General features: G+C 39.7%; 1 protein-coding gene and 1 pseudogene across 9 annotated transcripts; one reads left to right on the top strand and one right to left on the bottom strand.

Annotated features, from left to right (window-relative positions):
* Nucleotides 1-139,903: 139,903 nt before the first annotated feature.
* Nucleotides 139,904-713,783, top strand: LOC136864355 (F-BAR domain only protein 2). 9 transcript variants are annotated; one of them, XM_067141241.2, is made up of 21 exons: nucleotides 139,904-140,030; nucleotides 245,296-245,387; nucleotides 259,035-259,251; nucleotides 259,360-259,617; nucleotides 283,029-283,127; nucleotides 335,345-335,441; nucleotides 354,231-354,341; nucleotides 422,028-422,171; nucleotides 514,856-514,955; nucleotides 535,267-535,371; nucleotides 559,661-559,797; nucleotides 565,534-565,667; nucleotides 574,931-575,004; nucleotides 615,475-615,638; nucleotides 635,369-635,496; nucleotides 635,597-635,802; nucleotides 658,552-658,707; nucleotides 669,417-669,549; nucleotides 687,434-687,636; nucleotides 699,420-699,649; nucleotides 712,619-713,783. In XM_067141241.2, exons 1-21 carry the CDS (start codon nucleotides 140,001-140,003, stop codon nucleotides 712,687-712,689), a joined length of 2,889 nt encoding a protein of 962 aa, XP_066997342.1. In that variant the 5' UTR covers nucleotides 139,904-140,000; the 3' UTR covers nucleotides 712,690-713,783. The 9 variants fall into 9 exon arrangements, with proteins under 9 accessions (XP_066997342.1, XP_066997341.1, XP_066997346.1 ...); XM_067141240.2 differs by having other exon boundaries at nucleotides 354,231-354,434; XM_067141245.2 differs by lacking the exon at nucleotides 422,028-422,171.
* Nucleotides 605,333-607,318, bottom strand: LOC136864872 (T-complex protein 1 subunit beta-like; annotated as a pseudogene).
* Nucleotides 713,784-935,957: the final 222,174 nt, after the last annotated feature.

Below are 935,957 nucleotides of genomic sequence, written 5' to 3'. Positions count from 1 at the left end.
CTACAGCGGCGATGTCTTGAAAAGTAATTATAGATTCAAAGTCTCAATCAAAATATACAGACTGTTTCCTTTGAGCGCACAGTCCTCTGATTAGCGTTCCCTGAACTTTCGAATGAGGACAAAGAATTTGATCCATTTTAACATCTTAAACAACCTTGCTGTTTATGTGCATTTCATCAAAGCACAGAACACAAAGTTAATCTGCCGTGCATAGGGGAACTGTAACAGTTCTAAAACAATGGGTGCTGTGTCAGCATTTTCACACAAGCTCACTGACCCCCGGCCAAGGTCATTGATCCCATGACATCATGACCAAGTGACCGTGAAGCCACATTGTTTGTAAACAAAGCCACGTGCTTAGAGACGTGCCTTTTGACAGCTGTCATCTTGACGGACCCTAACCTCACTTTTTCAGACAAGTGAGCATCGCTAACCTCAGTGCTGCCATCCTAACAGGGCCTGACCTCATTGTTGGCACCTTATGCACGTGGTGGCGGGCGTTTTAAAATTCACGTGCTTTTAACAGCTGTCAAGATGACAGGTCCAAACCACATGGCCGCGGGACTTTTTACAAGTGAACGTGGCCAACCCCTGTGCTACCATCTTAAAAGGGCAAAACCACACGTAAGCGTGGCTAACCTCAGTGCTGCCATCTTAACAGATTCTAACCTCAGTGCTGCCATCCTAACCACGTGGAGGGCACGGAATTTAAAATCCAAGGGCCTTTTGACAGCGGCCAGGTCCTAACCACGTACACTTATTTTGAACGTGGCTAACATATTCTGCCATCTTGACAGCGCCAAACCTCACTGCTACCATCTTAACTATGTAAGGGAGCAAGGAATTTAAATGATCCTGACAGGACTTAGCCCCACCGCGGGATTTTTGAACGATCCACAGTGGATTAAGGCAAACTGCCTTTCTCGACATTACACTATCTTGGAGGGGGGCCTAAGGGCCATAGATTAAGGCAAGCTGCCCTTCACGACAAGACCCCCTCCCGTTATAGTTTTCATGCAAGCTACCCTTCTCGACATGACCCTTCCCGAGCTGCCCTTCACGACATACCACCATCTTAGAGGACATAGTTTTAAGACAAGCTACACTTTTCGACATACTTAGAGGGCATAGCTTTAAGGCAAGCTGCCCTTCTCGACATACCGCCATCTTAGAGGACATCGTTTTAAGAAAAGCTGCCCTTTTCGATCTTAGATGGCATTGTTTTATGGCAAGCTGCTCTTCTCGACACCATCTTAGAGGTCATAGTTTAAAGGCAAGGTGCCCTTCTCGACATGACCCCTTACCGTTACCTTCTTGGAGGGGTCTAAGGACCATAGTTTTGTAGCAAAATGCCATTCTCGAATTGGAACCGGTTTCTACCTTAAAGTACCTATAAGGAGGAGGGAAGGGGTATCTGAAAATTAAATTATATAATGAGGAGGCATATTCGCGTTCCTCCTCCTCTTCCTCCCCCGACAGGACATAGCGGCGTTCCTCCTCTGGCGGGGCTTAGTCGAGTTCCTCCTCCTCCTCCGCCTCATAGGTCAGCTACGCTCCTCCTCCTTACAGTTTTACGGACAGATTCCCTTCCTCCTTGCTAAAGCTTTACGTCACCATCCGACAAGACAGAACATGTTCAGTCCTGTTACAGGGGGCATAGAACATATTGTTGTTATCTTACAGTAAAGAAATGAATAGAGGAAATGATGCGGTCCACTACCAAGAGCATCAATTTTTCTGTGTGTTTAGAACATATGCATAGACTGTTGTTACCTTGCAGTAAAGATTTGAATAGTCATCTTACATTCCATCGTTAGACATGTCGGGAAAGTGTGTGGAGGAAAGGGTACCAGGTAGAGTGTTATCCAGGAATTCGGTTAAGGCAGATGTTGAGCAAATTAGAAGAGAAGGAGGAGGGAAAGAAGAAGGTGGTAGTGTTTCACGTTGGTACTGACAACGTAAGACAAGCAGATATAAGTACACAAATAGTTGGGGATGTGTGGGACCTGGTAAATGCAGCAGGGTGGAGTTTAAGGAAGCAGAGATTGTTATCAGTGGAATACTGTGTAGGAGGGATACTGACTGGAAAGTGATTGGGGATTTAAATGAGACTATGGGGTGGGTATGTGGGGAAACTGGGAGTGAGATTTCTAGATCCTAATGGGTGGGTAGGAGATAGGGATCTGCGCTCAGATGGCCTTCACTTAAACCGCAGTGGTACATATAAGTTAGTAAATTTGTTTAGAAGTGTTATAGGGAGGTACATTCAGGGAAATGGGGGGCCTAGGGAGCGGTGATAAGGAAACAGGGAACTGGAAATCAAGTAGGGATGACATAAAAATGTTAGTGCTTAACTGTAGAAGTATTGTAAAGAAAGGAATAGAATTAAGTAATTGAATAGATATCTACTTACCACATATTGCAATAGGAGTTGTATCATGGCTGAGGAATGATATAATGGATGCAGAAATTTTATCACGGGACTGGAGGGTGTATCGAACAGGTAGGATAGGTATGGTAGGAGGGGGAGTATTCATTCTGGTGAAAGAAGGATTTGTAACCTACGAAAAAGTTAAAGATGAGAAACATGAAATTTTAGGGGTAAGGCTCGTCTCTAAAGATAATAGGCAACTTGATGTCTTTGGAGTGTGCAGATCGAGAAAGGGTAGCGACGCTGATTCAGAATTATTTGATAAGATAATCAGCCATGTGAGAAACGATAAGTAAAGGAACGTGATTGTAGCGGGAGATCTCAATTTACCAAATATCAATTGGGAAGGTAATGCGAACGACAGGAAGCATGACCAACAAATGACAAATGAGTTAATATGGGAAAGGCACCTGATTCAGAACTTGATGGAACCAACTAGAGGGAAGAATATTCTGGATGTGGTGCTGGTAAAACCAGATGAGCTCTATAGAGAAACCGAAATAATAGATGTGAAAGAAACGAAGATATTAAAAGCAGGAGTATTAGGCAGTACCAAATGGCTGATAAAACAGACATGGGGGATTTTTTGATAAGTAACTATGATCGATTGAAAACTATAAATAAAAATGTAAACAGACTCTGGGTTGGGTTTAAAGCAATTGTGGACGAATGTGAAAATAGGTGTGTACCTTTGAAGGTGGTAATGAATGGTAAAGATACACTATATTATAACAGAGAAGTGTAGAGTCTAAGCAGGAGGTGCAGGTTGGATAGAAATAGAGTTAGAAATGCCTGTGGAAGTAAGGAGAAATTGAAGGAACTTACTAGGAAATTGAATCTAGCAAAGAAGTGGGCTAAGGATAACATGATGGCAAGCATAATTGGCGGCCGTACAAATTTTAGCCAAAAATGGAAGAGTATGTGTAGGTACTTCAAGGCAGAAACAGGTTCCAAGAACGACATTTAAGGAATCATTAATGGGCAAGGGGAATGTGTATGCGAGGATCTTCGAAAGGCAGAAGTATTCAGTCACCAGTATGTAAAGATAGTTGGTTACAAGGATAATGTCCAGATAGAGGAGGTGACCAATACTAAAAAAGTACTAAATTTACCTATGACAGCAATGACATTTACAGTAATATACAAAAGTTGGAAACTAGAAGAGCAGCTGGAATTGATAAGGTTTCGGGGGATGTACTAAAAGCTATGGGTTGATATATAGTACCATATCTGAAGTGCTTATCTGATTATTGTTTGGTTGAAGGAACTATACCAAATGAATTGAAAGTTGCTATAATAGCCCCTGTGTGTAAGGGAAATGGTGATAGACATAAACCCGAAAATTACAGGCCAGTCAGCTTGACACGCATTACATGTAAGTTTTGGGAAAACATTCTTTCTGATTATATAACATATGTTTGGGAAATTAATAACTAGTTTGATAGAGGGCAGTTTGGGTTTAGGAAAGGTTATTCCAATGAAGATCAACTTGTAGGATTCCAGCAAGGTATGGCAGATATTTTGAATTCAGGAGGTCAAATGGACTGTATCGCGATTGCCCTGTCTAAAGCATTTGATAGGGTGGATCATGGGAGACTACTGGCAAAAATGAGTGCAATTGGACTAGACAAAGGAGTGACTGAATGGGTAGCTCTCTTTCTAAAATGATAGAACTCAGAGAATTAGAGTAGGCGAAGCTTTATCTGTCCCTGTAACAATTAAGAGGGGAATTCCTCAATGCAGTTTTATTGGACCTTTGTGTTTTCTTGTATATATCAGTGATATGTGTAAAGAAGTGGAATCAGAGATAAGGCTTTCTATACAGAGTAATTCATATGTTACAAAATTGTGAACAACTGCAAATTGACCTCGATAATGTTGTGAGATGGACAGTAGGGAATGGTATGATGATAAACGAGGTTAAAAGTCAGGTTAGGAGTTTTACAAATAGGAAACGTCTTCTCATTTTTAATTACTGCGTCGATGAGGTGAAAGTTCCCTTTGGGGATCATTGTTGTTTTGAACGTAAATCACTCACTTGATTTAAATAACAACATTTATTACACTTACGACACTTATATAACACATTATAATACATAATACTGAGTATTGATGGGCAGAAGCCCCGATAACAGTCAGTCACATGTTCCCGTGTCCTCTCGCTCGAGGCACCCAAGAATAACAGTCTCTCATCCCCTTCCGTCCACACCACTTCCGGCTGAGGGCCTTGAGTAAATACACACTGAAGGGTGCTGCTATCTGTCCTAAAGTGGTAGTGAGTAACTAGGTGGTCTAGCCATAGCTAGGCCGGAACATGCTCCCCACCGTTGAATCACCATGATTCAACCGAATTAAATTGCCTGATATGCCCTCATGAGAGTTCAGTTCAAATATCACACAGGCACTGACATACAGAGTTCATGTACAGTAACCAAAATGAGTTGATCATTCAACAAAATATACATATAAACATAGGCAAAACAGAAACACAAGCAACAAAATATGTACACACTGTTTACAGAAGGTACTAAGTAGGTTGACTGTGTCCTCATCCATTATTATGCAGCATGAATTAAGCACACTATAAGTTCTCAGTTCAAATCACACACACAACACCATAATTACACTCTGAAATGAACAAGAAAAAATATTCACATGAAACACATTATGTTTTAGCCACAACGATCCTGTTTAGTTCTCAATAGGTAATGGAATTAACTTGTTAACAGGTCGTTAAAAAAAACCACTGGTTGTTCTGATGCTAGCCACTCGTGCAAGTCCATCCTTCCCAGGGTGAACAGTCTCCACCGCAGCCAACTTCCAACAGAGAGGAGGAAGATTGTCCTCCTTCAGAAGAACAACTGTTCCAGTAGCTAGGTTCTCCTTGGGACAGGTCCATTTCTTCCTCTGCTGCAGTGAGTTCAGGAAATCGGTAGACCACCTCTTCCACAACTGCTGCTGCATTGACTCTTACGCTGCCATCGAGACAATCTGTTGATGGGCAGGTCAGTAATGTCAGGCTCAGGAATGGTTGTAAGGGGGTCATCAATTAGGAAGTGAGCAGGTGATAAATAATTAAGGTCACTGGGGTCATTAGAAAAGGCAGATAGGGGGCGAGAATTAAGAAAGGCTTCTATCTGTGCAGTAAGGGTACATAGCTCCTCAAATGTCAGTAGCGCATTACCCGCAAGTCTTCTCAAGTGGTACTTCATGGACTTGGCAGCTGCTTCCCACAGTCCGCCAAAGTGTGGAGAGCTGGGAGGTATAAAGTGCCACGTGATGCCTTCCATCGCTAATGAATTCCTTATCTCTTCACAAAAGCTGGTTGAAAGGAATAGTTTTTGGAGGTCCTGCATTCTTCTATTGGCACCAATGAAGTTCCATTATCACTATAGATGATGGAGCATTTCCCACGTCGAGCTATGAATCTCCTCAGGGCTGCCATAAAGGCATCAGTAGAGAGGTCACTCACCACCTCCAGGTGAAGAGCCTTGGTAGCCAGACAGATGAACAATGCAATGTAGATCTTCGTTGTCTGTTTGCTTCTCACAGTTCCCTTCTTGACGAAGAAAGGACCAGCATAATCAGTTCCTACATTAAGAAATGGGCGACTCTGTTGCACTCTGGTAACAGGGAGCTGTCCCATCAACTGTTCAGCTGTTGACGCCTTAAATCTAAAACAGGTCAGGCACTTGTGGATGACTCTTCGAACAACTGCCCTAGCCGTGGGAATCCAGAATCTTTCTCTTAATGATGCAATTACTAATTGAGCACCTGCATGTAAAAGCCTAATGTGTTCTGCCATCACAACAAGGTTTGTGAGCGCATGCTGGGGAGGAAGGCATTCCCTTATCATCCAAGAAAGTATGTAAATCTGCAATTTTACTCTTCCTTGAAATGCAGCATTTAGAGTTGAGACTGGGTATCTCTTGAGCATAACACACTTGTTGTGCAATTTTGATACAGGAGTGCAAGGCCATCTGCACCTCTTGTGCACTTAATATCCCTAACCTCTTGTCTTGAGGATTGGCACTATTGTGAATAAATCGCCGACAATATGCAGTAACTCGAGTCAGTCGGGACAGTGACGAGTACTTCAGCATAAGTTCATCCCAGTTTGTACCTATCAACATGACTACAGGAAGTGTGCTTCGTGACTCAGGTAGTTCCTCTTCTGCATGGGCTGAGATTGTGTCTGGCCATGATTCAGTGGGCTCAGTTAACCAGGATGGTCCGTGCCACCACAGGTTCATACCTCGTAGTTGTCCTGGAGCAACACCTCTGGATATTAAATCTGCTGGATTGAAACTGGTAGGAACATGTCTCCATTCTGCCTTGTGAGAGTATTCTTGGATTGAAGAGACTCGGTTGGCCACAAATGTTTTCCAGCGAGTAGTAGGAGATGCGATCCAGGCTAAGACAATGGTGGAGTCCGTCCATAGGTACAGCTTGCTGACTGGCAGAGACAAAACTGGAAGGGTCTTGTGGAGTAGTCGGGCAAGTAGTAGCGCTCCACACAGTTCAAGTCTTGGTAGTGTCAGTTTCTTCACCGGTGCTACTCTGGATTTAGAACATAATAATCTGACACAGGTCTGTCCCCGTTTGTCGACAGACCGTACATAAAGACAAGCTCCATAAGCTTGTTCTGAAGCATCAGAAAAACCATGAATTTGTATATCAACAGAGGGTCCCTTACATGTGACTAACCGCTCAATATAAAATTCTCTTACTGCCTGTGGCTTAAAGTGAAGTTCTTCCCATTCTCTGACTAGTTGAGATGGTAGTCTGTCATCCCAGTTCAGATTGACTAGCCAAAGTTTCTGCATAAAAACCTTGTAATAAATTACCAAAGGGCTGACCAACCCAAGTGGATCAAATATTGATGCAATAACAGATAAGACCTTTCGTTTAGTTACATGAGAGTCAGCATGATAGGGACTGTCTGAATACAGATTGCCACAAATGAGAAAATGATCAGTAACTGGATGCCATAATAGGCCTAAAGATTTCACGCTAGTGCCTTCATCAAGACTTAAAGGCAGCTGGATTTCCCTGTCCTCTTCTGAAACTGCTTTTAGTAATGCTGGGTGGTTTGAACACCATTTCCTGAGGTGAAATCCTCCACTCTCTAGTAAATTAATAATTTCAGACTGCAACTGAAGAGCATCCTGGATATCGTCACAGCCGCTTAATAAATCGTCAACATAAAATTCTCTGCGAACAACTTGTGCTGCTCTGGGGAACCTCGATTCTTCATCTTCAGCAAGTTGCTGCAGGCATCTGGTAGCTAGGAAGGGTGCTGATGCTGTACCATATGTTACAGTTGTCAGTTCATAGTGAGAGTGCGGGTCCCTAGGTGATCCCCTTCAGATAATCCGCTGAAGTTTCCTATCATCTGCATGAACCATGACTTGCCGATACATTATAGCAATATCTGCAGTGAAGGCAAAGGTATGCATTCTGAATCTTAGAATGATAGAGTAAAGATCCTGTTGTATTGTCATTCCAACCATTAATATATCATTCAATGAAATATTGTTAGAAGTTTTAGAAGATGCATCAAATACAACCCTAGTTTTGGTGGTCGAGCTACTAAGCTTAAAAACTGGATGATGGGGTAGATAATAGCTTCCACCTTCATTCCCTGACTGAGTAGATGTATCCACCTTAACCATATGCCCCATCGCTCATACTCGTGAAGAAAGTTAGAGTACTCATGCTTAAGTGAGGGCTGCCTGCTGAAACGCCGTTCTAATTGAGTTAGTCTTGGCATGGCATGATTGAAGGAGTTTCCCAGAACCTCAGGTTTCTGCTTGAGAGGTAAGCGAACTATCAATCTACCTGTAGCATCACTAGTAGTATTCTCTGTAAAATGTTTTTCTGTGGCTCTCTCTTCTCCTGTCATGACTCGTGACGTAAGCTCTTCTATTTCCCAGAACCGTTGTAGTTGGGTGTCTAACCTGTCCTCTGACTTCAAGAAACATGTAGTTAGAGTAGGATTTTTCTCTTCCCTACGATGGTAGTGTCCAGCAATAATCCATCCTAGTTCAGTGTCTTGAAGGATAGGATAATCTGGTGATCGAGTTCTGCGCCCAGGTTTCAGTAATGAAAAGAAATGTTCTGCACCTATTAACAATTCAATGCCACCTGACTTGGGGTCAGCGAGCTTCAAATCAGTGGGCAAGTTCCAACGCTCATGCTGAATGTAACTACTGGGCATGTTACCTGTGATACGTGGAAAGACAGAGCAAGTCACACTCACAGTGAAGTTACTTACAGTGGATTGCAATTCTAACTGAACACTGTACCTTGATTGAGAAATGGAATCATTTATGCCGCTGATTGGTATGAGATTCTTCATTTTCTTAAGTCCTATTCGCTGTGCTAGACCTTCAGTGCAAAGATAAACCTGGCTGCCACTGTCAAGAAGTGCCCGGCAGACCTGCATTTTCCCCCTAGAATCTAGTACCTTGACTATGGAAGTGGACAGCAGAACCCCTACAGGGTCTCTTGTATTGCAGTATGTGTGAGAGGATTTTGATGCAGTTTGATGGGCTGTACCTCCCTCTCTACATGATGGATTATGTAATGAGGTGTGATGCTTCCAACTACATAATTTACAGCCACGTGATTTGCACTGTTTGGCAGAATGCTGTGTACGCAAACAGTTAAAACATAAGTCCATTTCTTTAACCCTTCTTTGTCTATCTTCCACACTCAGAGCTGCAAACCCTTCACATTTAAATATCGGGTGATTACCATGACAGCAGGGACACTTTATGAGACTAGTAGTAGTGTATGTGTAACGTGGTTGAGTATCCCCTTGAGGTTTAGGCTTATTTCTGTCAGCTTGTTGTCTGTGCGATGGTGCAGTGTGCTGTGAGCTAGGAAAGTACTCCAGAGCTTGCCGTTTGTGCTCAACAAATGACAGCAAGTCATCAAGTGATGAAACCCGAGTGTCTGCCTGTGATAATTCCCAGTCTCGTCTAGTACAAGCATCAAGTCCTTGAGCATACAGCTGAGTCAAAATAACTTCATGCAGTGGAATATTAAGTTCTAGGGCCTTGAGTGCATTCAAATGACTATTAAAAGTGTTAGAGTACCTTAACAGTTCTGTGGCTGTTTCACTGGAGACTGATTTTAAAGTTAAGAGTGCCTTAACATGAGTAGCTGCTATTAGTTTCTTGTTCTCAAATCTGTCCTTCAACATTTTCCAGGCTACCTCATAATTTGCCTCTGCGATGGGTAAATTTGGAATTAATTGGCTGGCTGGGCTCTTGAGAACAGACGCTAAGTAGTGAAATTTCTGGACACTTGGCAGATTATTGTTGTTATGAATCATAACTTGAAAACTGGCTGCCAATGAGAGCCAGTTTTCGTATTTTCCATCGAAATGTGGAATGTTAATAGCCGGTAACTTTAAACTCGCGACACTGCTGACCTGAGTTCTTCCTGAATCTACCGTGTCGCGTGATGACTCTTCAAGGTTCGCTATTATTTTACTCATTTCGCCCTTTACCTTGTAGTATTTGGTTTAGAATTCGGCACGCGCCTGATCATGAGCTTGCTCGTTTTCAACGTCTCCTAATTCTAATTTGACTGCACGTCATCAAACTTCGACATTAATGCACTCATGTCTTCGTATCGCAGTTTAATTTCATGCGAATTCGAATGTTGTTGAGCGATGAAATTCTCAACGAAAGTTTCCGAGCGGGTAAGTTGCGCTTTAAATCGCGACCTCTGCTTAAGAAGCTTTTGCCTTGTTGAGGATTCCATGATGGAGGGGGTAAGACAATAACAAGGAGAAAAGGAGAGCCTTAAATGAATAGTACTGACCTGCCTTCTCAGTTTAGTTTATCTCTGGTGCTGGAACTTCGAACCTGGGCCTGCCAGATGATGTCATTAAAGAGAACTTCCAAGTATTTCCATGTTACTGTAGAAACTAGTCGTCCATACTACACGCCACGCTGCTTTCACGAGGTCCTCGTGGTGTAGATAATCCGGCCCGGTAATTGGACCATGTTTTGAACGTAAATCACTCACTTGATTTAAATAACAACATTTATTACACTTACGACACTTATATAACACATTATAATACATAATACTGAGTATTGATGGGCAGATGCCCCCGATAACAATCAGTCACATGTTCCCGTGTCCTCTCGCTCGAGGCACCCAAGCATAACAGTCTCTCATCCCCTTCCGTCCACACCACTTCCGGCTGAGGGCCTTCAAATAAATACACACTGAAGGGTGCTGCTATCTGTCCTAAAGTGGTAGCGAGTAACTAGGTGGTCTAGCCATAGCTAGGCCGGAACAATTGTAAATACCTAGGTATTAATATAAGGAAAGATCTTCATTGGGTTAATCACATAAATATGATAATAAATAAAGGGTTAGATCTCTGCTCATGGTGATAAGGATATTTAGGGGTTGTAGTAAGGATGTAAAGGAGAGGGCATATAATTCTCTGGTAATACCCCAACTAGAGTATGGTTCCAGTTTGTTGGAGCCTCACCAGGATTACTTGATTCAAGAACTGAAAAAACAAAGAAAAAGAGCTCGATTCGTTCTGGGCGATTTCCGACAAAAGAGTAGCGTTACAAAAATGTTGGAAAGTTTGGGTTGGGAAGCCTTGGGAGGAAGGAGGCGTGCGGCTCAACTAAGTGGTATGTTGCGACCTGTCTGTGGGGAGATAGCGTGGGAAGATATCAGCAGACGAATAATTTTGAGTGGTGTCTTTAAAAGTAGGAAATATCACAATATGCAGATAAAGTTGGAATACAGAGGACAAATTGGGGCAAATATTCGTTTATAGGAAGGGGAGTTAGGGATTGGAAAAACCTACCAAGGGAGATGTTCATTAAAATTCCAAATTATTTGCAATCATTTAACAAAAGTGTAGGAAGAAAACAGATAGGGAATCTGCCACCTGGGCGACTGCCGTAAATGCAGATCAGTATTGATTGATTGATTGATTGATTGATTGATTGATTGATTGATTGATTGATTGATTGATTGATTGATTCCTATCGTGTTCTGAACTTACCTTGATAGGAGGAGGGCGCGTGAAGAGAATTAGTTACGCAGGCATATAATGATGATTGCATGGAATAAAACTACATCTCTTTCCTTATCTTCTTGAATATAACATCAACTTTTTGTGATGCAAACAGAATAAAAGATCATGTTTCGAAATCTGATCTATCTTTGTTCAGCATTAGAATAATGTATACATCACATGGATTTCGAACCTTGAAAAAATCGCAGATTCAAACCCTCTTCTCTCAGTTTACCCTCAGAATTTAAAAAATCTCTAATACATGAACTCTCGCCGGATTAATGCAAGAATAAAAATACCTCACCCCTTATTTTGCAGTTATCGTAAAAGGGATAGAACACTGAAACACTCTGATGTGTATAAACAGTCTATGACAAACACACTACTTCTTTAATGATATACGCATGCATCACTCTCTATCGTAAAACTGTTCACTCACATAAAATATGGAATTGATTGTAGAACAAGCAAATGCTGTGAGGTGGCCCCTTACAATTACATTTTGATTATATGACGACTAGCATTGTGAGGTTATCATAACGATTCATGTCCCCATCCGACAAACAAACAATTATAAACAGCGTTCTCTTGCTGCGGAGATGATAATTTTGAATATACTTACGCTGAATAGCACGATCGGCGCTGCCCTTCTTGATGATACTTACTATCTTTTGACGCGAGACAATACGATCTTCTGCTGGACACACATAGTATATACCAAGCAAATGCTGCGACTGTATCTTCTGTCGATATTCGTTTTTAGAATTTAAAAACATCTCAATATATTTTGACAACACAAACAGCCCATAATTACTTACGCACATAGAATAGAATATACTTACAATGAATTGCTTGAAGGCACTGTTCTTCTTGTAAGAAAACTGGTTCAATCGTGTTTTCAGCTTGATCACACATAAGGTGACAACAGACAATACATGTTAACAAACACACTACTTTGATGTTATACACTCTCTATTGTAAAACCAGAACACACAAAGAAATACGTAGGACAGGCAAATGCTGCATGTTGCCATTCGACAAGACAAAAAATGTTGACAAGTTCAATCTTGTTACAGATGACATGGAATATACTGTTGTTATCTTACAGTAAAGATTTCAATAGGTAGCATACATTCCCTACCGTGTTCTGTAATCGCCTAGGGATTATAACAATGAATAACGATGTTGCCATGCAAATGCTGGGCAGGAATGTCAGTAAAATATAAGGCCTATAGTAAATACCAAGCAAAATGCTAGTACTCTATGTTACAGCACCCGACAATATTGCTCCGTCATAATAATGTTATTGGCTGTTTTATCATACTTACCTTATTACGGATGGTAGGACTATATGACACATGACTCCAACAATATTGATCCTGTCTTCTCGGTAAAATGATTAGTGATGTTACGAACCCTTCTCTGCACACTATTACAAGGCCACTGTGAACAAAATCAGAAGCACAGAACGTTAAACTCTCTTTGAAGAAAACACAGCACACGTTTTTACAGCTTTTTTAATGTACGTTTACTTTTCGCATTTACCTTATTGAATGTATTTATGAATTGAAATTATAAATGTAATCTGTGCATTGAGGTAATCTTGTGTGTCTGCGTAGACTTATTATGTGAATGCGTGCGGCCGCGTAACGATCAAAGTTCAATATCTGTCAGCATTTTTAATTCACTGCAAGATATTTGCCTGCACGTCGATAGCAAAACCGGATGTGAATTAGCATTCGAAGCACTTTTACACTTCTGTGCAGAATTGTAATGAAATATTTATTACCTATGTAGGCGTTGAGATAATACTTCAATTTCGCGAAGAGATCATGGCACAGGGCATACACAAGTTGAGAATCACTTTTAGTCGCCTTTTACAGCAGGCAGAGAATGCTTTAGGTCTCGAAATATAAGATGCACAAAGGTAGGGAGGGGGTGTTCTCAAGATAAGAGCACCCCTTTTAGTCGTCACTTACGACGGGCAGACGGATACTCAAATTGAGGATAATTTTTAGTCGTCTTTGACTGGGTGCTCTTCCTAGATGTATACAATATTGCGTGTACGAAGTGAAGTGCAATGAGATAAAAAATCATCAAGTCTCTGAGCTTAACTTAGAACCCGCGGCCCTCTGAATTACAGACCAGTACGCTTACCAAAGCTGCTTCCATACTCATCCCCAGCATTTGCCTGATGTGATAATAGGAAACCATCTTCAGGGATGAGATAAAAATGCAGTCCCCGAGCTGAACTTTCGGTCTGATTTTTTGCTAGGGATTTTACTTCACACCGACACAGATAGGTCTTATGGCGAAGATGGGATAGGAAAGGCCTAGGATTTGGATGGAAGTGGGCGTGAACTTAATTAAGTTACAGGCCCAGTATTTGCCTGGTGTGAAAATGGGAAACCACGGAAAACCATCTTCAGGGCTGCCGACAGTGGGATTCGAACCCACTCTCTCCCGGATTTAAGCTCAGAGCCGCGCGCCTCTAACCGCACTGCCAACTCGCCCGGGTTTCGGTCTGATAGAACCCGCAGCCCTCACCAAAGCAGCCTCTTAGCTATGATTAAAACTAATCTCTTTAGGTTCAATCCTGTTACAGATGACATGAAAAATACTGTTGTTATCTAGTTATTTTTCAGTAAAGATTTTAGGTGTTTAGAACACTGAATGTTTGATTATAACAATTGATGTTTATAGATTTGATTACTAGAACATTTTGTTGCCTACTGTAGTGTTCACATCACTAGAATCGAATTGTATACGTTGTATGACCGGATGTTCTTCCTAGATGTATTCAATATTGCGTGTATGAAGAGAACTGCAATAAGATAAAAACACCTAATCTTCGAGATATAATTAGAAACCCCGGCCCTCTGAATCACAGACCAGTACGCTTACCAAAGCTGCTTCCATACTCATCCCCAGCATTTGCTTGATGTGATAATAGGATACTATCTTCAGGGATGAGATCACGGCCATATGTGGCGTGTCGTGATGAGATGCGATGTAAATAAATAACTTACAAGATTGTGAGCAACTGCAAAATGGCCTTGATAATGTTGTGAGAGCTCCTAACCGCGTGGCCAACTCGCCCCGCACGTGTGGCGTGTCATGATGAGGTGCGATGTATGCTGACTGCACATTACCTCGTAATCCGCAGGCCTTTGTAGGCTGAGCAACAGTAGCCAAATTCTTCCGTAATTTTACATTTTACATTTTACGAAAAACTCCATAATAGGTGACTGTCGTATTTCTACTTGCAATCACGTTTAGAAAACTTCGGCTTTACATTTCTACACAGTTTTCGAAGACGTTAAGGCGTTGGAAATTTTTCACGGGAGTTCTTTATCACAACAATCACGATTAATACTCTGCACAGTAAAACACACGCATACACATTACCTGAGATTACCAATACTTACATAGAAGACGTTACTATGGGTCACATAGCTGAAACCGTAAATAAAAATACCTCACTCCTTATGTTATATGCAGTCTACGCTCATACCGTAAAGGAATTACGTAGAATTGTACACTGATGATACTTTCCGATGTTAAGATAACAACAGTCTATACATAATGTTATACGCACACATATCACTCCCTATCGTAAAACCGAATACACGCAAAAATACTGACAAGCAAATGCTGTGAGGTAGTCCTTACATGTTATCACTATGCGACAACACACTTCATTTTACCATTTACATTTTGATTCCCTGAGAACAGCACACATGCAAAAATACGGAATTGATTGTACGACAATGCAATGCTATGAGTTAGCCACTTGCACACAAAATTTTTATTCAATCTACACACAGATATCATAATTACATTTTTTGATTGAAAGAGATACTTAAATGTAAAAGGGAGAAAATATTAAATCATTTTTAAAGATTTTTTTGCTTGCATGCGTGTAGTCTGCGTGAAGTCTAAGAGCAAATGAGCTAAACACATACTGCGAGATCCTGCCTGTACATTGTTCGCTAACGTGAGCAAAAGTAACAGCACAGCAAATACTCGGGTAGTCCTTGACCTTATCGGAACACACAGGTAGGCAGGCGCTTATCACATCCAGTTCCAACTGTAATAACATTCAATAATATGATTAATGTAAACAGCTCATTAAATTCCCAGAGATTAAGGTTAGAGATCACTGCCACTTTACTGGAATGTGATAGTTTTTTAAGGCCGACTTCGATTCCTTCGCAGGTTAACGGAAGTTGATCCTGGTTCAAGCCCCGCAGGGTCTTGGCCTACCAACCGGGACCCTCTGAATTACAGACTAGCACGATTACTATTTATCCGAAGAACCTTCTATACTCAAACTGATGTGACCTGTACTGTACCAGGAAAAGATGTTTATCTTAGAGGCGCTTGCCACTAAATTGATGAGCATGGACTATATCTTAGGGTGTGGCTTAAAACATTGGAGTTGGTACAGAGAGGGTATAGTTCATCGAACATAGAGATTTTTTGGATAATCTGACTTTATTGACCATTGAAAATAAGTTAATATCACCTTCATACAGTAGAATTGAAATGTCGTGGCTGGTTGGTAACTCCGGGTCCTGGGATGGCGCTGGATACGGCCTGGGCAGGAACCACGCCCGCCTGGATGTGAAGTTCTGGAATTTCTTGAAGTTCTGGAATTTCTCGAAGTTCTGGACGCACACGTTCCGGGGTTCGATTTTGAAGACGTGAGTCACGTGCAAGTCCCTGTACGGCACTCCGTTTATTTGTGGCACTGTTAAATAGATATGACCTTTCAATGATTGCATCTACTCGTACAATGAAATGTGACAAGTGTTACTAAATCCTTGATTCAGACACTTCATTGAATCGAAAATGTTCCTAAACAGTCACTTGAAAAACAGGATGATTGCATTAAATATTTGACCTTTTACTGGTGGAATTAATGTGTAAAATGTTAAGTTCGGGACGTGAGCTTACTAACACAGGCACGGTAAACTAGAATGTTCTATAGGATTGCCGTTTATAGTCACTACAGTTCTTAATGCACAGTTTATGAAGGTTCGGAACAAATTGGCACATTTGCAATAAGCTTAGTAAATGAAATAGCACTCGGAAAATGCCTTATTCGGTCGATAAGCAAAGTAAATAATCATTAAAGAAAAATGGTACTTGGAAAAAGTCTAACTCCATAAATTGTGAGTTCACTTATAACGCTGGAAAGTTCTATGTTCCCTCGGGACATGGCATGTGTATTCTAAGTTGTCACAGTCAATTATGTTGACACGAGCCTAAGCACAAGTCCTGATGCAGTACTTCGAAAGTATTTCATATGTTCACAATCGAACGTAATGTTTAAAAATACCTTAAGTTCCACAGTTTGTCGTAAGACATAAGTTCAATGTGGTACTTGGAAGGAAAATCATACTATTCACACGAAAGTTTACGTTGACACAGCTTGTCATAGAACACACGTCCAACTTGTACACTCGGAGAATTTCTATGTTCCTGAAATTGATCCACGAAAGCACAAGTTCGAAATATAAGTTCAAACGTGGTACTTGCAGAAGTCACGACACTCGCGAGAATTCTACGTTCCTTCAATAGTCACTAGATAACAAAGTCCCAACGCGACACTTGAAGAAAGTAACAAAGTCCCAACGCGGCACTTGAAGAAAATGAAAAAGTTCCAATGTGGCACTTGAAGAAAATAACAAAGTTCCAAAGCGATACTTGAAGAAAATAACAAAGTTCCAACGCGATACTTTAAGAAAATAACGAAGTCCCGACGCGCCACATTAAGAAAATAACAAAGTTCCAACACTCGGATTTCAAAGACTTTTCCAACTATAGGTTCGGTCTGCACTCACAGCGCTTCTCCCGTCACCCGTGCTGCAGAGACGGTGGAGTGACAGATACTGAATTTGTAGTCCGGGTCGTCCTTCTTTTATACCCGATTGTGGGGAAGTATCTAGAACATGGTTATTATCTACCCTTATAACTCTTAAAGTATACGGTGGATTTCCCTGAAATGTTGACAGGTTGCGTCCACTATACTGTTCTTTACGATGGCAGTGTCAAAATAGCAATATTTTTAACGCAAAATATACTTTTGCAGGTAGCCTGGAACACGACCATATATGGTCATGTAGAGGACACACGAGGCGGCTACGTCACTCGCTGCGTACATCATTGAGTTCGGCGGGCTGCATATCTTCCGCCTCGCGCGAAGTTCAATAAACATACTTCGAACCTCGCTTCCGTAGCGCCGATCCCGGTACATGTCCTCCCCTCTCAGGGCAAAGAAAATTTGATCAGGATTTTCTTTATGCTTCTCTTTCGAAGCATGTTTTTAAGCTGTAGGCGTTGTATATCTCTTCGGTGGTTCCATCTAGTTTATCCACTCTGTACGCGTCATTGGCGAGGTTTTCTCCAATTTTATAGGTCCTGTAAACAATGGGCAAAACTTTGCATAGACTCTTCTTTCAGGATGCGATACGGCTGGTTTGCGGAAGAGTAATAGGTCGCCGACCTGCAGTGGTTGTCTAAAAGCACGACGTTGTTGTCTTCTCTCCCTGAGCTGTGCTGCTTATCTCAGCCTGTCTAGGGCATTTCATATCCCTGTTTTTTGGTTAACGTCCACCTCAGGGGGAGCGTGTAACCATTGGTCCCATGGTTGGTCAGGTGTTATACCTCTGTGAAGTCTTAGTGGAATGTCCTGAGTTGATTCATGGGTCGTAGTGTTTATTATTTCCTGCATGATTGGAAGTACCTCTATCCATTTCCAATGTTGGGATCCACAGTAGATCCGGCAGAACTTAGCGATTTCTCGCATTACCCTCTCGGCAGGGTTGGCCTCGGGCTGTCGTATAGAATTCATGATATGTCGTATTTGCATGTCTTCCAATGCTACTCGAAACTCGTCGGATATGAAGTGAGTCCCGTGATCGGTCAAGAGGAACTCAGGCTTCCCGATCTCTGGTATAATGTTTCTCTTGGGCCGTCGCAGGATACTGGCGGCGGTGGATCTTTGTATAGGCAAAAGCATCGTATATTTAGAGAACACATCAAGCACTACGACGATGTGCCTATTGCCTCGAGTTGCCATAGGCAAGGGACCGTAGATATCTAAGGCCAACACCTTTTGTGGTTGCTCTGGGATGATGGGTCTAGGAATCTCTCGCAGTAGCCGGTTGTTAGGCTTAATCCTTTGACATAGGTCGCAAGTTATGATTTTCTTGCAGACATCCCTTCTCATATATTCCCAAGTGAATTTCTCCTGGATAACGCTGGTGACTTTATCTGTACCGGAATGTCCTGTAATAGAATGGCAGTGCCAAATTATTGCAGAGCGTAATTTAGGTGGAGCATAGATCCTACCTTTAGTTTTGCCCGATCTACATATTTGCATATGAGTCCACCGCAGTAGCAAAATGACTTAGCTAGTTGACGGATGCGAGGGTACCCGTCATCGTCAGCAGGAATAGATCCTTTAAAGTATCCGATGAGCTCATGGGTTTTCCTATCCCTCCCTTGCATCCGGGCAAGGTAGCGAAGTTTCCTTAGAAATTCCTCATCACCATCATTCAGTACTTCAATGGGCTGGACCGTTGTTTCTTCCATGGGATTGCGACTTAAGGAGTCCGCGAGTGTGTTCTTTCTTCTAGGCCGGTGTACAACAGTAATATTAAACTGCTGGATGATCAGCGCCCACCTGGTCACCCTCTCGCTGGTAAGGTCTGATGACATTATAAATGCGAGGGCCTTATGTTCGGTATGAATTGTGACCGATTACCCGAAAACAATCTTTCGCCAGTACTGCAATGAATAAACAATTGCTAATGCCTCCAATTCCGTCACGGTGTATGCCTGCTCATGAGGCTTGAGTTTTCTACTCACAAAAGAAATGAAGAATCTGGAGTTGGTATTGGCTGGGTCAAATTGATACAGCACCGCCCCAATTCCAATCGTACTAGCATCACATTCGATCGTACTAGCATCACATTCGATTTTAAAGGACCATTCAATGTTCGGGTACGCTAATTTAACACAATTGCTAAGCATTTCCTCGGTGGCTAGGAATGATTGTTCACAGTCCTCTGTCCACGTCCATCGATTATTCTTTCGCAACAACTGTTGCAACGCAGCTACCGTTTCTGTATACTTCGGGCAGTGCTGGGAAAAGAAATGACATAGACCCAAAAATTGTCGGGCCTGCTTAAGGCGAATCGGCTTTGGAAATTTCAAAATACTTTCAAATTTTGCTGGGTTGAGCTTGATGCCATCTCCACTAATTACGTGGCCAAGGAACAGAACTTCTGTTTTAAAAAACTGACTCTTATTCACGTTTATTTTGAAATTCTTGGCTTCTAATTCTTGCAATACTTTATGGACATCATCTCGATGTTGCTCTAGTGTTTCAGAGGGAATTAGGATATCATCAACATAAATGGTGGTAATAGACTTCACCTCATCACATAGTTGGTTTTCTAACGCCCTTATTAATATGGCTCCTGAATTTCGAATTCCAAATGGAAGCCGTTTAAGGGCGTACGTGATATTGTCAAAAATGATACCTGTAAACACTTTACTCTCGTCGTCCAGCACGATGTGAAAGTAAGAGGAAGTCATTTCCAATAGAGTGAAGTATTTCTTTCCATAAAATGTTCGGATAATGTCTCTAAGTAAAGGTGGGTGGTAGTACTCCATGACCGACCTCTTATTTAAGATCCTAGCGTCCAAACATACCCGCAAACTACCGCTGGGTTTTCGGACTATAACCAAAGGGTTGACGTAGGGTGTGACGCACTTTGATATCCCATCTTGCTCCATCTGTTGGATGAGCGCTCTTGCTTCGGCTCTATACTTCTCTGGTATGGGATAGGGACTTTTCTTGTATGTGGAAGTCCCCTTGACATCCAGATGATATCTAAAATCTCGAATCTCTCCAGGCTTGTCATTGAACACGTCTGGATAAGTTTTGAATATCTCCTAGACTGAATCTGTAACGTCTTTGTCGGCCGCTGGTTCTTCAATTACACTGACTATGGAGCTGACATAGTCTGGACCGTCGTCGTACATCTCATCTATCAGGGGTACTTCTTCGACGGATTCCACTTCATGGGGATCACCCTCTTCATTTTCGACTGGTGCAGCATCGCTATTCCCACCATCGAATTCTTCTTGTGGGGTGCCTATCCCTTGTATCCGACCATCGTCTCCTTCGATCAGCTGTAATTCTACAGGGTCAACATTATAAAACGTAATGACGATTGCAGTATAATCAATCACTCCTTCATGTTTGATAAGGAAATCAGAACCAAGGATAACATTGAATTTCATCTGAGAAATCACTAGAAAAAAGTGCTCAAATTGAACATGTCCCACGATGAATTCCACAAAAGTCTGTAATTTACATTTAATGCACTTATCTGGAACAATCCCTTTAATCCTAGCTGAAATGAGGGAGGCTTGAGCTCCTGAATCTACCAACGACATAACTTTGATGTTGCCAATCTTAATGGCGATTACTGGCAGGCTACGTTGGATTCTTGGCCTAGATGGTGTCATGTTCTCATGGAGTAGTTCCGAGTCCTCTACGTGCCAATAATCTACCTGAGTTACGCAGAGCGGCTCCTCCCTCCTTCCGTTTTCAGGCAATCTTCCTAAGAGAACATTGGAGTTTTTTTGCCCCCGTTGCGTTAGGGTTCGGGGCAGGTGTTTCGTTTATTTTACCAGCAGATTCCTGATACTCTAAAGAGGCGGCTCCTCCTTGATCCTCGCCTTTCCGTTGTTCTTTCAAGTACTCTTGAGTATCTCTCCATCGTCTATTCAATTCTTCCCGATAAGAAGCCCTGTCCTCTACTTGTTGGGCCTCTGTTGGCTTCTTCCATGTTGATTTATTTTGGTGTGGCACTTTCCCTCGGTCCGGCCGTTCTTTATACCCTCGATATCGGATAGGTGTGTGTCGTTGTTTAGGCCGTTCCTCTGGTATTTATAGATCTGGACGTCCTTGTGTCACAATAGCAACAGGACTGGTAGTCATTTATTTAGTCTTACTCCCTTTTGGTAAAGATTGAGCATGGGCTGTGTCGTCTACGAAGTATCCCATCCATTTGTTCTAAAGATTGTATATTAGCAGCCACCAAAATCTCCTGGACTTGGGCTGGGAATTGTAATGTGATCGCTTGGATCAGCTCTTGTTCAGGCAATGGTGGGTCCAAAAATTGCATCTTCTTAAGTTGCCCCATGAAATAATCTGAGTAACGGGACGTATTTATAGAAGTATTATACTTCTTAGCATATAACTGCAACTTAATTAAATGTTGCGTCTCTGAATTCCAGAAACGCTTCAGTAGAGCTTCTTTGAACTCGGAATAGGTGTTAAAGCAAGATTTAAAAGCGGGATACCATGATAGGGCGCATCCCTCTAGTAACTTGAAAACGACACGGAGCTGTCAATCAGGACCGATATTCTTCAGTGTTGAGTAGGAATTCCCTAGCGGTGTATTCCTATTTCCCTGAAAATTTAGCAGGCTTTTCATCCGCCATTCGGATGATAGTGGTAATATTTGTGTTCTCGTTAGTTTTCAGTAAACTTAATGAAAATAAAGGAATATCTTTTAGTTCCAAATTAGAGACCTTACTACCAAGGGTTTCTATTTGTCCTTGTAGTTCTGTTTTAACATCTTCCACTTGTTTAATAGTGCCTTCTACCACCTTAACGTCTTCTTGAAGGTCCCTTTTTAGCTCAGATACATCTCGGCATATACGCGTAACCTGAGTTTGCGTAGTATCTAATTGAGATGAAAACTTTTTATCAAACTCTCCCTGTTGACCCTTTATAAGACTGACTTCATTATTTACTCTTTGAATGTCAGTTTTAAGCGTGTCTCTAAGATTCTCCTGAATGGAGCCTATCTTAACCTGGGCTAAGGATAATTGTGAGTGTGATTCTTGAAACTGAGTTCTTAAGTCTTCTACCTCTTTAGTAATTTCCTGAGAACTTGGAAGAATAGCTTTGATGTCATCTTTGAGAAGGGCTACAACTTGGGTTTTAATTTCTTCTTTCATGACCTCCCTGTTATTTTTCAATTGGTCATTTATTTCGGAAATTTTTGCATCTACCCTAGCGTTGGACTCTTTAAATTTTTGTTCAATGCGAGCACCAGCCTGAGTAAGTCTTTGTTCTAAGGTGGTATTCGCTTCTACAAATTTCTTGTATACTTCGGCATTGATCTGAACTACGTATTCCGTAAGTTGACGTTCAAGATTGGAACTGAACTCATTGATGTTCAAGAATAGAACTAGACTCATTAAGTTGTTCTCTCAAAGACCGTTCAAGATTAGAACTAGACTCATTACGGCGATGTTCAAGATTAGAACTAAACTCATTAAGTCGATGTTCAAGATTAGAACTAGACTCATTAAGTCGATGTTCAAGATTAGAACTAGACTCATTAAGTTGAGCACTGGTCTCAACGATCCTACGTTCTAAGTTCTCATTTGCCACTTTCATACTGAGCCTAAGAGCTTAGATCGCTGAGGTAATCTCCTCCATTTTATTGAAATATATAACGCTAGTACCAAGTACAGAAATAATGATTGACACACTTAAAAAAAGAATTAAAGATTTTTCGGAACTTGCATTCAGTCAAAAGTTCAAAAGTTCTTAAGTCCTAGTGTCAATGTTTCAACTTAAATTATTTAAACCAGGTCTTCTGAAGTTAATGCAAATCATTCCTATCAAATCATTTAAATTATACACTTTCAGTTAGGATGGTGTCCACTAAAATTTGTAAGCACTCCTGATTGGGCTGTAGGTTAATGTCTTATGTTAACACTCCAATGGAATCGAGCCCTTGAAGCTTGGGCGCAACGTATTCTACCTCGTCTCTGTACCAGGAAAAGATTTTTATCTTAGAGGCGCTTGACACTAAATTGATGAGCACGGACTATATCTTAGGGTGTGGCTTAAAACATTGGAGTTGGTACAGAGAGGGTATAGTTCATCGAACTTAGAGATTTTTTGGATAATCTGATTTTATTGACCATTTAAAATAAGTTAATATCACCTTCATACAGTAGAATTGAAGTGTCGTGGCTGGTTGGTAACTCCGGATCCTGGGATGGCGCTGGATACGGCCTGGGCAGGAACCACGCCCGCCTGGATGTGAAGTTCTAGAATTTCTTGAAGTTCTGGAATTTCTCGAAGTTCTGGATGCACACGTTCCGGGGTTCGATTTTGAAGACGTGAGTCACGTGCAAGTCCCTGTACGGCACTCCGTTTATTTGTGGCACTGTTAAATAGATATGACCTTTCAATGATTGCATCTACTCGTACAATGAAATGTGACAAGTGTTACTAAATCCTAGATTCAGACACTTCATTGAATCGAAAATGTTCCTAAACAGTCACTTGAAAAACAGGATGATTGCATTAAATATTTGACCTTTTACTGGTGGAATTAATGTGTAAAATGTTAAGTTCGGGACGTGAGCTTACTAACACAGGCACGGTAAACTAGAATGTTCTATAGGATTGCCGTTTATAGTCACTACAGTTCTTAATGCACAGTTTATGAAGGTTCGGAACAAATTGGCACATTTGCAATAAGCTTAGTAAATGAAATAGCACTCGGAAAATGCCTTATTCGGTCGATAAGCAAAGTAAATAATCATTAAAGAAAAATGGTACTTGGAAAAAGTCTAACTCCATAAATTGTGAGTTCACTTATAACGCTGGAAAGTTCTATGTTCCCTCGGGACATGGCATGTGTATTCTAAGTTGTCACAGTCAATTATGTTGACACGAGCCTAAGCATAAGTCCTGATGCAGTACTCGGAAAGTATTTCATATGTTCACAATCGAACGTAATGTTTAAAAATACCTTAAGTTCCACAGTTTGTCGTAAGACATAAGTTCAATGTGGTACTTGGAAGGAAAATCATACTATTCACACGAAAGTTTACGTTGACACAGCTTGTCATAGAACACACGTCCAACTTGCACACTCGGAGAATTTCTATGTTCCTGAAATTGAACCACGAAAGCACAAGTTCGAAATATAAGTTCAAACGTGGTACTTGCAGAAGTCACGACACTCGCGAGAATTCTACGTTCCTTCAATAGTCACTAGATAACAAATTCCCAACGCGACACTTGAAGAAAATAACAAAGTCCCAACGCGGCACTTGAAGAAAATGACGAAGTTCCAATGTGGCACTTGAAGAAAATGACAAAATTCCAACGCGATACTTGAAGAAAATAGCAAGGTTCCAACACTCGGATTTCAAAGACTTTTGCAACTATAGGTTCGGTCTGCACTCACAGCGCTCCTCCCGTCACCCGTACTGCAGAGACGGTGGAGTGACAGATACTGAATTTGTTGTCCGGGTCGTCCTCCTTTTATACCCGATTGTGGGGAAGTATCTAGAACATGGGTATTATCGACCCTTATAACTCTTAAAGTATACGGTGGATTTCCCTGAAATGTTGACAGGTTGCGTACATTTTAATGGTCTTTACGATGGCAGTGTCAAAATAGCAATATTTTAACGCAAAATATACATTTTCAGGTAGGCTGGAACACGACCATATAATTATGGTCATGTAGAGGACACCCGAGGCGGCTACGTCACTCGCTGCGTACGTCATTGAGTTCGGCAGGCTGCATATCTTCCGCCTCGCCCGAAGTTCAATAAACATACTTCGAACTTCGCTTCCGTAGCGGCATTCCCGGTATAATACTCTCTCTGTTTCTGTGGATAAGAGTATGTTAGCCTCCGGATACAGTGCCCTAAGGGCACGCAGTTGGCGACTATGGGGCACATAAACCGGCCAAATACTGGGAATGGGTATGGAAGGTGCTTTAGTGAGCGTACTTGTCTGTGATTCTGAGGGCCGCGGGTTCTATGTTTAGCTCGGTGACTAGGTGTTTTCAAACTTATTACTCTTCTCTTCGTACACGCAATATTGAATACATCTAGGAAGAGCAGCCGGTCAAAAAACGTTTACAGTTCGATTCTAGTGTTGTGAACATTACAGTAGGCAATTAAATGTCTCTAGGGATCAAATCAATAAAGTTCAAATATTGCAATCAAGCATTCAATGTTCTAACCACCTGTTGTAAGAGATGACTAAGATCTGTACTGAAAGATAACAACAGTATGTTCCATGTGCTCTGTGACAGGACTAAACCTAAAGAGATTAGTTTTATTGATGGCTAAGAGCTGCTTGGTGAGGGCCGTGGGTTCTATCCGACCGAAAGTTTAGCTCCGGGACTGCATATTTTATCTCATCCCTGAAGATGGCTTCCTATTGTCACATCAGACAAATGCTGTGGGTGAGTATGGAAGCAGCTTTGGTAAGCGTACTGGTCTGTGGTTCAGAGGCCAGCGTTTTTTTGTTTAACTCAGAGACTAAGGGTTTTTATCTCATTGCACTTCTCTTCGCACACGCAATGTTGAATACATCTAGGAAGAGCATCCGGTCAAAGAGGACTAAATGAGATTCTCAACTTGAGTATAATTCTGCATAGAAGTGTAAAAGTGCTTCGTATGCCAAGTCGTAACCGGTTTTGCTATCGACGTGCAGGCAAAAATCTTGCAGTGCATTACAAATTATGACAAATGTTGAACTTTGATCGATACGCGGTCGCACGCATTCACATAATAAGACTACGCAGACACGCAAGATGATCTCAATGCACAGATTACATTTACTATTTCAATTCATAAATAAATGCAATAGGGTAAGTACGAAACGTAAACATGCATAAAAAAGGTGTAAACACGTGTGCTGTGTTTTCTTCAAAGAGAGTTTAACGTTCTGTGCTTCTGAATTTTTCACAGTGGCCTTGTAATTTTGTGTGGAGAAAGGTTCGTAACATCGCCAATCGTTTTACCGAGAAGACAGGATCAATATTGTTGGAGTGTTATGTCATATAGTCCTACCATGCCACCTCAGCATCCGTAATAATGTTAGTATGATAGAAAAGGCAATAACATTATTATGACGGAGCAATATTGTCGGGTGCTGTAACATACAGTACTAGCATTTTTCTTGGTATTTACTATAGGCCTTATGTTTTACAGACATACCTCCCCAGCATTTGCATGGCAACATCGTTAATCATTTATTAAATTTTCACTAGGCAATTACAGAACACGATAGGGAATGTATGTTACCTCTTCAAATCTTCATTGCAGGATAAAAAGGGTATGCTCCATGTCCTCTGTAAAAAGATAGAACCTGTCAACATGTCTTGTCTTCTCGGATAGGGACATACAGCATTTGCTGGTCCTACGTATTTTTTGTGTGTTCTGTTTTTACAATGGAGAGTGTGTAAAATCAAAGTAGTGCGTTTGTTAACATGCATTGTCTGTTGTTATCTTATGTGTGATCAAGCTGAAAACAGTGTTGAACCATTTTTCTCACAACAAGAAGAACAGTTCCGTCAAGCAATTCAGTGTAAGTATATTCTATTCTATGTGTGTAAGTAATTATAGGCTGTTTGTGTTTTTCAAAATATATTGAGATGTTTTTAAATTCTAAAAGCGAATATCGACAGAAGATACAGTCGCAGCATTTACTTGGTATTTACTGTGTGACCAACAGAAGATCGTATTGTCTCGCGTTAAAAGATAGTAAGTATCATCAAGAAGGGCAGGGCCGTTCGTGCTCTTCGGCGTAAGTATATTCAAAATTATCATTTCCGCAGCAAGAGAACGCTGTTTATAGTTGTTTGTTTGTCGGATGGGGACATGAATCGTTATGATAACCTCACAATGCTAGTCGTCATGTAATCAAAATGTAATTGTAAGGGGCTACCTCACAGCATTTGCTTGTGCTACAATCAATTCCATATTTTATGTGAGTGAACAATTTTACGATAGAGAGTGATGGATGCGTATATCATTAAAGAAGTAGTTGTGTTCGTTATAGACTGTTTATACACATCAGAGTGTTTCAGTGTGTTATCCCTTTTACGATAACTGCAAAATAAGGGGTGAGGTATTTTTATTCTTGCATTAATCCGGCGAGAGTTCATGTATTAGAGATTTTTTTAAAAAAATCTGGGGGTAAACTGAGAGAACAGGGATTGAATCTGCGATTTTTTCAAGGTTTGAAATCCATGTGATGTATACATTATCTTAATGCTGAACAAACAGAGATCAGAGTTCGAATTATGATTTTTTCTGTTTGCATCATAAAATGTTGATGTTATAGTCATGAAAATAAGGAGAGACTGGTAGTTTTATTCCTTGCAATCATCATTATATGCCTGGGTGACAAATTATCTTCACGCGCCCTCCTCATATCAAGGTAAGTTCAGAACACGATAGGAATATATGATGAATATTCAAATCTTTACTGTAAGATAACAACAGTCTATATATATGTTCTAAACACACACAAAAATTGATGCTCTTTGGATAGTGGTCCGCATCATTTCCTCTATTCATTTCTTTAGTGTAAGATAACAGCAATATATTCTATGCCCTCTGTAACAGGATTGGACATGTCCTGTCTTGTCGAAAGGTGACGTAAACTGTTAGCGAGGGGGATGGTCACCTGTCCGTAAAACTGTAAGGAGGAGGAGGACGAACGTAGCTGACCTGTGAGGAGGACGAAGAACGCGACTAAGCCCCGTCAGCGGAGGAACCCGGCTATGTCCTGTCGGGGGAGAAAGTGGAGGAGGAAAGCGACTATGCCTCCTCCTTATATAATTTATTTATCAAATACCCCTTCCCTCCTCCTTATAGGTACTTTAAGGCAGAAACAGGTTCCAAGTCGAGAAGGGCATCTTGCTATAAATCTATGGTCCTTAGAGCCATCCAAGAAGATAACGGCAAGGTGTCGTATCGAGAGGGGCATATTGCCTTTAAACTATGTCCTCTAAGACGGTATCGAGAAGGGCAGCTTGCAATAAAATTATGCCCTCTAAGATCGAAAAGGACAGCTTGTCTTAAAACGATGTCCTCTAAGATGATTGTTATGTCGAAAAGGGCAGCTTGTCTAAAAACTATTTCCTCTCAGATTGTGGTATGTCGAGAAGGACAGCTTGCCTTATAACTATACACTATAAGATGTTAGTATGTCGAGAAGGGCAGCTTGCCTTAATATGGTGGTAATTCGTGGAGAGCTTGCCTTAAAACTATGTCCTCTAAGATGGTGGTATGTCGAGAAACGCAGCTTGCCTTAAAGCTATATCCTCTAACATGGTGGTATGCCGAGAAGGGCAGATTGCATGGGAACTATAACGGGAAGGGTCTTGTTGCCAAGGGCAGCTTGCTCTTAACACATGTATTCTTCCGTATTACAGAACTGTAGCGTAACTAAATACATAACAAAATCTCTCGTGCCTACACCAGTCAAAACCGGTATCTCGTTGACTTTAACTCTCGGCATTGTGATAAACAAGTCTCAATGAGAATAATTATGCGTAGTGCTCTACTCAGATGCGAAGTGCACTAAGACGATGTAAGACGTACAGCCCTCCTCCGATGTAATGATAGTATCTCCTTCCAATAGCTCTTGTCGTCAATGTATATCGGCTCCAAAGTCTCCCTCCATCAACTGTATCACATGGTCCAGTAAGATCTGATGTACTATCCCTTCTCCTATCCATTGCTGCATATCCATCATGTTGCTTCGTAACGTCCATTCACATAGGTTGAACAATCCCGCGAAATCAAAACGTCAGGTAGCGAACTTCGAAAAGTAGGCGTTAACAAGGCTTTAACTGTCTCCTCAGAGTATGGAAAGGGTAAGATCCCTCGTAAACTTGATGACGTACATATCCTGGTAATGGGCTGAAGTTAGCCTGATGATTCCGGTCACCTAACCTCGGTTGTTGGAAATTTACTGCAAACTATTAATAAGAATGATGTTGTAATACTTTACTCAATAAGTCATTCGTTAAGAATACGTTATAGCCGCGATACAAAGAAATGAAGTGATAATGTTAAATGGATGACTAAAAATCCTATATATGCACATAATAATTATTTAAAATGACGTACCAGTGATTAAATATATACATCTTTTCAATTAATTACACAATTCAATAATTAGTACCTGCTGTGATGTTCCAAACATCACTGGGTCTCGTAGGTTTTCAGAAAGAACATGTTTTCTTCAGACTCTGTATATTGGGGCATCCAGTGTAAAGAGGCCCTTTTACCTTTTTCTTCTCTTCTATTTTTCTCATTTCGATAGTCATCTTCGCAATTTCCCTTTTGCTGATACAACGCGGTTGTTCACCTTAAGACAGTCGCAGTAAAAACAACCACCTTCGCCAGTTTACAAGACTGAACAATATTTCTATGTAAGCGATGTTCGGCGTTAATATGGACTAAGCAAGAAATCTAAATTCATGATTATTTTTTTATATTTTTACGTCGCACCGACACAGATAGGTCTTCTGGCGACGATGGAATAGAAAATGAGTAGGAATGAGAAGGAAGCGACCGTGGCCTCAATTAAGGTATAGTCCCCCAGCATTTTCCTGGTGTGAAAATGGGAAACCACGGAAAACCATCTTCAGGGGTGCCGATAGTGAGGTTCGAACTCACTATCTCCCGAATGCAAGCTCATAGCAAGGCGATCCTAACCTCACGACCAACTTGCATGGCGAATTCATTAACAGGATCAGAGAGGGGGAGAAGGAGAAAATATTTATTTACAAATGTGCTGCTAGATTTTCACCTAGTTGCCACATGACACAATATACTATTAAAATTAAACATTGAATTGTAGTCCAAGTGATTCGCATAGTACCTACAAAACATGGTGAGACCGAATGGCTGTGGTAATTTTTTCGTCCATTTTTTAAGTAACTACGTGACACGTGCGCAGGAAACTGTGTTTCGAAGACTGTGCGTGGTAGGCGGCCTGCTCTGGTCTGTTCTGCCCTGTCTGTCAACTTGCGATGGTGCAATGATTTGTGTGGATTACAAAAATCTGCTCTGTGCTGTACTGCTTTAGCTGCTTCGCCTGCGTCCCTATGTGCGCCCGGCCTCACTGTTGTATCTCTGATCGTCACGCGTCTGCAGTGAGTATAAATTAGTACACAAATATTCGTCAAGCGTGTAACGTCAAGCAAAACGGAATAATTTGTCCTGGACACACTGGTTGAGAAAACGACTAATGTTAATCGCTGGAAATGGCAGGCAAAGATGTGAAGGGGTTACGATGTGCTTGGGGCACAAAACGTCGATCCTCCCTTATGGTGGTCAGATGTTGTCGATAGAAACCTTGATGATGAGTAATCCTGCCCGTATGTTCCCATACTGCCCAACATTGTGCCACTGTCACACCCAAATGCCCCTCAAATCTGCATATTGCCTGATTTGCTCAGGCGGCCAAATGGAAGCCCACAATGAGGCCCCTCTCAAATTCTGTCAGGTGCTGATAATACTGTCTCAAATGAGTACGTGACATCTCCATGTCCTTCACAGTGATCATTCAATAACTGACACTGTTCACACCTGATATATACCCTACCAGGCCTGGTAACAGCACTAAACACCACCAACAACAACAATGCACTCTTGTGGCCGTTCTGTTTACACAGAGAATTGCAACTCTAATCATTTACATTCCCGCCGATGGTGTGTACATGTAAGAAGTTACATTGACTTCCGACCATTTCATCTGGGCGCTACAATTTTTTGTTAGGCAGTGTAATAGTATTAATTATGACACCTGAATGACGATTGAAAACGAGAATATAAATCAGTGATTGGAACTGGTGGCTGCAACTGCTTAGCTGATGATTGGTTTTAATCCTCTTGTCCTGCGTTTTCGTGACATAGCATTCAACTGTAATCAGATATTGATCCGTTCCAGAAGCCGTAGTAGCATTTCTCCATCGACTTACTCTCTTGGTGAAACCTTTCACCATCTCGTCACAAACACCACCAATGTCAGCTGGGAATAAATATAAATGCGACGTAAGATATGAAGTTTAAGTGATATACGGTAACCCATTATTTACAAACATCCAGTAATTCCTGAACTCCTCTTCTCTAGTCAGGAGACGTTCTCTGTTCACAGAAGTTCATATACAGCCACATTCAGTTTTCCAACCTTTTAATTCAGTCGCATAAAAATAATCTTCAAATATTTAATCCCGCAATAACTCCCTGATATGTGGGACCACTAAGATGACTTCTTGTGGTTAAGCAGCTGACATATAACAAAACGATTCACTTAAATACCGGAATACCTACGACAGCAATGGCATTTACAGTAAGATAAAAAATTTGAAAACTAGGAAAGCAGCTGGAATTGATAAGATTTCTGGGGAAATACTAAAGACAATGGGTTGGGATATAGTACCGTATCTGAAGAACTTGCTTGATTATTGTTTGCATGAAGGAACTTTACCGAATGAACGGAGAGTTGCTAAAGTAGCCCCTGTATATAAAGGAAAGGGTGATAGACATAAAGCTGAAAATTACAGGCCAGTAAGTTTGGCATGCATTGTATGTAAGCTTTGGGAAAGCATTCTTTCTGATTATATAAGACATGTTTGCAAAATTAATAATTGGTTTAATAGAAGGCAGTTTGGGTTTAAGAAAGGTTATTCCACTGAAGCCCAACATGTAAGATTCCAGCAAGATATAGCAGATATCATGGATTCAGGAGGTCAGTTGGACTGTACCGCGATTGACCTGTCTAAGGCATTTGATTGGGTAGATCATGGGAAACTACTGGCAAAAATGAGTGCAATTGGACTAGACAAAAGAGTGACTGAATGGGTGGCTCTGTTTCTAGAAAGTAGAACTCAGAGAATTAGAGTAGGTGAAGCTTTATCTGTCCCTGTAAAAATTAAGAGGGGAATTCCTCAAGGCAGTATTATTGGACCTTTATGTTTTCTTATATATATCAATGATATGTGTAAAGAAGTGGAATCAGAGATAAGGCTTTTCGCAGATGATGTTGTTCTATACGGAGTAATAAATAAGTTACAATATTGTGAGCAACTGCAAAGTGACCTCGATAATGTTGTGAGATGGACAGTAAGCAATGGTATGATGATAAACGGGGATAAATGTCAGGTTGTGAGTTTCACAAATAGGAAAAGTCCTCTCAGTTTTAATTACTGCGTTGATGGGGTGAAAGTTCCCTTTGGGGATCATTGTAAATACCTAGGTATTAATATAAGGAAAGATCTTCATTGGGGTAATCAGATAAATATGATTGTTAAAAAAGGGTACAGATCTCTGCACATGGTTATGAGAGTATTTAGGGGTTGTAGTAAGGATGAAAAGGAGAGAGCATATTTGTCTCTGGTGAGAACCCAACTAGAGTATGGTTCCAGTGTATGGGACCCATGCCAGGATTACTTGATTCAGGAGCTGGAAAAAATCCAAAGAAAAGCAGCTCGATTTGTTCTGGGTGATTTCCGACAAAAGAGTAGCGTTACAAAAATGTTGCAAAGTTTGGGCTGGGAAGACTTGGGAGAAAGGAGACGAGCTGCTTGACTAAGTGGTATGTTCCGAGCTGTCAGTGGAGAGATGGCGTGGGAGGACATCAGTAGCCGAATAAATTTGGATGGTGTCTTTAAAAGTAGGAAATATCACAATATGAAGATAAAGTTGGAATTCAAGAGGACAAATTGGGGCAAATATTCGTTTATAGGAAGGGGAGTTACGGATTGGAATAACTTACCAAGGGAGATGTTCAATAAATTTCCAATTTCTTTGCAATCATTTAAGAAAAGGCTACGAAAACAACAGGTAGGGAATCTGCCACCTGGGCGACTGCTCTAAATGCAGATCAGTAGTGATTGAATCGTTTTGATTGACCTGTTAAATTCATATAAGTTCCAGTCGGTAGTGGAGGCTGTCTAAGGTTTTGACTCCTCGGATAACGGGATCCGTTAATAAGATCGCAAGTAGTAAAATTTTACCTTTGCAAATCCATGAAAGGTGCGAATGTTCTTCTATCTTATATGTTGAATATAATAGCAGGAGCTTAAGGTCACGTCAAAGTTTACTGAAATTCATTATGCATACATTGTATACCTAAACACTCAACCCGTATTCAACGATGATAAATCGCAACTGCAGTAACTATGGCAACACAGCGCACCTCGTAGTTACTGCTTTCGCCGTTCAAATGTCAGATTCCAACTCTCAGTGTCCCAAGCATAGGGTGACGTTTATTTTGTAATAAATTCGTGATTTAATTTCAATTACACCACGTGTGTTCACTTGTCTCCCCAGCTTTTATGTAAGATACATTTTAATGACCTTGGCCGCGTAACACTGATTTTGGTATCTGCGATATCGATTAATAGCATATTGATGACTTCTGCTGTACATCCATCCTCAGATAAATCCAGCTTCCATTTTGAGTGGTGTTTCTAAAACTCTGAAAGATGACAATTTTGAGATAAATTTGGGATTGACGGAGACCAATTTAGGCAAATATTCCTTTATGGGAAGAAGAGTTAGGGATTGGCATAATTTACCAATGGTGATATTCAATATATTTCCAAATTATTTGCAATAATTTAAGAAAATACTAGGTAAAACGCAGATAGAGTTTCTGCAATCTGGTTTACTGCCCTAAATGCAAATCAGGGAAACTGACTGACGTTTCCTGCAGCAATTACATGTTGCCGTAACGGCAAAGAGGACTACCTAAATTTATGAAGGTATTACTATATAAAGTTACATACTAATCTTCTTTATTAAATATGGTTGAACTCAGTGAAATGTGTTAAGGCCAAAAAGACCTAAAACAGATCTCTCTTTAACTACTTCCAAATTTATGAACGGAAATTTGTGTAAAATCTTCCTTTTTAGGAGCATGACATTGCTCGCAAATTTTAGGTTCGAAAGTCATGTTAAGATTAGTTTAGTTCTTGCGGTTCATTTGGTAGCATTTATTAAGGAGACAAAATCTGCCTCAGATTTACTGATTCCTTTTTCACTTTAACATACAGTTTCTAGTTAATACAAAGGCTGGAACTTTAAAGTGTCAACACTGCTGTCGAGACATCAGAAGAAGTGCATGCTCTTGCCGCGTTACTGCACACCGAACGATGCCATACGATTCGTGAGCTGGCCCTAGACATCGGATTAGCGTATACGACTTTGCGGAATGCCTAGGCATGAGAAAATTTCCACGTGATTTGGCGGAAATGCAGAAATGATTACGATACGATGCTGTTCGTAACCACTTCCAGCACGATGACTGTGAAAGAGGGGTGTTCTTACGCCGTATCATTATGGTGGATGAGACATAGGCCGAATCGTGCGAGGCACAACTGAAACGCCAATCGACCGAATGCTATCATTAGGGTGACCATGAAGATAGAAAGTTTTAGAACCCCAGCAAATTGAAAGTTATGGTTATTCTCGTGTGCGACCTTGATGGTGATATGCGTTCCTCCAGAGCAGACAGTCAGTGCGCAGTATCACTGTTCATTCTGGAACACAACATGCGACCAGCCTTGAGAGAGAGACGGCGACACTTTATCTAGAATTCACCTAACATTTTGCTCGACCACTCTCGGCTGCAAACTGCGCAAATTGTGCTTGATTTCTTCGGTTGATGGGGCTGAGAAGTGCTATATCGTCCACGATACTTCCCAGACTTAAACCCTTGTGACTTTGGCTTGATTCATAAGATGAAGGAACCACTTCGTGGCAGTCGCATCAGAACTGTTCTAGAGATTCGTTAGGCAGTAGACCTCTCCATTCAGGTATAAACACAACAGGCACTTCTATGTGCATCCTATGACTTCCAAATCGCTGGCAACAGGTTGTACACAATGCTGACGACTACTTGAGGACAGTAAAACTTGGTAACATGTGTGTCTTTTTTATCAGTTGTAATGAAATAGTTGCCACTATCAAAGTTCCAACAATCGTATATGATTGTTCCTCTCATACTTGTAATTTTTGCAATAGCATTATATTCGTAGCTCTCACAAAGGTTCTATTTAGTTCTATATAAGTTATTTTCATGTCCTCATAATTGCCATGCTTTCTGTAGTAAAGGCTTTAGTGTTAAATGCTTTAGAATTAAGAAACCCATCTAGCCTAAGCAAGCAGTGAGAGCGGACGTGCTGAGTGGCGTGTGCCGAGAAATGATTGCAGTGGAGCAATATCGAGCCGCAATTGGAAGATGGCAGAGGAGTTTGAAGAGGAAAACAACAACAAAGGAATGGAGTGCAAGGGTGAACTGGAAAGTATGAGTGAGGAGGTTTCCGTGGCAGCTGTGGTAACACTGTTACTAGTTATTGGGGACGTGGAATTGAACCCGGCGCGAATACAATTTGAAGTATTTGTTGGGACGATATCGAAGCCATTAAGGAGGTGGTCAAGGAGGTGGTTAAAGAAGCGTGTCAAATGGACTAGGTCAAGGAAATGATTCAGATTCAATCAAAATAGTTTGGCGACATGCAGATGTGGATCCAGTAAAAATGAGTGAGACAATGTCCAAGGTGGGGTGTAATGAGGAAGATATGAGCTATTGAGAAAGAAGGTTAAAAATCTGGAAGAGGAAGTGGTTAAATTGAAATAGGAAGCAATCAGTAGTCTGGAACATACTCGGAAATGCATATTTATATATGGTGTCTAGGAGGGTGTGAAAGAAAATAAAGTGGACATAGTATGCAAAGTGGTGGAGGTGATGCAAAACAAAATGAAAACTAACTTCTGTGAAGTTGACATTGATGATTCGGGAGATAGTAGGTTCGAATACCACTGTCGGCAGCCCTGAAGATGGTTTTCCGTGGTTTCCCATTTTCACATCAGGCAAATGCTGGGGCTATGCCTTAATTAAGGCCACGGCCGCTTCCTTCCCACTCCTAGCCCTTTCCTGTCCCATCGACGCCATAAGACCTATCTATGTCGGTGCGACGAAAAGCAAAGAGCAAAATAGACATTGATGATGTGGAAAGGGTAGGCAAAGTGAGAGAGGACAGGCCAATCAAGGTCGGGTTGTTATATACCTTGATGGGCTATATTGTGATTAGAAACGCTGGGAAATAAAAGGAGAGAAAGTATGGGTGAAAAGAGACTTGGGAATTGAAGGTAGCAAGAGATTGGAAATTTTAAGGAGACATCTAGCGATAGACAGTCATCAAGGACTGAGGACGTACATCAGGGGTCAACAGCTGGTGGTGACAAACGATAAACGGGTGAGAACGCGGAGAGTGGCTAAACTTCAGGAAATTGACAAGGAAGTCAAACAGGAACAGTGCATGGGGATGAAGCTAGGCCAAGTGGCGGGCGCAGGGCAGAGGTCAGTGTCCAGTGAAGCTCAGGAAAGGAAACAAAGACTCAGCAGGTGTTGGTGGAGGGAAAATCTGAAGAATATGAAGAATCTGCAAGTCCAGTCAACAGTGAACACGTGCATGGCAAAGGTGAAGGTACGCGGGAAGAAATAAAAGGAAGAGAGGCCTTGAGCAAAGGGAGAAGTCTGAGTTTAAGTGACCTGTGTGGAAAGAAAACTATAGGTGTTGAGGATAAGGAGGGCAAAGAGCGTCTCAAAGTATCCAAAAAATATGGAGTGGGTGTTGAAAGTGAGAGGGCCATAATAACGTAATAACGAGAAGTAAATCAAGTAATGTGGCTGAGAAGAGTAAGAATAAGGGAGGAAATGGTGAAGCAGGGGATGTTAGGTTATAACTAGAGTGGAAGATAGGATTTGTAAATATTGAAGGATTGTTAAGTAAGATGGGCAATGGAGAAGTAATAAAATTAGTAGAATGCTTCGATATTGTGGCCCCCCTAGAGACGTGGTTAGAAATAGGGAAGGTGTTAGCGTGGAGGGGGTTTGTGGTCAAATACAAATCTAAATGAAAAGAGTGGACCAAGGGCAGGACACCGGGGGCATAGATGTTTTAATAAATGAAGAGATTATGAGTTAAACGAAGACATTGAGAATGAGATGGAAGAGGTGGTCTGAGTCAAGTCTAAGATGGGGAGTGAGAAAGGGAGAGAAAAGAAGGTATGCTTGGTTTTTCTATACCATCACCCCAAGAGCTGCACATACGCTAACGAAATTTTTTGAGGATTTATTAATAGAAACAGGTGTCATAGGGGGATATATGAAGAAGGTGGAATGTTGATATTAGGTGACTGGAATTCTAGGATAAGTAATCTGTGTCCAACATTCAGCAAAGGGGATGAGATGATGATGAGGGGTAGAAGATGTAGAGGAGATAAAGAAGGAAATAATTATGGGTTAAATCTCTTAGAATTATGTGCCGCAGGTACATTTTTTATTTTGAATGTCAGGTGGGAAGGGGATAGGAACGGGAAGTTGTATATTACATCGCAGGTTGGAAGAGATATGGATTTAGCAATTAGCTCAGAAGATATGTTATGGAGAATTAACTGGATTGAGACAGGGGACTGGATTGAATCCCACCATGCCCCGCTGAGGGTGATTATGGAAAGAAGTGAGAGAGAGGAAAAGGAATGAGGGAAAAAGAGGGGTGTTGAAAAGGGAAAAAGATATATTAAATATAAATGGTCAGAAAATATAAAACGAGATATAGATGTACTTATAGAAAATGAACTGCAATTATTAAGTGTGGATGGGAGGCAGTCCTGAGAGAAGACAATGTTGGAATTAATTGAAAACCCAATTAAGAGGGTAGACCAGATAGCTATATGTAAGAGAAGAAAGATGGGAGGGGATGAATGGTGGTACAAAAAGAGTGTAAGGAAATGAGGAAAATAGTCATGAAGTCTCTAAAATATTATAGAAAGCATGGAGGGAGTGCAGAAAGAGAAGTTTTTTTGTAAATTAAGAAAAGAATACAAGATTAAAAGTGCTGAGAGGAAGAAAGTATTGATGAAAGAACAAGTAGTCAATAAATAGAGAGCACAGGATGAAGCAACCTGAAGGGTTTTTGGGACAGAGTATATAAAATTAATAAGGGAGGAAGAGGATTGATAAACCGAGTATTGACGACGATCAATGGGTGGACTACTTTCGAGAATTATGAAGAGGAAAAGATAGATGAAAATATACAGCGCGACAAACGGGCTACGGAATGGCGTGGATATACAGATATATGAGCATGATAAATAAACATCAAACGAATAAGTATTAGGGGTAATAGGAGAGCTTAAGTGTAGGTCGGCTAGTGGATGCAATGGTATCAATGACTTGTTTTGGTAAGAAATAGGTAAATATTGTCAGATGATGGAGGGCATCGTGAAACTATTCAAGAGATTTTCGAGGGTGCTAGAATTCCAAAAGTGTGGCAAACGGGGATTATATGCCCAATCTATAAAAGAAAATTGAGGCGAATCTCCCGAGTAACTATAGTTCTATAACCTTTTTGGACTCCTTGAGTAAGATTTATAGAGGTGTACTAGCGAACAGACTGAGGGAATGGGCGTAAGAGCAGTCGATAATGTCGATTTTTCAAGGTGGTTTTAGAAAAGGTAGAAGAAAGACGAATTATATAATGACAGTCAAGACGATCCTAGAGAAATATCTGAATAGGAAAGTAGGGAAAGTGTGTTTGGCTGCCATAGACTTTGAAAAAGCTTTCGATACAGTGAGTAGATTCGCGCTAGTAGAAAATTTAGGGAGGGTGGGGGTTGCAGGAAAGATTATCCAAGCGATTGAGACTATATATATGATAAGGTCTAATGTTGCATTAAATTGGAAGAAAATTTAATAAGCAGTCTGATTGAATGTACGGTGGGATTAAAACAGGGTTGTAAGCTATCGCTGATTTTATTTCTATTACTCATAAATTACATTTTACAAGGTCACGGAGAGAATAACTGGGCATCGCCTGTTGTAAACGATGTAGAGATCCCAGGATTGATTTCTGCTGATGATGTGATATTAATGAGCTTAACAGGGTGGCGTTTATAGATAAGTTTAAATGCGGTTTCCGAATATGCTAGGAAGTGGTCCTGAAAATTAAATGTAATAAATCGAAGGTGATGGTAGTCCGAAAGAACAGCGCGAGGCTGGTTGAGAGGAAATGGGTGGTCCAGGGGAAGATGACTGAAGAGGTAGAAAAGCTAGAATATCTATGAATGCTTAAAAAACAAAAGAGGAGGATGAGATTATCAAATTAAGAGAGCGATATGGAGCGGGCGGCGGCTCTCTCAGTTGTTAAGATTTTGGAGACAAAGTACTCGAGTATAAAGAATTGTATTCAAAGTATAGTATTAAAGTTATTAGTGTTGAGAAGAGTACTGTATGGAGCTGAAATATGGGGTCTAGAGGAAAGAAGAGATATGCTATATCAGATTATTTGTAAATTTAGTAAGACGTCCCCCACAGTGTACAGCAAATGTCGGGGCGATAGTCATTTGTGGGGGGTAAATATAATTTGAATGTTTGATGATCGTACTTAAGTAATGGATGCGATGAAAGAGACGGGAGGGGATATAGTTTTACTCTCGGCTTACAGCTGAAAAGTACGTATGCTGGGAGCTGGCTGCCGAAGGTCAAAATATATGTGGAAATATTGGTTATGTGATATATATGGCATCAGGTTTGGAACAAAAGGGGTAGCAGAAGTCTGAAAATGATTTTACTGAATGTTAAGGATATACAACTGCAACGTCAGATGGATGAATGTAGGAAGGAAGTATCCCTAAATATATTTAATAAGGTAAGCCAAGTATCCAGTATAAATATTTGTAATGTGGACAGAACGGTGAGAGGAGGTTTACTGTGGTGGATTTCGGGTGTATATAAAAATAAGGGGTGGATCAAAAATAAATATAATTCATTATGTATTTTGTGTGGTGAAATGAATGAAACCTGCACTTGTTAGGATGACAGAAAACGTGAGAGTAAAACTTTTGAGGGTAAGTCAGCAAGAGCTATTGGAACAAAGTGATGAGCAAAAAATTGTTGGGTGGGTGATTAAAGAATAGAATAGGGCAGGGAACAAGAATTGGTATTTAAATGCTGTTAAAAATTATGTGTAAAAATTAAAAGAAGTGATCCTGTAAATTCATTTGGATGTGTTAAAAATTAAGATAAATGTTCGCGTAAGTGGGCCTATGAGACAAGTGGACATGAAATTAAACAAATAGAACGGTGTGTAGAAAGTAAGTTAAAAATAAAGAGGAATGAAGGCAAGACATTTAGCAGATTAAAGAAATGAAAATGTTGATTCAGCAAGTGTTAGTACGGTGAGGTAAGTCGTGACAAGTAGCAAACAGCCTTGTCGAGTAACAATGCATCATGTTTCAATGACTAGGGTTTCTGTGCTCTAGCGCATGGCGAGCGAGTGTGGAATGATTAACACTTGCTGGTTCAACCAGGATTGGAGAGTCAGGTTTTATTCTTTGTTTTGTGTTGCCGTTTTGCCATTATTCTGTAATTCTGTATTTTTGTTTTGCGTTGAATATTATTTGGTTCTACGTAAATAGGAAAAAAGGAGGAGTGTGGTTAAGGAGTTAGTTTATGTACATGTAGAGGTAACATCCTGCGTGTGGAGCTGGTTATCCACCCAGATGCGAGATGCTACGTAGTAGATTTAGTATGAAGTTAGTTATAATGGCGATTATTTGATATATTGTTAAGTTATGTGCGTAAATCGGAATTTTATGAATGTTAAGAGATAAGTTAGAAGAAGCGAGATGGCGGAGTGTATGACGGAGCTGGAAGAGGGAGGGAAAGATAGGCCTGATCTATCCCAATAAATGGTTGATTCAGAACGTGTGCACGTGTAGAGTAGGTGAGAGGAAGTAAACTGCCAATTAGAGAGTGTAAGACGAGCTGAATTATGGCATCCGTTTCGGCATCAGAATAGAGCTGTGGCAGGCCACGTGAAGAGCTGGCTATTCCCTCACATGTGGGCTGTTTCATAATGGAGCTGTGAGGAATTAACATTGACAGTTTAAGGGGTTCGTGAGATTCGGTTTCGGGCCTCACGAAAGATGGCTGGTCATAGCATCCCAGGGAAGGGTGTCATCATTTCCTCACCAGGGTGGAATTCCACGACCATTCAGATTTAGAATAGAATGGGTATAGATTTAATGTGGTTAAGTAGTGAGTTTATTTACATATTGAGGCGGCGCCTTGCATGTGGAACTGCCTATCCGCCTATGAGCGAGTTTCTACATAGTAGATTTAGTAGGGAATTAGTTATAGATTTAGTGGATTTAAGTAATTAGTCTTGTTAGTTCTCAAATCTAAATTGGGTAGTTCATTTTGTGATTTATTTGTTTGTGTTCTGTACGTGTTTATTTCTGCGTTTGTATTTGAATCTTGTATATTTTGAACATTGTAACTGGGTGAAAGCCTGTTATGTTCATTCAATAAATCACTAAATCACTTTAGAATTAGAAAGCCGTAAACTCGAAAATATTCAGTATCATAAAGCAGTAGTATTGAAACTTTTTGGTTGGTGTACCCGGAAATTAGCATCATCTTACCTTCATACCTCCCGAAGTACGAGTATATTGCGATTATAACACAAATAAAAAATATTGTTGCTTGTTAAAGATAATACTCATCATCATCATCATCATCATCCACAGCTTATCCCACTTGCTCAGGGTCCCTGCATTCACTGAGGTACGAAATCTTGTGGCCGGCTGATTTAAGGTCGCATGCCCGTCCTGACACCACGCGATTTTTAACTGAAAATCCCATCCGAGGAACCCCAGGAATGAAAGCATGGTCGCCGAGATGAAGGCAAGAAGCTAAGTTGCTATACCACATTGTTCTTTAATAATAACAATTGGTAGGTAAGGGTTATTATGCCCGAAGGCAGGTCCAAACCTCCGCAGAGGTATTCCTGAGCCGGAGTTTGCGTGCGGTAGGGTGGCCAGTTCCTTTCCGCTCCTCCATTCCCTTACCAACAGCGCGTGGCAACCCATCCAACTCCTGACCACGCCCAATGTTGCTTAACTTCGGAGATTTCACGGGATCCGGTGTTTCAACACGGATACGGCCGTTGGCAATAACAATTATGTGTAGTATATGTGTCGTCGTAGGACAAGAGAAACCTATTAATTCCTTCGGAGTAAAATTTACAGAAGAAGACCCAAACAGAGCCGTGAATAATGGGCGGAGAACTGTTTTTGGCACTTCCGTTGCTTAACGATAGTCCAATTATTCGACCATTGGTGTCCTCTGTTCCCTTCTCAGGCAACGCGGCAAGCGTTCACAAGACTGATGTAGTAACGTGGTTACCTCGTGAGTAGAATTACGAGGTTTTCATTGCATATGGACGATATATACTGTATGTATGAGTACAAATATGAATGCAACAATTTCTATTGTTCTACATTTACTGTCACTGAAAAATATTGAAATGAGTGCATTTCGAAACAAACAACTACAAAAGTGCAATGCAGCATGAGTAAACATTTTAACATACCTAGTCAATGGGAGGTACAAAGTGACACAAATTCTGGAATGACTAGTTAGGAAAGGGGTCTCTGTGTAGTGGTAGATAAAAAACTCTAAAACGAAACAACACTTTATTGAAAGTGAGCAGGCTCAATTCTTTTCTGAAATGCTCACTGAAAACAGTTAGATACTACGATAAATCTTCGAAGCCCTTGAGACGACCCCGCATACCCCCTGTGGTATGCGTACCAAGCTTTGAATACCACTTTCATAAAGTATAGACATATTTTCCTCACATACGATATTCTCGAACTCGAACGATCTTAACCAGATGAAAACATATTCAGAATGTAGATCGTTCATCAAAATGGCAGTGTCTGAACCTTGCACATATAATCATCTATTCACGCTCTATGATAGGAAGATGGGTAACGTTAGTAAACATAATGTCAATGTAATATGAGGAAAATACATACCATCCAATGCCTTGAGTATATCGTTGCATTTTTCATCAACATTGTCACAAGGCCGCTGCTTAAAGTAATAATGAATCGTAAAACACACATGCTCTATATTTTTTACAAGTTCCTTTACTTCGCACCGTTACAAATATGTCAATGGCGGCGATCGGATAGGAAAGGTCTATGAGGTGGAAGGAAGCAGCTGTGGCCTTAATTAAGGTGAGTCCCAGAAATTGGCCTTCCATAATAACTTATTCACCACTTGTTGGTCATTATTCCTGTCGTTTGCATATCCTTTCCGGTTATTATTTTGCAAGTTCAGATCCCCTGGTAAAATAGTGTTTCTTTCTGTGTCGTTCCCCTACATACCTGATTATCTTCTCAAATAAATCTGCATTAGCGACCATTCCAGGCTTTCCAGGTTTGTACACCCCAAAAACCTCCAGTTGCCTACTGCCTTTAGAGATGAATCTTACACCTAGAATTCCATGTTCCTCATCCTTAAACTTTACATGGCTTTCAAATTCTTCTTTCACCAGTATAAACACTCCCTCTCGTATCGTTCCTAACCCGTCTCTACGTTAAACACGCCAGATAAAATTTCCGCATCCATAACATCACTTTTCAGCCATGATTGAATTACAATTACAATATCTTGTAAATATGTATCTATCAAATTACTTTATTATATACCTTTCTTTGCAGTACTTCTACAGTTTAACAGTAACAATGTACCATTTCGGTTCACGTGATGGCCATCTGAGCGTAGATCCTTATCTCCTACCCACTCATTAGGGTCTACGGATCTCACTCCCAATTTCCCACATACCCATTCCATAGTCTCTTATAAATTCCCGCCTGGCTCTATGGCTAAATGGTTAGCGTGCTGGCCTTTGGTCATAGGACACCCGGCTTCGATTCCCGGCGGGCTCGGGAATTTTAACAACAATTGGTTAATTTCGCTGACACGGGAAAGTTTCAACTCTTCCCTCATTAGATCCCCTCCACTCCTGGTCTCCCTTACCATCCCTGACGCCTATAGAACTCGTTTCTTCCTCACGCTTCTCCCACTCACTACCCTATTCCACCTCTCTCTTCCTATCCTCTACGGTACCTTTCCCTTTCCTACCGGTCCTTCTCCCCTTGCCCAATCGAAACTCTGTAAAACTTCCCTAACCTGCATCCTCCCTCTGCTGATCTACCTGCAGTCACTCATACCGATTCCTCACCCACAAACCTCCTGGGCCCAATCCCTGAGGAAAAACCTCAGCCCTCGTTTCTTTCATATTTATTTATTTATTTATTTATTTATTTATTTATTTATTTATTTATTTATTTATTTATTTATTTATTTATTTATTTATTTACTTACTTATTTATTTATTGGCTTTTACAGGAGTTACCTCCAGTTACAGAAGTCAGTACATTGTACATACTAGAATATTTAAAAAGTTACATAAAATTGTTGAAAAAAGAGAACAGAACAAAATAAACAAACGTAGTCCGTTTCGCAGGCAAAAAAGCCATCTTCATGTACAACAATAATTTTTTAAAAAATTATAAGTGCATTAATTAATATTATCAGAGAAAAATGTCCAGAAAAAAGAGATACTCTACTCATAAGACAATATTTACAATTAAGTGATGTGCAGTATATAGAAATATATTGGAATATTTAGTAAAGACAGTTTAATACTAACCATAAAGAAACTTCATAATCAGATATATGTAAAAATTTGAAATATAAATTCGCAAGGTGGCATTGCAAAATCAATATTGTAAACACTTCGGGCCATTTGATTAAACTGCTCATATATCCTAACCAATAACGAATTGCTTTGATTAATGGACATGGAACATTCCCAGTAGAAAGGGTGCCGTGTCCTCACATTAGTTAAATCTTCACTGAAGTTCATCCTAGCAAGTAAATCGCTTTCATCTGTCATACGATTTAATACTTTATACGGAATTACCAGATGATTAACTTCTCTCCGATTAATAGGAGTAGAGAAATTCCTGGCATAAGTCTTTATAACAGACTCTTCCCTTTACAATCGAACTTTTATGACTTTTATGGTGGAGAATGCTAAGAAATTTCTTCTGAAACTGATCAATATCAGTTTTTTAAGGATTTTAACACGGATTCCACACAACGCATCCATACTCAATTTTGCTTCTTATTATGAAACCTAAGTACTGATTAATTCATTAACAACCTTTCTAATGAGCGTTTTGAAAGACATTTTTATGGGCATTATGATCTCTAGGTCACTTACTGAGATTGTCTCCTGAAGGGTTATATTATTAATTTTATTATGAAAGAAAATTTTGGTGTTATTCCTGGAAAACTTTATACTTAGGCATTTATCTATTAAACTGCATTTTATTTTTGATGCTCCAAACATAAATATTGTTAATTAGTCATCATCGATCTGCATTTAGGGCTGTCTCCCAGGTGGCAGATTTCTGTTCATTTCAATTTAGTTAATCTAAAAATTTAATGCTAAGGGAAAATGAATTTTCAGTCCATATTAGTTTGAGTCGATGAAACAGCTGCAGCCTTCCCAATACAAACAAAAAGTTCAGTCTAGTACTATATGTTGTATAAGATGCTAAATATATGGACTGTCGCCAGCCAAGTGATTATAATATTAATATTGGTCTGTATGCCTCCATCTTCATGAGTTTTTTTATCAGGGCTGATACATAGGCGAATGATTTTGGCTTCATGACCAAGGTCTGTGGTGGTAGTGTTTTGGAACTGAGCGTCATCCTGAGAGAGAAGTGCAGTCATTTGCGAAATCTTAAGTCTCTCAGCCAACCTTCATTGCTCCATCTGATGTCCTTTCTGCAATATGATAGGTTATCTCATTAATCTAAAGCAGGCCCTCTCAAACGCCCAAAATATCACGCGTGCAAATTGAGGCGCAGAGTTCTTGTGCACAGTGTATCGGTCCCACTCGGCTCGTCTCGGACCAACGCTTCGTCTCTGGGCTACTCTGCTAAGCTCGGCTCAACTCGGTTCGACTCGACTCGACTCGGATTTGGAGCGCTACGGAGCAAGTGAGGAAAAGGGAGTCAGGCGGAGCGAGCGAGACAGGCGTGGGAAAAGAGAGAGACAGCGCTAGTGATCCAAATCGAGGAGTGGGGGTCTGCACTCTGGTCAACCAAGCGAGGTCGTCTTTTACACCATGCACAGTGCATGTACCCTGAGAGGCCCTGATCTAAAGCTCTGATGAATATGATTGGTGACAGGATGCCCCACTGACAATCTTCGGTGATTATTTTAAAGAAGGTTTATGTTCGGCATTAGTTTTCGGGCAACAGGAGGAATTGATGATATATTCAGTGAAATTTCCACGACAGTTACTAATACGATAATCCCCCTATAACGATGAAATCTTCTGATCCCGGCATTAATTCTATGAAAAATTCATCTCGATTTAACGATATTCTCAATAACAATAAACCTCTCTAATGTGATTACTTTTTCAGACCCTGCAGATGTGCTTTCCTAGTGGTACTACAATAATACGAACTGTGAAAGAGTCGAGAAAACACGTTTCTGTCATCTGAAGGAACTATTGTTATTTCCAGCAGGAGCTATTGCGTATTGTAAAGCAGTTGCAAATTTTCTTTAGAGTTATGGTCAAATCAATCAATCAATACCGATCTGCATTTAGGGCAGTCGCCCAGGTGGCAGATTCCCTATCTGTTGTTTTCCTAGCCTTTTCCTAAATGATTTCAAAGAAATTGGAAATTTATTGAACGTCTCCCTTGGTAAGTTACTCCAATCCCTAACTCCCCTTCCTATAAATGAATATTTGCCCCAGTTTGTCTTCTTGAATTCCAACTTTATCTTCATATTGTGATCTTTCCTACTTTTATAAACGCCACTCAAACTTATTCGTCTACTAATGTAATTCCACGCCATCTCTCCGCTGACAGCTCGGAACATACCATTTAGTCGAGCAGCTCTTCTTCTTTCTCTCAATTCTTCCCAACCCAAACTTTCAACATGTTTGTAACGCTACTCTTTTTCCGGAAATCACTCAGAACAAATGGAGCTGCTTTTCTTTGGATTTCTTCCAGTTCTTGAATCAGATAATCCTGTGAGGGTCCCATACACTGGAACCATACTCTAGTTGGGGTCTTACCAGAGACTTATATGCCCTCTCCTTTACATCCTTACTACAACCCCTAAATACCCTCATAACCATGTGCAGAGATCTGTACCCTTTATTTACAATCCCATTTATGTGATTACCCCAATGAAGATCTTTCCTTATATTAACCCCTAGATACTTACAATGATTCCCAAAAGAAACTTTCACCTCATCAACGCAGTAATTAAATCTGACAGGACTTTTCCTATTTGTGAAACTCACAACCTGACTTTTAGCCCCGTTTATCAACATACCATTGCCTGCTGTCCATCTCACAACATTTACGAGTTCACGTTGCAGTTGCTCACAATCTTGTAACTTATTTATCACTCTATAGAGAATAACATCATCCGAAAAAAGCCTTACCTCCGATTCCACCTCAAGAAAACATAAAGGTCCGCTAATAGTGCCTTGAGGAATTCCCGTCTTAATTATTACAGGGTCAGATAAAGCTTTACCTACTCTAATTCTCTGCGATCTATTTTCTAGAAATATAGCAACCCATTCAGTCACTCTTTTATCTAGTCCAATTGCACTCATTTTTGCCTTTAGTCTCCCATGATCCACCCTATCAAAGGCTTTAGACAGGTCAATCGCGATACAGTCCATTTGACCTCCTGAGTCCAAGATATCTGCTATATTTTGCTGGAATCCTACAAGTTGAGCTTCAGTGGAATAACCCTTCCTAAAACCGAACTGCCTTCTATCGAACCAGTTATTAATTTCACAACCATGTCTAATATAATCAGAACGAATGCCTTCCCAAAGCTTACATACAATGCATGTCAAACTTACTGGCCTGTAGTTTTCAGCTTTATGTCTATCACCCTGTGGTGGTTCATTTGATGACTTCGTACAATAAGATTTTTGTGCGTTTTTCATGTCTGTAAAGAATAAGAAACAATCCGCCATTTCTGTTGTTTGGGATAGTGTTGAGCAGTGTTAACAAAAGTATAAAGCTGTGAATGTTGTAGTTCGTTGCTAATGTGAAAAATTAAGATAAGCCTTGGTAAGCAATTGATCTATGTTTGCAGTTCAAATTAGTCTTCGTAAGTAATAATAATTTTCCACACATTAAAATCGTCAGAATATAATAGACAATTTGAATGTTTAATAACCCGTGGGAAGTCGTTAATGAAGGTCTTCAAAGAAAGAGCTACAATATGAAGCAATGCCGTCCGCAATCTCTTTGCTATTATTCAAAACATCTCCACTGAACATCATTGGATATGGAAGTGTAATGGTATCCCTTCTATACTGACAAATTCCAGAAATCTTTAGGGTTACAATAAATACTGTGCTACACCGGAATAACAACATATACAGATGATTTGGTTTGAAAGTACCTCACATATTTTAGCGTACCACACAAGTAGGAATAAATTAGAGTCAAAAAGCAGTATGATAACCGCTACTTTGATAGTTTTCCAAACAATATATTATGATCCAGTGTGTCAAAGACTTTTGAAAAGTCCGTATAGATCACATCAGGTTTTGACTGTCCAATTCATGATAAATATCCTGATTATAGTTTGTAATGTTAATTACATTGGACGTTCCTGAATAAAAATAGTGTTGCTGAGGGGAAATGATAACTTGTCTGAAAAACCTACAGAATATTATTTACTCAAAAACCTTAGCTGGAGCATTGATTATAGGAAGTGATCTAAAATTCTCCACTTCTTCTTATGTCCAGACTTGATGGCCTGAAAAACACAGCTTAGTTTCCACATGCCGGTAAATTAGAGTATATATAATTACATTATAGAATATACATAATGGTTTCATGAGTACTTCAGCACAACCCTTCAATACATTGGTGGTATAGCGTCGGGGCTATTTGAATTAATTTTCATCAATATTTTAAATTGACAAGAAATGAGGTTTTCTAAAATATCCGATACTATAATATAGTAAGAAGGTGCCTGTTGAGAATTTATTCCTTTAAAATATGAAGCAATGATATCCGCAATCTCTTTACTATTATTCAAACCAGCTCCATTGAACGTCATTGGATATGGAAGTTTAATGGTTTCCCTTCTATCCTAAAAGTTCCAGAACGCTGTAGGGTTACAGTAAATACTTTATTCTGATTCTAATATATCGTATTTATATGCCTTAAAAATTAAAGCTTTAGTTTCCCTTCTCATATCTCTGCATATTAGACCGTAACCACCGCTACTAGAAAGCAAGTTCGAAGTATGAGGGTTAAACTTCGCTCGAGGTAAAAGATAGGCAAGCCCGCCGAACTCGGCTGACGTACACAGCAGTGACGTGGCCGCCACAGACCGGCTTCGCACAGCGAGCATGACCAAATATGGGAATGTTCAGATCCATGTGTAAAAGGTCTATTTGTAGTAAGATATAATTATTTTTGCGCCGCGAACTTTGATGCTGTAAAAACTGCTGCAAACTTTCAAATCCGTGGGCAAATCTACCAAGTACTTCAGGAGTTATAGAGAAGGATAAATCCGAGTTTTGAGACGCTTCAACGGCTCCAGGTATAAAAGCAAGGGGATCTAGGCTACAGAGACAGAAATACTCCACCTTCTCTACGATACGGGTGACGGGTGGAGTTCTACAAGTGCGGAAGACCGAAGTTATGTCCAGCCGAGACTCGGTATTTCGGTGAGACGACACTCTGACTCTCTCTAGTGCTCGGTTCTAGTGAAACATAGTATTTTCTTCAATTGCCATATAAGGACTTGGGTTTTCTGATGTTCTGGTGTTCTGGTGTTCTGATAGTTTAGTTGTTATTAAAGTGAGGTTGTTGCAACTAGGATTCTGTGAAGATCATGTGCTGCTCTTGCTACCTAAACGTGTTTTTCACTACTTGAAGTGTCAATTTTTCTTCCACACAAAGGAGATAAGAAGGCAGCTAAATCGTCTAGAAAATACTCCAAAGTGTCCAGCTGCTGAAACCATCTTTAAACTTGAGTTGCATGTATCAGTTGATTACGTAGATGGAAGCAATATCACTCTTTTAAATGCTTCAGTTTACAGAACGACGTGGCGGTAGTATTGCCTGTGCCAAGAGTACGGCGGTCCACAGCATTTCGTGGAGAGTCCACACTTTTCTTTGTGTACGCCATATGTTAAGTTTATTCCATGAGTAGCTTTTTTGTTTTGTAGGCGTGGGCTTTTGAAAATAAAGATGGCAGATTTGCCGTTTGAAATTGAAGTACTATAATGTAGTGTTTCTCTCACAGATGTTGTGAGCGTTTTAGTCACTAATTGTATTAATTCAAGCAATTTGAAGTTTACGTTGATTTAAAGAATACGTGTTCGTTTTTGTTTGTATTGGAAATGGAGGGGTTAATGACAGCCCGGAAGCCGGCAATAGCGACCATTACGAAGACATACAACTCTCTCATGAAAAATTGAAATCAATAAATCCAAAACGACGTGGATGAGGATACCTTGCAGTCCTTGCTAAACAAGCTGGGTAGATTAGGAACGGTGCTGGGGTCATTGGACGAGAATGTTTGAGATTTGTTGCTGGAGAAAGAAGGGGGTGAGTTCGAGTACGTAGACAGCTTTAGGGATAACAGTAGGAATAACGGGAGGTTCGGCCGCCGCTGCCGCCGCAGAGCTCCCAGGGGCCTCCTCCTCCGCCGCCGCACGGGTGGACTTCCCAGGGGCCCGCTTTGCTGCCGCCACCCGGGAGGCCTTCCCAGGGACCCGCACCTTCACCCGCGGGAAATTTGAATTGGTAAACAAAGCCACGTGCTTTTTGACAGCTATCATCGACAACAACGCATCGCTAACCTCAGTGCTGCCATCTTAACGGACCTAAACATCAGTGATGCCAACTTAACCCCACTAGCGCGAGATTTGCATCGGTAAACAATTCCACGTGCTTTTTTGACAGCCAAGTGCTTTTAGGCAGCTATCATCGACAACAACGCATCGCTAACCTCAGTGCTGTCATCTTGACGGGCCTAAACTTCAATGCTGCCAACTTAACCTTACTAGCGCCAGATTTGAATCGGTAAACAAACCCACGTTCTTTTTTGTCAGCTGTCATCCGCCATCTTTAATCAACAGAACACCGTGCTGCCCTCTTTATGGCTACTACCTTAAGTACGTAGTAGCGGGCAATTTGAAAAGTTCCGTTAGCTGTCATCCGCCATCTTTAATCAGAAAGCACCGTGCTGCACTCTTTAGCTACTTACGTTTGAAATGTGGTGGCGGCAAATTCGACGTGAGAGCTGTCATCCTCCATCTTTAATCAAGAGAGCACAGTGCTGCACCCTTTAGCTACTTACCTTTGAAATGTGGTGGCGGTAAATTCACTCGACGTTAGCCCCTGACGGGACGTACTACGGCTCCACTCTGAAGCTTTACCGAAGCCTTACGGAGCAAGCCGAAGCTCTCCGAATGGCGTACGCCGCCATCATGAATCGAGTAGTTCAAATCACTAACTGATCTCTGAACTGAACTATTCTGAAGATCATTGCTGTATGTTTATTTTCACCTACTGCAGCTTCACATGGTCAGCGCTATTTCTATTACTTTATGCTCAGAGTGTTAGCATATGTGTATATAAATGTGACTCGTGTGTTGAGAATGTCTTGTGAGAAGATATTGGATAGTGCTTTCCGTCTCTGGAGCTCAATTATTTTTATTGTTTGTTGTTATATCTCCGAGTGGTACATGTGATCGACTACCCGTTGCTTGTGAGAAGATACTGGATAGTGCTTTCAGTCTCTGGAGCTCAATGATTTTTACTGTTTGTTGTTATATCTCCGAGTGGTACATGTGATCTACAACCCGTTTAAAGCAAGCACAGTCTTTTAAAATGTACAGGCTTTATATAAATAAATGTATTTTAAAAAAATTTGTGTATATTTTAATATTATATTTGACGTCTATATTGTATATTTCAGTTCAATATTGCATCGAGTATTATAACCTCAAATTATATATTGGAATGAATGCCCTATTTTACCTTAGATACCGATATACAGTTTCATTAATCAATAAGAATTGCACTAATAATCAGTGATCTGCATTAGGTGCTGTTGCCCAGGTGGCAGATAATACTTTCACTTTTAAGTCTCAACTAATAGAGTATAGACCTACGGGATTGATAAAATTAGCCAAAAGATAATTAATTATAGTACAAGGTAGTGAAACTAAGGCTGTACTTTTATTCCAGTATTGCTGATCTTGATGGGTATATCCATTAGTGGTTGGTGAATTTGCTTGAATCTATATCAGAAAGTCAGAAGAAAGTGACAAAGAGAAGGTTGAATATAATCCCATCAAACTCAGTACCTCTAGGTTATAGAAGAGGTTATGTAATTCCATAGGCAGAACTGACAGTGAGCTGATATTGAAGGTATTCTTCTTTTTTTTTCTTCTGCCAAGCATGAGATAATAACATTCAAGCAAATTCGCTAACCACTACCGTAATGGATATAGGCTATCCTTCAAGATCAGCAATACCGAAATACAAGTATAGCCTCAGTTCCACTACCTTGTATTATAATTAATCTCTTGGCTACTGTTATCAATACCATATACTGTATTAATTGAGACTTATAACATTATTTCTAGTGAAAGTATAATCTGCCACCTGGGCGACAGCACTAAAGATAATCTCTCATCCTAAAGGGTCAGTGGTACACTCCTGTTTCTATTGTAAAAAAAGGTCAAATCACATGAAATTTTCGAGCATGATGTACTATGGTATGATTTTTTTTATCACACTCCATGAACTGTGTGACTGATATATGATAATTACCTTCCTGAAAGCTGCAGGTAACAGCTAAATCTGTTCTCAAGATTGTTGGTTTGTAGCTTCCCTGCTGGTACATGGTAGTACTGCTGAAAGTGTCAGTCATTAGTGTGCCAGGGCTCAACTTAAGAGTTCTGCAACTGTTAAGCCATGATCAGAAATTGAAAGAAAAGTGAGGTGTCATTTGCATAACTGAAATTTACTTCCAGAGGATTCCTGTGCAAAGTAAATTTTATAAATGTCTTACATCCATACATCATCATCTTCAAGCTCCAGTTTCCCAGGTGTGGAGTACAAGCGCTTGCTACTTCATCCTGTTAAAGTTTAGTTTCTGTTCCTCTATATCTTCCCACTTGGCATTCCTCTTGCTGACCTCAGATTTCACTGTCTCTATCCATCAATTCCTTGGCCTCCCCCTTTCACTTCTCTGTCAAAATAATTCCTTGCTGTTCTCGTTCTGTCCATCGTCATAACATGTCCAAACCATTGTAGCCTGCCTCTTCCTAAAAGCTTGGTAACAAGCATTTTGATGCCAGCCTCCTTTCTATTTGCTTCATTTTTAATCTTGTCCTTCCTGGTCTTTTGGTTCATTGTTCTGGTGAATTTCATTTCTGTTGACTGGATTTTATTATTTGCCTTGTTATGCAGGGTACATGTTTCAAGTCCATATGTGAGAAATGGAACGAAGTAGGTATGAAACATGGTATTTTATCATCCCAGAGTAGGTTTCTCACTTGAAAATGAAATTGAGAAGATTTCTGAGTCCTGTTAAGTATTTCTTAATTTAATGGGTTATCTTTTGAAGTGATTCTTCCAAGGTAGCCTATTTGAAGTTAGAACCAGACCGCAATAGACTTCCCTCCAGGAAATTGTTTGAATTAGTGCCTTTACTGTTGATAGTCATTTAAAGAGCTTTTGTTTTATTGATTTTTAGTCCATATTCTTTAAATTGCTATTCCAGGGATTTAGGTTCTCCTGTACGTCTGCTTCATTTTCTCCCCAGATCAGAACATCATCTGCAAATATTAGAGTGTTAGGCTCTTTGCAATGTTCTTTGTTGGATTTTATGATCCAATCCATGTCAATGATGAACAGGAGTGGTGACAAGGCACTTCCCTGCTGGACTTCTCTTTTGGTTTCAAACCAATCTGATCTTCCATCCAATATTTGGACACAGGTTAAGCACTTTTGATAGAGCATCTTTACTTTATGAATCAGGATGTCTGGCAGACCTATACCTTCTAGGTATTCCCAGATTATCTCTCTAGGAACACTGTCGTAGGCCTTCTCGATGTCCATAAAAACTATCACTAAGTTCTTAACATAGCCTATTCCCAGTGCTTCTCCGTTATCATTCTGATGGCAAATATCAGGTTTGTAGTGCTTCAGTTGTTCCTGAACCTGCGTTGCTCCTCCTCCAATAACGGTTCAACTATATTCCTAATTCATTTTCAAATGATCTCCAAAAGTTTGATTTATAAAGTTGAGTGATGCCCCTATAATTTCTGCATTTCTTCCAGTCTTCCTTTTTATACAGGGCAGTAGCGGCGATTGTGGGGGAAGGGGGTAGTTGCCCCCTCACTTTGTGGATAAAAGATTACATTTTTATTCCATTTTAGCCAGCTGAAACTAGGAATTATAGAAATTATTTTTAAACAAAGCAATTTGTACAAGCCCTGCTGTCTTATCGGCTAATTTTTCCCTCATCTTATTTAATTATTAACAAAATGTTTAGAGGAAATACGCACAGAATGTCGTTCGTCCCGGATAACCGATTTGTATACCGCCACAGCAAGTAGTGGACTCTGCATGTGCTATGAGGAAGGGTAAATTTTTTGCCGAGGTCATGGGCACTGAGGTATGGTTCACCCGCTTACCGCGTGCATTCTTCAGTCTGGCAGTCTCTTTAGTATCTGTTAGTTTCTCAGTGTGTAGTCAAATATTCGACCACCTCTGTGGTGTAGTGTTTAGTGTGATTAGCTGCCACGGTTCACGCAGACAGTTCTCATCCTAATTCCTCCAATGGTTAAATCTACCCAAGTCATCTCCTCATTTACGAGCCTAACCAAAATTATGTTGTGTGCAATAGAACTCCTGATTAACAGTCCTTCCCATTTTAACACCTGTTAAGAACATTTTCTAATCTATCTCTTCCTCATTATCTCCACTTACCTCTGCCAGTTCTACTTTCTTTCTTGCATAAGCCTCATTGATATTGATGGATCCGCATTGAATTCCATTTTATTTGCCAAGTAGTTTCCAAGGTAAATACCCAGAAAACAAAAGCAATGAATATCAACGTGAAGAGTTTACATATCTTGGCAGTATGGTTACTCAGGATGGAGGAGCAGCTGCTGATGTCAAAATGAGAATCCACAAAGCAAATGTGGCATTCATACAACTCTATCCGATATGGAGGGCCAGAGAAATCTCAACGAAAACCAAACTTCGCATTTTTCGAAAAAATGTAAAAACAGTATTGTTACATGGTTGTGAAACCGGGAAAGTTACCTCAGAGATCACGCATTAACTACATGTATTTATAAATAGATGCTAAAGGAGAATTAAGGCATTTTTGGCCAAAAGTATTTTCAAAGGAAGATCTCTGGAAACAAACAGAAGAGCCCATTGGCATACAAATAAAGCGGAGGAAATTGAAATGGATCGGTCACACACTGCAGAAGCAGCAAGATGCAGTGGAGAGAAAGGCTCTGTTTTGGAACCCCAAGGATAACGGAAGAGAGGTAGACCCAGAAAGTCATGGAGACACAGTGTGATGGAGGAGGCAAAACAAGAAGGTAAGACCTTTGGAGAACTGAAAACCCTAGCTAAAAATAGGATACTTTGGCGCTTCATTGTCAAAGCCCTATGCTCTCCAAAAGAGTAAAAGGATATAACTAAATACGTAAGTTTAAAAGGAGTCCCTCCCCTGTCAAATAGAAGTAGGACTGAGTTACTCCCATAGGTTCAAGGCTTGTTTAAAATATTCTGAGCTTGGTACATTCTGTGAAGCAGGATGCTGCCTTACTTACACATAATCACAGTGAGAATCTCTCCTATAGGGTAGAGACCACCGGTTGATTGTATAGTTCTAGCTGCCAGAACAACAGGAGGGTCCTGGCTTGGAACATGTCAAAAATGTCCACCCCAATTCCATAGCAATGAGTATCCCAACTCTGAAGATGATTAACTTTGCCACCCAGCCGTTGCCCATGGTTCACACACTAGGATAGTAGGACAGTAACTCTCACCATAAACCACACATTTGGACTTAACAGTTGAGGGTTATTCAAACATTTGTGTAATGTAATACTGTTATGTAACAAAATGTGTGACATTATGTTAGCTGGCGACATTACCTTGAGAGCTGCACAAACCATGGATCTTAATGTCATGGTCCATTCTCCATCAATACTTCAGATCACAGTCTGCATGGTTGCTAGGCAACATAGCATCACACATTTTATTGAAAAGTATTTATGCCCATTTGATTTTTCCCAGAGGGAAATGCAATAACTTTTTAAAATATTCATTATTTTCCATTACCGAGACATAGTTTGCAGAAAATGTGCAATTCTTTACTCCTTTCTACACCCTTGTTTGATCACAGGAAATGTAGTTTCATAGAAGTTATTAACTGCACAAGAGTTGTTGTTCAAGAGTACCTATGTGGAAAAACTATTCTGAAGTTTAGTTTGGGAGCCATTCTCAGCAAACAACCACTTTCTTTGGGTACACGCTTCTGATATCTGAGAACTTGGCAGCTGTTAATTTGTCATGGTAATAAAATGATGGAAACATTAAAGCTTTTTGCAGAGTCTGTTTGATTAGGCTCAGCTGATTATGATAATTTTTAAAATATACACACTGTCAAAAATGAAAGTTTTGCATTTGTTTGAGAGATGACACTCATAACTAGCAGATATTGACAAGTCCTTAAACATTACATGGTTCACTCTGTTATTGTCTGCTATTATCACACAAATTTTAAGCCCTCATGTTACAACAGGCTTCACTTGCGTAGGATGTTAGGTCCTTACCTGTGATATTTACAGGAGTAAGGGATAAAGTTTGCTTCTGTCTGTTAGGTCATCAGCCCAGAGGCTGGTTGGATCCTCAATTAGGACCACCAAAGGCTACGCAGTTATATGGAAATTGCAAAAAATAATGGCAGAGTCCAAATGAGGCATACTAGGCAAGATGAGGAGTGAGATAGTTTGCCATTGCTTTCCTCACTGGACCAGAAGGTGCTACTGTAGCACGACTGATCCTATGAGCAACACCTTTCATAATACTCAAACACTAGTTGTGCTCCAAATGTCATTACTCAGCACAACCCATACCCCAGCAGCTTCCATATTGTCACAGCCATGGATGAGATTGGGACTTCAGTAGAAGCTACACTTTGCTCTGGCCTGTGCCAAGAGACAGATACAAAAAAAGTGAAATAAATAAAGAGGCACTAAAGATGCCACAACAGTTTTTGCTGCTGCTGATAATTTAAGCAAACCCATTGAGCACGCCTCCAGTGTAGACTGTACTCTCCTGTACATACACAAACTTCCCATTAATTAAGCCACATATTTTTCATTGAATGTGGTACCATTAATGGTGGACTTTAAATAAGGTAAGTTTTCGCTGGGATTGCCAACAGCCATATCCAGTGGGAAGTATAAGTGCTGAAATTTTCTGAAAATTATTTTGCTTTTGAACTTTGATAACTACTGACTCAAAAATTATAAAAAAATGCATACAGCATCATGAGAACTGAATAATTTCTACCATGTTCTAACAGACAGATCTAAGTCTCGCTCTTCAAAAATATTTTGTAAGTGTTACCACAAACATACCAGTACAGTTTGTAGATCCGTAACATCAACTGGAAAACTACAAATTAATCGATACTTTCCTTTTTAAAAATGTAACATACAAGGGTGAATTGAGTTTTATGCCTAGTGCAGCTTTGTTTTTTGTTTTTTTTACAAGTTGCTTTTCGCTGCACCGACATATTTAGGTCTTACAGCGATGATGGGACGGGAGAGGATTAGGAATGGGAAGGAAGCGGCTGTGGCCTTAATTAAGGTACAGCCCCAGTGTTTGCCTGGTATGAAAATGGGAAACCACGGAAAACCATCTTCAGAGCTGCCGACAGTGGGGTTCGAACCCAATATCTCCTGAATACCGGCCGCACTTAAGCTACTGCAAGTATCAAGCTTGGTGTTTAGATTACTCTCTGAGACTTTCCAAAAAAGAGAGAATGTTTATTCAAGTTTCTGTATGATGAGCTGGAGAATCTTGGCTACTATGTCATTTGTAGGTTTGCAAGACTGATGTATTATGAAGGCTGAAAACAGCATGGATTAAGGAGAAGATATTTCAGTTATGCACTTTGTGAAAGACTTGCCAGAAAAGAAGCCCTTTTTTCTTCTGAAAAGTGTACAGGAACAGTATATCACCAGTTGCAAACATCTTGTGGGGGAGGGGGGGAGGAATCTACTTCTGCATATTTTCTAATACATACCTGTTTTTACAAACTAAGGAGAAAAATTCACATCACTGCTGTGTAGATATGGTGAAGGTTGCAAAGGTTCTACCCATTGATATATCGACTTATATTCTTCACAATAATAATATTTCCATTTCCATTTATTTAGGAACAACGTCCTGTATTTACAGGCTGCCACTATGGACAAGGTAAAACATATCAAATTTCTGTACAGAACTATTAATTGAAGAAAACTCTAAATTATAAAGGTACAGTATAATTAGTGTGGCATTCCAGAGCTGTAGCTGTAGAGGTGGTGTCTCAGGATTTTGATGGAGCCTCTGAGGACGAGGGTCGCAATTTCAGGGATGAGCTTCATTGGAAGTTCGAAGCGCTTCCATGTGGCAACGAAATGACGAGGTACGGTACCGCGAACGCGACCATTACTGTATTTCTATTTCCTGAAGGTGGTATTTAGATTTGTAGTAAGGGATAGTGGATTTGTATTTGTTCCTCTGGCTGACCGCTATGATGCTCGAATCTGACAGTTGGATCTAATATGAATCCTTGAGAGCTGCTGTCTTTAAAGGCTATGATGTCAGTTCTCCGCGAACTACTGTTTATGGCCAGTCCGTGTATCTCCTCATGTACATTGAATCCCTTCTTTCTTAGTTCTTCGGCAATGAGGGATCTGATCTGGTGGTGCCGCATGTTTATTAGGAGCTCCCTGCGTGTGCAGAATCCCAGGACATAACCAAGAGTTTCTTTCTCTCTGTGGCAATGCCAACAGAGGTTGTTGTCCAGGGATCTGCCTGGCACTGAACGCACCGCACAAACATTAGCAGTCATCTTTATAGCCTCTCTCCACTCGTTACAATACAGTCCGGTATGATCTCGCACCCAAGAGTTTGCTGGTGTGTACTCTTTGTACAGTTGTACTCAGAGTCCTTTTTGCGGCAGTGAACACCAGGAGGTGAATTCATGTTCTCGTAGCTCTTGCCGGATCTTCTTAGTATCGTACAAGCCGTTCTTGGCGCTTATTTTCTGGATATCAGCGTTTGTTAGTTTTAGGCGTTCTACGCATTCCTGACTCTCCGCATGAGAATCCCTTGAAGCGACGTGGAGTGGGTGTTTAGTCTTAAGCAAGATGTTACAGGCATTAATACATTAAAGGTAAACTTCCCACGAGGTTTTAAAAAGAGCGAGTCCTTTGTATTTCTTTTCGGTGTACAGCATGCCATCTGGAGTATCCGTCGGTAACTGCAATATCTCCTTTGTTGCACTTTTAATCATTTTATTGCTATCGGATAAGAATTTCTGTGCGATTTTCTTGAAACTGCATGTCAGGAAAGGGTACATCAGGGTGGGACAGATTGAGGAATTTAGTACTATGAGTTTTTGGTCTTCCTTAAGCAGTGGCGACGTTGTTAGAATTTGGAGCTTATTGTGAAGGTTTTTCATTACAGCAGTCTCGTCGAACACTGGAGTATCCCTGAAGGTAATTCCAAGATAACGGATTTGTTCGCCGTCTCCAATTAAGTCAATCTTACAGTCTTCCTCCATGGATAGTATTATCCTTCAAGATGAATGGAAGATATTTAGGTTTGAGAAAGTTAAGGCAAATTAAAAATCTGTAAGTTAAAAGAACCAGAAACCTCATATCAATCTAAAACTTCCATGTGGGAAAAGGAAATATCCTGAAGTAAGAAATACAATTAAGATATGTTTCACTCTATCCTGTAGGAGTGCAGATGTAGAGAGCTTTCTCTCAGAAGAGCAAAGATTTGATCAATGACAAAGCATCGCCCATGTCACCAGGAATATTAAATACAAGAACAAATATTCAGGATGCTTTTAAAAATTACTGCAGTAAAACAAACCACAATTGATCTGGTCACAACGAAGCAACTGACAGTGACAAGATCTGCTCACTCTTGCTACACTGCTCATCCAAAAAGTAAAGAATGAGCACCAAATGAACTTGATGGAGAGGAAGAAAAGTGCATCAAAATTGGAAAAGTAAATAAGAAATGCAACTTAAATATTGAAGAATTCGAAGATTTCAAGAAACTTAAGAAATAAAAGTGAAGAAATGGCAACTAGTGACAAGCTTTTTGAAGAAGTAAAATTGAAGTTAAAGAAAGCTATGTAATAAATGGTCTTGGCAATATAAAGGCTGCTCAGGGAATGAATTTCATGGAATGATAACTTTAAAACAAGAGAAAGCTTGTATATAAAGAAGTAGAATGCATGCAGAAGAACTTAGATGGATGTCTTATCTTATAAGAAACACTTTCCAGAAAAAAATAGCAATTTAATGGTTCATAGTAAACCTTTTTAGTTATTGATCTAATATTCATATTATAGTACCGTACTTTTTATTGTATTATGGTAGTATTCTGATAAAAATTAGAAATTAAGGGCAAATGACAGACTGCTGTAAGAGGTGATGTAAAGATTGTTTTGTGAAGAAGATATGCAATGTGTTTCTTTTTGTTTTATTTTAGAAAAAATTAGTATATCAATACTGAGGGGCAGCCTTGAGTTTTGTACAGATTATTCACTCACTTCCAGACACAGGTCCGACAGTGAGCTGCTGATAAGTTTTTCCTTCCTCTGCCAAGTATGACTGCTGTTGTTTATTAAGTGACTTAAAGTGTTCTGTCTCCTGAATTTCCTCCACCATGACTTTGATACTGTTCCTTGTATGATTCTTTCAACAAATGTAAACATCACTTACATTTTTCTTAACTAGAATACCTATTCTAAAATACTTAGGTATTCATAATAGGATATATTGCAGTTGATTTCGATGAGAAAGATTTTGGTAGGGGAAGGTGGTACAGTACTGTACTCCTGCACCCTGAAGATAATCTCTTGCTCTAAACAGACAGTGGTACAGCCCACGAGTCTATTGTAAAAGGTAAAATCACATTAAATTTTCAAATGTAATATTAAGTAGATCTCACAAAAAAGCTTTACCTCTTTTCCAACTTGCAATCTTCTGCCCTATGAAAGGTCAACTATAAAGCAAGTAAGTTAAAAATAATTATACCCACCAAGTTATGCACCACCTCCATCATAACGTCTAGTGATCCTTCAGAACAATACTTCTGAGGATTTCAATTCAGGAAGAAATAAATAGTAGTTTGTATATGCCTAAATGCGTTTATTCATGATTAAATAAAGGACCTCAAATCTGTATCACATGTTCCTTTTTGTCTTTCTTTTCTTTTTGTGTGTGTGTAGTCCATATAGGATTAATGATCAATGTTACAAACAAGAATTTTACAGTGATGCTCATAACTTCCTACATTTTGCATTAAAATCCTGAAAACAGTGATTGCTTAATTCTGTGTATTATTTACCTACATACTGACTATATATTTCAAAACATTCTAAACCCTTTTCTTTACAACAGGCCACAAACACATATCTCATCTAACACTGATATCACAACATTTGGGGCTGATGACCTAGATGTTAGGGCCCTTTAAACAAGCATCATCATCATATCACAACAATCCAAACTACTCATTCCTAACTGAAATAACAACTGCTTTTGATCTGAAACACTCAAAGCACAATGTTCATAGCCACTTTAAATCAAATGTTGCATGATACTATACACTCACTGACATAGCTACTAGGTGTGCAAGACCACCCCTATTTAATTCACAAAAATCTAAATATTGTTGCATTATTGTTCACAGAATTTTATAAACATTTCCTTGTTTTTCCTTCCCATTTACTTTGGTCTGAATATTCTTTCTTCATGCTCTGTCAACATGCCATGAGCAAAATAATCTCATGGTTGCAGGTCCCATGACTGCATTCCAAGCATTGTAGAAGGCTTCTGCCAAATCGGACATGAAGACCTTTGGGGATACACAACCAACCTCATTCTTAATGTAGGTGAAAAATAGAGACAATATTTTCTGGTCACTTCTATTGGAAATCAAAAATGCACAAGGAAAGTCTGTCTCAAGTCATCCAGAACTAAAAGCATTATTAACTCAAACCCGTAGCTATTAAGCCCATGTGTTCCATCAGTGCATATACAGTCACTACCATATTTATTTAATATTTCACTCTGAGCACTGTTCATAATAATTAAAATAAAGTCATCACTTCTGAGGTTTGGATGCTTTTCACTGGTGGTCCCCTGATGTTTATAGAATAATACACAAGGGCCTATCACCTGAATTAACTTCATTGACCCAGGCCTCAACACTTGTACCATCCTACTGATGTCTGACAGATTTAGAGCTCAAGTTAAAACTACGCTCAATATTATACAAATCCTGTTTTGTGATTAAATGAATTCTTTCAAGCTTTGAGTCTGTCACAGATTCGCGAATTTTGTCCAGAATAGCTTGAAAGGGAATCTGGTTGGCAATATCTGTTGCTAATGTTTTCTTCTCTACATCTGTGAGGGCAAGATGGCTTAGATCATTTTGATGACCTCTGTGAGTGGGAACGTATTTTACTTCACACATTCCATTTTCGTGTTCAATTAGTCGAATACTTGCTGGACAGATCTCATCAACTTTGTTGCTTCCCTGAAGCTTCAAGTGCCTGATGCCTTTACTTTCAGACACAAAACAGCCTGATCGATGACACACATAGTAATGTCTCTTCGTGTTATCTGTTGCAGTGTAAGAACCCCTTTTCTTTACATACTGTGAACATGTTTTGCTTTCAATGTGCTGTTTCCACTCTAGGAAGCTTGAGAAAGAAGGACATTTTTTATCCTCTGTCTCAGGTCCTCCAATTAAGTTTGTGTGGCGCTGACGCTCGTGCCGTTTTAAATTATAACTGTGCGTGAACTGTTTATCACAAAATTTACACTGGTGCGGAAGAGATGTCTCGCCCTTTAAACAAGGCGCAATTTCATCTAGTTTCTCTGGATGGGCCTTAGAAACATGTTTCCAATTTTTTTTATTATACTCATAGCTCATTCAGAACACGAGTATTTCTTAACGTTGCTCATTATAACGCTATGTAAGTAGGCCTACCTAAACTGAAGAAAAACTAAATAAACACGCGGCACGTAACTAAATACACACTATAGCTGGGCACACCAAACGAAATACACTAATCCCACAGGTACAGTAACGAACACTATGCACAAGTAGATATTCGAAAATATATACACACGTAATTTTCTTCTCAAACCACTCGTACAATAAATACACTTTCCTGCTGTCAACACGAAATCGTCACTGCCCGGTTCTCTTCGTATGTATTCGTAGTGTACCTCATAAACATTACTATAGTTCGTTCGTTCGTTCAGCAGATCTCCTACAGTTCGTTCTTTTGCATTGTCAACTCAAAGCCAGTGCGCCGTTCGGAAATCTTCGGCGTGTTCCGTAAGGGTTCGGCCGTGGTATCCAGGTGGAGCCCGAGTACGTCCCGTCAGGGGCTAACGTCGAGTGGTAAATTCCACGTGCTTTACAAACTCACGCGCTTTTTTGACAGCTGCCATCCGCCATCTTGCATCACAAACCTCAGTGCTGCACTCTTTAGCTACTAGCTGAATTAGTAAACATAGCCACGTGAATTTTTTCAGCCATCTTGCATCGCTAACCTCAGTGCTACACTCTTTAGTCGAAATGTGGTGGCGGACAATTTGACAAGCTGCCATCTTTAATCAAGAGAGCACCATGCTGCCCTCTTTAGCTACATACCTTTAACATGTAGTGGCGGACAATTTGACAAGCTGCCAACTTTAATCAACAGAGCACCGTGCTGCCCTTTTTACCTACATACCTTTGAAATGTGGTGGCGGCAATTTGAAAAATTCCGCATTCTCTTGTTTGGAAACAAATCCACGTGCTTTTTTAACAGCTGTCATCCACCATCTTTAATCAAGAGAGCACCGTGCTGCACTCTTTAGCTACATACCTTTAACATGTGGTGGCGGACAATTTGAAAAATTATATTTGACAAGCTGCCACCTTTAATCAAGAGAGCATCATGCTGCACTCTTTAGTTACATACCTTTGAAATGTGGTGGCGGATAATTTGAAAAATTCCGTCAGCTGTTATCCGCCATCTTGCATCGCTTACCTCAGTACTGCTATCTTTACGGTACTAAACCTTATCGTTGTGGTGGTGGGAAATTTAAAATCTACATGCTTTCTTGACAGCTGTCATTCAACATCTTTAATCATGAAAACACCGCGCTGCTATCTTGCGGGTAATTCCGTTAGCCATCATCTGCCATCTTTAATCAACAAAGCACCGTGCTGCTATCTTTAGCTACACACATTTAACATGTGGTGGCGGCTATTTTAAAAATTCTATCTAGATGCCATCTTTAAACTACTGAGCACCGTGCTGCTATCTTAAGCTACATACATTTAACATGCGGTGGCGGATAATTTAAAATTTCGTTAGCTATCATCATTAAAACTTAGTGCATTCGCGAACCTAACCTCTTATCTACTATCTTGAAGGAGACTATACGACACCTCCTCTACCTCCTCCGCCTCCTCCTCCTCTGTCAAGGCATAGCTTTATCGAACGCGCATCGCGAAGGCAAGAGTGTGCAGCGCTAACGTTATTGTGCATGTTTAGACTTGCGAAACATAACAAGACTAAAATCGATGTTATTAGAACATTGATTGATGTGTTCAGATCACTAACTAGAACCGAAGACGGTACAGTATGTGTTTAGAACATGTCAGGGTATACCTTTGTCTATGAAGATCAGATTGGAACATAACAAGACTAGAATCGATGCTGTTAACTTTAACATGTGATCAGAACATTGATTGATGTGTTCAGATCACTAAATAAATGATCAAGACTAGATTCGTACAATGTACTCGATACAACATGTGTTTATGACATTTTTGGGATACCTTTGTTCTAAGAAAATCAGATTAAAACATAACAAGACTAGCATCGATGCCATTAACTTCAACATGTGATTAGAACATTGATTGATATGTTCAAAACACTAAATAAGTGATCAAGACTAGAATCCAACACGGTACCCGATACAACATGTGTTTAGAACATGCCAGGGGATACCTTTGTTCTAAGAAAATCAGATTGAAACATAACAAGACTAGAATCGTTGTTGTTAACTTCAACATGTGATTAGAACATTAAATCAGATTGAAACATAACAGGACTAGAATCGAACACCGCACTCGATGTTGTTAACCCCAACATGTGATCAGAATATTAATTGATGTGTTCAAAACACTAAATAAGTGATCGAGACTAGAATCGAACACTGTACAACATGTGTTTAGAACATACCAGGGATATCTTTGTTCTAAGAAAAAAAAGATTGAAACATAACAAGACTAGAATCGATGTTGTTTACTTCAACGTGTGATTAGAACATTAAATCAGATTGAAACATAACAAGACTAGAATCGAACACTGCACTCGGTGTTGTTAACCTCAACATATGATCAGAACATTAATTGATGTGTTCAAAACACTAAATAAGTGATTAAGACTAGAATAGAACACGATACGACATGTTTGAGGATACCTTTATGCATATCGCGTAACTGCAGTGATGCATGTTTAGACTTGAACACATACTGCTGTTTAAAACATATTACAACTAGAATCGCATACTATAGTTCGATGTTGTAGAACACTGCATTGCAGACTAGAACCAAACACTTTTTAGAAAAAAATCTTCTCAACATACTTACTAAGCTGCTCTTTCTTTTTAGTCAAGGTACATCTCTATCGAACATGCATTGCAAAAGCAAGATTGTAAAACATAAGACTAGAATCGAACACTGCACTCGATGTTGTTAACTTCAACATGTGATTAGAGCATTAAATCAGATTGAAACATAACAAGACTAGAATCGAACACTGCACTCGTTGTTAACCTCAAAATGTGATCAGAACATTAATTGATGTGTTCAAAACACTAAATAAGTGATTAAGGCTAGAATAGAACACGATACGACATGTCTGAGGATACCTTTATGCATATCGCGTAACTGCAGTGATGCATGTTTAGACTTGAACACACACTGCTGTTAAAAATATATTATAACTAGAATCGCATACTATAGTTCGATAGTGTAGAATACTGCATTGCAAGACTAGAACCAAACACTTTTTAGAAAAAAATCTTCTCAACATACTTACTAAGCTGCTCTTTCTTTTTAGTCAAGGTACATCTCTATCGAATATGCATTGTAAAAGCAAGATTGTGTGAGTTTAGACTTGAACACATACTACCATTCAAAAACACATACATACTATAGTTCGGTGTTGTGGAACACTGCATTGCAAGACTAGAATCAAACATGGTTTAGAAAAAAATAATCTTCTCAACATACTTAGTGAGGTAGACGATAACATACTTACGAATTTGCTCAACACCTTCTTTCTTGCTCTGTACTTCTTCCTGAAGAAGGAGTAGGAGGAGAAGGTAATACCTAATCTAAAATAGAATAATATGCCAATTCTACATTATTTATTTATATTAAATACTACAACTTACGCTCTAAGTTTAGAGACCTTCTTAGGACTTAGCCTTTTACGAATGTGCAGCTAGCTGTTAGACATTGCAACAGTATAACCGATTACTTCTGTAATGCCGATAGTAATTCTCGATGTGCCTAAAAAAGAACAAAAATATATGAATGTAGCGTTAGCACATGCATCGCACATAGTGATGATGGGATATGAAAGGGCAAGTCAGCCAGCCTAGCTATCTTTACAAACATGCAACTCAAACATATATATTACCTAGCGTAGAAGCACTTGCATCGCGCATAGTGATGACGGGATATGAAAGGGTAAGTTGGTTTGATCGTCTAAGTGAAGGTAGCGTTAGCACATTCTCATGTATACATACACAGCACTTGTATTACACATAGTGATGATAGGATATGAAAGGGTTACAAAAGTTACTTGGTTTGTTAACAGTTAACCTAGCTATCTTTAACTCGAAAATCATTTTTGCCTAGCGTGAAAGCACTTGTGATGATGGGATATGAATGGGAAGTTGGTTTGATCGTCTAAGTGAAGGTAGCGTTAGCACATTCTCATGTTCACATACACAGCACTTGTATTACACATAGTGATGATAGGATATGAAAGGGTTACAAATGTTACTTGGTTTGTTAACAGTTAACCTAGCTATCCTTAACTCGAAGATCTTTTTGCCTAGCGTGAAAGCACTTGTGATGATGGGATATGAAAGGGTAAGTTGGTTTATTAGCTAGCGTAGAAGTTGCTTTCGAACAAAAAATGCAAACACTAACCAACAGTTTAGGCTTAGATTAAGTTGAATCAGCAAACTGAAGAATAATATTCACAGCAGTGATTTTCTAAAAACAAAGAAAAAAGAATTCGTAAATAATAATAATAATAATAATAATAATAATAATAATAATAATAATAATAATAATAATAATAATAATAATAATATTCAAGGAATTAATCTTACCTTTTGTTTTTACTGCTAGACGGTAAGTGAGAAAGTAGAGGATGCGCACACAATTAACGCACACGAAGAACTGCGAGCACAGACTACACCGAGTAAATATGCAGCTTGTTACTAAGCGGATGTGCAAGTTGCAAACGTCTGCATTACAGTTGTAACGAAATGTTTATGCAACAAGAGTCCTTCCGAGTGCCTTTAGAAGAGACGCTGAGTTTTGCAGGCTGACGTATTTAAGCACTATCAGACTAAGCCAGGATCGAACCTGTTGTTTTCGAAGATGCCGAGGTGCCGGAATTTAGGAGTTCTGCGGGCTGATGTATTATACTAGCGGATCAAACCTGGGAGGGCCAGCGCGCAATCCTCGAACTCTGAACTTAAACGGGGGCACTAAGCTAAGCAAAAACAGAAGGAGCCATCATCTACGGTATCCCTTGCCTGTAAGTAGACAAGGGCGCTGGGCTGAGAAGCGATCCTCAAGAGCACTGAGCTAAGATCACATCTACGGTATCCCCTACCTGTACTTAGTAGGGTGCTGAGCTAAGCAAAAAGCCAACATCTACGGTATCCCTTGCCTGTAGGTAGACAGAGTGCGCTAGGCTAAGAAGCGATCCTCAAGGGCATTAAGCTAAGACCACATCTACGGTATCCCCTGCCTGTACTTAGTAGGGTGCTGAGCTAAGCAAAAAGCCTACATCTACGGTATCCCTTGCCTGTAGGTAAACAGAGGCGCTGAGCTGAGTTGCGATCCTCAGGGACACTAAGCTAAGCTAACATCTACGGTATCCCCCGCCTGTAAGAAGATAGAGCGCTGAGCTGAGTAAGAAGTGAAGGACCGGGCGAGTTGGCAGTGCGCGTAGAGGCGCGCGGTTGTGAGCTTGCATCCGGGAGATAGTAGGTTCGAATCCCACTATCGGCAGCCCTGAAAATGGTTTTCCGTGGTTTTCCATTTTCACACCAGGCAAATGCTGGGGCTGTACCTTAATTAAAGCCACGGCCGCTTCCTTCCAACTCCTAGGCCTTCCCTGTCCCATCGTCGCTATAAGACCTATCTGTGTCGGTGCGACGTAAAGCCCCTAGCAAAGAAAGTGAAGGAGCCATCATCTACGGTATCCCTTGCCTGTAGGTAGACAGAGGGTGCTAGGCTGAGAAGCGATCCACAAGGGCATTGAGCTAAGACCGCATCTACGGTATCCCCTGCCTGTACTTAGCAGCGTGCTCAGCTAAGCAAAAGAGCCTTCATCTAAAGTATCCCTTGCCTGTAGGTAGACAGAGGGCGCTAGGCTGAGAAGCGATCCTCAAGGGCATTGAGCTAAGACCGCATCTACGGTATCCCCTGCCTCTACTTAGCAGGGTGCTGAGCTAAGCAAAATCCTACATCTACGGTATCCCTTGCCTGTAGGTAAACAGGGGCGCTGAGCTGAACACAAGCTTTTTGGGGGGTGCATATGTTCACGACCTGTATGAAATAATTGTTGACAACCTACATCATTCAGTTTCTAAAAAATAATGGTGTTGGCGCAAAAGGTAATTTGTGGTGTAATCCAATGTCTAAAACGGGCCGCTTTAATGAATGAAATCAGAGAAATTAAAATCTGTCCCTCTGACTTTTGTTCGGAGCCATCGGAGATTGAGCCACTCATCGTTGCATACACTGCGGATAGTTTATTGACTGGGGACACAATCAAGTTGAGGTCTGGATTAGTTGCGGGTAGGACCACATTTGGTTCGACAGTGATGGGACAGCTTTGGAAGACAACTGAAAACTGTAACACAGCGTCCTTGGTAACTCTCTCTCTGAGATAACTGCTTCTTTGGGAAAACTATGGAACCTGGAAAGCACTGGAATTTGTGATTCTGCTGAAACGCTGTCAAAGATGGAGATTGAAATTGAAACTTCGAAACATTTACAAGAAAATGTTAAGATCGATGAGGAAGGACGATATGAAGTCGCACTTCCATTGAAAGATGATCAGCAGCTATTGGCAGGCAACAAGGATGTTGCATTAAAGGGACTGATTTCTGCAACACGCCGCTTAACCAAGGAAAGGAAATTTTGAGAAGTACCAACAAGTGCTCCAGGACTGGGGAAAGGAAGGAATAATTAAGAATTAGGCCAAGGAAACTCTCAGGATGTTGGTTATTTTTTACCACACCGAGGAATTTTTAAGGAAAGATCGACTACAGCAGTGAGGCCTGTACTCGATGATTCGTGTAAATTGAAAGAAGGACTTTCTCTCAACGACTGTCTGGAAAAGGGATCTAATCTGTTAGAAGTAATTACATCTATTTTGAACCGGTTCCGATTAAAGAAGAAAGGCGAGATCTCAGACATAAAGAAGGTCTCTCTTCAAATATCAGTCTCTGAAAGTAATAGGAACTTTTTGAAATTCCTGTGGTGCGAGAACTATGCGGAGGGGACTTTTAAAAGATACCGCCACAAACGGGTTGTTTCTGGAGTTAACTGAAGTCCGTTTCTATATGGGGCCGTATGGAACCTTCCCTTGAAAACAATTTAAGCTTCTTGGAAACCGCAGATAAACAGAGAACTTCTCCCTGTGTGTGGACGACTGCGTCACTTTCTTAAACACAGAAGAAGAACTTATGCAATTTATACATGAATTGGGGAAGCTACTGTTGCAAGAAAAATTTGACCTAGGGGGGTGGGAGCACACCAGGTTGTGTCTGGAGGATGAATTACACAAACTGACACCTGTTTTGGTTTTGTTGTGGGACCCCGTGCGTGATATGTTGTCATGTGAGACGGTAAAGTTAAATACCTCTGATTTTCTCACAAGGAGAATATATTTGTCGGTGGCTCAAAGTATTTTTGATCTAATTGGTTTTATTTGTACGGTTTCCATTGTGTCTAAAGGTTTAATACAGGAAAGTTGGAGAGAGAAAATAATTTGGGATAGTCCGCTAAGTGAAGACGCTCAAATCGAATTATATAAATGGTTAAATAAATTGTCATCCATTGCTGAAATTAAAGTGCTTAGAAGGTTTTCTAATTATGGGGCAGATCATCTTGGAGTATGCATGCAATTAGTGATGCCAGTCGAGTGGCTTATGCAGCCGTTACTTTGTTGAGATCTTTCAGTGGAAAAGAGTTTGAAGTGCAAATGGTCGCAGCAAAATCCAGTGTAGCCCCAATCAAGAAAGGAACCATACCGAGATAGGAGTTATTACTTTACACTATAGGCTCACGCTTCGTTTTTCGGTGAAGGAAAACTTGAAACTGTCGGACATCCCGGAGTATTACTGGAGAGACTCGTCTTCTGTTCTATGTTGAATAAGAAGAGAGGAAGCTTGGGGAGCGTTCGTCAGAAACAGACTGAAAGGAATTAGAAAACTATCTAACCTTAGTTTCATCTACCAGGCACAGACAACTCAGCTGAGAGGTTGCTCTATGTCAGCTGGTCTCTTCTCATTGGTGGGAGGGACCCGCTTGTTTAAACTTGGAAGAAAAGAGTTGGCCATCGCTCTGTAGAAGTTACTGAAGATGAGGTCGAAGAAGAAAGAACATACCTTTTTACCACTACTATGCCTGTCTCCCAGGTAAAGCAGTGGTATTTAAGATTCTTTTCCCGGTATTCAAGAATCATCAGTGGTAGCATTTATGCTGCGGTTCATCAACAATGTCAGTAAAGACGTAGTGCAGAATGCCGCTTCTGAATAGGATTGTCTTGAAATTTCAACGGCGGAGAAATGACTATGAATATTGTTCAAGAAGAGAATTTTACCGAAAGGAACAACCAAAAGTCATTGTGCCTTTTCAATGACCAGATTAGCCTCGTCAGGATTAAGACAAAAATCACCAACAGAAAGGAAGAATATGATTTCCGTGCACTCGTTTTTTTGCCATCAAATCACCCTTTGACTGAGGAGGTAATCAGAGAACATCTTATGAGAGCTTTTCATGCAGGTATTCAGATTCTACTCGCCGTACTACGGGAGCACTACTGGATACGAAAGGGAAGAAGAACCATTCGTAAGGTCATCAGGAAATGTGCCCAGTGCAGAAGATTTGAAATTTAAAAAATCATTTCCTGAAATGCCAGCCCTTCAAGGAAATCTTGTTAGGGATGCAGGTTTATTTGATGTGGTAGGAGTGGATCTTGCTGGACCACTATTTCTAAAATCCTAAGACAAGGCATGGATTGTGATTTTTCTTGTGCAGTAGTTAATTTTTGCAAGTTGCTTTACATCGCACGGACACAGATAGGTCTTATGGCGACGATGGGATAGGAACGGGCTAGGAGTGGGAAGGAAGCGGCCGTAGCCTTAATTTAGGTACAGCCCAAACATTTGCCTGGTGTGCGCGCATGTGCAAGTGAATGAATGGGACTTCGCAACACAGCTGTAACGAGACAAGCTTGAATCCGTGACCAATAAAAGGTGAGCAAGTTTGGACGTTATTTTTAAATGTTACTTTTCACAGTTACTATATTGTAGCAGTGACAAACGTAGCAGTTACACAAAAATAACCGTTTGTCACACCTCTAATGTGTACCAGTATATATTTCGGTAATCTTTGTATTTAGCCCTCTAACATTCTGGTAGTAAATACGCAAAGTACAGTTTGCATCGCCCATTGTTAATCATTAAGAGAGATTCTTAACATCCTCCTCTGACTTGTCCTCCATATACGTGTCTGTCGCTCTCCTGTTTCTTTAATTTTATATTGTCAGCTCTACCTACCCAGCGATATGTGTAGATTATTTCTCGCTTTACTCTTCCCGCTTCTCGGTGCCTAGTGTTAGATAGGATACTCCGTGGTCCAGGACCGCGTTCGTGCCGGATAAGCCAGCGCCCACTATTTTTATTCTAGATGTCCCCACACAAACACACACAAGACCAGGCTCATTATTTCCGAAAGAAAGAGCAATTCGTCAATGAGCCTGGTACCTCATAGACACTCGTCGAGCATCGAGAACTGACGAAGAGTGAGGAGCTGCTGTTATTACTGCACTCTGACCTCTCAACGGCCGCCAATCCGTCAGCGGAGGGCACAGCGCAGTTCTCACTGCGCTCCCGCCCTCCCACCAACCACTCCCAAGAGGGCAGCCCCACACCATGAGTCCTGGATATCTTTAGGGATAAGTTTCTTAAATTGTCGCAAGTGAGCCCCACACAAGCAACAAGAACGCATAGACTGTCGCTAACGGCCATCGCTCGGGTCAATGACACGGCCGAGCGGGGACCGGTGGTAACTCACCGTCGCGCGTGTTTCGTGAGCAGCGAACGGAAGGTGTCAGAGGAGCAAGAGAACAGACTCAACCTCTGATTCAATGCAAGAAAACCTGACACAGGACGGTGGCGTAACGGGGCGCGCCATACGGATCATTGCGTTCACCACCACTACAAACACACAAACACAAACACCACCACAACAACAAGAACCACTCTTATAACCACCCCTTCAATAGCCACTGAGAAGCACATACCAGGCCCATTCCGCCAGCCAGCTCTCGGGCTGAGCCCCGAAACAGGAGTACGCCGCACTGGGAAAGCGAACAGGAGGGCATGACGTTACGTGCGAGCGAACGGGAACCGGGGCTAAGCACCGAAGCGCCGGAGTTCACACATGGGAATGAGCAGTGATATGACTACCCTGAGCCAGTGACTGAGAAGGAGAAACACAAACTGAAAACTATCTCTGCCCCAATACAAACCACACCTTATTACCCAAACTAATGGCCAGCCTGCCGGACGCCGGGAAAGCGTGACCTAGTTCCACCACCCCGAGCGAAGAGGCCGCGCGTCGGGGAGGGAAAGAGAGCAAAAAGAAATGGACTCGGCGGATGGCGCCACCTAAATTCCAACCCCATCCTGAGCGAAAGGGCAAATCGGACTCAGACTCCGACGAGGCTCAACTGGTGAAGGACCTGTCAAGTACCTCCCTGGAGGGAGACTCTGAAAGTTCCGAGGGAGAGGAGCTACGCGCGCTCGGGGTGACCGAACCCTTGTCCCAGCCACCCAGCCGGGAAACCAGGGTGACGGTTTCAGGGATTCCAAGGGGGGAAGATAGGGAAGGGGAAAGGGAAAGAATCCAAGCCTCTGAGCCTCAAGGTCCAGAAAGGCGGGGCTCAAAACTGAGTAACCGATCAGAAAGCTCCACAGACACAACAAGTGGCACAATAATACCACCACCAAAAAAACACAGAACACAAACCCCAGACAGACACACAAGAAACTGCCTCAACTACCACATCCAACAAAACCAACCACCCGTAAGGGGTCAACCACCACCCCTTACGGTATACACCAGCAACACTAAGCTAATTGAAATGGAGCTTCTCAAAAAGCTGGCACATGAACAAAGAAACTATTACTTCTCCAGGCCGAGAGTAGGTGCACACGAAGCACCCCCGCTACACATGTCCAGCTTTGACAGCTATGAAATCGCTATTATAGTGCTGAACGGGCTTATCAAACTTTTAAGGATATTGCCCAACAGCACAGTGAAGCGATTTGTAGTGAGAACGCCCATCAATACATATGAGCTGAAGGATATCTGGCTTGCGATGCAAGCCCAGGGTATACCAGATCCTGCCGTTAAATAGTCCAGCCAAAGGCTGCCTCTTCCTGGTTGCCGTGGCGGACGCCCCAGGAGCGGACAACTTCCGGAGAATGCAGATGCTCTCGAATATTCTGGTGACAGTTGAGCCGTACCGCCACCCCTCCAGCCACTGGCCCCCCATGTGGAGTGTGTCAGAGGCACGGACATTCGGGGCCGGCCTGCCGACTGGATCCAAGATGCCAAGGCATGTTTCGCGACTGCTCCCACGGCAGCGATCCCGCGTGCTCTAAAGCCTCATTCACAATGCAAAAGTAACATAACGTAAACTTAAAATTAACGTTAACTTAGAAGTTAGCGGCCATGTTGTCTAATGGGACCATTCACAATGCGCCAACGTAAACTTAACCGCAAGTCCGTAAAATTAAGCGATTGCAAACTGCAAGCTCTTGCGGTTAATTTTACGTAAGGTTTGAGAACCTGCCAATCAGAACATAAGAATCGGTAAACATTGTATTTTACGCGCGATGACTTCATTCGAAGAAAGACTGGTAATTTTATATCAAAATAATCCTTGTTTGTATGATAAGAGGAAAAAAACTTGCAAGGACTCTGTATTGAGAGATAATACGTGGAAGCAAATTGCTGTAGCAATGAAATCTGACGGTAAGTACAGTTTGAGGGTTCCTATAACCTTAATTTTTGTGCATACCTAGACTGACAGCTGACTAGTTTAATTAATTATTCGACACATTGATGAAACATATTAGTCAGCAGAGGCTGTGAGAGGTTGTGAAAATAAGTACACTTTGTAGACTTGTACTACAATGTATTTCGTTGTATTTTAATTGCTCATTGCCAGTCGCGAATGAAATGTATGAGAGAGCGATATTGTAAAGGAAAAAAAAACTACTCGACATGGAGACAAGAAGTGGAGCAGGCAAATCCATCAAAGAAACGTGGCCGCTAATGGAGGCGATGTCTTTTATGGACGACAACATAAAGCCCCGAAAAACGTACAGTAACTTTCCATACTTGGGAAATAACAATCCCAGTACTGAAAATTCGCAGTCAGATCCCAGCTGCTCTGCGATTGAACATTGCATCGTTGAGTACGATGGGTATGTATTCTGCCCGTTTAAACCACGACTAACACATTAGAGACACGAGACACCCTCAGGAGTGCTCAGTAAGGGATTGACATGTTCCATAAGAGAAATGGTGTGGATCAAGGAAATGGGCTGATATCAGTGAATAATGAACCAACGAAATACAAATTAATATTACAAAATAATTCCGTCCTTCTAAGAATTAAGATTTGTGAGATGATCACAAAAAAAATTAATTTTACGTTACCTCTTGCTGTACATCCAGAAATGAAAGCAAATGTGATGGTACATGTTAATGAATTCTTATTAATTCTGACAAAATTGTTTTCATAAAAGTCACATTTTATCGAATATTATTTTGAATGTTAAATTTGATTTTGCTTAGAGAATGATGCTCGTACGCATGTCAAATCATGCCGGAAAATGTGGAACAAGATTTTAGAAGCATGAGTTACATGACTGGTCAAAAGATGAAATACAAAAAAAAATTAATAAATTGCTTTTTTCACTTAATTCCACTTTTAATTATTTCTCCAATTTAACTCGACCTTTCAGTGATTATCTGTTCAGCGTAACCGCAGAATACACGTGACTTTACGTGATAAAAGTAAGCAGAAAAATTGTTAAATTAAATTAAATCTTTAACCATGTGTCATGACCTTAACACAACGCCGAATCTCAGAACAACGATGGTAACACACCCATCAATAATTCACAATAAAATAAAATCACTCAACCTGTGGAAATAACAAAATAAAAATGCACGTAATAAGTCTCCCGCTACCATCATCCACCAAGCAAAGAATTGTAACCAACTACAACTAAGGATACTATTTTACAAATATACACACACGTCCACACGTTATCCGTAAATTTCTATGGACAAGGAAGACTCCCATAAATAATGGTTTGCACCTGAAATTAATCCATCCGGTACAAACAGTCTGGGTAATGGTGACTAATAATATCGTCAATATCTGCATCGAACTCAGGACGTTACCAAAATTTATCAAATATCGAGGAGTTGAGTAATGTTATACAGCTACGATTTTGATATTATTGCGATGACGCTCATCCAGTATTCCGCCATTCCCTCATCCAAGTCGCTCTAGCCCGGCACCATGCCAGGCGTGCACGTCTATGCTGTGGAGTCAATGGTAGTCTTCTGAGCGGACGCCGGGAGTGCAGGCCTCCTTCAACCAATCGACGGGAAATTGTTCTGGTCGATATTGGAACAGCCAGGGTGTCTTGCACATGCTGAAGAATGGCGGTTGACGTGGCGTGCGGGGCTGCCACCGCTTGGCGGCGGATGCGCCGATCCTCGCGTGCTGACTTCACTCGGGCTTCGCCTGGACCCCTCGCACGTGCCACATGTCCCTGCGCCAACCATCTTCGGCACAGGCGCTGCACCGTGGACACATCCCTATGGGTATCGGCTGCGATTTGACGAAGCGACCAACCTGCCCTTCTCAGCCCGATCACCATACCCCTCGTAAAGTCGTCTGCCTGCTGGAAATGCCTCCGTTGACGGCGGCCTGGCATTCTTAGCTATACACGTGTCCTGTGGCACACGACAACACGTTCTACAATGACTGTCGGCTGAGAAATCACGGTACGAAGTGGGCCATTCGCCAACGCCGTGTCCCATTTATCGTTCGCTACGTGCGCAGCACAGCGGCGCATTTCACATCATGAGCATACCTCAGTGATGTCAGTCTACCCTGCAATTGGCATAAAGTTCTGACCACTCCTTCTTGGTGTTGCATTTGCTATGTCAGTCAGTGTGTATGATAACTAAAATATATATACCAGACAAAGACAATGTTGTAGGAATAACTATAACATTAAAGTATATAAATAACAAAAATTAATGTTATAATCTTCTTGTCACAATATGATGTCTTTAAGTTGACTTAGGACCTAAGACAAAGCAGTAAATCTCTAATGTCTGACGTAGAACAAGCACTGACTTGTTGGAGGAAGCAGGCAGGCCGTGTTAACAAAGGAGTGGATAGGGAACAAGCACTCTTTGGCTGAAGATGGCCACTAGATGGCTGAAACTAATCCCAAGACTTATGTAATATCATATACTTGATATATTGTATTGAAAAGGTGCTCTTATCAATTTATTCTTATAATTGCACTTTAATATGGAACAAAAATGAAATTTACACCTCATAACTCAGTAATTACGGTGTTAGGGTGTGTAGGATAAAAATATAGTACGGCTAAGTAGTTATGTTCATTAATTACCTTATTATCGTGTGATATTTTTGTACTATCCTAGAAAATATTTATTTCCTTTCATTTTTTGGGCACAGAATCCGTTAATTTTTCCTTTCTTTTCATTATTCTGTAAAGAATGGCTAAGGACTACAAGTGTAGAAACTGTGGATGTGGCGAGGCATTAAGGAGTATGAGGGAGGAGTTGGAGAGTTTGAGGGAGATGATGAGCATACTCTCAGAGGACACACAGGAAGGTAGAACTCTCTCAAACAATATACAGGATAAAGTAGGTGTAAAAGAGGGATGGGAGGGAAAAGGGGGAATTGTAGAATACAGGCGGTTTAATATTTTAAGGGGAAGGACAGTGCAGGCTAAGGGCTATATTCAGGAGTGGTGTATGTGAGAAATCGGTGTGAGCCACTGCAGGTAGAACAACAGAGGGTAGATGAGGATCAGCGAACTGTTGCTGGGAAGTATGAAAGTAGGACGAAAGGGAATGTAGAGTACAGGATAGAAAAAAGACATACTCTCCAACTCTCCCACAGTTCCTAAAATTTCACTCCTTTGATATTCTTTACGGAGTAATGAAAATAAAAGAAAAAATAAAATAACTTATTCTGTGCCCACCCCCCCCCCCAAAGAAAAGAAGGGAAAGAAATATTGTCTAGGATAGTACACAAAGATCACACGACAGTAAGGTAATTAATGTACTCCTACACTACAATACTGAGAAGTGTGAAAGCAGAAGAATATGGAAATGTAGAGTACAGGATATAAAAAAGACAGGTGTAACAGGGTCATAGGAGGGAGAAAAGGGCGGAGGAATTAGCTTCTGCAGCTGCCAGGAAAGATAGTGCTGACCAGGATGGGTGGGGATCAAGTGGAGTGGGTTTGGTTGAGTTTCTGGCAGTGATGACTCGTGCTTAATTATGTTGGTGGTTCTGCTTTGTGACGCCCAGTCATTGCAATAAATGTAATAGACACATCTAAGTTCTTATTGCATACGGGATGTGCGAACTGAGCTCACGTGCATGCGTCCTCCAACTCCGCGGAAACGCTTTGCTCCATGTCCTATCAATGTGAAGTTCCCTAAAAAGTACAGGTGGACGTACATCACAATTTGTAAGACCCCGATTTTGAGGGACATCGACGATATAAATAACTGACTTGTACAAAAACAACAATTAAAAAGTTACAAAAAATAGAACATTTCTTCCGCTTAGCAAAAAATTTGGTCTAGTATTGACACACTCATATTTACAGATATTACAGAGATTCCTAGACCTGCATACATCTTTGCGAGTCGGCTTTCTTAAGGGAGGAAGAACATCATCTGAGGGTACTAACGTTCCTGTTTACATTTTCATGACTACCTAACTCGGTAGAATTCTTACCATTACGAAGAAACATCCTCATGATTATTTGTAGGCCTAACGACTCGCTCATTCGCTTCGTACGAGAGAGAATGTTTTCGGTCGTTGGATAGAATTATGCTTAAGCCTTGACTATTTACATAAAAGATAGTGAAATATATATACCCCCAATCATAAAGTACTGTACTTCGTTTGAAGACTAAATATGAACAGTCATATTATTTTTTCGGGCATTTCTCCTATATTTATGCTATTTGGGTTTTCTTTCTACTGAACAGAAGCATCACAGCAATACTGTACTATCTGAGAATGTTGACATGTAAGAATTTTGAACCATTTCAATATCCACACAGTTTTAAAAGTTAGATATTTACACTGATGAGTACAGTGTAGCTTTTTGCGAAACAGCTGAGATATCAACATGCTCGCTCGCTGCGGCGATTCTCTCACAGACGGTGGCGCTGGTCCTACCTCAAGTGGGTTATTTACTATCTCTATGGTCTGAGCACTCTGAGTGATATACACACGCAAATAGGCCAGACGTTCTGCAAGGCTTGCAGTTCATACATAACCTTATGAGAGACTCTTAACCACCTATCGGTAGAAAGTTGTACTTAAGCGTGCTCTCCTGATGTTCTGTCGTTCACAGTTCTAAAAAGGGTTGCCAGATCACTAGTATCTGTATGGGTATAGATCTCTGGCTCGATATCAACACTCAATATGAAGATTGGGATCGCTAATAGCTGTATAATATATCTTTCATTCTGGTGGTGACGCAGGTCTGGAGATCGTATTATGGCGCCGTGCCTGGTTTCTGGGCATGGGGAATTTCATTATTAGACATGTGGGGAATGCGCATGGAGGAAATGGAACCGGGGTAGTGTGTTATCCAGGAATTAAGTTAAGGCAGATGTTGAGGAAAGTAGAAGGGAAAGAGGAGGGAAAGGAGATTGCGGTTGTGTTTCACAATGGTACCAACAATGTAACGCAAGCAAGTATAAGTACCAGCATAGCTGGGGACGTGTGGGATCTGGTAAATGCAGTAGGGGGAAAGTTTAAGGAAGCGGAGATTGTTATCAGTGGAATACTGTGTATGAGGGATTTAAACGAGACTGTGGAGTGGGTATGTAGGAAACAGGGAGTGAGATTTCTATATCCTAATGGGTGGGTAGAAGAAAGGGATCTGCACTCAGATGACCCTCACTTAAAAAGCAGTGGTAAATATAAGTTAGGAAATTTGTTTAAGAGGGTTATAGGGAGGTACATACTGGGAAACAGGGTGGTCCAGGGAGCAGTGATACGGGTACAGGGATCTGGAAGTCGAGTAGGGATGGCATAAAAATGTTGGTGTTGAACTAGAAGTACTATAAAGAAAGGAATAGAACTGAGTACTTTAATAGATATATCCCTGCCAGATATTGTAAAAAGAGTTGAATCATGGCTGAGAAATGCTGTAAAGGATGCTGAAATTTTCTCACGGAACTGGAATGTGTATCGTAGAGATAGCATAGGAATGGTAGGAGAGGGAGAATTAATTATGGTGAAAGATGAATCTGTAAGCTACAAAAAAGTTAAAGATGACAAACATGAAATTCTAGGTGATGTCTTTGGAGCGTACAGACCGGAAAAGGGTATCGCTGAAGCTGATTCAGAATTATTTGATAAGATAATATGCTATGTGGGATATAAAGAAAGGTCTTAAAAGTAGGACTATTAGTCAGTACCATATAGCTGATAAAACAGGCATGAGAAGTTAAAAAAGTAACTAATCTTGGTGGACAACAGTAAATGAAACATAAAGATACATTGGGTGGGTTTAAAGCAATTGTTGAGGAATTTGAATACAGGTTTGTACCTTTAAAGGTGCTAAGGAATGATAAAGGCCCACTACACTCCAACAGAGAAGTAAAGAGAAGGAGGTACAAGTTGGAAAGAAATTGAGTTAGAAATGGCTGTGGATGTAAGAAGAAATTGAAGGAACCTTACTAGGAAATGCAATCTAGCAAAGAAGTCAGGTAAGGATAACATGATGGCAAGTATAATTGGCAGTCATACAAATTTTAGTTAAAAATGAAGGGTACGGTTTGTGTAGGTCCTTTAAGGGAGAAACAGTTCTAAGGACATTCCAGGAATTGTTAATGAACAAGGGGAGAGTGTATGCGAGGATCTTAAAAAGGCAGAAGTATTCAGTCAGCAGTATATTAATATTGTTGGTTACAAGGATAATGTTCAAATAGAGGTGGTGAACAATACTAAAGAAATATTAAAATGTGCCTATAATAACAAGGATATTTACAATAAAGTACAGAATTTGAAAACCAGAAAAGCAACTGGAATTAATAAGATTCCTGGAGATATACTAAAGACAATATCTGAAGGACTTGTTTCTGATTAAATTACATAAGTTTGCAAAATTAATAACTGGCTCAACATAATGCATTTCGTTTTTAGGAAAGTTTATTCCACAGAAGCTCAATTTGTAGGAATCCAGTAAGATAAAATGGACTGTATCGCGATTGACCTGTCCAAGGCATTTCATAGGGTGGACGTGGGAGACTACTGGCAAAAATGAGTACATTTGAAGTAGACAAAAGAGTGACTGAATGGGTGGCTACATTTCTAGAAAATAGATCTCGGAGAATTATAGTATGTAAAACTTTATCTGACCCTGTAATAATTAAGAAGGGAATTCTTCAAGGCAGCATTATTGGACGTTTATGTTTCCTTTTATGTATATATATATATATATATATATATATATAAATGATATGAGTAAAGAACTGGAATCAGAGATACGGCTTTTTGCATATGATGTTATTCTGTACAAAGTAATAAATGAATTACCAGATTGTGAGCAACTGAAAAATGACCTCGATAATGTTGTGAGATAGACAGTAGGCAATGGTATGATGATAAATGGGGTTGAAAGTCGGGTTGTGAGTTTCACAAATAGGAAAAGTCCTCTCAGTTTAAAATACTGCATTGATGGGGAGAAAGTTCCTAAAGGGGATCACTGTCTGTACCTAGATGGTAATATAAGGAAATACCTTCTTTGGGGTAATCACATAAATATGATTGCAAATAAAGGGTATATATCTCTGCACATGGTTATGAGGGTATGAGGATGTTAAGGAGAGGGCATATAAGTCTCTGGTAAGATCCCAACTGGAGTATGGTTCCAGTGTAGGGGACCCTCACAAGGATTACTTGGTTGAAAAACTGGAAAAAAATCCAAAGGAAAGGAGCTCGATTTGTTTTGGGTGATTTCTGACGAAAGGGTACCGTTAGAAAAATGTTGCAATGTTTGGACTGGGAAGACTTGGAAGAAAGGAGACGAGCTGCTGAACTAAGTGGTATTATTCGTGCTGTCAGTGGAGATATGGCATGGAATGACATTAGTAGGCGAATAATTTGCAGTGGTGTCTTTAAAAGTAAGATAGATCACAATATAAAGCATGAATTCAAGAGGACATGTTGAGGCAAATATTCGTTTATAGGAATGCGAGTTAGGAACTGGAATAATTTACCAAGGGAAATGTTCAATTAATTTCCAATTTCTTTGTTATCATTTAAGAAAAGGTCAGGAATACAAGAGATAGGGAATCTGCCACCTGGACTACTGCCCTAAAATGCAGATCAGTAGTGATTGATTTATTAACTACTAGTTTACGAAAACTATATCATAAAAGAACATCTTACCTATGTGTGATAGCTAGGTGCATAAAGGTCGGCAAAGGAGATCTTACACTTCTTTTAATTAGAAATGCTGACAAAAAACTTAAGATCGTGTCAAACTGTTCAGGTTTCATCCGCATGTACAAAAATAACTCATGAGGATCATTTTCTCGCATTTCTTGCAGTAGATTACCAAAGTCGCCCGGTGATAACCTCCTTTGATTCAAAGGATGAACCCATCATCTTCTGCGCCGTTGTCTATTTCGCATTTTCAGATACACAGTTCCCAGGAGCAACGCAAGAGATGTGTGCAGTAACATCAGTTCTGCTAGCACGTTGTTGGATTCCATCGCGGTATTGAAATATAACAAAACTCCGAGATGAGAAATGTGTAACAACCCGACTTTCCTGCTGTTGTATACGGCAGTGTTTTGATTGGCTGCTGGGTCTTCTTTACGTGATGATGATGATGATGATGATGATGCTTGTTGTTTTAAGGGGCCTAACATCGAAGTTCATCGGCCCGGTCTTCTTTACGTTACGTACGTCCCTCCATTGTGAATACAGCAAATTTTACGTTAATTTTACGGTTACTTTGCGTCGTTAAATTTACGGTTACATTTGCATTGTGAATGGGGCCTAAGTGCGCTAATGACGGGGAAACACGCGGCCAATTTTAAGGAATGTCCCAGCCGCAGGAAATACGAAGCCGCTTTTCAAGGCAAAGGGCAAAATTGTGACAAGCGTGGTGACCCTAAAGCCCAAGCAGGCCCGTCAGGCACAGGCCCTTCAGGCAAAAAGAAACCAGGCTCCTCATCTAAAGGACCCTTCAGGTCCCGCAGGCCTCTCAGGCAAAAGGGACCAAAAACAAGGCCCTTTAGGCGAACCAAACCCTTCAGGCGGAGGCATTCTAAATTTGCAACCCACACGGAAGGAGAGTGAACCCAAACCGTCCAAGTAAGTCGTCCAAGAATAATAGAAATAAGAAGGCCCAGCCCCCTACAACCAAAAGGTAGGTCAAGCCCACGCAAACTGCCCCCGAGCTGCCCAAATTGCCGCCCGTGGCCAGCTCCACCCCCTCTGGGCAATAAAACCCGCAAAAACCGAACTCGAAACAGTAGATACATATTGAGGGCCCCAGCTCAATTTAGTCCAAATTAGCAAAACACGCAAAAACTATAAAAATTATTGAAAATTAAAGAAATATCAATGAAAAAACACATTTTTCTACAAATTTCCCAAGATCTAAAAATATTTTTTGCGCTCGTTGAGCCTGCACGAAAAATCGCAAAAGAGAGAAAACAAACAATCACCCAAATTAACGAAACATGACGCAAAAACGTCTAAAATAAATAATTTCACGAAAATCTGCAAAAAAGCACTCTGAACGAGCCTGAACCCAGTGTCTCAATGTATTTAAGTGCAATTATATGCGCATTATATTGAAGAAATGTTAAAAATTATTAATATATCTAAAAATGATTTAAGAAATGAAATTAAATAGTAAAGAAAGTCTTTCAAGATTTTCTTCATTTTATATTAAAATTTTTCAGTTACTATTCCATTTTAACATCATAGGTTAAATTCTTTTCACCCCACCTAATTATAAAATCAAGTGTGCTATCAGGAATATTTGCATTAAATGTCACACAGAGCTTCACAGTAGTTTCTGAGCCGTTATCACATTTCTTCGCTTAATCATATTGATAACATAAATGGGGTAATAATTAATGACCTCCCGAGGATTAACAGAAGGAACCGTCTTTAAAACAGTTAGGCGCTTAAATTCTAAAAATTCATTATAGGCTTTGAGATAAGTATTGGGAGGACTTATAATACAAATTTCTTCTGGAAATATGTCGTTTCTTCCATTTTTCACGTAAATATTTTTAAGTTAAACATGGTCAAACTTGTTTTCCTTTTCTGTTAGTTTGAAACACAACAAAAAATGCGGCATACCACACGGCATTTAATTGTAGTAATTTGTAATATGTATTTCAAAGTTCTTTTTCCACTAATGCCAGAAATTTCTTGAGTTTGTAGGTCATAGAATGATATAGGTTTTTTCGGTTCACTTAGGATTTTAGCATTTTTTCTTGGTCGCAAGACAACGGCCGTAGCCGTGTTGAAACACCTGATCCCGTAAGATCTCCGAAGTTAAGCAACATTGGGCGTAGTCAGGAGTTGGATGTGTTGCCACGCGCTGTTGGTGGGGGTAAGGGAATGGAGAAGCGGAAAGGAACTGGCCACCCTACCGCACGTAAACTCCGGCTCAGGAACAACTCTGCGGAGGTTCGGAACTGCCTTCGGGCAGAATAACCCTTACCTTACCTTTCTTGGTCACAAACTTGTTCGTATCTAACAATTGGTATTCTTATTTCCATAGAATTTACAGTAACATTTCCTTCGTCAGGCCGAGTTCGTGCGACATTCTCTCCTGCTGCATTTTAGTGAACCATCTATATAAAGCATCTTGTACATTTTTTTTCGCTCCAAGTGAAAATAACAGTTAAAACGCCTCCCCACGTTACTTCTTTATAATATTTAAAATGGATATAAAACCTCATTTTGGGCCGATGACCTTCGATGTTATGCCCCTTTAAACAAGAAGCATCATCATCATCAAAACCTCATTAGTTTTTTCTGCAGTTTACTATTATTAACAGAATTGCCTTCATACATTCTATTATCATTCTGAGTAGAAGTTAGGCGATAATGAACTGTTCAAAAATATTTGGATGATCAACTCAACAGATAGTATATCCTCGCTTTTTATAGTTACGGTACTGTTTACCATAATTGAGTGAGAAAATTATCAATTAGTTTCACATTTGATTTTCCTTCAGAATGTGTATAATCACTCCCATAGCATGAGTTGCATCGAAAGTAAGATACAGATAGGATTATTATAAATACATCCATCTCCAACTTTAATATATATACATCCTTATTAGGCAAATTTATATTATTTTTACTTTTTCCACAGATTGGAAATGACTGCCACTGGCAACTTCCTACTTTATCCATTTATTACAAAGAAAATAATGAGCAAAGTGAAGAATTAATTATTTGGGAAAATAATAGAAATTATGAATTTTTAAGACTGCTACAAAATAGCATCCTGACTTATAACGAGAAATTTCGTTGTTTCTTGCATATAATTCGGTAGCCCTGAAACGGGGTGACCAAAAAATCAAATGGTTTACAGTATTTGTGCATCCCTAAAATTACTGTTACGTTTGCACCATTGAAATCTATTAATTCATCACGTACTTTGGTTATAGTTATATTTAAGTTTTGAATTATATCGAAAACTGAACAAAATATTGGTTATTTTGGTACCAAATATTAAATCAGGCTTAAAAGAAGCAATAATATTTGTTTCACGGTGAAAATGCTCGGAATCCTTTATAAACATATCATCAGCATAATTAGAATTGATTTTAATCATTTTGGTTGTACAATTTGATTATTTAAACCTAAAACTGAACCGACACTTTCTTCTTTATCACAATATGTTTTATTATCCCTAATTATTTATAATCTGTTTAGAATTGTTCCTTGACTTTGAATAGCGTTTTGTAAATTTTCTATATCATATTGTCCTGGTGGAATAAACATTACAGTTATCGTACCTGATACACTGACTGACAGTGACAATGCAACACCAAGGAGGAGTGGTTCGAAAGGGATGAAAGTTGGGGAAAAAACAGAGACGGCACGGATGAATAATTGATGTTTATTTCAAACCGATATGCAGGTTACACAATGCGCACGGCATCGACTCTGTAGGATGTAGGACCACCGCGAGCGGCGATGCACGCAGAAACACGTCGAGGTACAGAGTCAATAAGAGTGCGGATGGTGTCCTGAGGGATGGTTCTCCATTCTCTGTCAACCATTTGCCACAGTTGGTCGTCCGTACGAGGCTGGGGCAGAGTTTGCAAACGGCGTCCAATGAGATCCCACACGTGTTCGATTGGTGAGAGATACGGAGAGTACGCTGGCCAAGGAAGCATCTGTACACCTCGTAGAGCCTGTTGGGAGATGCGAGCAGTGTGTGGGCGGGCATTATCCTGCTGAAACAGAGCATTGGGCAGCCCCTGAAGGTACGGGAGTGCCACCGGCCGCAGCACATGCTGCACGTAGCGGTGGGCATTTAACGTGCCTTGAATACGCACTAGAGGTGACGTGGAATCATACGCAATAGCGCCCCAAACCATGATGCCGCGTTGTCTAGCGGTAGGGCGCTCCACAGTTACTGCCGGATTTGACCTTTCTCCACGCCGACGCCACACTCGTCTGCGGTGACTATCACTGACAGAACAGAAGCGTGACTCATCGGAGAACACGACGTTCCGCCATTCCCTCATCCAAGTCGCTCTAGCCCGGCACCATGCCAGGCGTGCACGTCTATGCTGTGGAGTCAATGGTAGTCTTCTGAGCGGACGCCGGGAGTGCAGGCCTCCTTCAACCAATCGACGGGAAATTGTTCTGGTCGATATTGGAACAGCCGGGGTGTCTTGCACATGCTGAAGAATGGCGGTTGACGTGGCGTGCGGGGCTGCCACCGCTTGGCGGCGGATGCGCCGATCCTCGCGTGCTGACGTCACTCGGGCTTCGCCTGGACCCCTCGCACGTGCCACATGTCCCTGCGCCAACCATCTTCGCCACAGGCGCTGCACCGTGGACACATCCCTATGGGTATCGGCTGCGATTTGACGAAGCGACCAACCTGCCCTTCTCAGCCCGATCACCATACCCCTCGTAAAGTCGTCTGTCTGCTGGAAATGCCTCCGTTGACGGCGGCCTGGCATTCTTAACTATACACGCGTCCTGTGGCACACGACAACACGTTCTACAATGACTGTCGGCTGAGAAATCACGGTACGAAGTGGGCCATTCGCCAACGCCGTGTCCCATTTATCGTTCGCTACGTGCGCAGCACAGCGGCGCATTTCACATCATGAGCATACCTCAGTGACGTCAGTCTACCCTACAATTGGCATAAAGTTCTGACCACTCCTTCTTGGTGTTGCATTTGCTCTGTCAGTTAGTGTACTTTTCTTTGTGTATTATATTACTTTTTGTTGTTTTTAAAATTAATCTCGCAATGCAAGTTTTAATTTTTTCTAAAACTGATGATGTACCACTTAATTCAAAAATTCTATTCATTTATAAATAAATAAGTGGATAGAAAGAGTAAAAATAAAAAAGTAAGTTGGGATTTAACAGTAATACTTCCTGAGAAAAAGTAAAATATAGACATGGAGAACTTTTGCGAAATTATATTCGTTTCGGAGTCATTGGTCCTAGTTGTTTGCGGCAAAAGAAATTTAAAGATTGACAATTATATTTTTAAACCTGGGTGGTTCTTCTTCTTCTCTTCTTTTCTTCATGGGGCCTCTAAATATTAGTTCCTAATTAGCGTCGAACTCTAAGACCATTTGCTACCCTGTTTTTCCTTCATTCCCATCTAGATATACCTGCTCCCTTCACAAAGCTGCAGGTTGTTCTTATTGTGTCTTCTTGGATTTTTTCTCTCTCTTCACCTGTTAGTACTAAGTAATTCTATCCAACGCCTCACATCGAAAAGTATGTGTTCAGCTGATTCCTCTGCTTCATGGCATTTCCTACATATGTTGTCTCTAATTACTCCAATTCTATGTAGATGTTTTTTTAGATGGCAGTGTCCTGTCAACAGTCCTACCACCCATCTTATATTTTCTCTAATGAGATTCAACAATTCTTCAGTATGCTTCTTGTTTGGTACTTTTATCAGATCCTTTGCAACCCTGCATCCTGGAGTATTTTTCCAGGTTTCTATTTGTTTCTTTTGTACCCATTTTCCTATGTAGTATCGGGCTTGTCCATAGGAAATCCCGCATACAGTTTCTGGGCCTACAAAATTTGTTTCAGTCCCTTTCCTGGCCAGTTTATCTGCCTTTTCTTCTCCTCCTATACCTGCATGCCCTGGTACACATATTATTTTGACAATGTTGTACTTTGAGAGCTTCAGGAGAAGTGAGTGGCAATACCAGACAATTCTGGATATTATCCGGACTGCCTCTAGTGCCTTAATGGCCGCTTGGCTGTCCGTAAAAATGAAAATATTCTTATTGCTACAGCTCATTTTCAGATTTTCTTCAAGACAAGTTGTGATAGCTATCATTCCAGCTTGAAAAACTGTAGTGTGTCTGCCCAGGCTCATCTGGACTGATCTCTCAGATATTCCCCCATTGATCCCTCCTCCTGCGCTATCCACAGTCTTTGAGCCATCGGTACACCACACTATATCTTCTTTTCAGTATTCCATCTGCTGACATCCCAGTCTTCTTTTTTATTATCTTGGTCTCGAACGGTTTTTCAAAGTTGAACTTTGGTGTCATATGATCAGAAGGCATTCATAGAACTTCCTCTGTTACTCCTCTGTGAATTTTACAGTGTCCTAAATTGGGTCTTTGTGCATTCCAGCCCTCTGATTGTGCCACTCTATATGAACTCATTCTAGCCTGTCCTTTTATGAAACTGCATAGTGATGGGGGGTTTAGTATAGTATTCAAGGCTTCAGTCGGCGTAGTTTTTATAGCCCCTGTTATGGCTATGCATGCCATTCTCTGTAGGCTATCCAATCTACTGCCGACTTTTCCTTGACTTACTTTTTGCCACCAGATGATTGCAGCGCAGGCCATCAACGGTCTAATGATCATTGTGTATATCCACATTACCATTGATGGTCTTTGGCACCATGTCTTCCCAACGGCTCTTTTACATGCATACATCAAGTGCTTCGCCCGGGCTATGTTCATTTCTATATTATGTGGATTCCAGGTTAGATTTTTATCTAACACTACACCTAGGTGCGGTGCCTGTTCTTCCATATTTTGCCCAAAAGTTTCAGTGATCTCTTTCGTTCTAATTTTCTCCTTCTAGTTTAAGGGACCAGAATTATCTCGCTTGGGTTGACTGATAGTTGTTGTTCCCGACACCAGATGTCCACAAGTTTGAGTGATCTTTGCATGAAGTCCTGGCTAACACTCATCACCTTACATCATACCACAATCACTAGGTCATCTGCGTATCCTTGTGTAGAGAATCCCTGTTCGTTGAGCATAGCTATGATTTTGTTCACCACGAAGTTCCACAGCAGAGGCGAAATAACTCCTCCCTGATCACAGCCTCGGGTGGCCCTAACCGTCAACGTTTCTTCAAACAGGGTTGCTTTTATCTTCCTTCCGTCTAACATGGATTTCATCCATTTGACGACGGTTTTACTCACTTTCCTATTTTCAAATTCTTTGATCATAGAGTCATAGGTTGTATTGCTGAAGGCTCCTTGTATATCTAGAAATGCCGCCAGTGCAATTTCTTTATATTCTAGGCTTTCCTCTGGTTTACAAACTAACTGGTGGAGTGCTACTTCAGTGAACCTGCCAGGTCTATACGCAACCTGGTTTTCCTGTAACGTTCAGTTCAATTGCACCGTTCTTCTACTACTACTATTCTCTTTTTCATTCCCCACCCGGAAGGGGTGGGACGGGTCACCTAGAGGGTTACGCCCTCGCTCTGGCCAAGAGGTGGTGGCGGGTCAAGGAGATGCGTGTAAAAGGGAAGGTGGGTAAACGAAGTGAGAAATGATAGGATATGTGTTCGAAGAGGAAAAGTTAGATAGATGGGAAGTAGAATTGTGGAATAGGGAGGTGCATGTGGACGGTTTTAATATATGACTTATGAGAGACATGACGGAACTGAAGGAAGAAATGTTTAAGCAAGGGGGTGATGAGGGAGTTGAAGAGCAAGGAGATGAAACACCGACGAGAATGTTACAAGAGAAGAGAAGAGAATGCAGATGCAGGTAACAAAATTAAAGATTTGTTACCTAAAAAGTAATTTGATGAGGAATTATAAAATATATCAAAATTAATAAATAATATTTATGATAATGTCAATAAAAAGACAGATATAGATAAAAATTAAAGTTTGTTACCTAGAAAGAAATTTGATGATGAATCAAAAAAACCATCAGGTATAGATTATAATATTTATAAGAAGAAAGATGTACATGATAAAATTGCAGATTTCTTGCTTAAGGAAACTTATGATGAAGAATTCAAAAGTAAAATGTGCTATACTGATGACTATTTTGGATTCTGGAAAAAAATATTAACGAATATTGGTGAGAGAATTGAAGATGGTGATGCAGTTAATTTGAAACAATTTAATTAAGCATTAGGGAAAGTCACCCGTTCAAAAGGTATAACTATAGATGAGTTTAAAAAGGTTATTCTAAAAAAAGAAATACATTTTTATTTAAAGAACATCTAACGGCTATGGAAACAAAACTCACGAATTAAAAGGAAAGGTAGAGGAATTAGAAAGAAAAGTATTTAATAAAATTGAAATCAATAAGACCTTTTCAACACATGAAGATACTGAAATAGGCTATGTATTTTGCTATGAGCTGCATATTATAAAAATATTTGTTATAATTTCTGATTTCCAAATATTTCCTAAAATATATTCGGGAGGTGACATAAATATATTCAGTCCTGTATATATCCATAATTCTTCATAAGAAGTTATCAAACATATAGTTTTGAGTAAACCATTTAAAATTGGTCGTTTAACCAAAATAGGATTTGAAATTTGTGATAGTCCAGAAAACTTACCCTCAGATGTTAAAATTATTATTTTTGTTTAAATAATACATGTGCAACTGAACCTCATCCTGATGTAGGTATTGTTTAAATAATTATATTTTTCTCTTTGTAAATGCATAATCATATTTGGTGTTTGAGATGTAAAAACGTTACTGAAACAGTTCATCCTAATAGAGATACGACAAAAAATGGACGAACTGCAATTGAGGGTGTATGTTCAGAATGTAAAAGTAAGGAAGGCATATTTGTAAAAAATAGAAAATTTAAATATTAGGGAGGAAATCATAAATGAAATTCATAAACCCATGAGAAAAATATTCCAATGCTAAACGTTATAACTTATCTTATTGATATCTTTGGCAAGCCGATTTAGTACAAATGGATTCTGGACGTGTAAAAGGTATATCTAAAATTAATAAAGGATATAAGTAGTCAACAGTTATAGTTGTATTTTCAAAATATTCTTGGGCCGTTCTTGTTGAAGATGAAACTGAAAAATATGTTAAACATTTAATTTTTTAAAGATAGAATTCCAAAGAATCTGCAAACAGTGAAGAATGCCCGTGCCGCCGACGTAGAGGGGTGCATATTTTCGGCGCCCGAAGCGCTGGCTTAATTACTAGGAGATAACGGACGCGTTTTTTACCCCCAACATGAAGGCTTGATTGTTATAACCGATGCGTTCCCATCCCCAATACGCTAACTCGATTATTATGAGATATAGGATATATTGTGACACCCAACATAAAGGCTTGGTGATTGTGAGACGAAGAAGATGAGGTATATATGACAATGTGACGACCGAAATACAAGTTTGTTTGTAACGAGATGAGATGGTTAAGATGTATAGAATGGTGAACATGAAAGAATGACTAGGATGGGGCGAGAGAATTATTCGTGGAACTAAATAAGAAAACATAAATATCACAAAATTATTGTAAAATGTTAATGCACAATGACTATAAAAATACAAGCATAGATGTAGACTGCATGTCAATTTCATTGATTAAGGTTATGCCAATAATATATGTCAATGTACGCATCCGTAGATTAACCTGAGATTATTCTGGAAAGGCATAGCATAGGGAAACAATGTAAGGCAGTGATGTTATAAATGGTTAATGATAATTGATTTAATGATAATCTAAACGAACACGGTATGTAGGTTTACATTTGTTTTCGTCAGGTACAGTTTTCCTCGAAGTAGCCGTAGGATTTCTGCGGGAGGGGCTTACTTATTATTTAAGATATCAATTTTATTGTTGTGGTATAACATCTATAATATTTATAGAGATCAGTGGATATATATAAACATATATAAGCTGAAATTAGAGAATATGAGTACCCTTAAAGAAGTTAAAGCATTGTTTGAAGTACTGTGGGAAGAGCTAGGTAAAGACATAATGTCCATTACGGAGTAAATTAATGAAAGCAAAGAAGTGGTTCAATTGGATATAAAATCCATCCGGGAAGTGATTAACGAAGGCAAGAAGGAGATGATGGAAGCGCAAGAGAACACACATAAAGAAAACATGGAAGCTCAGGAGAATATGCGTCAGGAGATTATGGAAGCGCTGGAAATTATGCGTAAAGAAACTATGGTAGCACAAGAAATTGTGCGGAGGGAATTAGTAAGTGCAAGGGAGAACTCTGGAGAGGAGTTGGAGGAAGTTGCACAAACGATCAAAAAATATATAAGGCAATAAGAGAAGAAGTAAACGTGATCGGACTAAATTTATCTCAGCTTGAGAAAACATGTCGATCTTGAGATTGGATGTAAAAGATTCAATTGAGGCAAATCAGCAGATAGTTAAAACGGAAATACTACAAAACCTGGCAGAACCGCAGGGTAGAGTTAACGTCGGCGTAGACGAAATTAAGAATGAAGTTTCGAAGTTGAAAATGAAATTAAACCGCGATCAGGAAGAAAGTCAAAGCCAGTTAAAACTTCTAAGCGATGAATTAACGTCGATAGATTTTTTCACGAAATTGGAATTGATTAATACCAAGGAACAACTAGGCAACAATTTGATAATATAAAATCATAAACAACAGGAATATAAAGACCACGCTGCCAAAAAGTCGGAGATTTGACTGAAAATATCAGACATCTGGAGGATGAAATTTTAAATTTAAAATTGGCCGAAGATAACACGGAATCGAATGTTGTAAATGAAGCAAATAGAATTCAAGATATAGAATTGCCTATATCTAGGGATCACACGAACTTATTAGGTTCATTCCCTGAAAATAGGGAGTTCATATGAGATTACAACACCATTACACCTAATAACCAACCTATTGTACACAAATGAGGATATATGAGGATAGACCTAAAAAGTTTAATTTGGGGAATGGTCTGACGATTAAATATTTCTTACGAGAGGTAGAGGACTATTTCAAAGAGATGAAAATTACACCCGAGCGTCAACTCTGAATAGTAGAAAAATATCTTGAAGGTCACCCGCTTATCTGGTTCAAGGCGTTTAGGTCTACACTACCAATTATGAAGAATTCCGCTATGACATTCCTATCGAAATTGTGGACCTTGGACACACAACAAGCCTACGCTTAGAAATATATTAAAAAAGATACGCAGGTACAGGTCCGAGTTGGTACGCAGGTAATTTTACCCAGCTATTCCACAAATTACGAGAATTGGATACTCCACCTCCCGAGTCATAGTTGATACGCGCTATAGAGGAGCAATTTCCGCCTGAGGTACAACGCTTACTCACTGCAACGAATGTTCAGACTGCTGTACATGTGGAAGAGATATTGAGGCAACTGGATAACATGGCAGTCCACGTTATCACTTGCAATCCAAGAACATTGAAGATGACTGTAAACACATTTACTCCGATCCATTATTCAGGAGAAGAGATAAATGACTATCATAAACGAGAAAGATGGCAACAGAGATTCGAGCCTTAGAAGGATGGGAGAGTGCACCACTATCGTAAGGGAAGGAGAGTGCAATTCCAGGAACGCTGAGTTAACAATAATAACCAGAGGTATTTTTCAAGAGAAAGAGGTGAGCAATGTTACCGGCGAGAACCCAGACATTACCAACGTTCACGAGAACAATTCTCGTATCAAGATAAGAGAAACATACTTAGAAGAGAGACAAATCGGCGAAGGTACGTAGGAGAGTTAAAGCGGAGTACAGAAGAAAGAATTAAATGGGAACGTGCTTTTCATGACCAAGAAACAGATCCCAACTGCACAGGAGCTGAGGGTCTAGCACATCAAACATATCGTCGTGAGTAAAAAGAAAAAAAGGAGATTAGATCCGAAGGCCGCAATTTATGAACTCAATGAGAGGAACGAGAGGCAGAAAATACTCCAACTCATCAATAAGAGAAAAGGGTGACAAATGGTACGATGATATCAAGTCTGGTTGGGTAATCACTAACATCGAATCTTGGGATATATGTTCTGATCTCTGATGAATTGCTGGAAAAAGCTGTGAAGTCGAAAGTTAATGTCACGCACAAGCAACCGATAGTTTTAGTGAAAATCTCCAATACAAATGTGGATTCGTTGTTTGTTGGATACGGGAGCTACTGTATCACTTGTTTCAGGAGATACAGAGAAAAGTCGATGTAGCGGTCATTCCCGTGTCGAATGTAAAATTTAAAGGTATTACTCCACACCGGAGCGTAATATGTAAGATTCAAACATATTTGGACATAATGATATAAGACGTTATGTACTCACATGTATTCTTAGTCATGAATAATATACAACACAATATAAACTTGGGAGCAGATTTTGTGAGGACATAAGGAGGTATCATTGACTTGGATAAAGAAGAAGTCAAATTTCGCCGTGGTAATGAGAATATAGAGATGAAAGAAAGGTTGTTGGACGCGCCGTTGAATGATAAGAAATATATAGAGGTATGTAATTATAATAATGAATTAAATGAATCGTCGATATATTTATTATGTGAATTGAATAAGGAACCCACGGAAATCAGGGAGATTCTACGTTACATAAAATAAGAGATGGAAGTCAATAATATGAAGGAAAACACCTCGAATGATACAAAGAAAGAGAAAGTAGAGGATACAATATGTTCTCGAGAGGAAAAGAAGCAATTGTGGGAATTATTCCGTCGTTAACGAACATATTCGATTCAAAACGGGGACGGATACCAAATTATGAATATAAATTAAAAGTGACTGACTGGGCCCATTCAAGATAAAGACGTATCCAATACCGAAAAAATATTTCAGTGAAGTGGCTAGAATTATCGAGGAAATGGAAGATAACGAAATTTTGTCCAAAATACCTTCTCCATTCGTCAGTCCACTTCTAGTGGAAATTAATCCTAACGATTCGTTTTGAATATATCTGGACTCAAGGGCGTAAAATGAAAGGATAATACCTGAGAATGATCAAGTCCCAACCATTAAAGAGATTATTCGACTGTTTCATGTGAATAAATGTTTCACTAGTATGGATTTGATATCATCGTATCATCACATCGTTCTTGAATCAAAATGACACTGCTCACTGGTATCATATTCAACAATCATACGTATGTTTTCAATCGGTCACCATTTGGGTCGGTCACCATTTGGGGTCAAGACTTCTGGTTCTGCGTTGATTAGAGAACTTGATCAAAATTTGACGTCATAAGTGAAGAAATTCTGCGTTAGTTATGTGGACGATATCATATTGGCTACTGATACTTTTGAAGAGCACATACGAAGTTAAGAAAGTTGTTATATAATCTGTCCAGATCTGGTTTCAAAATTATCATTAACAAGTCGAAGTTCTGTCAGTTTGAAGTACTTTCCGTTGGCCATGTAATTGATGGAGAGGGAGTGAGACGAAACCCGATCAAAATTCTGGTAATTAGCAATTTTCCTAGGCCAACTAAAATAAAACATGTGCGTCAATTCATTGGAGTATGTTAGTTCTTTGTCGATAATTGTCCGGGATATGGTAAATTATGGCACCCCTATATGGCCTATTAAAGAAAAACAACAAATGGAAATGGGACGACGAGTGTGAAGCATACTTTATTGGACGTTAAGAAATTGTTAAATAATTCAATTAAATTGGGATATCCAAATTTTGATCTAAATTTTATAATTCAGGCGGATGCATCTTTAATGGGGATAGGTGCTGTACTGTATCAAAAGGAAAATGCTGGAGACGTTAGGAAAGACTACTTATCCTTTTACGGTATGAATCTACGACCAAATGAGTTGAATTACACTATCAATGAATTAGAAATGCTGTCTGTGGTACAAGTACTACAACAGTGGCGGAAAATTATATATGGATATGAGATTCATGCTGAAGTCTATTCTGTCTAGCGAAAGAATATCGATATGGGTTCTATTTTTACAACAATTTAATGTTAGTATTGAGCACTGTAGTGGAAAATCAAACATCCTTGCCGATATATTGAGTCGTAATCCATGTAAGGAAAAATTAATATCTACAATATCGGAAACGATCCCAAAGATGTGAAAAAGCATAAGAGTTCAGATCTAGTTGCTAGGTTTTATTCAATATTCGCGCCGTTATTCGTTGGCTCGTATGTCATCGTTAAATCGTACGATAATAAGTCATATAAGATACGAAGTATGGATGGTACCAACGAGGCCATATTCAAATCGAGTTATTTGAAACCTTACTGTACTTGGAGAGAAGAAGACAACTAGATCGACGAATTGATCGAAGTAATATCAGAGACAGAAGTTGATGAATATTCGTCGTGTGATAGCGAAAATGAGCATGGATTAAACGTCAATAATCAGACCGCCTTACTAATAAAAATTCCTTATACAGTTGTTTAACACTTGTATAGTTATACAGTGAATAAACCCTGTATAAGCGCTTTATATTTTTCTTATAATTAAACGTGGTATACGCATTGTATTACTATATAGCACGTATACACTCGTTCGAAGGCGTAGGAACCTCTTCCTGCATTTTACTGGCGTTTTTCACACGTTCACCGCCTTTATGATCGCTTCTGCTGGTTATCTACGAGCAAAACTTTCCGGAAAGTCGCGCAGTAGCACGGCATATCGAAAAGGCAGTGGCAACACGAAGTGAGACAGCTGGAAATTGGTTTATACTGATATCAACATTTCTTCAACTTGCTTGTGTAATGAACGCCAAAAAAGAAATGGAAATGCTTAAGAAAAGATCAATTGCTCCTAATTGGGATAGTACGAAAAACGTAGGCAATTTTAATTGAATTGGCGATTTGAAAAGTGTACATATTCCAAAATCCTTACTTTTCAGGAGAAAGGAAAAGCTGTTTTGTAGCCAAAAGAGAGGTTTGATCAAAACGTTTCTATTAGACATTTATACATCATATTCCTGCGTATTCAACTACAAATTATGGAAACCATATTACGTACGGTTTTCAAGTTATACCATTTTTTATGTCGAGGAATTGTCCCTTTCCTTATTCAAATTTGAGAAAGATCTTTGTAGAGGCAGATGATATATTATATTATAATACAGCAAACTCGCAATTTCAAAAGTCTATTAAGCACTAACACATTACTACACAAAAATACGCCCAACCATCATTTACTTTATCGTTATTCATTGTCATTCCGTGAGACAGCTGGAAATGGGCTTATATTGATATCAACTTTTAGTCAGCTTGCTTGTGTAATGAACGCTGCTATACAGCGCTTATACAAGCGTCCTGGTCTGTATAAGCAATTCAATGAATAACTATAACAGGTGTATACACAGGAGTCTTATACGCGCTTTATTAGTAACGAATTTCACATTAAATGTGTATAAATCTTGTATAAATGTTAAACACCGTTTATTAGTAAGGTGGAGAATTATAAGAGAAAAGTAGAAAGTACACATAGATAATTAATGCATGCTTAAGGTCGCAACATCCTAATGGAAAGGGTAAACAAAAAAATGATAAACGATACATCATAAGGATTTTAATCAGGAAAAAAATTCCTTACATAATTTTATTTGGTGGTCGCGGGGGTCAATGTGGCGTTTTCATATGACGTTGAGTAAATCAGCACGAGTACTGATGCATGGAACAAGGATCGGACGGACTCACAAACATGGCGCCGGAGTAGCCTTGATATGTACGTCACGATTTAAAAATGTGTATTGAGAAGAAATGGACTTCACTATCTTTTTAAATTAAATATTGTATAACCTCAGTTATGTAGTGGTAATTTTAAGTGTTATATGTTCTGTAATTTGTTATTTCACAAGACGAAACCAAAGGAAATACATGTAAAGAGATGTTACACATGGTAAAATATTCGATATTCTATAATCACTGTGTTGCGACATCTATGTAGTAAGTAGCGAAATTGTATTCCTTGAAATGGTAATTAATGTTATTGAGTTAAAATAATCCGTTGCATGTCACTGTTATGATGAAAACTGTGAGGTAGATGATTATTGAGGTTTTTCAGATATGAAGAAGGTTTTCGTGTTTATAGTACAAAAGATTTACAAAAAGCAGAAAAGGTGGAATTGTCTAGTAGAATATACTGTTATATTAGTCTAATAATCCCAATCAAGATTGTTACAGGCACATTCTACTCGAGAAGAACGCATGTTTGTCTGGCAAATAAGCAAGAGTAAAGAGACGGAGGGCTAATATGCAAAAGTGAGCCCCAACCGTAGTAATAATGCGGATGCCAGGAGGAAACACTGGACCATGAGCAACCTTAAACCTGGTCGATAAGTCAGTTAATCTTTATGTGTTAAAGCCAAATAATGTTCTTGCCTGTAGTTCTCTTTATTTCGTAGAAGAAGTATGTCATTTCAAGTAGGTTTAGATGTCCTGAAGTACTTCGATTTGGTATGGAGTATACACGTAATAAGTAATGGTGTATATTATAGTAATCCAATACATTGCGACATGTATAAATATTGGAGTATGGAGTTTCGAAATTTATATGTTAACAGGCGTATGCGGATCATTTATTGAGATGTTCCGACCTCGATTGTCTCAATATTGACTAATATTACTATTACATCTCTGTGAACTGTGTAACGCAAATACATGTGATGTGCAGTGATTTGTGGATCATTTATGTCGAGGTTATTTAAGAAGTGCTAGCAATATAGGAGGAAATGATGATGTGTTTTATGATGTGTGTTGTCATATATGAACGTTAAGAAGTGGATTACCGAATTAATGACCAAATATTGTTCGCGGCATGGCTTATAATGGAATTATTACGTCAGGTATTGCATATTATGGTGTCAAATAACGATATTACGCAGGTAAGTGTTAATTGAGTATTCATCGACGGTGATGTTAGTACAAGTGACAGTGAGTGTTAGGTTGATTTTGAATTATTTTATAATATCCATTAACGGCGTGTGATGTGTTTAAATCTATCTAATACATATTAATTATGTGATGTGCCGTGCGTGTGAAGTTATTCGAATTCATATTAGATTTGATGGGATTTAACGGAGTGGTCCGTTATAAAACGCATATATTTCGTTCATATTGTGCGTGTCTGGGACGACAAGTGTGTTCACTATATATTTAATGCGCGTATATGAGAACATCGACTTAGTAATTGTCGCGATTACTACTCATGAACTACAATTGGTTATATTGTAGAGATATATCCTAGCAAAGTTACGACTTTCCTATTAATGATCCGTATCACTTTATTTTACATATGATGACTGATTTTATGACGGGATACGTGCGGTGTCGTTATTAATTACTACACACATAAATATGAGGATAGACACCATGATATCTAATATAACTTAGTAGTAGTATTTCATGAATTGCGTAATAATTTAATTTGTAGATTTGATATCATGTGATCTGTTGGTTTTATTACGTAAATATGATTTTGTTATGTTGTTATTGTCTGATAAGGGCTGCCTGGCCGAGGTGGTAAAGGCCTGCTCGGTTCTCCCGGAAGGACGTGGGTTCGAATCCCCGTCAGGAAGTCGTAGAATTTAAGAAACGACATTTCCACTTCCGGAGGTGCATGTGGCCCTGAGGTTCACTCAGCCTACACCAAAAATGAGTACCAGGTTAATTCCTGGGGGCAAAGGCGGCCGGGCGTAGAACTAACCACTCAAACCCATCACTTGCCGAGGTTGACAATGGTGGAAGTCTTTACCTTCCACTCCTCCAAGGGCCTTCATGACCTGTACGGAGATGACTTTTCTTTGCTTTGTTATTGTTTCATGTTTACTCGTAAGGTAGGTCCTCGGAGGTATGTGAGGATGTCATTATGTGTTTAGTTTTATGTCTTTGCGAGCATCTTCAGGACAGCTTACTTTAGGACAGATTAATTATATTTTATTTCATATTGAATATTAATTGTGAAATGGAATTATTGGTAGGACCAGGCACAGAAAGAAAAATCGTCAACCACTAGAAATTTGTCACATATAAATTGATAATTTTAATGTACGTGTGCACTTCACTGTTAGCAGTGAACATTGTGGAACAAAATGGACGCTATGCCGCGGAAATATTAAAAACAAGAAGCAAATCTGACCGTAAATGTCGAGAAAATTATATTTTCATCAGGTATAAGCTGAGAAATAACGTCTGGAAAGCGGTGAAAAAGAATGAAAGGTAGAAGATTGTTGCAAGTTTATTATTAAAAAAACATTCCAGAAGAAACCAGCGCAAGCAGATTGCTGCGATATATTAAGATAAAGGAGGCGACGTTCATACAAGAAGGTTTGAATTGAAAAGAAACAGAAATAACGTCATGAAAATTGAGCGAGGCAACAGAAATACTGCATATTTGCATATTTATAAGCTGAAGAACAGCCTCCGTGGCTCAGACAGCAGCGCGTCGGCCTCTCACCGCTGGATACCGTGGTTCAAATCCCGGTCATTCCATGTGAGATTTGTGCTGGACAAAGCGGAGGCGGGGCAGGTTTTTCTCCGGGTACTCCGGTTTTCCCTGTCATCTTTCATTCCAGCAACACTCTCCATTATCATTTCATATCATTTATCAGTCATTAATAAATCTCCTTGGGAGTGGCGACCCCATTGTAATAACAGCCTATATATGTTTCATTCATTACATCCCTGACCCGGTCAAGGACTGGAAAACAGGTTGTAGGTTTTCATTTTCAATAAGCTGAAGAATTATAACGACTGGTCAAAATCGTTACGTAGGCTAACCAGCTACGTCACGAGATACCAATCGAGAACAACATACGTCATGAGCTACTCGCAAGAAAATAAGGAATATTACAGCGATTAAGAAGCAAACTATAAGAACATAAATCAGATAATAATTGAAATCTATAACCATATTAGTAGTCTGCGAGTCATAAGCACAATTCAATTGAAAGAGGCATTATTCTCAATATACCTATAGATCACAGAAGGCTTTGGACACTAAGATGTCGAAACTGACCATGTTAATCTATATTTCTGTTCTAAATGCGCAAGAAAAGGCCAGCACCATGCACTAAGAAGACCGAGACAAGGTTGTCTGGAAATGGGGACTTGAAGCCCGCAAACCTATTACCAGATGACGGAGAAGGAGGAGAGACCTACCCAGATGTTTCCCAAAGACTAGCACGATGTTACAGTCGTATTAACGAGATGTCCTAAGCATTTGGACACATACCAGCGAGGGAATACGGGAAAGAAAAAGATAAGTTTATTGAAATAGCATTACGGTAAGTAATTTAAATAACATGATTTGGAAAAGTGCCATTTTCTATTTGTATGTAATAAGTATGTGCAGTGCTGTCATGAATTTATATTCAAGAGAAGTGAAGTTACATGTGGAAAGGCAATTGAGGATAATTGGTAGTCATCTAACCAGAATGACGAATCCTTTGTGTTAGGATGAATTTAATCAGTGATTACCAGGTTTGCGTTCGCAAAGCTGTCTATATTGAGTGGAGAGGTTAACTTACTTCAGTTGCTAATATGATACGACATTGTGGTTAGTGTTATGTTTGTATTACGATGTTATACCACGGAAGGGAGATAATGTGATGCCATATACAGGTTTTGTCGCCATAATAGGAAGACATATTATGAATAAAATATGAGGAATCTGAAGAAAATCGAGAAGGAAATGATATATAAAAATGGATGAATAATAATTATGAAGTTATATGCGTCAAGTTAAGATAGATTATTGGAGTTATTGTAATGAAGGATGAGATATGATATGAGAAATGTGAATCAAATGATATATACACGAAGAATGGTCGAGTAATAAGAGGAATAATGATGATGATGATGATGATGATGATTACTCTTTCCTCGAGATGGAAGAGATGGATATATTTTATTGCTGATATCAAGTTGGTTGACGCGATTTAAGTTTAAGAGTAAATGTATTTGATTCCATAACGCATATTAATCCTCCAGTACTCCATATATAACTAAATACGATCCATGAAATTTGCATATGTCGATTACATACCTGTAGATAATAAAAAAAGAATCCTTATAAAGAAGTGAAAGTGAAATTAGACTATATTATCCCAAATTCTTAACCACAGATGTGTTTACTCAAATGAACTCAGTTAGGAGGATTGCTTGCTGATATCACTGAAGAGGTTTTCCGTAATTGGATGATAATGACGTTGGTTATTAGAGCCTTCTTAGATGACAGACCACAGAATTTTCAGAAATAATATTAAATAAGATATCAGGTGTTATTGATGACATGATGACAGATTACATATATTAAAAATAATTGGCGCTTAAATTAATTTCGGAAATTTATATTTTATTTTTGAGGAATGACTTAAATCAAGATCAGTAATGATAATATTTGATTATTTGAGAGTGAAGTAATATTTCAATAACTTATCCTTATATTTTCTTCCTTGTTTTCATGAATATAAAAAGGATATAATATGAAATAATCGATAAAAAGTGAATGAGAAAAAGAATGCTTTCCTTATACGAAGGGTTATTAAAAGATATATAATTGTAATTATGAAATGTCGACAGATTGATGCAGGCAAAACAAACTGAAAACTTATGGATAGATCTGCAATGTATTGTATAGTAATTTCAGGAGAAGAAGTAAGGAATTATGTTGTGTATAAGCAAAGAATGTGTAAGGAAAGTAATTTTAATTTAATAATTTATTTTAAATGACGACTATCTCTGAATCATTTTCTATATTCAATAGAAATAATGTATATAGCAAGAACTTATATTTTTCTTTGACATGATAATGATGATGCTTGTTGTTTAAAGGGGCCTAACATCTAGGTAATCGGCGCCTATTTCTTAAATATCAAAGGCCTTTAAATATTCTATATACACCTTAATTAGGTTAGCTAGGTGATGAGATAACTAGATTTTCTTTAAGATATTTAATTTTCACACTGTTTTCACGATTTTTAATGTAATAAAACGATATTAGATGAATTTATTTAATTCTCTTTAACAATATCTTAAGTTAGATAAGTAGTTATAAGTATCCACAGCTTATGAATGATAGAAATTTACGATGATATGAAATAATTCACGAGATGGAGACGTCCAACACACTGGCATGATTCAAATTTATCCGTTTGTCTCATCCGATGACTAATTTCTCAGAACTTATGACGCCAAATCGAGATTAAAATGATGGTTGATGATAACATTGAGCTAGATTGGATCCTTTTGCGACTCGACCAGGACCTGGGAACGGCGCATATGGAACGGAATGGTATTGACGTTGAGTAATGATCATTACGACATAGGTAATACTATTTAGGCCCATGTATATCTGACGAAGTTATATATCATTTCCATGGATATTGCAAAGAATAATATTAATGATTATTGTGAACTAGTGTTCGTATAATTGACTAGAATAATTGAAATTCGAGGGATTATATGTAACTTTATCACTGCATAACTTTCAGATAGGTTTAAATTTCCAACTGATTACAATTTCAACTTTCCATTTATCATATTTGGATTTCTCGTCGATCCTTGGTTTCGTATTGACTTATTTAGGGACTTTCCTTTGAATAAATTTATTCCTATCCAGAATATCTCAGTCCTTCTTAAGGTAACATCGATATTATCAACCATCTCTCACAATCTACTTTGACATTGAGTTCGTTATTATTTATAAGACAATGCCAATATTACTAATATAAACAATCTTAAAGCAAATATCAGATTGTCTGCAATTGTATGGTATATTAATGGTCCATCGATGAACTAGAAATCAGATAATATACAAAATCAATTTAAAAGGTATGATGCAGCATATTTTCGACATGACATTTTGATCGCACAATAGAATCCCCAACATTATCGACATATTTCGTCGTCAATCAATTTGGGAGTGTAAATCGACGTGTTTAATCACCATTCGGGCACCATATATAGCTGAGCCGTTCAATTACCCGATGCCATCTCGTAGTAAGAACAACCTGTCAAAGATGCTGAGTGCAGAGTGCTCGTGCCACCGACGTAGAAGTGTGCAACATCTTATGTACCTCACTCAAGTAAGCGAGGCTATTAAGATGTTCTATAAAAATAGAACATTATATATGATGCCAAAATATCTGATTCAGTGTTTACCACCAGGTTATTTATCTACGTACGCTGTCGTTCCGTAGATGCTTTTTTGGACATCCTACATCTCCACAGTAAGATGTTAATCGATGTAGCTTCATGCAGACGCTGTCGACGACCTTACAAGCATCGAAGTCCAAATTACACTGAATGCGATTGCGATGGAACTAATCCGATGTTGTAAACGATAGACAGTGTACGGAGGAGTTTTCCCTTCTTCACAGTACCTGATAATGATTCAGAGAGGAACTAAACACATGGCTGACATTAAGGTAAGAACTGCATCAATTCCTTTGTAAAGCATAACACGCATAATGTAATCTATTTTGAAAACTTAATTTCATAAGCAATAAATGTACTGTTTAATTTGAATGTTGCAGGGGGCATTACAATTTTGGAAGCATGCCACCTCTTCACAGTAGGATATTAAGGAGTACAGAAACCTTGTCGGCAGCATAACCAATACTTTAGTGTAACCGGCAGTAGTTTGCTTAATTTTGTAAAGAATTATACAATAAATATTTCATTAAATTTAAAATATTCAACTTATTGCATTCCCTTTCCCTCCTCGCACCTATCAAATATTTTCTTAGTCATCACCCTTTTATTTTTATTAAAAGAACTACTTCTAAGAATTTAGAGAAGGCTCAAGTGTTCAGTCAGCATTATGTAAATATTATCGAACCTGCAAAGTTTGCGATGGAAGGCCAGCGTCTCAACCGTCCGAGCCATTCAGCCTTGTACGGTAAGATAGGTGGTGGTGTACAATTTCTAATTACTACAATGTGTGCCCCAGAAAGCCTTGATTAAATTCCAATTCTCTCCGCAGTGCTCATATGGAGTGTAGGCATATAACGCTGTTGATGGTTATTTGTCCGTCGGATGGAGACCAAAACCCTTGAGCAGACCTCTCGATACTATTGGACAGGAGAAGGCTATATGACACTAATGGCTTTTACCTTCTCTCTTCCTACTATCATATATCATGTCATTCATTTCATCTTATTATCTTCCCTGATGAGATTCACGTCAGGAAGGACATCCGGTTATTAAAAAAATCCCTCTTAAGAGATTCACCTAACAAACCCGACACCGTAGAGAAACGGGACAACGAATGGACACACGTTCGGTTATGACCTCATGTATCCTTAGCCAGCAATGCGCATTTCAAATCACCCACGCTGTGACGTCAGTACTCTGTTCGGGGAAGGCCTGAGCTTTCGGTTATATAAAGATAAGCATCCATTTTTAAATCGCCCGCTCTTATTACGTCACAGTTCCGTCACTACACCAATGGGGAGACGCGCAAAGGGCCTGTGAGTGCGTGAGTAATCCGTTTTACAGTAACCTGCAAACACGCCGCCAGCGTGTACCTCAAACTGATGTACATGCGCACTATCTATTCCTCCCTGTTTACAGTATGTCTCTAGCGAGATCGGATAGTGTTTTGTTTACAGTAAATAACGAAGTCGCTGCGAGAGCGCACTGAAATGTGTGTAGCGGGATCTGACAGTAATTTGTCACGCTGTGAAGTCACAGCTCTGCCAAGAGAAGGCCTGCGCGTTCGGTTATGAAAAGATAAGCATGCATTTAAAATCACTCGCTCTTATTAGTCACAGCTCCGTTACTCCTCCAAGGGGAGACGGGCAAAGAGCCAGTGTGTGAAGTTAGGATACAATTCCTACCCAAAGTTAGGATAACAAACGTATTAACCACACCTGCAAGTCACCTCACCAGTTCGACTCCTCCAAGAGGAGCCCGTAAATGGCCTGTCTGAGTTTAGGTTGGCGTTCTTCGTAGCGAGGTCAGGGTAACACGTCATAACCTCATCAACCAGTCAGGTAACCGATTGGACTCATCCATGAGGAGCCTGTGTGTTAGTTTAGGTTTGCGTTCGTGCTCAGGTTTATGTTAACACGTCATAATGAAGTCTTAACCTCATCTTCAGGTCAGCTAACCGATTTTTGGCTCTTCCGTGGGCGATCGATCGATTCCGCTCCTCCGAAGAGTTCCGTGACCTATCAGAATCGGCTGCTCAGGGCTGTCCCTTCCGATTAGGCTCCTCCAAAGTGGCCCGTGAGGTTAGCATTGCCTCGTACGAAAGGGTATGACGTCATAACCTCACCTAGTGGTCAAAAGCACTCCATGTTGGCCAGTAAGGTTTTCATTGCCCTCGTACATATGCGTATGATATCATAACCTCACCTAGTGTTCAAAAGCGCCCCAGATCATTCCCCAACGAATTAGGCCTTTCCAATGGGGTCTGTGAGGTTTGGCTTGCTCTCATACGAAAGGTTATGACGTTATTCCGCGTTCAATGGTCCAGAACCTACATGGCCTTACTACTCACCTAGGGTTCAATGACCTAATTCCACAATCGACATAGCTGTACTACACAACTAGGGGTCAATGACTTCGTGTGAAAATGCTGATTCAGCACACATTGTTTTAGAACATACATTGCTCATTCTCGTCATGTCAACATATGATGACTCAAAACCAGAATCATTTTGACGTGTACACTTTGTACGGTTTCGCTATGCAACAGTTTCTTCCGAAAGGCGGGTTTCAATGGGTAGAGAACCCCGAGAATTTAGATATTATGAATGTAGGAGATGAAGCAAATATAGGCTATATGCTGGAAGATGATTTAATTTAACCCAGATCTTCATGACAAACATTCCGATTATTCTTTGTGCCATAAAAATTCACGGAACTAATGTGCACACTTTACAACAAAGAACGGTATGTTCTTCGTTGTAGACTATTACAACAATAATGTAGAATTAGGTATGCATGTAGCTCTCATTTACAGAGCAATGCAATTAAATCAGAGCGCAGCGTTAAAAATATACATTGATGTTAAAACTGAGAAAGGAAAGCTAGCAAACCACGAGTTCGATAAAAGTTTCTATGAATTAATGAATAACACCATTTTCGGACGTTCATTAACGAACGTGAGGAAGCCGCTTGACATAAAATGGGTCACACAGTGGGGGTGGGTCGTCATAGTGCTCGCTCCTGAATAGCAAAGGCAAATTCCAAACATCGTATCATAGTGGACAATCAGTGTATGAACATAGAAATACAGAAGCTTTCAAAATTCTTCACAATCAACCGATTTACTTCGGTGCTAGAGTTCTAGATTTATTAAAAATGAAAATGAACGATTGTCACTACAACGACATATTGATAAACACTGATTCAAATTCACAACTACTATAAACTGACACCGCTCAGAAGACTACCATTGACTCCACAGCATAGACGTGCACGCCTGGCATGGTGCCGGGCTAGAGAGATTTGGATGAGGGAATGGCGGAACGTCGTGTTCTCCGATGAGTCACGCTTCTGTTCTGTCAGTGTTGGTCACCGCAGACGAGTGTGGCATCGGCGTGGAGAAAGGTCAAATCCGGCAGTAACTGTGGAGCGCCCTACCGCTAGACAACGCGGCATCATGGTTTGGGGCGCTATTGCGTATAATTCCACGTCACCTCTAGTGCGTATTCAAGGCACGTTAAATGCCCACCGCTACGTGCAGCATGTGCTGCGGTCGGTGGCACTCCCGTACCTTCAGGGGCTGCCCAATGCTCTGTTTCAGCAGGATAATACCCGCCCACACACTGCTCGCATCTCCCAAGAGGCTCTACGAGGTGTACAGATGCTTCCGTGGCCAGCGTACTCTCCGGATCTCTCACCAATCGAACACGTGTGGGATCTCATTGGATGCCGTTTGCAAACTCTGCCCCAGCCTCGTACGGACGACCAACTGTGGCAAATGGTTGACAGAGAATGGAGAACCATCCCTCAGGACACCATCCGCACTCTTATTGACTCTGTACCTCGACGTGTTTCTGCGTGCATCGCCGCTCGCGGTGGTCCTACATCCTACTGAGTCGATGCCGTGCGCATTGTGTAACCTGCATATCGGTTTGAAATAAATATCAATTATTCATCCGTGCCGTCTCTGTTTTTTCCCCAACTTTCATCCCTTTCGAACCACTCCTCCTTGGTGTTGCATTGTCACTGTCAGTCAGTGTATATTAAACAAGCTATATCGTAACCTCCTATTGGTAATTTTTGCATGTCAACCATCACTCCTCTAGGTTTTGCACTCACGCTGAGTCCGATATTGTGGAACTGAAACAAAGAATCGTCTCTTGTTTTCACACGCAGTTCGGAAAGGAAAAGGGAAGTAAAACGCATGCATGATTATTGGAAGGAAAACTTAATTCGTTAGAGATTTATAATTTATTAAGCGGTCGTGAAAAATGATGCAATGCAGAGTAGTGTTGGCTGGAATAGGCTAGCTTGTTTCAATTTCAATTCGAACTTTTGTAGAAGATTTTATCTATTCCAGCTGTGCCATACAATTAATAATGACAATACGACAATGCGATTGAAATTCTTTTCATGATATAATCGGTTCAGAAGGATTATCATCAATCTGATAATATGCATTGTGAATCTTTATGAACACATACAATTCACTACAATGGCCAGCACTAAAATTAGCTACAGCTTTTCATAACGATAAAAGTTTGAATTTAAGTATACGGTAACTGGATTGTATATTACAGTGATCGAACTCAGAAGAAGCAGCTTTCAGTTTCTTTCTATCGGTTTGGAAACAAAGCAAGAAAATCTCGGCTTTTCTATTTGTGACGTAGATATAACCGTCCAATTGATTTTCATTAAATTTTGAATGGAGGGCAACTCATGATAACTACACGATCTAAATGGTACAGGAATAGCGGGATTTTTTGAATCAACTTTATGCGTTTAACTTCTTCCTCGTCGGACAGTATTAGAATGGTTGTCTTATATATATTTTGCGTATTTTAACCCTAGATGGTTCTCCCGCGTTGGCTGAATACAATACACATTGGTCATTTCTAGAACGAATAAAGATAAATTCTAGTTTGCGCTTAAAAAGTGTTTCCTATAGTCCTCCGCGGAACCGCAAATAACACGCAGTGGGATGATTGTGTGGAACAATTTTTTAGTTGCGTGAGCATTATTCGCATCGTTTGGGGCTCTAGTAGTTGTGGGAAAATAACCAGCAACTTGAAGTGGCAGCATTTCATTTTAGAGTAAAAAGTGAAAGCTTTTATAGCACTAGTCGTACCTACACGTCGAGTTCTTTCAATTTTCTTCCCATTTAATTCAATATGTATTTCATCGAAGAGATTTGCTCCAATGTTTTGATCTTGGACGGCTGAAGTTGGAGGTGCATCCTCTGTGGTCGATTTAACCATATCACCTACAAGAACATCGGCTTCAGAAGGTAAAGGGACATGCCACTGGTTGTGTACAGGAGGTCGAATTTCATCGTTGTTTTCAAATTTCGTACCAGCATATGGATGATAGCTCCTTACTTCCCGCCTGACTACTCTATCATCAAATACAATTATGTCTGTTACGTTGCACATTATTCTTTTTCATTTTAAGCTGATTATACACGAAAAGAGACTAATCTAATTTCTGAAGGAGGAATAGAATTTATATAATTTATCTTGAAGCAGTCGGTAGCCTAGCGACTGAAAAAATCTTCATTATTTGCAGTTAATGCTTTTTGTAGTGTACCGTACACGATGCGAACATTTTAACTTTGCGCTAAATTTTACTACTCTGTCGGCTTCCTCTTTTCATTCTCGCTTTATTAACTAGTTGTTATAAATTACTACCATGATGCTGTTGCTCAACTGTTCCTTAGTCGATTGATAGTACATAAATTTGCATTTTATGTTATATACGACTATTGTGTTGCACTGGAGTAAAACTCTACTTTTACATCCTCATTTTGTAAGTCGATTGGGTTTTCGAACTGATCTTCGGATAGGATAGATATACATTGAATAACAGTAAAGGTTACCGGTAAGAAGCTTAGGATAGCCTGCTGGAACAAGCTGTTAAAATTGTATAACGAATGTATTTGATTACCGTTGAGATAGGAACCTGAACCTAACACGAGATTACAGCACACGCGAATTGAGTTTACGTTATTAATTTTAATAATATCCCCTGAAATATTCAAAATAATAGCTTCTTATTTTTGACGTAAAAATCCTAACAAATCTGCAATTAAATCGGAATTACCAAAGTCTACATCTAGGTTTGTAGACATTTTGGAGCGATGCTAGGTCTTTTGGTAAGTAATAGAAATAAGTTTACTGTCTCCATCTAAAAGTCAATTCACCTCTTCTAGAATAGGGAAGTTGTTAATTATTGCCTCTTGAACTAGAGCTCTTATTTCTGAAAAAGTGTAAATACCTTCAGGTAATTTGATTACAGTTGCTTTGTCTCCTTTCATTTTAACACCAATCTGGTTATTTGTTTCAGTAACGTTCACGTTACCTGTTTCATCCAGCTGAGATTCATGGTTAAAATGTTTCTTATATACATTTAATAGATAAGAAATAAGACCTAATTGATTGAGTGACACCAGTATTACAATACATTTCTATATTCCCTTCTTATTTTATTTTAAGAAAAGGGATATGTTCTGTCTCTTCTGTTGTCAGACATCTTCCTCCAAAGCTATTAAGGTAAACACAAATGATAATCTTAATACTTGAAACAATGACATATATTAAAAAGTTGAAGAGTGAAGGTGATTCAATCTGTCACATTTAAACAAGGTTTTTAAAAAACATAGTTTGTGTAAGTCTTAAAAACAATTATTAAGATGATAAAAGTCCCAATTAGTTTTTATGTACAAAATGGATTGAAAAGATGGTCACACATGCTAAAATCAGAGTTCAAACTTAAAAAACGTCGATGTGATCTCATGTTGGAAGCCTTGAGTACGTAAATATCTGATCGCACAGGGCTTGTTTGTAGGTGGAATAACTCAGCTGCATTGCGTTACGTGGCCGGACAATTCTTGTAACCCATATATAATTTGGAAAATCTAAGAAAAAGATAAAAGGAAGAAAAGGGTAAGAGATTTGTACCAAATATTGAAAATATAATTTCTTCAAAATGATGTTGTGAGTTTCGGAAATTTCGTTTTGATTACTGTTGGAGTTAATTCTTTCATCAATGTTAATAAGTATGTTTTCTTATATATTGAGAAGAGCGCCTATATTAATTATTTTGAGGATGGAAAGTTCTTGTTCAATGCCGGAAAATGAATGGTTGTAGTCGGACATGTGACTACTCATCGCCGAGAATTTTCCATATTTCTTGGATTAATGTGTTCTGAATAACGAATAGAAAAGCTGTGCCCTTCTTGCCCAATGTAGCTGGTGGCACAGTGGTTGCAGTTAAATTTATAGACTTCTGAATTAGAGAATTTAGATCTGGCATTGATTTTATAATGATAGAAAAACAAAGAATTATTACTAAGGTATTAAAAGCTGCATTAAAAATTTGTATTTTAAGGAGGTCTGTAATTTGATATAACTTACCATTATTGTGGTAAAATGTTATATAATTCTCCCTTTTTCCCTTTTGATTCTCTCATAAGGGTGGTCACAGGCTTGTTTCTGATTTTATTGAGGTTTTTGTCAATAAATGATATATTGAAACCATACTTAATAGCTTCTTTAGATTGCTAGCTGATAATGGGTTACCGAAAGCTCTATGAATCCAACTAAAGGAAGTCGCTTTTTTGGGCTTGGGGTGAAAGAAATACGGTCTCACTGTAATCTTAATTGTCGTAGGTAAGTTTCTCGTTAGTTCTAGTGACAGTTAAATCTAGGAAATTTAATGATATGTCAACTTCTGATTCTATTGTAAATTTTATAGAAGAATCTATTTGATAAATGTGATTTCCTAGATTGTGTAAAGAATAATTAACTAGATTGAGAAAAGTTGTAAAAAGAAAATAAAGTCTCTCAAAGCAGATATGACATTACACAAGCTAAAGTTAGAAGTACCATTTAAACTAACAACTAGACCATTAAATAAACTGAAGCTGCTTACAGTTAACTCGAATGGATTAAAAGCAAAGAAATATCGAAAATGAAATAGTTATATAAGTGATGAAGAAAACAACGAAGAAAATCTGAAGAAGGTTTGGAAGAAGGGGAAGAATATCATCTATCCTGCAAAATTATCTTAACCCACGATAAAGACATAAAGTTAATAGAAAATTAAGATACGAATAGTTAATGGAGAACTCTATTTAGGGAGTAGAAAAGTATTGTTTATCGATAACAATCTCATAAGTGACAATTACAACTATCCTTTAAATGAAGGTCTTCTTGAATTAATATTTAAGAAAGATCCGAACACAAACTTGTATGATGATAATTATTTGGCAGCATACGATCACATATTAAATTACACTGATGTGCACAGAAAACAGTATGCCGCCAGAAAGCAACTGAGAGGAGCGAACTCACTCAAATTTCAATAAGTTATCAAGCCATAAATAGGAGATGCAAAAGTGATTAAAAAAACTAGCACACTAAAATTTCCAAGTGTTAACAAGCCTGTAATAAAATAAAAACGTGCTGGAAGAGAAACAAAAGTAACGTTATTAGGAGCTAAGTCGAAAAATGGACAAAATAATAAGATAGAATTATAGACATGACACTGTATAGGCTTTTGGGCTTAAGCCATGTCAAGAAAATAAGGTGAAATTCTTTACGTTTCGCAGAGAACTGTGCTCTGCGTCATCAAAAGAAAAGTTTCGACTGTCCACGAGAAAGACTTCTCAAACAATGACTCTTTAAATTTAGACGTTATAACAGAAGTAGAAATGGTACGTTCATTCGCCACAAGTTGGCTCCCAGGACGTGGCAAAGCGCTATCGTTCGAAGCGGAAGCTGACCGAACCATCAGAGTCAGTCTAAGAGATTCACATAACAGGTTTACGTGACATATGGCATTGACAGATGTATGATATTGACACAAGCCTGGAATGAAACATCTGGCGATGAGTAACATACGAATCTGGTAAACACCAAGACGAAATAACAATAGCGAGGGTACAGGGAAGGGAAATACCTCCGTAAATACTTAATGGCTGGCAACCAGGTATTACTTAATTGATAGCCAGTGTCCCTGTTGAAATTGTTAGGATTTCTTCGTATTTCCACAGTTTCCCGTATAATCCTGGACCTGTAGTGTCTAGTGTGGTAAGAGCTCGAGCATCTTGGAACATGACATTATGACCCGGCGATAGAGCGTGCTCAGCTATTGCCGATTTGTCTGGTTGGTTGAGACGACTATTACGTCCATGTTCCTTGATACGGATACTAATGGACCGGCATGTTTGGCCGATGTATACCTTACCGCAAGTACAGGGAATTTCGCATACCCCAGGATGTAAACGTGGGGATAATTTGTCCTTGGTTTTACTCAGACTGTGTGCAATTTTAGTGGCGGTGCCAATCAAGGTTTTTGTATTGTGTTTGCGGAGGACCTTGGCAATTCCATCTGTGGTGTTGTGAATGTAAGGCAAGTAGGCAGATCCCTTCACTTCTTCGTTCTGTGAGCTTTGCTTGGTCGTTTTCCCGGGGTGCAGGGCTCTATAAATCTGCGAATCGCTGTAACCATTACCCTTGAACGCGACTTTGAGTCGAAGGATGCCTTCCTTTCTTGGATGTTCTAGTAAGAAAGAAACCGGACGGCTCCTTAGGACATACCGTCTATCGTAAGCCTACTCACAAAAATCGCTATCTTCATGCATTCTCACCACCGTCCAGCACAAAAATCAGGCATTCTCACGACGCTCGCCAAGAGGGCGAGACGAATTTGTGAGCCATCAAATATCCAGCAAAGTGCCTAACGTTGAATATGTCGCGCTGATCTTCGGGAGCTGGCAATTTACTTCAAATTAGGTACTTGTCTTCGGCTTCCGCACGATTTTGGATCTTCATATTTGTTGGATTGTGTTGTGACTTCGCGTCTGATAGTGTATGCAAGCTGGCTCATTTAACTGTTTTCCGCTTCTCGTAAACATTATGAGACAATTCCGAACTTTTGCGTGTGCTATGCTGTTGTTCAGAAGATTGCTCTTTGCTTCTTTTAAGTGACTTACCTTCTACTTCTTCTGAATTTTACAGTGCCTATCCCCGTTGTTTCATATTGCCTCTTGTGGGGACTTGATCTTTAATTTCTTTCTTACCTATACATTGTTTTTTGCGTTTTATTCGGCTGATGATGACCGGGATTGGGGTCGAAACCGGTACCGCTTCCGCTTATAATTAAATAGGAATGTAACACTACATTTCGTATTTATTTGTATTGAATAGGTTGAACTACCTTATTTATTATTTCAATTTAATTGTTAAGCATCTAGTAGTGCAGGTCATTCGACACACGAAAACTATATTTTGTCAATGTAAGGAGAAATTCGAAAATAGGTTTTATTGAATAAATGAACACTGCGTGGAATGAACTTCCATTCGAAAACAGATTTACAGTAGTCAGTTTCTTTACTGATATATCAGTAAACTACGAAATTGAATATGAGGACAGAAAGAGCAATTGGCAACAACTAGCTATAGACAGACTTCGATTTAAGAAACTAATACACCACACAGAATGAATTATTTTTACCCATACTTTATGAACAAACTAAGGGAAGAAATAGCGAAAGAGCTCCACGCTCCACTTCGAAAGAATTTTGAAAGAAGGAGTGTAATTAGCAAGGGGAAATATGAACTTCACCAGGCTGACCTTTTTGATATGTCACTATTTTCAAAACATAGTAGTGGATATAAATGCATGTAATTGAAGTTTATTCAAAGTGTGCATGGCCAATTCCACTTAAAACAAGAGTATGAAAAGAAGTAGTAGAAAATCTGGAACGTATTTATTCGACATGAAAACGCCTTCCGAAACATCTTCAAACTGACGGAGGAAAATATTTTATAATGAGATTTTCAACAGTGGATTAAAAAAGGATAATTAAACATTGTTCGACAGGGAGCAGCTTGAAGGCAAGCGTAGTTGAACGCTTCAATCGAACAATGAAGCAGTGGATGTGGCAAAGATTCTCCGCGCGTGGTTCTCTCCTCTGCCTCCGTATGCTAGCAAAACTATTGGAAGAATATAATTATAATCTAAAACATCGTACTATTGGTATGGAACCTATAACAGTTAGAAATGTTCCTCAACAATTTGCGAATTAGTACAAATTACGAGAAATATAGAGACAGGAGTATTCTTATCCACCAAAATTTAAACGAAGTGACATAGTACGAATAAGTAAAATTAAGCGGTATTTCACAATGGCCTATAATCTCAATTGGAGTAATGAATTATTTACTGCAACAAAAGTAAAACAAACAATACCTAGAACTTACCTGCTTCACGACTACTAAAAAGAACCAATATATGGAGCTTTCTATGAACAAGAACTGAAGAAGGCAAAACATCTTAGAGTACACCTTATTGGAAAAAAATTACGCAAAAGAGGCAACCAAGTATTGGTATCCTGGCTGGGTTTGGACTCCACACATAATTCAGGGATCCCGCAAGAATATGTATTCTAAAAATATAGGCAGTAAAACACTTGTATAATATTAATCATGTGCACTTCTACTCTATTGTTTACTAGTTTACCTACTCTCTCTATTGTTGCAGATATCTCTATCAAGAAACAGTGGTGTTTGTTTTGCTGGTGTTGACTTCCCTCTTTACCTCAATCAAGAAAATATTTACGTCTCAACCATACATAATTAATTCAAAATAATATGTAACATACGCATATAAATTAATAAATTATATAAAGTTTTAATTCTCCCTGTTTTTATTTCCCCCGATAAACAATCACTACCATGCAAGTTGGCGTGAAGTTACGGGGGGCGCACAGCTATAAGTTTAAATCCGGGAGGTAATAGGTTCGAACTACGTTGTCAGCAGCCCTAAAGATCCTATTTTCTATTTCCACACCAGACAAATAGCGTAGGCATTACATTAATTGTGGCCATGACTGCTTCCTTCCTACTCCTAGATTTATCCCATCGTCACTATAAGACCTGTCTATGTTGGTGCGACGTAAAACCAATTGAAAAGTAACAAGATTACTAAAAGAAAGAAACATAGAAACAACCTTATATGTCCTTATCCTAGATTAGTTTGCCTTAAAGTAAAATTAAACGAAACTCTTTTACACTCATCTATTAGGGTAGAAATGAATGTATTCCTTCTTTTCCTTCTTCCCCTACGTCGAAAGGAAGATAATGTAGTATTAAATAATCTAATGATTTATTGAAATAAAAAGTATTAAAACATTATTCACACTGACATTGCAATTCTAAATTTATTTCTTCTTCCACTTCTTCTTCCATTCCTTCTAAAATTTGAACGGTCTCCCCTAGTTTAATCAAGATTAAACTGGAAGTAATTGTATTTCTGCAGAAGAAAGAGAGAGAAGTATGGGCCATCTCGTTCTGAAATTATATCAGAGCAATAACTAACAAAGAGCCAAAATTCTTCGTGAGTTAATTTTCTTATACTATATACTACAGCAAGTTCGAACGATTCTTCTACTACTCTTATGTCCAACGGATCTCATTCATCCTTCAAACACAGTATTTATCTCAGAGTTATTAACTTCTCAACAGAGATATATGTGTCGTCATAGTCTACTAAATGAGAAACAGTGACTTGTAATCTCAACAAGCAAACTTGCACTTGATATATATGTTTAACGGGGACATGTATTTTCAAACTACATCCAATCGTCACCATAAGACCTTTCTGTGTCGGTGTGACGTAAAGTCTATTGTAATCTACCATTGAAAAAAGTGTGTGTGTGTGTGTCAATAAGTTGGAATGTATCGACACCGTTAACATCAGTGTGTGTTTAGAAACTATTAAACATTATGGATCGTCAGCGAACGAGGAATGAGCTTGGAGAAAAAACAGAAACTGTGGCTAGCAGAACAAACAGTATTGGCACCAAACACAGCTGTAAATGCGAAGTTTGTGCGCCGAAAGTTAAGCCCGATGTGCTACTCATTATTTATTTCTCACTAGTAGGTGATGCTATTTCTGCCTATTACACACTAGGTAGCTTACTTCGTTTGCCGCAACATGTAATTAACTATTTACCATCAGACTTTATCTCAACGTATGCTGCTCACGACGTAAATTTTGCTTGGGAAAAACTACCTTCTTACACTAAGGCGTTACTGGAGGTAGCCGCATGCAGAAGTTGTTAACGACACTATAGACATCGCGGAGATAGTAGGGATGATTTTGACGGACCGAATCCAATTATTAAAGAATGTGAACCCTGTAAGAAGGTATTTAGAAATGTATTTGGAACAAAAAAGTAAATAAAACAATGTGAATTTCTATATTAGACTACCTGTAATAATACGAATCCTTCCTACCTTACATGCATACACATCATCCCACCATCCCCCTCCTTTTTACTGCCTTTTTTTCGTACAAGACCGGACTAGTTGGTCGTGCGGTTAGGACCGAGCAGCTGACAGCTTGCATCCGGGAGATAGTGGGTTCGAACCTCACTATCGCCAACCCTGAATATGGTTTTCCGTTGTTTCCCATTTTCACACCAGGAAAATGCTGGCTCTGTACCTTACTCTTAGCCCTTTCCTATCCCATCGTCGCCATAAGACCTCGCTTTGTCGGTGCGACTTAAAACAAATTGTAAAAAAATCCGTTGACGATGCAATTATCCAACTTGATGATTTACGGCTGGATGGCCTTACTGATACCAATATCAACAATTTGAGAGGTAATCAAGGTAAAATAAACTCTGGCAAATGATATTAGGTAAGTAGGTAGAAAAATCTGTAAATAAGAATTTAGGAAATTAGCCCTCATTTGCAGACAATAGAGTTCAACCCCACTTGTAGAGCTGGGTTGTAGCACAGTTACCCCGCTCGCTCTCACATTAACCTTCAGTAAAAATACAAAACAAAACATCATAGATGTAGCACATTCCTTCCGCCAGCGCATGGCCTTCAGTTCAATGCCATTGCGGGAGGCCCCCCTGGAGGTGCGCGCGTCCAGCACCTGGCTACAAAGCGAGAGCAGAGGCAGCGGTGGTGCAGACTTCTCTTTGACAACCTACTGACTTCCCTACGTATTAAATATATGAATTAAATTAAATGTTACAAATTTGTAGAGCTACATGAAAATGCAGGATTATATCCTTTAGTCTAAATTGCCTATCCATTCTATGGCTGCATGGGTTGCTAATAGGAATTCTGTCCTATTTCCCTGATATGCTTTACTGTCACATTGAAATAATGTGAACTGTCTGTGAGGGTGAATCACACTCACACTGAGAATATTTCGGAGGAAGTCTAAAACATGTGGAACTCTCTACTCTCCTCTTCCCATCAAATTACAGTGACGTTCTGGGTGATGTATGAATTTTGACCTCATCTTAATAATCACAATTTAACAATTCTCTCTAGAGTGATTCTATTCATATTCATATATACAGATATATATTCATATTTATAGAGTGATTCAGCACAGATTCCGTAGTGTGTCCGAATCTTATTTAGGGCAGTCAGCGTTCTTCTTGATAGGTAATAATCGATTACAGGGTTGTGTCCAGTTAAATCACGCCAAACTAAAAGTTTTATATTGGTACACCATTCATTTTTCTATTGGACATTCGGCTCTAAATGGTTTTCTGTGAGAGTCCTAACACATTTTGTTGGTATATGTCTAAATTTCAGTCGGTTCGTACACAGATCACGGATGTCACAAAGCATATGAAGAGCCGTGTTACTGAGATCTCCTTATAATCTCGAATCAGGGCAATTTTCCTGCGCAGGTCAGGTCCCATGATGTTGCTGGAAACATGGAGGCATTATGTGGGTATAATTCTAATAAGTCCACTTATTAGTCTCATGGTGTTATTGAGCTGGGTGTCAATTATCTTTATACGGTAGTTGTTCAGCCATACTGTTGCAAAATATTCAGACGCAGAGAAGAAAAGACGTAATGTAGAACAGCTCAGAGGTATTGCAGAAGCTGATACCTGCGCGTTGTACCCCTGCATATATTCAGTCAGCAGTATGTAAAGTTTGTTGCTTACAAGGATGATGTCAAGATAGAGGAGGAGACTAAGGCCAAAGAAGTAATAAAATTTACGTATGATAACAATGACATTTACAATAAGATACAAAAGTTGAAAACTAGAAAAGCGGCTGGAATTGATCAGATTTCTGGGGATATACTAAAGACAATGGGTTGGGATATAGTACCATATCTGAAGTACTTATTTGATTATTGTTTGGTCGGAGGAGCTATACCAGATGAATGGAGAGTTGCTATTGTAGCCCCGGTGTATAAAGGAAAGGGTGATAGACATAAAGCTGAAAATTACAGGCCAGTAAGTTTGACATGCATTGTATGTAAGCTTTGGGAAGGCATTCTTTCTGATTATATTAGACATGTTTGTGAAATTAATAACTGGTTCGATAGAAGACAATTCGGTTTTTAGGAAGGGTTATTCCACTGAAGCACAACTTGTAGGATTTCAGCAAGATATAGCAGATATCTTGGATTCTGGAGGTCAAATGGACTGTATCGCGATTGACCTGTCTAAAGCATATGATAGGGTGGATCATGGGAGACTACTGGCAAAAATGAGTGCAATTGGACTAGACAAAAGAGTGACTGAATTTGTTGCTATATTTCTAGAAAATAGATCTCAGAGAATTAGAGTAGGCAAAGCTTTATCTGACCCTGTAATAATTAAGAGGGGAATTCCTCAAGGCAGTATTATTGGACCTTTATGTTTTCTTATATATATAAATGATATGAGTAAAGGAGTGGAATCGGAGGTAAGGCTTTTTGCGGATGATGTTATTCTCTATAGAGTGATAAATAAGTTACAAGATTGTGAGCAACTGCAACGTGGCCTCGAAAATGTTGTGAGATGGACAGCAGGCAATGGTATGTTGATAAACGGGGTTAAAAGTCAGGTTGTGAGTTTCACAAATAGGAAAAGTCCTCTCAGTTTTAATTACTGCGTTGATGGGGTGAAAGTTCCTTTTGGGGATCATTGTAAGTATCTAGGTGTTAATATAAGGAATGAACTTCATTGGGGTAATCACATAAATGAGATTGTAAATAAAGGGTACAGATCTCTGCACATGGTTATGAGGGTGTTTAGGGGTTGTAGTAAGGATGTAAAGGAGAGTGCATATAAGTCTCTGGTAAGACCCCAACTAGAGTATGGTTCCAGTGTATGGGACCGTCACCAGGATTACCTGATTCAAGAACTGGAAAAAATCCAAAGAAAAGCAGCTCGATTTGTTCTGGGTGATTTCCGACAAAAGAGTAGAGTTATAAAAATGTTGCAATGTTTGGGTTGGGAAGAATTGAGAGAATGAAGAAGAGCTGCTCGACTAAATGGTATGTTCCGAGCTGTCAGCGGATAGATGGCGTGGAATTACATTAGTAGACGAATGAGTTTGAATGGCGTTTATAAAAGTAGGAAAGATCACAATATGAAGATAAAGTTGGAATTCAAGAGGACAAACTGGGGCAAATATTCATTTATAGGAAGGGGAGTTAGGGATTGGAATAACTTACCAAGGGAGATGTTCAATAAATTTCCAATTTCTTTGAAATCATTTAGGAAAAGGCTAGGAAAGCAACAGATAGGGAATCTGCCACCTGGGCGACTGCCCTAAATGCAGATCAGTATTGATTGATTGATTGATTGATTGATTGATTGATTGATTGATTGATTGATTGATTGATTGATACAACCTTCATACCTGGACTCGATTTTCCAGTACTGAACTGAGCATAAGAATTTGACAGCCAATCTATCTTCTATAGATATACTGGATAAACAGAATACAGTATGCGATATCATCTAAACTATAATGACACTTTTAAGAGGCCGTAGCAAGAGCTTGAGCAGCAATCGGGCTACAAAAGCCGCCAAGTATTTTCTATTTTCTATGTTACGTTCTGAGCATTGGAGTTGGTATTCAAACAACATGCTCATGAGAGATGGCAATAGTACTGGAGAGAGCGCGCAAAAATTGAAAACATAGTTTACATGATCGTAAAATTGTGCTTTCTTGAATGTTCTTTATTAAAAAATAAATACAAAACATGCTAACCAATTCGGGGGTGCACTTGCAAGTATGCAAATAGTCAGGAGACGCCATTAGGCACATATTACAGATTCCTTGTGATTTAAGGGGTGTTTCTATAGACCATATGTGTTACGAGATTCACAATATTTAAAATTAAATGGTTTAACTAGGGGCTATGTTTTCCTATATTTTGTTAAAACGTGCGGAAATGAACGGTGCGTTAGAAATTACCATTGGAGAATTTGCGTTACGACTCGTTGCACCTTAAGCGACGATATTGTTCCTTAATCTTGGAAAATATCTCCACTTGATGAAGTTGGCCGTATGTTCCTCTGCCTTTCCGACATAACTGCAGAACGGGCTATATTCCTTAAATTAGCCTACAAAGAGTTTGCTAAGTAATCTAGTGAATTCAAAATGTGGGCTCTGTTGGATATGGCTGGCTAATTATAGCGCAGAAATGGAAACAACAGCTATCGTGGACCATGGATGTTGTCATTAACCATGTTCACTCGGTTTGAAAATGTTTTAGGAGGAAGTCAAAAAGAAGTGGAACTCTCTACTTTCCTCTTTCCATCAAATTCAAGTGATGTTCTGGGTGATGTATGAAGTTCGACCTCATATTAATAATCAGAAATTAAACATTCTCTCTAGGTTCTTATATTCCATTTTATACCTGTCGATTTATAATTACAATTTCTACGTTGTATTCGATGTTTAATGGCAAATAAATGATTCAATAATTAAACATGAATACCGCACTGTATTTCACTCATTTCATACAGACTTGGCTCCCTTTATTTTAGCAGTTTACTTACTTCTTTCTACATGTACCCTACAATCTTCTTGCAGTACTGCTAAACTGAGATGAAAAAGCATTGAAGGAATGTACAGTAGTATACCGTACTTGATTTCTGTGTGATCAGTTTCAAGCATATGTAATGAATTCATTCGACACAGTAGGAGGATATGGGACATACGATATTTTTTCAATCACAAAGTAAGGATATATTATTGTAAAAACAGCCATTTTATTTTCCTGAATTTATATGATTATATTTAACAACTGTGCTGAGTTGTACTGTATAAGTGAATTACAATACAAAACTTAGTGATATTACTCCTATAACTACAATGAAAAGTGTATCGGTGCGCCCCTACCAGGGGAGGTTTGATACACAAAATGCGAGATGCGATACAGTCATACATAGGAATCAACATGAATAAAAGAATATATAATGATAAAACAGATTACTGGTGAAATATTAATGATGAATTATTTAAGCGTGAGAAATAAGCAGAAGTGCCGAATTAGGCTTGTGGGTGATATAAGTAAAGGCAAATAATGGGAACCATATAAAACATTTACCATAAATAACTAAAAAGCCCTGTATTACAAATTATTATTGATCTGTACATTCAACAACTATCCCCTGAAAGCACACATTAACATAAAAACAGAGTTCTTTCATTTCTCTCAGAAAGGTTGGCTTGGGTAATATCGTATCTACCTGATCGTGATTAATTTCAGATAAATATTTTTTTCAGGCTGTTTGAATACTCTCCCAGAAGTAAGCAAAGCAAATTTCACGGTTTATGTTTCAAGGGATGGTAGTCCAATAATATTTAAAAAATATCCGAATACATCACTTTCCCTTCAGCGGTACAAGAACCCAGCCCATAACTTTAAGTTTTAACCGAGTGAGTTGGTCGTGCTGTTTGGATAGTGTAGCTGTGAGCTTGCGTTCGGGAGATAGGGGGTTGGAATCCCAACGTCGGCGGGCCTGAGAATGGTTTTCTGTGATTTCCCATTTTCACACCAGGCAAATGCTGCGACTGAAACTGAATTAAGGCCACGGCTGCTACATTCTGTTTATCAAATTACACATTATTAGTTTCTTGACAGGTAAAATCTTTGCCACCTCTCTTTCTTGCTTAGTTGCTCATTAAACTCTACTTCAAGCTGCATTTTTACAGAATTGTCAGTCAATGTCAAACATTTCTGACTTCTTTGCCCTGCATTTCTCCTTATTCTAAGGTGTACTTTTGGAAATGGTAAAGTTTCTTCAGGTGAGAGAGATATGCTGTTCGAAGACGAAGTGCCGGGAATCTGAAGTGGTTTGGAACTCTGGGTGAGTGTCGCTGTTTGTAGGGTAGATGAGCAGTTTGAAGACAAAGTGTTGGGAATATGAAGTGATTTGGTGCTCTGGTTTGGTTTTACTGCTTGTGGCGTAGATGTGTAGTCTGAAGTCGAAGTCCTGGAGACACAGCTGCGTAGCAAAGGGGTTGTTACTGGGTGGTCAGAAAAAAACCAATGGAATTTTTACAAAGGAAAATAACAGAGACTGACAATAAACAAGTGAAAGTCGACTCAAAGGACCGTCTATTCACAGAGACAAAATTGTAACACCAATAGATCTCTTGAATCTATTTTCTACGAAGCCTGGAAAATTCGATTTTAGATTGTAATCTGAACGTACCATTCACTGTAAAAGTATTCACCTTCATCATATTGTGCTTGTTCTGCATTTTAATGTAAGATTTTGTAATGGGCGGGTACTGCAATCTGAATATCCACATAATTTATTTGTATCAGTGTCCTTATGGCACTTGTGCATGCGTGCGCCACACACTCATAAGGATCTTCATTATGTCCTTTCATTATTTTTGTAACTATAACCCCTCCCATCGGTCAATCCTGGCTACGCTACTGTGGGAACGTAAAGTATTTTGGATCTCTGGGGGTGAAGATATTATTCTTTCTTCTAAATTTAGAGAAACCGATGGATTTTTCTGCTGCTACTTTAGTCTGATCAGTCACTGTGCTGTATAATCGTTAGAAATGTAATTGTTGAAAGGACAAATGCCAGAGTATTCAAAACAAGCTATAATGTTAGGGGAGTGTACGATAAAGGGAAACATTTTCCACTTATATCATGAATATAATAAATTGTAATTGATTGTCCAGCATTAATTACCATCCACTGTTGTGCAGTCAGGCTGTAAGGCTTTTGGAAAGGTCCATAGACAACTCATTTTAATTTTTTTGTAAGTTGCTTTACGTCGCACCGACACAGATAGGTCTTATTGCGACGATGGGACGGGAAAGTGTTAGGAGTGGGAAGGAAGCGGCCGTGGCCTTAATTAAGGTACAGCCCCCGCATTTGCCTGATGTGAAAATGGAAAACCACGGAAAACCATCTTCAGGGCTGCCGACAGTGGGATTCGAACCCACTATCTCCCGAATACTGGATACTTGCCGCACTTAAGCGACTGCAGCTATCGAGCTCGGTCAACTAATTTTAAAGGTTGCAGTTTGTTACTGCATTATGTTGGGATTGTCTGCAGAACAATGCCATATTTCCTTTTGTTTTTTATTATTGGCAGCCACAGAAGTATGAGGCTCGTGTTTGTTTAGTAATATGTTCCAGAATCTTAATAAAATTGTCTTTCAATCACTACTGATCTGCACGGGTTGCAGATTCCATTTTTGTTGCTTTCCGAGCATTTCCTTAAATGATTGCAAATATATGGGACATTTATTGAACATCTCCCTTGGTAAGTTATTCGAATTCCTAACTCCCTTTCCTACTAACGAATATTTGCCCAATTTGTTCTCTTGAATTCCAGCTTTATCTTCATATTGTGTTCTTTTCTACTTTTAAAGACACCACTCAAACTTATTCGTATATTAATTTCCATATACTAATGTCATTCCACGCCATCTCTCCACTGACAACTCGGAACATACCACTTAGCCGAGCAGCTTGTCTCCATTCTCCCAAGTCTTCGCAGCCCAAACTTTGCAAATTTTTTGTAACGCTACTCGTTTATCGGAAATCACCCAGAACAAATTGAGCTGATTTTATTTGGATTCTTTCCAGTTCTTGAATCAAGTAATCCTGGTGAGGGTCCCACACACTGGAACTATACTCTAGTTGGGGTCTTACTAGAGACGTATATGCTCTCTCTTTACATCCGTACTACAACCCCTAAAAACCCTCATAAACATGTGCAGAGATATGCGCCCTTTATATACAGTCCCATTTATGTGATTAATCCAATGAAGACCTTTCCTAATATTAACACCAAATACACTGTTGTGTATTTGTTAATACCTACCATCGTGGAAAAAAGTATAGATACCCGAGTTCATACGTTAATAAAATGTGTATCCTTCGTCCCACATAGAAACAAGCTACACCAAAATTTAGCTTATTTCATTCTACGTTTAATTATGTGTAGTAAATGTTTTTATCGTACTCGGTTAAAATTTTAACGCAGGTTGAAGAAAGTGCCGGTATTTCTTTCCATTACCAACGGAGCGCTCACTTTGAAAATTCATAACTTGAAAAGTATTGTTCTGTTCGCTACTGAACTTTAATACGTCTTAAAGGAATTTATTTTTGTTCTGTATACCAAGTTTTTATTTCGTCTGATATTTGTGAAAAAAGTTGTAAATAATGTGAAACAACATTTTCTCATCACTGGGTGGTCATACCCGTAAACAATTCGGCTTCTTATGAAGCTCCTGAGAATGTCAGGCTAAAATTAAAACTGCTTTTTGCCTGCATGCAATTGTCCATTTTATCTTGATTTATATTTAACTGAGTGATTATGAGAGAAGAAAGCAGTGTATTGGCCGAGCGATGTTGCCCAGTTGGCCTACAGTTTTTGCCTCGCCAACTGACCTGTGTCACTGCTCTGTATCAGCTTTGAGTAATGTAGAACTACTCCGCAATGAACGTGTTGTGTTGTGGGGGTGAGAAAGTGGAATAAGGGGATAACATGCTAGATGATGAAAAGTGGCATTTTCCCCCCATCACCCCGAACTTTAAATAAAATACATTTCAAATTTGAATGCATCCCACCATTACTACTTATATCTTAAAGCGAGGATACACTTCGAATAAGACTTATAACCCAGCCCCGAGTGAAGATAAATTTCAATGAACCGGCCAGTAATCGAACCAGGGACCCTTGTATCCGAAAAAAAGAAAAATTATAAAAAACACAGTTTTCGACCTTTACCGTATTGAATTCACGGCGCGAAGAGATATCGCTGTGGTGCGAATGCTACTGTGCTCCGCGCGCTCATCTGAATGGAGTTGATAGCGACAGCGTAATCTGTACCCTCTTGCTAAAGTTCACGTAGAAATGATACATTTTGGAGAAACAATGACTACTTTCCTACTTCTAAGGAAACTAAGTTTCCAAATAATTCTGCGAAGTGCACTGATGCATTAATCACTAACGAAGCGAAGAGGTCCTTCTCTTAAGCTGGAACTTACGGCGAAAGACAAGCTATGCTAAGTAATTCTATCTTGGATATATCGAGCGCCAGTCATTTTAAAGGCTTTAAAAAGCTGACGAAACAACCATCCACTTACCGTACAGCAGGGAACACCGAGTATCAGTGGCGTATACTGAGGGCAACCAAAACTATCGGTGAAGACCTAACCTCAATTGAGAACGATGTAAATCTAGAGCACATTATAATGTAAACATGTGACAAATTGTTCCATTTACACATTTTGAATGCATTGAGATAAAACTTCGCTCGTATTTCTGAGTGCAAGACATCGGAGAAAGATATCGCAGCCCAGGCACTCTTCCCCTCTCCCCTCGCCGCCCCTCACGCGGCTTGCAGATAAACGCCCCATAGGAACGGAGACCGGCGGGGAATAGGTGTGCTAGGATTCGGTCTGTCAGTTCGCCACTGCTAACGAAGGAGAGATAGCTCAAAGACTCGAAGTTCTCCGGAAGTTTCCTAATGGACACTTTCGTTCCTCATCGTATATACTTCCTCACCTCATTCTCAGATAACAGAGTGCTGGTATGCACTCCTTTTTTCTCCTACATCATTGTAGAAAGACACTGCAGGCCTACTGTTATAGGAGTAATACAGTTCTGTTTTTAAAGGTAGATATGCTAAAATTAAATGCAATCATTCAGGTTAAGAGTTCTCTTGGTTGGTTGGAATCGAACCTTTGATCATGAACCGGAAACCATCACTGATCGCCCGAGAAGAAAGCTAAAAAAACCAGTGAACAATGGGTACCACTGCTGGCAATGCTGTAAAATACAAAATTTTAATTTAATAACAATAATAATCCATTTCGCCACAAAGCCGGTCTTTAATTTGCTAAACCCTAGGCTACTATCTCCACTGATCAGGTGTTGATTATTGACAGTAACAGAGGCCAGGACAGTAGCTTGTGAAACAGGATTGATAATACAGCAGACTACTCTGTTGGCTATTGGCTGCAGCTCAGAATGCTTAGGGCTTGACATTCACCAAACCGACTATCGAAAAGTCTAGTGGTAGCTCACGCTTTGATCCCAGCATACGCCACTGCCGAGTATGTTCAACCCGGCAACGTCGCTAGGGGATTCCAGGGCCAAGCTCATTGTGCTCGCCGGCCGGTAGGCTGCATTCTTCTCACAGCACCACCCAAATAAGTATAAATATAAAATGAACAACTGCATGCAGGCAAAAACAGTCTTAATTTTAGTCTGACATTCTCATGACCTTCATAACAAGCCGAATTCTTTGCGACTATGATCACCCAGTAATGGGAAAATGTTGTCTTAGAGATTTTTTCCAAGTGGCTTTACGTGGCACCGACACAGATAGGTTTCATGGCATCGATGGGACAGGAAAGGCCTAGGAGTTGGAAGGAATCGGCCGTGGCCTTATTTAGGGTACAGCCCCAGCATTTGCCTGGCGTGAAAATGGGAAACCACGGAAAACCATCTTCAGGGCTGCCGACAGTGGGATTCGAACCCACTATCTCCCGGATGCAAGATCACAGCCGCGCACCCCTAACTGCATGGCCAACTCGCCCGGTTTCACAGAATTTCACAAAACTTCTTTCACAAACATCAGATGAAACAAAAATTTGGTATCCAGATCAAAAATAAGTTGCTTTAAGACGTATTTAAATTTGGTACCGTTTAGATCAGTACTTTTCATGTTGTGAATATTCAAAGTGAGCGCTCCGTGGGAAATGAAAAAATACCGACAGTTCATTTGTTCAACCTGTGTTAAAATTTTAACTGGGTACGATAACAAATTTTGCTATACATAATTAAAAGTAGAATAAAATTAGCTAAATTTTGGTGTAGGTTATTTCTATGTGGGACAAAGGATAAACTTTTTATTAACGTTTAAACTCGGGTGTCCATACTTTTTCCCCACTACATTAGGTGCTTACAATGAACCCCGTAAGGAACATTCACCCCATCAAGGCAGTAATTAAAACTGAGAGGACTTTTCCTACTTGTGAAACTCACAACCGGACTGTTTACCCCGCTTATCATCATACCATTGCGTGCTGTCCATCTCACAACATTATCGAAGTCATTTTGCAGTTGCTCACAACGTTGTAACTTATTTATTACTCTATGCGGAATAACCTCATCCGCAAAAAAACTTATCTCTGATTTCACTTCTTTACTCATATCATTTAGATATACACCGGATGGTTCACCAACCCCTTATTTTTTGGAGCTAGGTAACCCAACTAACGCGTGTATCATAGTATCCGAAAAAAAAATCTGCTTCATTATGGCCTTAGTACAACTATACCGTTTATATAATGCTCGCGAATATTGTAGAAATCATTAGCGGCAGTGTTAGTTCTCTTACTCAAGCTATAATGAATGTGGAAAGCGTTCACAGCTGCGAATAACACTATCTTACGTGTGGGCAGGACGTGTCTGTAAGGGCTACAATGTGCGAGCAACGCGCCGAGGCTCGCGGTAGCTAAGGTGGGTAATGTACACGTCATTGCTGTTGCATCAGCCAAGCTGGGTGGTAGTACGTCCGAATCATAGGCTGGTATACTGTTTTTTCGATTAACGCCGTTTACAGCGACTATAATATGACCGCATATCATCCTCCTCCAAGGAGTGAATTTTTATTTAGTCCTGAAAAAGGACAGATTTTATCCAATGTTACGTAACCAGGTTGGACTACGTTGTGATGGTCTGTAGGCAGGAAGTAGGGTACGGTGCATATCCATTTTTTTACAATATGCTTTTCGTCGCATCGACGCAGATATGTCTTATGGCGACGATGAAGTAGGAAAGGCCTGGGAGTGAGAAGAAAGCGGCCGTTGCCGTAATTAAGGTACAACTCAGCATTTGCTTGGTGTGAACATGGGGAACCACGGAAAATCATCTTCGAGGCTTCCGACAGTGGGGTTAGAACCCACTATCTCTCGGATGCAAGCTCACAGCTGCGCGCCCCTAACCGCACGGTCTCCTCGCCCGGTGCCGTGCAAACTCAGAGTAACAAGTGTTCGAAATGTTGACCACTTTACAGTGTTCATTTAACTTTTTACCATTACGGAGCATGTGGCATACATTTTATTTCGACCGCGCTTCTCCATAAATTAGCAACAATTCAACGTACTCTTCGTAGGGATACAGTATATCGTGAGGAAATGAAGAAGTGCGGCGATATGACCTGGTAGGTGTGATTATAATTTGTGTGCATTGGGTTCGGTAGGTTGTGGATTCGAATACCATGCTGGCCGTCCTGAAAACGGTTGTCCTCCGTTTCCCATTTTCACCACAAGGCGAATGCCGGAGCGGTACCTTAACAAAAGACCAAGGCCGATGGCCTTCCCAATCCGTCCTCCACCCATCCTTAGGGGAAAGACGCCAAATTAGAGCGCACCCCTTAAAACGAATAGCAAAAAATATTGATTATTGTATCCCCGCTAAAATGTAGCCCCTCTGTCGTTCAAAAAATATGCCTTATCCCAGATTCGGAACACTGCGCTGCTGTTACTCACACACCACCTACTCCTGCCCTTCACCGATTCAGCCACGAAGTCAACATGCGTAATGCTTCCTAGAGGTTTAGTATTTAAGTACGGCCGTTCGACCTCGAAAGTTAACATATGTGTTAAAGTCTTCAGTGAAGCTTTACAATGTTACAATTCCCCGCGTTACAGAGCACGTGGCATAACCTATTAATTCGATCGTATTTCGGGTACCCGTGTTCTTTAATATAAATCAATCAATCAATCAATCAATCAATCAATCAATCAATCAATCAATCAATCAATCAATCAATCAATCAATCAATCAATCAATCAATCAATCAATCAATCAATCAATCAATCACTACTGATCTGCATTTAGGGCAGTCGCCCAGGTGGCAGATTCCTTATCTGTTGTTTTCCTAGGCTTTTCTTAAATTATTGCAAATAAATGGGACATTTATTGAACATCTCCCTTAGTAAATTATTCCAATCCCTAACTCCCCTTCCTATAAACGAATATTTGCCCCAATTTGTCCCCTTGAATTCCAACTTTATCTTCATATTGTGATCTTTCCTACTTTTAAAGACACCACTCAAACTTATTCGTCTACTGATGTCCACCCACGCCATCTCTCCTCTGACAGCTCGGAACATACCATTTAATCGAGCAGCTCGTCTCCTTTCTCTCAAATCTTCCCAGCCCAAACTTTGCAACGTTTTGTAACGCTACTCTTTTGTAGGAAATCACCCAGAACAAATCGAACTGATTTTCTTTGGATTTTTTCCAGTTCTTGAATCAAGTAATCCTGGCGAGGGTCCCATACACTGGAACCATACTCTAGTTGGGGTATTACCAGAGACTTATATGCCCTCTCCTTTACATCCTTACTACAACCCCTAAATACCCTCATAACCATGTGCAGAGATCTGTACTGTACCCTTTATTAACTGTACCGGGGGTACACCTCTGCGCCGCACATATAAACCTTGCGCCAATTAGAACTCATCTACAGGAGAAACACTGAACTTGGAACTAGACCTCCTTAAACTTTTACTCAGAAGATGTCACTACCTTAATTTTGTGATTGTGAAGTTTCCAGGACTGTGTGAATTTCAACTGGTTTTGTTTTCCATTGATCAAGAAGTGTGAACCATCTCTCATAGATGTCACTGCTATAAACTATCATCATGCACCCTGGTGCGAAGTGAAGGAACTTTTTTTGAAGAAATTTTGTTTTCATAAGTTTTTCTTTGCTAAATTTCGTTCATTCATTTGTGGGTTGGCAATATTTATCTTTTCTTTCCGCCAGTTTTGAATCCAGCCAATCGCTAATTTTTGTAATTAATTTCCGACCAATCCTGGATTTCTTCTTCGACTTTGAGTGTAAATTTTGTATGGTCCAATAACATTGAGAGGGTGTGGCTTGATTATTCATGAAAGGTCTCGAACCTTCCCCGAGGGTTTGTAAACTGCGGATTTTCACGTCTCTTGGCCATTTGATCAACATATAACTAAGTGTGTATGTGAATCAGGAGGCGGGAGGTGCCTCTTTCATCAGGCAGCAGTTCTTCAGCAAGATAATGGCCGTTTAACATCTTTATTTGTTGATAGCTCCGCAGTTTAACCCGAGGGATAGGTCCGAAACTTTAATATGTAACCTACTTCTCTAAAATGTAAGTTCTGTCGGCTAATGTGAAAATTTCATAAAATCTGTAACCGTAATTCGGGGATAGAGAGTGATTTACCCTCTCGAGCTCCCCGTCATATTGGTTTGAGGCGACTACGTTTTGGTAACTTGTTTTCTTCCTTTCCGTTAGGTCTTAAATTATTCTTATACGAGTCACCTCCATAGTTTGGGAATAGCTCCTGTTTCATCGGCCTAGTGCCTTTTAGGTTTTAAGAATGCATATTTAGGAGTGCAAGTACACGCCTCCATTCAATTTGGTGTTTAGGGCCATTTACTTAACCTGTTCTTTTTCTGCTAAGGCCCAGTAGGTTGGGTACAAGATACCCCTGTTTCATTTTTGTAAGTTGTGCCTTGATGGCAAGTAATTGTAAAGTCTGATATTGCCTTGAATAGGCTTGATAAACTGAGAGCGTACCAGTTATTTTCACGTGTGGTAACTATCCCTCTGGGAGGCTTGATATTTGAAGTTGGGAGCAAGTGCTCCAGGGACTAGGGGTTTTCTGCCCTTGTGTAAAATAGTAATCTTTTGTAAGGTCGAGCTGAGTGCTCAGGAAATGTAAAGCGAGGGGCTGGAAGCTCGGATTACTAAACTGTCACTAAATTTTGGATGTACTTGCCTTGTATAAACTTTGTCATGGTACCTGGTATGTTATTGTTATCTCACCTAGTGAAAAATTGTTAAAGTTTTGTTGTTGTTGATTGTTAAAATTCTAAAAATATAACCTTTGGTAAAGTTTTAAATTAACTTTGATTTTGAAGTTAGACCCATTCACCCCGGCACATTCTTTCACCTCTGCTGGTCTACCAAACCTCGGTAATAATAATAATAATAATAATAATAATAATAATAATAATAATAATAATAATAATAATAATAATAATAATAATAATAATAATAATAATAATAATAACATACATACATACATACATACATACATACTGAAACGGGAACGCCCTACGAGCATTCACGTTTCATTCATTTATTAAGAGGAACTCGCTAACACCCGGCCGTAAGCATTTAAAACTTGCGCCGAGCGCACAGGCATTGTGGGAACTGCAAGCAAGCTCGCGCTGTTCTAGAACACCGGCCAAGGACAAGCGACGTCGCGCAGAAGGTTCTTTCATGTTCCATAGCATTGCTGCATGAACGAAATGTAATATCAATATTTCAATAACGTCACCTTGCAGGCAGGAATGATGAACGCTGCTAGCCGAAATTTCGTGTCAATCGGTGTAAAGATGGCCAAGATATAAAATTTTCTTGGGGCCCACATGTGTAGCCACGCCCACCGACCTTCAGCAATATAAGCGAATCGCCAGCCTGGGGTAAAGCAGAGAGTGTGCGGAGTGTGCAGTATGCAGCTGAAGTGTGCCGTAGGCAGAGAGAGTGAGGGAAGTCGGCAGTAAGCCGTGAGCTCAGTGTGTGTGTGCAAGTAAGCACGTCGCGATATAATTCGTCACTCGGTCCGGCTGTATACTTGAGTTCAGAAACGTTAGTGTTAGAAGCTTTCTCCGTGGGCTTGAACTTTGTGCATGAACAAAAACGTAATTTCGTTTTTATCAGTCTGTACGACTGGGCGATTATATTTCGTTTGTGGACTATGAATGTTTCCAGCGTAAACTGTACCAGCCTGCATTTCATTTAAAGACTGTGTCTATCCATTGAACTGTGTTCGTAATAAAACTGTGCCAACCTTGATTTCATTTAAAGACTGTGTGAAAACAGCGATAGTGTTTCCAGCGTAAACTGTGCCAGCCTGCATTTCATTTAAAGACTGTGTCTATCCATTGAACTGTGTTCGTAATAAAACTGGGCCGACCTTCATTTCATTTAAAGACTATGTCTATCCATTGAACTGTGTTCGTAATAAACTGTGCCAACATTCCCTCTTAAAGACAGTATTAACTTGTGGAATACGGTATCGTGATTTCTTTCCGAGGGACCATGCCAATTCCCTCATAACCTGTTCAGAATCACGTATGATCTTAAGTACCAGTGATAATCTTCTGAAAATTACGGCGTAACAGAACTTGGACTGTCGTTTATTTCAACAAGTGTCTGAATATTGTGCTCATGGTGTACAGTGCAGAGACTGTACCCGGTGAATTTAATTTTCTTTGTGAAGTGCTTAATCACTGCACCTCGGAAGGTCCTAGATTGTTTTCGTTTGTTTATTATTCCAAATACGATAATTCCTTCCATCTTATTCTCGTGGACCTGTGACTCTGACTTTATTCTTGCTGCTAAAGTGCGTTCAACGTCATTGACTGTGGGAACTATTTCGGCGTGCTTCGCCTTAGAAAGGTGTCACACCAGAGTCCCATGACGTCCGATGTGGAAGCTCCACATTTCCCCGTTCCTGCCTCAGGTTCGAGTCGCCATCAACACTAATACAGAGAAAACACCAACGACGGAAAACAACGCCGACGCCGACCGAAAGACGACGCAGCCGCCGCAGGACGACGTCCCCTCCACGCCTTCAAGGACAACTCCACGATTCAGCTGTAAAAGGTGACATAATTCTTTGCATATCTATTGAATAAACTGAAGGATCCACTTAATCATAAATTTTTTTTCACTACCCTTCTCTCTCTCACTCTCTTAGCATGGGCCGTACACGCCTTGTCGTTTCTCATGCTCTCCGATAAACTGAAGTACGGACGTTCCTGTTTCAATACATACATACATACATACATACATACATACATACATACATACATACATACATACATACATACATTATCATTATAGACTGTTATGCCTTTCAGTGTTCAGTCTGCAAGCCTCTGTGAATTTACTAAACGTCGCCACAATCCTCGATTTGCAACTAGTGTTTTGGCCTCATTTAGTTCTATACCTCTTATCTTTAAATCGTTAGAAACTGAGTCTAACCATCGTCGTCTTGGTCTACCTCTACTTCTCTTACCCTCCATAACAGAGTCCATTATTCTCCCAGGAAACCTATCCTCCTCCGCCCGCCTCACATGACCCCACCACCGAAGCCGGTTAATGCGTACAGCTTCATCCATCGAGTTCATTCCTAAATGAGCCTTTATCTCCTCAATCCGACTACCCTCCTGCCATTGTTCCCACCTGTTAGTACCAGCAATCATTCTTGCTAGTTTCATGTCTGTTACTTCTAACTTATGAATACGATATCCCGAGTCCACCAGCATTCCCTCCCGTAAAGCAAAGTTGGTCTGAAAACAGACCGATGTAAAGATAATTTGGTCTGGCAGTTGACTTCCTTCTTACAGAATACTGTTGATCGCAACTGCGAGCTCACTGCATTAGCTTTACGACACCTTGATTCAATCTCACTTACTATATTACCAACCTGGGAGAACATACAACCTAAATACTTGAAATTATCGACCTGTTCTAGCTTTGTATCACCAATCTGACATTCATTTCTGTTGAATTTCTTACCTATTGACATCAATTTAGTCTTCGACAGGCTAATTTTCATACCATACTCATCGCACCTATTTTCAAGTTCCAAGATACAAGACTGCAGGCTTTCGGCACAATCTGCCATTAAGACCAAGTCGTCAGTATACGCCAAACTGCTTACTACATTTCCACCTAACTGAATCCTTCCCTGCCATTTTATATCTTTCAGCAGATGATCCATGTAATCTACGAACAGCAAAGGTGAAAGATTACAGCTTTGTCTAACCCCTGTAAGTACCCTGAACCAAGAACTCATTCTACCATCAATTCTTACTGAAGTCCAATAGTCAACATAAATGCCTTTGATTGATTGTAATAATCTACTTTTAATTCCATAGTCCCCCAGTGTAGCGAACATCTTTTCCCTCGGTACCCTGTCATATGCTTTCTCTAGACCTACGAAACATAAACACAACTGCATATTCCCCAAGTAGCATTTTTCAATTACTTGGCGCATACTGAAAATCTGATCCTGACAACCTCCCTGTGGTCCTAAACCACACTGATTTTCATCCAACTTCCTCTCAACGACTGATCACACCCTCCCTTCCAAGATGCCAGTGAATACTTTGCCTGGTATACTAATCAATGATATACCTCGACAGTTGTTGCAATCCTTTCTGTTCCCTTCCTTATAGATAGGTGCAATTACTGCTTTGTCGAATCTGAAGGTACCTTACCAACACTCCATCCTAATCTTACTACTCTATGAAGCCATTTCATCCCTGCCTTCCCACTATACTTCACCATTTCAGGTCTAATTTCATCTATTCCTGCTGCTTTATGACAATGGAGTTTATTTACCATCCTTTCCACTACCTCAAGCGTAATTCCACCAATATCATTTTCCTCCTCCCATGAGCTTGGCTGTTCGCAACACCACCAGAATGATTTCGTTTTACATTGAGAAGATGTTCAAAATATTTCCTCCATCTCTCCAGTGATTCCCTGGGATCTATTATGAGTTCACCTGAATTACTCAAAACACTGTTCATTTCCTTTTCCCCTTCCTTCCTAAGATTCTTTATTACTGTTCAGAAAGGTTTCCCTGCTGCTTGACCTAGCCTTTCTAGGTTATTACCAAAATCTTCCCATGACTTCTTTTTGGATTCAACAGCTATTTCTTTCGCTCGGTTTCTGTCTGCCTCCGCCCTTGTTTGGAGCCATTTCTGATAAGCCTTCTTTTTACGTTTACAAGCTGCTCTCACTTCATCATTCCACCAAGATGTTCGCCTTTTCCCATCTTTACACACAGTCGTTCCTAGGTATTCCCTTGATGTTTCTACTACAGCATCCCTGTATGCCACCCATTCTCTTTCTATATCCTGAGCCTGCTTACTGTCCTCTGTTCGAAACTTCTCACTAATCATATCCATGAACTTCTGTCTAATTTCCTCGCCCTGGAAATTTTCTACCCTTATTCGTTTGTAGACAGATTTCTCTTTCTCTACCCTAGGCCTAGTGATACTTAGTTCACTGCAGATCAGATAATGGTCTGTATCATCGAAAAATCCCCGGAAAACTCGTACATTCCTAACAGATTTCCTGAATTCGAAGTTGGTTAAGATATAGTCTATTATGGGCCTGGTACCCCTAGCCTCCCATGTGTAGCGGTGAATAGCCTTATGCTTGAAGAATGTATTCTTAACTGCTAAACCCATACTAGCACAGAAGTCCAGCAAACGCTTCCCATTCCCATTAACTTCCATATCTTCCCCACATTTACCAGTCACTCTTTCGTGTCCTTCAGTTCTATTCCCAAATCTCACATTGAAATCGCCCATTAGCACTATTCTATCCTTGCTGTTGACCCTGACCACGATGGCACTCAATGCTTCATAAAACTTGTCAACTTCATCCTCATCTGCACCCTCACATGGTAAATACACGGAGATAATTCTAGTCCTTATTCCTCCAACTGACAAATCTACCTACATCAGTCGCTCTTTTACGTGCCAAACAGAAACTATGTTGCGTGCAATGGTATTCCTGATAAAGAGCCCTACCCCAGACTCTGCCTTTCCCTTTCTAACACCCGTCAAGAACACTTTATAATCTCCTATCTCTTCCTCGTTATCTCCCCTTACCCGAATATCACTTACTCCTAACACATCCAAATGCATCCTCTTTGCTGACTCAGCCTTTTCTACTTTCTTCCTTTCATAAGCCCCATTAATATTGATAGTTCCCCCGTCGAATTCCAATTCGTTCGCCAAGTTGTTTCCAAGGAGTCCCTCGCCTGTCAAATGGGAACTTTCACAGTATAATATTTAGCCAGGGTGGAATGGTGGTCATATGTATGATGTAACTTGCTGAAACCTGTACTTTTTCTCAACTCTCCCAAACACTCGATCAGGAGACATAAAGCCGTGTGCCTCCTGATCTGGAAGTAGTGCTCTACTACATTGAAAACATGATTGGTGTTAACATAGTTCATAAGGTAACCCAACATGTTTGCATCTTGTCTGGCTGCTTGCAAAATCCCAAAATAGTTTCAAGGTAAGAGGAAATGCTATGGCATTCACTGTAATAATTTTCTCTTCAGGGATTCGTAGGAAGCTGTGCAGTGCAGACATCACTTCATTCGATCCACGTCTGGATTGATCTTCAGTCCAAGAGTAGATGAAAGCGTTATTGGTGCACTGTCCTTTCTCATGAATAACGATGGTAATATTATACAACCGTATCTGTCGTGCATAGAATGTTTCAGATATCCTGATCATTGGAAGGGGCTGGTTCTGCGGCATATCAAAGGCAACCCTCAAAATACTCTTTCCTCAGACTTCATTATTTCATAAAATTTCTTTGATCTACGCTTGTGTAAAATATATCTTGTCATTCATTCCATTTTTTCGCCTGGGCTTCTGGAATACTTGATTTTAACTTTGCAATTCTCACAAAATGTGCAGATATCTGCTTTTGGATTTCCAAGTCCAATGCAAAATTTGGTTTGAAAAGTTTTTAAGAACTTACTAAATGATGCACTTGGATTTCCTTCGTAATTTCTTTTGGTCTTCCAAAGTCGCCAACATTTCTAACGGAAAGAAAAGAGTCCATGTAATCACATACACTTTTTCCCCGACCGTAATGACCTTCCCCTACCACCTCAGTGTTTACAGCGAATAGAACCACGCAAAACTAAGCTTTATGAATTAAGTTTGAGTTATACAGGAGAACATTTATTTAATAAATTCCCAGACTTCATTAAGCATATAAAACCATGTTCAAAATTTAAGAAAGAATTATTCCAATTTTCTAACCATTGTTTTTATTCTATTGAAGAATACTTAGCTCTTGAAAATTAACTCATGTACCCGGTATCGCATTTTTTTTTATCTGCGCTTCTTTACCACTTTGTATATTTCTCTTTATTTCTCATTGCATGTACGGTATATTACCGTTTTATCCTTTATATGATCAGTTGAACGATATAAAATACAATACAACATGCGATGGATAAGGATGCCAGACGCTTTACATACGATGGAAGTATAAACCACATTATAATGTAAGCAACTAACACATTGGTCCATTTACAAAACTTCAAAAGCAAGGATATATAACGTCGTTCATGTTTCTGAGTGCAAGGCATTGGAGATTGAAATTGCAGTGAATGGCAAACTTGTCGTTGTACGTACATTCTAATTTAAAGATACCAACAATTAACACTCAATAAATTGGTGATTCACTACTATGTAATTTAACCACGTCATTTTGCTTTGATGTGCTTTCGTAAGTATTGAATTGCCTTGGTTCTCGGGTTTGTTATTGCCATTGGTTGGTATGGTCGCCATATTAAAGTGAAGGTTCATGGTGTGGTTTGTGGGGCGTGATCGTCGGTGTCGGAAAGTGACATTGTGTATGGTATGGGTAAAACGTCACTATGACTGTGGATTTTAGTGACTATTTTTGGGTAAGTATAGTTTTTGCCACTTATTTTTTATATCTCGATTTCTAAACATATTTGATTTGATTTAAAAGTCATATGACACTGTTGTTTATATTGTGCGCTGGTCAGGTATCGTATAAGCATTGCTTATTTGAAAACTGTTTATGATTGTACTTTGGTTTTGTCGTTTGATCAGTGATAATTGTCATGCTTTGTCGGCCTGTGAAGGTTATCGGATGATGTTTCTGATGATTTTTATTTTAGGAATTCTAGGGTAAACTGAAACGACTATGCTCCTGTGTGATGCGGCGACACGGTTTTCCTCGGACCTTTGAAAGACCTGTTTCGATTTTGTGATCGAATGTCATTTTAATTCATCCAGTGTGGATAGGCTTCTGATATTCTTTAATTTGGATTGTTGGGCATGTCGATTGTTCCTGACATTAGGCTGATATGAATTAGCCTATCTTTGATTGGAGGAAAGTATGTTGCAAGCAACCATCCCTATGGATGAATATTTGTTTTCAGTCTACAACCGTAGAACGGTATTAAGTTGAATGTAGTTATGTGGCTTATTTTTTCCTTTTCCTTAGTATTACCATCTTATTTAAGTTTCTAGGATGAATGATATATTGATATATTAATATATGCCCTTCAATAGAACTATTTTAAAAGGTGATGGCTATTTGCAAAGGCAAGTTAATATTGTGCAGTGATAGTAGGCCCTATACCATATGTTAATGGGAAGAGACATGCAAGTATGCAAGGAATGAGTGTGGTGCTTCGTTCATATAAATGAATCTCCTCTCTCTCAATTTATTCTGTGAGCAAATGCCAACAATTCCTAAAAGCCGAGATGCTGAGATGAGATGTTAAATGTAATGTTGCACTATTATGTCTCAAACAGGATAATAAGGTAACTGATACATGCTTGTGTCTTTTCCCTGTAGTTATACTTCTTTGTACACTTCACTATTTTGTTTATACGTAATATTCCTATATCTTTAGATGTATTTGAAAAAAAACTAGATAATCTGCCTTATGCTGATTTGTCAACTGTTTCTCTGTTATCAGTCTTCAGTACCTGAAGGAGGCTAGTATTTGCTTATTGCCGGGCTGAGTGGCTCAGACGGTTAAGGCGCTGGCCTTCTAACCCCAACTTGGCAGGTTCGATCCTGGCTCAGTCCGGTGGTATTTGAAGGTGCTCAAATACGACAGCCCCGTGTCGGTAGATTTACTGGCACGTAAAAGAACTCCCGCGGGACTAAATTCCGGCACCTCGGCGTCTCCGAAGACCTTAAAAAGTAGTTAGTGGGACGTAAAACAAATAACATTATTATTATTTGCTTATGATGAAACTAACCTAACCTGTATAGGGAAAAAAATAAAGTCTGGATCAATGTTAATGGTGTCCAACTGTGAGATACAAACTGAAGCAAAATTACTTTGGCTATCATGATGTTTAAGGAGAATACTTATGGTGATGTAAAGAGAGGTATAAAATAACAAGGAGGGATTCAGGTGGGTGAAAGTGAAGTGAAGTTAGGGCATTCAAGTCACTGGTAAGAACCAAAATAGAACATTGTTCCAGTATATGGGACCTTCGCCAGGATTACTTGATTAGAGATCTGGGTAAAATCCAGTGGAAAGAATCTCGATTTGTTCTGGGTGATTTCTAACAAAAGAGTAGTATTGTGAGAATGTTGCAAACTTTGGGCTGGGAAGACATGGGAATAAGGAGATCAGCTGCTTGATCAACCAATATGTTCCAAGTTGTCAGTGAAGAAATTTTATAGTATAATATTAGTAGATGAATGTGCTTGAATGGAGTGTTTAATAGTAGGAAAGTTTATAATATGAAGATAAAGTTAGAATTCATGAGGACAAACTAGGGCAAATATTTGTTTACAGGAAGAGGAATTAGAATATTTTACAAAGGGAGATGTTTGATAACCGAGCTCGATATCTGCAGTCTCTTAAGTGCGGCCAGTATCCAGTATTCGGGAGATAGTAGGTTCGAACCCCACTGTCGGCAGCCCTGAAAATGGTTTTCTGTGGTTTCCCATTTTCACACCAGGCAAATGCTGGGGCTGTACCTTAAGGCCACGGCCGCTTCCTTCCCACTCCTAGCCCTTTCCTGTCCCATAGTCGCCATAAGACCTATCTGTGTCGGTGCGACGTAAAAAAAAAATTTTAAAAGAAAGTAAGTTCGATAAATTTCCAAGTTCTTTGAAATCATTTAAGAAAAGACTAGATAAAAAAAGTAACCAGAAATCTGCTGCTTGGGCTACAGCTCCAAAGGCAGATCAGCAGTATTGTTGATGGTTTGATGGTGGTAATGAAAGCTGGGTGGATTCAGGTGTTCATAAGTTGGAAGTGTCTCAGATTAAAGCAGCAAGAATGATGGTTGGTATAAAAAGGTGGTGACAAAGGCAAGAGGGTACTCTGAATGAGGAGATAAAGGCTAAGTGAGGAATAAACTTGGTGGATGAAGCTGTACGAATAAAATGGCTTCAATGATGGGATCATGCGTGGTGAATGGAGGAAGATAGGTTACCTAGGATTATAATGGACTCTGCCACAGAGGGTGAGAGGAGTAGAGGGAGATCAAGGCGACGATGGTTAGATGCAGTTATTAATGACTAAATGAGATGCAATCTAAACGAGGCCATAGAACTGTAGTTGCAAATAAAAAATTGTGGAGGCGCTTAGTTAATTCGCAGAGGCTTGCACACTAAATACTGAAAGGCATAACTGTCTGTAATGAAGATGAGTATATACGTATCATATTGTAATAGGTTATTTAGATTTTAATAATGCTGGAGCAAACGCTAAGGAAGAATGGTAAATAAACAAAAGGAATTTTTGTCAGGCATGGTTATTTCTCAAATCACAGTTTTCTCATATTCTGTTAACAGCTACAATACATTGTTAATGTTCAATATATGGTACCTAAGTGACAGAATGATCCAGGAATAATGAACACTTACGAGGTTGCCATTTGCATTTGGGAGATAGTGGGTTCGAACCCCACTGTCAGCAGCCGTGAAGATGGTTTTCCGTGGTTTCCCATTTTCACACCAGGCAAATGTTGGGGCTGTACCTTAAGGCCATGGTCGCTTCCTTCTCATTCCTAGCCCTTTCCTGTCCCATCGTCGCCATATGACCTATCTGTGTCGGTGCGGCATGATGCAAAATTCTATTTTTAAAAAAGAAAAAAAGAAGAACCTCCTGAAAGGATGACAGTTGTTTGAGAAAGCCTGTCCTGTTTCAAATTGAAATTGGAGTTTGTTCATGTCACTGGTCTTGTTAGAATTTACTAATGAAATGTGACTGTAACCACATGCATAGCTCATAGGGTCGGTTGGTGTATGCATTTCAGTAGGCTTGGCAGACTGATATGTAACAGCACCTTCTGGCTTGGTGAGGAAAGCAACAGGAATCCACCCCACTCCTCATTTCTCTAGTATGTCTCCTCAGCGACACGTAGGCTTAGCAGTTGATGGTGGATCTATTGAGGATCCAACCAGCCTTCCAGCTGAAGACTTAACATACAGCAAAGTATGCATCATCAGTTTTAATGTTTAGTAAATTATGCAATACATAGAACCTTGGTTAATTACTGTACCTGTCCCTTGAAGGACTGAAGTGCAGAATCTACATTATCAAAATTAAGAGGCCAATTTTCAAGCAGGCATTCAGAAAAGTCTCTCATATTTTTTCTTTCAAGATTTAATATTTGCCCCCTTGGATTTTTAAAGAAATGTAATTTTGTATCTCTTTGCATGGATATTTTGTGTACAGTAAGATGATCGAGTCAAGAATTAGATGATCGTTGTTATTGATATGTTGAAGACTTCTAGTGGTGCACTTGATATCACTCGACAGAACTAATCACGCTTAGTTAACATACAGAAGATTTTTACTGTCTGCAGCACAATCAATATGTTGAAATTGGTAGCCAGTCTACTTTTATGGTACCATTTCAGAATGTTTGCAACCTGATAGCTGAGGCATAAATTATTATTATTATTATTATTATTATTATTATTATTATTATTATTATTATATATGATAAACAGCAAGCTTTGAGTCTCATGTGATTAAGAATTTTGTCATAAGGCACATCCCTACATCCTAGGTGTTCAGAGTCCACATAAAACTCTAGGGCTTGCATGTTGTGATATAAAAGGAAGCCAGATTAAGTTTTGCTTGCCTGTTAACTGTATCTCACATGCTGTGATACCTATTGGTTTACATGCAGTCTGAATCTCTATGTTGCTACTAGCCAATTTTTAAAATCTCGCTACCGAGCTCGATAGCTGCAGTCGCTTAAGTGCGGCCAGTATCCAGTATTCGGGAGATAGTAGGTTCGAACCCCACTATCAGCAGCCCTGAAAATGGTTTTCCGTGGTTTCCCATTTTCACACCAGGCAAATGCTGGGGTTGTACCTTAATTAAGGCCACAGTCGCTTCCTTCCGACTCCTAGCCCTTTCCTGTCCCATCGTTGCAATAAGACCTATCTGTGTCGGTGCTACGTAAAGCAACTAGCAAAAAAAAAACAATCGCGTTTTTATGGACCCTGATTAAACAGCTGTTTTGATGTGAAGCTGGCAGTAAATTTGCTGAGATGTCGTGCTTCCAAGCATCCTCTAGAGCTATAGGACCTAATGTTTCCAAAGTTATCTCCTTGTCCCACACATTAAAATGGATAACTGTTTTAGTCTTGTAGTAGACATCACCAAAAAACCTTTGGTGCAAGTATGAAGATGTGCACTTGGGAAAGGCTAGGTTGTCAAATTTGTGTGGATCAGTCTTGACATTTTTTGGTCAGCTGTTGTGTTTTTATCTTACAGGTCTAGTTTATACATTTTTTTTTTTTACTGTTTGTCACAATGGCACTTAAATTACCAAAATCACCTGATAAGATGCAACCCATAAAAAATATAAAAGTTATTTATGGGAACAACATGTTGGACGGGGCTAGGACTGGAAAGGAAGCGACCGTAGCATTTATTATAATTAAGGTAACAGCACCAGCATTTGTCTGGTATGGAAAATAAATGGCGTATGGCTTTTAGTGCCGGGAGTGCCCGAGGACATGTTCGGCTCGCCAGGTGAAGGTCCTTTGATTTGACGCCCGTAGGCGATCTGCGCATCGTGATGAGGATGAAATGATGATGAAGACGACACATACACCCAGCCCCCGTGGCAGCGAATTTAACCAATGATGGCCACATGGCCAACTCGTTCGGTATATATTTTAGTTCTACACACTCGCGCCATGTAAAAGAATGTATCGGTATGCTTTTTATTACCATCCATAGGACAACTGTGGCTGCTGTAGCAAGCTGGGATGACAGGTGGAAGAAATAACATCCATAGTTGCAGTCACGTGGCAACCATACTTGCACAATAACAATGGGAAGCTCTGAAAACCGAAAAAGTAGTTAGTGGGACGTAAAGCCAGTAACATTATTATTAACGATGGGAGGAGCCTTGGAGGACTTGTTTTAAGATATATGGATAAACGTTACAATTTTTGTGATAAGGAATACAATTACTAGGTTTCCTTTTTCTTTAAAAAAATAAGTATTTTTTGCACTTGCTGGAAGATCATTTTGTTAATTCTGATTGCTACTTCTTTTTCTTCATCATCCATTCCCTTTACCAGATTCTCTCTGGGTAGGGTAATCTGCCAATTTTCCCTCTATTCTGTCTCTTATTCGTTTATCCAAGATTCTTTCAAGGATGTTAGCTGTATGAGGTATCAGACCGAGCTTGATAGCTGCAGTCACTTAAGTGCGGCCAGAGTCCAGTATTCGGGAGATAGTGGGTTGAACCCCACTGTTGGCAGCCCTGAAGATGGTTTTCCGTGGTTTCCCATTTTCACACCAGGCAAATGCTGGGGCTGAACCTTAATTGAGGTCACGGCCGCTTCCTTCCCACTCCTAGCCCTTTCCTGTCCCATCGTCGCCATAAGACCTATCTGTGTCGGTGTGACATAAAACAAGTTGTAAAAAAAAAAAAAAAAAAAAAGAGGTATCAGTGTCACTTCTCTGTAATTTTCACATTGCTTCCTGTCTCCTTTCTTGAAAATTGGTAGGCTATAATGACCCCTTTCGTCCACTCTTCTGGAACATTCTTTTCTCTCCATATCACTCTGAAGAGTCTATACAACAACTGTAGACCATCTGCTCCTGCTGCTATTATAATTTCTGTAGTGACCTCGTCAATTCCAGTTGCCTTGCCTCGTTTCATTCTTTTAGTGGCCCTTTCAATCTCTGCCATGGACACTTCATTTTCCTTATCTTCCATCTGCACTAAATCTGGTTCTTTAATTTCTCCTTGTACCAAGGTATATTGCATGTTGTAAAGCTGTTCAAAGTATTTTCCCTACCTCTGCAATATATCCTGGTTCTGTGTAATCACTTCCTCCTGTTCCTTTCTAATGGAGTTAGCGCCTTTACCTGGGTTTTGCTTTTTAACCCACTGGAATAAGATCTTTTTGCTTCCGGTTGTATCTTCTTGCAGAGATTCAGTGAATTTTTGTCAGCATTTCTTTTTCTCTTCTTGAACCACCTTGGAGCTCTCCTTGCAGTGCCTGTATTCTGTTCTGCATTCTGTTCTGTTTCTCAGCCATCTTTTCCAAGCTTGTTTCTTCCTTTTAACGATATCTTTGTCCGGCTCTATGGCTAAATGGTTAGCGTGCTGGCCTTTGGTCAGAGGGGTCCTGGGTTCGATTCCTGGCAGGGTTGGGAATTTTAACCATCATTGGTTAATTTCGCTGACACGGGGGCTGGGTGTATGTATCGTCTTCATCATCATTTCATCCTCATCACGATGCGCAGGTCGCCTAAGGGAGTCAAGTCAAAAGACCTGCACCTGGTGAGCCGAACTTGTCCTCGGACACTCCCGGCACTAAAAGCCATACGCCATTTCATTTCAACTATATCTTTTACCCTGTCATTCCACCAGGGTGCTTCTTGATCTTTCTTCCTTCCTGCTCCTCTTCCACACGTCTTTTCTGCAGACTCCACCATGACTGTTTTAAAGTATGCCCCTTATTTTTTGACCCTTCTGATGTCTTCCTTAGGTATACTTGTTTTAATGTGTGTCTGGAACTCTTCATTTATTTCCTTCTCCTGCATTTTCCACACCCTTAGCTTTCTCTGTCTAATCTGTCACCTTTTGTATCTTTCCCAGCTTTAACTTAGCTATCACAACTCTGTGATCTCCTGCAAATGATTTCACTTGGGAGGGCTGTTACATCTACTAATATTTTCCTGTTACGTTTCTCGACCAAAATGTAATTATCAGAGTTTTGATTTTGTTATCCCATCTATATTTTATCTTCTGACAGTTTTTCTTTTGAAACCATGTGTTACCAATGATCGGCTCATTTCTTTTACAAAAGTCTACCAAAATATCTCCAGCCTTATTTTTTTCCCATATCCAAATGGACCTATAGTCTCTTCATCTCCTTTTCTTTCCTGACCTACTTGGGCATTCATGTCTCGTATGATCACAGCTTGTTTGTCCTGAATACGGCCTTCCAGATATTCATGGTATACCTCTAGATCCATATCTATATTTCCTGTTTGTGGAGCATACCCTTGAATTATATCTGTAACACCAGTTTGAAGTCTCAATCTGACCTTAATCAACCTGTCATTTATGTTTTCCACCAATTCTAGGTATTCCTTTAGATCTTTTCTAATTATGAGACCTACATCATTTTTGGCTACCGAGCTCGATAGCTGCAGTCGCTTAAGTGCGGCCAGTATCCAGTATTCAGGAGATAGTAGGTTCGAACCCCACTGTCGGCAGCCCTGAAGATGGTTTTTTCGTGGTTTCCCATTTTCACACCAGGCAAATGCTGGGGCTATACCTTAATCAAGGCCACGGCCGTTTCCTTCCCACTCCTAGCCCTTCCCTGTCCCATCGTTGCCGTAAGACATATCTGTGTCGGTGCGACGTAAAGCAACTAGCATGTTTGGCTTCTCTTTCTCCACTAAAGGTGTATCCTTTCTTTAGTTTCCTCACCTTTTCCTTTCCATTTGGTCTCGCTGATTCCCAGCAATGCTATACCTTTGTCAACCATAAAATCTGCAATTTCTTCCACTTTCCCTGTTAGTGTCACTACATTGATGGTCGCTATCTTGATGCATTTGGTTGCTGGTCACATTTCTCACATTTTTCTCAGCATCACAAGAATTGCATGTCGCTTGTGGGGGAACACCCTAGCATTTTGCACGTCGCTTATAGGGAACGCACTAGCATTTTCCAAGGCTTCAGTACACTTATCATATAGGCTTTTATTATGATGGGTTCGCCACTCCCAAAGGTATTTTAGAGCTACTGCCAGCCGAAACTTGTAGGCCGCTCCTAACATGGAGAGCAGACTCCTTTTGTAGCCGCTCCTCTGGAGTATGGACGCTACAGTTGATACAGGGTTTCAGTGGCATTTCCTCCAGCGAGGGCCCATTTCCCTTCTATAAGGACTCCTCTGTCCTTAGTTGATTGCTGCCACTATAAATTCTTATTCATTTTTATCCTTCATTTTGAATTGGCATGGTATCATTGCATGCATAATACAATAAGGTTGATCTCTAGCAGACTTCCTCTGGAGTGGAAATTTGCTCTTAGTTGAAAATGATCCCTGGTCTTGACTTCGGCATATAATGCAAACTACCTTGGATATGGAGGATCTCTTGAGTTATTAGATAAAACCAAAATACCAGTACATTTTTTAGCCATCTTGCACATTCTCTAGTGTTGGGTGTTGCGAACCTAAAAATGAATCTAAGCTAGCAGTATAGATGGTACTCCTATGCACTGAAAAGGAAATCACTATGCTTGTAAGCGTAGGTGCCAACTTGTTAAACGTTTAGTAGGGCAGAATTGTGCAATAAAGTTAAAATTAATGAAATATTTACTACAACTGTTAGAATAGAAGGTAATAATTAAATAAATAAATAAATAATCTATTAATTTTAAGTCTGAAGAAAAATAAACTCATCTGCCATTGAATGAAGGTCTAATTGAGATTTTGCAGATGTCTCTCCTCTTGAGGGTATTTTACCAAACCATCAAAAGAACCAATCATACCCTCTCCCATTAGAATTTCAAGTAATGTACGTCAATGGAGAAGCAAGTGCAAACACAAAATTTTACCACTATCGTTGTCATCACATAGAAGAAGCTGCTCTATTTTCTGCAAGGGTACATTTGTATCAAAACTTGTGCCAGGCAGCTGAATATTACATCAATTACCTTGCAATAAAGTTTTCGATATTCGCCACAAATAGTTGATGAATCAGCTAGATTCGTCATACCTTCAGGGCACTTATCTTTTCCGTAGTAATTTTGGAGACTCAACATCCATTTTGCTAGTCTGCTGCATGGTCTCATTCCAGATTTCTTCAAAATTTTCTCTGGTTCGAACCCCACTATCGGCAGCCCTGTAGATGGTTTTCCGTGGTTTCCCATTTTCACACAAGGCCTTAAGGCCATGGCCGTTTCCTGTTCCATCGTTGCCATAAGACCTATCTGTGTCGATGCGACGTACTGAGTGGTTGAGGTTGTTAAAGGTGTAGTAATTTTCATGGCCATCAAAAAATGAAGGGCCTTTTCTTGTAGGGCAATATTTACAGTGCCAGTATGTCCAAACTTCTTAACCAAAACTTTCAAAGTGAAAAAGAAATTGAACGATTGCATCTGCATTAAGAAACCATTTGCTTTAGAACCTGCATCAGATTTATCATCGTTACAAACTGTACGAACAAATTCTTGTAGTTTGGTATAGTTGACGAAAACAGAAGACGACGTAAGGTACCTTACAGTTCATCTATTATGCCAGATGTTATAAGGTTTGCATTATCAGGTTTTAAATGAGTGAAGAGGGGAACACTTTTGGGAGATTCCTTGACAAAATTGATTAAATCGTTCATTACTCCTATTACATTCTGACGTTCTGGTATTCCCCTTAGGGTATCCTGTAATACAGGATTCAGAGAATGTGCCAAGGAGTGCAGTGCACAAACACAGCTTTATTTTCAACGGCTATAAATTTAGCCTGCAATCCATTGTAGACACTGGCCATGTTAGTTGCCCCATTGTAACTCTGCTCTCAACAGTCAGACATTGGTAAGTTTAAGCGCCTTAAGATGTCAGTATTGATATTAAACTCTGCACTGAAATGTTTTCTGTAGAGTAAATTCCCCAGAAAGTATTTATTTCTAAAGAGACCAGAATAAATCTTAAATACTGAAATGTTCTCGTGTTGACGCCGGCCCCATGGTGTAGGGGTAGCGTGCCTGCCTCTTACCTGGAGGCCGCGGGTTCGATTCCTGGCCAGGTCAGGGATTTTTACCTGGACCTGAGGGCTGGTTCGAGGTTCACTCAGTTTACATGATCAGAATTGAGGAGCTGTCTGACGGTGAGATAGCGGCCCCGGTCTAGAAAGCCAAGAATAACGGCCGAGAGGATTCGTCGTGCTGACCACACGACACCTTTGGGTTGAGCAGCAGTCGCTTGGTAGGCCAAGGTCCTTCAAGGGCTGTAGCGCCATGGGGTTTGGTTTTCTCATATTGACACGTCTGTGGTTTCATCCCCTACTATAGATAAATATTTTGCATCTTTATTATGGTTCATGTTTGTGGGTTACTGTAGTCACGTCCTAGTTCGTGAACCATGGGCAACGGCTGAGTGGCCTAGTAAGTGGTCCTGAGAGTCGGGATACCAGTTGCTATGGAAAGGGAGTGGGCATCTCGGACATGTTCTGAGTCGTGGCCCTCCTTGTGTTCAGGCGGCTAGGACTATACAATTCACCGGTGGTCCATAACCCGTTAGAGGAGAGATCCTCACTTGGACTATGTGCAAGTAGGGCAGCATCCTGCTTCATGAATTTACCGAGCTCAGAACACTTTAAGCAAGCCTCGGACCTATGGGAGTAATGGAGTCCCACTCCCATTTGACAGGCGAGGGACTCCTTGGAAACAACTTGGCGAACGAAATGGAATTCGATGGGGAGCTATCAATATTTATGGGGCTTATGGAAGAAAGAAGGTAGAACTGGCTGAGTCAGCAAAGAGGATGCATTTGGATGTGCTAGGAGTAAGTGATATTCGGGTAAGGGGAGATAATGAGGAAGAGATAGGAGATTATAAAGTGTACTTGACGGGTGTTAGAAAGGGAAGGGCAGAGTCTGGGGTAGGGCTCTTTATCAGGACTACCATTGCATGCAACATAGTTGCTGTTAGGCACGTAAATGAGCGAATGATGTGGGTAGATTTGTCAGTTGGAGGAATTAGGACAAGAATTGTGTCCGTGTATTCACCATGTGAGGGTGCAGATGAGGATGAAGTTGACAAGTTTTACGAAGCATTGAGTGCCATCGTGGTCAGGGTCAACAGCAAGGATAGAATAGTGCTAATGGGCGATTTCAATGCGAAAGTTGGGAATAGAACTGAAGGATATGAAAGGGTGATTGGTAAATGTGGGGAAGATATGGAAGCTAATGGGAATGGGAAGCGTTTGCTGGACTTCTGTGCTAGTATGGGTTTAGCTGTTACGAATACATTCTTCAACCATAAGGCTATTCACCGCTACACATGGGAGGCTAGGGGTACCCGATCCATAATAGACAGACTTTGAATTCAGGAAATCTGTTAGGAATGTACGAGTTTTTTGCGGATTTTTCGATGATACAGACCACTATCTGATCTGTAGTGAACTAAGTATCTCTAGGCCTAGGGTAGAGAAAGTGAAATCTGTCTGCAAACGAATAAGGGTAGAAAATCTCCAGGACGAGGAAATTAGACAGAAGTACATGGATATGATTAGTGAGAAGTTTCGAACAGTGGACAGTAAGCAGGTTCAGGATATAGAAAGTGAATGGGTGGCATACAGGGATGCTGTAGTAGAAACAGCAAGGGAATACCTAGGAACAACTGTGTGTAAAGATGGGAAAAGGCGAACATCTTGGTGGAATGATGAAGTGAGAACAGCCTGTAAACGTAAAAAGAAGGCCTATCAGAAATGGCTCCAAACAAGGGCCGAGGCAGACAGGGATTTGTACGTAGATGAAAGAAACAGAGCGAAACAAATAGTTGTTGAATCCAAAAAGAAGTCATGGGAAGATTTTGGTAATAACCTGGAAAGGCTAGGTCAAGCAGCAGGGAAACCTTTCTGGACAGTAATAAAGAATCTTAGGAAGGGAGGAAAAAAGGAAATGAACAGTGTTTTGAGTAATTCAGGTGAACTCATAATAGATCCCAGGGAATCACTGGACAGGTGGAGGGAATATTTTGAACATCTTCTCAATGTAAAAGGAAATCATCATGGTGGTGTTGCAAACAGCCAAGCTCATGGGGAGGAGGAAAATGATGTTGGTGAAATTATGCTTGAGGAAGTGGAAAGGATAGTAAATAAAGTCCATTGTCATAAGGCAGCAGGAATAGATGAAATTAGACCTGAAATGGTGAAGTATAGTGGGAAGGCAGGGATGAAATAGCTTCATAGAGTAGTAAAATTAGCGTGGAGTGTTGGTAAGGTACCTTCAGATTGGACAAAAGCAGTAATTGCACCTATCTATAAGCAAGGGAACAGGAAGGATTGCAACAACTATCGAGGTAACTCATTGATTAGTATACCAGGCAAAGTATTCACTGGCATCTTGGAAGGGAGGGTGCGATCAGTCGTTGAGAGGAAGTTGGATGAAAACCAGTGTGGTTTCAGACCACAGAGAGGCTGTCAGGATCAGATTTTCAGTATGCGCCAGGTAATTGAAAAATGCTACGAGAGGAATAGGCAGTTGTGTTTATGTTTCGTAGATCTAGAGAAAGCATATGACCGGGTACCGAGGGAAAAGATGTTCGCCATACTGGGGGACTATGGAATTAAAGGCAGATTATTAAAAGCAATCAAAGGCATTTATGTTGACAATTGGGCTTCAGTGAGAATTGATGGTAGAATGAGTTCTTGGTTCAGGGTACTTACAGGCGTTAGACAAGGCTGTAATCTTTCACCTTTGTTGTTTGTAGTTTACATGGATCATCTGCTGAAAGGTATAAAATGGCAGGGAGGGATTCAATTAGGTGGAAATGTAGTAAGCAGTCTGGCCTATGCTGACGACTTGGTCTTAATGGCAGATTGTGCCGAAATCCTACAGTCTAATATCGTGGAACTTGAAAATAGGTGCAATGAGTATGGTATGAAAATTAGCCTCTCGAAGGCTAAATTGATGTCAGTAAGTAAGAAATTCAACAGAATTGAATGTCAGATTGGTGATACAAAGCTAGAACAGGTCGATAATTTCAAGTATTTAGGTTGTGTGTTCTCCCAGGATGGTAATATAGTAAGTGAGATTGAATCAAGGTGTCGTAAAGCTAATACAGTGAGCTCGCAGCTGCGATCAACAGTATTCTGTAAGAAGGAAGTAAGGTCCCAGACGAAACTATCTTTACATCGGTCTGTTTTCAGACCAACTTTGCTTTACGGGAGCGAAAGCTGGGTGGACTCAGGATATCTTATTCATAAGTTAGAAGTAACAGACATGATAGTAGCAAGAATGTTTGCTGGTACTAACAGGTGGGAACAATGGCAGGAGGGTACTCGGAATGAGCAGTTAAAGGCTAATTTAGGAATGAACTCGATGGATGAAGCTGTACGCATAAACCGGCTTCGGTGGTGGGGTCATGTGAGGCGAATGGAGGAGGATAGGTTACCTAGGAGAATAATGGACTCTGCTATGGAGGGTAAGAGAAGTAGAGGTAGACCAAGACGACGATGGTTAGACTCGGTTTCTAACGATTTAAAGATAAGAGGTATAAAACTAAATGAGGCCACAACACTAGTTGCAAATCGAGGATTGTGGCGAAGTTTAGTATATTCACAGAGGCTTGCAGACTGAATGCTGAAGGGCATAACTGTCTATAATGATAATGTATGTATGTATTACCTGCTGTCAGTTTTCCAAGTAAGGAGCGACTCAAAATGAATAGCAATTCATTCTGTATGTCATGAGATATCCATTTATAGGAATTACATTGCAACAGTTTTTTGAGTATGTGGCGATCCTCACACCTAGGTTGTAACAAACTTTTAAAATGACCCCTGTCATCTGTGTGTCCACGGATTGAAATTCCTGGTACGGTAAGGTAACGTAATGTAGAGATTAATTTGAGGAAACAAGCAAGATTTTCATGAGTTTTTAACTTGCAATCTGAGAACTAACGTTTATGTTCTGTTTTAAAGCACTAAAATTAATTACTACTTCCCTGTGGTTGGCCAAATTTTCCTGTATTTTCGTTTGTTCAACTCCTTTTTTTTCCAGTTGCAGAAACCTGACTATGAATGTCATTTTCATTTCACGAGAAAAATAAGATGCTGCTCCGTATATATTTGTTTACATATTTTACAGAAAATAAAATCTTTAGATTTTTCATACAACACCCATGGAAATTGTGAAGTCCAAGATAGCTGGAAACTATGTTCCTCACCATTGCCGCTCGTCGCTTCATTTTTCTGATCCTCCACACAAGTATCTTTATTTTCAACACTTTTCTTTATTAAGAATCTATCCATTTTGAGTAGAGCTACTGCACTGCAAAAAACAACCACCAAACCAGTGCTACAGTGTTCAGCAACCAACGCAGTAAATGATTACTAACGAGACAGTACATTGAGTAATGTATAAATATAGTAATGATGACACTCAAGTTCAAGCCTTGTAACAAGTTAAGAATAAAAATAATGAAATAGTATCAGTATTAATAATTATTCACTAATGTAGGCCTGTAGCGTATTTACTGGCACCTATTTTAAGAACAATTTATTAAATAAAATATTGATAGTAAGTTCCAGTTGGCTTGCCCATCCGTCACACTTCATAGATTTGAACGGAAGGGTGAGGTTATCTTAGTGTTTCATCACGAAGAATGAACGCTAATCTTAATTAAGGGCCATTAGGAATGTGAGGGAAGTGAGGAGAGACAGATGTCACATCACGTATGCTCGGATTCCAATTACATGATAATTGGGGCGTAAGATGCATCATCTTCACTTCATTTTGTGTAATAGTTGAACTCTTTGCATTTAAAACAGTGGTAACCATTTTCAAGCTCCATTTAATCTGTTTAAAGAGGAATATGAATTTTTATGCATCAGAAATCTCTCTTGGAGTTTATTGGGGAACCAGGCTCCTTAAGTAAAATTCTTTGTTTGGGGGAGGGTGGGGTGGTATGCTCCAGACTTTGTAAGTTGGAGGGGCATAATGTGCCTTGCTCCCCTTAAGTGAGAGGTTATGCTTGTAAGGAGAATATTGTTCTGGATAATAATGCTGTAAAGATAGAATGTGGTTTCATAATGCTGCGTTGTATGAATCTTCATCCACTAGTAGTAATGAAACTAAGCCCTGACTCTTCAAGAACTTGAAAATGCAGAACTTTTCCACTGTGTGAATGAAATCTGTCATCATGGAAGAATATTAACCCTAGAACACTAACCCTTAATAAATTTCACGACGGTTGGTAGCAGAACGGTATAGTTTGTCTTCCGCGCATGCGTGCCTGCCATCATTTTGTGTAGCTGACTTTTACGAGCAGTTATTGACTGTGGCATGTGCGATTGTTGATATCTTTGCTCATTCTTGTAATAATTAGGTGGGCGTCGTCATATTGACGAATGGTTAGTGATGGTGTGAACTTATAAGTATAATATGTCTTCATGCCTTTTTTACATTTATACTTATTTTATTTATTTTCTTGGTAGTTTTCGTTTCTTTGCGATGTAAATAACCCACATTCATAATTTTAAGGTTTTATTTGAATATGTTGTGTTATAAAATTCATTTCTTATAAAACATGTTCATTTAATGTTTTTGGTGTGTCAAGTTTTCTATATTTAATAAATAATTACATAAAATTATTTAATATCTACGTATTTTGATTCATGTTAAGTTTACGACACTATAGGAACCCTAAATAACCAAAATCTTGCCAAATATAAGCTGTTACGTAGAAAATATAACAATTACAAATTGGAGTAGTCAAATTTACGAAGGGTTAGTAATAATGTGTGGCGAAATAGGGTTAGTGTTCTAGGGTTAAGGATTATTAATAGCTTTTGTCATCATGGATGAATATTTATTTATTATTTTATTATTATTAGAAAGGGCACCCGAATGGGCATTAGGATTTACAGTATTCACTTATCGACATGATTCTCTTGTTGCAAGTCTTGATGCGATACCTGTCACACTGTTTGCCACATAAAACGCATATACAGTTAGCATCTGGATTATGAAAAGACTTCACTGTGCATATCTTGTGGTGAAAACCATGAATGGAAAGTTGTGTTATGATATGTCTTTGATCTTGATTTTCTTTGGTCCAGTTTCTCACCAACATGGCATCTGAGGTATAAAAGTCGGTGTTGATTTCCTTTTTCTTTTCTTCCCTTCTGCATAGAAGTTCATTGTAAGCTCCAGTAGATGGCAGATGGAGTCTCATTCTGAGGTCCTGAATGTAAAAAGTTTCTTTGGCCAATTCATATACTAGTCACGATGGAGCAGATTTTCCAACTCGTAAAGTACATTTAAGGAAGTGTGCTTTTACTTTCTCTATCCTTTCGAGATCTCTGAGTTGGTCCCAAATTAGTTCCAATCCGTAAGACAAGACGGTGATATTACTGTGTGGAATAACATTATTGCCGTGGATAAAGATAGTGCTGCGAGATCTTTTATCTTGTAGATGGCCCTTATCGCTGCCGCAGTTCTTTCTTTTATGTGGTAACTAAAGGACAGAGTTGTGGTTTGAAGAGTTATTCCTAAGTACTTAAATTTGCTGACTACTTTTAGATCGTTACAGAGGGTAAGAGTGTCTTTTGTAGAAAGTCTGCCTCCTTTTCTGAAGGTCATTTGCACAGTCTTCTGAAGATTGTACTTTAAGGTTAAGTATACGTACGACAATACGGACTTTACGATGAAATTTATTTTATGTAATTCTGAAGATTGATCGTGAGGTGATTTTCGTTAACCCACTTTTCTAACTCGAATAAGGAGGCTTGTAAGCTGTCTTTGTTTGATGACCCTAGTACCATGTCATCTGCGTAGAGGATGACTGTCATGTCGGGTGAAGATTTTACTGTATTCCTAATGTCGGCAGTGATGTTGAACAGTAAAGGGCTCATCGGGTCACCCTGCAGTACTCCATTCGTTTGTCTGATCGGGTCCGAAGTGTCAGACTCCATCTTTTTTTTTTTTTTTTTTTTTTTTTTTTTTTTTTGCAAGTTGCTTTACGTCGCACTGACACAGATAGGTCTTATGGCGACGATGGGACAGGAAGGGGCTAGGAGTGGGAAGGAAGCGGCCGTGGCCTTAATTAAGGTACAGCCCCAGCATTTGCCTGGTGTGAAAATGGGAAACCACGGAAAACCATCTTCAGGGCTGCCCATAGTGAGGTTCGAACCCACTATCTCCCGAATACTGGACACTGGCCGCACTTAAGCGACTGCAGCTATCGAGCTCGGTGACTCCATCTTCAATCTCTATGTAGTTCACTATCAAGATGTTATTTAGCAACTTAAAAATGGGATGAGCTTCGCTGATCATGTTTTTGATCTTGTTTAGGAGAATTTCTCGATGTACAGAGTCAAAAGCCTTCGTGAAATCCACTAAAACTGCATAGTATTTTCCTTTGGGTAATCTTAATGCTTCTTCTATTTCCTGTAGCAGGTATTTTACGGCGTGGATTGTGCTTCTACCGGGCATAAATCCAAATTGGCATTCCGTAATTGTTACAGAATCTTGCAATTTCTTTGTAAGGATCTTCATAAATATTTTGAGGATGTTGTTCTCCAATGCAATGCCTCTATAAGAATTGGGATCATTTGTCTGTCCTTTACGCTTGTATAGGATTTTCACTGATGATCTCCATTTCTCAGGTATAGTTCCAGATCTTAGACAGGCATTGAATAAGTTCGTCCAGAAAGGCAGTAACATTTCTTGAGTTTCTTTGAGATGTTCTGTATGAATACCATCTGGGCCGGGAGCTCTCTTGACTTCTGACTGATACACAGTTTCTCTGACTTCATCGGGTGTAACCTGGACTATTTTTCCGTCTTGAGTCGTGTTGATTGCAGGGAATGCTTGGGTTTTGTTTTCCAGATTCAGGACGCCTTTGAACTGTTCTTCCCATTTATCCATAGGGATTTCTTGAGGTCTTGATACAATATTTTTTCGAAGGACTATAAATGGGTCATGTTTTGCTGCTGTAGCTAGTTTCTTTGCTTCGGCTTCCAAATATTTATATCTCTTGGAATGTAGAAGTTGTTTGTACTCTCTTCTTCCTTGTGCATAGAGATGGTGATTGTATGAGCCAACAGTACGGGCATTCTGTACCGTAGCTTTTCTAGAGTTTTCTTTCTTTTGAGGTAACACTCTTCGTCGAACCAGGGTTGAGCTGTTCGTTTTCTGTTTGGTAGTGATGCCTTATGTAGTTGGTCAGTTACAATTTCTACTTCAGTTGCAAGCTGTCCTGCCTTAAGAATGTCTTCATGGTTGATAATTCTTGTATCTATTCTTCTGGAATACTTTATCTTGTTGTTGCTTGATGTTGAGGTTTGTTGTGGGCAATGGAGAATATCTGTTGCGATTGGTATATGTTTTCTTATCGGAGCCGCACCTGTGGTCCACAGTCCTTGATTTTTTTATGGCGATTCTATCCCCGTTTTAGAAAACGAGATCAATAGTGCTTGATCCATTGTAGGCAATGTAGGTCTTTTCTTCTCTCTTATTTATTAGATTATAACCTCCTTCTGTTAGCATTTCGAGCACCAGCTTGGATTTTCAAAGTGGTTTATCAACACGACAGTTTAGATCGCCTGCTATGATAATCTTGGTGTTGTTTGTTTTTGATATAGCTGTGGAAAGCTTCTCTAGGACTGATATAAACGCCAATTATGTTGATGTCAGTTGTTTTTACTATACCATATTGTCCTCTTTGTATATTACTTTTAACTTACCTATCGTAGGTTTCAGAAAGCATGAAACTCCCCCTTCTGGTCTGCCTTCAGTTGGTTTTGAGAGAGCATGGATTCCATAAAAGTCTGGGATGTCTATTGGTTGAAGTAGGAAGATCTCTGTAATTATCAGTGCGTCTGCTTGATTTATCAATTCTTGTGGTATTAGTGAGAGTGCATTTTTCAGGCCTTCTGCATTCCATAGTATTGAGAGCCTTGGTTTTACTCCAGGGATGCCCCGTCATTTCTTCTCCGTGAGAAACGAAAACGCCTCATTAGTATTCCTTTAGGCCAGAAATGTGGGTCCGATGTTTCTTCCACGTAAGTGAAAGGAACACCAATTTTGAAGGCTTTCTTTTCGCCAAGGGTCTTCAATTCTTCACATCCTATTTGTCCCTCAATTCCATTTTTGATGAGGTACGACTTTTTGTCTGTGGTGACATTGTTCTTTAGTTTTCCTACATATAACCACGCAGTTTCGTCAACTGCTTGTAGACTGTCCTCGGCTTCCTTCATTCCAACTACTGCCTGTGTGCAGTGTTTTTTCCCTCTTTTGGATTGGGCCACGGTCCAGAGTTGATTGACGTTTACCATTACCAGGTTCATGAGGTTCTTGGGGCTTTTCCGGATTTATCACGTCAGTGTCAGTATGAGAGGTGGTGATTGGTTCAAGTTGTCTGATTTCAGATGGACGATTATTTTTGTTGTGCGAGGGAGTTTTAGTGCTTCTCAAACATTCGGGTCATTTGAGACGATCATTTGACACCAAATTGGCGTTCGATTTTGAGTCTTCTATTCAAGTTGGGTTTGGTTTTAGCGAGGATTTTTCCAGTTCCTCTCGGATCGTGCGTCTTATTATTTCCTGAATATTAGAATCATTCTTCATCACAAGCTCTAATATAATGTCCATTTTCTGAGTTAGTTGTAGGATTGTATTTTCCATGGCACCTATTATTTTTATCTTGGGCTTGCATATGTCACATAACCAGGTGAGTTTACATTTGTCTCTAATTAGCTGATCGAACTCGCCTTTGGTCATACAGCATTTCCAATGAGACCAAGAATTGCAACTTTCGCATTCAACTAAACTGTCGTTATCGGAAAAGTGTTTACGATGTGTTTTGCACTCTTCCAAGTCCTTGGGCTGTTTCTTATCCGACATACTGTTTTTCACTTTTGTTATTTGCAGGCGAAAAGGCTTGTTATATGCTACAAGTTTCCCTTACGTGTGGGTCGATTGTGTAAACAGCTAGCACTAAACACCGTCGATTACAAATTACAAGAATTATGGTGCAATTACAAGTATTTATGAGCACTAATCAAACGCAAGACTCAATAATTCGCAATTAATGACACTGAATCAGTTGGTATCTGGTAGGCCGTGATTTCAAATAGTAAACCGTCACTGTCGATATACTTGTTTTAAATCAACGATGGCTCACGCAGTCTTAATGCAAGGATATTCGCACTAAGTCTTACACACTTATCACGAATAAATAAAATAATGCCTTAAATTAATTTATCCCCATATCAACAAAACTGAACACTTGAATAAGGTGTAATTCACTTCTAGATTTGAAATGATCGCTTTATCAGATGAGACACACACACTCAGATCGATGCATAATCACAAGTCACATTAAATTTATTGATATAGGCCCTATTTATTTCAGGGAATTGAGTACGTCAGTATCGCATACACCGACCACAAAATTTTACATTGCTCTTGCACAATTATATTCCCACATTATAATTAAGACTATATACAACACTGAACACTATGATAACACGACTGAGTCTATCCTATCACAATGCTGTATCACAAGGAGGAATATTAAGGATTATTAATAGCAATGAAAAAGCAAAAGCAGCACAGTTGATTATTATTGGTCTACTTGAATTAGGCCTACCACACTGATAGTAAATATTCTGATCTGTGACCAGCTTTGTTTTGCCTTGGAAGAAAAATAGTAGTAGTAATGTCCTTAATATGTATTGTAATTAACCAATGGACACTCTGTTGAATAGGTTCTGTATCCCATACTCCTGAACCTATGAAATGTGGTTCTACAAAAGTATTTTGAATTGAGGACTAAGAAATAATTTTCACAATATCATGAGAACATTTCTAATTTCCTAATTGAAACCTTTGTTACCTGCAAGGCGGAGAACAACAGTTTAGATGAGATGTGTACAAACTGAACCAGCCTGATTGACCATTAAAGCCTTAGTTGAATATCAGAGAAAACCAGGGCTGCCACAATGATGTTTGAATTGTCTGTCTCCTGAATGCATGCTCACAGTTACATGACCCAAATCACATAACCAGCTTGCTTGATAACTACTGAACAGATTTAATTTAATTTCTAATGCTCATCAATTTGTGGAATGGGCACAAAAATATATTCCACATGTCCGAAGCAGCAGGTAAACGCTAATGGATATACAGGGTGTCCAGTAAGTGGTAGAACAAGCTGAAGGCATGAAACTTCATTGAAAAGGAATTGTAACACACTTTGTTTCTAAATCTTGTGAGGTGTAGTTTCAGAGATAGCCTGTAGAAATTGTGGTGAAACTGAGGAGTTGGCAATGCTTCACGGTGTACACACGACTTGCAAGAGCATCGGACAAAGGGAGGCAGTAGCATGTTTATTTAAGTTTTATGTTGACCTAAAAAAGAACATTGCACAATGGCGATACAATATTAAGAGTGAGGGCATGTTCATTGCTTGAGACATAGCAGTGTAAGTAATCATGCCGTGGTTTCATTTGAACATGGGCCAGCACCTCTACTGTGAGTGGGAAGTGCAGAAGAATGTTTGATCTTGAACTGTAGCATGCAGGGTCTGGTATGCTGGTCCTACTGGGGGCATTCCAAGGACAATTTTTGAGCTGCAGAGCAACTGTATAGGAAAAGTTTTCAAAATAGAAGCAACAGGAAATAAAGCCAAATGAAATGCATATGGTTGTCTTACTGAGTTGAGGCACAATGGGTATTGGGAGGAAAGTTGAGCATCATGAAAAAATCACTGTAGCATTCAAATATGTTATCAGCTGCACAATATATCAGTTCGTGCAGCATACTTCGTTTGCAGTGAAGATTCCCTTTGTTAGAAAGGATGATAATAATAATAATAGCCACAGAACCATACTTCACAATGACTGGCCAAGGATGGGATTAATGTTGATGGTATGGGTTAGTATCGTGGAGCTGTGTATAACTGAAACAAGTGACTATGATAATAATGAATTAAATTAAGGTGAAGTTGTGGGTGGGATTAGGAATACAAAGGGGGTAAATGGGAGTATTTCAAGAAAAGACCTGTCTACAGATATTACCTACTCCTCCACTAGAGTATTCTCAGATGGAAGATAGCTTGTGATGAGCAGGTCATCCGGCTCCATGGCTAAATGATTAGCGTGCAGGCCTTTGGTCACAGGGGTCCCAGGTCAGATTCCCGATGGGGTTGGGAATTTTAACCATCATTGGTTAATTTCCCTGGCACAGGGACTGTATCGTCTTCTTCATTTCATCCTCCTGTCACTCACGTCTAAGCCCAGGTTATGGCATTAGCTTTCAACTCTTCCGGAGTTAACACGAGTTCAAACTGCAGACCAATAAGTAAGTCACGACAACACCCGGCCAGTTGGTGTTACAAGTGGTACTCAGCAGCACAGTGTAGTATTCAGTAACAGGTACGTCACTTCTTTCATGTTAACAAGTCCTATTGACCCGAGGGTTGGTAGGGTCCTCAAGCACTGCTTTAGGCCAAGTCAGGAGAGCACAATAAGGGACAGAGCCATATTATGGGCTAGGGTGGCTATGTAAGACCTCTGGGCGTTCACCCACTCAAATCCTGACTAGCAATTCACTTTCACTGCATAGATACTTTCACATTTACCAGACTTGTTTTCAGCAGAAGCATGCATGCCCACATTACTATTTTTCCAACATGTAGATAATGGTGGGTTTTTTTTAAGAGGAAGAACAGACTATAACATTTACTTAGCATGCTTTCAGCTCAGCATTCTTTTGGGCTTGGCTGGCGTGTTCTATTGTGTAGCAGTCGACAGTTCCAAGTGGCAGATACGGATATGGGCAGAGTCTGCCCAGTGTGGTGACAGTGCGACAGTATATGCCTTGCCTCTCTATTGTTGTGTAGCGAGGCTCTGCCAGCATGTGACTTGCACACTGCATGGGTGTCTTTTCTTTCCATGACTGTTTATAACATGACCACGTGTAGGTACTGTGAAATGTTGCCAAGTTTATTATTGGGTAAATTTACAGAATTGAACTTGGCATACAAAAAAGATACGTCTTTACCTGTCACACCTGTAATCATGCATGCTTAATTTTTTTACTGTTATTAAATCAGTGGTAAGAAGCAATTTAATCAGTTAGGTTGTTGAGGAAGTATAGTTGTATTGTTTCCAGGTTAGTGAAAATTAAAAGTAGTTGGCAGTTACAGGTGGAGGTGGAATGTTGGTGCCAGGTCAGTAGGGTGTCGCAACCCCCCATCCCCTCCAGCCGCAATATGTGCCCTTATGCAGTTCGGAATGGTGTCGAACAGCCTTTGGATCCTCTCCAGAGGCAAGTTCATTCACAGTTGTTGCAGCTGTCCCTCCATATACTGCAGGTTGGTACTGGGACGGAGTCCCCATACGATGTCATCCCACACGTGTTCAATGATGAGAGGTCCGGGGATAGTGCTGGCCATCGGAGGACCTCAACATGCTTTATGCAGTCCATAGGCACACATGCTGTGTGTGGATGTGCATTATCTTGTTGGAACACTGTCCCAGGGTGCTGTCTCATAGGAGGTAGGATATGCGGACGCAGAATGTCTGTGGCGTATTGCTGTGCAGTTAGTCTGCCAAAGCACTATTATAGGTGCCCTGAACGCATATTCTATGGCTTCCCACACCATGATGCCAGGGATTACACCTGTGTGCCTTTCCACAGTGTGGGCAGGATCTGTCCTCGATGCTGCCAAACCTGCACACGATGGTCATCAGAGGTTATGGAGAAGCAGGACTCGTCACTGAACATGATGCAATGCCAGTCGTCCTCTGTCCTTGCCTCCCAGGCAAGGCACCACTCCAAACACAGGCGTTGGTGTTCTGATGTCGGTGGCAACCGAAGCATGGGGCGGTAGGATCCCAAACCTGTGGATGAGAGTTGTCGAGACACTGTGTGGGAACTCGCAGGATGTTTGTAGAGTCTCCAGTACCTGTTTGCAGATGGCACCGAAGTTACGGGATCCCACAATGCTTGGCGTACCATACGATGATCCCTCAGCGTGGTGTTTCTTGGTCGACCTGCACCTGCACGACGTGGTTGGGTGCCCTCATGTATGATAAAGATGTTGATTCCCATAGGGAACCTGAAATATTTATTCCGAATGAGTAAATTCATAATACCAGTATAGTTGATCCGTTATTGGACATTACACATTTTCCAGCTAATTCATTCCTGGTTGCCAGGGTTTTTCCCCAGTGTGCTAAGTTGGGCTCATCAGTTGGTAAATAGCACACCTACCAAGACGCATGGCTAATGCATAACGTGGAGGCCACTGCGTAGGCTACTTGGAGCCACCGGCAGTGCCAATGCACTATGAGAGACTTTGTTTCATTTTCAAAACTTGATGCCTGCCTGGCCATCATATGATCACTTCTGTAGAACAAGACCTAGAAATTCTCAAGAACATAAACAAAGGCCCTTTACTCAATGTTACGGAAAACTGTTTTATTCATTTAGACCAATTTTTTAATCCCAATCTAAACCTCAACGAAGTTTCAGAAAAACCTAATATTCTTTTCGACTTCCTAATCAAAGTCTTTAGAGGCATCAAATCCACGAAGAAGAACGCTCTGCACAACACACTCCTGTGTCGCACACTACCACCACTCCATCCCCCTGACCCGCCTTAAACTCCGCCTTCCCATCCCTTCCACTCCCCTCCTCTCTCTTTCCCCCCTCTCCTTTTCCTGCCCCTCCCACCTCTCATCCACTCACACTGAAGTTACATCCATCTCACTCGTCCACAACCCTTTTCACAACACACAACCAGCACGCTGAACAAGGCGAGTCCCATATTCCATCACATTCAGCCGCGAGCCCATCTTTAGCTATCCATTTCATTAACATAGCTTTTCTTCCTTTTAAGCTTCATCACCTATGTTGAGCTGAGACGACCTCAAAATTCAACCTTATTCAACCACTCAACGTCAGGCGTACCGGCCTTAAACAAATATTTGATGGTCTTGCCAACCACACACAACACTGGACCTGGACTTATATATCTCCATTGATAACAACAGAAGAGTGGACAATTTTACCGCATCGTTTTATTATTATTATACTAAGACTTCTACTCTCATTCATCAGACCAATTTTATTGTACAATACCTACCTGCCTCATTGGACTATAATGCCGTTATTCGTTATATTATGCCATATTATGTTACTCATTATTCATCTAGCTCTTAATGTAAAAACTGTCAATCATTTGTACTTTGCAACGCATGTATCATGTATACAATTTTATGTTATGTACCCTGCCCACTTTGTGATTTCTAGCTGATGACGACGCCATTAAGCGTCGAAACCGGTACTAGTAATAATAACATGTTGTGAATACCTTGTACAACATACTTTGTATTGAATAGGTTGAACCTTCTTTAATTCTAACTGTGAATCTCAGTTCAATACGGGAAAATGAAGTTCTTAACTTATAATGACTCAGTGAAGAACTCGGAATCTCCCTAATACTCTAATACCTCTTATTCTTGTACATCTCTTAATACTTTGAATTTGTTGACCAGCTTGTTTAATGATTTTCTTTTACATTTCCGTATACTAATCTGAACTTGCATGGCAGAGTGCATTAATCTTCTTGGTTACATATCTTCCATTCACCTCATGTAATCCTGCCAGTGGAGCTTGTTCACAACACACAGCTCCATTCGATGTCTTAGTTTCTACATCTTCATTATGAGTACCCACCTGCCATTGTTGTATGCTTTTTTGTGATCTAAATAGCATAATCATAGTTGTAAATTTCTTTCAATGTCTTTCAAAGGCAGTCTATTTCTGGTAATCTGTTTGTGGTCTGAAACCACACTGGTTATTATCCATCTGTAACATTCTCCACCAATGATCACACTCCTTTTTTCCAAAACTGCCTGTAAGCTCTACCTGAAATTCTGATTTTAAAAAATACAGTAGAGTCTCTGCAGTCCGACACTTCGCCAGTCCGACACATCCAGTAGTCCGATACAGTAAGCCTCAGTCATGCGACACATTCTTTGTCAGTTTGTGTGTGAGTGACTGAGTAAACAGCAGTCAGCCTCCAAAAAGGGAAAACAAAAAGATTTACAATGTTATTTTCCAGGATAGTCCTATTGATGTAGAAGATGGACTTTAAAGAAATTATGTTTATAAATTGCTGTTCATTGATTTAAATCTTTTTTGTTTAATGTGTCGATACAGTATTGTTTTTCTTTTAATACACACTATTGTTTAAGTTTTTCAGTAAATTAAACACTTTCATTTAAATAACTTTGTTTTATCATTGAACATGCAGTAATCTGCCTGATCTCTATAATCGGACTGCGCTTGGTCCCATATGTGTCCGACTAGAGAGACATCAATAGTTACTGCAATTCTTCCTTTTCCTTCCTTGTAGTAGATCCTGTTATAATGAATGTAACCACCTTGAGCAGAAAAGAGTCATGCACTCACTCCACATCTTATTGTAGCTGGGCAGTGGACATCACAGGGGCCAGGCTGGATGTCAGGCATCTTACAATTGTGTCCCATGCAAACACAAGGGGGCTGGAATCCAGAGAAATAGCAGGCCAGGTTAGAATGCATAAATGTATGCTGCATGGGTATAGTAGAAAATTTGTTCCCAGGGTGTGTCCAGATAGTCAGAGTGCAGATTTGATGGTACTATGGAAGTACGAAGCACTCGTCATTGTCTATGGAATGAATATTGGGGGGGGGGGGGGCAATTGAGATGTGTAATCATATCATAATCCTGGTTGTGGGTTCTGAATGGTGGGTGTGCATCCAGAATGAATTTTTCTCCACATGCTGTCATGTCTGTGAGCGGTCATGATCATTACTTTGCCCTAGCCCCTCACCACCGGAAATGTTCTCACCGATGAGCGGATGTCTGGTAAACATGCCAGAGGAATACGGATACATGGGAGACCACAGTGGCTATTATTTGAACTTTATTGCTTTCCTGTCAGTCAGGCAGTAACAATCCTGTTTTCTAGGCACTCAGCAGTATTTCAAGGGGGCATGGTGGGGCATGTTTGTAAGAACTTTCTGCCTCCTATTTTCTCTACCGCTGATGGACCATCAATACATAACCCATGTGAGTTGCTACTCTGCAGAATGCTTAGCTAACCTCATGTAGCCTCACTGTATGTCCATGTTCAAAATTGCTTGATTGTTCAGTTACATGTTGGCTGCCATCTTTTAGACATTGCACACAAAAATGAAATAAAGCAAGTGTTGGTTTGATGTAAACTGAGCAAAGTTGTAAACATTGTTCAGTTATTAAATGCGACTGAAAAGTGATGCAGTACCAGTACTCGGTGGTTTTGTGTGCACAGAGACAAAATCTTAGAACTGTTTTTTATCTCAGGACTTCTTGGAAAACCTTTTCATAAAAAATTGCCTTTGAAAACCCTACATCTGTACTACTTGTACGAAGAGTGATGAAAAAATTGCAGTAAAACTGGTAAGTTGTGATTATTCCTTAGTGAAAGTAGGGATTGCTTCTGTAGGTTTCATTCATACGTGCATGTTCAGTCTGAAAGCATCTTTGAATTAACTGTGTACCTCTAAAATCATCTTATGATAAATATTTACTAATTAGTTTGCAAATGAGAGGTTAAGAATGCAACATGGCACGGCTCAGATGGCATCACAGCGTGCTACACGCGGCACTGTTCTCCTCTGAAATTTTCGTCAGCCGGGTGGCAGGAATGAGTTGCCGGGCGGGGAATTCTATGTAAAAAGTGAATCATAAAATAATTTATTCCCCTCAGGGCATTCATAGTAATATCAGACAGGTAAACATTAAATGTAAAATTGAACTATTTTAGTGTTATCATGAACAAGATGTAACAGATTATTTTGAACTTCTAGTGGTCTATTGCTTGTTCATAATCGTGTAACAATGGAGCTTACCACTTGGTGGCTGTGGAGTGCCATATGGGTTTGTGATGTCATGCGGAATAGAGTGCTCGCATGCGATTCAAGGCTAATCCAGACACCCCTCGAACACAATACGTGATAGTCAAGCTAAACATTTAAACTCCGATGTAAGCACCCAATGACTCAAACGTATAAATATTTGGTAACTACACTTGCCTAGGTTATGTTAGCCAGGTGGTCTGTAAAATGGCAGGGCCCATTAAAAAGGTCCTGGGGAAAACACTGCATGGGTACAAACTTAGGTCAGCCTAGTGACTGGGCCTTTGTGGAAAAAGAATAACAGATTAAATTAATGGCCCGAATACAAAATGAATGGAGGCGTATGCTTGCACAAAGAACTGAGAAGTGACAAGACAATTGGTCTGGATTGGTTACATCTGGCTATTGATAAGATCGCTGGACTACGGTAAGCAAAGGGGGTCTGGCAAGTGAATGTTAATTGAGTTCTGCTTACTTTCAGATGCAGGTCTCCCTTACGCACTGCACAGTGACGTAATCGATTAACTACCATACCGCCCGTCACACACCATGACACGTCACTGTTGAACTCCACGGTTTCATTATTTTCAGAGGATGTGTAGTGGGTGAGGCATTATACGAGCTCTATCCGAGGCAATAGGAATGGCCCTGCAGCAAAATAGCAACACGGGAAATGGTCACATATCACAGATTGTCAGTGTCGGATTTAATTTTTCTATATAAGAAAGAACACCTCTGGGGGCAGATTGGCGGGTGCCTAGCAAGCGTAAATGGAGGATCTCTCCTCGCATAATTTTCACCTTTCTAAAAATGCGAACTAGCTAAGAAAGTGTAACCCCTCTTATTTGCTGCCAGCTAATGGTCTGGATTAATTCTACACTTCTTATCCTTTAAACACAAAAAAGTGAGTCTAACCATTGTCTTCCTGATCTCTTTGCTTATCCTCCATAGTAGTCCATTATTCTCCTAAGTAACATCTTCTCCCCCATTTGCCTCACACAATCACACCACCTGGTTTATACACACAGCTCATTCCTATCAGCCTTTATCACCTTATTCTGAGCACCTTCTTGCAATTGTGCCCACCTGTTTGTGTCAGCAGTAATTCTCAGTGCGTTAATGTCTGTTACTTCCAACTTCTGAATGAGAAATTGAGTTCACCCAGCTTTCGTTTCAGTACAGCAAAGTTGGTCTAAAACTAGAGCAAAGTAAAGACAGCTTTCTCTAGCACTGACTTCTTTCTTATAGAATACTATTGCTCGCAACTGGAAGCTTACTGCATTAGCCCTGTACACCTTGAATCGTTTTTGCTTACTATAATCACTACAATTCTGGGAGAACACCCTCCTAAGTACTTGAAATGATCTACCTGTTCCAGTTTTGTTTCCCAAACTGACATTCAGTCCTCCTAGGTTTCTTCCCAACTTGGACATGGTCATTTTCACATCATATTGAATCTCTTTTTATATTTTACAAGTTGTTTTTACGTCGCACAGACACAGTGTGTTCTTATGGCGACGATGGGACAGGAAAGGGCGAGGAGTGGGAAGGAAGCGGCCGTGGTCTTAATTAAGGTACAGCCCCAGCATTTGCCTGGTGTGAAAATGGGAAATCACGGAAAGCAATCTTCAGGGCTGCCGACAGTGGGGTTCGAGCCCACTGTCTCCCGAATTCTGGATACTGGCCGCACTTAAGCGACTGCAGCTATCAAACTCGGCGAATCTCTTTTTAGGCATCAAGATTTTAGAATGGTGGCTTTTGGCACAGTCTTCCATTAGGCATAGGCCAAGCTGCTTGCTCCTACATTTCCACCCAGTTGAATCCCTCCCTGCCCTTTTACACATTTTACTGAATGATACATGTAAACAATGAACAATAAGGGTGAAAGATAATATAGCCTTGTCTAAACCTTGAAACTACTTTGAACCAAGAACTTATTCTACCACAAACGAGAAAGTGGCTGCGCAGTTTGTGTCGCGTAGCTATCGCTTGCATTCGGGAGAGAGTGGGTTCGAACCCCATGCTCGGCAGCCCTGAAGATGGCTTTCCGTGGTTTCCCATTTTCACATCAGGCAAATGCCGAGGCTGTACCTTAACTAAGACCATGGTTGCTTCCATCCCACTCCTAGCCATTTCCTATCCCATTGTTGCCATGAGACCTGTCTGTCAGTGCAACATAAAATAAATTATAAAAAAGAAAAAAGGTCCACCTATACAGTAGGCCTACAATTAATTCGATGTTTCTATGTTTTATTAATAATGGTACTAGTTTCGACCTCTTTTATACTTTTCATAAGCAGTGAGTTTCATATTGATCTGTATTGAAATACAGCGTCTTTATTTATGCTTGGAAGGTACTTCATCGCTCGAACTTGGCCGCCGATGACCGGCCGCTGGCGCGCGCGGTTTCCGGCACTTCTGCAGTTGTTGAGCCCTGAGCTCCGAGATAGTAGGGTGTCCGATGAAGCTACTGCGTACTGTATGTCGTACTGTATAGTGTTTTATTGTGATTGCGTATAATGCTGTAATGTATGTGAAATACTCGTTACGTGAACGTGTATATCTGCACAATACTTACATTAAGTGCAGAAAATCGTGCGCTAGGACAAAAGTTTCGAGCGAAATTTCCAGGGAGACCCATTCCAATCAGTCGGACAATAAAACAACAGGCCAAGAGATTCAAACCTACAGGTTCAGTAAACAATAAAAATAGACGTAAAGGTCGTTATCTCCTTACTGAAGCGTGTTTGGTACGAGGATCATAAGTAAAAATCTGTGGCCCCCTCGTAGCCCAGATTTAACGGCATGTGACTTTTATTTGTGGGGAATGTTAAAAAATGTACTTTATGGGAACAGCCCTCACACACTAGAGGAACTTAGACAATATAAGAGTTGCAATTGCATCCATCAGTGCTAAAGAACTTGGTAGAGTAACCGAGATCTGCATTAGATGACGATTATTTTGGCAGCGCATGGGGAACATTTTCAGTATAAACTGTAAAAATGGCGATTAAAATGCATGATAAATGCATGCTAATGATTATTAAGCATAAACTGTAAACATGGTGAGTAAAATGCATGATAATGATTTTGAGCACCGTATTCTGCCGTACATACGCACGCGCGGTAGCCGGCAACTGAATCGTCACTGGCGGCCAAGGTCGAGCGAGAAAGTCCCTTCCAAGCATAAATAAAGACCCTGTACAAATTAGAAAGCAAAAATCTTTGCTCTTCAATAAGCTGTCACACAAGCCCCATTAGATTTTGTATTCACTAGTTGATCAACATCAGCTTGGTTGCGACTTAACGTGCTTTTGAACATGTTTCTTCGACAATAAATTTAAGACATGCCAAGTTTTTTTTAATATTCGGTGACAGTTGTTGCCTTGATATTGTTTCCATTTTGGTATAATGGCTGAAGATGACTTAAGTTTAGTGATATAAGCATCTTACGACGAGAGCTTTTGTTATCAAGTGAGGACGGTGATGAAGAATCCAACAAGAGAACGTACAAAGACAGGATTAATTTTCATAACCTCACTTCGACGGAATTTCGCGAGTGTTTTCGTATTACCACAGCACAGGCTGACTATATTCTTGAAATGATCGGTCATTTGTTGAAACATGCAACAAAAAGACGTCGGTTCCTTTGCAAAAAAGAACACATTCTTATATGCTTATATTGCCCATGGAATAAACTTGATCGGTTCACTCATTCGCAAAGACTTTTCACTTTGCGAAGAAATTGAAAAGTAAAACCTAGATCATGGTGGAACAGAAAGACTTTGCACTTTGCAAAGTGAAAAGTTGCACAGTTCGTTCGTGGAACAGGCCCCTGTCCTCTGCCACTGCCTTCGCGATGCCTAGGCCGTACTGTCGTTCTGATGACGCCACTCTTTGGGTGGGACTTGGAGGCGATACGCATTCGCTCCACTTGAATATTATACTCCTTTAAATTACCGTTTAAACTGTCATCACCTTAATAAAACCAAAAGCTCTTCGTGGATATTTGTTAATACTGACCAACAATGACTATCCTTCCCCATATCGTTCTATTTCTCGCGTATATCAATTGTTTTCCCGTGAGTATAATTTTATACTTTGCCGACGTATTCTTGTGATTTCTATCCATTTTCTAGTCAAATGGAACATTCACATCATACACACAGATGAAAACATGCAACCAGTACAGTATATTACAAATGTAAATTATTTCTGTACCTCACAATTTCCACTCCATGAACTCACCATTCACCCGAATATCTACACATTGTCCAGCCAAGTCCTCCAATTTCTTCCCGCTGTCACAAATGACTGTGGAATCTGCCAACTGCGTTGATTCCAAAGCCAACGTTTTCACGATATACAGTCGGACATTAAAGTCTACGTACACCCTGAAATAACACTTCAAGACAAAAGCAATCAAGAAAATATTATGTATTCACTTTGTGTCATAAACATACCTGTTACAAACTGAGAAACAACATATATACTGCATAATTAATAATTGTTCCATATACTGACATCTTGAGCATACAAATGAAACACCGGTTTGGTACAAAAGTCAACATACACTGTAATGTTCACTTTGATGCACGATTTAATATTTTGTATTGCCGCCTTTTGCTTCGATCACAGCTTCCAAACGTCGAGGCATAGATGGCACCAACTTTTTTTGTGTCCGCAGATGTAAAGTTACACCATTCTTTCACTAAGGCCGCTTTCAGATCATCGTTGCTTTTGCTGTTGTATTTTTTTATCCTCTGCTTTAGTTCTCCCCAAAGATGTTCAGTTGGGTTGATGTCTGGTGACTAAGGAGGCGAATGCAACTGTTTTGGTACATTGTAAAGTAGCCATTCTTTTACGACAATGGCCGTATGCTTGGGGACTGGTCTTGCTGAAACACACAGTCTGTTCCTAGTCCCAGTTTCTCCGCAGATCATTTCAAATTCTCCTTTAAGATGGTGAGATACTTCCATTTATCCACGATGTCCTTAATAAATACTAAATTCCCAACCCCAGCTCCAGACATGCAACCCCATACAAGAATATTTCCATCACCATGCTTCACGCATGGGACAAGATGTTTCTTCTGTAAACTTTAATTCCTTTCTCGCCCCACCTTTTGCTTTCCAGCACACTCATCCGTGAAAAACACTGTATTACAAAATATGGAATCGTTACTTCGATGCAGAGTTGCAAATTCTAGGCGCTTCTGTAAATTTACGTTGCTTATGAGCGGTTTCTTCCTTGCTGTTCTACTGACAAACTCATGATAGTGCAAAAGTCTTCGTACTATGGTGGGATGAACAATATTGCCACTAGTATTTGCTACAATCACTGTAGTATTTGCGACATCTACCGCCAGCTCCGTAGCTTTAATTCTGGGATCGGCATTCACTTCTATTGTGTCGGCGCTCCCTGTCAGTTAATTGTGGTCGTCGTCCGCATCTAGCTTTGTATTCTACACGTTCTCGATCATTGTGGTTTATTACGGTTTGGACAATTGCATGGCTCCTCCTAACAATTTTCCCAATTTTTTTGCAATGAAAAGGCCTTTTTACTGATTTCAATTTTATTTTTCCTCACCTCCACTGGTATTTCATTTCTTTTTGGGTCCATGTTACGCGATCGAATTCTGTATTGCAATACACGTCTACTGTATCAACAAACCGCACAACTTTCACTGTGTTCACTGCAACATCACTCCTACAACTGACGACAGACTCGAAGTGTATGTTTATTTCTGTACTGCAGTAAACACACACTGATGCATCTATCACGCTTATCGTGCACGATACTGGTCTGACGACCTTTGTTTATGTTGTGGACGCAGACATAGAGTTGCACGTACACTTCTGTGCATCCAAGGTTGTACACAACATGCTAAAAATGGGGGTGTATGTAGACTTTAGTGTCCCATGTACTTAGGATTGTGTGAATTTAGAAATATGATCCTGAAGTTATCTGAAACTAACACACCAAATATGTTTTACACCTAAATTCCGAGTTCTATTGATATGTTGTTTAAAGGGGCCTGACAGCTAGGTCATCGGCCTATTGATATGTTTGATGGGTATTTTAAGCTCCCTCGATTTAGGAGGTTCAAATGTTACTTTTGGAGGTAATTCATAAATGAGATCTGAATCTGTTAGTAGATAAGATTTACGTAAGCCCCCATTGTTGCAGCCAGGCACACGCCATCTCTTTGGCATTGCGATTTCGCTTACTGATCACCTTAATTCAATTGTACAGTATATACATCGTGGTTGATAAAAACACACTGAATGCACTGCCTGTATAAGTTTTATACTATGAACATCACTCCACAAGTAAACTACAAAAATTTATACACTTAAGACCGATCGTCTTAACCTGTAAGCTCACATGAATAGACGCTCACACTCTTTCCTAACTAAGTACTTTTCCCTTAAAAGATGCCGTCGACGACCACTCAGTTCTTCATATTTCTGAGTAACTATGCGGCCAATGTTGAAAAGTGCAATAGAACGGAAAAAACACAACCAACTCAACACACGTGCCAACGTTCTATCGTAGCGATCAACTGATTGCTTACCCGCGCTCGCTACAGTACGACCTGGACATCACGAAGACAGTGCCTCTACTAACCTTGGGGTACAACATAGTCAACTGTTCATTCGGTTTATAACTAACATCAAAAATTTGTATTATACTCTGGCTAGGTTAGTGATTGTCAACATGGAAAGTTTAGAGGAGCCATTTTGGCACCTTTTACTATCGCAAGGGCATAACCGCTGTACAAACCTTATGCTCTTCGTATTGTTCATAGCGAAAATGCTGTAACTGTTCGAACATATCGGCAGTGGTTTCAGTATGAAAAGTTTCCTTAAAAAGCCTAATTTCATACTGGCAGATCTACAGTTTGAGTATTGACGTAGAAGGTCTGACGTTGTTTTAAAACAACCCAAGGATAACAATTGACGAATAAGCACGAGAACTGAATATATCCCGCAGTGGGAGGAACCATCTGGGCAGGCTTGGTTACGTTCTTCGCTGTGGTATTTGAGTAACACATGATCTGAGTGAACAGATTTTGGTTCCCGAAACGATAGTGACGAGCAGTGGATTACGTTTGATAACATCGTGGTAAACAAAGCAGGCCGCAAACAAGGTGAACCTCTACTTACATTCCAGATGTTTGTGCCATCTTGTGATATCACAGACATAAACCAAATGAACAACTGTGTCGTCGTATCTTTGGTTGTAGTGATCTCGGCAACTTCCTTGCCTCGGCTGTATCATTCGGCCTTTGCTGTATGGGGGGTATTCATCTTCATCAGGCGAATACTCGTGGTTGCGCGGAATCAACTTATTTCCCTGCGTAATTTTGATGGGTGAGGGTGAATAATTCACCTAATCAACACTAGTACCGGGGCACAGAGTAGGCCAATCGTCGCTTGATATGATATGCAGCAGGAATCAAGGTAATAACGCACAACATACACTACCTGTACATACGTATGTACCAGCAGGATAATGATACGCTAGAGTCCCTCTTAACCGACATTCGCTTATCCTACACACCTCGGTGAGTGGTTTGCTCTTGATGACCAGTGTGAAGTGTCTGGTCAAAACATTGTCGACATCGTTAATAACGGTGGAAACGAATCAAACGAGGAAGAATGCGTAATTGAAGAACGTGGTGGCAAAATAACCCACAGTGAACGATTCAGAGTCCTTCAAGCAACATTGAAATGCATGGAACAAGAAGAAACCTCAAGCACTGACGTGTTTCTTCTACAGAGAATACATGACACAGTGGCGTGAAGAAGATACTTGTCAGGCAAGCAAAAGTCTATTACAAACGTTTAACATGGATATGCTTTTAATCTCGGGGTCTCTCTGAATTTAGCGTTATCAGCTTCCCGACACCATCGTAACCGTTGCAACCAGGCCAGTAGCATCATCTTCTCGCTGCCTTTTCTTCGTGTAACTAACAGCTTTAGAAACTCCCGTATCAAGTGTACCCCGTTCTACTCCTCAGTCCAGAATTAAAATCGTTGAACTGGCGGGAAAATGAACCCAGGGCCTTGGAATAAGACAGGTACTCTACTTGTACACCACAGATTGACTACAACTGAACTATTACTACGACCGAGTTCTGCCCGTAAAATGTCTTCAATTTTCTCAGTTTATGAGCATTACCATTCTTTTGTGGATACTCATTTTCTTTCGATTTATCGGAACATTCCATCTCCCCTGTGGGTGGAATCAAAGGATGCATTATCTATACCACCTGCGTATCGTAAGAGGCTACTAAGAGGGGAACAACCAAAGAGTCTGGACTCGCTCTCGTCTTCTATGCCCAACAACAAACATATCGATGATTCTGAACTTTTCCGTGTAGCGGAGAAAATGTAAGAGTGCGAAGATAAAGAATCTGTATCAACTTCTTTTTATACTCAGTTGCTTAATTGTATTTTACGGTGAATGTAAATATCAACTGCTCAATAATAAACATCTGTAACCAATTATTATTTCGCCTTTTGCCATTTCTTGATGGATGTAGTACTTTTCCATTCATCTTTTGGCACAGGCCAGAGCAAAGTGTAGCTTCCACCGAAGTCCCAGTCTCATCCATGGCTATGAAAATATGGAAGCTGTTGGTGTATGGGTAGTGTTGAGTAATGACATTCGGAGCACAACTATTCTCCGGACCGCCTTTTAAGCAGACTGCCGGGCTGAGTGGCTCAGACGGTTAAGGCGCTGGCCTTCTAACACCAACTTGGCAGGTTCGATCCTGGCTTAGTCCGGTGGTATTTGAAGGTGCTCAAATACGACAGCCTCGTGTCGGTAGATTTACCGGCACGTAAAAGAACTCCTGCGGGACTAAATTCCGGCACCTCGGCGTCTCCGAAGACCGTAAAAGTAGTTGGTGGGACGTAAAGCAAATAACATTATTATTATTATTATTATTATTATTATTATTATTATTATTATTATTTTAAGCAGACTAAAGCGGAAGAGATTTGTCAAATGGTTGGAGATGGGCAAGGGGGCCAGTGTTTTCATGCCTTCTGCCAGCACGAGTTATGACAATGGTATACCCAAGGCGCAGCTGCCATACTTATTCAGTAGATGTCTTGACCATGTGGGTGCAGTTACTATCATATTACGTTTTAACACAGCAGTGGCGGTGTGACTCTATTAATACGAAAACGTTAATGCATTAATTCTTCCAAATACGCTCAAGTTACAACCGGTGAGCTATGCTGTGTTATAGTGTTGGAGTACAACTTTCATTCGTACGCCGGTTCACTTGGCAACCAAGGCGAGTGTGACAAGGCAATGACGTTACTTCCGCTTTAATCTGTTCAAAAGATGACCCGGAGTATAGTGTGTTTCACTGTTTTGAAAGGGGTTGCTCATAGGCTCTGTCGTGCTGCAATAGCACTTTCTGGCCGGTGAGGAAAGCAATGGCAAACTAGCTCACTCTTCATCTTGCATAGTACGCCTCATTTTGGTTCTGCCATTCTTTTTTAGGTTTCCCTTTAACCGCACAACCTTTGGTACTGCTATTTGAGGATCCGACCGGTCTCTGGGCTGATGATCAGACACAGACGTTATTATTATTATTAATATTATCATCAAATTGTACATGTACAGTCTAAGGGTCGTAGATGGAGAAAGGACAAGCCCCACATACACGGAAGTGCCTCCATAACCACGTGCATGTTCATATAAACTCTACTGAATATTTACAGATGTAGGTATAGACAATTTTAAATTTACATATATACGTTCCAAACACTGTACCCTTAAAATAATTATCTTTATTCATGTTACACATATTAAGAGTAAAAAGGCCCAGCCATTCATACCCTCACACTCTTCCGAGTTCATACTCATTCAAACCACTGCCACCTCGCACGCATACACATTCGTCCACATTCAAATGTACTTGCACCCATCATTCTTGAAATTCCAATTTATACAAGTGTTACACGTCGCATATGTGTTTCTATTTGCATATAGGGTAAAGGTAGGCAATACCGTGATAAATTTTAATAAATCATAATTTATTCTGGAAAGAAAGTCAACAATAATGCAAAATTAACAAAAAATATTCCGTGAATGTATACACGTATATAACCATAGTGAAAACAGAACAAGAATAACATCAATTGCCAAAAAAAAAAAAAATAATAAAAAAAAAAAAATTATAATACAGTCACTTACACCTATAGACCAATACCGTGATGTGTGTGGTAATACCGTGATAGATTTAAAATTCATATATACGTACATACAACTCAATAAGCAAAAGAAAAAAATAACACGGAAAATAGACAGTACGAAAAATAGTTTAATAACATGCAGGGCCTATTTATAGTTGTTTTAATTATCATCGGACGTCACAACATTGTCACATTTTCTGCATATGAATTGCGGAGATTCACCCACTTCAACACAATTTTCGTGAAACCAGTCTGAACAAAACACACACTGAATGCATTCTGCCCTATTTTTGAGAGCAACATCACGGGCATAGGAACAGGAACACACCCCACACAGTGTGTCATTCTCATAGTTGGAAGATTTTCTAATCTGGCTAACTGCGCTCGAGCTAGCTGCGGTAGTTTCCGTTGGCCTTCGCTGTGGTCCTAATTCAGGTAGCGGGATGAGCACCTTAGCCTTAGGGATATTTTTTTGTCGCTGTTGGATTGTCTGCCGGGATTCACACTGGAAGAGCCAAGGTTTTGTTGATATCCTCCTGTAAAGAATTGCTGGAGTGGCTAGTTGAGGGCTCTTCGGCTCGTAGGCTCATACGAGAAGGCGCAATGGAGTCAGGATGAACAGCTGATCTGTTGAAAAGGTAGATCCCAGATTTCCGAAAGACATTCATAATTTTCTCTGGCGTGAATGCGATGCAGTATGCAGGTGAAAAGAGGTGTACAGAAGTCCATTCTGGACGGAGCAGAAATGGGATGTTCGTTTTTGTACTGATTCAACTGATTGGCCGAAGCATTCTTTAATGACTTAAAAACGCTAAGGTCAAGTGGTTGAAGAATATGGCTTGGGAATGTCACAAAATAGATGCCATTTTCTCTAGCAACATTTAAAACATCAATTCCCACGTGACAGGCATGGGAATAAGAAAAAAGCAGAACGGGCCTAGCTTCCGAAATGTTCTTTACGAAGTGGTGAAGCCATTCTAGGAAGAGATCTGCATTAATCCAGCCGTTCTTTGAGACTCGCACTATGGGACCTCTGGGCGCATTCCTGTCGAACCCTTACACTATGCTAACACCTTTGAATATTATTATTAGAGGCACTGTTCCCCCAGCTGCATGCCAGTACAGTTTGTGTAACTCCCTTTTCGGCAAAAGTTCTAGAATAAACAATTTTCCGGTTTTCGTGACTATTCGCGAAGGCTTAACTACGAATGTGACGCCAGTCTCGTCATGATTGAAAATTTGCTCTGGTTTGCCAGCGAGATCTAATTTTGCCACAGTATTTTCTACCTTGTCATAAAAATCACTTAGGTTTTCTTCATTAGCTGTTGCAGCCCGACTAGCTGCTAATTTCTCTGGTGTCGTCAAAGATAAGCCATAACGCGTCTTGAAACATCGCCACCAAAACGCACCTGCCTCTCCTTTTTCCTCATTAAAGGGGGACACTTTCGTAGATATTTCTGCCAACTGAAATGCTAGTCGCTTTATGGTGGTGACATTCAATCCGAAACCCAACTCCTGCATTTCTATGACATGTTTGACCAGCTTTATTTCAACGTCTTCCGAGTTTAGGTACCTCATGAGGTTCTTCGTCGTTATGACGACTCACGTGGTCTTTTAGGGTGCTCTATAGTACGCCAAACTCTTTAGAAGCCTTATATAATGTCCATTCCTCACTAACAACCTTTCCAACAGCACTTAAAAGCTGATTACGAGTATAGCTGCCACGCCGCAATTTTTGAACTCCCGCTCTCTCAGGCCTACAAACTCGAGATCTGTAAGAAAGAAGGCCGAATTCGTAAGATTCCCAAGCTCCTTCCATTGCTCGCAACTAACATCAAAGCACACAGGCAAATCGAGCCTCCTTTCTAGTATATATCAATCAATCAATCAATCAATACTGATCTGCATTTAGGGCAGTCGCCCAGGTGGCAGATTCCCTATCTGTTGCTTTCCTAGCCTTTTCCGAAATGATTTCACAGAAATTGGAAATTTATTGAACATCTCCCTTGGTAAGTTATTCCAATCCCTAACTCCCCTTCCTATAAATGAATATTTGCCCCAGTTTGTCCTCTTGAATTCCAACTTTATCTTCATATTGTGATCTTTCCTACTTTTATAGACGCCATTCAAACCTATTCGTCTACTAATATCATTCCACGCCATCTCTCCGCTGACAGCTCGGAACATACCACTTAGTCGAGCAGCTCTTCTTCTTTCTCTCAATTCTTCCCAACCCAAATATTGCAACATTTTTGTAACGCTACCCTTTTGTCGGAAATCACCCAGAACAAATTGAGCTGCTTTTCTTTGGATTTTTTCCAGTTCTTGAATCAGGTAATCCTGGTGAGGGTCCCATACACTGGAACCATACTCTAGTTGGGGTCTTACCAGAGACTTATATGCACTCTCCTTTACATCCTTACTACAACCCCTAAACACCCTCATAACCATGTGCAGAGATCTGTACCCTTTATTTACAATCCCATTTATGTGATTACCCCAGTGAAGATCTTTCCTTATATTAACACCTAGATACTTACAATGATCCCCAAAAGGAACTTTCACCCCATCAACGCAGTAATTAAAACTGAGAGGACTTTTCCTATTTGTGAAACTCACAACCTGACTTTTAGCCCCGTTTATCAACATACCATTGCCTGCTGTCCATCTCACAATATTTTCGAGGTCACGTTGCAGTTGCTGGCAATCTTGTAACTTATTTATCACTCTATAGAGAATAACATCATCCGCAAAAAGCCTTACCTCCGATTCCACTCCTTTACTCATATCATTTATATATATAAGAAAACATAAAGGTCCGATAATACTGCCCTGAGGAACTCCCCTCTCAACTATAGGGACCGTGCGCGCACGAGATTTTTAGTAGCTAGCGCCCCTAACGGAAACAGCTGCAGTCGTTTGATGGGGCACTCACGAGACCTTTGATAGTGCAGTTCATTGCAACCAGGCAGTAAGCTTTGACTTGTGATTGTAAAATAAAGAGATAAAGCCAGACAATACTGATTTCGACAGTAGCAGCGACCGGTACAATTTATGTAGGGTTTCAGACAGTGCAACACTCCGATTACTTCCGGGAATCCACGCTAAAGAAAGATGAAGATTTAAATAGCAGTAACCATGTCTCTGACGTGAAGGAAAGTTTAGGGCAATAAATATACGGCAAGTGTCTAAGGGAAAAGAGTATTAATCAGCCACCATACAACGTTGAAATTAAGTTATTTACTATATTTTATTCCTACTTCGGGAAATTGTTAATTAATTATTTATTCACAATAACTTTAGTTATACACTAATGAATCATCGCGCGGGGCCATTGCATACACTGAGTCTTAAAAGAGTTATAATCATGAATTTAAAGTCGGATGCCTTTCCTGAAACACAATTCTTTCAACTGAAAATCGCACTTCAGTGACACTGGGATTCAAACCACGGTCACTAAAGTCAGAGGCTAGCAGCTAAGCTAAAATAGGGAAAGCAAGCCAGTTTTTCTCAGTTATTCTACTATTACAAAGGAGGTAGCGAGCGGCTTGCCTGAATTCCCGGTGACTGTGGTTGAAATTTCAGCAGATTTTCAGTTTATAAACAATGAGTGAGGAAGGGCAACCGACGAGCAATTCATGGCGACAATTTCTTCTTGAGTGTACTTCCTCTGCGCAGGCGGGATAAGCTGTGAATGATGATGAGATGGTTCAAATATTGTTGTTGTTTGAGTCATCAGTCCATAGACTGGTTTGATGCAGCTCTCCGTGCCACCCTATCCTGTGCTAACCTTTTCATTTCTTCGTAACTACTGCATCCTACATCTGCTCTAATCTGCTTGTCATATTCATACCTTGGTCTACCCCTACCGTTCTTACTACCTACACTTCCTTCAAAAAATCAACTGAACAAGTCCTGTGTGTCTTAAGATGTGTCCCATCATTCTATCTCTTCTTCTCGTCAAATTTAGCCAATTCGATCTCCTTTCGCCAATTCAATTCATTCTCTATTCATTTGTGATTCGATCTATCCATCTCACCTTCAGCATTCTTCTGTAACACCACATTTCAAAAGCTTCTATTCTCTTTCTTTCTGAGCTAGTTATCGTCCATGTTTCACTTCCATACAATGCCACGCTCCACACGAAAGTCTTCAAAAACATCTTTCTAATTCTTATATCAATGTTTGAAGTGAGCAAATTTCTTTTCTTAAGAAAGCTCTTTATTGCTTGTCACACTTACCTCTTTATTTTCCACACTGACGTACTTACAGTGACAAAGATACATTGTATTCGGTCCCAAACGCTTTCAGGGGTTGAAGAGGCATTGCTTTCTCTGTTTTGGCCAATGTTGAGAGGCTCACCATGCTGTAAAATCCACCTTATGTCTCATAATAAAGCAGGGTGAATAAAACGAGGCTAGTTCATTTTAATCTGAAGTAGAAGTCCCCTTCAATAAATGTTAATTTCAATTCCTTGCTGGGAGATGAGTGAAAGTTTGTTTGCTTTTACTCCTTCGACTCTCCATTCTTTCAGTTAACACCGACATAAACTAACTGGAGCGCTGGCCAGCAGCTTACCCCATCAAAGGTTTTCTGAGGTAGTCGCTAGAGCGCACCACTCGCCATTCGCACGGTCCCTATTACAGGGTCAGACAAAGCTTCACCTACTCTCACTCTCTGAGATCTATTTTCTAGAAATATAGCAACCCATTCAGTCACTCTTTTGTCTAGTCCAATTGCACTCATTCTTGCCAGTAGTCTCCCATGATCCACCCTATCAAATGCTTTAGACATGTCAATCGCAATACAGTCCATTTGACCTCCAGAATCCAAGATATCTGCTATATCTTGCTGGAATCCTACAAGCTGAGCTTCAGTGGAATAACCTTTCCTAAAACCGAATTGCCTTCTATCGAACCAGTTATTAATTTCACAAACATTTCTAATATAATCAGAAAGAATGCCTTCCCAAAGCTTACATACAATGCATGTCAAACTTACTGGCCTGTAATTTTCAGCTTTATGTCTATCACCCTTTCCTTTATACACAGGAGCTACTATAGCAACTCTCCATTCATCTGGTATAGCTCCTTCGGTCAAACAATAATCAAATAAGTACTTCAGATATGGTACTATATCCCAACCCATTGTCTTTAGTATATCCCCAGAAATCTGATCAATTCCAGCCGCTTTTCTAGTTTTCAACTTTTGTATCTTATTGTAAATGTCATTGTTATAATGCGATTATCGTTTGCCTACCATGTACACAGAATATACAACACAATTTACACTAACTTCAACACATTTAACATATTACTTACCTAGTTTCTTTCACCAATTCACAGTTTGACTTCCTCTGTCGTGTCTGTGGCTTCTTGATCGGCGCCATTACGCTCACTGCAGGGCCACAGAACAAGGAAACTATTCTCCTTAAAAGCAACCCTCTGCTCCGCTTAGTATTAACATGATAGAAGTTCACATACAGTAGCACGATAATACCACATGTCACGGCAATACTTAATTTTACCCTACATTTTCTTTACTGCGCCAAGGAAGTGAAGAAGAGGCAGTTTGACTTCAGATGGTAGAAGTCTCCTCATAGACGAGGAGACCGTGTGTAATATCCATTTAAATATGAAGGAGGGGTGGGGGTAGGATTAACTCCTTGGTCTCTCTTAACAGAGGGACACACCGGGCGAGTTGACCGTGCGGTTAGGGGCGCGGAGCTATGAGCTTGCATCCTGGAGACAATGGGTTCGAACCCCACTGTCGGTAGCCCTGAAGATGGTTTTCCGTGGTTTCCCATTTTCACACCAGACAAATGCTGGGGCTGTACCTTAAGGCCACGGCCGCTTCCTTCCCACTTCTAGGCCTTTCCTATCCCATCGTCGCCATAAAACCTATCTGTGTCGGTGCGACGTAAAACAAATAGCAAAAAAAACAGAGGGACAATTAAGCTGCAGGCGGTGGAAAAGAGGGAGATAAGTGTTTGTCAGGGATTTCTTAAGGAAGCCTACGTCTCTCTGTACTAGTGGCAACGACCTACTGTAGTTGTGTTTAAAGGGATGTGTTTTTTATACGTTCTGCTCGGCGCTGGACACCTAGTTTTCTCATGTTTTCCGTTGTTGTATGCTAGGAAGGAAGACCATAGAGTATTATGGGTCGCACTAGGGAAATTCACGATGTTTTTCCTCTTTCCGTTTTAAATAACATTCCCCCTTAATCCGACGTCGCGCCGGCTGTTTACGTCGGATAAGCGGAATTTTGCTGTATTTATTGGCCGATGGCTTCGATTTAAGTGTTTAGACCTCCTGTACGCCACTAGGATTGTTATAAGTACCGCAAAATGAGACCCACCAGAAATCTGAGACATTCCGATTTTAGAGTTAATTGTAAATACAGTAGTCAAGAGTGACAAAGTGTTCATTTTGCCAACTTACTGTTCTAAAAAAAGCAAGACATCGCATTAAAAATACGATCTGCTCTTTTTTAATTATGAAAATCGGAAGGAAATTCATTGTTACAGTAAACGAGCTGATGCAATGCAGAGGGACTGTGTGTGTGTGTGTGTGTGTGTGTGTGTGTGTGTGTGTGTGTGTGTGTGTGTGTCGCGATCAATTTACGGAACTACCGAAATAAGCTGAGTTTTATTTCAGTATTCCTAGCCATAATGCTAATATAGGGAGGATATTTTTCTTGATGGTTACTATGTGGTTTGACGAGCGTAATAGATTAGAAGTATCATCGATTAAAGCAATATTGTTAAAGAATAACATGAACAACTTAAGTTAGGGTGAATTTGATGATTGTGAAAAATAAGAACTTGCTGGGATGTATAATGAAGTCAGAAAAAATGACTAATATTCTAAATCATGTAAAAATTATATTAGTTTCTTTGTATTCGTACGTAGGCTGCTATTTATTTTTCCCAACCGTATCCAACACCAGTTAAGGCAAGTTGCCCCCTTTTCACTTGCATATATGACAACGCCGTACACCACTTCCTTTCAAAACAAGAAAGCCGGTCTGTTGAAAGCTACAAGATAGGAGTGGTCCAGGTAAATGATTGACCGAACCAGTGGCTGCGCGTTTTCGGTCACGTAGTTGTCACCTTGCATTCGGGACATAGTGAGTTCGAACCACGCTATCGGCAGCCCTAAACATGATTTTCAGTGGTTTCCCATTTTCACACCGGGCAAATGCTGGGGCTGTACCTTAATTAAGATCACAGTCGCTTCGTTCCCACTCCTAGCCTTTTCCTATCCCATCGCCGCCATAGGACCTATCTGTGTCGGTACGACGTAAAGCAAATTGTAAAAAAGGGAAAAAGGTAATTGATTTTTACGTACCATCTGGGTCTGTCCACTCCTAATCATAGCCTTCATCATTTGTAAATATGTCAATATTAGCTTACCGAAAAAAATTAGTCCGCTGGAGAAATCATTACAAGCATAATTTAATACCGTATAACTCCACCTGTGGACTTGATAATCACCTGGATTCGGTTAGGAAGCAAGTACTCAAGGTTGTGTAGGTACGACGCATCCAGGTTAAGCCACTCACTGAGGATTTGATCGCACAATTCCACCAAACTTCGGGGATGCTGATGGCGGCATTTTACCTGCTGTTCCAACATGTCCCACAGATTAAGAATGGGGTTTAAGTCAGATGATTTTGCTGGCCAATCGAGATGTAATAGGCTGGTAGTGTGTTCATAAAACCTGTCACGTATGCGCCCAGCCCGATGAACTTGGCTGTTGTGATCTTGAAAAATCGGGGTATCATTAGCATACTCATGATGCAGATGTTGACTGAAAGGCAACACGTGATCGTCCATTATGTTTAAATAAACATGATGGTTCGTGTTAGTGGTCACATCAGTGAGCGGGACGGATCCATGTCACTAAAAACCCCCCCAAAATATCACAGACCCACCTCAGACTTGAATTTTATTAAATGCTTCATTTGACCATTGGTCCACTCGACGATGTGTGTCATTGGAATACAGGCAAAAATATGATTTGTCAGGCCACATTACGTTCCGCTAGTCAGCTACTGCAGACATTCGATTTCTAGCCCATTGAAGACTCAGCCTTATATGTGCCTGTGTAAGCAGTGACCACTTGCGTGGTGACAGACTCCAAACGTTCATTACATGGAGTTCCTGTGGCAATGTTCTTTCGCTGACAGGTTGGGATGGACCTTCGTTCACTGACTGCAGGAATTCCTGTCGGGTATGGAAGTGATTTTGATTCACAAGCCGTGAAACGCGTCTTCGGTCCCTCTGTCAGGATCTTCTTCCGACCACAATTCTGACGTGTTTCTTGGCCACGTTTATTACACCTGCTTGTAGACACGTTGAACATTCCGCTGTGAAACACCAACAAATCCAGTAACTTCACGCACCGTGTGGGTATGAGCACGGCCAAATATGATTTCCCCGTTTTTGCCACTCTGTCATATCCTTACATTTACCCATGTTGACGTACACTGTCCGCTTGAAACATCAATGTCTCACTGATCGGTACAGCCTTATGCCCACGTAGAGGCAGTGCGCGTGCGGTTGACCACTGTCAAGGTCTGTCTAGGGAGGTCTGGTCACGCTACCACAATCCTTTGCGGTGGCGGCCATATTGGGTCTCAAATATCGTTATGTGGTCGTGCACGATGTAATGATGTGAGTTATTACTTGTATTTTGAAAGAAAATGGGATACTGTGCCGCTCCAAATTGTCAAAATAAGACAACTGACGGAATTAGTGTGTTTCGCTTCCCGAAAGTTAAGCAAAGGAGAGCTCAGTGGGTACAAAACTGTAGGCATGACAAATGGCAACCTACAGATAATTCCGTCTTGTGCGCGGTTTTGTGAACTTATACACTTGTATTACTCCTGAATAATACAGTAATATGTGTATGAACGATGTTTTATATTTGTAGGTCTTATTATGTATTTTCTTCTAGCATAATTTTGAAGAATCGCCATTTGAACTAAAGAGGGCAGATGGACGGAAACTACTCAAGTGGAATTCCATCCCAACAATTTTCAACGTCCCTAATACACCCAAGTCTTTGACATATTATGGGAAACCTCCCAAAGAAAGGGAACTGTCTTTCAAAACAATCAAGGAAAGTAACAGGAAATGTGTAATAGTAGTATTGTAGTTTATGAAAATTTCCTTTTCATGCGTCCGGCTCCATGGCTAAATGATTAGCGTGCTTGCCTTTAGGTCATAGCGGTCCCGGGTTCGATTCCCGGCAAGGTCAGGAATTTTAACCGTAATTGGTTAATTTCTCTGGCCTATCTCTTCAAACCAACAATTTGTGTCCAGCTTATCATTACAATAATAATTGTTAATAGCAGTCTTTTACGGTACTGTAGTTACTATTTACAGCTATATTTCTTTTTTGCTAGGGGCTTTACGTCGCACCGACACACATAGGTCTTAAGGCGACGATGGGATAGGAAAGACTCAGGAGTTGGAAGGAAGCGGCCGTGGCCTTAATTAAGGTACAGACCCAGCATTTGCCTGGTGTGAAAATGGGAAACCACGGAAAACCATTTTCAGGGCTGCCGATAGTGGGATTCGAACCTACTATCTCCCGGATGCAAGCTCACAGCCACGCGCCTCTACGCGCACAGCCAACTCGCCCGGTCAGCTATATTTCATTCTCCTTAAATGCTCTATGGAGTACATTATCTGGCTGGACAAATACTTGAAGATCACAACCCTCGCACTAACCAACTACTGTAATTTAACGTACCGTACCCTAACATAATATCCTAATGTAATCCCTAAAATAACCTAACCTAGGTTAACTCAACTTAATAGTGACTGAATTTCTATTTCTTAAGGAATCGTGTCTACCAATGGCTGTAATTTTCTAACCACTATTATTATTATTATTATTATTATTATTATTATTATTATTATTATTATTATTATTATTATTATTATTATTGTTATTATATGCATGAACGTTAGGACTCAGTTGAGAGCCCCGTGGTCGCCAACCCACGCTCCCTAGTTAGGAGCTCCTGACGCCCCCTTTCAGTCACCTCTTATGACGGGTAGGGGATACCGTGGGTGTTATTCTATTTCCCCCGCCCACAGGGGGAAATCAATTTGGGTTGTGACTACGAGGCCCTTAGCTGAGTCTTAACATTGCTTTCACTTGTGTTAGGCTCTCACCTATTCTATCCCATCCGACTTCCCCTGGTCAACACTTGTTCTTTTCCGACCGCGACGGTATTAGCGCATTCGAGGTCAAGGAAATTTTTCATTTCCATGCACTTTGTGGCCTTCATCTTTCTTTTGCCGATACCTTCATTTTTCGAAGTGTTGGACCCCTTCCATTTGTTTTCTTCTGATTAGTGTTTATAGACGACTAGCAAGATACCCGTGCTTCGCTACGGTATTATACTGAAATTTATAATTGAATGTTGTTTTAGATATATAATCAGCCGAAATTCGCGATCTGAATCGTTTTCTGCGAGAATCCGCCAAAATTCGCGATCTGACTCGTTTTCTAATAGATTATGGCAAGTTTCCTCCCATTTTTCAATCTTTATTTCCAGCAATCGATTTCGTACTTCCCAGGCTAGGTCCAGGCATTCCACCCTGTCAGTTGGGTCCCTAAATCTTTGCCATCTTTTCTTATAAGCATTTTTAATATGGAACAAATCCTTCAGGAGATCCAGCGTGGTGTCGTCTTGGGTGCCTTGGCGATACTGAACCCGCGGCCGGACTGCATTCTTAGTCATTACCCGTCCAGGACCCGTTTGCACCGCGGTCCGCACATTTGACGACGGTCCAGAACATTATTATTATTATTATTATTATTATTATTATTATTATTATTATTATTATTATTATTATTATTATTATATATGTTCTGGACCCCTCAGCAAGATGCAAGACCGCTACTTGCCGGTAAATTACATCTGCTGCCATTGTTATTGTTGAGAATGTGACCAGCACCATTGTCGCGCGTAGGCAAGTGTGCGGGATTTCAGGCGATACGAATGACATACTTCCGTGCATTATTGACCTTATTATAGAGGTGAACAATTGGACGGTCAATCTCATTCCTATTGTTTATTTCAAATGTGTTTAAATTTTTATTCATATGCCAGGAGAATCTACTGTAATATAAGAACGTTCTCCGAAGGAAAAGTTGGCTGTTGAAAACGAACCCAGGAAAGATTAAAAAAGATCGGCTTATGATCAGAATAAGTACATAGAAAATATACAGCCTGTTTCCAGTCATTCGACAGGGTCAGGAATGGAATGAATAAAGCCCCATCTAGCGGCGACAGTAGGAATTGTGCCGGCTGCCGAAGCACTCCTCTGGGGCAATGATCGATGAATGACAAATGAAATGAAATATTGGACAGTGTGGCTGGAATGAATGATGACAGGGAAAACCGAAGTATCCGGAGAAAAACCTGTCCAGCCTCCGTTTTGTCCAGCACGAATGTCACATGGAGTGACCGGGATTTGAACTACGAAACCCAGCTATGAGAGCCCGGCGCGCTGCCGCCTGAGCAACGGAGGCTCCTTATAAGTACATTATGAACAGCAAAATCAGTTGGTCTCACCTCCTTTTACACCCCACCACCGTTAAGTTTATTTACCCCACCCCCCCAAAAAAAGAAACTAAAAGGAGTGTTTCTTTATGTTTAAAGGAGATTCCAAACCCCAATGTTCACGTCTATTACCTTGAGTTTTGAGATATAAGTATCCCCATAAAAATAATTCGCTTTTTTCACTTCCTTTCACACTTCTCCCCCGCCCCCTTAAGTGAATTTTCCGGCAAAAAATACTTGTTTCTTTAATAGTAAAGGATCTTCTAAATAGCAATTATCACGACTCTAACTTCTTCAGTTTTTGATTTATGTGACCTCATGAAAGGAATTAAACTCCTTTCCGCTCCCGCCCCCCAAGATGGTTTCCCCCACAAAACGCGTATTTCTTTGTTTTTAAAGGAGATCAAAATACCAATTTTCACGTCCGTAACAACTTTAGTTTTTATTAGATGTATGTATTCTCATACAATTAAGTCAATTTTAGAATTCTTCCCCCCCCCCCTTTCATTGGATTTTCCGAGAATACGCGTTTCTTTATTTTTAAAGGAGATCCCATATACAAATTTTCATTTCTGTAATATATTCAGTTTCTGAGAGATATGTATCCTCATTAAAGGCATTCAACCCACTATTCACCCTTTTAGACCCCTCCTATTGGGATTTACAGAAAACGAAAAAATGCGTGTTCCTTTATTTTTAAAGGAGATTCTAAATACCAATTTTTACATCTGTAAACTTTTAAAATTTTAAGATATAGACACACTCATTTTAAAAATTCACCCCCTTTTCACCCGCCATTATTCGGATTTTCCAAAAACGAAAATATACGTGTTTCCTTATTTTTAAAGTAGATCCCCAATACCAATTTTCAGGTCTGTAATATCTTCAGGTTGTGAAATATAAGTAGCCTCATTAAAGGCATTCAACCTCTTTTTCACCCTTTTCCACCCTTCCTATCGGGATTTTCCGAAAACAAAAAAATACGTGTTTCTTTATTTTTAAAGGAGATTCTAAATACCATATTTTACATCTATAAACTTTTGAGATATAGATACACTCATTTTAAAAATTCACCCCCTGCCATTAATCGAATTTTCCAAAAACAAAAAAATACGTGTTTCCTTATTTTTGAAGGAGGTCCCAAACACCAATGTTCATGTCTGTAATATCTTCAGTTTCTGAGAGATAAGTATCCTCATTAAAGGCATTCAACCCATTTTTCACCCCTCCTATTGGGATTTTCCGAAAACAAAAAAATACGTGATTCTTTATTTTTAATGAAGATACTAAATACCAATTTTTACATCTGTAAACTTTAAAAGTTTTGAGATATATATGCACTCATTTTAAAAATTCACCCCCTTTTTAATCTCCCATTAATTAGATTTTCAAAAACAAAAACATACGTGTTTCTTTATTTTTAAAAGAGATCAAAAGTACCAATTTTCAGGTCTGTAATATATTCAGTTTCTGAGATATTAGTACCGGTATACTGATTAAAGGCATTCAACCACTTTTTCACCCTTTTTCACCCCTCCTATTGGGATTTTCCGAAAACAAAAAAATACGTGTTTCCTTATTTTTAAAGAAGATTCTAAATACCAATTTTTACATCAGTAAACTTTTAAAGTTTTGAGATATAGATACACTCATTTTAAAATTTCACCCCCCATTTTCACCCCCTTAGCGACGGAATATCCAAAAATCCTCTCTTAGCGAGCACCTACATCTTAATATAAATGTATCTCCAAAGTTTCATTTCTTTATGTCCAGTAGTTTTGGCTCGGCGATGATGACTCAGTCAGTCAGTCAGTCAGGACAAGTTATTTTATATATATAGATGGTTGCCCAGTTGTACTTCCTCTTAAAACAACAGTCACCACCACCACTTGGTACTATATAAGCTACATGGGTTATCAATAAACTAGTTAAGAATAGCTAAGAACATCACTCTTGTTGCACATGTGCAGAGTATTTTTGCCTTTGAACCCAAAGAAATACCACATGAATGGATAACAACAGTTACCATATATCATTTAATGCACTCAACTCAAGAGGCATTCAGTGTTCGTCAACACACTGGGGTAACCCCTTAGAAACGCAGTATCGGTAATTACTTTCTTAATAAAGAAAACGGTGAAGGTAATTTATTACAACTGTCTTTTAGTACTTTAAATATTGTACTTCAAGTTCAGTATTTCTTGTACCGGTAATCATAATATGACACAGGTACTGTACAGATTTCTATGTTTCTGTCAATAAGATTACGTATTTGTCAGCTGATATTAATAGGAAACACTGTAAGACCAAGTTGTAAGGAAGTAAAAGAGTAGGACATGAGCTTTTCTATTGATTCTTGTTTCAAAAAAAAAAAAAAAAAAAAAAAAAAAAAAAAAAATCAGGGTCTGCTAATTATCTTCCTATTCAAATAGCTGTGAATGTATTAATATCATTTAAGTGTTATACAGTTGTAACGTCGGGCGTCAATTCGAACGTTATCATTCTTTACCCGATACCTCCATTTTGAATTCGTAGTTGGGCTGCCTAATCAGATGAAATGGGGTCGCTCAGTGGATACCTCAGGGTGTTCAAATGCCAAGTAAGACATGAAATCTTACTTCAAGATACGCTTTACGCGAGTATGAAGAGATTAACAACTCACGGGTGACGCCTATAGAAACTCATGACATAAGAGTAATAACTGTCAACCACTTTTTTAAATCAGAGTATATAACTACGTGAGAACTGGTCATGACTAAATGGAGTACTTAATTACTCAATAATTCTCTTAGCTAAGCAACTAACTTACCAACTAGGCTATAATGAAAGAATTCATGACACATAAAATTGTAGAAAAATAAACAAGATATTTATTGACTAAATATTTGGCTATTAAATTGGAATTTCATCCAAGGCATTACTTATCATTGCGTATTAACAAGTGTGGATTGTGAGTCAGCGCTGGCTCGTAGAAAGAGAAATAATATCTAGTATTAAACTATGTAGATCAGTTCCATCATGAAATAAAAATTGAGTATGTACGTATTTACAATCGATCACTGGACATCTAAGGTCCATACTGCAGTTAAGTCATAGATACAACACCAACATAATTAAGTTGTTACGAGAGCTCATTTGCTTTAAGACAAATTAAACAAGTCTGAATAAAACACACGGTTAAGCTGAAGTGTATATAAAGTCCACTAATAAGCTCAAACTTGAAATTAAACCAAATTATAACTTTAAATTGCAGGAGTGAACTGTATATCACAGTTATATTTAATCGCCAATCATATTAGAATTGAGCGTTGAGAATATTAAATAGTAAATTGTAGCTGATGCTCAGTAAATGACGAGTCACTAATAAGTAAATCCATATAAGTAAACTGGAATAAGTAAATCTGGATGCGTAAATTTGAATGCATAAATCCATATGAATAAATCCATATGAATAAATCCGAACTCATGCTTTATTACTACTTTCACGTTGTGCATGGATAACCACTTACGGACTAAGGCATTTGTTCCTAGTGCCTATTAAATTCGGCTCCTACTCTAACATTTCCCTAGATGTCGTTCGTTGAGAAAATGCAAGTTCGGAGTATATGTTAATCTATTCAGCTGTCTAACTTCAACACAACCTTTGGCTGTCATACACATGTCTTTTAGGCTCAATGTCCCTTTCCTTCGTTATATTCCATACCATTCTACTTCAATGCAAGCTATTTTATTCATACGCAGTTACAATGCAAGCGCTATGTCGCTGTATTCAGAAACATATCATATTTATCGGTGTCGTGAATGCATTTGGTCAAAACACAGCTATAAAACGTATCGTAGTATTCCGATATTCATTACAGCACATCTAAAGTTGACATACGATCCCGTCACAAGCATAATTCTACAATAGTAAATTCTATTCATACCTTGGCTTAGGTCAATCCTGCGGTGTGGGCAATCTCACGTATACGAATCTAAAGAATGTAGCGTGGCATATCTTAAACTGCAGGCACTCAATGGCCCCTACGTAGTGCGTAGAAAACTCCTCATATCACTATATAACTCATACTTTTCCTCAAGTTAGCACAATTGTAACCTTATTTCAACATTAATGTAATATCTTAACATCGTAGCCTCAATATCAACTCGTCGCGTTTCCATATACATGACCATGTCAAAGCTACCACACTATGTTTCTTAAAACAACATTTTAAAGTTGCTATATCTCATAGCCTATGATTGAGTTCAATGCCCTTATTGTAAAACAAAATAATGCGTGATTCCATATGTTTATTTTACACCGCGTGCAACCAAACGTGACGTCGACTTGTAGCATTACCAATACGAAATCTCTGTAATCTGCCAGTATGTCATTACAATCAGCTGTTTCCAAAATTCTTTTTCAAACCTCTCGCTACATACGTGTATTTTGACCGATATACGATGACGTATATATCCAACACATTAGAACCTTATGCTATATTGCTAGATCATGTAACTACGGACTTAAGTATCTCACACTTCATTGGTAACATTCACTTGCATTTCTTATATATCGGTTTATATTTAACCCATCGGCACATGCCTAAGACACATGTGTAGGCAAACCAAAATTTATGCGATTAAGTATTGTAAATGACTTGGCTCGCTCATGGTTGGTCCTGGTCCAGCTGTTCTGCTCCCAAATGGATGTAGTTAGGTCTGCGGTCAGGTCATGGGTTGGTCATCTGGCACATCATCTGCTTCCTCATCACGGGATTGCTGTATGGTTTCCCGTCGCCTTCCTCATCATGGGTTGGTCGCATGGTTTCCCGTCGCCTTCCTCATCATGGCTCGGTCGTATAGCAAGATGTACTGGTCTCCAGCTTGGTCCATCATGTATATTTAGCACATCATCTTCATGGTATTCTTGTCAGCAACTAAAATAAGGATTGTAGGGCAGTGAACAGCCATCATATAATTCCTTTTGAAGTTTGTAATCCCTAAATTTATTATTTCCTTCGTGGCTCTCCGACGTATATCTTCGATCTCGTTCGTGTTGATTTCAGTGAATCTATTTCTGTCGGCCGCTTCTTGTAGATCTTGGGAAACTTATTTTTTATCCTGATTCAATAAATCGAGATGTATCTCTTCTTGTATGATATCCCTTTTTTTTAGATGCTAGTTTGGTCTCCCTTCGCAGAGTATAGATCAACTGCGCTCTGCATCCACCCACGCGTATCTCGTGGTACTTAGCTGATTCCTATTTTTAATACCTCTAATCAACTCTGCTTATTTTTCGATGAATTGACTTGTTTTCTTCACGTTTCCGACGCTTTTTCCTTTAGTATAGCTTCCGAACCTTTCTTCTTTCTTAAGAATATACCGCAGTCGGTAGTTCCGTCTTCACTCTCCGTTGAGAAAAATTAAGATGGAGTTTTTTTAACAATCCCAAGTTTTCTACTTTTTTTCGTAAAACAATACAGTAGACAGTCCACTGTCTGTTTCACTCTCAATACTCGACCGTTCCGTGACGTGTATGGCCTTCTGTGTCACCGCAACTGGTGTCTATTCTTTGCTTCCTATAGATCAAATGGGCTATACCTTCACTTGGCGCCATTTTGAAAACTGTCGCGGAGGTGTGAACGAGCACACAGTTATATATACGTGAACAGTACATACCCAATTAAATTCTTTACGAAAATTAGTTGATGTTCTGTTTTTATTCCAATGTACGGCACCGAAATCCTCTAAATTCAAATACACTTGCCTTTGGTTACGCTCGCTTAAAGACCCAATATGGCGGCTCCATAAGTAGCATTCGTGACTTGACCTCCCTAGACAGACCTTGACCACTGTACTCGTTCGCTGCGCCATCTGTACGGGCTTAACGATCCATCTGTGCGTACGCACTAGGTTGGCTTAGAAGCCACACCCCCAGTAGTTATCAGTAAGCTGAGTGCATTTAGACTTCAACATTACAGTTCATTTAAGAAAACCTTGTCAGCTGTCGCGAATGATTTCCATCACGTTTACACATTTTCGGTTACATAGTAGTTTCTATACAAGTTATGTCCTACACCAGTTTTCGAAAACTTGAGTTGTCACTTTATCATGGCTATTAGCTTTGCAGTCTCAAATGTTTTTAACCGACAAATAAGGGCTTGTCTCGTGCTAGGCGGTTTGGCCATTCAGCTACAGTCGAACCTCGATATCTCGAACCTCCATTACTCAAATTTTCAGTGCTTCGAAGTAACGTCAATTTCCCGGACGTTTGTCCTGTTCTTCACGTGTATTTCTCTATATTCGTAATTCGATTTCTCGAAGCAAACATTTCCTCCCTTGAAGCCAAAAATACTCTTTAACTCGAATTTTGTCCAACATTAACTGTACAGTACGGCATTTATGGTTTGAGAGGAAGAGCTAACAAGTAAAGGAAGGTTTGCAGTGATGCTGGGAGCTAATATTACGGGAACCGAAAAACTAAAACTTCCAATGATCGGAAAATCGGCGAAGCCTTCACTGTTTCTCGGGTGTGAATTAATTATCGGTCACGTACGAAAGCAACCCTCGAAGTCGAGGATGACAAGCTCCATTTACGAATCTCGACTGCGTGGTGTTGACGAGAAGTTTCAACGTGAAGGGAGGAAAGGTTAACAGTAACAAACAGGAGAGACTAACGGTTTTTTTTTCAAAGGTGTTAACCGAGATATGTTTGTTTCACTACTGTATGCACACTGACTTAGCAAATGTCATGGGATAGTCACCTAATAGCGTGTGGGGCCTCCTCTGGCCCTGCGAACTGCAATGAGACGCCGTGGAAGTGAGTCGACAAGTGCCTGGTAGTCCCCTGGACGCACCTGACACCAAATCGTTTGCAGAGTGGCCGCCAATGCTGGTCTGTTCGTGGGTGCAGGATGCATGGCACGGAGCCTGCGTTCCAGGTCATCCCAGATATGCTCGATAGGGTTCATATCGGGGCATCTGGGTGCCCATGGCAGTCGTTGGACCTCCGCTGCATGTTCCTGGAACTATTCCCGGGCGATTTGGTAGCGATGTGGCGGCGCGTTATCATCTTGAAACACCGCAGAACCGTCTGAGCGCTGGAAGGCCAAAAAATGGGTGGATATGGTCTGCGAGCAGCTCAACATACCGCGTACCATTCAGTCTCTTCCAGAACAACTAGGGGGCCCATTCCATACCAGGAAAATGCACACCAGACCATAACAGAGACACCAGCGCCCTGGACCATCGCTTCATGTGGTCTGCGCCATACACGGTGCCTCCCATCGGCATGGTGCAGTTGAAATCGTGATTCGTCCGACCATATCACGTTACGCCATTGTTCCAGTGTCCATCCCTGGTGACTGGCGACAAATGCGCGTCGTTGTGCCCGATGACGTTGGGTTAACAGTGGCACCCGTGTGCGGCGTCGGCTCCCATACCCCATAGAACCCATGTTCCTACGGATTGTCCACTGGGAGACGTGTCTAGCACGGCCCGTGTTAAATTGAGCCGTGATTTGTTGCACGGTTGCCCGTCTGTCACTATTGACAATCCGTCTCAGATTTCGCCGGTCACGGTCACAGAGGGTGGCTGAACGGCAGGTCGTTCGTCTGTTGTGGACGGTGACACCCGCATTCAACCATTCACGATACACCCTGGACACGGTTGATCTGTGAAGCCGAATTCCAGCACCACTTCCGAAATCGCACTTCCCATCCGTCGGGCACCGACCACCATACCCCATTCGAACGGTATCAGCTCACGACGACGTTCCATGTTACACCTGTCACATGCGCAGCCACTGCTCACAAGGTCACCTATACAACTGCCGCTGGCACAGGGGGCGTGTGGTGTGCAGACAACCCACCTGCGCATCAGTGCTCCGCTATCCCGTGACATTTGCTCAGTCATTGTGCTGTATCCTGTCTTGTAAAAAGGGTTCTAACCAAGGTGATGCCGTAACATAGTTTGTTGTTTGTATATTTCAAATTGTTAAAAATTGTGTATTCAGTTTAAGCCCGTAGACACAAATGATTCAATTACGTGCTATACATGCTCAAAAACGGTATTCTCTATATCTCGAAATTTCGATAACTCGAAATAAAATTTAGCTCCCGAGGTGATTCGAGATATCAAGGTTCCATTATAGTTGGCTCGGCGGGTGGCAGGGAATGTAGCAAGTATTAGTTTTAAATTGGAATCACCTCTCCCGCCTTCACATTCGGCCTACTGGCACCTCCAGGTGGATGACCAACGGCAACAAGTGCTGCTCGCGTTCTGTTTTCAATCAGTTGACTCGACACAATGACCTATGTGGAGTCAACCCCTTCAGATCAGTTTCATACGCCTGAATGTGGAACAATGCGCTTGCGATTTCTACGTCATTTGTAGGGAAAGAAACTCAATTAGATAAACAAGAATTAAATTCCACAATCGCACGACCGATTCTTGTATTCGCAAACACAGGCTATCAATATAAAAGCAATTTTCAAACTATGTAACTGGCGAATACATACGAAGGGAAGAAATAGAATCTCAAAGTTACAATCGTTCATCTTGTCATCCAAATGATCACTTAACCTGACATCCTCCCACCTAAGTTAGTCACTCTTCTAATTAACTTACAGTATCACTTAACTAACAGGGAAACACATAAATAAATCAACTCGTCTATTGACTGTCAAAAGATTCAGAGATCCAGTCTCTTAGGATTTTTCACCAGTCTATCACTTCGTGTAACCAAGATTTTGTTGAGTCTATGAGTCTGCCATTTCATTGCTTGGACTTAGTCATATTCTTCTTCGACATGCTTATGTCTGCTGTGGATCCTCCTGCAACATTCGTAGTCGCCCTCCTATGAGTTGACTGTTGCTGTCTGGCTTCAGCTCTAGTTTCAGACGGTAAATACGCTCAACAGGACTTACTAGTCCTCCAGTAGAAGTTTTGACACGGACAACTTTCACATGCCCATCCTTTCCCTTAATAAGTTCGGTAACTCGAGCTAATGGCCAGTCGAGTCTTGTCTCATTGTTGCCAATCAGAACAATTTCATGCAGTGAGATCTCTTACTTTGTACTTTGACCCAAATACTCTGAACGAAAACGTTCACGTAGATTCTATGTTAATTTGTTTCGGTTCTGCAACAGACGGTTGTGATCAGTAGCTCCGAGCAAGTCGAAATCAGGAACTCCTACGTCTTCTACATCTTGTGGGCCGATGACCTCGATGTTAGGCCCCTTTAAACAAGCAACATTCTACATCTTGTAAGAACATGCTGGCTGTGGGAGGAGTTAAATCCATGGGATATTGGGAGACATAGGACAGTGGACGGTAATTGATGATACTTTCGCAGTCACACAAGATGGTTTGCATCTCTTCGTAATCTATAGAAGCTCGACCCAGTACTCTTCGCTGAAGGTTGTTGACAACAGTAACCAAGCGCTCTCACTAACCTCCCAACCATGGAGCAGCTGGCGGATTGAACTTCCATCCAATTTTCCTTACAGAACTGTATTCTTAAATAATGGTCCAGTCGAGTTTCCGTAGTGCATTGTCTGTTCCAATGAAGTTGGCACCAGGGTCACTGTGCACTGTGTGACGTCTCCTTCGGCTCAAAACTATTCTTAAAGCCAGCAGAAAGCTATCTGTAGACAACGAAGATACAAGTTCTAGGCGCACCGCCTCATACACTCCACATGTAAATCGACAGATCCATGTCATTTTAAGCCCATCGTTTCCTGCCTTTCTGTACAATGGCCCGGCCATATCCACTCTTGTTAATTCTTATACATTTGCGATACGCACTCTGTTCTCTGGAAGAGGAGTAGGTATTACTTCAACCTTCTTAGCCGTGTGACTCTTAAACCGAGCACGGCAGTTAAGAACTACTCTGACCGAGCTCGATAGCTGCAGTCGCTTAAGTGCGGCCAGTATCCGGTAATCGGAAGATAGTGGGTTCGAACCCCACTGTCAGCAGCCCTGTAGATGGTTTTCCGTGGTTTTCCTTTTTCACACCAGGCAAATGCTGGGGCTGTACCTTAATTAAGGCCACGGCCGATTCCTTCCCATTCATAGGCCTTTCCTATCCCACCGTCGCCATAAGACACATCTGTGTCGATGCGACGTAAAGCAAATAGCAAAAAAAAAACTACTACTCTGACAGCCTGCCTCCCAGTATCCAAAATTGTTCTCGGAGAATTAACATGATCATTTACACTCCTGCATGACAGCTTTCCCGATGTATATTCATGATCATGCGCTTTAAAACAGGATGGTTGTGGTTTGGAAGGACGGCTGGATGACGAAATGATTTGATTCCTTTTTGTTCGATATCTTTGTCTTGAGTCGAGTAACCCCACTTTCGTCAATAGAAGGGAGTAAATTGGACAGGTTTGGATTAAAAAAACTCCAGAAAGGGCTTCTTGTTATATCAGGAACACAATCTTATTCTCTGATAATTTATACTCATCAGTAGTTAGATCCTGATAAACTCGCTCATTTCTTGCCCTCTTGCAATTCGTCCCGAATCGCAGGGTCCATCGTTCCAACGGCTATCTTCTTGTAGTGCGAAACCTACCTACAATATGTCGTACGCACGACGCTCTAATTGGTGTAAAACCTACAATTATTATGTTTAATATATTTTAATTATAGTTTATTTAATGCTAAATTATCTTTTATTAAGTGTTAAACATGACTAGTATATGGTTCCTCTGTAAATATGTAGATTAAAATTATATAACCTCAAATACGTATTGTTTAATTCAAAATCTATAGAGTCGATAGCGGTAGAAAATTCCACAATGTTCGTATGTTAGACTTCTTGTACTATATTTGGTGTATATGAAGGGTTCTGGAAACTTACTGTAAGGTTTTATTATCCAGATACATGTAGAGACATTACGAATGTATTTCCATGTACATTTTTAAATATTGAAAGAACATTCGAGTACCCATTCGACTAGCTGGTCGATCGATGTTTCGAGTGTGTTTCATTAGAGTGTTTTAAGAACTCTTCCAGAAGTCGATCATTCTAGATGGTTGATCGAATAGTATAAATATCGAGCTGTCAAGTCAGTGAGTCAGTCAGATCATTGGACTCGAGTGAGTGAGGAGGGGAATTTAAGAGAGAGTATGTTATAGTGCGCGCGTCAGTGTTGTTGATATCTGTACTTGTCAGAATCGACTTCAGGGTACTCCGCTATTGAGTGTTGTATATAGTGTAATTTGCTACTGTGTATAGTTGTGTGTTGTGGCGTACAGTGTAAATAAAGTAATTTATACAAGGAAGTGAACGTGTTCTCGTGTGATATTTATTTACGTCAAATAAAATCGCATCGTAGAACGATAAATTGGCGACCGTGGACAGGACACTTCAAGACTCGGCAATGAAGATCGAACAAATGACCGTGGCGATGTTACGGAAAGCGCTGGCATCCCGAAGTTTACCGACGGCTGGAAGCAAAGCGGACCTACAGGAGAGGCTGAGCCAGGATTTGATAGACAACGAGGAGGGCCCAGACAGTTTTGACTTCGAAGTCACCTCGGAGGAAGAAACCAACGACCGGGTAAGCATTATTTTCGCTCAACTAACTGCGTTGATTCAGGCCCAGTCCGAAAAACTCGAGGGTAAAATCGGGGCCAGGTCTAAAATAATTGAGGTCCAGTCTGGAAAAATCGAGGCCCAATCGGAAAAACTCGAGGGTAAAATTGAGGCCCATTCTCAAGAAATAAAGGGCCAAATCAATTCTTTCGTCAAGGATCTGAAAGAAGATATTTCAAAAATTAATGATAACATCGACAGCTTAGAATTAGACATAAAGTAGTAAACGATATGCACACTTTGAAAAGCAAAGTCGAGGAGAAAATTGGAGAAATTGAGCGGGAATCTAACGGTCTCAAAACCGAATTAGGCCAGAAAATTACGAAGTTTGAATCCGAAGTTAATAGAAAAATTTTATCCCTGGAGGGAAACATGGCTACAGGCAGTAGTCAACCTGGCAAAGGTATGGACCTCCCACTTGGGATACCGGTTGATCCCAGAGTTATCAAAGACATACTACCGGAATTTCATGGGAGGCTCGAGGAGTGTCCTAAAACATTTCTAAAGAGATCGGAGTCTGCTGGGTAGGACAAATATACCTGCGGAAATATATTTGCAAATTGTCAGCCATCAACTAAGAGCGTCAGCAGGGACTTGGTGGCAGAACATTAAAGGGCTCAGCCTCGACTGGGAGGAATTCAAGAAATAATACGTCCAAAGATTTGACTCGGAGGCTGTCCAAACTTCAGTACAAAGAAGTTCCTAACTGAAGCTCAACCCAGCGGAATGAGAGCAGGAGCGTTCGTAATTCAAAAACTCCAGCTCTGTAAGAGAGTCCACGAAGGGAAAAATATTGACACGAACGTCCCCTATATAGTTGAACTGCTACATGATAAGGTTCGATCACTTGTTAAGGTGGCGCAACAAAAAACATTTGAAGAGCTCGTCACATCGTAGCAACATTAGCCGAAGAAACAAGTTACCATGCCTCAAAAACGAAAACCTCAACCGCGGAAGAACCCCGGAAATGCTACCGATGTGGGCGGACCGGACATCTAAAAGACCGCTGCCCGGAAAACTAGATCGGGACCGTTCGAGTCGGGTCAAGGATGGTTCCGGAAGAATGACGAAGCCCCGGAGACATTACACCTGGCTAGAAGGTGAAGATATTGGCCAAATCTATAGTGATGTTGAACCCAATCCACCCCACCCAGCTATTAACTTGACGATTAATGACAGGCCTTCCATCGCTATCCTGGCTACTCAAGCTTCACACCCGTTTGTGGATATGAATGTAGCAAAGTTATTAAATCCTCTTCATCCTGCTAGTGACAACAGTCAAGGGAGCAACCCATGACATACATTACAAGATTGAGGGTTGTACCCTTCTTCAAGCCAAGTGCTCTACCGAAGTTACAGATATACCGGTAAAGATTGTGAAGGATTTGATACCCGACATATTAGGACACGACTTCTTAACTAAATATGGGGTAGTAATAGATTATACAGCCAACGAAATATTCTTTTGGTAATAAAAACAGAATTAGGTTGGCATGGGTAGAAAATAAAGCGTATGAGTCGGAAGCGTTGGAAACCAATGTATTGGCCGAACTGAAAACAGGGCCGTTGAGGGTGGAGGAGAAGGAAGACCTTGAGAAGTTGCTAAAGAAGTTCCCTGAGGTCATTACGGATAGGATTGGATTTACCACAACGGTAAAACATAAAATTATTTGTAAGGATAATGCCCCGGTTAAACAAAGGCCTTATCCACTTAACCCAGATAAACGAAAATTCGTAATAGAGAAAGTCAAGGAAATGGAAAACCAAGGATTGATTGAACCTTCAGCATCAGGATGGGCTTCTCCAATAGTACTACCTTGATCCTTACCGATTTTGACTTTGAAAATTGTCATGTTCCAGGCGTAGCCAATCAAGCTGCTGACAGTCTATCAAGAAATCCTGAGGGTGGACAGAACTCAACCATGGACTTACCAGAGAGGGAGATTCCTGGGCCAACTAAGAAATCCCAAACCGACCCCGTGCTTCTCGCTATCCAACGAGGAAACAGTGAGATCGGTGTAGATTTAATAAGGAAGTGGCAGACTGAGGACATGTCCTGTACCAGAATGGCATCCTGGATCAGCAAACGCAGCACTGATTGTCTATCTGTCCCAGCTCAGTTTAGTATGTGCTACAAGAACTTCCGACTTGAAGACCCTATACTTAAGTATACTTCCCACCTGCCTGGATCTTCCTCGGTCATCGTAATTCCGAGGTCGCAGACTGCGAGGATTTTGGGAAAATATCACGATAATCCAGAAGCCGGTCATCCTCGTCAAGAAGAAACCTACTCTTCAATTCGGCGACGTTTCTTCTGGGTACACATGCGTCAGGACATAAAGAACCACGTCCAAGCCTGTGCAATCTGTGCTCGCACTAAGGCGAACAACCAGAAGGCGAGTACCAGCATGAGAGGACGCCGACCGCATCAGCCTTGAGAGGTTCTCGCCCTTGACTTTATGGGACCCTACCCTAGGACATCTCGGGAAAAGACGGGGATCCTCGTGGTGACTGACCTATTCACCAGATGGGTGGAAGCATTCGCCATCCCTGAAGCTACATCGGGACGTATCATTCAACTCTTAAGGACGGAAGTCTTCAGTCGGTATGGGTATCCTCTGTGTCTACTCACAATGGCAGCCAGTTCACCTCAAGACAGTGGTTGCAAGCTCTGTCGGAGTGCGGAATTGAACACTGGACTACACCGATCTATCATCCACAAGCAAATCCCACCGAACGGAGAAACCAGGAGCTAAAGATGATGCTTCGGATTCACTTGGTCGACAGAGAACATACCAAATGGGACCAACACCTACACGATTCCCATCTGGCCATCAGACAACGGATTAACCGCATCACGGGCTTCTCACCTGCAGAACTTTTACTTGGACGTCCAATAAAGAGAACTGGTGAAGGAATTTTGTCCATGGACAAAGAGAGGGACCAGAGGATCCTGATACCTGGCATACACGGAACAAGCGGCAGATTGAACAGGTGCACTGCCAGGCCGAAAAGCATTCAAGGAGAAAAGCAGAGAACAACGATGCGCCAGAGGAAAGGGATTTCAGACCTGGAACATTAGTTCTTCGTCGAAACCATCCCCTTAGCAACAAACTTCAGAAGTTCCACGCTGGGATGGCTCCCAAGTGGCTCGGACCTTTTGAAGTGGATACAAAGTTGGGAAATGGTGTGTATCTCCTAAATACTACACCGCCGACCAAGGTGCATGCATCAGACTTGAAGGGGTTACCTCAACCCATACAAGAAGTCGGAGAGACCGAGGAGTCGACGCTCTCTATAGGGCCCCAGCAGAAGGCAGACTTCATGGAGGATCAGCACACACCGATACCTACCTTGGAGGATGAGCGAGACGAAGACATATATATAAGGACACCCAGATACAATTTAAGACCTAGAGTAAGGAATGTACAGAATAGATGTTGAAGGTTTTAGGGGGGATAATTGTCGTACGCACAACGCTGTAATTGGTGTAAAAACTTCAATTATTATGTTTAATATATTTTAATTATAGTTTGTCTAATGCTAAATTATCTTTTAAGTGTTAAACATAACTAGTATATGGTTTCTCTGTAAATATGTAGTATAAATATGTATAACCTCATGCGTATTGTTTAACCTCAAAATCTATAGAGTCGAAAGCGGTAGAAAATTCCATAATGTTTGTATGTTAGACTTACTGCACTATATTTGGTGTATATGAAGGGTTCTGGAAACTTACTGTAAGGTTTTATTATCCAGATACATGTAGAGACATTACGAATGTTGTATATATATCCATGTACATTTTTAAATATTGAAAGAATATTAGAGTACCCATTCGAGTGTGTTTCATTAGAGTGTTGTAAGAACTCTTCCAGAAGTCGATCATTCTAGATGGTTGACCGAATAGTATAAATATCGAGCTGTCAAGTCAGTGAGTCAGTCAGATCATTGGACTCGAGTGAGTGAGGCGGGGAATTTAAGAGAGAGTATGTTATAGTGCGCGCGTCAGTGTTGTTGATATCTGTACTTGGCAGAATCGACTTCAGGGTACTCCGCTGTTGAGTGTTGTATATAGTGTCATTTGCTACTGTGTATAGTTGTGTGTTGTGACGTACAATGTAAATAAAGTAATTTATACAAGGAAGTGAACGTGTTCTCGTGTGATATTTATTTACGTCAAATAAAATCGCATCGTAGAACGATAAATACCAGTCTTTGTCACCTGACCCACATATCATAGAAGACACAATCGTTTTTTTTCCTTTCTTCGCCAATCTTCTCTTCATCATGTGCAGGATTTACCCTGGACCAGAGTCTCGGAGATCCTTTGAGCCAACCTGGTCCCTCCCACCAACGAGTTTCCAGTAGTTTCCTTGCCGAGCAACCTCTTGATGGAAGATTCACTGTGTTCATATGACCAGGAACATGTCTCCATTTACAGTTATTGGTTAGTTCCCTAATCTCCTTCACCTTGAGAACAAAAACATCTCAGGGTTCTCCCGTTTAACTCAGGCCAGCTCTGTAGTTGCATCTGTCCAGAAGATTGTCTCAATTTTTGCCTTACTGAAGTCCTCAATAATACTAGTGTACATTCTCGCTGCAGTTGTGCCAGTTAACAGTTCAATTCTTGGAATGGGTATCTTCTTATTGGGTTTGCTAATCGGAGATACACCAGCCTTTGCCATCACAAGTTGGACCCTGACACCGCTTTCCTGTTCCACACGTAGGGATTCGATTGCTGCGTACGATGTTTGATATGCATCTGAGGAGACGTGCAAAGCTCATGTATCTCGCTCATTACAACCTGGTAACCATCGTGCGACTGTATCTCAGCATCAACTTCTTGATCCCAGGCAATACCCTCTTTCCAAGCTTTTGCAATAAAAGTTCGCATACCAGTGAACCACTACATAAAACACCTACAGGATCAAAAATCCAGTGAGCCGCACTCAGCATGGTTTTCTTACAACCATCTCTATATCTAAAGAAGAAATACTTTTCACATTCATCTCCAGCATGTCTGTAGACGGATCTTACAGAAGCCCTAAAACATTGGCAGGTATGGATGCATACACAGTTGAAGTCATCTCCCACCCTCTTAGTTCAAACTGTCGTTCACGCATAACTGAAGTAGCTAGATTGATGAATTCCTTGGTCTGTTCTTCATCATTCAAACTAGACATGCAATTATGAACATAGAAAATATGAGCTAGCTCCTCGGCTATGAAATGGACCATGCCAACATTCCTTCCTTAAAGAGGGCTAAGGTGGACTCAAGGTGAAGATTTAAACAGCCTTCTAAGAGAAAAGGGCTTGAAGATACCCCAAATACAGCATGGCTGTGCCTGCAGACCTTCAGGATGCCGTCTTCCATTATCTATAAAAATCGAAGGAAGTTACTGATTTGGAGGAAGGCACGCCGGATGTTCCCAACTACTCCTGGCTTCAGACGAAATCGAGCAAGAACAGCAGTTTTTCAAGACGACCCCCTGCGGGTTTGAGACGCACCTGTAGAATACACCCGCGGTATACGCTGCCTGTCGTAAGAGGTGACCAAATGGGGCGACCTAGGCGCGGACATGGATTGCGGTTTGATATATGTTGGACCTCCTGTGGATGGGAGGGGCTGAATACATTCACAGGTAATCCATGCTTGTCGTAGAAGCGACTAAAAGGGTCATGTGGCCATGGTCCCCTCTTTATTTTTTTATTGTTTTTGAGGGTTATTTGTAGACCGATTCAAAATGTTTGATGTGCATGCTGCTCGGAGATGGGCCTCTTACGTGTGCGATCACGCCCGAAAGCCCGCATTTGTGACCACCCAGGGATCGGCGGTGGGAGCGTCATGTAACCTTGTATTATCCGCCTGGCAACACAGGCCCCCCGCAGAGCCGAATGCAAGGAGTACATATTATTACTTGTTTTTTATTTTTCTCTATGTTTAGTGCTCTGTACACGCTATGGGGTACATGCTATTGTGGGTGACTGCAGGAAGGGAGTCCTAGTGCTCATTGCCTCAGTCATCCCGTATTAGGCATCGTCCAACATCGGACCCAGAGCAGTACCGGCTATGACCAGGTGGGTATTGCCTTGGCTGCTTGGCTCTGCTACAGAGACCCATGATCGGAGTGGGTGGCATTCGGGGAGGATGATTTCGGTCATGGCTTCGAAACGTCATCGACCTGCCCAAGGTGGTCTCTTACTGAAGTTTTTAACTTTTGATTCCTTGAGACGTTCAACTGCCTGCGAACATGCGCATCGTGAAGGAATAGGATCCAGCTTCCCTAGGTTTCTGGTTGCCACCAGAACCTATGGGCACGATTTTAAGCTGGTAAAATAGATCTTTTTCGTAGGCACATTGAAGGTGTCTACGGCGAACTAGAGGATCTCAAGAAAATGCGCAACGGTAGTTTGCTTTTGAAGACTCGTGCAGCACTGCAAGCCGGTCAGTTGCTTAAGTGCGACCACTTTGGCGAAATAGCCGTCAAAGTGGAGGCGCACAAATCCTTGAATCTGGTTCGCGGGGTCATCTTCCACCGCGACGTTATTTTGAACACTGATGAAGAGTTGATGGAAGACATGAAGAACCGTGGCGTGACACATGTCCGGCGCATTACGCGCAAAGTCAACGGCGAAGACGTTGCCACTGGTGCCTTCATTGTCTCTTTCCAGTTGTCAGTGTTACCAGACAAAGTCAATTTTACAACTTATCGTTGCGATGTGAGGCCGTACATCCTGCGTCCTATGCGATGCTGTTAATGTCAGATTCGGACGTATGGTCTCGTTGTTCGAATCAGTCTGTGTGTGGTATATGTGGAAGAGTAGCTCACGGCGCGGAGGAGTGCACAACTCCGTACAGGTGCACTAACTGCTCTGGTCTTCATTCTCCTCGAGATCGGATCTGTCCGACATATCTGGATGGTCTTTCCTACCAGGAAGCACGCCATAAGTTTAATTCCACGAATAAACTTGCCAGTACACTAGACTACAGCATGATAGCTCAGTCTCCCAGGTTCGTCCTCACGACATCGTTGCCCGTGAAGATCGCTCCTGAGAACAAAGCCGCAAAGAGTAAAAGCTCGAAGGTGTGTGTGTGGGGGGGGGGGGACCACCCAACCTTTGACCAACAAGAAGTCTGTGTCGGCTGGCAGTCCTCAGCCGGCACAGCAGGGGAAAGGCAGTCTCCCTCCCCCCCCTAAGAGGTCGGGGAAAGCCATGCGCAAGCCGGCGGAAGTAGCATCGTCGACCAGGACTGGGAAATTATCTCCCAGCCCGTCTAAACACGAATAGAAGGCGGAGAAGAGGAGCGCCCTTGCCTGGCGCTCCCGCACTTCTCCTGCGATGGGGAAATCATGCCCTCCTTCCGGAGGGTATGAGTCTACGCCAGCAGGCACGCCTGATCCAAAACTTGCGCCCTCCCCTAGTAGGGGGAACTTAACTCCCCCGGAAAGCGTCGAAGTTCTGGGCGTCAGTCGTGCCGTTTGTCGACGGGATGGACGGTCTAAGAGCACCTTGTCGCTTATAACCTAACACTCTCTTATAGTCCACACTATGGCACTGTTACATTGGAATTGTAACAGTTATGACAGGCATCATGCTGAGCTGCGTCAGCTCATTAGTAAGTTCGCGGCGAGTATAGTCTGTATTCAGGAGCCAAACATCAGACCAGGTCATCATAGTTTCTTCAGAAATTTCAGACTATACTCTACAGAACGATATTATGCTCACCGGGCGTCCGTTGGCGTGCATAATTTCGTTCGTTCTGATACCTACAGCGAAGAGGTTCCTCTAAGTACCTCACTGGAAGCAGTTGCATTGCAGGTACCGCTGCCTGTCATAGCAACAATGTGTAACGTTTATTTTCCACCAGGCCAGCCTCTTAACTTAAATTATGTCACTGATTTTATAGACCAGCTTATTGGACGATTTCAACGCCCACAACCCCATATGGAGCTCTGAGACGCCTTGCGCCAGGGGAAGAGAGCTGTGAAAACATTAGTAACAGAGCTGGATTTATGTATTTTGAACACAGGTGAACCAACTCACTTTACTGTACGTTACGCCACATATTCTCGCATAGACGTAAGTATGCAGCCGAACGCTGGTTCCGCTGTTTCGGTGGAATACACGCCATGATCTCTGTGACAGTGACCATTTTCCCATTATCCTTACTTTGTTGAAACAAAAGTCCGTCGATGCTCCTCCTCGATGGATTCTTAAACATGCTGATTGGCCAAAGTTCACATGACTAGCTGTCTTTAACGACCAGACTAGGCAGACCGTAGACGACGAAATAACTTACATAACACAAGTTATTCTTGCTGCTGCTGAGAAGTCCATTCCCTCCTTTTCAGGGACTCCTCACCGAAAACTCGTTCCGTGGTGGAACGAAGAAATTGCAGCAGCTATAAAAGAACGCTGGGTCGGGTATTTTAATCGCTTCTGATTAATTATTCTGGCTCGGGGACTGGGCGTTTGTCCGTCCCAACACTCTCCTCTTCATATTCACACACACTACACTCCCATCCACCACAGAAACACGCAATAGTGATTACATCCCTCCATATAGGGTTGGCATCAGGAAGGGCATCCGGCCGTAAAACATTGCCAAATCCACATGTGCCTCCGCGACCCCACAGATGTGGGAAGAGTGGCAGGAAAAGAAGAATTAGATCGACTGATTGTTTTAACGAAACGATCATTTTTCATCACCATTTATTTTAAACTCTAGTCAGTGGATATATTTTAAAACTTTCATTATATCATGTCGTCCATCTCGTACCATTAGGGGCTGATGACCTGAGATGTTAGGCCCCTTTAAACATCATCTTCATCATCTACTGTTCAATACGATTTGGACCCTTCTCTAAACAAAGATTGAGGCTTGGGTTCTTCCCATCCCGAGCAGGGGCATCGAAGACTGGACGTACAGGTGTAATGGTATTCATCGACGATGGGATAGGTAATGCCCTGGCAAATGAATATCTTAGTGAAGTACTTCCTCAGTAACTCCTTCCGAAATCCACTTGTCTAAATCTCGTTCATTACTGCCAAACAGTCCCTCGGCTTTGTTTCTTCACAGTGGAGTTCCTCTTCAGAGCTAGGCTGTAGTTGTCAGGCAGAGTGGTGTGACATGAATTCCAGAGTCCATCTAATTCATAGCGCCCTTCCTGTGTGATCATCACTGTCTCGATGAAATGTTGTTGCTGCGGCTTTAAGTTCTATCTTTTCGTACGTCTCAGAAGGCTCTGTGATTCCATGGGTGTCCAGCGTCCACAGAGCTGATTACGCCGCATCCTTAACAAACACGCTCATCACAACCATGGCATGGTTATCTTTAGAATCGTGCCCTGTTGGTATTCTTCCCATTAATGTCTATCCAGGTTTGGTCTCGATCGCCTCTAACCCACAAGCAATATCAGCTGAAATTAAAATTTCTATTGGCCCTGAATATTCTAAATCATTTAGGCTGATATTCTACTTCGCAAGCTCGTCAATCCATGGTCCTCATTTGACGGGAGAAATGTTTCCAAGCATTCTATCCTGACCTAATGCTTCAAAATAACACCCATACTTGTTGTGTGTACTGGAGAGATGAACACTGAAAACGTGTTGGACAACACCCGTACTGCAACCCCCAAAGAGTGAATGTTGGATTACTTCTTTGGCATTTGGTTGGTATCCCATTTGTGTTGCTGTGTTAGACAATATATATGAACGCTGGGAAGCAGTGTCTATCAGTGCCCCAGCAGGACGATCATTGCTGCGACTTCTTATATCGACTGCAAGCGTTTGCACATTACAACTGTTTTATAGACATGCAAGTGCTTCATCATGTTGTGGTTTAGACCCTGTAGAACTATTCCGAATGTTCGTCTTCCCTTCCTTTGAGCTATCAAGCACCTGAGGTAGAGTGTCACAAACAATAACAGAATGTGACTTGCAACAAACTATACATATTGGCCGATTTTTGCACTTCTTCGCATGGTCCCCTTATTTAAGACATGAAAATCAAGCCCTTCTGCTGTCCCGGATGTGCCGTCTCTCTGCTACAGACATGACCAGATCGTTAATACAATCCTGAGCCCTGTGGTTGAACGAACAGAAGGTGCATCCACGTCCTCCCTTTGCAGTGGTAAATAACATAGGAGCTGCAGGGATATCTTATATAGAATGTACAGGCTGTTTTTATCCTTATTCTTCCCCTTAAGCTTATTATGTGAGTGGACTGACAAGCCAAACCCAGTCATAGCAAGAGTTACTTTCCGTTCTTCTTCAACTTCTGCCATGAGGAAGTGAATAAGATTTTCCAAGACATCCTTTGAGGATGACTAAGGGTTATTTGCTCTCTGCGATAGAGAACTACTACTTTCCCATACCTTCAAAATATCCTCTGGTAGATACGAGAATACTACGTGCAAAAGTATGGGGTCACACTTTTCTGATGTTATGCCCAACGTGTGAAGATTTCTAAGGTCGCACTGCAATTTATTATACAGAACAGACAGATACATCTTTTTGGTGGAGATTGAATTCTGCAAGATGATTTAAAAAAGTTCCCTGATACAGAAATCTGTTAGCAAGTCTTCCCTTCCAAATCTGCCTTTGAGGGCTGTTATCGCCTCTGGATACATCTCAGCTGTACCGGAGTAACTCTCAGCAACTTCCCTAGCGACAGAGTTGGGAACTTTGGTCATGACAAGATACTGCAACTTATTACTGGGGTCCATATTAGGGTCGCCATCTATCTTCTTGAACTGTGACCAAAACGGTAACCAGTCCTTAATTCCCCATTGAATTCCTTAAGTTTCAGCTGAGGGAGTTTGTAAGCGCAACTTCAAGCATCTACAGGGGATGAAGGTCCAAACGCTTGGTTCAAATGAGTAGACCTAACCTCATATTTATCTTATTGCCATTAAGTTTCATCCTAAAATACTTGACATATTATTACACTTTATCCGTCCCAAAGTCAAGCTCTTTCTCGGGCAAGTTATCATGTAATATATAGTCATAAATACTTGCGTCCTTACCTTACAACTATTTTTAATGCTATTTGCTTTACGTCGCACCGACACAGATAGGTCTTATGGCGGCAATGGGACAGGAAAGGCCTAGGAGTGGGAAGGAAGTGGCCGTGGTCTTCAGTAAGGTACAGCCCCAGCATTTGCCTGGTGTGAAAATGGGAAACCACGGAAAACGATCTTCAGGACTGCCGACAGTGGAGTTCGAACCCACCATCTCCCGAATATAAGCCCACAGCTGCGTGCCCGTAACCGCACGAGCAACTTACTCTAATCTCTAATGCCGGGCTGAGTAGCTCGGATGATAGAGCGCTGGTCTTCTGATTCCAATTTGGCAAGTTTGATGGCGGCTCAGTTCGGTAGTATTTGAAGGTGCTCAAATACGCCAGTCTCGTGTCTGTAGATTTACTTTACAATCATCATTTTGCCTATTGGCATTTACTGTCCAGTAATAAAACTTATATTACAAATTCCCGGCGGCACTTCCATAGTAGCTCACTATCCTTCGAGCAATGTTCGCGCATGGATGCAACTACGGTTTTTGAAATTTGTCTCATTAACAATTTCACTGAATACTTACAGCCTTTTTTTTTAGTGTCCACCGTCCTTTCATTGACCTGAAAATATTACGAACATAGCTTGGACAACTCGCATTTTCTATTGTCAGAAATTCATCGTAGATTCACAATAACAGCACAGAAATGTTGCGCCCGTTTTTCATTAACTCGTTTACTATTTCCCTTCATTTTTGTAAGCTTGGATCACTGAGTAATGCCATTGACGTCTTATAAGTCACACTCTACTGCACAACACTTGATTCGCATGTATATACTGGTACGGATCTTCGACGTCACGTACTGTACGTAGACGAGTACAAATTAACACTCGGCGATAACATGAGAAGGTACAAGAGTGAATACTTCTGTAAGGATTATTTGTACTTTTCACACAGTACCCTAGATCGATTTTCGAGTACAGCAAGTGACCTGGCACGTGAGTCAGCCTTCCCTACTTGCCAAGCGGTTAGGGGAAGTGCACATGTGTTGGCCTTAGATAAGAAACAGGTTCAACAACCCTTATACTCTGCTACTGTACCTCCACTACACGAAGACAGAATTACATAACCGGCGTATCCTGCCACGGCCGCTCAAAACACATTAGGTCCTGAAATATTTGGCTCAGTTATGGGGAAACTAATAGGAAAATGTAAAACGTACATAGCATATATTGTGAGATGCATTTTGTTTGCCGAGAGCAAAATATCTGCACTAATACCCCTAACACTCTGTACGCGCACACGCACACACACACACACACACACACACGCACACACACAGCTTGACAAATTTAAGCACCCAGAAGGAGTGGTTGAAAATGAATGAAACTACATATGCTAAAAGACCATGTGCCTTTATTGAACTGATTACAATATGGGATGAAAGAGACAAGGCCGTTGGCAGTTACAGATGGAATGTTGGCGCCAGTTCAGTAGGGTGTTGCACCTCCACCCCAACCCCGGGACGCAATGCATGCCCTTATGCGGTTCGGAATGGTGTCAAACAGCCTTTGCATCCTCTCCTGAGGCAAGCCCGTCCAATGTTGTTGCAGCTGTCCCTCCAGATATCGCAGGTTTGTACTAGTGACGTAGTCCTTTTTCGATAATGGAGAGGTCCAGGATCTTCATGGCCACGGGAGGACCTCATGTTCTAGGCAGTCCGTAGACACGCGTGGTATGTGTGGACGTGCATTATCTTGTTAGAGCACTGTCCCAGGCTGCTGCGCCATAAGGGGTAGGACGTGCGGACGCAGAAAGTCTGTGACGTATCGCTATGTCGTCAGTCTGCCGAAACACGATTAGAGGTGACCTGAACGCATATCCTATGGCTCCCCACACCATGATGCCAGGGATTACGCCTGTCTCTCTTTCCACAATATGGGCAGGATTTGCCCTCAACGCCGCCAAACCCGCACACGATGGTGATCGGAGGTTATGGAGGAAAGGGACTCATAATTGAAGATGATGCGACGCCAGTCGTCCTCTGTCCATGCCTCCCGGGCAAATGGCAACCGACGCATGGGGCGGTAGGACCCCAATCCGTCGTATACGAGTCGTTGAGGCACTGCGGGAAATCGCAGGATGTTGTAGAGTCTGTAGCACTGGCGTACCCAAGGGGGCCCAGGGGGGCCGCCCCCCAAAAATGTTTCCTTAACGAGAACGACGATCAGCCATTGTTTTACGTACGGTACGAACAGTTTAAAAATTTGCGCCGAAATGTTAAATTAACTTAGCGACAAAGATCTACTAGCAAGGGTCAGTAGAGCCATACACAATTCTCCATATTTGTACTGCTTGCATGCAAAGAAAACACTTATGATAGTGATGCGTGGGGATATTTCCCTGTAGAGGCCTCAGTATTTGGAATGTAACCGTGTGTTGACAAATGTCAAGACATGAGGAAAGGGGCAATTAGCAAGGGATTACTCAGTAGGGGGCCGGAACATGATAACCGAGATAACGGGGGCCACGGCCAGAAACAGTTGCAAGCTTACAACATCGTCAACTTTTGCACATCGTTTCCCGGAAAGAACAATGCCCTAGAGATACTCGGGTTGTATCCTGGTTGAGAGATGTGCTGTGTTTATGTTGCAGTGTTGGGAAGACTGACAGGACTGTGAGCTGCACGTTAGTTCCTCATTTTGTGCCATGCAAGTAACTTTTTTTTTTTGTTGAGGGACCGTTGTCACTGAGAAGCCAAAACTATATGCATCCTCGATACGTTATGGAAAAGTTAAAAATTCTAACAGTAGCAAGAGAATCGCGGATGCGTGCCTAAGTTCGATAGGTAGGCCTATATATTTCGTCAAATGCACGGGAACTGGTTGGAACCTCAAATGGCACCATCAAAACTATTTTGTAATTGGCGGACGGAATTACTCAGTTCCAATGGTTCTATCTTCTCATCAGGACGGCCCAGGTTTGAATCGCAGTCGATGCATGAAACATTTTTAAAATGGGAAGTCAAGTTCTATTGATACGGATTCTACTTAAAACACTAGGTCCCGTCCCTTACCTTTCTTTATACTTTTGAGCCATTACCGCATCCTTTATGGTGGTGTATTTTGAGTATCCAACCATTCTTTGGGCTTACCTTGTACCTTAAATGGCGAGTGGATGCAGTGGCGTACCCACAAAATAATTTCAGTAAGTCCAGGCCAGTAGCATGGATGCAACTTTTCCTTGGAAGGGGGTTGTGAAAATGTTTTTTTTTAATATTTAGAAATGGCTTTACGTCGCACCATAGGTCTTATGGCGACGATGGGAAAGGAAAGGGCTAAGAGAGGGAAGGAAGCGGCCGTGGCATTAATTAAGGTACAGCCCCAGCATTTGCATGGTGTGAAAATGGGAAAACACGGAAAACCATCTGTAGGTCTGCCGACAGTGGGGTTTGAACCCACTATATCCCGGCTGTGCGCCCCTAACCGCACGGCCAACTCGCCCGGTGGATATGAAAAGAAAGCCTGTCCTACCGAGTGCTGTGACGGATCTTCAGTAGATATTGATGGTTTTGATTGTTACCATGTACAATCATAGCTTCTGTACTCTTAACATAAACCGGCTGCACTATTGAAACTGTTCGTAAAATTGATGATGTTCTTCGTTTGTGGGGAAGCAGAATCTTCATTTAATTTGTCTTCTTATAAAAAGGAGCCACTTTGGGTGCTCCACCCCGTGAAGGTGACTACCTTCTAGGTTGTAGATGTTTCGATTACGGGAGATTCAAGGCCAAATCTACTCCACCCAAAACAAGGCTGTATCTTCCCCATCCGATGCCTATCTTAACTCTCAGTGCCGGGAATGGAATGCAGTATGCCTTAAGTCAAATTCTAAAATAAGGAGACCTAAAAGTAACCAGACGGCCCCGCGGTGTAGGGGCAGCGTGCCTACCTCTTACCGGAGGCCCCGGGTTCGATTCCCGGCCAGCTCAGAGATTTTTCCCTGGATCTGAGGGCTGGTTCGAGATACACTCAGTCCACGTGTTTATAATTGAGGAGCTATCTGACGGTGAGATGGCTGCCCCGATCTAGAAAGCCAAGAATAACGGCGGAGAGGATTCGTCGTGCTGACCACACGACAGCTCATTATCTGCAGGCCTCCGGGCTGAACAGCGGTCGCTTGGTACGCGATGGCCCTTCGGGGCTGTTACGCCATGGAGTTTCGTTTGGAAAAGTGAACAGAGAAGGCAGCGACACCCCGGCAAGGCTCTTTAGTTTCCAGCTAGTTCTTCCGTCCGGTCTCGTGCATTTAGGACAGTTGGAAAACGTACGCTTTAATAAATTCTCATTTACTTTTGTAAAATACTGCGTTTATTTATAACAATAATCACAAACGCCTCCTTTTCATGTGGCTCAGTTGGTTTAGTCGCTGTCCTGAGTCCGAGAACGCAGGTTCAAATCACGTCTTAGGTCGGTGGCCCTTGAAAGGGTGTTGAAATGGAAACAGCTCTGTGTCGTTGGTTTCTGGCACGTTAATAAAAATTATACATACGAATATCAGTGTCACGAAACTGTAACTGTATACTACGGTTCTATATTCTGTATCCCAGGCTTGCGAGGGAAAGTAATTGACAATTTGCTTTACGTCGCACCGACACAGATAGGTCTTATGGCGACGGTGGGATAGGAAAGGCCTAGGAGTGGGAAGGAAGCGGCTGTGGCCTTAATAATGAAGGTACAGCCCCAGCATTTGCTTGGTGTGAAAATGGAAAACCACGGGAAGCCATTTTCAGAGCTGCCGACAGTGGGGTTCGAATCCACTACCTCTCGGATGCAAGCTCAGCTGCGTAGCCCTAACCGCGAGGGAAACTAATAGAACAAGGTAAACCCTACCTAGCATATGGTGTGACGTATATTTTTCTTTACCAACTAACAAAATATCTATACCCATACGCTTTACATTCTATATTTATTTATTTATTTATTTATTTATTTATTTATTTATTTATTTATTTATTTGTTAGTGCATTCTGTACAGTGGCGAAGTTAGGGCTCCAGGCCCCCTCGTACACTTAACCACATACTAATCAGAATCTTAAATAAAATACTGAGATACTTAAAATAGTTAAAACTACATAAATTAATAGATTTGAAAATAAATTTAAATAAATTACTAACTAAATATTAAAACTAATTAATATTAAAACTCTTAAAAATGACTAATCCTCAGGCACGCACACATTCATACTTCAACCATTCAGTCAGCTGTCCCCAGCAGGTAGTCTCGGCAGGTGACATTAAATTGTGATTTTTTCAAAGCTAGTTTCTCTGACCTGAGCTGGCAGGGTATTCCATAATCTGGCGACAGTCACCACAAATGATATATTAATTTTATTTGTGTGGTGCAATGGAATACAAAAGAATGAAACCAGAACGTGTATTAAGTTGTGAATTGATGATTAAAAAGATGAATTTAGAAGAAATATACAGTGGCTGACTTTCAGCTACCACTCTAAACACCATCGTTGAAATGTGTAGCTGCCGACGTTTATCAGACATCAGCCATGAGACAGCCTGATAGTATGGGATAATATGAACATTGTACCCGATATTGTAAATAAATCGCAGGCAGGAAGTCAGTGCTCGTTGAAGTTTGTGTTTCTTCTCTCGCCATGTCAACTAAAACGACGTCACAAAAATCATGAATAGGGAGAATGAGTGCCTGAATTAGTCTGGCCTTTAGCTCAAATGGAAATACATCCCTCTGCCATTTAAGAGGGTGAAGAACTCCAAAAATCTTTTTACGTATTTCTTTCGTGTGATCAGACCAATCAACTGTTTCATTCATCATTATGCCGCGATTTTTAACAGTTTTACTGTAGGGAATGATGTTACCATTCAGTACGATAGGCGGGATTGCGACATTGTTTAAGCAGCTCAATAATTTTCGTGATCCAATTACGATTGCCTGAGATTTTGTGCAGTTTAGTATAAGAGTGTTTTGTTGTGCATATACACTGAATCGTCGGAGGTCATTGTTAATATCTTGTCTTGCAGTGTCGATATGTTTGAAGATCGTCAGCATAGAGGTGGTGTGTGTTATTTCCTGTCACAGATGGTACGTCATTGATATAAATACAGAAAATTAGGAGCTCTGGAATACTGCCCTGTGGGGCAACATTTTCGTTTTCCATTTAGAGGCATTGTCGTTTACTGTTACACGCTGTTGACGGTTACTCAAATAAGAAATGAAAACCTTAAGCGCAGCCAGGTCGAAATTTAGCAGTTCCATTTTCTTTATCATAGTCAAAATTACTGTAGTGTCAAAGGCGCTACTGAAGTCAAGAAGGATAAATATAGTGAGCCGTCGTTTGTCCATAGCGTTTCTATTGTCTTCAGTGCTGTCGTGGTACTGTGACCCTTCTTAAATCCAGATTACAAAGGGTCCAAAAGAGCATTTTTAGTTAGGTATTCCAGAACTTGGTCGTATACTAAACGTTCAAAGGCTTTAGAAAGCGCAGGGAGTATGGACGTAGGACGATAGTCAGAGGATGATTGTGTGTCCAAACTCTTAGGTATCGGTATAATATTGGCTGTTTTCCAGTCAGTACGGAAGGTTCCGTTTAGTGAACAGTAGTTCAGTATGTGCGTCAGTATAGGCAGGACAGCACCCATAATGTTATGTATAAAAGTACCTAATAGGAATATCTACACCTGTAGACTTTGATTTAATCGAGTACAAAGCCTTTTAAACCTGACTTTCTGTGACACTGAAATGTGAATGGTGGATTGGCTGGAGGGGAGGGTGGTGAGTCGGTGCAGTTAATTGGGGTTGGATGAATATTTATTCTACTAAAGTAATCGTTCAGTTCGTCAAGTGGAATGTCAGGAGTTGTGTGTCTCTGTTGATGTTTTCCTATTCCCAGAGCTCTAAGTTGGTCCCATGCGCGATTAGAATTTAAGTTGTTGGCTAAATTCCGGAAATATATACATTTTTAAATATTTCTGATTAACTGCTTTGTGCGATTTCTTAAGATGCGGTAAGATTCGAAGTCTGTGTCATCTAGGGTTTGTTTATAATGTAGAAATAACGAGTCACGGTGGGCCATCATTCTTTTGGCTTCATCATCTAGCCATGGACAAGAAGGGCGAGAAACCTGTATTCGACGCGCGCGCGCGCGCGCGCGCGCGTGTGTGTGTGTGTGTGTGTATTTCTTTGCCGCATTATTTGTATAAAATGTCACTTCTTTATTGCTTACCACATGACCATTATTATATCATCATTACCGTACCGTATTTATTCTAAACCAGAATATTGCATCCTTACTCAAACTGTTTATTCTTGCATTCATTTCACTTGTACTCGAAATATATGAAATGCTGAAGTTATGTTGGGATGGGAATAACAGAGGTAGCCGGGAGGGGGGGGGGTCCGTCCAAGGAGTCCAGATATTCCAAGAGTTTTAACGAATGTACTTTTATTAAGCATTGTGTATATAATGCATATTAATGTTAACTTCCGGAGTCCGACTCATTGGCTGAATGATCAGTACCATTATTTATTTATTTATTTATTTATTTATTTATTTATTTATTTATTTATTTATTTATTTATTTACACTGACTGACAGTGACAATGCAACACCAAGGAGGAGTGGTTCGAAAGGGATGAAAGTTGGGGAAAAAACAGAGTCGGCACGGACGAATAATTGTTGTTTATTTCAAACCGATATGCAGGTTACACAATGCGCACGGCATCGACTCAGTAGGATGTAGGACCACCGCGAGCGGCGATGCACGCAGAAACACGTCGAGGTACAGGGTCAATAAGAGTGCGGATGGTGTCCTGAGGGATGGTTCTCCATTCTCTGTCAACCATTTGCCACAGTTGGTCGTCCGTACGAGGCTGGGGCAGAGTTTGCAAACGGCGTCCAATGAGATCCCACACGTGTTCGATTGGTGAGAGATCCGGAGAGTACGCTGGCCACGGAAGCATCTGTACACCTCGTAGAGCCTGTTGGGAGATGCGAGCAGTGTGTGGGCGAGCATTATCCTGCTGAAACAGAGCATTGGGCAGCCCCTGAAGGTACGGGAGTGCCACCGGCCGCAGCACATGCTGCACGTAGCGGTGGGCATTTTACGTGCCTTGAATACGCACTAGAGGTGACGTGGAATCATACGCAATAGCGCCCCAAACCATGATGCCGCGTTGTCTAGCGGTAGGGCGCTCCACAGTTACTGCCGGATTTGACCTTTCTCCACGCCGACGCCACACTCGTCTGCGGTGACTATCACTGACAGAACAGAAGCGTGACTCATCGGAGAACACGACGTTCCGCCATTCCCTCATCCAAGTCGCTCTAGCCCGGCACCATGCCAGGCGTGTACGTCTATGCTGTGGAGTCAATGGTAGTCTTCTGAGCGGACGCCGGGAGTGCAGGCCTCCTTCAACCAATCGACGGGAAATTGTTCTGGTCGATATTGGAACAGCCAGGGTGTCTTGCACTTGCTGAAGAATGGCGGTTGACGTGGCGTGCGGGGCTGCCACCGCTTGGCGGCGGATGCGCCGATCCTCGCGTGCTGACGTCACTCGGGCTGCGCCTGGACCCCTCGCACGTGCCACATGTCCCTGCGCCAACCATCTTCGCCACAGGCGCTTCACCGTGGACACATCCCTATGGGTATCGGCTGCGATTTGACGAAGCGACCAACCTGCCCTTCTCAGCCCGATCACCATACCCCTCGTAAAGTCGTCTGTCTGCTGGAAATGCCTCCGTTGACGGCGGCCTGGCATTCTTAGCTATACACGTGTCCTGTGGCACACGACAACACGTTCTACAATGACTGTCGGCTGAGAAATCACGGTACGAAGTGGGCCATTCGCCAACGCCGTGTCCCATTTATCGTTCGCTACGTGCGCAGCACAGCGGCGCATTTCACATCATGAGCATACCTCAGTGACGTCAGTCTACCCTGCAATTGGCATAAAGTTCTGACCACTCCTTCTTGGTGTTGCATTTGCTCTGTCAGTCAGTGTATTTATTTACGTGAAACACCAGAACATTGGAGTAAAATGGCCATCTAATAGACAAGTTTTGTCAGTATTGTTATAACCAACGCGACGTGATTGACTGTCAGTAGAGGTGCTCATTTAGTCGCACGTGATTATCTTCATATTTTGGGAGATGGCTAGATTCCTACAAGAGCTTTTCCTCACTGTACAAAAAATGTATAAACCTTGCAAAGAAGTGCCCATATGAGGACAAATACGCAAAGACGAGAGCGTTTGTCGCAGATCTAAATAGTATCTTCGATGTTGTCCATTACTAATGCTGTGAACATGATGAAATTAGAGACGTGTAGGGGGACCTTCCCTTTTCCCCTGGCCTTCCGTAGACTCTGTAAAGGTTTTATGGTAAAATGAATGAATGAATGAACGCCTGTAAAATTATTACCGTGTACTCATTGAGTTGCGCGTGAGATGTCGACTTGAATCTAAAAGTAAGGCTGCCTGGAGCTTTGCCATATTGCAGGACGAATGGCCGAATGAATTATTCGTTGATGTTCCTCTTTCATTCTCAGCTGTTCCTCAGTGTCAGTGAATTGGATGGTGTAGAGAACATTTCTTGTTTATGCAAAGTGGTGGTTTCAGAGTTCATCAGGAATTGGAGCACCTTATAATTACTTGTGCATTTGGAAAGAGTTGGAAAACAGTATAAAAAAGTAAATGCAAGGGCGTCTTCAAGTCCTCTAAAGTAGTTCTGTTAGCACTTTATGGTATTTAAATTAAAATATTTATCTGGTGTCAACGTTTGATAAGATTAGCAATGACATAAACACATGCATTGTTAGAAATCTGAAGCAGGAAACCCTGGTAATCGAAAGGAGGTATACAGCTCTACCTTGCGCAGTGCCAAAACTTTTGGGTTAATTGTTTTCACTAGATAATTCTATAAATTTAAATTTAGCTCTTTTGTGTGTTATTCAGAATATAACAAAAATCTATATTAACAGATTACATTGGCGAGTTCATTTCAGTCATGAGCTTAGATTTAGATTTCTTAAATATGGATGCTGCTTATAGGAATGAACATATTTCCTCCCTTAGTGCTAAAGAGAATATGAAAAATCTTAACGTGGTAAATGATATAGCAGAGAGGGGAGAGAAATTAATGTGGGATTCCAATGGACTCTGAACAACTGAGGAAGGAAAGATAAAAATAATTTTGCAGTGTGCGAGATCACCGCAGACAATCTGATTGCAGAATAATAATAACGGCGTATGGCCTCCGGAGAGGCCTGGTGCGGGTCTTTTTCTCGTAGACGGCCTATTAGGCGACCTGCATGGCTGTGAAGATGAGGGCCCTGCCTAGGATGATTTCTAATGCTGAATACGCCACACACACACAGCCCCCGAGCCACTGGAATTAACCAATTAAGGTTAAAATCCCCGTCCCGGCCGGGAATCGAACCCGGGACCCTCTGGACCAAAGGCCAGCACGCTAACCATTTAGCCATTGAGCCGGACGGATTGCAGAAGACACAATGAAAAGAAAATTATGCTAGAACTGCTATTGATTTATGGTATACTGGAACACACTTTGTATTATTCTATTATATAGTATTTTATTCCATCCACTGAAGTATACTTCCAGAAATATGTTTATTTTAATTGTTTATGAGAATATAAGGATACTGACATTCTGTCAGTATTAGTCTTATTTAGATTTTTAAGTCAAATGTGGTAAGGGTTAACATTAACAAATTGTAACGAAATTTGGCACATTATCAGAACATGCTAAAAAATACAGGGCGTGTGCGTCGTAATCACTCAACATTTTTGTGTAACCCTCCAACATAAGGACCACCCTTATATATTTCGCATTCAGCTGTCATAATCATCACTGTGTTCATAATTTGTACATATTTGAAACGAAGTCTTCAGTCTGTTCATAACATCCTTCGACAGGGATTTCATTTTTGAAAATATTCTCTCACATTCTGCATTGAAGTTAGAAATGGATTGGAGTATAAAGATGCTTTTTTTTTTTTGTAGTTTCTGAAGCTTGAAAGAGAAATAGACTCCTTGAAAATGAGTGAATACATTTCTTCAGATATAACGAACTGACATTATTCAAATGAAACTACCTTTTTTAACTAAACAATATTCATAATAAACTCAAACCATGTTAAGACTTTCCAGTTTGAATTTGTTTATAGCTGGTGATAAGATATGAAATGAAGGAAATTAGTTGAAGGGAAATGTTGTAGATTCTTCGAAAATACTGGATTCACTTAAGTCGTTTATGTCTAAGATGCTTTCTATGATTATTTAAAATTATTAAGAAGAATTCTTTACATTGTTGCTGCTTAGTTGAAATTTATCTCGCCATAGTTGTATTGGCGAGAAATAACCCCACTCCTTTAATACGAATGTATATTTTGAAAGCTTGTTCGACTTTATTCAATTTCAAACAATTACTATGAAAACACACACACAGGACAAATCGTGTCCGGCTTCCGTTCAAAGGACGTCTTTTTTGATGACCCAAAGCCGGACGTCTGACAACCCTGGCTAGCTGTGACGCAGCTTCATAAGAGGCTATACCAACGGAAGGGGAGGAAGTATGGAAGCCATTCAGTGCTATCTCTCACGTAATGGACTTAAGGAGAAGGAAAAGATCATATATTTAAAAAAAAAATAACGTGATGATGGCTGCAGTTGTTCACTGTGGAGTAATTGGCTCATTACTTGTCTTCATTGCTTTCTTATGCTTTCATTCCGAAGTTTCATTATATGGAAGATAACGCACCGGCATGTGAATAATTCATGCCTTTTTAGCAGAATTTAGCACTAGCTAAGATTGGGTTTCGAGGAGCATCAGAGTAGAAGAAAAAGTAGTTTAGCGATATTGCTCCATGTGCAAACTACTGAAATACGACGAACTTCTGCATTTCTAAAAAGAAAAAATGTTTGGTTTTGTTACTGCTATTAGGAACCTCAGTTGGAACCCTTAGTGCCAGCTACAGTAGTGCGCAGTGTATAGGGGTAATTTGGGCATAAAAGCAACCTACCGTAAGTTTAGGGACCCATAAACTTGTTACCATGATATTCTCCAGCTATATTTTTATGTTAGTACTGTGACTTTTTAGAATGATTTCATTGCATTTTCGAGTAGGTATATTTTCTTCTTCTTCTTCTTCTTCTTCTTCTTCTAATAATAATAATAATAATAATAATAATAATAATACAGGTAATAATAATAATAATAAGTTTAACTATACCCAGTTACCCCCCCAAGGATGGGGAAATTTGAGTATAATGTCTGTTACTGAAGTAAAACCTGTTTTACAGTCCTTATAAACTCAACTCATCCCAACCATAGACTGGTGCATATAGCTTAGGACGGAATGTGCAGATTAGGTTGATACTTAAAAAATCAAGAAAAATTCAACAAAAAGTACATTAGGTTACAAGTCTTAGGGCCGGTTCTACCATCTGCTGGTAAAGTGGCTGCCAGCTGCCCGGGAGGTAAACTACCTGGGGGTGTAAATCAGCTGGTACTTTGCCTTGCGTGCAACCACCTCCGCGCAAGCGCTGGGTAGCTACCCGGAGCTAGACACCGATATACGGAGTCGGCTAGACTCATTTTCAGCGACTTCTCACTTTCGAGTGTGGTGCTATCTATCGTCGGATGTATGAAGCTCATTTCGACTGTCTTATTTTCCTGTGCTTGCATCTGTTATCATCAAAAAGCCTAAAAAAGGGGAGTCTTACGAGTATGGTCAACGTTTTATGTCAAGCTTTCGTTATTTTAATCTATGAGCTTCAAAATCAATACCTAATTGGGATTAAAATCTGAAGATTACGTTTTCTTACGCCAGTTATAACCTGTCATGTAAGGCAGCGTTTTTGGAAAGAATTCTCGTAGTAGATTGGTCAGGTCGCTCGCTCCGTAATAGAAGGTACGCAGGTTTTCGTCGTCTTTCTAATTTACATTAAAAAATTATTTTCGTTCCCTGCCGTTGTTCTTCACTCATTTTCACGCGCTGCCATATACGTATATACACCCACATTTCCTTACGGACGTATTGCCTTTGAGCATTCTATCTGCAGGCTTCTGTGAATTAAGTATCTCCACGATGCTCTATTTGCAACTAGCTCTGTGACCTCGTTTATTTCCACATGCTTCCATTTATTGATAATGCATTCCACTCTAATGTTTAACTTTATGAAGATAAAATTGGAAGATACTGTAAATGTAAAGCACTAATCGGGGTAAATATCCATTCATAGGAAGAGGAATTCGGGAATGGAATAGTTTCCAATTTCTTCGAAATCATTTACAAGAAGACTATGTAAACAACTGATACGGAATCTGCTACCTGGGCGACAGTCCTATATGCTATATTAATCGTAACATCGCTTTCTATAAGTAGCACACATATAAAGCATTTTCCTAGTAAGCATAATATTGTGATTAAACATTTCAATGAAATATATTATTAACAAAAGAACGTATGTAAAGAGGCATACAGATTAATACAACGCTAACAATGAAAATAAAAAAGATTCGTCATAATGAAGACTCGAACCTGCAAATCTAGTATTATGAACTGAGGGCGTTAGCCATTACGCTACGAGTAAACTTCAGGTAATTGAGATACATAGGGCGAAGTTATACCTGGTGTCTGAAAACTAAAAAAGTAGAAAATTAAATCCCATTTCAAATTATTTCCAAATAGGTTTTGATTTTATATCCTTTTAGAGTTTCTTTGCATAAGCTTGACGTATAAAATGTGTTCCATACGCTATCGGTGCGAGAGGCTGGTGTGACCGTTGCTACTCCAAGGAAGCATTAATGTTCAAAATCCTGTAATACAATATCAATCACTGTTACAGTATAATGCTTTTTTCAGTATACTAAGCTAATTTAAGTTGTATGTCAGCAGAAATACAGCTAATAATGTTCAGCTCTCAAAACTTGCCCGGCAGGTAAAGTCTTATCGGGCCCTCGAAGTGGCCTATAAATTACGCGCCGGGTAACGGCGATTTATGCTGCCGATAGCGCAACCCCGGTGTGGTCGAACGGAAACATCCTTTTACGCGGAGGGCAAGTTACGCGCTACTTTACCAGTAGGTGGTAGAACCGGTCCTTAATAAAAAGATGGTCAGTCAGTAGTTAATAAGGCTATTTCGGATATTTGTCCATCAGTCCACTCCGTATCATTCTCAGGAAATGTGCAACGATGACCATACCCCTTGCATTTGGTTAAAAACATGATTTAATCTGTTTTTTTTTTTTCTTTCACAAATCTTGTCCTGTTACCTGTCTTCTATACTCCTTCACCGTCTTGCCACATTTTCTTTGATATAGATTACCCATATTGCCCCACGTTTGTAAATTGTACTTTACTAACGTACTATTATCGATGCGTTACTAAATGTATTAAAAACATGTTATAAATGTGTATAATGTACACATACCTGAATTTGATTACGTATCAGAACTAGTTTCCCAAAATACTGCTTTGAGTGTGGTGTATGTCATCAAACACTACAAAACCAAAACACACACTTAGCTTCCAGGTATACCGTGTCAGTGTGAACCATATGCATTATTGGACACTACATCATAGGTATATGTGAAGTCGACAATAAACTTAGTAGTATATAAAATTGGCGTGTTTATGAAGATAAGTTAAAATATATTCAGTATATATACCCAAATTACTTCACTGTGTCCAAGTTTACCCTGACCCACCCTAGGCTATACAGTGGATGATTATCATTCCCGAATAAAATTGCATTAGATGTATTTTTTGAAATAGTAAAATAGGTAGAGGTATCCTCGCAACCAATCTTCTCACAGCTCGGTCGTATTGTAACTAAATAGCAAACAAGCTTCTAGTATTGCTTGACAGTTGATTATAGGCATTGAACCTCCAATCTTATGTGGAGTCCGGACCACAGTGATTTTACATTTGATTTCAAAAATCCCACATGCATTTGCCAGGATTCGAGCCGCGGCTGCCTTGATGGAATACCAGTGTCGATATACCTGGCTGTTACGCTCCCCGTGTCTGGAAATAATCGCACAAGTGGCCCAGACGGTAAATTTAACAGTTGATCATATTTATATCAAATCCAAACAAAGAATTGGCAAAACGTATTGGTATGCCACTTTCTGAAAGCATTGTATCTTAATTCCTTCAGCTGTTGTGATGGCGTGTGACCTCTGGAGGTTTTTCCTGGGGGGGAAGCGAAGCCCGCTCCCCCCGCGTGACCATCGACTCAATCTACATGGCCTCCGACATGCTATTAATTTCTGAGAAGAAAAGAGATAGGGAAGAGTGGGAAGTGATACTACAAGAGTATCTGCCTGTCCCCATGCTCAGCATGTTACCAGGCCAGGGTATCAATAGCGGTGTGATCGGGTAGTAAGCGTCAGGAAAAACCACATAGGCGGAAATAGAAAAATGCCTACGTGTAAAACTTGACATTTTGTAAATAGCACATGCAAGGAGGTTCGGGAGAGGTCCAGGTGATTGCGTTAGTTGGAAACAGGTATCATGCACAAGTCATAAGCCTATTCATCACCAGTCCAGTTGTTCAGGGGATAAGTCCTTGTGGGCACTGCTGTGACTAGTGCGGGCCTTGCCGGTTGCGGAGCCATGCGTCAAGTACCATTAGGGCCCGCCGCACAGCGCCGCCTCCTTGGGGTCCCTCGTACCCAGGCTCCGATCCCGGGGAATGAGACCAAGCCCGCCTGGCCGGGGGCTTCCTGGATGGGGGTGGGTCCTGATGCCGGGCCTCCTTCCTCTCTGCCCGCGCCATGGCCCGGTACACAGAGCAACTGCGATGAGAGGCTGGGTGGCCCCCCCCGCACAGTTGGCGCACACCGACGCCTCTTTAAGTGCTATGCAGGCCGTGTAGTGGTGATCGCCCCCACAACGGTTTTATCTCACTAAGAGCCCACACCTCTCCTGCCGGTGACCCCACCTCAAGCAGCGGAAACACTGCAAGTGCTGCTGAGGGGGACGTTTCGGTCTCACCTGATAGCCGCTTCCGACTGAGGTCCTCTCCCTGTTGGCTCCTCAGTCGACTGCTGTCGTGGGAGCATCACTGGGTTGCAGCTGGGCGGCCCTCTCCTGGTGGGTTGGCGTCCTCTTCTTTCTCCTGGTCTGGGGGTGGTGCCTTGTTCCCGGGGGTGGGGGTCCCTTCTCGGCAGGGGAAGAGGCCTCGTCCTGGTGGCCCTCCTCACGGCCTGGTGACCCGGTTGATGGTGATTCCGCTATGTAGACGGCGTGTCCCTCATCCTGGCTGGAGGTGGTGGCATCGGTCGGTGTTGACAACCGGCTGCGTTCCCTGTCCTGTGGGGCACTAATCAATGTCTGCACCTTGACTAACTCGCTAACGGGCCGGGCCTGGATGGCAGCTTCCAAACGCCTGGGGGCGTTCTTCTCCACTGCTGTGCTGCCATCTTCCGTCCGGGGCGCTCTCCTGGATTGCGCCCCGGGTGATATGCCCTTCCTGGTAGGCCTTGGTCTGCGTCCACTTCTCAGTGCCGAGCTGCTCGGCCTGGGTCGCACAGTCGCAGCACCAGGGGGCGGCATGCTCCACCTCCGTGGTGGCGTCGCTGGTCTCCGGCTGGGTGGCTTGGACTAGGTTGGTGTTAACTGCCCTATGCCTTAGCCTGCTCGGCGTCTGGGTGATGGCCTGCCTGGTCTCCGCCTCGGCCCTCCTCCTAAGGGAGCCGGCGTTTGTCCCTGGCACGCCGTCCCTCCCCGATAGTTGGACAATCTGAAAGAGAGTAGAGCTCCTTCTCCACGTCGCGCATCCGCTCCTGGTCGTGATGCCGGATGAGGCCTCCTGGTAGAAAGCTCTCCACGGACATGGTCGTCGGGAGCCTCTTGGCTCCCTGGAGAGGGCGCCGCACTCTGTCCAGGACTAGGCCCTGTTCGAAATGAACAGGGCACCCCGGCCTGTAGTAGACGAGCAGCGCCTCGTACTCCGGATCCGTGTTGCCCTCGGAGAAGAAAAAGCCATTAGGGGGGTCGCACCCGTCCCTGTACGGCTCCGTCTCCACCTCGGTCTGCGACGCTTCCTGCTCCGGCTCCGTCGGTGGTGACGATGTCTTCGGTTCTGTGCTGTTTTGCATCCATTGTGGCATTCGCCAGAAGCGGCCTCGACTGTAGACAACTCCGTGCGCCAACGCCATGCCATAGGGAACGTCCCCATTGTTCGCCGTGGTCCTCCTGAAATAAGGCTCCTGAAAAAGAAGGTGGGCACTGAGAAGTGCCTCATCTCAGACGAAGGCTCTTTCGAATGTGTACCAACAAGTACAGTTGGCTGACTAGTACTGGGAAAGTACAGATCGCCTGGCAAGGGGAGAGAGAGAGAGAGAGAGAGAGAGAGAGAGAGAGAGAAAGAGGGAGTGAGAGGAACACGTCCTTCCACTACGGCAGTCAAGCAAGGTCGTCCTCGCCTCTGGAGGGGCCTGGTGCTGGTATTTATATTTGACACCCATGGGCGACCTGTGTGGGAGGGGGGTGGTGGAGGGTGTTGAGTGAGGGGGGGGGTGAGGGTGGTATGGGACCCGGTGTCAGCACACCAAGTGTCCTGCTAAAGGTTTAACGTTGCCGTACGATGAAACGAATCACTATCAACAGTCATACGCTCTCACTCCATATGAACACTGTGGGGAATTTTGGAATTGAACCGGTGCTTTTTGCACGCAGTCTAGTGATTAGAAATTGTATATTATAGTCTGTTTCAACTCAGGTCCTGAGCGGTCCCTTTGATAGTATACCAAAAGTCAACTCAAGGAAAATATCCTTCTGCATATGAGTACTTCCTCTTTTTCCCTTTCGCCTTCTCCACCTTGGTTCTCCTCCTGAACCTGGCGGGTAGTGTAAGCGGCTTTTATATAACACCAAAAAGAAGGGGAAAGATAGGAAGTGCTCACACGCGGCAGGATATTTTCCTCGGTTCTTGAATTGACTTTAGGGATAACATCAGAGGGACCGCTTAATACTCGAGTTGACGCAGACTATACTAGTTCTGATACAAGTAATGCCAGACTCAGCTCAGGATCTGGCGTTGCAGGTTACGTTTCAGCCATTGCAAGTGTGTGTGTGTGTGTGTGTGTGTGTGTGTGTGTGTGTGTGTGTGTGTGTGTGTGTGTTGAGTGGATCTGCATGTCGCTAAAAGGGACGTGCGTAATACCGTACATAATTGTCTTCAAAATAACAATCTTAATGCCCTATGATAAAAGATTGTGACCAAATTTCTGAACAACCTTCAGTGTTGTAATATAGAGGTACCGGTATTGTTTATGTGACCTGAAGATGATGTCCTCGCAGCTGTTAGTCTCATAATTACGCGTTTGATTACCATCGTATCAAGCGGATTTGCTGCTATTTCCATATCGTTATAGGAAAATAGTATTATAGGTTTTCTGGTAAGAATATGAGATCGCTAAATGCTTACCTTAGTTCATTGACACATAACATCGTATCCTGCGACCCAAAACACTTTCTTTCCTTTCTCTGTAACCGTACGCTCGACGACATGGAAATCCCGCAACCGGCTTACAGAGTTTTCCACTAGTAACCAATCTGTGTGGTCCCAGTTACTTAATTGTTTGTATATGCCATGTTTAAAAGCTAAACGCGGGAGTGCGTGCGGTACTACCCTACCTGGGAGCCAACGAGGGCACTTCAACGCCTACGGTGGATATTGACAACAATTACACTAGACAACAAATTTTAACTTTTACTTACAAATGCCAAAATAGTTTATTTAAGTGGATTTGAGTGTGCTGAAGTTGAAAATGACAAAATCTAGATTAGATCAGGTTCGGAGGTTATTGGAACTTGTACACACATTTACTTACCAAACATTTGACAGTGGTTTGGGGGTTAATTCGATGCACTGATCACAAATATGGAGTCTTTTTTTTTTTTTTTAAAGAATGGTTCTAGGTTTTTAGATCCAGGATGTTTGAGTTTGTTTACTTAATTGTTACATATATTTTACAGTGCAAACTAACAATGCAAACTCGTAAAGTGTAACCTATTCACAAATCATGTGAAAAAATAAATCAAAGTGCTTTACACTAAGTACATAAAATGCTACGGTCAATTTAGTTAAATTAAAGGTACACTATGAACAGCTACCTCGTATACAACACGCGTTTACTCTTCGCTTGCCGCGTATGGCGAAGATGCGAGTCTTCCTGCAAAGTCCAGCGGAAATCTGCCAGCATTGAAGCCCTGAATATTCCTTTGTTATCGAATCGATGTTCCATTACAGATATTTCTTGGTGAAACCTTTCACCATGTTCATCACTAAACATCCCACAGTCTTCATGGAAAACGTCAATATGTGAGTGAATGAAGTGCATTTTGAGTGACGTGTTGCATTTCATTTCATTTACTGACACACATAAGGTCATTCACAAGTTCAATATAATTTTCAGTCCATCTTGCCCAAGAACAATGGCGTGAATTTCCGATAGCATTACCACACGTTTAGCTCGTCGGGACTGGGAATACACTCGAATTGCGGTCTCCAAGGACCTTACGTATTTGTGGACCAGTGAATACTCCTGCTTGATCTTCTCAGCACTAAGTCCAGGGAATTTTCCACGCAGGTGTTCAAATGCTTGTTCGTTGCTCTTATTCTTTGCTTTTGCAAATGACTTAATCAATCGTAGCTTCACATGTAGTGGTGGTAAGAGGACTTAACTGGGATTTAAAAGTGGCTCCCATGAGATTTTTCTTGCCAGGCAATAAAGCTTGTCGTCGTGGCCAGTTCTGTTTGTGATGTAAATCCTTAGCACCACTGTCCCACTCACAAATATAACAGTAACTTTATTGTAACTTTATTATTTTTCTCCAGATCTACAGTAAACAAATACCCATTTGATCTGATAAATGAGAAAACTAACAATGTCCAGCCTATAGCCAGATTTAAAATAAAATGATATGTAAAACAGATGCTGATAAGTGGCCATGCACAACTCCTTACCAGAGATCCAATGGCCATGGCACTACGCAGTGACGGCACACGTATTTTACAAACAGGCAAAATTAAATTGCTAAAATATAATGGCAAAGTTAAATACAATAAGAATGAAATGCGTCACTGATAGGAGCAAAATTAAATGACAATGAGCGACAGATTCTGATAACCAGTTGACTTGACTATGTTGCTCACCCGCTGGGGTTACGCAACATTAACCATGTCCCAGATTTGCCTGCCCGAGTAAGCTAGTCTGGCAACACAATTCCACTCCTAGCAAACCCAGGCAAGATCGCGTTTACTGCTGAGTGCGCTGACTCTTCTGTTTACACAGAGCAGTCCTCTACCATTTAAATTTCTTAATGTCATTGTTACAGTCACTCAATCTGCTGCACTGTACTATCTCTATTACCACACAAGCACTGCACTATTTAGAGTTCCAGCTTACACTCAGTTGTGCAATGAGAAGGCAACACTATCAAATAACCCACTAATTACTTTTCCACATTACCTTCAAACTTCCATACTCCCCAGTTTCATACCTCCCATTCACCTCTTATTCCTACATCATACCCAACCCAGATTCACATACAAACAACATAAAATTACCGTAGCCCATTTCACAAAGATACCACGCTCACTCCTTTTGTTGTCACCCTGCCTTCTGTAATAATTTTCTTACTTCTTGCTCACTTTATTAGCGTTTTTACTTCTTGTAACAACACCCTCATCATTTCCTCCTATTCCCCACATGTCTCTTAAGCTTCTACTCCTTCCTTCGTCCCTTAAACTTCTGCTCCACCCTTCATTCCAGCGCCGCTCTACTCTCTTCCAGGTTGCCTCCGAACATTCCATTCCCCTCTGAGCCGCCATTTCTTCACTGTTTCCACTCTTCTGACTTCCTTTGACTCTAGCTGTGACTGTGTCTGTATCCCTAGGCCTACCTGTTCTCGTCTCATTATCCACTGCTCCTTCCTTCTCGGTGTTTCTGCTCGCATTTTCACTTGGCACCTCTCCCTGTCTCTCTTCGCACAGCACACTGATACTTCTGGTATTAACATTACTACCTTCCCCATCTCCTATATCACTATCTTTCACTTCCTATCTTCTGCACTAATCGCTACACTTCCCTCTGTTTCTTCGTCTTGTTTTATCTTCCTTTCTAGGTCCATCAGTCTATTCACAGACCAGATTCTACTCCAGCTGCTGCTTGACACCACTAGTTCTTGTCCTTTGATAATTGCTCTCAGCCCTTGATGTCTAGCTCGTATCATGTTTTCTCAGAATCTTTTCGTTCCTGATCGCTTCAAACCCCACGTCCCTCTTGATCCATATTTTTTTCCCTCTGCATGTTACCCGCATTGCCAACCACAATATCAGCCATCAACTTAGAAAACAGTTGTACTTTGATAGGCCTGTTGCCGCTCATTCTTCCCACTCTCTGCACATTGTCTATGTCCACTTCACGCCTCTCATTCTTCCCACTCTCTGCACATTGTCTATGTCCACTTCACTAAAATTAATTTTCATTTTCCCCTCAATTAGGCCCACTACTTTATAAATTGTAAGCACTTTGTCTTCCCTCTTCTCAGGCACACCATATATAAATAGGCATTTCTTCCTGCCATTTAGAGTGTTGGCTTCCACTTCTGCTTTCAGTTTCAGCGTCTTCTCTTCTAATCGTCCTATTTTCTCCCTTAATGCTGCAACTTCTTCGGCATTTTTCCTCACTTCCGATGTTGTGTCGTCTGCCCTTTCTCGGAACCATCCCTTCATTTTTTCAAACTCCCTCGTTTGCTCATGTATCATATTTTTGAGTTGCTCAAAGGAGCAGACTTCTACGACCACCTCTTTTACAACTCTTCTGATTGCTTCCATGTCTTCCCAGCTCATATTTCCACTGGAAGTCGGACCTGGGTTCATCTCTACCCCCCAAATCAATAGCAATATTATAATCACCGCCGCTGATAGCATTAATTCTCCTTTCGTTTCCATTTTTCATATTACACCCTCCTGGTTTCACTTCCTCTTTCTTTCTTTCTTCCCTGCCATCCTCCTATGATCGCCCTGTATTGCTCCTCATCAATCATTGCCTGTAAACTCCTCACTACCTTCCTGCACTCAGCACCTGCACTCCCTTCTCCCACTCCAGGGACCCTCCACTCAACACGTTTGCACTCGCCAGTGGTTAATGCTGTACTGGTAACAACAGCACTTAGTGTAGGACCGGAAGAGTTAGCCGTGCGGTTAGGGGCGTGTGGCTGTGAGCTTGCATCCGGGAGATAGTTGGTTCGAATCCCATTGTAGGTAGCCCTGAAGATCGTTTTCCATGGTTTCCAATTTTCACACCAGGCAAATGCTGCAAAGGCCACGGCCGCTTCCAACTCTTGGGCCTTTCCTATCCCATCGTCGCCATAAAACTTATCTGTGTCGGTGCGACGTAAAGCCACTAGCAAAATCTTAGTGTAGGTACTCACTGTATAGGCCCATAAGCATACCATAAGCCCTCCCCTGTGAACCATCTAACCTTGCTGCGGTGGGGAGGCTTGCGCTTCCCAATGAAGCAGATAGCCGAGCCGCAGGTGCAGCCATATTGGATGAGTATCTGTTGAGAGGGCAGACTAACGAATGGTTAATCGAAAGGCGGGTAAGCAGCCCTTCGGAAGTTGCAAGGGCGGCAGTCTAGATGATTGACTGATATGGCCTAATAATACTCAACATGGCTTAGCTGTGTTCATACTGCTACATGACTGAAATAAACGGGAAACTGCAACCGTAACTAACTCCCGAGGACATGAAGCTCCCTTTGTAATGAATGATGTACTGATGATGGCTTCCTTCCGGGTAAAATATTCCGGAGGTAAACTAGTCCTTCATTCGGATCTCCGGGTGGAGACTACACGAAAAGGGGCGATCATCAGGAAGATGGATACTGACATTCTGCGAGTTGGAACTTGGAATGTTACAAGTTTGAATCGTTGTGGTAGGTTAGAGAATCTGAAATGGGAGATGGATAGACTAAAGTTAGATGCAGTTGGTATAAGTGAAGTACGTTGGCAGGAAGAACAGGATTTTTGGTCAGCTGACTACAGAATTATCAACACACAATCAAACAGGGGAAATGCAGGAAAATCGGGCAGCGGGTAAGCTATTACGACTAGCATAGTGAAAGAATTATTGTCGTCAAGATAGACACCAAATCATTGCCCACCACAATAGTGCAAGTCTATATGTCTACTAGATCAGCGGATGATGAGGAAATCGAAAGAATATATGAAGAAATAGAAGATTTAATACGATATATATATATATATATAAGGTGACGAGAATCTAATTGTGATGGGAGACTGGAATGCAGTGGTAGGCCAAGGAAGAGATGGTAATACAACAGGAGAATCCGGACTGGGGCAGAGGAACGAAAGAGGAAGTCGGCTGGTTGAATTCTGCACTGATCATAATTTAGTCCTTGCTAATAATTTGTTCAAACACCATAAACGATGGCTGTAAACGTGAACGAGACCCGGAGACACTGGAAGGTATCAAATAGACTTCATTATGACTAGGCAGAGATTCAGAAACCAGGTGTTGGATTGCGAAACTTTCCCAGGAGCAGACGTGGACTCTGATCACATTTTATTGGTCATGAAATCCCATCTGAAGTTCAGGAAATTTTAGAAAGAAAGGAATGCAAGGAGATGAGTTGTAGACAAGTTGAAAGAAAGGAGTGTGAGGGATTGTTTCAAGGAACATTTTGCACAAGGACTAAATGAAGAGGCTGAAGGAAACACAATAGAGGAAGAGTGGATAGTCATGAAAAAATGAAGTCAGTAGGGCTGCTGAAGAAATGTTAAGAAGGAAGAAAAGATCAACTAAGAATCTTTGGATAACCCAGGAGATACTAGACCTGATTCATGAACGACGAAAATACAAGAATGCTAGAAATGAAGAGGGCAGAAAAGAATACAGGTGATTAAAGAATGAGCTACATAGAGTGTGCAAGGTACCTAAGGAAGAATGGCTGAAGAAGTCCAAGGAAGTTGAAGGTTATGTAGTCGTAGGAAAGGTAGATGCTGCATACAGGAAAATCAAGAAAACCTTTGGAGAAAGGAAATCTAGATGTATGAATATTAAGAGCTCAGCCACTTCTAGGGAAAGGAGACAAAGCAGGAAGATGGCAGAAAAATATCCAACAGTTGTATCAAGGTAAAGACGTAGATGATTTGGTTCTGGAACAAGAAAAGGCTGTAGATGCTGATGAAATGGGAGACCCAATTTTGAGGGCAGAGTTTGATAGAGCTGTGAGAGACATAAACAGGAACAAGGCACCCTGGAATTGATAACATTCTCTCTAAAGTATTGACTACATTAGGAGAAACCAGCGTGGCAAGGTTATTCCATCTAGTGTGTAAGATGTATATGAGACAGAAGTGCCATGCGGAAACGTCGCTCAATTTTTAGCGCTGGCTGATGTCACAGACGATTACGTCAGTGCACTGCAGTCCACCTCGTGGTCTCTCGAAACGTCGATGCTGGGCGGGCTGCGGAGCTTGCAGGCGGCGGAGCACACACACAACAACAACAATCATCATCATCATAATTTTCAAGCTCCAGTTTCCTGGGTGTTGATCCTAAATCTCTAGATTGTCTATGGTGTTCTCTAGGTGAGAATTAATTTGCTCTTTACATTAGTCAGGTAGTGGTTCGAGTCCATGTTGGCTACTTTCTAAACCTTTACATTTGTCACCTCGTGCAGAGTGGAGGTTGTCATGTAGTAGATTTGAAATTCTCCCTCTGATTCAAGGATCACTAAGTCGTCATCCTGGTTTCTTTCACAAGCTAGTTTGATATAGCTTCAAGTTGGAGTCGCAGGCTTTAACCAGTCTTTCTCCATTCTTGTTGATTGTCCTGTATCCTCGATATCTTCCAGCTAGTTCCTTTATTTCCTTTCTTTCCCAATCTGTACATTAAGTCACCCATGAGGAGTTTCACTTGATCAGACACTTGAATCAACTCTCTTCCAAGCAGGGACCAAAATTCCTTGTTCTATCTGGATTTCTGTGGTCGTTGTTGATCGAGACATGGGCATTGAAGAACACACAATATATATACCCACTTCACAGGATTAGAATTGAAAGCCTCTGAGACAAGGATTGGAATTAAATAATGGAATCTGCTATTGACTTGTTGATAAGGAAGGTGGTTCTCATAATGGTCAGGGGTTTCCTTTAGTTTCCTGACGAGTTCCTAATTTCTGATTGTCTTAGTATTATATAGTTGCCCTTCATGGATCCTTCATTTGATACAAACCTCATTTCCTGGTCTGCCAGGAGTTTAACTGTGTATCCATCCAGTGTTTTAATTGGTTCCATTTGTTTTCAAATTCTAGAGAGGGTATTTACATTCAGGGTACCAAAGAAGCGTTTTCTTTCTCATTCACAGTTTGCAAGGTGAGGGATCCTCTGACTGATCCATTAGGAGCCCCAGTATCCAATGCCTGGCTAGATATTGTCACTCAACTTATGTTTTCCCATCATGGTAGTTTGTGTGATGATTTTTATGTGTGGGATGGGCACCAGGGAATAAAACCAGTTTGGTGAGATCTATCTGGAGCATGGATGAACAGCCAACCCTGACCTGGATACAAATGCTGACCAGCAAGATGTCCGGTATGGGGAACGGACGTTGTGGCTGGATTTGGGGCCTGTTCTGCCTCACTCAACTGTATTGAATCCCATTTCTTCTGCTGAGTCAGATGTTTAGGTTTCTGATGAACTTGCGTGTCATTTCCGTAACAAAGGTTTTATCCGACTTATTACTAAAGAACTCTTCCTACACTTAAGTCATTTGTTCGCCTTTAGTTTGTCAGGCTTGGCACTGGCTGCCTGATGTCTGGCCAAAAAGTCTGAAAGTCACAGGTAGTGCTGTCACATATGATAGCAGGATATCGTCGTTGCCGGGACAAGACCTCATGTGATAATAATTTTGGAGATATACTGACCCGCAGCACATACATTATGAAGAGTGAGAATGCCTTGACAATAGTCACACAATATTGCACCTTAGATTACAGAACCGTACAGGCTTAAGTTCTAAGCTAAAATATTTCACATAGGAGGTTTTGTCCCGGCAGCGACGATATGCTCCTGATATCATCATCATCATCATCATCATCATCATGAAGCTCTCTCAAAATATTCCAATTCCATTTTCTCAGAGGGAGTTGTGTCTTGTAGGTAATTTGAACCAGTGAGAGTTCTCACCACGAACTGCACATGTATTGAAAATATATCAAATTGATGGAGACATGTTGGCAGGGTCTCCTTGTCAGTTTTGAAATGAAAAAAAATGAACACCTACAACCTGTTTTCCAGTCAGTGACTGGTCAGGGATGTAATGAATGAATCATATATAGGCTATTATTATGATGGGGTTGCCACTCCCAAAGTGATATATTAATGGATGATAGATGCTACAAAATGAGAATGGAGAGTGTTGCTGGAATGAAATATGACAGGGAAAACCGGAGTACCCGGAGAAAAACCTGTCCCGCCTCCGCTTTGTCCAGCACAAATCTCACATGGAATGACCGGGATTTGAACCACGGTATCCAGCGGTGAGAGGCCGACGCGCTGCCGTCTGAGCCACGGATGCTCTCAGTTTTGAAATACTCTCTGTTAATCTTTCCACATGGTCTCCCTTCTCAAGTCTTCCTGCGAAACAGATTCAGATTATCTTCTGGTCAAATCAAATCATCCATCTTAATAATGTAACATTTTTACCTGTTGCCTAGTGCTTCATTATGGCTCATACCAATTCTATAGGATTAAACTCATGGTGATATATTGATAGGCATGAAATAAAATGACCATGTTCATCGAAGATACAGTTTAAGGTGCACAACTGAAGTTTCAGTATGCCATCCAAATAAGTATCCTTCTCTGCTAATGAGGATATAATTTGATTTTGTGCTGAATTTTGAGTTGGCCGTGCGGTGGGAAGGTGGGGGCATTGCGGGTCGGATCCACTGATTGTTTTAAGTTCATAATCATTGTTTGTCGTCTCCTTGAATTCTGGTCAGTGGATGAATTTTTGAATTTTAATTGTCATTACATTTCATTTCATATCGTGCCATTAGAGTCTGATGACCTAGATGTTAGGCCCCTCTAAACAACGAGCATCATCATCGTTTGCCACCAGCATGAAGGGCTTGATCAAGACCATGTGAAGGGCACATCGACTTCATGGCCACTTCTCTCCCTCATCACTATCACTTTCCAACATTTTCTCAACACCCCCGCATTACTTTATTCAAATCCGATTTTTTTTTTTTTTTTCAATTTGCTTTACAACGCACCAACACAGATAGATCTCATGGCGACGATGGGATAAGAAAGTCCTAGGAGTGGAAAGGAAGCAGCCGTGGCCTTGATTAAGGTACAGCCCCAGAATTTGCATGGCGTGAAAATGGGGAAACCACAGAAGACCATCTTCAGGGCTGCTGACATAGGGTTCGAACCCACTATCTCCCAGATGCAAGCTCATAGCTGCGCGCCCCTAACCGCAAAGCCAACTCGCCCGGTCCACATCCAAATTAATCTCATCCAAAAATGAAAGAATTTCCTCGGAGCACATACTAGTCACACAAGCATCATCGATTTAGGATTCAAAAGTCGCACTGATGCCTAACAGATCAGTCTGTTCACGTAAACGTATGTATTCTACCTCCATCTATTCATAAACAAAGAAACTAAGTAGTTAAAAACATAGCCAACAGATCTCGGCTAATTACAAGCATGTTTCAAGTAAATTGAGTTTATTTGATAGTAGCACTGAGAGTGCAACATTCAAATCAAGTTAACTGGACTGCTGGACTGGCAGACCACTTAGCATGGATTGAGTAAACTTCACTTGATTGCAGCTGCAAATCTGATAAAAGGAAAACTTTTGTCAAAAGGCATCTTCCCTCACGTTTACAACGGCCTGGCTGGAGACTATGCAGAGTCACCTTTTTGCTTTTTTAAAGAAGTAATGATTTGACGATAATTACGATAATTCATTACGAAAGTGATATCAAATTGTATCATTATGTAGTGTTTGCTTTTCCTTAGTTGAACTCAAGAGGAATATGAACTGAGAGCGAAATGCTTCTCTGTGTCAATACTCGCTGTGTGTTTAACTTAGAAGGCAATCTTCATCTGTGTTTGGCTTTGTTATCATTTAATGTACAGGTTTCCAGTGCTTCTACTACTTTGCAGTATTTATTTCAAATCAAATCAAAATCACTTCATTTGCAAATGAGGTGTCTACCTCAGTGGCAAATGGTACACTAAAATACGTTATTATCAAGCACTAAATTTTAAATTAACAAGAGAAGAAGACATTTTCCTAGAATACAGTATTATACAATTTAGACTAACAATTTTTCTATTAAACATCCAGCTTATCCTTAATAAATTTATATTATTTACAAAATTCTACTTATAATATCTTTTCTAATTACATAGTCAACTCATACACAGTATGTGGAATTACTTCAAATAATACTATGCAACTGCTATAAGATTAAAATTTACATTGCATTTATTTTTATCTTTTTACCCATTTTGGAACCTAACTAGCATAATGACCTGCTGTGTTTTAAACAGAGCCCCTTTTGCCACCGCTTTTCAGAGTTCCTAAAGGGCCTTCATAGCTACCGTAGCGGTCCCAGGGTCCTTGAAGTCCTCACTGTACTTCACCTCTACAGACAGTCCCCTACTTCGGCTGTCCAATCTTCATAGACCAGGGGATGGAATTAATTTATTCACAAACATTTTTAATTTACAATAACCTGCACAGGTCAAATGCCCTCCAACATTTCTTTTCTCTGTTACTGTTTATTCTTTTCTTAAATATCTGTACACATTTTGGAAAAGAATCAAACACTACCTATCGTAAACTGTTCCACTCCTTCACGCCCTTCCCAATCACTTCTACTAAAATCCCTTCTAATTTTATACTGTGGTCACCCCTGCTGATGTAATTATTTTCCAACTGAAGCCTCTCACGGATTTCTCACCATGCTTCCTCTCCTGTACAGGCTATATATGATCACATAAGTCTAGTTTTCTCCCTTCTCCTACTTAAAGTTTCCCATCCAAGTTTCTCTTAACATTTCTGATACACCACTTTTTCTCCTGAAATCCCCTGTTACAAATCTTGCTGCTTTCCTCTGTATGCCATCTATTTCTTTTGTTAGGTATTCCTGGTAAGGATCCCAAACACTGTTTGCACATTCCAATAATGGACGAACCATATTTAAGTAAATTTTCTGTTTTAATTCTTCCTTGCATCCCTTAAGTAGCCTCATTTATGGCATGTAACAATCTGTATGCTTTCCCAACAATGTCATCAACATGACCCTTCCAGTGCAAATTACTTTCAAATCTCACACCTAAGTATTTGCACTTGCCATCTTTTGGGACAATTACCTTGTCTGTTAGGTCATCAGCCCAGAGGCTGGTTGGATCCTCAAATAGCACCACCAAAAGTTATGAGGTTATAAGGAAACCGCAAAAACCAATGGCAGCACCAAAATGAGGCGTACTAGGCAAGACGAGGAGTGAGGTAGTTTGCCATTGCTTTCCTCACTGGGTCAGAAAGTGCTATTGCAGCACGACCGACCCTATGAGCAACTCCTTTCATAACACTCAGATGCACTAGACGTGCTCTGAATGTCATTACTCAGCACCACCCATACCCCAGCAACTTCCATATTGTCACAGCCATGGATGAGACTGGGACTTTGGTGGAAGCTACACTTTACTCTGGCCTGTGCTAAGAGATGGATACAAAAGTACTGTATCCATCAAGAAATGGCAGCAGGCACACACAATTACCTTATCCAGAGTATATTTAAATTCAGTTTTTAAGCTCCTGTTTGTAAATGTTGTAACAGTTGATTTACCTCCATTAACCTTTATATTATTCTCTTCTACCCATTGTTGGATACTGTCAAGGTCCCTTCGTAATTCTGAACAATCCTTAATATTATTTATTTCCCTATAAACAATTATGTCATCTGCATACAATCTTATTTTTGATATTATATTGTTCCCTAAATCATTTGCATATATTAAGAAAAGTATTGGACTGATTATCCTACCCTGTGCAATTCCCTTCCACACTTTCTCTTTCTGTGATACATTATTTCCTACTTTGACGTTCTGAACCCTTGAATTTAGAAATGCTCTTATCCAAACGCATTACCCTTATTTCCAATCCTATTCCCTCCAGTTTCTTTAATAATATTCCATGTTCCACTCTGTCAAAGGCTTTGGAAATGTCTATTGCTGTGCAATCCAACTGGCCTCCTGAATCCAACTGATCTGATAAGTCCTGCTAAAATCCCACCAGTTGTGCCCTCACAGGAAAATTTCTTTCTAAATCCATACTGGCTCCTCCTAAACCAATTTTTATCATCACATACCCCTCTGATGTACTTTGCTATTAAACTCGAGTATTTCACAATCTACACTGGTCAGGCTGATTGGTCTGTACTTCTCAGGTTTCCCTTTATCACCCTTTCCTTTATAAATTGGTATAGTTTCCTTCCATTCCTTAGGTATTACAGTATTATTTATGATATAGTCTAAGAGAAATTTTAAATAAGGCACTATGTACCACCCCATTGTGTTTAATACCTCTCCAGTAATTTGATCACTTCCTGCAGTTGGATTTAAAAATATACAACTGAAATATCCTAACAGGTAAATACTACGTAGGTGGATCAAAATGTTAGTTGTACTAACGCGCCGCAGCAGCGCACTGTGTGTCGCAAACGTGGGCACAGCGGAGGAAGGGACAGACACTGCCCACACGTCTATTAGGCAGGTTGCTGTGGTGTCTCGTCTAGTATTGTTGGAATAGCGACCAAATGCAATGGCGCTTCAACTGGACGATTAAAGAGAAGCACCTGTGTGATTTTGTTGCACTATAACGCAACACCTCACAAGGCCCGACAAACGAGAGAACTGCTTCAGCGTTTCTAGTGGGAGGTCTGGCAACATCCACCCTACAGTCCCGACCTAGCGCCATGTGACTTTCATCTGTTCGGTAAGCTCAAAACGGACCTCGGTGGTCGACGTTTCCAGACCGATGAGGAGGTGAAGGCCGCTGTCTCCAAGTGGTTGCAGAACGCTGGAGGAAATTTCTATGCATCCGGCATCGACAAGTTGGTTGTGTGTTCGCAGAAATGTTTGGAGTCTCTTGGAAACTATGTGGAAAAGTGACGTTACAGTGTATGTAGTTATAGTCGTGTTGCTGTTGTATAGGTGGTGTAATAAATGGCCATAACTGGGAAGTGCAACTTGCTTTCTGATCTGCCCTCGTATGTTGTAGAGCCCTTTGTCTCTGTGTGTAATACTGTGTATGATCTTCCGCTCTGACTCATGGGAGTTGCAATAAGATTATTGGCATATGTTGTTTTTGCACAAAACTGCGAGTAGAATCTTCTTTGGTGGTTGTGGAACTAGAAGATGTGTGTAGTTTTTGCTCAAAAGTGCTAGTATAATTTTATGTGATGATTGTGAAATTAGTAGGTGTAGTATTTCCATTGTATACATATCATGAAGAAAGAAAGTGTATTACCTACATCCAGCCAGTCAGTCACTGTCAAGTACAGACACCTTGTGTATTCCATTCAGAACGTACTGTTGTAATTCCTATTGTAAGAGTAAGATGAAGAGACTAATTTCTACCATACCTAAAGAACATGTGGTACACCAAGAATTAAGACAGATGAGGCCTAGCATTCCTAGCGAAATTATTGCCCTAGTTTTACAAGTGTCACAAAATTCTGCATGGGTTTTCACAATATATATACCAGTGGCATCATGCAGAATGCATTACTTTAATGGATTTTTTTTTAGCAGGTCTTATTAAGCTTCTGTTACAATTAAAACTGGAGAATTATTTAAGATACTTTGATGTTTCAGAATAACATTTTATATATTTTGAAATTCATGTGCTTTGTTTCGCACCTGGGTTTTGAAACTCTAATAGAAATCTATTTCTTTAAGGGCCTGTATTATGATATTGGGCTAAAATCATGGATATATATTAATTAGCCACATACTGATGCGCGATGAATGGAGGGGAATAAGTTACCTCCAGTATACAAACTGAGGCAGAGTGCTCAACAGCATGGTAATTTACCTGTCTGGGGAAACTGATTACCTCAGCTCATACAGAGATACTTTAACAACCATTTACTTTGTTGCGCTGAAACAGGTCTTATGGTGACGATGGAACAGGAAAGGGATAGGAGTGGGGAGGAAGCGGCCGTGGCCTTAAGTAAGGTACAGCCTCAGCGTTTGCCTCATGTGAAAATGTGAGACTACACTGCCGAATAGCTTGGTCAGGATATTTTGGTTGACGTGATGATGAATACTGCAATGTATTCAAAACCATGACTACCTGTTTTAATGTACATAAAACTGACATGCTTAGATCTGGATGAAGAATGTATTTTCCATATATATTCCATGTAACAAGGATTTAAGGGGAAACAATGATTATGCATGTGTATCAGCATTTTAAAATATCTTATGAATTCTTTCTTCCATTTTCAGGGAGAAAAGAATAATGGCTTTGATGTCCTCTACCACAATATGAAATATGGCCTAGTTGCAAGTAAGGAATTAGCTGATTTCCTTAGGGAGAGGTAAGTATAACATTTACTCTTTACTAACTTAATCCACTTAATGCTGTCATGATTAATGGATTGACAATTGGACCGGAAGATCTTAGTGTTTGTGACACCGTGGACTATTGTAGGTACGATCAATCAATCACTGTTGATCACCGTTGACAGTTCGGAAGATACCGCTTAGTGAAGCAGCTCATCTCCTTTTTCGCAAGTCTTCCCAGCCCAGCCCAAACTTTGTGACATTTTTTGTCAGAAATCACCCAGAAGAAATCGAGGTAGTGGGTTTTCTGTGGTTTCCCATTTTCACATCTTAATTAAGGCCATGATCACTTCCTCCCCACTCCTAGCTTTTTCCTGTCCCAATCGTTGCCATAAGACCTACCGGTATCTGTGTTTGTGTGACGTAAAGCCAATTGTGGAATTAAAGAAAATCTATTTTCCAGTTCTTGAATGATAAATAAGTTTTTAAATTAGGGGTGTGGTTGTAAACTGATATACAAAGGGAGTCAGTGCAGTGAAGAATTTTCTTTTGATGAGTACAAGCAACTGTGTGAAGAAATTGTTTTGATTATTGCAAGAACAACTCCCATCCACTGAATCTTGTCGTTCTTGGACAAATGCATACCATGTGTTTGAATGGTCTATCAATTGTTTTGACAGAACAAAGTGTAGAAGGACAGACAGTGCACTAGAAGTGTGTTTAAGGCATGTGGGACTCCACTCCTGTGAAGCGACTTAACTGTGTAGTCATGGTATAAAAAAGATACGCTGCAAGATTCTCAGAAGAACATTCTCGAAGGAAGGTGTAGCGACAAAGCTACCTGCCAGTAAACACACGTCGTACCCCATCAACAGGGACACACTCCTTTGAAGAAACACAGACCATGGTGAGTTTGATAAGAAATTATGCAATACATTATTTCCTCCAGTCATGGAGGCAATGCACCACAAAATGACTACAGTAATAAGCTTCTTCTGAAAAGTAATCCTGATGTTGTCATCAGTCTCATATCAGGGAAATTTGTTACCAATCTCCATTCCGTTACAGGAAGTGTGTGGGTAGGATGAACTGTCTCTGATAAGCCTGTGATAAAATAATACAAACTCATGCTGAACATGTATGAATGAGTCATGCACTAAGGTGCCATTATTAAAAATGCATAGATTAATATACTATCGTATCACATACCCACGCGGTTACTTGAAGTGCAATGCTATAGTGTTGTGTACTTGGCTCACCAAATTTATCAAGTCATAAATTAAGAACTTTTCAGAATTTTCTCTAAAATATAGTGAAGTCACTTGTTGCTATCTTTGAAGTGCTATCATTAAGTGGATGTTATTTTACTACAAGGTTGTGAAAACATCATCAGACCCCATGGTTTCAGGAACAGAAACTCCAAAGGAGACAACCTGATTGATTCTTGCACGCAAAACAACTTAAGCATACAAAACACCTGATACCAGAAGAGTGGAAAATAATGGTTGGTGAATGAAAGAGGCAGAGATGTGGTGGTGGTGGTGGTGGTGGTGGTGGTGGTGGTGGTGTTACATTTTGCTGTAGCCATGAAGCAAATGTCATGTATTTTTTTCCCCCTTTGACATAAATTTATAATAATGGCTTGTGGCCTCCAGAGAGGCCAGCATGCTAACCATTTGTCCATAGAGCCGGATGACATAAAATTAAAGTAGGTATATTGCCTGCTGCTAGTTAAAAGAAATTGGTAATTGTTAGTACTGGGGCTTAGTTCCATTGTGTGGCCAGTAAACTGCATTTACCTAAGTAAGGAACTTTATTTTACAGATATTAAAAATTAAGACAGTTAATTTACTCATTTAGTTTCAGCATTTGGAGATACATTAAAATAAAAGGCTTATTTCTATTTTTCATAAGAGATAATCTATTTGCTTATTTCAATAGTTTTATCTATCTGACACACTTAAACAAAAAATATTATTCCTGATGCATGCGATTATTCTATGTGATTCAATCAAATGATATTTTGAACACATTCATTTACTTTATTTTATTATTTATGCAATTATTTAAATAATCGGATGGAGGTTATTCGATTATTAAAAGTATTTGATTATCCCATCACTAGGAAGTGCATCACTGCTATGAAGAGCATTGCAAACAAAAAGGAAATGTGTCCAGTCTCACTGCTTATAACAATTCTTTTACTGTGACTGTTTCCAGACTTTGGAATTCCTTACCAGTCATTGTCGGGGACGGTGACTCATTAAATATATTCAAGAGATCTTGCCGAGATTACCTGTTGAAAGCTACCGACTGACATGTGCACTGTATAGCTGCGTGTGTGAATGGCAATAGACTGTGTTTTTCTGGTATATGTAGATCTAGTTGATAGCGATATTTGTGTAATATGTGCATTTATTGTGTGTGTGTGTGCACGTGCGCAATATTATTTTATATTGGTTATTGTGCAGTATAATATTTTAATTCCTTTACAAATGTGAGTGAGAGTGATACTGTGTGTGTTAGCATAATGTAATTCAACTAAATTATAGTGTAATATATCTGCACAAAAATATTGTAAGTGTGGTTAAGTGTAAGAGAGGGCCATACGCTCTAACTTTGCCACTTGAAACAAGACAAATGAATGAATAAATAAACAAAGAAATGAATAAATAAGAGTACTACAAATGAAATGGAAGATTGCGATATTTCCCCTGCACCTTGTTCTTAATTTTCCTATGAAAGAAAATGTCGCTACTCATTCAATGTAACACCATCAGACCCTTTTCAGCCAGGTTGTATCTATTTTGTTTCAGCTTTTAAAGTTGGCAATGTTGGCATTGTGTTTGATTCCAGACATCAGCAACATACTTATTGTCCATGAACCTACTATCCCACATGGCGGATAGGGGGGTCCTAACCGGCTTGCCGGCGGACTTGAGGGAAATAAAATACCTCTCGCGGACCAAACACACAACCCCCTATGGGTGGGGATGCAGACGAAGAATACGCCCACGGTATCCCCTTCGTGTCGTAACAGGTGACTAAAAGAGGCGACCAAGGGATTTTATTAGAACCATGAAACTACTTGTGATTAGTACCACCACGCGGGGAACACCATGGGTTGCTTTTACTTGCGCATAGTACCACTACGTTAGGTACCAAATAGGTTTGTGGTTAGTAGCAACAGAGTATGTTGGCAGCTTCTACAGTACCTCCGATTCGTACCCCTATATGCGCAACACCATGGTTCTGCCTTGCCTCTGCTTAGTACCCACTATGTGAGTAACACCCCGGGATAGTCTGGGTCCCTGTGGTTAGTCAACTTATGTGAGGAACGCCATAGGTTCACGTTGCCAGTATAGGTTTGCATTGCCTGTAAATAGCGCCGCAGTGTGCGAAACACCATAGGTCTGTGTTACATGTGCGAATTTCATTACCTGTGAGTAGTACCATAATGTGTGGAATACCACGAGTCTACGCTACTTTTGATTAGTACCGCAACATGACAAATAGCATGGTTCTATTTTCCTAGCGATAACTACAATTTTGAGGGATCGACGACCTGGATTTTGGACCAGTTTCGACTACAAGCACCATCGATTCAGTATTGTGCTTTAGACACAATCCCTTGGTCAATAATACTATTATTTAACACTAGTTTCTGGGAATGTGGGGCATTGTGAGTCAGATCCACTGATTGTTTTAACCTCATATCCATCCATTCGTTCTTCGCCCTCACGTTTTTGAGTCTGGTCAGTGGAGGATTCTGGATTTTTAAATTGTCATAACATTTTGTCTCATTTCGTACCATTAGGGCCAATGACCTAGATGTTAGGCCCCTATAAACCACAAGCGTCATCATCATCATCATACTTATCGCTTGTCAGAATATGTAGTTACTACGAAGGGGGAAAATACAGTCCCCAGTATGCTGCAACATTACTTCGAGGACTATGGCTATAATGAGACCTATTTGTTTCTACATGCTGACATCTGTGTCAGACAAAATAAAAACATTATCATGTGCTACTTGATGTGAAGAGTTATGTAAGGTTTACATACAGAAATAACAATTATATTTCTGCCAGTGGGTCCTACAAAATTTTCTTATGACTGAGCTTTTGTTCTCAAGAAAAGGTAGTACCATGTGACTAGTACTTTTTGTCTGGCAGGTATTATCTCTGTCATTGAAGATATCATCTCTTGCTCAAACTTAACAAAGCTGCATCATCGGAAAAGAAAACGGTAAGCTGTTAGTAAACATAGATGCCTGGCAACATATGTTCACTGCTCACAGTTGGAAAACACTTCCTCAAATCACATCCTTCAATCATTTTTGCTGTAAAAAAAATTAAAAAAAATGGATTGGTCCAACTGTAATTTTGAAGATTTGTGAGGAAGTTAATCTCTCTCAGACCCTACCTAAGAAGTTTGAAATAAAAGGCATGACTGCAGAAAGGACAAAATACCTTTTTGAAAATCTGCACAGCAGATTTGTTGTGCCCATGACCAGGCAATATTGAGACTACTGAACCTGGGCCATGTAGCAAAGAGGATTGTGTGCACAAAAGGAAAAGACATACATAACTGAGAATTCTCCAGAAAAATGAGCAACAGTTCAGTTTTGTTATTACAAGATACGAGATATATTGACTTATTTCCTGTTGCTCCCTCTGGAGCATACGTCCTTGGCGAAATTTCTCCACACAGTGCGATTCCTGGCCATTTTCTTAACTTCACTCCAGGTCTTCTTGAGCCGACCTCGCTTTCTGGTGCCTTGAGAGTTCCAGTCCAACGCCGCCCTCTCAACAGCTGCATCCAGCTTCTTTAATATGTGCCCGATCCAGTGCCATTTCCTCTCCTTGATCTGGATGTCAATTGGTTGCTGATTGGTCATTTTGTCTGGCCACCTCACATTTGTTATGTGACACAGACATCTATTAATGAACACCTGCAGCTGGTTATTGATCTGTTTTGTAACTTTCCATGTTTCACAGCTATAGAGAAGAATCGACTTTACATTGCTGTGTAAGAGGCGAAAGTTAGTCTCCCTTGAGATTCTTCCACACGAGGTAGAGCTGGACAGATGCACCATTTGCCTTCCGGATACGGCTTCGAACATCTTTCTCTGCTCCCCTATCTGTAACTATACTACCAAGGTAGAGGGAGGACTCGACTCGCTCAATTTTCTTTCCATTGACTGTCGATCTGGTCATGACATACGAATTAATCCTCATCTCTTTTGTCCTGTTTGTGTTGGTCATGAGACCTGCACGTTCCGCTTCCTTCGGCAACCTACTCAGTTTGTCTTCTATGTCCCGGTACTGCTGTGCCATAAGGCAAATGTCGTCTGCGAAGTCAAGATCTTCAAGCCTTTGTTTCATCCCCCATTGAACACCCCTCTTCCGTCCTCCCATTACCCTCATCATCACACTATCCAGGATCAGCAGGAACAGAGTGGGAGAAGGAACCCACCCATGTTTCACTCCAAACTTGACGTTGATCTTTCCTGTTTGTTTCCCTTCATGAAGAACCTGACACTCATACCCCTTGTACATCTCCTTCATGATCCTGATGATCTTTGACGGAATTCTGTATTGCTCGAGGGTCTCCCACATGATTCTTTGATTTACAGAATCGAAGGCTTTCTCAAAGTCCACGAATGCGAGGTAGAGGGTATTTCGCCATTCCACAGTCTGCTCTATGATAATTCGGAGTGTATTGATGAGACTCGCACAGCTGCGATGTTGCCGGAATAGAGTGCAATATGATACCCCTCCAGTTGTTGCAGTTTGTTGTATCCAGTTTCCCCACCCCCGGTAACTTGACTATCAGCCCCCTTCTTCCAGTTGGTCATTATTTTCTCCTCTTTTCATATCTTCTCCAGCAGCGGGTGCAGCAATTTGATCGTAGTATCAAGGTCTGCTTTCAGTACTTTGCTGGAATGTTGTTCAGACTTGGCGCCTTCCCATTTTTCAGCTGCTTCAATGCTGTCCATATCTCCCCTGAGTTGGAGAGTCAAGGCTGATGCTTGGATTACTTTCTGCTTCTTCATCTTCTTGCTGCTCATTTTCCAGTCCCACATCTCTATTAAAAACCTCCACAAAGTGTTCCCTCCACCTACTCAGCTGTTGATCGCACGTGGTGAGGATCTCGCCTGTCTTGCTCTTCACAGGCTGTTTTATTAAAACCTTTCTTTGAAAGCATCTTTGTGATGCCATAAAGCTCCTTTATATCCCCCCCTTTTTTCTACTTGTTCTGCTTTCTCTGCCTGCGCATCAATCCACTTCATGTGATCCTTTCTCACACTCCTCTTTACTTCCCTATCTGCTATTTAATACTCAGCTTGTATTTGAGCCTTCTGCTGTCTAGTCTTGCAGATATCTAGCTTGTCCTTTATCTCCGTCCTGTAATTTATCTTGTCCCAGGTCTGATTAGATATCTATTCTTTCCACGGGTAGTTTCTGTACCCGAGCTGCTTCTCACTTGTTTCCACAAAGACGTTCTTCACCTCGCTCCATACAGTCTCCATATCCTTCACTATCTCAGGATCCAACACCTGGAATCTGTTGCGGAGTTCCAGTTGAAATTGTTTCAATGTCTGCTGATTGTTTAGCTTACCAACATCAAACTTCTTGTGCCAAGTGTTGAACATTTGGTGGACTGCCACGATCTTTATACGGAAGTTGGCGACAAGATGATGATGGTCACTGTCAATGTCTACTCCTGTCTTGTTTGTGACATCTTCCAAACTTCTTCTGAACCTCCTGCTCACCGCAATGTGGTCAATTTTGTTTTCAGTACTTGATCCGAAGACACCCACGTGACCTTGTGACACCACCATATGCTGGAACACCTTGCCACCTATCACCAAGTCTTGGCTGGCACAATATTCTGTAAACTTTTCCCCATTTTCATTCATTTTGCCATGATGGGCTCCAGTCCATTTTTTGAGCCAACCTTCACATTGGTCTCCCATAACTATGAAAATATCCTTCTTACTTGTTTTCATTGTGGCATCTCACAACATTTGGTAGAATTCTTCCTTTCTTTCCAACTCCACTTGCTCTGCAGGTGCATAGCATTGAATAATGGTCACATTCCTGATCTTGGTCTTGAACTTAGCAGTCAGTAGGCTGCTAGAAATCGGCTTCCACTTCATAAGACTTCTCATTGCATTTCTACTGAGCAGCAACCCCACTCCATCCTTGTGTTATTCGTCCTTACCACCAGAATATAGAAATGTAATTCCATCTGTTGTATCTCACCAAATCCTGGCCACCTTACTCAATCCTAGAATGTCCAGCCCGTAGTTCTTCATTTCCCGTGTCACTTGTTTCAGTTCGGCTTTTCTCCCTCAAGGTCCTCACATTCCAGAAACCAAATTTCGTTATCCTCTTCATGCCAAATGTCATGAGGTTATATGTCCGGTTTTGTAATTTCGCTTCAGTTTCTATAATCAGATTATTTAAGAAGAGCGAGTGATTAATCCACTGCATCGGAGTGCCTTGACGGGGCTGCCATGTTAAGCCTGAGGCACCAGGCTAATTTTCTGTTGGGGTTTCATCCCTTAGTTCTCACTTCTACTACAAGGCAGCAGTTCCTGTTCTATTCACCCAGAATAGGAGGGTTGTCCCTTCCGCCATTTCCACCGTTCTGAAGTCCCTCTTCTCTGCCTTCACTGCCGTTGAGGTCTTCACCGTAACCCTGGCAAGGGACCCTTACATGGGACAACCAACCGGGTCAGTTGGGCCAAGATTTTTTTTAAAGAGGTGTTACTCCTCTATTGCTCCCTGTTTGTTCAAACTTGTGACAGGCAGAGAGTAGCTTCCCAAACATTGGATACTGACTGCGTGTAATTGTAGATTTTTTAAAAAATCAGTAAGTTGTCATTATCATTATTATTATTATTATTATTATTATTATTATTATTATTATTATTATTATTATTATTATTATTATTATTCTTTCTTCTTCTTTCTTCGTTATGCTCGTTTACAGAGCGCGTTGGCCCCGTTCATGTAAATGGTATATGGATCAAAAGAAAAACTGTATATTTGTACAAAGCAATCGACAAGTTCCTTACCGTACTGCTTGGTATAATTAATTCAAAGGAGGTCAAAATCAGCTGGTTAGAGGAAATAAAGCAGGACTTAAAAGGAATGAAAATCGCAGAAGATACCATCAGGGATCGCAAGGCTTTTGGAACTCTGGTTGCAAAGCATACATTCATGGAAAAGGCCAAAAGAACCACAGGGAAACAATGGACGAAGAACGCAAGAAAGAGCATAGCGAGTTCATGAAGAGATTTTGGGAGGAGAAGAAGAAAGGAAAACCATCATCAAGCTAACAAGTTATAATAATAATAATATTATTATTATTATTATTATTATTATTATTATTATTATTTCCTAATCTTGTTTGTTCATCTTAAGACATAACTTCCTTGTGTATGAGTGTTGCTGCTGAAGCTTCCTGTTCCACTTTTAATATATTCTGAACAATTTTACATACAGTATTCAATTTACAGTGAATAAAACTCCCAAATATCTATGAAAATTGTTGTAATACACAATTGTGATATTTCTTTATCCAGTAAAACAAGTCAGATGTTCTCAATCTTAAATATATTATCAGTGTACTATATGCAGTTTTCCAATAAATTTTATCAAAATTCAATATTCTGTATTTAAAGTCACATAAAGCGATAATTTTTTAATCTAGGGACTTCCCGGTTTTCATAAAAATAAACCAAAAATGAGGTTTTCAACCTAAGGTACATCTGGAGAGCATTACATATAGAGATCATTTCTTATTAGTAATATAACTAGATCCAGCCGTCGGCGGCCTTGTAGATGATTTTCCATTGTTTCCAATTTTCACATCATTTTGCCTTCATTAAGTCCACGGCTGCTTTTTTCTCTATCCTAGCTCTTTCCCCATCCTTGTATCGCCATAAGCCTTCAGTGTGTTCGTGTGATGTTAAACCACTAGGGAATAAAAACAGCAAAAAAAAACAATCTAGAGTAGGTGTGGTTAGTTGCTCTGATCATGATATTAACAGTCCACTTCTCAAGTTGGATTGTGTTAATTTTCTTCTTACAGTTGTGCGCTGTCGTTGATTATGTGAATTTTTAGCTGTAATGAGTGCCATATCTGTAACTGCACACTCATTCCATTCAGGATTTTCATTAGCATATTTTAAGATGGAGTATGCTGCATAATTTTTACTGGACACTTGCTTTATCTTGGATAAATTATGGCACATAGTTCATTGTAGAAACAAATAATTGCCATAATTTGTCCTCTTAAATTCCAACTTTACCTTCATAAGTGATCTTTCCGACTGTCATTTCACACCACCTTTCCACTGATATCTTGGAACATACTGCTTACTCGGACAGCTCGTCTCCTTACTTCTGAGTCTTCCCAGACCAAAGTTTGCAACTTTGTTGGAAAACTACTTTTTGTAATATGAAAGAATTTCTTGATTTTGGTCCATATTGAACAATATTATTTCAATAAATAAATAAATAAATAATAATAATAATAATAATAATAATAATAATAATAATAATAATAATAATAATAATAATAATAATGGCTTTACATGCCGCTAACTACATTTACGGGTTTTGAAGGCGCTGAGGTGCCCTGCAAGTGTTCTTTCATGTGCCAGTAAGTCTACCAACACGAGGCAGACATATTTGAGCACCTTCAGATACCACCGGACTGAGCCAGGATCGAACCTGCCAAGTTGGGGTCAGAAGGCCAGAGCCTCAACTGTCTGAGCCACTCAGCCCAGCCAAAAAGAAGAATATTCCTTGAGGGTTCACCTATTCAGTACACCATATAATCTCACTTGATTACATTATATGGTGTATTGAATAGGTGGACCCTTGAGGAATATTTATAAAAACCAGAACACCCTGAAGGACTAGAGATAGGAAGTTCATATTCACAGGACATGTGCATTAGTACATTCTGAAGAAGTGATTAGCATTTTAAACATGTCGGCCCTCGGGTTCAAGGTCCACATCGATATCTCGGCGCACCACCACCGACTAGTAAAATGTGCATGCGGCTCTCATCGCTATAAACCGAAGGTAACGGATCGGATTGTCTTGAGCAGACATGCAGGATGCCTCGCAGACGTAGGTGAGAACCGTTCCGTCAAATGAGTGAGTTTGAAAGAGGGTGCATTATTGGCATGGGAGAACGTGATGCAGCCATCCTGGGAAATTGCTGCTCATGTGGGACGAAGTGTGTCAGCAGTGCAACAGGTGTGTACAGAATGGTTCACAGAAGGCCGTAGAACACGACGAGATGGGTCTGATCGCACTACCCAGACCCCCCCCCCCCCGGAGAAGATCGACACCTCATCCAAATGGCATTGCAGGACAGATCTGTGTTCTCCTCTGCTCTGGCACAACAGTGGAACACATCGTAAACTATCAACAGTGACAGTCCGTCGCCGTTTGTTATGGTGTGGGTTACCGGCGCGGCGTCCACTTCTCCCCCTAACTTTGACTAATGCGCATAAATATGCTAGGCTGCAGTGGTGTATGGAACGTCACTGAGGACAGGAATGGCAGCATATAGTGTTTTCGGATGAATCCAGGTTCAGTTTGTTTGAAAATGATGCTCGCACTTTGGTTTGCCGCAGGCGGGGGTGGGGGATAGGCATCACATTGACTGCATTCGCACAAGACATACAGCACCAACTCAAGGCCTTATGGTGTGGGGTGCTGTTGGGTACAACCACAAATCACAGTTGGTGCGTGTCCAGGGCACTGTGACCAGTTTGACCTATGTGAATGACATCCTGTGACCCGTAGCCATTCTCTTTCTGCACGACACCCCTAACGCCATATTTCAGCAGGACAATGCGCGACCACATGTTGCTGAACGAACATGTGCTTTCTTGTTGTCACAGGATGTCAGAATGTTGCCCTGGCCCGCCCGATCACCGGATTTGTCAACCAATCGAAGATGTGTGGGATATGGTGAAACAATGGGTGCGGCGCTTTGACCCAATGCCAACCACCAAAGATGAATTGTGGAACCAGGTGAATGCAGCATGGATGGCTATAATCCAGGACACCATTCGCGCCTATACGCGTCAATGCCATCACACATGGAACAAGTTATCAGTGCCCATGGAGGACCCAGTGCCTGCTAGGCAACAGTACACATGCTGAACCTAGGTGACTGAAATGCTAATCGTTTCTGCAGAACATACTAATGACCTGTGAATATGAACTTCCTATGTCTAGTCTTTCAAGGTGTTCTGTGTTTTATGAACATGAGTGTAGTAATCCTACAGTAGTTAGGATCCCATACATCGGAACCATGTTGTAATTGGGGTCTTACCAGTGACATAAGTGTCCTCTCATTCACATCCCCCTAATCTGTAACCTTTACTTACAATCTCCTTAATGTGATTATCCCAATTAAGAACTTTGCTTATATTAACACCTAAGTATTTAGAGTGATCCCCGTGAGGTACTTGCACTCCAACATAGTAATTAGAACTGAGAGGACTTTTTCTCATGATGAAACTTACAATCTGACTTTTACCCCATTTACCATCATATATGCTGTCCATCTCACAACATTGTTGAGTTCTTTTTGTATTTGCTCACAATCCTTTCATATTTTTTACTCTCTATTTATAACATCATCTGCAAAAGTCTTATCTGTGATTCCAGTTCTTTACTCATTATTATTTATGTATATATTGCTACATCTTCATGATACAAACTTTGTCCAGTCCACTGATTTGATGAAATGCACTTGGATAACATTTAAGGGTAGATTTGATGCATTAAAGAAAGAATTCTGGACAAAGTTCTAGTGCTACAGTGATCTGAGAACCATCAACTGTTAAAGGGATGTTAAATCAATAATTCCTGAAATTTTTGTTTCTGCTGAATATTATAGTGATTTTTATATTGTTTATGATAATGCCGTTTCATTAGTTTACAAGGTCTTACCAGCTTCTCACACTGTTAACTGCTGAAAAGTTCATCCATGCTGGTGATAGTGAATTTAAACCCCTGAAATGATTTTTCCAAGGTTTCCCATTTTCACACCAGGCTGTCCATCAGTTAAGCCCACAGGCTCTTCCTTCCCATCCTAACATTGTTCTATTCCATCATCACCATAAGACATCTCTAGTCTGTGCAACTAAAAACAAATAGAGTAGAAAAACATATACAGTGAAACCTTGGATTGCGAGCATTATTTGTTCCGGCAACATGCTTGTAATCCAAAGCGCTCGTATATCAAAGCAAGTTTTCCCATAAGATTAGTCCACAACACAAAAATATTTAAACACATACCATTTCTGAAACAAAATATAAATTAAAACAAATTAAACTGCACTTTACTTTACCATAGAATCATTGTTGGTGTGTGGGAGACGAGAGATGACATGAGAAGAGTTACTGTGTAGCATGAATTTCACTAATGGAATCACTGCTGTCTGTTGGCTCATTGGAATTGTTTCCTTTTCGTGCAACTTTAACGAGGAACCTGTCCAATGACTGTTGCTTTTGCCTCTTTTTGAGGATTTCATGAAAATGTGACATTGCCCTGTCATTGAACTGATTCATCGCGCGTACTGCTACAGCCTTATTCGGGTGGTGTTTTTCTACAAAATTTTGCAACGTTTCCCACATTTTTTACTTCTCCCGAATCTCATTTGAAGTGAGAGATTCCATTGACTTTTCCTCCTCTTCCCTGCGCAAGATTTCCTCCATAACCTCCTTCTGTTGTTTACGATGCAGCTCCATCAGTTCGTTGGTGGACAGTTTCTGCTTATGTTCTTCCACCAGCTCTCGAATGTCCACGTCATTCACTTCCAGCCCCATAGTCCTCCTTAAGGACACAATTTCATCAACAATCGGCGGCTCATTTTCACCAACAATCCCCTCAAAGTCACGTCCAAGAACACAGTCAGGCCACAGCTTTCCACAGGCGGAAGTGAGGCTTCTCTTGGTGACTCCATCCCAGGCTTTATCGATGATCTTCAGGCAGTTCACAATGGGAAAATGATTTCTTCCAAACTCTCGGAGGGTAAGGTTTGTTCCTTCGGTCACTTCGAAGCATCGCTGAAGTAGTGCTTTGGTGTATAGCTTCTTGAAGTTCGAAATGACTTGCTGATCCATAGGCTGGAGTAGTGTTGGGAGGAAGGAATTGAACCTTAACAAACTTGAATTCCTCCAGAATGTCGTCCTCAAGGCCTCAAAACCTGGAGGATGTGCAGGAGCATTGTTCGTAACCAGCAAGACTTTGAGCGGCAGATTATTTTCTGAAAGGTATTTCTTCACTACAGGACCAAGGACCTCGTTCATCCATTCAACAAAGGCAGAGGGGAGGGGAAAACTAGGCACACGTGACGTTCGTATTGCAGAACCTCACTCGCTTATAAAGTTACAATTTATTTAAAATATTTGCTCATCTTGCAAAACACTCATAGACCAAGTTACTCGCATTCCGAGGTTTCACTGTAATACAGTTAAGAGAGGCGAAGCAGGTAGATCCAAAACAAGTAACAATGAGCAAAACAGGGTTTAATAAATTGTCTTTAGGTTTCCTCAAAGATCTTTTTGAACTTTGTTCTTTGAACTGATTGTTCAATAGACAATTAATTAAAGTAATGTTTCTCACTGTAGGTCAAACATAGAGGAATACAATTCAAAACTCCTCACCAAACTTGCGAAGCAGGCAGGAGCCAACTGTGTGCAAGGCACATTTGCACCTGTATGGCAGGTGCTACGCAGTTCCTTGGAAAAACTTTCAAACCTTCACCTCCAGATGATGCAAAAAGTGTTAGAACTAGTTAAAGAAGTAACAAAATATGCAGATGAACTGCACAAAAGGCATAAACAGGTAAGTTGTGAAATTGTTGCGAAGCATTTCAGCTTTTTTAAAGCTAGGATGTATGTTGAAAACATTTCTGTGTAATATTTGGTGTAACATTTCTGTACTCCATTACAGGTAAAGGAAGAGGAAATGGGAACTTTGGAAGTAGTGCAAGCCATTCAGTCTACAACCTTAACACTTCAGAAGGCCAAAGATATTTATAATCAAAAGAGTTTAGAATATGATAAACTTAGGAAGGAGAACGCAACTCCTAAGGAGTTAGAGAAAGCTGAAGTTAAACTGAAAAAAGCACAGGAAGATTATAGGGCTTTGGTTGAGAAGTACAGTGCCATTAAAATTGACTTTGAGAAGAAAATGTCATCTGCATGTAAAGTAAGTATAAAGTTCTAAGGAAGAAAACTGCATGTTTAAATAATAATTGATTATTTGGAATTTATTAGTTGATGGGAAAATTCAGTTTTCTGAGAAATGTGAATGTGTTTTTGTGACGGATAAAATACAATACGAAGTTTGAATTCACTCTCGCAGAGAGGGTGTATACCAAAACTAGGCCTGTCAGAGTAGCTGGTTTTAAGGAATAATTTGTCAAATGCGAAGAAAGTCTATTCTGTGAACAATTTTTCTGTGCTTGTAAGCCAAGGTACAGAAGGGATGTGGTCACCGGATGTTTCACAGAAGTCTGTATTCTGCATTTTCAAGGGTCTGTTTTATCCAAAGGTCAGCAGTGGTCTCATTCCTTCTGGACCATGGCCTACAAACTGGGGAAACTAATACATAGAATTAGAAGACGCCCACCGTGAAGGCATAACCAGTTACATTCTGCAAGTCTCTTACTTTTAACTACATGAAGGCTAGGACTAATTTTTGTCAGAGAGAGTGCATTGGCACTACCGGTGTCTCCAAATAGCCTACGCAGTGGCCTCTGCAGTATGCACTAGCCATGTGTCTTTGTAGGTGTGCTATTTACCAACTGATGAGCCCAACTTAGCACACTGGGGCAAAATGCTGGCAACCAGGAATGAGTTAGTTGGAAAATTTATCATGTCCAATAACAGACCAACTATATTGGTAAACTGGTTGCTCCTAAGGCAGTCGGTAATTCTGAGGGAGTGTCATCAATTCCAGGTGCCTTGTTCCTATTTAGTTCTCCCAAAGCTCTGTCAAATTCTGAATTAAAAATTGGGTCCACCTTTTCATCAGCATCAACAGCCTCTTGTTCCAGAACAATATCATCCATGTCTTTACCCTAATACAACTGTTGGATATGTTCCTGCCATCTTCCTGCCTTGTCTTCTTTCCCTAGAAGTGGTTTTCCATCTGAGCTCTTAATATTCATACACCTAGATTTCCTTTCTCCAAAGGTTTCCTTGATTTTCCTGTATGCAGCATCTACCTTTCCTAGGACCATACAACCTTCAACATCCTTGCTCTTCTCCTTCACCATTCTTCCTTACCTGCCCTGCACTTTCTATCCACTTCATTCTTTAATTGCCTGTATTCCTTTTTGCCCTCTTCAATTTTTGCATTCTTGTACTTTTGTCATTCATCAATCACGTCTAGGATCTCCAGATTTAGCCATTGATTCTTAAGTGATCTTTCCTTTCTTCCTATCATTTCTTCAGCAGCCCTAAAGACCTCATTCTTCACAACTGTCCATTCTTCCTCTATTGTGTTTCCTTCAGCCTTTTAATTTAGTCCCTGTGTAACATATTGCTTGAAACAGTCCCTCACATTCTTTTCTTTCAACTATGTAGATCCCATCTCCTTGCATTCCTTCCTTTCTTCAATTTCTTTAACTTCAGGTGGCATTTCATGACCAAGGAGTTGTAGTCAGAATCCACATCTGCTCCTGGGAAAGTTTTGCAATCCAACTCCACTATTGTGGTGAGCATTGGTTTGGTGCCTATCTTGACAACAATAATCCTTTCACTATGCCGGTTGTAGTTTAGCCGCTGCCCTATTTTCTTATTCATTATTAAATGAACTCCTGCATTTTCGCTGTTTGATTTTGTGTTGATAATTCTGTAGTCGCCTGACCAAAAATCCTGTTCTTTCTGCCAACGTACTTCACTTATACCAACTACATCTAACTTCAGTCTGTCCATCTCCCTTTTCAGATTCTCTAATCTACCACAATGATTCAAACTTGTAGAATGTCAGTATCCATCTTCCTGACAATTGGCCCTTCTCATATAGTTCCCACCCAGAGATCCGAATGGGGGACTATTTTGCCTCCGGAATATTTTACCCGGGAGGAAGCCATCATCAGTACATCATTCATACAGAGAGAGCTGCATGTCCTCCGGAGTTGTTTTCAGCCGTGTAGCAGTATCAACACTGGTAAGCCATGTTGAGTATTATTACAAGGCCGTATCAGTCAATCATCTAGACTGCTGACCTTGTAACTTCCGAAAGGCTGCTACCCCCCTTTCGATGAACCATTCGTTAATCTGGTCTCTCGACAGATACCCATCCAATATGTTTGCTGCTGCAGCTCGGCTATCTGTTTCATTGGGACACGCAAGCCGCCTCACTATGGCATGGTCACATAGTTCGCAGGGGATGGTTCTGAACCTAACTTTGGTTATAAATACGTGCACACTAGACTAGATTAGACTAAACTCCACAGTAAAATAGGTTGCTGTACTCTAATCTCCAGTCTATAGATCGATTTGATATAATATTCCATCACACATTATCCTGTGCTAACCTTACCAAATAATACCTAAATGATAGTTTAATGCTGACACCCATCTTCACAATGAGCACAGGGAACATAGGGGATATTTGAGTTTGTTTTGCAAGGAATGATAAGGTTTGGTACTGTTCTTCAATTTCTGAGATATAGCACACGCAAGGTGTTCATTAATCCATTGTGTTGGTTTTTTCAGTTTCTGGCAAAATATTAATGTAGCTAGGCGTGAATATTTGCAATAGCATATTATTGAAGCTAATATATACTCCTTTTGCATCACATCATTTTTCCTTCTTTTTTTTCCCCCCAAGTTGTTTTACGTTGCACCAGCACATGTAGGTGTAATGGCAATGGTGGTTTAGGAAAGGGCTAGAAATGGGCAGGAAGAGGCCGAGGCCTTAATTAAGGTACAGCGCCAACATTTGCTTGGCGTGAAAGTAGGAAGCCATGGAAAGCCATCTTCAGGGCTGCCGACGTGGAGTTTGAACCCACTATCTCCGAATGCAACCTCACAGTTGCATGCTTCTAACCGCATGGCCGACTCACTTGGTACAGATCATGTTTTAACTCTTGCAACAGATAATAATAATAATAATAATAATAATAATAATGGCGTGTGCGTAGGACATTTCAGGTGACGCTGTAGAGATAACTTGTGCATCTGTGAGGATGGGCCCTACTTATGATGAATTCTAATGATGAAGACGGCACACACACCCAGCCACTGAGCTATCAGAATTAGCCAATGAAGGTTAAAATCTGGTGAATAGGGAAGGTGTTCTGAGACTTCCTACTGCCATCACTGTACAAGGTTCCTGACATGAGTTGCTGTGTGGGCTGTAGCATTATCATGGAGTAGTATGACACTAGACACTTCTGCCAAACTGTACGACACAGATGGCCCTGGAATAATACATGATAGTACTGGGCATTGATGGTGTGGCGCTCAAGAACCACATGACTTTCAAGAACACTTTTGCTGCCATGTGTCAAAATGAGCATGGCCTTCCTGCATAATGGATTCTATTGCACTTAGTCATCCTGATGTTGGATGACTCCATTGAGCTGACTGATGCTTCAGTACAGGTTTGTACAGTCATGCCTAGGTTTTGTCAGTTGCAAGAATGTGGTTGACCAGGTTTTTCCTTTCCACACTAAAGTTACTCCATGTAGATATGTCAGGTCTCATATTGCATCCATTTTTATATCTGTGTTAACTGATTTAGCATTTGCTTTGAACACTTCTTATACACCTGGAAGTCCATTTGTAAAAGATCACTGTCGACCCAGACATGCCATATGTGTGCATAATTCCTGCAGAGTCCAGTGTTGGTCTTGTGTTAAGCACTATCTTTTAACTGCCACAGATATGTCTGTATGAATGGACAGGGGACATCTACTGTGCACCCGGTCCTCGCTTGTTATCGTAATCTATGATCCTCGCTTGTTACGCGTCCACGTTGGAAGGCCACCACTCAATGTTCAACTGTTTGACATAGCAACGCTTTATCTCCCACAGCTTCTTGCTGCTCCTTATGACACTGATGGAGTAATTCTGCCACAGGGATCTACTGTGTTTATGTATGAACTCTATTCCACTTTACTTGCATCCAGCTTGGAGTATGTCCGGATGCATACTGACTGTGTCGGGTGTTAGTGCCTAGTCTGCTGTGCCCGCGGACACTATCTGTTGAAGGCCTTTGATAGTGTGTGTTGTGGGGTTTCTATTGTGGTATCAGCTTTATCATGCTCCCACATGTTCAGACGGTATACCACCATTGTCATGACTTACGAAACAATCTTCGTACGTAATTTCTTTAGCCTTCATAGTATATCTTTGTTCCAAAGTAGATCCTGTACTCTCCTAGTTTTTTCCACTAGTGGTGTAATATTCCACTAACTCCTGCAGGTTTTCAGTGACAAGGAAGGTGGGTTATGGCCTTAATTGTGGTGCAGCTTTGGAAACCATGGTAGATGGTTATCAGAGCTGCTGACAGTGGGGATCTAACCCAACATCTCTTCAATGCAAGCTAACACCTACTCAACCCACATTCAGTATATCCTTGAAACTCCAAGGTGTTTTCCATATCCAGTCTTCAAATTCTACTTTTCACAACTTCACTGTATTTGTCTCTGATTTCTCTCTCTCTCTCTCTCTCTCTCTCTCTCTCTCTCTCTCTCTTACTTTCTCAACACTTGTTATCATTGCTCCTTGTTCAGTCTTCCTGTCATGCATTAAGCTGCTGTTCTTTGACTTCTGTCTTATCTTCTCCCAAATCATAATGGCAAACAGTATTTTGGTCATTCTTCTACCACGATAAGTCCTATTGCTGCCTTCATATCATCCTCCTTCAGTTATAAACAGTATGACAACAGTAAATTTCCCTGTCTTGTCTGGTTTCTATCTTGTACCAGGTAGCAAAAGATCTTGGAGGTCGACGCTAATTAGGAACTAATGTTTAGAGGTATCTCGTACCATCATGTCTTGAAAATTTGTTGTGACACAGCTTCATCTGTGCAGATAAGAGCTTTATCTGTACTGTGGTCAGAATGTTTAAAAATTGGTACTTACTTTTCAAGCATATGTCCAGAATAAGAAAGAAATTCAATTTTTAAATTTCCATTCTGAATACTACTTCTCCACCGTTGCCTCTTCCACCACTCCTCTTCAGTAGTTGTATTCCATTCCAGTCTTCTTTCTCCTATACCAGGCTCGGCCAACTGGCTGGCGTGTGTTGTAAGAGAGACCGTGTGACGTCGGAGAGACCATGTGACGTAAGAGCGCAGAAGGTGGGGAGCCGCTGTCGTAGACTGGAGACGAAGAGACAGCCTCGCTTTGTAGTAAACGCGTGAAGTGCCATACATGCTGGTGGCTACGGCTTTTATACACTTTTCACAAAAAGCCACACAAATCCTTCTTATTTAAAAATTTATCTCTTAGTTCTCTATCACACTGTAAATCTAATAACTCGAACTGTAGGTCCAGATAAACGTTATCTACAACTGAAAATGGCGTGGTTAAAAGTTTGTATCACGTTGCAGATTATGATCAGTATCAAGGCGAGGAAAGGGTACGTGTAATTACAGATCTAAAAGGTAAAATAAATAACCATGTCGAGCATTCGATCAGTGAGTCAGCAGTTCGACTGAGTTATAAAATATCATATTTAATTGCAAAGAAACTTAAATACCGTTCAGTGGTGGTGAATTCGTAAAGGAATGTTTAATTCTAGCAGGTGAGGAGTTTTGTCTAAATATCATTCAAGAGTTCGAAGCTACCAGCTTGTCCGCGCACACAGTGTCGACAAAAATTCAAGACTTATCTGATGATGTCCACCTACAATTATCAGAACTGACAAAAAGCTTCCGGGCATACTCCTTAGCAATTGACGAGGGCACAGATATTTCTGACACGGCCCAGCTAGCCGTTTTCATACGAGGGGTTGACAAAAACTTAACAATTTGGGAGGAAATACTGGATTTAGTGCCTATGAAGAATACCACGAAAGGCATCGACATTCTCAACTGCATTGTAAGTGTTGTTGAAAATGCTTCTTTGCCATGGAACAAACTAGTTTCAATAGCAACAGATGGTGTACCTTCTATGATAGGGCACAATTCTGGAGTAGTTGGGCTCATAATATTAAAAAGAAAGGTTTCCCCGATTGCATAGGTTTGCAGCGGGAATGTTGAGTATATTAGGTTCCACGTATGCCTGTGAACGAATCTTTTCTATTTTAAATCAACAAAACCAAAATATTGAAGCCAGTTGTCAGATCACGATTTGAAGAGTGCTCTTAAACTTAGTGTTTCCTCAAACATTAACTCCAAATATTGCAAAACTAATAAACGAAACAAGACTACAAAAATCAATGAAACCAACGAGTGGCAACTGAGTATCGATATCATGAGATAAAACGTATGTTTTGAATTTACAGATTACTCTCTGTACTATTTTTGTTGTAAAACTGTGCTGTTTGTTACTATTAGCACTATTTTTTACAGTGGGTGATATTGTAAAACACAGCAATTTTGTGTTCAATATCAGTTCCGAAGATTCACCGGAAAAAGTTAGTTTAGTTTGTATATGTAGAAATAAAGTTGCTTTATAACTTTTATATTAATTCATAACAAAGTTACGTTACAATAAATTATGTGGAGAGAAAAATGTACTACACATACCGCATTGTACTACCTGCAGCCCTTGGGCCTCCCTCTACGAATGAAGCTGCATTTCCCCTCGCCCCTCTAGCCTTCAGTTCTCAGTTACAGTACTAAGTACTTCGTTTCGCTGCCCGAGCAGAGTGTGTGACGTGTTACCTGACATCACACGTACTCGCAGTTGGCTGACAATGTCCTATACTGTTCTTGACAGAGTCTATCCATCTTGCTCTGGGCCTCTCTATTGCCCTCTTTCCCTGTACCTTGGCCTCCAACACTTGTTTTGGTATCCTTCCCTCCTCCATCATGACATGCCCAAACCATCTCACTGAGTGAGTTGGCCTTGCAATTAGGGGCACGCAGTTCTGTGAGCTAGTATTCTGGAGATAGTGGGTTCAACCCCCCCTCCCTCTGTCAGCAGCGCAGCCCTGAAGATGATTTTCCATTGTTTCCCATTGCCACACCAGGCAAATGCTGAGGCTGTACCTTAATTAAGGCCACGGCTGCTTCCTTCCAACTCGTAACCTTTTCCTATTCCATCATCGCCATAAGACCTATCTGTGTCAGAAACACGTAAAGCAACTTGTAAAAATAAAAATAAAAATCTCAATTTATTCTTCTCCATCCTATCACTCAGTTTTTCTACCCCTATTTCTTTCCTGACATCAATGTTTCTTACTGTCTTTCCTTGTCTTCCCTATCATACTCCTCAGGAACTTCATCTCACTGGCTTGAATTTTACTCTTGCTGCCAATGTCCAAGTTCTGATGCATACGTTAATATAGGTGTATGGTATATCTTCTACATTATCTCTTTACATTTCATAGAAACTTCTGTTCCATACAAAGTTTCTTACAGTCTGGTTGAACATATTTTCTGTTTTGTACACTTCTGCTGATCTCCTTATCCAACCTTGCATTATGCATTATTTCACTTCCCAAAAATTTGAAATCATTCAACCACCTCAAGGTTTTGTCCCCTGATATTAACGATTCCTTCTCTTTCCCCTATTGTAATCACCATTGTTTTGCTCTTCTCCACACTGATTTTCATGCCATATTTCTCGGTATTGTCATTTAAAAGCCTCTAGTTGGATTTGCACTTCTGTATTGTCGACTCTCCAAATTACTGTTTCATCCACAAAGAAAAATATCTTCATATCCCCTTTGTATGTTTCTTTTTTTTTTTTTTTTTTTTTTTTTGTTTCCTTTAGAATTTCTTCCGTAACCATTATAAATATAAGTGTCGGTAGATTTACTGGCACTTGAAAGAATTCCTGTGGGACTAAATTCCGGCACCTTGGTGTCTTCAAAAACCATAAGAGTAGTTAGTGGGATGTAAAGCCAATATTATTATTATTATTATTATTATTATTATTATTATTATTATTAATTTTTTGCTAGTTGCTTTACGTCGCACCGACACAGATAGGTCTTGTGGCGATGATGGGATAGGAAAGGGCTAGGAGTGGGAAGGAAGCGGCCGTGGCCTTAATTAAGGTACAGCCCCAGCATTTGCCTGGTTTGAAAATGGGAAACCACGGAAAACCATTTTCAGGGCTGCCGACAGTGGGGTTCGAACCTACTATCTCCCGAATACTGGATACTGGCTGCACTTAAGCGACTGCAGCTATCGAGCTCGGTATTATTATTATTATTATTATTATTATTATTATTATTATTATTATTATTATTATTATTACTGTATTATTTCATTTTTATACATTGCTTTCACTAATTCCCTTGATTGCTTTCCACATCTTTTCTCTATTAACAGTATTGTATGCTTTCACTAGATAAAGGAATATCATCACTAGATCTTTTCCATATTCCGACTGTTTCTCTATCAGTAATCTCATGGTAAATATAAGGGTCTATCATTGACCTGCCCTGTCAAAAACCATACTGCTCTTCTTCTAAATTTCTTTCCACCCTTCCTCTCATCCTACTTTCTATTATTCTCTCCAGTATTTTGGTTACTTGTGACTGCAGTCTAATTCCATGATGAATGTTACATACTGGTATTATTACACCTTTACACTGATTATCAGGTACTTGCTTTTTCTTCCATATACATTTTAGCAACCTATATAACCAATCAGTTTCTGGATCATTTTCATTTACCACTACACTCGCGTCCACATCATTTTTCACATTCAGTAGTTCATCGAAGTAATCTTTCCACCTATTCATCGCCTTTGGGTCTGTTTTTCATTTCTACTCTCTTCCTGCACTTGTTTTGTGTAGATTTTTTCTTTTCTCTTATTTTTTCTAACCAATCCATTCAGCATCCTTTTTCCACCATTTACTTGCTTCTCCAACTCTTGTGTGAATCTCTCCTAACATATTTTCCTTTTCTCAATTACCACATTTTTATGCCTATTTTTAATTTTGTGATACTTCAAATCAAAAATCAAAATCTCTTTATTTGTAAATGAGGTGTCTACCCCGGTGGCAAATGGTACACTAAAATACATTATTGTCAAGCACTAAATATTAAATTAACAAGAAGAAAATTTTCGTATAATACAATATTATACAATTTACGCTAACAATTTTTTCTATTAAACACACAGCTCATCCTTAATAAATTTATATTGTTAACAAAATTCTACTTATAATATCTCCTGTACTACTTACAAATATAGTCAACTGGTATACAGTATGTGGAATTACTTCAAATGATACTATAAAACTGGTGTAAGATTAAAATTTACATTGTATTTATTTACTTTCTTTTTTTTTTTTTACCCATTCTGGAACTTAAGTAGCATAACTATCTGCTGCGTCTTAACCAGAGCCCCTTTTGCCACCACTTTTTAGAGTTCCTGAAGGGCCTTCACAGCTACCGTAGCGGTCCCAGGGCCCTCGAAGTCCCCACTGTACTTCACTCCTACAGGCAGTCCCCTACTTTGGCTGTCCAAACTCCTTAGACCAGGGGATGGAATTAATTTATTCACACACATTTTTTATTTACATTAACCTGCACTGGTCGAATGCCCTCTAACATTTCATTTATTTTCTCTGTTCCTGTTTAATCTCTTCTTGAATATCTGTACAGATTTTGGAAAAGGATCAAACACTACCTCTGGTAAACTGCTCCACTCCTTCACACCCTTCCCAATGAATGAAAATTTACCCCAATCGCTTCTGCTAAAATTCCTTCTAATTTTATATTTATGGTCAGTCCTGCCGATATAATTATTTTCCAACTGAAGCCTCTCACGGATATCTCCCCATGCTGCTTCTCCTGTATAGGCTCTATATAATCCTATAAGTCTAGTTTTCTCCCTTCTCTTACTTAAAGTTTCCCACCCAAGTTCCTTTAACATTTTCGATACACTACTGTTTCTCCTGAAATCCCCTGTTACAAATCTTGCTGCTTTCCTCTGCACACTATCTATTTCTTTTATTAGGTATTCTTGGTGAGGATCCTAAACACTGTTTGCATATTCCAATAATGGACGAACCATACTTAAGTAACTTTTTCTCTTTTAATTCTTTGTTGCATCCTTTAAGTAGCCTCTTTATGACATGTAACGATCTGTATGCTTTCCCAACAATGTCATCCATATGACCCTTCCAGTGCAAATTACTTTCAAATCTCACACCTAAGTATTTGCACTTGCCATCTTTTGGGATAACTACCTCATCCAAAGTATATTCAAATTCAGTTTTAAAGCTCCTGTTTGTAAATGTTGTAACAGTTGATTTGCCTCCATTAACCTTCATATTATTCTCTTCAACCCATTGTTGGATACTCTCAAGGTCCCTTCGTAATTCTGAACAATTCTCATTGTTATTTATTTCCCTATAAACAATTATGTCATCTGCATACAATCTTATTTTTTATGTTATATTATTCCCTAAATCATTTACGTATATTAAGAAAAGTAACGGACCGATTATACTACCCTGTGCAATTCCCTTACAAACTTTCTCTTCCTGCGATACATTATTTCCTACTTTGACTTTCTGAACCCTTGAATTTAGAAATGTTTTTATCCAACGTGTAACCCTTACATCCAATCCTATTCCCTCCAATTCCAATTTCTTTAATAATATTCCATGTTCCACTCTATCAAAGGCTTTAGAAAGATCTGTGGCTATGCAATCTAACTGGCCTCCTGAATCCAATTGATCTGATATGTCCTGCTGAAATCCCACCAGTTGTGCCTCACAAGAAAATTTCTTTCTAAATCCATACTGGCTCCTCACGAACCAATTCTTATCACATATTCCTCTGATGTACTTTGATATTAAACTCTCCAGTATTTTACAAACTATAATGGTCAGGCTGATTGGTCTGTAGTTCTCTGGTTTCCTTTTATCACCCTTTCCTTTATAAATTGGTATTATTACAGATTTGTTCCATTCCTTTGGTGTTGTACTATTATTTATGACATAGTCAAAGAGAAATTTTAAATAAGGCACTATGTACCACCCCATTGTCTCTAACACCTCCCTCAGTAAATTGATCACTTCCTGCTGCTTTTCCTTGCTGAAGCAGTTGGATTTCTCTGAAAATATCTTCATTTGTGAATGAGAAGCTTCTTGTTTCCCTCTGTGTCTCTCCCTCTCTATCTTCTGTTTCGGTTTCCAACTCCTGATAATCATCTACTGAATGTCTGAATTCCCTATTAGATAGGTTTGCTTTCTCAGTATCTGTTAAATAGTGTTCACCCCCTTCTCCCACCATTGTAGGAATTTGGATTCCTTTTCCTTTTTGATTCCTGATGTATGAATACTGCTTTTTCCATTTCCCTTTGTGGTCATTACCCTCTTGAAGTATGCCATTCATATAATTCTCTTTTGCTTCCTTTTTCACTCTATTCAGTTCCCTCATTAGCTGTTTTCTGGTTTCTCTACTCTCCCTACCCTCTTTGATTTTCCTGTTTACTATTCTACATTTTCTTTTTAATTTTCTTATTTCCCTTGTATAATAAACAGGATCTGAGGTCATTTTACCCTTCTTAACAGGTACAAATCTCTTCTCTCCTTCGCAGTGATTCCTTTAAATTTAGCCCAAAGTGTATCCACATTACTCCCTTCACTTATCCAACAACTGAATTGTGATTTAAGGAAAGTCCCAAATTTATCAACTTCAGTTTTTCTGCACAATTTCTTGTCTTGTGTGACCCTCTTATTAAGCCTTTTTGGTACCAGTCCTACATTCATTATTACAGCCTTATGGTCACCTATTCCTTCAGTTACTTCAGTTTTATCAACAATTTCCCATGGTTTAACCAAGAATACATCTAGTAAGTTATTGAGACGAGTCAGTTCTTGTACTACCTGTGTAAATCCTCCCTCCCATATTAACTTATTTGCCAGTTTCTGTTCATGGGCTTCACTTGCAGCTCCATTCCATTCAACTTCGGCAAGTTTACATCTCCCCCAATTATTACCATATCATTATTATTGTTTTTATGAGTATAATATAATATTTTCTCAAATATTTCCATGTCTCTTTCCTCTCTTCCAGGCCTGTATGTTCCTATAATTCCCACCTCCTTCATATTATGACAAACAAATTTTATCCCTAATATTTCATCCCTTTCATCGGTAAACCATTCATGTGAACAATATGTTTCCTTCACCAGAATAAATACCCCCCTCCCTTTTTATCTCCTCGGTCTCTACGATAGACTGTGTACCCTTCTGGAAATACTTCTCTATTACCCACCCCTTCTCTCAACCAAGATTCCACTCCTATCACCACATCAGTCTCAAAGATTCCATCAATGTACCGAATTTTGTTTATTTACTACACTCTGACAGTTTACCAAGAGCAATCTCAGACCCCCTTCCTCCCTAAAACTTGACTGTTGCAATTGGGTAACTTGAAATTCCTTACTTTTCTGAGTTTCATTTTCTAGTTGACTGAGCCAGCTTGAAGTACCGCTGGCTCCTTCTACTAGTTTTCCTGGTTAGTATTATAACTCAAGGGAGTTGCCTTTTTTACAGTACATATCTTAAGGTTGGAATGGAGGAGCGGAAAGGAATTGGCCACCCTACCGCGCGTAAACTCCAGCTCAGGAGCACCTCTGCGGAGGTTCGGACCTGCCTTCGGGCAGAATAACCCTTACCTACCTATCTTAAGGTTAATAAAAGCTAGAACAATATTTGCTATCTTTCGTTTACCTGAATTGTTTAGATGAAGGCCATGCTTTGTGTAACAGTGTCTCTCGAAACTGCTGCTATCAATTACTTGTGTATTACGAAAATGTTTACAAATTTTAACGATATCTGTATTAACTTTGTCCACTTCAATGTTCACACACGAGTCGCTAATCAAATCATGCCTGTGGGGCACGTTCACTACAAAGATGTTAGTGTGAGTCAGCTTACCTAGTGTACATTTAAGTTGAGAAATGACATTCTTAGCATTATGAGCTATGTCGTTCGTCCCGCCGATGATCACTATTGCATCACGACTTCCGAGATTTCTTGCTGCCTGTTTGGTTGGGGCTCCAGGATAATGACGGCTGATGCTGCAATATCTTCATTGTTCATTTTCTCCGCAATTCCCCTCGCCTGGCTATCACCAAATATAAGAATGTTCGACACTTTCGCCGGTGCACTGTGTGGGATTTTAGGCGTAACTTTGACGCTTCTCGTAACGGATTTTGCGCTATACGTTTGACTGCTTCCCATACGGATAAGTCCTTGCGTATCGCTTATTTCCCTCAGGGCTGAAAATCTATTTTTGGTGTCAATTACAAAGTTGTCCTTATTTAACTGTACACTTTTCCTCCTAGAATCTGAAGCAACTTGACACCACGCGCTAGAATTCACGGAGCCACCTGTGTTCTGAATGTTTACTGGTACCGGTACTTTCGATTCCAGTAAACGTACCTTCTCCTTTAAAATCTCTTTCTTCGCTTTTAATGCTCGTAAATCCTGTTGCAATAAAGAGAGAATTACAAGTACATTATCATTACCTCCATCCTCCAAGGAATGAGACGCCAGCGATTCGTTGACCGTTGTAGGCCTAGGTTTGTTACAGCTATTCAAATTGCTCTCGCCACAGTTCACACAGGTCCAAGTATCTTCATCTTTAGTGAAACCAGCACTATATATACACTCAAAATGGTACCAAATTAAACACTTTTCACACTGGATACCATTCTTCGCTCACTTCTTATTTACACCACACTTATTCCCGATTATTTCGCAAGAGAACTGGAAGCTATCTTCACTTACATCCTTCGCTGACGCCATCTTAAGTGAAGGTATCATCTTCATCTTGTCTGACTCGTTGGCTGAATGGTCAGTGTACTGGCCTTCGGTTCAGAGGGTCCCGGGTTCGATTCCCGGCCGGGTCGGGGATTTTAACCTTAATTAGTTAATTCCAATGGCCTGGGGGCTGGGTGTTTGTGCTGTCCCCAACATCCCTGCAACTCACACACCACACATAACACGCTCCTCCACCACAATAACACGCAGTTACCTACACATGGCAGATGCCGCCCACCCTCATCGGAGGGTCTGCCTTACAAGGGCTGCACCCGGCTTGAAATAGCCACACGAAATTATTATTATTATTATTATTATTATTATTATTATTATTATTATTATTATTATTATCTTCATCTTACTTTCTTCATTTCTATCTCTTTTCCATTCTTTCCATGCTTTCTTCTTTTGTTTAACAACCACTTTCACCTTTCCATTCCACAAAGTGTCTCCTTTTCCTTCTCTCTCGCCGAAGTTCTGCAAAATCTTCTCTGCACAGCTTACAAATGTATTTTTAAATTTGGTTATTCTTTTTCTACACTTTCTATTTCATTTATAGTGATGTGATTTTTGAATTCCTCCTGAAATTTCTTCTGAGTTCCTTTGTCCTTTAATTTCCATACATTTATTTTCTTCTGTCTTACTTTTTACTCTCACAGTTTAACCTATTTTCAGTTTTGCTATCACTACTCTGTGGTCTCCATGAAATGCCGCACCTGGTAGTGCTGTTACATCCATTAACAGTTTACGATTTGTTTTCTCAGCTAGCATATAATCAATAACCATATTTGTCCTCCGTTCACCCCTGCCGTATCTTATGATCTTTCCTGTTCTTCTTTCTAAATCAAATGTTACCCACAATCATTCCGTTTTTCTCACAAAAATCACTCGACTTATCTTTGCTGTTTCTTCTTCCATAACCAAGAGGACTAACCCCTTTTTCTTTCCCAAATCTGTCATTTCCAACCTGCGCATTGAGGTCTCCCATGACTATCATTTCCATGTCGGTAATTACTTCCTTACCGGGCGAGTTGGCCGTGCGCGTAGAGGCGTGCAGCTATGAGCTTGCATCCGGGAGATAGTAGGTTCGAATCCCACTGTCGGCAGCCCTGAAGATGGTTTTCCGTGGTTTCCCATTTTCACACCAGGCAAATGCTGGGGCTGTACCTTAATTAAGGCCACGGCCGCTTCCAACTGCTAGGCCGATCCTATCCCATCGTCGCCATAAGACCTATCTGTGTCAGGGCGCGTAAAGCCCCTAGCAAAAAAAAAAATTTACTTCCTTGAGTGTGTCCAATAATTCCTCTGTGTTTTGCTTACTGTTTCCAGTTTGGGATGCATAAACTTGGATGAAGTCTTTCACTCTTTCCGTCCTCAGTCGTACTCTGATAATTCTGTCACTTAACATAGTCTACCTTATCCACATTTTCATCCAGGGTTTTGTTAACAGTCACTGCTAATCCATTCTTTGCCTCACCTCCTCCACTCCAGTATAGGGTGTATCCTCATCTTCACTCCCTTTTCCTTCCACTTGACCTCACGCAGTCTCATTGCAACATTCCTTTCCTCGATAGTCAATCAACTCTTCTGACTTTCCTGTCATGGTCATAACATTTATAACTTTGGTTGCTGGTAGCCCACTTACCACAGCTCCCCCAACATGAACTGTGCGTCACCTGCAGCATACACAATAGCCTTTTCTGAGGTTTATATTTATAATCACTCATTTTTAGGCTATTGTTACGATGGGGTCGCCACTCCTAAAGGCATTTTAGAGCTACTGCCAGCAATTAATCAGGCCACACTCTAAATGGGGAACAGATGCCCTTGCAGTTGCACTTAAACGTTGGAAACAAACGCTGCTGATGAATAGTGTACTCGTACTATACTCTGAGTACTGGGCTGCCTCTTCCGCAATCTCCACCATTCCGAAGTCCATCTTCTTCGTTGTAGATTCCGATGAGGTGTTCACTCGTAATCCTAAGCTGGGACCCTACCAGATGATACACACCGCGACGCTGTGCTCTGGGACTCGCATATGCAGAGGTGCCACTCCCTGGGCAGGGCTGCCTGCGAAGAGGGTCCCTACCTGCTACTTATTTCTACAGATTGTGTCAAAATTTAATGCTCCAGCTTCTAGAGGTGACAAGAGGCCAGAACAAGCTTTGTTTGGTTGATAACCGTGGGTCTCTAATGAATTATTGAGTGACAAAATCAGATACTGTTCTGTGTAAGTCTACTCTGAAGTCCTGCTTCACCAGGCTAGTTGGCCATGCGGTTAGAGGCGCGCGGCTGTGAGCTTGTATCCGGGAGATAGTGGGTTTGAACCCCACTATCGGCAGCCCTGAAGATGGTTTTCCGTGGTTTCCCATTTTTCACACCAGGCAAATGCTGGGGCTGTACCTTAATTAAGGCCACGGACGCTTTCTCCCCATTCCTAGACCCTTCCTATCCTATCGTCGCCGTAAGACCTATCTGTGTCGGTGCGACGTAAAAAAAAAAGTCCCACTTCCTGATACGGTATCGGAGTTAAGGCAAGATGAAATTATGTGGCATGTTTTTATGGCCAGATGCCAACTTTAGTTGAAGTAATGAAGAAGAAATTAATGATGGTGAATGAAATTGCGTAAGGAGGTAGGAGGAGTCGGCTGTGGCCTATGAATAGGAAGTGTTCTAGCATTTGCCTGCAAGTAAAAATGGGAAACTACAGAAAAGCCATTCTCAGGACAGCCAATAGTAGGGTTTGAACCCACTCATCTACCGAAAGTAGAGCTTGGCTCCATTGCCGTAGTGTGGTAACGTGCATGGCCACTCTGCTCGGCAAAAGCTGCACTGTAAGGGTACACTGTAAACAAATTAAGACTAGTCATTCTTTAAAACCATCATTATGCCATGATGTTTGAATGCAGTGTCTGTGCTGTGACAACATGCTGTACGTTTTTGCTCATTTAGAACAAAGCGAGAGGATGTATGGGACTCCAGTTGAATTCGAGGAAGAGCTCGTTGCTTGAGTGCTTACAGCTGCGTACTCTGTGCAGTACATACCCGGGGTCTTTGGACACATACGAGAGGCAATGGCATGTTGTTGCAGGGCATGTATTGAAGCAGGAGGATGAAATTTTGATCAGTTTTTGTAAAACATTACAAGTAAATTGACAAATAATAATTTTATTCTCAACTATCTCAAAATGTAGGTACTTCAGCTTTTGATTTCCAGCCTTACCTGTTTTTGTCTCTTCTATCATCCCTAGAAATTTGAGCGCTGAATTTCATTACACCCTGTATTTTTTAATTTCTTTATCTTACTGTTGTTAATGTTACTCTTTCTGAAGAACCCTTTATAACAAAGAGAGAAGGAATAGTAAATTCTGGTCATCCGTACATTTTTGCAGATAAGTTGTTGATGAATTTCCATTGCCGATACTTGGATGTATTGTCTGTCCCAAAGCAGGCCATGAGCGTGACATGCAATCTAGGGGAGTTACCTTGCGAAGTGCAATAGTCCCTGCGTACTGACAGAGATGAGCTGAGGAGGTAGATAACTTCGTTTTTTATCTTGTCATTACTTTGGATTGTGTTCATGATAATTACTAGTAAAAATTTGACTCACTGGTCTATCATAGCATTAATATTTTACTCGCTGTGGAGCCCATCCTTTTACAGACAGACAGACAGACAGACAGACAGACAGACAGACAGACAGACAGACAGACAGACAGACAGACAATATTCAAGACAGACCCAGTCATATTCATACTTTCATTCCGTCTGCAAATCCATTTACCTGAACCACATTTGTCATTGGCCTGTCGAAGATAAGTATGAAAGCTAGTTTAAATATACCTCCCATTATCTTTTGGTTGTATGATCTTTGAGACTTTTACTCCGGGGATGTCATTATCGTCTGCTCTTTAGTCATTCTCACAAATCTTTGCCTTATTTTATCTTGTGATAATAAAAGTGTACTTAACTGATTCTTTCATTTCTCAACGCACATAACTGAATTTACGCTGCTGGAATAAAACTGTTCTTCTTGTATTCACATTTCCACATTTTCTCGAATTCTAGTTTTATTATTCTACTAAAAATATGCCTCCATGTTTTGTCTTTAATGTTCTATTTAAAAAGCAAAAAACATTAGTTTTATACTAGTGTGCCTCTCTGATACCCTGAGGACTTCCAACCATTTAGCCATCTATGATGACCATAGAAATCTTTATTTTTGCCAGATGGGTTTGATCATCTTTCATATCTATCGTATCTTGACCATTTAGTGTTTTCTTCTGACTGTGGTTGTATATGATGTGCAAGACAGTACATGTAATGCGATTCCTTGCTCATTGGGAAGGCTTCTGAATGGCTTAGCGTTCCATCCCTGAGTCGATACTTAAAGAAATACTGATCCTAAATTTCACACTTCTTAACCTAATTAATCAATTAATTAATATACCTAACCAAAACCTTATGCTCTACAATTTTCGTGACAGAGACTTGAACAAATTGTTGGATTCAAATGATGTTTTAACACTTGAGCCTCTTATGGTCGCCTGCATTTTCTTCTTGGAACTCTCACTTATCAGAATAACATTGAAGAAAATTTCATCCTGCTTGCTAACACAGCCAAATCTCTCTCTCTCTCTCTCTCTCTATTCCAGGGACCTCACTCGAATGTTAATGGCAATACAATATATATTGAATCATTTTAAAGGAGTCAATAGCCTTCTGAGATCAAGTTGGCAGGTTTGATTCTGGCTCAGTCTGGTGGTATTTGAAGTTGTGGAAATATGTCAGCCTTGTGTTGGTAGATTTTATGGGCATGTAAAAGAACTCTTGCAGGACAAAATGCTGGTGCCTTGTCTGTGAAAACTATTGGAATAGTTAATAGGACATAAAACTAATATCATAATCATTATACCACTTTTCTCATAGCTGTGGGGTTACGGGTGCAAACTGTGTCGCACATATGGATTTGGCCCTGTCTTGCGGTCGGATGCCCCTTCTGATGCTAACCCTATATGGAGGGATGTAATCACTATTGTGTGTTTCTGTTACGGTTGGTAGTGTGATGTATAGTTTGAATATGAAGAGGAGAGTGTTGTGACAAATGCAAACACCCAGTCACTGAACCAGAATAATTATCATGTAATAACCTTGGAACCCTGGTTCCACCTTATTCCATACTTATCCGATTCTTAAAATCTTCAACTTATTACTATTAACATTTACAAATTACACTTATCTTTTGCTACATGTTTTGTTCTCAGTACGGGATTTCTTTAGCCAATATACAATGAAAAAATAATTGACACATAATTAAGAGAAATGTTCTAAAACTTTGGACATTACACATTTTTAAAAACATAGGCCTACTATTTGTTCATTACATTAAAAATCATCTGCATAAAATAGTCTTTTAGACTAAATTGTCCCTGTAAAATAATGATTAGATGAAATAAAAACGTAAACAGTGTAAACTAGTAGCATTGTATGCAGCATTGTTATGGTATACAGGCAAGTAGGTAAATAGTAAGGGGGGACATCAACCAATATGCATGTGCACGGAAAATACCATATATCTCTCCTACCACAATTCACATACACATGAAAATTTTAAAAATGTTATTTTGTCAAATATGCCATTTCTGTTGTAGTAAAATATGTGTTCTTATTATTTTACTAAGTGTAAAAAGCTTAATTCAGCTACCTTTCATAGTCTTGGAAAAAAAGGAACGTTAGTTACAAAAAATGGATATACCGGAAATCATAAATGAAAGTTTGTCACATACAAAATTCTATTTATTGAGCTAAAATGTTCCAGGGCTGTAGTCTTTGTCTTCCTCATCTTCTGCTCTTCTTTTTTCACCCCTCTTCCATTGCCTTCTTTGATTCATTCCAGCCAGAACTCCAGTTTCGGCTGCAGCAACATGTTTTTGGTCGATAGTTCTGAGGATGCGGCATGTGCAGACTCCAGTCTTGAAGCCCATATTTAGAATAGTATTAATTCTTCCTTCATTTCCATCATTGTAGACCAGAACAGCATCATTTTTGGTAATATTGACTCTGGTGTAGGAGCAAAAGGTGATTTTAATTATTTATCATTTAGTTCAGGGATTCATTGGGATTTTTTTTTTTTCCATGGAGACTTCAGTGGAGAAGGTCAGGATATCAAAAGGGCTCGGTAGACTGGCTTTATTGCTGGTTCAGGTAGACTGTGTGACGATATAAATTAACGTAAATCCACTGTCTTCCTCCAGTTCATCACTGTAGGTTAGATTTAGACGCGCTTGGAGGTGTGGAGATACTATCCACATCGTTATTTACATCACTTTTGCCAGGTTCACATTTCGTTCTCCGAACATTATTGATCAGAGATTTCTTGTGTTTCCTAAAAATTCTGTTGCTTCTAGGCATATTAGCTGTTACCATAAACACTACTTAGAAAAACAATCAACAATATATAGCAAGTCACATGGCAAGCACAGAGATGTCAACTAAAGCATTACTCGAGTCAATTTCACAGCCTTCTAAATCATGAACACAGTCGTCGTGAACTTTGTTGGTCACGTTGTAGTTATATTACACCTTCCAATAAAGAATTCTGCTAATTCGCAAGGATAAATCGCAATAAATACAAGACTTGAACTGGTACGACTTCATGTTGTGTAAAGTGGGCATGGCCTATGTGAATCAACAACTATTTAATAGACTTAATTTAATAGATTTAATTCACATTTCAAACTTTGGGAATATAATCTCTAAAGGCTAAGCAACGAAATATGAGAATGAAATATAATAGATATTTTGGTGTATTTCATTGACTTCTCCCCCATGCAGCTTTGTTATAGTGGAAAGGTGAGTAGGTAAATAGTAAACAGATCCGCATGACAACACAGAATTTCTTTTATGACCACTAGTTTTATCTACATATTGTTTGTTTTGTTTTGGTGGTTATCTCTACGTTTTAAATATGGACCAACGATTTTAGAAGTTTCTGCTGAGCTTTAACATAATAGCATAATAGATAATGTCCATCCAATGATTTGCAACAGTTTTTAGTGGACACTGCAATTATTTTACTCTCTTTAATTTTTTATGTTTAATGAATATCAAAACAGACTCTAAATTGTTCTTTCAACTGAAGTTGTTTTTTTTTGTGGGATTCAGACAAATGTTAATCTTGTGATGATGAAACTGAACTATAAGTGGGGTGATCCAGAGCTGTCCAGTGCATTTTTTTCTAGTTTACCATTATTGTGAAGAAGCAGGATGCCTTGGATCAGAATTTTGGGTCTTTTGGAATAGGCCCCTCTATAACCTTGCCCAGAAGTTCACAGTAGTATGAAGCATTGACAGTTCATCATTCAAGTAGAAAAAAGATGGATACACCAACTTAGCTTCCTGAAAGATGGTCATGTGAACCTTCCTGGCATACAAACAGGTTTTTGGCTTCACTGGAGCTGTTTTCCCTTTTGCACACTGCTCCATATGTGACCGCTTCATTTCAAAATATAGTGGTGTAACCATGTTTCATCACTTCCCACAATGTATGACAAAAATTATTCTCCTCCATCTTCAAACATTCCAGAAGCTTCTGAGAAATTTTGGCCCTTATAGCTTTGTGATTTGCATTCAAAATTCTTGGCAATGATCTTGAAGTGACTTTGCATAAACCCAACTCCTTTTTAATGATAGTCTGCATACTTCCTTCACTAATTTCACAAACGCTTATTTGTGTGCTGCCATGAAGGAGATCTTGTATTCTCAGAGGTTCTGGGATGATGTGCGCGAGTGAGATTATAAGTTACTACCCGACCTTCATGAAGGGACTTAGGCCACTTGTGTACTTGAGACTTCAAATGTATACTGGTACTGAACTGTGAACACAATCAAACAAGATTTCTGTAGGTTTAATATCTTCACATGCTAAAATCTGAATAATTGTGTGTTGTGCAACAGACACATGCACGTCTTGTTCACTCGTTATGGTAACAATAAGGGAAGTAACTGTAGAAGCAAATATGTAGTGTAGATCGAGGCTAAACATTCCTACCAACTGTTCACTGTCCTGTTAAAGAACATTGCACTAGTTTCAAAAGTCTCCTTTGTGATAGTACATATATCACACCCCCGAATTATATGTAGAAGTTAGAGATATTATTGTCAGTATTCGATTTATTATTATTATTAGTATTTCATTTATATATTTTGCCATTTATATTGGTAAGCTGGAAGATATCCACATATGTAGGTATGAGTAATTTGTTTTGCACGAGTGGGAAAGCATTGCTTTAATAACTCTGGTAATTTGAATGAGTCATATGGCTACCTCAGTGTTTGTTGTGATGTACTTGTGTCGGGTAATTCCATTAGTCATGTATATATCCCAGCCTGATGAGATGAGCTTGTTGTTGTACCAGGGAAATTTGATGATTCATTTAAAACTCCCGAGTGTTTGTTTATAACTTGGGAGAAAGAAGAGGTTTACTCATGATTGGCTGGCAAGCACCAATCCAGACGTATCATCTGAGAGGAGGGAGATGTTGATGTCTATAAAGGTTGATGATACGGCGGCAACCAGGAACATTGTATGGGGGATTGTAAGGGACATTGTAAAGGTGGTTGTAGAGGTGATTGTAAAGGAACGAGAAGGAAGATAACTACAACTACAACTGACGCACTGTACGGGAAGAAAGTGGTGCTGATACACGGTACTGGAGTGACACGGCTGCAATGGACTGGACTTCAAACGTTTGTGGAGCGTAGTCTTGTTATGTTCGTAGAAAAGTGGCTGATTGTGGAGAGTGCTTGCGCATTAAGTATTGTAGCACTTGTGGCGGCCTAGCATTATATGTTGGTGAAAGCTATCTCAGACTTTCCGTAAATTTATGTTGAGGATCGACAGACGTGTGTATATATCTTTACAACAAGTGTTCAAATATGTGAACACAGTAGTACAAGGTACAGTATCTGTGTGATGTGATAACTGCCGATTATGAGAATCGGTAAGTCGAATTGATATAGAGACAGTGAAGGGTATTTATCTTCATACATGTACATTGTTCATCGGACTATCTACAAATGGTAGCTTAGTTCTCGCTTTCGTTTTCCCACGATTTTCATTATTTTGTTGTTGTTGTTGTTGTAAATATGGAGTCTTCCAGCAATATTTTATGTGTGTATTATATGTATAATGTTGTATGTTGATGAGGTGCTCATGCACGGAATTTGTTAAGAATATAGTTAGCTATTTTAGAATCAGTGTTATTGATAAACCTAGGTGCAGTTCCTACCTAATTAGTCGTTTTCAGGAGGTTAGGTAAGGCCTGCAGCAGATGTACCAGTACGCAGCATTATGTACACGCCCTGGGATATAAAGTCTATCATGCTCTTATCTAAATTCGAGGGATCCATTATGGTGAACTCTGGCGCCCATACTACGGACATTTCGGTTAATTATGCTTATTAATTTTATTAAGTTTTTGAGTAATTTTATTTATATATTTTTATTAATGATTTTATTTATTATTATCATCAAAAAGTTACACCTTCAAACTGATCTACCATTGTACATACTCCTTGGGAAGAATGGATAGACCGTTTGGTCTTGATATTGTACATCAGGACTGAGTTTTTGAGAACAGATCTCCAGATACTTTGTTTCTAATTTCTTTCTTTTCATTATTTTGCAGCACTTTCAAGATGTGGAGGAATCTCATCTGAAACAAATGAAAGAATTCCTTAACAATTATGCTGAAGTTATCCAAAATAATCATGAACTAATAGGCCAGGTAAGTTAACGATTTTTTACTTACTTTTGGTTTACTCTGGCATTCAGTCAAAATGGGTGAGGTACTTTGAAATTGATGGGAGTAGTGAATTAAGTTGCACAAGGCTTAAATGACACGAGCAAGACAGTTTAGTTGCTTTAATAAATTTCATGTCATATTTTATTAGTTTATTGACAGTTTGGGTCATGATAGCCAAATAGCATAGTCACTGACATCTCACCATTTCGGTCCTAGTTCAGACCCCGGGTAATGCAGGTGTGATTTTTAAAATAAAAAATCATGTTCTTGTGTTTCAAATTCCACGTAAAACTGGAGATCCCCATGGCTGTGATCGCAATATCAAAAGTCGTGTAATTACAAGCTTGATTTTATTTACAGTTGATATTCTTGAGTCCAAATTTATATGCCTAAATATGTTAGATTGCTGCATCGCGTAGACCTTATGGTCCATAAGAGATATGGAATGAAGTTACTTCTGTTCATGTGAGGAAACAGAACATTAATATATCAATGAGGCACATAGGACAACTGCTGGTAATATCATTTTCTTGATGGAAACTATATGTAGGCCTCATTAAACCTATGAATTTTACAGTCATATTCTACTATCTTTTTTTCTTATTTAGGAGATACTCATTGTAAATGAATAAAGGGAAACATTACAAAGTGTACAAGGTGCTACCCAGAATTTCTGAGAATTTGAATATTTTTATGTGAACAAGCAGCAGAACAAAGTCCTGACACTAGGTTTATATTTCAACTAGTAGTAGTCTGCCAGCTGAAATCTAGGTGACTGCACGTGTTTCTGAGTTTCGGTACTTTTCTGAACACCATGTTCTTTCTTGCTTCTCTGAGTTCTGAAATGGCTGATGTTAATGAGCAAAAAATCTGCATTAAATATTGCAACAGGCTCAGAACTGCAGCTGAAACCCCTGGAATGCTAAAGGAGGCTTTTAGTATTGGAAAGGAACAAACCGGAGGCTTTTGGTGACTAGGCTTCAACCTTCAGATGGGCGCAGTTGATTTAATAGGCACAGTTTTCCTGTTACATCTCTCCCTTCTCCCATACTAGACAGTGATGTCACTAGCACTCTCGAGTAGGCGTGTCTCTTCTCGTATTGTTTTGAATGCTAATCAGTAAGGGGTGGATGTTGTTGACCTAAAAAAAGTCTGAAAACGATCAACAAAATGCCCTTAAATTTAAGGAAATGTACTAGAAAATAAGTAAATAATGACTTCAAAATACTTGAACAAAATGAATTCTGGTGACTGTGTAACAGTGATTTTACGAGTAATATATCCCTGCTCTATTCACTGCAGAGCTCTTGTTTTTACATAAATATCACCTAATTTACTTGGAAGTGTATATAATATGGTAATGATTTGCTCCTGTAGAACCTGGGAACACTTGTTGTTCTCACTTATTACAGATTTCAAATGCTTTCCCCTTTTAATGTGCTGCTGTACAATAAACTACTTTTCTGTACTCCCTTTAACGCTACACAATCCACAAAACAAAACGTGTCCACCTGTTTTAAACACATCCTTTCTAAATTCATTCACCACCTGAATTTTAAAATACACTTTTGAGTGGTTTCACTTTTTGCATTTTTCTTACACAGAACAGTAGTACACACTTGGGATAATAATTCTGTACTGAAGTGGAAAGTTAAGTTATTTCCAATCACTTCTCCTTTCCATTTGTTCTTGTCTTTGAGGCACATGGGGTTGAATGTCTAGCTGTAGGGGTGGGTGCAAAGGCTAATGCATTCCTTATGATTTATGTCATGTTAGGAAATACTTTGTCCTAATCATCACAGTTCTGTATTGTGTTTCTGCACATATCTTGGGTGCCAGAGACTCAGTTATAAAAACCATATAATCTCGAATACCACCCACCACTGGATAAGACCCGCACCCTTATTTTGATAGAACAAAATTTTAAAAAATAAGTGAAGTCAAAATTATTTACAATCTTTATTAACACATATAAAATGATTCGAAAATACAAATAAAAGTAAACAAATATTTCCAGAATGATATCCAGCGAGTTCATTCATCATCATCAGTACCAACTTTGGAACTTTCGTCACCATCACCTTCCCACAAAATATCATCGCTACCATCCAAAGCATTAGAAATGCTCTATTTCCTGAAGCTCTTCCGTATGAGGTCTCGAGGGATACGATTCCATGCCGTCAAAATCCATAAACACAGCAGCTGAACTTCCGGGCGCTGAATGCAACCATTTGGCGTCAGTGTGTGATTATCAGCCGCCATCCATTCTGTACAGAGCTGTTCAAGGCTGCTTTAAATGGACAGTTCATGCAGATATCCAGCGGCTGTAGCATAGATGTCATCCCACCCGGAATGACTGCTAGGTCGGTTTTCCCATCCTTGATATGTTTCTTCACAGCGTCTGTAGTGTGGCCGCGGTAACTGCCGAGAACAAGCAACCTCTTTTGTCCCAATAATACACCAGGGTGACGTTGTCAGACACACTTTACCCAGTCTTCCACAAGTGAACTGTCCATCCAGCCGGAGTTCTGAGATCTGACGACAACACCAGCGGGTATATTTTTAGGAAGCGTCTTTCTCTTGAGAACAATATACAGCAGCAATTTTGTTCCGTCGACGCGAATAGACATTATTACCGTACACTGTTGACTGGTACGGTCTTGTAATAATACTGAACATGGCTTAGCTCTGTTGATACTGCTACACAGCTGAAAGCAACGGGGAAACTACAGCCATAACTAACTCCTGAGGACATGCAGCTCTCTCTGTATGAATGATGTACTGATGATGGCTTCCTCCCGGGTAAAATATTCTGGAGATAAACTAGTCGCCCATTCGGATCTCCGGGTGGAGACTACACGAGAGGGGGCAATCATCAGGAAGATGGATACTGACATTCTGCGAGTTGGAGCGTGCATTGTTAGAAGTTTGAATCGTTGTGGTAGGTTAGAGAATCTGAAAAGGGAGATGGATAGACTAAAGTTAAATGTATTTGGTATAAGTGAAGTACGTTGGCAGGAAGATAAGGATTTTTGGTCAGGCGACTACCGAATTATCAACACAAAATCAAACCGGGGAAATGCAGGAGTTGGTTTAATAATGAATAAGAAAATAGGGCAGCGGGTAAGCTGCTACGACCAGCATAGTGAAAGAATTATTGTCGTCAAGATAGACACCAAACCAATGACCACCACAATATTGCAGGCCTATATGCCTACTAGTTCAGCGGATGATGAGGAAATCGAAAGAATATATGAAGAGATAGAAGATTTAATACAATATGTAAAAGGTGATGAGAATCTAATTGTGATGGGAGACTGGAATGCAGTGGTAGGCCAAGTAAGAGAATACTAATATAAATGGTCCGTTATTGGACATTATAAATTTTCCAGCTAACTCATTCCTGGTTGCCAGCGTTTCGCCCCCGTGTGCCAGGCTGGGCTCATCAGTTGGTACCTAGCACACCTACCAAGACGCTGGATAGTGCATACCGTGGAGGCCACTGCGTAGGCTAATTGTAGCCACCGGCAGTGCCAATGCACTATGAGAGACATTGTCTCATTATCAAAATTTGATGCCTGCTTGGCCATCAGATGATGTAGATGCTGATTCCCATAGGGAATCAGAAATAATTGTTCCGAATGAGTAAACTTACCTTCAAGTAAGAGAAGGTGAAACAGAAGGAGAATTTGGATTGGGTCAAAGGAACGATAGAGGAAGTTGGCTGATTGAATTCTGCACTGATCATAATTTAGTCCTTGCCAATACTTTCTTCAAACAACACAAACGATGGCTGTATATGTGGATGAGACCTGGAGACACTGGAAGTATCAAATAGATTTCATTATGATTAGGCAGAGATTCAGAAACCAGGTGTTGGATTGCAAAACTTTCCCAGGAGCAGACGTGGACTCGGACCACAACTTATTGGTCATGAAATGCCATCTGAAGTTGAAGAAATTGCAGAAAGGAAAGAATGCAAAAGATGGGATCTAGGCAAGTTGAATGAAAAGAGTGTGAGGGATTCTTTCAAGGAACATGTTGCACAAGGGCTAAATGAAAAGGCTGAAGGAAACACAATAGAGGAAGAGTGGATAATCATGAAAAATGAAGTCAGTAGAGCTGCTGAAGAAATGTTAGGAAGGAAGAAAAGATCAGCAAAGAATCAGTGGATAACTCAGGAGATACTAGACGTGATTGATGAACGACGAAAATACAAGAATGCTAGAAATGAAGAGGGCAGAAAAGAATACAGGCGATTAAAGAATCAAGTGGATAGAAAGTGAAAGGTAGCTAAGGAAGAATGGCTGAAGGAGAAGTGCAAGGATGTCGAAGGTTGTATGGTTCTGGGAAAGGTAGATGCTGCATACAGGAAAATCAAGGAAACGTTTGGAGAAAGGAAATCTAGGTGTATGAATATTAAGAGCTCAGATGGAAAGCCACTTCTAGGGAAAGAAGACAAAGCAGAAAGATGGCAGGAGCATATCCAACAGTTGCATCAAGGTAAAGGTGTAGATAATTTGGTTCTGGAACAAGAAGAGGCTGTTGATGCTGATGAAATGGGAGACCCAATTTTGAGGTCAGAGTTTGACAGAGACGTGAGTGACCTAAATAGGAACAAGGCACCTGGAATTGGTGACATTCCCTCTGAATTACTGACTGCCTTAGGAGAAACCAGCATGGCAAGGTTATTCCATTTAGTGTGTAAGATGTATGAGACAGGAGAAGTCCCATCCGATTTTCGGCAGAATGTTATACCTATTCCCAAGAAAGCCGGTGCTGACAAGTGTGAAAACTACTGCACCATTAGTTTAGTAATTATCTCATGCCTGCAAAATTTTAAGATGTATTGTTTACAGAAGAATGGAAAAACAAGTTGAAGCTGAGGTGGGAGAAGATCAATTTGGCTTCAGAAGAAATGTAGGAACACATGAAGCAATCCTGACTTTACGTCTGATCTTAGAGGATCGAATCAAGAAGGATAAGCCCACGTACATGGCATTCATAGATCTAGAAAAAGCATTCGATAATGTTGATTGGACCAAGCTATTTAAGATTCTGAAGATGATTGGGATCAGATACCGACAACGAAGAATTATCTACAATCTGTTTAAAAATCAGTCTGCAGTGATAAGAATCGAGGGCTTTGAAAAGAAGCAGTAATCCAGAAAGGAGTGAAGCAAGGCTGCAGTTTGTCCCCCCTCATTTTCAGTGCTTACATAGAACAGGCAGCAAAGGGAATCAAAGAGGAATTTGGAAAGGGAATCGCAATCCAAGGAGAGGAAATCAAAACCTTGAGATTTGCCGATGATATTGTTTTATCTAAAACTGCAGAAGATCTTGAAGTTGCTGAATGGTATGGACAAAGTCTTGGGTAAGTAGTACAAGATGAAAATAAATAAGTCCAAAACAAAAGTAATGGAGTGCAGTCGAACGAAGGCAGGTGATGCGGGAAATATTAGATTAGGAAATGAAGTCTTAAAGGAAGTAGATGAATATTGTTACTTGGGTAGTAAAATAACTAACGATGGCAGAAGTAAGGAGGACATAAAATGCAGACTAGCACAAGCAAGGAGGAGCTTTCTTAAGAAAAGAAATTTGCTTACTTCAAACATTGATATAGGAATTTGAAAGATGTTTTTGAAGACTTTCGTGTGGAGCGTGGCATTGTTTGGAAGTGAAACATGGACGATAACTAGTTCAGAAAGAAAGAGATTAGAAGCTTTTGAAATGTGGTGTTACAGAAGAATGTTGAAGGTGAGATGGATAAACTGAATCACGAATGAAGAGATACTGAATCGAATTGGGGAGATGAGATCGATTTGGCTAAATTTGACGAGAAGAGGAGATAGAATGATAGGACACATCTCAAGACATCCAGGACTTCTTCAGTTGGCTTTTTATGGAAGTGTAGTTGGTAAGAACGGTAGGGGTAGACCAGGGTATGAATATGACAAGAAGATTAGAGCAGATGTAGGATGCAATAGTTACGTAGAAATGAAAAGGTTAGCACAGGGTAGGGTGGCATGGAGCGCTGCATCAAACCAGTCTATGGACTGATGACTCAAACAACACCGTACACCATTGTTTTTCATTACCACCTGTTCTAATGGTAACACTTTTCGCACCCTTAACATTCACAGTCCTGTCCACTGGCATTTCAGAGTAGACTGGCGTCTGATCTGCATTGCCAATTTGGGAAAGCAAATATGCATTTTCCTTCCACAACCGAATGATGTGATGCTGAAATGACAATAACTTTTCATCGTAGGCACCAGGAAGACGCTGTGAAATTGAGGTCAGCATGCGATTCCTCATCCCATTGCAAGACAAAAGTTTCTGTAGCTGAATGGGATCTGGTACTGTTGGAAAACAAGTCGAAAACAAGAGGCTGGCAACACTGTCACATCCTGCAGCGCATCGGAATGTAATAGAGAAATGTGCATCATCCCGCTGTACCGTACTCGCCGTCGCAGCTCACTGAGTAGATGGCTGGGTTGTGTGTGTGACGTCAGGTCCCTAGTTCCCATCGTGTAACTGCGTTTGTAAGCATGACTTCCTGTTGTCACATGACAATAGTCAAACGCATGACAGTGTGATCCATTCAACTGAATACATGAGTCGACTAACCATGCAGTGCACCACCATATCTGGTTCTGTCAAGTGCATGTGGGGCGGCTTCCTGATGAAGTACACAAACAGCGAATACGTCGGTATGCTTTTAGTGTTGGGTGCATCCGATAACCAAGCTTCTGCTGCTGCTCGTGAGTGCAGCAAGGTACGGTTTCCCGCAGGCGTTGTTCAAGGTGACGAAAAACCGGTAATCTTCGTCCACAAGTAGTGGACAGAGGTCGTCCAAGGACTAGACGTACTCCACAAACAGAGGACGACATTGTTGAAGCCGTTCACCAATCACTTTGGTCAAGTACCTATGATATTGCAAGGCAGTTCCAGGTATCTTAAAAACGCTGGTTGTTGACGTGTTGCACGACGAAAAACTGCATCCATATCATTACACGTTAACGCAGCACCAGCGGCCAGAAAACCGCATTCAACGAGTACAGTTCTGTGAATGGCTTTTGCAACAAGTTGAAGATAAACATTTTATAAAGAATGTGATGTGGAGTGACGTAGCTTCACTCGAGAAGTTATTTTCAACCATCACAACATCCATTATTGGTCTGACCACAACCCACGTCACCTGTGAACGTGGCTTTCAGGCACGCTTTGGCATAAACCTGTGGGCTGGAATCGTGGGAGGAGTGTTTTTAAGCCCTTGCCTATTGCCGGACAATTTGAATGTGCCCCGTTATCGTACATTTCTGGGCAATACTTTGCCGACGCTTTAGAAAACGTTCCACTTGGTGTCCGGTGACAGCTATGGTTTCAGCATGATGGTGCACCGCCACACTTTGAAATGACTGTACGTAACTGGTTAAATGAAGCGTTTTCAGGGAAATGGATTGGTCGTGGAGGTCCAATGTTCTTGCCTCCACATTCCCCGGACTTTAATCCACTAGATTTTTATTTGTGGGGACACTTAAAGGAACATGTTTGTAGTACTCCACCCATGGATATACAAGACCTAATAGCTCGCGTGCATGCTGCATCGGCATTGGTGGATGCAGGTGTGTTGCGTAGGGTCCGGCAAAGTATGCTCCAGCAAGTGGTGAACTGTTTGCAAATGCAAGGTGGTCGCTTTGAACATCTGCTGTGAAGTGAACGTTGCTCGTAAGTGTACGTATCGGCTCTGTGAAGATCAGACTGGAAGTCACACTTACACTACTGAATTAGTGTGCGTAGCATAATGGGCAATCCAGTGTAGCCTACCTACTGTACTGTTTTGTGTTTCCTTGTACCGTGTTTAATAGAGACGATGTTACTGTATCCACTATTATGTTCTACGTATTGGCTTTATTTGTGCCATGGACGAAACAAAGTGGTCGTTTACGTCTGTAAGAAGTTCATGTTATGTTAGAATGTTTAAATAAAGGTAACTGTAACAGTAAGACAGAACATAGTGTATTGCATAGTGGAGGTGTACAATGGATACAATTTGATAAATTAACTTAAAAAAAAAATTGGCGCGAATGCGACTCGAACATCGGCTCATCCACGCAACCAGCATTTATGGCATTACCTTGTCTCACTGAGCTAATGAGACAGCTCTGGCAGAGCGCCAAGTTCATGAGACCTGTTCTTGGCGACGCTGCACGCCGTTACAGCATTGCCAGAGCCTCGTTTCTTAACTCACTCATTCCTATTAAACCTATTGGTGGGACTAGATTTTGCAAGATAAACTTTTGTCTTGAATTTCGACAAGGAACCGCATTACAAACCATTATTCTAGTCATTATTCTGTAATGAAAATGGCTGTATCACTAGGTTTACACAAGGAGTAATTTATAATACCACCTATTCAACACAATTTATTCCACTATTGTGTGGTCAGATGCACATAGAAATTACCAGAATTTTAAAGGTACATGTTTCTCCCACTTTTTTGGGCATCATCAGCCTCATTCAATCTTAAAATACACATTGGTCTGAGGAATCTTATCAAATTACATAAATCGTATTGATGAATTCTTAATGGTTACGTAATAATTACAGCACAAAAATATTGAATAAAATATGTACACATACTAAAATCACTTTGATAAATTAAAACGTTCGTCTAAAAGTAAATGTGTCGCATTGTATTTTAAAAAATAATCCATGTCTGACATTGAAATGGATCTTCTCGGTAAAAAACTTCAACAATACATATCCCGCCTGGGGAACAGATTATCAAACCCAAGGCTTCACTGGATAGGAATAGTACAAATAAAAGATAAGGTATATGATGAGGTTGAAGTCTGTTGTTTAAAATTATGATGAATATACGTAGTCGAATTGGAGGTGATATGGATTAAGATATCTTGGAATGTTGGAAAAAAATTGTATGATGAGGAATGCTAGTAAACGTTGGAGCATTGGTCGAAATCGCTGCTAAAATTACTTGTAAGAGAGGGTGGTAGGTCTAAATGACAATCTTGTGTAACCAGAAATGCCCCTTGTAGATGTGGTTGTCCGTAGTAAAAAATGTAGTCATTTCAATCTCCAGATGTAACGTATGTCCTGCGTTCCCCAGGGACATATGTTTAGCCTCCTCTTTTGGAATTGGGGATTGTCTTAACCCTTGTCTAGTCGCGCGAAAATTATTACGTTACTAGTCGTGCACGGAGGTAACCTCCGGGGTTAAAATGCGCATCATTTTCTTCCTTTGAGATGTTGTTTTGGCAAGTTCATTTGCATTAATCTTCGATATAATTAAAAGAAATACTTTTAAGTACTTGTAGGTTATTTTTACACAGTGTGTTTGATCTAAAAGCAGAATACTGTAGACCTTAACTATGTCGAATGATCGTACGATACTAAATTCGTGAGACTCGCCATTACCTACAACAATCACATCATATGAAATATGAAGTAATATTTTTCTAAAATAAGTTTAGAACAAAACAACAAGGTCATCAACCTCCAAAAAAATAATTATGCACTAAAATGTATGGTAATTTACTCAATCGCACACGGAGGAAACGTCCAGGCGATGTCACTCATCACGAGGAGATAGAGTTGGACAGATACCTTCGGTTCTTGGATTTTCTAGTTAGAAAGAAACTGGACAGTTCCTTAGGACATACAGTCTATCGTAAGCGTACCCACACATGGTTATTTACATGCAGATTCTCACCACTATCCAGCACAGAAACAAGGCATTCTCATGACACTTACCAAGAGGGCGATACGAATTTGTGAGCTATCAATATCCAGGAGGAGATGGACACACTCAGACACGTTCAAGCATAATAGTTACACCGATGTACAGATTCATAGAGCCCTGCATCCCAGAGGTATGACCAAGCAAAGCTCACAGAAATAAGAAGTGAAGGGAACTGCCTACCTGCCTTACATTCAAAACACCACTGATCAAATTGCCAAGGTCCACTGCAAACACAACACACAAACTGTGCTTGGCACATAACTAAAATTGCTCATTGTCCAGGTCAAACCAAGGACAAATTGTCCCCACTTTTACATGCTGAGGTATACAAAAGTCCCTGCACTTGCAGCAAGGTATACATTGGCCAAACATGCCAGTCTATTGGTTCTTGTATCAAGGAACACAAACAAATTATTCATCTCAACCAGCCAGACAAATCAGCAGTAGCTGAGCACGCCCTATTGTCGGGTCATGATGTCGTGTTACTCGGATCCTGCTTAAAGGGAAGGCCGATGACAAATCGTCCATCTGCATCACGTGATGTGGTTTCCTGGAAATGCCTCCCACAAATGTCATGTTCAGATCTCTTAAAATTATTGGGGATATCCTCCAGCTCCCAGAATCTTGTTAACTGATGATCAAGTTCAACTTCATTGTGTTGAAAGAAGTTTTGCGATGATTCATGCACATGTGAAGGAAATTATTGATATATACCAGCCAGGATGTAATCCAGATGTGTTTCCTGTTGAACTGGTCAGTTGCCTGGCCTGGACCTATGATCATTGTTCATGATTTCGTGGGATCTCCTGGGATACGAAAATCAGGATCAGCCAGCTGAATGTTTTCAGGAAGATTCCATTCTGATATGTCTGTTTCCCTTGCAGGCAAACAATTTATTTTACTTAACATCAAGCAATGAATATCAGCATCAAACTCAGAAATCCTTGACTTAATTGAAAACGTCACACAATATTTCAAATGGTGGCTAATTCCGCTTATTCCTTCAATTGGGATGAGATTTCTTGATCGTCTTAAATTCAACCTCTTGAACTAATCATTCAGTAATATAATTGGATTGACTGCATGAACCTAGAAGGCATCATGTCTTATGGATTACTCCCTTTGAATCAAGAACATAAACAATTGCTGTTGCCAACACACTAACATTTCCTGGGTTCTTAATTGAGCAATAACTTCCAGCTGTCGTTTCTGATGACGTAGCAATTTAATTAGCATAATCTCCGTGTGGTTGCGATTCATGTGACTCGCTACCTTCCTTAACTTCACCATTAACAGTGTGTAGCAATGTTTGGTGTTTATTCTTACACATACGACAAGAGCTACTCTTACACTGGGGAGGCTTATGATCATCTACAAGGATCTATAAGCTATAAATTTCATTTTTGTTCTGTATTGAAGTGCAATTGTAACATCTACAAGGAGACAGTTGAAGCACATACTCTTAGACTTGACAAATTCTAAATGCTGTGATACAGATAAGGCCTTAAACTTGTCACAGTGATATAAAACTTGTGCCTGATTACAGTATTTACATTGTTTGTCCGTGTTAACATAAGCCTGGTTGAGTTTCTAGGTGCGGTTAGGGTTGAACTTATTAATTGGGTTCACCTTGGACTTATTATGTAACTGCGAGTTCATATTGACTACTTCCGGGGCCTGACACCTCGTTTCTAAGAATTCAATTAGATCCCTCCAGTCGCAACTCTTTCTTGAGGCAGAAAGTACTTCAAATTCCTTCTTAGTCCTACTATCAACATTATTTAGCATTAATTTTGTAAGCATCAATTCAAACAGGGCTTCCATTGCATTCTTATTACTTGCCATATGGTTTAATAAGCACCTGAGCTTGGATGAGTCTTCATGAACACTTGGGAGAGACAGTAGTTCATGAATATATCTTACAGCTATTAGTCTAGGATTGTCATATGTACAAGTTATTAAATCCCATGTAACAACAAAATTGTCATTTGAGACAGGAATATTCTGGACCAACTGTCTTGCTTCACCCCTTAGGGCTGAAAACAAATAATGTAGTCTTTGAAACTCAGTAAGAGATGGATTACGCTAGCCTGCAAAATAACATTTTTTTCCTCCGGTAAAAGGTTTCATAGGTGATCATACCTAACTGGGGTGTGATGAGTTCAAGTCTACTTTCCATTTTTTCCGTATCACATAAGAATTTTTCACAGTAGTTTAATCATTTCCTTTAATATCATGACGTTGATCACATTTCACTAAATTTTGACACCCCTTAAAGATCTGTAAGTACATATATATATGTTTAATAGGTGACCGTAAATGACTTGCCAGCAAAATTTTAAAAATCTGAGGACTGAGATGTTATAGATGATTGTAAATGAATTTAACACACTGAATTCAGTGGTGGAGTTCGGTTTTCTTACAGTATACAAAACTGACTTCATAAAAGTTCAATTTTACCTAATAAAGTGCACTGTAAAATAGAAGAAAAACCTTGTACAATATAAAATAGACTACCTGCATCTCTTTCCAAAGCACCACTTGGAAAACTTTCTTTGCCTGGATGGCCTGGAAGGAGGGTTATGTTGACTCTCATTTATAGCCGTGTTGCATAGTTTCCCTCTTCAAGCACCAGCAGTAGTTGGCCAACATTGCTACATTTCCACCGTACATGATATCTTCCTAAGAATGATACTGAAGCCTCCACCTTATCAATACATTTATTTATATACTATTAATCACAATAATCACAGTACCGGTTTCGACCCCTCTAGGGTCATCCTCAGCTGTCATATACCAATATAGTTATTAAAACATCACATTGGAAGGTGTTGTACATACATGAAAATTGACCCCATTTGACAGGCCGTTTAAAATAAGTTGTATGTTAAAATGGTAAAATAAATCCTCTCTTCTTCAATTATAAAAAGATTACGTAATGTGAGAGGCATGTCACTACAATGTTCCTGTTGATTTGATAAGCGTAAACTGAGATTTGTACTATTGTGTATACACTGATGTTCATATAGTAATCACTATTTTACGTTAAAACTTATAATTAATTATTAAAAACATTTCGACATTTTATTCTTCTGGTGATTATGCTGCTTATTACACGATGTCCTTCTGTTGGTAGTATGTGTATCTTGAAGTAATCTAGACACTGTCTATGAAGAAATAGGTCGTCGTTTAATGTTCGGTTCGATGTATTGTCTATGTACTATATTCATAGTATATACTAAATGCTGAGTTAATAGTAATGCGTATTGTAAGTATAAAAATTTTGTTTAGTTTGCGATGTGCACCTTAATATGACATTATATGCTATGTCAAGTGTCAAATGGTTTACATTTTTAATATCTTAAATGATAACATATAGGCTTCTTCCTATATGTTGTAGGTTGTGATATCTGTAAATAGAAATGACTTGTGTAAGAAACGGCGTTTAATAGATTTGTAAAAAGTAAAGTTTTGTGTATGTTGTATTTACACTGGGTTTTGACACTACGTGCGTTGCACGGCAGCACGTCGAGTTCTGTTACGTGTTAGCCTAGGGCTGCTGCTCGCGGCTGTAGAGGGGAAGTTAGGAGTAGGTGGAGCGGCTGTAGGGGGAGTAGGATTAGAGTGGGAGGTATCTCTAGGCGGTTCTTTTATATGTATGGGATGTTGTTTCTTAACTCTTTTTAGATAATTGTTTTTTAGGAGGGGAATAACTGTGTCAAAAAGGATATTGTTTTTTTCTGTAATTTCCTTCAAGTTAAAATTTGGATTGACGTATTGGTCTAGGTTTATGTAAAATTCTTCCATGATACTGAGTAAGGGGCTCTTGGGGTTAGTACTTAGGATTTGCATGTCATTTTCAATATTTGTAAATTTGTGCTTATGGTCTTCGATATGTTGTCCTATGGCTGAAAAATGTCTGTTTTATTGCATTGATGTGTTCGTTATATCGTATCTGGAAGTTCCTCCCAGTATGTCCTATGTAACTGGCTTCGCAGTCGTTACATTTCATGCGATAGACTCCTGAGTGGTTGTATCGATTTTTATTGTTAACAGATATAGAATTATGTAAGATATTGGCATTGCTGCGTGTGGTTTTATAAGCTATTTTTAGGCCTCGTTTTTTAAAGATGTTCATTATGTTGTTATAGATGAATAGTACGTATTCATTTTTGGTTTTTTCAGTTCTGATCAATTTGGATTTGGGTTGATTTTTTATTTTGTATATGATCTTATTATTTCTTTTTTATACCCATTCTGTCTGGCTATTTCATGGATTAAATTAAGTTCTTTATTTAGTTCTTTTTTTGTTAGTGGTATGTTGTAAGCTCTATATATCATACTATAATATGCAGCTTTCTTGTGTGCGTTAGGGTGGGTAGAGTCTATTTTTATTGTATTGGATGTGTGAGTGGGCTTTCTATATATTTTGTATGTTAAATGGTCATTGTGCCTGGTTATAGATATGTCTAGATAATTTATGGTGTTATTGTTTTCTGTTTCCATGGTGAATTTTATATGGGGATCTATTCCATTTAATTGTTCTAAAATTTTGGTTTCATTAGTATGTCTATTGTCTATTATTACAAATACATCATCTACAAATCTGCACCAGAAGAGAATATTATCCAGTTTTTGGATTTCTTGGTGTTCCATGTGATATATAGATTTCAGCCAATATACCTGATGTTGGGGATCCCATAGGTAATCCTTTTTGGTGATATATAGTGTCATGAAATTGGAAATAGTACATAGTACATAGACAATGCATCGAACTGAACATCAAACTACGACCTATTTCTTCATAGACAGTGTCTAGATTACTTCAAAATACACATACTATCAACAGAAGGACATCGTGTAATAAGCAGCATAATCACCAGAAGAATAAAATGTCGAAATGTTTTTAATAATTAATTATAAGTTTTAACATAAAATAGTGATTACTATATGAACATCACTGTATACACAATAGTACAAATCTCAGTTTACGCTTATCAAATCAACAGGAACATTGTAGTGACATGCCTCTCACATTACGTAATCTTTTTATAGTTGAAGAAGAGAGGATTTATTTTACCATTTTAACATAAAACTTATTTTAAATGGCCTGTCAAATTGGGTCAATTTTCATGTATGTACAACACCTTCCAATGTGATGTTTTAATAACTATATTGGTATATGACAGCTGACGATGACCCTAGAGGGGTCGAAACCGGTACTGTGATTATTGTGATTAATAGTATATAAATAAATGTATTGATAAGGTGGAGGCTTCAGTATCATTCTTATGTTGTAGCTACAATCAATACGGAAATAAAGCTTATAGATTATGACATGATATCTTCCTTCCATTTACTTTATTTGTTGGTGGAATCTTTCACCCTGCTCATCATTTAGGGATCCTAAATTGTCAGCCAAATAGTCCAGATAATTGTTCATGAAATGAAGTATTAAACTTGTTTTGCAGCAGAGAGCTTGAAATCGTTTCAACATATCTTTCACATTTGTCTTAGATCATGTCTTTACGTTTCCCTAAAATGTGTAATTACTTCTTTGAATGCACACGCCCCAAAAGGTATAGATTACTTCTCTGAATGCACACCATCCCTGATGTTCAGTATCGTCCATAGTGCCCAAAAATGCAGTGTCCTTCATAAGGAGCTTAGCCTGGAGTCCATCGAATACTCTCTCTTTTAGCTTCTGACAAGAGTGGAAATGTTTGGTTTAAATATTCAAAGCACATACCACTTTCGTCCAGTGCTTTTACAAATTGCTTAATGATCCTATGTTTGATATGCAAAGAGGGAAATTGTATCTCTTAGGATCAACCAGACTAACATGGATTTAATTTTTATCTCCAGGAGTTAAACTTTCCATCGTACACCACTCTTTTGTTGTCTGTTGTTTATCTCTACTTCTACTACTCCAGTGACACAAAAAGCAAGGGGATTTTGTGTAACCTGCTTGTTGGCCTAGCAAGATAGTGTTGCCTTTAAGTCTCCAGATAATAGTTTATTTTTCTAGAATCAATGGAAAATTTTGTTCGAGAAAAGAATACCCAATAGGAATCCAGGGAAATTCACTTCTATTACGTAGTAACACTACTTTCCAGGCTTCTCTTTGACACATCAATAAATAAATGCCAGTCATTAATTTCATAATTTTCACAACCAAACTGAGAATTAAACCTGATGTCACAGCAATAAAATACTTGTTTTTCCACTTTGAAAACTTAACTGTCTAAAGCATTTGATAGGGTGGATCATTGGAGACTACTGGAAAAAATGAGTGCAATTGGACTAGACAAGAATGACTGAATGGGTTGCTATATTTCTAGAAAATAGATCTCGGAGAATTAGAGTAGGTGAAGCTTTATCTGACCCTGTAATAAATAAGAGGGGGATTCCTCAAGGCAGTATTATTGGACCTTTGTTTTCTTATATATATATATATATATATAAATGATAGAGTAAAGAAGTGGAATCAGATATAAGGCTTTTTGCAGATGATGTTATTCTGTACAGAGTAGTAAATAAGTTATAAGATTGTGAGCAACTGCAAAATGACCTTGATAATGTTGTGAGATGGACACCAGGCAATGGTATGTTGATAAACGGGGTTAAAAGTTAGGTTGTGAGCTTCACAAATAGGAAAAGTCCTCTCAGTTTTAATTTTTTAATTATTGTATTGATGGGGTGAAAGTTCCTTTTGGGGATCATTGTAAGTATCTAGGTGTTAATATAAGGAAAGATCTTCGTTGGGGTAATCACATAAATGGGACTGTAAATAAAGGGTACAGATCTCTCCACATGGTTATGAGGGTGTTCAGGGGTTGTAGTAAGGGTGTAAATGAGAGGGTGTATAAGTCTCTGGTAAGATCCCAGCTAGAGTATGGTTCCAGTGTAATGGACCCTTACCAGTATTACTTGATTCAAGAACTGGGAAAAATCCAAAGAAAAGCAGCTGGATATGTTCTGGGTGATTTCCGACAAAAGAGTAGCATTACAAAAATGTTGCAAAGTTTTGGCTGGGAAGAATTGGGAGAAAGAAGATGAACTGCTCGATTAAGTGGTACGTGATTGAAATAATATTAAGTTATTTATTAGACCACCTAATCAATACAAAATCGTCTTGGATGATTTACATAAATTTGTTAGCTAATAGTGGTACATGTTTCGCCTTCCCTGAAGGCATCATCAGCCATAGTCTTAACCTCAAATTAAAAATAAGCGTCTAAATAACATGTAGTAATGAAATGAATTTTAAAATCTTGAAGAGATTTGAAGTGAAATAACATTAAAAATAACAATGATGGTTTGAAAATACAATGTAATGAGATACAATAGTGGAAGTATTAACAAAATTAACATTAGAAGGCTGCTAAAATAAGTACAATGGATAAAACAACAGATTGTTATACAACAAGTCGTAAGATTGCATAAAAGTAAAGTTGATAGTCTGGCGGTTATAATTAGACGGTGACGAAAAATCTTATATAATCAAAGTAAAGAAGAGAGAATAAAAGTCAAAGTTAGTCGAGAGATCCGAAGTTAATCATGACACACGTAGCAAGAAGTCTACTGTTGCAAATACCTCTAACTCATAATATTACAAGCTATCTTTGTCACCGTCAAATGATTTCACTTCTATATGCTTCTTCAACTAGATTATCTACAAACTCACAATTTACAACATTTGAACATCACTTCAAATTTTGAGATGGTCCATAGTGATCCTGTTTGAAACTGTTCTTCAACTTCTATTCACCAACTTCATATCCTCAACAAAAAAGTGTTCTACAACTTCACCATATGCATCTGACTTTCGTCTTTTATCTTCAAGATCATGATTAACTTCGGATCTCTCGACTAACTTTGACTTTTATTCTCTCTTCTTTACTTTGATTATATAAGATTTTTCGTCATCGTCTAATTATAACCGCCAGACTATCAACTTTACTTTTATGCAATCTTACGACTTGTTGTATAACAATCTGTTGTTTTATCCATTGTACTTATTTTAGCAGCCTTCTAATGTTAATTTTGTTAATACTTCCACTATTGTATCTCATCACATTGTATTTTCAAACCATCATTGTTATTTTTAATGTTATTTCACTTCAAATCTCTTCAAGATTTTAAAATTCATTTCATTACTACATGTTATTTAGACGCTTATTTTTAATTTAAGGTTAAGACTATGGCTGATGATGCCTTCAGGGAAGGCGAAACATGTACCACTATTAGCTAACAAATTTATGTAAATCATCCAAGACGATTTTGTATTGATTAGGTGGGCTAATAAATAACTTAATGTTATTATTTCAATCAAATATCATCAATACGGACCAAAAATGATATTTATTACATGTAATAAGTGGTACGTTACAAGTAACTATTCTCATTTTGGTTCTGTATTGAAGTTGACGTATGTCTCAAGTATTATTACAATATTATAAGTCCACCTGTTCAATACAATTCAATACAATATTGAACAGGTGGACTTATAATATTGTAATAATACTTGAGACATAAGTGGTACGTTCCGAGCTGTCAGCGGAGAGATGGCGTGGAATGACATTCGAAGACTAATAAGTTTGAGCGGCTTCTTTAAGAGTAGGAAAGATCACAATGTGAAGATAAATTTGGAATTCAAGAGGACAAATTGGGGCAAATCTTCATTTATAGCAGGGCCTCTCAGGGTGCATGCGCCTGGTGCATGCACTGTGCACGGTGCAAAAGACGACTTCGCTTGGTTGACCAGAGTGCAGACCCCCACTCCTCGATTTGGAGCAATAGCGCCGTCTCTCTCTTTCCCCACGCCTGTCTTCGCTCGCTTCCCCTGTCTCCCTCTTCCTCACTTGCTCCGTAGCGCTCCAGATCTGAGCTGAGTTGAGCCAAGCTTAGTCGAGTAGCCCAGAGACGAAGCGTTGGTCCGAGCTGAGCGGACTGATGCACTGTGCACAGGAACTCTGCACCGCTGTTTGCGCGCGTGCGATTTTGGGCGTTTGAAAGGCCCTGATTTATAGGAAGGGGAGTTAGGGATTGGAATAACTTACCAAGGGAGATGCTCAATAAATTCCCCATTTCCTTGAAATCATTTAAGAAAAGGCTAGGAAACAACAGATAGGGAGTCTGCCACCTGGGCGACTGCCCTAAATGCAAATCAGTATTGATGGATTGATTGATTAACGGAATTCTTCCTCTTGGTTCCTGTACCAACTAAAGACCACTCCTGGTGTCAGCATTTTATTTTCTTTCACTCTCAGTTCCGCAATCTCACTCTTTTCCTTGGTAAGACCTAACACCTGCACGAAGGCTTTCAGCTCTGGCTGAGTAAAAAGCTGTGGTTTGTCTTCTGCTGAAGTGAGTGGAAAGAAATCCTCATCCACTAAAAACTTTCTGTAGACTGGGGTGGACTAGATTGATCCAAATCCTCTAGTTGCTTTGGTAGCAGTGGAACAGGAATATCGGAACTCTGTGGCACAGGCCTAATAGCTGATTCTAAGCCTTTGTGATATGTTATTTTTTTATTTATTAACTTTGTTTTATCATGATACATTTCATAGACAGAAGTAGCATTCATCATAATGATTTTTTGTTTCACACCAAATCATGGGAATTCCAAACGGCATGGATTTCTGTTTTCAGCTAAACCACTGTCTTAGTCCTTCAAAACATGTTTTACATGTGGTATGCAGCACCCACTTTCTCTTTATCTCCAAGCTGAAGTTTGAAGTATGCAAGGTATATTTTCTTAATAAAGGGTGTAATAATGTTTCTGCCTTTGTAACAAGTATGAACCACATACATAACAGAAAATCTTTGGGTTGTTCACATACAGCCTTCCTGGTGCTGCAGAGACGGAAGCCATATTACTTTAACATATCACTTTACACAACACTTAACACTTTCAACACTATGCCCGTACGGGATACGGGCACGCTGCTTTCCTGCTTTTGGACGGCGCCCGCGTGTGATACGGGCGTGATTTTCTCGTGTGTTTATATCCAGCTGCACGTATCGCGTACAGTTCCCGTCCCTTGGTTCGAGGTAATAGTTCATCTAGTGACCACTAGAATGCCTCAGTTATCGGGAATTTCAAACTGAAACGATAAAAGGGGTATTTTCTCCTTGCCGTGACCTCTACCGAAGCACTTGGTGTGCCATGTGCTGCACGCGCCAAATCTGTCACGCTGTCAGCTGTGTTACTGTGTAAACATGTCTTCACGCCGTCTCAATGATAGTGATATTTTGGATATTTTATCAGGAGAAGCGGGTTCAGAGATGGATGAAAATGATGACGACCCTGCTTACGAACCGGATAACGTATCAAGCGATAGTTCTGGTAAGATTTTTATTTATTACGTCACTTTGAAACGTAAGTGTTTAGCTGTATTATTTTACTCCGAATACAAACGATAGAAATACTTCACCTACAGAAATTTGGGTTAATTTTTTTTTCGTTTAGACGAAGAGACGCAGGCTGATGATTCACCTGTGCTGAGAACATCTGCTAGATCATCTGAACTTGATGATGAATGGTCAGAAACAGATGACCAACCACAGCTACCTGTCTTTCAGTCGGCATCTGGTTCTACTCAGTTTTGCGCAGGGAGTGATGAAATGGATTGTTTCAGTAATTTTTTTAGTGACGATGTGATCAAAAATATAAAAAAACAGAAACTAACAGATATGCAGGTACGACAATTGCGGCAATGAAACGTCAGGGCAAACTGAAGGAAAATTCCATGTGGCACCGGTGGTCTGCAGTAAAACTTAACGAAATTTATTGGTTTTTTGCAACAATTTTGCATATGTGTGTGGTGAAGCTACCCAAACTTAGTGATTATTGGTTTACTGATCCTTTTTATGGGGCCGATGACCTTCGATGTTAGGCCCCTTTAAACAAGCAAGCAAGCAAGCACGATCCTTTTTATCAGACAGGATTTGCCAGTTGATTGTTGAGTCGCGACAGATTTTCCGGAATTTTATTTATGTTGCACCTAAATGACAATGCCACCTTCATCAATAAGGGGGAACCTAATCATGACCCACTACATAAACTCAGGCCTTTCTTTGATGTTTTTGTGCACAAATGCATTGCCAGTTTTCAGCCGTATGAGAACCTAACAATAGATGAGGCTATATGTCCCTTCCGTGGTCGAGTAGGGTTTAGGGTTTATGTGAAGAATAAGCCCAGTAAGTACGGTATGAAAATGTACTTTGGGATGCGGCAACAGGCTACGTACTGAATTGTGAAATATATACGGGATCCGCAGGGAACGTTGACAACAGCATTCAGGCTCTTGTAGATAGATTATGCTCATAGTTTTTCAGTAAGGGCCACTGTATTTATATGGACAGGTACTATACTAGCCCCTCCCTACTGAATATGCTGTGGCAAAAGAAAATCCTGGCTGTTGGAACTGTCATGAAAAACAGGAAGGGTTTACCACCAATGTTCAAGACAAAGAAATTGAAGGACGAGGTGATATTTTTGAGGAAAGGGCACCTTCTTGCTGTGAAGTGGAAGAGCAAGTGGGATGTTGTATGCCTTTCAACAAAACATAAGGCTTCCACTACACTTGTTTCTGGTAGATCGAAGGGTGGTGTCGTACAGAAACTAAAGCCTGACGTAGTCATCGATTACAATATAAATACAACTGGTGTTGATAGAGCAGATCAACTGAACAGTTATTACCCATTTGCACGGAAGACAATGAAATGGTGGAAAAAGCTCTTCTTCCATTTGTTCCTTATGTCTGTTGTGAATGGTTTCATTCTATATAATGCACCATTCCCGCTTCCAGGTGAGGATACATGAGATCCAGACTAGCTCTTGATAAATGATTCTATCTGATTACTGTTGTTGGGTTGTGGGTTCCGCTTGAGAAAGTACGCCGATGGCCTATGGTAAATCTCAACCTACGCAGAAGGACGTCTCCAACACGCTATCAGTCGGATACCATACTTGCATATCGCCAAAATTAATCGCAAATATCAGGTCAATACAATATTTCAACTGATTCGCATGTGTCGCCAATGAAATCGAAATCAAAAAATGAGTTATTACAGTCTTACATCTAGTTTTTATACTAAGTAGGCATTAAAAGAATTATGGAGTTTCACTATTCAACTTTTATTGACTATTCAGTCCAAATACTAAGGAAATGTTACCTAACATATTGAAAATGTCTCACACAACGTAGATAGCTTCGTAATGTTATAAATATCTCAATCAGTTACAGTTAAGTTCAGATAAAAAAATTAAGTTTGGAAAACTTGTAATAAGTAACTGAAATCTAGGCCATAATTATAGATTCATTAATACCTTGGCCCGTTGAAAATCTAAGTCATATATAAATAATGTCCAAAGAATCAATTGAAAAATTAAAACATATTAAAGTAAAACATACTAAATAGAGTTGTAAGAATTAAATGCATCCAATTGGTTAAAAAATGAAAAGAAAATTACACTCATTACTATATACTTCATTCCAGATTATAGTCTTTAAACAGAATGTAGAACGCAGTGAAAATAGCCAAATAAATAATTCATTAAGATTTGGAATCTCTTCTCTCTGAGCTGAATTGCTCCTCAAAGTCATTTAAAGTTCTGTCATTTAACCTTTAACTCAAATTTGACTGGTGAAACGAATGTCACTTTGTGCTAAACCTAATATCTGTGTCCATACACAGTAGAAAATCATACGGGAAAGCAATATCTGTTTTCTAAGGACTTCAGTTAAATAATATGCTTGAAAGTTCCCTTCGTTTTCATGTTTCATAGGATCTGATCTCTATATAAGCAAACTCAGGTCCGCTCTAAGTCGTGATTGATTTCAAATTAATACTATCATATGGCTTATGTGGTTAATTCTCATAATTATTATCTTAATCCAGGGTTAAAATTCAATTTAAGTGCGTATCCGGCTGAATATAGCATTGCCAAGTGTATTTAATTAAATTTCTAACAAATTATACCACAAGTGGAAAAACTAGCATGTTAGAAGACTCTTCCTTCATCTAAAAATCTGTATATGAATGACTAAGTCACCAGTGATGTGTCTACATGTTCACATAAAATCAGGAATTAGGTTATCATGTGTGAGAGTACTTGAAAATGGTCATAAATAACTCAGTGAAGGCCTAAATATTATCATTACTAGCCTCTTGGCTCATTTGATGATCCTATATACTCAAAACAACACTGTATTGATGGCATTGAGATCATATCCTAACCTACTTTGAATGTATCTGGGAATAAAAACAGCAATTGAAAGCAGTACGTTTCAATATATATCTTAGAATGCATAATTTGCACGCAATATCATACTATGACCAACCTCTCAAATAAAAATAAATATCACCATCACAACTTAACATCCGCTTATATTATTACTTCATTCACTATTTACCATTCCAAATATCACGTAATATCCATATCAATGCATTACAAGCACCCCATCTCATTAAATACGATGCATATGTGCCATAACCTTCACATATAAAAACATTCTTACCGTCATAGTGTCAAAGAAAAGTGTATCATAATACTAAGCTGTACTACTATATTTCGTCGTAAACATTCCATAAATACGATCTCTTAACTTGCTATTCCGATAAAGCCATCACACATGTATATTGACACTCATATTACACTTTAATACTTCACAGATAATGATTAAAAAATATCTATTACGTTCTCTCACACACATTGATAAAGTTGTGAACGGCTTTCACTAGTATATTACGCCTACATATGGGATTGACAGTAACATCAGATGAATACCTACATCCATGTAATTACACTTCGATATATTATACGCACGCACAATGTCACAAAACATATCAACACATAGCCAAAAATAAAGGTTTCTACTTACGAAAAACGACTCATAGTGGACTTAACTTTGCTTATTGGACCCTGTTTGCCATCTCGCTGTTGGTCATCGGGAATGGTAGGCCTCGCTCCATGGTTCTGCTTTAGGTAATCGGGTCCATCTCGTCTTCTCAGCTGACTTTCAATCCTCCTGGGTCATCAACCTCGTAAAGCGCCACCATAGTCGGAGTAGTCTTTTTGCCTTGGGCTTTTACAACATCATAGTGGTCTCTGGCACGTTTGGAACAGAATAATACAATGTATTAGTTAGTGTTGTCATCTTGCAATTTATCTTCGTTTCGTAATGCCTATGATATCAGAATAAAATGTGCTCTGGGACGATTAGTCTCAATATAGTAGTTCTAATTGTGCTATTATTTGTAAAAACTCTCTCGTTTGCAGAGCGAATGTGATTTCTCCGTGTTTATTAGAAATGCACTTGACAGCTGGTTGGACTCTGCTGTCTACGATATGCAGTATCAGACAAATTTAAAACTTCTAAGTCCAGCCGTGACGTATTTGCTGCACCAGACTTGCTAACTCCTTTTGCTGGTCTTTAAATTTCGCGCAGTTATTTGATCTCTAAGTTGACGTTGAGCGGGCTGCCGCGGATTTTATCCTGCGTCAATATTTGATCTTTAAATCTGATAAGCTGGCTCCTTTCTTTGCTCGACTCTGTCTTGCTCGCAGTAGTACTGAATTGTGAAGAATTTTCTAATGGAAGTCTCTTTTTTCTTAATAATTGGTTTAAATAATCCGCTTCTGTCATTCTTTTTTCACAGCCTTCTAAGTATGGTTCTTTCGGTGACTACCGGTTGAAAGGATTATCATTTCGGTTCGTACCGATGTTAGTAGCTTTCACATTGACCTTTTAATGGCTTGAACTCCATTTTTGTTCCTACTGATGCAAATATAGAACGGTGAAATGGCACAATAAAGAGATCTCAAAATCAAAGATATCTCTTGTGGATTACATGAGAGTGATCAGTTTGTGGTTACCAGCTAAAGGAGGAGGAGACATCTCAAGGTTGGAACCTACTCCCTCCCCCAGTGTTGACAGGACTTTTGCTCGCCATTTTCCAAAAAAGGTTCCTCCAACAAACAATAAAGTAAATGCTACTCGTTATTGCAAGGTATGCTCAGACAGGGGCAAGAAGGAAAGTGGTAAGCGCGTCAGAAAATATAGTAGATGGTGGTGCAAGGAGTGCAAAGTAGGACTGTGTATAGTCCAACGTTTTCAGGACTACCATACGAAAACAAACTATTCCTAAATAGGTAAATATTTTATTCCACTGCATTTATGTTTATTTATGGCCTAAGTAGTCGCATTAAATGATTATTTTTTTTATTGTTTGAGCAAGCTTATTGGTATAACCTCAATGTAAAAAAAATTTTCCGTACTATTTTTTCATGTTTTTCATAAGACTAGTATAATTAAATTACTTCAGATATTCACTTGTTCATTAACATCTTCATTTTGGATGGTTGACACCTTCATATGGTATACCACGAACCTACTACACTAGCATAGCAGGAGGATAGGTGATACTCCCACGTAGCGCATCCCAGGTGGCGGATAGTGGGGTCCTAACCGGCTTGCCGGCGGACTTGAGGGAAATAAAATACCTCTCGCGGACCAAACACACTACCCCCTGCGGGTGGGGGACGCACATGTAGAATACACCCTTGGTATCCCCTGCCTGTCGTAAGAGGCGACTAAAAGGAACTCAAGGGGCTCTCAACTTGGGAGTGTGGATTGGTGACCACGGGGCCCTTAGGCGAGTCTTGGTATTGCTTCCACTTACTTGTGCCAGGCTCCTCACTTTAGTCTATCCTATCCGACCTCCCTTGGTCAACTCTTGTTCTTTTCCGACCCCGACGGTATTAGAGCATTCGAGGCCTAGGGAGTCTTTCATTTTCACGCCCTTCGTGGCCCTTGCCTTTCTTCGTCCGTTACTTCATTTTTCGAAGCGACGGATCCTTTCTTTCTTTTTTCTCTCTGTTTACCCCCTGTGGGTGGGGGACGCAGATGAATAATACACCCACGGTATCCCCTGCCTGTCGTGAGAGGTGACTAAAAGGGGCGACCAAGGGATGATTGAATTAGAACCATGAATCTACTTTTGATTCGTACCATCACGCGGGGAACACCGTGGGTTGCCTGTACTTGCGAGTGGAACCACTAAATTAGGTACGAAATAGGTTTGTGATTAGTAGCAGTAAAGAGGCTGGCCGATGGGTTTCCAGTACCCGCACGTCGTACCCATGTGAGCAACACCGCGGGTCTGGGCGTAGCCTGTGAATTGTACTGCTATATGAGCGGCACCGTGGGTCTGTGTTGCCTGTGATTAGTACCCACTATGTGAGGAACACCACGGGATAGTGCGAGTGCCTGTGGTTAGTACACCTAGGTGAGGAACCTTATCAGTTTGCGTTGGCTATGAGTGGCGCCATTGTGTGATAAACACCATAGGTCTGCGTTCCCTGTACGAAGTGCAATACTTGTGAGTAGTACCATCTTGTGTGGAACACCGCGAGTCTTCGCTACTTTTGATTAGTACCCCAACGTGACAAATACCATGGTTCTACTTTACTCGCGACATGTACCATTCTGTGGGGCCTTAGACGTGAATTTTGCACCCCTTTAGACATCAAGCATCCTTGTGCTTTATAAGTGGTCCCTTGGTCAGTAATACTATTATTTACGATCTTTTTTTTTTAGTCTGATCCACGGTTTTTTGTTTTTTGTGGGGTTCATGTCCATCCATTCATTCTTCATGACATTTTTTATTTTATTTTGGTCAGTGGATGAATTGGAACTTTTTGTTATTTCATTTCGTACCATTAGGGGCCCATGACCTCGATGTTAGGCCCCTTTAAACATCATCATCATCATCACCATCATACGATACAAAAATCAGGTATGTAATATGTTTCACTGTTCCATAATAATGTGTTAAAAATTAGCAAAAAGACCCAGTTCACAGCCAGGATCCATGTTAAAATATGGTAGTGTTGAAAGTGTTAAAAACCAGTGAATATTAAACTCCGACAACAATGAGAATGGAAAGCCAAGTGAATAATAATAATAATAATAATAATAATAATAATAATAATAATAATAATAATAATAATAATTGTACCAGGTGGTACACCTCCACGTCACTAATTCAAACTTTGCGCCAGTTGAAACTCCCCTACTGGAGGAAGTCTGAACTTTATCTAATGTGTTAATTTTCAAGTTTCTCAGAAGATGTCACTACTTGGCAATTTTGAAGTTTCTGAACTGGGTCGTTTTCGATGTATTTTTGTTTTACCTGTAGTAAGAAGTGTGAACTTTCTCTTCTAGAGGACACTACCGGAGAACTACAATGGTGCACCCTAGTGCGAAGTGAAAGAACTGTTTTTTGGAGAAATTTTTATTTCAAAAGTTTGTTCCTTGTTAAATTCTTTCTGTTATTGTTTAAGTTGGCTGTATAACACTTTCCTTCCCCTTGTTTTGAATCTAGCCAATCCCGAATTTCTTTAATTAATTTATGATCAATCAGGTGTATCTTCTCCAAAGGGGATATGTTGCTTTACCCTAGCCAATAAAGTCTTTGTGGGAGGGTGTTCTCATTCCTGAAACGCCTCGAACTTTCCGCGAGAGTATATAAACTGCTGATTTTCGTGTCTCCGAGCGACTTCAGTAACATCTTTCAGTGTGTAAAGTACGTAGCAGGGGGCGGGAAGCGCCTCTTTCTTCGGGCAGCAGTTCATCCACAAGGTAATGGCCTTTTAATAACTTCTCTTCTTGCTAGCTCAGCAGTTTAACTCTCGGGGCAGGTCCGAAGCCTTTTCCATGTAACTTCCTTTAATAATGTAAAGACACTTAGTATCTATTCTACCTTTTAAACTACATATTGGGATAGAGAGTGTTTAACCCTCTCGAGCTCCCACTCATATTGCATTGAGGTGAACTTATTTTCACAACCGTTTCTTCCTTAACGTAATGTAAATTGTTTCCTTCTAAAAGTCACCTCTTTAGTATGGGATTAGCCCTTGCAGTAATGGCCTAGTGCCAAGTAGGTTTTATTTAAAGTGTATTAGGAGTGCAAGAACGCCTCCTCTCAAGTTGGTATTGTAGAGGCCATGTAATTAACCTTCCCTTACTTAATAGGCCTCAGTAGGTTGGGTGTTTTTACCCCTGTGTTTCTGTCCTTAGAGGACAACTTGAATGTGGAGTTTGGTGTGGCCTTTGATAGGCTTGAACGTTGAGAGCGGGTTGCTCTTTTTGAAATTTGGTTCTGCGCGCCTCGAGGAGGCTTTACTGTGTCATTGGGAGCAAGTGCTCCTGGGCATGATAGGGGTCTTCTGCCCCTTTGTTGAATTGTGGATATCGTAAAGTTGGGCTAATTGTTCAAGAATTGTGAGTCCGGGGCTCGAAGCCCAAATTCTGTAAAAACTGTAATTGTACTTTTGTTGCCTTGCTACTCTGTACCTGCCATGCTTGTTTTTTCTTGATTTTGAAAAGAAAATATAACCTTGTTAAATTTTACCTTAACTTTAATTTCGTAGTTTGAGACCCGTTCACCCCCGCACCTTCTTTCACCTCTGCTGTTTCACAGATACCTCGGAACAATAATAATAATAATGTTTTTATGTCCCACTAACTACTTTTGATGGTTTTTTGGAGAACTGAGGTGCTCGAATTTTGTCACGCAGAGGTTCTTTTATGTGGCAGTAAATCTACACACATGAGGCTGGTGTATTTGAGTACCTTCAAATACCACTGGACTGAGCCAGGATTGAACATGCCAAGTTGGGGTCTGAACCCCAGTGCCTCAACCATCTGAGTCACTTAGCCCAGCCAGCTGAAGAATATGGTGGTACTATACTTAGATACATACATCTAAGGACTGTGTTTATCTTGGTTTATATTTGCTATCCTCAGCTTTTTTATGAGCTAACGTGTTTTGGTACTCTTTTCTCAGTGTTATGACTGCTGACAGATTTATTACGAGGGCAGATCAGAAAATAAGTTGCACTTCCCATTTATGGCCATTTATTACACCATCTATACAACAGCAACATGACTATAACGACATACACTGTAACGTCACTTTTCCACATTGTTTCCAAGAGACTCCAAACATTTCTGCGAACGCACAACCGACTTGTCGATGCCGGATGCATAGAAATTTCCTCCAACATTCTGCACCCACTCGGAGACAGCGGCCTTCACCTCCTCATCGGTCTGGAAATGTCGACCACCGAGCTCCGTTTTGAGAGCTTACTGGACAGACGAGTCACATGGTGCTAGGTCGGGACTGTAGGGTGGATGTTGCCAGACCTCCCACTTGAAACGCTGCAGCAGTTCTCTCGTTTGGCGGGCCTTGTGAGGTGTTATCGTTCAACAAAATCACACTGGGACTCAATTTCCCCCGGCGCTTCTCTTTAATAGCTTTACGCAACCGGTGCAATGCTTGATAATATGCCGCCGCATTGATCGTCGTTCCTTTCGGCATGTCAAAGAATACTGTCGCCATAACCTTACCGGCTGAAGGTTGAACCTTGGCCTTTTTTCGTTGTGGTGATGAGGGGTGCACCTATTCCATTGATGATCGCTTCGTTTCGGGGGTGAAGTGGTAGACCCACGTTTCGTCGCCTGTGACGATTCGCCGCAGAAACCCGTTGCCATCTGCGGCATACCGTTGCAAAAATGCCAGAGGATTGGAAACGTTGTCCCTTGTGCTCATCGGTGAGAAGACGTGGGCCCATCTTTGACACGTCTTACGATATCCAAGGTCTTTGTGAACAATGGCGAACACCCTGCCGTACGACATGTTCAGCTGCATCGCGATTTCTCTCAGTTTAATGCGCCTGTTCTGTCTAATGATCGCATTCACACTGTTGACCTTTGCACGGATCCTGGACGTTGCGGGCCTGCCTTCGCGATGGTTGTCCGTGATATCCGTGCGTCCGACTTCGAATTGCTGACACCACTTTACGATACCTTGCCGGGAAATGTCCCGCTCCCCATACACAGCACTAATTTCACGATGAATGTCCGTGGAATTCTTCCTTTTGGCCCATAGGAATCGGATTGTCGCACGCACCTCATATTTGGAGTGAACGTCCAGTTGATGTGCCATTGCATTTGGCTGCTGTTCCCACAATACTAGACGAGACACCACAGCGACCTGCCTAACAGACGTGTGGGCAGTGTTTGTCCTTTTCTCCGCTGTGCCCACGTTTGCGACACGCAGCGCACTGCTGCGGCGCGTTTGTGCAACTAACCTTTTTTGATCCACCTACGTACTTCCCTTCACCATGTTGCCTTTGCGTTGTAAAATCACCCAACCCTCTGAGAATTTCAAACACATGACCGGCCAAAGATAAAGAACTGAGGGTGATACTGGTGTTTCATTTCATTATAGTCTTATCTGCTTTGGTCTTCTTTTTTCCTATTAGGTATTGCATAATACTTTATAAAGTTTCCAAAGCACTCAGTAAATCCAATACAGTATAATAATACCCCGTGTGGGTGAGGTACGCAGAGGAAGAATTCACCCACAGTATCCCTTGCCTGTCGTAAAGGGACGACTGAAAGGGGCGACCAAGGGATGATCAAATTAGAACCTTGAAACTACTTGTGATCACTACCGCCACGCGGGGAACACCATGGGTCGCTTGAGCGTAGTACCACTTTTACCAAATAGGTTTGTGATTAGTAGCAACCGAGTGTGTGATGGCTTTTACAGAACCTGTGATTAGTAGCACTACATGAGTGACACCATGGGATGAGGGAACCCATGGTTCTGGCTTGCCTATGATTTAGTACCCACTATATGAGGAACACCACGGGATAGTACGAGTCCCTGTGGTTAGAACCCTTATGTGATATACACCATAGGTTTGTGTTGCCTGTAAATGGCACCGCAATGTGCGAAACAGTGTAGGTCTGTAATACATGTGCGAATTTCATTACCTGTGTGTAGTACCATAATGTGTGGAATACCAAGAGTCTACGCTACTCTTGATTAGTACCGCAACATGACAAATACCATGGTTCTACTTTCCTAGCGATAAGTACCATTGTGAGGGGCCGCTGACTTTTATTTTGGACCCCTTTCGAATACAAGTATCATCGATTTAGTATTGTGCTATAGAAGCAGTCCCTTGGTCAGTGATACTATTGTTCTATGCCGGCTTCTGTGCATGTGAGGCACTGTGGGTCGGTTCCACTGATCATTTTAAATTCATATCCATCCAGCCAATCATTCTTCGTCCTCACGTTTTGAATTGCGGTCAGTGGATGTTTTTGGGCTTTTAATTTGTCATTTCATTTCGTCTCATTTCGTACTATTAGGGGCTGATGACCTAGATGTTAGGCCCATTTAAACAACAAACATCATCATCACCATCTATTCTCATGTAGTGGTGCTAGGTGTGTCTATCCCCTGTAGTATTTTTTTCCCCACTTAGTAAGTCATAATATTATATTTTGCACCAATTGTTACAACTTGCATTTTTTTTTTTTTTTTTTTTTTTATGTGATGAAATTATTTTCACATTTCGGTAAAATGCATATATATAGGAATTTGAGGATATCTCTTCTAATTGATATCTTGTAAATGGTACATGATAAAGCATTCCTGTTTTTTTCTCTAATATTAGAGTTGTTCATGTACAGTGGAACCTTGGATTGCAAACATAATTCGTTCCGGCAACATGCTTGTAATCCAAAGTGCTTGTATATCAAAGCAAATTTTCCCATAAGAAACAATTGAAACGTGAATGATTCGTCCACAACACAAAAATATTTATTCGCATAGCATTTCTAAAACAAAATATAACGTAAAACAAATTAAACTGCACTTTACCTTTCAATAGAATCATTGTTGATGTGAGGGAGACGAAAGATGACATGAGAAGCGTTACTGTGTAGCACGAATTTCACTAACGGAATCACTGCTGTCTGTTGGCTTACTGGAATTGTTGCTTTTGCCTCTTTCTGAGGATTTGACAAAAATATGACATTGCATTGTCATTGAACAGATTCATCGCTCGCACTGCTACAGCCTTATTCGTGTGGTGTTTTTCTACAAAATTTTGCACAGTTTCTCATTTGAAGTGAGAGATTCCATTGACTTTTCTTCTTCCTCTTTCCCCGGACGAGATCTCCTTCACAACCTCCTCCTCCTGTTCACGATGCAGGTCCACCAGTTCGTTGGTGGTCAGTTCCTCACTATGTTCTTCCACCAGCTCTTGAATGTTCACGTCATTCACCTCCAGCCCCATGGTCTTCCCTAAGGACACAGTTTCATCGACAATCGACAGCTCGTTGTCACCAACAATCCTCTGTCACGTCCAAGAACACAGTCAGGCAGCAGCTTTCCACAAGCGGAAGTGAGAGTTCTCTTGGTGACCCCATTCCAGGCTTTATTGATGATCTTCAGCTAGTTCACAATGTGGAAATGATTTCTCCAAAACTCTCGGAGGGTAAGGCTTGTCCCTTCGGTAACTTTGAAGCATTGTTGAAATAGTGCTTTGGTGAATAGCTTCTTGAAGTTCAAAATGACATGCTGATCCATAGGCTGGAGAAGTGGAGTTGTGTTGGGAGGAAGGAACTTAACCTTAATCAACTTTAATTCCTCCAGTAAGTCATCCTCAAGGCCTGGAGGATGAGCAGGAGCATTGTCCATAACCAGCAAGACTTTGAGCGACAGATTATTTTCTGAAAGGTATTTCTTCACTACAGGACCAATGACCTCGTTCATCCATTCAAGGAAGAAAATACGAGTGACCCAAGCCTTAGTGTTGGACCTCCACGTAACATTTAACTGGCTCTTCTGCACCTTACATTTCTTGAAGGCCCGTGGGTTCTCGGAATGATAGAGAAGCAGGGGCTTTACTTTTAAATCCCCACTCGCATCAGCACACAATAAAAGGGTTAAACGGTCTTTCATGGGCTTGTGGCCGGACATTGAATTCTCTTCTGCTGTAATGTAGGTCCAAAAAAGTCCCGTTTCTTTGCAGTTAAGAACTTGCTGTGGCAGGTAACACTCAGTAACAATGGGCTTCTGGAACTCGGCAGTGAATGCCTCAGCTGCCCTAGCATCCGAACTGGAAGCCTCCCCATGCCTAACAACACTACGGATGCAACTTCTCCTCTTAAAGTTATCAAACCATCCCCTGCTGGCCTTGAAGCTTTCTTCGACTGCTGTTGACGTACGTGAACTACATGGTAATTTAAGAGGTCGGCGTACAACGTCTTTGCCTTCTCGCAGATTAAATTCTCGGTCACAGTATCACCTGCCAATTGCTTATCATTTATCCAAAAGATAAGAAACTTTTCTACACCTTCCAGAACACGTGACCATTGCTTTGATACTCTTGTGACTCCTTTTGCTGCATCTACCCCTTTTATTTCTTTGTTCTTCTTTAATATTGTGCAAATCATTGATGTAGACTTGTTATGAAGTATCGCGATATCAGCCACTCTCATACCTCTTTAGCGTTTTTTGATCATTTCCTTCTTAACTTCCATTGTAATCATTTCCTTCTTCAGACTGAATTCCTTTTTAGCATTCTTTTCGTTTGCTGGGCCCATCGTTGCAGAACAGTTATAACACTAATGAAAGAAACAAAACATGTTGACTATGCGACCGATGCACGCCAACTGAAGTGTAGCGCGGGAGATGATTATACACACTCTCCCAGGAATGAGAGAGACAGGGGGAAGGGAAAACAAAGGCACAGGGTAGGGGGAAACGTAGGCACACGTGACACTCGTTTGCGGAACCTCACTCGCTCGCAAAGTTACAATTTATTTAAATTGTTTGCTCGCCTTGCAAAACACTTGTAAACCAAGTTACTCGCATTCCAAGGTTTCACTGTATTTTCATGCTGGTAAAATTTTTTGAAACATGAAATGAATTCAGATTTCCTTAAATTTACATTAAATCTTGATCATCAACATATATAAAATATCTAATTACATAAAATCTGTATGTGTCAAGGCAAAGTGGTTGGTGTTTCTGAAATCAGCACACAATTTTCCATATAAACTACCTATTTTCACCAAAACCGGGAATTCATAGCAGGCTAGTATTATTTATAAAACTAGTCTCTTGAAGATGTCCTTGAAACTAGTTCAATCTTTGAAGTCACCAGAAAACTGAAGAGTTGTTATTTTTGGCAACTGTACACTGCTGACAGCGCCACCAATATTGTTTGACATTGTACTTGTAAGACGGCCTGCAATTTGAGAAGCCTGAATTGATCTAGTTAAAGTTTCCAAATGACCTAGCGCAGTATAGTATAAATCCTCAAAATTCTGTCTGCTAGTTGAATGTTCATTACAATAATTTAATTCAAGTTCTTTCAAAATTCTCTTTTATACCTGTTAGATCCCTCAATCTTCCCTCAGCCTTAATGGCATCCCTTTCTGGGTCATAGTTATTTAAATATATTTGCATGCGTGCAATATATATTCCTCGTTGCTTAACTAGACCCTTAAGTGTGTTAGGATTCTTGATAATAATGAAAGGAGCAAGGATAAAATAGGAAATGCACTTAACTTAAAGCAGATACTGATGACCCAGAACAGTTTCTTCCCTAAATCGCCCTACGTCGCTCAAAATTGAACCTAATTAAAGAAACTACTAAATTAAAAACTTTTTTAACTTTTACCTTTGACCGCAATATTCATAAAATTACAAACATATTTAAGAAGCAGAACATCAACATTTCCTTTAGATCCAATAATAGAAACCTAGACATTTTACACAACTCTAACTCAATTAACACTTCCGACCCTTTTGAAAAGTCAGGTGTCTATAGATTTCATTGTAACGACTGTCTCAGTAATTACGTTGGACAGACCGGTAGATCAGTCAAAATTAGATACACAGAACACGTAAATGCAATTAAATACAGAAAATTCTCCGCAGTAGGTCAACATATGCATGACTATAAACACAAATTTTATGGCGTAGACCACGATATAGACATCATTGAAGTAATAAACAAAGGCCCTATACTTGATTTAACTGAACAATTTTACATTTCACTCGATCAGTACCATAATCCAAATTTTAATCTCAATGACCTCTCTGAAAAACCTACGATTTTGTTTGATACGTTTATTAAAATATTGAATAATCTTAAAATGCCCAAAAATCGATCAATCTTCAAAACAATTCATAACACGCTTACATATTACCTCTACCGCCGTCCGCGCCCACCCGATCATAGTCCTGCCTCCACCGCTCTTCCCCTTCCCCCTACTTAGTAACTCCGCCCCACCTTACTCCCTCCGAATGTCCGCCTCTCCACATTCAATCTGTTAGTTCTTCTCCGATATATCTACTACCAACTTGGCACCTGAGTTGAGTTTTTCATTTCGCTAATATTACCCTTTTATTGATTTTCATATAATTCTAAATTGCGTTTCATTTCTTATAGGTTCCGGCTTGGTTCAGGATCTTTCTAAATCAATTTATATATCTACAACTTGCATCATAAGATCTTCAAGTACCACCTTAACAAGAACCTCAGTTACTATGTTCAATCCATCTCTCAATATAACATAAACACACCAAGTACAAGCCGATACATAGAACTTTCAATGGACGATTTGACTGTCAACATCAACATGCAGTTACAAATTAATGCATCTATTTTTGTTTGCATTGAACATTTTAATATAAATCTTCTTTCTCAAGTCCAAGTTGAAGCCCCATTGGAATTTGTATATAATTTTATTGTGCATATTTTATGCGGAACAACACATGACTAAATGTTTGTTCACTTTTCCAATGTGTCAAACATGGCTACATGCCTTCAAAAATGAACCGGCCGGTCATCAGTTAAAATATTATAGACTTAAGCCAATAATCACACTCTACTACAATTTTATATTACAAGAACAAAATTTCTTTCAACAAGTTAATCCTTTTAATTAGAAATATTAAGGTTTACACCTATAGAAATAAGACTTTTTTATCTTGCTGACCTCCAGTCTATATATGTAAATACTATTTTAACCATATCATGTATATAACTACTATTGTAATCTTAACATAAGAGTCATGATCAATGTAACTTGTCTTTGTATAATTGTTCGTGGCTGATGATGACAGAGAATCTGTCGAAACCGGTACCAAATATACAAAAATTGTGATGTTTTAACAGAAATGTAAAACTTTCACACAATATATAGTATTGAAAAGGTGGAACTTATCGTCCTTTCTTTGATGTAAAAGGTAGTGGTACTGTACTGTGTCGATAAATGTGAGATGGATTCAGCCCTGAAGGATATGTTTTACAATTTAATTCAATATTCTGTATAACAAATACACACGTTCTCTCCAACCATTTCACAATGTTAAATGAAATTTCACGATGTACACACAACATCTGCTGAGTATGAATTTTCATTAGATTGAAAACTTTGCCAGTCACTTAAGTCATTTGCCACATGTGGTGAAGTGTACCTTGAAATGAGCTATAGTTGGAACGATCTTAACCTAGTCTTCAGTCTTCAGTGTTCATGGAAGTGACCATGCCGATGAATGTCCTTACATCACACATAACTGAATATTTCAACATTAACGAAAGTAAGCACGCGGCTACTGAATTTTCTTAATTAACAGAATGTCCAGTCACTTTGATTAACACTGCGCTGATGCATTCACCATGTGTTTCGATCAACTATTGAGGCAATATCCGGCCTGGAGGACCAAAAATAATGGATATGATACTTAAATGTAATAACGTATTTTAATTCTCCAATAAACACAGATTCACTGGATATTACTAGATTTACTACTTAACTTCAATTCAAGCACTTTACATGATTACAATACAAACAGGTTCAGTCTCTCCATACTGTGAACCTTAACATAATAAAAGTACCAAAAAGGCACAAGTTTACCACGTCTGTCATTCATCAAAACAAACTTCTCATAACTTGTCCAAAGCATTTGTCATGGGGGGAAATGTGATGTGCCATTCAGAATTTATACAGGTGATAGCAGAATGTTTCATTGAAGGAAAGACATCATGTGGGTGACCGAGATACAGCTTCATTGAACAAATGTTGAATGATAGAGGAGCAGAGATCTGTGTGACACTGAGCAGAGATCTATGTGACAGTGAAGACAACAGTGAAAGACCGCCAAACTTGGAGGAACTTCACGGCAGCTGACCAGTACTGGGATTGATTACTTATTACGATGAAATGTAAATGAGCACATAACTGTTAGTGGTAGCCAGCACATCAATTTCCTTGAATTTCATATCATGGTCCAGATGAGCGAGTTCAGGTTTGTTCAGGTGACGTGATGTTTGTGTTAATACTGTGCCTGGTAGTTCTATATAGGAGTACACGTTCTTGCAAGAATAAAGAAAATATGGCAATCGCAGAGCGGCAATTACAGCAAGCTACTAGGAGGGTGGACGGTGGACTTTAGAATTTGGTTTTCAAGCGAGAAGTCCACTGTAGTCCACTTTTGCTGGAAGCGCTCCCTTCGTGGGAATCCTGAGCTTTTCTTAGGGAATGTTGCCCTTCCTGTAGTTGACACCAATTTCTTGGGCTCCTTTTCGATTGGAAATTATCGTGAGAGCCACATGTGCGGCAGTTGAAATTGCAATGCACCAAGAAGTTGAATATCTTGAAATTTCTTAGCAGCACTAATTGGGGTGCCGACCGCATGGTGCTCCTACGATTTTATAAAGCACATATATTATCCAGGTTAGACTACCGCAGTGCAGCATATGGATCAGCAAAGCAAAGCGTCCTCGCGAAACTGAACAGCATCCACCACAGCGGGGTTCGGTTGGTGATGGGTGCTTTTCGTACAAGCCCCATTGCTAGCCTGCTCGCTGAATCTGGTGTGCCGCCTTTACGCCTGAGGCGCCAGCAAATGCTTCTGTCCTATGCTGCAAATCTGCCACAGATGCCACTTCACCCAAGCTATCTTTGCGTATTTCACAATGGAAACTGTCCGCTGTACGATGCTCATCTTCGAGCAACGCGGCCGATTGGAATACGCTTGGATAGCAGTTGCAGAATGTTTGATGTACCTTCGGTTTCCTGCCTTGTCAGACAACAACCAAGTGGGGTACCTCTGTGGATAATACGATGACCTGAACTAATCCTGGATCTGTACACTGGCCCAAAGAAAAGCATGGACCTTTTGATTTATCGAAGGCTCTTTCTGTCCGTTGTTGGCTGGTATCCAGGTTCAGTCTTTGTTTACATGGATGGTTCAAGGCAGGAGCGAAGGTGGGCTGTGCGTTCGTTGTCGACAATGATAGGTTGTTTTTGCTCTCCTGGAAACCTGTAGTGTGTATGCTATCTGTGAAGCTCTGCAGTACGCACTGTCCGATGAGCACTGACACTTTCTTCTGTGTACTGACTCCTCAAGCTCACTACAGTCTATTGATATCTGTTTCCCTCGGCACCCCCTGCTGCAGCAGATCCAGGACCTGCTGGCCGGGTGTTCGGATGCGGCACTAGACTCACGTTCATGTGGTTCCTAGGCCACATGGGTGTAGAGGGAAATGAGTTATCAGATAAGGCTGCCAAAGAGGCAGTTACACTGCCCCCGTTGCATTACAAGGTTCCAGCAAGTGATATTCGCTCGCCATACCACTTCCAAATAAGCTGAGAGCGATAAAAGGAACAACACAGGTATGGAGGACTTCCCTTCGGGCTTCTCGGAGGGAAGCAGTGGTATTATGTTGTCCCTGGATCAGCCACGGTATACTAACGCACTTCTATTTACTGAATGGAGAACCCCCTCCAGTGTGTATTTGTGGCGATCGTCTTACCGTGCACGTCCTTACGGAGTGTGTGGACCTGGTTGATCTGCGCCTTAGGCTTAACCTCCCGAGTACAGTCTATCTCATCCTGCGAGATGATGAGCAGTCAGCAGACCTCGTCATCCATTTTATGAGGGATAATGATCTTTTTTATCGTGTGTAATGATGTACTTTGTCCTAGTGTATTTGTGTTAACTGCGCTTTTATCCCATTGACTTCATTTTAGTTCGTGTTGGCATATTTTAATGTGTTGTTGTATCTTCTAACTTGAATTTTATATATATCTGTACTTCCAGGACCGGGCGAGTTGGCCATGCGGTTAGTGGCGTGCGGCTGTGAGCTTGCATCCGGAAGATAGTGGGTTCGAATCCCACTGTCGGCAGCCCTGAAGATGGTTTTTCGTGGTTTCCCATTTTCACACCGGGCAAATGCTGGGGCTGTACCTTAATTAAGGCCACGGCCGCTTCCTTCCAACTCCTAGGCCTTTCCTATCCCATTGTCGCCATAAGACCATCTGTGTCAGTGTGACGTAAAACCACTAGCAAAAAAGAAAGTACTTCCAGGCAATGCCTTATTCCTTTGTCACCTGCCTTTTCTCTAATATTTTCTTAGAAATTAAGGCATTGTGAATTAGATCCACTGATTGTTTTAATCTCATAATCATTTTTCATCACCATTTCTTTTTTTAAACTCCAGTCAGTGGACAGATTTTAAAATTTTATTTATCATATCATAATATGTCGTCAATCTCGTTCCCCACGAACCTACTACACTGGCGTAGCAGGGGGAGAGGTGATACTCCCATGTGGCGGATAGGGGGGTCCTAACCGGCTTGCCGGCAGACTTGAGGGAAATAAAATACCCCTCACCGACCAAACACACAACCCCCTGTGGGGGGGGGGGACGCAGACAAAGAATACACCCATGGTATCCTCTGCCAATCGTAAGAGGCGACTAAAAGGGGCGACCAAGGGATGATTGGATTAGAACCATGAAACTACTTGTGATTAGTACCACCATGCGGGGAACACCATGGATTGCTATTACTTGCGTGTAGTACCAGTATGTTAGGTACCAAATAGATTTGTGATTAGTAGCTCGCAGGCTTTTACAGTACCTGTGATTAGTAGCACTATATGAGCGACACCAGGGTTCTGGCTTGCCTATGGTTAGTACCCACTATATAAGGAACACCACGGGATAGTACGAGTCCCTGTGGTTAGTACACTTATGTGATGAAAACCATAGGTTTGCGTTGCCTGTAAATGGCGCCGCTATGTGCAGAACACCATAGGTCTGTATTACATGTGTGAATTTCATAACCTGTCAGTAGTACCATAAAGTGTGGAATACCGCAAGTCTATGATACTTTTGATTAGTATCGCACCATGACAAATACCATGGTTCTACTTTCCAAGTGATAAGTACCATTATGAGAGGCCGATGACCTATATTTTGGACCCCTTTAGCTTGCAAGCATCATGGATTCAGTATTGTGCTATAGAAGCAGTCCCTTGGTGAGTATTACTGTTGTTTTCCATCAGTGTCTGAGACTGAGGGATTGCGGGTCGGCTCCGCTGATTGTTTTAAATTCATATCCATCCATTCATTTTCGTCCTCACGCTTCGAATTCTGGTCAGTGGAGGATTTTGGATTTTATTTTTTCATTGCATTTCGTCTCATTTCGTACCATCAGGGGCCGATGACCTAGATGTTAGGCCCCTTAAAACAACAAGCATCATCATCATCATCATCATCATCATCATCAATCTCGTTCCATTAGGGGCCGATGACCTTAGATGTTAGGATCCTTTAAACAACAAGCATCATCATCAAGAATAAAGAGTATGGTACCTGGAGCTTGAGTGTAGGATCATTTGCCATGTTAGAGCATGTGTGAAACATTGAGTGAGTAAAGACATCAAAAAATGTTTTAAATATATTTGTGGTGTTGTGAATGTTGGATGATGATCTTCAACAGACCATAGCTACAATGGGAAAATTCCTGACTTACATTTGTGGCGAAGTTAGGGCTCACAGCCCTCTCTTACACTTAACCACTATAGACAATAAAATTTAAAAATGTAAACATAAAAGTAAGACAGAAATTCTAAAAAGAAATAATACTATGGACAGATAATTTGAAGTTAGGCCTACATATCAGTACGGCAATTAATGTGACAATAATAATAATAATAATAATAATAATAATAATAATAATAATAATAAGGATACGCCGCATTACCACCACATTTGTCACCTTTGTAGACTTTAAGAAGGCGTATGACACTATCGACAGACAAACTGTTATAGACATCCTAGGAGAGCTCATTGTGGACAAGAAGACCACAGAATTAATCGCCAGACTCTCACAGACACAACATCTCAAGTGAAGTTTCTAGGTGAACTATCAGAGCCTTTTGAAGTGCATACAGGAGTTCGACAAGGAGATGGCCTCTCCCCAATCCTTTTTAACTTAGTGTTAGACAAAGTCATCAGGGAATGGGGAAAATAAATCGAAGGTATAAACATTGGTACTCGGGGACAAAGAATTAACGTGAAGTGCCTAGCTTTTGCTGATGATCTAGCTATCTTTACCAAGACTAGTGAAGAAACCAGGTATGCCATAGAGAAGTTGCATGAGATAGCATCAAAGACAGGCCTCCAAATATCGTATGAGAAGACTCATATCATGGCTAATGGACACCAGAATATCCAAAGATCCCCACTACAGACAAATTATGGAATAATCACACAGGTCCCTTCCTTCAAATATCTAGGAGAAATCATTGTACCGTCCGGATTGGACAGGAAAGCTAATTTAGAAAGAGTCACCAAACTTCTGAAGGCATACCGAATAACATGGAACCACTAGAATAAGAGTGATGTCACGAAATGCAAAACTTCGGCATTACAAGACTGTTGTTCTTCCGGAAGCCTTGTATGCCTCAGAAACCACATCTCTAGGAGGCCACTCTAAAATTGAGGAAATTGAAAAACAAGAACGAAAAATTCTGAGGAAAATATATGGCCCCACTCATGTAAATGGTATATGGATCAAAAGGAAAACTGTAGATTTGTACAAAGCAATCGACAAGTTCACCGATACCGTACGTAGGAGACGATTGAAATTCTATGGCCACATCTGTAGAATGGACGACACTAGATATGCAAAAAGATTGCTTGGTATAATTAATTCAAAGAAAGTCATAATAAACTGGTTTGAGGAAATAAAGCAGTACTTAAAAGAAATGAACATCACAGAAGATGTCATCAGGGATCGCAAGGCTTTTGGGAATCTGGTTGCAAAGCACATGTTCACGGAAAAGGCTAAAAGAACCACAGGGAAACAATGGACGGAAGAACGCAAGAAACAGCATAGCGAGTTCATGAAGAGATTTTGGGAGGAGAAGAAGAAAGGAAAACAATCATCAAGCTAACAAGTTCCAACGCGCTCTGTAAACGGGCATAACGAAGAAAGAAGAATAATAAATAATGAAGAAAGCCCATTCACACAACATACGCACAACTCAGTTTTATGTTCCCAGGAAAAACTTTCAGCAGGCAGATTTGAATTTATGACAGGAAGTAAGGTGCCGAATGTCCATTGGGTGTGTGTTCCAGAGTCTCGATGCAGTAACTAAAAAGGTATGATTGTCGGAATTCGTTTGACTTACTGGAATTTCAAGTAGGGTACCAGAACGGGTACTAATTTCATGGAATGTGGAAAGGAACTTCATGGACTTCATGTGAGGCTTTTCGTGATATTTGTATTTTTCTTCGATTGTGTGAAACAATTTCAGGTGCAACATTTTATCCATTATCCAGTAATATTTTTAGCTGATATTAAATATGTTAGAATTATTATGGTAACTTGTTTCTTATGAACATCCTTTAAATTACATTCAAGAAGCTCTGGTGATTTTTAGATTTAGCCCATTGATTTCTATAGTTATGAGTAATAAGCTATTTTACCTCTGAAGTAATGAAAAAGAATTCTTAGACATGACAATCTTTTGAGATTTTGCCATGTCAAAGAAGATTTTCTTCGTGTTTCGCAGATACTTGTTCCGTGTCATCAGAAGAGAAATGTAAATTCCATGACTAAGACTTCTTTAACAGTGATGATTGGAACTTGAATTGCTTGACCAAAATACTTATGGATCCTGAGCAGTTCTAGATTTCTTTCCGTAACAATGAGTTCAAAAATATGAGTGATTCTTTTCTTGTTCTGCATGAATATCTGATTAATAATGCTGCTGCTGCTGCTACTACTATCATCACCCCACCTTTTTCCTTTTTGATTCTCTATGCTTTACTCAATTTACACTAAATGGTGCTATAGCTCATTTGTTTTGAACAACCTCTATCTGCTCCAGAGCATTGTTTTTGCAGTTACACTAACATGTACGCCTATATATAAATCTAAAATAATGCCATTACTGAAATATTTTAGATATTTGTCATTTTTTGGTAATTTTAAGAAATAATAGTTTGCATAAAGCTGGCCATTTTTCTGTATTCTAAGATAGACAATCTTGAAAAACTTTCAGCTGAAATCATTATACAGTGGACTCTTTTTAACTCGAACTCCAAGGGAATCAGAAAAAAACTTGAATTATCCAAAATTCGAATTGACCAAGAATTACTATTTTAATGCTAATCTAGTAACAGTACTGTATAAATCCAAACCAAACCAAACCCCATGGCACTACAGCCCTTGAAGGGCCTTGGCCTACCAAGCGACCACTGCTCAGCCCAAAGACCTGCAGATTATGAGGTGTCGTGTGATCAGCACGACGAATCCCCTCGGCCATTGTTCTTGGCTTTCTAGACCGGGGCCGCTATCTCACCGTCAGATAGCTCCTCAGTTCTTATCACGTAGGCTGAGTGGACCTCGAACCAGCCCTCAGGTCCAGGTAAAAATCCCTGACCTGCCCGGGAATTGAACCCGGGGCTTCCGGATAAGAGGCAAGCACACTACCCCTACACCACACGGCTGGCTACTGTATAAATACATAACATAAATTAATTGTAATGATTACTGTATAATCCCAAAAACCATATGCAACTGAGCAAGACATGCACACCTGAATTTCTAATGACAAAATTTGAAAAAAAAAGTATTTACTACCAGTTTTTTAAATTTCTGCAAATGTCACGAAATTGCTAATTTAAAACACTTCACAAGTAATAAAAACACTAAAAACACGACAGTGAGAAATAAACCTAGTTCAGTGTACAAATCAGTCACAATCGAACATCATCAAAACTACCACTATCGGAATTTTTATCACTGTCACCTTCCTGTATATAGTCGTCCTCGCCACCACCCATAGAATTTGAAATTCCACATTTCTTGAAACTTTTCCTCACCAACTCGTCGGAAATGCCATCCCCATGCAGTCTTTATCCATTTGCACAGAAGTTCCACTTCGGGTCATTTCACTCATCCAGTTGGTGTCTGTGCGTGATCGCCTGCAGATGCCATCCACTCGGTGTAGAGCTGTTTCAATGCAGCTTTGAAGGGCCGGTTCACACAAATATCCAATGGCTGTAGCATAGAGGTCAGCCCCCCTGAAATTATTGCCAGATCAGTTTTTCCTTTACATATCAATTCCTTGACGGCATCTGTAGTATGCCCGCAATAAATGTCTAGCACCAGCAGGCACTTCTGCAATAAAGCTCCTGCTCGATGTTGCCGAACACACTTCGCCCAGTCCTCACTATCCATGCAGCTGCATTCTTGACTTTGAACGAAAATAACAGACAGCAAATTGCTTTTCGGGAGTGTTTTTCTATTCAGAACCAGAGGAAGTTTGGTTTGGTCAGCTAATATGCATAACATTACCGTGCAGCGTTGCTTTTAGTTACCACCTGTCCTGATAGAAACAGTTTTAAAGCCCTTAATGTAAACGGTATTGTCTAGTGGTATTTGAAAATAAACGGGCATCTGATCAGCATTCCCAATTTGAGAAAGCAAATAGCAATTTTGCCTCTGCAAACGATTAGCATGGAGATCAAAGGTCGTAAACTTTTCGTATTAGGGAACAGAAAGACGTGATATTGATATACGTCTTCGCATACACATTCAGTTTCTTCGATAAAAGTTCCTTACCCACCCACGGCTTGCTGTAAGACCCTCTTTTCTAAGTTCCTTTGCGATCTCTAATGATTTTAGTTGACACATTTCAGTCGATACACCATAACCTAGTTCACGTTTTTCAGTCACTTATTTATAAAGCCGTTCTTCAATTTCAGGAAACTGTGCACTCTGCCCTCGGAAAACTCTATGATCACCGTTAGTTTTGAATAACATTTCCTTTTTCCTCAAATCGCGAATACAAGATTCATCAAAATTATATTTTCTGCCGGCGGCACGATTTCCAATAGTTCGAGCTTCTTTTACAACTTTAAGTTTCTCACTCACAGGAAATAACCGCAAATGCTTTTTTGAATTCATCAGTTGTTACCACTGATGCTTGTTCCCTCAGAACACAAAGTATTAATCGACTGCCTCACCATGTGGTTCCGGTAATGCAGAAGTTAGTGACGGAGCGAGATTTCAGCCGTTGCCAAGTCGTATGACGTGAAACTGCTGTTGCTGTGTTGATTCATCTTCAGAACAATGTATTACGAGACCATGATGCGAAAGAATTGAATATGACTCGCACCCGAATTTAAGGAGGAATATTTCTGTACAATAAAAGTGTGGGTGGTAGTCAAGATTAAATGGTAATTATTACAGTATTATGCATTCTACCATACCTTAACAGCTGCCATATTGTCCTGTACTGTAGATGAAAGTTTTCACACAAAAATATGCTGTATAAGCACTAGTAAAACAACCACCTTTGCAGTATTTACACATAATTTGGCCTGTGAACAATACACTAATTCCATTTTTCACTTAAAATAGGTTATATATTTTTTGGTTTGGTTTTAGAATTGCTAAGACAAAATCTTCAACTGCATTGAAAGCTTGAAACCTGTCATCATAAACATTTGACTGAGTTTCAAAAAATCTTAACTTTCTACCATTTTGAAAGCTCCAGACATTGTCAGTATAGGCTCTTTTATGTCGTCATGACTGCTCTCCTCTTCATTATCGGAAGAATTGGAATTTTGTAGCACTTCTTGCAGAATCTTCTCCTGTATCAGATTTCTACATACTGCAACTTCAGTGTCAACAACTTAATACACATCATAACTTACATTAGTCACTACTTCTTGCCATTGCTCACATTTCACATGCATTTCTAGTTCTTCTGGAAATATTACTGCATTATTTTTTTTATTTTAGAAACCTGCTTTATGGAAATAGTATGCAATTGTATGTTCTGTTATCTGCTTCCAAGCTTTGTGTAACATTCGAGTAGCATTTAACAGATCGATTTTAGTTTGTTTTGTGTCGCTGTCCAGGATTTTAATAACATGTCATCGATAAAAATGTTTCAAATTGTGTATTAATCCTTGATCCATTGGCTGCACAGCTGAAGTCATATTGGGAGGAAAGTAGACTATCCTAATGCTCTCGAGTTTGTTTATAAGCTGTGCAGTTCTCAATAAAAAGAAAAATTTTCCTGTTAGATCCATACTTTTTTTTTGGTCTGGTGCAACAAGCCATTTTCAAGAAGTTCACTAAACATCCAGGCTTTTTTTTTTTTTGTTAGCCTCGTACTATGCTGGAAGATTTTTAACAGTTTTAAATCATCTTGGTTTTGCTGATTTCCATATCATTAGCAGCGGTAACTTTTCAGACACATCCATATTTGCCCCAACTAGAAGCGTTACCTTTTCCTTAATGTTTTTTCTGCCACTGCGTATTTCTTCTAAATTTAAATGTTTTATCTGGCATGTACTTAAAAAAAAAAAAACTGTTTCATCTACGCTCATTGAAGATGTCTTTCGGTTCATAATCTGCAATGAGTTCAGACAATTCATTTAACTACTTGTTGACCATTTCTTTGTTAACCGAAGTACTTTCACCACACATTCTTAAAACAACTGTCGTTTCTTTTGTTAAATCCAGTAAACCAACCTGAGCTTACTTTAAAATTAACAATACCTAAATTTTCAACAATTTCTTCTTCCTTAGCATGCACTAATGGGCCACTTAATGGAACTGTATGATCTCAGGACTGTTTGAAACACTTTAAAACACACTTGTCAGTATCGGGAGATTCACTGCCTCTCATTCATTTCCTCTTTCCTGCATTTTGTAAAACCCAGCTTTCTGTGATTTTATCTTTTATTTTCTTTATGCATGTTGTGTGACTGGATCATCTGCTGAAAGGTATAAAATGGCAGGGAGGGATTCAGTTAGGTGGAAATTTAGTAAGCAGTCTGGCCTATGCTGACGACTTGGTCTTAATGGCCGATTGTGCTGAAAGCCTGCAGACTAATATCTTGAAAATAGGTGCAGTGAGTATGGTATGAAAATTAGCCTTTCGAAGACTAAATTGATGTCAGTAGGTAAGAAATTCAACAGAATTGAATGTCAGATTGGTGGTACAAAGCTAGAACTTCTTCTTCATAGTACCGTATCAGGTCCCCCTGACATTGGCGATCACTGTGGCGAATGCAGTACGATCTCTTGCTAGGTGGAAAAGTCTTTTAACACTGTGAATTCCAGTCCATTCTTTGATGTTTCCAAGCCATGATGTTCGCCTCCTCCCGACACCTCTTCGACCCTGTATTTTGCCTTGTACAATCCGCTGTAAGATGAGGTAACGGTCATTTCTAAGGATGTGGCCAAGGTAAGAGATCTTCCAGAGTTTTATTGTTTGAATGAGTTCCCGACTTGCTCTTGCCCTTCTGAGTACTTCTTGGTTCGTTAGTCGTGCAACCCACGAAATCCTGAGCATCCTACGGTGGATCCACATTTCAAAGGCTTCCAAGCATTTCACTGATATGTTCTTGAGAGTCCATGTTTCTACACCATATAGCAAAGCTGACCATATATAGCACTTGACTATCCTCTGTTTAAGTTTTAAATTTAAGTAGTCATTGCAAAAGAAAGATTTCATTTTTATAAATATTTTTCATGCTATTGCTATCCTCTGTTTCACTTCTTTCTCAGGGTCAAGTTGTTCAGTGACAATGGCACCCAGATATTTAAAAGTGGTTACTCTCTCAATCTGTCATTGCCTCAGCATTGGCACGTCTGCTGAAGATCATGAACTTGGTCTTGTTTACATTTATTTTTAGTCCCATGTCTTCACGTACTGCACTAATATTATTGAGCAGGAGTTGGAGACCTTCAATATTGTCACACAAGATGACTGTATCATCTGCATATCTTATGTTGTTAATTATGCCACCGTTTACTTTTATTCCATATTGTTTATTTTCTAATGATGTTTTGAAAATTTTATCTGAGTAAAGGTTGAATAACAATGGAGACAAAACACAACCTTGTCTAACTCCTCTTTGGATGGCTATTTCGTTTGTAGTTTGATTTCCAATTTGGACAACGGCCTTTTATCTCCAGTAAAGATTTTCAATAATGCGGATATCTTTGCTGTCAACTCCTATATCCGTTAGGAGTTCTACAAGTTTTGGATGTTGTACTCTGTCAAATGCCTTTTCAAAATCAATGAAACAAGCAAACACTTCTTGCTGTTGATCTAGACTGTTCTGAATATTATATTTGAGATAACCTAGTAAATTAGTTATTAAGCTTATGAAAGCATATGTTTTGAAAACATAAGACAGAAGTTCAATTCTTCTATTAACTTTACTAAATTAAATCCATTAAATAAGTAAAGAATGTATAAAAACCCTTAATCCCAAAAAAAATAATAAAAAATTAAGCGATAAAGGTAAATAAGCCTTCCATGCTAAGTATATTAATTTATCATACCTTTTGCTTCTTTGGCAACGTGATGAATGTAGATAAGTCAGTCAGATGGGATGTCTCCAGTATTATATATAGTATTGAACAACTTTATCAAGAATGGGATATTGTCTTTGTCAGTCATTTTAAGAAGTTCTACAGGGATGTTATCTGGACCTGGTGATTTCTTGCTTTTTGAAACTTTCACAGCATATAGCACTTCTGATTTAAGAATGTCAGGGCCTTCACAATTAGCTCGTTGGTTAGTTTCCTCACCTCTCTGATCACAGAAAAGTTCTATCAGATAATTTTCCCAAGTATTTAAAACTTCTTCATTAATAATAGGCCTGTTTGTGGCATCAACCAGTACAGAAAGGTTATGTTTTCTGTACATGCCAGCTATTTCCTTTAATTTTCGATGTATATTGAACAGATCATGTTTAGACTGAAAGATTTCTATTTCCACACATTGTTCTTTCATCCAGTTCTCTTTCGCAGCACGTATTTCTTTCCTTAATTTGGCGTAATTTTTTGTATTCCTCTGCATCATTTTTTACTAATCTCGTTGTTCCATTAGTTCAAGAATATCATTTGTCATCCATTTCTTTTTCTTCATTGGATGTATCTTTTGATCTTTGTTTTGAAGAAGTACCTCTACCTGACTTTTAAACTGATTCCACAAATCATTTGCTGTTTCACAGTTATTGGTATTGATTTCTTTTAAATGCCTATTCAAATCCTGAGCAATTTTCTGCCGAGTTTCACAATTTTGTAGATTAGGGGTATTTAGTACCTTTCTTCTAGGCTTATTCTTCATGATGTTCAGACGAACTCTTACATTAGCTATCAATGGATTATGATCCAAGGAAATATCTGTACCTGGATATGCCGCGACTCTTTTGATGGAATTTCTGAAACGCTTATTTATCAGAATGTAATCAATTTGGTTCTTTGTTGAGTCAGGATTCTGAGGATCATCTTTAGGAGTTTTCCATGTGTATAAACGACGTTTTGGAAGTTTGAACCATGTATTGGTGAGAATCATTTGATATTCTACACAAAATTCGTACAGCTTTTCTCTCCGGTCATTGCATTTACCAAGCCCAAATTCGCCTACCAAGTCAGAACGACGCTCTTGACCAATTTTTGCGTTGAAATCACCCATTATGACAGTTATTTCATCCTTCTTCAGGTCTTTAAGAACAGTTCCAAATTGTTCATAGAATGTTTCTACTTCGTCATCATACTTTTTGTCCGCTGTTGGTGCATATATCTGCAAGATGTTTACGTTAAAAGGTGAGCATGAAAGCTGTAATAACATGATTCAATCAGAGATTGGTACAAAGTTGCTGACATACTTTGTAAGTTCAGAATTTATAAAGATTCCGACTCCATTTCTGTGATCTTTATCATTATCTTTGCTACCAGAGTAATAGAATGTACCATCATCACGATGACATTTACCTGCACCAGACTAGCGAATTTCACTAATTCCCATTAATGGTGTTCTTAATCTAACCATTCCCTTGATAAGATTGTCGAGCTTGCCAGCTGTATAGAGACTTCCGACGTTCCAAGTCCCCATTCTTATTGCGGAATTCACTAATTTGAGCCGGGAGATTCTTAGCACCCTCGCTCATTTAAGGGCTGCCCGGGACTAGGGGCCGTTTTTTTCTGATTTCTCGCCATAGTGATTTCCTGGGAATTTATACCAGTGTGGTTTCCCCTTGCCTTCACTGGTGTAGACTCAGCCGCCCCTAACATGGAGAACAGACGCTGTTGGTAGCCGCTCCTAACATGAAGTACAGGTGCTACCTGATGGATTCTAGTGGCATTTCCTCCACTAAGGGACCATCACCCTCCTAAGGGAGCTCCTCCGCCATAAGCCGTTGGCTCCTTTAGGGTGTCAGGTTTTTTCCCGCCGCCCAACACTCGGCGTTGAGTCGCTGGCTGTATGGTCTACTCCATACCGTAGCAGGATAACCTGGCCAGACAGGCAAAGCTAGAACAGGTCGATAATTTCAAGTATTTAGGTTGTGTGTTCTCCCAGGATGGTAATATAGTGAGATTGAATCAAGGTGTCGTAAAGCTAATGCAGTGAGCTCGCACATGCGATCAACAGTATTCTGTAAGAAGGAAGTCAGCTCCCAGACGAAACTATCTTTACATTGGTCTGTTTTCAGACCAACTTTGCTTTACGGGAGTGAAAGCTGGGTGGACTCAGGATATCTTATTCTTAAGTTAGAAGTAACAGACATGAAAGTAGCGAGAATGGTTGCTGGTACAAACAGGTGGGAACAATGACAGGAGGGTACTTGGAATGAGGAGATAAAGGCTAATTTAGGAATGAACTCGATGGATGAAGCTGTACACATAAACTGGCTTCCGTGGTGGGGTCATGTGAGGCGAATGGAGGAGGAAAGGTTACGCAGGAGAATAATGGACTCTGTTATGGAGGTTAAGAGAAGTAGAGATAGACCAAGAAGACGATGGTTTGACTCAGTTTCTAACTATTTGAAGATAAGAGGTATAGAACTAAATGAGGCCACAACACTAGTTGCAAATCGAGGATTGTGGCGACGTTTAGTAAATTCACAGAGGCTTGCAGACTGAACGCTGAAAGGCATGACAGTCCATAATGATTATGTATGTATGTATGCTGACATGGTGTTAGATTCCATACTAATTGGCAATTTCAGTCTTCATCAGTACATCTCTTTCCACTTCTCTTAGCACTTCAACTTTTTGCAAGTGTGAAACTACTGCAGGGCCTCTCATGTGCATGCACTGTGCACGGTGCAAAAGATGACTTTGCTTGGTTGACCAGAGTGCAGACCCCCACTCCTCGATTTGGAGCAATAGCGCTGTCTCTCTCTTTCCCCACGCCTGTCTCGCTCGCTCCACCTGTCTCCCTCTTCCTCACTTGCTCTGTAGCGCTCCCCATCCGAGCCAAGTTCAGACGAGCTTAGCCAAGTAGCCCAGAGACGAAGCGTTGGTCCGAGCCGAGCCGAGGGGGACCGATGCACTGTGCACAGGGACTATGTGCTGCAGTTTGCACGTGTGAGATTTTGGGCGTTTGAGAGGCCCTGAACTACTGTGTGCACCTCGCTTTAAAATTTTGAACACACTGCAAGATAAAAGGTTAACATTCCAAGGTTGACGACTTGAGGATTGGGGGAAGGGGAAGATTTCTGGTGGCCAAGTGCGGATGTTGGTAGACGAGCGATGGTGAAGTCCGTACTGATCCTACACTCTAGACAGTTGCAGAGATAAAGGTTAAGTGTGTTAACAATAGCGACCACCTGACCATAACTAGAAAGCTAAAATAAAAATAGAGAATTCTTGGGAATTACTTTAAGGCTTCAGTTCATGGAACTGTTACAAAATTAACTTGCGATAAAATCCTGACTTCAAATTATCCAAATTTAAGCTTTGGAAATTAAAATTAAATACACTTTTTACAGTGATTAAAATGGAAATTTCAAGGGGAGTAAACTTTTATTTGAATTATCCAATTTTCAAATTATAGAATGTCTAATTAACCACAGTCCACCGTACTTGTAGCCTAGGAAGGTTTAATCTGTGAAAAGTTCTAATTATGCATAAAATGATCAGTATAAAGCCATGAAATATGTGTATCCCTATGATTTAAGTCTTACATGATAGGAAAATAGAGAAGTTATTAATGTGCTGTTAATTTGTCATAACTCAAAGGGTTTTGTGCTAACCAATATTTCGTCTTCCTCGTAACAGTTGCTTAATTTTTGAAAATGTTCTTAAGAATCCTGTTTATTCTTCTAAAAAGTATAAGAGATTAGTAAGTTCTGCATTATTTTTAAAAGAAAAGATTGTCTTTTATTGTTGTGTTTACATTCTTCTATCTCTTGTTTCAGGTTCTTATTGAATTTAAACGACAATGTTTAGAGATGACTGTTGATAAACTTCTTGAGCAGTTTGTTCTCAACAAATACACAGGCTTGGAGAAACCAGGTAAACATCTGAAACTATATAATAATAATAATAATAATAATAATAATAATAATAATAAAAAAAAATAATAATACCGGGCGAGTTGGCCGTGCATGTAGAGGCGCGCGGCTGTAAGCTTGCATCCGGGAGATGGTAGGTTCGAATCCCACTATCGGCAGCCCTGAAGATGGTTTTACGTGGTTTCCCATTTTCACACCAGGCAAATGCTGGGGCTGTACCTTAATTAAGGCCACGGCCGCTTCCTTCCAACTCCTAGGCCTTTCCTATCCCATCGTCACCATAAGATCTATCTGTGTCGGTGCGACGGCGACGTAAAGCCCCTAGCAAAAAAAAAAAAAAAAAAAAAAAAAAAAAAAAAAAAAAAAAAAAAAAAAAGAAAATTAATAATATCACTGCAAAAATGAGGAATGTTATTTGTAATGCTAATTTGAAACATTATAAAACAGTTGTTCTGCTGGAAGCTCTGTGCAGTGCAAGGTGCATAAGAATACTTCGTTTAGCTCTCTTTCCCTATGCCTGTCTCTCTCGTTCAGCCTGTTTCCCCCTTCGTCACTCGCTCTGCCGTGCTCAACCGAGCCGAGTTTAGCCGAGTTGCCCCAAGACAAAACGGCGGTCCAAACAGAGTCGAACCGATGCACGGTGCACAGAAGCTCTGCGCCTTGTTTCGGACGTGCAAGATTTTGGGTGTTTGAGAGGCCCTACTCTGTATTTATCAGAAAAGTTAAGTTTAGGAAGTCATTCTAAAATTACAGATATTGAAAAATAGGAACGTAAAATTCTTAGGAAAATTTTCGGCCCCATACAAGAAAATGGAATTTGGATCAAAAGGCGAACTGCAGACCTCTATAGTTGCACAGATAGTTTCACCAATACTGTATGGAGGAGACATTTGAAATTTTTTCGACGCATTTTTAGGTGGATAACAGTACCCTCACAAGAAGATTATTCAATGTAATAAATTCCCAAAATAGGAACACATTTTAACAACACAATAATAAAACTCCTTTTTGTATATAACTCGTAGATTAAGCAGCTTGCTGACAGCAACAAGCAATAGCAGTGCTGTCATTAGCAAGGTAACAGCAATACCTATTCGCTGCTATAGGCAAGCAGTCTTTCTCTTCTACAGGCTTCTTTTAAGTGCCTAACTTGGTATCGTCAGCATAAAGAAGGTCTACAATATTCACCAGTTCAGGTCTTCCTTAACAATGTATCACAAGTATGAACAGAAGTGGTTATAAGGTCCTGCCATGGTAGACGCGGCTGTAATCCAGAACTTATAAGCAATGAATTTTATTATTAGGCCCATATTGATGGATATAACTTATTTTCTTAATGAATGTTTTATTGACCACCTAATCAATACAGTATTTTTGTAACTAGGACTAGTTTCGGCCGATGTAAATAACCATCTTCAGTTCTTCATAGCAAGACAGTTTAAGGAAGGACATAGCGTCATTAAAATAGAACGTCTTAATATGAGGGCAAATCATGAAATAATTTACACTTCCAAGTTATGGCCATTTATGAAACCACCTACAAATAGGCAACTCGGCTGTGACAACATACAATGCAAGTTCACTTTTCTACATAGTCCCCAAGAGACTGTAAAAATTTCTCGGAACAGTCAACCAACTTTTCGATTCTGGATGCGTGGAAATCACCTCCAGTGCTATATAACCACCTGGAGACAGCTGCTCTCACCTCCTTATCGTTTCGAAATCGTCTTCCACAGAGATCCTTTTTCAGCCTACCGAACACATGATGGCGCTAAGTCTGGACTGTATGGAGGATGTTGCCATACCTTCCACTTGAATCGCTGCAGCAGTTTGGAGGTTTGACGGACCGTGTGAGGTGTTGCGTTATTGCGCAGCAAAATCACACAGTGCTCAATTTTCCCCGCCGCTTTTCTTTAATTGCCTAACGCAACTGGTTCAATGTTTGACAATACGAAGCCTTTCGGCATAAATTTCATGTGCACCACACCCTCCATGTCAAAGAACACTGTCGCCATTACCGTTCCTGCTGAAGGTTGGACCTTGGCTTTCTTTCGTGATGGTGATGTGGCGTCGACCCATTCCATCAATGTTTTCTTTGTTTCAGGGGTGAAGTGGTGGACCCACGTTTCATCCCCCGCGATGATTCGCTGCAGAAACTCGTTGCCCTCCACAGAATACCGTTGCAAAAATGCCAGTGAAAATTGGAAACTTCCCTTGTGAACATCGGTGAGCAGAAGTGGGTCCCATCTTTGACACAGTTTACGAAATCCAATGTGCTGGTGAACAATGGAGAACACACTGCCATACGAAATGTTCAGCATGCCGGCAATTTCCTGCAGTTTTATGCGCCGATTCTCTCTAATGATTCCATCTACATGGTCAACATTTGCAACGGTACTGGATGTTGCGGGCCTGCGTTTGCGATATTTGTCCGCGAGATCCATGCATCCGGCATCAAATTGCTTAAATCACTTTACAATACCTGGGAAAGAAATTGCACGCTCACCATGTACACAGTGATTTCACGATGAATTTCCGTGCAATTGAGTCGTTTTGCCCATAGAAGTCTGATCGTTGCACGCACCTCCGATTTGGAGTGAACATGATACAGATGTTGATTCCCATAGGGAATCTGAAATATTTGTCCTGAATGAGCAAATTTATAATACCAATATAAATGGTCCGTTATTGGACATTATAAATTTTCCAGCTAGCTCATTCTTGGTTGCCAGCGTTTCGCCCTCATGTGCTAGGGTGGGCTCATCAGTTGGTACCTAGCACACTTACCAATACGCTGGCTAGTGCATACCGTGGAGGCCACTGCGTAGGCTAACTGGAGCCACCGGCAGTGCCAATGCACTAAGAGACTTTGTCTCATCACTAAAAATTGATGCCTGCTTGGCCATCAGATGATACAGATTCCCATGGGAATCAACATCTGTATCATCTGATGGCCAAGCAGGCATCAATTTTTAGTGATGAGACAAAGTCTCTTAGTGCATTGGCACTGCCGGTGGCTCCAGTTAGCCTACGCAGTGGCCTCCACGGTATGCACTAGCCAGCGTATTGGTAAGTGTGCTAGGTACCAACTGATGAGCCCACCCTAGCACATGAGGGCGAAACGCTGGCAACCAAGAATGAGCTAGCTGGAAAATTTATAATGTCCAATAACGGACCATTTATATTGGTATTGGAGTGAACATCCAGTTGACACGCCATTGAGCCTAGCCCGCTCTGCACTCACAAGAGGACAGGATACCACACCAACCTTCCTATTGGACGTGTCAGCAGTTACTGTAGCTTGCTCCGCATTGGCCACGGTCACAACACACAGCGCACTCTTGTGGTGAGCTAGTATAAATTACTTTTTGATTTGATTTTGATTTGCCTGTATGAATGTCAAATAGGACTGAATCTTAAAAAGTTATGACCACAAATATGGTCGCAAAAACACGTGTACATAATTAAAATATTCAGTATTAGCCATATACAAGAATTTTTTATCTTGAAGAACACTATGATAGATTGTCATTTTTAATTAACATTGTCCCTTGGTGCTCATAAAAAAACCAGTAAGTTGTGAACATGCATATAAGAAGCTGAGGATGTTATAATTAGGGAGCGGATTTTTATGTAATTACATATTTTTTTTTTTGCGTAAGTTTTAACGCAAGTTACGAAGTTCATTATTCCTATTGTGCATCCCCAAGTGTAAAAACTGAATCTTATTTCACATAAAAACACATATTTTCACATTTTAAAAATGTAAATACATATTTTAAGAAAATCTATAATAAGCACATAAATCGGCAATATTTGTTGATCAATAAAATTTAAAATGCTTCTGTGTTATAAAACAATGCTCATATTTTCATTTTACGATTACGGTATTGTTTTTAACAGTGTATTTAACATAATGTATCTGAATGTTTCGGCTATTTATGGACTTCCCTCCATAAGTTCTAAAACTTGCTGGTCACTGGCTACGTCGTTACATTTAGACAGCGATTTGATTTGCTGCACAAGATGTTTCCTTGCATGATGTCATTCCAACTCTTTGAGTCAACCCTCTCGGATTTTGTTTATAGAATATCAGCGAAAGGCAATCACGGAGAGATAAGGTGACGTAATTCCGTTACGACATGGGAAACTCGGACGAATATTGCCCCACCATTAGGTAGTGGAACTTCATCACTCCTAAGAGTAAGGTTAGCTGTTTGGGTCCATATATCATTCCCGTGGTTGTGTGATTTTGTATGGATTTATAAGAAATATTTCCTTCAGTGTCCGCTGCTATTCTTTTTATTGAAACAGTGATTCACCGTAAATGCGTGTGTCGTAACCTGCAACATAATGCCAAAAGCGAAGTCGAGTACAAGGTCACGTCTTCAACAATATGTAGTGGAATTTAAAAGCATTTTCACTACCGATGGAAAAGTATTATTTTGCGAACCGTGTGGTAAAACAGTACGTGCAGATCAACGTTCTCAAGTAATCCAGCATTTGTCTGGAAATAAGCATACTGCGGCTGCTTCGCGTGTGCGTTCGCGACAATTACTAATAGCTGAACCAGCTACTTCAAATGCAGGCCCATCTAAATATTCCCAGTATTATTTAGATGTGTGCAGAGCATTTGTTTGCGCCGACATTCCTCTTGGTAAAATTAATAATCCGGGACTGAGAAATTTCCTAACAAAGTACATTAATTTTGAGCCTCCAGACGAATCCACATTAAGGAAAAACTATCTCCCAAAATGTTACGAAGAAACTTTACAGAGAATTCGGGCAGTATGTGATGGCGAAAAACTGTGGGTGAGCATTGACGAAACCACTGATTCAAGTGGCAGAAAAGTAGGAAATGTTGTAGTTGGTATGTTGAAGAATGACAAAACTGCTTGCGAACGTTCTTATTTGCTAGCGTGTAAAGAAATGCTTGCTGCAAACCATATCACTGTAGCTAGGTTATTCAATGAAGCCATGCACTTACTTTGGCCAAAAGGTATAAAATACGACCATGTATTGCTTTTCCTTACTGACAGTGCAGCTTACATGAAAAAGGCAGCCGAAGGCCTTTCTGTGAGCTTTCCGAAAATGATACACGTAACTTGCGTTGTTCATGCTCTACACAGGTTATGTGAAACTGTGCGGGCTCAGTATCCTCAAGTGGATAAATTAGTGTCTAATGGCAAAAAGGTCTTCGTAAAAGCACCCTCAAGAATCGATCTCTTTAAAGAGAAAAACCCGGATCTTGCGCTTCCTCCTCTGCCTATTGTTACGCGGTGGGGTACCTGGCTTAGCGCTGTGGTATACTACGCAGACAATTTCGAAAGTTTTGCATCCGTTGTGAACGTGCTAGATAAAAACGACCCGTCGTCAATTGAGATTCTTCATGAGATACTAAAAGACAGCTCTTTGAAAAATGATTTGGCGTTTATATCTGCCAATCTAAGCTTCTTGTGTAAAACTATAGACATACTTGAAAAATCCACTAACCTGTTGTCCGAAACAGTGAAGGAAGTGCGCGCTGTTGAAAATAAATTAGATTCACTCCCGGCTTCGCAGGTACAGGGACTGTTAAAGGTCAAATATCAAAATTTGTTCAGGAAAAACAGAGGATTTTAAACAATGTGCCAAATTTCTAGTGTATTAGAGGGTGCTCATGTTGGCGAAATTGATGGCGTTATTGTTGGTGACATTCCTCTCTTTAACTACGCTCGTCTGACTTCCTGTGATGTGGAGCGATCGTTTTCGCAGTATAAGGCGTTCTTTAGAGATAATCGGCTTGCATTTGTGATGGACAATTTGGAGATGACCTTTGTTGTTCACTGCAATTCTGAGACTACTTCTAGCAACTAATATTCCAGCGCGTGATGGGCGAGTACGAACTGGTACTATTTTTTCAAAGATGATAGGTTGCTTTTGCCATATTTAAACAAAACATTACCTTAAAAAAAAATAACCATTCATAATATCTACTCTGGCATATCAAAAATTAATATACCATACAGCACGTTTCCATACACAGACACCATTTTGCCTTAAGGAGCACGTTTGGTAGCACCATATTCTAATACAAAACATTATACTTATTTATTTCTTGAGCGCGAGTAGTTATGTGATATTTAAAGGAAAATAATTTCAATTTTTTATCACATATTTTAAAGTTTTTCATCACATAAAAAATAAATATTTTTCACATTTTTAGCACATAAAAATCCGCTCCCTAGTTATAATACATTCCTTGTGAACTCCAAAACTGCTTTGTTAAAATTATCACAAGTGTTGAGCTTGAATAATGTGTTTTTGCTATATAGTCTACTGAAAGCACATAAAATGCTGTATGCTGTGCATGTGATTGAAGTATTTGTTTCAGCCTTCTTTTTTAAAAAAGGCCATATTTGTGATCATAGCATTTTAAGATTCAGTCCTATTTGACATTTGTATTAAGAGATTCAGTTTTAATGACACTGTCCTTCCTTAAACAGTCTTGCTATGAATAGCTAAAAATGACCGTTTACACTGGCCAAAACTAGTCCTAGTAAAATAAATATATTTGTATTGATTAGGTGGTGATTAAAACTTTCATTAAGAAACTGTAATCCAGAAGTTATTGGAAGTTGCTGTAGTAGCCTACATGTAGCTTCTTAGCACTGCAGTCAACGGAGAAGGTACTCTGGAACAGTACATTGTTGTAGTACCAGCCAGACTACTTGGTACACAATCAAAGGCCTTTACAAAGTCTGGGAAGGGGACATAGATCAACTTGTTCCTCACAGTGTTTCTCAACTAGGAGTTATGCAGAATGGATGACATCAGTTGTGCTGCAATCTAAAAAAAAAATCCAGCTTAGTTTCTGGTAATCATGAATCCGTTCGTCGAGAATACACTCAAAGTGCTTCCTGGTCTATAAGTATATGTGTACAGTGATGCTCATTTTCCAGTTGGTTGGTATTTAACCCTTTTAATTAAATTAGTTGTTTAAAGAGTAATGTTGACCAGACTTACTGCATCCCATTTGAGACCACCACAGCTTTGCTACAAGGTTTCAGCAACATTTCCTGGCTTTATTTGCTTTAAGATGATATGGATATAGATTCCCTTAGGGAACCTGAATTATTTGTCCTGAATGAGTACATTTATAATACCAATATAATGGGTCCATTATTGGACATTATACATTTTCAGGCTAACTCATTCCTATTGCCAGCGTTTTGCCCCAGTGTGCTAATTTGGGCTTGTCAGTTGGTAAATAGCACACCTAATGTCCAATAACAGACCCATTATATTGGTATTATTTGCTTCAGGCAATCTTTATTTTGGCGACGTTGATTTGTTCGATGGAACTTTCGAAACTATTTGTGTTTGAAATTGGTGGGTAGGGGAAATCTTCAGTCAAGATCATCCTGTAGTACGTTTGCCAGTGTTAACTCGTTTTCTTGCAGTTGACCAGCAAATTGCCTATTTCGTTGATGGTGCTGAAAAGTCTAATATCTTCAATTTTACAGCATCTCGATTCGATGGGTTGGTAGATACCCCATTTGCTTTTGCGTGCTGAGTTTCTTTTAAAGGTCTGTATAACAGGAGGGGCTATTGTCATGATCATGATCTTCTTAGCCTCCCTACAAGGTGGTTTGTGGTTAGTATGATTTCTTCCAGCTTGTTTCACTATAGAATTGGGTAGGAGAGTTGTAATGACAAAACATCACATCATCCACTTTGAGGGATTCACTTTGATTCTTGCTGGCCCTGTTTGTGCTATGTGTTTGATGTGTAATTAGCTTATGAGTGATCCATGTTAGTTCACGACCCTTTCATGTGTCCGATGAAGATTTAGTCAGTTTTGCTTTGCCTTCGTGCCGCTATAGTAAATGATACAATTTGAATCTCATTTGAAAACCAGATCATGGGTATCTGTATAATCGAGGATTCAGTAACCGTCACAGTTATTCTCTCCATATCCATGTCCACCATGGATGCGTAATCTTCCTTCCTGCGACCGACATACCATTGAGGTTGCCATCAACTACAAAGGGGTCATCCTTGAAGCACTTCGGTGGTTTCATCATTGAGCATTCCTCATGATGTGTTTTTGGGTTGTGGGCACTGAAGAGGTGGATTCTTCCTCCATCTGCAACATAGAAATTTGGCCAGGAGGACATCATACTATTGGATTTGGTGAAGCTGCTTGAGCCGATGAAGTAAAGCCGCAAAGGGTGAAATGGCAGAAATAAAATGATAGAACAGAATAACAGCAGGTACTTTTTGGCTGAGTGAAAGCAATATTTGCACAAGATTTCAGTCTAGGGGGAAAAAAAAGAAGAAAAAAAAGCAACAGCTATTTAGGAGCCTTTATCTCGGATTAGTGTACTCAGATTCATCTTCTTCCTCCCCTTTTTCCCACATTTGTAGGTTTGCAGGTGTGAATTGTGTCACACATGTGGATTTGGCCCTGTTTTATGGTTGGATGCCCTTCCTGATGCTGACCCTATGTGGAGGAATGTAATCACTGTTGCGTGTTTCTGTGATGGTTGGTAGTGTGGTGTGTTGGCTGAATATGAAGAGAAAAGTGTTGGCACAAACACAAACACCCAGTTCCTGAGCCAGAATAATTAATCACAATTAAAATCCCCAACCTAGCTGGGAATTGAACCCGGGAACCTCTGAACCAAGGGCGTGAACGCTGACCATTCTGCCAAGGAGTCGGACATTAGTGTACCCTGAATATTGCTGCAAAGAGAAGAGTGCAAGTGATGGTAGAAAATAAATTAATTTAAAATATCGGTAGTTTTAATCCATAATGGCGCTCGCTGGCCCATATTTCCAGTCTATAACATTTAATAAAGATATTCTATATAAGGAAATGCTACTCGGATAAGAAAGCTGATGAGGACTGAACATACATGCATAGGAAACAGATGAAGATTTCAGACTTTTATTTTATTCTGTATGTGCCTTATCTACCTGCTTTCTTGGTAAGTTACTACTTTCCATCTGTTTCCTAAATATATACATATCACAGCTCTAGTTCAAAACTAATATATCTTATAAAACAAAAAGATTTTGAGATATAAACAAGGACAAATGGGTAGTTCTAACTGGTTCTTTACTATGATACCTTCAATTTCTGTTTGTTCACATTCTTGAGAACAATGTATTAATCTTTCCTTAATGCATTTCCTGAATTACAGCATAGAAACTACTGTAAATGTTTATGTGCTCTTTTCTCAAAACAACCATTTTTAACCTTTGAACCGCCAACGTCCAATTCATCAAATGTTCGAGGTTCAGTCTAAAAATGCCAATGTCCGATTGATTGGACATTCGGGCAAAAAATATTTTCCAAGTCATTTATTCATTTTAATAATGTATAATACATGTTTCGGACTAGTATTGGATTAAATAAGACTATATGCAACAAGTTTTAAGGTTGGTAGCATTGATAACCTTGGTGACCAAGTGGCAATTCAGCTCCCGCTGGCGAGCAACAAACCCCTTACTCTTTTACCGAAAAAAAAAAAAAAAAAAAAAAAAAAAAAAAAAAAAAAAAAAAAAAGCAACTGTTCCGTTTGCAGCAAAATTAGTACTAATCAAGGTGGTTAAAGGAAAGAGACCAGATACATTTGTAAACATTGTAAAAAGGGTGTACACTCTTTGTGCCTCCCTACGCACATTTGCTAGAGCATGTCGTAAACATATGCAAATATTAGTAAATAGTTTCTTGTATTATATTTTTAAGGCAAAAAGTGAATTTGAGTGTTCAGTTTGTGTGAAATAGACATTAGTAATCATTTTTTACTTAAAACAAACCAGGAACTGCAGCCATTTGTATATAATGTAAGATTAGAAAATTTCTTGTTAATGTAATAATAATAATAATAATAATAATAATAATAATAATGTAATATTGTACATAAATCTGTTTTTTTTTATGTGTGGCATAGGAAACACCACCTCTAAAATAATTCAGTCTTTGGTAGTAAAAATATTTTTTCTTAATGTTTTTTGATCATGAAATACTTTTTTTCAAAGGAAGAAAGTATTTATTTGAATTACCACTTCATGAAATAAAAATTTGTAAAATAAAGGTGGATTAATTTACATCAATAAGATGCCCGAACCATTACCTTCAAAACAAAAATTTGTACATAAATTGAACAGAAGTCATTACGAATAATTTACTGCAAGGTAAGAAGTGCACATTAGGCCTTGGCGGTATAGGACAGTCTGAGGCTGGCGGTCAAAGGGTTCAGGTCTATATTTGATCTATGGCAGCAATATGTGGAAGAGAGTTATTTTGTGTCTCGTGTATGGTCAAGTACCAAGGGTGAAGGTGTTACTCGTATTCGTGGATTATGGAAAGAAAACTTTTGTTAACAATGAAAGATTCGTGAGTCATGTTTCAACTCAATTAGTGTATGTAAATGGTAGAAGTTAGAATGAACTGGATTGTACAGACATCATTTATCATGATTTTTACAGTTCCTGTGATATGTCGAATCTTCAGGAGCAGACATAGCCCGCTTTACTCACAAGCTGCCTACCTATGTGTAGACTAGTGGGGAGCAATTCTGCCTTGATCTTCCAGGCTGTGCTTCTGAGTTTGAGAATGTAGGATGCAATATTAGGACAGGGAGGTCCTTAAACTTCATGCTAGCAGCAGCAGCAGCAATAAAAGGTGTTAAATTTCACACTTATTTTGTCAATTAATTGGGATAGGAACCTCTTTTGAGGAGCTATATATTTCGTTATCAAGGATATCTCTTAACGAAGTAAAAGAAAAGTGGCAGGATCCGTTAAAAAAATGTTGCTGATAGTCATAACTCTGAGGTAAATAAATACACGTCCCAAGTGACTCCACTTAAACTCTCTTTAACCTTTTTCATGTTTGTACAGTCCAGTTGACGCAAACTTTCGTAGTTTACATTTAATTAGGCTAAACATGATTCACGAATCGCCCGTCATACTGAGATTCAAACTGCTGTGTGGATTTTTGGCTAGCTGGAATTAAATTAAGCCTAAGACCATGCTAGAATTTTGACTTACATTAATGGCTTGACTGATCCTGTGGAAAACCTTCAGTATAACTGTAGACGCATGAAATGAAAATCAATTTTCTAAGTCAATATTGATATCAAGAGTATACATTTAGTACGGTAGATTTATTAAGATTTATTAATATTGCCATTGATGCTTTTATGGCCCATACTTATTGACATGATACAGGCTTTTGGGCTTAAGCTCACTGTGAACAAAATAAACATACAAAGTATTAATGGTCCTGCAAAGTTATCTTTTGCATAAAATGTTAGAGAGATTTTGTCTTTGCTTGGTGGACTAGTAGGTACTCTTGGCAATGCCACCCACAGAGAGTACAGAATATAGGAGTTGATGTCTGGTGGTGTCCCCTTTAGTTGGAGATTCTGTAATGGATGCCATGGACTTCGATCCTTGTAAAATCGTGCCTCAGTGGCTCCGGATCTGTGGTCTCAGCTGTTAACTTCCTTTCCCTGATGTAAGCATCACATGTTGCAGTTTTCTAGGACGTTGCTCTTCATTTTCTCCCTGATAAAGAAGTCTGTGTCAGCCAGTTGGTACACAAGTCTGATCCATGTAAGTAAATTACCCCCTCTCCCAGGAAAATGTACATAAAATTTTTTTTTTACTTGAATTCTGTTGTTATAACAAGAATAATAATTATTGGAAAACTGTTCCTTGTACTATAATCTATCAGCTTCATTGTCCGTATTGATAATTTGAGCAATTACTAGTAACAAGTAGGCACTTTGAACTAGGTGCAATTTCCCTACACGTATTCAATGGAAAAAGTCAATTTCAGAAGTCTAGGCACTCACCTCCCCTCCCCACCCCTCTCCCTCTCTCTCCCCCTTGTGCACGGCTGGTGGCAGACCTTACGAGTTGCAATGTTGAGCAATAATTTATCTGCAACAGATGCTGGATTGTTGCACACATTGTGACCATGGAATCCTATAGCGACAAAGGGAGTAGAACTGTAATCAAAATTTAACTTAATAAACTAAATAAAAGATACAATTTATAAACATAGTGTACTAAATGTTGTGTAGTCAATCATTTTTGTACTATCTTCGTACCCCATCCTCAAGGTACGAAATATGCCCCTAGAAGATTTTTTTGAAAGAAATCCTGCTAACTACCAGTGCACTAATTTCAAAAATCATAAGTGAAAAAATAAGAGTGTATGAATGAAGCACGTAACTGACGCTGAGGAAATAAAATGTGCCAGCTGGTGAGGCCTATTGCACTCCTCTGGACAATGATTAATGAATGAAAAATGAAGAGATTGTGGAAAGTGTTGCCGAGATGAGAGATGACGGGAGAAACCTGAATAAAGTGGTTCCAGCTCCGGTTTGTCCAGCACTAATCTTGCATGGAGTGATCAGTGTTTCAACCACCGGAGCAATGTGGGAGGCCAACGTTCTACCAACTGCGTCATGGAGGTATCTTGGAAAATCTTAAGTAATTTAAATTTTTTTAGATGAAAATGTAGATCCATTTTAAAGAAAAGGAAATTATTACAGGATAAGAAAGACACTAAAACAAAACTCGCTTCAAAGAAAAATTCTGAGGCTGTATTTCTCCTTGCTGCTGTTCTTCAATGAGTAGCGTTGATCTGCCAGATGATGCCCCGAGGTGACCCATTTATCAGGGACGGTAACTACATCTCACAATCTCAAAGGGGTCCATCGAGTTTAATAGTCATCAGAGCCTGCAAAGTGTCTGCCAACAAGCGATTTCTTTCAGTTATTTCGATGCTATGAGCAGCGCTGAAACCTCGTTCACAAGTGGCAGTTGACATAGACACTGAAAGAATTTTTCGTATTAATTCTTTCAAATGAACCAAATCATTTAGGGTTTTAGAGCCTATTTTATACTCCCTCCATTGCGATACCACAGTATCACCATCCAAACCAAACAACTCGGCTGCTTTATGTACATCAGAATTCCCATACAATCTGCTCATATCACTGTTTCTTTTTCAAACACTGCAAAGCACTTCAGTACTTCACTTGAAGGAAATCTTCTTTCTACTTCATCTACTAAACCCTGAATTATTTGTCCTCTTACTCTGCCAAACTCTCTCTTTTCATCCTCCTCAGAATCGCATTTGCAATACGTTAAATTCTTTTCCTTGGAAATAGTCAAATAAACAGTCTTTCACGAGCATTTCTTTAAGGGTCTGCATTGTAGAATTAAGCTTGTTTTCGATTTCACCATAAGAAACCTATTCCTTTTGCATTGTTGTACTTAAGAGGGAGAGTGTACATGATACATCTAACAGAAAACTCAACAATAGGATATTTTTTCTCTGTGATAACTTTCTGTACAGCCCTGCAAATTTACAATCTTGACTCAACACTTCACGGTTTTCAGATTCACGGATTAGGTGCTCCATGATGCAAGAGAAGTCTTTGAAAATTGCCAATAAAATGCAAATGTTTAACACACACACTACACATCATTACTTGACAGTCTTTTTCATTGGTAGTAAACAGCAACCATGCTCGATTTTTCTGCCAAGATGTCGAAAACTTCTCGGTTGCCACCAGCATTATCCTGGATTATCTTCATTGCTGCATTCGACATTGTGCTCGCTGTGTAAAGGATATTCCACAGTCACCTTATGTAACACTTCATCACATTCAGGCTTTTTATTGGATTTTTCCTGCGCATAATCTTCATATGTCACTGATTGAACTTGTGTTGTGACTGATAGTGACTGTATATTATCATTCCCAGTTTTAAAGAAGTTAGTAATTAGACTATTAGATCCACCATCCAGAAGACCAAAAGGGACAAGTTAAGAAATGAGGAGATGAGGAAAGAAGCTGCAATAAAGACATCACTGTTAGACCGAATCGGCACATCCAGACTACGGTGGTACAGGCATGTGATGAGGATGGTGCCTACAAGAACAGCCAGAATAAATTTGGAAAGACAGATGGAGGGGAAAAGACCTGCAGGAAGACCTAAAACCTGATGGATGGACATGATGAAGGTTGATCTAGTTACCAGAGGATGGACAGTGGATGATGTTCTCCATGACAAGTTGTATATGGACAGGAAGAAGTGGAAGAGGCTCATTAACAGTACCCAGGAAACTGGAACTGTACAATGATGATGATGATTATGATGATGATAATGATGATTAATTAAACTATTCTTACTTTCTACCGCACGTTTTGTTTCTAGATTGTCAACTTCGACTGTTCGTTACCATGTACAAGCTTGCAGATTGCAGACTGGTGCTAGTGGCGGGTTTGGGAGTGGTAACGTCAGAGAAGTCCATCTAAAATCCAGATGGGAGGGCTGCTCTATGGAGTAAGAGAGAAGTCGATGCAGCAAAGGTGAAAGAAAGAAAATCGGCTGAGAGGTTTATGAGAGACTGTCCCTTTCCTAAGAAAGGCCAGGCGTGGCGCAGTTTGTCCTGATTTATTGCTTTGTTAGTGGAACCAGGGCTAATTACTGACTGAACAAATTTGTCAGTTTGTACACTTCTTAGGTGAATATTGTCCTTATGGCTACCTATCGGGAACACACCCTTTCCAGAAAGTACAGGAGTAGTGTAAACTCGAGCTACTTATTTTTGCCCGGGTTTCAGATGGTCAAGCCAGATTGAGACAGGAACAGTAGGCTGCAGGTGCGGAGTTGCTACCGCTACGTTGCTTTATTGCTCAAGGGCTGGCATTCATTCTATTATTTCTATATTGTGTGTATTATTGCTGATGTTTTTATGAAAATATGTACAGCAAGAATATTCATTTCAGTAATATGTGTGCTATATATTTTCCTCATTATTTTATAATGAAATATCCCCCCCCCAAGCCAATTTTATTCAGGGGGGGGGGGGGCTCTGATATAAAATTGTCGGTGGGGGGAAACCCCCATCCCCCCACGGTTCCGCACCTTGGTGTTTGGTGAAGATTTTCCCAGTTGCTTGTATTGTGATTCCTTATTACTTATAGGTGTTAACTAGTTCCAGTCATATAAGAAATAAAACAACAAAAACTATGGTTGTGATCATCTTGTCGTAATATGTTGCCTTTAAGTTGAATTAGGACCTCAGGCAGTGAAGTAAATCTCTAGAGTGAAATATACAGTACATCTAATGTCTGATGTAGAACAAAACACTGACATGCTAGAGGAAGGAGGCAGACCATGGAAACAAAGGAGTGGATAAGGAACAAAACACTGACATGCTGTAGGAAGCAGGCAATGGAAACAAAGAAATAGATAGGGAGAGGAGGGGAGGGGAGAAGGAGAGGAGTGTCTATGGTGGGGCTGAAGGATGCTGAAAGAAAGGCTGCTGCTGAGAGGTGAATTTCAAGAGATTATAAAAGAATTATTTTTATCTGAGACATGATTACTAAAGATAGGAATTAAAAGGTCAAATAAAATGTTTGATTTCTCTGAAATTTCATTTAGATTGAAGTTAGGATTGAAAAACTGTTCCAGATAGATAAAACAGTTTTCCATAATATTGAGGATATTTCAGGATATTCATGTCTTGGTCGATTTTAGTGAACTTACGGTTACTATCGCCCATGTGCTGTCCCATGGCCAAAAATCTGTTATATTTCAGAGCGTTAACATGCTCTAAGTATCTTGCATGGAAGCTCCTACCTGTTCGACGGACATAAGATGTGTCACAATTATTGCAATTGAGTCTATAAACACCTGACTTTCTGAATTTATTGCTATGATTAATAGAATTGGTATTGTGTAATGTATGTTGTGTTTCTGTTATAACTACATCTTTAGTGATATCTTTTGGACAAGATATGTGGATGACACTCTTGTGATCGTGAACAAAAGTGCAGCTGATGCCATCACCACTTTATCCAATCTTAATCACATTTACCCACATATCAAGTTTACACTAGAATCAGAGAACGATAAAAAACCCAATTATTTAGATCTAACGATCATCAGACAACCTGGTTCACTGAGCTGCAAGATTTTTCGAAAACCAACGCAAACCACTAACACAATCCATCAAGATTCCATACACCCACATGCCCATAAATGTGCAGCATACCATAGTATGGTACACCGTGCTTTTAGCATCCCGCTGTCTAAAGAAGAACTTAAAAACGAATTAAACACCATTCACAGTATAGCTTAATTTAGTGGCTATAACAGCTCCTTTATAGAGAAAATCATTAATAAACATCAACTTTCAGACACCTTAACAAAAAAAACTCACAACAATTTTTTATCTACTTTCACGTTTAGTAATAAACAAATCTACCAAATCACGAACATATTTAAAAAGCATGACATCAAAATAGCCTTCAAAACTTATAAGAGAAACACAGATATTTTACACAATACCAATTGTATTAATCATAGCAACAAGTTCACCAAGTCAGGTGTTTATAGACTAAATTGGAATAATTGTAATGTATCTTGTGTTGGTCAAACAGGTAGGAGCTTCCATATAAGATACTTAGAGCATGTTAACGCTCTGAAATATAACAGATTTTCGTCCATGGGACAGCATATTGGCGATACTAACATTAAGTTCACTAAAATAGACCAAGACATGAAAATTCTCAGTTACAGAAAAAAGGCCCCCTGCTGAATATTATGGAATATTTTATCCATCTGGAACTGTTTTTCAATCCTCGCTTCAATCTAAATGAGATTTCAGAGAAATCAAACATTTTATTTGACCTTTTAATTCTTATCTTTAGTAACCATGTCTCAGCATCCTTCAGCCCCACCTTAGACACGCCCTCTCTCCTTCCCCTCTTCCCTCCTCTCCCTATCTACTCCTTTGTTTCCATTGCGTACTTCCTACAGCATGTCAGTGTTTTGTCCCCTATCCACTCCTTTGTTTGCATGGCCTGCCTGCTTCCTCTAGCATATCAGTGTTTTGTTCTACATCAGACATTAGATGTACTGTATATTTCACTCTAGAGATTTACTTCATTGCGTGAGGTCGTAACTCAACTTAAAGACAACATCATATTATGACAAGAAGATCACAACCATCGTTCTTGATGTTATATGTATTTCAATGTTATAATTTTTCCTGCAACATTGTCTTTGTCTTATATACATATCTTTTAGTTATCACATGACCTGTTTAATTTTTATTTTTGCTGTAGACGGCCAGTAAGTGGCTGAAACTAGTCCCAAAGCAAATGTAATATTATTTACTTGATTTATTGTACTGAAAAGGTCAATTTATCAGTTATAATTGCACTTCAGTACGGAACAAAAAAATGAAATTTATAGCTTATAAATAGTTCGTCAGTCATTGGCACAAGTGAAAACGTATATTGATATATTTCCCACGTACCTGAAAATCATAATCTTTGTTTTGCTCGTGTTTATCTGACCCATGAGGTAATCATTAGGCAGAGGTCTCTTCTTAAATAAGTAGCTTTTACTGATTTCCAGTCTCTTCAGGTTTGTAGGGGTTTATCTCTAAACCATTTGTTTGGGGTCTTGAATATAGCCTACCTAATCCTCCCTGTAAAGCTGATTTGCTTTTTGAAAGAGAAGAAATGAAACAGTAATGACCGCCAGTTAAGGACATTACATTTGAACAGATGATCATTTTAAGTACCTCAGTTCTGTATTAGTTCTGTATTCTTGCAGGATAATTTTATTTATTTAGCTTATGGCTTTTTTAATGCCGGAAGTGTCCGAGGATATATTCAGCTCACTAGTCCGACAGATGTTTTTCCCTCTAAACCCCATGGGGGGCGTGGAGGTGAACTACATGTACTGCTGTGCGAGAATGTTATATGGATGTTGATGTAATTGTATGGGCTAAGAATAGAAAGGAAGTGGCCATGGTCTGGGGTAAGGTACTATTCTGGCAGTTACCTGGAGTTGAAATGGGAAAGGTGGCCAACAAGGGATTCAAACCCACCTATCTGTTGAGTACAGAGCTAGCAGCCATAACTGGCCATGCCACAACACTCTGAGATAGGTTGCTCGGTCTTGCAGGATGATATTAAAGAAATAAAAAGAATATGTGGAAGCTTCTGCATGGAGTTGTCATGTGTAATGTGCTGTATTCTTCTTGTATACATAGAAGTTAAGACTAACTTCCTTGTACAACAGCGGTAAGTGATTGTATTCCGAAAATGCTGTTTAAAGAACTGAATGTAGTGGGGATGATTGTTAATACTTATCAGCTACAATATTGTCTGATGGATACCCATAAATAAGTAAACAATGAAGTTAGTAACAAACTCTTTTTATTTTATTTTAGTAGCACAGTTCATTAGATGCACATGTTCAGTGTTGTGGAACGAAATCCTGGTAGTCAGTTGGTATTTAGGAGTGCTTAAATGCAAGGCTCCCATGTCAGTAAATTGCTGGTGTGTTACAGGACTGCTTGTCAAAGTAAAAGTTTGGCGCTCTGTTTTTTCTTAATATCTATAACAGATGAATGGATATTTAATGCATGGTAAAAATCAAGAAGGAATTCATGAAGCTGTTGAAGATGGGAAGTGGCCTTAGAAAATACAGTGGACAATAATTTCAGAATGTGAGAGATAAATGGAGAAAATGCTGTAATGCTAAGTGAGGATAAGGGATCATGTAGATGTTTAGTTTTGCTCTGAGACTTGTAGATTGAACTCTCGAAGGCAGAACAGTTACTAATGGAAATGCATGTTAGTTAGGATATTCGTACCAGTCTGTGGTATATTGACTGCATGACTGCCTGTTATCATAGGTGCTTCCATTGTGCCAAATTTTCAATAAATTTGCTTTGTTTTTAAATTTTCAGGTTCAATTGAGTTTGAGGAGTTCTGTTTATCAGGCCTGTCGTCAAGTAGTAACCAGACACCTGACTCGTCGGATAAAACTACGAATGGTGATAAGCCTTCCAAAAAAGAAGGTAATCTAGAGTCTGGTGGCCAGAAATCAAAAGAAAGCAAAACATCCCGCCGCACCACCTCCCTTCTCAACCTCTTCATGTCTAACTCCCAGGGTATGTCAGCTTTAGTCTTCGTCATCATGATGGTTGGATCATCTTGATCAATTACAGTACTCATTCCAGCACTATTTTTAGTAGATTTATCACATTTTCTTTACTCTTCATAATATTTTGATTGCGTTTTTTCCTAGATGTTTCCCCTTTCAGGTGATTGATAAAAAATATAGTGCAATATTGTTTGAACCGGTGTTATTTTCTTTAACAGCAAGAGAGAAGCAGACTAACGTAGGAGAATTTGGTACAAAAATTGTAACATAAATAAATTGATACTTCCTACTTGTATATCTTGTATATATGTCAGATATCAGCAGATGCCCACAAAGTGCAAAATATTAATACAGCTTTCTTAAGACTGTTGCATGTCTACTTTAGTCAGTAACAAACATGAATGTTGTTCTTAGGCTATGGTGTGTGTGCTTCATTGATTTCAAGCACTCATTGTGGAACAAGGGATAACATTACACATTTTTTTAATAGGAAAGCGTAGCCTCTGCATAATCTCAAATAATTTTCATAGAACTATTTATGATAATTGTACAGGCTCAGGGAGTAAAGGGTTTTTCCTCTACTTTCTTAACGTTTGTAAAGAACTATGTCATTAATGCCATGCACTTTCCTGACTAAGTATTGGTCTTTCTAAGAACAACTTCATTCTTGGATTTATCTTCAGCTTGTATTAGGCCTCTGTTAACAAAATTATTTTCTTTGTTTCTAATTTCTAATTTTGATAATAGCATTGTTTGTTGCATCATTTGTGTGCTATTAGTGTTTGTTATCTAAACTTAGTGAAGCATGACTTTTGTATGAGTTTGGATGTGTGCTGGTGCTGGTCCAGGGATGATTCACAGCAGTGCTATAATATGGCAGATGTTATTTCAATACCTCATCAGGCCCTCTTGATATAACAACATGGGATATGCGTTTTGAATTGAGGACTACAGCAAATAGAGTGTTAGTAATTATAAAACGATACAGTATTTTGTGAATTCTGTCTATTTCTATTTGACTTCAACGCCCAGTTGGGTAAGGAGTAAAAGTTGTATACACCATAGGTGAACATCCAGTTCATGGCTGAACCAACCAGGGGCAACATTTCGACATCTGGAAGCATACAAACCTTAAAATTATGACCACTTATGTTTAGATTGATGCTGCTTTCACGGCCCGTATTAATAGGCATAATGCAGCTTTTGAGCTTTTGCCGCATCAAGAAAGCAAGGAGAAATTTTTATGTTTCGTGGAGACATGCTCCGCGTCCTCAGAAAAAGAAACGTGTATGTCCACGAGGAAGACTTCTCTAATAATGACTGTTTGAATTTAAGAATATTTTACTGTTGGTCTATTGTAAGTGGTACTCTCGTTCGTCACCAGATGACAATGTCCACGAGCAAGAGTACCACTTACAATAGACCTTTGCTAAAGTATTCTTAAGAGGATAGTCCGATAAAAAATGAAACGTTTTTACTAATTTATCAATTGGTCTCCAATTTTAAACATATAATTTTTTAGTGTTATTAAACATATACAAACTTACAATTCTATTGATCCAACAGTTTTCGAGAAAAAAAAAGTTTTTAAAGGGTTTAAAAAATTTATTTTTTATAGTAAATTTACTTTAATGTATTTGAAAAATTGAAGACTGTATCTCATAATATAGTCAAACAGTTTTGCATAAGGATTTTTGGGTATCTTCTGTGGTGACCTATAAATTTATTTTCAAAATTTTGAATCTTTAATGGAAATAATTACAACATATATTTATCAATATTTCATTTCAAAATTATTTTTTCAAAATGATACACAAGACTATTAGCACTGTTAGTAGGAGTTATCTCTAAAACTTTCATCCAATTTGGAGAATATTTACTACGAAAAAGTTATATTTAAATGTTCAATTTCACAAAGTAAAGATAGACATAGTCGGTTACACAACACAATCGTCCGCTGATCCTTGCTCTAAAATCCACTTGGGCTGTATGTTGTTCCATCTTTTTTTTTTCTTTCAAGCTTCCTCAGTGTGTATGGCTGTCAATCTGGATGCATGTCATCTTCCTTTTTCGAATTCTAAGCACCGTTTTGCCTTTTGCTTCCTTCGTCGCTTGTCTCAAACTTCGCTTATTCCCTTCTTATTTGCTGACAGTAGAGTGGTCTCTGGTCTTGTTGCTTCTGTCAGATAGCACCCTTGATTGAACTGTAAAACAGCTTCTGTCACAGCTTGTTCAAATTTTTTCTTGGATACAAATACATCCTTTGGGCACTTCGACCAGATTATACTATGGAGACATTCATTTGCATTTTGAGTCTTTCCAGCAGTGCATCTAGAGAGAATTGTATCGGATGCCAGCCTCTGATAAACTGATATCATCCTAACAACAGATGGTCTCAGAGCAGTTTGGATAGAAGTTTTGTGTGATTCTGGTTGCTCTCCTTTGGCAAGAGCACGATTAAAGAAACACAAAGATTTCTCTCCTTGTGGACGCTTCAGGTGTTGTGGTTTCTCATCAGTGCTCATACAGTGGTACAGTGTTGCATAGATTGCACTCATCATTGCCATAGTATCTGGAGCATTGTCAACAATGGCTCTTCTATAAGTTAATAATGAGTCAGCTTTACAATTGTTTCTTCCTTCAGACTTCCATATGCTTTCCCACCGAGTTGCATTTTGTGCCAGACTTTGCTTCACCACATTTCTTAATCCTGTCCCAAGTTGTTTTGCAACATGATTCACACACTTTTCCTTCACAATATCTGTGTTGCCATAAACATTCAGTTTCAATCAATCAATACTGATCTGCATTTAGGGCAGTCACCCAGGTGGCAGATTCCCTATCTGCTGTTTCCTAGCCTTTTCTTAAATGATTTCAAAGAAATTGGAAATTTATTGAACATCTCCTTTGGTAAGTTATTCCAATCCCTAACTCCCCTTCCTATAAACAAATATTTCTCCCAATTTGTCCTCTTGAATTCCAACTTTATCTTCATATTCTGATCTTTCCTACTTTCAAAGACACCACTCAATCTTATTCGTCTACTAATGTCATTCCACGCCATCTCTCCGCTGACAGCTCGGAACATACCACTTACTGTAGGATGCTAATTAGTTTATTAATAATATCACCTATTCGATACATTCAGAGGCATGTCTCACATTCATGTGGTAATAATGATAAAATCCTAATTGTTTAAATTTTAATGTATTGAATAGGTGATTTTATTAATAAACTAATTAGCATTCTACAGTATAGTATCTTCAATACAGATCCATAATGATATTTATCACTTACAACATACCACTTAGTCGAGTAGCTCGTCTTCTTTCTCTCAAGTCTTCTCAGCCCGAACGTTGCAACATTTTTGTAATGCTACTCTTTTGTTGGAAATCACATAGAACAAATTGAGCTGCTTTTCTTTGGATTTTTTCCCAGTTCATGAATGAAGTAATCTTGGTGAGGGTCCCATACACTGGAACCATACTCTATCTGGGGTCTTACCAGGGACTTAAACACCCTCTCATTTACATCCTTACAACAACCCCTAAATACCCTCATAACCATATGCAGAGATCTGTATCTTTTATTTAAAATCCCATTTATGTGATTACCCCAATGAAGCCCTTTCCTTATATTAACACCTAGATACTTACAATGATCCCCAAAAGGAACTTTCACCCCCATCAACGCAGTAATTAAAACAGGGAGGACTTTTCCTGTTTGTGAAACTCACAACCTGACTTTTAACCCCGTTTATCATCATACCATTGCCTGCTGTCCATCTCACAACATTTTTGAGGTCATTTTGCAGTTGCTCTAATCTTGTAACTTATTTATTACTACAGAATAACATCATCCACAAAAAGCCTTATCTCTGATTCCACTTCTTTACTCATATCATTTATATATATAAGAAAACATAAAGGTCCAATAATACTGCCCTTGAGGAATTCCCCTCTTAATTTTTACAAGGTCAGATAAAGCCTCGCCTATTCTAATTCTCTGAGATATATTTTCTAGAAATATAGCAACCCATTCAGTAACTCTTTTGACTAGTCCACTTGCACTCATTTTTGCCAGTAGTCTCCCATGATCCACCCTATCAAATGCTTTAGACAGGTCAATCGTGATACAGTACATTTGACTTCCTGAATCCAAGATATCTTCTATATCTTGCTGGAATCCTACAAGGTGAGCTTCAGTGGAATAACCTTTCCTAAACCTGAACTGCTTTCTATCGAACCAGTTATTCATTTTGCAAACATGTCTAACATAATCAGAAAGAATGCCTTCCCAAAGCTTAGATGCAATGCATGTCAAACTTACTGGCCTGTAATTTTCAGCTTTATGTCTTACTAGCAAATGTACCCGTGCTTCGCTACGGCGTTCAACATTGTATTCGAATATCGAAGTAAACATTGTACATGCAGTAAATAAGATTGTTTTAAAATTGCATGTCTCTTAGCGTTATCCGAGAAAGAGCATGGGGATGTCCCCATACGTTGTTTCCAATGTAAAGTGTTTGTTACGGATTTGTGATATAACGGCAGGCTCACTTGCCTACTGCCATTCACAATCGAGTTGGGAAGTTTATATTATAATTGGAGGTCCCATTGCCTACTGCGCGGTCACAATCAAGTTGGGAGTGTTCGTTACAATGGCAGGCCCCATTTCCTACTCCCAAACAGATTACAGTCGAGGAGATTTTATTATAATGGCAGGCAAATTCCCTACCACCATTCAAAATTGAGTTGTGCCGTTATCATTATAATGTCAGGCTGATTTTCCTACTGCCAGCCAGCTTACTGCCAGTCACACCAAGTTGGTGAGTTTCCATCAAAATAGCAGGCCACTATGCCTAATGCCAGTCACATTTTAGATGAGGACATTTGTTTATAATGGCGGGCACCCTTGCCTTCTGCCAAACACAATCGGTTAGGGAAGTTTTACACAAAACTGCATGCTCACTTGCCTTCTGCAAGTCAAATCGAGAAGCGAAATATTCATTACAAAGACCTTCCTTACTAATGACAGTTACACAGGAGTTGGAGAAGGGCCCTTTCATACAGCCAGTCAAAGTCGGTGTGGGAGGTACTGATTACATTAGCAGACCCACCCTTTCTCGATCGCTACAAATCGACATCAGTGAATATATATAGATCGACATACAAAAGTATATGCGTGGTTACAATATTGAAGACCTTGATTTACAGATTAACTGCTACTAAACGTACGTCATATCGACAATGAATTATACTATAAGACACGCCGGATTTAGTGCCCTAAATGGCTGGTCCTATGATATGTCATCTATTCTAGGGTCAGACTGAGTTAGAAACATGGAACAGGGTAAAGTTTTTGTAAGATTATCTCACATTAAATTATTTTTCGGATAATTATGTGACAGCTACATACATAGCATTTGGCTCACATATGGCTACTGGGTGGGCCAATTTTCGTGAAGAGTTTGAAGATTCTGTATTTCATATAAGTAATCGAAAGTATGAATTATGCTTGTGAAAATTCCAAACTGACTTAACATCGATTAATAGAGAAAAATCAAGCGTAAAAGGGATACAGATACGGCAAAAAGTCATAAGACCAAGGTTGTAGATCATTCCAAATTGAACGGAGATTGTGCAATCTGTTATGTGATAGGAATTTCCGAAGGTCTGCACCATCATTAAAATTGCCTGCATATTTTGATATTCTTCGGGGATAAAAAGTGAAAAATGTAATAATCTAGGATGTTTTCCGTTCGTTACAGGCTAAAACATATAATTTTGTTAAATTTCAATTATCTTCTTTTTTTCTTCTGGCAGATTATGCCGCAATCTGGATTTTGGGCAAGGCGGTTAAAAATTAGGACTTTCAGGAAACTAAACCAAAAATTGTGCAGATGGTCATTAATACCCCTTAAACGGAAAGCTGTACGAAAATTTCGCCAAAATAGTCAGTGTAGTGGCACACAGTCGTTACGATTTGATTTATATAAATAAGGAATCCGCTCCATGTCAAACACCTTTGTGGCTATGTCCGCTGGACTTAACCTGCAAAACTGACCATTCATGGTATCTCCCTTATTAATCCTCCTGACGAAAAAATGCACATGAAAAAAATGTTTAGAGGTGGAATTCCATCACGTTTGGTCGATTTCCAGTCAGGTTGGTCTTGTTCTGTATATATTGTGGAAGAGTAAAATCACCATTTCGGTTCCCTATAAACCGCCAGTCCATTCCGGAACATGAAATGTTATTTACGTTTAATACCTACCTTTGGACAGGTGGATGCTAAATATAAATTTTGGTTCGAATGTCTTCAGTAGTTTTCAAGTTGTAAGGAATACGCTTTACACGCACCCGCTCGTGAGTTAAGTCCGATGGGACTTGTACAGAAAAACGGTCCGTTAATGATATCTCCCTTATTAATCCTCGTATCGAAATGATGCACATGAGAAAAAAGGTTTAGAAATTAATTTCTACCAAGGCAGGTAGATTTAAATTAACGTTGGTTGTGTATATTTTGTGGAAGTGCAAAATCCTGTTTCTGTTTCGTATAAACCCCCAGTCAGTTCAGGGATTTAGAAACAATATTTGCCCTAAAACCTGTCAAGGACAGGCGTATTCTAAATATGAGTCTTGGTGGAAATACATCCAGTAGTTTGTAGCACTCGCGTACATATGGCGTAATTAAGGAAGAAAATAATACAGTTAAGAAAGTTGAAACTAATAGAAAATGGATTATAACTGAAGACAGCCGGATAACGACAAATATGTAAATGCCAAGTGAATGTATTGGAAAATCAAATGCCCCTCAATAAATTATGCTAGTGTGAGTTATGGATATAATAAAGCGGTAACAGAGGAGAAATTTAGGTCCAGTGATTCCTAGGTAAACAAATAAGAAGAAGATGACTAATGGTGTTATTACTTAATCTATTCGAGGGTGGTTATAACAACCAACGATATTCCGCCAATATCCCGCAGGTAGGCCGATTGACGCCTCTCTTGCCTTCTACCCAAGGAACAACCATGAATTTAAAAGCATGATGAGAAAAATGGCAATACGTTACTTCCCTGCTGGCATGCAGTCAGAAACTTTGCCATGGTAACCTGTAGGTTCGTTGTCGGTCTGTCTGTCACTCAATGCAGAGCATTATACCAGCGGACAATTGTAAATTTCTCCGTCATGTGAAGAGTAAGGTAAATTATGAACATAACGAAAGTTGTTTATAATGAAGAGACGTTTCCCGTACGGTGAACGAAGTTTACAGAAAATCAATAGTAAAAGAGAAAATGGAGGAAAACCATTCTGGTTTTCCTATAAACCCCCCGTCTTTTCAAAGATTTTGAAATGATATGCATATCGAAACCTTCCCCGGGATGAGTATACTCTAAATATGAAGTTTGGTTGAGATCTATCTAGCCGTTTCGACGTGATGGTGGAGAAACCATTCTGGTTTTCCTATAAACCCCCGTATATTCAAAGATTTTAAAATAATATGCATATCGAAACCTTCCCCGGGATGAGTATACTCTAAATATGCAGTTTGGTTGAGATCTATCTAGCCGTTTCGACGTGATGGTGGAAAAACCACTCTGGTTTTCCTATAAACCCCCCGTATATTCAAAGATTTTAAAATGATATGCATATCAAAACCTTCCCCGGGATGAGTATACTCTAAATATGAAGTTTGGTCGAGATCTATCCAGCCGTTTCGACGTGATGGAGGAAAACCATTCTGGTTTTCCTATAAAACCCCCGTCTTTTCAAAGATTTTGAAATGATATGCATATCGAAACCTTCCCCGGGATGAGTATACTCTAAATATGAAGTTTGGTTGAGATATATCTAGCCGTTTCGACGTGATGGTGGAGAAACCATTCTGGTTTTCCTATAAACCCCCGTATATTCAAAGATTTTAAAATAATATGCATATCGAAACCTTCCCCGGGATGAGTATACTCTAAATATGCAGTTTGGTTGAGATCTATCTAGCCGTTTTGACGTGATGGTGGAAAAACCACTCTGGTTTTCCTATAAACCCCCCGTATATTCAAAGATTTTAAAATGATATGCATATCAAAACCTTCCGCGGGATGAGTATACTCTAAATATGAAGTTTGGTCGAGATCTATCCAGCCGTTTCGACGTGATGGTGGAAAAACCATTCTGGTTTTCCTATAAACCCCCCGTCTATTCAAAGATTTAAAAATGATATGCATATCGAAACCTTCCTCGGGATGAGTATACTCTAAATATGAAGTTTGGTTGAAATCTATCCAGCCGTTTCGACGTGATGTTGGAACAGACAGACAGACAAACAGACACGAAACGTTAAAACCACCGATTCGGTCTTGAGTTGACCTAAAACGGATAAATATCTGAAAAATTGGCAAAACAAAAGAAATTACAGACAGCGGACCCCCTACAATTTTATTTATATAGATCACCCTTTCCTTTATACACAGGGGCTACAGTTTCTGCAGGTGAATGTGTGTTTTGCAGTCTCTCTCAGACAACAGTAGTGTAGCGGAAACCTAGCTTTTCTGAGCGCTTCTATGACCTCCCTGCAGTTTCCATTTCCATGGCTGGAGATGATCCACTGTAGTTTCGATCACAATGTGCCCGGTGACCATCGTACCAAAATGAAAAATCTGGAGTTTCTTCACCCTATGCCCTCTTCCCAGCAGTGCACGATTTACAGTACTTTGATAAAACTTCCCAATCGACCACTAAACCAGTCAAAATATCAATCGTACATCCAACTCCGAAGTTACTGGTAAAACCTGTCTTATGCCAACTACCATCATAGCTGACTGAAATGTCAATGATGGATGCACCTGCTAAAACACCCGCCTCCTTGATTCTTCCAAAATATGATTGGCAAAAACTTTTCCTTCCCTTACATTGTGGTTCAAAATATTATAGTAATTAAATTTGCTCATGATATTCATTTCCACGCCGAAACAGATTATTTCCACAGTGGCATATCCCCTAACAAACATGTTGAAAGCTTCCACAATTTTCTTGTTTACGTCAAACGTGCTTTTGTTATTTTGAGATTTCTGCATCTGAGAGCATGTGTAGATTTGATTAAAAACATAACCAGTTTTTACATTTCACAACCACTTTTCTAGAAAACCCAAACACATTTCTTATTTGTGTGGTTACACTCTCCTTGATACATTTACAACACTGTGCGTTGTTATACAGGGATCTCAGAAAAGTCGTATCAACAAAATAATTATACTGGCCTTCATCTTCATGTTCAGTTTCATTTGATCCCTTAGAAATATTTGCTTCCATCTCAACGTGTGGGTGTTTCTTCTGCATGGTTTGTAGACCACCTCGTAGTAAGCATTTCTTTTGCTCTCCGTTATAGTGTACTTTTACCTCTGACTTTAGACATGATTGAAAACTGAGTAACAGAAATAACACCACCAAAACACATCTGACAAGCTTGTTTACAAATGACATCAAAGAACTTATCCCCCCCCCCCATGGCACTACAACCCTCGAAGGGCCTTGGCCCTACCAAGCGACTGCTGCTCAGCCAGAAGGCCTGCATATTACGAGGTGTCATGTGATCAGCACGACGAATCATCTCGGCCATTATTCTTGGCTCTCTAGACCGGGTACATATAATTTTACAAAGTTCATTCCACGTACTCAATACTGTACAATAATTGCAATGTCTATAAATACATTACAGTATGTTAACAAGGGACTAGTTTCGACCCTATGTGGGTCATCAGCAGCCTAAATAAGATACACTTTTGATTTGCCGATGTCCTAAAACAAAATTACATTGTGGAAATAAAAATTAAGAGTGAACTGTGTATGTGGTGCGGTAATATACACATGAAATGGAGGAGTGGATGAAATGTTGATAAAATTTTGTTGTACTGATCAATGACAAATAAAATTTCAGGTTTACATATGTTGCAGTGAGACTGTAAGAATAGTATCACAATCATTTTCTACAATGATGATTAAAATATTGCCTCTTTTTTTTTTTTTTTTTTTTTTTTTTTTTTTTTTTTATTTTATTTATTTTTATTTTAGTGAATACTCTTTAAGTTGCACATTCAAAGTATAAGATGCCAGTCTAAATATGAAGTCCAGATGCTTCTATTGAGTTCTATATTTCAAGTGCACCTTCAGGTAGAAAATTGAATGTTGAACATCAAAAAATCAAATCAAAATCAAAATCTTTTATTTGCAAATGAGGTGTCTACCTCGATGGCAAATGGTACATTGGTGCAGGGGGTGTCTGTCTTGCTTAAGGTCCAATATTTCTGATACAGAAATTAAATGTAGGCAAAACCATGCGACTTCTTATAGTATAATGGATTTTTCCTGTGATATGATGTGATGTGATTACTGTAGTTGCACTCTACCGGTCAAGTCGTTCACATTGCGTGCAAGGTTCTATTGGTTCCAACTTGGATTGGGAATTCTCCTCATATCAAAGGAAGAATCCATTATACTATAAGAAGTTGCATGGTTTTGCCTACATTTAATTTCTGTATCAGAAATATTGGACATTAAGCAAGACAGACACCCCATGCGCCAATGTTCAACATTCAGTTTTCTACCTGAAGGTGCACTTGAAATATAGAACTCAATAGAAGCATCTGGACTTTGTATTTAGACTGGCATCTTATACTTTTAATGTGCAACTTAAGAGTATTCACTAAAAAATGGGCAATATTTTAATCATTGTAGAAAATCATTGTGATACTATTCTTACAGTCTCATTGCAACATACGTAAACCTGAAATTTTATTTGTCATTGATCAGTACAACATAATTTTATCTATCAACATTTCATATGTATATTACCGCACCACATACACAGTTCACTCTTTTAATTTTTATTTCCACAATGTAATTTTGTTTTAGGACATCAGCAAATCAAAAGTGTATCCTATTTAGGCTGATGATGACCCACATAGGGTCGAAACTAGTCCCTTGTTAACATATTTATTTATTTATTTATTTATTTATTTATTTATTTACATATTTATTTATGTATTTATAGACATTGCAATTATTGTACAGTATTAAGTAGGTGGAATAAACTGTGTAAAATTATATGTAATCTTAATTTAATATGGAACCAATAATGAAATTCATAATCTTGAATTTCTAGACCAGGACTGCTATCTCACCATCAGATAGCTCCTCAATTCTAATCACGTAGGCTGAGTGGACCTCGAACCAGCCCTTAGGTCCAGGTAAAAATCCCTGGCCTGGCCAGGACTCAAACTCGGGGCCTCCGGGTAAGAGGCAGGCACGCTACCCCTACACCACAGGGCCGGCATCAACAGTAACTTAGAAGACAAAATACTGTGTAGTTGACATACTTTGTCCTTGTGGCAGCCTCCGCATGGGGGAAGTTGTAATAATAAAAAACTTCAAGAGATACCTGGATTGCTCAGGTGATGCCATCAAAGTCCAGATTTATTTTTCAGAGCAAACAAGTAACATTATGACAACCGTCATATGCTGCCACGCCCACTTCTCAGCTGCAGACTAGTATTTAATTACTGTATATATTTTTATATTTCTCTTTCGAATATCACAAAATCCATTTGTACTGTGAAAGCACATATATATATATATGAACATATTTAAAAAAAAAAGAAGAAAAAAAACCAATATTTTATTGCCAGACTCCCCTTAAATTCAAACAGTCCTTATTGAGAAGTATTCCCCGTGGACAGACATGTTTCCTTTTCTGAGAATGCAAAGCAAAGTCTCCGCAAAACATAAAGACTTCCTGTATACTTTCTTGACGCAGCAAAAGCCCAAATTTGCATTTTTAAGTCTACGACCACCTACTTCAGAGAGAATCCTTGTAAATGTATGAACTGACTCTCACCTGATGAAATAATTGGTGAATATGAGAGAGACCAGGTTCTCATATCCCACTGCAGTTCCCATGAGATACGGAATGTGAAATTTCTTAGAGATGCTAATATCATTATCTAACCAAGGTTAGAATGTGGTTTGTATCAAAGTTCATCCACAGATCCCAAATGCAGAAGATCCATTGATTTCAGATCATTGAATTCAAGACAAATAAAAATTTCATTCAAGATCACCAGGAGGAGTTTTGAGTGTCTAAAATCATACAAGTAGGAAGAGATTTCAAAGATGGTTCAGGATGTTGCTACTCTTATGATCAATTTAGCAGGAATAACTATATTGTACACTGTATTGAATTGTTTTGTATTGTATATTGTATTGATAAGGTCTTGTCAATTTATTTCTTATAATTGCATTTCAATACGGAACAAAAATGAAATTTATAGCTTACAATTGAGCAGGGACAAAGAAACGCCCATAGTGGACTGTACAATGAGTTGAAGGTCTCAAAAATATGGTCTGAAGCTTGAAATCACTGGAATGAAGAACGTAGACTGACTACTAAAGTGTTCCGTAAAACAAAATGTGTTTTTGATGAGGCTCATAAACTTTCAGGGGGAACAACACTGATGATTTTTGCTGTACTTACAAATCTGGACTTAACTCGCTACCAAATCCCTCCCCTTTGCTATGTTTCCTAGATGATAACGACAATCTCTTATTCTGAATAGTCACGACAGTTGTGTATGATTAGCTCACTATTTTTAGTCCATACCCAGCTGTCCTCCTCCTGCATCAAAGATTACAATTTCTGGTCCATCCTTCATTTCACCTGATTCTCTTCCTCCTGATTGAAAAGAAATCACCCAAATTATTGCATCCCTCCCCTACAGCAAGACTTCAAGCAAGGATTCCATAGCTGCCAAATTTCTGATAATGACTGGTCCCACTTTTTTGGGGCAAAAATTGAAGAACTCTTTCATGATATATGGGCATCAGAAACTATTCCTAAGCATTGGCAATTAGCATCGATGCATCCTCTCAATAAGAATGACAATAAAACAGATGTGAATAACTATAGAGGCATATCTCTTCATTCAGTTACCTATAAAATCCTGTCAGAAGCATTTCAAAGTTGCACTGAACCTATTGTTGATCTGTAGATTGGTGAATATCAAGCCGGCTTCCTTAAAACTCGTGCCTGCAGCAAAGACACCTTTTTACTAAAGAGTATAATAAAAATCAATCTCTTCATTCCAAACCACTTGTATTTACATTTGTTGATTCCAAGAAGGTCTTTGACTCAACTGACAAGTTGTCTTCTTGATATCCTCAAGGAGATGGGTTTGGACAACAAGACCTGTTCCATCATCAAACAAAGTCTGACCAGTACCTATTCACAAGTGAAATTTATGGGAGATATCTCTAGATCCTTTGAGATTAGGGCTGGTGTTTATCAAGGCAATGGGCTCTCGCCCATTCCCTTCAACTAGATAGGTCATCCGTGAGTTGAGAAAGAGACTGCTCAATAATGGTGTAGGGCTGGGCACTGGACCCGAAACAGTGAACATTCACTGCCTTGCTTTTGAAGATGATATAGTCCTGATGGCAGATTACCTCAACATCGCCCACATCCCGGGTGAAACATTACAAGAAGTAGCTGAAGCTGTAGGTCTTGAGTTATTTGATCACCCTCAAATACCACCAGACTGAGCCAGGATTGAACCTGCCAAGTTAAGCTCAGGAGGCCAGCACTGTACTATCTAAGCTACTCTGCCCAGCTTTCTTTTGAAGAGGAAAAAAATAAACAAACCCCAACAACCTGAAGAATATCTGATTATCATATTACCACTGAATTTCTTGATACCAAATATGGAAAAGTCAAACCCATTCATTTTAAATGTCTTGGAGAGATAATTTTCTTTAATGCATCAGGGAAAGAAGCCCAGTGTAGGGACACTGCAATCGGCCACCCAACTACCGGCGGGAAAACCAAAGCGCAAGTCTTGGAGGAAATGCTAGCCTAAGCAGACTGCAGGAGTAAATCTGGAAAGGAAATCTGACAGTCTTGAGGCCATAAAGGAGCAGTTCTCCAACCAGATAGCTTGCATAGGGCTTGATAACCCACAGTGAGTGGGCAATAAAAGGATGGAAGTAAGATGGATTACATGGAAACAACCCTGCGAGAAAAGGAACACTGTTTTTGGAATGTGGAAAGAGAGTAAAATAATTGAGGAAATGACCAAGTACTAGATGAAGTTACTGGGGATTAGTGAGATGAAGAAAAAGGGAACTGGGGAGCAAATAATGGATAAGAACTGCAGTAATTTTTACTGCAGAGTAGACAAGAAGTCTAGAGCAAAGGCAGGAGTGGCTATTATGGTGGATGAAAGTTACCATGGAAAGGTAGTGGAATGGGATCCATTTAGCCCATACGTAGTGTGAATCAACATGGAACTGGAAGAGAAGGTACCAATTATCCAAATTTATCCTCCTACTGAGGACATTGAGGAGTTTTAGAAAGATCACTGTATAAAGATCTGCAACTTATGCTGATAAAGCTAAGAAATATCCTAGACACATGGTGTTCATGGGAGATTGGAATGCTGCCTTGATAAGCATGGAATGGAAACAATCCTGAGTAGGAATGGTGAAAGAATGATGGAATTTTGTACTGATAATGAACTGTTGATTGGAAATACTTTCATTCCCTTCAAGGTACCCCACAGAATTACATTTGAAGCAGAGCACCAAGAAATTAGAAGCATAATTGACTGCTTCACTTATACTGGGTCATTTAGTTATCTCAGAACAAGGACGGCTGATAGTGACTAAGCCGACAGCTGCGTAGGAGGGAGGGGAGCCTGCGGGGACTACAGATTCTGGCTTTGTCTTGCAATGCTTTTTTTTAGTTCCCAGTGAGAGCGAGCAACAGCTGTGTTCAAAGAAAAGTGAGAATAAATGGAAAATAATAACAGATCCAATTATTATATTCCACGTCAAGTGTTTATTTACGATTTGTATACTGGTATAGAATCCATTTGTGCTATTAGATTATTTCAAGAGAAATTCCAGGAGTTTGAGTTCCAAACCTTGGGATAGTTCTGCTTGAATTTCCTAACTAGACAGAAAAACTGAGTGAAGCATGGTGTATGGTTTGCTCAGTGTAAACATGCCTCAACCTAGTCATTACAGAATTTGATTATATACGCATTGTTACCTTGTGTTAGCAAGGTCCCCCTCTGCAAAAATTATCTATTTGGTTGTAGGACACCATAGGGACATTGTTAGGACATAAAACTGCTATCTTCTTCCTGGCCTTTTTTCCTAATTTATTCGGGTCTGCTCTTGATGTGGATTTGGCTCGGTTTTACAACTAGATTCTTTTCTTGGTGCTAACCCTGTGTGGAGGGCTTTATTCTGTATTGCTTTTTTCTGTGGTGGTTGGTAGTATGTCATACGTATATGTTTTATGTAGAGAAATGAAGAGAAATATAAGACGAACAGGCATCAGTCCCTGAGCTAGAGGACTTATCATATGCAGTAGAAAATCCTTGGCCCAGCCAAGAATCTAACCCAGGGTCCTCTGAACGAAAGGCCAGTTCGCTGACCATTCAGCCAAGGAGTCAGATATGTACCAGCTATCATACCCAAACTGTTCCAACATTGTTCCTGCAGAAGTTGCCCAAAATCAAGAGCTGAAGCTGTAACTGTTTTATAATACTAATAAATAATAATAAAATATCATAAATAAAATATATAAATAAATAAAATTACTCAAAAACTGAATAAAATACTTGAAGTAAATTAATTGAAATGTCCGTAGTATGGGCGCCAGAGTTCACCAGAATGGATCCCTCGAATTTAGATAGAGCATGATAATTCTTTATATCCCAGGGCGTGTACATAATGCTGCGTACTGGTACATCTGCTCCAGGCCTTGCCTAACCTTCGGAAAACGACTAAATAGGTAGAAACTGCACCTAGGTTCATCAGTAACTCCACTGATTCTAAAATATCTAACTATATTCTTAATAAAATCCATGCACGAGCACCTCATCAACACACCAAAATACACTTAGGGCCGGTTGCATAAAAATCGTTAACTGTAGTTCAGTTTTGATCGAAGATCGGAAATGAACTTCGTTCTTTTCTCTGTGTGAGTTGTATAACACTAATCTGAGATCACTGAACCAAGTTCAGTTTTGATCTAAGGTCGTCGAAACAGAGTTGACAACATCGCTAAACAAGAGAGATAATTGCGATTGTATCGAATCGAGTTGTATCGAACATGCGATTTAGATAGAAACGATCGACAATTCTCGACGCCATTCGACATTCATTTGTCTGCGATACGTAAACAAAGCCGCAAAATGGAGAAGAAAGATGAGTAACAAGAAGACGCGTACTGCAAATTTTAAGAAAGAGGAAAAAGATATGTCCTTCTTACTTCACCCTCCTCAGCAGGCATCTTGATGAATTGAGGTTTTAGAGCTGCAATCTCTCTAGTGACTTTGTGTATAGTCCTACTTGCAGTTCCTTTATTTACACTGAATACATCTCCAATTACTATTTGGAAGCTTCCAGTTGCGTAAAATCTTTAGTGTGAGAAGGATCATGAACATTGGATTCAGTGCATGATTTCGTTTAGTTTGTGTCCTTAATTGTAGATGTAATCTTTGTTCTAGTTCTTCAACTACACGTTTTCCTAATCGAAACCGTATTTTAAATTGTCGATCATTTAGTTCTAACAAGGGATTCCTTCCATGTTGAAACACGCGAGGAGCTCTTTGGAGTTCAAATTCTCCATTCTCGGATGAAACGTCAGAGTAATCTGAAATCTGAAAATGGCATAACCTATAGGCCCTAAGCATAAAACAGTGGAGAACAAACAACTTGTTAATAGTAGGATTATTGTTCAAATAATTACAATTAGCATTAGGCCTACTTATCATTTTATTTAATCAACAGTAGGCCTATTTATTATTTTTCTTCGTTATTATGTCATAGACACCTAAACAGATTTATTTCTCACAAAAATAATAATTATATTCCTTCTGCTGAACTTAGTTCAACCAGGTTAATCTGAGAAAATTCACCAGTCAGATTTGATCTTCCATCAAGAAGACATGATCTTGGATTAATGTTTATACAACCAAAATTGTAAGTTCAGCTTGACTGGAGATCAGTTTCGGGTGGTTGAACTCAGATTAACTTTTATGCAACCGGCCCTTATAATACACAAACAAAACATTGCTGGAAGGCTCCATATTTACAACAACAATGAAAACAGTGGGAAAACAAAAGCGAGAACTAAGCCACCATTTGTAGTTACTTCGTTGAACAATGTACATATATGTATATAAGAACCCTTCACTGTCTCTGTATCAACACGACTTGCCGATTCTCATAATCAGCACTTATAACATCATACAGATACTGTACCTCGTAATACTGTGTTCACAGACTTTAACACTTGTTGTAAAGATATATACGTTTGAGCAACACGCTTGTCGATCCTGAACATAAATTATGGAAAGTCTGAGATACAGCACCTCCCAGCTTTCAGCAACATGTAATACCAGGCCACCACAAAATGATACAATACTAAGTTGTATGCCAGTCACTTCTCACAAACATAAAAATACTACGTTCCACAAACATTTGAAGTCCCGTTCAGTATAGTGCAGCAGTGTCACTCCAGTACCATATACCCAGTTTCACTCCCGTGTGTGTTCGCACTCCTACATCCCCGTACAGTGTGTCCGCACTACTTCCTTCCCGTACAATGTGTCAGCACTCCTTCTCGTCCGTACAGAGAGTGTCGTTTCCCGCTGTATGATCAACCTTTATAGACATCAGCATTCCCCTTCCTCTCACATGATATGTCTGGATTGGTCCTTGCCAGCCAATCATGGTAGATCCTCTTGTCAAGACAATGCCGTGAACTCCTTCTTGGTCCCAAGACATAAACTCTGGGGTGTTTCGCATGAGTCATAGAACTTTCCTAGTACAACAAGCTCATCTCATCAGACACTGGGGTAGACACATGACTCATCCAAATTACCAGAGTTATTAATGCAATGTTTTCACAGCTGTATGGTCAAAACAAAAACAAATTACTCATACTACATATATGGAGACATCCCAGCTTACAAATATTAATGATGACCGGGCGAGTTGGCCGTGCGTGTAGGGGCGCGCGGCTGTGAGCTTGCATCCGGGAGATAGTAGGTTCGAATCCCACTATCGGCAGCCCTGAAAATGGTTTTCCGTGGTTTCCCATTTTCACACCAGGCAAATGCTGGGGCTGTACCTTAATTAAGGCCACGGCCGCTTCCTTCCAACTCCTAGGCCTTTCCTATCCCATCGTCGCCATAAGACCTATCTGTGTCGGTGCGACGTAAAGCCCCTAGCAAAAAAAAAAAAAAAAAAATATTAATGACAAAATATACAACTAAAATACAGATAATAATAATAATAATAATAATAATAATAATAATAATAATAATAATAATAATAATAAAAAAATCGAATACTGACAACGATATCTCTCACCTTTACATATAGTGTGAGGGTGTGATATATGTACTATCACAAAGCTGATGACCAATACTTGCAAATTTTGGCTCACAGGAACCGAGAAGACTCTGCAAAAGGGGTGCGTAGTGCCTTCTTGATGTTGGCTGTGAAGGCTGTATCTACTTGGACAATCCAGAATTATCTTCAAAGGGGCCACGTACAGCAAACTAATGTCAGATGAGTCATATATACCCTACCATGGTTTTGGCAGGGAGTGAATCTGTTGTGTTTTGGGCTGGCTTTAGGGATGGACGTTGGACGCTGCACATTGTCGTTGAGAGCACTATGATGAGTATACAATATCAGGACTGAATTCTCCAATCTATTGCTAGTCATACTGATAATGTATCAGAGAAGGGTTCGTTCTGCAAGATGGCAATGTGCGTTTGCGCAGCTCCTGCCAGGTTAACGCAGGGAAGCCCATATCAACCGAATAGAATGGCTTGCAGTATCTACTGACATGAATCTGATAGAATGTGCCTGGAACCTGCTGAAACGGAGGTGTGAAGACGTGGGAATCTACCTTTCACCCTCGACAACCTCCAGAGGGCTGCTGTTGAAGAGCATGACAGGGTAGAGCAGCACAGCCCCAAACACAGGTGGGCACATTGCTGCGAATGATCAGAGCTTGCCTCAACGTATGAAGTGGAGTAACACCATACTAAGAGACAGATTGTGATTCCAGGTTTGACAGATGGATGCATTTTGCAAATAATGAGTCATATTATTGGTAGGTTTGTCTGTATTCTTAACAGTAATAATGTTATTCTTACAGAAAGTGTATATAATCCTCCCATTCTTTCTGTTGGGTTGGAAGTGACAGTGTACCTCAGCAGTCCAAGTGGTGCAAATTTTTTTAAATGTGTGTACATTATTCTGTAGTTATTTCCAGTGAATCATTGTTAGATAGTTGAAAATGAAGTAAGGTATGTGATGAAGTAAGAAAATTGCCTCTTAGTTTAAAAATAATTATATTTTACAATTATTTGGTATTTTTAACATGTTTCGGGTAATATATAAGTTTTTGAAGGGGTACTGCTATTACCTTTTGAGGCATCATCATGACTGTCGTTTTTTTAAACTGGGGGAATCACTATGTAAATCTTACCACTACAAAGATAACATTAATTGGTTTCATGTACATTGTTGTGGCATTTTGGGGTAAAGGGAATAACAGAATGCTAATAATAATAATAATAATAATAATAATAATAATAATAATAATGGCATGTGGCCTCCGAACAGGCCCGGTGCAAGTCTTTCAAGTTGACACCATATAGGCGACCTGCGTGTCTGTGAATATGGGGCCCTACCTGTGATGAATTCTAATGGTGAAGACGAGACACACACACCCAGCCTCTGAGCCATCAGAAATAACCAGTGAAGTTTAAAATCCTCGACCCTGCTGGAAATTGAACCCAGGATCCTCTAGATTAAAGGCCAGCACGCTAACCATTTAGCCATGGAGCCGGACGCCAGGATGGTAGATAATTATCAGTATTTATGTTGGAATGTTCAATGGACGAGATGTGGACATCTATGCTTGAATGCTGCTAGAGTGCCAATATATGGTTTATACTTTTGAAATTAGGTTGCAGAGGGGTGTGTAATGATTAGGGTAATGATTTATAAGCACTAAGAACATTTAAAATTGGCATATAGACACCAAAAATGGCCAAAAATAGGCATGTAAACAGACACCATTATGTAAAAGAGGCATGCAAATATTACTGGTACTTATAGTTCAATAGTACATTCAAGGACTATGGAAGGAATTTACAACTAACTAATTTTCAATATCTTCATGTGTGCTCTTGTCATGAAGAATGTTTCTGTATTGTGGGAAGGACCTCTCATCACAATACGAAGTGATGGGAAAAAGCTTCAATGAAGCCATTTTATCTGCTCCACCATCTGGCTTCTTGGCTGAATGGTCAGTGTAGTAGCCTTCAGCTCAGAGGGCTCTGGGTTTGATCCACAGTGGTACTTAATGATACATGACCTTCATAAGTTTGTTGTTCAAAAGTTTCATGTCTGTGTGTAGTTTACATACTCGCCACCAGAGGCACTGTTACTGTTGCTTAGTTTGGTACAGAATGGCAACCTCGCAGCTACAGAAAATTTTGTGTGATGGAGTGTGAATGAAAAGGAGTGTTCTAACAGTGCAGAGACACTTTCGAACACAATTGAACAAGTGCCCACAGCATAGGAACCGGATTTTGCGTGGGCGCAACAGTTCCAATTTACTGGATGTTTGTGTCTTGGGAATGCCACCTTATCCAGATGTTGCATCAGCCATGCAGGAAGTTATGATTTGCCAATGCTGCTCTGACCTCCGTGATTACTGATTTAATGCCCTGCGATACATTAAGGATGTTGTGTATGAGCCCCTGTTACCACAACTAAACTATTTTAAGAGCCGCATCTCTAGTGCAGTGGAGCAGATAACCAAGGACACTTGATATGCCTAGGAAAAAATGGACTACCATGTAGACATCTGCTGTGTCACCCAAGGTGCTCATATCCAACACTTTTAACACATGGGAGACGGGCCCCGAGAAATCTTGTAGTATACTTGCCAGCAGTAGGTGATGGGCCCCGAGAAGTCTCGGTTTTATTCACATCGCTTTTGGTCTCCCTGTGACCTCTCTTGACCATATATTGAACTATCTCGGACTTGCACATTGAGTAGAATAAATCGTAGATGTATATCTGCCACATTTCTTTAATTCATGGCCTTCTTTTATTCTTCGATTTAGTTTTGAAATATTGACTTTCTTTCTGCCGGTTCAGTTAGTGATAAGATGGAGCGCTCGCATAATACAGTGTTCGCTGATGATATTTTAGAAGAATTGTATGCTGATGATCGTTCACTTTATTCAACTGACTCTGATGACAACAACGATGTAAATATTGATGATGTATTAGGAATTGACACTGAAGATGGTTTTATAAAGACAGATCCTTCAACTTTAAAGATAAAATCTCGACTAGTTTAATATTTATGTACATTTTTATAATCATGTGCACTCTAGTATGCTTAGTAGAAAAATGTCCGGTCCACAGGGTATGTGACAAGCTCAAGCAACCGGTCAGCAATGTGTTAATGTCCGTATGAACAGTTTGAACAAACAGTACCTCTGCTAGCGAGTACATAAACAATATAAACTGTTACATAAAACTGTAAAATTACTTTCCTTTTTGTATTCACATCCTAAGTATTTGAAATGATTCATCGGTTACAGTTTTATTTTCCCTGCCCGACATTTAATCCTTTTTATATTCTTTCCATTTAACACCACTTTAGTCACAGAAATGTTCGTACGTACAGAAATTTAATTCTTAAAGACATACTGTGGTTTGAAATAGTACTAGTTGTCATTCAACTTATTTTCCGTCATTGATTGCACCCTCTTTTCCAAAAATATCTGTTAACACCTTGCATGGTGTTGATCAAAGAAATACTTCGGTAGTTGTAGTAATCCTTCCTGTTGCCTTGTTTTCAGAATGGTGCAGTTATTGCTTTATTCAATCAGATGGTACGTTACCCATATACCATCCTGTCTTCTAATTTTATTTCACCAGTTTAAGTTTAATTTCTTCCATTCCTGGTGTTTTTTAACATAGCTCTTTTCTATCATCCTCTCCACTTCCTTGAACATAATTTCATTACCATCATTTTTCTGCTTCTAATGAGTTCTGATGTTCAAAACTCAAAAGATTTACTTTTATATTGAATAGATTTAAAAAATATTCATTCCCTCTGTCCAGTGTTTCCGTAGGATCTATGATGATACGAAATGGCATATGGCATTTAGTGCCGGGAGTGTCAGAGAACATGTTCGACTCGCCAAGTGCAGGTCTTTTGACTTGACACCCATAGGTGACCTGTGCATCGTGATGATGAAATTATAATTAAGACAACACACACACCCAGCCCCCGTGCCAGCGAAATTAACCAATGATGGTTAAAGTTTCCGACCCTGCCGGGAATCGAATCTGGGACCCCTGTGACCAAAGGCCAGCACGGTAACTATTTAGCCATTGAGCCGGACAGGATCTATGATGAGCTTGCCTGATGTATCAAAAATACCGTCCATTTCTTATTCTGGACTAGCAATTACGGCAGCTTTGCTTGCGTGGATTTCGTAATATGATCATAGTAATCGTTCCTCAGCATTGTACTAAGACATTACCTGAAAATTCCTAAAGTATAAAATCTCACCCAAAAATTGAGTTTCATTTACCCCAGAAATTCTTTGTAAACCATGTTTGTGGTATTACCTTTTGGGGCTAAGACGACCATGCAACATAGAACTGTACATGTGAGAAACAGTCTTATCTCAAGTAAAAAAAAAAAAAAAAAAACCAACATTTTTCTTTATTTTTTAAAGGAGATTCCAAATACCAATTTTCACGTCTGTAACATTTTCAGTTTTGTTATATATGTATCCTCATAAAAATAAATGAAACTCCTTTTTCACCGCCCTTGCCCCCAAGTTGTTTCCCCCCACAAAGGCGCGTTCCTTTATTTTTAAAGGAGATTGCAAATACTAATTTTTATGTCTGTAACATCTTTAGTTTTTGAGACATAAATATCCTCATGAAAAGATTTCAACTCCTTTTTCACTCCACCCCCGGCCGTTTAGTTGGTTTCCCCTCATCCAAAAAATGCGTGCTACTCTATTTTTAAAGGAGATTCCAAATACCAATTTTTAAGTCTGTAAACTTTTAAGTTTTTGAGATGTAGATATCCTCATTTAAAGAATTCACCCCCTTAGCGACGGAATATCCAAAAATCCTCCAGCGACGGAGTATCCAAAAATCCTCCAGCGACGGAATATCCAAAAATCCTCCCGTAGTGAGCACCTAATATAAATGTATCCCCAAAATTTTGTTTCTTTATGTCAAGTAGTTTTGGCTCGGCGATGATGAATCAGTCAGTCAGTCCATGTTATTTTATATATAGATTAGACCTTGTTTTTTTATGTACCTCACGTATAGATTGGCAGAGTTTCAAATGAATCATCGTATTCTTTATCAAGGCGATTGATGTACCTTTCCTCAATTTAAGGTAATCAGTCTTCCCAGGCAACTAAAATCAACTACCTAGTTGTCTTGATAAAGTATAATGCAATGATCCAACTCAGAAAAAAGAACTTTACAGTAGTTCAACAGACCGTGGAAGTTTCATCTCTAACAATTAACAATACACATTTCCTCCCCCCCTCCCCACTGAGATTGTTCATTACAGTCTACGAAGATTTTCTTGCAGTTCGATGTGTTTTTTCCCCCCATCTTTACACACTGTTCCAAGACATTCTCATGCTGTTCAAATAACCTGGATCTGATTACTACTTATCCTTTGGAACTTGTCACTGATCATATCCAGAGCTTTTCTACCCTTATGTGTTTACAGACTACCTTCATTTGTATGACTTAGGCCTATTTATATTAGGTTTTTTTTTTCTTTCTACAAGTTGCTTTACGTCACTGACACAGATGGGTCTTGTGGCGATGGTGGGACAGGAAAGGGCTAGGAGTGGAAACGAAGTTGGCATGGCCTTAATTAAGGTACGGCCATAACATTTGCCTGGTGTGAAAATGGGAAACCACAGATAACCATATTCAGGGCTGTCGACATTGGGGTTTGAGCCCACTATCTCCCGAATACTCAATTCTGGCTGCAATTAAGCGACTGCTGGTATCGAGCTTGGTAGATATTAGGTAAATGTAGATCAGATTGTGGTCTGATATCCACAGTAGTACAGTCAGTTTGTTGTCAACTTTTTTTTTTTTTTTCCAGGATAGGGAGTGTAATAATCATGTTATTTGCTTTACGTCCCACTAACTACTTTTACGGTTTTTGGAGATGCTGAGGTGCCGGAATTTAGTCCTGCAGGAGTTCTTTTACGTGCCAGTAAATCTACTGACATGAGGCTGATGTATTTGAGCACCATCAAATACCACTGGACTGAGCCAGGATCGAACCTACCAAGTTGGGGTCAGAAGGCCAGCGCCTCAACAGTCTGAGCCACCCAAACCGGGAATAGTGTGTGTGATAGTGGCTGAGGTCAGCGGCATTTGAGGATATATAAATGTTGCAAATGTAGTGATGGCTTCAGCATGTCAAAGAGTGCCTTTGGGATAAAATTCTGACTCCCTGACTTCTCTTAAAATCCATAGTAATTGAGAGACGTTAAAGAAGAAATAACGTTAGCATCGAAGAATCTACATGCATCCTTCAGATTTCCTGGATGAAGATAGTTTTAAGTTACATGTAGTTTATTATGGACCTAGTACCCCTGCCAAGTATAGGTCATTGGTAGAGCAACCAATGCAATATAATTGGGAGGTTGTGGATTCGGATCCCACTGGTGTCTGGTTGGCCATTTTTGTGTGTACTTAACACCTTTTCAACAAATACTGTATGTACAGAACACGACTTAATAGGTTGAAAGTTCATGTCGATTTCAATAGCTTTTACCTGAATGTTTCACTTCTTTTGTACCACATATTTGTAGAGATTTGGTAGAGTGCCCATAATTTAAAACAATCGGTCATCATTGATCTAAACTTTCTATCACTGTCTTATCACTTTCATCTAGGAGGCAGGTTCTTTATTAGTTATATTTCTTAGTCTCCTCGTAAATGATTTCAATGAACATGGATATTTATCAAACATTTCCCTTCATAAGTTATTTTGATAAAGTCTTAAAGATTTTTAGGAGATATTTTTTCTGATAATAATAATAAAAATAATAATAATAATTTTTTCTGATGAAGAGAATGTACTGTGTTCTCGAAACATGTACAGTTAAATAATATGTACTAAATAGAGTTGGCTACTGCTTATATGCTTCGAAACACTTGAGCCGGTGCAATCAGCTGTCTCATTGCCTCGACACATCACCACTTCACTGTTTCAAAGCAGTGAGATTGCTTCGTGTGTCATGTCGCGTGAACAGAAACTCCAGTCGTTCCATACATGACAGCTACATCGATGATTCGAAGCTTTAGGTTTTCCATGGTTACCCATTTTCACACCAGGCAAATGCTGGGGCTGTACCTAAATTAAGCGCAATAGAAACAGTAAAACAAATTGTTTGAGAAATGAACTGTTGAACAAAGAGTGCATAGGAAAAGTTATTATTCAAGGTGATCTTTTCCAAACTTGTCTTACCCAATTAAAGGAAATGAGTTAGAGGTAGCATTGCCTTCTTGGTTAGGTTTGTGATAATTCTGTTATGAAAATAGGTGTCAGAACTTGTATTTTCCCGTATAAATCTGTCATCATAGTTAGTATATTATTCCATAACTCTCCTTATCCATGGTGCTTGTCATTCCAAAACTTGTCTTATACAATCAACCAATAGTAAAGGACAGTTTCAGTATGTGACTTCACACTACAATTTAACTGCGGTTTATGTCAGTCATTCTTGAATCATGTTGGTATTTCATGCAGTTTTATGCTCTGAAAACAGTGTATTAGGATGACTGAGAATATTACTCATGTTGCCGAAGGCAGAAGAACGAAGAGCTGTTCTGTTTCTTGGTGAAAATCTAAGAAGAAAGGAGGGTTAGGGCTCGTGAATGTTACACCTTATACAACCTGTGACAATAAATTTCGGTGAATGAAGTGAGAACGGTCGATCCGGCAACACTGGTGACACACAACGCTGCACCTGCACAGCAGCAGGTTTTGACCACCTGCTCCCAACGTTGTTCAGTTGAGCATCGTGTGTGTGCCATGCAAGACCTGTTTGACACAGTGCATGTTTAGTGCGTTGGTTCTGAACTGCGAACAGGAACATGAACAACCAAAAGATCAATGTACAGTTTTGTTTTAAGTTTGGCAAGACACCGAAAGAAATGCATGTGATGCTGGTACGTGTTTATGACGATCAAGCACTGTCCTTGAAGTGCGTGTGAGAGTGGTTCGCCCATTTTCGAGGAGGCCGGGAAAGTGTTTCTGACAATCCTCGTAGCGGAAGACCGGCGACTGCCGTCAGTGACGAAAACATTGAGCTGATGAACTGTAGATTAACCGTGAATCTGTGCGACAAATCATTACCTAGAAGTTAGGGAAGAGGAAAACGTGTTCTCGTCTTGTGCCACATCACTTGACTGACGATCAGAAGCAGGCACGTTTAGAGGCTTCACAGGATTTTGTCAAAACGGCGGATGTGACACCAAATTTCTTGAACTGTATTGTCACTGAGGATGAAACCTGGTGTCTCAGGTACGACCCTGAAATAAGACAGCAAAGCATGGAATGGTGTTCTCCGGGATCTCCTCGTCGGAAGGAGGTCAGAGCTGAAAAGTCGCGCATCAAAACTATGCTCATCACCTTTTTTGATAATCGAGGCATTGTCCACAAGGAATTTCTACCTGAGGGAACAACATTGAATGCTGCACAGTACATTGAAATTTTGACCCGTTTCATGAAATGTCTACGCAGGGTACGACCCCGGTACACACAACAAGGTTCATCGTTTTTTGTCCTTGACAACGCTCGCCCGTACACAGCCAATATCGTCAAACAGTTCATGGCAAAAAAGGGAGTGGTGCACTTGAACATCCCCCATACTTACCAGATCTCAATCCTCCCGACTTCTTCCTATTTCCACGACTCAAACTCGCTTTGAAAGGAAAGAGATTTGATGATATTCCTGGCATCCAATGAAACGTGACGAGGCTTTTGAACACCATTCCAAAGGAAGCCTTCTTGCAAAGTTTCCAGGACATGTATCGCCGATCTCAGCAGTGCATAGTTATGGTAGGGGACTATTTTGAAGGGCAGTAAGGTCACTGTTGTGCATTGTTCATGTATGTTGATAGTACAGGTCTATTCACTGAACTTTATTTTCACTGGTTGTATTTTAGTTGAGAGTTGCCACCTTTACTATCTGCGTCTGAAGACAAGTCGCGGCAGCTTCTAGGTATGGCACGAGTAATAGGTAGTACATTAAGCTACAACATTAGTAGTGATAGTGTGAGCTCTCTGAAACAGATGCATGTTCGTTATTAAACTGTTCATTATGCAGTAATTACAGTAAATGTGAAACTAGGGCGCAATTGCCCTACCATTCTAAAACACCACAACAGCACCACAATTCAAAAGAGTCATTGTGGACGGAATAGATGTTTGTTGTCAGGACTTGAGATTGGCGCATGTGCAACAGCCTTGTTTACCCGTCGCACCCCTGCGACTTCTCGTCAGACGGCCATAGTAAAATACAGTGAAATCTCATTAATATGTTTCTAATGGGGACAATTTTATTGTCCCTGCTTGAGGTGTTTTACTTTTGTATTCGTTAGTTATTTTTGTCTTCTACATCTTGAGTTTCTCATTGGAATGCTGAATACAAAACCCATTGGCGCAAAGGGTTATGGCTGATTAGCTCAGGCAGTAGAGTGCTGGCTTTCTGAGCTCAGTTTGGTGTGTTCGATCCTGGCTCAGTCTGGTGGTATTTGAAGATGCTCAAATACATCACCTTTGTATTGGTAGATTTACCAGCACGTTAAAGAACTTCTGCAGGGCAAATTTCTGGCACCTTGGCATCTCTGAAAACTGTAAAAGTAGTTAGTAGGATGTAAAACCAAATAACATTATAATTTTTTGTTAGAAAGAATTACAGTATTAGCAAAATCGATGAGCTTGAAGATCGAGCTACTCGTTATCTCGCAACTTTCACCCATTCCGACGTAGGCGTAAACAGTCTTGTTGAAGAAACGATGGATCTCGAGAGGAGGGATCTGACTTGAGAGTGTGTGCATTATTAACATGATTATAAACAACAAAGTAATATTTTATTGTTGAATTTAGTTTTGCTCTGAGTGCAGTACAGCCTATCAAGGAAGAGTTTTTTCCTAGTACTGAGTGTCAATCGATAGGGTGTAAATTTCGTAAATCCAGTTGAGTCTTTATTAGTGAATATCTTGTTTTTAAAAATAAATTATGCGAAGTGAAGTATTTGATTTCACACTGGATGGTCCAAAACTCATCCAAAATACAAATTTAATTTATTGGCATTCTATGAATTATATTTATAATTCCTCAATAAGAGGAGAGACTGACCTTAGACTTGAATGCATGGTAATACAATTAAATAAGTGAGACTTATATTACAAATATTACACATTTTGAGCTTTTCCTGAATATCACTTATTGTGAATAAGACATGTTTTGGAATGGACTGCATCATTTGTTCGTGACAAAAATAAATGAGACTTCTCCACTTCACTGTATTATCTGGGCAGTTCTAATTCTCGCACTCTCGCATCTCATGCTTTGTGACTGAAATGCAGCACTCCACACAGCAGTAATTCTCAACCGGTTGTTCTGCTGCACACTACTGTGCCCAGTAGCCTTTATGAAATTTCTTGTAAAATTCAAATGATGCCAGTCAATTTTGTTGTTAAGAAGGAAGCCATACTTTCCAGTGTTGACTGAGTTAAATGTAACCGAAAAGCTTTTCAATCTGTCGAACACACAAGTTGAATATAATTAATATTACACTATAAATTCTGTAAAAAAAAAACAAAAAAAAAAAAAAAAAAAAACAATACTAAACAAAGAATAATAGTGTGTATTTTATTCCTTGCTTAATAGTGTGTTCATTTTTACAGGTATGTTATAGTGTAATAATTATATTTAACTTTTGTGTTCGATAGACTGAAAAGCTTTTAAGTTACAATATTTATCTTTAAAAATGGAACCAGAAAAATATTCACCAGCTTAAGCATATTTGTTTTACAGAGGTTTTCTTGGAGTATGGCTTAAAATACAAAATTTTAGTAATTAATGAGAAACTTGAGCTTGTTTCTTACACTAAAACTCATTTCATGGTGGAATTGAAGACACACACACACACACTTGCATTTCCTGTATAATTGGAAGAGGTCTCACACATTTGCTTTCTCCCTTGTTTCCCTCTTTACTACTTTCGTGACTCTTACGCTTCGAATGTGTTTGTTCTCACTTTTGTCACTACTGCATTCTGTCAGTGGCATATCTTTAACTTTTTCTTTTTTTTTCTTGCTGCAGTTGAACATACGGCACATGTTAAGTAAGCCTGATTTAAATGGTAACCTGGAATCCTGGATGACAGACATCACCATTAGTCTCAGCCACTTGCCTTAGACGGACACTTTATACTCTTTCCAGAATGCTTTATACCACGCTATGTCATTCTTTCTTTTAAAAACAATCTGCAAAGATATGGGAATTTCTTTTGAATGTCTGTACTACTGTATTTTTCGGACTATAAGACACTCTTTTTGTTACAAAAAGTTACAAGTACCGAGCTCGATAGCTGCAGTCGCTTAAGTGCGGGCAGTATCCAGTAATCGGGAGATCGTGGGTTCGAGCCCCACTGTCGGCAGCCCTGAAGATGGTTTTCCGTGGTTTCCCATTTTCACACCAGGCAAATGCCGGGGCTGTACCTTAATTAAGGCCACGGCCGCTTCCTTCCACTTCCTAGGCCTTTCACATTCCATCGTCGCCATAAGACATATCTGTGTCGGTGCGACGTAAAGCAAATAGAAAAGTTACAAGTTGCGGTAGTGGCAATTTACCATACACAATGTCTGTTGTACAGAAGAGATTTTCTTATAACATAGCATTTAAATTAAATGCTGCAGAATGCACAAAATTATATGGCAGTAGGGCAGCAGAAAGACAGTTCGGATCTCTGCCAACTGAGAAAATGATATGCGAATTGTGAAAACAAAAGAAAATCACTTGCTGAACACAGGAATAAAGAAACACACTTTTAGGAGGAATGCTAAAAAACCAGCTTCATCTAGAATCAAAATGAAGGCATTGGAAATCATATTTTTCCTTAAATTTGCATCAAAATATCAGGGTACATCTTATGGTCCGAAAACTATGGTATTTTGAGGCAAAGGAAAAGGGAGAAAAAATGTTTATAGGAATGCTGTAGTAGCCATAAAATTCTCTCTTCTGTACAGGTCTCGTTCCATATCTTTTGTTATGGTTTTCCTGCATTCTAATTAGTTGCCCGGCAGTGCTATTAGTGACTGTTTACTCACAAGTTACCAAGGGATTTTCCAACCTAGCTTGCATCATTCTATTTGTAAGTCAGATTGTTGTTTATAAGGTAGAAGTCGGGTAGTTAGTTAACACATTGACTGCCAGGACACATAGCTAGAAATGTCCCGATGGCCAAAGCTTTCTTTGTACTGTGCATATAGTAAAACAGAAGTAAAACAGTATTGAAAGTTATATTTAATTTAGGTGTTCAAGATACTTACTAAATAAAATAAAAATTCCTAGCACCCTGAGGTACCACCATGGCCTCACAGAAAATTATTGGTTTAGGTTAGATGGCCAGAGTGGTACAATTTAGTGATACTAGAAGCTTGCGCTACTTCATGGTATTCATCTTAGCAAACAGATTGTGCCACGATTTGTTTACTAGCGCTTGATACTACAATCCCAAGGCACTCGGTGTTCTACAGTAGGGTAGCAAACGTGCTCAAGGCAAATGTACAGACCACAGAGGCGTACATAAACTCGAGTATTATAGATATTGTAAAAAGTGTGATTTATTATTTTCTATGATGAAATTTTATGAGTAAATCAATATTTTTCTTGACCATTTATTCCTAGAAATTATTTTCGATTTAGGCTGACCCATCGTATAGATAGAATGACGTGGGATATGTATGTACTCCTTGCCAAATGCACATTGGTAACTTTACAATGTACCGAGCTCGATAGCTGGAGTCGCTTAAGTGCGGCCAGTATCCAGTAATCGGGAGATCGTGGGTTCGAGCCCCACTGTCGGCAGCCCTGAAGATGGTTTTCCGTGGTTTCCCATTTTCACACCAGGCAAATGCCGGGGCTGTACCTTAATTAAGGCCACGGCCGCATCCTTCCACTTCCTAGGCATTTCCCATACCATTGTTGCCATAAGACCTATCTGTGTCGGTGCGACATAAAGCAAAAAAAAACAACTTTACAGTGTTGTCAATGAATGTTGTCAATTTAGAAAATGCTAATATGCTCATGTTTATGCTAAATTTATTGGGTTAAGGATCAGGTATCAGCTCAGAGAAATAGGTTTGGGTGCAAGGATTCAGCCTTTTGATAAGGTAAGTTTAACTAAGGAGTGAAAATGGAAAACCGCAGAAAAACCTATTAACATGTTTCCTGATAGCAGGACTCTCACCCACTATCTCCCAAACCCTGAGCTTGCGAGTTAGCTAACCTGGCACATCAAAGAGCATGGCTAAACTGGTTGGACAAATGCTCACATATTGCTAATAAAAGGAGGTAGGACTAATAAAAAATAAAAACTTTAATTTGGAAACCAACCATGCCAGAATTTGCTGCGAGGCCATACTGGTACGCTAGCATAGGGAAGTCATCAGTTGAGTGGTCCACCGGTCCAGCAGTGAAAGTCATATAACATCACCTATCAGCAGTACTTTGTATACCCATGGCTCATGAGAAACTCACTCAGCGGTACAATGTACCACTTCAACGCTAACGTGTTAAACTCGTGAAGGAAGAGACTTACATGTGCTAATTTTTTAGACAGGAATACCATAGCATTTCAGTTGCCTAGTAAACATGAGTAGCAAGGGCAGAATTGTGGAGAATAAAAATTAATTTTTAAGTGAGTGGGAGGAAAACTGGAATCAAGGAGCGAAAAGAAAGTGGGAGTCAATTATTGCAGAAGTGAACATTGTGTTATATCAGTGGTTCAAGTATGTTTGAGCAAGGAAACTGTGAGTGGGCCATGTAACAAGAAAATGCCTAAGAAATCACCAGTTGGAAGTGAGATTCTTAAACAGATGAAGAATTTGTCATGCTGGATCATGAGTACAGGGATAACACTACAGAACCATTTAAACAACTTTATTCCCTTTTCGAGAATATCACAGTAAATAAATAATGTGCCAAATTTACACAGACACAGCTGAATTATTACTTCCTAAAGTTGTAATGTTTGTAAAGTCTGTAAAATCACTCCTAATATCTCCCAGGCAAATATTTAGTTAAAAATTATTTAAAATAATCAAAATAATTATGTATGTTTATATTTAAGTTGGATGTTCTTTGCCGTTGAAATGTTCGATTAACTTTTACAACCATGTTTCAGCGGACACACCTCGTAACAGACGTTTTTCCATGGACAGATGGCGTCCGCAGAAGAGAGATTCGACTGTGTTTGTTTTACATCGCACAGACGCAGACAGGTCTTCTGGCGACGATGGGATAGGGTAGGATGGGGATTAGGAAGGAAGCAACTGTGGCCTTCATTAAGGTACAGCCTAACATGAAAATGGGAAGCCATGGGAATCCATCTTCAGGGTTGCTGACAGTGGGGTTTGAACCCACCTCCTGCTGAATACGAGCTTACAGCTATATAACTCAGTGTAGCCAACTCGCTCGGTTCCAACTTTTCTCCTCTTAATCAGAAAGTTATCTATACTGAACTTCTATTTCATAAAAGCATATTTTACGCAAAAGTAGACATAACATGCAAATTAACAACTTCAAAATTTGCTAGAATATGGACGAAATGACATTATTGCAGCTTACAAAAAACTGATTGCTTGAAGATACACTGTGTCTGGGTAAGCTGGAGAATACTACATTGTTCCATAGTCCTGGTCACCCCACTTCTAATCTCTTCCATTTGGATGTCCCATGTTAAATGTAATAATGTGTAATAATTTCAGAGTTTGAACGAAAAGTGAGGCACTGGATTTTGTCTGGTGGGATAGCTGCTCTTTTCTCATTGGCCTTAATCAGTACAGTATGCCACACCTACCTAGTCTGGATAATTTCAGAGAAATTTTGGGAAATGAGCTGTGCTGTTATTGCAGTAGATCTGACCAAAGTCATTATAACTGGTGCTCTGGAGGGGTATATTTGATGTCCCAAATAGTCTCAGATGGTGACAGGTCCAAGGATTTTATGAGCCAAAGAAGCAGCTCGCCATTATGGAGGCACTGCATTGACACTGTAACTGTCTGTGGGTGAGCTACCTACAGTTACAAACTAGATTGTAGGTTTTGGCAGCATTATACACAGTAGTGACTGAGTGTGAAGTTAGAGGAGTGCAGCTGAGAGCTTGCATTCGGGAGATAGTGGGTTTGAACCCCATGTCAGCAGCCTGAAGATGGATTTCTGTGGTTTACCATTTTCACACCAGGCAAATGCTAAGTCTAAGACCGCTTCCTTCCCTCTCCTAGCCCTTTTCTATCCCATTGTCACCATAAGACCTACCTGTGTTGGTGTGACATAACACAACTTGTAAAAAAAAAAAAAAACCAACAACACACACAGTTGTGAAATAAAAATTTAGAGAAAAGGTGTGTCCTCTTTCAAATGTTTGTTATAATGTAATATAATTGTGATTAATGCACACCCTTCAGATGATATGGTTAAGAAAATTTGCCTGTAGATAGTCAGTCCTGTTAACCATAGAAATGCCAATCTATTTTTTTAATTTCATTCTATACTAATAGGGGTGGAGGGTACTTCGTGACCACCACTGTGATGTTTATTATTGGAAGTATTTATACAAACAATATTTAACAACTTATTTTACATTCCTTATCTTTCAACAACGACAGACCTTATTTCAACTTGACCACGCTATCAGCTGCCTGCCTTTCAACAACTTGCCTGCAAATAAACAGCTGACTGATCTATTGTTAAAATTCAAACAAACATTTTCAATGTTCTACTTTCGGTCTGATGAGTCACTTTCACTGTGATTTCCACACATTTGTCAGATATCAATTTTAGAACTGTGTTTTCTGCAGGTGTATCTCTTGCATGTTGAACGTATGCTGGTAGTCTTACTCACTTCGTTATATTTTTCAAATGGGATGGAGCTGTGCACATATGGCACCGGCCTCTTCCACCAGTTGCCAGCTTTGCACTCCAATTTTCTTTTATTGTTGTGCCCAAAATTCATTCCATAGGAGAAATGACCGATTTCTGCAGCCCTTCACTTTTTAAGCGTGCTCTTGGATTTGAGGTTTCACAAGCTGAAGTCCTGGTTCCCTCAGGTACATTCTTTTATTATATTTCTTTTCCTTCCATGCAGGAAAATTTAACATGAAGACTGTAAAGGCATTGAGAGCTGCAGTCTCGAGGAGGGTATACAAAATAGACAATGGCCACCTGCGCATACCCCTTTTTGTCGAGTATTTCCTCAACATTTGATCTACTGAATCCACACCACCTTTCGTCTCATTGTAGTATAAATTTATAACAGTTTTTCTCTTCGGATCTTCCTGTGAACCAATTGCTGCACCTGAATGTTGAGTAGATAGCAGGAGTTTTTTTTGGGTTTGTCTTTTGCTATGTATCAAACAGTGGTGATACGAACACTTCCTTCTGTAAAAGCAAACATGTTAGATTAACACTCTCTTCCTTGCACCACTTTAAGCTCTTGGAGAATGATATTTCTATTTATCTGTAGTTTTCCAAGTGTGGTTATTCCATAAATCCTCAGCCAACTCAACGGAAGTGTAATACATGTCTGTTGTGACATTGCACCCAGATTTGTCTGTCAAACCTTTGAGAACTGCTGATGGAGTTTTTGAATCCTGTACATCACCCTAGTTCCTACCAACATATGGCTTCATACTGAGCACTTACCTCGTTTTAGAATCTGTGAGCATACGTATTATTATGCCATACTTTACAGGTTTTGATTTTATGAACACTTTGAATGAGCATCTGCCTCTGAAAAGTGAACAGATTAAATCAACAACGTTATCTATCCCTGGAACATAGTAAACTGGAAAAACATTGATTTTGTCAAAAACTCCTCAAATAGGAGCAAATTTGTCCAAAACTCGTCTTTCTGGCCTGGTTGTTTTGTTATCAAATCTCACAATGCGTAAAATTTCAAGAAACCTAGTTCTGCTCATATATCAATTGACCTGAAGTACGGGACCAAAGATCAAGTACTGAGGGTTTTTCTGTTGTTGTCTTCAGGCTCCATATACAAAAGAATACCTTTTAAAGCCATGAATTATTTTTCAGAGACGACATCGACATTGCGACGAACTACATCTTCATTAGTGTGCATATGTATTTATCAAATTTCCTCCGATGTCATAATTTTTTAAAAAGATTCAGTAATAGAATTCACTATTATGTCTGGACGTAAACCTTCCCTTTCGCTGACTACATTTTGACGTACACGTCTGGTCTCTTGAGGTGGTTCTGTAGGATAAACTTTGCCAGATTTGTCACATACCTGAGCTTAAACATCTTCATTCACACAATTGATATCCTCTGTTCCATCTTCACTTTCCCTTACAGTAATATCACAGTCATCATCTTCAGATGAATTAGCTATCTCGGGGAATATTTCAGCATCCGTCAGGTGCAAATTACTCATTGTGAATGCTCTTGGAATAGACACAGCGACTTTTATTATGCACATGTTAACTTCATATCCAGTTGATAATGCCTAGTAGCAGTCAACAAAGAGTTTCACAACAAAGAAACTATTTAAATTTTACTCTGTGTGGCCAGCAACGCTGTAAGTAAAGATACAAAATAGGACATTTGTTACATCAAATACAGACGGGGGGGGGTGTACTTCACGCCCACTTGTTTGAATGCCTCTGTACCGCCTTCAGACTAAAAATTATCAATCCAACTACACCATTTAATGTCATTGTTAGTTATTAACAATAGACATTTTATAGCCTCTTACTTCAAATGTTGGAAGAAATAGCAGGTGGTACAAAGTACACCCCCTCTCCCTCTCCCATTGGTATTCCTAGGGTTAAGAATTCACACATGTTCACATGAACATTTTAAAATGCTTTAGATGCAATACAAACTCAAGTCCTTTTGAGTTTTGGCAGATCTCTCTTTGTTCCTCTTTCTCTGTGTATGATTTTTTAGGCAATTTTCCTGGCTTGTTCTTCACTTGATTTTTGTGTTGTATAATGTGACATTTAGAAATGTAGAAAACAATCTCTTTACCTGGCTATTGTCATAGTCCAGCACTACTGGACAAAGTAAAAAAAAATCTTTGGGATGTTTGCAGTTTATATATTCTGCACAGCAGTGATCAGTAGCCATTGAATTTGTATGCAAATGCATATTTTGTTTGCCGATAGACCTCCAAAACCGACAAGGAAGTGTGTTTGAAAGTGAGATTGGACAAATTCTTACGAGTAATAGTGTAATAGTAATATTTGCATATAGTGAGATTAATTCAAACATTTCAAATTTAGGATTTATTGTGCATGTTTTCGATTTTTATTATGCGCATGTTAACATGTTTTACAAGTAGTCTTCAAGAAAAGGTAAAGTCATTAATGCCTTGAACTCTTTAAGAATTAGTGGCCTTGTTCTGAATGAACATTACAGCTGTGTAAGATTTCAAGGAAAAATCAAAACAAGAACACAGCATGCGTCAGTTCCTGTCAGCATTGTAGAGAATGCATTAATTGGGGCCAAATGGAGCGACAGTCCAGGACCCAGATAAGCGTCAACTGAGTGCTTCCTTACGAGGTATTTACGCACCAAAATACCTAGCTTGTCTGTACCAAGAATGGGGTAATAATACTTCAGAGGAGAAGGGAAAGGCACTACGGGCAAAATGGGTTAATGGGCTATAGAAAGCAGCGACATACTTGCTGATGAGCTATATGAACCTCAGTGCGGCGTACCTTATTCCTATAAACGAAACAAATTATTCTGTGTGCAGTTCTCAGAGTTCTACCCACTCCTGAAGTCCACGGTATATCCCAGGTAGAAGAATGTGTGTTAATAGTCAGATGTTTTGGGGCTGATTATCGTAGTGTTGTTTGTGAACTGTCAGTGACATGTTTCAAGCAAAGTCACAAACAGTGCTGAAATAAAGAAGTAGAAGAAGTTGCCATGCAGAATGCTGGATTGGAGGTAAAGTAACTTTTTATTGTGTTTGTGACAAACAGGTTCCCTGTGAAAAAGAATTACCAGCTTACAAAGCACTCGAATACTTCACGTCACATAAATGCTAAGCGAGTTGGTAGCGGTAAGACAAAACAAACCTTACTGACACAAGAACTTCCATCCACTTTGGGACAAAATGAGTTTAACTCATGATTTTGTCACACAATTACTGCTGCAAATATTCGATGGAATAGATTAGTCAATCCTCATTTCCGTAGCTTTCTTGAGAAGTATTTCAACCAGACTATTCCTCAAGAGTCTACAGTTGAGAATATGTACTTGGACAAATGTTACAATTAGATGATGGAAGAAATCTGAACTGATTTACTTGACTGTCTGATCTGGGGAGTTGTAGACATGACTACAGATGCATGTGGTAGATACGTAGCAAGGATGTTAGTCAGGAAGTTGAGCAGAGATGAACTGGGTACCCTGTATCTTATCTCTTGCAGAGTGTTGAAAAGAGCAAATCATTCTACAGTTGCTCACTTTGTTACCGATTTGAGTCGCCTACTCTGATCTGCTGTATTACTATTAATTGAGATATATTCTTTTTTTTGCTAGGGGCTTTACGTCGCACAGACACAGATAGGTCTTGTGGCGACGATGGGATAGGAAAGGCCTAGGAGTTGGAAGGAAGCGGCCGTGGCCTTAATTAAGGTACAGTCCCAGCATTTGCCTGGTGTGAAAATGGGAAACCACGGAAAACCATCTTCAGGGCTGCTGATAGTGGGATTCGAACCTACTATCTCCCGGATGCAAGCTCACAACTACTCTGATCTTTGGGTGGGCATGACAGTCGGTTCCAGGTATTTCTGACCGATTCTGCCAGCTACATGTTAAAAGCCACTGCAGCATTGAAGGTATTTTATCCTAATTTGATTCACTCAACATGCACAGCTCATGATTTTAACAGGGTTGTAAAAGAAATAAGGGCACAGTTTCTAAATGTGAACAAACTAATATGCACTAAGAAGAAAGTGTCTGTGAAAGTGCCTCTCCAAATCGAGGCTTACAGGAATTGCCTACCAGATGTTCGTCTTTCTCCATAGCCATTCTTTACGTGCTAGGGAACTATGATTGAATCTGCACTTTTCTAATGTCATCGTTTCGATGGAGTGAAGCATGTGATTGAGGGATTAGATGCTAACGATGCCAATGCTATTCAGGAGGCAAAAGTGGCTTTCAGCAATGAAATGGTTCACAGGGAACTGACTCTTATCAAGGCACACTTCCAAATCATACTAGAATCAAGAAGCTTGAAACACATGGGTTTTGTCTTCGTGATTTACTGGAGATTATGGAGGAAGCATGAACTGGAAGGAATCGCAGGAAACCTCAGACTCCCTCTGCAAACAAAATATTGCTATCACAATGTCCTCAAATGAAATCCGGTCTACGGCATCATGGTAGTTATAAAGAAATATTTGGCTAGTACTGATAATGTGGATCTGTCTGACTCATTGGCTCAGTGGTCAGCGTTGAGGCCTTCAGAGGGTCCTGGGTTCGATTCCCGAACAGGTCGGGGAATTTTAATCGCGTCCAATTAATTCTTCTGGCTCGGAGACTGGGTATTTGTGTTTCTCCCAACACTTTCATCTTTATATTCAGATAACGTACTACACTACAACCACCACAGAAACATGCAATAGTGATTACATCCCTCCATATAGGGTTGGCCTCAGGAAGGGCATCCAACTGTAAAACAGGGCCAAATCCACATGTGCGACGCAGTTCGCACCCGCGACCCCGCAGATGTGGGAAAATCGGTAGAAGCAGAAGACTGATAATGTGGATCTACCAGAATGTTTAACACTTACACTCGCTCCCGAATTCAAGTACTGTATGTCACATCCGTAGATGTAGAGATCATTCTCTGCATTGAAGCTAATTTTAACAGACATACCCCGCAGATTTACACTAGAAAACTTGGAGAAGATTTTTGTAGTGTTCTTCAAAACAAATTATGGGCAGGAAAAGTAAGGTGTGCTGTGATATAGATGTTGATTCCCATAGGGAACATGAAATATTTGTCCCGAATGAGTAAATTTATAATGCCAATATAGTTGGTCCGTTATTGGACATTATACATTTTCCAGCTAATTCATTCCTGGGTGCCAGCGTTTCACCCCATTGTGCTAATTTGGGCTCATCAGTTTTTAAATTGCACACCTACAAGACGCATGGCTAGTGCATACCGTGCATACCAATGGTACCCAGGAATGAGTTAGCTGGAAAAATTTATTATGTCCAATTACGAACCAACTATATTGGTATTATAAGGTGTGCTGTGTAAAATGAAAAATTAATGTATATTTAAGTATGTTTCTTCATGTTTGTGTTTTGCTATGCAATTTACTTTACAACCTTACTATGATTTATCATGTGTATTGATTAACACACTGTCTTATCTAGGGGACGTGTTCATATGTTTTAACAGTGAACACTAATAGATTGGTATGTGTCTCAAACTATGCACAGATTGTTTGTACTAGTGGAACAGATGCAGCTGTAAGTAGAGTCCAAATTTTTGTTTTTCATTGAGTTGTTTATTCATGATTGCGATTTTATGTATTGGTGTGGGTGAATCTCATGAGTCTAGTAAAGGAATCTTTCATTTGCATTTCATAAAAGTGTTTAATAGCATGAAAAGAAGTGCATAATTAAAGGAAAATTTCACCACATTTTGCAGCATAGTTGCATGCGTATATTGGTGATTTATACAGCATGTACATCTGATGTCTAGTTATCAGTAATCAACCATGTAAATATACCTCTTGTAACACTATAAATACAATATCATCTTATGGCACTAATAATCCTCTTCTCTGGAAGATCTTCATGAAAATGATAATCTGTTAATAATGTCACTGAGTGAGTAGGCCATTCGGTTAGGGGCCCACAGCTGTGAGCTTGCATTCGGAAGATAGTGAGTTCGAACCCCACTGTTGGCAGCGCTGAAGATGGTTTTCCGTTGTTTCCCCATTTTCACACCAGGCAAATGCAGAGGTGGTGCCTTCATTCAGGCCACGGCCGCTTCCTTTCTATTCTTAGCCCTTTCCTATCCCACAGTCATCATGAAACCTACCTATGTGTCAGAAAAGAAAAGAAGAAAAAAAAAAAGGTAATCGGTTTGATGTCTGTTCTAACTTCTAATGACTTTAACTTAGCAAATGCCAACATGAAATTGTCAACATTCGAGCACCCTTAAAATGATGCCGACTTGAGCTGGGATAGTACCCACTACTTTGGGAACTAAGACAAATGACCAGACCAACTGTACCACTGAGGTCAGTGATTATCTGTTATGTTCTTTTAAGGAGATTTAACTGTGTATCACAGCTTATCCTTCTGAATATCTTTAGGACTGTGTACTGCACCCGTCCACCTCCCGAGTCCCAGACTAGCATTTATCTCAGGGGTGTCTGTTCATTATTTAAGTCATCAAATATACAAATATAGAGGCATCAGTGAACACGGGAATGAACGGGGCAACTAAAAATAAAAAATGGGAAAGCTCAATTGTAACATGAATTTAAGGACTCCATGATAGGACTAGGAAGTGACATCTAAATTTCAAAAGGGCACATCATCTAACTACAATAAAAAGATTACGAGAATGGTTTTTCCTTTGAAATAATTGCCAGAAGGAGCAGTTTATTGCACCATCCGGCGCGCTGAATTTTGATACACTTGATAACAACAATTAATTTGACAACACATTAAATCAAACAAGTCACTTGCTTCACCGCAAGTGGTGACAATACGCTGATAATGTTCATCCTGGAAAAGAAATACAACTGTGGGGTATAATTCACTGATCGATCGCATTAGGATCGAACCTATGTCCGTATGACTCGAGAGCCTGAGCATAAACCATGTTTATTGTCGGCTTCTCGATTTAAATTAGATGAAGTACCTCCGACTATCTACATTTTCCCGAGGTTCGCACTCCGGATGGGAAATGTCACAATGATTTCGGAAAGTATTATCACGAACGGGTTCTATTTTATATATCCAGTTGATGCCATGCCACTGGAACTAACATCTACAAATTATTTACACATGATCTAAATACTGCCAGACTCGGCCACATGGTCTCAGTAGGTTAGTGTCTCGATGAGATAACGTGAAGAGTATTGGGAATTACCAGCCGTTGACCTCCACTCACCCCACAAGCAAAAATAAACAAACAAGGTATTACGGTAACTTGACTCACGCATAAGCCAGCTAGTTACGAGAAAACATGTGATTTTTATTTCGAAGAACTCGCAAGCTGAATGATGTCGTCGTCAATAATTTAATTAATTATTATTAGAATAATCATTCATCCACGAAATTATTATTATTATTATTATTATTATTATTATTATTATTATTATTATTATATCGGTATCATGATTATCATCACTTGTCATTTTTACTATCATAATATATGATCATTTATGTGGAATCTGAACCTCTCATTATCTTTAGGTCCGTAGTATTTCAACGAATATATGCGCAGTCTATTTATTTCGTACATGCTGTCACTGGTTTGACTCCTGCCCGCTACGTAATTCAGTATTACTCTGTTACATTGCCCATACTTGTACACTCATTTCTCTGTGTTCATCATTAATTTCATACATTTCCTCGTATCATATTATTTCAACACAGCTTCATTATAGGCTAAGCGTTTCCCATACGGAATTTATCTCTCTTTCTATCTCAACATTATTTTATTCATATATTAATCACAGAGTTTTCAGCTGACTTATATTTCTCATCTATGACATCGTACGACATTTTTATATCCTGACTGCGCGATCTTTATAATATCTCTCTTCCCATCTGATTTATTTCTGAGGTCATTCTCCACAAATCATCACAATAACCTGGAATTATATTTCCAAAATTTGACAATCATGATCACGTATTTAATAGTCCTACGTGTTCCGGCTAATACTTGCAAATTAAATATCTGACATTTATTTATAAAATATTGGACTGTAATTTAAATAATACGTTTATTAGCATATAAGGATTATTAGCAGCGATATCATTACTCGTAATTATTAATTCACGAATTTAGATTATCACACACATTAACTCCGAATTAGAAAACTATTACATGTCATTAACGATTCCCGATAATTTCAACATATTATCACTCAAAATTTAATATTACCCACTGTTCACATCGAAAGACGATATCTCATGAATTATGATTATTATTAGTGGCATTCCCTCCAGATTTTGACAACGTCAAACAGAGACTATTAACATAGCAACATAAACACAGCTGGCCTGACACATGGCTGGATTATCCATAAACATTATTATACAACTTGTCTTCAAATGAATAACATAAAAGCAAACTCCGGGTCGAATTGAACACTACACAAAATCAAATTTGTCGAAAAATATCTACTATAAAATACTGATAATACATGCATGACTTAACTATCATCCTATACCTACAGAATTATATGTACAACAAAATGAATACATATTTCGACCCGACATTTACGTTAGAATCATTTAATCTCGTTCGTTATACAAATTTAGAATGGCATCGAGAAGCGACCCATTTTGTTACGTGAAGTAACCAAGTCAAAAATCAAACTACTACCCTTCCCTTGTCATAGTAACATCCCCAAATATATTTACACATTGGTACTCATCTGGTATTGTAATCCTTGGTGGCATAGCAGACGAGAGACCCATTTGGCCCTCTCTGCTGTTTACCCTTCCATAATGGCTGGTTGCACGTCACATAACTTCCTGGCATTCTGCCATACTTATTAAATTATCACACATTTACTATTTCAAATATTAACATTGTTGGTATTCACTGGAATACTATAACATCATTTAACCATCCTAGACCCAAATTAATTTATTTACACTGTTATCTCTTCGTCCCTTTTCCGCACAGAGGACTTAACACAACGGCGGAGTGTCAATATAAACACCCGACGCGCTTCGCGTTGTCCGGCCCGTCCGAATCACGTCGCACTCTTGAAGAGTTCATTATGATGACGGTTCAATTCCTACAATACAGGCTCAATTAATTCACTGTTATTCCCATGTACTGTTCGTCACACAGTGGCTTACCTCTGCGTTTGCTGTTTTTAGGAAAAGCAAGTATTTTCTCTCCGTGGAAATACTATCTACTCTTTAAACTTCACAAACTATATATCTCAAAGTCTCAAATTGTAACATGATTTGGAACGTTTAACTTTACTCGACTGACTGGAACACGATGAAAACACTACAAGTCACTTCGCCCACACACGAACACATCATGTAAGTACATGCGGTCGTTCGTACAAATGCAAGTGAATTCAGTGGCACACGATGAATTCTGACTAAGCTACGAGCGACGATTCAGCGTCAAAATAAAATTTCAGAGTAAGCTGGTGAGTGTTCATTGCGCTCATATTTATCGGTGAATGCCTTGCTCTTAGCTTAGCTGACGTCATGTCTTGGAGAGAGGGGGGTGGATTTCTCAAATCGGCACTTGAATTCCGAACTGGAAATTATAAATTATATCAAATTAATCCCCTCATTTGGAACGTACACTGGATCGAATATGATCTAACGATCATAGATTCCGGAGATATAGCCAGATCTCGCTCCTGATTTTTCGCGGGCTTGATAGCGTCTCTCCCAGCGTGGTCACCTTCCAGCCAATAGCAATCGAGGTACTCAGATTCCAAGAAAGTCCGTCTTCAGTTTATTTAATTTGCAATTTATTATTGATTATTCTTCCATGCATTACATCTAAAAAGTTCCTTAAGTTGATCCATATAGCTGCAATAATTTATTGATGATTACTTTCGAAACTAACTTTATTGTTTCATTCAGATCCTTCACGATGGTATTCCTGGGTCAACTAAATTTTATGATTGGTCTATGAACGAGCGGTCGATTGGAATCTTCACCTGCAACAACCTAATGAAAAAAGTTCCTTAAGTTGATCCATATAGCTGCAATAATTTATTGATGATTACTTTCGAAACTAACTTTATTGTTTCATTCAGATCCTTCACGATGGTATTCCTGGGTCATCAACTAAATTTTATGATTGGTCTACGAACGAGCGGTCGATTGGAATCTTCACCTGCAACAACCTAATGAACGTTTGCCGTGGAAACTCTGTACTTTCCCATTCTCTGATTCAGAGAATCCGTGACGTAGCGGAAAGTTTGTGCTCACCAAAATATACCTTCGCAACGCTAATGTTGCAACCCTTTCTATTGTTTCTGGCTCGCCTTTCTCTTCTTGTACGAAACATATTTGTGGACATCTGTATCTTCTGGTCACTAAATTAATAGGCCACTCACACATTGTGACAAGCTAATCTCCCAGGCTCCACTCAGTCCCGTCCTCCGCTCATGTTTCAACACTACACAGATGAAATGTTGTCAACTAAAATTCTGTACTTCAATAATTGTACCCTATTCTCTTTCATATATCAAATCATGATTAAATTATGACCCCGATCATGCGGGTTCAGTACCCAGAATTGTATTTTATATCTCACATTTCAGTTTGATGAACATTTGGGTAGAATTGAGAAATATGGTTGGATATGTTCCAAGAAGACTTCACGAAATATTTAATGCACATGATTAAATCCTTGCTAGGTTCCCAATGGTTTTATTTTATATAATGAATGTATTGAATATGATGAATTCTAATAATACTAACACAGTTGTCAGAACTACATAAAACCTGACTGTCTTACTATATCTTCTCATCAGCTGATTCACATGGTGAATACACCAAGATGGGGCCGGGTCAAGAACACCCTGCTACCGTATGTGACAGTAGACGGTACTACCTGTGACTGTCTGGCCGAGGGTCAGGCGGCCAGTACTAAGTCTGGCAAACTAGGGGAGAACCAACGGCTGCGGGCAGATGAGCTCTCCCTTCGTAGGTTTGATGAAGCCTTTGTGTAGGAAATGACACATAAATCCATCATAGTTCAGGGCACTCTTTCCCTTGGGGCGGAAAATTTCCCCTAAAGGCGGATGAACCATATTTGGTCAACGGCATAGAAAGTCCTCAATGGCAGACTAGGCATAAGGACAGTAAGTTCCTCCTCAGCTGGAATGGCAGACGAAGGCTGACGTGACTAGGAACCCTTCAATCATTTTGCATCTGCTTGCCATTGAAAACAGTTCCTTAGTCATCAGGTACAGTGTGTTTGTTGAAGTGCAGCAACACTCTCGCTCTGAAAGAACCTCATGCACAGCAGTCTTCCAACAACAAATTGACTCTTCCAAAAAGTCCTGCGGCGATCAGGAAGTTGTGACGTGGGCAGGATTGTGTTGTCTGGAAGCCTCTATTGATAACTTGGCACGTAGGCGGTAGATGTGTGATCGGTCGTCTTACTTAGGATTGTGGCTGTAGAGCAATTTGGTTGCTGCATCTATGACTGAGCAGTCCTATTTAGGGTCTACTCTGCTCGCCTCACATGGGGAAGGGGCTAGAAAAGACACCCTGAACATAGTCAGCCATTTCTAGTACCGATTGTATAGCCGCGTCCAATGGTATCACCTTAATGCAGTTGAACAAAAAAGAAATATTTTGCTACATGGGACGTAAGAACATTTAATGATGACTCTTCAAATGAGAGACCTGAAGAAAACAACCATTGTGAGTAGAGTGTTACAAAGATATAATATAGACATAGCAGCACTCCAGGAGACCCGTCTTGCTGAAGGAGGTCAGTTGAAAGAAAACGGTGCTGGATACACTTTTTTCTGGGAGGATAAACCTACCAACGAACACAGACTACATGGAGTAGGCTCTGCCATCAAGAATAAGCTTCTCAGAGACCTGCTGGAGCTTCCAACTGGACATATTGAACGTCGTAACATTAAGACTTCGATTAAATGGCGACCAGCATGCCAAAGTAATTTGCGCATATGCCCCCACGTTAGACTCTTATGATGACATCCTATCAAACATCAATTGCCTAGACAAAATCATCTTGCTTGGTGGTTTTAATGCCAGAGTGGGAAAGGACCACAAAGTATGGAATGGTGTCATTGGCAAGGAGGGAGTTGCAGTGAAAACTCCAATGGTATTAGACTCCTCTCAAAATGTGCTGAACATGGGTTGATAATCACCAACACCATCTTTTGCCAAAAGGGATCGCTTCAGAACATCATGGCAACATCCTAGATTGAATCACTGGCACCTCATTGACTCTGTAATCGGCCGCAAGCAAGATCTATGCGATGGTCTCATCACCAAAGCAATGATGGTAGCTGATGACTGTTGGACAAATCACAGATTTATTAGATTAGTGATGCTTTTTTCACTGTCCACCCAGAGGAGGAAACAACATACGAGCTGCAGACATACTTTTGACACCAAGAAGTTTAGCAGTACAGAAATTACTTCAAAATAGAGAGAGCTCCTTCATCGGACTTTGCCGAAGGAATATCAGCCTGATGTAATGCAACACTGGGAGAGTCTGAAGACCACTATTCAAGATGCTTGCAAAGAAACAGTAGGATGTAAGACCAGAAAACATCAGGACTGGTTTGATGAAAATGATGAAGAAATTGAAGCATTGATTGCGAGAAGAGAAAAGTCTTGCAAGCATGGTGAAGGGACATGAACTCCCACTCTAAGAAACAAACCGCAAGTATTGCCAAAACAAATGTTGAAAGAAAAACCTGTGAGCTCAAGAATGCATGGTGGACAGCAAAGGCAAGAGAGTTGCAGTGTCTAGCAGATAAAGATTCACGATAGTTCTTCCAAGCGACAAAAGCAGTTTATGGTCCCATCACCTTTGAGAGGAATCCCCTTTGGTCCAGCGATAAGAGTACACTTTTAAAAGATCAATACTCCATCATGAATAGGTGGAAAGAGCATTTTGAAGACCTCTTGAACCAGGAATTGATTATTGATAAACAGGGGTATGATATATTAAAACAAGCTCTCATCAACAAAGAACTTGGCTCCCCACCAACACTAGGTGAAGTTAAGCATGCTGTCAATCAAGCAAAGCATCACAAAGCCTCTGGTCCTGATGGTATACCAGTGGAAGCTCTTGAAGGAGGTGAGGAATTCATAAGACACATACATGAACGGATTGTCAAAATTTGGAGCACTGAAGAAATGCCTCCTGATTTCAGAGATAGTCTGATAATTCCCATATTTAAGAAAGGGGACTGAACAAACTGCAATAACTATTGGGGAATATCCTTACTGTTGTGCTTGGGAAAGCTTATTGCTCAAATCTTGGCAAATCGTATTGTACCCTTGGTGGAGAAAATACTTCCAGAGTCAGTGTAGTTTCAGGCATTCTAGAGGGACCACAGATATGATATTCACAGCTCGTCAACTTCAGGAAAAATGTAGAGAATAAAATAGACCTCTATATTGCCTTTATTGATCTTACAAAGACATTTGACTCTATGAACTGAGAAGCTTTGTGGAAAATTTTAGCTCGATTTGATTTTCTGCAGAAATTTATTGCTATCTTGAAACTACTCTACACTGATATCATGGCAGGTGTTACTGGTAACGGCTCTATTGGAGAGCCATTCCATATCAATACCGGTGTTAGGTAAGGCTGTGTGATAGCCCCCACTTTGTTTTTCTAGTGTGTTGCCACTGTCATTGAACTTGTCAGAGATGATCTCCCTCCAGGAATACATATAACTTACAGGACAGATGGTAAACTTTTTAATTTGAGCCGTTTAAAGGCAGGAACTCGGAAATTCTCTGCAGCATTAGTTGAGTTACAGTACGCTGATGATAGTGCTGTCATAGCTCAGACACAGGAAGAGCTTCTGATAATCCTGAATGCTTTTTCCGCTGTGTACAACAAGATCAGACTCAAACTGAATACCAGCAAAACAAAGATTCTATACCAACCAGCCCCTGGGGAAGGTCAGAGAGATATCAATGTCACAATTGATGGAGTGAGCCTTCAAGTTGTAAACACCTTTTCATACCTTTGCAGCACCCTCTCATAAAGTGCAAATGTAGCTTCAGAAATCCAATACAGAATTAACCATGCAGGAGCATCCTTTGCTAAGTTCAGATCTCAAGTTTTTGACAATCATGATGTCATTTTCGCAACAAAGATTCTTTTGTACAAATCTGTTGTAGTTCCAACCTTACCCTACAAATCTGAATCCTGGACATGCTACAGTTGACACCTTACGAAGCTGGAACAATATCATCAGCGTTACTTGAGGAGAATACTGCAGATCAGTGTTTTTGAAGAGGCACACACCACCAGTATAGAATCTATGGTTTTAAGACGCCAGCTACGATGGACAGGGCACGTAGTTCGCATGCCCAATAATCGCATTCTCAAACAAGTGTTTTACTCTGAGCTATCAGTAGGTAAACGCTGTGTAAGTGGTCAGAGGAAGCGATTTAAAGGTGTAATCAAGGCTAACTTGAAGAGATGTAACATTGATGTTGATAACTGGGAGAACTTAGCCCTTGACCATTCATCCTGGAGATAACTAGTCCATCATGGCACACTATCTTTTGAAGAAAACCGCCAACGTACAGCGAATGACAAGAGGCAATGTAGGAAAGAAAGAGAAGTGCTGAGGAGAAATAGAAACATGACTGCTCCACCTGGGACTATCTGTCATCACTGTGGCAAATTATACAACTCCCGCATTGGACTGTATAGTCACCTCCGAACGCACAGATGAAGAGGCATCCTGTCTGGAAGACAAACCTACTTGATTACGAGTGTTTGCTATCAAATCATCAATCACCCAAGATGATGTCAGCCATGCTATTACGGTCGCATAGCTGTGAGCTTGCATTTGGGAGCTGGTAGATTCAAATCCCACCACTGGCAGCCCTGAAGGTGGTTTTCTATGGTTTCCCATTTTCACATCAGGTAAATGCTGGGCTGTACCTTAATTAAGGCCATGTCCTCTTCCTTCCCTTTCCTTGCGTTGCCAAAAACCTTCAATTTGCTAGTGCAACTTTAAGCTACTAGCAAAAAAAATGAAAATATATCCACAAGTATAACTCCTTAGAAGCGGCCTAGAATGCAAACTGGCAGTCGATGAATCATATATAGTTTGATGAGACAGAGAAAGAAAAGAGCAACACTAGAAGAAATAAAAAAAACAGCTAAAATATAGATAACGGAATTGATAATTCATTTTATTTTCACAAGTTGTTTTACGTCGCACCGACACAGATAGGTGTTATGGTGACAATGTGATAGGAAAGGGCTAGGAGTGGGAAGGAAGCAGCCATTGCCTTACTTAAGGTACAGCCTCAGCGTTTGCCTGGTGTGAAAATGGGAAAACCACAGAAAATCACCTTCAGGGCTGCCGACAGTGGGATTCGAACCCACTATCTCCTGAATACTGGATACTGGCTGCACCTAAGCGACTGTAGCTGTTGAGCTTGGTACTTGATAATCTAAATCTGGGGAAATGGGCCATTCATATTAGCAAATTGTTTGGATTACTGGGTTATTTAAAAAAAGAAACCTTTCAGAATGAAAGAAAACCCACTTATTCTATTTGCACAGTGTGTAGCATACATACAGGCCTACGTGTTAAAACATGACAGAACCTTAAATACCTCATGCTGTATTGCTCCTATGCACCAGAAAAGTCTAAAGTTATTGTGAACATTGCTATTCAACTTTTTATCAAGTGCACAATCTCACATAATTCATCACTGTCTTAGGTCTTCAATAGGCTGAAGAAAACAGCAATGTTCAAAGCTTTCATTGCTGCAGTTGTGTTGTGAACTTCTTTAGGTTGTCTTTGTTCCTTTGTCCCAAGACACTGGCCGGCTAGCACGCCGGTAGCAACACCACTGCAAGTTATACATGTGATAAGCACAATGCAGTGCCGACGTACTAGCGGAGAATTCGGTACCCAACTGATGAGCCCATGCCGCACTGGGGTGAAACACTGGTAATTTTTGATGATAGAGTTTCCTGAATTTAATTTAGCTATCTCGATCGGAAGCCATATTTTTGGTCAAGTTAGGAGTTCCAAATGGCTTAGGTAATGCCACATTTACAATACTATACAAATTCATTCCTTTTTTCTATTTAAAAAGAATAAAAAACAAAGAAAAGAGATATCTATGTCACATTTACATACAGTAATGATAATATTTATCAAATTACGAATCTCTCTAAAAAGTTAACAACCGGGCGAGTTGGCTGTGCGATCGGGGGCACGCGGCTGTGAGCTTGCATCTGGGAGATAGTGGGTTCGAATCCCACTATTGGCAGCCCTGAAGATTGTTTTCCGTGGCTTCCCATTTTTACACCAGGCAAATGCTGGGGCTGTACCTTAAGGCCACAGCCGCTTCCTTCCAACTTCTAGGCCTTTCCTATCCCATCATCGCCATAAGACCTATCTGTGTCTTTGCGACGTAAAGCAAGTAGCAAAAAAAAAGTTAACGATTGTAAAGATTTGAGTAATGAACACATCTTTCATCCCCTTGTTATAACCTAACGGAATGGCACTTTGACAATATTGAAACTGATATCTTGGGAAGGGGTCCAAAACATGACTGGCCCAGTTCAGATGAATCAATGAACTTAATAATCACGGTAGCGGAAATCGATCAAGCATTCTCTAAGTTGACGTCAGGAAAACAAGAAGAAATTAGATATGTTCAGAAAAAACTACCTAATCTAATCAATTCACATAACCCAAAACTCCCCAAATTTCTAAAAAAGTTTTTCAAAATCTTCAACATAAAGTCAGTGAGACAATCTAATAATCACTAAAGCTGATAAAGGGAATACCATGGTTATCATGTGTAAGCAGGACTAAAAAGATAAAAAAATATCCCACCAATAGAGTTCATAGAGACTTTGAACAAATTTTAAAAAAAATACCTCTTTCTTTCTGAGTGAATATGAAATTTGGAAACTAATTATCATGAACCCACCAAGTATCCCATTAGCAAGAGCCATGACGAAAATATACAAAAATGGCATTCCTATAAGACCCATTTCTAACTATAAGAATAGTCCCACCTACAAAGTATACAAATTTGTCCATAATTTTGGGAAGAAACACTATAAATTTTTTAACAAGAATCCCAACAAAAGCTCAGCTTAATTCTGTAAAATTTAATCGAATATCATATTACAACCACACTATACTTTACACTTGTATTGTATAACTAATGTGTACTCTAACATATCCATCAAAAAAAAGCCATTAACCTGATCAAGAACAATCTTTGTGAACATAGCTCTTTACGCAGACATGAAACGGATGAATTCATAAACATCCTAAAATTTGTCGTTTCTAATAATTTTCATTCAATAATTTAATTTACCAACAGGAATGCCTCCCTATGGAAGCACCCGCTTCAGATATACACTGACTGACAGAGCAAATGCAACACCAAGAAGGAGTGGTTCGAAAGGGATGAAAGTTGGGGAAAAAACAGAGACGGCACGGACGAATAATTGATGTTTATTTCAAACCGATATGCAGGTTACACAATGCGCACGGCATCGACTCAGTAGGATGTAGGACCACCGCGAGCGGCGATGCACGCAGAAACACGTCGAGGTACAGAGTCAGTACGAGTGCGGATGGTGTCCTGAGGGATGGTTCTCCATTCTCTGTCAACCATTTGCCACAGTTGGTCGTCCGTACGAGGCTGGGGCAGAGTTTGCAAACGGAGTCCAATGAGATCCCACACGTGTTCGATTGGTGAGAGATCCGGAGAGTACGCTGGCCACGGAAGCATCTGTACACCTCGTAGAGCCTGTTGGGAGATGCGAGCAGTGTGTGGGCGGGCATTATCCTGCTGAAACAGAGCATTGGGCAGCCCCTGAAGGTACGGGTGTGCCACCGGCCGCAGCACATGCTGCACGTAGCGGTGGGCATTTAACGTGCCTTGAATACGCACTAGAGGTGACGTGGAATCATACGCAATAGCGCCCCAAACCATGATGCCGCGTTGTCTAGCGGTAGGGCGCTCCACAGTTACTGCCGGATTTGACCTTTCTCCACGCCGACGCCACACTCGTCTGCGGTGACTATCACTGACAGAACAGAAGCGTGACTCATCGGAGAACACGACGTTCCGCCATTCCCTCATCCAAGTCGCTCTAGCCCGGCACCATGCCAGGCGTGCACGTCTATGCTGTGGAGTCAATGGTAGTCTTCTGAGCGGACGCCGGGAGTGCAGGCCTCCTTCAACCAATCGACGGGAAATTGTTCTGGTCGATATTGGAACAGCCAGGGTGTCTTGCACATGCTGAAGAATGGCGGTTGACGTGGCGTGCGGGGCTGCCACCGCTTGGCGGCGGATGCGCCGATCCACACGTGCTGACGTCACTCGGGCTGCGCCTGGACCCCTCGCACGTGCCACATGTCCCTGCGCCAACCATCTTCGCCACAGGCGCTGCACCGTGGACACATCCCTATGGGTATCGGCTGCGATTTGACGAAGCGACCAACCTGCCCTTCTCAGCCCGATCACCATACCCCTCGTAAAGTCGTCTGTCTGCTGGAAATGCCTCCGTTGACGGCGGCCTGGCATTCTTAGCTATACACGTGTCCTGTGGCACACGACAACACGTTCTACAATGACTGTCTGCTGAGAAATCACGCTACGAAGTGGGCCATTCACCAACGCCGTGTCCCATTTATCGTTCGCTACGTGCGCAGCACAGCGGCGCATTTCACATCATGAGCATACCTCAGTGACGTCAGTCTACCCTGCAATTGGCATAAAGTTCTGACCACTCCTTCTTGGTGTTGCATTTGCTCTGTCAGTCAGTGTACTTGCTGAAATTTATGTTGACCACCCGGTAGAATATAAGATCTTTAACAAAATGAGGGAATCGTCTTCTTGACTCTGTGTGACTGTATAGTTCTGAATCTTTTGAATCCAATAGTCTTCCATAAAATTCACGTTAGAACCGGAAGTCGATAAATCACAATTTTTTGGATTTAACCCTTACTAGGACTAACAAGCAGCTCACCTACAACATCTACAGGAAGCCCACATAGACAGTTAAATACATTTAAGACATCATTCTTTCCACTCTGAAGCCCATAAAAAGAGCAAGTTTCTGTAGTTTAGTCCATAGAGCATATGGTGTCCCTTTATCGGCTAGTAGTTTAGAGGAGGAGGTGGGTATAATCTACAGTTTGCCTGTCAAGAACTGTTTTAACAAGACCTTCATTGATAAAATTGTTAACAAAATCAAAAGTAAAACTGTTACTGCTGTTGTTAGAGAATCAAAAACGAAAAAGAAAGAGGTAACTGCATCACATTTACAGACAGTAATGAGAATATTTATCAAATTACAAATCTCTTTAAAAAAACTGAATTTCATCATAGTGCTTAAAACTGTTAATACCAATTCCACTTTGTTCTTTAACCATCTTGAAATTAATACTAGATCCAGATTCACAAATTCAGGAGCCTATAAATTAACTTGTACTCATTGCCCAGCGAGTTACGCGGGGCAGACAGGACGTAGTTTCTCTATTCGTTACTTAGAACTTGTTAATGCCAAGAAATACGGTAAATTTTCTACTATGTCTTGATTATAATTGCTCCTTCTCTGACATTGAACAAGATCTATCTTAAAAAAGTTAATAAAGTTGTCCTCTTTAACATATATGAGATCATCTTCATTTTGATCAAAGGAATAACCCTAACAACAACCAAAATGAAATCTCTGAAACCTGTAATATTCTTTTTGAAGAAATGATAAAAATCTTCTTTCAGAAAACAACTAATATCAACATACTCAATTCTTCTGCTCCCCCTTGTTTGATTTCCCCTCCTACCACTCCACTCACCTCCACTTTAAAGCATGTTGCTCCTAGCATACAATCAGCAGCAAGCAACAGTTCCACACAAGGCCAAACACGGGCCAGTGGGTGAGAGAGAGAGAGAGAGAGAGAGGGGGGGGGGGGGGGGGGGGGACGGGACAAAGTAGTAGTCGCATGCATTAAAATTAATTTATCTTAGAACTTATTCAGGTCTTATGCCACTTCCTTTTTATTTGTTTTTAATTTGTCACGATTCTCAATATATGGAATCTCATGGTTTGTCCGGCAACACAACCGATGCATCGAGGAAATTCCACCTAGATGTAATAAGCACCATTCCTCTACAAACATATGTACTTCAAAACATCAATAAGCCTGTAATGAATTCAATTAGGCACAATAATACTACAGTATTATTGTATTCAGAACATTGTTACTGTAATATTGAACTTTTTAATTTAAGAATTATAAATCCAATGGAACTTACAATTTCCAGCAATCTACCTTCATGACATATTATTTTAATCACAAAATATTTTAACAACATGAACTGCTTTCAGTTATTTTTATGCTTGATTTGACAGTCATATTGACTCCTAGATTTATGGATAAGTCATTGTTTTAGATTGTTATCAGGAATATTGTGTGTTTTTACTCTAATTTTATTAAGGCTGAAGATGTCCCATATAAGAGAGATGAAACATGTCCTTAAAAAAAAAAAAAAAAAAAAAATTGAATACTATTGTAAACGTGGAATTACCCTACCATTAAGAACTCCTAACTTGTTGGAGTGGGTGTTTGTCCCAACACACTCCTTTTCACACCCACCCACCGAACCATCCCTTCACATTGGGCATCGGGAAGGACATCTGGCAGTAAAACAGGGTCAAGTCCACATGCGTGACATAGTTCGCACCCACAACATCACCAGAGTGTAGAAAAAGGGGCTGAAGAAGGATACGGCACTTTTAAAGACCATTATAGGATATACTGGGTTCAAACCCCACTGTTGGTAGCCCTGAAGATAGTTTTCTGTGGTTTCCTATTTTCACACCAGGCAAATACGGGGGCTGTTCCTTAATTAAGGCACAGCCACTTCCTTTCCACTCCTAACCCTTTCCTATCCCATCGTTGCCACAAGAACTATCTGTGTCAGTTTGACGTAAAGCCAATCGTGAACAAAAATGATATACTGGAAAGTAAGATACTGGCCAAGTTAGCATGAGCTCATCAATAGGCAGGGAATGTTAATATGAACACCACAAAGCTGCATTGGAATTTACAGCCCAAACTATATGAGATCAAATAATTTCCTGAGTCATTTCAATGTGCCCACTTTAATTGTTATTTCCTTCCCACTGAGCAAGTTGGCTGCACAGTTCGGGTTGCATAGCTTTGAGCTTGCCTTCAGGAGATGGCGGACTTGGACCCCACTGTTGGCAGCCCTGTCCTATTCCATCATTGCCAGAAGACCTGTCTTGAGTCGATGTAACAAAAAACCAATTGAAAAAAAAAATGGCTTCCCCATCACAGTGACCCTGCTCGCTTTTTAAGTCAGACTGATCTGTATGTCGTTGCAGTAAAGTAGCCATTGTAGGTGGTGGTGGAAAGCCTCACAATCCTTGTTCTACTGTATAAAGTTGTTATACTTGCAATATAGCATTTTCCCATTTTTCACCACATGGTAACCAGACAGCCAATTACCAGCTTTCCTTCATGTGATATGTGCTGCTAAAATCAAGTGAAATGAAGTTTGCAACCTTACTCTCAGTAGATTTTTAGCTAAAGAATCTAAGTATAGTAATTTTCTTCATTGTCATGCATGATTTCGTTATAATACGTTGTAAAGCATGATTATTATTGTTATAGTAAGATGAGGGTTACTTCAGTTTCCATCAGCTAACCTGAGTGTTTTTTCATCCATATTTCTGAAGAAATTGCTGAATGGTATGGGCACAGTCTTGGAGAAGGCATACAAGATGAAAATTAATAAATCCAAAACAAAGATAATGGAGTGCAGTCTAATGAAATTTGGTGATGCAGGAAATATTAGATTAGGAAATGAAGTCTTAAAGGAAGTAGGTGAATATTGTTATATGGGTAGTAGAATAACTAGTGATGGCAGAAGTAAGAAGAACATAAAATGCAGATGTTTTTGAAGGCTTTTGTCTTGAGCTTGGCATTGTATGGAAGTGAAACATGGATGATAACAAGCTCAGAAAAAAAGGGAATAGAAACTTTTGAAACGTGGTGGTACAGAAGAATGCTGAAGGTGAGATCTGTAGATCAAAGCACAAATGAAGAGATACTAAATCGAATAGGTGAGAGGAGAATGATTTGGTGAAATTTGACCAGAAGAACAGATAGAATGATAGGGCACATCTTAAGTCACTCAGGTGTTCAGTTAATTTTTGAGGGAAGTGTAGGTGGTAAAAATGGCAGGGGTACACCAAGGTATGAATATTACAAAGAGATTAGAGTTAGATGTAGTAGTTACGTAGAAATGAAAACGTTAGCACAGGGTAGGCTTATATGGAGAGCTGCATCAAACCATTGTAGGGACTGATGGCCCAAAAACAACAACAACAACAATTCATTCCAGACCTTTTATTAGTCTGGGACACATTGGCCAATCTTGTGCCCAAGGAATTAGTTTTGGCACTGTATACCCTACAGTAGCACACAATATCAGTCACTTCATATGCACACAAATACTCAAGGCTGATTAAACAACAGTACACTCAGGCCCGGTATTATAATGAAGGTTTAAACTGAAGATTGAGCCAAACTGTAACTGGAGTTTAAACCGATGTTGAGTCTTATAATGGCCGGCCTAAGTTAAACTAAGGTGAAGAAGGAAATATACGATCTTGGTAGCAGTGACTTGCGAGAAAAGATGACTATCGATAGTGTTTTGCAGTGACGTGCAAAAGGTGACTATCGATAATGTTTTGTTTACTTCATGGCGATAAAATGCCGGATAAAAGCATTAAGCGTTGTCGTAATTTTACTTGTAAGGAAATGGAATTGCTTGTGCAATTAGTACAGAAATATTTATATAATCCGTGAAACAGTGGCCTTATTCCTCTGAAATCTCCCATTTTAATAAACATACTACGGGAGGTATAAAACCGCAGTGCTATTAGTAGCTGACTGAGGGGTTCTACAGCATGATATTTGAAATAGAGGGAAGTTACTTTATTTTCTAAAATTTACACTTTTGACGTTCAAACAGTTCAAAAAGTCATTTTTACATTCTTACATTTTCGTTGCATGTTTTATTCTAGCATCAGTTTGCTGAAATAGGGTTATGACAGTCTTTTCTGTAAGCCTAAACCTATTTAAAAACTATTTTTCATTCCATATATGAAAGTAACGTCCTCTTGCTCGGAAAACTCGTAGTACTCGTGGTCGTTCAATAATTTGAACCACAGCTTCGTCATCGCTTAGTATTTCTTCAAACACCTCAAAAATATTTTCGAGATCCATTCATTCTGCCATGTTGTAAGGTTATGTATGCTTAAAGTTCAGTTTAAACGGTAGATGAGTGGCAGTAAAATTAATCTCTAGTTAAAATCAAGTTTTATAATACACGACTAACAGATAAACCGAAATTTAAACTGAACCAACAGTTGTAAACGTCTCTTATAATACGGGCCCTAAGTCAGTCAGTCAGTCACCACGGATCTGCATTTAGGGCTGTCCCTGAGGTGGTAGGTTCACTATTGGTTGTTTACGTATTCTTTTCTTTATCTCAAACAAATCCGAACTCTCTTGAGCATCTCGCTTTGTAAATTATTCAATATTAATGGGGCTTTTGGAAGAAAAAAAGTAGAACCGACTGAGTCATTAAAGAGGATGCATCTGGATGTGCTAGGAGTAAGTGATATTCGGGTAAGGGGAGATAACAAGGAATAGATAGGAGATTATAAAGTGTACTTGACGGGTGTTAGAAAGGGAAGGGCAGAGTCTGGGGTAGGGCTCTTTATCAGGAATACCATTGCACGCAACATAGTTTCTGTTAGGCACGTAAATGAGCGAATGATGTGGGTAGATTTGTCAGTTGGAGGAATTAGGACTAGAATTGTCACCGTGTATTCACCATGTGAGGGTGCAGATGAGGATGAAGTTGACAAGTTTTATGAAGCATTGAGTGACATCGTGGTCAGGGTCAACAGCAAGGATAGAATAGTGCTAATGGGCGATTTCATTGCGAGAGTTGGGAATAGAACTGAAGGATGCGAAAGGGTGATTGGTAAATGTGGGGAAGATATGGAAGCTAATGGGAATGGGAAGCATTTGCCAGACTTCAGTGCTAGTATGGGTTTAGCAGTTAAGAATACATTCTTCAAGCATAAGGCTATTCACCGCTACACATGGGAGGCTAGGGGTACCAGGTCCATAATAGACTATATCTTAACCAACTTCGAATTCAGGAAATCTGTTAGGAATATACAAGTTTTCCGGGGATTTTTCGATGATACAGACCACTATCTGATCTGTAGTGAACTAAATATCTCTAGGCCAAGGGTAGAGAAAGTGAAATCTGTCTGCAAACGAATAAGGGTAGAAAATATCCACGACAAGGAAATTGGACAGAAGTACATGGATATGATTAGTGAGCAACTTTCAAACAGTAGACAGTAAGCAGGTTCAGGATATAGAAAGTGAATGGGTGGCATACAGGGATGCTGCAGGAGAAACAGCAAGGGAATGCTTAAAAACAACTGTGTGTAAAGATGAAAAAAGGAGAACATCTTGGTGGAATGATGAAGTGAGAGCAGCTTGTAAACGTAAAAAGAAGGCTTATCAGAAATGGCTCCAAACAAGGGCCGAGGCAGACAGGGATTTGTACGTAGATGAAAGCAACAGAGCGAAACAAATAGTTGTTGAATCCAAAAAGAAGTCGTGGGAAGATTTTGGTAATAACCTGGAAGGGCTAGGTCAAGTAGCAGGGGAAACCTTTCTGGACAGTAATGAAGAATCTTAGGAAGGGAGGGAGGGAAAAAGGAAATGAACAGTGTTTTGAGTAATTCAGGTGAACACATAATAGATCCCAGGAAATCACTGGAGAGGTGGTTGGAATATTTTGAACATCTTCTCAATGTAAAAGGAAATCATCCTGGTGGTGTTGCGAACAGCCAAGCTCATGGGGAGGAGGAAAATGATGTTGGCGAAATTACGCTTGAGGAAGTGGAAAGGATGGTAAATAAACTCCATTGTCATAAAGCAGCAGGAATAGATGAAATTAGACCTGAAATGTGAAATATAGTGGGAAGGCAGGGATGAAATGGCTTCATAGAGTAGTAAAATTAGCATGAAGTGTTGGTAAGGTACCTTCAGATTGGACAAAAGCAGTAATTACACCTATCTATAAGCAAGGGAACAGGAAGGATTGCAACAACTATTGAGGTATCTCATTGATTAGTATACCAGGCAAAGTATTCACTGGCATCTTGGAAGGGAGAGTGCGATCAGTTGTTGAGAGGAAGTTGGATGAAAACCAGTGTGGTTTAAGACCACAGAGAGGCTGTCAGGATCAGATTTTCAGTATGCGCCAGGTAATTGAAAAATGCTACGAGAGGAATAGGCAGTTGTGTTTGTTTCGTAGATCTAGAGGAAGCATATGACAGGGTACCGAGGGGAAAGATGTTCGCTATACTGGGGGACTATGGAATTAAAGGTAGATTATTAAAATCAATCAGAGGCATTTATGTTGACAATTGGGTTTCAGTGAGAATTGATGGTAGAATGAGTTCTTGGTTCAGGGTACTTACAGGGGTTAGACAAGGCTGTAATCTTTCACCTTTGCTATTCGTAGTTTACATGGATCATCTGCTGAAAGATATAAAATGGCAGGGAGGGATTCAGTTAGGTGGAAACGTAGTAAGCAGTCTGGCCTATGCTGACGACTTGATCTTAATGGCAGATTGTGCCGAAAGCCTGCAGTCTAATATCTTGGAACTTGAAAAGAGGTGCAATGAGTATGGTATGAAAATTAGCCTCTCGAAGACTAAATTGATGTCAGTAGGTAAGAAATTCAATAGAATTGAATGTCGGATTGGTGATACAAAGCTAGAACAGGTCAATAATTTCAAGTATTTAGGTTGTGTGTTCTCCCAGGATGGTAGTATAGTAAGTGAGATTGAAACAAGGTGTCGTAAAGCTAATGCAGTGAGCTCGCAGTTGCGATCAACATTATTCTGTAAGAAGGAAGTCAGCTCCCAGACTAAACTATCTTTACATCGGTCTGTTTTCAGACCAACTTTGCTTTACGGGAGCGAAAGCTGGGTTGACTCAGGATATCTTACTCAGAAGTTAGAAGTAACAGACATGAAAGTAGCAAGAATGATTATTGGTACAAACAGGTGGGAACAGTGGCAGGAGGGTGCTTAGAATGAGGAGAAAGAGGCTAATTTAGGAATGAACTTGATAGATGAAGCTGTATGCATAAACCGGCTTCGGTGTTTGGGTCATGTGAGGCGAATGGAGGAGGATAGGTTACTTAGGAGAATAATGGACTCTGTTATGGAGGGTAAGAGAAGTAGAAGTAGACCAAGGCGACGATGGTTAGACTCAGTTTCTAACGATTTAAAGGTAAGAGGTATAGAACCAAATGAGGCCACAACACTAGTTGCAAATCGAGGATTGTGGCGACATTTAGTAAATTCACAGAGGCTTACAGACTGAATGCTGAAAGACATAACAGTCTATAATGATAATGTATGTATGTTTTAATTCCTCTTCCTATAAACAAATAATTGCTCCAAGTTGTCCTCTTAAATTCCAACTTTCTCGTAATATTACGATCCTTTCCACTTTCAGAAACTCCATTCACTCTTGTTTGTCTACTACCTCATGTGGGCGGGGGACACAGATGAAGAATACAGCCACGGTATCCCCTGCCTGTTGTAAGAGGTGACTAAAAGGGGCAACCAAAGGATGATCAAATTAGATCCATGAGACTACTTGTGATTAGTACCACCACACGGGGAACACCATGGGTTGCTTTTACTTGCGCATAGTACCACTATGTTAGGTACCAAATAGGTTTGTGATTAGTAGCAATAGAGCGCATTGCCGGCTTCTATAGTACCTGTGATTCGTACCCCTATATGAGCAACACTATGGGATATGCGACACCATGGTTCTGCCTTGCCTATGCTTAGTACCCAGTATGTGAGGAACACCATGGGATAGTGCGGGTCCCTGTGGTTAGTCCACTTATGTGAGGAACGCCATAGGTTTGTGTTGCCTGTACATAGTGCTGCAGTGTGCGAAACACCATAGTCTGTGTTACCTGTGCAAATTTCATCACCTGTGAGTAGTTTCATAATGTGTGGAATACTGCAAGTCTATGCTACTTTTGATTAGTACTGCACCTTGACAAATATCAAGGTTCTATTTTCTTAGTGATAAGTACCATTATGAGGGGCCGATGACCTGGATTTTGGACCCATTTTGACTACAAGCATCATCGATTCAGTATTGTGCTTTAGAGGCAGTCCCTTGGTCAGTAATACATTTATTTAATGCTAGTTTCTGGGAATGTGGGGTATTGCAGGTCGGATCCACTGATTGTTTTAACTTCATATCCATCCATATATCCATTCATTCTTTGTCCTCACGTTTTCAAATCTGGTCAGTGGAGGATTCTGGTTTTAAAAATTGTCATAACATTTCATCTCATTTCGTACCATTACGGGCTGATGACCTAGATGTTAGGCCCCTTTAAACAACGAGCATCATCATCATATTCATCTACTAATGCCATTGCATGCCACCTCTACCCTGATGGCTCAAAACATACCACTTAGTAGAGCAGCTAGTCTCCTTACTCCCAAGTCTTCCCAGCCCAACATTTGTGACATTTTCATAACACTAATCTTTTATTGGAAGTCACCCAAAACAAGTCGCGTTGCCTTCCTTTGGACCGTTTCCAGTTCTTGGATCAATGCCCCACACCTCTAAAATGGTGACAACAACAACTCAATTCTTAAAACTTCTTATTGCAAAAGGTGCTGCCTTGCCAACACTGCAGATGCATGCTTGGTTCACCCGGAAGTACATGGGTTTGATTGCCCATCAGGAAGTTGAAAATTTTGTAATTGAGATTTCAACATCTGGTGGGGCACATAGCCCTGAGCTGGTGGGGCACATAGCCCTGAGGTTCAATCATTTAATGATACCTACATAAAAAAATGAGTATTAATTCCTGAGGTCAAAGAGCTTGCCACCCTGTCCCAGCTTGACAAGAGGTTCTGGATAGTGGAAGCTTGTGCCTTCATGACCTGTTCGGAGATGGAAGAGAGTGGAACGGAGATTTAAAAAAAAAAAAAAAAAAAAACACAGCAACAGCCCATATATGTATTTTTTTATGTGGCCTTAGCTTTGTAACTTGTGACTGGTCTTTCAGATTAATTGAGAATGAGGAAGGAGAACTTAGAGCAATTTTTATCCTAAGGGACATATTGAAATGGTGTATGACTTATAGTGCTGGGAGTGTCCAAGGACAAGTTTGGCTCGCCAAATGCAGGTCTTTTGATTTGACTCCCGTAGGCGACCTGCACATCGTGATGAGGATGAAATGATGATGAAGACGTCACATACACCCAGCCCCCATGCCAGCGAAATGAACCAATTATGGTTAAAATTCCCAACCCTGCCGGGAATCGAACCCGGGACCCGTGTGACCAAAGGCCAGCACACTAACCATTTAGCCATGGAGCCGGACAGGGATATATTGACAGTTCTATGTTGCAGATCTTTAATAAATTATCAAATTGGAAAAGAAAAGTTAAACGTTAAGACTTCGGCAAGAACATATTTTGATCCATTTTCAAATTCTTTCAAAGAAATCTTTCTTTTTGTACTGGCAACTGATAACTTGATTGTAGCCTTTCTTTTGGAAAATTAGATGTTACTTTAGCTACTTCAGACAGTCTCTTCTTGAAATAACATCCTAGGACCTTCTATTAGGTATTTAGAAGTATGTTTATCATGTTTCCTGTGGTACTAAACTAATCTGAAGAATAGTACCTTCTTTTCAGATGTATATTCATGTGTATTTTGTCCAAAGCTTTTGGGATATTATTTTTACTCCTAATACATAAAATTCAATGTTTAATTTTTAAATAATTTAACATGTTAATATTCTTATTGAAAAAAAAGAAGAAAACAAATGAAACATCGTGAATCATAAATTAAAAACTTATGCTAAAGAGTAATGAAATTTATGCATTTCTGAAATAACGGTAGAAACTTTTTTAATCCTCAGAATGTTTCTTCTCTTTATCTGGAAAATCTGGAAAGTGAAGCTTATTGATGATTGTACGTCCTCTTTACTAACTTAGCTGGATCTTCAAAATATAGTTCTGAGAAACCATGGACAGACTCCAAGGAAATGTTTTGGTCACATCTTTTTGTATAATTCGCAGGCAGTTCGCTTGCTACAGACTGCTGTGCACCTAGAATGATCCAAGCCAATTGAAAATTCAACTGCTGTTTCTTCCACTCGATCATCATGATGTGCAATGCACGTGTGGGTTTCATCTGTAATGCATTTTTTGTGGAATTTATACTGTACAATTTTAATATAAAATTAGTGAAGTACCAGAGAGTGCATGTAAATTTGCTGATCGTAGCTGCTTCTGTTTGTTGATCATGTTAGTGAAGCTTGTGTGTTGCTGTTATCAAATTATGGCTTTTGGCATGCTTGGTGTTTAATAGAATAAAGGGGCCTGAAGTTGGTAACACTGCATTTAATTGAACACACAATTGATCATAAAAATATTTCCCCCACCCCCCTCCTATTATCTGACTTTGTATTTTAATGAAAAGCTTATGATATCTAACATCTGTACAAGGTGAGTTGCATCTAATTGAATTTGTATATTACTCCGTATTTAATTCTGCTTCATGTGGGGGTTGAAATAAACTTGAATTTAAATTAATTCATCATTGTATTGTGATAGGATACATGCTTAAACCTAATCCAGACTAGTAATTCATACATTTCTAGTGGTATACTACTGAGAATAATGCATATATCTTTGTATCCATTTCGTATTGCATTCTTCAATTCCCCTCTACTTTTCCTTACGGAATATATACATGAAGCTTGCACGTATTTTTTTGGTGTAACATTATTATAAGGTGTGATTTTGCTAAGATTTTGTGAGTGTAATTTTTGCTCATTGTTTGACTAACATTTAAGTATGTGATTGCTTTTAACACTGGCAGTTTATCTTCAGGGTTGAGTAGGAAAGTATCTGCAATGTACATACCTTTGGAATCAGTGTTGTTGTAAATATATTTTGAAGCTGTTATTCTGTTCGGATTCCTCTGAGTTCATCTGATTTCTAAATAGAGAAAAAGAGAAGGCTGTATTACTAGTTAACCCTTAACCGCCCACATTATTTTAATTTCTGGTTATTTTAATTTCTGTGGTGAATATGTTTCATAAGCATCTAAAGTAATGTTGGAAAGCAAGATTTTATTTCTCTGCCTCATACTGGGTCGTAAACTCAACGTGTCCATATGGACATGCTGGGCAGTTATGGAGACAAGCATTTTCAACAGACATCAAGAGTTTTCACACACATTACAAAATTACAACAATGAGCTTCACAAATCTTATTCACTGGTGCAGACTGTACAGTTTAAAACACTCAACACACAGTCCTACATCACATTTTTCACATTTAGTGCATACTACTGATGTTTTATTCTTACAATACACTCTTGCACATCTCCTCTTCTTGTCCATTTTCTGTACATAGTACTTGTAGTCATTGTATCTACATCACTTGGGACATGCGACTTCGATGTTAGTACACTAGTGGAGGGTCTTCCTGTTCCTTTAGTGGGATTCGTTTATTTTGTCAGGTACACTTGCACAATTTCTCGTCGGAAATGTAATTGTGGAAGCTTTGCACCTGTTCCTTTCTTCAATTGTCATGCATTGCGGAGAAAGATATCAGTAAGCCATGAGAGCAAAGCCCAGTACCACTTCTTGTTTCAAATATTGATCCTGTACATAGCAAGATTTTTCTTTCATTCTGTCTACACCTCCCGAACCCCCGTTAAATTCGCCAGTGTTGTGAGGACGATGAATTTGAATGGATCTTTTCTCCTTTGTTGAATACCTTTTACCGTAGACACAGAATGTATACCAACATAGGCTGATGCTGTGGTAACAATCAAGTTATCTTTCCAATTTGTCACACTAATGCCATCATGTTTACACAGTGAATGTTCAAAATACCCCCTTTGACTCATCTGTCCCTGTCCTATCCCTACTTTAGTTCAGATTGTTCAGTTTTCTATGCTCAGACTCAATTTCTTTGTTTACTAGACTGACCACTGCATCAGCTAGAATCTTGCGTGTGTTTAGGTTTAGATGCCTCCGACATCTTCATCACCTGAATCTTCATCTGTCAAAATAGCTGGATTCAGTGGTGCTATATAAACTGCATCTGCGGCAGGAACACTACTACTGTCTTGCAAGAGTACATCCAGGGCATCCTTAACACTCGGATCAGAGGGTACTGCTCTTGAAAAGGCCCTAAAATAAGAGAATCATTACGTGTGAAGAATGCAATCAAAAAGCACAAAAAATTAACCTTACTCCATAACTGCCCAGCGTGTCCATATGGACATGTAGCAAAACATGAGGTCCTAAATACATATCTGACTGGCTAAATATTACTCTGTGATGCTCTGTCCATTAGTTATACTGTCCTTTGGCTTACAAAGCCGAAATTCTTCCAAAAGAGGTAATATGACCGTACAATAATATACTTACTCAACATTGATGTCCATCATTCTTGTGATGAAAACAACTATCAAGAATTGTACTGTTACAACAATGCACCAAGCAAGAAAATAGCACGTCTATAGGAAACTGATGCACAGATCACAGTTTCCTTAAATCTACATAGGCATGCCAACGTAAAATATGTCAAGAAATTGAAATTGAGCAATTGAAATAAACCTTACATACATGTGTATATAGACACACTGGGCTGTTAAGGGTTTTATTCAGTCCTTTGTTGGATCACTTTGTGGTGTCAGTTATGACTTGTACACAGATCATTTGGTTAGAGTCCCAGAATATCTTGCATTTGCTTGAGTAGTAGTGTTGTAATAGTTAACATGTTCACCTTCTACATGAAAGTTATTACTCCTCTTCCACACCACTTCAGCTAAAGTTTTTTTAAATATGTATTTTTTTAATGATATTTGTTCGTGGCATCGACCTCTACAGATCTTTTGCCACTTCATCTAAAGTTAGTCTACAGAAAAGCTTCATAAACCTGTTTTAGTCCATGGAACATTCGGCATTATTCAAACTCCCAGCCAAGTATGGGAAAATGGAAATGTTACATGTTTAACAGGACACTTATTGTCTTAAATCTAATTCAGCACAAGATTTTCTTTTAAATCTTGTTCTTTTGTTTGGGTACTGCATAAAACAATAGGTGTTCTGCTGTGGTGTTCAAGAAATAGGAAGCTTTTATTATGAACTTTTCATTACCTTCTTTACTTAATATACTCGGCCTAAACTTATGAACAGTAATATTCTAGTCATTCCTACTCTTTCATTTAAATGGAAAAGCTACAAGCTGTAATTTATTCCTGAAGATTGAATCAATAAACTGTAATTTTGTACAGTTAACTTCAGACTTCATCGTAGGTATTTATGTAATGTAATGCTGAATTTTTGATAACCCATTGCAGATACTATCCATCTCATTGCAGCAGTTTGTTGTGTGTATTACTTGCATTTTGTGTTTTGAAGCATTTTTCTCATCCCATCCCATGGAATTCCTTAACATCGTAGTATGATTATATTTAAAGTCTTTTAAATTTGTACTGGGGCCATGATTGTCTCAAAGGTGCAGGTTGTTCCAAATGTATAGTAAATTTTTTTGTTTTTTAATTTATTCTCAGAAACATTCAGTGTTTATAGAGTTCTTAATGTTGTCAGTACGATGGAAATATAAGTAAGGAATTCCTTGGGTACATTGATTGTATTAAAGGGCTTACATGTTAACTAAGTAAATGTAATTTGCACTCCCTAAATATTCCAAAACATTGGTCTGAGACAATATCAGTATCACCTGTTGCTAGAAGTAATCCTGTCTGTTATTGTTCCTGCAGTTTAGAAATATTAGAACTTTGGTGAAGCCAGTTTTGTTGTTGAGCACATGCTAAATTTTGTCTAGCCTTTTCCCTCTCATAGTTTAAGCAGTGCTGACAGATGAATTGCCTAATTCCTTTAATTTTCAATTTGTGAATCAGAGTAGTTGTTGATATATATTTACGGCACTGAGGTTATGTTTGATTCCTAAAGAAGTAGAAGTAAGTGAATTGTGGATTGCACCTTGTGTGTTTACAGGAAGCAAAGAATGCAGTGGGAACCCTGAGGGTGGGAGTCTTCCCACCTCAGCCCCCACGAGCCCGATGAGTGGGATAGGGCCTGGGGTGCCCCCCAATGGGAACGCAACCTCGCTAGCACGGAACCCCTTGCGAGGATCAAAGTGTAATTTCTTTCTTTCATTAAAATCCCCAGCATTAGTTGTACAGTTAGGGTTCCGACTCCATTCTTAAATGTAATTGCTTGGGTCTTTTCTGCTTGTAGTTGATGCCAATTTTCTTTTTCTCACTATGTTCTGTCCTCCATGTCTTGCATTTTCTTAACCTTTTTGCTTTTGCATTCCTGCCTCTTTTAATTTCCTTGGAAATTCCAAATTAGCAAATGATTGACAGTCTGTGTTGCACTTGTCTTCTCGGGTTGTAGGACTTGGGGTATGATTCCCTCTTTTGTTTCACCTTTTCTCTCAGAGTACAAAATTAGTTTCATATCAACAATTTCTGGTTTCTTCAGTCTAGACCTGACACTTGCATTCTTTTCGAATACTTTCAGAATATTATGAACACTATCTTGTTTACTTCTGTGATGTTTCTTTTTGCTTGTACTGTGATTGCTTTATTATAATTTTATTCTTTCCATTAGAAGATGATGAAAAATTGTTAATTATATTTAGCTCCTCCTAACTTTTTCAAAACTTTTACTCATGTGCTTGTATTTCATTAAGCATGTTACACAGAAGTTACTTGCATAATTTAATTCCTTCACTAAGATATTGGTGTTTATTTGCTGTTTACATGTAATTATTTTTTAAAAACATCAATATAGTGTTTATCACTACCTTCATTTGCATGTTAGTAAGTTGTAGGATATCTGCTGTTTATTCAGGTTAAGTGACAATGAATTTACATCTGTGACATAATACTTTTTTTTTTTACTTTTACTTAGCATTTCAAAAAAACATTTAACTGATCTCTTTCTGGAACATTATAATTCTATTGGTGAAATTTTGCATCAGGGAAATATTGGTACAGAAAATGACACCATCAAACACTTTTATTCATATTTATGTTTTGTATATTGAGATATTCAGTTTTCTAAATTTATTTTTAGTTGTTGTTGGTTTTACTGTTCATGGTAAGCAATTCTAAACTCCAATATCTGGGGTTGGGAATTACAATAAAATTATATAGCGGTAGGAGCAGTTTTGGGATTGTTATTGGACATGAATTTCCTCTAGAAATACCACTCTATTCATATTGTGCAGTATTCCCTTGCCTTTTGCACTATCCACACTCCTTCTTTCCTTCTGGCGGGATGTATTGCAATCCCTTTGCCTTCATTTGTTTTGATAACAATTTTTGTATATTCTGGCATATTAAATTTGGTTTTATCACCAAGTTTACTTTGTATTATTGCTGTAGAAGTAAAATATTGATATGCAGTGCACTCTCTGAATTAGTTTTTCATTTTTCAAACATTTGTTTTGGGGCTCAATATGAGTTTTATTGATTTATTTTATTATTACATTGCATATAGCCACTTTCATCTGAGGCCTTAATTCTTAATTACATTCCTGATTTTTTTCTCCCTTTTTTAAAATTTCAGCTTAATTGCATGGATATTTATCTGATTGAAATTCTCACCTATTTTGTACAATTTGGGTTGTTAATTGACTGTATTCTTTCATAGGACTTCCAGCAGATATGAGTAATTATTATCTTTGACCTACCAGTTGTCAATATTTGAGAGATAACATATTTGTTTTGGTACAGAATTGTCTAAATGATGCCACAATGTAATTCGTTAATGACTGTACAACAGTGATGAAATTTTACTGTTCCTTAGAAATTAGTTTAGAATATTAGTATGATCTAGTCTGTATTTTTAAGCAAAAGAATGCACTCATTTCAGAAGTTATGATTTGTTGGGTATGTATGACCTGGTCTGCTCTGAAAGACTTAATGAATTTCTTATGATAACTGGTGAGTAAACTGTATTCCATACTGCTCTAATTTGATATTCTTATTCATTCCTTGTTTTATCATTTCATCATCTGAATGTAAGAAGCTAATTTCCCTTTGCTTGGTATTTTTTTTTAAAAAGTATTTCATTGTGTGATATAATTATTCAGGTGTAATTCTTCCTTAAACAAAACCATAATTCCTTCTAATCTGATGTATGTTTCTATGTCAGTTGCTTTATGTTTTATATATAGTGTTTAAGTAGTATTTTGTTCTGTGTGATATAAATTGCTTGCTGATAAATTTATCCATGAGAAATCCGCTAAATTATGTACCCTGAAAGGTAAGATAATATCCGCATTATTGTACAGCTGCTAAAAGAAGGAAGGAGAATATAGTATTGTGTAAGTTTCTCTCAGGTACTCTTTTCTTGGAAACAATTGAATCTGTAGATATATTGAATCTATAGATATAATGTTCGTTGTGGGTATCCACAGTGGTTCCATCTACATGGTAGGTGAATTATATTTTGATTATAATTAATTCTGAAAAAAATATTAATTGGAAGAAACATATAATACCATGCACTCTTTTTTTTATTTTTCTTATTTTATACATCAAAGTATTTCTAATCAGTGGACTGCATCTGCAATAACTTGCAGAAATGAGTGGTTTCAGGTTGAGTTAGTATTGTCTCAGTTGTATTATATGTCCTGTACATACGAACTACAATCGTGGTATAGTTATGACTTAGAAATGTATCATTTTATTGAGTGTAGTACCAATATTACAGCACTATGGAGAGCTTTGTTGAGGCCAACAGTCAGGCTATGCATGATTTCATGTGGCAATGCTACTTCTCTTTATGCAATCTTCTTCTGTTCTAATCTTTTTATTTCTTCATAACAATTGCTGCCTACACCTATTCTCCATCTTCTGCTGCTTCACCACTCCCTTCCTGTTGGAATCAGTCTTTTTTGGTATGACGTTTACAATAGAATTTAACCTTTTCAAGTTAATTTTTTATCTCCATTCAGGGCACATATCTGGAGGCTCTCTCCTACAGTTGAAGGTCTACTCTTAGAATTCCAGAGCTTACAGCCTTCCAAAATGTTACTTTAGCACTTTGTGCTTCATTTATGGTGATACCAACTCCTCCTTTGGCTCTCTGATCTGCTCTTTACAGAATAGTTCAGAGTATATTCTTTCTCTGGCTGAAAATCCCAATTCTCCTTTTTTTGGGTATCACTAAATTCCTAATTCTTGCAAATTATACTTTTCCATTTCTGGAGTTGGGAAGTAATTGTGTAAAATTAATCAAAGTTTCTTATAACAAATACTTTCTCAGTAATTCTTACTTGTAATAGTTAATTTTTAGTTGTATTTTGCTTCTTGAAATAAAATTTTGATACTTACATTCTAGCAATCATTATACGTCTCATGAATGCAGAAACTGAGAAAAAAGTGATTACAAAGATAACTTTTTCAGTTCGACTACAGTAGAACCAGAAGCTTCACCAGTGCTGGATGAGGTACTTTATTACCTCACCAGTACTTCTAAATACATCAGACTTACTGTACAATACCCATCACTGCTGGGGATCTTCTTAAAATTAAACAGGGGTGTTTCGAGAGCCCCTGTAAATGCAGTAAAAGGGCAGATTCCACGTGTTGCGTGCTTTTGTACATTTCTTTTATACAAGGGCTATATTTTTTTTTTTCAACCTCCGATGCGTCCCGAAATTAACACCACAGTGAGAATCCGACAAAACATTGTGCAGATGTGTTGCGCAGTGTCTCTAGTATGCCTGTCAACTGCGTCACGTCGCACTTGTCGGTTCTGAGCACACAGTGAGCATGTAAATATGCCTAGGACAATAGTCTTCCGCCAAATGTGAAGTGCGTTCTGTCATTCAATTTCTTCATGCTGAGGGGTGCAATGCAATTTTCTCAAATTGCCTGATCCACTCGCTGAATAAGATCATCATCTGACACTCGGTTCCTTCCCTCACCGCCTGCATCACAAATGTCTATACATCCTGCTTCGAAGTTCCTGCACCATTGCCGCAGTTTGCTGTCACTCATGGAAGTTTTACCGTACACATTACTCATTTGTCGATGAATTTCGGCAGCATTGCACCCGAGGTACGCTTTGCAACCCTTGGTATGAAGAAATAATGTCAGCACGCACTTCACACACTTCGCGGGAGACTCTATTGTCCTAGGCACGTTTGAGTGCTTGCTACGCACATAGAACTGACAAGTGTGTGGTGATGTGGTCAACAGGCATACTAGAGACACTGCGCAACACATCTGCAAAACGCTTCATTGGATTCTCACTGTGGTTTTAATTTCGTGACCGATCGGAGGTTGAAAAAAATATAGCCCTCATATATTGTGAAACTTATCATCTAAACAAATTGATTTATGCACAATAATGTCTAAGTAATACTAAACAACCTTCACAGATTTCTTTGTTGTAACCTTTATGTATGCTATTTTATAAAATTTCAAATGTAGCAGCCAGTGTTTACTTTTAACTTCACATACCATTGTTGTTGTTGTTGTTGTTGTTGTTGTTATTATTATTATTATTATTATTATTATTATTATTATTATTATTATTATTATTATTATTATTATTCAGATTTCTGCAAATTGCAATCAATTTTATTTGCAAATTTAACATACTGTTTACAAGAAGGACAAAGGTATTTTTGTGTGAAAAACAATTATGTTGAATAATGTCTGTGTAATATAGTTAAAGACTAGTGTCGTGGAATTACACACTGAATCAGTGCTATGACGCATGGCATGCCGGTTAAATAAATCTTTAAACTCTGCATCAGATACAATCACTGAATGATAAAATATATATTTAATATAGTAGTACTGGGCGAGTTGGCCGTGTGGTTAGGGGCGCGCAGCTGTGAGCTTGCATTCGGGAGATAGTGAGTTTGAGCCCCACTGTCGGCAGCCCTGAAGATCGTTTTCTGTGGTTTCCCATTTTCACATCAGGCAAATGTTGGGGCTGTACCTTAATTAAGGCCACGGCTGATTCCTTCCCACTCCTAGGCCTTTCGTATCCCATCGTCACCATAAGATCTGTGTCGGTGCGACGTAAAGCAACTTGTAATAATAAATATAGTAGCAAGCAATAATAAAGAAAGGGCATGATGGCATAGTGATCAAGATGCTTGCAACCACCAAGGCGGACTGGGTTTGAATTCCGATTAATGCATTTGTGATTTTTGAGGTGAAAGTCTCATCTGGTGGTTCGGATTCCACCTGAAAAGGAGGTCCCTTGGCTTATGGTCGCAAGATTATTGGTCTCGTAAAACTACAAGCTTCCTTCCTCCCTGCCAATAATAATAATAATAATAATAATAATAATAATGTGTATAATTATAGATACTGGTACAAACACATTGTACACTTAATAAAGGAAAAAGGAAATATGTTTTTATAAATTACACCTTTTCTGTGACCAGACATTAAAAAAAATAGCAAGTTACATTAATTCCAGAAATTTTAAAAAAAACCTACGTTTGTGTACATGAAGCTTAGCTTAAACTGACTCACCGCCCCATCCAGTAAGGTAGACACTGCCGTGATTTCTGGTCTTTTTTCGTTGATGTCTGTCAATACTGTTTTTAAAAAGGAGTACGTGGCATATTTGTCATGCTTCATATGGTGTCAGATATAATTGGATATGACGCACAATTTCCTCCCACAAACCACGCAACAGCAGTAAATGTTACAATTTGATGATGATGTCATTAACAACTCTGAATTTCATCTTTTGGAAGAGTAGTGAAACTCTCTACAAAACCCACTTGCAAAACCATTAAAGTTTATCATTTGTATTTTCTGTACCTTGAACCTTTTGCTTTGCATTCTCTTCATACATGTGTTTCATAAAGAAGGGACACTGTTTTACTAGTTTAGCAAAACACTCTTGAACTGTGCCAGATTCTTGAGTTCAAGATACATGGTTTTCAGCATCACTTTCTACTGGTACCACTCTACTCCATATCAAGTGTTCTCCTTGGTCAGTGAATATTTTAAAATATTTTTAGAGCAAGTGTTACATTCACCATTCCCGCTTCACCGATGTCTGTGCTCCACCAGGAGCGTATGATGTTCGTTAGTCATCACATGCCAAAGAAAAAGGAAATTTGCTCAATTTTCTAGGAATGTTACTTCCTTTATTTAAAGCGTCAGTCAACAGATGGATATTTTCATGTTGCTTGCAGGGCACAAATTTCTTGGAGTTTGGTGATGCTGATAAATGTACTTTGGTTGAAGTTCACAATAAGAAGGCTGACTGATTGTGTGATGTGTGTATTCTTGTTTCAAAAGTTCATATGCCTCTTGCATTGTGACACACATTAATTGTTTCTGCTGTTTTCATATTTGTCTAGAACTGTCCTTTACAGAGATAAAATGTCTTGCTCAAGCGGATGGCCAGCTGATATCACCCCGGTTGAGAAATTCAAGAATTTCGTGATTAGGATGTGAAGACTTCCTGTGCTTGCCGGAGGTAGATGAACTTGCACCAGATTTTGCACTCAACACAGAAACAACCTCCCGTGTCTTTTGCGGACTTACTGGTAAACGCTTTACAGCTTTCCCCAATGCATTTATAATCAGATGTTGCATACCCAGCTCTGCAGTCGATGTAGATGGTGCAGATGCATGGGCGTAACTAATGGGCCCACAGGACCTGCTGTGTGGGGGATCCCCCCTCAAAGCCATTCTGGATGCGTAATTTCATTTATATTTGAAATGAAACCAGTGAGCGTGTTCTGTGCCAAATTACATTATGCAATGTAAAGAAAGTATTGTTTTGTTTTCATGTAACATTTAAATGGCATGTACTTACAGGTGTGATTCACATTGCAACGATGTAACTCTCAATTAGAACGTTGCAGATACTGATATGATACAGGGTTGATGCAGTTTGGTGAATCCCCGATCTGTGTATTTAGTGACAGCCAGGCTGGTCTGGGATGAGATGGAACATGCATGCACAAGCACAAATATATCAACCCAATGAACCTGGTTGTCAGTAAGAGTTACAAGGTCTCCTGCGGTAATTCACCTATTCATTGTAGGTTGTTGGCTCTTATTACATCATCTCTCCCCTCCTGTTGAACTCGAAACTCACTCTTGATTGCATTACATCAGTGTTGCCAGCTCTAGCAAAAAGTTGCTAGTCTTCTTGAAGTCTTCTTGTCTTCGCAGTTCAATCAGAGCACGATACAGTTTCTGTCGATACTATCAAATGCTGCTTTGTAATCAGTGAACAAAGCAACAAGTTTTCTTGAAGTTATTTAGCATCAGAATTTTAAAGATAGAGACTAGTGGCTTTTCTGGCAATTTTAGGAGCCATTAAGAGACAATTCTGGTTAATTTTTTTTAATGACTTGATTAATATGGAGAGTCAAGTAGGCTAGTCAGCACTAGCTTTGCGCTTCGCATAATCTTGTGGGCATGTGATGCAATATATATATATATATATATATATATATATATGAACTTGCTAATAATGGCATCTGAATGCACAACTCATTCATACGTGTGGAGCGTGACCTCATATTATTTTCAGAAGGCTTATCAGAGACCATTTCCTTTAAGGGAATGGAGATAGGTAATTTTAATTTCCCTGTGATGAGATTGATGAGTTGATGACAACATTTGGATGTTCTGACCAGATCAGATTCAGTTCCTGCGAAGCTGAGTGGCTCAGGCAGTTGAGGCGCTGGCCTTCTGACCCAAACTTAGCAGATTTAATCGTGGCTCAGTCCGGTGATATTTGAAGGTGCTCAAATGCATCAGCCTCATGTCGGTAAATTTACTGGCACACAAAAGAACTTCTGCGGGACTAAATTCCAGCACCTTGGTATCTCCAAAAACCGTAAAAGTTGTTAGTTGCACATAAAGCAAATAATATTATTATAGATTCATTTCCTAGTTTGTATGCAATTATAAGCCTTATAGGGAATTATTTTGTTGTTTAGAATTACACATTGTCGAATATATCATAAATTAATTGGTAACGTGTGAACACCTCCCAGTTAACTGCACTACTTGGAGATACAGTAGATAATGTATACCATTCTCTTTTAGTCTCATCAACAGCCAATCTCCCAAATCAAGTCTCACCACACTAAGTCAAGGGACTTTGGTGAAGTTAGTACTTAGTAGCCTTCTTCTAGCCTCATATAGTAACAGTCTGGTTTTAAGACGATAAGTGTTAGAATATACCATAGTACTCCTATATTGTTTGTAGTTGTAGTGACAGTGCTCTTAATTATTATTAGAAGTGTTAGTGAATTAAATGTGTGCGTTATGGGAAACTCAGGATATGTACAAAGCTAATGAGTCCTCACAAGTGTTCAACTGTTTCAGCAATTCTACATTGCAAGAATGCATTGAGGGTTTTAGGAAAACACGTGTTATTCGTACAAACATATAGAAAAATTGTGCATAAAATTGATATACATCAGCGTGCACACAGCCCGGTACAGATCTTTCAGAACCTTTGTCGTCTGTTGTGGAGGAGCCTGAAAATTAAAATTTTTTTTGTCCTCTAACTAGGTACGTGAATTACATTTTTTAAATTAATGAAAGCTTGATGCTTTTACGTCTAATGGAAAATTCTAAATTCCCATGGAGGAAATTAGATATTTTTCACCAATAGAGCATGTCAAAAACATATCAGATGTAAGGCTTTTCAGGCGTTTGCTCTATTAACCAGCACTTCGTATTAGGTCTGACACTAGACTCGTCAGAGTGGGATGTGTCAGACCCTACCCATTGACGCTGGGTGTATGCAGGGAGCTTATCAGAAGCCTATTTATGAGGCACAGTCTGATAACTGCATATGGGAGATAAATCTCCACAATGGAATTATTGCCCGCCTAGCAATTCCGAATGGAAAATTCTAAATTCCCATGGAGGGAATTAGATGTTTTTGACATGCTCTGTTGGTGAAAAATATCTAATTCCCTCCATGGGAATTTAGAATTTTCAATTCGGAATTGCTAGGCGGGCAATAATTCCATTGTGGAGATTTATCTCCCATATGCAGTTATCAGACTGTGCCTCATAAATAGGCTTCTGATAAGCTCCCTGCATACACCCAGCGTCAGTGGGGGTAGGGTCTGACACATCCCACTCTGACGAGTCTAGTGTCAGACCTAAGACGAAACGCTGGTTAATAGAGCAAACGCCTGAAAAGCCTTACATCTGATAAGCTTTTACGTCTGTTGAAAATACTAATTATAACACACGTAACATACCTGTAAAAATATACACACTATTAAACAAATAATGACATGTTTCGTTTTACAAGAACATCCTCAGATTCTATCTAATGATTTTAAATCATGTGCATATATATACAATATTGTTTACGTTGCGTAAACTCGTCAGTGATTGTGAGTTGGTGAAATTATGAACTAGAAATAACAAATAATGAGTGTAGTATTCCTCAACTGTCACATTATTAATTTACAGAAACATTTCTATAAGTTAGGTGACAGTTGAGGAGTTACATTGTTTAACTTGGGATAAAAAGTATTCTCCAACGTACTGTTTGACTATCTTCACCCAATTGTTCGGAGAGAGATGGGGTCATATCAATGTAGATTTATCCTGGAAAAGTATAGACTATAGCCTAGATTTTCAACCTAAGGCAAATTTTAGAGAAGCAATCAAATTTGTGATTGGCGTTCATCACCTCTTCATTGATTACAAAGCAGCGTTTGATTGTATGGACAGCAACCGTATTAATACTATGATTGAACTGGGAATTCCTGGAAAATTTGTAAGGCTGGTGAGAATGACAGTGAGTGAGACAAGAAGCAGTATAAGAATTGGAGGAATATTGTTTGAGACATTAAATGCTGTATTTACACTTATAGGCTGCACTTTTATTACTAAAAATAGGTAGATTAAAGTGGGGTGCAGCTTGTACTTGGAATTTAAAAATTAAATACAGTACCTTTAGTTCAGGACACTTTAGTGTAAAACATTAGTATCTGCATACCTTGCAACCTATTGTATCTAAACGTGATTAAAATAGTTGAAGGTACCTATTCATCATCACTTGACCCTTTATCACTGTCACTGCCACAGTCAGATGATGCACCCCACACTGTGTCCTCTTTGGTCCCGTCCATTGCATTGGAAATTTATGTTGTTTTTAAGATCTTGGCTACCATCTCTGCTATGATTAATTTCCACGCATCCAGGATCCATCCATACATTTGATAAATTGAAGGCTTCTTGAGTCGTCCACTCGGTGTTATTCCCTTAAAATTGCACCTCCATTCACAGTAGAAATGCCATAAATATGCCTTAAGGTGCCGATTAATGAAGACATCTAGGGTTGCAGTATTTCTGTCGTTCCATCAGGAATCACAACCATGTGACATCACTGTTTTCTCATCTTTTTCACATTCTCTGTCAAGTGATCACGGTAGCTGTCAAATAACCAACATGGATTGCCGATGTAACAGAGCATCAGGATGATGAAACCACACTGTTTTTAACCAGTCCATGTACAAATGTGCGTACATCCACCCTTTTCCTGCACTCTCACTTGCATCCCTGGAGGCAGCTTTTTCTTTGGCATTGTTTTTCGCTTAAACATTTCAGAAGGCTGTAGTTTGTCTCCTTCAGCAGTGATGCACAACATTTCAGTACAACGCTGTTTTTCTGCTCCTGCAGTTCTTACTTAATTTTTTTTTTTTTTTTTTTTTTTTTTTTTTTTGTCTGCTTTGTTGTCTACAGTTTCCCCATGCATTTAAAAAAATACAGGTGTTTTGTCAGCATTTCCTATTCCTCCCATGCTGTAGTTTGCATCTTCCTTAAATTGAAGACATCAGTGAAATGCGAGCAGTTTCTCCTGGTACGTTTCGGCATACGCTGAGCCATTGAAGTTTTCCTGCGAATCACCAACTTATGTTGTGCCATAAAACGCCTTACCCAACTGTAACTTGCTTTAAATTGATTTTCAGGACTTTCCATTCTTTCAGCAATTTTTTGTCTGCTCATGTTCTACATACATACTCCATAAGATTGTTTACCAGTTCTGGATATTATGCTTTTTTCCTGTGAAATGCTGCAGATTCTGTGAGGTTTTTAAAGTCTATCTTTACTTAAAATCCAGTACTGCATGTTCTTTTCATTACCATCAAACTTCCTTCCCACTTCCCTATTACCATTCTCTTCAGCGTAACAAACCACTTGACTGGGTGAGTTGGCCGTGCGGTTAGGGTCGCGCAGCTGTGAGCTTGCATCCGGGAGATAGTGGGTTCGAACCAGTTTGTTGGCAGCCCTGAAGATGGTTTTCCGTGTTTTCCAATTTTCACATCAGGCAAATGCTGGGGCTGTACCTTAACCCTTTTCGGCCCTGCCCAAAAGCGCTCAACTGTTCATTTAGCCTTCCGGTCCTTAGCGCCCGAAAGCGCCCGGCTGCATTATCTGCATTCGTCTGCGATCTGTGCGATAGTTTTTTATTTTTCTCATCATTGAAGTGTTTATAAGGCATTTATGAACACGCAGTGCAATCTGCAAGTCTTAGGGAATAAAGGAAGAGAGATAATCTGTCTTGACGTTGCCTAGGCAACGGTCTTGAACCTCCGTGAGCGCGGGTCAGCTGTTTCGTTCGTAAACATGGCGGGATTGAATATCGCGTATATTGAAACTGAGCTGAATATGGGCGTAAAAAATGACACAGAATCCTTGAGTAGGGGTGCAGGTGAATTTTTAATGAGTGAATAATGTATCAACGAAGATAATTTTAGTGATAACAGTGATATGAATGAAAACGAATATCGATAAATCGGACCTGATGGCGATGCCACGGCAATTCTGGTAACACAAATATTAAGTTTCGTTACTCCGAATGATTAAATGGATGATATTGAACCATAATTCGGAAAGAGATTGTTTTTTTACGTATGTTAGGAGGAGAAAAACTATTCAGTGACATAGCCTATTGCGCATATGACAATGCAGCCTTCAAACAGTCGCATTCCGGTAAGATAAAAACAGATGAGGAAGACCCTTGCCCAGATGAAATAAAATCTTACATACATGGGCATCATTCCACTTCCAAAATCACGTGATAATTGGTTTTGAGGGATTCATACAACATGGGAATGTGACAAATGCAGACTGTCTCTGTGTCGAGTATCACGAGGAGGGGGTGTGTGTGTGTGTGTGTGTATGTGAAAAACACATTATGACTCAATAAACAGAGAAATGGATGTGATGATATATTTTGTGATGTTATTGAAAATTTGAATGCATTGTGATCAATAGTTTTTACTGTATTTAACTTTTTCTGAAACAATACGGTCTGTTTCAGTTTTTGCTAAATAATAGGTTGAAACCTGGGGATAAGCGGAGTGAAAATGCGGGCGGGAAAGGGTTAAGGCCACGGTCACTTCCTTCCCACTCCTAGGCCTTTCCTGTCCCTTCATCACCATAAGACCTATCTGTGTTGGTACGATGTAAAGCAAAAAAAAATAACAACACCCCTCTTGTAATTTAAATTTCGAAGTGCAGCTTGCTCTGACATGACCCGACCCATGTTCCTAAATTTACAGCAGTCAACTACTGTGCAAAGAATGAATGCTGCTAGGTACTGTACTTTCACTACCCTCGGCCCCTCAACTAAGGCTGTACCTGATACCGTTAGGCGAGCGTTGAACTCTAATGTACAACATTGCCACATTTTCCAGAACGAAGCTACGTACTTTCAGTCTACAGCGGAATCCAGAAAAAAGTAATCCCCACAAATGTCTCAACGTTCAGTTGCAGCTTATACACGTGAGCGGCCTATACACACGTAAATATGATATTCAAAATGGGGTATCGCAAGGAGATACACTGGCATGTCTCCTTTTTAATGTTGCCTTAGAGGAGGTGATGAGAGATTCAAACCTCCCAAACAGAGGAACTATTTTCGTCAGATCAGTGCAGATACTTGCCTATGCTGATGACGGATATAGTGGCAAGAACTTGAAAGACAATGGTAGATACATTCAGCGCTCTTGATGAGGCCAGTAAGGAAATGGGTCTGAACTTCAACCAGCAGAAAATTAAATATATGGCTGCTAGGCACTCGTGTAAGGAAAACAAACCAGTCTCAATAGCTGTGGGCAATTGCACATTTGAGATGATACCCCTATCAAATTAAAAGGAGATTAATAGTAGCTAACAGAGCCTATTTTGCTTTAATAAGGCTTCTTCCCTCAAGGCTCGTGACTCGTATCACCAAATTAACTATCTACAAAACACTTAAGACCTGTGCTTACACAAGCCTTGGAAACTTAGCCATTAATAGCTGAAGATACCGGAATGCAGGATGCCTTCGAAGGAAAGATACTTCGAGCTATCATCGGCCCAGTTTGTGAAAGAGGAAAGTGGAGGAGGAGGCACACATATGAATTGTACACCATTTATAAAGATCTAGTTATTAGAAGAATAGTGGAATCAGCCAGGAACGTAGCACAGATGAGTAATATGGAAGTACCTAAAAATATATTAAATGGAAATCCAGGGGGCAGAGAGGACGTGGTTGACCGAGAACCAGATGGATGGATGGATGGAGTCATTGAAGACCTTTGGCAAATGGGCTAGAGATATTGGGAAGCTTTAGCGCTGGATTGAAATAACTGGCAGAAAGTTGTTGAAGAGGCCAAGGTTCACAATGAACTGTAGAGCCAAAGAAGAGGATGATGATGATGATGATGATGATGATTATTTCTTGTTCATAATATTGTCAACTCACAATCATTGACAAGTTTATGCAGTGTAAATAATGTTGTACATATATACACATGATTTAATGTGATTTGGTAGAATCTGAGGATGTTCTTATAGAAGACAACATGTCATTCTTTGTTTAAGAGAATGTATATTTTGTTTTTTACAGGTATGTCATGTGTTATAATTAATGTTTTCAACAGACTGAAAAGCGTTAAAATTACATTAACTATGTTAACACTGGAAAATATGGCTTCCTTCTTAACAAGTTGTTTAAATTATTAAATAACATACAAATAATTTGTAACTGGACTATGGTAGTTAATTCTATTTAGCAAATTTTAATTTGGAATTTGGTGACTTTTGGCTACCACTAGTTTGCAACATTGCATTGCATCATTCAGGGGGAAGTCTCCGACCTGCATTTAAAATCAGGTCAGGATGGTATTTCACCGTAGGTTGTGATCAGTTCAGTTGGTGACTTGGTGATGTTTGGATAAGTTTATATTATGAGTTCATGTACCAGTAAATCCAACTATTTAAGCTGTTTCCAAAAATGCATTAGAGGGTTTGAAAAGCAAGGATCTGTTAATAAGTTGCAAAAAATGACTGCTTCTTTAAAAGTGTAGATGAAGATACTTTGCCAGGTTCTAGTAGCATTTTGTGATTAATCCATGTCTGGTGTGTTGATTGAAACTTTAAGTGAGAATGCAGCACAAGAGATAGAGTGCAATGTTTGTGTTAGTGACATTTCAGCACAGAGTGATTTTGAAACTGATAGTACAAAAAATATAATTACCACTGATAATGGCTGGTACAGTGGTGAGTTGGGTAAAGATTTGAAAATAAAAGTTGTTAATTCAGAACCTCACCAGCTGTAAGGTCCTTTTCCAAACGACTTTGTCGAATAGGTATATTGTCATGTTTGTTGGCTTTTTGACAACGAGAGCAACAAAATCTTTGATAATTCATGGTGCTATGGTACAATATGGAGGGGGGGTTATATATATATATATAAAAAGTACTGTTACATGAAACATTGATGATTCGTCTCTCATCTTGTTTAACATATGAGCACTGTCTGGCTCCATGGCTAAATGGTTAGCGTGCTGGCCTTTGATCTCAGGGGTCCCGGGTTCGATTCGTGGCAGGGTCGGGAATTTTAACCATAATTGGTTAATTCCTCTGACAGGGGACTGGGTGTATGTGTCGTCTTCATCATCATTTCATCCTCGTCACGACATATAGGTCGCTTACGGGCGTCAAATCAAAAGAACTGCACCTGGCGAGCCAAAGTCCTCGGACACATCCTGGCCCTAAAAGCCATACGCCATTTCATTATTTACTTATGAGCACTGGAAGGAAAACAAGTTGGTAGCTTCACATTCTTTTTAAAGAGGAATATAAAAGAATTATGGCTATTTTATCCAGGATATTGAATCTAATATTAAAATTAGTGTGCTGCAACATACCATTCTGTGGTCATGATGAAAAAAAAAATTTCTTTTAAAAGTGGACATCATCTAAGTGTTGCTCTATGTGGTCTTGTACTGAGGGTTAACAATTGACAATGAGAAAGCAGAACAAAATATATAAGCCCTAAAATGCAAAATGAACTAATATCACCAATGTCAAAGACAGTTTTGAGGTCAGTTATTCACATTGAAATATTTGCAAGATAAATCTATCGACATTCTGCCAGCTTCTTCAATGTTGAAACAGGTTCAGAATTATATTTCAGAGGAAGTGAAGGAAATTGCAAATTCCTGGAAAATAGACCCAGATGTAGTCACATCAAAAGGTTCTTTGATGAGTTGGCGATTGATAAAAGAATTCAAAACCCAGAAGAAAGATTGTGAATATTTGTGTGTAATGATTGCCTGGATATAATAATCCAGCAACTTTCAGTATACTGTGGAAGCAAGGATCAGGGAAATTTTCGCTACTGCAGCCAGTGTTTAGGAGGAGCAATCTTTTCAATTTTCACTGTCATCGTAAATCATCAACACTGATATGAAACTAATAAATTCTGCATGTGGTATGTTTTTTGCTGTCAGTGGAGAGTTGACATGGAATGACATAAGTATATGAATAAGCTTGAGGGGAGCTTTTAAAAGTAGAAAAGATCATAATATGAACATAGAGTTGGAATTCAAGAGGACAAATTAGGGCAAATATTCATTTTACAGGATGAGGAGTAAGCAATTGGAATGAATTATGAAGGGAAATGTTCAATAAATTTCAAAGTTCATTGGTGGGAGAGAGATATCAAGGTTGAATCCTGCTGTTAAGCAGCGCTGAAGATGGTTTTGCATGGTATCAAGTTTTCACACCTGGCAAATGCTGGGGCTTGCACGTTAATTAACGCCATGGCTACTTTCTTCTAGTCCTGTCTTTCCACAATCGCCATAAGACCTGCCTGATTCGCTGCAACGTAAAACAAGTAGAAAGAAAAGTTCAGTTTATGCCTCTGGCAGATACATTGCTAATTCTCATTATTATAAGAGTAGGATTATTCAACTGTTAAATGAACACAGAAACGTGGGATTTTCATAATTATGTATAACTTACAAAGCAAACTACTGATCGTGTTAAGGCTTCCTTATGTCAACAGTCTGTTTCCAATTATACCATTAAAATTTCCAAGTGTCGCTCAGGTGAAAGTTGAATCCTTGATCATATATTTCTTGTTACATTTCTTTAGCATTAGTAATGATTCCCATAAATGAATGATTTATAGCTAGGTAAATGATTTGAATTTGTGACATAGGAACATCATTGCATATGATAGACTTCATGTTACATTCTGTATTGACATCAATATTCACTTATTGAGAGATGTATTAAACCACATTTTCAATACAATTCATAATGCATTTAGATCACTAAGTCAACAAAACATATTAAAATTGTAGTACTGGTTTCATCCCTCTATGGGATATCTTCATCTACATAAAATACAAGACTGAACAACACATCATTAAAATGACACTGTTCTACATATTGAAGTGGGAAATTACAACCCCTCTGTGGTCTTAAAAACACTGGGTGACTATCTATTTAACAATGTTTTAGTAAAATATAGTGCTTACACTATACTGTTGATAATTTAAATACATAAAAAAAAAAAACTTGTTTGATAATAGTACTTGAATTGTGTTAGTCACATTAAAAATCCTTAATGACTCTGTATTTGACAATGCTTCAGTGAAATCCAATATTGTACAATACACTGTAATACACTTAAAACTTTTTTGAAGTTCTATTGATGTTGATAGTACAGGAGTTGTGTTAAAAATCACATTGAAATAGTCTATTATTGAACAGAATTATAATTTACATATAGAAGACTAGTTGAAATGTGGGATTCCAATAGTGGAGAATATCTCTCATAAATGACGGTGTACAGCTTTCTGGAAGAATCTAAATACCACAAGTTGAAATGCTCAGTCCTGAAGGACTAATTTCTAGTAATTATAAAATGATGTTCGTCAAGTTTGAATGAAGAGTCTAAAAAAAGAATTCTTGAGGCGAAGCAGAGGGGGGATGGAGGTGGTGTGGGCGGGGCAAGAGTAGTGCTAGGAGAAACATGCATGATAATTTTTGTAGACATTATACTGTATAGGCTTTTGGGTGTATGCCGTGTCAAGAAAATAAGGTGAAATTCTTTACGTTCCGCAGAGAACTGTGCTCTGCGTCCTCAGAAGAAATCTCGACTGTCCACGAGAAAGGCTTCTTAAACAATGACTCTTTGAATTTAGACGTTATAATAGAAGTGGAAATGGTACTTTCATTCGCCACCAGATGGTTCCCAGGATGTGGCACAACGCTAGTGTTCGAAGCGGACGCTGACCAAACCATCAGAACCAGTCTAAGCGGTTCAAAATTTCTTATAACCTAACATGTTATGTTTTGAATAAAGCCACTCATTTCTCAGAATGAAGTCATATTTGGGAGTTACTCTCCAACAATTTGGCCCAACATGTCAGAATTAATTCCCTTCTGAATTGCAGTAAAACTACCAGTACTTGTGATGTTTTCTTCACATTCACTTGAGTCGCTATTTGGAGGTTCAAGATATACTTCAAAAGCTCTCTTTTATTTAATTCATTTCACTTCTCTAACTTGTGAAACACGTGCACCCATTGTTCCTACTATTCAACCTATGAACTTGCTTGCCTCTACAGCACAAACCAAGTGTTTTGAGCTTTTCAATTTATATGAAAAGAACTAATACAATTAAATTTAAACATACATCAACCCCAGATGAATTATGAAATAAAGTACCTCATCCAGAACTGGTGAGGCTATTTACTACTTACTTGGCAAGAACAGTTTGCTTGCTGGAGGGTGAGGAAACCAACCCCCTACTCTATTATATTCCACTAGCGGAAAATCAGAAAAGACAAGAAAGAGCAAGATGAAGACTATATCATTTTTTAAACTCCGGACTGACAACATGAAATGGTTGATAGGACAAGAATGATAATTTTAGGACGACAGTTCACAGGAACTTCGGTCATGTGCTCATACACATTATACGTATAGAAACAAAACAAAAGCAGACAAATAAGCTTGATTTTAAGCCATGCACCATCACTTCATAGAAATTGTGATAAGAATATTAAAATAATATCCAACTGGTGTTTTGTTTTCGAGAAAAAGGGTCAGGTGCTGCGTACCGTAGCATACTGCCACAAGAAAAGCGCTGATGATGATGATGATGATGATGATGATGATGATGATGATGATGATGATGATGATGATGTAATAAAACTTGCTCAGAATGGAACTTTAATGAAGGAGGAGCTTGTCAGCTAAGTAATTTTTCGTTGGTCCTGGCAAAGTCTACGTTGTTATAATATTCTTACTTTTCTATGATGCGGAATTTCCTCAGTGCGGAACGAATAGTGAAAGAATTCTTTATTATTAGGAACTGCTGTAGCCCTATGTACGATATTTGCATTTCTGGTGCTGGTATGATCAATGTCATTGTTTGGATAAACTGATGCACGTTGTACCGTATCCTGTCCTAATTTCGGCCTAGCTCAGGGGTAGAAGCGCGTGGTGCGTCCGAATAGAGTCAAAAAGCAAATAAAATAAAATATCTAATTATAAAATACTCCATAGTAAATGGACAGGTAAATACGTACATATAAATCTAGTGAATGAGAACTCGAGAAATTAGGTAAACTGGATTTATTAAACTAAAAGCATAAAAAGAAACTATACTAGACAAAAGAAGTAATTGTGTAAAACAGCCGACCACTGGTTCTGTCAATCAAAGAAAAAATCACGAATTTTTACATAAATCGCAATTATTAAACAAATCGTTTACAAACAATGCGGGTAACAAACCCGAGATATTAGGAGAGTTTCTTGTCGCATGAAATAATTTAAATTTATATATTGTAGTTGCACGCTTTAAGTCCCTAGTTCTTTGCCAGAGGGCTTGATTTCTAAACCGTTCATCATATGCGATGGTAATACCCGATCCACAAGTAATGGCCTAAATTACATACATATTCCGATCACTCGGACTCAAACATACATAATACTTGTTCAGGACTGCATCTAAATCACCCTTCCAAAATGGTCACAGACTCTACCATATGGCTCCGAACCCATGATCACAGATAAGATCAGAACATCTCTTCCTAAAAACAGCCATTGGGCTATGCCTCCTCATTATCAAACAAATGACAACATGACAACAAAGAAATAACACACTGGACACAACATATAAAAACATGATATGAAATAAACAAAACCTGGAAAATGAAGCACAAAAAATATATACACTATAGTTGATAGAGCTGTCAGGTCAAGAACCCAACATATCCAGGCTCTGGATGTCACATATCTCGTATAGATACAGCATAGCAATAGCATTTGACACGGCAGGGTGACTAGGCAATTCACAAACATAATGGGACTATTTGTAAACTTCACTACCCTTCGCTGACCAGCGTACAGCCGAGTCGAGGGTTGCCAACTACCTGGGGCAAGAACAAATGGCGCATCCGGCCTTGACAACATCCTCCATGCTACAGATAAGCACACAAATCTGGCCAGCAAAATACGGCTCACAGCCTTCCATAATCTCACATTTAACAGGCCGGTTCACTATCTCATCATCACGGCTCCAAATGTAACATCACGGCTTGCATAGCCTATCTCTTAGCATCTCAGCTCCAGTAAATATTCACAGTCAATTCTCTAGCCTCAAAAATAAACAAACCTCTGTTCGACGACCGGTACATAACCATTAATTTGCCTGCCACCACACTTAAAAACCCTACTCTACTTTCAACATTGAAAAGTGTCCCCATGCATCTTCTCACAGCTGAAATTTGTGCGTTATGCAACAAAACATGTTTGCGTATACTGGCTCTAGTCTATCCTCTCTCCTGGTTAGACACTGGCGGCGTACGGTCCACTAGATTTTTCATTATGAATCTACCCATACAACTCTATCTTAACACAAACTGGAGTAAAATACAAATAACAATAACACACACCTATATCTAACCTATTCTTTCCCTGATTTCCCATCTAAATATTTAAAACACACATCTCGGGAACTTAGAATGCAAGCAACCCTAAACGTATTTAAATTTACTGATATGAGCAATGCAATTGCCACTGTGGCTTACATTTAAGAGTTAATTTACATATTTAAAATGGCATCTCCTAGTGAATCTAGCTATCACTTCACATGCTTAAAGAACAAAAGGACTTAACTTGGCAGCAACGTCTCCAGCGGCGAATCACGTGCCACTATGTCATGCGGGCTGAGTCCATGACTACGATACACACCACAGGGATGAAGGTCCTCTTGTCGACTCCTGGGTAGTTCATGGCTGCTGTCTCCTTGGTGTGGGGCTGTATCTGGAACTGTTGAATGAACACCATCTACTTCTCCACTTAGTGTGCTCGAATGCACAATCGAAACCTTAGTATTGGCTAGTAATTTACTATAGCCACTGCTTAGATATGTTTGATCTTTGCGGCACTAAATTAAGGGAACTGGGCCTGGTTACTATCTGTCCTTGTCAGCGATTATATATTAACAAATCGCACACGTTAATCTCACACTTCACGTATGCACCATATATTATTTATATATGCAGACCTTTACTAGCTCTTGTGAGCTAATTCACAACGATTTTAGTTCAAGTCTAACATAACCTTCACAAAGTTATTGTCTTACCTGCTCGCAATCACGATACTTCACTGTTGCAGTTCAAAATGCAATAAGAGGAAGCCTCCCTTGTCTACTCAGCTTATATAGTCTCGCAAGGTCTTGGGTTTCAAGGGGAAGTACGACCAAATAAACCCTCTTCCATTGTAAGAGCTCGCCAGATGCTAACGGCTGCTCATGTTAATACGCATGTATATCTGCATGGCACAAGTAAATGGTTTTATCAGCTCCTGTTACTCTGTATCATCTTAACTATGTGTGGTGTCAGATCTGTAGAATTCAACTTAGTGGCGGATTAATTGCTTAGAATTCAGGTGATTCCAGCCCTGGAAAAGAGAATTTTGTCAACCTGTGACAAATGTTTGGTGCATTCCCTCGTTCAAATGTCACCCCCTCCAAAGTTTGATGTTTGCATGGGGACGTGGCTATGGGGTTTTCTTGACTGAAATCACGGCATGCGGCTCAGGTCCAACTAGAGGAATTCATTCCTACCGGAGTGCTATGGGGTTCTCACAGCCCATGGCGCGGCCATCCAGGGTTCCTTCCTTCATTCCCCGCGACTGTATTGAACGCTTGAATAAAATTATGCCACAATGTTGCAGGAAATAGATCGAAGCATGTATGATATGTTTCAACGTGTTTGGGTATCTCTGCCATCAGTGAACCTGCTGTTCCATTTCTTCACTGGGACACTTAAGGTATTTTCATGAGGTAAAGGCCAGTAATCTGTCTTCTAAAATGAACAGGTACAGTAGCTGAACATGGAATGTGACAAAGACTTCGAGATTTTCAGAATAGATCATTAATGAAGATAAGGAAGCAGGTGTACTGCCAAACAGTTGACTACTCTATTTGTAAAAGTGAAGACAAAGTGAGCGTCATGGCAAAATCTTATGTGACATTGTCGCTTAAAAAAAAAAAAAAAACCCAACCACTAACCTCCAACGATTTCCCAGTTTTGGTGAAAATAAGTGGTTCATATGAAAAACGATGTTCTGATTTTGAAAACACCAACTGTTTTTCTGTAACAATTACAGATTTGATGTAATTAGATATTTTATGTATATCGATGTTCGAGATTCAATAAATTTAAGGAAATTTGAATTCATTTCATGTTAAAGAACCTACTGGGTGAGTTGGTCATGCAGTTAGGAGCGCACAACAAGGAGATAGAGGGTTCGAACCCCACTGTTGGCAGCCCTGAAGATGGTTTTCCGTGGTTTCCCATTTTCACACCAGGCAAATGCTGGGGCTGTACCGTAATGAAGGCTATGGCCGCTTCCTTCCCATCCTAGTCCTTTCCTATCCTATTGTTGCCACGTTGCCATAAGACCTATCTGTGTTGGTGCGACATAAAGCAATTGGAATTTTAAAAAGAAACTGGTATCAAAATACATAGAATTCAGGGAAAGAAAAATAGAAATCTTTATATGTACCATTTACAAGATATCAATAATAAAAGATATCCTGAAATTCTTATGGTTAGCAAATTTATGGAAATAAGAAAATTTTATCATGGAAAAAAAAAGCCAGTCATAACAATTGGTGGAATACATTATATTGTGACTTACTATTTGGAAATAAATACTGCGGTTAAGACACCCCTAGCATCCCTAGGTGAAAATAAAATGCAACCTTAGTGTTATATTGCATTGGATCTATTGAATGCTTTTTAAGCTTTATTGTGTATTACATAATAACACATAGGAAAAAACAAACCTACGCAGAGAATATTTTCGTGAAACCGAACATCAGTTTCACCCTCAGTTCTTTGGCTGGCTGTGTGTTTAAAATTCTCATTGGGTTGGGTGATTTGAAGATGCAAGACCATGGTGAAGGGATGTAAAAAAATCTGTTAGCATTGATAGCACTGAAGAGAAGAGTGCAAAAACATGTTAGCTCATAAAAGTATCTGAAGAAAGAAGAGATGAGTTAGGATAACCATAGCCCTTAGATAAATGTATCTTCACATAGTCTTCAGTTTCCTTTCTTTTCTCATTGTTGTCGGAGTGCAATATTTGCTGGTTTTCAAGTGTTCCTTAGTGTTGTGCAAAGTGATACGTTAATATAATATTGCTTCAGTCTCTGCAGTACCAGGAAGGCAGTCTGTGAACAACCCGAACAATTTCTGTTCATACTTGTTACGGAGGCAGAAACATAATATATATTACATCCTTTATAAAGAAAAGCGTACCTTGTATATTTCAAAGTGAAGCTTAGAGATCGAGACAAAACTGGGTGCTGCATACTATACTATAATATAGTATGGCGGCACCCACTTATTATGGAAACCCGTTTTGAAAATCTTAGACAGTGGTTTAGTGGAAAACAGAAATCCAAGCCATATGGAATTCCCATGATTTAGTGTGAACCAAAAAATTGTGATGATTGCTACTTCTGTTTGTGCAATGTATTGGGGTACAACAAAGTCAGTTAATCAAAAATAAAATCCCAAAGGCTTAAAATCATCTATTAGGCCTGTGCCACACAGTCCAAATATTTCCTTTCCAGTAACACCATAGCAACTAGAGGATAAGGAGCAGTAGAGTTCAGCTGAGTCTACAGAAAGTTTTGAAGTGGATAAGGATTTCTCCCCATTCACTTTAGAGGACAAACCACAGCTTTTTACTCAGGCAGAGCTGAATGATTTTATGCAGGGACTTAGGTCTTACCAAGGAAAAAAGTGAGGTTGTGGGATTTATTTTGAAAGAAAAGAAAATGCTGGCACCAGAAGGGGGATGTAGTTAGTACAGGAACCAAGAGGAAGAATTCCTTAAGTTTTTCAAAATGGAAAAACAGGTAGTTAATTGCTGTGACACCGAGCTCGATAGCTGCAGTCGCTTAAGTGCGGCCAGTATCCAGTAATCGGGGATAGTGGGTTCGACCCCCACTGTCGGCAGCCCTGAATATGGTTTTCCATGGTTTCCCATTTTCACACCAGGCAAATGCTGGGGCTGTACCTTAATTAAGGCCACGGCCGCTTCCTTCCCATTCCTAAGCCTTTCCTATCCCATTGTCGCCATACGACCTACCTGTGTCGGTGCGACGTAAAGCAAATCGCAAAAAAAAAAAATTGCTGTGACATATCAGGTTTAATTCTTCAGTTTGGTGGTGAAAATTCTGATATTAGTGACTGGCATTTATTTATCGATGCATCAAAAATAAGCCTGAAAGCAGTGCTACATAATAAAAGCGAATTTCCTTGAAATCCTGTTGGATATCCTGTTTTTCTCAAAGAGACTTACGGAAATTTTTAGTTGGACGACAGAGTGGCCTAAGAGGGAAAAATGAAATTCGTGCTAGTCTTGTTGATCCTAAATAATTTTACTTTTCCCTTTGCATATCGAACTAGGGATCATTAAGCAATTTGTAAAAGCCTTTACGGATCCCATCATTGCTATAAGACCTATCTGTGCCAGTGTGACGTAAAGCCAATTGTGAAAAAAGGAAAAGGAGATTCATTGGACCGCATATTAGGCTCCTTATGAAAGACACTGCATTTTTGGGCACTATAAATGATGCTGAATGTCAGGCATGCTGTGCTTTCAGGGAAATAATAAGTTTTTGGAGCATAGAAGATGTAAACTATAAGACAATTTTGAAAAATATGTTGAAATGGATATTTTTTTTTTTTTTTTTTCTAGGGGCTTTACGTCGCACCGACACAGATAGGTCTTATGGCGACGATGGGATGGGAAAGGCCCAGGAGTTGGAAGGAAGCGGCCGTGGCCTTAATTAAGGTACAGCCCCAGCATTTGCCTGGTGTGAAAATGGGAAACCACGGAAAACCATCTTCAGGGCTGCCGATAGTGGGATTCGAACCTACTATCTCCCGGATGCAAGCTCACAGCCGCGCGCCTCTACGCGCACGGCCAACTCGCCCGGTGAAATGGATATGATAAAGGCTTTTGGGCTTATGCCGTGTCAAGAAAATAAGGTGAAATTCTTTACATTTCATAGCGAATTTGGTCTGCATCATCAGAAGAAAATCTCAAATGTTCACGAGAAAGGCTTCTCAAGGAACGAGTTTTGAATTTAGATGTTATAATAGAATGGAAGTTGTACATTCGTTCATCACAAGATAGCTCACTGGATGCGGTACAGTGCTAGTGTTAGAAGCGGAAGCTGACAGAACCATCAGAATCAGTCTGACGGGGAGTCGCATAACAGGAGTACACACATATGAAAGTATGACATAGATACAAGCCTGGAATGGAACGTCTGGCGATGAGGAATGTATGAATTTGGAAAACACCAAAACGAAATAACAATAGTAAAGGGACAGGAAGGGAACTACCTACGTTGAATCCTTAATGGCTGGCAGCTACGTATTACTTGATAGCCAGTGTCCCTGTTGAAATTGTTAGGAATTCTATGTTTTTCCACAGCTTCCTGTATAATCCTGGACCAGTAGTTCTAGTTTGGGTAAGAGCTCGAGCATCTTGGAACACGACATCATGACCCTACGATAGAGCGTGCTCAGCTATTGCTGATTTGTCTGGCTGGTTGAGACGAATATTTCATTCGTGTTCCTTGATATGAGTACCAGTGGACTGGCATGTTTGGCCAATGCATACCTAGCCGCAAGTACAGGGTATTTCATATACCCCAGGATGTAAAAGTGGGGACAATTTGTCCTTGGTTTTACCCGGACTGTGAGCAATTTTATTGACGGTGCCAGACACGGTTTTTATATTGTGTTTGCGGGGGACCTTGGCAGTTCGATCTGTGGTGTTGTGAATGTAAGGCAGGTAGGCAGTTCCCTTCACTTCTTCCTTCTGTGAGCTTTGCTTGGTCGTTCCTCTGGGATGCTGGGCACTATGAATCTGCAAACTGCTGTAACCATTGTTACTAAATTCACCTATAATATCTCAGACCTCGGAAGAAAGTTTAGTTTGCTGGAAAGTCACTTGCAGTCACCTGTTAAATCACATATATATATATATATATATATATATTTACAGATCTTTAAGGGGTGTCCAAATTTCGTGAAATGTGGTCAAAATCATTATATAAACTAAATGATGCAGCTGTAGTGAAAAATCCTTAAGTGATATGGAATAACAGAAAGCGGATTTGAAATCAGCACAAGTTTTATTAATGTTTGTTTATAGATTTTTTTTTTTTTTTTTTTTTTTTGTGCAGGTCTTTAAGTGGTGTCAAAATTTACTGAAATGTTATCAAAATTATTATATTTAAGGAAATGGCGAGGCTACTGTGAAAAATCCTTACGTGATCCAGTAAAACGGAAAGCAGATTTGAACTTAGCACACCTGAGTTTGATAAGATCACCTATTAAACATTTTACTGGAGGAAAAATATATGATTTTGCAGGCTAGTGTAATTGAAGCTAAGGAAAAGGACAAATTCTTGGTACGGCAAGTAATGTGTGGAAAAATGCAGATTTACAGTATGGTTAAAAATAAAGAAAAATATTGAATGATTGGGTTCTAGGGAATGGTCAAATTAAAAACAAATAAAAGGCAGGGATTACAAATAACATGGAAATCAGTGAGGTAATGTGCGAGTGGTTCACCTGTCCTGTAAAAGAAACAAGCTCATATCCAATTGGATGCTTCAAAGTGACAGTTCCACTGTATTCTACGGGATGGCTTGACAGTTTCAAGAAGAAGCACAGTATTGTTGATAATAAATATTATGGGAAATGTAAGCAAGTGAATGGAAGTGTAGTGATGATAGAAAATCAAAACTGCTAGGTTTGATTTCAGAATACTGATATGGAAACATTTTCAGTGCGGACGAAATAGGATTACTCTTTCGGTTATTACCAAAAAAGTTGCTCGCTGTTATGGGACAAAAGTGTTTTGGGGGTAAAATGCCTAAGGAAAGACTGTTTCTGCGAGGGATTGTAGAGGGAGAATTAGAAAAATCCTCTCATAATTGGGAAAGTAGCAAAACCGAGATGTTTGAAGAGTCTGAAAATAGATTGCCTCTCTGTAGTTTGGCAAAGCAGTAACAGTGCATGAATGACTGCTACTTTCATGGAAAAGTAGTTTAGTGGATTAAACGCAAAAATGAAATGGTTAAACTGAAAGGTGATTTTTTTCCTTTGTCAATGCCACGTGCCAATTAAACATAACATTGTCAAACGTGAAACCGTTCTGGATTTTTTTTTTCAATCAATCAGTCAATACTGATCTGCATTTAGGGCAGTCGCCCAGGTGGCAGATTCCCTATCTGTTGCTTTCCTAGCCTTTTCCGAAATGATTTCAAAGAAATTGGAAATTTATTGAACATCTCCCTTGGTAAGTTATTCCAATCCCTAACTCCCCTTCCTATAAATGAATATTTGCCCCAGTTTGTCCTCTTGAATTCCAACTTTATCTTCATATTGTGATCTTTCCTACTCTTATAAACGCCATTCAAACTTATTCGCCTACTAATGTCATTCCACGCCATCTCTCCGCTGACAGCTCGGAACATACCACTTAGTCGAGCAGCTCTTCTTCTTTCTCTCAAATCTTCCCAACCCAAACATTGCAACATTTTTGTAATGCTACTCTTTTGTCGGAAATCACTCAGAACAAATCGAGCTGCTTTTCTTTGGATTTTTTCCAGTTCTTGAATCAGGTAATCCTGGTGAGGGTCCCATACACTGGAACCATACTCTAGTTGGGGTCTTACCAGAGACTTATATGCCCTCTCCTTTACATCCTTACTACAACCCCTAAACACCGTCATAACCATGTGCAGAGATCGGTACCCTTTATTTACAATCCCATTTATGTGATTACCCCAATGAAGATCTTTCCTTATATTAACACCTAGATACTTACAATGATCCCCAAAAGGAACTTTCACCCCATCAACGCAGTAATTAAAACTGAGAGGACTTTTCCTATTTGTGAAACTCACAACCTGACTTTTAACCCCGTTTATCAACATACCATTGCCTGCTGTCCATCTCACAACATTTTCGAGGTCACGTTGCAGTTGCTCACAATCTTGTAACTTATTTATCACTCTATAGAGAATAACATCATCCGCAAAAAGCCTTACCTCCGATTCCACTCCTTTACTCATATCATTTATATATATAAGAAAACATAAAGGTCCGATAACACTGCCCTGAGGAACTCCCCTCTCAACTATTACAGGGTCAGACAAAACTTCACCTACTCTAACTCTCTGAGATCTATTTTCTAGAAATATAGCAACCCAATCAGTCACTCTTTTGTCTAGTCCAATTGCACTTATTTTTGCCAGTAGTCTCCCATGATCCACCCTATCAAATGCTTTAGACAGGTCAATCGCGATACAGTCCATTTGACCTCCAGATTCCATCTAATACAAGACAGACAATGGATATGGGCATCATTTTCATATTTAAATCTATTTATAGGAACTTTTCAATGCAATCTTTCATTGCATTCTTTCTGATTATATTTGACATGTTTGTGAAATTAATAACTGGTTCGATAGAAAGCAGTTCGGTTTTAGGAAAGGTTACTCCACTGAAGCTGAACTTGTAGGATTTCAGCAAGATATAGCAGATATCTTGGATTCAGGAGGTCAAATGGATTGTATCGCAATTGACCTGTCTAAAGCATTTGATAGGGTGGATCATGGGAGACTACTGGCAAAAATGAGTGCAATTGGACTAGACAAAAGAGTGACTGAATGGGTTGCTATATTTCTAGAAAATAGATCTCAGAGAATTAGAGTAGGTGAAGCTTTATCTTACCCTGTAATAATTAAGAGGGGAATTCCTCAAGGCAGTATTATCGGACCTTTGTTTTCTTATATATATAAATGATATGAGGAAAGGAGTGGAATCAGAGGTAAGGCTTTTTGTGGATGATGTTATTCTCTATAGAGTAATAAATAAGTTACAAGATTGTGAGCAACCGCAGCGTAACCTCGAATATGTTGCGAGGTGGACAGCAGGCAATGGTATGTTGATAAACGGGGTTAAAAGTCAGGTTGTGAGTTTCACAAATAGGAAAAGACCTCTCAGTTTTAATTACTGCGTTGATGGGTGAAAATTCCTTTTGGGGGGTCATTGTACGTATCTAGGTGTTAATATAAGGAAAGATCTTCATTGGGGTAATCACATAAAAGGGATTGTAAATAAAGGGTACAGATCTCTGCACATGGTTATGAGGGTGTTTAGGGGTTGTAGTGAGGATGTAAAGGAGAGGGCATATAAGTCTCTGGTAAGACCCCAACTAGAGTATGGTTCCAGTGTATGGGACCCTCACCAGGAATACCTGATTCAAGAACTGGAAAAAATCCAAAAAAAGCAGCTCGATTTGTTCTGGGTTACAAAAATGTTGCAAAGTTTGGGCTGGGAAGAATTGAGAGAAAGAAGGAGAGCTGCTCAACTAAGTGGTATGTTCCGAGCTGTCAGCGGAGAGATGGAGTGGAATGACATTAGTAGATGAATAAGTTTGAGTGGCATTTATAAAAATAGGAAAGATCGCAATATGAAGATAAAGTTGGAATTCAAGAGGACAAACTGGGGCAAATATTCATTTATAGGAAGGGGAGTTAGGGATTGGAATAACTTACCAAGGGAGATGTTCAATAAATTTCCAATTTCTTTGAAATCATTTAGGAAAAGGCTGGGAAAATGACGGGTAGGGAATCTGCCACCTGGGCGACTGCCCTAAATGCAGATCAGGATTGATTGATTGATTGATTGCACTTATGGAAACAGCTTAAATCATGGCAAGATCTGTGTCATTTCTAGATGCAATGAACTGTATTGGACTGGCTGTAAAGCAAATTAAGGCAAAGACTGTGACAAAATATTTCATCATTGCAAGGTTTGGAGAGAGAATGATAATGGGATGAATGAAGCATTTGAAGACGTATTGGCAAAATCTGACTTGTGTGAAGCAAGAAACATACCCTGCAAAGCAGAGAATGCTATATGAATTGATGAACAGCTTACAGACATCACAATTTTGAATTAACTACGGCCCTTCTAGCAGTGAGAAAGGCCAAGAAAGAGAAGACAGATGGAGATGAACAAGATGATGATCAAAACGAGACTCGAACCCACGAACATTGCTTTATGTCAACATTTTTGACATAAAGCAATTTGCCATTACATTTATTTCTTCCATGCTTCTCAACTTATACAGTCAGATCAGGACTGCATTCGGAAAGACATGATTGGAAAGAAGAAGAAACAAGTTAGTTTATTTGTATGGAAGAAAGCTTAGTGTTGTGAAATACTGCACAGTGTTGTGATTGTGTCAGAATGGTATACTGTGTGTCATACTGCACCGTATCCTGTCATAAATAGGGCTAAACTCAGGGTAAGAGCGCGTGGTTACGTTCGGAAAAGGTAGGCGACATGAAAAATCTCTAAATAGCTCTTATACTAAAGAGTATATGGATAGGAAATAAGACTACATTAATTTTATGAATATGAACGCAGATTAAGGGCTATGATGGATTTATTTGGCTAAAAACATAGATTTAATTCACACTAATAAAATGAATTGAATAATTAATTAAATCGACCCCAAAATTATGTGACACGCATTTAAGGGAAAGTACATCTGACAAGATAAAATTGATACAAAAGAATCGGGTAATGATCTGGAAATACTAACAAAACTGTATACATGGGAAACTTGGATTTCGTTACATTTAGATGGTGTGTCGACCTGGCTAAGCTTCCTAAGTCCCTGCCCGTAGGCTCGATAATTCAACCGTCTATTTGTTGCCTCAGTAATAAAACAACACACTAGTATGTGATCTAACTTTACATATATACATTGCGAGAGAAATCGGACTAAAAAAAATTAAACTACACTGACTGGGCAAATGTCATGGGATAGCGGAGCACTGATGCGCAGGTGTTTTGTCGTCGCACCACACGCCCCCTGTGCCAGCAGCAGTTGTATAGGAGACCTTGTGGGCAGTGGCTGTGCATGTGACAGGTGTAACATAGAACGTCGTCGTGAGCTGACACTGTTCGAACAGGGTATGGTGGTTGGTGCCTGACGGATGGGAAGTGCGATTTCAAAAGTGGTGCAGGAATTCGGCTTCACACGATCAACTGTGTCCAGGGTGTATCGTGAATGGTTGAATGCGGGTGTCACCGTCCACAACAGATGAACGACCGGCCGTCTAGCCACCCTCGATTACCGTGACCGGCGACATCTGAGACAGATTGTCAATCGAGACAGATACGAAACCGTGCAACAAATCACGGCTCCATTCAACACAGGCCGTGCTAGACACATCTCCCAGTGTGCAATCCGTAGTAACATATGTTCTGTGGGGTATGGGAACCGGCGCCGCACACGGGTACCACTGTTAACCCAACATCATCGGGCACGACGACGCACATTTGTCGCCAGTCACCAGGGATGGACACTGGAACAATGGCCTAACATTATATGGTCGGATGAATCACGATTTCAACTGCACCATGCTGATCGGAGGCACCGTGTATGGCGCAGACCACATGAAGCGATGGATTCCGCCTGCCTTGAAGGTTGATAGGAAAAACTTAAAACGGTCCACCTTTTCAATACAAAAATGTTATAGTTTATTTATAACATGTATTTGTACTTGGAACTAGTTTCAACGCTGATTTGCGTCGTCATCAGCCAAAATGTGGGAATAGGAAAGCATTTAGGCATTTATATTACACAAGGCGTTACATTAAACAATACACATCTTGCAAGGAGATAAAAACATGGACGAGTATAGAAACAAATGAATCGTTGAGAAAACAAAAGTTATACATATTAAAAATAACCTTAACCACACATCTTGCAGTGCGAAAGTGTTCTTCTTGAATGATTCCTGAATATAAAACACACGTGCACACATTTCTGAAGAGCCAGCAGGCAGGACAAAATAAAGTGAAACCTTAAGAGTTCTCATTTTTCTATGTTCTGACTAACTAATGAATTGTTTAATTGTTTAATTTCCTGTTGTGTATGTTTATCAGGAACTCAAGGGAGACTTCATTAGTTAGTCAGATCATAGAAAGAATGATGAACTCTTCTCAGAAGAACTCTTAAGGTTTCACCTTACTTTTTCTCCGCCTGCTGGCTCTTTAGAAGTGTGTGCGCGTGCGTTTTGTATTCAGGAATCATTCAAGAAGAACACTTTCGCACTGCAAGATGTGTGGTTAAGGTTATTTTTAATATGTATAACTTTTGTTTTCTCAACGATTCATTTGTTTCTATACTCGTCCATGTTTTTATCTCCTTGTAAGATGTGTATTGTTTAATGTAATGCCTTGTGTAATATAAATGCCTAAATGCTTGCCTATTCCCACATTTTGGCTGATGATGACGCAAATCAGCGTTGAAACTAGTTCCAAGTACAAATACATGTTATAAATAAACTATAACATTTTTGTATTGAAAAGGTGGACCGTTTTAAGTTTTTCCTATCATCCTTTCTCAGTTCAATACGGACAAAAATGAAATTCCTAGGTTTAAATGCCTTGAAGGTGTGATCCAGGGCGCTGGTGTCTCTGTTATGGTCTGGGGTGCATTTTCTAGGTATGGAATGGGCCCCGTAGTTGTTCTGGAAGAGACTTTGAATGGTACGCGGTATGTTGAGCTGCTCGGAGACCATCTCCACCCATTTTTGGCCTTCCAGCGCCCAGACGGTTCTGTGGTGTCGTAAGATGATAACGCGCCACCACATTGCTCCCACGTCGCCCGGGAATGGTTCCAGGAACATGCAGCGGAGGTCCAACGACTGCCATGGCCACCCAGGAGGCCCGATATGAACCTTATCGAGCATATCTGGGATGTCTTGGTACGCAGGCTCCGTGCCATGGATCCTGCACCCACAAACAGACCAGCATTGGCGGCCGCTCTGCAAATGATTTGGTGTCAGCTGAGTCTGGAGGACTACCAGGGACTTGTCGACTCACTTCCACGGTGTCTCATTGCAGTTCGCAGGGCCACAGGAGGCCCCACACGCTATTAGGTGACTATCCCATGACATTTGCTAAGTCAGTGTAGTTCAGAGCCATCCCTAATCATCCCACCAAAATTCACTAATTCTACTTATGGGTCCGACCCATATGCAGATGGACCGGTACAGAATCGGTCATCCCAACAATTAGCCATTGAGCGAAATCACATTAATCAATCCAGGATCAATATCATGACACAAACACAATGGACACTGGACAATAAAATATACAGACAAAACACACACACACACACACACACACACACACACACACACACACACACACACACACACACACACACACACACACAAGAAACCTGCAATGTAAAAACACATAAATATGTTCACTTCATGATAAAATTATCAGGATAAAATTCCAATAAATTTAGGCATTGTGGAGTTACATCTTAAACAAGGCACAACACAGCAGTCACTCACACTCTCTCTCTCTCTCTCTCTCCATGTGGGTAGGACAGTCAGCTGTGACACAAAAACATCTGACTGACTGGTAAAAAAGGAATGCGGGGTTCATGGAAGTTTGCGGACTCGTTTCGTATATACTTTCATTTGAAGTGCTCACAGCCTGTCAGCTGTCTGTAACTACCCGCACTGGGTAACGCGCACAGTTGTCGGGTCTAAGCCGATATTCAGTCTCTAACATGAGACACAAAACCTTTCTTTCAAATAACAGCGCACAGCTACTGCTTTCATTAAGCAAATACACATGCTGGCTATATCACACACATCAATTTGCTCCTAGCTAATTATTATGGCTTCATGCCTATGTCAAATACATACGGCCTCATTAGCCATTCATGAGCAACACTGGCCTCTCAACTAACATGTCCTTGTTTTGACCCTTCACCTCACTAATTCATGGGCAACACTGGCCTCTCAGCTAACATCTCCTTGGAATGACCCATCACGTTCCAGAACTTGCGTTCCCTGCATATTTAAAGATTCTATCTTATTCAACGTCGGATACAGCTTTACCGCACATCTCGTCACTGTATCTGAAAGTTCATTCTTCATGCATAGAAGATACATCCTGCTCTACTTATATTAAAAATTACTCTGACTCAAAACGACACAGAGGGTGCACAGCCTATTTAATGTATAAGGACTCTATCCAAATATCTCTATCAAATAAAAATGAATGCACAACAAAAGAAAAAAGAAAAGAATACACGAATATCACAAATGAAAAACACAGCTACAGCTATCCTATCTTGTCACTTCAATCCCATCTGAATAAATTAAATGCACTTGTTACGGGCTGGAGCATGCATTAGCCCTGAACATAGCCACTCTGGCTGTAACTGAAGACATTCTACTAATAATCTGACCAGTGTATTATTTTTACGTTCAGCATGCTAAAATGGACATAGGACATTGAGCTTTTGTCGACCCCTGCCATCAGCAACGTTCACGTAACCGCTATTGTCATAACGGCCCTAGCCCATCATGACTGCGATCTCCAGGGGTTGAACGGTCATCCTGTCGACTCCAGGTACTGCCATTGCTGTCCTTTGGTGGGGAACCTCCTGTAATTTAGATGAGTTAGAACACTTCTGCTTCACCACTTACGTGTGCTTGTGCACAGGATTCCAATAATAATGTACAACTGGTTATTGTTTGGTCCGCCCTGTCAATATGTTCAAATACAAATTATTCAGTACTAATAATATATTGACAGGGCGGACCAAACAATCACCCATTGTACATTATTATTACAAGTCACTACGGACCAAATAAGGACCGATATGGTCAAGTTTGTTCACACAGGATTCCACCCTTAATGCTTGGCTGCCATTGGCTACAGCCTGCGCACAAATATAGTTCGATCTGTACACCATTAATTTAAGGGAACAAAAGCCCGGGCAGAATCTGTCCTTCTTAGTGGCACTTTCAATCATGGAACGCACATGTAATCTCGGGATCCATGAACGCGACCCGAATGTTTATTGCTAATAACAGTATTTATTGACACACGTGACTTCACTTGCAGATATAGAGTATAAATCACATTTTAATGTTTAGCAATATTTAAAATTTATGCCAGCCCGCACCTTGGCGTCATCAAAATTAAGAAAGTCAAGATAGATGTAACTAGCTTTTAAAATACTTACAGCCACAAAGCGAATTAAACAGCTTGCACTACACACATACAGTGTATGGCTGAATTAACGACGACACAAAGAGCGAGCTCACTTCTAGCATGCGGCTGAGTTCAAAAACACATCAACTGACGTGGAGTAACAAGCGCATCAGAACGACTGAAAACCAAAAGAGAGCAGTTCCCCTTCCACTGGGCCTTTTAAAGCCTCACTGTGACGCTGGTGCGGTTCCCCATCAAACACTGGCACTCCTCTCCAACGGCCAAACAAGTTCAAAGGGCTTTATGTTTAAATGCATATTATAATCAATAGAACACAACTAGTCATTATTATCATACTCAGGTAGATAGTAATTCTATACTCAATTACTCAACAAGTCAAAACTATGGAATTATAGCTCAGTGAAGGATTTCTCATCTTATGTTCAAATGATCCCACTCCTGGGTAGACAAAGTTGGTCAGCCTAATTTCGCTGTTTGGTGGATTCCAATGTTCAAATATCCTCCCCTCCAGTCTGCAGTTAAATTTGAACTTGAGAACAAGAGTCTAAATGACAACTTCTCAGGCAACAGCTCCTTTCAAACTTGAAATATTCATGTCTACTGGATCGATACTGGCTGACTCGTACATTCCGGCCTTTGTCTCCTTCCATACAATGATGCTTTAAATAAAATATATCCACAGTGTTCTACATAATTAATTGGAGCATATGATGATATGGTTCAATACTGTGTGTGATAATAAAGCATAGTAATAATAATCAACAAATCAGTGTAATACGGTACAGCATACATCAATTTGGATTGCAGAGTGTCGTGCATTAGCAGACACAGGTAAGTTCTAAAGAATGTTTAAAAATAATGTATACTGTATCATGTTTTGTGTAATGGTGGTGATTTGTGTTTTATGGCCAGAAAAAAAGAAAAATGCTTTATATAATACAAAATCCTCTCTAATCCAGAAAGAAATGTTGGTCCCTTGCGATCCCGCTTTGAGGACATTTTACTGAAATAATACTGTGTGGCTACTACAGCCAGGTACATGCCTTGTACGCCAGACCCTTTGATAAGAGTGGGCAGCATCTGCCATGGGAAGTAATGATAATAATAATAATAATAATATTGTTTTTACGTCTCCTTAACTACTTTCATGGTTTTCGGAGACACCGAGGTGCCAGAATTTAGTCCTGCAGGAGTTGTTTTACGTGCCAGCAAATCTACTGACATGAGGCTGATGTATTTGAGCACTTTCAGACGCCACCGGACTGAGCCAAGATCGAACCTGCTAAGTTGGGATCAGAAGGCCAGCGCCTCAACTGTCTGAGCCACTCAGCCTGGCGCCATGCGAAGTAAACTCTGTGTCAGTGTAGTGGAGGAATGTGTATTTTGTGAGTCCAAGTCAATGTCTTTGATTGCAAATTACTGTAAACCTTTGATACCATAATCCTTCATTATAGCTCCTTGGTACTATTTGATATGCTTTCTTTAGATCTACAGAACTAGTACGATCAGAAAATTTGATGAGGACAATCCCTTTGTAGTCTGTAACTGCACTTTTATCTGTTTATTTATCTGTTTAATCTCCACCAATGACTGTACACTATTATCCAAAATGTCCACAGTCAGTTTACTTGGAGTGGTTAGACATTCTCGTTCCCTTGCTTATAGAATGCCTTGAATTCTTCTATTGTCCAGTCTAATCATCATCATCATCATCATAGTTTCCCCTTTCCAGCTGACACCGGTTGGGGCGCAAATATGGTTCCTCTTCACTTTGTCCTGTCTGTCCACTGTTCTTCATCCAACACCATGTTCCAGTAGACTTTCTGTTGTCCTATGATGTTCTTCAGAGTCCATCCATCGTAATCTTGGTCTTCCCTGTCATCTGTCTTTCCAGTGCTAGTCTTGGCAGGCTTTCTTCTTTCATCCGCTTGACATGCCCAAACCGACCCAATCTGTTCTGTTTTGGTTTGTCATATAGTTCATGTGCATTTAGCTCCCTTCGTATGTCTTCATTTCTCACTCCATCCCTCCTTGTCTTCTGTACCATACATCTCAGGAATTGCTTTTCAGCTGCTTGTACTCTACTCTCGTCCCTCCAAGTCGTCGTCCAGATTTCTGCTACATGTGTAAGGTAAGTAATGTCCCTTGTACATTATTTCTTTAGCCTTCATTGGAACATCTCAGGTCCATTCTGTTAACCAGCTGACGTCGGGATTGCAGTAAGATTTTAACTTCACAGCAGTCTATATACAATTTGTTTTACATCGCACCGACACAGATAGGTCTCATGGTGACTATGGGATAGGAAAGGCCTAGGAGTGGGAAGGAAGCGGTCGTGACCTTAATGAAGGTACAGTCCCAGCATTTGCCTGGTGTAACAATGGGAAATCGTGGAAAACCATCTTCAGGGCTGTTGACAGTGGGGCTTGAACCCAATATTTCCCGAATGCAAGCTCACAGCTGTGGGCCTCTAACCGCATGGCCAACTTGCCCGGTCACAGTAGTCTTCCAGGCAGGTTGGCAAGACTTAAGGTGTGTGGTTCTTTGTTGTCCAACATCCTCATTAATAGGGAGTGTCTCATTCAACAGTATCCTAGACCAAAGCTTGTAGAAGGCCTTCTGTCTTTTGACGTGTGGAGGTTGTATGTTACTGAACACCTGTAACCACTGAGTTGGAGTAGCTCGAAGCATGCCAGTTACGGTGCGCATGATTTGGTGGAAATGGACATCTACTAGCTGAGTGTGGGCATTGTTAAGCCAAATGCCTGAGCAGTATTCAGCTGTTGAGTAAACTAAAGCCAGAGCTGTTGTCTAATGTGTTTGCATCCGCTTGCTAAGAAGTTCCAACCACATGTAGGAGTAGGTTACTACGGCTTTTTAGTTTAAGGGCCCTATTTTGAAGATGGCTTCTGTATGTTAAAGACCTGTCCAACGTTACTCCCAAGTATTTTCGAGTGGCGTTAAATTGTAGTTCCAGGTTTCTGAATATAACCTTTGGATTATAGTTCCCTTGCATATTACTCAAGTGAAATGTGAATATCAATGTTTTCTGAGGATTAAGCTGAAGACCCAGTCTTCTAAAGTAATTATCCAACAGGTTGAGGTCCTGGGTGAGAACTTCTTCAGCATTGGTGAAGCTGGCTTCTTGGTACTATGAGACAGATATCGTTTTATATATATATAAACTTGCGTTACACCATATAAGGAAGGTCATGAACGTATAAATTGAAGAGAGTAGGAGAAAGAACAGATTCTTGTAGCAGGCCATTGTTCATTTTGTGGAATTTGCTCCTTTTGTGCTCTGAGTAAACTTGAAAATAGCAGCCACTTAACATGTTGCCAATTAATGTGATAATCTTTTTACATGGAGAAACTTTAAATCAATTTAAGTAGGAGTTCATCTCTCCAGACTGCATCGTACACAGCTGTGAGGTCTAAGAAGACACACTTTTTAACTTCTTGAAAACAAGCTTCTAGGTATGTGGTTAGTGATAGAACTTGATCACTGCAGTTATGGTTTGGATGGATTCCTGCTTCTCAGCTGGAAGTAATGACTCAGTTGCTGATGCTGTTCTGTTCAGAATCAGCCTTTCCAATAGTTTCATTGTGACACAGAGCAGAGCAATTGGACGGTAACTTTGCAGAAACATCGGATCTTTGCCAGGTTTTAGCAAAGCTGGTTTTTTTTTTCCAAATTGGTGGAAGCATTTCTGACTAGTATTGATCTGAAAAATACAGCAAGCCATCGTTTCACAGCTGGACCACAATTCTTAAGTAGTTCAGGGTGTACTCTATCTAGACCTGCATTGCCATTTCGAAGCGATTTTAATCCTTCTTCGTTCTCTTGGATTGTGAACGATTGTGAATAGACGGCGTGGGGCTGTGTATCATGCTTTGCTTAGATAAGCTCAGTTTTAACGCTTCTGGTAAACTTTTTATCCCTTGTTGATCTGTGAGTTGAGACTAGTTGGTTTGCTATTACTTCTACATTAATAGAAGGGTCCTGTTTTGGCGATATGGGTGTGCATTCTAGTTACAGATAACATACCACGCTTTTCTGCTAGAATGGGTGAAATTCAACTCAACAGTTTTTATCCACTTCTCTTTTCTAGCTAGGTCAAGAGATTGTAGCAACTCTGTAGCTTTCTTTGTGACTGTTCTCATATTTTTTACTCAGTCTACTGGACTCCTCATTCCATCCTGGTATATAAACTCTGCGGAAACCTCTTGGAATGGACCTATTTGATGCAGATTTTACCAAGCCTACAAACCTCATGTAATTCTCTAGAACAGCTTTGATCCACGTGATGTTTGCATCAGTACAATTGACATAAGCATCTCAACTAGCTTTTTGGAAGTTCCAAAGAGGCCTTAGTATAGATCGCATAACTGGGATCTGAATTCCTATTTTATAGATTATAGGTCTGTGCTGGCTATGGGGGAAGTTATTAAGAACTTGTCTGTGGACATTGCAGGATGATGACATAAAATTGGGAGGATGAAGCACAGGTATCTTGTTTCATTGACCTGAGTGAAATATTCATCTGTCTGTAGAATTATATATCAGTGTAGGGTGGTTTATTTCAGCCTATTCTGAGAGCTTACTCCCATTCTGGCTGTCCTCCTTGTAGCCCCAAGATGTGCGATGACTGTTGAAATCACCAAGGAAGATGCTATTTCCAGAGGGGACTATGGTGATAGGGTCAAGCCACGGGGCAATTAGCGACTTATAGATGTTCGTTACCTCGATGCTCTATATTTGTACTGATGTGGAAAAATTAGTTTGAAGGTTTCTCATGGAGAGGACCCTCTAATTGAAAATTATGTTCTTAATGAAGGTAGCAATTCCATATTTAGCCTTATGATGTGCTGCTGACAACTTACAACCCCGTATAACCACTAGCTAATAACTCTTTATTTCTCTGTGTGTGTTTCCTGTAGTACTGCAATGTCAATGGAGTGCTACTGTAAGATTCTTCATAGGTGTTCGCTCTTGACTCTGCTTATTCCTTCAATGTTAAGCTGAGGGCCAATTGTCTGTGTCTGAAAATCTGAGTCCTTAAAAGAACTGTTTGGTGTATTGCGGCTGTCATGGTCGTGAGGCCTAGAAGGGCAGTATGGCATCACCTGTTCGCTGTTGCTCTCTTACCACCACTCAGGGGTCTGTTTCTTTCTTACTACCATCCAGGTGTCACATTTAGGGACTCCAGACATTGAAAAGATTTCACAAAAAGAGACATGCCATTTCTCTCACTCATGAAATTGGATGGCAAATTTCATATTTAAAATATGCATACTGTCACTTAATTTAAAATAACATTGATATTAAATGTTTTTTCTGTGTGAAGCGTAATGTGTGAAATACTGCATAGTGTGTTGTGATTGAAATAAATGTAAGGAGTGTATATCCAGTGTTGCAAAATAGTACACTATAGTTTTGTGATAGTGTCAGAATGATATGATGTGTATCATACTGTATGTAATAATAAAGCCTAGTAATAATAATCAATAAATCATTGTAATTGTGCAGCTGTAGCATTTCCATCTGTAATTCTGCCTTGTCTAAGTTCTTCAACTCAGTTGCTTTGGTATATCATTCGTCTGAGGACCGATGAAAGAGGTTAAATATTTGGCTGAGTAAGGTAGGTGCTGGTCTTGCTTACGGTGATTTGTTACTTCGTATAATAATTACAGGAAATTTTGTAAATACAATGAACATTAGTATAAATTAGCATTGTTCTCCTATGTATTTTTTAAATTTCAACCAGTGGAGTTACGTACAGTACATTCACATAAAAACAAACTTTTAGATCAATTATATTTTTAATTCAGTGGCACTATGTACATTTGAAATATAAAATTTGCCATCGAATCTCATCGATGAGATAAATGGCATGTCTCTTTTTGTGAAATCCTTTCAGTGTCTGGAGTGTACGAAGTTATAGCAATTTTTATGCAGTCCTTCAAAGTATTGCATCTCTGTCAAGAGAGAACCAAAGCGACACATCAAATTTTTCTACCCTTTCTTCTGTTATCTGCAGCTGTAGCATTTTCATCTGTAATTCTACCTTGCAAAAGTTTCACAATTCAGTTGCTTTCGTACACCATTCTTCTCGAGGACCGATGGAAGTGTGTTTCATCAGATCCTAAAAGATGTTGAGAATGTTTTCAACAAGATACTGAAAGAAATTTGGGAAAACAAATTATTTCCTCCTGCAAGTTTTGAAATATAAAATTCGCCATTGAATCTCATCGATGAGATAAATGGCATGTCTCTTTTTGTGAAATCCTTTCAGTGTCTGAAGTGTACGAAGTTATAGCAATTTTTATGTAGTCCTTCAAAGTATTGCATCTCTGTATTGCTCGAAAAAAGCCTTACAGCTTCATGTAGTTCATGCACCAGTTTTCCTGGTTACTGTAAAGGTCATTTTAGGGGTTAAACCTGCCACTCAAGAAATCAGCCTGCTGAATTCTTTCTTTGTCATTTAGGAAGTTGACGTATTTGCTAAGCCAGCAAACCATGTTTTGAAGCAAAAGATCTGTGTGCATGGCACCAAGTTCCTCTAGGTAGGTTCTGAAAAGTTCATGAATCACTGATTATCTCTCGCGTAAAACATTAACAATAGGAGTGGCTGTACTCAAAACTTCCAGTTCAGGAGACAACTTGCTACACAATGCAGTTTTGTGTATTGTGCAATGGAAAAACACAACATTACTGTATTGATCTCGAATATGTTGCACCAGGCCACTCTTAACTGCCACCATACTGCTAGCATAATTTGTTACCACATATAACTGACTTTTCCATTTCGTATCGTTCTTGGGTATAAGGCAGCATATTATCCGTTATATGTCTTCCGCATGTCTTTGTTCAATATCCTTAAGCCAAGCAATTCTTCCTCTAAATGAACACCATTAAGGAAACGAATATGTACCACACGTAAGTGAAGTCAGTCCTATCTGAAGTTTCATCCAGAACCAGAGAGTGCACAGAGGCATCACACATTTCCAGCTTTAGTTTAGTATTAACATCCATTAATGATAATTCTACCCTGCGCACATTTGTAGTGGCAGACAGCAGTATATTTTTCATGGTTTGAATTACTTTCTCATCACTTGGAAATGACATTTTGGCCGTTTCAAGAAGGCATTCTTTCACAGTTTGAGCTGACGAATTAAGTTCTTCCCCCTAATTAAAATCCAGGATAATTTTAAATACACCAGCGTTTCCTTATCCTGTTCTGTGGTAACTTGTCTCATGCATTCTTGAGCAGCCTGTAATGAAGCTTTAAACTGTTTAATGGTTTCTTGCATCACTGACAATTGGAAATTATTGGTCAAAATTGAAATGCTTACTGTTGACATGCCACGTTAAACTCCCATTCTTAAGCAGATCAACTGCCTGATTGCATATTAAATATGTTCGTTTTTTGGCTTGCAGATTCAGTTTTAAAACATCATTTTAAGTCTCTTGTAGTAACTCATAATGCAAAAGTTCACAAAAATAATTGAAAACTTACACTGATATTTAAACAATGCCTTGTTTTTAAATTAGTGAGGGGAACAAGCAACAGCTAACTACTAATGGCCAGGGAATGTATAATACATACACTACCCTCTAAGATAGTTTAAGGGTTTTAATTGTACTATTTCCCTTTATCTCCTACTCTTGACATCGTATAAACTGTGCAGGTTTGACAAAAAAGGCATCGGGGTAGATCCGGACCAGAATCCACCTTTTGAAGACCCCTGTTATAGACTGTTATGCCTTTCAGCATTCAGTCTGTAAGCCTCTGTGAATGTACTAACACTGTTGCAATCCTCTATTTGCAACTAGTTCTGTGGCCTCGTTTATTCCTGTATTTCTTATCTTTGAATTGTTAGGCACCGAGTCTAACAATTGTCATCTTGGTCTCCCTCTACTTCTCTTACCCTCCATAACTGATTACATTATTCTCCTCAATTTGCCTCACATGACAACACCACTAAAGCTGGTTTATACATACAGCTTCATCCAAACAGTTAATTCAGCTTCATCAAGTTAATTTCTAATATAGCCTTTATTTCCTCATTCAGAATACCTTCCTACCATTGTTACCACTTGTTTGTACCAGCAATCATTCTCACTACTTACATGTTGGTTCCTTCTAATTTATGAATAAGATTTCCTGAATCCACCCTGCTTTCACTCCTGTAAAGCAAAGTTGGTCTGAAAACAGACTGGTGTAAAGATAGTTTCATCTGGGAGCTGCCTTCCTTCTTACCAAGCGAGTGTCTGTGCAGTTTGGGTCACTTGCTGTCAGCTTGGATTCGGCAGATAGTGGGTTCAAACCTCACTGTTGGCAGACCCTAATATGGTTTTCTGTAAGTTTCCATTTTTACACCAGGCAATTGCTGGAGCTGTAACCTTAATTAAGCCCACGGCCAGTTCCTTCCCACTCCTAGCCTTTTCCTGTCCCATCGTCGCCATAAGACCTATCTGTGTTGGTGCGACGTAAAGACAAGTGAAAAAAAAAATCTGCCCTTAATCCCATAGTCCCCCAGCACAATTCTCATCCTATTTCCTCTAACTGTGAAATCTACTCGCATCATTTGCTCATTTACATGCCTAATAGAACTGTGTTGCATGCAATAGTATTCCTGATGAACAGTCCTACCCTACAATCTGCCCTTCCCTTTAACACCCGTCAAGTAAACTTTATAATCTCCTTTCTCTTCCTCGTAATCTCCCCTTACCCAAATATCATTAACCCCTAACACATCCAGATGCATTCTCTTTACTGACTCAGCAAGTTCTGCTTTCTTTCTTCCATAGGCCCCATTAATATTGATAGCTCCCCAACATATTCCACTTCATTTGCCAAGTTGTTTCCAATTAGTCCCTCACCTGTCAAATGGGAGTGGGACTCTTTACTTCCATAGGTCGGAGGCTTGCTTAAAGCATGCTCGGTAAAAATTCTGTGAATCAGGGTGCTATGCTTACTTAAACGTAGTCCAAGTGAGGATCTTCTATCGGGTTAGGGACCACGAGTGGATTGTAGAGTCCTAGCCGCCTGAGCACAAGGAGGGCCGTGAATCAGAATATGTCCAAGATGCCCACTCCCATTCCATAGCAACTTGTATCCCAATTCTAAGGACCACTTACTAGGCCACTCAGCTGTTTTTTTTTTTTTTTTTTTTTTTTTTTTTTTGCTAGTTGTTTTACGTCGCACCGACACGGATAGGTCTTACGGCGACGATGGGACAGGAAAGGGCTAGGAGTGGGAATGAAGCGGCCGTGGCCTTAATTAAGGTACAGCCCCAGCATTTGCCTAGTGTGAAAATGGGAAACCACGGAAAACCATTTTCCAGGCTGCCGACAGTGGGGTTCGAACCTACTATCTCCCGAATACTGGATACTGGCCACACTTAAGCGACTGCAGCTATCGAGCTCGGTGCACTCAGCTGTTGCCCATGGTTTACGAACTAGGACGTGACTACAGTAATCCACACTACAATCCACTGACAGCTCAGAAAATTCCGTTCAGTTGATCAGCTCATCTCCTAACTCCAAGTATTCCCAGCCCAAAATTTACAACCTTTTGTAACACCAATCTTTTGTCAGTTATAACCCAGAACGAATTGTGCTGCTCTCCTTGGGATCATTTCCAGTTCTTTTATCAAGTAATTCTAATGTGTTCCAAATACCTTGGAATCATACTCAAATTGCGGTTTTACCAGAGACTAATATGGCTTCTCCTTTACATCCTTACTACAGTCTTTTCAGCTGAGCGAGTGGATGTACTTCTCATGCCCATATTAAGCATTGTGATCATTACGGTTTGGATGTTTATGACCTAAAGAAATAGAAAATATGGAAGTAAATATGCCCTAAAAACTAGCTAAATATGACCTTTAAAATAAGTCAAATATGGCTTAAACATTTTAGGGATAGGTAGCAAGTATTAGAGTACTACTAAAATTATACGTGTAAATTAAAAAAAAATAGCGATAATTCAGTAGACACCTTTAATCATGTGAACTGGCAGAGCTATAGTACGTAAATAGAAACTTTGTACATTAATTCAGTATTATAGCTCTGAGGTACAGTTCTCATTCTCTTTTGTTATAAAAAAAAAAAAAAAAAAAAACTGAAAAATGAAGTAGAGTAAAACTTCCTCAAAGCGGAAACTTGTCCAATGTGCACGAAAGTTATGGTCCCGGCGCACTGGATATGGCTTTGCATGTCATTTATGTTGTATAAAGCGGAATCTGTTCAACGTGGAAATGGAAAGAAATTATGAAAATAATTACTGTAGAATGCGGAAATTATGCTTTAGCTGTGAAATTTATATTGGCATACCCGGTACTGCAGGTACATAAGTATTTCACCAGGTGAAATCAGGTGTTTACAGACCATAACACGCTGCTCTAATGAGGTCCAGGTTTCCCATATTCCCTTAATTGCCTGCCTCTTGCCATAGTTCGTAGAGATCTTTATCTTGATGTACAACTTGAGTCCAATTCTAAAGTAAACAGTTCCCTTACTTTGTGTCCCGTCAGTTAATTTGTGTCAGTTTTGAAGACAGCACGATGGCTAAGAAATATACGTCACTGACACTAAATGAGAAAGTGAAAGTTATTGAAGCGAGTGAAAAGGAAAAGTTATCTGTGCGTGAAATTATGTTGCGTTGCAGATGTGGAAAAACTCAATTTTATGACACGTTAAAACATAAGGAAGACATTACTAAGCAGTGGATGGAGGGGAATGGACAAATGAAGAGGAAATCCAAGGTAACAGGCAATGAAGAAATCAATGATCTAGTTTGGGAATGGTTCGTCAGTGCCCGTTCGGGGAAACCTTCCGTTTAGTGGACCTATGTTATAGAATGAGGCTGTTATCGTTGGTAAATCATCTGACAACACTGCCTTCAAAGCATCAACTGGGTGGCTGGAGAGTTTCAAAACAAGACACAATATTGTATGGAATGAAGTCTGTGACAAGTCCAAAGACATGGATGGAAATGTAGTAGCAGAGTGAAAATCGAAGCTGCGAAATTTAATTTCTGGCTATGAACCTAAAGACATTTTCAGCGCCGACAAAACAGGATTGTTTTTTCGAGCCTTGCCTTCAAAGTCACTTACACTTCATGGGGAAAAGTGTGGTGGTAGTAAAATATCGAAAGAAAGACTTAGAGTACTGTTGTGTGGTAACATTGAGGGGGGAAATGGAAAAGTCCTTGGTAATCGGGAAATCTGCATAACCAAGGTGTTTTAAAAACTTGGACTTGTGCATGCTTTCAGTAACTTGGAGGAGCAATGAGGAAGCCTGGAATACCACTGCTGTAATGGAAGAATGGCTGAATGAATTTAACTGTAGGATGAATAAGGAAAATCACGAAGTTATTTGCTTTCCAATGTCAAGCTAGCCTGGTTTCCACCTGATACAACCAGCGTTGTTCAACCTATGGCGCAAAGTGATATTCGCACTCAGCTTAGACATCTGGTTATATCCCATTGGGAGATGGAGTGGCAGGCCATTCCACTTACAAATAAGCTGGCTTCGCGGAGGGAAGCCGTGGTATTATGTCATCTTCGGATCGGCCACGGTATCCTGACTCACTCCCATCTTTTGAAAGGAGGACCCCCTCTGGGGTGTACCTGCGGCGATCATCTTACCGTGGTACACATCCTTATGGAGTGTATGGACCTGGTCAATCTTTGCCGTAGTCTTAACCTCTCAAGTACACTCTCCCTTATCTTGCGAGATGACGAGCAGTCAGCAGACCTCGTCATCTACTTTATGAGGGATAGTGGTCTGTTTTATTGTGTTTAATGATGTCCTTCGTCCTAGTGTATTAGTGTCAATTGCGCTTTTATCCCATTGACTTCATTTTAGTTTATGTTGCAAATTTTAATGTGTTTAACGTCTCGTGTAAATTATGTATATATATTTGTACTACCAGGCAATGCCTTATTCCTTTGTCTCCTGTATTTTCTTTCATTTTATTAGAAAATAAGGCATTGCGAATTAGATCCACTGACTGTTTTAATCTTGTACTCATTTTTTCACCACCATTTTTTTAAAACTCTAGTCAGTGGATACATTTTAACTTTTTAACTATCGTATATCATGTCTTCCATCTCGTCTCATTAGGGGCCGATGACCTGCGATGTTAGGCTCCTTAAAACAACAAGCATCGTCATCATCATCAACCTATGGCACAAGGAGTGATTTACACCTTTAAATTTCACTACAGGCGTTTATTGATGCAGTCGCTGATGAAGAATCTTGATACAGCTGGCAACACCTACGCCCTTGCACGCTCAGTTTCCATACTGGATGCTGTCAACTGGATCAGTTTGGCTATGAAGCGGATCAAAGCTCATACAGTCGTAATGTATTTTGCAAAAGTGGGATTTGCAGAAAATGACGACGTCGGCATACCTGAGGAAGTGACTGAAAATGCTGCACTGATATCTACGCTGAGCCAGCAACAGAATTTCACATGTAATGTAGACGAATACCTTCGCAGCGACAACCGGCTTGCTACGTACTACAGTTTCCAGTCTGCTGTACAGCTTCTGAAGATCCGCCGTACAGAGAATGAAGATGATGATAATCCAAGGAACGAAGGCCAGGAAGAGGAGGAGGGAAGAGAAAGTTAGGAAAAAATATGCACTCATGAACAAGCTATTGAGCGTGTCGGGGACATTATGAAATTTGCTGTCAAGTCGATTTCACCGCAACTTCTTGAGCTACTATACAGTGCTAAAGACGGCATTGAGAAAGACATGACATCAGGGAAGGTAAAACAGGTTTCTTTATTAATAGACATGTGGAAGAAGGAATAATTTGACAAAGACAGTATTGTGTGTAATATGTTATATGTACATATACTGTAGTTTGTTTATTAAACATGTGGAATAAGGCAGAAGTTGTCCAGTTTTCATTGAGTACGGTACATACAGTACATACTGTACATAATATGTTGAGTGTGTTATAGTGCAGTCCTATGCAAGAGTAATAAAAACCTACTGTTCATCAAGATATTGTGTTACTGAGATTTGCATCACCAAAACTAGACTAGTGGATCAGGGGTAAGTAATTTGTGAATCTCTTTGTATAAGTTTGTTCAATCCAGGAACTTGTCTAATTCAGAAAAGAAACTTGGAGCCTTGCAATTCCGCTTTGAGCAAGTTTTACTGTATTAGCATGCTTTTTGGTATCTGTCGGCATGCGTTTGAACAGCATCTCTTTCTTGGAATTGTCTTCAAAACCTGTTACCTATGTTTTTCTGGAAAAGAAAGAAAAGTACATCTACTACAGTGCGGGTATTTTGAAATCTTGTGTTTGAAAATAGACTCGTATAATATGCGGATTGTTAAAAACGATGCCTCGATGTAAACAAAAATGCTCAAAATATAACCAAATATAACGTTATATCACCATAATGAGCAGAATATGACCAAATGGCTGAAATATGTATTTATATGCAACATAAAATTGCTTTAAATGGGTCAAGAACCCATCATTCACAGTTATTGTTCAAGTTTCAGATAAAATGACCTCAGAATGAAATATGACTTCCTTAACATCCGAACCTTAGTGATCATTGTTACCTGCCACAAGCAATACTGCAGTGCTATGAGGAGTGTGCTGAAAATCACCTTGTTCTCTGCATCAGGATTGATGCTACATCTGTGTTTGCAACTATGCTCTCTTATTTTCATGAATGGTGTGTTTGCATGAAATTCTCTTCAGGTTTGGAAAAACTGCTTCAGTTTTACAAAATATGATTGGTGGGTTTTTGGGAGAAGGCTGTGGGACGTTTCCAAACATTTGAGTACTTTTTCCCATTTCAGGGTGTAGGGGGTGGATGGGCAGAATATTGATTGATGTTGTGTGTGCCCTGGCCATCCAATGTCCATTTGTCAGAAAGGATTGCAAAAGTGCTTCAGGCTATTCATGAAGACAATTGTTGAACCATTGGTGAAGTCATCGCACTAGTGGGAATCAGTTGTGGAACCTGCCATAAAATTCTAATGCAAGATGATTTGCCTGGACTCGAGAGTGATGACCAAATGCAATGCACATTTGATCTCTCCAGTGTCATTATGGGTGATTAAACCTGTTGTTTTTTTTGTTTTTTTTTTGTTTTGTTTTTTTAACAGAAAGGAATTGTTCACAAGTTCCACGTGGTCAAACAGTTAATGCTGCTTTCTTTATCAAAGTTCTGGAGTGTCTATCTGAGGATGTGAGTAGGCATCTTGATCAGTGGTGAAACAAACCATGGCTCATTCATCATAACAATGCATCTGCCCATACTATTCTGCTGATAATATGGTTTTTGCCCAGGAACAACACGACTCTGCTGCCACACCCTTTCTGTTCGCCCGACCTTGCACCCTGCAACGAGAAAATGTCTTCCTATAATGCTTCTGATTGATGTAGTACTGCTGGAATGGATGTCTAGCCTCATGTCAGGATTTCTACAAAGGTGATGGGGGTCAATAATATCCAAGGTATACAGTGAACTATTTAGGAGATCAGCCCGTGAATAAATTGACTCTCAGAGTAATATCGTGATTTTGTCTCTTTTCCTGGTAAGTTTAGTTATTAATTCTGAAGGTTGTTCTTATTAGGTCTGTTTTTTTTTTTTAATTCTTCATTCATGCCTTGTTGTTGTAGTTGATACTGGTAGCAGGCTTGGAATGAATGAGCATAATTTTTCATTTCAATTTGAAACTGATGTACAGTTGCTCAAATAAAGAATGAGTGCATGGTATTGTACGAGTTCCTCGCAGTCACATTTGCTCATGCAGGAATCCATTGAATGTGGTTTGCTCACTCCTTGAAACAGTTCAGCTGTATGGCTAATAGGTATTATTTGGTAGTTCTGGGTGATGGAATATAAGAAATTAGTTCCCAATAAATCTTTTAATCCGGTAAATTAAGAAACGCACATCGCTTGTTAAATAGGTTTATCCGTCCAAGTTCAGTAGTATGATACACAGCAACTTCTGCGTGCCTGTGCCAGGTGACGTAGGCAGATTCAAACATCATGAGTTTGATTCCTGAACAGGGCATATTACTTTTATTTGTTCATTTTGAAGATATGTTTTGCCATTCACCTCATAGATGTCATTGCCCGTTAAATTGCTTAGTCCTTTCCCATGGACTATCTTTGACTTGCTGTCTGTGAAAACTACAGTAATAATTTGTTTGTCAGGTATAGTTGTCGAGTACCTTCACTAAATAATTTATTCTGTAAAAACCACTTCAGATATCGGTTTCAAATTTTGCAGCTATACTTATTCTAAAATGATACAATGATATCACCTAATTACACACAGAAACAACACACCCCCCCTGCTGTTCGGAATGATACATCAAGAAGCTCCAACATTGTGCAAGTTAATGTTCAATTGCTTGTTCTTGAAGTCGGTCTGAATTGCTCGACCTGATGGGGCTCTTATTTTCTTGGCAGTGCTGAGAATCAGGACTTCACCCTGAATCCCCCCAGTTTACGGTATTTCATTTTCAGGATCTGTCGGATGAAGATATCTAGATAGCAAATCATATTGCCTCTCGGACATACAAGTTATAAACTATTTTTCACTGAACAGGATTGGAAAATAAATCAACATTATTTGGAATATTTTGTAATTATGTAGAGGCCCATAGTCCGAAACAGAATTAACTGGAGGATTAAAATTGAGAATTAATTTTTGTCCAAGTAGGCCTAATATTTTTTGACGTGGTTTCCCATTTTCACACCAGGCAAATGCTGGGGCTGTACCTTAATTAAGGCCACGGCCGCTTCCTTCCAACTCCTAAGCCTTTCCTATCCCATCGTCGCCATAAGACCTATCTGTGTCGGTGCGACGTAAAGCCCCTAGCAAAAAAAAAAAAAAAAAAAAAAAAAAAAAAATATTTTTTGACAGGAGACTGTACCTGAATGAGCATTTCCTGTCCTGTGCAATATACCATATTTCGATTTCCCCCAGGTTCATCTTCTGTCCCAGCTGCTTCCCACACCATTTTTATGACCATACCTACAACTTAAAACTCGCTATCATTCTGATTGTGCTGCCATGTTGCTGCAATGTGTTTACATTGTCAGCTGTCTGTTCTATCTAAGAAAACATATTAAAAATACTTCATCATTCAGTGTATGTCAGTTGTATCTAGCAAGCGTAGGAAATTCACTGGTTCCAAGAAGTTGTATGTTTAGCAGACAGTTGGCAGAGGGAAGTTGGTTTGAAAGTTGAGCACACACTAATATGCAACTCACGGGAGACAACGTGCGACTCCAGTATGCTTGACCACGCAACCCGCATGAAAGAGTTAATGTTAATTAATCTTAGTTATCCATTCTTCGGAGTTTGTTATGTAAGATGAAGTGATTTCTTATGCGTTCTTCGGGTGTCCAAGTAAATATCATGATACATTTTATACCTACAGTCTGATATCTGTGCATGTTGGTATGTGGCCCCTATACTGTGTTTACAATCATTCCTATAATGGTGGAACTTTTGGACCATAGGTCGTCTGTGTTGGTGCTGGTGAAGGCTGGGTTTTTTTTTCGCAGCAGAAGCCTGTCATATGGAAGGTGTTCCCACTTCTACTGCTAGGCGATGGGCCAATCAGGAACATGCTCAAGAAGCAAGGAGGCATTCTACAGGCTGCCAACGCATTTCTACTAGAGAGCAAGATGAAGCCTTCAGCCTTCCTGGCAGCTGTGAAGGAGAACCCCTTCTTCTCAGCTGTTTCACTGAGGGTTTTGTCTTCCTCTCCTGGTGTGGCGCAGACTGCACGTCACTGAATTGGGGATGTGGGACTCCAAAATTATGTCGCTGCTGGGAAGGCCCATTTAACAGAGGACCAAATAATTGATAAGTCTCGCATATGCCATGTAAATGCTGAACTTTGCTTGGGGAAATGTTAGATTTCAGTGATGAAGTCGCTTTTTCCTGTAGAGATGCAGGATAGATCCACATACATCATATACACAGCACCATATATGATGCTAAATACATTGCCACCACTCACATATGTGATTGTATTAGTGTTCATAGCTGGGGTTGGTTTACTTCACACGGTGCTAGGATGCTGTTTACAATTCCGGGAAATCTCAGTGCTGAGATTTTTGGACAGCTTTTGAGTCTCTGGTTATTCCAGCTTTAGACATATCCTGAAAGACAGCATGTTAGCTTCCATCAGAGCAATCACCCAGCTCTAACCTCAGAGGCAGTTCAGTGATGGTTTGCTTTGCTTGCAAGTATCGAGGCGATCAAATAGTCCTTACCTGAACCTCATTGAGACTACCTGCATCTGGGCAGATGCCCTAGGTGTTAGGCCCCTTTAAACAACAAGCAATCATCATGTCTGGATGTAACGAAGAGGACTCTGTGCGAACGCTGCTGTCACCTAAGATGAAAGGAAGAGCTATGGGCAATGATGCTCAACCTTAGGAAAAAACCCTCACCCTTACGAAGGGCTTCTTTTAGATCCTCACTGCTTCTGTCAGGGAGCACTAGGGTCGGTGGACCCGGAACAGATTTCCATATTTCTCCTAGCAATGAGGAATCAGTATTATATTTAAAAAATGTAAAAACAGCTGCTTGCTAGGAGGATTTGAATCTTCTCCACCTCCCAATTGCCATACTCTCGTTTCAACCCAATGCCTCTACTTGCACGGTTAACACGCGACTGCATGACTTGATTTACTTTCTCCTGATGTATTTCCATTTGGTTTTGCTTGTAGAAACTGAAATTCTCTGGGCACATTTTTGCATTCTTTCTTTAGTTCACGAGCCCAGAGCCAATGAAAGGAAGAAGTTCAGTAACCTCATCATATATACTTATAATCCCTGAAACTGCTGTAAATGTTCTCATATGAATCCACTGTAGGGATTTGGCCACAAGTCATCGAGAATGCACTATTTTTTTTTAAATGACTACACCTAATTACTTAGGTCAGCTAAAGAAAGAAACTTATAGTTGGGGTATTACATCTTTCAACTTGATGTAAAGTGCTGCACGAGAGCTACTAGTGGTCACTACAGAAATCGCTTTATCCTACCAATTACAGGCAGCCATTCGTATAGATGTAGATTTGTCAAATGTCTCAAAAATTGACCAATAGATGGCAGAAGTGTCTACTTAGATGACTTGAATATTTGCGTACTGTCATTATCATCATGTATATACAGGAATATATTCCATGAATGATATCAAAGCTTATCACAGTCTTATTAGAATATATATGAAAAATTTCTCTTATATCTCCTTATTCAACAACTTTCAGTGAAGTTATTCACACCAATTAATAGTGCCTTACAAGCTTCATCGGTCAACAGATTGGTTGCAAACAACAGTACGTGCCTTTATGTTAATATGTGGAAGATAAACCAGTCTTCCACAAAAATAACTAAGGGAAAAAGTCATAAAGCATAACAAAAAGACATGTAGACCTAACACTTTGTCCACATGCCCTGGGCTTCCGGAGTTCTTTGGATCCTCCATGGCATGAAGTCTACAAAGTCAAGGAAATAGTCCTCACCCTGGGTGGGAACTTTCCAGACCCTGAGAACTTGTTCCCGCAATTGATCTGCATTCCCCATTGGGTTCTGTATGTCGATGTTGGCCTTTATTTTTCTTAACATCACCCATACTTTGTTCTGTGCAGTGTTCAGCCCCAGTGATTTTGGACGCCTATGTAAAACAGTGATTTTGGGCCTCTTACAAAACCGTGCCGAAATGGCTTTGACTTAGTGTGCCAGATGTTTATCCTACTGGGAAATTAATCCTTTCGGAAAACATTCTAGGACAAAGGAAGCAACGTGTTCTCCGAAATATCAGTATATTTATAAACAGTTGATGGACCGTGGATGTGCTCCAACACGGCGGAGATCCAGGCCCAGCATGACACACTAAATTGTCCCAATGTTTGATGCTGGTCACATTGCACGATTCATATCTGGTACTAGGCTTGCGGTAAATCTGACAGGGCCCTGCCAGTGAATTAAGGTGCATATTTTGTCAGAGAAGATAATGCCTCCCCAATCTACATTCTTTCACCTGGCAACAGAGGCTTCATAGTCCACAGCATGATCCTCTGTCATGCCTCCTTTCCAAAGGCCCGCCAAGTACAAAGATTATGACTCGTTAAACAGTTGATCACTTTGAGAATCAGTGGCAGAGTCTTAACCCCTGGATCTCAGGATTCTGGTATCAGACCCAGCAGAGGTGGTTAGATTTTTGAAGGTTGAAAAAATGTTCCTTTGATGCTCCATCTTGTACAGTGTCAGCATGTAAAATATCTTTGATACAATTGGTGTTTACTTGACAAAATTAATTAAAAACTCTGCTATAGATAATCTAAGAGAGATCTGGTAGACTAAAATGGAATGTTGAAATTGATATGCAAGCAGCCTAGGTGGTGTCATATCAAAATGCCTGCATATGGTTGCTGAGGCCATAGGAGTATAAATGATAATAAAAGTAAAGTAAAGTCACCTCCGTACAGGCCATGAAGGCCTTTGGAGGAGTGGAAGGTAAAGGCTTCCACCATTGTTAACCTCGGCACGTGATGGGGTAGAGTGGTTAGCTCTACGCCCGGCTGCCTTTGCCCCAGGAATTAACCTGGTACTCATTTTTGGTGTAGGCTGAGTGAACCTCAGGGCCACATGCACCTCCAGAAGTGGAAATCTCGTTTCTTAAATTTTACGACTTCCTGACGGGGATTCGAACCCACATCCTTCCGGGCGAACCGAGCACGCCTTTACCACCTCGGCCAGGCAGCCCCTGATGATGATGATGATGATGATAATTTGTGACTAAATGCATGTGAAAAGAGGAGGAAATGATTTCCTGTCAGTGATAGTAAAATCACTTTATTGTAAGTGAAATGTTACATGAAAAGATAGTGAACAATATGTATACCATCACAGTGAGGTTCAAACATTTGACCTCTGTGTTTATGAGTGAGCAAGCTACCACAGCCAACTGGGTACTTGGCATGAAGCCAGTGTATTACTTGTGTGATTGTTTCCCTCTCACACTGGAAGTTACTTTGACTTACTTTTGATGAGTTTAGAAAAAGTATATTTGATGCTCCATGTTGTAGTCAGCATGTAAAATAACTTTGGTGACACAATTGGTGTTTACATGAAAAAAATAATTAAAAACTCTGTCATGGATAGTCTAAGAGAGATCTGGTAGACTAAAATGGAATGTCAAAGTTGATGTGTATTTAGTATTTGCTGTGATGATACACTTTCATGTTTTACACACCAGTTTATGGTTGTAATAATGAGATATGATAACATTCGACTTAAAATGAATACCACTGAGTGAGTTGGCCGTGTGCTTAGGGCCGCGTACCTGAGAGCTTGTATTCGGGAGATAGTGGGTTCAAACCCCACTGTTGGAAGCTGTGAAGTTGGTTTTCCAGTTTCACAGCAGACAAATGGTGGGGCCTGTACCATAATTAAGGCCATGTCCGCTTCCTTCCCGCTCCTAGCCCTTTCCTCTCTCATCATCTCCATAAGACCTATCAGTGTTAGTGCGACATAAAGCAACTTACAATAATTGAAATTAATAGGGATCCTCCTATTCAATACAAAGGCAGTTATTAATGTGAATTAATCACATGTCGTTCACATGAGGTACTAGTTTTGGCACTAAACTTGTCCCATCATCAGTCAACGAGTCAAATCAGGCAAACACAATACAACTTTAAAACACACTGTAACACCTGCATAGATGAATATTAAATAAAATATGGTACATGATGATATTGCACTTCAGTATAAAATCATTTTAAAATGACAATGACTCAGTTGTTGTATACACATGGTAGTTTGTCCAGCTTGTATATGTCTTTAGTTTTTTGATCTTGTTAGTGCCAAAACTAGTACCTGATGTGAATGACATGTGATTAATTCTCATTAATAAATGTCTTTGTATTGAATAGGGGGACCCCTATTAATTTCAATTATTGAAATTCCACTTCAGTATGGATCATGAAATCTCTAAATATCAGTAAAGCAACTTGTAAAAAATAAATTTAAAAAATGAATACCAGTCCTTCAATCTGCATCAATATGTAAACCATGCTTTGCATCCTTGCACATGCACATAATCAGAAAGAATGCCTTCCCAAAGCTTACATACAATGCATGTCAAACTTACTGGCCTGTAATTTTCAGCTTTATGTCTATCACCCTTTCCTTGTGCTTATTTGATTATTGTTTGGTCGGAGGAGCTATACCAGATGAATGGAGAGTTGCTATAGTAGCCCCTGTGTATAAAGGAAAGGGTGATAGACATAAAGCTGAAAATTACAGGCCAGTAAGTTTGACATGCATTGTATGTAAGCTTTGGGAAAGCATTCTTTCTGATTATATTAGACATGTTTGTGAAACTAATAACTGGTTTGTTAGAAGGCAGTTTGGTTTTAGGAAAGGTTATTCCACTGAAGCCCAACTTGTAGGATTTCAGCAAGATATAGGAGGTATCTTGGATTCAGGAGTTCAAATGGGCTGTATCACAATTGACCTGTCTAAAGCATTTGATAGGGTGGATCATGGGATACTACTGGCAAAAATGAGTGCAATTGGACTAGACAAGAGACTGAATGGTTTGCTATATTTCTAGAAAATAGATCTCAGAGAATTAGAGTAGGTGAAGCTTTATCTGACCCTGTAATAATTAAGAGGGGAATTCCTCAAGGCAGTATTATCGGACCTTTATGTTTTCTTGTATAATAAATTATACGAGTAAAGGAGTGGAATCAGAGGTAAGGCTTTTTGCGGATGATGTTATTCTCTATAGAGTAATAAATAAGTTACAAGATTGTGAGCAACTGCAACGTGATCTCGAAAATGTTGTGAGATGGACAGCAGGCAATGGTATGTTGATAAACGGGGTTAAAAGTCAGGTTGAGAGTTTCACAAATAGGAAAAGACCTCTCACTTTTAATTACTGCGTTGATGGGTGAAAGTTCCTTTTGGGGATCATTGTACGTATCTAGGTGTTATTATAAGGAAAGATCTTCATTGGGGTAATCACATAAATGGGATTGTAAATAAAGGGTACAGATCTCTGCACATGGTTATGAGGGTGTTTAGGGGTTGTAGTGAGGATGTAAAGGAGAGGGCATATAAATCTCTGGTAAGACCCCAACTAGAGTATGGTTCCAGTGTATGGGACCCTCATCAGGATTACCTGATTCAAGAACTGGAGAAAATCCAAAGAAAAGCAGCTCGATTTGTTCTGGGTGATTTCCGAAAAAAAAAGAGTAGCATTTCAGAAATCTTGCAAAGTTTGGGCTGGGAAGAATTGAGAGAAAGAAGGAGAGCTGCTCGACTAAGTGGTATGTTCCGAGCTGTCAGCGGAGAGATGGCGTGGAATGACATTAGTAGACGAATAAGTTTGAGTGGCGTTTATAAAAGTAGGAAAGATCACAATATGAAGATAAAGTTGGAATTCAAGAGGACAAACTGGGGCAAATATTCATTTATGGGAAGGGGAGTTAGGGATTGGAATAATTTACCAAGGGAGATGTTCAATAAATTTCCAATTTCTTTGAAACCATTTAGGAAAAGGCTAGGAAAACAACAGATAGGGAATCTGCCACCTGGGCGACTGCCCTAAATGCAGATCTGTATTGATTGATTGATTGATTGATTGATTGATGATTGATCTTGGACTTTTGACAATTCATGTGTGCCATTATTTTATTCGTGTACTCTAAATTGATCATCAGGTGTGAAATGTGTTATTGCGTTCATTCGTACTTCAGTAATGTCATACATGGCTGTTTTAGCAACATTCAATTCCAATCCAGATCTTCCCAATTTTGTACAAACGACCCTCTGTAGCCTGCTAAAAAATAAGGGGTTTGAATACAACCATGGTTTGTCACATAGTTGTCAACCTGCATTCAGGAGATAATGGGTTTGAACCACCCTGTTGGCAGCCCGGAAGAGGGTTCTCTGTGGCTTGCCATTTTCACACCAGAGAAGTGCTAGGGCTGTACTTTAAGGCCACAGCCGCTTCCTTTCTGTTCCTCCCCCTTTCCTGTCCTTTTGTTGCCATAAAACTGGTCTATGTTGGTGTGATGTAAAAAAAAAAAACCTCCAATTACATTCGTAACCATATATACAGTAGTCGGTAATCTTTATTTCAACCTTGTTAGTCTGATTGCCCTAATCAATATCTTTATTTATATTAATACCTTGTACATACAGTGATCCCTGTGAGGTAGTCTGCTTTCACCCCTTTAATAGAATAATTGAAACATAAGAGAACTTTTCCCCTTGGTGAAACGTACAACCTGATATTTGATGGTTACAATCAACCATTGCCGGTTGTTTATCTCCAAACTTTGTCGAGGTCTTCTTACTGTCGCTCGCAATCCTGTAATTTATTTACTACTGTGTATTGTATAACATCATCTGCAAAAAGCCCTATCTGTGATTTCAGTTCTTTAATCAAGTCTTTCCTATCCCATCGTCGCCATAAGACCTATCTGTGTCGGTGCGACGTAAAGCCCCTAGGAAAAAAAAAAAAAAAAAAGGACCACTCAACTAATGTTTCAGAGCACGCATTTTGTGCATGTATTAATTTTATTCTCATTTCACCCATATATTGTGAAAAGGTGTTCCTTCTACACTTGGAGCTTACAATTTCTTTGCAGTTACAGTAAACACTATAGGTAAGATCAACTATTATGTTTTATACATTGACCAGCATGAAAAATGCGACATTTCACGAAATATTGAAGAAATTATGTGTAATTGTCCATATAACGCAATTTCAGCACTTCATATTGTCTGTTGATGGGGAAGTTTTTTCTGCTGTGTTTTTCTACAAGATTGATGCATCAATGGTGTTATCTGACACTCCCTGCCATCCTCACTATCTTTTCTTTTCCGTAGTCTGAAAAAGGCTTTCATCTTCCAGCTGTACTCATCACCCACATAAGCGTGTTTTCTTTCACTGAATTAGATTTCTATTTGTACCTGTTGGTTTTAAAATCAACTTGCAAGAGAAAACATGCTATTAAGCCCTGAGGATGCTGCAAGAATATTAAGAACTATGGCTTCGACAGTTTTGAGACCAGTACAAAAGTGTAGAGAAACTGGACATAATGAACCAGGATCCTTGTTGAGGAGGACCATATTTGCTAGCGATGATCAGTTCTTGCTGCTGCAAGTTCTCTATGATCATCGCACCACTACTGTTAAAATTCAGGAACCACTTCAGTGAGTTTGAGGGGGAACACATCAGGGAGAGAACTTTCTAAAAGGTTACAAAAAGCCATTCTCCGTTCCAGAAGATATGCTGGAGGCACTAAACTTTTTGCCAACATGACATTGCTTGCTTGTGTTTTGTAACAGAACATTGTGACTGGTTGTTACAACAATGGAACCAAGTGTGCTCACTAATGAGTCCCAATTTTGCCTCCGTACGCTTAATGGCAGAGAAAGATAATGGAGGTGAACTGGGGAAAGATGTTCTACCTGCACATTTTCAGGCAGGATAGCTTTTTGGAGAGGTTGTATGATGGTGTTGGCAGGAATAAGTTTGATGGCAAGGAAGGAACTGGTCTTGGTGGATCACAGAACCTCTGCAGCACAATGATGTATGGATGAAATCCTTGAGGAGTATGTTGTACCTTTTGATATTCATCCATGATGGTTTCATGATAATGCATGACAATGTTTGTCTACATGTTGCATATATAGTGAGCAACATTCTTTGGACAAAGTTGGGATTCGTTGTAATGGTATGGCCTGCTCTTAGTTCAGATCTGAATCGTGCTCAGCATATCTTTGAGATGAATTGGTAAGACCGGTTCATCAGCATTATCTTGACATCCCATAGGACCTGGACGATTCTCTTGAAGAAGAATGGGAACAGATCTCACAGGGCAGGATTGCATCTTTAATCACAATAAGAATACAAACTTCTAAAGGTGGCTAAAATTATCAGTGAAGTGTAGTAATTAAAAGGGAAATAATACAGTAGGAGAAAATGTCAGTAAAGGGTTACAGTGGAGACATTTCATGATTAACCACAAACATCTTCAGCTTGATTACAAGTTACTTCTGTCTTTCTTGAGCAGTTCAATTGAATTGTTTAGAAAAGGTCACCTACTTATTTTTGAGTTCCATAATTGAAGCGATGCGCCAAAAAGGGATCTGACCAACATTTTTTCTGAAGGATCTATATGGATGTTCCTGCATAGTGGTATAGTCATGTGGAAGAATTTGGAACTTGTTCCTGTGCTAGAGGGTGGAGAACTTCTGTCTCGCATGGAAAAGGGATCTAACTCCAATCTATTATGGCGTTTTTCGTAATTACCTCATAATAGAGATTTTGGTGGTTAGACCCCTATTCGGTGCATCACTTAAATTATTAATCAGGTTATTAGATTATAAAATGATATTGTAATCTCTTGAACTTGACAAAAATTTAAATAAATCTTCAGTTTAATAAAAAAAAAAAGTGTGTTTCATTTTTTGTGCCAGTCAGTATGTTACCCGTATGCCCAGTACACATTTTTTTTTTTTTTTTTTTTTTTTTTTTTTTTTTTTTTCATAATTTCATCAACTTGCATCCATTCTGGTAGTATGGTTTTGGTATTCTTTACTACAATATGGTCTCTTATAATCTCTAATTATTCTCCCTGTTGCCTGCCTGATTTAATTATGTGTTCCATCACTCTTGCAAAAATCAGTTTGGTTCCACAAACTGAAGGTCCATTGTACAGTTGCTAAAAAAATATATATAATCAGTCATGTTGAAGTTTTTATTCATTGGAGCAATCCAAATATCCTTCCTGTGCAGAGTAGTGCTGGTTATTTTTTTCCTATACTGGTTTATGTTGTTATTGTTACTGGTTGTGGCCTGAAATTTTGTTTAATATTCAGTATCTTAAAATAGATGAACAATGACAATAACTTATGACAATGATTAAATTCTTTACAGGCTGTTTGCACTATGTTGCGAGTGTTACTAGTACCATGTTACTGATGTTACTAATCGTGTGCCATTAAATTGTTGTATACCCCTAGTAATTTCAATATTTTTGTGAAATGCAACACGATCTTTGGTAACCTTTCTCTATACTTTGGTCACACTTACAGCATATGGAAATGTTCTTTCTATCTAGCTAACTGCACTTTTTGTAGCTGTAAACAACTTGAGATCCTGGAGGAGTTGTTCCTTAATTCTATTAGCATGTACAGCCAGTCATTCGATATTCTAAACTTATTGTAGTTGTATCCCATGCCTGCTAAATAACAGTGTGTTTATAGAGGCCATTTTTGTTTCATGCTAAATGATCTTTAATTGACTCCATCATTTGTCCAATTAAGGCCATAATTTCTTTAACTAATACATTTTGTGTTGCTATTTCCCATTGCTATTGGTTTCCCATTTTCACACTAGGCAAATGGTGGGGCTGTGCCTTAATTAAGGCCACAGGTGTTTCCATCCCAGTCCTAGCCCTTTCCTATCCCATCATCACCATAAGACCTGTCTGTGTCGGTGCAACGTAAAGCCACTAGCATGGTCAGTGATATACACAAACACCTTTTTCATAAACGATGTGTTCTTTATCATCAGGTTATTTCTGATACAAAAGTCCAACAGTTTCAATCTTCATTTCTATCGCCATACCCATGTGGGCCCAGAACATTCTCATACCCCATTCTATCATTTCGCACATGAGCATTCGGATCTCCCATTATCATGATCCTATCTCCAACAATGTGTTTCCAGTTCATTGAGGAACTCTTCTTTTTCTTCCATGCTACATTGAGCATACACCTGTACTATCTTCAGTAGTTCCTTGTTTACATGTTGTACATTATTATAATTCTTTCATTTACATACTCAACTTCAGCTATTGGTTGAACATTCTGATTAACTACAAATTCCACTCAATTTATTTTCTCTTTACTGTTACCCATCCAGTACAAGGTGTACCTCTTTTTTAGTTTCTTCATTCCTTTCCCTTTCCATTTTACTTCACTTAATCCCAGGATGTCAAGTTTTCGTCTCTCTCCATTAGGTCAGTCAATTCATTTTCTTTCCCATTCATTGTTAAAATATTTATTGTTCCTAATCGGGTTTTGTTCTCTGATCTAACACTTGCACGAACATCAGCATTACCATCACACTGTGCAACAGTAGTCAGAGACTTGTCAATTCTATCTCCATTTTAAAACCTCCATCCGAGGCTTGTATTATAGTTGAAAGCAAGTAAAAATTTACTCATCTGCTGACCTAAGCTTAACGCATCTGAGGATTTTCTTTCGGGGTTTACTCCCTTGGCCTTTGAAGATCCCTCTTCTCTACAAGGCAGTGGTTTCCTCTTCTAATTTTCCCCAGAGAGGATGGGTTGTCTCATCCACCATCTTCGCCATTCCAAAGGTCTCCTTCTCTGCCTCAGATGTCCGGCTCCATGGCTAAATGGTTAACGTGCTGGCCTTTGGCCACAGGGGTCCCGGGTTCGATTCCCAGCAGGGTCGGGAATTTTAACCATGATTGGTTAATTTCGCTGGCAGGGGGGCTGGGTATGTGTTTTGTCTTCATCATCATTTCATCCTCATGACATGCAGGTCGCCTACGGGCGTCAAATAAAAACACCTGCACCTGGTGAGCCGAACATGTCCTTGGACACTCCCGACACTTAAAAGCCATACACCATTTCATTTCTGCCTAAGATGCTGTTAAGGTCTTCACATGTAACCCGGAGCATGGATTCCACGTTATACCCCGTGAGACTGGGTCCCAGCCTGAACTTAGCTTTCCTTCACACCGGCCTACTGATGTGGAAGATACCCACTCCCGCAACGTGGATGCGCCAGACAAGAATTACTCAAGTGAAGGATGGGGAAGATGACCCTATCTCTCTTGAGATGGGTTTATGGTTGTGTATGATGCCACAACCAATGGCCAGAAGTATGGGATGATTTATCACTCCATAAACATCCACCCTTAGTAAAACACTTACTCTCGCTTGCTAAAATACATGCAGCAGTGGGTACTTTATCTACCTTTGACACAGAACACTTAGCATCAAAACTTAAGCTGAAACCAGATCTAGAGAGTGCAAAGCGTTCTTCGGTTTCAACTTCTAACCTCAAAAATGCCAGTAGGCTATCTAGAATATCCTGCTCGTCTACTTCACTCCTGTTGTTTCGTGCTCCTTCCCAGGCCAACATTACATCTTCTGGCAATGAAGATTCCACTGAAGGGTATAACATGGCAGCATATTTCTCCCGGATAACTCCTAAGGTTTCCAAAGCTCTCAGCTGAGTTTCCAGTTTATCATGTAAAGTGCTCACTGCCCCCTAGTAGCTTGATTTAAAACAAGGGACAAAAGCTCACATACATAAATTTCAATAACGAGTTCGTCCTTTGCAAAGCAAGATTTTAACTGTTCAATAGCATGACGATATTTGACGCCTGATGGAGGGAAACTTTCCACCAGGTCCATAGCTTTCGAACATGGTACCGTCGATTGCAAAAGATACTGAAATTTATCATCATCGTCTAAAGATTTGTTGGCATCAATTTTATTAAACTGACCCCAAAATTCAAGCCAGTTCTTTACATTTCCATCGAATTTCATAAGCTCCAGTTTGGGGAGACGGAAATTTCTGTTAGATGCCTGTACTATGGCAATATTTATCTCATGGACCTGGTCTACAGCTACAGAATGAACTTTAATAACATTTTCATACCTTGTTTTAATGATAATATACTCATATGTATAGGTTTCTGCATCATCGTAGTCTTTCTGGTAGGCTTCTTCTTCTGCTTTGCTGTCACACAACCAAAATTCACAGATTTCTTCATCCAGTTTGAAGAGATGTCTTGCCTTCCAGTATGTTGAATGACGACTCCAATTTCACTTTATCTACGGTATTTTCCTGTTGATTTTGTTTCACTTGACTGATAGCCTGCATAAACATGCGTCTCACTTGCGATCCTTCTTTCTTCAATGTTTGGTCCTGTCATGGTCGCCATTGTGTAAGCAAGTTAGTAATTATTGCAGTATGAAAAATTTAATACACATTACAAGAACGCACTGATATTAAACTATGATTCTGCACACATTTATTGTACTTAAATACAGATTCCAATTTTCTTAACATGAGATGCAATTACACACACGTTTCCATTTTACCAGTCCTTTCTTTCAGAGTTTATATACATCCTTTACTGCCCATGTCAGTTAAGGCTTCCTAGAGTTCTAACCTGTAAAAACACAAGTTCTACACAGTAAAGTTGTGATGTCATAGAGAGCTTTCTTGAGAAACGTGGCCATCATCCTGTTGACACATCTCATTTACGTAGGTGGTTTGAAAAGTTCTTGGAATATACTAGAATTAAGTATCTTACCTCGGTGGAGCTGCTTTTATTTTTCAACATAGTCTCCCTGTAGAGTAATGCATTTGGTCCAGCGATGTTCCAATGCCTTGATCCCATCTCGAAAATGAGATTCCTCCAGGCCTGCAAAATACCTCTCCAATTCGGTTGTCAGTTCTTCCCTTGTAGAAAATCTCCATCCACCAAGGAAAATTTTCAGCTTGGGGAATAGATGAAAGTCTGATGGTGCCAAATCAGGTGAATAAGGTGGATGTGGCAACAATTTGTACCCCAGTTCATGAAGTTTTGCCATGGCAATAACGCTTGTGTGCGGCGGAGCGTTGTCCTGATGAAAGATGACCTTTTTCCTTGCCAAATCAGGCCTTGCTTCGCGTATCTTTTCCTGTAGTTGGTCTAGGAGGTTTGCATAGTATTGCCCCGTAATTTTTTGGCCAGTAGGAAGATAATCTATCAGCAGAGTGCCTTCTGCATCCCTGAAAACTGAGGCCATGACCTTTCCGGCCGAACACACTGCCTTTGCTTTCTTTGGTGGTGGTGAATCAGCATGTTTCCACTGCTTTGACTGCTGTTTTGTCTCTGGGGTATAGTAGTGGACCCAAGTTTCATCTGTAGTCACAAACTGGCGCAAGAAATCTTGTTGGTTGCACTGAAAACGGGCCAGACTTTGTTCGGATATTTCCAATCTGGTGCTTTTATTGTCCAATGTCAAGAGCCGCGGCACCCATCTTGCGGATAATTTTTTCATACCCAATTCTTCGGTTAAAATATAATATACCCGTTCAGAAGATATCCCTACAGCTTCAGCAATCTCCTGCACTTTCAGTCGACGATCCTCCATTACCATTTTATGCACTTTTGCGATAAATTCTGGGGTCGTAACACTTTTTGGCCGTCCACAACGCGGATCATCATCCAAGCTCTCCCGACCAAATTTAAATTCGCTGGTCCACTTGGCATCAGTTGAAAATGAAGGAGCAGAGTCCCCCAATATGTTCTGAAAGTCTGCATGAATTTCCTTTGCTTTCATACCTTTCTTTACAAAGTATATAATCACTGCTCGAATCTCAGTTTTTTCCATTGTCACAAATCACTACGTGGGAACAACAACAAAGAGTCGTCACTACCACACTCTTGCAGCTAGAGCACTGACGCGCCACGTGTTCACTCACAAAGGATGTGTGATTCGGAAACCTAGTTGGTCTAGCACTGACATCTAGCGGTGATTCCGAGAACTTTTCAAACCGTCCTCGTACAAAATTTGCCATTAGAAGTATAACTGTTGGATTGAGTACCTTGTCGACATACTGCTGAGTAGCGTTTATGGCCTCAACAATCACCCAGTGCGATTTCACATTAAAAGCAATAGCCTCTCGGATCATAGTACCTGATTTTGACTCCGTGTACCTCTTGACATTAATATTTACTAGCCCCAGCTTTTACCTGGTGTGAAAATGGGAAACCATGGAAAACAGTCTTCAGGGCTGCCAACAGTGGGGATTGAACCCCAGTCTCTACTGAATGCAGGATAACAGCTATGTGACCCAAACCATGTGGCCAGCTTCCTTGGTGATACGGTACTAAAGATGACACTGTACCATTCAGTGGCTCAGCATGATCTTTCTTGACTAGGTCTTGCCATGCCCCTTACCATTATTTACTCATTTATTTACCCATTTATTTATTTACTCATTTATTTAATAGCAACCATAAGTGAATCACAATGTTGACAAGTTTGTGGTTGCTATTAAATGTGCCATGTCCCTTTCCATTATTATTTTACTCCTGAGCCCCTCTAATATAAGATGGGGATTTTTACGTTTGTTTTTATGTTAAAATGTCCTTATAAAAACTACAGTAGTTTTATATGCGCAGCATAACATTTAACAAGTTTGCAATATTTCCCACTCACACTGGTTTGTGCTGCGAATGTCTCAACACACTTTCCAGCTGAGCTCAGGATCATGAATTAAAATTTTTTTTTTTGAGTTTTGAGGATTTTTTTTTCTTTCTTTCAAATTTGCTTGTGATTATAGTGACGGGCAGAATTGAATATAATACATTTGAAGACTTTTGAGAATCGATATTTACATTCAAAACCATATTCTTGAGTTCAACATAATCTTTAAAAGTAGATGTGGGCTTATTTCAAGTGGTACTAGACTTCGAAAAACATACTATAAACCACTACAAGCAGTATACCCATGACCAATTATGAGGGGAGATAAAAAAAACGAAGGTATATTGCAATTATGTTGCGCGGTTTTGTGTTGGATGTGCTTTATTTTATTAGATTGGAGAATTAACAACTACTTGGTGATTGATTGTTTGGGCTGGTGTTATTTAGTAGCATGTTTTTCGGTGAGCTTGGCTGATCAGTTACTGACCTGAAATGTTTTTTCATCGGAAATGAAGTTTCCCTGGCAAAACTGAATTTGAAGTATCAATATTTTTAACTCGTGTAATTTATGTAGGTAGGAATTTTTGCAGCCAGCCTTGCGATCTAGGGGTAGCTTGCCTGCCTCTCACCTGGAGGCTCTGGGTTCGATTCCTGGCCATGTCACGCCCTTTTACTTCGATATGAGGGCTGGTTCTAGGTCTGCTCAGTCTACGTGATGAGCTATCTGATGTTGAGATGGCGACCCCGGTCTAAAGAGCCAGAAATAAAGGCCGAGGGTATTCGCCACTGTGTCGCCTCATAATCTGCAGGCCTTTGGGCTGAGCAGAGGTTGCTTAGTAGGCCAAGGCCTTAGGGCTGCTGTTTGGTTTGGTTTAGGAGTTTTTGTGAGATTATAATTATACATTATTGTGATAATTAGCCTAATTGTTATCGTTTTAATTTGTTCCTGGATTTTCCAGTTTCCCATATTATACTTCTTTTCATGGTCCCTCCAAAAACAGAGAATCGAGGTACCACTGTATCTGGTTTGGGAATTACGTTTTGTTTGCCTATGTATGTTCGGTTCTTGACGTTTGAGTTCACAAACCCCTAATTTGGAGAAAAGGTCTTTTTTGTTTGGTAGGTTGCATTTGCTCATGTATCTTTGCAGTACAGTGTTCATTCTATAGGCTACTTCTGGCCCTTTTTTTTTTTTTTTTTTTTTTTTTTAAATATTAGCCATTTTGTACATGTTCACATGATTGAGGGTAATTTATTTTTTTCTTTCATGTGTGATTTTTCCGGTTTTCTTCCTTTGTATATTTAATAATTTATTTGCTGTATGGGGGTGGTTGTTTACTTTTGCGATTTGTTTTATTATTTGTATTTCATTTCATTGGAATCTGTTGTGCTCATTGATATGGAAATTTATGGATCATTGTATTTGTATGTATGTTCAGTCTTCAGCCCTAAGGCTGGTTGGATCCTCAACCGCTCTGCCATCAGCTGTCATACATGGCCTAGGCATCACTGAAGAGGCATACTAGGGAAATGAGGAGTGAGGTAGTTTCCCGTTGCTTTCCTCACTGACCCAGAAGTTGCTATTACATATCAGTTTGCCAAGCCCACTGCAATGCGTGCTCCAACTGACCCTATGAGCAACATTTTCACACCATTTATAGCAGAGACTGGCTGCAGAAGGAATGGCATTACTAGCATCGCTCATACCTCAGTCACTTTCATATTGTCAAAGCCAAGGGTAAGACAGAGACAGATCAGTGAAAGTAACAAAATTGCTCTAGCCCATACCAGAAGACATAGTGCACTGTAAACACTAGGTCCTGCCAGCAAAGGCATATCATTGTATTTAGTCCTGCTAATTTTTATGTGTATGGTGGTTGGATACTTTGTCTATTGTGTGTGTGAATTTTGCGTGGGTTTTCTTTCTTTCTTTCTTTCTTTCTTTCTTTCTTTCTTTCTTTGTATGACCTTAGAACAACGTTAAACCAAAATACTTTTAACAAAATATATTGCAACCAATTTTGATGTCTAAAAAGTTGATTTTCTTGTTAGTTTCTGGTTCCATTGTGAACTTGTGTTAAGAATTCGGTGTATTTAATAACTGTTGTGCATTTGTGACATCATCATTTAAGCATATTATGTCATTTATATATCTGCTCCAGTGTAAGATTCCTGTAGAAAGCTGTTTGTTTAAAAAATTGTTTTTAAAAAGTTAATAATGAAAATGTGGTTAATTAGGAAAAAGTATTTTTTAAATTATATATGAGAATAGTGAGTGCATGGTCAACCCTTCCTTTTGACAAATAACTTCATCACCACCAATATGTACACTAATGTACCAATAGTAGAATGAATTAAAATTATAGAAAACCATCTAAAAGACAAGAAACAAACAAAATAATTAATTTTAGAACAACCAACTTAAACCAAAACACTTTTACATTCAGTGACAAAATATATTGCTCTGAAGGAAGCCATACTTTCCAGTGTTGACTCAGTTAAATGTAACTTAAAAGCTCTTCAGTCTGTCAAACACAGAAGTTAAGTACAAATATTACTCTATAATATACCTGTAAAGAAACAAAACAAAAAACACAGTATTAAACATGGAACAAAAATACACATCATTAAACAAAGAATAACATGTTTCATTCTTGAATGTACTTGTGTCTTCAACACACTGAAGAGCTTCCTTCCCATTCCTAGGCTTTTCCTGTCCCATCATCGCCGTAAAGACCTATCTGTGCCGGTGCGATGGAAAAAAAAAAAAAAAAAGAGGAGGGGTTACCATCAACTCACTATCAGGTAAATAAGAATACATATATAGTAGCTAATATTAAAAAATGAACTAAGTCTAAAAGTAGCCTGTAGAATAAACACAGATCTAAAGGTTTTACACATAAAAAATTAAAGACCGAACTCGATAGCTGCAGTCGCTTAAGTGCAGCCAGTATCCAGTATTCGGGAGATAGTGGGTTCGAACCCCACTGTCGGCAGCCCTGAAGATGGTTTTCCGTGTTTTCCCATTTTCACACCAGGCAAATGCCGGGGCTGTACCTTAATTATGACCACAGCTGCTTCCTTAGCCCTTTCCTGTCCCATCGTCGCTCTAAGACCTATCTGTGTCGGTGCGATGTAAAGCAAAAAAAAAATTAAAGCAAATCTTTGAACATTTAAAAAGGTATAGAAATTTACATCACAAGAAGAGCCAACCACTCCAACCTCAGAGATCACATTCAATTAAAAATATTCCTCCTACGTTCTTTGAGCCACGTAATTAACTTCTGGAACAACATTTCACACTGTTTTCATTAGCGCTTAATGAATCCCACAGGAGGTTACACTGACGCTAAACGTTTGGAATGTGGGTTACGATATTCTTATTGGTACTAAATTCTCTGAATTTAGGCAATGCTCTCACCACTCGAGACATTTTAGTAGGTTATTATTTATCACTAAATGTAATGTTTTGTAAGATACTTTTTAATTCAATTCTACACGTTTATTTCTGTATTTATGCCAATTAGAGGTTCATATAATGTTTGTTTTTTTTTTTTTTTTTTTTTTTTTTGCTAGGGGCTTTACATCGCACCGACATAGATAGGTCTTACGGCGACGATGGGATAGGAAAGGCCTAGGAGTTGGAAGGAAGCGGCTGTGGCCTTAATTAAGGTACAGCCCCAGCATTTGCCTGGTGTGAAAATGGGAAACCACAGAAAACCATCTTCAGGGCTGCCGACAGTGGGATTCGAACCCCCTATCTCCCAGATGCGAGCTTACAGCCGCGCGCCTCTACGCGCACGGCCAACTCGCCCGGTCATATAATGTTAAGAAGGAAGTACTTTTCAGTGTCGACTCAGTTAATGTAACTTCAAAGCTTTTCAGTCTGTCAAAAACACAAAACACATAATATTGTAACTTTCTCTAACATTCCTCTTTCATTCTATAAGAACATCCTGCTCTGCACTCTGACGACGTCAACACCAGACATCAAAGAAATGAACATGACAATTTATTTCTAATGTGGACGTTATTTGAAGAATTTGTTATGAAATGTGAGGCCTACTGGACACCTCATGAACATGTAACCATTGAGTCTTCCCGGGGGGAAGAGGTTCTTATTGATGTTACATGCCAAATTAGCTGCCAAAGTACGGCATCAAAATATATCCTTCAGCAAATGCACATGTCTACTACACTATGAGAATGGAGATATATTTTGGGGGACAACAGCTACGAGTACCCTGCATTCTAGGCAACAGTGCACATTCAGTTGTAAAACATCTCATTCAACCCATTACTCAATCTGGCAGGAATGCAACAACAGACAATTTTTTCACATAAGTTCCTGTAGTGCTGTTAAGGAGTAAACAACGGTTGTGTAACATTGGTTGGAACTCTAAGGAGTAACAAACCACAGATTGCTGCTTAGTTTCAGAGTTCAAAGGGAAGAGCACCTCTTTGAAGAATGTTTGCTCATGGAAAAGGAATATTGCTTCATTCATATGTGTGATAGAATAAAACGTGTATTGTTGAAGTCCACACTGTATGAAGGAGAATACATTGATCAAGCAACAAAGGAGTAGGCTAAACCCAAAGCCATTACATTTTATAATATGATTAGGGGTGGTGTAGACTCTGTGGATGGGTTGAAGAGTCTCTAAACAGTTGCCAGAAAAAATAACAGGTGGCCATTATTGATCTTCTGCACACTCCTTGATACTGGTTTTCTAAATAATTACATCATGTATAGGTTTAACTGTGGAAATGTTGGCCCAACAGGACTCTATCAGAAGAAGTTAGCAATGGAACTGTGCAAGCCTAATCTTACTAGGAGAGCAACAATGGAATGCTTGCCTACACTTTTGCAGCCAGATAAGGAGGATCATCGGTGACTCTACAGTGGCTGTGCCCTCCAAAGTACCACAAGGGGATGGCAATATAAAAAAATGCAGCTTCTGCCTCGGAAAGAAAAATCGTTACTCCAAAACGTGTTTTGCAGACTGTCTTGTGCCAGTTATTTGTTGGTCGATTGTAATTTTGTGGCTTTTCAATATTACGAATTATGTGGTTTTTTGTTTATTAATTATATAGTTAGAAAAGAGAAAATACCCTATATTTATAACAACAATATTGTACGGCTACAATAATTCATATAAAAATAAGTACAGAAAATTTGAAATAACCAATTAAATCTAAAACTCTATAGGATTTTTTCAACTTATTTCGATGAGTGAGGGAAAATCTCGCCTTGCACCTACTTCCATTAGTAGTAACCACACTGCCTGTGCTGGGTTAAGGCCATCACTACTTCCTTCCCTGCCAAAAAGCTGTCTGAGTTAGTATGACATTAAACGCTTGGGGGAGGGGGCAATTACGAGTCCTACAACAACTAACAGATCATCAGAAAAAGTTCAGTTTTAGATTTGTAATAACTTTCTTCTTTAATAATAAAAGGATTGCATTGTTAGACTTGGCATGCTGCACCATTTCAAAGCTGATCAAGCGTATAATGCCATGCACAGTGATGGTGAAATTGTCCCAAGGAATGAAAATGTAACCATTCTTTGTGTCGATCTGCAAGTTCTGTTCTGCCCTACACTCGCACATCCATGTACTACCAACACCAACTGTCTACCTTACAGTTTTGCTACACATGATATGGGATGAAATAAACTTTCTATCTCTGGAATGCCACGAACCTACTTCGTTAGCGTAGCAGGGGCGAGGTGATACTCCCATGTGGTGTGTCCCAGGTGGTGGATAGGGGGGTCCTAACCGGCTTGCCGGCAGACTTGAGCAAAATAAAATAGCTCTTGCGGACCAAACACACAATTCCCTGTGGGTGGGAGGGATTCAGACGAAGAATACACTCCCGGTATACCCTGGCTGTCGTTAGAGGCAACTAAAAAGGGGTGACCAAGGGATGATCGAATTAGAACCATGAGACTAATTGTAATTAGTACCATCACACGAGGAACACCATGGGTCACCTTTAGTTGCATGTAGTACCTGTATGGTAGGTACACAATAGGTTTGTGATTAGTAGCAAGAGAGGGTGAATCAGTATGGGTTCTACAGTACCCGTGATTAGTACCAGTATATGCGGAACACCACGGGTCTGGGTGTTGCCTGTTATTAGTACGACAATATGAGCGACACTGCAGGTTTGCATTGCCTGTGATTAGTACCCACAATGTGAGGAACACCACGGGATAGTACGAATCCCTGTGATTAGTACACCTATGTGAGGAACACCATGGATTTGCGTTGCCTCTGAGTGGCACTGTGTGTTACCTGTGTGTTTTAAATAACCTGTGAGTAAAACCACAATGTATGGAACTCAGTAAGTCTACGTTACTTATGATTAGTACCGTTACATGTGAAATACCATGGTTCTACTTTCCTACCGATAAGTACCATTATGAGGGGTCGTTGACCTGGATTTTGGACCCTTTTAGACAACAAGCATCATAAATTCAGGATTGTGCTTTGGAAGCAACCCCGTAGTTAGTAGATACTATTGTTTCAAGATAGTTTCTGGAAAGGTGGGTCATTGCGGGTCGAATCTACTGATTATTTTAAAATCATAATCATTGTTCATCGTCTCTTTATTTGAATTCTAGTCAGTGGATTAATTTAATTATTATGGGGTCAGATAATTCTTCACCTACTTTAATTCTCTGCGTTCTATTTTCTAGAAATATAGCTACCCATTCAGTCAGTCTTTTGTCCGGTCCAGTTACACTCATTTTTGCCAGTAGTCTCCTGTGATCTACCCTGTCAAATGTCTTAGGTAGGTCAATTGCAACACAGTCCATTAGTCCTCCCGAATCTAGGATATCTTGCTGGAATCCTACAAGTTGAGCTCCAGTGGAATAACCTTTCCCAAACCCGAACTGCCTTCTATCGAACCAGTTAGCCAGTTTGGAAACGTTTATTATAATAAGAAATAATGTAAAAAAAAAAAAAAAAAAAAACTTTTCTTTACGGCGCACCGATACAGAAAGGTCTTATGGCGACGATGGGATAGGAAAGGCCTAGGAGTGGGAAGGAAGGGGCTGTGGCCTTAATTTAGGTACAGCCCCGGCATTTGCCTGTTGTGAAAATGGGAAACTGTGGAAAACCATCTTCAAGGCTGCGGACAGTGGGGTTTGAACCCACTATCTCCCAGATGCAAGCTCACAGCTGCGCGAACCTAACCCCATGGCCAACTCGCCTACTGGAAATAATGCTTTCCCAAACCTTACATGTATCGTATGTCAAACTGACTGGCCTGTTAATTTTCGGCTTTAGGTTTGTCACCCTTTCCTTCACACACAGGGGCTACAATAGCAAATATCCATTCATTTGGTATACTTTCTTCATGTAAACAGTAGTGAAATAAGTACTTCAGATATGGTACTAAGTACTTGACAGGTAACTGAGTCTGCTGCACTGAATTCCGCATATTGCTTTGCGTTGAACAAAATTAATGGCAAACATGGGAGTTCTGAAATGGGAACTTGCTTGTTCTGTTACCTGTTTTCTATCACAGATTAAGTTGCTGAGGTTTCCTTATATATGGCGCTCAATTCTTCCCCTCTGTGCTAATGGACAATAGATGTCTATATGCTTTTGGCAATTCCTTTGGGCAAGTGGGTGGTCTTCCCTTTACAAGAACCCTGATTGAGGTATACTGATCAGAGTGCCTGTACTAGTAGTGCAGAACCCATGGATTCTCCTTCATATACGTGAAAGATCATAAGAAAACTTCATATATGATCCGTATTGATGCAGTATTCAGGAGAATAGGAGAGGAATCTGCACCTTTCAATAAAAATTAAATGGAATAACTAAAAGTTACACCATTACATATGTATGAAACTGGTTTCGACCCTTGTGTAGGGTCATCTTCAGCCATGTAATTCAAAATCGGCAAGTTAATAAAAGTATACAAAACATTTAAAACCTAGAAAAAACACATCTAAAAATATAAAAACATGTTAATATACTACATACACAGATCTTTAAAATGCTTTAAAAGTTTTATCAAATTTTGTATATGTTAACATATTTGAATGTCCCACATGAATGTTTTTCATAAAGGCACCTTATCACATTTAATGTCCAAGTTGATATGGAGGATCCATTGTTTAGCTCTACCTTGATTTGTCTTCTTGAATTGATATTGATAAAATGACTGGTGATGCTTTGGATTATAAACAATATATCTGATATGTGGCTATAACATGTATCCAGGGTTTCCTGATTAAAAAGAGGGTGTGATGCATTTACGATGAATAGGTCCAAAAGTATCCTCCTGACCATCTCAAATAGGATCAGATTACTAAGGACACTGCAAAATGAAAGAAAAGGAAAAGTTTAAGCAATGACTGTCAAGTGGAAGAGAATAGAGAATAAGTTTGTATGAGACACTCCTGTTTGTTATCCTCCTACATGTCAATTGTGTTGGCGTTCTGTTTGATAACTGCGCTCAGGTTAAAGCAGAGCTGCCTATCCAGCTTCCAGCAGTGGGGTGGGAAGGTGTGTTGACTAGTGCTGGCAGGGAGAGTGGGGGTAGCACTAAGCTTGCCTGTGGCATGAACCTTTTGTTGATGTTATATAAGTCTTCTGCATTGATAGGGATGGTAACATCAAATGAACAGTTGGATTTCTCAGAGCGTTCATTATATTGTAATTCAGATTAGAGAACTGCTCTAGATGTATGAAATAGTTTTCTAGAATATTCAACATAGGGCCTTTGGTTGCTAATTTTGTGATGGTCAAGTCCTGTTCAGTATACGAAAATTTGTGTTTTGAATCTACTATATGCTGCGCCATCGCTGAGGACCTATTGTGCTTAATAGCATTAACGTGTTTGGCGCACCATATTAAAAAAGCTCTTACTTGTTTAACCAATGTAGGTGCTTAAGCAGTTTGCACATTTCAACTTGTATACTCCTGATTTGGAAAATTCTTTTTGTGCATTGACTGAATGTGAATTAAAAAGTAAGGCAGCATTATTATTGCTAGTTTTGTAGGCTATTTTCAATTTATATTTCCTTTAAATATTAGTAACCTAATAGATATTGTTATTATTAAAAGTTAAAGTTGAAAACTGTTTAGTAGATTTGGCTTCTCTGGTAAGAGTTCTTAATATGAAAAACTTAATCTTGTTAATGATACTATTAATAAAATGGTTATTATAGCTGTTGAGATTGGCTATTTCCAAAATAGTTTTTATCTCTTTGTCTCAATCTATTTTGGATAGAGGTATATCATAGGCACGATGCACCATGCTATAGCATGCTGCTTTCTTATGTGAGATTGGGTGTACAGATTCATTATGAATATAGGTGCTGGTCTATGTGGATTTACAATATATATTATATGATAAATTTTCTGAATGTCTGATAAAAGTAAAATCCAGATAATTTAAAGTGGAGTTTACTTCTGAATCAATAGTGAATTTGATATGCGAATCAGTTTTATTCAATTTAGAGAGTGTAGAAGTTGGATCAGTTAACGCTGTGGTCTAAAATAACAAAAATATTATCTGCATACCACTTGGAGGTGTGTACTTTGTACTGTGTACAAAAGGAGAGCTGTGAGGTTTCAGTTCCTGTTTTGATCCCCACAGGTAATTGAAAGCAAGGAAACCTCAGTAACATAATCTGGGATAGAAGACAGATAAGAGAACAATGAAGTTCCAATTTCAGAACTCCCACATTTGCCATTAATTTTGTTCAATGCAAAGCAATATGCGGAATTCGGTGCACCAGACTCGTACACAGTCAAATTGTACAGACATACTTTTCTGCTCACATCAGAATAACCATGTCATACATTGTGTTAAAACCAGGAACCCATATCACTAATAATGTTATTTGCTTTATGTCCCGCGGACTACTTTTATGGTTTTTGGAGGCACCGAGGTGCCAGAATTTATTCCCGCAGGTGTTCTTTTACGTGCCAGTAAATCTACCGACACGAGGCTGACGTATTTCAGCACCTTCAAATACCACCTGACAAGTTGGGGTCAGAAGGCCAGCACCTGAACCGTCTGAGCCACTCAGCCCGGCGAACCCATATCGCTGCCACGTGGATAACACCTGATACTACACAATCAGTTACAGACTTAATTCATTCTGCCTGTACAGAATATACTTAAAAATCCATATTAAATTGTACTGCCAAAAGGTGTTAAATGCACTTAATGCTTTTTGCTGACAGCATTTTGCGTATAATCTACTTAGATGTTTCTGAAGGTTTCATTGCTAAGGAACTGTAAACCGGGTGAGTTAGCCATGTGGTTAGGGTCGCGCAGCTGTGAGCTTGCATCCGGGAGATAGTGGGTTAGATCCCCACTGTCGGCAGCCCTGAAGATGGTTTTCTGCGGTTTCCCATTTTCACACCAGGCAAATGCTGGGGCTGTACTTTAATTAAGGCCACAGCCACTTCCTTTCCACTCCTAGGCATTTCCTGTCCCATCATCGCCATAAGACCTATCTGTGTCGGTGCAACGTAAAACAAATAGCAACAACAAGGAACTGTAAGAAATAGGACATACTTTAATTTCCCTGTATGTAGAGAATAATTTGTTGGACTTAGCACCATTAATATCTCATTTTCCACATTTTAGACTTAATACCTTCTCCTTGGAAGCCAATGATAAATTCATTCAGGTGGAAGAGAGTGGTCAAAACTGCTAGTAAGATATTATAGAAAGAAATCACAGCACATGAGACTTTCAAACATGAAACCTGTTGGAAGGAAGCAAGGGTCCGAAGAAAAGAAAATGAAGAGAATATTGTTAAAGAGCTAGAGGAGTACAAAAGTTGGTAAAGGCCAGGTTTTGGAAAATTACTTTCGAAGAATGATGTATAGGGTTTCAAATAGTGAAGAGATGAAGGACCAGCATTGAGGTTAAATCAGGCAAACTGTTGCGGAGGAAGATCTCGTTAGGTGGAGAGAAATTTTGAACATTCAATCCAAATTTAAAACTCTGTAGAATGTTTCAAGTTTTGAAAGCTTGTGAGAGGTGAATGGTATTCAGAATAGACTGCATCGCTCAAGAAGAAGATAGAATTGTAAATATAAATCAGTATCTTAATAAGATAGTTTCTGGTAGTGAGAAATAGAGAAATGTACATAATCAGGGGAGTCAAAGAGGAGGAAGAAACAGAATTGTCAAGTGATTTGAAGGTGATATCCTCTTATTAGACTGAAAGAGTAAACCTTCAACTATAACAATTAATGTGGTCGGCTGCATCAACTAATATTGTATTTTGACTATTAGTTTCTATGGCAAAACATATACAAGCTGAGGTATATGGAACATATCAAATCACTCAGTAGTAACCCTAATCTGTATTAACCCTCTGGAACATTATATTCCAAAGCACAAACATATTCAATGAATTGATCCAATTCTGAATAGCTTAATCTTACAAAATTGCTTTTCTAACCACAATGTTGTAAAGGAAACTATCCTCTGTTCCTGTTTCTTGAGTCAGTTATTGCATAGTTGTCCTTAATTAGCTGAAAACTCTCCAGATTGTTGAAAATCTGTATTTAATTTGCTGTAACTGTTGGGTTAACTTTGAACAGTACATTATGAATTTCGATAGACTGGATCTGAACTGAGCTTCCTGACATCCCTGTGTTGGTTAGAATCTTTGGTAATTGAAGAGCTTTTTGTTGTTGAAATTACAATCACGTTTCTATCAGCACCAGACAATTCATTTGCTCCATGGCTTGAGTCTAACCACTCTCTTCTGATTGGTATGAGTCTGCATTTTGCATTCGGTGACTCCGTTATTTCATGGCGCGAGTCATTTGCCATCAACTGCTATCCAGTTGCTGTTTTATGGCTTGATTTGTCAGTACTGCAGTCACTAATGTTGGTTGTTGGTCAAATGAGTGGCAAAAAAAGAAAACGTAAGTGTTCATATCAACCTGATTTGTTCATTCTGTTTAGTCTAATGAGTGAACAGTATGTGTAATTTTTTTAAATATCAAAACACAGTTCTTCAGTAACCATCCATTTTATCAAAGTTTTTGCTTATCTAAGGTAGTCTTGGTTCATATTAGTTCGATTAATAGAGACTCTACTGTACTTCCTGTTTCACACAACTTTTCCTCTTCACTGCATATTGAACTGCCTGTTGCTATTTCTCCATGGTTGCAGTATTTTTACATCTCTCTTGGCATAGGCCAGAACAAAATGTAGCTTCCACCAAAGTCTCATGTATGAATGTGACTGTCTGAAAGTTGCTGAGTTATAGTTGGTGTGAGTAATGATATTCAGAGCACGAGTAGTGTGTCTGGATGTTATGAAAGGTGCTACCTATAGGGACAGTTGTCCTTCAATGGAATTCTCTTGCCCAGTGGATAAAGCAGTGGCAAACTACCTTACTCTTCATCATACCATGTGTGCCTTATTATAGTGCTGACATAGATGTTTATGGTTTCCCCTTTAACTGCATAACACTTGATGGTGGTGTTAGAAAATACAACCATCCTCTGGGCTGAAGGCTTAACAGACAGTTCTTATTCAATCTAGTAATTCAAGTATCATCCAAATAGGGAAACTTAACTATATTTTAATATACACTTTCAGATGCGATGTGACTTATTAATCTATGCAGTAGTTTCTGATTATTTCTATCATTTTAGAATTGAAAATTAAGATTATGGTAAATATGAATTTTATAATGTAATGTTACTGGCTTTACATCCCACTAACTAATTTTACGGTTTTCAGAGACGCCGAGGTGCTACTATTTAGACCCGCAGGTATTCTTTTACATGCCAGTAAATCTACAGAATTAAACTAAAATTAATGAAATAAGTATTAAAATTTTTTAAAATAAACTATTCATTGTCATCACACCCCGTAACACTTCCGTTTTTCCTTTTTCCAACTCATTTTTCTTCTTTCCGTGAAGAGGTTGGAAGTTAAAATCTTTCATAAACAAACACCTTCAATCTTTTTATCAAGTGATGATGCTTCATGCAAGGGGCTAGGATGTCACGGTCATCAGCCCCACATACATTTTGTATGTGTAGAGATCATACAATTACCCTGTCATGTCTGTAATGTCATAGGTATTTTTAATTAACTGCTGTGTATGGGTGACGTAAAGCAACATAGTAAAATTAAAAATTTAATCAACTGGGATCAGTATTGGAAGGAGGCTACCATGTTCTGTATAAGTTCCATCCTCGTATTCATACAGATATGAAGTGGGTAACTGTGGAAAGCTGCTTCTAACATGATACAGAGCAAGATTTGAACACACTTTTCTTCTCAGTTGTGTTACTTGATGCTCTTGTTCCACTGTGTCAAACAAGGCTTAAATCTTATAAAGTTGTAGGGGGTAATGTGATTTATTTCATCATATTTTGATATATTTATCCATTTTAGGTTAACTCGTATCATAGTTTTTAGCTTTCTTGTTTGTTTGTTCCACCATCTACTGATCCAGGAGCAGGTTTCGATATGCATATCATTTAAAAATCACTGAATAGACCGGGGTTTAATAGGAAGACCAGAAGAGTGTTTTTACATTATCTCTTACACTATTGATTATATGTAAAATTTGTAGACTACATGTGAAACACCCCTTCATTTTAAATAATTTTTGTCCTGACCGACTTAAGAAGAATGCTGCTCGATATTCAGTATGTGATGCTGATTGTAAGCCAAAGTTCTGCTCTCATAGAATTAGATAATGCCAATTAAGTGAAACATCATTGGATTGATTCAATAAAACTGGTAGGAAGGTTACTTTATTTAGATGAGAAAACCAAACCACTGAGTAATATTTCTTGATGTTAGCAAAATGACAAATTAATTATATATCGGCAAACGAAATACAGATTGTGCAACAGATCAGATACCGCTGTTGAAGATTACAAGCTCTTAAGAGGAGATAGAGCAAGACTTGCAATTTTTGGAAAATTAAGCTCAACCTCAACTGAAGTTAGATATCTTAATGCCCCATGACGGGAAATGCAGCCAAATGCCTTAGCATATAACCCTCTCATCGATGACCTTCAGCACCTCAAATTAGATCTCTAATGGAAGCACGAATCAGAGGGAATTTCCTATTTCTAGGGCAAAATTAATTGGATCCCATGATTGATTCATGAGAATCTCAAATTTCTGTACCAAAAATGATACATGGCAACTTCAAACATTTCCTTCTGTCTGCGAGATTCTACAATTGTATATTCCATATCACTGGCTGTGTGCATGTGAATTAGCTGAAGATGACTAGAAGTCATGTGAGATGAATAGCTGGTATTTATTTTGTCAACTGTCTGATCAGTTCTGGGAAGACATTTTTTGAAGATAGACCGTGAGGTCAGTCTATATAAGAACTCACGAAAAGGGCTGAGAGATACCTTCACATTAAATACATAAGTCAGGACTGCAAATTCCTGTATGAAGAATGGGTACAAATGCTAGTTAAGTTATAAAACTCGGAATAAAAACTCCTGATAACACCAGGAATCAAGTCCGGACCAACTGGGTTGGAAGCCGACTGTCTCATGCTAACCCTTACATAGCAGCCATACAAAATTATAGCATAGACGTGGGATCTCGGCTGTTAGTTCAGGACTGATCTGGATGTCGACTAACTCTATTAAGAAAATGTTGTCTGTATGTTTTAGGTGATTTTTCATGTTACTAGATTATTTAACTAGTGGTTTTTTTTTTTTTTTTTTTTCAATTGGAAATGAAATTCAGAGAAAAGTGTTTGTTTGTTTGTTCCTTTCAGGGCCTTGTTCAACTTAATGGAATTTAACAGTATTTTGGGATGTTACGAAGCACTTGCACTAACCCTGAGCCCTTTGTTTCGTAAATCCTCTTTAAGTGTAACAGACTGGTTCATTAGCTATTGTTTTTCAAGAATTACTTGGTTAACTGTTTATTCAGTGCTCATTTTCCATAATTATTGCATGACTACTACCTATGTCAGGCTGGGTGGCTCAAATGAACCTATGTTAGCGTATTCAGATCTAGCTCATCTTGGTGGTATTAGAAGGTCCTTAAACATGGCTTCCATGTGTCAGTAGATTTACCAGTCCATAAATGAATTTCAACGCTGGCTGTCCAAAAAGAATTGGCCGATCAATTTTGAAATAGTCTTAGGTTAAGTCAGATGCGAGATCATCCTCCTGCACTTGTTCAGTCTACACAAGGGCATGGATGATGTTCAAAATATGGTTGCAGTAAAAATTAAAATACTCTCAGAATAAAATCAACTGCACAAAATTTGGCCACTAGCTAAAATTGACCGGGCGAGTTGGCCGTATGGTTAGGGGCGCACGGCTGTGAGCTTGCATCCAGGAGATAGTGGGTTCGAATCCCATTGTCGTCAGCCCTGAAGATGGTTTTCCGTGGTTTCCCATTTTCATATCAGGCAAATGCTGGGGCTCTACCTTAGTTAAGGCCATGGCTGCTGCCTTCCAACTCCTAGGCCTTTCCTATCCCATCGCCGCCATAAGACTTACCTGTGTCAGTGTGACGTAAAGCCACTAGCCATATTACAGACCCACCAGTGAGGGCAAACCTGTACAGTACTTATAAGGAAATGGAAAAACATATAGTATCTGGCTTATAAACAGTATTGAGATCCAATTTCTAGATCAGCATGTAACACTTGTACTAGACCAGAATGCTTGAATAATAATTAGTATAACAATTTGTAGACTAAACTATTAGAACACACTAATACGAATTTGTAAGAGCCACGTTGTTCTAGCACAATAATAAGAAACAGCACACGAATAATTAGAATGTACACACTAACAAGAGTTAGTAGAATTTGTACACGTGACAGGCCGCTGTCACATATTTATATAGACTTACACTTCCCCCGCACTTGTCTCGCCGTGGAGTCATCCTCTGGGCTAGTGTCTATCCAATCAGGCTTGAAGGATTTGCTGCACATTGATTCCAACATGGCCGTCTCATCACCACACCCTGAATTATAGCTTAATATGGGGTCTGTACACACCAGATTCTCTGGCTGAAGACTTGGTGATCCGTTGGCTTCTTCTCAGTGAATCGCCAGGAGTTTCCCGTGATATATTTTCGATGCTGGAAATAGCTCTCTATTTCCTTACTACATGTACAGAATAAATGTGGAGACCTTCCAGCTTCCAATATTACCATGTTGATACACAAATAAAATGCTGCTGCTACTACTACTACTACTACTACTACTACTACTACTACTACTACTACTACTACTACTACTACTACTACTCTCTAACTGCTACTTTGTAATAAATACAGCAAGGGTGTGTGTGTTTTCTTTTAATACGTGCTATCACAGTACATATGATAGTATTTGGTCCATTAATAGAATAGGTGAGATGGTAAGCATAGAGAGAAGAAATATTTATTTTAGTTATTACTTCTTTGCACTTAATTAGACACATTATTTTATTGTTTAATGCACATGTGTTGGTTCATTGCTACATTAAACATAACGTAAATGGCCTCATCTTTCATTTATATGATAGAAGGCAAATAGACAGGTAACAAGGATTGCTGTTTTCCGATAGATGTATCTATTTATGTGTGGGCTGGCCGGTGAATGAATAGCTCTGCCTGTAAATCAGTTGGATAGTGTTGGATACTCTAGTTGACAGTTGAGGTTCAAATCCTAGTCGCTACCTTTCTTTTTGTGTGCATGTGTCTAAATGTTATGTTCGTCACTACTAGCCAATGCACGATGCAGATGGGGAGGTGGGCAACTGACACCTAGTGGAATAAGACTCACTGAAGTGAATTACGCCTACTGACTATATTTTCAGCAGCTGGTACATATATTTTTACGTGGAATCTGAACCAACCTGCGAGCTCCTCTAGTTATTTGTATAATGGCCTTTGACTTTGATTACTGCTTGTAAGTCCGTGTGGAACAAAAGCCATGAGATGAGCAATATACTTCTCGTTCTCTGCAACCTCCTCTGAAGCATCAAGGGCTAGATCCCAAAGGTCATGTTGGGATGTTTGGGCAGAGTCAGTCTAATTCTCCCTCATGACATTCTTTGTCTCAGCCCATACGTTTACAATTGGGCTGAGATCCAGGGTGCAAAGAGCTGCTCTATAAGATTGATTTCGTCCTGTTTGGCTAGCTATCTCTGGACCATTGCTAATGTGTGCATGGGAGATGTGTCCTGTTGAAGGTGAATTATTCCCTCGGGATACAGTTGTCACACTGATAGGACCATAATATCACTCATAATATGAATGCATCAGGCTGCATCTAGCCGACCTTGTATCCTCTGACGTATTCAAAGTCCATGGGAGGACATCCACTCTGATGCTGGTAAAGACATGTGATCACTATGGGAAGACTCCTTGATGTACTGGGGCTCGTATTGAGTATCTGATGTTCTATATACTTGTATCGGACTGTCAATTGCAGAGGAGAACGAAGATTCATCCAAGAAAATACATTTTTCCCAGTCACGATCAATAATTTCCTCCGCAAAAGCTAGGCGGTAGAGCTGATATTCATCGGAGAGCTTTGGCTGAATGGCAGCGCTTCTACTCTACAAGCCAGCAGTGGAACACAATATTCACTAAACAGTATCCACGGATCCAGGAAACCCAATATTGTGCTTTATTTGCACTGCATTCAAAAGTGGATTCTGATGTGATGTATTCACCAGCTCATTATCCTGGGCTGGTGTTGAAACATGCCACAATACACTACTGAGGTGTCTATGGCAGTTTCCTGTTTCGTGATACTGCTGAGTCCACTTCTAGCTGTCCTGTCAGGAACCTCATAGCGTTCACTTGCCCTGGATGCAGTCATTTTACCCTCCTCTACAAATGCTGTACCTCACTCAAGGATGGACTGTTGGTGGTGAGATATGTATTAATATATCTGTTTTGATATTGGATTAAAATCCATTCATAAACGCTTGCGAATATTGTTAGTTCATTAAATCAGCGAGGTACGCTTCATCACAGCGACCTACAATCACTTGGCGTCACACATGGTTTTGTGGATAAGATTCTTGCTTGCTGTTCTGTATATCCATATTCGAATTCCAAGCAGGACTAATTTTTTTTAAAGTTAAATTATACCCTGTCCATTTCATAGTGCATGTTTTAAATATCAACTAGTTGACGGTTTGCCAAACAGAACAAAATCAATCTTATAGAATGACTTCCTTGCAGATCTCGGCCCATTCGGAAACTTGTGGGTTGAGACAAAACACGCCATGAAGAACTAGTTTGACCCTACCCAAAGTTACTAAGATGACCTTTGGAATCTAGCCTTTGATATTTTGGAGGAGGGTGCCGAGAGCCAGCAATGTATTGCTGATCTCATGGCGTCCGTTCCTCGTAGACTTCAAGCGATAATAATTGAAACAGAAGACCTTTATACGACGTACTAGGCCAGCTCACGGGCTGCTTTGGATTCCATTTGAAAATATATGTTCTGGCTACTGTAAAAATATCATCAGCAATAGTTAAGAATTCATTTATTGACCATTTTTAATGGTCTTTTAAGGTCCGTATTGACTTTTAAGATCGTATGCAGTCGTCAACTCACTGTGATGAGCTATTTTTATTCCATTCGGGGTAAGTTAACCAACTCCTCCATGGCATCGTGCAATGGCTAGTAATGCCAAACACAATAATGTAGAACACTACCAAAAAAAATTTTTTTTTTTAAATGCAGAGACTGGGATTTGAACCTCAGCTTACAATACAGTATCTGGCACTATCCATCCGTTTTCCTGGTTGAGCTATTACTCCAATGGTTAACCCATTGATAAATCAACATACTTCTTCTAAAATACAGCAGTCATCTTTATCTGTCTACGGTAGATGAAGCCATTCATGTAATGCTTAATGTAACGAGGAACGAAAATGTTGTGTGCATTAAACTATGAAATATTATGTCTAATTAAGCGCAAGTAGGTGATAATAAAACTAAAAAAGAAATATGTTTTCTCTCTATGCTTATCTTCTTACCTAAGCTATTAATGTACCAAATGCTATTGTACATACTGCTATACAGAGAAATAATAATAATAATAATAATAATAATAATAATAATAATAATAATCGTATGGCCTCAGCTACCGTGTGCAGACATTTCAATTTGACACCATCTGGCTGCCTGCTCGTCAATTTCGACGTTCCGTTTTACTCTAGACCCCCACTAGATGGCAGACCGAGTAAACCGGAACTCTCTTGGGCGTCTATGGCTGAGATTTAATGAATTTTGTCAGGTAAACACCAAATGTGTCACCAGAGATCTTTTACATGCCGACATCTTACGACATGGAGTGTCGAATGGACTTTTTTCCGCCCTTCAAAAATCCGACTACCTCTGCCGGGTTTGAACCCGCTATCTTGGGATCCAGAGGCCGACACTCTACCGCTGATCCACAGAGGCAGCTATACAGAGAAATGAAACTAAAAAAGGGAATTACAAAAACTGTTCCCCATTAATATCATTAGTAATACATCTAATAACTAAACAAATTTAAAAACACACAATTGACATGAAAACTAATGTACAGACACACAGTTCATCCCAGATTTTAATGTTAATTACGTGTAAAATCTGAATAATAAATTCGGCTCTAAATTCTTAGCATCTGGAGTATGCTCATTCATCCAGACTCTTTCTTGTATTGATATTCATAGAATTGTTAGTTCCATCACTGCTAATCATTACAATTTCAATTGCAAAACGGGAACTGGTAAATGTTGATTCTGTAGTCAGATCATCAATCACCAAATCTACTTGAGTGGTGTTAGCAGTATGCAAGCCACTGGATGCCACTGTAAATAACCACCAGCTGACGCAGAACTGCTAGTTGGTGTTTCACATCAAAATAAAATGTTCCCGTAGTACTTGTTAAAATTGTGCTGCATAACCATAAGACCTATCTCTGTCGGTGCGACGCAAAAAAATTTAAAAAAATAAATTGTGTTGAAATGCTGTTGGACATAGTCAGGACAGCACATGAAGATATGGTTGAAACTGACACATTCTTAATTTGTGGCTGGTATAAATTCACAATTCATTGTAGTGTCCATGAAGTTAACTTCTCGTTGCAGCATGTGGTGCGTGGTGTATTGTTGTGTGCCTCATCCTATGACCTGAAATATTTGTCCTGAATGAGTAAATTTATAATACCAATGTCCAATAACGGACCAACTGTATCGCTGAGTTATGTTATTAATGGGTTTATCGGAAAGATAGTTGCTCCTCTACCTTCTAGAACAATTTCCTGTGCTATTTCTTGATTATGTGCTACATGTCCATCTAGAAATCGGATCTCAGTGATGTCTACAAGCCAGATAATATGTATGCTTGTTTACCCTGATTGGTGGGTCTGTAGTGTGGCATACTCTTAAAATTTAGCTAGCTGCCAAATTTTGTACTGTTCATTGTACAATATTTCATAATATTTATGTAGGGTTCATAGTCCTAACAGTTCTTTATAGATTTTCAGAATTATTATTATTATTATTATTATTATTATTATTATTATTATTATTATTATTATTATTATTATTATTATTATTATTATTATTATTCTTGCGTTCCGGCCTTCTAAGGACCACGTTACAATTTCAATTGTTCCTCCTTAGTTGTTCTTTCCTTTTCTTCCAGTATTCTTTCATTGTTTCACTGTGTTTCTTTTTCCTGTCTTCAGTCCACTTTGTGCCTGTTTTCTTTTCCTTCCTCCCTTGGAATCCTTCCATTTGTAAGACTTTCTTCCTAAAACTCTTTCTTTCCAATAATTCTTCTTCTCGTATGTTGTTCCTTTCCAGGTCTTTCTTGACTTCTTGAATCCAGGTGGTGGTTGATTTCTTTTCCCAAAGGTACTTGAAGATTCGTTTAGTTAGTCTATTGTCATCCATTCTGTAAATGTGTCCAAGAAATAGCAATCTCCTTTTTCTTATTGTTTCTGATATGTTTTCTACGTTCTGGTAAATTTCATTGTTACTTCTTAATTTCCAAAACTCTGCAATTCTTGGAGGACCTAATATTTTCCTTATAATTCTTCTTTCTAATATTTCTAATTTATCAAGCTTGTAGTTCAGTGCTAGACATTCGCTGGCATAAAGGCATTCTGGTTTCACTACTGTGTTGTAGTGCTTTATTTTAAGTTTTCTTGATAAGCACTTTTTGTTGTAAGTATTCTTAGTTATACCGTACGCTCTTTCCATCTTTTGTATCCTCTCCTCTATAGCAGATTTTTCTAAACCATTTTCTTGAATTGTCTCACCCAAATATTTTAATTTCTTTACCTTTTCTATTCGACCAATATCCGTTGCTAAAAACTTAGGGGCACTTTTTATATTAGTCAAAAATTTTGTTTTCTCGGCAGAGATTCTCAAGCCTGTCATGTTGGCTGTCTTTTCAAGGAGATTGACTTGCATTGCTGCATCTGTAAGGCTTTCTGAAAGTATGGCAAAGTCATCTGCAAATGCTAGGCAATTTATTGCAACACCTTTGTTCTTCTTCCCCAGCATGAGTGGCAATATTTTAGATTCTTTCAGTTTTACATTCCAAATTCTTACAATTTTCTCCATGACACAATTGAAAAGGAGTGGAGATAGACCATCGCCCTGCCTGACACCTGTATTTATTTTGAAAGGTCGAGATACTTCACCCATAAATTTTACTCTCGAGATAGTGTCTGTAAGTGTTTCACGAATTAGGTTTGCCAATTTAGTTTTAACTCCAAATTCACGGATTACTTTATCTAGGGTTTCCCTATCAACAGACTCAAAGGCTTTTTTAAAATCAATAAATGTTACCACTATGTCTTTGGAGTTTATTAATCTGTGTCGAATTATAGATTTCAGGTTGAAAATCTGTTCGGAGCAAGATCTTCCTTCCCTAAATCCACCTTGATATTCACCCAAGTGACTGTCCAGTGTCGATTTTACTCTATTTAGTAGTATTGTTGAGAATATCTTGTAAGCAACTGGCAAGAGAGATATACCTCTGTAGTTGTTGACATCCTGCTTGTTACCCTTCTTGTGTAATGGGTGTATTAGAGCCACTTTCCAATCCTCTGGGATCTTTTCTGTTTCCCAATTTATTATTTATTATTTATTATTATTATTATTATTATTATTATTATTATTATTATTATTATTATTGTTAATTGTTGGGTGCATGTTGTTGACCTTAAAAGTCACTGAAAATAATCAATAAAATGTCATTAAATTTCTGGAAAAATGCTATAAAATTCATAAAAAATTACCAAAAAAATACGTCACCAAACTGAGTTCTGGCGACTGTATAACAATGATTTCACAAGTAATATATCCCTGTTCTATTCACTGCAGAGCTCTTGTTTTTACAGAAATAATTATCTCCTAATTTACTTGGAAAAGTATGTAAATATGGACAAAATGCTTTGCTGGATGCAGTGCTAGAACTTTGCCCCCGAAGAACCAGGGAAAACTTGTTGTTCCCTGCACCCGTTACAGATTTCAGATGTTTTTCTCATTTGATGTGCTGCTATAAAATAATTTCCTTTCCGCACTCACTTTAACACTGCACAATTTACAAAATGAAACATGCCCATTTGTTGTAAACATGTCTTATCCAAACTCATTCACCGAGCTCGATAGCTGCAGTCGCTTCAGTGCGGCCAGTATCCAGTATTCGGGAGATAGTAGATTCAAACCCCACTGTCGGCAGCCCTGAAGTTGGTTTTCCGTGGTTTCCCATTTTCACACCAGGCAAATGCTGGGGCTGTACCTTAATTAAGGCCACGGCCGCTTCCTTCCCACTCCTAGCCCTTTCCTGTCCCATCTTCGTCATAAGACCTATCTGTGTCAGTGTGACGTAAAACAACTAGCAAACTCATTCACTAGCTGATTTAAAATACACTTTGAGGTGGTTTCACTTTTGGCATTTTTCTTGCGCAGAACTGTACCTAAGCGGAAAGTTACATAACTGTTGTTTCCAATCCCTTCTCGTTTCTATTTGTCTTTGATGTTGAAGTATGCAGGGATGAATAACTGGCTGTAGAGGTATGTACAAAGGCTGGTGCATTCCTTGTGCTCGAGACACATCAGGAAATATTTTGTTCTAATCATCGTAGTTCTGTATTGTTCCTGCAATTACCTTGGAAGCACAAGACTCACAGGGATAAATCCTTTCTTTACCCTTTCTTAGTGAGCAACAACCGCTGGTCAGTTTGCTTGGTTGTGAAAAGACATTTAGCAAATTTAACCGTATGTAAAAATTTAGAAAATTTATATTGTCACTTGTGGACTTTTATCTGTCTGACAATAAAGAATACATCTATAAATTTTAAAAGAATCATTATAAAATGATCTAAAATGTCTTAAAAATGCTATATATTGATCTAAAATCTTTGTGAAAGTTGAAATAATGACTGATCATCAGAAGTTAACAAAAAATGCAAAGGAATGCAAAATAAAAATGTGTTGTTTGACATATCACTCAACAAATTTCTGTACTACTGAGCAACATCCTAAACCAGCAGTGCCCAAACACTGCACAGTTCAGTGTGTACAGTTACTGCACTCTGACTTTGCACGTGTGAAGAGCTTGGTAGGCATGTCCGCTCTTGGGGAGAGAGAGACGTAATGTGGTGGGGAGCACTGATTGTAGAGTTGGCCAGGTGTATTCTATGAGTTTGATGGCTAGGGAACGTAGCATACATGGTTCAGGATAGTGGTTGGAAGTAAATGCATTGCATTATGGAAAGCACATGAAAAAAAAAGTGAAGTGTCAAAAATTTACAGTCCTTTAAAACAGAGTAGGAATTACAGTTCTCTTTCACGCCCGACGGAGACAATTCTGAATGCTTATTATGCCATCGGACTATCGGTTGACACCAAAAATTTACTGTCAAGCATCACTATGATGCTGTACACAAAGAAGAATAACACATTAATAAGCGAAGAACGGGAAGCAAGGCTTAGGGATCTGAAAACATATTTTAAGATCCAGTCTTCTTTGACTCACAACTGCATTTTGTTCAATGGTGTCCTCCTCTCCTACTTTCAGGAAAATGATCGTGATATCCTAGCATTAAGAGCTAGTTACAATATAGTGCTGAAAATAGCGACAGTGCAGTAATAAGATACAATAGCATTTTGTATGTGATATCTTCTTAAATAGAATGTATTGTCACAGGTTTACTCAAATAAGGACATATCGTATGGATTTGTACTTGTTTATTGTATATGTTGTATAAACTACAATAAAATAAAATAATAATAAAATAATGTGCGGTGTGAAATTCTCGGACTCGGAAAGGATGACTGATACGACTAGATGGCTGAGGTTCGTACTGTTGTTAATCAGTGGGGAGGGAGAGTAGTATTCCCCTCCTGAATGGCTAGTCGAGTCGGTCATGCTGGGAGGAGCGGTTCCGGAGGGGTGGTAACGTAATGTGCAAGCATGAGGCCAACTCGTCGCACTGCATAACACTGCTGCACAGGTGCGACATTCCTGGCCACCACTGTCCTAATCCAAAGACCGGGCGAGTTGGCCATGCGGTTAGGGGCGTGCAGCTGTGAGCTTGCATCCGGAACATAGTGGGTTCGAACCCCACCGTCGGCAGCCTTGAAGATGGTTTTCTGTGGTTTCCCATTTTCACACCAGGCAAATGCTGGGGCTGTACCTTAAGGCCACTGCCGCTTCCTTCCCATTCCTAGGCCTTTCTTATCCCATCATTGTCATAAGACTTATCTGTGTCGGTGCATCGTAAAGCAACTAGTCCTAATTCAAAGGGAGAAATGACATTTCACAATATCCACCCCAATTATTATTATTATTATTATTATTATTATTATTATTATTATTATTATTATTATAATATAGCCTACTGAAACTATTAAATTTCATCCTTGAAGTTTTAAGAAATCACTGATTTATTGGTGGTGTTCTGCCTAAACCACTTTTAGCACAAAACAGTTATAACATCTTTGTTCTGTTAAAATAACATGTCCTGACTGACTGATTCATCATCACTGAGCCAAAACTACTGGACATAAAAAAATTCAATTTTGGGGATAAATTTATGTTAGAGTGTAGGTGCTTGTTAAGGGAGGATTTTTGGATATTCCACTGCTAAGGGGGTAAAAAAGGGGGTGGATTGTTTAAATGAGTATATCTATATCTCAAAAAACGTTAAAGTTTACAGACATAAAAATTGGTATTTGGACTCTCCTTTAAAAATAAAGAAACATGTATTTTTTGTTTTTGGAAAATCCCGTTAAGGGGGGTGGAAAAAAGGTGAAAAGGGGTTGAATATCTTTTATGGGGATACTTATATCTCAAAAATTGAAGATGTTACAGGCATGAAAATTGGTATTTGGATTCTTCTTTAAAAATAAACAAACACATACTTTTTTGTTTTGGAAAATCCAGTTAATGTGGGAAGGGGAGACAGGAGTGACAAGTGAGGTGAATTTTTAAAAAGACTATATCAACCGTATATCTCAGAACTTAACATGTTACAGACGTGAAAATTGGTACTTGGAATCTCCTGTAAAAGTAAAGAAACATGTATTCTTTTGTTTTTGGAAAATCCACGTGAGGAGGGGGTAGGGGTGGAAAGAAGAGAACAAGAAGTTTAATTTCTTTTATGAGGATACTTATATCTCAAAATTTGAAGATATTAGAGATGTGAAACTGGTATTTGGAATCTCCTTTAGAAATAGGAAATAGGTTTGTTTTTTTTTTTTTTTTTTTTTTTCTTTCAGAAAACCCACTTAAGAGGCTGAAAAGAATTGAAAAATCCTGTTAATTTTTAAGATGAGTACTGGTATATTTACAGTATATGTCAGAAACTGAACATGTTACAGACATGAAACTTGGTATTTGGAGAGTCCTTTAAAAATACAGGAATTTTTTTTGTTTTGTTTTTGGAAAAGGCACTTAACGGGGGTGAAAAGAGTTGACTTATTTTTTATGAGGATATTTGTATCACAAAGCCTGAAAGACGTGAATATTTGTATTTGGAATCTCCTTTAAAAGTAAAGAAACATGTATTTTTTGTTTTTGGAAAATCAAATTAGGTGGGGGTGGGGGAAGGATTGGTAAAGGGGTTGAATTCTTTTTATGGGGATACTTATACTTTTTTAAACTGAAGATATTACAGACATGAAAATACGTATTTGGAATCTCCTTTAGAAAATAAAGAAACTTTTCTTTTCCCGTCTTGAGAGAAGATTGTTTCTGACATGTACATTTCTATGTCGCATAGTCATTTTAGCTGCAAAATCAATACCACAATCGTGGTTTTCAAGTTTTCAAAGAGTTTCTGGAGTAAATGAAACTCAATTTTTCAGTGAGTTTTTATACTTTAGGACTTTTCAGATAATGTCTTAGTACAGTAACGAGGAACAATTACATTTATCAAATTACAAAATCCACACGAGCGAAGCTGCTGGGAACTGCTAGTTAACAGATATAATATGTAGCTGTTATTGATTAATGTGATTCACTAATATTGTATTAGTGGCGTAGAAGTTTTAATTGACTTTAAGGTAGATTTTTCTTTCCTTTTAGGGTTCTTACGAAGTCGAAGGGAGAAACGGAAAGAGAAAAAGGCCAAGAAGAAAAAAGATGGTTCTGATAATACCAGCAACAAAGAAGACAAGTCTGATGTGTAAGTCTTTTGTACTTAAAATTATCGATACTTGGAAGTAGAATTTTTCCTAAATTTTTGGTTCCATTAGTTGAAAGTTATTTACTTGCATTTAGTGTGCCTGCTTAATATCATGGAATGCTGCCATTAAATGAATCTATCTAGATCTGGATTGTTGTGTTCATTTCTTTCCCAGGAATAATTCTCACAAAGAAATTTTGTTGTATATCTGTTTACTTTTATCAGTGTCTAGATTGTCACCTGTTTGGTCTACATTATTGAAATAGTATATGTAAAAGAAAGTAACCCAAGTATGGTCTGCAGAAGAGGAATGTAGGAGAAATTCAGTGATGAAGTCCTAAGGGAGTGAATGTAGTACTGCCATAGGTTCGTAGCTGTACTTCCTGGGAGGTTATCCTCATCCGTTCAGCGAAGAGCATTGGAGTATGGAGATAAAGTTGTAAGTGAGCCCTGCCAGCAGTGAAACTCTGCTGATAGGGTAAATGAATGAGACAAGATGGATAGCACTGGCAATGGTATATTGAATAGGATAAATTTAAACTCATTTAGTAGTAAAAGAAGTCAAATAATACTGTCTAAGGACTGTGAAGGAAGAAGTTTTTAGTGTGTAATCTGCTCTCCTTTAAGGTCGTTACAGTAGAACTAATTTCTGTTAAAGGTGGAAATTTTCTGACTCACATTCTTGTCTACCATAACTCAGGTAACACACCTTTTGCTATTGGGCTTTGCTGTGTCTTGTTTGAAACTTTAATTACAGTACTTGTACGGGACACTTGTATGTTTGGAATCCTTTTCAGACCAATATTCTGGCAACTCAAGCATATCATAAGAATATTATCAGTCAAAGGATGTTTACGGGTTCATCACCACCACCATCATCATCATCATCATCATCATCATCATCATCATCATCATAATCATCAGTTCAAAGAATGTTACAACTCTTGAACTGTTGCTTATTAACTCTAATGATTATTTAACAATCAGAATGTTTGTGCATATATTGGACATCTCCTGTAAGTGTACAACTTTGTACCCATTCCAGATCTCACTCCGTCCATTAGAAGAGTCAAGTATCCTCCTCGGTTAGTGTCTGCTTGGCAACATTGGTTCCCAGATGCTCGAGATGTTATATATTGTCTCATTTCTTGTAAAATTGCATATTTTCTTGAAAGATTCATGACATTTACTGTATATTCAAATTAAAAAATAATACTAGGCTCTTGGTATGTTTTAAGTTACTGAGAAATGGAATAAGAGGGGAACATGCAGTTGGATGGTCTTACACTAAAGAAATCCAAGTGAACACACTAATTTAAAAAAAAAAAAAAAAAAAAAAGTGAGAAAACTGTGGTACATCCTGCAACTTACTTAGAGTATGAATTTACTTTATGGCAGTAATTTTGCAAGAAGGATTTTTTTATTCTTTTAACCACAGTAGAAATTATTTAGCACCATAATAATAATAATAATAATAATAATAATTTAATACTTTACTACTATTAACGTTTTAATAATGCCACCCCCTTGCGGGTGGGGGACGCACATGTAGAATACACCCGCGGTATCCCCTGCCTGTCGTAAGATGCGACTAAAAGGGGCCCAAGGGGCCCTCAACTTGGGAGCGTGGGTTGGCGACCACGGGGCCCTTAGCTGAGTCTTGGCATTGCTTCCACTTGTGCCAGGCTCCTCACTTTCGTCTGTCCTTTTCGACCTCCCTTGGTCAACTCTTGTTATTTTCCGACCCCGACGGTATTAGAGCATTCAAGGCCTAGGGAGCCTTTCATTTTCACGTCCTTCGTGGCCCTTGCCTTTCTTCGTCCGTTACTTCATTTTTCGAAGTGACGGATCCCTTCTTTCTTCTTCTTTTTTCTGTCTCTACCCCCTGTGTGTAGGGGACGCAGACGAAAAATACACCCACGGTATCCCCTGCCTGTCGTGAGAGGCGACTGAAAGGGGTGACCAAGGGATGATTGTCTTAGAACCATGAAACTACTTTTGATTAGTACCATCACGCAGGGAACACCATGGGTCGCTTTTACTAGCGAGTAGTGCCACTATGTTAGGTACACATAGGTTTGTGATTCGTAGCAGCAGTGCTTGTGGACTGTGGGTTTCCAGTACCTGTGAGTCGTACCCATGTGAGCAGCACCATGGGTCTGGGCGTATTCTGTGAGTTGTACCACTATATGAGTGACACCGTGGGTCTGCGTTGCCTGTGATTGGTACCCACTATGTGAGGAACACCACGGGAATACCGGCGCCCGTGATTAGTACACCTAGGTGAGGAACCTCATCAGTTTGCATTGGCTGTGAGTGGCCCCATTGTGTGAGAAACACCATAGGTCTGCGTTACCTGTACGAGGTACAATACTTGTGAGTAGTACCATAATATTTGGAACACCGTGAGTTTACACTACCTTTGATTAGTAACGCAACTTGAGAAATACCATGGTTCTCCTTTACTAGCGATAAGTGCCATTATGCGGGATCATTGACATAGATATCGGCCCATTTAGACAAGTATCATCGATTCAGGGTTGGGCTTTAGAAGCAGTCCGTTGGTCAGTAATATTGTTTCTGGGAATGTGAGGCATTGCACGTCTTATCCACTGGTTGTTTTAAATTCATATTCATCAGTTCATTCCTCATCATCACGTTTTGAATTCTGGTCATTGGATGAATTAAATTGTAATCGCATTTAGTCTCATTTCGTACTATAAGGGCCGATGACCTAGATGTTAGGCCCCTCTAAACAACAAGAATCATCAGCATCATCATTAATAATGCCCATATTTTACTGTTTATCATCATCATCATCATCATCATCATCGTCGGTTTACAGTTCTACTTTCCCAGGTTCTGTTGATAAGCCTCTTCCATTCTGGTTCATAAAATGTCCCGTTACCATGTATTAATCCTCTGTCCTTCCCCTAATTGCACTGTCGTCTTGACCATATCCATCCAACAGGTTCTAGGTCTTCCAACCTGGCATTTTCCTTCTACCTCTCTTTCCAAGTGCACTCGGGCTGTTCTTGTAGGCTTCATCCTCATCATATGTCTGAACCAGTGTAGTTTAGATGTACCGACTCTTGTCTAGTAGAGTTTTCTTAATCCCTGCTTCCTCCTTCACTTATTTATTAGCTTGTCCATCCTGGTCTTCTGGATAGTGGACCTCAGGAACTTAACTGATGCCTGCAGTCTTTACGAGTCTCTCTTCATGAGGGGGCATGTTTTGATACCATAGGTCAAGATTGATATGAAATAGCTGTTAAACATCGTTAATTTTCATTTCTTTGGAATCTTAACATCCCAAAGAAGGGTCGTCACTTGTTGGTAGAAGTGAGAACTCTTTGGTACCATCTTGGCGACTCTTTAGTGGCTAAGTTAGGTATTGCTGGGAACTCTACTACCAAGGTAGATGGAACTGTCCATACTCTCCAACTGGTGGTCTGTTAGTTTGATTGTTGGTGGTCAGCTAGCTCTGTTCACCGCCATCACTATCATCTTAGTTTCACTGAATTTGAGGTTGAACTCCTGAAACTTGGCCTGACACATGTCATATCTTGCCTGCACCTTACCTTCTGTTTCTCCCCAAATCATGACATCAGCAAAGGCAACTGCATTGAGTTCACCCTCATGTTTCCTCAATATTCTTAATTATATCATCCATAACTCTAATAAACAGCAGTGGGGACAGTGCACTGCTCTGCTGAGTGCCACTCATCATTGTAAACCGTGACAAGTGCCCTTCTCCAACTTGCACTGCTGGTACAACTCTTATAAAATATCTGGACTTTCCTTGAAAGTCCTTCAGGCACCCTCCTCTTTCTCAAGCATGGCCAGATCTTCTCTCTTCTAACACTGTTGTATGTCTTCTCAGTATCCAGGATAATCTGATCAAGTTCTTGCCTTTCTCCCAGTACTTTGCCATCAGCGTTCTTGCACTAAATTTAGTCTGTACTTGACCTTTTACTTCGAAAGCCATACTTTTCCTCTTCCAACTGTGGTTCTTTGATGGTTCTCGGCTTCTGCTAAGTGATCTTCATCTTATATGACAGGAGTGTTATCCCTCCATAGTTCATGGATTGTTGCTTATAACTTTTTTTTGAACAGGAATGATAACTCCCTTTTTCCAGTCTTCACTATTGATTTTGCATGTACCGAGGACCCTAATCGGAGTGGCTGGCATTCAGGGAGTATGCTTTCAGACAAGACTTTGAAATGCCTGAAGTCTGTCCAGAGTGGTCCACCACCACTTTTGATTCCCTCAGGGGGGCAACTCCCTGGGAACAAGTGCAGCATGAAAGTATGGGTTCCTTTGAACCCTACTGTTGGCAGTCCTGAACATGGTTTTCCCATTTTCACACCAGGCAAATGCTGGGACTGTACTTTAATTAAGGGCATGGCTGCTTCCTTCCCCTTTCCTATCCCATCGTTGCCATAAGACATATCTGTGTCAGTGCAACGTAAAGCAGATAAGAAAGGAAAGTATGGGTTCCAGCTTCCCCAGGTTTCTGATTGCTACCAGAACCGATGGGAAAGATTTCAAGCTGGTTAAATCCATTAGCCACATTGAAGATGTCTGTGGCGAACTTGAGGATCTCAAGAAAATGCGCAACGGTAACTTTCTATTTAATTCGTGCACTGCACTTCGGGCTAAACAGTTGCTTAAGTGCAACCACTTTGGCAAAATGCCCATCAAAGTGGAAGAGCACAAATTCTTGAATATGGTTCCCGGTGTCATTTTCCACCATAATCTTCTCCTGAATACTGATGATGAGTTGATGGAAGATATGAAGAACCGTGGCATGACTAACGTCTGGCACATTACGTGCAAAGTCAGTGGTGAAGAACATTGCCACCGGTGCCTTCACTGCCTCCTTCAAGTTATCAGTGTTACCAGAAAAAGTCAAGGTAACAACCTATCGTTGCGATGTGAGGTCGTACATTCCACCTCCCATGCAGTGCTATCAATGCCCAAGGTTCAGACATGTGGTATTTTGTTGTTTGAATCAGTCTCTGTGTGGTACATGTGGAAGAGAAGCTCATGGTGCAGAAGTGTGCACAACTCTGAACTGGTGTACTAATCAACCTTACTTTCATTCTCCTCGAGATTGAAACTGTCTGGTCTATCTCGGTGGGAAGAAGATCCAGGAGATAGATCAAGACAGTGAATGATTTCTCCTACCAAGAAGCATGCCCAATCTATTACGTGGTCCGCCACAGACTAACGCCAAGTCTGTCCAGAGTGGTCCACCACCACTTTTGATTCCCTCAGGGGGCAACTCCCTGGGAACAAGCGCAGCATGAAAGTATGGGTTCCTTTGAACCTTGAACCCCACTGTTGGTAGTCCTGAAGATGGTTTTTCATGGTTTTCCATTTTCACAGTTATAACAACAAGGGATATTTGTCACCCAATACAGCAACATAATAACAACTGACAAAAATTGATGTATCAGCAAGACACTAAACCCAGGTCCATACTAAGAAGCATTTATTTCATAGTGGACAAATTTTAACTAATTTTATTCAAACTACGACAAAATTGAATTAAGCATTTACAACTGACCCATCTCAGACTGGAAGATGATCTATTATAAAACATTTTAAAATATAAGAACACTACAAGTGAAGGGAACTATAGACATGAAATATTACAATTTTAAATGTGTCATCATGCACATTTTATCATTAATATCAAAAATTGTACATGATCTTAGAATAAGTAATATATTAATTTGATGTATTTGCTGTTTTATCTTTTTAATGTTCTTGTTAATGTTCTTTAGCTGAAGATTATCTCTAGGAGATTGAAACCAGTACTATATTAATGCATTTTTTATGTGAATACAAAGATTCAAAGATATTAAGTACTGATTAGGTGGGAAATCTCAATCTATAATTGTGACCAGTACCTTCTCCCATATTGACATTAATCAGTGCAGCTGTGTGCTCATTCCTCTGCTTAAGTGGGATGTACACGATGACCTCATGACAGTGACTATTTTCCCATTATTCTTTCTCATTTGAAACAGAAGTCCATCTAAACTTGTCCCCGATGGATTCTTAAATATGCTGATTGACCGAAGTTCACATCACCAGCTGTCTTTAAGGACGCGAATAATCGGAGCATAGATAATGATATAACTTAAACAAGTTATTCTTGCTGCTGCTCAGGAGTCCATTCAGTCTTTTACTGAGACTTCTTGATGAAAACTTGTTCCTTTTTTGGAGCAAAGAAATTGCAGCAGCTATTAAAGAATGACATCACGCTAAAAAAAACCCTATCTTAGGCAGCCTGCTTTGGCCAACTTGTTAACATTTTCAAAAGTCCATGCTAGGGCGGAAGTTCTTATTCTACAGAGTAAGATAGCTTCATGGGAATGTTTTTTTTTACAAGTTGCTTTACGTCACACAGATACACAGTAGCGGCGACTAAGGGGGGTGAGGGGGGGCACTTGCCCCCCCACTTTCTAGAGAAAACATTAATTTTTTTTTCAATTTTAGCCAGCTGAAACAAGGAATTGAAGGAAATATTTAAAAAATTTGTGCACATTTTAAATTATTAACAACATTATTATCGAAAATACGCACAAAATGTCATTCGTCATGGCTACCCGATTGGTATAGTGCCACTGCAAGTAGTGGAGACTTTGCAAATGCTATGAGGAAGGGTAACAGGGGTATATTTTTTGCCAAGTTTGGGGACACTGAGCTATGATTCACCTGCTTGCTGCGTGCATTCGTCAGTCTGGCAGTCTCTTTAATATTGTCTGTTAGTGTCTTACAGTGTAGTCAAATACTAAAGGATTTTTTAATTTTATAATCACACCATGCTTCTATTTAATTGGAATACGTGTGTAATATTTTTCTTTGGTGAAAGTATAGTATTGAATCAAAGTCTCAAAAAACTATTATTGCCGCATTTAAGTTAGTAAACTGTCAACCTTTACCTCTTTGTCGAAATTTGCTGAAGGAGCATCAAAATCTCTCCATTTTGTAGCTTTTTGTCCAGTTTTGATTGTATAACCCCCCCCCCCGCCTGCTATATCCCTCAACCCGGCTACTTTCTGTTGTCTGTATATTTTTTGCCCCCCCACCCCCCACTTCTAATCCCCAATCGCCGCTACTGGACACAGATAGATCTAATGGCGACAATGAGACAGGAAAGGGCTAGGAGTGGGAATGAAGCAGCCATGGCCTTAATTAAGGTACAGCCCTAGCATTTGCCTGGTGTGAAAATGGGAAACCACGGAACAGTGTGGTTCGAACCAACTATCTCTCGAATACTGGATACTGGCCGCACTTAAGCGACTGTAGCTATCGAGCTCGGTGCTTCGTGGGAAAAATGTGTTGTCCATGACATCCCATACACAGTTATCTCAAGTGTGTACTAAACTTTGATGCATTCCAGGTGTTCAAGGACTATCCTCAGTACTGGCAATATCCATTGCAGGCAGTATCGTCACTGGTACACCCTCAGTTGCTAATCATCTAGCAAGTCATTTCAAACGTGTCTGGTTCCAGAAATTACCATCCTGATTTCTTTGCTGTGAAGTGGGAGGCAGAATGCTGTCATCTCTGTTTTTCCACTCGCGCTTCATAGGATTATGATGTGACATTTATGGAGTTGGAACTCTGCAAGGACAAGGCTCCTGGGCCAGGCAGTGTCCATAACCGGATGTTAAAACACCGCAGCGAGGATGACCTGTTATGTCTTCTTGGGGTGTTCAAGGAACCTGGATAGAGGGTGAGTTTCCGTCAGAGTGGCGAGAGAGAATAGAAATTCCTCTCCTCAAGCCTGACAAAGATCCTAAGTGTGAGGGAAGTTACCGACCTATTTGTCTCGTGAACTGTCTGTGGAGAGGCTTGTGTGATGTTTGGGGGAAAGAGGACTTTTGTCTGAGTATCAGTGTGGTTTTCGAACTGCCCCCTCCACTACTGACCACTTGGTATGCCTGCAGAGTTCTCTCCTGGCTGAATTTCTCTGAAAGCAGGATTTTGTGGCTGTTTTCTTTGGTTGAGAAGGCCTATGACACCACATGGTGGTGTGACATCCTTTCAGTCCTGCATCAATGGAAATTCCGTTGTCCCTTCATCTACTCCATGTCCGTGTAGGGAGGGCATGTCCACAATATCATGTTTAGAAAAATGGAACCTTTGCAAACACAATGTGCAGGCCTTTCTGTTGCTTTTCTCGTTAGAATAAATAAAATTTATTTTCCCTTTCAGCCTTTTACACGTGTCACATACTGATTGGTGACTTCGCTTCACTGATCCTCGCACAGACTTTCTCTCGGCCGATAGTTCTTCAATCAATTCTCTCTTAACTTCTTCAGAAATATTTGATGTAAACGTAATATCACTGTCAAAATTCTCAACTGCATCAATAGTGTCCAAGGCCAGGCTGAGTGGCTCAGATGGTTGAGGCACTGGCCTTCTGACCCCAATTTGGCAGGTTCGATCCGGGTTAAGTCCGGTGGTATTTGAAAGTGCTCAAATACATCAGCCATGTGTCTGGTAGATTTACTGGCATGTAAAACAACTCATGTGGGACTAAATTCCGGCATCTCATCTTCTTCCAAAAACTGCAAAGAAGTAGTTAGTAGGATGTAAAGCCAATAACATTTTTATTATTAATAATTCTGAATCGCTCAAAAAGGTATGATTACATTTGCTATCTATATTACTGGTAGACACCATGGAGCTCATTGAGTACACAAAACATAAACAGAAAGACTTGGTTGTTTCTTGCTGGAAGTCGATAGTGTTGTTGTTGTTTGAGTCATCAGTCCATAGACTGGTTTCATGCAGCTCTCAGTGCCACCCTATCCTTTGCTAACCTTTTCATTTCTACGTAACTGCTGCATCCTACATCTGCTGTAGTCTGCTTGTCATATTCATACCTTGGTCTACCCTTACCATTTTTATCACCTAACCTTCTCTCAAAAACCAACTGAACAAGTCATGGATGTCTTAAGATGTGTCCTATCATTCTATCTCTTCTTCTTGTCAAATTTAGCCAAATCAACCTCCTCTCACCAATTCGATTCAGTATCTCTTCATTCGTGATTCGATCTATCCATCTCACCTTCAGCATTCCACTGTAAAACCACATTTCAAAAGCTTCTATTCTCTTTCTTTCTGAGCTAGTTATCGTCCATGTTTCACATACATAGTGTTTCGATATATATCAAGATATTTCATTAACTCCTTTGAGAAGTTAATACAACCCCTGATATTGTGCGATAAAGCAACCAGTAAAGGTTATAAATGGATAGTAAATGTATTCAGCCTGGTGTTTCTTTGGATCTGTTATCTGCAGTGTATGAGAAAGGAGCAAGGCACCTCTGTAAAATGTTGTTAACTGGGAGGGCTAAAACAGGGATGATGTAGGCAGGCAAACAAAATTGGTAATTATTCCAATTAATGTAAAAGTATTGCAATACGCGCAAAAATTGGCCGACCCTTATTTTTTGCAAACTGTAACTTTTAACAAAAGCCAAGAATTGACACAGATGGTACTATAAATGGCTTATACCTCATTATAGGTTGCTGTTCCTATCTAAAAAATGAATCATTCTTCTTTTAAAAAGTAGTTTTTAGAGGGCCTGCTATTATGGCTAGATGAACCTTCCTTAATAACTACAGAAAATGCTTGGTATCATTCAGTTTTACCTAAAAAAGTACCTGATACAAGCTGGAACAAGGACACATCTCTTGGTTTGCTGAAGAGAAATGTATCTTTTAGGAAACAAGAACTCGAGCCAAAGTTTTAGAAAAATTTGCTCCCTTCAAAACGTTTTATTTTTTATTATAACTGTTAAGAGGTTCTTCAGTCTGCCAAAAACTTGTTGGTTAAAAAGAGGTAAACATTTGCAGAGCTAAAACTGAAACGAGATGGCTTCAGATATCACAAACCCTTCAAAAAGGAAAAAAAAAAAAAGTATGAGTTTGATGAATTTTCTCTCTCATTGGGCCATGAGGTATTAATATTGTCAACTTTATCACATGTCAGTACAGCCCTATTGAATTTATTTGTGTTCAAGTTAAGAGAGAAGTGGCAGAGAGGAGCAAGATCTTCAAAATAAAAGATGTCGAGAAACTCTCCTTAGAAGCCATCAAATACTGTAGATTGGGAAAGGTTCTTCAGTCAAGCGGAAAATCTTCCAACAGATGATTTGGGTCAAGGAAATAGTAAGGGACGAAAGAATGGAACTTTTCATCATCAGTATGGTTATACAGATAGCAAGCAAGGTGAATGAAGATAGTGATGAAGAAATCATAGACTGCCTTGAAGCTAGAAATTATTCTTGATGCATTGTAATTTAATGTAAATGTATTTTTTACAGTGGCAGTAGTTCATCTATATTACACAGTCAATTATATCATATTTAAGTAAAAGTAGAAAGGAAAGAAAAAATCAAAAAGCCGGGCTGATTGTCTCAGACGGTTGAGGCGCTGGCTTTTAGACCCCAACTTGGCAGGTTCAATCCTGGCTCAGTTTGGTGGTATTTGAAGGTGCTCAAATACATCAGCCTCATGTCTGTGGCTTTACCGGCATGTAAAAGAACTCCTGCGGGACTAAATTCCAGCATCTCGGTGTCTCCGAAAACCGAAATAGTAGGTAGTGGGACATAAAGGCAATAACATTATTCAAAATTCTAAACAGGGAGATAAATATTTTGTTGCAGTTAAGTAGGAAGGAGAACTCAGAGACAAAATGTTAACATTAACGTACCACTTCACAACCTTGAATACATCGATTACGTACATTGAAATTTGGCCAATGTGGGGAAATTTATATTCTAAACCATAAACACATAAATATAGTTTATTAAAACTGGTACAAATTGATAACACTAGCCTGCAAAAAAACTTTTTTGTGTGGTAAAAACGAAAATAGGTGGGTTTTATGAATTTCTTAACACAGAATTCAAGAAAAAAATTAGTTTTGGCGTATCACGTCTGGTTTAGTGGCAATTTTACAAAATGTTATTTAGTTCTTACGTAAAATTGTTGATACTTAGTATTGATTTTGATATATTAATGTAAATTTCAGCTTGCAAAATGTAATCATATTTTGTATGCATTAAATACACATAAATGCTGCTTTGTAAGCAAGTAGATGGTTTGTATTATGTTTTTAATGTATATTGAAATTCGTGAAACTGAAGCATAAAGCGCCTATTTAGTTTCGGCTGTACAGTTGCTTTTAAATTAATATAATCGTACCTTGAATAAAAATTACATGGTTAAACATACATAGTTTTGTTACTTACATTATGTGTAGGTTAGATTCACACCTCTGTCGTTTCCCATTTTTCCGTGGAATTTCCGCATTTTTGAAGTTCTTGAATGATCTCTAGAAGGGTCGTCTCGTGCAATCGACCAACAGTAATCGGCCATCATATTCACATCCCAACGTCCCTGATAGCATCGTCCTGCATCTTTGAGATCCTGGTGAAACCTTTCACCTTGTTCTTCACGGACAGCTCCTTAATTTGGAGGGAAATAATCCAGATGCGAAGCTAAGAAATGAAGCTTAAGGCTCATATTACAACAGAGTTCCTTAAACTTTACCAACATTTTCCTTACAATTTTTTTGTATTGAGGGTGCTTAATGTTGCCAAGGAATTTAGTCACTACATCTTTGAATGCATTTCATGCCTCTTTCTCAATTTTGGTCATTATGTCTGTGAAATTTTCATCCTTGATCAATTTACGAATCTGTGGTCCATCAAATATGCCTTCTTTGATTTTTGCAACTGATGAGGGAAATTTATTGGATAAATATTGGAAGCCTAGGCTACTTTTATCTAATGCCTTGACATACTGTTTCATCAATCCTAATTTGATGTGCAAGGGTGGAAGTAGAATTTTTTCACAGCCAATAAGACTTGCATTCAAGACATTTTTGGACCCTGGTTGCAGTTGTTCCCTTTCTGGCCAATTCACTGTATCCCAGTGTTTATCCCATGCCCTGCTATCCCATTCGCATAGGAAACAGAGAAATTTTGTATAGCCTTTTTTTTTTTTTTTTTTTGTCTCAGAAACAATCCAATGATCTTCAGATCACCGCAAATTTGCCACCCATGCTCATGATATTGAGTTTTTTCAAGCATGAACTTTAAGGTCTCGTATGTTTGACATTTTTATGGAGTGTGGAAGTGGTACGGATCCCAGAACATTTGTGTTATGAAGCAAAGGGTCAATAAAAACACACCAGTTACTAGGATCATACTCTTTCCCAATTGATGTAGAAGATTTGAAACATCCGTACAAAATACAAGTTCATCTTCGTGAGTACAATACTTTTGGACTGTTATCTTTGAAAGGAAACTGCTTTATCAGTCCATCATAAACATTGCATAAGGGCTGGGGCTTTTAATACATCTGTTTATTCAAGTGGTCTAAGATGAAAGACAAACGCTCAACTGTCTTATCTTCAATCCTACATACCTCGCGGTCTCTTGCGTATCTGGGGGAGTTTGTTATGAATTTACCAGGAAACCCCGAACTACAAAATGAAAATTTAGACAGCAATAAACCTATAATAAAATACAAACAGTAACAAATCAAATCACATAATTGTATTCTAAAAAAAAGTTGTGCGAAAACATCTCTCAACATTACATTTTATGAATTCATGCAAATACTAAAACGCCAAATTGCGTCAAAACCAGACATGATAGGAAAAAAATAGCATCATTTTTTAAATCAGGGCAGCGATTTCCATACGAATGACATATTTTCTATTTTACTGCAAAATCATGTTGGCTAGTGTAATAGAATCCGTAAGTACCTAAAATGCCCCATGTCCTGTGCCGGCACACGTGACCTGAATGACCTCATGTAGCGACATTTATATGAGCAGTTTCTGGGCTATTTTCCAGACAGCTTTCTAAATTTTCTTGCAGACAAAATTTTATTGGTTGAAGAAACAAAAACATCGTGGCTTACTGAAATTTTCAATACATGATTTTACAGATTCAGATTTTTTGTTTAGGTTTCTTGTGCTTAATAATATTATTTAAAGTGATTTATGTGGAAAATAGTTATACCACAGAAATCAGTGGTCTTCCCTGAAGCTTGTAGTATGATTTGTTTTGCAGCCTTGTTGGAGATATCAGGAGCTTGTGAGAGAATAAGAAAGTGCTTCATACTCTGAATTGGTGTGTTCAGTTAGACATTTCTATACCAGTTCCTAGATAACATTGGCAACAGCGTAAGTTCTCTGTTCCCCCCTTATTTAGGGGCTGCAGTTATAGGTTCTCACTAGGTATTACTTTGGCATCTGTCGCAAGCCAAGCTGCTCTTCATATATGATGACTTGGGGGTGGGGGTGGATGTTGATGACACTGAAAATGATCAATAAAATGCCCTTAAATTTCTGAAAAAATGCTCTAAAGTAAGTAAAAAAAAATTAAAATATTTGAAAAGGTACTAGCTTAAGGCCTTTGGGAAAGGAAGTCGTCAGAGGGGAAGCGAAGGTGGATTGAAAGTGTTTAACAACTAGTTTATCATCTGTAATTCATATTTACACAACATGCCAACAAAACACGAAGGTCTGGAGACAAGTATGTCTCATAAATAAATTCAAGTTCAATAAATTTCCCAAAAGAAAATTCTCCAACCGGAGCATACTTCAGCTGGTTACAAATAACACAATTAGTATTATTATTATTATTTAACATAGTTGATGTTCTGTCAAACCTATTTTCACCTCTCTTACATAAATCATACAGAAAATAAAGAGGGCAAAGAGCATACTGACCCAACTGAAAACAAAGTTAAAGTAAAATGCCATACTGGCAATCAGAGCAAGGGTTCATACTGGGCTATGAGCCTGGCACACACGCACCCAGTACACACGTAAATCTCAAAACACTTACCTATTTACATGCCCATTCGCTGCCACAATCATCATGCTTTCACTCAATATACACTCAAGACTTACACTCCAATGCTCACAGCCCAGCAGCGTTGGGTTTGAAAAGAACCCCAAACTAGACAAGTAACTAGTCAGAGAAACAATGGGAAAATGAGAGAGAAACACTGGATGCAGCCAGCTACAAAGGCTATGTTTGAGAAGGGAAGGAAGAGGATGTGGTACAACCAATACGAAACAGAAAAATATCAACCAACAATATCGCAGAATATATTAAAATAAATTCTCATATTTGCGCAGGCGCACTTCAAGTGTCCTTTTAGCGTCTATGAGATACAGAAAATTTTCAAGAGGCAATGTCTTGTGATGTAATGTTTGAAATACTAATAGTCATGGAAAATTTATCTATATATGACATATTTGACCAACTGAATTTGCATGTCCAGTCAAGGCAATCCTCTGTAGAATTACCATGAAGCTGCTCTTCGTTTAACAATATACACCCATTTATATATCTTTTCCAATGCTGATGATAGCTCAGTCAGCTGAAACATGTACAGTTTTTAGAATATAATATGTTAATCAAGTAATCTATAAGATTAGATTATATAGTATTAAATAGGTTGAAACATAATATTTTAATTGTGATGTCTGCATTACAAGGACATTTTCAAGTTGTACTTCTGACATATAAAAATGCAGTTTTGTTTACTTTCAGATAAAGCATATTAAATAAACTGTTTTCAAGAAATTATTCCACCTTATAGACAGGGTAATTTTTTGGAAGAAGAAATGTACAAAACTATGTAAAGTTCACTGGGAATGGCCAATCTAGACTCCTATATATGTCTACTGTTATTACACTTTTTCTGTCTGACTTCTTGGCTGAATGGTCATGTTGAAGCCTTCGGTTCAGTATGTGCCGGGTTCGATTTCTGGCTGGGTCGGGGATTTTAATCATGTCTGATTAATTCTTCTGGCTTGGTGACTGGGTGTTCGTGTTTGTCACAATACTCTCCTCTTCATATTCAGACAACATACCACACTACCAACCACCACAGACACACGCAATAGTTATTATATCACTTCACGTATGGTTTACATTGAGAAGGGCATCCGACTGTAAAACAGGGCCAAATCCACATCTGCGTTACAGTTCACATCGACGACCCCATGTGTGTGGGAGAAGTGGAAGAAATACTAAGAAGATTATTACATTCTTTCTGTGCTGATAATCAATAAACAATATTTGTTTCTGGTTTTACAGCTTGAAGTGAAGAAAGGGTTAAGTATCCCCTTGAAAGTGTTCCCAGAGAACGTACAAAAACATTTAAACTTAATTTTTATCTTCTCTACCTTTAACATACACTTCTTTCAAACATGTTGCTATTGTTTCTAGATTTCATGGGGGTAGCTATCTCCCAAAAATTTAATCAGGAACTATGGCTAATAAATAATTTTCATTGTTTACGAAACAAAATGCTACGATATTTATTTAATTCAACTCTAACAACAGCTTCTATGTGATATTTCATAATTATATGAGAACAATATTATAGTGATTTCCCACCTTAAGAATGTTTTTCTATCTCTGTAAAAAATGTATATCTTATTTTTGGACCACTCACAATATATGTCAAGATGGCGGCAAGAGCAGACGCATAAGTTTAGTGCTGCTGCAGTTTGTATGGCAATAATCAGAGTTGTTGGGCTTTACAGTTCTCTGTACGGTTCTATTCGAGTCAAGGAATCAGTGTGTGCAAGTGAAAGAATTGAGTTCTCCTTTTACATGGCTACTAGCAGAGAGAAACTACTACATTCCGGCATTCTCTTTGACTGGATGCGCCATTTTCCAGACTTATAGGTGCTTCCCTACTCGGTCTGAGCCGAACGAGCCTAGGCCTGGTCACTCAGCGATTAGAGGCTTGCTTTGCCTCCTACTACTGGTGGAAGATATTCATTTAAATCCCAGTCCCACCACTTGTGAAGTGCAAACAGATCTAAACAACTATTGTTAGAATGTGCAAAGCCTAAATAATAAGCTGTTTGATTGTGAACTATCTCTGCCAGACTTACTGAAACATGGCTCTCATAGGCTAGTGACAGTGGACTACCATTCAGCACTAGTTACAGCATATTTTGCCGAATTCGTGCTACTCTGGGCGGTGGAGTGATGCTAGCAGTGAACAGTGCGTTGCAGTGTAAACAAAGGGCAGGTCTCGAACGAAACTGTGAGTTAGTGTAGGTGGAGTTACTCTTTCCTCGATGCCTTGTACTTGTGGGATGTTACCATAGACCACCAAACAGACCATTCTATGACCTTGAACAATGCCCGAACTCGGTCATCACAGCTCTACCTCACGGTGAATTAATTTCATTTATGGTTATGCTATTTGCTTTTCGTCGCACTGACATAGATACGTCTTAAGGCAACAATGGGATAGGAAATGCTTAGGAGTAGGAAGGAAGTGGCCGTGGCCCTAATTAAGGTACAGCCCCAGCATTTGCCTGGAGTGAAAATGGGGAAACCATGGAAAACCATCTTCAGGGCTGCTGACAGTGGGGTTCGAACTCACTATCTCCCGGATGCAAGCTCACAGCTGCGCGCCCCTAACCACACGGCCAACTCGCCCGGTAATGTAATTTTAATGGGTGACTTTACTTGTCCATAAAGTTGTCTTCTCCATCTACAGGAGTGTCGGCTATCAACTGTGACACATACTTTATAGACAGTTTTATTAATGGCCTCAGACTGAAACAGTTTAATATGTACATATAATTTTATAAAGTTTATTCCACCTACTCAATACTGTTCAATAATTGCAATGTCTATAAATACATTACAATATGTTAACAAGGGACTAGTTTCGATCCTATGTGGGTCATCGGCCTAAATAAGATACACTTTTGATTTGCCAATGTCCCAACCCGTGGACCCAACGCCCCGGACCTCATGCTCTCCTCATTAGAACTTACAACAATAACCCCAGGCAGAAACCTTTTCCTCTGCGACCACCAGTCCCTTGATGCTACATTCCTCCTACCCCCACCCCTCCTCAGAGCCCCCCCCCCCCCCCCCAGCAGAACATACTCCCGCCCTACCTACATCTGGCACTGTGCCGACTGGCCTGCAATTTGTCGTACCCTGGAAAGACCTCCCTGGAGCTGTCTTAAAATAGCTGATGTTGAATTGGCTCTTGACCTGCTGTACGACTGACTGCAAGCTGCAATTAAATACTTTGTACTTGCACAATGGGCTGCTACCAGCAAATATCAACACTGGATATCACAAGAGATCAGACTGATACTAAATAATAAGAAAAGTGCTTGGCGCCTGTGGAAAGCCTTCCCTAACCCACACACTCGCAATACCTTCATTAAAATTTGCCGCCACGTGAGGTTTATAGTCAGAAGAGACTACAGAGACATGTAGACACAGTCACTGAAAACATCTGGAGCATTCCCAAGCGCTATTGGAGTCTCATCAACACACGGAGAAGGACGGAGCGGATTCCTGTCAGCGTGAATCACAACGATGCAACAGCAGACGGCGCCAATCGCAATGAACTGTTCAACAGTATTTCTTCTCCAACTTCTCCCCTCCCTCACAAAAAACCGCTCCCTCCCGTAGGTACAGTTCCAAACAGAACCCGATCAAGCATACCTACCACACCAAGTGAAGTTCATAACCTTCTTAAAACTCTTCATACCTGCAAAGCTACCAGTCCTGACACTATAGGCCCTATTTTCCTAAAAAAAATACTGCCAACATCCTTTGCGTCCCTCTCCCTAAATTATTTAACAGATGTTTGGCCGCAGCCTGTTTTCCTTTTACCTAAAAACAGGCAGATATTGTTCCACTTCTCAAATTAGACAACAAATTTAATGTTTCATTTTACTGACTGATTTCTATTCTCCCCACACTATCCTCTATGTTTGAAAAAAATTTACACCAGCGTCTCCTCGCATTCACCTCGCCCTATATCTCAACCAATCTGCATGGTTTTCTACCAGGTGGCTCTTGTCTAACAAACCTTGCCACTCTGTATAGTTTTGCATCATATTGAATTGTAGCTGGATATCTGCTATATAGACATTTCGAAAGCTTTTCGATTCTGTAGATCACACTTTGTTGCTCTCCAAACGATTTAATGTACATGGCAGTCTTCTGACCCTTCTTGCTGGCTCCCTACATAACTGTGGGCAGAGAGTAGTAATATCAGACACATCATACTCATGGTTACCAGTCGCCTCCGGTGTCCCACAAGGCAGTCCTCTTGGCCTCTTGCTGTTTTTCTTGTTTATGGACGATCTGCAATCCAAACTCAACGAAACGGCAAATACCCTACTTTTTGCTGATGACTGCAAGGTATTTAGGGAGATTAGGAATTCAGCAGATGCAGCTCTTCTGCAGTCCTCACTTAACATCCTCTCGACCTGGTTCTGTACTTGGAAACTTATCCCCAATTCACAAAGATGCAGCTACATGACCATAACACTAAGTAAATCTCCTCGACTGACATCATATTACCTACTCAACAAGCCCATCGCCGTCATTATGCAACAGCGTGACTTAGGTGTAATATTCGATAAAAAATTACAATTTAGGAACCAGATAGAAACATATACAACCAAGGCTATGAAATTACTAGGCATTCTCTACCGCTTCACAGAAATTTCTGATCCCACTTCTCTTCATCACTTCTTCTTCATGATCATTCAACCCCTCTTGAAGTACTACTCTCCAATTTAGACAACAGCCTCCCCTCCAATATTAACCAGTTCGAGAGAGCAGTGTCCTTCTTTGCTGCAACTATTAGGAACAGAAACCCCAAGCTCAAAAATCTGTCTACACAGGAGGTATTGAAGTAATAAATGTGTCACTGCTGCACATCAGGTGACAGGTAGCTGACCTGAGTTTCCTCCACGGGATCTTAAATGGACATTACCACTCAGAACATCTTGTCTCACTCTTCTCTCTCTGTATTCCTTCCCGTTTCACCAGAACCAAAGACCTTGTCTACATTCCCCACACTCAGTACTCAATACTTCGATCTGTCTAAATGTGCCTCTCAACTCTCTTTAACATTATTAATAGGAGACACAAGCTTGATATAGCATAAAGTAAAAGTATATTCGAGAGGGGTGTATATAGTCTCTTTAGGATAAGTCGATATGAAGTGGTTATACTGCCATCTTGACCTATGACAACTTGGCTGTGAACATGGACATTCTCATGCTTTTCGATTTGGACAGTTATTATTAGCAGGCTGTGTACCTGATCTTGTTAGCTTTTGTTATGTTTGTTTGTTATATTTTATCATGAAAGTTCACACTTGTTAATTAGTCTGTTGACAGTACAAGTGAAATTTGCTCGGTGTAGGTGTATCTTGTGCTTTGTGAATAAATAAAGAAAGAAAGAAAGAAAGAAAGAAAGAAAAATTTGAGCAAAATCTGTAGAGACTTTGGTGGCTCTTTGTCAGCTTGTAGTGAGTGTATTTTCACACCACATGCCAGCAAACGGACTAGTACATATTCCTGTTAAAGTTGCTCAGAACTTTCTGGATAACCTAATGACTTGATCTTTGTGGGTTGACAGTACATTTTTATTTCATAATTTTCTAACATTGTCCTCACTTTTTTCAGTCTTTAACCTTCAGGTTACCAGGCAAGTTGGCCATGCGATTAGGGGCACGCAGCTACGAGCTTGCATCCGGGAGACAGTGGGTTCGAAACCCACTGTCGGCAGCCCTGAAGATGGTTTTACTTGGTTTCCTATTTTCACTCCAGGCAAATGCTGGGGCTGTATATTAAGGCCACGGCTGCTTCCTTCCCATTCCTAGATCTTTCCTATCCTATCGTCGCCATATGACCTATCTGTGTTGGTGAGACGTAAAGCAGATAGTAAAAGAAAAAAAGTTATAATAATAATAACCTTCAGATTTGTAAAATTCTTACTTATAAAAGGACATATTGAAAATTATTTTATTAACAAAGATATCCTTGCAGAAGATTGTAAGTAAGTATAATTGAAATATGAGCAACATAGAAAATATAAATCCCTCAGGTAATTTTGTGTTGTTTGGTGGTATCTGTTTATCTCTTAAAATCTACCATTGAATATATATATATATCTCAACAATTAGTTTTCAGTGACTGGATAAGCATTACCATCCTGTTAAGGAGCTGTCTTCGTCCAGTTGTGTTTTGGTATTGGCTTGCATTTATTACCTGGGTAAGCTGGACCAGACAAATGAGAAGTATGATTGAATGATAATTTGAGTGGCGTATTGTCTGTAGTTGCACTCTCTTTTAGAGAGGGTAGATTGTCTTGTATCCACCATGTATGTTGCAGTGTTCATCATGTAAACTGAATAACTGTGCAGCATTGGTGTATTTATTAATGCTTAACATAGGTTTCAGATGTTGCGGCAGCGTCAGAAACACAAAGTGAGTACTGCGGGTGAGAACTGCGATGACTGTGCTGAGAGTGGGGATAAGAGTGACGAGGGGCTGGACAGGTCAGTGGCTGCTGTAGTTCAGGGAGTGGGGAGTCTGCATGTGATCTATGCATCTCCAGGACTTTAATCCATACTGGAGAAGGGCTGCTCCTCTGTTAGATAGTTGGCAGTTTTGCTTTTCATTTTCAGCTTCTTTGTATTAGTTGAAGTACAGAGTCCACTTTCGCCAATGTACATACACTTCATTAGACAATATCATTGTTATCTTGTGGTAGCTTAACTCTCTTCATTTTCTTCCCATGGAAGCTTATTAACTGCATTAACTATTACAACAGCAGTGGTTCTCAAACTTCTGAGTGCCACTTTGCATCTTCCCTGCCTTTTCTCTGTGACTTTAATGGACCCTCTTTTATACTGTTCAGTTTGTGATGGTACTTTCATTAAAATTGTCTCAGAGCATTCTCAAAATGAAACCACTAAACCACATAAGATTGAAAGGTACTGCTAATGTCATCTTCACATACTAAAATGTTGAGCTTTATCGGAATTCGATGTCCATGGGGTGCTGCATTCTAATAGTTCCGTCAGGATCACCTTTGATAACTGATTTGATAAAATACAAACATTTTGTAATTTCTTGATTCTTCCTTCAGGTATATCAGGAAGTTAATAATTTAGATTAAAATTTTAATTTAATTTGGTGGGAAAAAAAACTGATTTCCATGGAAATCACAACTGTCGGAGCAAATGTATTCATAACATGAGGAATTATAATATTCTATTCTATTAACTGTTGAATTGAACATCTTTAACACTGTGATAATATTACTGATTATTTATATACTATTCTTCTTTGTAACAACTTGATTTTCTCTTGCAGTCCAGACTATTATCCCTCTTCAGAAACCATCAATGATGTGTTATCATTGTATGATTCCACCAACCTTAATAACATTTTACTAGAACGAATACATTCTCGCTGTCATTGCATGTAGTCCTAAATCTTAAAATGAAAATCCACAGCTTGTTTCCAGTCATTCGACCGGGTCAGGAATGGTATAAAGGAAGCCCCCCATCTAGCGGCGAAGATAGGAATTGTACCGGCTGCTGAAGCCTGTTGCACTCCTTTGGGGCAATGATTCATGAATGACGGATGAAATGAAATGATATTGGAGAGTGTTGCTGGAATGAAAGATGACAGGGAAAACCGAAGTACCGGGAGAAAAACCTGTCCCACCTTGTGCTTTGTCCAGCACAAATCTCACATGGAGTGACCAGGATTTGAACCATGGAACCCAGTGGTGAGAGGCCAGCACATTGCCACCTCAGCCACAGAGGGTCTTCCTAAATCTTAACGTGAACCAATGTGAATGGAGAATATAGACTTAAATTGAGCGATATACAACTTCTTTTTCTGTATTGCTGGAGTAATTCAACATTAAAAACTTCATATCTGGTCCGTATTGAAAGGAGGAAACATACAATAGAGGGAAATTTGATTGATCCACCTTTTTACAATACATAATATGTTGTTAATATAATCACATGGAGTAAGGTGTCAACAAGATCTTCACAACATTCATTCTCTCTCTTGCCTAGAAAACTATTTACAACTGCCTTACGAGCTTGCCAAGCTAGCAGTTTTGCATTTGTTAACTTGGTTTCTTAAAGTAAGTTAGTAATGTACAGAGGGGTCCAGAAAAATGTAGACTCTATTTGATAGTTAATATCTTGGGAACAAATTGTGATAGTTAATATCTTGGGAACAAATTGACATATCATTGCAATTCTTGCGTGGTAGCATAGTCCATTGTTTTCTCAACAGATGATGATCACATGAATAGCATGGCAGTCTTGGTGCACGTTTTCCAGCAGATGATAGTGCAGCAGTGAATGAAGTAAGATTGTCGTTTGAACAGCGCAAGACCGTATTGAAGGGTACTGGAAGTACAAAAACCTGATGGAGGTACAATGGCATTGGCATAATGTGTACGGAACTCGGCCACCAACACGTACGACAATTCATTGTATTCGGGATATCTTTGAAGCAGACGGTACTGTTCAAGGTGTGCATAAGAAAAGTTCTGGCCGACAAAAACATAAAGTCCAATTTCCAGCGCTGCTGTCTTGTAACATTTTACTAGGTCACCTAAAAAATCTGTGGATCGGGGTGCATGTGAAAGCGGTGCAAGCTGATCAACCATACGACGAATTCTGAAGGCTGCAAAGTGGAAAGTGTACATTCCAAAATCGCTCCACGCTATGAACAAGAATGTCCCGGATTGAAGGACGGAGTACTGCGGGTGGTTTGAAGACATGCTTTGCGAGGATGAATGGTTTGCAGGGATGGATAGGTCAAAGAGGAGCTGTTGAGTACCCACCGTGGTCTCCAGATCTTACACCTCTTGACTTCTACCTATGGGGGACCTTGAAAAATGAAGTTAATCGACAGAAGCCAGCTACACTGAACTAGCTATGAGAAATCATCGAGGCGTCCTGTGCGGCTATCACACTGGCAACACTGACAGCCGTAGTTTGGTCAGCAGTTCAGTGACATCGACGTAGTTTGTCTGCTAATGGGGGTCACGTTGAACACACAAAATAATTTTCGCCCTTCCCCGTGCAAGAATTGTAACGGTATGTCATTTTGTGTCATTAATATTGACTATCAAAGAGTGTCTACATTTTTCTGGACCCCTCTGTACAGTTATGAAGAAATACAATCAAACCTCTCTTCTGTGGACAAAATCAATTCCAAGGAAAAATATCCGTTACGAGAGGTGTCCGCTGAAACAAGTTTGTAAAAAAAAAAAAAAAAAAAAAAAAAAAAAAAAATCACTAGAAGATAATAGTGATAAGTTGAGATGCAAACAAACATACCTTATGATACATGCAACACACAATTACTGTATAACATGATAACACATAGAGCTACCGTAAAATGCATCCTGAAGTGGCAACCGCCATTTGCTCTCGAGATCTTTACAGATCTTCTTTGGCGTCGATCCAGTTGTCGTAGCTGAAGTTTGAAGTTCATCATATTCATTTTGAACCTCTACCTCTGCTTGTTCTCCAGCTGTAGAAATAGTGATGCTGCATTCTGCAAGCATTTCCTGATTTGGCTTCACAGACTTCCTTCCAGGCTGCCTTTGTCCATGAAACTGCGTCACCGACATTGATCTTCTTCATTACATTGAAAGCAGAGTCTTCTTCATCCATGTGTGCCACTGACGACCGTAAAACCCTCTGGCAATAGCCTAATTTGATTGCTTGAAGGATTCCTTGATCCAGTGGCTAAAGATAAGTGGTATTTGGTGGAAGGAGCTACAGTTTTACATTTGAAAGCCGTATTTCTGGATGACACATAGTATTATCAAGCATCAAGATCATGTTACGGCTCCTGGCCTTCATCTTGGGATTAAAGCTGGGAGCCAATTGTCGAATACTGCTGATGTCATCCATGCCTTTTTATTTACATGCTATTCAACATAAATAATATTTAAGTCCACGATTTTAAAACACCTGGGTCTCAAAGGATTTACCAATTATTAATTTCCTTTTCACCGAATACGTTACAACAAAACATGATGGCGATTCTGTCTTTTGACACTTTCCCACCCTTGCAACTTTCGTTTGGCAAAGTGTGACTTCTTTGGGACCGCTCTAAAGAACAGACCAGTCTCGTCAACATTCAAAATGTCTTTCACTTCGTAACTTTTCAAGATGTCTGTAACCTCTCTTTCCAGTACACTACTTCAGTCACACCTTCTTCACAGACTATTTTGAAAGTAACATTATGGCATTTTCTAAGACAATCTAGCCATCCATTGCTAAGCTAAAAAAATTCTCAATTTTCAAAATTATTTCCAATTTCTTGTGCTTTTTCTTGTAACATTGGCACACTCTCACACAGTTTCTTCGCTTGAGGAAACCTTGAACCATTCATGTACCGCAATGTTCACTTCTGCAAAAACTGCTTTCTTTTCACCCCTCGCCGGGCTGTGTGGCTCAGATGGTTGAGGCGCTGGCCTTCTGACCACAACTTGGCAGGTTCGATCCTGGCTCAGTCCGGTGGTATTTGAAGGTACTCAGATACGTCAGCCTCGTGTTGGTATATTTACTGGCACGTAAAAGAACTCCTGCGGGACTAAATTCTGGCACCTCGGCGTTTCCAAAAACCATAAAAGTAGTTAGTGAGATGTAAAGCAAATAGCATTATTATTATTATTATTATTATTATTATTATTATTATTATTATTATTATTATTATTATTATTATTATTATTATTATTATTATTTCACCCCTCGATTCCTATTTTCCTCCCACTCATTTAAAATTTCATTTCTATTCTTCATAATAGAGTTTGAATTTTCCCGCATTTGAAGTGTTTGGCAAGCTTTCTCAATGTAAGTACCTTGGCACTTTCTATAATCACATTTCTTCTAGTGTCAAGATCTAAACACGCTCATCCCTTGTTACTCATGTTTACTGGACAACTGAAATGCACCGGCATTTCTGTCTCACAAGTAGCGCGTGTACTGTAAGTCTTTATCTCGTCAAGTCGACTACTTGACCTCGACCTTATCAGCGACAATCTGAGTTATGAATAGAATGATGCGAGGTGGGTAGAAAATCCCTACATAACTTGTGAGTAAACAGTCACTGTCAGCATTTCTGGGCAATTGGAATTCTCGGAATATACACCAGTAGTTAGAATGCACAATGACCATTACAAAAGGTCTGGAAAGAGAAATTAACCAATTATAGTTAAAATTCCAGACCCTGTCAGAAATCGAACCTGGGACCCATGTGACCAAAGGCTAACCATTTAGCCACGGAGCCGGACAGAGGAAGATGAAGATAACATATATATTTTTTATATAATACTTTGCACTGAAGTACAAGAACATTAGGTCATATTGGAGTTAACAAGCCGTTCATGTTTTAAAGTTCTAATGTGGCATCCAACTCATGTTCACATCCAATGGAAATAATACTGTCAACTCTCATAATGCTGGTAATGCGAACAGCATGATACAAGTGGGATTTAAAACATCTGTACATTTTTACAGCTTATTAGGAGATTAAACTTGTACCAGAACTATTCTTAAAAACTATTTTTTATACAATTTACACTAATATATATAACATATGGTACAATTTGGAAATGAACTGGCTGATCTTGTCTTCAAGTTCCAATGGGACGTCCTACTCATGTCCACGTCAAATGGAGATAATACAAAATATCAACACTCATAATGCCGATACTGGGATGGCAATTGTAGTCTATTGGAATCATAACATTTAAACATCTCTTTTTACATTTGTAGGAGGTCAAACATGTTCAGCTTATATGGTTTTTGGGATGATCTAAATATTCTATAGATAAACATCACTTCCTTGAAGAATGAGAATCAATATTAAAGTGGAGTGCCGGTTGGATGGCAAGAATGCTGGTAGAGAGTTTGATCGAGTTCCATTAAATAACGGATTATTTCATCTCTGTGTAACCATGCTGTATGTTGTTTTTGTTGTGAAGCTTTTTGAAGTTATTCCGTGTAAGCCTGAAGAGGAGTTCAACTGGATTCTGGATGTAAGTGTGCGGCTAGTGTGTGTGTTGAAATCTGTGGAATAAAACAAAAAAGTGTGTGAGTGCTATATTAGGATGGTTTATTAGTGGATTTAATATTCTTGACACTTACCCTATAGACGTTAGGAGGAAATCCGGTTGTGTTGCTTGTGTGAGGCAGTCTGAACAGTCGCTTTATCTCTGCTTCTCGTATTGTAGGGGTGTGTCATTGTTGGCCGGGAGTGAGTTGGGTGGAGTGGGCTGGGCAGGGCGTTGAGATCGCTATTGGTACAAGTGGGGGAAGGGGTGTGGCTTGGCGAGGGGGCAATGGCTGCTGTTGATAAATGGGTATTATTGTAATTGGAAGGTTCAACAAGAATATTCTGGATTTCCTTATATGTAGCTCTTCATATCGGTGATGACTGCGATTTTAGAAACTGATCCTAAACTACACTTGTCTCAACTTTCTGTCCACTCTCTTGGCAAGAAGGAAGGAGCCTTAACATTGTGCTAGGCACTGCCAGACATAGGTGGGGATAGAATAAAGGGGAGAATTGGAGGAAGCTTAATTGTGTCATGTGTTCATCATGGAGGCGAGCACTACCGTTGTAGGGTTAATGTGCATCGGGTTTTTCCTGACTTTCACAAAATATCCGATATAACAACAATCCGTTATAGTGAGTAAATTTTTTGCCGTTATGATTTCTCGCTATAACAAACTTCTACTGTATTGTAAAGAAAATGAAGTCTTAATGGAAGTAGATGAATATTGTTACTTGGTAGTACAATAACTAATGATGGTAGAAGTAAGGAGGACATAAAATGCAGACTAGCACAAGCAAGGAAGGCCTTTCTTAAGACGAGAAATATGTTCACTTCAAACATAGATATAGGAATTAGATAGGTGTGTTTGAAGAGTTTCCATGTGGACCACGAACCTACTACGCTGGCGTACCAGGGAGAGAGGTGATACTCCCATGTGGCGCGTCGCAGGTGGCGGATAGGGGTTCCTAACCAACTTGCCGGCGGACTTGAGGGAAATAAAATACCTCTCGCGGACCAAACACACAAACCCCTGTGGGTGGGGGATGCAGACGAAGAATACACCCACGGTATCCCATGCCTGTCATAAGAGGCGACTAAAAGGGGCGACCAAGGGATGATTGTCTTGCAACCATGAAACTACTTGTGATTAGTACCACCACGCGGAGAACATCATAGGTCGCTTTTACTTGCACGTAGTACCATTATATTATGTACCAAATAGGTTTGTGATTAGTAGCACACAGGAGCACCATGCGGTCGGCTTTTGCAGCACCTGTGATTAGTACCACCATATGAGCGGGACCATGGGATGATAGCTACCATGGTTCTGCCTTGCCTATGATTAGTACCCACTATATGAAGAACACCACGGGATAGGGGAAGGTCCCTGTGGTTAGTACTCTTATGTGCTGAACACCATAGGGTTGTGTTGCCTGTAAATGGCGCTGCAGTGTGAGAAAAACCATAGGTCTGTAGTATATGTCGAATTTCATAACCTGTGAGTAGTACCATAATGTGTGGAATACCGCGAGTCTCTGCTACTTTTGATTGTGACAAATACCATGGTTCTACATTCCTAGCGATAAGTACCATTATGAGGGGCCGATAACTTGGATTTTGGACCCCCTTTAGACTGCAAGCATCATCGATTCAATGTTATGCTATAGCAGCAGTCCCTTGGTCAGTAATCATATTGTTTTACGTCAGAATCTGTGAATGTAAGGCATTGCGGGTCGCATCCACTGATTGTTTTATATTCATCTCCATCCATTCATTCTTCGCCCTCACGTTTTGAATTCTGGTCAGTGGAGAATTTTGGACTTTTAATTTGTCATTCCATTTCGTCTCATTTCGTACCATTAGGGGCCGATGACCTCGATGTTAGGCCCCTTTAAACAGCAAGCATCATAATTTCCATGTGGAGCATGGCATTGTATGGAAGTGAAACATGGACGAAAATTAGCTCAGAAAGAAAGAGAATAGTATCTGTTGGAATGTGGTGTTACAGAAGAATGCTGAATGTGAGATGGGTGGATCGAATCACGACTGAAGACATACTGAATTGAATTGGTGAGAGGAGATTGATTTGGCTAAATTTGACCAGAAGAGGAGATAGAATGCTAGGACAAATCTTAAGATACCCAGGACTTGTTCAGTTGGCTTTTTGAGGGAAGTGTAGATGGTAAGAATAGTAGGGGTAGACCAAGGTATGAATATGACAAGCCGATTAGAGCAGATGTAGGATGTAGTAGTTATGTATAAATGGAAAGATTAGCGCAGGATAGGGTGACAAGGAAGCTGCATCAACCTGTTCTCTATGGACTGATGACCCAGACGACGACAACAACAAAAACAACTACTTAATTTTATTCTGAATTAGCACTTATTTCAGAACTAGAAACAGCCTATACTTAACCAGAGGTAAAAATTGTATTCCCTTGTATTATTTCAAAACCACACCCGGACGACTGGAGTGGGACATTGATGATGATGATGATGATGATGATGATGATGATGATGATGATGATGTATTATTTCAACCAAAGTGTTTAATTTTATTTTGTGTAAGCTTGGGAATTTTTCACTTCCTATTGTGCATTGCTTACGTAACTTATATAAGGAACCTCTACTATTTCTTCTTTGATGAGAAGTTATTACCATGACCCTGGAAGTACTCCAAGTTGCCTTTGAAGGCTTTCTCACAGTTTGAGAGTCGCTGCATTGCTCTGTGCTTGTAGTCGCAGTGTGGTACAGAATGTTAGGAATAGAACAGCCATTTTTATCTTGGGAAGTTTTTCATATTATTTGAGTCAGCCTTGGCCACATTTTCATCACGTTTGGAGTGAATATACCCAGGAATGTGATGGGCCATTATTCTGGGATTTGATTTGTTGACTGTAGTCACACTGATTTTAGTTTTCTAATTTGGTTTTTGCTAATCAGGAGAAGTTTTAAGCCGGCCTCGTGGTGTAGGGGTAGCGTGCCTGCCTCTTACCCGGAGGCCCCAGGTTCGATTCCCGGCCAGGTCAGGGTTTTTTACCTGCACCTGAGGGCTGGTTCCATGTCCACTCAGCCTACATGATTAGAATTGAGGAGCTATCTGACGGTGAGATAGCGGCCCCAGTCTAGAAAGCCAAGAATAACGGCCAAGAGGATTTGTTGTGCTTTTGGAAATTGCTTCTGTGAGTTTCTGTTCATACAGAGAATATAGTATTACTGATTGAATTTCTATTAATAATAACAATAAATGGAAAGGATGTCTTTTGCCAGGGTTATTGGCTGTTCTACTAGGTACTTTCTACTGTGATGGAGTAGATCGTACTGGCAGTAGCTCTCGGTCGAGAGTTGAGCAGCAGTAAATAATTCGACATACTGGAGAGGTCAGTGTCGGGCAGAGGAACCTTTTTAGGTGGAATGATGAAGATGGATCCCATCTTGCATTGTCCATCCTCAAGGTTACAGGTACTGAGCAAGTTGGCTCTGCATTTTGAGGCATATAACTGTTGGCCTGCATTTGGGAGATAGCGGGTTTGAACCCCTCTGTCAGCAGTTCTGAAGGTGGTTTTCTGTGGTTTCCAGTTTTGACACCTCGCATATGCTGGGGCTACACCTTAATTAACCCCTCAGCATGGAGTTCCATACACTGTATGCAGACTCCCTAATGCTCCCTGTCGCGGAGTGACGTGCATTGCACGCGCGTAGCAGCTTCTGCTTTGTGCTTCTATCTAGCGAACAGTTCTTGAACTATTACAAATGTAATGAGATATGTCTATAGACAAGGCATCGATCTTTCATTTGATGTGTACATCTATAGAGTTTTTATCGATTACATATGGGATATTGCGTCTGAAAAAGCAACAAGTTCTGTTGTAGACACCATAAAAGCTAAACATTTTTCATGATTTGCGGATGTGAAAAATAATTTTTTTTTGCAAATGATGATGCAGGAAGTTTTGTTTTGTTAAACGAGGACTAGGAGATAGAATTTGAGAGTAAAAGTAGTGATCAGGATAGCAATGTTGCTTGTGATATGCGGAAAAACATTGTCCATAATGTTATCATTAGTGAGTTTGTCTGGGAAGACATGGATAATTTCAGAGGGCAAAGGGAAATGTTCATGACATATTATGGGCCTCAGAATGCTGCAAAGAATTGCTTATATCCTGTGAAAATTTTTCAGTTGTTTTTTGCTGTCGAGTTCATAAAGATGGTAGTAGAACAGGCAGATATTTATGCTCAACATCTGTTGCGGTCACACGGTATGTTACCTATTTCTGTTCCGATCGAGGGTAAATTAATGGGTACCAGGTACTGTGTAGGAAATGTGCTTTTTTCAGTTTATATGTTAGTAAGCATAGTACAGAAACCTTTATTGGGATCTTACTTCTCAAAAAACTGGGTACTAGCTACTCCTATATTTGGTTCAGCCATATTCCTTGTCCAATTTGAAAGCATTACAAGTTTCCTCCACTGCACTGACCGCAAGTAATTCCGGTAACTTATGCTGTATGTGTGTTTATGCAATAACAAACTGAAAATTGTGGTAAAATTCATTGAACCGTTTGTCATTTATGCTCGATTAACTAAAAGCCTGCATTCGTAGCATGCTTGGTGCTATACTCCTCCCGCAGCACAGGATAGCTGGGTAGTGAAAGTTATCCCACGCTGAGAGGTTAAGGGGGCTGTGATTTTAATCCTGGTCAATGCATGTGGTATTTTGGGAATAAAATGTCATGTCCCTGTGGTTTGGAATCATCGTAAAACTGGAGGTACTATGGCTGTGATCAAAATATCAAAATTATAGGCTTATGTATGTTTGTTTCTTCTAGGGGCAGTAGCACTTTTTCTCCACCCTGAAACTTAGTAGTTGACATAATTTTGTATGTGATGACCTCGTTGTAAAAATAGTCTATAATTAAGTTGAATACAACTATAGTGCCTTGGGCAATGCTAGGGCATTCCTTGCACATGACCTACTGGTCTTTGGATACTGTTCAAGCTGTAAAAATAGTGATTGCTAATGAAGAGCAGGAAGCCGGGGAAATGTTTTCTCAGGAAATAAGAGAACTTGAACTGTGAAAGGAAATTTCTGTATTATGTGGAATTACAAAAAACTGTTAATATTAAATTTAGATTTGTGAAGGGCAGTGATGGAGTGACATTGACACAGCCAGCAGAAATAAAAATTATATGAAAATAATATTTTCATTTTCATGACTTTGTTAATATAACAGCACAGTCATGGAAGAGAAGGTGATATCTGACAGAAGTTGGAATAAATATCGCTATGACTGGAATGGAGCTGGCATTTAAAACATGAAAAATGAGAACTGTGTGAATAGATGAGTTGCAGTAGAAGTGATGCAGACAGTTGGAATTTGTTAGGATTGCAGTGAACATGTACAGACTGCTCAAGAGTATGCAGAATGTGAAACAAGTCTCAGAAGATTAGCAAAGGGCAATTTTAATGATATGCAACAGGAACCTAGACTATCAGAAGAGACGTGAGCAAAGTACAGGCAGGGGAAATTATGAGAAACAGTATAGGAGTAACGAGATTGGTTCAAAAGAGATTTTCAGAAAGAAAAAGTACAAGAAGAACCCTTGTAGGACAAGATATAGTAGACAGTAAGACTCAGTTGATATGGACACATGAAAAGAATGTCAGACAATACAATACCTAGGAAGAGGTATGAAATGATATACTGTACAAGGAAAACAACCCCGAAGAAGACCAAGCGATGTTTGTCTGGAACGGATAGATGAGAGTACTGTACCATGGTAATGACAGAGAGGTGGTTGGGAAAACAGGAGACGATGGAGAGGCCTGTGTTCCAAATTGACCCAGCCTATGGCTGGAAACTTGCAAAATGATGATGAATTATATTTATTTACTGGGAAGGAAATAATTACAGAATGGAGTGACTGCATGTGTTAATGAGCTATGGCTATGGAGCCAGGCTCTGCATTCAGGAAGTGAGCGAGTTCGAACCCCACTGTCAGCTGTCCTGAGAATAGATTTCTGTAGTTTCCCATTTATACTTCCAGGCAAATGCCAGGACAGTTCCTGTTCATAGGCCACAGCTGATTTCTTCTGCCTCCTTACCCAATTTCATTCACCATCATTCATTTCATCTTCATTAGCTCCTCAACTGAGTTTGGCAGCAGGAAGGGCATTCAGCTTTAAAAACATGCCATATAAATACATCTCACCACATCCCTGAAACCCCGCATCAGGAAATGGGACTAAGGGTAGACAGAGATACTGGAAATGAAATAATTAAATCCCGTGTTGACAGAATCGTAGGAATAACAATGGGAGGCAGAATTAAAGGAGAGGTAAAATGCAACTACAAGAAGAAAAGTTTGGTTTCTGAAGTAAAAGAAAATATGGAAAAAGCATGGGTAATAATGAAGGGATATGATATGGACATTTGTTGATTTATAAACGCCTGTGAGTGTGTCCTTGGACCACAGTTGTGGGAGAATCTGGCACAGAAAGTTATTGGAAAAGGCATGATAAAGTAAAAGAAGCATTGTTTTTTAAATGGTGTGATCATGTCAAAAAACATAAGTCAGGAAATCTGACTGTGACAGGAAAGTATACCGCACCTTTACTGTGTATAGTTGTGGTGAAAGGTATCATGAGGGCAGCAAAAGCTGTAAGAATGAACACAATGATAATTGCTGGTGATGTGTTTTGGACCAGTTCACTACTGTAATAGAGTAGACCATACTGCCAGCAACTATGCACCAAGTAATACCAACATCAATGGTCCGTTTTGGACATTATGAATTTCCCAGCTAACTCATTCCTGGTTGCACGCGTTTCGCCCCCATGTGCAATGTTGGGTTCATCTGTTGGTATATAGCACACCCACCAAGGCGCATGGCTAGTGCATACTGTGGAGGCCACTGCGTAAGCCACTTGGAGCCACCGGCAGTGCCATACTTGCCAACCCTTCCGATTTACCCGGAAACTTTCCGGTTTTTAACTAGTCTTCCCATTTTCCGATTTATTTTTACTTCTTCCGATTTTTTACTAATATAACCTCTAGTACGGCCAATACTCTTCCCCTAGGTTAAAGGATAAATTCTTATGTGCTTGTGTAATTTATGAAACATCATTTTCAAGCGTATTTATTTGATATTTTATTTCGTGAGTGTTTCGTCCGTCGCCTTCATGTATCGTGTTTCCCGCACACCACAGCAGCGTGTGCACTTGATACAGCTGGGGATTCAGGGCGGCGATCGTCCTGCAAGCAAGAGGCTAGCACGTGCTAACGACTCAGTTAATCGGGACGAAAGAATGAGTTTGTTATTGTGTTGTTCATGCGCTGTTAACATCGTTTCTGTGCGTAGTTTCGTTGGAGTTGTACGCCACATGTTTTTTCTTGCATTTCTATGCTTTCCCCCCTCTGTCAAAGTCATATGTTAATAATGTATGGGACATATTGAATTGTTTTGTATGTGGTAGTTTCACGTATTTAAGTGCATAATTTTAATGAGTTGAATTTTTTTAAACGGGTTGTGTCGGTGACAGTTTCTGGCATTTTCTTTTCTCATTATAGCCAATGTAGTCGTAAATCAGATGAAAATTAGGCTTTTCAGGCGTTTGCTCTATTAACCAGTGTTTTGTAATTTTGATCTGATTTTTGATATGCTCTATTGGTGGAAAAATACCTAATTCCCTCCATGGGAACTTAGAATTTCCCTTCAATGTAGTCGTAATCGGGATAATATGTCTACGAGCAATAATAATAATAAAACCTGCTACCATTATGTAACCTCGTTATACACAAACACAAATAATGCAATGAGACATGATAATAATAATAATAATAATAATAATAATAATAATAATAATAATAATAAAGGCATACATGAAATGTTAGACGCAGTTAAAGACTAGCTAAAACCATACGCATATTTAGCACCGAAGACAAACAGTAACGATCAGGTTAAGCAACATGACGGCTAAGGAAGGATATGTGGAAAGCGGCTAGGAACCATATCCAGGCGGTGAAAAGTATTGACATTGCTGAAGAAGCGAAATCAATGGTAATTCCAAATTAATAAATAGTATACTTAACAATTTAGATGGAAATAATAATGCAAATAATCAACAAAATTACACTTAAAAAACAACTGAAACAATTTGAACAATTATTACAAATTACCTAGCAAGGTCAAATTAATTGATAAGTAAAATCTCACACAATGTACAGACTTCATGGCGCAACATTTAAGTGACTTAATACAGTCAGAATGAATAAAATTTAAGCAGCATACATAGTCAAAAGGATATACACAGAAGGAATAAAATACAACTTTTAAAATGATAATCTTAGCACAGAGCACCTTTAGGAGACAGCCCCCTCAGAAGCACTTCTGAGAAAGGGTGCCAGTCCTAAATGTGAATACTACAAGATGACGCAGAACAAATGAGACAGCCCCAAAGGGGAGATTTACAGTTTACAATTACATCGGGAGGCATTGAACATATAATTTACAAAACAAAAGAAATGGGAACTGTCTCTTAACACAAATGATGTGACTTGCCGTAAAGGCGAAGTGATACTAAGAAAATTTGGCGACTGAAGGAAAAACGGGTAAGCTCCGGCAAAAAGAAATTAAACGGAACACTACATTTGAAAATAACTACCAGGAAGATGAAAAAGCAAAGTGCTTACCCGTTGGAGGGGCCAAGAAGACCTGTCACCTCGAGAAGGCAACCTCTCCCTTCAGTGGTCACAATTCAAAGTCGCCTCGGAAGAGCTTGGCATAGCGAAGAGCTCCTCTCCAGAAAATTGGGAAATCGTAAAACAACCAATGAGCGTCTGTTATTTTCCTTCGTCTGCCAATCACAACTAATTTTATTATGACCAATCGGGGCCCAGGAATAAAATCTGATAAAGAACATCGAGTAGCATCGAGAAGTTTTGAAATTGATGCAATATGATGCAACCGGAAACTCTTGGAAGCATCTTACACCCGATCTCCAGTATGTCCCACAAATATCTCAAATATCTCTTAAACTATTTTTTTAGATTAATTTTTTTTTTTTTACAACAACCAAACAATCTTGAAGCAGTGTCATAAACAATTCCAAATACAGAAAATATAAACAAACAAACCAATAAATAAACACATGATATAAAATTCCCCACAGTCATTCAAGTCCAAATCACATTTTCTTTCCTTCTTTAAATCACTACAGGCAAAAAAATATTACAAACGTTATCTCCTCAGAGATACCTATAAATTTCCGTTCATTTCTGTTCATAAAGGAAACTACCATATTTTCTCGCGTAATTAACGCCCTTGCATAATTTACGCATCCCAATATGTTTGGGTCCAAAGTGGAGAAAAAGAAATGTTCACATATTTGATGCACCCACAACTTCGAACATCCATCACTCAGCTTCAGTTGCGTTTTGAAATATAGATGTCAACTACTCAAGTAGCAGACTTCCTATTACGAAAGCTGGCATTCCAAACACAGGGCAACGTGCTGTTATTAGCCGTCAGGAAATCCGACTGCACTAGTTTTACGAGTGTTTTGGGTACAGGACATTCTGTGATCTCAAAATTGTTTGTCAGTCCACAGTATTGGAGTAATACTGCATCATACAAACTCGCGGTGATGAGTTACGCCGAAAAAAAACGGGAATAGAGCAGCGGGCATCAAGTATTCAGTGTCCAAATGAAACGTGCTCTACCGCGGTAACAGAAGGGTACTTCAAGCAGCCAGCAAGTCTCGCAAAGCGTTTCGCGGACCAAAAATTGGCAAGTTTCCGCAAGTAGAGGATTATCTGCTTAAATATATGATTTTGTTACGCAATGTTAGATGAGCCGTTTCTCACGAAATGCTGTATTTTAAAGAATGAGAAATAGCCGCAGCACATGGAATCAGTGTCTTGGATTTGAAGGTTAGCCGAGGCTTGATTAATTTTATGAAGAGAAATGGACCTTCTGTTTGACGAAAAACAACATTATGCCAAGAAATGACGCATGATTTCAAATCTTCCTTCCATTTACGCTTCTGAATCACAAAGCGATGAAAATGGTTGATCTCCCGCAGGTCAGACGCTAATCAGTTTCCATATGCCACAAAGTCGAACAATCGATAAGAAAGGAACATACATTGTTATCGTATGTGCTACCGGAAGCAAAAAGACAACAATGTAACAGTACTGCAATGCTTGCTGTAACAGCTGATGGCAGAAAGCTTGCACCTTACATTGTTCTAAAACGAAGAACAATGCCTAAAGCAAAATTTCCGCAAGTTATCCACGTTTGTATTCAAGAAAAAGGGTGGATGGATACGTCACTCATACAAGATTGGATACAAACGGTTTGGGGTAATGTAGCAGGGTCCCTCTTTCGATGCCCGGCCCTTCTCGTGTTGGACAGTTTTCTCTTTTTTTGCCGGTATGTCAGGTCCTATTGTCGGCTCGTAATGAGAAGAATATTTTCTAGTGTCTGCATTTCAGACCCACGTGTTTAACTTACCTGATGTACCCTATTTGACTTTTCAGAAAAAAATCTGATGCTGGGATTTTACGCCAAATGACGATAACCACAAATGAGTTGAACTAATTGTGTTTATATTATATTTGATGTATCTTTTAAATGTAAATGAATTGTAAATAATTTGTAAAGATCTGAATTCCTTGAATAATTTACGCATCCTAAGTTTTCGCCTGTATTTTTTGTCAAAAAAGTGCATTAATTACACAAGAAAATATGGTATTGTGCATTTTGTTGTGTGTGTTGGTGTGACATAAATAATATTATTCGTATGTGTCATAAATGAGTGATTAGGTACATTTTCTTGTAACCATTTTTATGTTTTCTTAGTTTAAGATTTTAAATTTAATGGTCAGTTCGCATTGTAACTGTAGATATGTATGCCTTTTATCCTGACCTTTTTTCACGTAGACTGTGGTGGAATATATGTGGTGAAATCCAAGAAATAAAAATCTTCCTATTTTTGGTTTCTAAAAGTCGGCAGGTATGCAATGCACTATGAGGGACTTTGTCTCGTTACCAAAAAATTGATGCCTGCTTGGTCATCAGATGATATAGATGTTGATTCCCATAGGGAACCTGAAATATTTGTCCGAATGAGTACATTTATAATACCAACATAAATGGTCCATTATTGGACATTATAAATTTCTGCATCAAGTATCGGATGGCGAGAAATAACTCAACCCCCTAAGAGGACCAACGGCTTCAGGCAGATAATTTCTCTTACGTGGTGCGATGGTCCTGCCAGTGTAGGAAATGACACTGGAACTCGACAAACAGCGTCTGTCCCCAGATTAGGGGTGGCTACAGAAGTTGTCTGTACTCCATCTTTGGACCTGCCTGATCACATGCTGGCAACAGCTCTAAAATGCCTTTGGGAGTGGCGAACCCATCGTAATTAAAGCCTAAAGTTAGTGTAAATATTGTATGGCCTCGGAAAATGCTAGGATGTCCCCTGCAGCCGACGCACAGTTCTTCAGGTACTGGGGGAGCTTCGAGAAGTGGGCTAACAGTATCGCAATATATCTGAATCGGGGTAGTGACCATCCTAATCCTGACAGACAAAGCCGAAGAGCAGATAGAGTTTGTGAAAGAAAAGTTTGTAGTTATTCTGGGTCTTAGTGAAACAAAATGGAGAGGAAGAAGAAGAAAACTGAAGGAAGGGTACAGGCTGTTTTACAGTGGAGGACAAAATGTGGTAAATGGAGTAGGAATGGTCATTATAAGACAGGATGTCCTGGGATATGTGGAGGAGATGAAGATCAATGACAGAACGACCATAGCAAGGATACAGTTCGAGACAGGAACACGAGATGTGTGTGAAGCATATGCTCCACAAACTGGAATTAAAGAAGAGAATACAAAACAATTCCTTGGAAAAATCCAAAAATACATAGAAGCAAGGAAGTAATTATATTGGGAGATCTGAATGCACAAGTGAGAAGAGAGAGGCAGAGAAGAGAAGAGATTTGGGGACATATGGATATGGTAACAAGAATCAAGAAGAGGATATGTTAATGGACTTCTACCAGAGGAACCAACTAATAATAGGAAAACACATGCTTCGGGAAGAAACATAGTCAGATTTCCATGTAAGGACGGGGAGACATAAGAAAAGATTATTTATTACATATTGGTGGAAAAAGGACATAGGAAAGATCTTATGGATGTTACAGCTATGCCTGAGGAAGCCTTTGGAGGTGACCATAGAGGAGTCATAGCAAAGTTGAAAGTAGGCAAGATCACAAAACTACAAGAGAATGAGAAAGAAAGATTAGTATCTGTAGATTGAAGGAAAAGGAGGTTGAGGAAGAGTTCAGGAAAGAATTACAAAAACTGATACAAGGACGAAAGACCATCTTCAGGGCTGCCGACAGTGGGGTTCGAACTCGCTTGGTGGTATAAGAAGAATGGAGGAAAATAGATTGAGACTGCTTGGGCATAATGAATGAATGAATGAAGAAATGATAAACCTGTGGAAGTACAAATGTAAGGAAAAGAGGCCAAGGAAGATCCAGATTGTCAGGAATGGACCTGATTAAAAACAGCATAGCCGGCCCTACAGTGTAGGGGTAGCATGCCTGCCTCTTACCCTGAGGCCCTGGGTTCAGTTTCCGGCCAGGTCAGGAAATTTTTACCTGGATCTGAGGGCTGGCTCAAGGTCCACTCAGCCTACATGATTAGAATTGAGGAGCTATCTGATGGAGAGATGGCAGCCCCGGTCTAAAGAGCCAAGAATAACGGCTGAGGGGATTAGTCATGCTGACCACACGACACCTTGTAATCTGCAGGCTTTCGGGCTGGGCAGCGGTTGCTTGGTAGGCCATGACCCTTCAGGGGTTTCTATGGGGTTTGGTTTGGTTTTTAAAGGCAGCATAAGTCAACAGGTTGTGGTTTCGAACACAACCCATTAGCATTATTTGAAGAGCTGTAGTTGTGTGCGAAGTTTTGGCACATGAATCAAGTGACGAGCCTAGCTCATACTGATGCTGTGTCTTATCTTTGTATATTACATTACCCTTGCAATGTAAATTCTCGCAATACACACTCTACGGAACTAGAAGCATGTGCTATTGGTAAACAATGCTGTCTGTATTTCTGTGTGACACTGGAATTGATGAACAAATTTTTCATCGGTATTCAGTATTCGTTATCCAGTAGAACTGGCATCATGGTGGTGACGACAAGAGTTTGGAAGTGCTTGTAGACAGTACTTTGGATAGCGATTGTGGAAATAATTACGTTTTAGAAAGTGAATTAGAGTTCGAGGGTAGTGGTAGCAACAATGAAATTTACTTGAGTGCAAAGAGAACAGTTATTGTGCCGCACCAGGTCCTTCCAAATGCATGTGGCCAGTGACTCAAAAGAACCGTAGTGGTTGGAAATTGGAGAATAAAGACAATAATGCTGATATATATCTCCATTTCGTGGATACAGCAGTATTTCTGAAATACGAAAAATTTAGAGTCCGCCCACCGTCGGAACTCACAATGTTTTTATAGTACACGGATCCGCTCTTTTTGAAGTGATTTTCAAATGAAACATTTGTACCACAGCCAGCAGTCTTTCAAGAAATGAAGAATAGGTAAGCAATCTGAACACCATTGAACTTGCTTGGTCGAAAGTGAAACGGTATATTAGCAAAAACAATGCAGCAGCAGATTTATCCTTTGGGACACTTGAGCAACTGGCACATAAAGGACCAACAGCTGTAATGGAAGAGGACTGGGCTAGTTACTGCAGGCACATCATTTCTCTGTAGAGGAGAAAATGAATATCCTCAGCTTGTTTCCAGTCATTCAACCGGGTCAGGAATGGAACCTCTTGGCCAGATCTTAAAATCCCTCCTACAGTACTTCTTTATCATCTTCTTCACTTCACCAAGGGTATTCTGTCTTATACTAGACCAGAGGTGCTCGCGCTGCATTACACTTCTGGAAATGCACGTCAACTTATAAATATCACTGCTTTGATTCCATATTAGTATTAACTAAGGTTGAAAGAAGAATCCTACCTTCCAATACTTAATGTTCTTACAGCTAGTTCATGAAAATACAAACATAAAAAGCTTAAAGTCTAACTACTTAACTAAAAGATTAGTACATGTTTTGTTCCTAAAATATGGAAAATATTCAGCTAAGAAAATGTAAATGCAAAAATTGACACGCACAGTTAAAAATACTTATTGTGAGAAAGAGGTTGAAAATGGTTTTATGTTATGCTAAAACACACAAAATATGTTGTTCAAGTTCGTAATAAAATCACGCCCATGAGTGAGACGTGTTTGTTCGAAATGGTCTTCCTTTCTTAAAAAATGCACGAACTGTTACTGTTCTTGCTTATATACACTTTCCATAACTTAATGCTGACATTTATGGACTTAAAATTTGAATATTTTTATACAAGGATTGGGGAACTCCTTCAGAAAGCCAAGTTGAAGTTAGGTCTTGAGTAAACTTGTTGTTAAGGCGTTGTAAAGGAGTTTGTACTTTCCCCTCCGTTTATCCTCTGTCCCCTTTCACAGATCAATCGGGGGATACACACTCTGTCAGCTGACGGCAGAAGGAAAGTAAACACAGCGGGGCCGGAAAAGACGTAAGCGGTTTGAATGTTTTTCGATACCCATCATACATCCACAAGGTTTTCTCTTCTTTTAATTTTCTCCATTTACAATTTGCACTTGTGCAACAACAGATCAAATTAATTGAACTTCAGGGTTGTTCCCAATTAAGGGACAAGTTCTCGGAGGGAAATCTTATTAACTTATACAGGGCGCTTAGTAATGAAAATTTTCTGGCTTTCTTAAAATTTGTGAGAAAATACTTGTGCGCATTTGCGAGTACTTACATTTGTGAACAAACATTTTCAAACATGAAGTTAATAAAATCAAAATTATGTTTCTGGATCAGTGGTGAACACCTACATTCCATTCTGAGGGTGCTGTGTCAAATCTATCTCCAGACATTTCAACACTGTCACTGTCACCTCTTGTTAATTGAGAAGTCTATCCAAAGTTAGGGTATTGTTTACTTTTCTCAATTTGTTTTGTATTGTGTGTCAGCAGGTTATTGTTTGTATTGTCGAATAGCCGTGGGAGAGGTTGGTTAGTTGGTTGGTTGGTTGGTTAGTGATTGAAGAAGGGGGCACCTAGTTATGTGGATGTATTTATGTTTTGGGGAAGGACGGGGTGTGGAAGAGAGAATAATATGGCCCATGGTTCCTTTAGAAATCTGCCATTCGGCTTGCCCGCAAATTAAGTAGAGCACCCCTGATTTAGAGTACTAAAATGCAGGCACAAATGAAAAATATTTTGTTCTTTACTGGTTTTATAGAAATAAACAAATGTTTTAGAACAATCAGTACAACAGATGAACCACACTGGATTTGTTGGTAGTTCACACAGTTCTTATGAACATTTTCAGTATTTAAAAAATACCCAATAGAAAGCCTTAGGTGCAAGTGACGTTTATGTACATTGTTTACAGCATGTTAGTTTTCACAATATTATGAAAAATAAGGTCAGTTGAGTCTTTTGTACAAATTACATTTTTATACACTACAGTCCCGTTAATCCGAAAGTCTGGTTATTCCGAACTGAAATATTCAATTTAAAAAATTATCCTTATTGAGATGAAAGAACATATTATAGAATGAAGATTTACTTGCATTTTATTAGTAATATTTTATTAGAATAACTTAATGTAAACATAATTACACATTGTAAACCATCAAAGTCTGTTAGTTTCTTTTGCCGTAGTGATTGGAACATACTCGAATATGCAGTGAAAAACCAACGTCTCATAAACATCACATCAGTGGGCATAGTAGCGGAGTGTTGCTCGACATAGCGTACGGCAAGTTCTAAGGCGGCCACAGTATCTGGATGTGACACTAGTTGTTCATTGTGGTCTTCTTCATCATCACTCTCTTTCTCATCAACTCCAGACTATTTCTCCACTATAGCTACAATTCCTTGGTCTGTTTGTAATTGATGACAGTCAGCTTCCATCCACTCGTTAATGTCATTTTCATTGTCATTTTCTCCTCTACGGTTTCTTAACTACGCTATTGTAATTTTATACAGTGTTTTATTAATGTAACTGCTAAAGAATGGACATTTCAAATTACAGTGTGTACTGTACTGTATTGTAGAAACTATTTTCCTCAGACGGTTGAGGCGCTGGCCTTCTGATCCCAACTTGGCAGGTTTGATCCTGGCTCAGTCCGGTGGTATTTGAAGGTGCTCAAATACATCAGCCTTGTGTAAGTAGATTTACTGGCACGTAAAAGAACACCTGCGGGAGAAAATCCCGGTACCTAGGCGTCTCCGGAAACCGTAAAAGTAGTTAGCAGGACGTAAAAATTGTAACATTATTATTAGAAAATGTTTTCCGGTTAATCTGAAAATTTCGTAATCCGAACAGACTCCGGTCCCAATTAGTTTGGATTAAAGAGACTCTATTGTACTTCATTTACAGCTTGTTTGTTTTGTCAACCATGTCTTTTGTACAAAGTGTCTTAGAAATCATGAAATAGCTGCCACTACAGTGGTGACTTGTAGGGAGTAGGATTGCCATTCGTTGTTAGCCTTGTGTACTTCCTACATATGTGTAAACTATCTCATAATCTGTATTATTATTGTAGTGTCTCTGCCAGTAAGTATAAGTTATGATTAGTTACGATGAGGATTTGATTGGTGTCTTGGACCTTTAAAATTAATGACTATCTCAGCATTTGCTTGAGATGATTATGGAGAATTCCAGCAGGAAACCACACTCGTTATGAGAGGTAATATGAGAATTGTTGAAGCAGGGTATTATGACGCAGCTTCACCAGTGCTATCCTACTTAAGTGGTTGACATTTGAATCTGGGTTGATCTTGATCATTTTTGTCATGAGAAATGATTTTTTGCATGTCCTGGGTTTTGATTAAGATTGCTCGACTCATTCAAATAATGAGTTACTATAGCCTATATATTATTGTAAGCTTATCAACACTGTTTGAAATGTTGTATTCTTATTTACAACACCTGCTTCTTTAATGATGATTTTATTTTGTGATAGTGTTTCCAGTTGTAATTTTCTGAGTTCAGTTATGAAGTTACCATCCCCTCTGTTTCTAACTTTCAATTTGCTTGTATCCATACATTTCAACAACTACCTGTAGATTGTGAATGCTGCAGTACCATGTAATGCTTGACAAACTCTATTGGCTTGTGTTCTGTGAATGAAATTTTCTTCTCTTTTATGGTCACACCACAGCATGGCATAGGGCATGTTCTTGTGTGTGGTATACTGTCAGAGCATTATTTTGGAACTAATGCATATTATGAGTGCTTAGGTTCTGAGGTCTTGTATGTTTTATATCGGAATTAATATTTGTTTGTTTATAACCTGCTTTACATCTCATCAGCGCAGATAGGTCATACAACGCGATGGGATATGAAAGGGTTAGGTGTGGGAAGGAAGCGGTTATGGCCTTAATTAGGGTACAGCCCCAGCATTTACCTGGTGTGGAAATGGGAAACCACGGAAAACCATCTTCAGGGCTGTCGACAGTGCGGTTCGAACCTACTATCTCCTGGATGAAAGCTCACAGCCGTGCACCCCTAACCGCACGGCCAGTTTGCTTGATTTGGAATTAAGAACATGTATTGGTCAGGGTATTCAACATTGAATATTTAATATTTATGTATGAATGTACCTTCTTGGTGAATTTGGGAAAATACTCTAGAAGCAGGTTGTTTGTCTTGCTCACAAGAATAACTGTGTTATTGGTAACAGTTCAAGGGTTGATCAGCAAGTTGTGTAGGTCTTTCCATAACTAGTATCCCATATGATGTACTGTACTGGAGAAATAATATTAAGACTAGTTTTCCTTTTGCACGCCTGTTTATTCTAACTGCATTACTAGATATAGTGACGTATGAAAGTAACTTGTAACCGCGGCGTCTTTTACAGCACATTCATGAAATTATAGATGAGTTTGCTCTTAGATTTGCACTATTTCTCTTATTTACCCTGCAAGAGGTGGGAGAGGGTAGGGCGAGTAAAAAGTATTTTGTAACAAAAGCTTTGTGCTTTTTCAGAGGAGGGGATGGGGTTGCTGCTACTTACACTCTTCAGATGAACCAAATGTTGAATATAAATCAGTTTAAAAAATATGTTCATTCACTACAGAAGTAGCCTTTCCTATATAAATCTAGACTACGTTTTTATTCCTTTCATTACTTATGGTGGCAAAATTTAAAGAGCATTGTGCATGAAATAATGTTTGTTGCCCATACCACTATTACTACACTTAATTACCTATTTTTGATGGTTTTAATACTTATTTCCATGCCAGTATATATTAGTCTGTTCTGCCAAAACATATATTTAAAATTTAGAGTTGATTATTGTTTTTATTCTTGTACAGATTTTCTTTCTGAATATTATTTCAGATGATATAATAACTTACAGGAATGTAACAGTGTCTTGTTTTGAATACAAAGCCGTTGTGCCTTTAGCCAATTCCTGTTTCCTTCCTCAGATTTTGTTGTCTCTGTGTGTGTATATATATATATATATATATATAAAACAGATGATGTTGCGTTAGAATGTGTGTCTTTTATCTCTTTTTACTTGAAGTAATTCCTTGCTTTGTTTTGAATCCCTAAAGTTTTAATTATAAGTCTTGAAATAATCTTGTATTCCAGGGAAGACAAGGATGACAGCAGGAAGTCCGAAACACCTACACCAGAAGTAGACGAAGAGGGATATTGTATAAGACCTAAAGTGGATCAATGGGAAAATGACAAGGGAAGCTTCTACTCAAGTTCAGATACAGATTCAGGTAACTTAAAACATTGCAGTTTTAGTATGTATTTATCAGATTGCTGTACTATTAAGTGTAATGTGCATTATATTAACTGTGTATAAAGACTGTTATCTCTTATACTATTCAGTTTTCAAGTCTTGGATCCTGAATTAAACTCCTCGGTTTTCTGGTAATCAGCCAGCTCTTGTACAATCTGTAGCTAGGGTTCTTCTTCTTCTTCTTCCACTCTCCCTTAACACCGTGAGGCATTGGGACCTCTTGGCCAGATTTTAAAATCCCTTCTACTTCTCTATCTTCTTCACTTCAAGTGAAGTCTTCCACACTAGCCCAGAGGTGCTCATGCTGGCATATCGTCCCGCAGGTGCCCAGCATTGTAAGCGGATGGGCAGGCAGCCGATGATCATATGCTATTCAGTCACAGTGACGTAGTTACGTCACAGGCCGTGAAGGTTGGGCAAAGTTCTCAAAGTCAGTCTCGATCACTGGAGCAATACCCGAGTTTGAAATGAACGCAAAAAATAATGAAAGAAAGAGGGCAGAAATCATGTCATTTTCAGTTTACGCTCTAAGGAATAAGTTATTTATATTCATTGCAGTTTATATATTTCGACCGGATACAATAACGAGTTAGGTCTATAACCTCAAATATTTTTGTACTGTACGTTATGAATTACAATTTTCACTATTATATGTTAAAAGGTGCTTTTAGAAACATCTCTAATATAATACAAAGTTAAGGTGGATAAGCTGTGGCTTGTGGGTGGTTGGATTTAAATAATCTGATAAATACACCAACAATACAATCATGTTTAGTGGAAATAACATTAGTTATCCATTAGATTATTTATTTGAAGAAATATATAATACTACAGAAGCTGTTCATGTAAACGTAAATAACATAACGGAACTAAACAAAAACTATACAGTCCATTAAAAAGCTTGTTAGGCTATCCCTTAATATTAATAAAGACTACAAATATAGTACTATGGAAGCTGTTCACGTAAACATAAATTACATAATGGAAAATTACAGGAAAACTGACCAACCCTTTTACAAAGCTCATTAGACTTTCCCAAAATAATAATAATAATGATGATGATGATGATGATGATGATGATGATGATAATTATGAAAGCAGTAGAAATAAACATAAAACACAGCATGTCATTGACATAGCTGAGGAGAGGGATGTGATGTGGCAAAAGTAGGTTAACGGACTGCAGCCATTTTGGACCCACGCCCATGACAGAGCAATGGTTTCCAAAAACCTCGCAGTAAATGCTAGTGTGGGGACAAAGAAGGGCATCATTAAGATAAGTTCCAGATTTCAAGTTCCCAAGTATAACATCAATAAACATAAATATTCTAAATATTTGAGTGCGACTTGATAGAATCTGATGTTCTTTCAAGAATGAAACATGTCAATCTTTGTTTAATTGTGTGTGTTTTTATTCCTTGTTTAATAATGTGTTTCTTTACAGGTATGTTACAGTGTAATATTTATATTTAACTTGTGTGTTCGACAGACTGGAAGCTTCTAAGTTCAATCATTCAGTCATCAATGATCTGCATTTAGCGCGGTCACACAGGTGGCAGATTCCCTATAAATTATTTACCTCATTTACGTTTATTTATAGTTTTGTTTGCTTAGCTTTTTCTTAAATATTTTCAACGAACTTGGAAATTTAACTAACATTTCCCTTGATAATTTATTCCAATCACTTACTCCTTGTCCTATAAATGATTATTTGCCCCAATCTGTTCTCTTGAATTTCAACTTCATATTATGATCTTTCCTACTTTTAAAAGCTCTACTCAAGCTTATTCTTGTACTTACTTTATTCCATGCCAACTCACCACTGACTGCTCGAAACATACCACATATTAGAAGTAATTAATCTCATTATTGTGACTGTATTGAAGCTTAGTATATTAAAAAGTTACAAATAGTTTATTAATATCCACCTGTTCAATACAATACAATCCATATAATTAGGATACAATTATTACATATTGTTTAATATGGGACATGTTTTGCTTGATATGGCAAGCATCTTCAGCCATTAAATACTCTAAGTTAGGTCAGGGCCCTGAATCAGATGTTATATATAAGACTATCTCTTAAAATCTACTAGTTTATAATATTGTAATTAATAGTCATTAGTTCTCCAAAGTGGTGGAAGTTATGCTAATTTTAAATTAAGTCATAAAACTTTAATAAGATAGTTGTTTTTTTGACTTCATATGTAACAGAGATAGTTTTTTACAATGTCAAAATTATGTCAAGATTGATTCCATGATTAATGATCAAAATCATAAAAAGGCTCAATATTTACAATAGTATTTACTAATGATTACAAATATTGTGTACACCATAAGTTACATGGTGTGTGGATTAATTAAACATTTCAGTATATTACCGCCTGTTGCCATTTCTTGATGGATGCAGTACTTTTGTATCTATCTCTTGGCACAGGCCAGAGCAATGTTTAGCTTCTACTGAAGTCCCAGTCTCATCCATGGCTGCGACAATATGGAAATTGCTGGGGTATGGGTATTTATGTTATAAGAAGTGAGTAAATTAGGAAGTTGTTCGATTACCGGACTTCTTGTTTCCAATGCATCATTTAAATTTTGATCATTATTGAAGTGCTGATCCAAAAAAATATAAATATTTTCAAATTCCGTGTTCAGTTTGCTCTTGCGTACGCATTTTAAGATTTGAAGATCTTTATCAGTCGTGGTTAAAATTTTATCCTGTCTCTTTCATATGATTGTTCATTGCGGAAGATACCTTGAGCATTACAATGCCACTAAACACAATAAGATCCAGCAAGATCCCTGGACCTCTCCCATCATTGAACACATCTGGGATGACATCGGAAGGGCACTTTGTTCCATTACAAACCTGCGGGATGTGGAAGGACACTTGCAACTACTGTGGACGAATTTGCCTCAGGAGAGGATCCAAAGACTGTTTTTTGACACCATTCTGAACCGCATAAGGGCATGCGTTGTGGCCGGGGTTGGGAGGGGTGCGACACTCTACTGACCTGGTGCCAACATTCCATCTGTAACTGCCAACAGCCTTGTCTCTTTCATCCCACATTGTAATCATTTCAATAAAGGCACGTGGTTTTTCAGCATATGTAGTTTCATTCACTTTCAACCACTCCTTCTGGGTGCTTAACTTTTTTTGTTGGGCATTATACACGAGAAGGAATTAATTAAATGATACGATTTGGAATGGATACAAATTAGAGCCTTTGTTTGTATGCTGACTACATTCAGTAAAGGGAAACAATGACTCTGTCATACAAAGTAAATTTATCCAATATCTAACATGGAGTTATTGTCAAAAAGCCATCCACTTATTGCAGTTAAATCTACCAAATTGATGGTGATGCCTAACACTGTTGTAAAGACTGCCAACATTGGTCAGTTGGCTTGGTCCAACAGACTTACTTTGAGCTATAAGTTTGTTTCCAATGTTGTTTTGGTTTTTGTTGCATATATTGTAAAATTTAACTCTCAAAATAGCTTATAAGAAGAGAATTTCATTTTCTTGAAGTATATTTCAAAAGGAGTGTGTTCCCAATTTCACATTCTTCGGATACATCGATACTGTACCAGGAAATACACACGTACTTCGTGCTTGAAGAGCATTGGATGAATGCATGGCATGTATGGCACATTAAATTGGAGCGGTTACAGAAAGTGAGACGGTTTTTACTTTGAATGAAGTTCATGTCCTTTTAAATTGCTGATATATTAAACAAAGTCAAGATTGTCACCTCAGTACCATTGGAGATTAGGTAGGCACGATGTGTTTCTGTCCTGCTGCTGGTGATGTCCCACGTCGAACCGCTGTTCCTCCCATCCTCACCATGGAACAGCTCTCGGCACCACGGAGCCATGTACCAATCCCTCGAGGGCTGCTCTGGACAGTCGTGAAATTCTGGAAGGTCCAGATGTTCTGGAAGGTCTTGGAGTTCACGTTGCATGTTTCGCTGGCATGGAATAATGGACCAAGCACATGTACAAGTCCTCTGGACTTGTAGGATGGACGAGTAAGGGGGTGTAATTTATAATTGATTTTCACTGTTCCCATGAAGGGATTACAGAAGTGCTGATATTTCATGTTGAACGTTAATGGAATCAGACACAAGACAATTCTTTAAAGTGAACTGCACTAGTTTCTGACTTGAGACGAATAAAAAAAGATTTTTGCAGTTGCTTGTTAATGGAATCAAATCTGCACACTTCCTTACATCACTTGCACTTGTACAATTAAGCACGCACGCACATGCGCGCCGCGCGCGCGCACACACACACACACACACACACACACACACACACACACACAAAAAGAAGGAAATTAGTGCTCTAAATGTTTGGAGAATTGAGGACGCAAATGCTTGTCGTGTCCTCCAAGATTTCAAGATCATTTTGATTCTATTTACAGTAATTTGGAGAGTTTATTCATTGAAATGAACACTGCTAGGTGCCATAGGAATATTATTCACACTGAGTTGAATGACAATCACTTCAACTGGGTGTTAGAAGTAAAATGCCTAACATGTGAAATTAGTCCTGTTCGCACACACCGTGACATTTATATACAACACTGTTAGAATGCAAACTGTTGAGTGAAATTAGTCCCGTTCATTCGCAGGATTGTGTTCAGAGATGTGGAATAATATTGTTAACTCAATATTTCTGAATCGTGAAAATGAGTTCCGTTCACATGTCTTACGTTAACGAATAATGCGAAACTATTTCACACGAAGACTAGCACTGTCAAGTTAAATAAGTTACAAGTATTTCAAAGTTTTATTCGTGATGCACAGTTTATGAAAGTAAGAATTGTAAGTTCTGATGCACAAGATTTTATTCACTTGAAAATGTTCAAAGTATTGCGCTTGCTAACTATATGGCTAAGTTTGTAGACAGAGAAATATTAAGTATGAATATTAATATTTCTCACCATTATTTCTGCAGAGTATCAAAGACTTCTACTCTATAACTTCAACGTATCGTAGCACTGACAACTACCAGCAGTCAGCCGTACAGGTTCGACTGTGGGACAAGACTAATTTGTATCCCGTTCTCGTTTCTCTTTTATACTGGAGTTGCGGAGACTGCAGCTGTTTCATTCCTCTTTCAATAACTTTCTTAATCCGTGGTGGATATTAACGAAACTTGGTAGTAGGCATCAAAATGGGAGTTTGGAATACTTCAAAAACAATGCTAGACCAGCGTTTCTGGTACAATATATGAAAGGTATTTTTTTTTTTTTTTAAAGATCATTATGTACTCGTATACTTCTCTACCATTACTGTCTGTGAACCAGTTGATGATTATACGTTGTCATCTATTTTTTTTTAAACTTTTAATTGCCGAGCAAGTTGGCTGTGCGGCTAGGGGTGAGCTTCCATTCGGGAACAGGTTCAAACACCACTGTCGGCAACTCCGTAGATTTTCTGTGGTTTCCCATTTTCACACCAGGTAAATGCTGGGGCTGTACCCTTAGTTAAGGCCGCAGCTGCTTCCTTCCCACTCCTAGCCCTTTCCTATCCCATCATCGCCATAAGACCTATCTGGGTCCATGCAACATAAAGCAACTTGTAAAAAAAAAAAAAAAATCTGTTTTTTATGTTCAATTTTTATTGTACTAATTAGTTTGTACTGGTTTATTTCCCTTGTTGATCAACATTACTGAACAGTATTGATAATGTTTATTCCACCAGATGACGAACATGAACATAAAATCCATGTGGAGATAAAGCCTTTGGGTAATGGTTCTGCACCGATGAGTGCCAGTGTTGATGAGCTGCGAGCTACTGTAGAAAACCTTTCTCTTTCTCCAGTTGCTATGGTCTCGGTGAGTATGAATCTGACTGCATTTTTCAAATTTCAGTTTGTTTAAAGATGATGTAGAATTTGTAATAGCTTCTCTCTCTTTTTATTATGCCTCACATTTGATCATTGTTTTCGTTCTGTATATTGTTAGGAAGTTACAAGCTTTAATAGCAAAGAGCTGTGTATTTTGAAATAGTTACTAATATGGTAGGAACTACGTGAAGGCTTCAGTTTTATATTGTTGTAGTAGTTCGGTCTTGGTTCTCAGGTGCAGGTCTTTTACTGTGATAATTTTGAGAACTTGAGCTGAGCAAATTGCGAAAATGACTATTTGTTGGTCACCAAACATGTCCCCAGGATGAGGAGGATATCCCAGTTGGTTTATTAGTTTTCCCTTTCCACCTCTATCTCTGTCTTCCTGTTTTATCCGTTTTCTGTTTGTTGCTTCAGCAATATGCTTTGCGGCATTGATGTCGCACCCCCTATCAATACTTCCTTCTTTTTATCTCCTATTACACAAGATCACTGAAGATGGCTCAGTTGAGTTGAAACATGTATGATTAATATTACTACATCTAAAGATGGAGATATGTATGTATTGAATAGGACAAATTAAATTTCCTTTGTAAAGTTTCTTTCTCCTAGTAGTACCCCCTATGGGTGGCGGACACAGATGAAGAATACACCCACGGTATCACCTGCCTGTCGTAAGAGGCAACTAAAAGGGTAACACCCCCTGTGGGTGGGAGATGCAGGCGAAGAATATACCCACGGTATCGCCTGCCTGTTGTAAGAGGCGAATAAATGGGGCGACCTTGGCGCGGACACGGATTGCGGCTTGATATCATGTGTTAGACCTCCTGGGGATGGGAGAGGTAATCCCTGCCTGTCGTAGAAGGTGACTAAAAGGGTCATGTGGCCATTGGCCCCTCTTTATTTATTTATTTATTTATTTATTTATTTATTTATTTATTTATTTATTTATTTATTTATTTATTTATTTAATTATTTATTTATTTAATTATTTAATTTTAGGGTTAGTTGTAGACCAATTCAAAATTCTTGATGTGCGTGCTGCTCGAAGATGGGCCTCTTACATGTACAATTACGCCCGAAAGCCTGCTTGTGACCACCCAGGGATCTTGCGGGTTGGAGCGTCATGTCCCCATGCAGGAGTATCTGTCTGACAACACAGGTCCTTTTTTTCTCTCTCTCTATATTTATTACTCTGTACATGCTATGGGGTACATGCTATTGCGGGTGATTGGAGGAAGGGAGTCCCAGTCCTCATTGCCTCAGTCATTCCTTATTAGGCATCGTCCAACGTCAGACCCCGGGAAATACCAGCTACGACCAGGTGGGTATTGCTTTGGCTGCTTGATTTGGCTACAGATTCCCGTGATTGGAGTGGGTGGCATTCGAGGAGGATGATTTTGGGTATGTCTTCGAAACATCTTTGACCTGCCCAAGGTGGTCCCCCACTGAAATCTTTAACTTTTGATTCCTTGATGGGTACAATCCCCTGGGAACATGTGCAGCGTCAAGGAATGGGATCCAGTTGCCCTAGGTTTCTGGTTGCTAGCAGAACCGATGGGCAGGATTTTAAGTTCGTAAAATCAATCCAGTTTAGTAGGCACGTGGAAAGCGTCTACGGCGAACTTGTGGATCTCAAGAAAATGCACAACAGTAGTTTGCTTTTGAAGACTTGCACAGCACTCCAAGCTGATGAGTTGCTTAAGTGCAACTACTTTGGCGAAATCCCTGTCAAAGGGGAGGAGCACAAATCCTTGAATCGGGTTCACAGACCCATCTTCCACCGCGACCTTATTTTGAATACTGACGATGAGTTGATGGAAGGCATGAAGAACTGTGGCGTGACACACGTCCGGTGCATTACGTGCAAAGTCAACGGTGAAGTCGTTGCCACTGGTGCCTTCATTGTCTCCTTCAAGTTCTTAGTGTGGCCAGAAAAAGTCAAGGTAACAACTTACCGTTGCGATGTGAGGCCGTACATCCCGCCTCCTATGCAATGCTATCAATGCCCGAGATTCGGATATATGGTATCTCGTCGTTCGACTCGCGGCCGGTTTCTGGAATGACAGTTATCTGTAGATGCGTAGTTATCAGTGACTTAACATGGTGATACATTTAAAATGAGTTTCCAAAACAACAGTTATCGGTTTCTTCACAGTTATCTCCGCAACGACTGGTAAGTGCAGCTAGTGCTGTAGTTACCTCTATGTTAGAACTGATTCCAACAAATACTGCTATGAGGCGCCGCCCATACCGTTTCGTACAACGTCTTATATTAGTTTTATAAACATTAGAAAGTGATAATGACTGGTTATAGTATATTTACAGTCATTCATTGTAGTTTTAACATGCTTGGGTGTGCTGGACTCGACAATATTTCGGTTAGTACGTTTACTTCCATGTTATCACTGGTTTTAGTCACTGATTCCACTTGTATGGTGTCATCTGTCCCAGCTGTTTAGGTTATAATCTCCTCGGAGCATGATGCCTCTACTGTAGATATATCTTCCAATATGGGAAATGAATCCTCAAATAATATAGAACTCGAGTCAAACAGATTTTCATCAGGCTCTCATTGATCTTTCAGTGTAACTATAATGTAAAGATATCTTTCGTCAGGCTTTGAATCATGAGTCTCACCAACAGTTAGTGAACACAATCTGAAATTATGGAGTATTTACCATTAATAAATATCTTAGGTACTGGTATGCAATTAATATAAATCTGCTGAATAATAAATATTGATTTTTCATTGCTTTTTTAAAAATGCTATTATATCCTTTAACCGGTGACGTGAGGTCTCATAGACTCCCAACAAACATAAAACATCTGGGCTTCCTTAATTAAAAATCTTGCAGGGAGCTGTAGTTTGTTACCTTCTTACCTGTTTCAACTTCTGGCTCCATGGCTAAGTTTGCTGGCTCGGGGGCTGGGTGTATGTGTCGTCTTCATCATCATTTCATCATTATGACGGGCTTTAAATCAAAAGATCTGCACCTGGCGAGTCGAACATTTCCTCGGACACTCCTGGCACTAAAAGTCATACACCATTCCATTTCATATGTTTCAACACACTTCACACCCTGAGTCAGGGTTAGCTTGCTACATTCGATTGAAATTCTCAAGTGGACTTCATGTCAGCAGTTACGAGATTATTTTTGTCAATGCATGTTGCGCGGTCAGTGAAAAAAAAAAAAAAAAAAAAATCTGGAAGAGTTGCAGCGAGAACAGATGGATATCAGCACCATCAGTGCAGAACTTCAGTGCCGCCGGAATGATAGGTTCCAAAGTGTGCGGCACGTTTTCATTTGTGTGATTATTTTCGTTTACGCTTGTGTTCTGGATCAATGAAAAGTGATCTGTTTGGTAATTGCAGTGTATTTTTATAATTTTACTGATGACAACAATTAGGGTGAAATTTAAGATGATGTCTGCATACTGTGAATTTGAAAGAAGGGGAAATAACATGTACTTAATTTTTGCATCATTAGATCGTACATATTTTCATATTATGAGAGATTATTACATACTGAATCAGATTGATTGAGATGACTGTGTACATATTTGCCAACCATTTTTCATTGTAGAAAACTTCTGCTAGTAAAAGTAACTAGATATTACCAAAATAATCCTAAGAACATTTGTGTAGAGACATCTATTGGAGGATGAGAGGTACTAAACATAACGATAACTGTACTGTTTATTACCAGGCCTTATAAATCTGGATTTAAGTTTCTGGAAACTCATTAAAGTTAACAGCGCAGTTAAAGTTACAAGCTCTTTTAGATAACTCACAGGTAACTGTTGTGTACCAGAAACTGGCCATCAGTCTGTGTGTGGTACATGTGGAAGAGCAGCTCACGGCATGGAAGAGTGCACAACTCCATACAGGTGCACTAACTGTTCTGGTCTTCATTCTCCTCGAGATCTGAACTGACAGACATATCTGAGTGGGAAGAAGATCCAGGAGATAAAGACCCTGGATGGTCTTTCCTACCAGGAAGCATGCTGTAAGTTTAATTACGCGAATATACCTACCAGTACACTAGACTACAGCATGATAGCTCAGTCTCTCCCAGGTTCGACATTCGCGACATCTTTACCTTTAAAGATCGCTGCGCCCAAAGCGGCTGTTGCTTCCATGAGCAGAGCCGCAAAGAGTAAAAGCTCGAAGCCTACCTTCGACCACAAACAGGTCTGTGCCGGCTGGGACTCCTAATCCGGCACAGCAGGGGGGCGGGGAAGGCCAAGTCTTGCCCCTCCAGGAGGTCAGCGAAAGCCGTTCCCAAGCCAGCGAAGGCAGCATCCTTGATGAGGGCTTTGAAATAATCTCTCAGCCCATCTAAACTATTAAAGAAGGCGGAGAAGAGGAACGCCCTTACTGAACGCTCCCGCACTTCTCCTGCAAAGGTGAAATTATGCCCTCCATCTGGAGGGTATGAGTCTGCGCGAGCAGGTACGCCTGCTCCAAAACCTGCGCGCTCCCCTCGTAGGCGGTCATCCCGCCCCCCCAAAAGCATCGAAGTTCTGGGCGTCAGTCCCACTGTCTGTTGATGATGGGATGGATGTTGAGCTGTCATCTACATCTAAGGCGTAGATGTTGATAGTGGTTAGGTTTAAGAGTATATTGTCGCTCATAACCTACACTCTCTCTTTTAGTCCACGCTATGGCACTGTTACAGGCATCTTGCTGAGCTGCGCCAGCTCATTAGTGAGTTCGCGGTGAGTATAGTCTGCATTCAAGGGACATACTTCAGACCAGGTCATCATACGGTCTTGGGAAATTTGGGACTATATTCGACAGAACGATATTATGCTTACTGGGCGTTTGGTGGCGTTGGTATTTTTGTTCATTCTGATACCTATTGCAAAGAGGTTTCTCTAAGAACCCTACTGGAAGCAGTTGCGGTGAAGGTACCGCTGCCTGTCATAGCAACAGTGTGTAATGTTTATTTTCCACCAGGCCAGCCTCTTTAACTTCATTGATGTCACTGATCTTATAGATCAGATTCCACGTCCCTTCCTCTTATTGGGCGATTTTATATCCATCACCCCATATGAGGCTTTGAGACGCCTTGCCCCAGGGGATGAGAGTTGGAAACATTAGTAACAGAGCTAGATTTATGTATTTTGAACACAGGTGAACCAACTCATTTCAGTGTACGTTACGGAACATACTCTCGCATAGATGTAAGTCTATGCAGCTGAAAGCTGGTTCCGCTGTTTCGGTGGAATACACACGATGATCTCTGACAGTGACCATTTTCCCATTATTCTTAATTGTTGAAACAAAAATCTGTCAATGCTCCTCCTCGATGGATTCATAAACATTCGGATTGGCCAAAGTTCACATCACTAGCTTTCTTTAACGATGTGACTAGGCAGGCCGTAGATGGCGAAGTGCAAGTTGCACAACACAAGTTAATCTTCCTGCTGCTGAGGAGTCCATTCCATCCTTTTCAGGGACTCCTCGCCAAAAACTTGTTCCTTGGTGGAAGGGAGAAATAGCAGCAGGTATTAAAGTGTACCGTCGCGCTCATAAACTATATCGTAGGCAGCCTACTGTGGCCAACTTGGTAACTTTTAAAAAAATTCCGCGCTAAGGTGTGGGTTATTATTCGACGGAGTATGAAAGCTTCGTCGGAGAGATGTGTCTATGACGTCACATACCCCATCATCTCAAGTGTGGACTAAACTTCGAAGTATTTCGGGTATTTAAGGATCATCTTCTGTACTAGGAATTTCCATTGCAGGCAGTATCATCACTGAACCACTCTCGATTGCTAACCATCTAGCCAGTCATTTTGTGGATGTGTCTGGCTCCAGGAATCACCATTGTGATTTCCTCGCTCTGAAGTGGGAGGCAGAACGTTATTACCTTAGTTTTGCCACTCAAGCTTCAGAGGACTATAACGTGCCCTTTACGGAGTGGGAACTCTGCAGCGTCTTGGTGCTTTGCAAGAACACGTCTCCTGGACCTGACATTGTCCATAATCAGATGTTGAAACACCTTAGTCACTGTCGGCAGCCCTGAAATGGTTTTCCGTTGTTCCCCATTTTCACACCAGGCAAATGGTGGGGCTGTACCTTAATTAATGCTGCAGCCGCTTCCTTCCCATTCCTAGGCCTTTTCTGTCCCATCGTCACCGTAGGACCTATCTGTGCTGGTGCGACATAAAGCACTAGCAAGGAAAAAAACCCCACCTTGGTGAGGATAGTCTGTTATATCTCCTTCGTGTGTTCAACAGAATCTGGATAGAGGGTGAGTTTGCATCTCACTGGCGAGAGGGCATAGTAATTCCTGTCCTCAAGCCTGACAAAAACCCTAAGTATGCAGAAAGTTATAGAACTATTTGTCTTACTGTTTGTGTAAGCTATTTGAGAGGATGGTAAATCCCCGACTTGTGTGGTGTGTGGAGAAGCAAGGACTTTTGTCCGAGTACCAATGTGGTTTTTGAGCCCCTCGCTCGACCACTGACCACTTGGTACGCCTGGAGAGTTCTATCCAGGATGCATTTCTCCGCAAACAGCATTTGGTGGCTGTTTTCTTTGACTTGGAAAAGGCCTATGGCACCACATGGCAATATGGTATCCTTTCAGTCCTGCATCAGTGGAGATTCCGAGGTAACAAGCCGGTATTTATTGCGATTTTTTGTCCCTCCGTCTATTCCCTGTCCGAGAAGGGAGGGCATATTCGCAAAACCACGTTCAAGAAAATCGAGTCCCACAGGGATTGGTTTTAAGGTGTCGCTCTGTTCGCTATTGCCATAAACGGTATTGTCGCTGCTTCTGGTTCAGTAGTAATACCATCTCTATATGTGGATGATTTTGCTCTGCATTATAGCTCGCATAATATGGAAGTCGCAAAGCGACAATTACAGCAAACTATTAAGAGAGTGCAACAGTGGACGTTAAAGCATGGCTTTCGGTTTTCAACTGCAAAGTCCTTTGTTATGCACTTTTGCCGAAAGTGTATTGTTCACTCGCATCCTGAGCTGTATTTAGGAAATGCCGCTCATCTCACCGATTCCTTGGGCTCCTTTTCAATAGCTAATTATCGTGGGAGCCACATGCGGCAGTTAAAAGTGCAATGCACTAAGAAGTTGAATATTTTGAAGTTTCTTAGCAATACTTAATTGTGGGGCTGACCACACGGTGCTCGTGCGATTTTATAGGACATGTATCTTATCCAGGTTAGACTATGGCAGTGCAGCATATGGCTCAGCAAGGCAAAGCGTCCTTGCAAAACTGAATAGCATCCATCACAGCGGGTTAGTTTGGCAATGGGAGCTTTTTGTACAAGCCCCATTGCTAGCCTACTCGCTGAATCTGGTGTGCCGCCTTTAAACCTGAGGTGCTAGCAAATGCTTCTGTCCTATGCTGCAAATTTACGACGGATGCCACTTCACCCAAGCTATCCTTCCGGATTCCACAATGGAAACTGTCAGCTGTACGCTGCTTATCCTTGAGTAACTTGGCTGGTTGTAATACGCTTGGATAGCAGTCACAGATTGTTTGATGTACCTTCTGTTCCCTGCCTTGTCAGACAACCAAGTGGGGTACCTCCATGGATAATAAGACAAGCAGTATCCAGTAATCAGGAGATACTGGGTTCGAACCCCACTGTCGGCAGCCCTGAAGATGGTTTTCCGTGGTTTCCCATTTTCACATCGGGCAACTGCAGAGGCTGTATCTTAAGCCCACGGGCATTTCCTTCCCACTCCTAGCCCCTTCCTATCTCATCGTCGCCATAAGACCTATCTGTGTCCGTGCGACGTAAAGCAACTTGTGAATTAAAAAAAGAAAAGAAAAATAAGACGACCTGAAAAAATCCTGGATCTGCACACTGGCTCGAAGGAAAACGCGGACCCTTCAATTTATCGGAGGCTCTTCCCGTCCGTTGTTCCGGTATCCTGGTTCAGTTGTCATTTACACGGAGGGTTCTAGGGCAGAAACGAAAGTGGGCTGTGCGTTCATTGTCAATAACTACAGGTTCCTTTTTGCTCTCCCGGAAACCTGTAGTGTGTATACAGCAGAGCTCTATGCTATCTGTTAAACTCTGCGGTACGCACTGTCCGATGAGCGCCGACACTTTCTGGTGGGTACTGACTCCTTGAGCTCGCTACAGTCTATTGATGCCTGTTTTTCTCGGCACCCGTAGGATCTTCTTCAGCCACGGTGTAGTAATGCACTCCTATTTACCGAAACGAGAACCCCCTCCAGTGTGTACTTGCGACCATCATCTTACCTTGGTACATATCCTTACGGAGTGCGTGGACCTGGTCGATCTGCACTGTAGTCTAATACTCCCGAGTACCATCTCCCTCATCCTGCAAAACGACGAGCAGTCAGCGGACCTCATCATCCATTTTATGAGGGATAGTGGTTTTTTTTCTCACATGTAATAACATCCTTGTATTAGTGTATTTCTGTTAACTGCGCTTTTATCCCATTGACTCTCTTTTAGTTTGTGTTTGCTTATTGTATGTTCAGTCCGTCAGCGATGCCGCTGGTGGGATCCTCAACAGCTCTGCCGTCAGCTGTCATAGATGGCCTAGGCATCACTGAAGAGGCGTACTAGGGAAATGAGGAGTGAGGTAGTTTCCCGTTGCTTTTTTCACTGAGCCAGAGTTGCTATTACATATCAGTCTGCCAAGCCCACTGAAATGCATACACCAACCGACCCTATGAGCAACATTTTCACACCATTCATAGCAGGGACTGGCTGCATAAGGAATGGCGTTACTGGCATTGCTCATACCTCGGTCACTTTCATATTGTCAAAGCCAAGGATAAGACAGACAGATCTATGAAAGTAACAAAATTGCTCTAGCCTATACCAGAAGACATAGTGCACTGTATACACTAGGTCCTGCCAGCAAAGGCATGTTTGCTTATTCCAATGTGTTATTTTAACTTCTAACTTGAATTATATATATATATATATATATCTGTACTTCAGGCAATGCCTTATTCCATTGTCTCGTGTATTTTCTATAATTTTATTGTGAATTAGAACCACTGATTGTTTTAATCTCATCATTTTTCATCACCATTTATTTTAAATCCTAGTCAGTGGATACATTTTAAAATTTTAATTATCATGTCGTTATGTTCAATCTCTTTCCATTAGGGGTCAGTGACCTAGCTGTTAGGCCCCTATAAACAACAAACATCATCTCTTACTTAAAAAGTGTTTTTACATATTACTAGCAAGTGAATTAAAAAAAAAAAATGTATTTCTTACTACAGGGAAGAAGAGGATCAGCTGCCGAGATGGATCTTCACATGAAGAGATCACAGTCAGTTTCTCAGCAATTAGGAGGGTAGGAATTCAGATTATTTATCTTTAAAATAATGCAGAAATCTTCCTGTACTGTGTCCTCATACAGTTGAACTTCCAAGTTACAGATACAGTTGTTTTCCAGCAGATTAGTTTTAGCCTTCATGAGTATGTGGAAGTGTGAAATTTTCTGTGCTTATCTTTTGTGATCTGGCAGTCCTGGAAGTCTGGATTTCAAAATTCTGAACTCACTCATGCAATAGAGGTACAAAACTAGTTGAGACCATTGTATTACAGTTGCACTAAGTACTTTATTGTCGGCTTGTTTTTGAATCTGCTATTCTCTGCAGCTGTCAAAACACCTGTATATTAATGTTCATTGCTACAAATTAGTAATAACATAAAACATAAATTAATTGGAATTGGCATAAATTTTTATCAATTTTTCTGATAAACTTGCTATAAGTATTTGTGTTATACTATGATTGTAGGTTCTTCCACTGTGACCTCTTTATAAACTCGTGAAATTTGGTTCAAACCATCTAGGACATCCTATACTGTACAGTCAAATATTACTCTTGCTTTTCTCTCGTCTCGTGGGTTTGATTATGTAATGAACATTGGGAGATTAAACATAAAAAATCATTGTCAAATTATAGCAAGTTTAATACTGGAAGCAGTTAGAAAGTAATACATAATATTTTGATCTTGGTAATAACAGTTATCTTCTTCAGTTTTTGTACCCACCTCTATGATTGTTAAATTCCTCAGTTTCATCTCGACATTTTCTGCTCCTATGTTGACAGTGTGTTGACTTGCCCTTAACATTGCTGCAGTTCCTTTGTCGGCACTATGCCAGTAAGGTACTTATGTGCATCTTCTTCCCATCTAACGTGTCTTTTTAAAACCCTCAGCACGCAGATAGATTTGCAGATGACCGAGCTCGATAACTGCAGTCGCTTAAGTGCATCCAGTATTCGGGAGATAGTAGGTTCGAATCCCACTGTCGGCAGCCCTGAAGATGGTCTTCCGTGGTTTCCCATTTTCACACCAGGCCCGAACGTTGGTTTGCTTGTTATCCTCTTTCATTTCGAATTTTCTTTAGAGAACAGAAGTCGATGGGTATTACTAATCGACTCCATCATCGCCTTCGAATGTCGACGAGAGAGCTCGCTATTGCGCATAGTGAGAAAAGTATGCCGTACCGAAGATAATCGATCGCCTTTTGTGGCTAACATTTCAGTTTTCTGATTCAAACAACATCACCTAACCTAACTTACCCGTACTATATTTTTTATGTACCTTCATTAAGGCCACAGCCGCTTCCTTCCCACTCCTAGCCCTTTCCTGTCCCATCATCGCCATAAGACATATCTGTGTCGGTGCTACGCAAAAAAAAAAAAAAAAAAAATTGCAGATGTACTATTCCTCGTTTTCTTGTGCCGCATTTTGTTTGACTTGAGGTTCTTGCTCATTTTCGCCAGTTTCATTACCTAAGGAATGCGCTCCTGTTCCATGTGCATGCCACACCAAGTGCGTTTACTACAGATGTAAATAATTTGCAAGTTGAATATCATGAGCCATTAGAAAGTGATACAGGATATTTTGATATTGTAATAACAACCTCTCACCGAGCTCGATAGCTACAGTCGCTTAGGTGCGGCCAGTATCCAGTATTCGGGATATAGTAGGTTCGAACCCCACTGTCGGCAGCCCTGAAGATGGTTTTCCGTGGTTTCCCATTTTCACACCAGGCAAATGCTGGGGCTGTACCTTAATTAAGGCCACGGCCGTTTCCTTCCCACTCCCAGCCCTTCCCTGTCCCATTGTCGCCATAAGACCTATCTGTGTCGGTGTGACGTAAAGCAACTAGCAAAAAAAATAAATAATAACCTCTAGTCCTTTGTACCTCCTTCTATGATGGTTGAATTTATGAGCTTCATCACGCTGTTAGTTTTGATCCTTTTTCATGTGGTATGCAAGTTATATGTGATATTCACTAACCCAAATATTAGTAGGTGCTTGGATGAATATATATATATATACATACACATACACACACGAGGGCGGCTTTTTTTCAACCCTCGGAGGGTCATAAATGAGACAAGTGTACGTATCCAAATGAATTTATTACCAAATGTTAGGTACAAATGTGGTTACTTTTCAACATAATCACCATAAAGGTTGAGGCATTTGTCATGCCTGTGGACAAGATTTTCGATCCCCTCTGCTTAGTATGTTGCCGCCAGTGAGTTCAGATAGGCCCGAACGTTGGTTTGAAGATAGGTGGTTTGGAAATAGTTTCTTCTTCGTTTTTCTAAGTGAGAAACACTTACAACATTAAATCCGATCCCGTTGACTACTTTTACCGATGACAGTGACTCCGACAATGACACTGAGTGTGACGTGGGTCTGCAAATTATTGGTGAGGAATTATGTAAAGGACCTAGGCCTAATGACAAAGTTCATAATGGTGGTGTTGGTGATGATAATGAAGGTACAGGTGGTGATAATTCTTTAAGTCTTTCTGTGAAAAGTGCAGACATGAAAAGAGGTTCATATGTGACACCTGACCAAAACCCAGTTTACATGTTGGCTTATGCTTCAAGAAGGACCATACGTTGATCGCCTGCTGGCCATAAATACTGAGAAACAGTACGTATAATATAAATATTTTTTTGGCCTTGTAAATAAGATTAATTTTTCCTGTAGAAAAATAGTGGTATAGGAGGGAATTTTTACTTAAATAAATCAGAGTGGAATGCCTGAGAATTAGGACTTTGTACTGAGTGAAAGTTATTAACATAATATAGTGAGAAGGACATGGAAACTTGTTCGATTGATTCTAGTTAAGGATTGGTGGCTACTTGCTCATTATACTGATAGTGGTGTAGGGGGTTGTGTATGAATGAATATGACGCATTTTCCATTCAGGTAAGATCAGATCAGATGTGCTTACATGCTATGAGCCATATAACATAAGAAACTTTATTTTCCGGTTAATAGGATAGAAAGTTAACGAGCATTATGCAGTGTTTTCAAGCATTGTACTGTATTTATGAAGCAAATGAATGAATGGATGCCTGCAAAAATTGGCTAACCACCATTTTCTTCAATTGGAGAAATAGACTTTCTTACTGGTGGGAAAAAAAAAAAAAAAACATTTCAGGAGAATAAAATTAAAATAATTTTGTTTTTGTCTGAAAGAAGTAGCTTCATTTTTAACACTGGAAAACAACTTTACCTGTTTTGATGATAACCACAGTAGGGGTGGGACAAATTATGTTCAGGTGTAGCCACTTAATTACGATCCAGCCCATTGAAGAAAGGTTCATCAAATGATAGGTAGTTGTCTTCATGTGGTAGGTGCCAGGGGACTTGCAATAAGGTACTATCATGGCATTTGTCTGGCAGAAAGGATTAAACCCAGGGTAAAACCACACTCAGGATAGCCGCTGCGAGCACCGGGATTCAAACCTCGGATCTCCAAATGTCACAGCTCCTCAGTCTTCTCGTGGAGCGTGAGTAAACACTCTCAGCCACAGAGGTGAATGGATCACAAACTGCTGGGCTAGAACATGAAAGCAAAAAATGCTGTGACCATTTTTCAGAGATAATATTAACTTTTGGACACACTGACAGTCTCCAACCAAGCTTTTCTTTTCCCTCAGTTCACCTCTGTAAGTAATATAAGAATCACCATTAACACTTTTCTTTTTCTGCTTTTCCCTTTTCCAGTTTCTGAGATTCTTTTAAAGTTTTCTGTAACTTCCACTGGTAGAACTCTGATTATGTTCACGTAAATTATCATCACCTTCATAAGCAGACGCAATCTTTACTTGCTTTGTAAAGAAACAATATGACCAATAAGAAACAATTAATGTCCATATAACACTTCATAATTTACATTAATTTCTTCATTGAATACTCTTCTAAGGCAATACATTATTATTATTATTATTATTATTATTATTATTATTATTATTATTATTATTATTATTATTATTATTATTATTATTATTATTCTTTTCCCACAGCTTTACCCACACGTGTGGGATCGCGGGTGCAAAGTGTGTCGCACATGTGGATTTGGCCCTGTTTTATGGCCAGATGCCCTTCATGCTGCCAACCCTATATGGAGGGATGTAATCACTATTGAGTGTTTCTGTGGTGGTTGGTAGTGTAGTGTGTTGTGGGAATATGAAGAGGAGAGTGTTGGGACGGACATGAACACCCAGTCCCCGAGCAAGAAGAATTAATCAGAAGCAGTTAAAATACCCGACCTGGCTGGGAATCGAATCCGCGACCCTATGAACTCAAGGCCAGTATGCTGACCATTCAGCCAACGAGTCGGACTTCTAAGGCAATACATTATTAAAATGAAAATATCTGGTTTTTAAAATTCCAGTTTGAATTAACCTTGTACCAAAATGGACATGTATCATGGACTCCAAATTCCGTAGTGATTGTTACCTGCCGATACTGTGGTGCCATCATACGCATACTTTTAGTAACAGTTAATTAGCCCGATTTTGCAATTCTGTCTAGATGATTTAGATATCCCAAAAACTTCAAAGCCTTGTATTTCTTTATAGGTAGCCCACTTCAGTAAATGTCATTTATATCATTAACAGTAGATATCGCAGCATCTAACTCAATTTTCACAAATTTGTTTTTGTGCACATCCATTTAAATGTAGTTGAGTTGAATCATGGAGAAATTGTAGCTCATGCAAGGGATGAGTGAGCCTTGAAATAATTAAAGTACCAAGATATTTTTAAAATTAGAACAAAGGAAACAGTTTATATTGCAGTGTCATGGTCAAGACAGGGTATATAGAAAGTTCATGCTTGTGAAATGGATTTTAATTGGTCCAAGTTATTTAAGTAGGAGAAAATTTCCTTGGTACTGTTTTTCTTTCCTTCCCAGTGTCAGTGGGAAAGAGGTCGAATTGCATTGAATCCTGGATGCACTGATATATCCCTGTGATGGCAGGTTGATGCATGTGTCAATGCTAACGGAGGACATTTTGAACATATCATGTAAGAAAGAGTTTCACGTGCTATGCTGGTATGTTCTGTTCCTGTGTGTTTCCCATGATCTATATACTATACAAAGTTGTAGAAAAGGGCTGATGACCTAGATGATAGGTCTCTTTAAACAATAAGCATCAGTTGTAGCACATGGAAAAATATTTCCAGACCCATATTTTCTTTTTCAATGTGTGAGGAACGTGTCCTGAAAGTTTGGCTGTACCTTATTATTACCCCCATGTATATGCAAATTTTAAACATTTTTTTACAAGTTGCTTCATGTTGCACTGACAGAGATACTGTAGGTCTTATGGCAACAATGCAAACATTTTCTTTTCCACTTTGAACGTATTATGTTAATGAATTAAACTTTGTATATGTTCACACATAGTTAGATGGTGCAGTTAGTGAACTGCAGTGATCACTACATGCTTATTGTAGCCTACATCTACTTCAGTCTACTTGACATTTTAAAATCACAGCCTCCTCCTACCATTCTTATGACAGATATGTCCTTTGTAAACTAACTTAACCATTCCTAAAGCCTCTAGATGAGCCTTTCAACTCTTACTGAGCAGTTGGCCCCACGGTGCAGATTTTGCACCCTAAAACTGGCATCCGAGAGATGATGGGTTTAAATTCCAATGTCAGGAGTCCTAAAACTGGTTTTCTGTGGCTTTCCAATTCCATGCCTTGTAAATGACAGGTCTGTACCTGAATTAAGGCCATGGCCTTCCACTGGTAGGACCTTCTTCATAAGATATACAGAACATTGCAACGCTTTAAAATATAATCATATCTCTGCCATGAGTAACCAACACAAAGACTATAATCACAATTATACTACAATAGATCAAGATATAAAAATTCTACAACGTGAACAGAAAGGTCCACTACTCAACATTTTAGAGAATTTTTACATCAGTATAGATCAATAAAAGAACCCAGCCCTCAACTTAAACGAGACAAATGAAAGAAAAAAAAAGTAATATGGGAAAGTTTTATTCTGAAAATTTGCAGTAAAAAACAGGAATATTAGAACTCACCATTATTACACTCGGTTTCAGTCACGCTCCGCACACTCCCATTCTCCCACAAGCCCCGCCCCATTTCCCCACTCCACTTCCTTCTAGCAACACATCTTGCGTCTCTACTGACTTGCTCCCGCAGTCAGTCGAGATCTGGACTCCGTAGTCAGAGAACACAGGTGATACACGTTAGTTTTCGTTCTTCATAACTTAATCTAAATGTTGTTCCTGTTAGTCACCATTTTTCAGTCTTAATTCGATATCTATTATCCATTTTACAGACTAAAAATTAGATGGTTCAATTTCAATAATGCTTATGTAGACTGTATCAGCCCATGTCGGAACACAACAACTAAGCCAACAGGATGCAGATACCAGTTGAACCACACCAAAAGACAACAAAAAATTTGAAACAGAAAGACCTCCAGCGCAGGACTGTTTTAACGATCAACATTTCACAAATTTTTTAACTTTCATCATGCTTTAAAAAATTTTTTTTACCAACATTTCATTTTGTGTGTTCCCTATGTTTTTAATTCATCATACATATCCTACTGAGGATGACCCAATGCCGGGTTGAAACATGCCTATTTATGTGTGAAGTTTCGTCTTAATTGGACTTAAAATACCGTATAATCTCGAATACCACCCGCACTGTTTTTTCGAAAATATCACTTCCAAAATTTGGTGCGGATCTTATTTAAAATTTTGGGAAATTTATCTTTCCGAATGTGCATAAATCGGGCATCACCACCGGCGCAGCTTGGTAACAATGCTCTCTCCGCTCTCAGTATATGATACTTCCGCGCTTGGTGTCAGTCTCGCGCACGTTCTCGGAGTATAAACATGAATTCCACAGTGCGTTTGTGATCTTTTACTGCGAGTGAGAAACTGAAAATAGTTCAGGAAGGCGAAATTATTGGAAATCGTGCCGCCGATAGGAAATACGATATTGACGAGTCGTGTATTCGTGATTGGAGAAAGAAGAAAAATGTGCTATTACATGTAGTGGTGATCGTAGAGCTTTTCATGGACTGAGTGTACAGTTTCCAGAAATTAAAAAAACTTCATAAATATGTGACAGAAAGGTGGGAATTGAGATATGGTGTGTCAACCGAAATGTGTTAGCTAAAGGCATTAGAGATTGCAAAGGAACTTTATTCGGTAGGGTTTAAGGCAAGCCGAGGATGGGTTTGTAATTTTTATAAAAGAAATGGGTTGAGCGTACGAAGGCGTACCTCAATTTCACAGCGTCTTCCTGGTGCCTACGATGAGAAGTTATTGTCATTTCAGCGTCACATAATTCGGTTGCAGAAGGAAAATGCAGATTTGCTTTCCCAAATTGGCAATGCAGATCAGACGCCAGTCTACTTTGAAATGCCAGTGGACAGGACTGTGAATGTTAAGGGTGCGAAAAGTGTTACCATTAGAACAGATGGTAATGACAAACAACAGTGTACGGTAATGTTGTGTATTCTCGCCGATGGAACAAAATTGCCGCCGTACATAGTTCTCAAGTGAAAGACACTTCCTAAAAATCTACCCGCTGGTGTTATCGTCAGATCTCAGAACTCCTGCCGACAGTTCACTTGTGGAAGACTGGGTAAAATGTATCTGGTAACGTCACCCTGGTGCATTACTGGGACAAAAGAGCTTGCTTGTTCTCGACAGTTACCACGGCCACACAGCAGACGCTGTGAAGAAACATATCAAGGATGGGGAAACTGACCTAGCAGTCATTCCGGGCGGGATGACGTCTATGCTACAGCCGCTGGATGTCTGCATGAACCGTCCATTTAAAGCAGCCTTGAAACAGCTCTATACAGAATGGATGGCGGCTGATAATCACACACCGACGCCAACTGGTTGCATTCAGCACCCGGAAGTTCAGCTGCTGTGTTCGTGGATTTTGACGGCATGAAATCGTATCCCTGGAGACCTCATATGGAAGAGCTTCAGGAAATGTAGCATTTCTAATGCAATGGATGGCAGCGATGACGACATTTTGTGGGAAGGTGATGGTGATAAAAGTTCCGAAGTTGGTACTGATGATGATGATATTGAATGAACTCGTTGGATATCGTTCTGGAAATGTTTACTTTTCTTTGTATTTTCCAATAATTTGATGTGTGTTAGTAAAGACTGTAAATAATTTTGACTTCACATTTTAAAAAAATTTGTTCTTTCAAAATAAGGGTGCGGGTCTTATTCGGTGGCAGGTGGTATTCGAGATTATACGATATATAGTATTGACTAGGCAGATTAAAATAGTTTTTGTACAGTTTTGTAAGAAATTTCTTTGGAAACTAATGGATCTTCTCCCAGCTTGGATTCAGCTAGTCATTCTTTTTTTCTGAAATAATTTATTTCTAAAATACTGCATGAATGAGAAACTGAACTAATGATGCAGTAGTTTTCACACTTGTCAGTATACAGTTAGATATAGGGATAATAACATATGTACTTTTTAAAATTGGGCAGTAAATCATCTGTCCTATACATCTTGGCTACTAAATACCGTATTTACTAGTGTATTAGACCCCCACTCTCCGGCTTTTTGAGATGAAGAAACTGAAAATAATAAATCTTGCATACAAGACACCCCCCCCTCCCACGTAATTCATCAGAGAGCAACAACAATTCCACTTTGAAGGAGGTCCAAGCCTTACTGCAGCTCTGATGACATCACACATATTTGTGAATAGTTCCGTCTGTCCGACCCACGCAATGCAAACGCGTCAAAGTCTTGCGGCACATCTCTGTTTCATAGTTAAACCTCCGTTGTGTAGGCCTACTGCAGCTCTGATGCCGTCGCACAAATAGGTGAAGAGTTTTGTGTCCGACCCGCGTGTTGCAAGCACGCATCAGTCGTGCTATATGTCGGTATTTGTAGTTAAGAATGTCCGCCAGCGTAATGGTTTGCACAATTAGCTGCCATTCTCGGGAGCCTGGGTTCGATTCCTGGCACTGTACTGCCAGAGATTTACGATTGGGAGGAAGGCTGATATGCGATAAAAATGGCTGCACCATCTCAGGATGAGGAAACAGGTTTATTGAGTTAAGAAATACAGTATTCACGGTTGTTGCTTTTAGTATAGCAGGTGAGATTATTAACAAAGTGATTGTTCAGTATCTCATAACTCAGGCCAATATAGGTATTTTTTGAGTGAGAATTGGGTTAAAAACTTGATAAAAACAATCCAATCATAACAGTTGTTTCGTTCACCAACGAAGCTAACAAATAATATTGATTGTACATCCCCACTTTAACGATTTTCTGAGATGCCAAATAAAACATACTATGCGTTAATAAAAAATGAAGGCAAGCACTTGATAGCGTAACCTAGCCTAAACAATGCAGTCTCTCTTACATCATTCACAGATGTTTCAGGTAAATCCTGGTATGATAAATGTAGAGAACAAGCATGAAATATACTTAAAAATAAGGATCTGGCTTTCACCAGCTGTAGTTATCCAAAGAATTCTTCCAATCACTATGTATTACGTTTGGTAGTACAACTCGTAACATATGTTGGTTATCAGCTGGTGATTTGGCACGCTTTCTACAGCACAGCTTTATTTAGAAGGAGTAGGTTGTGCTATACATACACCAACTGGAAATATCAGAGACCATCTCCAGAAACCATTTGGGAATAGTTTCTCACTGTTTAGATTCTATAGTCGGGAATGAAACTAGTTTTTAAAGTTTCAGAAAGACAGGACCTCGAATGCTCTCGATGGCAGTGCATGGCTGACGCAAGACAACTACAATATTATCTGGTCTTGGCTGACGAGATGGCAGTGAAGACGATGTCATTTGGAATGATGACATGCTGGTAACAGGGAAATTGGTGGCACAAGACAATAATTCAAATGAAAGCAGTCATCAGGTCTACTCAGTTTTAATGTGATTTAGGCCTACTGCTCAACTGATAGAGACAAGCGACTGGCCATTAAGTTCTTTTGTATCATTATTGCATAATATGATAATACGGTACCCTTATCCCTTTTCTCTACGGGGTAAAGTATGAAGTGAGAAGAATCTTCATAGCGAGTTTTTACGACCGTATGCCCTTCCTGACGTCAACCTCATCAGAGGAATTATAAGATGATACGAATGGTGTGATATGAGTAACTAAAACTGACTATATTTACTTTATATGTAGGCCTAAAAGTCGTGTTCTCCATTCGTCTTTTTACATTTAAATATACTGCCTTCCAACAAAAGTAGGCAATATAACTCAAATACAGTGGCGGCTCGTGACAAAATTTTTAGGAGGTTCACAACATTTCTGTTCATGTCTCAAATCAGCAAAAGAGTAACATAGGTACATAAATAATTTCACTAACAGTTCCTTGTACGGTTCCTTCTTCACAAATACTTTGGTAGAACCCCTGTAACCGAGGATAAATTTTATACGAGACTAATTTGTTAGTGTAGAACAAAAGTAAAATTCACAATAACTTTACTACACTGAGATTATTGAAGGATGCGAGCACTATTCTTGGTTTTTAAACAGCACGAATTTCACCTGGGTGTTAGTGTAGAACCAAACCAAACCTCATGGAATACCAAGCAACTGCTGCTCAGCCCGGTAGTCTGCAGATTACGAGGTGTCGTGTGGTTAGCACGACGAATACTCTCGGCCGTTATTCTTGGCTTTTTTGGCCGCCATCTCACCGTCAGATAGCTCCTCAATTGTAATCGCGTAGACTGAGTGGACCTCGAACCAGCCCTCAGATCCAGGTTAAAATCCCTGACCTGGCCGGGAATTGAACCCGGGGCCTCCGGGTAAGAGGCAGGCATATTACCCCTACACCGCAGGCCGGCTGTCTTAGTGTAGAACAATAGTAAAATTCATAATAGCTTTACTGCACTGCGAACACTGAAGGATGCGAGCACTATTCCTGGTTTTTAAACAGCACGAAGTTCACCTGGGTATGACGAGAAGCATAGAAGGAATGTGTACCGCATTTACTGGTAATTTTTTTAAAATAATTATTTCCGAATTGACCCCAATAGTCTCCACATTATCTCGGTTAGTTAGGGTTCTATTGTATCACATGGTAATTATTCTCATTTTGCAAATTATAGCCACTACTCTAAACAATTTAGCATGCAGTACAACCAACAATACTAGATCATGCTTATTTAAATGATAGGATTTAGATTAGCAACTCACGTAAATGCTGATTATTTGTACAGGAAAGCAATCCTTCTGTCTTTCAATCGCGCAAATTTCTCAATCACTTTACGATTGAAGTCACTGATGTTGTTGACAAATCTCTTCTCAATAGCAAGCACAGCCAGCGCTGACAGTCGTTCTCCAGTCGTGGTGTTCCTCAGAAACGTTTTAATTTGTATTCAAAGTAGAAAAACACCTCTCAGGCTCCGCTGTCGTAATTGGGGTTGTGACAACAATTCGGAGTAATTTGCATACTTGTGGAAATGTGTCCCTATCTAGTTCATTGTCAAGCAGAAACTGCAACATGGAAATGGCCCCATCATCTTTCTGAAAGCCATTTCTCATATACAATACTTCTAGTTCAGTCTTCAGCTGTGTCTTATTTAGGCAGGGATACATATGCGCCATTGTATTCAGTTCTCTTTCTGGAAAAGAGTCTGAACAGACACCAAAATGCCTATTCAGAATTAGGGTACTAGCGAAATCTGCCGGTAATGTAATGCAATAGTAGCTCCTGGGAGGCTGTGGCTAACCATTATAAGGGAAGTGGCGGACCCTTGTGGTCAACTGTAATACTGCCACTGGGTTGAAGGTGGCTCTAGACGACAAGGCACGTACCTTACTGTGCTCCTCGCTAATGGGAATATCAGTGCAGAAAACCATGACGTCATCTGCTTTGCGCATGCGTATAGTCTTCAGCACAATAGTGCATTATCCAGTGTGCTCGCTGCACTGTCAGTCAAAACGAACAACTGTCGGTGTAACGGAGCTTCGATATAAGTCGATTGTCGAATGCTTTCGATCGATTGTCGAAATCAGGTCGAAAGAAGAGAATGAATGCATAAATATGTAATAAAACTGGGGGTTCACGTGCTCTTGTGCTCCTGAGAGCCCACCGCCACTGCTCAAATACATTTGTAAGTTTTTTAAAGAATAGTGTAGAATGTTTACATGTATAATTTAGAGCTCTTTATAGCCCAGAAGTCATGTGTTCACTGCACAAAATTTGAGGTTATCGCATATTGGACCCCTTACTTTTTTGGCTTAAAAGTGGAAAAAAATTAATAAATGAACAACCGGTCTAATACGCCAGTAAATACGGTACTTCGATATGCCTTCTTCCCCTAAGGCAGCCAGTAGTTCTGAGGGTAAATCATCAGCTCGAGATGCCTTATTCCTTCCTAGATTCTTCAATAATCTCTCCTTAGGCATCGGAAATTAAGGCACTAAAAAGAAGAAAAAATGGGACAATAAATGGTATTGAAATTATATTGCAAAAAAAAGTTGTATGTGCAAAATAGCTCTTGTAACACAACTGCAGTCAAAAATTTGAATTATAACTTTATCAATCAGTATTCATAATCACAGTTAAATTAACAGTGCTCTTCCACCCATTTTTTGTTTTACTAAAATACATACAATTGTCTTCTTGTTCATTAATCATTCATGCAGTAAACTCACAAAACTAACTTAACACCACAAAAGTACACTGAAAAACAGGATAAGTAGTTTATCTCTTCCATACACTTCTTTCATTTGCACTTGCTCATCTAGAACCATAAAATGAATTACAATAAACAACAAGCAACTTTTCAGAATTAACAGAAAAACTTATGTCATGCTTATTGGACAAATTCAGTTTATACACTGAAAAAATCTCTCAGCATGCACTGATATGACTGGAACACGCTTAAATTGTGGCATCCTTACAACATTAAACCCCTCAGGAAATTCATTGGCATGCCCACTTCGCACATTATAAATGGAATTAATGGTTTGGTAGCCAAAGGTTTTAACAAAATATTATTTTAGTTTTTTGGATATTTGAGTAGCATGTACTTGCCAGAATCTTCTTCTAATTTCTTTTTTTGTGCAACCGAAAACAGTGACATGGATTTACAAAACAGATTCCTAACCTCCAACTTTTGAATAGTATCTACCACAAAAGTGAAAAGTGCACATCCTCTTTAGGACTAACCATTCTCTTGAAACACACGCATTGTGCATCTTTGTTTGACAGGAAATCCTTATCAAAAAATTGCTCACAATTAGTACTATTTATTCAAAATTATTGGCATAGCATTTTATTGCCCTCAACCATGTCCTCCAACTTGTAACTAAAGGTTCAGTTGATAGTTCACTATCAGGCAACTTCCCTCTGAATACACTAATTTTTGAAGGGGACTTAAGAAAAGCATTCTTAACAGTTGAAATTAATTTATTCAGTGTTGGAACCAATTTTCTTACTTCCTCTACAACTCGATGCAGGTCATGGACAAGACAAGTTAAGTGTGTGAGAATGGGATAAAATGGTTTCAAAAGTTGACCTACTGTGATTATATGTGTTGCTGCATCTGTTATAGATGAGCCACAGTAACTGTGTAACTGTTGACAGTTATTGTGTGAGGAAGACAGCTGATGGAAGACAGAGAGATTCTGTGCATGCGTGGAATAGCCAATCACTTCCACTACAATCTTTTCTACTTCAGCGGGTCTCTAAGCGATCACTCTGCTTGTCTCTATCATTGCCCTCGTATCACAGCAGCACTGCATCATGAAATGAGCCACTTCTTGTTGACAAGCAGACTTCACCGTCCCTGGTAATTGTACCTCCGTTGAAGCCACTTGTTTCCCAAGGAGATGAGGAAGTGAAATTTGTTCATCCTGCTTTACTGATTAATGTTAATAAGCAGTTAATTTGTAGCCAAAAGAAGTATAGGTAGATTGTATTTACATAATGTTAAATACACCTATTTATAGCCAACCTGGACAAACTAAGAATTTCTTTTTTTATTATGTGATGACAAGTTATAGTGTGAGAAGTAGTTATTTAGTGTAGGTAAATAGATTTAGTGACTGCAATATTAGTTATATTTAAGACCATGCCACCTTTGAACTCAAAAGTTATAAAGTGACGAAGTTCATGGAAGAAAGAAGCCAAAAAGTGACACACTATACCCCTGCAGTCAGCTCTATCAAGAATTTCAGAAGGAATGGTAGTGTCTGAGCACCTCGTCATTAAAATTAAGTGTGATGTCATTGATGTTGAAAATAAGGGGCCATGCTTCAATACTACAGACAAAAGTGGCAGCGTGCAAAACCTGTAACAGGAGTCTATAAGTTTGATACATCTGCATAAAATATTCTTCCTAATGTCCTAGGGCTACTAAATAGTCTATCCAAAACTATAGACTTTTGAGGGAAGAAATTTAGTTTAAAAACTATTTTTTTTTTTTTTAAATGGATTCAAGTGGAAAAGGACAAGCAACAGGAAGGTGCTAATAGAGGGTCAAGATATCAGCCACAAATTTATAGCCTATTTAAGAGCCATTAAACAATAGAGCTCAAAACAAAAATATTGTCTATGTTGACGAGACATGTATTCTGTCATCTCACGTGTCAAGTAAGTCGTGGGCTGATGACGGCAATAAAGGTTTGTTAGCTCCTGTGTCTCGTGGGCAACAGCTCATTATAATACACACTGGTGGGGAAAATGGATTTGTTCTGAACGCACTACATATGTAGGAAGTCCACCCAATCTACAGGGGGTTATCACCACCAGAAGAACAGAGAAAACTACAAGAAGTGGGTAGGGAATAAACTAATCCCCAATATGCTAGCAAATTCTGTTGTTGTGTTAGACAATGCATCTTATCACAACATTGTCTTGAAGAAAGCAGCTTCTTCAAATGCAAAGAAAGCAGATATGAGGGGATGGCTGACTCAACACAGAATTCCTTTCCACCACACTATGTTCAAACCTGAACTGTATAATCTTATCGAACTGCACAAACCAAAAGTTAGAAGGTACAGTGTTGATGTGATATATTTAGAAGAATGGATATTCAGTTTTGCATTTGCCTCCATATTATCTGGATTTGAACTCCATCAAAAAGTATGGGCTGCAGTAAAAGGGTGGGTGGCTGTTAGAAACACAATATTCAAGTTGGATGATATTTACGCTCTTTGTGAAAAGAAACTTCAGGATATGGGAATAGAGGACTGGTTACCGCAGTGCAACCATATGTCCATCTATTGAAAAACAGTACTGGACATAGGATGGGATTATCGATGAAGAAGTGGAAAGATTTGTCAGTCTGGGAGGAGCTAGTGACAGTGACAGGAAGAACAACAGTGAGGAGGAGAATAGCGAAAGCGACTTGTCGAGGATAGAGGAGTTACAGGTGTGCAAGTTTGGAACATGACTTTTATGGGGCATATTATCTCTAGACATGACAATTTGTATTGTTAAAAATTACTTTGGTTAGGCCTGATGTTGTGGCTTCAAACCTGATCCATTATATTTATTATTTAATAATTAATGATTGTATAACACTAAAGTTGGCAGGCTGATGTTTCTAAATTATGTATAAACTTTAAAAAACTCCTTACTGTTGGAGTGTTGAATAAGTTACATATATTTTTCCCTTGTGTTTGGATATTCACAGTTTGACCTAGAGTTTCTCTATCATGCCATGAACAATAAACTAATGCCAGATTGTGTTAGAGTAAGGTCACTTCTTGACCATTTCGAATGTAATGGTGGTGGTGGTGGTAGTGATATGATGAATCCTTGTGAGTGGGGGAGTGGGGGTGGCAGGATAACACACACGATAGCCCCTGCCTGTCGTAAGAGGCGATAAAAGGGGCCAAGGGCTCTTGACTTGGGAGCATGGTTCAGCGATCTGGGGCCGTTAGCTGAGTCCTGGCATTGCTTCCACTTTTGCCAGGCTCCTCGCTTTCATCTATCCTATCCGACCCCCCTTTGTCAACTCTTGTTCTTTTGTGACCCCAACGGGATTACGCGTGAAGGGCTGGGGAGTCTTTCATTTTCATGCCCTTGGTAGCCCTTTTGTCTTTCTTTGGCCAATACCTTCATTTTTCAAAGTGTTAGATCCCTTCCATTTTTCCCAGTGATAAATGTTAATAGAGGATTGTTGCCCAGTTGTACTTCCTCTTTAAACAGTAACATCCACCACAACCACCTGATGACGATGACATTTGTTTCAATATTAATTTGTGTGTATTAAGTAGTGTTTTGTTACAACCAATTTATTGTTTATTCGCACAATAATGAAATCATCTTTGTTGTTAAAACATTCGATATTATGTCCGACAATCTTAACTTGTCATTGGTGGAGGACAGTGAGGAACAGAATGTGCGGAGAGGCTATGCGAGGAAAGACAGCAGTCAGCTGTCAGCTCTGATACGTATCAGCTCACTGAAATCTAAACCAATGTTTTTACGATCAGTTGTAACTGAGGCCAATGACATCACACGATTCCACAGATACCTTGGCCTTACTCTAACAATAACAGTACTCTTTGATTTTTAACACCATTTGAATATATTTTTAATAATGAATGAACAACATATGTAGTGCTTGGGGAATTTGATTTTTTAACTACTCTGGCGCACAAGATGAGCCTTACTGGTACATTTTCAATCATTTTTCCAACAAATAAGTTCACTCACTATATTTATCAGGCAAATGAATCTGTAATTTCATCAACTGTAATCCAAAATAACATGTAGGGTCACCAGTATCAATGCAAGTTTCCTTAACCTCCTCAGTCCGTATGTAGCATATGCTCTACATGTGGTTTTGTCTACTTACAATAAAACAAAATAATTTAAGGAAAAAGGTAATAATGGTAGGAAAGTCAATTCTGAGTCCTGATGTAGCATATATGCTACACGAATAAAACAACTTAGTGAAACACACTAATTTTCTATGGTAAATTTTTTAAAATTATTTGAGCAAAATATAACGCATTGAATGCATCAACAGGCTCGGGACTGAAGAGGTTAAGTGCTGATTGATATACTGCATCCAGGTAGCTCTTACATACAGTAATGGAGATTCTGAAAGTACTTGTTGAACAAAATGTTTTCTTAGTATGCCTTCGTTGTGAGATTTTCTATGGTGTTTTAAGGGATATTAGCTCTTGCAAAAGCATGACAGATATTGTAATAAAACTCATTGTTTTGCAGATGTACTCAGATGAGTTAGTAGCATCTGGTAATTTGCTTGGTGAGAGAGGTGGATTTTGTTTGTAGCAATCTGCCAGAAGGAAAAAAAAAATTTTAAAGATGCCATATTCAGATAAATAAATTTCATGCACTAGAAGTTCTCAGTTATTTTTTTGAGATTAAACAGAATATAGAACAACAATGGAGCATATGTCATGAATAACTCAAACTAGAATAGTAAAAGTCTCTACTATATCAATCAGTCACTACTGATTTGCATTTAGGGCAGTCACTCAGGTGGCAGATTCCCTATCTGTTGTTTTCCTAGCCTTTTCTTAAACTGTTTCAAAGAAATCAGAAATTTATTGAACATCACCCTTGGTAAGATATTCCAGTCCCTAACTCCCCTTCCTATAAACAAATATTTGATCCAATTTGTCCTCTTGAATTCCAACTTTATCTTCATATTGTGATCTTTCCTACTTTTAAAGACACCGCTCGGACTTATTCGTCTACTAATCTCCCACGTCATCTCTCCACCAACAGCTTGGAACATACCACTTAATTATGAAGAAAATTTAATATCCTTAGAGAATCTACCTACTTAATACAAAATACATTTTATTGATTTGTCTGGCTCTATGTCTAATTGGTTAGCTTGCTGGCCTTTGGTCACAGGGGTCCTGGGTTCGATTCCCGGCAGCGGCGGGAATTTTAACCATTATTGGTTAATTTCGCTGGCACGGGGGCTGGGTGTATGTGTCATCTTCATCATCATTTCATCCTCATCACGACACGCAGGTCGCCTACGGGAGTCAAATCAAAATACCTGCACCTGGCGAGCCAAACTTGTCCTCGGACACTCCCAGCACTAAAAGCCATATGCCATTTCATTTTTTTTTTTTTTTATTGATTCATTTGTTAAGTCACTTTAACATACTGGACATGTTAAGTCCTGAAGTATAGGACCTCTTCAGCTGTAGTTTGTCTAGAGATAAAAATCAACAAATTGCTGGGGCTGTACCTTAATTAAGGCCACCCCGCTTCCTTCTCACTCCTAGCCCTTTCCTATCCCATCGTCGCCATAAGACCTATCTGTTGCATGCAATATACTTCATGTTTGGTCCGCATTGAAAATTGTATATAAATTTGAAACAATGAAGTTTATTGAAGTGGTCAACCTATTCAATACAATACATTTGTGAGAATGTTTATAACTTAAGCATGACACTTAAATTGGGACATGTTTCACCCTTGTTGTGGGCATCGTCAGCCTATCTCTCAGCCTCAGAATCAATTGTCCTCGGGATCCCGATACATTCATATTAAACCATGATGTAACTAAAATAGTAGTATGATTTGAAAATACAATGTGGTGGTCGTTTACTGACAGGTAAACAAGATTTAGTGGAGTTCTTGAAAATATCTTTGAAATAATTAGTAAGATATCTGGTGTTGGCACCTGTTAAAATAATTATCATAAGACATAGTTACAAAATAAACACCACGTTAAGACCCTATGTACAGTAATAGGATAAAGATTTAAGTGAAAGTTGTCTGGATGCTAATTACAATGTTTGATGTCTGATAACATCTATTAATTGTACTCGAAGGATGCTATAAAACCTCCTGATGTTTCTATAATCGTAGTCATATTTTTCTAAGTTGAAGTCTTTTTTTTACAAAAGGTACATCAACAGATTGTGGAATTGAAACAGCTGTGAGTTATATTATAGCCAAGCCCTTGGTTCATGCTTTTTTTTTAAACGGCTGTTGTTGACTGGCAACCTAATTTACATGCTGTAATGGTTTCGAACACACTTAAAAAACAAAATATGAAAATAACATACAAAGCTTAGAACAATAATTACAGTAAATTTTTTAATCCCAACACTTTAAACCACAACAATGATCCTTTCACAAACTCAGGAATTTACAGACTAACATGCGCACAATGTTTTTGTTCGTATATTGGTCAAACGGGCCGTAGTTTCTACACTAGATACGAGGAGCATTATAACGCAAGTAAACATAATAAATTTTCTGCAATTAGCATCCACATGAGAGGTACAGGCCATCAGTTTACAACCATAAATCAAGATCTTACAATCCTCAAGAAATTGAACAAAGGAAGGTTAATGAAAGAATATGAGAATATTTACATTTTTCTAGATCAGTACTCTAATATAGACTGTAACTTAAATGATGTTTCAGATACCAAGAATCCTACTTATGAAACTTTGCCTAAATTACTGCAATTATTAAATATGAAGGGTGCATGGTCAAGAATATCTTTAAACTTGCCCCTTCAGATACTTCTATAGTTAGCAATAACCTAAGTTCCCCATGTTTTCCCCACACTAACACGCCCTCTCTAACCAACCAGACATGTGACACTACGCCCACCCCTCCTACTCCTACCCTCCTTCCACCTAAGACGTCACATCGCTTCAACACACGAAGTACGAGAGCAATAACTATCAGTCGAGCTGGTGACAAGAGTGACACGATCTTGCCACATACAACACAAGGAGGTAAGCAAAAAGCTCCATAACTTAGCTCTTAAAGCGATTAATAACGCCATCTTTCTATAAAACATAATTTTCAGTTTTGTTACAGACATTCTAACAACTTCATTTCCTCAGTGGCTATCATTGTTCCGTCTAAAAAGTTAGTATTTCATGAGTCTCCCATTCAACCAACATCAAGACAGTGGCTGACACCACACCTTGAACACTTTGGAACTATCGTTGATGTACCTATCCTTATTATTTGCTTATTCTCTAAACCATTACAGCATGCAAATTAGGTCGCTGGTCAACAATAGACCGTTTCATAAAATAGCATGAACCAAGGGCTTGGCTATAATATAACTCACAGCGGTTTCAATTCCACAATCTGTTGTTGTGCCTTTTGTAAAGAAGACTTCAACGTAGAAAAATACGACTACGATTATAGAAACATCAAGATGTTTTATAACATCCTTCAAGTACAATTAATAGATGTTATCAGACATTAAACATTGTAATTAGCATCCAGACAACTTTCACGTAAATCTTTATCCTGTGACTGTACATAATGTCTTAACATGGTGTTTATTTTATATCAAGTGTTAATATATTGTTCATAGGGTCTTAACGTGGTATTCATTTTGTATCAAGTGTTAATGTATTCTTTAAAGGTTAAACATTGTTTCATAAGACTGAGAGTGCCTAACCACATGATAATCATTTTAATAGGTACCTACACCAGATATCTTACAAATTATTTCAAAGACTTTTCGAAGAACTCCACTAAATCTTGTTTACCTTTCAGTAAAGGACCGCCACATTTTATTTTTAACTCATACTACTATTTTAGTTACATGAATGTATCAGGATCCAGAGGGCAATCGATTTTGAAGCTGAGAGATAGGCTGACGATGCCCACAAGGGCGAAACATGTCCCAATTTAAGTGTCATGCTTAAGTTATAAACGTTCTCATGAATGGATTGTATTGAATAGACCACTTCAATAAACTTAGCGCGAAAAAAAAAAAAAAAGTGCAATAGCTACAATGAAATCAAATTCAAATTGGTCCAATTTTCATTTAAAAAACTTCTTCCAATGTCTTGTAGTTACAGGGAGTAAAAACTTATTGTATAGCGCTTGTTGTATTAAAAACCTTCAGGCTAAAATCCAGGCAAAGTTTTAATTATATGGGAGAGACGGGACCTCTCAAAGGCAAGCCTTGAAAAAAACAGTCGGCAAAAAGATGTCAAATGCGGCGAGATCTTGCGTCATACAAGAAAAGGTCCCCTCATATTCTCAACGGCCGTCCTTGCCATTATTTGTTTTTACATGTGTTTGTCTTGAATCTGGTTAGATACCTGTCTTTGCCTGGATTTTAGCTTGAAGAATCATTAATACAACAAGTGCTATACAATGAGTGTTTACTCTCTTCAACTACAAGACATCGAAAGAACATTTTAAAATGAAAAATGGACCAATTTTAAATCTGACCTGCTTTTCAGTGGACGAATATGATTTTATTGTAGCTATTGCATGTTTTTTTTCTTATATTTGTTGATTTTTATCTGTAGGCAAGCTACGGCCGAAGATGTCCTATATTTCAGGACGAAACATGTCTCGTATGTTAAAGTGACGTCACAAAATAAATCAGTAAATTGTATTTTGTATTGAGTAGATGGACTCTCAAAGGCTCTTAAATTTTCTTCATAATTTATTTAGTCAATACGAATCAAATTCTTCTTCTTCTTCTTCTTCTTCTTCTTCTTCTTCTTCTTCTTCTTCTACCTCTTTTCCCATATCTGTGGGATCATGGGTGCGAACTGCGTTGCACAGTTTGTCCCTGTTTTACGGCTGGATGTCCTTCCTGACAACCCTATACGGAGGGATGTAATCACCATAGCAGGTTTCTTTGGTGGTTGGTTGTGTAGTGTGTTGTCTGAGTATGAAGAGGAAAGTGTTGGGACAAGCGGAAAAACCCAGTGCCTGGGTCAGAAAAATTAGTCAGGCGTGATTAAAGACCCTGACCCGGCCGGGAATCTAACCTGGGACTCCCTGAACCGAAGGCCTCGATGCTGACCATTCAGCCAAAGAGTCGGACAGTACAGATCAAATAATGAATTTTGTAACATGCAACATACCACTTAGTCAAGCAGCTTGTCTCCTTTCTCCCAAGTCTTCCCAGTCCAAACCTTACAACATTTTTGTATAACGCTACTCTTTTGTCGGAAATCACCCAGAACAAATCGAGCTGCTTATCATTGGATTTTTTTCCATTTCTTGAATCGAGTAGTCCTGGCGAGTGTCCCATACACTGGAACCATACTCTATTTGGGTTCATACCAGAGACTTCTATGCCCTCTCCTTTACATCATTACTACAACCCCTATAAACGCCCACATAACCATGTGCAAAGATCTGTACCCTTTATTTACAGTCCCATGTATGTGATTACTCCAATGAAGATCTTTCCTTAAATTGACACCTAGATACGTACAGTGATCCCCATAAGGAACTTTCTCCCTGTCAATGCAGTAATTAAAACTGAGAGGACTTTTCCTATTTGTGAAACTCTCGACCAAACTTTTAACCCCGTTTATCATCATACCATTGCCTGCTGTCCATCTCACAACATTATCGAGGTCATTTTGCAGTTGCTCACAATCTTGTAACTTATTTATTACTCTATACAGAATAACATCATGCGCAAAACGTACACTCCCCGTGTTCATTAATGATTACTGGAGTGTCCTCCTTGGAACCTGTTTCTGCCTTAAAGTACCTACATCATTACTACAACCCCTATAAACGCCCTCATAACCATGTGCAATTTGTATGTCTGCAAATTATGCTTGCCATCATGTTATCCTTAGCTGACTTCTTTGCTAGATTCATGCCTGGTTCCTGGAATGGTGAGATATCTGTCCGGTAGCTATTGATTTGTTACAGGTGTCAACTCTATAAATAGCAGCTAATTTATTGAAGTGCTAACTATTGGCTCATTGATGAAGTTTCATAAATACACACTAGATGCCACTCCTTGACTGCTTTGTTTTTGTTATTTCCTTTACGCCGCACCGACACAGATAGGTCTTATGGTGACGATGAGGCAGGAAGGGGCTAGGAGTGTGAAGGAAGCGGCCGTGGCCTTAATTAAGGTACAGCCCCAGCCTTTGCCTGGTGTGAGAATGGGAAACCACGGAAAACCATCTTCAGGGCTGCTGACAGTGGGGTTCGAACTCACGATCTCTCGAATACTGGATACTGGCCGCACTTAAGCGACTGCAGCTATCGAGCTCGGTGCTTCGTTTTTGTACATTAGATGTGTTTCCTAGACTGTCTAGCACATGTGCACAAGTAATGCATTGCATTTAAACTTTCCATGCTGCTCTTATCTCCTCCTTGTCATGCAGCGAGAAATTGGTATTCGACTAGTTCTTGCAGACTTGGGTATCAGTTTCGTTTTGTTTAAGGACAGTCAGAAACATTTGACATTGTTGAGGATTTCGGATAAAATATGCACACCAACAGCACATGTAACGCGCGATCCAGTTTGCACTGAGCCTTATAAATATACCGTGTCTATTCCCTGTTATTCCAAAAAATGAACATTGTTTGACCACAGTATAATAATAAATGCCAGGTAATTAACGTAATTATATAACCTGTTAGTTCTTTGTAATGTAATATCGTTAATTAAAAACAATTCCACGATAAAAGTATGTGGTCAGTGCCAATGCAAGCAGGCCTGTTCGATAAACGCGTAATTATGTTATACTCCATTATTGGTACCACTGCTTTTATGGACACGAATGCAATCACAGATACAAATATGATAAGACTCTGTAGTATTAAACGGTATCGTAATTAATGTTTGCTCAACAGGGGACAATGGAAAATTATTTGTCACTGGACGCAAATTGTCACCTATGACCTGAACGAAACGTATGACAGTATATTTGTTTAGTCTGAATCTTTGAATTCACTTTCACTGTACTTCATCAGAATAGACCGACGATTATATAATTTTGGTTGTTCTAGAATGTTAACCATATCTACAATTTCTTCGTTGGAAGAGTATCAGAAAGCCATAGAAAATGTTAACAAACACAGTATTACCCGCTGATACTGAAGTACTGCGCACACGCCCACCAAGTTAACCACTCGATACAGCTATAGGTTCGATATCTCATGTTCCAGAAACTGGGCATCAGTATCCTAGTAAGTTCCTTCAATTGCTCCTTGCTTCCTCAGCCATTTCTAACTTGATTTCTTTCCAGTCTGGACCTCCTTTTTAGTCTCTTGATTTCTCTGTTATAATAAAGTGGGTCTTTACCATTCCTTACCACCTTTAAAGGTACAAACCTGTTTTCACATTCCTCAACAATTGCTCTGAACCCATCCCCGCTGGATGAGTGGCTCAGGCGGTTGAGTTGCTGGCCTTCTGACCCCAACTTGGAAGGTTTGATCCTGGCTCAGTTCAGTAGTATTTGGAGGTGCTCAAATACATTAGGCTCATGTCAGTAGATTTACTGGCACATAAAAAACTCCTGTAGGACAAAATTGTGGCACCTAAGCGTACTGAAAACCATGAAAGTAGTTAATGGGACGTAAAGCAAATAGCATTATTATTATTATTATTATTATTATTATTATTATTATTATTATTATTATTATTATTATTATTATTAACCACCCCAGAGTCTGTTTACATTTTTATTTACAGTTTTCCACCGATTATAGTTACTTTTAAAAAACTCCCTCATGCCTGCTTTATCAGCCATATGGTACTGCCTAATAGTCCTACTTTTAAGACCTTCCTTTCTATCGCATTTACTTTTAACTACGACAAAAACCGCTTCGGTTTTCCTATAGAGCTCAACTGGTTTTACCAGCACCACATTCAGAATATTCTCCCCTGTAGTTGGTTCCATCACTTTCTGAATCAGCTGTATTTCCTTTTTTCTTTTTTTTCTTCTATTTTCGATTTGCTTTAGGTCGCATCGACACAGATAGGTCTCATGACTATGATGGGAGAGGAAAGGCCTAGGAATAGGAAGGAAGCAGCCGTGGCCTTAATTAAGGTACAGTCCCAGCATTTGCCAGGTGTGAAAATGGGACACCACGGAAAACCATCTTCAGGGCTGCCGACAGTGGGGTTCGAACCCACTATCTCCCGGATGCAACTCAAAGCTGCGCGTTCTTAACCGCATGGGCAACTTGCCTGGTCCTTCCCATATTAACTTATTTGCCATTTGTTGGTCATACTTCCTGTCGTTCGCCTTAACTTCCCAATTGACATTTGGTAAATTGAGATCTCCTGCTACTATCACGTTCCTTTCCATGTCTTGTCCCATATAGCTGATTATCTTGTCAAATAATTTGAATCAGTGTCAGCGCTGCCCTTCTCCGGTCTGTATACTCCAAAGACAGCAAGTTGCCTATTACCTATAGAAATGAGCCTTACACCTAGAATTTCAAGTTTGTTATCTTTAACTTTTTTGTAGTAAACAAATTCTTCTTTCAACAGAATGAATAATCCCACTCCTACCATTCCTATCCTATCTCTGCTATACACACTCCAATTCCCTGAGAAAATTTCTGCATCCATTATATCATTTCTCGGCCATGATTCAACTCGTAGTACAATATCTGGTAAGTACATATCTATTAAATTACTTAATTCTAATCCTTTCTTTACAATACTTCTACAGTTCAACACTAATATTTTTATGTCATCCCTACCTGACTTCCAAATCCCTGTACCCTTTATCACCGTTCCCTAGACCACACTGTTTCTCTGAATGTACCTCCCATATAATCCTTCTAAACAAATTTTGTTACTTACACTTACCACTGTGGTTTAAGTGAAGGCCATCTGAGTGCAGATCCCTATCTCCTACCTACCGATTAGGATCTAGAAATCTCGTACCCAGTTTCCAACATGCCCACTCCATAGTCTCATTTAAATCCCCAATCACCTTCCAGTCAGTATTCCTGCTATACAGTATTCCACTGATAACAATCTCCGCTTCCTTAAACTTCACCTGTGCTGCATTTACCAGATCCCACACATCCCCAGCTGTGTTGGTACCAACGTGAAACACTACCATATTCTCCTTTCGCTCCTCCTCCTCTTCTACTTTCTTCAACATCTGCCTCGACCTAATTTCTGGACAACACTCTACCCTGGTTCCCTTTCCTCCACACACTTTCCCCACATCTAACTTTCCTGACAGCTGCAGAAGTTACTTCCTCCTCCCTTTTCTCCCTCCCATGACCCTGTTCCCTGTCTTTTCTTATCCTTACTCTAAATTTCCTTTTCCTACCTCTTTCCTTCCTACTTCCACACTTCTCAGCAACAGTTCCCTGTTCCTCATCTTTCCTCTGTTGTTCTACCTGTGGTGACTCATACAGATTTCTCACAAACACCTGTCCTGAATTCTGATCCTGAATAGAGCTCATAGCCTGCAATCTCGTTCCCCTTGCAACATTAGACTACTGGTCTTGTACAATTCCCCCCTTTTTCTTCCCATCTCTCTTTTATACCTACTGTATCCTATATAGTACGTGAAACTTTTAGTGATACTTTGGCTCCCTAGTTCTGAATCGGTAGACCTCGGTTATCTTCGAGATTCGTATTGGCGACCTTTGGCACACACACTATGAATCGATTATGCACCGCTGTGAGACATCTGGCATGCACTTTACATACTAATACTGTTGTTGTTTACACAGCAAAGCCGAAATATAGAATTCATTCTAGGAACAAGATTTGCATCGAGAAATACTAGAAAGATGGACAGTGGTGTATAATACCTTAGAAAGTTGTGTACAAAGAGCTAGAACCCATTACAGATATTATGCGTAAGAGGGGACTGGAATTCTTTGGACATATCCTGAGGATGCAGGATTTGAGACTTCTGAAACATTTTCATACCAGGCAAATGCTGGGGCTGTACCCTAATTCAGGCCATGGCCGCTTCCTTCCCATTCCTAGCCCTTTCCTGTCCCATCGTCGCCATAAGACCTTTCTTTGTCGATGCGACGTAAAGCAATTTGCAAAAAAGAAAGTAGAACCATTGATTTCGTCAGTGAAAAAAATTTTCAAAAGCACATCACTGGATAAAATTTCGGTCACGGCCACAAGAAAACAATATAGCTAGAGACGTATGGCAGCAACGCTTTAACTTTCCTTTTGTGATCGGTGCTCTTGACTGTACACATGTACAAATTTTAAAGTCGCAACTACATGGCGATAAATATATCAGCTGCAAAAATTTTGCTTCTATCAATGTACAAACAACATGCAATCAAGCGAACTTTTTACAAGTGTTGATGCTAGCTGGCCTGGTTCTGTTCATGACAGTCGCATATTTAAGAATTCACGTGTGTATGAAGGATTGCGAGACTACGTGGGAGTTGCCATACTGTTCGGTGATTACCAAAACCTTTAAAATCCACACAAAGAAAATTACAATTGCGTGCAGTTTCAAAACAGAGTAATTAATGAAAGATGTTTTGGTCAGCTGAAGAGACATTTCCTTCTACTAGCAAACAAAGTCAGAATCTCTGTACAGAAAATTTCATGCGTTATCGTCTGTTGCTTTGTGCTGCATAACGTCTCTAAGCATTTAAGAGATGAGGACAATCTTGATAATGTTTATACTGAAGAAAACGACGATGATGGTGCTGGTGATGAGGGTGAACAAGAATATGGTTATGATGACATGAGAAGACGTGGTGCACAGGGAAGAAATGAAATCGCTAATATTTTATTTCAGCAAGTTGCTGTAAATTAACTATGAAAGTAGTAAAGCCCTGTGATCTGGAAATGACAACAAAATTTAACAGTTGTGTGGCTCGTATTTTTCATTTGACTTATACTCTTACATCGTTATAAATTTATTTGTGATTCACTTCATCCTGTACGCTACTGTATCATTCGCCTCAGTTGAATATAAATACAAACACTCATCTCTCTGATTTTATGTTCTATACATCATTCAAACTGTATGTAGGTTTGTTCACGTAAGTTTAAGTTTGAAGCTAATTTTCGTTCTTTTACTTCTTGCTGTTGAATGCGAGCTAACTTAAGCTGTTCCAACACCAGTCTCTGAAGTTCCATGATCGAAAATCTTTCCATCTCCTCAGTCTCTGCAGCTAACTTTATATTTTTCTGTTTTCTTGGAGGTGGTGTCGTACTTCGTAGCGGTATGCTGTCATCATTGATATAAGCTGCGTGTTCCTTACTTCCTCCTACAGCACATCCTCCTGAAATGTTGACGAAATAGAATTACTAACCTTGATCTACAGATTAATAAAATGAACTCAACATTAATGATTCATAAAAGGAAGAAATATGTTAGGCCTAATGATTCTTTTTCTAATTGCTACACAGCTTGCGGAGTGGTACGGTATTTCATCAATGAGCCTAGTAAAGTTTAATACTGGGCAAGTTGGCTGTGCAGTGAGGGCTGCGCAGCTGTGAGGTTGCATCCAGGAGATAGGGGATTCAAACCCCACTGTCAGCAGTGCTGAATATGGTTTTCTGTGGTTTCCCATTTCACATCAGGCAAATGCCGGGGCTGTACCTTAATTAAGGCTACAGCCGCTTCGTTCCCACTCCTAGGCCTTTCTTATCCCCCCCCCACCGGGCGAGTTGGCCGTGCACGTAGAGGCGCGCGGCTGTGAGCTTGCATCCGGGAGATAGTAGGTTCGAATCCCACTATCGGCAGCCCTGAAGATGGTTTTCCGTGGTTTCCCATTTTCACACCAGGCAAATGCTGGGGCTGTACCTTAAGGCCACGGCCGCTTCCTTCCAACTCCTAGGCCTTTCCTATCCCATCGTCGCCATAAGATCTATCTGTGTCGGTGCGACGTAAAGCCCCTAGCAAAGAAAAGAATTTCTTATCCCATCGTCGCAATAAGACCTACCTGTGTCTGTACGACGTAAAACAAATTATTTAGAAAATTAATTAATAAACATACCTGGTACATGAGTGAATGTTGGATTTTGTTGTCCTTCCATTAAATTTAGTATTTCCTCCTCCCATTTCTTTGACTGTATCTTCCTGTTTCGTGTACTGTTACAGTCACTCTTCTTTTTCACTTCGGTCTTCATGTTATGGATCCTTTTTTTCACCTGATCTGCTGTAAATTGCCGCCCAAGAGTCTCCTCACGACTCTCGCGTAACTGTTCAACAGCTTGTAATTTGGCTGTTTTCATCGAAGGAGTTTGCGGTTTACTTAATAACACTGGTAACTGTTTGATCATTGAAATGAAGTGATAATTTACGTCAATTTCTACGTATGTTTCTGATATCTCTGACATCGTAGAACACTGAATATGCACTGCAGGAAATGGAAACGAACTGTAAACACCAGTAACACCGAATGCAAAACTCGTATACGTTTTTCTGTACTAACTTAACCTCTTATCGGCAACCGGCATGCTTTGTGTGACTAGAAAATGCTAGTTAGAATATTCTAAGAAGTCAGCATATGCTGGAAAATCTTGCAGCGCTTTCTAGTCGGCACAAGTAAAAGGTTATTCATATCAATTTAAGCAAATTCTTTTAATTGCCAGTATTTGCTGAAAGCATATGCTCTTACTTATTGCTTGTGCTTGTAGAATATTCTACATTTTAATGCATACAGTATGTCCCATTATATTTCGAACTTCAAATTTGTGTCACAATTGGGATCTGCTGTAAGTTATGCTTGTTTCCCCAGTGTCCTCTCTATGTATTTTGTTCACATGCACACTGTACCTGAGAATATGAGTCACAAGGTTTTGTGTGTAAAGGTTTTCAAACCAAACTTGTAGCTGCTCTGTTTACCCCTCAAAGACTTAAATTCCTTCGTATTTGTCTATGCTTTAAATAACTGGTCTTCTTCTCATTATTATTATTATTATTATTATTATTATTATTATTATTATTATTATTATTATTATTATTATTATTGTTGTTGTTGTTGTTGTTGTTGTTGTTGTTGTTGTTGTTGTTGTTATTACAGTGAACTCTGTGATGGACTTTCTGAAGGATGTATTCGTAGTAATTTAGTATTTTATTCTTTTTGCATACTGTGCTGTGGCCACAAATCCAAAATTATTTTCCAGTGTGTGTTCTACATTCTTGGAATATGTAAGGAGAGTTTGTAGGATTGTACCTATCCCTTCCTTTTCCTGTTTTCTGCTGTCTTGTTTCTGTTAATTGTGCTTTCTAGATGTGTTGATCATTCATTTTTTTCCTTTATACTATATTTTGAGTAGTATTGATTTATATTAGGATATTACTGTTTTTGTATGGTATCTCATGTGGTCATACTTATATCTGGGAGTGAACTCTCTTAGTAATAATGTGAGAACATGTGGAAATATATATATTATTTAGTGTATTTCGTTCTTTTACTATATATGCATTACTATTCTTGAGTATGAATTCTTCCTGCCTTTCTTAGGGCACAATATACACATCAAAGATTACACACCTTTTGAAATATTCAGTGTTGAGCATCCCCGACCTGTATGTCCCATCATGCTTCCTGCGTAAAGCTAGTTTTGCTTATTCTTGCCATTGAATATCTTTTTTTTTTTCTTTTCTTTTTCTTTTTTTTTCCCCTCTCTCTGATTTGTTATTCACGTAATTCCTTCACCCATTGAGTTTTGACCTTGACTGTGGGCAGCTCTAAGTTCACTGTTAAGTTGGGTAAAATCATAACCAGTAGTGCCCACAATTAGTGTTTGTAACATTTGCAGAGCTTTAGAGGAGGCCTCCATTGTGACATACTCTTTGACTGGAGTTTTGGTTGCTTTAGCCCGGATTGCACGCGTCATCAACATTTCACTGCATCCTCCTCCATTGGCAGTCCTTCCCTTACATACACTAGTGGTCATAACATAGAGGTCATCATGTAAGGAACGTTCTGCTTTGTCAAGACACTGCTGGGTGGCAACTCAGATAATTATGGTACGTGCTTCACCTAAAGCCACTCCACTGAAACCGAGAATTATCTTTTCTCCAATCATAATTGGCTCAATATGATTAGTGTCCTAGTTTTACAAACTCAGTGGTGTCAATGTAAACTAATTCTCTCTTCTACGAGGGTAATCCCAAAAATAAGGTATCCTAATTTTTTTATAAATACAGACCTCTGTTCGTGTGGCTGTTGGTCACAACATTGTGAAGAGTGTTTCCTTTGCTCACATATGAACATGCGCTCGCCGCGCTAAGGTGCTCAGTCTTGGCTTGGCAGCCATTGAGAATGGAGCTCCCATTGGATGTAACCGCCAAGTGCGAAGTGCACGCAGTTATTCGGTCTTTGAACGCAAGAGGTACTGAACCAATTGAAATTCATCGCTAATTGACGGAAGTGTATGGTGAGTCATGCATGGATGTGAAAAATGTTCGTAAGTGGTGTAGAGAGTTTGCAGCCGGTCGGACTGAAATTCATGACAAACGAATAAAGGAGCGGGAGACCATCGATTTCTGTCGAGACCATTGTGAAGGTTGATCAAATCATGCGTGAAGATCGGCGGATCATCCTGAATGATCTCTGCACTTTGGTTCCTGAGGTTTCCCGAAGCGCCATTCACAACTTCCTGAACAGCATGGCGGCGAGCTGGTATGACAAGGGCGTACAAAAACTGTCACACCATCTACAAAAATGCATTGACCAAAATGGTGATTATGTAGAAAAATAGCTAAATGTTCAAGCTGTAAAATGATGTAAACCATTGTGGAAATAAACAGGCCTATGTATTAATAAAAAATATGAGACCTTATTTTTGGGATAACCTTCGTAGTAACCAAAGCCAACTATTCAATGCTGTTAAAATCTGCATGCTCAATGACCATTACTCCAGAATCAGCAAACAGCTTTTCTAGGTAGTTATAGATTAGTTTTCTGTTGAAAAATACATTACTGTTTTGCTTTAAGATCTTGTTGACTTTGTCTTCAATCTTCTCTTTCTAAGCCACTTCTGTCTCTGCTAACGTGGCCATTGATTTCACATGCACTCTAGATTCAAAGACTGTGATCTTATCAGTGTCCATTGGTGTGTTTGCAATATGAATTTGAGCATTCTCAACACATTCACGCTGATGCAACCCAGTCTTCCTTTAACCAAAAGGAAGCGTCTTCTTTTATCCAAAAGGAAGCCATCATTCTGGAAGGAGTCCTCCATGGTTCCACCAATCTCCTTGATTATCTCAATGACAGAAAGATTGCCATATATATTCAGTTACAGTACTTCATCTACTGCTAACTTGGCAAAGTGCTCCAAGTGCTGAGATAAAATCTGAATCTGAGGGTATTTTGAGCAATGTTGAGAAGATCTTCATTCTCAGCCTCTTGGAGCAGTTCAGCATTAAGAACAGTAATATATGTAGTACCATCGCCAACACCATCCTGTATGCAGGGCATGTCTACTAGAATTTTTGCAGCAGGGTTATTCATTCTGCCCACTAGACACCAGTATTTTATCCATGCCTTTTAGTCCCAAAGTATTCTTCACCAAATCAAAAATAGCCACAGCATTTATAAATATTGACCGTCTGGCAGTCTTGGCCTCCTTCTCTTCAGCTTCAAGCTTCAAGATCCTCATTGGATTCTAGGACACCATTGTGGAACCATGCTTTGCTACCATTTTGTAGTAAAGATATAGGATGACATGGGCAAAGATGTTGATACCCATTGTCATCAGTCCTGAAGATGGCTTTCCATGGTTTCCCATTTTTTGCACCAGGCAAATGCTGGGACTGTACATTAATTAAGGCCACGGCTGCTTCCTTCCCACTCCTAGTCCTTTCCTATACCATCATCACCATGAGACCCATCTGTGTTGGTGTGATGTAAAGCATATTGCAAAATTAGGCCAAGATGATGATGTAGGTGATAAATAATGGATATAAAGGTGTTTCAGGCACTTTTCATACCACCAACAAAGTGATTGTCCACCGGTGGGGGAAGGCCCAGGAAAGAAATCAACAGAATAATCCACAAATTAGGAAAGAAAAAAATGGCTGTATTCGACTACAAGAATAAGAAGAGGTAGGATTGCACAGGAAGCAAGGTAGGGCATAGAGACTGGGGAGGCTTAACATAGTCATTCCAAATAGTGGGCAATTTTTCATGTGCATATTGTGAACTAAGAAAGGCAGAGAGATTTCGTACCCAAGAATAATAGTACAACATGTAAAGTAATATGATCAAATATGCTAAAAAGGACACATTACTCATGTTACTAGGAATAAAGTTCACTCCCAGATGTTGGTATAACCAGATACCATAAAACAAAGTAACGCACTCATTTAACTAAATACAGTACTATTCACAACAAAAAGGAAAACTGAACGACCAGCATATGTAGTGCAAACAATCAGCAGAAAACAGGAAAGGGAAGGGGCATGTACAATCCTATAATCTCTCCATTCATATTCCAAGAATGTATAACATGCACTGGAAAGAATTTTAATAAATAATTTGTTTTACATCGCACCGACAAACCGGCGATGGTGGCGTAGGAAAGGCCTAGGAGTGGGAAGGAAGCGGCTGTGGCCTTAATTAAGGTAGAGCCCCAGCATTTGTCTGGTGTAAAATGGGAAACCATGGAAAACCATCTTCAGGACTGCTGGCAGCGGGGTTCGAACCCACTGCCTCTCAAATGCAAGCTCACAACTGCACTACCCTAACCGCGAGGCAAACTCGCTCGGTTAAAGGAATTTTCAACATCACCTAGAAGGAAATACAATTCTCATAAGGAGATTAAATGAAACATCCTTAGACAACTTCTAATTACTTCCCATTATTACAATTTCATGGCTATAGAATGGTATGCAAAAAGTTAAAAATACAAAATTACTCCCAATATGTCCTTCAGAAAGTGCATTGCACCAGTAAATAATAATAATAATAATAATAATAATAATAATAATAATAATAATAATAATAATAATGTTGTTGTTTGAGTCATCAGTCCATAGACTGGTTTGATGCAGCTCTCCATGCCACTCTCTCCTGCGCTAACCTTTTCATTTCTACGTAACTATTGCATCCTACATCTGCTCTAATCTGCTTGTCATATTCATACCTTGGTCTGCCCCTACCGTTCTTACCACCTACACTTCCTTCAAAAACCAACTGAACAAGTCCTGGGTGTCTTAAGATGTGTCCTATCATTCTATCTCTTCTTTTCGTCAAATTTAGCCAAATCGATCTCCTCTCACCAATTCGATTCAGTATCTCTTCATTCGTGATTCGATCTATCCATCTCACCTTCAGCATTCTTCTGTAACACCACATTTCAAAAGCTTCTATTCTCTTTCTTTCTGAGCTAGTTATCGTCCATGTTTCACTTCCATACAATGCCACGCTCCACACGAAAGTCGTCAAAAACATCTTTCTAATTCCGATATCAATGTTTGAAGTGAGCAAATTTCTTTTCTTAAGAAAGCTCTTCCTTGCTTGTGCTGGTCTGCATTTTATGTCCTCCTTACTTCTGCCATCGTTAGTTATTTTACTACCCAAGTAACAATATTCATCTACTTCCTTTAAGACTTCATTTCCTAATCTAATATTTCCTACATCACTTGCCTTCGTTCGACTGCACTCCATTACTTTTGTTTTGGACTTATTTATTTTCATCTTGTACTCCTTACCCAAGACTTCATCCATACCATTCAGCAACTTCTCGAGATCTTCTGCAGTCTCAGATAAAATAACAATATCATCGGCAAATCTCAAGGTTTTGATTTCCTCTCCTTGGACTGTGATTCCATTTCCAAATCTCCCTTTGATTTCCTTTACTGCCTGTTCTATGTAAACATTGAAAAGGAGGGGGGGACAAACTGCAGCCTTGCCTCACTCCTTTCTGGATTGCTGCTTCTTTTTCAAAGCCCTCGATTCTTATCACTGCAGACTGATTTTTATACAGATTGTAGATAATTCTTCGTTCTCGGTATCTGATCCCTATCATCTTCAGAATCATAAATAGCTTGGTCCAATCAACATTATCGAATGCCTTTTCTAGATCTACAAATGCCATGTACGTGGGCTTGTCCTTCTTGATTCGATCCTCTAAGATCAGACGTAAAGTCAGTATTGCTTCACGTGTGCCTACATTTCTTCTGAAGCCAAATTGATCTTCTCCCAACTCAGCTTCTACTTGTTTTTCCATTCTTCTGTAAATAATACGTGTTAAAATTTTGCAGGCATGAGATACTAAACTAATGGTGCGGTAGTTTTCACACCTGTCAGCACCGGCTTTCTTGGGAATAGGTATAACAACATTCTTCCGAAAATCGGATGGGACTTCTCCTGTCTCATACATCTTGCACACTAAATGAAATAACCTTGCCATGCTGGTTTCTCCTAAGGCAGTCAGTAATTCAGAGGGAATGTCATCAATTTCTGGTGCCTTGTTCCTATTGAGGTCACTCACAGCTCTGTCAAACTCTGACCTCAAAATTGGGTCTCCCATTTCATCAGCATCAACAGCCTGTTCATGTTCCAGAACCAAATTATCTAAATCTTTACCTTGATACAACTGTTGGATATGCTCCTGCCATCTTTCTGCTTTGTCTTCTTTCCCTAGAAGTGGCTTTCCATCTGAGCTCTTAATATTCATACACCTAGATTTCCTTTCTCCAAAGGTTTCCTTGATTTTCCTGTATGCAGCATCTACCTTACCCAGGACCATACAGCCTTCGACATCCTTGCACTTCTCCTTCAGCCATTCTTCCTTAGCTACCTTGCACTTTCTATCCACTTGATTCTTTAATCGCCTGTATTCTTTTCTGCCCTGTTCATTTCTAGCATTCTTGTAGTTTCGTCGTTCATCAATCAGGTCTAGTATCTCCTAAGTTATCCACTGATTCTTAGTTGATCTTTTCTTCCTTCCTAACATTTCTTCAGCAGTCCTACTGACTTCATTCTTCATGACTCTCCACTCTTCCTCTATAGTGTTTCCTTCAGCCTTTTCATTTAGTCCTTGTGCAACATGTTCCTTGAAACAATCCCTCACACTCTTTTCTTTCAACTTGTCTAGATCCCATCTTTTTGCATTCTTTCCTTTCTTCAATTTCTTCAACTTCAGATGGCATTTCATGACCAACAAGTTATGGTCAGAGTCCACGTCTGCTCCTGGGGGGAAGTTTTGCAATCCAACACCTGGTTTCTGAATCTCTGCCTAATCATAATGAAATCTATTTGATACCTTCCAGTGTCTCCAGGTCTCGTCCATGTATACAGCCGTCGTTTGTGGTGTTTGAACCAAGTATTGGCAAGGACTAAATTATGATCAGTGCAGAATTCAACCAGCTGACTTCCTCTTTCTTTCCTTTGTCCCAATCCAAATTCTCCTACTGTATTACCTTCTCTTCCTTGGCCTACCACTGCATTCCAGTCTCCCATCACAATTAGATTCTCGTCACCTTTTACATATTGTATTAAATCTTCTATCTCCTCATATATTCTTTCGATTTCTTCATCATCCGCTGAATTAGTAGGCATATAGACCTGCACTATTGTGGTGGGCATTGGTTTGGTGTCTATCTTGACGACAATAATTCTTTCACTATGCTGGTCGTAGTAGCTTAACCGCTGCCCTATTTTCTTATTCATTATTAAACCAACTCCTGCATTTCCCCTGTTTGATTTTGTGTTGATAATTCGGTAGTCGTCTGACCAAAAATCTTGTTCTTCCTGCCAGCGTACTTCACTTATACCAACTACATCTAACTTTAGCCTATCCATCTCCCTTTTCAGGTTCTCTAACCTACCACAACGATTCAAACTTCTAACATTCCACGCTCCGACTCGCAGAATGTCAGTATCCATCTTCCTGATGATCGCCCCCTCTCGTGTAGTCCCTACCCGGAGATCCGAATGGGGGGCTAGTTTACCTCCGGAATATATTACCCGGGAGGAAGCCATCATCAGTACATCATTCATACAGAGAGAGCTGCATGTCCTCGGGAGTTAGTACGGCTGTAGTTTCCCGTTGCTTTCAGCTGTGTAGCAGTATCAACACAGCTAAGCCATGTTGAGTATTATTACAAGGCCGTATCAGTCAATGATCTAGACTGCTGCCCTTGCAACTATCGAAAGGCTGCTACCACCCTTTCGATGAATAATAATAATAATAATAATAACAAACTCAAAAGAATCTGTAAAGGCTTTGCAGTGTAAACAAAGCAACTATACTTTCGGCTTGAACAGCCTTCACACACAAACCTCTTGTCTCACACTTGGAGGTACAGCAAACACACAAACAAACCACTTGGAGAGTTCACAGGGGAAGCAAGCATAACTCACAGCAGTTCCCAATTGTAACATGAGTTTGAAGTTCGAAAAAACAATGATCCAACTGTCTGGGCACTAGATAATGAATAGAGTGGTCTGAACCCGATGTCATGAATTAGATGTTCTTGTTCCAAGAGAATCATCGCACCTCACCACCCTGTGAAATATCCCACTAGATCCTCCTGAAGGAACACTGTTATCGTGTCTAATCTAGATAAGAAATTGACCTGGTTTTTAAGTTAGCATAGCAACACCCTGAGTAGAACATCTCACCAAAATGGGTCACTACAAAAAACTGTTCAAGTTCAGAGTTTCAGTGCTAGCAGGCCTAACTTGCATGCTAACTTGCAAGTCTGGTCTCTGCTGAGGTAATGGCACAAGAATGGTGAATGATGTGCACAGTTTTACTGAGTCTCTTATAAGGCAGTCATAGGGACGAAACAAATGGAGGCCCAATCGGGTATACTATTGCATCATCTTGGGCAAATAAGGGAGGAGAATGATGTAATACACCACCATACAAACTGAAGACTGTAGAAGGTGATGGGTTAGGCAGAACATGAATTTTCGATTTGATTCTCATGCAACTGAGCGACCTGGCTGCGCGATTTGTGTTGTGTAGCTGTGATCTTACATTCAGGAGATGGTGAGTTCGAATCGCGATGTTGGCAGCCCTGAAGGTGGTTTTCCATGGTTTCTCATTTTCAGACTAGGCAAATGCTGGGTCTGTGCCTTAAATATAGCTATGACCACTACCTTCCAAGTCTTAGCCATTTCCCATCCTTGTGTCGCTAAAACCCCTCGGTGTGTCTGTGCGACATTAAACCACTAGCAAAAAGATAGTTCTTGCTCACAAACACTTGTAATAGGTCATAATAGTTCAGACCACATGATTTTGATCTTACTGCTGGACTATTCAGATGACTGCGAACAAGGTGATGTTAGAGAGTTCTGTTCAATATAGTAGTCACTGGGGAGAGCTGAAGGTTCCACAAATGCAGGATGTTGATGAATCCAGGTCCGGGCAATGACAAACTGATGTAAGATGAGTGGCCATTGGATCTATCAGTTTCCCTATGGAGATTTTAGACTTATAATGTCTACGCTTGGACTTCCAGAATATGTATTCACATTCCTGATGATTGCCTTCCTCAGGTAATACACACTCAGAGATTAAAATGACAGACTATTTTCCCTCTAGGACATTTTGCCCGGGAGAAAGCCATCATCAGGAGAGTGAGCAGTCATTCAGGGAGAGAGTGGTGGTGATTTTTATTTTAAGAGGAAATACAACTAGGTAATCATCCTCTTCAGAGATATATATTGCAGTCAGTGCAACTATACGACATAGTTTCTTCTTCCCCTCCCCTTGATATAAAAGAACATAGCCTACAACAACCTAACAAAAATCTAGAGTTCAAGTGCAATATCTTAGAATGGAAAACTAAATTCAAAGACTATGTTGATAATGCCACTTTCTCAGATTTTGTTCACAATTTTGGAGGGTGTTTGGTGAATGCAATAGATTCATTTCTCAGACAAAAGCATCCTTCCAGGAGATTCTGTGAGCTAAGAAAAAAAAAAAAAAAAAAAAGAAACTTAAATATCCAGCGAACATTCTCACAGTCCACAAATCCTGTGGATCCGGGGGATAAGGCAAAAGGGAACATTAATTACTTGTAGGTATCAACTTTCTCATTCCTTTTATCATAGCTAGAGGAGAAAGGCAATTTGCACATTCTTAAGTAACAACCAACAGCAATGTAAAATTCCCAACTGAGACCTTGAAACATTTTTCCTACCAGTATTCAACCAGTAATGACTGCGTATGAAATCACTATCATGTTTTAATGCGAGTCGTGAGAGAGGACTCGCTCATGGACGTTATAGCTGTAAGGTACAAGAATGTTGAAAACTACTTCGTTTCCTGATGCCTCAGGAAAGCACAGACCGTCCTCATACGTAAATTGGAAGACAAGAGGGCTCCTCATAACAGGCAACCTATCACCATGTGTTTGGTCAGCACTGAGGCCTTGATTGGAAAATTCCTTGAATTTCTCTTGTTACATGAACATCAAAGATGATTTATGAATACTCCAGGCACTCATCTACACTCAGTGTTATTTAAGGCACAGTCCCAGCGTTTGCTTGTGTGAAAATGAGAAACCACGCAAAACCCTTCTTCAGGACTGGTGATGGTAGGGCTGAAATCTAACCTATCTTGAATGAGAGTTTACATTGCTGAGCAGTTTGTCAGAATGACCACATGTTATTCCAGTATCTGCTTACCATCTGGCTGGGCAGCAGTTGTTTTGGAAAGCCAAGGCCCTAAATGGGCTCTATGTACCATGGGTTAAGGAAAATCATATGTAGTCTCCTCTATATGCTGCAGTACTAACGAAAAAGGAAGGAAGGAAGGAAGGAAGGAAGGAAGGAAGGAAGGAAGGAAGGGTGGGAGGGAGGAGCTGGAGGAAGTACATTAGTACCACAAATATAAATTTAAGTTTCATTGTACAAGATCATCATCTTCTTCTTCTTCATTCTTCTCATCCCCTGGCTGTGTCGCAGGTGCACACACACACGTGGACTTGACCCTGTTCTATGGCTGGATGCCCTTCCTGATGCCAACCCTATGTGGAGGAATGTATTTTCTATTCCTTTTTCCTGTTATGTTAGGTAGTGTGGTGTGGTGTGGTGTTTTGTGTGAATGTGAAGAGGAGTGTGCTGGGACAAACACTAACACCAACACTCAATCCCTGAGTTAAAGGTAACCTCAGGAAAGCACAGACCATCCTCATACGTAAATCGGAAGACAAGAGGGCTCCTCATAACAGGCAACCTATCACCACGTGTTTGGTCAGCACTGAGGCCTTGATTGGAAATTCCTTGAATTTGTCTCTTTGCATGAACATCAAAGATGATTTATGAATACTCCAGGCACTCATCTACACCACAGTAGCTGCTGTGCTCTTAATTAAGGATTTGTTCAGATGTGATTAAAATTCCTAACTCAGCGAGGAATTGATCCGAGACTCTCTGAACCGAAGGCCTCAGTGCTGATCATTCAGCAAAAAAAGCTGGACATTGTGCAAGAACTGAGGGAAATATTTTATGTAGGAAGAGGAATAAGAAAGTAGAATAGTTTTGACGTCTTTCCCATCTCTGCACAAGTATTGACACAAAAAAAAAGTGGAATATAAATACAGATATTTACGAAGATAAAAATGAACATCCATAAGTTATGAATTTTATTTAGAGTGATTGTAAAAATTAGTTCAGAATGTACAAAAGAAAAAAGGTATTATTTTTTGCCACTTGAAAAACAGCAGTAATGAAGAAAATAGATTGATTGATTTGTCCCTTCTCTAAATACTTTAAGTAAAATGTTTGGAGTTAATTGCTTTGTATGTTGTGAGTTAACTAGAATATTGTTTACTTATTGAAAATAAAATGTACTTTCATATGTATTTCTGCTAGGAAGCCAAGCAGTGATCTTCTGGGTCTTAATTTGTACCAAAGTCCATCTGCATCTAGTGCCTCAACACCTACAGGAAATCATCCTTATGCTCCTTTGCAGAGCCCAACTCAACCATCTGTAGGAAGCCCTGCCCCTTCGTCATCATCATCTTCCCGTTATGCAGGTGATTGTTTTTTATTTTTCATTTTCTAAATTGTAGCTTCCAAATAAATTAGTCTCGTTCAGATGAATTCATTTCTTTCTTTTTTTCATCTAATTTTTCAGGTTGCTGAAAGTTACTTTTTAAGTAGCAAAAACATATTTAAATTTTGATTAATTTTCATGAGGTTAAAATTCATCATCAAACATCAATTGTGAGCTGTATAATTCTGTGTATTTTGCTCATCCACAACTAATATCATTTTTAAAAACAATTTCTACAATCTCTTGGGAAAGTTTAATTACAGGACAAGTCTATTGAAATGTATAAACCAACACTGTAATTTTTTTTTTAAATGAGAGAATACTGAATGATGGTGTAGATAAGTTTAAGTGATATAAGTTTGTCATGATGTTGTTCCTGCTGCTGCGACATTCTAAAGTTTTCAGGACACTGGTATAAGAATAGGGCTAGAACTGGGAAGTAGCTGCTGTGCTCTTAATTAAGGATTTGTCTACTATAAAAACAGGAAAGCAGGGAGAAACCATTTTTAGGGCTGGTGATAGTGGGGTTGAAACATACCATCTCTTGAATGCAAGCTTACAATTGGTTACAATTTAGGAGAGGGTTCTAGTGATGTAAGAGACAATGAATCTTCCGATCTACAGGGAACCGAGCCTATTGCAAGTTCATATTAATGAAGTACCTAGGCCTACTTGCTAGGTATTGCAACCAACTTACTTGTTATAGGATCGTCAATCCCAGTATTCTGCAACTGTTGTTCCATCACAAAGTGACGGGTGGGCTGCAAACTTTTACATACTGCATTTAAAATTTTTGATCACAGGTTGGTGTGTTTGATATGCAGGTATTTCATTCTCTGCTACAGCACTGATGAAATATGATGTTTATTCTTTATTACATGCCATGAAGCTTTATGTGTTCTAAGATATCAAATGTAAATTATTTGTTCACAGTTGTTAGGTCATAATTTTACTTATCGGTATCCCGTATTTATGTGAATAATTCCCGCACCGTAATTTTAGGAGGAAAATTTTGAAAAAATGAAATGAACTAAAATTCCTTCCATCGATGGAGTACTCCGTGAGGTCCATGTGGTCTTTACGCAAATATAAACTTATAAATTTACGGATATAGCTGCTTTGCCTGAACATATTTGAAATGATAAAAATACAATATCACTGCTATGAAATATATTTGCCATGAAAATTAGCAAGTAGGCCTAGGTATTTCATTAATATGAACTTCCAATAGGCTCGGTTCCCTGTAGATCGGAAGATTCGTTGTCTCTTACATCACTAGAATCCTCTCCTAAATTACTTACAAATTCGTCACACTCCATGTCTAAAACACTTTTCACACGCTGCCTCTTTTTACTCGGATATTAACAGGACCGGTGGTAGATAATTCTTTTCATGAAATGTAAATACTTGGAACAGACACACTGGTGAACACTGATGTTAGTTCCACAATACAGTAAAACCTCGTTACTTCGAACTCTTCGGGATGCAAAAATCGGACTTCGAATTACATGATTTCGAATTAACTGCCAACTCGTGCTTCAGAAGAGCCAACCTTTGCTGCGTCACAAAATATCCAAGATTTGTTACTGCATGCAACTAACGTTGGTTCACAGTTTAAACCTTTCAAATGCCATGGGGAAAAAAATTTTCCAAAATGTATCCAACAAGGTGCATTTACAGTATTCAATATTCAAATAATGCGCTTGGATAACTCAGTGGCAAACATACCCTCACGCAACTAAAGAAAAAAGAAACACGATTCAAAGACAAGGACAAAATGTGATGGCTCCCCGGTGTAAGTGCTTTATTTTTTGGATTACTGTACTGTTTGCATTTTAGATACCTTGTACTTACACGCAAAGTACCCGACGCCCATCAAACATCGTGCCATATCTAGCTTTCCTATGATGAGGGGAGGAAGTCTTTCGCTTCCATCTGCATTGCAACACAGTACAGTGACCCCATCTTCCTTAGAAACGTCTGTTTTGGCTAGGCATTAAAAAGCAATGCAGTTTCATTGGCATTTACAGTATTTTTTGGTACATACGAATTGATTATAATTATGAGCCACACTTTTTCGCCAACTGTCGGCATCGCCAGTGTTCGTGGATTCCGCTTCTCCACACACTGCATGTTACGTGATATTGTGGCGTTCCTTAAAACACTGAATACAAAGGAATTAAGATTTCACTCAAACTTAGCAACTATAAAACACACTGGCAACACACTGAAATGAAAGGAAGTGCATAAAGCTACCCCTGCACGTTCCAGAAGACTCATTCTATCATGACATGGAGAAATTTTGAATTTAAAATACTCTGTAAAATACTATTTTTGAAAAATATGCATGCAGTTTTAAATTAAAATTTTCCCGTTTAAATATGACATATGGGGGGCAGTTTTCTTCCATGTGTGGTTACACAAAGCGTAACTATACATCCATCACCAAAAACTTGCCAACCTTAACGCAAATAAAACTCGCACCCCAATTTCATGCCTCGTTTAAAAAAATATGCGGGGGATTATTCGCGTAAATAAGGTATTTTTTGCCTCTCCCTCTGTGGTATGCAGCTTCTTTTTTATCCTTGCCACATGTTCTGTGTATGTGCCTCTCAAACTGCTGAAATTAGAAAAATTTTACTCGCCCTTTATTACATTGTTGTGGTATATATCCCTGTTTTTTAGTACTACTTCAACTTTGTTATATTTTTCCTACACCAATTCACCAGCCCATTGTGTTACTTCGTTTTGAAGCATATAGGTCCTGTATCTTGTAATTACTTCAGTTCTGTCACTGCTGTGTTCTGAAGTAGTTAAAAAAATTGTGATCAATGGCCAGTATTATAATTATTATTAGACTTACTTTTCAAGGTGGGCAAATTCGTTGTACATGGTATTCAGTTGACAATTATAATCAGTGAAAGAATTATGCCCGAAAAAAGAGACAAGTAGTAGTTTACTGGCAGAATAGTGATAATTTTTTATCTTACGTTTTTTGCTGTGGTGATAAAAACATGCCCAGTCCTCTAGTGTAGCATTCATGGTGAAAAACTCAGTAATGCTGCTATGGTTCTCAGTAAATTGAAACAACATTTGTCAACAAAACATTCTTCTCTGTCAAGCAAAGATGTAAATTATTTTTTGTCAGGTGTTGGGTGGGGGAAAGGTAAACCATTCATGACTGCAACAGTACATGTTTCAGAAAAGTACAGGAAGCTAGGTATAAGGTGGCCAAACCTCTCATAAAGGCTAAGAAACCACGTAACAGTAGGTGAAATGTTAATAATGCTGCTTATAAATGAATCCTGGGTTCAGAAGCTGCTAGTAAAATTTCAAGAATTCCCCTCTCTGCTGACACCAATTACAGAGTTATTGAGATGTCCAGTGCTGCTGAAGACGTTATGAAGGAGAAAATCAACAGTAGTCAGAAGTTATCACTTTAAATCGATATCAGTAGCCACACACAACTTCTTGCTGATATTTGGCACATCATTGGATGTGTAATTGCAATCGATTCTTTTTTGTTTTGCAAAGAACTTCCCAAGTGAGCCACTGGTGAAGAAATATTTTGTGTAACTTTCGAATATATACTTCAGTATTATTTAAAATGGAAGAATTGTGTTAGTGTTTGCTCAGGCAAAGCTGCTTCTATGACAGGCTGAGTGAAAGGATTTGTAGCTCAAGTATGCAAAGTTAATCCTAACATATGCTGCGATCATTGTCTTGTTCACAGCAAAGCCTGTGTTGAAAAATTTACCACCTTTTCTCTAAATTGTGCTGGACGAAGGGGTAAAGGTTGTGAACCTCATTAAATCACAAACCTTAAATTCATGGCTATTTTCCACCTTGTATCAGGAAATGGGATCAGAACACACTACACCCTCCTACATAGAGGAGTACGGTGGTTATCAAGAAAAGAAGTGTTAACGCAAATATTGGAGCTAAAAGGCCGGGTGAGTTGGCCATGCGGTTTGGGGCGCGCAGCTGTGAGCTTGCACCTGGAAGATAGTGGGTTGGAGCCCCACAGTCGGCAGCTCTGAAGTTGCTTTTCTGTGGTTTCCGGTTTCCCGTTTTCACACCAGGCAAGTGCTGGGGCTGTATCTTATTTAAGGCCACGGCTGCTTCCTTCCCTCTCCTAGCCCTTTCCTATCTCATAATTGCCATAAGACCTATCTGTGTCGGTGCGACGTAAAACCAGTAGAAAAAAAAAAAACCCAGATGAAGTACTGTACGTGCATTTTTGACTGTTGCAGATGATGAATTGGTATGTAAGATGGCGTATCCTGCTGATATTTTCGTACACTTGAATGAGCTGATCAGAAAAATGCAAGGTTGGATCAAAACTATTCTTACTGGTATGGATAAGATTCAGGGATTTGTGAATAAGCTGAATTTGTGGATTCAGAGAATTGAAAATGGTTTGTTTGAGATGTTCGTGACTGTATGGCTACTTGTTTACAGTACTATAATGTCGATGGACCTAATGAAAGAATATTTAGAAATCCTGTAGCAGAGGTTCAAGAAGTATTTTAGAGACCATGTTCAAGATTTTCACTGGGTTCGTGATCCATTCTGAGTTAATTCAGAATCTCTTCCGATTAATATACAAGAGGAAATTGCAGAATTAAAAGCAGACAGAACATTGAAATTGAAGTTCCTTGAAGTGCCTTTTGGTTGGCAATAATTAGTAAATACCCGGCTTTCACTGAGATGGCAGTTAGTACATTATTGCCATTTTCGACTGCGTATTTGTATGAACTGTGTGTCTCGATGTTGGTAGAAATTAAGACATCAGTGTGGGAGAGACTCAGATCCATCGATGAAGCAATGAGACTTGCATTGTCAACAATTCCATCACAGATCAGCTGTCTATGTGCAGTAACGAAGTGGAAGTATTACATTGAAAAGCTATTAGTATAATTTTTTCTTTAAGTAGTAATAGAAAAGTGTATTTGTACAGTGAATTAAAGTTCGTAAATTGCAATAAATGCATCAGTTGATTACTGTTTATTATTATTTTTATTGTTATATGTTATTTACTATTCGCTAATCGGCCAACTAGGGACCAGGATGAGTTTCATTATACATTTTGGTGTTATTCAATTCTCATTTGATCCAATGGTTTTTCTATAGCTCACTGTGTCAAGCACAGCATTTACCCGAACACTTTGGACCAGGTGTCCATTTCTCATCTTGGGAAGTCCCAAAAGTCATGATGTTTGTTCTGAGAAGGTCTCGTTTGTGTGCGTCTTCTATTTGCACGCTCATTTCTTTGAGGTCTTTCTTGATGTTAACGTACCAGGGAATTATTGTTTTTGGTTATGTAGATCTTGTTTTTGTAATGTGGGCCAGGTATGTTGTGGAGAACCTTTCTCTTTTTTTGCTCCCTTTTTTTGCCCTAACATAGCAAACACACATTTCTGAGAGAGGATAAGGCATCCTGATGTATAGAGAGATACTGGCTTGACGACAGTGTTGTAATGATGAATTTTGGTATTTATAGAAATGCACGTTTTGTTATGTGACATGTTGCACAGAAAGAGACCAAAATTCGGCAATGGAAATTATACAGCAGAGCTGAACAAAAGTGTCTGGGGTGTAAAAATTGCATTGCTATGTTTTGACTTTTTGCGCTAACAATGGGTCTTATTAACAAACTGTTATGCAGCAGTTGAGTCTTTACCATATGATATCATGAAAACTTTGTATATTGGTAAGAAAATTAGTGAAAGATTTAATTGCGTTTTTCTCTAAATACAGTTTTCTTAATAGCAACATTCAATAATTAATATTATTTGAAGTATTGCACATAGGAGTCTGAACTCTGTTTCTAAAATGCTCAGTATCTTATGCCTATTTTAGAACCAACAAAATTTCAAAAATGATAAATGGTCTCTTTCCATGCAACAGGTCAGTATGTTCCGGGTGGTTAGGAGAGCTACCTAAAGTGTTTGCTCTGGCCATGAGGGCCTCTGTATCTAGTCTGTTTGACTGGATCCCCTCATCAAGGTATTTATGACCAACAACAACAACAACAACAATAATAATAATAATAATAATAATAATAATAATAATAATAATAATAATAATCCACAAACCTACTACAGTGTTGTAGCAGGCGGAGAGGTGATATTCCTTGATTTACTAGGTGATATTCCGGCGTGGGCACGTCCCAGGTGGCGGATAGGGGGATCCTCACCGGCTTGCCGGCGGACTTGAGAGAAATAAAATAGCTCTCGCGGACCAAACACACATCATCATCAAGAAATCCACTAGTGTCTGTTCTGGTATCCAGCGACTAGTGGTCTGCGTCTGTTCACCTAGTTGGTGCGGCAGTGAAATATGGCTTGATCTCAACAATCAAGTCTGTAATTACCGTGATCTTTATTAAAGATCACCACAACCAACTTCAGCTTGAAGTAATTATGATGGAACAAAAGGAAAGAAATCTGCTACCCCAGGCCCCAGTCAACGCACTGGACTTTCCTGGTCATTGGATTCTGGGGGACCAGGAACATCACGAGGAGAAGAGTCAGAGCTTCTCAAAATCTCTTCGCAAACACTACATTGGCACTCTCAAAGCAAACACACTCTTCAAACTTGGAAAACTAAAACAACTTGCAGACATGCTTGAAAAATTTCACATCAAAATTCTTGCCATTCAAGAGACTCGCTTCATAGATGAAAACCATTTCAACACAGAAAATTGCAGGATTTACAAAGGTAAACCTGCTGTCAGAAGAGGCACACCATTATTGTTTAGTACTGGATTTGCAGTACACAAATCAGTTGTGGATAACAACATAGACTTCAATTCCATATCAGAATGTATCTCCACACTCTCCTTCAAATCAGGTAATAAAATGTACACAATTATCAATGCACTTGCACCTACAATTGACCATAACAGAAAGAAGCCACAAGAAATTGAAGACTTCTGGGAAGACATGGAAGAAGTAACCAACAACGTACCAGAAAGACATGTGAAGATTTTAATGGGAGACTTCAATGCACAATTAGGTAAGGAGAGAAAATACAGACAAATAACAGGCAAGTACTCGGCACACATTCTCACAAATAAAAATGGGGAACACCTCATTAACCCCTCAGCGTCGCAGCCGTTTAAAGAGCTTCCTACCCCGCGGCCGGATGAGATTTCAACTACGCGCGACTGAAATACATTTATTCACTAAAGCGTTACTACTAGTATAAGAGTAGCCCGATATTTACGAAATTTGGAATTCCTTATGGTAGAACTATGTACATGAAGATAATTACATAATTGTTTCACATTTCCTTAGTAATTTTGTTCCGTGTGATAGAGTTTCAAGCACTCTTCGAGACAGAGACCCGAGGCACACTCCTGTCAGCAGTACACCGACGTCTTCTTTGCACCGTGTTTTGAACACGCGATACAAAGTCTCTGAGATTTGGATTTCTCACTCTTGGGTGCTAATTTCCTGATAAAACGTATTTCCTGCAACCTTGGAACTGTATTATCTGATGCGCGCCGGCCTTGAATATTTCGTTTCCTGCCCGAGAAGCGTATTTTGTAAACAAACCTTCCATCAGCTGAAACTGATAAGATAACTGCTCAGTGTTTGTCCCTGTGACTTGTCTAAATATTATATGAGAATCTAGGAATCATAATTCACTGTTGAAAACTTCCCTTTCACCTGTATGCGTATCTATTAGTCTCCTACACGAAATTTCCAAGTACTGGTTCCTCCTCATCGTCACTCTCATCATTTACCACTGCATCGGCCACAGCCACATCATCTATTTCATTATCACTTGCTAATACTGCCACTACTACTTCCGACTAAACTTTCATTTGAATTATAAAATATTTCAAGCACGTTACTCTCAGCAGGAGCTAGCAATTGAGTGCGGTGCGTCACACAAGCTGATGAAGCTGCAGCGGGAGCGAAAGCGGCAGGACGAAACTGAATGAGGGGAATAACATTTATGACGAATCAAACCAACTCGATACATATTTCAGATTAAAAGGTCGATACATCGTATTTCAAATGAGATATACAGGTACCATGCACAACTGCTTCTCGTGTCGTATGACAGAAAGCAGCACTAACTGATGCGTACACAGAGCACTCGTGGAGAGTTACGAAAAGACTACAAGCTGAGAAATAAAGACAAATATAATAAATAAACCGCACTCTTAATACAAAATTAGAGCAAAGAACATCACACGAAAAGACAAACTTCTCAGATCATCATTTCCTTATTTTATTCTGTGGGAAAGAATGAAGCAGGGCCGATGACCTTCGCTGTTAGGCCCCTTTAAACAACAAGCAAGCATCAAGAATGAAGCAAACGGACTATTAAAAAAGCAGGGATTGGTGCTGACATAATTGACAAATACTTATCCTTGCTAAAGCAACTACACTTTAATGATTTTCAATTCATTTAGAACACTGATAAACCCGAAAATGTCTTCTTGGAAACAAAACAATTTGCATATCCATAACACCAAAACTCTTCGCGCTATAGCCGTAAATGCGAAACCATGTATGGGTCTATACCACGTATAGATGTCGGCGGCTACGGAAGAAAAGGGGGTCTATACCATGTATAGAGGTCGGCGCTGAGGGGTTAAATATTGTCAAAATTTTAACCTCAAAATTATGTCAATGCAATTTCAAAAGCCAAGACAAAAACATACAACATGGAGAGAATTCCAGATTGACCATGTGGCCATTTCCAAGAAAAATACACGGGAAATTTTAAATGTCAGAACGCGTAAAGGATTCTTTGAGTCTAATTATTATTCACTACAAGTTACGATTGGGCCAATCCCAGGACAGAAAAAGACAGCGCAAAACAAAGTAGTCAAACCTGATCCGGAATACTTCAAAATAAACAGGGATAAAATCGTTGAAGATATTCATAGGTATTCAACAGAGACTTAGACAGAGCTTGCGAAGGCAGTTCAGAAGGCTGGGGACAACCTCCTAGTAAACAAAAACATAGATGGTGGAACATAATTTGTGATCAAGCCATTGAGAGAAGAAAACAAGCATGGGAGAAGTTCAGCAGTAACAAAACATCAGAAACATGGAAGGAATTTCACTCAGTTCAGAAACAATCATCGAAGGAAATCAGAAGAGGAAAAACGAGCATACGACAATAACAGGCTAAAAGAAATTGAGAAAGATTTCAAGAGAAATAATACAAGAAATTTTTACAGGACGTTCACAGAAAATATTAAGGGCTATCAACCTACTAGCCTCTGCTTCCGAAGAACAGATGGATCACTGAAAACAAACACAAAAGAAAAGTGTAAAATTCTCAAAAATTACTTTGATAAAGTTTTTAATTGCAAGAAACACACAGAAAACTAACATTCCAAAGAACTACATCCAACCCCAATTCTAATCCACCCACAATGGAAGAGATAGAGGAAATCATAAAACAAATGAAAAATAACAGAGCAGCAGGAGAGGATGGTATTATCGCCGATATCTGGAAGCTCCAAGATGAAAACATCACCAAAAAGATCCATAAGATTATCACAGAAATTTGGGTCACAGAGAAAGTGCCAGAGGAATGGAAATGTGCATTAATCCACCCATTACATAAAAAGGGTGATAAGGCAGATCCAAATAATTACAGAGGTATTTTGCTAGTACCAGTTGCGTAGAAAATTTTCACTAAGGTGCTATTAAACAGGCTAGAACCACAAGCAGATCCACAAATAGGGGAATGCCAGCCAGGCTTCAGAAAAGGGAGATCATGCATCGAACAGATCTGGAACTTGAGAACACTTTTGAAAGTCAGACAAACAAACACTGTAGTTACGTTTGTGGACTTTAAAAAAGTGTATGACTCTATAGACAGACAGACACTCTTTGACGTCCTGGAAGAATATGGCATTGACAGAAAAACCAGAGCACTTATACAACAGACGCTTACAGACACCGCCTCCAAGATAAAGTTCATGGGAAAAATTTCAGAACCCTTCCAGATACACACAGGTGTCCAACGAGGAGACAGGCTCTCACCACTCTTGTTCAACATGGTGTTAGACAAAATTATCAAGCAGTGGGAGGAACAAGTTAAAGGAATACAGCTGGGAAGAACACGTGAAACAAAAACCATCATAAAATGTCTGGCATTTGCAGATGACATAGCCATACTCAGCAATAATACACAGGACGTAAAGGAAGCACTAGAACGCTTACATGAAATAGCTGCCAAAACAGTCTACAGATATCTTACGAGAAGACCCAATACATGGAACGACAGAACAACAATGTGAACGCCATGCATACTGTATATGGATCCATAAAAAAGAGTCAAATAATTTAAATATTTAGGGGAATGCATACAAATAGGAGGATCAAACGAGGCGTCTAACAGACTGAAAACGGAAAAACTCCAGAAAGCATACAAACTCACATGGTCCCATTATAATAAGAAAAGCATATCAAGACAGGCCAAACTTAGACACTACAACACAGTCGTATTACCGGAAGCATTGTATGCATCAGAAATGACTGCAATTGGAGTATCAGGCATCATAGAGACAGAAAAAATAGAACTAAAATTCTCAGAAAAATATTTGGACCAATACACAGAGACGGCATATGGATGAAACGACCTACCGAAGAACTGTACCAGCACACTGACAGACTCACAGACATGACCAGGAAGCGCAGACTAACTTTCTATGGGCACATACAGAGAATGGACAACAGCAGACTTACAAAGAAAATCTTTGATGTAATAAACAGTTCAAGCAAGAAAACAAATTGGTATCATGAAATAGAGGAAGACTTATGGCAGGTGGGGATCAACAGGCAAACGACAGGAGATGGAAAAGAATTCAGAAACAAAATTAGGAATACAAAATTTATAGTAAATGAGAAGAAGAAGACAGGAACATTGTGGACAGAACAAAGGGAACAGGAGCACAGCCAAAGGATGAAGAGATTTTGGGAAGAGAAGAGGAAGAAGGGAAAGAAGTGAAAATTGTCATCATGAGATATTAGAGTTCAAACACTGTCCATAAGGGCAAAAATGACATGAATGAATGAATAATAATAATAATAATAATAATAATAATAATAATAATAATAATAATAATAATAAAGAACTTCAAAACAAAGCTAACAGGGTATCAGCCACAAAGCCTTTGCTTTAAGAAAGTAAATGGGCAATTTGCACTGAACAATCAAGAAAACTGCACTGAACTTGCAAGGTATTTTGAAGAACTGCTTAACTGCCCAGAGCCAACACAAAGATTTCCACCGCAGGAACCTGACTTCACAAACCCAAATTCAGTACCACCGGATGAAGAAGAAATTACCAGACAGATAAAATGACTTAAAATGAATAAAGCTGCAGGTGAGGATAGGATCATAGCAGAAATTTTCAAATCAGCAGGCCCAAATACTAAAAAAGAATTCACCGGTATCATCCAAGAGATTTGGGAAACAGAACAAATTCCAGAAGATTGGAAAAGTGCACTAATTCAGGAGACAGAACAGACGTAAATAACTACAAGGGAATCTCATTGGTATCTGTTGCCTACAAAATTTTGTCTGTGGCTTCTCGATAGAGCCCAACAGCAACAGAACCAAAAATTGGAGAATATCAAGCAGGTTTCAGACCAGGCCGTTCATGTTCAGAGCAAATTTTGAACCTAAAGTTAATCCTAAGGCATCAGAGAATTTGTAGCAAAAATGTAGTTTGTACTTTTGTTGATTTCAAAAAGGCCTATGATTCAGTTGATCGTCAATCACTGTTTCAAATATTAAAAGAACAGGGTCTAGACCGGAAAACACTCGCAATTGTAAAAGAGACATTGACAGACACAAAATCTAAGGTTAAATTCTGGCAGGAAATCTCAGACCCTTTTCCGATCAAAACAGGAGTAAGACAGGGAGATGGGCTCTCTCCACTACTCTTCAACTGCGTCCTTGAAAAGGTAATACAGGAATGGCGCAAACAGAAGTCTGTCCTCAAGATTGACCAACCAATCACTCTTGGTAGGGGTAAATTAGCAGTAGACTGCCTGGCATTTGCGGACGATCTGGCAATCTTAACTCATGACGTTTCAACAGCCGTAAACCAGATCGAACTCCTGAAAGAAACAGCGGAAAAAGTCGGCCTCCAAATATCGTTTGAAAAAACTGAATACGTGACCTGCAACAAAGAAGCCCCTAAATTCATGGAGACAAAATATGGCAAAATAAAACGGGTCCAGAAATTCAAATATCTCGGTGAAATAATTCAGGAAAATGGAATGGAAACAAAAGCTAATGAAGTTAGATGCCAAAAAATGGAAACTGCATATAGACTCACCCAAAATATCTATAACAAAAAGTGTCTCTCCAAGCATGCAAATCTAAGGCACTATAATACAGTTATAAAACCAGAATGCCTCTATGGATCAGAGACACTAATTTTGAACAGGAAAACTGATCTAGAAAATATTCAGAAAAAGGAATGCAAGATCATTAGAAAAATTTTAGGCCCAAAACTCGTAGATGAACAGTACCACCTTAGAGGGAAACAGGAATTCAAACAATTTTCTAACATTCACAGCGACATCAGAAAACGCAGATTAAGATTCTTTGGTTGGACATATAAAAAGGATGAACACAGATAGACTTACCAAGCAAATAGTTGAATTTTATGAAAACCGATGTAAAGCCAAAACGGACACAATAAAATGGATTGGCGAAATTAAAACAGATCTCAAACTGGCAGGAATTACACCTGAAGACATCCAAAGCCGGGTTAGCTTCAGAACCAAAGTTCATAAGTGGCAAGTTGACCAAGAGGAAAAACCAAAGAAGAAGACCGGAACAACATGGTCTCAAGAGAGAAAAGAAGCACACAGCTAACGAATGAAGGAAGTGTGGGCACAAAGAAAGGCAAATGCCTGTCTCTAAGTACCTTGCGTAGTCCTAATGGGCTCATTCGCAAAATATATAATAATAATAATAATAATAATAATAATAATAATATTATTTTGCTATTTGTTCAGGGCATCGACCTACGAAGATCTTTCGCCCCTAAATAATAATAATAATAATAATAATATTAATAAGCAGAGATTCAGGAACCAGGTGTTGGATCTCAAGATGTTTCCAGGAGCAGACTTGGACTCTGACCACAGTGTGGTGGTCATGAAATGTCATCTGAAGTTGAATAAATTGAAGACAGGAAGGAATGCAAGAAGATGAAATCTAAATAATTTGAAAGAAATGTGTGTAAGGGATTGTTTCAAGGAACATGTTGCACAAGGGCTAAACAAAATGGCTGAACAAAACACAATAGATGAAGAGTGGACTGTCATGAAGAATGAGATCAGTAGGGCTGCTGAATAAAAGTTAGGAAGAAAAATAAGATCAGGTAAGAATCAGTGGATAACCCAGGAGATATTAGGCCTGATTGATGAATGGCAGAAGTATGAGAATGCAAGAGATTAGGAGAGCAGAAAGGAATACAGGTGATTAAAGAATGTAGATAGAAAGTGCAGGTCAGCTAAGGAAGAATGGCTGAAAGGGAAGTGCAAGGATGTTGAAGGTTGTTTGATTGTAGGAAATGTAGATGCTGCATACAGAAAAAAATTGGAATTCAAGATGACAGATCAGGGCAAATATTAACTTATGGGATGAGGAGTAAGGGACTGGAATAAATTATCAAAGGAAATGTTTGATACATTTCCAAGTTTGTTGAAAATATTTAAAAAAGAGCTAGGTAAACAACTGTGAATAAATGTGACTATGAGGTAAACGATAGGGAATCTGCCACCTGGGTGAAAGCCGTAAATGCAGATCATTGATTGACTGACTGATTGATTGATGGATTGATTGATCAAGGAAACATTTGTAGAAAGGAAAACTAGGTGTATGAATATTAACAACTCAGATGAAAAAAAAACATTCTAAGGAAAGAAGACAAGGCAGAAAGATGGCAGGAACATATTGAACAATTGTATCAAGGGAAAGAAGTAGATAAGGTTCTGGAACAAGAAACTGTTAATTCTGAAGAAATGGGAGACCCAATTTTGAGGTCAGAGTTTGACAGAGCTTAGAGAGACCTAAATAGGAGCACATATTATTTACAGAAGAATGGAAAGACAGGTTGAAACTGAGTTGGGAGAAGATCAGTTTGCCTTCAGAAGAAATTTGGAGCAATCCTGAGTTTACGTCTGATCTTAAAGGATCGAATTAAGAAAGAAAAGCCTACGTACATGGCATTCGTGGATCTAAAAAAGGCATTTGATAATGTTGATTGGACCAAGCTATTTGAGATTCCGAAGGAGTTCAGAATCAGATTTATTACAATCTGTATAAAAGTCAGTCTGCAGTGATAAGAGTTAAAGACGTCTGCCTCTGTAGCGTAACGGTTAGTGTTATTAGCTGCCGTCCTCGGGGGTCCGGGTTTGATTCCCGGTACTGCCAGAAATTTAAGAATAGCAGGAGGGCTGGCATGTGGTTGAAATAGTACATGCAGCTCACCTCCATTGGGGGTGTGCGTGAAAAGAGCTGCACCACCTCGGGATGAGGACACAAGTTTACTTTACTAGAGTCAGACTAGTAAAAAGGAGCAGCAATCGAGAAAGGTGTGAGGCAAGGCGACAGTTTGGTCCTGTCCTTTACTATTTTTACATAGAACAAGCAGTAAAGGAAATCAAAGAGGAATTTGGAAAAAGAATCACATTTCAAGAAGAGGAAATCAAAACTCAGATTCACCGATGATATTGTTATTCTATCGGAGTCGGCAGAAGATCTGGAGAAATTTTGAATGGTATGGACACAACCTTGGAGGAGTAATACAAGATGTGAAAATAAATAAATCCAAAACAAAAGTAATGGAGTCAGTCAAATTAAGTGAGGTGATGCAGGAAATATCAGATTAGAAAATGAAGCCTTAAAGGAAGTAGATGACTATTGTTACCTTGGTAGAATAATTAATGACAGTAGAACTAAGGAGGGGACAAAATGTAGAGTAGCGCAAGCGAGGAAGGCCTTTCTTAAGAAGAGAAATTTGCTCACTTCGAACATTGATATAGGAATTAGAAAGACATTTTTGAAGAATTTTGCCTGGAGTGTGGCATTGTATGGAAGTGGAACATGGGTGATAACTAGCTCAAAAAGAAAGAGAATAGAAGCTTTTGAAATGTGGTGTTACAGATGGTTAGATTGAAGCACAAATGAAGAGATACTGAATTGAATTGTTGACAGGATAACAATTTGCCAAAGTTTGGCAAGAAGAACTTTTTTTGCTAGGGGCTTTACGTCGCGCCGACACAGATAGGTCTTATGGCGACGATGGGGTAGGAAAGGCCTAGGAGTTGGAAGGAAGCGGTCGTGGCCTTAATTAAGGTACAGCCCCAGCATTTGCCTGGTGTGAAAATGGGAAACCACGGAAAACCATTTTCAGGGCTGCCGATAGTGGGATTCGAACCTACTATCTCCCGGATGCAAGCTCACAGCCGCGCGCCTCTACGCGCATGGCCAACTCGCCTGGTAGAAGAAGAACTAGAATGATAGGACATATCTTAAGACACTCAGGACTTGTTCAGTTAGTTTTTGAGGGAAGTGTAGGCAGGAAAAACAGCAGGTATAGAGTAAGGTAAGAATATGACAAACAGATTAGAGTAGATGTAAAATGTAGTAGTTACAAAGATGGAAAGGTTAGCACAGGATAGGTCAGCATGGAGAGCAAGCAGCATCAAACCAGACTGTGGACTGATTACCCAAACAACAACATCAACATCTTCACATATTTTGAATCGTGGGTGTGCTGCAAGTAGAAAAATTGTTGCAGAACACTGGTCTATCCAGTGAAATAATGAATGCATGATGGTTTTAGAGGCAAGGTTTGAAAGTCACAAGGAAGATAATAAGTAAGGATAAATGTCTTCAGTTGTGGCAGTTTGAAGTATTGGTGTCTCCAGTGTAGTTGTTTAATATGCATACTTAGAGATTAGAATGTCCAAGCTTCATATCCTGAGTAATTAATGACCAGACACCCATAGTTACTGGCTTGACCGTTTGCTGCTGTGGTATCAGAATAATATAGATCAGCACATCACCTCTATCACAGCCCCTACTGTTCTAGAAAGTCTTGGTACTAAGTTTTGGTAGATGTCTGCAGGTATTTTCTTACATTCTTTTTGTAATATGGTGAACAGTTCTTTAGCCATTTTGGGGGAGTCTGGACTGTCAACAATGAAAAGGACCAATTCCAAATTGTTGCTAAAGGGTAGATAGCGTAAAATTGTCTGATATTGCCCAATAGGCATTGGTATTCATGGTTCAAGAAAGTAAAACCAGTGGACGAAGACCAGACCGTCAAAAACAGGACCTCTGCCAGATTTCACAGTGGAAACACTGCACTCCAGTAAGTAACACTTGCCTGGAATTTATAAGATCTATACATGTCCATCGGACTGCCACTATGTGTAGTATGATTCCTCGCACCACTGGATGCTCTTCCATCGTTCTCTGTTCCACAGGTGATGGGTGTTGCACCACTGTAGTCGACGGCAGGTGGTAGTTTAGTGTTCCTTGTTTTACTTGCTGCAGTCTACCTATGGAATCCAAGTGCACACACCTTTTGACTAATGTTACCAGTGCTGATGTAATTTTCACATGTCACTCAATAGTCTGTGGCCACAGCTTTAACAAAGCTTGTTGGCTTGACTTCACCGAAGATCTCGACAGTCCCTATCTATTAATTGTTGTTGCTTCCCTGGACAAAATTGGGGTTTTGTAACTCTCGGGTATTTCCATTTCACTACTACATTACTCATTGTTGAACAGGGTATCTGAAACTGGCTGGTAATATGATGGAATGACCAAATCGGTGAGCATTGATAATCATGCCTGTTTCAGCCTCCCTGAGCTTTAGTCATATATCCATTTTCACTGCTGTAACTAGTAAATATTTGTACAGAGCACCTATGGCCTAATAGAGGCTCATGACTTGCTTGAGGGACATATGGGACTAGTTTCCTTTCCCTTCAGCTGGTGTTCATTCATTAATGGCAATGTAGGTTATAGTAATGTAGTGTATACCGAATCTTTTTACCTCAGTTCAGTGTGGGGGGGGTTCTGTTTTCATAATATATTATGCTTCATTATATGTTACATTCTCGTAAATCATTACATATTTGAATGGTAAATTATTTTCTGAATGTTGCTAAGAAAAAGTTCTTCTCATTAATATTCTGGCATTAAAGCTTGAAGTGTGGACAGTGATTAGTGGTTTACTTACTTACTTTGCTTGCTTACTTCTGTTGAGAAGCATATGAGACCAAGGGTTTTGCCATCTGGGTCTGTGACGTGCCATGTATTTCAGCTTTCTCCTTGTATACCTAAGCTGCTTACTCTCTATCTCCACTGATCTCCTCCATGCCATATTAGGTCTTCCTCTCCTCCTCTGAATGTACAGCTTATCTTAGTTTTCTTAGGTCAATTTCTTCTTCCCTGTATTTTGATCAAAGTCCTTTTTAACAATCTACACAAATATCAATACTTCACACTTATCCCTTTGTTTGTTTCTTCAAATATTGATGTACTGCCAATAACAACATAACCTGCACCGCCTTGAACATCATTCCGATTATCGGAGTTTCCCATTACTTCCGAGGCACCTTGTACTTCGCTGTCACTTTCACTACTTTCAGGAATAATATTGTCATCAGAATTAACACAATAACCAATGTTACCATCAGTAGTGTCACTATGATCCTCGAAAATCAGGCGCTTGATTTCGGAATTGTCAACAAAGTGGACTGCCATCTTGATTCTAAGAGCATGAGAAAGTACTTTCACTTCTATGGCTATATAAACTTATCCAGACCATTGTTTGTTTTTCAAAGACTTTCAAAAGTGAAAATAAAAGTATTCATCTGGTATCTATATTAGTGCCATCTAGTGACCAGTTGTAAACCTATGTTGGAAGAACGACAGTATCTCCCAGAAAGACGATCACAGTTGACGAAACAGTGCACCGTCTTCCAGAAAGACGGTCCGCAGTTTTAGGGTTAATTGGCTTACTACCATCAAATTTCTTGTTGGCCAATTGTCTTGTGATGTTATACACAGTTGTTACTTCTCCTACTTCCGCTGTTTGCTCTGCTCCTGTGGCTAGCTAATTAACAAACGTTCTTTTGTCCCTGCGAAAACAATGCTTAGCTGATCGATTGATGGCAGCGTATTCCTGTGGGGTCCTCTCTTTAGTGTCTCCTGTTTTAGTAGCATATTTCTTAGTTTTAGCTATTCATCTCTCTTCAGTTAAGTGTCTTGTGAAACCCAGTCATGTCTTTCTATCTTTTTCACTCCAAGTACCACCTCACATGTTGAGTTTGTATTTGCTTCTTTAGCCTTAGTTCAAATTTTGTCTATATCTGTGATCTCTTCCTGCTTCAATATGCCAGCTCTTTGTACCGATTTTGAAGTTATATTGAGAACTCTCCTTTGATGGTAGTTTCCTTGCACCTACTGGTATTATACTTCACTCTTTCATATTGACCTGATTGTCTGTGCTCTCTTTTCCATATACTTTGTCAAGTTTCATCCACACATACCATACAGATTGATGAATCATTCCCCATTATTTTGGGTTCCCATACCATACCTTCCCATAATTTGTTCCAGGCCTTGGTTAGCACTTCCACTTTTTACATTTAAGTCTTCCATTACCATAACAATATCTCTTTTCCATATACTTTGTAAAGTTTCATGTACTTTATTATTAAAACTGTATTTCTCCTCTTCAGCCATCCCAGTCAGTGCATAGCATTGTGCTATGTTAAGTGGTCTTGCTCTAGATGAAAATTGTGCAGTGCTTATCCATCCAAAAATAGGATGCCATTCTAACAAACTCTTCTTTGCTGTGCTACTCAGTAGTAGCGCTACCCTCTCAGCATTGTTGTCATCCTCTCTTCCTGAATACAGCAGAGTACTTCCATTCCTTGTTTTTATTTCTCCAAAACCTGTCCATCTCATCTCGCTAATACCCAAAATTGTCAGTCGATACTGCATCATTTCTGTTGACAGTTCTTCAACTTTCCCAGTCTGCCACATGGTTTGAATGTTTCAGAATCCAATTCAAGTGCCTTTTTCATAGCTTTTAGAATCATTCCAGCTATTTCTTGTTTTGGTTTCTTTGATGAGGTTTATTCAGGTTAGCATGACCACTCTATCCTGGTGGGGGGCTACCCCTTTCTGCTTCCAGGCATCTGGGGGTTTTCTCTAGGGGTTCTCTCCTTTAGCCTTTAGGGATTCTTCCCCTTCCCCACAAGGCAGTGGTTGCTAATCCAATTTTCCCTGGAAAGCTGGGTTGCTGCTTCTGCTAGTTCTGCCATTCTAAGAACTCTTCACTGTCATTGAGAACTTCAGCAGAGTTCATCGGAGCCCTGTTAGCCATCTTTTTCCAGGGTTCCTGCAGGGCCTTCACAGCTACCATTGCGGTCCCAGGGCACACTAAGTCCCAGCTCTATTTCACTCCTCCAGGCCATCCCCTACTTCATGCCATTGCCCATCTCCCACCATGGGGAATTGGGGTTGGACTTGTGGGAGATGATTAGTGGTGGGGTAAAACATTATTTTGTAGATGATTCGTAATGAAAGGACCTGAAGGACTTCTAGGAAATTGTGTACCAGTAATCCTACATTTTTTAAGTTCTTGTTTTCATGTACCTAATGGTCTATGTTGATTTAGATCTAGGTGACCTCTTCTCTGAAGTGGGTGAAATGCAACCAGCTTTACCTCCCAAACAATCTAGACAAACTCCTACTCCAACTCAAGGGACAATTGCAATTCCAAGGCCGCCATCAAGACGAGGGGAAGTAAGTATGTGTAGCCTTACTACTCATGGTTTCTGTACCTGTTCAAGTGGTAATAAAGAATTTCTTTACATTACTTGTCCCTCACTTGTCTCTGCTTCAGGGAGCATCTTGTCGTGGACGAATGAGTCCAGCACCTATCTCACGGGCTGACAGCGTTGGCAGCTTGGAGTTTCGAACTGCAGGTGTTCCAGTTGGTTCCTCGAGAGGGCCTTCACCTCTCACCATTGGTATAGCGGATACTATACCTCTTGCCGTAGCATTTCATGAGATTGTTCATTCCTTTTTCAAAGGAACAGATGAAACAAAGTAAGTTACTTAATGTTTGATGGTTTTTATACATTTTATATATTATATAAGCTTATGTCTTCTGTGCTTTTTGACCTATGCACTTCCAGATCTATAAGATGGTGTAGGGATGCAATGTTTAACGAAGTTAGATATCTGTAGGCTACTATAATTTGTCAATAAAAGCAAAATTTTCTCTATGAAGTTTAAGTCAGGTTCCCATTTCTAGGAAATTAAAAAAAAGATTCATTTTCTGTCGCCCTCTTACTTATAAATTTAATGGACATTAAAAATCAAATAGCTCTTATTTCACGTTTTAGTGAAAGAAAATCGTCGTAAGTATGAATCTAAAAGCTTTGGGGTTGAGTTTCTAAGTGAACTGCCAGAAATAGAATCCCACACGTATAAGAAGGAAGTGTCTCAACTTCCATCTCCAGCTCCTGATTCACTGAGTGTAAAGTAGAAATCTGCATAGGTAGGCATGTCTCATGTCGTGCCACTCCCATTGTGGGATGAGATTGTCCTGAAGTAGCCCGCTATTTCATAGATGTGGGATGGAATGGGTTAAGAGAGAGTGGGCGAGTCCAGGAAACTGGTCAGATGTAGCTACCAGCTTGTACCGGCTTGACTGCAGAACATGATGGGATGAACTTGACTAATGCTAGGTTACGTCATGGTGAATAGAATACCAAGTGAGATCATTCACAGAGTTCAAGCGCGCTCCCGCAGAGCGGCGCTAGTGGAGCCTAACACCAACGCTCCATGGTTAGCTGATTTAATGGAAGTTACATTGATACTCAAATAATCAAATACAACACATGAATAATACTGGCAGAAAGTTATAAATAATATTCAGTCCCCATGAAGAAATACCTTTGAACTTTAACAAGAGAACACACGAAATAAAATGAAACATTACAATAAGCGAAAGCAATATTGTGCTTTACATACTTAAAGAATACTTAAACATACACCAGATTGTAAATAACACTCACTTTTCTCAAATAAATTAAATGAAGTAAATTACTCAAAAAAACTAGTTTGAGGTCACTTTCGATACCACGAACCTACTACGCTGGCGTAGCAGGGGGAGAGGTGATACTCCCACATGGTGCGTCCCAGGTGGTGGATAGGGGGGTCCTAACCGGCTTGCCGGCGGACTTGAGGGAAATAAAATACCTCTCGCAGACCAAACACACTACCCCCTGTGGGTGGGGGACGCACATGTAGAATACAACCGCGGTATCCCCTGCCTGTTGTAAGAGGCGACTACAAGGGGCGACCAAGGGATGATTGAATTAGAACCATGAAACTACTCTTGATTCGTACCATCATGCGGGGAACACCATGGGTTGCCTGTACTTGTGAGTAGTACCACTAAATTGGTACAAAATAGGTTTGTGATTAGTAGCAGTAAAGAGGCTGGCCTCGGGGTTTCCAGTATCCGCGCGTCTTACCCATGTGAGCAACATCGCGGGTCTGGGCGTAGCCTGTGAGTTGTACCGCTATATGAGTGGCACCGTGGGTCTGCGTTGCGTGTGATTAGTACCCACTGTGGGAGGAACACCACGGGAATACCAGCGCCCGTGATTAGTACACCTAGGTGGGGAAACTTATCGGTTTGCGTTGGTTTTCAGTGGCGCCATTGTGTGAGAAACACCATAGGTCTGCGTTCCCAGTACGAAGTGCAATCCTTCTGAGTAGTACCATCTTCTGTGGAACACCGTGAGTCTTCGCTACTTTTGATTAGTACACCAACATGACAGATGCCATGGTTCTACTTTACTCGCGACATGTACCATTCTGTGGGGCCTTAGACGTGGATTTTGCACTCCTTTAGACATCAAGCATCATTGTGCTTTATAAGTGGTCCCTTGGTCAGTAATAATATTATTTACGATCTTTTTTTGAGTCTGATCCACTGGTTTTCGTTTGTATGTTTGTTTTTTAGTTTTTTGTGGAGTTCATGTCCATCCATTCATTCTTCATGACACTTTTTGTTTTATTTTGGTCAGTGGATGAATTTGAACTTTTTGTTATTTCATTTCATACCATTAGGGGCCGATGACCTCGATGTTAGGCCCCTTTAAACAAAAAGCGTCATCATCACCACTTTCAATAGTTCACACGTAGACTTAGCAGATTGTCGAGCTTGCAGTTCTCTGCAGATTTCTGTCGCTCTGAAGAGGAATCGGCACTTTGGTGGTAGACCAGTTTTGGAATAATGTCCAAATGTGTTCAGTACAACAGCCAGCTCCTGATGGCACAACTGAAATCACCTCAATCGAGTCAAGACACTCGTAATAAATATCACCCTACATCAACCTAGACCAGCTCAGTTTTTAATTAATTTTCCTTTCAGTTTGAAAACGAATGTCACCCACACATTTAGACGGACGTGTTAGAAACCTCGTGCCACTGCCGGATCCATAATCTTAAATTTCCGTAAGAACTGATAAATGACTTCCAGTTTCGTGACTGAGAGAATGAACACAGGATATACACTTAAAAAATTTTGAGGATTGCCTAACAACATACCCAGCCACATGATAAACCAAACACTTTTCTATTGAAGGATCGATCGGGGGCAGGGCTCAACTCCGGCACAGCACTTTCCCAATCTTCGATATTTAAACTGTCTTGAATAACAATTTTTTCTTTTATGGAAGTTTCCACTGACTTTTTTACCATCTTGTTGCGCACTTTCACATCCCAGGCCAACATTCACATTTGGTTTAAGAAGGACGTCAGCACTAATTCACTTTTAAGCTCACAGTTTCCTTCAAGTGATAGTGCCTGCTGTACAAGAACGTAGATACATTGTAGTAAATGCAAATAAAGAAAATCTATCTTGAATGGATGGTCATCCGAACTGATCGAATGCTTGATTCCGAAGTTGAAATAATAACAGTAAGTTAATTTATTAATTTTTCTACCTAATCAACACAATTGTATTATTGTATTGTATTTACTGTATTGAGGTGGACAAATTAATAAATGAAGTTATTGTTATTATTTCAATCAAATATCATCACTACGGATCTAAAATGATATTTATCACTTGTAATGATTCCGAAGTGAGTGAGTCCTGAGTGAGTTTTCCAGTCAATACATATGCATAACGTCTTCCCCAGAGTCACTCCCTCATCTGTAATGTACTTCGAAGTGTTACTGTTAAGGATTCCATGGTCCTGGACAAGGCAAACATGTTATCTGTAGATTTTGGAGCTTGAAGAAAAGTGAGGATAGTTGTGTGGGATGATGAGTTTTTATAGAGAGGCTTAAAAGGTATGAATGAATTGAGTACATCAGAAACATTAAGTCACTTGTAAATGCCTCAGTGTCCTCACTGCCTACAAATCCGGTCAGTTCAATTTCTCGATAAAATTTGTCCTTTGGCGACACTATCGCTGAATAGTTGGAATGCTAGCCTGGCAGTCATTCTTTGAAAGGAGGAATGATCTAAAGAAGGTCTCTAAGTACTGCATACCCACAGAGATCTTCCTTAAACAATTCCCTATAAAAGTCAACATTTATATTTTTGCCTTTGTAAGATAGTCCTACTTTATCCTGGAAAAGGTTTCTTATACATTTCAATTTATGCACTCAATCTGAAAAAGACCAGATCTTCTGTTTTACGTTGGCTGGATTCAGAATATAACATTGTGCTTGATTTTTCTTCCCACCAATTCCTAGAGATTTCCAGGCTTTCATATTTGACTGGCTACCATCACACGTGAAACCTACCACTCTCGCCCCAGCCTTTTCTAGCTGCAACATAATCTGAATTAGAATTTTAGGAAGGATATCTCCTGGAAAGACAAGACGAGATAGAATATGAAATGAGGAAATAAGGAGAAGCACGGGAGTGTGTAAACTTCAAGAAGAGATTGATATAGCAAAGCTGAAATGGTTTGGACACTAGATGAGAATGCCAGGAGATAGAATACCAAAGAAAACATTCATGGATACAGGGAATGCAAAGAGGCCTAGGGGATGGCCTAGAATGAGATGGAGGAGCTCTGTTGTGGACTGTATTGCTAATAGAGGAGTCGATAGCAATAAAATACTAGAAGAGGAGTGGTGGAAAGATTGAGTAATGTGGAGGGCTTTGGTACATTACCCTATCCAGAGAGAATCCGGAAAGGGGAATGCATGTAGAGGAAGAGATCATCTCCTGGAATAGCATTTCTGCTTGCATAAATGGTGATAGGTTGCATCCCATTCTGCCAAAGAGGCACAAACATAAAAACTAATTCATGATTTGCCACCTGATTTCTTTGACAATCTGGCATTAGTTCACTTAAATTGACAAAGCCATCTACTTTCAGTGAAGAACCATTAGATTGATTCTCTTCTTGGTTTAACCTCGTCGAATATAACTTCCCACACAGTTTATTCTTGTCCATTTCATCCTTAAAATAATCTGAAATAGCTGTTATGCAACGTGGATTTACACCACAGGGACATTTAAGTCCTTTGCAGAGTTTTCTCAAATGGCTTTGTGAGGGAAGAGGTAACAAATTATGCTGCAGACAGTGCCTATATCCTGTGGGTGATTTTATTCTAAGTAATAAACTCTCTAAAAGAATATCGCTACTGTACCTCATACCATTGGGAAAATTTGCAGTAAATAAATTTCATAATAAAGCTTGTATTGCCGTTCGCAAACTTAATCAAAAGGTATAGATAAATGTTTCACTTTTACAATATAACGTTTTTTATTTAATTAACATTTAAAAATCGGAACATGTTTCATCTATCTTGTAGACATCATCAACCAAATAATAGTAAGATTAAGAACAATGGACAAGGACAAAAACACATTAAAATAATTCGAAATTACCAAATTCATCAGTTAAAATTCATGTTAGAAATTATGATGGAATGTTCTGGAGCACAGTATTTGGTATACTAGTCTATAGATGAAATATAAAGATATATAATACATGAGATAGTTCAGTAAACATATGGTAATTGAGTCCTTCTGGTGTGATGATATGTTAAAATATGATTCAGTTTGCCGAACACATCGATTGAAACTTGGAGAATGCAGTACTTTTATAACCAGCACAAAATCAATAACATCAGAAATAAATATCACAAATCAGGTATATATATTTTAAATTGCAACCAATCTCTAGCGAGTTATGTTGGGCAAACGGGAGGAAGCTTTTTAACTAGATATAAAGAACACGTCAGTGCCTCCAGACACAAAAAATATTCACTATGAGTGCTCACATAACAGAGTCCAATCATTCCTTCACGTCCATAGAGCAGGATTTAAAAATTCTCTATTTTTATAATAAGGGCAATTTATTCAACGTTTCAGAAAACAACTTTATTAATATAGACAAAAAATACAATCCTGCTTATAATTTAAATTAAATTTCAGAAACTTTGTATGTGCTTTTCGAGGCATTACTCAACAGTTTCTATTTGAACAAGCCTCACAGCAAACCTCTACACACTCACTCCCTGCCTACTGGACTCAACCCTCCCCTCCTCTCCCTTCAAACCAGCTTCCATCACACACGGCCTCCAAAGTTCACTTCCAGTCAGCCGTCGTCATCAACACATGCTTCTAGATAACCATTCTTTTGCAGGCAGGGACGTAAGTAGTCAGATGTGTCGCATGTTATTTCATTCTTTTGTAATTACAAGATGGTCAAAACTTGCCTACTTTTAATGTTACTAATAGCCACCATTTTCATTCTAGGGACACTCAACTGCACACAATTTCTCCACCTATGATATCACTGTCAGATATTCCGCCTGCCTTATAATTAAGAATTGTTAACATCATCAAGCCAACAAGAACAACTCAATTTTATCTATTGGAACTATCACATATGTTTAACATATGTTTAATATTTTGTCTTTATTTATTAGGACTAAACATTTGTGCTACGTTCTCAAGTTTTAATCGACGTATTCAGCAAACTGAATCATATTTTAACACATCATCACACCAGGAGGACTCAATTACCATATGTTTACTGAACTATCTCATGTGTTCAGTATCCTTATATTTCATCTGTAGTACCAAATATTGTGCTCCAGAACATTCCATCATAATTTCTAACATGAATTTTAACTGACGTATTCGGTAATTCTGAATCGTTTTAATGTGTTTTTGTCCTTGTCCATTGTTCTTAATCTTACTATTATTCGGCTGAAGATGTCTATACAAGGTAGATGAAACATGTTCCAATCTTTTAAATTGTTAGTTAATTAAATAAACATTTTTTTTAGTATTGTAAAGATGGAACATTTGACTATACCTTTTGATTAAGATTGGGAGATTTTACATGGCATTTCTTTAACATAGTGTCTATAATAATTTTCTGCTTCCTACTAAGAAATTTAATATCATTAAATTGAAATTCTGTGTTCTTAATCTGCCCCTGTAGGAAATTAATCCTAGCTTTGGCTGAGGAAAGACTGCATTTAGCTCGCATTAAATTATGAGTTGCGTTCTTTAGTCTCCTTTTGAGAGACAATATTGGCTAAATGTCATCGGTAAGAGAACTACAGTAGATTGACCCTGAATTTGACTACAACTAGCCTGATCTTGAACTTCAATTTCACCGCCTATTTATCATCGCTGCTTCACTCGCTTAGAGATTCTTGTTCCTTATCCTCTTGATACTGTCCCCACTCCTTTTTCTACTGGGTGTCTTTCACCTAGTGAATAGGTATTTTGGTAAATTTGGAAATATATGAGGCACCGCTCTTAGTTTTACATGAGGAAGTTCAACGTTTTCACCATTCATGACAAAACAGTCTGCCTTTATAATTAAATCTGCCGACAAATGCAGGTCACATATTCTGCTTTTGGTCGACAATTGCTTATCTTTCCGAGGAATAACTTTAGCCCACTTCGCAAACAGATTATTTTCTTTCGGTGGTGTAAAAAATCGTCTACCATCACGCTTCCTTCCATAACCTAATTTACAACCAGGAACAAAACAGTATGGCATTTTCTCGAAATAATAGAAAACTAGTCGATTGCACACACAATGCACTACACAGATACTAACACGAACTTTCAGAAAATATTAAAACAAACAAATAGGCGTTAAAATTATCACCATGACTTTACGTACGCTCGCTCGCTATACCTTTGCTGACAATTTGGCGCACGTGTTGTTGCAGCTGGTTCGTTGAAACTGTAGCGCCGTGCTCCGGCAAGACCACTAACTATAATGTTAAGAGAGCAGAGTGATCACACTTGGTATTCTATTCGTCATGGTTATATATTTATGGGAAATTTTTTGATGGTTCTGACAGCATAGGGGATACTCATAACTACCATGAAAGTGTGTGTTTTCAAACAACCTTCAATTAAGATATTTAATATTATAAATGAAGGGGCATGAGATATATATATATATGTTTTTTTTTTTTTTTTGCTAGGGGCTTTATGTCGCACCGACACAGATAGGTCTTATGGCGACGATGGGATAGGATAGGGATAGCGGCCGTGGCCTTAATTATGATACAGCCCCAGCATTTGCCTGGTGTGAAAATGGGAAACCACGGAAAACCATTTTCAGGGCTGCCGACAGTGGGATTCGAACCTACTATCTCCCGGATGCAAGCTCGCATCCGCGCACCTCTACGAGCACGGCCAACTCAGGGCATGACATTGTGCGTGGGTTTACCATTAAAGTCAATGAAGAACCCCTTCAAACATTACAAAAGCAAGTGACCTGTACAAGAAAACAAGTCTTTTCCCTTAGTATGATCTTCATATCTCCACATACAGTTGCACAGATATGTTCTCTCATCAAAACAATAAATACCTACCTGCCTGCCCATAAACCTGTTCATTCCATTACCGTAGAAATATGCAGGATTGGGTTACAGCATGGGATGAGAAATATGCGGTGTAGCAGCAGGCAGGATGGGAAGGACAGCTTTGAATGGTAAAATGGGACAGATTTGCGGAGCTCTAGGGTAAAGGTAACCCATAAGAAATGCTCGACACACAAGTTGACAGCATAAAAGGCAGTAAACAAGAAGTTTATAGTGAAATACATTTTTAGCTTTCCTCATTTTAAAGTATTCCCAACATTTACACTGGTTTACACTTTATCTCATGCATCAGCGATCAAGATGTGTAAAGCTCTATTCTTGACAAACCAACCACATGGCACTACAGCCCTGATGGGCCTTGGCCTACTAAGCGACCTCTGCTCAGCCTGAAGGCCTGCAGATTATGAGGTGATGCATGGTTTGTGCGGCGAATTGTCTCGGTCGTTATTCTTGGTTTTCTAGACTGGGATTGCCATCACACTGTTAGGTAGCTCTTCAGTTGTTATCATGTTGGCTGAGTGGAACTCGAACCAACCCTCAGGTCCAGGTAAAAATCTCTGAACTGGCCACAAATCAACCCCACAGGTATGCTACCCGTAGACCACAGGGCTGACCCTATTCTTTACTTCCCGTATTAATTGATGTCCCAACTAAAATTATGGTAAAAATGTTGAGGGAACTATTCCCATTCCTGTTGTTTCTGTAGACAGCATGGTAAGTAGTAACCCAAGTTATCTTGTTACAATAATAATAATAATAATAATAATAATAATAATAATAACAACGAGCAAGTTGGCCATGTGGTTAAGGGCGCGTAGCTGTGAGCTTGCATTCAGGAGATAGTGGGTTCGAACCCCACTGTCGGCAGCCCTGAAGATGGTTTTCTGTTGTTTCCCATTTCCAGACCAGGAAAGTGCTGAGGCTGTAGCTCAATTAAGACCATGGGCACTTTCTTCCCACTCCTAGCCCCTTCCTATCCCATCGTTGCAATAAGACCTATCTCTGTTGGCACGACGTAAAGCCAATTGAAAAAAAAAAAGGTAAAATATACTTTTATGTCCCACTAACTACTTTTTCTGTCTTTGGAAATGCCAAGGTGCCAGAATTTTGACCCCCAGAAGTTCTCTTATTTTGGTAAATCTACCGATAAGAGGCTGGAATGTTTGACCACTCTCAAATACCAGTGGACTGAGCTGGAATCAAATTTGCCAACTTGAACTCAGAAAGCTACCATCTGAGCCATTCAGCCTGGCTCATTATGGTAAAATTTGAGTAATGTGACCCCAATTGAAGCTCAGCAACATATTTCCCCTCAGTTTAGTTTTTCCGGAGTTAGACCACACAGAGGCTTTCAGCTTGAGATGATAGAGGGCAACCACACGGGTCCATAGCAGAGTTTTGCGTTACTTCTGCTTATTTTTGCTATTTACTCATTTTCATCATTCCTGTACAAACCATCTCAGCCATCTGACGTTCTCTTCTGACCATGGTGTTATTAGGAAGGCGAGGTCGAGGGAGCTTATAATTTTGACATCTTTATGATTCTCCGTATCTTTTACCTTTTCCTTTTTTTTTTTTTTTTTTTTTTTTTACATAAAGGATTAGAATCTTCCTCTTTCTCTTGTGGTTAAGGTTAATAGACAATGATTATCATGTACAGTATAACCCCTCGATTATACGTTCCCGGAAACTACGTTTTCCCGTATTATTCGTTCAAATCACGTGGTCCCATGAGCATCCTAATTAAATCACGTTGTAAAAATCCCGCATTTTTCGTTCCTCGAAGAAAGGATTTCCCGGATCAACCATCCAGAAATTTCAGTCCCATCAGCGCTAAATCCTCAATCACGCGTTTTCCAAGAAACTGTATCTTATGAAAGGATGGCTACGGCATACTTACGGATCTTGGTGTTGACGTCCCGTCATTGCGGTAATTTGAATAAGTACTGTACTGGAAAAGCGATCGGCGGTGAACTTGCATAAGGGATCATCTTAGCATCACATTTGGGTAGTATTGTTTAGAGAATCCTCAGAAATCAGACAGTGCCCACGACAATTGGAAGGAGACAGAGCGCATTTCCATAGCTCTATTTGAAGACGGAACGAGTTTCGTCTAATGTTCCTTCTTGCAAAACGTCTACATTATGTCCAGAGTTAGGCCTAGATGTTTTTCTTTTCGAGTGTACCGCCGAACGGATTTATGGCATTTCCCTCAGGGCACTGTATAGTCACTGGGCTTTCAGGGAGGAATCGAAACTGCTCCCTCCTTCTTAAGAAACACAAATTTAGTAATTTAATATTATCGTATACGATTATGTTATCGAGACCGTTGCACCTTACATACATAAAGCCATGGGATGTTTTGAGATTGGCTACTACTGTTTTCATCCTTATATAAGACTGGGAATTTCACGTTTTTGTATTAAAATGTTATAAAAGCCGCAGTCGTTTTATTTGCGCATGTTACATTTAAAAACTTTGCATAATTTCGCACTCGTACCGACTTGTACAGCGAGCGCGCTTTCCAGCTGAGTTCAAGGTTGCGAATAATCGTAATTTTGCAAGTGTTAATGATATTTTTTGTCTTTCCAGTTTGATTGTGATTAGTGACAGGCAGAACTAAATATAAGGCATTCGAGAACTTGATGATTGATACTTTCGAAACTGTATTCCCGAGTTCAACATAACCTTTAAAAGTCGATGTACTGGTAGGCCTAATTTACATGGTACAAGATTTCCATAAACTGACTAGGAACAGTATACCGGTGACCAAATTACGATGGAAGATTAAATAAGAAAAGATTTTGCCATCATGTTGTACGCTTTTGTATCTAATGCAGTTAATGCGCTCCGAGAGCGCACCCATGCTCGGGGAGCACTGGCAGTCACACTAGTGCTCCTTCTCCTACCACCACTACAGTGTGGCAGCGAGGAGACCTGAGACAGACGGACGATGTTTGGACCGCGCTGGCTAGATATGTACCTACAGTCGTGCTGCCGACGGCTTTTGTGGGTTTGTTGACATATTGATAGGGCTGTTTTACCATAACAAATATACCGCATATACAAATCGAAAGGTACTGCGATGTATGGAATATGCAGGAAACGAAATCAAGTGTTAAGTAAGGAATAATGTTAAATATTCAAACTAAAATTTGAACATTTCTGAGTGACATTTGCTCAGTCGTTTTTTACGAGCTTTTAGTTTTGGAGCAAACAATCTTCTCCAAATTGGGTACAGTATTTCTAGACACATATATTCTTATACAATTGCACGAGTTTCTATCGCTCATCGTTCCACGATGTTTACTTTTTTTTAAAGCTTAAGAACCGAAAAGAAACCCTTACAAATGTACGTTGAGCTGAACATTGACAGAACTTTACATGCATGTTTATACGAAAGGGGGTATTTGAAGACGGAACGAGTTTCGTCTAATGTTCCTTCTTGCAAAACGTCTACATTATGTCCAGAGTTAGGCCTAGATGTTTTTCTTTTCAAGTGTACCGCCGAACGGATTTATGGCATTTCCCTCAGGCCGCTGTAAAATTCGTCTAAACTTTGTGACTTTAGAAAGCGGTCTTTAAGACGAACATTGCACTGCAGTTCAATCAACTCTGATTGAAATAGGTGTGGATCACTGTCTGCACTAAGAGAAAATATTCAAACAAATACATCTAACACCGCTTGGAGTTCTGATAATTCTGAAAATCTCTTTTCAAACTCTTCTTGTAATTAGTGAATTACCTGCGAGTACTCGTCAAAGTCGACACCTTATTTCACTGTTTCAAGCAATGGAAAATGTCCTGTGTTCCTTGCACGCAACTGGTTTTCCCAGACTAGTTGAATGCTTGAATTTTTCCCACCAAATCGCAGATATTGTGCTTTTTGTCTTGAAACTAAGTGTTCAAAGTATTCAGATGGGCAGTAATGTCACTTAAAAATGCCAAGTCCGCCACCCACTTAGGATCACGCAAAAGAACTTCAGGCCGCCCGTTCATGTCAAAAAAGGTATATATTCCGTTCCGCAAGCAAAAAGATGGTGAAGCACCTTCGCCTTGCTCAGCCACCTTACTTCTGCTTGCTACGGCATGTCCAGATACTCCGCTTCGATGTCATCCAAGAACTCTTTGAATTGACGGTGCATGAGTCCATGGGAACGAAGAAAATTTACCATTCACACAACTGTTCCCATTACGTCTTTAAGCTTGCCGACTTTTGCACAGATTAATTCCTTGTGTATCAAGTAATGGATCGCCGCTATCAGGGTACTACCGCTCTCTGCCATTTTTAATTTTACTCAGCTGAGGAACCCTGCGCGTAGTCCACGTAAAGCAGGAGCTCCATCTGTCGTTACACTCGTCAAGCACTTTCATTTTAATCTCATTAACTCAAAAACACCCTCCACTGCTTGGAAAATATCAAAACCGGTAGTGGTGTCTTTGAGAGCTACCAAATCTAGGAAATCCTCGGTGACCCGAAGATCGTCATCCACCTCTCAAATGAAAACAACTATCTGAGCTGTGTCCGCAATGTCAGATGATTCGTCGAGGGTGATGGAAAAGGATACAAAATTTGCTGCCTTCTCCATTAATTGCTGTTCCGTATCAACGCCCATATCGTCTATTCTGCGAGCCACAGTTTGAGGAGAAAGAGAGATTTTGTCAAATTTCTCAACTAGCTCCATAGGACGAATACATGCCGCCGCGTCCATTAGGCACTCCTTGATTAAATTCCATTCCGTGAAGGGTTTTCCAGCGTTGGCAATTCACAGCGAACATTTGTAGCTTGCTCGGAAAATGGGTCCACCAACCTCACTCTCCTCAATCTCCTGTCAGACAAAAATACGGCAAGTCACAATGTTAGTGTTCTTCAGATAATTCAATCATTTCTTCATTCCCGTTTGTAAACAAGCATTTTAAAATTAAAACAATTATAGTTACAGAATAGTGCTGCTTGAAATTTTCTTTCAATAATTCTTCCAACTTCGATTGACGACTGGAGTCTGTCAAATCACCGTAATCATCCCTGTGGTGTGCACTGTAGTGCCATTCCAAATTGTGTATTTAACATTTGGCATGCCCTTTATAAGTTGTACCGAAAAATGAAATTTCCCATTCTGCTAAGGCTGCTGCTTCACTGCTCCTTCCTTTTTTGGTATGATGTTCAGTAATGACAACTGTGAAACTGATTTAGTTACACGCTGTCAAAAGAGCGCATTGGACTAGACTAGCGGCTGATGAATCGGCTGCTCGCTCTGCCAGCTAAACTCCTCCCATCACTACCGCAACTTACCTTCCCCCAAAGCACTCGGAGCACTGGCTTATAGAGCGCGGCCAGAGCGCTTGGATGGCGCTGGATTAGAGAATGAAAAACTACTTGTGTTCGATTATTGTTTGGCTTGGAGTTATGGGTATTAGTTTTTTCGAAGAGTTTGGCTGATCAAAGTTGCTGAACTGAAAGAAGTTTTCAAAAGAATACCATATGACGAAATTATCAGAGGGAACTGACGAAGTTTCCCCGGTAAAACTGAATGTAAAGTTTCGAGATTTTTTAGTCACGTATCGGTAATTAACGTTTGAAGCCAGACCCGCGGTCTAACTTGCCTGCCTCTCGCCCGGAGGGCCTGGGTTCAATTACTGGCCAGGTCAGGAATCTTTACCTGGATATGAGGGCTGGTTCCAGGTTCACTCATTCTATGATTACCTTTATTTGAGGAGCTATTTAATGGTGATATGGTGACCCCGGTCTAGAGAGCCAGGAATAAAGGATTCGTCACACTGACCATGCATCACCTCGTAATCTGCAGGCTTTCGGACCGAGGGCGGTCGCTTGATAGGCAGAAGGCCCACTGGGACGGTAGTTTTATTTCAAGGGGATATACAGTGGAACATCGATTCTCCATTTTTGGAGGGACCATGGGAAAACATCCATAAATTCAAATATCCAATTATCCAGTCTGTAGAATCTATAACCTTTGTTCTTACATTGCAACTGGCACATGGTAATACAAGACACCCTTGTGTTTAAGGTAAGAGTACAGGTACAAGCAAAAAAAAAAAAACAACCACCACTATTTGGACTTTTATGTACATTCTGGTGTATCATTTGTATGGAAATTCCTATTAGAGGTGTTATTTAAAGATTTTTTCCCTTTATGTCTATGCTAGATGGATTTCGGTTTCTTGTTGCATCAGTTTGTGTTATCATTGTTGTATGAGGAAGTTCCTGGCCGAGAAGGCTGTGGTTCTGCTCATTTTAAGTTTCCAGGAATTGGCTATTCTGTTGCACTCTATGATTACTGCCTACTGTTGTTTATAAACAGGTATTTTGCAATAAAATTATATGTTTATTGAATTCTTGTTGTGTTTTTACATTTCTTTCAGTTTTTTATTGATTTGGATAATTTTCAATGCCGTGGAGTATACATGTGTACAAAGTATGTAAGAACAAAGGTAATAGATTCTACAGACTGGATTATTGTGAACCGTGTGGTATAATGTGCTTGATGTTTCTAAGGAAATAGATATTACTAATGACAGTGAAATCTAGCCACACCCTCTAGTGCTTCTAAAAGAAAGCTTCAGCCTGAAGAATATTTTGAAGACAGTGAATAATCATCATCATCATCATCATCATCATCATCATCATCATCATCATCATCATCATTATATGCAGTTTCCAGCTGTTGGCCAGGTCTGCTTGGAACATAGCCTCTCCATCTCCTCTTGTCTTCCCACCACTTCTTCCTCTTCACTCTTGCCCAGGCCTGTCCTCTCCTCTGCATACTCTCTTCCATTCCCTTTATCCACCTGTTTCTTGGTCTTCCTCTTCAGTTGTTTTCCTCTTGTGTCCATACCATCTAAGTCTAGATGCCTCTATCCTGTTCTGCAGTGACCCTCCTTTTACTATATCTCATTTCTCATCTTATCCATTCTTGTCATTCCTATCCTGTTTGTCAGAAATTTCATTTAACTTGCCTGTATCCTAGTCATGGCTCTCTGCTTCATTACCCAAGTTTCTGCTGCATATGTCAGAATAGGTTTATAGTACGTTCTGTATATCACTTTCTTGCTTCTCTGAGAGACATCCTTGCTCTAAAACAGGCTCCTGACAGTTTTCAGGAACACTCCTGCTTCCATGCTTGATTATTCCCTTATCATTTCTTCCAGTTCCCTCTATGATACTTCCGAGGTACTTGAAATTCTCTACCTTCCTAAGCTGTTCCCCTTCAAGCATTATGCCTCTGATAGGTCTCCCCCTTTTCCCCTTTTTTAAAAGTTGTGATCAAGATCTCATTCTTTTTAGCATTAAATTTCTTTCCATATTGTTCCACCTCATCTTTCCCATGCATCTGACTGTCCTGTATATCCTCTTCCTTTTCTCCCCAGATTAATAAGTCATGACTTTCATTTTTCCTTCCCCAATTTTCCTTGCCACTTTTGTCATTAACTCGTCTATTACTACAATGAAGAGCAAAGGTGACAGAGCACTTCCTTGTCTTAATCCACGTTTTTGCTCAACTCAGTCTCTTTCTCCACCTACTTTCACTCACAAATGATGCCTCCATGGTACTTTGCAATGATGGGAATAAGTGAGACAATGTGGAAGAGGAAAGGTCAAAAAAGAATTGAAGAAAGGGTATATATTATATTGGAGTGGAGGAAATATGGCAAAAAATGGTGTTGGTGTTATATTGAGAGAAGACCTAGTGCATTATGTGGACAAAATTGACTAGATCAGTGACAGACTGGAACTTGAGAGTGGAATAAAGGATTTTACACAGGTTTATGCACCCCAATCGGGGAATGCAGATGAATGTTTAGAAGAGTTTCTAAAGAACTGGAAAGTTGTATTGAAGACAAAGAGGTTATAATAATGGGAGGTATGAATGCACATGTTGGAACAGACAGACAGGGAAAAGAAAAGATAATTGGCCCCTATTGTTATGGAAACCAAGATGAAGAAGGAGATTTGGTAATAGATTTTTGTAGAAGGAATGAATTAATTTTTGGCAATACATGATTTAGAAAAAAGAACTCTCAAAAATTAACTGATGTAGTTGGGGAGATAGAAAGACAAAGACAATGATTGATCTTATTCTGATGGAGAAGGAGAAACGTAGACAAGTGGAAGATGTGACAGCAATGCCAAGGGGCAGATTTTGAAAGAGACCATAAAGTGGTGGTCGCTAAATTAAAACTTGGTAAAATAACGAAGTTAAAAGAAAATAGGGAAAGAAAAATAAAGGGATGGAAGTTAAAAGAGAAAGAAATAAGGGAAAAGTTTTGAGAGGATCTGAAGAAAGAGATTCCCAAAGATGACTTGAACAGTGTAGAAGAGGAATGGACATGTTTCAGAATTGGATTTGTAAAGTGCACCTGTAGAAGACTATCAGGGAGGAAAACGCAAGAGGAGACTCCTTGGTGGAACAGCAGGGTAAAGGAAACAGTTAAAGAGAAACAAATGGCTTGGAGGAAGTGGATAGGCAGCAATAGTACAGATAATTGGCAGAAATATAAATAAGCCAAAAAGGTATGTAAGAAAATAGTACAAGAAGAGAAATGGAAGAGCTGGGAAAGTTTCACAGAAACTTTACAGGAGGATATAACAGGATGTAAAAAGGTTTTGTAAGGTTTGGTAAAGAATAGTTTAAGAAACAGGGAAGACACGAAATGTGTAAAAACTGAAACAGGGCAGATATTGACACAAAGTGATTACATACTAAAAAGATGGGAAGAATATTTCTCAGAATTGCTAAATATTAAATACAGTGAACTGGTAGATGAGAAGGAGCAAGAAGAAACAGTGGGGAAAGAGGAAGAACAAAAAAATGAGATATCGATATTAGAAATACAGGAAGCCATACAAAAGATGAAGAGCGGTAAAGCAGCAGGAGTGGGCGAGGTAACTACGGAAATGATAAAAGCAGCGAGACCAATAGGGCTACAGTGGCTGTATAGATTATTTAGAATAATGTGGAGGAAGAAAGAGATCCCAGAAGAGTGGGGAAAGGGTTTAATTATACCGATATTTACAAAAGGTGATAAAAAATAATGCAATAACTACAGAGGGATCACCCTTATTGTCCATGTAGCAAAGATATTTGAGAGAGTATTGGAAGGAAGACTGAGGGGGAAGCTAGAAGTAGGAATGGAAGAACTATATGAGTTAGGAAAGACAGGTCAGCGTTTGACCTGATCTTTACATTAAGACATATGATGGAGAAAAGATGGAAGTTTGGAAAAGACATAGCGATGACACTTATTGACATTGAGAAGGCTTATGACAGTGTGCCCAGACATTTGATATGGGACACATTAAGGAAGAAACAAGTTAACAGAGAGGAAGTGCAAATGATAAAAGCTATGTACAAAAATTGTGTTAGTAGTGTGAAGACTAGTGTAGGAAAAACAAAATGGTTTAAAGTTGAAACTACCGAGCTCGATAGCTGCAGTCGCTTAAGTGCGGTCAGTATCCGGTATTCGGGAGATAGTGGGTTCGAGCCCCATGTCGGCAGCCCTGAAGATGGTTTTCCGTGTTTTCCCATTTTCACACCAGGCTAATGCTGGGGCTGTACCTTAATTAAGGCCACGGTCGCTTCCTTCCAACTCATAGGCCCTTCCTGTCCCATCGTCACCATGAGACCTATCTGTGTCGGTGCAACGTAAAGCAAATAGCAGGAAAAAAAAGTTGAAACTGGTCTCTGACAGGGATGTGTACTATCCTCCATACTATTCATCATAGTCATGGATGAAATTCATAAGAACATTAAACAGAGATTGGGAAGACAGGCAACAAAAGCCATGTTGTTTGCAGATGATATAGTGATATGGGGTGAGGATGAAATGGAAGTGCAAAAACAAGTAGATGTATGGAATCAAGAGATAGAAAATTTTTGGATGAAAGTAAGCACAGAGAAAAGTAAAGCAATAGTGATGACAAGGGGAAGGAAGGAAGGAAGGAAGGAAGGAAGGAAGGAAGGAAGGAAGATAAAACTGAATGGTAAAATTCTGGAAGTGGTTAAAAGTTTCAAGTACGTGAGAAGTGTGATCACAGAAGATGGAAAGATTACCGAGGAAATTGGAAAAAGAATACAACAAGCAAACAGCTTCTACCAGAGTGTAAGGGGTATTTTGTGGAACCAAGATGTTCCGAAAAAATGTAAGAAAGTATTATATTCAACCTATTATGAACTCGTACTAACCTGTGCAACTGGATCATGGACTACAACAAAATGAGAGGAGAGTAGAATACAGGCAGCGGAGATGGAATTCGTAAGAAGTATCAAAGGCAAGACCAGAGAGGATAGAATTAGAAATGAAGAGATAAAGAAAAGGACAGGAATCTTGAAACTTCAAGACAGGATAGAAACAACAAAGCGAAAGTGGTACGGGCATATGATGAGAATGGGAGAAGAGAGAGTGCCAAAAAAAGCTTTTTCAGAAAAGAGACCACGAGGAAGACCCTGAAAGAGGTGGACAGATTCAGTGTGGGAGTGCATAGAGAAGAGGGGAGGAAAACCAGAAGATGTACTTAAAAATGGAGAAGAATGGTGGAGATACAGGCAGCGATGGAGGTCCTTGATTCACAACCCGACCAGGGAAGCTGGAAATGGGAGATGATGATGATGATGATGATGATGATGGTACATCTCCCTCATTCTCTCTACTGTCTGATTCTCGACACTTTTTTTTTTCTTTAAGCATTCCATAACTTATTTCTGCACACATGACCATATGCTTTCTTGAAGTCCAAGAGAGCCATCAGTAGATCTTTATCTCGCTCATAATAATGCTCTTGCAGATGTCTTACGGAGAATATAAGGTCTGCTGTGGACCTTCCTGATCTGAAGCCATATTGTTTTTCTCTTAGCTTTTCGTCCACCCTATTTCTGATTCTCTTTTCCAAAATCTTTTCAAGTTTCTTTCCACTGTGATATATCAATGTGACTCCCCTATAGTTTTTAAGATCTGTCCTATTCCCCTTGAAGATGGGTATGATTATCCTCTTCTCCCAGTCTTCAGAGGTCTTCCTGTCCCACCATACTAGTTTCAATACATGATAAAGCCACTGTTTCCCTGCTTCTCGTGCTGCTTTCACTATCTCAATACTCACTTCATCTAAAATTGGGGATTTTTCTCCTTTCATTTTGTCCATTGCTGCCTCCACTTCTCCCCATGTTAAGTCTTTTTCTATTTCTGGGTTTCTTCTTCCTTTTATGCGTACACTTTCCTCCTCAGTGCATCCTTCTGTGTTTAGTAAGTTTTCAAAATATTCCTTCCACATTCCTTTGAGTTTATCTTTTACCTGCACTTCATTTCCATTTTTATCTATCATTATAAGATCCTTCCTTATGCCTTTCTGTATACTTGTGGCAATTCCATACATTACATTTTATTTCCTTCTCTATCTTCTTCCATTATGTTTGTCCACTTTTCCATCCATTTTGTCTTTCCTCTTCTACAACTCTTAGAACTTCCTCCTTTTTGGCCTTATATTCTTGTCTTGTCTCTGTTGAAACCACACTCTCAAAGCTTTATTCTTCTTCCCAATTGCCACTTTGACTCTGTCATTCCACCATGGGGTTTCCTTGCATCTTTTTCTGTTACTAGTTCTTCCATGAACTTCCTCTGCAGCTTTTACTAATGTCCTCTTGAAACTTTCCCATTCCTCCTCTCCTGCTTTTGTATAATCTGGTGGTAAATTCAACTTTTCTTCTTTGTATTCTTCCTTGGTTTTCTTCTCCTTCAGTTTCAATATTTTGATTTGTCTTTCTTGATTCTCTGTCCTCTAATTCTGTGATCTAATACTGTTAAAATAATGGTAGATTTAACAAGTTTAAGTACTTTGTTAATTGAATGTGTATGTTGTAGTTCTGTTTGTGTAGGAAACAGTATAGGGCAAGTTTCTGCTACTTTTTTCATTCTTCGACTTTGGAATTGATTTTCTTAAAACTTATTTGAAATTGATTTCCTTAAAACTTCAAAATTTCTCAGTTATGTATCTTTTTTCTCTAAAACCAAACAACGTAATGTCATAAAATTTTAATACTTGCTTGATGTGTGTATAATACACCTGTGTATCTACAATCAGACCATTAGGGTGAATATCCTTTGAGTTATGCCTCTTAGTTAATTATTTTTAGATTATAATTTAGTGTTCCTAAAAAAATAAAAAATAAATACTGCCACATTTATTGAAGTACAGTTCCAATTGTACATCCCAGCACTTAAGAAGAATTGAGGAATATGCTGTGTAAATTTCGTACATTGAACTTCAATGATTTGTGAGAAAAAAGGAACGTGAAGTATAAGAAATTCACATAGATAATATAGGGCATTTGATATCACCTTAAACAATCAAAACTGCACCAGAATTTTTTCTATGAATTCAGTGACAACTTGTTTTCCAGTGTTGTTTGTATGAGCTTGACAGGGTGCTTGGTAAGTGTAACTTTATCAACTGTTTGGTAGAACAGATTATATGTATGAAACGTTAAACAAGAACAGGGTTGTATTTGTAAGTTATTGATAGCATTCATTCAAAGTAGCTACAGGGGTTAGACAAGGTTGAAAGTAACATTTCACTTTTCTTGTCTATAGTACAGTATACACAGATCATTTACTGAAAAGTATACACTACCGGAAAAAAACATGCAACATCCTCAAGGACCGTGTTCAGTGGCGCCAGGATATAATATGTGCATACTGAAGGGTTGTTGTGGTGCCAATGACCTTAGATGTTTGGCCCCTTTAAACAACCATCATCATCATCATCATTAGGGGTTATTATGTTAGTGATTCATTTATCATGGACATTGGTAATCAGATCGCGCTCGGCAGGCCTGCCCGAGCGCATTTTGTTTTGACTGTACAGGCAGTAACTGTGCTGAGGTTAGAGGTTAAAAGTGTTTTTCATTCTAGGGTATAACCATACTCCACTGATGAGTACATGCTACTGTTGAACAACTGCAGCCATTTAAACAGGGTTGCATTTTGGTCCTGCGGGAGGCTGGATGGATGTATTGATGGATTGCTGCACATGTTGGGTACAATGTATCAGTGGTGTGTCGCTGCTTTCAGCATTTGTCTGTGGAATGTTCCTACACCTGTAAACCAGGTTCCGAACGTCTGCGTATTACAGACGCACATTAAGATCGACGCATTGTGCGAGCAGCGGTGGCCAACCAGACATCATCCAGGAATGAAATCTGGTCACATGTTGCACCTGCTGTGTCACCAAGGACCATTGGGAACAGTCTGCTTACAGCAGGCTTACGATCACGTGAGCCTCCAGCCAGGCTACCACAGACACCACCAAGCACGGATACTCTGGTGTTGTGAAAGAGTCGACTGGAGAGGGAATGGCGCTCTGTCTTCTGTGATGGGAGTAGGTTCTGTCTGTTTGCAAGTGATGAATGTACACGGGTATGGCATAGACCTGCTGAGTGGAGTATTCCAGAGTGCATTCACTCACGGCACCCACGTCCCACTCCAGGCTTCATGGTGTCGGGGGGCCATCAGTTACAACTCGCGGTCATAGTTGTTGTTTCTGCAGGGTGATGTAACCAGTGCCTACTACATTGCAAGATCACAGGATCTCTCGCCAATTTAAAACGTATGGGACATGATGAAGTGGGAACTTACACGTTCTCCAGAGCCTGCAAGAACCATTGCCGAATTGCATCAAAAGGTGCTAGATGCTTGGGACAATCTGTCACAGGATGCCATTCAGCACCTTTTATGATAGTTACATGCGTGAATACATGCCTGCATTGCTGCCAGAGTGGGGTACACTGTGTATTGATGCTACTGTTCGGGCACCCTTTACTGTGACATGTGTTTCATTTGATCTGAATTCGTAATCATATACTCCTGCAGTGATGAATTACCTGTCATATCACTTGTGAATAAAAAGACCTTGTGCTTGAGGATGTTGCATTTTTTTTTTACTTTTGTTCCTGGCAGTGTAGAATGGCAGGGGCAAGGATTCTGTTTGGTGGAAATGTCATAAGCAGTTTGGCCTGTGTTGATGATTTAATGGCAGACTGTGCTGAAAACCTGCAGTCTAATATCTTGGAATTTGGAAAGAGGTGCAGAGAATATGATATAAAGATTGGCATATCCAAGACTTAAAGTGATGTCAATAGGGAGGAAACCCGAGAGGATTGAAAGTCGGGTAAGGAATTCAGTACTGGGACACAAGGATCAGTTCCAGTATTTAGTACGTGTGTTCTTCCATAGTAGAACTGAATTGAGGTGCAGCAAAGCTAATGCAGTGAGCTTGCAGTTGCGATTAACGGTATTCTGTAAGAATGAAGTCAACACTCAGACAAAACTGTCTTTATATCGGTTTGTTTCCAGACAGACTTTGCTATATGGGAATGAGAGCTGGGTTGACTCAGGATATCTTATTCGTAAGCTAGAAGTAACAGACATGACAGCAGCGAAAACTATTTCTGGTAAAAACAGGTGGGAACAATGACAGGAGGGTGCTTGGAATAAGGAGATGAGGCCCAGGTTAGGAATAAAATTGATGGATGATGCTGTTCATTTAACCAGTTCTGGTGGTGGAGTCATGTAAGACAATTAGAGGAGGTTAGGTTACCTTGGAGAATATTGGACTTGGCCAGGGACGGCAAGAAAAGTAGAGGGAAACCAAGGTGATGATGGTTAGACTCTGTTTTTAATATCTTAAGAGGTATGGAATGATACAAGGCCACAGGGCTGGTTGTGGAGGTGCATAGTTAATTCACAGAGGCTTGATATGAATGCTGAAAGATAAGAAAGAGTATAATGAAGATTGTAATGTATGTATGTATGTATGTATGTATGTATGTATGTATGTATTGATAACAGTTCACTTATGCATACTAAACACATGATGTTCTATAGTGCTGAGGAAGTGCAGATGATGTTTCTCTGCTAACTTTCTTTACTCTGTTTCAGGTGCCAAGTTAAACTGTCTGGGGACATGATGCTTTCATTCCCAGCGGGTATTGTGGCTGTTCTTGCTAATAATCCTAGTCCGGCACAGCTATCTTTTCGTATCCGTAATACTCAGCGATTAGAAAACATGTTGCCAAACAAACAGTTGGTTACAATGTAAGTAATTATTTCTTCAATATACTGAATGAGCTAATTATGGCATGTTGAAAGTCATTTCAAGAGTTTAGACCTTGCATGTGTAGATATAGTGTTAACCTTTAGTCTAAAGTAGCTTAGATTCATAGTGGAGAAAAATATCACAATATTTTCCTAAATACACTATTCCCTGCTTTTACATTCCCGCATTCAACATTTCCCCATCGTTAACATTTTTTTGTTGATTCCCTGTGCTCACAGCATATTAAAATGATCAAATTTACATTTGTGACGTTTTATGCTTCCTGCCATTTATGCTGCATTAGGCTGTTTGAGTGGGGGGAAAGTCATAGTAAAATGGCGTTGCAACAAACTTAAAATGCTTTGAGTAACCATGGCATGCCGACCAAGTCAATCAACTGTGGTCTAACTCTAAGCATTGAACTTCTGCTTTCCTCACGACTAGGAGTGTGATGTTGCTTAACCCACACACGTTCATTCTTTGAGAAGCTTCATTGATGTACAGTTGTGAAGTTATCAAGTGATTCAGCATTCGTCTTGTCCGAGTTCATTATTTCATGGCTATTATTTTACGTTTGCTTTTGTTGTTGTAATCGATAATGTTATTGTTGCTGATTACTTGCATTTGTTTTTGCTATTTAAGTTTTTTGTTCTTGTTATCTGAGTGAAGTGACAGTCATTTGCTGCAATGTTATTGTTACATCATTTGTTTGTTTGTATTTGTTAATCCTTCTTTGTTATTGCTTTCTTGTTGGTGTTTGCTTTTCTGGCTTACAATGGGAAAAAAAAGAAGGAAAGGGGAAACTTTCACTATGGGAGAGACGTTTTGAATCTTGGAAGACATTAATTTGTTCTGCAAAATATGCATTTCACTGGCGTGGAAGTTGCAGCTATCAGTATCCACACTAAATACAATGGCTGAAACTAGAGGAAGCATAACATCAAGTGCTTCAGAATGAAGACCAAACTCCATAAAAAGAAATATGCATCAAATTCCAAATACTAGGAATTGGAAAAGAAGAGTAAAATGTTTGTTTGAAATTTCAAGAGCAATCCAATTGATGGTGTGCTCTTAAGAGAAAAGGTACGTTAAGTGGTGAACATTCTTGGCATTGAAAATTGCAGCACATCCAGTGGCTGGATCAGCTGACTTACGAAAAGGTATAATGACCTATAAAATTGTATGTAGGGAATAAAATATAGCTAGTGACAAAACTGTGAAAGATTGCATCCATGGAAGATTATAGGAGCTGACCAATAAATACGAACCCAGGAACGTTTTTAACCTAGATGAAACTGGACTGTTTTTCAGTGTGTTGTCCTGCAAGACTTTGGTATTCAGAGGGGATAAATGCCATGGTGGAAAACACAGCAGAATGAGGTTTACAGTGATGTTGGAAGCCAATGCTGATGGCTCTGAGATGCTCCACCCCTTTGTGATAGGAAAATCTAAAAAGGCTCATTGCTTCAAGCATGTGTGATCAGTACCAATTGTCTGTGATGCCAACCATAAAGTTTGAAGGACCTCAATATCTCTCAAAAGCATTTGTTTGCTCTGGATGCAAAAATGGGTGAGGAAAATAGGATGATCCTTCTTTTCATCAATCATTGTCCTGCACATCGTGCAGATGTTTATTTGAGGAACATGCAGTTAGAATTTCTGTTTGGTAACTGCACAAGTAAGCTGCTGCCTATGGAGTTTGGGGTTTTACACTTCTTTAAGTTACTTTATAGGAAGAGGCTGGTGCAGCAAAATTTCTTATGGATGCTGGTAAGGATTCATCATGATTTTAAAGTTGCAGTCTTGGATGCACTTCACTTTAGTGCAAAGACTTCGAAGGCTTTGAAGCAGACTACCATCTCAAATCATTTCTTAAAAGTAGGATCCTTCAAGAATCATCTCAAATTTTAGCTGCTGATAGTAGTAGTAGTAGTAGTAGTAGTAGTAGTAGTAGTAGTAGTAGTAGTAGTAGTAGTAGTAGTAGTAGTAGTAGTAGTAGCCACTGCTGAGGCAAGTCCAGCTGCAGTACATAGATATCTAACATCTGTAAAGGGGGATGAAAATAATTTTTATAACCTGTATGTACTTCAAAAACAAATAGAGGGCACTAGAAATAAACAGTTTGGTCTAGAGAGCCAAGAATAACGGCCGAGAGGATTCGTGGTGCTGACCACATGACACCTCATAATCTGCAGGCCTTCAGGCTGAGCAGCGGTCGCTTGGTAGGCCATGGCCCTTTGGGACTGTTGCGCCATGGGGTTTGGTTTAAAAATAAGCAGTGTGATCAGAGATAGATTCTGGACCATTTTGGTAGGAAGTAGTGATTGTGTGCTTTTCCATCTGGAATAATTAAAATGTTCCATCCAGAGAAAGAAAAATTATTGCATCTTAGATAATTCTATAGCCATTTAAGAAAAATATCTTGGATTAAAGAATAGTTTACACAGTATTTTAACTACCTATCAGTACATTTCTCCTGAACGGTTGATGTACATTGGAACTTTGAGGTAAGTAATAGGGTTAAGATTAAAATACCCTATAAATTAATAATATGCATCCATGTAACATTTACCTTCCAAAGCATTTTTAGATATATAAGTTGTTTCCCATGTTTTACACTTTAACCTTGTTTACATCAGTATTCCTTGGGTTCATTGAAAAATGTAAAAGAGGGGTAATACTGCAATCATTTGTACTTACTTTACTGAAGAAAAATGATATGATCATGTAATAGTATATTTTGCCACATACACTGTGTGTAAATAAATATTTAATACCAATTTTAAAGTAATGAAAAGACAAACTAATGACAGGTCAGGTTGTATATTGAAAGATAGGAACATGATAGGAACACATGGCAGGATAGCACAACAACAGGTCAGCACCAGAAGAGAGACCAATAAGAAGGGAGATACGGACAAGCATGAAAACACTGCTCTACACAGTGCCAAAAAGCTACATCCAAGCTGCTGCAAGAGTATCTGATAACTTTGACATAATAGTTGATTACCTCGAGGGCTTGGCATTATCACATCTGTTCATTGTTGTAAACTCCTGTCCTCATCCCGAGGTGGTGCAGCTCTTATCAGGCACACCCCCAATGGAGGTGAGCTAAATTTTAATGATCCTGAGGTGGTGCAGCTCTTTTCAGGCACACTCCCTATGGAGGTGAGCTGCACGTACAATTCAAATCACATACCAGGCCTCCTGCCATTCTTAAATTTCTGGCAGCACCGGGAATCGAACCCGATCCCCCCCCCCCCCTCCGAGGACGGCAGCTAATAGCGCTAACCGTTACGCTACGGAGGTGGACAATTGTTGTAATGGCCATTGTTACAGCAGACCTCCACCCACTGACACTATGGATCTTTTGCTACAGTGACTATGTGACGCTAGCCATCAAAACAGAGTTGATCTGCAACACCAAACTCAAGAATGGAATGATTGATTCAGACAATGTGGGCTTCGACTCAACAAAATAAAACCAAGTATATGTTGTCAGGTCACAGAAAACTTGACCAGTCAAGTTTGATGACAAGGACTTGCTACGGAGAGATGAAGTATAATGGTCTCGAGTCTATTACTGTTGACGATAGCCAGCTTAATAAAGAAGTGTAGACATGAAGATTAATACAGCTTAGATGAAGTAGCAAATGATAACAGGGGTCACTCTTCATGGCTGAGGGAGGTATCACCAGAAATCAAAGATCTACTACATCATCATTGAACTCCACCAGTGTCCAGTCCCAAGTCCAGAATGGTAAAGGAGGAAGGTTAGCTGGCTTGGCAACCAGCTGTAAAAACAGCTAATGCCGAGTGTCGAGCGGTGGTAAATAACTCGATCCCCCTAGGGGCACACGGCTACGGGCAGATGAGCCCCTTTGGGTGGGGTGATGGTCCCCTCAGTGTAGGAAATGACACAGGAACCCATCATCTGTGTCTTTGGCCCAACAGCAAAACAGACAGAGGAACCTCCTTTTTGTGGTTCTCATTGGTCGTGGAGGCGGATGAGGTCATGCCAGACAGGCTGGCTGTGAAGGCGCAACTCAGTGGTATATCGAGTCTGCGGCAGTCCGTTGCAGTCGTGGCACTTTTTCCTGCTGTCACTCCCTTCAACTCAAGTCCAAGGGCAATGGGATAGGGATGGTGGAGGCAGGTTTTCGGGTGAAACTGGAAGTCTTTAGTTCGGACCTGCCTGTTGGCAACAGATGTGTGAAGGTCGTCTTTCTGAGACCCCGTGACTACTCAGGAATTTGGTCCTGCATCTGTGTTTGGACAGGTCTATTTAGGATCACCACTGCCCACCCTGAATGGGGAAGGCCCTAGAAAATATGGACTAAACATCGGTAGTCACACTCTCATCTGGCTGGGAGACCGCACCCAGTGGGTCACCCCTTATGCGGCCGAAAAACGAAGATTACCAAAACTTTGATTATAGGAACCTGGAAAGTTCGAACCCTACTTGATTTGAAAGACAATAACAGACCTGAGAGAAGAACAGCGCTTGTCACCCATGAGCTTGGATGAATGAACATTGATATTGCTGCTTTAAGTGAAACCAGACTGTCCAGCGAAGGTAAACTTGCAGAGTTCAGCTCAGGCTACACAATCTTCCACAAGGGAAAAGATGAGGGAGAACACCGCATTCATGGTGTGGGATTTGCGGTGAAGACCACATTGGTGAATTAGTATGAGCTAACTCGAGCCGCAGTTAGTGAAGGAATTATGACTCTCCGAATCCCACTCTCTGGAGCCTAATCTATGACACTCATCTCTGCATATGCTCCCACCTTGGATGCTGATGTAGAAGTTAAAGACCAATTCTACAACCTGGTGAGCACTACCATCACCAAAGTACCACCAAGAGACAAACTCTTACTACTTGGTGATTTTAACCAATTATGGGGCAGTGTGCTTGGAAAACATGAGCTTGGCAACTGTAATGCCAGTGGTCTACTGCTCCTTGGTTCATGTGCTGTACATGAACTCTTCATTGCTTATACTCAGTTCCGCCTGTCTATTCGCTACAAGACCGTTTGGATGCATCCTTGTTCAAAGCACTGTCACATCCTTGATTATATCATCACCAGGCAATGTGATAAAAAAGATGTCCTTGTTACAAGGACCACAAGAAACCTAGATGACTGCTGGACAGATCATAAGCTCCTGTTTTGCTGGTTGAGAATCTCAATCTGTCACATACCAAAAAGATCCATCCACAACCTGCCCAGAAAGAAATTTGATACTTCTAAACTTCAAATTGAATCCATTGCTACAGAATACAGAAATGCAATCTCAAACAAACTGCCCAGTCATCCAGTCAGCAATGATAGTACAAATCAGGAATGGGCCATGCTTCAGAAGTTCATCACTGAGTCAGTAGAGGAAACAATTGATTTTATGAGGGGGGAAAAAAAAAAAGAAGACAGGACTGGTTTGTTGAAAATAATGAAGAAATTAAATGTCTGATCAATGCCAAACAGGAAGCCCACCTATCCTATCTTCAAGATCCATCTTCCAATGTGAAGAAATCACATTTCTTGGAACTTAAAGGAAAATCTCAGGCACAAATTAGGGAAATTAAGAATAACTGGTGGCAACAAAAATCTAAAGAACTGCAAAGACTATCTGATGCCAGTGACTTGCCAAACTTCTATGCTGGCATAAAGGAGATATATGGTCCAATTCAATCTTCATCAGGGTCATTGAAGACTGCTGACAACTCCATTTTAACTGATAATGGAGAAATTTTAGAGCGTTGGAAGGAACATTTTTCTTCACTTGTCAGTTGTGTCTCCATTGTTGCTGAGGACTTTTTTCATAATGTCCCTCAGCAGCCCCAACAACCATGGATGGCAGTTCCACCTACTTACGGAGACTTTACCAAAGCACTCAATCAACTAAAACCAAGAAATTTTCCTGGTCCTGATAACATACCTCTGGAACTGATAAAAAATCGAGGTATACCCTTGAAGACTAGACTTTTCACACAAATTCCTTTGATTTGGGAAACTTGAAGTACCTGAAGACTTGAAGAATGCTACCATCATCACTATCTTCAAGAAAGGCAATCATAGTGTATGTGGGAACTACTGTGGTATATCGCTTTTATCAATTGCAGGTAACATTCTCGCAAGAATTCTATTAAACTGGCTTCGAGTTATCTCAGAGAGGATTTTGCCTTAGTCTCAATGTGGTTTCGGAACCTCCAGAGGCACAACAGATATGATCATCTGTGCTAGACAACTCCAGGAAAAATGCAGAGAACAGCAGCAGTCCTTGTATTTAGTTTTCTATGATCTGGAAAAAGCATTTCAGTACCAAGATCTGGTATGTGGAAAGTATTGAGACATTTTGGATGTCCTGAACGTTATGCGGAATTGGTTCAAGCTCTTCATGATGGCATGTCTGGACAGGTTCTTCATGGTAACTCAGTATCAGATTCGTTCCCAATCACTCATGGATTGAAACAAGGCTGTGTGCTTGCTCCTACACTATTTGCACTGTAAATGGCTGCCATGCTACACGAATCATCTGCAAACAACTTAGGCATGGAGATTAAATTTCGTTTTGATGGAGGCCTTTTCAATCTGGCAAGACTTCGCTCACAAAGACGTATTCTGGTTACCCGGGTGACAGAACTACAGTATGCTGATGACGCCGCATCTCCTGCTCTAACATGTGAAGAACTACAACAGTCAGTCAACTGCTTTAAAACTGCATGCACCGAGCTCGATAGCTGCAGTCGCTTAAGTGCGGCCAGTATCCAGTAATCGGGAGATAGTGGGTTCGAGCCCCACTGTCGGCAGCCCTGAAGATGGTTTTCCGTGGTTTCCCATTTTCACACCAGGCAAATGCTGGGGCTGTACCTTAATTAAGGCCACGGCCGCTTCCTTCTAATGCCTAGGCCTTTCCTATCCCATCGTCGCCGTAAGACATATCTGTGTCGGTGCGACGTAAAGCAAATAGAAAAAAACTGCATGCGATCGCTTTTGTCTTGCCATTAATGCGAAAAGAAGAAAAAAAACGAAGGTACTTGCACAACCTGCCCCAGGATTAACACTTCCTGAGTTCAGTATTTCCATCTTAGACACAGCACTGGAACAGGTTGATCACTATTCATATCTTGGAAGCGTCTTGCCTAATCGGTGTACTTGTGAACAAGACATTGATAAAAGTATTGGGGCTGCTCATGCAACATTCAGACGGTTAATGCACAGTCTTCGTGATTAACAACTTAAAACTGCATACCACACTCATGGTGTACTAAGCTGTTGTCATTTCCACGCTGCTGTATGGCTTTGAAACTTGGACACACTATCGCCGTGATATCAAAAAACTCGAGCGCTTCCACCAACAGAAAATAAGATTCATCTTGAATATTAAGTGGGAGGACTATGCGACCAACACGGCAGTTCAGATCAAAAATTACACGTATGGCTTTTCAGGCGTTTGCTCTATTAACCAGCGCCTCGTCTCAGGTCTGACACTAGACTCTTCAGAGTGGGATGTGTCAGACCCTACCCACTGACGCTGGGGTGTATGCAGGTGAACTTATCAGAAGCCTATTTAAGAGGCACAGTCTGATAACTGCATACGGGGGATAAAACTCCACAATGGAATTAATGCCCGCCTAGCAATTCCTAATGGAAATTCTGAGTTCCCATGGAGGGAATCAGATATTTTTCCACCAATAGAGCATATCAAAAATCAGATCAAAAATGAATTCCATTGATAAGTTCACCTGCATACACCCCAGCGTCTGTGGGTAGGGTCTGACACATCCCACTCTGAAGAGTCTAGTGTCAGACCTGAGACGAGGTGCTGGTTAATAGAGCAAATGCCTGAAAAGCCATACATCTAATTTTTGATCTGATTTTTTATATGCTCTATTGGTGGAAAAATATCTGATTCCCTCCATGGGAACTTAGAATTTCCAACACGGCAGTTCTCGACAAAGTGCAGCTGAATAGCATTGAGGCAACAATCATCGCTCACCAACCGAGATGGTTAGGGCATGTTCACCACACGTGTGATACCAGGCTTCCCTGCCAAATTCTTTATGGTGAACTTTGCTCCGGCAGTAGACCTCGTGGAGCCTCTCTTAAGCGTTTTAAGGACCAGCTGAAACACATCATGAAGACAACTGGTATAGATATACAGATATGGGAAGAATGTGCTGTGGACCGCTCATTGTGGCGGAACACTACATCCACCGCTGTCAACTTGTTTGAAAGAGAACGCCGTAGACGTCAAGTGGCCAAGTGACAAGCAAGAAAACTCCGTCAATTACAGCCCCGCCCTCCTCCATCCATTCAGTGTGATTTGTGTTGGGGTATGTTTTATGCCAGGATTGGTCTGTTTAGTCATCGTAAACACATCCATAAACTCTGTTGAACTGGTCAATGTATGCAGGAAGAAGTTATATATACTCGGATCAAGTTTCAGCCGACGACTACATCATTGTCCATCCTGTTGTGCTTTTATTGTATCAATTATGAAGGACATAGAATGTTGACTAAGCATCATAGACACAAAGATGGTTGATGGTTAGTTGGTGTTACTAGGTTGGGTGTTTCCAGCGTAAGAAAGTTATTTGACATGCTATGTGCCTTTCCAGAAGTGGAAGTCTTGTTTCTAAATTTGACAACCTCCTGATGGAAGATCAAACCTACCTCCTCCTTGGTGAACCATGCATGCCCTTACCTCCTTGGCTAGGCGGGCCCTCTACAGTCTTAAAGTAATGAGCATTATCCAGCATGTTTCTGACCCAAAACATGAATAGTTTGCTCCCTGATGGACCAGTGAAACTGTATCTGACGTGTGAGGCTATACATGTAATAAATTTTGTGTTTCATTCCTTATTGACTTACTCTGCATTATAACTAAACAAGTTTCCTAAATAGAAAATTACAGGTTTGTAGTATTTGTATTTTAATACTTTTAGTAAAAAATATTGAATAGGTGGACCAAACCTGTAATTTCTTATTTAAGAAATTTGTTTAGTTATATGTAAAGCATTACTTGGTTCCCTCCACACTTCATTCTGATGAATGTCGGGTACTCCACAAATCTGGCATTTTTATGTAACCCCACCATATTAGGACTACTGTAACATGGATTCATATTATTCAGTGGTTAAGTATATGAGAGGACCTTGAGCCTTAATGCCACAAATAAAGGCTATCTGCCTGTTATTGTAAGCAGTTATCCAACAGGTTTTGTTTCAGTAGCTGGAACACAGTTTGCTATATTTTGCTTATATTTGATGCCCCTACTGTACCCTGTAATATTTTCTTATTTCATAATTTATGATCAGTCGTCCTTTAACAGTTGCAATGCTTCTTCATTTTCTTCCAAACTGTAGAATGATGTTTGGCTATGTTTGGATGTGAATGCAAGTAATTCAGTGTATTATATAGGGCAAGTATTATAAATATTAATATAAAACTGCTATCAGTCAGTACTTTTGACAGGCTACATTATTATGAAAAATAGTTTTCAAAATTTTATTGAAATATTTTCCTGTATTTATATTGCATCCCAGTATAAAAATGGGTAATGAATAATTAGAGGACAATAGGAATGAGGCAAGGGAAACACACAGTGTGTTTCTTTAGGTAAATTTCTCTTCCTCTTTTGTCTTGATTGTATTCAGCTCAATGTATTGTTTGTAAAGTACTTTGCCTTTATGTGATGACCTTTGGCTATATAATAGTATCTATAGTGTGTATCAAACATCACCTGCAAAATTTCAGGAATGGATTCATCATGTGGGGGAGGAATAATTGTATGACAGCATGACTCTAGAATAGCATAATTATAAGTTATCTGACCTGCAGTAATGTTAGTGCAGTCTGACACTCCCAATACCATTTCACTCTTACATTGAATACATCTGTAATGCCAGCTGGAACTCTCTCTTCACGTATCATATGAAATGTTCAAAGTGTTCTCTTTCTGCCTGATTACAGACCTCAGCTTGTCTTTGCATGAAGTTTTAAACACGATAAAAAATGCCTTGTATAGTGCATACTGTCTGACAGGCTGCAACAATTCGTGATATCGGCAGCCATCTCTTTTCAGTTACGACTGAGTTAATTTACAACTGTTAGGTTTAATATTGAATAATTAAATTTATAAACTATCTGAAAAAGAAAACATATGATAACAGAATTACATCACACTCAAATATATTTGAGATTTGGCAGAATCTTATGATGTTCTTCCAAGAACAAAACATGTCGTTCTATTTTAAATAAGTTGTTTCTTTTCATGTGTAATTCTGTTACCATACGCTTTCTTTTTCAGGTAGTTTATAAATTTAATTATTCAAAATTAGTTTGTGCAGACTGAGGAATCTAACAGTTACATTAAAATTTTAAAAAAAGAAAAAAAGGCTACCACAGTGCACGCACAGAGAGTTGGTTCATCAACAACAGGAGTAGAGTACACGAGAGAAAGGAAGAACTGTCCTCAAAGGTAAAAGTCCATGGGGTTTAAGTCAGGAGAGTCTTGTGGCCAAGCAAAGGTTGGATAACTCTGTAGTTATGCATTCCCAGACCCATGCTGTCATACCTTTTTATCCCCTCTCATGAGGAAATCATTCCTGAAGTTTTGACTTTGCGTTTTGATACACCCTGTATATATGATACAAGAGATAGTATGGTAAATTAAATGAATAAAAGAACAAGAATTATCTTTCCAGAGATTCTACTCAGTCTGGTAATGAAAGCATAGTCTTCGAGTTCAATATGAACGCCTTGACTGCACTTCTAAGGAGACAATCTGAGCAAAATCCCTCTGCCTCATACTTCAATGTTGACATCCTAAAATATCAGGTATAGTAAACCACCTTTTTGAATATTCTAATTATGAAGGAGTCTGTTATAAGTAATAATGTTTGAATTCTAAACCATTTCCCCCCCTAAAAGTAGTAGAGAATCAAAGGCTTACCTGTAGGCTATGTGAGCCGATGGATTTCTTCACATAATCTTTTCTTTGTTGCTGTAAATTCCCTGATGTAGTGAATTATGCCTCACTCATGATCGTGGAACACCTTTTGAGATCTATTGTTCTCTCTTCTGCCATTCTTCTTCTGTATTTCTCTCTCCTTGTATGAAAATAAATGTACACTCTCAGAAGTCACAGGGAACAAAAGTCCATTGAGTTTCATTGGATGTCTTCCTACTTCTTACAAAAATCTTCCTTGTACAAATTTTCCTTGTAGAAATAAGTTTTTCACTATAATTTACACTACAAATAATTAAAAATTGATTTATGATATACTGGTGGGAATCCATTGAAGAAAACCTAGTAGGAAAACATACACAGTCGAATTGTTATGACCACCTCCTAGAAGTGCCATCTGCATGTAGCCCATGACATATTGCTTGTGACGTGGGCTGGTGAAGTGGATGTATAGTGTGGCTGACAGGCTGGCTGCGACTGAGACAACTTGTACTTTCTGCTGTCGTGGGTAAGGGAAACTATTTAACCGCATAGCAATGAAGGAATGATCATTGGCTCAGGCAGCATTTTAGGAACAGCGATGTTTGTGAACTGTTCATGTGCCTCTGTGGTAAAGATGTATTCTACTGTGACAGTTCGGCAAACCCTTCTGTGAATGGGGCTGCAGAGTAGTTGTAGGGCGACTGCACCCATGCTTACACAGCTGCATTGACGAAAATGACTAAAATTTACTTAACAGTGTGGTGATGTGGTGACTGGACTGCTGCTGATTGGCGATGGGTAGCCTCCTGTGATGAGCCACATTTTCATCTGCATTAGAACAGACTAGCTGATGTACCCGTGCTTCGCTACGGAATTCTAAATTTTATACAGAATTCTAGGTTAGTTAGTGTAAAAGTTGTGAGCAAGATTGTATTAAGTTGCATAGCTCTTAACGTTGCCCTAGAAGCACGATGGGCAAGTCACCAACGTCTTTTCTCATATGAAGACTGGGTTAGGGAATTTTTATTGTGATGGTAGGCCAGCTTGTCTACCGTCAGTCACAATCAGGTTGGGGAGTTTTCATTATAATGGCAGACACTCACTCTCCGCCTGCCTTTATAGATTCTCAGAAAGATTCCCTTTGTGGTTTTCCCAGCTGAAATGAACATGGGTCATTACAATGACGTCGGTAGGAATGGCACGATTAAAAGCAATGCCTTCATATGAAATACTCGGTCAAATGTAAAACCACACATTTTCTCACTTTTAACGGACAGTACTATGCTGCCAAACTAACAGTCCGAAGCTACAGAGCTGGAATGACCAAGACGCAGACATCCGTCATCCGTGAACAATCTTCGTCCTTTTTTTGGCAGGGGTGGGGGGTTTGAAATAGTGGATAGTCCCAGGGTAAAAACTGTGCCCGCTTACTTATCTATTTCCTGGGAGTACTCGATGAGTCGGAAAATCTCAATTCACTCCACTGCGGGGGAAACAACTATCTGACGTGGAGGCAATTTTTCCTCCAAGCCAGAGAAGAAACCACATCTTCGCTGCTAATTTGGAATAAAATTAATGTGGATTTAATGAAAGTGAAGAAGAAGAAGAAGAAGAAGAAGAAGAAGAAGAAGAAGAAGCTTTTCCTAAGAAACGGCTCTTTCAGGGTTGAATTTTGAGTTATTTAGTCAATTGTGGTACTATAATTTGGAATAGGGCTAAATTGTAATTCCAGACCAGTTCATACTACTACTGCTAACTGAGCCTCTGACTTAAGTGCGTACACTGCTCATTCAAAACAGCGCGTCAGAGTAGGTATCGAATAGCTGGCATACTATGATGAATCAGTGTGATACGTACCAGCAGTATCAGAAAATATATGAACCAGAGGATTGGCATGCTAAAGAAAGTTATCTAACTCCTCAGCTCTTTCCTACCAGTATTCAGTTAGGCTGTTATACTCGCTATGCAGTAGTAATCCTATTTATCGGAGTTGAATGTCAGCATAAGAGACAAAGAACATTACAACAAACAACGGTCAGTGTAATGTTATTGTTGATCTGTGTTATGCGCTTTTGATATTTTAGGCCTTTACATTATTAATTGTCTTCCGGTTCTGAAATACCACTCTTATCATAGTCAGTACGGTAAAACTGAATAAAACATAAATGATCGGAAATTATATTCTCTATAACTTTTGTTATGTAGTACTTCTCCATAGGACCAAGAACATAGGTATTTAAAAATTAAATTTTAGGTGCCTACTCCTAAACTACCATTTCACTCAAGGTGAATAACATTGTTTATAGCTTAAAATGTAGTTTCTTATTCCCCGACTCTATATACCGATTTTCATTAAATTCTGTTTACCCATTTTGTCAGGGCTCGGCGTTGATATGGACTTGGCAACAAAAATCCAAATTCATGAATATCTGTGTTATCATACCCGGTAAGGTAAAAATGCATAAGACGTAAATGATCAGAAATTTAATTCTATATAACTTTAGTTATGTAGTATTTATCGATATAACCACTAATAACAAATATTTGAGAATTGAATTTTAGGCCTTCCCCTAAACTACCATTTCACTCAGCGTGAATAAAATAATTTATAGCCTAGATTGTAGCGGCTAACCCCCCGACTCTACATACCAATTTTTATTAAATTCTCTTCAGCCGTTTTCTCGTGATGCGTGTACAGACAGACAGACAGACAGAAATTACAGAAAAGTAAAAGCTGCATTTTCTTGTTATTGTGGCCATGATCGATACAGAAATACCATTCTTTTCAAATTTTGAGCAATGTACAGACAAAACTCTTATTTTATATATATAGATGGTCGTCAGTATGTCCGGTGAGAAATGTCGGCGAACCCACACCCTGCAACTATTGCTGGACGAACACTAGGCAGTGGGAGCTGTATTATGGTCTGGGAAAGGTTCTCATGGTATCCTCTAGGTCCTGTCATCCGTGTGGATGGCTTGATTGATATGGTTGTGAATCCCTCCTTGGCAATCACGTCCACCTATATGTGATGATTGTCTTTCTTTGGTAGGATGGGATTTTCCAACATGATAATCCGCCCTACCACATGATTAGAAGTGTCCGCACATGGCTGGAAGAGCACGATCAATACCTCAAAGTTATTTCTCTGGCCCCCAAACAGCCCTGATCTCGATCCAATTGAACATCTGTAGGACTGCCTCGATCATCGTGTTAGCCATCTGTCTCTTCCACCACACACCTTTTAACAGTTGAGGAGCTTTCTTGCAAACTTCACCTAAGTAATTTTTAATGGTTTTTGTGCTGAAACATCTTGATTGCACGAGATACACCTACTCAACTACAATAATACGATTTGAGATTTTGCCCCCTTTTTTTTTTTTTTTTTTTTTTTTTTTTTCTTCCCTAAGTCCATGTAAGTCATTAAAACAATTAATTCCAAAACCCACTTAAGTCAAATGAATATTCTTGATTTCCATTCATGGTTAAATATTGATTCCTGTGCAATAAGGAATTGTATTTTAATGTGAGATTTGGGGAGAGAAGCTAGTTTAACAATGATACAGACTTCAAACAGTTACTGTAGCTCTCAACGGTGAAACAGCTTGAGATAGAAAGGAGTGTTGTTTGTACTTTCGTTGAACTGGTGCCTCAATAAAGTAAAATGGGTGATATAGCATTGTGGCCTAAAAGTCAAAGGGGAAGGAAAGGTGCAATTGATAAAAGTGGGTGGGCAAGGATGAGGAAGCAGATATGCAGAACAGTAAAGAAGCTCACAGTCCTTCATGACTGAATTGCCATCATTATCATGGTTCAACTGCCGACGACATCAAATACTTTTCAATGAAATATACAGCAATAAACCAAATATTGAACAAGACAACTTTTTATTGAGGTCCATCAGTTTTAAGAAGAGAAAGCAACAATGACCAAGGGTGCAGAATCCAAGAGATCAAGCAGTTGTGGAGTATAATATTCAGAAAGGAAATGGATTGCAAGTTTCTGTCTGTCTTGAGTCTTTTCTGACATTAACAATCATCACATTGGACAGACTGAAGGGCTTGAGGAAATTCTTGCAGATGGGTCAAGGTGTCCTACATCAAGAAAAGAGAGGTGGTGCATGAATCAAACAAAAAGATGTTGCTATCACACGGAGTACTGTAAATTACATCAAAAGGTTTAAAACTATTGATCACATTGTTCAAGAGGGAAATCTGCATGATCATATTTACCTTCTACTTTGAATGTGAGAAAAACGTATTGTATGTGGAAAAGAGAAGACACTGACTCCGGACTACAGTGTTCATACATGAAATATTATCATATATTCGCGAGTAAATTTAATATTGGATTTGGTTCTCCCAAGTCTGGTGTATGTTCATATTGTGGAACAAAGAAGATGGAAATTAAAAAAGCTAATGATGAAAATGAAAAGCAGAAACTCATAATGGAACATAGGCTACACAGTTTGCTTCCAAAGAAGTTTTACCGAATACTGAAATCAGATGACCCATCAGCTCTGAAAGTTGTTCTGAACATGCAGCAGAATAAACCATTACCTAAACTTAATGTGAGTGAGGTGTACTATGCCTACCAGTATTGGTTGTATAACCTGGCATTTATGATTCATGATGGAACACTCGAGAAGAACATTTACTGTACACATGGACTGAAAAGGATCTCCCAAAGTGATCAAATGAAGTGGTATCTTGTTTGGCTAACTTCTTGAAGTTATTAGAAGAGAAAATTCAGCCTGGACAGTACACTACTTTGAAATTATTTGCTGATTAGTGTGCTGGACAAAATAAAAATAAGACATTGTTGGCATTCTTATCCTCTTACAGTCAAGGAATCCCTTTGTTTGATATGATTGAATTTGTATTTCCTATAAGAGGACATTCATACTTACCACTGGACTGAGTCTTCAGGCATATAGAAAAGGAGTATAGGAACTACGAAAATATCATTAGTCCAGCAGATTATTACAGGATTGTGAACAAATTTGGACAGGTGAAAAAATATGGTGAGGATGGGGTCTGTGAGGATTTTAAGAAATTTTCCAAGGATGTGTTTAAATCATTACTGCCAATAAAACTTTCACAGGTTTGTGTTTTGCGCTTCTGTCAAGAATATAAATCATTGGCCATAGGAGTACCTATTCAGGGCTGAACTTGTACTCAGCCGTATTGAAAAAGAACTTTAATCGCTTCTATTCTCAGTGTCAATTGTATCAGTCATGAGAAGAGGCAAGATGTAGGAAGATTATTGAAATTTTTAGCCCTCAGTGACAGTGAGCAAGCTTTCTGTGACAAAGGGCTCAGAACTGTCTGTTCAGAGAGTCATGGGGAACTGATATGTGATGGAAATGAAGAGGAACCATTCCTTTAAAACAATATTAAAGGTTATATTTTCACTAGCACTGAGAACGATGATCATAGTCGATACAAGTAGACTTTCTGTTTGTTCAGCAGATTGTTGATTAAAAGTGTAAAAACAGCTAATAGTAAGTCTGATAAACCGATAATAACAAGATAGGAAACAATAAAATAAGGCTCTTACACCTTAGTGAAAGCGAGCTCAGCACCTGACTGAGTCACTGTCAGCATGTCTAGCTGATTACTCTGGATGCTAGCAGATGGTCGTAATGATATGATTGGACTGTGTATATCCATCCCAAAGTTGGTTCCCAAGAAAGTAATGTGGTATTTATCAAAATCTGTAATCCATGTGGCATTTTAAAGATCTAATACAGGGTGGTAGAAAGACATTCAGTCGATACCTTTATAATGAATGTAACCTTTTGGCAGCTATTCTGGGAGGTAACTTGTTGACCCAAGTGTTTAGTATCTATCTGGAGTGCGGTATTCCACACTCACTGTACATCTTGGTGATGGTCATTGGTGGGCCCAGACTGAAGGTCAGACACCTTCCCATCATGTCCTACACTTACTTGATGGGGTCTAATTGGCCAAGGTAGAAGGTGTACACCAAGTAGAGCAGGCTCATCTGTGTGAAGATGATAGTGTATGAAGATGCAGAGTTTGTCTTTATCCTTTTGTGTTTTCATATTTGTCTTTTGTTTGCTGCTTGTTGTTACAAGATGTGACATAACAAGTTATTAATGCTGCGTCTTTGTATGTCACTCTTTTCATTTCAGTATCTAGGACCTCCTTTCTCTATTATGAGTCGGGCTGAGTGGCTCAGACAGTTGAGGTGCCTGGCCTTCGGAACCCAAATTGCCAGGTTCGATCATGGCTCAGTCCGATAGTATTTGAAGGTGCTCAAATACGGCAGCCTTATGTCGATAGATTTACTGGCATGTAAAAGAACTCCTGCGGGACAAAATTCTGGCACCTTGGCAACTCCGAAAACCGTAAAAAGTATTTAATGGGACGTAAAGCTAATAACATTATTTATTACTTTCTATATTATGCAGGCACATAGTGTCCATGATTGTATTGGAAGTACCACTTCCATTCAAATTTTAAATACTACATGAATTTATTGATTTAGAATTTGTATGCAGTATCATAATTTCATTTAACTTTCGCTAGTAAATCTGGATGCCAACTAGTGCAGTAACTCCCAATCCCCATTACAAGGTCGGTCATGGGATGGTTTGAACTCCCGAGCCCCTAGAAGTGATTTTGAAGCTACAGGCAAGAACACCGAAGTAGTACGATTACATAGTAACGTTATCTTCCACATTGCTGTTTAGTTTTTTATTAGATGCATTTGCAGTGGACACCACGTAAGGGAAATTTTCTTATGAACTCTTGTAAAATTTCAACTGTGAACTTCAGTATTGGTACCAGTAGTTAACATTATTCAGTTTTTTCTCTGTCATATACCAGTATAATAGATGGTGGTATGTTATCTATTTCAGTTGTGGTGAGTATATAGTTTAAAATACAATTTAAATACTTGAAGACAAACAGTAGAGTTATTTAAACCTAGCAACTAATTGGTGACCCAACATGATCAAAATACTGGAAAGAAACAAGTAAATGAAATAAGGGAGAGGCTATTAAAGTGAGTATTAAAATTCCAACATTTTGGAGTGAGAAGCTGGAAATATTGTTCTACCAGTTAGAAGTGCAGTTTACAGTTGATCAGATATTGAGAGAGTAAACCAAATTTAATTACCTAGTATCCCATGTTAGCTATATTCAGGGAAAAAGAAGTTAAAGATATTAAGCGATTAGTAATGGGCATAGAATTGGTCGACTTGAACCTGGGTCGGTTGTTACATAAAATACAAGCACTAGTGGGAGCAGATATTTCAAATAAATTTTTGAAGACTTTGTGGCTTGAGAAACTACCAATTTCTTTTAAAGTAATTCTGTTTGTTTGCGAGGAAGCTTTGGAAAAAAGCAGCAATAATAGCTGATAAGATAGTTGAGATGAATCCCTGTTTGGAACTTTATTCTGCAAATAGCAGTTCCTGTAAGGTCAACGAGCAGTCAAAATAACTAGTAACGATGAGTGACATCATCAACAATATTTCAGCGTTTGAATAGCAGATTGCTGCACTGTCTACTGAATGCCATTCCTGACCTTGAAACTGCCATCTCAATTTTACAATTTATGAATAACATTGTAAATTTCCATGTTGGCATTAAATCAACTTTGGTAGTAGAAGTATTGGAAGGTGGAGTCTTCTTTTAAACCAAAGTTGACTGCAGTCCCAGATATCGCAGTTTAAGTCGTCATAATTTGAGAAGCAGAGGCAATCTAAAAGGAGGATATTGCTACTTTCACTTCAGGTTCAGATCAGTGGTAGAGTGTTAGCCTCCAGATCCCAGGATAGCAGGTTCAAACCTGGCAGAGTTAGTCAGATTTGTGAAGGGTAGACAAAAGTCCATTCCACACTCCATGTTGTGCAATGTTGGTGTATAAAATATCGCTGTTAACCCATTGAACTGAAATTTTTTCTTGAAAATAGATATACATTGATTGCAATTGAATTTAGCTTAAAAGAGAACAAACACTTTTGCTACAGCAAGTTAACACACTGAAACACAGTTCACGTTCTAACAATAGTTCAACATAGTGTGGTAGATCTTAAAACACTCGTCTACATGCAGTGCCACCTTACACGTACCACATTCATAATGGAATTCACACCTGTTCTTTCCCTTGGAATTTTTTCCTCTGCGGTCATAGCAGACCTTGCACCTTCTGGATGGAGATGCCTTGCTTGTTGTTATTTTGACAGGGAAGTGACTCCAATGTTTTCCTTGTAACCAAACTGGTGTACTTCCTGCACTGGGCCGGCCTCTGTTTGGATAATCAGGCAGAACAACACCCACCAAAATTTGCTCCGCAACGTCAACCCTGAAACTGGAAGAGCTGGGCCTCCTTTTTCCAGGATTCAGCATGTGATGAATGACGCTAGCATTTTGCATTGCCATGTCGGGCACATAATGGTATAATTTCTTATACCTTTTGACATATCATCTCATTAGGGGTTATAATGCAAGGCGTTGACATTGTGGATCAACACCACCCATTCCAGAATTGTAGTCGCAACCATGTTTGGTTTCAGAACGTTTGCCCCTTTTGTTTCTAGTTTCCACAATATCTGGTCTTTGTTGCACTGTTGATAGAACACGTACATTCTTTTTATCTGCCCATTTTGTGACAAGGATGCAACAGCAAAAGTCAGTTCTCCTTTTTTGAGGTTTGTTGCTGCAAAATGGGGTGGTATTAATTTCTGGTTTGGACATACAGTTCCAGTGGCATGGGTATTTTTCATTATCACGTCCCTGAAAAGAGTAGGTGAACTTTACCAATTGTCCATATAAATAGTCCTGCATGATCCTGGCAATTTGTCACACAATTCAAGAACAGTTGCCTCACTACACAGTAGTCTTCTGGCATCACCTGTCCTATCTACATACTGAGGTTCTTTACCAACATACATACGAAACTTCCAGCAATAGCTAGTGTCAGAGCAGCAGACTTAATAGAATTTTATACCAAAACGTGCTCTTTTTGGAGGGTTGAATTGAATGAATGCTGAACGCCCCCTGAGCTTCATCAGACTTTCATCAACACTTATTCTTTTTCCAGGCACGTACACCTTCTGAAACTTGTCCAACAGTAGCAGCAAAACAGGTCTAACTTTCTGGAGCTTATCACACTGGGTTTAAGCAGACCCAGCCAACAACTGGAAACTGCAGATGATGATGATGATGATGATGATGATCATGATCATGATGATCACACTGGGTTCCTGGAGAATCTGGGGCAAAATGCAAATATCTAGATATGATACTGATATGTCTATGAGACATGGTTTCTGAAAATATTGGCATTACTCTAACCCTTCTCTTAGTCCAGTATTCTTGAACCGAAGACTTTTTAGTCTGAGACATCAATATACATAACGCAAAATGAGCCTTCATTTCATCCTTTGTCACAGGAAACCAGTTCTCCTCAACATATGTTTTCTTTTTTGTAGGGTTACTTTCAATATCGCGAAGACATTTTGCCGCATTAGCGTTAGTTTCATTCTTTACAAGTTCCCAGAATTCGTCAGTCAAAAACTCACCTAGCACTTCAGCCTTTCCTGGATTCTCGCATAATCTTCTTGTTACCACAGAGTTCAGTTTTCCATTTATAATACACCTCATATTATTTGGTACGTGTTCTGTTTGTGTCCACTTCCAGTTTTCCAGGTTATGCACACGCCCAGCTGCGTCCCTGTCTTCATTTTCTTCAAAATCATCATCTGATTCTTCGGAACTACTAATGCTAACGTCACTTGAAGGTAATTCAGTATTACTTTAATCAGAAAAACCGTCACTGACATCTCTTTCCTCCAAAAAACGTAATATTCGAGCTTCATCTGACTTGGCCACGACATTGACTTTACCTTCACTACAGCTTTACACGGCAATTTACTCGATCATATTTAGACTCTTTGGCAGCGAAATACGTAGCTGAAGGGCAAATATAGCCACAATATGGTTACAAACATCACGTAGACATGTTGTGATTGCAAAGAAATATCAGTATGTATCCGTGGAAACCTCAACAAAGCAATAAAGAGAGTGGACAGAAATTTCACTCATTGAATGTATGGGAACCCGCAGACAATGACGGAAATATCCATCATTCCAAAGCAGTGGGTCAGAACATTTGTTATTCACCCGGCAAAATTCATTGGAAAACTTAGCCATAGATGCCCAAGAGAGATTCAGCTTACTCTGACATGTAGTTGGTCGCTTAAGTGCGGCCAGTATCCAGTATTCGGGAGATAGTAGGTTCGAACCCCACTGTCGGCAGCCCTGAAAATGGTTTTCCGTGGTTTCCCATTTTCACACCAGGCAAATGCTGGGGCTGTACCTTAATAAAGGCCACGGCCGCTTCCTTCCCACTCCTAGCCCTTCCCTGTCCTATCGTCGCCACAAGACCTATCTGTGTTGGTGCGACGTAAAGCAACTAGCAAAAAAAAAAAAAACCATGTAGTTGGCCTAGAGTAAAATGGAACATTGAAATTGACGAGCAAGCAGCCAGATGGCATCAAATTAAAATGCTGCATGGTAGCTGAGGCCATAATGTTGTTGTTGTTGTTGTTGTTGTTATCATCATGCTGGCCCCGTGGTGTAGGGGTAGCGTGCCTGCCTCTTACCTGGAGGCCCCGGGTTCGATTCCTGGCCAAGTCAGGGATTTTTACCTGCATCTGAGGGCTGGTTCAAGGTCCACTCAGCCTACGTGATTAAAATTGAGGAGCTATCTGATGGTGAGATGGCGGCCCCGGTCTTGAAAGCCAAGAGTAACGGCCGAGAGAATCCGCCGTGCTGACTACATGACACCTCGTAATCTGCAGTTCTTCTGGCTGAGCAGCTGGTCGCTTGGTAGGCCATGGTCCTTCGGGGCTGTTGCACCATGGGGGGTTGTTGTTGTTGTTGCTATTATTATTATTATTATTATTATTATTATTATTATTTGTGATAGAGAAATGTTTTAGACACCTTATACAACAAAAGTATTGATTAGGTGGAAGGTTCCCATCTTTATATTTGCGTATACTATAGTCATCAATAAGGACAATGAAGCTAATAGATTATAATACCAAAATTTATCATTACAACACTGTCATCAAGCTGGTATCTCTCTCAGCGTCAGAATGCCTTATCCTCTCTCAGAAACGCGCACTCTCTAAGTTAGAGCAAAAAGGGAGAGAAAGATTCTCCTCAACATTCTTGGCCCAAACTACAAACTACATAAGAAAATCCAGACAAGAAATCTTCTCGAAGGTAGAAGACCATCACGGACACAATGCACAAATGCAGGGCTTGCTTCTACGATCACTTACGATGGATGGACAACTCTTGATGGACAAAATGCATTTTTAACAATTTTGACTCAAACCAACTTCCTGGAATATTAACGTCAGATGCCTCACACAAACTAGACCTTTTCAGAACAAGCATCGTAACTTTCGGGACTTCCCGGGATGAGAAATGGACAACTGGTGCAAAGTGGTGCTTAGTGATGGGCAGTCTGAGACGAGGTCTTGAGATTTCTCGAGACTAGCGCAGGCACTGTTCCTCGCGAGAAATTTCAAGAGATCTCGAACGTTGTCCCTGCATTGTGTGGTGAATAGCATGTCGTAGGCATACAGGTAGACAGAGCTGAATATTGTTTGTGCCGAGTATGCAAATAGCCACCCATGGGCCTTCTCCATTCCGTAAATGCATGTCAACAAGCAACTAGGGGGTTCATTTCTTTCGTTTCTACGAGGTCTATTTTGACGCAGTATAACCTTATTATAAAGGATACACATTCTGGCAGTGTATGCAGCGGTAAGTACACGAATGGGTAGGCTAAGTACAGAAACTGACAGCTACTGTAGGTACACCTATCTGGATACTAGAGGTAGGTGTACAACGTTATCAGATCCCACATTCAGTACCATATGGTCACTGCTTATGTTTACAGATATTTTGGTGTCAGAAGAAGTTATTCCTTACAATGTTATAGAGTATTTGCATCGTAATTAGTTACTTCGGTATATGATGGTACAATGTGTAATTGTGTCCAATTGTACATGATAACTTTAAGACGATGTCTGAAACGCAGCATAAGTTGTGGATGTCTGTTATTTTGAAGAGATGCCACATAGCACAGCCCGCTGTAGTGTTTGTTCAAAAGAAGTAAAAGACATCGGCAGAAATAATTCTGGGACGATCTGGCACTTGAAAACGCACAATATCAATGAAGGGGAATTGTCACAGAACACCTCTGGCCCAGTCTGCATCACAAGAAGCTACCCTGTCAACAACAATTGCGAGGTGTCCAGGTAGGTGTACATCCTATCTAGAGTTATTAACAAACTATAAGGGTTATTCAGCTAAGATGTCCACCTGAAATAGCTCGTCAACCGTTTATGATACTGACATTCTGTTTTCACTTTCATTAATGGTATTAAGGAGCTCATAGTACAACATGCTGTGCTTCCCTAGGCTTTTGACAACATTTATTGGCACGCATGTTTCCATATGAGAACTGCTGATGATATGCTATCAAGATTATGCTCATATTTGCTGGAACGTCGCACAACTCACAGCACAGGAGAATCAGTCTTGAGAGTGTTGCCCATCACCCCTGTCAAAAGAATTGGAACAAACTCAGGCATTTTACATTACACATTCCATTCATGCGTAATGGTGGTTGGATATACAGCAAGGCACATCTTGCCCTGTCTCCAGTTTGAATAATGCACACCTCTAGTATCCAGGTAGATGTACATCATATCTACAGTTATTCAAAAATTATCAGCCAAGATGTCCACCTCAAATAGGTCGTGAACAGTTTAAGATACTGACATCCTGTTTTCACTTTCATTAATGGTATTAAGGGGCTCATAGTGGAACATGCAATACGTTTCTAGGCTTTTGACATAATTAATGGCTCACACTTTTCTGTATGAGAACATTATTTCATGCAGTAAATGCTTATGGTATACTATCAAGTTTACACTCGTAGTTACTGGGACGTCGCACAGATCGCAGCACAGGAGAATCGGTCTCGAGATTCTTGCGAGAGTCTCGAGCGAGTGTGTTGCCTATCACTAGTGGTGCTCGACACAGCAAGCTAATGAAAATCTACTGGTTCAGTCGCAAATTGAATAAATGTCAGACAAAACTTTTCATGGTTCCTAGTTGGCTGGTTAGCAAATAATAAATTAATTAAATAAATAAATGTGAAGATATATCGAACATTACTGGTAGGGTTTACTTATAGGTTATCGTACAGTAATAAACATAAAAGCTGTCCGTATCTTTGAGATATTTCTCTTGCAATCTCCTCGTAGGCTGCCCTTTTCTTTTATTGTTGTACTCTATGGAGCCCACTGAATATAGGCAGGGATGAGCCCGACACTTAGCAATTAATACACACATCATCCCTCGGCTGTGAAGATGAAGCTATTTTTGTTGTTTTGATTCCCAGCAACCCCAGCATACCTAGTGGCATAGTGCACACCATTAATACTCGGATCTCATTGGTCAGTTCTGTCAAAGACTTGGCAATTCCTTGACTGATTAGAATGTGTTCTTATTCACTTTCAAGACTTTCAAAGATTTCTCAAGATTTCTCAATTATTGCAAGTGATTTGCAAGCATACTTGTGAAGTATTGAAAATTCTTATTAAGTCTTGAATTTGAAAAAATTTGATGGTGTACAACAGGCTTTAAATCCAAAATGTTTAAAAATTGTCAAGCAATAGTTTAAATTAATGCTGGACAGTGATTATCTGACCTTCTAAATGATAGTGGGCCAGTCTACTTCACACAGTAAACAAGAAGGATGGTAATGTGCGTCCTCAATACCTGGAGCCTAGAATAGAGAATTTCCACTACATTTTGAAGAACAAGAGAATTTCGTCAAATATATGTAGTTAAGGCCTATTTTCAGATTCCGATTGCAGAAGAGAATAAATTGAAGACTGCTGTTATAACACCTTATGGTCACTAAGAATTTAATGAGTTTTGGCCTGAGAAATGCGCCTTCTATTTTCCAGTGATTTATTAACTTAGTATACTGTGGACTAGATTTTGTATTTCCTTATTTGGACAACCTCTTAATTGCATCATCAAGTGAAGAACACGAACACCTGAAAATTCTCTTTGAAAGACTAGCGATGTATGGATGATGTATTAACATGTCCAAATTACTTTTGGAGTTCAAGAGTTAGGCTTTCTGGGATATTGGATTCCTTCTCTAGGTTCAAAGCCCTTGCAGAGAAAGTTCGAGCCACACTGGATTACAAACTACGTGGACAGATCCAATAGCATTGGACCTTTTTGGTCATAGTCAACTTGTATCGGCCATACCTGAAAGATGAAAAATGAAGATGTTAAACCGTTACTTGTAATGCTGCTCAGACTCTGTCATTTCATCATGACTATCTTAAAGGTGCAAGAAAAAGAGACAATCCACCAATTTATTGGACAGAGGGAGCAAAGAAAATATTTCAAAAATAAACAAGACATAGCAACACTGGACTACTTGCCTTCCCTCATCCTGAACTTCCGGTATTATTGTGTACATATGTGTCTGATATTGCAATTCGTTCAATACTTCAATAGTATGAAAAAAGCACTTTGAAACCAATGGCATTTTTCACAAAAAAATCTTATTGGAACACAAAAAGCCTACAGCTCATACGATTATGAATTTCTTGGAATATTTCTTTCTATCAAAAATGTTAAGCACCTATTGGAAGGATATGTACCTACCACAGGCTGTTAACATTTGCTTTCAAACTGAAGTCTGGAAAGGCATCTCCAAGACAGCTATGACGTCAATAAATTTCCCAATTCATTACGTACATAAATCATATCAGCAGAAAGGAAAAAGTCGTTGTTGATGTAATATCAAGTATGGCAGAAATTGCAGCAATTAATTACAAAACAGTTGCTGAAGATCAGGTTGATGATGAATTTAAACAGCTCCAAAAGGAAAGCGAGTCTTTGGAGTTCAAAATATGTACTCTTCCTTCAGGCAAGAAGATTTGGCGTGATATTTCTACCACACAAATTAGGCTTTTCATTCTTAAATCACACTACTGTTGACTTCTTCAGGAAATGATTAATTTAGCCAATCAACGATAATTGAATTTTCATCTTTTTTAATGAATCATACCATGAGACATCGTGTTTTTAAAGATCTGGCAAAGTTCTGTTAATTCTATTGAAATAATCCTAGCAGAAGATAACACACTCACGAAATACATAATGTCCACTAATTTTATTTGATGGAATAGTGATTATTGAAGTTCATAATTATTATCTTTCAAACTCCCTTAAGATGTGGTTATTGTCAGATGATTTAACTGTCACCATTTTGCAAGAAAAATATGTAAAAGTCTGCATTAAAGTGATTCTACTACACAAATTTTAGAATTAAAGATTAGAAAACTTCAGCTATTCAAAAGAAAATTGAGAGTAATAATTTAAAAAATTAAAAATCAGGGCAGACTCTTGCCTTTTAACATTTACGTTAAGTTCTTTGGAGAAATGAACATCTTAATTTAACAAAATGATCATATAAGTAGACGACTTGTCTTTTATTCTCCTGTATCAAACCAGTATCGTCCTGAGATGGATGACTACATGAGGCTTCTATGTCGACATCTCAAAAACTCTGCTGATGTTGCTTCTTCCTGTTTAGGCCATCATCTCAAAGTTCTGGAAGCTGTTAGTTTATGATTGTTGAGATGTCTGAATGTTGCGAGCAGCGTATCAACATTAGCTTCTGCTTCAGATTGTGGAAGACTTTTATGGAGACATACAATGAGGTGGAAAATATTCACGGAGACTGAAGGAAGGATGGCAGGTCAGGTTGAATGTGGAAAATTTGTTGACGGATTTTTTTTTTATTCCAACGGAGAGTCTGGTTGCTCCAAACAAGAATTAAATATGTTAATACTTCCTCTGATCAACTTGCCAAACTGCAGCAGCAAGCCTCATCAAATTTAGAAGCCATTTTCCAACGAACTCAAGACTTCAATTCTAGATTATTATCATGACTAATCACGCATAATGCAAAATTACAGTCTTTTTAAATAACATTATTTAGAGAGCACAATTCTTAAATAAAATTCTCAATACTGAAATGTTACTGCATTCTAGAAACCAACGCACTTCAGAAACTATGGCTCCTATACATTAACATCCAATATTTATATTTATGACTCAAATTTTAATGCCAAATTATAGTTGAATCAATTCTATTTTAACATTGCAAACAATTTTTAGCCAAATTTTCAAATTGTAAAAACTGTGTTTTGGACGTCAATGTGTTTTAGAATTAAGAGTAATCCATTTTAACATTGCAAATCATATTGTCATAATTTTTAATGTGTATATTATTCTTGTTTTAAATATTGTTATCACTGAAATTAGATTTACATTCAATGTAATGAAATTTGTAACAACAACCCAAATATGACAAACCTTGATGCAATTGTATAGGCTGATGATGCTTATGAATAAAAGCGAAACATGTCCCAGTAAATTAATGTTCTAACATTACAACTTAGCAACACAAACTGTAATTTGTATTGAAAAGGTGGATCAAAATAACCAACAAATTGTTAATATATCATAACATCCGTGCTGTTTCCATGCCAACAGATAGCCTAAACGTGCAAATAACATGCTTCTCGTGAAGTAGGATTATAGTTACAACACTCCGCAGCACTCGTTCTCTTTGTTATAAGCTACAAAAACAGTACGCGCACGTGTCTCGTTCTCTCTGCATTATACTAAAATTTATAGTCAAATATGGAGTGGAGCAAGGAGATAACTCTGGAATTAATTAATGATACAATAGAAAGGCCTTGTGTGTGGGATGTCTTCGTCAAAGGAATACAGAGATAAAGCGAAGAAAGCCGACAATTTCCAGGAACTTGAGATCATCTAAATTGTTCCCGCTAGTGCATCGAAGAAAACTAGCGTACTTCTGCTCCCAGTACAGTCAAGAATTGCAAAAAGTTCAGAAAAGTCGGAAGTCGGGGACGGGAGCGGAAGAAGTTTATACTTTAAAGTGGTTTGCTTTTGAAGCAATGAGCAGGATGAGGTGAGGAAGTGTGGCTAATAAAACTGCATTTCTAAATCATAACAAGAAGCAACAGTGGCAATAACAAAGGCCAAATACTCTTCATCCGAGTCCATTGTCCTTGTTTGAAAATATTCGACACCACCTAAATGTATTACCACAAACTGATATGATGAACTACCTGCATATAAACAAAGGAAGTAAATTTTAACATGTTTGTTAAGCATGGGCACAATGCCAAATGAAACAGTATGTAGCATTTAACACGTTGATCGTGTCACCTGTTAACATTTAACACTTTTAACACTTAACATGTTGTTGTCGTTGTCGTTGTCGTTGTCGTCGTTGTTGTTGTTGTTGAATGTTACATCAGTGGAGACTGGCCTCAAGTCCCCTAAGGAGTTATTTTCAAAGTTCAGTTATTTATTGAATAGCAAAGACAATAGCCATAACTGTCTTGGTCCATAACTATATTTGCCTAGGTTTTGCAGATAAGAATTTGTTACATTATAATATGCCCACTGATGAGTGAATCTGACATGGTTAAAAATACATGTATAAGTTGCAGATTTTCTTTTCTTTATTGAAATGGAACATTCTGTAGCCACTGTGTATCAGCTTATTACCTCTTTTACCAACTGTTTTAATGTTACATTTGAAGAAAATATAATGTAATTTATTCTCCATATTTTCAGATCAAGCCAAGGAGTGGTGCTGGTTCATGTCCATTCCAGTTGGTTGCATATTGGAAATGTGAAACCAACCACACAGATTTGAGGGTTGATTATAAATACAACAGTCATGCCATGGCATCGCCATCACCTCTGCTCAATTTAACTGTAGCTGTACCTGTGGATGGTGGTGTAAAGAATATGCAGTCTAAACCAAATGCTCAGTGGTAAGTTGAAAGTAATTGCTGAATATAAGTTTGTATCATCTTACATGGCAGAGTTCAAGCTATTATGCCTGCTGTTTTGACTACTCATATTACAAATCGATGTTGTACCATCTTGTGCATTATACTTGTTTGGTACATCAAGGAAATGGGTGGATCTGATCTCACAAATGGCATTTTCTACCCAAGTTTTTCGGTTATATCAAGGCATCTCCAACTGAACCTCAAAATCATTCTCACCCTTCATGACCCGTTGTATGCAATTCACAGCACCAGCTGTGTACCATCATGTCTAAACGTATACAAGGTAGCCATTACTGCACATCATCCAAGATTATCAACTTCAGTTTAGACTCTGCATGCCTTGTACACTGTGTTAACACATTGAGGTTGAAGGCCGTACACTGTACTTCGTCGATTTTTATTCTTTCAAGAGCATCAGCATGGGCGATATCGAATAAATTATCTAATTCAAGTTGAAAGTTCTCTTCGCAGCACGTATGTAAATCCTGAATCTTCTTGCTTTTTTTTTTTTTTTTTTTTTTTTTTTTTTTTTTTTTTTTTTTTTTTTTTTTCAGTTCTCGCCAGACCTGATAAAGATCCACTAACTTCTTAACAAAATTAGGCACAGCTCTGGTAGATATTCTAGCCTTTTCCCAGAATATATTGCACTCCTGAATGACAAGATTTGCGCTTTCACTAACAGTCAACTTAAACTCACATGTGTTGAAAAATAGAACTGCGAGAACTTGATGATTAGATGGTAATTTTGCACATTTGGTGATTTACTTCACCAACCAAGAAAATGCTTTTTTTATTGCTCCTTAGTTCCACTGACATCTTCGAAATATAAAACAAACCGTGATAGCTACCCAATAAGCTAAAACTAAGTGACAATAACAATTAGAGCGCGCCACTCTTGTGATGCAACTTGTATGGACATGTTTGCGCGTGAGTTGGCACGGGTTGCACTGTTCCAAATAAGGAAAAAAAATTGTTTTCGGGTGTTTTAGGCCCAAATGAATAAAACAATAACCTATGCATAGCAAAATTAAAACTTTGAAAAATAAGGGGCACCCTAGGGTACATGTTGTGAATGGATAATTTTTATAATTCCCCTGCTGTGATTCATAAGTTAAAATCATTGAAAACTGACTGTGTAGAAACTTTTTGTCTCAACAGAAAGGATGTCTCGAAAGATGTGATCAAGAAGAAATTGCAGAAGGGGGATCTTATGGCTTGGCATTCCGACCCTGTTTCCATCCTAAAATGGCGTGGCAAGAAAGATGTCACAATTATTTATTTCTACATTCCATGGAGGAAAACCTGTGACGAGGGAAACAAAGCGTTGTCAGGAAAAAGAAAAGTCTCTTTATGTTGTTGACTATAATGATCACGTGGGTGGATTACAAGTAATATAGGACATGTTTAGCCCATATTGTCAACTTTGAACAGTTTAAAAATATTAACATTAAAAGTTACACCTTTACAATGCTTACAAAAGTTTTATTCTTAAAGCAAAGTTATAGGTACATGTTTCGTGCCTCTTGGGAACATCTTCTGCTTAGCGAAGAATGAAAGTTAAATAGTAAAATTAGCATAATTTAAAAAAAAGTTATTATATAAATGTCTACAGCAACTCAAATTTACATGGTCTTCGTGTGCATTTAACTACGAAGTAGTGACATGAAATCCATGTGAAACATCTCATTGTTGTTCAAGTATAAAAGAATCTCAAGTTTGCTGATACATAGGTTACGAGATAAAAATCATGACTAGTAGTTCAGTCTTAGTTCTATGGTGATATTCATAAAATGTGTTGCATTAATGGGTTAATGGACTGTAAACATCTTATAATTGAGCAAGTTTCCAGAATTCGGGAGATAGTGGGTTCAAACCCCACTCTCGGCAGCCCTGAAGATGGTTTTCCATGGTTTCCCATTTTCACATCAGGCAAATGCTGGGGCTGTACCTTAATTAAGGCCACGGCTGCTTCTTTCCCACTCCTAGTCCTTTCTTGTTCCATTGTCGCCATAAGACCTATCTGTGTTGGTGCGACGTAAAGCAACTTTAAATATTTTTTTATCAAGTATAGAATCGTATGTTTGTTCGCGCAGGTTCAGAGAGAGAGAGAAATATCATGACTAGCAGTTCACTCTTGGTTCCATGCTGCTAATCATAAAATGTGTTCCATTAATGGGTTGAAGGATAATAAACACTGTGGTAAAATTAGGCTGTTAAAACAGGGGGGACTTCTCATGTGGGTGCCGTTATAAATTGAGAAGCCGTGCTTGGGTCGTATGGTTTCAATTGTGGAGTAATCTAGAATGAAAATAGGTTATTGAGAAATTGTGTAAATATAAACAAGATCGCAAGGTAAAAAGAATACAATGCACATCTGAGTATTTACATTCCTTGCCGGTCGTGTGTGTGTGGGGGGGGGGGGCTCGAGGCGGGGGGTCAAAGGGATTAGTGACATAGACCAAATAACAAACCCCAATGGTAACCTGAATGAAATATCAGAGAATCTCAACATCTTTTCTGAAGAAATAATTAATATATTCTTTAAAGAAAGCCCAACGAGAGTACAAGCCCTCCCTACCTCTTCCTCCACTCACCATTCTAATCTTGCTATTTTACAATAAGCCAAGCGGTTTTGAGTTATTGTTTAGCTACAAGAAATTGAAAGTTCGGTACTGCTTGTATAGGGAATTGGCTACTTTTTGAAGGCCTTTAGCTACAAAAAGTAGATTCATTGTTGTTGGTATAGGGATTTATCTATTTTTCCATGGCTGAGCAGCGACTTCCTCTTTTTGGAAGTTGACAACACTGTTGGGAGTCACAAGTTACAGTGTAAGGGCTTCACGTGGCATATCAGTCTTTATAAATAGTAGTGGCACAGCTTCGGTAGCGGCTGGTCGAATATTTTGGTGTAGCCCAGTTTTCTTAACAGTGCTGAGTGCATTCTGTGTGATTTGTGGACTGTGACCAAGTATTAGGTGTGAATTATACATTTTTGTTTAATACCCACATAGTGTAGATCATGCCAAAAACTAAATTAAGTAGTGCAGGAAGGCTTGAATGTTAAAAGCTTAGCGTAAAATCGTGAAAAATCATATATATATTCAACTATGACAATCCACATCACATGTGAGTGTTAAGCTATTAGCCCCAGTTAAGAATTGCTGGTACATCTAATACACTAAACGTATGTTGAACATTAAAGCTTGAAATTTTCTTCACCAAACGAAAACTAAAAATAATTCATGCAGTAGAGGGTTGATGGTTACTTATTTAAGTATAAGTCTCTATGCTATTCAATATAAATTTTTATTGTACAGTTTTGTTTAAAACTGTAAAGCTGGCACCCAATCAAAACATAGAGAAATGGGAAACCATGGGAGGATAATTTATATTCTGTTTGCGTGGCAATTTGCGGGCAAGCCACATATAGTTTATACTGTATTTATATTCATGTATCCCCAGCTATTAACTTTTGTCTCCCTTAAGTGTAAAGTTAGGAGAGGGAACAGTTACAGTGTCAACTGAAAATTTAAGTGAGAATGCGGTATAAATGTCGGGGGAATACAATGTTTGTGTTGGTGACATTTCAGCACAGAGTTATTTTGAAATTTGTGTTAGATAAAGGTATGAAAATAAAAATCTGTGACCTTCCAACTGTAAAACTTCTGGCTGAACTGCTGATAGTAGAAAACTCGGCTATTGTCATTAGTGTCCCTGTTTTGTGTAGAGTGCTGCAACCGTATCACACTTTACTGGTCAACAGTGATACAGTCCATTTGACATCCTGAATTTAAAATATTTGCCATATCTTGCTGAAATCCTACAAGTTGAGCCTCCCTGAATAACCTTTCCTAAACCTGAACTGCCTTCTATCAAACCAGTTAGTAGTTTCACTCATTCATTCACCGAACCCAAAAATGCTGGAATTAACTTCTCGGCTTTTAGTCTCTAAGGAAATAGAAGGGTTTCCTTGTTATTTTTGTGGAGTGTTCCGATGGTAGTCAGTCTATGATTCATCAGAAGATTAGAGGCAAGAGATACAGATGTATAGAAGTTTTCAGTAGTTACCTTCTTACCGGAACCACTAATAGGCTGAATCAGTCTCTCTACAACATTGTGTGCGGAATTGCCTAATTGGTATGACCCAGGAGGTTGTTTTCCTACATACTGTACATTTCCAAATTGAGAGTGTAGAAAGATTTTGCACAGCACAGAATGAGCATTTTAGCCATACTTAGCTGGCTTATTCTTTATGTAGTGGTGAAATCTACACCAACCCTTGAAAGGCTCTAACATTTCATCTGTCATTACATACTCACATGGAGCATAGGCACCAATACAGTTTTCCACAAATGCTTCAAAAATAACTCTTATAGGGGCAAATTTGTTAAGTTCCTTTTGATCTGCCCAAGAATTTGCATCATCAAATCTCAGGGCTGTGACTAGGAACTTGAAACATTTGTATTCATGCACGTACAGAAATATTTCACCCTGTGCCATCAGTACAGCAAAGATCTTTCAAGTTGATGTGAGTTGCTTTCAGAAGTACTGCCATATACAAAGGACAAAGAACAGCTTTTATTTCTGTCTTATTCGTGTTTAGCGCATCATGATCAGGGGAATAATTAGGCCACACTTTATCAATTCCTCAGTTAGTAAAGCCTACAATTTTTTCCAGCACATCCTCCATATAAAATGAATTCCAAGCTTCCAGAGGATAAATTGTACTAGCAGCCACTTTCTTTCTGACTGAACGCTGAAAGGTATAACAGTCTGTAATGATAATGTATGTATTTATTTATTTATTTATTTATTTATTTATTTATTTATTTATTTATTTATTTATTTATTTATTTATTTATTTATTTATTTATTTATTTATTTATTTATTTATTTATTTATCTCCGGAGCTACTTCCCGCCAATATTCAGGCAGGCTGTTCTACTCGGGATGTGGCTGTAATCCGATCTGTCAGAGATGAGTGGCAGCAGAAGAGACAAAGCATGTCTTACTAAACAGTAGTCGGTGTAATGTTATTGTTCATCAGCTCTACGAGCTTTTGATATTTTAGGCCTTGACATTTAGTTTTCTTTTGACTCAGTGGTATTAGAGCATATAATGTAAAGGAAGTCCTTCTTCCCCTTTCATGACTCCCTCTTGTCTTATTCTTCAAACAATCATTCCTTTACTATTTCTTTCGATAATCATCTTCAGGACTTTCCTTGTCGATATGGGCTGATGACCAGGTAATTACAGATTACGACAGGTAATGTTTCACCCTAAGACAATCGTGACAAAAATCACCACTTTTGCTAATTAACACAATTGAATAATATTCCCATGTTGGCAATGCTCGACATTGATATGAACTAAGCAACAAAAGTCTAAATTCATGAATTCTGTTATCATAGTCGGTACGGTAAAACTGTCCAGGCCATAAATTATCAGAAATTGTATTTTGTGTAGCTTTTGTTATGTGTTATTCCTTGATAGGTCCACTAATAACAGATATTTGAGAATTACATTTTAGGCCCTCCCCTAAACTACCATTCCACTCAGCGTGAATGAAATTATTTATAGCTTAAAGTGTAGCATCTTGTTACCCAAATTTACGTACCAATTTTTATTAAACTCTGTTCAGACCTATTCTTGTGATACGCGTGTAGACAGACAGATGATGCAAAATTTAAAACTGCATTTCCTTCTTACTGTGGACATGACTGATACAGAAATACCATTCATTTTTAATTCTGAGTAATGCACAGACAAAACTTTTATTTTATATACAGAGTGATTGGAAACAATGTGAATCGGATATGGGTATTAGAGGGTTGATCATACTGAGAAACTTTTTTTTTTAAATTCATTATCTTGCGCTGTTGTACTTTAATCAGCTGCTGAAGTTAGCCAGTCTGATCGCTTCACAGGCAAATTTAAATGGGCTTTGCGAGTTGGTGTTGCTAAATCTGCACATGGCTGTTCACTTTCACATCTCCGACTTTGCTCCTGTCAAGCGAGCTATTGCAAGGCTTGGCATGCAGCTGGCAATTCTGAGCCTATACAGTATCTGTTCCTGGTCTGTATGTGCAAATCCTGTTGTAAGGTACGTGTTCTTTGTATCTGTGTTCATTTTACAGGTTCATTCGAGGTTCCCATAATGAATTAATAGTGGCGCTCACGATTCCTGGATTCCTGCTGTCCTCTAGCACATAACCACACATCTCATTTATGTATTTCAGAATTGTACTAAAAGTGGCAGGATGCATAAAACTAGATCACAAGGGGCTGGTGGGTGACCTGGTATTTATGAAAACGTAAAGGTTCAATAACACTGCCTTATGGGACCCTCTCTTCATCATTAAACTATCAGATAACAGCTCATCTACTCTAATTCTCTGAGTTCTATTTTCTAGAAATGTAGCCAGCCATTCCAACACCCTTCTGTTTAGACCAATAGCCCTCATTTCTGTCAGTAATGTCCCATGAATTACTCTATCAAAATCCTTGGAAAGGTCAACAGCGATACAGTCTTTTTGACATCCTGAATCTAAAATATTTGTTATATCTTGCTGAAATCCTACAAGTTGAGCCTCCCTGGAATAACCTTTCCTAAACCTGAACTGCCTTCTATCAAACCAGTTAGTAGTTTCACAAATGGGTCTAATATAATCAGTTAGAAATAATGCTTTCTCAGAGCTTATCAACAGCACATGTCAAGCCGACTGACTAGCTTGTAATTATCTACTTTATGTTTATCACCCTTTCCCTTGTATACTGGGGCTATTATTGCAACTCTCCATTCGTTTGATATCACTTCTTTGTGCAAACCGTGATCAAATAAGTATTTCAGATATGGCACTATGTTCCAAGCCATTGCCTTTAATATATCCCCAGAAATCTTATAAGTCCCAGATGCTTTTCCACCTTTCAACTATTGTATATTTTTGTAAATGTCTGTATTATCATAGTAAATTTCAGTAATTTGCCATTGTTAGTCACCTCCTCTATCTGGACATTATCCATATATATCCAACTACCTTTACAGACCGCTGACTGAAGACTTTGGCCTTCTGTAATTCCTCACATATACTCTCCCCTTGTTTATTAAAGAGCCCTAGAATGTCCTTCCTGGAATCTGCTTTTTTTTTTTTTTCAAAATATCAGTGAACTTAATCTGATCAGAGCATCTACAGACCTCAATCCCACATGGTGTGGTTGTGCAAAGAAATATTCTTGAGTGACCTTTGACTTTGTGCTGTTTCCTTGTACTCTTGAACATCAATTATAAGCTAATGAATATATATATTTAATACTAAGATTATAGGAATAATTCTGCAAACATGGGGTAGCTCATACTTTTCTTCTTTGTTCATACTTTTTTTTTAATTGGCATGAAAATGAGACAGAATTAACTGTTGTGTAATGAAATTGAGTGATAAAAATGCATCTCACCTTTGGCTGGTTAAGTTTGGATTCCTAAATGCTGATGGCTGGAAATATTTTGCACAAATCATTTTGTTTTTCAGTTTCTCAGGGACTTATTTCTTGAATAAAGTGTATAAATCCACACTTCAACTTAAACAAACTCATTCAGCTCACTGCAAGATATAGATAACTAGAGCTTATGAATTAATATAAAACTGAAGCTGAAATTATATCTAATATGGAAGAATTTTTATTCAAATAGGACATCATTACTTATACTTTATCTCCTAGAAACATGAAAAATGATATACTTCCATGCTGCCATTGATATTCCTTGCAACAATATGCCAAAAACACATTTCCAGCTTTACAACTCATCATAAAAAATTTAAAAACCTCCTAGTCGGCAATCGTTCTTCTGAGTTCAAAGTTGTTGCATCAGCTTAGACTGCTTGGAGTGCTAGTAAAAGCTGTCGCCTGTTTTAATGCTGAATGTCGGATATTGGTGTTGTACTGTATTTGCTCTTGGTGAGAAAACCTTGGTTGAAATATGGCAATGACATGTTTTTATGTCGTTATTGGTGTTGGAGGCACCTCCATTACTGAACTAGTTAGGTCTTGGCTTTCCGTTGCTGCACCTGTAATTTAAATCATGGCGATTGTCTTTGAAATTTTTGCTTGTCAGAGTGCTTGAGGGCTCTAGTTTATCATTATCACTTTCATTCCAGTAATACCTGGGAATATTTTGAGTTAATTAAATAAGATTAGATTAGAAATAAAAGTATTCAGTTATGATTACAGTCCCACATAATGTCAGCGTAGTTCTGTCGATTGTTCAAAATCTTACAGATGACTTGTTCTCATGGTATTTCCCAAACACACTGTATGATTCACATCTGTGATCCAAGAAGGGACAATAGAATTACTGAATATATGCTTGCCTAACCTTGCATTGTCAGTAGCCATCCTGATTCTAATATACCCTGGTTTTTGAACATTCAGTTCTATTAAATGATGAAATTGTACTGTATTTTGGTTTCTAGATTATCTTTCCTGTTCTTAGCCCCAGATAATCAATCACTGCACATGTCATAATAACACAGGCTATGGAATAAGCATTGCATTCAATACACACAACTTTTCATGAGTTTCTTGTGGAGTTGTAACAGTTCTACATTGTATGCAGCAGGATGAATTTAGTCATGATGGTGGTGGTTGCACTTGTTTTGTAAATTGTAATAATTTGTATTGATTAGACCCGAAATGGTGAAATATAGTGGGAAGGCAGGGATGAAATGGGTCCACAGAGTAATAAAATTAGAATGGAATATGGTAGTAAGGTACTATCTGATTGGAAAAATGCAGTAATTGCACTCTTGTCTATTCCTCTCGTAGCATTTTTGAATTACCTGTAGGTAGGTAATTACGAATAAGATATAATGAGTCCACCCAGCTTTCACTCCAGTAAAGCAAGGGAACTGGAAGGATTGCAACAACTGTTGTGAGAGAGAGAGAGAGATAGAGAGAGAGAGAGAGAGAGAGAGAGAGAGAGAGATAGAGAGAGAGAGAGAGAGAGAGAGAGAGAGAGAGAGAGAGAGTGTGTGTGTGTGTGTGTGTGTGTGTGTGTGTGTGTGTGTGTGTGTGTGTGTGTGTGTGTGTGTGTGTGTGTGTGTGTGTGTGTGTGTTTTTTAATGGTTGAGAGTAAGTTGGATGAAAACCAGTATAGCTTCAGACCACAAAGGGGCTGTCATGATCAGATTTTCTGTAGGTAGTCTGTTTACAGTAATTACCTACCTACCTACAGGTAATTAAAAAATGCTACGAGAGGAATACACAGTTATGTTCCATTGATCTAGAGAAGACTTATCATAGAGTATCAAGGGAACAGATACTTTCCGTACTGAGGGTTTGTGGATTAAGGGAAGACTATTAAAAGCAAATCATTGGGCTACAATAAGAATCGTTGGTAGAATGAGTTTATGGTCGGGGTACTTAAAGGGGTTAGATAAGGCTGTTATCTTTCACCTTTGTTCTTCATAGTTAACATGGATCACCTGCTGACAAATATAAAGTGGCATGAGAAGGTTCAGTTACGTGGTAATGTAGTAAGCAGTTTGACCTATGCTGATGACTTGGTCTTAATGGCAGACTGTGCTGAAAGCCTGCAGTCTGATATCTTGGAAAATGAAAATAGGTTCAATGAGTATATATGACATGATATTGGTCTTTCCAAGACTAACGTGATGTTGGTAGTGAAGAAACTTAAGTGAATTGGTAGTTGGTAGGATTGTGATATAGTAAGTGAGATTGAATCGAGGTGTAGCAAAGCTAATGCACCGAGCTCACAGTTGCAATCAACAGTATTGTGTAAGAAAAAAGTCATATCTTGGATGAAACTACTGTATCTTTACGCCAGTCTGTTTACAGACTTGCTTTGCTTGACTGGAGTGAAAGCTGAGTGGACTCAGGATATCTTATTCATAAGTTAGAAGTAGCAGACAGGAAAGTAGAGAGAATTATTGCTGGTACAGACTGGTGGGAACAATGGCAGGAGAGTACTTGAAATTAGGAGATAAAGGCTAAGTTAGGAATGAACTCCACGGATAGAGCTGTATGCATAAACCGGCTTCAGTGGTGGGGTCATGTGTGAAAAATGGAGAATAGGTTACCTAAGAGAACAATGGACTCTGTCATGGAGGGTAGAGAAGTGGAGGGAGACCAAGATGCCGATGGTTAAACTTGGTTTCTAATAATTTAAAGATAAGAGGTATGGAACTAAACAACGCCACAGAGCTAGTTACAAATAGAGGATTGTGGAAGTATTCAGTAAATTCACAGTGGCTTGCAGACTGTACGCTGAAAGGCATAACAATCTATAATGAACTAGGGCCCATGTAATGTATGTATGTAGTTGAAATTGTAAATGATTGTAAATTATGAAATGTGACCAATCTTTTCTATTTTTTTTTTCACTTTCATCATCCTAAAATTCTTTAAAAGTACGTTATGAGTTTAAAAACATTCACCCTCTTTTTTTAGCCTTTTCACTCATGAAATTACCAGCGTTTCACCCCTGTGTGCCAATGGCTTCATCACTTGGATTGCCACACCTTTCCAAGATTGTTGGCTGCTAATGCAGTCTTTTGTTGGAAACCAGTTAAGGCTCTGATTAGTATCTTCTCTCTAAATAGAGGGGTTAAAATTAAACTTGTGAATTCTTAATGTTTTAAACTTGTCTGCAATTGAACAAGAAATATCCATATAAAACTATTTTGATTTATAGATATTGATTAAAAACCAATGAAATGCATGTATGTTGGGTATTCAGCCCGAAGGCTGGTTTGATCCTCCACAGTTCTGCCAAAAGCTGTCATAGATAGCCTAGGCATCACTGAAGAGGCATACTAGGGAAGTGAGGAGTGAGGTACTTTCCCGTTGCTTTCCGTACCGAGCCAGAAGTTGGTATTACATTTCAGCCCGCCAAGCCCACTGAAATGCATGCACCAACTGACCCTATGAGTGACATTTTCACACCATTCATAACAGGGACTGGCTGCATAAGGAATGTTATTACTAGCATCACACATACCTCGGTCACTTTCATATTTTCAAAGCCAAGGATGAGACTGAGGCAGACAGGTCAATGAAAGTAACAAATTTGTTCTAGCCCATACTAGAAGACATAGTGCAGTGTAAACACTACATCTTGCCAGCAAAGGCATATGAAATGCATATAATTCATAAATTTAAGATGTAACTCTGTTTGTACTACCGTAATAGTGGTTACAGTATATTGTTGCATTAATGTTTGTTAATTTAAGTGTCCGACTCGTTGGCTGAATGGTCAGCGTACTGGCCTTCGGTTCAGAGGGTCCCGGGTTCGATTCCCGGCCGGGTCGGGGATTTTAATCGCTTCTGATTAATTCTTCTGGCTTGGGGACTGGGTGTATATGTCCGTCTCAACACTCTCCTCATCATATTCAGACAACACACTACACTACCAACCACCACAGAAACACGCAATAGTGCTTACATCCCTCCATAGAGGGTTGGCGTCAGGAAGGGCATCCGGCCGTAAAAACAGGGCCAAATCCACATGTGCGACGCAGTTCGCACCCGCGACCCCACAGGTGTGGGAAAAAGCGGCAGGAAAAGAAAGAATGTTAATTTAAGTATCCTCTTTTTTTAAATATTTATGATTGCTTCAGCAATTACAGTTTGAATACAGAAAGTATGAGAGGCAGCTTCATACTACTTCTCGCATTATAAATGTTAATGCTTAATATCCTGATTTATGTAATATTTCAGTTGATAAGTAAATTTTCTGTGTTCTTCAGGCTTGCAGAAAGCAATCGTGCAATATGGAAATTCACTGAATTGTCGCAGCACAGCGAGAATCATGGTGTTGGTTCATTGCGAGCGAGATTAGAGGTGAGCAGTGGACCAAGTTCTCAAGGAACCATTGCTACTCAGTTCAACTGTGAAGGCACTACTTTATCGGGTCTTGAATTCGAACTTGTTGGGCCAGGTTATCGGGTGTCTCTGGTCAAAAGGAGATTTGTATCAGGTGAGTTAACTCTTCTGTTATTTTGTAAAAATATTTTAACCGCCATTGTTTCTATTTTTGTACCATAATGTCTGTCAAGGTAAATAATGTAGTGAAACATATCAAGTCACTTACAGAAAGACTGGAACATGAAACACACAAAAGGCTAAACTCAGCGACAGGTAAGCGCCAGAAAAGGAGATGACTACGTGAAAACACAACAGGATGAGGACCAACTTCTCATCTTCATGGACTGTAGTGTTCAAATACATGGATTCTTTTCTCATCAATCCAAATTCTTCTCAGCCCTGACAAGATCGTTTCTGCTTCCCAGCTTCATCAGAAGGGTGGGCAACGCTCATTAAGGGACCATCTTGACAGATGAAGGATGTGTGGTATGGGAAGAAGCCTGGATTAATGCAGGAAAAGGGTAGAGGCAAAAAGATGAACACTGGTGTTCAAAGACTAGGAACAGGGCCAACACAAAATGAGAAATGGAACCCAACAGTTCAATATAAGTGATGGAAATGAATAAACAAGTGACAAATTAAGTTCTAGTCGAAATATAGGAACATAACATGAAAGGATAAACACAATGACAGGTGATCATCAGAAGAGTGAGCAACTGAAAAGGAGACAAGGATGCCTAATGTCACCATACAAAATTGTCTGCAATCTGTCAAAGAATATACATTTGAGGAGTGTGTTCAAAAGGTCACTTCCAATTTTTTAATTATTTTCTTTTTTCTTTTAGTATTTTGTCCACATGCATTGCAGTAGTTGAGTATAATTGTGTGTGAAGGCTGGCAGTCATACTGAAATAATTTAGGAAACTTGGGCAATATTTACATCTGAGTAGTCATGAAAACAGACCTACGTCACAAGATGAACATTACAACATTCTGTGCAAAGCAAAACAAACTCTGCAACTTACTGAAAAATTCAGAAATGTGTATGCACCAAGCCAGGAACTCGCAGTAGATTAAGCTATGAGAAATTTCAAGGGAAGTATCTCCCACAGGAACCCAACAAATGGGGTATTAAGGTATGGGATATTGTTGACAGTGGGAATGGCTACCTTTTGAAATGTGAGATTTACAATGGGAAGAAAGAAACGCAACCAGAATTTATTATTACGAGAGGAGTTGGATTTACATCAGACAGAATCATACTGGGAAAAATGGCATCACGTTTACTCTGCTAACATTTTCATTTCTTCAAAACTGATGAAATTATTTTTAATGCATAGCTCCTACATTTGTGCAACAACGGTGGCAACTTGAAAGGGTTGGCGTGATCAGTTTAGGAAATCTGCACAGTTGAAACTCAAGAGAGGAGAATGTAGGAAAATGCAAAATGAGAGTGTAACTGTTGATATATCTTCATTTCTACTCATTACACCGGTTTAGGACAACAACTTATACCATAGGAACACCAGCTTCATGACACACATCCATATATTACGAGCTGTTGACTACAACTGACTTTCACTCACACACACACACACACGAAGCAAATTCAAACATTCAAAGAACAAAAACAAAGATAAACCACTCCACTCAATTATCTGAGTTACCGACACACAACCTCAATGTTGTATTCCTTAAAACTATATACACATGACATTTTTATTTTTATTTGAAAATCACACTTCCAACAGTAACAGCAACAGTTTGACAAGATAAATGTACTGTTCTTATGCTGTCGACAAATTCACATTCTGTGAATGGTGAAATGAATAATGAAAAACCAGTACATGTAATGAAGAAATAGAAATTGTGTGTCCTCGTGCTGTCATAAATTACACAAAACGTATGGATGGTGTGGACATCAGAGATCAGAAAAGAGAATACTATGGGGTTGTGCAATCATCTAAAGAATGGTGAAAATTAAACTTTTCATTTTGTGATCAGTATGTGAATTGTGAACAGTTTCATTCTTTATGATATAAGCAACCAATCAGCTGTCACAGCTTATGGAAATGGACAGCTGAACTTCCAATGCAAGTTGGTGCAGCAGCTCATCTGGAACTTCAAGAAAAAAGTTTACTGATTGTCATTCCAACTCCTTAATTATTTCATTCTCTTGTGAAGACGCTTGGTCGTGTTTAAGTGTGTGCTTTGTGCTTACATATGAAAAGCAGACACCTTTTGGGAGAGGCAAACAAACATCATTCAAATGTAAGCAGTGTGGACTACCACTGTGCAGGGCAGGGTGCTTTTTGGAATACCATCAGGAGTGAAATGTGGAGATTCACAATTAGGGCAAGTTCAAATATGTATGCAGTGACCATTTGGAAACAAAATGCAAAAGAAATTGCATTGACTTCCATGTTATTTTCTTTAAAGGGTGGCATTTATGCTGCTGTGTCTATTGGGATTTAAATGACCATGTCAGGAGACACGGTAATTCCAGCCAGGCAGCTGCCTTTAATTAGGGAATGGCAAAGGGTTAAATGATTTCAAAGAAGTTGGAAATTTTTTGAACGCCTCCCTTGATAAATTCCTCCTAGGTATGTCATTTGATGACACCTCTCCAATGACAGATTTTATTTTTATGAATTGATGAATACCATGAATAAGGGTAATAATATTTGTTAAAATTCTGTGTACACTTTCCTAATAACTGTTGAAATGTTTGAACATATCTTAATAATAATAATAATAATGTAACTGAAAGTCACCGGTAAACAAGCTGCTGGCATGACGCCAAGGATGATGCATGCAGTCATAGCTGGACTAGTGAGGAGAGAGGAAGCACAGGAAAAGTAGAATTTAGCTGCCTAGGGAGACTGATTACCTTGGGTTTGAATACTTCAGTGTAGTCTAAACATCAGTGAACTGTATGGAAAATACATTAAGCAACAATACGGTTCAACCTGGGGGAAGAACAAACTAAATAATTCCTATAGATGCTCTTTAATTTTTCGCTAAAATGAATATGACTGCCATCACGTTAACCTTAGCTGGCTTTTTTTGCTAAATAAAGTTTCTTTTAATCTCTAGGTCGCCTACGGGCGTCAGATAAAAAGACCTGCATCTGGCGAGCCGAACTTGTTCTCGGATACTACCAGCACTAAAAGCCATACGCCATTTCATTTCATTTATCTCTCCTTTCTTCTACAACCATTCCAAACTCTATTTTGTTCTAACCTGCACCTCCTCCTTAAACTCTTTATTTCTCTGGTATAATACAGTGAGTCTGGTGGTAGCCAGATAAGTGTAATGGATGATGATAAAGAATATAGTTGGTTCTTACCACCTTTAAAGGTACATATTTGTTTTTGCAGTCCTTAGCAGTTGCTTTAAACCCATCCAACAGAGTGTTATTTTTATTTACCATTTTCCACCATTCATAATTACTTTTAAGAAACTCTGTCATGCCTGTCTTATCAACCATATGGTACTGCTTAATAGTCTAACTTCTACAACCTTCCTATCACACGTAATTTTAACTTTAACTAAAACAGCTTTGTGGTTAGAATTGAGAACGTAACATGATGATGTATCCTGTTCCATCACAGTAAGCTGTTCTAGAAATATTATGCTCCACAGGAGACTCTAATACAAAACTATCGATCTCAGCAAAACCAAGGGAAGCTAGCTGAAATTAGGCTCCATAAGGGAAAACATAGCCGCTCTCTTTAAGCGTTCACTCATGCACGGGTGCAACAGCATAGAGAGAGTGGTGACATTCCTATTCTGTTACTTGTTGACTGGTTATATATATACTTCAGTTATTTGAAGTGCGTTGTGAGGCCAGTGACCTAGATCATCATCTTCATCATCATCATCATTGCAGTGTGTTATGTTAGGTTACTGGTGGTAATACATACAGTAGCTTAGTTTTTGAAACAGTTCAGTGTGGGCTTTCCACTTCACGTTTTATGTTTCACGCTCTGTTGTGGACAATGAGTAAAAAAAGTAAAAGGTCCCCTGTGGTATAATTCACTGTCATAGACCATGTACCTAAATTTGCCCGATGCAATTTATGTAGACAAAAATTCAGTTACAGGGAAACGGTTTCTAATTTATAGAAATACCAGTAATAATAAAACAGTATTATTATTATTATTATTATTATTATTATTATTATTATTATTATTATTATTATTATTATTGACACCCCAGTAACTACTTTTATGGAGTTTGGAGATGCCAAGGTGCACAAATTTTGACGTGCAGGAATTCTTTTAACTATTGTTAAATTTACAAACTTGAGTATGACGTATTTGAGCATCTGTAAATACGAGTACCACTGGACTGAACTGGGATCGAACCTGCCAACTTGAGCTTAGGAGGCCAGTGCTCTACTGCCTGAGCTACCCAGCCCTGCTATCATAATTTTTTACTAGTACAAAAGAAAATGAGTAATCCAGAATGAGAAGCTGGACAAGCTACTTCCACAGTTGTTAATCGCAGATTTCCAGTCATTTTCAACATCGAAAGTCAAAAGATTTTCTAGCCTTTTGTACTGGATTTAAAGAGCAATTTGGCTATGTGGTTTGTGGCTCGCAGCTGCTAGTTTGCATTTGGGAGATGATGGGTTCAGAGTCGTCTGTTGGTAGCCCTCAAGATGTTTCCTTGTGGTTTCCCATTTTCACACCGGGCAAATGCTCATGGTTGCTGCCTTCCTGTTCTGTCCCATTGCCGCCATAAGACCAGTCTGTCGGTGCAATGTAAAGGAAAATGGATATTTGCCTGATAGGAAGGCTATTTCATCATCATCATCATCATCTCATTCTGGCAGCGTAGTAATAGTGTATGACACTCGTTCATCAACATATTCCATAATGTTGGTTTCCAGTATCTTTGGAAAGGAATGCGATTGTAGTGGGAGATCTGAATATACCAAATGTCAATTGGGAAGGATAGCTGATTCAGAAAGTGATGGAACCAACTAGAGGGAAAAATATCCTGGACATGGTGTTGGTAAAACCAGATAAGCTCTATAGAGAAATCGAAGTAGTAGATGAAGCTGTCTTTGTCGTAGTTAAAAATAAATGGAATACAAAGGAAGGTCTTAAAAGTAGGACTATTAGGCAGTACCATATGGCTTATAATATAAAATAAGAGTTTTTTCTGTACATTGCTGAGAATTTGAAAAGAATGGTATTTCTGTATCGGTCATGTCCACAGTAACAAGAAAATGCATTTTTTACTTTTCTGTAATTTCTGTCTGTCTGTCTGTCTGTCTGTCTGTCTGTCTGTCTGTCTGTCTGTCTGTCTGTCTGTCTGTCTGTCTGTATGTATGTATGTACACGCATCACGAGAAAACGGCTGAAGAGAATTTAATAAAAATCGGAATGTAAAGTCGGGTGATGAACCGCTACAATCTAGGCTATAAATTATTTTAATCACGCTGAGTGAAATGGTAGTTTAGGGGAAGGCCTGAAATTTAATTCTGAAATATCTATCAATGGTCGTGCTTAATGAAAATTGCTAGACAAAGATGGGAAATAATTCACCACAATATAAGCTATCCACGCTGAGAAAAATGGTAGTTTAGGGGAAGGCCTAAAATTTGATTGTCAAATATTTATTTTATTAGTGGTCGTATCTTCACGAAAATTGGTATGCAAAATCGGGGAATAGGTCGCTATAATCTAGGCTATCAATAATGTTATTCGCACTGAGTGAAATGCTAGTTTAGGGGAAGGCCTGAAATGTAATCTATATATATATATATATAAATAAAATAGGAGTTTTGTCTGTACATTGCTCAGAATTTGAAAATAATGGTATTTCTGTATCGGTCATGTCCATAGTAACAAGGAAATGCACTTTTTACTTTTCCGTAATTTCTGTCTGTCTGTCTGTCTGTCTGTCTGTCTGTCTGTCTGTCTGTCTGTCTGTCTGTCTGTACACGCATCACGAGAAAACGGTTGAAGAGAATTTAATGAAAATCGGTATGTGAAGTCGGGGGATGAGCCTCTACCATCTAGGCTATAAATCATTTTGCTCACGCTGAGTGAAATGGTAGTTTAGGGGAAGGCCTAAAATTGAATTCTCAGCTATTTATGTTATTAGTGGTCGTATTTTAAAGAAAATGGGTATGCAAAGTTGGGGAATAAGTTGCTACAATCTAGGCTATCAATTGTATTCACGCTGAGAAAAATGGTAGTTTAGGGGAAGGCCTAAAATTTAATTCTCAAATATTGTTGTTATTAGTAGTCCTATCTTGATGAAAATCGGTATGCAAAGTCAGGAAATAAGTCGCTATAGTCAAGGCTGTAAATTATTTTATTCACGCTGAGTGAAAAGTAGTTTAGGGGAAGGCCTAAAATGTAATTCTGAAATATTTCTTATTAGAGGTGTAATCGATGAATGCTACATAACTAAGGTTATATAGTATCAAATTTCCTATTATTCATGTCTTATACATTGTTACCGTACTGGCTATGATCACAAAGATATTCATGAATTTGGATTTTTGTTACTAAGTCCATATCAGCGCCGAGTAAGGAGAAAATGGGTGAACAGCGTTTAATGAAACGGTATGTAAAGTCAGAGAATAAGAAACTACAATTTATGGTTTACAAATCACAGAGTCGAAAGAAAACTAAATGTGAAGGCCTACAATATAGAAAGCTCATAAGATTGATCAACAATAACATTACATTGACCATTGTTTGTCGTGATGTGCTTTGTGTCTTCTGTTGCCCCTCATCTCTGGTAGATAGGATTACTGCTGCGTACAGAGTATTTTTATTTCATTTACATTACACCGACATAGGTTTTATGGCGACGATGGGATAGGAAAGGGCTAGGAATGCCTTAGGCCTTAATTAAGGTACAGGCCCAGCATTTGACTGGTGTAAAAGTGGGAAACTATGGAATACCATCTTCAGCACTGCCGACAGTGGGGTTCGAATCCACTATCTCTCGGATGCATGCTCACAGCTGCGCACTGCTAACCACACGGTCAACTCGCCCAGTCGTACAGAGTGTAACAGCCTGTCTGAATATTGATGGGAAGTAGCTGGGGAGTTAGATAACTTTCTTCTTTAGCATGCCATTCCCCTGGTTTATAAATTTTCTGATACAACTGGCACGTAACACACTGGATCATCATAGCATTCGGGCTGTTCAATCCCTACTCTGAGGCACTGATTGGAATGAACAGTGTGCATATTTAGTGGAATAATGGCAGATGAGTGTTCATGGCAATCTGCGGCCTGGTCATCCCGGCTCTGGAACTTTGGACTATTAGATTGGCACCGCAATCTAACCGCAGCTCTGTTCGTTAAAAGTGATAAAACGTGCGGCTTTCCATTTGATCGAGTATTTTATATGATAGCATTGCTTTTAATCGCTACATTCATACTTACATTTTTGTAATGACCTATGTTGATTTCAGGTTAGGAAAACCACAAAGTCAGTCTTTCTGAGAATCCCGTAGCGAAGCACGGGTACATCAGCTAGTGGCTGATAAAGTAGGCATGAGCCAGTTTTTAAAAAGTAGCTATGATCGGTGGAAAACGGTAAATAAAAATGTAAACAGACTCTAGCAATTGTTGAGGAATTTGAAAACAGGTTTGAACCTTTAAAGGTGGTAAAGAATGGTAAAAACCCACCTTATTATAATAGAGAAATAAAGAATCTAAGATAGGAGGTGCAGATTTGAAAGAAATAGAGTTAGAAATGGCTGTGGAAGTAAGGAGAAATTGAAGGAACTTGCTAGGAAATTGAATCTAGCAAAGAAGGCAGCTAAGGATAACATGATGGCAGGCATCATTGGCAGTCATACAAATTTTAGTGAAAAATGGAAGGGTATGTGTAGGTACTTCCAGGCAGAAACAGGTTCCAAGAAGGACATTCCAGGAATAATTAATTAACAAGGGGAGTGTGTATGTAGGATCTTCAAAAGGCAGAAGTATTCGGTCAGCAGTAGGCCTATGTAAAGATTGTTGGTTACAAGGATAATGTCCAGATAGAGGTGACTAATGCTAAAGAAGTATTAACATTTACATATGGTAACAGTGACATTTACAATAAGATACAAAAGTTGAAAACTAGAAAAGCGGCTGGAATTTATAAGATTTCTGGGGATATACTAAAGACAATGGGTTGGGATATAATACCATATCTGAAGTACTTATTTGATTATTGTTTGGTTGAAGGAGCTATATCAAATGAATGGAGAGTTGCTATAGTAGCCCCTTTATATAAAGAAAAGGGTTACAGACATAAAGCTGAAAATTACAGGCCAGTAAGTTTGACATGCATTGCATGTAAGCTTTGGGAAGGCATTCTTTCTGATTATATTAGACGTGTTTGCAAAATTAATAACTGGTTCGGTAGAAGGCAGTTCAGTTTTAGGAAAGGTTGTTCCACTGAAGCTCTAAGATTCCAGGAAGATATAGCAGATGCTCAACTTATAAGATTCCAGGAAGATATAGCAGATATCTTTGATTCAGGAGGTCAAATGGACTGTATCGTGATTGACCTGTTTAAAACATTTGATAGGGTGGATCATGGGGGACTACTCTCAAAAATGAGTGCAATGGGACTAGACAAAAGAGTGACTGAATGTGTTGCTATATTTCTAGAAAATAGATCTCAGAGAATTAGAGTAGGCGAAGCTTTATCTGACCTTGTAATGATTAAGAGGGGAATTCCTCAAGGGAGTATTATTGGACGTTTATGTTTTCTTATACACTATGTGATCAAAAGTATCCGGACACCTCCAAAAACACATATTTGTCATCTCGGGTGCATTGTGCTGCCACCTACTGCCAGGTACTCCATATCAGTGACCTCAGTAGTCATTAGACATCATGAGAGAGCAGAATGGGGTGCTCCGCGGAACTCACGGAGTTCAAACGTGTCAGGTGATTGGGTGTCACTTGTGTCAGAAGCCTGTACGCGAGATTTCCACACTCCTAAACATCCCTAGGTCCACTGTTTCTAATGTGATAGTTAAGTGGAAATGTGAAGGGACAAGTACAGCACGAAAGCGTACAGGCCGACCTCGTTTGTTGACTGACAGAGACCGCCGACAGTTGAAGAGGGTTGTCAAGTGTAATAGGCAGGCATCTATCCAGACCATCACACAGGAATTCCAAACTGCATCAGGATCCACTCCAAATACTATGACAGTTCCGAGGGAGGTGAGAAAACTTGGAGTTCATGGTCGAGCGGCTGCCCATAAGCCACACATCACGCAGGTCAATGCCAAACAACGCCATGCTTGGTATAAGGAGCATAAACAGTGGACGATTGAACAGTGGAAAAACGTTATGTGGAGTGATGAATCACGGTACACAATGTGGCGATCCGATGGCAGGGTGTGGCCGGTGAACGTCATCTGCCAGCGTGTGTAGTGCTAACAGTAAAATTTGGAGGCGGTGGTGTTATGGTGTGGTCGTGCTTTTCATGGAGGGGTCTTGCACCCCTTGTTGTTTTGCGTGGCACTATCACAGCACAGGCCTACATTGATGTTTTAAGCACCTTCTTGCTTCCCACTTTTGAAGAGCACTTCGGGGATGGCGATTGCATCTTTCAATATGATCAAGCACCTGTTCATAATGCACGACCTGTGGCGGAGTGGTTACACGACAATAACATCCCTGTAATGGACTAGCCTGCACAGAGTCCCTACCTGAATCCTATAGAACACCTTCGGGATGCTTCGTGCCAGGCCTCACCGTCCGACATCGCTACCTCTCCTCAGTGCAGCACTCCTTGAAGAATGAGCTGCCATTCCCCAAGCAACCTTCCAGCACCTGATTGAATATATGCCTGCGAGAGTGGAAGCTGTCATCAAGGCGGGGTGGGCCAACACCATATTGACTTCCAGCATTACCGATGGAGTGCCCATGAACATTTACGTCATGTTCAGCCAGGTGTACGGATACTTTTGATCACATAGTGTATATATAAATGATATGAGTAAATAAGTGGAATCGGAGGTGAGGCTTTTTGCGGATGATGTTATTCTGTATAGGGTGATAAATAAGTTACAAGGTTGTGAACATCTGCAACATGACCTCGATAATGTTGTGAGATGGACAGCAGGCAATGGTATGATGATAAACGGGGTTAAAAGTCAGGTTATGAGTTTCACAAATAGGAAAAGTCCTCTTAGTTTTAATTACTGCATTGATGGGGTGAAAGTTCCTTTCTGGGATCATTGTAAGTATCTAGGTGTTAATATAAGGAAAGATCTTCATTGGAGTAATCACATAAATGGGATTGTAAATAAAGGGTACAGATCTCTGCAGATGGTTATGAGGGTGTTTAGGGGTTGTAGTAAGGATATAAAGGAGAGGACATATAAGTCTCTGGTAAGACCTCAACTAGAGTATGGTTCCAGTGTATGGGACCCTCACCAGGATTACTTGATTCAAGAACTGGAAAAAATCCAAAGAAAAGCAGTTTGATTCGTTCTGGGATTTCCGACAAAAGAGTAGCATTACAAAAATGTTGCAAAGTTTGGGCTGGGAAGAATTGGGAGAAGGAAGACGAGTTGCTCGACTAAGTGGTATGTTAATATAGATGCTGATTCCCCTAGGAAACCTGAAATATTTATCGCGAATGAGTAAATTTATAATACCAATATAGTTGGTCCGTTATTGGACATTATCAATTTTCCAGCTAACTCATTCCTGGTTGCCAGCGTTTCACCCCAGTGTGCTAAGTTGGGCTCATCAGTTGGTAAATAGCACACCTACCAAGACGCGTGGGTAGTGCATACTGTGGAGGCCACTGCGTAGGCTACTTAGAGCCACTGGCAGTGCCAGTGCTCTATGAGTGACTTTGTCTCATTTCTAAATTTGATACCTGCCTGGCCATCAGATGATATAGATGTTGATTCCCATAGGGAATAAATATTTCACCACACGCCACTCACTCACACACACTCTGTCCCTACACTTGCATTCATCAGCCATTCGTTCGTCTTCACAGAAATAAGAAGTCTTACAAAAATATCAACAAAAGTAACTTACTATCTAAATAAAAAATATATCAAAGGGGAAAAAAAATACTGAACACTGCTAGGTTTACATGACATTACGGCAAGCAAGTTACTAACTAATAAAATAACTGCTGTACATGACGGTTGTGCTAAGGCTTATCCCAATTATAGAACAATATGTTAACTGAAACTGTAGAAATGTAAAAAATGTTCAAGCCCTTCTGGCTGTTTCAATTGTGAAATTGCCAGCATTTCGCCCCAGTATGGCAATGGGTACGCTAGTTGCTATACCTTTCCAAGACGCTGGCAACTAGCACCACTAGACACCACTGCAAGCCTCCTTTGTGAGACGATGCAAATACAGAACCCTAGGGGAGGTATGAACCTCAACTTTTATAAATGGCTGCCTTTGGCTTTTACACAAAAAATAAGTTCCCAAAAGGAAACCATCATTAAATTTCATGAATATTGTGAATTTTAAAAGACAGTCACAGTCAGTGACAGTTATTATGGCTTCGGGGAGCTTAGTTTTTGATATAGAAATGTAGTTTAAACTATATACATAAATATGTGGACTTATTATTATTATTATTATTATTATTATTATTATTATTATTATTATTATTATTATTTTTATTTTTATTATTATTATTTTTATTATTATTCCTGTTGTGCGCTAATAGAAATGAAAACTGCTGTTAAATGTTGAAATGACCGAGCGAGTTGGCCATGTGGTTAGGGCTGCGCAGCTATGAGCTCGCATCTGGGAGATAGTAGGTTCGAATCACACTGTCGGCAGCCCTGAAGATGGTTTTCCGTGGTTTCCCATTTTCACACCAGGCAGATGCTGGGGCTGTACCTTAATTAAGGCCACGGCCGCTTTCTTCCCATTCCTAGGCCTTTCCTGTCCCATCGCCGCCATAAGACCCATCTGTGTCGGTGCAACATAAAGCAAAATAGCAAAAAAATAAAATAAAATTTGAAATGTCTATAAGGGATTACACAACGATAAATAAAGCAAGATACTTTCTACTAACTATGGTACACTACAATTATCAATGTATTATGTACATTTAACCATTGTAACTTGGAGGTTGTCCACTGTGAATCATATAACTTCGCCATGGTGGGAAAGCTTGTGCATCCCAATGATGCAGGTGTGTGATGCTGTTCAAGAGCTGAGTGATTTAAGTTTAGAATTTCATGAAAGCAATGTTAATTTGTACTGTACAAAGCTGACAAGAATAAAAGGAGTAAAAGAAAGGTGTCTTTTTTTTTTTTCTTTTTTTCTTTTTGGAATGTGCTGTACGTCGCACCAACACAGATAGGTCTTATGGCGATGGAATAGGAAAGGGCTAGGAGTGGGAAGGAAGTGGCTGTGGCCTTAATTAAGGTACAGCCCCAGCATTTGCCTGGTGTGAAAATGGGAAACCACAGAAAACCATCTTCAGGGCTGCCAGCAGTGGGGTTCGAACCCACTATCTCCCGGATGTAAGCTCACAGCTGCACGGCCTTAACCGCACTGCTTACTCGCCCGGTACTGCTGCTGCTGCTGCTGCTGCTGCTGCTACTACTACTACTACTACTACTACTACTACTACTACTACTACTACTACTGCTGCCTTTGTGGTATAGGGAGACTAGAGTGTGTTTCAAGTAATCAGAATATTTGTGACCCCAGTCTATAGATTCTAGCACTCTGTTGCAATACAAAACTGTTTATGTTGTTTGTAATTTTTTTTGTTGTACTGTTCTTTATTCTTATTATGTATGATTTCTCCTGGGATGGTGAACTTTTTTTTTTTCTTTTCCAATTATACCAGTACTTCCATCTGTTCCTCTTTTGATAACTACATTTAGCAGATGGAGCTTCTCTGTCTGCAAGCATGCTGCTTTATACAGCTGTATGGAGTTAAATTTCTGTTCCTAGCCTTGTTCTGCATTGTCTATACACATTGTTGTCTGTTTTTAAATTTCTTTCTCCAGAATGAATGCGAAGTGTGTATTGTATCATTTGTTCTTATCCTATTTTAAATATTACATGTGCTTTTTTTTCTCTCTTTCTTCCAGGTAAATACATCTGTGATGGTGACCCAGATCCTAAATTCAGGTATGCAGCTCCTCCAAGTATGGATTGCTAGCACATGTATTATTACCTTTATGTGCTCTTCATTACTCATTAAGAAAGTGAGTTTTGAGTTCCTCAAGTTTGGAGTGAATGAGTGTTTGTTTATAAGAACATATATACAGGTGTTATAATTTGTGCATTCCATGTAAATCTATTTCATATATGAACGTATGAAGTACCGTGGTGCTTGGCTGAATCTGTGTTATTACTGTAAAAATATATTTAAAAAATGTACTCGTGTATTAAATTGTGAGCAGTGTTCAGCCAGTGCTGCATACATTGACTTGAGAGTGAAACTAGTGGAAAAAAGAAAAAAAAAAAGAGAGAGATTATACCCAATATAAAATAATTTTTTAGAAGCATTGTAAATATTGTTTTATAATGTTTAATTGTTAAATATTTTATTTAGTTCTCTGATACTGTTTTGGCATTTACAGCAAGGTATTTCATTGTAAAATGTGTAATTTAGCCATGCTAGCTATAGTTGGAATACATTTTCAGAAATATACATACCCATCTTTGTTGTTATGTAACCATCTGCTTGTGTTTTAAGGAACCAAACATTATGTGGTATGAGGGGAAACTGGTTATTAGTATGTCTTTCATTGTTACTCCACTTAACCACTTTCAAATCATACCCAGTGCTGGAACACAAAGCATTATGTATTGGTATTCTTAAATTTACCATGTGAAAAATGTTTAGCCATCTATGAGAACACATGGATTTAATAACTCATTATTTTCTCTAGTAATAGTTTTTCAAGAGAATCTCTCTGTGAAATGTTAGTATTTTAAAATTGCTTTTTTGTCTGCTAAGTCATCACAGCTGTTATCCTCAAAACCTCTTACAGTGGAATTTTTCCATCTGCCTTTCAGAAACCAGCACTTACAAAAAGTATTCTGTCTCTCGTTCCTGTTTAAAGGAAGACATAGGTTTCTGTGATGAAATATTTTACTGGAATTCTTTTGAGTTTTAGATTTTTAGAATTATGAATTATACAAAATCCCACTCTAAGAGTACAAATATGCATGTATATATTTTTGTTATCAGTAAGTCCACCTATTGTATTGCCAGAAGATGTGTTATAAAGATCATTTCAAAGCTTATGAAGTTAAATTGTAATTAATTTGATGATATCCTTCCTCATCACTTCATCCAGTTACCTTATTGCTGTAGAGTTGGAATTACTGTATCTCAATGCATAGTTCAAAAGAAATTTGAGTACATTGCAAAAGGTAGAGAAACATCATTTGAATCGGCATATGCAAAAAAGGTGATATGTGACATATTTTTCATAACTGATATTATTACTGCAATGAACTTAAACAGGTTACATATACAACCTATGTAAAAACGGGTCATGTAACATGGTTCTTTGTGCGTTGAATAGGAGGTATAGTTAGTATGAAAGATGCACAAAAGTGACATGAACAGCACGGATTTTGTTTATGCATAGTTTAAGTTGGCTGCCATGTGTTTCACATGGTCAAGATGGCAGGACTGTGTATACAGCTGTTACTCATCAGTGCTTAGTGGCCCTGCAGTGAAGTCGTTGCATGCTATCATTGATTTAGTGTATTATGTGGATTAGTTATCAACACTGTCTTCTTCAGAGCTCAGTCAATCAATCAATCAGTCAGTCAATCAATCAATCAATCAATCAATCAATCACTGCTGATCCGCATTTAGGGCAGTCGCCCAGGTGGCAGATTCCCTATCTGTTGTTTTCCTAGCCTTTTCTTAAATTATCACAAAGAAATTGGAAAATTATTGAACATTTCCCTTGGTAAGTTATTCCAACCCCTAACTCCCCTTCCTATAAACAAATATTTGCCCCAATTTGTCCTCTTGAATTCAAACTTTATCTTCATATTGTGATCTTTCCTACTTTTAAAGACACCACTCAAACTTATTTGTCTACTGATGTCCTCCCATGCCATCTCTCCACTGACAGCTCGGAACATACCACTTAAATACAAAGTATGTTACAAGTGTTTATTTATATATCCACCTATTCAATACAAAGAGATCTTTCTAGAAATTAAATATTATTACAAAATGTTAAGGGACATGTTTCGCCCATATTAAGGGCATCATCAGCCTCAAATTCAACCTGTATGGTGAAAAATCAGGATCCTGATTGCTCTTACCAGCCATAAAAAGAGTATATCATTATAGGTGTCAGTCTAAACATACAAAATGTTAGAATGTCCTTGGCTAAAATTGCAGTATCAAGCTGCATGTCTTAAGTTCACATGAATATACTTTCCGGAGCGTTGAAAAACTTGTTGGGGTAGGGCAGTAAACAGCTCAGTCTTTATAATGAAACAGAAATGTGCCTCCTTGAAGATGATAAGAAAAAAGCAAAGCTGATCCACTGTTACAGATGTCAATATCGTATGTTGTGATAAGACAACAGATCTCATAAATGGCTGTTCAGCTGCCTATAGTCTAATTTAACTGGCTGAAGGAGTGAAAGTCGTATGTGTTATGATAAGATAACAGTCTTCCTTACGTAATTGTGGGAGCAAGGAAAAAGCATTCGGTTGTCTATCGATGTATTTATCTTATTTGAAGGACGAAAGTCGAAGGTTTATCGACGTTGATAGAGCTCTTTGGTGTGAAGTCTGTAACAAGAGGAGAGTGAATGCTTAGGAAGGTATTTTTGAAGAGAATGTGGGTTTAAAGAAAGGTAAAACATGGAACATGTATAAAAACACTTACCCTTTCGTCTGTGAAGATGTAAATCAATTGTGGAAAGGTTAGTTGAAGAAAAATAACGTTATGTGTAGGTTCATTTATTTCTTTGACTGTTAATGCAGTTGCTATGGTAGCGTTGAATGACTGACACTTGTACTTCTGGTATTGTATCGATGTGAGATTGGCGGAGGAGGGTGTGGTTGAGGGGAGGGGGTAGGCGGAGCGTTAAATTTATGTGTTGTTGGTTGCGAGAGATTTACATGGTCGGACAGGGAGGGAGTCGTGTTGGGTTGCGGGAGAATTGTGGGGGTGGGCATGAAGGGAGTCAAGTTAGTTAAAGTAGTGGAGGTTCTAGAAGATGTTAACTTAAGATTTTTAAGAATGTAGTTATGTTTTGAATTTAGAGTTTGCAATAATTTGGGTAAACTTTCGTATAATGGATTCTTGACTTCAATTAAATCATTGAGGTTAAATTTTTGTTGTAGTGTTGGTCCAAAAAAATATAGATGGTTTCAAGTTCATTCATCAACTTTCCTTTGTCTACTCTTTTAATAATTGTGAGGTCTCTTTCTATTGTTGTGAAGTGATGTCCTGTTTCTTTCATATGGGAGCTCATTGCTGAAAATTTATTGTGCTTAATGGCATTATAGTGTTCTAAGTACCTAGTTTGAAAACTCCGGCCTGTTTGACCAATATAAGAGACGTTGCATTGCGTGCATGTGAGCCTGTATATGCCTGAAACCTGAGTAAATGTTTTTGCTTGAATTGACTGTGTTGTGATTAAAAAATAATTTTTGGTTAGTGTTTGTTGTTCTAAAAGCTATACTGGTATTTTTGTTTTTTATTGGGTTCAAGATCTGGTGAACGTTTGGATTGTTGTAGGTGAAGGTAACAAATTTGGATTTTTTGGGTTTGTCAGGGATGAGGTTTGTTGTTAATTTGAATTTGACCTTATTTATTAAACGGTTAATCATTTCAGGTTTATATCCATTGATTTTTGCTAAATCCTTTATATAATTTAGTTCTGTTTGAAGGTTCTTGGGTGTGAGAGGGATTTTTAAAGCTCTGTAAATTAAACTGTGAAATGTGGCCAATTTATGGGAGTTAGGATGTAAAGAAGTATTTTTGATTGTTAATGGGGTGTGAGTAGGTTTTCTGTAAATTTTAAAATCGAAGTTGCCATTAATATGAGTTACTGTGAGATCTAGGAAATTTAAGGATCCACTGACTTCATCTTCCTTGGTGAATTTAATATTTTGGTCTAGGTTGTTTAAATAATTTAAAATATCGGTACTGTTATTGAGATCTTTATTGATTATTACGAAAGTGTCGTCTACATACCTAAGCCATAAGCTAAGGCCTTTTATTTTATTTATTATTTTATGATGTTCTAAAGAATCTAAATAGATGTCAGCTAAGATGCCTGATAAGGGATCACCCATAGCTAGGCCATCTTGGTGGTAAATTTTACCATTAAAGGTGAAATAGTTGTTTTTTAGCACAAAATTTAGGATTTTTATGAATTCTTCTAACTCAAGCTTGCTGAGGTTGCTGTGTTTTGCGAGGTTGTCTTTGATAATATTTACAGTTTCCTTTGTTGGTACATTAGAATACATATTAGTAATGTCAAAAGAGCACATAATGTGATTTGGTAGTAAGGTGAATTTTTTTAAAATTTCGCAGAAGTCTATTGAATTTTTTAAGGGGGATTTATTGTTGAACCTGTAATGTCTTTTTAGAAAATAGTGGATATATTTTGAGGTTTTATATGTCGGACTACTTCTACAGTTGATGATTGGGCGTATGGGTGTGTTTTTCTTATGTAATTTAGGCAATGCTCTGGCTGTGGGGGTTTTAGGGTTCATAAGGATTAGTTTTTGCTGTTCTTGTTCATTTAGTAAAAATGTGGAATTCTTTAATAGTGTTTTTAAATTTCGTTGGATTCTTATTGTGGGGTCTTTATTGACTATTGTGAAAGTTTCATTTGTGAAAAATTCTTCTGTTTTTTCAATGTAATCTTTCTTATCTATTAAAACAGTAGTCCCTCCTTTATCGGCTTTAGTTACTATTATGTTGTTATCTTTTACTTTGTTTTTTACCTCTTTAATTAATTTTGAATGATTGAGAATAGCGTCTTTATTTAAACCTTCAATTAGTGTTGGAAGTTTCTTTTTTATCTCGTATCTAGTGTCATTTTGTAATTCAAGAGGAAGTTTTGAAATATTCGTCTCGACTTCTGCTATGGTGGTGATAACATCGTTTTCTTTTTGTGTACTAGGCCAATTGTGTTTTAAACCTTTACCTAAAAGTTCCATTTTTTTTTCTGAGAAGCTTGTGTTCGTCAAGTTAACTACGGCGGGAGAGTTGTTGAAAGAAGGAACTCTTTTCTTTAAGTGTATGGGTGCTTGCAGCACAATACCAGAAGTACAAGTGTCAGTCATTCAACGCTACCATAGCAACTGCATTAACAGTCAAAGAAATAAATGAACCTACACATAACGTTATTTTTCTTCAACTAACCTTTCCACAATTGATTTACATCTTCACAGACGAAAGGGTAAGTGTTTTTATACATGTTCCATGTTTTACCTTTCTTTAAACCCACATTCTCTTCAAAAATACCTTCCTAAGCATTCACTCTCCTCTTGTTACAGACTTCACACCAAAGAGCTCTATCAACGTCGATAAACCTTCGACTTTCGTCCTTCAAATAAGATAAATACATCGATAGACAACCGAATGCTTTTTCCTTGCTCCCACAATTACGTAAGGAAGACTGTTATCTTATCATAACACATACGACTTTCACTCCTTCAGCCAGTTAAATTAGACTATAGGCAGCTGAACAGCCATTTATGAGATCTGTTGTCTTATCACAACATACGATATTGACATCTGTAACAGTGGATCAGCTTTGCTTTTTTCTTATCATCTTCAAGGAGGCACATTTCTGTTTCATTATAAAGACTGAGCTGTTTACTGCCCTACCCCAACAAGTTTTTCAACGCTCCGGAAAGTATATTCATGTGAACTTACGACATGCAGCTTGATACTGCAATTTTAGCCAAGGACATTCTAACATTTTGTATGTTTAGACTGACACCTATAATGATATCCTCTTTTTATGGCTGGTAAGAGCAATCAGGATCCTGATTTTTCACCATACAGGTTGAATTTGAGGCTGATGATGCCCTTAATATGGGCGAAACATGTCCCTTAACATTTTGTAATAATATTTAATTTCTAGAAAGATCTCTTTGTATTGAATAGGTGGATATATAAATAAACACTTGTAACATACTTTGTATTTACGTACATTTCAATACGGACCTAACATGAGAATTATAACATGTAATGTAAAAGCCAACCAGGCCTATTATATGCTAAACAAATTTCTCAACCTGAAGGTTAAGATTAGCAGTTTAAGTAAAGACATAGCTTTCCTAAAAGAATGTCTGAGACTAAAACTTGTACCAAGATTCTTAAGACATGTCCAAAGGAGAAACTTATCGGCTCGTAACTTATTAAAAACCCAAAACAAAACTAATGAAATCTGGCTTAAGGACGAAATAAAAACTTTCTATAAGAAGAAGTCACTCTTAAACTTACAACTGTACAAGCTACACTTATCGGTGTCGCAATATGTGAACCCTATAGAATGGAATTCATTTCAGTTACATGTCAATTATAAATGAAATGATATACTAAGCAGAAAACAATTCACATTAGATAAAAAACTGGCTCACTTAAAAGAAAATCAGCTACAAGCACCCATACACTTAAAGAAAAGAGTTCCTTCTTTCAACAACTCTCCCGCCGTAGTTAACTTGACGAACACAAGCTTCTCAGAAAAAGAAATGGAACTTTTAGGTAAAGGTTTAAAACACAATTGGCCTAGTACACAAAAAGAAAACGATGTTATCACCACCATAGCAGAAGTCGAGACGAATATTTCAAAACTTCCTCTTGAATTACAAAATGACACTAGATACGAGATAAAAAAGAAACTTCCAACACTAATTGAAGGTTTAAATAAAGACGCTATTCTCAATCATTCAAAATTAATTAAAGAGGTAAAAAACAAAGTAAAAGATAACAACATAATAGTAACTAAAGCCGATAAAGGAGGGACTACTGTTTTAATAGATAAGAAAGATTACATTGAAAAAACAGAAGAATTTTTCACAAATGAAACTTTCACAATAGTCAATAAAGACCCCACAATAAGAATCCAACGAAATTTAAAAACACTATTAAAGAATTCCACATTTTTACTAAATGAACAAGAACAGCAAAAACTAATCCTTATGAACCCTAAAACCCCCACAGCCAGAGCATTGCCTAAATTACATAAGAAAAACACACCCATACGCCCAATCATCAACTGTAGAAGTAGTCCGACATATAAAACCTCAAAATATATCCACTATTTTCTAAAAAGACATTACAGGTTCAACAATAAATCCCCCTTAAAAATTCAATAGACTTCTGCGAAATTTTAAAAAAATTCACCTTACTACCAAATCACATTATGTGCTCTTTTGACATTACTAATATGTATTCTAATGTACCAACAAAGGAAACTGTAAATATTATCAAAGACAACCTCGCAAAACACAGCAACCTCAGCAAGCTTGAGTTAGAAGAATTCATAAAAATCCTAAATTTTGTGCTAAAAAACAACTATTTCACCTTTAATGGTAAAATTTACCACCAAGATGGCCTAGCTATGGGTGATCCCTTATCAGGCATCTTAGCTGACATCTATTTAGATTCTTTAGAACATCATAAAATAATAAATAAAATAAAAGGCCTTAGCTTATGGCTTAGGTATGTAGACGACACTTTCGTAATAATCAATAAAGATCTCAATAACAGTACCGATATTTTAAATTATTTAAACAACCTAGACCAAAATATTAAATTCACCAAGGAAGATGAAGTCAGTGGATCCTTAAATTTCCTAGATCTCACAGTAACTCATATTAATGGCAACTTCGATTTTAAAATTTACAGAAAACCTACTCACACCCCATTAACAATCAAAAATACTTCTTTACATCCTAACTCCCATAAATTGGCCACATTTCACAGTTTAATTTACAGAGCTTTAAAAATCCCTCTCACACCCAAGAACCTTCAAACAGAACTAAATTATATAAAGGATTTAGCAAAAATCAATGGATATAAACCTGAAATGATTAACCGTTTAATAAATAAGGTCAAATTCAAATTAACAACAAACCTCATCCCTGACAAACCCAAAAAATCCAAATTTGTTACCTTCACCTACAACAATCCAAACGTTCACCAGATCTTGAACCCAATAAAAAACAAAAATACCAGTATAGCTTTTAGAACAACAAACACTAACCAAAAATTATTTTTTAATCACAACACAGTCAATTCAAGCAAAAACATTTACTCAGGTTCAGGCATATACAGGCTCACATGCACGCAATGCAACGTCTCTTATATTGGTCAAACAGGCCGGAGTTTTCAAACTAGGTACTTAGAACACTATAATGCCATTAAGCACAATAAATTTTCAGCAATGAGCTCCCATATGAAAGAAACAGGACATCACTTCACAACAATAGAAAGAGACCTCACAATTATTAAAAGAGTAGACAAAGGAAAGTTGATGAATGAACTTGAAACCATCTATATTTTTTTGGACCAACACTACAACAAAAATCTAAACCTCAATGATTTAATTGAAGTCAAGAATCCATTATACGAAAGTTTACCCAAATTATTGCAAACTCTAAATTCAAAACATAACTACATTCTTAAAAATCTTAAGTTAACATCTTCTAGAACCTCCACTACTTTAACTAACTTGACTCCCTTCATGCCCACCCCCACAATTCTCCCGCAACCCAACACGACTCCCTCCCTGTCCGACCATGTAAATCTCTCGCAACCAACAACACATAAATTTAACGCTCCGCCTACCCCCTCCCCTCAACCACACCCTCCTCCGCCAATCTCACATCGATACAATACCAGAAGTACAAGTGTCAGTCATTCAACGCTACCATAGCAACTGCATTAACAGTCAAAGAAATAAATGAACCTACACATAACGTTATTTTTCTTCAACTAACCTTTCCACAATTGATTTACATCTTCACAGACGAAAGGGTAAGTGTTTTTATACATGTTCCATGTTTTACCTTTCTTTAAACCCACATTCTCTTCAAAAATACCTTCCTAAGCATTCACTCTCCTCTTGTTACAGACTTCGCACCAAAGAGCTCTATCAACGTCGATAAACCTTCGACTTTCGTCCTTCAAATAAGATAAATACATCGATAGACAACCGAATGCTTTTTCCTTGCTCCCACAATTACGTAAGGAAGACTGTTATCTTATCATAACACATACGACTTTCACTCCTTCAGCCAGTTAAATTAGACTATAGGCAGCTGAACAGCCATTTATGAGATCTGTTGTCTTATCACAACATACGATATTGACATCTGTAACAGTGGATCAGCTTTGCTTTTTTCTTATCATCTTCAAGGAGGCACATTTCTGTTTCATTATAAAGACTGAGCTGTTTACTGCCCTACCCCAACAAGTTTTTCAACGCTCCGGAAAGTATATTCATGTGAACTTACGACATGCAGCTTGATACTGCAATTTTAGCCAAGGACATTCTAACATTTTGTATGTTTAGACTGACACCTATAATGATATCCTCTTTTTATGGCTGGTAAGAGCAATCAGGATCCTGATTTTTCACCATACAGGTTGAATTTGAGGCTGATGATGCCCTTAATATGGGCGAAACATGTCCCTTAACATTTTGTAATAATATTTAATTTCTAGAAAGATCTCTTTGTATTGAATAGGTGGATATATAAATAAACACTTGTAACATACTTTGTATTTACGTACATTTCAATACGGACCTAACATGAGAATTATAACATGTAATGTAAAAGCCAACCAGGCCTATTATATGCTAAACAAATTTCTCAACCTGAAGGTTAAGATTAGCAGTTTAAGTAAAGACATAGCTTTCCTAAAAGAATGTCTGAGACTAAAACTTGTACCAAGATTCTTAAGACATGTCCAAAGGAGAAACTTATCGGCTCGTAACTTATTAAAAACCCAAAACAAAACTAATGAAATCTGGCTTAAGGACGAAATAAAAACTTTCTATAAGAAGAAGTCACTCTTAAACTTACAACTGTACAAGCTACACTTATCGGTGTCGCAATATGTGAACCCTATAGAATGGAATTCATTTCAGTTACATGTCAATTATAAATGAAATGATATACTAAGCAGAAAACAATTCACATTAGATAAAAAACTGGCTCACTTAAAAGAAAATCAGCTACAAGCACCCATACACTTAAAGAAAAGAGTTCCTTCTTTCAACAACTCTCCCGCCGTAGTTAACTTGACGAACACAAGCTTCTCAGAAAAAGAAATGGAACTTTTAGGTAAAGGTTTAAAACACAATTGGCCTAGTACACAAAAAGAAAACGATGTTATCACCACCATAGCAGAAGTCGAGACGAATATTTCAAAACTTCCTCTTGAATTACAAAATGACACTAGATACGAGATAAAAAAGAAACTTCCAACACTAATTGAAGGTTTAAATAAAGACGCTATTCTCAATCATTCAAAATTAATTAAAGAGGTAAAAAACAAAGTAAAAGATAACAACATAATAGTAACTAAAGCCGATAAAGGAGGGACTACTGTTTTAATAGATAAGAAAGATTACATTGAAAAAACAGAAGAATTTTTCACAAATGAAACTTTCACAATAGTCAATAAAGACCCCACAATAAGAATCCAACGAAATTTAAAAACACTATTAAAGAATTCCACATTTTTACTAAATGAACAAGAACAGCAAAAACTAATCCTTATGAACCCTAAAACCCCCACAGCCAGAGCATTGCCTAAATTACATAAGAAAAACACACCCATACGCCCAATCATCAACTGTAGAAGTAGTCCGACATATAAAACCTCAAAATATATCCACTATTTTCTAAAAAGACATTACAGGTTCAACAATAAATCCCCCTTAAAAAATTCAATAGACTTCTGCGAAATTTTAAAAAAATTCACCTTACTACCAAATCACATTATGTGCTCTTTTGACATTACTAATATGTATTCTAATGTACCAACAAAGGAAACTGTAAATATTATCAAAGACAACCTCGCAAAACACAGCAACCTCAGCAAGCTTGAGTTAGAAGAATTCATAAAAATCCTAAATTTTGTGCTAAAAAACAACTATTTCACCTTTAATGGTAAAATTTACCACCAAGATGGCCTAGCTATGGGTGATCCCTTATCAGGCATCTTAGCTGACATCTATTTAGATTCTTTAGAACATCATAAAATAATAAATAAAATAAAAGGCCTTAGCTTATGGCTTAGGTATGTAGACGACACTTTCGTAATAATCAATAAAGATCTCAATAACAGTACCGATATTTTAAATTATTTAAACAACCTAGACCAAAATATTAAATTCACCAAGGAAGATGAAGTCAGTGGATCCTTAAATTTCCTAGATCTCACAGTAACTCATATTAATGGCAACTTCGATTTTAAAATTTACAGAAAACCTACTCACACCCCATTAACAATCAAAAATACTTCTTTACATCCTAACTCCCATAAATTGGCCACATTTCACAGTTTAATTTACAGAGCTTTAAAAATCCCTCTCACACCCAAGAACCTTCAAACAGAACTAAATTATATAAAGGATTTAGCAAAAATCAATGGATATAAACCTGAAATGATTAACCGTTTAATAAATAAGGTCAAATTCAAATTAACAACAAACCTCATCCCTGACAAACCCAAAAAATCCAAATTTGTTACCTTCACCTACAACAATCCAAACGTTCACCAGATCTTGAACCCAATAAAAAACAAAAATACCAGTATAGCTTTTAGAACAACAAACACTAACCAAAAATTATTTTTTAATCACAACACAGTCAATTCAAGCAAAAACATTTACTCAGGTTCAGGCATATACAGGCTCACATGCACGCAATGCAACGTCTCTTATATTGGTCAAACAGGCCGGAGTTTTCAAACTAGGTACTTAGAACACTATAATGCCATTAAGCACAATAAATTTTCAGCAATGAGCTCCCATATGAAAGAAACAGGACATCACTTCACAACAATAGAAAGAGACCTCACAATTATTAAAAGAGTAGACAAAGGAAAGTTGATGAATGAACTTGAAACCATCTATATTTTTTTGGACCAACACTACAACAAAAATCTAAACCTCAATGATTTAATTGAAGTCAAGAATCCATTATACGAAAGTTTACCCAAATTATTGCAAACTCTAAATTCAAAACATAACTACATTCTTAAAAATCTTAAGTTAACATCTTCTAGAACCTCCACTACTTTAACTAACTTGACTCCCTTCATGCCCACCCCCACAATTCTCCCGCAACCCAACACGACTCCCTCCCTGTCCGACCATGTAAATCTCTCGCAACCAACAACACATAAATTTAACGCTCCGCCTACCCCCTCCCCTCAACCACACCCTCCTCCGCCAATCTCACATCGATACAATACCAGAAGTACAAGTGTCAGTCATTCAACGCTACCATAGCAACTGCATTAACAGTCAAAGAAATAAATGAACCTACACATAACGTTATTTTTCTTCAACTAACCTTTCCACAATTGATTTACATCTTCACAGACGAAAGGGTAAGTGTTTTTATACATGTTCCATGTTTTACCTTTCTTTAAACCCACATTCTCTTCAAAAATACCTTCCTAAGCATTCACTCTCCTCTTGTTACAGACTTCGCACCAAAGAGCTCTATCAACGTCGATAAACCTTCGACTTTCGTCCTTCAAATAAGATAAATACATCGATAGACAACCGAATGCTTTTTCCTTGCTCCCACAATTACGTAAGGAAGACTGTTATCTTATCATAACACATACGACTTTCACTCCTTCAGCCAGTTAAATTAGACTATAGGCAGCTGAACAGCCATTTATGAGATCTGTTGTCTTATCACAACATACGATATTGACATCTGTAACAGTGGATCAGCTTTGCTTTTTTCTTATCATCTTCAAGGAGGCACATTTCTGTTTCATTATAAAGACTGAGCTGTTTACTGCCCTACCCCAACAAGTTTTTCAACGCTCCGGAAAGTATATTCATGTGAACTTACGACATGCAGCTTGATACTGCAATTTTAGCCAAGGACATTCTAACATTTTGTATGTTTAGACTGACACCTATAATGATATCCTCTTTTTATGGCTGGTAAGAGCAATCAGGATCCTGATTTTTCACCATACAGGTTGAATTTGAGGCTGATGATGCCCTTAATATGGGCGAAACATGTCCCTTAACATTTTGTAATAATATTTAATTTCTAGAAAGATCTCTTTGTATTGAATAGGTGGATATATAAATAAACACTTGTAACATACTTTGTATTTACGTACATTTCAATACGGACCTAACATGAGAATTATAACATGTAACATACCACTTAGTCGAGCAGCTCGTCTCCTTTCTCCCAAGTCTCCCCAGCCCAAACTTAACAACATTTTTGTATCGCTACTCTTTTGTCGGAAATCACCCAGAACAAATCAGGCTGCTTTTCTTTGGATTTTTTCCAGTTCTTGAATCAAGTAATCCTGGTGAGGGTCCCATACACTGGAACCATACTCTAGTTGGGGTCTTACCAGAGACTTATATGCCCTCTCCTTTACATCCTTACTACAACCCCTAAATACCCTCATAACCATGTGCAGAGATCTGTACCCTTTATTAACAATCATGTTTATGTGATTCCCCGAATGAAGGTCTTTTCTTATATGAACACCTAGGTACTTACAATGATCCCCAAAAGAAACTTCCACCCCATCAATATATAGTGTGTGGTAAAAAAAAACATAAACATAATTATACTGAAACATATAAAAGGAACATTATTAAGAAGTGTTAAGTGAAAGGAAAAGAGCATGTGGAGTGGTAAGATTATACCTGCAAGAGCTACTGTTGATGGTTGTAAATGTAAGTTCCAATGCTTTTTCTCAGTTTCAGGATGTTGATTTCATGGAAATAATCAAGCAGTTTAATGACTATGATAGCAAAGACATGCAGGATGTTTAATTACAGTCACTGATCAAGTCAAGAGGTATTGTCCTTAGGAGATAGTAACAAGACAGTAGCAGAGAAGAAGGCATTGCCATGAAAAGAAAGAATAACTCATATGTCTATCATGTGAAGGTGCATGCATTGCATGCAAGTATGCAAAATAGCATTTGTAGCTATATGTGGAATAACTTGTAAAAGGGTAGATAAAATTTGTTCTCTTTTATCTGAAGGTAAGTCACCAAAAGATCTAAAGGGGAAAACTGCAGGGTGTGAATGCTATTGCTGGTTCAGTGAGTGAGAAAATACATGACTTTATGGGTGGGCTGGATATGAAAGAATCTCACTATGCAGTAAATTTTTGTTGTTGTTAGGGTGCTTGATTAAATGTTAAAATACTCTTTGGCACACTCAAGTCACAAAATCGTGATATTACGGTGTGATATGACTTTTTTCGCAAGTGTTACAATGACAACTTTGGCTATGCCTTTGAAAGACCGCAAGTTGATGTGTGTGTAACTTACGAGGAACTAGGCCAGAAATTAAGGAACACCTGCTTAAGTGATGCTGGTAAATGAGTAATTGAAGCAGACTTAATGATCCATAGGCGTCAGGCAAAAAAATCTTACAACGCAGTGAAAGATAATAAGGAAAATTACATTATAAAAAATCTGATTTTTCAAGGAAACATCTAGTTGTATGATTTGACTGCATGCAAAATCTGCCTCACCCATACATACCGGTGCAGGGCATTTTTTTTATTTTCGTCAGTTGCGGTTGTTCATATTTTTGAATCAATAACTTTAGCACTAATAAAGCAGAATATTATTTGTGTATCATGAAGGTGTGGGACGAAAAACTCCCAATGAGGTATACTCTTTCCTCCTAGACTATATTAAAAAACATGGAACTGAAGATACTGAAAATACTATAATCTTTAGTAATGGCTGTGGAGACCAAAATAAAAACCACACAGTGTTGAGAATGCTATTGGCCCATACTGAACCACAAATGTTCAAGACCATCACTTAGTATTTCCCTAGCTGCGGGTATTCCGTTTCTTGCAAGTTGTTTTACGTCGCTCTGACACAGATACGTCTTATGGCGACGATGGGAAAGGAAAGGGCTAGGAGTAGGAACGAAGGAGCCATGGCCTTATTTAAGGTACAGCCCCAGCATTTGCCTGGTGTGAAAATGGGAAACCACAGAAAACCATCTTCAGGACTGCTGACAGTGGGACTCGACCCACTACTTCCGAATACTGGATACTGCAAGTAATCAGCTTCATTTTCCGTATCAAATTCTAATCACAGAGAGTTACAATAATTGAAAATCTTCCACCTTTTTGATACTTTTTATTTGCTTTTTAGCAAATTATTAATTATAGACAGTACATGTTTTGTTCTCACTTGAGAACATCTTCAGCTGTTGTTAAGCTTAGTTGAATCGCTAAGTTTCTGAATACATTATTTTCAGGTACATTGTTCCTCTTAAAGACTATTTGAATATAAATTAAATTAAAATGATGTTAAAACAATGTGAGGGTTAATGGGTTGATGAAATGAGACAGGATGAATACATAGCTAGCCTGCTTAAAAACTATATCTATTCATTAGAATAGTTGTTAAAAAGTTTCAACTCTCTTACACTAAAAATATCTATTTGTCTTCCAGTTAAAAGGGTTTTTTTTTAAATGAATGGCTTCTTGACACTGTTCTTATTACTGCTGAATGATGCTCATTTCATTCACTCCTTCCAGGTAGGCTGTTATTTATTTTGAGCTTGCTTAATGTGCCCTAAATTGAGTCTAATGTGGAACTTTGAAGCTGATTGCCGGTCACGTTTTGAGAAGGGAGCTTCTTCTCAATTTCTGTAATGAATGAGGAAAATAGGAATTTGTTTTCTTTGTAATGAAAGCATGTGTCTTTACATAATAACTTAGTGTATAAAATGGTTCCATACCTTACTGTTGTTAGACTCCAATTCTACCGTGAACCTGGAGGGGGAACGTTTGAAGCTGCTTTACGTCTAGTATAATAATGGTGTGTGTGTTCCGCTGTTTGCTCCTCCTTTCGGGGAGGCAAGGCTGCGGAGAGGGGAGGAGGCATGTCGCTTACTGTCACGGCTTCGGCTTTAGAAGGGGTGGGGAGAGTGGATGTACAAACTGGCGGAGGCTCATTCTTATTTATAATTTTATGGTCTGTGTTGTTTCTTTTGCCTAAAGTATCAAGACTTGATAATATCCCTTCGAATATAGGGTTTCTATTGTCAGTTGTATCATTCAGGTTATTGTCCTGATTACATTTTTGTTCTAAATAAATAAATAGATTTTCTAATGAATTTAGAAAAGCTCCTTTGTTTATTTTTCATAATATTGTTAAATCCTGCTCTATAGTTGTGAACTGATGTCCGGTTGTACTCATGTGTTGGCCCATCGTGTGAGCTAATACTCAGATTATCAAACACTGACCGTTTTTCTGTCGTACCAGTTTCTAGGGTGAATATAACAAATTTTGCATTATGGTTGCCAAAATATTATAAGCGAAGTTGTCTGTCAGATAAATCTTGTGGCAGACATGTACCAAGAAGTAAAAAAGTCCCATTCCTAATAAGTAAATTCAATCATCTGTTTTATGATACCAGTATGAACGGAAAGGTTATTGCACAGTTTTTCCTTGATGTCTTGATATCACATACATTTACATTGAAATCTTGTGCTATATCCATCAGAAGCTTACAGTCAGAGAATTGCAATTGAAAAGAAGAAATTGATAGACATCATAAAGGTAGTGAAATACTGTCCAGAGATGGACTTCTATAAGGAACTCTTGCAGTGGCCTATAAAATCAAAAGAGGACAATGGTCAGGAGGTAGAAATAGATCTAAATGAGTAATGCATTTGATCAAAGATTTTTCCAAAGCAAAGTGTGTTGTATGCAAATATTATGTTAAACGTGTTTCATTAGTCTTTTATTGTGATGTAATAGTAATAATGTCACTATTGTTGTTTATTTTGATATTTTTTGTGTATTGCATATAAATTTGATTTTTCAAATATGATCACATTATTTTATGGAAATTCATAATACAGTTCTGTTCAGAAAAATGAAAATTTGCATAAAGATGATACGTGAGATAAATTAAAATGTATTTTTCAGCCAGAATTGCTGGTGAAATGAAATCCATGTCACATGGCATTATAAGGAATGCATATGAGAATTAAATAAAGTTATTTCCATTCTTTATTTGAAATGTTAAAATAGGTATTCAGTTTCTTCCGTTTCCTATAAAATGTCACCTTTGTCACACGTCTCTTTTTTGCATATGCCGATTCTTTTAATGGCATAGGGATGGAAGTTGTGCAGTAAGCTCCTAATCAGTCATTAATTTTCCATACGTTTTATTAGAGACTAGTAATACAACGATCATCAGCCTCACATGTTTGCTACTTGGTGAATGCCCTCTTATTTAATTTAAAATAATGTGATTTAGGTCATGTTTGATCATGCAGACAGTTCCAGTTTGTATTATAGGCTTATGGAGACATTTAAAACTCATATTATCTAATTAACTGTAAAACCAAACCTCATGGTGCAATAGCCCTGAAGGGCCTTGGCCTACCAAGCGACCGCTACTCAGCCCGAAGGCCTGCAGATTACGAGATGTCATGTGGTCAGCACGACGAATCCTCACGGCCGTTATTCTTGGCTCTCTAGACCGAGGCCGCCATCTCGCCATCAGATAGCTCCTCAATTTTAATCATGTAGGCTGAGTGAACCTCAAACCAGCCCTCAGGTCCAGGTAAAATCCCTGACCTGGCTGGGAATCGAACCCGGGGCCTCCGGATAAGAGACAGGCACACTACCCCTACATCATGGGGCCGGCATCTAATTAACTATGGTGAACAATATTGATTTGAAATGGTTTTTGACAATGACATGATGAAATGAACTTGAACTGAAAAGAGTACAAACTCTCATGCACTAAACCAGACTTGAACTGGAAACAAATGCATCATGTAGTTCTACCACATCAGATCATGGCTCAGCTTGCCAACTAAGAACAATGTTTTGTGATTAGATTTGTTGAGATTTCTGTATTGGCAAGTGTAGGCTATTTCAAATTATCAAATGAGAAGGTCCAGCCAATTCAGTTTTTATTGCTCTTTTCAATTATACATTGTTTTACAATATATATTTCATCCCGTCGTGGGGACATCTCCAATTCCTTAATGCGAGACTCAGTATTACAAAAAATACAAGCTCATTTGAATACTTAAAATAATGTTTTGTTATAATGCGCATGTAAATCCTATGGAAAGTTTGTTTAAAATTTGTTATTACTGTCCAGCAGTTGTTAAATAAGGTAAGTAATATCAATAAGCACCAGTATTTGCAATCTGTGTAAATCTTGGTCTCATAACTTGTTTGAGGTATTCATTGATTTATTATTAATTTAAATGAAGTGAAATGAATTTCTTAAAATCCTTAAAATACTCTACTCCACAATGCAATGAAACATGTATTCATATTCTAAAATAATATATAATTGAAATGTGTAATACGAATTGTGTTAACTTGGGCAGACCTTCTCATTTGATAATTTGATACCATAGTCAACACAGATTTTTGATAAAATTTAAAAATGAAGTTCATCAACTATGGTATAGGCTATTTGTAATTATTGTGACTAGAATTTGTTAAGATAATTCAAGACTTGAAATATGGTACCAATCAAACATCTAATGGAATGATTTTTGAAACTGTCTGGAAGAGGCATAGTCAGGATAGCATCTGAATGTTGCCATTAATTTCAAGTACAAACGGACCAGGTTTGCTGAGCCTGGTACAAATGCTTGTAGTTGTGATGAATACTTCGGATATTGGTTGTTTTCTGAACCCTATTACCCATTCTTAAAATTCAACTCTAGGAAAATGCTGGGTTGGTACATTTCTCAAGGCTGTGGCCCTTTCCATTATTAATCTTGCCCCAGTTTATGCAAATACATATGCACATATACACACAAGAGCAGACACAACAGTAACATTGGTAAAGTAAGTAAACTAGAGTCCTCGCCTAATGGTGGTGAAGGCCCCCTCCCCTCCCCCTCCCAATGGAGGTGAGCTGCATGTACCATTTTAACCACGTACCAGCCCTCCTGCCATTCCTAAATCTGTAGCAGTACTAGGAATTGAACATGGTCTCCTGAGGATGGCAGTTAAAGGTGCAAATCATTACACTATGGGGACGGGCAGTAACATAGATCATCACACAGAATTTTCATATGCACACACACATACAGTAATAATCTCATAAGGTAGGACATATGGCGATGATGTCCCAGATCTCTAAAACGAAGCTGTAGCAAAAACAAGCTGCTCTCATAATCAGAAGTTGCAAGGGCGGCAGTCGAGATGATTGACTGATATGGCCTTGTAATAATACTCAACATGGCTTAGCTGTGTTGATACTGCTACACAACTGAAATTAACGGGAAACTGCAACTGTAACTAACACCCGAGGACATGAAGCTCTCTTTGTAATGATTGATGTACTGATGATGGCTTCCTCCCGGGTAAAATATTCCGGAGGTAAACTAGTCCCCCATTTGGATTTCCAGGTGGGGACTACACGAGAGGGGGTGATCATCAGGAAGATGGATACTGATACATTCTGTGAGTCGGAGCGTGGAATGTTAGAAGTTTGAACCGTTGTGGTAGGTTAGAGAATCTGAAAAAGGAGATGCATACACTAAAGTTAGATGTAGTTGGTATAAGTGAAGTAAGTGAAGTACGTTGGCAGGAAGAACAGGATATTTGGTCAGGCAACTACCGAATTATCAACACAAAATCAAACAGGGGAAATGCAGGAGTTGGTTTAATAATGAATAAAACAATAGGGCAGCAGGTAAGCTACTACGACCAGCATAGTGAAAGAATTATTGTCGTCATTATATACACCAAACCAGTGCCCACCACCATAGTGCAGATTTATATGCCTACTAGTTCAGCAGATGATGAGGAAATCAAAAGAATATAGGAAGAGATAGAAGATTTAATACAATATATAAAAGGTGATGAGAATCTAATTGTGATGGGAGACTGGAATGCAGTGGTAGGCCAAGGAAGAGAATGTAATACAGTAGGAGAGTTCGGATTGGAAGAAAGGAACGAAAGAGGAAGTCAGCTGGTTGAATTCTGCACTGATCATAATTTAGTTCTTGACATACTTGGTTCAAACACCACAAACGATGGCTGTATACATGGATGAGGCCTGGAGACACTGGAAGGTATCAAATAGATTTCATTATGATTAGGCAGAGATTCCGAAACCAGGTGTTGGATTGCAAAACTTTCCCAGGAGCAGACGTGGACTCTGACCACAACTTGTAGGTCATGAAATGCCATCTGAAGTTGAAGAAATTGAAGAAATGAATGCAAGGAGTTGGGATCTAGACAAGTTGAAAGAAAAGAGTGTGAGGGATTGTTTCAAGGAACATGTTGCACAAGGACTAAAGGAAAAGGCTGAAGGAAACACTATAGAGGAAGAGTTGATAGTAATGAGAAATGACGTCAGTAAGGCTGCTGAAGAAATCTTAGGTAGGAAGAAAAGATCAACTAAGAATCAATGGATAACTCAGGAGATACTAGACCTGATTGATGAACGACGAAAATACAAGAATGCTAGAAATGGAGAGGGCAGAAAAGAATACAGGCAATTAATTATGAAGTGGATAGAAAGTGCAAGGTAGCTAAGGAAGAATGGCTGAAGGAGAAGTGCAAGGATGTAGAAGGTTGTACGGTCCTAGGAAAGGCAGATGCTGCATACAGGAAAATCAAGGAAACCTTTTGAGAAAGGAAATCTAGGTGTATGAATATTGAGAGCTTAGATGGAAGGCCACTTCTAGGGAAAGAAGACAAAGCAGAAAGGTGGCAGGAACATATCCAACAGTTGTATCAAGGATGTAGATGGAACAAGAAGAGGGTGTTGATGCTGATGAAATGGGAGACCCAATTTTGAGGTCAGAGTTTGACAGAGCTATGAGAGACCTAAATAGGAATAACGCACCTGGAATTGATGACATTCCCTCTGAATTACTGACTGCCTTAGGAGAAACCAGCATGGCAAGGTTATTCAATTTAGTGTGTAAGATGTATGAGACAGGAGAAGTGCCATCTGATTTTCGGCAGAATGTTGTTATACCTATTTCCAAGAAAGCCGGTGCTGACAAGTGTGAAAACTACCACACCATTAGTTTAGTATCTCATGCCTGAAAAATTTTAACACATATTGTTTACAGGAGAATGGAAAGACAAGTTGAAGCTGAATTGGGAGAAGATCAATTTGGCTTCAGAAGAAATGTAGGAACACGTGAAGCAATCCTGACTTTACGTCTGGTCCTAGAGGATTGAATTGAGGAGGACAAGCCCACATATATGGCATTCATAGATCTAGAAAAGGCATTCAATAATGTTGATTGGACCAAGTTATTTAAGATTCTGAAGCAGATTGGGATCAGATACCAAGAACGAAGAATTAACTACAATCTGTATAAAAATCAGTCTGCAGTCATAAGAATCGAGGGCTTTGAAAAAGAAGCAGCAATCCAGAAAGGAGTGAGGCAAGGCTGCAGTTTGTCCCCCCTCCTTTTCAATGTTTACATGGAATAGGCAGTAAAGGAAATCAAAGAGGAATTTGGAAAGGGAAACACAATCCAAGGAGAGGAAATCAAGACCTTGAGATTTGCCAATGATATTGTTGTTTAATCTGAGACTGCAGAAGATCTCGAGAAGCTGTTGAATGGTATGGACGAAGTCTTGGGTAAGGAGTACAAGATGAAAATAAATAAGTCCAAAACAAAAGTAATGGAGTGCAGTCGAACGAAGGCAAGTGATGTAGGAAATATTAGATTAGGAAATGAAGTCTTAAAGGAAGTAGATGAATATTGTTACTTGGGTAGTAAAATAACTAACGATGGCAGAAGTAAGGAGGACATAAAATGCAGACCAGCACAAGCAAGGAAGAGCTTTCTTAAGAAAAGAAATTTGCTCACTTCAAACATTGATATAGGAATTAGAAAGATGTTCCTGAAGACTTTCGTGTGGAGCGTGGCATTGTATGGAAGTGAATCATGGATGATAACTAGCTCGGAAAGAAAGAGAATAGAAGCTTTTGAAATGTGGTGTTACGGAAGAATGCTGAAGGTGAGATGGATAGATCGAATCATGAATGAAGAAATACTGAATGAAATCGGTGAGAGGAGATCGATTTGACTAAATTTGACGAGAAGGAGAGAGAGAGTGATAGGACACATCTTTAGACATCCAGGACTTGTTCAGTTGGTTTTTGAAGGAAGTGTAGGCAGTAAGAATGGTAGGGGTAGACCAAGGTAGGAATATGACCAGCAGATTAGAGCAGATGCAATAGTTATGTTGAAATGAAAAGGTTAGCACAGGCTAGGGTGGCTTGGAAGCTGCATCAAACAAGTGTATGGACTGATGACTCAAACAACAACATTACATAGTCAGCACAGCTTTAAGTAAGCAGACAATGAAATTAGGGCCCAGAAAGGAATTTATTCATAATTCTGAATTTTAATAGTGGGGGTTGTTTCGAATCTCTAGTAACAAGTTTGCAGTGGGATTGTGGCACTGTTATGCTAGTGGCTGGGTTAGTGTTCTCTGAGGTGAACAAATCAGTTTTCATTTAGTCTTCATAGCAGTAGCAGATGTGTTGCTTTCATAATGCCTAAGAAAATCAAGCCAATTTTGGAAGGCTGCTTCACTGCCCTTTCTGATGCAAAGTGTACTTACTCTGCTATTATTGAAATGTGCAGTAAGAATGATTTTATGATGTTATGGAGTCTTGGTTGTAGGCAGCTCCACATCGTTCATAAATAAACCAGTCCTCATGGATAATAAGATTTATTTACACCACACACAGTTTTAGTACACCTTTGCATGTGAGATAGGTTACACTGATTACACCAACAAGACACAAACAGGCGTGATGCTCATGCTCACTCCACGCAGCCGAATGACGCTAGTTTAGCAAGCTACACCCTGATGCAATGTTGCATCGTGCACAAGGGTGCGTTCTGTATGTGGGGCGAGTTCATTCTTCCTGATGCCGCCACATCACCCCCCCACGGAGAAGGAAAGTTCACAAATCGAATGGACGGGCAAAGCGAACTCTGCATCCTGATCGTGTTGTGTACTTTCTGGGTGGTGATGACGCATCAGGTAAGTCAGGTGTAAAAGAAGTGCTAGGTTGACTGGATGAAATGGGGGTAGCAGATGTCCTTATCTCGTACTTGGGCACGTCAAAGGTTTATTGTGGTTTGTGTGATTACTCCTTTTGATACCTGTATGAACCAAAATAAGACCTGTCAATAACTTGTACAATTCCCTTTTTCTATGGTGTATCAAATGGTCTAAATTCTTACTCTCTATTGTGGAAACAATTGTTATTTCTTTGAAGTTGTTTCAATATATATGTTCATTTTTTTTCAAAACCTGTGCTTGTGGGAGCTTTCATTTTGGTGTTCTCCTTTGCCTTTCTTAATATGTACCTACCGCAGTAATTCCTCTTGGGAAAAGGCCCATAATTGTAATCGCCACATGACTTGGGACGTGATCACCACTGTCCGTGATTATTCGAGGCATGACATTTGAATAGTGCTATTACCCCACTCTACACGTTTCCCCGCGCTCTGCACTGCTAAGTCCTCTGTGCGGTGCACCAGCACATATTACTTGGAGTCTTTCGGTTCCTTTATATCGAACTTTCGTTGGTTTTTGCTTAGCGATTGCTGCAAGCACTTGAAAATACATATTCATTCACTCATTAGTTCCCAATTTTATAGCGATTTACTTCACAATAATCCCCATTTGAAATATCTTCCATCTCCCCTTCGATGTCTTTCAGTTTCTAATCAACCCTTGCAAATTTTGGGTAGTATCTTGTTACATATTAAACTACAGCACCTTTCTTGGCCTTTCACCTTTCAGATTGTTGAGGACTTGTCATTCCCGGTTATCTTAGGCTATGATTTTTTTTCGCATACTGGTCTTCTTCTTGATTCCGCCCAGTCTAAAGTTTTATTTTCCATTTCGGACAAGTTTGCTCCGTTGATTAACATCTCTGATTTTCCTTTTCGTTCACATTCCCTACTTCCTGCTATTAACTCTATTCATTCCGACCAGATTCAAGCTTTGCTCACTGAGTTCTCTGACGTTATTACCCCTAATTTGGGTACGGTTAAGTATTTTTTTGCACATATTGATCTAGTGGATTCTACTCCTGTCCGTTCTTCTCCTTATTTCCTTAGCCCTCCTCGGATGAACACTTTAAATCAATTGATTCAGACAATGCTTAAAGACAATACCATTATTCCATCATCTTCCGATTATGCCTCACCTGCCTTTGTGGTCGCCAAGCCTGATGGTTCTGCGAGATTTATTGTGGATTACAGGAAGCTCAATGAGAAAATCGTCTACGACGCCTATCCGATGCCTAAATTAAATTCGGCATTCCAACATTTTTCCGGTTCCAAATTTTTCTCAATTTTCGACCTCAATTCTGCTTACAATCAACTTCCCTTAGATGACCTTAGTTCTCGGTATACGGCATTCATTACTCCTACTGGGCTCTATCAATTTAAAAAAGTTCCCTTTGGCCTTAATCTAGGCTCCCAAATAATGCAGCGTTTTGTGGACTCCCTTTTTGCTGACATTAAGTATAAGTATCTTTTTCCTTTTGTTGATGATATCTTAGTTTTTTCTCCTGATTTTGAATCCCATTTGTCTCATGTACGCGAAGTCCTTACTCGTCTTCGCAATGTCGGTCTCACCGTTAATCCCTCTAAAGTTTTGATCGCCCAAACCTCGATTAAATTTCTTGGCCACATATTGAGTTCTGATGGCATTGCTGTTGATCCTGACCGTGTCTCCGCCATTAATAAGATACCCCCTCCTACTAACTTGAAACATTTACGATCCTTTTTGGGAATGGTCGGCTTCTATGCCAAATACATCCCTAATTTTTCATCCATTGCTGATCCATTGAATAAACTCAAAAGGAAAGGGGTGAAATTTCACTGGTCCCCTCAGCAACAAATGGCCTTTGATCTTCTTAAATCGAAACTATCTCATGCTCCCCTCTTACAAATTCCGGATTTTAATCTTACCTTTGAATTATCTACTGATGCCTCAGACATTGCCATTGGTGCTGTCCTTCAACAAACTGTTAATGACCGTACGCTTCCTGTTGCCTATTTTAGCCGCCTGTTATCCCCTGTTGAACAAAAGTATTCTACTTACGAAAAGGAAGCCCTGGCTCTTATTCTCTCAATAGAACACTTTTCTGAATATCTCGACCATCGCGAATTTATTGTCAGCACTGATAACCAGGCTCTTTCTTGGCTCCTACATAATGCCCCAAAAATTGGTCGTACTGGTCGTTGGTTACTCCGCCTGTCTCGTTTCAAATTCTCTTTAAAATTCGTTTCCGGTTATAATAATTCTGTCGCCGATGCTCTTTCCCCGTCTCTTTGATGACCACCAGCTTCAACCTTCCGAACTTGATTCCCTTCCCATTAACTCTGTTATTTCCGTCTCTTCTTTAACTAACTTTCCCCTCTCTTTTCAATCTTGCTTGCACCATCAACAGCTTGACCCGTACTGTCAACAAATTTCTAAAGAAATTACTTCTCCTGATTATTCTGGCCCATTTCGGGTCCACCACCAACTCCTTCTTTTTAAACCTACTCCTAAGGCTACTCCTCGTTTGGTTCTTCCTTCCACTCTCCGATCTATGGTATTTCAATATTTTCATGATTCGCCTATCGGCGGCCACCTTGGGAGAGCTAAGACCTACGCTCGCCTTGTCTCCCAATTTTTTTGGCCGCAAATGCGTAAAGACATTTTTTCGTGGGTTCGATCTTGCCCTTCTTGTCAGAAACATAAACCGTTAAATCACCTTCCTTACGGCTCCTATGCCGCCTCTCCTGCTACTTACTCGTCTGAAAAGTATTACATTGACATTGTTGGGCCTATTGTTAAATCCTCTAAGTCCAATTCATACATTTTTACTCTGTTAGATGGGTTTTCTAAATTTCTTATTGTTCGTCCTTTGAGAAATATCTCTTCACAAATTGTTATCAATCTTTTGTTCAATTACATTTTTCCTATCACTGGTCTCCCTAAAGTTCTCATTTCTGATAATGCTTCGATTTTCACCTCTAGACAGTTCTATAATTTTTGTTTTTCTCTTGGCATAAAAAAAGTTTGTACTTCCCCCTATCATCCTCAGGCAAATACCGTCGAACGCTTCCACCGTAACCTTAAAACATTTCTATCTATTTTTCACTCCCATAACCAGAAATCATGGGACACCGAACTTCCTTCTTTTGTTCTAGCCCTCAACTCCACCATTAATTCTTCTACTGGTTGTACTCCGGCTAAACTCTTTCTCGGCCGTGAGTTGAATACCCCCCTTGCCCTTACGTGGGATCTCCCCTCGCTTTTGGATGCCCCCTCCGATCGTCTTAATCACTCCCAATTGTATTCCGCTTATCAAAAGCTCCTTCAGGCCAGCAAAGTTCATAAAACTCTGTGTAATTCTCGTGTCTTACCTTCTAAATTTAAATTGTTTGATTTAGTTCTTCTTAAAAATCACCCCCTTAGCTCTACACCTCAGAATATTTCTGCTAAACTCTCCCCTCGTTGGCTGGGTCCCTTTCGTATTCTTTCTTTTCCCTCGCCTAATACCGCTCAGCTTCAGTCTGTGGAATCCCCTACTGATCTCCGAAAGGCTCATTTCTCTCGACTAAAGCCGTTCCATACCTAATCCCTATGTTCCCTCTTTTTTTTCTGTGGGGCGGGAGAGGGGTATTGATCAGCTCTGTTATCCTTTTTGTATCTTCTTGGTTCTACGATATTATTTTGCTGTCCATTACTCTCCTTCATTCATATTTCTTGATTTTTTTCCCCTTTGGCTCTGCTCACCCAGCTCGTAATGAAGAATAAAGTAAAATTGAAATGCACTCGGTCCAGCCGCGTGCACTGCTCAAGCTCCCACTGCCGATTACAACATAGCAATCACACCTGATCGCCGGACAAGAGAAAGCGGCGAGTATATATACACGGAGCGAAGCGAGCTCGAGAAAACACTGGAACCAGGTGACGTCACGGTGATTGCGCGTGGAGGGGTAACAGTCAAAGCAGTGGTGAGACAGCCTTGTAAGCTGAAGGTTCATGGAACAGCGCAATATAGTGTGCACTAAATCGGAGCGGAGAAGCATGCATAAGGTAAGCGAAGTTGAGCTCGTAACATGGTGCAGGTAGGAACAGCAAGGTTTGTTTCTATGTATGCAGGTTTCACACGGTCTGTACTCACTACTACTTCCTTGTTTCCGATCATTAGCGTCAAAGTCTTCTCATTATGGCTGACTACAGGGTAAGGACCAGAGTATGGGGGTTGCAAGGGAGGCTTCACATGATCAACTCTCAGGAAAACATGGGAGGCAGTTGCCAAGTCTTTGAAGACGAATATTTTCTCTTGACTATGGCGGGAGGCAGGAACAGGTCTTAGTTCGGCCATTACCTTCCTTAGGTGATTTACAAAGTCCGCGGGGTCAAGTGGAGTAGGAGAACTGTGCGAAGAAGTAACCATTTCTCCAGGGAGGCGTAGAGGCTCCCCAAAAACTAGTTCGGCGGGGGAAGCTTTCAGATCTTCCTTTAGAACCGCACGCATGCCAAGTAACACTAGGGGTAAGGCTTTTATCCACGTTGCACTATGACACATCAGAGAAGCTTTTAGCTGTCTATGAAGACGCTCCACCATACCGTTAGCGGATGGGTGGTAGCTGGTTGTACGGATTTTTGTTGTACCAAATTGTGTCATAAGTCTACGAAAGAGTGTAGACTTGAATTGTCTTCCTTGGTCAGTAGTTATACGAGTTGGGAGACCAAATCGGGAGATCCAACCACTTATTAGCGTATCGGCTGTTTCTTCGGCAGTGATGCTGCGCATCGGCCATGCCTCTGGCCAGCGAGTAAATCTGTCAACAGCAGTGAGGATATAATTATAGCCTTCGCAGACAGGCAGTTGACCAACAATATCCAAGTGAATGTGGCTGAAACGGCCTGTGGGTGCTCCGAAATTCCCCAAAGGAGATATATTATGCCTCGTCACTTTATTGCGTTGACAGGACAAACAAGTACGCGTCCAGGCACGAGTGTCTTTCTGAATAGATGGCCAAACAAATCTATCTGAGACTAAACGAGAGGTGGCTCGAATACCTGGGTGGCTTAAGTTATGGAGCTTGTCAAAGAACTTGCGTCGAAAAGGAAGTGTCAGGAACGGACGAGGTTTTCCTGTTGATGTATCGCATACAATGGTAGTCGTGGTGCCCGGAAGGGTTACTTTTTCTAATGTCAGCGACGTACCACCATGCAATAAGGCTTTGAGTTCATCATCGTCCGCTTGGGATCGAGCCAGCGCAGCGTAGTCATCTTCTAGTGAGATGGCTTCAACACGAGACATTGTATCGGCGACAACGTTATCTGCTCCCTTTATATGCTGAATATCAGTTGTGAACTGGGATATGAAGGACAGCTGATTTAGTTGGGCTGGGGGTAGTTTTTCTCCGCGTTGAGAAAATGCATAAAGCAGAGGCTTGTGGTCCGTATATATGGTGCAGTGTTGTGCTTCCAGTATATAGCGGAAATGCTGGACAGCCTCGTACACAGCTAACAGTTCCTTGTAATAGGCCGGCCACGTTGTTTGACGCTCTGAAAGCTTCTTACTGAAAAATGCTAGGGGCTGCCAATGGTGTCCAACTTTCTGTTGCAAACACGCTCCAACTTGAGTATTTGATGCATCGGTAAAGAGACCTAGAGACGCATCTGGCAATGGATGAGCGAGTTGAGTGGTTTGCGCTAGGCTTTCTTTGCATTCGTGGAAAGCACGTTGCAGTTCTGGAGTCCAGGGGACAGGTTTAGAACCCTTAAGCTTAGAATTGGCTAGGACGTTCACCAACGGCGCCTGCAATTCAGCCGCGTGTGGTAGGAAACGTCTGTAGAAGTTGACCATGCCCAGGAACCGGCGGAGGCCCTGGACAGTCTTCGGTAGAGGGTATTCTAAGAGAGACTGGATTCTCTCTGGTGGAGGTTTTGTACCGTCCTTTGAGAGCCGATAGCCCAAGAAGGTTACCTCACTTGCACCTAATACGCACTTGGATGGATTTATGACTACACCGTAATCAGCTAATCTCTGGAAAAGTATGCGGAGATGGTGCATATGCTCTTCAGCATCCCGTGAGAACACCAGGATATCGTCGATATACGGGAAACAGAAGTTTAAATCTCTAGTGACCTCATCCATAAAACGCTGGAAAGTTTGTCCAGCATTTCGTAACCCAAACGACATATAGGGAAATTCAAACAGCCCAAAAGGGGTTGTTATGGCTGTTTTGCAAATGTCACTGGGGTGAATTGGAATCTGTTGGTAGGCCTTGATAAGGTCAAATGTACTGAAAATGGTTGACCCAGCAATGTTATGGCAAAAATCTCCTATGTGTCGTACCGGGTAGTGGTCGGGTATTGTTCTTGCATTCAATGCCCGGTAATCGCCACATGGACGCCATGCGTTGTCCCGCTTAGGTGCAAGGTGCAAGGGTGAGGACCAGGGACTATTAGAAGGTCTCGCTGTACCACACCTTACCATGTCCTCGAATTCTTTCTTCGCTATCTGCAATTTTTGGGGTCCTAGACGACGAGGTCGACAAGAGACTGGTGGGCCTTCGGTTGTCCTAATGTGATGTACAGTATTGTGTTTAATATCACGTTGGATCCCAGGTGGGCGAATAATGGACTGAAACTCAGCGAGCAACATGCTGAAAGGTGAGTCGGTGGATACTGCAGCAGTCTTTACGCTGGCCTGTTCGATAGAGGCTACAGATGCCTTAACGTTTAGGCCGGTGGTGCCGTCGAGGAGGCATCTGTTACGGCAGTCAGGGAGTAAGTTATAGTAAGCCAGAAAATCAGAACCAATGATGGCTGTGCTAACATCAGCAATGACAAATTGCCAACGAAAGTCACGACGTAAACCAAGGTTGAGGTTCATGGAAAGGCTACCATATGTCCTGATTGTACTACCGTTTGCAGCGCTCAGCTCATACCCAGAAGCTTTGCAAGTGCTTCCCAGAAGCTTACGCGGGAAACAGCAAAGGTCAGATCCGGTGTCAATCAGAAATTTTGCTTTGGTATTCTGATCAAAAATAAATAGACGGCGGCCCGATGTAGAACAGACAGTTGCCGTCTTCACTGGCTGTTCGTTCCGTTTTCCGCCTGCCAGGAACAGGGACTAGTACATTTTACAGCTTTATCTTGGAACTTTTTGTGGTACCAACAAAGCCGGCTCTGTGGAGTAAGGGAACGGTCACGGCTTTTAGATCTCCTTTTACTGTGACTCCTGCCTCGGTGCTGGTTACGGGCCAGGGCATCGACTTTACGTGTCAATTCCTCCATCTGGGCAGCTAAAGTATTCGGCGCAGCTGTAGCATGTACGGCCAAGTGGCTATATGGTGGTGTGACAGTAGGTGAGAGTTCCAAGATCTTGTCTGCAAGCCTGCAAGTGCTGGGGTAGTCGACGCATGAAAAGTTGTTTTAATATACTTTCGTCATGAAGTGAGCTACCGGCTAATGACTTTAAGTGACGTAAAAATTGTGATGGTTTCCTATCACCGAGTTCTTCGTCACCAAGAAGTTGGCGAACTCGTTGCTCTTCGGATACGGAAAGACGACGGACTAGTTCAGATTTTAGTTTTTCGTAACGTCCTGTGGTAGGAGGGTTAATGACAATGTCTTCTACCTCGGCTATGACCTTGGTGTCAAGCTGTGAAATTACATTATCAAATTTAGTCTGGTCGGCCGTGATGCCTGCGAGCCTGAATTGAGTCTCAACCTGGGCGAACCAAACAGTTGGTCTGTCATACCAAAACGGTGGTAGCTTTGCAGAGATTTTGGCAACTTGGCCAACATTGCTAGATGTAGCATCGGTACCAGTAGACTCATGCTCCTGGAGCCGGGCTAGTAATGCTTCGTTCTGCTCTTGCAAAGGCTTCGTCAAAGCAATAAGTTGTTGGAGTTGGTTCTGCAAGTTGTTATTTTGTTCCTCTAAAGCTTTTAATCGATCCTCCGCCATAATCAAGATGGGTACACAACACAAGGGCAAGGAGAAAAAGAATTCTGAAAATACCAGACAAGGTGACAAAGAAGTAGTTAGAGGTACGATGTGTAGTTGTGTAAGTGTAATGAAGATGTGAGGATGAGCAACACAAGCACAAATTTACAAATAGTTTGAAACAATCTTATAGGTTAGCTGGAAACTAAATATTATGCAGGTAGGCCTAGCATATGATAAGAGATTCACAAACATATACAACTATAAGTTAACAAAATAATCTTGCAGATGTTACACACTGATTTTGGTTATAAATGAAAATATTAAGCATAAACCGTGGGTTCCAATGTCCATTTTAAGTCTTGAGGAATGTCCATATAATGCAACTGTATGTTATACCTGTAATGTAACAACTTAGAAACCACTAAAAGGCACTATTACGATTTATATATATATATAGTACAACAATTCAAGCAGTTGTAATGCATGAGAAGTAGGTTATTTTAAAGTAATTTTACTTGTTTGAACAGCAAATAAGGTAGGCCTATATTGTGGAATAGTCTGTATCTTAGGCCTTAATTATCAAAAAGAGAAAGAAAATTGCACAGAAGATTGCTGGATTACGTACATCAATTTAACACCAAGATTGTAACTATGGTTAGAAAACTAGGTACTGTCCACTGTAGGCCTATATATTTCTTTGTGATGTTCGTACAACTTCACAACGAATTTATGTTGTGAATAATTTGCAATATTCCGGAACAAGTAAAACGTAGGTTATATACATACATGTTTTTTGATGATATGTTGCGTTCTTGAAGAGTAGCAGATGCGGCGTAACAAAGAGAAGTGGCGTAAAGTTGCCGCGTGCGGACTGAAGCGATGCGTATCACCGACGGCCGTTAGGATTCTGGCGACTGTTTTTGTCGTTTGTCGAATTGGTTTCATACTCGGAAGAGGTGGTAGTTCCAATGAAGTAAACAGTCTAATGCCTCTTTGAAATAAAGTGTGGTAACATACCGTGATCTGTGGTGAAGCACGTGGTCCAAGATAGGTTATGGTATGAGCGTGTTCTCCATACTCGGGGTCACCATTTATGGAGTCTTGGTTGTAGGCAGCTCCACATCGTTCATAAATAAACCAGTCCTCATGGATAATAAGATTTATTTACACCACACACAGTTTTAGTACACCTTTGCATGTGAGATAGGTTACACTGATTACACCAACAAGACACAAACAGGCGTGATGCTCATGCTCACTCCACGCAGCCGAATGACGCTAGTTTAGCAAGCTACACCCTGATGCAATGTTGCATCGTGCACAAGGGTGCGTTCTGTATGTGGGGCGAGTTCATTCTAGAGATGGGAATAACATAAATTTTTAAATCACAGTTATAACTGTGATTGCTACTTTTCAGTATCTGTTATTTTTACCTGTGATTTGATAACAGTTACTAACAGCAGAGTAAACTGGGTGCCTTACTTCTTTTACTTTTCTAGGTGATACAATGTATATACCAGTAGTGGCATAAATAAACATATTTTCACATTGAAATTTTTAAGCTGTACTGAACAGGCTAATAAAAATTATGGCCATGATTCAAATTACTTATACGTATTACACAGCATATAATGCATGTTGTACACCATCAACTTTTTCTTTCAGTTCAATACTTTACAGGAAACACTTTCAAATCTTGTTAAAGATTGTTCAACATTGCTGAAAATTTGACAAGATTTGGCAGGGTTTGATAGCCTTTTTGTTTTACAACGGAGATAAGGTAAGCGGTAGTCCTAGTTCTTGGACTAGCATTGGGGTATATTCTTAAAAACAGGAGAAACGCACAATAAAGCATAATTCACATGAGGAAAATAGTAATGTGGTTACCTTCAACATAATTTTGGCAAAACGTTTACTGCCATGACATCATTTTCAGAGGTTATGTTATATTGCATTTACTCACATGAATCAAATAAAAATGATAGCAATGCAATGGACATACATATCTTACTACACGAGAACATTTTAGGAATCCAATAATAATATATGGGAATATCGGTATAAATCAAACATTGCTGATAGTGTTTACTTATAGGTAATAAACATAAAAGCTGTCCACTTCCTTGTGATATTTGAGTAAAGTTATCGTCAATGATATTATAGAACGACCATAATGACTTGTTTTCCTTCTTTTCGTTGAAAGCTCCATTTTAATGCCACAATATTACCCACAACACTAACAATAACCGCGGCAAATTTAAAAGTAACTGTTCATCAGCTGTAAAAACAAAGGAGCAAAAGTGTAGGTATATTTTTGTGAGTGCTCTCTATCGGATATTGCTGGTGATTCGATTAGGTGACCACGGCTCTACGGTGCGCAGCGAAGTATCCAGTCGGCCGTGAGGTGACAGGCGACCATCTGGGTAGCTGCACGGTAGCAATCACAGCTACAATAATCGGAAAGGTCGGCTGCAAAGTTACTCTTGTGCACGGCACTGTGACTCGAGAAGGTGACAGACGGGCCTCTGGGTAGCAGATTATAAGAACCCCTCTCCTATTGGCTGCACGGTAGCAATCACAGCTAAGCGGGAAGGTCGTCTGCAAAGTTACAATCCTATTGGCTGCACGGTCACAATCACAGTTAAGCCAGAAGATCGACTGCAATTGGTCGGCCGGTAGCAGTCCCAGGCTCTCTGCTGCGTCGAACTTTATCACGAGCGCTAGTAGCAGCGTCACACCACGGCCGACCGGATTCCTCGCTGCGCTCCTTAGAGCTAGCTAGAGCGACGCATCCAGTCGGCCGTGGTCACACAATAATAGTTTTTAATGTTGCCACTCGAGTTCGTTGCTACGAGAATGTCTGTAAATACTCCAAACCAGTTCATTTCAGTTGCCTAATTCGGCACATTTTAAATACAAATATGTTTTAAATCAGTTTAATGCATGTTTTACAGCGACTACAGTTATTCTTCGAACAGGACAGAGAATTTTAAATCACAGATATTTTGCTCCATCAATCACATATTGTGATTGCTACTCTTTGGTATCTGTGAGTAAATAACAGTTCGTGATTGTGATGCACATCTCTATTATACAGGTACGTTTAGTCATACTATTATATACCATTTGGTGTACATAAATAAATTCAAAGAAACTGTAGGAATATATTCATTTTAAAAATCATTAAGATGTTATCTCGCTGGAACATAGTGTGCTACTCACTCATATATGTAACGCAAATTACATTATTTATATTGAGCCAACACACAGGCAAGAACTGATGGATCAGTATATCTTTCCGCGCGTACATGAGCAGCTATTCATCGCTTCTTCCGGACGCTCTTCGAGAACCTTCTAGAAACCTCGTGGCATCTCTACGGCTTTCCAGCAACATGAGTCGGCAGCCACCACTGTCACCAACTCGTCAACGGACGCCACCGACCTCTCCTTCACCCTCGGAACGGGACATGGACGCTGAGAAGATCAAGACCAGTCGCCGCCGTGAGGAAGTGGAAAGTCCTGCAACGGAACCTGGACGCACGAAGAAACGCTGTGCCATTTCGCCTCCACCTGAATTCTCTTCCGGCTCAACGTACACTGGGTCCAGTTCCCTTCAAAGTGCTTCAGCCCGTACTTCTCCAGTACAACAGCCATCTGGTCTGGGCATTACTCCACTTGACACTCCGGCGCCTTCGTATCAATTCCCTGGCTCATCGTCTGCTTCGCCCTTCATGCCAGACAACGCCAGGAGCTACGCCCAAGTTGCTCAAAATCCAGCTTTACCTCCATATATCCGCAATCGCAGTTTCCTATCGACTCAACCGACAGTTGCCCCCCCCCCAGCCCCCACCCTTCTATATTATCAAGCTTACCAATCTTGACATCACCAAGGCTAATACCCGTACTATTTATACGACTATTGCTCGTTATACCCCTAATCTGCCGGACTATAACCTGGAGATCCAGAAAACTCGAGACGGATTCAACCTCAAAACTTCAAAATCATTCCACGCTCACTTTACTTCCAAAATAGGTCAGGACCAGTTCGGGCCTCACTGCAAGGCAAAAGCGCTACCTCTACAACGACCGGCACAACGACCTGAACCCCCTACCCGATCCCGGTCCCTTCTTTCTGTCGTCGCCTACGGTGTCGACAGGGACTATTCGGATGACGACGTGCTCCTACAGCTTCAAAACATCGACTCCATGATACACAGAGTTATTCGGATCAGGAACGCCCAAGGTCCCACCAGCCTCATCAGGATCTTGTCTCCGAATCCTTCAACATTGGACGCCCTGCTCCGGGACGGCGCTCTTATCTACGGCCGTCGACATCGTGTGGAACCGTCGCGCAGCCCACCCCCACAGAAGTTCTGGTGTGGGAAGTGCAACCGCTATGATCATCCACCTGGAGCGCCTTGTGTACAGCAGGAGGTATGTGCCACTTGTGCTAGCCCAGAGCATCCTACTACACACTGTACAAACAAACAAAACCCTAAATGTATTAATTGTGATCTCGCCCATCCGGCATATAGTTATAAATGTAAAGCAATACCCCAACCTGACCCTTCCCAACCAGAAACGGTAGTTCCCGTCACGTCCCAGGACCTCCCTGATCCCCTCCCCCATTCCAAGCTCCCTCCCCCTAGTTCAGAGAGTACCATTCGATTTATCACGATGGTACTCCAGAACATTCTCCCTTTCCAACGCCCTCACACCCTTCAACAAGTGCAATTAGCGGCTCGGTTGGTTTTCAATACCCATGTAGACGTTGTCTATTCCGGAGATAGAATGCACTTTGCATTCATTCCCTTGCATACCGTCCCTTTCATAAATTAATACTATGAGAATTTATTATACTAACATACGTTCGCTTTCTGCCAACCGACCGCTTTTTGACACTACTCTCGCACAATATACCCCGGATATCTTTGTACTAAATGAGACTTTTTTGACCTATCATCACACCCCAACTTTCCCTACTTTCAATCATTTTCGCGGTGATCGTCCTCATTCCTCACGAGGTGGTGTAGCAATTGGTGTCCGAAAAGACCTTACGGTTATCCAACATCATTTCCCACCCTTCCACAACACATTCAACGAATACCTTATACTTGAAATCCTCACCCCTCGCAAAACATTTACAATCGCTACTCTTTATTTGCCAACCGGAAACCCGGTCCCTGTAGATTTTGTGAAGCATATTGATCTTCGGTTCACTGATTATGTCATCGTAGCAGACATTAATATAAATTCGTATAGCGCTGTCCAACGTGTTGAATTTCAGACACTATGTGCTCATATCCGGGGTATGCATTTCCCTTTCCCTTTTCATACGTTACCCTTATCCCAAACCACTCCCGATGTTCTTCTTCTCTCGCCCTCTTTAGCTACTTCTGTCACCATCCGCGAACTCCAATTTGTTGGGAGTGATCATGCTCCTGCCCTTATAACCCTCCCTGACCTCTCTCCCTTTCCTAATCATACCCCTCCCCGTCCCCCCTCTACCCGCCGTTTTGAACATACTAATTGGCATGCCTACCGTCTCACTATTGTCAACTGCCTTCAACACCTACCTCCACCTACCTCAATTCCAAACATACAACTTCTCATATCCCGACTCGAACAGGCTCTTATTACTGCTGACGCGCACCATATCCCTCGCCATTCCTATCACCCTTCCAAACCTCCCATTCCCCCTAAGGCCCTGCGCCTCTTACACCTAGCACACGATCTCTATCATCATTACACTCGAACTCGGGACCCTACCACTCTACAACAACATCGCCGAACGTTACGCCACGCTCGCTGTTACATCAAGGCTATTAAACGAAAAATGTGGATGGATAAATGTACTGATCTTGCTGACTACCATGACCCCCGACAATTCTGGCACACCTACCGACGCCTTAAGAAAACAACTAAACCTCTTCCCTCTTACCCCATACTTACTTCTCCCCCCCGTCCTCTTTCAGACAAAGATAAAGCGGACCTCTTTGCCAACCATCTTCGTCTTCTCTTCACCCCTTCTGCTGCGCCTGACCTCTTCCACCCTGATGAACCTATCATTCACCAATATACTCACCCCCGTCTCCCTGAATTTCAACCTTCCTTTCACCACTTTCCTACTGTCGATTATACTCATCCTATTAATGTTCCTATTACTCCCTCGGACATTTCCCACTATCTGAAGAATAAGAAAAACACTTCTCCTGGCCCTGACCGCCTCACTTATCGCCATATCAAAGAAGCCCCACCACTCTTTCTTGAACAACTTAGTATTGTTTATACCTTTCTCCTCTATACTGGCTACTACCCCCCTCATTGGGGTAATGCCAATATCCTCCTTTTTCCTAAACCAGCCAAACCTCTATCGGACCTCCACTCTTACCGTCCCATATCACTTCTCACGGTTTTTTCCAAGATTCTCGAAGGTATATTGAGTAAGCGCCTATCGTCTTATCTCCGCTCCCTAGGCCTTCTTCCCCAATCTCAAGTCGGTTTCCGTTCTCTTCATGCTACCCAGGACCATCTCTTTCACATTTCCGCCTCCCTCAATGCCTACTTACGTCCTCGCCGTACTGCAGCCTTGGTATGTCTCGATATTAATAAAGCCTTTGACTCTGTATGGCATCCAGGCTTACTCTACAAACTTCGTCACCTCCCGCTTCCCATTACCATAGTCCGTTTTATTCATAATTTTCTACATCAACGTACTCCACAAATTCTCCTTCATGGCACACTTTCATATTCCTTCCCTGTGGCAGTCGGACTGCCCCAGGGATCCCCTCTCTCTCCCATTCTGTACGTCATTTTCACCTACGATATTCCTCATCCCGACCCTCCCCTTCGACTTTACCAATATGCGGACGACCTGGCTATCCTTGCTCTTACCCCTACTGTTACCACCCTTAACGTAAACTGCAAACATATCTAAACATTCTGGCTTCCTGGCTAAATTCCTGGCACATTACTGTTAACCCTACAAAGACTCAATTCATAGTTTTTCGTACTAAATCCCGTCTCTGTCGTCCTCGCCATCGTGTTCACCTCACTATGTATAACATCCCATTAACTGAAACGTCCCTTCTTAAATATCTCGGTATTACTTTCCAAAACAACCTTAAATGGCTCCATCATCTTAAACTAGTCTATAAGAAAGCCCTACAACGTTTTCGGGTCCTCCGTATTCTCTCCGGAAATACGTGGGGACTCCGACCTTCTCAAATATTACATATATATAAAACCTTCATTCGCCCTGTAGTGACTTATGCCTCTCTGACTTGGTTGACTGCCGACGCCACATCTTATACGAAACTCCTTACATTAGACCGACATGCTATACGTATAGCCTACCATTTCCCCTACGATACACCTACTGCCAACCTCCAACCGTACCATTCCTTCCCCTCCATTCTCACCCATATCCATGATCTCCGGCTCGCGTACCTCACTTCCGGTCTCACACATCAAAATCTCTCCATTACTGAAGCGTTTAATCTTTCTCCTCTTGCTAAAGCTATTCATCGTCATTCTCCTACCCCTTCCTCCTCCCACCTCTTTCCTTCTGATGTCACGTAGTTTCCCCCCTCTAGCTGCCCCACTGCCCTGACTACTATTACTTTCGGCTCTCATCATTATTTTTTAGGATGCTCTTGGCAGTGTTGGCACATGCCCTCTATGTCAGTGAAACTGATCCAAAGGCACTAACCGTGATATCACATAACTTTATTACTATTACACCTTGGTCTTTTTCTCCAGTCCTCTTATCCGTCATGCCTTTTCCTTATCACTTATCCTATATATAACTCTTCTTGCCGTTCCTTTTCCTACATATCTACATAATGTTGCTTTTTCCCCACTACAGTTATGTATTACAAGTCTCTGCTTGCAGTTATCCTTTGCGATATGATATACTTTGATTCCATATGTATGTACACTGACTGACAGAGCAAATGCAACACCAAGAAGGAGTGGTCAGAACTTTATGCCAATTGCAGGGTAGACTGACGTCACTGAGGTATGCTCATGATGTGAAATGCGCCGCTGTGCTGCGCACGTAGCGAACGAAAAATGGGACACGGCGTTGGCGAATGGTCCACTTCGTACCGTGATTTCTCAGCCGACAGTCATTGTAGAACGTGTTGTCGTGTGCCACAGGACACGTGTATAGCTAAGAATACCAGGCCGCCGTCAACGGAGGCATTTCCAGCAGACAGACGACTTTACGAGGGGTATGGTGATCGGGCTGAGAAGGGCAGGTTGGTCGCTTCGTCAAATCGCAGCCGATACCCATAGGGATGTGTCCACGGTGCAGCGCCTGTGGCGAAGATGGTTGGCGCAGGGACATGTGGCACGTGCGAGGGGTCCAGGCGCAGCCCGAGTGACGTCAGCACGCGAGGATCGGCGCATCCGCCGCCAAGCGGTGGCAGCCCCGCACGCCACGTCAACCGCCATTCTTCAGCATGTGCAAGACACCCTGGCTGTTCCAATATCGACCAGAACAATTTCCCGTCGATTGGCTGAAGGAGGCCTGCACTCCCGGCGTCCGCTCAGAAGACTACCATTGACTCCACAGCATAGACGTGCACGCCTGGCATGGTGCCGGGCTAGAGCGACTTGGATGAGGGAATGGCGGAACGTCGTGTTCTCCGATGAGTCACGCTTCTGTTCTGTCAGTGATAGTCACCGCAGACGAGTGTGGCGTCGGCGTGGAGAAAGGTCAAATCCGGCAGTAACTGTGGAGCGCCCTACCGCTAGACAACGCGGCATCATGGTTTGGGGCGCTATTGCGTATGATTCCACGTCACCTCTAGTGCGTATTCAAGGCACGTTAAATGCCCACCGCTACGTGCAGCATGTGCTGCGGCCGGTGGCACTCCCGTACCTTCAGGGGCTGCCCAATGCTCTGTTTCAGCAGGATAATGCCCGCCCACACACTGCTCGCATCTCCCAACAGGCTCTACGAGGTGTACAGATGCTTCCGTGGCCAGCGTACTCTCCGGATCTCTCACCAATCGAACACGTGTGGGATCTCATTGGACGCCGTTTGCAAACTCTGCCCCAGCCTCGTACGGACGACCAACTGTGGCAAATGGTTGACAGAGAATGGAGAACCATCCCTCAGGACACCATCCGCACTCTTATTGACTCTGTACCTCGACGTGTTTCTGCGTGCATCGCCGCTCGCGGTGGTCCTACATCCTAGTGAGTCGATGCCGTGCGCATTGTGTAACCTGCATATCGGTTTGAAATAAACATCAATTATTCGTCCGTGCCGTCTCTGTTTTTTCCCCAACTTTCATCCCTTTCGAACCACTCCTTCTTGGTGTTGCATTTGCTCTGTCAGTCAGTGTACAACACATACTTCTCTATGTTTTGCAATTCTATGTAATTTTTCTTTCCTATTGGCCAAAGAGCTGCAATGTTCAGCTGGCGGCCCGCCTCCCCTATGTGGGGAGGAATGAACCAACCTTGTGGAAAAAAAAAAAAAAAAAAAGGCAAGAACTAAATTGCTAAATAAAATAAAGTCTTCAATGTACATTTAATTTTCGACTCCAGCTAATACTGGATACCCAATGTTGAATAAGATTAATCACTTTGATTGTTCATGTTACCCACACAAGTCTCAATTCCCATCCCTACCCCCAAAATATTAATTTTCAAAAATGCGATTGTCGTTGGAACGTTCGCAGTACGTCAGTGGGTGCAGACTCCGGCGCCTAAGAGGCCACGGCTTCTCCGTAGTCCGGCAGTTCTGTACTCTGACCGGCCAACCGAGCAGAGGAAAGGTGGCCACGGGACGGGCCCACGGCCCTACCGTGGCTCTACGCCTCTGCATTCGGTTGGCGGGATCCCACCCGTCGGCTGTCCTGAGAATGGTTTTCCATTCGACTGCACTAAGGCGAATGCCGGGACAGTTCGTATTATAGGCCAGGGCCGCCCACCCCCTCACCTTCGCCGTAACAAATCTCCCGGACTGAGAGACGGTGTAACCGGCTAAGAGGCCCGCCTCCACCTTCAGGGGAGAATTGAAAACGTTTAGTAGTAGTAGTTCCTAGTAGAGGCTACGCCTGTCACTCGTTCACCTACTCCACAAACCTTCTGCACCATACCAAATCTTCCTCTAAGCACACCGATTTCCCCTTCAGGGGTTGAATGAAAAGTTGCATTAAGTTAGGTTAGGATAGCAGTAATTCACAAAATATTTCTTTAATTTATTGAGAGTTAAAAAGTATATACCGGTACGCTATATCGGATATTAGGGAGTGGCTTTATAACCATGAACGCTTTGAGTTGCTACTCTCTGCTTGGAGAAAGCATGATGTGAACTGGTAATACCTGAAGTGTTTCGGCTAAATTGCTGCCCATACGAGTCAAACCGATGGGAGCGCAAGTTTGTTGGTTTGTTCGTGGTACTCTTTTACAGTTAAATTCCACTGCAATTCTCCAAGTGGAAATCGTAATTTTTTTCATTTAGACGAATGAATTGAGGTTATACTATCTTACAAATTTTCCAACAGGTGATTTGTTGTTACCGTAAATTCGACAATATTTCTAGTTGTTTTTATGTTGGTATCAATAAATCTTCCTGTCTCTGATCATAGAATTTGCAATAGACATCGTCCCATTAAGGCTTAGGATGTATAATGATAAAAATGTAGCCTACATGTATAACCTACAATATTTGTACTTAATATGTACAGTATTCTATGATTAAGTACTGATTAAATCCATTTCAAAAACTCGTTTGTTGAATAAAAAGGATGTTAGAGCAGCTATTTCTTCAATTTAGTTTTAAAGGTCCCTTAATAAATACAGTACAGTTGACCAAATCTGATGATAAGATTTATGCATTCATTCCATGTCAGGTTAGCTTCTCCTAATGCTTCTGCTTCTTCTTCCTCTCCTTCTCCTTCTTTCCTGGCCATATATGTACTGATAAAACGGACACTCCCAAGCTTGCTTGTGTTCAGCTCGTCTGATTTGGAGTGAGTATGTCCAACATTCTTCCACCCTATCCAATGACACTTAACTTTTCCTTAAGGCAGCCTCAGCACTTCCTTTCAAGTTTGCTTAGTACGAACTCTCCCTCTCTTCAATAGCTACAGCTTTCTATAATAAATGCTATTATTCATTTCTTATTCTGGTGTGACCATAACAGCAAAGCTGTTTTGATTCCATCTTGTAGCTGATGGGCACAACTTTGATAGATCCTCGCACTTACTCACTGCGCACGTTGTCATGCAGTGCGACTCCTGCTCTCTGCCTCGGTACGTGTCTGTTAGCACTATAGATGCCATCCTCGGAGGCCCGGGTTCAATTCCTGGTACTGCCATATATTTAAAAATGGCAGAAGGGCTGGTATGTGGTTTGAAAGGTACATGCAGCTCACCTCTGCTGGGGGTGTATGAGAAAAGAGCTGCACCACCTCGGGATTAAGGAAGTCTAGTTTATTTATTTATTTATTTATTATTTTAACCCTGCCAACCTAAGCAACGTCCACCATCTCTGTTACATGCATTCGCTGGTCATGTTTTTAGTGCCTTGCCCAACATTTGGAGCCTTACCTGAGGGCAGGCCGGATAGTGGTATTGTTCACTTTGCCCTTTAACTTCACTGCATCGGCATATGACGCGAAACACCAGTAAGTGACTGCCAGTTGATCCATCCAACACTGATTCAGTGCTTGACATTTGCTCAATATTAACATTAGTTGTAATAACTTATCCAAGATATATAGGTCTTGTCCATTCCAGTTATCTTTACCTTTTTCACTCTAAACACAATATTTTTCCCCTTCATTGCCTCCTGGATGTCATATTTTCAGTCTGCCATTAAAAACTCTTGCTGGCGCAATACTTCTGGAATCTCTCCCACATTTGATTTGGGATGTCATTATCGTTGTTCTGCACGTCCTGGACCATATAAGCCCAGATATCATCAATGAGTTGTTGTGCTGTCTCTTCATCTCACAGCTTAAACCAGTTAGGCCCCATTCACAATGCAAACGTAACCGTAAACTTAAAGACGTAACATAACAGTTAAATTAACGTAAAATTTGTGGTATTCACAATGGAGGAACGTAACATGGATGTAAGGAGTACACAGCAGCCAATCAAAACACTGCCCTGTTATTTAGCATGGAAGTCGTGTTTTAGGCTATCTCGCAGTTTTGTGTGGTATTTTAATATATCGATGGAATTAAACAACGTGGTAGAGGAATTCATATTACTTCAGACATCTCTTGCTTTGCTGCTGGGAGCTATGTAAGTTTACATGAAAAGGCGAACTAAACAACGGTGCAGAAATTGGGTTCATCCCTTGAATCAAAGAAGGTTATTTCAGGGCGATTTTGGTAATCTAGCGTAAGAAATGACCCTCATCAGTTCATTTTGTACATGCGGATGAAACCTGAACTGTCTGACACTATCTGACGATTTAATTCCCCTATCCTAACAAAAACAAGTGTAAGGTCTTCTTTACTGACATCTATGCGCCTAGCTATATCATACCGATGAGATGTTTGGTTCAGAAAGTTTTCGTAAAGTTTTTTTTTTTTTTTTGCTAGGGGCTTTACGTCGCACCGACACAGATAGGTCTTATGGCGACGATGGGATAGGAAATTCAGAGGAGTTGGAAGGAAGCGCCCATGGCCTTAATTAAGGTACAGCCCCAGCATTTGCCTGGTGTGAAAATGGGAAACCACGGAAAACCATTTTCAGGGCTGCCGATAGTGGGATTCGAAACTACTATCTCCCAGATGCAATTTTCGTAAACTAGTAGTCTGTCATGATGTTAAGAAATATATAGGGGGACATTGTTTTATCTATGACAGGGATTATCTCTCGTTCGGTCACCAGCGCTGCGAGCTTTTCTCCCGCCATTTACCGTCAGATTTAATTGCAACAGCATTTTTATTTCCACTTTTTTTTTTCAGTACAGCGTTTTCACAATTTTTTTCTTTTTATCATACATATGCACAAAGATTATTTTGAAAGAGAACACAAGTATTTCGTCGAAAGAAGTCATTTTATATCGAGCACAAAGTACAATATTTACGTCTGCTCTGATTTGCTTGTTCTTAAACCTAACGTAAAATTAACCGCAAGAGCTTGGAGTTTGCAATCCCTTAATTTTACGTTCTCGCAGTTAAGTTTACGACGGCGTATTGTGAATGGTTACATTAGATAACATGGCTGCTAAATTCTAAGTTAAAGTTAATTTTAAGTTTACGTTACGTTACGTTTGCATTGTGAATGGGGCTTTAATCTTCATAGTTGGTCCGATTCTGTTGTTTAACGGACAACGTAGCTAAAGCTTTCCAATCGAAAGCCCATTTTGAGATGTCAGAGGCTAATCAGGGATGACCTTGCAAGTCTTTCCTCTGTAAGTGATAAGGTGCTCTTCCTTCTTCTGAAAGTATCTGTTGAGTACAGCTAGATTATATGCTGACACAAACTGGAGGATCTCATATCCCTGGTCATTCCTCATTCCTAACCAAAGCCTCGATGACATTCAGAATAATCCTAGCCAGTCTGTCAAACGTGACCAATAAGATCAGCCAATGCAATCTTTTCTCTTCATGTGGCATCTGCTGCAGTAGGTGATCGTAGTCCTCCCAGAATATTGGGTTATGATTCCATCACAGCAAGCCTGTGGTGCATATGAAGAAATCACATTCAGGCAGGTGGTATCATTCATGGCTAATTTCACTGCCATGTGACGGTCGGTGATCCGTGTGACTGAAATAAGCCTTCTAAGAACATGACTGGCGAGGATGATTCTTACACCATTTCTTATTATTGTGTCACCATTGTAGAAGAGTTTTTAGCCTTAGCCCCTGTTTCTGGCTTTGCCTCCACTCCACTATGTTTCCTGCACAGCTGCCATGTCCCATTTTGCACCTTTCTAGAATGTCTAATGTTCAAATTTTTTTCCGGTGAACATGCCAACATATCGAGTGTTGCTTCTCAACTCTGGCAGCGTATCTCCTGCTTTCTGCCCGGAGTCAGGTGTCCTTTCTTTTGCCTCAGTTTTACATCATGAGACAGAGTGAGATAGCTTCCAGTGGCATTTACGCCACTGAAGGGACCATCACCCCTCCTAAATGAGTTCATCTGCACCAAGGTGTCTGCACACTTGGGAAGTCAGTTTATTTGCCACCACCCAACACCCGGCGTTGACTTTCTGGCTGTACGGTCTACTCAATTTCCATAGCCAGATAACTCTATAGTAATGTAACTTTTTAATCAAATTTGAATGGGACGTACAGTCAAAAGCTTTGCTAAGATCACATAACATAATCTGAGGAAGCCTCTTGTTTTCTAAAGTGAAGAACATGTCATCAAGTAGAGAGTCAATTGCTTTAATAGTAGATTTTCCAATTTGGAATCCAGAGCTTCACATACATACATACATACATACATACATACATACATACATACATTATCATTATAGACTGTTATGCCTTTCAGCATTCAGTCTGCAAGCCTCTGAGAATTTACTAAACGTCGCCACAATCCTCGATTTGCAACTAGTGTTGTGGCTTCATTTAGTTCTATACCTCTTATCTTTAAATCGTTAGAAACCGAGTCTAAACATCGTTGTCTTGGTCTCCCTCTACTTCTCTTACCCTCCATAACAGAGTCCATTATTCTCCTAGGTAACCTATCCTCCTCCATTCGCCTCACATGACCCAACCACTGAAGCCGGTTTATGCGTACACCTTCATCCATCGAGTTCATTCCTAAATTAGATTTTATCTCCTCATTCCGAGTACCCTCTTGCCATTGTTCCCACCTGTTTGTACCAGCAATCATTCTTGCTACTTTCATGTCTGTTACTTCTAACTTATGAATAAGATATCCTGAGTCCACCCAGCTTTCGTTCCCGTAAAGCAAAGTTGGTCTGAAAACTGACCGATGTAAAGATAGTTTCGTCTGGGAGCTGACTTCCTTCTTACAGAATACTGCTGATCGCAACTGCGAGCTCACTGCATTACCTTTACTACACCTTGATTCAATCTCACTTACTATGTTACCATCCTGGGAGAACACACAACCTAAATACTTGAAATTATCGACCTGCTCTAGCTTTGTATCACCAATCTGACATTCAATTCTGTTGAATATCTTACCTACTGACATCAATTTAGTCTTCGAGAGGCTTATTTTCATACCATACTCATTGCACCTATTTTCAAGTTCCAAGATATTAGATTGCAGGCTTTCGGCACAGTCTGCCATTAAGACCAAGTCGTCAGCATAGGCCAAACTGCTTACTACATTTCCACCTAACTGAATCCCTCCCTGCCATTTTATACCTTTCAGCAGATGATCCATGTAAACTACGAACAGCAAAGGTGAAAGATTACAGCCTTGTCTAACTCCTGTAAGTACCCTGAACCAAGAACTCATTCTACCATCAATTCTCACTGAAGCCCAATTGTCAACATAAATGCCTTTGATTGATTTTAATAATCTACCTTTAATGCCATAGTCCCCCAGTATGGCGAACATCTTTTCCCTGGGTACCCTGGCATATGCTTTCTCTAGATCTACGAAACATAAACACAACTTCCTATTCCTCTCGTAGCATTTTTCAATTACCTGGCGCATACTGAATATCTGATCCTGACAGCCTCTCTGTGGTCTGAAACCACACTGGTTTTCATCCAACTTCCTCTCAACGACTGATCGCACCCTCCCTTCCAAGATGCCAGTGAATACTTTGCCTGGTATACTAATCAATGAGATACCTCGATAGTTGTTGCAATCCTTCCTGTTCCCTTGCTTATAGATAGGTGCAGTTACTGCTTTCGTCCAATCTGAAGGTACCTTACCAACACTCCACGCTAATTTTACTACTCTATGAAGCCATTTCATCCCTGCCTTCCCACTATACTTCACCATTTCAGGTCTAATTTCATCTATTCCTGCTGCCTTATGACAATGGAGTTTATTTACTATCCTTTCCACTTCCTCAAGCCTAATTTCACTAACATCATTTTCCTCCTCCCCATGAGCTTGGCTGTTCACAACACCACAGGATGATTTCCTTTTACATTAAGAAGATGTTCAAAATATTCCCTCCACCTCTCCAGTGATTCCCTGGGATCTATTATGAGTTCACCTGAATTACTCAAAACACTGTTCATTTCCTTTTTCCCTCCCTTCCTAAGATTCTTTATTACTGTCCAGAAAGGTTTCCCTGCTGCTTGACCTAGCCTTTCCAGGTTATTACCAAAATCTTCCCATGACTTCTTTTTGGATTCAACAACTATTTGTTTCACTCTGTTTCTTTCATCTACGTACAAATCCCTGTCTGGCTCGGCCCTTGTTTGGAGCCATTTCTGATAAGCCTTCTTTTTGCGTTTACAGGCTGCTCTCACTTCATCATTCCACCAAGATGTTCGGCTTTTCCCATCTTTTCCCATCTTTACACACAGTTGTTCCTAGGCATTCCCTTGCTGTTTCTACTACAGCATCCCTGTATGCCATCCATTCACTTTCTATATCCTGAACCTGCTTTCTGTCTACTGTTCGAAACTTCTCACTAATCATATCCATGTACTTCTGTCTAATTTCCTCGCCGTGGAGACTTTCTACTCTTATTCGTTTGCAGACAGATTTCACTTTCTCTACCCTAGGCCTAGAGATACTTAGTTCACTACAGATCAGATAGTGGTCTGTATCATCGAAAAATCCGCGAAAAACTCGTACATTCCTAACAGTTTTCCTGAATTCAAAGTCTATTCTATTATGGATCTGGTGCCCCTAGCCTCCCATGTGTAGCGGTGAATAGCCTTATGCTTGAGGAATGTATTCGTAACAGCTAAACCCATACTAGCACAGAAGTCCAGCAAACGCTTCCCATTCCCATTAGCTTCCCTATCTTCCCCACATTTACCAATCACCCTTTCGTATCCTTCGGTTCTATTCCCAACTCTCGCATTGAAATCGCCCGTTAGCACTATTCTATCCTTGCTGTTCACCCTGACCACGATGTCACTCAATGCTTCATAAAACTTGTCAACTTCATCCTCATCTGCACCCTCACATGGTGAATACACGGACACAATTCTTGTCCTAATTCCTCCCACTGACAAATCTACCCACATCATTCGCTCATTTACGTGCCTGACAGAAACTATGCTGCGTGCAATGGTATTCCTGATAAAGAGCCCTACCCCAGGCTCTGCCCTTCCCTTTCTAACACCTGTCAAGTACACTTTATAATCTCCTCTCTCTTCCTCATTATCTCCCATTACCCGAATATCACTTACTCCTAGCACATCCAGATGCATCCTCTTTGCTGACTCAGCCAGTTATACTTTCTTTCTTCCATAAGCCCCATTAATATTGATAGCTCCCCATCGAATTCCATTTCGTTCGCCAAGTTGTTTCCAAGGAGTCCCTCGCCTGTCAAATGGGAGTGGGACTCCATTACTCCCATAGGTCCGAGGCTTGCTTAAAGTGTTCTGAGCTCGGTTAATTCATGAAGCAGGATGCTGCCCTACTTGCACATAGTCCAAGTGAGGATCTCTCCTCTAACGGGTTATGGACCACCGGTGAATTGTATAGTCCTAGCCGCCTGAGCACAAGGAGGGCCACGACTCAGAATATGTCCGAGATGCCCACACCCATTCCATAGCAACTGGTATCCCGACTCTCAGGACCACTTACTAGGCCACTCAGCCGTTGCCCATGGTTCACGAACTAGGACGTGACTACAGTAACCCACAAACATGAACCATCCAGAGCTTCACAACTTAAAAAGATTATCAGTTTCAGAAATGTTTACCAGTTGCCCTATCATAATGAATTCTAGAATTCTACCAAATACTCTGACAGGTGAAAATGCCAGTAACTGCTTGACTTGCTATGTACAGTACAAACTTTTAGATTGGTACTGCGTTTATTCTTGAATAATTTTGTGTTTTGTGGAACACTCCAGCTTCCAAACTGTTATTAACAGAGATACTGGTATGTTTAATAACCTGATCTACACTCACCAGCAAAAAAAAAAAAAAATTTCAGATTAAATTAAATGTTAGTCCGTTTGAAACCTAGCCTGTGAATTGGAACTATCTGGTGATTGCATAACATAGAAATAGTGATCTTTTCTAATTCAGGCATGCTGAATATGGAACTGAAGTGTGTTTTCCTGTATCACATCAGGTTTCTTTGCAATATTGAAAAGCATATACAAGACAGTCACGCATATCATATCAACTGTATACATAGAGCCAAATGGTCTGAAATTTGTCACTCATAAACCTGGTAATATGTTGTAAACTGGCAAGTCCACGGTTTCAATTGTATATCTTGACTTATTTTAAGAATCTTTGTTTTGTCCCTTTTCTCTTGCGAGGTGTCATTCTTCGATAACCATCAGTAATCTGCCAGCATGTGGAGTTGGTAGGGAATTAGTCCACATATGAAGAGAACATGTGCACCTTTAAGCTCATATTTCAGTCTAAATCCTGGAAAGAAGCAGGCATTCTGTCCACCATTTGTTTGTAGTCTGGATCCTCTGTATTGCCAGGAACGATTTTGACTACATCCCGGAATGCTTTCCATGTCGAACAAACTTCTGCCCACATTGAATCCTCGATATCAATATCAGAGAACTTCTTCCTGGTATCAGGACGTGTGAAGATACCCTCTTTGATTCTGGCATTACTGATGCCTGTGAATCGATGACACACAGACTAGAAACATTCACCTTCATTGTTCATAGCATTAATGAATTGCTTCGTAAGTCCGAGTTTGATAGTAAACAGAGGTAAGAGTCTGTACGCATATAATTTTAAAATGGCTATACACAGTAAAATACATTTCTCACTTTATATCGAAACGACAAATAGACAATGTTAGCATAATATAAGGAAGCACAACTGACTTTATTGCACATAGTAAATTGTTGGATGTACCTTTATTCCCCTCCTCCACCCGCCCTGTAACACAAATGACCCCTGACATTCTAATCCTCTCCCCTAACCTAGCAACGAACTGTGACATCACTATGCTACCTTCAATCGGCAGTGACCATGTTCCTGCCCTATTAACCATCATAAATGTCCTAACTAATCCATACTAACACACCCGACGTCCTCCACCTGTCAGACAGTAAAATCGAACTAATTTGGTCAGGGGCGAATGCTTGTCATGAAAGTCAGGCTTGCTCTTCCATTCGTGAAAGTTGGTGGGGTAGGACATGCATAGTTCTGAATGAATAAAATTTATAAACCGAATAATCGCTAAATCACATGAACATTTTAATCATCGGTTACATGAACATGCATTCAAACTCGTTACATCACATCTTCAAGAAAGGCAAAAGAAAAACAATCAGATACATTTTATAATTGTTACGGGGATACCCATGGAGCAGAAAAAGGTTAAAGAAGGTGCCGGGGTGATTTGGTATATCTCCAGTATCAAGAATTGAATTAAAATTTTAAAACGTTATATTTTTCTTTTAAAACTTCAAACGTAACAATCTTTCACTGAGTGAACACAATAATATATCAGGTACAATGACAAACTAGAAACAAGACAAGACAGATCCAAATTTTAGTGATTTTTACTAATCCTGGGCTTCAAACACCTTGCTTCACAATCCAACTCAGTCTTGAAAAAGAACGTTCTGCAGAGGATGTAGTAGCAGGAATTTTTTCTACAAGTTTGATGAGCTTGAAAATTTCTGGCGTACCCATGTACAATTTATTAGTATGCATGAACTGCATTAAGTCTGAAACACTTTTCTCTTTAAAATCAGAAGATGAATACATCACACTTAATTCGGTTTTTAAGCAAACATTGTAAAAAAATGACCCATAGGTCTTTTCTAGGGCAGTAACATAACTATCTGGAAGCCTATTTCTGTGCTTCTCAAACAAATCCCAATCCACCAGCGAGAAGAACACATATTTCTTTATGCATTTAAAATGCTCTCCTATTTGGACAAGTACATTGTCAATAATTTCATTGAATAGACTTTTGTATTTTGATTTTTCTGGTTCATCACTAATTCTTCGATTTTTAGAGCACGGCTGTCCTCCATGAACATCAATTTCAGTATCAACATGTCCATACAAACTATCAAAATCTTCATCTCTCATAGACTGGATATTTAAAAAGAGCTCCTCAACCTTCTTCCCATAGTACTGAATATCCAGACTTTTTGTTTGTAAAATATTGAACACAGTATCGGAGAATGAAAGAATCTTGGAGAAAACTGCCAGCAGAAATCTAGTGTTGAACTTAAGTAAGAAGAACAAAAATCCTTGTGCTTTCAATATAGTGTCTTCATCCCATTCGTCTGAAGTATCCTGTACATGTTGAAAGAATCTCACCAGCGTATCATAATATTCCTTCAGAGTATTAATAAGAAGTGAAGCAAAATTCCATCTCGTTGGTGCTACTGTTGGCAACTTCTTCTGAACAAAATCTCGAAGAGCAGCTGTTCTCTTTGTAGACTTTGAAAAAAAAAAAAAAAAAAAAAAAAAAAGCAGCAAGTCCTGATATTGTTTGGAAGAAAATTGTACATTCTTTGATTTTTGAAGCAGACTGCGGTAGTGTTAAATTCAACAGGTGGCTATAACAATGCACAAATCTCGCATATGGATACTGGTCTTAATGTGGTTTTTTAAGCCCATTCACATGACCGGCTAAGACAGCAGCACCCTTATATGTTTGAGCCACAATCTTCTCCTCACAACTGAACTCTTTTAAAATAGCACGAACATGATTTAAGAGGGCTCCAGCAGTGCGATCTTTACTAACGTCAGTAAAACCAAGAAACCTGTCGAATTTCACCACTATCATCTACAAAACGGAGTAAAGTAGAGAGTTGTGACTTGCCACAAAAGTTGTTTGTTCAAGCTCCTCCTTTATTCTTCTCACAATTACTGAACTTATTTCTGCTATTAAATCATTTTGGATTGCAGACAACGTCCCTCTAAAAATCGCGGAGTCTTTCAGATGAGCTGCCAGAAGAGGATCATATTCACTTGTAATATGTAGAAGTTTGATGTAATTCCCTCTGTTTACGGAAGTTGCAGACTCGTCATGTCCCCGAAATGGTAGTTCCTGTTTTGCTAAAAAACACACTGCATCGATCAGTCGATTAAGTATGTCACGAATTTCTTTTACCTTTTCATTATGAAGTTGGTCACTGATGCGTTTCTGTTCATCCAGCTGGTGGTCGAACCCTGTAAGCCCAAAGCTATTTAACTGCAAGAAACACTTCATATGGTTTGCAGATTTCTCATGTCTTGTAATGGACAGTGGCAAGGTGTTCAAATTGTCAAAGCCACTTTTAAACCATACACCGTTATCAGCAGAAAATAGTAAACACGGCCAGCAAAACAGTCTATTCAGTTTCTTGGACCCTGTCAACCAGTGCGTATTATTGTACTGAGATACAGAGAATGAACGTACATATTCTCTATTTTTCTTCCTGTGCTGTGTCTTTAAATCTGGCAGCGCTGGACAGGGCCTGCCATTCTTATTAATGTCTGTTTTCTCTTGGATTGTCCTCCGAGAAAATGGGTTTGATAACGAGCGTAGCATGCTCGGAGAAATCGCCCCTGGATTGGGTAGCATACAGGCAAACAATAACATACATAATACGCAATACTGACCCACCTACATCACCGCATGAATTTCATGACGTAATTAAGGCATGAGAATCCGCACTAATTACTGCCAACCGACTCCATATTCCTCGCCACAGCTCCCATCCCTCCAAAGCTTCCCTCCCACACAAAGTTCTCCAGCTATTAAAATATTCCCATGAATTTTACAAGGCATACCTCCGCACCTGTGACGACTGATACTCGCAATTATAACTGACACACATAAAGAAATCCTACCCCCATTATCCAGTAACATATAACAAATCTGCACCCAATGATCTTAAAGTAAAGGCCGATATTTTTGCAGATCATTATAGAGTAATTTTCTCACCGTCTTCTGACCCCCATTTCTACCATCCTGACCACGCTGTAATATCCGAATATGCGGATATCAATCAACCTCCTCTTCGACCTAGCTTTGAACCTCCTTCTGCTCTTGATTCCCAACATCCCCTAAATGCTCCTATTACAGTACAAGACATAAAAGACGTACTCAGGACCAAAAAGAACACTGCCCCTGGTCTAGATAACATTACTTACCGACACATCAAAGAAGCTCCACATCTCTTCCTACAACTCCTAAGTGCAGTTTATAATATAATTCTCCATACTGGATTCTTTCCTGCACATTGGGGACATGCTACTATTATGTTATTTTTAAAACCTAAAAACTACCATCCCTCCTAAATTCATACCATGCTATCAGCCTTCTAACAGTGTATTCTAAAATTTTAGAAACCATCCTCGCATGCCATATATATTCCTATCTCAATTTCCTCCATCTCATACCTCAATCGCAAGCCGGTTTCCGTCCTCAGCACTCCACACATGATCACATCTTTCATATCTCTGCATCCCTCACAAAATATTTACCTCCCAAAAACCGGGCAGCCCTTATCAGTCTAGACGCTGAGAAAGCCTTTGACAAGGTATGGATTGACGGACTGATATTTAAACTTCGTCACCTCCCCCTACCTGTGACGATCACCCGTTTCCCCGCCAAGTTTCTTAAATCCCACACAGCCCAAATCAATATCCATAATACATTATCTTACACGTTTCCTATTAAAGCAGGAGTCCTACAAGGTAGGCCATTGTCACCGCTTTCGTATATCTTGTTTTGTATTGTTATTCCCCAACCTCTTCCCCCACTCAGATTATATCAATTTGCTGATGACATAGCAATACTGGCTCGACGAACTAATAACCCATAACTGCAATCCCAATTACAAACCTACTTAAATGAGCTCGAACAATGGCTGAATATTTCGCACATCAAAATCAATAATGCCAATATAAATTTACTCATTCAGGACAAATGTTTCAGGTTCCCTATGGGAATCAACATCTGTATCATCTTATGGCCAAGCAGGCACCAATCTTTGGTAATGAGACAAAGTCTGTCAAAGTGCATTGGCACTGCTGGTGGCTACAATTAGCCTACAGAGTGGCCTCGACGGTATGCACTAGCCATGCGTCTTGGTAGGTGTGCTAGGTTCCAACTGATGAGCCCAGCCTAGCACACAGGGGCGAAACGCTGGCAACCAGGAATGAGTTAGCTGGAAAATTTATAATGTCCAATAACGGACCATTTATATTGGTATTATAAATTTACTCATTCAGGACAAATGTTTCAGGTTCCCTATGGGAATCGACATCTATATCATCAAAATCAATGTAAGCAAAACCCAATTTATAATTTTCGTAATCGTATACGTAGATGCCATCCTACTAACCAAATTTACGTAACCTTACATGATCAACACCATACCAAAACCATCACTCTTACTTACCTAGGCATCACTTTTCAAAATAATTTAAAATGGAATATACATTTGGACCAGATTTACAAAAGGACATCCTGCAGGTTTCAGCTCCTCCGCTGGTTGTTAGGTCAAACCTGGGGATTAAAACCAACACAAATTTTTAATACGTACAAAGCTTTTGTTCGACCTGTTATCACGTACGCCTCCTTATCCTGGACCTCAGCCTCCCTTCTCCAATATCTCGACATATTAAAACTAGACTGTCACGCCATCCGACTGGCTTATCGCCTCAGACCAGAAACTAGACTCGAAGTAATAAACCTTTATACATTCCACAAAGTCCTTTCCCATCTACATTCTATTCGTCTTCGCTATTTACAGAATGCTGTCTCACGCAGCTCATCTGAACCTTTAGATGCACTTAGCCTTTCTCCTCTCGCCACCGCCACCCTTCCAAACCAACCAACACCTTTTCTCAAACACCTCTTCCCACCATCGACCTCAGCCCACAGTTAAAGCTAAACGCACATAAAGTTATGGGCCACTGCAGATCGCACAATTCTGACTGAGGTTTTTATTCTGGTTATTTTTCCATTGCCACCTTACACATTTAGTGGAATTAATGGCGATAACACCGCCATCTCTTACTACATTTGTGTTCAGTGTATGTGTGACCTCTCAGAACTTATGATGACTTGGCTTTTTCACTTAGACAAGAATTGGTTAATAATATTATGTCATTGCCTGTATATTTAAATTCCCAACATGTTTATCATTTCATTCCATATTCTTTCACTTCAAGAAAACAATCTTCACTGTTCTTATGTTAAGTTTGTCGTGCTTCATACTTCAAGAAACAGACTTTCATTTCTGATGATGTGTTCTACAAAAGAAGACTTTACTTTTAACTTTCGTAAAACGTGTGCTATTAACACACACTCATATAAAACATTTCACAACAAATAATTGTACATGTAATCGGCCAAACTGTCCCTTTGTTGGACTGAAGTCCCGCTCCACTCATGGGGAGAATGAAACAACTATTTGAATAAAAAATCTCAGTGTTCATCTCTCCCTACTCTAACAGGTATCTTCTCCTAGTGTGGATTACTCAATTCCACACATCAATATCTCTTTTTTTTGCAGTCCGGGTGGTACCTCATCTCTAATTCATACCTAGCCGGCTAAAAAAAAGCATGTAGGCCTGACGCCAAGAAGCCAGTCGGCCTCCCCTAAACCAATATGTACACCTGCATAGTCCACGACATTCCTCTTTCACTTTCTAATCTCGAAATTGAAAGAGAGCTTATCAAATACGGCATATACAGTGCGGGCAGGCTCCACGCAGGTGCAGAACCATCCAGAGACGTTCTGCTACACATATCCGATCCCCGTGATTACCAGTACATCCTAAACAACGGTGTAACGCTCTATGACAACCCCTATAGGACTGAACGGACTCCGCAGCATATCCAATTACAATTAATGGACACCTCACCAGCTCAACATGCGACAGCACCACTATAGGAACTGCCGCAACAACAGCCGCCGCACCCTCTCCCCTACTCCCTAAACAACCACTACTACTACCACCACTACCCCGACCACCACTACCCCAACCACCACTACCTCTACTAAACAAATCTCCTCTCCTGCCCCTAGCACCACCATGGTCATGACCCATCCATCCTTCCTCATGACTTTCTGGCTCCCCGTACCACCCACCCCTCAGCATCTGACCTCACAGCAAGCACCCCCGCACCCACATAGAGATGAAACTGCCACCTCTACACATGACACAGCACGGCCACCATCACCCTCAACAATACCGGAGAACAGCAACAATTATAGCTGCGTTATACGCGGAGTGGATCCCAGCATCCCACCAGAAGATATCGCAGAAAACCTATGGAGAACAGGAATCCCCATCCAACGCGCGTTCAGAATCCGGAACGCAGACGGGTCTAACTTTCTAGTGCGTCTCCATCTTCCAAGCCACGAAGTCGTCCAGCACATAGTTGACCACAACTACACCTGCACCACCGAGTGGAACACTTCTGTTCCCCTATTCGCACTATAACCCGTCCAACCACATCCAGACGTCGTCCCTGGCTCACCCCAGCACCACTAACTAGTCCACATACTCGCTACCATTCACCAACACCCCCCACCCAATGAATACCAAACAACCACACCCCCTAACTCCGAACTTCTCCATCTACTTCTTACCTCAATTATGAACTTCTCCTCACTATTCCAAATCCTCGCACTCCACATTATTCCACACACCCTTCCCAGACTATAAACACCTTATATTTCTTAGCACCATTCTAATCAAAACTGTAAAATCAAATCTGTAATAACTGTATATGTAATCACTGTACATTCCAAAAAAAAAAAGCACAGAGCATACTACACCCCTTAGCCAGGAGGCCAAATCTTCACATCTCCATTAATCTCTCCCCCATTACCTTTCTCCCAACTCCAGCAAACCTCCAAACCCCACCAAATCTCCCGGCCAGAGAGAAGGCATTACCTACTAGGTGGCCTGCCCCTTCCCTTTGGGAAGGGGAATGAAAACATCCCCCCCCGCTCTCAGTGTTTGTGCACAGTATATACTATGTCACTCACCACCACCAGCCCTACAAAAACTACAACCACCACCACAGCATCTCTTTCACAATCTAGCTACACACGCATCCCTCCAGCCCATTACAGGGGTGTCTCCTGCCCAAGCACGGACTTTTCACTAACTCATGATACCACCAGCGCCTAAATGTTCATCTAGGCCCAGGACTGCAATCAAAGGCCAGAACTCCATCCCGCTCAACACGACTCCTCACGGAGAAAAGCCTTGGAAATCCCTCCAGCTACTGCAACAAGGGAACAAGGACCTGACATCATGGACACAATCCCTCCAACTACAAACATCAATCCTTCAAGCGAATTCCCTGCCATCTCCCTCGCTTGTCGCCCTACCACCAATCCCCGCACCCTACAGTGACCTCCAGTTGGCATCCACAGCTTCCTCCTACTCAACCCTACCTACGAATTATGTCCACCGTGTTCTCACCAGCGGAGTGTCTATCTACCCTCACATCCACAGAGCGGAAACGTCACGTGGCCCAGTCCCTCAGTCAATTCAATGTGAACGGTGCCTGGTCTACAACCAGCACACTACCACACACGGCACCGCCAAACATCCGGTGTGTAGTCACTGCTCTGAGTCGCATCCCACTACCTGCTGTCCCAATGTCCAACGCCCGCAAAATGTAACACCTGTGGGGAATCCCATCCAAATTAGTCTCGCCAATGTAAATTCCTCCCTGAAACTCCTGAGAATCTCCCCGACATGGTCGCCCCTATCTGTACCATTGATACCCCTACACATCCAACACGCTCCCTCTTTCCACCTCCGACCTCAGAAGACATCATCTGCTTTATCACCATTTCACTCCTCAAAATCCATCCAATGCACCGTACCCTAGTCCCTGCTCAGCTCGAAACAGTCGCCAACCAGACCTTAAACATGCACTTCCAAACATCCCATTCCGGCCTCAACACCTACTTCAACTTTATCCCCCTTGAATCATTAGTTTGATATAACACTAGTCCCTTCCAGAAGCTGGTCCCCTACACCCATCTCCATCATCTTCCTCAACATCCAATCCTTCCACTCCAAATGTCTCCACCTCCAAACTCTCACCATATAATACCCCTCACACGTCCTCCTCCTGAATGAAACCATGCTGCGTCCCCATTATTTTACCCACCTCCCTGGCTTTACATTTCTTTGCGCTGACCACCCCCATGACGTAGGCCACGGGGGCTCAGCTATCGCCACTCACTCATCAACCATACCCCCCCTGATCCCCTTTCCTTCCCCGACCTCTTCGCTGTAACCATTTACTTCCGATCCCAAATCTTTCACCTCGCTACAATGCACCATCGGTCACACATTCCCTTACCTCTAGAGTACCTCACCTATCTCTCTGAGACCTTCCCCTACTTCCTGCTCCTCGCTGACCTCAACCTCACATACCGAACCAGCCGTGAACGAAATGATCTCCTGAAAGTTCAACTCCTACCCAGCATTGGCAGCGAACACGTTCCTGTCCTGCTCCAGATTCCCTCCAATAACCACCGCCCTACCACTCCACCACCAAAAACCATCGTTAACTTTTCAAAGGTAGACCGGCCATCCTACCATACCCATCTGTCTCGAGACCTAGATAACCCTCCTATTTCCTTCACTGACCATCAATCCGTCAACACCTCAATACCTTCATCATTACCACTATTTCCACTGCTTCTGATGCCAGTATCCCATCCACTCTCAGATCCCCCTCACAGCCCAGACTTCCACCACACTTGTCCTTCTACAGAAGTTCTCCCAGACCATTGTCCGAGAATTCACATCCTCCCGGGACCCATATTTCTCACATCTTCACCACGAAACAATCTGAATCATCTGCAACTCTCTTGCCACCCATTCGCACCATCTCTGGGCCCAAACGTGTGCCACCCTCAATTCTCTTCACACCCATCCCTCTAAATATTGCAAAAAAAAAAAACAATAGCCCCGTAAGCTCCAAGTCCACACCCCTATATCCGATTATCCATCATGGCAAAGCTCTAGCCAACACCACGGAAAAACTGGAGATCTTTGCCGAACACATTCACAACTGCTTTCACCATCACATAGACCGAAATTCAATCTGTCCTCCCTAAATCCCGGAACACCGCGCAAGGACATGACAAAACCCATTACCTTCACATACTTTAAGCCCCATTACCCTTTCTAACCATCCTGGCTACCCTCTATACCTTCATCCTCAGAACTGGCTCTTTTTCCCAAATCGTGGAAACACACCGCCATGCTCCTCTTACCAAAACCAGGCAAACCACTTTCCGCGCTTGACGCCAATATCCCCATCATTCTCATCACCATCCTTGCAAAAATCCTAGACAATACCCTAGTCCATAGTCTCCATCTTCACCTCCCCATTAACCATCTGCTCCCCCCTTCCCCATTCGGTTTCCATACCCGACAATCCAAAACTGACCAAATCCTACGCCTTGTACAGATCATTTCAAATGATTTCAACTGCACCTGTCCTGCAATTTTCACTTCCACCTTGCCTTTGACTCCATCTGGCACCCTGCACTCCTGTTCAAACTCCGATTCTTTCCTACATCTGGCTCATTTCGTCCTATCTCTCCAATCGAACCACCCAGATCTCCATCACCCAACATCTCTCCTCATCATTTCCCTCACCCTATGTTCCCCAAGGTTCACCGCTCTGCCTACTCCTCTTCATAGTGTTCGTTGCCGACATTCCCCAACCTCCCCAATCGCTTCAACTGTTCCAATTTGCCGATGACACTGCCATCCTTGCTCCTCTCTATTCCGTTCAGTCCATTAACAGTGATGTCCAGCCATACCTAAATTCCTTCATATCTTGGTGTGACCGATGGCACCTCAAACGTAATCCTACCAAAACCCAAGCTATTCCCTTCTGTCGCCGTCGTGGCCTGTCCACGAGCACCCGTGACCCCAACCAACTTCAAATCCATATCCGAAACACCTCCATCTGAACTCTACCCACGCTTAAGTACCTTGGAATACATTTCAAACAATTCCTCACCTTCCGTCCACATTTCGTTCACCTCAAAACCAAGTTTGTCACCTGGGCTCGTCTTGTGCATCGCTTGGCTGGGACCAAGTGGGGTATGAATTCTCCCTCCTCGTCCTCACCTAGAAATCCTTTCTTCGACCCCCTGTCATTTATGGCCTCACCGCTTGGGCAACCGTCGTCCATTCCCATCCGAATGTCTTCCGCACATCAAACATCGTACTGCCCGCCATGCCCTATGCCTTCCGTTCACCTACCACACTTCTGATCTCTACGACATCGTCTCCTTCCCAAAACTAGATACCTACATCTACATCCATTTCCGACGAGCAATCCAATGACCCTCGCCCGAGATAATCCCATCCTGAACCACCTCCTCCGCAGAACACAGCCTCCCTCGCCGCACTTTGACCAGACCCCTTATCACCTATCCTGTTCCCTCCCCATGAGCTAGGGTGGCAACTATGCAGAGACTGTGACGGATACACTAAAACCGATTCCTGCCTGCACCTACAGTTAGCATCTACACTCGACATTTCATCAGACAGCTCCAACAAGCGGGGTGTTCCAGGATATCATCCTCCACGTTCACCTCCCATACCAGCACACTATGCAGTTAATTCATTCATTTCAATTATACGTCCATTCTATGTCTACTCTATCCTCCCCCTCTTCACATTATCCATCTCACATCTTTCTCCAATATGAATGTGTAATCAGCTTATCCATTATTTCAGTAAATATTAAATAAGCATTCATATAGAATATTAATTATAAACACATTACTAATTTATTCTGGTTTATTATCACTCTTTATTATTATATAATACTACAATTGTAATAATAAAATGTCATATGTATCTATTCTTAACCACTCAATCCTGGGGCATGTGAATGTCACGCGCATGGTAGTCGTATCTATCAGTGGATGCACCTGACATTCATGCTGAACGCATCACTTGTTCCAAAATAGTCTAGCTCTCCCATCTCTTGATATTTCTCTGTACTGCGCAACATATGAAACCTTGAGACTCGGTTCTCCCCCCATGTGTGTTTCCTTTGGCCTAGAGCTGTAACATTGTGATAAGATACGTCTTGTTTCACATTGCCAACTGTTGTTTCAAGTGAAAGCATAGCAGGTCCGAGTACGTCGTATAATTTAACGTCCGAACAACGTGTAGAATGTTTAGATGAACCGGGTAATAGTAATATAGTAGTATTTGATAGTGTTAGTGAGTGTGACAGTGATGAAAGCGATGAAGATTTTTTGCCAAAAATAGGCCGTGAAAATTACGACGTAAATCTACACAGTGACGACGATAGTGATGTGGACAATGAAAAAGTCTTGCCAGTGAAGCGTTAACGTACACAAGAATACTGGAAATGGGACAATGTGGATGATTCATACACCCCATAAAAAATTCCATTTACTGGAACATGTGGAGTTGTAAACCAGGTACAGTGCGTTTCAGAAGCATTTAAACAATTTTTCGATAATGAGATGTTGCGTTCAATTGCAGACGAGACAATTCGCTATACCAATGACTTTATGAATTCAAAGAATGATGACCTGACACCGTGGTCCAGAGTTCGAGACTGGAAGAACATGGATATTGATGAACTGTATGTTTATTTTGGATTACAGATGCTCATGGTAATTATTCAGAAGCCTTCCATAAATTCATATTTTTGTAAAAATCCTATTCTTGACATGCCTATATTCTACAATGTAATAACACAGGACAGGTTTCAACTGATAACCAGATGTTTATATTTTGTTGATAATTTACACCTTGAAAATTATGACGGCAACAAAAAGTTATTTAAGGTAACTCCTATCATCACACACCTAAATAAAAAATACTCTTCACTGTATGACATGATGAAAATATTTGCTTAATGAATCACTGATTTTGTGGAAGGGCAGACTTGGGATGAAAACATACCATCCCTCTAAAGGCTGTCAAATTTGGTATAAAGTCCTATGAGGTCTGTGAATTATCCACAGGGTACTTGTGGCAATTCATTAAACACAAAGGTGTCACAACAGATATACAAACTGATTTAGTATCCATTGAAACATTTCCACGTTTTTCACAATGCCTCAATGAAAACCTCAGAGAGACGGGATAAGGAAATAGAAAAACCCACTGGCATCACAGAATATAATTTTATGGGAGGTGTTGATCTCAAAGATCAGAAACTGCAGCCCTATATCATAGAGAGGAAGCATTGCATGAAATGGTACATAAAACTTTTCAGACGATTATTGAACACAGCCATTTACAATTCCCTTATCAACTACAATGCATCCTGGAATGTGAAAAATGATCACCCACCTCGATTACAGAAGTCAGTTAGTGCAGGAAATCATTGAAATTCATGGAAAGACTGCAGAATTCCGTAAACCTGGTAGACCTTCAAAATCACCTCCTCCACAGAGACTTAATGCTTGACATTTCATATAAACGCTCCCTACCGCAGCGAAGATAGCTAAACCTTACAAGAGGTATGCAAAAAACTGGAAAACGGAAGGAAACACCATTCTGGTGCAAGGAATGCGGCGTTAAGCTCTCTGTAGATGGATGTTTCAAAGTTTCTCACACCGAAGCCAACTTTAAGGTGAGTTAATTTATTTTTATTTTTCTGTAACTAAGTGTGTATTGTGGTGTGCATCTCCTCAAAATATGGGTTATTTATATGCAAACGTTGTCGAGATACAAATGTTTATTTAAAGTACTGTAACTTAGCTGCTGCTTGGCCATTTAAATTACCGCTAGTAGGCTCTGGCAAGATAATTTTATTCCCAGCTTAAGGGGTTAAGAGTGTTTATATCTTGTAAAATTTTTTATTATTCCTACAATACTACACATTTTTGATTCTTCACTTGTATTAAACAAATAATACACATCACTTCAATGTAAATATTATAAATATTTCCATTATGCATGTGTAAAAAGGGGGAGAAAAAGAAAAGAAAAACCCATGTCAAAACAAAATAAATAACAAAAATTAAGAAAAAAATCCTTTGCACACCTCCCTCTCCCTCACTTCAAATTCCCCTCTTCCTAACACTATTGATCATTCCCCATCCTGCCAAAACTCCTGGCCAGGGTGAAGGCGTAACCTTCAAGGTGGCTCGCCCCTACCCTCAGGGAGGGGAATGAAAACGTAGGAATAAAAGACTCCACACCACATCCTTCGCCGTCCAACGTTTTTTTACGCTGATACATCAGTCACGTAGGGCATTCCCTATTGAAAAAGTGTGCTGATTAAGTGGACTGAAGAAAATCCAGAAGGTTTCACCTCTGGACGAGCCCATCATCGACGACTTCTGCATTTCTGATTCACCGTATTCTGAGTGAACTCCAGAACATTAGTTGCCATGTTTCCATACCCGTTTTATAGCCTGGTCACCACCTCTTCGACGATGAATGTCACCACCACCACCAGCACCATTACCGACTTCAATTAAACAGCCGAAATTGCCTAAAATTCAGCTGCGATGTCTAGCTACGATGCTCCTAATTATCAGCCAGTTATATTCCTGTCACACCAGCTCCACCTATAGATAACTCAAGACAACAATGTCTCTTTAAGAATCTGGCTCCAAGATCTACTCCAGAGTAAGTACCAGCCGCACAGCACCTGAAAGTGGGCTCAGAACGGATCCCTCAACCAGCCACGTCACGTGACCCGCCGCACGCCATGGATGTTAACATGCAGAGAGACCTTCCACCTGCAACTACAACCACCTCCACCAACACCAACACCACCACCTCCACCACCACCACACCTGCTCCTCTCCAGCTCTCCTTCATTGCTGAAACTGCCACCAGATGCCCTATTATTCACTCCCGTTTTCTTCAACCAACTCGCTCAGGCACTGATTCCTTTTTACTTTCCCATCCCTCCCCTGCTTTCCAATCACCTGACGCCATATTTGCCACTCTGCTTTGCTTCAACATGCACTGTGAGGATATCGCAGACATCCGGAAAACTACTGTTGAAGTTATCATGCTATGAAGGATATTATAAGTAATATTAAATTAAAAGAAAAAATTAGAAAGTAGCAAAATTCTGACTATTGCATGCATATATTTAAAACTCTCTGAGCAAAAAAAAAAGGGATAACTATTGCATACAACCAATATGTTCAGAAGATTGAAAATATCTTGAGTAACGGTAATGATTGTAATATATTCTGGAACTTTATTAATAATAAGAGGAGGTGCTTAAAAAATAACCCACAGTTTGAATTTCAAGGTTGTCTGTTACAATCAGAAGATGACATAGCTAATGGATTTGCAGACTATTTCAAAACTACCTGTACATACTCTCAGAAAAACGCTAAATATAATATGGATTTTAGGATTAATGATTATTTAAACATAATAGGTGTACGTAATATACAGCATATAACTATAGAAGAAGTTCTTAAAGCAATTGACTACCTAAAACCAAAGAAATCAGTAGGACCTGATGATATTTTGAAAGCAAAAAAAGAGACATTCCCTGACTTGTGGGAACATACCAAGGTTACTCCTGTATATAAAACTGGAGATATAACATTGTTCAGTAATTATAGACCTGTTGCTATTGTTTGTGCACCAGCCAAAATTTTTGAAATTATATTGTACAAGCAAATTTATGATCATGTTAAAAATACTATGTCACCGAGACAACATGGATTCATGGCGAGAAGATCCACAGAAACAAATCTATGCAACTTTACGGAATATGTATCTGCTAGTTTAGATGAATAGCACAGGTTGATGTAATTTATACGGATTTTCAGAAAGCTTTTGACTAGGTTAATCATGATTGCTTAATAAATAAATGTTCTTCCTTTGGATTTTCTACTGCATTACAAAAGTCATTGGTATCGTATTTAAAGGATAGAACTCAGGATGTATGTTACAAAGGTGAAATTTGATGTGAATTCTGGAGCTTCTAAAGGTTCTATCTTGGGGCCTTTGCTAGTTCTTATCTTTGTTAATGACATACCGGAAACTATAACATCATCTGAAATTCTTATTTTTGCTGATGATATTAAAATATACAAATCTATTAAGACAGTATCTGACTGTCAACAACTTCAAAACGATTTAGATTCTCTTGTAGACTGCAGCAAACTGAATAAGTAAAATTTTAATATAGGTAAATCGATAGCCTAGCCATGATATTTATTCAGAAGAAACGGAAGATTAAATATAACTATGCAATGGATACTGACATATTAACTGGTGTCAAGATGAAAATGGATTTAGGAATAACATTCATATTCAAAGAAGACTTAAGATTTAACAACCATATTCAAAAAATTATGAATAATGCTCTTAAAATATTAGGCTTCATTATATGGAATTCATTATCATTTCGTCCAAAGACACTATTAACCTTGTTTAACTCATTTGACTTGAGTATTGCTCAATTATTTGGAACCCAATGACCACAAATAATATCAATCTTATCGAGAGTGCTCAGAACAAGTTTTTAAACTTTATGACTTATAAAATCACATGAAATTACACAACCTTCATAAATTATTCAGGTATACTGAACCAAATGCTGTGAATAGCTTGCCCCACACATGAAGTTGCAAAGATTATAATTTCCTGTATAAAATGATTAATTTTGTAAATGATGACTCATACATATTGAAGTCGATAACATTCTATGTGCCACATAAACTAAGTCATCATAGAAATAATTCTTTCCATAAAAGGCTAAGACTGAAATGCATAAGAATTCCCCAATTAACAGAGCAATAAAACTTTACAGTAATATTCATCCCCATGTTCATATTTTTAGTATGACCGACATGTAAGACTGTACTACTGAATATAATGTAATAGATTATGAAGACATTTTTTTTTTTTAAAGAGGAAAACTAGTAACCTAGTATAAATGTTGTCAACCATGCTTTTAAATATATTCATTCCAAGTGGAAATCATGTTTAAATAATTGTTTTAAATATTATACTAAATTCAATTTGAATTTATTAGTACTGTAATGTACCTAAATCATTTTGTTTTTTAGTAATGTGATTTGTGTGTCACAGGAATCAATTTTTAAGTTTACTCTAGCTATATATTGTTTTTGTTTTAATTTGTAGTTCTAGCGTATAAGTAAGAGTTGTCGTGAACATTGTAATTGGGACTCATGACCTGTTATGTTCAAAATAAATAAATAAATAAATAAATAAATAAATAAATAAATAAATAAATAAATAAATAAATAAATAAATAAATAAATAAATAAATAAATAAATAAATAAATAAATAAATAAATAAATAAATAAATAAATAAATAAATAAATAAATAAATAAATAAATAAATAAATAAATAAATAAATAAATAAATAAATAAATCAATCAATCAATCAATCAATCAATCAATCAATCAATCAATCAATCAATCAATCAATCAATCAATCAATCAATCAATCAATCAATCAATCATCCAGGTCAACGGGGATGCTGCTGCCAACCGGCTTACCACAATAGGATCCATCACCTTGGTTTAAGCACTCCCCCTTCAACACCTCCCACCCCTACACATTAAAGCTCCGCCTACTCCTACTCGCTATCGAATTCTCACCTGCATAATACAAGGTGTAGACCCCTCTATTACTGAAGATAACATCCTCGCAGAACTTAAAGCCGAAGGCATCCCACCGAAAAAGGTATTCAGGATAAAGAACTCAACAGGACCCACCTACATGGTTTGAATCCTACTGCCGACACATGAAAATATAGACCGAGTACTGGCCAGCGGAATTTCAATCTACAGACACAATCACAAGGTGGAGCCATTCCAAGCACCGCCACTACAATCCATCAGGTGTGAGTGATGCCTCACATATAATAACCACCCTACCACTCAGTGTATGGCTAAACATTGTGTATGCGGACATTGCAGCCGAGTGCACTCTACAAGTTGCCCCAATATCCGTTACCCTCCCCTGCGTCAAACTTGTGGAAACAATCATACAGCATATTCATGCCATTTCAGAAGCTGGCCTGCACCTCCTCAAAACAGATCAGAGCTCATAGCTCCTATAGGAGCCATCGACATGCACACACCACTCGACCATTCCCTCTTCCCAACACCTATAATTGAAGACATTCCCTGCTCTTTAACCCTCTTGGAGCCAAGAGCCGATCTGGTCGGCCGCTCTCCATCAGTTGGAAGAGGCCAGAGCTCCGCCTCCACTCTACTACTGTAAAGTGCCAGGCCGTTTTCAGTGGAAATACATGTATTTTAAAATTCGCTTATATCTACCGGTGTATAGCAAATACCGGTATGAAATTTTCTACATATTGACTACGTAGAATTAGAAACTTATTTGGAGTGACATAAAGAGTCAAAGACGTTTTATTGTTGATTTATAGTTGTCGATAACATTTATTTTTAGGAAGAGAAAAATATTTTCGCACTTTCTCTCTCAATATCTACTTTGAAAAAATAATTTACGATACAAAAGAATATACATAATTATGTATAATGTATTTCTAAATACAATTCTATAGAATAACTAATTTGAACGAGAAAAATAAAAACGTAATAAATAGATAATCAAACATATGTCACTAATAAAAACAAGACAATTTTACTCACCGATAAAATTCGCGTGTATGTATCGATGTTTGGCAAATATTGACAACATATTTTCTACGTGCGGACAACACAGTATTAAAATAATTCTGAATTATTAAATAAGTAAAAAATAGTAGTTGATATTATAGTTTTTAGTTTTCAGAAAAAAGTTTCTCGTTTTCGGTTGGAGTATATATTAAAAAAATAATTTTACAATACAACAGAATTTACAAAATTCGTGTGATTTGCTTTGATCTACTAAGCGACCGCTGCTCAGTTCGGTACCTGCATTTTACGAGGTGAATCGTGGTCAGTGAGACGGATCCTCTCAGCAATTATTCTTGTTTTTCCAGACTGGGTTCGTCCTCTCACCCTCAGATATCTCCTCAAATGCAATCACTTAGGGTGACTTAGATTGAGTGAACCTCGAACCAACCCTCAGGACCAGGCGAAAATTCTTGACCTGGGCAGGAATCGAACCCATGACCTTCGGGTGAGAGGCAGGCACGCTACACTTGGCCCGCGGAGATCGGCATTTAGGTAATGATAGAGGGCTATATGTGACTATAAGGTTTAGCAGAGAGTAAGTGAAAAGTAAATTGAAGTGTGATATGGGCGCAGAATCAGATGGTAGGGCATGCTTAGGACCAAGAACTTCCTTGAAGGAGACAGGAGGTCGAGGAATGTTGTCGGGTTCAGTGCAACAAATTTCCACAAAATGTTCTCCAGAGACATCATCATCATATTCGTTACCACTAGTTTCATCTATCACCATATTCAGAGTAGCTTTAGTGCTGTTAGACACAATTAAACGTCTCTTCTTTAGCTGCGGTGATTCCGTGGACCTGTCTGGTATAATTTCGTCGCTACTCTCTGAACCGAATTCCCTATCGCTGTCGGATAAATGATCCGCGTCAAATTCGCACTGTTCTAAATACTGCATTAATTTATTGTCATCAATACCTGCTGAAAAATTATCACGTGGACAACATGCCATTTTTCTGTCACAAATCCACTCACTGCAAGGAGCAATCCCTTACTGACCGATTAGCGGTATTTGTAAACACAGGAAACGACTCTTGTGAAAGGTAAAACACCCTCTTAGAACTGCCAAAGCAAGGCCAGGCACACAATAATGTGTAGCCCCTTTACTACAGGTTGTAACAAAAGTATGCACGTCACTATACGTTTCCTCAAAATTATGTATATCACAGAAATTTAAGCCGGCCGATGTAATCGGCTCTGGCAACTTCCAACTGGATTGTTAACGGTCGACCAGATCGGCTCTGGCAATTTAAAGGACGGATGCTCGCACTACCGCCTGGCACCAAGAGAGTTAACCTTTTCCCTACTGAATATTTATCCCATCACAGATCGCTAGTGCTCACTCATATACAAGCAGCGGCGAACAAAATATTCAACCTCCATTTTTCAACCTCTCACTCAGGCTTAAACTCCCGCTTCAGTTTCAGACCTTTTTAAACCCTCATCTTAAAGCACTCCACATTCTCGAACTCCATCCAATAAGCTCAATCTTTCATACATTTCTTCACTCATACTGTAAACGTAACCACTCAAAATTATGATACAAACTTGTTGGTGTGTCAGTGTGCTGGGAAATAAATTATTTTTGTATTTAAATTCAGTTTTCTATTTTCATACAAGTCCTTCCAGGCATAGGATGGCAAGAAAATTCCTAGTATATAATTTTTAAAAACTGTAGATTGCACGTACTTTGTACATAAAAAAAAGATAAAATAAACAAGTATATTGTAAAATCCTTAGGCATAGGCAAAATTCCTCTTCCATCTCCTCCTCCTTCACATCTTTTACCCACCTCTTTCTTCCATCACATCTCCTCAACCCGCCCGCATGCTTTCTCCAGAGAGAGGGCATAATCTACTAGGTGGCCTGCCCCAACCCTTCAGGTTGGGGAATGAAAAAATTTATAAATAGATAGAAGCCTCCACTGTATGCACTAGCCATGCATCTTGGTAGGTGTGCAACTTACCAACTGATGAGCCTAACTTAGCACATTGGTGCGAAACGCTGGAAACCGGGAAAATTTATAATGTCCAATAACGGACCAGCTAAAATTGGTATTACAAGTGGTATGTTCCGAGCTGTCAGTGGAGATATGGCGTGGAATGACATTAGTAGATGAATAAGTTGGAATTCAAGAGGACAAATTGGAGCAAATATTAATTTATAGGAAGGGGAGTTAGGGATTAGAATTACCTACCAAGGGAGATGTTCAATAAATTTCCAATTTCTTTGCAATCATTTAAGAAAAGGCTAGGGAAAAAACAGATGGGGAATCTGCAACTTAGATGAGTGCCCTAAATGCAGATCAGGGTCGGTCGGTCGGTCGGTCGGTCGGTTGGTTGGTTTTGTGTTCAAATTAAGAATACATTTCAGCACATTAGGTGCATCAATAGTAAAATTACAAGTGTTTTGCCCTAGTGCCCCAGTAGACCCATCGGTTGGATTGCAGCACATTTCGGAAGTGCTGTCGGCTAGTACCACATGGGACACAACACCAAGACTCCTATGTAGGACAACACAATGCAGTGTACTAGGGGAAGAATGTACCTCATTTTCTTTTACATCAAAATTTAAGTTCTGAAGGAAATCAGAATTTAAAGTCCTTGACTACTAAAGTTAAAAACATTCAAGCATTCTAGGTTTTAGCACTTTTGTAGCACTGGGCTCATCAGTTATATTACCATATACAATTCCAAGACCCAGGCAGCTAGTGCAATGCTAAAACACAATTGCAAACTAAGTATGCACGAAAAAAACAATGATGATGAAATAGTGAAAATATATATCCCCAATTGTATTTACGCCTGCTTGGCATTTTGACAAAAATTAAAGTTCCCAGAAGGGAACCAAAATATAATTTCTTTGATTATGCATGTTAAAAGCATTCTAGTTCCTTATGCCTTTTCAAACATATATATATTACCAGCGTTCTGCCTTTGTGCGGCAGAGTATTGCGCAGTTGGATTGCTAAACCTATCTAAGATGTCTGCGGTTAGTGCGCAGCTGGCGAAACACTGCAGGTTTTATGATGATGATGATGATGATGCTTATTGTTTTAAGGGCCTAACATCTAGGTCATCGGCCCCTGATGGTACGAAATGAAATGACAAATTAAAAGTTTTAAATCATCCACTGTCAAAATTAAAAAATATGGAATGAAGAATGAATGGATGGATATGAATTTTAAACAATCAGTGGATCCTACCCAAAAACTATGATAAAAAATAGTATTACTGACCAAGAGACCCCTTCTAAAGCACAATTCTGAATCAAGAATGCTTGCTGTCTAAAGGGGTCCAAAATACAGGTCAACAGCCTCGCATAATGGTACTTATCCCCAGTAAAGGATAACCATGGTTTTAATCTTGTTGCAGTACTAATCAAAAGTAGCCGAGACTCACGGTGTTCCATACATAATGGTACTACTCTCAGGTATTGGACGTCATACAGATAACGCAGACCTATGGTGTTTCTCACATAATGGCGCCACACATAGGCAATGCAAACCGATGGTGTTTATCACATAGGTGTACTAATCACGGGCGCCGGTACTGCCGTGGTGTACCTCACATAGTGGGTACTAAGCACAGGCAATGCAGACCAACGGTGCCGCTCACAAGGGTACGACTCACGGGTATCGGTAACCCACAGTAACCCACTCTCTGCTGCTACTAATCACAAACCTATTCGTACCTAATATAGTGGTACTACTCGCAAGTACAGGCAACCCATGGTGTTCCCCGCGTGATGGTACTAATCATTTGTAGTTTTATGGTTCCAATAAAATCATCCCTTGGTCACCCCTGTTAGTCTCCTCTCACGACAGGCAGGCGATAACGTGGGTTTATTCTTCGTCTGCATCCCCCACCCACAGGGGGTACTGCAGGTTTCCAATGTAGGAAAATACAGTTAGGTTTCAAATCAGAATTTATATACCTGCCTGCTTTATCCCCTTAAGTGGGATGCTCGGTACACTCCTGCTCACTCACAGGAGGGGAGAAATTTTCCTGATCGATGGAAATATTTATTTACTTCATAAAAATCATTGATTAAAATAAACTATAGAAGTGGCCTAAGAGAAATATTTACTTGAATATATTTAATTGTTGAAAAATCCTATTATTTCAATTTTCCATACTTTCTGCAAGAACATTCTAAGTACTTTTGCACTGTGTTACCAAGCTTGTTTGTTCCTAATAGCAAAGCTCTGGTTTTCTAATAAAGTAACTTATACCTACACTTTCTGTGCAGTTTACAAACAATCTCTGCCTGGAAATATTTTTTTGTAAAGGTAAAATTGTAGCTTTATGACATTTACATGTACTATATGATTTCAAATAGAATAAATGATAATAGGAAATTCATGTTAAATTAGTTAGTGCTTTTGAGGATCCAGTTTATATACCTACAGTTCACAGGTGACACATACGTAGTATAACACTAAACTACAAGTAATATTTAGAATATTTACACTTTACACAGTGTTATGTCTTTTACAACTGTTGACGTGGAAGCAGATCATGCTATATACCGTGTCCCACTTTGCATAATTTGTATGAGTCAATTCCAAAATGCATCATTTTCTTGATATGTATACTTTCCACCCCAGCCACCCTTTCCATAACAAGCCGTTCTCATCAATAGACACTTTGCCATAAGTGTATAAGCTTCCAAGACATTTGCTACCAAAAGGAAAAATACTTCCTTCATCTTGTACATTTCGAGAGAATACTGTCCATTATGTGCCTCATTGTCATAGAAATTATAATGTTGTGCAGGAAAAAATATCTTCTCTGTTATCAACTCATAGAATGTAGGTGTGGTCAACAAGCAATTGTGAGAAATATTATGTCCTGATTTAGGGTTATTAACAATCCCCTGCGGCAGCAGTGTGCTATGTTCTGGGCTAGTTGCTAGTTGACTGTTGAAGGGAGCAGAGACGTTTGTTCAGTGGTGGGTATATCCTTATCAGCATTGCAAGCAATAACCTTGACATAGGCAAGTAATCAAGGGGTTGTGGAGTGCATGTTGGAATGCAGACCTGCAGCAGGCAGATATTCAGTAAGTGTTATAACGTTGGCCCTCTTTACTATAGTAACTTTTTATAGGATGCTTGGAGTAAAATTTGGGTCCTCTTCAAGCAGCTTCAGAAGGGGTGGTGTACGTGACCATGAAGTGTATGGGATGTAAGAGGAACTGAAGATCTGGTGCTAAGTATGATATGTGTGGAATATGGTATTTCTATTATGGTAAGCTATATTTCCTGGATGGTGATTAGGAAATGATGACATGTAGCAAGTGTTCCATTAATAGGTATGTGATTAGGAACAAAGCAAAAGTTGACAAAATTCAGCGGGAATTAACGGAAGCAAATCTTATAATTGTGGAGTTACAAAAGAAATTACAGGAAGTGTACATGAGAAATGAAGGCACTCATTCATATGTGGAGAATATTAAACCTGTAAATTGTGTAGTGGTTTGCGATTCTATTGTATGGAATTTAGGACAGGAGAATAGTTCAGTGAAGGTGATGTGCTTGCCGTGAATTCAAGCGGAACGGCTGAACAGAAAAATAGAGGACAAATGCGGCAGGAATGAGGAAGTAGGAATTCTCCATGCAGGAACAAATGATTAAAAAAGACAACTGACTGAATACGTAGTGGAGAACATTTATGATCTAGAGAATTTGTCTAAGAAAAAGTTCCTGAAGGCAAATTTTGTAATTAGTGGTACACTAAAGAGACTGGACATATCATGGAAGAAGTTTGGCCTGTTGAACGAAGATCTCCAGTGGGTGGCTGAAAGTACCAGAACACACTTTTAGACAGCAACAGTTGAATTGACGACAGGGACTTCAGCGTAGGCGACTTTACCTCAACCAGCGAGAAGAGGTGAGACTAGGTAAACTCCTTTCAAGGGTTACCGTGTCCATTTCCACCAAACTGGGTGTCGGCAAAAAAGGGGCAATCGAATGTTGATCCACAACGGTAGCAGATTCAATGCAGGTACAGCGACAACAGGGACACCAAGTGTATATTGCGAGAAGCAGTGATACCGGATTGGGTAAATTTCTTAGATTGTTGCAAATAAATTGCAGAAGTATTGGTAATAAAACTGCAAAATTCAAAAACTTAGTTGATGTGAGTGACCCTGATATAATTGTGGGAATGGAAAGTTCGTTACCGAATAATATATAGGCTATCATTCAGAATTATTCAGATATAAATTTCTTACGTTTAGACGGGATATACGGTCGAAAGGAGGGGGAGTTTTCATTTGTGTTAGTTCAGAACTAAGCAATATATTAAAAAATGTTCTGGATGACTGAGAAATATTTCAGATGGAGGTAAATAATGCACCCAATAAAGAAAATATACTAATTATTGGAGCTTATCGCCTTCCAAAATCAGGTTTAAACATCATCACTTGTCCTCAAGAATTGACATGTGCAAATACAAGCTACAAGAGAGGAACTATAATTGCAGGGGCTCTAAATCTACCTTCTCTAAACTGGGTTGTGTTAACTTGGGGGGGGGAGCGCCTATCGCTAGAAGCATTTCAGTTATTAGAGTGGAATAATGGCTTTCCCCATGTCGTTACAAAGAACACATGTAAACGAGCACTATTAGATATTTTTCTAGTCACATAAGATGACATAGTTTTATCTTGTGATTTAATTCAGGGGATTTAGGGACCACAGTGCAGTGGTACTCGATCTCCCTTGGGGAACGTTTAAAACCAGGCTTGCGAGAATTTCTAATACTATTTGGTGCTATGTGAGAGGAGACTGTATGTTTTAAAATTTATTGAGGTTATAATGTAATAATTGGCTAAAGGAGGCAAGGGAATGGATGACATTTGGGAGAATTCAAAGAATTTTAAATACTGGACTGAATGAATTCATCCCCACAAAGATAATAATTGAAAAGTCAGATCCGCCGTACATCCCCACGACTATTAGGAAGGTTAAACGTAAGACTAGGAGAGCACTCAACAGAAGAAATAATAATGATGCATGGAAAGAGGAGTAGACAAGTTTGGTGAAGCATTTGCTAGCAGAAAAGAAAGTGACTGAAGAGAGATATTTTGACAATATACTAAATGGAATTCGAAAAATTCCTGGAACTTTTTTTAAATACATACGAAAACTGAAGTTAGAGAACCATTCAATTCCTTCTCTTTGTATAGGAGGGGATTTATTGGCGATAACAGACATAGATAAAGCTGAAGCATTACGTAACCACTATGGAAATGTTTTTGATTTGGCGCACAGTATTTTAAGGACAATTACCTGAAAACGAATAATGTTTTCCAAATTAAAGCTTGCCTTTGCAATTTTTAGCAAGCAATACATTTTCAGAAGGGATCCAAAATTTGTTTGACTGCAAATGTCAAAAGCATTCAACCTCTTTAGGCTTCTATAGTTGTTAAATTTCCAGCATTTCACCCTACTATGGCAGTGAGCTCATCAGTTGGATTTATATACGGTTCTAAGATGAGGGCTGTTAATGCACCACTCCAAGTCACCCGTGTAGGACAATTCAGTAACGGTACACTAAGAGAAGTATGAATCTCCACGTTTATTTTGTGCTTGTCTTTCAATTTTATATCACAAAATAAATTGCCATAAGTGAACCACAATTTAAATTTATGTTTGCAAGCGGTACACACATTCAACCTCTTTTGGCTTCTACAGTCATGAGACTTGCAGTGTTTTACCTTACTGCGGCAGATTCCAAGATGCTGGTGGGTAGTACACTGTTGAGACACAACTACAAGCCTCATCTGTAGGACAATGCATTGATGGTACACTTGAAGATGTATGAATGCATGCCTTTGGCATTTAAATAAAAATTATGTTACCCAGATGAAACCAAAATTTAATATAATCTTTTCAAGTTTTAAATTGTTTTTCACCTTGGGATCATTTGTTCAATAGCCACAACTGCAAGTCACCCATAGAGAAAACACAATGACAGTGTACCAGAGGAAGGATGTACTCCTTTTACATGAAAACCTGACTTGGATTTCACATTATTACCGGTAATTAGTTTGCCAGCAGGAAACATTAATGTAATGTCATTGATTACAAATTTTAAAACTACTCAACACCTCAAGGCCTTGTCAAATGTAAAACAACCTGCGTTCAATCATAGGATGGCTTGGGTTCAGGAGTTGATTGCCAAAATTTTCTAAGATGCAGGCAGCTCATGTGGTAGTGAGGCAACACTGCAAACCTTCCATCCAGGAAAGTGCAGTGGCTGTGCACTAGGGGATGTCTTTACCTCTACGTGTTTCGACTTTTATATTAAAAAATTATGTTCACAGAATGAAACCGTAATTTAACTACATCCACTGTGAATTTTAATGACATTCAGAACATTCAAAAACATTCAAGGGTGATAGACATAAAGCTGAAAACTACAGGCCAGTATGTTCAACATGCATTGCATGTAAGCTTTGGGAAGGCATTCTTTCTGATTATATTAGACATGTTCGCAAAATTAATAACTGGTTCGAGAGAAGGCAGTTTGGTTTTAGGAAAGGTTATTCCACTGAAGCTCAACTTGTAGGATTCCAGCAAGCAGATATCTTGGATTCAGGAGGTCAAATGGGCTGTATTGCCATTGACCTGTCTAAAGCATTTGATAGGGTGGATCATTGGAGACCACTGGTAAAAATGAGCGCAATTGGACTAGACAAAAGAGTGACTGAATGGGTCGCTATATTTCTAGAAAACAGATCTCAGAGAATTAGAGCTTTATCTGACCCTGTATTAATTAAGAGGAGAATTCCTCAAGGCAGTATTATTGGACCTCTATGTCTCCTTATATATATAAAAATAATATGATTAAAGAAGTAGAATCAGAGGTAAGGCTTTATGCAGATGATACTATTCTGTATAGAGCAATAAATAAGTTACAAGATTGCGAGCAACTGCAACATGACCTCGATAATGTTGTGAGACGGACAAAAGTAATTGTATGTTGATAAACGGGGTTAAAAGTCAGGTTGTGAGTTTCACAAATAGGAAAAGTCCTCTCAGTTTAAATTACTGCGCTGATGGGATGAAAGTTCCTTTTGGGGATCATTGTAAGTATCTAGGTGTTTAAATAAGGAAAGATCTTCATTGGGGTAATCACATAAATATGACTGTAAATAAAGGGTACAGATCTCTTCACATGGTTATGATGGAGTTTAGGAGTCGTAGAAAGGATGTAAAGGAGAGGGCATATAAGTCTCTGGTAAGAACCCAACTAGAGTATGGTTCCAGTGTATGGGGCCCTCACCAGGATAATTTAATTCAAGAACTGGAAAAAATCCAAAGAAAAGCAGCTCGATTTGTTCTGGGTGATTTCCGACAAAAGAGTAGCGTTACAAAAACGTTGCAAAGTTTGGGCTGGGAAGAACTGGGAGAAAGAAGACGAGCTGCTCAACTAAGTGGTATGTATGTCTCAAATGGGAATTGAAGAAACATCCCCCTTTGATGATTGTGTTTACACTCAAGGCCGTCACAGTCTTAATGATATTATAAAAAAAATAAAAAAAGGATACATTTTAGTTTTAAACTCTCAAAATTCATGTTTAACCACATTTTAATCTTCAAAAACAGTTTATTTACTCTCTTTTAACATACTTTGGTGCATTATCGTTGTTTTAGATGTTATTGTATAATGTTTTACGAAATCATTTTTCAACATTTTAACCTATAATTTATATGATTAGAATGACTCCATATGTATTATTTTAAGATTGATATAGGCTGATGATGCCCATAAGGAGGGTGAAACATGTACCATTGACTTTTATGTATTATGTATAAAAATTGTGACCATATGAAATAGTGGATCATATTGTATTGAATTGAACAGGTGGACTTATAATATGTAATAATATTTGAGACATACGTCAACTTCAATACGGAACCAAAATGAGAATAGTTACTTGTAAGTGGTATGTTCCAAGCTGTCAGCGGAGAGAAGGCGTGGAATGACATTAGGACAATTAAGTTTGAATGGCGTCTTTAAAAGTGGGAAAGTACACAATTTGAAGATAAAGTTGGAATTCAAGAGGAGAAATTGGGGCAAATATTCATTTATGGGATGGGGAGTTAGGGAATGGAATAACTTACCAAGGGAGATGTTCAATATATTCCCAAATTCTTTGAAATCATTTAAGAAAAGGCTAGGAAAACAACAGATAGGGAATCTGCCACCTGGGTGACTGCCCTAAATACAGATCAGAATTGTTTGATTGACGTTACAGGTTTTAAATTGGGAAAAATCATGCCTTCGGTGCTGGTATAGCATTGGGCTCATCAGATGGGTCGTCACACATTTCGAAGACTCTGGTAGCTAGTGCAAAATTCAGACACACCTGCAAGTTTTCTGTGTTGGAGAATGCAATGACAGTGTACTAGGGGTAGTATGTACCTCATTTCCAATATATACCTACCTTAGGCCTTTATGCCAAGAATTAATCCCCGGCTGGAAGTCATAGTATAAATGCTTAGGTTGAAAATGTAAAAACAATCCACTTCATTAGGGCTTTCCAATACTGAAATTATCAGTGTTCTTCCCAATTGCCGCATTCTTCACATCATTAGGATTGCCACACTTACCCAGCACACTGGACCACAGTTCGTTCGTTCTGGAAAAATATTAACCCCACACAACCTCTCATTGGAAGGCTGTTGTCACCGTATAAAAAAAGGAAGTACCATAGGAATGAGAGACCTGTAATTGATGACATTTATTTATTTATTTATTTATTTATTTATTTATTTATTTATATATTTATTTATTTATTTATTTATTTATTTATTTATTTATTTATTTATTCACGAAGCACAAGATACAGCTACACTGAACAAATTTCACTTGCACTGTCAACAGACTATTTAACAAATGTAAACTTTCATAATAAAACATAACAAACATAACAAAATATAACAAGATCAGGTACACAGCCTACTAATAACAACTGTCCAAATCGAAAACCATAAGAATGTCCATATTCATAGCCAAGTCGTCGTGGGTCAAGATGGCGGTATAATCCCTTCACATCAACTTATCTTTAAGAGGCTATTTACACACCTCTCGAATACACTTTTCTTTGATGCTATATCAAGTTCCTGTCTCCTGTTAATATTGTTAAAGAGTGTTTGGAGGCGGATTAGGAAAGATCGTTGAACTATTGAGTGCTGAGTGTGGGGAATCTGGAGAGGGTCTTTTGTTCTGGTGGAGCGGGAAGGAACACGGAGAGGGAAGAGTGAGACAAGATGTTCCGAGCGGTAATGCCCATTTAAGATCCCGTGGAGGAAACTCAGGTCAGCTACCTGTCGCCTGATGTGCAGCAGTGACATATTAATTGCCATTAATACTTGCTGCGTAGACAGATTACTGAGCTTGGGTTTTCTGTCCCTTACAATTGCAGCAAAGAAGGATACTGCTCTGTCGAACTGCTTAGTATTGGAGGGGGAGGCTGTTGTCCAAATAGGAGAGCAGTAGTTTAGGAGAGGTTGAATGATTGTGAGGAAGAAGTGACGAAGAGCAATGGGGTCAGAAATTTCTGTGAAGCGATAGAGAATGCCTAGTAATTTCATAGCCTTGGTTGTATATGTTTCTATGTGGGTCTTAAATTGTAATTTTGTATCGAATATTACACCTAGGTCACGCTACGGTGATGGGCTTGTCGAGTAGGTAATATGATGTTGGTAGAGGAGATTTACGTTGTGTTATGGTCATGTGGCTGCATTTTTGTGGATTGGGGATAAGTTTCCAAGTACGGCACCAGTTCGAGAGGGCATTAAGTGAGGACTGTAGCAGAGCTGCATCTCCTGGATTCCTGATCTCCCTAAATATCTTGCAGTCGTCAGCAAAGAGTAGGGTATTGGATGTTTCGTTGAGTTCGGACGGCAGATCGTCCATAAACAAAGAAAACAGCAAGGGGCCAAGAGTACTGCCTTGTGGGACACCGGACGTGACTGGTAACCATGAGGATGAAGTGAATGATATTACTACTCTCTGCCAACGGTTATGTAGGAAGCCAGAAAGAAGGGTCAGAAGACTGCCATGTATATTAAAACGTTCGGAGAGTTTATGGAGCAACAGAGAATGGTCTACAGAATCGAAAGCTTTTGAAATGTCTACGTAGCAGATATCCAACTGCGATTTAGCTGCAATGGCGTGTGATGCAAAGCTATGCAGAGTGGCTAGGTTTGTTAGATAAGAGCCACCTGGTAGAAAACCATGCTGCTTGGTTGAGATATACGGCAACGTGAATGCAAGGAGACGCTGGTGTATAATTTTTTCAAAGATAAAGGATAGTGTGGGGAGAATAGAAATTGGTCGGTAAGATGAAACATTAAATTTGTTGCCTGATTTGAGAAGTGAAACAATATTTGCTTGTTTCTAGGTATTAGGAAAATAGCCCGCAGCAAAACATCTGTTAAATAATTTAGATAGAGGGACGCAAAGAGTACTGGCAGTGTTTTTTAGGAAAAGAGGACCTATAATGTCGGCACCGGTAGCTTTGTTGCTACGAAGAGTTTGAAGAAGGTTATGAACTTCACTTTGTGTGGTAGTTATGCTTGATAGGGTTCTGTTTGAAGCTGTACCAACGGGTGGGAGCGGTTAGTTTTGTAAGGGAGGGGAGAAGTTGGAGAAGAAATACCTGTTGAACAGTTCATTGCGATCGGCGCCGTCTGCTGTTGCATCGTTGTGGTTCACGCTGACAGGAATCTGCTCCGTCCTTCTCCGTGTGTTGATGAGACTCCAGTAGCACTTGGGATTGCTGCGGACGTTTTCAGTGACAGTGTCTACGTGTCTTTTGTAGTCTCTTCTGACCATAAACCTCGCGTGGCGGTGGATTTTAACGAAAGTATTGTGAGTGTGTGGGTTAGAGAAGTCTTTCCACAGGCACCAAGCTCTTTTTTTATTAAATAGTATCAGTCTGGTCTCATGTGATATCCAGTGTTGATGTTTCCTGGTAGTAGCCCGTTGTGCAGGTACGAAGTCTATAATTGCAGCTTGCAGCCAGTCGTACAGCAGGTCAAGAGCCGATTCGATGTCAGCTATTTCAAGCAGACTCCAGGGAAGGCATTCCAGGGCACGACACATTGCAGGCCAGTCGGCACGGTGCCAGATGTAGGTAGGGCGGTAGGATGTCCTGCTGTGAGGCTTTGAGGAGGGGTGGGGAAGGAGGAATGTAGCATCGAGAGACTGGTGGTCGCACAGGAAAAGGTTTCTGCCTCGGGTTATTGTTTTAAGTTCTAATGAGGAGAGTATGAAGTCCAGGGTGTTGGGTCCACGGGTTGGGTACATATTAAACTGTTTCAGGACGAGGCCATTAATAAAACTGTCTATAAAGTATGTGTCACAGTTGTTAGCTGACAGTCTGGTAGTTGGAGAAGACCACTTTATAGACAGGTTAAAGTCGCCCATTAAAATTACTTCACCATGAGGGAGAGCTGAAATGACTGAGTCCAGGCACTGTTCAAGGTCACAGAATGGGCTGTTTGGTGGTCTGTAGTAACATCCCACAAGTACAGGGCGTCGAGGAAAGAGTAGCTCCACCCACACTAACTCACAGTTCCGTTTGAAATCTGTCCTTCGTTTACACGGTAACGCAATTTTCAATGCTAGCATCACTCCACCACCTAGAGTAGCGCGATCACGACGGAATATGCTGTAATTAGCACTGAGTGGTAGTTCACAGTCACTAGCCCACGAGAGCCATGTTTCAGTAAGTCCGATCACGTCAATTTCTCTTAAGTCTGGCAGGGATAGTTCACAATCAGACAGCTTATTGTTTAGGCTTTGCACATTCTGACAATAGATATTTATGTCTGTTTTCATTTCACAAGTGGTGGGACCGGGGTTTAAGTGAACATCTCCAGCCAGTAGTAAGAGGCAAGCAAGAGGGGTACCGTGTTCGATTCCCGGCAGGCTCAGGTATTTTAACCAACATTGGTTAATGTCACTGGCACGGAGGCTGATTCATGTGTCATCTTCATCATCATTCATTCTCGTCACGATGTGCAGGTAGCCTATGGTCGTCAAATCGAAAGGCCTGCACCTGGCGAGCCGAACATTTCCTTGGACACCCCCTGCACTAGAAGAAACACGCCATTTCATTTTCATTATCGACTGTTATGCCTTTAATTGTTCAGTCTGCAAGCCTCAGAGAATTTACTGAATGTCTCCACAATCTTCTGTTAGCAAGTAACTCTGTGCCCTTGTTTATTTCCGTTCATCATATTTTTAAAAAATTAGATACTGAGTGTAACCATAACCATCTTGATCTTATTTTATCCTCTTTCTCTCCATGACCGAGTTCATTATTCTCCCATGTAACCTATCCTCCTCCTTTCACCTCACATGATTTCTCCACTGAAGCTAGTTTATCCAACTTACTCTCAATCATTGATCGCACCCACACTTCCAAAATGCCAAGGAACACCTTGTTGGGTATAATGATCCTGAAACTCCACTATTTTTCCTGCACAGCTGCCATGTCCCATTTGGCACCTTTCAAATTTTTTTCCGGTGAACCTGCCAACATTCTGAGTGCTGCTTCTCAACTCTGGCAAAGTATCTCCTGCTTTCTGCCCAGAGTAAGGTGTGTCCTTCCTTTTGCCTCAGTTTTACATCATGAGACAGAATGAGTTAGCTTCCAGTGGCATTTACTCCACTGAAGGGGCCATCACCCCACCTAAATGAGCTCATCTGTACAAAGGTGTTGGCACCCTTGGGAAGTCAGATTATTTGCCACCACCCAACACTCGGCGTTGTCTTTTAGCTGTATGGTCTACTCAATTTCCATAGCCAGATAACTCTATAGAAATGTAAATTTTTAATCAAATTTGAATGGGACGTACAGTCAAAAGCTTTGCTAAGGTCACGTAACATAATCTGAGGAAGCCTCTTTTTTTCTAAAGCGAAGAAAATGTCATCAAGTAGAGAGTCAATTGCTTTAATAGTAGATTTTCCAATTTGAAATCCAGAGCTTGATAACTTAAAGAGATTATCAGTTTCAAAAATGTTTACCAGTTGCCCTATCATAATGAATTCTAGAATTATACCAAATACTCTGACAGCTGAAAATGCCAGTAACTGCTTGGCTTGCTATGTACAGTACAAACGTTTAGATTGGTACTGCGTTTATTCTTGAATAATTTTGTGTTTTGTGGAACACTCCAGCTTCCAAGCTGTTTTTAACAGAGATACTGGTATGTTTAATGACCTGATCTACACTCACCAAAAAAAAAAGAAAAAAGAAAGCAAATAACATTTTTCACAACAAATTAAATGTTAGTCCGTTTGAATCCTAGCCTGTGAATTTAAACTTTCTGATCATTGCATAACATAGAAATAGTGATCTTTTCTAATTCAGGCCTGCTGAATGTGGAACTGAAGTGTGTTTTACTGTATGCCATTGGACCCACCTTTATGGTGAGGATCCTACTCCCAGCCACCGGGGATGTCGACCGGGTTCTCACCAGTGGAGTGTCTATCTACCCTCACCACCGCAGAGCGGAAACGTCACGTGGCCTGGTCCCTCAGTCAATTCTATGTGAACGGTGCCTGGTCTAAAACCAGCACACTACAGCACACAGCACCGCAAAACATCCAGTGTGTAGTCATTGTTCTGAGTCGCCTCCCACCACCTGCTGCCCCAATGTCCAATGCCCCCAAAATGTAACACCTGTGGGGAATCCCATCCAACTTAGTCTCGCCAATGTAAATTTCTCCCTGCACCTCCCGAGAATCTCCCCGACATGGTCGCCCCTATCCGTACCATTATCCATACCATCGATACCCCTACCCAACCAACACGCTCCCTCTTTCCACCTCCGACCTTAGAAGACATCATCTGCTTTATCACCATTTCACTCCTCAACATCCATCCAATGCACCGTTCCCTAGTCCTTGCTCAGCTCCAAACAGCCGCCAACCAGACCTTAAACATGCACTTCCAGACACACCATTCCGGCCTCAACACCTACTTCAATTTCACCCCCCCCCCCCAAAGATTAGTTTGATAATAACACTAGTCCATTCCAGAAGCTGGTCCCCTACAACCATCTCCATCATCTTCCTCAACATCCAATCCTTCCACTCCAAACGTCTCCACCTCCAAGCTCTCAACACATAATACTCCTCACACGTCCTCCTCCTGAATGAAACCATGCTGCGTCCCCATCATTTTTCCCACCTCCCTGGCCTTACATTTCATTGCGCTGACCACCCCCGTGACGTAGGCCACGGGGGCTCAGCCATCGCCACTCACTCATCAACCATACCCCTCCTGATCCCCTTTCCTTCCCCGACTCCATCGCTGTAACCATTTACTTCCGATCCCGAATCCTTCACCTCGCTACAATATACCGTCGATCACACGTTCCCTTACCTCTAGAGTACCTCACCTATCTCTCTGACACATTCTCCTACTTCCTGCTCCTCGCTGACCTGAACCTCACATACCGATCCAGCCGTGAACTAAATGACCTACAATCCCTCCTTAATGATAGAGACAGTTCCCTCATCCCCATCCAAGACCACACCCGGCCCGCCTTCTCAGCACCACACCAGATGCCGTCATTGATCACAACTCCCTCGTTCACCTCCTGAAAGTTGCGTACAATTGCAGATGAGACAATTCGCTATACCAATGACTTTACGAATTCAAAGAATGATGACCTGACACCGTGGTCCAGAGTTTGTGACTGGAAGAACATTGATATTGATGAAATGTATGTTTATTTTGGATTACAGATGCTCATGGGAATTATTCAGAAGCCTTCCATAAAATCATATTTTAGTAAAAATCCTATTCTTGACATGCCTATATTCTACAGTGTAATGACACAGGACAGGATTCAACTGATAACTAGATTTTTACATTTTTTTGATAATTCACACCTTGAAAACTATGAAGGCAACAAAAAGTTGTTTAAGGTAACTCCTACCATCACACACCTAAATGAAATATACTCTTCACTCTATGACATGAATGAAAATATTTGCTTAGATGAATCACTGATTTTGTGGAAGGGCAGGCTAGGGATGAAAACATACAATCCCTCTAAAGGCTGTCAAATTTGGTATAAAGTCCTATGAGTTCTGTGAATTGTCCACGGGGTACTTGTGGCAATTCATTATATACACAGGTGTCACAAGAGATATACAAACTGATTTAGAACCCATTGAAACATTTCCACGTTTTACACGTTTTCATATTGCCTCAATGAAAATAACAGAGACACGGGGTAAGGAAATAGAGAAACCCACTGGGATCACAGAATATATAAGTTTATGGGAGGTGTTGATCTCAAAGGTCAGAAACTGCAGCCCTACGTCATAGAGAAGAAGCATTGCTCGACATTTCATTTAAACGCTCCCTCCCACAAAGAAGAAAGCTAAACCTTACAAAAGGTGTGTGGTGTGTATGCAAAAAACTGGAAAGCGGAAGGAAACACCATTCTTGTGCATGGAATGTGGTGTTAGGCTCTCTGTAGATGGATGTTTCAAAGTTTATCATACTGAAGCCAAATTTTAGGCGAGTTAATTTATTTTTACTTTTTTGTAACTAAGTGTCTATTGTGGTGTGTATCTCCTCAAAATTTGAGGTATTTATATGCAAACGTTGTCGAGATACAAATGTTTATTTGAAGTACTGTAACTTAGCTACTGCTTGGCCATTTAAATTACCACTAGTAGGCTCTGGCGAGATAATTTTATTCCCGGCTTGTGGGGTTAAGAATGTTTATATCTTGTACACTTATTATTCACACAATACCACACTTTTTTTTATTCTTCACTTGTATTAAACAAATAATACACATCACTTCATTGTAAATATTGTAAATATTTTCATTATGCATGTGTAAAAAGTGGGAGAAAAAGAAAATAAAAACCCTTGTCAAAACAAAATAAATAACAAAAATCAAGAATAAATACTTTGCACACCTTCCTCTCCTTCACTTCAAATTCCCCTCTTCCTAACACTATTGATCATTCCCCAACCTGCCAAAACTCCTGGCCAAGGTGAAGGCGTAACCTTCAAGGTGGCTCTCCCATACCCCTCAGGGAGGGGAATGAAAACTTAGGAAAAAAAGCCTCCATCCCACATCCTTCGCCATCCAATGGTTTTCTACACTGATACATCAGTCACGTAGGACATTCCCTATTAAAAATGTGTGCTGATTAAGTGGACGAGCCCATCATCCACGACTTCCGCATTTCTGATTCACCGTATTTTGAGTGAACATTCCTGCCACACCAGCTCCACCTTTAGATCATTCAAGACAGCAATGTCACTTTAAGAATCTGGCTCCAAGATCTACTCTGGAGCAAGTACCAGGCACACGGCACCTGGAAGTGGCCTCAGAACGGATCCCTCAACCAGCCACGTCACGTGACCCGCCGCTCACCATGGATATTAACATGCAGAGAGACTTTCCACCTGCAACTACCACCACCACCACCACCTCCACCACACCTGCTCCTCTCCAGCTCTCCTTCATTGCTGAATCTGCCACTAGATGCTCTATTATTCACTCACGTTTTCTTCAACCAACTCGCTCAGATACTCATTCCTTTTTACTTTCCATTCCCTCCCCTGCTTTCCAATCACCTGACGCCATATTTGCCACTCTGCTTTGCTTTAACAAGTGCCGTGAGGATATCGCAGATATCCAGAAAACTACTGCTGAAGTCATCATGCTACAAAAGATATTATAAATAATATTAAATTAAAAGAAATAATTAGAAAGAAGAAACATTCTGAGTATTGCATGCATATATTTAAAACTCTCTGAGCAAAAATATAAAGAGGGATAACTTTATGTCCAGAAGATTGAAAATAACTTGAGTACCGGTAATGATTGTAATATATTTTGGAACTTTATTAATAATAAGAGGAGGTGCTTAAAAAAATAACCCACAGTTTGAATTTCAAGGTTGTCTGTTACAATCACCAGATGACATAGCTAATGGGTTTGCAGACTATTTCAAAACTATATACTCTCAGGAAAACACTAAATATAATTTGGAATTTAGGATTAATGATCAATTAAACATAATAGGTGTACGTAATATACAGCATATAACTATAGAAGAAGTTCTTAAAGCAATTGACCACCTAAAACCAAAGAAATCAGTAGGAGCTGATGACATTCCTCCACACATTTTGAAAGGACATAGAGAAGTTTTAGTATAATCTTTAACCATTATCTTCAACCTAATAGTAAAAACAGAGACATTCCCTGACTTGCGGGAACATACCAAGGTTACTCCTGTATATAAAACTGGAGATATAACATTGTTCAGTAATTATAGACCTGTTACTATTGTTTGTGCCCCAGCCAAAATTTTTGAAATTATATTGTACAAACAAATTTATGATCATGTTAGAAATAGTATGTCACTGAGACAACATGGATTCATGGCGAGAAGACCCACAGAAACAAATATTTTCAACATTACTGAATATGTATCTGCTAATTTATGTGAACAGCACAGGGTGATGTAATTTGTATGGATTTTCAAAAAGCTTTTGATAAGGTTAAGCATGATTGCTTAATAAATAAATGTTCTTCCTTTGGATTTTCTACTGCATTACAAAACTCATTGAGTATAGTACAGTATTTAAAGGATAGAACTCAGGATGTATGTTACAAAGGTCAAATTTGATGTGAATTCTGGAGCTTTTAAAGGTTCTAACTTGGGGCCTTTGCCTTTTCCTATCTTGGTAATGACATACCGGAAACTATAACATCATCTGAGCTTCTTATTTTTGCTGATGATATTAAAATATACAAATCTATTAAGACAATATCTGACTGTCAACAACTTCAAAATGTTTTTAGATTCTCTTGTAGACTGCAGCAAACTGCAAAAGTAAGATTTTTATATAGGTAAATCAGTACCTTAGCCATGATATTTATTCTGAAGAAACGGAAGATTAAATATAACTATGCAATGGATATTGACATATTGATTCGTGTCAAGATGAAAATGGATTTAGGAATAACATTCAAATAAGATTTAAGATTTAAACACCTTATTCAAAAAAGTTATGAATAATGCTCTCAAAATGTTAGGCTTCATTATATGGAATTCATTATCATTTCATCCAAAGACACTATTAACCTTGTTTAACTCATTTGACTTGAGTATGGCTCAATTATTTGGAGCCCAATGACCACAAAGAATATCAATCTTATCGAGAGTGCTCAACACTAGTTTTTAAACTTCATGACTTATAAAATCACATGAAATTACACAACCATCATAAATTATTCAGGTATACTTGAGCAAAATGCTGTGAATAGCTTGTGCCACAGATGAAGTTGCAAAGATTTTAATTTCCTGTATGAAATAATTAATTGTGTGATTGATGGCTCATACAAATTGAAGTCGATAACATTCTATGTGCCACATAAACTAATTCTTTCTATCAAAGGCTAAGACTGAAATGCATAAGAAATCCCCAATTAACAGAGCAATAAGACTTTACAATAATGTTCATCCCCATGTTGATATTTTTAGTATGACCGACATGTAACACTGTACTATTGAATATAGTTTAACTCTGTTGGTGCCAGGCGGTAGTGCGAGCATCCGTCCTTTAAATTGCCAGAGCCGATCTGGTCGGCCGTTAACAATCCAGTCGGAAGTTGCCAGAGCCGATTACATCGGCCGGCTTAAAATTCTGTGATATAGACAATTTTGATGCAACCTATAGTGACGTGCATACTTTTGTTACAACCTGTAGTAAAGGGGCTACACGTTATTGTATGCCTGGCCTTGCTTTGGCAGTTCTAAGAGGGTGTTATACCTATCACAAGAGTCGTTTCCTGTGTTTACAAATACCGCTAACCGGTCAGTAAGAGATTGTTCCTTGCAGTGAGTGAATTTGTGACAGGAAAATGTCATGTTGTTCACGTGACAATTTTTCAGCAGGTATTGATGACAATAAATTAACGCAGTATTTAGAACAGTGCGAAGTTAACGCGGATGATTTTTCGGAGAGCGATAGGGAATTTAGTTCAGAGAGTATCGACGAAATTATACCAAACACGTCCGAGGAATCACCGCAGCTAAAAGAGACGTTTAATTGTATCTAAGAGCGCTAAAGGTACTCTGAATATGGTGGTAGTGAAACTAGTGATAACGAATATGATGATGATGTCTCTGGAGAACATTTTGTGGAAATTTGTCCCACTGAACCCGACAACATTCCTCAACCTCCTGTCTCCTTCAAGGAAGTTCTTGGACCTAACCATGCCCTACCATCTGATTCTCCGCCCATATCACACTTCACTTTACATTTCACTTACTTACACTTATAGTCACATATAGTCCTCTATCATTACCTAAATGCCTGTCTCTGCGGGCCCCAAGTGCAGCATGCCTGTCTCTCACCCGGAGGTCATGAGTTCAATTCCCGCCCAGGTCAAGAATTTTCGCCTGGTCCTGAGGGTTGGTTCGAGGTTCACTCAATCTAAGTGACCCTAAGTGATTGCAATTGAGGAGATATCTGAGGGTGAGAGGGTGATCCCGGTCTGGAAAACCAAGAATAATTACTGAGAGGATCCGTCTCACTGACCATGATTCACCTCGTAAACTGCAGGTACCGAACTGAGCAGCGGTCGCTTAGTAGGTCAAAGCAAATCACGGCTTTAGTGCCATACATTTCTTAATTTCGTAAATTCTGTTGTATTGTAAAATTATTTTTCTAATATATACTACAACCGAAAACGAGAAACTATTTTATCTGAAAACAAAAAACTATAATATCAACTACTATTTTTTACTAATTTTAATAATTCAGAATTATTTTAATACTGTGTTGTCCGCACGTAGAAAATTTGTTGTCAGTGTCTGCCAAACATCGATACATAAACACGAATTTTATCGATGAGTAAAATTGTCTTGTTTTTATTAGTGACATATGTTTGAATTTTTATTTTTTTTTAATGTTTTTATTTTTCTCTTTCAAATTAGTTATTCTATAGAATTGTATTTAGAAATACAATATACATAATTACATACATTCTTTTGTATCGTAAATTATTTTTTTTCAAAGTAGATATTGAGAGAGAAAGTGCGAAAAAAAATAATTTCTCTTCCTAATAATAAACGTAATCGACAACTATAAATCAACAATGAAATGTCTTTGACTCTTTATATCACTCCAAACCAGTTTCTTATTCTACGTAGTCGATATGTAGAAAATTTCATGCCGGTATTTGCTATACAACGGTAGATATAAGCGAATTTTAAAATACATATATTTCCACTGAAAACGGCCTGGCCCTTTACAGCAGTAGAGTGGAGGCAGAGCTCTGGCCTCTTCCAGGTGATGAGGAGCGGCCGACCAGATAGGCTCTTGGCTTCAAGAGGGTTAATAGATTATGCAGAATTTCTCTTAAAATATACACTAGTATAAATGTTGTAAACCATGCTTTTAAATGTATTCATTCCAAGTGGAAATCCTCTTAAATTAATTGTTTTAAATATTATACTAAATTTAATTTGACCGCGCGAGTTGGCCGTGAACGTAGAGGCGCGCGGCTGTGAGCTTGCATCCGGGAGATAGTAGGTTCGAATCCCACTATCGGCAGCCCTGAAAATGGTTTTCCGTGGTTTCCCCTTTTCACACCAGGCAAATGCTGGGGCTGTACCTTAATTAAGGCCACGGCCGCTTCCTTCCAACTCCTAGGCCTTTCCTATCCCATCGTCGCCATAAGACCTATCTGTGTCGGTGCGACGTAAAGCCCCTAGCAAAAAAAAAATTTAATTTGAATTCATTAGTACTGTAATGTACCTAAATCATTTTGTTTTTTTTATGATGTGACTTGTGTGTCACAGGAATCAATTTTTAAGTTTACTCTAGCTGTATATTGTTTTTGTTTTAATTTGTAGTTCTAACGTATAAGTAACAGTTGTCATGAACATTGTAATAGGGTCTCATGAGCTGTTATGTTCACAATAAAATAAAATAAATAAATAAATAAATAAATAAATAAATAAATAAATAAATAAATAAATAAATAAATAAATAAATAAATAAATAAATAAATAAATAAATAAATAAATAAATAAATTTATGAATGAATGAATGAATAAATAAATAAATAAATAAATAAATAAATAAATAAATAAATAAATAAATAAATAAATAAATAAATAAGTAAATAAATAAATAAATAAATAAATAAATAAATAAATAAATAAATAAATAAATAAATAAATAAATAAATAAATAAAACAATCATCTAGGTCAACGGGGATGCTGCTGCTAACCTGCTTACTACAATAGGATCCATCACCTCGGTTTAAGCAACCCCCCCCCCCCCTTTCAACACCACCCGCCGCAACATTTTTTTTATTTTTGCTATGGGCTTAACGTCGCACCGTCACAGATAGGTCTTATGGCGACGACGGGATAGGTAAGGCCTAGAAGTTGGAAGGAAGCGGCCGTGGCCTTAATTAAGCTACAGCCCCAGCATTTGCCTGGCGTGAAAACGGGAAACCACGGAAAACCATTTTCAGGGCTGCCGATAGTGGGATTTGAAACTACTATCTCCCGGATGCAAGCTCACAGCCGCACGCCTCTACGCGCACGGCCAACTCGCCCGGTCCACAACACATTAAAGCTCCGCCTACTCCTACTCGCTATCGAATCTTCACCTGCGTAATACAAGGTGTAGACCCCTCTATTACTGAAGATAACATCCACACAGAACATAAGGCCGAAGGCATCCCACCGAAAAAGGTATTCAGGATAAGGAACTCAACAGGACCCACCTACATTGTTCGAATCCTACTGCCAACACCTGAAGATGTAGACCGAGTACTGGCCAGCAGAATTTCAATCTACAGACACCATCACAAGGTGGAGCCATCCCGAGCCCCGCCAGTACAATCCATCAGGTGTGAGTGATGTCTCATATATAATAACCACCATACCACTCAGTGCTCAGCTAAACATTGTGTATGCGCACATTGCAGCCAACAGCACTCTACAGGTTGCCCCAACATCCGTCACCCTCCCCTGCGTCAAACTTGTGGAAACAATCACACAGCATATTCACGCCATTTCAGAAGCTGGCCTGCACCTCCTCAAAACAGATCAGAGCTCATAGCTCCTATACGACCCATCGACATGCACACACCACTCGACCATTCCCTCTTCCTAACACCTATAGTTGAAGATCTTCTCTGCTCTTTAACCATTTCCCTACTGAATATTTATCCCATCACACATCGCTAGTGCTCACTCATCTACAAGCAGCGGCGAACAAAACATTCAACTTTCATTTTTCAACCACTCACTCAGGCTTAAACTCCCGCTTGAGTTTCAGACCTTATGAAACCCTTGTCTTAAAGCACTCCACATTCTCTAACTCCATCCAATAAGCTCAATCTTTCATACATTTCTTCACTCATACTGTAAACGTAACCACTCAAAATTATGATACAAACTTGTTGGTGTGTCAGTGTGCTGGGAAATAAATTATTTTTGTATTTAAATACAGTTTTCTATTTTCATACATGTCCTTCAAGGTATAGGATCGCAAGAAAATTCCTAATATATAATTTCTTAAAACTGTAGATTGTATGTACGTTGTACATACAATAAAAGATGAAATAAATATGTAAATTGTAAAATCCTTAGGCATAGGCAAAATTCCTCTCCCATCTCCACCTCCTTCACATCTCTTACCCACATCTTTCTTCCATCACATCTCCCCAACCCTCCCCCACCCTTACTCCAGAGAGAGGGCATAACCTACTAGGTGGCCTGCCCTACCCCTTCAGGTTGGGGATTGAAAAAATTTATAAATAGATAGAAGCCTCCACTGTATGCACTAGCCATGTGTCTTGGTAGGTGTGCTACTTACCCACTGATGAGCCCAACTTAGCACACTGGTTCAAAACGCTGGCAACCAAGAAAATTTATCATGTCCAATAACGGGCCAACTAATATTGGTATTACAAGTGGTATGTTCCGAGCTGTCAGTGGAGATATGGGGTAGAATGACATTAGTAGACGAATAAGTTTGAGTGGTGTCTTTAAAAGTAGGAAGGATCACAATACGAAGATCAAGTTGGTATTCAAGAGGACAAATTGGGGCAAATATTAATTTATAGGAAGGGGAGTTAGGGATTAGAATTACCTACCAAGGGAGATGTTCAATAAATTTCCAATTTCTTTGCAATCCTTTAAGAAAAGGCTAGGGAAACAACAGATAGGGAATCTGCAACTTTGATGACTGCACTAAATGCAGATCAGGATTGATTGATTGATTGATTGATTGATTGATTGATTGAAATTGTGTTGAAATTATGAATACATTTCAGCACATTAGGTGCATCAATAGTAAAATTACGAGTGTTTTGCCCTAGTGCCGCAGTAGACCATTCGGTTGGATTGCAGCACATTTCAGAAGTGCTGTCGGCTAGTACCACGTGGGACACAACACCAAGACTCCTATGTAGGACAACGCAAAGCTGTGTACTAGGGGAAGAATGTACCTCATTTTCTTTTACATCAAAATTTAAGTTCTGAAGGAAATCAGAATTTAAAGTCCTTGACTACTAAAGTTAAAAACATTCAAGCATTCTAGGTTTTAGCACTTTCGTAGCACTGGGCTCATCAGTTATATTACCATATACATTTCCAAGACCCAGGCAGCTAGTGCGATGCTAAAACACAATTGCAAACTTAATATGCACGAAAAAAACAATGATGATGCAATAGGGAAAATATATATCCCCACTTGTATATACGCCTGTCTGGCATTTTAACAAAAATTGAAGTTCCCGGAAGGGAACCAAAATATAATTTCTTTGATTATGCATGTTAAAAGTATTCAAGTTCCTTACGCCTTTTCAAACATAAATATTACCAGCGTTCTGCCTTTGTGCGGCAGAGTATTGGGCAGTTGGATTGCTAAACCTATCTAAGATGCCTGCGGTTAGTGCGCAGCTGGTGAAACACTGCAGGTTTCATGATGATGATGATGATGATGATGATGATTGTTGTTTTAAGGGGCCTAATATCTAGGTCATCGGCCCCTGATGGTATGAAATGAAATGACAAATTAAAAGTTTTAAATCATCCACTGACCAAATATAAAAAAATGGCATGAAGAATGAATGGATGGATATGAATTTAAAACAATCAGTGGATCCTACCCAAAAACTACCATAAAAAATAGTATTACTGACCAAGAGACCACTTCTAAAGCACAATACTGAATCGAGAATGCTTGTTGTCTAAAGGGGTCCAAAATACAGGTCAACAACCCCGCATATTGGTACTTATCGCTAGTAAAGGATAACCATGGTTTTTATCTTGTTGCGGTACTAAACAAAAGTAGCCAAGACTCACGGTGTTCCATACATAATGATACTACTCACAAAGATTGGACGTCGTACAGGTAACGCTGACCTATGGTGTTTCTCACATAATGGCGCGACACATAGGCAACGCAAACCGCTAGTGTTTCTAGGTGTACTAATCACGGGTGCTGGTATTGCCGTGTTGTACCTCACATAGTGGGTACTAAGCACAGGCAATGCAGACCAACGGTGCCGCTCACAAGGTTACGACTCATGGATATTGGAACACCACAGTGACCCACGCTCTGCTGCTACTAATCACAAACCTATTTCGTACCTAATAAAGTGGTACTACTCGCAAGTAGAGGCAACCCATGGTGTTCCCTGCGTGATGGTACTAATCAATAGTAGTTTCATGGTTCCAATACAATCATCCCTTGGTCGCCCCTGTTAGTCGCCTCTCACGACAGGCAGGTGATACCGTGGGTGTATTCTTCATCTGCATCCCCCACCCACAGGGGGTACTGCAGGTTTCCAATGTAGGAAAATACAGTTAGGGTTCAAATCAGAATTTATATACCTGCCTGTTTTATCCCCTTAAGTGGAGTGCTCGGTACACTCCTGCTCACTCCCAGGAGGGGAGAAATTTCCCTGATCGATGGAAATATATATTTACTTCATAAAAATCATTGATTAAAATAAACTATAGAAGTGGCCTAAGAGAAATATTTACTTGAATATATTATATTTAATTATTGAAAAATCCTATTATTTCAGTTTTCCATATTTTCTGCAAGAACATACTAAGTGCTTTTGCACTGTGTTACCAAGCTTGTTTGTTCCAAATAGCAAAGCTCTGGTTTTCTAATAAAGGAACTTATACCTACACTTTTTGTGCAGTTTACAAACAATCTCTGCCTGGAAGTTATTCGTCTACTAAGATAGATTTTTGTAAAGGTAAATTGTTGCTTTATGACATTTAGATGTACTTATATGATTTCGAATGGAATAAATGATAATATGAAATTTATGTTGAATTAGTTAGTGCTTTTGAGGGATCCAGTTTATATACCTACAGTTCATAGGTGACACATACATAGTATAACACTAAACTACAAGTAATATTTAGAATATTTACACTTTACATAGTGTTATGTCTTTTACAGCTGTTGACGCAGAAGCTGATCATGCTATATACCGTGTCCCAACTTCGCATAATTTGTATGATTCAATTCCAAAATGCATCATTTTCTTGATATGTAAACTTTCCACCCCAGCCACCCTTTCCATAACAAGCAGTTCTCATCAATAGACACTTTGCCATCAGGGTATAAGCTTCCAAAACATGTGCTACCAGGAGAAAAAATACTGCCTTTATCTTGTACATTTGGAGAGAAACCTGCCCATTATGTGCCTCATTGTCATAGAAATATAAAATGTTGTGCAGAAAAAAATTCTCTTCTCTGTCAGCAACTCATAGAATGTCAACAAGCAATTGTGAAAATAATTTTTTGTCCTGATTTAGGTTTATTAACAATCCCCTACGGCAGCAGTGGGCTATGTTCTGAGCTAGATGCTAGCAAATCTCGTAATTGTGGAGCTACAAAAGAAATTACAGGAAGTGTACATGAGAAATGAAGGCACTCATTCATATGTGGAGAATATTAAACCTGTAAATTGTGTAGTGATTGGCGATTCTATTGTATGAAATTTAGGACAGGAGAATAGTTCAGTGAAGGTGATGTGCTTGCCATGAATTCAAGCGGATCAGTTGAACAGAAAAGTAGAGGACAAATGTGGCATGAATGAGGAAGTAGTAATTCTCCATGCAGGAACAAATGATTAAAAAAGGCAACTGACTGAATACATAATGGAGAACATTTATGATCTAGTGAACTTGTCTAAGAAAAAGTTCCTGAAGGCAAATTTTTTAATTAGTGGTACACTAAAGAGACCGGACATATGGAAGAAGTTTGGTCTGTTGAATGAAGATCTTCAGTGGGTGGCTGAAAGTACCAGATCACCCTTTTATACAGCAACAGTTGAATTGATGACAGGGACTTCAGCGGAGGTGATTTTACCTCAAACAGCGAGGAGTGGTGTGACTAGGTAAACTCCTTTCAAGGGTTACCGTGTCCTTTTCCACCAAACTGGGTGTCTGCGCAGAAGGGGCAATCGAATGATGATCCACGATGGGAGCAGATTTAATGAAGGTACAGCGTCAACAGGGACACCAAGTGTATATTGCGAGAAGCAGTGATACCGGATTGTGTAAATTTCTTAGATTGTCGCAAATAAATTGCAGAAGTATTGGTAATAAAACTGCAAAATTCAAAAACTTAGTTGATGTGAGTGACCCTGATATAATTGTGGGAATGGTAAGTTGGTTACCGGATAATATATAGGCTATAATTCGGAATTATAAATTTCTTATATTTAGACGGGATAGACAGTCGAAGGGAGGGGGACTTTTCATTTGTGTTAGTTCAGAACAAAGCAATATATTAAAACAGGTTCTGGGTGACTGAGAAATATTTCAGTTGGAGGTAAATAATGAACCTAGTAAACAAAATATATTTATTATTGGAGCTTATCGCCTTTCAAAATCAGGTTTAAACATCATCACTTGTCTTCAAGAATTGACATGTGCAAGTACAAGCTACAGGAAGGGAACAATAATTGCAGGGGCTCTAAATCTAACATCTCTAAACTGAGTTGTGTCAACATGGGGGGATGGGGGTGTTATCGCTAGAAGCATTTAAGTTATTAGAGTGGAATAATGGCCTTCCCCATGTCGTGATTTAATTAAGGGGATTTAGTGACCACAGTGCAGTGGTACACGCTCTCCCTTGGGGAACTTTTAATACCAGGCTTGCGAGAATTTCTAATACTACTTGGTAATATGCGAGAGGAGACTGTATGTTTTCAAAATTATTTGAGGTTATAATGTAATAATTGGCTAAAGGAGGCAAGGGAATGGTTGGCATTTAGGAGAATTCATGGAATTTTAAATACTGGACTGAATAAATTCATCCCCACAAAGATAATAATTGAAAAGTCAGATCCGCCGCACATCCCCACGACTATTAGGAAGGTTAAACGTAAGACTAGGAGAGCACTCAACAGAAGAAATAATAATGATGCATGGAAAGAGGAGTGGAGAAGTTTGGTGAAGCATTTGCTAGCAGAAAAGAAAGTGGCTGAAGAGAAATATTTTGACAATAGACTAAATGGAAATCGAAATTCCAGGGACATTTAAAAAAAAATATATACGAAGACTGAAGGGAGAGAACAATTCAATTCCCTCTATTTGTATAGGAGGGGATTTACTGGCTATAACAGGCATAGATAAAGCGGAAGCATTACGTAAACACTACGGAAATGTTTTTGATTTGGCGCACAGTTTTTTAAGGACAGTTAAATGAAAACGATAATGTTTTCCAAATTAAAGCTTGCCTTTGTACATTTTATCAAAAAATACATTTTCAGAAGGGATCCAAAATTTCTTTGACTGCAAATGTCAAATACATTCAAACTCTTTAGGCTTCTATATTTGTGGAATTTACAGCATTTCACCCTACTATGGCAGTGAGCTCCTCATCAGTTGGATTTATATACGGTTCTAAGATGAGGGCTGTTAATGCACCACTGCAAGTCACCCATGTAGGACAATTCAGTAATGGTACACTAAGAGTAGTATGAATCTCCACGTGTATTTTGTGCTTGCCTTTCAATTTTATATCAGAAAATAAATTGCCAGAAGTGAACTACAATTTAAATTTATGATTGCAAACGGTACACACATTCAACCTCTTTTGGCTTCTACATTCATGAGACTTCCAGTGTTTTACCTTACTGCGGCAGATTCCAAGATGCTGGTGGGTAATACACATTTGAGACACAACTACAAGCCTCATCTGTAGGACAATGCATTGATGACAATGCCTTTGGCATTTAAATAAAAACTATGTTACCCAGATGAAACCAAGATTTAATATCATCTTTTCAAGTTTTAGTTTGTTTTTCAGCTTGGGCTCATTTGTTCAATTGCCACATCTGCACAACTGCAAGTCACCCATATAGAAAACACAATGACAGTGTTCCAGAGGAAGGATGTACTCCTTTTACATGAAAACCTGACTTGGATTTCATATTATTACCGGTAATTAGTTTGCCAGCAGGAAACATTAATGTAATGTCATTGATTACAAATTTTAAAACCACTCAACACCTTAAGGCCTTGTCAAATGTAAAATTACCTGCGTTCAATCATAGGATGGCTTGGGTTCAGGAGTTGATTGCCAAAATTTTCTAAGATGCAGGCAGCTCATGTGGTAGTGAGGCAACACTGCAAACCTTCTATCCAGGAAATTGCAGTGGCTGTGCACTAGGGGATGTCTTTACCTCTACGTGTTTCGACTTTTATATTAAAAAATTATGTTCGCAGAATGAAACCGTAATTTAACTACATCCACTGCGAATGTTAATGACATTCAGAACATTCAAAAACATTCAAGGGCGATAGACATAAAGCTGAAAATTACAAGCCAGTAAGTTCGACATGCATTGCATGTAAGCTTTGGGAAGGCATTCTTTCTGATTATATTAAATATGTTTGCGAAATTAATAACTGGTTCGATAGAAGGCAGTTTGGTTTTAGGAAAGGTTATTCCACTAAAGCTCAACTTGTAGGATTCCAACAAGGTATAGCAGATATCTTGGATTCAGGAGGTCAAATGGACTGTATCGTGATTGACCTGTCTAAAGCATTTGATAGGGTGGATCATTGGAGACCACTGGCAAAAATGAGCACAATTGGACTAGACAAAAGAGTGATTGAATGGGTTGCTATATTTCTAGAAAACAGATCTCAGAGAATTAGAGTAGGCGAAGCTTTATCTGACCCTGTAGTAATTAAGAGGAGAATTCCTCAAAGCAGTATTATTGGATCTTTATGTTTTCTTATATATATATATATATATAAATGATATGAGTAAAGAAGTGGAATCAGAGGTAAGGCTTTTTGCGGATGATATAATTCTGTATAAAGCAATAAATAAGTCACAAGATTGCGAGCAACTGCAACGTGACCTCGATAATGTTGTGACATGGACAAAAGCAATTGTATGTTGATAAACGTGTTAAAAGTCAGGTTGTGAGTTTCACAAATAGGAAAAGTCCTCTCAGTTTCAATTACTGCGTTGATGGGGTGAATGTTCCTTTTGGGGATCATTGTTAGTGTCTAGGTGTTAATATAAGGAAAGATCTTCATTGGGGTAATCACATAAATATGACTGTAAATAAAGGGTACAGTTCTCTGCAACTGGTTATGAGGGTGTTTAGGAGCCGTAGTAAGGATGTAAAGGAGAGGGCATGTAAGTCTCTGGTAAGACCCCAACCAGAGTATGGTTCCAGTGTATGGGACCCTCACCAGGATTACCAGATTCAAGAAATGGAAAAATCCAAAGTAAAGCAGCTCGATTTGTTCTGGGTGATTTCCGACATAAGAGTAGCGTTACAAAAATGTTGCAAAGTTTGGGCTGGGAAGAACTGGGAGAAAGAAGATGAGCTGCTCGACCAAGTGGTATGTTACAAGTAACTATTCTCATTTTGGTTCCGTATTGAAGTTGACGTATGTCTCAAATATTATTACAATATTATAAGTCCACCTGTTCAATACAATACAATATGATCCACTATTTCATATGGTCAAAAATTTTATACATAATACATAAAAGTCAATGGTACATGTTTCACCCTCCTAACGGGCATCATCAGCCTATATCAATCTTAAAAATAATACATATGGAGTCATTCTAATCTTATAAATTATAGGTTAAAATGTTGAAAAATGATTTCGTAAAACATTATACAATAACATCTAAAACAACGATAATGCACCAAAGTATGTTAAAAGAGAGTAAATTAACTGTTTTTGAAGATTAAAACGTGGTTAAACATGAATTTTGAGAGTTTAAAACTAAAATGGATCCTTTTTCTTTATAATATCATTAAGACTGTGATGGCCTCGTGTGTAAACACAATCATCAAAGGGGGATGTTTCTTCAATTCCCATAGTTTGAATCCAAGATGGTAAAATCACTGTCAGTTATTTAAAACGGAAGTGTGAACGTAATAAACATGTTAAAATGTATTCGGTTGGTATATTCGTACGGTGCGTATTAAGTACGTCGGGTTGTTTCAGCAACGCTAGCTTGACTGAGCTTTCTACTTCTAGTATTAGAAGCCACACCGTTATAATACTAGAAGTAGAAAGCTCAGTCAAGCTAGCGTTGCTGAAACAACCCGACGTACTTAATATGCACCGTACGAATATACCAACCGTATACATTTTAACATGTTTATTACATTCACACTTCCGTTTTAAATAACTGACAGTGATTTTACCATCTTGGATTCAAACTATGGCAATTGAAGAAACATCCCCCTTTGATGATTGTGTTTACACACGAGGCCATCACAGTCTTAATGATATTATAAAGAAAAAGAATCCATTTTAGTTTTAAACTCTCAAAATTCATGTTTAACCATGTTTTAATCTTCAGAAACAGTTTACTCTCTTTTAACATACTTTGGTGCATTATCATTGTTTTAGATGTTATTGTATAATGTTTTACGAAATCATTTTTCAACATTTTAACCTATAATTTATAAGATTAGAATGACTCCATATGTATTATTTTCAAGATTGATATAGGCTGATGATGCCCGTAAGGAGGGTGAAACATGTACCATTGACTTTTATGTATTATGTATAAAAATTTTGACCATATGAAATAGTGGATCATATTGTATTGTATTGTATTGAACAGGTGGACTTATAATATTCTAATAATATTTGAGACACAAGTGGTATGTTTCGAGCTGACAGCGGGGAGATGGCGTGGAATGACATTAGCAGACGAATAAATTTGAGTGGCGTCTTTAAAAGTAGGAAAGTACACAATTTGAAGAAAAAGTTGGAATTCAAGACGAAAAATTGGGGCAAATATTCATTTATGGGAAGGGGAGTTAGGGAATGGAATAACTTACCAAGGGAGATGTTTAATAAATTCCCAAATTCTTTGAAATCGTTTAAGAAAAGCCTAGGAAAACAACAGATAGCGAATTGGCCACCTGGGTGACTGCCCTAAATACAGATCAGTATTGTTTGATTGACTTTACAGGTTTTAAACTGTGAAAAAGCATGCCTTTGGTGCTGGTATAGCATTGGGCTCATCAGTTGGGTCGCCACACATTTCGAAGACTCTGGCAGCTAGTCCAAAATTCAGACACACCTGCAAGTTTTCTGTATAGGAGAACGCAATGACAATGTACTAGGGGAAGTATGTAGGCTACCTCATTACCTATATACCTACCTTTGGCCTTTATGCCAAAAATAAATCCCCAGCTGGAAGTCATAGTATAAATGCTTAGGTTGGAAATGTAAAAATAATCTACTTCATTAGGGCTTTTCAATACTGAAATTATCAGTGTTTTTCCCAATTGTCACATTCTTCACATCATTTGGATTGCCACACTTACCCAGCACACTGGACCACAGTTCGTTTGTTCTGGCAAAATATTAACCCCACACAAACTCTCATTGGAAGGCTGTTGTCACCGTATAAAAAAAGGAAGTACCATAGGAATGAGAGACCCGGAATTGATGACATTCCCTCTGAATTACTGACTGCTTTAGGAAAGCCACCATTGTGAGGTTATTCCATTTAGTGTGTAAGATATATTAGACAGGAGAAGTGCCATCCAATTTTCAGCAGAGTGTAGTTATACCTATTCCCAAGAAAGCCGGTGCTCACAAGTCTGGAATCTATGGTACCATTAGTTTAGTATCTCACACCCTGCAAAATGTTAACACATGTTATTTTCAGAAGAATGGAAATACAAGTTGAAACTGAGTTGGAAGAAGATCAATTTGGCTTCAGAAGAAATACTGGAACACGTGAAGCAATCCTGACGTTGCGTCAGACCTTAGACGCTCAAATTAAGAAGGTCTCAGCTAAAACTCTAGAAAAGGCATTAGATAATGTTTATTGGACCCAGCTTTTTGGGATTCTGAAGGTTATCAGGATCAGGTAACGCGAATGACACATTACCTACAATCTATATCAAAATCAGTCTGCAGTCATAAGAATTGAGGGCTGTAAGAAATAAGCAGCAATCCAGAAAGGAGTGAGGCAAGGCTGCAATTTGACCCCCCTCCTTTTCAATGTTATCTGGAGAAATTGCTGAATGGAATGGACAGAGACTTGGGTAAGAAGTACACGGTGAAAATAAACAAGTCTGAAACAGAAGTAAAGGAGTGCAGTCATATGAATTCAGGTGATACAGGCAATAATAGATTAGAAAATGAAGTCTTATAAGAAGAAGATTAATATTGTTATTTGGGTAGTAAAATAACTAACGATGGCAGAATTAAGGAGGACATAAAATGTAGGCTAGCCAAAGCAAGGAAAGCCTTTCATAAGGGAAGAATTTTACTCACCTGAAACATTGATATAGGAATTTGAAAAATGTCTGTCAATACTTCTGTCTGAAGCATAGCGTCGTCTGAAAGTGAAATGTGGACAATTTCTCGCTCAGAAAGAAATAAAATAGAAGCTTTAGAAATGTCGTCTTACAGAAAAATGCTGAAGGTGAGATCGATAGATCGAATCACGAATGTAGAGATACCGATTTGAATTGGTGAGATGAGATCGTTGTGGCTAAATTTGATGACAAGAAGAGATAGAATGACAGGACACATTTTAAGACACCCAGGACTTGTTCAATTAGTTTTTGAGGAAAAATTTTTTTTTTTTTGCTAGTTCCTTTACGTCGCTCCGACACAGATATGTCTTATGGCGCCAATAGGACAGGGAAGGGCTAGGAGTGGGAAGGAAGTGGCCGTGGCCTTAATGAAGGTACAGCCCCAGCATTTGCCCAGTGTGAAAATGGGAAACCACGGAAAACCATATTCAGGGCTGCCGACAGTGGGGTTCGAACCTACCATCTCCCTAATACTGGATGCTGGATGCTCTTCAGCGACTGCAGCTATCGAGCTCGGTTTTCAGGGAAGAGTAGGGGGTAACAATGGTATGGGAAGACCAAGGTATGACTATGACAAGAAGATTAGAGCAGACGTAGGATACAGCAGTTATTTATGTAGAAATGAAGAGTTTAGCACAGGATAGGGTGGCACAGAAGGCTGCACCAAACAAGTCTACGGACTGATGACTCAAGAAACAATGTGGCCCCCTAGGACATATTTTGGCTAACAGTAACATTTGGCTACACTATGGTTAGGGTTCTATGCACTTTTGATACAGCCAACCATGTTAAACCATCGTCACTTTGTGCCCTGGGCAGAGAACAGCAGGGTGGGTAGACAGTGTGACATCAATGTTCTTATAACAATACACTACTCTTAAGTACATATTCCACAAATTATCAGGGCTAATTTTCTTGATTTTCATGTGTTGGAACTAGAAAAATCCTACTGAGCTATGGCGCTATATATGTCTTGTAAGTGATTTCAGTTCACTACTGGCTATGGGCAAAAGGAAGCAAAGCTGCAGTGGACATCCAGATGAACAATGCCATTTATTTCTGTAAGAATGTTACATTTCTAGATAATATCATAATTGTAAGTATTTCATTGTATTTTATATTCTGTTGCATATTAAAGACTGCTATCAATATCCCTGACTTGTGTTCTCAGTCAGCTTTTAAATTAGTAATCACCTAGTTTCTGAAATCAAGGCAAACAGTTACTTGGATTTATTTCATAAGCTGAGGACATTCTTACCAGTGGTCTGTAATAGGAAACTTGAAATAGACATATATGTAATGACATTTTGTTTGGATGTGTAGGGACCTACACAAGGGCCTACTTCACTTCCAATTCTCAGCTCAGTGTTCATAGAATAGAGGCATGTGGGGGCAGTGATGATGTATTCAGCACAATGCTTTGTGTGCTTTTGAAGAGATTCAAGTACAGTTGTCAGGAAGGAAGAAGGACAACAATGAGCATAACATAACTCAAACATACATTCATGCATCTATATTATAGACTGTGTCCAGCTCCATGGCTAAATGGTTAGCCATGGAGGGGTACCTTGTTCGAATCGCGGCAGGCTCAGGAATTTTAACAAACCTTGGTTAATGTCGTTTTCATCATCATTCATTCTTGTCACAATATGCAGGTAGCGATCATCATCAAATCAAAAGGCCTGCACCTGGCGAGCCGAACATGTCCTCCGACATTCCCTGCACTAAAAGAAAAATGCCATTTCATTTTCATTATCGACTGTTATGCCTTTAATTGTTCAGTCTGCAAGCCTCAGAGAATTCAATCACTCAATCAATAAATCAATCACTACTGGTCTGCATTTAGGGCAGTCGCCCAGGTGGCAGATTCCCTATCTGTTGCTTTCCTAGCCTTTTCTTAAATGATTGCAAAGAAATTGGAAATTTATTGAACATCTCCCTTGGTAAGTTATTCCAATCCCTAACTCCCCTTCCTATAAACAAATATTTGCCCCAATTTGTCCTGTTGAATTCCAACTTTATCTTCATATTTTGATCTTTCCTACTTTTAAAGACACCATCCAAACTTATTCGTCTACTGATGTCCTCCCACGCCATCTCTCCACTGACAGCTAGGAAGATACCACTTACAAGTGATAAAAATCATTGTTATGCCAATTGAAGATATGAATGTAGAATGCTAAATAGTTTATTTTGACACCTATTCAAAACATATAAATTTTTACATTTTGGAATTTATTTTAATTCCGCTTGAGACATGTTTCGCCCTTCATTGAGGGCATCATCGGTCAAATTACCTTCTCAAGGCAAGAATCGTGTACCGGTACCTGGTTGGTATTTAACATGAACAAATTAGTACACATTGCATGGGAAAATTAAGTAACAGAAACATTGTACATGGTGATGGTTAAACATATAAGTTTGAAGAATAAGAAGTCGGCACCAATGCTTAAAATTACTGGGTAATTATAGCAGAGTTCAGCAGTGGTGCTCTGAAGAATAATTGACGCACTCTAGGAAATTATAAAGTTTATAAAATTATTTACAGTATAACAGTTAGGGGGGAAAGGGTATAGTGCTCGGCGTCAATTCCAGCTGCTTTTCTAGTTTTAAACTTTTGTATCTTACTGTAAATGTCATTGCCGTCATAGGTAAATTTTAATACTCCTCTATCTGGTCATTATCCTTGTAACCAACAATCTTTACATAATGCTGACTGAATACTTCAGCCTTTTGAAGATCCTCGCATACACACTCCCCTTGTTAATTAATTATTCCTGGAATGTCCTTCTTGGAACCTGTTTCTGCCTTAAGGTACCTATACATACTCTTCCACTTTTCACTAAAATTAGTGTGGCCACCAATTATGCTTGCAATCATATTATCCTTAGCTGACTTCTTTGCTAGAATCAATTTCCTAGTAAGTTCCTTCAATTTCTCCGTACTTCCACAGCCATTTCTAACTCTATTTCTTTCCAACCTGCACCTCCTTCTTAGTGTCTTTACTTCCTTGTTATAATAGAGTGGATCTTTACCATTCCTTACCACCTTTAAAGGTAGAAACCTATTTTCACATTCCTCAACAATTGCTTTAAACCCATCCCAGAGTCTGTTTACATTTTTATTTACCATTTTCCACCGATCATAGTTACTTATTAAAAACTCCCTCATGCCTGTTTTATCAGCCATATGGTACTGCCTAACAGTCCTACTTTTAAGACCTTCCTTTCTTTCACATTTATTTTTAATTACCACAAAAACTGCTTCGTGATCACTAATACCATCTATTACTTTGGTTTCTCTATAGAACTCATCTGGCTTTACCAGCACCACATCCAGAATATTCTTCCCTCTAGTCGGTTCCATCACTTTCTGAATCAGGTGCCCTTTCCATATTAACTTATTTGCCATTTGTTGGTCATGCTTCCTGTCATTCGCATTACCTTCCCAATTGACATTTGGTAAATTGAGATCACCCGCTACGATCACGTTCTTTTCCTTATCGTTTCCCACATAGCTGATTATCTTATCAAATAATTCTGAATCAGCATCTGCGCTACCCTTTCCTGGTCTGTACACTCCAAAGACATCAAGTTGTCTATTATCTTTAGAAATGAGCCTTACCCCTAGAATTTCGTGCTTGTCATCTCTAACTTTTTCGTAGCGTACAAATTCTTCTTTCATGTGAATGAATACTCCCCCTCCTACCATTCCTATCCTATCTCTACAATACACCCTCCAGTTCCGTGAGATAATTTCTGCATCCATTATATAGTTTCTCAGCCATGATTCAACTCCTATTACAATATCTGGTAAGTATATATCTATTAAATTACTTAATTCTATTCCTTTCTTTACAATACTTCTACTGTTCAACACTTACAATTTGATGTCATCCCTACTTGATTTCCAGTTCCCTGTTCCCTTAACACCGCTCCCTAGCGCACCCTGTTTCCCAGAATGTACCTCCCTATAACCCTTCTAAACTAATTTCCTAACTTATATGTACCACTGCGGTTTAAGTGATGGCCATCTGAGCGCAGATCCCTATCTCCTACCCACCCATTAGTATCTAGAAATTTCACTCCCAGTTTCCCACATACCCACTCCATAGTCTCATTTAAATCCCCAATCACCTTCCAGTCAGTATCCCACCTACACAGTATTTCACTGATAACAATGTAGGCTTCCTTAAAATTCATCCGTGCTGCCTTTACCAGATCCCACACATTCCAACTATGTTGGTACTTATACCTGCTTGTCTTACGTTGTTAATACCAACAAGAAACACTACCAGCTTCTCCTTTCCCTCCTCCTCCTCTTCTACTTTCCTTAACATCTGCATTACCTACTTCCTGGATAACACTCTACCCTGGTACCCTTTCCTCCACACACTTTCCCGACATGTCTAACGAAAGAATCCCCTATGACCAGAGCCTCAACCCTACCTACCTCATTTGATGCCCTCCCCTCCTGATCAGTCCTATCTTTCTTGACAGCTGCAGAAGCTACTTTCTCCTCCCTTTTCTCCAACCCATGACCATGTTCCACCTGTCTTTTCCTATCCACCACTCCACATTTCCCTTTCCTACCTCTTCCCTTTCTCCTACTACCAAACTTCTCGGCAACAGTTCCCTGTTCCTCATCTTCCCTTGGTTGTTCTAACTGCAGCGACTCGTACCGATTTCTCATCGACACCTGTCCTGAATTTTGACCCTGAATGGAGCCCTTAGCCTGCAATCTCCTTCCCCTTAAAACATTAGACCACCTGTCTTCCACAATTCCCCCATTTCCTTACAATCCCGCTATTACACCTACTTTATCCTGTACATTGTTTGGAGGCCTACTTTCCTTCCTGTCCTCTGAGAGAATCCTAATTATCTCCCTCAAACTCTCCTACTCCTCCCTCATACTCCTTAATTCCTGGCCACACCCACAGTTCCTACACTCACACTGCTTAGCCATTTTTTACTAAATAATGAAAAGAAAAGTAAAAATAAGGTAACTTATTCTGTGCAAAGTAAAAATGAAAGGAAATAAATATTGTCTAGGTTAGTTTAAAAAGAACACACGACAGTAAGTTATTTAATATAGGCTACTACTACACTACAATACTACTTAATTGTACTATTTTTTATTCCTACAACACTCTAACACAGTGAAAATTGCTGTTAATTACTGGAAACAGAGAATAATACACAGGAAATACAAAATTCTTAACTGCAGTTAAGTCTACCCTAATTACAACAACAGAATTTTAGTAACAGAGTTACTACAGATACCACAGAAATGGTATAGAATGCCTCCACAATCCTCTGTTTGCAGGTAGCTCTGTGCCCTTATTTATTTCCATTCATCATATCTTTAAAAAATTTGAAACTGAGTATAACCATAACCATCTTGATCTTCCTTTATCCTCTTTCTCTCCATGACTGAGTTCAATATTCTCCCATGTAACCTAACCTCCTCCATTCACCTCACATGACCCCTCCACTGAAGCCAGTTTATCCAACTTACTCTCAATCATAGATCGCACCCTCCCTTCCAAAATGCCAGTGAACACCTTGTCGGGTATAATGATCCTGAACCTTTGTAATGTCTAATGTTTGAAACTTTTTGTATTAATATTCATGTACTTCTGTCTAATTTTCTTGACTGTGAGATTCTCGATCTAATTCATCTCAGATTTGACTTCTTTATCATATCGCTATCCTAGGACTAGAAATTCTTAGTTCACTGCAGGTCAGACAGTGGTGTGTATCATCAAAAATTTCTTAATGGAATAACCAAACTATGATCCATCCATTAACATTTCTAGCCTAAATTCATGACTAGCATGGAAATAAGTGTACTTTTGAAGTGGGACACTGAACATTAATACTTATTGGCTGGTTTCCATTACAGATGATAAACTCAAGAGAAGGATGAAGCGGAAATACGTCTCGCCAGTGCTGCAGAATACCAATATAAATAGTCCATTATTGGACATTATAAATTTTCCAGCTGGCAGCCAACTGGCAACCAGGAATGATTTAGCTGGAAAATTTATAATGTCCAATAACGGACCATTTACATTGGTATTATAAATTTACTCATTCGGGACAAATATTTCAGATTCCCTATGGGAATCAACATCTATATCATCTGATGGCCAAGCAGGCATCAATTTTTGGTAGTGAGACAAAGTCTCTCATAGTGCACTGGCACTGCCGGTAGCTTCAAGTAGCCTACGCAGTGGCATCCACGGTGCGCGACACACATCCCATCTCTGATTTTGGTGAGATCTGTCTTGCAACTGGGCGTTTCCGACCTCCGACGCAACACTTCTTCATTTTTGATCGGCTGGGTGGCTCTTCATTCATCATTACTCTCAGCTCCCCGCCAACCCAATACAGCAAATAGGCCGACTCCGCACTAGAAGTTAGCCTCCCCACCATGACCACCACAACCACCAACACTGCAACCACGACCTCCACTTTTACCTTTCTTCCCATTCCTATCACAACTGTTACGTATTCCCACCCTTCACCTATTGCTACTTCGAAGCTTCCTAAGCCAACATACCCTAATCCACCCAGTTTTCTTTATGTCCCTCCCCGCTACTTCAGTCACTTGCCAACCAATGCCGAAGTAAGCCCTACAACGCCACCAGCATCACAGCCACCACCTCAAGCAGATGCCGCACAACAATTGCCACAGCTACAACCAGCCCGCATCATCAGGTATAGTTATGTCCTCTGCGGCGTGGATCCCCTTATTTCTGACCGCGACGTCATCCACGAGCTCAACCACGAAGGTATCCCTGTCTGGCGAGCCTTCTCCGTCTGGAATATCTCAGGACCAACATACTTAGTCCGTCTTCAACTGCAAACAGAAGAGGAAATCCAATGCCACATAACCAACGGCGCACGTCTCTATGGTCAACAACTCACTGTGGAACCTTCCCGCACCTCACGTCATCGACCACAAGCTGCTACCCTATCATAAAAGAAAGAAAAGTTCCACCTAATCAATACTTATTTATTATCACTTGTATGCTGGAATATCACATGTATAATAGGACTGGTTTCGACCTCCTACAACGTCATCCTCAGCTGCATTAGAATCTTATGTTTGCATTTTTGTATTATGCCTCATTTTTGAAAGCTTTATGACATACTCTGAAATTTAACAACATTATGTTGATTACACTTTTGCTAAGAGTTCTTATGTTACAACATAGCTAAAATTATAACATGTTAAATACTCTTATTACATAATACAATAACCCAATGTATACATATAATTATAATAAAATGAGTTTGTCTTTTTTCTTTTTTTTAATGCGTAATGAGTATGTAGGAATAGTTTACCATAGGTGTTTGCCTATTCAGTTAAAATAAGCTCAATTCTTATGAATGTTTAGTCATGTATGAGGTGCGCTTTGTTGATACTTGTGAAGTGATTAATGTTAAGCAGTAAAATACGCTAACCAAATGAAATTATATGCTGATAGTTCAATAAAACATATTATATATCTACATTAAAATATTAGCAAACATGGTTAAACGTGCTTGAATGCATTTTTGAAAGTCTAAAACAGCTCATAATAAATCTTACTTTGTTTTGCAGTACGTATTACATTGAAATAATGTGAAATTTGCCCATTATACAAACATATAAACACATTAGAATATTAAAACACTGTAAGATATGTTTAGACGCAAATGTCTGTTTGTAGTCTAAATTAACAAGTGACAGCACATTCTTATGTTGTTTTAAAAATAGACTGATGAACATGCGAGTTACAAGCCTGAATTTGTATAAGCTTAGCCGATACACTTTGTGTATAACTCAACCACTTTATCTTTCTAATTTTGTTGTTGTGACTTGAACTTAATCCTGGTTTGAACTATCAGCATATAATTTCATTTGGTTAGCGTATTTTACTGCTATAACATTAATCACTTCACAAGTATCAACAAAGCTCGCCTCATACATGACTAAACATTTATAAGAATGGAGTTTATTTTAACTGAATAGGAAAATACCTATGATAAACTATTCCTACATACTCATTACGCATTAGAAAAAGAAAAAAGATGAACTCATTTTATTATAATTATATGTATACATTGGGTCATTATATTATGTAATAAGAGTATTTAACATGTTATAATTTTAGCTCTGTTGTAACATTAGAACTCTTAGCAAAAGTGTAATCAACATAATGTTGTTAAATTTCAGAGTATGTCATAAAGTTTCAAGAATGAGGCATAACACAAAAATGCAAACATAAGATTCTAATGCAGCTGAGGATGACCTTGTAAGAGGTCGAAACCGGTCCAATTATACACGTGATATTCTATCATACATGTGATAATAAATAAGTATTGATCAGGTGGAACTTTTATTTCTTTTATGATATTTGGTGACTATCAATACGGAACAAAAATGAAATTTATAAATCAAGATACTGCTACCCTATATCGACCTCCGCCACCAGTCAATCAACCCCTTCCTCCAACGTCTTCCTTCATCCCATCACCTCTAACAGCTGACCTACTCCGACTTTTCACCACCTCATTATGCAACATCTCAGCCACGCTTCACCTCCTCCTTTCACACATTGGAACTCCAGTTTGAACTTTCACTACTTCCTAGCCCACATCTTCTCAACCAAGAAGCCCTAATCACTTCTCCACCTAATACCAAATCACATTACCCACCTTCCTCAATTCTCACACCTCCCAGTTCTCTTCACTTCTCCCGGCCCGAATGAGAGCATCACTCTCTAGGGGACCCGCCCCGCCCTTGGGCGGGAAATGAAAACGTGAAAACGAACGCCTCCAGGGTATGCACTAGCCGTGCGTCTTGGTAGGTGTGCTAGGTACCAACTGATGAGCCCAACCTAGCACACAGGGGCGAAACGCTGGCAACCAGGAATGAGTTAACTAGAAAATTTATAATGTCCAATAACAGACCATTTATATTGGTATTATAAATTTACTCATTCGGGCCAAATATTTCAGATTCCCTATGGGAATCAACATCTATATCAAGTGCTGCAGAAGTCAAGTCTTGACCATAGAGACATAGACACACTCCTCAAGGAATCTCTTGTGTAGACTGCAGAGGAGTACTGTGAAAAGTCCAGGAGAATGGCACTGAGGTTCAACAAATTGTGGGATGATTGCAAGGGTCTCCAGGAGATGATACAGGGTCATCTTCATAATTTTTCATGGCAGCCACGTACAAAGAGACGGACTTCTGAAGAGAAAACTTTAGCTTTGGCTGCGTAGAATCGGAGTACAAAAATGTACTGATTTCTTCTGTGCTTAATGACTCTACCCAGTTAAAGGACTTTACATGGACTCTTGATGAACATCCCATTACAGCGGGTGTCATGGAGTGTCATGGAGAAGCTACAAGAAGATGACTCCTGATGTTTGATGAGATGGCTCTGCAGCTTGGGTTTTACTACGATGACAACAAGGGATATATTGTAGGATATCAGGATTATGGTACGGTACTTCAGGAGTATGGTACTCCACATACAAACAACCAGAGTGCTGCTCATGCTCTTGTATTCATGATTCAGGGTATCAGACAAAACTGTTTTATTTTCCTTCTCTAAAGGCTGCACAAGAGCAGTAGTGCTTGTAAACCTTATACAGTATGCTGTGAGAACCATATTTCACCATGAGGTTCTTGTTGTTTCTACTGTCTCTGACAAGCACCCTATAACTAATGATGGCAGAAGTAAGGAGGATATAAAATGCAGACTATCACAAGCGAGGAATTCCTTTCTTAATAAAAGTAATCTGCTCACTGTGAACATTTACATAGGATTTAAAAAGATATTTCTGAAGACATTCATCTGCAGTGTGCATTGCATGGAGGTGAAACATGAACACAATATATCTCCAGAAGAAAGACAATAGGAGCTTTTAAAATGTGGTGTTATGGAAGAATGCTGAAGGTGAAATGGACAGATTGTAGATGTTCAGCTGGTTTCTGAGGGAAGTGTAGGTGGTAAGAATGGTAGGGGTAGACCAAGGCAAGAATATGACAAGCAGATTAGAGCAGACGATGGATGTAACAAGTTACATAGAAATGAAAATGTTAGCACAGGATAGGGTGACATTGAACGCTGCATCAAACCAGACTATGGACTGATGACTCAAACACTAGCACTGTTACAGGAATGGAGAGACTGTGTTCTTCACTGAAGGTTTCTTTCATGTACATGAACCTTTGGCATTTGAACCGAGATTCCCAGGAGAATTTGTTTGCTGTGGTGAATGGTAAATGTGGTAACAATGATTCTCCAAACTTCATTCACTTCATAGCTGTACTGAAAAGTGCAGTTTTACATGAATTGGGGTCACAACAACTGAAAGGGAAAACTGCAAATACGATAATGGTTTATTTCTGAGCAACCTTCAGACTTTCTTGAGAGGGCCTCACATTCAGCATTGGAGGAGAATCTGAGCAATCTGTGGAAGAATCCATGATTCCTGCAATGAATCAACTACCTAGTAGAAAATTCAAATTGTCCTAAAAGTCCACAGTAGTACATTAGAGTAATATCATATGAAGGTCTACTGACAGGCACCTCTGTGTGAGTGTGTGTGTAGGTGTGTACGGGTGTGTGTGCATGTGTGTGCATGTGTGTGCATGTGTGTGCATGTGTGTGCATGCGCACGCACGCGCGCTTTTGTTGTGAAGCAGGTACTACATGACCTTGAATGCTCATGGTGTCAAGGTTTATTAACCTGTAGCATTGAGGAAAGGAGCTCGGACAAAAAGTTTATTGAGCTGTGTGAGATGGGTGGTGGAATAAACCATCTTACTTTCCCAAGTAGAGTGCATGAATACCTTTACGATCTGCAAGAGATAATTTCAGAAAATGTGGGAAAACATAGGCCATAAAAAGAAATGTGCAGGATTTAGCGAGTAAGATTTGGACTCTTTTCTTGCTAGTTGCTTTACGTCGCACCAACACAGATAGGTCTTATGGCGATGATGGGACAGGAAAGGGCTAGGAGTGGGAAGGAAGCGGCCATGGCCTTAATTAAGGTGTGAAAATGGGAACCCACGGAAAACCATTTTCAGAGCTGCTGACAGTGGGGTTCGAACCTACTATCTCCCGAATACTGGATACTGGCCGCACTTAAGCGACTGCAGCTATCGAGATTGGTGATTTGGACTCTTTGCCAAAAATTTGATTGAACTAAGGTGAAGGCACTCCATGAAGAAAGTCCACTTTCTGGCCGACTGGAAATACAAATGAAACTTTTCTTAATAATGTCTGGTAACTGGCACAGGTGTAAGTTCCCGGTTAACCATGACTGTGTCACGTATGATCACTGCCGTGGGATTAACTTCTGTATAAAACATTTCTGTGTAATGTGTGTTCAGTGGCGCTGGATTAAGTTAGCCATAAATCGTTTCTGTGTAACATGTGGTCACTAGTGTGGGATTAAGTTCTCTGCAAACCATTTCTGTGTAAAGTGTCGTAAGTGGCAAAGGATTAAGTTCCTTATAAACCACTCCTGTCTAACAAGAGGTCATTGGCATTGGGTTCAATTCCCTGCAAACAGTTTCCATGTAAAATGCAGTCACTGGTTCGAGATTAATTTCCCTTTAAACCATTTATGTGTGTTGTGTCTTCACTAACGCAGGATTAATTTCCCTGTGAATCATTTCTGGGTAATTTGTGGTCACTGGTTCTGAATTAACATCCATGTAAACCATTTCTGTATAACCTGTCTCATCACCATCATCACCATAACTAAGGTTTTGCCTTGTGTTTTGATATTTGTCAACTTGATTGAGCTTACGTATAGTACCGGTACAAAATATTTTGAACTTTGAAGTATCATTTCACTGATCCTTTTTGTTGTACCTTCTGGTTGTTACATGGCAAACATTTGCCTTTGTTGCTATTTTCTTATATACTGTTATGTGACAGTATTTTATGATTGTATGAGATGTGAGTAGGTAACTTGATGCTGTATAGGATGAATTTCTTACATTCCGTGTTTATATTTTTGAGTGTAGGAAGTGAAATCAGAATTATAGGCATTCTTAGTGTTAAGAAATATTATTATGACCATCAATTTCTCTTGTGTTGAACTAGTAGTTGCCAGTATATACCTGTGTTTGTGTTTATGTATTTACGTGCTTCTTACGCGTTCTTTTGAATATACCGCAAATGTGTGCATACATTCAAAGTACAAACTGTGTATATACATTATGGTGTGTTTTACTTCTTCGTTCCTTCATCCGTTTTCCATTCCTATGTATAAAGTTAGTGGGAAGGGTTCACCGAGAGAATGAGGTTATGTTAGGTCAAGAGTTAGATAAGCAAGAGCTTTTGAGGCTTAGTAAAATAGACACGGGAGTAGCTTGTGATACTGCTTTCTTATCGAAATAGAATCACCCTCTCCATTATAAATAAGAATTGAACGAAGTAAACTCGGTTTGGACCTAACTGTTATTCATGTTTAAACAACAACCATTGTAGCCCCTGTTATTATCCATTTTATTACGAGGTACAAGCTTGTTGATTTTTTTTTTTTTTCCCTTAAGCTGGTCATTGTACCTTCTATTACCTGTTTTCTCAATAACCTTTAATGCACAGGAGTATAATCTACTGTAAATAATTACCATAAGACTATGCATGGAGAATTATAAGCAAATACAGTAGAGATAATACGCGACACTGAGCGAGATTTCGAGGGACAGCTATTGGAGCTCACTCTAGCGGATAGACCTGAACAGTACTGATTCTCTCATAAGAGCACGTGTATTTTTGTGTGAAGTTTTTGGTGTTATTTATGCGTTTTCAGTGAGTTGACGTAATTAAATAGTAGCGTGTGTCATTCCTTGATATCTCCTCTCAACATGAGGGGAAAGGTATGTGCTGTGTTTGGCTGCAGTAATTACGAAGTAGAGAAAAATGCGCGGTCGTTCTTCAGGTTCCCTTGTGACAAGAACATGTAAGTGATATTGTGTTTGCATACTGTATATATTCTTCCAGTGACAGATTTTTATAGTACTTCATAATCATCTGACCTGCTCGACTCATATTTTAACTGGCATAAAATGTAATACGCATATTTTATTGTATAGTGCAGGTGTTAACCTTCAATACCGATGTGTTGTTGTAGGTGTGATCTGTGGGTTTTGAAATGTCACAGAAGAGATTTGGATACGGTGTACAAGAAAGTGGGGACGTTACGCTTATATAAGAATTATAAAATCTGCTCAGATCATTTCCAGGCCAGCGACTTTAGAAATCCTCGACAATACAGCCAAGGGTATGTGACATTTTTGCTCTAATTGTACGTAAATATTCCTTAAAGCATCACTATCGACAACATTTTTATACTTTTCTTTCTTTTATCCCTCTTCTCAGATCAAAGCCGGGATTTTCTTTCTGTTAGTAGGCTTCATATTAAGAGAAAAATTGTCCAGATTTTAATTGTTAATTCATTGCATCATGTGTGTAAGGAATGTGCTCAAATTTTTATTGACAAGTGTCTTAATATGATGATAAAATGTTTTTTATATGAGAAAAAAGTCAAATCCAACCGTAAAAGTTCAGGCAGGAGTGCTAAAGCTAAAAAAGTAATGCATAAATGAAATATGAAGCCATTTCATAGCAGCCTATTTCATATCTTGTTTATGTGTCTAATTTCAGTCTTTGAATAATGACCTTTTAAATAATTCCATTTATCCAGAATTGCTTTAGCAGCTTCGAAGTTAATATCTCAATAACACTTTCTTTCTAGACGTAATTTATTTATCCATTTCCGTATATACATTTCCATTGATATTTGAATTTAGCGCGATTTGTTCAGGTCAAGTCGCTAGGAGCGCCACCGTCGAATTGTCTCCCATTTTAGCAAGGCGAAATCCGTAAGTGTCGCGTATTATCTCTACTGTATTTGTTATAAGATTCCATAATGTATCCAAGTTGTTAAGGATTATAGGAAACTTTCCCCGTTGTGGGAAGTTCTATACGTTATCGCAGCAATTTGTACGCATGGTGTTGGCAACACACCCAATAAGGAGATGATTTTAATCACTATATACCTAACATATTTTCTCCTTATACAGGTACGTTTCGTCATACTATTATATACCATTTGGTGTACATTAATAAATTCAAAGAAACTGTAGGAATATATTCATGTTAAAAATCATAAAGATGTTATCTCGCTGGAACATAGTGTGCTACTCACTCCTATATGTTACGCAAATTACATTATTTATATTGAGCCAACACATAGGCAAGAACTAAATTGCTAAATAAAATAGTCTTCAACAATTCCCGATTCCAGCTAATATTGCATACCCAATGTTGAATAAGATTAATCACTTTGATTGTTCATGTTACCCACACTCGTCTCAATGCCCATCCCTATCCCCAAAATATTAATTTTCAAAAATGCGATTGTCGTTGGAACGATCGCAGTACGTCGGTGGGTGCAGACTCCGGCGCCTAAGAGGTCACGGCTTCTCTGTAGTCCGGCAGTTCTGTACTCTGACCGGCCAACCGAGCAGAGGAAAGGTGGCCACGGGACGGGCCCACGGCCCTACCGTGGCTCTACGCCTCTGCATTCGGTTGGCGTATCCCACCCGTCGGCTGCCCTGAGAATGGTTTTCCATTCTCCTGCACTAAGGCGAATGCCGGGACAGTTCGTAGTATAGGCCAGGGCCGCCCACCCCCTCACCTTCGCCGTAACAAATCTCCCGGACTGAGAGACGGTGTAACCGGCTAAGAGGCCCGCTTCCCCCTTCAGGAGGAATTGAAAACGTTTAGTAGTAGTAGTTCCTAGTAGAGGCTACGCCTGTCAATCGTTCACTTTCTCCACAAACCTTCTGCACCATACCAAATCTTCCTCTAAGCACACCGATTTCCCCTTCAGGGGTTGAATGAAAAGTTGCATTAAGTTAGGTTAGGATAGCAGTAATTCACAAAATATTTCTTTAATTCATTGTTGTTAAAAAGAATATACCGGTACGCTATATCGGATATTAGGGAGTGGCTTTATAACCATGAACGCTTTGAGTTGCTACTCTCTACTTGGAGAAAGCATGATGTGAACTGGTAATACCTGAAGTGTTTCGGCTAAATTGCTGCCCATACGAGTCAAACCGATGGGAACGCAAGTTTGTTGGTTTGTTCGTGGTACTCTTTTACAGTTAAATTCCACTGCAATTCTCCAAGTGGAAATCGTAATTTTTTTCATGTAGATGAATGAATTGAGGTTATACTATCTTACAAATTTTCCAACAGGTGATTTGTTGTTACCGTAAATTCGACAATATTTCTAGTTGTTTTTATGTTGGTATCAATAAATCTTCCTGTCACTGATCATAGAATTTGCAGTAGACATCGTCCCATTAAGGCCTAGGATGTATAATGATAAAAATGTAGCCTACATGTATAACCTACAATATTTGTACTTAATATGTACAGTATTCTATGATTAAGTACTGATTAAATCCATTTCGAAAACAAGTTTGTTGAATGAAAAGGATGTTAGAGCAGCTATTTCTTCAATTTAGTTATAAAGGTCCCTTAATAAATACAGTACATTTGACCGAATCTGATGATAAGATTTATGCATTCATTCCATGTCAGGTTAGCTTCTCCTAATGCTTCTGCTTCTTCTTCCTCTCCTTCTCCTTCTTTCCTGGCCATATATGTACTGATAAAACGGACACTCCCAAGCTTGCTTGTGTTCAGCTCGTGTGATTTGGAGTGAGCATGTCCAACATTCTTCCACCCTATCCAATGACACTTAACTTTTCCTTAAGGCAGCCTCAGCACTTCCTTTCAAGTTTGCTTAGTACGAACTCTCCCTCTCTTCAATAGCTACAGCTTTCTATAACAAATGCTATTATTCATTTCTTATTCTGGTGTGACCATAACAGCAAAGCTGTTTTGATTCCATCTTGTAGCTGATGGGCACAACTTTGATAGATCCTCGCACATACTCACTGCGCACGTTGTCATGCAGTGCGACTCCTGCTCTCTGCCTCGGTATGTATCTGTTAGCACTATAGATGCCATCCTCCGAGGCCCGGGTTCAATTCCCGGTACTGCCATATATTTAAAAATGGCAGGAGGGCTGGTATGTGGTTTGAAAGGTACATGCAGCTCACCTCTGCTGGGGGTGTATGAGAAAAGAGCTGCACCACCTCGGGATTAAGGAAGTCTAGTTTATTTATTTATTTATTTTTTATTTTACCCCTGCCAACCTAAGCAACGTCCACCATCTCTGTTACATGCATTCGCTGGTCATGTTTTTAGTGCCTTGCCCAACATTTGGAGCCTTACCTGAGGGCAGGCCGGATAGTGGTATTGTTCACTTTGCCCTTTAACTTCACTGCATCGGCATATCACGCGAAACACCAGTAAGTGACCACCAGTTGATCCATCCAACACTGATGCAGTGCTTGACATTTGCTGAAAATTAACATCAGTTGTAATAACTTATCCAAGATATATAAGTCTTCTCCATTCCAGTTATCTTTACCTTTTTCACTCTAAACACAATATTTTTCCTCATCATTGCCTCCTGGATGTCATATTTTCACCACCAAGTTTCCTTCCCTATTTTCAGTCTGCCATTAAAAACTCCTGCTGGTGCAATACTTCTGGAATCTCTCCCATATTTGATTTGGGGTGTCATTATCGTTGTTCTGCATATCCTGGACCATAAAAGCCCAGATATCAACAATGAGTTGTTGTGCTGTCTCTTCATCTCACAGCTTAAACCAGTTAGGCCCCATTCACAATGCAAACGTAACCGTAAACTTAAAGACGTAACATAACAGTTAAATTAACGTAAAATTTGTGGTATTCACAATGGAGGAACGTAACATGGATGTAAGTAGTACACAGCAGCCAATCAAAACACTGCCCTGTTATTTAGCATGGAAGTCGTGTTTTAGGCTATCTCAGAGTTTTGTGTGGTATTTTAATATATCGATGGAATTAAACAACGTGGTAGAGGAATTCATATTACTTCAGACATCTCTTGCTTTGCTGCTGGGAGCTATGTAAGTTTACATGAAAAGGCGAAATAAACAACGGTGCAGAAAATGGGTTCATCCCTTGAATCAAAGAAGGTTATTTCAGGGCGATTCGGTAATCTAGCGTAAGAAATGACCCTCATCAGTTCATTTTGTACATGCGGATGAAACCTGAACTGTTTGACACTATCTGACTATTTAATTCCCCTTTCCTAACAAAAATAAGTGTAAGGTCTTCTTTACTGATATCTATGCGCCTAGCTATCACACCGATGAGATGTTTGGATCATAGCGTTTTCGTAAACTTTTTTTTTTGCTAGGGGCTTTACGTCGCACCGACACAGATAGGTCTGTGAATTTAAACTATCTGGTGATTGCATAACATAGAAATAGTGGTCTTTTCTAATTCAGGCATGCTGAATATGGAACTGAAGTGTGTTTTCCTGTATCACATCAGGTTTATTTGCAATATTGAAAAGCATATACAAGACAGTCATGCATATCATATCAACTGTATACATAGAGCCAAATGGTCTGAAATTTGTCACTCATAAACCTGGTAATATGTTGTAAACTAGCAAGTCCACGGTTTCAATTGTATATCTTGACTTATTTTAAGAATCTTTGTTTTGTCCCTTTTCTCTTGCAAGGTGTCATTCTTCGATAACCAGCAGTAATCTGCCATCATGTTGGAGTTGGTAGGGAATTATTCCACATATGAAGAGAACATGTGCACCTTTAAGCTCATATTTCAGTCTAAATCCTGGAAAGAAGCAGGCATTCTGTCCACCATTTTTTTGTAGTCTGGATCCTCTGTATTGCCAGGAACGATTTTGACTACATCCCGGAATGCTTTCCATGTCAAACAAACTTCTGCCCACATTGAATCCTCAAAATCAATATCAGAGAACGTCTTTCTGGTATCTGGACGTGTGAAGATACCCTCTTTGATTCTGGCATTACTGATGCCAGGCATAGATATCAAGGATAATTGTAATTGTAATTACTGATGCCTGTGAATCGATGAGACACAGACCAGAAACATTCACCTTCATTGTTCATAGCATTAATGAATTGCTTCGTAAGTCAGAGTTTGATATTAAACAGAGGTAACAGTCTGTATGCATATAATTTTTAAATGGCTATACACAGTGAAATACATTTCTCACTTTATATCGAAACGACAAATAGACAATGTTAGCATAATATAAGGAAGCAGAGCTGACTTTATTGCACATAGTCAATTGTTGGATGTACCTATATTTGAAATTGCTTTCATTGCATCAACAATGTATCACCAAAAGGTAATAAGTATATCTATATTGAGATATTGAAAACAGTTGCCTAGCTCTGGACAAATTATTCAAAACCAGAAGTCTGATTAGAAATCGAAAGTTAATTGTCAACCTATTTTACTATGGTGAGACCTTAGTAATGTATTGTTCAGGAGGCCTGGACTGTTATATATGAAATATTTGTAGATTGGAAAATATAAGTATTAAAAAATCCTGAATAATTCATGACCCTGTGAAAGATAGAGGACTTTTAATAGCAAGGAACAATGGGGAGATTGAAAAACTTGCCTGTAGAACAGATGTTGTTCCAGAAATGAACTACAACAGATTGTTATGACTGGGCCATGTGGACAGTATGGTCAAAGCAAATTTCATGGGGGAACCATGGTGATGTAAAATGAGAAGCATCCCAGGAAAGAGGTGAGTCAATCCTGTTGAAGATGACCTCGGGAGGGTGGGAGTTAATTGATGGAGAAAGAAAGCAAAGGTTAGAAAATTTTGGGCAGTAATCAAGGAGGCTCTTGCCCTCCACAGATCTAGTGCCGAGGAGTAAGTAGATAAGTAGGCCAACTTATTACAATTTGTAATATAGTACTGTTGTTCAGTAGACAATTGATACTCTACATTAAACAAGTAATCTGAATATTGATTCCAAGAATTAATGCGTAAGTATTGCCCTGTATGGTACTACCAACTCTTACCATATCCTAAGGGGGTCGACATTAACTGAAATACACAAACCTTTCGCGTGTTAATCTGGCAAGTTTGCAGCCTTGTTCAAATAAATCCTGTATCCCTTGCTGTGATGATATCAAATAGGGATTCCTTTCACAGTTTTTAGATCCAGTTTCATCCTTTGTTACTTCAGAAAATACTCACATTACATTTCAATTCTTTTATTTCAGATATCATACCATACCACCGAAAACCATCTTCAGAGCTGCCGACAGTGGGGTTCGAACCTAGTATCTCCTGAATACTGGATACTGGCCGCACTTAAGTGGCTCCAACTATCAAGCTTGGTTTTGTGTGCTGATCTACGCGAAGCGACATCGTGTGGAGGCCTCCCGCTCTTCTCCACCACAGCGCAGGCGCTGTGTTCGCTGTCAATCCTACGATAATCCTACTACTGCACCGTGCTTTCTCGATCAGGTATGTGCAATTAGAAGTGGTCAACACGCCTCACATGCTTGCGTGAATAAGGGATCACCCAAATGCAGCACTTGCGGCAAAGCTCATCCAACATTTTCAGTTAAATGCAAGGGTAAACCTCAACCTTCCCCCACTCAACCAGAAACCGTGTTACCTATCACTCCCATTGCCCTTCGTAGCCCGCCTTCCTCTGAAAACTTAATTATAGAAATCACGATTGAACATCAAATAATAGCTCTAGCAACAATTTATATACCTCCAGGTTCTTCCCCACCATCCAAATTTGTGGAATACATCGATCGTAAATAGAGTACGTACGCGATTGATCTTCCAGACTCACTTGGACGCAACGTTCTCTGGGACAGGAATGCACTGTGCATTCTTTACCATTGATCCTAGTCCACTATTGTAGTAAATGAAAATTTATTAAGATAATGTATGTTCTTTTAGGGTCAAGCGCCCACTGCTGGATCTGCAGACAGATCAACACAAACCGGATATCATAATTTTTAATGAAATATTTTTAACAAGGAAACCATGTCCAAAATTTAAAAACCATACCTTCTATTGCTCCGATCGCCCCACCAGAGGCTGCGAAGGGGTAGCTATTAGTATTCATCAATCCATTCCCTCACAACAACATTATCATTATCTAAATGAATATCCATCTGAAAACTTAATTATAGAAATCACGATTGGACATCAAATAATAGCTCTAGCAACAATTTATATACCTCCAGGTACTTCCCCACCATCCAAATTTGTGGAATACATCGATCGTAAATAGAGTACGTACATTATTATCGCAGATTTTAACATTACGTCATATACACAACAACAACAAAACTTCTACAACCATTACATGATATCCGGGGTGTTGACTTACCCTTCCCCTCCTCCACCCGCCCTGTATCACAAATGACCCCTGACATTCTAATCCTCTCCCCTAACCTAGCAACGAACTGTGACATCACTATGCTACCTTCAATCGGCAGTGACCATGTTCCTGCCCTATTAACCGCCACAAATATCCTAACCAATCCCTACCAACACACCCGACGTCCTCCACCTGTCAGACAGTATAATCAAAACGATTTGGTCAGGGGCGAATTCTGGTCATGAAAGTCAGGCTTGCTCTTCCATTCGTGAAAGTTGGTGGGGTAGGACATGCATAGTTCTGAATGCATAAAATTTATAAACCCAATAATCGCTAAATCATATGAACATTTTAATCATCGGTTACATGAACATGCATTCAAACTGGTTACATCACACCTTCAAGAAAGGCAAAAGAAAAACAATCAGACACATTTTATAATTGTTACGGGGATACCCATGGAGCAGAAAAGGGTTAAAGAAGGTGCCAGGGTGATTTGGTATATCTACAGTATCAAGAATTGAATTAAAATTTTAAAACGTTATATTTTTCTTTTAAAACTTCAAACTTAACAATCTTTCACTGAGTGAACACAATAATATATCACTATATCAGGTACAATGACAAACTAGAAACAAGACAAGACAGATCCAAATTTTAGTGATTTTTACTAATCCTGGGCTTCAAACCCCTCGCTTCACAATTTCAGAGCTCCCAGCTCAAATTTACAAAGAGTTCAAATTTATTCAAGGGCAGGAATCCCTTAATTCATGGAGTACTTGCTCCCGAAATACAATTTCTAGCCTTCTAGAGGCACTCTTTACAATTACAAAATTTGAAAAAGAGCTAACAGGCTCTCAGTTCCATACTGCCTACTCAAGGCAACATTACATCAATCTGGGGTCTCTCAAACCACCATTTACAAATGGAACTTATTTTTACAGCTGTATTAAATATCCAACCAATGGGCCTTCGTGTAATAAGAATAAGAGGTTAAATTAATGGCCCGAACACAAAATGAAAGAGGCGTATACTTGGATTCCTAAATATGATCACCAAAATGAATCTAAGGGGCTCTAGGCCGATGAAACAGGGGCTATTCCCAAACTACTGAGGTGACTCGTATAGAAATTACTTTAACACATTACAGGCAGAAAACAGTCGCAAAACGAAGTCACCTCAAACCAAGATGAAGGGGAGCTCGAAGGGTACATCACACTTTATCCCCGATTCAGAGTTAAAGATTGTATGAGATTTTTACATTAGCCGGAAGATGATCTACATTTAGAAAAGTAGGTTACATAGTTAAAGATTCGAACCTGTCCCTCGGATTAAACTGCGGAGGTAGCAAGAAGGAATAAAGTTATGTGGCCATTACCTTGAAGATGTTCTAGCTGCCGACGAAAGAGGCCGCCCGCCTCCTGCTTAACACACACACACACTCAGGTAGATGTCGATCAATTGGCCGTGAAAAGCCGCAGTTTATAAACCCTCAGGGAAGGTTCGAGATCATTCAAGACTAAACCAGCCGCACCCTCTCAATTTAATTGGTCAATTTCAAAGTTACACTCAGAATTTGACAAGAAGCCTGTGATAGGTTGAAAATTAATTACAGAAATTTTTCATTGGCCAGATTCAAAACTGGCAGAAAGGAAAAGGAAATATTGCCAACCCAAAAATAAATGAACATCAATCAGTTAAGAAACCTAGAAATACAAAACTTCTTTAAATTATAAGTTCTTTCACTTTGCACCAGGGTGCATGATCATAGTTTTTTGGTAGTGTTGTCTGTGGAGAAATGTCCAAACTTCTTCATGTATAGCAAACAAAACTAGGAGAAATTCAGTCAGTTTAGGAAACTTCACAATAACAAAATTGATGAGCTTGAAAATTTCTGGCATACCCATGTACAATTTATTAGTAAGCATAAACTGCATTAAGTCTGAAACACTTTTCTCTTTAAAATCAGAAGATGAATACATCACACTTAATTCGGTTTTTAAGCAAACAATGTCAAAAAATGACCCATAGGTCTTTTCTAGGGCAGTAACATAACTATCTGGAAGCCTATTTCTGTGCTTCTCAAACAAATCCCAATCCACCAGCGAGAAGAACACAAATTCCTTTATGCATTTAAAATGCTCTCCTATTTGGACAAGTACATTGTCAATAATTTCATTGAATAGACATTTGTATTTTGATTTTTGTGGTTCATCACTAATTCCTCGATTTTTAGAGAATGGCTGTCCTCCATAAACATCAATTTCAGTATCAACATGTCCATACAAACTATCAAAATCTTCATCTCTCATAGACTGGATATTTAAAAAGAGCTCCTCAACCTTCTTCCCATAATACTGAGTATCCAGACTTTTTGTTTGTAAAATATTGAACACAATATCGGAGAATGAAAGAATCTTGGAGAAAACTGCCAGCAGAAATCTAGTGTTGAACTTAAGTAAGAAGAACAAAAGTCCTTGTGCTTTCAATATAGTGTCTTCATCCCAGTCGTCTGAAGTATCCTGTACATGTTGAAAGAATTTCACCAGCGTATCATAATATTCCTTCAGAGTATTAATAAGAAGTGAAGCAAAATTCCATCTCGTTGGTGCTACTGTTGGCAACTTCTTCTGAACAAAATCTCGAAGAGCAGCTGTTCTTTTGTAGACTTTGAAAAAAAAAAATATATATATATATATTTAAAAAAAAGCAGCAAGTCCTGACATTGTTTGGAAGAAAATTGTACATTCTTTGATTTTTGAAGCAGACTGCGGTAGTGTTAAATTCAACAGGTGGCTATAACAATGCACAAATGTCGCATATGGATACTGGTCTTGAAGTAGTTTATTAAGCCCATTCACATGACCGGTTAAGACAGCAGCACCCTTATATGTTTGAGCCACAATCTTTTCCTCACAACTGAACGCTTTTAAAATAGCACAAACATGATTTAAGAGGGCTCCAGCAGTGCGATCTTTACTAACGTCAGCAAAACCAAGAAACCTCTCTCGAATTTCACCACTATCATCTACAAAACGGAGTAAAGTAGAGAGTTGTGACTTATTAATAATATCAGACGTTTCGTCCAATATTATTGCCACAAAAGTTGTTTGTTTAAGCTCCTCCTTTATTCTTCTCACAATTACTGAACTTATTTCTGCTATTAAATCATTTTGGATTGCAGACAACGTCCCTCTAAAAATCGCGGAGTCTTTCAGATGAGCTGCCAGAAGAGGATCATACTCACTTGTAATATGTAGAAGTTTGATTTAATTCCCTCTGTTTACGGAAGTTGCAGACTCGTCATGTCCCCGAAATGGTAGTTCCTGTTTTGCTAAAAAACACACTGCATCGATCAGTCGATTAAGTATGTCACGATTTTCTTTTACCTTTTCATTATGAAGTTGGTCACTGATGCGTTTCTGTTCATCCAGCTGGTGGTCGATCCCTGTACGCCCAAAGCTATTTAACAGCAAGAAACACATCATATGGTTTGCAGATTTCTCATGTCTTGTAATGGACAGTGTCAAGGTGTTCAAAGTGTCAAAGCCACTTTTAAACCATACACCGTTATCAGCAGAAAATAGTAAACACGGCCAGCAAAACAGTCTATTCAGTTTCTTGGACCCTGTCAACCAGTGCGTATTATCATATTGAGATACAGAGAATGAACGTACATATTCTCTATTTTTCTTCCTGTGCTGTGTCTTTAAATCTGGCAGCACTGGACAGGGCCTGCCATTCTTATTAATGTCTGTTTTCTCTTGGATTGTCCTCCGAGAAAATGGATATGATAACAAGCTGTAAAAATGCACGGTTCGGAACCCATTGCAGCACATCAAATCATTCAGAATAGATGATCAGGAACTTACAGTACACTACTCACTGACACAACACACTAGATCTGTAGCTCCCAGACCAGAGCTTCCAACTACTCATTACAAACGTGACAGCTTGCAACCAGCCTTGGAGAGAAGAAACCTGTGCGCGCATACATTTCTCGCTGTGTCGACAGCTCTGCTAAAGCTCCTAAAACACGAGCAATTCTCGCTGGACTCGCCAAGATATATGCAACATGCGATTTGAATAACGCAGATCTATTACAGATACGGTACATCTTGTATTTTTTTTAACTCGCCTGCTTTAGAAAAATATTGCACTTGCGCAGCAAGCGTACCATTATCGGAGAAATCACCCCTGGATTGGGTAGCATACAGGCAAACAATTACATTCATAATACGCAATACTGACCCACCTACATCACCGCATGAATTACATGACGTAATTAAGGCATTAGAATCCGCACTAATTACTGCCAACCGACTCCATATTCCTCGCCACAGCTCACATCCCTCCAAAGCTTCCCTCCCACACAAAGTACTCCAGCTACTAAAATATTCCCATGAATTTTACAAGGCATACCTCCGCACCTGTGACCCTAATACCCTCCGCAAACATAGAACTACCCTTAGACATGCTCGTTCATTAATCAAGGGTATGAAAAGAAAAGCCTGGGCAAATACTTGTACTAAATTATCCAACACGACTGATACTCGCAAATATAACTGACACACATAAAGAAATCCTACCCCCATTATCCAGTAATACATAACAAATCTGCACCCAATGATCCTAAAGTAAAGGCCGATATTTTTGCAGATCTTTATAGAGTAATTTTATCACCGTCTTCTGACCCCCATTTCTACCATCCTGACCACGCTGTAATATCCGAATATGCGGATATCCATCAACCTCCTCTTCTCCTAGCTTTGAACCTCCTTCTGCTCTTGATTCCCAACATCCCCTAAATGCTCCTATTACAGTACAAGACATAAAAGACGTACTCAGGACCAAAAAGAACACTACCGCTTGTCTAGATAACATTACTTACCGACACATCAAAGAAGCTCCACATCTCTTCCTACAACTCCTAAGTGCAGTATATAATATAATTCTCCATACTGGATTCTTTCCTGTATATTGGGGACATGCTACTATTTTGTTATTTTTAAAACCTAAAAACTACCATCCCTCCTAAATTCATACCGTCCTATCAGCCTTCTAACAGTGTATTCTAAAATTTTAGAAACCATCCTCGCACGCCATATATATTCCTATCTCAACTCCCTCCATCTCATACCTCAATCGCAAGCCGGTTTCCGTCCTCAGCACTCTACACATGATCACATCTTTCATATCTCTGCATCTCTCACAAAATATTTACCTCCCAAAAACAGGGCAGCCCTTATCAGTCTAGACACTAAGAAAGCCTTTGACAAGGTATGGATTGACGGACTGATATTTAAATTTCGTCACCTCCCGCTACCTGTGACGATCACCCGTTTCCTTGCCAACGTTCTTAAATCCCACACAGCCCAAATCAATATCCATAATACATTATCTTTCACGTTTCCAATTAAAGCAGGAGTCCTACAAGGTAGGCCATTGTCACCGCTTTTGAATATCTTGTTTTGTATCGTTATTCCCCAACCTCTTCCCCCACTCAGATTATATAAATTTGGTGATGACATAGCAATACTGACTCGACGAACTAATAACCCATCCCTGCAATCCCGATTACAAACCTACTTAAATGAGCTCGAACAATGGCTGAATCTTTCGCACATCAAAATCAGTGTAAGCAAAACACAATTTATAATTTTTGCAATCGTATACGTAGATGCCATCCTACTAACCAAATTTACCTAACCTTACATGATCAACACCTTACCGAAACCACCACTCTTACTTACCTAGGCATCACTTTTCAAAATAATTTAAAATGGAATATACATTTGGACCAGATTTACAAAAAGACATCCTGCAGGTTTCAGCTCCTCCACTGGTTGTTAGGTCAAACCTGGGGATTACTACCAACACAAATTATTAATACGTACAAAGCTTTTGTTCGACCTGTTATCACGTACGCCTCCTTATCCTGGACCTCAGCCTCCCTTCTCCAATACCTCGACATATTAAAACTAGACTGTCACGCCATCCAACTGGCTTATCGCCTCAGACCAGAAACTACACTCGAAGTAATAAATAACCTTTATACATTCCACAAAGTCCTTTCCCATCTACATTCTATTCGTCTTCGCTATTTACAGAATGCTGTCTCACGCAGCTCATCTGAACCTTTAGATGCACTTAGCCTCTCTCCTCTCGCCACTGCCACCCTTCCAAACCAACCAACACCTTTTATCAAACACCTCTTCCCACCATCGACCTCAGCCCACAGTTAAAGTTAAACGCACATAAAATTCTGACTGAGTTTCTTATTGTGGTTATTTCTCCATTGCCACCTTACACATTTAGTGGAATTAATGGCAATACCACCGCTATCTCTTACTACATTTGTGTTCAGTGTATGTGTGACCTCTCAGAACTTATGATGACTTGGCTTTTTCACTTAGACAAGAATTGGTTAATAATATTATGTCATTGCCTGTATATTTAAATTCCAGACATGTTTATCATTTCATTCCATATTCTTTCACTTCAAGAAAACTATGTTCACTGTTCTTATGTTAATTTTGTCGTGCTTCGTACTTCAAGAAACAGACTTTCATTTCTGATGATGTGTTCTACAAAAGAAGACTTTACTTTTAACTTTCGTAAAATGTGTGCTATTAACACACACTCATATAAAACATTTCACAACAAATAATTGTACACGTAATCAGCCAAAGTGTCCCTTTGTTGGACTGGAGGCCCGCTCCTCTCATGGGGAGAATGAAACAACTATTTGAATAAAAAATCTCTGTGTTCATCTCTCCCTACTCTAACAGGTATCTTCTCCTAGCGTGGATTACTCAATTCCACACATCAACATCTCTTTTTTTCACTGTCCGGGTGGTACCTCATCTCTAATTCATACCTAGCCAGCTAAAAAATAGCATGTAGGCCTGACGCCAAGAAGGCAGTCGGCCTCCCCTAAACCAATATGTATACCTGCATAGTCCACGACATTCCTCTTTCACTTTCTAATCTCGAAATTGAAAGAGAGCTTATCAAATACGGCATATACAGTGCGGGCAGGCTCCACGCAGGCGCAGAACCATCCAGAGACGTTCTTCTACACATCTCCGAGCCCCGTGATTACCAGTACATCCTAAACAATGGTGTAACGCTCTATGACAACCCCTATAGGACTGAACGGACTCCGCGGTATATCCAATTACAATTAATGGACACCTCACCAGCTCAACATGCGACAGCACCACTATAGGAACTGCCGCAACAACAGCCGCCGCACCCTCTCCCCTACTCCCAAAACAACCACCACTACCTCTACTAAACAAATCTTCTCTCCTGCCCCTAGCACCACAATGGTCATGACCCATCCATCCTCCCTCGTGACTTTCTGCCTCCCCGTACCACCCACCCCTCAGCATCCGACCTCACAGCAAGCACCCCCGCACCCACATGGAGATGAAACTGCCACTTCTACTCATGACACAGCACGGCCACCATCACCCTCAACAATACCGGAGAACAGCAACAATTATAGCTGCGTTATACGTGGAGTGGACCCCAGCATCCCACCAGAAGATATCGCAGAAGACCTACAGAGAACAGGAATCCCCAACCAACGCGCGTTCAGAATCCGGAACACAGACGGGTCTACCTTTCTAGTGCGTTTCTATCTCCCAAGCCACGAAGTCGTCCAGCACATAGTTGACCACGGACTACACCTGCACGGCCGGCACCACCGAGTGGAACACTCCTGTTCCCCTATTCGCACTATAAACCGTCCAACCACATTCAGACGTCGTCCATGGCTCACCCCAGCACCACTAACTAGTCCACATCCTCGCTAGCATGTACCCCCCCTCCCCCCCCCCCCCCCCCCCCCACACACACTGAATACCAAACAACCACACCGCCAAACTCCGAACTTCTCCATCTACTTCTTACCTCAAATATGAACTTCTCCTCACTATTCCAAATCCTTGCACTCCACATTATTCCACACACCTTTCCCAGACTATAAACACCTTATATTTCTTAGCACCATTCTAATCAAAACTGTAAAATCAAATCTGTAAGAACTGTATATGTAATCACTGTACATTCCAAAAAAAAGCACAGAGCATATTACACCCCTTAGCCAGGAGGCCAAATCTTCACATCTCCAATAATCTCTCCCCCATTACCTTTCTCCCAACTCCAGCAAACCTCCAAACCCCGCCAAATCTCCTGGCCAGAGAGAAGACGTTACCTACTAGGTATCCTGCCCCTTCCCTACCACCAATCCCCGCACCCTACAGAGACCTCCAGTCGGCATCCACAGCTTACTCCTACTCAACCCTACCTACGAATTATGTCCACCGGATTCTCACCAGCGGAGTGTCTATCTACCCTCACATCCACAGAGCGGAAACGTCACGTGGCCCAGTCCCTCAGTCAATTCGATGTGAACGGTGCCTGGTCTACAACCAGCACACTACCGCACACGGCACCGCCAAACATCCGGTGTGTAGTTACTGCTCTGAGTCGCATCCCACTACCTGCTGTCCCAATGTCCAACGCCCGCAAAATGTAACACCTGTGGAGAATCCCATCCAAATTAGTCTCGCCAATGTAAATTCCTCCCTGAAACTCCTGAGAATCTCCCCGACATGGTCGCCCCTATCTGTACCATTGATACCCCTACCCAACCAACACGCTCCCTCTTTCCACCTCCGACCTTAGAAGACATCATCTGCTTTATCACCATTTCACTCCTCAAAATCCATCCAATGCATCGTACCCTAGTCCCTGCTCAGCTCCAAACAGTCGCCAACCAGACCTTAAACATGCACTTCCAAACATCCCATTCCGGAATAAACACCTACTTCAACTTTATCCCCCTTGAAGCATTTGATATAACACTAGTCCCTTCCAGAAGCTGGTCCCCTACACCCATCTCCATCATCTTCCTCAACATCCAATCCTTCCACTCCAAATGTCTCCACCTATAAACTCTTACCATATAATAACCCTCACACGTCCTCCTCCTGAATGAAACCATGCTGGGTCCCCATCATTTTACCCACCTCCCTGGCTTTACAATTCTTTGCGCTGACCACCCCCATGACGTAGGCCACGGGGGTTCAGCTATCGCCACTCACTCATCAACCATACCCCTCCCGATCCCCTTTCCTTCCCCGACTCCATCGCTGTAACCATTTACTTCCGATCCCAAATCTTTCACCTTGCTACAATGCACCATTGGTCACACATTCCCTTACCTCTAGAGTACCTCACCTATCTCTCTGACACCTTCCCCTACTTCCTGCTCCTCGCTGACCTCAACCTCACATACCGAACCAGCCGTGAAATAAATGACCTACATTCTCACCTTAATGATAGAGACAGTTCCCTCATACCCATCCCAGGTCACACCCGCCCCGCCTTCTCAGCACCACACCTGATGCCATCATCGATCACAACTCCCTCATTCACCTCCTGAAAATTCAACTCCTACCCAGCATTGGCAGCGAACACCTTCCTGTCCTGCTCTAGATTCCCTCCAATAACCACCACCCTACCCCTCCAACACCAAACCCCATTATTAAATTTTCAAAGTTAGACCGGCCATCCTACCGTACCCATCTGTCTCGAGACCTAGAAAACCCTCCTATTTCCTTCACTGACCATCAATCCGTCAACACCTCAATACCTTCATCATTACCACTATTTCCCCTGCTTCTGATGCCAGTATCCCATCCACTCTCAGATCCCCCTCACAGCCCAGACTTCCACCACACTTTATCCTTCTACAAAAGCTCTCCCAGACCTTTTTCCGAGAATTCACATCCTCCTGGGACCCATATTTCTTTCATCTTCACCACCAAACACTCTGAACCATCTGCAACTATCTTGCCACCCATTCGCACCATCTCTGGGCCCAAACGTGTGCCACCCTCAATTCTCTTCACACACATCCCTCTAAATATTGACAAAAAAAACAATAGCCTCCTAAGCTCCAAGTCCACACCCCTATATCCGATTCTCCATCACGGCAAAGCTCTAGCCAACAGCACGTAAAAACGGGAGATCTTTGCCGAACACTTTCACAACCGCTTTCACCATCACACCGACCAAAATTCAATCTGTCCTCCCTAAATCCCGGAACACCACCAAAGGACATGACAAAACCCATTTCCTTCACATACTTTAAGCCCCATTACCCTTTCTAATCATCCTGGCTACCCTCTATACCTTCATCCTCAGAACTGGCTCTTTTTCCCAAATCGTGGAAACATACCACCATGCTCCTCTTACCAAAACGAGGCAAACCACTTTCCGCGCTTGACGCCTATATCCCCATCATTCTCATCACCATCCTTGCAAAAATCCTAGACAAGACCCTAGTCCATAGTCTCCATCTTCAACTCCCCATTAACCATCTGCTCCCCCTTCCCCATTCGGTTTCCGTACCCGACAATCCAAAACTGACCAAATTCTACGCCTTGTGCAGATCACTTCAAATAGTTTCAACTGCACCAGTCCTGCACTCCCTATCACTTTTCACTTCCACATTGCCTTTGACTATATCTGGCACCCTGCACTCCTGTTCAAACTGCGATTCTTTGCAATCCCAATTTCCTACATCTGGCTAATTTCATCCTACCTCTCCAATCGAACCACCCAGATCTCCATCACCCAACATCTCTCCTCATCATTTTCCCTTACCCTATGTTCCCCAAGTTTCACCGCTCTGCCCACTCCTCTCCATACTGTTCGTCGCCGACATTCCCCAACCTCCCCAATCGCTCCAATTTCCCGATGACACTGCCATCCTTGCTCCTCTCTATTCCGTTCAATCCATTAACAGTGATTTCCAACCATACCTAAATTCCTTCATATCATGGTGTGACTTATGGCACCTCAAACTTAATCCTACCAAAACCCAAGCCATTCTCTTCTGTCGCCGTCGTGGCCTGTCCAGGAGCACCCGTGACCCCAACCAACTTCATATCCATATCCGCAACACCTCCATCCCAACTCTACCCACGCTTAAGTACCTTGGAATACTTTTCAACCAATTCCTTACCTTCCGTCCACATTTCCTTCACCTCAAAACCAAGATTGCCACATGGGCTCGTCTTGTGCATCGCTTGGCTGGCACCCGGTTGGGTATGAATTCCTGCCTCCTCGTCCTCACCTAGAAATCCTTTGTTCGACCCCCGGTCATTTATGGCCTCACCGCTTGGGCAGCCGTCGTCCATTCCCATCCGAACGTCTTCCGCATATCGAACGTCGTACTGCCCACCATGCCCTATGCCTTCCGTTCACCTACCACACTTCTGATCTCTACGATATCGTCCCCTTCCCAAAACTAGATACCTACGTCTTCATCCATTTCCGACGAGCAATCCAATGACCCTCGCCCGAGATCATCGCATCCTGAACCACCTCCTCCGCGGAACACCGCCTCCCTAGCTGCACTTTGACCAGACCCCTTATCACCTATCCCGTTCTCTCCCCACGAGCTAGGGTGGCAACTATGCAGATACTGTGACGGATACCCTAAAACCGATTCCTGCCCGCACCTACAGTTAGCACCTACACTCGAGGTTTCATCAGACAGCTCCAACAAATGGGGTGTTCCAGGATATCATCCTCCACGTTCACCTCCCATGCCAGCACACTATGAAGTTAATTCATTCATTTCAATTATACGTCCATTCTATGTCTACTCTATCGTCCCCCTCTTCACAGTATCCATCTTACATCTTTCTCCAATATGAATGTGTAATCAGCTTATCCATTATTTCAGTAAATATTAGATAAGCATTCATTTAGAATATTAATTAAAAACACATTACTAATTTATTCTGGTTTATTGTCACTCTTTATTATTATATAATACTATAATTGTAATAATAAAATGTCATATGTATCTATTCTTAACCACTCAATCCTGGGGCATGTGAATGTCACGCGCATGGTAGTCGTATCTATCGGTGGATGCACCTGACATTCATGCTCAGCGCTTCACTTGATCCAAAATAGTCTAGCTCTCCCATCTCTTGATATTTCTCTGTACTACGCAACATATGAAACATTGAGACTCTGTTCTCCCCCCTTGTGTGTTTCCTTTGGCCTAGAACTGTAACATTGTGATAAGATACGTCTTGTTTCACGTTGCCAACTGTTGTTTCAAGTGAAAGCATAGCAGGTCTGAGTACGTTGTATAATCTCACGTCTGAACAAATTGTAGAATGATTAGATGAACCGGGTAATAGTAATATTGTAGTATTTGATAGTGGTAGTGAGTGTGACAGTGATGAAAGCGATGAAGATTTTTTGCCAGAAATAGGCCGTGAAAATTACGACGTAAATTTACACAGTGACGACGATAGTGATGTTGAAAATGAAAAAGTCTTGCCAGTGAAGTGTCAATGTACACAAGAATGCTGGAAATGGGACAATGTGGATGATTCATACACCCCACAAAAAATACCATTTACTGGAACATGTGGAGTTGTAAACCAGGTACAGTGCGTTTCAGAAGCATTTAAACTAATTTTTGATAATGAGATGTTGCGTACAATTGCAGACGAGACAATTTGCTATACCAATGACTTTATGAATTCAAAGAATAATGACCTGTTTCCATGGTCCAGAATTCATGACTGGAAGAACATGGATATTGATGAACTGTATGTTTATTTTGGATTAGAGATGCTCATGGGAATTATTCAGAAGCCTTCCATAAAATCATATTTTAGTAAAAATCCTATTCTTGACACGCCTATATTCTACAGTGTAATGACACAGGACAGGTTTCAACTGATAACCAGATGTTTACATTTTGTTGATAATTCACACCTTGAAAACTATGACGGCAACAAAAAGTTATTTAAGGTAACTCCTATCATCACGCACCTAAATGAAAAATACTCTTCACTCTATGACATGAATGAAAATACTTGCTTAATGAATCACTGATTTTGTGGAAGGGCAGACTTGGGATGAAAACATACCATCCCTCTAAAGGCTGTCAAATTTGGTATAAAGTCCTATGAGGTCTGTGAATTGTCCACAGGGTACTTGTGGCAATTCATCATACACAAAGGTGTCACAACAGATATACAAACTGATTTAGTATCCATTGAAACATTTCCACGTTCTTACGTTTTCACAATGTCTCAATGAAAATAAAAGAGACACGGGGTAAGGAAACAGAGAAACCCACTGGCATCAGAGAATATATTTTATGGAAGGTGTTGATCTTGTAAACTTATTATTCCTACAATACTACACATTTTTGATTCCTCACTTGTATTAAACAAATAATACATATCACTTCATTGTAAATATTGTAAATATTTTCATTGTGCATGTGTAAAAAGGGGGAGAAAAAGAAAAGAAAAACCCATGTCAAAACAAAATAAATAACAAAAATTAAGAAAAAATCCTTTGCACACCTTCTTCTCCCTCACTTCAAATTCCCCTCTTCCTAACACTATTGATCACTCCCCAACCTGCCAAAACTCCTGGCCAGGGTGAAATCGTAACCTTCAAGGTGGCTCACCCCTACCCCTCAGGGAGGGGAATGAAAACTTAGGGAAAAAAGCCTCCACACCACATCCTTCGCCGTCCAACGTTTTTACACTGATTCAACAGGCACGTAGGGCATTCTCTATAAAAAATGTGTGCTGATCAAGTGGACTGAAGAAAATCCAGAAGGTTTCACCTCTGGACGGGGGTAACTTCTGTCGGTACCGCTAGATGTCGCTGCAATCAAGTCCAAGAAGATCAAGTAATTCAAGTCTCAACCAGCAGGTGGAAGAAGTAGAAGAAGAAGTACATAACGTCTTATTTTCAAATTCAAATTCAAACCAGGTGGCAACAATGAGTAATTCACCACCACCGTTATCACTTAACGGCTCAGAAGAAATGGAGTCTGAAACAACGAAAATGGCACGTCGCAGGGAAAACACATCATCGCCCTTACCAACATCAGAACGGAAAAGACGGTGCAACTTAAATTCATCATTCGACTCAGAGACGCTGACATCAGGGTCAACCTACACTTCACCGAGCTCAGTGGTACAAAACCTGACCCCACTGGGCTCTCCAGGCTCCGGCATACGACCACTAAGATTGGAAATAGAAGAAGAAGAAGCCAACATCATAGCGCCTTTCCAGATGCCTCAGAGATCGCCGCAGCGAACCCTGGACTTCATGTCAACCAACGTAAGGAGCTACGCCCAAGCGGCTAAGAACCCTGCGCTGGCACCCTCCATCAGGCAACGAAGTGTTGTGACCACGGTGCCCATGCCACCACCAAACTTCTACGTCGTAAAGCTAATGCGTATCGACCTAGATAAGGCCAACACACGAGCCTTATACAAAATCATCACAAGGTTCACCCCAAACCATGCCAGCTATGAAATGGAAATACAGAGAACACGGGACGGCTATTTCAATATTAAAACATCGAAGCCGTTTTACCATCATCTAACTACAGCAATTGGAGTGCATCAATTTGGAAAGCACGCGAGGGCAGCTAACATCACTCAACAGGCTCCAACCAGGCGAGCGCCTCCCTCTCGCCCCTCACCTATCCTATCAGTGGTGGCCTACCAAGTGGAACGGGACTGGACGGAGGATGAGATCGCCGCCCAGCTGCAGCAAGAGGGTCATCAGATCTATAAGGTCATCAGGATCCGAAACAACCAAGGTCCTACTTCCCTGATCTGGATACTATCCAGGGACATCAACACGCTGGATGGCCTACTGCGGGACAGCGCCGTCATCTACCGTCGCAGGCATCGAGTGGAGCCCTCAAGATCCTCACCGCCCCAGAAGATCAGGTGTGATCGTTGCCAGAGGTACGACCACGCACCAGGCACCCCTTGCGTGCACCCAGAGGTATGTGCTATTTGTGGACAGGAGCATCCCACTCAAAATTGTAGTAATAAGTCGTCTCCGAAATGTGTAAATTGTAACCTCCCCCACCCAACTTTCTCCTACAAGTGTAAAGCCCGCCCAGCTCCAGACCCAACCCAACCAGAATCAGTAGTCCCAGTTATCTCCCAAGATCTCTCCACCCCCGCTCCCTCATCCAACCTCCCCTCCCCCAGTACTGAGAACATCATACGATTCATAAGTATGGTGTTACAGAACGTCCTTCCCTTTAACCGCCCCCATATCCTATCCCAAGTCCAGCTAGCAGCGCGACTGGTGTTTAACACTCACGTGGATATAGAGTACTCAGGGAATAAGATGCATTATGCATTTTTTCCCTTGAACGCTGTCCCAATAATTAATTAATGGTCAAATTATACTATACTAATATCGGCTCTCTAAATACCAGCCGTGCTCTACTGGACAATTCCCTCTCGCTGTACGACCCGGATATTTTCATCTTAAATGAAACATTCCTAACTCCAAAACAAAGCCCACACTTTAAGCTATTCCATCTCCACAGAGCAGACAGACCAGGACAAGCTCGTGGAGGAGTAGCCATAGGAATCAGAAAACATATAACAACTAAATCTTTCTCTTATAATTTTGCGAATAACTTTTCAGAATACCTAATAATAGAAACATATCTCCCAAACAATACCACTATAGCAATAGTAACAATGTACCTTACACCCAGATCACCTCCACCAGTAGATTTCATTAAATACATAGACTCAGCTTTTCATAATTACATATTTATAGCCGACATTAATATTAATTCTTACAATGTAACACAATCTAATGACTTTAATACAGTAATCTCGCAAATCTGGGGAGTACAGATTCCCTTCCCCTTCCACACCCGTCCTATTTCCAACTCCACTCCCGACATGCTTATCTTATCACCCTCACTCTCCACTAACCCAGTAATAGAAAAAGGACTATGTATAGATTCTGACCACGCACCAGCGATAATTACCATCCCAAACATATCCTATACATTACGTAATCAATATTTCCGCCCTCCTCCCACCAGACGTTATTTTCAAACCGACTGGCAACAATACCGCCAAACAATAACAGAACTGCTCCAGCACTCCCCCCCACCTATCTCAATCCCGAACCTACACACACTAATTAATCTAGTAGAGCAAGTAATAATAACAGCTGACCAAAAACACATTCCGAGACATTCCTACCATCCTACCAAACCCCCAATCCCCCCCAAAGCATTATCATTACTAAAACTAGCCCACGAACTGTACAACTCCTATTTACGTACTCGCGAAAATACGACTTTACGAGAACACAGAAGAACACTAAGGCATGCACGTTCGTATATCAAAGCAATAAAACAAAAACTATGGACTACTGCATGTTCAGAACTATCTGATATGCACGACTCTAACAAATTCTGGACTACATTTCGAAGACTAACTAAAACACATAAATCACGACCCACCTACCCAATACATGTCGCTCCTAACCCTCCTACTACAGATAAAGAAAAAGCAGATGTTTTTGCCGACCATTACTCTCAAGTCTTTTCTCCCCCACAAATACCACAATACAGACATCCAGAAGAACCTACAATAATACAGTATAATAACCCAGATCTCACTCATCTTCAACCCTCCTTCAATCAATTTTGAGAAGTAGACTATAACCATCCACTTAACGCTCCAATCACACCTCAAGAAATACAAAACTTTCTACGCTACAAACGTAACACCGCTCCCGGCCCAGATAATATCTCCTATCGCCACATTAAAGAAGCCCCACTCATCCTAATTAACATACTCTGCTCGATCTATAACACTATGTTATATACCGGTGTTTTTCCTGAACACTGGGGTAAATCTATCATATTATTATTCCCGAAACCTAGCTTCCGTCTGACATTCACTCCTATAGACCAATATCACTCCTCACAGTACTCAGTAAAATTTTTGAAGGAATATTATATAAAATAATGTCGAGATACCTACATTCTCTCAACCTCCTTCCAACCTCCCAAGCCGGCTTCCGACCACATTTTTCCACATAAGACCACCTCTTCCACATCTCATCCTCCGTAAACACCTATATAAAGACCCGTAAACCAGCCGCCCTAATATGCCTTGATGTTAACAAAGCCTTCGACTCTGTCTGGCATGAAGGACTTATATTTAAAATTAGCCACCTCCCGCTCCCCACCACCATCATAAGACTAATATTCAATTATCTCAAAACTAGGAAAGCCGTAATTAACATAAACGGAACCCACTCGTATACCTTCCCCATAACCTCAGGTCTTGCTCAAGGCTCCCCACTCTCTTCTTTCCTTTATATCCTATACACATACGACGTACCGCACCCAGCACCACCATTACGACTCTACCAATATGCTGATGACCTTGCCATCCTAGCCTTCAGCCCTACCTTCACATCCCTCAACAACAGGCTACAGAAATACTTAAACACCCTCGAAACCTGGCTAAACCACTGGCACATCTCCATCAACCCCACCGCCCTAATATGCCTTGGTAATATTAAAGGAGTGTCCAGGCACAGACAAGAACAAGATAACTTTCTTCATGTAATTTGGTGCTTTATGAACAAGCCAATAAAGAAGCATGGTAATCATTATCTAATTTTTGTTTTCATCCCCATAACTAATTTTGACAGTATGGGTGTCACCAGGAAAATCTGTGTTTGCCAGCCGGTCATGAACACCATGACACTATCTCATCTGAGCCCTTCTTCCCTGATAACACTTTCCATGTGCAAATAAATGTATTTATGAAAAAATCTAAGTTTCCAGAAGGAAACCAAAATTTAATTTCATAGATCTATTCCTTCTATAATGTAACAGAGAAGTAAAGAGACAAAGAAGGAGGTGCAGAAGAGAAAAAAAGAAATTTAGAAATGGCTGTGGAAGTAAGGAGAAACTGAGGGAACTTAAATTGAATCTCTGCAAAGAAGTCATCTAAGGATAAGATGATGGCAAGCATAATAAGGATTTCCGGAGGTGTACATGGCCCTGAGGTTCACTCAGCCGACAAAAAAAAATTAGTACCAGGTTAATTCCTGGGGGCAAAGATGGCCACGCATTGAACTAACCACTCTACCCCATCAAGTGCCGAGGTTACGGATAGTGGAAGATTTACCTTCCACCCCTCAAAGGGCCTTCATGGCCTGTGCGGAGATGGCTTTGCTTTGCTAAGCATAATAGGCAGCCATAACAAATTTTACTGAAAAATGGAAGGGTTTGTCTAGGAAAATTAAGTAAGTAACAGGTTCCAAGAAGGTCATTCCAGGAATCATTAATGAACAAGGGGAGTGTGGATGTAATGAACTTCAAAATGCAGAACAAGGGGAGAATTCCTTAAGGCAGTATTATTGGATCTTTATATGTTCTTATATATATATATATGATATGAGTAAATATGTGGAATCAGAGATAAGGCTTTTTGCAGATGATGTTAATCTGTATAGAATAATAAATAAATTACAAGAATGTGAGCAACTCTAAAATGACCTTGATAATGTTGTGAGATGGACAGAAGCAATGGTATGATGATAAAAAGGGTTAAAAGTCAGGTTGTTAATTTAACAAATAGGAAAAGTCATCTGAGTTTTAATTACAGCATTGAAGGGTGGAAGTTCCTTATGGGAATCACTGTAAGTATCTAGGTGTTAATATAAGGAAAGATCTTCATTGGGGTAATCATATAAATAGGATTGTAAATAAAGCGTACAGATCTCTGCACATGGTTAAAAGGGTGTTTAGGAGTTGTAGTAAAGATGTAAAGGGGAGGACATATAAGTCTCTGGTAAGACCCTAACTAGAGTATGGTTCCAGTGTGTAGGACCCTCACCAGGATTACCTGATTCAAGAACTGGAAAAAATCCAAAGAAAAACAGCTCGAATTTTTCTGGGTGATTTCCGACAAAAGAGTAGCGTTACAAAATTGTTGCAAAGTTTGGGGTGGGAAGAACTGGGAGAAAGGAGATGAGCTGCTCGACTAAGTGGTATGTTCCAAGTATTCACCGGAGAGATGGCGTAGAATGACATTAATAGACGAATAAGTTTGAGTGGCGTCTATAAAAGTTGGAATTCAAGAGGACAAATGGGGGCAAATAGTAATTTATAGGAAGGAGAGTTAGGGAATGGAATAACCCATGGAGATGTTCAATTAATTTCAAATTTCTTTGAAATCATTTAAGAAAAGGTTAGGAAAAAAACCGATAGGGAATCTGCCACCTGGGCGACTGTCCTAAATGCAGATCAGTATTGATTGCTTGACTTTACGGGTTTTAAATTGTGAAAAAGCATGCCTTCGTTGCTGGTATAGCATTGGGCTCATCAGTTGGGTCGCCACACATTTCGAAGACTCTGGCAGCTAGTGCAAAGTTCAGACACCCCTGCAAGTTTTTTCTGTATAGGAGAACGCAATGACAATGTACTAGGGGAAGTATGTACCTCATTTCCTATATACCTACCTTTGAGACACCTGGAATTGATGACATTCCCTCTAAATTACTGACTGCTTTAGGAGGAACCACCATGGCAAGGTTATTCCATTTAGTGTGTAAGATATATTAGACAGGAGAAATGCCATCCAATTTTCAGCAGAGTATAGTTATATCTATTCCCAAGAGAGCCGGTGCTCACAAGTGTAAAAACTATGGTACCATTAGTTTAGTATCTCATGCCCTGCAAAATTTTAACACATATTATTTTCAGAAGAATGGAAATACAAGTTGAAACTGAGTTGGAAGAAGATCAATTTGGCTTCAGAAGAAATACTGGAACACGTGAAGCAATCCTGACTTTATGTCAGACCTTAGAGGATCAAATTAAGAAGGTCTCAGCCAAAAAATTCTAGAAAAGGCATAAGGTAATATTTATTGGGCCCAGCTTTTTTGGGATTCTGAAGGTTATCAGGATCAGGTAAAGAGAATGACAAATTACCTACAATCTACATAAAAATCAGTCTGCAATCAGAAGAACTGAGGGCTGTAAGAAATAAGCAGGAGTCCAGAAAGGAGTGAGGCAAGGCTGAAATTTAACCCCCTCCTTTTCAATCTTTATATAGAACAATCAGTAAAGGAACCAAAGAAAAATTTGGAAACGGAATCACAAACCAATGAGAGGAAATCAAAACCCTGAAGTTTGCTGAGACTGCAGGAGATCTGGAGAAATTGCTGAATAGTATGGACAGAGACTTGGGTAAGGAACACAAGGTGAAAATAAACACGTCAAACAAAAGTAATGGAGTGCAGTCGTATGAAGTCAGGTGATACAGGCAATAATAGATTAGGAAATGAAGTCTTATAGGAAGTACCTACATATTGCTATTTGGGTAGTAAAATAACTAATGATGGCAGAATTAAGGAGGACATAAAATGTAGGCTAGCCAAAGCAAGGAAAGCCTTTCTTAAGAGAAGAACTTTACTCACCTGAAACATTGATATAGGAATTTGAAAAATGTCTTTCAATACTATTGTCTGAAGCATAGCATCGTCTGGAAGTAAAATGTGGACAATAACTCGCTCAGAAAGGAATAGAATAGAAGCTTTAGAAATGTCGTGTTACAGAAAAATGCTGAAGGTGAGATCGATAGATTGAATCACGAATGTAGAGATACCGAATTGAATTGGTGAGAGGAGATTGTTGTGGCTTAATTTGATGACAAGAAGAGGTAGAATGATAGGACACATTTTAAGACACCCAGGACTTGTGTACTATCACAGACAATATATCCCTCCGTTCACTTTTTTTTTTTTTTTTTGCAAATAAGTTATTTTATTTTTTAATTTAAATTTCTTTTTCCCCTTAAAGAATGGCTAAGGAGCGCGAGTGTACTTATTTTGAGTGTGGTGAGGCATTGAGGGGTATGAGGGAGGAGTTGGAAAGTTTGAGGGAGATAATTAGGATTCTCACAGAAGACAGGAAGGAAAATAGGACTCCCTCAAACAATGTACAGGTAACAGTAGGTGTACAAGAGGGAGGGGAAGGAAAGGGAGGAGTTGTAGAAGACAGGTGGTCTAATGTTCTCAGGGGAAGGAGATTGCAGGCTAAGGGCTCTATTCAGGATCAGAATTCATGACAGTTGCCTGTGCGAAATCGGTACGAGTCACTCCAGGTAGAACAACAGAGGGAAGATGAGGGACAGGAAACTGTTGCTGAGATGCGTGGAAGTAGGAGGAAGGGAAAAGGTAGGAAAGGGAAATGTAGAGTAGAGGATAGGAAAAGACAGGTGGAACAGGGTCATGGGAAGGAGAAAAAGGAGGAGGAAGTAGCTTCTGCAGCTATCAGGAAAGATAGGACTGACCAGGAGGGGAGGGGATCAAATGAGGTGGGTAGGTTTGAGGCTCTGGTCATGGGGGATTCCATCGTTAGACACGTGGGGAAAGTGTGTGGAGGAAAGGGAACCAGGGTAGAATGTTATCCAGGAATTAGGTTGAGGCAGATGTTGAGGAAAGTAGAAGAGAGGGAGGAGGGGAAAGAAAAGGTGGTAGTGTTTCACGTTGGTACCAACAACGTAAGGTAAGCTGATGTAAGTACCAACATAGTTGGAGATGTGTGGGATCTGGTAAATGCAGCACAGGTGAAGTTTAAGAAAGCGGAGATTGTTATTAGTGGAATACTGTGTAGGAGGGATACTGACTGGAGGGTGACTGGGGATTTAAATGAGACTATGGAGTGGCTATGTGGGAAACTGGGAGTGAAATTTCTAGATCCTAATGGGTGGGTAGGAGATAGGGATCTGCGCTCGGATGGCCTTCATTTAAACCGCAGTGGTACGTATAAGTTAGGAAATTTGTTTGGAAGGGTAATAGGGAGGTACATTCAGGGAAACGGGATGGCCTATGGAGCGGTGATAAGGGAACAGGGAACTGGAAATCAAGTAGGGATGACATAAAATTGATAGTGTTGAACTGTAGAAGTATTGTAAAGAAAGGAGTAGAATTAAGTAATTTAATAGATATATATTTACCAGATATTGTAATAGGAGTTGAATCATGGCTGAGAAATGATATAATGGATGCAGAAATTTTCCCATGGCACTGGAGTGTGTATCGTAGAGATAGGATAGGAATGGTGGGAGGGGGAGTGTTCATTCTGGTGAAAGAAGAATTTGTAAGCTACGAAAAAGTTAAAGATGAGACACATGAAATTCTAGGTGTAAGGCTCATTTCTAAAGATAATAGGCAACTTGATATATTTGGAGTGTACAGATCGGGAAAGGGTAGCACTGACGCGGATTCGGAATTATTTGATAGGATAGTCAGCTATGTGGGAAACGACAAGGACAGAAATGTGATTGTAGCGGGAGATCTGAATTTGCCAGATGTAAATTGGGAAGGAAATGCGAACGACAGGAAGCATGACCAACAAATGGCAAATAAGTTAATATGGGAAGGACAGCTGATTCAGAATGTGATGGAACCAACGAGAGGGAAAAATATCCTGGATGTCGTGCTGATAAAACCAGATGAGCTCTATAGGGAAACTGAAGTAATAGATGGTATTAGTGATCATGAAGCTGTTTTTGTGGTAGTTAAAACTAAATGTGATAGAAAGGAAGGTCTTAAAAGTAGGACTGTTAGGCAGTACCATATGGCTGATAAAGAAGGCATGAGGCAGTTTCTAAAAAGTAACTATGATCGGTGGAAAATGGTAAATAAAAATGTAAACAGACTCTGGGATGGGTTTAAAGAAATTGTTGAGGAATGCGAAAACAGGTTTGTACCTTTAAAGGTGGTAAGGAATGGTGAAGACCCACCTTATTATAATAGAGAAATAAAGAGACTAAGAAGGAGGTGCAGACTGGAAAGAAATAGAGTTAGAAATGGCTGTGGAAGTAAGGAGAAAATGAAGGAACTTACTAGAAAATTGAATCGAGCAGGGAAGGCAGCTAAGGATAACATGATGGCAAGCATAATTGATAGTCATACGAATTTTAGTGAAAAATGGAAGGGTATGTATAGGTATTTTAAGGCAGAAACAGGTTCCAAGAAGGACATTCCAGTAATAATTAATGAACAAGGGGAGTGTGTATATAAGGATCTTCAAAAGGCAGAAGTATTCAGTCAGCAGTATGTAAAGATTGTTGGTTACAAGGATAATGTCGAGATAGAGGTGGTGACTAAGGCCAAAGAAGTAATAAAATTTACATATGATAACAATGACATTTACAATAAGATACAAAAGTTGAAAACTAGAAAAGCAGCTGGAATTGATCAGATTTCTGGGGATATCCTAAAGACAATGGGTTGGGATATAGTACCATATCTGAAGTACTTATTTGATTATTGTTTGGTCGGAGGAGCTATACCAGATGAATGGAGAGTTGCTATTGTAGCCCCTGTGTATAAAGGAAAGGGTGATAGACATAAAGCTGAAAATTACAGGCCAGTAAGTTTGACATGCATTGTATGTAAGCTTTGGGAAGGCATTCTTTCTGATTATATTAGACATGTTTGTGAAATTAATAACTGGTTCGATAGAAGGCAATTCGGTTTTAGGAAAGGTTATTCCACTGAAGCTCAACTTGTAGGATTTCAGCAAGATATAGCAGATATCTTGGATTCTGGAGGTCAAATGGACTGTATCACGATTGACCTGTCTAAGGCATTTGATAGGGTAGACCATGGGAGACTACTGGCAAAAATGAGTGCAATTGGACTAGACAAAATAGTGACTGAATGGGTTGCTATATTTCTAGAAAATAGATCTCAGGGAGTTAGAGTAGGTGAAGCTTTGTCTGACCCTGTAATAGTTGAGAGGGGAGTTCCTCAGGGCAGTGTTATCGGACCTTTATGTTTTCTTATATATATAAATGATATGAGTAAAGGAGTGGAATCGGAGGTAAGGCTTTTTGCGGATGATGTTATTCTCTATAGAGTGATAAATAAGTTACAAGATTGTGAGCAACTGCAACGTGACCTCGAAAATGTTGTGAGATGGACAGCAGGCAATGGTATGTTGATAAACGGGGTTAAAAGTCAGGTTGTGAGTTTCACAAATAGGAAAAGTCCTCTCAGTTTTAATTACTGCGTTGATGGGGTGAAAGTTCCTTTTGGGGATCATTGTAAGTATCTAGGTGTTAATGTAAGGAAAGATCTTCATTGGGGTAATCACATAAATGGGATTGTAAATAAAGGGTACCGATCTCTGCACATGGTTATGAGGGTGTTTAGGGGTTGTAGTAAGGATGTAAAGGAGAGTGCATATAAGTCTCTGGTAAGGCCCCAACTAGAGTATGGTTTCAGTGTATGGGACCCTCACCAGGATTACCTGATTCAAGAACTGGAAAAAATCAAAAAAAAAGCAGCTCGATTTGTTCTGGGTGATTTCCGACAAAAGAGTAGCGTCACAAAAATGTTGCAATGTTTGGGTTGGGAAGAATTGAGAGAAAGAAGAAGAGCTGCTCGACAAAGTGGTATGTTCCGAGCTGTCAGCGGAGAGATGGCGTGGAATGACATTAGTAGACGAATAAGTTTGAATGGCGTTTATAAAAGTAGGAAAGATCACAATATGAAGATAAAGTTGGAATTCAAGAGGACAAACTGGGGCAAATATTCATTTATAGGAAGGGGAGTTAGGGATTGGAATAACTTACCAAGGGAGATGTTCAATAAATTTCCAATTTCTTTGAAATCATTTCGAAAAATGCTAGGAAAGCAACAGATAGGGAATCTGCCACGTGGGCGACTGCCCTAAATGCAGATCAGTATTGATTGATTGATAATCAGTGTTCAAGGGAAGTGAAGGGGGTAACAATGGTACGGGTAGACCATGGTATGACTATGACAAGAAGATTAGAGTAGATGTAGGATACAGCAGTTATGTAGAAATGAAGAGTTTAGCACAGGATAGGGTGGCATGGAAAGCTGCAGCAAACAAGTCTATGGACTGATGACCCAAGCAACAACGTGGCCACCTAGGTGGCTACACTATGGTTTAAGTCCTATGCATTTTTGATACAGCGAACCATGTTAAACCTTCGTCAGTTAGTGCCATGGGCAGAGAACAGCAGGGTGGGAAGATAGCGTGACATCAATGTTGTTATAACAATACCCTATTCTTAAGTACTTATTCCACAAATTATCAGGGATAATTTTCTTGATTTTCATGTGTTGGAACTAGAAAAATCCTACTGAGCTATGACGCAATATATGTCTTGTAAGTGATTTCAGTCCACTACTGGCTGTGGGGAAAGGGAAGCAAAGCTGCAGTGGACATCCAGATGAACAATGCCATTTATTTCTGTAAGAATGTTACATTTCTAGATAATATCATAATTGTAAGTATTTCATCATGTTTTATATTCTGTTGCATATTAAAGACTGCTATCAATATCCCTGACTTTTGTTCTCAGTCAGCTTTTAAATTAGTAATCACCTAGCTTCTGAAATCAAGCCAACGGTTACTTGGATTTATTTCATAAGCTGAGGACATTCTTACCAGTGGTGTTTTTTTTTTTTGCTACGGGCTTCACGTCGCACCGACACAGATAGGCCTTATGGAGATGATGGTATAGGAAAGGCCTAGGAGTTTGAAGGAAGTGGCTGTGGCCTTAATTAAGGTACAGCCCCAGCATTTGCCTGGTGTGAAAATGGAAAACCACGGAAAACCATCTTCAGGGCTGCCGACAGTGGGATTCGAACCCACAATCTGCCGGATGTGCCTCTACGCGCACGGCCAACTCACCCGGTACCAGTGGTCTGTAATAGGAAGCTTGAAATAGACTTTTATATAATGACATTTTGTTTGGATGGGCAGGGACATACACATGGGCCTACTTTAATTCCAATTCTCAGCTCAGTGTTCATAGAATAGAGGCATGTGTGGGCAGTGATGATGTATTCAGCATAATGCTTTGTGTGCTTTTACGCTAGTAGCTTTTGAAGAGATTCAAGTACAGTTGTCAGGAAGGAAGAAGGACAAAAATGTGCATAACATAACTCATACATACATTCATGCATCTATATTATAGACTGTGTCCAGCTCCATGGCTAAATGGTTAGCCATGGAGGGGCACCGTGTTCAATTCGTGGCAGGCTCAGGGATTTTAACCAACACTGGTTAATGTCGCTGGTACGGAGGCTGATGTATGTGGTCATCTTCATCATCATTCATTCTCGTCACGATGTGCAGGTAGCTGATTGTCATCAAATCAAATGGCCTGCACCTGTCGAGCCGAACATGTCCTCGGACACTCCCTGCGCTAAAAGAAACACGCCATTTCATTTTCATTATCGAATGTTATGCCTTTAATTGTTCAGTCTGCAAGCCACAGAGAATTTATTGAATGCCTCCACAATCCTCTGTTTGCAGGTTTATTTCCATTCATCATATCTTTAAAAAATTAGAAACTAAGTGTAACCATAACCATCTTGATCTTCCCTTATCCTCTTTCTCTGCATGACCGAGATCATTATTCTCCCATGTAACCTAACCTCCCCCATTCACCTCACATGACCCCTCCACTGAAGCCAGTTTATCCAACTTACTCTCAATCATAGATCGCACCCACCCTTCCAAAATGCCAGTGATCCTGAACCTTTGTAATGTCTATTGTTTGGAATATATTGCTAATAATATTCATGTACTTCTGCATAACTTTCTTGACTGTGAGATTCTCGATCTATTTCATCTCAGATTTCACTTCTTTATCAAATCGCTTGCTTGCTTCGAAGTTTTCATTCCCCACCCTGAAGGGGTGGGGCGGGCCACCTAGAGGGTGTCGCCCTCTCTCTGGCCAGGAGAGATGACGGGGTTGAGGAGGGGTATTAGAAGAAGGAGATGGGAGTAGGTGAGGTAATTAAAGAGTGGAGGTGGCGAAGTGGGGTAATTATACTGGGTTTGATTGAGATTGGATACAAGACATGAGTAGACAGGACAGCGATGCTATGTAGCGAAGGTTTAGACAAGGTGGGAGGGAAATAGGTGAAGTTCAAAGCTATGATAGAAGGAGGAGAAGTTAACAAGAGAAGTGAGGAGAAGTCGAATGATGTCAAAGGAAGGTGGTGGTGGTGAAAAATAACCGGGTGGAGGTGGGGGTGGATAAGATCGAAGATATGGACTAGGTGGTTGGGGAGGTGGGGCAGGCCGGGGACGGCTACGAGATGTGGTGGGACGAGGCGAAGTTTGGGGAGGTGAACGAGATGGTTCGATCCGATGATGGCGGACGTTGAGGTGTATCCCAGTGGCGATGAGTCGTGCGGCGTCGTCAGAAGTTGGAAGGAGAAGTCGGACTAAATATGTTGGACCGTCGGCGTTGTAAATGCGGAAAGCTCTTCGCACGGGTAGTCCTGCCTGGCGGAGTTCCTGGGCGATGATTGCAGATGGTATGCTAGGCTCTACACCGCAAACCACGCAGCTATAGGTGTTAGCATAGGCAGAAGGCGGTGGTATCGGTGGAAGATGTACGATGTTTCCAGGAGCATCTGTAGTAGAATTTCCCTCGGCAGGTGACTGAAGAGATGCGCTCTGCGGATGTGTTAGATCAGGGTTGGGAGGGAAGGGAAGAATAGACGTCATAAGAGGGAAGGAATGAGACATGACAGTAGTAGTAATAGGCAGGTGGGCTGAAGTGGTAATGGTGGTGATAGTAGTGGTAGTAGTGGCAGGGGTGGTGTAAATGGAAGACGAAGGTTGTGGTGATGAGGTGGAGGAAGATAGCGTGGTTACGGCGATCAGAGCGGCTGTTGCAGGCTGAGAGGGTTCGTCGTCCTGTAGCTGGAGCTGGACTTGAATATCCTCTGGAGTGGGTTCTGCTGGATAAAGATGACCACGAATACGGGCTCCAGTCTTGTAGATGGTGGAGAGGTCTGCTGGAGAGTGAAAATACACAAGTATATATGGTGCTGGTTGAGTCCCTTCGTAGAGCCTGGTGACAGAATAGGCGCCGGTGGGATGAAGTTCAGTAAGGAGGTCATCTTCAGAAAGTACAACGGGAACGTCGTGAAGAACACAGGTGAACAGCATGATGGGAAGGCCGACCTCCAACTTGGTGCCAGCCTATGTGCTTTATTGTCTCGGCGGGGTGCTAAATTAAAGATGAGCAGTCACCCGGCCGAAAAAAAAGTTACGTTCCCCCGGAGTCTTGAGAGTCTCCTCTTCTATCAAATCGCTATCCTAGGACTAGAAATCCTTAGTTCACTGCAGGTGAGATAGTGGTGTGTATCATCAAAAATTTCTTAATGGAATAACCAAAGGATGATCCGTCCATTAATATTTCAAGCCTAAATTCATGACTACCGTGGGAATACATGTACTTTTGAATTGGGACACTGAACTTTAATTCTTATTGGTTGGTTTCCATTACAAATGATAAACTCAAGAGAAGGATGAAGCGGAATTATGTCTCGCCAGTGCTGCAGAATACCAATATAAATGGTCCGTTATTCCACATTATAAATTTTCCAGCTGGCAACCAGGCATATTTTAACTGGAAAATTTATAATGTCCAATAACGGACCATTTATATTGGTATTATAAATTTACTCATTCAGGACAAATATTTCAGATTCCCTGTGGGAATCAACATCTATATCATCTGATGGCCAAGCAGGCATCAATTTTTGGGAGTGAAACAAAGTCTCCCATAGTGCATTGGCACTGCCGGAAGCTTCAAGTAGCCTATGCAGTTGCCTCCAAGGGGTCTTTCATCGACATCTCTGAAGTGGACAACACAACTCGTCGCAGAAGACACTCCTACTGTTTTTGATCGGCCGGGTGGCTACACATCTTTACTTTCCGCTCGCGCCGAGCCAACAAAGCATATAGGCCGACTCCTCGTTGGATGTCAGCCTCCCTACCACCAACCACCATGACGACCACCACCACCACCATCACCACTATCTTTGCGACCCCTGCTCACACCCTCTCCTCGTTTTCCATCACAACTGTTACGTCGTCCCATTCATCGCCACTTCTATCCACCTCTCTCCCCGCGCTACCTCCTGTTGATCCACCTCGACTATTACGTATTCCTCCCCGCTCCTTCACCCGCCCTTCTACACTGTCTACATCTGCCTTGCTGACCACGACATCACCACCATCACTGTCTGTCGTAACAGCAGCAGCCGCTCATCAACTTCCATCACTGTCAGACACATCAGCCACAAACGAAGTCCTCAGTTGCGTCGTCCGCGGCGTAAACCCACTCATCCCGGCAACCGACATTCAAGAACAACTTCGCCTTCAAGCCATTCCCGTCAAGAGGGCGTTCCGTATCTACAACTCCACCGGTCCGACGTATTTAATCAGACATCAGCTTCACAGCGCAGCAGCCGTCGCCCACCTGATATCCAGCGGAGCACTTCTCTTCAGTCGTCGTCATCATCCCGTCGAACCCTCTCGCTCACCTCCCCGCCCTAGATATCACCACTCCACATCTCGTCTCCATACACGGCCAGATCATCCTCCCTTCCAGCGCTCTATCTATGTCCGTCCAACTCCTTCTTCTGCTAATATCTCGATCCCAAGAACTGCCTGCATTAGTCACGTCGTTTCCAGCAACAACACCACCGTCATACCGCTCACCACCTCTATCTTCGCCTCCTAACTGCACCTCCTCTGTCACTATCATCGTTACTATTACCACCACCACCACGACTTCTGCCCACACCTCCCCTAACATTCCTCTTACAACTTCCGTAATGTCCCATCCTCTTCTCCTTATGACGTTTCCTCCCCCCACTTCTCTTTCCCCTGCTCAAAATCCCGATCAGCTCAAGCCGCCGGCCGAGGAAACTACAGCACGTCGCCTATCATCGCCAACACCGCCGCCAGAACAACAGCCAACTTACAGCTGCATCGTCTGTGGGGTAGACCCTAGTCTCCCTTCTGATCTCATCGCTCATATCCTTCGCCAATCAGGACTCCCGATACAACGCGCCTCCCGAATCTTCAACACCGATGGACCTACATACCTGCTGCGGCTCCATCTACCGACGCCCGACGACGTTCATCGTCTTGTCCATCATGGCTTATACCTCTACGGCCGTCACCACCTCGTTGAACATTCCCGCTCTCCTCCACAATCCTTGAATCGACCACCCTCACCTCGTCGACGTCACCGGCCTACTCTTCCTCACCAATCTTCTACTTCCAATCACCACTCTCCCCATCTCCATCCAGTTCCTTGTTCCCACATCTGCTGTCCTCCGACAATCTGCGTCTTCTCCTTACGTCACTTGCGCACTTCTCCTCCTTTTATCACCTCCTCGCTCTCCACTTATTCCCTAGCACAACTCTTTAAATCTAGTATCTCTGTATAGTTGTATGATTCACTTGTATTGTACTTAATTCATAATCTACTAATAAAGGCATATGTATCATTCCACCTCACTTAGCCAAGAGCCCTCCACCTCCCATATTCTTTCACATCACCTTTTCCCATCTCCCACTTTCCACACATATCCTCCTCCCCGCCCAAGCTCTCGGCCAGAGGGAGGGCGTAACCCTTCAGGTGGCCCCCCCCACCCCTCCTGGGTGGGGAATGAAAACTTTTCACGCACGCACGCCTCAAAGGGGCGCGACACACATCGCATCTCTAATTTTGGTGAGATCTCTCTTGCAACAGGACGTCTCCGACCTCCGACGCAACACTTCTTTTTTTGATCGGCTGGGTGGCTCTTCATTCATCTTTACTCTCAGCTCCCCGCCGTCCCACTGGTTGGCCGAATGGTCAGCGCACTGGCCTTCGGTTCAGAGGGTCCCGGGTTCGATTCCCGGCCGGGTCGGGGATTTTAACCTTCATTGGTTAATTCCACTGGCTCGGGGGCTGGGTGTTTGTGCTGTCCCCAACATCCCTGCAACTCACACACCACACATAACACTATCCTCCACCACAATAACACGCAGTTACCTACACATGGCAGATGCCGCCCACCCTCATCGGAGGGTCTGCCTTATAAGGGCTGCACTCGGCTAGAAATAGCCACACGAAATTATTATATATAGCTCCCCGCCAACCCAATAAAGCACATAGGCTGATTCTGCACTGGTAGTTAGCCTCCCCACAATGACCACTGCAACCACGACCTGCGCCTTTACCTTTCTTCCCATTCCTATCACAACTGTTACGTATTCCCACCCTTCACCTATTGCTACTTCAAAGCTTCCTCAGCCAACATACCCTGATCCACCCAGTTTTCTTTACATCCCTCCTCGCTACTTCACCCACTTGCCAACCAACGTCGAAGAAAGCTCAACGACGCCACCACCTCAAGCAGATGCCGCACAGCAAACGCCACAGCTACAACCAGCCCGCAACATCGTGTATAGTTGTTTCCTCTGTAGTGTATATCCCCTTATTTCTGACCGCGATATCATCCACGAACTCAACCACGAAGGTATCCTGATCCAGCAAGCCTTCCGCATCTGGAATACCTCAGGACCAACATACTTAGTACGTCTTCACCTGCAAACATAAGAGGAAGTCCAATGCCTCGTCACAAATGGCGCATGTTTCTATGGTCGACAACCCACCGTGGAACCTTCCCGCTCCCCTCCCAGACCCTCACACATCTCACGTAATCGACCCCGAACTGCTACCCTATATAGCCCTCCGCCACCAGTCAATCGACCCCTTCCTCCAACGTCTTCCTTCATCCCATCCCCTCTAACAGCTGACCGACTCCAACATCTCACCACCTCCTTATGCAACATCTCAGCCACGCTTCACCTCCTCCTTTCACACATTGGAACACCAGTTTGAACCTTCACTACTCCCCAGCCTATATCTTCTCAACCAAGAAGCCCTAATCACTTCTCTGCCTAATATCAAATTGCATTACCCACCTTCCACAATTCTCAAACCTCCCAGTTCTCTTCACTTCTCCCGGCCCGAGTGAGAGCGTCACTCTCTAGGGGTCCCGCCCACCCCTGGGCGTGGAATGAAAACATGAAAACGAACGCCTCCATGGTATGCACTAGCCATGCGTCTTGGTTGGTGTGCTAGGTACCAACTGATGAGCCCAACCTAGCACACGGGGGTAAAACGCTGGCAACCAGGAATGAGTTAGCTGGAAAATTTATAATGTACAATAACGGACCATTTTTATTGGTATTATCAATTTACTCATTCAAAAAAATATTTCAGATTCCCTATGGGAATCAACATCTATATCATCTGATGGCCAAGCAGGCATCAATTTTCATAGTGAGACAAAGTCTGTTATAGTGCATTGGCACTGCCGATAGCTTCACGTAGACTATGCAGTGGCCTCCACGGTATGCACTAGCTATGCGTCTTGGTAAGTGTGCTAGGTACCAACTGAAGAGCCCAACCTAACACATGGGGGCGAAACACTGGCAACCAAGAATGAGTTAGCTGGAAAATTTATAATGTCCAATAACGGACCATTTATATTGAATTATCAATTTACTCATTCAAAAAAAAATATTTCAGCTTCCCTATGGGAATCAACATCTATATCATCTGATGGCCAAGCAGGCATTAATTTTTGGAAGCGAGACAAATCTCTCATAGTGCATTGGCACTGCTGGTAGCTTCAAGTAGCCTATGCATTGGCCTCCACGGTATGTACTAGCCATGCGTCTTGGTAGGTGTGCTAGGTACCAACTGATGAGCCCAACCTAGCACACAGGGGCATAACGCTGGCAACCAGGAATGAGTTAGCTGGAAAATTTATAATGTCCAATAACGAACCATTTATATTGGTATTATAAATTTACTCATTCAAAAAACATATTTCAGATTCCCTATGGGATTCAACATCTTCATCACCTGATAGCCAAGCAGGCATCAACTTTTGGAAGCGAGAAAAAATCTCTCATAGTGCATTGGCACTGCCGGTAGGTTCAAGTAGCCTACGCAGTGGCCTCCACCGTATGCACTAGCTATGCGTCTTGGTAGGTGTCCTAGGTACCAACTGATGAGCCCAACCTAGCACACGGGTGTGAAACGCTGACAACCAGGAATGAGTTAGCTGGAAATTTATAATGTCCAATAACAAACCATTTATATTGGTATTATAAATTTACTCATTGGGGACAAATATTTCAGATTCCCTATGGGAATCAACATCTATATTATCTGATGGCCAAGCAGGCATCAATTTTTGGTAGTGAGACAAAGTCTCTCATAGTGCATTGGCACTGCCGGTAGCTTCTAGTAGGCTACGCAGTGGCCTTCATGGTATGCACTAGCCATGCGTCTTGGTAGGTGTCCGAGGTACCAACTGATGAGCCCAACCTAGCACATGGAGGCAAAACGCTGGCAAACAGGAATGGGTTAGCTGGAAAATTGATAATGTCCAATAACAGACCATTTATATTTGTACTATAAATTTACTCATTCGGGACAAATATTTCAGATTCCCTATGGGATTCAACATCAAAATTATCTGATGGCCAAGCAGGGATCAATTTTTGGTAGTGAGACAATGTCTCTGACAGTGCATTGGCACTGCCGGTAGCTTCAAGTAGCCTATGCAGTGGCCTCCACCGCACAGCGGACAAGACAGCGCCAGCACGAACGCACGCATCGTCAAACACACACAGACGACTCCACGCATCCTTTCGTTATTTTGCGGCGGGTTGGCCGTCATCTATAGCTTGCTACCCAGCCGACCCTCTAAAACCAAGGCTGACACCTCGTTGGCAGGCGCCATGTACACACGTATCATATCCGACATTGCTCCTACCATCTCTGAAGATGACATCTGTATTGGCATCCGCTCTGCCGGCTACCGCCTCCACGACGCCTATCCCCTGTTAGACGGCGCAAGCTCCACACCATCGTAAGTGATTCTTCTGTACCTGCTAATGACAGTGGATCAGCAACGACTCCTTGACTACGGCGTGTCGATTCATGACCGTTTTTACCCCGTGGACCCCACTCCTACATCTATTCTTAACCAGCTCTCTGCCGACCCTACCACTGTCCCAGTGGTCCATATGCCACTGATCAAACCATCGCACCAAGCCACATCGACTTCATCTCCTCTCTCCCCTACCACGACTATCACCTCCACGACCTCTACCTCGACACTTTTGTCCTCCCCGCACATCCCCGTTACTCTCGTTACAACTTGCCATCCATCACCTTTAGTGACCTCCTCCTCCCCTTCCCAACAAACCCTTGACATCCGCCGTCAAACCGCTGCCATCGCCATCAGACAACGTTGCAGCAGCGACATCGCAGCAACCACCACCTTCCTCATGGTCTTCCTAGCTGTGTGTTCCGCGGACTTGATCCTTCCATCTCCAGCGAGGACATCATCCAGGAAGTTCACACCGCCGGAATCCCAGCCTGTGGTGCGTGTCACATCCAGACCAGTTCAGGTCCACCATACATGGTTCTTCTCTTCCTCCCGACTGCCGCCGCTGGTGTCCAGCAACTCCCTGCCACCGGAGCCATCCCTCATCAGCATTGCTACAGAGTAGAGCCCTCTCGTTCACCACCTCCACCGGCACGCTCACCGTCCCGCACCACCTCGCGTCACCCCCGGCCGACCCCTCCTCCTGTTTCACACCCACAAATAGCTTCTTCCCTCAACCCTTCCAAACACTTGAACTTTTCTGACTTCTCAACACCTCCCTCTGGAATATTTCCACTACCCTTCATCTCCTCACCCCTCATCAGCAACCTGGAACACTTCACCCTTTATTCACGTCCCAATAATAGTACCCTCGCGTAGCTCTCCTTCTACTTCTACACTTCGATTTCCCATCTTGCTCCTCCTTCGCTTCTCCCGATTTTCCCACTTCACCCGGCCTGAGTGAGGGCGTAACCCTCAAGGAGGCCTGCCCCGCATTTCAGGTGGGGAATGAAAACATTGGAGAAAAAAAAGCCTCCACGGTATGCACTAGCCATGCGTCTTGGTAGGTGTGCTAGGTACCAACTGATGAGCCCAACCTAGCACACGGGGGCGAAACGCTGGCAACCAGGAATGAGTTAGCTGGAAAATTTATAATGTCCAATAAAGGACAATTTATATTGGTATTATAAATTTACTCATTTGGGACAAATATTTCAGATTCCCTATGGGAATCAACATCTATATCAAGTGCTGCAGAACTCAAGTCTTGACCATAGAGACATAGACACACTCCTCAAGGAATCTCTTGTGAAGACTGCAGAGGAGTACTGTGAAAAGTCCAGGAGAATGGCACTGAGATTCAATAAATTGAGGGATGATTTCAAAGGTCTCCAGGAAATGATACAAAGTGATCTCCATAATTTTTCACGACAGCCATGTGCAAGGAGACGAAATTCTGAAGAGAAAAGTTTTGCTTTGGCTGCGTAGAATAGGAGTAAAAAAATGTACTGATTTCTTCTGTGCTTAATGACTCTACCCAGTTAAAGGACTTTACATGGACTCTTGATGAACGTCCCATTACAGCGGGGCCTAAGTGACGTTCTTCTTCAACACTTGAAGAGTGTCATGGAGAAGTTACGAGAAGATGACTCCTGCTGTTTGATGAGATGGCTCTGCAGCTTGGGTTTTACTACGATGACAACAAGCGATATATTGTAGGATATCAGGATTATGGTACGGTACTTCAGGAGTATGGTATTCCACACAGGAACAACCAGAGTGCTGCTAATGCTCTTGTATTCATGATTCAGGGTATCAGACAAAACTGAAAGCAAACTGTTTTATCTTCCTTCTCTAAAGGCTGCACAAGAGCAGTAGTGCTTGTAAACCTTATATAGCATGCTGTGAGAGCCATGTTTCACCACGAGGTTATTGTTGTTTCTACTGTCTGTGAAAATCACCCTATAACTAATGGTGGCGGAAGTAAGGAGGATATAAAATGCAGACTAGCACAAGTGAGGAATTCCTTTCTTAATAAAAGTAATCTGCTTACTTTGAACATTGATATTTCTGAAGACATTCATCCGGAGTGTGTATTGCATGGAGATGAAACATGGACACAATATATCTCCGGAGGAAAGACAATAGAAGCTTTTGAAATGTGGTGTTATGGAAGAATGCTGAAGGTGAAATGGACAGATTGATTATGCTCAGCTGGTTTCTGAGGGAAGTGTAGGTGGTAAGAATGGTAGGGGTACACCAAGGCATGAATATGACAAGCAGATTAGAGCAGATGAAGGATGTAACAGTTACATAGAAATGAAAATTTTAGCACAGGATAGCGGGACATTGAACGCTGCATCAAACCAGACTATGGACTGATGAATCAAACGCGAGCACTGTTACAGGAATGGAGGGACTGTGTTCTTCACTGAGGGTTTCTCTAATGTATATGAACATATGGCATTTGAACCAAGATACCCAGGAGAATTTATTTGCTGTGGTGAGTGGTAAATGTGGAAGCAATGATTCTCCAAACTTCATTCACTTCATGGCTGTACTGAAAAGTGCAGTGTTAAATGAATCGGGGTCACAACAACTGAAAGGGAAAACTGCAAATATGATAATGGTTTATTACTGAGCAACCTTCAGACTTTCTTGGGTGGGTCTCACATTCAGCATTGGAGGAGAATCTGAACAACCTGTGGAAGAATCCAAGATTCCTGCAATGAATCAACTAACTAGTAGAAAATTCAAATTGTCCTAAAAGTCCACAGTAGTACATTAGAGTAACATCATATTGAGTTCTACAGACAGGCACCTCTGTGATGTGAGTGTTGTGAAGCAGGTACTACATGACTTTGAATCATCTTGGTGTCAAGGTTTATTAACCTGTAGCATTGAGGAGAGGAGCTCGGATCAAATGTTTATTGAGCTCTCTGAGATGGGCGGTGGAATAAACCATCTTACTAACCCAAGTAGACTGCATGAATACCATTAGGAACTGCAAGGGATAATTTCAGAAAATGTGGGAAAACCTAGGCCATAAATAGAATGTGCAGGATTTAGTGAGTAAGATCTGGCCTTTTTGCCAAATATTTGATCGAATTAAGGTGAAGGGACTCCATGAACAAAGTCCACTTTCTGGCCGACTGGACATACAAATGAAACTTTTCTTTATAATGTCTGGTAACTGGCACAGGTGTAAGTTCCCTGTTAACCATGTCTGTGTCACGTATGATCACTGCCGTGGGATTAAGTTCTCTATAAAACCTTTGTGTGTAATGTGTGTTCAGTGGCGCTGGATTAATTGAGCCATAAACCGTTTCTGTGTAACATGTGGTCACTAGTGTGGGATTAAGTTCTCTGTAAACCATTTCTGTGTAAAGTTTCGTAATTGGCAAAGGATTAAGTTCCTCATAAACCACTCCTGTCTAACAAGAGGTCATTGGCATTGGATTCAGTTCTCTGTAAACAGTTTCCATGCAAAATGCAGTCACTGGTTTGAGATTAAGTTCCCTTTAAACCATTTATGTGTAATGTGTCTTCACTAACACAGGATTTATTTCCCTGTAAATCATTTCTGGGTTAATGCGTGGTCACTGGTTCTGAATTAACTTCCATGTAAACCATTTCTGCATAACCTGCCTCATCACCATCATTAAGGTTTTGCCTTGTGTTTTGATATTTGTCAACTTGATTGAGGTTATGTATGGTACAAAATATTTTCAGTTTTGAAGTATCATTTCATTGATCCTTTTTGTAGTACCTTCTGGCTGTTACATGGCAAACGTTTGCTTTTGTTGCTATTTTCTTATATACTGTTATGTGACTGTATTTTGTGATTGTATGAGATGTGAGTAGCTAACTTGATGCTGTATAGGATGCATTTCTTACATTCCATGTTTATATTTTTCAGTGTACCGGTATGAAGTGAAATCAGAATTATACGCATTCTTATTGTCAAGAAATATTATAATGACCATAAATTTCTCTTGTGTTGAACTAGTACGTGCCAGTATATATCTGTGTTTGTGTTTATATATTTACGTACTTCTTACGCGTTCTTTTGAATATACCGTATATGTCTGCATATATTCAAAATACAAACTGTGTACCTATATACATTGTGTTGTGTTTTACTTCTTCGTTTCCTTCAAGCGTTTTCCATTCCTATACAGTTAGCGAGAAGGGTTCAACGAGAGAATGAGGTTATGTTAGGACATGGGTTAGATAAGCATGGGCGTTTAAGGCTTTTATATGATCTGCATTCCCATTCTCAATATTCAGTGCTACATTCCTCATTCAACAGATGTTCTTTAAAGAAATCCAACGCTGAAACAACTATAGAGACGAGCTTAAAAAAGCGGCATTGCCAATATACAAATAATTAAAATATGCTTTTCAAGTAAAATAGACACGGGAGTAGCTTGTGATGCTGCTTTCTTATCGAAATAGAATCACCCTCTCTTTTATAATTAAGAATTGAACAAAGTAAACTCGGCCTGGACCTAACTGTTATTCATTTTAAACAACACGTAATATAGCTCCTGTTATTAACCATTTTATTACGAGGAACAATCTTGTTTTTCTTTGTTTTTGTTTTTTTCCTTTCCTTAAGCTGGTCATGTAACTTCCATTACCTGTTTTCTCAATAACCTTTAATGTATAAGAGTATAATCTACTGCAAATAATTATATAGGACTATGCATGGAGAATTATAAGATTCCATAATGTATCCAAGTTGTTAAAGATTATAGAAAATTTTCCCCGTTGTGGGAAGTTCTATACGTTATCGCAGCAATTTATACGCATGGTGTTGGCAACACAATCGAAAAGTTGATGATATTAATCACTATATTCTTTATATCTTTTCTCTTTATACAAGTACATTTAGTCATACTGTCGTATACCTTTTGGTGTATATAAATAAATTCAAAGAAACTGTAGCAATATATTCATAAAAAAATATCATTAGAATGTTATCTCCGTTTAACAAAGTCTGTAACTCACTCGTATGCATAACGCAAATTACGTCATTTATATTAAGATAACATACGTAGGACCGAAATTTCTAAATAAAATTTTGTGGTCATTGGTCAGTTCTCTACGTTAGTCAATATTATGTATGCAATGTAGTATATGATTATTCACCTCGGTTGTTCATGTTACCTACCCCTGACCCCTGTCTTAATTCCTATCCCTATCCCCAAAATATTAATTTTCAAAAATGCGATTGCCGTTGGGATGATCGCAGTACGTTGGTGGGCCATTAAAAGGCCACGGCTTGTCGGCGGTCCAACAGCTCTGTACGCTGACCGGTCAACCGAGCAGTGAAAAGGTGGCCAAGGGCCCACGGCCCTACCGTGGCTCTATGCCTCTGCATTCGGTTGGCGGGATCCCACCCGTCGGCTGTCCTGAGAATGGTTTTCCATTTTCCTGCACTAAGGCGAATGCACTAATGCAGTTCGTAGTATAGGCCAGGGCCGCCCACCCCCTCACCTTCGCCGTAACAAATCTCCCGGCCTGAGAGACGGTGTAACGTTTAGTAGCAGTTCCTAGTAGAGGCTACGCCTGTCAACCCTTCACCTTCTCCACAGATCTTCCTCTAAGCACAGCGAGTTCCCCTTCAGGGATTGAATGAAAAGTTGCATTACGTTAGGTTAGGATAGCAGTAAATCTAGAAACATTTCGGTAATTCAGTGAGAGTTAAGAAGTAGATACTGGTACGGTATATTGGACGTTAAGGAGTGGCTTCATAACCATGAACGCTTTGAGTTGCTACTCTCTACTTTGATGTGAACTGGTAATACCTGAAGTACTATAAAAGTGTTTCGGATAAATTGCTGCCCATACCAGTCAAACCGATGGGAGCGTGAGTTTGTTTGTTCGTTCGTGGGACTCTTTTACAGTAAATTTCCGCTGCAATTCTCCAAGTGGAAACCGTTATTTTTTTCACCTAAATGAATGAATTGAGGTTATACTATCATACAAATTTTCTAACAGGTGATTTGTTGTTATGGTACCGTTAATTTGACAATATTTCTACTTGTTTTTATGTTGGTATCAATAAATCTTCTTGTTACTGATCATAGAATTAGCAAGAGACATCGTCCCATATAGGCCTAGGTTGTATAATGTTAAAAATGTAGCCTACATGTATAACCTACAATATTTGTATTTAATATTTACAGTATTCTATGATTAAGTACTGATTAAATCCATTTCAAAAACTCGTTTGTTGAATAAAAAAAATGTTAGAGCAGCTAATTCTTCAATTCAGGGCCCTTAAAAATAGGGTACATTTGACCGAATCTGATGGTAAGATTCATGCATTCATTCCCTGTCAGATTAGCTTCTTCTAATGCTTTTTCTTCTTCTTCCTCTCCTTCTTTCCTGGCCACATATGTACTGATAAAACGGACACTCCCAAGCTTGCTTGTGCTCAGCTCGTCTGACTTGGAGTGAGTGTGTCCGACATTCTTCCACCCTATCCAATGACACTTAACTTTTCCTTAAGGCAGCCTCAGCAGTTCCTTTCAATTTTGCTTAGTACGAACTCCCCCTCTCTGCGATAGCTACAGCTTTCTATAATAAATGCTATTATTCATTTCTTATTCTGGTTGACCATAACAGCAAAGCTGTTTTGATTCCATCTTGTAGCTGATGGGCACAACTTTGATAGATCCTCGCACATACTCACTGCGCACGTTGTCATGCAGTGTGACTCCTGCCCTCCTCCTCTGTGCGTATCTGTTAGCACTATAGCTGCCATCCTCGGAGGCCCGAGTTCGATTCCCAAAACTGCCATATATTTAAAAGTGGGAGGAGGGCTGTTATGTGGTTGAAAAGGTACATGCAGCTCACCTCCAATGGGGGTGTATGTTAAAAGAGCTTTGCTGGTCATGTTTTGAGTGCCTTGCCCAACATTTGGAGCCTTACCTGAGGGCAGGCCGGATAGTGGTATCGTCCACTTTGCCCTTTAATTTCACTGGCATCGGCATATGACGCGAAACACCAGTAAGTTACCACCAGTTGATCCATTCAACACTGATGCAGTGCTTGACATTTGCTCAATATTAACATCAGTTGTAATGACTTATCCAAGATATATAGGTCTTGTCCATTCCAGTTATCTTTACCTTTTTCAATTGTGCTCTAAACACAATATTTTTCCTCTTCATTGCCTCCTGGATGTCATATTTCCCCCACCAAGTTTCTTTGCCTTTTTTCAGTCCGCCATTAAAAACTTCTGCTGGGGCAATGCTTCTGGAATCTCTCCCACATGTGATTTCGGGTGTCGTTATTGTTATTCTGCATTTCCTAGACCATATAAGGCCAGATATCATCAATGAGTTGTTGTGCTGTCTCTTCATCTCACAGCTTAAACCACTTAGGCCCCATTCACAATGCAAACGTAACTGTAAACTTAACGACGTAACATAACGTAAAATTAATGTAAAATGTGTGGTATTCACAATGGAGGAACTTAACATGGACGTAAAGAGTACACAGCAGCCAATCAAAACACTGCCATGTTATTTAGCATGGAAGTCGTGTTTTAGGCTATCTCGCAGTTTTATATGGTGTTTTAATATCTCGATGGAATAAAACAACGTGGTAGCAGAATTCATATAACTTCAGACATCTCTTGCTTTGCTCCTGGGAGCTATGTAAGTTTACATGAAAAGGCGAACTAAACAACGGTGCAGAAAATGGGTTCATCCCTTGAATCAAAGAAGGTTATTTCAGGGCGATTTCGGTAATCCACTGAAAGAAATGACCCTCATCAGTTTGTTTTGTACATGCGGATGAAACCTGAACTGTTTGACACTATCTTACGATTTGATTCCCCTTTCCTAACAAAAACAAGTGTAAGGTCTCCTTTACAAACAGCTATGCACCTAGCTGGATGTTTGGATCATATCGTTTTTGTAAACTAATAGTCTGTCATTATGTTCAGAAATATATAGGGACACTGTTTTATCTATGACAGGGATTGTCTCTCGTTCTGTCGCCAGCGCTGCGAGCTTTTCTCCTGCCATTTACCGTCAGATTTAATTACTACAGCATATTTATTACCACATATTTTTTTTTAGTACTGCGTTTTCATAATTCATTTTCCTTTTATCATACATACGCACAAACATTATTTTGAAAGAGAATACAAGTGTTTCGTCGAAAGAAGTCACTTTATATCGAGCACAAAATACAATGTTTACGTCTGCTCTGATTGGCTTGTTCTTAAACCTAACGTAAAATTAACCGCAAGAGCTCTGAGTATGTAATCCCTTAATTTTACGTAATCGCAGTTAAGTTTACGAAGGCGCATTGTGAATGGTTCCATTAGATAACATGGCCGCTAACTTCTAAGTTAATGTTAATTTTAAGTTTACGTTACGTTAAGTTGTCATTGTGAATGGGGCTTTAATCTTCATAGTTGGTCGGACTCTGTTGTTTAACGGACACCGTAGCGAAAGCTCTCCGATCGAAAGCCCATTTTGAGATGTCAGAGGCTTATCAGGGATGACCTTGCAGTCCATGAACTGTCTCAGCAGATCATGGTTGCAGGGATTATAGTCAATTTACGTACATATGACTCTCTCTTCCACTTGGTCTTGTACCACTGACAAAGTGTTCCCTCTGTATGTGTGTGATAATGTGCTCTTCCTTCTTCTGAAAGTATCTGTTGATTACAGCTAGATTGTATGCTGACACAAACTGGAGGATCTCTTATCCCTAGTCATTCCTCATTCCTAACCACAGCCTCGATGACATTCAGAATAATCCTAGCCAGTCTGTCAAACGTGACCAATAAGATCAGCTAATGAAATATTTTCTCTTCATGTGGCATCTGCTGCAGTAGGTGATCGTAGTCCTCCCAGAATATTGGTTTATGATTCCATCACAGCAAGCCTGTGGTGCATACGAAGAGATCACCTTCAGGCAGGTGGTATCATTCATGGCTAATTTCACTGCCAGGTGACGGTCAGTGATCCGTGTGACTGAAATAAGCCTTCTAATAACATGACTGGCGAGGATGATTCCTACACAATTTCTTATTATTGTGTCACCATTGTAGAAGAGTTTTTAGCCTTAACACCTGTTTCTGGCTTTGCCTCCACTCCACTATGTTTCCTGCACAGCTGCAATGTCCAATTCTGCACCTTTCTAGAATGTCTAATGTTCAAATATCTTTCCGGTGAACTTGCTAACATTCCGAGTGCTGCTTCTCAACTCTAGCAACGCATCTCCTGCTTTCTGCCCGGAGACAGGTGTCCTTTCTTTTGCCTCAGTTTTGCATCATAAGACAGAATGAGATAGCTTCCAGTGGCATTTACTCCACTGAAGAGGTCATCACCCCACCTAAATGAGCTCATCTGCACAAAGGTGTTGGCACCCTTTGGAAGTCAGAGTATTTACCACCACCCAACACCCAGCGTTGACTTTCTGGCTGTACGGTCTACTCAATTACCATAGCCAGATAAATCAATAGAAATGTAACTTTTTAATCAAATTTGAATGGGACATACAGTCAAAAGCTTTGCTAAGATCACATAACATAATCTGAGGAAGCCTCTTGTTTTCTAAAGCAAATAAAATGTCATCAAGTAGAGAGTCAATTGCTTTAATAGTAGATTTTCCAGTTTGAAATCCAGTGCTTCATAACTTAAAAAGATTATCAGTTTCAAAAATGTTTACCAGTTGCCCTCTCACAATGAATTCTAGAATTCTATCAAATACTCTGACAGCTGAAAATGCCAATAACTGCTTCGCTTGTTATGTACAGTACAAACATTTAGATTGGTACTGGGATTATTCTTGAATAATTATGTGTTTCGCGGAACATTTCAGCTTCCAAACTGTTATTTATTGAGATAGTGGTATGTTTAATAATCTGATCTACAAACACTAGAAAGAAAAAAAAAAAAAAGCAAATAACATTTTTCAGAACGAATTAAATGTTAGTCCATTTGAAACCTATCCTGTGAATTTAAACTTTCCAGTCATTGCATATGGTTGAAATAGTGATCTTTTCTAATTCAGGCATGCTGAATGTGGAACTGAAGTGTGTTTTCCTGTATCACATCAGGTTTCTTTGCAATATTGAAATGAATATACAAGACAGTCATGCATAACAACTGTATACATAGAGCCAAATGGTCTGAAATTTGTCACTCATAAACTTGGTAACATGTTGTAACCTGGCAAGTCCACGGTTTCAATTGTATATCTTGACTTATTTTAAGAATCTTTGTTTTGTCCCTTTTCTCTTGCGAGGTGTCATTCTTCGGTAACCAGCAGTAATCTGCCAGCATGTTGGAGTTGGTAGGGAATTAGTCCACATATGAACAGAATATGTGCACCTTTAAGCTCATATTACAGTAAATCCTGGAAAGAAACAGGCATTCTGTCCACCATTTGTTTGTAGCCTGGATCCTCTGTATTGCCAGGAGGGATTTTGACTACATCCCGGAATGCTTTCCATATTGAACAAACTTCCGCCCACCTTGATTCCTCAAAATCAATATCAGAGAACTTCTTTCTGGTATCTGGACCTGAGAAGATACCCTCTTTGATTCTGGCATTACTGATGCCTGTGAATCGATGACACACATAGTAGAAACATTCACCTTCATTGTTCATAGCATTAATGAATTGGTTCGTAAGTCACAGTTTGATATGGAGCAGAGGTAACAGTCTGTTTAATTTGTCAACAAAACATTCTAGTTTTATGTTTTTCAGGTCAGCAATCCACGGTTTATGTGTGGCTGCCAGTCCTTCCTTTTGAATCCAGTGTTGTGACCTTGCTCAAATATGCCACTCACACAGAAAACAGGGATATTTTGTTGAACCTGCCTGTAGATCTATAAGGATACCATTTGCCTTTTGTTTTCCTCATATTTTATACATCACCTCTAGATTTTTGTATGTTTCTTGCATAATAACTGAATAAGCAAAGAAAACTTATGCACGTTATTTTCATTGTGTTGAACACACTTCAAACTATGCCTGGAGACATCAGTAAAAAGCCTCCTGTGTGTGCGGTCGATATGTGGTATTCCTACTTTCAGCATAACCTCCAGAATATGTGTGCAGAAATCTAAATTTCCATCGTCAGAAAAGAAGAGTAGAAATTCTTCTTCATATTGTCCGATCCAGTAATACGTCGTCTCTGGTGCCAGCATGTCCTTTCACGGAATCTGTACACAAGTATCTCGGCAGATTCCTTTGTAAGATCAAGACACCGTATGCGCGACCTGCGTATCTATGAGGATGGGACCCTACCTACCATGAATTTTTTTTTTGCTAGTGGCTTTACATCGCACCAACACACATAGGACTTATGGCGACGATATGAATTATAATGATGAAGACAGTACACACCCTTAACTCTGAACCATCGGAATTAACTAATAAATGTTACAATCACCGACCTGGCCGGGAATAGAACCCGGTACTACCTGGACCAAGGATCAGAACTTTTTTTTTTTTTTTGCTAGGGGCTTTACGTTGCACCGACACAGATAGGTCTTATGGCGACGATGGGATAGGAATGGCCTAGGAGTTGGAAGGAAGCGGCCGTGGCCTTAATTAAGGTACAGCTCCAGCATTTGCCTTGTGTGAAAATGGGAAACCACGGAAAACCATCTTCAGGGCTGCCGACAGTGGGATTCGAACCCCCTATCTCCCGGATGCAAGCTCACAGCCGTGCGCCTCTACGTGCACGGCCAACTCACCCGGTAATCAGAACATTAACATTTAGCCATGGAGCCAGACATTACAGTTAGTGATAATGCTTTTTTGGGTTGTTCATCATGGAGGGATTTTAGCTTTTGACAATACGTTGATATGATGATTATCATCGTCGTCATCTACATCATCAGAGACAGTTACTTATACTGCATAATGCACACAAGTGTTTTTAAGAATACTAGCTGATACAGCCTCCAAAAATTTGTGGTTAATTTTTAACAGCATGTGGATTCCAGCGAAGCCCGTTGCAACTCTTCGGAATTGATGTCCTACAAGCAAACTGCATGTCTCTGAGGAGGGGACACTACCTATATCATTCCAAATGTCGAAGGCTACACAAGCACCCAGCTCACAAGCCAGAGGGATCAACAAAGGGTGTTAAAATTCCAATTCAGCCCATGTTCAATCCTGGACTCCTTGAACCAAAGGCCAGCTTCCTAACCACTTATCCATGGAGACGGACCTAGGCACGGTTATGTGTACATATTCGCCAAGTTTCTACATTGCAAGCTGTCCACTTCATGACCGTATCAATGAATTCAGTTAACAAATTAATTTAAAACACCACCTAATCGATACTTTATTTCTTGCCTTTTGGCAGAATTATAAAAACATTATCATATACAGGACATGTTTCGACTATGTAGTGGTCATCTTCAGCTGTCTGAAATAGCTTAGATGAAACAATTTGATTAGTAAGTACATTAAAATCTTAAATTACTTATTTTCTAATTGAATATATTTAAAAAAATTAAAACATTTATAATTGGGCACTTTTTGTAAAAACACTAGGTGACTTGATCTTGCTTATGTTAAAATCGATGTAACGGTCTTCAAGTTTCTTGTTGATTATCTTCCTTTAAAGTTGGTTTTTATTTTTAGTTACAGGTTGTGTTGAACTGTTAATATACAATGGTTTTTTTAATATTACCATAGATGCGAATTGTAATTTAAGTACCTTTTTACACACCACATCACTATCCCCCACTCATTCCCACTTCCCCCTCCCAAATTTCAAGCGCTTTAAGCAATAGTTATAACTTCCCATGGGAAAGTAATTTCAGATTTTAATGTACTTACTAATCAACTTGTTTCATCTAACCTATTTTAAAGACAGCTGAAGATGAGCACTAAGTGGTCGAAACATGTCCAGTATATGATAATGTTTTTATAATTCTGCCAAAAGGCAAGAAATAAAGTATCGATTAGGTGGTGTTTTAAATTAATTTGTTTACTAATTTGTTGAAGTTTCTACATGTTAATGGTCTCACGTATAATTACGGTATATCCTATATTATTAGTTTTATCACTTATTCTCATATGACAGCCAAAAGGTGTTACATTTTTCCCTTTGCATGGTTGAGCACAATTTTGGAATGAGGCAGTTGTGCTGATGAATTGATATGGGAAATTATACAGACTAGGTGCCCACCCCGCAGTGTAGGGATTGTATACCTACCTCTTACCTGGAGGCCCCAGGTTCGATTACCGGCCAGGTCAAAGATTTTTACCTGCATCTGAAGGCTGATTCGAGGTCCACTGAGCCTACGTGATTACAATTGTGGAGCTATCTGACAGTGAGATGCGGGCCCCGGTCTAGAGTGCCAAGAATAATGGCCAAGAGGATCCGTCATGCTGACCACAAAATACCTCGTAATCGGCTGAGCAGCGGTCCTTGGTAGACCATGGCCCCTCGGAGCTGTCGCGCCATGGGGTTTTGTATGGTATACAGACTAGGATTTTCGAAACATTACTTATACATACTTGCCTAGGAAGTTTAGTGTGGTAATATTGCAGTGCATTTACAAGAATGTGCTATTAAATGTTCATTCTGAACATGTACGCATATACTTTTAAAATGGCTATACACAGTGATATACATTTCTCAATTTATATCGAAATGACAAATAGACAATATTAGCATAATATAAGGAAGCACAACTGAGTTTATTGCACATAGTCGATTGTTGGATGTACCTGTATTTGAAGATTTCATTGCATTGACAATGTATTACCGATAGGTAATAAGTATATCTGTATTGAGATATTGAAAACAATTGCCTAGCTCTGGACGAATTATTCAAAACCAGAAGTCTGATTAAAAATCTAAAGTTAATTGTCAACCTATTTTACTGCGGTGAGACCTTAGCAATGTATTGTTCAAGTGGCCTGGACTGTTATATATGAAATATTTGTGGATTGGAAAAAATAAATATTAAAAAATCCTGAATAATTCATGACCCTGAGAAAGATAGAGGACTTTTAATAGCAAGAAACAATGGGGAGATTGAAAAACTGCACTGTAGAACAGATGTTGTTCCAGAAATGAACAACAACAGATTGTTATGACTGGGCCATGTGGACAGTATGGTCAAGGTGAATTTCATGGGGAAACCATGGTGATGTGAAATGAGAAGCATGCCAGGAACGAGGTGACTCAATCCTGTTGAAGATGACCTTGAGAGCGTGGGAGTTAATTGATGGAGAAAGAAAGCAAGGGTTAGAAAATTTTGGGCAGTAATCAAGGAGGCTCTTGCCTTCCACAGATCTGGTGCCAAGGAGTAAGTATGTAAGTAGGCCAACTTATTAAAATTTGCAATATAGTACTGTTGTTCAGGAGACAATTGATACTATGCATTAAACAAATAATCTGAATATTCATCCCTAGAATTAATGCCTAAGTCTTGCTCTGTATGGTACTACCCAACTCTTACCATATCTTAAGGGGGTCAACATTAACTGGAATACACAAACCTTTTGCATGTTAATCTGGTAAGTTTGCAGCCTTGTTCAAATAAATCCTGTATCCCTTGCTGTGATGATATCAAATAGGGATTCCTTTCACAGTTTTTAGATCCAGCTTCTTCCTTTGTTACTTTAGAAAATGAATGTAGCAAGTAGAAAATACTCATATTACATATAAATTCTTTTATTTCCGATATCATGCCATACCACAATCTATATACCAGTATATATATATATGTTCCTGGAAACTTGGAATGTCCTGTTCAGCTTAGATATAGGTGACTGTACGCAAAATTCCTGCTGAAATGTTGGTGGATATTTCCACTAGCATGCATAATAGCTTTTTTTTTTTTTTTTTTACAATTGGCATTACAATGCACTGCTGACACATATGTATTATGGCTTTATAATTTCATTAATATCAGCTGTTTGAGTAATATTCTTGAATTCCCCACTGTTAATTTTTTTTCCATTTTCACTTGAATTTCTTTTATAGCATATCTGGTTCTGCTATAAACTGACTGACTTTTTCTGCAAAATGCAGATTTCTCTCTGATGACATAACTTGTCCTAAATTTTATGTAGTTAGGTATCCTTAAAAATAAAAAATTTCTATATCCAATATCGTTTTGGTAAAACAACAAATATTTGTTGCTGTTTTTGCTAGTGGCTTTACGTCGCACTGACACAGATAGGTCTTAAGGCGACAATGGGATAGCAAAGACCTAGGAGTTGGAAGGAAGCAGCCGTGGCCTTAACTAAGGTACAGCCCCAGCATTTGCCTGGTGTGAAAATGGGAAACCACAGAAAACCAGCTTCAGGGCTGCCGACAGTGGGATTTGAACCCACTCTCTCTCGGATGCAAGCTCACAGTATTTGTTGCTGTATGGCATAGCGTGAAAATAGTTTTGGGATTAATATGATCTTAAAAAAATTACATCATTAGGAAACAGAATATAAAGGGATATATTTTTTATCTTTAGGTTTAGTTTCAGGTTATTATGCATTTAAGGAGCTGTTTTACCTGTTTCATAGTAGAAGACCTGTATCGTATGTGGCATTTTCTCTTTTTTTTAAGTAAGAAATTGTGGTTAACATTTATAGCCAAGAAGCAGATCACTTAACATAACAGAAAGCACACATTAAATTCTGTATTCAGCTAATTAAACATTGTTGAATCCACCTTCATCGATACCAGTATTATATTCCATTGGTTCATCATCAGTAGAATCTTCATTTTCATGTACTACATAGCACTTCTTTGAGGAATGCCAATTTTTCCATACTGCATCATACTGGGCCAAAATGCTTCAACAAAAGTTCCTTCACCTCCTTGACATTCTCAGAGATGGCTGGTACTCCAAACACTTTTGTAGCTCGAGTCATTTCATGATTCGTGCTTCATATTTCATGCAATGTTTTTCATGATTTTCAATTTCCAATTAGTATGCAACCTGCCCTTGAACAAGACCTCAACCTAAAATCTCTTCTCATGTTTCTACAAAAATTTGGTGGCTGAAATTATGACCACTGGTTTGGTATTTTTCGCTGTATTGATTTTTTGCTCTCTTCCATTCTCTGAAACTGAAATCTATTCCCAGTCTATATATTATTCCAGATATTTCAATCACACCATTGTATTCATATGACAAGACAATCTTTTCCTTCTTTGCCAGTTGATGTTCAATATTAAAAAAAGGATTGGTAAAATTAAAGGAGTGTCCAGGCACAGACAAGAACAAGATAACTTTCTTCATGTAATTTGGTGCTTTATGAATAAGTCAATAAAGAAGCATGGTAATCATTATCTAATTTTTGTTTTCATCCCCATAACTGTCAACAAAAATTTTGACAGTATGGGTGCCACCAGGAAATTCTGTGTTTGCCAGCCAGTCACAAACACCATGACACTATCTCATCTGAGGCCTTCTTCCCTGATAACACTTTCCATGTGCAAATAAATGTATTTATGAAAAAATCTAAGTTTCCAGAAGGAAATCAAAATTTAATTTCATAGATCTATTCCTTCTATAATGTAACAGAGAAGTAAAAAGACAAAGAAGGAGGTGCAGATTAGAAAGAAAGAAATTTAGAAATGGCTGTGGAAGTAAGGAGAAATTGAGGGAGCTTAAATTGAATCTATGCAAAGAAGTCAGCTAAAGATAAGATGATGGCAAGCATAATAAGGCTTTCCGGAGGTGCACATGGCCCTGAGGTTCACTCAGCCGACAAAAAAAATTAGTACCAGGTTAATTCCTGGGAGCAAAGATGGCCACGCGTTGAACTAACCACTCTACCCCATCAAGTGCCGAGGTTACGGATAGTGGAAGACTTTACCTTCCACCCCTCCAAGGGCCTTCATGGCCTGTGCGGAGATGGCTTTGCTAAGCATAATAGGCAGCCATACAAATTTTAGTGAAAAATGGAAGGGTTTGTCTAGGAAAATTAAGTAAGTAACAGAATCCAAGAAGGACATTCCAGGAATCATTAATCAACAAGGGGAGTGTGGATGCAATGATCTTCAAAACGCAGAACAAGGGGGGAATTCCTTAAGGCAGCATTACTGGACCTTTATACAGTATGTTCTTATATATATATATATATAAACGATATGAGTAAATATGTGGAATCAGAGATAAGGCTTTTTGCAGATGATGTTAATCTGTATAGAATAATAAATAAGTTACAAGAATGTGAGCAACTCTAAAATGACCTCGATAATGTTGTGAGATGGACAGAAGCAATGGTATGATGATAAACAGGGTTAAAAGTCAGGTTGTTAATTTCACAAATAGGAAAAGTCCTCTGAGTTTTTATTACAGCATCGAAGGGTTTAAGTTCCTTACGGGAATCACTGTAAGTATCTAGGTGTTAATATAAGGAAAGATCTTCATTGGGGTAATCATATAAATAGGATTTTAAATAAAGCGTACAGATCTCTGCACATGGTTAAGAGGGTGTTTAGGAGTTGTAGTAAAGATGTAAAGGGGAGGACATATAAGTCTCTGGTAAGACCCCAACTAGGGTATGGTTCCAGTGTATAGGACCCCCACCAGGATTACTTGATTCAAGAACTGGCAAAACTCAAAAGAAAAGCTACTCGATTTGTTCTGGGTGATTTCTGATGAAAGAGTAGCATTACAAAAATGTTGCGAAGTTTGGGCTGGGAAGACTTGTGAGAAAGAAGACGAGCTGCTCGTCTCAGTGGTATGTTCTGAGCTGTCAATGGAGAGATGGTGTGGAATGACATTAGTAGACAAATCTTTTTGAGTGGTGTATTTAAAAGCAGGAAAGATCACAATATGAAGATAAAGTTGGAATTCAAGAGGACAAATTGGGGCAAATATTCGTTTATAGGAAAGGGAGTTAGGGATTGGAACAACTCACCAAGGCAGATATTCAATAAATATCCAATTTCTTTGAAATCTTTTAATAAATGCTAAGAAAACAACAGATAGGGAATCTGCTACCTGGGCGACTGTCTTAAATGCAGATCAGGATGGATGGATGGATGGATGGATGGATGGATGGATGGATGGATGGATGGATGGATGGATTGATTGATTGATTGATTGATTGATTGATTGATTGATTGATTTCAGTCAGCAGTATGTAAAGATTGTTGGTTACAAGGATAATGTCCAGTTACAGGAGGTGACTAATACTAAAGAAGTATTACATGAAATGGCGTATGGTTTTTAATGCCGGTAGTGTCCGAGGACAAGTGCAGGTCTTTTTATTTGATGCTCGTAAGTGAATTGCGCGTCGTGATGAGGATGAAATGATGATGAAGGTGACACATACACCCAGCCCCAGTGTCAACGAAATTAGCCAATTATGGTTAAAAATTCCCGACCCTGCCGAGAATCAATCCCTGGACCCCTGTGACCAAAGGCCAGCATGCTAACCATTTAGCCATCGAGCCGGACGGAAGTATTACAATTTACCCATGATTATAACGTCATTTACAGTAAGATACAAAAGTTGAAAACTAGAAAAGTGGCTGGCATTGATTAGATTTCTTGCGATACACTAATAACGATGGGTTGGGTATACTAACATATCTGAAGTACTTATTTGAAAAATGTTTGCATGAAGGAGCCATACCAAATGAATGGAGAGTAGCTATAGTAGCCCCTGTGTATAAAGAAAATTGTGATAGACCCAAAAAAAAACTGAAAATTACAGGCCAGTCAGTTTGACATGCATTGCATGTAAGCTTCAGGAAAGCATTCTTTCTGATTATATTAGACATGTTTTCAAAATTAATAACTGGTTCAAAAGAAGGCAGTTCAGGTTTAGGAAAGGTTATTCCACTAAAGCTCAACTTGTAGGATACCAACAAGACATAGCAGATATCCTGGATTCAGGAGGTCAACTGGATTGTATAGCGATTGACCTGTCTAAGGCATTTGATAGGGTGGATCGTGGGAGTATACTGGAAAAAGTGAGCAGAGTTGGACTAGACAAAAGAGTGACTGAAGGGGTGGCTATATTCCTAGAAAATAGATCTCAGAGAATTAGAGTAGACAAAGCTTTACCTGGACCTGCAAGAATTGAGAGGGGAATTCCTCAAGGTAGTATATTGGACCTTTATATTTTCTTATATACATAAATGGTCTGAGTGAAGAAGTGGAATCAGAGATAAGGCTTTTTTGCAGACGATGTTATTCTGTATAGAGTAATAAATAAGTTACAAGATTGTGAGCAACTGTAAAATGACCTCGATAATATTGTGAGATGGACAGTACACTATGGTATGGTGATAGACAGGATTAAAAGTCAGGTTGTGAGTTTCACAAATAGGAAAAGTGCTCTCAGTTTTAATTACTGCATTGATGGGATGAAAGTTCCTTATGGAAATCATTATAACTACCTATGTGTTAATACAAGGAAAGATCTTCATTGGGGTAATCACATAAATGGGATTGTAAATAAAGAGTACAGATCTCTGCACATGGATATGAGGGAATTTTGTGGTTGTGATAAGGATGTAAATGAGAGGACATACAAGTCTCTGGTAAGATCCAAACTACAGTATGGCTTCAGTGTATGGGACCCTCAGCAGGGTAACTTGATTCAAGAAATGAATGAGGTGCAACTCTGGAATGAGTTAGCTGGAAAATTTATAATGTCCAATAATGGACCAACTATATTGGTATTATAAATTTACTCATTCGGGACAAATATTTCAGATTTCCTATGGAAATCAACATCTATAACATCTGATGGCCAGGCAGGCATCAATTTTTGAAAATGAGACAAGGTCTCTCATAGCGCATTGGCACTGCCGGTGTCTCTAAGTAGCCTACGCAGTGGCCCCCCTACGCAGTGGCCCCCACATGATCACATCATCGCTTCTCCAAACTCGGAAATCGATCACGCCTCTATTTTATTACGGCAGGGTAACACCTCATCTTTAATTTTGTTCCCTGCCGTGCCAAACAGCATAATTAGGCCAGACGCCAAAAAGGAAGTCGGCCTCCCCAATCATGCCCAATTGTGTACTAAAAGGCGTTGATTTCTCTGTGACGGACGGAGGTCTCCTCCGTTCTCTACGAAACAGCGGTGTACCAGCCACAAATGCTTCTCGAATTCTAGAGAACTGTATCCCCACAGGAAATTTTTTGATTCAACTCGCCACATCTCACGACGTCCAGCAAGCTCTGAAATTCGGAATTTTCATCCACGGACGACAGTTCTACGTAGATCCATGTCCCCCGCACATGGAAAACGATTTTGAACCGAAACCGGAGACCCGGCCGCCTGAGTATATCCCTCCCCCACCGACACCGAAACCCTGCACCCAGCCACCTCCTTACATCCCACCACAACAGCCCCCGTCCTACACTTATACAACTCCGACCACTACCATCACTACCACCACCGCCACATATCCTACCCCCACCTCACCTAAGACCCCCATAACCACCATAGTGTGAACCCACACCTCGCCTATAATGATGTCTCCCATCCCAACTACCCCACTCAATACTTCGGCCCGGCCACCCGACGAGGAACTAATGGAAACCAACAGACAACCATCGCCACCAGCGCCCGACTGCAGTGAACCATCTCCGCCACCACCACCGCCCGAGTGCAACCCCAGCTGCGTCGTGAGAGGAGTCAACCCCGGCATACCTCAACACCTCATCAATCAAGAAATTCGACAGGCCGGAATCCATCTCCTTCGGGCCTCCAGGATTTAAAACGAAGCCGGACCCACCTACATGCTGAGGCTCCAACTGCAAACTTCCCAAGAAGCCCAAAGACTGATCCAGCAGGGGATCAGACTATTCGGCCGCCAACATCGTGTGGAGCCATCTCGATCCTCCCCGCGCCCATCCACCTCACACAACCGCGCCCGGCTTCCCAATCCCAATCCACAATCCCATCATCTAAACTCCCAAACCCGAACCCACCCACTCCAAGTCCTTCTCACATCACTACTCAACTTCTCCACCCTATTCCAACATATAACCCAATTCCTTCTCCCTAACCTTCAACAATAACATAATATAACTGATAACAACTGCAAACCATTAAGCACTGTAAACCATAATTGTCAAATCTATGAATGTACATGTAAGCTCTGTAACTAAAACCCAATAAAAAGCAAAGGAACAGATCTACAACCTTAGCCAAGAGGCCAAACACCCCACTCCTCCAAATCAAAGCTCCTTCATTCTAACTACAAACCACTCCAAATCCCCGAACCCCGCCAAATCTCCTGGCCAGAGAGAAGGCGTTACCTTCTAGGTGGCCCGCCCCTTCCCTTCAGGAAGGGGAATGAAAACTTCCCCCTTGGTCCTTGGCCCTCACATGTTACTATACATGCCGTTGGTAATTTCGGGATGCCATTTTGTTGTCTACTCACCAGTTGTTTGGAAGCTTCTGGAATCTTCTAGTGTCAATGAGAATCTTCGCTCCTCAGCATGAGTCAGCCGTCTACACCTCCAGCAGGGACTCCAGAACATTCTGATCTGAACATGGACATGGATCCTCGGGCGAAGCAAGCTCGTAGTATTCAAAATGTGGAATCAGCAACTCCAGCAGGTGAAAGGAAGAAAGTCTGTGCCAAAATTAGCTTCTGTCAGTTGTGGCTCGGTCTGTACTTCACCTAGTGACCTTCAGGATGGTCCTGAGGATGCCTCGGTGTCAGGCATGCAGCAGTTATTGGGCCGGCCTATTGTGGCAGATTTCCATCTACCGCCATGTTCACCATCACCGCCGCCATATGCGGCTACTCCTTACATGCCTACTAATGTGAGGAGTTTTGCCACTGTGGCGAAAAATCCGGCCCTGGCACGGCTTATCCGGCAACGAAGTGTTGTTCACCCATCACCGCTTCCACCGGCGCCCTTCTGTGTCATTCGGCTAATGCACATTAATCCAGCGAAGGCCAATACCAGAGCGATTTATCAACTTCTTACAGGATTCACCTCCAACTACCAGGAATATATTATTGAAAACCAGCGTACTCGTGACGGCTGTTTCAATGTTAAAACCAGCAAGCCGTTCTATAACCATCTAGTAACGGCTATTGGGGTGGCGCAGTTTGCCTCACATACTCGAGCCACTAACCTAACACAGCAGCAGCCAGCACGACGGCCACCACCGCCGTCTCGCCCATCTCCTATCATGTCCGTGGTCGCCTACGGTGTGGATCGCAACTGGACGGATGATGAAGTGGCCGCTCAACTCCAGCTCAAGGGCCACCAAATCTTCAAAATCATCCGTATCTGCAACGAGAGGGGACCTACGTCACTCATTTGAATTCTGTCTAAGGATGTGACCACCCTGGACGTCCTTCTCCGAGATGGCACTGTTATCTATGGTCATCGCCACCGGGTGGAGCCTTCCCGCTCGGCGCCGCCGCAGAGGATCCGCTGTGACAGGTGCCAGCACTATGATCATCCGCCCGGCACCCCATGCATTCAGCACCACATATGCGCCATATGCAGTCAGGACCATCCTACTTCAACTTGTTCATATAGGGCTCAACCTAAGTATATTAATTGTTCCCTCCCTCACCCGGCTTTTTCCTATAAATGCAAGGCCAAACCTACCCCTGATCCTACTCAGCCTGAGTCCGTAGTACCTGTCATTTCCCAAGACCTCCCTACCCCTGCCTCCTCTTCCACCCTCCTGCCCCTGAGTTCTAAAAACATCATCCGCTTTGTTGCGATGGTGCTTCAGAACGTCCTTCCCTTCAACCGACCCCACGTCCTTACCCAGATACAATTGGCAGCGAGATTGGTATTTAATACCCATCTTGATGTAGCTTATGCGGGGAATAAAATGCATTTTGCATCTTTTCTCCTGAATGCAGTTCCCTTGATTAGCTGGTGGTAATCAAGGAGTATTTAGCTAATATCCGCTAAGTCTCGGCCAATCGCGCTCCATTGGACGCTTCCCGCTCTCTGTACGACCCCAAAGTTTTCATTTTAAATGAAACCGTTTGACCTCTAAACTCCACACTCATTTCTCTCAATATAATTTATATCATGCTGATGACCTTGTTGCAGCTCTTGGAGGAGTAGCTATTGGGGTTAAAAAACATATTACTACTAAACAGCATTTTTATCACTTTCCTAATTAGTTTTTGGAATATTTAATAATTGAACCTTTTTTACCTAATAATTCATCTCTGGTGTCTGTTACTCTTTATCTTACTCCTCGCACACGGCCCCCTCTTGATTTTCTTACATATATTGATAATACTTTTCAAAATTATGCTTTCATTGCCGATATTAATATTCATTCTTATACTGTAACTCAAACTACTGCTTTTCAAGATCTACTCTCTCACCTTCGGGGCGTACCCTTCCCTACCCATCCAATTTCTAATACTACTCCTGATGCCCTTATTTTATTTCCTTCCTTGGCTCTTTCTCCTACCATCACCAAATGTTTAGAACTTGACTCCAACCACTCTCCCGCGCTCCTAATTCTCCCTAACCTTTCATTCCAGCCTTGCTCCCCTAGCTCCGACCCCCTCCTACGCGACGATATTCACAAACGAATTGGATAAATTACCGAGAAACCATAACTGACTTATTAACTGACCATCCACTTCCTACTTCCTTGCCTGATCTTCTTTCTTTAATTGATAATGTAGAACAAGCTCTTATTAAGACAGACCACCTCCACATACCCCGCCACTCCTACCACCCTACCAAACCCCCTACTCCACCTAAAGCCCTTTCATTACTGAAACTTTCTCATGATCTCTATCATTCTTATATTCGAACTTGGGACCCTAATACCTTAAAACAACATCGCACGACGCTACGCCACGCCATGCCCGCTTTTATATTAAAGCTATTAAATATAAACATTGGACTACTGCTTGTACTGACCTTTCTAACTTACATGACTCTCGAACATTCTGGACTACTATCCGTTGTCTGATGCAAACTCGGCCTCCCCTTCCTACCTATCCGAGCTGTACCTCATCTACCCCTCCCCTGACTGATAAAGATAAAGCTGATGCCTTTGCTGTTCACTACACAACCATTCTTTCCCCTTCTACCAACCCTCTTCACGAACATCCTGATGAACCTACCATCTATCAGTACTGCCAACCTAATCTCCCTCACTTAAAGCCATCTTTTCTTCATTTTCCTACTGTAGATGACACTCATTCCCTCAACGCTCCTATTACCCCTACTGAAATCCTTGACTTTCTCCATAATTGCCCTAACACAGCCCCTGGTAGTGATCGCATTACATACCGACATATTCGAGAAGCCCCCATGCTCTTAATTCACCTTCTTTCCAGTATATACACCACCATGCTTTACACTGGTATTTATCCTTGACACTGGGGTAAAGCCACTATCCTACTTTTCCTTAAACCCCATAAACCTCCGTCTGATCTTCGCTCCTACCGTCCTATATCTCTTTTAGTATTTCTCCCTAAAATATTTGAAGGTATTCTCACTCGCCGGATGTCTCAATATTTACATCCTTTATACCTTATTCCCTCCTCCCAAGCTGGTTTTTGCCCTCATTTTTCCACTCAGGATCATCTTTTCCATATTACCCCTTCTCTCACTACATATCTCCAAACCCATCGACCTGCCGCTTTAATATGTCTGGATGTTGATAAGGTCTTTTATACCGTGTGGCATCCAGGCCTCTTCTATAAACTCAGCCATTTACAGTTGCTTACCACTGTCCTTCACCTTCTTTATAACTACCATCATTCCCGTAGCGCTGATATAGTAATCCATGGCACCCACTCCTTTACTTTTCCTGTCAACTCGGGACTTGCTCGAGGTTCGCCTCTCTCCCCTCTCCTCTACTCCCTGTTTATGTATGACATTCCCCATCCCTCCGTTCCCTTACGTCTATATCAATATGCGGACGACCTTGCTGTTTTAGCTCTTTGCCACACCTATACTTCCCTTCAATCTAAGCTCCAACAATATCTTAATACTTTGGAATGTTGGCTCAACCCTTGGCATTTATCTGTCAATCCCAGTAAGACCCAATTCATGTTATTCCTCTCCAAATCCTGCATCTGTTGTCCCACTAACAAAGTGCACCTAACAATGTATCATCAACCTTTCACCGAAACTAACAAACTAACGTACTTAGGCATAAAATTTCAAAATAATCTTAAATGGAACCTTCATCTTTCCTCAATACATCGCAAAGCTCTAAGTCGTTTCCGTGCCATCCCCTCCCTTTCTGGTCATTCCCGGGGATTAAAGCCCACCCAAATCCTACATGTACACTACTGCTCATTAATTTCAATACACCCTGGTATTTCAGATTTAAAACACAAATCAAACGTTATTTTTCACAAAAGATAATTATATTAACTTACACATATATAATACAATCACAAACATTATATTTTACTTTCATCAAAGTCTCCTCCTTTGGATTTAATGACTGCCTCACACACCCGAGGCATGCGGTCAATCAGTTTTTGTAGATATCGTGAATCTATATGATTTCACACATCCTTAACAATATTCCAGAGGTGTTCCTTGCTGGATATATTAGCTTCCCTGATACGTCTGTCCACTTCATCCCAGACCATTTCAATGGGATTGCAATCGGGCCTTTGGGATGCCCATACCATATCTTTCAGTACTTTCTGTTTTTCCTTTGATGCAATGTAGTTCGTACAGTATTCTGACTGACGTTTTGGGTCATTATCCTGTTGTCAGGTGAACCCTTTCTCTATTAACCGCAATCCACTTGGTACTGCATGACACTGAAGTATGCGGTGGTACTGCTTCTGATCCATACATCCTTCTATTTTCATAATGTCGCCAACTCTATCTCCGGCAAAACATCCCCAAACCTTAATAGAACCTCCGCCGTGTTTAACTGTAGGTAGAACACACTGCTGGGATACCCTTTCACCTACAAATCGGCGAACAAATATTCTCCTTCTGGTTCCAAAAATCTCGAACTTCGATTAATCAGTGAATAACACCTTCGTCCACTTTTCTGATGTCCAATTACGATGTTTTCTAGCCCATTCAAGTCTTTTCTGTTTATTTATGGGCCTTAGAAGGGGTTTTCTTGCTATGACACATCCTTTCAAGCCAGCTTCAATCAGTCTCCTTTTTACTGTTGCAACATATATTTTTGTCGTATTCATTTCTACCAATTCTGCACGAATTTGGGGCACTGTTTGGAATCTATTTTCTTACTGGTAATTCTGATATGTTTATCATCACTTTTAGTTGTTTTACGAGGTCGTCCTGGTCGTGGTATGTCCTTATTGCTACCTGTTATATTCTGGCGGTGAAGGGTATGTAGGGTGTATTGCACTCTCCTATAGACGCACTACACTGTTTCGCAATTTGGCATATAGATAAACCTGTTTGGCTAATTGCTACAATTGCAGCACGCTTTTCTATGGATATATCCACTCGTGGAGCCATACTAGCAATGTGCACACTTCAACTGTCATGAAGGAACTGACATGCAGGAACTACATGTTATGTATCGTAACAATGTTTGCCGTTCGCTGCAGATATCACATCACTACAGGGAACAACACAGATGCACCAAATATGGCGTCCGTTGGCAAATTGGTAAATAAACATATCTGATAGGTACACAACGTTTATGTACACAACATTGGTTGTTGGGTACTGCCCCCGTTTTGCCGGGCAGCTCAGCCGGTAAGCAAAAGTTCCCAGAGGCGGAACGTTCGCTTACAGGCGACGCTAAATTATAGGGGTCAGGGACAATCTAAGGACTGACGACAAATGAAAACACTAAAAAGAAGTGGGTTTTAACATTTATTAAATAAAATATTAGCACTTTCCAGGTTCTAGAAATATTTTCAAAATCTTGAAATAAAATTAAATAATTCTTCCCTGCCGGAATTCTTCCGCAATTCTCCATTAATTTGAATTCTGTAAACAGACGAAATTAAGCCTTAATAAATCGTCCTAAGAAAATAAACAAATTATTATTTGAGAAAAACCTATCTCAAAATCTCAAAATATGAATTATTTCTCCTTTTCTTGAATTATAATTTAAATTGACAATACTTAGCGGTTCATTTAAATTGTGAGTCAAATTTCTACGTCACACGAAAAATCCAATAACTCCCTTCTATTAATTGAATATTATTTCAATTAATTATTTAAGCTTCAAATTATATAACAAAATTATTTTGAGATCAAATATCTAACTCATTTGATTCTTATTCTTACGTCAATTGACCTAGTGTTGTGCACAACTCACAATAAAGGCTTAAAATTTTCGCATTATAGCGTTACACATTTTACATTTTGTGAGCTTATTTCATTGACGCGATCCTTGCTTAAGTATTTTTTTTCGAAGCAAAGATCCTAATCTGTCTTATTTCGTCATAAAATCACTTAAAGATTCAAAATTGAGCCAAATATGCTCGCCGCAAAACAACAAAATAATCGAAACTTTACGCGCTCAGCGTACACACAACATGACGAAATATAACCATGGAAATCACAATTATAAATAAAATCAATCATTCATCCATCTCACATTCAAGCTTTGGTCCACGTTAATATTATTAAATAAATTTATCGGATCCTATCTTTTGATTTTTATTTTTAAATTTTATCTGAAACATGAGAACTTCTCTCGATGACCATATCAGACAAGGGTTATCATTACAAACGTCTGACGTGTGATTGTGACAGGATTACCACTTTTCCAATGAAATAAGTTCCACAACGATGTTCCAGAATAATTTTGTAGTAGAAATCGTCACTAAAAATTCCATAGAACTGCCTACAGTCACAGATAAATAAACATTCGCGCATACGGTCTATGAGTCACGACTACGTTATTTTTAATCTCTCATTATCACAAATTATTGACCAACATGTGCTGTACAAGAAGAAATTATGTTTAAAAACACATTCTCTTCCTTAATTGACTCATGTAATGGACACACAAATAAAATCCTATCTTAAGATCCATTTACAAGTCTCAAAAATTACCAATAACAGTAAATGCAAAATCTGTGGACATTCAAGCCACGACCAATATTCCAGGTCACATCTACTTCAAAATAGCACATATTAATCACTTATAAGCACAGCAATAATTACACTCATGATCTTTAAATATTCTATTAGACCGTAATAATGTCAATTATTATTATTGTTATTATTATTATTATTATTATTATTATTATTATTATTATTATTATTATTATTATTATTATTATTATTATTATTATTATTATACGCGCGCGGTCGCGTCATCGCAGGCTATGGTTTAAGGAAATCATAGATGACTCTATTCTATTTCGGATCTATGGTAAACCACAAAACATCAAGGAAAAATCCTAAATTCACAGAACACGTCGATATTCTGTCCCAGATAAATAAAAAATTATTCCATCATTAATTTATAAATTGAAAATTATTATCGCGTGGGTCAAATATTTTTAACACTTCCCTAGACTTAACATGGGACAGTGAGAATATGTCACGAAGCACTCACTCACATAGAACAAATTATAGGTCCCAAATACACTCTCACACACATCAAATCTACCAACACCAGTGAAAGAAGAGTGAAATTTCTAACTACAAAGACTATTAGAAATGACTTTAAATATTCAAGCAAGGACTACGTCTACATAATTGTTACAACAAGGAAAAGAGAAAAATATAATTTAAAATCTTAGCTGTAGTAGACTTGGCTTCTGGACTCGGCTGATGATCAATGAATATTTAACCAAACTCCATCTCTGATGTTATTCTCTCCCGGGCTGAATTATGCCTCACATTTTAAAGATTCATGGCTGCAGCAGGCGAGGACTTGGGATAAACACACACTTCGTCGTAACACTGAAGTTCCATTCTTCCAGACTATTTTAGGTTGCTGGGGATCTTGCGTCTTCTGGTTGAAGCTGAAACTAAAAGATATGTCTTAGAAAAAATACTCCACACACACTCGATTCTTCAAGATGGCACAGTTTTACCTACTTTATAAATTCTCTTCAGGTTTATAAAACTAAGGAAATCTGAACTGCTGCGTTTCCGATAATTTTATGTCCCAAAATTTCCTCAGAAGCAGAAATTTCTCGTCTTTCCTTAAATGAATACTGGTAAGATTCCACGTCGAATACGTCGTTTCCAGTAACACATGTGCTCGAACAATTCTTCCGGTAGACAACTGAGCAAAGACCAAATGAGCACTGAGCGAATGCAAATGAGCAAAGAAAGCAAAAGAGCAAAAGAGAATGATTTCCTCAAGTACATGGGTATTTATTCCTTCAAGACGTAGGTGTGTCTGTTAATTAATTTTTATTGGCTAAGACTTTGCGATCAGGCTAACCTTGCGGTCCAATTGGTTGAATATCATGACGTCAAAATCTCAAAGTATTGATCGCTTTTAATCTGGTCGAGTTCCTGTCCACGTGCCACCTTCTGCTGTCTTCAACAAGGCACAAAAAAAAAAACCCAGACTCGTATGCACGGCACGGGAAAAACCTGTTCCCCTCGCTGGCTAGCAGACAATGCAGAGTTGAAATCACCTTCCTGGATGATAAATTTATGCATGGTTCCACACTAGAATTAAAATATTCTTCCCAAATAAACTAATAACCAATTTTCAAGGGTGCATATTTCTCCCGTGGCTGAAATAATGATTTGATGGGCAGATTAAATCATTATTATCTGGAAATATAATTAACATGTCCCTTGAAAATTTTGAAGTACAGTTATGTGTCACACTATTCCGTAATTATTCCAGATGACGTTCCAGCACGTAGCCTACTATTGTCCAGTTCCAGCGCAGCACAAAGCAAGCGTAATTGACTCATAGTGGAATCTTGTAACTCCTGACATTCTTTGCATACTTCTTCCGTCATATCGACCTGCGTTGAAGCATGAAGGTAGATCGGATCCTCATCTTCGTTCCATGACGTTTCCTCTTCAAAGATGACGTTTATTTGATTTACAGCAGATTGTTTAGGACAGTTATAACTTTTCAAATTTGAACCATTATGAACTCCTTCGTATGATTGATCAAGACTTTGTATGCGATAAGCATTGTTCCCATAGACTTTAATAATTTTGTACGGCCCAATAAATAACGGTGCAAACTTGGCATAAAATTTACTTGTGGTTTCTGAGGAAGCTGGTTTCTTGAGTAACACGAGCTCATGTAATTTTAATGGACGACGAAACTTCTTATTTCTGACACGTCGTTGTCTTCTCTCAGCTTGTTCCTTTAGAGATTTAGCTGCCTTCTCAATATTCTCCTCCAGGGTAGGTTTTACATTTCCTGGGCATTGAATGATACTATCCCAAGGTCGGTAAGGTCGTCTGTCAAAATGAAGAACAACTGGAATCTGAGATGTTGCCTCGTGCACAGTGTTATTTAAGCATTCCATCATAATTGGTAACACATCTACCCATAACCAATGTGTATTTCCGCAGAAAATACGGCAGAATTTTGACAGTTCCTGCATTACTCTTTCAGCTGGATTGCTCGATGGATGGCGGACAGAGTTCAATATATGCTTAATGCCTAATTGTTCCATAGCTTGACGAAATTCAGCGGAGGTAAATTGTGATCCGTGATCAGTCAATATGGCCTTTGGCTTGCCCATGTGGGGTATCAGTTTGCGGATTATCCGACGGATTACAGATTTTGAATTCGCCTTTTGGATAGGATACAAGGCAATATATTTAGAAAATACGTCGATAGTGACTATTACATGTCGGTTTCCCCTCCTAGAGATCGGGACTGGTCCAAATAGGTCCATTGCAAATAACTGTTTAGGCCCTGTAGGTAATATGGGAATAGGACTATGCTGAAGCAGATGAGAGCTGGGTTTTACTCGCTGACAAGTATCACATGTGCGGACTACATTACGAACAATGGTTCGAAGTTTCTCCCAAGTGAATTTCTCTTGAATAGTGGCAACCGTCTTGTCAATACCACCATGACCTGTTATTCTGTGCGTATGCCAGATAAGGGATTCCTGTAATTTTGGAGGCACCACAACTCTAAGTTCCGATTTTGCAGAATCAATGAATTTAAATAATATTCCATCCAAATATTGGTAACGTGAGGCTTTCCTTTTATATCTTCTATAATTAGGTTCTCCAGGTTTGATTCTCTTCTCCAAAAAGTCTATGATGTTTCTTAAATCTTTGTCTCTCTTTTGGGCTTGGCGAATGTAACGTAATTTTCTTAAAAATTCGTGGTCCTCTGGAATTAATTCAATCTGATGGATTTCCTCAATATCGGCATTCGGGTTACGACTTAAACAGTCAGCTAACAAATTGCTTTTTCCAGTACAGTGCTCCAGTTTGATGTCAAATTGCTGGACAAACATCGTCCACCTGAATATTCGTTCAGATGCCATGGTAGTTTTCAATATGAACGTCAGAGCTTTGTGATCAGTCCTGATAATAATTTGATAACCATATATTATCTTCTGCCAGTATTTGAGAGCATATACTATTGACAACATCTCCAATTCAGTAACCGTGTAGTGCTTTTCGTGATTTCTCAATTTTCTGCTGACGAAGGCAAGATAAATTCTCCTTTCAGGGTCTTCCTTATTTTCTTGGAATAGCACAGCTCCAATCCAAATACCTGACGCGTCTGTTTGTAATATGAATGGTTTTCCAAAGTCTGGATATCCTAATTTGACGTTTTGTATCAGCATTTCCTTGGTCTTATTAAATGCTGTCTCACATTCATCATTCCATTTCCATCTGTTTCCCTTTTTTAGCATATCCTGTAAAGGTGCGACAGTCTGCGTAAAATTAGGGCAATGGTTGGCGAAAAAGTTGGCCATTCCTAAAAATTGCCTTACATGTTTCACTCTTAAGGGCCTTGGAAATTTACTTATGGCTTCAATCTTGACCGGGTTAGGTCTGATTCCCTCACCATCTATTATATGTCCTAAAAATAGAATTTCAGTCTGACAGAATTTTGATTTGGCTAGATTTATGTGGAATCCTGTTCTAGAAAGATTCTCCAGCAATTTCTCCAGTTTAGATAAGTGATCTTCGAAGGTTTCACTGGTCAACAGTAAATCGTCAATGTACTTAGTCGTGAAGCTCTTTACTTCCTCCGTAAGACACCGATCCAATGCTCGGATAAGAGCGCTTCCTGCATTAGATATGCCAAAGGGCAATTTTCGGAAGACGTAGGTCTGTTGATTAAACATGAATCCAGTTAGGAGTCTAGATTTTTCCTCCAGGAGAATGTGATAGTATGAGGAAGTGAAGTCGACTGACGTAAAGAGATTCATCCCTCGAAATTTCCTTAGAACTTCCTTAATAGCAGGTGCCTGGTCTCTTTCAGGGATCAACTTCCGGTTTATCTCACGAGCGTCTAAACACAAACGAAGGGATCCATCTGGCTTGCTTACGATGACCAAAGAACTAAGAAAGGGTGTACTGGCTTTCATTATGATCCCATCCTTTTCCATGCCTTCGATTAATTTTTCCACTCTAGAATGGAATTTCTCCGGGATCGGGTATGGCTTCTTCTTGAAAGGAGTCCAGTCAGTTACCACCAATGAATATTTAAAATCTGGAATTTGTCCCGGTTTGTCATCAAACAAGTTCTTATATTTTAATAATAGATTTCGTAGTTGTTCCTTTTCCTTGTCATTTCCCTGAGCTGAATTCACCTTCTGATTTATAAGATCCAAGGGATGCGTTCTATTTTCGCCCTCTTCAATGATGTCATCCAGAACCTGATGAATTTCTTCTAAGGCCTCATGGTCTTCTTTCTCCCTCGATGGTAAGGCGCAATTTATGTGGAACACCTCTTGGTCGGTTACATCAACAGGATTCATGACTGTAATTTCTGAAAATTCCTCCAGACGAAATACTATCTGGTTGGAGTCCAAACTAATGTTTGCGTGGTATGATGTAAGAAAATCCATTCCAAGAATGATATTAAATTTAATATTTGTCATGGCCAAAAATATATTAGGGAACTTGGTGTTTCCGATTTCCACATCAAGAAATGTCTGCTGCTTGCAAATCACAATCTTGTCAGGGATAATTCCTTTAATTTTAACATGTGAGACGGGAATGATAGGTATTTCATGCCTTTCTCTTAAGTCATTCATAAATGATGTTGATATTACACTAATAGTGGAGCCGGTGTCAACTAAGCATTTAACTCTCACGCCACAAATTCTAGCTAATATTATCGGTAATGTCCTTGCATCATTTCTACTAGTCTCAAGATTTTCTTCTAACAGATCATCAGATTTAGTAACCCATGAATCAATCTGAACTACAATCCATTCCTTCGGGACCTCTGAATTACAAGAATTAGGATTCGAACTATCATTTTCTAGTTGGATGGATGTTTTTTTTTTTTTAATAGCCCCTTGGCTATAATCTTCCTCTTCATAGCGCTGGCGATTTTCTTCTTGCTTAGCCCTTTGGTATTCTAAGCTTTCCGCTCCTACTATATCTGGGTTCACGTCCTGGTCCTGAATCGCGTGACGCCACTTGGATTTCTCCTGATTTTCCTTGCGTAATTCCTGGATGTATTTCTCTCTCTCTTCTTGTCTCCAGTTTCTTTTTCTTCCTCCCGTATAGTTAGTCTCGCTATTTCTTCTCCACCTTCCTCGAATATTTTCATAGGGTCTGCGTCGTACATTTCTTCGGTAATAATCTCTCTCCTCGTCACTTCTGTGTCCTGACCTAGGAGAACGGTCTCTCGATGACATTTCCTTTGTAGTTCGACCGCTAGGTTTCCCTTGGTTGAACGAAGCTCCACTGTCGGCTCGGACGACTGTAGTTTGTAACACCTGTTGATCTTGACCTAGATTACGCCTTGGTTGCTCTCTCGAAGTTAGGTCGAGCTGTCGGAGCACGGCTTCGGCCTGAATTGCGGTCTGCGCGTTCGAAGCAATCATTATACGTTGAATGTCCGCTGGAAGTTGCCTTATTATTACACGGACTACTTCAACTTCTGAGGGTGGCATATCAAGCTCCTTTAGTTTACGTAGCTGGGCTGAAAAATAATCGGCGTAGCGTGTGGGCGTAGAAGAAGCGTACCTCTTAGCGTAAAGTTCTGTTTTTAAATTATGCTGTAGGTCACTGTTCCAATATCTCTCCAGAAATGCCTTCTTGAACCCTTCAAAATCTTCAAATGAATATTTGAATGCTTCATACCATGTTAATACTGAATTCTCCAAATAACGTTCAGTTACCCTTAGTTGGCGTTCAGGAGGTATCTTATTATCTCTGAAGTATTCCTGAAGTTCACGAATGAAGCTTTTAGGAGTAACGCCTTTAACGTTATTAAACTTCTTCGGTTGTTCCTCATGAAGTTTAATAATATTAACAATTTGAGTCTGACCTGAAACATTTGCCGAATTTATCCCACTACTGTCCTGATTTATGTAAGGGTTGGTGTTATTTAAGGGATTAGCCATGTCCACCACTTTTGGAGTCGAAGACGGGACTTCACCAGACGTCCGCTTCTCTAATTGACCTTGCCTTTCCAATAATGTAGAAGTGACGATATTATGCCTCTCGCCCTGAAGTTTAATTATCTTAAGCTCTTCAACAAGCTCCTTAATTCCGTCCTGAAGTTCACGCTTCGAAGCTTCGGACTCAGCTTTTACTTCGCTAATTTCCTTGTCCATTTCAGTTTTTATTTCTTTGAGACCTGTCTGCGTCTCTTCGATAGTCTCATAGAAATATTCTAGCCTTTCTGACGTGGTTACTTGGGAAACTTTTATTTCTGCTATGACTCCCTTTTCCACTTGTTTCAAAGTTTCGCAAAGGCCGGTAAACTTCTTGCTCCATGCCGCCTTAGTCGCTGTAAGGTCGTCTGCATTATCCACAATTTTCTCCTCGATATTCTGAAAGTTTTTCTCCACCTCATTTTTGTACTTATCAAGCCCCTGTAGTACATCTGTCTGGACTTTAGCGAGTCTCTCACTAACTTCGTTCGACATCTCAGCTAACGAACTTGTAATACCCGCCTGTATTTCACCTTTAAAGTCTGAGAAATTCTGTTTTACTGCTACAAGTTCACTTTGAATGGATGCTATTTTCCCATTAAATAATTTCACGTCCATGTGTAGTTTATTAATGTTTTCGTCCGTCCTATTCTGTATTTCTTCCAAAGCACTTTTAAGATCGGATTTAAATTTATCCTGTCCCTCGTTCAGTTCTAATTTCAGTTTTTCATTATTCTCACTAAGTTCCTGCTTTAATTTATCGTTATTTTCACTTAATTCAGCGCTAAGTTCCTGCTTTAGTTTAGCACTACTTTCACTTAAATCCTGCTTCAAACTATCCTTCAAATTCCCTAACGCATTCTCCAAAAATGCACGCCATTCATCCATAATAACAATAAACTTTTCAAGAAACGGCAGTTCAGACCTCGGGGAGAATAATATCAGAGTATAAACCAGAGTCCAGTTCCACGTCTACTAATGAATTAAGCTCACCTCCTTAGGGGAAGATTTGTATATCATTTCAATAATACTTAACTATTAAAATCCGAAATGTTGCGCAAATGCAGTCGCATAAAAAAAAAATGAAATTTTCCTAATCTCCAAGATTTTGTTTCAATCATTCAACATGGCCCTTCCTAACTTTAACTAAAGTGCTCTCTGCCACAGAGATCTGGGCTAATAAATGTTATCAAATAACCCAAAAATCCTATTGTCGCCGCATCTTGCTTATGTCCAAATTTTGGACTACAAGATCGAGTCCTTAGATTGGCGTCGTCAATTAAATTCGGGCCAAACACGTTACGGGCGCCAAATTTGTACTACCTGCCCCCGTTTTGCCGGGCAGCTCAGCCGGTAAGCAAAAGTTCCCAGAGGCGGAACGTTCGCTTACAGGCGACGCTAAATTATAGGGGTCAGGGACAATCTAAGGACTGACGACAAATGAAAACACTAAAAAGAAGTGGGTTTTAACATTTATTAAATAAAATATTAGCACTTTCCAGGTTCTAGAAATATTTTCAAAATCTTGAAATAAAATTAAATAATTCTTCCCTGCCGGAATTCTTCCGCAATTCTCCATTAATTTGAATTCTGTAAACAGACGAAATTAAGCCTTAATAAATCGTCCTAAGAAAATAAACAAATTATTATTTGAGAAAAACCTATCTCAAAATCTCAAAATATGAATTATTTCTCCTTTTCTTGAATTATAATTTAAATTGACAATACTTAGCGGTTCATTTAAATTGTGAGTCAAATTTCTACGTCACACGAAAAATCCAATAACTCCCTTCTATTAATTGAATATTATTTCAATTAATTATTTAAGCTTCAAATTATATAACAAAATTATTTTGAGATCAAATATCTAACTCATTTGATTCTTATTCTTACGTCAATTGACCTAGTGTTGTGCACAACTCACAATAAAGGCTTAAAATTTTCGCATTATAGCGTTACACATTTTACATTTTGTGAGCATATTTCATTGACGCGATCCTTGCTTAAGTATTTTTTTTTGAAGCAAAGATCCTAATCTGTCTTATTTCGTCATAAAATCACTTAAAGGTTCAAAATTGAGCCAAATATGCTCGCCGCAAAACAACAAAATAATCGAAACTTTACGCGCTCAGCGTACACACAACATGACGAAATATAACCATGGAAATCACAATTATAAATAAAATCAATCATTCATCCATCTCACATTCAAGCTTTGGTCCACGTTAATATTATTAAATAAATTTATCGGATCCTATCTTTTGATTTTTATTTTTAAATTTTATCTGAAACATGAGAACTTCTCTCGATGACCATATCAGACAAGGGTTATCATTACAAACGTCTGACGTGTGATTGTGACAGGATTACCACTTTTCCAATGAAATAAGTTCCACAACGATGTTCCAGAATAATTTTGTAGTAGAAATCGTCACTAAAAATTCCATAGAACTGCCTACAGTCACAGATAAATAAACATTCGCGCATACGGTCTATGAGTCACGACTACGTTATTTTTAATCTCTCATTATCACAAATTATTGACCAACATGTGCTGTACAAGAAGAAATTATGTTTAAAAACACATTCTCTTCCTTAATTGACTCATGTAATGGACACACAAATAAAATCCTATCTTAAGATCCATTTACAAGTCTCAAAAATTACCAATAACAGTAAATGCAAAATCTGTGGACATTCAAGCCACGACCAATATTCCAGGTCACATCTACTTCAAAATAGCACATATTAATCACTTATAAGCACAGCAATAATTACACTCATGACCTTTAAATATTCTATTAGACCGTAATAATGTCAATTATTATTATTATTATTATTATTATTATTATTATTATTATTATTATTATTATACGCGCGCGGTCGCGTCATCGCAGGCTATGGTTTAAGGAAATCATAGATGACTCTATTCTATTTCGGATCTATGGTAAACCACAAAACATCAAGGAAAAATCCTAAATTCACAGAACACGTCGATATTCTGTCCCAGATAAATAAAAAATTATTCCATCATTAATTTATAAATTGAAAATTATTATCGCGTGGGTCAAATATTTTTAACACTTCCCTAGACTTAACATGGGACAGTGAGAATATGTCACGAAGCACTCACTCACATAGAACAAATTATAGGTCCCAAATACACTCTCACACACATCAAATCTACCAACACCAGTGAAAGAAGAGTGAAATTTCTAACTACAAAGACTATTAGAAATGACTTTAAATATTCAAGCAAGGACTACGTCTACATAATTGTTACAACAAAGAAAAGAGAAAAATATAATTTAAAATCTTAGCTGTAGTAGACTTGGCTTCTGGACTCGGCTGATGATCAATGAATATTTAACCAAACTCCATCTCTGATGTTATTCTCTCCCGGGCTGAATTATGCCTCACATTTTAAAGATTCATGGCTGCAGCAGGCGAGGACTTGGGATAAACACACACTTCGTCGTAACACTGAAGTTCCATTCTTCCAGACTATTTTAGGTTGCTGGGGATCTTGCGTCTTCTGGTTGAAGCTGAAACTAAAAGATATGTCTTAGAAAAAATACTCCACACACACTCGATTCTTCAAGATGGCACAGTTTTACCTACTTTATAAATTCTCTTCAGGTTTATAAAACTAAGGAAATCTGAACTGCTGCGTTTCCGATAATTTTATGTCCCAAAATTTCCTCAGAAGCAGAAATTTCTCGTCTTTCCTTAAATGAATACTGGTAAGATTCCACGTCGAATACGTCGTTTCCAGTAACACATGTGCTCGAACAATTCTTCCGGTAGACAACTGAGCAAAGACCAAATGAGCACTGAGCGAATGCAAATGAGCAAAGAAAGCAAAAGAGCAAAAGAGAATGATTTCCTCAAGTACATGGGTATTTATTCCTTCAAGACGTAGGTGTGTCTGTTAATTAATTTTTATTGGCTAAGACTTTGCGATCAGGCTAACCTTGCGGTCCAATTGGTTGAATATCATGACATCAAAATCTCAAAGTATTGATCGCTTTTAATCTGGTCGAGTTCCTGTCCACGTGCCACCTTCTGCTGTCTTCAACAAGGCACAAAAAAAAAACCCAGACTCGTATGCACGGCACGGGAAAAACCTGTTCCCCTCGCTGGCTAGCAGACAATGCAGAGTTGAAATCACCTTCCTGGATGATAAATTTATGCATGGTTCCACACTAGAATTAAAATATTCTTCCCAAATAAACTAATAACCAATTTTCAAGGGTGCAGTACTATTGTATCTCGATGACCACAAACAAAAATCATGTCATGTGTACAACTGTTGTACTATTCCTTTGCTTCCTCAACCGTACCCATGGTATTAGACCTTATCTACAGAGAACGAGATGTCAATTATTGGGTGCATTGAAATTAATGAGCGGTAGTGTATATCTCTCTTTTATCCGCCCTGACCTGGATTAATACCCACCCCTTACACTATTATAACTTACTGAAATACAATTGACATGCACTTCGCATAGCTTATGGACTGAAATTTGACACTCCTCCTGCCAATTTTCAACCATTATATACCTTTCCTACTATCCTTACACATCTCTATTCTCTCTGTTTCAATTACCTTACAAAAGGCATTTGTTATAATAATTCACTTATTACAGAAGCACTCCCCCTATCCCCTCTTGCTAATGTTATTCTCAATAACACTCGAACCCCTCCCCATGCTCATCTTTTCCCTACCCCTCATTAATTTCCAACCACCCCCCTCCACACTGCAGTATATAGTTTAATACTTTTTTCTGCTCATGTTGTCATTTCTGTATGCTCCTAGCTGCGGTGGTACATCACCTTCCACCGACATATATCTACGGCACCGTAAGTGCCATCTGTGACTCGTGTGCTCAAGGTGCAGTGTTAGTGCTCAAGCTGTTTTTCGCAATGATGTTTCTCAATTCGTTCTTTCCCTTACTTTACTTCTGTTTGGATAAGTGTCTTTAATGGTGCTGATTTAGTTTCTCCTGCGTGATTTCATTTTTCATTTTCCAACACACTTACTTTGTCCGTGCACTGACTTATTACTCATACTAGTTGTATTCTCTTGACTTACATGTATGCTCTTTCTTTGGTTGTAAATGTTTTCTTATTTTTTGTAAGTGTCATAGTTGCACTGTTTCTGGCTACTGTCTTACCAATATTTTGCGCCTCAAGAAACAGACCACATATAAACTATATTTAAGCCGTAAGGCTCTCTTTTAATATTCTTTGACGATCAGTGTTAAGTGTTGTTTATCTTGTTTAATTATTATTTGTGTTATATTGCGTGCCAAATCTAGGTGCAAGAGACTTTCAGTGTGCGCTTTCTGTGTTTGTTTATATTGCAACATCCACAAAGACTCTTAAAATATTGTCACAGAAGAGACAATTAATTAATTTTCTAGAGTTCTGTATATCCTGTACATGATGTATTGTTTCTTTTTTGCTCACTAAACGGGGTGCTTTTCACGGGAAAACTATGGCGGGTGGGATGCGGGTGCGCTCTGCGCCAGATTACACTATTCCTTCCTCTCCTTATAGGTATGCACAACGCATACTCCCACACATGAAATTTTCAGTAATTTTCTTTTTCTATTTCTATGGCCTAAGAGCCGCTCGTTCGGCTAATGGCCCGCCTAACTCTTCTGGGTTAGGAGTTGAAATAACTTTTTGATTTTATTTTGCCCCTCCCCCCCTTTCATCCACGTTGCTAAAGTGGACATCCTCGATTTTCGCAGCAGCATCTCCAGTTCTGTTGATCGGGAATGGACGACGGCTGCCCAAGCAGTGAGGCCATAAATGACAGGGGGTCGAACAAAAGATTTCTAGGTGAGGATGATGAGGGAGGAATTCAGACCCCACCGGGTGTCGGCCAAGCGATGCACAAAACGAGCACAGGTGGCAATCTTGGTTTTGAGGTGAAGGAAATGTTGACGGAAGGTGAGGTTTTGGTCGAAATGTATTCCAAGGTACTCAAGCGTGGGTAGAGTTCGGATGGGGGTGTTGCGGATATGGAGTTGAAGTTGGTTGGGGTCACGGGTGCGGATGGACAAGCCACGACGGTGACGGAAGAGAATGGCTTGGGTTTTGATACTATTAAGTTTGAGGAGCCAGCGGTCACACCATGATATGAAGGAATTTAGGGGTATGGTTGGATATCGCTGTTAATGGACTGAATGGAATAGAGAGGAGCAAGGGTGGCAATGTCATCGGTGAATTGGAACAGTAAAAGTGATTGGGGAGGTTGGGGAATGTTGGCGACGAACAGTATGAAGAGGAGGGGGGAGCGTGATGAAATTTGGGGAACATAGGGTGAGGGGAAAAGATGAGAAGAGCTGTTGGGTGATGGAGATCTGGGTGGTTTGATTGGAGAGGTAGGATGAAATGAGCCGGATGTAGGAAATTGGGATAGCAAAGAATCAGAGTTTAAACAGGAGTGAAGGGTGCTAGATGGAGACAAAGGCAAGGTGGAAGTCAAAAGTGATATGGAGTGCAGGACGGCTGCAGTTGAAATTATTCGAAGTGATCTGTACAAGGTGTAAGAGTTGGTCAGTTTTGGATTGTCCGGGAGGGAAACTGAATTGAGAAGGGGGGAGCAGGCCCAGGATGGTGCAAATGGGTGGCAAGATAGTTGCAGATGAATCAGAGTGTTTGGTGGTGAAGGTGAAAGAAATATGGGTCCCGGGAGGATGTGAATTCTCGGAGATAGGACTGGAAAAGCTTCTGTAGGTGGACAAAGCGTGGTGGAAGTCTGGGCTGTGAGGGGGATCTGAGAGTGGATGGGATACTGGCATCAGAAGCAGTGGATTAGTGGTAATGATGAAGGTATTGAGGTGGGCGACGGATTGTTGGTCTGTGAGTGAAAAAGGAGGGTTTCCTAGGGCTCGAGACAGATGGGTACGGTAGGATGGCCAGTCTAGCTTTGAAAAGTTAATGATGGGGATTGGTGGTGGAGGGGTAGGGCGGTGGTTATTGGAGGGAATCTGGAGCAGGACGGAAACGTGTTCGCTGCCAATGCTGGGTAGGTTTCTTTCATTTCCGCATTTTTCACAATGCCTCAATGAAAACCTCAGAGAAACAGGGTAAGGAAATAGAGAAACCCACTGGCATCACAGAATATAATAAGTTTATGGCGGGTGTTGATCTCATAGATCAGAAACTGCAGCCCTACAACATAGAGAGGAAGCGTTGCATAAAATGGTACATAAAATTTTTCATACGATTATTGAACATAGCTATTCACAATTCCCTTATCATCTACAATGCATCCCGGAACGTGAAAAATGAACAGCCACGTCGATTACAGAATTCAGTTAGTGCAGGAAATCATTGAAATCCATGGAAATACTGCAGATTTCCATAAACCTGGTAGACCTTCAAAAACACATCCTCCACTGAGACTTACTGCTTGACATTTCATTTAAACGCTCCCTCCCACAGTGAAGAAAGCTAAACCTTACAAAAGGTGTATGGTGTGTATGCAAAAAACTGGAAAACGGAAGGAAACACCATTCTGGTTCAAGGAATGCGGCGTTAGGCTACCTGTAGATGGATGTTCCAAAGTTTACCACCCTGAAGCCAAAATTTTAGGCAAGTTAATTTTTTTTTTTTACTTTTTTGTAACTGTCTATTGTGGTGTGTATCTCCTCAAAATTTGGGTTATTTATAAGCAAACGTTGTCAAGATACAAATGTTTATATGAAGTACTGTAACTTAGCTGCTGCTTGGCCATTTCAATTACCGGCAGTAGGCTCTGGCGAGATAATTTTATTCCTGGCTTGAGGGGTTAAGAATGTTTATAACTTGTAAACTTGTTATTCCTAAAATATTACACTTTTTTGATTCTTCACTTGTATTAAAAAAATAATACACATCAGTTCATTGTAAATAATGTAAATATTTTCATTCTGCACATGTAAAAAGGGGAAAAACGAAAAGAAAAACCCATGTCAAAACAAAATAAATAAGAAAAATTAAGAAAAAATCCTTTGCACACCTCCCTCTCAATCTCCCTCACTTCAAATTCCCCTCTTCCTAACACTATTGATCCTTCTCCAACCCACCAAAACTCCTGGCCAGGTTGAAGGCGTAAGGGGGGGGGGGGGGGGAATGAAAACTTAGGAAAAAGAAGCCTCCACCCAACATCCTTCGCCGTCCAACGGTTTTCTACACTGATACATCAGTTACTTAGGGCATTCCCTATTAAAAATGTGTGCTGATCAAGTGGACTGAAGAAAATCCGGAAGGTTCCTCTGGACGAGCCCATCATCGACGACTTCCGCATTTCTGATTCACCGTACTTTGAGTGAACTCCACAACATTATTTGCCATGTTTCCATACCCGTTTTATAGCCTGATCGCCACCCTTTCAGCGACCAACGTCGCCACCACCACCACCAATACCACCATTACCGACTTCAGTTAAACAGCCAAAATTGCCTAAAATTCAGCTGCGGTGACAAGCTACGCTGCTCCTAATTATCAAGCCAGATCAACTCCTCAGCAAGTAGCAGCCACACGGCACTTGGGGGTGGCCTCGGAACAGATCCCTCAACCAGCCACGTCACATGACCTGCTGCTCGCCATGGATGTTTACACGCAGAGAAACCTTCCACCTGCAACTACAACCACCGCCCCACCACCACCACCACCACCACCACCACCACCACCACACCTACTCCTCCCCAGCTCTCCTTCATTGCTGAATCTGACACCAGATGCCCTATCAATCACTCCCGTTTTCTTCAACCAACTCACTCAGGTACTCATTCCTTTTTACTTTCCCATCCCCCCCCCCCCCCTGCTTTCCAATAACCTCACGCCATATTTGCCACTCAGCTTTGATTCAACATGCACCGTGAGGATATTGCAGACATCCAGAAAACAACTGCCTAAGTCATCCTGTTACAAAGAATATTATAAATAATATTAAATTAAAAGAAAACATTAGAAAGAAGAAACATTCTGAGTATTGCATGCATATATTTAAAACTCTCTGAGCAAAAATAAAAAGAGGGATAACTATTGCATACAACCAATACGTCCAGAAGATTGAAAATATCTTGAGTACCGGTAATGATTGTAATATATTCTGGAACTTTATTCATAACAAGAGGAGGTGCTTAAAAAATAAACCACACTTTGAATTTCAAGGTTGTCTGTTACAAACACCAGATGACGTAGCTAATGGGTTTGCAGACTATTTCAAAACTATATACTCTCAGGAAAATGGTAAATATAATTTGGAATTTAGGATTAATGATCAGTTAAACAAAATAGGTGTACTTAATATACAGCATATAACTATAGAAGTTCTTAAAGCAATTGACCACCTAAAACCAAAGAAATCAGTAGGACCTGATGATATTCCCCCATATATTTTGAAAGGTTGTAGAGAAGTTTTAGTATATCCTTTAACCATTCTCTTCAACCTAATAGTAAAAACCGAGACATTCTCTGACTTGTGGGAACATATCAAGGTTACTCCTGTATATAAAACTGGCGATATAACATTGTTCAGTAATTATAGACCTGTTACTCTTGTTTGTGCCCCAGCCAAAATTTTTGAAATTATATTGTACAAACAAATTTATGATCATGTTAGAAATAGTATGTCACTGAGACAACATGGATTCATGTCAAGAATACCACAGAAACAAATCTTTGCAACTTTACTGAATATGTATCTGCTAGTTTAGATGATACATACGGATTTTCGAAAAGCTCTTGACAAGGTTAATCATGATTGCTTAATAAATAAATGTTCTTCCTTTGGATTTTCTACTGCATTATAAAACTTATTGGTATTGTATTTAAAGGATAGAACTCAGATTGTATATTACAGTGGTCATATATCTTCCAAATTTGATGTGAATTCTGGAGTTCCTCAAGGTAACTTGGGGCCTCTGCTCCTTCTTATCTTTGTTAATGACATACCAGAAAATATAACATCATCTGAAATTCTTATTTTTGCTGATGATATTAAAATATATAAATCTATTAAGACTGTTTCTGATTGTCAACAAGTTCAAAACGACTTAGATTCTCTTGCAGACTGCAGCAAACATAAAAAGTAAAATTTTTATATAGGTAAATCGGTACCCGAACCATGATATTTATTCAGAAGAAACGGAAGATTAAATATAACTGTGCAATTGATACTGACTTATTAACTCGTGTCAAGAAAAAATGTATTTAGGAATAACATTCAAAGAAGATTTAAGGTTTAACAACCATATTAGAAAGACCCACCACTAGGGAACTTTCACCCCATCTATGCAGTAATTAAAACTGAGAGGACTTTTCCTATTTGTGAAACTCACAGCCTTACTTTTATCCCCGTTTATCATCATGCCATTGCCTACTGTCCATCTCACAATATTATCGAGGTCATTTTGCATTTGCTCACAATCTTGTAACTTATTTATTACTCTGTACAGAATAACATCATCTGCAAAAAGCCTTATCTCAGATTCCACTTCTTTACACATATCATTTATATATATCAGAAAACATAAAGGTCCAATAATACTGCCTTGAGGAATTCCTCTCTTAATTATTACAGGGACAGATAAAGCTTCACCTACTCTAATTCTCTGAGTTCTGTTTTCTAGAAACAGAGCCACCCATTCAGTCACTCTTTTGTCAAGTTCAATTGCACTCATTTTTGCCAGTAGTCTCCCATGATCTACCCTATCAAATGCCTTAGACAGGTCAATCGCGTTAAAGTCCAATTGACCACTTTGATCCAGGATATCTGCTATACCTTGCTGGAATCCTACAATTTGGGCTTCAGTGGCATAACCTTTCCTATACCCAAACTGCCTTATATCGAACCAGTTATGAATTTCACAAACATGTCTAATATAATCAGAAAGAATGCTTTCCCAAAGCTTACATGCAATGCATGTCAAACTTACTGGCCAGTGATGTTCAGCTTTATGTCTATCAGCCTTTCCTTTATACACTGGGGCTACTATAGCAACTCTCCATTCTTTTGGTAAAGTTCCTTCATGCAAACAATTATCAAACAAGTACTTCAGATATGGTACAATATCCCAACCCAAGATACAAAAGATGAAAACTAGAAAAGCAGCTGGAATTGATAAGGTTTTGGGGGGATACTAAAGAAAATGGGATTCCAAGACGCTGGTGGGAAATACACTGTTGAGACACAACTACAAGCCTCATCTGTAGGAAAATGCATTGATGGTACACTTGAGGATGTATGAATGCATGCCTTTGGCATTTAAATAAAAACTATGTTACCCAGATGAAACCAAAATTTAATATCATCTTTAAAGTTTTAAATTGTTTTTCAGCTTGGGCTCATTTGTTTATTTGCCACATATTTTCAAGATGCTTGTGGGTATTGCTCAGATAAGACACAACTGCCAGTCACCCATATAGAAAACACAATGACAGTGTACCAGAGGAAGTGTATACTCCTTTTATATGAAAGCCTGACGTGGATTTTATATTATTACCGGTAATTAGTTTGCCAGCAGGAAACATTAAGGTAGTGTCATTGATTACAAATTTTAAAAGCACTCACCATCTTAAGGCCTTGTCAAATGTAAAATTACCAGCATTCCATCCTAGGATGGCTTGGGTTCAGAAGTTGATTGCCAAAAATTTTCTAAAATGCAGGCAGCTAATGTGGTAGTGAGGCAACACTGCAAACCTTCTATGCAGGAAATTGCAGTGGCTGTTCACTAGGGGATGTCTTTACCTCTACGTGCTTTCGACTTTTATATCAAAAATTATGTATGCAGAATGAAACCGTAATTTAGCTACATCCATTGCGAATGTTAATGACATTCAAAACATTCAAAAACATTCGAGGGTGATAGACATAAAGACAAAAGATTTACAGGCCAGTAAGTTTGACATGCATTGCATGTAAGCCTTGGGAAGGCATTCTTTCTGATTATATTAGACATGTTTGCAAAATTAATAACTGGTTCGATAGAAGGCAGTTCAGTTTTAGGAAACGTTATTCCACTAAAGTTCAACTGGCAAGATTCCAGCAAGATATAGCAGATATTTTGGATTCAGGAGGTCAAATGGACTGTATCCCGATTGACCTGTCTAAAGCATTTGATAGGGTGGATCATTGGAGACTACTGGCAAAAATGAGCGCAATTGGACTAGACAAAAGAGTGACTGAATGGGTTGCTAAATTTCTAGAAAATAGATCTCAGAGAATTAGAGTAGGTGAAGCTTTATCAGACCAAGTAATAATTAAGAGGAGAATTCCTCAAGGCAGTATTATTGGACTTGTATATTTTCTTATATATATATATATATATATAAATGATATGAGTAAAGAAGTGGAATCAGAGGTAAGGCTTTTTGGGGATGATATTATTCTATATAGAGTAATAAATAAGTTACAAGATTGTGAGTAACTGCAACGTGACCTCGATAATGTTGTGAGACGGACAGCAGGCAATTGTATGTTGATAAACAGGGTTTAAAGTCAGGCTGAGAGTTTCACAAGTAGGAAAAGGCCTTTCAGTTTTAATTACTGCGTTGATGGGGTGAAAGTTCTTTTTAGGGATCATTGTAAGTATGTAGGTGTTAATATAAGGAAAGATCTTCATTGGGGTAATCACATAAATATGATTGTAAATAAAGGGTACAGATCTCTGCACATAGTTATGAGGGTGTTTAGGGGTTGTAATCATGATGTAAAGGAGAGGGCATGTAAGTCTCTGGTAAGACCCCAACTAGAGTATGGTTCCAGTGCATGGGACCCTCACCAGGATTACCTCATTCGAGAAGTGGAAAAAATCCAAAGAAATGCATCTCGATTTGCTCTGGCTGATTTCCGACAAAAGAGTAGCGTTACAAAAATGTTGCAAAATTTGGGCTAGGAAGAACTGGGAGAAAGAAGACGAGCTGCTCAACTAAGTGGTATGTGATACAAATTCTTATAATTTTGTTAAATGTCACTTATTCAATACAATTTGAATTACTCACTTCTTTAGGAGAAACCACCATGCTGAGGCTATTCCATTTAGTGTGTAAGATATATTACACAGGAGAACTGCCATCCAGTTTTCAGCAGAGTGTAGTTATATCTATTCCCAAGAAAGCCGGTGCTCACAAGTGTGGAAACTATGGTACAATTAGTTTAGTATCTCACACCCTGCAAAATGTTAACACATATTATTTTCAGAAGAATGGAAATACTACATGAAACTTAGTTGGAAGAAGATCAATTTGGCTCCAGAAGCAATACCGGAACACGTGAAGCAATCCTGACTTTAAGTCAGACCTTAGAGCAGGGCCTCTCAGAGTGCATACGCTTGGTGCATGCACTGTGCACGGCCCCACTCCTCGATTTGGAGCAATAGCGCTGTCTCTCTCTTTCCCCACGCCTGTCTCGCTCGCTCCTGCTGTCTGCCTCTTCCTCACTTGCTGCGTAGCACTCCAAATCTGAGCCGAGTTGAGCCGAGCTTAGCCGAGTAGCACAGAGACGAAGCTTTGTTCCGAGCCGTGCCGAGCGGGAGCGATGCACAGTGCACGGAGCTCTCGCGCCTCGATTTGCACATGTGAGATTTTGGGCGTTTGAGAGGCCCTGCCTTAGAGGATCAAATTAAGAAGGTCTCAGCAAAAAAACCTACAAAATGCATTAGATAATGTTTATTGGACCCAGGTTTTAGGGATTCTGAAGGTTATCGGGATCAGGTAACGCGAATGACAAATTACCTACAATCTATATAAAAATCAGTCTGCAGTCATAAGAATTGAGGGCTGTAAGAAATAAGCAGGAATCCAGAAAGGAGTGAGGCAATGCTGCAATTTGACCCCCCTCTTTTCAATGTTTATATAGAAAAATCAGTAAAGAAACCAAAGAAAAATTTGGAAGTGGAATCACAAACCAATGAGAGGAAATCAAAACCCTGAGATTTGTTGAGACTGCAGAAGATCTGGAGAAATTGCTGATTGGAATGGACAGGAGACTTAGGTAAGGAGTACAAGGAGAAAATAAACAAGTCTGAAACAAAAGTAAAGGAGTGCAGTTGTATGAATTCAGGTGATACAGGCAATAATAGATTAGGAAATGAAGTCTTATAGGAAGAAGATGCATATTGTCATTTGGGTAGTAAAATAACTAACGATGGCAGAATTAAGGAGGACATGAAATGTAGACTAGCCAAAGCAAGGAAAGCCTTACTTAAGACAAGAACTTTACTCACCTGAAACATTGATATAGGAATTTGAAAAATGTCTTTCAATACTTTTGTCTGGAGCATAGCATCGTATGGAAGTAAAATGTGGTCAATAACTCACTCAGAAAGAAATAGAAGCTTTAGAAATATCGTGTTACAGAAAAATGCTGAAGGTGAGATCAATAGATCGAATCACGAATGTAAAGATACCGAATCGAATTGGTGAGAGGAGATCGTTGTGGCTAAATTTGATGACAAGAAGAGGTAGTATGATAGGACATATTTTAAGACACCCAGGATTTGTTCAATCAGTTTTCGAGGGAAGTGTAGGGAGTAACAATGGTACGGGTAGACCATGGTATGACTATGACAAGATTAGAGCAGATGTAGGATACAGCAGTTATGTAGAAATGAAGAGTTTAGTACAGGATAGGGTGGCATGGAAGGCTGCATCAAGCAAGTCTATGGACTGATGACTCATGCAACAACGTGGCCACCTAGGACATATTATGGCTAACAGTAACATTTGGCTACACTATGGTTAGGGTTTTATGCACTTTTGAAACAGCCAACCATGTTAAATCATCGTCAGTTAACGCCCTGGGCAGAAAACAGCAGGGTGGGAAGATAGCGTGACATCAGTGTTGTTATAACAATACCCTACTCTTAAGTAAATATTCCACAAATTATTAGGGCTAATTTTCTTGATTTTCATGTGTTGGAACTAGAAAAATCCTACTGAGCAATGGCGCTATATATGTCTTGTAAGTGATTTCAGTCTACTACTGGCTATGGGGAAAAGGAAGCAAAGCTGCAGTGGACATCCAGATGAATAATGCTATTTATTTCTGTAAGAATGTTACATTTCTAGATAATATCATAATTGTAAGTATTTCATCATATTTTATATTCTGTTGCATATTAAAGACTGCTATCAATATCCTTGACTTGTGTTCTCAGTCAGCTTTTAAATTAGTAATCACCTAGTTTCAGAAATCAAGCCAACTTGGATTTATTTCATAAGCTGAGGACATTCTTACCAGTGGTCTGTAATAAGAAACTTGAAATAGACATATATGTAATGACATTTTGTTTGGATGGGCAGGGACATACACAGGGGCCTACTTCAATTTCAATTCTCAGCTCAGTGTTCATAGAATAGAGGCATGTGGGGTTAGTGATGATCTATTCAGCACAATGCTTAGTATGCTTTTACGCTAGTAGCTTTTGTTGAGATTCAAGTACTGTTGTCATCAAGGAAGAAGGACAACAATGACATAACATAACTCATACAAACACTTATGCAACTATATTATAGACTGTGTCCAGCTACGTGGCTAAATGGTTAGCCATGGAGCTAACTGGCTAACCATTTAGCCATGGAGGGGTACTGTGTTCGATTCCCGGCAGGCTCAGGTATTTTAACCAACATTGATCAATGTCGCTGGCACGGAGGCTGATGTATGTGTCGTCTTCATCATGATTCATTCTCGTCACGATGAGCAGGTAGCCTATGGTCGTCAAATCAAAAGGCCTGCACCTGGCGAGTCGAACATTTCCTCGGACACTCCCTGCACTAAAAGAAACACACCATTTCATTTTCATTATCGACTGTTATGCCTTTAATTGTTCAGACTGCAAGCCTCAGAGAATTTACTGAATGCCTCCACAATCCTCTGTTTGCAAGTAGCTCTGTGCCCTTGTTTATTTTCATTCATCATATCTTTAAAAAATTAGAAACTGGGTGTAACCGTAACCACCTTGATCTTCCTTTATCCTCTTTCTCTCCATGACTGAGTTCATTATTCTCCCATGCAACCTATTCTTCTCCATTCACCTCACGTGACCCTTCCACTGAAGCCAGTTTATCCAACTTACACTCAATCACGGATCGCACCCTCCCTTCCAAATTGCCAGTGAACATCTTGTCGGGTATAATGATCCTGAACCTCTGTAATGTCTATTGTTTGGAACTTTTTGCTAATAATATTCATGTACTTCTGTGTAATTTTCTTGACTGTGAGATTCTCGATCTAATTCATCTCCAGATAGTTTTGACTTCTTTATCTTATCACTATCCTAGGACTAGAAATTCTTAGTTCACTGCATGTCAGATAGTTGTTTGTATCATCAAAAAATTCTTAATGGAATAACCAAAGGATGATACATCCATTAACATTTCAAGCCTAAATTCATGACTACCGTGAGAATATGTGTACTTTTGAATTGGGACACTGAACGTTAATTCTTATTGGTTGGTCTCCATTACAGATGATAAACTCAAGAGAAGGATGAAGCGGAAATATATCTCGCCAGTGCTGCAGAAGTCAAGCCTTGACCATAGAGACATAGACACACTCCTCAAGGAATCTCTTATGAAGACCGCAGAGGAGTACTGTGAAAAGGCCAGGAAAATGGCACTGAGGGACGATTGCAAGGGTCTCCAGGAGATGATACAGGGTGATCTCCATAATTTTTCACGACAGCCATATGCAAGGATACGGACTTCTGAAGAGAAGTGTTTTGCATTGGATGCGTAGAATAGGAGTAAAAAAAAAATGTACTGATTTCTTCTGTGCTTAATGACTCTACCCAGTGAAAGGAATTTACATGGACTCTTAATGAACATCCCATTACAGCCGGGCATAAGTGAAGTTCTTCTTCAACACTTGAAGAGTGTCATGGAGAAGCTACCAGAAGATGACTCCTGATGTTTGATGAGATGGCTCTGCAGTTTGGGTTTTACTATGATGACAACAAGGGATATATTGTAGGATATCAGGATTATGGTACAGTACTTCAGGAGTATGGTATTCAACATAGGAACGACCAGAGTGCTGCTCATGCTCTTGTATTCATGATTCAGGGTATCAGACAAAACTGAAAGCAAACTGTTATATCTTTCTTCTCTAAGGGCTGCACAAGAGCAGTAGTGCTTGTAAATCTTATACAGTATGCTGTGAAAACCATATTTCAGCACGAGGTTTTTGTTGTTTCTACTGTCTGTGACAAGCACCCTATAACTAATGATGGCAAAATTAAGGAGGAAATAAAATGCAGACTACCACAAGCGAGGAATTTTTTTTCTTAATAAAAGTAATCTGCTCACTTTGAATATTGATATAGGATTAAAAACGATATTTCTGAAGACATTCATCTGGAGTGTGCATTGCATGGAGGTGAAACATGGACAATATATATCTCCGGAAGAAAGACAATAGAAGCTTTTGAAATGTGGTGTTATGGAAGAATGCTGAAGGTCAAATGGTAAGATTGAACATGTTCAGTTGGTTTCTGAGGGAAGTGTAGGTGGTAAGAATGGTAGGGGGTGACCAACGCATGAATATGACAAGCAAATTAGAGCAGACGAATGATGTAACCGTTACATAGAAATGAAAATTTTAGCACAGGATAGGGTGACATTGAATGCTGCATCAAACCAGACTATGGACTGATGACTCAAACACGAGCACTGTAACAGGAATGGAGAGACTGTGTTCTTCACTGAAGGTTTCTTTCATGTATATGAACCTTTGGCATTTGAACCAAGATTCCCAGGAGAATTTGTTTGCTGTGGTGAGTGGTAAATCTGGAACAATGATTCTCCAACCTTCATTCACTTCATAGCTGTACTGAAAAGTGCAGTGTTAAATGAATCAGGGTCACAACAACTGAAAGGGAAAACTGCAAATATGATAATGATTTATTACTGAGCAACCTTCAGACTTTCTTGGGTGGGTCTCACATTCAGCATTGGAGGAGAATCTGAGCAATCTGTGGAAGAATCCAAGATTCCTGCAATGAGTCAACTAAAAACCAAACCAAACCAAACCCCATGGCACTACAGCCCTCGAAGGGCCTTGGCCTACCAAGCGACCGCTGCTCAGCCCGAAGGCCTGCAGATTACGAGATGTTGTGTGGTCAGCACGACGATTCCTCTCGGCCATTATTATTGGCTTTATAGTACGGGGCCGCCATCTCACCGTCAGATAGCTCCTCAATTCTAATCACGTAGGCTGAGTGGACCACGAACCAGCCCTCAGGTCCAGGTAAAAATCCCTGACCTGGCTGGGAATCGAACCCGGGGCCTCCGAGTAAGAGGCAGGCATGCTACCCCTACACTACGGGGCCGGCAATGAGTCAACTAACTAGTAGAAAATTAAAATTGTCCTAAAAGTCCATAGTAGTACATTAGAGTAATATCATATGAAGGTCCACAGACAGGCACCTCTGTGTGTGTGTGTATGTGCGCGTGCGAACGCGCGGGTGCATGCGCACACGTGCACGCTTTTGTTGTGAAGCAGGTACTACATGACTTTGAATGCTCTTGGTGTCAAGGTTTATTAACCTGTAGAATTGAGGAGAGGAGCTCGGACCAAATGTTTATTGAGTTGTGTGAGATGGGTGGTGGAATAAACCATCTTACTTACCCAAGTAAAGTGTGCGTGATTACCTTTAGGATCTGCAAGAGATATTTTCAGAAAATGTGGGAAAACATAGGCCATAAAAAGAAATGTGTGGGATTTTGTGAGTAAGATCTGGACTCTTTGCCAGAAATTTGATCAAACTAAAGAGAAGGGACTCCCTGAAGAAAGCCCACTTTCTGGCCGACTGGACATACAAATGAAACTTTTCTTCATAATGTCTGGTAACTGGCACAGGTTTAATTTCCCTGTTAACCATGTCTGTGTCACGTATGATCACTGCCATGGGATTAAGTTCTCTATAAAACATTTCTGTGTAATGTGTGTTCAGTGGCGCTGGATTAAGTTAGCCACGAACTAGGCCAGGAAGAGAGGAAAGAGACATGGAAATATTTGAGAAAATAATAGATTATACTCATAAAAACAATAATAATGATATGGTAATAATTGGGGAGATCTAAACTTGCCTGAAGTTGAATGGAATGGAGCTGCAAGTGAAGCCCGTGAACAGAAACTGGCAAATAAGTTAATTTGGGAGGGAGGATTTACACAAGTAGTACAAGTACCGACTCGTCTCAATAACTTACTAGATGTATTCTTGGTTAAACCATGGGAAATTGTTGATAAAACTGATGTAATTGAAGGAATAGGTGACCATAAAGCTGTAATAATGGATGTAGGACTCATACCAAAAATGCTTAATAAGAGGGTCACACAAGACAAGAAATTATACAGAAAAACTGATGTTGATGAATTTGGGACTCACCTTAAATCACAATTCTGTTGTTGGATAAGTGAAGTGAGTAATGTCGATTCACTTTGGGATAAATTTAAAGGAATCATTTGGGAAGGAGAGAAGAGATTTGTACCTGTTAAGAAGAGTAAAATGACCTCAGACCCTGTTTACTATATAAGGGAAATAAGAAAATTAAAAAGAAAATGTAGACTAGTAAACAGGAAAATCAAAGAGGGTAGGGAGAAAAGGGAAACTAGAAAACACCTAATGAGGGAACTGAATAGAGTGAAAAAGAAAGCAAAAGTGATTTATATGAATGGCATACTTCAAGAAGGTAATGACCACAAAGGGAAATGGAAAAAGCTGTATTCATATATTAGGAATCAAAAAGGAAAAGGAATCCAAATTCTTACAATGGTGAGAGAAGGGGGTGAACTCTATTCAACAGATACTGAGAAAGCAAATCTATTTAGTAGGGAATTCAGAGATTCAGTAGAAGATTTTGAGGAGTTGGAAACTGTAACAGAAGATAGAGAGGGAGGGACACATAGGGAAACAAGAAGCTTCTCATTCACAAATGAAGATATTTACAGAGAAATCCAACTGCTTCATCAAGGAAAAGCAGCAGGAAGTGATCAAATTACTGGGGAGGTATTAAAGACAATGGGGTAGTACATAGTGCCTTATTTAAAATTTATCTTTGACTATGTCATAAATAATAGTGTAATACCAAAGGAATGGAAGGAATCTACTGTATAATAATACCAATTTATAAAGGAAAGGGTGATAAAAAGAAACCAGAGAACTAGAGACCAATCAGCCTGACCAGTATAGTTTGTAAAATACTGGAGAGTTTAATAGCAAAGTACATCAGAGGGATATGTGATGATAACAATTGTTTCATGAGGAGCCAGTATGGATTTAGAAAGAAATTTTCTTGTGAGGCACAACTGGTGGGATTTCAGCAGGACATATCAGATCAGTTGGATTCAGGAGGCCAGTTATTTTTTTCTAAGGGCTCACGTCGCGCCGACACAGATAGGTCTTATGGCGACAATGGGATAGGAAAGGCCTAGGAGTTGGAAGGAAGCAGCCATGGCCTTAATTAAGGTACAGCCCCAGCATTTGCCTGGTGTGAAAATGGGAAACCAAGGAAAACAATTTTCAGGGCTGCCGATGGTGGGATTCGAACCTTCTATCTCCCGGATGCAAGCTCACAGCCGCGCGTCTCTACACGCATGGCCAACTCGCCCGGTATTTCCAAATTCAAGGGTTCAGAAAGTCAAAGTAGGAAATAACGTATCACAGGAAGAGAAAATTTGTAAGGGAATTGCGCAGGGTAATATAATCGGTCCATTACTTTTCTTAATATACGCAAATGATTTAGGGAACAATATAACATCAAAAATAAGATTGTATGCAAATGACATAATTATTTATAGGGAAATAAATAACATTGAGGATTGTTCAGAATTACAAAGGGACCTTGAAAGTATCCAACAATGGGTTGAAGAAAATAATATGAAGGTTAATGGAGGCAAATCAACTGTTACAACTTTTACAAATAGGAACTTTAAAACTGAATTTGAATATACTTTGGATGAGGTAGTTATCCCAAAAGATAGCAAGTGCAAATACTTAGGTGTGAGATTTGAAAGTAATTTGCACTGGAAGGGTCATGTTGATGAGATTGTTGGGAAAGCATACAGATCATTACATGTCAAAATGAGGCTACTTAAATGATGCAACAAAGAATTAAAAGAAAAAAGTTACTTAAGTATGGTTCGTCCATTATTGGAATATGCAAACAGTGTTTGGGATCCTCACCAAGAATACCTAATAAAAGAAATAGATAGTGTGCAGAGGAAAGCAGCAAGTTTTGTAACAGAGGATTTCAGGAGAAAAAGTAGTGTATCAGAAATGTTAGAGGAACATGGGTGGGAAACTTTAAGTAAGAAAAGGGAGAAAACTAGACTTATAGGATTATATAGAGCCTATACAGGAGAAGAAGCATGGGGAGAAATCCGTGAGAGGCTTCAGTTGGAAAATAATTATACTGGCAGAACTGACCACGAGTATAAAATTAGAAGGAATTTTAGCAGAAGCAATTGGGGTAAATTTTCATTCATTGGGAAGGGCGTGGAGTTGTGGAACAGTTTACCAGGGGTAGTGTTTGATCCTTTTCCAAAATCTGTACAGATATTCAAGAAGAGAATAAACAGCAACAGAGAAAATAAATGAAATGTTAAGAGTCCATTCAACCAGTGTAGGTAATTGTAAATAAAAAATGTGTATGAATAAATTAATTCCATCCCCTGGTCTATGGAGTTTGGACAGCCAAAGTATGGGACTGCCTGTAGGGGTGAAGTACAGTGGGGACTTCGAGGTCCCTTGGACCGCTACAGTAGCTGTGAAGGCCCTTCAGGAACTCTGAAAAGTGGTGGCAAAAGGGGCTCTGGTTAAGACGCAGCAGGTCGTTATGCTACTTAGGTTCCAAAATGGGTAAAAAGATAAATAAATAAATGCAATGTAAATTTTAATCTTATACCAGTTTTATAGTATTATTAGAAGTAATTCCACATACTGTATATGAGTTGACTATGTTTGTAAGTACAGGAGATATTATAAGTAGAATTTTGTAAACAATATAAATTTATTAAGGATGAGCTGTATGTTTAATAGAAAAAAATGTTAGTGTAAATTGTATAATATTGTATTCTAGGAAAATTTTCTTCTTCTCTTGTTAATTTAAAATTTAGTGCTTGACAATAATGTATTTTAGTGCACCACTAGCTGATGTACAGGTGCTTCGCTACGGGATTCTCAGGAAGACTGGCTTGGTGGTTTTCCTAACTGAATTCAACATGGGTCATTACAAAAACGTCAGTAGGAATGTAGCGATTGAAAGCAATGTTATCATATAAAATACTCGATCAAATGAAAAACTGCACACTTTCTCACTTTCAACGAACAGTACTACGGCGCCGATCTAAGAGTCCAAAGTTCCAGAGCTGGAATAACGAGGTCGCAGACTGCCGTGAACACTCCTCTGTCATTATTCCGTTAAATATGCACACTTCTCATTCCAACCAGTGCCTCAGAGTAGGGATTGAATAGCTCGAATGCTATGGTGAACCAGTGTATTACGTACAAGTAATATCAGAAAATGTATGAACCAGAGGAATGGCATGCTAAAGAAGAAAGTTATCTAACTCCCCAGCTACTTCCCGCCAATATACAGGCAGGCTGTTACACTCGGTACGACCAGGCGAGTTGGCCGAGTGGCTAGAGGCACGCAGCTGTGAGCTTGCATCCGGGAGTTAGTGGATTCGAACCCCACTGCCGGCATCCCTGAAGATGGTATTTCGTGGTTTCCCATTTCACACCAGTCACACCAGACTGTACCTTAATTAAAGCCTAGGCCGCTTCCTTCACACCCCTAGTCCTTTCCTATCCCATCGTCGTCATAAGACCTACCTGTGACGGTGCGACGTAAATCAAATTTAAAAAACCTCGGTACGCTGCAGTAATCCTATCTATCGGGGATGAGTGGAAACAGAACACAAAAAGCACATCACAACAAACAATGGTCAATGTAATGTTATTGTTGATAATGTTTATGAGCTTTCTATATTGCAGGCCTTCACATTACTTTTCTTTCGACTCTGTGATATTAGGGGGTTTAACAAAATTATTTATATCGTAGACTGTAGTTACTTATTCTCAGACTTTACATACCTATTTTCACTAAATTCTGTTTACCCATTTTCTCGTGACTCGGCGCTGATATGACTTAGTAACAAAAATCCAAATTCATTAAATATCTCTGTGATTATATGCGGTACGGTAACGATGTATAAGACATAAGTGATCGGAAATTAATAACTTCTTACATAACTACTACTAAATTACGACATAACTAAAATTATGTTTGTTATGTACTATTTATCGATACCTTCCTACCAGGTATCCCTTGAGAACCTTATTTGAGAAATAAATAAATAACTTATTTGAGAATTACATTTCAGGCCTTCCCCTAAACTACCATTTCACTCAGCGTGAATAAAATAATTTATAGCCTAGATTGTAGTGGTTCATCGCCCGACTTTGCATACAGATTTTCACTAAATTCTCTTCAGCCGTTTTCTCGTGATGCGTGTACATACACACAGACGGACAGACAGACAGACAGACAGATATTACGGAAAAGTAAAAATGCATTTCATTGTTACTGTGGACATGACAGATACAGAAATACCATTCTTTTGAAATTCTGAGCAATGTACAGACAAAAACTCTTATTTTATTTATAGATTACATTTGAGGCCTTCCCCTAAACTACCATTTCAATCAGAGTGAATAAAATTATTGATGGCCTAGATTATAGCAACTTATTCCCCGACTTTGCATACCAATTTTCGTGAAGATACGACCACTAATATGATAAATATATGAAAATTAAATTTTAGGCCTTCCCCTAAACTACCAGTTTTCTCAGCGTGAATACAATTATTTATGGCCTAGATTATATCGACTTATTACCCCAACCTTGCATACCGATTTTCATTAAGACACGGCCACTAATAACATAAATATTTGAGAATTAAATTTCAGGCCTTCCCCTAAACTACCATATCACTCGGCGTGAATAAAATAATTTATAGCCTAGATTGTAGCGGTTCATTACCCGACTTTACATTCCGATTTTCATTAAATTCTCTTCAGGCGTTTTCTTGTGATGCATGTAGATTTTGATTTTGATTTGAACCGTTTCTGTGTAACATGTGGTCACTAGTGTGGGAGTAAGTTCTCTGTAAACCATTTCTGTGTAAAGTGTTGTAACTGGCAAGTGATTAAGTTCCTTATAAACCACTCCTGTCCAACAAGAGTTCATTGGCATTGGATTAAGTTCCCCGTAAACAGTTTCCATGTAAAATGTGGTCACTGGTGCGAGATTAAGTTCCCTTTAAACCATTTGTGTGTAATGTGTCTTCACTAATGCAGGATTAATTTCCCTGTAAATCATTTCTGGGTAATGTGTGGTCACTGGTTCCGAATTAACCTCCATGTAAACCATTTCTGTATAACCTGTCTCATCACCATCATCACCATAATTAAGGTTTTGCCTTGTGTTTTGATATTTGTTAACTTGATTAAGCTTATGTATGGTACAAGATATTTTCAGCTTTAAAGTATCATTTCATTGATACTTTTTGCTGTACCTTCTGGCTGTTACATGGCAAACATTTACTTTTGTTGCTATTTTCTTATATACTGTTATGTGACTGTATTTTGTGATTGTATGAGATGTGAGTAGCTTACTTGATGCTGTTTAAGATGCATTTCTTACATTCCAGTGCAAATGTACACTGACTGACAGAGCAAATGCAACACCAAGAAGGAGTGGTCAGAACTTTATGCCAATTGCAGGGTAGACTGACGTCACTGAGGTATGCTCATGATGTGAAATGCGCCGCTGTGCTGCACACGTAGCGAACGATAAATGGGACACGGCGTTGACAAATGGCCCACTTCGTACCGTGATTTCTCAGCCGACAGTCATTGTAGAACGTGTTGTCGTGTGCCACAGGACACGTGTATAGCTAGGAATGCCAGGCCGCCGTCAACGGAGGCATTTCCAGCAGACAGACGACTTTACGAGGGGTATGGTGATCGGGCTGAGAAGGGCAGGTTGGTCGCTTCGTCAAATCGCAGCCGATACCCATAGGGATGTGTCCACGGTGCAGCGCCTGTGGCACGTGCGAGGGGTCCAGGCGCAGCCCGAGTGACGTCAGCACGCGAGGATCGGCGCATCCGCCGTCAAGCGGTGGCAGCCCCGCACGCCACGTCAACCGCCATTCTTCAGCATGTGCAAGACACCCTGGCTGTTCCAATATCGACCAGAACAATTTCCCGTCGATTGGTTGAAGGAGGCCTGCACTCCCGGCGTCCGCTCAGAAGACTACCATTGACTCCACAGCATAGACGTGCACGCCTGGCATGGTGCCGGGCTAGAGCGACTTGGATGAGGGAATGGCGGAACGTCGTGTTCTCCGATGAGTCACGCTTCTGTTCTGTCAGTGATAGTCACCGCAGACGAGTGTGGCGTCGGCGTGGAGAAAGGTCAAATCCGGCAGTAACTGTGGAGCGCCCTACCGCTAGACAACGCGGCATCATGGTTTGGGGCGCTATTGCGTATGATTCCACGTCACCTCTAGTGCGTATTCAAGGCACGTTAAATGCCCACCGCTACGTGCAGCATGTGCTGCGGCCGGTGGCACTCCCGTACCTTCAGGGGCTGCCCAATGCTCTGTTTCAGCAGGATAATGCCCGCCCACACACTGCTCACATCTCCCAACAGGCTCTACGAGGTGTACAGATGCTTCCGTGGCCAGCGTACTCTCCGGATCTCTCACCAATCGAACACGTGTGGGATCTCATTGGACGCCGTTTGCAAACTCTGCCCCAGCCTCGTACGGACGACCAACTGTGGCAAATGGTTGACAGAGAATGGAGAACCATCCCTCAGGACACCATCCGCACTCTTATTGACTCTGTACCTCGACGTGTTTCTGCGTGCATCGCCGCTCGCGGTGGTCCTACATCCTACTGAGTCGATGCTGTGCGCATTGTGTAACCTGCATATCGGTTTGAAATAAACATCAATTATTCATCCGTGCCGTCTCTGTTTTTTCCCCAACTTTCATCCCTTTCGAAACACTCCTCCTTGGTGTTGCATTGTCACTGTCAGTCAGTGTATTTTTGAGTTTATGAAGTGAAATCAGAATTATACACATTCTTAAAGTTAACCCTACAGTGGTAACGTTGGGTCCACCAGACCCAGATCAAAATGTAATCTCTACATACCTATACTTGGCAACACTGCACACGTCTCAGGTCCCCTCTACTTCTCAAATTAACGTTCCCCTTTGTTAACAACTATCAAGCTTCATCCTGCAGTTCATCATTGTTGAGTGAGGAGGACGTTTGCTAATCTTGGGTCCGTCAGACCCAACGTTACCAGCGACGATATTATTTGAACATCATCTCCCTGGTAGGTTAGTGTTAGATTTACACAGCTTCTGGTAACGTTTTTCTTCTGCTTTCAAACTGCGCTTTCTTGCAGATAGACAACCATGGCTGAAAGTTTGGAAGCAAGGAATGACCGAATACTCATGATGCTAGAACAGGACTAGATGATGTCTCGTGCGAAGAGGAAGAAGAAGATGATCAAGATAGAGATCCTGATTTCTGTATATACAGTGATCATGGTACTGATAGCGAAGCGGAAACAGGGGAAGAAAATGTAGATACAGATAGCAATACATACTTTGTGGGAAAGGACAATAAAACGAGGTAGAGGAAAGAGATGAAAACTGTGAATGTCCGTACTCGACAGTGCAACATAGTTACTTCAAGGCTACCAGCTGTCAAATAAACTGCGAAGAATGCGCGGACAGTCTTAGAATTAATGTCTTTGTTTATGGATGATGACATGCTGAATTTGTTAGTAAACAGTACAAACAAGTATATAGAGAAACTGACCTGTAATTATTTCGAACAAAGATTTACACACTCTACCAGTATGATTGAAATAAGAGCACTAATTGGTTGATGTATATGGCTGGTATTTTGCATGCAGGAAGGCTGAATATGGAGGATTTGTGGGAACAAGATGGTACGGGTGTGGAAATCTTCTGGGCAACAATGTCGTTACAACGGTTTTGATTTCTGAGTCGTGCTTTACAATTTGATGATTTTGAGGCACGACCAGAAAGAAAAGCCTTGGACCGCTTAGTCCCGATTCGTGACTTTTTTCAGGATTTTGTGGATCATTACAAGAACAACTTTTCAATTGGAATGTTTACTACTATAGATGAGACACTTGTAGCATTCCGGGGAAGATGTAAATTCTGCATGTTTATGCCAACGAAGCCCGCCAAGTACGGGATAAAAGTGATCAGCCTTGTTGATTCAAGATTATTTTATACCACAAACATTGAGGTGTATGTCAGCCAACAACCAGAAGGGCCGTTTACGACAAATAACTAACCTGATGCTGTTGTCAAGAGGCTGTGCCAACCAACTTACGGATCGTCTCGCAATGTGACATTAGACAATTGGTTCACCAGCTATGATTTAGTCAAAACAATGGCAAATGACCACAAAATCACAATTGTAGGTACAATCTGCAAAAACAAGAAAGAACTCCCCTCCGTGTTATTAAACGCTAAGAACAAAGAAGAATTCAGCAGTCTTTTTGGGTTTCAAGATGATTGTACTATTGTGTCCTACGTACCGAAGAAAAACCAATGTGTTGTGTTGATATCCAGCATGCACCATGATTATAAAATTGATAGCACTGCTGGAAACAAGAAAAAATCTGAGGTGGTAATGTTCTATAATGACACAAAAGGAGGAATGGATACAGTTGACCAGATGTGTCAGGAATATAATACTGGTAGAAATACAAGACGGTGGCCCATGACATTATTTTACCATATATTGAATGTGGCTGCAATAAATGGTAGAGTTATCCATTCAGTAAACCCTAGTACTAAACTGCAAAGGCAAAAGTATCTAAAAGAATTGGCCAAGTCATTAGTACAAATCAGCTACGCAAAAGAACACAAAATAAACACAATCCTGTGGATCTAAGAAAGGCACCTGTTAGACTGGGTGAATGACCTTGGAAAATTATGCTCTACCAGTACCCCAGCAAGGAGAGGATGGAAAAAGAGGATGCTGCTATCTGTGTAAAGACAACAAAACACGTTATTGTTGTCAAAAGTGCAGTAAATGGCTCTGTTTAGGTCATGCTCATACGCTGTGTGCTGGTTGTCTCGAAAAAGACAACTGAACTTCCGCCAAGTTTTCTAGTGCTGTGATGTGATATCAGGCTAACAGTTCTATAAATGTTTATTTTATGTGTGATATACACTTAACAGCTATTCAAATGTGTGCAGGTTTTTCTTTAAAAAAAGACAATCAAAAAACTGAAATCTGTCATTAAATATTACGAATAATTTTTCTTGGGTTTCTCAGAAAAGATCCATTTTACCATCATTAAAAGTTTTATGTCATATTTTTGGGTTGTATATGTAGCTTTTCCAATCATTTGTTCTTAATATAGATATGATTTAAAACCGTTTATATTTGTTTCACTTCATATTAAACCAGAAAATTAAAATGGGTCTCACAGACCCAACGTTAACATTGATTAAAGTTTTATTCACGTTACCGCTGTAGGGTTAAGAAATATTATTATGACCATAAATTTCTCTTGTATTGAACTAGTAGTTGCCAGTATATATCTGTATTTGTGTTTATGTATTTACGTGCTTCTTTCGCATTCTTTTGAATATACGGTATATGTGTGCATACGTTCAAAATGCAAATAGTGCATCCTACATTATATTGTGTTTTACTTCTTCGTCCCTTCATTGACCAAGGGGCGGGCCACCTAGAAGGTTACGCCTTCTCTCTGGCCCGGAGATTTGGCGGGGTTTGAAGGTTTGTTCGTGTTGGGAGATGAAAGGGAGAGCATTGATTGTTTGGGGAGGTGTGAGGATTTGGCCTCTTGGCTAAGGAGCGTAGCTGTTCTGTGCTTTATTATATAGTGTTTACATATACATTAGTGCTTACAGATTTTACATAGAGGTTACAATTATTAGTACATATGATTTTGGATACAATTATAGGTACATGTGATTTTGCATATAACTAGGCTGTGGGTATGGTGGAATGAGAATGGTTGGGAGCAGGTGTGAGGTTAAAAGATGAAGGGTGGCTGTACAGTTGTGAAGAGAGGTGATAAGGAAGTGGAGGAGATCTAAGGTGGGTATGGGTGGGAGTTGGGGGCTTGAATGGGGGAGAGGTGGATAGGCTTGTCGATATGGAGGGATTGGAGTGGGGAGTAGCCGGGGGCAGTGATGTGTAATGGTTGATGGATGGCGGGTGGATGGGGGTGGTGAGTGGGAGGGTTTGACTCGGTGGTGTTCGCTGAATATTTGTGCTCCTGTAGTGATGAGTTGCTGGACGTCTTGTTCTGTCGGTAGTTGCAGTCGGACCATGTACGTTGGGCCATGGTTGCTGCGTATCCTTATGGCCCTCCTTACAGGGACTCCAGTGGCACGAAGTTCATGAATTATTTCCCTTTCAGCGATGTCTGGGGTGATGCCTCGTAGTACACAGCTGTAAGCTGACTCGGGAGGTGGTGGCTGCTGGGTCAGTGTTGCGTAGTCAGCGGTGTTATCTGGTAGGGCCATTACGGTCATTGCCTGGAGGGGGCTGGGGGGCTGTTGGATGGGAGGGGGGGGGGGAAGTTTGTTGTCATGACCGGGGAGGTGTGGCAGGTTGTACTGGTGGTGGTTGTAGTTGAGGGAAGAATGCTGGCAGTAGTTGTGATGGTTGTGGTAGTGGTTGTGGTGCGGAGGGAAAGTGGGAGTGGTATTGTCTTGATTGGGGGCTCATGGAGGATGCGAATGTACTCTGGCTTAGCTTGTAGCTGGTCTAAGATGGACTGCGGCGGTGATAAAACGACATAGTTATTATTCCTTATGTTGGCTCCGTCGAGGAAGAGGCGTTGCTCGGCTTGTTCATTTGTGACTTGAACTAGTAGATGTTCTGACAATTTCTTGGTTCGGCCATCTATTACACGGAAAGCATTCACTATTTGGGCATCTTGTGTTCTGAGTTCCTGGTATATTTCTTTCTCTGGGATAGAGAGATCTACCCATGGGATGAGCACATAGGGCATGTTTGGTGGTAGTGGGGAGGCGACTGCCAACTAGGCGTCTGCCTGATTGTGCTTTATTGCACTCGGTTGGGTTGCTAGTAGAGTTGTGGCCACCCGGCCGAGAAAACATGTTCCGGATGTGCGTTTAGTGAAGTCCCTTCATCCGTTTTCCATTCCTATATATAAAGCACTGCCTGCTCAATCTGCATCCGATGGCTGCTTATACTGCCTGCTCATTACAACATTTTAACATGGCACTAAATGAAACACTCCATTTACAAATACCCACCGCAGGTGGCAGCACCGACCAGGTCCTGAACTGTCAGAATGAAATAGCGGGAAATAGGGTAGTACTGTATTTGTTTACAGTAAAAATGGTGTACTGCTGCGTATTCTGCAAATCATAGAAAGGTAAACCAGAATGCCGTGGTATTTCATTCCATGACACGGGCTTTATCAGGAGATCCAGTTAAAGCCATGTTTTGTTCTATAAGAATGGGAGGAGGGTGCAATGACATGACTGACTCCCAGGCTACTCAGAATTCTATAAAGAGAATTCTGAAATCCGGTATTTTAATGTCCACCGATGTTGCTAACGTTATCCATAAGCAAAATTCAAAATTTTCTGCCTCAGTATCCTCTCCCGGGCTTGACGAAACAGAACCAGTGATGCCCGCTGAGTATGTACTTGATTTACTGGAAGATGTTTGTGAGTCCCCTGAGTCGGTGTGTGTCACTTTGGAAACTGCTTCCCATGCATTAGTGTGTGGTTATTTAGTGTGTGTAATCGAAGAAAAAACAATGCAGCACGTGCTTGAGTAACGTTTCCACCTCAGTTAATGCATCCCCGTTGATGTACATATCAGACAGTCGGATAGAGGAGGCCTGCGCTATCCCCAGCAACAATTTATTGGCCTAATTATGGGGCTACAGAAATTTCTTGAGGTGGCTCTACCGTACTGCAAGAAATCTGCAAGTCTGCTCCAGACTATAAAAAACTATGTTCTACCCTCTTTGTGCCACTGCAAAATTTTACAGGGTTTTAGTATCAGTAAGCACCAGGAACTTGTGTCAGAAACAGTGGTGGCCAAATTCGTGAAACCTCTGCCTAGTCATGTAGGGAAGTACCATACAGACAAAGTTCCAGGTTTTCTTGTTCGTCGAAATCTCTTTCTCGAAAAGTCCTGAAGTTATCACTCCTTAGAGCACCACTTTATGCGTACAATTCTTTCATTTTTCTGTTCCTTTCAGATTTTAAATTTTGCTTGTATGCTTATCTAGCTGTATTCATGCGATAACTGGGTACGTCTGGTGCTGCGATCTAGCGGAAGATTGTTTGTAGGTCGTGTTGCATGTTTGAATATGGAATGAGCAGGCAGTATAAGCAGCCATCGGATGCAGATCGATTTTTTAAAATGCGGTTGTCGTTGGAACGATCGCAGTGCGTCGGTGGGTGCAGAGATGGGGTGACTACAGCACTTAAAAGAGGCCACGGCTTGTCCGTGGTCCAACAGCTCTGTACTCTGACCGGCCAACCGAGCAGAGGAAAGGTGGCCACGGGCCCATGGCCCTACCGTGGCTCTACGCCTCTGCATTCGGGAGACGGGACTCCACCCGTCGGCTGTCCTGAGCTTCTATTCTACCCTCTTTGGTTCTGAGAATGGTTTCCCATTCTCCTGCACTAAGGCGAATGCCGGGACAGTTTGTAGTATAGGCCACGGCCGCTCACCCCCTCACCTTCACCGTAAAAAAGTTAGTGGGAAGGGTTCAACGAGAGAATGAGGTTATGTTAGGTCGTGAGTTAGATAAGCATTGGTGTTTGAGGCTTTTATATGATCTGCATTCCCACTTTCAGTATTCAGTGCTACATTTCACATTCAACAGAAGTTCTTTAAAGAAATCCTACGCTGAAACAACTATAGAGACAAGCTTAAAAAAATAAGCATTGTCAACATACATCCTTTTCAAGTGAAATAGACCGTTGCCTACGCTATCTAGTATCTAGTAGACTTTGAATAGACACGGG

This window comes from Anabrus simplex, chromosome 2, assembly GCF_040414725.1.
Source record: "Anabrus simplex isolate iqAnaSimp1 chromosome 2, ASM4041472v1, whole genome shotgun sequence".
NCBI classification, from domain to species: domain Eukaryota; kingdom Metazoa; phylum Arthropoda; class Insecta; order Orthoptera; family Tettigoniidae; genus Anabrus; species Anabrus simplex.
This window is presented reverse-complemented; position numbering and strand designations above follow the sequence as displayed.

Excerpts from the sequence above, each read along its gene's own strand:
- LOC136864355 (XM_067141240.2), top strand. The coding sequence starts at position 140,001 with ATGACTGTGGATTTTAGTGACTATTTTTGG. Across the intron at positions 283,128-335,344 it reads ATCATGAACTAATAGGCCAG|GTTCTTATTGAATTTAAACG; the intron begins GTAAGTTAACGA and ends CTCTTGTTTCAG. Across the intron at positions 575,005-615,474 it reads GTTTCTCAGCAATTAGGAGG|GAAGCCAAGCAGTGATCTTC; the intron begins GTAGGAATTCAG and ends TATTTCTGCTAG.